The sequence below is a fragment of the Coturnix japonica genome, chromosome 14 (assembly GCF_054131305.1).
Source record: "Coturnix japonica strain WE chromosome 14, WE-NBRP24, whole genome shotgun sequence".
Lineage (NCBI taxonomy): Eukaryota > Metazoa > Chordata > Aves > Galliformes > Phasianidae > Coturnix > Coturnix japonica.
Window position 1 is genome coordinate 5,516,832 of NC_140676.1, and position 1,028,991 is coordinate 6,545,822.

General features: G+C 43.0%; 5 protein-coding genes and 1 long non-coding RNA gene across 54 annotated transcripts; 2 read left to right on the top strand and 4 right to left on the bottom strand.

Annotated features, from left to right (window-relative positions):
- Positions 1 to 2,422: 2,422 nt before the first annotated feature.
- Positions 2,423 to 101,742, bottom strand: SLCO3A1 (solute carrier organic anion transporter family member 3A1). The gene is made up of 10 exons (XM_015873136.3): positions 101,411 to 101,742; positions 81,815 to 82,280; positions 28,723 to 28,821; positions 25,832 to 26,095; positions 18,383 to 18,547; positions 16,236 to 16,434; positions 15,341 to 15,479; positions 11,050 to 11,225; positions 7,953 to 8,017; positions 2,423 to 3,900 (listed from the first exon to the last, which is right to left on the bottom strand). Exons 1-10 carry the CDS (start codon positions 101,573 to 101,575, stop codon positions 3,521 to 3,523), a joined length of 2,118 nt encoding a protein of 705 aa, XP_015728622.1. The 5' UTR covers positions 101,576 to 101,742; the 3' UTR covers positions 2,423 to 3,520.
- A 13,274-nt stretch (positions 101,743 to 115,016) lies between these two features.
- On the bottom strand, positions 115,017 to 125,462 carry LOC107318850 (uncharacterized). The gene is made up of 5 exons (XR_014934165.1): positions 125,306 to 125,462; positions 122,879 to 123,963; positions 121,385 to 121,528; positions 119,221 to 119,355; positions 115,017 to 115,144 (listed from the first exon to the last, which is right to left on the bottom strand). It is a non-coding gene; the product is annotated as an uncharacterized LOC107318850 (long non-coding RNA).
- A 77,260-nt stretch (positions 125,463 to 202,722) lies between these two features.
- On the bottom strand, positions 202,723 to 246,934 carry SV2B (synaptic vesicle glycoprotein 2B). Of its 2 annotated transcripts, XM_015873155.3 has the most exons (14): positions 246,474 to 246,808; positions 242,414 to 242,552; positions 225,418 to 226,300; positions 217,490 to 217,670; positions 217,128 to 217,279; positions 215,757 to 215,890; positions 215,072 to 215,161; positions 213,235 to 213,345; positions 212,380 to 212,468; positions 212,023 to 212,187; positions 209,850 to 209,983; positions 209,214 to 209,414; positions 207,000 to 207,159; positions 202,723 to 206,124 (listed from the first exon to the last, which is right to left on the bottom strand). In XM_015873155.3, exons 3-14 carry the CDS (start codon positions 225,932 to 225,934, stop codon positions 205,941 to 205,943), a joined length of 2,118 nt encoding a protein of 705 aa, XP_015728641.2. In that variant the 5' UTR covers positions 225,935 to 226,300; positions 242,414 to 242,552; positions 246,474 to 246,808; the 3' UTR covers positions 202,723 to 205,940. The 2 variants fall into 2 exon arrangements, with proteins under 2 accessions (XP_015728641.2, XP_015728642.2); XM_015873156.3 differs by lacking the exon at positions 242,414 to 242,552 and having other exon boundaries at positions 246,474 to 246,934.
- Positions 246,935 to 262,408: 15,474 nt separating this feature from the next.
- AKAP13 (A-kinase anchoring protein 13) lies at positions 262,409 to 444,711 on the top strand. Of its 35 annotated transcripts, none has more exons than XM_085515340.1 (41): positions 262,423 to 262,638; positions 297,813 to 297,908; positions 308,584 to 308,628; positions 322,993 to 323,140; positions 333,364 to 333,660; positions 342,737 to 342,920; positions 351,532 to 351,721; positions 354,542 to 357,371; positions 361,374 to 361,450; positions 388,893 to 388,974; positions 392,268 to 392,404; positions 397,803 to 398,173; positions 400,763 to 400,816; positions 403,641 to 403,703; positions 405,950 to 406,133; positions 407,136 to 407,244; positions 410,674 to 410,799; positions 414,289 to 414,331; positions 414,927 to 415,032; positions 420,023 to 420,194; positions 422,718 to 422,785; positions 423,506 to 423,572; positions 424,861 to 424,996; positions 425,776 to 425,888; positions 426,307 to 426,453; positions 426,654 to 426,904; positions 427,529 to 427,654; positions 427,763 to 427,880; positions 428,497 to 428,745; positions 430,101 to 430,177; positions 431,367 to 431,548; positions 431,633 to 431,715; positions 432,025 to 432,204; positions 432,851 to 433,012; positions 434,761 to 434,831; positions 435,339 to 435,383; positions 436,277 to 436,327; positions 436,816 to 437,265; positions 438,756 to 439,068; positions 439,350 to 439,466; positions 439,870 to 440,054. In XM_085515340.1, exons 3-41 carry the CDS (start codon positions 308,596 to 308,598, stop codon positions 439,917 to 439,919), a joined length of 8,262 nt encoding a protein of 2,753 aa, XP_085371466.1. In that variant the 5' UTR covers positions 262,423 to 262,638; positions 297,813 to 297,908; positions 308,584 to 308,595; the 3' UTR covers positions 439,920 to 440,054. The 35 variants fall into 35 exon arrangements, with proteins under 35 accessions (XP_085371467.1, XP_085371476.1, XP_085371479.1 ...); XM_085515343.1 differs by having other exon boundaries at positions 436,280 to 436,327; XM_085515342.1 differs by having other exon boundaries at positions 397,806 to 398,173.
- Positions 444,712 to 449,078: 4,367 nt separating this feature from the next.
- KLHL25 (kelch like family member 25) lies at positions 449,079 to 463,741 on the bottom strand. Of its 3 annotated transcripts, none has more exons than XM_085515385.1 (4): positions 463,624 to 463,741; positions 458,484 to 458,687; positions 454,729 to 456,555; positions 449,079 to 450,274 (listed from the first exon to the last, which is right to left on the bottom strand). In XM_085515385.1, the coding sequence occupies exon 3, from the start codon at positions 456,536 to 456,538 to the stop codon at positions 454,769 to 454,771; it is 1,770 nt and encodes a 589-aa protein (XP_085371511.1). In that variant the 5' UTR covers positions 456,539 to 456,555; positions 458,484 to 458,687; positions 463,624 to 463,741; the 3' UTR covers positions 449,079 to 450,274; positions 454,729 to 454,768. The 3 variants fall into 3 exon arrangements, with proteins under 3 accessions (XP_085371511.1, XP_032302816.1, XP_015728629.1); XM_032446925.2 differs by lacking the exon at positions 458,484 to 458,687 and adding an exon at positions 462,026 to 462,131; XM_015873143.3 differs by lacking the exon at positions 458,484 to 458,687.
- Positions 463,742 to 463,880: 139 nt separating this feature from the next.
- AGBL1 (AGBL carboxypeptidase 1) lies at positions 463,881 to 924,418 on the top strand. 12 transcript variants are annotated; one of them, XM_085515380.1, is made up of 29 exons: positions 463,882 to 463,945; positions 464,413 to 464,526; positions 465,969 to 466,025; positions 466,114 to 466,264; positions 471,271 to 471,334; positions 509,098 to 509,195; positions 516,009 to 516,066; positions 539,481 to 539,544; positions 540,250 to 540,396; positions 540,886 to 541,017; positions 542,850 to 542,943; positions 561,437 to 561,474; positions 570,677 to 570,885; positions 573,987 to 574,167; positions 575,116 to 575,189; positions 576,961 to 577,077; positions 578,023 to 578,621; positions 580,096 to 580,179; positions 580,745 to 580,831; positions 581,168 to 581,316; positions 584,039 to 584,126; positions 589,347 to 589,491; positions 592,624 to 592,777; positions 665,720 to 665,900; positions 699,281 to 699,410; positions 703,768 to 703,899; positions 707,027 to 707,203; positions 743,160 to 743,326; positions 827,906 to 829,833. In XM_085515380.1, the coding sequence occupies exons 11-29, from the start codon at positions 542,885 to 542,887 to the stop codon at positions 828,210 to 828,212; spliced, it is 3,078 nt and encodes a 1,025-aa protein (XP_085371506.1). In that variant the 5' UTR covers positions 463,882 to 463,945; positions 464,413 to 464,526; positions 465,969 to 466,025; positions 466,114 to 466,264; positions 471,271 to 471,334; positions 509,098 to 509,195; positions 516,009 to 516,066; positions 539,481 to 539,544; positions 540,250 to 540,396; positions 540,886 to 541,017; positions 542,850 to 542,884; the 3' UTR covers positions 828,213 to 829,833. The 12 variants fall into 12 exon arrangements, 11 of the variants coding, with proteins under 11 accessions (XP_085371502.1, XP_085371509.1, XP_085371506.1 ...); XM_085515375.1 differs by lacking the exon at positions 516,009 to 516,066 and adding an exon at positions 464,165 to 464,302 and having other exon boundaries at positions 463,888 to 464,086; positions 464,427 to 464,526; XM_085515376.1 differs by lacking the exon at positions 516,009 to 516,066 and having other exon boundaries at positions 463,881 to 463,945.
- The last annotated feature ends 104,573 nt before the right edge of the window (positions 924,419 to 1,028,991 follow it).

Sequence of the window (1,028,991 nt, forward strand, 5' to 3'; positions counted from 1 at the left end):
TACGAGTGTAATCTGCTCCAACTGTTGATCGGGGATCCCTTCTGAATCTACTGCAGCAACGGCAAAGCGGCATCCATCCAAGAGAAAGGAAACCCCAACCTGAAGTCATGCATAGGCAACTGGGCAACCCCTCAGAGAATGCTGACTCCCAAGTAGTTTACATCTCCAGCATCCCCTCCCTTAGCAGACAGTCAGGTAGAGAACACAGTGCTTGGAGATGGCAAAATAACATTTCTGCTGAGACCAACGGCTCAACAAAGCTCTCAGTTTTAATACTCCTGAACATGGAGAAAAACATCCATCCATGAAATTGGTGTGCAGTGCTCAGACCATGGCATCACTGCTGCTCCGAGACACCTCTCTACCTCCAGCTTTGCTCTCAAGTTTGCTGCACAGTTAAGGCAGCTGTGGGATGGAAATGAAGTGCTCACAGGTGAAGGTGAACACTGCACATTGGGAAGCAGGAGGATGGTTGAGACTCTTCATTTGTCATCCTAAAAGAATGACTGGGTTGAAGGCGAACCTGGTTTGTGGTTTTGAAATCAGAAAAGCAAAGAGCCTGCTGGGATGTTTGAAGGTTTTGGTCTGCATGTTTTCTTTAAAATAAAACCCTTGTTGCAAACCTGTACCAAAGCAATGACAGTAAAGCCCTTAACAATGCAGGCATCTGATAGATCTCTAGAAAAAAAAATAGAGTGGGATGGGAAGAGAGCTTTGCAAAAATCACATTAACAAAAGACATAAAACAACAATTGTGCAGATATTTTAAGTTAAGCTTAAAAATAATAGAAGTAACTCCATTCAATCACATCTCCCACACACACCAAGAGATTAAATTTAAAAAAGAATAAAAAGAAGAATAAAAAAAAAGGTAAAAATAAAATTGAAAGCATTGAGTGCACTGGAATCTTGTTTCTATAACTCCAGTCAAGGGGGACTTTGGAGTAGTCTGACAAACCACAGCTCTTGAATGCAGGGAGCTTGTTTTCCATCATGCCACCATGCCATTCTCCTTCACCCCGGGTCTTCAGAGGAGAAAAAGTGGAATCACGAAGGGAGTTATAGAATTTCAAGCAGTCAGGCTTTGAGAAAGGTTCCATTCTCCAACATTTGAGTTCAAGTCTGAGTAATGTGTGTGTACAGTACAACATTAGGAGCTAACATTTGAAAAGACAGCAGTCTAAGTAATAAATTTTGAGAATGAAGAGAACTGTACAGAATGATTCCAAAGGCTTACACTTGACAATTATACATATTTTATGAGACAGTTACGCACCCTGTGCCTTTTTTAAATTCATTGTTTTATGGATGCAGTATCTCTTATTCTAGCAGACAGGATATACTAAACAAATCTAATGGTCTAAAAGCATCATTTACCACCACACCTAACAATGGCACTGCATAGATCTGTAGCTTATTTTTCCTTAAGCTCCTCCATTATCCAAGTGATTCTTAGCACGGCTGAAAACCAAGAACCAAATATCTGCAGACACAACATTTGTTTAGTATTCGGCACAGTGGAGTTTGTTTGATATACCTATTTCATCCTTTTTTGCCCTTATTGTTGCTGAACTTGTAGTGCTGTGCATGAATTACAAACACGTTTGTGAAGCAAATTGTGTGGAAGCAGCCTGATGCCCCACACCCATGTGTAAATGCCCAGACAAGAGCAAGGTCTGCTAAAAATGAGCAGCAGGTTATCAGCCCCTGTAACTGCCAGCAATAGGTGAGGAACAGGGGCAGATCAGCCCATCTACTGCATGGAAGTGATGGCCAGCATTCGGATCAACATGCCGGCATACTTCTCTAAACACCTGCACATTCACAACAGCTTCAAAATACAAACAACAACAACAAAAAAAGGAGTTTTCTGATTATGATGCTGACCCTTAAAACCATTCTGACATTTACTCTGGTGGAAATGGGTCTGGTTTCCATTTCTGGCTGGGGAAAACTCATCAAACACAATCACTTAGTATTGCTTCCCAAAAGGAATGTTTTGGAAAATAAAAATACACATGCAAAATAAGCCTGACCTGATAGCTTCTTGAAATCAGTTCAAAGCTTCCCCTTGATTTCCACAGTCTTGGATAAGACTGCATTGCAAAGGCAAAGCCAAATCTGTTCTGCATGGGCACCTCCTGAGGATGTGAACAAACATTTCAGAGGTGCTCAGAGCTGGCCAGCCTCTGCTCCCATAACCCAGCCTTCCAAAAGAACACACTTTGCACATCACAGGGCAAAATGCGGTCTCTGGGAGGGGAGATTATTCTACTTTCCTCACATGGCTTCCATGGAAGTGAGTGGAATTTCTCAAGCGAGAAAAATAACCGTTGTGAAGATTAAGATCAGTGTCCCTCTCACCTGGTACATACACACATACACACACACGTGTACTGTAAAGAAAACATCCACCACACAATTTCTAGATTGCAAATTATATATATATATATATATCTTTAAAAACAGGAGAGAACATAAACAGTTTCTCCCTTCATATATATGTATTCACTGAGTCACATAGAATATGAAAAAACTATATTATGTAAATCATCATATTATCTATAATTCTCCAACTGTTTTTATAGAGACACAGTGCGTTCGTTCTCTTTTAAAAACATATTATGTGTCTTCATTGGCTTGGTAGCATATTAGAATGAAGGCGTATGGATAAAAAATGCAGAGGATTAAACAAACCCCTTGAGTCACGTTATTAAACAGGATCCTCCCCCAAACTAACGCAAGTCCTCCCAATGGAAAAGTGTCAGCGATTTAAGGGTTAACATAGATTTGAAAATAATTTCAAAAATTAGAGGATTACACAAGACAAATATTTGGACTTCATCCCTCTTTTAGAAATGACAGCACATTTGGCAAGTGTGAGCAAACATCTCCAACTTTACTGGGTTTGAAAGATCTGAGCACAGCTATTCAGCGACAACCCAAAAGCTGCGATCTGTGAACACGCCTTGGGCTGGAAGGACTCGGGTACTGGGACAGCACTGCTCGCTACCTGGAAGCTTTCCAGCAGCTTTCAAGGTGTTTATCGTGGACTCGTGGCTGGTGTCAGGGCAACCATCACAGAGCAGGTTTGAGCAGCACTCAGGTTTGAAGGGCGGACCCTTCGGCCCATTCTATGACCCCTGGGGCTGCAATCGCCTCTTCGAGCATTGCCATCATCATCTTGCTTCCTCCACACCTCATGCCCAAGGCTCTCTATTGGCCAAACTCTCCAACAAACCTCTGCAGGAGCCCTTTGGCAACTCCCATTTTGGAAGCCCATACTGTCAACAAAGGGGCTGGTAGCTCCCTGCTTTCTCCATCACCCCGCAGGATATCACAAGTGATCCCATTATATGATGTCGTTCTCAAGAATCCCGGCTGGGTTTGACTTTGAGAAAAAGACAAAAGTTTCCTGTGTTGCCGTTGTTGTTCTGTAATTTTGTTTCTTCATTCTCTCTTCTCGTTATTATTAAAAAGGACCCTCAGATTATTGATATAGTCCATCCCTCCACAGTCACTATAAAACAGACTCCATATTTTCACACCACTCATGATCTTCAAGGTTATAGATAAATTTTGTCCTATGTGGTTGGTTTTGGGGCACTGAGTCCCGCCCCAGATTGTCTAAGGTGAGAGTAGAGGCAAAAAACTCACTAGTGCTGAGACCACCTTCGTGGTTCTTGATGTATCTTTTATAGTTTTTCCTCAAGCACTGCCAGGTGGTTGTATACAGGATGAATGCAAAAGACTTGAGGGCTATAGCAATACTAACATACAGGTATCTATAGACCACGTTGTCATACAGCGCGCAGGCTCCTTGCTCGCCGCAGAATGTGCTCCAGAACAGACACGTGGAGTCAATTCCAGCCCCAAAGATCAACGGAGGTGGAATAAAACCTGTCAAAATAAGAGAGACAAATCATGCTTTTATGATCTTTATGATGAAGAGAGAGGACGTGATTGCACGGAACGGAAAGTGAGAGCACTTAGCGAGGTTAATGGTCCCAGATGGAGCCTGGGACTTGCTAATTTTTTTTAGCTCTAAATCAACCTAAACAAAGTGTGCGGATATGAGTTTTTAGCTTGGAGTCAATGTCTATGGAAGAGATTCCTGCTGATATCCCAAATGCAGGTAGGATTTTACTCAAGTTTAAGTGCCTTTCATTAAGCGTCTGGTTCGCCTAATGAGACTATGCAGAGGGATAAATGAAAAAGGAGAAGGATGGCTTTGCAGACTGTTGTAGACATCTCTGTTTAGATACTGGTAATTCTGCACTCCGGGGTGTTTGCTTGAAGGATGTCACAGACCCCAGTTCAGTCTGAAATCATCTGGGGCATCAAGACCCAGTTTTGGTCCTTTCCCTGACACAGGAGCAGGCTTTCTCCTGATCTAAGGAAAAGCCACAGCCTGCAATGGATACCAAAGATTAAATATGAAAAGAGGGGAAAATTTCAGTGTGCCATTAAATGAAATATCACAGCAGGGTTCTCCTACAGCCACTGCAGCTAACTGTTGATGAGCATGTCTCATTCTGCAACGGAGCTGCAATCTAAAAGCAGAGCAATCACTCCAACCCCTTTTAACCAACAAATGCGACATTTTTCCTCTCTACTTTTTCCTATCCAATGAGATTGCTATAGAAGCTCCCCCATTTCAAACTGCCACAACAGTGGTTAGGTCACGCACACCCAGCTGTGCACTCCCCAGTCAGCACCAGGCACTGAGCACAGAATCACAGAATTATTAAGGCTGGAAAAGAACTAATATCATCTAGTCCAACCACCACCCCATCCCCACCATACCCAACAAACCACGTCCGTCTGTGGCACATCTCCATGACTCTTGAACATCTCCAGGAAGGGATGGTGACTCAACCACCTCCCTGAGACAGAGCACTCAGAAGAAAACATGCATGTTCTATGTTATTTTTCCCTTCTGCTGCTGATCTATTCTAAGGATAGGCTGGAAGTGGACAAGCCCTAGGGAACAAGAAATAAAACCCAAAAAGCCCACTGCTGCATGCTAAGACAGCAAGCAAAGGAGAACACCCTATCTATGTGAACTGAACAGCAGGTGGGCACAACGAGCTCTCCCAGATTGGGCACTGACAGCATCACTCCATCTGTAGGTGCTGTGACTATAAATACACATGTAGGCACATAGACACAAGGACTGCACTTTTTAGACAGGCAAGCATTTAATCTTGGATCCAATTTCATCATTAGCCTGTATTTTCAGACTTAAATTCGATGCCTTCCTCCAGCTCGTCATGAACAAAATAATGATGCTCATGACATATATCCTAAGACTACAAATAAATTGGTTGTAGTCACTGTTCCCTGTGGTAACTGAGATCTTTTATTATGTTGATGACTAGAGCTCTGCAGGCTATGTTTGATCTTCCTTGTACACCAGTAAGTACAGGAGTAAAGAAAGGCTATACAGGCTTTTGGTACATATGTGAACCATGACTGTAGTAAATAAGAATAGATGACACAAAAACAAGACAATGTGTTTGTTAGAAACATGAGTTCCAGTCATCACATCTAAAACCCAGTTATGTTCTGGAAACAATGTAAGTGCCAGCTCCCTGTTTATCGTTGCAGTGATGGGAAAGTCTAGTGTGAGCTGGATTTCCTTCTAAGTTTTTTAACTTAGATGCCTGTCTTTGAGACCTGTAGACAACTGCACATTCAACCCAGCATTCTAACATTCATCCAGGAATAGTGAAGCATCGCATTTTTGTCATGTTGGGGGAGACAAGCAAACCACGTGGACTTGGAGGAAAAACAAAAGGAGGCCTCTGGTAGATGGGGGCTACGATGCACCATGAGCACCATTCATAAAGGATGCATCCAGGATCTCTTAAAATTCTTTCCATACATGATATGTTATAGGGAGAGAACTTCCCAAGCAGAGCCCCCTTTATAGCAGCTGCTGCTTCTGAAAAGCTTTGGCTCCAACCACATTGCTTTACACACTGAGAAACTGCTATTGCACATTTATATGAAGACAATGTTATGCTGCTCTCTCACAGCAGAATTCCTGTGGAATGAGATAATATGTCCAGGAGGATACCGGGAGAGTTCAGCTGTGTTTCATGTTATTACAGTGAATATTGAAGAGATTCAATCATGCTTTAACTCTTATTGCAAAGTGTTGCAAAAAATTTCTTCTATACATATATATTTCATTGCAGAAACTGCAGGGTCGTAGAAAAAAGCTGCTTCTGTCTTACTGAAATCTATTAGCTCCAATTGCACCTCTGGGTCTCATACCACGTATATTTAATACAGTCCTTTGATTCAAGAAGCAGCTATTATCACTCACTTCTTAAGTCAAAGCTAAAGGTGAACTGAAAAGCTTTTAAAATATATCAGTAAAGCTAGTCAGATTGTTAAGGGCAAGATTTGGATACCCTGGCTTATCTTGAAAAGCACCTTTCTCTTCATTTTCTATGGGCTCTAGCTACATTGCTGATATTCTGTGGGATGTATTCTCTTATTTCAAGGGAATTCCTTAGTGGCAGAGCAACACATAAAGATTTGAGTTTGAATTCTTTCTATGGCTTCTTTACTGGAAGAAAAAGAAGATCTATTCATCTTCAGTATACATGTCTGAGCTCAGTTTTAGTGGAATTGAAGATGCTGCTATCTCAGAAGATTTCTCTCTTTCAAAAGGAATAGGAAAGAGAGAAAATCTTCTCCCTTAAGTACCTTTTCCTTCAGAAACAACAGTCTGTCTTGCAGACTTGCCTGATGACACCACACATTCAGCCAGCAAGAGCTGCAGACAGGCCAAAACCCGAGAGCAGCACCAACAGCACAGAAAAATGCTGTCATTGCAAGGCTTGAACCAGAGCCAACCCAACCCAGACGCTTCCCTTTGACTTCTCTGAGCTCTTGGTGCAATTGCTTGATGGAGCTTTCTGTATGGCTGCAGTTACTTTACCAAGAGCAATGCAAGTCTAATTGGCTTTTATGTAAACTGGTCTGGGACCACCATTTCCCTTTCAGCCCATTGGGAATGAGTTGTTACTAAAAATAATAAAGCACTTATTCAAGGCAATGAGTGGTACTAGGGGATTTTTGGTCTCCTACTTCCTGGAGCTTTACTATAGCCTAGATGATGGCATTTAACTCAACCCTTTGTGACTGGGGGTCAAGTAGAGAAGGCGCTGCCTGTGCTTTGCCACAGAAGCCCTAAAAAAGAAGTGAATCCCACCTCCAAGACACGCAGAAACCATGTGCACCCACACTAGGATCGGTCACTGAGATAATGAGCTGAAATATTGGGGTTGTAAAATAAGAGCCATCTCTTTAAAGGGGGAAAAAAATCCATCTAGAAATAATAAGCAGGCAAACAAATGCCCAGTGTGCTCCTTTTTATTCACACACGAGAAACACATACTGGCCCAGAGGAAGGAACAGCCATATGCATTTTAATGGGATATTAACCCACAGGAGAGTACAAGGACTTTGCCTGCCTCATTTTACTGCCTTCCTTTCTGAGACACCAGAAAGAAGGGACAAACACACCATATGTAACACAGGTCCTGTCCCTCAAATGAGGATAAAAATACGTATTCCTCTACTTCAGCCATACGCAATATAAGCAGTAATTGTGCAAGCTGCTGACACGTTAATAGCTATAGGAGAAAGCTGGCTGCGTGGGTGCATGGCAGAAATGGTCATTTCTCATGCAACACCACATTTTCTTCCATTAGCACAATTCAAATGGCAGGAAAAGTGCCTTTGGGAATCTGGATGCCATATTCTTCATAGGGAGGTCTTGGACCCCACTGCATCAGATCCCACCCATGACAACTACAATTTCTGATGTCAAATAAGTATGCATGAAGTAGAAATCAACTCTTGAATATTAAAAACAGTTTTTTCGGTGAGAGAGGAAAGGGATGGGGAGAAAGACAAGACATCTTTGTACCTACCCAGCAAACGGAGAAGCAGGAAGAGCACCCCCAGAGCATAAGACTTGAGTTCGGGGCTCACGGTTCTGTAGGGAGAAGAGGGAGAGAGTGAAATCGATTCTTATTGTTCTGCTTTCATTAACACACCCCATGGCAATCCCAGGCTGTCAGCCAGGATGCCACCACCAGCTCTTCAAAAAGTCATTAATGTGGCTTTTCTTCTTCCTTTGCCTGAACCGCCTACAGCCTCAAAAGTAATTGCAGTGGTGGCCATGTGATAGGTGCAGGAATTTAGCAAAGTCATTAACAACTGCAGCTCGTCTCGCTGTTGGATGGGGAAAAAATCTCATCCCAGCATTTACCCCATCGTGTTTTTAAGGCTCCAGATGTTGAGAATTTGTATCATCTAGAATCACAGAATCACAAGGGTTGGAAAAGATCAGTAAGATCACCCAGTCCAACCACCAACCCATCCCCACAATGCCCATAACCATATCCCGCAGTGCCACACCTAGATGGTTCTTGAACATCTTCAGGGATGGTAACTCCACCACCTCCATGGGCAGCCTGTGCCAATGCCTGACCACTCCTTCTGACAAGCAATTTTTCCTCACATCCAACCACAGAAGACAAAACTTCTTGTCCTGAGGCTTCTCAGACTACAAGGAATAGGGGTGGAAAGGAAGATGATGGACCAAAGTGTTCAGTAGAATTGCTGGGTCAAGCCTCCCAGTGGGGATATGCTCAAGGAAATCAGTTTTCATGGAATTTATCTTATACTGGGAAGACAACTGCTGCCCTGCCTTTTGCTGTGGACAGAACCCAGTTTATCGCATTAGCATTAGCCTTCAAAGGTGCTTTAAAAAATAATTCAAGGCTTTCTAATACGCTTAGCTCAAGGATGCTACTGGCTAAAGGTATTCTCTTGAGGGAGGCTCTGAGAAGTCTTTGGCATTTCAGAAACCATTAATTTGGTTTTAAGTCTTATAATAGCATTTTATGTCCCACTGGTTACAAAGGCTTGGAAAGCATATAATGATTCCCATGTGACTGCTTATATATTGGGGGGGGAATCCCGACAATACTGATAAAATAGCCAGAAAGAGCAATTGGTTTTAAATTAAGTAAAGACCATTCTGATCACCTGCCTTTATCTCATGCATTACGCAGGACATGTGACATGACATCGTGAGTCCTGCATGAAGCCCAAACCTTTGGCTGTGTTTTAGTAGAGCTACCCAGGCTGGATAGAAAGACTTAATGCCATGAAGAATCTACTCTTGGAAAAATGTTCAAGAAGTTAATGGCTTGGCTCAAATGGGATTTACAGCAGAGTGGGAAATGAAGGAAATGAAAAGGGTATCAAAGTTTATTTTATGGAAAAAATTGATAATCATTTGAAAAATTCACAGAGGGTTTTTAATTAACAGCGGTGTTCATCTGTCCACTTCTGTTGTATTTAAGACTGAAGTCCACCCCCATACCTTAGGGTGAAGTAACATTTGCCACCTGGAGACACTATCTTTTCTTTACTGCCCACAACACTGAACTAATGACTTTCTTAGACAAGACATCTAATTAACAGACACTGGAGGAAACAAACCTCGCACCAAATGCCCAGATTCTTCAGGGTATGGACTTGCACTGATTCCTGCCCTAATGGTACTTGCTTCCCTTTAGATGCTGGACAAGCAATATCAGAAGGCTTTGAGGAGTGGAAGACAAACCCATTTATACTTTTATTTTCCTCCTAGACACTATCTAACCCCCCTCAGAGTGACTCTCTTACATAGCTGCATCTTCAAGCAAACAGTTACATCTGACAGAATTGTTTCCACATCAAAACTTCAGTTCTCTTTGAGTGACCATCTCAGTTACACGCCAAAGCTACTGGTCCCAGTGTAACTCATACTGGCCTGGCGAGGAGAGTTCATTCTTAAATTAACCACAGGAAGTGGATGATACCACTTGTCCCTGCCAGAGACACCACAAATACCAATGCCATCACCTCCTTTCAGCAATGCTTTACCCAAAACTGCAGAGAACATGAGGTTTTATGTGGTGAACAGCACTTTCCCATGGATTTTAGTAGCTAAAAACTAAAACTCTGATAGGAGTGTGGTTGCTATTTTAAATGGGTGAACTGTTTATTTCCCAGAAGTGAGAGATGAGCATGTTTAATGTTCCCTTCCTTTTTTTCTTTGCTTGTATTCTCCTTGGCGGCTGACTGGCTTATCTCATTTGGAGCCGACACGAAGACAACTCCATTCAGGATCCTACAGGTGCTGGCAGCTCCCTTGAACAAAGAACCCTTCAAACTTCAGATTGCTTTTGCCACAATATTTATCACAAGAAATTTGATTTCCCTTTAGCTAGATGCAAAGAGAGAAAAGAACTAGTAGGTGGAATATCTCATTTTGTATCCTGCAGGGAGACATGCCCTCACAGAGCCGTTCTGTCCACGATCCACTGAAGAGTGTGCTTCTAATACAAACCTTATTGATTGGACTTTATTGGAATTTTCCAGGCTGCAGAATGGATCTGCTATTTATGCCTCTGGTTATTATTCGCAGTAAGTGACAGCCCGGACAGATAAGTAATTCTGGATAAACGTGGGCTTAGGTATAATACTTAGATCATAGGGGGAAGTGTTCCATGTGTCTGGAAATAACACAAGGTCAGATATTTGAATAAGCTACTTCAGCTACTCATATCGGCTCTACTCTGAGACGCCCTTCACAATTTCAAGTTCGTTTTGTTCTTGGACTTTGTCCAGGATGAGAGAACTTAAACTCAAGCCAAGGGGGTTCTGACCAACGCTCACCTTTCATTTTTCCACTGTTTCTAAGATCTCCAGGCTATTTCTACAGGTATCTTATTAAGCCCTTACCTGCTGAGAACATAGGGCTGCGCTACTGCCACTTTGCTGATGCAACTGTAATGCCCACATTCTGCTGCACATCCGCATCTCCCTCCCCACGATCCCTTTCTTCCAGCACTCTACACAAACTATCCCTTAATTCCCAGTACTGAATGCACTGGTGGGACATAGCATGGATGCTACCATCCATGATCCCACTCCCCCTGAGAGCAGACCCAAGGTGAGCCATGGAGTTACCTGATGAGGATGATGACGGATGGCGTCTGCGCCATGGCCCCGATCATGCTGCAGACACACATCACGCAGAGGAATGTCAAGAAGGCCTCTTCACAGCCAGGACTGGGGCATTTTCCAGGAACGACGGTGGCATTTTCTGCAGGGACTGAGCTGAGGCAGGAACAGCCGCTGAGGTTCTGCAGAGGAGCACTGGGATTCAGGGAAAGCAAGAGCCACAACCCCATTGATCACCCTCTGTAATGCCACAGGCACTCTGAGCCCTCCCACAGTTAATTAAGTCACTCCTAAGTGCTTATTTGAGGGGAGCTTGGGAAGGGTTTCAGGAGCATGTCAGCTCTGATGCATGCAACCAGCAGGGAAACACCGTCCCTTGGCTTGTTTCTTTCTTCTGCTCCTTTCAAGTCTCTCCCATAAATGTCACTGCGACAAAATTATTACCAAGTTATACTCCTTCGGAGAAGAATAAAGGAACGATTTGTGTCCCTGAGACACAAAAGAACCCCAAATTATGGTTCTAATTACTTTCCACTTTACCTCTGTCTTCTTGGCTCTTGCAATTAAACTGAAGTACATTAACATCGGGTTAGTCTGCAGCCCTGCTCCTGGCTGCAGGTTCAGTGCCTGATTCCAGCACCCTGAATGATGGGAAGTGGACAGCCATAAGAGGTGCAGCAGACCACCATGGGCTGACTATTTCAGCTCGGTGCCACAGACGCTGCTGAACTCAGGAGCACTCCAGTGCTAACAAACGACATCTGGTTCACAGAGATTTTTTGTAGAGCTAAAAGTTGAAGTCAGGCAAGACAAACTTTATCAATATGTGATCAGAAGGAGGGAGAAATAACTGCATTTCTCTTTGATGTCTTCAGCAAGTGCAGAGTGTGAAAAGAAGCTTTGTTTGCCAGTCATAGATTTAGGTTTTTTCTTATTTTCTAGCTCACCCTCCTGAATTTCTGAGCGGGGGATGTCGATGCAATTAAGGAGCACAATACTACCAAGAAATCCCTTAATGAATACAGAATGAAACGATCATAAATGATTCATGGCTTGCCTTCACTGGGCTGCTGGGTTTGCAGGTCACATGTTTGTAAGAGAAGTAATGGCATAAAGTAAAACATACAGAAAAACAGCCAAATCCCCTCCACCACATCAAAGTAGAAGTACCTCTGCTTTTCTATCGGGGTCCCCTTAGGACTGTACAAAAGCACACATTCTGGTTCGCTGCCTCAAAAGCAAAGGAGCCGTGGGGACAGTGCTCTAGCCTTCCTGACACTGATCTCTTTCTTCTGTGTAGGAGTCAAATGATTTTCTTCCACACAAGTGCATAGCGGGCAAGAGAGACCGCAGTGGAGAACTCCAGGAAAGCTGGAGGAGACATGCAGGTGCCTTTCTGGCTGGCAAACACTCATTAATATAACAAACTCCTGTGCTGTGAGTTAGAAGATGCCACCTGAAGGCTTTGAGCTGGTGGCAATTAGCAGCACCGCAGTGGTGTTTGTGCAGTGACAGCAGTGCAGCATTGTAACTCCTGGTTCTTACTGCAGCACGCTGCCGGTAACCAACCAGCAAGGACAAGGCCCAGCAGATTAAAACCCATCTAAATGCACAGCTGTACTGAAAATATCCTGGGATTAAATTTCCATCAGAGCAAAGATGAAGAAGTGGCTGCTTATTTCCAACAAGCTCTCATTGAGGGGAAGAAAGTACCTTTTTTCTGGCAACAATGGGGCGCATCCTCCTCCCACTGACATAACTTCATACCTGCTATAACAAGCCACGCCGCCGGACCCTGACACTTTGCCTCTCCATCCATTTTTTCAACCTCTTTACACCCAAGTGGTGTCCCAAAGCAATGCAAGTAGTTTGTACCAACTACATCTGCTTGCTTTGTGCTGTGCCTCATCCTTACTTGGGAGATCTTTGATCTTTTATTACTGACGTGCTACACAACTCCCTGAGATCAAACAAGGCAACATCAAAGATGGACTTTTACCTTCGCCCTGTGGAGAAGCAACTTTTTGTTACCCATGCCAAATTATTAGAGATTCCCTTCTCTGCACCCACTCCCCTCCCTCCCCATTCAATCACACGTTTATCAGGCTCCCACTGCCCAGCAGATATTTTGCGGGCATGCGAAGCTGCACAAATGCAGTTTGCATCCTACATTTGGGTTAATTACCTACACAAATTTCCCATGTTTTCAATCATCTAATTTTTAAACTCTGGCTCTGATGATAGGAAAGGGACAAGCTGCTACTTCCCTGCAAAGCCCTGAGATGCCAGCATTGCAATGCCAGGCTGGAAAGCGCGCACCTCCAGCCTAAGGGGAGGTTAAGAAAAGCAGTACAAGAAGTACAGGCTTTGCATGCATGGGTCACTTATGGGCATGGCCCAGAAGAGATTTTCTGGTGGGTGCCAGAGCTCTGGCTATCAGCACTGACACTCATAAAGCTTTCTGGATAGGTGCACCCCTGGAACAAGCTCAAGAAGAGAGCACAAATGAAAAAGAACCAACTAACTGAGCTACAAACTGCTTTTAGAAATTGTTCACAGAGGAGAAATGGAGAGAAGCAGTCAGAAACGTCCAAGGCAGTAAAGTTAAATAAAGCATTCAGAGAATTTTATGTCTCAGTAAAAAGCAACCCTTGGCTCATCACAAGCATATACCATTCACAAGACCCTCTAGACAGGTCATTACCTGGATTATGGGTTTAAAACCTGGTTTAGAATTTGGCTTTGCCTCAAAGCCACTGCATAGCCAAACTGGTTCATAACTCTTGGTAATACTCCTTCCAGATGATGCTATTGCTTCACTAATTTGTGTTCAAAACGCTACTGCAAAGAAATACACAAAGCAAAGCAACAAAAAGAACTCCGGGATGGAGACGAAAGGGCAAAATAAGAAAGAATGAGTGAATAAAAGTGGAGGAAGGGAGAGCGAGGTTCTTGCTTGGAGGTTTGCTCTCACGAAGCACGAGGTCAGGCAGCTGCATACTGAACAGGCAGAGCTGAATTTTCATTACTGTGCTCCTTCCAAAGGAGCCAGAGCTCTGCCCTGAGTCACACAGCAAGGTAGTTCTTCCTGCACTCCAGACACAAATGACACTGGTTGTACTCTTGCTAAGGGCTCAGGGAACTGGTGAGACACTATTCTGTGTGCCCTGGACAAGCTGCCTTCTTGTTAAAATCATCACGTTACTGCTCCAAGTGTTGTTTCTCTTGTTGAGAGGAAGGCAGAAGGTAATGCCTTTACATGTACCATGGCCTGGGTCACACTCTCACAGAGTCCCTTTTGGGGTTGCTGAAAGCACCCTGATTCCATAGCACTTGTCAAAGGGATGCCTGCATCTTCAAGAATGGAGTGGGAATTCAGGAGTGAAGAGGTGTGAGCTCCTGGGTCATCCGTACCAAGAGTTCTCTCTTGTTAGCAATGAGCTGGTGTCTCTGCTGCCTGTTCAGAAAGGAAGGATGCAGCCATGGAGGGATAGCTGCACGTGGTGAGCACTGCAGCTGCAAGTGGTCACTGTGACCAAACTCACCTCCCACTCACGGTGTAACTCAGGAGACATTCGCATTTCAGCAGCACTAAATGGAAAACCAGACTTTTTAGATACTGCTAAGAATTCCACGTCTTTACACAGAGATGGTTTGGTCTTTGGGAGTTTTCCAAAGGAACAAACTCCTGAGAACTGAGAAATGCTGAGTGCCTTTGGATGGAGTCTCGGCTCTCCTGACAATTGCTCTTGCCATTGCTTCAGAGCAAAGGAGTGAAGGAGAGAAGCAAGAGAAGTGGAGGGAAATCTTCAGTAAGAGTGAAGGAAATCAGGATCTGGTCACGTCTATCTAGAAGCCAGGCATGGGAAAAAGAGCAAAAAAAGACTGAGCGGGGCAAACACAGTCAGATGGGGAACTGAGGAGATAGGGAGCAGCAGGAGGAGAGAGCAGCTTTTCCCATAGCTTGGGCCAGCAAGCTCATGCAGAAGATTTGGGTTCTGCCAAAGGACACACATACACGTTTCCCCTTGTGTTCCTGTGCTTCAGTACTGAGGGGAAAACCTGAAGGAGGAGCAGAAGGATGAAAAGAAAAGCCATCCTGTCTTGAGAGTGATCCTGGCATGCTGCTGCCAGAGCAGGGAGGCAATCTTGCAACAGAGCAAAAAACAGCTAAGGATGATCTGAGTTTTGGTGGTTTAACCACTACTGACTGCAAATGAGCCGCTCTACCAGATATGTGCTAACCTCTCACAGATTCATTCCTACAGACAAGAGATACTGAGAGAAGGCTGCTTACTGTGCTGCTGCAGCCAGCGAAGCAGGCAGACAGGTAGGTGACCCCATCTGCCCCACAGACTGGAGTGAAGGAATCAGTTTGGCATTCACAGTTGTTATTGCAGGGGGAATATGGGTCCAGAGATGAGGTTGGAGTTGAGCTGTAAGAGAAACAGAAAGACAAATTAACAGGCAGTGTAACGATATCAGCCAGCTTTTTTCTAATCAGTGCCACATAAACATGGCTTTGAAGGGGGTCAGATAAGGCAAACAAATTACAAAGAGCAGACTGCAGGCTATCTGGGTCCCAGTTTGAAGAAATCCAGGCTACGGTCTCTCCTGGGGACAGAAATGCCTTGGCCACCATCTTTCCACAACAGGACATCTAATGTGAGACTTGGGCGGCCTCTCCAATGAACAGCCCCAAAGACTTGCCCAGGGAAGGGCTGTTTTTCTACAACAGTGAGCAGCTGAGAGCCTGAAGGTTTCATCTTCAAAACAGTCACTACTATAAGCTGAGAAGCACCAGAAGCACCAGAAAATAAAATACAGATTAACTCTCTCCAGGTCCTGTGAGTGCTGATGGTGTGGTGCACCCAACGCTACGGAGGCAGCCACGGGTTCACAATCAGGTCTGGCACCTTTAGATTCAGTTTTGCTGCTTTTCACAAAGCTCATTTGTCAGCTGTAGGCACTCAGCTCTCACAGAGATGTGTGGTATAAAAGCCCTTGGAGTGAGAGCACTGTTTGACATGGCCCTCATTAAGCTACTTGCTTCATATGGCGGCTCGTGGGCCAGCACTGCCTGAAGGCTGCTCATGGAGGACAGTAACACAGCATTTCTTTTGGCAAGGCTGAGTGAGATTTGCCTTTTGCTGGCTGGTTAGAGGGGAGACCCTGAAACTCTGGGGACTTACTTGTTTCCATAGGGAACAGTAACCCCTGCCACAGGTCCTGTGTCACATCCCAGGAATAGGAATGACACATAGCAAGCTGTGGACACCAGGTTCACCAACATGGCCATCCTGATGGCTCCCAGAGCAGAAAGGCTGAGCTTCTTCACCAAAAGGCCACCCAGGAATATACCCAGACATGCACATGGGATTGCTGTCATCCCTGCAAGAGGAAAAAATCAGGTAGCAACAAGTGCAGGTAATACCCAGTAAACAACACTATCACAAGGTGAAACATTCTAACCATCCACTACTGGAGCAGCATCAAGCTGGTACTTATTAGTCCCTGGAATATTCTTCCTGTTAAACCAACAAATCCCAAACCACAGAGGCTGTGATACCTGGCAGAGTTAGACCCTGTCTGTACTGGCAGAACAACTCACCGACCTGTGCTCTGCTGTCCATGTCTCAGGCACTGCACAATTAAATCTATGCTGCTCACTCCAGACTCATGTTAGGGTACAACCGAGGCTGCCCAGCAGAGAGGAATGCATGCAAATAAATACTCTGCCTTGCATAGAAGAACCAGAATCTTCTTGCAGTTTTCATCTATACTGTAAGGGGATGGCAAAATTGCTGAGATTGGCCCATCCTAACCCAAACAGCAGCATCTCTATTGCTTTCTGTGACAACTGTCAGCTAGAAAAGTCAAGTACATTCTGAGGTGTCTAGTGACTTTGGGTGAACCCAGTTTGGTACACTTCAAAGTACTCTGATTTTCAGAGATTAGGCAATAGCTGCATTAGGAAATATTAAACCTCCCTTATAGAATCTTCTTAAACCATAAGATGCAAAATCACTGCCAGAAGTGACTCACTTTTCAGGCACAGAAAAGCATTATCACACTAAACTTGTCTGGGTTCAATTTAATCCCTTTGCTGCCAGTTACGCTCCAAACCTTACCTACCCAAGCTGAGCACAGAAGCGCATCCAAATCCTGGCATTTATGGACTCCTACAAACGCCACCTGGGAAATCTGGCAGCAATTCTGCTTAAATTAAACAAGTTGTTGTGAGGACAGTGGGAAGTATCAAAGTCTCCCTTCCCCCTGCTGGGTCAGATGCAGGACGTGCTCTGGCTCAAGGCAATTCCCACTCTGCAGTCCAGCCAGCTGTACACATGCTGGTTGGCCAGGCATCCTCCATCAAACACTGCAGTGGTTTTCCTTCCACCACTGGGTCAACAGTGAAGTTGCTTTCCTTTGCCAAGCCTTTAATTTTCAGGAAGGACAAAAGAATCCAACATATTTCAGACCTCTGTGTCACTGGTGAAGACAACGTTGACAGCAAAGGATTGTTTCTTTTGGAAAACTGGGCCAAAACCAAAAGATATCAAAATTCAATGGGAAAATAAGTGACTGTCAACAGAGCAGCTTGCAAGTGTTTTAGTTTGATATTAAGATCCATGTATTTCATGATGTCCCAGTTTTTGAGAGGTCACTGCCAGATGCCCATCTGGTGATCTGTATTTACAGATAACCCAAAACCAAGTTGCAGATATTTTAAACGAGTGCTGTTGAGAGAACGGATGCCATAAACAAATCACTAGACTGATTGGAAATGAGCAGCAGGAAAAAATAAATGAAGATCCTGCATATGCATCAGTATCCTGACAGAGGACAAATGAACGTAGAGGAATACAGAGTACCTGGAAAACAGCAGCAGTACAGTGTGCTCAAAGAGAAGGGGAATTTGAGAGACAAACAAAGTGTATGAGCTTGGCTATTCAAGCTGCTGACTGCAGTCCTGTCACCCCCAATAAAAGGGAAAAGGAGGGACCAGCAGGAGAAACTTGGCTTCCTAAACTAAATGGACACAGGCTGGAGAAATCTGGGATACCTGAATCAGGAAAGAAGTAGTTAGATGGGCAGCCCTGTAGCTTGACAAGCAGTTGTGTTCTTAGGCAACCAAATGGCCCAAGTGGGTTGAGGTTTCTGCTGTACATCAAAGCTATTGCATTTCTGGATGCTGCAGGGCCATCATGCTTCTGGGTGCTGGGCAAGCTTCCTTTTGGGCAGCCTTATCAAAGAGCTTGGCTGCAGCTAGCAGACATGCTGAGCACTTTTCAATGCCTCTGGATGCTGGAGTCTAGGCAGTGCCATGGTTACTCACCCAGCAGCTGGTTGGCAGATGAGGTGGTGAGGTTGAACTGCTGCTCCAAGTACTTCCCCAGGAAGGCAGCAAAGCCTGCCACCACAGCTATCTCCATGCAGGCTGCCAGGATGATGCAGGTGAAGACAGGATTGGAAAGCAAGTGCTTTGTTACTTTGGGGATCACTAGAAGAAAGGGAGAAGGGAAATGTGTTACTGTGTAGGCTCTGCTCAAGGTGCTCTCCATAGAAGAAACACATGGTACTAAAACTACATTTGCATTATGCACAGACAAGCTGATTGAAAAGTGGCAACACCAGAATGAAGTACCATCTAAAAAGCCAGATACCAAGAGGTGCAAAAGAAGTCACCTGTCATTCTTCTTAAATGTTACAGCTTATGTTGAAATTCTGAAGGATCAATGCTCACCAATTTGTTTCCTCCACAGAGACATCCAGCAAAACCCAGCCTTCTTTCCCTTCTCCTCTCCCTAATACCCATGAACAACACTGAGCCAGTTGATGAGCATTATTTCAAGCTTCCAGACACAAGCAATCCAAGCTCACATTTGGCCCTTCTTCTTCCTTCCATCCAAATTTGCTTCATTTTTTACTTCTCCCATTTTACTTCTCTTGGCCTTGCTTGCCTAGGGGCGTTTTGCAGCACGTTTGGGTGCAAGCTGAAATTCTCCTTTTTAGCTTGCTGGCATGGCTGCTCGTGGGTTAAGGGACATCAGGCACATTAGCCTGCATGCTCCCATATGCCTGACCTTGAGTAGATCAGCAACACCTGCATGGACCAGCCACGGTGGCTGCATGGGTAGCAGGGGACACGCTGAGCCCTTTACTGTGTAACACACACCTGCTTTAGTTTCCTGATCCCTTGCTCCTCCCTCCCAAATCATTAGTGTCCAGAGTCCGCTTCTCCAAGCCCGTCTCTATTTCCGATAAGCAAACACAAGTTACCTTACAAAGGGAAATCTGGCTAATGAATCAGATAGCACATTTTCTACTTCAGCGAACATTTTAATTATGGCAGAGATAACACAGCTTGAAGAGGAAAACATCCCAGTACAGGAGAAAGCCTTGCTTTGTCTCAATACCTGATGACTAATTTCTTCCTGAATTAAATGTGAAAATCATTAAGTTTGAAAATTACCCTGCTGAAGTGGAGTGAAGCCTCAATGGGCCCCTATTTGCATTTTGAAAATCCATTTCCCACCCCCCTCTGGCATACCAGGGTCTGGCAGATGACAGATTTCTCTGGTGTGGCTTCTGTTTTCCCTTAGGGCTCTTTTTTTTTTTGGTGCAAAATCTAATTGCATTGGCCTCAGCAAGCAAATGCATGGCTCTTTGTCAAGGCTCTGCTTGGGTCCCCACGGTTCTTTCTTTGGGGGAAAAATAAGGTTATAATTAGGTTTGATCTAACCTTTTTGGAAGGGGCCACTCCGCAGTTTCTAGTCCCTTTATAGCATAAATGTTTTTCTTTGTGCTGTATAAAATTCTTGCTTCCTGAGGATTTGCTGAACATAATGAAGGTGCGGGAGGCATAGGATTTTTTAGTAGAACGGGACTATAAAAATAAAAAGAGACAGAGAGGGGGAAGCCACGGTGATTCAGACATGGACACATCTCAGGAACCACCTGCTGCCTCCTTCAGTTCTTTGGTGGCCACCTACAGACCTTCCCATCTTGCCAGGAAAAGAAGGGGGAAAAAGAAAGAGTGAAGGTGGAGTTGGCAGAGCTGAGATTGGAAAGCCATATTTAAGGCATTACTGCCTTTTGTTGCCTCTAGAGTTCAATTTGTATAAGATTAATGGATTCCTTGAGATGCTGCTCTGTGCCAATTCAAATGTAAAGACACAGAGGTGTATTTGTAACTTTATCCACCAAATAATAACAGTGACAGCCTGACTTTTGCAAGAGGGAGTTCAAGATGGTGGACTTTCATGGCTGAAAGTGGCAAGGCTGGTATCAAATCACTGCATATTATGAAGTCCATCCTTACTGCATGTCTGGACAACCTATAATGCAACAGGGCTCCGTTCCCAGTGGAGGGTGTGATACAAAACCCAATACAAAGAGTGCAAACGCAACGTAGGCAACGCCTGGCAGCTTCCATCACATCTCAGCACGGGCCAGCTCATTCCTTTTATTTTCTAAGGAAAATGACAAGAGGCTCCCCAAAGAAATGAATATCCTTTCATCTTGCTACTGCCACCCGTTACGATGATTCATTTGACACCTGCTGCTGCCTTATCTGTCTCAGTTCTTGGGGTGAAATACCTCTGGGAACAAGATTAAAAGTCAGCAGTGAAGTTTAAAATTCTCTCAATAGACTGAAGTGATGTGCTTTCAGCTGCCTGGCATATGGAGCCTGGTGTGAAGAGGGAATGGAAAATGTCTGAAGGTGGTCATGAAAGCCCCAGCTTCTCCCCTGGAGCCAATCCCAGCTAAAGTCATGATGAATGTTACCCTGAGCCTTGCTGACTCAATCAGAACTTGGACGTGTGCTCTAGCCCAAAAGGTTAGCTGCCTGCTTTGCAGCTCCAAGATGTTGTTATAAATCTGATGTTTAAGTCCACACACCGCATGGGAAAAGAGAAAGGACTTTAAGATTTAAAATAGTCTCAAGATGCCTCTTGGAAAATACGCAAGCTGTATCAAGACAAGGCACAGAACGACTTGCTCTCTGCAGTTGGATATTAGGAGAAATTTCTTCTCATAAAGAGTGGTAGGGCTGTGGCACAGCTGCCCAGAGAGGTGGTGGAGTCATCCCTGGAGGTGCTCAAGAACTATGTGGATGTAGCACTGAGGGACGTGGTCATTGGGCACAGTGGGGAGAGATGACAGTTAGACTAGATGGCCCTCGATTCTAGATTCTATAGTCAGAAGGACCAGCTCATAACGTCCTCATCCCAATGTACCCAACATGCTATACAAAAGTGATTCCCATTGCAAGATACACCAAGAAGTAGAATCTCACCCTCTTTTCTCCACTGAAGCATTTATGCTCATCACTTCAAACTTCCCTCTTACAGCATTTGGTCATAGGATCGTTCAGGTTGGAAGGGATCGAGGAAGATGTCCCACAGCTCTCTACCACCCCTGCTGATCTCTCCAATTCCCACCTTGTAACACCCTAAGCAACACCAAGGCCCAAATGTTGGCTGTAGAGGCCTGAAGCATCCTCTCCTGCTGAGGGTGAAAGACTACGGGCTCAACAAGCAAATGCATTTCTGTACACCAAGTAGCTTTGATTTGTCACTAAACATCGGGGAGTACAGGGAATAATTGGCAACCTCATTACATGAGGTTTAACTACTCTCCAGAAACGACAAACTATAATCATCACGTTGGTGCTTGAAATGAATTGTTTGGAGCATTACAATCACCAAGGCCCCTTTTTCCGGTTGGAGCACCCTACAGAGACATGTTTTCAATTTGCAGTAAAGATGAGGAACACAGAAAGCGAAGTAATAAATTAGTAGGAGGTTTAGAGCCCAGTCCACCTAGGACACTGCGATGAGGGGAAGGCGAAATTTAGCAGTGATCCAAAATACTCCTTTCTAACAGCAATGAAGGCAGCATGTGTCAGATTTGATGAGGAAACAAAAGGCAAGATCTGCACCTTGCTTGAGGAATATGGGATAAAGAAAACAGTGCAGGCAGCAAGAAGGAAATACCTGCTGGAAAAAGGCAGCCCCTATAAAAGAGAAGATGGAATAAGGCAAGGGGCACTAGAGGTAACCCAGGTGAGTTTAATATATCAAAGTCCATGATGTTTGGACAAAATTAATATCACAGATGGTATGAAGGAAGAGGATGACACTTGTGTCAAACAGGCTCCTTGAGAGACAGGACTTGAAGCACCTGTGATGTTCTCAGATTCGTTAAAGCCGTGCATTTAGAACTAATTGTGTTAGCTGCTAATCTCATGCAATCCTATGAGCTCTCCCTGAGGAATACATGCTTTCCATGGCTTGGGACTCCCACACAGCTGGGAGCTTCTGGCCCAGCACTACCAGAGGGCACTTTTGGGGAGAGAAACTCAGGATGCAGAACAGCTCTCCCTCCCTCTGGGTAGTCAGCAGATTGGTGCACAGAGCAAGAAGGATCTGAACAGAAGACAAGACAGCTGTCAGCTGTACATCTCAGCCCTCCTACACTCTTGGAAATGAAGCTGGGTGGAAATCAAAATGTTTCCAAATCAAGGGAATTTGTAGTTTCGAGATTCATTTAATTCCACTGTAGGTTTTCCTTTAATTCCTTGTGAATGAATTTCTCTCTCCAAAGCTGAAGGATTCCATATCAATTTCAATCCTTTTACATTTTTTCATCTCTCAAGACAGATGCAATGATTTTCTAGCTTAAACAATTCGAAAACAAAATGCATTTAGAGCAGAATATCTCAGAAGGGTTAAAGGAAAAGCCAAGGAAGCCGTTTGAGAGCGAACATCAGCAGAATTGACCATTCAAATTCAAAGAGATGGATATTCTCCTATAAAAAAAAACTCATTCTGACAGTGTATTTCCAAGCACGTCCTGGAGCAGGTGGTGTGTTAGAGGCGGCGTGTTAGCGTCAGGCAAAGGGCAGATGCTGGGCAGACACATGAACAGAGGGCACAGGTGCCCTGCCAGAGCCAAGCGTCATCTCCGGCCCCAACAGCACAGAGGTCCCCGGGGCAGCACAGAGGTATGAAAGGAAATCTGTGCCCTCAGGGCAGCAGGGACTGATTTCACAGACTTTGAGTGCTGGGCTGGAACAACCCTGCCAGGCTGCCATATGAGTAAAGATCAGTGGCAGCATTTATCTATCCTCTCCCTGCTATTAATCCTTCACTCCCCTGTGCTCCCAAATGGACTTGTGTTGCTTAACTGGAATAGTAATCACCTAAAATGGTGCAGCGCTCATTCACTCATTTGGAGATAAGCACCTCCCAGCACCTTCCCCAGGCTTTATGGAAGACAACCTGCTCCTTCCTCATGAAGAAGGAGAAGATGGTTGCTTTCATATTAGTCACAGTTTTCTCCATGCTAAATCCAAGGGATCTCACCCAGCCCTCCATCTCACTGTCTCTAAGCAAACCTTGGGGTGTCTCAAGCATCTTCCCATACATCACACATGCCCTGACACCAGCTGACAGTCATGTCCCAGCTGGGAGCGCATCCCCAGGTGACACTGCCCTACTTCCCTCCTGCCACAGCCACTCACTTGCAGCAGTTTCTGCAAGGCTTGAAAAAAAACCACATCAGAACCACATAATAGCCAAAAATGAGTTTCGGTTCAGCCTCCAAGGATGCACTGTTGCTACAGCCCATTCACACAAAGCCCAGAGAATAAACTCTCCTTTCCATACAATGCACAAGAGATGGACAACCACACACCTCCATGCAGGCATGGACTGATGCCCAGCACGCACCTGCCCAGGATGGAGCTGAAGACAACACTTACAGAACAGATGTTGGAGTTACTGACCGCACAAACCCTGATGAATGCTTCCACCCACAACCCCATGTACATCTTCTGTTCTTCAGCTTCTCAAACACACACAAATTACAAGCCCACAACAGGCCAGGAGATATGACTATGTGTGTACATACATATTTTTAGCCTCTGTATGTAATTATCACTCCTTTTCATCCTAGGAAAAACAATAAACAGGTCTGACTTTCCGCAGAGGAAACTTTACTCAATCAGCAAATGGATCAAGGATATGAGCCCCTGTCACAGTGGGATGCATATATATTTTTCAGCTGGTGGCAAAATAATATACATTTATACACAGCAAGACTGAAACCTCCACCTTCAGCACTTCGCATCAGAGATGGGTGAGGTTAGTCCTGCCTTGTCATCCACGTCTGCTCATCTCCTAGAGGGCTCTTGCGACTCCTGGCCATGTTCTGACTCAGACAACAGTGCCAATGGACTTGAAAGAAGATGCCAGCTACCAACACCATGTCGGTTGTGACAGCCTCAAAGGCATAACTAAAAAGGTCATTCCCTGTCTTATTTGATATGATGTAAATTTACTTCAAAGTCCAACTACAAAGAGACTTCTGGAACTCACTGATCCAAATGGGCTTTACCATCAGTGACAAGAGTAACGTGGAAGACTGTGGTGCCTCCTGATGTAACCAACACTTTGAAGCATATGGATGTGGATTTTAATTTCCGTACTTTAATGAGCAGTAGCTGCTGTGGCACCCACCTCTGTGGCCTCTCTCTGCGCAAGTCAGCTTGCTCTGCATCATCCCCAGGCAGAACCACCACCCTTCCATGCACCAAGGACATCTCACATTCTTTCATTCCTCTGCTTAAAAACCTGCAAAAATTTCTAACCCATGCCAAAATGTAACAGCCAGAAACAGATGCTCCAATGAGTCCACAACAAAAAGCCACGGAATCACCCAGATGGATGTACCATGGAAAATGCCCATTCCCCAAAGCTGAGAAAATCCTTACAGCGAGGACAGGAAGATAAAACCAATCGTTCCACTGACACAGTTTCAAACCATCTATCTTTTTACCTTCCGTTTGAATTTTCTCATCAAGTCAATATTTCACATCTTTGACCTTCCCTTAATGAACAACTGCATCAACTATTCAAGGCATTTTTTTTTTATATATCTGAGCAAATACTTTTTTTTTTTTCCCCAAAGCCTCTTTTTCTTTTCCACATCCACCTCATTCAACTCCCAATTACGGCAGCTGCACAGGGAATAAGTGATTTTGTCCCCAGTTATCACAATGTGATAGACAATAATAAAACCTGCTCTGCCACAGTGACAGAGAGTGGGAAGAAGCCACCAGTGCTACAGAAACTGGTACTTCTTCATCCTCTAAAATGAAGGATTTTCTCTTGCAGCATATTGAACAAGGATATGTGCCCACACTCCTGCACAATGCAGGATCTTTACCTGACCTTAATTAGAACCAGCTTCATTGACATCACTAAAGGACATGATATGGGGCTTTTTATTCTTGTCTCCTACAAGCCATTTTCTGCCTTGCTGCTTTTTATCTATTCTGGGCTGGTATCTCCCTCTTCCCCATCCTCAAAGGCTGTGTTGTTTCTGGGGCTGCACTGGCCCTGCTGCTGCCCCAGTGCTGGGAGTTCCCCATCTCTTCTGTCTGCCTTTGCTGGCTCTCTGTTATAAGAGGCAGAGGGAAGCAGGACTGCAGCCTGCTGCGGCGACTGTGTTCCCCTTTGTTTTTATCAACTCTACAGGACTATCACGGATTTCTGTAGCTTTGTATTTTAAGAAAAATCTTTCAAGTGGAACAAAGTCTGTCTTTAAAATGAGGACAATACCAGAGATAATTAGAAGCTAGGGACTGACATCTCAGTATACGAGGCTCGTGTTTTTTTTCCTCGGTAAAGGTAGATAGCCCAAATCAGAGCCCAATTATAAATCCAACCAGCTGTTCTGCCTCTCATAGAAAATGTGAGCAGAGCCAGTGCATCACCTCGTAGCTGCTGGAAGCAGGTTGTGCTGCTCTCTGCATCCAGTGCGTGCCGCAGGACCCCGTTGCTCGGCTTGGGCCTCTCGTAGTCCCTGTCGGGAAGCATGGCCTGCTCGCTCTCCCCAGCGTGCTCTGGCCTTGGGGGCAAGGACTGTGGGAAGCCAAACATGGGCAGGGACGAGAAGAAGAGTAAGGCACCACAGAGGAGGAAGCCTCCCCACCATGCACCGATCCAGCGAGGGTCGTCTGGGGTGATGTCCAGCTTACCTGCAAGGGCAAACATAAGTTAGTAGTTTAGTTGGGTGGATGGAATTCAATGGATCCTACAGGCAGGGGGTCTGTTGGCCCCACAGAGCATCCTACACCCATCCCATGTGAGCTACCACCACACACAGATCTCCCTAGGCAAGAGGTCTTTAGGACAAGCAGCCCATCACCTTGTCTATCTTGGTGGCACCTCCAGTTTCTGCAAAACCCCATAGTCAGAGCCTCTCTGCAGTGTATTTGGCTCTGCCAACTCTAGGATGCTGCCGTGTATCAAGTGTCCCCTTTGCTGGCACTAAGGTTTTGGGTCTCATTGGCCCAGAGGGTTAAATAGGTGAAAAAACCTCAGTGCCCTCCCTGAAAGCTGCTGACTGATTATGGAGACAGCTGATGTATACAAGAGATGCACACAGCAACACAGTGCATACTGACATGGGCTCCGTGATGTGAAACCTGTGCTCACCTACGACCTGAGGCTGCATGAAGACTGGGAAGTGCCCAAAAGAAAAGTAAACATGTATAGCTGACATGCAAAGACCTGCATGGAATAGAAGCGGCACAGGCAAGGATGCTGCATCTCTATCCTGCCTCATCTAGCTCAGCACTTTGCTTTGAATTCACTGACCTGAGTCCTTTTGGACTTTTGGGCATTATGAGCAGCTGTGATTTACATGGAAGCTCCTCAATATTGGGAAATATTTACAAGATGTAAAAAATATCAGAAGAGAGACTCATTCACTGTAGCAAATGGGCCTGGAAATGTAGAGATAGCATCAGAAAAGGAAGAAAAGCAGAGTAAAAGGCAAAGGTATATGTTGGCTGCCATTCAGCAGAGATAAGGAAAAGAGAGAGCACCAATGTCAATTTATGAGAAAAAAAGCAAGCAATAGGAGAGCAGATGCTGAATTCCCAACAGCAACCCCACTGCCATGGCCACTAAGCACTGGAGGAAGGTGCCCAGTGCTGGGACTTGGCTTACTGGGAGAATGGGCTCCATGTGGCTGCAATAACAAGCTGCTCTGTTCACTGTGTCTGTCTGGGCATGGCTACTGACATATCTGTCTCAAGTGAGGCAATCAAGTTGTCTCTCGAGCAGAGACAGAAGGAAACTCTTTTTTTCCTTAGGGGAAATAACGTGCAGCACTCAAATATATATAAAGTTTGAAAAATAGTCTTTTGGAGGGATTGAATTTTTCTGCTGTTATTTCCTCCTGCCTGAAAGAACATCTTTTCAGGCCCCTGGGAACACAGCTACAAGAAAAGCCATGTAAACAAAGGACTTCCACACACCCCCTTCCTGTACTGGCATCCCAACACCTTTGGTCCAAAACAGGGAGCAGGACAGACTCACATTCTGGGGTTTGGTCTCCAGCTGTAATGTAGAATCCCTTTTCCATTCAAAAATAAGCTGAGGCCACACATGCCCCAACCTCTGCATGATGATGATGGACCATGGCCAAAGCCAGTTGGACACACAGCTGTACTGTCCCCTATCTACAACCTACTGAGCCACAGCTCCTCCACGCCACATCACTCTCCTCCATGGCTCCTTATTTATCCGGGTGTCTTTGAGCTCTAAACACAAGGCAATGATCTTACGTAAGAACAGTCAGATTTCACTGACTTTCCACCTATGCCAGCATCCTGCCTGGGAGGAGCCCAGAAAGTGCACAAGAATAAATCAGGTTCCTGATATTATACCTTTACAAGGAATGAAAACAGGCCACGTGGTGCTTGACAAAACCACATCTAAAAGTCTTGGCTATCAAAAAAAAGAGGCTTCTTTCCTGCACGTGTGATATTAGATTTCTCTAGCTGCCATACACTAACAAGACTAAGAAGAGGGTTCTGATCCCTGCAAGGATGAACTGCATCCAACTGCATCCTGTGAAGATGTATTAGCGACATCACAAAACTGGAGCACACCCTCAAAGGTGACAACGGGAAGCATCAGGTTTGCAGCCCACAGGGCTCAGGGAGCAGTGGAGAAAAGCCTGTTATACATTGCCCTCTAATGGCAAAGAGATACAGTGCAGGTAGCTATTAGAGAATTTGCTGGTTCTTTTTCTTAAAGAACAGTAAGAAAACTTGCAAACAACTTGATTTAACCCAACGTGAAGTCAAGGTGAGCAATAATTCGAATTAATTTTGGCATAAAACTAAAATTCTGTGGGACTGACCTGTCCACAGGGTCATCTGCAGGTGGCACTGGGCATGGTATAGGTGTGCTTCCATCAGAAAGCCTGGCTGCTACCCCCAGGTCCTGGAGATGGCAGCTCTATAGATTTCCTCCCATGCTCTGGACACAGCTGCCCTAGCACTACTACATCCATGCTACCCAGTGCTTGGACACAATGATGTTTTCAGGTGTCCTCTAAGAGCTGATAACTCATCTCACAGTAGAAAGGAAGAAATTTCAGCCACTACGAACCTGTTGTTTATGGGGACAGAGTTGAAAAGTTGGAAATCTCGGTCAAAAAAGAACCCAAGAAGCCTCTAAAAGCGATACCTATGCATGCAAGGGGCTTTCAAGAAGAAATGAGAAGCAGCTCATATTTGCAAGCATCAATGTTTTTGACATGCTGATACATTAAAACATTCCATTTGAAAGAAAATCCAGTTTTCCTTACTTGTGTCAATGAAGACAGCATCCACATAGATTTTGGTACAGAAGGAGCCCAAGATAAATCCACAGGCTGGTCCAAATACCAGCATCGTAAACAGGATCCCTGCAAGAGAAATAAGAAAATCAGTACTGGGCTCACATTGTTCTGGTCTTCTGCAAGATGGCGTGGTCTTACTGGTACCAACAGACATAGCTATGTCTTTGTGTCAAATGCTTCAGACAAAAGGCTCCCAAAATGCTTTTCGCTTTCCTATAGACTTTCAGGAAAAAGAATAGATGAGGCTGTGATAATGCTGAAGGATTTCTACTGAGCTGGAAAGACTGCAGGGATTTACACTGTGTGTCGGTTGGATGTCTTATTAGAAAGCATGAGGTACGCACAGGGGAACCTTTACCTTTGCCACCTCCAGTTAAATTCCTCATAGATACAGATATTCACAGGATTTAGGATCAGCAAACCCACAACATGCTGCATTATCACAGACAGGAGGAAAACGTCCCTTTGGACAGCTAGGAGCATTCATTCAAACCTGAGAAACCCTTCTCCCCATCATATATCTGCCACGTAACAAATACTCCCCAAGACATACAGCCATTCAGACCTCTCATGAAGGCTTTCTCCTCCTGCAGAGCTATTGAGAGCCAATTACTTGTTTCCATACAATATTTAGAAGCACTTATTCTCATTCCTACTTTGGTCCTGGAACAGGAAGGCTACAGGCACACTGCCAACTCCCAATTATCCAGGGCAGAAAGGCAAGGGATACAAGGATAATCCAGAGAAAGAAGCAGTAGAGATAACACACAGCATTTGTAAATTAGACAACAGAAACATATTTAGCACCTTCGCGTGGGATGGGAAAACAACACAAAGTCCCTAAGGGGCCTTGTAAATGGATTTCTGAAGAAATCATGGGGAATTCTGAACACAGTGTGCAGTGTGGAGGGAAGCCTGCTTTGTTTGCTTTGGGTTGAGCAGTGAGGAGAGCAGCTCCAGGGGTGTTCCATGAAGAAGCCTGTTCACATCAGATCAGTTTAACTCTCCAGCAAGGATACAATCCACGCCTCCCTCCAACCTCCCTGTGGGTGCTGCCCAGCATCTTGGTGCATGCATGAGGCACAAAAATACTGCTAACTCAGCCCTCAAGTTCCTTAATGGGAAGCCTTTAATTTAGCTCTATGTAGTTCTCGGAAGCTGGAGAAACGATCAGAGCTACAAAACATTCCCAGGGGATCACCAATCCACCACAGTGCAAACCAAACCTGCTGCTCACAGCTCAGCCAAGCAGAATAAGATGGTGTGGTTAAAAAATAGCTTCATTTTTACAAGGCAGTGATGCTCCAGCCCTGGAGATCTTCAAGGCCAAGTCGGATGGGGTTCTGGGCATTCAGATTTACTGGCTGGCAACCTTGCCCACACTTTTTTGGTCACTAGGTGGCATTAGAGCCTATCATTGAACCAAGGGCTGGGTGATGGATCAGCTCAGCCCGGCTCCTCAGGCCACCCACCGTTACCGGGGTCAAAGAATTTTGTTTTAACAGACATTATCTGGCAGAGAAATGCAACACGCCTATTAGTGTCTGGCAAGCAAAGATCAGGTGTTTCTTCAATAACAGCACATTAATTATGAATTTATGTGTAATTACTGTCAAGCATGCATGGGCACGTTGGATGGAGTGTGCACTGTAGAGATGGGATCAGGCAGGCATGACAGGCTCTCCAAAGGCAGCAGATAAACATTTTCTCTTTTTATAACTTACTAATTGTTGCTGGATGGCTTTCTGTAAGTGTTTATCAGCTCTGGAGACCTGGGAGCACAGTGACATTGCTGTTTGGTGCTGATGCGGGCTGCAGGACTAAGCAGACAGAATGAGTGGGACCAGCTGTAATACTTGTGAGAACATCTCTGCAGATGGTGGTGGTGAAGCAGTGTCACATAGAAGCAAAAACACAGAACCAAAGTGTGTCTTATGGAAGGGTAAGATCAAGAACAGAGAAAAAGACCATCCTTCACATCAGTGCTTAATACACTCTGAAATATCCTCACTAGAGGGCGATGTGGGATAGAGCATACACCAAACACAGAAATTGCTATCTAAGATCTTACAGCAGGATTATCATTCTACATTTTCGTCTTAGAACCAAGAAGAAAAGATTTTCCTCGTGCTCCTTTTGCTACCCTCTTTTAAGACTACAACAAAATCCTCTGGTTGCAGTAAGAGTGTATTACAATTTATGCCACAAACTCAACAGGTCTTAAAAGAAACCAAGGTTTGGACTGGTGGATGGCTTAACACACCTTGCTAGGTTGTTTTCCATCTTTCCTTGTAACTTTTACATCAGCCTGACTTGATACAGGTGTATGCCATAAAGCAAAAGGGCACCAATGCCACGAGCAAACAGACCCAAGGTCTAATCCTGGCTCCATCACAGGCTCTCACAAAACTCCTCATTGAAAGCAACAGATGTGGCAACCCATATAGGGTACTCCAGCCTCTTCCCTTTCACTCTTAGCTTAAAATTAGTTTCTACCATTCACAGCCTTGTGTTTGGTAACTCCCATCCTCCCCAAGAGAAGGAAAGGAAAATGAAGCTGGAACTGTCAGCTCTAATTCCACTCTTCAAACAAACACGTCCTGCTCTGCAGGGCAGGCTGACCCTCTTCAGAAGGGCCTTTGCTTCATCCTACACCCAGTGTTTCAAGCAGAAGTGGGGCATGTTCCCAAAGCAGCAAGCCCTACACAGACCAGCAGGAAGTCAGCAGTAATCATTATGGCAGTAATCATTTTCAGCTTTCCTGCTCTATCCCTCTTTCCCCGCTCTGTTCAGGCTGGACTGAGAAATCCTTATTATTTTTCTCCCATCTTTTCAAATGGAACAATTTGCCAAATCCTACTTTGTCCTGTCAACTAAAAGACATTTTCCAGGGGCTGGGGAAAGGACAGGAACAGAGGGGAGTATCTGATCTGACATTTTGTGATGGCATTTTATCACTAATAAGGCCCAGGACTACTAATGCAGTTTTCCATTAGAGCAATGAGAGAGAACAGCAGCAGGTACCACTTTATCAGTGGAGTGATTGTGGCACAGAGCTGCTCAGTCAGTCATGCAAAGTGCAAAGGAAAAGTTACCAAGAGAGGGAAAAATGATGTCAATATTACAGCATTAAAGAGCTGTCCCTTGGTGATCACAGAATGGCTTAGGTTGGAGGAGAACCTTACAGGTCACCTAGTTCCAACCCCCTGTCACGGACAGGGTTGCCAACCACTAGGTCAGGCTGCCCAGGACCCCAACCAACCCAGTCTTGAATGCAGTTTCTTATTGAGTCCACTTCTACTCAGCTTATTTTATTTTCTTATATGATATCCCAAAGCCAAATAGTCAGGATTCTGGGTGTCGTTTTGCTTTATAAAGGAGCTCAGATGCTTTATAACAGGATTTAGTGCACAGTGGTAGAGATGTGGGAAGTGGAGTAATAATGAAGTGAGAACACCTTGTTGGTTGTCATCTTGTCCTTTCTCTCATTCCTTTTTAGTATGGATATGAAATATTACCATTATCTGCCACTCACTTTAATTAGTAAAAGACAACGTAATAATGTCCAACAGCAGGATACATATTTCCAAGTGCAATATTTGACTCAAAAATCACGTTGGTGCGAGGGTGGGCAAAACAAGATCCATGTGGAAGACATGGGAACCTCCCTCCAAAGATGGTATCACCATTGCATCAAGTAACTACATCCCTGTGGGGGAACAGGCAGCGAAATGTGATCTCTGTTATGGGTGACAGTGACCAGATGGTTCAGTGACAGCCACAAAGTGCACATACGTGGTGCACAGAGGAGGGCAGAACACACACGTGAGCTGTCATGACCCCACAGGGTGTCACCGAGGACAAGGGAGATGTCATGCTGCGGGTGGTGGCCTCAGCCAGATGCTGCTGCCTCCTGCCTGCTGTAGGAGCCAGCTCTTTCTAAAGCACCAAGGGAATAGTTTTTGCAGAGCAAGAGATAATCTCAAAACCCTGCTTGTCCCACATTTCCCCCTGCGGGGCAGGCCCCTGAGAAGGGATTACTGAAACACAGCTCGTGTGCTGGGCTTAAAGGGATGCTGCAGCCCCGAGGATGGCGGGCAGCTGGACAAGCTGCAAACACTGAATCCTCCTGAACCCTCAAGAGCTCCACAGGAAGGCAACCCACCCCTCCCAGGAGCCACTTTTCCTCATTTACCCTGAAAATACATCATTCTCTCACCCACTGCCATCTCTCTCTTCCTTATCTTGCCTGCATGGCCAGGTGGTGCTGCACCAACGGTGTGTTCTGATTTGTTCTGCTGCTTCTGTGCAGCCACTGAAGCGAAGGGAATGTCGAAACAATCCTGGCAGATGTTTCGGAGTGCCTGCAGCTGTTGATTAATGAGGAACAACTTTGGATAATTCACTTTAATGTTTAGTCTCTGCTCTGATGGGGTTCAAAGTGGTTCCAGCCATGTATTGGTATTAGATAAGAACAAGAGGGGGAGGTTGGGTAACTGCAATCTGTACAGGAGCACATGAACTGTTTGTTAGTTTTGCCCCCATGTCAACACTGGTAGCCCCCCCCCCCCCCCCCCGGTTGTGGGCACTACTTCAGGGCTGCTCAGTGATGCCTGTAATGGGGATGGATGTAAGCAGCAAGTTGTGTATGCCCCATCCCTGGAGGTGCCCAAAGGCAGGTTGGGTGGGTGCTGGGCAGCCTAAGCTGGTTGGGGCAACCAGCCCATGGCAGGGGGCTGGAGTTGGGTGGGCTTTAAAGTCCCTTCCAACCTAAGCCCCTCTATGATTCTATGAAGTTCTCAGCATAGCAATTTATTCTGGCCTGTGTATAGCACCCAGGTGTCAATCACTGAAGAGGTTCCTAGGATGGAAAGGACACTGGATGGAAGGTACATTACATGGCGGTTTATCCCCAGCCTACCAGTGGTGTCCCCTTCAATACTGATTCCCATCAGAAGTCAGGATGTCTCCAAGGAGATGCCTCCTGACTTTGAAATGAAATCTCATTCCTACAAACAGGCCTTTTGCTCCGTGAACTCCCTTGCATTTTCAATTATTACCAAGCGTTACATTTGTTTTATCAGCAAATCCCCGTCCCCAGCACTATCAAGGCTATGTTTGAAAGGATCAATGCTTTACCAACCGCTGAGAGCCCTGTGGGATCCTGAGGCACACACACAACATTTGCAGAACATTACAAAGGGCACCTCGACTTTTGCAATAGGAGCACAAGCTCAGCGCCAGCCCTGAATGCTCCATAATGACTTGGAGCATTTCTGGCAGCTCCAAATACACCCATTTGCTGGCTTCTGCCCTTCATTCTGATAAGCACAGAAATAATGAGAAGCCGAGCAAACCATCAAAAATCCAGCCTAGATCCCTATTTGTCCTGGCCTTTGGGTCACTGGTTTACCCAGCTGCAAAGGAGCAAATTGCACTCTGACGAAAGCTCCCCAAACCTCAGATTTGCATTTGATAGCACAGTAGAAAGCAAAATAGTCACTCTGGGAGCTCTGAAAAGAAAACTACAGGGACACTCCCACTACAAAGCCTTAGCATTGCTATGGTCCCTACCAGCTGGCACTGGGAGCTCACTATTCCCCACTTCTGAGCATCCCGGCACCCTCCCAGGCAGCAGAGGGATTGTTTGCTACATTTCCTTCCTCACTGATGGGAAGCCAAAGAAGAAATTTGCTTATGCTAATCAATCCCTGGCACGGTACATGGCAGACACTAATCCACTAGCCATCTCCATCAGACTCTGCATATTTAACTAAAGCAGTGAACACTCATGGAGGATTATGTACGCAGTGTTTTGTCGTAGCAGTGTTTTCCTACCTAAGCTGCAATCATTAAGATACCCTGTCTCCTAATATTGACATACAGGGTACACACAAGCAACCTGCAGAATTGCCTGGGTCCATGCAAGCTTATTCTGGACAGAACTTACAAAACTGCATGTGCTGCATGGGATTTAATAGACATGCCTGCCCCATACTGTGCTCTCTCAATTACCCTCTGTCAAAAGGCACATGTTCATAGTGGTTATTTAGAAATCACCAATTCTGAAGGCACAAACACTGCCTGGTGCTCATAGGTATGTGCAACCAGTTCACAGTTAGCTTGGACATACAATTACAGGAGGGTTGGGTTCATTTTCCACCCCCTTCTGCCAGAGACAAACACATTCCCTATCCACTCAGGTGTATTACTGGATTTTAGCAGTCCTGTTCTCGCAGAGCCATAAAAACCCACAGTGCTAAACTCTCTTTAGCATCTCAGAAACGCAAGGATAAGCCATTTGTTCCACCTACCCTACTGGCTCACCTTCTTGTAGCTGAAACATTCCTGTCACCATGTCTTCAGCAGAAGCCAGCTCAGTTAGAAAAGCAGGTGTATGAGTGTGTCTAACTACAGCACGCAAACCCACAGCCTGCTCTACACCCCAATGCACCATCCATCCCACCAGCTCCGGATCCCACAGATCAGACGTACTGTGCAAACGCACCAGCCGTAGCTGTGGGCTTGAACAAGAGATTTCCGCACTTCAAGCAAATTTCCCTGTGCTAATTACCTTGGGAAGCAGCCACCAAATAAGATTCCGAAAGAGAAGTCTGCTTAGATGCCAAGTACACTTCGCAGGGTTTCAGTCACATGCCTTGGAGCTGTGTTCATCTCCTTCCAGCCGTTAAACACCAACACCTGTTTCACCAAATCTGCAGTACTGCTCCAGCTACAGAAGGGCAGACTTCCTTGTGTTAGTTCACAGGAACTGTGCCAACAGTAGATCAGAATGGAAATGTGCTTCCAGGGCACATCTCCCCCTCTACAAGGCTGTAATCCTCTGAATTTGAGGACTGATTTCTCACTTAATGGGTTTGATCCAATGGTGAGGCATAGAAATACATCACACAACAGAACAGGAGGCGGTGCAGTCACCATCCATAGAGGTGTTTAAGAACAGCAGGGATATGGCACTGAAGGATGTGGTCAGTGGGCATGGTGAGGTAGGTTGGGCTACATGATCTTAGTGGCCTTTTCCAACCTTAATGGTTCTGTGATTCCCATTTCAATTTGTCTAACCCACCTATGAGAACGACACATTAAATGGGGACAAGGGCTCCTGTGGCTCTCGGATGTTTTATCTCCATCACTTGAATAACATGAAAGCCTCCTTACTTCCTTATGCACTAGGATATATTAGGAACAAAACAACAACATACGACTGAGAATACAATGAGCCATTCACACACAGAGGGCAAATCCCTAAGCCTGGAAAGTCAGAATTGTGGCATCTGTCATTCTGGAGGTTGGCACAACACCTCCTTACTTTTTAATTTATTTTCTAAAAGCTGCACATAGAGTTCCTCACTGATGTAACATGTTGGTTTGAGGAGGAGGCTGCCAACACTGCCTCCCTCCCATTTTAACATCAGTCTTTGGGGTATCCCTTCCCATCCCACATACCTTACATGAGGAAACAGCACATCACATCACTAACTGATGCACTGTGTCAATAGAAAAAGTTTGCTGCTTTCACAAACAACCATGCAGTCAGGAAGGGAAGTTCAGCTCTGTTCCTTCTCTGTTGGACCTATTCTGTGCAAACCTCACTGTTGGAAAGGCTTTTATTTACAACATCCCCCACTCCTCCTGCTCAGATATGCTGCACGACCATATGCATGGGCAACTGGGTATGCACAGGCAAACCTTAAATTCCTGCAGCAAGAAACAGCCTGGGAATCACCTACAATGCAAAGCAAGTTGCTGGGAATGCAGCGCTGATAACACTTATCAGTACTGACCATTTAAGAAAAGGCCGTGCTTTTCACTACGGAATAGATATAATCTATTCTAGCAATGGTTGAGCCACCAGGAAGGGAAGGAAATTAAAAACAAAACTTCTGTTGTTCTGCTTCCTTGTATTGCAAACAACAGCAGAAAAAGTATTTGCTCTTGACAATAGTCATTCTTTGTAATGACCTAAACCTTGCTGAAGTTTGTGGGAATACTTCCACTGACCTCACCAGGCTTTGGGTCACCCATCTCTTCCCCTTCAGGTGACCCATCTGCAGTGTGCAATGTACAGTCCTGGCTCCAGAGGCACTTGCTGCACAGCAACCTTACTGCTGAACAGGCCTCATGCACCCTTCTCAGCAAGAAGAGTTTGGAAAGCCTGAAAGATGTACTATTTGTTGTAATCAGGTACATCACTGGGAAGTTTAATGCACTGTGTCTGAAGCATAAGAAATGAAGCCCAAAGCCAAGTATGGACTCATGAAGGCATCTTACAAAGATGCTCAGGAATAAATAGGAGGAGGATGCTGGAACAGCAGTGCTCCCACAGAGCACAGAGCAGGCAGTGGGATGATCTGGTGAGAAAAACCCCTTCAGATACCTCCATTACCCCACACAGTGAAGAATAAGAGATGCCAGATGCCAGTCTGTAATGGGGGATGGGGAGCTGGCTGCATGCAGGATAATCCCCCAGTCTAAGATTACTTTCAACATAATTTCTGGCAGTCCCTAGCAGCTCGGTTGTACCACGAGCACAAACCCCAGTGGCTGGAGCCAGAGTACTGTGTTGCTGATGGAGTGCATAGCTCAGCACCTCATCCCCAGCACTCTATCAGCCACAGCACATCCTTCTCTCCAGTTCCCAAAACTACAGGGCACACAGACATTTTGTTGAGGCTTCTCATAAAGTCAGAAGCCACAAGGAACTGCAAAGTTCTCCTGTGCCTCTTTCATTAAAATATCTTCCTTTGTGACACAGAGGACCCTGTCCCTCATGACTGCTTTTCTCCCAAGGGCACAGAACAGCTGCTGCTATCACTGTGGGCTTGTCTCCCTTAATTAAGCATCCACAACCACAGCACAAAGATGAAAACAAAGCCCTCTGGATGAAGGTCCTGCACAGTGGCAACAAGAGGAACAATTTCTTCCTACAGCCAACCTTTTAAGCTGGGAGGTGAATTAAAAGCACCTGAAATATCCCTTGTAATGCACCAGAATGACTCAGTTCAAAGTGCTCAGTGGGACAGAGCCTTGGCCTGTGGAAGTTACTCTAGTGAAGTCTTCATGCTTTCAAGAAGCTGGAGGTGCAGTTTTTCTTTCTTTTTAAATTAATCATAGAATCATAAAGGTTGGAAGAGATCACTGAGATCACCTGAAGCTCCTTAATTACCTTTAGGGTGTCTTCTTTGCAGGCAATCCTTCTTGGTAGACAACAGTTGGTTGCACCTAACTGAGTCATTGCAAGTGTCTCTGAGCAGAAGTCATGACTCCTACCTGGCTCCAAGATGGCTCTACTTGTGAATTCATGGGGTGTTTCCTTTTGCTGACTGCTTCCACCACATAGTTCCTGCAAGAAGTTCATCCCTAGTGACTTCTGCTCAGGTAAGCACTCGGATGATGAAACCACTTTCAGACAATCAAACTGTTATGACCGGACCTGAGCTGGTTAAGAGGATTACAACTTGTTACCACCCACCTGATGCAAGTCTTGCCAGCAAACTGCCACTGTTAGCGCTTCCAAGCCCAGTCCCACAAAGCACTCCAAGAAACCCACACTGTTAATGGAATCCAGCTGAAAGAATTGCCGTAGGGAAAGATCCTGCTGCTCTGTGCCACTGCCACACATCCCAGCTGCTGTGGCTTTGGATGGTAATCCACTTTTACTATATTTGGCAGAGTTGGTGGTATTCTTAAGGGCAGTAATTACATTTTCCAGGGCAGGCTTTCTGCCAGGGCTCAAAATGATGACCAACAGAGCCCTTTTAACCACCTGCTATGATTCCAGCCTTGATTAGTTATTAGAGTGCTGCTGAAACCCACTGTAATGCAACCAGAAAGGGTGGTTCTTGCAAGACTGACTCCAGGGAGAGGTAGGTTTGAAAGAAGAATGAAGAAGTGCTTTCAAATACAAAGCAATCAAAAATAAAAGGCTTTCTGTAGTGGTATTGCCTTCATGAATACCCAGGCAGCATCAGTTCCTTCCCCATTGCTCCTACATCAACTGGCAGTGTGCTCCTTTGGTATTACACGAGCAAACCCAAAGTTAACATATAGGCAAATATAAAACTTGTATAAAGCTGTAGTTTTGTAATCTGACAAACAGGCCTCCCTTTCCTTTTTTTAACATGCACCAGCTGGCTTTGGGCAATGAGGCAGTCTTAAAAGGGTTCTTGCACATTGGCATTACTGATAGAGAACAAGGATCTTAAAACATGAAGTCCTAGTTGCTCATGACTCTGTGGCCATGGAGAGCAGTGGTAGCTCTATAGCCAAAGTCCCTGCAGCAGCAGTCTGGTCACAAGCCCTGCCTGTATTTATTCCTATTACAGATGCTCATTATGTGGCATCATGGAAAGATCTCTAAGTGCTGTCAGGAGTTCATCTGTGGGTTGGTAGGATGCAGCAAGCTTGCCTTGGCAGGAGAACAGGTCCTTTAGTCCAATGGAAACCTCTCATTTCCTTCACCTTTGAACTTCCATCCTCTAATTTCTACCATCTCAAGCTCCCAAAACAGAAACGGTGGTTTGTGACACAGCAAACACCAGGCAGGGGCCAAGACTTACATGGGGATAAATCAGGCTCTCTCTTAGTTAAGTAAGAGGCTCCTGCTACCACACATAACACACATCAAGTATTTTCTTCATTAAACAAGCTAGAAAAGGGAGAGATTAGAGGACTGAAGCACCCAGGGATGTGGCCAAGGATATTCCCAAAGTTTCAGGGATGCTTGATCTCAATCCTACATTGTTTTCTAGCACTGTTATTAGGAAATGCCCACTCAATACACACTGACTCCACATTAGGTCCTTTACAATCTTGGATAGATCCCTTCTCATAGTTCTCACAGTCACCCACTGAACTATATCCTTCTACTTCTAATACTCATCACATCTTAATTTTATCTTAAGTCATCAAGCACAGGAAAGAGTCTTGTGCTTGACACACAACATAAGCACAGAGGACACAACACCTGGCACCTTCCAGAGCAGCAAGGCCCTATGTGAGTAATCACAATTACACTCAACATGAATGTCCATTCTCTACAGGCACCAAATGTTAAAAGGAAATAGAACATTGCAGAGCTGCAGAGCAGCTAATCCCAGTACAAATCCTGCTGAAGAGCCACTCAAATGGCAGATCTCTCTGTGGATATGGTCACCAGGAAGATCTGCCCACCTTCCTGCCCTCTCTTGCATTCCTTCAGGACTGCATGATGGCTCACAGCTTCACCCGGAGTAGACCTCTATAAAGTTACCTACAGGATCTCAGTCCAAATCAATGTGATATTCTGCCATATATCACTGAATCCAGACACAACATATGAAAATCACAAGCCTAGTTTTGTGGTAAAGCACTGCCAATGAAATGGCCATCTCAGGGGAACACTCTGCCTTTGCTTTCACTCTGTTCTTTTATCATCTGCCAGAAGGTTTTTGTTATTAAACCTAGCAGTATGTTTAGAAGGATCCAGAGCAGACAGCACTTGGTATTTATGGCGTATTTCTGCCTTGCAAAGCAGGCATACATCTGCCAGAAACTTCAATCCTGCCTTTCCCACCGTAACTTGAACCAGGGGGAGGGGACAGGACATGGTTTTCACATTATCCTGTTTACATTCCTTTCCACAATGGAGCTGCAAGTCTAAAAGCATTTCCCTCTGCATTAATTCCCCTCACTGCTATTTTTCCTTTACACGGTTAAATGTGCAATTTAACCAGGTTTGGAAATAAACATTTACAAACAGATTCATAGAATCACTGAGGCTGGAAAGACCATCAAGTCCAACCATCAACCCACACCTATGACCACTGGTGGTGGTTCCACACTGTACAACGGGTCACCAGGAAAAGAGCCCTTGCCTTCAAAGAGCTAAGTTTCATTATGGGAAGTTTGGAAGAACAGCTCGATAAAAATAGGAGTTTTCCATCCCTGTGGAAATAACTTCCCTTAGTCCTACGTCGAGACAAGTCATCGAGCCTCGTGAATTCTTTGCCAAAAGAAACATTCTCCAAATGCTTCACTGATATTACCGAATCTTTATGCGCCGAGTGAAAAATAGATACCGAGAGGTTGTTTCATCTCATCTGAGATTAAGAAACTTCTGCTCTCACCCAAATGGTATCATGTTGAAAATACTCTGTTGAAAAATGCGGGCCCGTTTGATGCAAACCTGCAGAGCACCCACTTGAATGAATTGGCCTCATAGAAAACAGCCACAGTGAGCAAGGGGGGGGGGGGAAAGCCCAAGGAGGTTTTCTGATCCGGGAGCGACCTTTATGATCATCCTCAAAGCTGCAGGCTGTAGGAGAAAGCATTAATCCTTTTATCATTGCGTTCTGACAAGATTGTGCATGAGACTGTAGCGGGGCATGAGGCTGAAGGAAATTACCTGGGACTGAAATCATAGACTGTGTGCATCTGCAGCACGCTAATTGAAGGCTTCAGGCAAATTATCATACCTTCCTACTCAGGAAAGGGAAAAGTTTTTTCCCCCCTGTAAATGACCGTTAACTGCATAATAATAATAGAAGATGATAACCACTTGGGATGATAACTGAAGTGTGTGCCATATGTAATTTTCAGAGACAGAGCGTATTAGCATTAGCGTCCATATAGTTTGTTATTACAGGAAAGCATATAACTGCTCAGCAGCATTATGGCAGAGCTACGTTAGGTCACAGTACTTCATCACCATGCTCAGTGCAGGAATGCTCTGCCCAGCTTTAGTATAGGACACGTGTATAATTTCACTATGCAAAACCAAGCATTGACGGGAGTAGTGAACCCATAAACAAGTGGAGAAAAAAAGACAGGAAAATGCTGATGTTGTATGTAAAAACCGCTACTGCTTTAAACAGCAGGTGCATGCAGAAACGTGATGCTGATAAGAAACGTGCTTTGACTGTCCCATTGCAATGGCCAGCAGCAAACAAAGCCCCCGTCCCTAATCCATTGCTTTGTACCACCTCCCCTGCACCACACTGTGCAGAGCAAAGTGCTTGTGGTCCTGTCACAGCGAGACAAGATGATGTGGAGGAAAATAGGTCACCTCTCAGTGCACAGAGACAGACCTTTCCCCAAACCTTCCCAGCTCTTTCATTAATATGTGCATTTGAAATAATTCTCAGCTTGCACAGCAGCGCCAGAGAGGGAGAGGAAGGTTTCAAAGTGCTTGAAAAGCAGCATGATGAGACACCCAGCACACAAAGGATGCTACACTTCCAGATCCCCTCCCCACTCCCTTGACCCCGAAGTTGGGCAGTTTATAAGTGGAAAACCAGAGAATACACATTTTGGGGTGGCTGTAGGCCCTTATTCATCCCCTCAAAGAAGCTGTCATACAAGGTACAAGCCTTACACTCCAATGTTCTCTCTCCTTATAAAATCATTTGAGTTGGAAGGGACCTTTAAAGGTCATTTAGTCCAACCTGCCCAAATCTCCTCCTTCCACACTGGAATGTGCTGTGGCAGCCTGGGTTGGCTGGCCAGCTCCCCAGAGGTGGATCACCATTATAGCTCAAGGAGCCAACTGAAAAGCTGCTGCTGCAGCAGTCAGAAAAGTGGCATTTTTTGCACACTAAACACATACCACTCTCACCAGCAAATGCCGAGTTCTCAGGCACATCTACATAAGAGGCTTGAGGGAGCTTAGCTTTCCGGGATGTGTGTCGTGCCAGAGCCAAATCACAGCACCGTGATGTCACAGCCACAGCAGCTCAACTCCAAGACTTGGGGCTTTTTTTTTTTACACCAAAATAGCAGTTAAGCCTGAACAGAAAGTTCTGAAATATTCATAATGATAGCATTAGAGGTAACACTTAATCCTCATTACTCACTGCTGGTATTTAGGCAGCACACTGTCTGGCTAGTGAATAATCCCAAGGGAGAAGCGGGAGAATTAATACACGTGAACAAGAGGCTGTCATCTCAGGGAAGTTACTCAGATTGCCCCGCACAATCTTTGTAGGCTGAGAGAATACAAATTGCTCTCTCTTGACTGTCATTGTCAGAAGAAGTAGAGGTGGCGTGAATAAAGCAGGGAGAAGGCAGTGGTGTATATAGTTTTCAGCCTCCTGGAGCTGTATTTAGTGACCGTGCCTCGAGGAACACAGTACGCAGAGACCTATTTCTGCTGTTGGCAGCCACCTGGCCCTTTCGGTTTAGGGGTGGTCAGATGAGCAGCTCTGCCTGCTGGGATCAGAGGTCAGCATCTCCTTAAGGCCAGCTGGAGGAATGAACCCCAGCTGGCACACATGGGGCTGGAAAAGGTCACGTCTCCATGGCCTCAGTTTAGCAGTAATACTCAGTTTGGGGACTGCACCTTCCACGCTCTCTGATCTCAATGCATTTTGTTAAAACAGCCATAACACTGCCTGTGTTCCTTTGAGAAGCTCAGGTCAATAGACCTGCCCTGCTTCTCACTGCTGGGGAACAGCAGAGGAGAATATCCACCCGTCAAGCAGCAGTGGGAATTGGGGGGCAGCCTTGAGGTCCCACAAGGTTCTGCAAGTCACTTCCATGAGTGACGGGGGTACAAGCTGGGGGCACTGGCACCACAGGCAGAGCTGTGCCAATGCTTGGGTGACATCACATTCTGCATGCAGCTCGCAAAGGGCCACAACACCCACTTCAAAAGCCAAATAAAATGTAGAAGTTACTTTTAGCTTGTGAGATTCTTGCATGCATTGGACAAGCTAAAAAACAGCTCTGCCATCTGACACATCACAGAGTAATCTGTCTTAAAATGAGAGGTGTTGCAGGTCAGCGCTCAGATATCCCCAGGTGACTCTGAAATGCTTACAGATGTGGCAGAGCAGTGACAGCCCTCCACAAGTTAGCAAAGGCAAAAGAAAAGGAGATTCGCTCATCAACATGCAAAGTGTCCCCACTGCATCCTGCCCTGTGCAGGTGGAGGAAGGCAGGATTCCCACCTCTGACATCCAAAGGTGAGCACAAGGCCTGCTGCATGCTCATAGCTCCTCTGTGCCTCCCCCACCAAGTGGGCAGCAAAGCTGATTGCAGATGACCAACAGTGGTCACCGCTGCCACCTTCAAATCTGATGTTTGGATCTGATTAATTAACACTGCCTGGGCACAAGCTCGACTGGTAATTAGTCTAAGGGGGAATTTCACAAAGCAACACTGATGAGTGCTATGAAGCACTGCAGAAAGGGCTGAACGCAAATGTCTCTCCCCCCCACAAACAGTGAAAACAAACAAACAAGTTAAGTATAGACCTGAACAAAATGGGGACTGGCACGTTTTTAAACAGATCTCATTTGGTTAATTTCAAATAAACGCTATGCAGTTTAATTTCCAGGGCTATAGGCAAGAATAATACAGCCCTGCTGTGTTGTCTTCATCTGTCTTCTAATAAACTGATTAGAGCCCAACACATTAAAGCTCTGTGCACCATTATCTATTATTCAGGTCCCTAAAAGATGTTAATTAACCCGCGTGTTCTGAGAAGCTCCATTGTAACACACACAATAAGGAACCACATGGCACAGTCGGAGCACGTGTTGCTTACTCGTTTTGACTTAATTACATGGGCATGACGCCAAGGTGGTTCTGGAGGAAAACTGTATTATTACAGAGACAATGTCCAGATACTCACATCTAGGGTCATATTTCACTAGGGAAAACAAGTCACCTTTCTCTGTTCTGACATGATATAAATTGCTGGCTTGCTCCCAGCTAGGTAAGGTCAGGGAAACTAAGTATGTTTGGGTTCATAAAGCAGCACTCAGAGAACTCATTGTGCCATCGTGTCACATAAGACGATCTGAAAAACATTTTTCAGGCTGAATTGGAAGCTACAGGATGAAGGGATTCTAGAAGCAGGTGAGTAAGTTTTTAGCTCAGCTTGTCGTCCCTCCGCCATTGAGAAAGAAAAAACCTCCCTGGCATGTCCAGATCCATAAACCTGTTAACAAACTTCTGGTGGTGGGAGTTACACAAACACGATGCATGCAATGTGTGCTCTGAAGGGAGACGACCTTCTTGCCCATCTCCTAGCACTTCAAGCAGTATGAGAACTGCCAAGCGTGCAGTTCAGTCAGCATAACCAACAGCTTTTGGGGCATGGTGCTTTGTGGGTTATGCTTTATGACCATACAAGACATCTGTGATGGCTTTCAGATGTCACCGGTGCCAGGATTCGGTCCTTAAACACAACAGCACAATTTAATCTGTTCTCAGAAAGAAGAAACTTGCAGACATGAGAACATTTCTCATTGAATTTAACGTTAAATAAGTAATTTGAAAGGGATACTTGACCCAAGCTCTTCTTAAGCCTGCATCTACCACAGGGGAACCCTAGTATACAGTGAGCATGGTGGGGGGTGGGCTGGGATTGGATTGGTGCTGTTAGTGCTCTTCTCCAACCTTATTCTCATTATAAGATATAATATTATAATATATAAGAACCTCATGATTATTCTGTGATTTTATGACCACCTCTGGTTGGTTTTACTCATTTCTTGCTGTTTTGCTTCTAAAACAAAAAATAAAGGAAAAAAAAAGCCAGAGTAACTCGGTAGTCACTGAAATACCCACTCAGCAACAAAGAACTCACTCTCCTGAAGACAAGGGAACCGCCAGCTGGGCACCCGCATCCCTGGGATATCACTGCACCTTGAGGTCAACCCTTCTGCACACCCACCTGGCAAATCCTACCGCTGACAGCAGCAGTATTCTTTATGATCCACCACTATCAATGCAGACGCCATTAATAAGTCTGTGCGTATCAGCAGAAGTAATAGCGCAGTGTTAATTGAATGGCTCAGTGTTCATTTCATCACACATTAACGCTGCTGAAAGTTACATAATGCAGTTCCCAGGGAATATTTTACTGGATACCATAAAGCAGCTACAGAAAAAAAAATACAGCAAAGACAAAGTAAATCAGAAGATCAGGAGGCTGAAAGCTCCAAGCAGCTTCTTCTCTTTCAGAGGGCTGTTATTTAATCAGTTTTTATTTCCTTTCTTTATCATGTGGAAGCAACTGTGTCATTTCAGTTGCCATAACTTAAAATGTAATAAAATACGGCTGTGACACAACAATACCTGGATCCTCCAAGCCAAAGCCTGCATTTCGGTGTCAGGATGAACAAATATTCATCATCTGATGCAGCCTCTGCTGCCTTTGTGAACTGAGCATATATTTCAGTGCTCACTGCCACATCTCTCCGGAAGGTGTGTATTAAGAAAAGCCTGTGAGTTACTGAACTGTAAGGCTTGCAAGCCAGAAATTCAACCCCAGATACAGGTTTGTAATGCTTTTGGAGAATATTTAAATCAATGAGCAGAGCCTTAAATCATAGGACAAGAACACCCAACACACGCCATTATACAACAAATCTTTCTAAGAGGAGGAGGCTGATAGAGCTTAGCTGCTGGCATCATTATTTGCAGTGTTTTGTAACCAAGGAGGTCAGGTTCCTACTGAACAGACTAGGTCAGCAGACATCAACAGAAAGCAGCTGGGGCAGAAAAAAAACCTTCCTTAAGTTTCATCTTTGGGTGTGAGTATCACAGTGCTGTCATTAAGGAGAATATTAGCTGTGTGCAGTGACACGGAGGACCTCACCCTGTGCTGCTGTGGCTACGCACCCACACTATCAGACCAGAACCTGCCTCTTGCCTGGCACAGGGGTAGGAGCTGAGCACAAGGCAGCTCCAGCTCCTTTGGTTCCCCCATTTTCAGACCAAGATGTTCTGTTCACCCCAAACTATAAGAAAAGGGAAAGAGCCGCAAAGGATAAGAGCACTTCATTTGGCTGCAGCGTCAACCCTGATCAGAAACAGGGTCATTAAAGAACAGCTATTTCAGTCATTATACCTAATTACAAAGAGGAATCAGTCTCTAAAAATAAAGCTCCAAGTGCCTGAACTATATTAAAGGCAGATAATTAACAATCAAATAGACGATGCCATCTTCCCCATCACATTAAGCTCAGGTCTCAGGCTGAAGCTCATTCTGAGCCTACTGCTAACACAGCAGCCCCAGGTACAGGACAGCAGCCAGGGCTCCTGACTGATGATACCCATGTGCAGCAATCTCTTCCTCTGTGCTCTGGGAAAGGAAAACCAACACAGCACTTCTATGGGTTTCACTGCCAAAGGAAACTTGTCTGCATTGAATTCACAGATACAATCGACTGAGCGTGTTATCTCCCCCCAGCTCAAACATATCCCCCATCTATTTAGACACAAGAGAGGCACCTAGTCGTAGGCACTTCATCATCCCCAAGGAAAGGTGGACAAACCCAGAGGCCACTCAGCCCACCTGACACAAACCATCCCCTGGCTATGCCTGCTACTTTCCAGAGGCTACAGTCAGCATCACACACCTGATGTTGGGGATGTCCCTTCGGTAAGGATATCTCAAGCCACTTTTGTCTCAGTTTTATGGGGACAAAGCTTGATGGGACCAGGAGCAAAAACACCTTTGGGACAAGAAGTTGGAAAACAGGGCAGGACTGCATAGGCAGCAACAGGCAGAGCCTTGAGGCTTGTCCTGCGTCCCTAAACATGCCAAAGATCAGACATCTTTGAAGCTCTCAGAACTGCAAAGCTGGAGCAGAGGCTCACAAAAATAATCCTGTTCGCAGCACGTCGTGTTCTTCCTATTTCTGAATGTGATGGGAACACTGCGAGAACAGCGTCTGCCATCGCAGAGCAGCATATTGTATTCCCAGGCCGTGCAGCAACAGAAAAACAGAAGTGAATGGACAAAAAAAGCCCATCACTTCGGCACTGTCAACCTCAAAAAGAGTAAGTTCAAAAAACAACAAAAAAAAGAAGTCCAAATAGCCTGATGCGCTGTTTGAAAGCTTTTTGTGTCCATTTTATCATCAGAGCGGCTCTCTGGGAAATAGCTTCACAGAGGACCTAAGAGATGGATCAGACTAGAGAAATTCAGCTGCTCTGGGGTGTGTACCCTCCCCTCTGGTTCTTTAGAACAGCGTGAAGCCAATTGATCTGCACAAACCCAAGAGAAAGGGCAGGGAAGGAGGGAGGGAGAGAGCCTGCAGTGCTGGGGGACAGCAGAGCTGGATGCCATGGGACAGCATCCTTTGTGCTGTTGCTTTAGAGCTGTCTTGGTGGAGGGACTCCTTCATGACACACACAGCTTTAACTGACACCACTCACCTCCCTGCACATCTCACCCCTCCCTGCCCTGTGTTTACCACATCTGTTCACTCCGCTCTTCAAACATGCTCCTTGCATCCCACCTGCAAAGACTCTGCTCGCTGTACCTTCGAGAGTTTACAAGTGGGATTAAATGGCATCTAGCAGACACTGAGCTGCAAGAATCAGCACGCTTTTCACACAGGGCCATTCAGGGTAATTACTAATCACTTATTCATTGCAAAGCTTTTCTGACCCAATTCTCAAAAAGCAACATCTGCTGTGTGGCATCGTGCTACTACTCCCATGTACACAGAAGGAAGCTACTAAGTACCAAAAGGCCCCTGTCCCACTCCCTCAGAAGTGGGCATGATGGTGATGGTTTGATAGCTGAACTATGAAATCTCAATGGTGTTTTCCAGCCTTAATGATTCTAGGATTCTAAGTCCACAGATTGGATGAGCTGTCAGTTTCTTGTACTACCTTCCTCCCCCTTGCCAACACTCGAGACATCCACATCCCTTGCTACTGCACTTATGGTCATGGATGTTAATGCTGCCCCACGCTCTATATCTCTACATCTCTCTACAGTTCATGCTTAGAGTATGTGGGATGCCTTGTCCGGAACCTAAAAAACTGGAAGGCATTGTGGGTGGGGAAGGAACAGGGGCAGGTGAGAAAGCACGCTGTCCTTTCCACCAAACATCACACAGAGCTGGACAGGCTTTGTCAAACCGCCTGCTAATCCATGCCTGCTCACTGCATGCAGCTTAACTGTCTTCTTGAGAGTGGTACTAATGGGTACGGAAAGAAAAAGGAAACTAAAATATAACCACTTTGTCGCTGGTTAACCCAGTGCAATTACCACAGTGTTCATGTTCCATAATGGGCAACAAGCTCTCAGTGCAGCGACATGGCACAGAAGCTCCCGGAGATCACAGCTGGGAGTGAGGAAGCACTGCTGGCTAAAAATAGGACAGAACATAGAAGAGGTAGGATTTGTAACTTCTAAATATAGGCGTCCCCAAAAGGATGCTTTTCACCCCTCTCACATGTCACACACGAAGCTCACATGAGTAAGATGGACTCAGCTTATTTAACCATTTTGGCAAGCCTCTGCTTCCTGATTCAGTGTTTCAGATTTGCAACAACACAAATGAGAGATTGCAGAGTGGGTTCACGTGGAGGCTGAACTAAATGTAGGTCGACAAAGCTGAATTTCTTACAAAGTGTAGGAGAGCTGTGTTGTCACACCATAATGGTCTCCAGCTGTTACGCCACCGAAACACACAGCCACGTTTACACTGTGTGTGTGGGGAGTGCTTAAAAGTATGTGCAGAGCTGGTGTATCTGATCTCCAAAATCAGGCTTCTCTGCTAAGATCTTTAAGACTTACGCATGTTATGGAATCAGACAGACATGGGTCTCTGTGTTTTCTTTACTGTTAGCTACAAGCAAGCAGCTACAGTGCCTTGGAAAGTGATACCTGCCTATATGTGCGACAGCACTGAAAGATGGATTTAAAGAATACAGTGACACAGCCTCGGTGCAGCAAATGCTACAGTGCCTCTCTGAATCAAACCATAAATCAAAAAGGAAATTCTTCTGAAGTTTGCTTCTTTTTTAATTTGCATCTTGTTTGCTCGCTCCTCTTTTATCATTTGTGCTTTGGAAGCACATTTCCCTGCTAACAGCAAAGCACAGCTCAGGAGGTGAGAAATCTCACTCTCAGCACTGCAAGGATTCCTCGATCACTGCCTACGTGTCTTTGGTGCTGGGCTGGTCCTGCCCACCTGTGAGGAATGGGGAGCTCCTGCTAACAGAGACCTCCAATCCTAACGTAGCAACCCAGAACCTCCACTCCACTCCTAAGCATTCCTCCATACAAGCAGAGAAAGCTTCAATCACCAAAGAACTCCATTGACCGACCATAAACAAGCTGCTTACAAGGATGGATAGTGATAGGACAAGAGGGAACAGTTTTAAACTGAGACAGGAGAGAGTTAGATTAGATATAGAAGGAAGATTTTCACACAGGGGGTGGTAACACACTGGAACTGGTGAATCTATTGTTTTGTGAAGGGATTCTAAACAACAGCATTTCATGCAGCCAGATCTCAAGTAATAAAAAAGAAGCAATGGATATGCATCAGATGTTCACCTCTTCCCTGCTATCAGCCTCTTTTCAATCCAGAATTCCTTTTTAAAGGAAATCTATTAAAACAACGAGAAGGCCGTGACAAAGACCCTTCAGCTGCTCATTCTGCCCTGCAGGAGTTCAGCTGACGTTCACACTCGTCCTTTAGTGGCCAAACACAGGTTGGACAGAGCTGTACCAACACCTCCAAGTGCTGCAGGGTTGCACTCAGATCTCACCAAGCTCAAAAATTATGCTTAGTTTGCACATTGGAAACACACATTTATCAACCCTCTGGGCACCCTTGCAACAGCTCCATGGCTACAGCCTGTATATCTAACCCTAAAGGGAGGAGAAAAAAGAATTTCAAGGTCAAAACCTGGTGTTTAATTTTTCCATGAATAATGCAGTAGCAACAATATGAAATCTTGCCTTCTGCCTCAATCACAGTTTCTCAGCCATCAGAATTCCAGTGGTGTCTTTCCATCTCTCACCAACTCGCACTGGTAGATACTCAACAATTCAGCAAACTGAAGTGAAATGAAGGCTCAACAGGGCGCTAAATTCGAGGCTGGCTGTGGCCTTTGAACCAGACCATTATGATATTCTGGGTCAGTGAGTAGGAAAACAAGTTGTGATAGAAAAATATCAAAGTGTAAAACTGCCAGAAAAAAAAGAAAACAAAAAGATGTCAGAAACAATAAACTTCTATTCCTCCCTGAAGATGATTCAGTTTGTAATACAATCCCAAAATCATTTTACACACCAGAGATCCATAAAGTCCTTTCAGATGGAAGGGCTGCAAGTGGTATCTCGCTCTGGAGTACACACAGTGAGCTGCATTCTCTCCATCTTGTGTCTCAAGAGTTGACTTTGACCATGAAATTTTATCAATATAGCTATGGGGGTGGTTTTATAGCGCTGAGAACAGAAGGCACATTCATTTTGATTTTTTATCTTCTCAGAGCTTGAACTAAGAATGAGAGAAAGGTGTAAACCTCAAATCAGAGATCTCGTGTGTAAAAAAAGTTGAAAGTTACAGTACTACCTTGGCTAGGAAAACCAGTGATATGACAAGAGGCAGAAGACCTGAAGCCCTGCGTGAGCAAATAATTCCTTGTTGCATTGCACCCTGAAATAATTAAGAGTGAAGTTGGTCTAATTAGACCTCCTCATCTCACAGGTGGAAGCCAACAGAAACACACTTCATTGATCACAATTACCAATCTGAAGCCCAGGCTTCCCAAGTGTCACCTTAGCACATAAGCCATTTAAAACCGGACTGGATTGGCCATCAGCATATGCATGTATTGGTGGAAATCAGCTTACGTTCAACCCTGAGAGGGCTGGGTTGTAAATAAATATTCCCAAACTTTCATGCCTCCAGTCACACTAGATGCAATTTTGTTGAAGAGATAAAGAATGAAAGGTAGAGTTAAAACAGCCACAAGCTCAACTACATTGGTCCAGGTCAGGGATCCTGGAATGTAAATACAATGCAGGAGAAAGCCATAAAGTATCACATTCATCGTTTTCAAATGTGCCTTTCTCTCTCCAGGAGAATACCTTGAACCAAGCCATGGTGCCTCCTCACATACAGTGCCCCCAATTAGCAGAAGCAGCCTTTGAGTGAATCTACTGAATTTAATCTAGGATCTAGAAATGCGTTCTTTTCTCACGCTTATTCCTTAATCAGATAGTCATTCAGAAGAGGAGAACAGCAAACATTGCCAAGTGCCTTCATCAGCTGTAATGCAGCTCAGATGCCATGCAGATGACCTCCACCTCACCTGCGCTCACACAGCCTCTCCCCCCTCACTGAGATCACTGTGCCAACCCAAGCAACTTCTTCCCACAAAAGATAAAGCCAGATTTTATCTGGAAACGTTCTTAGGGCACCTTAAAAACCAAGTGGAAGACCAAGTACAAACCAGAGACAGTCAGTTTCTACCTGCAGGTAACTGAAGAGGGAACACTTTGGCTCATCCTGCTATTGTACTAATATACCCCAAGAAGTATCAATGAGTGGATCAGACAAAGCAGAATTCCCACACCATCCCATCATCTAACAACTGTAATGGTTGAGGAACTATTTCCAGAGGATGCAAGCCAGATCAGCAATGGCTCAGCATATCTTTTATTAAACTTCTGCAAGAAAAAAAGTAGAGATAGCCCAGCACTAATTCCTTTTTCTATTAGAAGTCAGTGCAGACCATATGTGCTCTAACTCTCTGGACTCGAGACAGCCACCTGGCACCAAAGCACTGCACCCAATTAGTGTGATGGATTGATTTCTCTAAGAGGCCAAATTAATGCAAAGCATTAGTGTTATCCAGCTTGTATCAGCATCTCGCAGTACGCAGGAGCAGGTGACACCGGCCCAGCACTCTGAAGCTGCAGGGAAAAGGTGTATCCCCAGAACTGGCCCAGCACACTCCAGGTTTGGGGAAGCCTGGGGGGCTGTTGGGAAACCTCTGCTAAAGTACGAAACAACTCTGCCATGGATGTCTGGAACTTGCTATTCATTCACTAGTTCCCTTGCCCAGGAATTCCCATGCCATGCATAGAGCATTTCAGCATCTTGCCTTCTTGCACATCTCTTACCTTCTCCTGTTTACATGCAAACACCACTTTCCCTCCCAGCAGTGTCACACACAGCCTTGAAGGTCCCATGTTTCGTTCACATCAGGTCTCCTTTTAGCAAGTGAAGAACTGGCTCAATTCATCAGCCAAGCCTTCGACAGCAGTAACTGGGATCACAAACCAAGGTCACAAAGTCTTTTTAGAGCACAAGTAGATGAGCCCTGCTCTGGGAACTCTTGTTATAAGGCAAAACAGCACTGCAGACCTCTGTAACAGACCCAGATTCAACAACTAGAGCTTCAAAAACAAGTCAGTATTTCAATTTACCCTCAGTGCAAAAGCAGTTTTGTTTTTCGGTTGTTTTTTTTTTTTTCCTTTAAAAGCCAAAAGCAGGAGCAAACCACATGAAAAGGAGGTAATGCAGTACAACAAGGCACTCTTCTCTGCTCAAGTTTGTAGGCATTGGTGCAATACGCTTTGCTGTAGCAGAAAAATAGACTCTTCTCACAGCGTCTTGGCTGCTGCAACCCCCAGCTGGACTACAAACATGCACCGAATGCCAGAGAAACAAAGAATAATGAAAACAAAATTATTTTTTTTTTAAAGGTCGAAAAAAAAATCAACGATTTGAATACAGCAAACGTGTTAATAAGACTGCTATGGGTGTACCAACAAGCTTATTGCAGCCTCAGCACAGATAGATGGGTTCAGGGCAACCTTGAATGTATGTGGCAGGGTTGGGAGCAAGCATCACAGCTAGAAAGGAAGAAAGTCTGAATGGTTTCATAGCCCAGAATAATATAAGGAAAGAAACACCTGGAAACTTATGCTTGGAGAAGGGCAGCCAGAACTTATAACCTCTGCGTTTCCTCCTCTGTTCTCTCTCCTGAGCTGCTTGCTAAAAGGCATTTACAGTCCCCCTGTGTGGCTTGGCTGTAAGATGATTCCTTCGCTTCCTCCTCTGTAAGCTCCTTCTGACAGGTGTGCCCAGGGGCACGCTGGAGCAGCACCTCAGACATCTGTTGCTCCCTCTCCCTTTTCATGCCTGCCAAGAGACATCAACGGGATTGCTTTGCAAATACAGATGGGAGGATGCAACCTACGGGTATAGGCTGTGCAGCATCCCTTCTGGAGGTAAAAATAACAACAACCGAAATAACCACAGCCTACGTGAGAACTCCAGTCCCTGCCCTTCTATGATATCATGTTATGGTATCGCCTAGCCACTTCTGCTAATGGCTTTTCTATGGGGAAATGGAAAACAGGAACTTATCTACAGGGATCATACACCAGAAAGCCTGGTCTCTTGGAAGAGGCACACACCAAGAATAGCCTTGATGGGAAAGTCACCCAACAACTGTTTGGAGAGCAGGGACAGGAAAACACAAGTTCAACCTTCCCCACAGCATCGTATGCAGGAGCATCCCTCTGCTGCCAACCCTTCAGCTCACAGCTCTGCTTCCTGCTCTTGGGGAAATCCTTCCAAGGAGAGGCAGTTCCTCCCCTGTGCGACAGAGGGGACCCCACTGTCAACTGCAATAATGTTTGTCCTGACTGCTGCAGTGGCCAAAGGCAAGGGAGTGGAGAGGGCAGGCTCTCAGCCATTTACAAATACAACTTCCCTCTTGCAGTTTAGATCCATATCTATGCCATTCAGGAACTTTTCGCAGTGATTTTGGTAGCATGCAGTCTTTGTGAAATGCTGGGTGCCTGGTTCCTATAGATGGGAAGAGCTCGCCTGTGTATGTCAGTGAGCACACGTGCATGGGGTGAGCCAGGCTGCCTAAAATAACTGGCTAAACTCAGAAGGCAAGCAGTCAGAGGCAGATGTCTCAGATAACCTTGGTATCGAATGTTTAGAGGTCATGGGAAAACCCTTGTTTGAGTCTCTAGCAACTGTGACCCTCAGAAATGCCTGGGGAAATATTCTGCTCTCCAGCCTAAGTTAAGCAGCTGTCCATACAGGTTAACCCATCACAAAACAGATAAAAGGCTGCCCCACATTCCAGGATTTGGGGCACTGCAGTTATCATGGCTACGTTCTGCTCTTGGAATGGATTCTAACCCACTTCTGGTCTAGGCTCTATGCCCTCAACAATGTGAGAGCCCACCTTCAGCACGGATTATTACCCTCTCACTGTGGTAGCCAGAAATCCCAGGCAAAAACTGCAGCTCCTACCTCCACATTCACGCACTAATGACACCACAGCTGCCTGCCATCCTGGCTGCCATAAAATTACAGCACCAGTATGATATAAATAGCTGGTGATGGGACAGATGACGACAAAGATGAATTGTTGGGGATTTACTGCTCATCAAGCATTGCATTAGCAGAAGGTGTTCAAGAGAAGCAAAGCAGCCAGCAGTACCCTGAGTGGCTTTGCCCTATTCCTATTGCAAGCTGCCTTTACCAGCTTGTGGTGTTTGAGGTGCACCTTGCTCAGCCTCAATGTGGGTGCACCAGTGCATGTAACAGTAAGGTCTCTGTATAGCTTCTTGACTTTTGCAAGCAGAACTGTACCAACAAGGCAGTCTTCCCTTTACCTCTATACTAAGAAAACCACAAGCGCAAAAATCAAATCACATCTCTAACAACACATTTATTGGTTTGTATTTTCCAGTACAGGCAAGTATCTGAACACTCAAGGTGACAGGAGGTGAGCTAAGAACTGAGAGAGAAGATGAAATACTTCAATTTCCAATTTGCATGGATTTGCCAGTGCCTTAGCAGTGATGTTTCACAGCATATCTTCCTCCAGAGAAGGCAGAAACAGGCTGACATCCCACTACCTTTTTCATCCTATTCAGTATTACCTCCAAGTTGGCTCTACGTAAAGATCCACTCCTCTGTACAGCAAATAAAACTTCCCACAGCATATTGTTTTCTTTCTAATTCAAGTCTCTATCAATTTAAACCCAAATTTGTTTGCCTTACACCGATGTCTTAATGCTAATAGCCCAATACAGGGACATAAAACTGAATTCCCAATAACGGCGATTCACAACACTGCTCTGACCCTTGGTTGGGTTGTGGCATTAGCAAAGCCCCTGTTAACAGCTTAATGTAACTAATTTCACATCAGAGATTTCTCACAGGGTATGGGGCACAGCCTGAGCAAACTGCTCTCTGTTCTCATTTCTGCCTTCTCCCATGGAAACCCAGACAGACAGCAGACAGCACAAACAGGACCTACAGTGCACCATCTCTCTTTTCTATTCTCTTTTGTTGTTTAAACTTCTCTGTCAACTACTGGGATCCAGAACTCCCTCTCTATTAAATAATGTAATTACACGCTTGGATCTGCAGCACTATCATTAGTTTGCAGCTTAATAACATAGGTTAGAAAACACCCAGCCTATATACAGAACTGCATGTGGGCTCAGAGCACGGCTTAGCTTTGGGTTGTGCTCATACCAAAAAGCACACGAGCTTTCTGAGCCCTGCTTGTTGCACAGAGGCAGACTTAGAATTCAAGAATCATTAAGGCTGGAAAAGGCCACTAGGATCAAGTCCAACCATCAGCCCAGCACTGCCATGCTCACTAAACCATGCCCCACAGACACTAAACCCTGGCCCACAGAGCAGAAGGGCTGAAGCTAATATCTTTTCCTCATTTAAAGTTGGTGCCACTTGAGCTTGGCTGAAATTAGTTGAAGCTTCCTCTGTGGTTTCTCCTCCTTCCACTGCATCTGCTCTAGGAGAAGTGACTCTCTTCTTATCTAGGTACCCATTCCTACATGTGGTTTCATTAAGCTGTGTGATGAGGTTTTCTTATCCTCTGCAATCCACCAGTGGTGAACAGAACGGGCTCATGAATAACGGATGCTCAGAGAGGAGAAAAGGAGAAAACAGACTCACTTATCCTTGGCTATTTGGTGTTATTGAAATAGGTTTTCATTAGCTGATAAACACTGTCAGTGCAATTACTGCAAAAGAAATCATCCTGCAGAACAAATCAGCACATCCACAAAGGATGCATCCGCTCTCCAGCCTCCCAGGGCTTCCCCATCGATCAATGCAAAGGGGAAGGAGAGCTAATTCTTCCTAGAGGTACTTGGCCTTTCATCAGAGATTTTCAAAGCACAATGCAGAGCATTTGGTTTGTTAATGCTTAGACATCCCAAGAGAAAGGAAAGCCTCAATGTACTGGGAAATTCAGATCCAACCAAATCAGCATCATCCCTATCCTGAGGACCACTGCACCTTGGTGCCTTATGTCTACATACACATTTACATACAAAAATATACATGTGCACAGCACACCACTGTTCTGGTGCTGCTTTCTCCAGACAGTTTCTTTCTTCCCCCTCTCCTCTCCTCTCCTCTCCTCTCCTCTCCTCTCCTCTCCTCTCCTCTCCTCTCCTCTCCTCTCCTCTCCTCTCCTCTCCTCTCCTCTCCTCTCCTCTCCTCTCCTCTCCTCTCCTCTCCTCTCCTCTCCTCTCCTCTCCTCTCCTCTCCTCTCCTCTCCTCTCCTCTCCTCTCCTCTCCTCTCCTCTCCTCTCCTCTCCTCTCCTCTCCTCTCCTCTCCTCTCCTCTCCTCTCCTCTCCTCTCCTCTCCTCTCCTCTCCTCTCCTCTCCTCTCCTCTCCTCTCTTGCAGGATCACAGTAATGAAGTTAGGTCTGGCAACATTAGCAAAGCATTTATTTAATCCAGCCTTTCAAATTCAACTGATATCTGCCCAGATAATATGAAGAGAGCAGCTGAGGCCCTTTTGTCAGCAGCCTTGAAGGAGTCATAAGCAAGGAGATAATAAGAAATCTTATTACCGGCTTGGAGACGAGAGAAAGAAAATAGGGATTTGGAGAGACGTATAAGTCAAAACCAACCTTGGGCAAATATGTGTGAATAGGGCTTTCAAATGCAGTACACTGGGAGAGCCCTATAATAGGGTTTTAGATGAGCACAACACAACTAGCCAATTAAAAAGGAATTTTATCAGACATTGGGCAGCTCTATCAGGACACAAAAGTAAATACCTACCCTCAGCAAAAACGAAGATAACCTGCCTTATTCTTTCAAGTTTAGGGCATGAATTTTTTTTCTGTTCTCTCCTCTTTATTTGTAAGGTATCAAAGAAACAAAATTGACATTCTTGGTTTACACAGAAGGTGCTCTTATGCATCTCTTCAGACATACAGAAACTCACCTCATATCTGGAGATGCCACCTAAATCTTAACACCCATTTGAGAAGATAATTTCTGTAACAAGATGCTTTTGAAAGTCACTATCTTGAAGAGTAATAGCACTACATACTTGCCTGTAAAGTAAATGAAGTCACCTATTGCTTGGAATTCCTCATGAGTTAGAGGCATGGCATGCTTTATGCATGAGTTACCTCCTATTTCTCACAGCTGGCTTTTTTGGTGGTGGTGATGGGTTTTCTGCCTTATTTTTCCCCCTCAAGTTTCAATCGATTGCCAATTTCACACTTTAAGCTGGATAACAATTAAGAAGATATTAAAGCTTTAGCCCAACAAAGAAGAAATAACTACACAGTGAACTTATAATGATAGTCTGATCACCAGAACGACCTACAAACACAGATATGCAAAATACTATGGTAGAATGGTGATTCCTTCACCTCTTTCTTCCCCCAGCATAGGGCTGGCAGTCAGTTACTCATCTCCAAGAGGAGCTCCAGTACAGCTCTGCTTAAATTTGCACAGGACTGCAGAGGAGATTTTGCTGGCAAAGACATGAGGACCCATCACTGCTATGCTTTCAAAGCCAGCTAAGCTATGCTTTAGGAAAATATTTTCTCCGCTGTCTCAAAAGAGAAGAGGACAGCTTGCAACAGTGGAACTTCACTAGGGGAAGCCTGTATCAGTTTCCACTTTTGGGGCTTGGAAACCTGAGACACAACAGAGGTGGTTTGCCAAGGGGCACTTGCAGTGACTCTGCTCCTTCTGATTTATTAATAAACTCTACACACTGACTCAGCTGGAAAATATGATGGCCCCTAAGCTAGAGGATAGCTGGTTTGTGGCCCAGAAAGGTAATGCTAGTTGACTAAACCTAAAGACAAAGCTAGCAAGTGCTCATAAATTACATCTGCACTCATCCTATTAAAGTCTATATACTATTAAAGTCTATATACACTATTCTTGCACATAGCAGGAAGGCACTGCTTCCCACTGGGGACAGAAATAGTTCTCTCTAACAGCTGCTTGTACTGATGGCATTTTCTAAGTCAAAAACTGCAATAGCAACATAAAGATGGGGAGCAGCCTTCTTTGCTGCCCTAACGAAGTTGAATTGTAAGCACAGCTCATCCCTACACACTGACCTACTTCTGACCTAGGGGAAGAAGATAATGGATCTGCTCTTCATTACGTTTGGGATTTATGCAACAGATGAATCAAGCTTGAAGCAGAACTATGGACTTAGGCTACAGGCTTATTAGGCAACACAAATACGTTCTGTGCTATTGTGAAAGGGGCCTTATAGGGACTGCTATGCAGCCCCACGTTGCTCCAGTCCCACGCCAGCCCTACCCATGTGGTCGTGTCTCTGCCTGGGATGCATCTGGGAGCTGTGCTGAGTTCAGCTCTGTATCTAAACAAAATTAAAAGCCTCTTATAAAGACTACAGTCTGTCAAGACATCAAAAGAAAGGTTAGTTAAACATCACGACTACCTGCAGACTCAAAGGAAAGAATTTCTCTTACTGTCATAACCAACATTCTGCTGCTGCATACTGCTGCATGCCACAGCAGGGAGCCATACAGAGCTCCCTTCTCTCTCTGTGTTTCACCCATCCCTGAAGCTATTGCTCCTGTGAAGTTATCCTTTCCCACAGCTGCTATATCGATGAGGCATCTCCTCCAGGATCTGCTGCTCCTCTTTGGACTCTGCAGTTAGGCAGCACAAATGATGCTCATAGTGATGATGGATGCCTATTGTCTTTGCAGGTGGCTGCAGCCCTTGCTTTACCAGGTCCTGATGGCTTTCACAGACATTATTTCACTCCATGGAGAGACCCCACAGGGCAGATAACTTTGAGAACTACAGTAGATCTCAAAGGTCCACATTATTCCACTGCAGGCTTTGACAGCTGCTTAACCTGGCACCTCTTGCCTTTGGCTCCCATAGAACTCAATTGAGATGCTGGAATCTTTCTGGGCAGTTTCAGTCTAACCATCAGCTTATTGCCTAAATTTGGATAGTGTCTATGAGTGGCAGGAAAGATGTTCTAAAAATTGAGATCAGCTTGATAAGACTCGATAAAAACTAAAGAATGAAATGACAGCTGGCACTTCTCATTACATCTCTCTCTCTATGTATATATATATATCCTTATTTCGATGATAAAGCAAATTCAGAGAATAAAGACAGGACAAAAAGACGAGGCATTAATAAAGCAGAAGAGCTGCCAATACATTGAAAGAGAGGTCCAATTGTGTCCTAGAGACAAAGGATACTCTGCCACACACACCACTTTGAAGAGCAACAACTGGGATTACAAACCCATGCCAACACCACTGCATCGTACAGGGAAGCCCCTTGAATCCCTGAGTAGGGCATACACACAAAATCTAATTCAGAGCTTCTTAATGCTGAACTTTGATAATTTGAGAACTTAGATTTGCATTATGGTTGATCCTGTATTTTGAGCGAGGGTCATGTTAGTTTGGGGTATGAAGCACTTATCAGCTGCTGCTTCCATGAGAGTGGATAAATAACTTGCTTCACCAGTCCAACTTACCAATTAGAGCCCTGGGAAAAGCAAACTTGCTTTGTTCAAGGTTTGTTCCATCAGGAACGAGGCACATGGCAGCGCTGAAGCCTTGCCATGACAGCGAGCAAGGCTGCTGCCAGAGCTATGCTGCCAATCTCCCCTGAAGCCGGAGTAAAGTGAGCAAGGAGGGACTGTGTTTTCTGTGCAACAGCTGGGAAAGAAAGCTACAAGCTTCTTCTGAAGCCCAGCCCTCATCTAACTGACAAGATTAGACCAGAATCAAGCAGTAAGTCATTCCCAAAGCAACAGAGCAGGAATGTGACATGTACATGCACAAATCAGACAATCAAACAAGCAGCTGCTTTGGGTTCCTTCTGCAAAGCAGATGGGAAGTTCAACACAACTTGGCTCTACAAAACTTTGGAGAATATCAACCAAATTCTTGGAGGCAACAGTATCTCAACTGGATTTATAACCCAGGTAACCCCTCTCCAACCCTACTCCCTAAACCTGAGCTCCTATTTGCTTGCTGAGGATTCAGTAACTCAATTTTGCACCACAAAAAACCTAGCTGTCTTCGCTGACAGAGCTCCCACCAAACCATATATTGTTGTTATAGGAACACAGAGTAAAATATCTGACAATGAAAAATTAAACAGATTCCACTGAGTGCCTCAGCTCCACATAAAGAACAGATGTTAAAACCTTCAAGTGGTGTCAAAATATCTCTCTCCGAGGTGGCAGGTTTTGAATGGTTTGGTAATTAAAAACTCTAAAGATTGCTGGCTTTAGTTCAGCACACTTCGCATTCACAGAAAGGCTCTGTTCTTCTCTGCACAGTGCCAGATAACGATGCAGGGCTGAGATATTGAAAAAGCCAGCAACCAGTGGGCAGACTGTTCACGTGTCAACGTGCCTGGGTGCTGGAGACAAAAGCCTTCAAAAACACACGGGATCACAACTAGTGTTTGCATCCAGCAGATGAGGGAAATGTTTGTAATTACAAGACATCACCTACCTGAGGCTATCAGAGTTCATGTTGATTATAGGCAAGGTGATGACTTTGGCTTGGAAGTTTTTACCTTGCCTTACCTTAGCCCCACAGGGACTGGAGGGCTAAGGCCATGAAGTTAGCAGCATAAAGCCAACCAGAAAAAAGAGATGCCACAGTGGTCCAACTCTCAGAGCACCTCAAGAGGATGCCCATCTGTCCCAGCGCTAAAGCAGGGGCACCTCCTCTCTAAACACGAGTCCCAGAGAAGAACACTGGAGAAGCAGAAGCTAAAGCAGGACATGGAAGAATTAAAACCCAATCACCTTAGGAGCCTGGTATTTCCCAGAAGGAGCTCTGACTTGAATGTGCTAACAGAAAGTGCCAAAGCCGTTGCGTATTGGCCAACCTCCATCACTATTTCAGGAGCAGGTCTGGGGACATTCCTTCCAGAATACACAGAGCACACTAAAACATGCAAACTCCCCCATAAATATGTCATACAGCATAAATATGCTATAGAACAAGGAGGAAACGAAACTCTCTTCTTAATATTTACCACACCAAATCCATGTTAGCAACTACATTTTTTTCCCTAAAGTGGTGCACACCAAAGGGTTAGTCATATATCTCCCATTAACTCTAATGAGAGCCTTATGGCTAGAACAGCAAACAGCTTTTTCCAGAACATGGTGGGTGGAAGCAATTTCTATTTTAAAAGGCCAGGAGTAGCAAAAAGACAGAAAAACTGAGAAAAAATCTGTTTGTGAAAGAGATACGGTGTGTTTGTGTTCTCTGCCTAATGCCAGGGACTTGAAATGTGTCTTCAGATCAGTTCTTAGAACTTCAGAATGATAAGAGAAGCCAATTTTCAACACAGATGTCATTTACTTTACTTGTTTCTTCCTAGAGGGTGAAGAACTTCCAAATGGAAAGGACGGGGCATTGAGATATAGGCATGGAAGCTGATAAATACATGAGTTTGAGAAAGCTGCTCCAAAGAAAATGACAGAAGCTGATTGTAATTCAGGGCTGGCATATTTAGATTGCAGGAGCAAAAAAGGGGAGGAAAAGGTCTTATCCAAAGAGCTATGACATGTCAAGAAAATAAGCATTCCAAAATAGAAACTCACCTAGACTTTGAAACGCAATCCCAACAAAATACAGTTCAAGAGTTCACTTTGGAATAGCAAAAACAAATCACACATAGAGGATTTGTACAAATCACTCTGAAGCTCCTTAAAATGCCTAAAGCTCAGTTACTTGCAAGCTGATGAGCCAGGCAGCAGACGTGAGAACTCAGCTGTGAAGGGCACTGTAGGATGGAGGTGTCCTGCATGGTGCCCAGATCTGAACAAAGAGGTGGGAAGTCCTACAATTCCCACCTCCAAACAGCACATCTCGTGCAAGCCTGGGAGCTCAGATTGCTGTAAAACACGGAGATAGTTCAGCTTTTGCTTATTTTATCTGATAATTCTGTTACTCCAACAGGCCTATTAACAATAACCTTAATATTTACGCAAGGTTTCAAAACTCTATGCAAACATCAATTAATCCTCTCAATAAATTTGTGCAGTAAGCAAATGAGTACTTAATGGATGAGAAAGCTAAAACACATAGAAGTTAAAGCCAACGTTTTCAAATGAATAGTTGAACATAACGAACCTGCATTTCTGCTTGAATGAAAGCCAGGCTAGAAACATATACAGACATATACAAGCGACTCTACCTCGCTACAACCTCCTTTCAAAGGACTGTAAAGGGCAATGAGGTCTCCCCTCAGCTGCTTTCCTTAAGATTTGTGCTCCAGACCCCTCACAGCTTTGTTGCCCTTCTTTGGACATGCAATTTCCTACAAGGCTCAACTCTCCCTTCACAATAAAGACAATTTTCAATGGGAGCCCATAAACTACCAAACACCACATTGGAAAGAACCTTACAAATGCATCCCAAGGGGAAAGGATTCAACTGTCTGTGTTAACCCTGCAGACAAAGTCAACAAATCCCCATCTGAAATCCAGAGGAATGCAAGCTTCATTAGTTTTTGCACTCACAAATACCTCTTGCACAGGATTTTTGAGTGCTTTATCAGTGACTCAGAGAAGGAAGCACCATGGTTATCAGGCCCATCCCAACACGATGTAGATTCCTTCCTCCAAGCCACTGCACTGTGAGCCCGGTTAGCTGCTCAGCTTTCTGCAGCAGAACATACTGTTGTTCTATCCATACTTGCTTACAGAATGTGACAGGGTGTTCTGCTCAGTGTTACCAATCTTCATCATACCTGATCCTTGTTTTCATGTGTCAGAGGTAAATCCTGCTTGGAGGCTCACAGTCAACCCTTGATCATTTGGATCCAGTGGGGGAGAACAGCAGGTGAGCGGGCTGCTCACAGAGCACAACAAGAGATTAGTCTCAATATGGTCCTTTACGTAGATACCAAATATTGTTCCAACAGGGATGGGAGCTTTGATTCTCTGCAGGAGGGATCCCAGTGCTGCTCCTCCCCATGCTGGGCAGCTCGCTCAGCTCCTGCTGTACACAGCAGAGGTTGCTGCTTTGTTTTGAATGTATTTGTCAAGGACACCTCTGTATTTGGGCTGGGCACTTTAACATGTTGCTTTTATAAATCCAAATGAAACAGCACATCTGTTAGAGAAATGGATTAGTTATGAAAAATCACAAACATGAGCAAGCAAAAGCCATTTTTACTTATTTATTTTTTTAAGGCCTCAAGGAAAGGACGCGGCCAAAAGGCATTAACGTCTGGAAGGATAAGAACCTAAAATGAATGGCGCATCAGGAGCAGCACAGGCTAATTTATACGAGCCAAAAACCTTTTGTACAAAGTATACTGAACTGTGAAACAGGTTTGAGCACGGGCCAAGTCGTGTTTCCTAGGCAGATGCATGATTATCCAGCATGACTTTGCACTACAACACAAGGGCACCGCTGCAATCTACAGGAGGGAGCTGCAGAAAAGTCTCAGGTGGGGATGTAGAGGTTTGGCACAAGAAGCTTCAGGCTCAGCCTGAGTTTTTCACTGTGGGGGTGGGGAGAAGAGTAGATTAAGTCTTGTCTGATTTATACTACACAGGAACACAGTCCCTTACATGCTTATACTGCTGAGGTACAAACAGATGAGCTATACCCAGCCGACAACAGTAACACCTTTACAGCCAACATGAAAAAATATATATACAAAAAAAACCACAAACAAGCAAAACTCAAAACCAAGAAAGAAAAACCACCATGGATTTTGCTGTCAGAGCACATGGAGTAAGACCCAGATTTTCATAAATCTCAGCTGTTGCTCCGGCAACAGTCCCTTTCAAAGAGCTAATACACAGCGAGCATGTTCCCAAAGCTGCCCGTGCCATCCCTGTGACTCAGTTTACTTGCTGCAAGCAGGGCTAAGAACCTCAGGTGAGAGCAGCACGTGCTCCATAGTCTTTGCCTGAAGTAACCCTTCCTGAGGTCACTATGAAAGCCAACACATCCCAAGGAGAAAGCTTTGTAAGAAAGACTTGCCTCTGTCCTGTTACCCTCTCTGTGTAATGCACGCTGCTCAGGGCTGCAAGATGTGGCTACAGACGCCCAAGACCTAGAAAGCAACTGAAAGGCATGGGGAGAGCCTGCATGCCCAAACCCCTGCACTTCAACCTTTACTGCAGGGTGGGATTTCAGTCCTTTAAACAGATTACCATTTAATTTCCCCTACCTCTATTGCTGGCTGCCCATAGAGAAGCAACTCATTCCCTACCAGCCTATTCCTATTCACCTGATCCTATTATTCCAGTTCATTCTGACTGCCTGCGTGGGAAGGAGCACTTAATAAATCGGTATTTAATGCATCGTTACCAGATTTTTCTTTACATTTGCTAGCAAGGTGGCAGACGTTTGTCAGCATGCTTCAGCTTGGGCTAAGCACTTCAGATAGAGCTCAGACCTGTGCAGGATGGAAATCTCATAGCAAAAGCAAACCCTAGTTTCAGTTTGTTGTGCTCTCAGAGCACAGAGCTGAATTACTCTGGGTTGAAGCATCATTTCATGATCACACTAAAAGACACCTTATAGCTCAATGAAATCTACTCAGCCAGCTTCAATCTGCATCCTTTAATAACAAAAGCCTGTCATTTTCTCACTTCTCCAACCAAATAACCCTGGAGGCTTTCAGATTTGGACACAATTAAAACCTAACAGGAGAAAGCACATTAATAGCTCAATGGCAGCAATAGGGAATATGTGATTTGAAGGTGCTGTTTCTCATTGGTCTGCACTAAACAGGTTGAGACTGGAAACGGTGAGACCTCATCATCTGAGATCTGCCAGTTACCTGGGGTGACCCTGCAGCAGCCCAGCAGCAAGCAGGGGAGGAGCAGCAGCTGCACAGTCACAGAGATGCAGGGTGTTTTGTCAGGTTAAACAAAGAACACGACAGTTCTCCCGCTGCATGGCAGCCTCCCTGCTGACCTCGCAGAGGTAAAAAAAAAGGCAGAAAAAAACACGTGGGTTTAGCCAAAATTAAGCAGACAGAGGATTAGGGAAGGATTTTGATCTCTGGCCTGGCTCTCTCTTGGGTGGACAGCTTACACTCACACACCTCAACAAAAGAGAAATCAGTGGATGAATGTTGTAATTTTGCTTTGGCACAATCAAAGGAAGGAGGAGAGGAAATTATCCGTGCCTTTCTGTATTCATAGGAAAGTTTCCCACTCCTCCTCTCTCAAAATAACCAGCAGCACCCCATGCAGCTCTACCACATCCTTAACAAAGTTATGAGAGGTGATGGGTGCCCATCCCTGCAGACACCACAGGTCAGGCTTGACAGGGCTCTGAGCACCTGATCAGCTGTAGGTGTCCCTGTTCAGCGCAGGGGAGTTGGACCAGATGGCCTTTAGGGGTCCCTTCCAACTCAAATGATTCTATGATCTTGAAGCTATGTGACAGCTGTGCAGAGCACTGAGCAGCCCTGCATGCATCTCCAGCCATGAGAACTCCTCCTCCCATTGATCTGGCTTTCTACCAGTTCTACCTAAGACATCAAGAAAGAACACAGTTCAACCAATGTGTGACCTGAGTCTCAGGATCTTGAGATCCTTGTATTTGAAAATACAAATTCCCAAATACAAGTCACAAATCCTTATTCAGTATTTCAGTTTAGAGAGCTTAAATTGCTCAGGTATATAATGTAACAAAGAAAAACGCCCCCCCTGAGCGGCTCCAGTTGCTTATTTTAAAGCAGAATAATCCTGTGTAGGTTCTCAGGATGGATGAGTGGAAACAGTGCAATTCTGTGACGGTAACATCCTGACCCAAGGTGACACGTGTAATCCTTTGGCTTTAAAACAAAAGCAAACGGAAGCACACAGGGGACAGACACTTTAGCACTGCCACCATCTCTATGGTGAAGTGAAACAGCAGATTATCATCCCACAGAAGCATCCCAGAGTGACTCTGAGGACAGAACATCATGGATGGCTTCCATGGGGAAGGCAGGAGAGAAAAAGAACTGCATAAGCACTCATCTCCAGGGCTGCCCCCGAAGCAATAGTGTGGGATGAGCTCATACGGAATGCTGAAGCAGCTGAGATTTCTGGGGTCAGAGAGGGGAATTTCAGTACTTTAGCAGTCTTACTTGTATGGCTCAGGTGCTCCTGCAATCCATACACACACGTGCATTTTTACATGCATCCCTTACCTACACACTGAACAGCAGCGGCGCGTGCTGCCCTTTCTTCCATTCTTTAACACTGACACTACGACTGCATTTAAGCTCTGTGGAAAGGAGGAAGCTCTAACAAAGCAAGGGAAATCAATACATGACAACTACAATTCTCTGCTCAGTAATTACACAGAATTTACACTGCTGAGTAGGCTCCCTCCATTGATTTTCACAAAAATATTTACTGCAGCAGAAACGTAGGTAGAAGGTTAAGTTTTGAGGCTCTGCCTTTTTAGTACATTGATTTTAAAATAATAAGCCATTTCATATTGCACGATGCTTTAATGCCTTCATTCAGGGACACCTCCAAATGGGCAACACAGGCACCTGTGCCTACAATATTATTTTCCCTCATTTTCTATTCCTTTGTTTAAAAACCCAAAGGATCCCCAGTCCAATTGCTCACAATCCCTGACCTTCTCAGCTACTTGCTGCAGACCTTCCAAACAAAACAGCATTCCAGTTTAGCAATTCTTATGTACTTAGCACAGTCTCTGTAAAAGGTGAGTCATGTCAAAGAAAGCCCTCGATTCAATCATAGACACACAAAAAAAAACCCAACTCAAGAATCAGGTTAACCACCTCCACCCCAGTGGCACAATTGCACAGCTGTCAAGATGACTGGACAATTACAGTGCTTCAGTATCTCAGCACCAAGCTACTGCAAAGCCAGGCAACACTTAGGCTGTGTATTACAGTCTAAGGGTAGCTCTGTATTTTCCCACATTTTCCTCCTGATTGCCAGTTTCTGAATTCAGTTTCTTATTTTCTTCATGATGGAAATTAACATACTTTAACCCCAGGAAAACCAAAGGCAGAAGGTCAATACCGCATAAAAAACCTGACTTCTCTTGGTTTTCCTCCATGAAAACACTGATGCTACTTATGCACCAGGAATTACACAAATGGTTCATTATCTAAGTAATAAAATGTGATGCTTTTCCCCCCTCCAACCTCCTCCAAGAGCAGGGATTTTTGGGAGCACGATCAGGGCACCTTGCAGGGGAAGCAGGGGCTGCATCACAGCGCACAGCACCAACATTGTGGACATCTCTGCCAGGCACTTGACGCAGCTGTGCAATGCTGAGAGGCAGATTAGGGAGCGATGTGCTCGAGGAGAGCTTGCTGTAATCACAAGCAAAGTGGAAAGGCAAAGGGAAGGCTGCCAGGAGACGAGCATTAGAAAGGTTTAGTGAACACTCTTTGGGGTGGCAGAGGGCCCCTTTACAACCTCCTCTGAGCCCTCCTGTAAGTTTGCCCTTTGCTGGGGACACAGCGAGGACACAAAAGCTTCCACAGACGCAGTGAAAGAATATTAAGAGGAATAAAATCTCTACTCAGGGCACAGGATAATAAATATTTATTGGCTTTCCTCTTTGCACGTTGCAGAAATGAATGCATAAAGAAGTTCGGTGACCTGCGGGAAGTAAGCCAAAGTCAGCTCTTCTACAAAGAGCAGCTCCTATTTATCTCCTCAGTGGCGCTACACATGTAGCTGCCCATCCAGGACAGATCCAGGATACTGTCCTCTTCTAACCCCTCTACAGCCACTGCCTGCCCTACTCCACGTGTACCAGTCCACCCCCAGTGCCAACACTCCTCCACGCTGAGTACAGCAGATCCCTCACTGCCAGGCAAGACAATACTCCAAGAAGTGGTCCTCTCAAAGACTGAGATATGTACTGCCTACTCCCCAAGTACTGCCAACACATAGTAGAGCTGTTGCTGCTTTGCCAAGTTGCTGCTGTTCATTCTGTGCCCAAACACCAGCTCCTTTTCTTATGTAAGGAGAACCTGCTTTCGTATCTCCACTCAGCCCTTGTCAAGCAAGCCTGCTATATTCCCTCAGACCTCTTTCAACATAACCACGCACTAATGAGACTGTTTGTTCTCTTGTCACACTGCCAAAAGCATGCAAATGCTACAAAAAAGCCACACAGAAGCGATGCAAGCGCGGTTTGTCTGTTGGCTTTTCTATTTGTTCCCAGATTAAAGACAAACCCGCTCAAAACAGTTTAAATGAAAAGGAAAAAAGCAGCAGTAATACATAGGAAAGAGGCTTAAGAACCACAAATTGGAATACGGGACCCCAAATCAATCTTAGTAATCTTTGGGGGGGGGGCGGGAGCATGTGGAAGCTTTTGTTTCCATCCCTTCTCAGTGGCTTTTGGTTGCTCTGTGTAGTCCCTTCAGAATCATCTGATCCTCCTTGTATCTCCAATGACATGTTCCCCCAGCTCACATCCCAGAGTGATACAGAGGCTCTGGGGTTTCTCATCATTTAGCTGATGATGCTTCAGACGTAACACCAGCCTGAGGAACTCTGCTTAGGCCATAAGAACCCATTCTTCAACAGGGCGACCCAGTTCACACTCAGAAGACAGGTACAGGATGGAAAGGGTGAGGGATGAGATGACAGCTTTGCTCTGAGGACCTGAGAAGTGATGCTCTCTTAAAGGAAGAAGTTAAAGGTGGCTAAGACAGAGAGCAGGCTATACAAATTGTTCAAGATGCAGTTCTGAAGCACATCACACATTGCCAGGGGCCATCAGAGAAGCATGTAATGTGAATCAGTCCAAGGTAAAGAGAGAAACTTGGGCTGGGGGTTGGTGGCAGAGAACCCAAGCAGAGAGGAGACAGCTGAATGCATTGCCAAAGGACCAAGACCACACAGGTCCCCAGGTACCATGGGGATAGGCAGAACAAATGGGTGCAGCTCACATAGACCTCTGCAAACAGCAGCACTTGCCAGACTGGGGAGAGCACTGCTCTGTCTCCCATGCAAACTCTGCCCATTGTTTCCTAATGCAATTTGCTTTTCTCCTCGATGTCTTTAACATCTCCAGTAGATTTAAAAAGCCACTTTCTTTTCGTGGAAACATGAAAGTTCTCCATTATTCAGCACTTATTACACATGGATGAAGGTCACTGTCCTCCTTAAAGAGCTCTCCTGCAGCATGCAACACTAACAGCTGCACCAAGATGAATTTAAATTCATTTTCTGAGACCTCACTTTTGACACCAAACACATCTTCTGGGGAGGGAGGGCATGACAGCAGCAATTCCTCATGCAGTGCTGAGGAACCACACATGGAGCACCAGGACCAAACCTGACCAAGCATCACTACCCCTTTCCTCCAGCACTTAAAGCGCTCTGGGGTGAAGGGACATAGAGGTCGGCATCAATTGCCAAACTCCTTCTCCAGCACATGGTGTTTCATGCTTCTAAACAACCCAGAGTCACTGCTCTTCCCCTTCTTAGGGGCTACATAAGTTGAACTACTGCACAAAAGGCACCTGAGTCATCAGAAGGAACCCAGAGACTCAAATTGTCCCTGAAGGTGAAATGAACAGGAGAACAAATAGAACCATAGAACCACTCAGGTTGGAAAAGACCTTAAAGATCAAGTCCAACCATGAACCAACAATACTACCCTAAGAACGCTCTGCTAAATCATGTCTCTGAACAGCAGTGAATGGTGTAAGCCCCCCTCTCATCTCATGGTAATGTCACTTTTCATCTTACTTTAAGTGTCCAACATCCACATCTCAGCTTGAAAAAAAATAGTGTCAACCATCAATACATCACCCTCACTACAACAGTTACAGGGTTCAGAGACCTCTGTGAGCAGAGCAAGGAAAGAGCACCAGTGCCCTGCTTTGCTGACCTACCCCTGTTTAGTTCAGAGTATCAGATGGTACAAACAGCCCAAAGGGGATTTGCCATCATCACGTAGAAATCACATGCCATTTAGAAGCCCTGGAATTAGGTTGACTTTGCAATTCAACAAGCACAGGAGGAAGATGAATAAAAAGTCGGTGGGTTAAAAGTCAGCCTGTCTGAGTGCTGGGAACACAGCTTGCATTTAGCTGTGCTGCATAGCTCAAAGACTAAAGCTGGAAATGTGATATTAAGGTTCACACAGCTGAGAAGATATTGGCATTTGGGCAGACGTCAGCGATTCTTTCAAGCGAATTACAGATACCAAGGGCTGGAAAGTCAGAAGCATTTCTCTTGCATAAAATGTGATATGCCAAGATATTTATTCTGTAGCAAATGATGCTCTGCATGAATCTTAAATACCAGGCTTCTTGCAGCTGAAAACACAGACATCCCATCCTATACATACACACATATATTCTCCAGCTATACTGATGTCTCTTCCATCCATTCCAACCTGCGGTCCCTCACAGGGCACCCAGCACTTGTACAGCATCCAAACCCTTAACATTAAGTGGCTCCAGAGCAAAAAACGATAACAAAAATGCCTTCACACTCCCTGTTAGGAGGAGTATTAGCACAGACTGGGCGACGAGTGCACATTACAAGCATTGACTACAAATCAGAAACAACGTATGACCGCTTACTGCCTGCAAAGCGATCGGGCTCACATTCCCAGCAAGAGCTTTCATCACCCTGTATCCCCTTCAAGGGGCTTCTTGCTTCCCCCAAGGGCAGAGGGATGAGGCCAAGCTGTCAGTGGGAGCACTGCCAGTTCCCACGCCAGCAATGCTGCACAGACCCAGGCAGACAGAGCTGCCCAGCTGAGGTTGCTTTTAACCTCGTTGCAAGTAACTGGCTTTATTTATTATTATTATTATTATTATTATTTGCTGTCGGCCAAATATTAAATGTCACTTTCATGCTAATTTTCAGGCTCGGACACAAGCATTTGTTTTTCTGCTGCAGAAAACCCCTGCCTTCTGCATAGATGGATGCAGCCAAGATTGAGGAAGAATTCCACTGCAATTGAGGAAGGTTGGTTTTACCCATATGAAATTGTTCTATCTGTGATTTTATCAAATAGAAAAAGGTTATAATTAAAAGTTGGTAAGAATGAAAGCAGAAGACTGCTTTTGTCAAAGCACACAGCCAGCATCTAGCACCACAGAATGGCTTAGGCTGAAAGGAACCTTAAAGATCACCCAGGAGGGAAGGAGGAGGGAAGAACTCAGCTACCGACTTCAGGCCTGCAGGATGTCACAGGGCTGGGAATCACTTTCACTCTCCTCACCACAATTCCAGATGTCACAGAGGGCAGAAGATACAGGCACAGCTCAGACTGGGTATGAAAGGGCACCGCAATTAATTTATCTGCTGCACACTGATCTCTACATCACCTCTGAAATGGGCCAGGACCATAAGGTACCGACAAACCTCTGGTTTATTAATAGCATTCTTCCCTCCCTGGAGAGATTATGTTAAAATAAAAACCCCATTTTAATTTCCCTTGAAGTCATCTGGGAAACACTCGTTCTGACTTAACCTCAGGCCTTCTTTCCCCTTCAAGGGATCAGCAAACCAGTTGCCTGTAAATGGAGATTTACCCAGTCTCCAGTTGTATGCAGGTGGGATTAGATCATCACCATCATGTTTGGAGCATCACGGCTGCATGCAGAGCCCCGCACAACCCAAGAGCAGTGCCAGACAAATCACAGGTTGCCCATCCAAAAGGGCTTACATTAATTACGTGAATCCAGCAGAGATAGGAGTGTGATTAAACTGTCGCTACTGCCTGGGATTTGACCGTCATCCAGCAGTAATCCCGTGCAATCTGCATCTGAAGTACATGTAAGGGGGATACCCCAACCACTTAACTTCCACAGAACCCGAAGACTCTGGTAGATTGCAGCATCCTTTCATGCAGGAACAGTTCCTAGAGAGCAGCTTCTCCAGAGGTGAGTTCTGAGCCCTCAGCTCTGCACCTCCATCTCCCCAGACTATTGCAAACCAAAGGGCACTAGGGACTTTGAGCTGGGCTGTAACATTAATTAAACCCCAAGAGCCTCTTTCAAGAAGAGCAGAACTAGACACAAGAACTCACAGACTCATTGCTTAGCAAGTCTCCTCACCAGAAAGCTAAGGTAGAACTCAAACATATACACTCAAGCAGAGAATAGGAAGATTACTACAAGCTATTTCTAGATTCTCACTCTCATTTGCCAACTGACAAACAAGGTGGGGCAGCAAGTCATTTCTCTGCCTCGTCACAGGAAATAGGATAGAAATATAGTAGACAATGCAAAGAAACACTTGGGAAGTGCCCAGACAAGGCAAAGGGTAGATTGCTGCTGCAGAGTTTGGTTTACAACATGTTAGATGGCACTAAGGTGGCAAACCGCACTTGTACAAGCAGGGTAGGATGCAAAAGTATAGCCAACTCAAACCAGCTTTGTGGTTTGACTCCCAACCACCTGGCTGGGAACAGGTTGTAGCTGTACAACGTCATCTAATCCACAGCTGGAGGTTTTCCAGTTAATAAAAGAACCATACAGGGCATTTAAAAAATAAAAGCAATCCAAAAACGAAGTGCCTCCTTCCTTTGCCACCTTCAGCATCAAAAAACCCCCTCCAAAATAAATAAATAAAAATGCCAGCCAAAAAGTACAACAGCAGACAGCAGTGCTCCTGAAATTCAAGAATGCCTTTTTTTCCCCCTTATAACCTTTTTACACAGTACAAACATTATCAGCACTTTTGACCAGCGTGCCATGGTAAGCAGACTAAGGATGGGTTGGAGGCAATGATTAGCATCTCAGTAAACATCAGGATCTCATTGGGAACAAGCCCACTGCTTCCCCTCCTGCCACCACCCACGTCCAGCATCAGAACACATTGCTTAGTCAAAAAACAAGCTTGCTTTGCAAGAAAACAAACCACATGCAACCCGTGGCCCAAGAGGATGCATGCAGCAATGCTCTTGGGAATCACCTAAGAACTGTGCTCTAGAAAAGCAACAGTTAGCCCAGATTCAATTTAGATACCTAATTCCCACAGTTATTGATTAAAATTAAGAGACTGACTTTCCATAGATATCAAAGAATCTTTTGATGTTAGGATCCAGTTGTCTGTAGATGTGACAGAAGTAGCATATACCATAGGTTCCCTATACTGGCTTAGCTCCTGTGTTAGTTAACTCTATTTGCTCCAATTCCATCTTCCTTCTCATCTAAACACACTGCTGCTCACCACTACCCTTCTCCTCCCTCATTCTTTCTCACCATCTTATCCTTGTCAGCATTAACAGACAAGAAACCAGACCCCTTAAGCCCTCTGACACCAAGAAGGAAGGGCTGTGTGCACCACACAGAGGCTGCAATCATAGAACGCCTTGGATCCATACTCACCCACCCAACCACTTGTTTTATAACCCTGGACACACTGCTGAAGGAAAATTATTTGTTTAACCTATGCTTAGTTTGGGTTTCACGACTGCTTGTAAATCAAGTACCTTCAGGATGCTAAGAACCCAACGAAGTGGGGCATCCAGTTACAGAAGGGCTTCCATTTGATATGTACTTTTCACCAAGGCAGGAAGGGAAGCAAGGTTTGAAGAGACAAAAAGTGTATACCACCAGATCCAGTGACAGCTGGGAAACAAAGAGCAAATCCTCAAATACGAGCCGCCATCCTGGTCAGAGCAAGATCCACTGAGTGGGAACGTGCATCCTCTATCTGCCTCAGCTGATCAAATAGGTGGAGTTATTACTCCATATAAAACCTCTTACCCCTGAACCTGTGGGAACCACTCGTCTGCATACGCAAGGCTCAGAGAGCACATAAAGCAGTGTACTTGTGTACAAGTACCAGAACACTGTGCTGTTACAGAGCACAAAGACATAGAATCACAGAATGGATTGGGTTGGAAGGGACCGCAAAGATCTTATAGTTACAACAGCCCACCCCGCCATGCATTGCCACAGAACAACAGCAGGACACCTTTACACTGCAAGGATGTATCAAGATCAAGGGAGGGGGAAAATACTGCCCTAATGTCACTTTATGACATCCTCTTATCATAAAGGAAAAGTGTATCTAGGCAGGACAAAGCCATCACAAACACTAAGCTGAGGCAACCCCCAGTTGAGGACAGCAGAGCATTAATTGCTGTTTGAGCAGTCACTGAAGCCCAAGCCTCCTCCGCAGCACAGCCGGGTTGTTTGCAGCTCCTTTCCCACATCTCCACCCCTTCAGTCTCCCCCTGCACAGATCCCAGCTACAGTGGGAACGCTCTCTAACAAGTATTACTCTTTTGATGATTGAATTAAGACATCCATATGGTGTTAGCTGATGGCTAACAAGATACAGGTGGTCTTTCATCACAAGGGTAATTGGTCTCTGCAGCGATGACTAACGCACAAAAGTTGTCCCAGTTGTCATTTTTTCCCCCCTTAATATTATTTCTTTTCAACTCTAATAAGAAACATCAGTGTCTTGCACAAACAGTTACAGCAGGAACGTTTTGTCCAACATCAAGGCTAGCAAAGTGAAGCGAGCTGCAGGGAAAGAGCGAGGTAAGCAGAAGCAGACAAGGAGAAGAGAGCTGGTGCTCAGTGCATATTGCTGCCTGCTCACTCTTGAATTCCCCCAGCTGCTTTGATCTGCTGCCTTTGGTGAGGTCCTGCCCCTTGCAATAGACAGTACGGGCTCCTTTGCGAGGTCCTGCCCCTTGCAATGGTTAGTGCTGTTGAGGTGCATGAAGCCAAGTGCTTGGGAGCATTAAATCACAGCGTGACCTGCTGCTATCAGCCACCTGAGAAAAATATTTAAATCCTCACATTTTAATTGGGTAATAAAGGGACAGATTTGGAAAGACTCCTCCAAATAAAAGAGCCATACTATTGATATCAAAAGGAATCTAAGTGAGAGCAGGCTTCCTCTAAGGAATGGCCAAATATCTCATTAGCAGCACCATTAGTGAAATGGATGTACCTTGGCAAAAATTAACCTGCCAAGTTTCCAAGGGCTTTCAAAATAGCAAAACTGAAAGGAGAAACCATAGGGATCAAACCCCAGACTCTCAAAGCAAAGCCAGTGAAGGCAGCCATCCTGCCAGCAGAGCTAACAGGTCCCAAAAGAAGGAGGCCAGTGTCTGGTAGGTTCAATCCCAGCAGCTGGACCAGTGCTGCTGGATGGGATGTTGAGGTTTGACACTGCACACACTGCCTTCTCCTTGAGCCTACACACTGCACCCAAGGATGTGCACCCCCTCAACAAGCTCATCTCACTGGCTTCTAAAAAGCATTCCAAGGATTTATTCTATTCTACTGCATTGCACAGTGCCCATCATTTGATTTCATGATCCTTCTTCCAGGTAAGTCCATCCAGGGAGTTCAGACACTGTAGCTAATTGGACTGCACTGAAGTCTCCACAGAATTGGGTCTCAAAACACAATCTGTTGGACCACCTCATGCTTTTGATTCATGTCACAGCTATTCCTCTGGTGCATTTAGTTACCCAGGATCACAGCCCCAGCCTACCTGCAGCAGCCTCTCCCCTTCCAAGGCCAAATCAAAGTGGTTCATCACATCACCCAACAACAGAGGCAGGTTTCATGCCTGTTGAGAACCAGCAACATATCCCAAAGGGCACCACCTACGACTACCACCAAAACAACATGCTGGCTTGTTAATTCTTGACATGGTCAACTCAGCACCTTCCAATCTATTTAATTAATTTTATGAACTCAAGAACTAATACATGCTGTCCTCTGCATGCCTGCTGTTCAAGTGACGAGCAGCTCTCTCCTACAGCACTACTTCCCAGAAATGCTGAACCCCACAAGGCTCTCAGCTGATGACCATTTTAAATACATGACAGAGAAACCAATATGCTCAAAATTGACATTTTACAAAGACATTGAAATCAGCAAATCCTTATCAAAAGCCAAAAATCAGCTGTGAGGTGCACAGGGCAGAGTAACACGGAAACAGCACCCACCCTCAATATGCTTTCACAGATTCATTTGTGTTGGACTCGAGCTTTATTTGCTCAGCTCATAACAAAAAAGCTATTAGCAGAAGGTTAAGGAACTGGAGAAACTGCTGGAAAATAATGGTGCTCACAGTGCTTATGGGTTTGTGCATATATACATTTAACTGAACAAATAGATCCATAACAGCCCGCCTGCAGTGGGAAGGCTAACCCTGTTAACTGATTATTGTTACTGCTCTAATATTTGTTTATGTTTCCAATTCATTTCCTAGGATATTATGACAGGGGAGGTACAAGGGGGCACAAAACCCACTTGGAGCTGGACAGCATCACTTAGTGAAGATCATTCACTAAGTGAAGGACAGCAAAAGAGAGTAAGGAAAGCTGAGTAATGGCTGCTGAGTGGTAGGTGGGTGAGCTCAGGGAATCACCATCCAGCAAAAAGAGCTGGAAGAACTGGGAAGTGCAAGCCTAAGCAAGACACGCTTATTCCTTGCATGAGAAAGTTGTCAGCAGTCAGACAAAATGAGCAGTTCCACTACGTTGTCAAACCATCATCCAGCTACTGGAAACCCAGGTGAATTTCTCAGCAGGAAAACAACAGTTCTATAGAACGGGGAAGAGATGGGAACAATGCCCATCTCAGTGCAGTTCTGTGGGTACTCAGGGTGCTCACCGTCATCCCATAGTATGCGTCATATCAGTCAAGATCTGTAAAGAACAGAACTGGTTCCAGCATGCAAGCCCGATCATCTGCAAAGTCTGTTTTCAGCTCCAACCTATTCATGCTTCTCAGAATTACATACCATGTCCTCCAGGTAACAGAATTCTGAAGGCTGCCGAATAGAAGTGAAACAAATGCTGCTATCGCAGATGTTGTTACTGACTGCCCACCCTACAAACACAGTGAGTTATGTACTGAATATTATTTAGACCACAATGGGAGCTGCCCTATAGAGGGTCAAAGTTTTCTGCTCTCAGTTCTTTCTGTAATGCCATGGACCAATATTTCCACTGTTTCCAACCCCTCTGCCTCAGGCAGGGCTGCCAAAGGTAAGTCAGACCACAGCTCAGGATGCCCAGGGCCCCATCCATCCCAACCTTGAACACCTCCATGAATGGGGCAGCCTATGAAAGATAAGTCCTGAGGGCATGGAATGTGAGTCCATGAATTGAAACACCTAGACCACTTTGGCAAACCTGAAGAGAATCTCTGGCACATTCAAGCCAACACTGCATTCTTCTAATGTGCCAAGCAACCCAGCAGTGCTCCCTTGCAACATCAATATCAATTTCCTCCACCAACAGGAGACAGAATAACAGCAACTTCCTCTCTATAATGCAGACTTTAATTGTCCCAGATCTAATGCTGGCTTCCAGAAGCCATTCATTCTGCTCTGTAGGTAACCATGCCCTAAACAAGATGCAGCTACTTCAGCAGCACATGTTAAATGCTGCAGGAAGCCCAGAAGGTGCATAAGGAGACTGCTAATAACATTAATCTACCACAGCATTATCCTGGTTCTTGCCAAGCACACAAACCAGTGCTGAGAGCAACATGGGTGCTCCAGTGACCAGAAAACACTTGTAAGCTCTTACTCATCCAAGAGGCAGCAAATCCATACAACCACTGTCAGATCAGATGTTTTTCCCCCTGTATCAGCTCTGGAGCACCTCTGATCCCCTTTTAATGACAAAGTCTTCATTGATTTCAAAAGAACTCAGCAAGACCCAGCAGAAAATGAACTAAAGAAAAAGAGGGTAATGTCAAGTGAGTCATTAGTGGGTAGAAAGAGGAAAGTAGTTCTCTACATACTCCCCACCACCACCTTTAAAACAAATGATGCTACAAATTGATGGAACCCTTTGACATCAGTGAAATTGTAGCAATAATAAGCCCTGCACAGCCGGCAGGAGCAAGGTGCTCCTCCTGTCAGAGAAGATGCCAATGAATACACAGGGAGAATCACCCTGCTTGTTTTAGTATCTTTAAAAAGGAGTTGAGACCTTAAATACAACAGCAGATGGAGTGAGGGAAGCAAACCAGCACCAAAGCAGACTTCCCTTTCTTCATAAAGCCATGAAAACTCCTATATTTTTTTTATCTCTTGCTTGCCATTGCCAGCTTTATGACCTTTTGTGTCAAACATGCTCCCAGTTGGTGGAAGGGAATCTATCCCCCTAACACCAGAAGCAGGAACAGATACTACACCAGAACTAACGTTGTTTCCTTTAGAACATCCTTTGGTGTGTGCCCCCAGTTACCACAACAAAGCCCTTTCCTCTTTGGGTAGGTTACTACAACAACAGGATCTGTTTGCATTTGGTATCAACACATTGCAGGCCTCAAAAAAAGTGTAACATACCCACTGTTAGCTCAAGAAACATGAAGCTACATGTCAGCAGCCCATGCCACAGAGTAATCTTTCATCTCATATCTCTAATTATGAAACTCCTTGAATCCCCACCTGCTGAGAGCAAGCCCGAGCAACCTCTGCCTTCCAAGGATGCACAGCAGAGGAGCACTGCCCAGAGAAACCACACCATGAAGGACTTGAGACTTCAGGGCCATAAATGTATTCTATTCTATGGCTTTCATTACGAGTGAAAGTAAAGCTCCACTTCAAAACCCATTCAGCATCCCATCTGCGTTCTGCATACATGCATTTATCCTAATGTAAAAGATGTTTGTGATTAGAGCAGTCTTCCTGAATTGTAACACACCTGCAAGGAGATTGCATGAGGTTACTTTAAGTTCCATTGAACTCCAGTACAACTCAGAGGGAAGGAAAAAAGCTCTCAGTGCAAGGAGTTATTTCTGCCTAATTCACTGCCTTGGGACAAAAGAGGGATCTTATGGCAGGTGAGCAATAACTTGTACTTAGCTGTCAGGTAAGAGACTGCTTCTTCCCCCCCGGCTACAGCACAGCCCTTACGTACTTGACAAAACACAGAAGACAGCATGGACTGGTCAATCAGATCATTTCTTACCAGCAGCCAGTCATGATGGAAAGCCTGGCCAGACTATTACCACTGTCATTAATTAGATTCTATCCTAAGGGAACAACCTATGCCAGATTTGTTCTTAATTTAAACTGAGGGAACTTACCCAAAAACATTTTATCCGGTCACACACAGAGCAGCCCCCACTGAGCGAACATGCTATTATGAGAAAGCAAACTGATATAAATATAGCACAGTGACAGTATACACTCTGCAGTTATTTCCTCTGTGAAAGAAAGGAGAATGAAGTGGGTCAGCTGCTCAGCCAGCTTTCTGCTAAGGCCACTGAAAACTGCATTGACAACACTAACCAAAATAATCAGTGTAACACAAACCCGAGCAAATAATTCTCTAATAACATCTTAAATAAGAAATTTGACCACTTCTCAAGTATCCACAAACCTGAGAAGAAACACATTTCCAACAGCTTCCTCTCCATTTATATTATTTATATTTACTTCACCTGCAGAAAGGAACCCTGTGCAGCTAAACGCGTATTTCTGAAGGAAGCACATAGTAAGCCGAAATCATTATCTCCTGGCAGCGTTTTCCCAGCCACAGCTGATCTGCCGACTTTATTTAAATAAGTTATTTTAGTATACAAGATGAATGTATCTAAGGACCAAGAAGAATCACTCTTCCTAATCTTCCTCTTACGCACCCTCCTTAATCCTGTCCTCAGACATGAAGCATTGCTTAAAAATGCCCATGGAACAGACTGAAAGTTGCTGCTTCTTTGTATCACTGGGTTTTTTTTCTGTTTGTTTGTTTTTTAAAATAACAGATCATCTTAGAATCACTCCAAATTCCAGCCCATCATTTACAATGCTGGCAAAGCTGTCCCAGTGAATTTAGTCTCATCGTTCACCTTTGGGCTGTATGGTATCATGTATTTTATGTATCACCCAGCTCTACCAGTGGATCCCTCCCAAGCCCTTACAGAACGAAGGTTAGGTTAATAGCAACACAAGGACAGAAATATCAAGATTTTATGGCCAGTGACAGAAAAACATGGGTATGCTTTGAATGTGTAGAAGAACCTCTAAGTCACATAGGAACACAACCAAGAACACCATGCTGTGTAGCTGTGCTATCCCAGAACATATAATGCCCTTCAGGTTAGTGGGACTGCCCTGCTCTGGCCACAGCTGTTTTCAGTTATGGCTGGGAGCTTGGTTAACATCACAGCAAGGAGGGAACTGACAGTAGTGTCCATTCAGTTGATGGTTGAAAGCCAGGAGAGGGATGACAGCACAAGCACATGGGGCTTTAGCTCGTAAAAACAATACTAACAACTGCAGAAGAAACACATTTACAGCAGCACATACTTCAACTTTATTATGATGTTTTGCATTGGAGCCGTTTACCTGCTGACAAGCACTGCAGAAAGAAGGACGAGCCAAACTAGTGAAGTTTTTGGCTTTGTTATTTCCCATCCCCAAGAAAACAACTCCACCCACAAGCACCCACTTTAAATCTGCTGCAGTGGGTGCTATTGCTGAAGCCAATGAGCACTTTATGACAGAGATGCTTCACCGGGTATCTCAACCTGAATTTCATATCTTCGACATCTGTAATACTTCTGCAATGTGATCACCACAACAATGAGCTCAACTCTGGGCTCGGCATATCTCAAAGCAGACATCACCAGCTTCTTCATCCCATCTTGTTACACGGGTTACATTATTTCGGGCCCTGCCATCGTACATTGGGTCACAACACCTACTCTGTAATAGGCCCTTGCTTGCTAAAATGTGATGGTGGAAGTGACAAATCATGCATCTCCTTTCAGCCAACCATAAACAACTACTATCAGAACTTAAAGCAATCTGGGCAAACAGCAGTTTCCTAACTATTCACTATCCATTACCACGGCTGTCAATCTTTACCATAGCTACAACAAAAGAAAATATCAGGGTACCTCCCTGCTGCTTATTATCACTCGAGTACAGACCGATGCCACCTTACCTTCACAAGCACAGCACCACACAGAGAAGAAACCTGAAGGCAGCCACCAAACAGGACAACAGCAAGATGGAAAAACTTCCAGTGAGAAGTTAACAGAGCCTTACCTATGTACAGAGAGGAATCTTTCCGCCTCACGTGGTCATCAATGTAGGAAACTCCCAGGGGCTGGACAGGGGTAGCACCAATGCCCAGGAGGACCTGTGCTCCAATGAGCAGCAAGTACATCATGTTGGTGGCAGTCCGATTCCTGCAGATAAGATCCGGGTCTGGTCCCTCATCGCTGGTGGACCCGTTGGCAGCACACACATCCCTCCCTTCAGCTCCCCAGCGTATCTCCCCTGATTCGTATTCATACTGGTGGGTCAGAAACTCAGGCAACGCGGAAAGGAGGGCACCCAAGGCCATGACAATCCCTCCACATCCTATCAAGCGCGGTCTGTGTCCTCGGGCTCCAAAGTAGCTCACAAAAAGGATGAGGGCCAGGTTGCCGATCTCAAAGCTGCTGGCAATGACACCCACGTCTGCACTCTGGAGGTTGAATCGCCGCTCCAAGGTGGTTAAAACACTCACCTGCAACAGAGAAATCCAGAGAGAGTTACTGAAAGGGAATGCAAACTGCTTTCTGTCCTCCCTGTATGCCTTGTGAATCCTTGCACATACTTGGCTCGCATGCTAGCACAAGTTCAGGAAGTCAGTCAGAGACAGTGGTGCATAAATAGGCAATTTGGCTGGCATAGAAGGCTTCCATTAAAGCATTTAAATAAAACAGTGATCAAATGGATTAAACTGTTCGTGGATTAGTTAATGACTGAGATCTTCAATTACAGAATAGCTTTGAGAAGACAAGCAAATTAAGATTTACATAGAAGATTTAAACCTACTATGAAGAAGGAAAAACATAACACATGGTGGCTATTCAACATGAAAAAGAGGCGCAGGAATAGTCGTCAATCTTAAGACTGATGCAAAAAGAAACGACCTGTTCTTTGTATTCAAAAGGGGCAGGATGAGAAGGGACAAGCTGAAACGATAGCAAAACTGACTCAGATTAAACACAAGGTTGGGGGGGGAGGAAAGCAGCCTTCTGATGGTAAGGCATGTCAGGCATGCAGATATATTGCTTGAAGAGGCTGCAGAGCTCCTGGAAAAGAACACAGAGCAGCATCTGTTAGGAACACCACAGGTATGACTGATCTTGCCACAGGCAGAAATATAGATCTGGTGATCTCAAGGCATCTACCAGTCTTGATTACGTGGGGCAGTAAAATGCACCGTGCACTTTACACAATGGTCAAAACCCCGAGCAATGGGGGAAGATGAAACACTGGGCACCTCACTTGCTGTGATCCCCATTCAACAGAGAAAACACAGTGCGTTCTCATGTCTGAAGCACTGTCTGATTTACATTAGAAAATAAAGAAATATAATCTTGAACGTCACAGAAACACCAAATGCTTTTGCCTTGGATAAAAGACTACCTTGTTTTTAGAACGCAAAGGATAACGACGCTTAAGGTTGTCCTATAACAGGCAAGTTTTGCTGTTAAAAAGAGCCACACCACTCTGTAAAGGCCCCACAGCACAAGGTAGCCCCTGGATAGAGTAAAAATAACCTCCTGCTGCAGGCACTGAAAATCTTTGTTGATAAACCTCATGAAGCAGGAGCCAGTCTGACCGACTTTAAAGTATTCTGACAGCAGCTCTTCTCCGGGGGTAGCTGGCCTCTGCTAGGGTACAGCAGGGCACAGCCTGGACAAAGACAGCACCATCAGCAATACAAGGGAAAGACAGCAGGAGCAGCCCCTCTGCTCTGCATAAGCAAAAGCCCTCAGACTTTAGCCAAGGTGCCCAGAGCCAGGCCTACAAGAATCACTTATTTGTACAAGCAGTTGTTATTTTACGCCAGCGCTCAGATTCAGGAGCCAAGAACTGAGCAAGGCAAAGGAAAAAAAAAGCAAACAGAAAAAGAGAACCACAACCTAAAAATCTCAGCTCCTTGACTGAAGACAATGCCACAGCAATAAGTCTGCCCCACAGCAAAACCAAGTGAAGGCATGTGTGTGTGTCTGAGAGAGAGGAGAGTGCTGTTCCATCTGGAACACGGGGTGCAGCTCCTGCTGGGTGAAACAGTGCTGGGATTCACTGGGAGAAATGCTGACCTCGTGCATGATGGCACAGCACAGCCTGTCCCTGTTGCAGTGAGCTCGGCTGCTCTGCTTGGCAAACAGAGCCTGAGTGCACATCTAAGGGAGATGTCACTGTTCCCAACCCTCTGTGGGACTCAGCTGAGCAGCTGGGGACAGACACGGTCACAGCAAAGCAGAGCTATGTGTACAGCATCCTGCTGCCCAAGGCTGGCCCACCAGGCACTTCATTTATCACCCACAGCGTGGATTGGTTTTACTGCAAGATACAAGCTAATAGGGTCGGTGCATCACACCAGCAGGGCTCCAGTGCTCAGCCCCATGCAGCAAGCACCAGCAAACCCTGCACGCAGCATAAAGCCGGTCTCTAGGAACCCCCTTCATGCTCTTGGACTCCAAGCACAACTTCCAGCTGCTTAAATGGAAAGGGACGGAATTCAGCTGCTGACCTCACAGGCAAAAAAATCACATCCACATTGCCTATTTCTGAGCCATACCTAGATAGGAATTCCTATTTATTTATATTTATATATTTATTATGCTCCTAATTACACATTTCAGCTGTGTAAACTGATGCACAGAGAGCCAGATGTCAGCGAGGCAAGTACAGACGGAATTAATTCATGATGGAATAACTTAGGATGGTTGATCAGAAGCTAAGAAGTGATTTGCCAAGGTCAGTAGGTATTAACTAGCTTTGGAAGTCTCTCCTGCATTTGAACCTTCCTGCCAAATAGTCAGCTTCTACCACGCATACAGAAGTAACTAAAAAGCAGGTTGCTGTTTCGAAACGCTTTGGGGCCATGTCAGAGCGCTCAGAGTTTGGAGAGCTGGATTCCAGAGAGAAAACTGCACCTTTCCTACATGAAATAGTGACAGGGACAGTGCACTGCTGGCAAACCTGGGAATTTGAACCAGCAGTTCCAGCTGTCATTCTGCTCTTACTTCAGTAGGACTTGGGTTGTCCTTTTCCTTTTGTAATGAAACAAAGCAGGGAGGGAGACTCAGACTGCATTACTCCATGGTGCTGCTTAGCTCTCCACTAACGGCTCCTTGCTTTGGTGAAGAGACAAAAAGGAGAGGAGAAAGACCAAACTCCAATTGTCCTGATAAAACAAGCAGTTTATTGCTTTATTAAGTGGTGTATCACGCATCAGCCTCAAGCACCCAGAAGAAAACAGCAACTGAATGCAAAGCGCTGACACCAGCATTAGTAGAGTGGGCTCTGAAACACTCACAGTGATGGGGGGAGGGTGGTGGGGAAGGCAAGAAACAAAACCCAAAATAGGACTGGGAAATAAACTGTCAACATGCAGATTTTGCACCAAAGAGCACCAGTAACAACTGCATTACATCTAAAGTGGCAGCAGCTGAGAGCACAGCCCCAAATCCTTGCTTTAACATTGGCTGTGACCTGAAATACACGCACTGCCTACAATGCTGGCATTAGCATAGCAGAGATGTTACTAGCATCATTTCAAAGCCGACCTCTGCCCATGGCTAGAATCATTCTCCCACTTTCTCCTACATCCCACCTTTACGCAGCTTTCTGTATGCAAGCATCCCCCAGCTGTAACCTGACTGACAGCTGCAGTCTGCGTGCAGGAAACTGCAACTGCTGGATCAGAAAACAGCACTGCACTGCCCATATTTCCCCAGCAGATCAACCATGGCAGCTCCCAGACATGAGCTCTATTTACCGAGAGTTATGTAAACGTTGCAAATGGCAGCACAGGTCCATGTGAAATACTGACATCATGTGAAAGGGCCGTGAGGATTAGAAAGAGTCGCTGTGTGCTGAAAGGGGGGGGGGGGTGAGCATTCAGGAGCGCAGCCCATGCAGATGCTGGTTCACCAGCAGAGATGCAAAGGGCAGGAGAAGCACCCAGGCTTTGGATGGACAACCTCCTGCTAAAATGCTCCTCCATCTCCAACTACATCCTCTGCCTCCACAATTCCCATTTCACCCACTCAAACATCTCCCACCCAGCACTAAGGTTTAGCTATGATATCAGAGGTCTGCTGCTGCTTTGCAAGTTCACACTCCTCCAGGGTAAGCCTGCACCAGATACACCAACTGAACCACTGTAACCTGCACCACTTTGGGCACCTGCACACTGTCCTCAAACAAAAAGCCAGGCTGAGGACCTAGAGAAACCGTGTAACCCAGCCTTCTGCCTTTGTGAACACACGACCTAACACACAATGACCGCAAGTAATTAAAGCTCATTGCACGCTATCTGCAAGCTCACAGACCTCATCTCCCTCCTCTTCTTACAGAGCCAGGGAAGGCTGCACACAGCCTGTCTGCCTCAGCCGTGTCCAAATGCTCACAGGGATCTGGGCTGAAGGGTCCTCCCAAGTCCACCCTGAAACACTATGATTGAAAAATGAAAGTGATCTCACATTATGTGCACAGTGACATATTTCCTACAGTAAGGGAGAAAACAAACAAACAAATAAATAAATAAATCACCAGCTTGAATTTTCATTTTCAGCCAAAGCGACTTATATTGCCATCCCTGTAACCAAACCTAGGGAAGCTTTTGTGCCTTTCTGGCCTTAGTTCAATAATACTTGCTCACATTCATCATTCTTGTCTGCCCCAGATCTATAGATCTTGGCGTTTCTGAGCAACGGCAAATTTGTTCTCTCTATAGGCTGTTTATTTTGCATTAATGCTCAGCAAAAATGCAATCCGCAGACCTGCCTCACACTATTGCCCCATTTTATCACTGAGAAATGAATCAAAAGCTGGGGGCACGGTTACGGAGTCACATATACAGCGCACCAAAAATGAATATCATATTGTTCCCATCTCCAATGATCAAGTCATATTCACCCACAGAGTCTACAGATAAGTTCATTGTATTAATAATACAGGGTTATATATAGAAAACACATTGACTTTATGCCTGAAGGGCCTTTTTTAAAGGCTTCTTTTTAATGCAAAATACATTTTCTCAGTTCTGTGGTAAGAGATCGGACTTGAAGAGACACGTCTGCAGCGCTAAAGGGTGTAAAATAATTGCCTGGCAACTCGGTTCCCAAAGGAAAACAAACGTCAACCGTCTCCCACAGTCTCCATTACAAAGCTGGGAAAGACAAGATTCCTCGAAGAACCATCCTGGAACGAGCACAACCAGTCCCACGTGCCTTCAGCCTCCTTGCTTTGGCTGTCCCCTGGGCCTCCCTTCCAGCACCCACGCAGGACAGGGCTAAGGGAATGGTGAGTCTATGGGCACAGCCCACCTCAGGCTGCCGATCGCTCCTTTCAACACCTTTTCCATTTCCACTGATGGGAACGATGCTCTCATTGTGGATTCTGACACCTGTGCTGGCTTTGGGCATGAGAACACACGGGAAAGCAAAAGGGGTGGTGATACCAACACACCCAAGCTGGCTCTGCTCGAAGGCTGGAAATAGTCTCTGCATAGAAATTTGCATTCACGTGACAGGGATAATAGAAGCTGCAGCTACCTTTGCTGCAGCTGAACCTCTGCTGGGAAGTAGGGTGTTATTAGCTTCACTGTTGCTGCATGCTTCTATGCTGTTTCCAGGCCAGCTCCAGTAAATCTGCAAGTTCCTGTACTGATGCCAGTAGGAATCTGCAGTTCAGATCCATGCTCCGCTCCACTGCCTGGTGTGGACAATTAATTCCATATTCTAGGGACCAGCTCTGAGCTTATTGATGAGGTTCAACTTAAGCACACGCTCAAAGTCAGGATTTTCAGTGGCCTGAGCAGAAAGGATATTGCTCCATGCAGCAAGAGAAGCAGTTTTGCAGGGAATCATTGCAGCAAACACCACTGAGAGGCTGCTACCTTCAGCAGCTGCTTCCTAAGGATCCCTATGGGACAGCAGGGAGTGGCCCCTTTCCCTGCCTCCTCTCAGGAAGAGCAGAGGAGTGCCGCCCCACTTGAAGAGATAAGAACAGAGAGGCTGACAGGGGGGTGTTAATTGCAGCCTTCCCCCTCACGTCCGTCATGAAATGACACTGAGTCACCAGTAGCTCAAAATAGACACAGGTACAGAGCTCCAGGCCACACCGAACTACGTAGAGAAGCCTGAAAAAGCTTTTTCTGTTGCTCTGGAGCAGACACATCACTTCTGTTTCCACCCTTCTGAAGTCCCAACCTATGGGAATATTATCACAGCTGCTGACTCAGTGTCCATGAAGCCCTTCTGCTCCCAAGCTTGCTGAAGATTCACCTCGCTGTATGAATGCAGGTGGTATTTCAGCCTCTGACAAATTATCTGCATAAATACACCCAGTGCCGGAACCCATTTGTAGCCCACATTTCTCTTTAGCAGCACATCTACAACAAAGCTAACAGGTAGCCAAACCTTTCTTTTTAAATGTTGTGTCACTTTCACTGGCAGCAAAATAACACATTGTGAACACGCACAGATCCCATGCCTCGGCCCCAGCACAGAACAGCATTGCTGGCACATCTCAGACCGGGAGGAACATGAATTCCACGTGCAATAAGCACACAGCAACAAGTGTTCACAGAAAGAGGCCAATGCCCAGTTCTGTGAAAGCAAACAGCCACAGGAATCCATCAGAGCATCTCTGACACGTTCAGAGACAGATATTTTTTTCTTGTGCCCAATGAGCAGCTGAACGGAGCCAGACAAAAAGTAACCTAAACTGTACATGCCAACTTAAATGCAGGCTCCTACAGCATGGCAGCTGCCCCATGCCACAAACAGGGCTGCAGTTAAGATCCACACACGAACAGGGCACCTTCATCCTGGGTTCAGCTCCAGACCAGGGTCTCTGATCTGCACTGTGCAGATGGGTCAATGGAAACACAGAGGAGAGCTCATGTCTCTGGGGGGCTCTTACTGCAAAGAAAAGCCTCTTCTATGGGCCACCAAAGCACCAGAGAAGCAGGATTCTGACCTGCAACTCTGCAGTGCCATCACTTCGCTCTTTGCCTCTCCCCACCCACATCCACGCAAATCTGCAGTGAAGACTTCACACTATAAGCAAGGCTGCTTACCGCAACAGAAACCACAATGCAAGCCTGACAAGAGAACCTGTCATGCAAAGGACTTCACGTTAGCTTAATTTATGATGAAGAGCTGAATTCAGGGCTGAGGGTTGCACCCGAGTCATGCCACAGTGCAGGTGTGAAGCCCGCAGAGCTGACTGCAGCATCTCTCCCAGCACCAGGCAAGAAGCAGGGCAGAAGTGACACATGCAGGGCACGCTGAAGCAGCATTAATACGAGCTTTGATAGAAGCTGAATTCATTTTCCACGGTTGGAGGACAGTGGTGATTATATAAAAGCTATATGCTGAGAGAAGAGGGTTTCTGATAAGTCTTGCTCCTTTTCCCTACATCTGCTCTGGCTTTGCTGATATGTCTTAGGCTCCACTCTCCACCATGGATGCGCGGCTACAGCAAATGGGAACTCAGCTTAAAGAGAACTTAGAGCCATTTCTCATCAACCAGTACAAAAATACTTCTGTTTAGTAAGTGATGGGAGGAAGGAAGCCACTTAGAAGGGAACTAACAGAACAGCCACATTGCACACTGAGCCGCAGCACTTCGTGGTAACTCACAAAATAGAGGCATGAAACTTCAAGCATCTGCAGATGGTGTTAGGGGTCTCCAGCACCCAAGTGCCAACACCCCACACCAGTCCCACAACCACGTAAGCTGCTTCTCCTCACCTCACACTGCAGCCCACACAAGAGCTGTCCGTGTCATCCTGCTCATTTGCTAAGTAACACCCTCCTACAGAGCTGTTTGCAAAGCACTCCACTCTCCTTCCATGCCATCCAAGGGTATGAAGGGGAGCTGTGTGCCTGCTGCTGCTGAGCTCCCACCATGTACAGCAGGGCAGGCTGGGATGAGAGCACTGAGCTTGTGGTGTAAACAGACATGGAAACAGGATGAGAAGGTGCTCTGACCTCTATTCCCATCTGAGAACCTCACTGTTATCCGAGTGCTCCTGTTGCAAAGGAGTGGGGTGCAAGTTGTGAAGGGCAGACCTGTGACATACATCAAAGCTGGGCAGCTCTGAGCACAGCACAAACCATACAACTCCATATCCCCCACCATCACATGCCTTTTAAAATAACACACAAAAAAGCCCCACACAGGCAACAAAAACCATCCTGTAGTTTAAGAACAATTAACTTTGAGATCTAGATATTGCTTGCAGGCTTCTTGTAGTCTCAATTGGACTCAACACGCTCCCTGTAAAACAGATAGAAGCAATGAGATGCCTCACCAGATGACAGGAATCCTGTTCCTTGGGGTTCACTATGAAGCAAGCTATCAAAAAGCCAATGAACAAATGTGTCTGCTCAGGAAGTACACACAGATGGCCAAATTTTACCCTATGCTGTCAGTGTTAACAACCACCCTTGTTAGAGATGGGTGCTGAAGAGCAGCTCACTGGCTTTCCCTCCCTCACTGTACAATCACCAGACCCTGCAAAATTCAGCGAGCACACCCAAGAAGTTACCACCTCCTCCACTTGCCACCAGTGCAGAGATGAGCAAAGCACAAGACTTCAGGATTGGAAAGGCTTTGCACTCCTTGTTCAACACCATGCCAAATACCAGACCGAAAAATGAACACAAGCACGTAACGCAGCATAATGAAGCTAATGAAGCTCCTGCTACTCCAGCAAAGCAGTCCCTAAACATGGGTTTCCCATACAAGAGGATGATGTTGGAGATATCTGCTGATGCATCCAGCTTGCAAGGAGGATGCTAGAAAACAGGGGCTGCAGGTTACATTAACTCCAACTGTCTGATTGGTGGAGATCATTCTTTATGCAATATTACTAGTTGCTAGGCTTGATATTCTGTCTGCTTTAATGTAAGCCTATTAAACTCTTCCTTGTAGCTTCATGCCCGTTTTCTTCCCATCACTGCACCCTCAGCACCCATTTCATATGCTACACTTTCATCTCTTTGCACATTTCTTCCCTCATCCTTCACAGACAGCTTTTACAGGAATGTCATTCCCTTTATACCCAGCTCCCCCCTGTTCCTGCCTCCCAAAGGTACTAATTACAAGCCAGTTTATTAGCCAGGCACATAACGTTTAGGTTTTAATTCCAGTCTGCTTTAAATGAAGCCAGGCACCACTGAAGCAATCCACTGCAATCAATAATAGGCAAAGAGATTTTTCACAAGCACTTAAGTGGCTTTGGAACGAAAGTGCCATTTTCAAAGAGACACTTAGAGTAAGTCACTCCTGTCAATTTGACTGTGGCTCAGAAAGCATCTTTGAAAAATAATACCCTCAGGCTCTTCAATCCATCACTACCGCAGAGCAACTAAAGCAGCCCCAAATAAGTCTTTTCCTGCAAAGGCTCCAAAAGCAAAGGCTGAGCATCCACAATGCCAGCCCACAAAACGCCCATGAAGCCTGGCTACACCAGAACTACCAAAGTAGTTGATGGAGAGAGAAAACCCAAAGAATGCCCAAGGAAGTCCACATCAAAGCCAGGAAATGAACTCCATCATCACAAAGCCCTGGCCTCCATCTCCACCAAGAACTGCTGTTGCTCAGCCAACAAGCATTATCCCATGGCAGAGTTGTCTTCTCCCAGGTCTGCCACGTGTCACGTTGCTCAAATGCAAATGAAAACAGATTTCCCTGGGCACAAACATCAGTCTTGACTGATGAAGGCAGTCAGTTTGGACATGACAGTTCCAGACAGTCAAACTGCAAAGCAAAACCCTGCCTCTAAAACATAACCCACACGTGGCTGGAGTTTTCTTCTATCCCTGCCAAGATGCCACCATCAACTGACCCTGCCTAGAGAGAATGTGCACTCAATTCAGTGAAACCTTATAAAATCCCCACAGCTCTACTTGGTAGACTTTCTTCATATGTAGAAGGAGCTCTCCAAGCAGTGAAACTCTGCCTTCATAACTCCATTCCAGACTTTCCCTCCTTTGGCTCAAAATCACAACTATGCAGAATCAAGTGGTTTCAAGCTCTTACGCTGAGAAGCACAAAAACAATATAATCCCTTGGATGCAAACAAGCCAGCTTCTCCTCAACACAACACTCTTGCTCCAGCAATGCAATGAAAGCAAAAAGAACTTTGCATTCAGATTTAATGGAGTTGTTACCTAGCCAATAAATAGCACTCTGGAGTCCATCCATCCATAGAATACCCAAGATACAGTGTATCACTTTGCACTTGAAAACAGCATAGATCGATCTCGTTCTAGAGGCTGCATCCACACCCTATCCTAGAGGATGAACCCAAAGTTTCCCAGGAGTCCTTACACACAACTACAGTGATTAGGGATCTACTTAAATAAGGAAGTAAAATAAACATCCTGGCTATAGACTTGTCCAGCACTGAATTAAGCTGAAGGATTCAAATCAAAACATCTGTCCTCAGCTTCAAGGGCTTCAACCTTAGGCCCCAAGTGTATTCACAAGAGAAAGCAAGAAGAAATCTAAACCTTCTGCACTGAGATTAAGAGTAATAAGACAGCCTTGATGTATCCTAATTCACAGCAAACACTGTGTGTCTGTATAAGGACAGCATTTGGGAAAGCTTGTACCATCATGCCAAAAGACAAAGCAAACTGCAAACAGCAAACCCACAAAGCTGTGCCCGCAGCACATGATGTGCTTGCTAGGATGGCTTCACTCCAATGCCCATCAAACAACTCCCAAACTGTTTTTGAAACTCCTTCATTCACAGAAACGTTTGTTAATGCAGAGGTGGCATCAAATGAGCAAACAACCGCTTGGAAGCAAGAAGTTGATTTAGCTGTAGAAGTCGACATGGCATGCACATCCCTGCAGAAGCACAGCTGAGGTCAGAAGGTGATCACAGTGCTGAGAACCTCCAATGGGACCAACCACAGGATCACACAAATCAGGAGGTAATTCCCAAGGAATAACGTTGCACTTCACAAACAGGCACCCACCAGACAAGGCAGCCCTTCAGCAGCAGCTCCTGCCCCTCAGCCAGCAGCTGTGCTGACTTCAGACATAAGGACCTGCATTATAACTAGCAAAAGGCAGCAGGAAACAAAGTGTGCATCTCATGCAGAGGCTGAAAGGCCCATTGTAATTAACTGCTCTCGGCCCTGTACGTTGAGCAAGACAAAAACAAAAACACAGTTTTCTGTTACTGGTAAACCCAAACAACTGCTGCCCACTGTTTCTCCTAAAGGACCTACATGCTCAAGGTTCCCTCTTTGACGGTGCTTGGTGAGGTTGATTCTCACAATTTCCACATCTTACAGATGCCAGCAGGAGAGAAACAGTATGTTTTAGTGGTACCCTGCACAGACACAGGCTGAGCCTGGCTATACACTCAAACAGCTCGTGTCTGTGCAGCACTGAGGGATGTGGTCAGTGGGCACAGTGAGGGTAGGTTGAGTTTATACTGGGTGATCTTAGAAGTCTTTTCCAACCTTCATGACTCCATGATTCTTCCAAATTGTTTTCTTTCACTCAGTGTTTGCAGTTTCTCTTAGGGAAGTTTCTGATGCTGCTCCTTTTTCCCTCAATGTTCCTCAATACAGATTCGTATGTCTATATCCAAGTCTGGTGTTATCCAGAGGTGTGGGAGACTTGTCCTCCTACTGTACAAGACACACAATAGGCTGCCTGCAGCCTCTCAAGAGATTGCCACAGCAATGAGGTTTAGCCTGCACCCCAGCACCCTAATGCTCCCAGGCATCTCTCAGTTCTACTGCTAAGTGTGCACCCACCCCCGTTTGCACAGAGCAGAGGAGTGGGAAGAGGTAGCAGCTATTTCATATCCTCCTTCTCAGAAATAAGAAACAAAACTCCCATAAGAACCTTTTTGCAGCTCTTCCTCTTGCAACTCTACCAAAGAAAGCAAATAACATTTGTTGCTCAACACAGACCTCAAACGTCAGGTATCACTTTGCAGAACACACCCATGATAGATATATACTTCAATCCTACCCCTTGTGTACTGACCCCAGATCAATGACCATTTCAATCCAGACAGAAAATCTAAGGTTTAGTGGGAGAATATACCACTAGAAGTGACATCTTCTGAAGTGTTTCTATATTCTTCCACACCCACATCACAGATCCCTTCCCAAACAGCCACGTATTCAGTTTCTTTGTGGGAAAAAAACATACATATATATAGAGAAAACGTTGGATTCAGACACAAACATCAAAGCGCCAAAAAACTTGAAAGGAAATCTGACATAGTTGCTTCAGAAACCATAATGCTGATGAGTCACGAAGACCTCAATACAACTGAATTATCCAGGTTCTTTCAAACACTTCACTGTCATTTTATGGATCACCGTAACACTGAATTTTAAGTCCTTCTCCAGCTTCTGTAAACTAAGGAGTTACGAATTACACAGACGAACAGCACGGTAAGTGCTTTAAAAGGACATTTCAATATTAAAAATAAGAGAACTCTAGCAATCCCCACCAAGAAAGCAGACCATTATGAAGCATGAAAAAACATCTTTGCTCCCACACCTGCCCTTGCAGCCATACATTTAAAATTCAGTGGGCCTGCAACCATGCAGAAATCATCCATGGGATTGCTGCAGACACTGAAAAGATAAAGATGTTTAGAAATACAGGTTGATGAACCATCTGCTTGACAGGGAGAAAGGATGGATATTATGAGAAAGAGACAACAGAAAGGAGAAACAAAAATCAAACCAAAGCAAATTGCTTTTCTCCTTCCTGAACCACAGAGAAATAGACTAATAAATATTCCAACAAACCTGAAAGACTTTGCTTTTATGCTTGCTGCAAGCAGTCATATAAAATTATGGAGCGCTTTCAGGCACTCAATGCAAACTCCTGTCACTGATCTGAAACTTCAATGCGACGGGCACTGTGTAATGGAAACAGGGGGTCTGCCTCCCTCTGTTCAGGAAGGAATGTTTAGGTATCAAAATGCAGAAGCGTATCACATCCAGAATAAGGCTGAAAGAGAAAGATGCTAACTGGAGAGCTTAAAAAACCTGATTTTAGCTGTGGTTTCTTCCCTGTCTTTGCTCAGGGTGAAGGGGTAGTTCAAGACATATTTGCTTTGTAGGTCTCCATCTCCACATGCATTCTCACTTGAAACCTGGGATCATAGAACATCCTCAGCTGGTAGGGACCCACAAGGACCATCAATCCAACTCCTGGCTCCACACAGGTCTACCCAAAATTCAATCCATATTTCTGACAGCATTTCTCCCTGTTTGTGTCTATCTACTCAAACTGAAATATCTCATATGTAGGGACCATCTCTCTGAGCATTTACAGAATGCTTCCCTAACTGGGCAGAGCCCTCCTGGTGCCAACAGAAGGAAGTGCCAGACACTTCAGGAACTCCATCAACAGTTTGTTATCACTATTCATTGTACTGATACTGTACAAAGAGTGGAATCTCTTGTAGAGTAGGCAGTATCATTCGCATTGCCATATATATCCAGAAGGAAACAGTCTAAGAGTTGCAACACAGTGACCTGGAGATGGGACTCCTGGGGTTCTAGTCCTGACTTTGCCGCAGATAAAATGAAACCTGGTAAATCAAAACCTATGGCCCATTTTTCTATGCAACAGGAATACGTGATTTCTTCTCGACTTCACGGGAGCACTTCTACACAAAGTATTATCGCCTGTTTATTTAAACTTCCTCAGATGACGCTTCAAATACATCACTGACAGAATCATCTGGAGTTAATCATAAGACAAAGCTAGGCTAATTCATCCAAGCTGCAACCTCACCTAGTAAATAGTATCATCCACTGCTACTGTGAAGGAACAGCCAGATACCAGGGAGCATACAAATAAAGAAACATTTGAGCTCATTATACACAGAGGACAAATTTTTTCTTGATGAATTGCAGAATAACTCTTTTGAAGCAATAAATTTATACTGCTGTAGCGGAACAGGAGCTGGGTCTTGAACTTTCACAGCAGCCTGAAAGTAAGGGAACAGAAAGTTCATGCAACTTGAGAAATGCTCCTTTCTGGGGAACAAGCAATATCTGCTTACCTGGTAGAGAAGGAGAGAGATCGCAGCTCAGCTGACCTTTCTGGGATGGGTGCTATGCTACAATTTCTATGCAGGGTAACTCTTAACAAACCCAGACCACCACATCACTGAATTCTCTCACCTAATTCACGACCCCTTCAAAACCTCAGCTGCGTTAATACTGAAGGGCATCAAAACTCACGGGCCTGCTCATCACACAGGCACGCAGCCATTGCAAAAGAGTTGGAGGGGGTCAAGGATAATCCAAAGAACTGAGACTTGGTTGTTCTTGGTTTTTTTTATTACTATTATCATTTTTACGATGGATCATAACATTTCTAACAGACTGCTCTTTATTTCAAGGCTCACAAATGCTGCTCTGAAAAAAAGGAATGGAAAAGCTGCCAAACTTTTCTGTTAAAAATAATGACAAAAAAATTAAACATTAAAAGCAATTGGTCTGTACACTCACTTGTCAAACGTGCTTTCCTTTTAAACACATTTAATCAAGAAGCCATTGGATTTTAAGTTTGGACTTGCACTGCAAACAGCACAGAGCGTATATTATGAGAGATAAACACATGGCTATCCCCATTTCATCTATTAGCAGAAGGTAAATCATAACTTTAAACCAAAGTGTAAATGTCAGTCACTCACAAACCTTCCTTGGTACTTAAAACCCAACCTGGAGAATGGGCCAGAATTTGTTTCTGCTCATTTGCATGAAGTTTTCATGTTAATGAGCCAACACTGACCCGAAGCACAGAGGAGCCTGCAGGCAGCAGAACCCAGAGCTGAGCACCCTTCTCTTCCACCCTGCAGTCACAGACCCTACTAACACCAGCAGCCTTCCAAGACGACTATGAATGCACTCAGCAGAGCCGGTTCAGAATAACTTTCTGTGCAACTCAGCTGCAAAACAGACAATATTCCCTAATGGGAAAGGCATACTAGAAACAACTTTCCAGAAATAACACAGCCAGCAAAGATGTATTAGGGAAAAATGAACTGTAAGCAATAACCAGCCAATGCTTGGCAATCTTCACCCCCGTTAAAACATTTATTTTCTCTCTATGTTTTTCCCCCCTTGAATGCCCCACTGACAAATAAATTATGAGCATTACAGCTAATTTATTACTCAGCACTGCTGAGAACGGAAAGGAAAAAAAGAAAGCAGTGGTATTTTAAAGCAGATTCTTATTCTAGGAAAATAAATACTTGAATAAAAAACAATAAATCAGTAGATACAGTGGGGGAAAGAATGCTCTTGCAGTTAAGCCACTGGAGTGAAGCACCCGAAAATGGAATTCCTTGCTGTGTCAATGCTGAAGCCACTTGGACTCTGCTGCTCTTAACTGAGCAGAAGTGTTCTTGATACCTTCAGCACTGGAATACAGAATCACACTTAATCCCAGCTTCATCCCCCACGCCTAAAGAACTCCTCCCAGCCAGGCCATCCAGCCTGCAGGCACTCGGGTACAAAGGCATTCCCTGGGCACTGTGGTACAGCAGCATGCACAAGATGCTCTGCTGTGATAAGTGGGCTTTAATGACATCCCCCATGTGGATGCCATTGACCTCAAGGCCAGTTGCACTGGGTCACTACAGCACTTGGACCAATTTGGTATTTCAAAGTCTTCATTAATAACCCAGGCTCCAACCAACAGTAATAAAGACCCAAAAGAATGAGCACGTCCCCTCAATGGCCTGATTTTTGCATGGTCCTATACAGAGCCAGCAGTTGGGCTCAGTGATCCATAGGATCCCTTCCAACTCAGGATATTCTATGATTCTGTGGCATCACACACCTCATCAGTACCCACAACCTCACCTGATTTACACAGTACTGCTTTTACTGCAGATACATTAGGATGGCTTTTGCAAGCCGTATCTGAGCGCTGCAGCACAGGAAAAGCTCTTGCTGCAAAGTTAAGCATGACTCCAAAGTTTTCATTCAGGAAAACAAGAAACAATTTGGCATTCATTCCCACACAAACACCAATGAACCCTCCTGAGGAAGGACTAATTATTTTCCTTTCCATCTCCTGCTCAGGCCAGTCATCCCCTACCACTTGATACAACACATGAATAGCTACATTCAGAGCTGCAGCAAACAGAGGCATCTCAGTCGAGTTCTGCAACAACAGCCATACCCAGAGCACACCAAGGGACCGCTTCCCAACACACTTCCCATATACATGCCCGCCATCTAAGGAAGCCTGTGACTTTGGCAGATGCTGGGTGCTCACATCTAGGTCAGTTCAAACCGGAGCAATCTGAGGCTAAAGGACAGAGGGAGAGAAAATTAAACTGCCCCCCTGCTCCAAAAAACCTTGGCTGGCAAACCAAGAGCCTTTTGCCTTTGGCTACAGTGTGATTTTGCCACTGGCCAGGCAGAAGCTTTTGACAGGCAGGGTGACAAAACACCCCAGCAACAAATCGTCAGAGCATAGGAAGCATCAGTACCAGTTAAAATATTCCAAAATATAACGCCTGCAGGAATTCAAGGAGCAGGGGGGGGGGCTGCTGCCAAGGTATGCAAATCAACGTGATGAAAAGCCCCGTGGCTGCATGGCCAGCACAGTGCTGCACTGCCTGAAAGGCACAGGGCTGCAAAACGCATGTTCCCATCTCTCCCTCCTCGTGCCATCTGCACCAGCTAACACGCAGCTCTTCCATCTGCAGACCTCAGCTCCCAGGGAGCAACCCAGGGGCTGGAAATCATCCAGGCTTTCAGAAGTTGCTGTTAAACCCTGTGTAACTTCTGCAGCAGGAATGCTTGCAGCCTACAAGCAGCACTTAGCCCAGCGCCACTGCAGTCACTGGGAAATTCAAGTTTCCAAAAGCAAGCAGGAGTAATGAAATAAAGCCAAGCAAACACATGCTCAGAACCTTACAGGAATATGGAAATAACTGGGTGTATTCAACAACTCCAGAAATTAAGGCAGAAGCACAGGCTTGCATTTACATAAGCAGGGTACAGCACCAAGTCAGTCTGGAACACGTGCATTTTGCAGGCAGAAAGAGCAAAACATTCTGGAGCATCATGCTGATCAAATAACCCCTAAAACTTCACAAGAAGAACCTCACAAACACCACACTAATCAAACATAGGCCACCACTATTGGCATCCTGCGGTATTTTCACTGCAGAGTTCTGTGGGAAAAAGAATTGGACTTTATAGATTTTTATCAGCATTTATTATTTATAAAGCCCTGTTGGCAAGCACGATGTTTTATGAACAAATAGAAATGAACGATCTTTGCTTCAAAACCACATAATGAATGTATACTTTGCACATATACTCGAGCAGGCGCCGTTGGCTCATTGTGCAGGGAAAACAAGGGGAAAAAAGTTTCTACATCTCTAAGAAGATTAAGAAATTACAGCACGCCCTTTTACATTTACCAACATGAAAGGCAAAACCAAAACTGAGCTTTCCAACCGCTCCTGATGAACCAAGCCCATCTCATTTCCTTACCATGCAGAGGTGCTGTCCCCACGGTCTCCCCATGCAGAGCCAGGCAGACAGAAGTGAGGAAATCCACTTGTCGCCATATAAGGCATAAAGAAAACAAAAGGGTTTCTCTTCCTGAGTTGCAAATAACCAGGGAAAGCTACACGTGTGGCCAAGCACAGTATGAACGTGGTGCTCAGTCACTGCTGACAAGCTAAAATTAGTAGTTTAACCAACTGCCCAGAACTATGCACTGCGAGTGCCTCTCCAGCATCTCCCTATTCGTCTCTCTGGTTGCTCTCACCTATTAATTTATCCCTTGGGGAGCAGCCACACAGAGCCCAGCAGTGAATTAATTCACACCCAGCTACACCTGAGCTACTTCACAGCGCTCAGCTGTGCTTGGTCCTGAGACAGCACCTGCGAGCAGCACCTGGCCCCACAGGTCTGCAGAAGCAATTAGGTCCACCATGCCTTCACTATACATTGCTCCCATTGTGCTTCTGCTGCCCCACAACACCTGTGAGCGCAGCACTCACCCCAGTTCACCCTCCAAAGATAATTCCTCATTTGCATCTGTTCATTGTACTGAGAACTGCGTGGTATTTGCAGTGACGGATGATGAATTATACAGGGAACTGAGGAACACTTGCACAGTGCAGCTGGGCCGCTGCTTATGCATACTAGGGATTGTTTGGAGCTCTGTTTTCTATGTCTCCCACTGACCAGTTGCCAAGCTGGCACCAGGGCTCAGTGCTCAGGTTGGTGAGGATGCACTTTACTCCATGAGGACAGCAGCACCTGGGCTGAGTTCACCATCAGAGGAAGGAGCCGAGGCTCTGGCAGCAACACTCCAACATGCACTGAGTGCATTACATTCAGTGCAAAGCACAGCCCGAGAGATGGGAGAAACAGGACAAGAACTGCAGGGCTGCAAACAGAGCGCAGTGCAATGAGTTTGGGGGAAATGCCGTGCTAAGGACTCATCTGCTGATCCTACACAGCAGGTGTTCACACACCAGCACAGCGTGGCCATACACACACATACACATTTCTAGCATCCTAGTGCCCGCTGGGTGACATCACCTCCATGGGTCACCCCTTGGCCATCAAGGATTATCCCTGGTTCATTCAGGCTGACAGCTCACTTTGCAAGGAGCTCAGTGCTAACAACATACACTCAAACCAAGGTGCTACTCACATAAGAAAGAATTACTGGATTTATCTCGACACAATTCCTTTGGAATTACAGGTACATTCCAAACTAAACTGATGTGCTCGGTAATACACAGATGACTGCAAATTTCCATTCCACGTTTATGAACAGCGAATACTAACCACATTCATTTTAGCCACATACCTGGAAAAATTACAGATCACACTGAGCACAGATTTACATAATTAGATGAGCCTGCGAGAAGCAGCGCTAAGTACCAAATACAAGCACGGAATGCAGAGCTCTTATACTTTGTAATATATTACGTGTACAGCCTCAAAGAGCCTTAAAGATTTACGACTACATTTCTTTTCCATGGAAACTATAACTCTCAAATCCAGCACGCTATTTTGAGATATTCGATTCAACTCTACACTTGCATCTGCTGGAATCACAGCCCTTCGTGTGCTCGGAGAGACGAGCTCAGCCTCACTGACACCTTCCCAACTCTTTCCTTCGGTCCTGCTCTGACACCAGACCGCAATGAGACTCAGCGCAAAGTCTTGTGTTTGCTTACCGAGCAGACGCGTGGGGTTGCTGTGTTTTACCACCTGAAGAGGTCGGGGGTAATTAGCAGCATAGGAGAAGGGGGAGGGGGGAAATGTCTCCTCCTCGCAGGTTTTCTCGGTGTTCACACTGAGCCGGGCCGCCCCGCAGCCCGCAACGGGAGGCGGCCGCCGCTCAGCGCATCCATCCCCGCACCCGGAGGAGCCCGAGCTGCGGCCGCACACGCGAGAGGGGCAGCGGGAGGGGAACCCCTGACAGTGCTGAGTCATTTAAGCCGGGAAAAGCCGTGCTGGAGTCAGACTAGCACGCACACACACACACATACGCAGCCGGGCAGCCTCGCGTTCACGGCAACTTCCCCCCGGTGCGCGGCTCGGTGGATTGCGGAGCACTCACCAGGTAGGCACCCACGGTGCCCTGGGCCAGCATCAGCGCGCACTCGGACACGAGGAAGAGCTGGATGCTGGAGAAGCAGGACACCTTCCTCCGCCGCCTCCTCTGTCGCACCGCGCCGGCCCCCGGCAGCTCCCCGCCGCCCGCCGAGCCCCGCTTCCCCTTCATCCTCCTCCGGGCACCGCCGCTGTTTGGCGGCCCCGCGGCTGCTCCGCTCCGCTCCTTCCTCCTCCTCCTCCTCCTCCTCCTCCTCCTCCGGGTGCCGCTCACATCGGCAGCCCGCGGCTGCTGCCTCTCCGCCCGCGGGCTGCTGCCATCGCCAGCTCGCCGCCTCCTCCTCCTCCTCCTGCCGTCTCTCCTCCCCTCGCCGTGCCGCTCTCCCTCGCTCCGCCAGCTCCGCGCAGGCCGGATCCGCGAGCCCGATGCCGAGAGGGGCGGGGGAAAGCACGGGGATGGGGGAGGCTCCGCGGGAGGCGGGGCAGCCCCGTCCCGGGATACGCGTGGTCCGCTCCTCTACGGCCCCCGGAGCAGCCCCCGACCCCCGAGTGATGCCTGCAACCGGGGTGGAAGTTTTCATATGGGATGAGGCTGTGTCCATTGGGAAGCGTTGTTTTCGTGCTCCTGTTCGTGAACTAAAGGTTAAAGAGAGGACCTATAAATACTGCGCGTTCTAAGTAAATAAATAAAATGAACGGTAACAGAATTGCAGAACATCGCGAATTGGAAGGGACTCACGGGGATCATCGAGTCCAGTTCTGGGCCCCGCACAGCACCACCCAAAACCCACAGCCTCTATATGAGAGTAGCATCCAAGCACTCCTTGAACTCTGTGAGCTTTTTGGGCCATGCTTCACATCCCCAGCCACGTGTCTTTCTGATGATGGCCTTCGCCGTCACCCTCACCTCGAGTTCTAATTTCAAGAAGATATCTTCTTTTAAAAACCACTAATCATCACTTCTACTATTACAGATTGCATTCCTTCTTGGCCTACCTGCAAAACCTGATCTGCTTTGCTCTTCAGGTGCACTTTTCCAGTTCATTTCTGGGTGTAAACTGGGGGCTGCTGCCGCTCACTGCCATGTTGTTTTACTCTCAGCTGAGCAGCACTGAACCATTTAATACAGGGATATTAGTCATCTTTAGAACAGTTTTCTTTGGAAACAATGGCTAAGTTTTTCAAAACACGATTTGGATCCTAAATTTCATGTTCAGAGATGCTTGAGACTTCCAAACTCCTAAATACTGAGGAGGATGCCTGTGAAAATGGAAGTCAGGAGCATCCTAGTTCCTCCCAGCAGAAGTTACTCATCACCAATCACTCTGGGAAATCAAAAGCACTGACATTATAAAGGAACTTTTGAGTGTCTCCTTCCAAAACATGGTCACTGTCCAGAGATTTCCATTTTGCTCTTCTTTTATAGGGGCACTCCCAATAACCATAAGGCTGACAATTAATGTTGAACCACCTCCACCTGAGCTGGTGAACCTTTACCCAAGCCCAGAACTGCAAACCAGTGCTTGACGGGCACACGAGAGACCTGGTACAATCAGCTGTTGCCCTTTGCTCATCAGCTGCCAACATCTCCCTCCCATGCTGAACTTCGCCTTGCTGCAACTTCTCAGGCACACCTGAGTCACATCAAAGTCTGGGAAGGTCCCTAGATAGAGAGATCTGGACACTAATTCTATTCCTGTAGTTAGATTCTATGATTCTATAAGATGCACTTTGCATCTTATTTTCTATAAGATGCGGTATGTTATAAACAGGACAGATAGCCCAATAGGTTTAAGAGGAACAGTGTATCTTAGAACACTTGAGGACTTAGAATTATGTCAACAGAATTTGTGCAGTTCCCTGCGAAAAGAAAGGTTTGGAGTTTGCTGGTCTTGCCAATCAGCTTCTGGAGACAGAGCCAGCCTGAGTTCTAAAGGCAGCAAAGCTGTGGGAAGACACACATAACCCACCAAGTGCATACCTGGAAACCCAAGTGAGCTGCTGCATGTGCTACCACGCTTACCATGACTCAAGCTGGATGGTTTAACAAGTGCCATCACACATCGCAGTCACGTCTTAGACATCCTGTTGGAAGACTTTGCCCGGGAAGCAGATACATTGCTTGTCTGGCAGAAAGAAAACAGCTGCTATAAAAATCTAACTTTAATACTAATTATCTGAAACATCTGGTTGGTTAGTTTATTGCAGCAGAATACAATTAGCACTTAAATTGCTGTCCAGAGGAGACAGAATGCTCGGGTTGTTTTTTTCTCTTCTTTATTTTATACACTTGCACTAATTTCCTTCAGAACAATCTCCTCCTGTGTTGCTCTGCTGGAAGAAAGGATGAAGGTCTTGTGTCTCCAGCCAGGTGAGCTCAGCAGACCTGAGCTCGTCTCCTGCAGACTTTTAACATAGCACATTCCTGAGAGATTTCAATAGAGCGCTTCAGGAATGGATGAGTGAACTATTTGGATTTAATAGTTAATTATTGTCATACCCAAACAGTTTTTCTGGTCTAAATTGACCCAGCGAATGTGCAGAATGTTAATGTACGTGGATTATCATTAGCATAGAAAGGACTTTGTAACTAAAATAGCCCCTTTTCCTTAGGGCTCAATAGTTCTGCCAACACAATTCTCAGCTATTTCCACGACCATCTTTTCCCCCCATGATGAGCTGCATTACATTTCTTGCAGTTACTCTGTCAGATGTTTATAAACACTTGAACATTCGTAGCTGGGAGGCAACGTGCTGTCAGAGATAAGGTCGGACACCACAATCTTAATCATGTCGGCTCCCCTGAGACAGTCTTATTACATCTTGTTTGCTGGATGTCTCCATGCTGAGTCCTCATGGGCTTCTGTCAACTTTCACCTTTGGGTAACCTTAGCAGCTGGAGTTTTCTTGATCTGTTACCATCCTAAAGCATTCCTTTACTTTAGTTCATTGGGTGTTTTTTCTTCTCCTGTTCACAGTAATGGAGGAGAAGATGGTGGTCTCACAGACGTATCAGCCCTGTGGTTTACATTAAAAAACTCCAACACGAAGCAGTGCTGCAGCTTTAAACAGGGTTTAAGGTTCGTGCAGTGCCAAAATGGATTACACGTAGCATAAATTGCATCTCCCCAGCATCAAATTGGCACTGCTGGTCAGTTCTACTTCATGCATTTGCCTGAAGGAAGTCTTGCATGCAGAGGAAGTGAGGAATAATGTCAGATGCAGTCAAAGTGCATGGAAGAACACATAAATAAATGCAGAACAGCAAGGTGGCCGCCAAAATGTCTTGAAATTCTATTCTGTAATTTTCTAGTGTAAAATCTTTTGGATTAAAGCAATGTGATTTAGCAGACATACTGTAATTGTGGAGTACCTGCAAATATTGACATCAGCCTGATGCTGAAAGTTAATTTGCAGAATCAGAAACTGAATAAACATACTGGACAACAGACTGCCACTTTAGTGACTGTTTGTGAGCATCTCTCAAGGAAGTGATTGTCCAAACTAGAAGGTGTCACTTAATACAAAAAATTGTCCGACTTTGCAAGGGTGAGATTTTGAAGCTCTAATTCTAGAATATTTTTCTATTTAGGCAATTAAATAACATAATTAAGAAATATAGGAGTTCACAGCTACCAATGATACTTCTGCCCTGCTCTGAGCATTGGTCTTAAGAGTGTCAGCCCAAAGTTCATCCCCAGCATTTCATTTTAGCTGCTTATTTTTCTTTCAGTGTTTGTTTGCTTTGTTGACTGGGCACAACGTGGTTCTTTCTGTGTGCTGGATGCTGTCAAACAACAACCACTTTCCACCTCATAAGTAACTTCCTTTAATAGCAGAAAGCACCAGCGCTTTCTGTGCAAATAAAGTGCTTTGAACCATGCAGGCTGTAAGTATTCTGAAAGCAACTGGAGTTCCAAGCAGACACTAACCAGTTGTGCCTTCTACACTTCTTACTGGATAATAATTTGAAGGATCCAATACTTGTAAATCACACTGGCTCCCTAATAAAGAAATTATTTATAGAGATACTCAATGCATCTTGAAATCTAGCCATGTGTGCACAGACTGGCTTCCTGTCGAGCCTTTTATTTACTGTCCTTGCTGATATCCTCTGTGGATTTTGCACTTTTGTGTGGATGCTTTCAATTTGCCATTCATGCTTCCTTTACTCAACACAGTCATATTTTTTTTTCCCCTGGATGTTATGTACAGCATGAACCTGTCTCAAAACACTGCACTCTGAGTTGTTTTGGCTTTGTTTTTGTTTGTTTGTTTTAAATTACAGCCAAATCTCCTTGCAGAATAGATTTTCTTAACATTTCTGACCTGGTAGCATCCTGTCCTAGGGCTTTGCTGGATTAGCCTGGATATTGCCAGTAGAAATGACACGCTCATGTGATTTTTGCTCTGAGCTGGAGTACTAGAGTCTGCAACACACACTGTAGTCACAGATGTAAGGCCTGCCATACACCACTGTGCAGGACATTCTGTCAAGCTCAAGTAAGGATCTGCACGGGACAGTTTTAAGCTAGAACAGAACAGAAGATAATTTTTAATATATCCTCTTTTATCCGTGAGATGAAACAATTAACAAAGACAAAATAGGAACAGTACAGATAGAAAAAGGAGGAACTGCTTTGACAGTGCCTGTCATGATGTTGCATGACAGCTTCTCTAAATGAAGGCAGCTTGCACAGACCAACCTTTGTGCTGCATCCTTTTTTGGCCACAACTGAGTTCTCTCACCCAAGCAACTTCTCCATGATGCCAGGTCAGTTCAACAGCAGCATCTAGCAGTCTTCTTGGGTGTTACCTTATACTTATGTAATTTCAGTTGAGCTCCCTTGAAGTAAAAGAACACCCTTTTGTCACCTTAGCTATACCCATGCATTCCGGTACCATAAGGTCAGTCGCCATCTTTTTGACTGGAGCTGAATGGTCATTTTCCAGGTTCACATTAATAAGCAATGATGTGGCTTTGAAAAGTGTCACCAACTCGAGAATATAAGGAGTACTTTTGTCAAAATTACATTTTTTTTCTTTTGTCTCGTATTCTACCATAAGAGCTTGTAGTAATTGGCTTGCAGCAATCTTGACAGCCTTTTATCATCAGAAGGTTCACAAATGGCCTAAGGGAAGCAAGTGGAAACCCTGGGAAAGGAGTTGGGTAATTTTTGTCACTTATTTTAGTCTAGAGAACAGTGATTAGCCCTCACTGTGCTTTATTGAATCAGCTGCTAGAGACAGAAGAATCCCTTTATTTCCCTGGGTCTGTGAAACCATGTGAAACCAAACTGCCTCCAACACCCCGTTGTAATAAATAATGTCTGAGTGTACTAAATGGCATTTAAGGCAGCGTCCATCTGATATAAACATATTAAATGCAAGAAGGCCTTTACTGAAGGCACTATGACAGACTGGCTGCAGACTTCTTATAGAGCTGTAGGTATCCAAAAATCATCTTAATCTTCCTGCATCTTTTTTGTCTTTAGTGCCCAAGTGGAACTTCCTCTTCTGAAGGATCATTACCCCATTTGCTATGGAGGAGTGTCATCACTCTGAAACAATGATAAAAATGTAGGATAGAGGAATGTAGAGGAGACTGGGGTTTCTGACCTCACTGGAACTTGTATAAGCCAGTGGAATATAAAGAGAACTCACTTGCTCTTGCAATGACCTCCAATATAGAACATAGCAACCAAGGAAAGGTCAAAGAACTAAAGCAAGCCAAAGCCAATTGGTGGTGCTTCAGTAAAGCAGGAAAGAGTCTGAATCTGGTTCTATACTCTAGAGCATTTATCAAGCATGGAGAAAATAGAGTAAAATGAAGAGAGGCAAAAGAGAGAGGAGAAGTCTGACAGGTTATTATCAGTTATATTCCTGCTCCACTTTTTATTGCTATTTTAAAAAGAAAATAATTGGGTTACAGAAAACACCCTGAAAGTTCTAGTTATATGTGTATTTGTTGTTCAGGTAGAGTGACCTGCAGGTGAGCACTCAGCAGTGTGTCTGCATTGAGAGAGAGCCAACTCCCACGTTTTCCTTTAACCCAAACCACTAATTTCTTCTGGTCTGCACAGAAGATTTGTGAATAAATGGCATTGTAACTTGTAAATATCATCCACTATCAACCGTCACAGCTCTATCTCAGCTTCCTTTCTGGCTTTCAAAGTCTGTTTTCTGAAAACTATCAATTACTGAGGATATGTTTGATTATGGATGAAGGACAGTTGTTCAGCAGGCAGCTTATATATCTATGGTAATACAAAAATCTTCTTGTAAATCAATCATAAGTGTCTCTTAAATGATTTATGGCCAATATGCGGAAACTGAGAGATGGCTTTCATGTAGATTTTGTTATAAATTATTTCCTTCAATTTTTGTCTTAAATGCAATCATTTGCTGTTATTAATAGTCTCTGTGCATCACACTGAAGCAAAATGCAGAATAACATCTTTAGACAATAAAAAACATCATCAACCAGTATATTTATACAAAACTTTCTGGTGTAACTTCCTCCATATGGATGTACATCATTAATCTTCTGACAAGCAGAAGGTCTTGATTCTTTTCTCTCTTAGCACCACAGGAAAATCACAGTTCTGAATCAGAGCAGTGAAGCTGCACTTCTTCTCTTTAAAAAAACCACATCTCTGGTAACATTCAATCTTGTTTTCTTATATAAACTGCGGCAGTACTGGACTGACCTGTTGAGGATTGAAGTTCTAGAGGTACCACTCTCCCAAGTACAAAGTCTGAGTCTCCACTCTCCTCTCTGTGGATATTCATTCACCACCTGGACAACGTGATGTGACAATGATCATTCAAGAGTGTGATTTTCACTGCACTCCTGCAGTTACCTCAAAACGCTTTTTCCTGATCAAGCTGAACAGGCTGTCAATGAACTAATGCTGCAGTTTGCCAGAATAGCTCATTACCAGATCTGATCAAAGTATTTATTGCATATTTTCCTCACTGTCGTTTTTAGTGACAAATGCTTTCCTCGCAATAAATTTGCTTATTTCTGTGAAATTCAGCTTTGTATGCATTTTTTTTAACCAAAAGCAGTATATTTTGTTTACTTGATTTTCTGTCAGAATTCCTTCAGTAAGGAAAAACCACGATGATGGCTTTCGTACCTTTTATCTTTCTTTTCTCTCTGTTTATCTGAGAAATTCAATGAATAATATAAAAACATGTCCATTTTAAGCTTCAAAATGAAATCCGAGACATCAACGTTTTTGTCAGATTGCTTTCCTCATCTCGCCTAATTAGCCAGCTGTAAGGGCAGAAGGATCTTATAGCTCCTTGTGTATTATGAATTAGACTAATACTGCTGACATCACCCATATTATGAAACCATAATAGTTTTCACATCCTACTGAGCTTTTTGTGGTTCTGTTTTCCCTAATAGAAGCATTAGAGGAGCACATTTACATGCTTGCCCTGATTTATGAGTACGTTTTATTTGTGGGGAGATTAAATTCTGGTAGGTTGGATCTGTTTGGGTTTCCTCGATAGCCTCTGATTAGTTTTAGTAGAAGTAGTCCCCACAGTAAATCAAATGCCTGGGCTGATCTATCACGAAGTGAAGCTGTGACTCCTATCTAGCCTCTCCTTGTATGATAGCTCATTAAACCGAGGAGATTATTTACAATATTTTCAGCCATCCCAGCTGATGGTTGTATCGAGGGCACTCCACATAGAACGTGAAATATTTGGTAATTCATAGATGACTCATTAAGATCTAAACAACTTCAAAATATGCTCTCCCGAGGACAGCTCATCTAGATGATGAATGTGACCATTGTGGAGATCCAAGAGTCATCTGGAAGCACAAAGAATATTCCCTGCCTTTGCCCAAGGTTAATATATGTAAGGTTTTCTTGGAAAATTCATCTCTCTGCAGTTCTTTAACCTGCACACTGAATGCTGCAAAGTGCAACAGAAAAAGCACATCCCTTTGATGGTCAATTATCTCTGTTATTAAGCATCCACATTATATTACATTAAACCTCTGTCTTCCTATTGTGTCTCAGTCTTGATGCTAGTAAAGTCTTAATGCGCAAACACCCTCCTTGAACACATTTGTTCATGCCATCTCCACTTCAGAAGCCAAACCAAACCAAAAATCCCACCGTGCCCACCAAGGCACTGGCCTGTTTCTCTTGGGCAGCCATGCCAAGAGTTTCTCAGCCCTTTTCTTCATGGTGCTTGTTTTATTGTCACTTGGGTGCCTGGTCTGTCACTGGGATGGCAAGCAATCTGAGACAGCGCCTGCACTCATGTTTTCCATTAAGTGATGAGCACACAGCAGAGGCAGAGAGGGGTATTAAATAATAATGACAATAATCATACATCTGATAGAGTTCAGTTCCGCTTTGGCACTAAATGGAAAGCTGAAAGCCTCCCTATGGATCTTTTCCATCTAGAGCATCAATGATTGTAACAGATGCATCAGCTTTAAATTAATGCCTTGCATGACAAATAATACCAATACAAGCATTTAGGAAATCTGGGTCTAATCTGGCACGTTTTGATTAGTTGCAAGTGATGACATTGCCATGTCAATAATGTCACCTATAAAATCTACAGATGTGAACCACCCTTCTAACTGGAGCAAAGCACAGAGCTGTTGAAATAGCACACATCCTTTACCTCCAAATTTATAAGAGCCTTATGAAATAAAAACAATGAACTACTTTCTTTTATGATTTCACAAACACCTGTGAACGGGAAAGGATTAGCAAAAAAACAAAGAGGAATGAGGAAACAACTGACGATGAAAAGCACTGATCCATTTAAATACAGATGAAATGATTTGGCAATGTACTGGAAAGGAATATTAAACAGATGCAAGCTATTAATTTTCACTGAGGGTCAGCCTGGCAGCCTGAGTAGCAGGTTAACCCTTCGCAGAAGGGAAGACCTCCCCATAAATCACAGTTTCTGCTGAGCAGACAGGTGTTGCTATTTGGGGTCACTGTGAGGAGCGGTACCCATCTGCTAACAGCATTGCACTGCTGCATGCCACGCTCTGCTGGGGGCTGTTGATGCAGCTCGTGTAATATCTGGGAAATGTTTTGGAAGGCTGACAATGTTTGTAGAAAGGAGAGACAGTTTGGAAGATGGAAAGATGTCAGAAATTACCAGGAAAGATGGCAAATAGCAAAATCAGAATGAAGAAATATTGATCCCTTTCACTTATTTCTGACAGGGCAAGGGGAGGAGGCTGCATGGTGAGACCAGTCTCCATGAAAAATGCAGTTTGTGCAACTGGTGGTCCTCATGGGAGCAGAGATCTTCCAGCTCATAGGTCAGCACTGTGTGTGTGGGAAACTCCCTGCAGGCTGGGCTCTCCTGCTGGGTTTTAATAGCTGTGTGCTGCTATTTGAGCATCTTCCATATTGAGCTTAACCAACATGAAACTTGTAGAAGGCTTTGTGATGTCAGTGGCTTATCTCTGATCTGAGAAAGGAGAATGATGGGAAAACCCTTAGTGTGAGAAATTTCATCCTTGATGCATCTATTCTGACTACTCCATGTTAAGCAGAGCACTTACCACCTCTCAGCTACCTACCCAGCCAACTATTTTGTCCTTATCCTTTTAAAAAAAAAAGAAATAAACCGTACAACAAATCACTGCATTCATCCACAGGGGACAATAAATGCCACTCTACTCACACCTTAGTTCTCCTCCAACTATTCCATTGCCTCGTGCTAAAAATAATGATGTGAAATGCCTCTACATCAGTCTTTTCTATCATGATGAAGACTGTGCCAGTCATAAAGGTCACCATAAGCCAGACTACAGACTGTGAGTCCCCACAAGGCAGTGTGACTAACACCTTAAACGCTGGAGTGCAGCCTGGCCAAGTGACTAGTCTAGTGTGAGAAACGAAAGCAGTACTCACTCTGGTGAGAAACGTTAGAAATGAGCATCCACCATCAGCTGCGTTCAGATGGCGGAGAGTCTGGAGTGCTCCATTTTCATGTTCGTAACCTAAAGCTGCCTTAAAGAATCCCCCCCTTGATGCTCAGCAGCAATGGCAGCTCCATGCACTGCTTCTTCCTGCAGATCTGCCCTTGAGGTTGTCAGCATGTTCCTGCCAGGAGTCCTGCTCTGCCCAGCTGGACTGGGGAAGATACAGGTTGCTTCTGCTTTGGAAAATTCCTCCAACAAACCACTACAGCAGGTTGAAGGGGATTGTATTTCTATCCCCCAGAAGAGCAATATTCCACCTATTGCTGGATGCATTTTTAATGACTAGCATGCACATGGTGTGGAACAAAGGCCCTTATGCCCCCCACTCTTTCCTCAGCCTTTACCTCTCTCCATTGTATCATTCTTGGTTTGGTCTTCAAAGACTGCTCAGTTTTCCCCTTCTATGTGCCTCCTTAGTTTCAGTCAAGCAGACACACAGGAGTTCAGATTGATCTGATTATCTGTTTACAACAGATCCCAAGTTCAGAAACATCACTGTTTAGAAAAGCATTGAAGCTGTGAACACTGAAGTGTGTTTTATGTACAACCTTCTGGTCTTGAAAACAAAGAGAAGTGCTGAAGCATTTAGCAGTACGCTTCTTGAATATGTATTTTCCAGGTTAGCCTTCAGGCAGGCTTTTCTTTGCAAAAGCAAATTCAGTGCTGAAGCTGAAAGTCCAGGCGCTTCTTAAAACTATGGAAAATAATTAGTAAGAAGAAATAAAATGATGTTTGGGTAACCTTTCTACAGGAAAAAATCCTCTAATTGGCACAGATATCAGTGCAAAGAGGAGCATTGATTACAGTTCACACTGGGGCACTGCTCACTCAAGGGCAATCACTTCTTTCATTAATTGCTTTAAAAATATGACCTAAAGAAAGCTGCTCATGAAAAGAAATGTGGGACTCTAATGATTCCTGTCGTAATCTGTGGCAAAGTTTCCATTGACTCCAGTGGGAGAAAGTTGTGCTCTCTCTTTCAGCAGCAACAAACCAAGCCCCAGCTTAGACCAGCCCTTCTGCTTCACCCAGGTTTGGTTCTAAGAAGTTGGCTGCTGCAGAGGTGAGCCTGGTAATAAGTGCCAAAACCACAGCGCTGGTTACTGAGTGCTGAACTGAAAACACATTCCTTGCAACACCTTGAAAAGTGCAAGAAAAAAAAAAAAAGTCTGGATATGTTTCATCTCTCCAGGCAATTTTTCTTCCCAGGCTACAATAATCTGTCTTTTCAGTTGTTTAATAAAAAAGTCACAGAGCGTAATTGTTAAAACGAGCGGTGGGAAATGCAACAGCCTGACAAGAAATTACATGTCTTATTTATCTCCACCTAAGTTGCTCCTCCAGGAGCGTGCTGGTGGAATGCATTGCATTCAAACCTGCATTTGCTGTGCATATGAGGGGTACTTCTCCATGGCTCTTCAGCAGCTTCCTCCCCAGCACATGTCCTGAAAGGAAATGCCAACCTTGGGCTTCCTATCAGTCTTCATACATACTTGTTCCACCCATGCTTGCTCTTCATGCTGAAGTAGGAATGAAGCAAGTGAGACAGAGCTGGAAGTCTGTGGGTGGCCTCCTGACTGCAGGCAGCATTAAATCAAAGCTGAGGGAGCAGTTATCCCTGGGGAAGAGGGTTGGTGCTTACAAACATTCTTTGCAAATGCTTGAAAAACTGCCTGAGCCCAACGCATAGTAAGACAGTCCAAGATCAACGAGCTTTGGCTGGAATATAGATGAGAACAGATATGACAAGATGAAAATCATCTTTTGGGCATGTTTCTTTCGTGGAAGGGGCAGTAAAAAATCAGATCGTGATTAACCAGACTGGAATTCTTCTGTGCAACGATTTAACAGCATGCTTATGTGCTGATAGCATTTGCTCTCTGCTTAGTTAATGCTGGTATGCTGAGCTCCAGTCCTACAGAAATACTCTGTTTTTCACAGATAGTATCTGAGGGCACCAAGGGTCTTGTGGGATGCATGGCTTCTTCTCAAGGACTATTTTGATCAGAGCGGTGTAAAAAACCTGGAGGGAATTTAAATGAGCTTTAAGTTATTTCATCAGTTTTACTGTCCTTATGCATTTTAGGAAGAATGGGAGCAAGCAAATAATGAACAGTATTACAATTATACCTTCAGAGCGTTTGGCTTATGTAGGGCAACTGGGCCAGCAGATGGTGAATGCAATTTGATGTACCAAAGTATGAAATAACTGATCTGGACAGACGGATTAAAGTGGGGTGTGTGTATAAATTGAACAAGGATCGTGAGAAGTATATTGGGCTATTATGGGGAATCACTGAAGCCTGAGCACAGATGCTGCAGAAGACAGCAAATCAAACTGCACTGGCACAGCAATAGAAACAAAGACAATAGGTGAGAGCGCTATTGTTTTAGTCTTTTGTGCACAGTACCGGCTTTGATCTGATCTGCTGTAAGGAAGAAGCTGCCTTGGGGCAAGGCACCACAGGATCTAGTGGTGAGGATAAAGTTCACAGCACTGGGCTAATTTACACTGTAAACTACAGGAAGATGTGGTGATCATAGAAAAACACCTTTAAGGAAAGGCTCCATTGGTACCTTGCATCTCTTACGCTAGCGCTCAACAAGATAGAGCATCTTATCAGTGTTGGCAAAGTGGGCCTGGGTGAGAAAAAAGGCCAGGCTGCCTCTTCCAAAGCATAATGCAAATGCAGAATAAGTAAAACCAGGACATGCACTTGAGAGTACTTAACGGGAAGCACCGAGTTTTTAGTTGGTAATAGCCACTTAATCAAACAGGCCTTATATAAAGTCTTTCTAATCCTAGCTCATCAGCTGCAGATATGCATCGTCAGGGTATTCCCAAGACAGCACAGTTTAGCTGGCAATGAAATCTAAATGATATCGGGAAATTTGGGCCATGGTTGCATTGCTCACTCCCTAAGGGCATGCATACACCAGGGAGTGTGTATGGCTGGGGATCATGGGGACATTTTGGCTGAAGGGTTCCCAGAGTGGGCAGGGGCACAACACACACCCATGTGGAACTATTGCTTTGGTGGTTGCACCTATGGCCCCTGAGCTGCCCACCCCAACCCTGTGTGTTCAACAAACTGGGTGTTCTACACCAGAAAGCCATGACCAACCCTTCAGTGCAAGGCCAGAAGCACTCTTGGGTTCACTGGTAATGCATTGGCTCAGGCTGCCTAGGGAGGTGGCGTTTCTCGCTGTCCCTGGAGGTGTTCAAGAGCCATGGAGATGTGGCACTGGATCAGAGGGCATGGTGAGGGTGGGTTGATGGTTGGACTGAAGGATCATACAGGTCATCTCCTACCTTAATGATTCTGTGACTGCTCATTTGAACTTTCGTCTTATTGCCTTCCCGCTCAAGGAGACTAATAACCTATAGCTGGCACAGAGCAGCAGGACATTGCTGTTTTCCTTATTTTCTAGCAGGATAAGTTGCTTTTGGCTGGACATTTGGTGGGTGGAGAATCACTTCAGTTCATTTTGCACCCATAACCAAGCAAATCAGCTCACTTACACAGAGCTCCGATTAGCAGAACTGATGTAGAGACAGGAGGAAGTTCTTATTTGCTTTTCTGCCCACCCGCAGTCACACAGCCCAAAATCAAATTAAATCTTCACCCTGGAAATGTGTCCTTTTGTGCCATGCTCTTAAATCCCGCAAAGGCCCCAGGAGTGCTGAGGAGTCAGAACGGCACAGCTTGAAGGGATGAAGTGCACTCAGAATTTAACTCTGGGATTTAATGGCTGAAATAGAAGAGCATTGGAGAAAATCAGTTTAGGGCAAGTAAAAATGGATACTTCAAGAAAGAAAAAAAAATAGTTTTCTTCAGCTTTGGATTATTTACCTTTATAAACTTTTCTCCCTTATAATAAACCAGTTCTAGGTCAATTTCTTTATTTCAGTAAAAATTCCTTTCTCAGCATGAAGAAGCAAATCTTTTCGGCTTGAAAACGTACCCCAGCAACTGGCAAAGCCAGAAGTGAGATATTTTGTTGTAAAAATGTGAACATGGAAGTTTTCCATGCTTTTTTTCCCCCAGCCTTTATTGTTATCCTCAGCCAACTTAGTTGCATAGTCTCAGTTCATCTGAAACACTGTTTAGGGGAAAAATCTTTTGGATCCTTCCCTACAGCCACCAAAGCCATAGATTTCAGTTCAGTTTTGCCTTCATTTTTGCTTCCCTCTGCAGAAACTTGGGGGCTGAGAGATCGAATGGAGAAATGTGCTAATTTATTTGACTGATTCTCCCTTGTTCTCTGCTGCCCATCACCTGAAGGTGATCTCTGCTGCCCCAGATCCCAGAACCTTCCTAAATCCAGAAAGAAGGTGTCAAGATGGAAGACAGGCCAGTAATACATAAACCCAAGTATGGGTAAATTTATGGTAATTAAGGTGGAGTCCTGAAGTGAAAACAAGCCTTTAGGGATAGGTTAGTGTTAGTTAGCTTTAAAATAAATTGCAAGAGTGTGCTCAGACCTTATTAGTGGATATTCCCTAGATAGAAAATGCATAAGACATCTTAAGAGTTAAGCTGAGAAAGAAAAGCTTCAGCAAGGGCTGTTTAGATCTTACAAAGGACCAAGAAGGATTTCATTTAGATTTAATCTAGCAGGCGTTTTCTGGTTAAGAGATTTTACCTTCTCTCTTTGAACTTTTGCTCTCAGAGCAGGATTCACTAAGACCCAACTGCTGGCAGGTAGTACATACATGCAAGTACAAGCCAGGCAATGGTGTGCAAGGCAGAAATCCAACTGTTAGCACAAGGCAGTTTACACCAGCAAAGAAAACCCACAGCAAGGGTGCTAAAAAGATACCGGAAAGAATTTGAACAGCATATACATGGCATGTGAAACAAGGCAGCAGGGACAGGTCAAGGTCTTCACCTCAACTCATGCTCTTCCAGCATTGCTTTCCTCTAACACACAACCCAACACACACACTCCCTCTTCCTCTCCCCCTCCCCATCAGTATAGGCACGCTGTCGGCACCTGCTCCAAAAATCATTCAGAACAAATAGCAGTTCTGAAGTGTTTCACATTTTTTTTGCAGTAATTCGCAAATAGTAACGAACGGTAACTCTCCAACCAAGTCGATGCTGGTTTGACATAAATTTGTTTGGTATAGTTTTAGTGTGAAAGGCTGGAAGGAAAAGATGCTGGCACAGTGTTCTCACTGGCAAAAAGCCAAATCAAGTGTGGAAGATCCAAATTGGTTATAATTAGAGACATAGATCATCATCTCTCATGCTGCCAGTGCAAGAACTATGCTTAGTATTTAAGGGCATGAGCCGCTATCCCTTATGGCATTTTTCTTATTCTCCATAAATAACATCTCACAAAATGTTGTGGTTAAACAGATGTAATTAAGCAAATTTCTTTGCGATATTGTTCATTCTTTGTAACCTGTGCTATGCAAAACACTATTTTTATGAGTATTTGTGTTCTTTGTTGCCACGTTAAAAAAAAACAATCACTTTCATCCTGTATGCAGCATCAATAAAACAAAGTCTATGTAGATTCACACCCAGCCACACTCCCTGACGTCAACTCAGATGAAGCATCACTTCAACTGGAAGAAACAAATTGCTGTCAGGTCTGTCACCTTTGGGATGCATTGCAGCCTTTTTTCTTTCTTCTGCCTCATCTCCAAAATACCTCACATCTGAATGACTCCGGCTCTGATGATTAACCAACCTGTTTTCAGACACCTATAAAATGCCTTTCCCAAACAGGGAACGATCTGGATATTAACTCTGGCAGTGCTGTCCTTGCATGCAGATCCATTACTGCTGCTCATGAATCATCTTGGGAGACAGCACAGCAAGCCTAACTATGCCCAATTCTCCTCTGGGTTTGTATAAATGTTTACAGCTTCTTCTGTACCTTAAGTAAAATGCAAAATCAGTGCTCACTGATATAGTAAATTATCAGGTATCATCTGAAAGTTTTCTGCTGAAGCATATCTAGATCTAACAAGCACCATCATGCTCTGCCTGCTGTACAGCAACAAACTCATCTTCTCTGTTGGGCAGGATGGATGGGGTGCAGCCATTTGTGTATTTCACAGAACCAGGCACTGGTGATTTTTGGCTTCTTGCAGTTAGATTTTGTAGGATTTGGGATATTTAACCATTTTAACTCTGGTTAGATCCATCCATCCATGAGGCCTCCTTTTGACCACATTGCCTACCGGTCTAATAAAGATAAAGAATGTGATCCAGCCTTTCGTTCAGCTGAAAATTGGCTTCAGCTGAATGCTGGCAGAATTTTTGTTAGTTTTGGGGAAGGTTAGTGGCAGACAGGGAGATATAAGGACTCAGAGACAGAATGATCTCATGATCCTCAGTAAGCACAACAAGAAGTAGTTAAACAAACAAAGAAACAACAACAACGAAACCCAGCAAAAACAAAAAAATAAAAATAAAAAATGCTACCCTCAGCAAAATCAGTATCAATGTTTCCATAGGTTTAATCCCAGGAAAGTACTACTGAACTGGACGGGTGTTTCTATCCTTTTCCTTTTGCCCTGGATGATTTTGCAGCCACCAGCAGCAATGATCCTCCCCCTGCCCTGGGCTGAATTCAATCTCCCACTATGTCGGCAGCTGACACCTCGCAGACATGGAGACATTTTGGGTACTGCCAAGACTGCTCTCGGTGCCAGAGGAAAGATTATTATGTGCTGAATCAATGAGACCTGTGTCAAACTCAGCTCCCCTTCCAATACTTTATTGCTGCATGTGTCTGAGGAAATGGAAGTATCCCTTGATAAATACTGGGGCATGATCTATATCCCATTGCTGCTGTTGTATGCTCCAGCTTGGAGCCATCTACATGGAAACGCAAAATAGGTGCAATGGGTATTTATACTACTTTGGGCATAAATTTTGAGCAATAAAAGTTCAGGAGAAAAGCCTCCCTGTATGGAAATGAGGTAGCAAAGGTTAAAAATTCTGGAGTGGCCAAGTTTGGCTGTAGTTATAAAACAACTGCAGTGAAAGAGCTGCGAGTGGAAATTTTTCAGGTGACCTCAGCGAAGAGGAGTTTGCATGAGCTCCCTTTCCAGTAATGCTTTATCCAAACACATATTCACACATACACGACTACTGACAGCCATCCTCCCGAGCAGAGAGGGCTGGACACATGACAGGCACCAAGTGCGTGCAATACGCTTTGCCTCAGGCTGCTTGAAATCCCAAAGCTTTCCAGAGAAGCGCAAATGTTACGCTGTAGGTTGGCCATTTCCACCCTATGCAGTAATCTGAGTTCACCTTCAAACTTCTGTCAGTATTTTTAAACAGGGTTGGTGCAGCCCCTGTCTATAAATACTCCTCTTCCACACCAATATTTGAGATTCCAGCTGGTCAAGTTCTGTCTGCTGCCCGACTCATTTATTAAGCACTAATGCTTTACAACACTCACTTCACTTCTCTCCCCACTTGTCACCGTTAGGTGACTGTTGCTGGGATGCGCTCACATTTTGGAGATGTAAAGAAGAAATGAGTTTTTCCCATACTGAGAGCCCTGTAGCTCTCAGCCCGCGGTGTTTCCAGGATGTGAAATAACACAGTCAGCAGGACAACATGTCAGTCACCAGCAAAGCCAAAAATAGCACGTGTACGGCCAAACTCAAAGGGCTAAAAGGGTGCACTTAGAACAGATGTTTTAAAGCTTGAGCACAAGGTATAGACTTATTAGCCAGCCTGAATCAACTGAAAAAGGCCTTCGGGAAGTATTAAAACTCTTGGCTAAGACACTCCTTTCTCTGTTGGAGGCACTGGAGATTAGTCATACTTACTAGTAAAAATAAAAGCACTAACCTGGGCTGAAATCTTGTTCAGAGGTTTCTGGACCTGGCGCCATTCTTGCTTTGTGACACAGCTCATTAAATGCACCAAGAGTTTGGTCTCAGGAAGAACTAACCACAGGGAGTTATGGTTCAGGAGAGCACTGTCCTGTGGGGGATGGGGTAGAAGCAACTACTTTAGAAACAGAGAAATTTGGTAATGACAAAAAGACAAGAAATGGGAAATTCTACAACAGAAAAGTACAATATACAATGAGGAACACTGGCACTCCCAGCCTTATTTTGCTTCTAGCCCAACACTTACTTGAAGCACCAGATATGTGACAACAGGAAATATTCAAGATTCTGCCATTTTTCCCACCTGGTATCTCAGTAATGCTCGCTGATGAGCAAAGCATTTTCCCTCCACCTTTATTGTTTCTGCTGTAATTTTACATATCTCCTAGCTATAACTCTACCTCCCTGCCATGGCAAGAAGGTGCCCTTATGTGTCATACATAGTAAGGAACCACAACCCTAATCCTCTGCTTAGCAATTTTACAGCCTAGCGTGTGAAAACATCATCTAACCAGGATGGAGGAAGCCAGATTTTGCCCTGAGGTATGGATATTTGGAGCCAATTTCTTCAGTCACTAAGCTTTTGGCCAACTAACACCACTTCTTTTTTAATGTTTTCTACATCACAAGTACAATACTACTGAAGCTTTTCTTAACTGCCAGATTCTACAAGCAAAAGGCTGGAAGTAATTACTTCATTTGTCTCTGTGCCCTCCTTCCCACAACTATCAAGATCAGCACGTTATAAAAGAGGTTGGTTGGACTCAATAGTGAATAGCAAACAATTATGTAAAGAAGAGTAGAGAGAAGAAATAGATTGGAGGAGGGAAGCAAAGTTGTAAATATTTTAATTTCCCTCTTTCTTTTAGAAGAAATGAGCCACTTTTTATATTATCTCTGGCCTTGGTGAAAGCTACCTTGAGGGAAGTACCTTAGTAGTGGTGCTTGCTTATGGTCCTATGAAGAGCAAAGAGGTTTTTTTCTGACAAAATTAGCCACTGTGGTAGAGATCTCACCCAAGTACGTGTTTGTTTTTTTATTCTGACCTGTCTGGTGCAGCTATACCAAGGGCAGAGGCAGAAGTCAGCATAATGTAAAGCTATTTCCTTGCAGAATAAGACAAGAACTGAGAAATGAGCAGTGGTTCAGCTGAAAAGCTCAGGTTAAGTGCTAGAACAAAAGCCCATTGAGGAATTAATTTGTAGGCTTTGCAAAGAGTAAGGGAAAGAAATCTTGCTAAATGATTTATTCATATTTTTCCTTAAGAGTAGTAAGCATGAACCAATGCATTGTAGCACAACGGTGCGCTGATCTACCTGCAGTGCATTAACTGGCTCATTTATTCTGCAGCGAGGTTGTGGGTAACAAGGAGCCTCATTAAAGGCTGATCTCAAAAGTAAATGGCTTTAGTCTGAATTTACGTTTTTTCAGGCACTCTTGAGGATACTAAAGGTTGCTTGTGCTGGGAGGGACGTCCTGGTGCTGCTCTGTCTCCTGGTGGTGCAGACTCCTGAAGCTGCCTGTGCATTCTACTGCTCCCAGCACCTTGGCTCCGGTTCCCTGTCATCAGCTGAGCTACCTACATTGTTCTGATTGGATTTGGCACCTGGAAAAAGCTTTCTTTCAAGAGCGAGGGAGAAGCAGTACTGTGTAGTGCAGCTGGCATCATCCTAGGAGTGAGAAAGAGGGCTGGCAGAAAACAAAAGTTTGACCTATATAGAAAGATCCATCTGTCTGGGGGAATGTTCATGTATTTCCTAGAGTTAGCTTCTTCACCCACTTTACCTGTTGGTATTGTTCTGATAGCTTGACAGAAATCGTCTGGCTTTGCCAGAAATGGTCTTTTTTCCCTTTCTCTTACAGTTATCTCCTGAAGCACAGTGCTGGGGAAGGCTGAGCCCTCAGCCCTATTGTCCTCATCAGGTTTTGCAGCACCTCAGAAGTTCCCTTAAGGCTATTCTGCTCTGTGTTGCCTTCCTGGATGCTTTTATTTGTTGCTGTCAGCTGCCTGCAATTCACATGAGCTGTTGTATTAATAAATAGACCTTGCCCTACACCAATCAGACTAACATATGGAATGTAGAGCAATAAATGACAAAGCAGCCCCGCATCTTTCATACCATCATTGGCCTTCGTGTCTTGCAGGAGAGAATTTCCTCCAGCTGGTTTCACCATGGCTGAATGATCCTCAGTATTAAATGCAGGGCAAAAGTGGAAGATCACAACACCAGAATCTTCTGCACATAACATTACAAATGACTTGCCTGAAAATGGAATGAAATGTCAGGAGATGATATCGAATAAATGAAGATACCACCACAACTACTCATGTGGAGCATAATGTCACAGACCTTCTCTCTATTATTTCAAAGGTACTCACATTTCAAAAGAGTGGGTTTTTTCTCCTCATTGTAGAGAAAACTGATGCTGTGGAATTGAAAACACAATTGTGGTGCATGCTGTACGAGAAGCAGCCACTTGCTGCCTTGGAAACCTTGAAAAGACTTTGTCTCTGATTCCAGTTTCTCTTTCTCTCACCCTCTAATTATGTAAGCCCCACTCATTTAGATTTGGATTCAGCTTGCTTTCCTTCCTAGTATCCGTTACACCATTAGTCTGTTGCAATGTCAGAATGACCTGGTGGGAGGATGAAAAACATCATGGGTTGAGTGAGGAAGCAGGATGTTATTCCTGGATGACTCTTGCTGTAACTGGGACACAATGGAAGAGATTCCCTGTGTCATTTGTGATGGCAGTGGGATGGCAGCAGCCATGCAGCCTGTTCAACCATCAGAGTAGCTGAACTGCTAATTTAGATGTAATTGGGCACCATTGATTCTATTTAATGGGGCCCTGGATAAATTGCTCTCCTGCCTAATTGGTGCAGTTACCATAGAAGGGACTGGCCCAGAGTGAGGAGCAGTGCAGGCACCTAACTCCCACTGAAATCAATTATGCTGAAATCAATGAGAGTTAAACAGCTGAACAGCTTTAAAAATCTGGCCCTGGGTGCACCCCAGAGCTATAATTTATCAAAACACCAAATAAATGGCATGCCTAGTTGGTTTCAATGGGTGTGATAGGTTTATGGGAGTCATTACTGGAAAGCCCCCAGCTTTTAATAGATGTCTCTTGTTATTTTTCCAGGATCACAGTTTGTTGACGCACAAGTACAGCGTAAATGGTTTTGCACCTTCTGATTTTGGCCATGGTGAAGGTGAGGATACTGGATTAGACAGACCTCCATGCTCATCCTGTTGGTAGCCCTTGGCAGAGCAATTGACTTGAGGCAAAATTCTGAAGTCTTTGCCACAGCAAAGCTCTCCAGAACAGCACTGGGCACAAAAGCAGCAATGACATTGAAGATGTGGCCTTTTCCATATACGGCAGTGTGGTAAAAGCATCTCTACACCAAAAGCAGAAGATTACCATTAATGCTTTAGCTTCCCAAAGGAAAAAATTATCTGGTAAAGTGAACTGGTGCACACTGGCATGACCTTACTGCTCTGTCACAGCTGCTAAGCAGAGTGACTCATCTTTCATAACTGTTGTAAAGTGCTTCAATACTCAGCATATTATTCTCTGTCTCAACCGCACCAGATACCAAACCATACCTCAGTCTTGGAGAAACTGAGTCACATCAGGACTGGTACTCTTCTGTTTTCTCATGTCCACTGATCCTTGTGAAGAAATTAGAAATGTTGTTTCCTGCCCTGAAGGTTGAGGTGGCAGCATGTTCAGTGTCCATGGAGGATGAATGGCCAAACCCTGCTTTGCTGCAACTGTTCCTGGGAATCCCATCACCTCCAGGATCACAGCAGGGTCTTTTGTAGGCTATAGTGGATGTACTGAATTCCTTTGTTCGTGAAAGCATTTTTGTGATGCTTCATAACCTGTCAAACCAGATGTCAAGTATCAGCCTTTTAGTGAGTGTCAAATAGTCATCTCAGAATTGAAACTTCAAGTTGCTAATTAGGTTGCTGATGTGCCACCAAAGACATCAGGCCCTGGCACCCAGACTTGATGACAATATGTAAACTCTTCAGTGATCTACATATTGGCTCAGTGACTGACTTTATTCTTTCCTGCTCAGAATAGCAGTATTTCCTCACCCCTCCAGCAAATGACATGTTTCTCACATTTCTGTGGCGCAGCTTGGTCAAAAGGCTGGGAAGTGTGAAAGCAACGCAGCAACAGAACCTTGCATCATTCCTTCCCAACGTAACTCGTGCTGGCACTCTTTATCTTGTCCTTGTTAAGCATGCCAGCGTGCACTTGGGTTTGTCATGCCGCACAGCAGAATCATAAAGAATCTAGCTGTTATCACAGTGTGGTTGTGTCTTAAAGTCCCCAAAATCCTGTACTGGATGGAAGGCAGCTAAAAATACAAGTAGGTTTCAAATGGATTTTTGGATGTATCAGAACACCATTCCACAATGGCAGAGCCTTAGGCAATGCTTTGAGATCCTCTTTGTCCATTGGAAATATGACCTTGAGTTCCTGAAACAGGCACATTTGAAATGACAGCTACGTACGTTTGGTCTTGTACACTTTTCTGTCCTTTCTCCACTATGACTTTCTTAACTCCTACTTAAGGCAGCAGGGTGCTCTTCATTGTGATCTGATCTCCTATTCCATGAGCTAATCCAGGTCACATTGTTCCAGAACAGTAATGGAGATGCATCCATCGATATTTTGCCTATAAACAATATAATGCATTTATAAAATCCTTTCAAGTCATCCCCATTGGTACTCACAACAGGCCCACATATTGCTTTCCCTTGCCTTTGTTTCTTTGCTTTCAAACCAATGCATTTATGTCACTGGGAAGCATATTTGTGAATTTCTGTACGGTTTAGAATGACCTTGCTGGCATTTTTGACCACAGTACGTGAGAGACCTGAAGTGCTTTCAACCTGGTAAATATGAATGCAATAAATATGTAAATTATTCTATGTATATTTATAGCCTGGCAGAACTCAAAAGATTAGACTGTAGCCAAAAAACACTGCACTATCTATTGTTTCTCCATTCCCCTTGGTGGCAGGTCACTGGAGCTCCATTCAGGTACCCACAGTGACTGGCAGGGCACCCTTATTAATAGTGCTGCCATAAAGGCCACTTTGTATTTAATCATTATGAAGGGTTCTTGGAGTAGAGAACTGTGCTGAGAAGTAAAACTAAATCTACCTCTATAAAGAGGAAAATAAGAAGTCACAAAATGAATGTAACACTTGGCTTTCAAACCCCATCTATTTACTTTTTGTATGTGGGTGAAGTTTCCTTCATTGCTCATCAGTCATGCCAGCTATTGATATTTCTTCTGTCAAGCACAAACAGTATCTGACTGACTGACATTATCTGTCCATTGACTGCCTTGATTTTGAACCTATTTGGATTCGTGGCCCCCCTAAGCATTTCCCAGCTGAAGAAATTAAGCCAAGTGACAGGGAGCATTGGAGCAGGTTACTCTTCATGGATCTCTCAGAAGTAAACTAGAAACCACAGAAATACTACTTTGAAAAGTAGGATAAATATTTACATAATACCATTAATGTCTCAGGTGTCATTGATCTCTCCCACAGATGCAATACAGACAATAAGAAACTCGGCAGAAAGCATAGAAGAACAATGTTCTGGGCATTATGAGGCCAGATCCAAAGCTGGATCTTTTCTGCCTCTCTAGGCTGAGATGGAGCTTCCATTGGTAGGAAATTCCATTGAAGTCCCTCATCCATGAGGACAGATGTGATCCAAGCTCACTTATACCTCAGTTGTGTTGGTGTCATTTATGGCATATCCTGTTTTATCTAATTGTGGACACTACAGTTTCCCATACTTCATTTAAGATTAAATTAAGATTAAATTACTACATACCAGACTGAGGCTGGAATATGGAAAAACAATTTTAAAGAAGTGAAATTGGCTTCACATGATAAGGAAGAGCACTTTATCTTTCACCTCATTTAGTCACACAATAATTTGACTGTAGTCTAATCCTAGGAAGTTCAAAAAGCCATTACTCTATGGATACCACTTACCCAGTGACGGAGGAAGAAATTTGCCCTCCACTCATGTTCTGAATGCTCTTATGAGGTGCGAATGAAGCATTTCCCCCTTCAACGTGACCACTGGGATTGTAGTTGTCTGTATTTTATTATAATTGTTGTTCATTTTCCAGGGATCAATACTCAGTTCCTAGAAAAGATGCAAAAAATTCCAGTAACGTTAGGCAGAGAATTGCTCTGCACCTCAAGGATTAATACATAGGTAATGAAATCTACGCTGCAGCGTGAGCCAATTTAACATTCTCTACAACACCCATCTTCCTTTTCAAGGGGAAAAAAAATTATGTTGTGTAACATAAACTGTCAAGATAGAACAGGGGCCAGGTAGCTTATCACATAAGCATGTTGGGCTCAATCAGTCATTTGACAACACAGCTTCAGCACTGCTTTGGTTAGAGAGAGAAAAAGTCAGCACACAGGGCAGAGAGGCCACTGGTAATCTCAGGAACTGATGGCAGGGTTTCTTGCTGCCAACTCTGCTTGACTCTCTATAGAAGAAATGTTGTGTTTGACACACACAGCAAGAGCTCTGAGCAGAAGAAAGCATTGGGCAAGACTTGGTTTTAGGCTGTTTGGTGTCCAGCTGCCACTGCTTCAGGACTGGGCCTGAGCAAACGCTGCTGCATTGGATCAGATTGGAGCACTTTAGAGCACACTTGTTGCACACCTTAAAAATGTTGACACATTTTCTGTGCAGTAAGAGTCTAGTTTTATTTGTCTGGATATCCTCAAGTGCAAGAGACTGTCACTGGAGATTTATCCCCATATCAGGTATGGCAATGGGTCATATTAGAGCAGAAAATAAAACATGCAAGGGAGGAAAGCCATGATAGCCATTCAGGTCATCATTTTTCCTGTCCCCAGATCAGGTTCATCACTACCATTTGCAAACTGCAGAGTTCCACATCGAAAATGCTCTCTTACTTTCTTACCTCAAATCATGTGGAGGAGGAGGTGCTCACAGCTGCTGTGTAAAGTAGAGTGGTACAAGGCTGGAAATTTTCAGATGGCTTGTTATTTTTTCTTTCCCCTGTTATAAATTTTTAGATTCAGAGAAAAAGAAATATCCCAGTCTTCTGTAATTCATGTGCAAATCCAGCCATCTTTACCAGCCACACTTAAACCCTGCCTGGTTTGTTCACTTCTGGGCTGACACCCCAGGTAATGCTTTGCTTGGCAGCAACTCCATTTCATAATCGTTTTTAATAAAACTATGGCACATTCCCCAGAAAGAGCATTTCATCTTGTAAATCACGGAACCGTGCTGATGTGATGGCTGTGTATCCATAACTTCCACAGAGTGAGTCTTCTATACATGGTTGGTAAAAGTCTTTGTAAAGATTATCCCCAGATGACTGGGAGATCTTAGAATCACACAGATGATTTTCTTGTGTCATTTGTTTTAACAGACAATAGTTTGATTACAGCTGAGAGAATGCTGGGTACAACTCCACATGCAGAAGAGAAAAGCAGCTGTATGATGTGAAATGAAAGCACAGAATCATAAAGACTAAAAATGAACTATAAGATCAAGTCCAACCATCAATCCATCACCACCAGGTCAATCAAGATCTGCAAAGGAGGTTGAACCCCAATATTTCTGGATGGCAGATAAAACAGAGGTGTACTTTGGAAAATACACCTGGTTGGGAAAAATCCAAAGCTTTGTTCCTGATCAACTGAGCTTATGACAACCTATCATTCGGGAGGGAAGTCAGAGAGAACCTCAGTCTTCTGTTGGGGCAAAGCATGTGTTGGACAAGGGAGCGAGTCTGAGAGTGGTGATCATACAAGTGCACAGATTCATTGGAGGCCATGGGTGTAAAAACCAGAAGGGAGGAGGGTCAGTAAAAGTCTAAAAAGCGAGGAGCCCCTCTGCTAGCCAACGTTCAGCATCACTCCATTCCTCTCCATTGCTTCCAACCGAATGAGCTCCATTTCTGCTTCTCCACAGCTCTCTCTGTAATACAGCATCTCTTGCAGGCCAGGAATGGTTTCTCATCCTCGCCTGTGCAAATCAGATGATTTGTGCCCCATTGTAATGGAAATCGATCCGATGGCCGTTCCAAGCCCAGGAGGAGAGCTGGCAGCTTTACCTGACATTTCCAAAAAATTCACTGTATTTTCTGTTAAACGATGCTATGGACAGAAGCACTGAGACCATTCTCCGCAGCAATGCCAGAGATATTTCAGGGAGAAGCAATTAACCACTACTGAATACTTTTTTCACCCAGCAACTAATTGCAAGGCTATTAAGCTGGGGAGAGGAGATGTCTGTGACAGAGGGGACTGTCAGCCCCAGTGCCTGACAGAATCAAAGTGCTGCTACATCACCTGTGAGGTACAGTTACCAAAGCACTCTATTTCGATACACAGTAAATATACTCCCATCTCTCTTTTTGTCCCTTTTGTTTTCTGCTGCTACTGAATTTCAGGCACTGTGTGTCACAGTAGAGAAAGGCTTGAGAAATCAAAAGCCTCCAGGGAGAGCAATTTTTCAGACTAACGTTCAAAGAAGGAACTAGGCCCCTCCAATGATTAATCCCAGTAATTATTCATCAAGCCAGGTGGTAGAACAGCAGCATTAAGGGCTGTGATGAGTAAGGTTTTCTGGGCCTGAACTTAGAAACTAAGTACACCAGCAAACGTGCAGGCAACAGCTAGCAGAAGTACAACATTAGTTTTACTCCCTCTGCTATTAAAACCTGTATTACCGCTGGCAGGCTGCAGTTACCAAACCATCATAAATCTCTCCGTGGAGGCAGTTCCATAAGCACCGCTGGTTTAGCTTTGATCCCTTGGGCTGTTGTAATCCTTCACACTCTGGGAGGTTCAAATCACCCAGCTCTCTGTGTGTGGCAGTCCTTCCAAGGCGTTTTGGTCTTAAGTCAACCAGAAGGGTAACCAGGCTGTGGTGACATCCAGCTATAGATTTGGTATTGGTGGAGGATGTTTAATCCTCAGGGTAATACACAGTACAGAGACCTGCGGCCACAGCAGAGTTGTTCAGGCTGTGGGTTCGGTGAGTTCCCTGCTTTGTGTTTCACAGCAGCCCGCTGACCTCCAGGACTCAAACACAAATCCCCTTCCTTGAAATGTCACTTCTTGTCTTGTCTCCTTTTACTGAACGTAATTTCACATTGCACAGAACGATGCCCCAGATTTGCAGCGCAGAGAGCTCCTTCTGTTAAGTCAGAACTCTGCATATTTTATCATAGGAGCTGGATAATAAACTTTTTGATTGGACAAGCGATCTGTTCTAAGAAACATTTCCAGTACATGGGGTTTTCCTATTAGTCTCCTTCCCAGAGCAGGGAGCTGCAGGGAGCTAGGCAGTGCTGGCACCCAGCCACCCTCTGCTCCCCAGCCACCATCCCAAACCCACCCTGAAGTTACACCTGGGTGATTCCATTGAAATAATAAATTTCACAGTGTGATCAAGAAGAAAACTTACTATTAAAAGGTACACTTCATGTTTTTCCCCCTGGAAATAGGCATAATGGGCATAATAGGCATCCTCTTTCCTTCTTGCTCCCTTGTAGGTGCAATCCTTGTGAAAGTTTCCATTGTTGAAAACGACAGTAAAGGCAAAAAAGAGACAAGTTGAGTGACTTCTTTCTTTCCCTAAAAGCTCTCCTCTGTAGAGGAGCTTACAAGAAGTGAAGAGAGAATATGAGAACTTGATGCTGCCTTGACACACACGCGAATCTAAAGTGAAGGTATGAGTGCCCTTAAAACGTCAGCTGAAAAGTGAATAGCACTTCTATCGGAGTACCAAAGGGAATGTTAATTGCTGCCTAGTGATAGAGACTTAAGCTACAGAGAAATGAAAGGATATGCCCCTCATCACGCACACAGAATCACAGCATTTTGACTGTGAATCTCATTGACCACTGGAAAGTCCTTCTTCTGATTAGTCTGCTGCTCTCTTCTGAGTGCCAAAATATAGATTACCAACCAGAAGCCTCTGTGGAGCCAGTGTTAATCTTGGGTTAAACCACTGCATCTGATCTGTCACCGCAAAGAATCACTGTAACATCATGTTGAAGTCAATATCTCACCAGCATCTGTCCTCATGAATGAGAGAATCCACCAAAGGAAGCTCCAACTTATTGCAGAGAGACAGACAACAACCCAGCTACAGACCCAGCTTCCTGATGCTCAGCAAAAGATGACTTGTGCAAAGAGATTGCCTGCATTACAGCCCGGCAAAAACCAACACCCTCCTGTAGCTTCTGCTTAGCTGATTTAGACATCAGTAATATTATGACAGCAGCAGGAAATTCAGCTAGCTCTCATCATCTAAATTCTCATACAAGACTCTGCATGGGTTTGTTGAAGCCTGCAATGTGGCAATCAGTTTTATCAACGCCTTCGATACCTAAACAAGGTAGAAAGAAAAATAAAGCAGTTACGAATAAAACAAAGCAGCAACAGCAGGAGAGTCCTACATCCCGCTACAATGCAATATTAGTTATGTAAGTTCCTTTTTTATTGTTAATTTCATTTCAGAGTTTTTACAGCTCTCTAAATGCACAATATTGAACATGTAACTGTTTAATTTAGAATAAAATTTATAATCCACTGCCGTGTAACCAAGTCTGAGAACTCTCATCCTACAGCAAAGTCAATCTTTCCTTGATGTCTCTCCTTAAGAAAGCTCGAAGCTTTCTTTTCTACATGGTTCTGGTTCTCTACTCTCCTGTGAAGGCAACTCTTTGTAATCCTCATTCTTCATTCACCAAACTGCTTCAAGAAAGCAGTAATGAGGGGATACTGAGGAAGGTTCGATATCTGAAAGCTCAATGTCTAAAATATCCTCTGAACTCAGTCTAATCAATCTTAATTTGTATACATATTAATTTTTAATAAGCAAAAAACATTTTTCCTCCCCATAAAGCACGTGATCTGAAGGGAGTCTTATGAGGAAAAGCATTCAGCAGCTTCACTACAAATAACAACTCTATTCCTGCCTGCAATGAGGGTATTGTTCTCCACACAAATGCTGTGGTATCTCTGTGAAGCATTAGATATTAGCTATCTGGACTGCATAGACATACAGTATTATTAGTGCATCAGAGCACTGATACACCGTTCTGTCATATGTAACCTCCTATTCAATAATTCACTGGCTCTCCAGGGAAGGTTCCTTCCCAGGCTGAGACTCAGACTCTACACCAGCAGAGCAGAGCTAATTGGGAGATGACAAATGTTTGCTGTTGGACCTCTGAAGACAGCTGCAATCCTGGTTCCCAGCTGTCTTCTAGGATGACCAATTCATTTTGGCTGAATCACATAATTAAATGAATGAGTAAAATTCTCCTCAGTCAGACTTTAATCTTTCCTCGTGTGACTGCAGATCTCAGAACTTACCTTGCACTGTGGTGCGGAAGGATTAGTTATTTTCTTCCATTAGGAATTGTTAAGTCAATTGAAGGATTGATCTCTTCCAGAGATCATGGAGTTGTTTGAGTTGGAAGGGACCTTTAGAAGTCGGAGTCCAACTCCCCTGCATTGAACAGGGACATGCTTCCCACCAGCCAGCTATGCACCAAGGATCTTCCTTGGGCACTGCTGGGTGAACTTCAGGTACAAAAAGATGCTTGAGATGACTCTGTAAACAGCTTACAGGAGAAAGGGTAAAAAGACCAAAACAAAACACAGAGAACTTAGCAATTCAAATAAAATAGCCACACGAGGGAATAAAGTTACTCATTAATTTATTTCAGCTAGAACCTGTATACAAGTTTATGCACTTATTTTGCCTCACAGAATCTTTTCAAGCATCATCAGTTCTCATCTAACAGAAGACAATATTTCTACTGGTGCTCAGAATCCCCTCTTTCTGCACCAAAGCCCTCCCAAACCAGCAATACCTAATCTAGCACTCCCTACCTGTGCCCAAACACATCTGCTGATCATCAGCTCTGAACTCTTCCATTTTTCATAGAATCATAAGTTGGAAGGGACCCTGGTCATCTAGTCCAAACTGAGCATTTTTTTTTTAAATCACTGGATTCATATTTATTTATTCTCTGGAGCACACCCACAGTGATGCTCCAAGCTGGGGCCCAGCAGATGCTGAAGGTGATTGGCAGTGGGAGGCACTGAGCATCCCAGCGTGCCACCTGAAGTGGGCTCAGCTGGAAGAACCCTGTGGCCACAAACCAACAAGCTGCACCTTCCTGGTGACAGCAGCAACTGATGGAAACAGTGCTCGGGTCCTCCAGCTGCAACCTTCCTTCTGCCTGTGAAAGTCACTGCCTAGTTCTTACCATCAGATGGACTCCAGTATCCTGACACGTCCCTTCTAGCAAAGAAAAAAAATGCTTAATAAACAAAAACCCCTACCCCAGCGTTTTGAGAACATTTTTCAATCAAATAAATCAAATAAAAATCAAGGGAAATTTCCAACAGATGAAACCGGCGCAGCCTGTCAGTGCTGCTACACTGAAACAATCAGTCATACCTGGAAGCTAAGCTCCCTTGAAAGGCAATTGCATCTTCATGCTGGTAATGCTTTTTGTCATTGCAGTATGTCAGTAAGGTACCTCCAGCCCAAGCACGCCTAGTTTAACATAATCCCTTCTGATAGCAAATAGAATTTTAGCTGTAGTCAAAAGGGCTTGACAGACTCGCTTTCATTTTTGTACTGTCCGTACTGAGGATATAAGTAGGAAAAAATAACAAGAACCACACACCAGCTTGCTTATATTAAAAAGAATAAGAATTTAAGAAACCATGACCGCTTTCTGAAGACTCCATAATTAAGCCCAGCTATTCCGGAGCTTCATTAGTGCACACACAACATTTGGGATAACAAAGCAAACCAGCAGTAGCTACTCCTTGAGTGACTCCAAGTCACCCCTGATTATCTGTAGCACCATCAAAGAATGAAATAAGCAAAGCCAAGTGATTTATGCTCCAGATGTAACATACTCCCCCAGATTAAGGCTAGCACGGCTACATTGTCCTCAGAACGGACTACAATGGCTCCACATTAAGGAAGAGTTTGGATTAGCATGTGTCGAAGAATAAGCGTTTGTCAAAAGGAAACAAAGCAAGCAGTGGGAAAGGCATTAGTTGGATTCATTTTGCAATGTGACTTTTTTAGGTTCCCTTGGAAACAGTTTGGAGTTTGACATCTGATGCTTTCTAAATACATTGCTGTGTTTGTAGCGTTTTGAGAGAGAACCTGTAATCATCACAGCCTCTTTAATGCACCACAATGAAATCTGACTGTAGCAATAAATCATAACTCATCCTATTCTATTCGCATCGATTTTGGTGGAATAAGGACTTAGCCCAAAGGAATAAAACCATGTGAATGGTTTGTTAGCTTCCTATCACCTCTTTCTCTATTCATTACTGCTTTTCTTTCTGCTCTGATGACTGATCATGAAAGGCAATTTAGTAAATAATTCTGGTGAAGGATTGGTGTTCTCGTTATACATGAGAAAACAACTTGTTTTTCACCTCCACTTGCAAGGAGATCAGGAGGGGTTAAATCTTTAACATATAAGCAATGCGATGCTGGGTTTGTCTCCTGAATGGCTAAGAATACAAAATTTTTGACCTTCAGGAACAAATATTTCCACCTGTGTCAAAACTAAGTGAGGAGGCTCTGTGTGTACGCAGCATTCCTGGGACAGAGACCATGAAGAGACACAGCTCTTCCTTATATCAACTTTTCAGGGTGCAAGAACAGAATTTTCTTCCAGAATCCATTTTTACAGCAGCTGGCTGAGCTAGAAGTGACGGCTGCCACTTTGAACCAACTTTAATTACCCAAATAACTCATTTTTTTAGTTTACCAAACTTAACATCCTGGGCTCAGAAAGACAGACTACTGCAAATCAGGCTCTGGCTACCAGTGAGGACACAGAATGCATTTGATTAGCTTAGGGTGGGATAACCTAGGAGAAACTGAGCCCAACTCCTAGTTGGGAAACTGTGATGCAAGCTTATCAGCTGGGAGGGTTAGATAACATTCCCATTAATCAGCTGCTAGTGATACAATGACCCCTGCATTTCAGGGAACTATTGCCATGGCAGGACCACACCTCTTCTGCTCAGTCTGTGTCTATTGAACCTCTTGGCCAAAGAGTCTGGAAAATTCAGACAGAAGGCAAGAAAAATCCTCTGGATTATTTCTTTGTCTCTGAGGACACTGTGCTCTGTCATCCTTCAGCCACCAGCAGTGCTCCATTAGGGCAAAACCCCTCTCAAAGAGCCCGTGGTTTACTAAGGCACTACACAACACAAGCAACACCTTAGAAGCCTCTCATTTAGCTGAGGTGTTAAGCAGTGGGAGAGAGGTTAAAAGGAACATTTCCAAAGCAGGGCAGAAGATTTAGTGGTAGAATTTCCATTGACATTAAATCCCAGACATCAGTTTGAAAATTTACCATGTAAGTGCTACCTTAAATCTATAATGCAGTAATGGTATTAAACAAGGCAGAGACATTAAGCACGGAACTTAAATCTTGGATTGCCATAATGCTATTAAATGGACGATTGCAGATCTAGCACTTACTTTAGATTAATTATGTGTGGATGTGCTGGACTGACCAGCGCTGTCATAGGCAAACTGCTTATTAAAAGGGTTATTCTCCTTTTCTTTTCCTTCCTAAATACCTCTTAAATGCTCCATCAACTCCATCTGAATGGGAAGAGGGGACATCACTGAGGTCACCTGCAGGTGAGTGTTCCCTGAGGCCCATTCACAGCCTGGGTAGCAGAACCAATTGTCTTCATGCCCATCCAGATTACATAGCAAAAGGCACCCCCTTTCCACAAAGCAATGTCTTATATTCTTACATTGCACTATTTTGTACAGTGAGGTAGGTTTTGCAGGGGAGGATGAAGAGCAGAAGCTTTGCAGAACACTCCCAAGCCTCGAGCTATGGAATCCTTGAAATTGGAAAAGATCACCAAGACCATCTAGCCCAACTGTTGACCCACCCCCACCCATACCCACTAAACCACAAACATTTTTCCCCCACAAGTTTTCCAGCCGCTCTGCGCAAAGCCTAAAGCAGTGACCAGGGTTGTTGAAACCAACATGCAAGAGCCAGCACTTCATCTTGTTGAACCTCAACCCATTGGCCTTGACCCATCAACCCAACATGTCCAAGTCCCAATATAGAACCCTCATACCCCCAGACAGATCAACACTTCCTCCCAACTTGGTGTCATATGCAGATTTACTGAGGGTGAACTCCATCTCCTCACATACACCATCAATAAAGATATTAAACAGGGCCAGCCCCAGTATCCACCCCTGTGGATCTGCATTGGTTGCCAGCTGGCTATAACTCTACTCACTACCTCACTACCACTCTCTGAACCAGTGAAGCCTTCAGCACAGAAGATGCCAATCTTCCTAAGCACAGTTTACCCTAAACAGTGCAGAGCTGCTAGAAATATTTCTATTTAGAAAAAAAAAACACAAAAACTACTTCCCTCCCCTATCCCTCCCCAAGAAATGCAGTTAAGATCTGTTTGAAGCTTCTGAGAAGCTTAATGAACCGTGGCTATGCCTGTAGCTTTTCCACAATTGAAAACTTTTGTTTCTAATTAACTTCATTAATAGTAGTTAGAGGCACATTGGCCAATATTTACTGAGAGCTGACGTTACTGAAATCACCAATGGACTCCATGCACAGCTAATGGATTCCCTACAGAAAGCTCTCCCAGAGTTGAAGTCTCCTTGGCCAATTTGTTGTTTCTTTGCAAAATGTATGTAAAAGTTAAAAAAAATAAAAATAAATTGAAAGCCTCATTGATGCTGTTATTTAAAAAGCCACAAGGCTGTTAAATGAATAGAAGGACTTTCCTAACCCTGCTGAGGCTTTTACTGATAGCTGTGTTCCTGCGAGGAACTGACTGCAGGAACATACCCTCAGGCTGAGAGCAGCTGCTTCAGAGCAGCCCTGACTGCACAACCACGTTGGTGCTGGAGGGAAGGCTCTGCAGAAACATCTGTTCCCAAAGAGCCCACAGAATGCGCTCTGCTTGGTGGCACCAAGGGACACCACTGAGTCCTGCTGCCTGGAATGCTTTGGATGACTTCAGTTCATCTAGCATAATCAGGGACATAGCAGCAGCCAAGGAGCACTCAGCAAGTGGTGGTTTATAATGAGACCTCCCTACCAAGAACAGCTTTCCTCATCAGCATGGCATCAAACTCCTCCATCAGCTCTAGATTTGCAGAGCAGCTCCATGAATGCAGTCCTCCTGCTGCCTGGACATGACTAACCCAACATACTGACCTTCTGTGAAACTGCACATCTCTGTCATCACTGCAAGAAAAGGGGCTGCAACTCCTCACTGTGACTTCCACAGATTCCTCCTTTTCCTTCATCCTTTACCTCTTTCTGAATCCCTCTTATTTGCAATATATCCTTCAGGGGACACTGTTGAGCTATCCACTATATATCTAAAATATATACATCTGATTTGGTCTGTATATGAAAACAGATGAGTCTTAGACTTACATATGTGGTCAGCCTCTCCAGATTATAATGTTCTACAAAGAGACTTTTACTGAGCTGAAAATTACTGAGCTGAAAATACGTTTAAACTTCATTCCCATTTTTATGTCACACGAGCAGTTCTATTGGTCTGAAGATTTTGCATGCTTCTCCACAGCCCTTCTGGCTTTCACTTCCCTAGATAGGGTTTCAAGGTGCTCTGTCAAATGCTGGAAGGAAAAAAAGCAGTTGAAGTCCCTTGGATCCAGCATCTTCTCCTGGTTTTGCTGCAGCTTTTCCTCTCTTTTTTGGCATGAGAATCCAGATCATGAGGGACTGCTGGGACAGCAAAGGGAATGTAGAAATGGGGAAAGAGCTTAGTGGCCAGGAAGGCGTGGGTTGGAAGAGACCTCAAAGATCTTCTAGTTCTAATCCACTGTCTGTATGAACTGGAGAGAGCTGAGGATGGGGACAGATTTGGACCAGACTCCAAATTCAACTTTGATCATGCTCTGTTCCTATAAGCCTTAAAGCCATCTCACTGAAATTCGTTTCTCCAAGAGGAAAACAACAACACTGATTAACAGAAAAGCAGAAAGACTGAAGAAAGACATCCCTAAAAGGCTCAGTCTAACAGGAAGCAGGGGAATAAGCGGCCAAGGGAAGAAGCCCTCCCACACTGGAGACGGGGAAGAAGGTTGTGCTGGAACAGTTATGGCAAAGCTGAAGTCCCTCAGTGCGGTGCTTTCCATGCAGACCTCAAATAGAAGGGTAGATCTCTGGAGAGCAACAGCCCCCCCCCCCCCAGATTTACACTGGGAATAAACATCCCTTTTCATTTTTCCTTTGTTTTAATTCTGAAAGAAAATGGAAAGGCTTCTGATTCCCCCAACCCCCTTGTGGGGACCTCACAGGAAGATGTCTAGTGCCTTAATTAAAAGCCAAGATTCATGCTGATAATTCCTCAGACAAGAAGGGAAAGATCAGTATTAAATACGGCTTTAAATAATCAAAGAGGTATATGGAAGGCAGACAGGAACTTAGGAAATGACAGTGCTTCTATGTAATGTATCAGAACAAGTGAAGGTGCAAAGACCAGAAATAGGCACACTGGAATTGTCATCCCAGGGCCCAGTTCTGCTCCTGCCTTGTTATCAACAGCCAAACTCCTAAGAAATGATTCTGCAAGTATTTTGTGCCTAATTTCTCTTTGCATCACTGACTTCAGAGAGTCCAGTGCTGCTGCTGCTGACTCTGCCATGAGCTGTCAATGGGAAGTGAAGAAGAGATGAGTTGCTGCAATTACAGGGGCTAGAAGAGGTACGCTATGTACACAGCAGCACAGTGCTTCTCAGGCTCCTAATATGTTTCCATCACTGGCCAATCTCTGTGGGCTGTAAACAGAAGTAAGGCTTTGGGATGGTTTAACCATCCATAAAGGGCTGTGGAGATTTTATCCACTTCAGCTCACTAAGCTTCCAGTACCAAATCCTGCTCTCTTGCAAGGCTCCATTGAAACCACCAGTTTCAGTGGGTGCAGGAGCAGGTCCCTGGAGCACTTTAAGTAATATAAACCACCCATAATCCCTGAAGCAGCTTAAGTGATAAGCTTCTTGTTCCAGAGTTCGCAGCCCACAGACCTTGCCTTGTAACATGCTCAGGATGTATCCCTGGCTGCAAGCTTTCCCATGCATCTACTTCAGAACTTACCAACTCTGTTTCCCTTTTAGATGCAATGGGACTTTTTGCTGTTTTTCAAATGCAGAGTATTCCCAGAAGCAGAATCATGTTCCCTCAGCTCAGGAGAATTGGGACCAGAGGCTTTGGGTCCAGCCATACTGCTGCTCACTGCCCTGTTCCCAGCCAGGCTCAGTGCCACCAGCAGCCCTTTAGAGACTGTTCAGCATCCCACTACTTTAGAATGATGATCAGAAAATAAAATCGCTGGGAAATACTCCAGAAAACTCTGAAAAATGGGAAAAGGAAAACAACTATTTGAATTTATTCTCAACAGAAACCAGGACTGTCTGTAGCCATGAGCCACTATTTTTCAATGGAATCATTGCTCTTGAGATATCTCCTCCATCATGTAGGATGAGAGGGATGTCTGAGCTCTGCAGGGACGCCCAGGTGAGCCCTGGTTCAAGTTTGTTTGGCTGAAAACTCTTCCTACTGAGTGAAGATTGACACCAAGTGCATGGTGGAAGGAGTCAGCATCTTGGTGGCTTGTGGGAGCCAAGAACTAGTCCATAGGTAGCAGTGGCACACGTAGGTCAGCACTCCTCACCTTGGGGGAAGTTCTGCTTCCCCCAAGCCTTGACCCTACATGGGTCCCTCTTCTTGATGGCACCAAAACATTCAGAAGGATGGAGAGGGCAGCCCATGCTGGCAAGCAACTGCTAGAAACACCACTGGAAACCCTTCTGAAAGATGATAAACTTCATCACTGTCCTTCCCCCAAAACCCTGAGAGAGTCACACACTGCAAGGACAGAAACAAATTTCTATGTGCAGCTCAGCAGCTTTCAGCATCCCTGCAGAACGCAAGCAGAGCCAGAGCGGGACTGCTGCAAATAGGTGTCTTCAAAGAGAAAGGAAGGGAAAGAAGGCAGACAATATTCCCACTGCCTCCCATCCTTTCATTTTCTGTACCTGTCTCACACTTGCCTTTTCATCTCTTTTTCACACATCTACAAATCAATGCAGTTATGGCCAGGTCTAGTCAAGGGAATTTTAGGGAACTTAAGTCTCGCTGAAATCAGAACAGTTTGCTACTCAGAATGCAATGGCAGAGACAGGGATGTTGTCGGAGGCCTTTGTCAAGCTGTCTCCCTGGAGATGCCTTTCTCACTTTGCTGCAGGAGGTTCAATGTTCTGCCATAGCGTGGGAGGCTCTGGCAGAGCCCAGTTCATATCTTAGTAAGCTCTGTGAGCAGAGATGGGATATCAGCACCACAGCTTTCTGCTGCCCGGTCTAGTATGAAATCTTTGCTGTGTCTGCTTGGTCATGCCATCACTAAGCATCATCTCAGTATCTATGCTCTGTTGTCTTGTTAGTCTCTAGCCTCCCTGACAACCCAAGCTCAACTTTTTCTCTGAGGACACAAGAGATTTCCCTTCCCATTATACATACTCTTTTGTTACCTTTTCCCTCTTTCCTTCCCATTGTGTTCATCAACCTGTGTTTCCCTACCTATCTTGCTCTATCCTCTTCATCACCTCCTTCTCAACCTTCTGGTTGTATCTAAATGCTCAATTACACCTGCAGACAAGGACCAGGGAAAGTTTTCTACCCTATAACAAGAACAACACAGCTGCCATGCTGGGAAAAATGGATGCTGCAGGAGCAGGCTGCACAGACACTGATGGATGTTGGTAATATTTGCTGCCCTTTTCCCTGGAGCTTTCTGTGCTAAACAGGCAGAGCCCCTTCCTGCTCTCCTGCCTTCTTTACTGCTCCTAGCATGACTGGCCTCCATGCCCACCCCCTCTCCCCTTCTTCCCTGCTTTCTCACCATCCTCCTGCACTGAAGTTAAGCCATCCACATTACCACTACCTCCAATTCTCATTAGTCCTTCAGAACAGGGAACATCCACTTGTCCATTTTAACACTCAGTCACACACCTATGGGTTTAGCCTGGCCAAGTGCTCACAGACATATCATCCTGCATGGCTTCTCTGAATCTATCACTGGAAAGCAGTGATCCTCAGTGCTGACTGTAGTCTACTGGATGCTGTCCTATGCTCTGATTAATAGCAGAGAAAAATTAGCTTCCTTGCAGAGTTAATTATCTGAAAAACAAGTCCAAAACCCAGAGCAGGGGAGAATTTAAGTTGCGTACAGAGAAGAATGGGAGCAGGGAGGGACAGAGGTCCCTGACACCACACCAGAGCTAACATGGGGAGGAGGCCCAGGAGACTCACTGGTACCAGAGATCCATTTAGTTCCCAGAGTAACGCACAGAGCAGCTTTTTATGAAGCTGTGTTAATTCAATTAATCCGGAAACAACAACAACAAAAATAACTCACAGTAGTGTTGCTTTTAAATAAGTAATTCCATAGATTTCAACAGGCCAAAATTGAGCATGCTTTGTAGCCCCATCTGCCTAAAGGCATCCATCTTATCTGATCATTTCCATGGCAACAGCTCTGGGATTAGAAAGGGATGAATGTTTAGGAATAGTTGTTGGAATTTCATGGAAGATGATGAATTGAGGATTACTTCACTACCTCCATGTTACCATGGAAATGCACATTTTCGAATTGCATAGGATTTAGAACACCACTGTTACTAGGATATAATTGTACTGCCTATTTGAAGAGACCCAGGATGAGAGGGCTCCTCTTCCAATGCACACATCTCCACCCCACTGAGCAAACACACCGTGAATAGCCAGAGCAGTGCCAGCTGTGGAAGTGACAATGGATGGCAGCTCCTGAGCCTTCATCACACCAAACTTCATCAGCAAAATCAGTAGTTGGACCAGATGATCTTAGAGATCTTTTCCAATCTTAATGATTCTGTGATCACTTTCCACCTTGAAGATGTAAGGACAATTATGACCATTCTTACTTCATTATTGAAATTCTTAGTTCAAGTGTGGAACAAGTCTACAAAAGTCTCTAAAGTCTTCATCAAATATTCCATGCTGCATTAACATCTTATACCTTACATCCAGGGCTAAAGTTGAACTTAAAACTGAATCTTAGCAACACCTTAAAAATAGATCTCATCTTTAAGGCACAGTGCAAAGGAAGGTAGAGAAACAATCCTCAGCCACATATGCAAGCATGAAAATTCAAGTCAAAACCAAAGGCACGAGTGGCTCCAAGGACACACTGCTCACTTGCTCACCCCACAATGAGCTGAAGCACACAGCAGCAGCCCTTGTAGACTCACTGACCACATACATTGCTGCGTGTGAAGCGCTCACAGCATCAGGAACCAGCCTCTTCCCTCACCCATGTGATAAGGCTACTAAATTAATACAGCTCATTAATTAGTCAAATTGCATTACACTTTGTGACATGATTTACAATGGCTTTTTTTTTTTTTTTTTTTTTTTTTTAAATTTTAATCCTCTCCTTGCTTGCCTGCAGGCTTTTTCTTTAAGCGACCTTCATCTCCTTTTTTTTCCCCCCTTTTAAATAGCATAGAACTTCTGGGCTGCATCTCCCTGGAAAAAATGGGGAGCAGATCCTCATGCCCACCTGAACATCCTGCTGCCACACTGCACGCTTTCTTGAAAGCCATTAGGGAACACTCAGGCAACAAAGAGGATGCAAGGGTGGAGGAGTTGGGGGGGATGACATTTCCCCAACAGCGAGAAAAATCAGAAGTGATTCAGCTGTCTGGAAAACCTCCACCCCTTCCTCTTAGATAAGCCCCATAGCTGGACAAAGCCAGGGACAATGAATGAAAGCAGCTTGCATAGGGTGTGAGGCTTCTGTCTGCCACTCCAACCTTTGGGAGCAGCATTTCCAATACAGCAATACCTGCAGAACACCACCTCAACATACTATCCTTCAGCCTGGCTGCTACCTCCCCTCCTGCCCATCCATTTCTCATTGCTTAGATATCATGTACAGACACCAAGGTAGTTCCTCCCCTGGACAAGGGGCACTGCCCAACACCCTCTCACACCTGGGGGAAAATGGGAATATTAAGAAGAGATATTCACATAGTTCTCTATTATCAGCTCTATTTTTGGGCTGCTACCAGCAGGTTTGTATGCCTTCAGTGAGACTCATTAAAGACCAAGCAACAAGATTGTTCTGTTTGTGTTTTTTTTTTTTCCTTAGCCATTTGTTGCCAGTTATTAATAAGGAAAATATAAGCAAATCTTACAACTTCTACAGGTTTCTCTGTGCATAAAAGGGGAAGGGATTTTTCCAGAAGGCAAGAAACTATTTTCACACAAAGAGAAAGCAATGAAAATACCTCGAAGATGTTTGATCTTGGGAAATGAGACACCCCTCATTGTTGCCTACATCATTATCAGAGCAATTGTGTGATTTTAGGAGACTGCTCTGTTGCAATACAATTTTATGCTGTCTGACATGACAAATGGGAATGCAGTTCTTGGCCCCATACACCTTCCCCAAATCTGCTGTAAAGGACAGTGACAAGTGTCTCAGCAAGGTGAAAAATGCTCTAGGTAATATATGGGAATGAGCTGGTCCCCACAGGTTTCTCTGTATGTCCTTAGCAGTCAGCAAATTACAAAGGGGAGAGAAGCTACTCAGCTAAACAGGGAGAGCTGGCTCCACTACCCCTGAACAGATGGATGAGAACACAGCTCTATTTGCTCCCTCAGAGCCCTTAGGACACAGCTGCAATGAGGTTCAGAATATCCTTTTCTTTTCTGAGGTTAGGGAAACAAGAATCCTTCTGCATCACACAGCTCCAGGAACAGATCCCATCAAATATTCCGAAACTCAGGAAAAGGTGATAGAATGGCTTGGGTTGGAAGGGACCTCAAAGATCCTCTTCTGGTAATCTCAGTCATACAGAAGGTATTCAGGGCCATCAGGGTTAGTTTTCAGGTGAAGATAAGGAAGCATTTGACACATGAAGGAGCGTCAGCCTTAAGATTTACAACTGCAAGTTTGCCTCTTCATAGACCTCAAACATCCCACTGCAGGTTTCCTATACTAGTAACACTCCCACAGATCTGAAATTATTACTGCAAAGCACTACACTTATGACAACGTAGTATTTGGGGATCCCTTACATCTATAGGTCTTTTATATTAGGACATTGATACTTTGTCCCTACACATACGTAGGTGACCACATGAGACAGGGGATACATACAGCCTGTGGGCCACACAGGACTGTCCTATTCACTGATAAAGGAGAGCTTATAACCATTACCTAAGTGGAAAGTCCCCTGTTCATTTCCCAGGACGATCAGAAAGGGAATGCAGAGCTCAGCACACCTTACAGTGAAGCTGAAATACAGCAATTTTCTTCGCAGTGCTACAGGCAGACAAAATAAATGAAATAACGATAAGAGCCTCCACTGAACTGAATGGCAAAGCTCCTGGTGACATTAGTTACTTTTAAAGTCAGCATAACTAAGTCTTGCTTCCCAGCCCCCACTATCCCTTCAGACATCCAAAATAGCTGTAGGAAATAGGAGAAACATGACTCAATGAAAGACTTTTCCTCTTAAGGCCCAGCTTCCTTCCTCAAACACTTGGGAGAAGTTTCAGCTGAACACATATATGAGTTAGGGGCTTTCTTTGAAGTTCTGCTATTGTTAAGAAAAACTCCCCAAATCCCCATGGCCTCTGCAGCAGACATCCTGGGTCAAGCAGGGCAGTCCTGGAGTACAGGATCTTCCTGCTTCAGAATGCTATTTTCTCCAAGAAAGAAGGATGTGAGGTTGCTCCATCATCTTACTCTTACAAGAAAAACAGTCACAAGGACTTCAAGGTTTGGTACTTGCAAGACATCCTGGCACAAGAGCAAAGCTTAGACCTATAGGCCAGCACAGACAGCATATCTTCCACTCATTTGACCCAGGTCAGCTACACAAACTGTATTGTCTGACCTGCCACAAAGGATAAATTCCCATCCTCAAGTACATCTTGGAACTGGTCATTGCTGCAAAGTAGTTGTGCATGGCCACCCAACAGAGAAACAAGGCTGTGAGAGCTGCATAATGCTGCACTCAGCTGCAGCCGAACCCCAGCGTCCTCTAAGGGTGCACAGCAGATTCAGCCAGATCCAAAGAAGGAAAAGCCAGCAGTGCAGTTTTGCAACAGAACTTGAGTTTTCAAATCTCTTCCAGTTCAAAAATTCATAATGCATCTATTTAGTGATAGAGCTTATTTGGGGGAAAGCCTGTTTTAATTATTTCTGAATCATCACTGAGTGTCTCCTGTAGCCAGACAGCATTTTTCTACTGGAAACTTCAATTTAGATGAGTGAAGAACTTTGAGAGAAAAACTGAAAGCATTAGAACTGTGGCTCCATAGAGCTCAGATGAAGACAGATCACAACTCAGCATGCATACAGCAATCACAAGGGTCTCCATTCCTCTTCCCAGACAACTCCTTTCACTGTTTATTACACTGCTGCCAATCCACTGCCATCCAGGCCATAAGGCACAGTGCATAGAGCCCGAGATGTTTGGGAGGAGCAAGCTGCAGGGGATGACTGCATCTCTGCTTTGGGAATACTCAGAAATCAGAAAAGCCTCATACTGAGAAAACCATAACTCAGACTGGAGCCATGGCTACACGCTGCTCAAGATCACAGCCAAACAGAGATGCTGTAAGCAAAATATCAAATTATTTAAGCTTAAAAAGCCTCTTGAGGCCATTGTGAGCCACAAGTTGTCATGGTAAACCCAAGCAAAGCTGGAATATAAGATGTGCCCAAGGGACAATCAGAGGTTCAGAGAGACACACCAGAAGGAACTCCAAGTCTTCTGTTCATAAAGATGATGAGTCCCTGGGAGGCAAGAACCCTCAATCCCTTGTTTAATTCTTTGGTGTCCAGAGAAAGGCAAAAAAGCTGTGAAGAGCCTGGAGCACAGTCTTATGAAGTACAGCTGAGAGAACTGCAATTGTTCAACCTGAAGAGGAGGCTCAGGAAAGACCTTATGCTCTACGAAGCCCTGAAAGGAGGTTATATTGAGGTGGGAGTCAGCCTCTTCGCTCAGGCAACAGTGGTAGGATGAGAGGTAATGGCCTTAAGTTGCACCAAGGGAGGTTCAGGTTGGATATTCAGTTCCATTCCCTCCAAACCAGCCCTCAATCATGTTACTGAGAACTGATTTGACTTTAGTCTTCATAAAAGGCAATAAACCATTCCTGGAGCTTTGAAAGATAACTATTTGTAAAAATCATTTAACCTTTTAATGTTTCAATTCACAGCAGTATTTTGCCACCTGGAACAGCATCTCCTGAATTTTACTGTTGTGCTGAGGCAGTATGGACAGTGATGGCAATGAATTGCTGTCTGAGCTTCCCCTGCTGGGGCAAAGCTAACATGAATTTAAGTATTTTGTAATCAAAGAACAGTTCACTTACATGAGATTGATGTGTAATATCTTCTTGTAACACTGGAGAGATGGCTAATAAAACTCCTCCTCTGGGTGGATAGAGAAACTGAGTCATGTGGAATAATCACCACTTAATTCCACATTCAGCAGACAGTTAATGAGATGCTTAGGCTGTTCACTGTCTCATAAAGCATTTAAGCACGTCCTGTATGGTATGAACCATCAATTTGTCAATTGAAGAATGTATTTTTTCCAAAGCACAAAGCACTCAGTAGCTCTAGCTGAAATACAATTGTGGCTTCTACTTCCATCCTAGTGAATGATAAGCCTGTGGATATTCCTGACCCAAAGACAAGGGACATGGAAGAACCACCACAAATTCAAGCCAAGGGAATCTAAAAATCAAAATCATTAAGGCTGGAAAACACCACTGAGACCACCCAGTTCAACCTTACCACCCTCCATGCCCACTGACCACATCCCTCAGTGCCACATCCCCACATTCCTTGAACACCTCCGAGGACAGTGACACACCACCTCCCTGGGCAGCTGTGCCACTGCATCACCACTCTTTCTGAGAAGATTCTTTTTCTAATAGCCAGCCTGAATCTCTCCTGGCACACCTTGAGGCCACGAAGCTGTACAAAGTGTGCTGTCTTCGTGAGCATGAAGGGCTTCCTGATCTGAAGGGCATTGTGAATGGGTAGATAAACAGGGAAGGAAAAAAATCCCTTATACAAAGCTTTAGAAATTCACTCCAGCCTTATTTCTTTACTGTGCAAAGAAGTCTAGTATGGGCAATTTCCAGAAAGTACATATTTCAGCAACTTACTGTTCCCTTAATGAGCACATCACCAAGTGATGAACCTTTATAGAGTAATAATACTTTCCAAAAGATGATGCCTCTCCATCTACATCCCAGTCCCTCTTAAACAACACCAGGTGGGCATAATACTCCCCAGCTTACATTTGTCACTACCAAACAAGGAAGTATTTACACATTTAGGAAGAAAACAAAGACAATTAACTTCTCATATTGTTGAAGAGGATGTTCTACATCAGATTGTTTTATCTTTATTGTTTTCAGTTGCAAAATTATGTAAACACCGATTTAGAGAACCCAAAGGACTCCGAAGATTCAGTTTAATGATTTGTAATAGTTTAATTGGACTGTAAACCAGCCCCTGCAGGGAGCTGAACACAGGTACAAACACATTCTTCATGTCCCTACCAAAAACTGCTAATTGTTTTCTTGCATGAGCAACAGTTTCTAACCACCCCCAGCAGCGCAGCACTTCCATATAGTCAAGTATTTAAATAGCATTAAGATCTGCATAGGGAGCACCTACAGCTTGGAGTGGACACAAATTCTCCTTCACAAGGGGCAGGCTGAAGGACAGCATATGTAGGGGAAGTACCATTGGCCGTGAAGAAGTAGTCACAGCTCAGTCTCTCCACAACATCCCTCATATAAAGGCTGTACATGGCAATTTAGAGAAGTATGAGGTGCATGAACACACCGCATATACTCATTTCTGGTGACGTACCCGGCACTTCAGGGATGGCAAACCCACCTCAAGACATGCACATACATCTGTTGAGCCACTACCTCTATACACCTGTAAGCCTCCAGGCAGCAGGAATCTCAGGCACCACTCGGATGGGCAAGAGCTTGTTCTGAGCAGAGGTCCCAGCCATGCACCCAAAGCTTCTGCTCTTCCCCCCAGGGAGAAAAGCGGGGCAAGGAGACAAATCCCTGCAAAAAGTACAGCAGGTGTCTGGAGGAAAAAGGCCAGAAAACCTGAGATTACTTCTGCAGCAAAACTAACTAGCTTGACAAATGAAACATAATAGAAAGTGCAGACTTTGCTCCACTCTCCATCCACCTCTTCTCTGGTCATTTCATTTGCCCTTCTTCCTCTCAAGAAACTAAAATGAAATGTATATTTTACTGTAAGCTTCTTTATAGTGCAGGCTGCAAAAGGCTGGAGGGCTTCCCTTGGGGAAATGAGCTAACCAGCACTGGCTTCATCCTTTAATTCCAAAAGCCAGAGACTTTCATTTTCAATTTCCTCTTATCCAGGGTTTTTCATTATGTTCAGGTCGCTTCTCCACACGCTTTTACTGAGTGACAAGTGTGAGCCAGGAGGAGACAGACAGACACCACGTGTGGTGCATGAAACACCACCAGAACTGCTCTGCATACATTTAGGAAAAGGCCTCTGCAAACAAAAACCACGATGAGTTGTGGCTTGCCCTGGTACTGAATCACACAGCTGGCCATCTCTCTGCCAGCTGGCAATCGAAATATCAGCCCAATGCACCAAGGCTTCCAAGAGATCACATACCTGAACACCGTAACCAAGTTACTGAGCAGAAAACAATTGGAAGTTTCCTGTCTGCCGGCTTTTATGGGGCTGTATTATGACCAGCTTTCATCATTTGGTTAGATACAATAGGGTAAAACATACATCAGGAATGCAGGGTTGGGTCCTTATATCTGCCTATCTGCAAAGCATTTTTCTTTTCCACTTCATCTCTGCAAAGTATACATTGTCACAATGTCTGCATTTGCTCCCTCCTATTAAAGAGGGCCTTGTACACCTTCAGGACCTTCCCAACAAGCAAGCAGTTATACCACACTTGCTAGGAAATGCTTCCATCCTTATGTAGTAACTTTATAGCATACAGATTTCCAAAAAGAAAAAAGCACCACAATGGTTCACTACCAGGCAGGGTACCTACCCTTGATTCATTCATTCATAACCAGGCACATCTGGCCTGGTAAGTGCATGGTCAACTCAAAAATAAATGAGAAAGTCTCACTCCATAAACTCCTGTGACAGACTGCTGACTCTGAGCTGAAGTGCTGACAGAAGCCTATAATCCACTGCAGTGCCAGGAGATGTCACACCTTCCTCTGTCACTCCTGGCTGCCAACAGGAGTGCCGGTATCAAGTGATATTTGACTTTCGATATCAAGTGGGTTAACTACCAGTTAACCACATACTTAGAGGCTTTTCTCAGTATCAGATCTTCATCGTTTATTTCACTTAAGAGAAGGATTTGCAGGCATGTTTTCAAGTGGCACAACAGTATTAGAAACTCATCTGTCAGACAATGCTCTGCTCAGCCACTTATCTAACAAGTGTGACCCCTAGAGAAGGATCCACTTGAACAGCACTGGAGGCAGAACTGGGCTGGACCAGTCTGATGCTACTCTGCAATTATGTGTTGTATAATCAAACCTATATACTAACACCTGTACTTGTACATACAAGCCAATACACATACTCATTTTAGGTGTTATTACTGCATTTCTCCATAGGTTCAAGTTAACCAGAGGTCAGCACCAAGTGTTATTTCTAAGAACTCCTAAGCAGGGCATAAGGATGCAGATGGCAATTCTTTGTCCTCTGCAGTCCTCAAAATACTACACTGCATGACAGCCATGCAATTATTTGAGTAAAAAGGATATAATCACTTTGCATTTCCATAAACAGAAGATATATTGCATCTATTATTTTACGTTTAAACAGTAATTGAATATGCAAAGAGCTAATTACTGTGATATATTAGAATCATCTATAACCTCAGACTTGCAAATATTTATTTTTTTAGTTAATTCAGAGAAAGACACAAGTGCTCAATCCCTTTGGTTTCCCACTTGAACTGTATAACGGCTTTAGGTTGGAAGGGGCCTTAAAGACCATCAAGTTCCAGTCCCATCCCTTGGCCTGATACTCCAGATCGACACAGCACAAGATCTACTCCATGCTGCAGTCAGCCCAGGCCATTCCCAGAACCCCCATCCCCTGCAGTGATCTCTGTGTGCTTAGGCCTATGGAGAGACGTTTTAAGTTAAATCATACTGTCTCTATTAAAAGAAGGGAGAGGACCAAACCTTTGCACAGCTCAGCATCACCTGTATGAACCTCTAATTTCCTACCATGACCTGTTACTGAGCTTTGACCCAGCTAAAAGCAAGTTGCAGAGGGAAGGCACTGCCCTGGGAGCACTGGTGTTAAGTACAGCAGGGACTGCAGCCACCAAGATCCTCACTTAACACACAGCACTGAAGTGAGGCTGCTAATTCCTTGAGGTTTGGTGGTTGTACATGTGCCCTGATTTCTTCTAATAGAGGTCAACGTGCCTGCATTTCAGGAAGCAATTGACTGAGATTGAATGAGGGATAGCTCATTTTTCCATATCAAATCAAATCCTTGATGTTTCTCTTTTAAGAGCAGAGCTGCTCACTGATGCAGACCCCTGATTTTTTGTCAAACTCCCACAGTGCACCATTTTACAGCATTTACACTGAGGCAGGCCAGCTCGGCAAAGCAGTTCCCTGAAGCATAAGATTTGATTAACCTTGTTAGCTTGCCTTGCAGAGTTGCAAATGTTGTTAGACATCATGAAATTATCCAGCCCTATTTAAAACCCAACCAGAGTATTTGGCCTGCTGACCTCCCCCAGCAACACATTCCATGAGCAGAACTAGAGCAGCTCCCAGCCCTGATCCCAGCCAGCAGCAACTCTTCACACTTCTTCATTGAGTGTTCTGGACTTTTCCTCTTGACCCTTTCCCCATTCAGTCCAAAGTGATCTCCACCTCAGGCCACAAAAACCTGAGACATCCCTGATCAGCTTTAAAAATAAAGAAGCTACCTACAAATTCCTAGCACTTAAAGGAAGGAAACTGAAGAACTGCGAGCACAGAATGCACTAGGTTGGGAAGAACCTCCATGATCACCCAGCTTCATGCTGTGAGATAGTTGCTCCTACCAGCTCAGACTGACCAAGGCCCCATCCAACCTGGTCTCAAATGCCTCCAGGAATGGGGTATCCACAGCTTCTCTGCACAAAGACATCTCCCAGACTCACACAACATTTTTACTGATGATGCTCAGCAAGCATAAGAATATATTTGTATGGACATTCAGGGAAATGCATTATTATACATCACTTAAAGTATAATGACATCTTTATTACCCAGTGTCCTGTCCACTACTTATATTCAGCACTGACAGTCTGTACTGACTGGTCTACCAGTCCAGATCAAGACCCAAGCAGGTGCTTCAGAAAGCAAAGCAGCAGACCTCATCCAATAGCTGAAAAAGTAGAGAAAATAGCATTATGGCTGCAGGGGCTGACAACACGCAAAGTGGGACGGCTCCAAATGATGTGGAGGTGTTCCCTTCCCTTCCTGCTGATTTTCACTCCATAAACCCTCCTGCTGGTTTCCAATGGATGCTCCTTTGGGCCCCTTTGGAGCCTGCCTGTTGCTTTCCCTGACTCACAACAACAATAAGCATTCAAAGTCCTTCTGTTGGAAGTACACACCAAATCAATTACAGCAACATCATCCTTTTTAATCAAGGTTAATTTATGTGGGTAATTCTTTTCTCTGTTGGAATACTGTCGGATGTTTTTAGATCTCCAATTTTATATAAATTTAGCCTCTGAATTCTCAAGGAGAGAGTTGCTAAGGTAACCAGAGCCTGCCATATTGCTGTATGTTCTCCCCATGGAGCTTCATTAGGGCTAATCAGTCATTTCCAGAGTAATAGAATATGTCACTTCCAGGAATAAAGATACATCTTTTAATGGTGACAGAACACTTATTGAGTGCTTAAACTCCTCACCTTCTTAAAAGTCACTGACCCTCTCCATAGAGCAGTAATACCTGGGAGACAAGGTTTAAGACCACCCACAATGGGACAAAGACCAGACCAGAGAATTCCACAGACTTGTAGTGCATGTTGGTTTGCAACAGCAAAATAGTGTGGTTATGGGTGAGGATCTCTTCTGCTAGTAAGGGAACCAAGTCAACACTTGAATGCAAAGCCTGTGTTCAAAACAAGCCTGACCTATATGAACTGGAGGTTTACAGTATTAGTGGCTACTTTGGAAGACTGTACGGAACAGCCTACTGATAGTTCAATCCTTCAATGCTCTATTATCTTCCTTAGAGCTTAAAAACCTTCCTCATTTCAGACTGCTGAAAAAGTCTGCTGAAAAACACTCTACGGTCAAAAAGAGCCTGTTTTCCTAACCGTCACTACACAACTCATGAGCTGCTAAAGATACCTTCAAAATACAAGTTTCACACTCATGCTTTGTCTTCCCCCACATTTGTCTGCCCAAACCCAGTTTCTTTCAAGTTTCCCAGTCAGTCCTAAGTAAACCTCACCACATCTTCTGCCACTGTTTTCAGAAGGGGACCTGGTGTTCAAGTGCACAATCATGGACCTCTCGATGCCTCCAGCATGGTGCTGATCCACAGTTACCCACTCAGTAACCATTTTATCCCCAGTCTCCTTCTAAGTAACAGTATCTTGAGCAACAGAGAGCAAGATCTGACTTGACCTTACATAACAAACTGACAAACAGCATTAAACAAGTATATTTGCTGCAGATGCTGTAAGAAGCTTTTGCACGAGCTGCGCATCTGTCTACATATCCAGCAGGGCTCTGAAGCTCTGGCCACCACCCAAAAGCTGTGGTCATCAGACACCAGGATCCCAGAGGAAAACCTTTCCCCTTTCCTCCTCCATTCATCTTTGGAGGTTCCTCTGATGCAGAACAATGTAGTTACACCTCATTGCCCCAGCTCTGCTGAACATCATGTCTATCTTATTAAATAATAGATATAAAACTGCAGCTGGGAAGGACAGCATCTGTCAGCCGATACCGTATTTATTGTTTTCCCTTGAAAGAGCTTTATTGTAATCCTGCAGCAGGTTCACTTACAGATGAACAGAAGCTTTAAATAAAGAGGCAGCATCTTTTGTGCTGAAAAAGCAAAGGCAGTTGGGGACTTACGTATGTTTTGTCAAGGTATCTTGTTGTTAGCTTGTCTTATCCCATTAGTAAATGCATAACGATGTGAATTTGAATAAGATTCATGACATTATAATGGCAATACAGTTTTAAAAGTGCACAGAAAAAGCAACATTTGCAGCACAGAGGTATTTAATGGCCATCTGAGTAATAAATCAGCTTCTTTCAGCATAAATTCACATTACATGCAAGCACATGTAGAAATTCATTGCCATCACCACACATTTACATTGAACTTGAAGTTTGTTCTGTAAAATAAGAATGCAGGGCATGAATGTGCATTTGAATGAGAAGAACAGCAGCGCTGTTTGACATCTGAACAAAAAGCAGGTGGGCAAGGCATTTAATTTTGGTAGTTCTAGGGATATAATACTGAAGTTTTCTTCCCTCTCACAACACTGTTCCTCTTGCCTCCTAAAAATGGCATCTCCTGGAGCTACTCTAAGATCTAGTTATGTTAACTCATGGAAAAAGACAAACACTGAGAAACATAACATTGCACTGCTCAGGATCCAGACTCCATTTGACCATCTGGATAACTTCTCCTGGCACAACTATCACACTACCCACAGCTGTGGTTGCTTCTGGGCAGGGCACCCAGTTATGATGATTGGTTCAAGCAAGCATCCTTCCTCACTAAGTAGAGACAAGGCACTGGCAGCTTTCCTCTCACCATGGTGTAGGAAGAATGGACTATTCCCTCCAATTACACCACTCCAAACCTTTTATTTGCTGCCACCCACCCCAAATTGTGAGCTTGGGCTGGCAAGCTGTGGGCGCATGCTCAGTAACATTCCTTTCTTCCAGTTTCCTGGAGGAGAAAACCATCAAAGAAGGATGGAAGCATCTTCATCATCATTACCCATACTAATAAGAGTGCTGAGCATTCAGAGCTAGGCTGCTGTTGCAGCTGAAGTAGCACAGCTCAGCTCAAACAGAAAGGGCCCCAGCAAGCTCACAGGGAGAAGCTCAGAGCCCAGGCTCCATGGGAATACCCCTCTGTTAGCAATCATTAAGCACTGAAGGAGGAAATTAGAAACAGAACTCGTTCTGCTTTAGTCATCTTCATCAAATTCCCTGGTGCAGTACACTGGCTGCCCAGGTTTTCTTCAGCTTCTTTTCATCTGTCCTGCACTAATATCCAGACAGGCATGCAGCCCTGCAGACATGGAAATCCTGGCACACTGCTTCTAAAGCCATGGGGAACAGCTTCAAAACCTCCACTCTCCAGCAATGTCCCCCTTCAAGAGCACACAAGGGTTTCTCTTCTTCATGAGTCAAAACACCTTACCAATTAAAGAAACAGAAAAGTAATACAAAGGAAAATTAAGCCCCTGCAGAAAGTATCTTCCTGGGCCCGAACATCTGCCATAGTACTTTGTGAAGCAGAAAGTGTTACTCCGAGCATCATTAGATTCAAAAGCATTGCAGGGGAAAGCTGCTTGATTTGGAAGCTCAAGGGAAAGACTGTGATCAGAGCTAACATTTGAACTGTCACCCTTTGGCATAGAAAGATCTCTCTTCAAAACTCACCAGCGCCACCTTTTCCCTCTCGCTTAGGGCTCATTCCCAGAAGCATCATCCACATTCCCTGCAATATTTCCCTCCTCAGCCTCCCTTGGACATCACACATCTTGGCTGCCTGCTGGGAGCCTTTGAAGCAAGGATTTCTAGGCACCCAGCTTCCCTCCTCTGCTAACATCTCATCTCCATTTAACTTCAGGCTGCCTGCTGCTAAGCAGCTTGTTCATCAGCCGTAATGATAGCTGTTCATCATAAGAACGGAACATAGAAAGGCAAGCACTCAAACAAGTTCGATACTAAATACAACCCCTCCTCATTTCTACACCCAGACCAACGCTTAACAAAGGCACCTGCAACAATAGAACATACTTAATAGCTCAGTGCTACAGAACAAGCAAAGCCCATGATAATGATGAAGTTGGCATCTATTATCTTCACACCTATCAAAAGTTTTCAGCAGTTGATTGAACAAAAAGGTTCTTCAATTGTTATGCTTATATCAACTATGAGATATGGGGAAAAACCTGATGCTCGTGTAGCCTAAAAGGTAGGGTTACAGCCAAATAACCAAATAAAAGCAAAGGTAAATGTCTGGGGGGGGGGGGGGGGGGGGGGGGGGGAATTTGCTTTCCCTTCACTGGAGAGGAAGGAACCAATTTATTTGCTTTTCAAATATGGAAGTAGAAAAGCATTGCGCTTTCTGCAGTTCTACAGATCACAAATAAAACATCTCAGGCACTGTTGCTCAGCTGGAGACAACGAACAATTCACTGCTCTGGCTTTTGAGCATCCTTCATTCCTGCTGGAGTTAACAACATGCTGATAAGCACCCAGAAATTTGAAAGCTTACGCAAAAATTGTCCAAATAAACCATCTGAAATCCTTGATCTGCAAACCACAGCAGGGAAACAACATCCAAATCAGCCTCTCAGATTTTCCAGCACTTGCATGTCTGGCTGGGATTACGAAATACAGTCACAAAAACCAATAGATAGAACTTTACCTGAAAGGTTCTGTGCTCTGAGGCTGGAGAAAGTACCACCTTAGGTCACCCTCTTGTGGCCTGGGATCATTTTGCAGTCACTCTGTCCTGCTGTCCTATCTCCATCACAACCCAGAAGCCCAAAAGCTTCCACTCCCCTACATGGAGAATACATGATTTTGAACACATATTGACCTTTTTTGATCCTTACATGTTTTTATTTCTTTGCTGCTAGGGATTTTGATTTGTGCTGCAAGGTGAATCTCTTGAGAAAATGCATCAGTGCAGGAAAATAAAATTAAACAGTGATCAACACATTTGGGACATCAGAATCCTAAGGTGAAAGTGAAGCAGTAAAGATCAAAGAATACCTGCTTTCCTCCAAGCCCTGCACCCAGCCCTGCTGTACCAGCCCCGTTCAGTTCAGAGAAGCTGACCTGCTCCCTGCACAGCTGGGTGCCTGCTGATGAGCAGCCTTCTCAGCAACCTGCCACCTCGCAGAGCAGCAGCAGCCGCCTGGGGAAAAGCTGAGCTATCTGCATTGTCAGAGCACTTCAGCATTGCAGGGCACTGCTGAGCATAGATGAGTCAGTTCAGTGACCTGATCTGACAGGATACGGGAGGGGAAAAAAAAAAAAAAAAAAAAATGGCAATCTTCCAGTAGATCAATGTCTCAACCTAATTTGCCCTGAGAGGGTAAAAGGGAAACAACGCAGCTGGGAGATGGTAGGGGAAGGTGATGGGCAAAGCACAGCCCTTGCTGGGTGCAGCACCAAGGCACACCCTTAAGCCTCTCTACATTCGTTTGTCTGCATGACAGAGATCACACACGCCCATATCCCTCCCATTACAGCTACGCCTTAAGACAAAGGCCATTGTAAACTGGGATTTAAGGTAAGCTGCCTTTTACTCTTCTTATTTGTACTTGTTTATACACTTATGCAGAGTACTAGCAACACCCCTGTGCACATCAGTGCAATGAAAGGGAGCAAACAAAGCACTAGGAGAAGGAGTATTTTATAAGTCTAACACTCCTTTTGCATCATCCATATTTATATAGGACAGTCTGATTTTCTTTGCCAAGTACAGCTGATCTATACACCGCAAACACTCAACAGACCCTTGCTCAGCTGGGTTTCTCAGTCTCACTGGAGTGCTTTTGTTTCATCTTCCTGCACCTTCAGAGAGAGAAAATATCACAGCTCCGGCTGGTGGGCAATTTGTAAAGGAAGAAAAAAACAAAACCCTGAAATATGCAATGAAGGCAATCTAGGAGACCTAAGGAATAAAAACAACAGTGGGATTTGGATGCCAAGGGCCAGGTAGTACTCAGATGGCTGCAACTATTGTAATAAAGAGTAATGGATACCTGCTCTCTTAGAAATAAACCTTAAACTTCTGCCCAAAATAGGTGGAAAAAGAAAACAAACTGCTCTGTGCTGAATGTATTTCCCCCAGAGAACAGCAGCCCTGGTTACTCTTCACCTTCATACTCAGCATGAATGTTACTTTCAAAGTCTCCTTAGTCTTAGGCTAAACCTGAGCAACAAAGAAAGCAAAGTCTGTTGCACAATGACAAAGCGAGTGCATGAACCCAGAACTGTCCCAGCCTCTCGCCTTTTGCTGCTTATGAAACATGAGTGTGCACTACTGAAACCTCCATGAGAGGAAAGGGCTATGTCAGCAGAGGGGCCTATGTTCTACACTTCCTTTAATGCACCCCCATACAGCTAAGATCCTACACAGGTAGAACAGAACTCAGTTCACACAGTCAGGATCTCAGCAACCCCAAGTGACAACTGCTGAGGGCAGCATCTCTGAAGAGCAGCAGATAGACCCAAGATTTCCCTGCCCTAGGGGAAGCAAGGCCACTGCGTGGCAGCCTCACAGGGTGCTCTGCAAAGCAGAAGCAGGTGTTATTTATTGCTCTAGATTCAGTAGAAATTATTTGCTGAGCACAGCTGTGCAGGTTATCATGAGATGCCCAGCTGACTGATTGCAGCCAGCACATTATAACAACTGGCGGGATGTGGCAGAAACTGTCCAGAGAAGAGCTCTCAGTATAACATGTTCTAACCTAAGCACCCTTGCAATCAGCTCCATGCACAGTAGCAACAGAGGGGTTTCCTTGCACTGGTTACAGGTGTTTAAAGTGCGGGCTGGGATTAAGCCAGGTTGCCAATCCAAGCCCTCAAACACCCCTTAAAGTCACCCACCAACAACTGGGAGCCATACCACATACAAGCTGGTCAAACTCATTTCACATACACATGCTTTCTGCCTCCTTCATCGCATGAGGAATGCCCAGAGCTCCTGGGGAAAGTGGACAGCACATTATTGACTGTCTACTCCCAAGAGGATCATTTCTTCCTGCCTCTGTCTTCAGGGAAGTGTAACCTCTTAGCAGGAAAGAAATATCAATGCTCAAAGGCTACAGCATATAAATAACTTTAGCAAAGGTATTCACTTTCCCCTCAAATTAGGTGCATTCCTTTGCACTGATTTATCTCTTCGGTGAGGTTCATTCTCATTTTTCTTAGTTATTCCTGACATGCTATAAGAGCTATCAAGGTTCTCATCTAATAAGCAATTACCCCCTGCAGAAAACAGTGGAACCTCAGCACAGAAGGCAGAAGAAACCAAAAAGGACTGAAAGTGAGACCTCACAGCCTGTGCCTCACAGCCCTGGATACCCAGTGCAAGGAAACATAAGGCCTGACCTTCATTCTAAAGCACAGTCACACAGAGTAAGCTTAGGAAAAGTACAGCCTTGCTGCAGTGTTTTAGCTCACCATAGCCAGCAGAACAGGCAAGCATGGTGGCAGACAGAAAAGCTTCAGAAGGCACAGACCTTGAAGGCATGATAGGTGCTTCACCCATCCTAGGCTCTTGTTCTCCAGACCTAAAAATATCCATTCTTGGCTACTACTTTGATCTAACATTGCACCAGGTACACTGCAGGCAGCAAAGCAAGCACAGCATCACATCTCCCCAGCACTTGTTAATGTTTGCAAGCCGTGCTCTCAGATCAATAGCCCCTTCCAAGGGTTTACACTTAGCAGCAGGTCATCATTTTATCTGTTAATACAACTTCCACGGTTTCTTGCTAGTAACAATAGAAGTAGAGAGAAACATGAGCTTTACCCTAGCTGTGACCAATGGGTTACCAAGAAAGAATAGCCAGAATAAGTGAATGAGTAATTTCATTAGGGCACACATTGAACATTGATTTTACTCTCTGCAGGAGGAAGGGTGCTTTCCAAAGAAAATGTCAACACACAGCAAAGTGAATTTAAGGAATAAAGTAGCCTGAAAATATGGATACTGCTCCTAGGCTGACAGCTTTAAAACACTTCCTAGCACTCATCCTACCCACAGCCCAGTGCTCCAATACCTCTACAAAAATAAGCTGCTCAAATCCTTACCTTACTACTTCAATAGGTACTCCTAGGTGTAGCAATCGCCATACTGATGCTGCAAAACATGCATTAAATTCTAGCCATATTTATGCACTTTTCATTCTTTATGGTACTCAGAGCCTTTCTTCAGGCTTAATTCATCCCCTGCACAACACAAACACACCTAATGTACTGGGTTCAAACCCACATAGGAGCTCAGTGTCAAGTACTAAGTAATAAGCCCATTTGAATCCAGAATAAATAGGAACAACTCACCAGAGCTTCTACCATAACACTCTCCACTCCCACTAATGCTCCTTAGATCAAAGTTCTCTAGAGACTACAAGTGCCCTTACTGCTCCTTAACAGCACTCTATAGGAACTGGTTTCCTCCCACCTTAATTGAAGAAAGATGGGGACAGCACCTGAGACCCATTTGTAGCAACTAATCTGAGCAGATGGTTACACTGACCCTAATCAATACAATCAGGAGCATACAGCATCTAGAGGGGTGGTGGGTGATATTTATCAGGAGGGTGATGACAATACAAAGTAAGGGAAAGGAATTATTTATTATGATCCAATTCCTCATTAAGCCTGTAGAAATTCAGGTTCTGGTAGGAACTGTGAGGTTGGAGATAAACAGTTGAAATATCTGTTCAGTGTTTGCACAAAGTATGAGAGAATCTCCAACATCTTTGTGCCTCAGTAAATCCTGAGGACTCACTGAAATGCCTCAGCTGGATCTTGTGTGCATTTGGGAAAACCTGGATGCTGTGTAGTTAAGGGCAGAGCTAGAGAAGTTTTGGTACAACAATAATGAAAAGACATTAGTAAATACTCAAAAGGCTATTTACAGAAAAAACTCACCTGTATGGAAGCCTTCGGTCTGCTGGGAACCACTGAAACAATCTCCAAGAGATGCTGCCTTAGTGGTGGTCAGCCCTTAAATGAGGTCTAGAAGAGATGGAGCCAAGATCCACCCCTTCTGGGAGCACAGCTCCATTACTCTCACCTGTGCTCCCACAGCTGACCCAACACTTGCCTCAGCTGATTGATCATAGGTTCGGGCTGCGATTACCAATTTCCCATACACAAATGATTTCTATGTTTAATCTTATACTTTTCTTAGAAAAGATGAACAAAACATAAATAATATTAAGAAACAGCATTTTTTCAGTGTTTGCTCTAACTTTAACGATGCTACTTTCATTTGTCAAGGTTTCTTGCCTACATTTACCAAGTCCTAACTTATGAGCTATGGCTCTCATGCAGTCCATTAGTCAGTACACCAGAACCACTTGCTGCATCAGCACACGAGCTCTTGTGTAGATGCGTGGGGCTGTTGGGACAGTGCAAACCATAGATGGGAATGCAGACAATGCACCAATCCTAACAGGTGGGGAACATTTGCACAAGGTGCTGAAGACCGAGAAAAACAACAGCATCTGATCGATGAATTCATTTTAATAGCTGTAGAGGAGGTTTTCAGTCAGAGAAGCTTGAAAATGCTGTGCACAGCTGGATGCTAGGGATGATGAAAGAAAACAAATCTTTGTTAAGTCTTACTGTCTGTAAATGTTCATTCTTTACCTGGATCTTTAGGCAACATTTCTAGTGGAATTTCACAACCATGTTTGGATCAGAAAGATTTTGGCAGGACAGAATTTGGGCAAATAGTTCATCTTCAGAGAGCTGCTGGCTGATTTTCCCTGAATTGGCTCTGCTGATAAGAAATAAGCTTTCACTGGCTTGTTCACCACCTTAAACCCATATCTGGTCCTGCAGTGCTGGTGTGAAGCTGTGGACCCAGGTGCAGCACAGGGTTAATGAGAAACCAGGCTATAAAAGCAGTTCCAGCTCCTGCTTATCCCATCCACTGAGCCATGAGTCTGCTCCCAAGCTTTCCTAGCACAGCTTGTTGCTGTATGTGCCCTTATATTAAAGCAGAGCTCTTTATCTTTCAACTGATTTTCTGTAGAACTGCTGGAAATAGTGATGCTCCAAGCTGCACCGTTGAGATAAAGGCCTGGGGCTGGGCTTCTTGGAAATGTAGTCAGAGTGATTCATCACATCCCACGTGCACAGAGTGCCCCTAACCTGTGTGCCAAAGGAGGACATCACATGAAGAGCCTCCAGGTGCAATGGCCTTGATCTTCTGATGAAAGTTTGATCCATGTGGTGGATGCTCTGTCCTTGGAGGCACTGGAGGTTAGGCTGGATGAGGCTCAGAGCACTTGATCAGCTGTAGGTGTCCCTGTTCAGTGCAGGGGGGTTAGACCAGATGTGCTTTAAAGGTCCCTTCTAACTTAAAAGATTCTATGGTTCTATGAAGAGGCTTCTGTGAGATACACACTTTTCTGCACATACAAGGGATCTGTATGCTCAAAACCTTTTCTCCCCACCTTAGTCCCATACCTTCTGATTTGTTCCTAGTCATGACTGGAAATGCTGGCTTTTCTTCTCCCAGCTACGAAATCCACTTAATCTAACAAGACATGGGTAGAATGTAATTGTTTATCGGAGCTGAAGCTGTAAACTCTTGGGATGACTCATCCATTAATATTCAAGGTGAGTGCCACTTTCACACGTTTCCCTGCGTTAAAAAGCAAAGGATGTTAATTACCTCTCATTAAATGCTTTGGAGGTATAAAGTGGCACGCCACTATTTACCAAGCCATTATTTTCAGCTGTTTCATTCAATCCAGTGATGAGCACCAGGATTTACATATAGAGGGAAGGTGCTGCTCTGCAGTTTGGTTTTGCTGCCCTACACAGGCAGCAATGTGCTGGAGCTCCATTAGAAGAGGCAGGAGGGCAGCGCTTGGCAGTGACACACAGACCTGATCCCATGGAGCATCTTGCCAACCCAAATGGGAAATGAAGTCATTGAGGCCCACTGGTTTACACAAAAAGCCCAATTATGGTTCAGCATGGCAAGGGGTATCTGGGCAGCTGAGCATCCCCCTCCCTTGCCCTGCTCAGTTGGTGCTGGGGCCCCTCTGTGTCTTGAACAATTCCTCGTGTAAAGAAGACTATGGAGTAATTGCTGGGAACATGTGGATTGAATGACTAAAGCCCCATTGAACCGACAGGAATTCTGACTTTCAGAGTGGCCAGGGTTTAACCACAAGAAAAGAGGGGAAAGTTTTTAAGATTTCATTCAGTTTGGATAAATACCAACAGTTTGTTTGGTTATCCTAAAGCCTTTTATCTGCAGTAAATACCCAAAGAAAAGGCCTTTGAGCCAACAGATTGAGAGGGCGTTAAATAAGTTGTTACCCTTTTGCTTATTCTGAGTGCAAGTAGCCAGTGTTCATTGATGGAGGCTTTAAGGGGCTGCCTGCATTAGATCAAGAGGGAGTAAATTGTATCTGAGACTATAAGGATGGAAATTTAATGTGCTGCTTATGGCTTATCCTGGACAAGGCAGCAGATCGATGCATGAGGGTCATGCATTATTTCAGCTGAAGAACAGTTGACAAGTGGTGCTGTTGGGGCTGGATCCAAGAGACTCACCTACCTACATAGCTACAGGCAAGAAATGTTTTTCCTTTATCAGAACTTGCAAAATAATCTGATTCTGAGAATTCTCTGCTGCAGCAAAACGTCACCTCCTGACTTCTCACCTTCAAAAGTCTCTGTTTTTCACCCAGCCTTGTGCAATGCAAACAGTGGTCTGGTTTCAGTCTAATTTTTCTCGGCGCTCCTGCTGAAGAGGTTTAGTAGCAGCCATGAGACTGAATCAATATTTGCAACAATTACATGGAACTTTACCTTCAAGCTTTCTGAGTTCAGCTGTCTTTTCAATTTGGCAGAAATAATTCTCCACTGTTTCCTTGCTATTTTCAGCAGCAAACCTGAACAAACAGCCCAGACATGTGGGCAGATGATCCTGTCCCAGATACCTCTGCAAATTTGACTCAGGATTTGCATGGAGCCACACTGAGAAAAGTAATAAAAGAGTCCTGAGCAGCTGAAACACAAGCATGGTTTGTGTCCTGTACTCTAAACAGCAATAAGGCAGCTCCCATGCAGCTGATTTATTGTCCTTAAAAAACTTTATTGTCCATGAGTGTTTTAAGAGCCTCCTGCGTGGCAGTTCCTCCTCCATCTGACACGTTATTGATCCAGCTGCTCTGCCAGTTCCTGTACCAGTATAGTTACTACCACAATTACTGTCAGACCAGGAAAACTCCCTGAACGGACCTTTGAGCCGTGCAAGGTGGAAACAAAGAGCTGTGACTGCTCGCCCTGGCAAACATGTCATCTCCTTTAGGAAGCAAAGAACTTTGAACGTTTATGGAGCTGCAAACTGGATTTTCAAAACAGGATGCTACAAACAACAACAAAAAAGGAAAGATAAAGCAGGAAAAGAAAGGAATTCATTTTTTCAGGCTCACATTTGAAGCTCTCCAAGCTACACAAGTTGCATTCTGCCCCTGCATCCTGTAGAACTAGCTGTGAGCTCTGCAAGTTTCTCTTCCCCCTCTGCTTTCTCTCTGCCTGCCTCTGTTGAGTACCCTTCAAGGCAACTGGAGAAGTACATTTGTATGCAGAGACATTTGGGTAAAGGTCCCACTTTACATCCCAGCACATAGTGCTGCCATCACCTACCTTGTCACAAAGTGCTGCTGTCACAGACACAGAGAGGGGAAGGGAGCAAAGAGGGGCTACAGCTGTTGTGCCATTAGTTTTCCATTAACTGCCACATAGAACATATGATGCATTCCTATATCCCTCTACCTGTCAAAAGTATTAAAATGTCCAGTGCCACCTGACTGGGAATGTGAAAGGCAGTGGTGGAAAGGCGAGTCACACTGAGCAACCTGGAAACAAAGGGGCCAGCTGGCATCTTCTGGTGGTGTCATTTGTAAGGCACCATTGAGAGTAAATGAGCACAAGGGGGGCTGTGACCCTGAGCACTGAAGTACTTCTTTTTAAGCAGTCAAGTAGTTCCAGTAAATGTGTTGGCAACTAGATTTTTGACCAACTCTTTTCTGTGTCTGATATTCCCCGGGTAAAATATAAAAGTGATAACATCAGCTTGCCAGTTGATGCTTGCCAGCTCACAGGCTCAATGTTTGCACAGTGCTTTGAGATAGGAACCTAGGAAGCAGGTCCAAAGGGGACTCCAAGGTTACCAAATCTCATAGGCACATCCACTGCTTAATATCTTTGATAAATTTAGCCGGCTCAATCCTGAAACCTGTTCAATTTCTCACCCGTATTCTTTTGGCTGGCAAACTATTCCCAAATGTTACCTTGCTGAGGATTAGGAACAGAGCTGTTAGTATGGGCAGCTGATGAAAGAAGAAGAAAAACTAATTAAAAAAAGATTATCGGTTACATTATGAGCCAAAAGGAGCGAGTGTACTCTGAACAGTCCATTTGCTTCCTGCCTGGCTCTAAGCACAGTCCCCCCCATTTTCTATCACCTTTATGTTCCTGTTTTCCCTCCCTTTCTATTTCCAGGCATTATCCCCCCACTGTCCCTTTTTGTTCTCTCCAAGCACTGTTGATCCCCATCTCCTTCATAACAATTTTGAGAAACCCTCCTTCTCACCCCTCCCTGTTCCCACCTGATTTAAGCATCAGAAATCCAGTCTGCTCCCACACCAATGGGGATGGGGGCTGAGCCAGCACTGGGAGCCAAAGGCAGAAAGGAGCAAACACTGCAGTAATGAACCACAACTTTTTCTTCTCTTTTCAATCATTATTCCCTACGATGAGAAATTGCTTTTGTTAAACACTGTAAAATTGAAGCCACTTCCTGTGCAGTGGTCTCAATCTGCTGTCACCCTCCTCTGATGAAGGGAGAAGACCTGGGTTTGGCCATCATCCATCAACAACAGATTCACACCACCACATGACGAAGGGCAAGGCAGGGAGGAAATGGGGGGAGGCTGGGAGGAGCAGAGAGCTGTAAGCAGCGTACAGAAATTTCATTTTCAGTTGCCTGCTCAAAAACAACCCCAGCTTGCCATGGCCCAAAGCCATTTCCTGTTGAGCACGATGCCTTTGGTTGCTGCTCTGCACTTATTAGACAAGCAATCAAAAAAAAAAAAACAACAGCAAAAAGCAGCCTTTGAAAATGAGGCACACGTTTACTAACAGCAGCTATCCATCTTGGTCTGCATTTCCCCATGAAAACAGCTCCCAGTCATTAGCAGGACTCACTCATCACTCACGAAAGTGAATAAAAAAAAGTTAAATAAATCCCACATTTCCTTCCATCTCTGGGAACATCATCATCAGGAACGAAACCTGCACAACAAATTGGTAGCCAAAGCGGCAAACAGCATCACAAAAAGCCAATTTGCTCCTCAGAAAAAAAGTCATGAGCATCCCAGTGGGAAGCAGAGCAGGGTGAGCTCGGAGCTGCCACCCCACAGCCGTCCCCTTCCATCCTGTACCCACACATCTGCTGTCCTGCACATAATGTCTTTACTCTTGTCTGCACCTGATGAGCTCCAAGCTGGCAGCCAAGAGCGATGCTGACAGTGGCGTGGATCATTTCCTACTCAAACAGCTGTGCTTGCAGTGCAGATTAATGTTTCACGATAACTAACTTCCTCCTCAACTGTGATTCCTCTGCACCTCTTAGCCTGCTCATGTGGAAATGGCTTAGCGCAGGATTTCAGTGGCGTTCTATGCAGGGTATTTGTTCCTATTATGGCATGTGTCCACATGAAAGTAAAAGCATGTTTAGGGTAATGGAGCAGAAGGACAGAGGGTCATCATTACTTTTTAAGCTGCTTTGAGAATTCCAAAGACACTTGCAAGTGTCAGCTCTGCAGGGATGTTGTGTGGGCTGCCTCTCAGAGGGAAGCCTGTCAGGAGGGTGGCCCAACTGCACCTTCCCATCCTTTAGAACACCTCCACCCAAACAGCAGTGCTCCAAGAGAGCTTCCAGCCTGGGAAAGACCCTACAAAACCCATGAAGCCCAGAGCATTTTCAATGTGGAAATGATATAATGGGTCGCCACTCTCCAGCAGCAATTCCAGAAAGAGTGCAGAAGCTGTTGCTGCTGCCAGCAAGCCCACATTGGCCCTTAAAGTCCTCCTAGCTAAAGATCCCAATACATTCCTTTGCCTTCCTTTTATAAATTGAAATACTTTGGAATAGTAAAGCAAAACCCGTGTTGTGAAAGAAATCAGTGGAAATATTTTTTTTCTCTTCACTTCCAAACAGAGTGAAGTTCTCCAGTTCTCACAGTATTTCATGTTTTTCTTTGCACTGAGGCTTCTGCAGATGTAAGATTAGATAGAAATCTCAGCTGCTGGTAGAAAGAGGGAGTATGTTTTCAGCCTTCAGGATTCCACAGAAAAGCTTGAATTCGATGCTAAGGCTTAGGAAGCAGACAGTATTAAAAATAAGATGAAATAGCACGCTTCCTTGGGTTCTGACTCATGCTTTAGGGACTGCGAATTCTGGAAATGGTTAATTAGTAAAAACACAGGAGACATTCTCAGCTAGAGCATCTTCTGTGCCAGGATCACAAAGGGCTTGGATTTAATCTATGTGTACAACAGCAATGGGAATTACACACCCCCTGCTGTATTTTAATATCCAGCAAGAATTACTTTGGCATGTATAGATACTTCCACAGCTCTGCACACAAATACCACGATGGAGTTTACTTTTCTTTAAGCTTGCTAGTACCTCCAGAAAGCACAAGAGATTTCAGTACAGTTTGTTATTATATATGTGAGTTGGACTAGATGATCTTTAAAGATCCCTTCCAACCTGAGCCATTTTGTGATTCCATGATCTATTGTATTAGCAAATCTCTCCTGCACCAGATTGATGTGTTGAGCAGAGAATTATCCACCTCGTATTAAAATGTGATGGTTAAAGATGCAAAGATGTAAACTAGAATGTACATTTATTTTCCTTCAGGATATCACACATTCTGTGTCAATAAATAAGGATCTTCTAATCCAAGGGTCTGAGACAAGAAGCTGAGTAACTACCAAAGCTTTGGATCAATGGCAGATTTAACTTAAGCCAATAAGAAGAGGTAACAGGTATCTACTCCTCACTTTATAGTATCAGTTTAAACTTAACTGTATCAAAAGAAATGGGAAACAAGATTCTTGAGAGCTACCCTTATGGAACATGCGTCCTGTCATCTATTTGCTTTGTCCTTGATAAATGCACACACACAAAGGGGAGATTTTACAGCAGACTATATCAATAATGTCTTGAAGGAGTCGCACAAAATTGGTTTGTCTGTTTACAAATCAATACATAAAATCCTCCATAAAGCTGGTACTTATTTGACTTTGATGCCTGAGCATTACTGTGGGGTGAGGAGTTGCTCTGTGTAACATGTAATTGTGAAGAGCAATGAAGCTTGTGTTCTGCATCAGCTTTCTGCTTTTCTCACCATATGCCCGTGTCAGTCTTCTCCCACACTAGTTTGCTTCAGCAGTGACTCAGAGACCTCCTGAGACCACCCTCCCTGTCTGAGTGCTGCTGGCACTTAGTGCCCCTGTCCTTGCCGGCCTATTGATTGGTTTTCTATCAGTAACTCTCAGAGGAGAGAAATTTGCCTCTGTGCATTGTGGTTGCCATGTATGAGGGAGTAATTAGACACAGCACCCCATGTCAGAGCCCAAGGATGATGTCCCCTCATGGGTCCTCCATGGGTAAAATCCTTCCTGCCCTCTGATCTCTGCTTTGAATGAAACAGAAAGCCTGATGTTGCTCTCCCAACTGCTGCATGGATCCAGCATGTATCCGCTAGGTCTGCAAGATGGGGATTGAGAATAAGAGGAAAATGCCCTGCAAATTCACCCAAGTCACGTGAGGTGATTTTGTGGCTTTTCCCCTGAAACCTAGGCAAGGTGTTTTCTGTAAACTTCCTCTAGGGATGGCTGAGATCTGTCTATGGCAAAAGGGATGGTTTCATATCTCAGCAAGACCAGATAATCTTAGTGGTCTTTCCAACCATAATGATTCCATGATTTAAACTTTTAAGTAGAACCTAGAAGGCTCAAGGATATTCATCATGTAATTATAAGGATCCTGAAATGTGGCCTAGACAAGGAGAGGGGCAAGATGGAGGAGGACAAATGACACCTTTCATCAAATTAGCCAAGCAGACCGCTTGCAGTACAAGAGGGACAGAGAAAGGACAGCCAGCTCCCAGCACGAGCCTTCTGCAGGTCTGAGATGAGGATGACAAACACCAAAACCACGACCACAGCCTTCACCCAAAGCAAAACCTGCAGTCATCAGATGAATGCTACAGTTAGAAAAATTTTGCCCTCAGTGTTTTGCAAACAGCAGCTGTAAGAAGAGGGATCAAGCATAAGAAGTCAGCAAGAGAAAAACCGATTGGGTAGAAATTGCATAAAATGACGGTCATCACCTTTTCTATTTTCTCTATCAGGATTTGAAAAGAAATAAAGTCTGGGATATAAAGGCCAACAGCAAGAAAGAAGGTTTTATTTTGTCAGCCAGCAGTAAACAACAGACATCTTTCAGAAAATGAGACGTGTCCCAAGGAATTTGAGATGGATCATTGCCTTTTATGAAACATTAGATGTGTCTGGAAGTCAACACTGAAAATTAGAATGCAGAGAATAGACAGACCACAGAAAAACATCATTATGTGCAATGTATTGAGTTTCCTTTCATAGTGGCGAAAACAGCGTTATTGTTTAGGCAATTAAATGGGAATTCAAATGGGAGACCAAATCCACCTTGCATCTTATTTTTCGAACAAGATGAAATTTGCTGCAGTGTCCTGTATTATTGCATTATGTATTTCTGCCTGGAGAAAAGTTTCTCCCCAAAGAAGCAGATGAAAATATTTTGAGAGAGATCACAAAGGAGCTTAGAGCAATGAGCAAATACCAAATGGGCAGCCGGAATGTGGTTCATTTGTCTCTGCCTGCTCCCCCCATTCAGTGAGAGATGAGCTGGGAGAAGCACTGTTTATTTGCGGAGAAACAGGTTCCTACCATGTCAAGAACAGGGAGAAAACCACTTTGAGTCTTTTGTGCAACAAATTGTCCAACACAAAGGCTTAAAGCTGCATGCTAAGTGCTACCACATCACTATTTCCAGCAACAAAACTCTGTGCTCAGATGCCACTGTTCTCTATACCTCCCTTCCTTGCTTCATGTGCTATTTATTTACAGTCCTCTCCCTCTTAACACATGACTACACTGCATGAAAAAGAAGTCTGAGAAAGGACTTGTGCTGAGCAGAGCTGGTCCAGGTGGTTTGTGCTAGAAGACACCTCCTAAACCATCTGCACTACCACATCTGCACCCCTAGGACACCCTGTGTGAACTCTGGCATTGCTGCCATGCCCAGGGTGATGGCAAAAGATCCACGTCACCACCCCGGTGGCACAGCCTGCAGGTAAATGGCAATGGAAGATCAGGAGCTGCTGGCCACGGCACCACTTTCAACTACTTCTTCAGCTGAACTGCAGACACACATCACCGTGCCCCAAATTCAGGTGTGAGAGCATGGAAATTCCAAGTCACCCACTTTCCAAGGCTGCCCACCTCTGTTCTCTTGACCCTCCAGAAAAGAAACTGTTGTGTCAAAGCTGGACACCTCCATACAGCCCAATCATCCTGGAGCTGGCCTGAACCTGGTCCTTGCTGACCCATCCTTCTGACATCCCTCCAGCATCCACCTCTCTCTGCCCTCTTCCAGAGACCCGACCACAGCATATGTCCTTCCCACAGCCACCTCCCAGCCTCTCCCTGTCTCCTTTGTGTTATCCACACAGGACATTTATCAGATGGTTTGTGGCAACTTGGCATTGATACTTACAGTGTGACCTGCATGTGTGCAAGATACCGACTCAGGATTCATAAGGATTCAATGTCATTTTGGCCTCTTTCAGGGCTTTCTTACTCTTTTTTCGCCCCTGAGAATAGGTCCTGTTTGTATCAGTGCTAACTCCAGCAAGGGCAATTCCCAGATAAGTGGAAAAATATGCAAACAAGAAAGATTTGGAGGAAGGCAAGTGATTTGTTTCAAGGTTTGCGGGCTCTACTTCTGAAGGACTGAAGTCTAGTAAAAACTTCAATTTAAGCTAAAGTTGATGTGTGTAACATGAGATGAAAAGAGATTGAATGCACCAGCCAAAAGACTCCAGGGTTGTTAGGGTTTTTCCTTTGAAATCACAATTTTAACACTGAATCTTCAATGTAAACATGTTTGTGTCTGACTGTGGTCCATGAAGGGGAACCCCAGTTTCAAACTCCTGCTGAAAACACCCTACAAATATAACGAGCCTTAGAGAAGGTGGAAAATCTGAAAGAAAAAAAGCAAAACCAAACAGCTTTCTGGGGACAAAGCGCACTGTGTATTGCTCAGCTGTGGTTTGGAGGTTTGCTCCCATCCATTTGCTATGTTCTGCCTTCCCTCTGGGTAGTTAGCAATAAACTAACACCTTTGAGATGAAGTGAGTGATTGAAAAACCACCGAGGCCTTTGCTGGAAAGATGTGACTCGCCGCCAGCAAAATGCTTTCCGCTGCAATTGAATATCAACTTGCATTTAGATGTTTGATGGAATCTGGTTGGATTCGAATGAAACTGGAGCTGGGAGAGGCATAACGCTAAGGCAATCTGTAGTAATGATCCCAAGTAGTGCCATTTGCAGAACAACGCTGTTACTCACTGCGTATTGCTGCCGCATTGTTAATGAGACCTCTGAACACTCCGAGCCTATTAATGTTAGGGAAGAGCCTGCAAGGCGCTGTGCAGAGGCCTTTGATGCACAACAGTGTGCCAGCTGCAGGCATCTCTACACTGTCCCCAGCCCCAGGGGCTGCCACCCCTTCACATCACCCCTATGTCTCTCATGGGATCCTCCCTGCAGTGCTGCACTGGGCAGAGACCAGGACTGCAAGCAGCCTGATGCTCCAGCTATTGGGGCTGTTCTGATTTCACTAGGAATGGGCCAGTAAGTGCTCACAAACCCTGTCCCACATCAGGGCTCCTCTCCAGCATGGCTACAGCTTCTGAAAGATTCTTCCTCCTGTTCCCTCGTGGTCATGCATCTGCCAACCAGAAAGGAAGGTCATTTTTAGACTTTTCTCCCCCAAATCAAACAAAACCTCTTCTGGCTCAGTGGAAGATGCTAAGACAAAACCTGGAGCTAAAGCTGATCCAAAGAACATCCCTTTGAAGACAAGCACAGTATATTTATAAGCTGGGTGAGATGCTACAGAGGTTGCTGAGCCAGAAGAAAGCACAAGAGGTGCGATGGGACATGCTACCAGAAAGTTCCTTGAAGCAAAGAGAAGCAGAGGAGTGATCACATTTCTCAAGCAGCTGGCTTCATGCCCAGTGGAAAAGCAATTCTGGGCTGTCATCACATCCTCCAGCACAGCTGGAGGGGTATTGGCAGGGAGAAGAAAGGAGCCACCTCCCCAGAAGCTCACCTTGATCTCTTAATTGCATCCCCACTGCAGCATTTCCTGCTGTTTCCCATTGCACAGGTGCTTGGTATCTGAGCATCAACCCCACCTCAATGGGATTCCATTCTAGGTGATTGAATAAAACAGAATGAGAGAAATCAGGCCACAAAATGTACCTAAAATTTGTGCTCAGTCTTTATTAAGTTAAAGAAGAAATTGTTCTTGGACCAGATTCTGAGGAATCACTCACTCTAGAGCTGTACCACAGAATACAGCCTTGTACTGCCCTATGGGGCATTTATTCAAGCTTGGCCCTCAAAATGGGTCAACAAAATTCTCTTCTGAGGTATTTCTATTTGCTTTCAATTGCAAATGAACATTGTAAAAAGACTTAATCTCCAGCTTGCCTTGAAGAAATTGATTTATCACTTAATAACACCCTTGCTGTGATGGGGCGAGAGGAGGCAGAGCCCTAGCAGTAGTTCCATTGTGCTGTCAGTATAAATTAGAGTTCAAAACACTACTCTTTAACCACAAACAGGATTGGGTTTTTTTTTGGTTTTGGGTATTGCTGTGTTTTGTTTTGTTTTTTTTACAAGTACAATTTTCAGCTGACAAAAGGCATTTTGCACAACAGATTCCTTCCTGTTTAGGGTTTCATCCCACACAGTTTTCTCAGCCTGGCTGCCCTCTGAATCTCCTGCAGGCAGCAGCGTACAGGAGGAAAGGGGATCAAACTACAGGAAGGAAAGAGTCTGCTTTCTGCTCTGCAAATTGCCACACGCGGCTATCAGTGATAATTATAGGGAAAAGGCTCATTGATTTACACTCTACTTTCTGAAAAAAAACAGGTTTCAATAGAGCCAGGGGAAAAAAATCTGCTCTACTTTATCTGTTATTGCAGAGAATAGAGCTGACTTCAGGTGTTTGTGAGAGTCAGATGAAGCTCCAAGGCACAGTCAAGTCTGAAGAATGAGTTTTATTTCTAAAGTACCCACTCTTATTTTTACTAGGATCTCACCCCAATCTGGGTGAATGAAACCTGAACTAAAAGAGAATCAGATCTGGAGAGAGGAAAAGTCTTCTGGTAGAGAGGTTTCTGACTTCTTCAGGGATGCTTCATGCAGAAGAAACTGACTGCAGTTTTTGGTACAATTTGGTCTTCCAAGGGAGCAAGGAATGCTACATTGGCAGACCGCTGTTCTCACGCAGAGAAGCTGAATGAATAGGAGTGGTAGGATGCAAGTAAAGGAGGCCAAGCCCAGCTTGGGGATATTCCACAGCTGGAGACTCCTGTCCCTTTTTATCTTGCAGCTTGTCATCAGCTTCAGTTGTCTCTTTTACATTCAGCTTCTGAGAAGCTCATATGAATTTAAGAGCTGGCAAACCCTGAGTTCACCCAGCCCAAGACACAAAGGTATCATGAAGCAGCCTGCGAATTCTTTGGGCTGAACAGGAGAAAAAGAACCCAAACTCTACAAAGTACCACAACCCAGTGCTTAAGGTGTTAAGTTACTATGGCATAAAGAATCATAAAAGGGACAAAGATTTATTTATAAGTTAACATTTTATACACACACGCAAAAACTCATTAAGCTTCTGGAATGTATATTGGGAACATTTAATGCATTCTTGAACAGTAGAGAAATTTTTGTTTAGCTCATGAATTCATCACCAATGAGAGACAACGAGCCTTTTGCCATAGGCTGCAGCTCCTGGAGAAAACAAGAAATCCACACTCATCTTGATATTAAACCTAGACTGAAAATGGGAAAATGATGAGATGATCTTAGTGATCTTTTCTAGCCTTAAAGATTCCATAACTCTACACATCTATGATTCTATTTAGCTTGCATATCCTCTTAGCACCACTGCACAGTATTTGGGAGCTTATTCTAATTATCAGTAAGGTAATTTTAAAAAGAATGCCTGCCTACATCTTGTGTGTGTATAGGCACAAACACATGCCCAGGCTTTTTTCTTTCTCTGACTGTTGAAAGACATCTGCCACCTCACAGCACCCTTCAACTCAGTCAAACAACCTTAGCCCAGCAACTAGAAGCCACTTTATCAGCTGACATCCAAGTTGTGCTTCTTACCCTCCACATTTTGCAAAAGTATGCAAAAACCCTTCAGACCTGCAACATTCCTCCCCCCTATTTTTCAGCACAGGAGGCCTCACTTTTCTCCCTTTTTCTCCAAATTAACACATCTTTGAGGACAGGGCCATGAGCTCTATCTGAAGACACTTGACTGGGCAGGACTTGCAAACAGAAGCCCCGGAAGGCGTGTGTGGGCAGCAAGGCGAGCGTCACCGCATCCGCACGTCGTGTTGGTAGGCAGCCCACATGCCAGTGGCATCTGTTCATCTCTTCATCTGTGCTTGTCTCTCCCTGCAGTCCCAGGGAGAATGATGCTTTAATGCAAGCAGACCCAGAAAATCAATATAAAGTGTGTCCCTTTCTATTTTATTTATTCCTTCGCTTTTATCTTTTTTAAGGGAAGAGAAAATAATCTCTCTTGCTTGTTCATCCCTTGTGAGGGATTTTAAGGTAATCTTTCATCAGCTTTCCTTACAGCCACAAGAAAAAAAATCTCTCCCTCTCTCATTCTTGCTTCAGACAATCGAAGCATGAAATGGGAAATCTCATCCACAGTGGAGATCAAATGTGTCACCTTGTTTATTAATTTCATGATCAGCTGAAAACTTTGATTCATTGGACAACCTCAGCCAGAGTGGTTTGGATTAAAACTAAGAATAAGGATGAGTTCTGGACAGGATGCTGAGGATCTCTTGGATTATTTAAAATGACAAAAATTGTTTAAATTCAAGACAGAAAAGAATAAAACCTGAAGTCTTTATGTTCTTTTGCCTTCTGTGGGAAGCTCAAAGTGTTTTCCCTTCCACTCTGCCAAGTCCTTCATCACAGCTTTGGTCACATCACATACAGTCCTGTGCTTTAATTTGTAGAGTGTGGAGAGGGATAGCTTAGGTTTACCTGACTTTTGGCTCAGTATAGCTAAGCTGGTGTCATGGAATGGTGGTTTGAGACCCTGAATTCCTGTCTTCAAGGCATCACTGAAACAAACCGAGCAGAATGTAAATATTTGCAAAGTGCTCACAGAGTGCTTTGAGTTCTCCAGCACTGTGGAACCCCCTGGTATTTTGTTTGTAAAAGGGGTCTAACATACGTTTGAACATTAAAATCTTGCAAGAAGAGGAAAATTCACCAGAAATGGGATGGACTAGAAAAGAACTTTGTCAAACCTTAATGCCTCTGAAACGAGCTTTAGTAATTTTCATAAGAAAGTCTTTCGACTCACTGGGATCCGTAAACTTCTTTTTACATAATATCTACACATTGTGGCTAAAGAATAGTGGTCTGCTAATATGATGACATATCATCAACTGCAGTAAATTCCCCAATTTCCTGAGCATGGGTGGAGTGAGAATTTTTGGCATCTAGTTCTAATATCTGTAGTTTGATGTCATTCTTACAACACCTGATGGCTCCAGAAAAGATCTCAGTGCTGGAACCAGTGGCAGTGTGGTGAAGCCATAGATACAAAATGAGGAGAACACGAAAAGTGGAGATAATGTACTGGGAACAGACATTGGCTCAAGCAGATAGCAAGTCCCAGTATGATGCTCCAACTTCAAGGATGCTGAAAGGTTAAAGAGAGTTCAGAATATACATGGAGATTGAGTAAATTGACACCAGGTGAACAAAAACAATAATAAAGAAGCATCTAATCACTAGTGTATTGCAGATGAGCCTTGAGGCCAGCACATCATCATCACTAATAGCTGCCAAAGGAAGAAAAACTCAAAAGTGTGAGCTCTTAAGCGTTGTAGGCAAGAGTGGAAGAAAGTCAAACAGCCAAGAGCTGAATCTGGATCAGTCTGCCTAAAAGATGGTTGTTAAACAGCATGGCCACTGGCAACATTTCCCTAGGATCAGTAGAGGATTATCCAGTGATGGATATGTTTTAATTAAGAGCGGGCATGTTTTCCAAACCTCTAATCTTCATTCAGACATTAATTCATAGAAGCTTTCTGGCCTATTTGTACAGAGAAACAGGTGAAGATGCTCCCAGCAGTCCCCTCAGTACAATAATCCATGGGCCTTATCAATAATTTACACCATGGCTCCAGACTTCTCCATGGAGTCACATAGGCAAGGGTTGTGATGAAGAGGATCAAACCTCACCCTGATCTTTGTTGAAAGCTGCCCTTTTAAGTGGAATTGTGTGTAATGGTTGATTCACGCAGCCCCCCCTCCTTGAGCTATCATTTTATCACCTAGAGGGAAAACACAGGCTGACATTAGAGATGCAAACACACAAACCAACCTGTTTTATGACCACGAGGCAATTAGGCACATAGGTACAAAACAATTATCCTTTTAAGTTTGCTTCTTTCCTCAAAGAGAAGCCCGCGGCATTTAAAAACGCAAGCTTATAATCGGAATGCCTTTGGTTTTTTGTGATGTTTAATGGATGTGAGGCCAGGGGGCTAACGGAGCTGCTAGATGGATTTTCAGTAGGCATCAAAAAGAGCATGAATGAGTCCCAGTTTGACAGCTTGTAGATAAACTGTAGATGGGAGACATAATTTATATGTATTTTAAAAAATTCAACAACAGCAAATAATTCAGGGGATTCTAACCAGCTGGTCTTCCTTCTAAAACTGGATATGGAAAGGAGCGAGTCTTCACACAGTGATGATGACAGGCAGAAGCCTCCTATATAAATTTACACATTTATCAAGCCTTTGTGGAATAATAAGCTACAATCTAGCCAGCCTGGGGCAGCCTGCTGTAATTGTTATGATTTGTTTTTCAGATACAGTACAAATTCCTTGGTAATCTTTCCTGAATTTTAATGAGGGGAAGGGAAGACTTAATTAAAGAGTCCTTTGTGCTGTTCTATAGCGACTGCCATCTGCAAGTGCTTCAGTTCTGTGTCTTATCTCCATCGTGCAGCCCACAGTTTTGCCTTTGTAGACAGCGGCAGTAACTTAAGCTCAAGGAGTGAAATAACCGAACAGACTGCTTTCGGGGTGCGAGCACCACTGCCATCTTCAGTGGCTGCCTGGAGAGGTGAGGACTGAGCCCTTTGATCTGCTCTGCTGCATTACAGCCTGCTTAATAGCATTTATCCCAAGATAAATGAGGGAATAGTCTGTTTACATATGAAAGAGGCGCGAACCTTTCTTTTTTTTTTTTCAAGGGGTATGTACAACATAATTGACTTCTATTAAGCATCGGCTCTAACGTCAACAAGGCCTTTTGTACAATGAACTCAATGGGCTTTTATTTTTCACAACAACGAAGTATGTAAATGTATCTTTCCAGGAACTCACTGGGGCATCCCAGAAGCCAGGAAGGAAGACCTGAGCTCCTCAGCTACAACTCTATACAAGAAAAGTTTAGGATTTATTTGGAAAGAGACCATTTTCTCCCATATTTCTGTGAATAAGCAACTTTTACAAATGAAGTGTGTAATTAGAAGTGGCTTCTGCAGTTTACAAGGCCCTGAAAATCCAGCTCAGATGACAGATTTGCTCACAAACGTGACCTGGAAGCTGGCTTGGGTTTCAGAGCAGATTATATCTGACAGCTGGCAACAGGAACTCCAGAAACTCTCCCTAGCTCAGCACAATAAGAACAAGCTTCAGAGACAGCTTACTGAGCCCTTGCTCCCTCCCTTCCCCCTATTAGAAGTTTTCTGATCTCATGCAGGTAGGAGGTATTGAAATGCAATGGTGAAAATATCTATGTCCCACACAGACACTCAGTCTCCGTTGCCCTACAGTAGTTTAAGCAGCTTTGGCAGTGTGGTTTGGCAATTTATAAAGGACCCTATAGCAAAGCGTTGCAGAGCTCTGTCTCAGAACAGAGGGAAGTTGGGGTCCCATCTTGATTCAGGTCAGAACTACAATAGCTGCCTGCCCTCCACTACTCACCATGTCTGACCTTGGAAACAACCTTTGCCAGAGGTTGCCCTTCAGCTTCTGATTCATTTCCCCATAAGAGACCAGTTTTATATTTCAGGTCTGTCCCTCTCCATTGTTACCAATTGGTTAAAGACAAAACCATCACTTTGCCACCTATGCTTACATCCAGGATACCTCAAATTTCAATGACTTCAAATCAGTTTTTTGAAGTACAGATGAGGTTGAGTGAATAGCTGCAAATAACTCCAGGGCAGGACCAGTGTGTGAAGATTGCACCTCCTTTTCAATGAGAGGCAGGGCAGACATTAAATTTTCTGAGAGAAGGAACTGCTCAAAGCTCAGTTAAAGGATTTGCTGATTTCAGCAGCCTTGCAAGAAAGGACATGCATCAGCCTATGGCCAAAACACAAACCAGGCAGGATTTTACAGTTAAAAATAAACAGCTGAAACTCCACCTACTGACACACAGAAAACTGAAATAGCTCACTTTGATCAGCAACCTTGACGTGTATTACAGAACGCATTAATGTGTTTCCTCAAAGTAATTTTACTGGGAAGAATGTGAGGGTGTATAATACATGTATTTTGCTAGACAGAATTAAAAGCTTGGCCACACCTCCCCTGTTCTGTTTAAGAATGTTTAGTGCAGTTTGGAAAGCTTTGCTGTTCTGACCCAATATCTGCCCTACAATTCTCCCCCATACCTTACTTACCCCCCCTTACCTGCTGAGTGGGCTGAGGACCTGCCATTGTCCCAGCCTTGCTGTCCCTATAGGAATCCCCAGGAGCAGCCAGAACACCAATTATTAATCAGTTAATACAATGACTGGGGATCTGAAAATATAATCTCTAGGTCACATCCACCCCATTTAAGCCTGTTCTTAATATACTTGTGCACTGAAGAAGTGTCTTGTGACATTCTGCCTCCTGCGGCACCTTGATATCAAAGCCCAGGGTTCCCCTGGGGGTAGAGAACAGCAGCACCAGACTGGCAGCGGAGGTTTCCTCCTTTCCTCTCTGTATGTGATACCTCTACTCTGACTGATGGGTGGCTGAAAGCCTGAACTGTGGACAGAGGGACTCATTTGTTTAACAGAAAAAAAAGGATCTCATTTGCTTCTTTTTTTGTTTTGTTTTTAATTTTCATTTGCATCAAAACCCGTTCAAGCAAATAACGTTTTTCTATATGCAAACTCATTCAATTTGTATTGTGTTGTTGCACTTTTGTGTCCTTCCAGCACTGTTAAGATGGATCAAACCAATATAAGAGCTTATGTTCCTGTCAGAATTAATGTGCCGACCTTCTTAAATCCCCCCAAAGCCTTCTCAGATGTAGAACAATATTTAAGCAAGCAATAATCATCGCATACTTCTTCTAACTCAAACACAATTTGCTTGCAATTTAAATACACTTCCAGCTCTTTTGTAGTTCTCTTTCCAAACCAAAGATTGTGCATATCTGATATCAGGCAGTACCTGTCAAAACATCAGGAGGAACTGGGGAGCCTCCAAGCATCAGAAAGAATCTCTTGTTCTTTATGCAGGTCAAGGACCAGGCAAATTCAGCTGCATGTATCCATCTGTACATGGTACCACTGAACTAAAACCTCCCTCTGAAAAATCCTTTAAATGCAGTATCTCAGCTAAAAGAACACAGCCTTCCTGCACAAAGAGAAGGACATTTAATTGAACCAATGATGCCTTGAAACGGCAGACAAAAAGGTGTGCACAGGAGGGAACAGAAGTGGGAATGAAGCTGAAGCTCAAGAGCTTTTGTGAAGAGAAGGAGCATCTATAGTTCAGCTGTCACACTGCAGACAGCACTGTTCCTACAGACCAGAACCCTGCCAGAGCAGGGAAATACTCACCATGGGGTGAGAGCTGGGGGTGAACCACGTCTTTCTGCTGGAGAATTGCAGTACAATGGTATCTCATGCTGTAAATCATCTCCACTGTGCAATGGATCACCTGCTCCCAGCTCAACAGAAGGCAATGGAGCTTGCGTACGGCACGCTCCATAATTGCACAGAGAAAAATCAGAGGATTAGCACAGGGTTTGTTGTGTTGGTTTTCTGAAGGAGGACATATAATTCATCACTTACGGGCAATCACAAGAGGGATATTTAAATTACTCTGAGAGCACAGAGCATATAAATAATAATGAACAGAATAAAATGCAAATGGCCTGGAAGGAATCAATAGACATGAATGAAATCAGCCCTCAGATCCTAATTGAAATGAAAATGAGATGCATATTCAATATGTACTTAGTAGAATATACATCCCAAACTAATGAACAGGACCTTTCCATCACACAGTTACATACAAGCAGGCATTCCTCCTAGGGAGACAATACCAATAATATACACCCATAACTGTACATATAGCTATGCATATATACAGTTCCATGCAGTATAACAGCAACAATGAACTTTTAACTGGTGCTAGATGGCAACTGCAAGCCTTCATGAAAAGACCAGCTGTAGTTTTTGAATATCTGTGAAGCTGTGGCAGGTATTTTGCACATCGCTGCAATATTAATTGGAAGCTATTGTTTGTGTCGGAATAGCGATGTCCAGCTTTATTTTGCTGTGCGTTTAAGGCCATTTTGCAGTAATTGATTGGGTACTCATGTGCTAATTGCTCTGGCTGGTTCTTCGGTTGCCCTTTATTGGAGCTCACTGACCTATGAGGAGGAGTGGGAGCTGCTGCCCTTTGAATCTAATCTCAGGGAATCGAATTATTTCTTGACACAGGCTGGAGCTGGGGATGTGCAGATGTGCTCTGTTGCAAGAATATCTTGTCCCAATACATTAAACACTGCCATGCCCTCTTGGAATAAGAAAAGCACCATGCTGGTGGCAAACTTGCTCTATCGTCACCCAACAAAGCAGGATTAGACATTAGAGAATGTTAATTTCAACCCTGCCACTGCTCATCTTCAAGGCATCTTTCCCAACCTCCGGGCCTCAGCTTCCTCATCTCCACCCCACACATCTGATAAGAGCTGACTGTTTGTACCAAACAGTTTAACTGATTAAGCCCAGTTTATTGCTTTGCAAAACAAATATCGACATTGAATTTTCTTTTCTCATGTGCTAACAAAATGCTCCCATTTCTGTGAAGGCAGTGATATCAGAGGGAGCCAAATACAATAAATTCAAGGTTAAATTTCTTTTTTGCTTTGCTATCCAACAGTAGCACTACTGCTTGCTCAATGCTGAGCCAGGGTCCTAACTGGATATCAGACTGAGACCTATTACCAGGAGACATATTTCTTTGGCACTCGCTTTGTGCCTGAATGGAGGTTCTCATTGAAGGAGAAAAACAAGTTTAATTCTCTCTTATGTTCTGTGTAAGAGAAAGCTGAAGGAAAAGCATCCCTACCTCAACACAGCACAACATTCCTTCTGACATAGCTGAAGGCTCTGCTATGGGTCACTTGGAATCAAGCCCTCCAGAAGTCTCAGTACACTGCCCTTGTGGGAAAAATGCATCAACATCACCATTGGTGTAAACTACCTTGGTATTAGCTGCTGGCTTAAAGGCCAGCAGAGCAAGGAATCTTCCAAATCTGTATGTCAGCCCTTTCCTGACTGCTGAGCAGGGAATGACCACAACAGTCCTGGCTGTGCTGCTGTGCTGCCTGGGGAACAGAATTTATTTGTTATTATATTATTGTTATTCCTCATTTAATGATTCCAAACATTGAGAACCCAAGAAAACAGGAACAGCTAACATGATGAACCTATCCTTGTCACTTGGCCCTGTTTCTCTCACCCTGTTTGCCCAGAACTAGAACGCTGGGTGCCAGTCCCTCCTCCCAGGGATCCTACAGCCTCAGCATCTTCAGGAAGGTGGCCGTGAGCCATACAAAACAAACTCATAAGAACCTGAAACTATTATAGGCCTCTGTTGCCAGATGGTATCCATGAGATTTTACTTTCCCAGAAAATCCTGATTCATAAAACATTTGAGATTGTGGATGTCTACTTTGTCTATTCCTCTTCCTGCAGTGGGTAGACTTGGAAATGAGTACAAATGATGTTAGAGCAAGTCATCTTCTCTAACACTCTGGCCGGAGCAGTATTTCCTAATCTGTGTGCCTCTGATCCTGAGGAATCTTCAAGGCATCAAGAGATGATTTTCCAGATGAAAAGAAGAAAGCAAAAAAAATGGTTTTAAGAAGAGGTTTAAAGTTATATACACGAATCCTCACAGATGCAGAACAGAACAAATTGGAGAAGAATGAATTCAATTTAGGATTCATTTGTAGTTCAGCTTTATTTTCGGATTCCATAAATGAAAATTCATGTAGCCTCACTGAATCAACGTGTCCTTGGAATTTGTTTATTTATATTTCTTTTCCTGAATTATGCAATCCTTCAGTTGAAAAGGTCAGGAAAATTTGGACTAGGAGCTGAGAAAAAAGTCTTTTTGTTGCTTTCCCTGGGAAACAACACTCCAGGGCAGGCACTGAGCAGCTGAGATGGCTCTTGGCACAGACATTAGCACTGGTATAAGGCAGTGGAGAATTACAAGGATCAGTCTGGAGCACATGTTCTTGCTGCAGGCCCTGGCAGGAGCATGTGTAGGCACCTGCTGAACTCAGCACTGGGAATTCACAGCATCACAGCTTGCAGGGAGGATACGTTCCTGTTATGCTGGGGACAGTGTGATGAAGCCACAACCAGACTTGAAAATGTGCACCCATACCTCATATACCAAATCAACACCACTGCTAACGCCATCAAGAATGAACCAAGGGGGCTGGGGGTGTAAGAACAGCGTAACATAAAAGAAACTGATTAGTAAGCTGTACTCTCCTTCCTAATATTCATATGTGATAAATACACCATTAGTGTACATATATTTGTAAACTTATTCATGCTACTTAGCATACGGACTGCAGTCATTCACACAGGACTTGCTGGTTGGTGGAAGGGGAATACCGTAAGTTTGAAGAAACGCTCCAACACTTCTAAATGATCTGGAGAAGTAAAATATTCTAGGCCCATCTCACACTCTTCCCCACCAAAATATCCTCACCTTCTACTGCTGGACTTCAAGAATTACCATCTTCCTTTTTCCCTAAGCCATTCAGGACCAATCTTAGCCCTTCTCCACCAAGACATCCTCACTCTGTACTGCTAGACTTTTTGCCTACACTAGCATCATCCTCATCATTTGGAAGACTTTGTTGCACTGGTAGCATCAGCATCAGTTTAACACTTGCAGTGTTCCTTTAGGCTTTTTTCTTTCCTAAGCAGAATAGATTTTATTTTTAAAAGAGAAATTACCAGATGGGAAGCAAATACAACACGCTGATAATATCTCTTCATTTTAATTAGAAGATGGCATATAAAACCGTCTGCTCAAAATACAACCCCAACACAACTGAAATATTACAAAATTGCAAGATCTGATTTTCTTCCAAGGAGGAACTTGAGAGTACTTTAATTCCTTTAAGAATGCATTGGAGAAGATAATATTTGATCTACAAGGGCACACTTTTAAGAAGACTGACTCAGGCACTCAGAGACGTGGAAAACGACGCAGATAAAAAGAACTGAGATGGTATACAGCAAGGACCACCAAATGAAAGGAGCATAAAATCTGCAAGGAAATAGACCAGTTTTGCCACCTAAACCTTTGTTACATTTTTTATAAGCCATGGGCAGAAGGCTTCTACAGTTCACAACATAGAGCTTATTTTAATATTCTGCTCCCTCTCCACTTACATTCCATGGAACGGAGGACTGGGTTTTACACTGTCAAAGTGTTTTCATCATAAAAACAGTGTAAGAAACCAGACTGATTAGATGTAAATACAGAGTCCATGGAGTGAAGAAATGAGGATCTGCAGATGTGTGATCAAAACGTGTCTGCAAGAGAGAAAGCTATGGAGACCCCCAAACATCAGAGAATGTTCTGCTTTTACATGCACCTACTTCCTAATTCTGTTTCCACCGGAGGAAATAATAACTTACTTTTGAAATTCCATTTTCATCCCTGGAGCAGTTTCAGAAACATTAATGGACAGGAAATGTTGGCTGATAGTAATGTGGTTAAGAAGCACATTACTTTATAATCATTCTACTTTGGTTCTTATTAAGACTTTAAGCCCCAGAAGAAATGATTTCTCATTTCTTTTTTTGTTTGCTTGCCTGTTTTGTCAGAATCAAACCTTAGGGTTTATTCATTCTCTTTCATGTGACTAGTTAAATTGCTGCGTGCAGTAATGCCACCTATATCTGTCAACACCTTGGCACTATCACTTAGGCTGGGAAAAAAACCTTGCAGATCCTGGGAATAACTGCAGACCTAGGACCAAAAAGTCTGGTTGTCCTCCTTCTAAATAACACAGAAATATATCAGCAGACCTTTACAATTATGCTGCATGATAAATACCCATCCACTCGTGGTTAAATTTCAAATGAACACGATCTAACTAATCAATTGTTGTTTATTTAGCATGCTCTAACTACTCGAGTAAATCTAAATTAATGGCATGAGTAATTGGATTCATTTAAGACCTTGTATTTCCTCTCCTTGTGCTCTGCTGTTTATTGCTGCTTAACTGGAAGCAGCCAAACCATTTTAATTATTTTTTTTCCTGTAGGCCATGTAGATGATTCATTCTCTGGTCACCTGAATATGGCTCCCCCCATTGCCCTTTTCAGCACTATTTTTCTGCAAGCTTTACATCTCCTGTGTGACACACCTTGAAACAAAACCTGCCAGGTGACTCTATATAACAGGAGAAGATGATGTTAGCAACAGAAAAGTTTTAAGTGTTATTTCAATTATCATAAAGTATTATTTAAAGCTTCAGGCGTTCATAGAAAACCACAGCTGCCCATAGGAAAACTGCTTGTTGTGCTGACACAGCCTGAGTGCAACTCCTGCTGGTCTAAGCAGGTGCTTTTCCAGATACACAGCAGTGCCTCTTCCAGAGCCTCAACTGCAAAAATACATTCCTCTTTCCCCCAGCTCCTCCTCATGTTGATAGACATCAGCTGCTAGAAATTAAGCTCCTATCTATGCTCCTATAAGTGAGGGCAGCGAGGAGGGAAACCTTCACAGCAGACGCCTTAGCATCACTTAACCCAACTCTGTGGTTTCTGATGAGTCTGTAACGTGGCTATTCAATTAGCAGTCAAGAAACACCGAGCTATTCATCCACCCTATTGCAAGGAAGACTGGTACCCTCTGTTGCAGCTCAGGAAACAGAATAGCTTTCACCTAAAACCCTGAAGTCTTTGCAAGGCAAAGCTGGATCCAAAATGGAGGGAAAAAACCGTTACTGCTACTAAAATATCTCTGGGAGAGAACAACTGCCTTTTGGATGCTCTTTCAACAGGGCTGTACTCTCCATATTTTAGTTAAAACTGCTCCTGTGATAATACAGATTTCCTGAGGCCCTGAACCCCTTGGCCCAGCTGGATGGGTGAGGGGGTAATGTGCATGGATAGACAGGCAGGAAAGCAGAACAAGGCATCCCAAGCCAAGAGCAAGCTGTACCGTTAGAGCAGCTGATTTTCTAACTCTGGCCTTACAATTGCTGTCTCTGTTTCAGATTATTTTCTCTTACTTTCTATGGGCTATAAATAAACTCACTAAAACTTAACACCAGGGAAGGCCAATGCATTTACTGGTGCTTAGGACTTTCTTCTCATGCCAGATAAAAATCACTTGGTTGCTTGCTGGAACTTGTAGTGTATCTTAAACATGAGCTTTGCTTGAACCAACTCCTGCTGCTCCTTTATTAGTCTGATCAATGATCCCAGGGTGGGTTTGCAACAGGCTGAAGGAATTAGATGCCCACCATGACTTATTTTGGCCACTTGGCTGCCTCAGCTTGAAAATGCAAACCCAGTATTCAACATAAAACCTATTGAACAGTATTCTAAAATAGCAGAATAGTATTCTCCTTGGGTTCTTACATGAAATCTTGCCTTCTGGTCCATTCAGCATTCAAGGAAAGCCAGCATTGAGAATACCCAAAAACCAATTTTAAAGGCAGCAGCTGTTGAGAGTCTGTTTCTTTATTGCCCTCTCTTGAAAAGGTTCACAAAACACCATTTTGCTTTCCCCGATCTGCTTAGAAAAAAAAAAAGCCTGGACAAATTATGGTTCTGTGCAGAGGTGTGCGCCTGCCCCAACCTCCCACATCCCTGTGATATCTGGAAATCTATTGACAAATTATTTCCTATCTGCCTTTCACAGTTGCTAAATTCACAGGATAAGAGAGTCTTTATTTCATTTCTAGTCGACTAGATTAGAAAACGTTACTTTCTGATAGATTCCTCCCTTTCGACGGCCAACAGAACGCTATATCAAGGCGCACTGAGAAAAAATAAATACATTTCAACCCAGAGATATGATTTTTCTATTAACCCTCTAACCTCAAGCTCCTTCAGAGGCATATATTTTCTCCCCTGTATCTTTCTACGGAATTCTTCCATAAAAGCCAAAGATTTTGAAGAAGTTTGGAGAAATAAGCTGTTCTTTCTGGTATTTCCTAATGCTCATAAAACTGTTGCATTTAAAAATAGGTTATTTTTAAATATACAGTTGGGTTGGAGGTTCAGTCTTTTGAGGCTCAGTGCATTGTATTGCAGAGTCATTCATTAGGAGGCTCTGGTTAAACTCTAGCACCATACATCACTGGTATAAACTAACAGGGAAAAAAAGCTTTATAGCAGCTGGTATCACACACAGTCCTCAGAAGAATGAAGAAGAAGTGGGATGGCAAATGAAGCCGTGCACTATGGACTGGACATTCACTGACCCTCTCAGAATAAATCTGCCGTACTTTACAGCCATATTGACCAGTAGAAAAAGCAGCCTGTACAATAGTCACTTGTGAGGGCAGAGGGGTGGAGGCAGGCAATAGTAATCAAGCTTTCTGAAACGTGAAAAATCTATTTCATATGTGGCAGGTGTTGAAGAAAGCCCTTAGGAGGAATATGCCTCCCTGCTCCAAAGGGAGACTTCCCACATCTTGATTGCCTGAGTGCTTGAAAGAACAACACACACAGCATCACCATCAGAATGCATTTGCCATTTGAAGTCAAACATGTTTAATGCAACCCTGCTCCTTGTTCTGATTTTTTATTTTAATTTTTTATTTTTTTCCCCATTAAATACATGACATTTTCTCTCTCTCATTCTTCCTCAGTTTATTCTGTCCTTCCAGGCATTAATTGCATCACTGCTGAATATGATTTCCTACTGACTGAGATGGAATGGCAGTCAGGCCAGGATTTATGCTTCCAGTTTAATAAAACTGGTGAGAATAATTTGCTAAATCAATGCAAGAAAGCGCAGGCAGGGAATTTCAAGGATCCTGGGGATCATGGGCATGATTGCATGGGATGGAAGTAATACCTTACACTTCCTTTGATACGAGCAGTCTTCTCATGATGTTCACACAACAGCGTCCTATAGTGCTGCATTATAACATCCTTTCTAACATCAGTACCTTTCACTACCAGCAGGAACATACCTTACCAGGACAGTTTAGGTATTGATGCTTTTACTTGTTTGTTGTTAATTACTGCATTAGAAAGCCGGGGTACTGAACTGTCTCCAGTTGTCGATGGCTGCTGTAGCATAAGAGGACTTCCTTATCACTTGGTCTAAAGCATGATTTTACCATAGTAGATGTATTAGACTTCACTCTGCTGTCCTCCTCCCTGGTGCACTGCTATTACTGACACTCTGTTGCACTCATTCTTCAGGGCAGGAGGATTCACAAAAGAAAACAGTTTTCATTCCTGTCCACATCCTATTGTGTTATAACAGTGCTCTTTTTCTCTACAGTTTATCCATTGTTTGCCTAGTTCACAGGGGGCTGTGGAGATGGGCACAGAAAAAAAAGGATGCTCCGAAGACTTTCCAGTCTTAGTTATAGGAAAGAGCTGCTCTGCATGCTGGGTTTGTAGGGAGATGTGTACAAGGAATACTGATTTGGCAGACAGATGTCCTGTTGGGTTTTCTTGTATCTTTGCTTTATTTAACGTGCTCTATTTAAATGTATGCCCCACCCAATTCCATGGCAACTCAGTGTACACATACATAGAAACACAGACAGCCTGTTACCAAGGCATCAGCTACACACATACACACATTCTCTATCACTATGGTGACAGCAAATGTTAAATGCTTTTCATATGTGCCTATATATGCATACATACATACTTGTATATGCACATCACATCTGGCTTTATGCCTACATTCAGCAAGGCTGTTGCATTCTTGTTTAGGTTACAGTAACTTAAGACAATGGAGCTTAAACTAAATATGGTTGAAAGTTAAGCACAAACTTGCTTTTTGGTGGGAACCCCTTATTACCCCAGTAAATCTGAGAGATCGAGGACAGTCAGAATGCCTATAGCAGTCAGATAATCTAGAGCAAACCAGTGCTAATTGTCACCAATAACTCTCATTACCAGCCTTCCATTTATTTCTCACCTCATCTTCAAGTTGCTGCCCTTACCAGATTCCTGTGCAAGGTTACCCTCCTGCTGACCCTACAGCAAGAACCTCATTCTTTCTGGAGAATGCCTGTTCCCTCTGACCCTATAGAGATATAATGATGACTATAATACACAAGAGTGCAGCAATTACCCACGCAAGTGTCAGAAATACTGTCCAAAGATTTATTTACTCTCCCTGCTTTTAATTCTGTCCTTGTTCTGCATCCTGTAAAGGTCTCTGTCATGCTGCCAAGCCTTTGGTGACTGTTATTTATTTTATTTACTGTTGAGAGATGCAAAGATGTGTAAATCCATAAATTGCTAATAGAAGCAATATTTCTTGCGAGACTTTCCACCTCTTGCGTCAAATGAATAGTCAAACGGGCCAGGCAGCTCCATTCAGGTCCCCCAGGACCCAATGACATTTAAATAAAACTTAGATCTCAGGGTTAAGGGAAAAGAAGGGAGCGGAAACTGAATGACTTATGAAAATATAAATTAATCTACGCTACAATTGACTTACAACATCCTGGGTCACATTAGACAGCTGATGTGTCTGTTCTGAGACCCTGTCTTGTTACTTTTACATTTATGTAAACTTATTTCTGTTAAAAAGAGAGCAAGAGAAGAAAAATCAATTGAAACGGAGGACAGAGATTTAATTTAGCTTGGGGGAAATCTGATCAAGGAAGGAAAATGATGGAGATAAAAGTAACCCCTGTCCCAGTGCAGAGAGAGAAGAGCTGGCTGTCTGATGTTCATTGGAATTAATTAACAATGTTCTGCTCCTCCGCGGCCCAGGGGTGAGGAGGGTGGGATTTACTGCTGTTTTAAGAATGAATTGGAAACACAGAACAAAGAAAAGAGGAAACAGATCTATTATCTTTTCTTTTTTAAGAAAGGCAACGGGTTGAATGCAAAGCAGTAGAAATGCTCTTTAGGCACAGCACCTTCCTGCTGTTGTGGTAGCAGGCAGAGACTGGTGAGGTTGTTGGTAAAATAGTGGAAGATGTCCCCAGATGCAATGGGTATGACACAGCCTTGACTAAAAGGACTCTCTCACTCCAAGGTGAATCAGCAGCCAAACAGAGGATGGTGGCTGTTGGCTAGTTTACCTGAGAAAACAGCATTCATGTGACCAACTGTATGCATACAACTGCCTGTCTCATGCTTATGGCCCCTAAAAAGAAATCCACTAACTGATTTGAACCAGATATGTGACTACTCTAAAGGATATAAAGAACCCAGAAGGAAATAGTTCACCAAGTAGAAAAAAAACCTGTATTTTTATTTGGCTGATACTGGGGCTAAACCCATGTTCCTCATTAGACACCAGAGAATCAATGCGAGTCAGAACTATTATTAGCGTCCCAGCCATGGGAAAAGTTGCAGTCCACACATTAAACCTCGGATAATCCAAACACCAGACACAAAATGGCAGGAAAGAGACTTCATAAATTCAGCTACTCACAGATCACCACTTGTTTCTAGTGTTTTTCCCCCCCATCTACCACAAAGAAGTCCTGCCAGGAAGACTCTTCAATGCCAGCCCTAAAAAATACTGTGCTGGAGGAGGCAAGGAAGCCAACCTGAGAGAGCAAGTTAACCAATAAGCCTTCTTCCAAAAACACGGCAGGCAATTGGGTGCAGAATTTATACTTGTTTGCTTTGGGTTGAAAAGGGAGAACCATTTTAAATTTCATCAAGATTTTTCAGGGATGAAAGATATTAACTTCTACTAAAAGTGGGCAAAAAGTGAATTTCCAAGACCTGGAAAGGATCAGATCTTGAACAAACAAACAAAAATCACCAAAGTTAAACCATGCAAATGTATTTCACAGATTCCCTGTTCAGAAAGCGGGCCCAAGAACAAATAGTTCTTTGGCTGTTGAAATATGACAGGATATTAGCAGCCCAAAGAAATAAAAACAACTCGTCGAATGAAGGCATCCTGTGTAGCCTGAGAGGCTGTTCTGCAGCCCTGTGGTCAGGATGTGGCAGCTCTATCAAGATGGTGATGGCTGACTGATTTACAAAGTCTCTTTTTCAAAGTATACTTTGATAGGTGAAGTTGTTCCCAGCCGGTTGTGGCTTAAGTCATTGAAAACTCATCTTTATATAAAGTAGAGTGCATGCCATGTACTGATTTCCCATTAGCTCAGAGAGGTCAAATGCGAATAAGATAGGCACTGTTCAATCTGACATTCAAGAAAAACAAAAAGCAGGTGAGGCAAGAGAAAGGGAACAAAGACACTCCAGTGTTCCTGCTCCTGCCCTGAGCCATTTGTCCAACCTGCAGCTGCCTCAAACTTTCTTTGTTTGAGAAGATATGACGTTATTGCAAAAACAAAACAAAAGCTTGTTAGTAGGAGCAGTTGTCCAGTGAAACAGCATACACAACAAATAGCCCAGCCTGACTCAGGCTAAGGAGGGAGGAGTAGCAAGAAGCATCTTGAACTGCAGTCTGACAGCCTGAAAATTGGCCAGGCATTTCAGCTAGCAAGCTAACTCACAACACGTAGGCAGAAGGAAGCAACGTAGAGTGAGATCTGAGTTAGATAGGTCAATCTCTTTTCAGCGATTCTATCACACTGAATTCAATCTTCAGTTCAGAGAGGAGGCACAGAGCTGAAAATTGAAGCTCAGCTACAGAAATTGAGTCTGAGGAAGGCAAGAAAGCAACCAGACACAGAGGAAAAAGAAAATAATTTCTTAAATATCTGCCCCTTTGATTTCTCTAGCTGAAGTCAGTATTTGCCAAGAGATAATCCATGCAAGGTTTTCACTCCTGTGCTTGGAAAAGTAATCCACTGGATGCCAGAGTTTGAAACCCCAGCACCCACTATTACTCACTTCCTACCTAGGGAAAACTCTTGCAGGCATGGCAGAGATTATCAACTGTAGTTATAAGAGTAACTGCGCATTATGGCTTAACACGTCTTGCTTTAAGCATTCTGCAAAGAACCAATATGACAATAACAAACAACAATTTAGAAATGATCATCAAAGTGGAAAACCAACAGAGAACAACGAAAAAGCCAAAGGGCATCATTAAAATGAAGGGAAGTCTTCTCTTTAGAATGCATCCATGAAGCAGAAAATGCCTATTCATAGACTTTCACCTGCTCCTTTTTCCCTTAGGGAAAAGTGTGCATTAGAAATGAACATTATAATTTATGTGTTAGAAATCAAAAAAGAAACACAGCCATGAGCTTCTCGTTGCTCTGAGACCCCATTTGCCTCCTCTTAGGTAACATAAATGTTTGGCAGGTAGCAAAGGGAAATATATCTTGGCTGCACTGGGGTTCAGAAACAGTTTCCGCTCTTCTTAAGTGAAAAACTTCAAGATTCCCATGGATTTAGACCAATAGTTAAGTTAATCCAGCTACAGTTTCACTGGGTATGACTGCATAGCCCAGTAACAAGGAGACCTGGAAAAGAGGCAGAATAACTTTAAAGTATTACAGACACTATTAACCACACTTCTTAGGTTACTGTGACTTACAGGTTCTTGCAGCAACCAAAGGTTTCCATTAAAACTTTTTTTTTTTTAAGGGAACTTCCATTTCTAGGAGAAATATCTACAGTTTCATCTAAAGACTGGGAACGGTCCTAGAAAATAACTGAAAAACAGTTTAAACTGGTGAAATGACCTGAATAAATACTAAATACTGGCTATCAATATCACGGCTTACAACAAAACAGGAGAGAGCAATCAAAACTTCCCTGTAAAATAACCAGCATATCTCAGTCAAAAAATGTATTTGACAAAAAAGAATAAATGCAAAGCTCTTTTGTTTTCCTTGTTGGTAAAGTCTTTTCCTGTTCTTCCAGGTTATATTTACCAGGTCAGTGCTACAAGCTGTTCCTTGTAGCTAGCTAGTTGCTAGCAGCTGGAGCTGAAGCAGGATGCCAGCTGAACCAAGATGTCTCCAACCCAGGCTGCTTAATTGTGGCTCTGGCCTAATTTATTAAAGTCAAACGGAACTAAACATAACCTTCAAATTTAAGAGCTGCAAACCTTATTTGCATCTACTATGCTGTATCTGGTACTTCTGGGAATCACACTGTAGGAAATCTCAAGGCCATTAGAAAAATCTCCTCTGTAGGTAACCAGGATTAGTTCTTCATGAGCCAGCAAAGGCACTTCTGAGCATAGTGAGGACGTTCTCTGCTCCCATCATCCCAGTGTCTGAGCACATTTCTGCTTTCAATGGCTCATTCTGGGAAGCAGACAGGCCAGCAGGCAGAGCCAAACCCATCACATGGTTGTGGAGAAGGCTGACCAACAAGCCACAGGTCCCTGGTGCTACATTGTCAAAAGCAATGTTCTCATTTAGTCACTTGTACTCAATGTCTTTCAAGCCTCATTAAACTTCAACAGGAGTAAAATAGTCTTTGCAACGAATGCTATCTTCATCTCCAGGATGGAGATTTGTAGAGGATGTCATTGCCATCACAGGCTTGGGATAACGCTGAAATAACTGCTGTCAGTCCCATAACGAAATCAGGATGGAGGAATGCTACTCACAACAGGCAGCCAACAACACTTCCAAAACTCTCCTCTGAAACAAGGCCACTGGGTTGTCCCTAAATCTGGTACCTTGTGTGTCTTACTGTGCTCTGCAGTGTTCAGGGTTGTCCGGAGCAGCTGTAGAGGCATCATTACTTCCCACCTCCCACTGCTCCAAGAGAGCTGCTGCTCCCAGCTACAGCCGGCTTCATTTCAGTTCAGTTTAAATGTGACATAATTCCCCCATAAAGGAGGGCTGATTGTAAATCCAGATGGAAATGGAACGGTTTGCGTGAAATGCACTTTAATTAATTAGCTAAATGTTTGCAAAGTGCTTTGAAGACGTAGAACACCATACGAGTGTTAAATGGTAATAATAATAAAATAACAATAATTAATTTCCCCAGGAAGCAGCATACAGTACGTGCCCAGAATATTCCTATCCAAGAGCAAAAAGAGAAAAAAAATCCCACTTTACCTCTGACATTTTACTGAGGGATGAGTACGGCAGTAAAATAAATTCATTCATTTATTCATCCATGGAGACAAGAGCTTGGATCTAGTTTAAAATGAAAATAATGGCCACGGTGCCCATTAGTCAGTGTGACAGAGCAGAAGTATAATTTAGAGCAGTTAAACAAGGCAGAGCTGTTTAACGATGAGGCATCTGATAAGGGGACCTAATGGCTGCCTAATCACCATTTTCTTTTCCCATAAAACCAGTACAGCCCAGCAACAGGACGGCCTGCCACAGCTCAGGGATAGGGTGGTGTTCTGTCTCCTATGGAAGATGAAGGTGAAGACAGAGGCTGAGATTTACTCTTTCATACAGCACTCCTGGCTGCAGTCAGGGAGGATGGTCCCGTCCTTTGGAAAAAGTGTTTGTTTTGATGGCTGCATTGGCTTGGATTTGTTTGCTGCAAACATTTAGACAGGTTTCTACACAAGAAGTTAGCAAAAAGAAAAAGCCATTGCAAAGGCTAATGCAAATATATGTTTGCCAGAGGATTTGCTCTGGAAGCATTTGAAGGTTGCCCTGAAGGTTCCGAAGAGCCTGACTTATGCTGTATCACCAGGACTGCATTTGCTTAAGGAAACTGGGCTAGATCACCCACACTTTGAAGGAGGGAGCTGACAGCACAGTGTTCCCTCAGCTTTGTGACAGACTTTCACTTGAGATCTCCCAGCTTTGTGAATTCACCCGTGACATCCCACAAAGTACATCTGCTTGTGCAGGTCACTGCAGAGACACAGGGGTAGAACAGGGAAGCTCTGTACACGGTTTGATTTTGTCTCGCATTATTCATGCTTTATACAAGTGCACAGATGAACAGCAAAGTTCATGTCATTAATCAATAGCTTATACCCAGAGTATCAGGGTTTTTAAAACAAACAAACTGGAGAAGGAGAGTAGGACTTTGTGCAGGACAACAGCACTCAATTCAACCACAAACAGCATAAATGAGAGTCACAAATCTAGCAGAATTTTATCATTAAAATGATTTTCTTTTGCCCCAAGTAGAGCATGGCTCTAAAATGAAAGACTTTAACCCTCTCAAAGCTGGACTTCATGGCTCTACAGTTTATAGCTACACAGCTATAAATAGTTTACAATGAATCACAGAATTGTTAATACTGGAGAAGACCTCTCAGATTATCTAGTCCACCCATCAACATGCCGCTACGAGGCCCACTAATTGCATTTGTACCCTTGTGACCAAAGCAGAAATATATGCATTCTCCACCATAATAATTAACAAGAAGCAGTTAGAAGGATTTTCATATTCCCGAGTCCAGACAGTATGTCCCTAAAGCAAACCTCATCTTAGCCCCCAAACTGGAATAGTATCTGGCAATCATCAACAGGAATTTTCTTGAATAGGACACATGGAGCATGAATAAAAACCTTAGGATTCTGAACACACATAAATAACACAAGTTAACCTTAATTCTGAATTCACCTCAGTTTCACAGAGAAGCAACAGGGGATTTGAAGTCCCCACATAACACGAACAGCAGTGAGTGAATAAAAAGACTGAGATGGACCAGCTGAATTCGACCATTATTTTAATGAAAGATTCCCACCCAAAGACTAAAGGATTTGGCCCTTGGAAATACAACTTGTACTTGCAGAGCTGTTTACTGACCTTTTCTGTAAGCCAATGTAGTCACGAGCAGAGAGATCAAAGGCCTGATGAATGTCTGATGTGAAGTGAAAAGAAAAGGCTTCGGGCTCTTTCCCTTAGAGACTGATGAACACTCATTTCCAGTTAATTTAATAGGATATATGCTGAAAAAAGGACTCTGCCATACACTGTGCTGAATGCAACTTCTTGTATTCTCTCTGCCTATGTGGCCAGTCTGTTCTAGTGGGTCTCTGAGCAGATACCAAATGCTTTTTGTCAGGCAAACATACCTCTCCAGGGGCTCAGCTTGCAAGGCACTGAATGCTCTGCACACAACGTACTGCAGATATGGGATGGGTAGGGAAACTCTTAAGGCATGGCTTGTTTGCGACAAATGAATGGGATGACCCAAACCTCTGGTGGGACAGACCAGCAAAACTCCTCTGATTTGGGTGGAACAGCAATGATTGCAGCTCCTTACAGTCTGAGTGCTGGTTTAGTTGTTCTACAGCCAACTGATCTAAACAGCAGTGCTGAAAGAGGATCATACTCAAGGTATCAGCATCAGCCTTAAAGCTGACAAGTGATATTGAACAGTATATTTCCTGACCAGTGAGCATTTTAGTTCTAAGCTGTTGCTATGGGCTATTTATTTATTTTTTTTTTATTTTATTTTTTTTTTTTTTGCATAGAATCCCAGCCATCACTTTGTAGTAGCAAAGGTGAGTCCAATAGGAAGCAACGCAGCTGCCCACAGAACCACTCAATGGGAGCAGCTCTCCTAATACACCTCCCAACACCAACTCCTGAATGTTTCATTGGAACAGGGGAACACAAAAAACATCTGTCACTCTCAGATCCACTGAATGGTGTCAGGGCTACAAAGGAGTAACATGAAGACCAGCAAAGTTTTGCTTATCTTCAGCAATCTAACTGGGGTGATTAGGGCTGTAAAATGGTTCAGTGCTTCTCAGCACTTTTAAAGCCTTCCACTGGTGACAGAGTAATGCCAGAAACACCATGCATTTACCTCTACAGAAGATCTAAAAGAGACACGCTCTTAAAAAGGCATTTTACCTGGGGAAACTGCAGCAGCTCTGTGACAGCGAAGTACATCACTCTTTAAGAGTCAGAACCCAAGCCCCCTTCTCCTTAAGGCTCAGCATCCCTGTTTGCATATACCAAAGCAAGATGCTACCAAGCTGCTCTCTGCATAGTGGAACTGCTCCAAGGAAATTATGAACTACTTCTGCTTTAACAGATCCTAATTGCATAAGGATGAACTGAAAAGTTTCCCCATGATAAAAGAATGCCGCTCTGCAAATCAGGATTGCAGATTACATCCAGGAGGGGAGTAAGCTCTTTGAAAGGGCTGACAATAGCAGGACAAGGGGAAATGGTTTTAAGTTGAAAGGGGGAAGATTTAGGTTGGATGTTAGGAGGAAGTTCTTTACTAAGAGAGTGGTGAGGCCCTGGAACAGGCTGCCCAGGGAGGTTGTGGATGCCCCGTCCTTGGAGGTGTTCAAGGCCAGGTTGGACAGGGCCATGGGCAACCTGATCTAGTAAAGGTGTATGTTTGGTGGCCCTGCTGGGCAGGGGGGTTGGAACTACATGATCCTTGAGGTCCCTTCCAACCCGGGTCATTCTGTGATTCTGTGACCTCTGCACATGTCCTTGCCTTTCATGTTCTCCCTTTATTGCTTTCTTGTCCTCTATTCTGTTTTCCCTTGGTTTAATCGTCAGCCCTAAACACTCTGGTGTGGTTTGTTTATCACTTATCACATTGAGAAGTGGGTCTCCCAGACTTCGCGAAAGCAACTGCATATAGAACCACCCTGAATGACAAACCCCTACTCAGGAAGGAACAGCTCTGATTTCAGTAGCTCCCAAACAGACGCAAACTAGAAACAATCAGAAAAGAGGAAACGTCAAGCCGCTATATGCAGCAACTAACAGGCATGAATTTTCACAAAGGCTCACATAGGCTGAAATAGGTTTTCAGCCTATCTGCTGTGCCTTACAGACACTGATCGCTTTAATCAACTGATATAAACCTTGGCTTAGCCTGCAAAAATGAAGATGACAGCAAGAAAATGAATCAATTCAGGAGCTTCAGCTCTTCCTGTGCCTAAATCCAACTGATAGTCCCAGTGGAAATAAATTAGCGTTTAAAACACTTTAACTTTTCATCATCCATTAGAGTAAACATCCGCTGCTCATTTATTTTCCTTTTGAGGGATCGTTGTCTTCACAAGTCGGAATGAATTGATTTCTTCAAATTGGGTTGGGTTGCATGAGAGCTAAATATTCCCAACAGATCGGAGCATGATCTGAGTGATGTGTATGTGTGAAATAAACTCCCACCCAAACAAGGAAGAAGTGACAGATCAATGCGGAGCTAACGTTACAAGTGCTGGGATGGCAGAAGAAATACAAAAGCGCACGTATGTGCTGCACAAAACAAGACAAAAACCACAACCCTTAAAGAAACCCAATAATTCTGGATGATACCCCTTCTCTTTCCATTCCCAACCATTCTGGCATCTGCATTTGTAGCAAGACTTGGACTAAAATGACCACATAACGAAAGTCAGTGAAATTCAGGCTGGCAGCAAAAGGAGTCTATGCATCACTCTGAACGTACCCATGACCCAAACAACATCAATTTCTCTATCTTTATTCCTTAATTTAATCTACTTTTTTTTTTTTTCCTTACCAATTCCTTCTCCTTTTCACCTGCTCACTAAATGGAAATCACAGATAGGAAGGCAGAGATACCAGCTGCTCACCGACTCTCTCCATTTATCTCTCTTAAGCACTTATGTACATGCTTAACAATGAGCACGTGCTCGAATCAGTCCTTACCCAGTGAGACATTAAAACCGATTGTAAGCCTGACTGATACCAAGCAGAGTTAAACAAAGCTGATGTCGTGCTTTAAAGTCATCCCAGACAAGTGGTGCTTTATTAAATCTTTATGTGGCATTGGATACCTCAACAATACAGGCCTAAACGACCTTCAAAAAGCAGCTTACTACGACATTTCACAGTAGTTAAGGACAAATGCGTTAGGGGACAGTTAAGGAAAGGCAGCTATCTTCAAATCCTCGCCATTCACAAGGAAAAGCTCAGGCAAACTACGAGGAGAAAGCGCAACTAACTCAAAAAAAACAACAAACCAAAACAAACAAACAAGCAAACCCCACAAAACACAAAGGCACTATAACACTTAACATGATGGAAAACACAACAATAATAGCAGGATGACAAAGTGCTACAGCAAAGAAAAACAAGCCTAAATGGATCAAATACAGAAATGAGTAAAAATAATAATAATAATTTGCTTACCTTTGGAAGACCTCAAGTAGACAGGTAACACCAAGATCCCATCACCTCCACTGCCAACCCTCAAGTGGAAAGGCATGGATCCTGGCTTTAGCCCTTCCTGTCACTCAGCTGCATTCATTACACTACATTGCATGCACCTGAGCTCCCCTGGGTTGGCCCTGCTTTCCCACCAGGTGCTCAATCACTGCTTTCAGGCCATGATGATAAAAACCATTTAACATCTCTATTATTTTCCTTATTCATTATGACCAAAAGAAGTAACTCATCACTGATACAAACTGTTCACTTGCCTATCGGCAGTGACAGAAATAGTCTCCTGGGATATATGGCACAGGCCATGAAAGAGTTAAACCAAAGCATGTGAGGTGAGGACTCCAAAATCATCCCTGTGATCTTTGGAGAGGACCTTAAAGATCATCTAGTTCCAACCCCCTGCCACAGACAGGGTTGCCAGCCACTCAATTGGGATCCCATCCAACCTCAAGAACGTAAATAAAACTACTTCTGGACTGAAGAAGTTTTGTCTGTGTCATCTCTTCATCAATTGACCATTGCACAAATAGAGTCACAGTGCCTAGTAGGAGATGCCTAATGGTAGGTGAAGGGAGCAAGCTGAGCAACTATAAAGGACAAGACAGTATAAGAAAGAAAAGAAAAAAAACAGCCTGACACAAACTCAGCCCCTGTGTCAGGGAAGAGCTGCTATTTCACTCTAATGCCTGCTGAAACTGTGGATTCCTCCCTTGGTCTCAGCAGTGATTTTCTTTCCTTAATTAATCAATTACACATGTAACTGTGGTCCATTAGCAAGGCAGATGACTGTCTTCAGCTTCTTATTACTGGTTTTGGAAGGGCCCAAAAATATTTCAGCTCGGATGAATAGGTTTCCTCTATGAGGTTTTAAGGAGACCATTTAGCATGAAAAAAAAACAAGAACTAATATGGGTGTAATAAGCCAACTCCACCTGCACTTGGGAAAAACAACAGGCCCCAGTTTCAGACCTTGTCTGGTCTTAATTGTACTTGGAAGAATACATAATGGAAGGCTAATGGTACCTATGAGTTTAGTTCACTTAGCAGCACAGAGGGGATGATTTCCTTGCAGTATAGTGCTTTGGTTGGCTGTTTTATAAGATAATGATCAGGACAAATACATTAGTAATAAACTGCCAGGACCAGAGTGTCCTGGGTTATAAATTCCAGCTGGTCATGATCATAGTTATTAATAATAACAGTAATTTGCATTGCTAAATCACAACTGACCACAAAAGCTATCAGAGTCTGTTTATACAATATACATATTACAGTAAGTCTAATTTTGGCTGTGTATAAATATATGGGCATTTCCCAGTTTGCAGGCATGTTTTCAAAGAAGCAAAAGCTGGATTCCTAGCACAACCCCATACACCATACTGTACACAATTCTCCAGCCAGGATTTCAGAACTCAATTTTCTGACATCTTCCCTTAACATACACAGCGTGCCTATATTTCTCATTAATCTGTTACTGGCAAGAACTCACCATTTTGATTCTAAATCTAATCTGGAAGCCTGAGAGCCTCAATTCTCTAGCTAGTGCTTGCCCCTGGGTCACTGCCACTATTAATAGCTGATTTGTATTTACACACTTTGTTTTGCACTTTATTTGCTGCCTTCTGTCTGTTTTGCTTCCTGACTCTGAGGGTGAAAAAAAAACAATCAGCGTGGGACATCAGCAACTGCTCAAAGCTGTCCCAGCTCTTGTTGCCTTCTTTCAGTCTTTCTGAATGTTTTCCTGATGATTTTTTTTTCAAACAGAGAGGCTGAAAGCCAAGAAATTCCTGAAAAATTAGTTCGGAACCCAAGTGCTAAAAATACCCATTTCATCAAATGCTGAAAAGAATACAAAGTGTTCCCCTGTCTATGTTTGCCAAAGCATCTCTGAAGTGTGAATAAATTAAACTTCTAATTCAATCAGCTTTGCCAAGCGGATGGGGATAACCATCTTGCCCTCCAGCAGACAAGTGCATTAACCATATCATAGAGTGTATTTTGGTCACTGTTCTAGCAGTAGTAGAAGGACCAGGCCCTTCACATTGTTGCTGGAGCAGTGTGTCCTACATTCCTGCTAGAACATCTCCAGAGCTCCTGGTGTTTCCCCAAGCTAATGAAGCCAACTGGGCTCTCACTCCTCTGTCTTCTAAGAATATCCAGACACTATGGAGGAGTGAGATATCAGGAATAAAAGGATAAAATGGCCCCAAATTCAGGGTGAAGGCAGCTCACTAAGAAGCAATTTGCACTGTGAAGAGGTCTCATAAATATGCAGCCTATTAACAACAGCCTTCATTTGTGACAAGTGTCACTGAGCTGATTTGAGTTGCTTTGGAGGCAGAATGGATAGCAATTATGTGTTACCCCAGAAGACTTTCTCAATACGGGGTTCACGCTTGTTTTCCTTTGTTGTGTTTTCTTTAGTGGCATTTTCAACACCAAAGTCCTGGTTTTCAGAGGTTTAAGATTTAGGATCACCTCTGCTATTTGCACATATCTCCCTGATCCATCCATCCTATCACACTTTGTGCTGCACAAACTTGAAAGCCAGACCTGAGAGAAGGATCAGAAAGTAACAGAGATGGTTAAGTCTTTGGGCATTTCATGTACCTTCAGTGCTATGATAGCTGAGGAGAAGTTCCTCATAGAAGATCTGCTGACCCTCCCTGCAGTTGGATAGTTTCGAGCCATTTGCCATAGAACCCAAGATCTCTACAGAACCCAAGACAATCAGAGGAGGAAACGAACTCAGAGGTAACAAAAATTCACCCAGTGGACCCTCAGCAAGAAGCCTTTGGAACACATTCCTTTGCTCCATCCCTCAGTGAGGAACCACAGGAACAGAATCCCCAGATTTGTTTGCTGATGGGAGCTGTCAGACCTTCAGACCTAGTGAATCCCCACCCAAACAGGCCTTGACTGCAGTCAAATAAAGCTGAGTTGCTTTATTTCCCATTAAAAAGCTCCCAGCTCTCCACTGCCATCCAGTCCTTACCGTGCCTCACAGGCAGTTTAAGAGACAGTAATAGCAAAGTTATCAACACCTTCACGTTTTCTGTTTTGTTACCTCCAGTACAAATATCAATTACACAGTCTGACAAGGAGAAAATGAAATTGCAAAGTATTAGGCTGCAGGTATTTAGTTTAATGATTAGGGCTGTCTTTAAAACACTATAATGACACCATCCCAGCCAGATAACAGAGAGATGAGACATTATGGGCATTCCTACACTTTGAATTTAAATTAAAATTTGCCATGATTTAAGATGTTATCTCCTTTGAAGGTCTGTACTTTCCTTGGAGACAATAATTATTCTCAGCTAATAATGTGAGTCGCTAGGCTGGCGATTAGTGTTCTTGCAACAGTGTAAATTTGCTTCCTATTGTCAAAGGCTCGTGAGCATTATTTACTGCGTGATAATCTCAACGTGGAACGAGTCTTTGACTTCAGAGGGCACCTATTTGTTAAAGTTCATCATCACCTTGTCCTGCTTTTGCTTGTGCCTCAGACTGGAAGATATGTTGTTCTCTGTGATTTGCAGAAGTCATTGTGAACTGCTGGAAAGTCCAACAGCTGGGTTACCTTGATTATCTCTTTTATGAATAGTAATAACAGCAATGACAATAAATAAAGCCAAATTATGTCCAGGGAGAAGCAAAGCAATCACTTGTGAGGTATGGCTGCAATGAGGGTAAGAATGCCATAGTATCTAAGTACAGGCAGCGCCATCCCTCATGTCTCACTGTGAGACTGAATAAATCAGGCCTCCATCCAAGGACATCACTCTAAGGTTTAATGTCAGGCAGTAGGATCTTGTTACAGATGGAAAGGGGAACACAATAATGAATATCCCAGGATTACGATCATAGAACAGCTCAGGACAAAACAAAAACTCCATAATGCTTTATTCTGCTTAAGGGCAGACACAAAACTCGGTTAGGATCCCTGTATGGCAAACACATAGACAGAGATTTTTCTTTGTGTTGTCTTTAATGCTTAGTGCAAGTATACTCATGGGTGTATGTTAAATTGATTTGAGGAGGTGCCTGCTAAACCACAGCACAGCCATTTCCCAGTATAACACAGCTGCAACACACTGCACAGTGTTATAGATGAGCTTCTCAAAGCAAAGTGGGCTTATCGTTATCAACTGTCTGGTTCTTTCCTATTTGGAGAATCCTGAAGAATGGATGCATGGAAACAAACACGGCTGTTAGAAAGTAACCCATGTCAAAGCAATGAGGACTTGTTCTTACTTTACACGGGCAGTTCTCAGGTCTCTTCTATCCTCAGTGTGAATGAAGATGGATGAAAGTGCTGCCATTTCTTGCTCAGAGACGTTTCAGAAGGACACCTACACTAGTCTGAAGCAGATCTCAGGGTTCAGCTGTTGGTGTTATTGGGTTCATTTCCAGCAGGCTCACTCTTCTGATCAAAATTGTGTCTCACCCATAAAGGAAAGGCAGTGAGGTTTTGTGGCTGTTTGAGATGATAAACAAAGAACTGACATATACACGTGATGCCCTTCATGGCAGAGGAAGGCAGAAGCAGGTCATAAAAATGCTCTGAGAGGAAACTTCATCACACAGAGCTCAGATCTTACTTACCTCAAGGCTTGTACTGGAGGTTGGAGGAGGAGGCAATGGTGAGATAGTGCTGCTGACACCACAGATAGCAGGGCTGGAGGCTCGGTGCTGACCTGTTTGTAGGTCCCTGGGTAAGGCACTGGTCAGCCCAGAGTTTTTCTCATCTAACTGGAGTCTCACTGATAAAGGTTTTGCCTCTCTCCTGTAAAACTCTTAGGAGCTGCAGACCAAGAAGGCAAAAGTGGTTTTAAGGTTCTGGATCAAGCTGTGCAGGTTGTGGGAGCCCTGTGTATGTGCTGTGCAGTTGCTGCCATCTCCTGGTCTTATCTATGATTATTTATGAAAAGAGCAAACTGTGTCACTCAAAATAACTGAAGTTTCGTGTATCGATGCATATACGTGTACATACATAGGTACAGGCACACAGATGTTTGTACATGTGAAACAACTGATAAAAAATGAGTTAATTTCTCACTGGTAATTTTTCCAGATGTTGCCTTTCAGGATCAGTTGAGTGATATCTACGTTGTACCCACAAGATAAATATGTATAAACCAAATGCATTTTCATTATCATGCATCAAGAATGCAGCAAGATCCTCAGTTCTCATTGCAAACAGTAAAAAGAAGTCTGTGCAGCCTCTTTGCGTAGGTTTTATGTGTGTTATATCACCTTACAAGGAGCTGGTCTTAGAAATACAGATTCACTTGACATCAACCACAAAGCCGTGGTGCTGTTTATACATCAGAATTGTGCTCATCCTTCAGCAGCTTCATGAGGCTCTATAGAACACTATGTGGATCTATGGGATGTCTATGGGGTCACTATGGGGCTCTATGGGGTGTCTATGGGTCACTATGGGGCTCTGTGGGGTTTAATGTGGCATATGGGGCTGGACTTGGGGGGCAGAAGGAGATGGCGGCACTTGGGGGGCAGAAAGAGAGGACTGTACTTGGGGGGCAAGATGTGGTGAATGGACTTGTGGGGCAGAAACTTTGCACATTTGAAAATGGGATTTTCCTTCTTACTGAGATTTCAGCCTTATGCAGAATGTCAACTTGCCTGGAGTAAGAACAGCAAACACATTGTATACATCAGAGGCAGTCCCTGCAAATTCAGAGGACAAGGTCGGCCCCTTGTGAATAGACTCAAGGTGCAACATTAAACACAAACACTGCGGGAGTCATTCTTTTTTCTTCCAGCCTTTTAATGTGACAAGAGGAACAAAAACAAAAAGTCCATTGGAACGGCTGCAATTTCCAGTGACAACCAGACACAGATCAACTCTTAAAAAGAAAAAAAAGAAAAAGAAAAAAAAGGAAAAGAAAAAAGAGAGAAGAGAGTGGTAAATGAGGAAAAGAAGAGGAATTGGAGCTGGCTATTTCACACACACAGCAGACAGAACATCTAAATGAAGTATTTCATAACATACAACACGGGGTGTTATTTGCAGTGGAACTAGAGTTACATACAGCAAAGAAATTTCATTCATTTTTCTTCCTTCACAGTCCTCAGGTTTGAGTCTTCCTAAAGCAGTGTTTGCTGACACAAGGGTGAAAAACCAAAGGAAGAAACATGATGGAAATATGATGGATTGGGCTCAGATCTACATAGACCTAAAAACATATTGTTGAGATTTCTGTGTCCCTTGGAGAGTCAAAGGACATAAGCAGGAGACATCAGTGGACTATCTACAGGGAATACAAGGAGGCAGAAATCTTACTGTAATACCATTGGTCTTCTACGACAGTAATAACAGTGCTTCGTGTTCCTCTAAATATCCATTTCTGCATGCTCAGAAACCCAGTAATGAGCTGTGGATCCCAATACTCTGCACATGAAGACACAGCAGACCAGGTCACGTCCCTGCACCTTTTCCATTCCACAGTCCCTTGCTGAGCTGGATTGCTGTGCCATGTACACATGAAGAAATCCAGCTGTCCTCAACAAGAGGTCTTTGGGATTAAGGCAAGTCCCCCGTCTCAGTCCTCGGTGCCCTTGTTACTGAATAGTTCACAAATCCAAGGTAATAGAGTTCAGCTCTGGGCTTATCATCAGCTGGAATTTTCCTCTTCTCCGTGGACAGTCCAGAGTCTCAAAACCCCAAGACAAGCAGACTGATCACTGTGGCAGATGTAGGCAATGAGTACTCCCTGGTCAAGTGTCAGGGGTGGGAGCATCAAGACCCCCAAGTAACATTCCCTAGCTCTGAAGTGACTGGCCATGTGTTTTAGGGGCACAGTCACATAGGTAACCAGGGTGACACTGACTGCAACAACCTATTACTCTTTACCTTGTCCCAGATGATCTCTGGGTTTACCAGGCAGAATATGTATGAGCCATACATAAAGAAGACAGATTTCTAAGGTTGGATGACCTTTCCTACTATTATCTTACCATTTCTATCTCCTTAAGAACTCAATTTCTTCCTCATCAGGAAACCAACATGGAAATTTTACAAAATAAGCCATGCCATTAGAGTTACCGAGCAATGTCAGTGGAGAACACAAATAGCCTGGTTTGCTGTTAGAGCCCTGGGTAAGTAGATATCTAAGAGTGCTTCATAAAACAAATACAAAGAAGTTCTGGCTCCACAGAGCAGCACAGCAAAATAACCCCGACCATTAAATAAACTTCCCCCCCACCCCGTCCCCAAACTCAAGGCAGTCATCGGCATGCAGAGCCAAACAGAAAGGGTGGAACATAAAGACCGTGGTGATCTTTTGTGTTGAAATACACATTTGACTAATTCTCACCATGCGAAAGTACCAGGCATTGTTAGAGGAAAAACACACGTTCTGGGTTGTGGTTCTCAACAGAATCTGTGATCTGCTGCCAAAGGACATAATTACATTCCCTCCTACCTTACAGAAGGAACCTTGCTGTTTTGAAGACAATCAAAAAGGCCTTAAGCTACCCATAAAATGAAGAAATGAGGCATAATAAGCCCAGCTATTACAAGTGGTTTGTGATTTTATCAATTTCGTAAACCTCAGAATAAACCTATAAAAATCCCAAATAGCCCATTGGAACCGAGCTGCTCTTTAAGTGCTTAACCCCAATTGACACAAGGATGAAAGCGATGCTCTTTAGGTGGTTTTGTCTCCTTACCAAGGATTTGCTTCTTGTGATCTGACCACATTTTCTGTCCTTCACCTGTCCTGTTCCACAGGCCCAAACTCAGTGTAGACATGGTGTGTGTGTGTGACCACCTCTGTGCAGCTGAAGGCAGAGGTGTTAGACTGAAGTCTTGCTGGATTTCAGCATAGCACTGCTTATTTTTCTTAAAAATAAAAGGAGGGGAAAAAAAAAACAGAGGGATCCAAAGAAAGGTAAAAGGAAGGTCACGAGCAAAAGTACAAAAGAACCTTTTGTGTCAGAAAACATCCTGGTGAGATAAATACCCTGCATTGCGTGACCATTTCTGATCAATTCTTGACTATCGCTGAGCTTGTTGAAAGGATCTAATTAGCACTATCTAGGTATTTATGAGCATTAATGTGTTATTTAACAATATGTGTTTAAGTCTTGCCCCCCCCACCCCAAAATATATCCAAAAATACACAGCTCACTTTCAGGTGCAACAATAAAAGGGGCATACGACATTCAGAAATGGTCTTTACAGGAGGATATCAAGTGGAACTGACCCACCTGATGGAGAATATAATCTGTACAGTGCAAGCTTGCCGTGTGCATTGCCCGTGTAACGAGTTAAATGGCTATAAGTAACTGTGCTTACAGTATTTCAGTGAGACCCAAGTATATAAGAAAATGAAGCATCATATTCTTTAACTATTATGGCTAAAATGCTGGTAAATTCTCAATTACCATACTCTAGACATTAGAGAAAAAGTCTCCTATTTACACTGGATAATATGTACACATTTGGTTTGTGGAACGCTCCAACATCATATCAATTTCTCCTCCACAGAAGTCTGTAGGAAAAAGGAATCTTTATCATCATAGAAATATATAGTCCCAGTCATCAATACATCTAAATATTTGGTGTCTGGATATAAAGAACGATGCATCACCAAGTAGGTCGTAACTCCAGATAACCTTGAATCAGTAGGATTAGATTTTAGTGCCTCTCTTAAGACATTTTTAATAGTGCAGAAATTTAAAATCATAACTTCCTGTAGCTAATCACTTCAACGTGTGCACGTTCATTTGCAAGTATGTGAAAATACATATATGTATAATGATGTATATACTTCTCTCCCAGACCAAGAAAGTGCCTAGTAATCTCTATGCTCAAGTGACAATAGTAAAGGACTTTGAAACCCTGGATTTTCTGAGAGAGCTGAGCACCCACCCTCAAATCCTTCAGAACTCTCTCACTCTTTAAGGTGATGACCCCAAAATCAAGACAGATAAGGTCATTAGTCACATCTGCAGCTCTGGGCCCTGCTGCTGGATGTGTTCTAGAGCAGGTTTGTTACCTGCCTCCCGTTCAGATTCCTTTCACAGTTGAGCACAGTGGATCTGAGTTGCCAGGGAGTGCTTGGCAAGGCAGGCAGGGTCTCACAGCTCGGCAAAGGCAGGATCAAGGTTTGCTCTCCTGTCGGACACGCTCACACCCGTGCAGGCACACTCATGCAGAAAGCCACTGTTCCTGTCCTGTGTTGCTACACTGGGATGGAGTGGGAAAGAACAGGATCCCAGTGTAGGCAAAGTTAAACCCAAACAGCGAAGCTCTGCAGGGCACGTGTAGTAGCTGCATGCACCAATCGTGGCTGTAAAAGGGTCAGATACTGAAGGGCTTCATTTTTATCCCTTTGGGCTCTTCTTTCCCACTCTGCCTCCTCTCTTCGAGGTATCAACAAAACAGTACAGAAAAGGACATTTTGATTTTTCCAAACATGGCTCTTTTTAGTTCTTCTTCCACGTCCACCCCTGACCCCCCTGGCCTCAATTGCTCACATCAGGACCTGGTCTCGAGTCTCTGGGAGGCGCAAAGCAAGCAGGCCACCTCCAACCAGAGCAGAGGAAGCCAGAAGGATGGGAACCACCTTGGTTATCCCTACAAAGGAGGCAAAGATTGAGTTCCCCAGGATAGCACCAAACTTGCAAAGCCCATTAAGGATGCCAAAAGCTGTTGCCCTGTGGGGAAGACAAACAGAAAGTAATGGTTAGGGATGTTCTTGGCATAACTACAGAAAGTATTCTGTGAATTAGAGATTGCCTTGGGTTGGAATGGACCTCAAAGATCATCTAGTTCCAGCCCGCAGTGCTCATATATTGCATAGGCTACTCTTCTGGCAAGTAAAGAGAATAAATAATAATAGACAATAATAGAAAATGTACATGGGGACTCATTTCTCCTCTTATCTCAACTTCTTCCCAGCTCCTGAGTTGCTCCCTTTGCCCTTCTTAAGGAAAGCAGCACACAACCTCTCTATGATTTGTCACAGTCCCTCCAGGCTGTCACCAGAGAAACAAACAGGGCTCTCCTCCAAATTCTGCTTTACCCAGTAGCTGAAATTATTCTGCCTCCAAAGGACAGTTCTTCACTTCTGGCTCTTTCCAACAGCTTGAAAGAGGCAAGAAGAGTCTTATTTCTGGCAGGAAAGCACCATCTGCAGCACATCCTTCCAAAGTTTTCTACTCTGTCTTGTCTCCCAAATCACTCTGTGCACATGGTTGTCCCATTGTGGAGTATAATACTGTCACGACACTAAGATGAGATGGGAGGATACAGCCTGGAGGTCAGCCTCCATGTGCACACATAGAAATGACAGATTCGCTGTATTTTATTTGCCTGTGATCTCTGTACACCCACACAACTCCTGCATACAAGCCGCCACGCATGCAGCATTATGCTTACAAATGTCTGTGCTGATCCAGTTGAGACACAGGACTGAGCCCTTAAGGTCTCATTAAAATAAAGAAAAATACAGCTTGCCTCATCTTTCCATCAGAAACCAGGAGGCTGAAGCCACAGTGTCAGGAATGAACAGGAGAAAAGCTCTGAGCACCTTTTATCTGTGGGGTAGAGCTCCACGGTGATCACATCCAGGGCGTTCCAGGCTGCGATGCTGGCCCCGCAGAAGAGGCACTGCCAGCCGATCATTGCCGACTCGCTGTTGCCAAAAAAGAGAAAGAAGCAGCACACTGCAGAGATCAGCATTGAGCCACCTACAGGGGAGCCAAGAGAAAGATGTTGGCACCGGTTTCTCTCCTCCATAGCCAAGCAACCGTGCTGTTGATAAAGATGGCTTTCAAGTGACAGCGCTTCACCCCAAAATGAATGAAATCTGTATGTATCCACAAGTACCTTGATTCTGCCTGTCTGATGCTGGAAACCTGCCTGAAAATGTTCTCAATATCCATCTGATCTTGCTGATATTCCCGTTCTACGGAGGCTCTGAAGACAGGCTTTTCCAGGCAGGTTTCCAGCATCTCAGTCTTCCAGATGGACCCAGGAAGAACAAGGGGAAGTAAACAAGCCAGCACGGAGAAAGAATCATTGTGAAGGTTTTTCAGCTTGAGTTTTGAGTGAAGAGCTGGAGCAATTCACATCAAATTGAAATCACTTGACACATTTCTAGACTCAATTAGGATAATTTACAGTCGATTATAAGAAGCACTTGAGGTCTCTTTTAATTATAAGAACATCATTAGATTTCATGGCACATTTACACAGGAGCCATAATTTTATGAACACCACTGAGGGAGAAAGCAAGAGCGTTCATGCTCAGTTAGCCACAGTTCAGATTCAGGAATATTAATAGCTGCATCACTGCATTCTTCCCCATTTGGGAATTTTCACCTGGAAGAAACTATTTTTTTTGCAAAATCAAAAATACCCTTCACTTAACACTTCTGCTGCTGCTGAAATATCTCCATTTGCTACCAGGAAACTAAGTAACTTCTTGTTTGAGCTTTTATACAATTAATTTGACACCAAATAAAATAATTCAGATGGTGAACTGGAACTAAAATGTTTCATCTTGGATATTATGTTTTATTTTGCCAATGCAGTGCCCTGCCTACGGAAAGCTTCCATGCGGGACTCCATGCCCACTTGTCTGGTACCTGCCCAAATTGCATCTTTCACTGCACAGGGTGGATATTTCTTCTGCTAAAGAAGTGCAGGGCATCATTAGGGTCTGACATTTGGCACTGGGGAGAGTTTAGCGGAACATGATAAAACTAAACTGAAGTCCCAGTGAGGCAAATAACGCATGAGAGAAATTCAGTTTCCATGTTAAGCTGACCAGAAATAATATGTTCAACAGAGTGCTACGGGTGGGATGCCAGAAGGCTGTTTCAATTGAAAATTCCATAGCGAAACATTTCAGCATGTCGTTCCCAATTTCTGTCCTGTACTTTTCATTCTGCAGAAGAAATAAGCATTTGGGTTTCCAGCTGTCATCTTAATTCCAGAAGAAAATACTGAAATGCTGACATGTTTGCAGGGTGGGCAATTTGATTCTCATTCGGTTTAATTTATTTACCGCAAACCCTCTGGTTTGTTTGGGCCTTATCCAAATTCACTGCGTGAAGGCTCATTTTGCCCTCCCAGTGTAAACTCCTGACACACTGATGGGGTCATCTTCCATACCTTTACTCATCTGACTGTGAGGCTAAACAAACTAAAATTCCCACTGTAATCAAAAGAGAGACAGGTGAACTCAAAAGAGTGAGTCAGCCTTTACCCCTAAGTCACAACCCTGATTCTACTGAGCTCACTTGTCTGTCCCTTGAGGCGAGATTCCACAGTACCTGGGAGAGCAAGATCTGAGCCTTGGAGCAAGCAACAGCAGAAATTTCCAATGGAATCATAAAGCTGATAACTTAGCCCCATATGGCTAAAGAGTGACATTTTGTTTGGCTGTGACATGGTCAGTTAATCTACCATATGTTTCACAAAGCTGATGTAAAGTCATTTGAAAATCAGAAACCCAAAAGAGGGAACTCCTGGGCTGTCAAACAGCTACAGCAAATAATTTTTGTGAATATTCATTGCCAAAAGCAAACTGTCTTATTTATTTATACATAATGCTGTGGACATGAGTATCAACTCAGCAGCACCAGATGGTCCTGCTTCAGCTCATACCCCGTGGTGCTGAGCACTGGATGAACACAAAGGGTTTGACATTGAAGTCAAACTAAGGGAAAAGGCAGATGTTGCCAATAAACAGTAAAAGAGGTAGGAAAGTGAAGAGCACATCCACAGTCCCACTCACCAATCATCTTTATCCTCCCTATTTTGTCCATAAGCAGTGCAGAGATGATGTTTCCAGGCAGCACAGACAGGCTGCCAAGGAAGCTGACTAAGTAGATCAAGAAATCATTGTCCTCCTCGAAGTCCATGTGGCAGCCTTCCTTCTCCTTCATGAACGTGGTGTTTATCAGCCTGCAGTTGATGAATTTGTGTTCGTAGAGATCTGCAAGAGAAATGGCCGAGGAGTTTATCTTTTGGTGGCACAATCCTTCCACACACCTCAGTGCAAATACAGAGTTAAGAAAGATAAGGAACCAATGGGAGCATCCTCAGCCTCTGGGGCATTGTTAGTGGTGGCACATTTTAGTTATGGGAAGCTAACTGTTTGTGAGGAAATAAATATAGTTAAAATATAAGGGGAAAATCCCTATTTTATTTTCTTTTTTCTCTTTCTTATTTTTCCCCCGCCCCCCAGTAATGAGCCAACTATAAAGATAACAGCAGCTACTCCCTTAGCCTGTCTTCACCTTCGTTTTCCATCATCACCCTCATTCCGCAGTGCACGCACAGGCACACAGATCCCTATCATCCTTTCTCCTAGAATCTGATAAAATAGTTCCTAATTACAGAGATTCGATCATGTTAGGAATCCCATTACCAGTGTTATAAAAGACAGTAGAGATGATGGTGCAGTTTTCAAAGAAGGTTTCGCTGGATGTCACGTCCTCAAAGTAGCAATCTTCAAACAGCGAGTCCTCAAATCTCACTTCCTTGAATTTCATGCCAATAAATCTGTGGGGCAGAAGGTAAAACTTCATTCAGTGCTTGGAGATTCTCCCTACACTAGATAACAGGACATCCTAGTTTAATGCACAGAGTACTAATGACAGTTTTTATGGTCACTTTCAGGAAGGGTCTTGCTTGAATGCACAGCTGTCCTTATGACAAAATGCTTCTGTATCTTGCATTGTATTAGGAAAGAGGGCTTTGAGGACTTTAAGAGATGGATCTGGTGGAATTTCTGGTTGTTTTTCTGCCTCTCAAAGTAGTCATAAACAAGAAAATGTGTTTCTAAGCCTGAGTGGACATAAATCTTGCTTTCAGCACTACTCTACCTGAAGTAGATGTAATTTCACCCTGTGTGTGGCATTTTCTTTGCGAGCTGACCTTGTTGTCTGCCTTATTCTGCCCCTTCCTCAGCCAGAAATAAAACCAGACATTATTGAGTCAATTTGGCCATTTGGTGAAAGGTTTCTGACAGTTGTTTAAGCTCACAGTGATTTTTAAAGGAAAAATGAAGTAAGATTTCCAGGGGGAGGTGTATGGCCTGTAGCCATCTCCGTTCAAGGACCACTGCATATCATGTAAAGAAAACAGATTACACCAGAAATGATCAACAGTGTCAGATAATTGATTTCTCTGATGGGAAGCTTGGCACATCTGACCTTCCTGCCTGAAGGATGACATAGTATTGATTTACCTGTGAGCTTTTGCAGGGACACTGGGAAGATGTATCTGTTAATCCACAGGCATGTTAGGAAGATGTAAAGAGCTGGGAAGTGCGAGCGTTATTGCTTTAGCTAAGGAGGCCACAACTGTCACCAAATAAAAAGGCTTCTAACATATACCCAGAAGCTTAATTGAATTGAGCACTTACAAGACAGTCGAGCATGATGGCTATTTGCAGCATTAAGAGAACACTGCAGGGCTTATTAACTGTGGCTACTAACAGATATTATTAATGCTCAGAGTGCACCAAGAAGACTTGAGTAGTCTTTTGCACTATGCAGAAGGTCTCATAGGTTACAGCAACACTTAAGCTGTTCTGCATTTGCTCAGTAATAGCCTGTGATGTATTTACTCACAAAGGCCCTTACAAGTCCTTTGCCTGCAGATTGCTTTCTTAACAACTGCCTTTAAAAGAGTCATGGAGCAACAGCCGGGTGTTCAGTAAAGTTTTAGCTTACAGGCAGGGGCTAGAGAGAAAATGGAGCTATAAATTATAAGAAGATACGCTCTGGACATAGCTGGAATGTAGTTTGATCAGGTTTAGAGTTATTAAATTGGAGAGGACAAAGGCAGCAATACAGTGATACACATCACAGTTTTACATGTTCATCCTGTAAGGTGCTGAGTATCCTCAACTCCAAATGAAGTTAGGGAAAGCTGAGGAACTCCTCTGGGATAAGACAGGAGTCCCCAAATCCTAAACTTGGCCTCCACCCATATCTCACCAGACTTTGGCTGCTCTGTAGGCAGGGACATAGGAATTATGGGGCTAGGTTTGTAACATCAAGCACAGATCCTTACTGCAAGGAAGGTCACTGGGACAGGGTGTAGGGGGTCAGGATGGGGTCCTACACCTGTACACCAAGGAAATTGAGACAAACAGTGCAATTCATTCAGTGCAATTTGTTATCTTCAAAATGCAGCGAAACATCAGTTTCTTTACTGATGTGGTTGTCTCTGTTGCCCAAGACCAGTAGATGTCAGTGTGTGCTAAGGAAAGAGAAGTCACCACTTCATCCCCTACATCCCCGGTGCAGCCCCTCGGGTTGGAGATGTGAGTGTTTGAGGCAAGGTGCGTGGAAAGTGGGACATCAGGGGATAATTGTTCTGTAAAAAACTGCCTGTGGGATTTGAGGGAGGCGAATTGTGTACCCAAAAGAACAACAGAGATTTACAAGTGTGTGGGAAATGGAAAAAAATGAGGTTTTTAGAGATGAGGTTTACTTTCCAAATGCCATGTGTATGTTGGTGGATCTCATTCCCAGTTCCTCTCATGCCCTCTTCCCCGTCAGCACCAATCAAACCAATTTCTGTTTACTTACTTATCATTCCTGTATTCCCCGTTTCTATGGATCTGGTTCTCTAGGGTGAAATTAAAGGTGAAGTGTGACACTTCTTCCTCATCAAAGACCTTCACTCGGGACTCATAGGCCTCTTCTTGAAAATAGCGGATCATGTCAGGGAACCAGACAATAAGGCCATAGTAACTACAGCAGAGTGGGAGAAATATATCAGGGACAGTAGCACTGAAAAAACCACAGTGCTTTTCCAAAAATCCAATTCATAATTTGCAAACCTGCTAAATTCCTATTGCAAATACATTTCTGCAAGTGTGAGGCTGTAGTATTCAGCCCCTAAAAGCCCACTAATTTCCCAAAAATGATAAATAAGCACCTTACCTTAAGGCCATTGTAAACCAAACCACAGCCAGCATCAGTGTGTTCATCCTGTACTGGGCTGTTAGACAATATAGCACGTTGTCCCAGACCTACAAATCCAGAAGAAAGAATCATCTGCAAGAAAACCCTAGCAGAAACTTCAAAGATTAATTTCTGAATGCATCATAGATTTAATATTTTCAAGTGAAAGGGCTCAATGGGGGAAGGTCAGATGCATGTTCAGGGTTAGTTCAAAACTATGTTTGTCGTAGTATTGACCTACAGCTGGAAATACTGCCAGGAACATGTGGGTTAATAATTCCTTGTGTTCTTAAATTAAGAAGTATAACAACAATATAGTACCTGCACTGCTATTAGTGGACTCTCCTTTATCTGAGGCTTATCCTCCTAACAGGAATAATCTAGCAAGTTTGTCCACAAAGTTTTGCCTGGGTATACATAAGCATAGCAAGTGCGAAGGGTTAAATTAGCTGAAGACATAATGTGAGGTTGTTATAAACTCAGTCTCAGCAGGAGAAAGGAGCAAGAACTCTTCTCAGTCCACTGCAGGTGGTAAATTCACTTCGGCTTAGAAGAGAGGGATTTGTTATCTGTCTGTTTTGAAGGAGAGTCAAGTGCTGGGGGGCTGGGGCTGGAAGCTCTGCCATTAGCACAGCTTGACTGCTGTGCTGCTTGCAGGGGCATCTCAGGATAGTGTGGCATTTGCACATGCTCACATCTGTATGGAAAGTGCAATCAGCCTGCAAACAGAGCAGGCTTTTTGAATGAGAGTTGGGCTTTCAAGGCCCAATGACCCAAAACAATGAGGCATTGTTCTCTGAGCCCTAAAGACCCCATGAGTTTGCATCTCTTTACCTGTTTGAAGACGGTTGTGATTCTGACCAGCCACCGCTGGTACCAAGTCCCTGTTGAGCTCTGGATTTCAATGAATTCATCTACTTGCTTTGGAGTTTTGATATAAGAAACCTAAAAAGGAAAAGAGATTGAGAAAGGAAAAGAACATTGGCCCAAAGTTTCCATAATCAATACTGGGTGTACACAGTCTGCGGGGCAGAGTTTCAGCCTGATATCCCTTACTATATTTTTCTTGAATGTTATCAATAGACATTAGTTAATTAGTTTATTTACAACACGAGTTTTTCTTACAGCAAGAAACCTTTCTGCCTGTCCCCCTTCCATCCTGCCTTCATTCTCACCTTCCTGCCTTCCATCCCTTCATCCTTTCTGTCTCACTCCTTCCCTGAAGTAGTTTAAGTGCATGACATCCACTTCAGTCTTTCATATATTGGTTAATGTGACTGTGCACTATGCTATTTCTGCATCGTTTAGATTCCCACTTGAAATAAGGACTGAACAGTGTGATCAGCCATTTGTATCTGCATCTAACTGTGCCCCCAGGATCTCCTTCTTAAATCACAATTGGTATTTCTCATTTAACACCTTTTTAGTACCTCTGGCAGAACATCTGTGACAACTGAAGGCGAGGATAGGAATCTTTGCATCTGAAAATGCATTCAGTCATGATTTGAGCCCACAACATGCAATCATTTCAATCCACCAAAATAGTCTGAATTTTCAACATTGAATGCTGACTAGAAACCTTAAAAAGGAGCCCTGGAAAATATTTGTGCAGTAACTTTAAATGGAGGATGTGTTCCAGGAAGCCACAATCTGTTTGTAAATACAAGGAGGTGAAAATTCACTGCATAAATTTCAGAGTGTGAACGAGTGCCTTGGCTCAGCTGTGGAGTCTCTGTGTTCCTCTTGTTGGCACTACTTAAATGTCATCCCTGGGAACTGTCCTGGTGACAACTGACTCACCACAAGCTGCAACTTTTGGCCTATCAGGAAACCACACAATTTAACAGTTTGCTCCACACCAGCCCAATGTACCATCCCCTCATGCCAGCAGATGCCACTCAACCTCGAATGAGCCTAGAAGCACAGCACTTGGCTCAGTTCAGCCTGCAGCACCATGACACCATTGGATGGAGCAATGAGCATGTTTTATATACATCTCTTTTTCCTCTTCCTATCCATCCTTTAAGAGTATGTCTTCTTAAATCTAAAAGCATAAATCAAGATCTATTTCCCAGCTGGCTCACCAGGAGTCTACAACTGAATTACAGAATTCTGCAACTAACCCCAGCACACACCTTTTACCTGATTTTGCTTATAAATCAAGACCCCTGGTGGGGATTTTTTTCACAACAAGCAGCAGACTAATGAGTAGTAACCACTCACTTTGGTTTCCCTGGGAGAGATTAAAGATTGGGTGTGAGGCAGATGGAAGCTCATTAGAAGGTACATGAAGTTTAATCAGAGTTTGATTAGAAGATGGAAAGGAGAAAGGAGTGAGTCAGATCTCCCACATGGCTAATATCCCCCTCTTACTTGGTTCTAGTCTCTTGGAGCAGACCGATTAAGTGTATGTATAATTGGAAAATCACTGGTCTGAATGCTGCAGTGAAACACCAGGGATGAAGAGTATTCACAGCAATTCACAGGATTAATGATTGAAAAAGCAGGCTGCCATTCAACCTGAAATGCATTAAGTGCATCTCAGAGTGCTGATCCATAGGGGTGATTGCAGTGCAAGGGAGATTCCCAACAAGGAATTAATGGGTCCCATTGTTCACCAGGGGATTTATGCCCATTTTTTCTTTTATATCAGTGGTTTTGTAAAACTCACCGTAAACACTCTCTCTGGTTCACCCTTGGCCCGCATGTTGGTGTCATGAACCTGCTTGAGGATCATCCAGGCTTCATCATGCTTACCCATCTGGAAGCACCAAGGGAAAGAAAAATAACTGTGGAGAGGAACCAGTTCTACAGGTCAAATACGCTGGAGAAGACTCATCAGGCATGGATGTATGAAAGGCAAAGAGCAGCAGGGATGGTTTGTGTGTACAGTGCAGCACATCCATGCTGAGGAAAGGAGTTACCCAAAAACTGGCTGGGGCAGGAGTGGAGTTAGGAACAGATCAGAGAAGAGATGTGTGAGAAGACCCAGACTCTGTTCCCATCTCTGCCAAAGACTTGCAGAGATGGTCCCCTGCACTTCTGTCAGGATTCACCTTTTACATGCCCATATTCAAAATGCCTTTGTTGGATAAAAAAAAAATGTCTGGAACTCTGTGCCTTCTTCCTGTGCCACAATCAGAGGTAACCACTCACCACCCCTGACTGATGTCATAGTCTGCAGCCTCTGGGGTTGCAGCAATCTCTTCATATACTTTATGTGTGTAGGAGCGCCTTTGCCTCTGAGCTTGTACTGAGTGTTTGATGGGACTAAGAAAGAGAGACGGTGACACACTAGGGAGCAGCCATCCTCTGCTAATGGCAGGCTGCAATGTTCACATAAATCATCATCTTACCTCCAGCAAGAACCGCGGGCTTTCAGGCATGAACTTCAGTGCTACCAAGGAGGCAATGCAGGGTAGGGAGCAGACCAGAACAAAGACTCTCCAGCTGTGGAAGTGGTACTTGGTTCCCATACTGAACCCCCAGCCTGGAAACAGCAAGAGCCAACAAGTGAAAATTCCAAGCAGGCAGACTGATTTTTCTCTCATAAAGCAGCTCTGAACTTTACAGCTATGCGTAACACAGCGACAGGTTGAAAGTTTGCTATTCTTAGTAATGATGGCTTTTAAAGGCTCAGTGCCACGTTCAGCAGATAATAGCAAGTGAGTTCATGTTCATTACAGAAAATGGAACATCCTTGCTCAGGCTCTGCCTTTTAAAAAGCTCCTTTTATCTCTGAGTATAGAAATCACCTAGCAATAAGAATAGCTCCATGCAGCTGTAGGCAAGTCAGAGTGGGAAGGGGCAGAGGAATCAGGGCCAGAATTTATTGCTTCTCAGAAATGTCACCAAAAGTTTACAGAGGTTAAATTTCCTCTGATCTGAAAGGCGCGTTAGAAGCAGCTCCTTTCCATCTCACACCTCACACACATATTTCACTATTCATAACAGCAAATAGGAAGGCAAGATCATGTTTCCAAAACTGCAAAATCTGAGCTGAGACTCAAACTCTGAAGAATCAAGACCATCATCAAGCTTTTGGGATTCCCCCTCTCCTGCCTTTTCCTGATATCCAAGCAAGTCCTCTGACAAGGAGCAGAAAGTATAGTATCATTCTTATGTTGCTTCTGCAACAATGTACATCAGTGTAGAAGCTTAAAGCAAAAGACAACTAAAGTGAAAAAAGAAAATCTGAATAAGAGCCTTTTTTCTTACCATAGACTCAAATCTGAAGGGATAAAAGCAAAATTGTATCGAGAAAATAAATGTAATGTAAATACAGTCTTTTAAAAAAAAATTATATTTATAGATAATAATGATCATTAAAAAAATAATCTCTATGCAGTACATTTGTATATTTGCTCCAACAGTCTCTGTTGTACTGATCAGAACCAAGAGCCTTCTACTGGCTGCATTTTAAACACCATACAATGAACTGATTGCTACATAAATGTTTTTTACTTCCTGGTCTCTGTGGCCTGTCCCACTTTCCTCAAACAGGATTTTTCAGACAGCTGCTGTTGCTGAATACTGAGTGAATTAGTCTTTGCCAGGAGATGTTTGCTTTGTGTGTTTTCCAAATGTACACACATGAGCTAGGAGGAGGACATGCAGATTTTTTGCTCCCTGGAGCACATTTCAGAGTTAACTTGTGAGGGTTTTTGGAGTAGTGTAATGGTGCAGGATAGGGGTGATGTCAAAAGCCAAAAGCACAAAACCATTACCGTAATGTGGGATGATGCTCCAAGCCATTGCTGAAGCAAAAATACCACCGATCATCCAGAACATGCACAGCCAGCTCAGGTGCTCGCCCCTCTTCTCACGGGACAGGAACTCAGAGAAATAGGCGAACACAATGGGGAGGGAACCCCCAATACTGAGAAGAAAAAACAGCACGTGGGAAAAATAAGAGTTTTCTTCAATGTCACGTGGATAGGGTTGTTCACGGTAAAAGGGAAGGTCACACACACAGATGTGGGTCTGCTCTGACAGGACAAGGGGAAATGATATCAAACTAAAAGGGAAGAGATTAAGACTGGACATAAAGAGGTTTTTTTTTAATAAGGATAATTCACCAGTTACACACCCGAGGCCTGAGATAAGGCGGCAGAAAAGGAAGAATCCGTATCCCTGGACAAAAGAGGACAGGAAGGCGAAGGCAGCATTGATTGCAAGTGATATGATGAGGCATTTCTTTCTTCCCAGTTTATCAGCGAGGCCACCCAGCATGACAGCCCCCACCATCATTCCCAGGTAGACTATCAGGCCTGGAAGAGAGAAAGACACTGGTAACACCATCCTCCTGTTTGCCAGGTGGGAATGGTTTGCTGCCCCTTCCATAGCCAACATCAGCTGCACTTCCCCCACATTAGTGCCAGCTACCACTTCAGAGGGAAATACAGATAGAAATACCACTGAAGGCCTCACAAATAACCTCGTTATTTCAATGACAGGCCAGTTTGTCAGGAACCAGCATTCATAACAGAGTGAGATGTCTCACCTGGGCTCTGCATGCCTCTTATGACTTCTTACTTTCAAAAAGACTCTGAAGACAAAGCTTTTCAAAAGCAGCGCACACATTTAAAGAAAGCTACATACTCCCATTCTTTCCAAATGAGCCATCTCAAATACCAGAAGCTCTATCCATTGGTGGAATCTAATTCCTCCATTTTCTGCTCATGAGCTTTCACCGCTCCCTGCAGCATCACACCATGCAATATAGACATACCCACATTTCATCAGACCCACATCTTTCTTTCCTGACCTCTCTGCTCACATGTCTTCTGCACGTAAGCAATGGCCAGGCATAAGCAGCTTAGCATGCACGTGTCCCAGCTGTGTGCCACCAATGGTACAACAGAAGTCTGATGCCTGAACTCCGCTCACCCCCCTGAGTGCAGTGGCACTGAGATGTGAGGCTCTCTGCATCCAGTCTGCATCCATATCACTATATCATCTGCATCCATATCACTATATGCTAGCAACTCTGGCCTAGAAAAACAAGCACTTGTCTTTAGCTTTTCTACAGAGATTTTCACCAGAAGGGCCACCTGTTACATTGCCTTTTACTTTATGTGGGTAGCAGTGCAATTAACGCTAATTATGAATGCTCATAGATCCAGAGATATCTTTTTTCACTTATTTTATCTACTTTGAAGATTTAGAGACAACACTGAGCAAGAATACGCCCAGGAAGAATCACAAGCTATGGTCCTTTAGCTAGCAAAATTCCTGTTGAAGCCTACATGAGTTACAATAGTAAAAGACAACGTGATCAGATACACAGCTCAGTCCACATGACTAGACACCCATGAAGAATAAAAAATGATCACATATATCTATGTGTGTGTGTGTATATGTGTATATATATATATATATATATATATATATATATATATGGAGAAAATCTCTGCATGGCAGATGTTCATCTAAAGCCTCTTAACAGAAAATGTCCCAGATTAGAAGGAGGTGGAGGAGGTTGTTACTGTGATTTATTACAGCCAAATACCCCGGCTGGTGCAAGGCAGGTGGTTCTGGCCAGGGACTACCTCAGATAGGAGGGAAGAGCGGATGCTCCTCGCAGCTCAGAGGTGGGTTTGGCACCCTGCTGCCTTTATCCTGCACTTCTCAGCTGTTTCAAGAGGCTGGTGCGTGATCATACCTGTACAACCATGAGACTAGAAGATCTGGCTACTCCGCACTGTGGAATGCACAATGGACTTCATTAATTTTTGGGTAAAAAAAATCAAGTTGATAAAATAATTTTTCATTCAATCTGAGCACTGCACACTAGCAGGATCACTAATCATTGATTCACAAAGCGCTGTAACCAGTAGGATGCTAAATGGTTCAATATGGTAGCTGGGATCCAGGGAGGAGTTCAGTGTGCAGTGCCTTTTGGAGTACCATTAGGAGAATGTGGTGATGGTTGTTACCTCTTGAAGAGATCTAGCTCCAGAGTTAAGGGTAACTCTGCAGAAACCATCATTTGCAGGCAATTCCACAAGTAATGGAGAATAATGAATGCCTATGGGAAAGTCTGCAACAGCTTCCCATAAAAATCTGTGGAAAACCAAAGAGCTGAAATTCTATGAAGAAATTTTGGGTTATGAGTCATGCAATGCTGTAGTTATAAGGAAAATATGTGACCACTGACTGGGCTTATTCCCGCTGGAAAAGAAGTAGCATGGACAGAATTTTCACATTAAGAAAATTATTAGCCTTTATTGAAGCTATGCGCTCCAAACTAAGACAGGAGTCTTGGACATAAAGGCTGAGTTCTAGGAATGAAAAGGGCAGATGTGGGAAATGGTTATGTGTGTGCTAAGCTGTATTTTCACTATTTCAGCATAATTAGAAGCAAGCTTAGAAGGGCTTTGGAAATGAAAGGAGAAATTCAAGATTTATTAAAGTGTCCATCACAAGCACAAATTACTTTCGTTGATCCTTAATAGAATTTAAATTCTTAAAACTAAGCCACATTCCATCCATCCCTTCAGGCTGCCACAGAAGTGAGAAAGCTGATGGATCTCAGTGCAGCAACATTTCACCTCTTCTCACAGCTCTACTGTAAGGTTGAATGATATGAAGATCATAACAAAGATGATGGCAAACATTCAAAATGTTATTTGTAAAGGAAAACTCACTGATATTGATGCCTTGGCTGAAAAAGCTGAGGCAAACTCCACCAGGGAACAATCTCCAAGAGATACTGCCTTGATGGTGGTCAGCCCTTAAATGAGGTCTTAGAGGAGGTGGAGTTGAGCTCCACCCCTTCCGGGAGCACAGCTAAATTACTCTCGCCTGTGCTCCCACAGCTGACCCAACACTTGCCCCAGCTGATTAATCAGAGGTTCAGGCTGTTATTACCAATTTCCCATACATCTACATAGAGCCAGTAGCCTTATGAATGTGGGAGTTCCTACCCACTTTCCAAGCAGAGACCATTTACCAGTACAGTAACAAGAAGGTTTTTGAAAGCATTTTGACAACCCCAAAGGATTAGGATCTTCTACATCTTGCAATTCAAACTGTGATAAAAACAAAACCCAAACACTTAACAGCGGAGCATCTGTTATACAAGTACACTTTATGGACACCGAAATTCTGTGATTCAGTTCTGAGCTATTTGGAAGATGGATGAGTCAAGGCACAGGACTCAATAGTGCTTGAATGATCTGAAGAAGAAACTCAGAAATCCTGCTTGGCTTAAGCTCCAACAACAGCCGACATTTTGCAAAGGGTTGGCTCTGGGCTGTATAACTTTTCCCCCTTCTTCCTGAAATTTCTTGCCTGCTCTGTCTTGTAAGATTATTGTTGCTTTACCATTGAATCTCACTGATCTCCTAAATGGGAATCACATGAAAGTGTAGTCCCATTGCACTTGTTTTGTTGATTCAACACCAGCAGAGAGACTCTATCTGCACTAATGGCTCTTCTACCTCTGAGAGATGGATCATGCATGTTAAAGGCTTTCCATTTGCCGAGCTCTGGGGGTAGATAGTCAAAGTTGGATGTGTGAATCCATGTACATTTGTCGTGGAACCGGAAAGGCAATGCATGCCAAGCAACTCAGCCCCTCCACAGGGATTGTCTATCACATTGATATCCATCAGGCCATCTGGTCCCCCCACCCAGTCAAACAAGGTGGGAAACAGCACAGGAGCTGTGGCTGGGCTCCTAGTCTGTATTTATCCAGAAAAAGATAAACCACTGATCTCTGCCAAAGGGATTAGGATTTACTGTCATATCAGGTGAATTCAGGTCAACAAGAAGATGAGGCCAGTTTTATCTGCACTTATCAGCATCCTCTTTGGACAACTAAAAGGAGAGATAGTGTTACACATTTGGTTTAATGTGAATCACACAGACAAGCCTTAATATCTATATAACTGCATGATTACAAACAGGATCTCTTTTTCTGCTTTTCAATCTAACTCTGCAAGGCTGAGAGTCTAGAAGATGATGGTCTCCTTAAAATATTATTATTATACCATCATAAGAAAGAGGAAATGTGAGTCTGAAAGATAGACTTTACTCTCAGCATTTACATGGATGCTTTGCAGTCATGGGCAAAGGGCTCACATTTTTCTTGTCTCAGTTTACTGAACTGCGAAATGATAACTGCAGCTCTGGAGCCTGGGAGATCTGATGATACAGCTGTGCCTTCAGTTTTTCATACACGGGATGTGAAAAAGTTGCAAATGTTACTGACACCATCTTTTCTATTGGCTGTGTACTTACTGCTCTGTGCTTGCAAATATAAGATTCTGTTCTCTAAGGGGTGATTAACAGCACTTGAAATTGTATATTTATGTGATATTTCTGCAAAGAATGATGTTGTGTGCCCTCTGGTACATCAGCAAATAGAAAATATATAACTCTTTGTATGGTTTTCCATAGCAAATAAAACAATACCCTGTTTCCAAGAGGATGAATTGCACTGAAAAGGAATACTTTCTCGCAATAAATTTAATAAATACATTGTTATTATGATTATTGCTGGAGAAAGCTCAGCAAAAGTAGATCTGCAAGAGGAATATATGAAAATACTGTTGTGAAAAGTTAGCAAGCTTGGACTCGATGCCTAGCTTTAAAAATGATAAAAATCAAACATCTAAAGCATAGAGAGCTGTTGATGTTTTTTTCTCCTTGCTTGTTCTTTTTTTAAATACTCCTGTAATCCTCAAAATAACAATTTGCATCACAGAGAAACTTAAATTACATTTTGTCCCACGAGGGATAGTCAGGGCTAAAATAGCTGTTAATTTGCATCTGATGTAGATATGTTTATTTTCAGAACAAAATGTAAACGTTTTCTAAGAGGTGTCATATTCGTTTCACACCTTCCATGAAACACTGTGGGCATCTGTTTATTTGTAATTTTTGCATAATTTGGCCATAATTTGCTGGATATTTTTCCACTCTTGCTTTCTGAGGGAGGGAAAAATATGCAACACAGAGAGTATTTAACACAAAATGTCCTTTTAGCAAAAGCTGACCTTTGCTCAATTAGTCTTCAGGGGGCAGCCACTCCGGCTCTCATTTGTTCCCTCCTATTTCTGTAAGTTCAATTAGCTACCTGATTTATTTCCCATATTTTCCTTCCTGGCCTCAGTTGTTATGGCTAAGGCCTTGTGGGTGTATATCTGTGCACAGCTGCCTGGAAGCAACCCTCAGTCTGACTGGGACAGTCTGATTACTTTTCCTTAGCAAAAATGTGTTGATGAGCAGTCACCTGGAAGCAATCAGGAGCTCAGTGTAGACACCTATGGCTGATGGTGATAAAGTTAAGGGTCAGTAGTATCTCTGTGGATAATGCCACTGTGTCCCTAAAACCTGACAACAATGAAAGGAAGACTCGCACCCTCTCCAGTCAACCCTCTGTCCATTCTGTGCAGGTGCACTCTTGCAAGGTTGTCAGTATACATTAGGCAGAAACTGAGGAGATCTCCTTGATGGCTATTATTACTGTGACAAGTCAGCCTGTAAAGATCATTGAAGCCTGGTCATTAGCAAGATTGATTTGTGATAGCACGACACACAGACAGACAAAGGAATGGAAACCATGAGGGAAATGAGCTTATGTTGGAGGCTCTGAGCTTTGTGGGCAGATATCTTTTTCTTGTCAGTGGTGGATGGGTGCTGAAGCTAATCCAGGAAAGGCTTTGAGGAGGATTGTTCTCTTTCCATCAATAGCACTTCCCTATCCTGCCCACCTGCAGCCATGTACCCACTCTGCTCTCCTTACATACTCACTTCCCAATGCCCTTGAGTATTCATTACCCTTGTCAGTGAACCACTCTGCAGTCTAATGCTTTCTAAGCTCTGTTTAATCACTTTTCACAAGGGATCATTTGGCAAACCTCAGATCCAAGAGAAAACCTGCAACAGAGAAAGATCCCAGTGGGTAGAAGCAATGTGTTTAACCAAAACCAATGAATCAGAGACTAACCAGATTGCAACAACAATCAGTATCAAGGGAGTGTTATCATAAATTTCTGCTTTCTGGTGTTTATAATCTTTCTTGAACCAACATGAAACAGTTGATTTTGTTCTTAGGCAAATTCTTTCATTTTGTTCATCTTTAAGTAAAAAATACAGTGCGCATGCAAGCTTTGACAGTAGAACCTTCAGAACAAACAAGACAAGGATATAAGAAATAGTTCTGCAAAATCAGGTCATCGAAAGCAGCCTGTAAAAGCAGGCAGGAAGAGCACAAGAAGAGTGTGTTAAGAATTCCAGGCCAGCTGAGTCAGTGTGCAGTGAGCTGGAGCTCAAGCTGGATATAGACCTAGATATCTCCTTTCTTATCCAGAGCTCGTGAGAACACCCTGAACTTTCAGCTGTGCAATGCAGAGCTAGAAAAAGCATGCAGAAAAAGAAGTCTTAGGAGTTCTCTTGTTCTTTCTTACCTGTGGTTGAGCCAGAAATACTTCAAAGGTAGATTTTTCTTGTGACATTTGAAGTTTTCTGTCTCTGGTATCAACTACAGAGATGGATATTTATGGGGTCAGAGTTTCAAAAGATTTCAGCTTTCATATGGTCACCAGAACAAATGACCTGCTTTTCAAAAAAGGTCTTGTCACTGAAAAGATACCCATTGGGAGCCTGGTGCTCCACGGGGAGCTGGTGAATTTGGAAGTCCCTTTGAAATCAGGATTCAATTGTGATCAGTTCGCTTCTATGAATCTGACCTGAGCTATTTTGAGCTAGAGATGTGGTTTGAGGAACAAAAAATATGTTACCAAACCCTTGCAGGAGCAAAACCAGGTATAAAACTGGCTCACAGTGGAAAGAAACATCCTGATCCTTGAGTTCAGAGAGGAAAGAAGAAGACACAGGAAAGAAAAACAAATGAAGAAAAAAGTCTCTAGGATCTTGGTACACCAAGCTGAGGCATCTATGAAAGGTTAACAGTCTATTGCCTTTGTTACATGAAAACAATGCAAATAGAACGGAGTCGAGGTCTAATCCAAAATCCACCTTCCCCTTGTATCAGGCAGAGATCCTGCCCCAAATGTTTGCTTAGCAGGCCTGATGTTTTCCCTCTGACCTTGGTATACATCCATCCAGACACACCATCCCCTCCTAGAGCAGTTCGTTCAAAAGCTACTTTATTTTCCTTCCAGATGTACTGTACTATTGCACAGCTGGCTCTCACTGTAGGACATGCTGGATACTTTCCTGGTTCTTAGAGATCTGGGAGACTTCTATTCCTCCTATGGCCTATTACGTGCAAGGGGGAAAAAATTTTCATCCAGCCTTTTCCATCCATACTCACAGTAACTATACCTTTGTATTTTGACCGCAGGGAGGTGTCAATAATGACGTTGCCAGTAGCCTGACCCTTTAATCTCCATTCAGCACATTAATCTCATTCTACAGACCTAAGAAGAAACCTTCACAGGCTACTTCTGACCCAGTATATATTAACAGTGTGTTCTGGCCAAGAAGTCAGCATGCAGGACCAGCTGTTCTGATCTGCCAGCTGGGACTTTTGGCTAAAGCATGGGGGTACCTGGATACAGTGAAAACTGGAGAGCAAGGAAGCATTGAGAGACACAGTTTAACAGCAGATTGACCCAGACCAAATGCATCCCTGTCTGTTACATCCACCACACTCAGATAGTACTGCTTTGCAGGTTCCTGATTACCATTTAATTCCTAAAAGCACTGAAAATTGCATCATTATATGGTTAAACAGGAAGAGTTGCACTTAGCCTTTTTGCCTTGTGGACATACTCACTGTGGGCTGCCTGGTCCAAATGCAGCCTATGGTGGCCAGTCCTGGGGCCATAGCCTATCCTTAAAGGTGGGCTGAGATGTGGTGTTGTTCTGCTTCACAGCAGTATGCAATCACCTTTTGAATCAGATCCACACAGCCACGATTACGCATGAGATAAAACATTAAAAATAAAGGCCCCCATAAGGTTCTACAACCCACTGGTTGTGAGAGAAATATATTCTAGGTGCTGTCAGTTAGATTAGAAGAGCTGCTCAAGTGGCACTTACCTAGCATGCCTTTGTTTGAGCTGGATAAGCACATATCCTTCTCAGCACTGGGCAGAACAAATCCAACCACAAACAGCTCCACCCCATCTGCCATCAGTGCCAACCCTAAAACAAAGAAGAGGGTCCACTGGAAGCGTCCATGGCCACACTCCTCAATGATGTTTTCATACTGATGGGCAAGCTGCTCCTCGTCCTCCATCCTCTCTGCCATAAGGTCAGCACGGTCTCTGTACTCATCATCCATGGCAGGAGCTCTGTTCTTCTGCTTGGCTTTAATGTCATCTGGGTGCGGGATTCCTTGGTACTCCCCTTCATACACCTCATCATCTTCATCATGGCCTTCTGTAACATCACTCTGGGCATCTTCTTCATGAGTGGGCTCATCCCCACCGCGGTAGTAGCCATCATTGGGCGCGTACCCCTCATAGTTACCATCCTGGTACCTGTAATCATCTGACACTTGATTTGTCTCCCTGCCCCCTTGATAAAGGTTTGTGTTTCTGTATCCATCATCCATTGTGAATGCAGATTTCTAAACACCGTATGCAGTTATTCAAATATATGTCCTGATTCGTGCAATTTCAGGTCTCAGTTACTTGAGCATTTCTTCTCGCTTTTCCTTGTAACTAATGTGCTGCACAGCTTTCCAGGCTCAGAAGGAGAATTACTATATAAAGTTTCTCTCTGACAGTCTCACACAGCTTTTGATAATGCTTCACTTTTCAGCTGTCATGTGTGGTTTGCTGGCTTCTTCCTTGCTTTGGGTGGGAAAAGATGGGGCTGCTGTCTGTTGAACAGCAAGGGAACAGCAAACGGCACAGCCAGGGAGCTAGGAGGACCTGACAGGTTTTTCCTGATTCATCATGGAGATGAAGGTCACGTCCTGAAAAAGGAAACAATAGCAAAGATAAGCTTACAAGAACACCTGTATTGAATTTAACAGCCGGCATTTTGAGTGCACATTTTCCATTGTGAAAAATGGCAACAGAAAGTTTGGGGAATGCTTTTGCATCCACAAAGCCCAAAAGTTCAGGGGGCAAAAAAGAAAAAGAAGCATTAGGAGTTGCCAAACTAATTGGAAACCCAGTGCATAATGTATAGAAACCTACAGTAGATTGCAAGGTCCAAAATTCTGCCATTCATAGAAATCCTGCTTCCCACGTACTGTGCTGGTTTCTACAGAGAACAGGAGGGTACCAAGCTTGGTTGCTTAAACAGAGATCTCTGCTACATGTATTTCTACCCAGAGCAAGCTCATCCCAAGTACCCATGATGTCTAATATCTTAATGCTACACAATATGACCTTGCTTTTCTTTCTCATCCAGATCCCAAAATTAATTTTATTTGATGTCTTGTCTGTTCTTATCCCTGGTGTCTCCCCATCTGTGTGACAGATGTACAACTAATAGGCTGTGCCTGCCAAAATAAAGTCACCTAAAGTCATACCGAGCTCTGTTCTTTCATAGCAAACTATCAATGGAGAACAATTTTCACAGAGAGAAAAAGACAAAGCTAATATGGAATCACTGCTCTCTGCAGGGAAAACCAAGGGAAGCCAAGTCACATCTAAACACATTCTCATTTTAGATGCCTGACTTCCATTATTCTTCAAGCAGTTTTGAGCCAGCTGGCTCTCCAGTGTTCTCCTGCATTTGTTGCTGCACACAGCTGTAGACAGGAGGTTTGGATGGAGATGCATGTGAGAATCACAGCATAGTCACGCTAGAGGAGCCAGCACAGTGTAGGCATGCACAAAATATGGACTTTAAACTTTGCACTTAAAGAGTAAAACAGCTAATAAATGACATGGCCATATAAACCTGTCTGTACATATCAAAGAATTACAGAATCGTTTATGATGGAAACCACATCCAGCCATGAGCCTGACCTACTGAGTTTCATCACTATACCATGTTCCTTTAGTGCCTTGTGCATAGGTGTTGTTACCTGAAAAGCTATTCTATGTCAGGATAGAGTTGACAGCCATCAGAAACACTTGGATGGGGTGGAGAACTCTTGTTTCAATGATGGAGTGTCACCACCAGAAGTTAAAAAAATCCAAGAGAACTTTTGAGACTCAGAACCTCCACGGTGCTTTCTTCCTTTCACTGCCATTTGCACAGGCAGATTTAGACCCGATTCTTTAACATCCTTTCACTCAATCTGAGCTGCACTCACTCATATTAGCAGCCCCATTTAGCATTTAGATGAGAAATCATGACTTCTCATACAGATTGCAGGGTTGGATTACTTTAATTATACTTCACAGTGATGTATGAGATTTCAAGACAAATGTACACATCACATCGAGCCTATTACAACCTTGGGCCCTTTTTCCCTGACAACTACTGATCTGCGATATACTGGCAAGGCTTAAACAGCACTGTGTTAACTGTTTAAAACTGCTATTCTCCCCCCCCCCGCTAACACTTTCCTCTTTCAACTGGAAAGAAAAACCCCCAGAATCACTATTCAACCCCACAATCCACAGACATAATGCTTTTGGATCAGGTGCATATGCAATATTTCATCCTACCCTCTGCAAAAATGTACCTTTTCTTAAGCATCAAGAGAAAGTAAGCACAGAGAGTCGTTTCAAACTGAAAAACAAACATTTAATTTAGGAAATGCCAGAATATCAGCTATTTGATCCCTTTTTTATTAGAAACATTTGTTGAAACTGATTATTTCTTTTTTTTTATTTCTTTTTTTTTTTTCTCCAAAAAAATCCAGGTTTGAAAAAAAAGGCATTTTCTTGTCAACAAGAATGGCATCAGAAACACTTCAGTTTGTTCTTATGGATATAGTGTTCCCTAAGGAGTATCGATAAGAAGAGAAAATAGAGAAACACAGTAAAGGAAAAATAAGCATAGGAAAGATAAGCATAGATAAGGGCTTTGTTTGTTTGTTTGTTTTGTTGTTTTTCTGTTTGAGATTCTTTATTTTTTGGCTAACCCCAACACTGCTGCTCCAGCTATATGATTCAACATCCAGAACAGAGCTTAGCAGTATCATCATTTTCCTGGACAGATGGCAAGGCAGAATTCTTGGCAAGGATCCTGCAGAGGGAGAAGCAGCAAGATATGGAGAGAATACGTATGTGAGTGCTGTTAGAAAATGAGGAATGAGGGGACTTGGTTGCAGAGAGGTAGAACGCAAGTAAAATCCAAAGTCAGGGATCGACTATATGGATTAATGGTCCAAACTGTGCTCAGAGTAGGCGGGAGATGGCCAGGGGAGGATGAAAGCCCTGACACATTACTGATGCTCCGATGGTGGAAGAAGTAACACCTATTGTTCAGTAATCATAGCAGCTCTCACTTCATACTGGAGGATTATAAACCCATCTCTGCTAGAGCTCAGCCATAATCCTCACTAATTCTTGCTTGACTTTTTGTAACAGTGTTTTGCTGCCAAAATAATAACCAGATAGGGAGAAAAGTTTTGGAGGATATGATTGTGAAACACTTTTGGATGCAGATGGTTACGAGGAACATCAATCAGCAGAAACATTCATTGACCTCTAACAGAGGTGACTGTATCAAAACTGGCATCACTCGCAGGTTTCCAGCAGCTGCTTCTCTTTCCATCAAATATCCTAATCCCAAAGTGCTGATGAGAAAAGAGTCCCTGAGGAGTTACTGGTGGGACATCCGAAGATCTGACCCCAGTAATTGAACACTAATTGGGATGATTTGATTCACTAAGATCTGGTCTCTTCAGAAATAGAGATCAGCCTTTGCAATGTAAGTTTACATACAATTGTGGATAGATGAATGAGGGCTGTATACATCTGTAAGAAAAAAGATTCCCTCTTAGTCCCCCCATCCCAAAAAAATAGAAGCAATGTTTGTCCTCAGAATCCAAGTCCAAAAGAAACAGTGGTCATCAAGTATTCTTGAGAGGATGAGAGTGCAGCCCAAAGTCAGAAACCCCTTTGATCTGCAGGAATGTCAGCAGCTGTTTTCTGCTTCATTTCAAGAAATCAAGGCAGCTTAGTTTTCTAACCAGTGATGTGGTAGTTGAGAGCAAAACTGAGCTACTTTGCCATGGACTACATAGTGTTTATGTATGTGACCATGCCAAAATAGGGCTATATAGGGTTTTCAGCTGTAAAGTTGTGTTTATTGCTACAACAATCATCTGTACCTGCGAATACATACAGAATGCAAAGCTTCCCCATTTGTCTGTAGCAGGTGCCTTGAGCAGAGCTTGCTTTGAGCTATGGATAAAGAGCTGTCTTTTGCTGGGGCCTCTCAGGAGAACACTGCACTAAGTGAAAACTAAGAATAAAAAGCATTTTCTCCTATGACATCTCTATTGAGAATTTGTTTGATAGGTCTGTAGCACAGGTTCAAAAACTCTCAGCTTAATAAGCTACACAGTCTGCAACATGTTTTATATGAGCAGCTGAGAGTTAAAAAAGAGCAAGATATTCAAGTCATTGACTTGAAATCACCCAGTCCACAGCATTGACTTTCAGCAGTGCAGGTGTCACCTGCTGAATGTTCCCCTGCAGATAGGACACATGGGGTAAAAGTTCTTCCATTACACTTTTTCCCAGTGTCCCATCCAGTGTGTTCTGTGGGAAACTCCTGGTTTCCAGTGCATTGGGCACTGAAATCCCATCACCTCATGGGGTGATGACTTTCACAACAGAGTGACTGAGTGCTAAGCTTGCAGTCCACCATGTCACATTACAAATGGAGGGACAGAAAGTCCTCCAGATTGCTAAGGGGAGATTATACTTTAAAGCCTGATATCTTTTCATGCAGATGCTTTAAAGGTCGTATCTAAGACAGTATGTGCTGCAGCAAGCTGGCACAGTGAATATGGAGCAGATGAAACAAGGAACAAGCATCAGTCAAGCAGAATAAACAGCTTTTCTGAATTTAAGGACATAGAATAGTAAATTGGGTGTTCGTGAGACAGAGGAACACTAACAGTAGGAGTTGGAAAGTAATGGTGTAGCAGTACAAAGCTATATAAGGAGGGCCAGACTACACATTAGGGTGCCAGAGAAAGGCCATAAAAGGTCATTTTGACAAGCTGAATATGGATAATGAGTTGAGACAGATGGTGTAAGAGTATGGCATCTAATAAATAATGAACAGACTTGCTTCAAGGAGCAAAAGAAGGGAGAAATCACAGCTGAAGTCTTAGTCAGAGGGAGGAGGTGAAGGGGAAAAGAACAAACCCAGGGATGATGGGAGAGAATCACAGCAGGAGGACTGGTGGGAGGAGGGAATGGTCTCAAGCACCAGAATTTTGTGGAGATGGTAATTTACACAAAGAAAACTTAGCAGTGCATATGCCTGAACTGGAATTCAGCCATCTTGTTGACATTAACATCTTTTTGTAGAGGAAATACTCATGGCCTCTAAACCTCTCCTCGCGATCTATTCCCCCTTCTCTGCCATTATCGCAGTGCCTAAGCAGCTTACAGCGCCTGTACTTCCACATAACCCAGGGAAAAGTACTTAGGTTTGTTTTTTATGTCATAACCTGAGGCAAAGAGACCAAAACTTCATGGTGGCATTGAAATGCTCTGCACTGTGTCCCATAGCCACAGGCCCCCTACAGATCAGCGAGCTGAGATCTCTTTCTAACCTCCCCATCCATCTTTGACACCATGACCAAGATGAAGGTGGGCACTGACACCCCTGCAACTCTTTTCCTAATGTGGAGCTGAGACACAAGACCCGACCTGGGTATCATGCAATGCTTCCAGATATCCCATTATAGATGTAAAACAAGAAGCTAACCCAAGGTCATGTAGGGAAGCCACATCAGTGTCAAACCTTGAATCCAAGTTTCTGTTATGTTGTTGTCTTTTTCAATATCTTAGAGAGCTTGAGTCTCTTAGACTTCATTGCTTATTAATGAACCAATCTCTTCACCAGCAATGTACCTGACAGTACTAAACTACAGGTAATTTAGTGTTGATTCAGAAAAAACAGTGCACTGGTGTCCTCTAATGAGTTTGATGCTTCCATGTATACTTGCCCTTGAACTGCTTACAAGGTCTAACCCTCCTGGGCCTGGTGTTCCTGACAAGGTCCCATAGATAAGTAAGAAGTAACCTTGGTTATAAACTGTCCACGATTCAGCAGATTCTGCCTGTGTCAGGCAGCAAGCACGCCTGATTAACTACAAACTGCTTAGCTCATTGGCAAAAATGTGACTCTAGCTACAAAGGGGATTTCTATTTCATCACACTTGCAATCTGTGTTATTAAATAATGAGCCACTTAATTAACTCATTCATTAATACGTGGCTGTGATGAATAGATTTGCTCCAGTGGCAGAGTTGTGAAAGCGGTTGCAACCTTGAGTGAATTCTGAATGCTGCTTTCCTTCAGAAGAAATTCAATTTGAGCAAGTATCTTTATTAAATACCTCATTCATTCTACTGCTTCCAGCTAACACAGTGGTGTCAAAGGTCTGCTGTGCCTGTGCCCCTCCACCACCCCCTGATCTTGTCCTCACCTTTCTGCCTTGCCAAAACCTGAAGATCCCCCTCACTGTGGCTCTGCTGTCTTGATGGTCACAAAATCATTCTTTGCCCAGATTCTTTCAGTACTTAAAGGGGACCTATGAAAAAGATGAGGAGAGACTCTTCATCAGGGTGTGTAGTGATTGGACAAGGGGCAACGGATTTAAACTAAGAGTAGATTTAGATTAGACATTCGGAAGAAATTCTTTACTCAGAGGGTGGTGAGGTACTGGCACAGCTTCCTAGAGAGGCTGTGCGTCCCACACAGCCCTTGAGGTGCTCAAGGACAGGCTGGATGGGGCCCTGTGCAGCCTGAGCTGGTGGGAGGTGTCCCTGCCCATGGCATGGAATTGGCATTAGTCTTTTAGGTCCTTTCCAGCCCAAACCATTTGATGATCATTTCCTATCTCACATAGGAAACGAATGTATTGTTCTATTTTCTGGGTTCACCTTCCGATTGCTGTGGGACTGACAAACCCCTCCACAAACCAGAGACAGCAGGATAAATCACTGAATGCATCTAAAGCAAAAACACTTGCAAGGTTTTCCTCTCTTGTTTTCTAAGTGTGTGTTAAGGAAGAGCTCTAGCAGAGAATTCCACCAGCTGAGAGCTTTCCCTGCAGGGAACTGTTCCTTTTATTTGGAACAGCTCTTTTCCAACCCAGGGTGCTTAGGCATCAGTCTCTAGAGACAGTGGCTTGCCAGCTCCAGTGAAGTGTACCAAGTCACTGCCCATGCCAGTACACAGGCTTATTCCAAGAAATCCCCCGTGTTGCAGCCTCTCACAGCCAACCTTATGCTTCCACTGTGCTCCTCAATAGGGTTGTTACTTGTCCATCCTTCTGGGGGCTACAAGTAAGTAGCCTCAGGAAATGTAGTTATTACAAAGCTAAGAGTTAGATCAAATAAGAGGGGTGATTCTCATACTAAACCCAGCATCTCTCTCTCTTTTTGCACAGTCCCTCCAATGCAATTGTTCTGGGGCTACAAGAGCTTTCAAAATTGCAGATGAGCTGCTCATTATGCACCTTACCTGTGGAGAAATAGAAGCACAAGCAGCAGCAGATTTAGAGATGTTCACTCTGAGACTCTTTTCAAGGTTATTTAGCAGAGAAAGTATGGGAGTAATTGGCTTTGCTCCATCTATTTTCATAACATTTTGATTGCTATGACCATTTGTTGCTATGAAATACTACTAAGGAGACTTGAAATTTGTAGCATCCAGGATCATACAACAGATAGCACAATGCGGTTATTGTATTTGCTATATGCACTCTGTGAATGATGTTTTCTTCTTTAAGAAAGCAACTTGCAAAGCTTGTCTTGGCTGCAAACTGCATGTTCAGTACCTCAGATGCCCAGATCTTTGAAGAACATGGTTTTGAAACAGGCATATCACAGCAAATCACAAAAATAGATAGATCTTATTTTCACTTACTAGCTGTAGCTCAAGTTGTCATCGGGTCTGGAATATACTGGCACTGATTTAACAGCAATACAAGACCTCATATATAGCAACAGTGCATTTATACTTGTGTTTTATACCCATATGGAGACTTTCAACTCAAATGAGTCTCCAGCAGCTGCTGAGAGGTATGAGATATAGCAAGAGAGGTAGGATGAAGCAGGGTGAAGGATAGAAAGGAAGGGAGAGGGAATGTACTGCTACCTGGAATAGCCAGCCTTGGAAACTGTTGTTACCTTGAGGTAGTAAAAGGGCAGAATATATGCAGTTAGTCATAGCACTTCATAGTAGTAAGAAGGCTGGATGTTTGCCTCCCAAATAGCCTAATAAATTCCTAAGTTCAGGATGGACGTTAATGATGAAGAATCTTCATCTCCAAAAATTAATAGGTTCAATATATCATCAGAATAAATTGTAACATGGCTCATATGTACACAAGAGAGAAAATCCTCACAGCCACCTGTTGAGGCAGTGGAAGGATTTAGCTATTATTTATTGCTTCGTGTGACTCATGCTTGTGGGTAGGGACGCGACAGTGCAGATGGGAGTTAAAGTCAAACTGCCGTCAGTGCAATTTATGCCAGGAGAGTTGAATTCAGGCTACTTCTGCTCCTGTATTACGTATGATTCTTCTGTAAAATATGGAAAGGTTATGAAAACAGTTTGAAAAATGCATGCCTGGGCAGCCATTTGTCAGAGCTCAGGCTCGGTTAGAGGCAAGATGGCTCCAGGTCTTGGGCAGCATTGAGAGCTGCATGGCAGGAGGGAAGCATTGCCTGCAGGTTGCTGCAGCAAGGGGTTTTCCTGCAGCCTGGCATCACGCAGAGTGCTCCCTTGGCTCATGGACAGAGTTGATTTCTTCTGGTAGAGTAATCCTGTCTGCCAAGTGAAGGCAAAACTGCTGATCCTACTGCACAGCACCCACAGATCTGTCCCTTCTCTGAGCAGTTTTGACACCAATCTGACAAATCGCCAGCTGCTCTGCTACAGATGGTTGGGGTGCTGCTGACTCTCTCTGCTGCAAGGTGCCAAGGCTTTCCTGCCCTTCCTGGCTCTTTTCTTACTCAGACATTCTGTCTCATTTTTTTTCTTAACGCACTTGATATAATCTATAGGAACTTTCCAGCCCCATTGGCTCATGCTGTTGGTCTATTTGTCCCTGAGCTCTGTGATGCTGATGGGCACTATCTGATAGACTTCAAAGGATGAGAAAAGCATCCATGCTTTACTTCCAGCACAAGGCTATATGAAGTGGGGGATGGAGAATCCAAGGCAGCCCCTGAGCTGATTAACACAGAGAAGGGGAAGATCAGAGGATATTTAATTAGATTCCTACTATGGAGCTTATTAGCAGTCATAAAATCACCAGGGTTTGTATCACATAGCAATGGGAATGGCAGAACTCAGAGATACACATCACACATCACATAGATAAATGCGATTATTCCTTTGGCTTGATCTCAACTGGAAGAATAGCACATTGCTTTCAGCAACTGAAGATCTATCCCTGATGCATAATTTGTTCTTTCTACAATAAAAGCAAGAGGAAGAAATCACATAGGCACAATTGGGTTCAGGACATTTCAATCCTAAAGTAAATTCAGTATGAGAAAAAAGAGGGGAGTGCCATAGGAAAACCCACACCCTATTGAAAGAAATACAGCCTTATCTTCATTTTCTGCATTCCTTCTGAGAATACAGCTCTGCAGACACTTCTTTCTTCCACATGATTCTAAGGATGCCCAGCAAACAAGGAGTCAAAGCCAAAAACCCCCAAGTCAACTTCTAAAGCACAGCAAACCAGGGGACCAAGCTGGAGTGCTGGGTTCCCGCTGATCTGTCCCTATTTGCACCAAATGATAAATCAACTTGGCCATGTTTTGGGACATTTAGAGCAGATGTGAAAGCCTGAAATCCAACCTAAGTCTGAAGGTCAGAAAAAGCTTCCTGACTGCAATATTTGTGGGGCTGAAGGGCGGGATGTGCAGAATGTGAGGAGCAGTTGCTTTCTTCATCAGCACAATGGCAGGTCGGTCTGGCAGGCTCTGAAAGAGCATCCAAATGCCACCCAGAATTAAGAGGGATAAGGCCAGGCTGCCAGGGGAAGTAAATCCAGGGAGTTTCATCTGTTTGTGCGTTTTGCTTGAGTCATTGTTGCTTTTGCATCTCAGGAGCCCTTCACTGCAGGCAGAACAGAGTGCGGCAAGCCTCAGGGAGAGCTGAGGTTCATGAAATATAGATACAAACCAGGCAGGCTCCTAGAACTGGGTAAATGCGTGCATGATAATTGGCTCTATCTTTGAGTAAGAAACGTTTTGCATTAAAGGATGCAGAAAAGGCTCGTTCAGTAAACTCTGATATGCACATTTGACACAGCAACTGCTGGAGAAAACAGAAAGAAAATCCTTCCTTTGTGCTCTACAATTGAACAAGCAACTCTGTTTTACCTCTTCTACCCCTTTCCACTTCCCCTTTCTCCCTTCACCCGCCCAGCAGACTGATATATCCAACATCCTTCAGAAAAAGCATGTGATGAAAGTGGTCACAGTTTACCTGGAACAGGTAGGGAACAAATGGTGCTGATGTACAGATCCTGGCATGGAGACAAGCCCGTGGCTAAATGGTCACTATTGCTCTGGACATTTGTGTACAGCTCTTTTCCAGCTGCAGGGACATGAACATTCATTGGGATGTTCCAAATTGGCCTGAGTGGTCTCTCCTGAGAGAGTACTGAAGGCTTTGTGAGTCCTTTGCATGTGAGATCATGAGAGATGTATGCCTTTATGTGCCTTCACCACATGTAGGTAGTCAAAGTAAGCCTCTACTTCTGCAGTGACATTGCTTGTTTCCAGGCACCCCTCAGGAGCCTTACTCTGATCTCTCTTGCTTGGAGAAAGCAACATTCCCCTCCTTGTTGAGTGTCACAGTGGAAGCAGATGTGGCATCTCCTCCTCAAATGCTTGTTTTGAAACAGATCTTGAAACTGATGTTCATTAATGACAGCAAAATTCATCCCAAGCCATCCCAGCTCCAAGCAGTTTTCATGCTCAAATTAGTAATGTCTTTTTCCAAGCATCCTAAATTGGGCCACTAATTAACTCAGCAGCCAGAGGCAAACAGGGAAGCAGCTCCATTCTGCTCTACACCCCATGGGCAGGCACCCACCAGCTGGCAGGGTGAGAAGCTCCTCATTCTGTGCTGCTGGCTTGCTGGAATTGGAGAGAGCATCAAAAGGGGAACTGCTCTGATCCCGAGCAAGACTGACTCACAGGGGGGGATCAAGGCCCCAGTGAAACACCTGTCAAGAGCTGAACTGCCACCTGGGGAGCTTTACTGTGACTTTTTGGGGTTGAAGGAGCTTGTATGACTTCCCACTTGAGGGAAAACCTGTGTAGGGCGGGTGTAGGAGGCAGTGTTTTGTTTCCTGTGTGTCACACACTCGTCTGCTGAGCTGTGTGGTCTCAAGTGCTGTCAGCCTGCCAAAATCACAGCATTGTTTCATAGCAGGTATGAGAAAAGAAAATAACAGTTAATTAAACAACTACCTTACGAATGGAGAAATTCCTATCAGCTCCTGCATTTGACACCACACTGTTTGGAAATAGAAAATCTGGATGGTTTTTTAATTGAATATTCCAGCTGGAATATTTCTGAGCACAAAACACAATTTTCTTGTTATAATTAGGAAAGAAGAGTCGAAGCTGAACAGCTACCATTAAATACTCAGAAAGAACAGAAAAGGTGCCCAAATAGTGTTAAATAACTTTGTCCATTGACCGCACATCCTACTCTAATAACACCAATCTGGATTTTTAATTAGGGTTCAGATATGTTATGGATCAGAATCTCAGGGCTGTGCGTGAATCCAGATGTAACTGCTGAGAATTCACCCATCAGCCCTGTTATATGCTCTTCTAATCAAGTACAGTTACCGATGATCACATAACGCCATTAAAAACCACTTAAGGCCAGCACAAGCTGAACTGTTTAATGCAATTTTTGAAATCAAGTTTCAGAATTACTTTCAATTAGTTCTAGAGAATAATGGAAACGTGTCCTGAGCAGCAGATTCTGCTGCAGACAGGCCACCTTAACCTGAACAGGAAAGATAAGGGTGGTCTATCTTTTTTCCCTTACCACTTAAAAAATGAGCTAATATGTTCTTTGCTGGATTTTGCAAACCTTAAAATAAATACTGTCCGGTGTCACTTAGGCTGCAAGAAAGCAAAGCTTAGCTTGTATGACATCTCACAGGCATTTTTACTGAGCTCCTTACCATAGGATGCTACAAGCAAATTATAGCAGTGTTTAGTTGAGTTGTGTCAGACTTCACTGAATGTACAGGTTTGGTTCCTTGTTTTCTGCACACCTCAGAGCCCAGGAGGCTCCTGGCCATGCACAACTGAGAGCTGGAAAATGCCCATGGCATCCCCTCTCCCCTGAGCTGTCCCACAGCTCAGAGTAGAAAGAGAGTGATTCAAAGCCACGTTCTAACAACACCTTTATGCTGAAAACCACAAAGCTGTTTTTGGCCTGCGTATGGTCAGCCCTACTTGAGCACAGACTAATTGTGCCAGCACTAACTTGTCCTCATGTTAACTTTATTTCCATCCAGACAGAAGCTTTCAAGCAACAACAAGAAAATCCTTTCAATATTTAATCAGCAGCACGGCCTGAAACAGCAGATACCAGCCCTGGCTGCATCCTTCTACCTCTGCAAGAAAGCCAAATGGGAGCCCCTGCCACAGTGTCTCTTTGGGGCACCTTATATTTCATTCCTCTCTTTCAGCTTCTCCGCTGCCTTCCAGGTGTAAATCTTGCTTTATTTCCTGCTGATGGATTGGAAATTGCTATGCTCAGCAGCCTGGACTCATGAGTCTGCAGGGCTCGAGCTCTCACCCACTTCTAGCTGTGTAATTCTTGTCTAGGGACAAGACTTTGCAGAACTTGCAGTAGGCAGAGGGGCAAATGCAGGATTTTCCTAATCCATGAATATTTCCTATGAGACCACTGGGGTCCTGCACCCTCCCCAAGCTGCTGTGCCCCTTGCAGTCTCCTGGAATGCCCCACAAGTCCCTGATGTATCAGAGCAGGGCTGGGGATGCCCATGCTGCCTGGCACCTGCTGGCACTGCAGCACAAAATCATCTCTGATGATTTATGGTGTTTGAGCTCCTTACAACAAAGATCATCTCCTGCTAGCATAATAAAAGAGATCCTAATAGCCAACCCTCACTGTCCTTATCTAAGAGAAAAAGAAAAAAGTGCCCAAAGCAGATGTAATTAATGATAAATAATAAATGCAAGATGAAGCCTCTGTCACCAGCCCTATGGGTGTTTCTGTCTGCCACAAAACCAGGATCATCATGCACACCCAAAGAGACCAAGAATCTGTAAGCTGCAATAATTAGAGCAGTTAAGGTTGGCAGATCAGCAGCCTGACCAGCTGCCATAAGGGACAAGAGACACATCCCATGTAGAGGCTCTTCCCTGCTGCCTGGTGGTTGTGGCTCCCATTGTGTTTTTCCCAGGGTCAAAATTTCCTGCAGTGATTCTGCTCCCCCTGTTGCTGTTTACAGATCCTTAGGGATCGTCTTCATTCTGTGATTGGGAAACTCTCCATGTTGCAGGGGTGCTGAGTGGTAACGCCGGAGCTGCCTTGTCCTGAGGACATTTACTCTTCTTGCTCACTGTCAGCTCAGAAGGACATGAAGCCAAGGAGACAGCAGCTATGCTGGCATCATGGAGGGAAACAGAGCCTGAACAAACAAATCCATCACCCAGCTGAGAGTGGATGAACTTCAGCTTCCTCCAAACACACCTCTCACAAGATCTGCTGTGAATCACAGCAAAACATCCAGTCTAACTGAAATACTGAATCACAGAACCAGCTGTCACACAGCCCTGCAGCATCTCCTGCAGGAACTCATCCAGCATCAGGCCTGCTCTCCAGGTCTCTCCCTTCTGCAGTACATCCACGTCCTCAAAGCAAGAGACAGAGGAAGGCATTTCTTGAATGGATAGATTTAAGCAGCAGACACAAGACACTTATGGCCTGTAAGCCATGTCAGCCATAGGAGTTCTTGTTATTTGGAGATGGCATTTTAGGCTATGGGACAAGATTGCCTCACCTTTGAGAGGGCAAGTAGGGGCATCTTGGATCTAAATCTGACTTCTGTTGGCTTGATCTGATGTCCTCTGGGTCTTGGATGAGAAGAGACAGTATGCAGCTCTACTCAGTGCCTCCATGTCTCTCACAGCTTTGTAGATCTATCTTATCCCTCCGTACCTACAGACATATCCCCAGGTCTATAACACCAAGAAGAGCAGAAAATAACTCTGAAAGCCAGTAACCCCTATGCTTCACTGAGACAAATCCAAATACTCTAAAGTACTTTCACATTTCATCCAGCCCCAAAGAAAAGCCTTGACTTCTTCCTTTTCTCTGGGATTAAGGCATCCCAGAACAAGCACAAGAGACCTGTGTCACCTTAGACATGGAGGAGTCTTTAAGTCTGATCATAACCATCTACTAGACGAGTGCAAGGAAAAAACTATTGTCTTCAAGTGGCCTGAACTTCCAGGCTCCTTTACCCAGGCTTAGGTCTCTTCTATGAGGCTTCTACACCCTCTGTTGACCCAACCCTTCCTTCTAATTCATCCCAGACAAAGGAATCCATAAGGCCACCTTGCTCCCCAGCTTTCTTCTGCCACCAAACACCAGCATGCATCTACTGGCATAAACGTGATCACAAAGTCGTGACTGCACAGGAAGAACAAACACGCTGAGCAGATGGGCTGTGCGGGTGGAAGCCCTCATTTATAACACAAATAACTGGCAATAACTTAGCAGATGTGGTAAGAAAAATCTGGACAGACAAGCATGAGGTGACTGGATTCCAATTCCACTCAAGTAATGTGGAATTTTCCCTGGCAAAGAAAGGTTTCATCTTCCATCTCCTTGATTACCTTGTCCAGAAGAGATAATTACAATGATGTTAGGTGTTTTCACAAGAATGATGTAGGATATTCTTCATTAAGGATCCCATGTGACTCCCTGCCCTTACAAGGTGGGTTTTGCACTAGAGAAATCTAGCTTCTACAGCCCAAAAGTCCTTGAGAAAAGTCTGGAATTCAAGCAGAAGTCCCCAGCCAAAGACTTCAGTGTTTCTCCTTCTTTCCCCCAACAACAAATCAGCATCCCTCAGGAAATATCTTTGAGATGTTAAAGAAATCTATACATCTGGCATACTGCAATATTAATTTGGCCCTAGAATCTCATCTTGGCAGATGTACCAACGTTACCACAGATGAGTATGAGGATTTTCTCCTTATAATTGTTACAGAGCCATTAATCACGCAGGGGAAATTAACCCTGCCAGGCAGCACTGCAGCAGAGATCAGGAAAGCAGAGTCACTGCTGGCCAAGGGCTTGGGCTGAATGTGGGAGAAATGTCAGGTGCACAGACACACAACATAGCAGAGAGAAACCTGCCTTATTCAAGATTTCCCTACATTTGCAATCATCAGGCTCTCCGAAGACAACACATTTGGCAGCTCCTGCACTCTCTCCTTACACAAGGTGGGGATTCAATCACGCAAAGCTCACTCCTTGTGTCTGTATGCACTTCACCCACTGTTCACAAGGCACAGATCTTGCACAGCAGATGTCACCCTGAAGCCCACGAGAAACAACAATCAAAGCCAAGACTTGCTGCTTAGAAGAGGAAGAGCTGTAGGTATAATGTGACTGGTGCTTGAAACTCCAAGGCTGCTCTCTATTGAGCACAAGCACAATCCTCACCCCAGTTGTCACAGTAGCTGCCATCAGGGAGCACAATGCATGTGAGTTTACTGCAGGTGGAGGTTTCTGTATGAACACTTCAGGGCAGGAACGTGTTTATAATCAAATCACCCCTGCCATTTTCACCAGGAGCATTGTTTTCTTTTTTCTTTAAACTTGTAAATAAAGTGAGAAAGAATCTGCATTGCTATCAAGAAGCCTAAAGCCTCCTTTCACTGAATAACCTTAGGAACTGTTGGATCAAAGCACCAGCATTTGGATGGAACACAGGTCTGTCCAGAAGGTCATAGCTGTGTGCTGTCAGCAAAATAGCCAAAGCTTCATCACCCTATTAATTTTCCTTTATTTTTCTCTTCTTTTTTTTTTCCCTCTTCTTTTTTAGTTCTCGGCAGAGGAACATTATGTACAGAGCTCTGTGGATTCGATACCATCAGGTTGCTAAGGCTGCTCTTAGGTTTTTTATTCCCTGATCCTCTTTAGGCAAGGTCCCCAAATTCATCCCCGGTGTCAGAGCTCTGCTATTAGGTGCAGAAAGCCCGTTGTGGAAGTCATGAGAGTTAAACTGACTCACAGATCTCTCCTTCAGGATATCAGACAGCAGCATAGTCCAGCCAGACCCTTCCTTCCTCCCAAGCATCTTTCTCTTTTCTCCCTTTATATCAGCTATTCTCAATGCCTAAGGGGCTGGTTTCAAAGAACCACACAGACTTTGCAGTGGAGAAAGTTTACCAGCTAGAAAATCTGAAGGGCTTTATGCATCAACTTAGGGGCAAGAATTCACAAATGACCTTCCAAAGCTCCTGCAAAGGACAGAAAAGCAGCATTTGGGTAGTGGCTCATCCAGGATTATTACCCCATGGAGAGCACTGCTGGTGTCAGCCCATCAGCTCACAGAGTGCCCCCAACCAAGCTGGAAATAGCACAGAAATGAAGATTCCAAGCAGGCAATGAAACGGTACATGAGTTAAAACTGCTACAACTGCCTGGGCACATGCATTGTCTGATCTGCTCAGCTCCCAGCGTCTCACCAATAGTCATTAAATTGCTTTGATGGGCACTGACCCCTGGAAAAGCTTCAGTACAAACCCAACTGCCTTCACTGTTGATTTTTTTTCCTTTTCTGTTGTTTTTTCACCTCCCCTCCCTTTGTTTTTTTTACCCCATTGAATCTTACTACTTTTAAATCCCGATCGATTGTCCAGAAAGGGACCAAAAAGAAAAGCATATCTTACCAGAACTGTGCAATATCTCACTGCAGCCATTCACCAGCCATTTCCCCTCTTTCCAGCCTGCAGAGCTGCTCCTGAAAGGGTCCCCCCTTTCTGCCGGAGATTAGAAGTAAATGCTCTGCAAGCCAAGCCGATCATCCCACTGCGCCCGCATCCAGGTACCGGAGAACAAGCAGTGGAAAAGTCCATCAGGCAACAGCAAACACAGGCGCATGCACGCACACCCCAGGCACAAAGCAATAGGAGCAGGGGGAGGCTGGAGGCAGAGCAGATGGGAGGGGGTGGCTCAGGGGAACCAGGCAGCGGGAGATGCTAACGTGACAGATGTGTTGACTTTAAGTTAAACAGGAAATTGAGGATGCTTGACGCAGGGAGGAAAGGCAATAGCTCACGTTAAAGGCAGAGGTTTCCCATGGTCTTCCCCCCCTTTTTTGCTCTCTCTCTCTCTTCTATCCAGGCTTTTCCTGGTGATTTCTAGTTCTTACCTCATGCACAGTCAAAGGTATTTCCCTTCTGAAATGGGAGGTGGGAGCACAGTCATTTGTTCCCTGTTCAAATGAAGCTGCTCTGGAGTTATTTAAACGACAGCCTCTAGATGCTGGGAATGCTGAACATTAAGATGAGGCTTCCCATTTGCCTCGGTTCCGGGAAGAGGAAAATACAATTGGGTCCAATCCCTGATTTGGGTAATGTAGGATGGACTGCAGGGAATGGAGTAAACTGATTTAAATGCAGGAAAGGAAGGCAGACCATCCCAATGTTGAGATAGATTCCACCTTCCAGAGCCTGACGAAAAGCAATGGCCACATGACAAATCCGGACTCAGGTCATCACTTGTACCACCTACCTCAGCCTCTCAGACCAGGATAAACAGCAGCAGATCCCTGTTTTGTTTTTGGTGCCATTCTGACTGCCGCCCTCCTCACATGCTACTCCTCCTACACACTGTCCCTGAGCTGTGTTATTGGCCTCCCTTCAATATTTTAATGGGGTACTGACAGTGATTCATTCGCACTCCAAACAGATGAACCTGAACTTGTCCCCAGAACCACATTTCCAGAGCCAGCCAGAGAAGGTAGGTTGGAAGCAACTCAGATGTATTGGCTGCAACCCAAAAAGCATTCATTTTTCTGATTAAAAAAGACAGAGCTTGGAAAAGTCTGGTGAGGCTCTTCCACTTCTGGAAAGAGCAGCTTTGGATCTCCTGTCCTTCCTCCTACCTTCTGCCACGCTCCCTCATCTCTGCAATTATTTATAAAGCTCAGTGTTCTTAACTGGGACTCCACCATGTCCCCTTTCTTACCAAGCCTCACTCATGTGTTACTCTGTGTTTGGGCCCCCAGTGACCTCCAGGAGAGCTCAGCAGGGCTGCCAGCAGCCATGAGTCATCAGCAACCTGCCTGCACCCCCAGCCCTGTCCCCTTCCAGCAGGGGAGGCCCAGGGGGTTTAACGCAGTCTAATCCTCAGGATGGATAATTCGAGGAAAGAGGATTAGCCCTTCTGTGCAGATCCCACACCCAAATATAGAGCAGCCTTCCCTTTGCCTTGCAGCTCCTGTGCTCTGCCCCGTCTCACCCCAGGGGTTAGTAGTTGGGGTCCTGGCTATGCTGTTTACCATGTATATGGGGACGCGTCATGGTCCAAAACTACACAGCGTGGCATCAATGCCTCAAGAGGAAAGAAGGGTAGTGCTAATCTTAGTTAATCCCACAGCAGGATACTGCAACCAGCAGAGCTGCCCCAAGGATGGATATTTGCTGGAGAGCTGCAGAGGAGGAAAAGCACTAAATGTTGTGGTACCTTCCCTATTGCCCCCAGAGAAGGAGGAATGAAGTGGGGAGCTTCAGCCATTCTCCTCCTCCCATCTGCTGCAGACAAGAAGAGAGGTCTGGCACAGCCTCCACAGGCTGCCTTATCCTCCAGTGTCTTTATTTGTCTGTCAAAGCCCTAATGGGACTTTTAGTCACCGTAACATTAATGCATCGATTAGCATGGGAGTAATTCCATAATCTTCTCAGACAAGAACAATTTCATGAGTTTCAGCTCATGACGTGAAAAATTAATTTGTCAGGCTGACAATGCAGAAAGAAGACCTTGGAGGTTGGCTCCAGCTCCCACAGCACGACTGTTCCTTACCCTGGGATATGGTCATCAGGCCAGGAGAGGAAGAAGAAGAAGCTGGGGCTGGCACTGAGATAGAATCACTTCTTCACCATCCTGTATTTTTTTCCTGCAGGGAATCAATCCCAGTTTTGAAATTAAACTCATGTACCCCCTATACCAAATACCACGGCATGTGTTTTTCAGCTTACCATGAGATTTCTCACATGCACTTGGAAAGCACTTCTAAAAGCTGATGCCAGCACCCTACCTGCAAACAAGCAGCCATGTTTACAGAGATCATCTTTACTGGCAAGGCTGCCTGGCTGCCTCTCAGGTAGCACCCAGCTGTGCCTGGCAGAGGGATGCATGAAAGCTGGACTTACACCTCCAACTCAACTCCCTCAAGAAACAGCAATCAGGTAACAGAGACTTTCATTGATTGATGTCCCAGAATATGAGTGGATGCAAACCATACTGATGCTCCAAGGGGTGAGATGACCAGGGAGGCTGTCTATTGATGGGTGCTTTCTACTTAGCTTTGATGCTCTTGTATGGTTTCCCCAGTGCACCCATTACACCTTTGCAAAATCACATCAGGAAAACCAAAGGTGACTCTATTTGATACAAGTGGGCATGGCTCTCCAGCAGGGCCCGCAGAGAGGAGCCCACCAGGACCTCATGGATGTCCTTCCCTCTTTCTGTTTCAGGGTCAGACCTCTGGCTCAGCACTGAGCCCTAAGAAGACACAGAGGCTTTACTGTGCATTCAGCATCTGGCTACATAAGGCAAAGCATTAACTCTTTTCCTCTCTCTTCTCCCAAAGGATAACGCTGGGGAACCAGAGCAAACATGAGGCAGCAGTTTTCAGGATGTGCTGCACTTGCTGTAATTTCTGCCCATGGAAGGAAAACCCTTTAAGCTCTGGTGCTGTGCTTAAAAGTGCCTGATCTCAACACAGCACAGGTTTCCCTGAGCACTGCAATCCTCCTCACCCATACATTACAATCATTGGGTTGTTACTCTATTTTTCCTGAGAGGTGATCTATGATAACTATAGTACTAATGAATCCAGTTCCTACCCATGATTTTTAATGGGATTTCAGTGGGTTTGGTTATATTCTTGCAGATACACGAGTAACATTCCCCTTGAACAGCAACTGTTCTGTAAGAGAAAAAAAAACAGCAGTTCCTACAGCTCTGTAGGTCTGGATGTGCCATAGGGAAAGAACAGGTGCATGAACACATGCACAGGAACTTCCCACTTGAGAACCTACATCCCATGACAGCCCTGCTCAGAGTACAAGCCCTGCCAGCTCCCCATGCTTCATTCTCTGTGTACCTTCATCCTTTCTAACAGAGCTGACAAATGGCAGGTTTCAGTTTTAGCTGTGTTTAAGATCTCCCAGAAGGATGGGAAGGATAAAAACAAGAGGATAACCTGTAGGTGTGCTGGCAGTGGGGTGGGCAACAGTGTGCGTGGGGTCGGTGCATGCAGGGTGCTGCACACCTGCACCCAGCCCAGGGTGCAACATTCACACAGGCACAGAGACAGACACAGCAGCCCACCCCAACCTGGACATGCACTACGAACAGCTCTTTAAAAATCGCCAAGTTAAGAAGATAAAGGGCAGCATCTCGTAGTGAGCACAGAGAGCTGGGCAGTGTGACTGAGCAAGTTGGAATTGCTGCTTCCCCCTCGATCTCCCTGCACTAACGGTGCCCCCCAACGATTCCTGTGGATTCATCACAGCTCAGACACCAACTGCCTCCTTGAGCATCCTCATTTTCAGCAGCACCTTCTGTGTTATCTTTAGAGAGAGCTTTTCCCTGCCTCTTGCGCTGCCTCCCCAGCACTCAGCATCAAGCCCCCAGGAGCTGCTGGCTTTTTGGCTGCATCTTCTCACTCCTTCCCCCCCCCCCCCCCCCCCCGAGCACTGAGAAGGAACACTTTGCTCTTACCTTGGGTACCCCAAGTTGCAGCTGATCCTGTTCGCTGCGCAGTGCAGCGGGAGGCTCCGTGCCAGCATCTCCTCTAGCAGTGATGCAGCCCTGCTGGGTGCTGCATGTCAATGATGCAGCCCAAGGGGGGATCCCGGGATCTGGGGAACCCAGGGCAGAGAGGGAAGCAGGGGGCTGCCTACCCCACCTCCCTGTACTGCCCACCCCAGTCCCGCTGCAGAGCAAGAAGAGAGAGAACTGAGGGATGGGGAGAGAGCGAGATGCTGCTCGGCAGGCACGGAGGGAGAAAGGAGAAGCTTGTGTAATTTCATCACGTTAATCAAATCCAGCCCCTTGCCTTACGTTACAGCTCTCCAGCAGAGTTCTGCATTACACGGGTATTTAAAAAAATATATCTGTTATTATTGCTATTGCTGTCATGCAGGCGTGCTCCTGGCTGGAAGTAGAAGGGAATCCCAGCATGACGGGGTATCATTCTGGCACCCTCCCTCTCTCTCTCCACTTTTATTCACTCCAATGCTGCATGCAAGACCCCGACCCTGGAATGAGCAGGGGGTGAGGCTATGGAAGATGATGCTCCATGTGCCACATTTCAGGGACAGCCCCACTGCAGGATAAACCTGTTCTGCTCACAGCCCCCTCGTGTTTGTAATTGAGAGCCCATTGCTGGAACACCAACAGCAGAACAAATCTCTGTGCCCATGCAATTTTGTGCTCACAAGACACCATGGGTGGAACTTATTCTGCTGCAAACTTTCTATTATTAAAAGAGATAAGCAGGTGTTTTACTGAGGAACAAAGCACACCAAGCTTGGCTGCATTGCAGAGCTGTTCTCCAGGTAGACAACTCTGCACTGTCTCCATCTATGCGGGCTTCAGTCCTAGAAGATCAGAGCTCAGACTGAGCTGATACCCCAGCATTTCCCCACTGATTTTGTACCATTTGCTCACTCCAATGCAGTTATAATACCAGCTTGCTTAGGTCAGGATGGGGACTGCTCAACAGCCTGCTTCCAGGCACCAGACTGCAGTGTGACATACTCCGCATGGGCCCACTGAATTAATTATAATAAGAAAGCATTGCCAGCGCTGCAGGAGATGGAGGCACACCCTGCAACATCTCTGTGTATAGAAGTGTCCAAATTAGTCCAGATAATGGAGAATAGCAATAAAAACTTTCTCTGGTAGATTCTGACTGCAAGTCCAGCCACTCCTCCCAGCTCTGTCAGCAGGAGTCAGCCATAAAGCCATAGCTTTACCCGTGCCTCAGTTTCCCCACCCATATGACACTAGGAGTCATCACTTGGATGCTCCCAAGGTCCCTTTGTCCTGTATTTCGCAGCCCGTTCACCCACCTCAGTTCACTTGATGTGAATCTCCAACTCAGATGCGTTTGCAGTTGTTAACAACATTCTAACCTGGGCCTGAAAATCCTCTCTTCATCACACAGTTTGCTGGTGCAACTCCTGTGCTGGTGGCATCGCTTCCACATGACAACTTCAGTAGATGATTAATGTGGTTATTTTCACACCCACTCATTTAAAAAATTGAACTAAATTCTGAGGCTCAGCTTTATTCTCCCTTGCGCGACACATTAGTTTAATTGCATTTTGCATTTGGTGCAGTGCACTGATTGCTTTGATGTGGGAGCACTTCAGAAGTCAAATTATTATCATCTCTCCTGGATGCTGTAGGCCAAATATCAAGGCTATGGCAAAACTAAAAAGCAAGCCAATCTATCACAGTGCCGCTGAGAATTGCTTTGCATACATGTCACTCTTCCTGCCAGACCTTCAGCTCATTCATTCTTCAAATGTTTCAAATCACAGCAGTTCTATTTTATGTTAAACGCATTGAACCTCACGTGGGTCATGCTCCTTCCATGACTACAATTCACCAGGGGGAACTTTAGGGTACCCCAGAGGTGCTCTTTGAAGCCCATTGCAGCCAGGAAGGCTGCTCTGCCTCATGCTGCTTTGCACTTGCAGGTGACATCACAGGAGAGGGAGGAACACAGTAGCATGGCCAGAACAGCACCCTGCTGGCTCTGCTAGGCTGTTCATAACTCCTAGCAGAGCTCCTGCATCCACATCTGCATTACTTACATCTGCATTACTTTCTGTTTTCTATGCAGGATAGATCTAGCTAGAGTAAGCTTGTATTAAACACCATTGCAGAACCAATAGGAACGGGGATGATAAACCCAAGAGATAATTCTTATCACTGTGACCATCAGTGCTTGTAATTACCTCTGCACCTCTGTGCCTCCCTCCATTAACCACAGTTGTGCTGCGAAGCCATGTAAAATCAGAGTTCCGCTCTTTAGCAGCTTCTCTAGTGCCACTGGGAAGGCTTACAGGGGAAACTAAATCGAAGTCAGAAGGCCATGTTCTTGTTGGATGGGGCACCAAATGGATCACCTTAAACACCCCTTTTTTCTTATTTTGGCTAATGGTTCTGTTAGTTGAGATTTAAAACCCTGAGTAAAACTGCATGAACCACTGAAAAGCAGTTCAAACTGTGTTTTCTTCATCTGTTTTTGTATCTTTGGAGGAAGGATGCATTATCAGGTCAGCAATGACTTTGCAGAGCACTAAGGTGCTAGGCAGAGCTTATTTATATGGAAAGGATGAATGGTTCCCTATGTGTTAATAGCACAACCGGTGACAAAACCTTGGCATTAATATTTAACACCCTTTGTTATGTTCGTGCCTGACTGTTATCCAGAGAGGGCTGAGTCAGGAGATTGGAAGCTGCTGGGAATTGAATTAACCATTATTGGTGGGAATTCACAGAGTAGAAGCTGGAAAATGGAATAGATGCTGTTGTGCTGTATGTCAGCACACTCGTTCTCTCTGTTACATTAAACAAACATTAACCCTAAACCTACTCCCTCTGTCCCCATTACCACAGAGCTGCTGGTCAGAGGCAGTTCCATCCCGCTCCCCCCACACCTGCAGCTGCAGGGCTGTTAATCACTTTTAATTGCCCATAACACTCCAAGGCCTGCCCTTGTTTCCACCCAGCAACACGCTTTTCATCTGGGTGACTTTCAGGAGCACTCCGTTTTATGTGGGCAGCTAAAGGTGTAAGAGTATGTGCTATATTATATTACAAAGACATTTTATACGGAGCTGCAATACTAGAAAGGGAGAGACAAAGAGGGAGGGGGAGGAGGGGTTGTGTTTCATATTTTTCTTTTTTTTTTTTTCCCCCTTTCTGAAGGTACTTTCTGCTGTATGTCCTGGAGGGAAGCAGAGGGGCCTCCCTTGATGAAAGGTGGAGTAAAAACGTGGCAGAAGCAGCAGAAGATGGGGCGAGGGCAGCTGCACCGAGAGCTGAGGGCCAGCAGGGGGAAGCAGCAGCGCGGTCCAGGCTGAAACATGGCAGGGGGGGTCTGGCTGGTCCCAAGCACCCATAGTGGCTAGCTAATTATTGCTGTATATTTACAAGCGTAATGAGGAGCCGTCCTTATTCCTGCCTGCCACCTGGTTATCCCTCGGGCAGCCGCTCGGATATTTGCTCTTAAAAGAAACCCCACAGCTGCTCGTTCCCCAACCCATGTTCTTCCCTCCAGAGCCAGCTGGATGCCAGTTGTGTGTGCACATGTGCTTTGCAATGAGAGTTTCATTAGCTGAGATGAGATAGACTCCTCCCTTCCAGCCAGCCCCCACCCCCCCCCCCGGGGTAGGTTGCAAAGGAAACCCACAAACTTTTGGTTTTGCTCTTTATTGAAGCTAATGAAGAGAACAGTTTGCAAGTTCCGTGACTCATGTTTATATCCTCTCTAGCTACAAGTAGAACTGCAGTGTCAAACAGCCCGACAGGTCAGTGTGTGACCACAAACAGCACTGCCAAGACACATGGGGTTTGATCCTCGCAGTAGGGATGGGCACACAGGCTTGCTCAGTGTTGATAAAGATGCTTTTGTCTTGTCCAGCTGGAAGCAGGACTAGCTGAATACCCCCTAAGGAGGGCTGTATTTCATGTGATTTCCAGACCAAGCTGAAATGATGTTAGAGATAGGGCTCAACCCTGTTCGGAGCTTCTGGGGCATCTGTTGGTTTGCTGCCCTCAGTGCAAGATCTGGGCATGGTCACCTATAAGAGTCACTGGGCATGTCCTCAAGGAGACCAAGTAGATGTTCACTCTTCTAAACATAGCTGTGGAACACCACCATAAAACAACAACAAAGCTTTTGTGTTTACTGGGAAGCACACTGATTGCACTGCTAAGTGATACACACAAGCTTAATACAGTAGCAGCCTCTGTCCATGTCCTTTCCTTTGTAGGATATGTGATAACCTCAGTGCTGTGTCAAATACATCAGTAAGCCTGTGTATTTTTAGAGATCTACCCTTTCACCATGGGATATGTGGCATACTGAGAAGTGCTGCCCACTTCATCTCCTGGTGGAGCACTGCTTCTCCATCTTCACACAGGTAAGCTCATCCAGCTCTTTCTTCCATGAGGTGAGTTTTCTTCATCACAGTTCCAAAAGACATTCAAGGAACATGATTTTCATGTGCATGCATGCAACTGAGCCAGCGAGGGATCCAAACCTCCTCTGTCCCTGCCAGACATGAAAGCAGCCGGACATTTTGGAGACTGAATGGTGGAAATGGGTGCTGTGGCATTGCCAGGGCAATGCAGATTCAACTCCTGACCTCATTTTGCAGCCTCACCTTCACTCATTTTCTCTAACAGACTGGGAAGCAGACCATGTGCAAATCTCAGCCCACTCCCTTAATCACCTCCCTTCACCATATGTGTGCATCTGCCCAGATGCTTGCTGCCTAGACATTTTACTCCCAACTTACACTGTTTCCCAGTGCTGCAAACAATCAGCTGCTGTATTCCTCTGCAAGCACTTCTGTGCACAAAACAGGGGAGGGGAGGGCAAAGGACAGGATCTCCATTCACGCTGCTTGAAATCACTGCCTTGCAATGTGCTGGCAGTCCTTGCAATGTGTTGTGTCTACATGTAAAACTTCTTCCTGAGTTCTTTTCTTCCCATGCTTTGAATGCCCAAAAGTGACACAGAAGAGCTGGAAAAACCAACCCACCCTGTCCAAATGGTGAACGTTTTCTTTGTTTTACTTCTTTTAAGAAGAAAAAGAGTTCTGACCATTGAACTCCCTTGTGAGAGCCTGATGTTCAGTTGTATCAACACATCAGGTCATGAATAGATCTCTGTTGCCTTCTGGTAATCTCTCAGGTTAGGATACAGGCACAGAGATAGCTGACATGGCAATGATGGGGGCTCACTGCACACCTCTGTACTGGCCTGCAGGCTCCAGCATGATCCCTTCAGCAACACAAGTAAACTCAACTTGTTCTCACCCAGCATCTCAGCACTATTTACCTTAGGGATTGCTGGGCCCCTGGATCTGGAGGTGCACGCTCTCCTTGGAACTCCTGCCATGCAAACAGCTGAGATACTTCCACATCGCCTATACCCAACTCTCATCAGGAGGAAGTATCTCACCACCATCTCTAGCAGGCATGTGGTGCCAGCCAGCTAGCAGCCTCATCCACTTATAGTCCAGCCTCATCTCTGCTTTGTTTGCTTCTTTTTCATGGCAACAGACAAGCTGTGGAGCTTTTCACCCACACACTTTACCTGATAACAGTCTCGAACCAGCATCTGTTTGCCTAGAGGCACAACTCCTTGCTACTAGTCAGGACCTATTTCTTAGGAATTGTTGATAAATGATGTCACTTTGGAATGAGCTCCATCAGCCGTGTCTGCACTACCTCACCTGACACTCCGAAACTTGCTGCTGCCTGTGTCCAGCTGTGCACAGGGACGACCACAGACATCGAGGCAGCTCCCTCTAGTGCAGCAGAAAGATGTGCTCAGCTCCTTCCTGAGCATTTAGATCCATAGAGCTTGAAGAGCTGAAGTTATGCTCCCCATCCCACACGGTTCAGTGTTTGACTTAAAAACATGGGTATTTCACAGCTTTGTGTGGAGCTATTTTGATTTCCAATTTGGAGTTGGCTCTTGGCAGAACACTTAGAGCATCCTTTTAGCCTTTGTCTTCTTGGGCTGGTGGTCAGATATGAAAGGGTACCAAGGAGTAGCTCAAACACAACCTTTGGCTCAGTAGAATTGGAAGTCAAGGCTGCCTGCCCCCGACAAAGGGATGCTTACCCATGGAAATATCACAGACACATTGCCAGGGATGGGCAAGAACAGCACTCATCTAACCTGACGTGTGGCCTTTGCCTCTCTCCAATTTACAGCAATGTACAACAGCACATTTTAACTCTCGGATGGACAGCTGGGCTGTTTCAGCATCCCCTCATTTTGCTGTTATTGTGCTGGGTGTGGGACCCAAGACAAACACCAAGTCACACACAGACACACATGCAGACACCCTTTGCAGCTTCATGGGTTTTGCTGGCTGACGAGCAAAGGAACAAACAATCTGAGGGAATGCAACTTCTCACCAGAGCCCAGCAGAGTGCAAAATCCCACCCAGCACCAAGGACTCGTGATTTATGCTTCTGTTACTGCACTGACAGACAGAGGCAGGATTAAAAATGAAAAGTCTTGCCAGATTTTCTATCCCCTGTGATGAAGCAGGAATCTCTGCTTTTGAATGCATTTGTGGATTCACCCCTCAGTTTTAAGGAGAGAAGCTTACAAGTGGGACAGGTTCAGCAGCTGCAAAGAGAATGAAGATGCTGCAAGGGGAAAATAGACTTCTAGGCAGACTGAATCAGAAAGACCAGCAAAGGGAGAACATCTGAGTTCAGCAGCTGAGGTAAAGTGCTTTTTGTTTCAAGTGCAAACATGGAAACTGTAAATGTGAAGACTGAGACTCCCCAGAAGAAGAATTAAGCTCAGCAGGTGGCTCTGCCTCTGTCTCAGGTTGGACCATCCAGAAAATCCTGATTTATCAAGAGTTTTGGAGAAAAGATATGGGGTCACACACAGAACTCCCATCTCACAGTGCTTGCTCCAAGAAGCCTTGTGTTGGAGTCCAACCAAGCTGCCAGAAGGGCAGACTGACATCCCCATGCCCACAGCCCCAGCCCTGGGCTACGACCTGCTCTGCTTCCTGTTCTGTTTGCACCTCAGTCTGGAGAAGTTTCCATTTTTGTCCAATTGCTAAAAGCAATTTCAGTTGAAAGCAAGTAATTAAGAGCAATAATTAAGCAGATGTGATTTTTAAGCATTTAAGGTTGAAAAAGCTTGTATGATCCTTGAAAACAGGATTCTTTAAAGTACCACGGTGATAAATTGTTCCCATAAATGATGAGAAATGTTTAAATCAATAAAACGTTTGTTTAGATGTCCATATGGAGGAAAGATACAGTCTGTTGCTCTTCATATTGGATTGATCCCACTGTGTTAAATTACAGCTGGCTACGGCCCTGCATCGTTTACTGCACAGCTTGACAAGCATGTCAGATATTCACACTGAGCACAGAAATTCTGTGTGTCTGATCTCTGCATTGTCCTTGTCACTTCCTCCCAGCCAGGGCCAAATTAAAGGCTGCTTAATATGGGGGGAATCTCGCCGCAGCTCTCCCACAGGCCTTTAGCCACATTACCCGATATCCTCTCGGATGGCCCTGGGGAACGAGCAGCTGGGAAGCAGATGTAGGCAGCTTTCAGCACGTGACCGTGTGTCTGCCTATAGCACTAGCTGTGTTTGGGATGTATCAGCTGCTCTGGCCTGGTGGCCATAAATACATAAATACAGCAGTAGTGTGGGCAGGGTCTTAAAGGAGTCGTGGCTGTAGGAAGGCTCCCAGAGGGTAGCAGCAGTTCTGGGTGGCTGGGGAGCAGCCAAGGAGGGAGTGGGAAGCAGTGGGTGATGCTCCCAGCCTCTCATTGCTTTTCCTAGGTGACCTATGCTGCAGGGCAGAGTGAGGTACTGTGGATCCCATGGAGGGGACAGGGAAGAAGTTGAACCAGGTAACAGGGTTACTGGGTTATTGGTGCTGCAAAATGCCGGGCTGCTTACCCCCAGTGTGCTCACTTTTTCAGGTTCGCTTCATGAACATGGGTCAGATTTCATCACATTTCTCCACACTCATCTTTTGTACATGCCAAGATAGCCCTGTTAGTTTAGGGATGCTGATGAGTGCTCTCCTGCTTCCTGCAGACATACTTCTACTTCCACAGCTCTCACTTTTCCCTTGAGAAAAGGAGCCCTGCAAAACTTGGGCATTGCTGCAAGCAGCAGCAGCAGAGCAGGAAGAGAAGCAGAAAAAAGCAACCTGATGTCCTAATAAGGGCCAGTAGAGGCCACTGCTGTATGCTTGAAAATAACTCCAGGGTTGATGTCCCTGGCCTGGTCTTGGCTCTCAAGCACTCTCCTCCAGTGAAGGTTTTCCCCTCTTCTCCTGGTGTCACATCTTGGCTCCAGCACCCCCAGGCATGCTGCAGACAGGGTCAGATTGCAGCAGCCCTTTCTGCTCTTTGCAAAGGCTGATGTTGGTGGCTGCACAACTTAATTCCTCACCTCCAAGCTCCACCAGTAATGAGAGCTAATGCATGCAGACCCTTAGGAGGCTTTGGTTTTCCAGCCCAGGTATCTTTAAGACAGCGTGGTATAAAGATTATACATATTTTCTTGAGTCTTTCAGACGTGGTAACATCAAGAAGATCCCACCTTTCAACCAGGGCATGTTCAGTTCTCCTGACTGTAGCACTTTGCCTTTGTTCCCTCTATAGCCCCATCCTTCCATCTAGCTGATGGCGATTTGGGCTGACTCTTATCACAGCCTCAGCAAAGAAAAAGATATAACATGGACTGCGTGTTGAAATCCGTGGAAATATTTCTGCAGGTCTGTTTGTACGTAGCCAGCAGTGCAGCAAGATGTGGAGTGCCTTTGATGTTTTAAATGGCTTGGGTCTGTGAAAGCCAAGCTGAACTGCGCCTCGACTTTAATGAAGCAAACAGAGAGGTGACTGTGAACGGCAACTGCTACGTTTCAGAAAGGTGCCATTGTGGAAAAACAAGCAGGGCACCAGCAATAAAGTCAACAGCTCTTTTAAAAATAACTAGATTGCTTTAAATAACTGTAAGCGTGTTTTAGAATAGCTGGAAACGTTATTTTAAGAGACAGAGGGCCTTTTTCATTAGATGATGAAAGAGGACGTTAATTTTTCAGAAATCTGGCATTTTGTCAATGTCTGCCTTTGAAATTTATGAAGACAAACTCGCTCCCTGTGCTTGTGTTTTATCTGCTCATTACTCCCAGTACCAGGGGGAACAGAGTGCTCTCACAGTGTGCTCTGATGGAGATGTTGTGCTTCGTTCTGTCTCGGTCATGATGAAATGCGGCTGAGCACATTCAGCCTGTTCCAGCCGACGTTACACCTCTTTTTGCTCTCCAAGTGGAAATGCAGTCATCAGAGGGTGTGTATGTGTGTGGGAGATGGCTTCTCACAGAGCAGCTGGGATCCAGGCACTGGTGGGGCAGCGTTGCCACATGGAGAAGCTGCTGGACATGCACATGGCCGTGGCTTCAGGCCAACTGGCAGCACTCTGCTTTGCCATCAGCCTTGTGGGACATATGGGGCCAGAACCTGAGTGAGTTGAAGGTTATGTACTTTCTGCCCTCCTTGATGGGGAAAGTGAAGGCTCCTTATGAGTAGATGCAAGACCTGGTATGAACATGTTAGGAACCAGTGATTTAGGCAGCAGCAAATCCCCTGGGGACTAATAGTGCTTCCCTCTTCCCTGTTTTTTTAATTCACTGTACTCATTTCTACCGTTAAGCAGCTGATGCTGAGTTACAGTGGGAATTGCCCAGGGATGGCACGTGGTGTGCATGTACATGGAGGTAATGTTTTTACTGCGACCTGGTGGAGCTCAGAGGCAAGTGAGAGCCTCAGGATGGCTGCAGAGAAACTCAAGGGCTGCTCTTCACCTAGTCAGCATGGCTCACATTCAAATGGCAGCAGAGCCAAATGCAGCTCTGTGAGGTGTTTGATCACAGAAATCTCCATGGGAGAAAAAAAATAATAACAATACTCTTAAAAATGGCTGTTTCACTCTTTGAGACACCGAGAGTCTGTTTGAGTCCAGCTGATAAAACACTACAAATGGGCTCTGGGGAACGAACTGTGCTAGCAGAAGTGTGAGGCTATAGGGAAGCCTGAGACATGGTCTAATACATGTTAGCTTCTGTGCTTCTACCAAGCCATAGTAACAAGATGCATTATGTGCATCCTCCCTGTGCCAAACACAACAGCTCCCTTCCTTACTCAGCCTTTCAGCACGCCATATTACACAAGCCATCACCCAGCAAAGTGCTGAAACCAGCCACGGCTCACCTGAAGGTAATGGGACATGGCAGAATTTGCTGCCATGCAAAGACTGCAGATACCAGCTATAAAGATGTGTTTGAACTTTCACCAGCACAATCAATGCGTATAGGCAAGCAAATAAGCAGAAAGGTTCTGTTTCTGGCTTCTTAGTTATTAAATTGGTTTTAAAATACAGATTCTTTCAAATTAGCCTTACGTATGCCCGGTAAGATGTCTTGGTCTTTTGCATGTTCTTTAAACACACAGCTGTAAACTACTGGCCCAAAACATCATTTTTTTTAACCAGGGTTTCTGCACCAACTGCAATGTTTGCTTTGTTCTTCTGGTGCCACAAAACCTGAGAGAATAACTCAGTTCCTCTTCTCATTTTAAAGATGCTCAGAAAAGGAATCTCCTGCCGTTACAGCAGCAAGTTGACGTGACTGGGTGCTGGCACAGATTGGTGAGCCTCTGGTTTTCACTTTCAGGACAGGTCCTTATTGTGAAAGGAGTGTCTGTGGTTTTAGTAACTACAGATGTAAAGGAATTGCAAATGCTTTTATTGATATTTGGATCTGTGTGTAAATCAGCCAAACAATAGCAAAGGAGACCTGTTAGGCTGCGTACATCAAGGCTTTCAACAGCTCTTCATAAGGCAATCAAATAAACAGTGCTCCTAATGTGTAAATGTGTCATTTCACTGTTTTCCGTGAGAAACAGTGAAGGTAACACCGCACCAAGAGGCCTCATGCTTTGCAGGATGGTTTGTGATGTGCACCTTTCTTCCTATTTCAGAAGAACAGAGAGTTAGGAGCATGTTGGCTTGATTCTCTCTGTGTGACACTAAACCCTCAGATGTGGTTTGGGGCTGAATACATACATGTATCAATGCTCTCGCCTTGTGACAAACGAGAAAAACCAGTGCCAACATTTTGGGAATGGACTATAAGAGAGAGAGACTCAAAATCAAAGCAAAGGACTTTGAAGAGTATAGTTAGGCGAGAGAAACATCACCAAATGCTATATCTGTGCAGCACTGACTTTTTTATGTAGTCAAGACTTCTATGCTATGAGACATTTAATCTCCTATCAAGCAATCTTCCTCCACGAGGAGCCTCTCAGCTTTCTGATCTCTTGCTGCAAGCACACAAGTTGCTTTCTGCTCTTGACCACCCCAGGCAGACAGTGGGGGAAGGGAGAAGTGAATCAAAAAGAGAAGCAGAGCATTTGCTGAAAGTTGCAGGTGATGGGGTCACTTAATCAGCCACAAACAAATTCTCAGGGATGGTGGCTAACCCAAAAAAGCCACTGCCACGACCCTTTGTTCCCCAGGTCAGACACATCTGAAGGCACCATGAAATAAAGCAGAAGGGAAGCGGGAAGGGGGCAAGGTGGGAAAGTCATGGGAAGGGGGGGAAGTGTGTTGCTGGCAAAACTAATATGCATGTTGTGAAGACAAAGCCCTCATTAGTTGGAGAAGTCTGCAGACTGTAATGCCATCCAGGACACCTGTCAGTGAAGGGACAGAGGGGGCTGTTTGATCCTAATCTATTTCTTGCCAGCACGGCTCAGCTCTGTCTCTGTTTCATCTACCAGAGGTTTTGATGGCCGGTGCTGTGGCCCACTCCACAGCCTGCAAGGCTGGAGATAAGTCTTCAGAAATACCCAGCTGACCTTGGAATGAGCTTTGCTTGGATTTGCTTACAGGTGGTGATCAAAAATACCGTGTGACGGCTGCTTAGTGTGAAATAGATCCCTTCCATACAAAAGCACATCAGTGTGTATTACAAAACACAACTTGCCCAGCCGGAGATGCCAGAGATGCCATACCCCATTCTTGACACCACCAATGCAATGGGCTTCTTCAGGCTGCTGAGAAGTGGTTGAGAAGCAGTCTAGTGTTACAGGGCTGCATCCAGTCAGTACCCAAACCCCCGCTGTCCCTCCTGCCATTAGAATTTGTGGCAATGCATCTCTGATTTTCTAGGCTCTATATAACATTCATTTACACTGCATGGTGAAGCAGCTTTGCTTTCTCCTCTTGATAACTGAAGTTATTTTGATCTGCTGTCACAAGAGATCTGCACTTGATGACAGGCCAACTGTTCATGCTGCTGAACAGAGAGATGTTCAATGGCCTTTTGTATTTCTCTGCGATTTGGAAGCGTGTTAAGTCAAGGAAAAGCACAGTGGATATTTACTGATTGCTGTGCACATCAGCATTGGTGGTGCAGAAGTGCTGGGACCATCTGGTGGGTGTATGTCATCCTGCAGAGCTGGGCTGGCTGGCAACAGGCACAGAGCTGGTGTGTGAGAGAAAGGGACTTTGAGATATGGGGAGAAGAATTTCCCGGCTCCCCTGCACTGGGAATTTCTTTAAAGAGAGTCTATTTTGTTCTTGGTGCATGAAGCCAACTACCACAAACTGCCACAGGTACCTGTTGTAGTACACTAGTGTTGGCAAAACAGCTGATGATGGAGATTTGTAGGGCAGTGTTTTAAGCAGTTCATGTTCATGGGTTTTGTGAATATCTCCGGAGTTGATGATACCTGGTGAGGTGTAAGAACAGGCTGCCCAAAGATGTGGTGGGGTTCACCTTCCCTGGAAGTTTTTAGGAGAAGGGTAGATGTAGCACAGAAGGACATGGTTAGTGGGCATGGTGGGGTTGGATTGATGGTTGGACTTGTGGCCTTTTCCAACCATAATGACTCTATGATTCAATGATCAGAGATTTGGGTTCTCTAGCTGATGTTCCTCTGAGGAAACAGAGATCCAAGGAAAGTGATCCGCCTTAGAGGAAGGAAATCTGCTCCCTGTTTGCCTGCTAAGCATGGCATCTCTTTTGGTACTTCTTTTTCATCCCACAATGGCAACTTCATGAAAATCAGTGAGAGAAGTTTGAGGTGGTATTTAATGCAAGGATATAAAGGTGAGAAGTGTTCACTGTTCAGATAAGCTGGAACTGTTTGCCGTCACCAACATGGTATTGGTTCCCAACACCTGCAGAACTCTCCTCTCCCTCCCTCTGAGATTTGAGACACAGTTTGAGAGTCTCAATCTTATCCAGTCCACAGAGATAAAGGGAGATGATCTGAGAGCTGGGAGCAAGAAAAGGAGCATTTGGGTCCTAGACAGAGAAGATACCATCCCACATCCATGTTATAGATACAGTTTTGGCCTTAATAATCTCTACAAGGTTCAAGCAAATGTCTCCAAATGCCCTCGACTCTGAGGGTTTCTCTAACTGGTTTGTACAAAAGGCAAATAGACGCATCAGCTTTGGCAGCGGTTCAAGAGAAGCCAGGGATGCCATATGTGTTCACATCCTGGCCACACGTGGGGATGGTAATAAATAATGGGTTACAAATGCATGTGTTGCTTTCTTGATTACTTGCTTTACTGTGGGATCTGCTGTATTGATTAATTTTAATCTACTTTGCATGCTATTTAGATCTGAAATTGAGCAGAGTGCAGGGGATGGGGAAACTGCTCTAATTTTTAGGGAGTACACTGCATTTGATTAATTTTATGGCCTGCATTGACTAAAAGCTTTTATCCTGGTCTGCTATCAATTTAATTCTTTGTGTTTGTCATTTTTTACTCCTGGGGTCCCACATAATTCAGTTTTGTAAATTGATTTGATTGATGTTTTCTGATCTTTCAATAAAGGCTTTTGGCATAGACTTGTCTGTCCCTCGCTTTGCAAGTAACTGGACAACAACCATTGCTAAGGACAGAAATAGAATTGTATTAAATTAAAATGCATCCTGTAAAGTACAAAGTGCCCAGAGCAGGCGCCTGCTAACCGTGTCCTTTGAAAAAGCACAAAGCATAAAGCTGAAGTGCCAAAGAAAACCTTCCTCGAGGCTCAGTTAACAGTTTACAGTCTGCAGGTCTCCTCTCCTCCCTGCCTTCCTGCTGCATCCCACACCTATTCCACGGGCTGTGCCGTGGCTCGAGACTCTGCTGGGACACACAGTGTCAGTTGCTGCCATGAACACATACAGGTGCACATTTCTGACCAGGAGAAAATAGGCAGTGCTTATATCAGTGCTCCCAGGGACATATGTAAGAGCTGGGTGTTAGCTCAGCCCATCAGCAGGTGGAGGGGCAGATGGGGCAGTGATGAGCAGCTGAGGTCTGCGTCAGGGGACAGCAAGGTGCAGAGCTGCACTTCCTGCAGGAGAGCCATGGGAATTACAGACATTTCATGGATTATATAGTGCAGGTCAACAGTGTTTGCATTTTGCTTTGGGTGTTTTTACTGTAGTCACTCCAGGCTATCTGCTGTCCTAAGGGCAAATTCCAATGTCTGCCTGCTGTGCCTTACTGAGGATTTTGTGTGTACACCGAGATCTATCCTAAAGAGGAAACTTCAGCTGGAGGCTGCCCTCAGTCACAGGCAATAATTTTGCAGCATATTATACAGCTCAAGGGGCTTTATGGATGGCACTGGTAGAGTGTGAAGAAGTAAAATGATGGTCAGCTTCTCCAGGTGTGGCTGCTGCTATCTCAGCTACAGTGCCTCATTTTCCAGGCACTGGAACAAAGCCCAGCACACTGTTGTCAGCCACGCTCACCCTCTCTGTGTATCTCAGTTTGTAGCTGCTTCAACATGATGAAAACAAATCTTGAATAGCTGCTGCTTCCATCATTACATTGAACTCTGTTTTCTATTCAGTTGCAAGGACAGCTAATTTCCAGCAAATGGGAACAATGCGCTCATATTGCTAATTCATGCCACTACACACAAATGTTCAGATTATGTTGTGCAGATCCAAATTCCATTCTCATTCATGAGTGCAGCTCCGACTTAAAACTCATTCCCTAGCAAGAAGTAGGAAGCCCTGCAGCAGCTTATGACAACTTAAAAAAGAAACAATGAAAAACAAACTGATTTCTTTAGTTTTTCAATTTCTTGCTATTTGAAAAGCAGACTTAGACTGGATGAACCAGTGTCCAAGGCAATTTGCCTGCAAGGGATCTGCTAGGAGGCTGGCATCCACACCACTGCTAACAGCAGCGTTGCCATTTCCACCATTTTCCATGGCAAGGTGTGGAAATAATTACAGAGATGTTCCTCGGTCGGACTTTCCCAGCCTGTGCTTTGGCAGAGGAACAACAGGCCCTAAGGAAATACAGTGAGGGGTAGCACAGGGCCTTGGCAGGGCATGAGTGGGGCTGCTGGGTTTTGTGCTAGGAACAGGTGGGCAGCGTTTGGGTGCAGCTGAATGTGGTGTCTGTTGGGCGGTGTGTGCTGGGAGAGTTTTACAAGAGCTGGAGGTGGGAAGGTGAGCAACGCACCTCCGAGCAAAACAGGCTGTAAAGCTGAAGTTTGGTGTGCGGGAAGGAAGTACCCCCTTCAAACAAAAATCAAATACTGCATCCAAAGCTTCAACCAGCAGCACAACACCACCACCGAGCCAACCGAGCAGCAGAGCCGCCAGGTGTTCCCCAAGTGCCCCCAGCGTGGATCCGAACAACGAGGACCGTCGAGCAGCGCTACAAACTCAAGAGCGAGAAGCACAGCCCGCTCACAACCACCACCTCCTCACCCAGCCCCATCCCCAGCCCCAGCCCCAGCCCCAGCCCCGGCCCCGGCCCCGGCCCCGGCCCCCCACTCTCCGCCCGCTGCTCGGGGGCGGCCCCGCTCCGCAGCGGCTCGCGGCGGCTCCGGGTCCGGCGCATGCGGGCTCGCGGCGGGCGAGGCGTCGGTGCTCAGGTTGCAGCCGCAGCCCCCGGCCCTCCTTCCTGCCCGCCTCTCCGGGCGGAGAGCACCCGGCCCGGCCGCCTCTCTTTCCCCCCCCCTCCCCCTCGTCCCCTTCCCTCTCCCTTCCCTTCCCTCCCGGCCCCGCTGCCAGGGGCGAAGCCGCCCTCCCGGCCCCGCGGTGAGTGCTCGTCCCGTCGGAGTTTAGCGAAGGGCCGCTGTGTGGGGGGGAAAGTTTTGGGGGGCGGCTGAAGCGGAAGGGGGGGGGGGATCATCCCGGGGTATCTCCGGCGGAAGGGGGCTGCGGAGGAACCCCCGGCCTCTCCGCGAGGTTTCCACTCTTCTTCCTGCTCTTCTTCGGGGCTTTTCTCCTTACAACTTCGCTTCCCCTTTGCTTCCTTTCATTTCTTTCTCGTTCTTTGCTTTTTCTTCTCTGAGTTTGGGTCGGTTTCCTCGCGCGGCGCTGCTCTCTCCTCCTCTATTGTCTACGGTTCTCCCCGCACGGCCCCGAGCTCCGGGGGTTACGGAGCGGGGCGAGCTCGGCCCGGGACATCGGCACCCATACACACGTACATGCACACATACACACTTATACGTACAAAGTTCCTGGAGCCCCAGGCTGGCCCCCAGCCTCCCTCCGCTTCCCCTCTATTCAACCCATTGATATGCTGATGTAGGGGCGGGCGGGGGGAACCCTCGAGCTGCGCTGACGCAACTTTGTATTGGCGTTTGTTTCCTCGTTTATTTGTAGCCGAAGTTGATCGTTACCGAAGTCTCCGCTTCGTGCCGGAGTCTCCCTATCGACTCCCCGTTGTTGGCTTTTCCCACCTTTGGGGTTTGAAGTATTTGGGGGCTCTGAAGTTGTTGCCACCGGGGCCTGGTTTGTGTCTTCGTGCTGCTGGCTCGCTGATATCCCTCTCAAATGAATTTACGATGCTTTTGGAAGCGAATTGTGGGAATTCCTGGCTGAGGATTTGGCAAAGTTTGAGCGTTTCTTAACCTGAAAACCGTCAGAGTTTTTATGAATCTGCTGTTTGTGTCTGTGCTTATGGGAGTCGTGGAAAGGAGCTGGGATTGGTGGGAATGGCGTTGCTGAGCTTTGAAGGGGACTCTGCCCACTGAGCTGTGCTATCCCTGGAGCTCAGGTGTAAGAAAAGTGGTTTGAGAAGTTTGAAAGGCCACACTGTGCTGGTTGTGGTTGCTCAAGGGATTGGGGTTCTGTGCTGCTCCCTGTGGTCCCGGGCAGCCATCAAACTGGAGCTGCTCATGGAGATCTGTGATGTGGGAGAACTATGTCAGACACGTAGAGCCCCCGAGCAGCGCTCAGACAGTTGCTCTGCTCTTGTGCTGCCAGTTCTGGCTCATGCAATCCCAGTTTGATTTTAAGGGGCCAAATAACACTATCTCACTTCTTTTGCTTTTCTTCTTCTTTTTTTTAACCCTCCCCCCCACCCACAGGTCTCATAGCAGGGTATGGGAGCATTAAGCAAGATGATGGTATCTGGCATGAGTTCAGATCTGTACACGTCTTGTGCACATATGGCATAAGTGTAGCACTGCCTGTCCTCTCAGTGCTGGGCTGCCCTGGGGCTGCTGCTGGCAGGGCTTGGCTGAGGGGTTCTGCAGGGCAGACAGGTTCTGTAGGCAGCTTGATAATGGGGCTCTGTGGGGACACACCATGCTGTGGCCTGTGGCTTGCTCTGGTGGCCAAAGGATGCTTGGCACAGCCCAAGCAATGAGGGCAAGATGTGTTCAGACAACGGAGCATAGTAGGAGTGCTTCTAATGTACAGAGCACTGCCAGGTACATGGAGGATTTGGACCGTGATGTGGGGGAACTGGGAGACCCAGGGTTACACAGAACTCACTGCTAATCTCCCAGCGGGATCTGCTCCTGTGTTCTGGTCCAGGATATGCTCCTGTGCTAAGAGGAGGATTAAGTGCAGCTGAAGGAATCTGGTTATGCTATCCAAAGCCTGAGGTAGGGCAGCGGGCGATAAATTATACCGGAGGGAAAAAATGCTGGTAGGCTTATTGTGGTGTGTGCTCTGCTGGTTACAAGGGCAGGGGCTGCTGTTGTGTAGTTCTCTGCTGGTGTAGCTTTAAACAGAGCTGCTTAACAAAAGGCAGTGTAAGTCACTGTGCCTGCTGCACCTATTTCTTTTCCACTCTGTATCCAGGGCAGCAGGTATCAGTTTTCCCTGCCTGGTGTTTGGTGGTGTTCCACTTGCCTATCAAACAGCCCTGGAAGCAATGCTGTAGCTGGTTATCTCTGCCATCTCCGTGAGTGCTAATAATGCTATTTCTGTAGGGGTTCCCCACATGGGCAATAAATAGTGTGGAGTAAATTAAACCATGCAGCTGATAAGTATGGAGTGCCTACTTGGGTTCAGTGTTGCTGTAGTGGGGGAGGAGGGTGAGGAACTTAGGAAGTGGGGTGAAAGGCTCTTATAGACTGATTGTGGCCCCATGATCGTGAGTGAGGTGGCAATTTCCAGCCAGAGGATAACACAGGCATGTAGTGCAGGTGAAAAGCAGCTCAGGAGTGCTGGGCCAAGAGCTGTCAGTTGTTTGCATGCATTAATCACCTGTGGCATAAAGGCGATAGGTGCAGGTAGCTCTATGTGTACGTACAGTTCTGCTGTGGGGCTGTGGCTTGTACAGACTGCCTACTTTGGGGAGGGGTGTGCACCACCTGCGCTGCCACATCCAGGAAATGCACTTTTCTAAGTCAGAACTTGTTGGCAGCATGCTCGATACCGCAGGGTTTTAATGAACAACCAAAATGTCTTTCCCTTCTTTCATTTGTTTTTCTTTTCCCTTGAAAACTGCTGTCAATAGTTTTGATGTGGGGAGGGAATCAGCCCCTCTATGTGCTCACTGAGTGTCCAGGCACTGAAGTTGAGGTGCTACAGCCTGGCAGCGCTGCTCTTAGTTTGCATGGTTGGTGATGGGCTGATGGTCTGTGTGGTCTTAGCCGTCTTTTCCAACCTTACTGATTGTATGAAAAACAATACCATGGATGTGGCATGTTATGCTCTTTTTCTTTCTTTTATTAAATCTGCCTTTCTCCCTTGCAAATGACCTTTATGCAGATGTAGAGGCAGAGCACATCCCTCAGAGCTGGCTGCTTAGTTCCCTTGCTTAGCGATAAGGAAATATGTTGGCAGCGCTCCGGGGTAAGCTGCTATGCTGGGAACTTGGTGCTGCAGTCAGGCTGTACAGCTCTCCCTAAACAACTTACATCAATGGATTTCTGTTCCATTCCCTTTGTCACACAAGCGAGGTGACTTTTCCCTGAATGCCCCTGATGCTTTTTGATAATGAGGAAGGTGTCTGGCTTCAGTGCCTGTCCCTGTTTTACAGCATGGCTGCTGATGATGATGATGAGAGATGTTACTCAGATAAGCCTGTGAGTTAGAAGTTGTTTCCTTTTAAAGTTCCTTAAGTTTACCTCTGTGCAGAGTGAGGATCGACATCCTCTGCTAAAGTAAACCCTGATGGTTTTTATCATCTTATTTTTTCTTTATGACCATTTTAGGTTCACTCACAGTGTTGAGGAAAGGGGTGTAATCGCAAATACTTTTAAGTAGTCAACAAGTCCTGAAAAAGAATGCAGTGTGATAACCTGCTGAAAATAAACTGTAATTCTGTTGGAGCTGCACCTGACCCCGTGTTATGTTGTCATGTTCTCTAATGAGATTTTTGTACGCATGTAAAAGATGAAACCTGAAAATCAGAAGCTGGAAAATTTCTTGTGTGATTTTTGGAGTGAATGAGGAAAAAGCTGAAATCCTTTCTGGAATGGCTGTATGGTTCCCACACCCCAAGTGCAGAGCTGCACCGGTTTGGGACCTCTCAGATACTGGGCATGGGCTTGGAGGAAGTCTAAGGAGAAAATACCCTTCAAAATTCAGCATCCTGCATAGCTGCTCGTCTTTGGTGCTGTTTGAGATGTCTGAGCACAGTCCTTGCAGCTGATCCTGTTTCCTCCTGTAGATGTGACTTCAGGTATTTTGGTGCCTCTGAGAGGGAAGGGGAATAAAATGGGTGGTGAATTCATTTAAATGAAGATTATGGATGTTGGTGAGACTTCTTGATGTGTGTGAGCTACAGTGGTTGTCCTGGAGAAGAGCAGGATATGTGGCAATGGATGGTGATGCTCAGGACCCTGTGCTGAGAGCCTACCTGACATGCTGTGTTTCAGTCCCAGCTGTGTCTCTGGGCTTTTTATCTCCCGTGGCTAATGCAGGTTGGAGCAGTAAGTTATGTTAAGACCTGTGACAGGCTCTGTAGCTTCATTTGAATTGTATCTGAGGTTCCTGGCAAAGTTACTTGGGAAAGTATATCTCTTTCCCAGTGTGTCTCTACCCCCACTGGTGTAGCTGCTGTGCGAGTCTGAGTGCAAAAGCTAATAAAACCATTGCAAACAAGTGCTTTGGCACGAAGGGCTGCCTTCAGTCTCCTACCACTGACTCACCCTTACGTTTTTCACGAGCTAACACACCTGTTGTACATCACGCAGACGCTGGCTCCTGCAGCTCTTCCTGCTGGCAGCAAAGGGGCTGTGAGCATCCAGCATAGGCTGTAGTAAGGAAGAGAAAATGGGGAATGGTAAGGCTTCGGTTTGCTGCAATGAATGAGAAGATCTCATATGGAGATGGCTTGTTTTATAGAGTCATTTTCCTCCTGAGCTTCCTTTGGGATGCTGGAGCTTTTGGTCCCATAATAGTGTTTGGACAATGGATGCTTGAATGGAGGAAGCAGGTGTTAAAGGAAGGGGGAAGTGAGCTTTTGGGGGGAAGGGGATGCGGAATGGCTCAGTTTGGTGGTTATACACAGCAAAGGGTAGGCCATGCACAGAGCACCATGCTTCCTAGCTGCTGGACCCCCAGTGAGAACACAGCAAAACCAAGACTCGCCTTCCTCAGGTGGCATCCCTCGGTGAGTCAGGCTTAGGCCGTGCACCTGAAGTTGTGTGTGATGAGTCTCGTTGTTTTGTTCCATGCTACCATAAATCTGTACATCTGAATCTCCCCATTGTTCACTCAAGGAGCTCTGTGCTTTGCTTTGAAGACAAACCTCCAACAAATGAGTTCGGGTGACCTGGATGCAAACAGTTCCCCATAGTGCGATCTGAAGCTCCTTAAATTGGTGCAGATATCGGTCCTGGAGATGAAAGCAAAGTGCTGCAGTTCACATGCTACGTTGCACATGGTTTTGCATCCGTAGCTGAAAGACTTCCCATAAGGGGAGCACCGACAGCACTTTGCATGTCTCCGCGGGATTTGCAGCCCAGGCAGGAGCTTCCCTGGGTGAGGCCGTCAGTTTTTCCATTGTTGAGTGCTTTGCAACCGCTCCACCCATTTTTATGATGAGTGATCATCGTGCACAGCCCTGCACGAGGTGGTGAGCAAACCTTTCGTTGCGTTGTATGTAAATGTTTGTGCTTTCTCTTCTCCTAGCAGCTGTGGTGAAGGTGGGTTGTCTTAGATGAGGGCTGGGTAGAGAAATTAACGCTAAACCCCTCTTTCATGTATGGCTGCAAAGAGAAGTTTCGTGTAACCAGCATCCATTTTACAAGCTCCAGGTGACTGGAGGGTCTGTTGTGGGGTTATGTTGTGCTGGCTTCAGCACAGTCAGTGCCCCATCCAGCCCTTGTTCAACATTAGGCTCAGCTCTGGGGCTGCTTCTCCCTTCTGCTGATGAATTTTAGAATGAGATTTTTGGCCACTGCTCCCTGATGAGGGGCTCCAAGGCTGAGGGTTTGAGGCCTAACTGGGTTAACAGTGCCCTTTTGTGTGCTGGAGTGGGTGTCTTGCTCAGCTTGTCTGAAAAGTGTTGTGGGGAATGGGGTGATGGGGAGACAGTGGGGTGGTGTGGAATGGGGTGATGGGAAATCACCACTCAGTGATTAAAACAGAGCTTTGGTCCCAACTTTCATGGGTTAAGCTAGAGAACGAGCCAGCTCCTTGCTGGAAGGGCTCACAAGCTGGAGCTGGGGAGAATAAATGTGTTTGCATGGACGTTAAGAGGATTAATTGTTTGCAGTGCATGTTGAAAGTAGGAAAATTGAAGTAGCACTCAAGAGGTAACTGGCTGCACATTGGGTACATATTGTTGTTTTTCCCACCTTCCTGCTGGATTATACACACCATTTGTCCATCAGTCACTCAGAATCCATTTGAGTTCCACATTTTTCTCTAATCTGGGTGTTTTATGCTTCACCCCTTCAGCTTGCTTATGGGCAGTGGTAGCCTTAAGCAGGGAAATGTTCTCTTTTCAGTTGGGTTATCTGCTGAAGAGGTGTGCTGCAAGCTGTAGTGGGTTTCCTTCTACAGCTGGAATGATCTCTGTTTAAACTGCAGAGTGCTTAAGACCTCCCTGGTTTTTGCTTGATCAGATTAACTAGGATTTTGGCAGGACTTTGTGCTGCTTTTTCTTAGCCAGTCAACTTGCGTGTTGAGCCTTCAGTAACTTTCTTGCTTTGTAATCTCAAAGTTCAAAAGTCATCAGGCTGCTGGAGAATAAAGGGAGATCCTGGCCCAGCAGCAGTGAACCTCTAGAATGCCCCTGCTTCATGTGCCAACATCAAGCTCCAAAACGATGGAGAAATAACAGTCCCACAGTCACTGTATGACTCCATTGTCCAAAACGAAGGAGTGTTTGAGAGGTATGAAAGTGAAGTGTTTTCAGTGAGTGTAAATTTATCAGGTGTTTTGTGCTCAGTGTGCAAGGCTTTTATTCTTTCCCCCCTATAATTTGTGATATCTTTGCCAACTGTTAGTAAAAATCAAGTCTCATCGGTGCTTCTATTAATTAGAATACTGCTTGGATAAATAAATACCTGCATGTATTTATGCCTTAGGCTTATGATAGTGCAGTGCCAAGAGGAAAACTTAGGCCTTTTGGTGGAAGCGAGCTTAAATTCTGCTTAGATCTTGTCTTCAGGAATGCTGCAGCGCTCGGTGTTTGCTTTGAGGGAGCTCAACTGTTTGCTTTGTAAGGTTTTCTTTTGGGCTGTCATAGCTGGTGCTGGCTGTGAGCTGCCAGATAACTGGGGAATGAAGGATGAGATTTAGGTCTGTGACTGTGGACCACCCTGTGCACTGGGGTTGGATGGGTGCTGGTGGCGCACAGTTGGGCCAGGGCATGGATCAGGCCATGGTCACTGGTTCTGTTCACCTCCTAATTTCTGTCTGCTCTGATTTCTGTTAGAGAATAAACCTGCCATGCCCAGCCCAGAGAGGCTCTGATGCTGCCAGGAAATCGAATAACTCCTGATCTATTCTTAATTTCTTGCGTTTCCTGTGGTTATATTGTTTGTGTTACCAGCCCTAATATTTACATACCTTTCAGTGAGCTTTTCTTTCTTTTTTTTTCTCTCTCTCTCTTTTTTTTTCTTTTCAGAAGATACTGCTTTGTTCCTATGCCTTGCAGAACAGGTTCTTCCATCTTTTTTTTTTCTATTAACCAAACAACTTACTTTCTCAAAGGGTTGGGGGGCGGGTGTGAGAAGAACATTAGAGGAAACACCAAAGGGGGAGATATCTAAGAATAGAATTGCTTTTTGCTGATGATATGCTAAGACTCATTCTTAACTTGCATCTACCCTTCCAAATGTCCTTAGGCTTTTTGAGAGCTTTGTAAAACTTCCTGCCTATGAGATGACGTGTTTGTTGGTGCTGTGTCTGAATAGCAGATGCACTGACAGTTGGCATTTTAAATGCAAAGGTGCTTCTATGAAATTGCTTGTAAGAATGAAGCTGTGCTTCCCAGTATAACAGTGATGTACCAGCCAGTGGGCTCTGTAGTGCTGGTATTGAAAGTCAGTGTCGGTGAATGCTGTCCTGCTGTATGGATGAGTGCTGCAGAAGTGCTGTTTGCTCTGGGAGACTAAACCTGTGGCTTGTAGGGTAGAATGAAACAAGGAGAAATTCAAGTCTGGTAATATGAAAGGGTTTTGCTTTACTGGGTGAGATGCTCCCCCACTGCTCTGTGTTTTCCTCCTGCTCTGTGTTTTCCTCCATTCAGCTGCAGTTGTTACTGAATGTAAAGAAATGTAAATAACACCAAGGTAGTAAATCCAGCGTTCCTGACTCCTTGGAAGCATCCTTGAATGGAAACATCTGTCTGTGAGCCCTCTGCAGTGCACTTGCACAGCTGCACTGTTCCACTTTGCTATGGGCAGAGCCTTACGTGCAGCCCAGTCCTAACGAGTCTCCTTGGCTTTTGCACATGAAACCAGGTCCTGAGCAGGAGTGGGAGGGGAGGAAACTCCATGAAGCTGCAGCAGCAAACACTGCAAGGCGGGTGGGAAACCACCCAGCTAATGCGCTCAGGGCTTCTTCTTGAGTTTGAAGTGGAAGAACTCAGTAATTGTTTTCTAAGTGTGCATCTAAAAATAAAAAGAAAAAAAAAGTCCAAGAAATGAAGCAAATAATGCAGGAAATACATAATGAATGTTTCATGATTGGGAAAGAGAGTAACTGGGGCTCAGAGCCCTGAGCCTGCTGCAGGATGTAAACACCGACACGGGTGGGTTCTGTGCAGCAGTAGGGTTGGCAGCTTTGACTTTGCATGCAGACTTTGTGCTGCACTTGCTGCTGGTTTCCTGTAATCTGTCAGCAGCACTGTCAAACGTTTTGGAGATTTTAAAGCAGGTCAAAAATCTCCCTCTTACGTTGCTTTGGTGCAAAGCAGGGTTGCATGGCTGGATTCCCTTGGGTACAGTGGTTGAATTAAAGCAGCTTGTTTCTCTAAGGGTGTCCTTAGCTGTGCTCAGCAGCAAATAATTCAGCATGCAGTGCATCCAGTTCTGAAAGGAAATAAAAAAAGAAAGATGGGTTCATAACATAAATGACATACTTGGAGTTAACTAAGATTAAAAGTGCAGTGAGGACGGGCTAGCAAGCATTTCACTCTGCCTAGACTTAAAGCCTGCATCGGAACCTGAAGTCAAATTTGAGCTGCTAATTCAGCTGCAGCACAAAATGCCTCCCTGACTCAATAGCAGGCAGCTAATCCTAAATTTGAAGTGAATTAGGGTGGGGTTTTTTTTAGTTCTTTTCATTGGGCAGATTTACAAAGAATTACTCTGATTTTTGTTTTCCCCTCTGAGTCATTTTGAACTCCACAGCAGTCATTTCATAACACAGAGGGGATTGCTTCTCCTGTCTCTCTAATGTCTCTTCAGGATTTCCAGCACTGTCAATAATTGCTCAAGGCAAAGGTACACTAATGTTATTTGATGAACAGGAAGTCTACAAATAGCCACGGGTGTTTTGCTGTGATTACATTTGCAGTGATGCAGGTGCTTGGTCTTACCCTGCTCATTGAAACCAGCATTCCGCATAGTGCCATTTGTCAGAGCACGCGACTGGGGTGGTGGGTGGGTGTGTGAGGGAAAGTACAGCAGCAGAATTGAATACAAGGGTTAAAAAATAGCAACCACCGCCCCCTTCCAGAAAAGAAGAAGTGATGTGAGTGATGTTGGATGCTGTGAGAGGATACCCTGTGTGGTTTTTTTGTTTTTGGGGTTTTTCTGAGGGGAGTTTTATGACCTTGTGTCACTGGGCCGTGAGTTTGTTTGGGAACACACTGATGCTGGAGAGGGGATGATATGCAAACAGGACTGTTCCTGTGGGTGATGATTAGAGCCAAAATGGTCTTGGAGTAGTTTTGGGAGAATCTTGGCTCATGTTTCTTGAGCTGAACTGTTGAGAGAGGTCTGTGATGTGGAAGAAAAAGGGGTGGGAAGGAAGGAAGTGGGATGGGAGAGGTGTGCATAAGATAAGTAGAGCAGCACTCATCCTGTCTCTTCCAAGTCATTATTTCACATGGGCTTAGAGGTTTGGAAGAAATAGGTCTGCATGTGAGGGGCAGAAAACTGCTGAAACTCAGTGCAAAGGTTTGTAAGTGAGGAATATGCTGATGTCTTCTGCTGACGTTGGCCTCGGTGTCTTGGGAGACACAGTGGGGCATTCATGGTGTGGTATTGCATTCACTGTGCTAATACTTGGCACTGATTCTCTCGGTTTGGGACATTGCTAGTATCGTAGATCTGTTTGAGTTGGGAGGGATATTTAATGATCATTAGTCCAACCCCCATATGATGAACAGGGATGCATACAGGGTACCCAGAAGGAGCAACTCATTTTTGAAGGAATGACTTTTATCAGGAGCGTGACTTTTCAAGCTATTTAGACAGAAATGGTGCTGCATGTTCACAAAGGGAGAAGCATAAATATCCCAAGTGTCTAGTCAGTCCCACGGTTACCACTGTAATTATGAATGGCTCTCCCTGTGAGACGCAGTGATAACTGCAGTGCTGCCTTGTTATAAAATACAGTATCTTCCATGCTATTGTTCAAAGACTCCTTTGGAAGCCTGATTTAATAGTTGAGCTGAGTGAATAATTCAAAAACTTTTTATCAAGTACTTGTTTAAATTCTTAAATGAGCTCACCATAACCTTTTTATGCACCCCTCCTGCATGTGTCATACAAGTATTAGAATAATTGAGTTTTACTAGTGCAAATGTTTCTGTGAAGCAAATTTTCAGAGCTTGATGTATGACTGTTTATGGAAAGGGGAATGTTAAAATCTTGCACACCAGTATCCATGCCAGAAACTCTCACTTGCTTACTTAGGGAAAGGGGAGGGACGCGGGACCCTCGGCTTCATCCGAGCACTCCCATAGCTAAGCCCATCCATCAGGCTGACTGGTATGCAACTTAAAGACTGAGCACGTGGTGAAGGGAACTCCAGTTGTATCTTTTTTTTCCAGGTTTTCTAAAACAGTAGCAGTACTTATGTTATTTTTTTTCCCCCTGATAAATACTATTTCTATTTATTTTCTTCTCTTCCCTCTTTATATGAGAGCAAGCAGAACATTTGAGCTGCATCTGCTGAGCATCGCTGAGTAGCTTAGCACTGAGAACACCCGTGATCCTCTTTTGAGTTGGGTCTTCTCATGGCATGAATTTCTGCTTCTGGAGGAGAGCCCCGCTGATGGGACTTTGGGATTTTGGTTCACTGTTACTTCTGTCTCTGATCTTTACTTAAAAACTCCTTAAGCAGATGAAATGTGTGTTGGGAAGTGCAGGTGTGGTGCTGAACATAGCTGTGGAACATTGAGCTTGCAGCCTTGTGTGGCGATGCAGATTGCTGGAGTGATGAAGTAGCTGCTATTGAAATCCTCTGCTTCCTTCACTCACGATTGTTCCAAGTTTTAACAGTACAGAGGCTGGAAATTAGCTAGGCAATCATCCCTAGGCCTGTAAATAGGGACAAAACCAAACCATAGCATGGTCTTCAGAAGTAGTAGCACTTGTTATGCTTTTTGGGGCATTTTTTGAGAACCAAAACAACAGCTGATCTTGGATGTGCGGAGAACAGCTGGTGATGTGTCAGAGCCCAGTAAAGATATTCATCTTCTGGTTTCCTGAAGCTGTCATGTGCATGAATAACTGAAGCAAGATGAGCTGCATCCAGATAAGCACCAATGAGCATTGGTCCATTGTGACTTCTTTTTTCCTACTGTGAAAACTGTTGACTGAGGAACAGCTACTCTATGCCTTTTTGTTTCCTGGTAGTGCAGTGAGCACCAATGGTTCATCAGCTCCAAATTGCTAGTGCTGGCTCCTCAGACTTGAAAGCAAACACAAAGGTGCACTTTCTTTACTTGTTTTTAATTAATTGTTGGTACAACAAGGGTTGTTTCATGACAGGAAAGACCCAACGATCTTACATAACATGCAGAGCAAGCAGGCTCTGTCTCGTCATCCTATTACAACACTCCCACCATAGGTAACGCCCTTTGTATTTTGACAAACTTACTCTTATTAGTGATGTAAAGCTGCGCATTAAGTAATCTGTGCAGTTGCTTTTGTGTGTTGTATATTTATAACAAGATATTGTCTCCTCAGACACTACGATGCAAAGAATGAGTGAAGATGGGTTAGCAATATTGCTCCCATTTATTATGTGGGGAATATGAGACATGGTGACTTTTGGTGAAATCCCCTCTAAATCTGAGCATTTGTCAACTAAGCTGTTGTAGTTTACGATGGAAGCTGTTGATTGCAACAGGCAACATCTCCAGTGTGAGGAGGGTGGGTACCAGCTCTTTGCCTTGAGTGATGTGTGCAGTGATGTAGGCTGTTGGCACAACTAGAAGCAGCTGCTGTCTGCTGGTTCCCTGCTCCAGTTCTTGGTCACCTTGTGTTTTATGTCTTTGCCCATATAGAAGCGTAATATACATTTGTATTATTTTTGGTTGCCTTAATCTCGTTTAGCATTGTCGGGGGGAAAGCCGCTAACAACTTGACATCTGTTTGGAATGGATGGAGTCATGAAGAATAGCACAGTTGGTTTCTTCTTAAGCTACATGCTGTTTTCTGCTGCGGGTGTTTTGATTCTTGTTTATTTTGCAAGCTATTTTGGAGAAGAATAGTCTGGGAGAGGGGAAGGAAGAGGCAGGCTTTACCCATACAACCATCATTGTTAGCCCTGACTTTTGGTAGAAGTTTGCTTCTTTGGCCTGACCTTTCAAAACTTGAGAAATGTGGTTCTGTTTGTATTTCCATCTTTTTACATTTTAAAACAATTGTAACTATACCAGATTGTTTGAACATTAATAGGGACAATGTTTTTCAGTGTCCTGATGGAGTTTCCAGGCAGCTTTTCATCAGCCAAGTACTACACCAGGCTCTCAGCAGTGGAGTTTGCTTGGTTAGATAGGAGAATCTGCAAAGCAACTGTTCGAAATTGCTGACACATGTTAAGTAATGTGGAAATCACCATCCTGCTCTGTTGAAGTCTGAGTGCTCGCATCTGCAACACCAACAGGATCTGACCCTGAAAATTATATGTGAACTGTCTTAATCTGGAGAGTGTTTCCTAGGTGGTGTCTTCCCTCTGACCTGGGGTGGTTTATCTGGTTGGGTAATCCAACTTCTTCCTTGCTCACTCTTAAAAATCTCCTTTTCTACCTTGTTGATGTATTTTTTGAGTTATTCAACCACATGTGCATATTCTGTAATACTAACTTAATGATAATAATAATAAATATCTCGATTCCGTAGTTGAATATCAAGAGGAGCCCTGCTGCTGGTTAGCAGCACTGGGGCCTGCAGTGGGCCTGATGTGGACCTTGATGTAAGGGCTGATCCATATCACTACGTCAGCATGGAGGAAATACGTAAAAGCCTCAGGACCTGAAAAGTCATGGGACTGAGTTCTGAGGTTGAGTGCACCCTCAGCATGTTTGCATATGGTGCTAAGCTGGGTGGTGCAGTTGAGGTGATGGAAGGAAGGGATGCCGTCCATATGGACCTGGTCAGTTTTGAAAAATGGGCCCATGAGAGCTTAATGAGGTTTAACAAGGCCAAGTGCAATGTACTGTGGGGGCAGTCCCTTCCAATGCAAGCCATTCTGTGACAATTATAGCAATAATGCTATTACAATAATGCTTATCATTAAAGAAAACCATCACCTTCCATCTCTGTCCTGCAAACCTCTGCTGCTTTGCTCTGGAACAGCTGTAATCGGCCCGTACAGCTTCCCTTCTTTCTGCTGTGAATAAATCTGGCCACCTTATCTTCTCCATCGGAAAGTCTTCCCTGTTTAACAGCCTCTCTAGGAGAACATATAAAAGGGGCTTTCACTAGCAAACAGGAAGCAAAATGAATAGAGGAACTTTTGATAATGGCCTGTCTGTCTGAGCACAGGATCAGCCCAACGAAACTGTACCAGATTGGTGAATGATAGTGCTTCAGCTGGGGCCAGAATTATGAGTTTTTAATCTTGAAACAAGCAAAGACTTCTTCCTCTTAAACAGTCATCAGCTCCGTCTTTGATTTCGGGCCTGCAGTCATCCATCCTCAGCCAGTTTGTTGTTGTTTTTTGCTCTTGCTGCAGTCTGGTTTCATGAATCTTAACAAGCCTTGGGTCATTTTTTTGTGCAGAAGTGGTTGTGGGAAGACCCATTAGTGCCCACGTGCTGCTGCCAGTGCTGCCAGTAACCATCCTGTGTTTTTGGGCAGTCTGCTTTTTATGCTCATGATAAGTTCTTGCATTTCAGCTTGGTTAATTGCTTTAGGCCTGGCTTGTCTGCTGCATAGCACCGGTTTTATTGCAGGCCAATATCATCCACGTTTGAGGAGCTGCACTGGTATACTACTGGCACCACCAGTGGAAAATGTCCTGCCGTTTCTGATATGTTTGCTGCCTGAGGAGCATCATTTTGTCACATGTTGCTGTTTGAAATGCAGTGTGATTCAGAATGAATTCCTTTTTCTCGTATCAATGAAATGATAGTTTTATCCTGCTAACTAAAATGCTTCACTTTTTTTGTGTTGTTTCAGACACTTTTTCTTGGATTTTAGTGGTAGAAAACTCTCAAATGGCATCTTTGCTTAAGTAAATGAAGCAAGACCTTTTTATGGGCCCTTTTTAGAATCACTTCCCCTATCTAAATTCTCCTGCGTGTTGTGTTGTAATTGAGAGCTGCCCACCAGCTGCACTACGTGTGCTGTGGTTAAGGCTAGAAAGATGTAGTAAGCAAAAGTAGGGTAATGCCTGTAGTACAACATGAGGACCTCATTTATTAATTTAATCACATCAAGTGGACTTGGTGCAGAATAATGAAACACAGTTTTCATCTGTGTGTAACTGCGTCATATTATCAATTTATAAAAGTTTAATTTTCCAAGATTTTCTCTGCTGGTTTTCTTTATTATTATTTTTGGGCCCTTTTTGAATATCTGCTTTATTGGCATTGCTTAATATCATTTTGTTAGGAACTGAAAGCATGTTACTTTTTCTCCATCCCTTTTCCTTCCCTTATTCCCTCAACAGTTCTTGGGAAGAACTTTTTGACGTGGAGGACAAATCACAGGATGCTCAAGATGTGTGTTTACTTATTTATTTTGTCCTCAACAGTGTGAGAAATCAAATACACCCTTCTCCCCCCTCATGCATCCATTTCCATATTCTCAACCCATCTGTGCCTCTGAAATGCTGTAGCTGAGCATGGAGGCAAACAGGGTTTCTGAGGGCTGAGTGCAAGCAAACGTTCTTGTTTATTTCTGAGTACTGTTGCAAACCTTGCTACTGTGCTTTTAAATAACAGAGAAAATGAACTCTCCTCCAGCCCAGCTGTGGTGAGCTTGAAGAGAAGGACAGACAGAACACTGCTGTGCCAAAAGGCACTGTTTTCCTTTTTGTGATGCAGGGAAGATTCTATTGACCCCTGGTGCAAGGCAACAAGTTTGCCTGTAGATATGTAGATTATTTGGTGTGCTGGCAGGAGCTGCTTGTGATCCTGTATGAGACTGAACAGTGACTGCAGCCATCGGAGGGGAATAGAACATCCTAGCATCTGTGCTTGCAGCTATAGATGATCTGCTGCTCTTTGTGAAGAGTCTGTGTAAGGCTTTTTTCTTCTCTCCGTTTTGTACTGCTGGACCCAAGGCTGGATCTCCCCCCCCCCCACCCCCCCCTTTTCTGATCCCCTTCTAGGGGATGGCCAGCTTGGAAGCTGCTGGGCCCTGTCCCTTAATATCATAGATCTCAATGAATTAAAGTTAATGCAGTCTCAAGCCAGACCTTTGCTTCAGTCTGCTTCTCTGTGGTGTTTGTTCCTCTTCACACTGGTCCTGCAGGGCAGGAGAGCCGTTAGGCAGCAGCTTTAAATCCAGCGGACGAGCAGAACCTTTTAACTTTGTATATTAGATACATCTATGAATATGTGCAGAGCGAGCTAATAAATAACCTGGGGAATGGTGGTTAAGAGGAAAGGACATAATTAATCCTGTCGTGTACTCGGCTTTAAAGTTGAGTCCAGAGCGGTAATGTGTTATGCTAGAAAGGTAAACACTGTCATTATTCAGCAACGAAATGCGCATGAGGCTGACACTGTTTTCCTCCCTTTGATTTAATAATTTTTTTCTTTGCACTGGTTTTAATGTCTGAGATGTCCTTTGGTACGGTGAGGCCCTACTCTTTCCAAAGGGTCATTACTCCTTTATTTTAACTCAGCTTTGTGCGAATGCTGCTGTGCTGACACAGACCGTGTGCTGTTCCAGAAGGCTCTGACTGCATGTGCTGCGGTGCTCAGCTGTCATTCCTGCAGCACAGGAGGGAATCAGGTGATCCCTTTTTAACTCCCTAAACTGTGTTTGACCCAGGTCAAAGGCACATACTATATAGAAGAAAAAACACCCTTCCCCTAATGGTGGAAGGATGCCTGTTCCTTATAGATTCTCACTGTGTAGAAGATGAAATCATTCAAATCAGATCATAGAATTATTAAGGTTGAAAAAGAGCACTAAGATTGCCCAGTCCAACCATGAGTCCACCCCCACTATGCCCACTGCCCATGTCCCTCAGTGCCACATCCCCACAGTTCTTCTTCCAGATATCTGTATGCCCGGTGCTCTCTGTGTCTCCCTAACAAACTACAGCACTCAGAACTTTTTTCTTCTTCCCCAGTTCCCACCACTGTTAGTTTAAAAGGGCCTGGTAATAAAGCAGTGTTGTAAATTATATTTCTGTGCTCTGTCAGGGTTCTTCTGATTCCAGAAAGCTTGCACAACTCTCAGGAATGTGGAGAGGAAGGGGAGTCCTTCCCTGGTATGAATCCAAAAGACGTTGCATGTTGTCAGCTTGTACAAGCTCCTCAAAGTATGACATATCTTTTCTTCTTATTTTATGTTTTTGTTGTTGATGAGTGAGATTTTGATAGGAAACTGATCACTGTGGTGGATGGCATAAAGCACACTGAATAGAGGGGTTGTTGCTAAATGGTTAACGTGCTGTTTATTTGATATCTAGTAGTCTTTTTATTTTGCTGAGGCAGATACAGGGTTTCCCAGCTCCACAAGGACAACCGTGGGAGAGATGTGTTGGTTTTAGGTTTCACCACTTGAGTGATGGGGTTAGCCCAAGACAGAGATACAACCCTGGGTATGGAAATGCTCTTGGCCCAGATCTTGTCTAGCGATGTAAAGCCTGAGAAAGGACCAAGAGGTCAACTTGAGCTTCTTAAGGAATGCAGTATATGTTCATTCTGTGGCATGTTGCTGTCTTTTTTTATTTTTTTTCCTTCTTCTTTTAATTTCAAAAGGGAAAAATTTGACTACAAGCTCAAGTGTTAATTAAAAAAAGGAAAGTTTTAATTGTAGCTTAATTATTTATATCAATAAATGTAATTAATTATATCAATAACACTGAAGCATTAATGATTAGGAACTTTAAGAGTCTGCCTCATAGCACCTCTCCTCCACCTCACCTGTCTTCCTACCACCCAGCTGGGCAGTGTTCTCAATCTGCAGACACTGGGATTATTGATTTCTTTTGCATAGGTAGCAATAACTGTGTAACTACAGTGCACTTCTCCCGTTATTTGTTCCAGAAGTGAACTTTCTCTGTTCCCGTCAGTTAAATGATTGACTTTTTTTGATGGTGTATAGAAAACTGAACCTCTGGAACAAGCTGAAATGAACAGAAGCTTGTTTCCTCTTTGCTCACATAGGCACTTATTCACTTCCCCATCTGCTTTGATTTTGAAGATCGCTCAGATTCTTCCTCTGTCTGACCCACTTGGCATAAGCTACGGAAGATTATCTTTCTTCAATAGCCAAGTTTATAGGGCTCCAGCTTATTCATAAGTAATCCTTTGAGTTTTGAGTGCTGCCTTTCTTTCCCCCCCCCTTCAAAAGCTGACTTGCTGCCATTCATCTACAAATGGAGAAATGCTTTTGCAGTCTGTAGGTAGAGGGGAGAGTTGGCTCAGTGGCCATGCAAGAGGACATGGAAAATGTCCGACAGAAATCATTGCATTGAAGCAATTTGCATTAATGCGCCGGCCTCTACAGTTCCTAAACCTTTGACTTGTACGTGTTTGTAGATATAAATGAGTAAGAAGAGTAACAGAATGACTATATTTGTTATGGACTTCCCTAAATAAGGGAGCGGTGAAAAACAAAAAACATATGAAGGGCTCGAGGTGATCATCTTGCTGACTTTAAAACCCAATTTCATCATTCCTCATTGCTCCAAGTAAGGCCATTGCCTGTTGTAGCCCTTTGCTTTTGTTCTGAATGAAACAAGGGGTGATTTCACATCTGCTTTTTCCTGGTGCCTGGTACACATACATGTAGTATCAAGAAATTGTTTTGTTTAGTATGAGTTTTTTTTATCCTGATAGGTCTGATCAGGATCAGTTATCTATCCTGATAGAATATCTCTTCTGAAGCAATGAATATAGCTTGAAAACTTATATTTATCATTATTTAAATAGGTGTAAGTCAGGATGATTGTAGCAGAAGTGCTAAGTCATGGCCTGAAGCAGTGATTGAGCACCTGGTGAGAAGGCAGGGCCAACCCAGGGGAGCTCAGGTGCATGCACTGTAATGCAATGCAATGCAGCTGAGTGACCAGAAGGGCTGGAGCCTGGATCCACCCCTTCCCAGCCCTCATTAAAGGGTTGGCAGTGGAGGTGAGGGGATTGAAACATTTAAACTGGGAAAGGTAAAACAGCAGATTGCTTGCTGCAAGAAGTCTTTTAGAGGACTGGAGGATGAGACTAGTTCTGAAACTGCCATGCTGTAGGGAGGTTTCCTTACTTGGCTGTTAGGTGTGTTAGGAAGGGAAGTAAGAAGCTGCTTTGTTTTTTAGGAAGTTTTCTAGCTCAGTTTAAGTTCAGACTGTCCCATTAGAGGCAACAACCAAGTGATCAAGTGCCTGTCTGAATGCCAGCACATCCAATGCTATTCTATTGCTGGGAATCAGTGTTGGCTTAATTAAAAATGAAGCGTAGGACTTGGAAAAGGCAGATGATAGTGAACATGAGAAGGGAGGGGATGAGGCGTTTTGGGTAATAGGGTGACCTCTGGCTCTCTAACTTTGTTTACGAAGTAGCTGATTTTTTTTCTATTATAGAATATGTAAAATTTTGCCTTCAAGAAACTTGAGTTCAGTGGGTGGAGGAGTTCATAATGCTTTCAAGGCTTGACTTCTGCTCATTATTCATGAGTGACTTCAGTATCTTCACCAACTGAGAGTATTTTGAGCTTTAGTTCATCAGGCTTTTCAAAAGACTACAAACGGGCAGATGGTGAGAGGCTGGGAGGGAGCCCTTGGCCTCTACACAGTGGTAACATTTAAAACTCATATGGATACAGCTCGGGTAGGCATCCACTTCAATGTTCCCATGAAAAGCTTATGAGTTGGCAAGGTTTCAAGGCCTGAAAAAACACTCTGTATACAAAATGTTTTATTAATGTTGAAGGAGTAATGTTACTCTATTTCAGTGTCTGCCACTGGGTAGAATAAGTTAAACTTGTAGACTTTGGCTTTTCCCCTGAATAAAACTAAAGTGTGACTTCACATCTGCTTTCTCCTGGTAGCCTTGTATTAACTGGTGGTAGACACACCTCCAAGCTTTGGCTGGGTTTCCTGCTTCTCCTTCCTTAATTCTCCTGTAATTTGAGGTGAATTCATGATTCTTGGCCCTCACTAGGGGTACTGTGAAACGCACTCAGTGTAAGCCTTGATGTTAAGCATCACATCCCACTTACTTGCCATGATGACTTTTTGCCTCCTTTTAAGCTACATATAAAGGTGAACGTGAAGTTAGGCAGCTGAGAAAATGGAGTAGCCTCTTAAAACTTGGCAAGTGTGGTTGGCCTAATGGGTGATTTTCTTTTAGAGGAAAATATATATATATATATTTTTAAGAGAAATTAGAGTTGTAAAACATGAACTTTAAGGTGAAGTTTCTGAAGATGATTAATTTTTGCAGCCGTGATGCTGGGCAGATAGACAACTCTGGTATAAAATCCCAGTTTACAGCTCCCCAAATTGGTGTTACTGTTGTAAGATGACCTCTGCATCAAGGCTGGCTGGTGAATGAGGCACGGCTGCGGGACAGCTGAAGTGGGAGCGCCTGCAGTGCACACAGCATCGGGTTGCACTCTGAAAAAGGAGCCTGAATTCAAATCCTGAACACTGGCTTCTTTCAGGGCTGTGCAGCCTGTTTGCGGGGTACTGCAAGCGTTCTTTGGGACTGGAATAGAAGTGAGGGTGTGTGACTTGCAAGTAGCTTTTGCTTTCTTGGTCATCGTATTCTCAAAGATTGAGATTGCTTTATCTCCTCCTTATTCTTTTGATCTGTGGGTGCTGCTGCATAACTAATGAAGCTGTCAGAGTACTCTAAAAGTGCTGCAGGATTATAAAATATTATCTCATTTAGGTATGTGTACTCTTAAATGTTGAGGTTTCCAACTCCCACTGTACATCTGCTTGGATGGGCTGTGCAGGTTCTCCCTGCTCTTGTTCTCTCATCTACTCGTTCTTCCCTCTTGACCAAAGCCACCAGATCTTCCTGCTGTGTGTTCAGCAGTCAGTCCTTTGGAAATCCAACACTTTTCTTCCCTGCTTTTCCATCCCAGCCCCTTTGAACCTAATTAGTGCTGTTTTCTCCCATTACCCTGTTGGGTTGCTTTGGTGGTGTCATGGACATGCTGACCTTCTTGCCCAACTGAAAGCCAGCTGAGCATTATTTGATTTCTATTTATTATCTATTTATTTATGAAGAAATGTCTGCTCGTTGGATCAGAGTAAGCTGTTCTTTTAGATAGGCTTAATCGCAGAAATATTAAGGTTGGACAAGACCTCTAGAATCATCTAATCCAACTGTCTGACTACCACCAATGTTGCCTGCTAAACCATATCCCTAAACTATACCGCCTGCAAACTGGGGTTTAGCACTGGGCTTTGTAAGTAGTGATGTAGAAATAGCACCTGCATCACCAAAAATTGAAATCCCTTCCATCCGTGAAAGAATGGAAGGTCCCTGGGTCTGCCCGTTACCTGTTGCCCTGGTACCAGTGCTTACAGCTCATGTGTTCTGAAAGAAGAAAAGCTCATGTAACTCAGTCTGCGTCCCCTTGCTGAGCCGAGGCCTTAATTCAAGCGTGGATAAAGCCAGGAATTTGATCAGGCCTCCTAATGTTGGTCACACTTTGAATGAAGTGAAATGGAGTAGAGCCGAGTTACAGGAGACAAGGTTTTTCTAGTGAAATTTGAAGTGTTTGGCACGCCACTGAAAATGTGTAGAAATAGTCCCCACCGAGTTTCCTGTACTCAGCTCCTTGCTGCTACCCTTGTGTTTTGAGCAGTTAAAAGGGAATAATAGTGTTTTTTTTCTTTTCCCTCTACAGTAACATATGTGGCACTGCTCAAATTGTGAAGTCCTGCAGGCTGGGTCCATCAGTTCATCTTAATCTGGGATATTTATGACTTAAAATAGAGACAGTGAGTTTCTCTTAATCTTAAATTAGGCCTTTATTCAGCTCAGTGGAGCAGGGAACATTCTGACATGCCGGGACCCTTCTGCAGGGCATTGTGTGGGTTTTCTTAAAATAAAAATGAGGGGAAGGGAAAGGAGAATAGGTCAGGTGGTGAAGTGGTTTCAGTCGCTATTAATGTTTGCCTACTGCAGCAGTAACTCATATTTCGTGGCTTTTCCCAGGGCTGGGAGAGGAAGGAAAGGAAGGAGGAAGCTGGCTGTACAGTTTTTGTTGAACTGATGCCTGGTACAAAACAAAGTTTTTCTTCTTTGTTACATTCAGCATCTCTAGGAATATAAAGGAAAAATCTTATATATAGGAAAAATCTGCACAGATTGCAGTCTGTCTATTTATTTCAGGGGCCATGGCCCAACTAACAAACCAGTTTTGCTTAATCTGTTTTATAATTAAGCATCTTAAAGGAATGGATTACTAGCATTTATTCAAAGCATCTGTGAATCCTGCCCGTTGCTCTTCGTGCTGTGCAGGTTGAAAGACTTTGCCTGTGCACAGGTTCCTATTTTAAATTAATTGTATGGGGGAAAAAAAGGAGGAGGGAAGTGATTGGTATTTAAGGGCTATAGATACAGCTTACTGGTGGCCTTTCTGGTTAACCCTTGAATGTTCAGCGTAGGAGCCAGGAGTGAGCTGCAGCAGGGCTTGTGTGTCATCTTTGTGTGTGAGGAATTTAATGAATCCGTGGTTTACATAATACGAAAGAAAAGACCCTTCTTTCTCTGACTTATGGGAGCAACTCCACTAAAATCAGAGCTGCTATTCACACGAAGGAGGATCTGCAGATTGCAGCCTAATTTAGATGTATTTATTTGTGTAAGACCAGCTCCATGATACAGATAATGCACAATTTATTATGTCTGTTAAGCTTTCAGATTTCCATCCAGTTTAGGAAGAATTCACTGGACTTTATCATTCTGTAAACTGAGCCTGTCATTTCCTGAAGAGTAATAAACAGCACTGGCAGGGCTTGCAATGCCTTTACACAGAAAAGCTGCTGTGTTTTGGCTGTTTGTGGCCTGCCTAGCACAGAACACCCAAAGGACGGCTTCAGGTACCTTGGCATTGAATATTTAACTAACCAGAGGCAAGGCTGGTTGAACATTGCCTGTGATTCTGACTTGGTACGTGATTTCTAACACACAGGGATAACGAAGCACTGCTATGAGTGCTAGGAGATATTGGATGTGGAGTGAGCTTGCAGCTCCGTTTTGGGGAATTAACTTTTCACAGAGGAATTGTTTTGTATTTCTAAAGGGGACCTTCTGTCAGCCCTCCCAAACCCAAGGGCCAAGCAACAACCTTCACAGTTATCCCTTGCAGTACTGTTGATGATGGTGAGGTGGGGGTGGGCAAAAATCGTCATCCCTTTCATTTGAGCCTTGATGCATCCAGTGATGTTTGTTGGAGAAAGGTTCCTCTTGTTGCCCCGTGAGTACTCAGGGTTGTGTTTAATGTTTTTTTTTCTCCTGCAGCTCTAGGTCAGAAGGGGCTGGAAAATTCTCCATCAGAAATTGCTAAGTTTTGTGCCTGCCTTAGGGCACTTTCCTTCCAGTCAGTGCAACCACTGCCTGCTGCTCTGCTTTGTGTTACCTTGGAATAGTTCCTTCTGGGAACACAATGCACCTGAGAGTAAAGGTGCAAACTTGTTGCAATAGTTAATTGTCAAGGCTGCTGATGAGGAGTAAGTTCACTTGGAATGATCTCAGCTTGTCTTTAAGGGGAGGGAAGTTGGGTGAGAGAGCTACATCAGTGAAATAACCTTCCAAAAGGGAAGAAATGCAAACAGCTGGCTCTTGGGTTTATCTGGGGGAGAATAAAGGACTAAGGGATCTCTTTCCTGAGGTGCCGTGCAGTAGGGTGAGGGATGTGATGGTGCCCAGCAGCGCAACTGGAGAGTTCAGGTCTTCTCACCTGAGATGTCGTGGGTTTGCAGGGATAAATTCTGCAAAGTAAAAACTATTACCTCAAGTCCTGAAGAGAAACGTTGCTCAGTGGCATGTCTTGGTGTTAAGGTGTTGTGTGGCTCAGGTGTTCTGTGGTCAGAGGACACCTGGCCATTACATATGTGCTTAGGTGAATTTGGGGTGGATGGGGGCCTGTGTTAGCTGATGGAAAGGACTTTTTCCCTCTCGTAATGTCTATTTGCTTCTTGTTTCACTGTGCAATAGCAACACACATGCTTACAATAAAAAGAAGAATGAATTTGCATTCTTCTCCGTTGCTTTTATGTGGGCCTTTTGGCTCATGACTCACAGGCTCGTTTAGAGGCTTCTGAGCCAAAAATGTAGCTGCGTTTTTCTGTGTCACATGCTTTCTTGCCAGGTCCGGTAATAGCAACCATTGGACAAGTGTAACACAACCTGCCTTACCCCAACTGTGTGCGGAATCAGACTCGTGGGAAGCTCGAGATGACTTTCATAGCAAGGAAAAAATGTTATGGCTCTTCCTCTTTCCCCTCATCCTGGGCATGTGCTGCTTGTTAACACCCTGGATTCTTGTGGAAATGGTAGTAATAGTGAAGGATATCTCTGACTTTTGTGATGGAAGATCTATTGGTGGTGATTAGATTGTGAGATCGTCCTGGGAAAGCAAGGCTAGCAGTAAAAGAGAGGATTTGAATTACAGTTGGGAGGCATAGAGAAATGCTTAGTTTTGGCAAATGACATGTTCAGCTGAGAGAGGAAATGCAAAGCAGGGACCCGGCTGGATTCTCGGCGTAGCTTGCGTTCCCTGCATGATGCAGATGTTTCCCAGAGCAGTTTACCAGCACGTTTTCCACATCTTCAGTTTCCCAAATGGTATCTTGTCTTCAGGCTTTCAGCTCTTTAAGATCTTAAACTGCCATGGGAAGAGTTGTCCTTCTAAAAGATGGTGTGAAGGAGAAATAGAACAATCTCTTGAAGTCATTTGGTGGGCTGGTAGTTTGGCACTTCTTGAAAACGTTCTGGAGAAGCCCCATGGTAACGATCAGCTGCATCTGATCAGAAGACGACTTGTGGACTTTGTGAAAGGATACAACTGCTGAACTGGGAATAAATATGCAGTGTTGGATACCTCCCGTAGGGCAATGAGGCTAAAAGATGCTTTCAGTGTTTCCTGAAGTTGCAATAGAGGTTCATCTCTAGCCCATCCCTTCCCTCTCGTGCAATACAAGGTTTTGAAGTGCATTTCTGTACAAGTTTGTGAGAGTATTTAAAATAATGAGAAATGACCCGCACCTATTTTGGCTGTATCTGTTGTTCTTCTCAGGAGCTGTGTCTGCATTATATCATTTATGTTCATCCAGATACTCTGCAAAACAAACAAAAAAGCCAACTTCCAAATTATTTCCAAGGCACTCAGTATTTATGACAGTAATAGCCTTCAGGATAATAATGTTTATTTTTGCATATTCTTTTGCATTGCATATTTGTTTGTTATTAAAGTAACTTGCAAGCTTGGATTCATGAAGCTTCTGATCCTTCATCAGTACGAGCTGTGACTGTCAAAACTTTTTATAAGTATTCTGAATAAGTCTTTGCCATCTTTCCTACTGAAGTCCATCTTAAACTCACTCAGGAAGCACTGAGCTGCCACTACAACTTCTCTAAGGTAGCATAAGCACACCTGTGTGCACATGGATGCTCTGAGCCCCAAAAGAAAAAGCAAACACGTTTCCTGTGCATGTTAAAGGAGCAGATTGCAATAGTCTTGGACTCTTTCTTCACCTTTCCTTGTGAATTAATCTTGCAGGGGGCTGAACACTGGCCCTTCTAATCCAGCAGTGAGCTTATTCGCCTGTTTAATGCCATCCAGGCAGCATTATTGCTGCTGACCTTGGTGACCCACTTATTTGTAAAGCAGTGCACACTTTGCTGAGCAATGCGGAAGGCTCTGAGGTCTTGGCTCTCTGGTGGGCTCAAGTGCTTATTGCTAGCAACTGATTAACGAGTACTCATGGACAATAAGATTATTTCATTTGGTGTCAGCCAGCTAAAAATTGCAGCCAGTTCTACTCACCTCTGTGCTGTCTGGCAGTGGATAGGTTTCATTACATGTCTCACGTAGAGGGCAGGCTTTAAAACAGGTCCCTACCTTTAGAGGTATAGGTGGGGCTAGGAGAGCAGTGCTGGGCAAGTTGTTTTTGCTCCGTACTTCTGGAGTTAATGCCATCTGTGTCACAAGCTGTTAGATGTGGCTGGCTTCATAACTTCCTAAACAGTTACATTTCTCATGTTTTTGCATCAAGACCCATCGATAGGAATGAATGTCATCTGTGCATAAACTCTGCTGTTTGCTTTATCCTAGTGCCTTCAGGTGGTAGGAGGGTGGAAGAGTCTGGGCACAGAGCAGTAGCTGAACATAACAAGGTGAATCAAGGGCAGAACAGAAGGCTTAACTTGCAATTTCCTTGCCTTTGTTGGTTTAAGTCTGACCCTCCCATTTGTTCAATGTTTTGTATTTCATTTCCTCGGTTGCTTAACAAAAGGTTGTGGCCAACAGAGGAGCTTCAGAGGTGGGGCATGCAGGATTCAAATCAAGAACCTGTGTTTTACTTCCAGCAGACACATAGGTTATTAAAAAAAAATAGGTCAGAGAAAGTAGACTGCAGTTGCAGAGGTGTGGAGGAAGCTTTTAGTCCTGGGTGGCTCCTAATTTGTTCTGTAGCCTTGAGGATGAAAAAGGAAAGTCTGACCTGAATGTTTTGGTGATGCTCGAAAGGAGCTGGATGGGTGCAATTCTGAGCAGCAAAAGGGGATTTGATCTTGTCCCGGAGTTCTGTGTTGAGCTTTAATTTCCAGCTGTAGCACTGTGCTCCTTCCCACTCCCGATGCTCTGGTAGTTGAGAGGTGTAACTTGCAAAGGAAAACATTTGCAGTCCAAGCAGTGGAATAATTGCTGAAGACAAATTCTTTAGGATTGTTGGTCTTCAGCTTGAATTGCTCCTGCGAACATTTACAGATGGACCTAATCCTGAACTTATGGCTTGAGTGGAAAATGTGGGTGAAATTTGTCAGCCTCTGATTGAAGCAACTGAACTTACAGGATCCTCGTGCTTTCCTCTGACCCAAACGTCATTTCAGAAAAGCCTGGAAACAAACAAAGCCTGGCATACCAAGGGAAAAAGAAAAAGCAAAGTCAGTCAGTCAGTAGATGTTAATCTCATGTAGAAACACTGGGAAAACTTTGTTTTTTTTATTTGTATGCCACCACCCTTTCATTCTTTCTTAATCACCCACATGCGTGTCAGCCCTTTGCCACTCATGACATTTGCATGCAGAGATCTCTGTTGCTTGGGAGCTAATCAGCTTCTGGCTGTCCTTCCTCCACCTGAGGTTCTCAGGAGATCTCTTATTCCTGTGTCACCTGCAACAATTTAGGTGTAAGCAAAGAGCCCTTTCCTGCCATTCTATTACCTTTGTTTTCAGCTATCTGTAGAAATATCATTTCATTTTCGTAGATCTGAAGCATAACAGGGAATGCAAAAATAGAATTGGCATCTGTGTCGCTGTTCTTCACGGCATGAAGTTCTAGTTTCTAGTTGTAACAGTGCTATGGAAAAAGGGCGTCTGAGCCCTTAGACGTCACAGTGAGCATTTTAATTGAGCGTATCTTGGAGCACTTCGTAGGTACAGATCAGAAAAATGATGTTTAGCAATAGATGTTATCTGCAGAGTAACGTCTAGATTGAAGTCTGCTGTTGTTCAGGGCAGGGCACCTGGAGGGGAAAGAAAGAAACACAAGTGAAATTGTTATCTTGGAAGAAGATAACTCAAGCATCAACAAATGAAAAGCACAGAGAATAAGGGTATTTGACCCAAGGTAAAAACAACATTAAATATGATGCTGTGGTCCCTGCCTTAAAACATTTCCCTTCAGAATTAAATCACAAATTACTGAGCAAAACTGTCTTAAAAATAGACAAGTGTTTTGGATCTTGACTGAGTGCCAGAGTGTGTGGTTGCCTGTAGGGACCAGTATCTATCCCCAGCAGTAGTGGTTTAACGAGTCCTACTTTTGCTGTTGAACTTACTGGTGATATGGGCTATCAGCCAGGTGGACTTTTAGCAGTGGTTTGGTTCTCCATGCCCAGCATTGCTGTACACTGTTTTGTCCCTTTTCCCTTATTGATAGCAAAGAAAAATATCCCAGGTCAGACAGTGACCATGTATGGTGCTGTATATGGTCAGCTGAAAGAAAACAAGGAGCAAAATCTTTACCAGTCCTGATAATTATGGCATATTGAAAAGGCTGTACGTGCTATTGATGAGTCCTTCTCGGCTCAGGAAAGCCAGTTAAATATCGTTGGTGGCCTGTTGTTTTGCTTAAGCTAACCCTATTTATTGTTGTGCAGGATTACAACAAGTCCTGGGGAAGGCAGGCAACGTGTGAACAGATTAGCATCAGCTACAGTAATATGGCAAAGGGGAGATCCAAACTATGTGGGGTTGTGCTTGCAGTGGGTGAATCACCACTCACACAGGTACAGATGGGCAGATAGACACTGGAAACCCTACATGCACGTGGAATTGTGGGCTGTGCCTTTGTTGTGTTTGAATAGCACCCGCTGGGACTGCTGACACCCAGGGTATTGCACAAGCAGGCAGGTACAGGTGTCCTGGCCAAAGGGTGTGTGCTGCAATTACAGTCAGCTGTAATGCTGACTTTTTCCTGCAATGCTCATTGTGTTGATCAATGAGATCCTTTGCTGTATACCTGTAAGAACGAGGGGAAGTCTGTTCGGTGAAAACTGCTTTTGTTGTTTTAACCCAAGCAGGGGGTGGATGGGAAGAGAAATACAGCAGCAGCAGGTGCTTGGAGGGTTCTAGGTAGATTTGTTGTCAATTATTTGGACATGGGTTACATGGATGCTTGCTGACTTGTTTTGAAAGTCTCCTTCCCAGGAATTACTGAAGCACTGGGCTGTTTCATTGTTGAGCAAAGTCCGTGCTATGAGCTAATGCTATCCATTGATGTCCTTTGCTTCTCTGCTTGCAATACACTGAGTAGCTATGACCTGTCTCTTGCTAAAAGTCTCTGCCTTTTGAGAGGGAGGGCAAAAATACAAAAACGGTTGAATGAGAGCAGTTTCCTTGTTAGAGGAGGCGGGGGAAAGTTGCATGGAAGTAAAGCAGATGGACCACTGAAAGACACTCTGTGGTTGCACACTGTTTGCTTTCAGCCACCGCTGATGTGAGCTGCCTGATCCACTGTGGCTGCAGGAGGCTCAGAGCAGCACCCTGCGATAAGATCTGCTGGGGCATAAATGGGTCTGTGCATGAAGGAAACAATGGACAAATGTTGTGTAGTTTTCCCGGCTCTGCTGTTGTGTACTTGGTGGTATTTTTGGTGATGCAAGCCCACTTGCCCAAGCTTCTTCCCAGAGGTTGGGATGGAGCAGACCCAGCAATGACCCTGCAGCACAGTATGTGCCTGGAGGCTTCACTCCTAGTCCTCAGTGATCTATAAAGTAAAACCTCTGAGCTCTGCCCTCTCCTTGTGGCCTCATAGAGCCTTGTTCATTGCCAGCTGTACAGCCACAGCCCACGGAGCGGCTGTTGAGCCCCGGTGAGACAGCAGGGATGGCCTACGGGACAGGAAACACGTGGGAGTGAGTTCTGGAGTCTGTCAGCATTCAGTTTCTTTGTTGACTGTACCACTTGGCTGATTTTGAAAGCCCAAATAATGCTTCTTGGCCCTGGCACTGGTACGGTGTGTTTCATTTGACTGCTTAACAAAGATAACTAAAAAGATGCTGCCGAGCTGCAATTTGGTACCATGTTTATTGATGTAATGTGTTAATATAGCAGAAAAGCCATTTCAAGCCAAATGATTTCCCAGTTATCTATGCTATGAATAGAGATCAATATTATCTGGAAGTATTAGAGCCTACTCAGGAACAGAAAACACACTCAGCTGTCTTGGGATATGTATGTTCACTTCCTTATAAACTGCTCATGCTGTGAGTGCTGATCAAATAGCTAAATTGCCATGTTTATTGTCATAGTCAATGGGTGATATCTCTCTATTGACCTGGTGCTGATAATGCTTTTGTAGATAGGGCCACAGCTGGGGGCAAGGTTGCCCAGCAGTGCAAAAGTCGCTGTGGTTGTAAAGCAGCAGGTTGGAGCTGAGCGATGCCACCTCTGTAATGTGACCTGGCACTGGAAACAGCAGCTGTTCTCTTGCTTGGACCATGTTTGGATGTGTCTATTGGGTTTGGATGCAGATATGGCAGATGACTGAGGATAAGCAGAGGGTGTTTGCTTTGGAGCATCTCTTGTGGATGGTGCTGCTGCTGGAGCAGAGTGCTTCCCATTCTTTACCTTTCTTATTGCTGGTGCATCTCAGTGATTCTGGAAAAACACCATCCCCAGTACATCCCTGCAGCCAGCTGCCCAAGTGCTGAATTGCTTGAGCTGTTGTGCAACGGGCTGTAATCTGAGCACTTGGTTGCAGATTTTTGTTGCATCATTAGACCTTCTCTTTCATTATTGGTTTAGGAACATTATCCAGATCTCCTTATTTATATAATTAAGCTCTACGTAGCTTTGGTGACAGGTTGTTTTGAGCAATGAAATAATGTAATCCCATAGCGCCTGGCACACCCGGGCTGCCTGGCACCCTGAGCAGCTGCTCCATGGGCAGGGGACAGTGATTCTCTATGGGGACACTGATGCTGGGTGGCACTGGGTGGCACTCTGTGCGGTTGTGTGGGTGGGGAGGAGGTGGTTGCATCCTGGGCGGGTTGCTGCATTTTCTAGGCCTGTCTGTTCCTCTCCCTGCACTTAATCCGTTTGATCTGCAAACAGCTTGGCAAAGAGACCCCAGCTGTTTCCTATGGGGGCTGGGCATGGGGGACCTTGGTTATGGAGCCACAACAGCACGCAGGGTGGGCTTGCACTTGGTGCTTTGTACTAGCACAGCAGGAGAGCATTTCATTTGTGTTCATTTGTCAATGCTTGTGTGCTACTGGAATCACAGAATCATAAAATGGCTTGAGTTGGAAGGGACCTTAAAGCCCACCCAGTTCCAATCCCTGCCATGAGCTGGTTGCCCTCTACCAGCTGCCCATAGCCCCATCCAGTCTTGAGCACCTCAAGCTCTCTGGGCAGCTGTGCCAGGAGCTCACTGCTCTCTGAACAATTTTCTTCATAACACTTAACTTAAATCTTGCCTCTTTTGATTTAAAACCATTCCCCCTTGCGCTGTCACTATCAGACCACCTAAAAAGCTGGTCTCCATCTTTTACATAAACTTCCTTTAAGTAGAGAAAGGAAGTTGGTTGCAGTATGTGCATGTTTCCATCCTTATCAGAAGGTTTCTAAGTACAGTAATCACTGTTTACTGTCTTCACTTCTTTTCTTCTTCCCAAGTTGGAGTGCCTCGCAACTGCTAATGACTTTGACTTCATTCCAGTGGCCAAGCAGTTCTTTCTTACTCCATTTCTCAACTGAGAATTGAGACAGAAGCCACAATTAAGTGACAGTTCAGTGAGAGCATAGGGTTGATGTCATTGCCATGATGTCACAGCTGTGCTTTGACTGGGGGCATTGGACTGTCTGACCTTCATGAACCAACCTCATTTATCTTGGTGTCTCATTTGCAGCCTCTCTTCCTTTTCTCCAGGTCACGCAGTGCTTTGCAGGGCAATGTGTCACCTGCCTTGGCTGCCTCAAGCCTGGCTGTGTCAGGGAAAAGGAGAGGGGAAGCAGAAAGATTTGTACTAGAATTTAAAGACTTTGTCTTTTGGGAGTGGTTGTGGGCTTGAAATGTTGTTATTGCATCTGTTTGCTTTGGCTTTCAGCTCATTGCTCCAATATGGTTCTCCAGCAGTGTCGGGAATGGTGACTTTGCTGTGGTGATTCATTGAAGTGCTAAGGTCCAGCACACCTTAACTTACACTTAATTCTAAACTCCCGGAGCTAGATTGTGAAGTCTCATGTAGCCAGTCAGCTGTGGTGCTTATATAGAAACAGTCTAAAGTCCTTACTGTACAAGGCCATCTAGAAAACAGTCGTTGCTACTTGGGATGGATGCTGTGACATAGATCTTTTTAAAGGAGATCAAATCTCTGGATCAAGACCTAAGTCTCCTCTTAGTGTATCAGTAAAAAATCTAATGAGGCACAAAAATAATATTATACCATTTCATTTTTTTTTCTTTATAGTTTCTGTCTTCAGCATGGCAATCGTGGTGTGGCATGTAGTTGCGTTGTATTTGTTAACTATTATTTACAAGTTATTAGCTTTTCTCCATGCAGTGTGCCAGGTTTGATACTGCCCACTAAACAAAACCTATCTGGCTTTGGAGGAACCTGGTGCATGTGGTAAATGTGATGGCTGCATTCAAATCTTTGCTGTTCTGGTAAATATTTAGTGTGATGCTGTGGTTTGCGGACACACTTTGCCTTTACATCTGCCCAAAATAAAGTGGATTTTAGGGAAAAGGTCTTTTATTTTCCCCCCCCCCTTTTTTTGCCTATGAATGTTCATAGCCTTAGCAAATGGGTTTGTCCCGCTGAGTTTCATGGCTGCTGGGATGCTGCTGCTCCTGTCCAGCTGCATTGAGACCTGCTTGGCTTTCCTTGTGGTCAGTGGGGAAGAATTTGGTGTTGTGAAGGTGCCTTCATATCATGTGAAATGCCTTGTCCAGGCTCCCTTCCATAAGGAATTAGGAGGCATAGCTCAGCCCAACTTCAACAAGCATCTTGTGAGCCAGCTTCTCCTGAAAGCCCAGCAGAGACAGAAAAAGGACTTCCTGTAATGTGAACATCGTGATGCATAAGCATAGGCTATACATACATATATATATATATGTGTGTGTGTGTATATATATATATATATATGTGTATGTATGTATATATGTGTATATATATATATAGCAACAAGGTAGCAGCAGCATGCAGATGTGCGTCCAGTAGCTGAGCTTTCCTTGACGTCATTTGATATGTAATTACAGGGAGGTTTTGTGGAATGCAACAGCCAAAACTTGGAAATACTGCGAAGGTTTGTTTGGATGTCTTGGCTGTGGGATTGGCTGTGCTTGGGTTCTTGGCTATCAGAAGATCCCGGCTGTATGAAATAATCCCAAATAATCATCAGTTCATCTCCCAGACCGTTAATGTCCTGTTCTTGGTGCTGGTTTTTCTTTGAGTTTGTTAAAGCTTCATTATGGCAATTACAAACAGACGGTGAGATAACTCATTTTACGTGTCAAAACAATCAGTTTAGAGAGCGGAAAAAAAAAAAACCAAACAGTGCAGTGCTTCTCAGAAGAAGAAATTGGATTTGTGTTCAGGGGAAAATTAAAAGACAACAACAACAACAAAACACACACAAAACCAAGTAGGAAGTGTTTTCTGTGTGATGGCCGTGTTTTGGAAGTTCTCTATTGATTGACTTGGATCTTGCAGAAGGTGCCAGCTGAGCACTGGAGACCCTGTGGTCTGCATGCTTGGGTTCTGCTGAGCCTTCAGGAGGGCCTTGCTGACCACTGCCCACCTTTCAGCTCTCCACTCCTCAGCTGGCTTCTCCTAAATGTGTTTTAGACACAGATAACTCTCTTTCTTGCTGTGTTTACAGTCCCTAATGTTCACTGCATTTATGAATGTGTAGTGAGTACCTTGTGCTGCTTGGCTCCTTTGCCCATAAAGATGCAGATCATCCATAAGTCATTTGGCTTAAGATCTGCTTGAACTGAGATCTGTTGCTGCCTGGCAGAGTGGCCATGGGCAAACCCCTTTGCTGGCTGCATGTCATCATTTTGCTGTAATGATGTGGAAGAGATTTATGCGTTTTCTTCCTTGTTAAGCAATATGAACACGGCTATAAGACTTAATTGTTTTATTTTTTTAAAGTGTATATATTTTTTAAAGATTTATATAAGAGAGGTGATGTCTGTGTTCGCCAGTGCTGGGATATTCCTTCCCAGTAGAGGATGAGGGGAAATCCATATGGAGAAACCCTTCTAAAAAGAGTCTACTTATACATTCAGGAGTTATCTTGATGCATCTCCATGAGGAAAGGAGAACCCTTTGGGTGGTTAATTCCTTGATTTGGACACCTTTACTGAACGTGCAGACTTTTTGCATACAGAAATAGAAATATAAGACTTCTTAATATTCTTTGCACCTTCTTGGGCTAAGCTGAAAACTCCTCCAGAATAAACTCAAACAAAAAGCCCCAGGAGAGTAATGTCTTTTTGCAAAGCTGGTTGATTTTCTCCACTTGCTAATACTTTCCAAGTCATAAACATCCTAGTGAGTTTTGCATGTGTGCCTCCATATACACACCCTCATTCCTTAATGGGTATGATGAGAAATCTGCAGTGATTCACTGCACACTCACTGTGTATTTACCAGCGTTATCTCTGCCCGTAATGCTTGCCAGCTTATAGGAGTAGCAGTAAAGCTCGCTGAAGCTCTGCATGGTATTGAAAGCCAAGTTATCAGTCTCACAAACAAGTGAAACCACTGCACTGTTGTAGTGTATGCCTTGGAGAGAGCTGCTGATCATCACTCTCTCCGATCAACGTGGGATCACTACCAGGAGCCTTGGGTTAATGTTTCTTACTTAATGTAGTTAATCGTTGCCTTATCAAACTGTAACCACTCTTTAACATGCAGTCCTGAAAGCAGCTCTGCAGGAATGCTGGAGGGAAGTTCCAGTCTGTTTGCTTCTGACTGTGAGGGAGGTTTTTACTGGTTAATGAATCCAAAGGACGTTTGCTTCCTCTGCCTGGTACTGGAGAGTTCAGGTAGTTCTTTCAGCTCAGTACTTTGCCATGGAGATGTAATTTAGAAATGTGACAACAGAATAAGGAGTCATGGACTTCTTATTTTTCCCTCATTTCCTCACTGCTTCAAGAGGAACAAGGGGAAGCTTTTTTTCCCTTTTCCAATTTGAAATGGTCTGTGCTGAAGTGCCTATGGAAAAATAACCCTTTTCTGCCTTCAGTGCCCCATAGTGCCTCACAAAGTGCTGTCCCTATCCCTCAGCAGGAGCCCACCAGCAGAATTAAGGGAAGTTTTAGTAACAGCCCTCTCAAAAAACCTTGTGCACAACTGGTGTGGCAGAGTTCAGGTTCTGCTGTGTCTTTGTGGTTGGATGAAGGCTTGTTTTGCAATGCTCTGTCTCTCAGCTTTTACCTTCCCCAGCCAATTCATGGAGCACAATTGATTTTCCAGCTGCTAGCAAGCTTTGCCATTGTTCCTGCTTGTAATTGTGCTTTGAGCTGTGCAGATTGGATCAGGATGTGTGAGATCCCTCATTACAAGCATTTTCCCAACTAAACAGTATAGGAGCAGGCGATGCATTGAGCTTGCATTGGGTGCTGTGTGCCTACCCACAAACACTACTGGTGTGGTAATGAAATGATGGCCAGAGGTGCCCCAGTGACTGTCATTTAGGCCATACAATCTCTCACGCAACATTTAATACACAAAATCACAGCCTGTATTCTTTCTTGACTTGCCATTCGGTTATTTTAACTGTTCTTTCCTGTTGTGCTCCATAGAGCAGGCTTACCCCTAGGGCTGGGGAAGGAAATCTGCCTGTGGAGAAGTGCATGGTTCCCCATCAGGGTTTGGCAGAGGCTTGCTGGTAGATTATGGGCTTCATCTACAGATTCTCACTGGCCACCAACTTGTGTTGGGTGCTTTTGTCTTCTCCAACATGCCTTGTGATAATGAGGGTTCCCGACTACTTTGAAGTGGTTGAGATAGGTGTAGGGGGATGAATTTGCAGGATTTCATGTTCGAGTTAAGCGTGACAGATACCAATCCAACTGTACTGTGGAGGGGGACAGGGCAGGATCAAGCTCAGTCCCACAGATGGGTTTCGTGCTGCCCTCACAGAATCCTGGGAGCAGGCTGCTGTCTCCTATCTGCCCACAAGACATAGGTTGGTGGAAGGTTTCCATACCCCAGGTATGGGGCAGGTGTATGTTCCCAGTACAGGCCTTGTTGCATCCCGGTGACTCCTCCTTCTTCTCTTGCAGGAGCTGAACCTTGAGTCCTGCTCTGCTGCTCTATGCTCACTGGGGGAAGGCCTGGAAGGACATCTTGGACTATTGGTACTGCTTCATGCAGTTCAAGTAAGGTCACATGTTTTGACAGCTCTTGGGTACAAGTGAATGCTGAGGCAAATTGTTCTGGGGGATGGGTTTGCCTGGCTTACCTGCTGGATGGCAAGAGCAGATGTGGATATCTAAGTATGTGATAAGCAAATTTGACAAAAGGAAAATAGAATGGTGTGAAGAGTGCTGAAGGTGCTGGTGAAGAATTACATTTGAGACTTTATCTCTCACAAGTGAACTCGCAGCATGATTCATAGTGCAGTTGTACATGCTCTTATTGTTCCATTGAGCGTATGCCATGGTGTGAAACAGTCTATAGCACTTTAGGCACCAGCTGCTCTTCCCTATTATTTTAAGGCACTGTGCACTTGTCCCTGGGGGTAGACAGGTGGTTGTGGTGTTCTCAGCCCGAGGGTTTCTTCAGAAGTTGCTGGGTATAGGAGTTGGGGCACACAGGGCTCCTGCCCAGGGACCATGGCTCCTTGTGGGCCTGATGGGGGCCTGTCCTGCAGTGCTCCAGGTGTTCGTTCAGTGTTGTATTTTCAGTTCTCATAACCTCTCAGTGGTGGTGAACCAGATCAGGGGATGGATCTGACTTGCAAGATGACATGTAGCTACTGTAGGACTGTTAGGAGATGTTGTGTCTCATGCAGTTATACTCATTTTCCCCAAAAATACTTAGGCTGGAAAAAAAACTGTTAGCCTAAAGCAAAGAAACTGTGGGAGTCTTCTTTGGAAACAGGTGCTTGCAGAGCTTGGGCTCTGTCAGAGGGCTGTTTTCTCCTCTTTTGTGTGTAACCTGTTTACCTTCTGCAGCGTCTCACATTTTCCATGGCTGTGCCCAAGAAGACTGGTGCAAAGCAGTGCGGTTAACAGTGCTGGGCCCAAATCATTTGGCAGTGCTGTAGCAACAGCTGGGTGGATTAACAGTAAATTGTTGCTGTGCTTGGGAGACAAGTATTTGTTGTGATTATTTTGGTTTCCTTTTCTTATGGGTTGGGTAGGGGCGTTGTATCTATTTGCAGAGTTTAAGAAAGAAAAATAATAATAATAAGTCTTAGAATTATGAGTGAAATTATGAATGAAACCTTCTTTATTAGGAAAGCATTCCTTTGAGGATGTGGCTTGCAGAGGGCTGGTCTCTGCATCCATCATGAGCTCAGACCGTTAGCTAGATGTGCTGTGCATGGCTAGAGGAATGCACTACATGAGCTTTTGTAGAAGAAATGCAGTTTGCAGTTTGATTTGCCACCAGATCAGGCTGCCCAGGGCTTCATCCAGTCTGGCCACCATCGGTGGGACACCTACAGCTCTGGGCAAGCTGTTCCAGTGTCTCATCACCCTTCCTAGCAGTTTCTAAACTTCCTGTTAATTCTGGAGTACAGGAGCATGCAGTGAGCAGTGCCAGCTGCAGAGGTTTCCATCTGCAGGCAGCAAGTGCTGCTCACCTGGCCCTCAGAACCAACATCTGCACCATGGCTGCTTTTAGGTGTGTGTTCTCTGATAGGTCTGGAGAAAAGACTAAACTTGAGTTTAGGAACAGCTTTCCTTATTCTTCAAAGCTTTCTCTCTTTTTGCCTGCTGGTCCAGTATTTTCCTACCTGTGCTTGTAATGATGATCCCTTCATTTCATTCGTGGTTACTCCTTAATGAACTAAATGTTAATGAATTCTGTAACATTTAAAATAGCTGCATAACTTGATGAAAAACAAATAAGAAAAAAAACAACAAGCAAACAAGAAATACTAATAATAAAGGGATGCATTTCTACTCCCTGAATTTAATCCCGTGTTATAATGGTGCAGAAATGCCTGGCTGATGAACAGCTGCACAGCGTGGGCTCTTGGTTCTGCGTAGCTGCTTGTCCCTGAGCTGGGGTAATAAATGATTTACTGGTGTGGCTGCAACCTGTGGGCATTAACCCATTGGGCTCCTAAGGGGGCCAACCTGAAAGCTTGTTTTGTGAGGGCTGCTGGAAGCAATGATTTCAGGTGCAAAGCTGGATGTGTGTTTGCAAAACTTGCTTTATTGCTTGAAGGCTGGTTGTCAAAGGGATTGGACGCAGAGGGTGAGGTGGTGATACTGAGAATCTGTGCCTTTTAGAGTTTGATTTTGTTTTTAATTTAATTTTCAGATTTCAATGTGTACTTTCTCATCTCTGCTTTAGAGATGTGATGCTCTGTTGCTTTGGTTTTTGCTTTTTGTCGTACCTTCCATGGATGCTGTGTACTTAATATTGTGTCTACCTTTCTCTCTCTGGCTGTGAGTACTAAAGGACTTCATTAGTTGTTGAGAATGGGTCAGTGTTGAGTTTGGCTCAGATGTGATGCTCCAGTAAAACCAGCTGATTCTGTGTCTACCTAAATAAAGTACGTGAATCACTAGGATGTTTTTTCCTATGGTTGCCTGAGTTGAAAGGAACAGATTACTTATAGAAAACAACTTCTAATTTTGCTTTCCCTTCCTGCTGTCTTTCAGCTGGCTTTTGTGCATCTGGAGGCGCTATAGGTGCTGCATAGCATATCTATTCATATTTCAAAGATAACTGTAGTCCTGTTCCTTCTATTTTGAGCACTCAGCTTTGGGATGGCCTCTGTTTCTGCAGAGAATGCTGAATGTACTTGTCCTTTGAACACTGCTGCATCTTGAGAAGTTCCCCTAAGTATCTAAAGTCAATAATTGCTTTTACAAACAAAGTGTTTTATCTTTGAGGACTTCCCTAGAATTTACTCCCATCGTGTGTATTCAAGCTATGCAGTGTATTAGAAGTTATCATTTGAAGAGGCACCTAGAAGGTCTGCTAAGGATTTCTGGCGGTTAATACTTGAGCCTGAGATAAATGTTTCATGCCTACGTGAGACAGCTGCCCCAGAACCTGTTGGAGGACTTGATTTGAGTATAAACATACATGTGCTTTTACGTACGTGCTGCACTATAATTCAAGTTGACTGTTAGTCCTTAACTTTATTAGGATGTAGCTACTTGAGCTGAAGATGGAGCCTCTGCTTTTAATTTTATTACAGCTGCGTGGTAGCTACTTTAAAAACGCTGCTTGGGTTTTAGGAATTGGTATCTTAATTACTGTTTGCCATTAGTAATACTTTAAAGTACCAATTGACAAGTGAGGGCAGTTATATCTTGTTACAAGTGGATTGGTTGACAATATGTATGTATTGTAATATGTGAAATTAATGGCCCTGTGCTGATGACCCTTGTACATTTACAGAAGACTGGTCTTTATGATACACAAATAGATTCCGGACACAGGAAAGAGGCTTATGACAAGAGGATGAGATCAGTTTGTATAATTAGAGCTAGTAAATAATCCTTTTACTCTCTGTTGTTTCAACTTCTACAGCGTCTTTGTTTCTTTCAAATTGGGCATGAGGAGCGTAGGGTTGATAACCACAGTGATTTGAGTTTTGTGGTGGTTTTTATACCTAGCAATAGCAGTGAAGAAACCAGATGTATGTGCTGAGAGTGATTGCTGCCTTCCTCTACTGGGCCCGGGGGATGTTGCTGCTTTGGTTTACCCCACATGGCTTGATCTCCTTCCAGGGTCTGGGTGGTAAGGTGGGAGCCCCAAAAACCATGGTCCTGTGCTGCAGGCTGGGCTTTGGTCCATTAAGAGCATGGGTCCATTGCTGCCACCAGGAAGCCAAGCTACATTAAGCAAAGCAAGTTAATCTATATCCAGAGCGTTTTATTAAATCATCAGTCAATTAAATCAGTGACGCTCTGTTAGCTTTCGTTCCAGCGAGGCTCTGCATGCAGTTATTAAGCTGTTGCTGTAGCAACTCTTGGCCTTCTGTTGGTGGGGCCTGCTGCATGGGGAAGGCTGCAGTGCTGAGCTCTCCAACAGCATTTAACATATAGGGCTGATTTTTCAGTTGAATTCGTTCCTTTTCCATCCTGTACTGGGGAAGGAGAGTGTCATGAAGTTGCATTTCTTTCTGGTGCTGTTAAATCTGTCTGCATGCAACTGGTTGCAGCAGGGGACTCGCAGACCTGCCAGTGGTCTTTCATAGGCAAAGATAGCACGGCCAGGCCAACACGAAGCGTGTTTACATCTCCTTTGCATCACTTGCAGCCAAATGAAACTCCTCTGTGTCTGTAATTGAATGGCGACATATGGTTTTGTTTGCAGACAGGACGCAGCTGGCAGGCAGCATCACCTGTGGAAATGATGCAGGAGGGATTTTTTTCTTTTCTTTATAAGGAATCAATTTAATTATAAAACTGAACCTTCAGCAAGTTGCATGAATTCAGGTGGCTGTACACAAATGTCTGGGAATTTATGCTCAACACCTTTTTCCTCAGCTGCAATGGCACATGCTGTGCTGCCTTGTACTCATACCCTGATTGCTGCCATATGCATGAGATGCAGCTCCTCATCTCCTCATTCCCTTCTACAGTCAAGCTTTTGCTGGTGGTATTGTGTTTGTGAGGTAGCTTTTGAATGGGTTACTTGCTTGATTCCTTCAGCCTCCAATTTCTGGCTAAATAAATAAAATCATGCATTAATATGGCTACACAGAAAGTCATTCTGCATTTAGTATTGTAGTGCCTGGAAGCATGTTCATTCATCTTCTGCCACAGGATCAGTCAGAGGAAGGTTTATTTTAGTCACTGCAATTGCTGCTTGATTTATACAAATTTCTCCCTGAAAACAGCTGAAGAATTGGATCGTTGTTTATTTCTCCTGCCTAATCAGAATACTTGTTGGTTTTGCTCTCAGTTTTATGTTTTTATTCAGTATCCTGGCACATCAGAGGGCGTTAATACATCCATTAGAAAGGCAGTTCATTTTGTGAATGGTGACTTCTGGTACCTATTCGGAATGAATGAAAACAGTGGGGCAAATTTTGTGAACAACTCATTCCTTCTTTCACCTAATACTGAAGAGTGAGAGCAAGTTATTGAAGATCTAAACTGTGCAGGAGGAGACCCAGGAAGAAAACATTAGGCAGGATAAAGTGAATAAAATTAACATCGTTTGTTTCTATGTTTAGACTTATTGCTACATTTAAAGAAAAGAAAACACATTAACCAAAACAAGAACAACTTTGTTTCAAATTGTAATTATCTTACAATAAAAAAAGAACGGAGGCTGCTGATGGGTAACAAACTTGGTAACTTAGTTATTCCTCCTAAGATAAAGGGAATATTCTAGTGTAGTGATTCCCATGACATTAGGGGAGAGCAATTAACTTGGGAAAGATGTTGCTGTTCTAGCCCCCTTTGCATGAAATTCAGGACTCCGGCAAGGATCTGTAATGAAGGTTACAAAGCTTGAAAACCTCAAAGACTTGAAAGTGAAGTGTATATTGTTGCATATGTGGTGTATAAGGGAGAGGAGATGGAAGAGAGGTGGGTTTGCACAGAGATACCAGGTGGTTTCAGTGCCTCTCCTCCCTGTTCCTGCCCATCCTATTGCTTTCCTTTCTGACTGGGGAAAAAACACAAACAAGTGTAAACGAGATGGAAAATCTCAAGGCCTTTTTGGTAGCTCTGAGCTATGCTGTGTGGACAGACCTTCAGTGTTATCTGTGCAGGGCTGTAGGCATGGCGTTCAGATCTGTCCTTAAGATACTCTTTGCAATGCCTGTAAGAAATAAGCCAAGTAATTAAGGTGAAATTAAATAGTAGCTGGAAATAGTAGATGGAGAGGATTTGTTATTTAGTTATATTGTGTTTGTATCCCTTTCTGCTCTCTCAGCTTGTCAGGGCAGAAACTTTGTTTTGAGTTGCATTTTCTACAGCATGCAGCTGGTGGGGTCCTGATCCTGGCTGTGGTTTTGGGAACCACAGTAAGGCAAATAAATGCTCTTGTTTTCACTCCTTGTCGGACTATACAATATCCTAAGAGACTGAACACAGTAGTTTGTTTTCTTCCTTGATATACGTGGAATAACACAGAATTTCTCCAGAAGAGGCTGTAATAACACACACTGTATTAGTTCTTCAGTGCTTAGCGGAGCAGAAAGGTATCCTCCCCATTCTGAGAAGGCTCCAGTAGCTTTCCATTTTACTGACTTATGCAGTTCTTTATAATGCCTGCAACCACTGTTCCTTTAAGGGCTGGAACCTGGTCTTTTATTTCACATCCTGCTTTGAAACTTGGAAACACGAGGGATTTCAGTGTGGTATCCTAAGGGGAAAAACCTAACAGAATTCCAGAAGGATTGTAGGATAAATGCCTGAATGGCTGTAAAGGCTTTCGTAAGGCAATTATATGATGCTTAGTTGGGCAGGTATCAAGTGGTGCCAAAGCTGTATGTGGAATGGTGCTGGTGAGATGCTTTGTTTGCAGCAGTCTGAGAAGGAAATGAAGTTTTATGCTGAGAAAGGTACTTGTGCTGGTTACTGGATCTCGTGAAAGCAGTGCACTTTGCAGTGGATGTAGAATCATTTTGTGTTATTTTAGCCCTGGTGGAAGCACGCTTCTTGAGGAATGCAGCTGATCTGCAATCTTTAACAGCACACGTTTGCTCTCCTGGGGGTGAGCATATTTGAGATGTCCTGCGGTAAACCAGCCTTCTTTGTGTGTCTTCCAGGATTTCCCTTTAATAAAAGTTGTGTTACAGGATGATGACAAAACAAGTGCCAAGCTCTTGTCCAATATTTTGATTTAAAAAAGAAGATAGGATAAACATGCTGCTCTTTGAGGGGTAGAAATGCTCTCACTACTCCTGGTGCTATGAGATATGTTTCAGTGGGTACAAACTGTGTTTTGGGTGCTGTGACCACATGGTCTGCTGCAGACTTAGAAGAACCAGGCAGGTCCTCATGTTCCTGTTTCCACCCATGGTGACTTGGCTCACAAAGCAGTGATGCTGGCTGTGATGATAGTACTTAAAGCACAGCCTCGGGCTGTGCAAAGCTTGCAAGGCTGCTCCCCCCAGCAGCAGAGAGCACGGTGCTGAAATTCCCATTGCTCACTTGGAAAGGTTTGGCTCTCTGTGCAGTCACAGCTTGGGAAGCTGCCTCAAGAGACAGTGTTCAGAGTAGTCACATTGTCTGCCTGCTTCAGCACCGTGACAAATAGCATCTAGAGACAGAGCTGAGCCCTTCCAGTTGGCAGTAACTGGCGCAGTCGTTTTCTTTTTGACTCTGTAAATAGACTTCTAGGTTGAACACATGCAACAATTGTTTCTGTTAGAATAGGTCAGCATGTTTCGCTGCAGGCTGCGTGTGTCCTGCCTGCAGATATAGCAAGCTGCTCTTCCTGTGAGGTTTTCTCTAGAATTCATGTGTGGGACTCAAAAGTATGCTCTGTGTTTTTGTTCTGGCTTCACTTGATGATGGAGAAGGTGCAATGGATGTGATTTTTCTATCTTTGCAACACGAACCATGGCGGGTAGAAGGCCTTAAAACAACTGTGGAGGTGGGATTATTATTTGCCTTTTCTTTTTGGCTTGGCTTTCAAAGCAGTTCATATACAGTCCAACTCCATATCTCACAACAGGGCCAGGCATTCTCTCTGCAGTTTGCATTGTCTTACAGGGCAGGTGTGGTGCTACCTGTCCAAAAAGATAGAAACTGCTTTCTGGGGAGCAAAGCAGGCATCAACTCAAAAGATGAGTTCCTCAACTCAACTCAAATGATGAGTTTCAGAGGCTGCCTGCCTACCTGCTGGCTGGAGAAGTTAACCTACATTTAGTCCTCTGCTGATGCAAAGCACTCATTCAGACTTAATCTGACACTCTGTTTCTCTCATGTGTTTTTGCCAGAGCTCTTCCGAACAAGATAAAATATCTTTAAAACTTGCTTGTCTCCTTGCAAATGAAGTTTGCCTACTTGGAAAAATTGGACTGACATATATATTATGAAATATTAAATTGTTTCATTTAAGCCATTGATGTGAAGACTTCTAGTAAGATAAAAGGGGGAAAAGCTTCCAGCAGGAAGTATTTCCAGAGGTATTTTTCTTGTCGAGATCAAGCATCCAGCAGCTGCACTGTCACCTTACTTCACTGCTGCTGCTATGAACTTCTCTTGCAAACAAACACAAATCCCATACCCGTACAGCCATATGTTTGAACTCCTGGGCATCCCCTTTTCTTGAGCAGTGTCAGTATTTTCACTTCCTTAGGTATAAAATCTTTACTTCTTTTGGCCTCTTCAACTTGTGACACTGTCTTTTCGACCAAACTTAACTCTCCCACAAGATGAGGTTATGCTGTGGGAGTTTGGAACCAGCCCATCCTTCCTTTCCTGACCTGCATGTGTCTTTCTTTCCTGTTTCTCTCTGCTCAGCTGCTGCCAGCCATCTGCCAGGAAGGGGATGAAGCAATGCAACATGCATTTCTGTAGGGTGGCAGAGGTCAGACTATGCAAGGTCACTTGATTACTTGAATAGCAAGAATCCAAGTGCTCTGTTGATATGATACTCCTCTGCTGTTGTGGTTTTATACACATCTTTGATACCTTCAGTGCAGTCAGACTTCTTACACTGTTTTCCACCAATGATCTTGAAAGGAAAGTTCTTAATGTGGCTTGTTTTGTCTGCTCTGTTAAAGTGATCTGATAAGAAAAAAATATCAAATGAGTGTGAGTGCAGGATTTACGAAGTGGGACCTACAACAGAAATGACGATGGTACTAGGTATGATATGCAGTGTCACAGCTTCTTATTTTGGATAAATCTGACAGTAGGCGTTGTGATGGGGTGCAGGAGCTATGGTTTCTGCTGTGTATGAAGGTGTGAGGAGCGTTAGTGGTAGGGTGGCACCTTACACAGAACCTGTGAAAGCAGGGAAGGTGGCTCATAGTGGCTCAGTCCTATGGCATGGCAGCCCAAACACCAAGCATGGTGTGACAAGGCTTCTCTGTGGTTCAGCTGGAAGGGGATAGGCTAAAGCACCCGTGAAACTGTCAGTAAAACAGATGAAGAAAGGTCCGGCTTAGTACCCGATTCCTTCTGTCAACACCTCTCCTGCTTCTCAAACCTGCACCAGGGAAGGGGTGATAAATCAGAACACTAAATCTTGCTGCTGCTTTAGCAGTGTGCTGGGGTCAGGCACATGCTTCCTGCCTGGTTGGTGGGGCTTTGAGTTGGGCTTTTTTGTAAGTGTTGACTTGATGGCTGGGCATAGCCAACAGGAGCAGGATGGGGAAGTAGCAATGGCAGTCTTGTAACTGTAGGGCACATTGGCCCCTTCCCCATAGGTTTGTCCCAGCAAGGCAAACAGCTCTGGTGAAGATGAGGTGCTTATTTGGCATTGCGAGTGACTGTAGTTGTAACTTGACTGCAAATGGCAGAAGTTACTTTGTGTGGTGACAACAGCGACAATAACATACCAGTGAACCTTGATGTGGAAGAGATAAAGTTGTTAGTTAATGAAGGGGAAAGGATGACTTTGAGTGTGTTTAGAATAACTTCCTTTCCTCAGAGCTGACTTCTGAGAAGTTAAAATAACCGATGAGAGATTAGGAAAGCTAATTATTTGGGAAAGGAGAGCAACTCGAAAGGTAGAATTTGTGTCTTGGGCAGATACAGACCTGTCATGTTCTGTTCTCTTGAAAATTTCACATAGTGTTCTTTAACATGCATGTTAGGCCAGTTGTAATATAGCCAGTAAGGAGGTATGGATGAATATCAGGGATAATACAACAACAGCTCTCAGCTGGGTTTTGCTTTGGTTCCCCTGTTCAAGGTGCTTAGGTTTAGAATAGGGATGGTATTTAGGTAGGTCATGAGGCAGAGTGGCAAGGTTTGAGTGGTTTGTACTTGTGTTGGGGTTCTATCTTTTAGTCTTTGTTCCTTCTGTTTTCTGTTTGTCCTTGTGAGAGCTCAGTAGGACTGGCATGACAGGAGCATGTCATAGGAAGGATTGCTTACAGAGCTGCTTCTGGAGCTTACCAGCTCAAACAACAGCTTGTGTTCCCTGTCCCCTGTTTTCACCAGCAAGTAACTCTTTATAAATCCAAACAGGCAGGGAAAACTATCGTGTGTAACCATTTTGAGGCATTCTTGCTGTTGAAAGGGACTTTTGAGGTTGAAAAAATTGTATGAATTGAATGAAAAGCTCTCAATGGTTTCTAGATTTATCTGTCTGTGGTGTGGGACCTTCTGCAGCTGGATGGTGTTGGGCTGAGTAGCTCAGCAGGTACCTCAGCCATTGAAAATAGGCAGCGCAAAAACCACTTTGCAGTATAGGAGAGTATGTGAGGGAGCTCTAAAAGCTGGAATCAGCTAAGAGAAATTCAACTGTTTTTGGGTTTCTGCCTCACTAAAGGCAAACTGGGGAGGTTTGGAAGGGAACAAAGTATGAACAAGATCCCGTGTGGATGTATGGACAGATGTGTAATTAAGGACTCATCATCATCATAAAAAGTAAAGGTTGCTGGGAGGAGGGGATGGATTTAGGGGTGTGAGAATGGGAAGCCAGTTTCGCTTGGAATATTACGAATGCCAGCATGGCTGGTGGTACAGATGAGAAGCTCTATGATTTGCTCTGCAGATTGTTTTAGAATCGTCTTTGCTTAATAACTGTGTAAATGAAAAAATAAACTGAGCAGATCCAGAGGGAAAGTACAGAAAATAGTTGTTTTTACGTGACTTTCTATTAGAAGCAGTAATGTAAGAGTGCCAGTACCATGCTGGAAATGTAACGTCATGCAGCTTATGGAGAAGTACTTAATGTTTTATGGAAAACAGTCCTAAATTTGTCTTTTCTTTTTTGTTTCAGTGTTCTGAGGTCATGAAACTTAATCCACAGCAAGCTCCGTTATATGTGAGTAAAAAGTTTCAACAGTTCTTTCCTCTTCTCCTATTCCTGTAAAATGCTTCTGACCATCATTGATGGAGATTCTGCTCATTTCCTCCCTGCTCCCCAAAGACATTGCTTGTATTCATTCAGCCGTACTGGCAATACACAGTGATAACCCTCAGGTGAGTTATTGGGTCTCTCTGTCTTCCAAGGACACAGTTTGAAGGAAGTCTTGTGGCACGTGGTAATGCTGCTGTCACGCAGCCTGCACAGTGCAGGAACCCCTTGCTCTTTGGATCCTTTCTTGGTGTGTTGAGAGGCCCTAAGAAGGGATTGTTGAAGTGGAGAATAGAACATCCAATGCACAGCACTCATTTGCTGTGATAATGTTTTTCTGCTCAGTTTTAAACGTGGCAGGGAGCGTCTGGAAGCAGTTGGGGCTGGGCTGACAGGCTCCTGCAGCAGGGCATGGCTTACGTCATCTCCTACAGGCTCGTAGCCTTGGTGGCTGAGTTAATAGGGAACAAGCTTCCTTTCGCTCTTGAATAGCAGCTTTGTTGCAGAATACGGGGACTGTCAAATTAGACCCAAATTTGAGGGGGTGGATGCATGTGTGTGACATTTATGCCAATGCTGCTGGCCAAGGCTGTAACCATTTACTTTCTGCATTGCCATGCACAGAGCAGGATGGGCTGCTAAGCTGTCCTGGGTTTCTGTGCTGCAAGGATGGAAAATCAGGAGGAAAAATTGTTCAACAGTGTGGCTTTGTGGGGTAGGAATAGGAAACTGTCCCATCAGGTAATTCAGCTGTATCTTGGAATGTGTTGTTTGTTGTAAATAGTGAATTTATTGACCTTTATTAGAACATTTCAAGTTCTATATATGTTTAATTACCAGCTGGAAGTTGTGCGCATTAGAATTTGTTCTGTACTTACTGTACTAAGCGTGGTGCTGGGGGCAAGATGGACACCGTGTAGATTGATCTGACTTGAGCTAAACAGCCTTCCTGGAGTAGAACACCGTGTTGTGTGTTACTATGGAGCTCAGATCAGCCTGAAGTCTGTTAAAACACAAATGTGATGAACAGAACGACTTTGAAGAAACTTTATTTAAACTTTGGGTTTGTTAAAAAAGTACAGACTTATGTATAAATATGTTCTGCAGATGCTGCAGTAGAAATATATGAACAGCAGAAAGCAGGATAAAATTATTCTTATATCTTTTGAGCTGAGTATGCCTTAACTAATCAGAAGGCTTTGTTTTCCCAGTCTTATCTTCTGACTCAGTTTACTTTCCCACCATTTTGTGTAGTTTTGCATTCAACACATACTTCAGTGGCTGATGTAAAAAGTCCTCTTCCCCGCGTGACAGTGTGAGGAGGACTTGGCTGAGGTCAAACTTTGCCCAGTGGAAAACAATGTTTATATGGCACTTGGTGTTGCTTTTATTCCCATCTGAATGAAAAAAGTTCATGGCACCATTATTAATGCATCAGGGACTCCTTTGCCTCTCCCCTGTGTCATCTCATGGTCAGGTGTTTATGCAGATCAGATTCCTTTCAAAACAAACAAATTTTGGTGGCTTAAGGAAGAAGAGAAAACAAAAAGAGAAACACATCAAACTTAAAAACTAGGTGTTTAATCTTCCTGTTTCCTTTCAAGGTTGGTTTTATGCAACTTTTAAAATTAGTTGCTGTGTTTGTGGAGGTGTGAATTGGCTCAGCTCATCTGGGAACTGTGAGATGTGAGCAGAACATGAAGGAAAATATGTTTTCCTGGTGTTTTTCTTTTTTCAAGGCCTGGCCCATTAGCAGGTGAATAATAAACATTGCCAGGTTCCTTGTTTAGAGCAGTGATGATAACTGCTTTCCTTGCACAGGTCCCTCCTCCTGCTTGTTTTCAGGAAGCTGAGAACAGCATCCAATGAATTTCTCCATAATTAATTACAGCTCTGTGAAACAGGTGACTGGAAATGGCAGGCAATACAAACACGTCAGGGAATCTATGTTTGCCTACTTTCAGGAATGTTGCTTCCCCCAGGTTTTACACTTTTGTGCTTGGGGCATTTGCAGTGCATCCTTTAACCATTATTTTCTCTTTTAAACCAATAGCTTAGATTCAAGATTTATCTATTTATTTAATTTGAATCTTGCATGAGTTTCATCCTGAAAGCTCTGTGTAAAGTGCACGGTTTGGCCAGTGCATAGAAATAAAACAAGAATGTCTTAGAAAAAATGTGGTTTTTGCAGCTTTCCTGATCTGCTTTTGAGGGTAGAAACTAAAAAAATGAAATGTCCAGATCTGTTCCTGGAAGTCTATCAGCTTGTGTAGCATATTACACCCTATCTGATGTCTACCAGATTGTCCAGACTTGTAACTTAGTTATTATGGAAGACATACTGGGAACCCAAAGTGATGAATATACTCAAGACCAAAATTCTATGGGTGACAGAAAATGTAGCACTTCCATATATGCTCTAATACAGGGATGAGCTTGGTGCTGCTCCTGGTTTGCCAGCAGCACAGTCACAAGGCGGAGAGGAGCTCATGCCAGGAGAGATAGGACAGTTATGCATTCCTTGATATAGTGTAGTGTGAGTTCAGCGCAGTGCGAGACACTTAATGCCAGTTCCAAGCAGCTATCTGAGCTGCATGGCTGTCAGCACTCAGTTGCATTTATATATGACAGTGCTTTTGGCCCAGGGTTGTGTGAATTGAAAATAAAGATGTCCAAACCTTACCTCCTTTCTAAAGTGAGGACAAATCTTTGCTGCTGCCTTGCTGCCAGCTGGGTTCTGAAGAGCCAAGGCAGCAGAGCTGGGAAGTCCCTGACATGGTCTGCTGTGTTCATGCAGCAATGATGAAGTGTTCATGTCTCTTCATTAAAGCAGTGGTCCTAAACTTTGTCATACAAACTTGGATTCAATGCAGCGATAGTTTCTAGAGCTGTAATCTGCCATAGCACATAGGGCTGTAGCAGGGACCAGGTTTTATCTCCTGGCTTTTTCACTGGTGTGGCTCAAGGTTATGAAAAGGAACTGTCACTTGGCTGGGATCTCTGTTGGTTTTGGTTTTGTTTTTTGCTGGTGCTCTTCTGTTTTTGTTGGGGAAAAAAGGGATCAGCATTGCTCTAAGTAACAGAGGCTTATTTTTAAGTGGGTTTTATTCTATTGTGATTAATTAGTAAAGTTCTCTGTTTATAAATTAAGTAGCTTAGATTAATCACTTCACTTAAACGTGACTGAGGCTAAAATCGTTGTGAGAGAAAGAATATAGGAAAGAGCTTAGTAGAAGCCAAGTGTTGGTCTTTGTGTAAATGTGATCATTAATTGAGTGTCCAGTGGGAGATTTAATTACAAAAGGATCAGGGATCACAGGCTATGTCTCTATTTCTAACCAAACTGGTAAATACAGAATGCATACAAGTAAATGACTACGATCAAATTAGTTGCATGTGGCGTCCCAGTAATCTTACTTCAGAAGAGCCTTCATGGCTACTGATCTCAGCCTTGCTGGCTGCTCCAGGGTTATTGTAATGTTATTGATCTCTCTTTTTTTCTTTAACCCATTCACATTTTCTGCCACTCCAAAATCCGTGTTGTTTTCTAGAAGTAAAACCTGAGAGCAGCACTGGGTATGAAAGTGTTAGACCAGACTGAGGTGACATGCAGGGACGAGGTGTGTGAAGCAGTGTCATCTTCTATTACTACCAAGACTACAACTTTAGATCCACCTTTAAGACGGGTGTGTATGGGTTTTTTTTTGCTATGATAATGATCAGTGGGTGTGAAATGGAAAAGATTAGCAGCTGGGGAAGGATGATGCATCACTGCCCTTTTTTTTTCTTTCCCCTTTTTGATTAAAAGGAAAGAAGTTGTTCTAAATCACAGTACTCCTGTACACAGTTTGTCTAAGGTGTGCCTAGGTTATTTGGGATGACAAAGCCAGATGTGTCACACTTAGTGAATGTATGGGAGGGCAAGCACTTAATTGATAAAGGCGCTCCCATTGACTTTGGTCTTTAATCAGTCTGTGGACTGAGTCTCTTGTATAAAATTGCCACTTAGGGAGCTGTGTAACCCTCAGAATTTCTCAGAGAGAGTTTTGATAGAGATGAGAGCTCTCAGTTCCATGCCAAAATGCCATGCAACTTAATGAAGTATGAACTTCAAAAGCTTCAGCAGGAATGCGCTGACCCTCTCTTAATATAACTTGAGTTTTGGGTATAGTAGATCTCTTCTGTTAATGAATGAACTACTGTAAGTTTCCCAGTGTGTTCTGCTTCAGTGTAGATGGGAAGAGGAAGACAATGTTAATAATAAGAATATATTTCTTCACTTACAAATCTCACATGGATTTGAGGCACAATTGAAGTGCACCTTATGTTCATTGCTGAGGAAAAACAACTGTGGTAACCTCTGATGTTTGTGTTTTAAGAGGAACCCTCTTTTGAGTAAATAATACGGGATTACACAAGGAAAAAAAAAATAGCACAATACAGAGAGCATGAGGCTTTAGCAGCAGTGTCTGATGGGTAGTTATTATGTCTGAGACAGTCCTGAGTATGGCTTGTGCAATATTATCTGCTAAGTAGTTAATGGTCTTTGGAAATCTCTACCGAAGGCACAAAAGGAAGGAATGAGATACATTCATAGTCCTAACGCACGTTGCCATGAGATTAGCAGCTGTAGTCTAGTTACTTTTCTACTAAAGCTGAATTTGCTTTCTTAGTGACCATCAACAGTGACAATATTTGAATATCTGAAATCAGTCCAGCTGAAGAGGTTGGAATACGCCTGGCTTGTTTTTGATGTGGGAGTTTCTCATGAAATTGTCTATGAACAAGTCTTGTCTTACTTTCTCCTGAGTCCTTAGGCAAGAGGAGGATCAACCTTGATGTTCAGCTCAGTTCTGCAGTGAGAGGATCTGATAAGCCTCTTGTCTTTTATTTGTTGAGTGCTTGATTTCTTCTTAATGACAAAGTAGTTTTCTGCCTCACCTTCAAAGCGTCTTTGATTTATGAATGGAAGGCCTCTGAGCACCCTGTACAAATAGAATATTTGCTTGTGTTCCTTGTGGAAGAACCTGCTGCTTGTTTGGTTTTAAGAAATTAAGCTGGGGCGCCAGATCAAACTTTGCTTTGCGAGATGCGCTTTGTGACTTTCATGGTTCTTTTTCATTCTGTGGACAACATCATATCCTTCCTAGTCTGTGTTTGTCTGGTTCTTTGTTGGTTTCTTTATTGAGTTTTTGTTACGTAGGTCCTTGATTTGAATTCTTTTCAAATTCTGGTGTGTGTCCTGAAACAAATGCCTCCTTTCCTACTGAAATGGGCACACAGCAGTGCTTGGGGTACCTGAGTGCTGATGGTGCTGCCCAGATGGGTTATCACAAAGCTGTTTGCTTGGCTTGCTCCTCTTAGATGAAGCATTCTGTGGCTTACAGGATCTACTCAGTGTAGGATTTCTTGTAATGTGGTTATCTTAAGCATTTACTTGGAGACAGCTTTGGCTGGACAAGCCGGAAGGGGCTGTGTGGCCATCAGCACTGCCTTCCTTTCTTCCAGGTGCACCATGGATTAATTTGCAGTTTAGAGGTCTCTTCTTAGCACTTCATTCCTATTAGCCAAACTAAAAATGCTGGTGATTTGGGTTCCAAGCCCTCCTGCTGTAATTGTCTATTTGATCTTTGCTTGCTTCTGTGATCTTCTTTAGTGCGTATGAGTGCACTGGTGAACAAGTGGACCAGCTTAACATCTGGAGCTTTTGCTGTCTGAAGTTCTGCCCTTAAGTCAGCATTACTTTACAGCATTACATGTGATTGATTGTCAGAAGAAAGATGCCAGGCCTCATACAGGGCAAGGGTGGGAAAATGGATGAGACGATGAACCGCCTCTCTAGCAGAGCTGTCAGATTGGCTCAACCTGTTCCCTGAAACTGAGCCCCACTGCAAACAGACAGAAGGGATCCTTACACCATCACACTGAGTTGTAATTAAAATACTGAATGAATACCTTCTAAGGGTCTGAATTTAGTTTTTTCTTAGGTCTTGCAGTAGCTGATGAGCTGGTTGGTATCTGGAATGAAGTTAAGATTGCATCCCAGCTCCTTTATTGTTTCCTGTCTCAGTCAGTGGAGTGCAGGACTTGGTGGTTAAGAGGATGACAATGTTCTTCCTCTGTGGATTGTACTTGTACAGGGAATTTATACATATTCTTGCGTTACCTTTAGGACAACCAGACCAATTTCCCAACATCAAGATGTGGCTCCCCGCTTTATTTTGTGTTACAGAATTCTGACAATCGTTTTGGGAACCACTAGGCTAAAAACAGTTCTGACAGCAGAGCAATCGTCATGATGATTTTAAGACCTTGAATTGACAAAGGCACGATGCTTTCAAATAAGCTCTCAAATGTTGGCTCCTGTCCTTCAAAAGGCTGTGCTGCATGCGCTGTGTGTACATGCAAACACTCATCCTCTACAATCCCATATTGTTCCTAAGTGGGAAATAAACTAAACTCTGATTAATTGCTGTGCGCTGAGATCAACGCTGTGTACTGCCATCAAGTGGCAGCTCTATTGCAGCACGTTCGCAGAGCAGCTGTCTGTAGGGCTTGCCTGCGTTTGCATCTTCATTTCAAAGGGGTTCCTCTCAGTGTTGCACAAGTGTCATCTGCACGTTGGTTGTGGCTGAGGGGTGGTTGTTTCTGTTCTCTTAAAAAAGGGAATGTTACTTTAAAAAGGGCCTCTATCGCCATAGTGTAGCTCCAAGTGCTGTGGCTGCAAAATATTTACAGACTGGGGTGGATACTTTGCAACTAGCAGGAAAATCAGCACCCTGTGGGCCGTGTCTCTTCGAGGAGCTTGCTGCACTGTAGAGGATGCTGAAGTATAAGGGAAATGCTGTTCTCATGCCTTTGAATGGTTGTGTTCTAATCAGATTATTAATACATTTTTTCCTTTGAGACACATCAAGACTATTTGTGAAAACACTGCGGTGACAGGAGATTGTTTCAAATGGTGTGTCATCACATGTACTTTATCTCCCAGGATCATACGTACTTTATCTTCCAGGAATTGTGACTCCATTCAGCTCTCTGATGCCAGGAGAATTGCTGGATGTCTCTTTCTTAGTCACCAAATGCACTCAGACTGTCTGTTATTGCTCCCAGACTCTGTGATTTTTGTTGTTATTGCTCTGCGAGTAGTTTGCAGGGAGCACTATCAGCCCAAGCAGCTGGTAATAAATTGTGTGCTTCATTTTGCGGTGTACTAAGGAACAGAATAGACTTTAGGGAGAGGACAGAACAAGACATCCCTGTCAGTTTGGATGTGCTTTTATAGGGAATGGTTGCATTAGTTTCCAGAGGTTCTGAGAAAAGCACTTGATAGTAAGATCAGCCCTTGCTGGGGAAGCTGGGTGATACCAGAGTGAACATCTTGCTATGTAGAAGGTTCCATGTTTTTGTCTTGTCTTCATATGGTGGCATTATGTGGAGATGTGCTCAGATGTGAGGTCAGTCCCCCAGTGTAGTGAGTGTGCTCATCTATCCATGTATCTTCCCAGCACCAAAGCTGTTTGGGGCTTGATGTGGGCAGGCTGCTTACACAGACAGTGCAGGCCATGGCAGCAGGCATACAGTGTTTGCAATGAATGAGCTGGCCAATGTTAACCTGCTCAAATAAATGAAAATAAATCAATGTTTTCTCCACTGTACTGCCAATTTCAACCACGCAATATGATTATGTTCCCAGATATGCTGCTCTTATCAGTACAGATCTTCCCATAATTTTCTTCTCTAGGGTATAACACAAACATTTCAGTGACGCTTTTCTTATCCTTCCTGTATTTCTACTTAACATTTTTTCTTTAATTACTATTATTTTTGGGGGGGAGTTGTTAATTTTACAATTTCAGAAGTGCCCGTGGCTGTTTGGTTGTGTGAAGGCTGTCTGCACACAGCGCAGCTCCCTGCAGCTGTTGAACAAGAGCTGGTTGTGGCAGTGCTCCAGAGCTTGTGGAGCTCTGTGCTAAAGCAATAATGCACCCAGGCTGACTGTTAACAGCCAGTTCTAGTAACTTCCCTGGCTCTGTGCACCTAAGTAATGTGTCATAAAGATGCACCCATGAAGATAAATTATGTCGTCTTCAGCACTAACGAGATCTTCTTACTATGATGGATTTTCTGTTGGCAGTCTGTGGAGATCTCCTCTAAGCTGCCTGTATTAATGTGTGTGTAGTGCCTATAATCATCTCTTGACACTCAATAAAGATTCATCACGGAGCTGATTGATTTGGAGACGCAGACGTGCTCTGTCAAAGGATGTGGGTTGCTAATAATGGGCTTCTTTAAGTGTGTCCAATTCTGCTGCTGTTGCTTGCACCGGCTCAGAGTAGGAAACCCTCTCCTTGCTGTCCCTGAGCCATTTATCTCTTTGCAAACAAACCACGCAGCAGGATTAGACACCTGAACTGGTGAGGCACGTTGTGTAGCTGTGAGGCTGCCCTAATAAATCAGTGCTAATGGTGCTGGCTCTGCAGACAGTCAAGGTCCATGCTGTGTTTTCAGCATAGGTTGCACTCAGGATAGATCAGCATGAGCCGGCTTGCACCTGGAAGCAGCAGTTCCAATAACATCTGTGTTTCCTAGTAGTTCTCAGCTCCCTCTATCCACTTAGCACTGCATAGCAGACTATTTCTTGGAGCTGTATTAATCATAGGTGTCCATGTTTTCCTACTTATTCCTCTTAAACAGTCTTAACTAAATGGTCTTTTGACTCTGTGTTCTGCATCAATCCATCGCCACATTAATCTAAACTTATTTTTATACAAAATATTGTTCTCTGAAACTATTCTTCAGAGTGTTGCTCTTCTTTCTCACCTTTGCGAGGAGAAATTGTTGGAGAGAAGGAAGTTATTTTGCATATGCAAGTCAGTGCTTGGGTCATGACTTTGTGGCTAATGCTGAAAGAGGAGCTGGGCTGGCTCTGTGTGGTGTTAATGAAATGTGGAAGGTGTCACTTGGAGTTGCTGTGTGGGCTGGGAGAAAAACCTGTACCATCATCATGCTCTTTTGGTGGCCTGTGGGCAAGAAGTTGTGGGCTACCATTGTGTTTTCCTAAGGGTAAGAGACCGCATGGCAAAATCTGTCTTTCTCATCAAAGAGGGGCTCAGCCTCCACACTGGTAACCTGAAACTTCTCTCTGGCAAATCTGATTGTACTGCTGTTATTTTGAGAGCAAAATGAAGTTGGATTTAGAGGTTATGAAATTTTTTTTTTTAATTTTTATTTTTAAATCACTGGCTCTGTTTTTCTTTTCTTTCTTTGTGTTTTGTTTCCTTGAAAAATAATAATAATTAATAATAAAATCTCTACCTTGTGCGCCTTTAAGATCAAGGAGTATGTAGTCGTTGACTATGAAAAAGGACCCAATCCTACCCCAAGCTTGGCTGTTTGCCATTCTATTTATTTCTGGAGTCTTTCCTTGGAGGTCTTATCTGCAGGAGGTTGCAACACCCCGGCAGAACGACATCCATCTTCCCTTATGCTGCTGACCCAGGTCACTGCTGTTATCAAGGAGGATATCTCCGCATGAGGAGGGTTTGCTGGAGCTGCTCATGTTGGGGCAGTTTGCACAGCACTGCCTTTGTTTCTGAAGGCTGGGGCTCTGCAGAATGGGCTGTGCTGGACACAGATTTTTCTCCCGAGTGCTCCCCTGATTTGGTGAGGATTGCTAAAATTGAGGGTGTCTGTAAGGACTGCTGTTATCTCATTGTAACGTACCTCTGACCCCTTCCATTTCTTTTTATATATAAGAGCTCAGAGGTTGTGAGATAAGTAGCCCCATCTGCAGAAGGGCTTGGGTGCATCAGGGGCTGCAGTACCAGCCCTAATTGTGTTCTCAAGAAGGAAGGTTTGCTGTGGTTTTGTATCTGTCATCCTGGTACAGAATGACAGGAGCTGTATGGAGCTTTTCAAAGGGGGAGGAAAAAGGTTCTGTTTCAAAAGCACATTTCTCCTTCTTTTTTAATCATAACATAATGCAACAAGCAATGACCCAACGAAAATCTGATTCATGTTATGAACAGTGGAAACAAAACAAAACTTGTTGCCTTGGCAGATTACGTTTACTCATCTAATCCAGAGCCTAATCCAGCCTCTAGAATAAAGCATCACTTTGCTGACTTCTACAATAGCTCTGGAGAAGGAGATGTATTAGAGCGGTTTCTTCCCTTGCATGTGAATCTTTCATCTATCTAATATGCTGACTTTCTGTTCCATATAACTGTGTAGGTTTTACCTGCATGAAACAGCAGCCCAAGATGGCAGTGGTCATCAGCAGTAACTTGGCTTTTCTGTGTAGAACAAAAGGAGCTTTACTGGTTGGCAGTGTTTTCTCACTGAAGGCTAAAGCAAAGCTGGAGTGCTTCAGCTTTTCTATCTAACACATGCTTTGCTTCCGTAAGTATTTTTAGAGTTTGTGTGGGGGAAGGTCAGAGTGGGTGGTTAATGGGTTAGATAATGTACTTCAAATTCCCAGTGTGATCCAGAAGGGAAAAAAAGAAGCCTGTTTAGAAATCACATGCGAAAGTAGAATGTGGCTTTATTTTGGTAGAAACTTTAAAATCTGTTAACCAGCACAGCAATAGGCTGCAAAGGGAAATCATCCACCTTTACAGACACAACCCAGGTGGTATCAGAAGAAATGATTACTCAGAGTGGCTTATATTTTATGTACACAACCCACACGCCTTTATGGCTGTGGCACTTGAAAAACAAACATCTGGAATGGTGTGGCTGTCCCAGTGCTGACAGGCAGGTGCCTTGCCGCTTTATGGTTTTGTTTCTTGAAGATACTACCTGTGCTGGGGCCTTTTTAGAGATCATTTCATTTCTAATGCTTTAAGAAAGCTGACTGTTCAGAGACAAGCTACACCAGCATCGCTTTGGGCTGGGTTGTGGTGGATCAAAGCTCAGGGCCAGGTCTGGTTTTCCCAATGCATGCATCCCCTGAGGAGGCAGCTCGTGCTCCTCCTCCCTTCTGCTTGAGGAAGGGAGTGTGTTTTGATTGCAGAGCAGCATCCATGCTCTTTGCATCATTTTACAGCTATCCAAAAGGCTTTTTTTTCAGAGACTTTTCAGATCAAAATGAAGGCGAGGGTGACCTCTTTCATGAATGGACAAAAATGGAATGTTTTCATTTCCAATAGGCTTTAAGCCAAGTATATATTAGTCAATCCAAACTAGTTTTGAAATTAAATTATTCTTATTTGTTGGAGCATTCCAGGGAATCGCTTTGATCTGTCTGTACTTTCACCAAAGGGATATTGGCAGACTGGCCATCCAGTTCTAGCCATTGAGGATGAAAGAAGGGTTATAATAACCACCTTGTGCAGCAGTGATACTGAACAGATGACTTTTTTGGATAATATTAAATGAATAAAGGTAAACATACTTCAATTAAAATGTTTTTGGAGGCTGAATGCAATCGAGCTGTTGGAAACTCTTCTGTGCGGATCGGAGGAATTTTGGCTGTGTTTGTAACTGATTTTCTTTAGCTCCAAAAGTGTTTGAAAGAGGGAGGCTTGTTCTGCACACTATTTCCTCTTCAAATAAATACGTTGTTTCAAAATGGCCTTTTAAAATTAAATAAAAGTTGGCAGTGGATAGCGAAGTTGTTAAGAACCAAGGGGAGAGATGTGCGTTGAAGGACGGCCTGCACTTAGTGCTTTGTTCCCATTGGGATCTCTGGTCACGTACAGTGAGTCGTCCCATGCATAGCACAGCCAAGAGCTCATTCAGAAGACAGCTGAGAATAAACTGAAGCACACAGCATTTAGGTGGCACCTTATCCATCTTGCTGCAGACATTTGGAGACGATGTACGATTTCAGTTAAGAAAAATAATAATATTTAGCTGACGTAATAAGGATATTGAGCTGCTCTAATCAGTCTTGGGCCAGGTCCTTCAGAGGTGCAGGAGAAGGATGATGGGGAGTGTTCCTCCATGAAGCACAGTGTAGGCACAGCAGAAAAGCTGATCGATATCAGCTGAGGAGAATTTGTGTTTCCCTCAGGCTTCAATGTGCACTGAAGTAAACAGAGCTAAAATAAAACATACAAACTGAGAAATAATTTTGGCTAAGAAGGATTGCTGGGGGTCACCAGGTCTACCTCTCCTGCCCTAAAGCAGGGCCACCCCTAAATCTTGGCCTGGCTGCTTGGCAAATTCACTTCAGGCTTCTATATGAAAAGTTAACCCATCTTATTAAGCCTCAGCTTGGACAGCTTTCAGGTTTCTTACCTGTGTGTTTACACAGTCAGCATTTTCTAGTCATTTTATTTTGCTTCTCTTTGTCTTTATTCTTTCTTTTGAATCAAGTGCTGTGCTGGGAAGTGCCTTATTCACATGTATAGCCAGGTGTCTTCTCACGTGCACTCTCTGCAGATTTGCTTTTCCTTCATGAGGATTGGACTGGCTGTACTTGAATTGTGAGTTAAAGAACAGAACAACTACAGAACTACTGCTTGAACAATTGGCCCCATTGATGAGTATCCTTAAATGTCACCTCATTTTTAAGTCTATTTAAGTACCCTGTATGTTCATGCCTGAAGGGGGGAACAGTATGAACAAAGATGGATATAAAAGTCAAAGCACAAAGGATTTGCAGGTTGAAACTTATTTTCTTTTTAATTGAGCATCTGCACAAAACTGGGTCTATTTGCTTGCAGTGAGTTATTTTGTTTTCAGCTCAGCATGTGAACTTATCATGCTTGAGTTTAAAGTTTAATTTCTTTTTGCACCTGTTTTTATTTTAACACTGAATACTCGGAATCTATACTTCTGCTCTGTGGTTCTTTTATCCCCTGCTGGAAGTCCGGTATGATGTTATCGTGTGATACCTTCCTGAAATGTCCATTTGGAGCTCTGCACACTGTGGAAATGCAAGCTACTTGCTGCTTCATTTATCTTTGTGAACTCATAATTTTGTGCATTAAAAGGCTGACCTGTATCTTTAAAGGCTGCGTCCAAAGCAGTCTATGCAGCCTGCCTATGGCATGTGCTACCAGCCAGGGCAGGGAAGAGAAGAACTGGATGTGAACTTTAAGAGAGGAAGCTCTGCTAGGGCATGTAAAGAGTTGAAGTGATGATGGAAGATGGGGGGGGGGACACTAGAATTGGAGTGTGGAAAGCGATGCTAATGGGTGCCTGTGAGGACTTGGAAGTCTTGGATTTTTCTTCAAGGATTGTATTTGACAAAGAAAAGATTAACTGAGGGATTTTAAGGAAAAGGTTTGAAGGGAAGTGCCATGTGTCTTCCATTGGCTATGCAAATCAGAATTACATAATCTGCACAAATAATAATAAAAACAATCTTTTCCAGATTTGCAGCCCTTAAGCATATGCTCAGTGTTGTGGCAGAGGGCTGGCTAATGCAGCTGCTGTGTAAAACTGGGGCATCCAACTGGTTTTGATCTTTGAGGGAACTGGGGCAGAAGGTCACCTCAGTCTGTTCATGATGTCTCATGTTTTATGTATTTCAAGCAGATAAATGATGGGCAGTCAGATCAAGTGAACGTGCTTAACTTATTGGTGTAGTAACTGCAAGTCATCCCCCTTCCCTGATTCCTCTTCTCAATGGAAAACTGAATGTGTTGGATATTATTCCTGTTGACTGTAGGGGTGCATGAATTGCAGGTATATTTACTGTATCCTGTGCCAGTTCAGCTATGATAATGATATGTGCCCTCTATATACAAGGGTTTTGCTCTTGAGTGCTAAGATCAAGTCTCTGTGAAGCTGAGCAGGAATCAGCTATTTTTCTCGTAAACCTCAGTGGATGAGAACCATTTGTATCTGTGTGTTTATTGACGGAGGATTGTGTTCAGTGGTGGAGATGGTCATGCTGGAACTATCAGCACAGTGGCAGGGGGGAATTTAAGCTCATGAAGACAGGCCATATTAGGATGCTGGACTTGTTTTGTTGTTTTGGCTAAGTATATATGATATGTGTGTGCATGGAGTTATCTGTATGTGTGTGCGTGCCTATAAAAGACCCTGTGTGGGGTATGTGTTTATCAGACTTCAGTGCAAAGACACAATTTCCCTATGTCAAGTTGCTATTCTGGATATACTCTGGGGGTTTCTATGTGTCTCTTCCCAGAGCTGAGCTCAACATATTTTCTAGCTGCTTGGCTGGCTATGATGCTTGATAGTCTGGCTAAGAGGCGTGCTAAGGATAACTTGCATATCTGAAAATTAGGATGGGCTCCAAGTCATGTGAAAGGAGTGCGTGAACAGAAAGCAGCAGTCTGAGGGTAGAGCTCTATTTAATGCAATTCTTGGGTATGTAAACTTAATGACTTTTGTTGTTGTTCTTTTTCCCAGGGCGACTCTGTTATTACAGTGCAGCTGACTGAGGAAGATAAGGTTGAAGATGATGTAGTTTTCTACTTGATCTTCACTGGGTCAACTGTCCAGCACTGCACAAGCACTAGAAAGATTAATCCCGGGAGTCTGGAGACAATTTCTCCTGGTAAATAGTTGCTTTTCTTTGAATTACCAGTGTATCAGTCTATGAAATATGCTTAATTCAAGTGGATTTAAACGTAGTTCTGTTTTGGTTAACTTCTCATTTGCACGTTCATTGAGAACAGAGTATATAGTTTGGATGACCACTTTAGCCTTTTAAAAATCTCTTGCTCCACTTTGCTAGAATGGTATGACTCCTACTTTGTAAATATTTAATGTTTAACGACATTCTATTGTGGAAAATACAAAATCATATTTACACATAGTAAAAAGCTTTTAAATGTGAGCAGGGTACTGGAGGATATATTTGCAAGGTTAAAGATGCTAGTGCCTAAATGCTGTATGGCCTGGTAAGTTCCAATTACTCTTAGGATCTGCTTAATTAGTGTGACGAGTTTCATTGCTATAAACCTTGTGAAACACAGCCCTGCTCCCTGAAATCTTGTGCAGTTCAGAACAAACATGGCATTTTCTGAAGCTCCTTGCAGAAGCAAGGAAACACGTGGTGCTCAGTGCCCACTATTCCTCTAGCAGAGGGTTCAGACAGAATGGCTTTTCACATTTAAAGCCCACCACTCTCATTTAGCCTTTGTGCACTTAAAACAAATGAGCACGGAGTTTTCCTCTGGTGACTTCAGGCCCGTGGGAATGGGCACGTTCCAGGCTGTGGTCCCTACAATTAACCTTCCCTTCTGACTTCTTGCTGTGCAGCACATTGGTACATAGTGTGAGGAAAATGCCTGATATTTTCTCTATATCCAGTATAGCTTATGGAACTGAGTGCATTGTTTTATTGTTATTATTTGTCCATCTAGTAATTTGTTATAAGAGATGCGAATGAAGTATGATTTAGCCTAAGGACTGAGCTAATTCCCTCCTGGTGATTAGTGGCTGAGAGTTGGCCACCTCATTTGCTCATTTCCGCTCCTTTCTGTGCTGTTGGAGCTGTTTTCTGCTCGGGAAGAGAAGCCTTTTTACAGTGGCTGATTCCTGTGCAATCAATTAGCTCAGCGTCTGTTTTCTCACAGAAGGGGAGAGGCTGTGACTCGCAGCCCATGTGTGCATGGGGCGCTCAGGGGCTGTGACAGCGTGCTGTGACCTCATCTCCCTCCAGGGACCCAGTGACCAAATTGCCAAGAAAGGATCTGAAAGGATGCTGTGTTTGCCTTCAGGAACCAGAATATTTCATGGGATTTCCGGGCAGCAGTAATGCTTTCCTACAGCATTTGCCCGGGCATCCTCAGTGCCATGGCTTGGCTGGTGGCCATGGCTTGTCCCCAGCTCCATGGCTCTGCTTCTCCTATCCTGCAGGCCCTAAGTCTAACTGAGTCATTGGGGAGGGCTCTCTGGGTTCTTCTTGCCGCCATTAGCTGTAACAAGTGGGAAATCTGACTCTGCTTCTGATTCAGAGGGAAAGGAGGTAATTGCTTTCAATTGTTCCCTTGTTTATAACAGGATTTCATACTTTCTGGTGTAGTAGCATAGTGATTTTGTTTCTTAGATATTCCATAAGGGATGATTGTTGACCCAAGATCCAGCTTAGATCAGACCAACGTTGAACAGGGGCCTCAGGGAGAGGCAGGCCTATGTGTATGGGAAGGATGGCTGCAGTATGAGGGTGACATCTTAAATGCAAAGCAGCTGTTGTGTGGCATCCTCTCCTGTGTTTGTACCTCATTTTGGAGAAACTATCTGAGGGGAAAGAAAAGATTTCAGTGAAGACACTGAGTAGAAGCAAACTAGGAGGGGAAAATCATGTTATCATGCTGACACAGACGTGCTTGTCCTGTGTTACCACAGTGCTGATTTTAATGCAAGCATGACTTATTTCAGCCCAGCTCTTTCTCCTCCTCCTTCCTGATCCCCGCAGTGAATCTGTAATCGTGTGTTTACATCGTATATTCGACCAGTTGCCTGGGAGATGCTGTGGTGACTCATGGCTGGTGTTATTTGACCTCAGAGCAGGATTAGCCATGAACAAGAAGGCGGTGTGTACAAGACTAGCCCTGTTTAAACACCCCAGCCTGGGCAGGCAGTGAGTGCTATGCCAGCAAGCTCTGCAGGCAGCTTGCAGCCAGAACCTTGACCTTCTTCCATCTGGGAACATCTTTCCTTTACCTTGGCACACTATTGCACATCCTTGGGAGTGTGGCAGCTGCTGGAGGCTCTGCTGAATGCAGGGGGGCTGATTTGTTAGAAGTACTCCAAACCCTCTGCCAACCTTACTTTACACCTCTGTGCTTCCCTTTGGGGACCATAGCTCTTCCTCCATCCTCTTCCTGTGTCCTCGTGGCTTCAAGCAGTTCACAAGTCTTAAAATATATAAATTATACTATATAAATCTATAAATCATACTTATTTATAAGGAGAATGGACTTCTAGCTTCCCATGGTTTATGTCATGAATCTATATAGTGGCTATGCCTTCTCTATACAGCATTCACTAGAGCATAACTAATGTTGGAATGTTGCATGCAGATTTGGTTGCCTTTAGGCAATTTTAACTTAGGTGTAAGGGTGTTTGTTTATTCCTCCATGGTGGTGTAAAATACATTTGTTCCCTCTACAGATTCATCTCCCTAACGTTTTAGATTAGAAACTTCTCTTCTGTGAGGTGCAGACACTTGAAGCTGTAGGCATATTTGATTTAAAGATGCAAGAGGATATGAATGGGAGGGAAAAAAAGACCAGCCAGTGTTGAAGCAGTGCCACTTTGTCCACCGTGCCAAACAGCATCTGGCTGCCAGTCCTGCTGTACCTTCACTTATGCAACTTAGCTAGCCAGAAACCTCACTTGCTGGAGTCTCAGCCTGCTGCCTCATGCCTACTCAGAGAAAGGGGCTTATAGCCTCATTTGGTCTGTCATTTTATAGGAGTGTAAGCTTGCAGGTTGACAGCTGTGTGTACTATAGAGCTTGAAGTGAAAGCATCTTGAATTTTAGTAGCCAGGTGCAAGTGTACAAGGGAGTCTTTTGGACAGGAAGAGACAATGAAAGTGATACAAAGGAAAGGAAAAAAGTGCTCAGAATACATACAGTAAAACTGTGAGTCACACCATAGGAAAAAGGGAGGCAGCAATGAGGCCCAAGAGGTTTCGGGGACATAGGATGTATCTTGGTTTGCTACCTTATTTACATGATCAACAACAATTGCCAGCCCCTAGTAGGAAGGTCGGAAGCAGGCTAGGATTGTTAATCCTTTGCTAGGCTGCAGTGCTAGGAGTCTTCTGTTGGTGTAGGGAAAAAAACTATGGATCCAGTGATCTTTTCAGTTTCAGTGCCTTGCGGATACCTGAATTTAAATGTCAATTCAGAAATCACACAAAGGATGGAGTGATAACTGTGATTTTGTTCTTGCTGTGAAGGATGGGACGGGTGATTATCCTGCCCCCACATTTGGCTATATTATGAATTTAGGGGAAATAATTTCCCCTTATAAGAAACAGGTTCTCAACTGAAGTGTCAAAATAAAGGCCTGAGTTTCAAGAATTAGGCAGTGATTCTTTCTTATGCTTCCAATACCTCTTTTGCTGGCAGATCAGATTGCATCATCCCTCTAAGCTTCTGTTTGCCATGATGAAAAGTAACCAAAAAATTATTTTGCTATTACTTTACTGCGATCATTGAGATGTTTCAGTTTCCAAATGATCTAAATAGTCTATCATCAAATACATTTTCCTCTCTACCAGAGATACTTCATAGTTCTGCAGAACAATTTAAAACAATTCGTTGTCAGACACTTCCAGTGTTAAGGTCCATCTGTGTGGCAGGCAGAGATCATAGAATCATTAAAGTTAGAGCACTTAGGTCATCCAGTCCAACCATCAACTCATACTTGTGGGCTCTGTTACCTTCTTGAACACCTCCAGGGTTTGATGACTCCACCACCTTCTTGAGCAGCCTGTTCCAATGCATTGCTACTCTTTCTGAGATTAATTTTTTTTTGTAATAACCAAGCTGAAAATCGAGTGTCATTGTGTGTTTTTTCTAGTTTGGCTATTAGTTGCTGAAATATAGCCACTGGATTTGCAGAATTAAGAAAATACCAATGGTCTACATGGGGAAGGATGTAGAAAGTGATGCCACCTCTGCTGCTGTGGCTAAGCAGTTTTTTGCTGCTGAAATTGCATTGTTTGAAGATAGCTTGTGTCTGTTTATGTTAAGAGAAACTTGTCCTGCTTAGTGTCAGTCATAAACTCAGCTTTTCAATAAGTCCTTGTTAGTGTAGCAGTTGAGCCTGTAGTCATCTTTAATATACTTTTCTTCCCAATATTTCTGCAGGGTAGGGAGGGTAGAGTGGAGGCGTTGACTGGCTTAACAGGAATGGCACACGGTGGTACAGAAAGTTTGTCAAAACAGGGAACTGAAACTTGAATACAAGGCAGCAGCCTCATCTCCTGCCTCTGCTTCTGAAGCAGTTTTTCCCCCACTGAAAACAAAAATAAATCAAGTCTGAAATCGTGGTTTGGGAAACAAAACAATAAAAAAGGAACGATCTCATCCTTGTTCACATGAGTCAAAAGCCCCAACTGCAGTGTGTGGCAGAGCTCGAGATCAGCAAGCTGCTGGGTAGATCTTGGGAGAACTTTGCCAGCTGTGTTTGGAGGAGGGCACAGAAGAAAGCTCACTGTGCTGTGTGTTGTGTACGATGTGCTTCATACAAGCTCTAATGGCTGCACCGTCAGTCACCAATGTGGGTTTGTGCTTAAAGAGCAGGTATCTGGGAAGTGCAGAAGAGCAGCAGAGGAAGGACAACAAAAAGTGGTGTAAGGTCTGGAGGGTAAGATGTGTGAGGAGCAGCTGAAGTCCTTTGGTTTGTTCAGCCTGGAGCAGAGGAGGCTGAGGGAAGGCCTCATGGCAGCCTGAAGCTCCTCATGGCTTCCTCACAGAGCTGCTCTCTCTTAAGTGAGAGGACTTAATGGATTGGCATTAGCTGTGTCAGAGGATGGTCAGGTTGGATATTAGGAAAAGGGCTACAGGGCATGGCCCTGAGCTGCCCGAGCTCGGGGTGCATTTGTTCTGAATTCCTGTAGTCCTATGCTTTGTTTTATTCCCCCTTCCTTTTTGCTAGTTGAGTGGATAAACTGAAATTAATTTCAGCTAGCTTGGAAATATCTTCATTTCAAACTTCTATTTTACTGTGAAATCCTTTACATATGTTCCTGCTTTATTCTCTTCTACCACAGACCGTGTTTTCCCCTAGGAAACAACTTTTCATAGAAAAAGCTATATTTCATGAATTGCAGTCTTCGTACTGGGAGACCAAAAGGGTAAACAAGTTGCATAACAAGTGATCACTTGGCAATGCTAGTTGTGGATTTTAAAATACTCATAATTATGAAACAAAACCCCCCTAAAATAGAATAGAACAGCATGGCCAAGAAGACTTTTTGCACTCCATCCTCTTTGGTGTACTTAATTGCTCTAGGCAGTGCAATTAAAAGGAAGTGATGTTAGTTCTAGATGACATCAGTGACAGGAAAAAATGAATTTGTATTGAAGTTATTTATGAGGTAATGTGTAGGGTCTCACTCTTCTACAGTTTTATACGACCTCTACAGCATAAAGAACCTAAAACAATCTTTCTACGCTCTCTGTATGAATAGTACAGGATTTGAAATGAAAAATGAAGGCTCCTGTCCATTGTTTTTATTGGCCCATGTGTTTCGTATGGTCTCTTATGTTTCAGGAGTAAATACAGCAGCTGCACATCAGACATATCAAGCATGGGCTTTAGTTCTCAGAATCAGAATTTGGGATTTCTGAGAGCTTTATTCAAGTGGCCATAGGAGATCCTTTGACTTCTCTGTCTACAAGCCACCAGATGGCAACACTTGTTGGATGCGGACTGAAAATACTCCAGGAGATTCACAACATTCTCTGTCTGGCTTTCCTGTCCTGTTTAGACCTCCACATAAGATCTCTTTAAACAGCTCTGGTAACTCAGAGAGCGCAATTAGCAAAGGAGTCCTCAGTCACCAAGCAGGCAAACCTAAACATGTGCTTCCAGCAGTGCTTTAAATAGCTGCTCACGCTGGGGGACCATTGTCTAATATCTCAAATGTGAATTCTGAAAATAGGAGGTTTGGGCAGGATTTCCACTTTCAGAGGAGTAGGAAATGAAATCATGTTTTAGTAAAAGCTCTGCTTGGGAGCAACAATGTTTTGTCTCCATGTGTGCCTTGTTTGATGATAAAAAGTCTGTTCAGAGTCCTGCTGCCACCCGTTCAAACACACCCCAGGTCAGTGAAACGGACACCGCTTGGATGTTTGAGTCTAAGACTATACATGAACTTGTCTATGAAGTCCTTGGAGCTGATCATCTCCACCTTTTGCAATGTTATTTTGCAAATGTTATTGTGGAGAGGAGGCAGTGCTATCATACCAGCTCATCTCATCAGGTTGAGTACAGAGAGGCCAGAGCTTCATGTTTCTTGTTTTTTGTTGTTGTGTATTGCCCAAAGCAAGTTCCAGTAAGTGGCCTGGTAAGGAATTCTGTAATTGAAGAGTTGTTGTCTTGCTTTAAACAATTTTTAAAGTGTGGGTTTGTGAAACTGAGGAATTCACTTTATCGTGGCAGAAACAAACTGCTGCACCCATCTCTGCACAGACTGGAAAGTGCTATAATTTCTGTATTTTTCCTGTAATATGTTGGCAGATCCTAGAACAGCTCTCAAGTATTGAGTTGCTTCTAAATCTGAAGTAATCGAGGACCAGGAGAAATGGGGTAGCATTCAATACAAGAAGAATTAAGGGGTGGATTATTTGACTTTTATAACGGTTTGGCTAACATATAAATGGTGAAATTCCATACTGTGGCAAAGAAAAAGTGCTAAGAAGAGAACAGTGAGGATGCCAGCACACAGCCTGAGACATTAGCAAGCAGCAATGGTAGAAACACTGTTATGTTTGTTGGAGAAGTTAGAATTCAGGTTGGAATGTTGCTGGATGGTAATAATGTGGTAGTGTTCAGTATGTTACCATTTGCTTTGGATTGCTTGTTAGGCCAGATGATGGGATTTCTGGACGAGAGTGAAGGCAATCTGCAATGTTATGCAGCAACTCAGACCCATTTAAGCTCTAAAATGCCCAGATTTCTCCCTTGTGGGTGCACCCATGGGTGTAATTTATTCAGTTCCCCCCCCCCCCCCATGTTTTGAACCTTCTGAATTGCAAATGTTACAGGTAGGCTATAAGTAAGCTGATGTTCATCCTGATGCATCCAGGTTTTTCACCTTTTTAGTGAGTCTGAAGAGCTTTGTCTTGCTTCTGGGTGGAGCAGTTAATGGCCATATGTTGTGATGCTTGTGATTTTGAACACACTCTTTGTAGGCTGGGTGATGGATGCTGCACACCAGCACCATGCATGGGTCCATCCTTCACCCTGCTAAGGGAAAACCCCACTGGAGCAGAATGAAGACCATTCAAAGCAATAGCAGCTGTTCCAACCTTGCCCTGAGTTCTCTGTGATCTTAGGCAAGTTCCTTAACCTCATGAAAACAGCTTTGGGCTTATTCTGTGGATGATAACCATTTATCTCCCACGAGTGCCAGAAAGCTGAGCTCATTTTTCCTACCACTGCTTAACGTGCTATGGGAAAAGGGCTACTGAAGTTCAACTGTTATTCCAGGGTAGGAAGCAGGTCTTTGATGTTGAGAGCAGCCTTGCCACACTGATTGTTCCTGCAGAAGGTCCTGTGTGTGCTCGGGTGCTTGAGCTCGTTTCTGGTGACGTCCCTGTGGCTCTTTCAAAGCAGGGGGCAGAGACCTCTTGAGCAATCTTTTACTGTTTGCCACGCTTGTTACTTAATTGCTCCTCCTGTGTTTGAACTCTTTGCCAAAGTCAGAACCTGTCCCAGACTCTTAACCCCCCAGTCTGACATCTCATCAGATGTAGGGAAGGAGAACATCAAAGCGTTGTGAGGGGCTGCCCTTTGGAATAACATTCCCAAGGGTTTAGCAGGATGCTTGTTTGATCCTGTCAGATGTATGTGGATTGTCAGCTCCGGCACTTCTCTTTTAAGGCTGCGTTGGGTGCTAGTGGGGCAATCAGGAGAACCACCTCTGGCTGCAGATCAGGACACGGTCTGGTTGCCACCTCAACTTGTTTTGTGTCCATGCTTTAAATGCACTGCAAGGCTGGAGTTCCACACATGCTCAGTGCAAGTGGATCATGGCTCATCCAGTCTGATGTGCTGGATGAAGGCGACCACTTTTCTCCACTGAAGTTTCTCTCGTTGTCATAATGGACAAGCTGTGGCAGTGAAGGTGTTTGTCTCCCTCACGAAGAAGTGACTGTCCTGCAGTGTTTCTCTGATTGCCAGCAAGCTCTGCTTGCCTCCAGCTTCACTCCTCAAAGTCAGCTGCCTTTCTGGCAGAGTAGCTGTTTTCTAGGTTGTTTTGCAGATGGGATTCTTATGGGAATAGAGAGAAAATAGCTTAAAAAAAAAAGTCAAAATCAAAGGTTTCGCTTTTCTCATGTGATTAAGCAATCTTTCAATCTTTTATTAGGCCTTTTGCATTTTAGCAAACTTCCACTGCTTTGCATGAGGAAGAGCCAAGTTTGCAGCTCTCGAGTCAGCTTTTGCTGGCTCTTCGGGCTGAGTGCAGCTCAGGGCTTTGGTAGAGGTTTTAAATAGTGTTAGTACACCTTCTTAGCTCCTTGTTCTGATATCTTTAGAAGGAGCAAAACAAGAAATTATATGGGGAAGGCTGGAAAAGTTTACAATGAAGAGAAGTTCTCCCCCAAAATTGTATCTTCTCCTTTGAGTATTTGAGGCTGCCTCAGTGAGGATGGATGGAACTCGTGATAGATTTCCTCAGGGCTACTGCCAGTTCAATTAGATAGTGATGAGTTAAACTCTGAACGCATGTGTAATTTCTCCAAGTCCTTACTGTATTAGAAAGAGCATCCTCTGCTTTCCTCCAAGTTAGACTTATCTGTAGCTTCCAAAGAACCCCCAAAGTAGGTCTTCCCACTCTTATTATTCACTATAAAGTCAGTGTTAGTATGTCTGTTCCTTCAGCTTTCACATAGTTTTCCTTTGATATGTTTCCAGCTGCACTTGCTCTCCTTGGGAAGTCACACAGCCTCATCTCTTACAATTTGGTGCTACCCACAGTGTCCTAATAGCAGTTTTGACCTCTCAATTAACTTCAGGATTGCCTCTTTCAGCAGACAAACCTGTACAGTTGCCAAAAGCCTCAGAACAGATCTGGAAGGTTGGCTGAATGGCTGCAGAGATTAGGGACGTATTTTCCTTTTGTGAGTGAAATCAACAGCAAAGAGCCTCGACACAAGAAGGAAACTTTCCCACTGACCACAAATAGGGGCTTAAATAGAATTTTCAAGCCTTTAAAAAAATAAATCGTCATTTTGTATTTAATTAAGTAGGGTTTCGTGAATGCGGTTCGATGCCGAGGTCATGTGCAAAAAGAAGCTTTTCCAGTAATTAGTGCAGGGTTCCATGCTGTTCTGGCAAAAACAGCACTGACGTCAGGCTGACACAGGAACAAGGAGCTGTGCCGCACCGTGAACTTAAAGCACGAACCTTATTATTGAAGGGGCATGTCTGACAACTGCCAGCACTGGCTGCTTTGGGCCCTAATTAAATAAATGTAGCAGAGTTCTACTGTTTTTATTTGGTAAATATGGAAAGAGGCCATTTTGGGTTTTTATTCAGCAGAAGCTTAGTTTTAGTGCTGTGTTTCAGGCTGTGCTCTCCCAGCTCTTGCTGCTTTGTAGGTCCGTGTGTTAGGTGATGTTGCTGTACAATCCAAGTGCTGTGCCAGCTTTTGGTATAGGAGGTTTTCCAGCTCTCAAGTTCTACTTTCTGTTGAGTTCCTGTGTACTGTGGAGCTGGAAAGGAAAGGTCCGACTCTATATTCTGGCTGATTGGATCATAATTCCCACTGGTGCATTAGCAAAATTGTTACCAAGTGCTCTTGAATGTACTTGTAGCTGGACAGAGCTGAGCTGCTGGGATACTTCTGGCTTTATATTATGCCAAACAGAAGAATTGCACATCTTTTAAAATCTGCACAAAATACTTACACCTCTTCAAACACTTTGAGATCCAAGAAAGCTTTTAATTTAGAGTTGTGACTCTTGATAACTTGTATTTATCTGATTTAATATAAGGAATGTATGTGTCAAAGATACTGCTCAGCGGTGGCTTTCTTCAGCACTCAACTGTTCTCTTCTACTGTTTCCCCTGGTTTTCTTTGCAGGCCATGACTGCTGTGAGACCGTGAAGGTGGCACTTTGTGCTTCTAAGGAAGGTCGCCCTGTTCTGGTGGTGGCAGAAGAGAGCTTCAGGTTCATCCAGGATGAAGCTTACGATGCAGCCCAGTTTCTGGCCACCTATGCAGGGAACCAGCAGGCACTAAACTTCACCCGCTTCTTGGACCAGTCGAGACCACCTGCTGCAGATGTGGATATTTTGGATGAGAAAGTAGCTTTAGCATTTCGACACCTGAAACTACCTGCAGAATGGAACGTGCTGGGAACAGATCAGTCCCTCAACGGTGAGAAGCATGGAGATGTGTGTGAGGTGTGGGTGGGAAGAGGGGTTAAAAGCCACCTACTCTTGGAGTCATCCATTTGTCCTTCAAAATATTAATTGGTCTTTGTGCACAGAAATGGGACAGGCTGTATGCTGACATGTCCTACTGTGTCTGTGCCCTACGCTTTGCACTTCAGCTACCTTGAAATACAGGTCACCCATGATTTCTGTATCTTTTATAAAATAGGACACAATGTGATAAATGGTCAGTGTTGCAACACGTGCAGATAGGGGTGTTTTTTTTGGTCTGTGCAGTGTTATTCATGCATCAGCATCACGCTTCTCCAGTTTCCTGAAAGAGATGGGTCTGTGGAGGAAGCCTGATGCTTTGGCCTTGTGCCACAGCCTTGGTGTATTTGATAAACACTGGTTTTATTGCACAGGTGCAAAGGAACTGTAATGTGCATAAAACACGTTTGATTTCTCTTGGAGAAGCTGGCAGGCTGCCAACAGGCAGCATGTTTGATGCCAAAGCACCGTGAGGATTGGTCCAGCATCCCTGCCTGTACAGATGTCCGTGAACACAGATCTTCCCCAAAATGAGCCCAGATAATTCTGCAAGTCAAAGAGAGTAAAAGTGGGAAAGCCTGGCTAACGTGAGCCCTTAACCATAGCAGAGAGTGCTACTGAGAGGTCATAAATAGATGTCAGTGCTGGCCCAAAGCCTTTAGTAAATGCAGCAGAGCCGGTGCATTCAAGATGCTGTGACATGGCTGTAGCCTTGGAATTCTGCTTTTACTTTTCGTCATAGAGAAGTTTTCAGGCAGCATACTGGTGCACTGTGGGGCTAATTCCAGTGTTGCTGTACATTTCTAAGGTATTTTGGCAAATAGTTTCACACGAGGAATGTGGCTGTGAGGCATTCGCTATCTATTATGGGATACGCCAGCCTAAACACTGCAACAGGAATGAGTTGTTCAGCACAGCGGCTGCAGTTCTGCTTGCCTTGATGGGGTTTTCTGCAGGACTTTTTCCTGCTTTAATTGTCACTGCCTCACTGACTGCTTTTGTAAACACGAGTGCATGGGCAGGCAGTCAAAGCAGCATTAGCAGACATTCAAAGATGTGATCGTATTTAGTGGTTTCTGGATAGAAATTCAGATGCTGTTGTCTGTTTACTGGGAGATAAACACTTGGTATTTTTCCTTCTCCATGGAAGACGCTGATGTTTCTTCTTGCGTTTTAGAAAGCTGTGATAATGCAGGAATCTCTGCTTTATGTAAGTGGTAAAAAGTATAGTAAAAGATTAGCAAAGTGCTCTTAATTAATGAAAACTTCAGTTGAAGCACTGAGTTGCCACTAATGTTGCAGGAAAGCTCAGATCCACTTTCTTTTTGTCTTTGATTCCTCTTTGGAAAAACCAGAAGTTAGGGAAATCAGCCATAGGGTTTGCTCAGCGTGCACTTATGTGCCTGAAAATCACCGTGGTGTAGGCTGTGGTATATAGCAGCAATAAATGCAACCTTCATCCAAGAGTGCTGGCCTAATAAAATGTTCCCTTGCAGTAAGTTTTTTTTCACATGTAACTGAATAAGGGCAATCTGTTGATGCCTTGGTCTGTTTTTCATCTCCTGGTCGGCTTTTTGTCTGGAGGCAGATTTATCTGGTAGCTTTTTTTCAGTAAGCTGATTATAACTAGGGACTTTTGGGGAATTTTTGTGATTGTGACAGGAAAGATGTGTATATATAATCATCCTTCTGGTCACGTAACCCTGTTTTGGGAGAACAAGGTTGGAGAGGTGTCTCTGATTCCTGACAGAGAACTACATTAGGAACACAGCACCTCTGTGGTGGTATTTGTGTGTTAATCTGGGTTGGGAAAGTGGAAAAATCACTGCACAGATTGGAACCGGGGGAGCATGAGAACAATTATGCATATGTTCTGGTCAGTGCCCCTCCAGTGGGACCACCCATCCCTCATTGCATCACTACCTATGAACAGTTATCTCAATTCATATTTCCCATTTTGCTAAATGTCACTGCCAGACACTTCAAATAACCTTCTTGAAGGAGAAAAATACTATAGAAATAAGAACAAAAGAAAATGTCAGATCCTTTCTTGAAAGACTTTCACGCTGCCTCTAAGCTGGCATTTCTCTATGGGCTCTTGTGGGTTGGAAACAAAACGCTGCTGTTTAGCAAAACCTCTGAAAGTCAGACTGCGAGGAGAGCCTCAGCCAGCAATCTGGGCACAGAAATGCTGTTATAAGGTGAACGTTGCTGTTAAGCATGCTTAAAAGGAGGTATTTCTAAAGGCTGGAGTCTAGAGATAGGTGTGAAGTGTCTGCTGTTCTGCATGAAGAGTTTGAATGGTGGCTCCAGGGATGAGCACAGCTTGGTGCAGGCTTGTGAGGAGGGGCTGGCTCTGCACAGGCCTCTCCTTTCCTTTGCCCACTCTCAGCTCTTCCAGCAGAAGGCAGGGAGTTCAATGCTGTCATGCTCCAAAGGACAGGGAGGATGCTGCCATAACACTGAGTAAGTAAAAGTGCAGCATTGTTGTGGTCCAAAGCTATGTAAGAACTATGTGCTTGCTTATGTTTTGGTTGCCAAACCAAGGTCTTCATTCTTCAGGAGTTTGCCATTGCTCTAGATTAAAGGCACGGTGCATTCATATATCCAAATTGCTAAGAATGCATTGCTTCAGCTGTGGGTTAGAAATACCTCTAACATTATTTAAAAGTGCCAGAGGACATTTGTAAGCATTCCAGTGAAACACCTTTCTTTTTTTTTCCCCATAACCTACTAAAGTTCGCTGTTGCCATTCAGCAAGAGAAGTTTCTTCAGGTTCGGTAATCCCAGTAGTATTTTACACTAGGTTTTCTTTCTATTTATGTATTTTTATCTCTTTAGACACCATTTTCATTTGAACAAACAAAGTAAACTCAGCTTGTATTCCTGTATGCTGTTGACCCAGCCTGGTCCTGCCAGCATCTGTAATACTTAAGTGATGGAGGGCAGTGCTTGTACATGGGGAGTCCCTGGCTAGAAAAGCAAGTTCAGAAAACAGAATCTTCTTCTCTGAAGCTGTTGTTCAGTGGTCTCATCTTAGACTTAGGGGTACTCAGTTTCAGGACATTTTGATTAGCACGCTGTTCCCATGCAGAATAAGCTGATCTAAATTGCCTTCCCAATCTCTACCTCTTAATTTCCTCATTCTCTATGAATCTACATGTTTGAGGTGCAGCCTCCTATTTGCTACTTGTAGAAGGCCCCAGAGAAGCCTTTAATCCATATTTTAGAGAAAAGTTCTACAGAAAGCCTTGCAGTAACTCTTCGTTAGATACCTGTTTATTCACACACACAAAATATTTCACAGAACACTTAGCTGTCGTGCCTGTTATGTAGGACAGATCATGTAGGACTGGGAGCCCTTAAGTTCTCTGACTCCATCATGGAGCAGGTAGGATAGTCACAGCCACAGTGCTCTTACCCAGCACTGTCTCTTCCTGGGCTTTGCCCCTAATTTTCTGTCAACTCATGTGAACTCAGATGGCATCCCAAGTTTATTTCAGACTATCCCTAGTTAAGGATGACTTTTGTTACCATGGTGTTCCAAACACAGCATTACTTTCAGGTGCTGTGTAATCATGTCTGATCTTAATTATTGCTAGTGCACTGTAACTTTCTTAAGTACATAGTTGTTAGTGCTGTTAAGCGTAGGGTTATTTACTGTTCCCTGTGACATTTAGAAGGCTGTTGTTGAAATTGAACAGATGGGTTATACTTTATATCTAGAAATGAAAATTTAATATGTATTCTGAGGATATATGCAATCTAAATGCAGGACTGTAATTTTCTATTTTAAATGATTAAGCAGAAAATAAACTAACTAGAAAACCAGAGCAGAATATTTGGAGGTATGAGTAATGATTATGGCTTGTTTGTGCTGCAGTAGGGAGAAAAAGATGGCAAAAAAAGTAGGGAGGATTTAAGGTATGGAAAGCTTAGAGAATTTAATCCGTGAGTTATCTGTCAGTAGTGACCAAATTGCTTTCAAAACTTCTTTTAGGAACCAGTCTGTTCAATTTGCTCATCAAAATAAGTGATGAAATCCAGACCAATGGTTCCTATTTTGGTGGTGTGAGCTCTTCAGGTTGATGTTTTCAGGGTGCAGTGATGATCAGCTGTGAGAGCAAGTGATTCCCTGTGAGAACATTGGGAAAAGCTGTCCCTTTGATGAGCTGCAAGATAGCATTGATTGCAGGCAGATAACCAGAATACCATCTTAGCAGATAAAACACTTAGCAGCTCCCGGGCCTTAGGAATGCAGTTACTGACGTCTTGAAGACGTCTTGAATATATACGGTTTCCCAGAAGCACTGAATAGCAAACATCCATATGCAATAATGCTTCTTGAGAAATAAAGCTCTGTGAGATCACTGGGAAGGAGATGGTGGGGAAGAAGTTGCCTTGCCCCAGCCTGGAATAGTTGGGAGTTATGTTTAATAACGGTGCATGAAACACAGTAGGATTGCAGTGTACGACGCAATAGGCCACATCAGTAGAGATCAGAAAGATCTCCAAAGGATACCAGAAACAGAGAATGTCTGAAGAGAGCAGTAACAACAACAAAAGCCTTATTGAAAAACAAACAAACAACTTTCAGGACTAACTATAATGAAATTAGGAGCTACCTTTTTTTCTCCACTGGAGCACGTTAAAGGGATGTGGCTGATGGTATTTTCCGGACATAAAGCTTTAATCTGTTCATCTCCTGCACTTCTTTTATAGTTTCTACTTGAATGCTTTCAGGATAATAGTTAGCAGTTTTCTTTTCCCTGGGTTTTGTGCTCTTTCCTATCTGCTTCTCACCTTTCTCTCTGCCCTCTGATAAAGGCTTGTATAGTATAAGTGGGCATGATCTTTCCCGAGCCAACAGCACAAAGTAGTCTGTTCAGCCACAGTACTTGATAAGTATGGTAAGATAAGATGAAGAAAATATATATTTTAGTGTAATGCCCTCTCCATTGCAAAGTGGGAAGCAGAAAATGTTCATTGGCGTTACCACCAATTGGCATTTTAGGGTGTTTCTGTTCCCTTAGGAGTTAGTGGGAGTAGGGACATGAAGATCCTTTATGTGTGCTTGGGAAAAGTCTTGTTTATAAGATTAAAAAAGAATTACCCACATCTTTTGTTAACTGAACTGGTAACTCCAACAACTGTCTCTTCACCTTGACCTTCCTTTAGTACTGTTGTCTTCTCAAGCACCAGGTGACAGCTTGTTTCTAGGTTTTGCTCTGAGCACTGAGAACACTTTCATCCATAAACAGGATTTGATGGTAGAAAATTGCAGACAATACATGATTTAGGCTGAGAAACAAGGGAAAGCCACCATCACAGGAAGAGTAGCAAGAGATACTTTGAGCTGTTCCAACCCATGGTTTTCTCTTCCTCACCGAGCTGTCTCAAGGTATGGAGGGTAAACTGAACCATTCAGCATGGATTTCTATAAATAAATAAGCAGCAAATTTTAAAAGGAAATACAGGAGTTGTTTTTTTGTTGTTTTGTTTTTTATTTTTTCTTTTTTTTTTCTGTTATTTAATCAGGATTAAAATGCAAGTTCCTTCTTAGGGAACGGTTTGTGTGTTCTCAGACGTGTCGTACCCAAACCTTTATATTTTTGTTCTATTTCAGTGCTTTTCTTATTTAGTGCTAAAAGCACCTCAAGCCTTAATCATTTACAGTTAGCAAAGTACATTTGATATTCTTCTATGGAAATTTTGACCTTAGCTACTCAGATAAATTGTTCATGTGTCACAGCTGCAAAAAAAAATACATTAAAATAATACATCTAAAGTCTTCTGTTTTGCCAGCTGGATTAGAGTGCCCTGCCATTATGGGACAATAATCATATGTTTCAACTCTTGCCTATTACTAGGAAACAAGAAAGGAACAAAAACAACTTTGGTCTTTCCAGTATCGTGTGTCTTGCTTTTCCACAGTTTCCTAATTACAAGAACCTTTTTGTTGACATTTAAAAGACAGCCATTTTGTGATGAGGAGCTCATGTTTGGTGTGGTAGGAGAAGCTCTGGCTAGTGCTGGTTAAAGCTTCTGTTGCTCTTCTGTAGCTGGGAAAGGCATTTTGTACCGTGACAAGACATTGTAATCATTGACTGAATTTCTAGCATCCCATGTTACAAGCCTCAGACCTTCAGAGCTGGGATGGCTGTAGGCATGCTGCTCATCTGCCTTCCATCTCCATCATGCAGCACTCCCATACTCAATGCACACCTGCTCTTGGCTTGTTCTGAGCAACACTGTGCACCAGCAGATGTATTTGTCATTGTATATTAGTAGTTAATCCAGTCCACAGATGGCACACGCCTTTTCACTGTAGCTGTGTGAGTTTTAAACACTCCAAAACCCTCTAAAGCCATTGCCCAGAGCCCTGCAGTTGTTGTGTGTGCAGCACTTCGTCTCTTTGCTGCCATCATCCGTACCCATCTGTTAGGATGGCCTGGAGCCAGTCTGTATGTCAGGCAGATCCTTTCCAATGGACCTGGAGAATGAGTCTGTGTGTTTAATATGCTGAGGATGGCAACGTGCCATGTCTTCTTGTATGCATCTTCTGTGCATGCCGTGGCTGCACAGAGGCATTGGGGCAGAGCCAAGTTCAGGTCAGTTGCATTTGTAGCCACCTCCATCCACCTGTATCCACTAATTTGACTGTAGTGAAGATTGTTTTTAAAAGAATTAGAGAAGAAAAGGTTGGATTTTCAGAAAGCGCATTCAAATTAGTGGATTGAATCATGTGAACATTTGGAACAAGTGGGAGAGGCGATTCCTTTATGGAAATATGTGTAGGGAGTGGCACCCAGGTGGATCAGGGGATGGATAGTTGCAGGTACCTTTCGAAACTTGCAGTTGGTCTTTGTTTTTATTGAGGAACCAAGAGCTGGTAAGCAGAAGATGCCGCTTCCTAGCTGTGCAACTCTCAGCTAAAGGAGGAAGAGGCGTTTTGATCCAGGAATCCATGCTTATGCTTTTCAGGTCTGCCTTGGTGCAAGGCTGTTTGTTTCAGTTAGGAAGATGATGCTTCCTTTCAACGAGGCAGCTGGAGTGGGAGACAATGCCTTTCTGCAACAGATGTGGTCAGACCAGAGCAACATGTTCTTTATTTGGACAGCAGTTATTTGCTCCAACAGAAGTGCTGTGATGCTTCTTACATCCGCAGCAGGAGGAGTTGTACTGTTTTAATTATACTAGCTGACTGCCAGTTTATTAGTGCAGTTATTGTGAGAGCTCTATGCAAGTACAAGTTCACAAGGTAAAACTCTGGGCATATGCTTTCACTCTGGTTATGTCCAGTCCTGTATCCACACTTTCTCCCTTCTGCAGCCTCATCAGTAGTTTCTCTCTTTTGTCTTATCTATTTAGTGTGTTCTTTCTCATTATACCCAAAGCTGACAGTCTTTGATTAACTACCTTGTTAGGCTGTTTATTTCTGAAGCACGATGCACTGTTGCACTCAGTACCAAAATCTTTGTAGTCACTCTCCCATAGAATAAGAACTTATCTGTAAGACCAGCTATTTCTTTTTTCTGTGATCAGCTGGAACCTCCATTCCGACATACTCATGTCTTCAAGATAACATGGTTTTGCTTGACAGTAATAAAAGGATGTTAGGGAGGAAGGGTTGGTTCATAGCCCAGAGATCCTATTTGGAGTCATATGGAAGAGAGACAGTGCCAGAGAGCTTTTGTTCTTGAGTACAGGTCAGTTCTTCAGGAGCTGATCCAGAAGGTGGGGAAAGTCTGTGTGTCAGGCATGGATAACTCCCTCTTTTTGCATTGTTTTTCACTGAAGGCCTTAATGATGTCCCTTAAGAAAACAAGCAAGCAAGAAAAACAGCAGCAAAGTGATTTCTCTTGGGTTTTGCTTCTTGGGGAAAAAATAATTAAATCTTACAGGCATTATGCACTTGTGTTTTTAAACTGACTATGTAGATTTGGCTGGCAACCAAATTAATAACCCAATAAGTCACCGCTATGATATTAAAGGTATTAAACCATTGGCATGGTTTACTCAGACCCAGCTGGTGCATTTTTGTTGTTTTTGCTGCTGCCAGTCAATCCTGCAATCCTTTGTTAATTAAAAGAACAAATTTTTATTTCTTGCAGTTTTTTAACCCAAATGCTTTCTCCCTCCCTGCTGAAGTAGCACGCTTTGATCTGCAAATGCTGTGTTTCAGCGGTGCATCTGGAGCCCATTTCTGGTGGAAGTTCTCGGTCTGTAGCTTTTAGAGTAGGGGGGGATACTTTACTGAGATGAAAGCTTAGGCTCAAGAGTGACTTTTACCGTATTAGAAAGTCACGGTTATTAGACATAAAAAGCAGCAGAGGAGATTACTAGTTTATAAATGCTGCTACTCAGAATTATAGAGCTACTGCAGAAAGCTGAGAAAAGCTGGAGTAAGGCACAATCAAGCCAGGAAATCAAAAGCCTCATTTTCATGTCCATATGAAAGGCTAAAACTGCTCTCTTTTATAACTACTCTGCATTTGTTAGTCAGTTGTAATTGATTCTCTTCATGCCTTGGGACAAATCAGCGTTCCATTAAATAACATAACTCTTAGATTCCTAAAAGCTGGTCTTGGCCACGGGACTAAAAAAGGCTTGGATGTACAGAGAAATGTACACCCCTGAAGATGCCGGGAGCTGTAGGGAAGCCCTGCAGCTCTGTGGTTGTCGTGGCTGTCCACAAAGCCCTTCTTTTCACTTTGACTTCTGTGCTCTTTCAGTCTGACCCCAAGATGTCCTGAGCACGTTCAGTCCCACTGGAGCCAGTCCCTCGCTTTCAAGCAGCGGTCTCTCCTGGATTTCGCAGCCAGCTTGTGCAGAGCGTGTTTTTCCAGGTGCTGCAGTGTTTAGGTTCCTTGGCTTTTTGGCTGTCAGCACCTTTAGTTCCATGCCAGCCATTGTGCTGCACTTGGCATGCGTGTGGCTTGTCTCCAGTAACAAGGATGTGGGGGTATGGCATTCACCTCAACGGCAGCCTACAAATTCTTATTCCTTTTATTTTTCCTTATTCCCAGAGAACGTCCCTCGGGAGACGCTGATGCACTTTGCGGTGAGGCAGGGCCTGCTGCGGCTGACGTGGTTTCTGCTCCAGCAGCCAGGAGGAAGAGGAGCGCTCAGCATCCACAACCGCGACGGCGCGACACCCGTGAGCTTGGCCTTGGAGAGGGGCTACCAGAAGCTGCACCAGCTTTTGACTGAGTAAGAGTGATTTCATGGTTGCTCTGCTTGTTTTCCTTTATCATGCTTCCCTTTTGCTTTAATCCCTGAAGAGTGTCTAATTGGGGAATATTGGTTGTAGGTGGACAGGATGATCTTAGAGGCACCTTCCACCTTAATGATTCTAAAAGCTAAACTCTACTCTTAAAAGCAAAACTACAGAAAAACTTTCTTCAACTTTATTGCTAGAAACAATGGGAGAGTGACCTTAGTATTCAAAGTAAGTGCAGTATTACTGTTGGGTTCTCCTTTTTTCTTCTAAAGGCATGTTGTTCTGTTTCCAGCTGTGCCTTGCAGCCCAACATGAGTCATGATAATATCAGCTAATTAAGGCAAACCTTATACAAACACAAGCGAAAAATCTTGTCTTCAAACAAGTACAGCTGTTGAAAGGAGTGCAGCTAGCAGGCTGGTGGCTGTGACTGTCACGTTTGTGCTTCATAGATCTACAGGCTTTTGGTTAGATGAAATCATAACCATTCTGTTGAACTAAAGCAGCGTCTGGTAGAGAACAGATATCTGCTGGTATAAGTAAGAATTTAAGTAAAGTAATGCAAGTATTTGCAGCAGAAACTGTTCTGTTTCATGAGGGTAGAAGCAGCCGGATCTTGCCAACTGCAGCAAGTAACTTGTTGCATGAGCCCTCAGTGCAGCGTTTGACAGAAAAACTTCAGAAGATGGAAAGTTATTTCTGAATAGCAAATGTTTGGCTTACCAGCTTTAAAGGCTGCAGCTTATAAAGACAAAGAGCTTAAGTAAGTTCAGGGGCAGGAGTGGTGTTTGTAGAAGTTTTGGTCTGCATGTCTGCTGTTCTGATGCCCAGTTCTCTTAAGCTTTGTTATTAACTTTGTTTTCCTGATGGGAATTTTCAGATGCTTAGGGTTTATGTTCAGTGACCCAATGTCATGTTTAGGACTCTGCTGTGTTGTCCACATTCTCACGCAGTCTTTCTTTATGCTACAAATTGCAAATTATTCTGTTTTCTATAGTTGTTGGACGGGATGTTAGAGGCAGCAAAATGTAAGTTTGGCTGCTCATGTGCTTGCATTTAAGTTTTATCTGAGACGATAAAGCCGACTACATAGCAAGCAGGGTGAAGGAAAAGGTGAGGGGAAGAAGGTGGGACGGGAGCTGTACTCTGACCTTTTCTTTACCACTGTTGGCTGGGATGAATACAGAGATGGCAGCAGTGTTTCTGTTTTTCCCACATGAGTTCAGCAACAGTCATAATGTGAAAATACTCAACGGTCTTGCAGGCTGCTTTGTAAAACTGGAATAAGCAAATTCATCCTGAAACTGCAGCCAAGAGCTCCAAGGTGATACTAATGATGTTAACAGAATTTGCATAATATCACAAAGCCTAAATTGACCAAAACTTGATGAAGCTCACAGCAAATACTGTGATCTGAATATGAGCAGAGTTGTTAATTTTAAAAGATAAGGGAAGTAAACAGAGCTGTTGCAACTGCTCTTCATGTACTTGGCAGTGTGTTTCACAACCGGTTATGTGGCATTGCCCTCTGCTTAGTTACTGGGACAGCTGCTGGTGGTGTTGTCTAAGGGGTTTCTCTAGTGACCTTTGCAGTACATCTTTGAACACAAGATACTCAGTACCTTCTCCATCAAGGTGCTTCTGGCTCTTGCTCTTTTTAATGTATCCTAAAACCATTTAGGTGAGTTAAGCAGAACTATGGTTAGTTTCCCTCTTGAGTGGAAATACCATGCCTAACCATCTGACAGCTGTGCTATGCATCTTATTGCTCCGAAAAGCTTGCAGTGGTTGATGGCTGTAATGAAGGTGGCCCACTTCTATAGCAGAAGATTCATTATGCTTGGTGCTTTCTGCAATCAGAAGGGGATAAGGAGCTGAAAATCCCTACTGGGAGGAGAAATAGTGAGTTTCAAAATAGTGAAAAGCAGCCAAATGCCACGACAAGAGTATATATTATTTACATGCTGTCAAAACACAATGGATACTGCACAACCTCTTTTCTGCACTCTGCTTATGCACAGGCTGTATAAACCACACACACACATTTGGCAGGCAGTGTGTGCCACTCAGCAAAATACAGAACAGCAATGCATGCTAGTGAGAGCTTGTACAAAGGAGCCATTATTTTTACAAGTAATTAAGCTCCACTTTGGAAAATAAATGAATGCAGCATGTTTTGTGTTGCATTATACTTGGGGGGGTGGGGGGGGCTTTATTGTTCACTTGCTTGCTAATTTGCAGGACCCTGCATTTCACAACTCTTCTCTTGGTCAGCATGGGGAAAGGGGAGAAGTTCTGCTGTAATTAAGGCAGAATCATTAAAAAACAGACAGAAAACCTCTGTCGATGCAGTTTTGTCTGGGTTCGGTTGCAGTGTAAATATTTTTCTCCAAAACTAATGACACTGGTGACACTTGGAATTTCTGTTTGTTGGATGAGCTTTCCCTTTTCAGCTCTTGCAGTTCATTTTAAGGATGCAAGATGCCTTCCATCAGAGCTGCAAGTCTGGAAGCTTTGTTTTTTACTGCAGGCTGGAGCCTGTGATGTGCCTTTTGCATCCTCAGGCAGAACTGATGCACCCACAGCTGCTGGCGGGGCTGTATTCACCTGATCTCCCATAGAAAAGCCTTGGGAAGCAAGCAGGGTGCAGAGTTCTCTCTGAGTTTCAACAGTTTCCAAGTTCAGGAGGAGTGAACTGAAAAAATGAAGGCTCCTTTGTTGAAGTGCTGCTACCTTATGTTTAAATTGGGCAATGCTGGCTGCAGGGCGTTGGCAGTTCTGCTGTGCAAAGACAGGGCTCCAAGGAAGCAGCAGGGCTTCTAACCAGGGTAGGGTGAGTAACTTGGCCTCTGTAACAGGACGGCTGCATTTTGCAGTACTTGATGTTTTTTAATATGGTTCAGTGTAGCAACATAATCTGCCTGCCAACTCCATGTTCTCTTCAGTGTAAGTCAGGCGAGTAAAATGGCTCCAAGAAATGGCTCGTGTTCTGAATTTCGGAGTCTGAGTGCTGTTCTGTAAAACATACTATGATTTTGTAACCTGATTTTGTTTCTGCAAAGCGAGGTTCTGTCCAGCAGCCCTAAAGTGTCAGTTCTTTTCTTTCAGTGAAGCCAAATGTGTGTTGTTCTTTCACAGCTGAGAGTGAGGGTAAGAGAAAAGTAAAGTCTGTAAGAAAAACTCCTGTATTTTCCAGTCCATGCAGAGGGGAGGACACAGAGCACAAGTGTCTTGTGTTTCTAGCATTCATTTTGCTTTTCTATATTCTCTGCTGGCCTCTTCTTATCATGAAGCACTTCTGTGTGTCTCTGTGGGTTAAACCTCCAGGTAGCAGCCTCGTCCCAAATGTGAAGCCATAAACCAGTATTAGTGCAGATTTCCAAAATTAAACTGACCTAGATTTAATTAACACACACAAGGAACAGCTCACTGGTAGCAGAAGTTTCTCGTGAACGTTTTGCAATGCTTGATAATCGCTTGCTATTGTTCCAATTTTGTGCAAGTCTGTGCTGTAATCTCTGTGGTGCCTCTCAGATGAGGAAGGTTTTTCAGTCACTTCACTTTTGTAATTGAATGCTCTTTTCTGCTTTTCTGGGCTAGGGCTGTGAGAGGATTTGTCTGGTGTCTCATTTCTTTGCACACCAGTTCAGCAAGTCCATTAAGCACATTTGATTTCAGAAATCGCCTGTTCATCTTCAGCTGTCTGTGGTTCAGGTGCATTCTGAAATCACAAGGTTTTTGGGCTGGGAACATCACTGACTGCAGTGAGTTCAGTGCCAGGCTGTGGCAGTGCGTAACAGGGCTCTGGCCTGGTCCTCTCTGCACCCTTGCCCTAATTGTGAGCTGAGTGGCAACACTCCAAATCTCCCCACTGTTATTTCTTTCTCTTTGGTTCCCTGTGCAGGGAGCAGGAAGCAGTAAGGATGGAGGACCTGATGACAGATCTGTGTGTTAAGAGGATGCTGCTTGGGTACAGAAGTATGGGAGTAGTAGTGATCCAACAAGACCCTGGTCTGAGGCATTGCAGAGCTGTTTAATTGCTAATTCTTCCTGGCTGGAAGGATGCTGTGGCTTTCCTCTGGCCTTGGTGTTTCAGCAGGGGAACAGACAGCAGCAGGGGCAGTGTGATGGAGCAAGAGGCATTCATGCTTCCCACCTTCCATTTACTCACTCATCACATACACCAGCTTTTACTCCTTTCCTGGTGCACTCCAAAATCCATATTGAGATCTTCCTCTGTAGGTAAATCTAGGAAAGTGAAACAAATGCAAAATTGTATGTAACAACAGGCAGCTGTTCCTGTGGAATGTGTGCTGTACAGTTTGGCAAATATATTTGATGAGGCCTGAGAAATGTTTGAGTTTCAGAGTTCAAACCCTCTGAGGTAGGAAATACATTGTGTTTGTTAAGATAACTGGACTTGTCCTAGGATTGCAAGTCTGCAAATAACTGTTGAAGGAACTGTTTTTTGAGCCCTCCTGTATGATGTATAACTGATGTTCCCATAAATGGGGAGGGACATGGAAGTGCTGGTGTGCACTTGTACTGTGTATGCCTTAAAGACAGTGGGGCTGTTGACAAAGAGCTGATCATACCCATACAAGGCCTCTGTTACCCAACGTTCTGCAACAGCATTGATTTACTCTCTTGCCTGTTTCTATTTACTTTGTAGTGGGACAAAACAAAACAGAAATCTGTTAAAAGGATATGAAGGGAGCACAGTCAAAAGGGACACACTGAGTCCTCTTAGGGAGTAATAGCATCGCCACTAAATATTAATTGTAATTAGTAATGAGCGGTTGTTGGCATTGTCAGTAGCTGGTTATTGCTGGCAGCCTGCAGTTCCGTTTGAAGAACAAGGAGATAGTTTGGAGCCCCACACCCCCCCTGTGTGATGAGCTTAGGAAACTGCCTTTTGTTTGTTGGAGTCTTGCTCTGACATTCTGGTGACTGTGATAAATCTGGGTGTGGATTTTCATTGGAGGGGCTGTTGGCTTGATGTGTATGTAAGTTGTTAGTGTTAGGGCCGTGTTGTGTAACAGCCACCAAGCCCAGCTTCCTGTCCCAGTAGGCACCATTCCTTGTTTATCCCAGACCACAGACAGTCTGTCTGATCTCATATTTTCAGTGAGTTATTAAAATAGCAGCCATAAATCAAAATTTGAATAGGAATGTCAGATATGTAATGCTAAAATCCAGTGTAGGTTTTATTTATCTCAGACAAAAGAGCATCTAAATTCTAGCATTTCCTCACTTTTTGCCATAGCCATAGCACTTTTTTTTTCTCCTTTTTTTTTTTTTTTTTAAGTGATTTTATTTTCTTTATCATGTGAATCTGATGCTTTCAGAACCACCCCCAGCTGTGGCTAAGCTTACGGTAAGATCCCAAGAGCCAGCAGTGCTGCTGGGTTTGCTTTGTTCCAGCCAAGGTCTGGCTCAGAAATGTGAGGGGATATCCCCAGGGAACAACAAACACCTTGACTTCCTGCACCGCCTTCCGCACTCGCCTGCGGGATCCCCCTTCCTAGTATGAGGCTCTGCTTGACCCACTGAGATTGTTTGGATCGTTTATCCAGTCTCTTCCTCAGCCTACCTCTCCCCTTTGGATAAATCCTACTATCTGCGTACTGGAAGGTGCTTCTTTCAGAGCCCTGACGTAGCCAAATTTCAAACCACTCCAACCAATGACCTCTTCTGAAACTTTGAAGGGCTTTTCCTCCAGTTGGAGCATGTTTGTTGTTCTCCATTTCTCACTTATCTTCCCTCTTTTTATAAATATCTCACCGGTAACTGCAGGAAGCTGGGAGCTGCACTGGGACGTTGCAGCCGTTCCTCCACTGCTTTCCGCCCCTCCTTGGCCCAGGGCCCATCCTATCAGCTTCACTACCAGACCAGAATAGATCTGAGCACAAATACGGCACCGCTTTGCTCCTCCTTTGCAGGGGATGGTCTAAAAAATAGTATCCCTTGTGGTTTCTCATGTGTCAGATGTGTTGGTCATGCTGTGGTTTGAGCAAGTCATGGCCCGAGAACATTTTGGAGGTGGTGAGAGGTTGAGTTTGCTCCTCCACTTGCTACGTTTGGGGTCAGCATCCTTCTTTGAGCCCCATTTCCGTGGGTGAAGGGCCACTGGTAAGTCTTTATCCATGCAAGCACTGTTCTTTCATGAAGGCAGCCATTTCCTTTCTGTACAACAGAAAGTAGGCGTGAAGCAGCAGAGAACAGGGCTGGAGGACTCCTGCCAGGTTTTCTCAGTGGAACATGGCTCAGTGCATATGGCTGTGCTGGAGGTGAAGGCGTTCATATGACCGCTGTGGACTTTGTTGGTCAGTTCTTCACTTCTGAGCCAAGGGAGATACTTCCATTGGCAAAAGTCTGGCTTAGAGTTGGTACAAGGGAAACTTTCTGTTCAGTGCTGTCTTTTAAGTACGTCTGTAGGAAGCTGTTGAAAGGGCAGAGTGAGAAAGAATTGACCCAGGATGGTAAGATCCTGTAAAACATGCTTCCCCTGTTGCAGGCAAACTGCTGTTAAGACTTTTGTGCTGAATGGAAGCAGATTTTTGGACTACTTAAATGCTGGAATTTTTATCCATGTCTGTTGGTAAATATTTGCATTTTTGTTTATATCTCCTAGTAGTTCACCTTGGGTATGCGCTCCTGTACAATTACAACTACTGCAGAAACTGCTAATCTGCACAAAATGAGTGCCTTTCATAACGGGAGCACTAAATGTAGGTCTAAATCCTATTTTCTGAAAGCACCTGTGTGTTTTTGTAATTTCTCAATGGAAGGTAGGGTTTGTAGTGAGCCAGAAAGGAAACACACAAATGGTTAAGCTCAACTCAGGGGCAAATGAGCAGGAGAGTGTTCTCATGTGATCTACATCCTCTTGAAAGTGATTGTCTGAGCAACAGAAATAGCAGTGTGCAAACAAGTTGACACTTGTGAGCACTCATTTGTCCTCTCTGTTGCAGTACATCAGCGCCGGGATGTGTCAGTGTATGAGAGAGGGATGACTTGGAGGAGTCAGTGGATTGAGCCATCTTGATTATGTACAGCATGGGTGACTGCTCCTAAAAATGAAAGCTCTGTGTTATCTGTGGTTGGTTGTGATGTCAGAAAGATCCTGTCTATTCCAAAAGGCTTAAGCCCTTTTGTAGATCGTAATGTAGATTTGCAACCTGAATATGGAATCAGCAGCAATCACCGCTGCTCACAAATGATCAGCCTGACCTGCAGAAGGTGAAGGTGGCAGATTGTAGCAGTGGTGGGATGTGCTCATGATGTTGCAGGGCACTGTGGTCCCCTGCAGTCCCACTCCAGGTATTGAAGCCTTTGTGGGTTCTCTGAGGCTGCAGCTCTGCAGACTGCTCTGTGGGTGTCTGAAGATGCTTGTAAGTATACGTGAAGCTGATGAGAAGGCTGAGAAGGAGGTTGTGTTCTTGAAGCTGGTGGTGGCTTCATGAATGGGTGAGTATGTTTGTGATGACGGCTTCATTGTGCTCCGATGGCTGCCCTGAGCATCGTGATTTCTCATACAGGACAGCTGAAAAGAAAAATAGTCCACTCAGAAATGTCTGTGTTTCCTTGATAAAGGAAGGTCATTTCTGTAGCTACTTTGTGCTTGTGATGTCTTGGTGGACTTCAGTGCCTTGATGATTGGATTTGTACTAATAACTACAAAAAACTGTACGCTTCCTCCTGCTCCTCTATAGAAATATTGATTCTGTTTAAATCAAGAGTAATTCTGCAGAAGTCAATTGAGTTATATTGTGGAAAAGGGAGGAAGACATAGATTCACTTTGTATTTATTTGCTCCGTGTCCTGATGTTACCCGAAATGATTCACAGGGAGGGGCTTGGTCACTGCACAGGGACATGGTAGGGGCAGCTGTTAGCCCTCCTTTGGCTGCGGCTCTCAGTAGGGCCTTCTGATCATTCAAACAGATTTTTTGCTGTCCTGAGTCAGTTCTGATTCAAAAAGGAAAGTTCTGGACCTGAATCTTTAGGTGAGCACCTTGGTAAGGTGAATGTTTCCACGCGCCCTTACTATGCCCATGCTGTCTCATAATAGAGAGAATGACTTGCATAGAAGCAGTTTCACAGGGCAAGCAAAATTCATTTCAGGAGTGACAAAACTGCTACAAGCTGATGGCTGTTGGGTGTTTGTGAAGAGGCGTGCGGGTTTCGGTGTAGAAGTTGTAGTATCTGTATCACAGAATTGTCACTCCCTCTCACTTGTCCCCCTGTGGTCTGTCTTTCAAATTGCTGTTGTTCCGCAGCAGCTTCTCTGGTGATCTACACCTGCAATAGGTTCTATTTAAAAAGCAATTGTACCCCTTGTTGCTAGTCACTCATGTGCTCTTCCAGTCTGGGGGAAAACAGCAGGTCTCTCTACTGGCTGGAGTTAGCTGTAAATCACCTTCATTTCCAGGATGGAGACGTGTGTGCGTGCATGTTTAGCTGTCTGGCCCTGGAGCCTATGCTCTGCTTCACTTGGGCCATTGATTAGATGACTGTCCAGAGTGAAGAACAGCGTGCGTGTCCTGCAATGCAGCATTCCTTCTTGCTCGCAGGTTAACCCGCACTGCTTTTATTTCAGAGAGGAAGCCACAGCGCCCGACTCGTGGAGCACCCTGTCTCACACTGTGCACACCGGGGACTACTGTGTCAAGCACCACCAGCAGCTCGATGTTTACACGCTGACGGCTGAAACCAAGGAAGGGAAAAAGGCCAACCTGGAGAGTGACATACGGCAGCTTCAGATGCACATGCAAAGCCACCGGCACACGGTAAGGAATACCCCTGTGGGTGACTGAAAAGAAGGTGTTTGCAGCAGCCTGGTGCCTGGGAGGGATGTCCACACATAGGAACCATTTGGGTGCATGTTTAGTAGTGAGTCCAGACAGAAAGCTACCTTTTTTCTCTTCCGTTTCCTGCCTTTCCCTTCGGTTGGGGCGCCCTTAGAACAAGGACACATCAGAAGGGTAGAGAAATCCCCCTTGAGGAGTGTGAAGTGGCATTAGGTGTGCTTTGTAGGGTCTTGGGGTCAGTAGGGGTTAGCACAGTAGGTGCATTTCTGTTCAGATAAGGAGTCAGAAGAGTGAAGGGAAAGCTTTTGGGAGGCTGATGGAGGAAACTGTTTATCTTTGTTCCTGTAGGACTTGAGGGACAAGCCTACCTTTGCCATGCAGTGTGCATACAAATGCCCTGCCGTTGTTGGGGCCCATGGTGGTCTGGGTACACGAACAGCACTGACACAAGGCAGGGACTTTGGAGAGTTCCCCTCATTGCCTGAAAATCAGTGCCCAAGGGACTCGTTCAGGAGGGGAAGATGAAGCAGCGAGGTGTATCTGTGTGACTTCTCAGAATCGCTCTGCATGTAGCACATCTGCCATTGTGTTATCACCCATAGATCTGCTGCTGTAGGGGTGTGGGGTTTAAATAACGCTGCTCCAGGGGGTTTCTGTTCCCTTAACAAGTAAGGAGAAAACCTTTGTCTGAAGGAAAGTGGGGTTCAGAGCTTTTGGCCACCCAAGCAGTCATCACCCTTCTCTGAGTGGGTGGTGTTAATTACTCCTGACCTGAGGAGGAACTGGTGGTACAGCAGCGCTTACCATGAAGTCTCCTCCCTGTGCTTCTCCTTTCCATCAAATAACACTGTACATGGTCGGCATATCAAGCTCGTTTCGTGTTTGCTGGAGCAAACGCCAGACGGGTACACGTCTGACACTGAAATCACAAAAGGCTATGTTTAGACTTTTTCTTTCCAGCGCTGTTTCACTTCACATCTAATCTGATTTGGATTTGGAATGCAGCCCTGTAATTATTTCATTTAGGTTCATTTAGGGTCAGTTAGAAGCCAGTTGGCTTCCTTTGGAGACGGCTGTATTTTTCAAGCTGTTGGCAGAGTGACTTTGCCATGATGAGGCTGGCGTTGCTATAGACCCTCCTGTTGAAATCCATGCTCGTTCCAGAACATATGTCACTGTTATCTCTGTCCACCCATCCTGGCTGGAGGCCAGCAGCACAGTGTTAGATGGAGATGGCAGCTTTGCAAGCCTGTGTTGCCTGCCTCCTGGGCTTACCTGCCTCAGGCTGCCTCAGAAGACACAAGCTGTGCCATGACTGGCAGCATCCTCAGCTGTGTGGGAGCAAGGTGAAGGGGTTGTTTTAAATAGGAAAGCCATCACAGACACCAGAATTAGGTTTAGTGGTCTGTGATTCAGTGATTTGGTGGCAGTGGTCACAGTTCGCAAACCTCAGATCGTGGAAAAAATAGCAAACACAATATCCTCAGGGCAGCAGAGATCGTCACCACCGCCTGTACATGCAAAAAATAAAGGAGTTTGAAATAGATTCATTAGAGTGCTGAATTTTTAGAGGGCCACAGGCAGTTCTCTCCTGCTGACTGAGAAAGCAACGTGCCTTCTGAAAGCATGCAATGAAAGCCCAAAGTTTGCTTTCAGAGCTGCTTCCTACTGAAAACCAAGGAAGCTATGCGGGATCTTCACTGAAGGGCTGGGCTTGCTTATTAATTTAACAAATCATTTTTTTCCTGGTTTCTGTACACTGAAATACAGCAGAGAGGAGAACAAAAAGATTATATTGAAGCAGAGATGGTTCTTTTTAAGTGAAGATTTGATTGTATCTAGCTATAAAGCTTAGTGAATCCTGGACAAAACGGATATGCTTGAAAGGAAATGCAGATTAGACAGGAACCGAGTACTTTGCCACTGTTCCACAATATTGCACATATTAATTTTAATAGGATGTTGTCATTTTCAGATTTTCATTTCCACTTAGGAATTATATTTCAGATATTTAATTATGCATGCATTGCTCTGGTCCTAGAAGTAGGAGACAAATGACTGTGGTAAGATATTGACAGCCAACTGCCTCGTTTGAAGTGGTGTTTCCACAGGATAGTGAAACAGAGCAACACTGATCAGAACTGGGGAGTGCCGCTGGGCAGGGATCTCAAGTTGTTCTCAAACAGTGTTTGCTCAGCCCTTTGGGACCATTATTTGGTAGACTGAATTTTGCTGTTTGCTGATCTTGGATTTAAATGCGCTAAAGAAATAAGTGTACAGCTACTTGGAAGGCGGTGATAAAAATGACAGAGCCAAACTCTTCTCAGATGGCGTAGCAAGGAGTTGGAGGGATAAATTTCAGCTCTGGGTATTTAGGACACGCTGCTAGGAAGAAAATCCTTCACAGGAGGGTGGTGTGGCACTGAAAGAGGTTGTTCAGAGAGATACTTGGTCCTCCATCGTCAGAGGTTTTTGGAATTTGGCATGCCAGAGTCATTCCTGACCTGATGTGGCAATGCTGATAGGCCAACTTAAGGGGGGAGGTTGCACGACCTGCAGATGCTTCTTCCAGCCAACATTTCTGTTACTCTAATAATTTCATTATTACTGCTTAGCAAACCAAAGTATATGATATGTTTGTGGTTCTGCCCTAGGGGTCACTAGCATCACAGAGGTGTACAGCAGGAGCTGCTTGAAATAGGTGTTTGTATTGTTAAGATATGGGTCTTATATATGGTGAATACAGTGTGAGAGTGTGACAGAGCAAAATAATCTTTTTTTTTTTTTTATGCCTTGTAGCAGAGTTCAAGGAAGCGGACAAAGACTGTACGGGGAGCCTCTGGAAATAGCTGTGGCAATGGATCTGAACCAGTTGGTCACTCAACTACTTCATCTCAAAGCCTAGAAGAAATGCCAGGAGGAGAAAGGAAGGAAAGTCCACCTGATGTCCTTCACCTTGACAGTGGGCAGCTCTCAGACCAAGCCCACCAGGAGGACGAGTGCCCCAGTGGATCACTGATAACTTGTGTTACCAATGCACCAAATGGCTCGCTGGGTCTGGGGGTGGTGGAGAGCCCAGAGTGCTCCTGTGAAAGCAAAAATACAGTGACGTTGTGTAAGAAGGAAGAGGAGGGGCCAGACTCTGCTCAGAGCTCCGGGACTGTATCTGATGAGAATGGCTGCACAGTGAGCCCGTGTGCAGGCGTCAACGGTGCTGTAAATCTCCCATCCTGTGGAAATACAAATGAGGAAGCTGGAATGACATCTGCTGGAGTTGTTTTGGATCAAGCCGGCTTGTGCAGTATAGATAGCACCCATCAGGAAGTGGGAGCTGCTGAGGAGCGTGCAGCTGAAAGCACTGTTGCTGTGGTTGAAACTACCGGTGAAGCCCCAGCTTCCCAAGAGGGTGTGGATGTGGCCATGGGCCAGACCGAGTGCAGGAACTGTGCTGGGGCAGCTGAGAGGGCACCAGGCCAGCGGCAGGTAGAGGATGGGATGGCTGAGACCCCTGCAATGAGGACTGCAGATCCAGAAGAGCCACAACCAGCTGAGGAAGAGCCCACGAGTGCTACTCAGCCCTTGCTTGATGGCTTTAATGGCACTGAGTGTGCAGGTGGAAAGGATGCAAATGTGGGAGTGGTATCAGCGTGTGACAGTACAAATGCAAATGTTGATGCTGATGTCTCTGTTGGTCTTTGCAAGAGTGGTGATAACGATGAGACTGGAGTCCCAGGCGTTGATCTGGTAAGCAATGGAGTTTTGCAAAGCCAAAGTGGTGCCTGTGTCAAGGAAAGTCAGAGGGTCACTGCGAGCACCAGGGCACCATTGACAGCAGTGAATGGAGCAAAAGTACCTGTGTCTGCACCTGTGTTTCCTGATGTGGAAAGCCAAACCAGCAGTGAGAGTGTGGAGCCAGAAGGGCAGGTGAAAGCGGGTAGCACAAATGGCAAATCCAGCTCTACCTCCCTGGAAGACAGCGTGGAAACTGATGGCCCTTATGTTGGAGCTGAAAAGGGCGATATTGGTAGAACTAAACAAAGCAGTGAAAAACCCACGCATTGCCAGGGGTGCAGTGACATTGCTGAGCATACAAGCAAAGCCATGGAGGGCAGCAGAGCACACAAAGAGGAGCCAGTGGGAACTGATACCAGCAGCAGCAGAGAGGGAGGAAGTGTGGATTCTGCAGACAGAGCTCAGGAAGTTGCGAGCTGCTGCCCTCCTGTTGATCAAACTATTGTTAATGATGAAATGGGGGACAAGTTAAAGCTGGATGGCACTCAAGGGAGTGAGCAGGAGCCCAGATTGCTCCCTCTGGAGGATGCGAGCACGTTCTCAGCAGGGAAGGAGCCTCCAAAAGCTGAAGAGAGAGCAGAAACTGCTCCAGGGCAAGCGATGCCCCGTCCTGATGCAGAGAACCTGGCTGAGGGTCGGACAGGAGATGCTGCAGTGGCACCTCCTGGACAGGAGGCACCCCTGTGCAGTAATGACCCCGTTTTACCTCCATGTGCCAAGGGCGCAGACTGTACAGAGGATAATTTTGTAGGCACACCCTTTGTAATTCGTAATGAAGAATCTAAACAAAAGCAGGAAGTGGCAGCAGCAGGCTCGGCTGAGCTGGCCCCGCTGCATGGCCAGGAGCGTGGTGGGGTGGCCGGCGTGCTGGAGGACTATGCGGGGGCCCCAGGCCCTCCCATGCAAAGCCTACAGCCTCGTGTTGAAGAAGACACAGCCAAGCCTGAGCGGGAGGCCTCAGACAGCAGCCAGGAGCAGGTTTTGTCAGAGAATCTGTTTGCCACGGTTGTGAAATCCTCTGTCGGCAGTACAGAGAGGCCCTCAGCCAGCAGTGATGCGGGTGCTGGGCTGAAAGAGCTGGGCCCCAACCAGGCTGGGACAGCAGGAGCAGGAGATAGCATCATGCAAGGAACTGGGCCAGCAGCAGGGAGTAACCCTTGTCTGGATGCAGGGCTGCCCCAGGAGCATGGTCCAAGCCTGCAACGCATCTCCCCACGCAGCAGCACCCCTGAATTGAAGGATGCTTCAGAAATGGAAGCCCCGAGCCTTGCTTTTGAGGCTGAGGAAACGTTACAGATAGCGGCGATAACCTCCATCACAGGGTATGAGGAAGAGCAGGGGGAGATGGAAAGTGTCCTTCCCAGAGCTACGCTGCAGCCCATTGCAGAGGAGCCCACGTGTGACAGCGACTCCAGCAGCGACACTGTAGGTCCAGGAGGTGATGGTGATTCTGCTCCTGCTTTGACAGCAGCACAAGGGTTGGTCACAGCGCAGCCTGAGGGTAAGCAAAGCCAAGGCATATCGGAGCCAACCCCTTCACCCTGCTCCTCTGGCTTCAATGCTGTTGAGTCACCCGAGCATGTGGGAGTAAAGAGTTCAGTTTCGGCAGATGATGGCTCTTCTCTGGATAAAGTTCCTAAAATGGTAAAAAGTTTTGATGCCGTAGTTTTTGCAACTGAGACCCCTTCATCTCCTGGCTTACCAGCTGAAGGAAAAGTGGGGCCTGAGCCCCAGCCTACGGTGGATGTGGCAGCTGGCCTTAATGGAGAGGCGGATTTAAGATCCTCTGCCAGGAAGGACGTCAGCCAGGCCATCCACGCAGCCAAGCCTGCCACAGGTATGGAAAATCACTTCCTTTAATGCTGTGTAGCTTTCCTTTGTTGGTGTGCCTCTAGCCTCACATCAGCAAAGGAAGGGAAGTGCGTGTGTGGGGCTGCTGTGCAGAGGAAGTGTAGGTGTCTGGGGCTTGCTTTTCTATTCTTTCTTTTTCTTTTTTCCTTTCCTTCTCATCTGAGAGAGAAAACTGAGGTTACAGTTTAAACTTCTGAGTTGAAATGTATGGCTCATGGCTGGTACTTGAGGCCAGGAAAGGAGATCATGTCATATGAAGTTGTGCAGAATAGTTTCTAACACATACATACATCCCTTCTGGGGATACATCTTCCTTCTGGGGAAGGGATGAATGGGAGGAAGATATTTAGACTCCTGTATCTTCAAGCTGCACGCTTGGGCCACAGGGTTCTTTTGCTTAGTGCTAATTTGAGCAATTCCTTCACTTTTCCCTCTGTATTTTTACTAACATGAAATCAGAAGACAGAGCAGTGCTGCCTTGCATTTTCTTTCCTCTACTCAAACAGCTGCTGGTGTCCTTCTGAACTGTGCAAAGCCACTTCCTAATTGGTGGCATTAGGTCATTTAAAGAGAGGGCCAGCCCTGCCCCCTCTGCCTTTTCCTGTCTGCAAAGCTTTTGTCGGGCTGAGCAGCCGGGTGTTTCCCATTGCACTTCAGCAGGGTGGGAATGCAGTGAGGAGTCAGAGCCTGACTGCTGGGATCTGCTGGGAGGGAGCGGTGTGCCGTGCTGGGTGATGGTGGGGAGCACAGCCTCTCTTGGGGACAGCTCAGACCTGCTTTCGTGCTGCATGAACCGATAGAAAACATCCTCAGGTAACACCAAGAGATGGGAAACAAGCGGATGAACTGGGGGAGGGAGAAAGGAGTTTGTCAATGCAGCCTGGACTTAAATCATAGGTGAATTTGGTGCAGCTGAGATTCCCTTTGCATCCCACCTGTTCCGGCAGCTCTTGGATGCAAGCGGCTGAATATTCTCAGTTGCTGATTTTTTCTTTGCTATGAGATAATTGTACAGTGCATTCTCTTTCCCAGCACTGAATAAGCAACCAAACGGACAAAAAAAGATAGAAATGGGGGGGAAGGGGGCATAGGATTGAGTAGAATTACTAGGGGTGGGGGAAAGGTTTGTTTAATGGGGGTTGCTGTTAGTAGTAATAGCAAATGCTTTTTTCATTGAGTTCTTTGGGCTTTAGAAAGTTGACTGGTCAGGAGGGAATCAGTAAACGTTCGTCAGGAGTTCACTAGTAAATACCTGGGATGGTGTAAAGGTGCATTATATAGCTGTGTGCTGAAAGAACTTCATTTTTGTGCTCTGGCAGATTGACGTTTCAATAGGATGGGAGTGGCTGTAAGGCAACACCTGGGAGTTGCCTTGGGTTGTACCTCCTTACAGCTCGGGTCTGTCTCTGGTTGGGTTCTTGGAGACATGATGCTGTGTAAAGGAGTTTTTAAAGGAGAAGGGTCTCCAAAGCCCTATAAGACAGTAACTGCAGTAGAAAAAAATAATAGTTGGAGATGTCAGAGGGGTGTTTGCTGCTGGTGTTGCATACATGGCTCGTGTTGATGTCTGCTCTCTCTGTGGTGGTTTGTGTGCTCGGTCTGTCAGGGCTCCATGTGAATTCCTGTCTGCTGTGTCAGTGCTGTGGAGTTTTCCCTGCAGTCTGGGGCTGTATGGAGCATTTTGTGAGTCGTTGGTGTGCTCAGAATGAATCAAATCTTGTTTCAATAGGCTACAATAAAACCTTCTCATAGGAAGTGGAGGTCATGAGGCCATTTCTCAGAAACGCGTGTGGTCAGAAGCTTATTGTCATGCTAATTGATCAGAGGCTCAGTCAGCTGATACTGCTGCTGCCATTACTCCAAATCACAAATTGGACTTTTAGGTTTTTAGTTTGTGTATGTGATTCTATAGGGCTGTGCTGACAAACACCTTCAAGCTGATGCAGCTTCTTGACAGCAAGCAACCCCAGTAAAGTCAAGCTGTGTAGCTGTGGGGTCTGATGCCATACAGCCATTAGGAAATACTCTAATTGTTACTGCTGAGCCCCCTTCTGGAAGAAAATTTTCCTGGTGTATCATCTTATGGATCTCAAAAACAAACATTCATTGCGAGGTAGAAGTGCATCACCTTATGTTGCACCTTAGCGTTCCATGGATGAGCGCTTGCCACAGACTACTTCCCCTTGTGGAGTAGCAGGGTGAATTGGTAAGAAATGATATCAATTACGTATGTGATAAGGTGCTCTGTACTGATAATGCAAGGTTCTGCTTTGGGGTTCTAGCAGTTCAGGCATAAGTGGAGGAGTGCAGAAGTATTATCCCCTTGAATTTCACCTGCTGGTGATATCGAAGTAGAGTACTTAAGCCTCAGCACACAAACAGGGTTTTTCCGTTGTTAAAAACTCTTGATTTTTATCTAGCATGACAATAAAATACGGAGCTGATCCTGCTAGGATTGAGTTGAAACACCAACTGATGGCCTTACGAGGAGCAGAGTTCTTGCCAGTCTGCTCAGGAGATCACAGTGCCACAAACCCTGCTTGGGTTGTCCATTATTAGGGAGGAAAGTGTAATTAGTGCTTCTCAGATGGTGAAAAATGGAAACTCAGTAACTTGTTCAGTTGTACGGAGGACATGCTGCCAGGAGATGCTTCTCCCCACTATGGCATCGCTGTGACCCCAAGCTGTTCTCCCCATGACTGTGATTTCTGCTTCTCTAATAAATTATGCTCTCAGAAACTTGTGTCATTTCTGAGAGTCTGCCCCTAGCAGCACTCAAACTCATCTCAATGACATGAAATTATGCCAACTTGAGTTAATAATACTGAGTTCGTTTCTCTTGTGCCTTGTAAGTATTCCTAAGACCCCAAAGTCAAAAGCAGATGGCAGACCAATTGACAGCAGCTTTCCAGTGGATGTGGAGGAAACCTCTTGCAAAACTGCTTCCTCAGATGGGGAAAAAGTCACTGCAAATGTGCATCTCCCTTAAGGTGTTGATATTCATTGGTTGTTTATTTTTCATAGTAGTCAGAAAGAGAATGGGATTCAGGCAGGTTTTTAGCCCGAACACGTGGGTGGCTTCACCAAATCACTGTGCTGCTCTGCAGGCTGGCTTAAAGGGCTGTGACACTGCCACAGAAATAAATGAGTTTGTTGGACAAACTGCTTTGCAGACAGAAATCCTGTCATTGAAACATCTTGGGCTTTGCATTATTTCGTCACGTGTACGTGTGTCGTGAAAGCTCTTATCTTGGGGGAAAGAGGTTTTTACGGCTTTGTTGTTAATGCCAGGGAAAGGTACGCAGAGGGGAAGGAACCCTTGGGGAGCGGTGACTGATGAAAGCTTTTGTGGTTTTGCTGGGCAATGAAAGCATGGGATGGTGTTTGTACTATGGCAGTGGTGAGGAGCAGGGGAATCAGCTGGGACTTGGTGAACCCCACCAGACAAAGCTTTGCCCTCCCGATCCCCCATCCTAACCAGCATCTTTAAGGCAGAGCTGAATTTCCAAAACTTGTGGTTTTTCAGCGCTGAAAATATCAATGGAGAAGGCAAGGCTCGTTTCTTGCAATTTCTTCAGGCTATGCTAAGAAGAAAAACAGCAAAAAAACCTTCAGTTCTGTTACTGGAGGGATGGGAGCCAAGTGAATACATGGGCAAAGACACGTGGATGTGCTCAGCCTCACCTGGAGCCTCCCAGCACTGCTCGGCTTTGCTTCTTGCCATGCTCGTGCTTTTCTCAGAGTTTCCTTCAGCCCAGACACGACAGTTGTTAAAACTAATAACAAACAAGCAGCAAAGTCAGGAATGAAACCAGATGTTGGGAGTGAGATGGGCTTGTTGAAGAGGGTTTGGTTTTTTTGTTGTTGGTTCTTTTTTTTCTTCTCTTTTTTTTCTTTTTTGAGGCTGGTTTGAATAAACAGAAGAATCTGAGCGGCGCTGAAAGGAGTTTGTTTTAAATTGCCTGTGCAAACCCCTCTGTTTTCACAGGGAAGTTGGAAATGAAAACTGAAGATGAGGTGGATTTCATGAAGGATCCCAAAGAGAGCACAGCGCGCGAGGAAGCGGTGAGTGTCCTTTATGCATTGTCACCTTCTGTTTTTTGTGTGCCTTATAAAGAAGTGCTGCAGACGGTCACCTCAGCTCTGGTTTCCTTCTGCAGCCTTTGCAGGGCTGAACATCGTCAGTGGTTGTCACGTTTTGCTTCAGCCTTTTAAAAATAGCGTGGGCTTTTTTAGCTCTTGTGTATGTAGAGCACTCTGGGTTAAGCCACACGGAGGTTGTTCCAGTCTGAGGAGTGCAGATTGGCCCCAAAGGTTCCAGAGTTATGTTCTGAATAGAAGATGGACAAAGAGGATGGAAAGCCCCAGATTCTTCACATAGGGGAAGCCATAGGCAAAGGTTGTGCTGGAGATCCAAAATGAGTTGTGTCCATTTCAACCATTCCCCTGGCCCCTCTGCTTTGCAATAACAGTGTAAATACTGAGCTTGACAGGATTGTGATTTTGGTTTAAAAAGCCCCTAATACGCGTTCTGCTTTATCAACAGCTGAGTTTTTGGGCTCACCTTTCTTAGCTGTGTGTGCATTCGTTTCTACATCTGATATGTAACTTCTTGTTCCTGAAGAAAAGTATTTTGTAAATGCTGAATTGCTCCAAGCCCGTGTTCTTGCACGTTGCTGCTGAGCAGCTGTGTTTGTGTGTCAGCCTGTGATGATGAAGCTGTTAAAAGAGGGGGGGGGAAAGCACTGCAGAGATGAGTTAACAGTGCAGGGTGGAGCACCAAAAACTTTGCTCATCCCACAGTAAAGCTCTTTAGGCAGCAGCACGGTCTTGCCAAAGCTTGTAATAAAATCAGGTTTATTTTGTTTTTAACAAGTTAAGGCTTTATTTCTGTAGCTGTTTGCTCAACGAGTTAGCCAGGGACTAGAAGTAATGGCTTTTCAAGGTAACATTTGTGTGTCTGATATTCATTAATGGAATACGTGAGCGTAAAGATGCTGATGTTATTTTACTGACCCATTATTAGAGATACGGTGACTAATGCTCACGTACCTGGTAGTACTTTAAGATATATTTAGAAGGTGCAAATTAGAACCAGGGAATACACCCTGCATTTCATTTCAAGCTTCTGAAACAAGAAGGAAAAGGGAACATACACAAAGTTTGGCTTCCATTTTGCATGTTTGACAGGCATTGGGAATTTTTTGTGTGTTCTTTCTTCTCTTCTTCTCCCCCCCCCTTCCCCTTCCTCCACCCTTCCCGCCCCATCAAACACCTCTTTAGAAATCTGGCTTTTCTGGTGCAGGAATGGGAGTGTCAGGGGAATGGAAAGTTTGCTGCAGGACTGACACGGTTTCCTGTTGCTAAGTTGGACAGAAACAAAATAACAACTGCACTATATTAAGGCTGCTTGAAAAAAAAAAAAAAAAAGGAAAAAGAAAAGAAAGAAAATGGTTGGAAGGCTTATAAATAGAGCTTAATTCACACTTATAGGTTGAGCAAGGAGCGGAGCAGTGAAAGCAGGCATGAAACACGCTTCTCCTGCCCCGTCCTGCCTCTGCTTTATTTAGCGCTGACTCTTTTGTAGCCAGAAGTCTTTCAGGTGCTCATTCCCTTCTCATTACCGGGCCATTTTGTGGTTAGTAAAAGTGGTTTTCTGGACATGTTGCAAATAGAAACGCTGCTTGCTGCTGCAGGTATTCAGCAGCCTTCCCCCTGCTTGCAGGAACTTGGGACAAGTTGCTGGGAAGTGCATTAACCCCTTGGGTTGTGGGGGAGAGTTTTGCACCACGTTGTTTATTAATACATGACGTGGGCAGCTGTTTATACACATGGGCTGTTAAAAGCCATTGGGATCTAACAAGTGAAACTTTGTATATTGGAATCAGGCTGAATAACAAGATCAAACATAATGGAAAAGAAGAGGGAAAAATCCTTCTTGTGAGTTGGTTTCTGGAAGCATAGCATTGTCTGGGTTCTTGGTGCCAAGAAGCGTGCTCCAGTATTACAAGTATAAGATACACATGCTTTCCCTGCAGTCTTTTCAGAAGGCTTTGCTTCAGAGAGCTGCTTGTGCATGTCATGGAAAAGCTGCAGCTGAAAACTGTTTAGGAAAATAATGGCTCGTAGGGTTGTAAACATTGAGAAGGAAATAATGGAAAAATGTTTCTTTTCCAATTAAAACGGGCTTTTAAAGTGTCTGTTTCTTAAATCTCCAGAATGTTTCCTCAGCGGCTGTATTTATTCAGCTATAGAAACTGTACCAAAAATTTCCACGTGCCCTTTGTGCTGAACAGGAGGTGCAGTGAGACCCCAGCACTCGTCATTGGGCAGCTCTGTTGGCAGCTCAGGGGGGCTGGGCAGCAGCTTGATGGGATCTATTAAAATTAGGCCTTAGCTTTTCATACACTGAATGACTTCAGAACCTTAACTTTTAAGGGGACAGCTGATTTGGCTTTTGTATGCTGCGATATTAGAAGTAATTTAGAATTGAATCCTGGTGGCTGCAATGGTATGAAGGTAAAGCGAGGTGGGATGAGCTGTACCCCACTACCCTTCTCTCCTTGTGCTGCTCACAGACATCAGCTTTGATTCATTTGTTGCTGAATCTTTGTCTTCTTGCAGCAGAAAGGATGATGTTGCACTTTGGGGTTCATCTGGGTTCCTTCTCCTTTGTCTGAGCCTGTGGCTGACAAACTAGCTGGAAGAGCACAAAACCACAATTAAGTGGGAGATGGTCCACTCTTGTATTGACTGTGTTACATAGATCCTATTGACTTTAATGTTTCCTACCTTCACCACATGAATTAATTTGGAAATGAACACCTGTATTTTCAGAAGTTGCAGCTGACCAGATAAACAAGTCCTTGAAAAATGTCTTTGTGTGGCACAAAGCTTGATCTGCACTCCCAACTCTCTGCTCATCCAAGTACTGCAGTAATAGAGCAGCTTTGTGGGGAGAGCCTGCAATATTTCAGTTGTGGTTTGGAAGAGTGAAGTGTGTTTATAAGGCTTTCAGATGACATCACGTTGGGAGGGGTTGTAAGCACTGGGGAGAGCAGGGTTAGAGTTCAAAGTGACCCTGAGCAACCAGAGGGTGCATCCAGATAAGAGATGAAGAAAGATACAAAGTGTGCAAAGAAGAAATCAAAGTACTCATTTTAATAAGTCAGGATTGCTGGAGAGCAATGGATAGAAAATGACCAAGGATTTTTAGAGGGCTGAAAATTAAGTGTGGATCATCAGTGAGAAGCTCTTGCAAAAGAGACAGATCTTGTTTTGGGCTTCTCCAAAGGAGTGTCATCCTAAGACTCGGGAGGTGACTTAACTCATGTGCGGCACTTTGCAGGTCTCATCAGTGTCATCAAATCCAGTTTTGTGTCTTGCTCCAATGAAGATGCAGAGGTTCTGGAAAGTATCCAGAAGGAAGATTGAGAAACGTGAGAAGAGCTTGAGAGAACTCACTTTGTTCAGTGTAACTAAAAGAAAACTTGTGCAATCTAGCAGACTACCAACATGTAGGAGTTATTAAAGTCCAAGCTTTCCATGGCAGCTTAATTTACTGATTTGCTAATTTGCCAGAATTATTGAGGTTGGATATTGGGAAAACTTTCTGTTATCATCATGAAACTGTTGCAAGACCACCTAGTGAGGATCTGAAACCTTTTCTGGAAGTGGTTATGGATAAGACAGATGACCTTCAGTTGAGGCAGAGCCCAGGTCCATTGTTGTCCATTGCTTTTGATTTGTAGAACGTTAGGTTTTGTGGGCAGTTTTATAATGGTTTTCCCCTTCTGTCATGCAAGGTTCCTGTTTGCTTCACCTGCATGCACTGGAGGTAGGAAGAGGGCAAGGGATGGACTGGATGGTAAAGGGTTTGTGTGTGACGGACTTGCACAGTGGGGTAGGTTGTAGGGATAGACTTTAAGTGTGAAGGATCCTGAGGTCTGGCCTTCCCCTTGCTGTAGTCTTACTTATTTCATCCCTGGTGTCAGCAGAGAATTGAGGACAATTATGGCCAAGGTGTTGCATGGGGTCACCCCCTCTAGTGGCTGCTGCTCAGAGAGGAGGAGTGCTGGAGTCAAGTAGTAGAGAGATGCTCACCAATGCTGAAATGCAGGGTCTGCATAGGATTTATTCAGGTTACCTGTGTGCACCGAAGCCAGTTTGCTTTGTGTGCATGTGTACATCAGCCTATACTGATATATCTGTCCATACCGTGTGATGGTCTGTAGCTGCACGGTTGCAGGCTTCTGTGTCCCAAAGGCTGTGTGGAATAGCACAGAAAGGCTTCCAGCAGTGTGGGGAACTGTAGACCGAATGGCTGGAGTGCTGGAAACAAATCAAAGCAGGGTGCCGTGGCAGCCCTAACAATAGGCTGTGGCCTAGCCTGCCTCTTCAACATCACTTGTGTAACTCTCTTTGTAAATATTTTACTGTAACTAGAGTAAACATGGGGAAAAAAAACAACAGCCAAAAAGGAGCCTGCCCAAAGCCTGGCATTAGTGTTAGATGGTGACACAATTGCTTTGGTCAGGGCTTTGGGCTGGCCATCTGCAGGGCCCTTTCTCACTGGCATCCTCTGCATGTCCCTGAGGGCTCAAGAGGGCCCTCAAGAAGATTCACGGATGGTAGTGAGAGAAGCAGGAAGACAGACAACAAGTGAAATTGCAACTCGATGCAAGGATGCTGCAAGCTGGATGGGGCAGATGAGTTTGACTCCTTAGTGAGCCACGTGGAGGTGGTGAGTTACTTCTCATCCCCAGCACCGTCCCCTTCAGTCGTTGCAGTCTCCATTATTTCCCAAGATTGAAAAGCACAGAACTAAAGGATTCCCTCCAAAGAAAGTCCTGGTTTTGGAATATCATTTCTTTTTTTTTAATGCAGCCATGAAAGTATGGGTACATATAATAATGGATTTATAAGCGTCTGTGGCAAAGCAGTGTTGGCAGTGAGTGGTGTACCTTCAGGAGGAAAATACCACTCTGTTTTCAAATGGTTCAATCTCTTGTATCACATGGATTCTTTTATTTGTGTTTGAGGTCCCTTAAAGTTTTGTGGTGTAACTGTTGTATGGTAGACATGGTTACCACACACTGAATTCCTAGACTAAATATAGTGGAAATCAAGATGATAACATGGGAGACCAAACATGGACTGCATTATTATGACAAATGGGTGTTCTGGTGCATCACATCACTGAGTTTTTCCCCTTCCCAGCATACCTACCCTGCTCCATGCTTCTGTTTTGCAAGTTTGAAGTTGGAACCCTGCTATGTAGAGAAGTCTCCTTTGAACTGGAACCATTTGCATGGAACAAAAACTCCTTCCAACTCTTTGCTCTGATGGAAGAGCCATAAGTGTGATGCGGGGTTTAGAAGATGAGGCTAATCAAACTGAGACTATGGGAATGACAGTTCTGACTTTCAGGAATGAAAACAGTTATTTTCTTAAGTAACATACTTTAGGAATGGATGAGCTCTCCATTGTTTGAACTCTTCCATCAAGAACTGGATATCCTACGGAGTGATAAGCTGCAGCTCTGAATAATCTGCCAAGGAAATGTTACACTGAGTCACCTGGAGGTTTGGATGGGTTGGATGTTTGCATGTTGTCTCCTGTCTTTAAGATCTCTCTTAGAAGATGAACCCCAGCAGTGTGATCAGAGAGCACTCACAGGGACACAGATGAAGGACTACAGGCACCCGTATCCAGGCATGGCATTTTTGACTTAGTCCTTCCAGCAAAGATGAAAAGAATGGTGTGAAGAAGAAGAAAAGGGTAAAGAACAAATAAGAGAGGATTGTATTCAAAGCTGGAGTGCTGATCAGAAAGAATACTTCTTCTGTTTAAGTATTTCCACTCATGCAGTGTGAATTGTTATGAAAACATATTTGGCATTTTACCCAGTACTGTTAAAACTCTCTCCATGGAAACATGAAGCAGAAGGCATTTTGCCTTGTGGTAGCTGCACAGATTCCCCTTTCTTTATTTGCTTTTGGTCCCTTTTTCCCCACCCTTTTTTAGGTGGGTCAGTCTTCCCTTATATTCTTTTCAAGCAGAGGTGGAAATCTCAGATTCTTTACCTTCAGTGTCTCTACTTTGGATCATGTGTGCATCTTGTGAGGCCCCAGATGACTCGACTGTGTCACAGGCTGCTGCTAAAACACCAGATGAAGTAAAAACCTCAGTGATATAAAATGTTTGTCTTTCCATGCAGCGTCCTTCCTTGTATTGAGCAGCTTCACTGCTTTCAGGCTTTGTCAGAGATGTCTTTCCTGTTGCTTTCTTCCTCATCTACAAGCATGGTCTGCATGTACTCTGGTGCAGAGCAACAGTACAGTAAAATTTGGCCTTGTATTAACAATGGAGTTTTCAGCTTGGGACTGCAAGACAAGAATAGATGACAAATGTTGCAGTGGATCAGAGTATCTTAGGTCTATACAGAGATGCTGGTAACAAAGCCTATGATACCTGCAGCGAAAGCCCTTTGCTGACATGAAAGGGATTGGGTTTGGACTTCGTCTTTGGAGAAAAAAACCCAACACAACATGGAGGCTGTAACAAGCATGCAACAGAGCTTGCAAAGCGTTAATAAAATAAACTTTATCAGCTATATTGGAATTTGTGGACAGGAGCAAATCCTAAACCTGGCTTTCTTTTGCACTTAGTCTCTTCCAGCCAACAAAATTCTCATCCTTCATCTTCCTGATCTACTTTGCTTATGGATTAAATTTATACCTATGTAAGGATGTATTTGGTGTTACCAACTTTCTGGTTTTCTCTTAAGTGGTGGTGAACTTAGCTATTCTTTCCCTTCTTGCATATTGTGTTCATCACTTTATCGCTAGCAACGTACTTGATAAAACTGAAGGCAGTAGCTGTGCCCAAGAGGATAGTTCAAAAGATAGGACCAATATTTCTGGGTTATCTTGTTTGCTTTCTTTTCTGTTTGTGCAGTTAAAGTTGGAGTGACTGTTACTAGCTTGTGTTTAACCTGAGTTAATACTGGTGTCATTTCAATCTGGAAAAGACTGGTGCTTGGCTTATGATTGTGTCAGCCTAGTTAGATAATGCTTCTCCCATGATTTATACCCTGATACCACTGCAGTCACAACAATAATAGTTTCACTTTATTTATGTACTTAGTTATGTGGAGGCACGTTCTATGTGCAGGAAGCACGGCACCTTTGCCAAATCAGTGTGCCCCCTTTCCTGAAGCATTTGCATCTTCTGTGCTGCTGTGGGAGCAGCAACACTCTTCTGCAGGTAACGTGGCACTAAGTCTGCCCACCTCATTGACAGCCAAACGTGTTCTCCCTTCCTGTACATTGGCTTTCCAGCTGGTGAGATAAGAGCAGGAACGTGAAGCCTCACCCTCCCCAACTCATTAGTCTGAGCCCTGGTAATGAGTCTGCTTAGCATCAAGTGACATGTTTTTGTTCTGTCTGAGACTGTGCTTACTTCCATAAATCACGAGAAGATCATAATCCTAACTTACTTGACTCTGAACTTTTGCTTAGTTTCTTAACACAGCTGGATGCATTGAATGCCCCAAAGTGCTTGGAAGGGCTATTGTTTCCAAAGTACACATTTTCAAAGTCTGGAGGTGCAGTTCTCAACGTTGGTTTCAATCTCAGCTCTTGTTCTTGGGAATTTAGAATCCTTTTCTACCCTTCCAAAATATTACCTGGCAGAGTGCAGTGACTCTTAACCAAAGATATGGACAAGGGTAGGCTGATAGAATCTGCTGAAATAAGATGTGTTTCTTAGTGTTTAGTTTCACAATGTAAACATTAAAAAAAGGAAGAAGATGGGTATTAAACTCTTCTACTGTAACAGAGTGAGGAAGTGTATTCTTACCTGCTTGCCCAGAGGGAGGTGGCCATGTATGTGAGGGGTGAGCAAAGAGCATCAATGCATCTTCTTCCACCTTTTAAGAGAATAAGAGCTTGCAGCATTTTCAATTATTCCCACCTCTGGATACCAGAAGGGAGCTGTTGACTGTAAAGGCCCATGGTATTAAAAAGGGAAGAGAAGAGAGAATGATGGAGAACAATAAACTGCAGCCTGGGTTTTCATTTGATGGGGGGTGCTGTAGCCCACAGTTGAATAAAGTCTCAGCAGTAGTGCCCCAAGACTCATACTCATACTTTGGCTTTAGGGCATTTTGCAGCTTATGATTTTAATCACTTTTTGGGGAGACTGTTGAGAGAAACCTCTATAAGTCTGTTTGTTAGTAGCCAGATATTTGAGGGACAGTGTTTGATTTGCTTGTCAAGGCTTGTTTATGACTTGTTTGCTATCTCTGAGGAAGCTGAGGTTTACTTCTTATGTCGTAAATGATGCAAAAGGCACCCGGAACAGTGTACACGAATCCCCTGTCTTTGTTATAAATCTAAGTATATAGACTAAATAAATAACTTCTTTCTGGGCTTGAAATCCTTACAGTGCACCAGACAACAAAAATTTGCGTTTTGGAGTAGCTCCTAGAATTCTTTAAAGCTGAAAGATCTCCTCTGCTTGAGAACCTGGGGCTCTTCCTCCTGTAGACGAGCGATGGTTATTTAAACTGGCTTTTCTTCTGCCTGACCTCTTGGGCTGGGGTTGGCACGGTTCAGTCAATACCCACTGGGATGTAGGAGTGTGTGGCAGCAGAATATGAGGCTTTGAAGGTAAGGCTCAACAAGTACTTTCTTTAAAAGAGCAAGGGGAAAAATCTGTGCTCTCACAGTTGCCTTTCTCAGCTCTAGTAGGAAATTTTGTGTACCGGGTACACTACAAAAAGGATTTTTAGAGCAATTTAGATGCTTTTTAAGTTATTTCCTTCTCTTTCCAGAAAACAGAATTTGATACAGAAGCATACTGTTTTGAGTACCAGTTTAAAAATAGGCTATTTTGGTTTAGTTTAGATATTTTTTGTTTAGGTAAGCATTAGTCTCCCAGGGCAAGTACATTCTGTTTCTCTGCATGTCTTCTTATGAGCATTGCATGTTCCCTGACTGGTAAGCAGTGCTGTCTGGCACGCAGAATATGTTTTGGCAGATTGGCTCTTAAAATCTGTGTTATTCTTTTTTATGGAGGACATTGGCTGAGGTCTGAATCCCATACTGAAAGAGCAGAAGGGAGGCAGGACAAATCTGGGGTTAATTGTAGAACGCTGCTAGAAATTGAGGGGCAGCCAAAGAGATGGGCAGCATGGTTTGCTTATTGGTACGGAACAGAAAGCATCCAAAGCAATGGAGGTGTCAGACCTGTGTTTAGGTGATTGAGATAATGTACATGAGAGCTGTTTCCTTTATCTGAGGGTGGTGACCAGGATCAGATCTGATCATCCTTCTAATGTGAAGGCATTCTGACTATTTTTTCCTGACCTCTCTGAGTGGAGAGGGAGAACACGGCACTGATTGCAGCCATTGCACAGACAAAATCAGGGAAGGAGCCCAAATAATGTTTTCTTCCAGTCTTACCAAATCTCCTGGCCAAAGAAAGCATGAAATAACAACAGCTCTGAGAAAGCCTAAATCGTTTGCCTGTACCAACAGATGTTTCAGTAAGCCATTGATTTTCAGCTTGTCCCAGCTTAAATACAGTTACAGAGTGAAAAAGGATTGAAAAGGTAAAATGCACTTAGAAGAGTTTTCTCTACTTAAGAGAACTCTGTAAGCTGTTGGTGAAGCTGTAAATGAAGCCACAGTGAAATATACATCGTCTTGTAGTTTAGGTTGTGTCATTTTGCTTGTTACCGACTGCCTGGGTTAACAAAAGAAAATATTTTTCTTTCAGTAGCGTTCAGATCTTTTTCTGGGTATTTTTTCTTATGCGTCTGCATTAAATAAGCCCATTTAACAAAACACGATCCTCTTACAAACATGGAATAATGACAACTACATATGGCTTTCATTAATTTTTGCATGTTTTGAAGTTGCCTTTTTTTTTTAATCCTGAAGGCTGACTTCAGAAACAGAGATTAATGCTACATAATGGCCAAAATGACTAGCTGAGCAGTCAGCAATTCTAACTTGGGATAGGAGGAGCTTCTCGTTAAGGTTATTTAACCTTTTCATATTAGGAAGGATATTTTTTTCTGTACAGAACAGTGCTGTATAATCCACCCTCATCCCATTTATGGTTACTTGTTTGCATCAATTGGACAGACATCAGCTGGTTATTTGCAAGCTTTCTTGCTTCTGACTCCTGTAAACATTTTAGATTTTAGCCTGCCAAGAACTGTGGGACATCTCCCCCTTTTCTTCCCAAGAAAGCAAACCCAGCCCCTTCCTTGCATTCAACAGGAGGAGTTTCAGGTGATCTCTTTTACCCCAGAGCAATCTGCCCTGTTGTTATCTGCAGCACCTCAACCTTGGCAACTCCTGATATAGCCAAGCAGAGGACATCCAGATATGTGGAATGCTGTTGTTTGACATTTTTGTCCCCACTTATCATTGTCCATTAGTTTAGGTTTATGGATTAGGTTTAGAGCCTTGGATCCATTTTTCCACTTCAGAATTATACCTGCAACAACAAACACTGCTGCAAAGGCATCTTTGCAAAGCAAATAGAAGAGATGTAGTATGTGCCAGCTTGTAACCCAAGAAATAAATATTAAAGCATTTTTTTTGTGTGAATGATGTCAGCAGTTGAGAAAATTCGGTACTAATGGCTATGTTTCCACATACCTAGCTGTTAATTAAACCTATGCTTTATGTCCTGAAATTCACCTTCTAAAATGAGGTTACAGAGGAGCACATGTGGGGTGTAGCAGTGCTTATGGCAGTGTCTGAACAGGGCAGAGCAGGCTTTCATTTGTGAGCCTGGTGATGAATCCTTGCCCTCACATACCCATCTTTAGACCAGAGAGGTAAAATTAGTAAAACAGGTTTATTTCATAGGGTTAACATTCTTTCCTGGGCTCCCATGCTGTAAATACATGTTGGTTTAATATTCTTTACAGAGGGCTACAAGGGAAACAGATGAAACAGTGAGCAAATTAGTACTCCTGTGGTCCTAAAGCAGACCTCCCAGGCAGGAGCTGGAACCCAAATGCCTCCTCTCAACCTTTGTGTTGGATTTTGTTTCAAGTTTCCAAACGCATGGGGAGAGGGTATGAAAATATTGGTTGGATGTAAGTGTAGGTTCGAGGGTGTGCTGCTGTCTCTGTTATTGCTGGGGAGAAAGGGTTCTGGCCATGGACAGAGCATCTCATTTACCAGTTGGGTCGGAGCTCCTCCTTCCCACAAAGCAAACAGAAACACTGGAAGGGCAAAACAAATCCCACAGTGTCCTCTACTTCTTGCCTGCTGCAGCAGCCAAGTAAAAAAACTGACCTGGAAATATGGTGGGTGCCTTTATATCAAACAAGCTTTCCCTTCCAGATCGCATACTGTCAAGTTACAAGATGGAAGAAGAGATAACTTCTTCCTTTTTGACATAGTGCCTGGCTGGGACAGAACAAGGGTCGTGTGGGCTTCCTAGGGTGGCTGAATCCCAGCGACTTCAATTAAAAGTAAAAAAAGAAAAAGGGAGGGAAGCTGAATCATATTCTGGCATGATTCATTCATTTCAATGACCTTCTCTACTTTTCAATTGGATTACAGTAGAGGCATGAAAGAATGGTAAAACTTGAATAATTTCCTCAGCTAAAGATGTGTCACTTTTATATTGTCTGTTAATTTTACTCCCTGATGCTGTACGTCACTCATTTTGGGCTTTATCCGCCAATTCATCTATGCAATCTGCTATCCTGTCCCTGTTTTTAGCTCTCTTTTGATAGAAGCATCCCCCAGGCCTATCCTTGACCTGATCTCATTAGGGTGAGGCTCAGGCAGTGCTGCCTGCCCCTGTGCTGTGCTTGCAGCAGTGGTTACTGAGCTGTTATGTGGGAAGACAATGTTTTCTGCACTCTGCAAATGCGAGGCTGTTTGCTTTCCTGCACAGAACTCTTAACCTTCCACTGGAAGACTTTGCTCCTTCTGAAATTTATTATTATGATATGAAGGAACATAGGGGTTTTTTTTATGTGTCAGTCCATATCAAAGGTTTATCCCAGTGATGTCAGAATATGCTTTTTTTATTACGCATGGTGTACAACAGAAAAATTCCTTTTCAATTTGTCAGCTTCATAGGTAATGAGACATCCCCATCTTTCCTGCATTTGAGACAAATTAACTCCCCTATAGGATGAGTTACTGGGCATTGCTTGGTTGGGTATGTGGATCTACTATGTGGATTGTGCAGCCCTTCAAATACTTAGGGGATGTGATGTGCAAACCAAGACTCATGTAATGCTTTACAGTAGCTTGAAAACTATAAATACAATTCCCTACTATAAATTTGTTTATTTACACCATTATCTTTCCAGATCCCAGAGGCTGGGCTCACCAGAACTTGCATTGCTCCCAGTGCTACTGAAATGGTCAATAATTCCACATGGGGATCAAATCCCGTTTTTACTCTCTATTCTGTTATTTGTTTTCTTTCAATAGGTGCTGTAGGGACTTGAGCCCCTGAGCCACACTTCTCATTTCGGAGGGAGTTTGGCAATGTTAGGCCATGTGCTGGGCTACTAGGATGGCAGCAAAGATAATTTCTTATTGTGAGAACATATGATTTGCACATTGGATACGAAAAACATGAAGTGAAATTGAAGCTGAACTAACACCATCTGACATCGTCCAACAGCACTTCAGCCAGCCAACCATCCCCATTTGCTGTTATTTTTGGTAAAGGCAGAACTGTATGTTGCAGACTGATGTAAGATCAGCTGAGAGGTTGCTAATCTTGTGTGTGGGATGTGTTTTCTCCTGTAACCATTTGGGAGCAATAAGATGGGCAGTTTGCTTCCTCTGAAAGGATGTTCAGGCATGTTCTATGGCAGACAAAAGCCTCGGCGTTTTTCTGAAGGTTATTTGCACAATAGAAATTACTGAGAAATGTACACCAAGCTTCTGAGGAATGTTAGGAAGGTGAAGGTCAGGAAATGGCTGAAGGTCTCTCAAGGTGTTTTCGTGTTTTCTCAAACCACGTGCTCCATGTATCCATATGTCTGACAGCTTTCCAAGTCTTCCTCATTCCTTCTTTGTGGCTCTTCAACTGTTTATTAGGCAGCTATGTGTCTGAGCTGGAACACAGGCTGTGGCTGTTTGAGGCTTTATTTGGATGCAGGAATTCAACTCAGTCGTGTCTCCCAAAGTACAGGGTGGCTCCACAAGGAGATGTCCTTCTCCAGACCTTGGTGTGAAGATCTGAATGATTTAAATGGGGATATAGGAGAGCTGGGGATGCCCAGGCTGGAGACTCAAATTTGTTTTGGTGCTGCAGAAGATTTGCTCTGTGGATCAAGTTGGGCTGCAGCAGCACAGTGCTTGTTATGGACAGGATCTGTGTACAGACCATGGGGGGACCATCCTCACCTCTCTCCCTGCCACCTCTTTCTTTTGGATTCATAGAGGAATCTGGTGTCACAGCTCTCCTTTTGTGGCTGCACGCTTAAGAGGATGCTGCTCAGGTGGGTCTTGACACATCCACAGGGGTACAGCCTAGACCAAAATACAATGCTGATGAGCAGGCTGGGCTGGAAGGGGTCAATCTCAACCCTCTTCTGTGTCTTGCAATCCTCTTGCAAGAATGAGAAATGCTTTCTTTCACTTAATCTTCCCTAAGGTGTGCAGCATGGGTGCCTGCTGGTGCTCAGCCTTTGCCTGCTCACCTCCAAACCCCATGTTGGAGCATCCACCTGGGTTTGTGCTCTACAGAGCTGAACTGCCTCCAGGCAGACACTCAGGATGTGCCTTCCCATCCAGATTGGACACGCTCCTCTTACAGGCTTTGCAGTATTAGAGTGCAGATTTCCTTTGCCTTATTTAGTTTTGGGGGAAAAAAAAAAAAGAGGTTGTTTTGTCTCTCCTGACAAATGCCAGAAACGTAGGATTTTTAAATCACTTTCCAAAAAGCTGATTTCTTTGAAGAAAAAGAACAATTTGAATTGTAATTATTCTCTTTTGCTGTCTGACAAATTTATTATCTCCTGCATCTAGTGCCCAATAGTGGGTTTTGACTTGCTTAAGAGAGGGGGAATTTTTTCCTTTCATGTGTGGCTCCGTTAGTTCCTATCAGAGCCACGGTTTAAAATGTTAATGCTCCTCAGTGTTTCTGCAGATTGCATCATTTTCAGTGTTTCATAACTATATGGCAAAAGTAATTTGAAACAGATAACAATAGCGCTGTCTGTTTTAGAATAACCATGATTTCCTTGTCATTAAGAGATCTGTTAGCGGGGAGAGGAGGAGAAGTTTTATCTGGATGAGTTACAGATCATATGGTGCAACTGAGTGCTTGCTTTTCCTTTTTATTTTTTTTTCCCCTTCCCTTGAAATTCACAGCACTGGACTTTGGTTTGGATATGAAACGATTGGATAGTTTCAAACTCCTGTCTGCACCGAGTAGTTCAGTGCTTCCAGATGGTTTCAATAAGCATCCCAGAAGTGTCGCATCAGCAGCCGATGGCCCGGACTGAGCGCGTCTCCTCTCCATTTTGAGTCACTTGCAGGAGAGCAGAAGACAGAATTATTCACTTGATGGAGTTGTTTTCTTTTAATCCATATCTTCTTGCCTTGTGCGTCGTATTTCTGAGCCTAAATGCTGTATTATGTTTAAACATTCACGTGGCATTCAGAGGATTGCTTTAAACAGATGGGCAAAAGGGGCTTGGAAGCCTTTGTTGTGCTTTGTCTGGGCTGAGCCTGCGTTCTGCATCTCCTCTGCATGCCTGTGTGTCCATAGGGCCGTGTGCGGGACAGGATTTCTACCCTGAAACAATGCAGCAAAAGCCCCACCTAACATGGGAAGGGAGTGATGGCCTCCCAAGTGGGAGTATGTCTGGCCCATTATCTGCTGTTTGTTTATATTATGATCTAGGTTTTTTTGTGTGCTTTCCCTCCCCCCCCTTTTTTTCTTTTCCTCCCCCTAGCATTTTCCTCCCCATAGCAAATTAAGATGGGTGGAAATTAAGATGAGGTGAACTTCGGGTGCTTACAGTCGTCACTGGCCTCCTGATCTTGGCTGTGAGTCAGGAACATAACCACAGAAAAAAACTCTTGGAACAAATGAACAAATTAGGGATTTGGAAGCTTAAAGTTGAGAAGAGAGGGGAGAGATGGGGATTTTTCTTACAGGTTTATGTTGTTTTCTTGTTGATCATTTCACTTCGTGGCTGAAAGCATAGAGCATCCAAGTAGATCAGTTGGCAATAGCTTCCAGATCCTCACTAGATCAAAGCATGGTATTTATCTTATGGAGGATGGCAGGTCTTCCTGAGTCATAGGTATAGATACAAGTCCTGGGAGTCACCTGGCCAGGCCTTGCCACCTGTCTGCAATGTGCACCTGAAGTTTCTGCTCCCTGCTGCCCCATGGCAGCACACACAGGGTTCCTTGTGGCTTTCAGCCTTACAAAGATACTCCTGCCTAGCTTAGAAAAGCTGTCCTCCTCCTCTCGACTTCCTGCTATGGAAGTTGCACATCTCCCAGTGCACCTCTCCACCTCCTTTGGCTAGAGACATTTCTCATTTCTCCTTACCTTTAGGAAGGGTGAGTGTGTGCGCAGCCACAAAGGATGTGGTGGGGATGCAGCTACAGGGCTGACCTATCTCACATCTCCTCAAATATACACCATACATTTCAGTAGTGGTGCTCAGTGGCAATCTCCCAGTTGTCAGAGATAAAAGGTGGAGTGCGTTAAGTGAAGCACAGAGCTCTGAAGTTATCCCTTGGGTGTATCTTGGCCAGTGAATAGGGAGAAGCTTTACACACCAGCAGCTATCGATAGAGTGATGTGAAAACAAAGTTAAACTGCTGTATTGGTTAAAAAAATATCTGGGTGCTACATAACAAACAGTATTGCATCATTAAGGCATGGTGGCTGCTGCGGATTCCTTTACCTGACCTGAATTCACATGCTTTGTTTATAAGCTCCTGTCTTGTAAATTTAGATTTGAGGAAATCCCAGCCTTTTATGGTAGTGTTTGAGGGGCTGGAATGCTGTCACAGCCATTTCTGATTCCTCATCTTGATGGGCACGTGATTGCTGGGATTCATTACATATAGAGAAAACCAGTGACTCCAGAAAGTCCCCAGAGCACTACCACATTTTGTGTGTGTCCTAATACTGAAAGCAGAAGCTTTGTTACTGGGAAGAACAGAGTCACTGACTGAGCTCTCACTCTTGGGGATGTTGGAGCAGGGGAGACCTAAGAGGAGATGCTCCCGGTTTGCTGTGGGCTGGGAGGTGAAGCTTTGGGTTGTGAGAACCAGTCTGCAGCCTCATGAGAGCAGGGTGGGATGCCACGCAGTGAGTAGGTAAGAGCCATGTGCTGGGAGGAGGTGACATGCTGTGTCCCCATGCTGCTTCAGCATGGAGGGCTTCCTTACATACTATGCCCTGTGCTGGGCCTGGTCACTGCAGAGCAGTGAGGTAATGATCCAGCATCATTTCCTGCTGGATCCAGAGGGTACGTAGGCTTTTGCATGATCTGACTGTACTGATTGGGGGTGTCACATCCAGCATTGCCCAAAATAATGCCTACAGTTTCTGAGAACTCACGTTTTTCATTATTTTACCGAAGAGTTGTGTGTGTGTGTCAGTTCCTGTGTAACCTATGGGCAGGTTTCAGTTTGGATGGACAGAAAAGCAGATAGCACTAAGAAAGTGAGGAGCTCCAGCATGGTGGGACCTTCAGATTTAGGCCTCCTTTGGAAGAGTTTTCTTGCATTCGTGTGCTGCAGACTCATTCTGATCTGCATTGAGACCATCCATCAGCTGTTGGTTGGGATGGCTTTTTGAGATCTGCAATTAAATGCTGGTTTGATAGCACTGGTTCCAACATCTGCATCTGCTGCTTTGCAACGTAAGTTTAACAATCCCTCCATTTCCAGCTTCCTACCCAAACCAAGCAGCAAGTTTGCTCAGCACAAACTCCTGCACTCAGACCCAACCCCAGAACCTCCTTCCCTTTTTCCTCTTTTTCTTTCCATTTTTTTTTTAACATCCCCCTTCCCCCCCTCCTTGTTCCCTTTTGAATCAGTGAATGAGAGAATGTCTAAAGCCAGGGAAGGATGGAAACATTTTCTCCTTGGTGAGGTCAGGGTGGGGTGGAAAGCGGAGGGGGCTGCGAGGGGGCAGTTTGAAAACAGGAAACCATGTGGCAGCATGTATGCAGAGCCCAGCTGATGTGAATGAGCTATTGAGAGGGGAGAGCCTTGCTGCCTAACTCAGCATTAGAAAAACTGAGAAACCCTGTGTTTGCCCTTCTTTTTTTTTTTTTCCTCAAAGAAAAAAAAGCTCTGCTTCTCAGTTAGAATAAATGAGAGAAACTTCTATTTTCCTGAGCATGAGTTACTGAAATCCTTTTTTTTGGGGGGGTGGGGTGGAAGCGGGGTGCACTGATTGACTCATAAGTTTCCACCCCCGTTTTGGGGAAGCACTGAGCTTGAAGATGTCTGTCTGTCTGTCTGTCATCCACCTGGCCCCAGGGCAGAGGGAAATGCAGCCTTTCTCCCTCTCCTTTCCTCACCTAAAATGCTTCCCTTTGCTTCTCCATCTTTGCACCCAGCAAACGGGCTGAGAGCCTTGAAGCAGGAGGTGGAAGGCGCTGCCGATGGAAAGCTGCTGCTTTTTCTTCCTCCACTCCCACCCTTTTTTTTTTTTTTGTTTCATTTTTGTTTTTGGTTTTTTTTTCTTTCTGAGGAGATGAATCATGCTCCCACAACTGCAAAGACGTTTTCAAAGCTGAGAACGCTGGTGGTGCAGTACTAAAAAGGCAAGTAGGGCCGTCCCAGCTCAGGCCAGGAGGGGAGTGGCTTTATTTCATTATTTTCTTTCCTCTTGCCCTGTGCTGTCATTAGAAATTTAAACTTAACGCAAAACCGAGCCCTCCTGCCTGCTGCTGAACGGCGGACCGACTCATAAAGGAAGAAAATACCTTTTTTTTGGTTATCATTTCTTTCACCTCTTTCTGTGCTGAAAGAAAACTCACGTTGGTGACAGTATTTACTTCGGATACAGCGATCGACTGCTTTTTTTATTTCTTTTTCCTTTTTATTTTTTCCTTTCCTTCTGAATCAGACACGTCGTGGCTCAGCCTACCTCCTGCTTTTCCCCCTCGGAGCATCACGGTTCCTATCGCATCCGTCTGGCTTTTGTTCTCTATCAGAGTTTTCATTCTGATGCTTTTCGGATATCGAAGTTGTCTGGAAAACTTTTTATTATTCTTATTCATATAACAGGAAGGCTGATACCATTCTTAGCAGCTACAAAAGAAGTAATAGCCATATGTATAAAGCTCTCTCGATATACCTTCTGTTTTCTATAAGTTCCTGTGTTTGTATAAGCAAATCTGTTCCAAGAAGACTTTTATCAACCGGTCACAGCTCTGGGATTTTCTTTTTCCTGTTGAGAGGCTCAGAGCGGCGGGGACTTCTCTGAGCACTCGTGTGTGTGGCTGGGAGCACTGCAGGCACTCTAGGGTTCATGGTGGGCTCTTCTCCCCACGCCTTGCCTCTGCTTGCAACCCTTTGGACACAATGTACGAACGGCACAAGAGGCGATACAGCCTGTGCGACATCTCCAAGGTGGACAGGACGGTAGATGTGGTGTTGTTAAAGGTATGGTGGTTGTTTACTTTGCTTATCCTTCTCCTTCGTTCTCTCGGGTGCTGCAGGTTGGGGGTTCAGGTGGAGGAACTTGCGTCCTTCAGCATGTGGATGGGTTGCAGTGGTGATGCTTGGCATGAAGTGGTTTGCTGTTATCTCAGGATTATCCACTCTAGTTTGCAACCACACTTCCAGAGAACCATTCTGGCCAACTTCCCCATACCCCGGTCTTCTCTGCCCCTTAAACACTCCCGTTGTATTTTGCAAACCTCACAAGTCACAGGTGGTTTTTCTGCCCCGTTCAGTCAAGGATTTTCATTTCCAGTGTTCATTTTTGGACTGAAATGTGCCCTCTCCCCCTCCCTTTCCCCAGAGATATATCCTGCTGCAATAGGCACAGTGGATCCTCCCTTGTCTCTTTTTTCTTTGTTTACATTTGAAAGGTGGTGTTCTTATTGTTTGGGTGTGAATTTTGTTGGTCAGAGCAAGAGCCGGGAGCAGCTCTTGGCTAATTGTCCCAGCGTTCCTTCGCTAATCTAAAATTAGCAAGTGCTCCACCAAATGGCACAGTGGCAGTCTGGGAATGTCCTCTCCCTAACAGCTTTTTTGGAGCTTCAGCAGTTTCCTGGCAAAGTGGATGGAAATCGGAAAGCAGCCAGAGGGACTGCAAAACACAGCTTGCCTCAGATAGCTTAACTCCTGAACGAGCCTTTCTTTTTGCCCCTCTTTTCCTCTCTTTCCTTTTCTTAGCAGAGGCAATGGGTTTCTGCACCACCATGGGGCTTCTTTTTCATGGGTTTTACTTCATGCCCATTTACCATGGCTGGTCTGAGGACTGAAGAGATAAATATTCTCATTTTCAGTGGTTTAATTCTCGTGCATTAGAATGGACCTAACACTTCTTAGGTTAATTAGCACCGTTTAGGAATGAAAGCTGTTTTTAATTTTAATTGAATGGATCCTTTGGTGGGTTGTTTTATTTGTGACACCAAGCAGAAATAACTCCAACTTGCTTTCTGTACCAACTTGATCTTGTTGAGTAATGTTTGAACCTTTATCTTAATGTTTGAATCCTGTGGGATTCAATCTCTAGATAAACCTTATGAGTCATTAAGAGCTGTAGACGTGCTATGAGCACACTACTTGTGTCAAATCACTGCTTAGTGAGGCTGGGAAAAGAGGTACCCCTGACAACCTTGGTTGCAAATATAAAAACGACAGTCTTTTTCTTCATAAAGAATATCTGGATGCCTTGGTTGAAATGTAATTCACTGTAATTATCTGACTTCAGAATTTCTGATGTCATTAGTTCCCTAAATTAGTTTTTGTTCAGCAAAGCTTAGATTTTATAACAAAGTATGGCTCTTGTTAGTTCCCACTAGTATTTTCCTAATTGAGTTTCAAAACTGTGGGTTATGATGTCTGTTCCTGCAGATGACTCAGTGTCCATACATGTGTGCATGTGTGCACGCGTTGCTGCTCTGAACGCTGGCTGTAAATAGTGCAAATGTTTAAAATAGAGGGTGCCAGTGACAGCTACAGTACAAGCAGCTTCATCTTGTTATTTAGTCATTCTTATGTTTTAGCTGGTTTCTATAGCATAACCAATAGATTAAATTTTGACGATCCAGGGATCTAAGCCAGCATTAGACTGCGTCAGTGGCAGATCATCTCTTGACGTTAATGGGAGCTGGATCAGACCCTTAATGAGGGAGCTGTTTGGGGTTTGGTATTTTTTTCCTTTGGCTGGTTTTGTTTTAAATTAAAATACTTATTTAGGTCACCGTATTTCAGTGTGTAGGCTTTTCTTAAGCGTCAGTCATTGAATAGCAGATAAATATACTCACAGCAAAACCAAATAGTGTCTCCATTCACAGTATTTGACTGGAATGAAACCATAACAAGATATCTGCTAAATACCAGGTATTTACCTGGCAGCTTTCAGTTTGGCCTACTGATCAGCTTATGCAAGCTGCCTTTTCCTTGGGTGGTAGGTGAATACGTTCTTCTCTTCATTTTAAGATGAAGAGCTCAATCACGACATAGGAAAGAAAAGCAGCTGGTGAGGAAGGCAACTGGAACAAGCTGTGAGCAGAAAATGTCTTTTGTCATTTTGGCTGCTATAAGTTTATAGATTGTATTGTCATAGAACCACAGAATCACTTGAGTTGGAAGGGACCCTTGAGGGCCATCTGGGCCAACTACCCTGCAATGAATGGGGATACCTACAGCTGATCAGGTGCTCAGAGCTTGGTCCAGCCTTATACAGTTGCAAAAGAATTTCGGATCCTACCAACTATTTTGCAATGCATGTGCCTTGTGAAGGATTGCTGTGTTGGGGCTAAAATTTTCCATGTTTAGATTGTGCCTGAAAAAGTGGTTTGCAAAGTTACAATAAAAAACCTCAGCAATTTTGAGGGCTGATGCACACAGTTATTTTTTACTTTAAGTTGCGTTCCTCTTCCTCCCCACACATGAACACGAGGCAGTGGGTAAATCCATGTCTTAGCTTCTTGTTGGGGTTAGAATTTCATCTTTACTGTAGCTCTTTTTGCTGCTGCAGCAATGCAAACATGATGTTCCTGGTTATTGACCACAGTGGTTTGCCGCTGTACAGGAAACCTTAGTTAATGCAGAAATGGATATAACAATTTGACATCATCTTTCCTTCTGAGATCACACTGTAGCAGATGAAGAAGGTGTGGGTCAGGTGGGATATCTGCTTGCTGAATGAATAATTGTAACCAGCTCTAGGCAGGGTAAAGGTAAAGCAGTTTGCGCTGCATTCTTTCTAGGCCCAAAATGGGAAGTCTCAATGGGCCTGTGTGCGAGTTGGCAGCTATATCCCATGTTATGCCTGCCACCACAAATAGAGCTGTCTGGGGACAGAATACAGATACCACCAGAGCTGGCACCTTGCAAGTACATGCAGTTGGAGAAGTGTTTAAGTCTGGCTGGCAAGGGTGTCCTTTGCAGTTAGAGAATAAGAAATAGGCTTGCTTTGAGAATGAGAGACTGAGCAATCACAACTGGATATGTGTTACCATTTTTTCATTGATCCTGTCTACATTGCAGCTCTGTAGATGAATGCTCAGGCTGTTACTCCTAAGCAGGATGTCTAAGTCTTCTTCCTAAGTAGGGAAATAAAGGTTTTCATGTAGCTGCTCTTCAGGTAAAACAGATCTTATTGAGCTGCACCATGTTCTTTCCTGCTTTGGGGTCTGGGGCTGAGGGAAACACTGTCTTTTGTCATTGAACTTTGTGGCCCTAAAGCAAATCTGAACTTTAATCCTGAGAACAGTATCTACCCACAGTGATTTTGTTCCTGAAGGCTCAGTAGTAAGAGATGTATTTATGACAATGTGGAGAACTTTATTTGTTCATGCCTTGGTGTAGAATTAGAACAGGGAGGATAGCTTAAATGGAATGGAAGGGTTTTCACACAAACATTTATGTGCCCAAGGTTAATTTTGCTCCCATTTTAGTCAGGAGTTTTTTTGTTTTTTTTTTTATGTAAAGCCATTGTTCTAATACTCAAAGCTTAATTAAAGGTTGTTATTAACAGGGCTCTAATTCTGCTACTGGCGGAAGATCCCCCAGTGCCAAGGGCAGAAAATGTTCTCGGGCAAGATGCTCACTTCCCCATTTGGGACACTGCCAGGAAGAAAAGTGCACTCTAGGAATTCAGCATTGCTCTTACACCGCAAAGTGCTAATTTATTCAGCCATTTAATATGTCCTGTGGTTGTAGGAGCCTCTTCCTTTAGTGTGGTTCTTTTCAGCACTGTGTGCTTTTTGCTGTGAGCAAGGACATGTTGAACCTCCATGAGCAACTGTTGTACTAGTGCTGGCATTCCATAAAGATAAAAGGTTTGGTGTGGTGTATTGACTACATTAGATTACAAATAGATAATAGGAATCCTTATGGAACTGCAAGTGTTGTCACTTTGTCCTTTTTGAGATACATTGGAAGATGGTCTCTGCATCCTTCATCCACTCTGTAAAACCTTCCAATAAGCTTAGGGCAAGAAAATACCCAGGGAATTACTATATATATCTATATGTGTGTGTGTGTATATATATATATATATATATACATATATATACACACCCACTATATTCTTGATTACGAAGCAGATTACCTTTAATTGCAATTAAAGCTAAGCTTAATTTTTGCTTTTTTAATTCATCTGTAGGTTATTCCCATCTTTTCTATTGTCCATTACTGCTCAGTACAATGCATGAGTATTTAATGATACACCAAGCAAACTCAAATAACTCTATCAAATATTTTCCTTTATGCTTGATTGGAAGCTGGAAAAAAAAAGAAGAGGGGAATGGAAACTTGCAAAATTAGGACAAAGTTAAAACAATGTGGAAGGAAGACGAATCTCTAGAGATCTGCTCAGAAATGAAAGTTAAAATCATGTTCCTTCTGCTCAGAGATGTTTGGTGTTGATTTATGCTGGTAAGTGGTGATGGTGACAAGTGTGCAAACTTCTATAGCAGGAGAAGATTTCCTGAGAGGTCAGTGTGTTCCTGTTGTTGTGAAATGGAAACGCTGTCAGAAGAGTTCAGATGAAACCAGAGGGAGGAAGAAAAGGGTTTTTCTATGGTTATCACCCCATCTAAATCTTCTGAGTTACAGGAAGGCCAGACGTGTTTAGGAAGCTTCAGTGCTTGGCTTGGAAGTGAAGCTCTCATATGGGGGACAGTCCCTTGTAGGAGGCTGTGAAGGGCATGACAACTGGTCCCCAAAAGCCAGCTCAGCAGAAGTGGGAAGAGGCAACTTTGAAATGTCACCTGAGGAGGAGGAGGAACAGATTATGGTTTCAGTGGGCAGACTCTGAGAGGGCTGGAAAGGGTTAGAGAACTCCTCCGGACAGATGGGTGTGCGGGGGAAAGGAAGGAAGAGCCGGGGGAGATGCAGAATAGGAAGCGGAGGGGAAAGGGGCTGGCGGTCACTAATCGCTCCCACATGATGGAGAACATCGTGGCCTGTTTGGCTCACAGATTGTCTAGTTCTGTCCTTCTCTTATGCAAAGAGGCTTCTGTACTAAGTCACGTCGAGTTTCAAATTAAACGTCTGCAGGAAAATGTCTCTGAGATTCAGGAAATACAGGCGTGCGTGCCCAGAATGAACAGCGCAACTGTCTGCTGCCTGCAGCCCCAGCTGCTCTCCTGAAGCCCTCTTTGGACATTCAGTCTGCTAGCGTTTCACAGGCACACAGAAAATCCTTCGGGATTCACTTTTTGGTGCCTGGGGACATGCTCCCATGATTCATTCAGCGTCTGAGCTGCAGATAAACACAGTCAGGCTTTGGCATGGAAAAATAGCTGGTTCTCTCCTGGCATGCTTTCAAATGCTGCACATTGAAGCTCTGTTCCCAGGGACTGTTTCATATTGCCTTCTGCCATCTGATCACCGCATCCTCTCTGCTCCACATTGCCACAGCGATGTGGGATGCCCAGCAGCAGTGGGCTATAATCAGTGTGGGCATGGTGGAGAGCAAGGGGTTTTTTTATTGTCTTCTGTGGCCATGAGCCTGAGGTCCTGTTGTCAAGCTTCTCTTGGCTGTACAAGGGCTAAGGGAGGAATAGTTATGTATGATGTACATCTGTCTGCAAAATCCCAAAGCAAACTCATTTCTGATTATTTCATACTAGTACATCCCCCCGCCCTGGTGATCAGGCGCTTTTATGACGGCTTTTTCCCTGCAGCCCATGCTGTCTGCACCCTCAGTTCAGCTGTTGAGCTGGGAATGCAGTTCTCAGTGCACTGCAATGTATGATGGGCTTTGTGTTTTCGGTATCTGTGGACCACCCAGTTTCCTGAGAGCTGCAGTAAACCTCCCTCAAATCCTGTCTGGTCTCTTTTTGGCATAAGGAACACTTATGTATAGTAGTAGTTTCCTTTGTTTGTGTTTTGGTGGTGATTATTATTATTCCTGAATTAGGGCCGCTGAGATAAATACTCTCTAATGCTTCATTTTGTGCGTAATCAGGTACATTTGAAAGAGCATCTTAAACTTCAGTGTTACTTTCTCATTAATGCTTTTTCTAGAAGAGCAAAATATAAAAAAGCAGACATTTTCAATACTTGGCAAAGGACGGAGCTGGCTGGGTAATGGGAAAAATATTCAGATCTTTCTTGAAAAAATGCCAATGTCTATAATGCATTTTCGGGGAATGACTCAACTGGTTCTATTAAAGGAAAAAATATAACATTAATTCAGCCTAATTTAATGTGTTCTATCACAGTCAACTGGTTATAAACAGTCTTGAATCTTCTAATTCTTTGCTTGCTTTCCCATAATTATTGAATAGGGTGCTTCATTATCATTTTCCAGTAGTGCATGTTAATATAAACCAAGAGTAGTTTCCATTAATTTGATGGAGCTGCATTGGTTTAAGAGTAAGAAGAATGAAACTCAGTGTGTTCAGCAAAGAGTAACGTGCAAACCATTCAGAGGGAGGCAGAATTCGATCTTATATCAAGATGGATCATTCCTTCATTGGTGTGGACTTGAGCAAATTTACATTTATCCTCCCATGTGTGTTCAGACTCAATGTCTAGATTTGCCTTTAATTAAATATATGTGCCCCAAAGTAGGCTGTGCTTTGGCTCGAGAGAAAAGAATATTAATCTGATGCTTATTGACTTTACAAGCTCTTCTAAGACTGACAAATAGATATAAAGTCTGTAGTGAAGTTTAATTGCTGAGGTTAGATACCCCTGAGCCTTGTGAACTTCTTCCACTGAAACAATCAGAAAGGTGACCCACTGTCCATGCAACAGTTAAAGCAAAACATCTTTGTCACTATGGAAAATAAGAAATCTTTGTTATTTACTTCAAAGAACCTTTTCTGGAGCTTCATACTGCCTTTGCACTTCCTCTGTCACTGCACCCTATGTTAACGTATCTGTTACTGTGCTGGTGAAGGTGATGTACTGAAGCCTGTGTGCGTGCACATGGTGTGGGGCAGGAGAAAGGACAGAAGATGGGTGTGCACGTGTGTGCAAATGCATGTGTTTGAACAGAGGTGCAGGAAAGGACTTTAGATATGTATGCATAGGAGAGTCTGATGGGATCTTATATTAATGTATATATGAGGATTCAGTGAGCAGAGTCAGGGAGCAATTAATGGAAAGAAAACCAGTCTGTGAAATGCCTAGAAGCAGGGAGGGATGCCCAAGGCTGTGCACTGACTCACTTTGAGGCCTCACTCTGGTAGAGCATGAGGCCTTTGGATCTCCTGGGGAACTTATTTTTACCCTCTCAGGCCTTCCTGAGCATGAGCTGCTAGCTGGGAAGGTCATGGCATCCTCTCTGCTGGAGGATTTTACAGGCGTGTTGCATGAAGGCCTCTCAGATTGTAGCCAAACCTGACTTGGAACAGGAGAAAGGGACTAAATGACCTGTCAAAGGCTTTTCCAACCCCATTTTGTCATCACAGAAGTATGGACAGGGACAAAAGCTGATGAAGAAATATGTAGTGCAGAAAGCAGCTGACAGGTCTTGGGGGAGTGCTGGCTTTGTTGGGAGCTCATCAGAGGACCCAGAAGGGAGACTTTCCATTGCAGAGCAGTGGGAGCAGGCCAGGCTGGGACAGCAATACTGTGCACATTGGGTCATGTAAAGAGGAGGAGGAAAGTGGGTTCTTAGAGCAAGGAGTCCTGGGATAAGGGATAAGAGTCTGGCATAGAGGGGCAGGATGACTATGGAAATTTGGTGACAGGTTAGAGGCGAAAAAGCAAAAATTCTCTGTCTGTCAGAGAGGACAGAAAGGAAAGCCAAAGAGAGGGTAGGGAAAACATTTGTCATGTGAAGTAAGACAAGTCATCTGTTTCAGCAACTATTTAGCTAGAACATGTGAGACCCAGTGTGTGTTGAAGCAAATGAGGAGCAGCCAGGCTGGAGGGGAAACAACTTCTGGGTTTGGTCTCAGTGGGATTTGTGTTTGGAAAACACGTTCATCTACGAAGAACAGCCAAACTGCTGAAGACAAGAGAGTGAAGGGGTTTCCAGACCAGTTATAGACAAAAGCAGTGAGAAACGTGTGTTGGGTGAGCCAAAGGCCATGGATAATCCAGCAGACTTCAGGGTCAAGAAGCTGGACTAAAGAACCCAAGTGAGGAAGAGTAAAGCACAGGAAGAAGGCTGAGTGCAGATCAGTCATACCTACTGAAAGTCTGGAAGTTACGGACAGGATGAGGAACAGGGTGAAATGATAAGGCCGATGTTGAAATAAACCATGTGATGTGTCAGTGTTAAAATGGGATTTTCTAACACAGTCATTGCTGCAGTTAATGCAAACATGTGAAGCCAGATGTACAAAGTACTTCTGGTTCTCACCATGATTTGGACACTTCTGTAGCCCTCCTTTCTGCATTATCAGAGCTCCCTGCCATCTTTAAGGTTGTTGCACTTGGATCAGTATGGGTAGTAAGAAATTACTATTCTTAAGATCATGAACCTGAGACAGAAAGTAGAGGAGTATCTTGCCTGCGGTCCCACTACAAATGGAAGTGAGAAATGAAGCCAGGTTTCATGAGTTCTCCACTAGTAGCTTAAACTCTGGCTCATCCTTTCTCTGAACTCCTGCCTTGAGTGGGAGCCACTTCTCTATCATAGTTTCCACAGAGAAACACAGTTTTTGGCATATTGTACTGGTTTGTTTAGCGAGGCAAAAGAAAATAATGGCCAATTACTTCTGAGATTTTTATTGTTATTATGGAATTTAGCCATGAGTATTTATCCACTGGTCGATGCAGAATTAAGTTGCAGAAGAAGCTTACAGAGATGATAGCAAAAGCAGCCCTTTTTTTTCTTTTCAATTTGCTGTTGCCTTTTCTTTCAGATAAACCGTGAAAGTTGGTGCTCACTGGAGCCATGTCCGGACTCTTCGCTGCTGGAGCGCAAGCGGACAGGAGAGTCTCCAGGTAAGCTATGGATTCTTGGCCAGCATGCATACAGAAGAGCATCCCTCTTGTTCTCCCCACTGCTTTCCTTCTCTTTTCTTTCCTTCTTTTTTTTTTATTGTCATCCTAACCTCAATGGGAAGAAATACATAAGCTAAAGAAAATGTGTAACGAATCTATCATGAGTCATTGTTAGTACAGAGTTGCAGCACTTGCAGCGAGCTGAGTGGTGTGTCACCTTCTTAATTGCGCACTTGAAATGTTTCAGTATTTCAGTTTTCTGTCAGATTTCAGACATGATGGAGAAAACAGACGTGTTTTCTAGCCAAAATGATAATAGAATAAAAGGAAAGAAAAAAAAGCAGAGTTTTTAATTCTCTTAATCCATATTCAGATGAAGATCAGCAGCTTCATGGTTGTTTTTTTTTGTTGTTGGTTGGTTGGTTTTTGTTTTTTTGTTTGTTTATTTATTTTTTTCCTAAAAGTTCCCATGATTTCCAGACTTCAGGAAGCAGAAAGGCAGGTCAGAGCCATCGTTCCCACACCCTGCCCACCAGTCCTTCATGCTGGCGGGTGCTCTCTGTCTTCCACAGGGACAGAAAATCTTGTCTGGCAAGTTTCAAAGAGGGATTCATGTCCAAGATAGGGGAAAAAAAAAAAAAAGAAAAAAAAAAAAGCATTTCCTTTCATTGAATCATGCGTGTTCTAAACAAATACAGTAATTTAACAGAGCTCTGAATGGAGGGTTTGATTGGCCTTTCATTGAGTATTTGTTTTACTGTCATTACAAGAATGAATCTCACCTGAATTCCCTTCATTGAATCTGAAATACTTGAAAGAAAAATGGGAATTGAATCACTATTGAATTGAAATTTAAACCCCATCTTTTCAGAGTATGGGTTAGGAAGTGACATTTTGGGTGACTGACCCAGAGGGCTTATTCTAGCTAGAAGTTCTAGCTCCCGCTGAAGTGAAATAAGCATTTTTCCTTCCTCTTTCCTCCTTCCCCTTTTTAAATAATAATAATAAATAATCCAGTGACTTATAGGTTAGGATAGTCATGATCTTGTCTGACTGCAGAAGCAGGAAGAGCTCAGGCTCTGCAGGTGTTGGCATTCCAGAAATAATGTAACGACTGCTCACATGTCCCACTGTAGAGTCATGCCCTGACACCTTTCTAATATGACTAATGTGAAAGCACTCAACTTGAAAGGGAATTATGACTTTTTCACCTGCTGAATAGTCCTGAGGTAATTAGTTCTAAGGAGACAGCCCTCAAATCTTAGAAGAAAACTTCAGGAATTGTAGCTTCTCATTTTCTGTATATGTTTTGGAGATGTGTCGCAGCTGTTTAGTTATCAGCATGGAATTAGAGGGCTCAGCCCCATGTTGGAGGGTATGAGGCTTTGGAAAATGTATGTAAAGGAGTTTGGGAATTTTCATCCTAGGGCTTTTTGCTGTGTAACTTATTGCTCCTGTATTATGTGGAGAAGTGTGTTGCCATCATATCCTTACTGCATGCATCTGCACAGACAAACAGATAAGTGCAGTTACACAATAAATGAGGTGTATGCAGTGTGCTGGGAGCTGGTCCACGTGCCCCAGTGCTGTGACAGCGCTGTCAGCAGGGCTTGGAGGGTCATGGGTGGGAGCAACTGAGAGACAGAGGTCAGCGTTGTGCAATGTGTGCGTGGTTCAAAACAGCAGAGCAAACTCAACAAACTGAGAAAAGGGGGGGAAAAAAATCACAGACCTTCCTGAAGCAACCAAGGGGAGATGAGAGTCAGGACTTGGAGATAAACACCTCAGCACAGATGAGAGGAGATGTAGGGTTTCCCCACCTGTCTCTGCTCCTCCCTGCCTTCCCAGCCCTCTTCCACCTCTCTCTGTCACTCGCTGGCTCCTGCTGGGCCTCTTGCTGTTGCTGTGATTTATCGGCTGGGCGAGGTATCCGTTCGTTGGTGCATCTGGACTGTCCCTGCTCATTTTCCACTGGAACGTGGCTTGAGCCCCTTTGTTTTTCAGTCTGGGCTTGGACAAGCTCTGCCAGCTGGCCGGCCGGCCACATCCTGGCCCGCTCCCTTACAGCCGCTCCATCTCAACTTTGCTTTTCCTTTTTTTTTTTTTTTTTTTCCTTTCTCTCCCCTCTCCCTTATCCCCCTCAATTATGGAAAAGCAGTTCAGATTTTCCAGGTTTACTGAGCAGGGGAAAGGCTGAGGAGGGAACACTCGCACCTTCTCCAACAAGTGCTTTTCCAGTTCTCCCCGGCGTGGAAACTTCTTAAGAGGGAGGTGATGGGGTTTCCAGCCAGCTTTACCATCCCCATGGCCCTGGGGCAGCACCTTTGCCTTCATCCCTTCCACAGGGAAGGGGAAAAAAAAATGTCTTCAAGCTACACAACCCAAACCTGTGTTCCCTGTGTCGATGTATGAGCCTGCCACAGCCAAGGATGGAGTTTATCAATTATAATTTAAAAGCAAACAAATGTTTTATTGCCCTGGCTCCTTTGAAGGAAGCTAAATGTGTATTGGAGGCATCTTGTTTAGGTACAGTAGCTTGAAGAATAACACTTTTATTTTTCCTTTTAAGTACTAATAATCAGCAAGTATTCTTAGCTGGGAGAAAAGAATGTTCAGTTCATGCCAAAATTGTCATTAATACCTCTGCCTGTAGGCCGAAAAAAAGTTAAATGATATATAGGCATTATGGATACAGGCACATAGCCCTTAAGGTTTTTGGAAGGAGTGGGCTTTCTCAATGGCTGGAGTGCATTTCTGTGTTGCTCATCGCCCTGCTACAAACAGCTGGAAGTATTTGAAATGGAAGGGAGAGATGCGATATGCTCAGGTTTAAATGTCAGCAGTTACGAAAGCTTGTGAAATTGAAATAAGTGCCCAATTTTTGAATCTTTAAAAAGTGAAACTTGTCATAGAATTCTTACTGTTGCTTTTCCAGTGGGAAATATAGAAGAAGCAATCAACCGATGGACTGATGAGCATTTCAAAAGCACCTTGGCATTTAAATGTTAGAGGAGATTAATTGTTTTTAATTGAGAAAGTTAATATTGTTGACTTAGGTATTTATTGAATATTAATCTAATATGGCAGTCGCTGCAGTCAATAGGAAAAAACAATATCCTGTTGAGTATTTAACTCTTGAATAAATTAGTTAAAAAATTTTTGTCCTGTTTTTAAGGTGCGAACTCAATTTTGAAAGCTGTGCTTGCTCCTGAATTGACTGAGTGTATACGAGCTGGAGGTTTGAATGCTTCAGAAAGCATCAGACCATAACTCTTTCTGCTTTGCTCCCACAGAGTGTGAGAACTTCTTGGAGGATGGGCTGAGCAGCGTCTGTGCCTCATCACAGGGTGTCCTTAAAAGAGAGTCTGGCAGCGAGTCTGACTTCTTCTCCTTGCCTGGTGATGGGATGGAAGATCTTGTCTTTGGCAAGGTAGGAAAGCCTGACTGGGATACGAGGGATGCATTTACATACACTGTGTAACCCCCTAATGTTGAATAGATGAAAGCAATTGTGACTGCACAAAGGTAAATCAGTCGTTAAAGAGTTGAAAAAGTGTTTTTTCTTGCAAGGTAATTAATGTCTGCACAAAGAGTATGGAAGCCATCTTTATGTAAGAAAGAGCTTTCTCCAGCAAACATAACCTCTGCACTGACACATTCGGAATCATATACTGTAATTCTCAGAGAAACTAGTGTTTTTCTTTAAATTCAATGTGACTCCATTAATAGGAAGGAAACACTCATTCCAAATAGTTAAGGCCAATTCCAGGGAATAGCTTTGTTTCCAGGGCAACATACCTCTAATGCCTTTTTGCGTGCAAGCTGAAGGAAAATGTTTTCAAGTTTGCTTAAAATCAACAACAGAAGTCATTACTAACCTCCGTCATCTCTGTGCCCTTTGTGTTGCTCGTGGATGAGAAGAGGAGGGGGAGGAGTGGGTGAAACCAGAGATACAGAAGCAGAGAACACATCACTTCAGCACTGCCCTTCTGCCATCTGCATCAGCTCTGCCCAAAGATATTCAAGGGACTGCTGGGTTTTGCCTTTTAAAACCCATTTTGCTTGCAATTGATACTTCTGTGCTCCTTGCCATAAGTAGATGATGAGAAAGCACACAAGAGGTGGTGCAGAATGGATACAAGGCCCTGTTGATCAGCCAACGTGTTGGTCACAATCTGCCTTGGTTCTGCATGGCTTTAACCAACTCAAACTTCAAGCAGATGCAGTTCTTGCTCTGAAAAACTAAGTTTTTAGACTAGGTTTCACACTTGCTTGCAGGGAAATATATTTAACGAAACAAAATTCTGTTTGGTTAAATCAAATCAGATGATGGTGAATATTTTCCAGCGGGACGGGAAACACCACAGTCTGGTCTAAGTGATCTCATGTGCTATAAATGAGCAGTAAAGTCATTCTTAATGCATGTGGCAGGGCACGGAGCTCACCAGCCTCACCCTTTCCCATCTTACTCTCAGATCTGGGGGACCCTGGATTCTGAGAATATAAAGCTGTTTGGCAGAGCAGAAGACTGTCTTCAATTTGCTTGCACAGAACGAATTACAACAGCAGACTTTGTCATTTGAGCTTCATTTAATGATTGTATGGGGATGCGTGGGAGAATAGTGCTGTGAGAACACAGTACATTTTATAACGTACAGAGCTTTAGCTTTTTCCCTTTCTTTTATGTGGAAAGTTTGCTTCTCCAAATGTGTGGAGCCAAAATGAAGATGGATAGGTAGGGCAAAGTAATAGCAGTGCCATAGGGCAAAGAAAGAAGTGGTGGGGAAGTGGATCTTCAGTTTATGATAGAGAAAGGGGTAGGGTGAAGAAATTCTCTTTGTAGAAAAGGAAACCTCTTAATTTGGCAGCCTGTGCATTGTTCTCATCATTTGGTGGATTGCAGGCTTCATCTAGAAATGGGTAAAGTTCCAAAGGTTTATAAGTTTAGTTTAGGAAGTCATTCAAAACTAATCACAGCCCCAGTCAGTTGGTTGATTCGTCTCTGCTTTGCTGACTAACTCAATTCCCTGTCTCCTTCCTCCAAATTTGTCTGAATACCTTTTCTAAAGTCACAGTTGTTTATATAAGAACTCACTGGGTGTTGTGGGCTTGTTCCTTAGGTCAGCCTTTCTTCGAGGCTACTGAGCACAGCCAGTGGAAATGCAAGTTTTAAGTATATTTAATAACTATTAACATTATTGTTGAATTAAATCTTTTTTTTTTTAATATGCTGGAAAATACTGTAGGATATATGTATTGATTGTAGTCATTATGTTATAGCTATATTAAATAAGCAAATTGCAGTACTTAATTGAGAAGTTCTATGAGCATCTCAAACCTCTCAGTATCATTTCTGCTGCTGTTATTATTGCTCCTGTTCTTGTTTTCCCTTTGTATGAAGCACCAATTGATCTTTTGGCTATTAGAGTTCTGTCTTTTTTTTTTAACTGTACAAGCCACTTCTCTCTTAACTGCTAAATACATTAAAGAAATGTTGAAGTAATGAACTACTGTGTGTCCAGGGTCTTTGGGATGCTTCCATAAAGATAAGTTGAAATCCATGGATTTTTAAGCCCTGGTTCTATCCCCAGACCATGAAAAATTAGGGTCTGTGGAGTCATGAAATCTGCAGGTGCTTTGGAGTGTCCCTGATGTGAGCTGTGGTCTCTCATTGCCGCCTCCTCACTGTCTCCTTTTCTTCTCTCGGAGTGACGCATGCTGAGCTGCATAGCATCAATTCCTGGACTGAGAAAGATTTAGCATTAGAGCCCAACTTGCTTTTTTTTCAGACCAGAGAGGTTGGAGAAATCCAGAAATCATGTCCAACATGAGGTCTCATTTATTTATTTATTTGTTTGACGTCAGTTCTTCATTCCCACGTCCTCGTCATCCTCCTCTTCCTTCTCCGTCTCTACCCAGCTGTGTCTGGGCAGACTTTGCAACACTCTGCTTGGATGATTAATGTTGCATGAGGTCATTTCTTACAAGCATCTGGCAACGTCCTGGGGTGTCGCCCATACACTTTGCTCATCTTAACTTTTAACCTGCCACTGAAATTCAGTGTTACATGGAACTCTCTAAAGACACCCCTTGGGAAATCGTTCACGTGCAGGGGACTACGGAAGTCAAGGACCTGCAGCTCATTGTCAGAGAAGGGAGCTAAAGCTTCATGTTTAGTTTCTGCCTTTGTTTCGAGTCGATCAAGGAAGTACACAAATCCATAAATCTCTCCTGCCTTTATTTTCCTGGAGTTATTGTTTCTCTCTCTGAAGCAGAAAACAAACCCTCAGAGCTTAAAGCCTGAAGGAAAAGGCTCGCAGTGGGGGGAAGCTGCTCCACTCCAAACTGTAGACACGGTGATAAATAATTTCTAGGATGCCACTGCCAAGGTTTACTTTGGGCATTCTGTAGCCACTGGTAAATCTGAATTAAAAGATATTCTGCTCGATTATGTATCAAGCCAACCAAACAATTTGACTCCCTTCGTGTAATGATACGTTAACTAAAGCTCAGCACGCCAAGGTCCTATTCGTTTTCTTTTTGTTGTTTTTGTTTAAACACTATAACGCCATTAATGCCTTTGTCATGTGGAAGATCAGAGAACAAAGTAAGTTCGTGTTCTCAGTGTTTCGCTTGTTTTCTTATTATTTTCTTGATGACAACATTACAATTTCACTTCTCAGGACCTCTGATAGATGAAGGGTTTTAGTTGAAGTTCTCTTGTAGCCCTATACCATCCTACTGAGTTCTGTCATCCCTACACAGTAAGGATATATGTTCTTTCCTCAAAAAAACCCTCTTTTAGGTTTTACCGAATGGAAGACGTTGTTTAAGTGAAGACAGAACAGGTTTTATAGTAAATGCATGGGCCACAAGTTCAAGGAAAGTGTTTATAGTGCTCTGCACTCTGTTGGATTCTCAAGGCAAAACTCGAACTGGGCAGATATATTGTGCAGTTTCAATCCTCTTTCTGAGCTGTGATAGGAATCTTAAATCTTCCTTGCCAAGGAAGCAGTTTTTGTTCTGCATTTTCAACTGGAGCAGTATTATTTTTCATCCAGGAAATAAAAATTCCTCTTTTTACTTCGGGGCAAAGAAATCCTTTTATGTTTTAACGTTCTGCACTATTTTCACCAGATTTGCATCCACGTTTAATGTTTCCAAACTGTCCCATCGTTCTGCTGCACAGCTGGCATGTTGTTATCCATCCTGCTGTTCTGCCCTGGTGTCTAACAGTGCTTTCCTGTGTCTCAGGAAGGCAAAGCAAACTGTTTCCTCTACTGGCAGAGTGTTATCCACATAATGACTGCTTAATTTGTCTGGATTTAAGCGAAGCTCTCACCCTGAATCACACCAATATCAGATAATCTTGAACAATGCCAAACGTGATCGAAGACTTTGCAGGGTTTGCCTTTCTGTTTTCTCTTGCTTTAACCTATATTTCCTGTTTAAATATGTGTCAAATCCAATAGTTTAAAAGTATGGTAAAATTTACTATAATTTGCATAAATTTGTGGCTAATGTTTGACATTCCTTACCAATGTAATGTATGCCTCTGGGTGTATTCTTAGTGGTCATTTAATGTTTAGTGGTGAAAGCAGGGACTGTGCTGTGCATGCTGTCTCTGTTTCCCTTTTTTTTGGTGGATGAGAGGGGGGAAATAGTGTGACAGCATTTATTGATACCACCTTAGGAACATTATTGTCTACCTGTTAAACTGAAATAAGAATAACATAATAGCCAAAAATGAAACAGGGCTTCCCTTCACGTTGTGAAATGTTGGGTTAGAACGCTTTATGAACACTGCAGTGTAGTTTTATTCAGTTTAACACAAAGCTTTTACCTTACGCTGTGTGCTCGTGAGAAAGCAGTGCCTGGAGCATCTAACCATGCTGGGCTTGATGGGAGATGAGGATGCTGCTCATCTCCCACGTGGGTTGTGGTGCCCGTTGCCCTTCACAGAACAGGATGTTGTGTTCTGCCAAAGACTGCAGCTCCTCGAATACTCAGCTTCTGCTGACAGCCCAGCCTGCTATTTGAGGACAATTAGCTGCTGTGGCTTTGGTGAATAGTCCATTATATATGATCTGACAGCTCATTCTGCCTATTATTATTTCAAATGATACAGTGCAGGGCTCTGCAGGAGAATAAATTGAAACTTCCCACGTCAGTCTCTTGGGGCAAACACCATTTCAGACTGAAGGTGATGTCAGATACATGCTTGTGTTTTTGCCCTAGCCACGGGGAACACAGAATAATCATAGGCTCTTTCTAGGCTGTATTGTCAGCATGTCTTTTGCCAAAGAGAACCAGTTTGGGTTCCACTTACTGCTTTTGGAGCAAAGTAAACCAAAAATTGCAGTATGAATGGAGGCCTGTAATAGAGTGTGGCTGATCCCATAGAACAGTATTTTTCAATTACAGTTGGGGTTTGAAGAAATCCTGCAAACCCTGGCATTAACTTTTTGCTCAGTGGAAAGTAGCAGGGGATGAAGAATTAAGTTTTTATTTTTGTGTCTGTTTCCTATGACTGAATAATTCTTCCTTTTGCACCATGCGATGCAGCAGAATGTTGTGGTGTTGCCTTCAAACTCTCATGGCTAAGAGCTGAAGCTGGACCCTTGTCACCCAAGAGGGTCTGGCATTGATCATGGGGAGCCATGATGACCCGGTTTCCCCTTCATCCCTCTCCATCATTAACACCTGGGACATCTCTGGCAGCTTTGTGCCCCTGTGACTGATAATAGGTTCAGATAGAAATGGTGAGAATGGAAGGTTGCTGTGCGATAGCAGAGATAAAGGCTCATATTTATTTTTCTTCCTTGCAGCAGCCTGAAGAGGAACAGTCTGTAGGAGATGTCACCAGCTCCAGCTCCTCTGCTGATGACACCGTGTCCTTGGAGAGGAACTCATCCCTGGGCAGCGACACGTCCCTGCCCTTCCCACCTGCAGTGAGCTTCACACAGCCCAAGGACAGGCGCAGCCTGGATGGGAGCTGCACGAGCATGGTGGCTGTGGAGGGAGGAGAGGGTGAACTCTCTGGCTTGGGAGAGAAGGAAGAGGAGCTGGACAGTATCACAGACGTGCCTGCTCCTTCCTCTGTTTCAAGAAACACAATGCGGCCGCTGTCACCTTTCCGTCGCCACAGCTGGGGGCCGGGGAAGAATGCCACCAATGAAGCAGAAATCAATCAGAGGAGGTGAGTAGAGAGCTGCCCTGATTTGCTTTGCATGCAGTTACATGGGCTTATCTGAGCTTTGGACTTAGCATGATGAAATTGAAAATGGAGGTCACTCCTCCAAACTTTTTTCACTCTGAGGAGAGAAAACAACCTCCTAACGTAAATATATCTTTAACTTTCAGATTGAAAGTTCTTAATACCTATGGTACATTCTAGGTTTCCGTAGGAGGAATAACTCAAAGTTTATTAGAGCAAATGGAAGCCAAAGAATCATGGTAACTTTTGAGTTGAAAGGGGCTCGTCATTTAGTCCAACTGCCCTGCAATGTACAGGGACACCTACAGGTGATCAGGTGTTAAGAGCCTTGTCCAGCCTGACACTGAGTGTTTCCAACGACAGGGCAACCTGTGCCAGTGTCTCACCAGCCTGACTGTAACAAACTTCCTTAAATTCAGTCTAAATCTCCCCTCTTTTAGTTTGAAACCATTTCCCTTTCTCCTATCAAAACAGACCTCCAGTCTGTCCCCTTCCTTCTTACAGCCTCTCTAGAGATATTCTGGGATACATCTTAAGTTTGAAACATTACCATCTCTTTCTATAAGAAGAGTTCTGTTAAAGGAATAACCAGAGTGTTAAATCTCATTGACTATTGTAAGTGATAGAATGGGCTCTAAGGTTTAAAAAGAGATATGTAGTCCTCATTGGAGTCTTGGTACATTTTCAAATAATTGATTCTACTTGAGCCTCTCATGGTCAGGGAGTCCCATCAAAAACATCAGCGTACCTGATGAAGGAAGGTAAAGGAAGGTAATTCCTTTTCCCTTTTATTCTTCAACCTTGTATCTCAGTGGGGGAGAAAGACGAAGATGCAGACCAAGGACATAATAGCATTTCATATCTTTTAAAATACATGGAGCAACACAGGGTGAACAATGTCTTACTGTAATTACTATTTGCTTAATGCTGCCAGATTTTTTTTGGCTTCATTCTTCATTCCTAGGTAATATTTCCATGGATTAGGCAATACTGTTATCTTAAAGCTACAGAAGAGTCAGTGTCAGGTATACATGCAGGAATATGGCAGCACGAGTCCATAAGCTCACAAGCTCTTTTAGAAAGATTTTTCAGTGCAGTACCTGTTATGTAAGGATTTGTGATGGTAATAAACTGCATAGCTGGTAGTTACTGCTAACGCTTAACAGATGGGGTTAAATTCTTCTGCATCAGAGTTCAGAGGCAGTTTCTGATATGGAAAAATACACTTGTTGTAAATGTAAGACAATTTCAGTAAAGGAACAGTAATTATTCTCACATGTTCCTAGATGCAGCTGCCTCTACGTAAGGATATCTGTCACACAGGTCAATTAGAAAAGACAATCTGGAAGACCTTTGCTGATAACTTGGTTCCCATTTGGTTTTGTGCTTTTGTTTGGAAGGAATTTGAATTATTTGTTTTTACTTTGCTTTGTTTTCTTTTATCTTTCTTTTGTTGTTGTTGTTGCTTTTCATGCATGGCTGTTGCGATGTTGAGGTTCTGGTTGCTTAGTGAGCAACAAGAAATACCAAGAAAGCGGAGCCCAAACAAGTGGCTTCCAGACAAGGCGCGTAGGGCAGATACTTTTCCACTTAAAGAGTGGAAAGCCCTCGCTGTAATTTGACTTCTGCAAACCTTCGAAATGAAGCTATGTGAAGTGCAAACCTTCGCTAAGGTTAAAACCTGTACTGCCCCATCCCACCCCTTGTATGAGCAGTTTGCACTCACTAAACGAGCACAAGATGAGCTAAAACAAAAAAGGGAGCTGTACTGCAGAGGAACGTTGGCAACCAAGCAGCAGGAGATGCCTTCTGGTTCCATCCCCCAATCCCACCAGAAACAGTCTTGTCCCCAGTGCAGAGTCTGCAAGGGTGGGATGCAAGGAGCCTATGCACCTCCATCCATCTTTTTGGTGCTTTCCAGTATTATGTTTCCTGTTTGTAAGTGAGATTAGTGTTAAAAAAAAAAATTGTTCACAGAAAAGATTAGAAAAAAATTAATCATCTTAAGTAAACTGTGAAAACACGCTTATTTCCCCTCTGCACCCCCTCTGTTTGTGGATAATCCCCATGTCTACATTTTGCTATTGAAAACACAAAGGAAGCAAACAAGGCTTCCACAAAAGGATGTTCATCCTTCAGTAATTCCTGACATTCATAGCGGATTTGAAATGCCTGTCTTTCAACAATAAAGCAGTGTTTTTCACATTGGTGTCTGAGGAAAGAAATGCCTGCATTTTTTAACCGATGGATGAAAGCTGCAAAGCTGGAGCTATTAACTACGGCTGTTAACAGCTTCTGTCAAGTGGTTTGCCCTTACCTAAACTTAGCTGCTGCCCACAGTGGGTCAGCTTTAAGTTGCAACATGGTCAATACTCGTTAAATAGATAACTTGTAAGCAGAAAAAGAGATGTAAGAGGATTGAGACTCATTGCTTTCTGCTGTACCTCTTTTTGTGTTTTCTCTGTACTTCCATTCCCTCTGTAGTTTGTCTGTCATGCAGCATTCCTTCAGCTGTTGTTTGTTCATTTTATTCCATCTGTGTGTCTGACCACTGTCATGATTCATTTTCAGTTCAATGCGAGTTCTGGGGGATAGTATAAAGAAGCCTCCCATTCATAGGAGAAGGTACAAAGCCAGCTAACGTGACTAACCGTATTGTGTTTGAATGTCTACTAACTCCATATGTCACCTTAGTGAACCTGGAGTCCCCCACTTCTCCAAGAGCTGTGCTAGAATAGTGTGTCCTGCTTGGCTGCTTTCCCTCTACAGCCTAACCCTGAGCACAAGCTCAAGCTGCTCTCTCCAGAGCTTGGAACAGCCTTAGACATAGGCTTCGGCATGTGTTAGATTGGGCTTGTACAACAATAACCATTTACCTGCAAGCACAGGCATAACTTGTTCCTAGAGCACATGAGAGCTGTGTTCCAGGACTTGCAGGAGGGGGATCTGCTGAGGAGATGCACCGAAACAACCTAAGAGTCACAGGTTACTCTGCAGGTCTGCAGCTGGTTAAATGACATGCTGTGTTCTTTAAAACCACCTCCCAGACAAATAGAAAGTGGTTATTTCTTTCTTTGCTTCCATGGGTTTTCTGGTTTTCTTCTGCACAGCAAACTTTCAGTTCCGCACCACAGTGCAGATAAATCCTTTCACTCACACAACCTTTCAGCTGCCCATTAACGTATGAAACAGGCTGCATCATTTCTGACTCAGCACTTGTGTGAACTGTCCAGGTTTAGACATCTTCAGGTTCCAGAAAAAGAGATGTTTCAATGCTCCCCTTCAGCATTTCGGCCTTTTCTGATCCCTCCCCCTCTCACCCCCCCAGTCCTTCCTCCTGCAGTGGGTTAACCGAGGACCTCTCTCCCATGACACGGCTGTGGTTACCTGACGTGCGTGTGAGACGTGTGTTTAAACAAACTACCAAATTTCCACATGTGGGAGAAATGTTACGAGGGCCTTACCATGCATCAGCATAAATGAAGCCGCTTGAGCAGTGCTGTGCAGTTCAGGAGAAGGCACAAGAAAGAACGTGCTTTTTTACTTCTAAGAAGCCACTTTATTTGCATGACGCTGCTCTGCACTCATCTTCTCAGTTCATGCAAATGAACACCTCTTTAGCAGTCACTATTAATACTACTACAGCTCCCGTAGAGGAGACCTTGAGTCATAATATTCTGAAACCCTGAACCTAAATGTAAAGAAAATGTCTCAAAAAGGCAACTCAAAACATTGAGTCAAATCTAATAATGTCCTGATGTTCTTTCATAAACATTCTCTGTCCTTCTTTTTTGGCTTCCCAACCATTTTGGTGTTATCCAGCAGTTCTCACATGAGGCTGTTTTCTATAGTTGCTCTCGTCTTCCCCAAGTCTTTCTCTGTGAAGGCTTTCTGCATGCTATGCAATGATCTTGTGCAGTTTTGATAGTGTTACCAGCAGATTGTGGTGGCTCACCAGCAAGGTTATAATTCTGGAAGACTCTGGAAGACTGACCCAGCTGAGGGATGAATGTAGGCCTCAAATTGCAGACTGAGGTTGATGGTGGAAAGGGGTTTGCTGTGCCCATGGGGATGTGTTTCTCTTAAGTATTCAGCCACGTCCCTCACTTACACCTCCCTCCACTATGTGGTGTAGCTGAATCGTGAAAAAGAGCTTGAAATATTGGTGTATGCTAGGAAGGTCTTCATAAGGAGTGCTTATGGTACTGAGCTGAGAGCTTCTGGGTAAGCACTGAGAGCTTGGGTTGCAAAGCACAGCCCAGTTAGCATCCTTAATAAAGCAAGTAGCAGTTATCTGAATTCCAACATTGAATATCAACCATAAACACTTCCAAAATGCTTCCAGCATTGCACTGTGTGGGAGCAATGCAAGGACTTGACCTGCAGTGGATGCAGTCAGTGGCTTTAAACACTCCTTTGTGACATCTGAGGTTCCTGACATTCACAAACCCTGACCGAGGGTCACTTAGACTTGTGCTGCTTGTTCTGTAGGTTCCTGGCTTGGATGGGAGCATACTCTGGCCACGTTCTCTCCATGCATGGCCCACAGGAGAGGGCTGGGAGCAGGACTGGTGCAGCACTGCCTTGGCAGATCTTTGCTGATGCAAAATTTCCTTCAGTTTTACGTTTCCTGGACAGCCTTTCTGGTATTTAGAGGTCTTTTATATGCCATAGCTGACAAGAAGATTGATTTCTCTGTATTTGCAAAACCTGCAATTGGCCCATGAGATCGCAGGGAAAAAATAACAAAAGCGGTATTTAAAATGACAACCAAGATATTTGCATTCTGCATTTGCATTGCTTATGCCTTTCCTGTTGCAACGCAGGGTTCTTTGGGAGTATGGGATCTGAAAGGTTTTCTAGTCAAAGTGTTCCTTGAAGGACCCCGATTTGAATGAATCCCAAGTTAGCAGCAGGACGAGCCTGTTTTTCCTTCCAGCCTCTTTCACTGACTTGCTGTGCAGCTTTTAAGACTGCAACTCCCCTTTCTTATTTTTCCCAAGTGTAGCCCGCAGTTATTAATTCCTGTGTGGAGGAGATCTGCATGATTAAACATTTGTAAGGGGGTTCTTTTTTCTGATTGTGGGGTGAGAGGTACCAGAAAATACTAATAATTACTAACACAACGGCTGTGTGATTACTTATGCAAAAATAACTTTGCTGTGTGTCAGCCCTGTGTTCCCCAAAGCATCTCTCCCCACCAGGAACAGTTTCTGTTGTACGCTGGCGGGGTGGGATGGGTGTAAGGGAAGCATGGGCTGCCCCGCTACCTGTTTGGTGTGTTCTCACAGCCAGGAACATACATTAACGACTGTATTATTTCTGAGGGCTGTGTGTTTGTTTTCATTGTAAGATATTCAGAAATGAGAGTATTTTAACACTCCCCTACGTCGTAACAAGCCAATAATCACAGCCCTTTTCCTTTCTTTGCCTCTTCTGATGTTCCTAGTTTGAGCTGGTGTCCCTCTGGTGTGCAGTTCGCTGCCATGGGTCCTGACTTTAATTGTAGAAGGTATGGTATAAATAAATGTGCTGCAGCAGCAACCGAGTGCCGCAAAAAACTGTGTTGTCAGCTTGTCATGCATTGCCTTTTCCTCTGCTGCTCTGGCTGAAGCGTGCACGTGTCTGTTTGCTTCATTTGCTTTTTCAGCCATGAGTTGTGGTATTGGGCATCCTGAACTGGCCTATGAGTGAAGGTGGTGGCTGCTTTTTGTTGGCTTTGGGTGTTTGAGAACCACGCTTTTGGTTGGAGCTGCTCCGCTCTGTGGTGATTTTAAGGCGTGATTGTGACAGCTGTGATGACGGCCATAGAATCACAACATGGCCAGCTGTTCTTTCATGACACGGTGTTCTGGGCGTATCTCATGAGGGGCTTAACTGCAATACGTGTTTGCTCCCTGTACACTGAGAGCCTCCTTTGAAGAGGCTGCTTAATTTCTGTGAGAAAACAGTCCAATAGCCGCAGATGGACATTTCCCAGGCACTCAACATTCGCTCCTTCAGCAGAAAGCTCCGATGTTGGGATTAATGCTTGTAGGTCAGATCATTACCTGGTGCTATGCTTTAATGTAACTGGAAGCCACTCACAGAGTTTACAGCCTCTGTTTTCCACTGGCATTTCTTTTGCTGGGTGCGGGTAGAGCTATTTGAAACTCTCTTTCTGAAGACTAGATCTTGAGAAAGAAGTGAATCTGTCCTTCAGGTTACAAAACTAATCCTGTTTCATCTACATACTAACAATGATGGGACGGTATTACCAAATGATGACTATTTTATGGAGTTCTTTGTGTCACAACAAACTGCATTTTGTTTTCTGTGCTCTGTAATATCATTATTGTTTTCTTGGGATGGAAGAAAAAATGTTCCTGGGCCTTAAATAATTGGTGAGAAAGGGACTCATTTCTCTCTGCAGGTGTTTCTGAATGAGCTTGATGGTGCCTGCTGTTGATACGCACTGTTGAATCAAAACCTTTCTAAAGCAGATTAAATTGTAAATGCCTCATCCAGCCTTCTTTCTCATTAATCAACATGAAAAAAAATAGTCATAAAAATTTCAATAAATCTTCTTTCTCAAGGCTCATAGCATTTTTGGCTTTGAAGCTTCATATTTATCAGAATGGCTCTGAATGAATGCAGAAAATGAATCACTGCTATGCAAGTCTACCTGAATTTAAAGCTCCTCTGGTTGTTCAGCTAATCTATGCAATATATAGTGTGTTTTCCCTTTCATATGTTGGTGCTGGTTGTTTGTTGCCCGCTTTGATGTCAATAAATTGTGTTTCTTTATGACTATTTTTTTGTGGGTAGACAGAGATTGCCTTAAAAAGTAATCAACCTTTATGTTACTTGCTCATTTTGATGTCATTCTGTGTACCAAAGCTGGAGTACATACATAGGGTATATCTTGCTTCTGACCAGCTGGATTTGTGCATGTGAGATCAAACATTAGTCATGGAGGTGTGAATCTGCAAAGCGTGTGTTAACCCCATATGGCAGCGTGCTTATCAGTCTTGGCACGAGGAGCACAAGGATTAGTGGCAGAATATGAGGGCTAAGAAAGATCAGGTGGAAATAGTCACGTTTTAAAAGAGAATTATTTTGTGTAGATGAAGAGAGTGTATTAGCTTTATTTTTCTGTAGAGGTCACCTGTCTATCAGCAGGTGGTGTCTCTGCAGAGGTTGGCCAGACCTCGTATAACTACCATGTTTTGCATGCCAAAGGTTGGTGTTTTGAATATTACTGAGTGATTGTGTCTGGCTCCATTGGTCAGAGCCAGATTCAGATTCGGAGCCTTCATCAGCAAATGATAAAGCAACACTGAGTGGCTGATAGGGAGAAAAAAAAAACAGGAATTAAAGGAAAAAACAGTTTTTGACAGAAAGACTTTGTTGGTACCAAAGCTTTGTGCAGTGGCAAATGCTAAGTGGATTCAGAGGATATGTCTGCTAAGATGAACTTTACATGCAGTTCAGTGCTGATTTTGTGGGAGGGTGGTGGTCCAGGACAGGTAGTGTTGTGCTACACATCTTGTGTTACACAAGATGATGCTATTTCTTCTGAATATAATGTAAATACAAATCTCTCCCCTGATATCTGCACTTGTTTGTTGAGAGTAACATGCTGAGGGATAGCATCAGCATATCTCTGAATGGTTCAGCTAGTGACTGCATTCTGGTTTACACTCGAGTGTGCTATGTGTTGTATGACACAGGTTCCTGAGAGCTCTTCAGCATCTAACCTGCCTGGTTTCTCTTCAGTTACAGCCTAGAAGGCCTTGCTGGAGACTCTGGTGAGAACAAGAAGCCCTCTGCAAACATGGAGGCTGCTTCTCTGAGCTCCAAGGAGCTCCCACGGAGCACACTCACCAGCAACCAGTGCGGCTCCCTGGTCCTGCTCACTGAAGAACTTGAGCAAGGGGAAATCAGAGACTATGATCACCAGGTAAACCTGCCCAACCATTACTGCATTTCTTGGAAAGTCTACACCTACATTTTAAAAGTCCTTTTTCAGAGTGACAGCGAAGGCTTCTACACTGTATATGTAATATAATTTGTGTTCAGTTTTTACACAGAGGAATTGCTACTTTGATCAGATTTGCTTCTTTATTCTTTGGAGCATTACAGGTGGTGGATGACTCTTTAGAGTGGACGGAAATAAACCTTGTAGTAATTTATCTGTTAATATTTTGAGGTTAACCAAAGTTTGTGTGTTTCTTTTCTGTCTTAGACATAACTAGAATCAAGAGACACAATATAAGCAACAGTTTAGTGAAATTTTAATTGCATGTTAATTAAATTTAGCATGATCTCTGGAGCAGAAGTCTGTGGTATTAAGGATAGATGGGCCAGAATAATGTGAGTGTCTCCGATTATTTTTATTAAATAAGCAATTATGCTCTTAAATACTTTAAATACCCTTTATTTCAGAGCTTGGTGTTTCAGCCATGGTTCTTTCTGGGAACCTGCCAGAATCATTAGTCAGCCCACCTCTCTACCTCATAGAGTCACTGCAGTCTATCAAGGACAGTAAATGAGTCTTGCAAGTTCTGACCAGTGAGAGCTGGTGTGTGAAGGCTGTTATGTCTTCTCTTGCATCGAGGAATGGGATTTCTGGGGAGAACAATTAAGCATCAGTTTTTTTACCATGTTGAACCACAGTGTTGTTACGATGAGGAGCTGGAATCACAGCAGAAATTTCTGTGGCTTGAGAACATCCACCTTGTAATAGCTTGCAAGAAAAGTTAGCAGCTAGTTTCTCTGTTCCAAAAGTTGCCTTCCACTTAAAAGAAAACGTTGCATTTCAACAGTTTGATGCTACTTGCATTGTTGTTTCTTGCATTTTTCACCTGTGCCTTACACTGGGATTGTTTGAATTTCCAATGTTTGAAAGCACGAATTCCAGTAATTTGACTGGTGTGGGTTTTGTTTTTGTGCTGTTCTGCAGATCCATCAAGCTCCACATCCACAAGGATTTAATTTCTGCAATTCCTCCGTTTCATCTTCACTGACCAAATCTGTGTCTTTAATGTCAATTAGTAAACCATCGCTGGACAGTGAGTAACACGATTCCCATCTCCTTCTCTCTTCTGCTTTGTGTTGTATCTACCTACCTTCCCAAGGCACAGTTTACTAGCACTTGCTCTTCCATTTTATGTGAAATACGTTATTTCACTGCAGAATGGAACTGTGGGTGGAAAGGCAGAACTCATTCAGTTTAGATCCTTATTTTGTTACTCCCAATACATCCCTGCTGTTTCTAGTTCTGTTGTTTTCATTTGCTTCTTTCATAATTATACAGCTGCTGTGAAAACTGTGATTTATTGAAGTTGTTATTAAATATATATATATATATATATATATGCTTGAATTTTGTACCATTTCAGAGTTACTCCTTTTGATGTTGAGCTAAATTCCACTTGAGATGTTGTTTTCCTACTTTATAAAGTAGCTACGTGTCATGGTCCCTTTAGGGGAGTTTGGTGCTATTTCTTTTGTTGAGATAATTACTTGGGGGCAGATGGGTGCCACTGATGAAATCTCGATCCTTAATAAAATTGTAAATGTTGATTAGGGGGGAAGTTTTTCAATTTAGTTTAGCCTGATTGAAGCAATAGAAAGCACTTAATTTTGCAACTTCACTGAATTGATTTTTTCAGCTGAAAAAGTCACTCAGAAGGCTCCAGCTGGAAGTGCTTAGGAAGGGCCATGTTACACATGCTTTCATTTTATTAACTGCCAGACAGAAAATGTATTGACTTTTGACATTGCATCTTGTCAATCAGTGATGATTCCTGATCTTTTCCTCTTTATTAACGTGCTTTTTCCTTGAAGCTGTGCCATACACATCTTTTTGCTGTTGCATGCAATTAGAAGTGCAGGGCAGCAGCCTGGCCCAGGGCTCATGTGCTGTGATTAGCACAGCCCTGTTTCCCCAACAAAACCAAACCACCACCTTTTATTTTCGTGGTCAGCTGGCCAAGCATCTCCCCATGCAGTCAGCAGATGGGCAAGGGGTTTACATGATGGCTGTACACCCTCCGATTAGTTATTCAGATGCACTTTGGTGCAGGTGGAGCTGTATGGAGGAACCACAAGTTCTGTAAAGCTGGTCATGGAAAGGTGCTTCAAAGAAAGGCATTTTATTCATCTAGGAGGCCTGCTGGAAGAAGCTCACAGAGACTGTGTTTGTAGGAGATGCTTTTAAATTCTTTGCAATCATTCTCCCATGATTAATAAGTATGTGGCTTAACAGATGTGGCCCCAGCAGCAGTTACCAAAACACTGGCAAATCCATCCCATGAAAAGACCAGCTCCTGCTCCATGCTATGGCTCATCTTCTTTCCTTCTGGTGCTGAAGACTTTCATGACACTTTAAAAGCAACCAATTTATTGCCATTGCACACAGTTGCTAACCAAGCACTGTAAATGCCTTGGCTAACCCCTAGAAAACATACACTTGGGGGCTGAGAGCACCCAGCAGGCTGCTGCTGCTCTCCCTTGTGCTTGACACTTCCCTTCAAACTCAGAGAAGGAGGGATATGACAGCAGAGGGTTCACAGAATGGTTGAGGTTAGAATGGATGCTCTGAATGCCACCTGGTCTGGGCATCTAGTTGGAGTCTCTTCCCAACTCTGACACATTCCTAACTTTGGAAACTTCAGTAGATGACTTTTTCAATCACTGTGAAAGAGGAATAGTGTTACTTCTTAAGAGCTGTGAATGCGTGTTTAGCAGCTTAGTGCCTTTCATGAGAAGTTCTGGGAGTCTCGGCTCTCTTGTATCACCTACCTTTGAAACGTATGTTATTGCATCAGAATGCTTTTGAACTGTGCAGAATAAATCCTTTGTTTCACGGAGGTGTATCTAGGAAAAGGTAATTATCTATGTTTCTACTTTCCACGTGCATCATTTTATGGTAGATGTTTCTTAAAAAGGAATTTTCCAACCCCTGCAAATATGTTTGAATGATAAGAGCAGCAACGCGTTTGTCAGAAAAGCTTCAAAAATTAAATCCAGTCAATTCCCATATACTGCTTTAAGCATTGAGGCAGAAGCAGTTTCCAAGACTGAATTTCTAACCCACACTCCATCTGATGCCTCAAATGTTCCAAGAGTTGCTGTGGCCATTCACAACTGCTAGTTCTTTAGCATTTTATGGAGGGAGGTCACAAGAGCTGTTGGCTGGAGTGCTCGGAAGACTGCTTTCGGCTTTGGAATAGCAAATTTCCAGTATGGAGCATTGTTATAAAGCCAGGAACTGCTATAAATAAAACCACTGAAATGGAAGTTGAATTGAACCGTGCTGGAGGAGGTTGTTCTATTTGCAGTCAAGTATTGTTGTTCATCTTGACTTTTAGTCTAAATAGACAGTGGACTATAGATGAAAGAAAGCGTGGTGCGGCCTGGTTGTGTTCTTCAGATCTTGGATATTGGAAGAACTCCTCTGAGAGGCAGCCTAAACAAAATAAATGCCTGAGTCTTTTCAGAAGTTCTTCACTTTAAACGCCTTTCACTGGGTCCCAGTTTAGAATTGCTCTGCTTCATTTGAAGAAGCATGCACTTAAGTTGAAGAAGCGTGTATGTAATTTGAGTCAAATCCTTTTGGTGAATGGCATTATAACTAATGGCTGAAGGAGATTTCCAGTGGAGTTAGCTTTGCATTGACTGCATTGCATGGATATTCCTTGGATACTATTTGCATATTCTGAGTTCAGTTTTGGCGTATGATATCAGCAATACAAACAATTCGTACTGTTTTATTGTTTTAAATTCTTAAGCTTTTCTTATTGGCTGAAAGGCCCTTCCCCTTCAAGGCGAATCACTTGCATGACCAGAAGACTGATGCCTTCATAGTGTTGTTGTGATGGGTATTCAGCAGCCTGGCACTCATCAGATCACAGCACAGAGGTTTCCACCTGTGGTCGTATGATGGGAAGTTTTAGGAAGTACAGCTCTGTTATCTCTATGAGAAGTGGTGTAGCAGTATCAGTGAAAAGAGTGGCCAGCTGGCTCCTACATCCCTTTTCAGAGAAGCCTGTACTAAGAAAGAGTTTTTGCAAGGCTGATGCTGTGTGAGCGCTGCTCAGCATGCTCATATGACAGCTGTGGTGTGTCGTTTAACTGCAGAATGCACCATAAAACTGATGTCTCGTGTTGTTTTAGTTTGTTTCCCTGGCATTTATTTCAGTGAGGCAGATAACCTTTGTCCGTTATGAGTTCCTGTAAAAGTATGCCAGCAAAATGTAAGGAAAGCCTTGAATGTTGAATTGTGCATGCAGTAAGACCTGCATCCTCTGAAACCTGCACCCTCTGCAATTCATGCATTCTCAATTCTTTGTTTCTTGTGCCTCTTCTGAAGCCAGATGCTTTGCAGACATTTCCTTTGCTTTGTTTCTAGTTTGCTTTGGCTGCTTTCCTCTCCTTTTTATTATTAAATACATTTTCAAGCATGCTCTAATGTCTGCTGTTAACCCACTTCTCAGCCCAGGGCCGGACTCGACCATCGAGACGAATCTCCTTCTCCTTCAGCATCTCTCCACTCATTCCTAAGTCTAAAACTCTCTTTTCTATTGGCTCTTCTTCCAGTGATGAGGAGGAGGAGCTGGATAGTAAGTAATCATTTTCTGTGCGTTGCAGCCATTATGGGTATAAACAAAGGGAAATCTGTGTTTCTGCTTCAGACTTTGAAGTTGCACTTAGCAAACACTAAACTCACCTTTCTGTTGCATGGTATCTAACAGCATTATCTTAGTCCCGTATCTGAATGCTGACTAACAGCAGAATAAAAGGTTTATATCCCATAGAGTGTTGTACACCAGCACTGCTGAATCTCATCCAGTTAATTTTGGTCTGTATCCATTTGGTGAACGTTACCATCACTCACTCTAATTGGCGGTGTTGTCATTACCTTGTTATAAAAAACAAAGTACTTGTCTTGAGATTGTTGCAGCACATGGAGTTAAGAGGAAGAACAGAACTTCTGTATGTAAGAAATGACTAGAGAGAAGCCCTGATACTAAAAACAGAAGACCTTGGTTACAGCTCCACAGTTGCCCTACTGGGTACAATGCGGGCCAAACACCTTAGATCACCAAGGTGTTTACATTAGGTCCTGATGTTAAAATTGGAATAATTTTGTCAGGAAGCAGTCGAGTACTATGTGTTGTAGTTTTTCTTCCTGCTGCAAACTCCATTGTTGAAAGCAAACCCAACTGAGGCAGAAGCTTAAATTAGTCATTTACCCTCCTCCTCCTTTTCCTCTTTTGTTTTTCTTAAGTAGACATAACAAAAATATTGAGGGTGCTTCCTCTTTCTTAAACATGTTTTGTTTTATTAGACTACTGAAATAAACTAGAACGGATAACTATCTATAGAGGTAATTCAGAACTGGCTTCATCAGCTGGTTCTAATACAAGCTTCCATCCCTTGTGTCCACAGTGGGAGGGGAGAAATTCCTTTCCAGTCCAACAGATTTTGGTCGGTTTTTGAACTGAGAAGTCTCCATCTACTCCAAAAACCTGCTGCATGTTTACAAGTTTTCCTCCTTTCCATTCCCAGTCTTCACTGTGGATCTCTCCCTTGCTATAAGTCCTCTACTCATCTTGGGTGTCATACCACCCATGTCATTATTTAAGCTCTCTCCTCCTCCCCTTTTGCTCTGTCTTCTCTTTAATAAAACTCATGATTTGTGTTCCTCACACAGTCAGGGGTGCCATGGTCAAAAATATTCTAAGCTAAACTTTTTGATAGATTTCTTTTCAAGCATCCGAGCAGTTCAGTAATTCTGAGCAGTTGGGTGAGGGTACAGCAATTTTTGAGGGTATTTCTGTTACCCTGGGAGCCATCATTGCTGTCTTAACTGTGCTGCTGCTACTGACAGGTATTTGAAGTAAGGTCATATATTGTTTCCCACAAAGATGTTGCTTTCTTTACATGTGTTATTCCCTCATGTTTGAAAGCAGCATTGTGACTTTATATAAAGGTTGGTTTAACTACAGCTAACTAATGAGGTCCCCTTGGCAAATGGACATTTTTCATGTAGAAATCCCAGAGCTATCTATTTCTTTCTTCACATCTTCAGGGTTCATAGAGGATGGATGTGTTGGTGTCATCAAGTATAGAAAACATGGTTTTTGGATGGTTGGACAAACCAGGCTGCATTTGAGAAAATGTTTTATCATTATGATGAAGCCTTTGGGTTTCTTGGCCAAGAGAAGTTGAATTACTGCCTGTATTAAGGGCTACAGTATGCTCTCCTATTCTTTTTGTGCACCATGAAATCAGTTTTAGCATTTCAGTTTCATACCTGGCCATGACAGGAAACACTCGTGCTGGATCTGGGAGCGTGTGCCCTTTTTTTATGCTCATCTTCATGGGTTATATAACTTGCAGCAGAGAATTGATTTTACGATGCTTAACTGTAACCTAAAACCCAAACTGTGAAATCATAAACAGACCTTCACCTCGTTTTTTGTCTGGATTCATTTTGCCTGTCAAGAGTATCCTATTTGTAAGACAAAATACTACTGTAGTAAAAGATAAATAGGACGTAATTGAAGTTCCCTTGCAATGTAGTTTCTCAGGGTGCTGAAAAACAGTCATGAATATTAAATCTTTATAGCTCTTGATTCAGTGTTCCTCTGCATTTGTTAGGTTAACTGCAAAGAAACTGAAAGATTTGTGAAATAATGAATCCAGTCCAATTGAGTAAGCTGTTATAAAAAGGAAAGAGAGGGGAGGCTTGACCCTTGTAACAGAAAAGCAGAGCTGAAACAAAAACCAGTCTCTGGGGGTCTCACCAAGTATGGAGGCTGGGAATTGCTTGTGTGATCCTAGGAGACAATTAGGCAGTAGGTAGCACCAAAAGACCCCTCTATAATCAGGAAGTGGAAGTGGAGACTTCATTCAGTTCCTGTTATGATATTACTCAGATTTTTTTGGATACCTCATTAGTTAGAAGGAAGATTTCACAGATGAGATCCTGAGAGACATCCGAGCTGGGATTAGGCTATTCCAGTGTTTTAGCTTACCCAAATAAAGAAGTGATATTTCTATCTCAGCCAGTGCTGATACAATCAGCAATTAGGAAAATGTGTGATTTAGAGTCCAAAAGCATAATATTGTGTGCATTTTTCCCTAATGGTACTTTTGGATACAGGACCATCTTTGCCTCTTAAATGAAGGGGCTTTTTGCCTGCACTTTAATAATGTGTTAATGGAATTTAAAGTCAGAAGAAGACTGGTTTTCTTACAGGATGTGTGCAGAAGCCCAGCAAGATGGTCAGTCACATTTCTTGCACTTCAGATGTGACTGCAAATGGTCCTTGCAGTGAGGTGGGGGCTTTAGGAGTCCTGACAGCCAGAGGGACTCTTCTCTCCTCTAGATCATTTCATCACCATTTTTCAGTGTTCTTCCATGTTTCTGGTAAATGATATCAGCTACCTAATCTGCCCCGCAAGTGTTGTGCAAGGAGGTTTCTTGTGGTATACAGGGAAGTCATGGCAGTGGCAGAACTTCAACACTGTGTTGCAAGTCAGCCTTCATCCAGCACAGTGCTGTGGGGCTGAGCTGTATCCTGGCAATGCACTGAGGAAAATGGAATAAGGCTTCCCTTGTTTCCTTTGTTTTTTATGAAGTATTTCAGGATTTTGGTGGGAAAATGAACTATAATTTTATCAGGGAGAAGAGTTTTGTACATAAAACCCAGATGTGTTGCACAATAGATTCTTTTTAGTGATGTGTCAATGAAAGTATTGTGGCAGAATGATTTGCTTTCATACCTATTGCGATTACCTTGGCAGTTCTGTATCAGATACCCCGATTTCCTAGCCAAGTTAACAGGTACACATCATTTGCTTAATAGCTGAAGAATGATAAAAATACTAAGCAATCTTTCACCTCGGCTTCTAATCTGAGATCACCTAAGGTTAAGGGGAGCAGACTTTATCCTGAACACATGAAATCTGTTCTAAACACTCACTACTGATAAACATTTCCCTCTCCTCTTTAACTGTCCAAATACACAAACTGTGCTTTTAAATCCAGTGAGCTAAGACTGTAGCCTAATACATCACCTCCCATCTCTCCTCTCTTCCAGGTACTCAGGCATTCGGTGGCCCCGCGGGTTCCTTGGTTCAGAGGTACGGTATCATGGGGTTCCCCATCTCTTCTGTTGGCTCACCTGTGGCGTGATCCCATTTAGAATACCAGAAGCCTTCCTAGCAAACCCCCAAGTGTGTTAATCAGCTCCTTGTGTATGTTTTAGACAACATAGTGTGAAAATTGTTTGGTTTGGGTCTTAGCTCTAACAAAGCTTTATTCATAGATTAATCCATGTCCTTCTCTTCTGCCTTCCCCAAGCCTGAAACAGGCTGCACACTGTCAATTAAATGCCAGGGCTGATTTTATGTGCCCAGAGGGACAGACTTTTCCTCTTAAGCAGGCAGATGCGGAGCATGTTACTCGTTATTTGCCTATTGAAGCAGCAGAGGGTGCTGTGGCACGCTTTGAGAATGGAGATTGCTCTAAAAAAAAAGGGCTTTCTTGAAACATGTGGCAAACTGCTTGATTGGCATTTTGCCTTTATTGCCTCCATGCATGTAATGCCATAAAACAATCCATGCTTCTGGAGAATAACAAATGCATTTGCCCTTTAAAAACAAACCTATCCTCTTCATATGTGCTTCGGAAGAAAAACTAAAAGTAAAACCCTGCCTCTTTCTTTTTTTATTTTAGCATATCTGAAGAGAGCAGCAGCGTCCCCTCTATTAAAAGTGGAACAAAAGTCAGTCGCACCTTCAGCTACCTCAGGAATAAAATGTCCAGCAGCAAGAAGAGCAAAGTAAGTGCTTTTTGTAATTTATATAGCCGTGAGAAACCTATGGGCAGCAAAGATTAGTTATGTACCTCAGTGTGTTTCCATAGTGTATTATTTGTCTTCACCTGGCTTTATTTTTCCTTTTGCAAGGGCAGAATTTTCTGTGTGGTCCTTGAGAAGAGCAGTGTGGGAAATTGTAGCAGCCCCAAATTAAAAATGCATCCAAGGCAAAGGTTTCCTGTGCAGTGTTTTGGCCTCTTTTTCCCCGCTGAATTGTTTTTCATTTTGGAGGATAGATTGCACTCTAGCATGAGTTATGGTTTTGCAGTGATTGATGGGTCTAATTTTTACAGTGCCTGAGAGGCATTTAGTAAAACCAAGACAGGAGCTGTAAGAAGGGACTGGCTACCAAAGGTTTATATCGTGTTTCCCCTTTTTTTCTACCTTTGTAACAGAGTTCCTACTCACTGCTCATTTGCTCAGACCGTGACCTTGAGAGGTGGCCATTGCTTATATTTTCCTCCATTTCTGGAGGAGGTGGGTTGAGTTTGCTGAAGGTTCAACACTTTCTCAGCGCAGCTGAATTTCTTGGGAACAGAAGTGGTTATAGAAATGATTACATTAATGCTGCATGCTTCACAAAAACAGGCTGCTTTTCCATTAGTTTGTCCCCTGAAGATGAATATATGTGTGGTTGTTTTGTTTTCTTTTGCTTAGATTTTTTCTCTTTAATCTCACCCCTATTTACCATGTCTGACAGATAGAAGCTGTCTTAGCTCCTTAGCTCACAGCATGCAGTCTGTGTTGTGTGCTTAACTGATGCCTAATTGCTGTGTTGATAAATCCTATTGGAAGGGCCCTGAAACACGTAACTACATCTTCTGATGAGAGTTTGAATAGCAAACAGGAAACAAGTTGTGGCATGATGCACAGCGCCTATCACATAGCTATGGGAGGGGTCGCAGTCTGTCTGTACAAACAACCTCCGTTTTGCATTTCCCAGTGCAAACACTTGGTCTTTCACCCTGTGCTCCTGTGCTGTAGGTGGGTTTGTGCAGCGTAATGGCATGGTGTGCATTTAAATGCTTATTTTTGGAAGATTGCATCACCACTGCAATGAGGTATCAGCTGTAATGACCTCAGTGTCCATAATGCACAGTTCCTCTTTAAGGATCTGTCTTTGAAGATGCAAAGTGCAGCTTCTGGCAGCTCCAAGCTGCTGCTGAAGAGCTTTAAACCGGTGCTGTTCTCTGCTGTGAGGTCCAAAAAAGTGCTCAGAAACATCAGTGCATTACACCAGCTAAAAGCTGTGGTTCGTTTTGCACAAGATTGGAAATGCATTCACTGGTTCTTGCAGTTTGGATCCACCATCTTTAAGTCAAGAACTAAACGTAAATAATAGAATTGGTTGGGACAAGTAAGAAAATGTGACAGATATTTGCTCTGTCTTTCTGAGCATCATGGAATCACTAAGGTTAGAAAGAACCACAAAGGTCGATCTAGTCCAACCATCAACCTGCCCTTAAATAAGTGTGGTCCATTTGTGTTCATGATTGTGTTTGAGACTGTCACAAAAGCTGAAACTACTCCAAGCTGCCAACCATCATTCATACCCTAAAAATTGCACTCCATAGCAGTTCTGATGTTTTGGCTAACGAGAAAGCCATGATATCCAGATTACGATTGTTCTTCTGCTTTTGGTGAAATGTTTGTGCTATGTGCTTTTTAGGCCTTCAGCAGTACATTGAAATAATTCAACATAAAAATTCTTAGGAACGCTGAATTGTCGAACCTTAGGGCTGCATAAAAACCTGCAAGATTTAAAAAGAAAAACAGCAAACCTTGAAAGAGGAAGTTGGACAGGAAGAGTTGGTTTCTGGTGCAGTCTGGGCTGTCAGCAGGGAGAGGGAGAATGCAAGTTCTGTCCAACTAGGTTTTGCTTTTCTCCAAACCTGGCTTCAGAAATGCATAGTTTTCTTCTAAGATTAACCATAAAATAAAGCACTTTGGAGAATATTAATGGCAGTGGCTCTTCTTGAAAGTGAGTTTTGAGGAAGTTCTGTAAGAAAGGACGTTCGGTGTATGAACTGTAGTGAAGATACTGGTAGACGTGTGTGTGTATTTACCCATGTTCTGAATGTTACGTAGGGATTAGCCACTGAATCTCTTGCAGTCAGCAGCACACGCTGCTTCATGCTTTTAAAGCCTCCAGTGCTCTGTGTTGCTGTCAGTTAGCAAAACTCATTCTAATTCCTGTTGGCAGAGAGTTTCTGAGAATCGATGACATAAAGATTAGCATGAGTAATTCCTCCTTGTCTTGTGTGGTTAGTGGGCAGCGCTGTACCAGTACTTGGGTATACAGCAGGGACTGTGAATGTTGGGGAGAACCCGAAGGGCAGGAGGAGTGCAAGTGTAAGGAACCTTTAGTGGTACTTTGTGTGCTCAAGTACAACATTGCAACACTGAGGTGTGTTCACTTTTTATGTATCCCAGACATCACAGAGGAGTTTTGTTTGACCGATTTATCTGCTTTTTAAAAGCAAGGCCCCCAGCTGACTTGCAGCCTCAATATTAACCCCATCTTTTCCTGCCCGTAGTTAATTTTTTCTCAGCCCTGGGTGTGGGGCAGCAGAGCAGGGTGAAAGCAACAGCAAAGTAGCTTATACCATTTTCGAGGAAGTCAGCAGATGTCAGCCCGCCCTCCTCCCCTTTTTGCTCAACCCTTTGCTGTCTGCCGCTCCGGGGCTGCCACCATGGGCTAGTTGTGCTGGGAGCTGCCCTCCCCTCCCACCTTGGGGGCAAAATGTCCATCAAAAGGCATCGATTTTCGGAAGTGCCCCTTGTCACAGTGAAGCTGGTAGGACTTAAGAACTGGGAGGTAAGAGTTTTGTGGTTATTTCGTAGTGGGGCCGGCAGCTGCATTGAACCAGCCATTATTTTGGGCCATCAAACCAAGGGTCTTTGTTTCCAGTATCTGTTAGTGTGCATTGGTGTAGCGTTTCAGTACCCACAAATGCATCGTCAGATGCACCGTAAAACAGAGCTTTAAATCGTGGTGGCAGCGCTGATGGAGCAGGACAGTGCTTTTATTAGTACAGTTCTATCTGAAAACAAGTCACTGTTGGAACAAAACCAAAAAATAATCTTATTTTGAGACACGATTTCACCATTATCACTCCATCTGTGTGCAAAGTTGCTGTTTGCTCCTTCAAGGCAGTACACCATTTCCTGTTTCTCGCCGAGTAGTTTAGCTTAAATTGAAGTAATTCTTACAGTGGTTTTATGAAGGAAAGATATTATTCCAGACTGCAGAATTACTTGACTTTTCAGTAAGCACTGGGGACATTAGTAGCATAGGATGGTGGATCTCCTTCCAGTGTTGTGAGTGGAAGCAAGGTGTGACTGGAACAGTGTGTGATCCTGGGGCTTCACAAGTCCTGGCAATGGAGCACATCTCTGACAGTCCTTTTGGTGCCATCACCAAGAATTTAGCTGCAGTTTTAATTATTGAATGAGTGGGAGGTGGGCAGGTCAACCAGTGGAGAAAAACATGGCAAGCTGGCAGGATGGCGATGTCTCAAGGAGGCAGAGATGTCTGCAAAGCATCTTCTTCCTTGCAGGTTTTCCCCTTCAGACAGGGTTATTTCACCCTGCAATGCTCTTTTTGTTGTGTTTTTTTTTTTTAAAGCTTTTTTGATGTTTTTTGCAGTATAAAGTTTCATTTGGGGTGTCTGTGAGGCTTTGCAGGAAGAAACTTTGATGCTGGCATTTTGCCTGGGGTGTGCTGGGAGAGGGCAGCCTTTAGGCTGGGTTACTAATTATTGAAGCATCAAAGGCACAAATCCTGGCAGAGCTCGATACGTCTTTTAACTGCTTCTTGGCAGTTGCTCATACAGAGAGCTCTGCAGCTCTCCAATATTTAGGTTCCTCTTGTGAAATATTTAGCACAGGGCACGTGGCATCTAAGTAACAAAATGCAAAGTTAAGCTCACAGAACCGTTTGCCAGATTCTGGTTGACCGTCTCTTAGAGGTGACACGAAATCTTTAGTAGTAGTTGAAATACAGATTTGGAGATGAATAGCATGAAGAACATTTTGTGTATAGAAAGATGAGGAGTCACTATAATGCAAGTGCTGAGTTTTTCTATGGAGTTTCCTATAAAAATCAGATGATAGTCTGTGTTTGCAAGACCTCTAAATCTATGAAATGCCTCAGGGGATGTTTCTCACACTGTTAGTAGTTAGCAAGCTTCTGTTTCAGGTAGAAATAGAAAGATAGGCAAAAACTACTAAAAATCAGAGAAGCTGTCTGTGCTGAACATCTTTCCAATGACGGTTGAGCAGTTCAGGGGTGGAACTGTGGCTTCCTGAACACAAGATAATCTTTTTCTGGTGTTGCTATTGTTCCTCACAGTCTTTTTGTAATGCCATATTTTGAGAGGTTGTGAAGAAAGATGGCTGCCTTTGTTTGTTTGGGGTTGTGTGAAGCTGTTGAAAAAAGCTGTCCCTGTTAGTAAGATGGAGAAAGGAAGAAGAGATAATCTGGTACTGTTGCTGTAGAAGGGTTGCTTTCTCTGTGACACATGCAGTGCAAAGTAAGGGTCTTAAAGCTGGCCTTAAAAATTGTTCTGTGAATTAGACTTGCATTGTCTGAAGAGTTCTGAAGAGCTCAGTTAGAGCCCAAATTAAGAAAGAAGGTAAGTCATTAACCCAAGCAAATGTAAGAAGGCAAAGGTGGACAAACACAGCTGCCTTCAGAGCAGGCTCAGTTTCGTTTCCTTGAATGAGATACCCGTCCAGAGGGCTCTGCAAATCAGTAGTATGTAAATCTATTTCTATGGGGCCCAAGGCGTGGGGTTTTTTTTTTGGAGGAGAGCTGTGTAGACACATGGCCATTGTTACTGTGTGCTCCGATCGATATCGTCATGGTGCTAAAGGCAAATACTGAAGAATCTGTAACTAGAGGATAGACCTCTGCAAAGTGACGAGGTGTTCGTTCTTTTTCTTGTGGCAGGAAAAAGAGAAAGATAAAGAGAAGACTAAAGAGAAGGACAAAGATTCCAAGGAAAAGGAGAAAGATAAGAAGATGTTAAATGGACATCTCTTCACTGCAACCTCCGTTGTAGCCCAAGCAATCTGTTACCACTGTATGAAACCTTTCAATAAGGATTCGTACTACTGTGCAAGTAAGTTTTGTCTTCCTGTCTGCTTTTATTTTGCATTGAATCTGAATTGGGAAACTTGAACCCAGTGCTGTATTGTTGTCACTTTTAAAGCAATGGTGACGTGGGGCAGGAAGGAGACGTTGGCAGTGGTGATTCATGTGGCAGTGACTTATGGAAGTTGTGCAGAAGTGAATCACGGCCACATGGAGTTGTCCTGCAGCCTCCTGCCTTGCTGCTGTTTAGGCACAGCAGCATCCTCTGCTTAGAGAGATGTGTCACTGAGAACTTGGGTTATTTCAGATGTGTGGTGTGGGTTGGGGCTGAGGTGCTTTGTTAAAACTGATGCTGGACAGAGAAATCTACCTTGGATCAGGGCTGTTATTTCCAGTGGGTGTCCCACCCATCACTGGTACACTGCTGTGCGTACTTGAGTTATCTGAAGCACTGTTTCAGTGAGCCCTTAATGAAAGCATGATACAAAAAGGAAATGCCTGCCTTTTTCTCCATTTTTATGTGATGCATCACCAGTCGAGTGACGTGTGAGATGCATATAAGACAGTGCAGGCAGTACAGCAGCAGCATCATGGGGTTTCTGTGAGCTTGGTTATTTTTACCTTGTTTCTCATCAGGTGGCTTCTCATGCCTGTAACTGATCAGTTCAGTGGCATTTGTGTGGTTACAACCGGAATGGTGATTGGTTTATTTGGAGACTCAAAACTGCAGAATATGTTCTCACTGTAGCTCAAGACTGTCATTTCTTCACTGTTAGTAATATAGAGACTCTGCCAGCCTAGAGATGAGGCAGAGCAGGTACTTGTATTGCTACCAGGCTGGGGCAGGAGGCTCTGCCTCTGTTCACATTGACTGTGTATAAAACATCTTAAGCAGGAAAGGGAAGGAGCAGTGAGATGAATCTCCAAAGGCAATTTGAAGTTTCCTGAAAGGGAAGAGATTTCATCAAACTTGTTTGCATGAGCAATGCTCTGTGTCCACCTGATGGGAGATGGAAAGCAGTATCAATTACAGGCTTTCAGATGGAACCTTTCCTCACTCTTTTTAACTCTTAAGTCATTTAGAAGATATGTCACAACTTACATTTTATATCCTGATAAGTTAAAATAATCCAGCAACACCATGTAGCAGCACGTGTTTTAGTAGAAACATTAAACTTGGAAAACGATAGAATAAATAGAAAATGATTGCGTTTTTTCTGCATTGCCCAGAAAATGACCATCACAAGGAAGGTTTGGTCAGAGCTGACTGTTAATCTGCACATCTGAGTGCTGTCTGTTGTCACACCACATCCTAAAATAACCTCCTTGATGCCTTGAAAATAGCAGATAACCAGCAGCAGAGGCTTTCTCGTTCCCGTGCTGTTCTGTAGGCCATTTCTTTTCAGCAGAAGTGACAGTGCTGTATTGCTGTCATCACTGCTGTCTCACCTGTAGGATGACTTTTTCTTAATGGTTTCCAAAGGATTGACTCATTGGAAGGCAACATCTGAACCTTTCAGCAGCACCCCTTCATCATGAGCAGCCAAAGATGCAGCAAAGAGGCTTGCTGGGTTTTAATTATTAATACTATTGATAGCGAGGAGCCGGAGGAACTTCCTGCCTGCTGAGGGGTTGAGTTAGCTGGAGGAATAAAGTCCAGGTCTTTGGTCAGAAGCGTGCCATGATAACTGCAAAATGCTTTACTCCTAAATGGGATATTGTAAGGTGCTGACTTCAGGTTTTCAAGGCTTGAGGTTGATTTTAAGTGTTCTGAATCATCTCCCTGCCGCTTTTTGTTTGATTTCAGTGTCAGAAACCAGAAGCGAGTTATGCTCTTCTTTCTTGTTTGGTCTGAACAGTGATAGCACCGCTTGTGGGTGCCATGTAGGTTTTTGTCTCATACACACAGGAAGCTGTGGGACTTAGAACAGCAGAACCCTAAGCCTTACTCTTACCTTTCACAAACTATCAGCAGAATTGCTGGCTTTTATTAAATAGGCCTAAATTTAAGAAATTCTTGCAATGTAAGAATATTTCCTAAGTCCTATCCTGGATATTTTTTCCTTTAATTTCATATTTCTTTTGGAAATAATTCAGAGCTGTACACTTGCAATGTAATGTACGCTTAAAACACAGTTCATGGGCTGCGTTAGCATGTTTTCATGAAGTGATAGGTTTATAGTGTTGTGCTCTGTGCATTGGTGAATGTGGTGGTTTCAGCCCAAAGCTGTGATGTCAGTGTAGTTCTCACTCCCTGCCTCACAGTTTCTATCACCTGGCAGAAGCTCCTGTTGCTTTTCCTGTTCATCCTATCATACAGAACTCAGATCCTGTACTGCAGATCTAAGCTGTGCTATACCTGGATTTAAGTAAATTAATTTCCCTGGCTTTCTCTGCCTTTTGCATCCCACTGTCATGGTCACGATAAGAACAGTCTTTGTATTTGCAGAGAATATGTTGGCACTACCATTGGTTTCTATTTGTCCCATCTCTGCGTTTCCCCCTTACTTTCCTTTCAGAAGAGTAACTCTCATCTATTTTCTTCTGACAGACTGCAATGCAATTGTTCACAAAGGCTGTAAGGAGAGCTTTGCTTCCTGTGCAAAGGTGAAAATGAAGGTAAGTGGTATCATCTACTTGACTTCATTATAAGAAGGAACCATAAACGATTCAGTCTGCATATATATACCATCTCAGGGCGGTCTGCAGTGAGGAGCAAAGACAGCAGCAGACCTGGGTAGGAAGTGATGCATAAAGAAACTGGAGGGGTATTCAGAATCTGAAACTAGATATTCCCAGTACTAACACCATCCTTCCTGTGCATATGGAAAATATGATCAGTGCAGATAATTAAAGTTTCTTGCTGGCAAAACCTGAGGTTTACCCAACAACCAAAAATACAGCATCTTTTCAGTTTTGAATATTGCATCATTTTATGCAGCATCACATGCATACATAATGCATGATGAAATGTATTAAATATGTATGCTGTTTACATGAGGGATATGCAGAATCTGTGCTTGTTCCAAATGTGAGGAGCCTCCTCTGCAGCATGGCTCTCCAAACCAGTTACTGCTTGTACCATTACAAGCTAAGAACAACTCCTCTATTGTTCCCTTCAGTAGTCAACCCTTTCTCTTTCCATTTTACTCTTTATTTTACTGTTTATTTTACCCATTTCTTATATGACAACAGTAGTTGCTGAGGGGCTCTCCACTACATACTATGTATATTGGAGAGCTGTTCTGCTCATAGAGGGTTCATTAAGGACGTAGCTATGTGGCACGGCCCCATGGGAGAAAGGAGGAAAAATTAAAGTGAATTTCCTTTTTCTTTCAGCCACAGAGAGGAATGCTGCAGTCACATGATACCTCTTCATTACCCACAGTGACCATGAGAAACAAAGGTAAAGTTTCCTTTTTCTTCCTTTTGGTGATAGTCTCTGTCTGCTGTTCCTGTTGTGACTAATTAAGCAGATAGAGGCAGGGATGAGTGCATCTGCTCTGCATGGTAAGCACTGTTTGAGACTTAAGAAGTTGTGCTAAAGCTGCACAGGTGATTTAATCTTATGCTTTGAGGTAGTAAAAATAGGAAGTTAAATCCTGACTAGGAGCAATGCTGACAAAGTTTGTATGGCTGCCCTGAGGTCTCTGCTGCTCTACTGAGCTACCCAGAAGGACAGGGGCAAAGAACTGGAATGAAATAGCCCTCATGAGTTTTGGAGCATTGTAATTAGATAAGCTCATTTAGTGGTAGCTTGTTGATCACTGTGCAGTATCACGCTGTATCATATAGTCATACCCACTGTGGTTTTTGTCATGAAATTCAGAGGAATCGCTCCAGGAACCATAAATACATCTGAAGAATGGAAAATTTAGAGTTAAGATGAAAGGATTAGTCATGGATATGTGATAGTATAAGGAAAAGCTTAGTGTTACTCTGTAGTATATATGGTTGGAAGAACCTATCAAAAGATGTGACCAGAAACAGGAAGATAGATATAACCACCGTATCTCCTTGCCCAGAGAAGTTAAAACCAATGGAGTAGATTGCTACGTGTGATTGAATAACATTAAATATGTTTCCCTAAGTGCATGTTCTTGGACGTGCAGATTCCAGCTAAATCTTTTAGGTATATTGCAGTCATTTCAGCAACAAGGTCAGTGTTCTTTCATGCCTTAAACACATCAGTGCTTACTTTGAGAAGAGCTCAGTCTCTGCTTTTCTGCTCAGGAACACTGCTGGACTTCAAAGCAATCACAATTAACAAGTCTCAATGGGCTTTCTTATTGCAGAGAAGAAATAAATTGAACTTAAGTATGTTAGGCCTAAGGAGACCAAAGTTTCACAGGTAGATCTGATCGCCAATGCTGTGTGTGCGTGATGTCTTTGTTTTTAAGTATTTGAGCATCCAGCACTCAGGTTTACTGTCTGAGACAAATACCAGATTGTCTTGGGCAAAACACAGGGACTTTGCTTTGACCAGGTTCTGCTTTAACAGCACCGCAGGAGTGCCAAGGGAGAGGCATAAAGCTCAGGTTAGGGCTGCGTGTAGCAGCTACAGATAGATCTCCCAGTGGTGACTCTGGAGCAAAAAAGAAGGGAATTTTAGAACCTACTTTCTTTATTACTCCATCATTGCAGCTAACAATGCAGTTGCATGAGCTGACTTGCCTCTGGTGCTTCCCTTCCAGGCTCACAACCCAAGGAGCGCCCTCGCTCCGCAATACTCGCTCCCGATGAAAACACCGTCACCTCAATATTCAATAACAGGAGATCACAACAGCCTACGGCGCTTTCCAAAAGCGTCTCAATACAGAACATTGCAGGGTAAGGGTTCTGCTTGTGAGTACATGGGGATTATGTGCTGTAAGCGCGGAGAAGTTCAGATTGCATTAAAAAATAAGTTTCTGTAGTAATTGGTGATAACAAAAGAGGATCAGAAAACCAGAAATGCCCATATATTATATATGATACTACCAGCAGTCTTCTGCATAGTCAGACTATCTGGGTTAGGTTTAGTCATGGCGTGAGCTGAGGAGCATCTGAGCTGGCCCGGTGATATTAAGGATCACTTCCCAGAGATGCTCTGGGATCCAGGAAGCCAACTGGGCATGGGGTTGGAACTGTGTGATCACATATTTTTTGCAGCTCAGGCATCGTATTTATTTCTGTGTCCATAATGGTAGGGTGGATGCACAGAGCTGCAGTCTTCACAGTGTTTGAGGAATGTTCTATGTTCAATATCTAAGTTCATAATTAACTACAAAAAGTCACAGAAGAAAATCAAATATGTGCTTCCTATCCTAGCTGCACACTGAGTAATTCTACAGACAGGGCAATAGCACGGACTGGGATGTCCTGAACAATTGGTATACCCTGGCTATTCATGGTGAGATTTATTTCAGTCCATTTTTTCCATACTACATTTTTTTCATGGTTTGCTCCAATAACAGTGAGGATGGGAAGCGACAGTGTGAAAAGGAAAGCAATGAAAAAGAGTTAGCCCAGCCATAAAGCCTGAGGTGTGATTCTGTAGAGAAGCAGTGCCGTCATTTAGAGCTGTAGGTCTGGTTGTAAACAATATCCTGTCTTCTGTTCTTCTTCAGGGTTGGGAACGATGACAGCTTAATACACACTTGGAAATTTCTGTCACAGTCCACAGACTCTTTACATAAAATTAGCCGGGTGAATGAATCCACTGAGTCATTGGTTGATGAAGGTAAGGCATCCCATGGCACTTACAGCAGGAGGAAGGTCTCCGTGCTGCTTTCCAAAAATAGAAAATCCAATCTGACATTTCAGCTTGAGTTTTTCTTTTTTAATGGACAATTAAAGTGCGTTTAATGTCATGTTACAGTGATACCACACGGTAATTTCTTATTGAATTGTGGGAAAACATTTAGAAGGTTTCAGTTACAGTTGAGTTACTTGGAATTGAGCTTGAGGGCAAACATTTCCACTTTTGTTTTGTTCCTCTGGCCTGTTCATCCAGCCAGACGCAGAACATGCCTTTTTATGTCGATATGAGGTTTTTTGTTGTGGGGACAGAGAAGATTTGCCATATCGCATTGATGGATGAAATACCTGTAGTGTTCAGATCTACCTGCAGCAGTTGACACTTATGTTGCTTTGTGAAGGTGCAGACATGAACGAAGGGCAGCTGATGGGAGACCTGGAACTAGATTCCAAGCAGCTGGAGGCAGAGTCCTGGAGCCAAGCAGTAGACAGCCCGTTTCTACAGCAGCAAAACAAGGATGTTGTCAAACGGCAAGATGTCATTTATGGTGAGACATGCACGGATGTTCATTTTTCACTCATTTTAGATGGCCTCTTTATATATCCACATGCATGTATTTCAGAAACCTTATTTCATTGAATAGGAATCACATTGACTGTGATTCCTCAGTAGCCAAAGTGAGCTATGGTTTTTCATTGTACTGTGCACCCAAGTTCTCTACCATGACCTTGTCTTAATCCCCTACAGAGCTCATGCAGACAGAAATGCATCATGTCCGCACCCTGAAGATAATGAATGACGTGTACAGTGCGGGGATGTTACAGGAGCTGCAGTATGATCAGCAAGTTGTGGACAAGATCTTTCCCTGCCTGGAGAACTTGCTGCACATACACAGTCAGTTCTTCCAGAGGATTCTGGAAAGGAAGAAGGAGTCATTGGCAGACAAAAGTGAAAAGAACTTTGTTATCAAGAGGATAGGTGACATCCTGGTGAATCAGGTAAGCTGTGGATAATAATTGAGCTTCTGAGAATGCAGCTGGAAGCCAAGTGCTCCTGAGTTCTTGCTTCTCCCTCCATCTCTTCTGTTTATACTTGTTAGGTAACTTCACATGCAGACAAAATTCTCTACCTCTGATTTTTAAGCACCTTTTGCTCTTTTGGAGGAAGATGTAATGATGGAAATTCAATTTGTTTATACTGTGGGAGAGAGAAGCATTTGGTAGCAGACGCCACATGGTTTGACCCATAGCCAGGAGGGAAGGCAGTAGCCTGCAATGCAATGTGTGCAGTGCGTTTCTTGGCTGATGTACAGAGAGAGAAGATATTTAACTTAGGGCGGGCTCTTGTGCTTTCCTTTATGTTTTCTCCCATTCTCCTTTTCTCTAACTCTCCCTCTTTGGCTTTTAAACTCCACTGAGGTGCAGTCCCAGATTTAGTGTTAAGTGTGAATGCAGCAGAGCCACAGACTCCGCTTGTTACTTTCTAGAGATTTAATTTCTTGGCTTATTGAGCTTTGTGCTGATTTGTTTTCATAAAATTCATTTGAGAGACTGACAGGTGCTACTGGGATGTTGCACCAAGAGCTCGGTGGAAGTTGGATCTTTACATCTCTTGTCTTGCAGTTCTCCGGAGAGAACGCTGAGAGAATGAAGAAGACATATGGCAAATTCTGCGGGCATCACAATGAGGCAGTAAATTACTTCAAAGATCTGTACTCAAAGGACAAACGTTTCCAGGCTTTTGTCAAGGTAGGACCTGGTGAAAGAGAAACAGTCCATAGGGAGAAAAACTGATTCCTTTCTGTGCTCCATTGGGCGTTTTGCTACAGAACTGAAATTTTTGGCTTTGTTTCTTAGAAAAAAATGAGCTCCTCGTTGGTGAGACGCCTTGGGATTTCTGAATGTATCTTGTTGGTAACGCAGAGAATCACAAAGTACCCGGTCCTGTTACAGAGGATACTGCAGTACACTGCAGGTAGGGGCCAGTTCTTTTGTAAGCGTGTATTTGCTCATCAAGTGTGCATTACCAGGACCTTTTTTTTTCCTTAAATTTTCTTAGAGTTGGCACACTAAGCCAGTCGTTGTCTCACACTGTTATAATGGGATAACCATGTTTCATCTCTCTGTTCAGTGTTAGTTGATCAGGTGCCTTGGTTTCATTGATGTAATCTATCTCTAGCTAATTGTGTATGTTTGGTGGCCCTGCTAGGCAGGGGGGTTGGAACTACATGATCCTTGAGGTCCCTTCCAACCCGGGTAATTCTGTGATTCTGTGATAATTATAGAGCCAGCATGCTCAGGCTCCAGAGTCTTCCAGCTTACCTTTTTTTTCATAACAGCTAAAAGATGTGGTTACTTTGCTCATTTCTCATCTACTGTCTTGAGGTATATTGGAACATCTCCCAGCCTCAACCCTGTATGTGAAAGGGTTTGTGAAGCTCTGCTTAGGAAGGAAAGATGCATCCTGTTGGGAGAATGTTAAAAAGTTATAATGCAGGAGTCTGAGAGGGAGAAGAGGAAGGAAGTAAAGGGAAAACAGGGATGTCCACAAGGATAAAGTGAAATAGAAATCTTTCTCTTTCTGTTCAAAGAAAATGAAGTGGAACATGAAGACTTGACTCAGTCATTAAACCTTGTTAAAGATGTGATTGCCGCGGTCAATAGCAAAGTCAGTAACTATGAGAAGAAAATGCGCCTTGATGAGATTTACAACCGGACGGACAGCAAGTCCATCATGAGGATGAAGAGTGGTCAGATGTTTGCAAGAGAGGACTTGAGACATCGGAAGCTCATCCGAGATGGGCCTGTTTCACTGAAAAATGCAGCTGGGCGGTTAAAAGGTAACAATTCCCTCTCTGGGCATAGGGTTGCTCCTCAGATTGGAATCCCCAGAACTTATTTTGCTGCTCTGAGAGCCTTTGACAGCAATTTCAAATCGGATATGATTTATTTTGACGTTTTGGAAACAGGAAGTTTATGTTTGTTTTCTGAGCTTCCAGGATTACTAATGACTTCATAAGGTGGATGAAGCAAGTTATGCTGCTGTTGTGAAATACTGTGATAAGCACAGGCTGCATTTGTATTTCTAAGTCACAGAAATGCCTGTTCTGTAGTGCATGTTCCCAGCAAAAGCAGGACCTGTCGATCCCAGTAGGGGTGCAGCTGGTTCTGATCCTTTGGCAATTCTGTGGTACTTTAGGTGGAAAAGGCAGAAATTTGGGAAGAACTTTTTCTTGCACCTTGTCAGCATTTCCCCTCTTGCAGAGTGCATGGAAAATATGGTGATGGAGAAGAATGGGGTCAAATGCTGACTCATGCAAACCTCCAAGGGTTTTGAGTTCACTTTGCAGCTTTGATTAAGATTTGGTGGTTCTTTTATCCAAAGCAGATCCTGTCTTCCTAAAGCAAAATGGAAGGAATTACCGTGGGATGATTTCACTTTTTGGTTTGCTTCCTGTGTGTCACAAGATTTCCCAAGTACATAACACAAAAACTCTTTGTACTGAGGGATATGGGTGGGGTATTATACTTGGTACTTAGTGTGCAGCTTTATGCTCTGTCATTAGGAGACTTGGAAGGCTGTGCATGTACTTTGGGAAACGTTTGTATTCTGATTTAAGATCTTCTCAATCGCTTGGTGCTGTGCTTCCTTCCACCATGAAATAAAGGTCCTGCATCTCAAGCTGGGCTCTGTTAGCTCCCCTTGGAGTTAGCAGGGGTTTTGTTTGTCTGTGAGCAGAGCTGGTGGTGGCTTCTGAAGTCACTGTTTCCTGTAAAGAAACTGCAGCTGACAAATGTTGCTGTTGCACAATAATTTACACTCCCCCAAACTACTCTTTGAAAAAGACATAAAACCCCCAACTTCCTGTGCTGATGCTTTGCTCATGGGCTGAAATATTGATTGCTTCAGAAAACAATTCTGTTCTGTGTCTCCAGTTCTTGCTGCTATTCCATGTCCTACCTGTGGGCAGTTCATGGCTGGAGAGCAGCCCTCCCACCCAGGGGGGGGTTCCCAAGGCAGCTCTGCATTGCATGGCCCTTCCAGCATCTAACCAGGTGTTGCACAGCACTGCAGGCTGATCCCAGACCAGCCCTTGTGCTCCCCAGTGGCCAGTGTTATTAAAAGATAAATCTGCTTAGGAGTGTGTTGTGTGGGTGGTTATACAGCACCTATATAATTTTTCTCTTTTTGCAGAAGTCCAGGCTGTTCTCCTCTCTGACATGCTCATATTCCTTCAGGAGAAGGACCAGAAATATGTCTTTGCTTCACTGGTAAGTTTTCATCCTTCTCCTTTGCTTTTCTGTGTGAGGGTCCCTTGGTGTTTGTTATGCAGTAAAACCAGCCTCTGCCTGCTAAACAACTTCATTTTCCTGCTTAGAACATTTCTGTTTGTTGGGGGAGCTGTTTTGTCAATTGGAAAACGCGTCATTGTTTCACACCTCCCCATGGTGATTCCTGCAGTGCCTTGGCACTGCTGATAATTGGCCTTGAAAACCCTCCTGCCACTCCACACGCCTTCTCCTTTTCAGTTTGTGCAAACTGAAGCCATGAGCTGGGGGGATGGAGAGTAATGGGATAATGCAAACGTTGTGAAAACAAATCTTAGCAGATGATGGTGTTCTCATATATTATGAAGTGCTATAGAGGAGGCAGGGAACACCACTGCAGTAAATGCAGCAGAGCAGCGTACAGATAAATGTCAGAAGAATGTGGTTGTAATGCACCAAACCAAAACCAATCACTTCTGAATGCAGTCTCCTAAAGGTCGAGACACACTACACAACGGTAGTCTGATACCTAACTAGGTCTGTTAGGACTGTACCTTGCAGACACAGTTTAGACTGGCTAAGCCTTGTGTCCTTTTGGCCCTTGGAATGGGAGCAATGGGATTTTGTAACCCAATGGGATATTTTAAATCGGGCAGGCTGACTACACAGGGAGCATAGCACAGAGTGAGCACCCTCTTATGTACAAGTATTGTCCATCGCAGATGTCCACTGTGAGCTTCTGAGAACAGGCAAGTTTTTGTTGGACTTGAAAATAAGGTGTTACTCCATCCAAGGGTGAGACTGTGAAGATGAGATGTGAGAAGCAGCTGCTAGCAAGCTTCACTACATTGAAGGGGCTGTAATATAAATGACAAATTCAAGACTGTGGGCAGGAGGAGATGAGATCAAAGGTCTGCTGGGGATAGAGCAAAATATGGTAGAGATTTCAAAGCCCCAAACTCCATTTTAAATTACTTCTCTGTTGAAATGGACCAAAGTAAAATTGCTTTTCCTACAGAAATGATGGAAGAAAGCAAAGCCCTTCTCTGTTTTGTGACCCCAGCAAAATGCTTTTTATTTTAATCAGCCAGTAGCTTCAAAAAATATTTACTACCCGAGAGCATTTGCTGCATTGGTAGTGGGACCTTTAGAATGGTAGTTCATTTCCTCACCCATTTCTTTCCATCTGAAGGACCAGAAATCCACTGTGATCTCTCTGAAGAAGCTCATTGTGCGGGAAGTGGCTCACGAAGAGAAGGGTTTGTTCCTGATCAGTATGGGTGTGAAAGATCCTGAAATGGTGGAGGTGCACGCCAGCTCCAAAGAAGAGCGGAACGGCTGGATACAGATCATTCAAGACACGATAAGTACCATGTAAGCTACCAAGCCGCTCTGGAAGGGTGAGCAATGAATATGGTGGTGTTGTGATGGTTACTGAGATGTGTCTCTTTCATGCAGGGATAAAGATGAGGATGAAGGAGTCCCTTGCGAGTCTGAATTTGAAAAGAAATTGTCAGATACAAGAATCAGAGCACTGAAAGGTAAGGAACTGCCTAGGACAGCAATTGTTGCATTGGGTTTTGTGACCCTTTTCCACGTGCTCAGTTGAACTTTTTCAGGGGAATGAGGATCCTCCATCCAGCCAAGGGTTGCAGTCCTTGTTTGCATCTCACCTTGTTTACAGCCCAGTGCTTTGGGCCTGCTGCATGCAGTTCCTGTGCAGGATTACAAGGGGCAGAGCTGTGTCACCACGTTCCACTAGATGGGGCCAATATCTCAGGAATCTCTTTCCTTCCTTCCCAAAGCTTTTCTTTTCAATCTTCATTTCTGTTTTCTGCTCACCCCCACAGAACAACTTCAGCAGAAGGACAGGCAGATCCTCCTCTTGCTGGAGGAAAAGGCCAAAATCTTCAGTGACATGGCAGACTCCTCTATGCAAGAGGACATGCCGGGTTCCAGACTGCTCTTCAGAGCCAACACTGAAGAAGCACCAAAAGGAGAGGCCATTATGAAAACCGCAATAAATGAAGGTGAGCAAGTCAGCGTGGCACTTAACAGCGCTCTCACCTTCAGTGAATCCCTTGGTTCTCAAGCACGGTGTTTACAGGGGCAGCCTGTTTGTTCCAAGTGAATGAATAACAGCATAGATAAGAAGGTACTGCTACTGATGGTGTTGTGGCAGGGACAGAGAATGAGGATCAGGAAAGGAAGCAGATATTGATGGCTGTTGAAAGAAGGCACAAAAGAAGTCTCAGTATAGAGAACAACCCTGTGTTGAATCTGAGCTGAGGCCAGGGACAGCCCAATATTTCATCCTTGTCTTAAATACAGACCATGCTGTCTTTCGCTGTGCTTTGGGCTCAGCAAGGTTTGTGGGGGGGACTCCAATTCCTGCAGGTATTCAGGGTCTCTGCAAGAAGCAAGCAGTCTGTTGGCAAATGCAAGGCTGAATGAAAACTCACGCAACTTTTCAGTGTCTTCTTTGGAAAGAGTGAAAATTATTAAGTGCTGTTGTGAGTTTTTGCAAGGGAGACACATATGGTTTGTGTCTCTGTAGAAACATTTCTTCTTTAGTACAGAAAAACACGTGAAGGTAGAGATGGAAGTAGCTCAGAAAGCCTGAGGTGGTCTGTAATGGTGTGTAACAGAGAGAGATTGATGATTTTATCTTCCCAGTGGAACTGCTACAAGAGCTGGTGAACAGGAACCTGGGCAGCACCCTTGTGCAGCAGCTCAGCAGTGCCACCATTGACGAAGAAGGAGTTGGCCCCATCTCTCTTCCTAAACGGGCAGAAACTTTTGGTGGATTTGACAGTCACCAGATGAACGCCTCCAAGGGTAAGTCGTTATGTGCTCCCACAGCAGCATTTGTTAATGATATTTCATGTCATCCTGTCTTGTGCTTTCTGAAGGATTCCAGCAGATGGTCTGTTTGGATGACTCTACTTTTCTGCAATGCTAGCAGGTAGATTAAATATCAGATTAGGAAAAAAGGTACAGGTGAAATGGTAGTTGAGAACTTGCTATGCAAGTATTGAACATGTGAACTCTTCACTCCTGTCTCTCTGTCTTCTCTCTTAAGTCATTTTTCCTAATTTACTTACATGCTTACAAGCATTTGGCTTCATTACAAAGTGTCTTCTTCGTGTTCTTCTGCCTGCAGTTCTGTTCTTCATCCTTCAGTTACCTTCCAGCAGGAGACTGGGGCTGTTGCCTTTGCGAATGGATGATGATACTGCTGTGCCAAGCACCTTCCTCTGTCTGTGCTCTCTGTGCATTTGTGTTCCGCATGCAACTGCATGTGTTATTCCTGCAATTAAGTCTCTCTCAAGAAAATGAGTGAATATTCATTTCAGCTGCAGAGTTGGCTGCTTCCCAATGCTCTCTTTCTTTCCCCTAGTCATCAGAAACTTCCCTGTCCTCAAATTCCTTTCTCTGTGGTCTCTCTCATGCTCCCAATACAGCCAGTTTTGCTGTGCTAGTGTCTGTCTCAGCACTGGGATGTTGGACCCCGTCTGACCTTCTGCATTAAAGGAGCAGTGTTAGCTCCAGACAGTCAGACATGAGAACTATGTAGAGATTTTCCTGGCTATTGGAAAGCTGCAAAGCTCTCAACAGGCCTTGTCATCATCATGACAAATATATTCACGCTGAGGGCTGGAGGGGGTTGGCTGTTCAGGGCTGGGCCTCTTTCTGTTGTAGTGATGAATGAATGGCACAACCTCAGGCTGTTCATTGCCCAGCACTCTCCCCCCTCCTTGTTCACTGTCGCCTGTTTTTTGTTTGATGTGTGATTTTTATTTTTTTTTTCCCTATAGAAATACCATCTTTTGAATTAGGTTGGAGTTCAGTAGTTGTAGGGTCTTGGGAGATGTTAGGAAAATAAAGCGTGGCCTGTTTATTCAGCTGTGGAAGGTCCAACGATGAGTTGCAGCAAAAATAAAGGTCTGCTTAGGAGTGTGAGGGTCAGCCTTTAGTAGCGAAGTCTGCCTTGGAAGGGTGATGAGAAAACAGGTCTGTGATGGCTGCAGCTTTCCTGGCCCCATGAGTCAGTTCAGTGCTTGGAAGCAGTGATAGGAGCCATGCAGGGAGAAGCTAGACAGAGATGTCCAGCATCCCTTTGAAGACAGAGGTTTCTGATGACTAAGGACTTATTAACATAAAATCACACAGCAGTCTAACCCAGCTGTAAATTACATTTGGACAGAGAGGCACTGAAACTGTACCTGCAGTAATATGCTCTGAGATGTTATTGCTATTTTTCTCCATCTGCTTTTGTTCTGCCTCATGACTTGTTAGCAAATATGGGTGGTTTATTTTTGTGTGCAGAAAGCACTTTGGGGGCTAGACAGAGCACAAGTTAAAGGTGTATGTCAAATTTATCAGAGCAATGTTTGAAACCAAAGTCAATCTTTGTCTGAATTCACATGTCGAGTGCATGAAGGAAGCAAACACATCTGGTTAAAGTGCAAAGAGCTCTGTGGCCCCTCTTGTGACACATCTCAGTTGTCTTTATGAAATCTCAGACACAAGCAAGTGGCTTAAGACATTGTATAACCAGTACTGATGCTGGCTTCTTGCTTTAGGTGGAACAAAGGATGAAGGCGACGATGCTCAGGACCTACGGAGAACAGAGTCAGACGGTGTTTTAAAGAAGGTATTGCATGGTTTATATGTGGTGCCATTCTGAGTTCAAGAAGGTGATAACTCAAGTCTTGAAAGAGGCCTGAATCCGTTGGCAAGGAGATGTATCCTAATAACATGAAATAAAATGGGAAGTACAGAGTCCAGAACACTGCTGTAGCTAAAATCCTGACTCGAGAACCATTTCATATCAGTAATATTCCTTTGTGGCAGAGGTTGTGCCATCTGTCTGCAGATCAGCCGAAGCATGTGTTTAATTATGCGTCGTTATTGAAACAACAAGGTCACACAGAACCTTGCACCTATTCTTTCTGGGGATCGATTCATCACGTAACTCCAAACGATAGTTTATTAATATGTGATTTGGTGCCATTCTAACTCGCCTGAAAACATACATGAATGGTCCCAGAATCGAATGTGGAGGGGAGGGAGGGTTAATGTGTCTGTCATTAGTTCAGCTTCACAGAACATTTGTTACTATTTCTTATTTGTCCTCATATTAAGCGTGATCTTTTCACAGGGTGGAAATGCGAATCTGATGTTCATATTGAAAAGGAACAGCGAGGTAAGAATCGATTCTGTTGCTGTTTTCTTCACTTAAGTGAATTTGTCTCAATAGGTGATAATGTAAAAGAAAATACATTACTTTAGCTGGAGCACACGTGGACTTTTAAGTACATTCAGCTGAACCCACTGTGTCGTTTATTTGTTTAACCTTGGATGTTCAGACAGGGAATTCGCTAATTGTCATCTGCTTGCCAGCGGGATGATATGTGCTGATTATAGGCATCAGGGGTTAATTACCACTAGGATGTGCAGGACTGTATTTATTGTGCATCTGCAGACAGAGGAGTTTAATTTTATGTTGCAGGTGCAGTGATTTGGGGCAATTAGATTTCTATTCTCCCTTTGATACACATTCATAACTCCAATTAGCATTAAATTCAGAATGAGAAGCTGTTCTCTCAACGCTGGCTACTGCGCCAATATTGCAAACACCACTGTTTGTTTCTCTTTTTATTCTGTGGGGTTTTTTTCTTCTTCAGTAGGTGAATATATGAGATTCGGACAATTTTTTAGCTGGGCTAAACATACATTTTGGGCTTGGGCATCACTCCAAAGTGTCCTGCTCTTGGCTATGTGGTGGTGCACCAAGTGTTTGCATGTACCTGTTTTCTGGGAACCTTCATTAATATACTTGCTGTATTTGTGTGTCTGCTGCGCTGCAGTTTTCCTATGAAATGACAAGAGGATTTGTATGGGTCAGCCAGGGTGAAATAGGGCTGTGTACCAGGGAATGATAGAATTGCTGCAGGTGATGAACAAGAAAAACATAGGATGTAGAGGGTTGGCCATGCAGCTTGGACTCACCTGTGGGTCACAATGGAAAAGGAAGTTGCTTTATTACTGTCCTGGCAGTAAGTGGGGTCTAATGAGAGTGCTGTTGTTTTCTTGCAGCAGGTCCTTCAAAGTGTTACCAACCTCCGTAAGCTGCTCAGTGCTCTGCAGGTACGCTGCCCTTTCATTCTGCTTCCACATGCTGCTTGCCCAAACCATGGAATGAGCTCTCCCTGGTGCCTTCTCTCCAGGCTGAACAAACCCAGCTCCCTCAGCCTGTTTCACCCCTCTGAGCATCTTTGTGGCTTCTTCTAGACCTGCTCTGGCAACTCCACATCTTTCTTGTGTTGTGTGCCCCAGGCCTGGATGCAGTCCAGAAGCTCTTCCTCTTCCCCCCTCCTGCATGGCCCAATACCCCGCAGCAGACTTGCATTCAGCCTCCTGGCACAGCAGCAGTAATCAGCTGCTCCCTGGCACACTGCTTGCATTTAGGAAGCTGCACATGGAGGTTTAGACCTCGACCAGCAAAGCTGCCACTGCAGCTGAATGCTAAAAGTGGTTGAAAAAGATGCAGTTCTATTGTGCCCTGAGCTGCTCAGATGTGAAGCTGCTGACCCTGGAGTGGGCATTGCAGTGATGTCTCCCTCCTTCCCTCCCAGGGTGTTGTCCTACAGCAGGACACCTACATCGAGGGCCAGAAGCTGGCCTTGAGTGAGAGGGCTTTGTCCCGAGGCTTCTTCCGCCCAACCTCGCTGCTGGAGCAGGAGAAGCAGCGCAACCTGGAGAAGCAGCGCCAGGAACTCGCCAACCTGAAGAAGCAGCAGGCTCAGCACCAGGAGGAGAAGCGGAGGGCAGAGAAGGAGTGTGAAGCACGGGAGAAGAAGCTGGCGGAGTTGGAAGTCCAACTGGCCAAGAGGGAGGAGGAGATCCAGAAAGGGTGGCAGGAGCTGGAGTGCAGGCGGGAGGAGCTGATGCAGTTGAAAGCCTCCTACCAGCTTGAAACGGAAAAGCTCCACAGTAAGCAGAAGCAGCTGGATAAGGAGTGGGAGCAACTCAGGAAGGACATGGAGCGACAACCTCAAATGTGGTTGGAGCATGATGACAACCAGGTAAATGCTGCCAACAGGCAGGATCCCACAGGGAGCTGTGCTCTGCTGGGAGCTCCCAGCCGGCTGCCTGCCCTGCGGCACCAGCTGCCTGGCTTTAGCCCAGTCCTGGGTACGCAGGGCCTGAAGCTTAAAGCTGGGTCTTTCCTTACACCTCAAAAGCCACTGAAGCGTTGCTGCTGTGCTCTTCCTGCTTTCCCAGTGCCTCTGTTTGGCAGAGGCACATGGGGAGGATGCACTGGGATGTCTGAAGTGTTGCCTTCCACATTCACTCCAAGTGGGTTTGGCTTTGTGGAGCATTGAGGCAGGTGAGGATTTGTTCTCAGGAACAGCCCAAACGTTGCTGCTCACTTGCACCCTTTGGCATAGGGTGGCCCTGTGAATGCAGTATGTGAGCTTAAGTCTGCCTCCACAAGCATTACCTAGCAGAGAGGAGTGTTGTCCCTGGTCCTAAGGAGGCCAGACTCCTGCAGTCTGGATGTGACCTGAAGGTCACTTGCTCCAGTGTGAGAAGCTCCTGGTGTAGGACTGTCCAGAGCTAAAAAGCACAGATCCTGTTCTGTGCTGTACATTTTTTTTAGCACGCTGGGGAGAGCATGCATCAGTTTGCAAAACATGGGCTGAGTTTGAACCTTAAGCCAGCTGTTGAACGTTTGTTTGTTTATAACTCCTTGATTTTGAATGCAATTTGCTTAGAGCTCTAACAAAATTAGCCTGTAAATGCTGGATTGCGGAACTGAAATTATTTTGGGTGCCTGAATGGACTAATTGCGGAGCTCAGCAGTAAGCTCTGTAAAAGCAAATCACCCGGGGAGTGCCTGCTCCCTCCCAGCCCAGCCCCAGTCAGGCCAGGGGCACACAGCACAGCTTCCTCAGCATCCACAGAACACAGGGGCATGGGGTGCGATGGGAGAGGCTGAGAGGTAAAGTAACTGAGGGCTCAGGATCAAGGGAAGGAAGCTCCTTCTCATGCATGCATCTCACTGACAGTTCAGAGCTATTAATAGAGGGCTCGGCGAGGCTTTGTTGAGCTGTTGTTTTGATCTTCCCTTTGAATGCAAGGGCTCAATTATACCCTGAGACAGACGTTAAGAAAAATCAGGGAAATGTTTTGCTTTCATCTTTCTCTTGGGAAGGCTTCCTTTGCCACATGCCCGGCCGGTGCTGCATGCTGCCCGGAGAGGCACACTCCTCTTGGCCTGCTGCCACTGTCTGTGTGCACTAACAGTGCTGGGTGAGTCGTGGTATCGAGATCTTAGAGAATGTTTGCCCTTGGCTTGTTGATTTTACATGTGGGAGTAAAAGATACTGGAGCGTTAGTCTATACTCATCGCCTGTCTCACATAGGAAGGGCTTTGCCTGGATGGCTTTGCTTTGTAGCTGCTGAGTGGGTGGTGGTCTTTGTGAGTGGTCTCGGAAACATCTTTTCTCTGTCCAGATTCCCCACTGCCCTCTTTGGTGCATGAGTGAAACTTGTTTCGTTTCTTTTATAGGTGTCAAATCGACATGAGAAACTTGCAAGGGTTTGCTCCCAGTCCAGCCTGGAAGGCACCTCCAAGCAGAAGAACCCCTCGTTCCCTAAGCAAGGGCACTCTGATGTAGAACTGTCTGTCTCCCCAAAAAGGAACAATCTTTCAAGGACACACAAAGAGAAAAGCACTTCCCATTTACTTAGCACAACAAACCAGACTAACAAGGCAGCTGAGGAACAGCCCCAGATGCCTACTCGCCTCTTCAGTTTATCCAAACCAAAGGAAAAGAAGGAAAAGAAGAAAAAGGGCAGGGGACATCGCTCCCAGGAATCTGGTGAGTGTCAGGGGGTTGCAGATGTGTTTTTAGGGTCAGTGAGCTGGAATTCCCCACCAGCCAGTGAACCTGTGGAAGCCATCTAGCCTTGAATAATGATGGTAACAGAGAAGGACAGAGAAGATCAGAATTCCCAGCTTCGAGTGACCTCCTCTGTGGACCTTTCTGCCTGCTCTGCAGCCGCTGGGGCTGTCAGAGGGACATGTTGCCTCTCTTCTCCTTCCCTTCCATGTCCTGTTTTGAGCAGCTTCCACAAGCTGGCTTCTCTCTCTGTTTTTCAGCTTGCTCTGCCTCAGAGGGAATCAGGCTTTCAGTCTTTCAGAAGCTGCGTGGAATCTTCCGGTCTGCCTCGGGACCCTCCAGCAGCAATGCTGACAATTATTGTTCTGTTGTAGCTTGTAAGCAATGTCTCCAACCCTTCCTGTGCCCTCTCCCCTGTGCTGGTCTACCTTGTCTATTGATTTAAAAACTAAACATGTTTGGGTTTTTTTGTCCCCATAGTTTTTCATCCCCATAGCACTCAGTTCTGGACTTCAGACTCTTGCCCCCCATACACAATGTGATCTCAAGCCTTCGGGTGACCAGCTGATCCATCTCAACTCATTGATGTTTTCCAGTTCACGTTCAGGAAATTCAGCAGTTTTCCTAATGGCTGTAATTTCCTAATAGCTCACTGGAACTGGACATCTTTCAAGGTCCCCAAAGGACTGAGCAGAGGGTTTCCACATACCTGAAGGGAGTCCTGCCCTGCTTGCAATGTTGCTATATTCCCATAGTGATTCCCATTTGTTCTCCCCTCAGATTCTCATTCATCGGAAGCACCTCCAGAGGGTGAGGAGATCTTCTGCTGAGTGGGGACAGATCCATCGGTCATTCTCAGCTTTCGTTCAGTGGACATCTCCCTGCCCGACCCACAGCACAGTGCTGGTGCCTGCACCTGACAAGCGTCTGGAGGTTTTCATTAAAACGTTCTGCAAGTTTATAAAGTGGTGGGAAAGGGCCTCTTTCCTTGGGTTTGAGTGCGTTGTCACCACAGAGGCTTCTTGCACAGCAAGTGGTACCATCTCCCTGTGCAAACCTGGATTCAGGTCGGTTGGGATGGATGTTTGCAGTCTGCTCGTACTGCTAAGGGATGAGAGAACATAGCCTTAAGGGGTCTGTGCCTTCATATTCCCCTTTTCTGGGGAAGGTAACCAAAACCAAGCATTCAGAAAAAGATTAGGACTCTACAAATGGTGCGTACACACTGGCATATATAGATATACTGTACATACCCATCTCTGTATCTGTGTATCCACTGGGATATGCTTTGGTCTGTACAGCCAAGCTGAGCTGGGCCCGTGGGGATAGGTGATACCTGATGACTTTCAGGGAGTGTGTAGATATCAAATATCTTGCCCCACTGCCCCGGCTGTAACACCACTGACCCACACACCCCTTGGTGCTCACAGTGTGGGTGCTGGGTTTCAGCAAGGTACTGCACACCAGGGAAGAGTAACAGTGTTCAAAAGAAAGAAAAAAAAAACAGGAAACAAATAAAATTGAAGATTTCCAAAGAGGTTTACATGGGGCAGAGGAGTTGCATGTCAAACTGTTTCCAGAATCAAGCAGAACTTGGAGTATATTTAAAGTGATGCTGAGAAGAGAAACTGGGGAGACTTGAAAGGCAACCCTAGGAAGCCAGGACAGAAAGTCATCAAGTAGGAAGAATGCTAAGCAGCTTTTGTTAAGCGCTCTCTTGGAGCTACAGCTCACTCCTTCCCATAAAGACTTGTATTGCTAGAATCTGTTTCTCCAGTTGTTTGACATCCCTTCAGCCAAGCCTGATGGCTTACGGGAGAGGTGGCTGGAAATCTGCTTTGAGGGACCTTGGTTCTGTTATTTGTGCTTTCTTTCCTCCACTCTTTACATTACTGCAAGGCTTTTCTTCCTCTGGATTTTGTCAGCTTCTCCAGCTTGTTTCTAAGGCAGAGCATCAGTGATTTCAGAGCACATTGGTGCAATAGGTCAGAGCAGAGTGAACATTGAGGAGACAGGTCTTCAGTCCCATGTCTGTGCAACACTGTGCACTTGTCTCTGGGCAGAAATATATATTTGCATGGACAAAACCACTGTGCAGCAGGTCCAAAGGCTGGCGTGCCAAGTGTGTGTCCTTCATTGTGTGAGCACATCTGTGCCACCCTCAGCAGAAGGGGAAGGTGTGAGGACAGCTCTCGATGCAGAATCATAGAGTCATTTCAGTTGGAAAAGACCTGTAGCATCATCAAGTTCAATGGCTCACCTAGCACTGCCAAGTCTGCCTCTAAAGCGGCATATGCCGACAGTGAGGTGTTTATACAGCTGTGGAGTACAGCAGGCAAGAGGAATGCAGCAAGCCACTTCTGTTCCCTGCATGATTATTCCAAACCCTCTGAGGTCAGTTGGCCAAGTGGATCTGTGAATGGAGATAGGACGTTATCAGCTCCAAAACAACTCAAAGGTTTGCTCCGAGTTGGAAGCTGCTGAGCGCATTTCCTTCCCTACCAGTTCTGCTTTAATGTAAAATAACCCAAAACCACGCAGCACAGCAGTTGTTCAGTTGCACTGTTGTTTGATTTAGCTTCTCCCAAGCTAGGAACACGCAGCAGTTTGCAGAGTCGGTTGCTGATGAGGGGGATGCTCCGATGGTCTGTGCAGGAGCCCTGAGAGCCACCTGCTTGGTCTTGAAGCAATCTGAACTACTAAAATGAAATGAAAAGGGGGGGGGGGGAAAGGAAGAAAGGAAAAAAAAAAAAAAAAGGGTTGAGATTGATTCTTACTTTGCTTTTTTTTTGTTAATGTTATTTGGTGCTCGTTCTTAATTGCAAGCAGGGCTTGCAAAATTATTTATCTTTCTGTTTATTTGAAAGAGGTTTTGTTTTTTATTTTAAATAAGTTTACTTGGTTTTATGTCTTTGTTTTGCTTTTTTTGGGGGGGAGTTGGTTTTTTTCTCCCCCCTTTTTTTTTTTTTCCTTTCCCCGTTATGTTTTTATTTTCTTACCAAGAGATTGGTAAAAACCCAACATTCTGATTGCCTGCTTCCTACCCAGCCGGGCTGTGGGCAGTGCTGTGCCCAGAGTGACACGATTTCAACTCAGAGCTTTCCGTAAGGCAGAGCATCTTTAGGCCAGAAAAGTCTGGGAAGAGAATTTGTGACTTTAGACAAGAGTTCTATCAGCTCTTTTCTTTGGTTAAATATTTAACTTGGGTTTTCTTACGTTTCTTAGAGGCAAAGGGAGAGCAAAACACCACAGGGTCCTGCAGTGCTGTCAGGGCCTGGGTGGATGTCTGGGCCAATCCGGGCAGCTCTGCTTGGCTGGAAGTGTTGGTGTTATCTTCTCAACAAGAAAAGCACCCGCTGAGCAGGTTAGCTTCTGCCCCACTGTTTGCATGGCTGGGAAAACACATGTGCCAAGCTGAAGTTTTTGGAAACCAAACCAGTGCATGGCTCATTTAGTGTTGTATAAACAGAGATCAGGTCCTCGATGTTTCTGAGCATTCCCTGGAGCCTCCAGTGGCCTTTGCCAGTCTGAGCTTTTCTTCTCATCCCGGTGTCTTTTTGCCACTACTGCTTGAATTCACAAAGCAGGGGGATGTTCTGTAGCTCTGAGAAGGGCCTCAGGAGGGAGATCCAGGGCTGCAGGGCTGTGTGCCTGGTTTCAGTCCCTATTCTGACCTGAGCAATCCAAAACGAGCACCCAGGGCCATGGCCGAAAATAGGGTTTGCTGCATGATCTCCAAACGTCCATTTGTCAGAGATGCTGTGGGTTTGAATGAGAACTATCCTGAAGGGAAATACTGCACATCAAAGCTGTTTGTGTCTGACATCGCGGTGGGCAGACCTTTGTCCCTGGAGGATGTACATTGCTACATGACTCACTTTGTTTGGATTGAAGCCTTTACTCCCACGCTGCTTCTTCCTTCTGTTACCTTTAGGAAGGTGAGGACTTGTTTTTACTTCAGCCTTTTGTTTTTTCCCACTCAGGTTTTCTTTGGAAATGCTTGGCATAGGTTCCCAGAGTCTGATTCCCACTCTGATCCCTGCAGGTTGCTTAAGGTTGTCTGCCTAGACTACAGTCCCAGTTCTACAGCACCTTTTCCCAGCCTTAAAATTGTGTTTGCTTCAGCTCCAGGCCTGGCACCCATCCTGCAGGTGCCGAGAGCATGTTTTTCCTTCAGCCCAACCTGATGTCAGGCCTGGTTCCCAGAGCCTCGATCCCCCTTAAAGTACCCAACCCTCCTCATTCCATGTGGGGTTCCTGGGGCATAGAACAGTTTTGGCACTGTTTTAGATGAAGTACAAAGGTGGTCAGTATCAGCTGGGAGCGCCAGGAGACCCCAGGAGCAGCTATAGGTGTAGGACTTGGTGGAGATGTGTGGGGTTTGCCTTAGTTTCTCTTAAATGATGTGATCATCTCAGCATGTGACTTTCTCTCAGTGTGATGCCTTAAAGCACTTTAAATGGAACTGGTTGTGTCGCTTTTCAGTTTGGTTACATGGAGACAATCAGCTGTGTTATTGCTTTCCCCTCTGCATGCCCAGCACAGCCTAAGCTGCACAGAGCAGTGTAACCAGCACCAGCCTGCCCTTGTTCTGGGAGGGGACAAAGGGCCAAGCGTTTGGTATTGTTATTAGACCAAAGTGGATGTGAATGTGACTATGGTCCCACCGCAGGCAGGGTGAGCCCTTTCCCCACGGGAGAGCCCAGCAGTCATTTGCTTATGAAGCCCCCTGGCCTCACACCATGGCGCTTAGGAGCAGGCAGGAGTGGAGCAGTTGGCTTCTGATGGCCTGGCTGTGTCACCCTGTATGACCTTATGCTACCACCACCCTCCTCCTCTTGGAGTTTGACCACTGCTGAGAAGCAATGCCATGAGCTCAAGTGAGTTTGTACAGCCTTCCAAAGGCAAGAGCATCTGTAGAGCCTGAAGTCTTTACACCTTCCTTGCTGCATGAGGATATCTCAAATGCCCAAACCCAGTCCTTCCCATTGCTACTGGGTCAGGAGACTCTATCCGGTACCAAACGCCAAGGAAGCTGTGTAGGGTGTCTGGCACAGAGCAAGGGAGGAATGGGCAGGGGGCACAGGAAAGAGCATCTGCTTACATCCCACAAAACATTCCTTTTTAACCAGAAGTCTGGAAGTTATTTTGCCTGCTGGTCAGGTTTGGGAATTCAACATAATTTAAGGCACCCTTTTAAAGAAAATAAAAACCCCAACCCTCCCGTTCTGCTCCTAACTCTTGCGTCGCTTGTCAGAAGGGGCAGCAATCAGCGATGAGTTCTTGACCCGACGATGCAGCTAAGTTTTAATGATAGGCAAACTGAACTGGAGACACCTCTGGCTCCTGGGGCATGGGAAGCACAGCGCCAGCTCCCAGCCCACCTGCATTATGGGGCTCGGTGCTTTTCCTTCCACACGCATTTCACTGACACTGATGCTTTGCCCAAATATATTCTGCTTCCTTCGCTTGGGGGGGGATTGGGGGTCAGGATGATGTTCACTGCTTGGCCTACAGCTGTGAGCTTTGTGTGTATTTAAGCTGTCTATAGGTATCAATCATTTCCATGCTCTGAAAGTATTTTATTGCTCTATCGATATTAAACGGTGACTCAACAAAAAACAATCTGACTTCCAGTTCAGTTCGCCTATGGTTAAAGTTTAGCCTGGTGTTTGTTTTGTACTAATATGGAATGCACTTGAGTAATGCCCAGGGCGTTAGGAGGTGTATTACAACAAGCCCATATACCTCTGCCTTTGGTTTGTTTCTTAAATGAAAAAGAGAAAAAATATGCTTTGCATTTTCATGTTGAACCCATTAAAAGTTTTAAAAAGAAAAAAAAAAAAATTAAAAAAAAAAAGAGGGTAAAACCTAATTGCTGTATGTTAATTTGTAATTATGTAAAAAGTGAGCAGGTTATTGACTGTAAAATTCTTCAGTTTTTTCTGTAACTTGCCAGAAACCATTAGGTTTTGTAACAAGCTTTTATTTATCTTCCTTTTTAGTTATTGGCATCAACCTCTTGTAAAGTCATTTTTCCTCTAAATAAATTTGATTTTAAGTCTGAGTTTTCTACCTGATTTATTCCCCTCTCTGCCCCCCCCCCCCCCCCCCCCCCAGTCCCCAATCCTCTTGGTATTCCTGTTGTTGACTTTGTGACAGGTGGGGGGGGAGCAAAGCAATAACTGCAGCCCTACCTGTAATAAACGTTTGCATGTCTTTTATCTGCAGGGTTCCACCACGGACTCTTTATTTGTTTCCTCTTTGAAGATTTGCATTCTGCTGAAGGGTCGTAGTGATGCTCAGCTCTTTCGCCTGCTCTTTTTCATCCTTTTACAAGAAGAGGAAGTGTCACAGCATTATCTCAGCCACTTCAGCTCTCAGGTGGGCTCCTGGCACCAAGATAACAGGCAGGTGGTGGCTGCAGGTGCTCTTATGCCCTGTATTTTCTGTCACCCACTGAAATTACTGCTTATCTCAGTCAAAACCTGGGCAATTCTGGTCCCAGGGTGTTTTATCTCATTTGGCTGAGAACTGGAGGTGCTGCTTCACGCTGTGGAGGGAACGCTGTATGCCAGATGAGCTGGTTCTTAACAGGCACTTGGGAAATGCCGGCCCCCTTCCAACACTCCATTGGCCATCAGTGTGCTGCGTCTCCCCCCAGCTCACTCCTCTGTTGCTTGTGCTGTGTATAAAATCCTGCCTGGTGTCTGTGCCCTGGAGCGTGCCTGCTGCCATGGAGCTCAGAGCCTAACAGCTCCAAGGGCATGGGATGGGAGATGAAAGGGCCCTCCTGTACCTCCAAGTCCATCCTTCTGCCTTCCTTTCACCAAAGAATCAGTTCCTACCAGCTGCATCTTCCCATCCAGGCTGGTGAGCCTAATTAGGCAGGAGTTCAATTAGAGAGGTGAGTCATTAGCAGAGTCCTGTGGGAAGCCCCAGTGAGCTCAGAAGGGCCCTGGCCTTGCAGGGAGCAGTGTGGGCAGAGGAACGGGCCAGACCTACAGGGCTTGAGAAGTATCCACCTGTCTGAGTTCATGTGTCTGATCTGTTGTTCCTGCAGCAACCCAGAAGAGGGTAGCTGGTGTTTATGTATCTCTCTGCATCTGCAGTAAGCCCAGCACCTGCTCCAGACTGCCAGAAATTCTATGGTACTGACTAGGTATGATGCTGACTCTTCAAGAGGAGGAGGGGATGCTTGATCTGGACAAAGGATGTCAGGAGGGACAAAAGGATGTATGGGTGAGCCAGGATCCATCCTCTGGAACCATTTCCCCACCAGCATCTGGAGGTGGGTGCAGCCGTACGCAGGTTTCTTGTGTGGGATGCAGACGCTGGCGGTGCAGTTCACGCCAGGGAGAGGGAAGTGAGATGTGTGGGCGCTGACAGCGTGAAAGCCAGGCTTTCTTCCACTTAATTGGATTTGTTATTCAGCTGAGAAACAATGAATGGCTTGGGTGGACTCCAAGCTTGCGATTTCAGTTAGGAAGTCAGCAAAAAAAATGATAAAGTAGGTCACACCACTGCAAACAGCACTGATGGTTTTGCACAACAGTCGATGACATTAAATAAGGAGGTCATGAAATGGAAAGAACAAGGGAGACTGTAATGGAGTGAACAAATGGGCTCAGCCTCTGCTGTACACTCACGAGGAGTCTCCCATAGCCTCACTGCACATCAGCACTGGAACAAGAGGGATTCAGCCCAGTTTAAAATTCCCCTTTGGTTGAAGGGAATTGGTGGCAGTGGTTTCTGCTGCTCTTGGAAATATAACTAGAACTGCACTGAATGGCTGTTAGTGAGCCTTGACCCTTTTCAGAGACTGCATTGCTTTGGGTTTATCTGAAGAGAGAAAGGAGTGTGCGGAATGGAGAACAGCTTGCCCTGGGACATAATACAGGGAGGATGCGCAGTGCTGGGCATTAATTAATGTGCAGGGAAAGAAGACAAGCCAAGGACACAGGACTCCAGTGCTCTGTGTAGACATGGGTGAAACTGAGACCATGTTGGGTGGCTGGAAAAAACATCTCTCCACTCCAAGAATGTGTCTAAAAGGCCAGCAAAATGCCAGACCGGCCTCTGTGTGGATGTGAGGCTTCCTCAGACACCGGAGGTATTAAATCACCAACTACTCTGTGTTTAATTGACTCCAGTGAAAAAGAGCGAATGAGCTCAGATGATAATTCCCTGCAGGGATTCATTGCACAATAGTATTATTTCAAGGGCAGCTGGGGTCATGCTCGGAAAGTGCATATTTAAAAGCCAACACAGCACTCTGAATTTCATTTAAATAAGAGATAGGAGCTTCAGCTTGTTGTCCCCAGGGAGATCCAGATGGTTTGTCACTGGGGAAGGAGGTCTGGGACCTGGAGCAGGGGCCTGGGAGAGGTCTGCACCCAGCTCCTCCTCCCTGCTCACTCTACTCCAAATGATCTGGGAACTGAATCCCAGCTGGGGCTGAAAGGCAGTTGGGTGAGGGCTGAATCCCTGCATGCTGGGACCATCTCTAGGCTGGGCTCCCAGCTGCTCTAGGGGTCATGTTCAAGCTCCTGAACTGCCCCCAGCAAAGGCTGACCGTGGCACTTTTCTGCAGGAGTGTGAACACAGAGCCCCTGCAAAGCTACCAAACTGAGCTTTACCTACTAAGAAGACAGAAAAACTCTTAAAAAATGATAAAATAAAAAATCTAAATTTCTTTTTATCCTTCTCAGTTAAAAACCTGACCTGCTCTGACTTCAGCTTTGTGTTGTTCCATCTGTGTTCATCTCCCACTCCCCTTTTACTGTGTTGCTGCTAACTGAGAAACCTTTGTATTTCGCATTGTATATAATTCCTTAGCAACAGGTTGCTGCTGTCACGGCTACTTGTGATTGCTTTTGAATTCTCTTTCCAGCAGGCTCCAGAATAAATACAAAAGAGCACGTCTTTGCATGGCTCGTATCAAAGCTAGCCAGTTGCAAAGCCTCCGATCTGCTATTTAAAGCCCCAGCATCCTGTATAAAACCTTGATCAACAAAATTGAAAGGGATTTCATTTACATGCTCCTGCTATTTTTCATTCTCCTGCTCATCCAACAGTAATTTCTGGACTGTGAATTGGTTTCCCAAAAAGCCCATTAATGAGCTTTTTCTATGGAGCCTTGCATTCAATTTGACCCAGCTCATGTCTGCTGACACCACTACCACACTGCTTTAGGGGCAGGGGGCTGTGTTCCTAGTCTCAGCTTTGAAATGTAGGTTCCAAACCCCTCTGAGTTTCTGTGTGCTGCCCATAGGAAGCTCTTTTTCCCGACTGTTGCATCCACTGTTAGAAAAGTAGGAAATAAATACAAATTTGCAAGGTTCTGCTGTGCCAGTAGCTGCCCTGCAGCAATGCTATCATGTTCCAAGTCTGGAGCGCCCGGATCCTTTCAGAGCAGCTCCTCAGAGACAGGGAGAGCAGTACACGAGCAGCGTGAGCAGGGAACACAGCTGGAAAGCCCATTTTGCCTGTCAACAGGCCTCTTTTTCAGGAGCTGCAGCAGCCAAGCGAAGGCAAATAAGAAAAACAGAGGTATAAACGCTTCTCCTCTTCCTTATAAATTACCAGCTTGGTCTGCATGTCTGCATAAATTACCAGCATGGCTGAGTCTGAACTGGGCCTCCTCAGCTTATTTGGCAGGTTTTGCAAAGCCATGGTCTGACTGTGAGTTCTGCTATCTCTGCACAGCTTTGGGGTGACACGTGGGCTGTTCCCAGCAGGGTGTTCTGTGCCTTTCAGTTAACACAAGAAGCCCTGGATCTTATTCCCAGCTCTGTCACTCACTGTAACACAACACTGTGCCTCAGTTTCCCAAGCTCTGAAGCAATAATAATTACAGTCAGGCTGGCTGCAAGAGTTGGTTGTTTGTGAACCGCCCCACTAAGTGCCAAGCCTGTTATTATTCCTGTTATTATACCTAAATCCAACTTGCTTAGGGATGAAGACTCCTGTGAAAAGCACACAAATGGTTTCCCAGATCATCATTTTTATTAAAGTTTGCAGGCAGCTGAAGAGAAAAAACAGCAACAACAAAAACCCTACCAAATGTGAATAAGTGTCATTGAGAGTGCTGCAGAAGGGCTGTGCACAAAGTGTTCTCCTCCCAGCAGCAAAGGGCACTTGCTGCCCCTAAAAGTCCTTCGTTGTTGGAAGCAATGATGAGGGCTTGCAGCGCATTGCATCACCCAGCTGGCCCCACACAGGGAGAAGGGCAGGGGTGCCTGCAGCGGGATGAACCAGGCCAGCCAGGAGCTGGCAGCTCTGTGTGACCCTAAATGTAGCCTGAGTGCAGAGATCACTTAAATGTGGGGCACTGAGGCCCAACCTCATGCCAGCCCTGTGCTGCCTCTTCCCTTTGGCCTTGCTTTGCGGGAAAGGAGGCAAGAGGCCTTGCTTGCTCTGCAGGCCCGACTAGGCCCCGCCGCGCAGTGAGGCCTGTGTTCCTGCTCGTTTGCTAATTACACCCTCACCCACACGCTGCTGGGAGAGCACACGGAGGGGAAGCAGAAGCCCTGCTCTGAACAGGCAGAAGTTTTTTATCTGGTGAAGCATCTCACCGCAGTGATGGCGTTTTGGCAGCACGTGGCCTGGCAGCTGTGTGCGGGGAGCAGCCTGGCCTCAGGCCCAGCACCGGGAAGGAGGGAAAACACCAAAAAAGATTCACAGTGCAAAACCAAAGGCACCTGCCCCGTCCCACCGAGGCTCTGGATGCTGCTGGCAGCTGTGCATAGCTCCCACGCTCCAATATTTCAGCAGCTGCAGTCTCCGTGCTGCGGCTGGAGAACCAGGTGCTGAGTTCTGGGCTCAGCCCTTCCCTTTCCCCCACTTCCCCAGCCCCCTTTTCCCTATAAAAACGCTTCCACATCAACCCAGACAGCAGGCATTGCAAACAGCAAGCTCACTGCTATAAAAAAAATAGTAATATCTCTTATCCCACCCTCCCATCCTGTGAAGTAACTCTGAGGGATGCAGCCTGGTGTACATCCTTCATCTTCCTGCTCACATCGGGCCACCGGTATCCACCAGCCAGATGGTCCTTTGTGCCTCCGTGGTGCTGGAAAGGATGCAAGAGGCTCCTTGGCACCCTGTGTGGGGAACAGGAGGGGATTCAGTGGTTGTATCAGCTCCAGCAGCAAGGCAGGGGACATGGATGTGACACCGGCATCTGAGGAGGGAAAGAAAAAAGGAGTTAATTGCTGTGTTGGGAGCAGAGCTGGTGCCATGCACAGAACAGGTTTTGCGTGCTGGCAGCTACTGGGATCCCCTGACACCCAGCTTATTTTCCTGATAAAAAATGCTTCTACAGGCATTGCCAACAGCAAGCTTACAGCTCCTCCAAAACCACCCATATGACTGTGATTTCCAAGGAGCTGATTTACCACAGTCTGAGGCCAAGCACACACTGCACGTTTCCATCTGCCCAGGTTCGGAAAAGCCTGATTTTCATTGACGTTCCTCCCCAGGCCAGCCACTCCCTTCCAACACTGCTTGATAAACTGGCTCCAGAGACAAACAGCAGCAGAACTGCCCTCCCTGCTCAGCCTGCCTTGCTGTTATGTGCATGCAAATGGCATTCCCTAGGAGCCACCAACAGAAACTGGCTGTGACTTTGTTTGGGCAATAACAGCAAGGTTCTAACAGGCTTCTAGCATCGAACTCAGCAGCAAGCAGGTTATGAGAAGGGAAATGCGGGTTTTGGGCTGTCCTGAATGCTACTGTGGGCATCCACAGCTTGTACAAGGCAAGGTGGCTGGCTGCAAGCATGGCAGCAAAAACCTGTGGTTTCTTGCACGGTGTGAGCTCACCCAGTTCCACACAGAAGGGAAGCCAAGCTCGTGCTCATAAAAGGCTTGTTATCTCCACTGTAATTAAATAATCAGGAAAAGAGTCATTGAACAGATCCGATGTTTATTGTGACTGCAGCCTAGCAGTACCATAATGTAGTGCTGGGCCTGGCAAGTTGCCGCAATCCTCACAGGCACTTTGAGATCAAAGTTCAGCTTTTCAGTGCCAGAACAAAATAAGCTCCCACTCAGCAATGCTGCCTCACCCAGGGCAGGCAGAAGGTCCCGGGGACTGTTGTCACCATGTCACCTGTACAGGAGCTACTGGTTTTAGGGTGGGACTTGGGATTTAGCACCTGTGAGCCAGTCCTCAGCCCATCAGTGACCTCATCCCATGGAAATGAGGCTGTCGCACAGGACAGACAGTTTGGAGAAGCTAATGCTAATTTGAAGACATGTAGCTTGCAGAACCTGCTCCTGGTATTGCCCCAAATCACCTCCTGGGAGGTACAGAGCTGTCCCCATCAGCTGTCACTGCCTAACATCACTATACCACCCAGCATCACACCCCAAGCTCCAGGCTGGGCTTTGCTTGTGTTTATAAACACAGAGAACCATTATTAGTGAAGTGCTCAGTATTGTATTTCCCATTTGCAATCATTTGTCTCATCATGCCATAACTCCTGTGGGAATGACAAAGCTGACTCGGCCAGCTCTCCCCCCAGATCAGCCTGAATTTAACACCTCTTACTCAAACTTTCCGCCTCCAGCCAGGGCAGAGGCCAGGTGATTTCTGCAATGAGCAAAGACACATCCAAGCAGGTCCCATCAGGACAATCCAGCAGCACCAGTGCAGCCCCCTATTTCACACCATCACCGGAGTCACCCTCATCAGCTCAGCAGTCACATATTGGAGGAGGCCAGGCTTTCACATTTTATACCATTAATCATGCTCAATCCCTGGAATTACAGCTGGCAGCAAGCACCATGTTGATGTCATGCTGCATACTTGGCAGGGGCAATGGGAGCTCTGCCCAAAGGTGTAGCAGCACAAGGCTGCCCTTGGCTCTAGGAGGGTTGGAGGCTGAGCCTTTGGGGACATGCATCCAGCTGAGCCGTTTTATGCTTTCCCCAGCTGAAGCACATTACCCTCTGGATTAGCAGTGGCTGCCTGCTCACAAAGTGCACCAGCACCTGGAGAAACCTACGAGGAAAGTGCCCACCTCTCTTCTTGATGCCCCTTCCTGAAAAAGGATCCCATAGGGAACAAAGCAGGTATTGCAGCAGAGACCCTCCTGCATCGTGGGAGCTGCAAGCCAAAAACCCCCTTGGCCATGCTACTTTAGAATGATGGAGTAACCACAGGGTCCTATAGGCAGTTATCCCAGGTCCTGAGCCCAGTTTTGACACAGGTGCAACAACAACCAGCTAAGACAAGAGTAGGAGATGTCACAGGTAAGGCACAGGCTGCACATGCATATCAGAAAGACGTGGATCTGGCCTTTACCAGCCAGTCCTGGTTCTTTATTTAAGGAAATGTCAGTGGCTGAGGCTAGAACATTAAATTAAACAAGCACACAGACAAAACCCCTCTAGAAAAATAAAATGATGTTCTCTCTGGCAAAAAACAAACAAACAAACAAAAAAACCTATGTATATTTTAAATACTTCTTTTAACTGAAGACTAGAAATTAAGCCAAAAAAAGCATATCAAACCCTTACACACTGACTTTTCACCAGCTTTTCTTCTAGGTTGGTATATTACAGTTCCTGCTCCTCCTGTGCTTGTGCCAGGCTCTGGCATTCAGTATGAATTATTATCATCTATCCCCTAGAAAGAGCTTTGTAAAACCTGAGCAATCCAAATAGAGCACAGAGTAAAAACGCAGAAGAAGAAAGTACAAGCACTGTGTTTTGGGGAACTGCTCTTTATTCAGTGGCTGAAGAATCAATGCTCACCTCAAGCTGTTCCCTGTTCTCACTCCAAGCAGTGGGGCTGGTGTTGAGCTTTAATATTCAGGCACATCTGCTACCAGAGGAAATGAATTTTCGGCTCTAAGGCAGCTCTTAAAGGGGGGCCCCACTGACCCACATAGAAAATGATGGAGTCCTCACACCCTTTGCTGCGATATTTAATAGCTGAGTGGCAGTTAATTAGATTACTGAGCCACTGTGACAGATGCTAGGCAACGTCTGAGGAGGAGAATTTGGAAAGGCCATTATCTCCTAGTGATGGGAAAGCTCTTGGAAATCTCATTTTAGCCCTTTCCATTCTTTCCATGCCCTCGCTGCGGTCCAGCCCATGCAGAAGCCAGGCATTTTACAAATCAAAGGCCATTATAGAGAACACCCTGGATGCTTTTTCCACCAGAGACAAGCAGGTGGCCATGTTGGGCAAAAGCCCAGTAGAGGTGCCAGGAGCTCCCCTCAGCTTCCCAGCTGCCATCAAAGAGAAGATCAGTGGGAAATGTCGAAGCACTTTGGTGATTCTAAGGTGCACCAACCCCACAGAGTGCAAAACAGGGGAGCGAGTGGGTGTCAGATGGGCAGCATTCTTTCTTCCCTGCGTTAAGTGGAGTGGATTTTGATGAAGATATGGAAGGATTCCCCACCCCACAATCTCACTTTCCAAAGAAAACCTTAATTGAGGCTTGCTGATCCCGCCCCATGGGCAAAGGATCCCAGCTCCTGTAGCTAACTAGGAGCACACCTCCATCAATACAGCAGCGCTGCATGCATTGCTGGCACCCAGAAACCTGCAGGCAGAGGCGTTACAGACTTCCTGGGAAGAGAACTTTGCACTTGGATGACATTTGTTTTCACAGCGCAAAGCAATTGTGCTATTGTGACCTAATTCCTGGCCATCTACATCTTGGTACAGATTGGTGAAAATGTGCAAAGCTCAGCGGGACAAAACCAGTAACCAGAATAGCAACTAAACGTCCCACTGGGGAGGAAAAGAGGAATCCCTCTTCCACTGGTGCTGGGAGCAGTAGCTTTCCTGAGCATGTGAGAACCAGAGCACTGGAATTACACAGGACACTGATCTTATTCCCGTACACCCCCCAAAAAAAAAACAACCAATAAACACATTCTTCTTCTGGTTACAAAACCCCTTTTCCTCCCACTCAGGTCTCACACAGAAGTCTCAGAAGTACTGATACAACAAGCAACAGTTTGGATGTTAAATAAACACCAGAACCATCAAATGCACCATGGCTTCTCAGCTTCTGCTGCCCACTGAAATGAAAATAGAGAGCACAAAAAGAGATGCAAGATTCCCCAGCATCCTAAGGGTCACTTGCCTACATATTCATCAGCTCCAAAGCAACCACCCAGATAACCAGCAAAAATATTGAATTACTGAGATGCTTTCCAAAGCGCTTGTTGCTGTAGTATCTCCCTGCTCTCAAATTTAAGTGCTTTTACTCATAGATACCACAACCTGTTACACAAAATGGGGACAGAATGCATTCCATTGTCCTATCCATGAAAGCAGGTGTGGGGTCTGCCTTCTCTCCCCCTTGCCACACTGAGATGGGTGATGCTGGCACACCCAGCTGGTTCAGAGTGAAAGCAAAGGGGCTGCAGCCTCCTCACAACCATCAGTGTAGACACATCTCATAAGATGCAGAGGGGACTATCTTGAATCAAGAGTTAGCAAGACTTCCAACATCACAGAGATGACTATTCTCTTCCGGTGCTACGTCCCTCTCACCGTTTAATGTAGCCTTCTCATAAAAAGGAAGCACACTGCAACCTGTGGTTTCAGTGAGGTGTGTGGAGATGTATTTGAGGCAAAACAGTAAGTTGTAATTTTAGAGAACACCCTCACCTTACTGAGCTCCTGAAAACAAGCCCTCGAGCCCCACCTCTCATGATGGCAAGTGCTTCCAGGTGCTGACAAAAGCTGTAGGGATGAGTGAATAAGGCACCGTTGTGATACAGTTCCACGTGTCTGATGTAGGATCGTAGCAGTCCAGCGTTTTGCACCTCTGAGTCCCAAAGTAACCACCCACCACATAGAGTTTATTTCCTGAGGCCAAAGCGTGGCACGACATGCGCTTGGCTGTCATGTCCCCAATGCGTGTCCACTGGTCTGTCTCGCAGTCAAAGCGATAGGCAGATGCTGCTGTGAACTCTGTATCTCCCCCCATGATGAAAATCTGGCTGCCCAGCACTGCGGCTGCAGTGTAGCGCCAGGGCTGTGGGCATTCTGCTTTGATCGTCCACCGATTCTCCACTGGATCGTAGCACTGCACTTTGGACACCATGTCCCGGTGGATGCTGGTTCCACCGAAGACAAAAAGTTTCAGCCTGGCGCTTACCACTGCAGCATTGCTCACACCATCTCTCAAAGGAGCCACCATCATCCATTTGTTGGATGCAGGATCATACTTCTCTACTTGCTTCAAGGAAACAGAAGGTGATGCGGGGAAGACCCCGGCCACAGCAGTGTGTCCACCAACCACATACAGGCAGTTTTCCAGCTCAGCTGAGCCATGCCCAAACCGTGCTATCAACATGGGGGCAGCTTTTGACCATTCCTCATGTACAGTATCATAAACCCACACATCTTTGGAGACCCCGTTCTCTGAGCCCCTGCCACCAGTGATGTACACTTTGCAGCCAATGGCACAGGCACTGAACTCTTTCCGTGGGCTCGGCAGGTCTGCTTTGGGGATAATTTCCTTTGCTTTTTGATCCACTTGGTAGATCTTGTCACACATGAAGGTCTGTCCTCCCAGGATCAGCAAGGTGTGCCCGGCTTTGCGAGGCCTGGCACAAGGACTGGTGACAATCCCATCATTCTGGAGAATCTTCTTCTTGCACTGAATAGCTTCGTCCAGGACAAGCTTGTTCCTTTCATCCACCATGATCAGGTCCTCACAAGCCAAAGCTTCCTTGAGGCATTCAGAAGGAAGCAGGGCCAAGCGGACATTCCTCAGAAGCTCTGGGAGATAGGCCTTCCGTTCATCCAAATCATACTTCACCCACTGAAGGACGGCCTTAAAGACCTTCTCCTCATCCTCAATCTCCAACTCGTCACTGGAGATTAGGTCCAACAGAGTGTCCTTGGAAAGGTTGTTGAAGTCCTCGCTCTTGTGAACAGTCTCAAAGTTGACCAGGCACATCCTCCAGGAGAGCTCGTAGAGCCGCCGGCACTGATGGGCATCTGAGAGCAGCATCATGCCCAGGCAGTTGGAAGGGTAGAGGTTCTTCTCCAGGAACTCAGCTGCCGCATCTCGGACATCGTGGAACTGTAACATGTCTCCAGCCTCCAGGAGGGACTCTGCATTTTCCTCATTAATGATGATCCGAGAGGAATAAGCAAAGTCCAGCAGCAGCTCCAGCACCTCTGGATGGAGGCTGTCATGGAAATTCACCTCATCATCCAAGCTCTCCCGGAGGCCATTGCTGAACATGGCTTCGAAGTACCTGCTGGAAGCAGCCAGCACCGCGCGGTGACATGGGAATGACCTGTTTCCTGCCCAAAGGGTGACATCAGTGAACATGCAGTGCTTCCGGAGGGTGTTCAGGTGGGATAAGACGCAGTCTGGGTGGGAAGCTTTGTGGAAAAGCAGGATGTTCATGGAGCCTGTGCTTGTCCGGGATTTGCGGTTCTCGTGGACGCTGACTGACATGATGACAGATCTACTGCCTGCAGAGAAACAAGCAGAAAAACCATTATTCTCTTGTTCTTACCAATGCGAGGTACTGAGCCAGCACCAGAATATGTGCATTTGCTATCCAACCCTGACGTGCTGTTAGTGGACCCCAAACCTGAAGCCCCAGCTCTATGGGTGATCCTGCACCCCAACTGGCAGCACCCATGTCTCCAGCAGTGTCTGCACCCACACATCCTTCTGAAATGTAACCCAGCAGGGCGGAAAAGAGGGGAGGAAACTCTGCCCTTTGGTTTCAGCAATGAAGCAACAATGTGAGGCAATCAAAACCAAGACTTGGTGGTACATCTCCTCAGGGTCTCTAGAGGGTATTGGCAAACCACAGAAGAATTACTCTTCCTTAGAAAACAGCATTAAGAGGGCATTCCATCCAGGATAAAGGGTACTGGTCTGCTCCGGGCTCAGCAGAAATCAAGTTTTTCATGAAGACTATTGCAGGTTTAGGAAATGCAATTGCTGTTGGCTTTATTTATGACTGTCCCAAGGTTTGAGAAATGAGCCTTGAAAAAAAAGCAACCCTGAGATATGACTGAAGAGTTCGATTTTTCACATCACCTTCCAACCCGTTGCCACTCCTTTAATTCCCTTCTGTGAGGAATGAGTCCAGGCACCCAGCGGAGGGCAGCTGGCGATGCTTGGGATAAGGGTAAAGCAGGACTGATCCCCAGCCCCATGCTGAGCTCTGGCTCACTGACCTCGCCAAGACCCGGAGCAGCACAGCCCTCCCACGCTCTGCAGCCTGATGACCTCAAGCGGAGGCTGATGGCCAGATAAGCAGCCTGAATCATGCTCTGCTCACATGTTCCTACCCCCCCTGTCCTCCAAAGCCTCCAAAGAGCCCATATTGGACAAATATTTGCAAACACGTCTCTCCTTCCCCCAAGTTGCCGTGAAATATCGAGGCTGGTGCTCCCGAGGCATCATTCATTCCTCAGGGCTGTGTCACGGTACAGGGAAAAGGTCTCTCCAGGCTTCTGTGCATGTTCCTCACCCGAACTGCAGCCTGTGCTGAGACTGCCAAGCTCATTTCATTTGTGATGGTAAGCTGTGCAGAATCAGGGCTCCAAAACAGGAGGGAAAATGCCATTGCTGATCCAAATGCATTTTGAGGAAATGGTTTCCACCATCTACAATCAGCTCAGGGACAACAATAATTTAAAAGCTTATATGTATTCCAGCATCAAAGCTCTGTAACGCTGGACTAAGGAAAACAAATGAAACATTTATGAGGCTGCTAAAAGCTATTGATTTAGATTCCTACTCCTACAACCTCAGAAACAACCCTGCCATCTCTAGCACTTCCTTTGCTCACAGCTCAGGTCACATATCCAATGTTAACCTTTGATTTGCTCATCCACAAGAAGAAATCAAGCTATTTATATAGGGCAGATATAGAAACAAACAAGAAGATCACAGGAGGGCAGCACCATTTATTCTGATGCTAAGATTAGAAGAGCAGCTACTCAGAATGGAAGGAACAGGTTGTTTAGAAATAAGAAATGTCTATATAAAAGCTGTGATGACATACTAAAAACAAAACAGAGCCTTCAAGCATCTAACATTCAACATCACACCCAGGGGAACCAAACAATATTTCTATGCCATGGGTACTGAACAACACTTCAGGTACAGCTGGTGGGTTGCAGTCCAGCCCTTACTGGGACTGCTTTTCATACTGTCATGTCCCAGTACAGGTGCTAACTGGTTCCCAGTACAGCCATATCTGAAAGCTGGAGGAGCTGTGGCCTCTCCTGGCAGTGTTGAGGCTAGACAGACCAACACACCAAAAGCTGACAGCCTCTGAACTTTGGTTTTCAGCCATCTCAACAGCAAGGATTGCTTCTCTTTTATTCAGTAACTTCCAAGTGGGTTGTTTTGAGGGCAAACAGAGCAATTCACCTACTTCTTGGATCCTATTGCAACTGGGGCAAACAGAAAACTGGCTTTTATTATTTCTTCCCTTTGCAAACACATCCCAGCGCTTCTCGCAGCCTACAGAGAATCTGGCTTCATCCCACACATATCAGATGGACTGAAACTGCAGGGAGCAGATATTTCATCAGATGGGTTTCTTCCAAAATCCAGCAACCTTGTGAACCTCAGAAACCTGCAGCTAAAGAGATCTTCTGTGATTTTCATGTGCACAAATGTACTCTTCCACTTCAGTAAGGCTGAACTGCAGAGAGGAGCAGAATTCCCAACCCCCCCCCCTCATCCCCCATTCACCACATCCCTCGCCTGGCTACCGAGCTGAAGAGAAAAACCAGAACTGCTCAGAAGGGGGAACAGTTCACACAAAGGAACCTGTCAGTGCCTCTTTCCGTGCTCCCACCTGCTCTGTGAGCACTCAGGGGGTTATCAGAGCTCACAGCTGCATCCTCCATCACGCAGGATGAGAGCACTACACCAGATGTGTCAACTCGAACAGCAGAAGCCACGATCTGAACAAATGGCTTCTTGGCTTTCTCCATATTTATTTATTTATTTTTGTCCTTTGAAAGATGGTTATTAAAAGAAAAAGAAAAAAGCAAATATCTGTTGCAAAGCCTTTTAGAGGATCTTACTGTATGCACAGGCAGATGATAACCCTTCTCTCATATGGATGAGAGCAGAGGAGCAGCAGCTTTTTGACAGCTATCCAGGCTGTCTGCTGGCTATAATGTTCCCCTGTCTGTCTGCTGCTTTTATACAGCAGATATAGGAAAGACAGGATTTTTTCCAGTGGAGCAAGATAAGGGTGCTTTGGAAATCCTTCCTGTGAAGCCAGAAATCCAAAAAGAGATCGGGAGTTGTATCTGGAAGTAAACAGCCCTCTGATCCTCTGATCCCAGCTCGTGAAGAAAATGCCTCTGGACAGAACAAAGCTGGCAAAGAGAATGAGGCAAGAAAACAAAGCACATCATGAAAAAATCCAAGCAGCCCTTAGAAACTGAGTACTCTGAAGCCACTTCAGCTCCAGGTTTCCCACCACAAAAGACCCGTGTATGAGAGGACAACCCAGAAGGATAGTTATATATATGAACTATATTTAGCAAGGCTTGGGGTTCCCCCGTCCATCTTAAACCAGCAGAACATCCACAAATCTCCACTTTCAATCCCTATAGGCAGGGAATTCCCAGCTGGTTTGGGCATGCCGTTTGCACCTTGTGAGCTGAGCTGGGTTTCCCCATCCTACTGTACCCATGTGCTGCTAACATGCAGGATGCTGTGTCCGATCTCAGGTCATAGTTATAGTGCTGTCACCTTTTAAAAGGACAATATATCTGGGGAGCAAACAAGATATTCCCCAGTGAGACTGGAGGTTCAAGAATCATTTCTTCTTGGAAAATGAAAGTCCCCAGACTGTAAAGGTTGACTGCACACCAACAAAGAGCCCAAATCCCATGAACCGAAGCCGGCGCTTTTTGTTTGCCAATCAGACTTTCTGAGAAGCAGCAAGCAGAACGCATTTCTTTCTACACTGCTCAACTATGAGCTATTTAAAGTGGTAAATAAGTAAATAAACAAGCAGGAGGGATCCCTGCTGGCTCTGTACAGACTTGGAAGAAGGAAGCTGGGGAGCTGCCACCCCTGTCCTGGGAGCGCTGCGATTTAGCATGGGGCTGTGCACTGCACACTAGGGGCCGTCAGGAGGATTTAACTGCTAACTGTGTGAGGGTAAGATCAAAGGCTTCAGACCCAGCAGAGCTTTCATCATTTCCCTCCTTGATTTACTCCAGCCTTGGTTTGGCTGCCTTCCTTTTTCCTGCCACACAGTCGCTGGTAGATAGCCTGAATTCCAAGCAATAGGGACAGAAGTCATCTGCTGGGACACAATGCAACAGAGCAGAGCAGCCCTGAGCAGCCAGCAGCACCTAATTTTGCAAGGGAACAATTCATCTTTTCCTCCCTGATTTCACAATATCCACCCTTTGCAGTGAAACACCCTCTCAAATTCAGAGAAAGTTCAGTTTCTTCCTAGAATAAACGCACTCTCTACTTGCTAGTCCTGAAAATCTGTGCCTTTCCAATGCTTTTATGAACTGCATTGCCTGGTGCCTAGGCCAGCGACCCCAGCCCCGGTCAGTTACTGATGCAGGACAGCTGACTCCCCCTTTATATTTTTATTTCAAGAGTTGCAATGCAAAAACGTAAAGTCACTGTTACATCTTCATGGGGAAGAGCTCCTTGCAGAAGCTGCTCAGCGCAAGGAGAAGTGTGGCAATGCACTGACACAGATCCCGGATGCAGCCCTGTTTCCAAAGCGTGTAAAGCAATTGCTGGGTGAAGGTTTGTCAAAAGGTTTGAAAAGAAGGGCAGCACAGGAAGGCTTTCATCACCTACTCATGGGCACTGCTTGAGCTTCTAAAGCAGGAAAAAAACCTTTACGCAAAACAGGAAAAGATGGGGTGGGGGGTGAGGGGGAAAGGAGGCAGACAGCAAGAAAGGGGAAGGAACAAATCTGAAGGGGTTTTTCAGATGCTTTTCATGTCCTTCCAAAACGCAGTGGACTATCAGGTGTACAGCTCAGAGCTGCTGGAAATGCTTGGTACTAATAACATCCTTCTGCAAAGAGTGTTTGTGATGAAAGAAATAAAAATAGCAGCCGGCATCACAGCATAACACTGTGCTTGTTGGGCTGCAGCCAGGGGGGAACAGCCAGGGACCTGCATGGCACCTCCAGGACGAGTCCCCTGCCCTGTCCTCAGCCAGCTCTGCTCTCTGACAGTGGAGCTTCACCTCCAGCAACACCTCTGAGCTCAGTGTCAGTCCCATTTGTTCTTCTCTGCAGGATGACTAACACAGCAAATATGCAACTGTGATTTTTCACCTAGGAATTTGGGCAACGTAACCCTGCCGTGAATCAGGGGTATTGCTGTGAGAAAGCTGCACTCAGCCATCCTGACCAGCTCTCATCATTTCGTCATACCTGCCATACAAGGGAATATGGTTAACCCAGCCCCCACAAACAGGATTTGGGGTCCCATCCCAGCCTTTGGGATAGGAAGGCATCCTTATCATTTCTTCTCGTTTTCTCACTTTCTCGTCTGGCTGTACATCCTGGACAGAAAACAGAGAGACCATGTGAAAGGCTCCTTCTGTTGGCTCAGACAGAAACTGGGAGGTTTTCCAAGGCCAGTTCTGTAGGCTCCAGGAGATCAGATTGTCTGGAGAAGGTCCGGGCACGTATCTCAACATGCTCACTAAAGCACATCAGAACGCAGAAACTTGGGCTGTCCATCACTGCTCCCTAACCCACACCTCCCAAGCACCCTTTGGCTTTTCCAGTGCTCCACTCTGAGCCCAAAACCACCACCTGAATGCCACTTACCATAGAAACTCAATGCAGTATTTGCAAGCAGTACCAATCAGCTCTTGTTCCATCCTGCAAAAGCACTGCCCCAAATCAGTGACACAAACTAACCTGAGCCAAAGGGGACCATGATCCAACAGACATAAAAATACCTGTAGGAAACTTGCTGTGCGTGCAAGAGGCACAGTTGTATTTGCAAGTCGGGAGTTGGATTTGCTGCTCTGCAGCTGAGTTACTCCATACAGGTTCTGAAGGTACCTGTGAGGCAATCACACCAAGTTCACACTCACCACTAAGCTCGCTGGCTTTGCAGTCCCTGGGAATACCACACCCTCCTACAACCACTAACCAAATCAGGATAAATAATGCTTTTGGCCACGGTTCAGGCTCCAGACAATGGCTTTTCATTGCTACGCCTTAACCCCAGTGGATCTTTTCAGACCCCGTGATTCATTTCAGAGGCTGCTGTGGGGTTTTGTCCTCCCCGCTTGCCCTCCAGCTCCGCTGGTGAATGAATTCCCTTCTGCTAGATCAATCACAGTCGCTTTGCAAAATGAATGTGGGGCTGCAGAAGAAGCAAGCAAGCTTTCAGCCCCGTCTCCCAAATTATATTCAAAAAGGCTCTGAAATGGAAACAATCGACTGGATCACAGTATCCACCCCAGCCCCATCTGAGCGGGACAAAGTCCTTTTCAAGCAAGCCAACTTGTTAATGTGCTGCACAGGGAGCTTCAAATAGAGACAAGTGGAACCACATGCCACTTCCCAGGGAGGGTTTATAGGATGAGATGTGGTGTGTGTCAAATTAATGCCAGAACAACCGTGGAGCTGCTGACTGCAGAGGGCATACCCACATCCTCCCACCCTGTGCACTGTGCCCCGCTCCCAGCACTGCTCCCATAATCAGAGGGACCTCTCATCCTTCACACCAGCTCTATCCTCAGGCTTTGAGCTTTGTGCCTGGCCGGTTCACTTGGTTTGATCATCTTACTTCTGGTGCTTTTATTTCATTGCTAACACAGCATCAAACCATGCGCTCAGCTTGCATATCCCAGATCAGCACGCAGCAAAGCAGGCTGTCCAGGCATCTGCGCACACAACAAGAGCAAAGCAGAGGGGACTGAAGCAATAAACTCAACACCATCTGGCAGGATCTCATGCAAAAACTCTTTGCAAAGTGTCACACTCATCAAGCAGTGAGCGGGGTTACGGGACACGCAGTGCTCCCAGCGATGGGAACACACAGAGCCTTTGTGTGCATGATGCTCACTGCAGGGATACAAAGCTGATAAGCAGAGGTCGATGTGATGGTGGTTTAAAGGTCAGGTCGGGGTGGTGCGCTGCAGCTCAGTGCTTCCTGCAGCCACCGCTGCCCACAATGCCAGCTGTGTGTGTGTGTGCAGTGCTATTCCCATCCTTACATCTATAAAGAACCACATCCAGCACTGCAGGGAGTAGCACTGCTCGCATTATCAGCCCTGTCCCGAATGCAGCGTGGGAGCCTTCAGGTGCAGGACATGGGGCAGGACATGGGGCAGGACATGGGGCAGGACGTGGGGCAGGACACCGGCCAGCACAGCCACATACAGGCACAACGAACACACAGGAGGGAATGGGAGCTTCAATTCTGCGTTGCTGCTCCTCCACCCCGATGTCACCGCTCCCGATCTCCCCGTTCTTTCAAGCCCTTCGCCAACTTCCACCCGCTCCCCTTCCGCACCCGATCAAGCTCAAAGCTCAGATCACTCACCGTTTCTCTCCTCAACCTCCCGGTGTCCCAAAGCCTTTCACAGCGCTGCCACAAGCCGGGCGGATCGCTGGAGCTGCCGGCCCACGCGCGTTGCGCTGCGTGGCGTTACCCCCCCCCCCAGCCCTGGGTACAATGTGAGCCTGCCCCGCGTGGGGCAGTGGGCAGGGCCGCCCGAGGAGCCTGCGACCAATCAGAGAGCGCGCTTGTCGTGACGTAACTAGTAACCAAGTTACCACCCCGCATACCCCCCGCGGAGAGGTGTACGTTACGGTGCTACGGAGGCCTTACTGGTCCTAACGGCTGCTCGGGAAGGGTGAGGGATGTATCCTTGTCTGCTCCTGGCTTTTACCCTCTAATTCAGGGCTATGCTGGGTCCTGAGAAGCCTTAAAGCCAGGCCAGCACCTCAAGCTCCGATCCCTGTGTGCTGCTCAGCCCAGACCTGCAACCGTCAGGTCACTTCAGGTTGGAAGGATGCGGCCCAGTGCCCGCCCGCAACGAGGAGTTGGCTTTTATCACATAGGAAAAAACTCTTTCTTTCAGGTTCCTGCATTGCAGAAGTGCCAGCTTGGTATTTTATACAGCAGGCAGCAGGTTGATGTGGGTGCAGATTGGAGCTGAAATCCTAATACATACAAAATACAGCCCTTCTTCTCTTCCCAGCTAAATAACAAAGTACAGGTAAATAACAATAAAGGTAAATAACAGGTAAATAAAGGTAAATAACAAAGTACACTGAAATGTGTACTGAATTCCTGACTTTTTGGTCATTGCAGCTTAACTCTTAGCAGTGCTCCTTTCTCAGTTTCCAGTATGACTTCTCCAGAAGAGCCTACAAATTGCTGTGGGGCTTGTTAAGGACTTTAATGAGCTGCTGAGGAAGACAGCGGGGATTTGTGTGCAAGGTAGGTGCGGTGGCATCCTGAGTGCAACAGTTACTAAACAGCAACACAAAAGGCAAAACTGATTTGTTCCCTTTTGCTGCTGAATTCCACCCAGCTGCTCCGGAGTATGAAAGAGCTGTGGGGCAATGTGAGATACTGTGTCTTAATTCTGAAACACATTCAGGGGGCTGCAACAAAAGCTCATTCCTGTCCCAGCAAGCTGTGTGGGTGAATCCAGCCCTATTTCTTGACCTGTTGGTTACAGGGAGCTGCAAAGCTCACAGAGCTCTCTGCAAAGCTGTGTGAGGAGATACTCCCAAGACATAATGCCTAATGCTGATCTTCCACCCACCAGCTTTCTATCTGTGCTAGAAATCAACATCTAGCTCTTGTTCTCAACACAGTCACTCCCGACTCTTGCCAGTGTAATCATCAGCCCTGGGACTGTAATTCCAAATAGAGCAGCCTGGCCAAGTTCCACCCACTTGGGTGTTGTGGACAAATCATGTCCCTTGCTGGGTGAACAGAAAGGTGGTCAGCACATGGCAGGGCTGAGAGGGATAGGCTGAGCCATCTGAGAAGGCAGTGGGAGCATAATGGGGATGCTTTATAGCAAAGGAAAAAAAAAAAACAAACCACACAAAACCCTAGGCAGATAGTATAAAACGTTTTTAAACCTCTTGTTAAAGAGGATTTAAGATCCAAGCGTGTGTAGGGAAAAGAAGCTTAAATTAGAATGAATGTTAATACGAGCTTCTTACATACGATACTGGCCTCCAACATCCCTCAGGGTATTTCAGGGACTGGTGCTGTGGTTATGGTTTCAGTGTATTGAGGGAATTCTCTTGCACTGTTAAACAAATTATGCCCTATGTTGGCCTTTGGCTTGATGTATGTAGTACATAGGCAGTACTAGCCAGCTGGGGGACAGTGCTCTGCAACTAGTTCATGTTTGGAAAATAAATTGGAAAACTCATCATGACCCGTCAAAGGGGACATAGGTTAAATAGTTTAAAATCTGTGGGGGGGAGGGGAGAGGAAACAACAACACAAAATACACCCAAAGTTTGAAATAAATAGCATTTACCCCATGGCTGTATTTGTTTAACATAACGTTAATCGGTGATGGAGCGTTTAAACGCCTGCAAAATTAAGTATTTAATCTGACTTGTTACAGAAATCAGCCCTAATTGCTCTGTTCCTATTAAATCATCGCTTTCTTGAAGGTAGACAGCCCAGAGGTTTACCCTGCACAACATTCCCTAGCTGCTTTTATCCACTTATATCATAGATCTAATCCCTGAGGGAGATGACTAAGTAGGTGATGTTCACAGAAGAAGTAGGAAGGGTAAAATTTGGCCAGCCAAACATGTTTTACCGTTTTCTATTTTTTCACAGAACTCCTCTATAATATCGAGCTGTTCAAGAGGTTAAACAATAACATTTATTTCTTCCCTCCCTAGGTCAGTGGTTGCAATCCACCACAGCCTTTGCCACAACCAGCTAATGGCTGCTAAATGGTCAGTATGAAATCAGTTTAGTGGATTTCAAGACAGACAGCAGTTGATAAATGCCTAAAAATCACTTCTCCAATTGGCTTCCTTGTAGGCAGTCACAGCAAGTTAGTCAAGGTCTGAAGAGGCCATGCAAATTCAGCAGTTCCTGGAGGTTAAGAGCACAGACAAGATTGCTCGTGAATACTTTCACCCTGTTGTGAATGCCAAAAGTCTTCAGAGGAGGTCACTGCACAGCACTGCAGGTATGTAGCAGAAATGCTAAGTTATGGCCTGAAACAGTGATTGAGCACAGGTGTTTGCAATACATCTGAGCGACCAGTATAGGTAGAGCCAAGATCCACCCTTTCCCAGAACTCATTTGAGGGTTGGCAGTGGAGGTGAGGGGATCTTGCTGGAGATCCTTAGCTCTTGGGAGTCTTCTAAAGGTAAGAAGTTTTTGTTACTTTGTATCTGTGTCTACAGTTGTTGCACTTGGGCTTGTTCTCGTTTGTTACAGCCTAGGATTGTGCCACCCTGCCGTTACTGCTGTACTTTCAATCACATTATAGTATTACAAGGTGCCAGAATCTGAAGACTGTGCTATCACCTATAATTCAGACATTTAGGGAGGGGTAGTAGCTGAATTAGCAAAACCCAACTGAGAGACCCAGCCTTAAGGAGAAGATGTAATGGAAGACTTGATAGAGGCTTTCACACCTGGTCTGGTCCTGCTCTGGAGAGCCGGCTGCAGAGCTGTCAGTCACACTGAACCAGCTTAGTATTCCCTGCAGTAACAATAGAAATCCAATCTTTCTCCCTCTTGGCCTTTTCCACCCAATGGCAAATTTAAACAACCTTACTTTTTTTGGCAGCAGGAAACTTTACAATTAAATATAGAAGCAGAGCAGACTTTCAGATGGAAATTACAGCAAGAGAACAACAGATGGCATTGTTTGCTGGGCTGGAAAAGCTGCATCTGCTCCTAGAAGAAATGCTAATCGGAGCTTAATTAGGCATTCAGAGGGAACTATTCCCCAACCCCAGGACAATGGCCATGTGTACAGGATCCTGAAAAACAGAAGGAAGTAGATACAAAGGCATCAGAAATCCTCCCTGGCCCAAGACCAGATGAAGTGCATAATGGGATAGGGTAACCCAGAGAATTTCCTCATGCTGAAATCTATCCAAGCCACTCAAAATAATAATGTAATTGGCAAAGACTTATTTCATTTGCTAGTGGTCAGTGATTTAGTTTTGGATTTCAAAGCAAACAATTCTAGCGTTACACTGCAATCAGATCCTGCCCTGACTGCTCGATGAGGTGTGGTAAGATTAAAGGGTAGCCGAAATCTTTACAGCAGCTACCGCAAGTGGGAATAATAGAGTCAGAAAGATCAATAATACGTGCTTTGCCTAGGATAATTGATCTCTCCATACACACAGCAATGAAGAAGAGTAAGGTGGAAAGTGTGGCCTGGTTCATCTCAATTAGGTGTTCAACCATAAATGTGCCCTGTGGTGTGTAGCATGTGAGGATGGCTTAAAGCAGAGCACAGGATGCTGTTCCTCCTCTTTCCCCAAGGCCATGGAGCTTACACCAAGACCCCAGCTGCCAAATTGGCCTGCACCACGGGGATCCCCATTGTACTGAGGTTTTTCACTTAACTGCTGGAGTTCCAGCAGCATGTGCCATTGTGGTACTTGGGGTTGTTCTCTGTACCTCTGGGCTTTGCTAATGGGGATCCTGTTTCATGCCCTGCTTCCAGTAGTCCAGTATATACCTGAGCATGGCTGGATATCCCTGCTGCCATCTATGCCTCTTATACCTAAAAAATGTTCAGAAACAGGAATTGTTGCTATTTTCAAACAATGCTCTCCAGACGTTGCCAGAAAATCACCAGAGATCAAAGGCATATTGGAACAAGCACTTTAGTGCTGCAGTAAGGAAAAGAGTTTTCTTGGCACGAAGGTAACTTTCAGCAACTTGAAAGCGCAGTGCAGAGAAATGTTACAGGATCCTAAAATGTTTCTTCCTTCAGCACCATTCTGTTTCAAAGGGGTATCACATCCTGGCATATCCCTATGATGTGCTGGGGAACAGGCACCAGATTTTTGGATAAGGGTACCCACTGTGAGTCAGGGATAGCAAGGAAGCCATATGCAGCTTACCATAGACAGGCAGCTCTGCCCTCAGAAGCTGCCCAAGCAAACAAAGTATTATTTTCATGTGGTGAAGACAAGCATCCAAAGCATCAGAGCTGCCATCCTCCTGCTGTTCGTTGCCCATGCAATTGCAAGACCAAAGAGAGAGGTCCCTTATGCCATGAGGTTGTGCCAAATGAGGCCAGCCTGCCAGTGAGGCCTTGGATTTAGCTGCTTTTATGAGTGTTGAATCTCAAGGGTCTGGCAAACAGCAAAGAGCACAAGGTCTCAGCTTTCCAAGGACAGCTGGAGAGCTGGTCCCAGCGCATCCGCACGTAGCAGCACATGGGGCTCCCAGCAGGGCTGCTGCTGTGCGGTGTGAATCTCCCAGCACTCATGGTCTGAGAGCAGACGCAGGCCTTGGCTGGCTGCCTGCAGCTTTCATGTCTGTTTTTTAGATCCAGGCTTCCTTCTGAGTGGCTCCAGAGGGGAAAGAATAAACAAAAAGCATTCCCAATAACCTAATTCCTCTGTCAGTGGCCAATTTTCTGCCATCTCTTGAATGTGAGAGAGGTAGAGAGGAAGTGGGAATGGGGAGCACAACAGCCTTCTTGTCTGCCCTTTTTGGCTCCAAAGGGAGTCTAGGGACTCTCCATCAGCCAGACCATCTCTTCTGTACCAGAACAAGTGCAGAAAGCATAGAGCTGAGCCCAGGATCATCCCCAGCATCCTCTTTCCTTGCAGTGCAGCATTTGAATTGTTATCTTGAAAATGAGGTAATTTCTTTTCCACGTTGAGCAGGGCAAGCTGTTCAGCCACCATTTGGCCTTGTCTGGGAGGCTGTTAGAAAAGCTGGCCAGGGCTCAGCACCTGGGGCTTCTGGAGTTGGGGGTGTGTGTGGGGGGGTGAGACAGTTCACTGTTGCTGTGGAGTCCTCTAGTGGTGAACCTTTCACAAACCACCCAAGCGTGCTCCCAGATGAGCTCAACCTCTCTATCAAATACACATTAAAACTCAATACAACTGTTTTAATCGCTTACAAATGGTGTCAAAGGTAGGGATCCAAAATCAAACAAGCCAAACTTCCTTCCCTCTATCCCTCAATTATCCCTTCCATTTCCCATACAGGGCTAGATGATGCTCTTCCAGATGTGTGGGCTGTGAAACCCTCTATGCGTTAGAAAACTCATGTGATTGCCCATTCAGTTTCTGTTACTGCTGCTCAGAGGAGTGACTGAAGAGCCCATAGAGCTGAAACATCAGCACACCTCTGCCAAAACATTTTCTGTTTTAAAATCCAGACAAATCTGCCTGAGTGGTTTAGCATTACAGTGGTGAGGAACATGGGCCAGCTCCATCTCCAGCAGCTGGGGGGGTGGGGTGGTGGTGGTGTAGGTTTAGGTGAGGAGCTGAGTTTGGATGAGCTTTAAAACCAAACAATTTGTGGTTCATGTCACCACTCTTTTCTGTCTCCTTTCTCTTATGTTGCTCCCAGGCTCCATTTCTGTTCCTACGTCCAAAGATGTGGCCTTATGCAAAATTCATACCCAGCTTGGAGCAGCAAGTTGAGTATGCAACAGATTAAAAAAAAAAGTTACCTGCTCTGAGCTCCCTCTGCTAAAGAGAAAAGCACTAATTTTAACAGGATATTTCTCCTCCTAACGAGACAGTTGTGTCTGTGCCTCATTCTCTCCCTTCAGGCCTGAGTCTTCTCAGCTGTCATTCAACTTCTTCATTAGAACCACGGAAAAAAATATCATACAGAGGTTTAAGGCTTCATTACAAGATGTGCTGTCAGATGCTGCAACCAAATAATTGAGCTCTGTTTCTTTCATAAGTGGCTTTTTTTTTTTTTTTCTTTCTCTTCCCATCTAAATAATCACCCACAAAAAAAAAAAAAAAATGCCCTTTGAGTTTCATCTTCTGCTTTGGGGTAACTGTATTAACACCTGCTGAAGACAGCCTGCTTGTCATTGCCAGGCTGTGTAATTAAGGAGCACAAAAATAAATGAAGGAGACAAAAGAAACATGGGATCTGAGCAGACTTGTGGTTGCTGCCTCCTGTGCAGAACACAAACATAATATGCAGTTGTAGGGTCACATAATAACCTATGCTGGCAGGGACCACTGGTCATCATTGTGCCCCATACTGTGCTGCTCACTGCAGCCCCAGCCACAGCAGGCGCTCAGGTACAGGTGATTCCTCCACCTTCTCCTCCCTTTCACTACAACACAGAATTATGCATTCAAATCATTAATACGATGTTTTATCTTTTCATGAAGTTGGACCTCCCTCACATTCTGAGCTCTTCCAGCTGAAAGCAGCGCTATTTGGTATATATTTGAATTTATAAAGTCAGTTCCCACCGATTTCCTTTAATTATTTTCCTCTAGGCTCAGTGTCCCACCAGTAACCACTGACACATCCTTGAGTATTTCTGCTGAGAAGGGAAGCTTCAAGCTTATCCCTGCCAATTGCTTTGCAGGGCCCAGGTGCCTGTTGGTTTTGCTGCTAATTAGACTGATTTGGGGAGTGCTTACTGTAAACTTAAACAGAGCTGCCAGCCACATATCCATCCTGCCTGCATTAATTTAGACATACCCTCATGTCCAAATCAATAGTCATATGTACCAGTAAATAGTAATGCTTTCATAAAGCTGAAGTAATAGAGATTGAGAGTGTTATTTCAGCTAAAGAACTGAGCCCCCGGGGTCTGTTGTTTCGCTCTTGTTTTTGCTGTGTCCCATAGGAGGATTTGAAAGTGCTTTCAGAGTGGCTTTTCACTAGGGATTAACAGACAGACCATTGCAAGGGCCCTGGGAGAGCAGATATTGTTGAGTTTGAGTGGGAAAGTTCCCTTTTCCTTCTTCCTCTGTCTTCTTCACACCAGGGGAACCTATGGAGAAAACAAAGGACAGTATTCATCAAACCTTTCTTCTGCTTTGCGCTAAAATTCAGCATCTGATTCTAAATTATGTTATTTAATATTTTCTGAAGTTTAAATTTCTCCCTTCCCCCCCAATAGAAGCTTCCTAACAAAAAGCATCATCTGCATTTTAATTTATTTTCACTGCAAAAACTGTTCACCATAAATTTCTCACTAGGTTCATCACTTCCTTTTTACAGATGCAAAGATGAAGCTTCAGGAAAGGAAACCACTCAGATGTCGATAAGTGACGCGCCAGATCAGGTAGGTGAAAGGAGAACCTCTGGGATAGCACATTTTTTCCATAAAACAAGTTCCTTTTTAAGCCCAGGTTGATATACGGCTGCTGACATGCAGAGCAGGTCCCTTCCGCACTGTGCGGAGAAGCAGGATGAAACTTGGTTCTGCACATGCTGGGTTTGTAGTGTATTGTAGTGGGTACCTCCAGCAGCTTCTGGCATATCTTGTTTTTCCAAAAGAGACCAGAAAACTCATGGGATGTGAACATTATGGGAAAGCCATGTCTGTACACACAGGATAGACAACAATCTGTCTTTTGATGGGTTTTCAGAGGCACCAGCTGAAGTGGTCTTTAGAGCAGAGTCCAAGCATCACCTGCTTTCAGAAGTATCCCTTCCTTCCTTCTAGGAATGACAGTTTCCAGAGTTTATTTATTTGGGATTTTGCTGTCACCTCGATCCAACTCTCATACTTTCTGGGTGGTGTCCCATAATCAGTGTGGTCTGGGGGCTCAGTGGGAACACTGCGACATCTCTTTATCTGCATATCATCTTGCCTGACTTCATGCCTTGGAAACTGTGCTGGGATGTTGCTCTGCCATAATAAGCAAAAATAGAAAGGTTGTGTTATCTGTAGAAACCACACCACCAGATGCTCGGTCCGTTTGCAGCTATGAATTTATTATCAGAAAAGTCTCCACACATCTCCAATTCATATAAATGATAAGAATTGTTTGTTTCTAATGCCTCACTGTAACTACAGCCTGTGTGTGTCCTGAAATGGCTCCCGAAAGGGAGTGCAGCTGGGCAGGGAGGGGAGAGGGGAGCTGGTGCTGGTGTGTAGAGTGTTAATCAGAAATATTTAGGACCTGACTCTCAGGTGCTGAGGAAAGCATATGGCAAACCTATATCCTAATGCCCAAACACCGTGCATTCAGTGGGTGCTGCATCATGTATGGGGTTGCTGCATCCCATGTGTTTGATCCCTGGAGTCAGTGCTGTGCTGATGATCTGAGGGCTGGAAGCTCAGGCTTCTCCAGACTCCTCTTTGTATTAATTACTTGCTATGTACATCTTGTGTAATTAAAAGCCAGAGTATTTCCTGCCATCCTCAGTGCAGAGGCGCCGTGCTGCTGTTGTAAACACACTTGAGATTGAAGCAAGGCATTTTGTTTCCTGAGCTCTTTGCTTTTATTTCGTGCTAAATGCTGGCAGCAGGCACTACCTGCACTGGGCAGGGGCAGAGGGTTCATATTAATTACATGTTGTTATGGAAACAGCACATCAAACTTAGATTGATGTTTCCAGGGGAGGGAGGGATGGAGCTGCTCATAATAGAAAGGCTCGTGGTTAATTTGAAGGGACAAGTGTTTGCCAGTTTGGGTTTTGTAAAATTGCTATAGCCTAGAAACATCTCCTGGGTTCATCTGACCTTTCCCTTCCTGTGGCTGATGATTGCTGTCTGCATCAATCCATGACCCTGAGCCCTGTGAAGAGCCCCAGTTTGTCAGCAGATCAAATAATAATGTTCCCCACTAAGTGTTCTGTATGTGCAACTTGAACAAGACAGAATTAACACTGATCATGCAAAATCATGGTATTATGGCTGAGTGATGGATAAGTAAGGAACTAAAGCTCTGTCTCTGAGAAATGGAAGATTTGGTGCTTTGCAAGGCGATATATCAGAGTAATACTTACAGATATCCCTGATGCCCTGTCTTGGTGATGCAGTGGCTTAAATCAGAGGTTTATCAAGCTGAAGCAATGAAACCTAGTCAGTCATTCAAGAACAGTCATTCAAAATATAGTTGGATGAGACCTGCCTACTCTTTTCTGAATTGTCTTCCATGTATTTAAACTGAGATGTTTCAGTGTCAGCAGGTGATTAGATCATTTTTAGATCATTATTTCCATCTGCTTTGAGAATTTAATAGAGGAAGGAAAGAAATATATGGTCACTTGGTCCATGGCCTCTACAAAAAGTGTATCCTTTCCACACATCAAGTTTTAAACCTGCCCTGAGCTTATCCTCAGGGGCAAAATGGAGCTATGATGCATCTGGGGCTGTACTGTGGCACCAAATTCTCTTTCATGCAGCCCAGGGTAAGTGGTGGAGTAATTATTTTCTAAAGAGGCCCAAAAGACAAAAGGTAAGGAAAAAGAACATTGTAGTAGTAATTTTTCTCATTTCGTGGATGAAACTGCTCAGGAAATGACTCTAGCTGAGTTCTGTAAGATTTTGCTGGTCTGTGTGATGGCTGTCATCTGGCATTTCAGGACAGAAACCCATCCATCTGGCTTTGATTTTGCTTATTTTGTCAGTCTGAAGTCAAACCCAATCTGTACACAAACCTATACCTCCCGTTTTCACTTAGTATCAGTAGAGATCCATCCCTCAGAAGATCCCTAACCTGAGGGGCTGCTTCTCAGAGAGGTGGTAGCTAATTAGTGTGCGTTATTGAGGGGTAAACACATCTTTGTAATCAGATCATCCTTCCATCCTTCCATTTTTATCCTTACTTGCACAACTTGGATGAGGATCAGCCATGCCACTTGTCAATTAAGGAAGAGCAGATTCATAGCCTAATAAATTTAGTGAGTGCCATGTAAACCCTAATTGGTGGACATGACCACTTGCATTGCATTAATAGCTCCAAAAGGATCTGCTGGTCTTATCATGTCATGCTCTTTTTTTAATCAACATAACCCTTATTGCATTCAAAATTTCCACTGTGATTAGTCCAGCACTGCAGCCAGCATCCTTCTGCTTTCACTAATGCTAAAGAACTCTGACTTGTTAATAGGAAAAACAGACTAGAGGCTTCGTCTTCCTACCTTATTCAATAATGCTGTAGGCATGAGTGGGTTATAAAAGCTCTTTTTCTTCAAGGTAAAAGGTAGTTCCCTGCCAGAAGCAGCTCCAACATCTTTATGACGTCTCAGTGTAAAAACAATTGAAAAGGATTGTCATAAAGGGAAGTGTGTCAGTTGTGAACTTTACTGAATTGAGCCTAATGTAAAATTCATGCTCAAGTGTCACAAATGAAAGGCAATTTATTAATCCAACTTATCTGGAACTGGTAGGCAGCAGTCATGGTACATTAAGATCATATGAATATTCCTTATGCTGCTTTGGGGCTCTATTCAGGACACCTCTTGTGAGTGCAGCAGTGTCCATAGGGTTGAGAAATGTTGAGAAAGCCTCAATGTGCCTACAGAATGCAATGGGTTTTTCAGCACAGCAGCCTTTTGGAAACAGCAGTGATATGGGACAGATACCTTCTGAAGGGACGAAGAAAAGGAAGAAGGAATTAAAACGGGTTGAACTGAAAGTGAATCCAGCTTGCAAGCACCTCCATCATCTTTTGGTGCTGGTGGGTAGCACCCAACCCCCTTGAGATGAGGGTAAATTCCTGCTCCACAAGATGAACACTTCCTTTGAGTTTCCGTCTCTCTCTGGTTTGGTTGCCCACAAGGTGGCAGTCGCCACCAGCACATCACTCATGTGCTGTCAGGGCCACGGCTGGCTCCGGGGAAGGATGGATGGGGGGAGGATGGAAAAGACACGCCTGCTTTCCACAGGGAGCCTCCCTATGCCCGAGCCCAGCGTCTCTCAGCTCTCGTGGTTTCAGCGTAGGTATACCATAAACAGGTCCATTTTTTCCTCCCTCAGACCGCAGCAATGAAACAGACAGGACAGCAGAGCCCCTCCAAGTAGATTTTCTTTCCACATTTTTGATGCTGGGAAAATCCTCCTGAATCAAGCATGGCTGTTGCAAATGGAAGTGGATATCTCTGCATAAATCAGCTATTAGCTTGTTGCCTTCTGCAAGGGTGCCAAAGGAGCAGAGCAGAGCAGCCAGCTGAAGCTGCAATGCCTATCGCTCCCTTGGAAGCCTCTGGTTTGCTCAGAATACATGAAAGCATCTCTGGGTTGGAGCATTTTAGACTTCGTGGTGTAGGAGTTTGCAATTTGAGGATTTCTTTGTAGGCTGTGATCTGAGAACCACTTTCTAGTGGGCAAATTGGCCACATAAATAAGAAAAACACACGATAATTTAGGTAGCAATGTTAATTAGCTGATTAGTTCCCCTCACATAAATGTGTGCAACTTACAGTGGAACATTCAATAAAGCTGTAGCTTGGGCTCTGGTGAGATTTCTGTATCACTAAAAAATGTGCTAACAGTTCTTCAGGAAAGGTCTAGTAAATTGTCTCTAAAGTACAGGAAATTGGCTTAGCTCCTTCTGTGTAATATTTGTATTAAGAAGCACATCACAGGCAATAGGGCTGAGAAGAGTCACTGAGGTCTGAAATACGTGGACTCTTGCAGCAGCGATATTACTAGCACCTCTAAGAGAACCTATGGGGTTTAATTTTGCTTCAGGCTCTCAGGAGAGCCATTAGAAATTGCTTTATGAGTTGAAATACCCAAGCTATTATACTCATAATTTGATACTGCAACCCCAGTTACTTGTGTTTCTGCAAATCAGTCTCTCTTTTCTGTCTGCAGTATTTCTTTACTCTCTGCAATACAATCCTTTAAAGAGAAGGCTAGGTTTTGCTAGTGGCACAACATACTGGGATGAGCTGTTTCAGGGCACCACATTTAGCATGTAGGTAGCAATAGGAGAAATAAATCACTGCCTTAATTGTCTCATAGTGCTAATTGTGGCTTTCCAGAAGTTGCTGTAGTTGAATTGTTGGGCTTCTCCCCAGCCCATCTGTATTCAGTGTCTCAACAAGCCATGCTGAGAAGCCTGAGCTGGCTCACGTGCAATAGCCAACATCATTTCTTAGTCCTTTAGCTGGTATATCTGTGCCATGATACCTTTAATCAGGGTGGTAGGTTTAAGTGCCATAAGGAAAACATGTGCTTTTACCACACAGATATAGGATAAGCAGAATTATCCCACTGTTAGTTACCTCCAACTGCTTTCAGTATTTGCTGCACTTCCACAAAGCCTTTTTTTGTAGCAGAGCATTGGAATATAGGTTGGCACATCCCTCCCAGTTAATGTCTAAATATTAAGTATGTTGTATTGTCTTCCTCTCTCATTTGAGTTGCAGAACAGATGAAGTAGTGCCTGAGTGCTTCCTCCAGGGGATGTTTAAAGCCAGAGAACTTTTCTCATTGTTCTTTTCCCCTGATTCCTTAATCTAACATTAAATTCTAGTTAATGTGCAGTTTCCAAGGCTAACTCAGTTTTGATCGAGTTGTGTTAACTTTGAAAAGCTGACTGAGTCCAGCTTAAAATGGATGCACTTAGAGGAGGATGAAAGACCTTTTTTATCAGTGTTGAAGGAAGTAGTTCAAAAGCAGGAATGGTTTCTTTCTGAAGACAAAGAAGCTCTTTCTTACTCTTCTCCTGCCATGAAAGAGATCTTTTGCAGCTAACTGCCCATCAGAGCAGAATTTGATGAACTAGAGATGAAGTGGTGGTATATTGGGAATTTTATTGCTGTTGCTGGAATAAAGGAAATTTAGCGTATGTCTGTGCCTCTTCACACTCTCCAAATACTCCCTTACTTCAGCCTTTTTTGGAGTTGTCTTTTTCTTCCCTTCTTTGGAAGCCAAACAACAGTTTTCCTGTTATGCTGGTTAGGGAGAACTACTGGCCTTCATGTTACCATCTCATACTATTAATAACCCTAGAAAGCATTGTGGAGAGGGAGAGAGAGAGAGAAACACAGAGATATAAATTCCTCATCCCAATTCTACTAGCAGTTTAGGCCATCAGGATTACAGACTTAATTATGAGACAAAACCTTTTTGCACAAGTGAGGCGATTATTGGTGGAAAGAGCTTTTTAGAAGGGCTGTATCTCCACTGAATTGATTCCATCACTTCCTATATGAATATTTAATTGTTGCCTATTAAGATGCTCATTGCTGTAAAGCAGCCCAAACCACTGGTGCTGGGTTTCCAGCCTGTGAGGCTGGTGACATGTTAGATTAAAGCAATAGATCGTGCCTATGCTGGGATGTCCAGCTATAAAACATAGAAACTGAGCAGGAAAACAGTTTGGGCTTTGCTGATATTCGTAAGGTAAGGATGCTTAAAGCAATGGTGGTAAATAAGGCTGACTTAAATTCCTGCTTGTCCTGCTTGAGAAAAAGCTTCCTTAGAACTCCCTGGCTATTTCAACTTGGGCACTTAGAGTGCTCTTTCTGCATTGGAATTACAGAGGTTTTACATAAGATTTCTTTGCTTAAATGGCTTCAAAACTGGGAAGAGACAACATACACGAACACAGATACACACACACACACAGAGCAGCACATAAGCATATGAAGCATGTTGATATAAATTATTAAAAGCAATATCACAGCAAAGTTGGCAGAAATATAACTTACATAATTGGCACCAGCGGGCTGCATGTGTCAGAGAAAAATAACCAGAAATTAAATGGATATCAGAGCAAATCCAAAGTGGTTTCTTGGTTTGACAAGTGAAATTTAAAGCAGGAGGGTGTGAAAAACTCCTTTATTTCCTTAACCCTTTTGAGCCACAGCCACATAGAGATACCCACACTCTGAGCATGTATCCCTTCTTTCCTACAGTTATCTGGCCTGCAATCAGGAATATGTCAGTCTGCTAATTAGCTGCATGGGTTTAGCAGCCATGTGATTCATGTTGGTTTAAGCACGTGTGTGTCAAGCGTATTTGTATTCTCCTAAACCTTTGGTAGTTCAGAGCAGGGTGCTGTATTTTCAACACATTTAGCATTCTTGTTTTGAATTTCCGCATTCAGGTTTGACAAAGACAGCTCCTGGCCTTCCTGGGGCTGCTGATGTTCATTAGCATTGTGAGATACCTCTGAGCACACTGAGGTGGAGCTGCTGAAGATCCTGCAAGGCAGTGCGTCACCAGTTTCAGCTGAACAAGGCTAATACTCAGCCACTCATTCCTAATCTGCACAGTGACTCATCCGCTCTCAGCTCTGATGTTTGTTTTTTTACCATACTTCTCCCTACCCTTTATGGCGATTCAATTTTCTGCCTCTTTATCATCCTCTTTCATCACAGATATATGGCAGAACACACCTGGAAACAAGACCTGCAGCACAGGCAGCTGATCTAGGAAAGCAGGGTCGCAATGGGTTCTTGAGTGAGAGTGAGCCGATGACTGAATGTGAACACCTGCTGTGAAGCAATGGCTAATGGTCTAGGGCAAGCATTAAGTGTGTAAGCAAAGAAGTGCCTCTGCAGGTGAAATTCAGTTTACTGAATCTAGACCTAATTTTCCACGTTGGCAACCTGATGATGAAAAATCAGGGGGGGTGCAGGCAGGACATCCAGAAGTGACTTGACACATTGAGAAAACACAGTGTAATTGAAATTCATAAAAAGCTCTGTTTAGTTCATCATGAGCAAAAGGTGACTTAACTTGGATGTATGAATACATTTATAAGCATAAGATAGTTAGTGTTAAAAGGCTCTTTAATCCAGTGCAGAAAGGCTCAGCAAGACTCAATGGCTGCAAGCTGAAGCCAGACAAATTCAAATGAGCAATTAGGCATACATTTGATAATGGGGAACAATTAACCACTGTAACAAACTACCAAGGGAATCTTCATCAGAAGATCCCTTCAGTTCCCAGACCAGATGCCTGGACAGTCTAGCCAGGAACAAAAAACTGAAGTACCAAGTCTGAATTCAACGGTCTGTGACCTACAGGAGCTTAGAGAGTTTGAGCTAATGATGCTTTCTGTTTTTGGTTAAGGACCTAGGGATCTTCCTCTTTCCTAGTTTTATATCTGATACATATTAAATGGCACCAAAGAACCTGTTTAGGATGAGCACACATGACCTTGAATGACAAAACTCAAGGTACTGGGCTCAGACCAAAGAACATATTCTCCCTCCATTTTGGCTGCCTGTTTGGATGACAGATTTTGAAGCAGAGGTAACAAAACCCAGTAGCAAAGGCATGAAGGAATAGCACAGTTTCCTTCCACTGCTGCTTTCAGCCAGACACAGTACAGGCAAAGTCATCTCATCCTACTTGATCTGAATTTGCACGATAACAGATTATATCCATTTATCATCTCAATATACTTCACTCTTCAGATACATTTATTTAATGTATTTAATTCCTTTTGACGTGTGAACAGTGAAAAAGCATCCTGAGTGCTCTGTCAATTATTTAAAATTACACCCAGAGTGCATTGTAATCTGCTTATCTCACCTTTCCAGCAACTGCTTGTTTTTAAAGATAACCATCCCTTTGCTTCTCTTCAGATCCTCTTCTTGATCTCAAAAGACCAGACAAAGTCCAAATGCTGGGAAGAGTGCCCAAGGCATTAGGAGCCCTGGCTGTTTTTTACCACAGCTGGGAGGGAGGATTTCAGGCAGTTCAGATTTTCCTTGAGGAAGGCTCTTGGATGCACCATCCTTTACTATGGGGTTATGCATTTGTGTCACATTCAACTCCATCTAAGACAAGTTACCATGGGAAGGTTGTTTTCCAAAGGATGTGAAAATTAGAAACCAAATCTTTGCCTTGTAAATATTTCCCTATACCCTAATATCTGCTCCCAAGAATAGTCAGTGAGGGACTGACCCAGCATATGGAAAACAACCAATGCTGTGAGGATACTTCTCCCATACACAGCAGCCTTTGGGAGCCTTCTTTCTTCTTCTGTATCACCCAGCTAAAGCATCTCACTGACCCCTTGAAATCCTGCCTGTGCCACCCCTCCTGCATACACCCTTTGATTTCAGATGCAGGTGGGAACTGGAGAAGTAAAGGGCAAAACTATGGGAGTGAGGAGGTGGAGATCAGAGATACAGATGAAATGAAAGGTATAAGTGTGTCTTCTGCTCTGCAACCACTGGACCTCAGTTTCCAAGTTTATAAAAGGAGAATATGCTCTCAGAGCCAGTGCCAGGGAGGAACCCTTGCCATTCCCAAACCCAATAGCATAGTTAATGGCAGCCTCTGCTACATCAATGTACCTCTACTTATTAATTAAAAATACATAGGCTTCAATTTGAAGTTAAACTGACGTATTTAATAGTATCTTTCAGAGCTTACTCACACTCAGTGAGAACTTGATAGTCATAGTAAATTTGCATAATAAAAAATTTTGGTCCTAATGTTAAAGTACGACACATTATGCAACATGCATGAAGATGAAGGAAAGAGGAAACCCCTGCATAATTTGTTCCTCTGCCTTCCTAGCTGCAGCAGAAGAGGCATTAGTCAGGTGCACTTCATCTCCAATTTGTGCCACTGGGTTATGTGTGCATCCAAGTATCTGCATGACTTGGTGGGAGAGCGTACTAAGAAAGAAAAGAGCCTGAATGTTCACCTCTGCCTTTGGATGTGTTTCTGGCAAATCTTGTATTATATGCAAAAATATAGAGGTAGATTATCTGCACTGGATCTTAAAATTGGGCTCCCAGGGTTTGTGTGAATATGAAAGTCAATTCTAATTTAGGCAGGTTAGGAACTGCAATGAATTTTCAGTGGGCTAAAGTTAACAGCAGTAAGGTCTCCTCTTATCCCCAGATCATAACATTTCTACACATGTACTGTTCATAGCCATTTGGAAATGAATAACTTGATGTGTAGACAAAAATATGCAGCTTAAATAAATTATCTTTTTTTTCAATGTTAAGGGAATCCTATTTTCACCCTTTTTCAACATTTATGCATTCATCTCAGCTCAGGAACTTGAGAAACCAGCATTAGTTTCTGCTTCATGTCAATCTGGAGTCAGAGTCTCATTGTTTTGGGCAACCGGTTCCCCAAACTAAAGCAGGATATTTTTCTTGCATTATTTGTTAGTGATTCCTGGCATTAAAAGTCACTACAGCATTTGTAAAACAAGAGGCTTTTTATTTTTTTAAGATTTCACCAGCTATTAAACTTTCAGAAAATCTGGGGAGTTTTCATTCTTTGATGGGTAATGATGTGTTCGAAAACACTTGGTGAAGAGTTCTCCCTTGACAAAGAGTAAATAATAATTCGTATTAACAGAAAAGCCTCCAAAGCATTTGTCTTTCCCATGCTTATTAAATCTTAGACAAAATATGAGCCTTATAGTATTTTTTATGGCTCAATTTGGCAATAACTACTGTTTTCTTTTAACTAAATGCTTTTGCTGCATTGCATGCTAATAAAAATAAAGACATAAAAAGCAACTGCGCTATACAGAATTTTCTCCTTTGCTCCCATTTTCTTCCATTTTCTTGATGGAAAAGACTTGTTGTAGTATCCGGGGGAATAGCTGGACCATGCAGCATGCTCAGACATGCTCTCAGCATACTCTAGGAGCTCTTTTGGTGTTGCTGGAAGTTTTGAACATCTGAGTGAATTAGTGGTGATGCTCAGATAAAATTGGAATTGGGACACCTGATCATGGAATCATTAAGGTTGGAAAAGACCTTTAAGATCATCTTGTCTGTGAGCCCACGCTCACTGTCCATATCCCTCAGTACCACATATACTCTTCTCTTGAAACCCTCTAGGAACAAGGGTTCTTACCACTTCACTGGGCAGCCAGTTCTAATGCCTTAATCCAAAGCAGTTGGAAGCTACCGAAAGGGAGCTCTGGGGAAGGTGGAGGCGTCTCAGTTCTGTGCCATGTCAAAGAGCCAACTTTTCCATTTTTTCTTAAGTGACACAAGGCTTGGTAGCATCTTGATTCTTTTACACAGTCTACATATATGAAGGAACCAGGTCCTCTCACCACGACATCACCACCCACCTGTAAATCAACCTATTTCACAGCCTCCAAGGGTGCTTTCAGTGCGCGAGAGAAAGAAGAAAGGGGTGGATGGACCCAGCGATGAGGGAGCTGTATCTACCTAAGAGATAAGAAGTATCTTAATGGCAGAGCCACTGAGGTGAGCGAAGAGGAAAGAAGAAAACTGGTATTTGGATTTCTTCCTTCTAGGTCAATAACCTGAGACTAAATAGCCCCTTGCACCTTTTGCGCCAGGAGTTGTTCAGCGTGTCAAGATGGGAATTTAAGGATATTAAACTCAGCTCCTAGTGCAATTACTATGCAGATGGTGGAAAATAAGTGCTGGCAGATTTAGTGTGGGTGCTTGGTGAAGCTTATATCTATAGAAGAGGCAATGGGCAAACACTGAAGAGGAAATTTCAATTTCTTCACAGCTCTGGAAGACCTGAGATAATCAAAAATATTCATAGAGGGGCTGTTTATATTCTTCTTTTTGAGAGAAACTCTGTCAGCTGCTGGTCCCTCTCTGTTTTGCTGTCATGTATGGGTTATCTGCGAAGGGCAGATAATAGTCTGGGGGTTTATTTGCTGATTTACAGAGTGTGCTGTTGGAAAGCATTCCTCGCTGCCCTGAGCTGCCCTGACTATTTCTCCCACAGCGTCCCATGTCCTGCTCTGAAGCCCTAGTGCTGCTGCATCCGTCCTTTGGTCTGGCAGCATCTCTTGTAATTCAGGGATTGCCCTCAGTGCCAGCTCCTTCTCCTAAACGTTACTATTGGCCAGGCTGAGCTGAACCTGCTGTGGATCAGTCATCAGCCATAATAACCTTTCAGCGTCCTGATTTGAATCTAGATCTAGGACATTATGCAAATTCCTGTCTTTCTGCTCCTATCGTATATTCATCTCAGCTGAAGTTGTTTCTTGTTTTGATTTCCTACTTCTCTGAAGAAAAGGTTGCAAACCTCCCGTTTAGACAGAGTTCCACAAAGGACTGAATTTTTCTTTTCTATTTACTTCTAGTCCAAAGCAGTCTTGGTAGGCAGCCTGACAGCAGGAGCTACTCCCTGCATGAGCACTGTGACTAATGAATAAATATTATGTCTAAGATATAACATTTTTCAGTGCTGATTAACCTGAGCTGAAGCGATGGATACCGGCTCCTGGAAACAGTGCTATTGGAGAGAGCAACACAAGCTGAATTTTGTGATGTACTTTAGAACTAGGCCTTCATAGCTGAGCGGTAACAGCACCATCTACCATTTAAGCTCTTTATAAGTGCGCATGGTGAAATCACTCCAGAAGCACGTGGGAGTTGTTCAGTGGCTGTGCTGTGTAGAAAATCCATCAAAGCCCAGTCACACTCAAGACTGAAAATCAGGCTTGGTGGCAGCATAAAAACTTGAAGGGGAGAAATAAATATCTGCTTGATCTCTCAGAGAAAACAACAGTGGTGATTCAATGCAGATATGATACAGTGCAGCAGTGGCTTCATTTCTCTGACAGTGTAGACAGAGAGAGAAGCTTTTAGAGCTCTGCAGGAGTGACCCACATGAGTGAGAGTGCTGGAAAATGCATGGCCAGTGACTGTACTGTCCATAGAATGGGTAGGGGTTGCATGCAAGACCACCCCCACCCATCTCAAGAAGGGACAGCTTAGGAGTGGGAAACAGGTTGTGGCCCCTATCTGTTGCTCAGTGATGGCTTTATAGACCAGTCAGTGCAAAAGATGGGTGTTTCACACACACAGAGCTGGTTCATCTCCACTGACCTCTTTTTTGTCTTGGAGAGAATTTTCGGATTTTAATATTGCTGCACTGGAACTAATGAGAGCAGCCTGATCAAGCTGCCAGAATGAATCAGGGTTATAATGCTGCACTAATATTCTAGGAAACAGTCTATTTTAATTATTATTATACTTTTTTTTAACTTTAAATTGGTTGAAATCTGATTTTGTGTCTCATATTTGCACTCAGTGGGGGAATTTTCTGGCAGCATTTCAGTTTGGAGAGTATGTTTCCTGAATATCCTACCTCTTCCAATCTTAAATCTGGAGGGAGGTCAAGCTGGGCAATATTCCCCTCGTGTGTGAAGAGAGATATAAACAGCTTCTCATTAGAGAAGAGGTGGAGTTTGGAGCCTCAGCTCTGCGCACCTTGGGTTACTGAAAATGAGCCCTTCCCCACAGTTCTGCTCCAAACCTAGATTGTACCAGCTCCGTCTTGCTCTACTCTGTAAGCTTTCAAATTTCTTATGGCTTGGTTTTGACCTTTCAAAGTCTTGTAGGAAAAACAAACAAACAAGCAAAGGAACAACCACCATCAGCAACAACAGAAAACCCAGATAACCAGGAAAGGAAAAGCAGAAAGAAAACACCCCAGCAAATACCTGTTTTGTCAATATTCGTCCATATGTAACTGAAGGAAGCACCATTTCAACAAGTGTACTCACCACTAGGCACCTCTTCAGCTGATTTACCAAAACAAGGCTGTGCCTTGCTTACAAACATGCAAACACTTCTCCCAAGCTGCATCTATTCCCACCAGGATTGCCAGTATTTCCAGTAATACAGTAAACCAGAAGTAGTAAAGGTCCTCCTCCTGGATGGCAACTTCTGACCCAATAAAAGAATATTCCTTAACCACTTCAAGGAATGCTTCAATTGTGTTAAGGAATAAAAACTCTGAGCTGAGTGAAGAAATCAGAGAACAACGTTCCCCAATGATTAAAGATGATGGATTTCACCTCAGTCTAGAAAACCTTGTAAGAGTAACATTGAGATGGGAGTTGGATTTTAAGAAAAGTTCTTTTTACTTCTAACATTTGTCTTCTCTTTAAAGTTTCGAAATAACCCGAAGGAATGCAAGAATGAAAGCTTGAATAAACCAAGCTGACATAAGAAATATTTCACTTAATAAGTAAATTTATCCTGTGTGCGGACTCCAGCTTTTTCTTTCAACAGGCAAAGAGAGAAAGCACAGGATTAGCGTTTTTCCCCCTTATCCTATGTAGTTTGTATCAGGAGTTGCCTCTCATGAATGTGTTGTAAGCCTTTTGGGTTTTTTTTGGTAGGATGTTTGTTGCTGTTATGGATCAACTCTGAGTCAAGAGATTTCTCTCAAAAAAAGGAAGACAGAAGCTGGGAAGCTTCTTGCATAGGTCTAACTACCAGAAAAAGCCTAGAATGTTAGCTTCATCAATATCCAATGGAGATAGACATCTATTTGCTGTCCAGAAATTGCCTCTATTTACCTTTTCCATTTATCCTGGGATACCAGAAATCCCTTTTTGTAGGGTTATTTCTTTTCTTTTGGCTATATGGGGAAATCTGTAGGTGTAGCCCTAAACCCTAACCTGTTCATTATGTCTATATCAAGCAAGAAAACCAGTTTAATGGAAGTGAAAAGGTAGGAGCAGTAGATGCATAAAGCTTGGGGAATTAATTTCAGGCTAGATCTAGCTGGTCCCATTCACCAAATGTCCCTGTTGTACATATGATTCAAAGCTGTCTGAAGGTCCAGACATCAGCTTGGTCATTATGTCTTGAGGTCTGCAGCACATTTGCTGCACTTTTGGGGTGGAGGTTCTAGTTTAATTTTCTCCAGAAGGAATCTAGTTCATGTGCAGCAAAACAGCTCTGCAAACAGAGCCAGTGTGTGGTGAACTGATGTCTGGGAGATTTTCTTAAGAATCCCACTCCTGTTCTGAAGAAAAATGTAGAGGCAGCCTTAATGTGATGCATGCAAACAATTCCTTTTGTTCTTCCAAGTATAACTTGATTCTTTTGTGTATGTGCGTGTGTGTGAAAATACTTCCCACAAATGAGATTTCTGTCTTCTGAATAGCTTTGTCAACCAACAAGGTTAAGAGCAGGAGCTGACAGAGGGTTATTTCAGCAGCCTGATGGGGAAAAGGAGAGCAGCCACGGTGGGTGAGATTTAGTAGCACTTTGTAATAAATGCATCGTTGTTTTCTGAGGCTGCTGCTTCTGTGCTTGTTGCATTAGTGGCCACTCTTTTGACTTCTCTGCAGGCAAGAACTTGCTGACAAGCTGGGTCTGAAGAAGGCAGCTTGATTTTCTCCCTGCTCCTTCAGCTGGGTGTTGTGCTGCTGCCGGTGGTTGTCTGTCATTATAAGACTATCCCAGTTGGTTTAAATCCTTACAAACTCTTTTGACTCGTTGACCTGCTGCAACAGCTAATTCCACAGGGTGTCTGCAGTGTGCTAAAAAATAACAGCTTTCTTCGCATCACTTCTAAATTATATGCCTTTTAGCTTCATAAAAATGTCTCCCTCTGCTCTGGAATGAGGGGAGAAGAGGAGCATTAGGTCAGGATTCACCACAGAGTTCATTTTATTCTTTAACTGCAAGCTACCCTTTAAAGTTTGAGCCTGCTTTCTTTAAAATTAGAGGCAAAACACCTACCGAACTGCAGTGGGAAGAGTTTCAAGCTTTTACATTTCTCCTTTCTGTGTTAAAATCACTCCCAGCCTTTGTGATCTCTTTGCAAATAGAAACTTCTGCTCCCAAGGGAACTGCCACAAAAATCTGGCTGCAATCTGTTCACACGCTGACGAGTCCATGTGTTTGGAGATGCACTCCCAGTGCACAGCACAGCCAGAAAAGTAGACTCCATTTCTTTGGTTCTTTTCTTCCCTCTGGACGCAGACATCTTCATTTAGTTACCATCAGAGACTCCTGGGTCTGTGCTGGCAGTGAGGCTTCAGGCAGGGACAAACAAAGGAGTTTTTGTCATCTCTCAGGTTACAAAGAGGATTTATAGCTAATTCTCCAGAGCCAAACAGTGTCAAAATAAGTACAATAAAAGCAGAGAAGACTGTTCAGTCTTGCACAGGCCTAGGCAGTCAGCTACCTGCTGACATTACCAGCATTCAATCAGTGTGCTTTTTGCTGTTGTCTCCCTGTCCATTTGGCTGCTTCTCACTGTATTTTCTCCTTCCATGCAGAATACTCACTGAAGTCAGTGCTAAGATCCTCACCTATTTATTTCACAGAGTAACAGTGAGATGTGCATGTTCCACTGTGTTTTGTCTTGCATCACTCAGCCTAAGGGACAGATAGCCAGCAACACTTGGCTGCTGAAACCAGAGGGTGAAGAGATGCTTCTTATTTCATAAGGACAGAATATGCCTTTCTGTCTTCAAGGATCACAGCCATCTGGAGAGATCCAAACAGTGGAAAATTAACCTTTGCTGAGTTTATCTTTTGCAAAGAAATGAGAATATTCACAGGGATGTTCATAGCTGCTTTGTTAGGATCACTGATGCAGATATACTGAAGCAGGGTACAGCAGCCAAGCTCTGAGATTCCAGTCATTGAAACAGGCAAGGACTTGGGTTTGTTATGGCATTAGAAGTTTTCAAAAGGATTTGTGTTTTGTTATTTTTATTTTTTTTTCTTCAGCGTGGAATAGGAACAGCTTTGTCATCCTGGAAATTTGTCTGTAGGTTTGGAAAGACTTTTCCTGTGCCTGTTGTTTGTGGTCTTACATCTCACAGTGCAACTGTAACATTGCACTGATGCTGAGTTGCAGTCTGCTGTTTTAAGTAGCAAAACACAACAATATCAGTGTGGCTTTGTTCCCAACAGGCTCTGAGCCTTGGACCCAGCTTTCAGCACTGAAATAAGTAATGTGTGAACAGGAGGTTGGATCTGGGACATGCAGTGTGTGCCTACATAAGCCCCTGCTGGGACAAGTGGTGCCTGTAGTCCAAAGCTCTTGTGGGGAGAGGTGGTGATATTTAAGACACTTTCTGAATTTCTTGTTTCTAGAACCAATGCATCTGAGTCTGGCCCATGTCACAAAGCACCTTATAATAATGACCATGGCTGTACTTGTTGCCCATTAGAAGTACAGACTAAACACTGTTAAAAACAAAAGAAATGAAATGTAAAGACTCCCTCGCTGTTACATCTGTTCTTAACCGGTTTGGAGGTCAAACTTCTGGTGCCCTTCTCTGCTCAGCTCCCAAGCTTATGTATATAGCTAAATAGGAAACAGGTTAACCCCAAAAATGAATAATACCATAAAACACGTACCAAACATTTACCAAACCTTCCTGTGTGTTAAGGAAGTGGGCAGAAGTAGGACCCTGTGCTGCCTTATGTGTGGAACACAGCCACACTTCATCTAATAATTTTGGGGTTTTTTTTGTACCCCAAGACATTTGACTTACAAATAAGCTGTAATATTTTGAAAAGCAGAGTTTATGTTGCTGTGTGAACTTTCAGTTTTCCTCCACCTCCATCCCTTTGTGGAACCAACTGGGTGTTATTCCACTTGTGACATAACTTGCCCGATGTGTCTGTGCCTTGAGCTGCCTCTAAAATTTGTTTGGGGTCTGCACACCAATGTCTCGACAATGCTCTGCACCAGGATGACAGTCTGTGTCATGGTATTTCAAGCTGATAAGCTGAAACATATTGGCTGCTTTTATTTAGTAGCTGGATGATGTAATTGTCCTGTCTGCCCTAAAAATTGATCAGTCAGTGAAAGGCACATTTTGACCTACAGGCTGCTTGTAAATGATTAGCCATGAACAGCATTTGGGGTACTTGTTATCCATAATTTATTACTTTGGTTGTTTGGAGTAGATGTTGAGGTCACATAGTATGTATCAGTTCCTACGCTGGTTGGATCCTTCTCCTTAAGACAGGCCTCTGGACTGAATAATGGCAAACAATGACATGATGACTAGTTTAATAGCCTCCATGAGGGGAGAATTCAATATTTGTCTTTGTAACATTCCATTTATAATTGCTTGCTGGAATATTCATGTAAAAGTGGCACCACTGCAGTCAAAACAAATCACTTTCAGGCTCTGACCTGATTCTTATAAATGATTTTTTTTTTTCTTCCAGTTTCTATCTTAACAAGCACAAGGTGACACAGTAATTCTGGTGCATATAAGCTATAGTACATCATGCAGTAATCAACAGCTTTCATATGCCACAATATAGACAAGAACTCAATTTAGCATGATGAATGGATAGCCCAGAATCTGTGGAATTTTTGGAGGACCATCCTAGGCTGGAGAGATATTTTATACAACATTTGGAAACATTTGACCCACCAAGTGTTTGGGGTTTCTGTGTGCCACATTCATGCAAGGAGGAATCTTTGGAATGAAGAAGGTAATGGAGAGATGGTAATCGCATCACTTGGAGGTTATACCTCTGGGCTCAGGCCAGCTGGACCAGGCTTTATCTATATTTGAAACATGCACTGGTTTTAAATGTCCACCAGTTAGCTTTAACCTCTTGACTTGGCATGCAACAAATCAATGAGGGCTGATAGACTGTACAAGCTGCTGGTGGCAAATATTTACAGCTGTGGCTCCTTCGCTGGCTTGGAAGCTATAAAGTAGCAATGTACATTTTCAGAGAGGAAATGTTATCTTTCCATTTTTCTGCCCTGACTCGAGCAACATGAGCAGAAAGAAGTACTCACATATGTGTGAGGCAGTAGTGTTCATCCGGAGGATGGTTGTTCTCTGTGTCATGGACAATGGAGCAATCTCATCTGTGGCTCCATAACTGTTGTGTGGCAGCTGATATTAAGAAGCTGTCAAGATCTCTCCTTCCTGCAGAGCTGAGAGGGTATCAGCAGTGTAGGATGAGGAAGCTGAAATGAAATATATGTATATTATAAGCATATGTGTATACATAACAGAAAGGGGAGAGGGGAGGAATGAACAAAGGAACAAGTGAATATCAAAAGCACTTAGGATCCTTCAGAATGAACGGTGCTACAGAAATATAAGATATTATCACAATTACTTTTATCAATAGTACAATATTCTCAGCTTGCTTACTTCATTATAGTCCCATTGCAACATTGATGTTGTCACCCAGCCTATTTTAAAATGGATTGGAGTTTAGTTTTATCTTTTGCTGGGCTAGAAACCACTCTGAGAACTCCAGTTAATGTGCTTTGGAGTGACAAAACAAGTATGTTTTATGAAGCCAAATAAAAGTTTGCTTCATCAACAACTTCAGAGTATAAACAACTGCCAGCCATCTAAGGGAGTAGATATTCTTTTATTTAATAGCAAATTAAAAAACATAAACCACCTTAAACACAGAGCTACTGTCACATCAAATCAATACAATAATTGTGCTCCAGCAGTTGTAAGGCTCATGATGCTCAGCATCTTGCATACTAAAAATAAATCAATCACCAGAGCAATAAGCAAGTTTTATAATATACGAGTAGATTATGGTATATTAGCACATTTTGTATTGTATGACTGCTTTCCCCCATTTGCTGAATGCATTTAATACAAAGGGGAAATCCGTCATCAGAAAGTTGTTATCAATTCTTTTTGTTCTGGTGAGTTCCTGTTAATAAGAAAATCACTGGAATAAGGCAAGAGATGCTCAGGTCACACTCATACCCCACAGCCAAGTTTTGCTGCACAGTCTGAGCTGTTCTTTACAGTTTGGTAGTCTGCTGGATGGAAGGATTTAAAACTTTTTTATTAAATATAATAATGCAGAAATGTCTTGGAGACTGAAATCCTGGATCTTCCAGGATGGCAATCTGCTGGCTTGCAGAAACAAAGATCTTAAAAGAAATATCTTGAGTTTTGCACTGCCTTCATCAATAGCCCAAGGTTTGGTCTTGTTTTCACTTGACCACTGCAAATGTCTCATGGGGACAGAGGGAGAGATGCTCTCCTGGTGAGGAATGGTAACTCCACAGATCACTTGGCATAAGGACACTGATATCTCAAACAAAACTCTGGATCTAGTTGGAAGCTTGAAATCATACTGAAGTGCTTAAAACATCCTTCCAGACCTTCTTTACCCTGCCCACCACTTTCCATTTGTGCCATTATCTGAAGGTAAGTCACAGAACCACCTCAGTGAAGTAAGACAAATGGAAGAACAAATTGCTTTCTCACTAGTGCACAGATGAGAGGGCTCTTTTGGGGCAGATGGTGCTGGTTGATTCATCAGATGACTGAGAGAAGGAGTCTTTGCTGTCCCCCAATGTACAGCTCAATTAATGTTGCAGTCTTACTTATCTTGGACCTAACCTCTGGTGATGTACCAACCAAATTGCCTTGTGTAACTCTTCTAGAAGCTTTTGGTACCTGCTGTGTTGGGAACAAGGGTGCAGAGAGTGCCCTGACAGTAATACAGAATGACCAGGGAAGCAAAGGTGCCTGATGCTCCAGGAACCACAGCTCTGCTCACCTTTTCTTCAAAAAGGAGACCATTTCTGCTTTCCCTTGGGACTGCTCCTTCCCCATCCAGATGCCTCTTAGCTTGGCTCTCTTACACAGCTGTCAGTAAGAACCTTGCCAGCAAGAGGCTGAAAATCTTCCCTTGATGCTGGGAGCCACCTGCCTTCACAGCAATGCTGTTCTCATAGCTCTGCAAATGCTGATGTTAATCTATAGCTTTTCTCATGCTCCTTGTAAACAAAGCTTTAGAAGTGCCTGGCACTAGCAGGATTTACCTGCAGGTAGCTCCTGCCTTTCTTCTCTCTTCTGTCCTTGCTGTTCCCAATAGTATCGTCCCTCTTCAACCCCCCTCCCCGAGTTGCCCTAGTGAGTTCATTTTGTTAACACCAGATGTACTGGTGCATATTGTTGCTACAGGGAGGGATGCAGAGGTTGGGACAGGCTTGCTGTTTGCTCACATTTCTCATTGCCACTTTTTCTCCAAGATCCATCTTACAGTGGCCAGATTGGCAAAAGCAAAAGAGCTGTCTCAGAAGAGCAGCTCCACGTTGCTCTCTGCCAATCTCTACAGCCAGCGAATTTGAAACTCACATAAAGCATAATTAAAGGGGGGTTATGGAGGCAGAACTGGAGAAAAGCCTAAAGGAAGTTGCTGTACAAAATGGAAGTCAGTTTTTTTCCTTGTGTTAACTGAGGCTACGCCTTTCTCTTTGTGTCTGTATTTGAGTGCCATGATCTGAGAAGGAACTGTTGCACCCAGACATTAGGACACCACTGTTGCTGGGTGCTTCCCATCCACAAAACCATCAAGTATTTTACAAAGATGGCTGCAAGCTGCTCATAGGAAACATGCATAACAATCAGAAATGTGTCTCCCTGTGTAGCAGAAGTGCTAAGTCATGGCCTGAAGCACTGATTGAGCACCTGGTGGGAAGGGAGGGCCAACCCAGGGGAGCTCAGGTGCATGCACTGTAATGCAATGTAGTACAGCTGAGTGACCAGACCAGCTGGAGCCAGGATTCACTCCTTCCCAGCTCCTCATTTAAGGGTCGGCAGTGGGGAAGTAAAGGCATTTTGCTGGAGCTCCCTGCGTACCTGAGGCCTTCTAAAGGTAAGCAGCTTTTTTCCTTTGTTTCTGCACCCATGATTGTTGCACTTGAGCAAATCCCCGCTTGCTGCAGCCTAGGGCCTCAGTGCTTTGTTGTTACTGCTGTGCTTTCAAAGTCAGGTGAAGAACCTAGATGTCCTGAGGCTCATGTACACGTTGCTGTCTGTGCCATGTGTTTTTTCTGATCCTGAGAGCCTTTTGCTTTCTGTTTCAAGGCTGTGCCAGGGGTTGCAGCTTGGGGAACTGCCACAGTGCTGCTCCAAAAAAAGCAAGCAGTACCAACCTGATACAAACAGAGATTTATGGGGGGGATAAAAGTATTAGTGAGGAACTAAGATGCCCCCAGAACAAGCCCCAGAAGCTCTTGGCAATGAGCCCTGGCTTCTCATCTTTAGCCCATTACCTTACTTGCATTTTGGGAACTGTAGAGTGATAGAGTCAGTTTATCCAGATGATACCAGGGAGGTGATAAAAAGGAGTCATTAATTAAGTTGAGTTACAAGGGATATGTTATTGGAAGCATATGGCCCCACAAGGTGCTGGTTCCTTGGGAGTATGTTGCATGAAGCACTTCTGCAGTCCTAAGCAGGACTAAGCCCTCTTTAGGACAGGGCTTTAAGCCTCTCACTGCAGTGTTATCTATGCTGTCAGATCCCAAAGGCAGGCTGAAAGATGGTGTCCCCATAGTGGTGGTCAGTGTCCTGTGTGGCCAAGGTCCTCTTTCCACTGGCATCGAGTAGCAGGTGGCAGTGGTTGGGCTGGAACCTGAGCTGGGTTCACCCTGCCTGGTTCATACAATGAGGCCACTTGTTGCCCTGGGCTGGAAGGGTGCCTAGGGAAGGTGAGAAGGACACATTTTGATCTGGGAGGGCTGGTCAGAACCCAGCTATGGATGCTGGGTGATTAAAGTTGCTTTCAGGTCAGCATCATAATCTTCACCGCGCCAAAAAACCTGGGGAAAAAGCAAGAGGGGCAGTTTTCAGACGGGCTGGTTTCAATTGACATCTTTTTTATGAGTTGTGCTTTGATGGCAGATGCCAGGCATTACTGTTATTTATGCATTAAGAAACCTATAATTGGAGACCAGCAAGTGTCCTCATGAGAGTTGACCTTATTTATTGAGGAGCTGATATGTGAACGTTGGATTTGTGTCTGTGACTTTTTTTCCCCTCTTAATAACCACTTCAATATGCAAATAGTGAGCGGCAAAATAATGGAAATAAATATAACAGCTTTTCTGGTTATCTTTGGAAAGATTTGTGTTTGCTGCAACTTTGGAGGCTGTACTGAGATTAGACTGTCACTTAATCAAGAAGTAAGTGAGAAAGAAAGGCATTTCAGATGCAGGCATATGTGAATTGTAAATAGCCTGCAGTGCAATCTAAAGGAAGAAGCAAGTATAAAGCATATTACAGAGCCATTTGCAGTTCTTTGTTCAGGTATAACTGATGCTTACAGTTATTTCGTTAAATATTCTATTTATGTGCTTTTCCATCCTGAATAAAGAGTTATCCTGGTCCCTGGAGTGAAGGAGATTCACAAAATACCTGCATTCATGTGCTGAATGCAAGGCATTAATGGAGCCGTGTAACTGCAGGATATGAGGCATCAGCAAGGAGATCAAGGGAACAAACTGTTCCTTATTGCAATGGTAATTTGCCAGTAGGTGATACCGAGGGAAGAGACAAGGAAGAGCCTCTGGTGCTAGGAATGATCTGAGTTAGGAGAGGTGGAATTCCATGACAGTAAAGGTTGTGATCAGTCAGACCTCGGGTTTTCATGTTTCAGAATGCTTTGGGATGGCCTGCACTGCCATCACAGGAACACGACTTACCATCCAGCTGCTCTCCCATGGCTTTTTCCACTGCTCTGCTACATGGTCCCATGGATCAGGGGGATTCATTCCACGTAGCTGTGACCGCCCCAGGCTCCCTGTAAAACTAATGGTGACAGATAAACGCTTCTGGATGGTAATTTGTATCCTCAGCAAGCTGAATTGCCCTTTCTCTTTTCCATGATTATCTGGACAGGTGATAAGACTCCTAATTTGGTGCCTGAGGTAGCTGCCTAACTTTGGTGCTATGAATTGCTCCCCTGGGGTTTGCAGTTACATCTCCAGGGACACACAATAATAAAACAAGCAGCCCAGGATTTTCCAGGAGCTCTCAGCTCAGTCCCACTCTTCATGTGGAGATCACAGAATACAAACCAACCCGACTCAGACAGACAAACCTCATCTGTTTGCCTGCTCTGTTTTCCTTGCTAATGTGTGCTCGGTCAGAGTCCTGCTGAATTCTGAGAGTCCAATTTCCAGATGGAAATACTGTAATAAGCTTGTGTTCTCCAGGGAGGATGGAGAAGAGGGCTGCCTCTGATGCTCTGAGGGCTAAATATGTTCCCTTCTTGTTTCATCTTAGCAACTGCCCTGCTTGGTGATGGACTGACAGATATTGCTTTCCTTTGCTGAGTACCACAGGCATTTTCCAGACAATGGGGTATCTCTGCAGCACAAACAATGGGCTTTTGATACAACCAATTCGCATTCAAAAGTTTGTGCACTGAGAGATGGCATGAATTACTGTGTCACAAATCCCCCAGTTAATATTTTGACGATTAACATTGAAATTGTTGGAACTCTCTTTTTTTTTCCCCAAACTGAGATCTTTTCTTAGTTCAAAACAGAATGGTGTTCTTGTTATTATTATTTTTTTTTCCAAAGCTGTAATAAATATGCATTAGGAAGGTTGATTGTATGAAACAACAGACTGAAACACATCTCGATGTTGTTACACTTGAAAACTTGACGACCTGATGCTAATTTTTTCCACAGTGCTGTTTTTGGAAAGCTGTCAGAAGTGAGACTTAAGAAAATATTCTACTTTAAGTGTTTTTTCGGCACCTTTAATTGTGTGTGTAGGCAAACATTGGCTAGTGGTTGGCAGAGTTGTGTATGTAATGGAGTGTCAGGCACAGCCTTTAATGCTTCTGTAAGAGAAGAATTGGGTCCTCTCCAATAGAGGTTTAATTCTCCTCCTCCATGTTAAGATCAGAGGGCTGGAGCACATCTCCTATGAAGAAGGGTTGAGGGAACTGGGCTTGTTCACCTTGGAGAAGAAAAAGCTCTGAGGTGACCTCAATAATGTGGCCTTCAAGTACTTGAAGGGAGTGTATAAACAGGAGGGGGAATGGCTCTTTATGAGGGTGGACAGTGATAGGACAAGGGGGAATGGTTTTAAACTGAGACAGGGGAGGTTTAGGTTGGTTATTAGGAGAATGTTTTTCACACAGAAGGTGGTGACAGACTGGAACAGGTTGCCCAATGAGTTGCGGATGCCACATCCTTGGAGGCATTCAAGGCCAGGCTGGATGTGGCTCTGGGCAGCCTGGTCATTACAGGGGGGTTGAAGCTGGATGACTGTTGTGGTCCTTTTCAACCCAGGCCATTCCTCAATTCCATTATTGGATCAAAGAGCAGGGTGTTCACATGAACCAAGTTGATCCCAAAACAGACAAGGGGAGAGTGTGGGATGAGCTGGCTGATACAATGAAGAAAACTTGGGGTTTCACTGTGTTATTTGCAGAGACCTGATCTGCTCGGTTCACAGATGGCTGAGAAGAGATGCTTTCAGGGCTTTGCTGGCAGATTCATCCATGGAACTGAAACCTGTCAGCATGTGATAATTTGTGTTATTCTATATTTAGAGCAGCAAGTCACAGTAGCAGTTGTTCGTGTCTGGTCTATAAAGTGTCAAGGAGAAAGCAAGGCTTCCTCAGACAGGTCTGAATGTCCCTGAACAATTTCTGCAGAATAGATTTTGCTGGTTCATTTCACCTCAGTCAATACCACTGTTTATTGTGATGATCAAACACTAAGTTAAATAAGGGTTGGTTGTAATTAACATCTGCGACTCACATGTCCAGACCTATTTGTGACACATCTTATTCCCATCGGAATTGTGATTCTTTGATCTGAATGGATGATCTTGGCTGGACAAAAGCTGTTTCACTACCCGTGGACCTGGATGTTGTCCAGGATCTGAAATCCATGGCTGGCTCCTTTCTGGACAGCCCAAACCAACATTACAGGGGAGGTTTGCCTTCCATTTGGACTTCTGGTTCTTCCAAATCTCTTTCATGACCAATTACAGATAGGATCTTGGTGTTCTGCTTAAAAATAATTAAGTCTAATTTTGCCACCTCAGATAGTACTGAAAATATTGGAAATATTCAAACCCTCCCCACATCCCAGTACCCTCATTACTCTTGGGTCAAAGTGGAACATCTCAACAATATCGAAACATTTAGTTCTGATGTCAGCTCTTTAAAATATGTATTTTTTTAATATATATATGTATATATATATATATATTTTAACAAAAGAAGCATCCATTTTCTTCTCAAAAGCATGTTGTGAGTAAAAGCGTGACAGCTTTCAATTCAGAGACTGCTACAAGTGGGACACGCTGACATTATCTGCTTCATTTTCTGCAGAATTAAATCTCATGACAATCAGGAAATTGTTGTGCTGAAAACAACTTTCTCTGTCCCCCAGCAATCTGACAAAAATATTCTCCTCGTTATGCCCCTCCCAACTGCACTCTTTGCTTTTTTTTATGGCCTGTCAGTCAATGTGAGTTTATGTTTGATGGCCTGGCTAATCCTTGGCTTCTTTGCTTGGATCAGCTGTGTTGCAAACCTCTGTGCTATGTATACCTGTCCTCCAAATAGGGGCCTGAAAGCAACCAAAGCATTTTCCATGAGTCATGGAATAGCCACCAGATAGCAGTACTATTCCATTTGGGACTGAAGCTGTATGGAGATCCAGCCTTATCTGGCACCTCCGCCCCAATTCTCACCGCTAATCCATCCATTTCTTCAGTTTCTCAAATCTTTTCAAACAGCGCAAGTGCACGAAAGTAGAAAAATAAATTGAAATGCTGCCTCTATTGCTTGTGCCATAACAAGGGAATATAAAACTTGTCACAAAAAAGAAAGAAAGAATCATGACAGGATTCAGTAAATGCTGAGAATACTGAGTCACAACAAAAGACCCTAATTTGTGTTTTCTGTTTGTTTCAGTGGCAGGTGAAGGAGACTTGATTTAATTATTTTTTTTAAAGAGGGTGAGACAAGTGTTGATTTAGCAGTTTAGTCATCAAAGCAATTCCACTCACAGAGCTGCAGGACTCCAAAGAAACATATTCACAAGCTGGGATTAACATCCTGCATGTGGCAATGCAAGAGCTATGCCAGCTTTCTCTGTAGCATTCAGTAAAAGGCTTTTTTTATGTGTGTGTAAGGAGGCTTCTATTGAAACTAGATTACAAAATATTTCTTGGAATGGAATGAGGCCAGCCAGTGAACAGGAAAAAAAAATTACAGAAAATAGTACTCATAACGACATTGCCTGGTGAATAAATTTCAGCATTCACAAGATCAATAGTAAAGTATGAGTCAAATTAAGAGGCTGATGCCAGGAGAACAGGGGAAATTATTTTTGAAATGAATTTTGAAGGGAAATAGTGGTCTGGTGTGGCAGGGAAAGATGAGCCTGGTCCTTCCAGGTGGCAGGAATCTCCAGAGGAGCATCACATCTCCTGCTTGGGAAGCAGAGGGGAGCCTAGCAGGGTACAAGGCAAAGAAAGCAGCCCTTATGAAGCTGGCAAAACAAATTCCTGTATGTTAAAATATCATATTGTTATGAGGTACAGTAAAGTGTATTTCATGCCACCTCACAGAGTTGCTGGACATGCATCTTGTTGTGCTGACTCCCATGACAGCTTGTGCTTTGCAACAGTGGAGAGTGATGACGCTCTTCAAGAGGAAGGGAACGCGTTGTTAAATGCCAAGGGCTATTTTCCAAAGTTGCTGGCACTTACTTTATGAATATGGAGTATGCACACCCAAGATCTCACTGATCTTTCGGCTGTCTGGGCTAACTGGATCCATGGGCATGAAAGGCATGATTTTTATAGGTGCAACGTGTATCAAAAGTAGAAGTATGCATGTACAACCATGCCTGTCTGTATCCCACTTAAAGATGATAAACAGTGTAAAACATACATCCAAGAGAGCAGGTGTTGGGGCGGGCAGCAAGCCGGGCAGTATTTCTGCTCTTCGTTATGCAGTGCCTCATTCCTTTGCTCTGCTCTTCATCCTTGCCCAGAGAGCTGAGAGAGCCTCATAGTCAAAAAAGGCAAAGTTATGTTGGCTGGAAACCGAGTTGGGAATCCATTTGATAGAGACTTAGTCCAAATCTTTGCAGAGAAGCTGTTGGGAAGGGTATGGTGACATCTTGCATCCAGACTGGCTGGTGAGCCCAAAAGCAAGTTCTGAAGGAAAGAAATACGTTTTGTCTCACATTCCCCTTAATAAAACAACATCATTTTATGATGTTTGATTTTCATTTTTGTTTTTTTACCATCTCTTGTTTTGCATCGTATGAATGCTGTGAGAAAAGCAGCCTGGCAAAAGGCTTTAGAGAGGCTTCATTCCTTTTCTTAAACCATTCACTCTTACCAAGTGATAAAACCGGAGATTTGTTATTAAGATGCAATCGAAGGAGCAGTTGGAGTTATATTCATGAGGGAAATAGTTGCCACTGCATTGGTTTTCATCCTCTGAATTTTCTCATAAAAGCTGAGAGCGAAATTCACCCTTCATTTTTTTGCTTCTTAGAACTTGAAGATTAATATCCCACCCCAGTTATGACAACCACTATTCCGACTACCCCTCATTTCAGTCATGGCCTTTCACAGTTTAAAGCTAATCCTTGTTCAGAAGCTGTGAAACTTATGATTAGGTTCATTTTCTACTGAAAATGCAGCACTTCTAGTCCTTAAATAAACAAGAGAAAAGCTCTTTTGCTAATTTCTGGCTTCAGTGGGGAAGCAAGCTCCTAGCACTTAATACTTTTTGTCCATTAAAATAATTGCAATAATTACATAGTTTAAAAAAGAAAAAACTACTTGGAAATAAGATAGATGAGCTCAACAGTGGCTGTACCGCATTTGTCATTGATGAGACTTATTGTGTTAATCAATTGCCTTCATCTCAGAAAGATGGCAGAAGTGGGGTGGGATGTGGACGTATCTAATTGTCAGCATTTGAATGAATCTGGGTGTAAGTTCATTGCTGCTGCAGCCAGCCTAGGGGTAGGAAACAGGGCAAGGTACAAGATATCATTTATACTATAAAAATTAGAGCTCAAACTTGCTGCACGGCCTGATTCCAGAAGCTGCATGAAATGTCAAAGAGCAGATGCTCATAAATAAGTGGAATATTTCTTTTTAGATCCTTCATGCAATTTTCAACAACAGCTGAAGTAAAATGAAAGGTCTGTGAGCTGAAGACCTGAACGTCCACTGAAAGCAGTGCACTGTATTGTAAAATTCACCCTGAAAACTTGCTCTGATCCAGCCAGTCTTATCAGTAGCAATGGCATTTCTTGGCTGCTTCAAAGAGGTTCCTGTATTTTCACTAAAATCCATCCATAGTTTTACTGGACTCTGTGATATATTCAGGGAAGTACAGTTCAATTTCAGAATCAGAAGAACTGGACTCACAGATGGTGAAATGCCATAATAATTTACTCGCGTATCATTGTAAACACATATTTAACACATCATATGAGTCTCACTAAAAAGTCTGCTTTTAGGCAAACAGCAGCTCAACATCATAAAAATGAAAATATTCTGTGATGGCTTCTAATAAAATTCCTGATTTGTTGGTTTTTATTTAAAAACAATCTTGAAATGAAACCTTATTTTTTTGCATCTGCAGTGGACCCGTAGTTTAATTTGTGCTCTGGAACAGGAATAGGTCAGAAGCTCTTCAGAGAGTCTGGCGAAACAGTATCTACATATATCTGTCACTGGCATGAGCAGCCTGGGTTTTATGGTGCAATAAAAAATGCTATTCAGATTGCTTAGATACTGACGTCCTGTTGTCTTGACTCATTGCTTTGTTTTCTCTCTGAGTGTATTCATCAGAATATGGATGGTGTTAATCATCACCTGCTTCCCTCTTTATTCTCTTGGGTTAAATTCCAATGAACTCTCATTATAGAAAGGACTAACTGTGCACAGTTTTTGGACAGTCTCCTTTTCACAACTCGTTGTAATGGCCCTTCAACAGGAGAATTACATGTGTCCAAATTGGTCCCTCTATGGATTCTCCCAAGAGGGGATAAGTGGCTATTGAATTGAATGGGATTCTTGGTGCCTGTGAGAGTTAAACACCAGGTGCTTATTTGATAGGACAAGGGTTTTAGCTTCTTGTGTTGGTGGAATACTGAAAACGTTTGTCAGCATTTGATCAATAATAAATAATGTTGATAACGAGGGCCAGGATGCAATGAAACCTATCTTGTGTTTTAAGTGTGAAGTGAATATATGTGGTATATGTTTATGCACCTGTGGTGGGCTGGGACTGTAAATCATCCATTGATAAATCCACGCTATATATATATATTAAGGAATTATGTGTATCTATAGTATTGGACTCTTTTGTTGGGGAGAATCAGATGGATCATCATTATCTCTGCTGTTAAATGACTTGTGTCTTTTAATATTTCATGATGCTTTTATGGCATTCATTACTCACGTGAAAGGTGTTCTTAAACCTCAGTAGTTACTTGGCTTCTCAGAAAGGGGCAGGAATCTATACCCTGATGGTGTACAAGTGACAGCTTCTGACTGAACCTTTTCATGAAGCAGAGCTTTTGCCCAGAATCAGCTAAGCAAGTCCTTCAGTGCTGAACTAGCAAGCATGTGAATTTCATTATCTGCAATAAAGTGCATGAAATGAAATCAGGAAGCGCCTATTTGTCATAAACACCAAGAGCCATTAAATCACTGAACTGTGGGATGTCACATTTGTTCCTATTAGGTCTTGAAATGTGAGACCAGTGCATTTTACCACCCTGCCTTTCCTGGTCTTGGAGGCTCAGTACCAGCATGGCAGACAGTAGGCACTGTGATGGCAGAGAACACACCTAACATGGGAGACTGCTGTGTGGCTTGAGGAGGGAAAAGAGTAGTATGGAAGCAGCGCTGCTCTTAGTCAAAATCAGTGTGTTTCTGCTTTTAATGGTGTAAATCATGCACTTGCAGGCAGGAAACTGCAGGAGAATTGGGATTGGAAGGTGTAAGATCAGAGCAGTCAAAAACAGAAAAAAAAGCTGATCCTGGAACAATGAAATCACCACAAGATAAGGTGAATTTAGCCTCCGGTTTAGCTCTTGCATTTAGTTCAGTACAGACCTCTTCAGTATCTTTCTCTGAAATGGGACTTTAATGTCTGTATCTGTACCCCAGTTTCGCAGACGTCAGCAGGATTGCTGAGGCACTGAATGTCAGAGGTAGAGGGGCTGGCGGTGCTGGGATTGCTGCCAAACCAGCTGAGATGCACTCAGCCAACAAATGCTGATTCTGTCTGTGCCAAGGTAATAATCCCAACGAGCTGGTATGGAAATCTAACTGGTCCAACCAGTGTATGCTGGAAAAGCAGTAGTGTAGGGATGCAGAACAGCCTCCTGGCCTCAGTTGCTGAAGAAGAATTCAGAACTGGGCATCCTCATGTAGCTTTTTGTGTCTTTGCATGCTCAGCTGCTTCTGGCATGCAGAAACACTGCGAGTGAATTATTTCCAGTAGCATTGTTCTAATGGCAAGACCAACCAAAACAGAAAAAGAGGAGAGTCTAGGCACTGCTGTGGCTTTGAGAAGCTCTCTTTGGAGGCAGCATGTATTGTATCTCCACGTAACAGGATCCTGATTCTGCCCTGTACTGGCAGAGGGTCAGAAGTTCAGGAAGCAAAAAGGGCGTCTGGAGCATGTATGCTGCTGTTGACTTCCTTAGCAATACAGCTAAGGAAGGCATGCACAGATCAACAAAGCCTCTGCCCAAGTCAGCTTGTAGTTTTACTTTACAATGTTACTGCTTCAGGCTTCTGGCATGGATGATGTTGTAGGCTGGTGTGTAGACAGACAGATGGAATCCTTTTTTACTTGTGAAAAATTATTTTTTTGAGTTACTTTTTTTTTTGTTGTTTGTTTTTAATTGATCCTGTGTCTTTTGACACTTTGTATCTGCTTTTTTCTGCTTTGTCGTGGGAACTAAAGACAGATTTATGGCTCCTTGTAAAACTTCAGCCTTGTTTATAAAATGCTTTTGATTGATTAAGTAATAAAAATGCTTTTAGGACAGGGAGGTAAATCTACTGGTTAATTGCTCAGTGCTTTGCATTATAACCTTGTTACAGCAACTGGGCTGGGCAGGTCTGTTACTCCTTTCTCCTGCCCGTTGGGACCAACACCCCCAGTATGCTGCTGTGCCCCAACTACCAGAAGCCACAGAGCAATAATTAATGGGTCACTAGGCAAAGCAAGTGATACAGCTGAAACACAAGAAGAAATCTTCCCTTTTCAAAGGTGATTTCCTAGATGGGGGTGATTTCAGAGGCAGGAGTATTGCTAATTTCCAGCCACAGCTTGGAAAATCTTGCTCTGAGTGCAGGTCCTCTGCCTGACAAAGAGATCTGAGTAAAGGAATCACCAGCAGTGAGCAAGGTGTGACAGAATCTGGCGTATTGGAGTAACTTGGAGACACTGGTGGTGTTGACACATAAAATGCTTTCATAGCTTGACTGGTTTTTCTTTTTGATGCAAAGTGGGGACTCAGATCACATCAGGCTTCAGCAGTCCTGAAGGACATTAATGGAGGGTTGTGCCTTGATTTAATTCCTTGGCCAGCCCCATAGCAAATGTTGGATAGAAGAGTTGTTCCAGCAGTTGGTTTTGATGCAGTGCAGCAGCACGCATCCCATGCAGGCTGCACAGCTGGCCCTTCTGCCTGCTGCTCCTTCAGAGCAGCCCCTCTGCTGATGGGAGCCAGCACACACCTCTAAATGATCTTTATGAGTCCTCTCCAACTCTAGGTGTTGTACGATTCCATGATTCAACAGCCAGCACTCTCTGCAAATACATTCTATTTTGCAAATTCAGACTCGCTTCGAAGGCCTCAGCAAGGTACAAACTTCCTTCTCAGGGCCCCAAACCCAGGGGTGTAAATGCACTTCCACCCTCTTATTTTTTTAACAAAGTCTCTTGACTTCGTTGTTCATCAGCGTTGGAGGCAGGAGGCTGATTGCTGGGGCTGATTGCAGCATCGATGCCACTGATTACATGGCCTTAATTACCATGATGAGAAAAAGACTAAAAAGTCACCGAGCCTTAAAACCCTTTGGGGAGAGTGGGCATTGCTTTTGTGCTTGGACCAGCATCTCTCCCTTCTCCATGGATGCTCCACAAGATGTGTGGTGAAGGTTAGCTCAGAAAGAGTCTCTGTACCAAGGACTGTTTCTGGGAGGGAAATGAAGGTGGATTTCTAACAGACCATTTAAACCCAATACCAGCAGACCTGTCCTAGGATTGCTGCACCTTTAGCAGACACCTCCTGTTCACCTGCCTGAACAGGTCGATGAGATTATCACTTGTTTGGGTGTGGGGTTTTTTTGCACACCTGCACGGTAAAAGATGAACTAAAGGCAAATGAATCCTCTTAATCGTTGAAATCAAAGTAATGCTCTGACACACAGTCTGCCAACAGGCAGATCTGCTTTTCATGTGCTCACAAACAGTGGTGCAGCATGGCAAGGTGATCCTTGCTGTGGAAGCTGGTGTCTTGGTGGAAAGAGCACTGCAGGTCTCTGGTCTTAAATATGCTCTTTTATACTCTGTGTACCTACTTTACTTATTAATTTTCTTAATTATATACATTATTACACCTCATATTCTGTTGTAATAGCATTTACTCATTTATATTTGCACTGTATCTACATTAATGCCCCTGTCATGTCTTCATTATTATTATAACCAGTGCTTGCAGGTGTCTTATCAAAATGCACAGGACCAAAGCCAACTGGGATCTAGTTTACCTGCATTCCAGTCTAATGAGCAATCAAATCCTTATTGCCTGCTCCCCAGTTAATGCAGGGTCAGACTACAGATTACAATTTAAATAGAGCTACGTTACCCAATCTGGCTGAAAATCAAACAGAAGCTATTGCACTCTTTACTTATTTACTTATGCTAGGTAGTAAAACTCCTAATGAATGAGGCTTCTCTGGGGTCTAGGTTCTTTTCTGACTGTAATGCTTCAGAACCTTTGTATTACCAGTAAGATCTGATTCTTCTTGACATAAGAAAACATCTGGCCATCGATTGCAAAATGCACTCTATCTTCTTCCTGCTCCTGGCCTTACACATCCCTTAGATGCTGGCACATATCTCAAAATGCTTTCACTGTCCTTGCTGGATATTTTACACATTTCTTTTGAAATTTAATTACATAATAGCTGAGCTAATCATTCCCAGATGCAATAAGTCACAGGGGACTGTTTTGTTTCCTCAGTCCCCACCTAACACATGCTGGTTTATGCAATTAAGCAGCTCTTCTGCATCCCATCGGAGTGAATGACAATACCTTGGTCAGAAAGCTCAGGCAGCGATGCAGCCTCAGACTTGAGAGCTGGCTTCTCACTTTCTCAAGCACTCGTAGAAGATTAATGGGAATTCATACTGAGTGAAAAAACCATAATATTTTATTTTGCTGACAGCAGGAGCATACAATAAAAAGTATCTTTATTTTTAATAAAAATCAATGATGACTTAAAACGCACAATAAATGTTGCAACATTAATAAAAGATGCTACATGTAAAATTAGACTTAAATGTGCAGTTTTCCCAGCTATTTACAACCCACATTTTGGGTCTTATCATGCTTCCAGCAGAGAGTGAAATGGTCTAAAACAGCTGTCAGATGGAACAAAATAAATATGGTCTCGGTGCAAGCAAAACAAAAACAGCATACCAAAAACTCCTGACTGATCTCCAGTGTCACCCCCTCTCAAACCGAAGAGGTCAGCATGTAGCTCTGAAGCACATGGGAATGTTATTGCCAAGCAGTTACGTAGGTAAACAGTGAGAAGAAGCAGTGGGTTAAACAACATGGCAAGGGACTGCTGTCTAAATGCAGGGCTCAGAAGGAGCAGTGCACCATATCTGCCTGTTTCAAGGAAAGGTTGATTGTGTTCTATAGTGCTTGACAGATGTCTTTGTAGTTAGTTCTTAAACACTTGTCATGTTGGATGCTTCAGTCTTCTCACACAGTTCATTCCAGTGCCTCAATAGCCTTCACATTACTTGGTATACCCTGCTATCTGATCCTGGTGCAATTCAATTTATGTTTCGTACTGTCTGCTCTGAACTCAGAGAGTGTTCCCTTCTCTCCTGTAGCCTGTATGTATGACAAGCATAGGTTTTTATTCCTCTTCTACATGTCAGACAGTCCTACTTCCCTCAGTGGTTCCCTGTAGGTCACATTCTACAAACCATTTGTTGCTATTCTGTGTGAATTTCATTGATTTCATTTTTATGTTGAATTTTAAGCTTGTCATCCAGTGTAATTTCAATTTCTCTGAGTAGAATATTGTGTGCAAATTCAAGACGTTCATTTCCTATTTTTTCATTCTGGTAATTGATGAGCAGAGCCAGAACTAAGATGCACCATGTAAGTTCTCTGTGAGGCGTACCCTTCTCATCTAACAACAAACCATTTATTACTCTGGACAGGGCTTTTCAAACATCCCCTCATAGAAAATATGGGTTTGTTTCCTCAGCTTATGGTGTGAAACTACTATGGGCATCATCTTCAGGCATGTGGTCTAGTAAGATAGTAGCATAGTTTATCCTGATTTCCTTCACATAGACACATAATCCTCATCTGGCTATACCCCAACAGTGGAAAGAAACTGAAGGATGGGTCTTGATGCAAGAGGGAAGGCTTTGCCACACAGAAATTAGTTCCAGAATGAAGGACACAGCTTTGTGGGGAGGCAGGTGACAGAGGAGAGAAGAACACTCCAGTCTGGTGTCCTCCATTACAAGTGCATCATGAGTCACTGTATCTAACAATAACTCTGAAGTAATTGTATGTTATAGTTGCCACCTTCTTGCGGTGGAGGGGAATTTCCTGCGACTGCAGATGACTTTATTTCAAGACCTAGTTAAATAGTTCAGTCATAGAGCCAGAAGAGGTGATGCCCCCTTTTTGCATCCCTTTTTTTCCTCATTCATTTAATGTTGCTCCTTCATGCACTCCAAATAATTCAATTCCATTCTTGATTATTTATACTCTTAAATACACAGCGACTTTTATCATACACCCTGCTAGTCATTAGTTACCCAAGAGGGTTATTTTTAGCAATGTTAATCTTTCCTCAGAAGTCACTGCCTTGAGTTCCCTATTCATCCCAGTTGCTCTTTACTGAGCTCCCTCCAAATTGTTGGCAGTGTACCATGCAACCTCTTACTTATTTTTGAAGGTCCCCTTTGGGTTTTAATCCCAACAGACACAAGATAGCATGGTGATGCTGGCTGGTGTGAGTCACTGAAAACACAGAAATAGGTCTGTGAGATGTATTTCAACCTTGTGAAGCTCAGGGAGATGCAAGGTGTTGGGGGACTGGAGATGCTGAGAAGGCAGAGAGTTGTGCTGTTTCAAGTGCTTGCAACAAAACCTGAAGTTACAATAATTTAGCTATTCTAAGGCGTTGTTAAGAACTGAAATCCATGAGTTGTGGCTCATTTTGAACAAAGGGATTTGCTGACTTCATGGGACTTTATCATTACTTGTGTGCAATTCCCAGCTGCATGCAGCTGGGGTAAGGTCTGAACAAGGGCTGCCAAGTCCATCTTCAAGCAGATACAGATTCACACTTGGACTTCAGAGCTTACCAGCCTGCACTTTTGATTCAAATACCAGATCAGACCTCGGAGGAACTGAATAAGTTTTACCACAAGATTTTTCAGCCTGATACTCAAATTGAGAACACCTTTCCCATCTTGTATATGCCAAGAAGAATGCAGTGTACACACCCTTATTTCATTATATTAGGATTCATTTATCAAAGAAAATCTCTCACGTGCTTTCATGCTCCTTTTTTCCAGAAACAGGCAGAGGGTAGAAAAAACTGTCCTCCTTGTATTGTTACCATGGAGAGAATAAAGCCCATGAACATTGTTATTTAGGCTTTTCATGTTATCCATCAGTCAGAAGCATGGAACAAGCTATACGAACCTCCCTGACCTGAAGCACAGAGCATAGGCAGCACAGCAAAGCCAGGATATCCATCACCCTGTGCTGGTGCTCAGGGTCAACGATCTCACTAAAGAATAACACCATTTGCAAGATTTAAATGCTCCTTCTTAGACCTCAGATGGAGTTGGAAGACAGAATCCAAGTCTAAGCACTGAATAATCTGCTCCAGAACTGGGTCAAAATGTTGCAGTTTGCCCCATTTCTCAAAAGCGTGCAGACAGAAAGGCAGTGCTCTCTTTTCCCTTGTTTGACTTCTTACATTCCCATTGCTTTGTGTCCCAAAACAATTCCACTTCCAACTTAGAATTAGGGACTGATGATATTGGTACCCAATATCTCAAAACCTGACAAAGCCAGAGGTTGATCTCCACTTGCATAATTTCACCGATTCCAATAGGATTTACAGCCCCCAGCCCCTAGACTGAGAATAATAAAGCCAGAGCAGTCTGGCTCTTCTTTATTATCCCTCTTAAAGTTTATGTCTTCAAATATGGTCTGGTTATGAGTTAACAATACTGAAAAGATCAATACCAGAGTCTGACTAGGGGAGCACAAAACATGTTCATAAAAGTTAAATTAGAACCATAAAATGATTATGGGCTCAGAGTTTTCTTTCTTTTTTTTCTCCCCTTTGACTCTGCCTCCTGCTTTGGGTGGCTGTTTGCTGGCTGATGGGGATACAGTTCACATTTGTGCTTCCCTTCTCTGCCCCCATTGTATCTCATGGCAAAAAGGGTTGGAGAAGGACTGTGTGGAGACTCTTCCAGAGGATTCCGTGGGCTTCAGGTCACAGGGCTTCAGACCCTTTATTTTTTTTAATCATTTTTTCTCTAGCAGACTTCAGCAGATCCCTAATAGAAAGTTCTTTTTTGTTCCTTTTGCTTCTCCCATGAGCCATCTCAGCTTCATTAGGGGCAGAATACATAACTAAGTTAAAACACATTGGGTGCTTTTCTTGTAAACCTATAGTGATGCTTCTGTGAATGACCATGCACTAAAAGCCAATCCCAGCTTATTGCTAGTAATCTTATGGTCCTGCATCTGCCTTAGATGCTTCTGTACTTCCTATTACTTGCTATAATTCTAATGCGCTCACTTCTGTCATGCTCAGTGAGTGCAGACCGGACATTACCCCAGGTTAGCAGATAGCAGGCAGATGCACAGGACACTAAGCTGCTTGCCAGCTGGAAGCTATGGGGTGCAGCACGGGCTGAACAAGCTCCTTAACATTGCAGCACTTTCCCCAGCCTCTCCTTGCCCAGCACGTGTGTGAACCTGGCTCCTGCACGTGGGTGTATCGTGTGAAACATCAAACTGCTCGAGAACTACCTGAAGTAACCTTGCTCTTGCTCCTAACAAAGAACGCTGTTCAGTGATTTACATTCCTTTGTAATCCGATGCAGTGATTAGAAAATCTCTTCATTGTATTATTTTCCCTTTAATGCAGCAACCAACGACCTCTGTGCTGGATGTGAGAGAGAAATGTCAGCTCTTCATGTGGAAATGAGTCAGCCAACCATATGTAAACATCAGGGGGAGCAGCGAGCATGACAGAGACTTGAGTGAGGAGAACATGAAATAGGCTTTAATCTGATCACAAATCTTGCTTCCAGGGAGGAGAGCTGCATGCTGCCAAGTGCCCTAGACAGCAGAGACATGTCCCCAATTATGGATGTGCGGACTCAGAAGGATTAAAAGAAAGAGCTGGCAGGTAATGATATTGTGCTACTTTGCTCTTGCTTTATCTCTGATGCCAGCCCTGGCATCCTATATTAGCCTTTTTTCTCATCACTGTCAGCCCCCTGCTTTTGCATCATGCCTTCCTCTCCCAGCCACCAGAGAGGGGCATAATCAAACTACCCTCTTGGTTTATCTGTGGTGCCCTTGTAATTTGATGCAGATGAGCAAACTTTGGTTAGCACATCTCATACAGCCTACCTACCAATGGGTACTTGGAAAGGACTGGCTGGTTCATGTTCATCTGAGGGCAGGATTTCCATAGGGCCTAGGTACTGAGCAGATGGTATCCCTTCTAGATACCTGTAATGCTTTCAAGACTGAGGTAGAGAAGGAGGCTAAAATATGGCATAGCAAGAAGGCAGGGAATAACATGGGTTATTTCAGAAAGGTCAACTCTAGGACAGGCAGACAAAGTGGGCATTTGCGGGTGCATGGTGGTGCTTGACCAGGGGACTGAATTCCAGGGTTGCTAACGGGAGGAAGGGCAGTGAAGTAGTGGAGTTGTCTTAAATCACCTATAAGAGAGGAGAAGGGAGAAGCTTAGATCAGCTGGAGGGGCAGAATGGCCATTGCTGCTCACAGAGAGGGAAATAACCAGGAGCTGTAGAGAGATTTTCCAGTTTCTCTTGAAAGAGGATAATGGGTCTTCAGGGAGGTAAGTATACACAGGGGGCAAAATATGCAGCACAGTGCGCTCAGGTGCTGAGGACCAGAGTTTTAAACTTCTTGTTTTCCAATAGTGTGTTCCCTGGGCAGACTCCATCTGCATTACTGCTCTCCATCATACCTATTGTTCAGCCACTCTGCTCTTCCCAGATAAAATGAAACGAGGCAGGTTGAAGTTCAAAGGCAAAACCTGTTAGGAAACATTCACCAAGCTCACTGCTGCTGCCACACACAGGGTATGGGAATGCTCTCTCACTTAGAAAAGTGCCTTGGCTGTGCTGGCACAGTAGTACACCACAGTTTGTAGTTACCTGCAATCTGGCAGGCAGAGGAGACTAATGATGATTAGTCTTGTGACCAGACTGCTGCTGCAGGCACCTTTGGTCTTGGGTCATCTATCTGAGTGCTGTTCCAGCGGTCAGGAAGGGATCAGCTGTGAAGCTTTTTGTAACCACAATTTCCCTGTCCAGAACTCCGTGCAGTAGCTCTCTAGCTCTGCTTTCCTGGGCACTAATGGTGAAAACTGCATTTCTCTGCTCTGACCTTTGGTCATATTCTTTTCCCCATGCTGAAATTATTGCAGATCAATGATTTTTAAGTGCTGACATATACACAAATTTTACAGCTAGTTGGTAATAGATACTGCTTATTTCAGCAACATTCCTCTGGAATATAAAATTATGTTTACACTTATATGGCACCTTTCAGCTGAAGAGCTCAAAGTTGCAAAGCCTCAGAAATTTCATGTGATGTAAATCTGATGTTATTGATGAAGACAAGAGAACACAAAGAGATTGAGTATAACAGCATAAGAACAGCTCTTACAGCTCTATCACCTCAGACTGAATGTCTGTCTAATACTGTTTCTATGTTTGCATGCCGGCTAAAATGCCTACCTGATACCCTAAGAGCTCTTTGCTCCCAAACATCTATGGCTCTAAGGTTTTCTAAACTGTGTCTGTTTTTTATGTCATTAATGATTCTGAATAACAACTATGGCACTATTTGCAAACCCATCAATATCCAATAGGATTCAAGGAGCTGGGAGATGTCTTATCATCAAGTTAATAATGCAAGCAAAGTGAAGAAGACAAAAATGCCATTTAACCATCACACCATAACTTTAAGAGAAAGATACAGAAGTACTAACATTGCTCCCTGATTTTTTCAAGTGCTGCCAGACTCACCAGGACCTCAATGGTAATGCTGAAAATTGGACCTCTACCTGCAGATTGATCTATACTTTTTGTTATGAAAAGAGATCCATACTGCAACCTCCAGGCATATATGGGATGATGTTTTAAATGAGAAATGATGAGAGTAGATTTCCAGCAAGTACAGAAGAAGCGAAAAAGCTTTTTGAAAAAGCACATTCTGTTCCCAGCCTTGCACTTCACTTGCATTCTCAGTGTTGCTGGAGAGAGCTGGATAAATGGAGGTCACTTCAGTTACTTGTAAAAGTGTCTGGAGGGTTTCTTTTAAATGAAAGGCTACTTCTTTCTTTTCTTTCTGGATTATGGCTTAAGAGATCTGAATACTGCAAAACCCTGGGCAGGTAGCCCAGCACTGAATAGAACCATGAGCTGAAAATATTTGCAACTTTGGATATTCCTTTTTCTTGTGATTATTTTGTAAACAACACTTACAAATTGCTCCACAGCGCTTCTGAAGCTCAATTCACTGGTGGAAAGAGGAGTTGTTTTAAAAAGTCAAAGACCCGATTGTTTGGGAATTTAAGAGAGTTTAAAGATTCTCATCCTTGTTGAGAGGGCTAAATCACTTTAACTGCTTGAAAATCATTAGCAACTAATGGGCTTGGTTCTGGAGGAAAGCGTGACTGCACTTGGAGGTCTGATGCTTCTGTGGTGTTATCTCCACCATTAGACATGCCCCCATCCCCTGCAGGGTGTTACTGTCTCTGCCCACTATTTCCATGGTGCAGCTGGATATCTCAAAAGGCAGCCCAAGCCATTTTGTGTGTGTGTGTGTTACCTGCTTTATATTGATTTCCCACTGTGTTTCTGGGAGTCTGGTTTAGGGATGCCAGAGAAGCCACTGTGAGAAGAACCAAGAACCCCTGATTTTTTTGTCTCTTTTAAAGAATAACTGGGAGTCTTGCCTCTAAGTCTTGACGAGGCTCCAGGTTACCTGAAATCTGGCTACTACTTAAGGCAGAAAAACCAGAGGCTGAGAATGGATTGAGATTGCACTGTTGTCTCCTGGGTCACAGTGTGGGCTTCATCAGAAAAACACTATAGATGTTTTCCCTCTTCACGCTTTCCGTGGGAATAACAGAGCAATTGTTAGTCACCCAAGGCTTGTCAGTCTGGTCCGTTTCACCAAGACTAAATTTGTTTTGCAATGTGAATAAATTAAGACAGAACTGAAAAATGTCTGGATGAAGATTAATTAATCATTTAGAGAGTCCCATCAGCTCTCGGGGCTCTAGCATGGAGCTCCCACAGCATCGTTAGTATGTTCTGAAAGGCAGCCAATGAGCAGGATCTGATTCACTGCCCGAATTAATCTATATGAATGGCTGTGGGATCCATTTGAAAGCAGCACTGAGAATTGGCCTATAAAAAGACAGCCTGATTTTTTGCGGAAGCTACTTTGGGAAATGAATGAGGACTTTACAATCTCCTTCAGCCATAAAAAAACATACACGTCTCATACTGCTGCTTGCCTATTTTAATTAAACCAATAATTAAATTTTAATGAAATGAAGGTTTTCCTGAAAAAGAGGCAGCAGTGATTGAGTAGTTTTCAGCTGAAGGAGGGAGCTGAAGTGGATGTATCAGGCCACTGGGCTTCCCTCCCCTAACAAGTGTTGGAGGAAATGCAAAGCAGAACGGCTTCATGTAATGAACTACACAAGAAACACTTATGATAATGAAGTCAAGAGGCTGCTCTCCTTGGCTGTTTATTTTTTTCCAGTTTCTCCCAGAATTATGCTGTATTCTCAAGGTCTTTGCTTATAACTCAGAGGCCACTGCTGCATGAAGTCCTCAGAGATAGCAACACTGTCACTGGAGCAGGTTCAGGAATATATCAGGGCTTGGCTCTGTGTTGCATTGTTGTAGGTACAAACCTTTGTGACCACTCTTAGTTGTAAATGTTCTTTGACATAACTTCTATTTGGAAATGAATTAAAAAAACCCTCAGAATTTCACTGAGCTCATCTCCAGAGTAAGGCAGGTTCACATACAAGCTCACAAAGTGCAACCTGAAGGCTGAAAAGGTGCAGATGTTTGAATGAACGCTCAGCAGCAGTGATAAGGTGCTTGAAATGCACACAAATGTGAATGCAGCCACAGACTCATTGACTTTAGATAGAAACATGCAACTGAGTAGACGATTCATCTCTCCTCCCCAGGTGTGACCGCCTTGAGCTTTCATGTGGTGACACTGCTGCCTTTATTCTCCTGCCTTTGCCACTGATGCTCTGTGTGTCCTTGAGAGGCTCTTCTTTGACTTAACAAAGTGTAAGCTGGAACAAAAATGATTGCCTGGCTCCCAGAGAGGGAGTTGTGAGAGCTGATGGATTAATATTTACTGCATTTTATACATGTCAAGAGCTATTGATAGGCACACCAGGGAACGTACCAGGCACATCCAGTGCTAAAAGGAAGAGCTGCCACAGCTTGCATGGAAGGACTCGCTTGGGGATTGTTAGCAATTATGCTGTGTTTGTAGCAACCTGCATGGACCTATGAAACTTACAGACTTATTGGTCTATTTCAAAATGTGTTTTACAGACAAGCAAAAATTCCAAAGATAGTTTCTAGAATTGTACGAAATATTTGTGGCTGAGTAGAAGTGTGACATCCACTATGTTCATCTGATGAGAAAAGGCTTTTCCATTCAACTCAACACACTGTAACATGACGTACTGTTAGCTACTATTCCCATTGCCTTTGTGGTTATGGGAAAGTGGACCAGTTCTTTTGAACTGTTTCTTTCCAGGAGAGTTTGCAAGAAGGATGAGAGGTTTAATGTATTTCTGAGTAGTGCAGAACAGACGAAAGTCAGAAGGACCCATCCTTCTAAGAGACTGTTTTGAATTGCTTCCAGAGCCAAATCTCCCAGGAACCCTCTGTGCTTTCCATCAGTCAAAGTAAAATGTAGACAAATGCTGTCCCTCAGTCTTACAGCTTCTCTCTGTCTCTGAGATGATTTCCCTCCCTGCAGTGCAAATTTCCCTGCATTTCAAATTTCCGTGTGTTCCTATTCACAGGAGAACCATTCATCATTCAGGATGGAGAGAATTTTAATGATGCAGGGTTGTAAATAACAGCCCATTCTCAGTTCCAGCTGTGCTTCTCATGCAGCCCTCAGCGCTGACAGTCTGCTTCCGAGGCCTCTGTAGCACTGACACATTTATTATGTCACAAACCAGCATCCAGGGTCAGTCTTAGAAAAAACTTAGTATATATGCAGAATCCAGCCTTGGAGAATTTGACTCCAGACTTAAAGAAAACAGGGGACGACACCATAGGAGTTCTCTTGCTTGTCAATGGATGAACCAGGCACAAGTGCAAATGCCAAAACAGACCAAACCCACAAAAAAAAAAATACTCAAAAAAACAACAACAACCAAGCAACCATGCAAAAAGAACCACCTGCTGCTTTCCTTATTTGCTCAGTTTTGGGCACTGAATATAAGCGAATATAGGGAAAAACTGGGAGTGAATGAGTTGGATGGTTTGGAAGGCTGGACTGTCAATGGTAATGGGAGGATGGTTGGGCTAGATGATATTGTAGGTAGTTTCCAACCTTGTGATTCTATGGTTCTGTGGTTCTGCCTCATGATACAGGGATAATGGAGGAGTTTCCCTGGGATTTTTTCAGTTCACACCCAATTACTTTAGATTTAGAGAACAGTCACTCCTATGGCTTCTGATGCAGCTGGATGTTTGGTAGAGAAAGTCATTCAGTACTGATCATTAAATGGAATTAACAAAGTTCAGTAGCCTGCTGTTGCTAGAAACATTGATAGCGTGGGACGAAGTGCTTGCAGACTTACAGGGGGTCACTGTTATTACTACTGCGGTGAAGTTTAGACATCTAGTGATCAAAAATAGATTCTCATTTTGTTAGGTGCTTCCTCTCTTTTTGACCCTCTTGAACACGTCCTTCAGCTGTTCCCTCTGACAAATGCAGCACTAAGTCTGAGCTAACAGAATAGAGTTACCAGTCTTCTGTTTTCTGCAATCTTGTGCTCCCGTGCCTTCCTCTTTCTTTATGTTTTGTTATCTATGGGTATTTTTCACTCAACCCAGCATTTAAATGAACTGGAAGATGACTGTGATATTCATTCATTTTTGAAGCCCGTGCCAATCAGAGCAAAGCAAGAAGAAGCAGAATGGGCTGAAAAGCTGAACAAGCTTCTACAAAAATTTAGCTGTGGAATGCATTTTGCAGTTAATTCTCTGAGTCCTGATATGCTATCACCTACAACAGCCTGATTTCCATGTTTTTCTCCACTTGTTGGTCTTGTTAATGCGTAACCCACCAGGCTGCTCATTTGGTTGGAGTTCTCTCCTTTTTCTTTGGTTGTTTTTGCTATATATTTTTTTTCTGGTGCCTTTGCATGCTGAACAGTGCTATGTTTGTCAGAGATGCTAAATGTGAGACAAACAGAAGAGACAGATATACCACAGTTTGTTCTGCTAATGGGAACACTTTGTGTACTGCTGCGTCTGGCTGCCATGAAGTCCGTTTCCTTAAACATTCAACAAAACAGATTCTTTCCTGTCTTGCACTTATGTCTGTACTCACACTTTAGCAGTGTGGGTGCCACATAAAACTAAATTAGCATAGAAACATTTAAAGCAGGCAAAACTGATGACACAAGTGACAAAGTAAAGGAGAACTAGGTTATTGGGGTTGGAAAAAAATCATTGTTTCCCTTTGTCAGCAGTTGAAAAGCTTGACACAGGTATGTCTGCAGGAAAACAGAGAGGGCATTTTGTCTAGTGGAAACACTAAAGGAGCTGCAAGTGGCAGAACAGGCCTTGCACTGTTGCCTGGAGACTTAAATAAAAGCAATTAAAGCATCAGTGCTGTTAATTTAACTATTGCGTTATTATTTCATCCTCCTCTCTTGCTTTTTCAGCGCATCCCTGCTGTTGTCCTTCAAGATGATTCTGGCACGATAGGATACTTGATGGAAGGTAGGATAGTCAGTCCCCACTGTTTGTGCAGTGTACAGCAAGAGGGTTTGTAGGGACAAAGTGGGAACATCTGACAGCAGTCAAATGGTTAAATGCATCTTTCTCAGGATAAGCTGTGTATACGTGTTTAATATGTAGCTGACTTTTCATGAACTAGATTTAAATAAGAGCCCAACAAAGTATATTTCAGAATATTTGACAGTCTGTCAGGGTATGAGAAACATACATTCTACCTGACAAATGAAAGCTTTTATTCTTAGATGAAGGAAAGGACAGCATGGCGCTAAGCCAGCATGTTTCCACTCCTGGTTTATGAAACAATTCAAGAAAAAATGTTCAACTGCTTATAGTTTGATTTGACAAAACGTTGTCCATTGTTATTCCAAAGGACATCCAAGGCATGCAGAGGTCATGTGAAGTTTGTTTGAGCCTAGCCTGCAAATGCAGTGTGTTTTCAAGCCTGGGTTAGCATATTATTATGGCAGATCTCTTTATTTGATTCTATTAGTGCTTTTACAAATAGTGTAGGCTTTAGTGACCTGGAAATAAAGAAGTGAGAGCACTCCTCTCTATGGGACCATGCCTCTCAGCACCTTCCACAAAGGACAGTGACACAAGAAAATATCCTGTATCACGTACTGACAAAGAAGATAACGTAGCCACTGTAGCCTCTGATACACCATCCCTATGTCTTAAGCATCCTTTATCCTTGGTGTCATGCTGCTGCAAAAATGAACTGCTGCATGCCCCCAGATGATGCTCCCAGACCCTGCAACTGTGCAGCAAATAAAAAATGAAAGGTGGGATGGCAGGGATGTCTCCAGAGGAGTAAAACTGATTAAGCCTGCTGTCCCCCTCTCTGCTGCAGGCATTGCGTACAGTACCAGCCTTATATTAAACCAGTGTAAGACCAGCAATTTCCAGTGGTCAGTTTCTGACCCAGAAGATATTAACTTCCCATCCAGTAGCTGCAGAAGGTTTGGGCTGCTTCCAAAAGCATCTGAAAATGAATTTCCACATCACAACTTGTGTTTTCATTCCCATTTTAACCATTTCGCTGCTGTAGAAGTGAAGTGTCGTGTGAGGTGAGGGTTGTTATTCAGAGAGGTAAACCTCTGCATAGGCATTTATAAACAGAATATCATCTCCACATGTATATTGCTCTGGTGATTGCTTACGATAAACATTGTGCTTGAACAAAAGACAGTGAAAATGATGGGTTTGTTAGTGAAAAGAGCATCCAAATAATACTGCTACTGAGAAAAACCCAACAATATCCCCTTATTAAGATATATATACATTTCTTGGCTATGTAATTTTGACAGGAGAGCTCATTTCTATATTTAATATAAACGAAGCATGGACAGTTAACTGGCTGTTTTACACCGTGATATTTCAGTTGTGTTTCATAATACTCAGGCTGGCCTTGGAATGAACAATTTATCCAATTAGGGTTTTCCCCCCCCCCATTTTTAATGGAATCTGGTTACTCTCTTATCTGTCACACTGGTTTAAAAATTGAAATAATCCTATTAGAAACCAGGTGTGCAATGTGAGTGCAAAATTGGCATCATTTATATGAGAATCAGGGAAAAAAAGTATCCTCAGGTTATTCACAGGTTTCCATGCCGATTTTTTGTTATTTAGACTTTATTTAACGCTCATATCTAAAAACTGAATGATGTCTGCGTTTCTTTGGTATAGGCTGCGGATCAGAAATGTTAATTTTGGTTGTGGCTGCTCACCTTTTTATGGAGATACTGATTCTGGTCCTACACTTGCTGTGTTTTAAGTCCTCTCTGGGCTAATTTTTCTTTATCCCGTGATTTACTTTCAAATGCAGTTCAGTGTTACTTGAGCAACAGCAGACTGAATTCAGGTTTGGAATCCAAAGAAATATGGAAGTAATGCTGGAAATTTATATTTTAAGATTTTGTATGATGTTCCTACTTTTAATTTACAAATCAGTAATATTACAGTTGCTGAGTATCTGACAGAGGGCTTCCGTCTTCCTCCCATCACTTTCTTCACAAGGAGAATGTCCAGATTTTCTCATCCAGGGAGATGGTTTAGGTACAGGAACAAGTTGTTTCTGTGGTTAGAACACTTACTACATTGCACCAGCTGGTCCATGTGAATGATTTTTGCATATGCTCCTAAAATGGAATAATTGGACAGAGTGCTCTTTTAATGCAGGTAAAATCATCCCAAATTATCTTACCTTTGCTATGGGCTAAAAGTGTGAGCACATATTTGCTGGAGGTCAGGTAACATCTTTGACTTATTTTCTGTGTCATCGCCCTGGGCACAAGAAAAGAAAATTACAGGTCGGAGCTTGTACAGCAACTGCAGAGAGCCCAGGGGTCCTGCCTTTGAGCTTATAATGCCTTCTCTCCTCATAAGTACATTAACGCTGGTACCAGTAGGAAGCTGCAGCCATGAGTTTAATTTCCATTTTGTTTAAGGATCACATAAACCTCAGGGCACAGGGGAAACAACAGTGGCATCCACACAGACTTTAACAAGCTAATCTTCAAGCTGGATTGACAGTGTAATATGAATAAATGGGAGAATGTCGATGCTTTACCTCTGGCATTTATCTCTGTGTAGGCTTCCTAACTTGTTCAGCCTTAGAGTATTGAGTTAGGGGACCTCCTATTCTTAGAAACTAACAACAGATTTGGAAATTCAACAAATATCTGGAAGAAAGGGCTATGAATGATGGTGAATAATTAGAGACCTCTGAGCTTTTTTGCTTTGAATTTGATTTCAAAGGGTTTTTGAAGTACAACTTATGTTGCTGTAAACATCACTGTCACTTTTGGGGTCTTTCATTAGCATTTTACTTGTTAATCTCCCTACACATTCAAATGCAGGTTCTCCAGCTTTGTGTTGTATGATGATTTCTTGTAGTCTCTGGACTCAGCTAAGTTAACTATCCCCAAACTCTAAAGAACAGAAGACACTTTTTTTTCCCCAAGCTTTGCTGTTGGTATTCTTTTTCTCTTGCATTGACATATGCGTGGTGAAATGTTTGCAAATGTTTCTAAAGCTTCTTCACATAGTAAAAAAGAGCCAAATCATTGAGCTGTGGTAAGGGCTTGTGGCAAGTGGGATCTGATAATAGGGGACAGCATTATGTTCAAGGTGGGGCAGAAAGCTCACTACTCATCTAACATCTTATGATGCAACAGGGGGAGGTGATCACCATGTGCTATTTACTAATCCCTGCAATAGGATGGAGGATCTGAAGGTGTTATATGGTAGGAAAGGGGATCCAGGACATCCAGGCTGCTGTGACTGTGGCTTGTTTACATCCATCAGCTTTCACTGTCTTCTGAACATTCACACAGTGGGAATTAATAGTTTTACACAGTTGTAGTGACATATACAATTGTCACATGAAAGAGAATGAAGCAACAATGTGGAAGAGCTCCTTTAAACAGCTTCTAATTGTCTCTGATATCAATTTCTGTCAGCGCATTAATTTGTGTAAGACATAGTGTGCTGGCTCTGCTCATAAAACCCATTACCTATTGTCCTCCTTCCGAGACCATTTGAGGACATTGTCACTGTACTCCCTTGGTTCTCTATCCTCTTTACATAATGGTGTGTTATTAGATTTTATTGAATCCTGCTGATATGAAAGAAACCTTAAAGCCTTGCTTCAATGTCACTTGTCAAGTGTGTTAACTCTTACAAAGACATATTTCCCTTGCCACTAGGATTAATATTTTTTGCAAGGGACAGATGGATCTGGAGAGTGTGGTACACAGCATGCCCTTACTCCCTGCACCTCTTTCTACCAGACTTTACACCCTTCTAATATTAGAACTTTTCCTCCATTAAGACCATCTGTGTTTCACAGTTGCTACAGTCAACTCTACAATTTCATCCCTCTGTGTACTACCTAAGCTCTCAAATCTTAGGACCTATAGAGCCCAGCCAAACTCCTTCAGTTTAACTTAAGGTAGGTTTTCAGTGTATTTCCAGAGATGGGGGGGCTGATGAGATAAGATGACCTAGCACACAAGAAAAGTATATTGCCATTCTGCATTCAACTCTTTGGTATGTTGAAAGCAATATGCCTGCAAAGGCTGGTCAAACTTCATTGTACTTTGGGTGGAATGCCATCTCTCTATCTAAAATATGATATTTCATGGAGTGCAACATCTTTTGCTGCTGTTCCTGTTTAAATCAGTCTTTTCAATTAGAAAACTGAAGTCTCTGAACCTGAATTTGCATGGGAAATGAGGCTACATAGCTTCTCCTCTTACTTTGCCTGGTTGCCCGTAAAGCATCTTGTCCATCAATCAATCAGTAGTCATCATAACATTTTCCATGAATGGACTGCTGTGATTCCACAATTATGCACAGGTATTTTAATGTGGTTAATTTTATAACTTGGTAGTGATGTCCTGGGATCCTGCTGGCAGACACAGAAACCAAGGAATGTCATGCTTGTGTCACTTGTTCACACATTGCTGGGCTGAGCTGGAGAGGATTTATCTTAGCATCTGCCTAGAACACTTGGTCAATAAAGGTTCTGCAGGGTGTAAGGATAATCACATGGAAGTAGTCCCTGGCCATGAGTTTATTCTTCATTTTACTGCTCCTTAGAAGATTAGGCTTTAGCTCCAATCTGTGATTGCTTTGTTAACATCGGCAAAGAATTGTGTGCACTCATTGACGGTCTGCCATGTTGCTTTGCAGTACTGAGTTCTGTAAGCATTTGCCTTGTGCCTTGAGACCAAGGCTGATGTTACTTCATCAGCAAACTCTAATTATTCATTTAAAGAGGAAAAGCTCTTACTGGAAGGATTGAAGAGACCTATGCCAGAAAACAGTAGTTATTTGAAATGTAAGAGGCTGAAAATAATGTTCTCAAACTGGAAAGACAAGACCCAACCTTCATATCTTGCATATCAAGTAATTATCTCTGCTGTCAGTCCACCAGTCTCCCTCAAGTGATACCATCCCTGCAGTAAGAAAGCTGAGCTGAAATTTCTGCATATCTGAAAAAAAAAACCCACAAAGAAAACCTTTGTGTTGTGACATTTTCACATTGAAAAAACATCCCTGGGAGAACTTCACCTAACCCTCCGCTCATCTTTCTTACCTGCTCCTTCTTGTTTACCAAGTCCTTTGATATCGTCCGGCTGAAGCTAAATGTGGACTCTGTGCCCTCCTAGGAATCCAAGCTTCAACTACAGCTGTACTCCAGCGTGGTTCATGCATCAGGGAACAAACTCTGCTCTGAGCTACAACCCTTACATACATGAAGAGGTACACGTGAATCACTGTAGTGGCCCTTGGAGCAAACTTTCTCCCAGAACTGCACGTTGCAGGGGAAGAGAGGCTGCACAGGATGGAAGCATGCCCCTTCCCTGAGCTTTGCCATGCAACCATGCAGTGCACTCTGTATGCATTCCCTGCCCTCTGACTGCTTTGGGGCACTGTCCATGGCCTTCACGGTTGCAGCTGGAGAGAAGCATCACAGCTGGAAGCCCAAAACCCTTCGTGAGCCTCAGTGATACCACTCCACCTGTCCCTCATGCTGGGTGTATCTTCCGTTCGTTGTCAGCGCTCGTTAAGACTGAGGGCATCTCTCTCACTCGCTCTGCCTTCTCCACGTCTCCGGTTTCACTGGAGCAGAGTCAAACAGAGCCGAATCCACGCAGGGTCTGGAACAGATCAGCAGGTCAGCTGGGAATGCCTGTCAGGCAGCCAGTGCACTCCCTCCCTTCTCGCTGGCTTTCTTTGAGGTTTGTAGCTCTTCTGCTTTCTTGTTGCTATTGCCACCCTCCCCACACTCCCCCTGCCACACACCAAGCACCCAGACCTTTACTGAGCACTTTACTTAATCCCCAGGATTCTTTATATAGGGATTAATTTTCTCGTCACAGTGGGAGAGCTCGGCGGGAGGGGGTACATTTATCTCTCCTGCTGAGGTCTAGAGTTGCATTGCTGTGATTATTGGTGGTAGCAGTGTGCATGTGTCTGGGGATCTGTGTTTAGCTTCTTCGTTTCTTAAACGGCACAGGGGCAGCAGCCAGGCAAGTTGGCAGCTTTGCTTTCTGGCTGCATTGTCTGCTGCTAGAGAGAGATTGTGAGTGGGGAGCAGCATGGCAGAACAAGAAGCCAGTGGCTTGCAAGTCCTTCTCTCCACCCTGCAGGTAAGAACAGCTTGGACTAATGAGAGAGGTGCTTGGGCTTGTTTTCCTCTTTAGTTCACCAGCAGTGACTTGTTGGGCTGAGTTTGTTCTTAGGAGCTCCCTGCTGGCTTGTCTCTAGAAGCATCAGCTCACAGGAGTCCTGATCTGCACCTCCCACCCTAAAACGCCTTTATGAAGCGAAGTTTCACTATCCAAAGACGAACACTGGCAATTACTGCTATGCATCAATCACCGAGCCCTGTCTGCAGGCAGTGCCTCGGCTTCTGCAATCTTGCTGTGTGCAGCAGGGGAGTGAGGGAGGTGTGAGGAATCGGCTGCTTTGCGATGAATGGGACCTGACAGCACTGTCAGTCTGCGAGCGAGGCGAGCTGCAGCAGCACGCAGCACTGCTCCGAGCGCCATGGAGAATGAGTAAACAGATCTGCCTGGAGGCTTCAAGTTCCTCCCTGTCAAACTTACTTCACCAAGACCCCAAAGCACTCTCAAGGAAGCGGGCAAAACCACCTGAGGTTGAGCTTGGTTTGATGCTGAGTGCTCAGCAAATGTCCCCAAGGAGCAGAGGGGAGGGAAATGTTCCGCTCCAGGATCACACTTGTTGGATAGGAGAAGTATTTCTTCCTTTGTCTGTAGGGTATCCCCTTGGTTCTTTTTTCCCTCAGTGTAGATGTGCTCCATGCGGTCTCACAGGAGAGGAGGCAGCCCACCCCGATGTAATTAGATGTGTGTTTTGGAGAGGGGAACCTGTGTGTTCATGAGATACCATTATGCCAAGAGCAGTGGGTGGGAATTGCTTTGCGAGGACAAGCTGCTTGAACTAAAAAACAGCTTTTAGAGGTTTCTGGTGAAATTTTAGTAGTCTTCATTTCTAAGGTGCCCTGATCTGGGTCAGAGCCCCACAGGTACAGGAGTCTGGGGCAGTATGTGCTATTGGGTCTTTACATCCAGGGCAGCAGCATCCTCTGACGGCTTCATGCATGATCAAAACCTTGCACTTCTGCATTGCACAGGAGCATTAAATAAGGAGTACATTGTGTGAAACAGATTTGCCTCCTGGGTCAGCCCAAGAGCTTGTGTACCTCAGCCCCGTGTTTCTGAAGGTTTTCGTGACCTGTCAGAAATGTGTATAGAAGGTCGTAAAACCCCATGGTACGCAATTGGCTTCAAAACCATATCTGCATGCGGTGATCAGCCTTGACATCTTTATCCAAGCTTTATGTAACTGTCAACAACTTTTATTTCTCATAACATTGCCAAACTCTGGTTTACCCTCCATGGCACCCTGAGGCGATGAGTTCTGCGGAAGAATGGGCACACAAGAAAGTTGTTTACTGTTCTTTTTATGGCAGTGTAACTTGCCTGCCCCTGATGTTCTTTCAGCATATGTAATACATGTTTTTGTACTAGATGGTGTTTTTGCCGCATCCAGGTTACAGTCTGTTATTTTGGATAACTGAGAACTGAGCATCCATCTCCTCTTTCTTCTTGTACTTTCTAACGCTAACAGTCCTGGTGCTCTTTGCATAATCTCTCTTAACTTCAGCCTAAACTTTATCAGTGTATCTCTCCAATGCCATCATCTGTCTCAGGTACGCAAATTCAGAGATGAAAAGGACCTTTGCTAGTCACACTCTGGAAGCACTGGCCTGGGAAATAATGGCTTTTGTTGACATTTGCATTTGCTGATATAATCTCTCCACGCTTTTTATTTTCTCCAACAGCTGTCCAAAACACAGTCGCTTTGTTTTTGTGTCCTGCCAAATTTCCAGGGCTAGTTCATATTATTTTATTGGGCATGAAGAACATATCTGCTGAGTACAGCAGGCTGTTCTGCAGGACGGTATTATTGTGTATTTTCCCTTTGTTTTATCACGTAAGTTGCCTTTGTATACAGAAAGCTTTCAGCTGAAGCACAAGGGAACATTCACCCACCAAGCTGCTCTTTGCAGACCTCAGAACAAAGCCAGCCTTCTTCCTTCAGTCACCCACTAGTTTTCTACCTCACTTCCAAGTACTGGCATGGATTATTATTCCCATTCTGAAGGATATACCCACCTGAGAAATGCTCAATCACCTTCAGATGAGACAACAGTCCAGCTTATCTCTTTCCGGCGTAGTCTCCCAGTCTCACAACCTGGCTTTGGTAAGGAAAGTCTCATGCAGACCAGATCTCAAACACTGTGCACTTTGTCACAGAATTCCTGCTCCAGTTAAAGAAAGAAACACGTTTGGTTTTTTTTTTTGAGTTCTTCAGAAATGTTAACAGAGCAAAAAGGGAGCATGATCCTCCAATGACAGCAGAAACTCATGGAAGCAGAACTCGTTACAGATGTTCTGAAAAGTGACAAGGTGAAAAGCAGAAGCTGCTTTTAAAGCGCGGCTGCATTTTGTCACCGAAATGTCACTGCAGGGAAGACATGACATTTCACATCCCTAGGTAAGAAGTGCTTCACTGCTTACAAGTTACAGCTTTCAAATGTGAGTTTCAGATTTAAGAAAAACCTCTCCCTATCTCACAGGTTTTGTATCAGCATTGCAATGCCAAACCATTAGGAATTTTTTGTTATTTCTTATTTTGCTTTTAACCCTGGTACTTTCTTCTTTGCTCTCTCTTCTTGACTCTCCGTATCCCACGTACTGCTAAAATTATCACCTCCCATTTGTCTCCCATCCTGTTCTGTTCCCATCTTTGCATTACAGTAATGTATTTGCATCCAGCAGTGACCTGTCTTTATTAGCCAGTACCGTACCTACACCAAGGCTGGGCTGGTTACTATGCTTCATTCTACTCTCCAGTCAAACCATTCCAGAAATCAGCATTGTCTCCATGTACAGCTTATGTTCAGGGGAGAAACTCCGATGTTTTGCAGGCAGCCTCCTTAAAACTAAATCCCGTACAGATCTGGGTTTAGATCCCCTATTTATTTTAACACCTAGAGGAGGTATGTGGGCATTGATTTAAAAAAAACAGAACTATCAGTAGCTAAGTAGAGCAATAGAAAATGCAGCATCTTTCGTTGAGTCCCAGATTATTGTATCATTTGTGATTTTAGAGCATCCATGTTCATACTGTTGGTCGTCCCAGCTTCATCTCACTCCGTCCTCCAGATGCTTGCTAAATAAGCAACATTTGGATTCTTCCCCTGCTTTTTGCTTGCTCTCTTCCTTGCTTGCCAGGCCCAGATATGAGCCTGCATTAGTTACCCCCGAGAACATCTCCTTATTCCATGGCAGTGTGCACTGTGTTGCCTGAGGAGTCCCAGATTTCCTGTTGGCTCTCAGCATGGTGTTCACATGCTTCCCAAAGCCACACTGTCTGTGTGCATATTCCACTAAGCTGGCAACCCTTGGGGCTGTTGGCAGATCTTTGGCTCATACCGAACCCTACAGTACTGGACTGCAAAGGTTTCTGAATGTTATGGTTCAAAAGGAAAGAGGTGAAAATCTTACGTGTCCACGAGGATGTGATCTGTGTAAAGGGATTCTTGTTCGAATGACTGTGGTGCCCAGCAGGGAAGAGAAGCAGGATTCACTGTTTGCTAACTTGAACCTCTCTGTTCCATTGTGCTGCTTCTCCTGAATTGTTTTGCTGGCTGGCTGACAAGGCAGTTCTATTGTTATCCTAAAGTCAAGTGGGAAGATATCTGTGCTGCTCCAGTGACAATGAATATAAATGCATTTTGCAAAAGGCTTTTGTCTCCTCTGCATCCTTGCACTTATACTGTCAGCAGATCAGTTGAAATTCCTGGGACTGAGCGAAATGGATGTAAAATACCAAGAACTTCTCAGCAAGAAGAATGCCTGCTGGTTTGCACAGGAGGTGGGAGAGCTTGGAGTTTGGTTCTGTATTTTTGGGAGGTACTTTGGGGTTAGTGGAATACCCTTACAGAGAAGAAAAAGTCAGCTCAAAACCAGATGGTCATTTTCCTGTGGTACATTAACTGTGTTTTATTGAGATTGTTATACCTAAAGTAAACAGCAGTGGATTTAGTGTTCTCCTATTCCTTCCAAAAAAAAAAATATTCTAGCTTTGGAGTAGCAAAAACAGTGCAGTTAGGTCAATGGTTATGGTGTTCCATGGAAAATCCATCATAGGGAAACACTGGATGCTCTGTCAGTACTCTCCTGTCTCTCATGCCAAAGCAACATTGTATGGGAGCTGCTAAGTCACAGCCTGAACCAGTGATTAAGCACCTGGTGAGCGGATACAGCCAGCCCTGGGAGCACAGGTGAAAGCAATCCCTGGGTCCACCCCACCCTAAGCCTCATTTAAGGGCTGGCTGCCACAAGGGAAGGGTCTCTGATTGTAGATCCTTTCTTTTGGAGTACTTGGTGAGTCCTCCTCCTTGGCATGGGTGAGCAAATCATTTTTTCTTTAACTCCATTTTGGCCTTTCTTTCTTTATTTATTTTAATGAAGAAATACTCTTCTGCAGGCAATTCTATAGAGGTATTCTAGACCAGCGTCCCAACTTTTAGACTTACTTCTTGTTCTTTTTGCCTCAACTATCACATTTTCCCAGTCTGAGGAGAACCTGAAGGTAATTCAAAGTTCTTCCTGGCTCACCACCACGGGGCACTGCTAAGCAGAAGGAGCCCTTGCACTATCAAAAGAGAAATGAAGCAACATCTGGGCATCACCCCCAAATTCCTGCAAGGCCATGGAAGAGGTATCAACATTTGGCATTCTTGTGAGTCATTGTCGAACGCTGGAAGCCCTCAGAGGCAGCTGAAGCACGTTTTGGGCTCTGATGAAACTCTTCCACCAGCTGAGCTCAGACCAGGCTTTTGCTCTGTCCTCAGGCTGGCTGCAGCTGTTTATCTGAGCATGCTGCCAGCTCCTCTGACAATGCCTTCAGTTGAGCTCTTAGGAGTTCCTTGTGACTGCATTAATGAGAATGTAGGACCTTAAGGTGCAAAATCTACCCAGAGGCTGATCAGAGCACCAATAGTTGCAGCTGAGATGAGCAGGAAAGTGCATTGTATTCTGGCCTCAGAGATCTCACCAGAACTTTCTATGCAAAGGAAGGACTGGCAGCTTCAGTCTGTCCTTTCCTGGAGACCCTCTGGCTCTCTTGCTTTGGAAATGCAAATGTGGTCGGATAGTTTTGTCACTAAATCACTTGAATGCAGGGCTGGAGAAATGGGTTACATCCCAATGCATCTGGCTTAATCATGTGTTAAATTGCTAATAATCCCACTGTGCCTCCCATTGGCGTTAGAAAAGGTCAGGCAATTAATATTTGGGAAAAAAGAATGAGTAAAGTTATGCTGAAAACATGATGTTTTTGGGGCTTAGGTTGAGTGCAGTTAACACACAGAACTATGCATTAAATGTTGAGGACAAAAAGCTGTAGATGATGCTGATCCAGGGGTGGGGGTGTTGTGAAGTGAAACAAGTTGCTGTGCCATAATAAGTAAAATAAAAAATGCCAGCGGCCCAATTGAGATAACACGGACTGTTTAAAGGCAGTGCTTCTCAACCTGGCTTTGCCCCCATGGTCAGGCTGTTTGTATGTCATATAACGGTGTGCTATACCAAAGTGAGCAGCTTTATGTTGTATATTTTTTGGACAACTGCAGCATTATGGGCACACATTAAACTACCTGATGTGAGGAAAGTAAATGCGTTTGTTTAAGATATACTTAGCTGTCACATACAATGTGAAAATATTCAAATCATTTGATTTTTCTATTTGTGAGCTGCAAATATTGTTGATGGTTACTGTGCTTCTGTGGCTGTTTTGTATGCCTAATATTAATATACAACGTCAATATTTTTGTGTCAATGGAAAATTTCCACCTTCACCTTCCCTTGGGCTTCAATAGTTTCCCTCTGTGAAATACATGAAAAGAGTTGTTTTCATACAGAGAGATGCTTGTTTGAATAGATCTTGCTTATGTTTCTTTATATAGCATAATCTTATTTCCAGTGTATTATGCTACATTGTGCTGTAATGATTTAGCAATCCTTTTCATGCACTTTTTCTCTCCAATGCATTGGAGCAGTCCTCTTGGCTTTATCTGTAATGGGAAAATATGTCTGTGGTAGCAAATGCATTCGTGGGCATCTCTGAGTGACAGTTTATTACATTGCGCTTAGCGGAGAGTGCGAGGAGGTTGTATTGAAAAATGGATGGGCTGATATTGGTTAACATCAGCAGCCTCTTGTAACACCAACAGTTTCATGGATGTATTAACAGGGAGAACGACACTTCCAGGAATTTAAGAGATGGGGGTTGAATTTTGTGCTGCTCGTTCCAGGATAGCAGGGCTGAAAATTGCCCCTGGAGGGGAGGGGCGGGGGAGACATGACTACATTTCTTTTCACCAGACCTGGGTGTAAAGTAATTCCCCATTGCCTTTGTCTGTTCTGTTAATAAGCGCTTGTCTCATGGAGAGTCTATTTGCACCTGTTGGCCTACAGAGCCTGATGCGCTATAGGACACAAGCGGTGTTCCACAAACCGACGCCATTCAGTGTGCTGAGCTCACTGCTAGTCTACACAGGGGAAGGGATTTTGATTCTTGATCAGAACAGGCTGGTTTGGCCTGCTGAGGGAGATTGGGGCTGGAATGAGATTGGAAGATGTTAGGATGCATTCCTTGAGAGGGGTCTACAGTATTCTCCAGGGATACACAGATGGTTCAAGGCAGCCTCACCTTACTGTCAATCTACTCCCTGATGGCAAAACCAATTTGGGTGCAGGAAGTGGAGAATGAGTGTTAGAAGCCATACAGTTTGTTCTTGAAGAGCATGAATGTTCAGCATGGTTGATGTGAGTGGGTCCTCAGTACCTACAGTCTTGGAAACTGTGTGCATCAGAAGGAATAAGTGTACTGGTATTTTATAAAAGGCAGTTTAGTTTCAGTAAAGGCAGTTAATTTAAAGCTCATACTGAAGCAAGAATACAAATCAGTGGAGACACAATGAATTCACATCCATGACTGTGTTTCTTGCTGATCTGTTGCGCTGTTAGGGCGTTTGTTTTAGTGAATGGAGACCTGCCGTATTATAAAGAAATTAAGGTTTTAGAAGTCAAGAATTTGTCATTTGTTTCTCGTCTCCTAGAGAGGGCAAAGATAATATAATAGAGACCCTTCTGCCCACAGGCAGTACTAAGCTACATGGAAGAGAATGAATGTTTTGCACTGGGTATTGATTGACAGAATAACATCTGCTCAACAAGAAATTCCCTGGGCAAAGTGAAACCTCTTTCCCTTAGGGGATTTGGAGAGCAAGGCTGTCATTTTTTTTCTTTATCATTTCCTCTCTGGGAGGAACGCAGCTTTTTCTTTCGAGGTGTTGTAGGTTGAGTTGGAATTAATGTGAACAGCAAAACTTTTATGGTGGGTCTTTTTTTGAAAACTGAGTAATTCTGACACAGGAGAGTCATGTAGGAGAAATAACTCCTCTACCAAGGAGTTCTTGGCTCTTTTCCACTTGTCAACAAGGGATGCCTGAAGGCAGGACATGTTTTTTTTCTGACGCTAGAGCCATGGAAGCACTACAGCATTGCATTTTACTGTAATCCACTACTGGGAAGTCTTTTATGTGTGTTAATTGTTGGTGTAATTTACAAGCAGAGGTTTCCCAATGGGAATTTGATCCCTACAGTAAATGGAGATGAATTCTTTCCCGCTGGACCCATCTGTTCCTCCTCACTATTCTACCTATTTCCTCCCTTTCAACAGATGGAATGGTGGAGTATTGATGGCCAAAACAAGACTCCTGGGCTTTATTCTCAGGGCTGCTAAAAATTCTTTCTATCAAATTCATTTAATATCTGTGTCTCCTGACTTCTTCATTTGATTGCTAAGTAGTACCAAACTTCACCTGTCAAATCTGAGTGCTGGGAGTGTTAGTTCACACTGTTTCCCGAATTAAAGGGTAGAACAACTTACTCCATGAGCAGATGACACTCATGTAGTGGGTAGAATCAACTTAGTGCAGGTGACCCTCTACCACCCTATTATTTTTATGGGATTCCTTCTAAAGGGTCAAAGAAGAAGGTTACAGCTGAAGCTGACTCTCCATTCAGGATTAACCTGATAAGCAGGAGTGTAACAGGGAGGGAAAGCATAATCAGTTCATTTGGCATAGGGAATGCCCACCTGTCTGCCCTGCAAAGGAGGGGAGGGTGAATGGTCCACCTGACCTTTCCCTATGATTAAAATACAGATCTGATGAAGTCAGAGGAACAAACTGAACAGCCTCTTCAACCCTCTGTTTTTCCAGGAATAAACCAGCACCATCCTCATGGTTTCTGGAGGGGGTAGAGGACAGCAGAGGTACCACCCAGATTTATTTCTTTATTCCTGGCCTCCACTTTGGGAAAGTCTCCTGTGTTTGAATGGCCCTTTGCCCCATGTTAGTGTCCTGTAACAAGGGGAGAGAGCTTGAGATGCCAATTGAAAAAGAGATTGTGAGCCTGGCTGTGTTGTTTTTATTTCCCCCAAGTTTCTCTTCCAATAGGACTTAGGTTCCCTGATCTCCCTTTAATGCACAAGGATTTCAAGAGGAGAGCTGGAAGTAGAGGTGTATTTAAATAATTCTCACCTGAGATTAAAACCATGCTTATTAGTGGCTTGTTTCAAAAGCTCCTGTAGCTAATGTTGTATCTCATAGAAATTATTGGAGGGTTTTGACTAAGAGATGGTTACCTACATGTCTGGAAGACTTCCTATCTGAGTTCTTCTGTGTCCTAACAAAGCTTATGGCACTATTCTACCAGTCGTCTCCTTGAAATCATGCTCAGACAGAAAGACACAACTACACTGTGGTAGTCTTTGCATGTTGGTGTTGGATAAAAGCATCAGGTTAGACTCTGGCATGCACCAAATCTCCTCCTGGGTATTCCTAGCGTAATTCACCTTACTCTCAGAGAGCAGATACTGTCTCAGGACACTGAGCTCGTATTTTTAAGTTTATTTCCTGTCACTTTTTCTTAGAGCACAGGCACAGCAGTGAGCTCATTCATCGAGCTAACAAAATACCTATTAGCTTGACTGATTGACAGTTACTTTGCAAGTGCTTCTCTGCTGTGGAACTGAAGTAACAAGGGCTGAAGAAAGTCCCAGATGTGCCTGCCTTTAAAATACGGTGATGTTGGCTTGCCTTTTTTGGATGACCTACATGGGGTGTGGGTTGAAGGTAACAGTATTCTCCATTTCTGGATGGAGAAAGGTGTACCCTGTCATACCTCTTATAAAGTTGGAAGAGAGCTGAGGACTTGGCTTTTTTTAGAGGCCACTGTGAAAATCTAGACAGATGGGTCTCAGCAATGTAGTTAGACAGATGTTCTGCTTTACATTACTTGTAATACTACTTTGAATCATTAAGAATTTGGAAGCGGAGTTTGCTATTCATTATGGATGCCAAATTTCATTTGTTGTTTGATTTTTCACTTAAACTGGATGGGAAAAAATTGGTTCTTCATTTTCTCTTTCAGGTTCTACCTCCTAAGAAAATAAGCTGTGACTAGCAGTAGTTATTAACAGTATGCCTCCACTACCCTAACCTCAATCATCATTATTAAGTGTTGATTGATTGAAGGCATATTCATTGCTGCTCCAGAAAGCACTTTTGGAAGTGGAGTAGGCTGACAGTTATCTCAGCAAGAGAGAGGAATACTGCGACTCTAAACCAGTATATACCTTATAGTGCTTCTTTTCTTCCTGTACAGGTTGATGTCAGGCTAATGTGTGTCAAATGGAGTGTTAGCACTGGAGTACAGAGAGAGAAGCCTGAAGTGAATGTAGCATTATGGAAGCAAGTGCCAAGGCAGACCAAGAGTAGGCAGAGGGACCCCTGTGGCTTTATTGTGCCTTGCCTAATCATGAACATCAGAGATAGCAAGGGCAGCAGTGTCTTCATTATAGTTGCCTATTTCCACCTGCACTTACTTACATTTCAGAATCTGTTGCTTTATTAAAAAGTACATCTGGGATTTTTCCAAGGATCTGCTATACTCACTTGTGAGCTGGGAAATGGCTTTGCTTGAGGGGGAATAAAATCTTTGTGAATTCATAAATCCATTCATTGAAAGGCAGAGCTTTCTTTGGAGTGACAGCTACAGAAGCTCGTGAAGAAAAGTTGTAGCGTGTCTCATGATGCTCTTTCCTCGCTAATAGAGGAAGAGCGAGCTACAGCTGAATGGGGGAAAAACAGATCCCTCCCTGTTCAGTTTGGGTGGCAGTTGTGTTATGGTGTTATGTAGCTGTAACAGAGCAGCATTTGAATGAAATGTTAATATTTCAAAATATTTCAGTGACTAAGTAATATAAAGTGTAGGTGTAAACCAAGATGTGAATCCAAGAAGCAGTAGGTGCTAGCATGCGTATGGAAGCTGTTGTTCAATAGCTAATGCTATTGGAGAAACTGATCTTAAAATAAGGGAAAATGTGGATGATAATTATTAAATCCAGTCAAAAATGTTTAGGTGTCAGAGGCAACTTATGGTGAAATAGGAGATGACCACAGAGAATTTATCTGCAGTAGAAATGACAGGAAGAACTCTCAAAGCATTCAGAGGGATGTCTGAAATTCTTCAGAAAATCATGTGATTGGATTTGCCTGGAGGTTTCCTCATTCTTTTAATGCTTCCAACTCAACAGAAGGATTTTAAGGTTATAAAATAATGTGCTTTGCCATTGGTTCTGCTTAATATAGGAATTGCTCTATTAGAGATGTATAAGTGAGAGGAGGAAGTGACAAAAACCAACTATGTATGTAGAGGAACTTCTGTAGACAGATAGCTCTGTATTTATTTTTAAATGTATAGAGTACTTTGGCATGAAGAAAAAGCAAGCAAGAAAAAGCAATTTACTTTGCTAAAGTCATCCAAGAAATTGCGGCCTAACAGGGCGTAATTCCTGCAAGCATCTGGGTGCGAAAGCTTTATTAGTGTGATACATGATCAGTGTGGCACAGATGATGAAAAACCTTACTTTGGAGTTAGGTGAAACAAGTCTGGAGATTTGGTGACACAGCAGGCAAAACTGAGGGCTCAGATCATGAACCATGTGCCTCTTAACTCCTCTATGGATGAAGTGTAGCATCTCCCACATGCTTGGACACAAGGATGAATATCACTTCAGAAGTAGGGCTAGGACTCACTGATATTATTTCCCTGTTTGGCATTCATATTCCCCCCCTACAAGGGATAGGCCTCTTCTTCATCTTACTGGAATGGACATTTCAAGTCCCTATCTGGTTTTGCCACTGACTCACTTAGATGGTGGGGAAATTCACTTGGGCATCATTAGGTGATATTTCCCTGCAGCCAGACAAGGGAAAATGAATTTGATACGAGGAAGGATGATGTGGGGCAGGTGTTAATTAATATTTGTGAAGAAATCTGTGATCCTGTGATGATAGGTGTTATGTTAGTGCAATTTATTGCATTAAATATAGTAAGATTCCTTGGCACAGATGATTTCCACAGCGTTATTCACCATGTTATTTTGGCTGGAGATCAGTTCACTTGAAGCTGTTACGTCTCAACACCTTTTAGTGTTTTGAAGACATTCAGATATCAGTTTGGACTTTGTCTGTGTCTGCTTCACAGCAGTTCAGTCCCACAGTCTGTAACAAGTATCTTTTGAGAACAAGACCTAAATCTCAATGAGCAGGAGCAAAGTCCAGTACAGTAACATAGAAGAAGTTGGCTTTCAGGTGGTGTTTCTGCCCAGTAACCTGGTTGATAATTGTTGATGTGAACAGTACCTCATTACTGAACCCAGCTGTGGACTGGTGTGTTATAGAATGTTGCAAGAGCAAGCAAGGATGACCAAAAAACATAACCTCTGGTCAACGGAGATCATGAGAAAAGCCCTACATCTGATTGCATCAGGGGAGAAAGGAAATTTGGTGGTTTTGTTGTTCTTTTTTTTTTACTTTTTTTGAGTGTTTACCATATCCTTTGGTATAAAATCCAGTAAATCACAAAGCCTGGCTTGGTATTGAGCATCAGTAGGAGGGAGAATGGCTGGTGCTTGGGTAAATGGGGTGTCAGCAGTGCTGGACACAGGTGTGACGGAGCAAGCACAGCTCACAAACAGGAGCAGGGACTTGCTGGACCACGTGTTGTGTTCTCGGAGGCCCCTTGGCTGCCCTGCATACAGTTTGAGGGCTACGTGATCCCACACAGCTGTGAATGCCTCTCTTGTAGGATTAAAGAGGTCACTTAGGACACTATCCTAGCAGCAAGGTCCTCCTCCCAGAGTCTATAAATAGAGGCTTTCCCTTCACCTCCTTCTTGGTGTTTCCTGACCTGTTTGACTCCTGAACAGAGGAAATCCAGGTTAGGTGAGACAAATGCTGTTTACCACAGATAGTATCACTTGCAATACTTCCTTATTCTGAGGATCCCCAGTGAAGTTTTGGAGACCCTTGAACACTTCTTTTCCCCCTCCTTGTATCCAACACTGCCAATAACCCCTTGGTAACAACAAAAAAACCACAGCTGGCTGAATAGTGAGGCTGAGAATGAAGGGGTACATGTGGGTTTTCTTTTTTTTTTTTTTTTTTTTTTTTTTTTGCTTTCTTATTGTAGTGTGAATTTTTAGCTCCACTTAAATTAGGCAAAGCAGTCGGCTCTGACAGGATGTAGAATGTAAGGCAGTGAGCCTGGTTTTACAGCTATTGAGAGACCAGGGAGTCAGGAGTGGGAAGATGTCCAGATGGCAAACCTGAACCACTAGCACTATGGAGTAGCTGAGTCTGTGCACACCTTCTCCTTGCTGGTGGCAGAACGTCAGGAGCGGGATCTAATTAAAGTGCTAATTCAGTTATTAGCAGCCCAGTAGTTTCTGGAGGTCTTTGGAGGGGGTGAGGAGAGATTCTGTTTGGCCTTCAGACTTGTATTGGGTCTAGCAGGTGGAGCTGCGCACCAGGATTTCTCTTTCATGGACTCTAAGTGCAGGGATTGAGAAATCTTCTTGCAGGTGCAAGCATTGTTACACGGACACTTAAGCTTCCAACTGCTGTTATTTGTGTGAGCAAATTTATGAAGGGTAAGAGAAGAAAGGAGGACATGTTTTGAACACGTCATATTCTGCTTCCCTGTTTAGAAACAGGCTATTTTTAAACAAGCTAACAAACAAATAGAACCTAGAACTGGACATCCTATTCCTCTGCCTCTCTTAAATATATATATCTGGAAGTTGGTTAGCACAGACCTTCTTTTTCCCCTAAGTAGTCACACAGTATATCCAACAATTAATTTAATAGGAGTGCTGTCAGGGAACACGCTGCCCATTGCCCTGCAGGAGTGACTTCTTTAATTCTGCATTTATAATTTTGCCAGTGGAATAACAGCCTCGTATTTCTTTCCTCCCAATAAAATATTTATTAGCAAGCATCATGCTGCACAAATTAATGCTGTATGATTCCTTTCCGGGCATTCACACTAAATGCTTTCTGTAATTTGCATGTTTTATTTGGAGGAATACTTGCCTGTGGGCAAAAGCTACGAAAGCCCATGAGACACAGAAGTGACTGAGTTTGTGGGCAGCTTTCATTTTAGGCCATTGCTAACGTGGGTACTGAGCTGATAATTGCTGCCCTTCAGATGGGACTGGGAGAATAATCTCTGGTGGCTCTTCAAAGCCTGTAGCGAAAATCCTTGGAGTCTTTCCCTGCTGTAATGAAATTACCTGTTTCTATGGCTTGGTTGTGAATTTTATAATCTTGTCTTGAGTAAATAATAACTTGTTTTGGCGCATTCCCAGCAGCAGGACGAGCAGACAGGAACTCCTTCCCTGGGTATTCCCAGGTTGGCCAGATAACCTGAGCTGTGGGTCAGATGGATCTTGGGATCAAGCTGTCGTCCAAACGCGGTATCGTTCACTATCCCTTACTGCCTGTATGTATCAATGACTACGTGCTGTGGTATTTCTTATTCCTAGCTTTCTCCATCCTCCTGCTGTTTATGCATGAGGAGTTTTAGCCAAGCTAACCAAAGCCCTGGTGTTTCAGGGATTAATTTCCAGAAAAACCTCAGAGGAAAACTATCAGCTGGGAGCTGATTAAATGCCTCTGAAGTCAGCCCCATGATACTCCCAGTTGGGTGAGGAAAGACAGCAGGCTTTGCTGAGGTAAGACTAGGATGAGAGCTCTGGCCAACTAGGACAGCCATGCTTTATTTTTAAGTGATGCTTTTTGTTCCCTTAGCCCTTGTCCAGCTGCAAGCCATGAAGGCAGCTACAGCTTGTCATTAATAGGCAACAATTTGGCTCTAATTCTAAATCCATGTAGTGAAATCCTGCAGGAGGTTGGTGATTTTTGTACTCTAACTTGAGCCTCTGGGAACTTCTTTCTGTTTGCATTCCACCTATATACCATGAATGCATCTTCATTAGTCTGTGTGCATACGGGTATTGTAGGTAACATCCACAAGTACTGGCAGGAATGGAAAACATTTATCAGGAGGAATTTTACTTCTCTCTTTGCTTAACTTTTCTTTTTTTTCAAAACATCAAGCATATCTTTCAATAAAAATAATGAATGTGTTTATTTTAACCAGAGCTGGGTAAGTAATTTGCATTAAAGAAATTACCCTATTCATCTTTTTTACGTCAGGCACAAGTTGTGACTTTCTCAGTGTACTTACTCTTCAAAAAGATTTCCCCAAACCTTTTTTGTGAATGAATTTGTTGGCAATCCTTCCACAAACAGTTTAGTGTAAGCATTAATTTCAGCCATTAATTCTAGTAGAACTCATTGTCCAAATATCTTTGATATTGAACATCACAAGCTAATTAGTCAAAGTCTGAGCTGTCTCTATTCAAATGCAGGCTGCCATCTTGTAAGACAACAGCAACTTTAGACTTGTTTTAATTTTTCAATTGTCTGGCTATTATTAATTGAAGCTGTGCTCTTCTGTGCTATTCTGTTTTATTCAGTGGTTGAAATCTTTGCCATTGAAATTAGCAGGAAATACATTTTCTAACGGACCCAGGGTTTAATCTACTGTTTCAGCAAACAAAAACCATCCAATTCTCTCACTAGGGCACTGGAGGGAAGGGAATGATGAGGCACCAATCCAATCAGAGTTTTAATATTAAAATACTGAGAGTAAATACTCAGATAAAATATTTGGCAATATCACCCAGCTGTAATTTGCACATTTTAAAGGCTGATCTTTCATGTCCCCTCAAGTTCTTTGTTCATCTGAGCCCCTGGATAAAAGTGCATGGAAATTCAGAGGATATCTTATGTCATCACTATTTGTGTTAATGGCTTAGGAAACCCACAATCCAATCAGTTAAAATAAACAGCCCAGTGTAATAGGAGCATAAATCAATGAAGACTTCATTACTGAAACCTTAATGTGTAATCCATCCACCTACAGAGGAAAGGGATACTGAGAGGCAGCAAGACAAAACTAGAGGGCTGATATTTAAAAAAGGTGCTGAGAACTGTAACTCTTCCTGGAGTCAGTAAATTTGGTGGGTACTCATCACCCCTGACAGCTTCCTCCTGACTACTTAGTACCCACGCTTAAAAAATGCCAAGTAATTCAGCAAGAGAGCTCTCATCACTATTTATTTCCTCTGAACCTATTGGGAGACTTGAGACAGTCCAAGACTGGCCTAATGAACAAAGACATCACTGTTAACCTATCGCTGGAACTATCCATTACCAAGAAGCAGCAGTATTCAGAGCTGCAATAACCCTGCTGCAGGGTTCCTCTCTGTGCACTCTCTTGAGCCAGTAGTATGAATTTGGACACTTTCTCTATGGTGAGAGTTGTGATGGTGGACTGTGAGTTACTGGATTTCATTAAAGTCAGATATTCTGTTTGTCTTGGCTGGGAAGGAACCAGCAGTGCCTTCATAGTGACTCTTTTGGAAGCTTGGTTGGAGGGAGATGCTGAGCATCCCTTAGGAGTTCCGTGATGCAAGTGGGAACTCTGACTGATGGTCTTAACTGTGGAAGCTGACCTGATTACCTGCTTCATTCCCATGTCACACTCAGGGTACACCTTCCCCCACTATAACAGCAGAAGGGTACGATACAGAGCTGCCTAATTAGCTGCACCATCCTCAGTGCTGTTTCAGTTTGAGCTGGGAGCTGCTGTATATAAATTGTCCATCTGCATTAGCAACAGTCATTAATACAGACCTGACTTACACACACATCTTTATGTTCTCTCTATAATTTCTCTTTTCTAGGTGTTACTTCTTGATTTCTTGCTTTATATATTCAGTAAAGTAACATTAAGGTTATTATGTCAGAGAATGGTTAAGTCATTTTGGCTGGTAAAATGACCACAAATATCCAGAATGGGTGCTAGTAGGTTTAATTTCTGAAGCCCTTCAACATTCAAGAACAACTTATGTGCAAGATGTTATTCTACTTTAATAACTTAATGGGTGATCAAGTGATTCTGTTCTAGTTTATGTGAAACAGCTAAGGTTATTCATAACCAAGGCTACCAAAAGGAAAGGTTACTGTTATACTGGAAGTATATGTTGTGTTGTATTTGTACAGATATTAAGAGATCTAAAACTTAACCCAAATATCTCCTACAACAATACAGGCTGATGATTAATTCTTCGGTCTCAGCAAAGAAATCTGGCTGGAGCAGGATTCAAGTAGGGCTGCAGTGTGTCACACAGATGGATGGTAGATAGCGTGTATTTCCTTCTCCACGAGCATTCTATATCTCATTTCCTCTAGAGAAAAACATCGGGTGAATCTAAAGCAGAAAGTGTGATGTTGGGGTGTGATGCTTGCTCAGTCTTGATTAAAAATAAGTTTAGGGTATCTTTCTGTTCACCAGCCTCCAGGCTTCCATGTGGTTGTAGCTGTAAAGCTGCAAAGACAGGGTGATTTTCTTGTGTAGGAGATGTGGTTTATAGATATTCTTTTCCATCTGCAGTAATAACGGATGTTCTTATTGAAAATGACAACACGTTGCCGGGTTAATTTCCTCAGCTTTGAGGTAACCAGACTGATTCAAAGAAAGAGATGTAATTTAGGATTAAGATGTAAACACTGCAGAAATGCTACTGTGTATTAAATATTGCTTGGTAGGATCACTGTGTCTGTCAGAGGCTTTTAAAGTGTGTTATCAATATAGCTGCACATATTCACTGGCCAGATGGCACAAACAGTACTCAGTATCCAAACAAGGATCTCAGAGCCTTTGTACTGCATGAGCTGCTGTAGCCTGGTATAGTATGAAGTTCAGTGTTCTGAATTCAGCGTTAAAATCAGTGTGTTTCCATTTCAGAGCTCCTGTGACAAGGATGTCCTCCTGAATATCCTCAGTGTCCTCACTGACCTGCTTTCTCTGGGTAAGGAAGCATAGCTGGGGCAATGTCTGTAGGCTAAGGACAGGCATTTTCTAGTAGTCAGCCACTGGAAATATTCACCTGTGCTACTGGAGGGGGGGTTGTGAGACAAAGAGAAGAACTTGACTTCCCAAACAGTAAATACTTGACAATAGAAGAAGTTCAGCACCTCCACCTCAGGGCTGCGAGGGTGACATGTTGCTATATGTGTCTGAGCCAGGTGAAAAAAATAAGTGAATCGGCAAAAAGAACTGGGAAAAAAAATAATTAAATTTATTTTCCCTGACACTCCACCTCAAAAATCTTATTTGTTCAGTAATTCTCAACCCAACTGAGCTACTAGGCTACATCAGTAAGTACCGGAACATCCTGCTGTCCCCAGTCCTCACAGTCCCATCACAGATGTTTATTCCTCTGTGCTGCACAGTGAAAACCTTCTGCAGTGGTTTTGTAAAGGTAATGACCACTAAAGCAAGATGAAAAGAAAGCATCATTTCTTGCATCACCATTAGCCATGGCCACGTCTCCAGTCTGGGGGCGACCAAGAGGTCGACTCTACAAATGATCTGGGGTTTGTAGCAATCAAACAACGTGAGAAGGCTGTGGGAGATCTGTGTGCACTGTGAAGGTTAAAGGCTTACGGGAAACTGTTCCTCTGGGCTGAGGATGGTTGGAGCAGAACCTTTTTTCTTGTCGCCTTTTCCCCAGGGACTGGACGAAGAATTCACTATGTGATCAGCAAAGGGGGTAGCGAGGCACTGCTGCAGGCCCTCACCTCTGCTGCCCAGACTGAGCCACCCGACCCCAGCATCCTCCTGCCTCTGCTTCGCCTCCTGGCCAGGGTTGGCCAACAAGGTACTGCTGCACAGTGGGTTGCTCAGGGTTAGGAGAATGGGCTTAAAACTAATGGACAGTCCCAGCAATAATAAGCACTGAGATGTGCCTGATAGTATTTTGAGTTTACTTTTGGGTTGTTCTACTCTGGAAATCCTGGTCATCTTCAGTTTGGCCAGTTGGATGTCTTGCAAAAAGACTGGGAGGGTGTACATACATACGTTCTGCCTTGGGTTGAACTGAGAAGTTCCCCCCCAGCAGAATTTATTTCTTATTCTCTTATCCTAAGATTTTAAAATGGTTTCTCTTTGTATATGATGACTGTAGGTAAATCTGATGTTCTCTTGTTTTCAGTGTAATCTACGAATAGCAGTGATCAAACTCACTGGTACATTTAAGTGGATTTTTAATGAAATCCCCACTTATAAGATTTGGTCCCAGTTTGTTTATCAGTACTTCTGCAGATACTTGGACTTTACAATGCTTTTGAATCTGCTTTGCATTTCACAGATCGGAAGTTTGGTATTAAAGTGCAGAAAGCAGCAGCAACTGATGTAATCCTGAGACTGACAAGACAAAACCTGGGTCACCATCTGAACCTCACCCACTGCCTCTGGGTCCTGCGGGTTTGTGCTTCTAATGGTGAGTACCGAGGTTTTCCTCTTCTCCTCAACATGGCAACTAGTAGAGCTCTTTTTAGTCATGTCAGTGCAAGTGAATGTTTCTGTTTAGAGCAGGTGCCTCCATGCACTATTAATATACAGAATTGGACACAAAAATTCAGGACAACCCTAGAAAAAAATATTCCAGACAGTATCTATACAGCCTTTGCAGAGATTTTATCTGTGGATTATGAAAATAAAAGTGGAAAATATTCACGAATATGAAGGTATTTAAGGCAGTGGTCTCCTATTCCATAATACATACTGCCAACTCCGTTGCTGGGGCTTAGATACCTTAAGTTGATATGCAGATTCTGTTATCATAATAGCCAAGTGTTTTGCTGTTGTTGATTGTATTAATCCTCAGATCAGCTGTACAGGGTAGGGCAATGCAGTTGGAGCAACAGAGGCAAGAGGCAGAGAGAAATCATTTCTTCCAGGTCCTTCAGGAAGTACATATTAGAGCTGGGAATTTAATGCCTGGTCTCCTCTCCTGTCTTAGTGTTCCTTCCCTTGTCTTGCTTGGTTATGCCCTCAAATTAAGCAACTCAAGCAGTGGGATTTCCAGTATTATCTCCAAGGATCCTTACAGATTCATACAGGTTTTCCCTGCTGTGAAGCACTGACTTTGTCACCACAAGTTTCCCTTTGCTCACGCTAACCATTTCTTCTCCCTCCCTCTTTTCCTCACCCAGCAGATAATTCTTGACAGCCATCCTGCCTGCAGTCTGCTACACGCATCCTAAGATTTAGCATTCCTGGCTCCCAGCCCTGCAGGTCCCTTCTAGCTGTACAGGAGCTAGTTTCATGCAATGGGCTTTCTCAGGCAAGCAGCCAAACCTCAACATTCAACCCTTCTCCCTGCAATAAGCAGCATTTGAAAGACCAAGTCTGACTGAAAATGCAGCCAAGGCCAGAAGCTGAAACGTGCCTTTATTTGAGTTTCACAGCTGTGTAATGACCCTGTGTTGCCTTCCACCCAGAATGATAATCTACACCAATCACTGCGCTGCTTCAGTGCACCTGCATCCCATTTCAGCTGCAGATGTTACAGAGGTTGCAGGATGCACACTGCAGCATGACCTCCTTTTGTTTCATGTCAAGATCCTCACCCTACCTCAGAATCCACCCTATACTCTTTTGCTAGGACAGTTCTGTTACTCTTCAGGTACCTCCAGCCCAGCTATGCTTCCATCTTGTCTGAGTAATTTTGACTCTGTTGCCTTTGTGGCCGACTAAACAACTAGAGTCTTCATTGGATGTTTTTAGAGTTGGATTGCCAGAACTGTCTATAAATGCTCCCAGTGTGTGCTATCAAGTGAAGGATTAAAGGTAGCTGAAATTAAGATGCACTTAGAAGCACCCCTCCCAAAAATATACTTCCAAACTGCTGAGTAAAAGCATGAGTAGAAGTGAACTTGACCCTCCATCATGCCTCGAAGAAATAAACTCATGCAGCTGCCTCTGTCAGATGTAGGAAGAATTTGAGCTCTCATTTTCCTGAACGTATTTGATTATGATTTGTTCTCTACTGAGTACAATATTCACAGGGAAAGGAGCTTTGGGAAACTCGGGGAAGAAGTGCAGGATTTGAGAACTGGTTTTGATGTGACTCTGTGTAAAGGTGTGTCCACTGCCAGCTCTGTGCTGCAGTTCTTCTGTTTGTAAAATGATCTATTTAGGACAATTGGGAGCCCATAGAAGTTTGCTTATGGCCCTGGGGCAGCAAGTCTCTTCCCTGCACCAGCTCTAAACACATCATTGCAGGCTGCCTGCTTCAGACCTGACTGCTTTTCTCTTTTATTGGTTTAGTTGCTGCAGGAACCACGCTTGGCATCAATGGAGCCATGGAGCTGCTTTTCAAAGTCATCACCCCCTACAGCAAGCAGAAGGTCAGGACCGTCAGGTAAGCACTAGCCCAAAGGGAACTCATCTTTCCAGACCAGCAAGGAATAAAATTTTAGTTCCACTTGAAAAGGCTAAGAAATCAGAAATCGATGCACAATTTCCATTCACTTCAAATTTGCAGTTTTTTTTTTCTTTTTAGAGGCAAAAATAGTTCCCCGAAGGACATGCTTATGCTGTGATTCATCACATGATTCATGCTGGTGGCTGTTCTCTTGTAGCGATGGCAATTTGATTACAAGGCATCATCCTTGAGTTTCCAGTCAGGACTGGATTTTGAGAAGTGCATCCAAGCAGCAGACAGGCTGCTCCTGCCCATCCCTTAGCAAGAGCCTCCTGTCACCACTGGCCTGAGGCAGGTTCAGTGGGACTGTGGCAGTTCTGTCTCTTTTTTTTCCTCCTGCAGAGAGCTGTGACCAAATCATTTCAGTGTTTTTGAAGAATAACAGTTAGTGTTAACCCAGGTCTGTTTTTAAGCCCATTCTAAATATTTCAAATAGTACATTCGCTGAGGAGAAATCAATTTTGCACCCCCGCTTGAATGTAAAATATTATTCCTTAAGCTTTCCATTCTGGCAGTGCCTCAAATGCGTTTCAGGGAAAACCTTTCAGCGCTGGAGATGAGCATCCACTAAAGGACATAACATGGTTTGCTCATTGCAAACAGAATGCAGAACTTATTGCTATGACCTCTCCCCACACGTTTGCTGAAGTAACACAGAACCTGCTTGTTCTCTTCCTTAGATGTGCTCTGCTTTTTGGAGCACATTGTTCCTGCTTGTTCATGAACATCTTAGCAACGTTCAGTCAAGCCTAGCTTCTATACAGACTCATTATGGGTGCAGTTTGTGGATGGTGGTTACTGAAGAAGGAACTCTGGGTTGGGTGTGATGTGTAGGTGAGAGGTGGAAGGACAAATGTGGCACAATAATTTGAACGTTTTATACATAGCTGTAACAGGAGTGTAGGCCAGCCCCTCTGGATGGGGGCACCAATAGATCATGACCTCCCAGATTTTCTTGTGAAAGATTAATACCAGTTCTCCCAGTATGGCCAGTTACACAATATACTGCAAAGGAAGGAATTTGAATTATTTTTCAATAGGTCCAATTGATTAACTTGCAGTCAACATGCAGTACTTTTGTTTGCTAATGCAGTTTTTTTCCAGTTCTTCTGCCTATGTATCTGGGGTTATAAAAATTTGAGCACTTAGTCTTACTAAATAAGATACCAATAGGCCCAACAGATGCACAGCTTCCCACAGCTGCCTTGTTAAGGGAAGCCAACTCACTTTTGTCTATGTTTTTGGCTTTCTACTATAGTGCTGAGTAATTGCTTCACAGTGTCAGTTCTCTTAGCCAGTGCACCTGTAATTCCTCTGCACCATCACTCCAAAAATATTATATGATCCAGCATGTTTCCAGCATGGGGGTTTGCATATCACTCTGTGAATATTATTGCTATGGTGTTATTCCTGGGATATCTTAGTAGCCTCCTGGTACAACTTAAAGACTCAGGAAGCATGGAGAACTGTTTTATGACAGTAGGACCCAGGCTAAGTTAGTTCCAGAGTTGGACTTGACTTCTGAGGCAACCAAAAGTAGTTGATGAGTCCGTTATCTTACCTGAGGAAATTGCACCTAATTCCCTGGTTTCCTCGTGTTTTCCCGAGGCACTGGCTGCTATTAGACTCATATCAGTACTACTTGTCTGACTGTCTCAAAGATCAAGATCTGGGTGTACTGGGACTTGGGCCTCTGTCGTTTCTCTAGTTCTTTATTATTCAACGGGACTTGTTGCATGAGAGCACAAGAATTTGTGCTTCTATTTGCACAAAGTCAACCAACCCGATCTAGTACTTGATATGATGGCTGATAATGCTGCCTGTGGCAAGGGGTTGGAACTGGAAGATCCTTGAGGTCCCATTCAACCCAAGCCATTTTGTCACTCTATGAATCAGCTGGCCCACCTAGAGCTGTAACTTGCTTGTTCTATTTAATAAAAAGGAGCAGCTGAGAAGGTCAGTGGCTCACTAGAGACAGGCTATTTCACATCAGAAGAAGCGTGAAAGCCTGTTCTGTTTTAAAAAGCAATTGCAACCTATTTAAAGGCTCTAGTTTCTGAATCATTAGTAGGGACTGTGTTTGTTTGCAGTCTGTTTGGATGTAGTGTTCTTGAGACTGTTTTCCCCAGCAAGCACTATTGCTGGCAAGAATATAGGCCCTGAGACTGAAAGTCTAGACTGCGAACGGGTTGTAATTCTTTTCCAGCATTAACAAATACCTGGGATAACTATGGTTTGAAAACAGAAGGCAGTTTAAAGTTCATCAAGAAATGGAGGTATGTGTAAAATGCCCTTCTTTTTATTCTTTTTTTAAGTAGGTCTAATTAAAGAAAATTAGGGTTACTGTGGAAGGGACTTCATGGATGGGCTTTTTGAGATGCTGAGGGAGTAAAAGGGAGTCACATGCTTTGTCTAGTTCTGCATGTGCTGTTGGTCATCTGACTTGGAGATGGCACAGCTCCTCCCAAAGTCCCTGTGTTGAAATCTAGGGGAAGTTATTTTGGTGTAGTGAATTGGTCATAAAAGCATATGCTTCTTCTTGGCTGCTGGTATGGAACTTGAAGAGAATTCTAGCTTGTAACCTGCCTACAGAGGGAATCTTGCGATGTCCTCCTTGCAAGCCTCTGATCCTCCCTTTGTATTTGCCCTTGATGCCTTCTCTCCATAACCACATACACCCATGATTTGCCTTGCTGCTGGGAAGGAACAGCTGGCAACTGTGGGGGCAGAGATAATCCATGTTCTTTGATCAGCTGCCAGGAATGCTGCATTGAAAACGCACTTCTTCTCTTGTGGCTGCACCCGCATTCTCCTGTCCTTTGCAGTAGTAAGACCAGTGTCACTTTAAGAATCTGCCCTGGAGAGTGCGCTATCAGAGCTATTTATTCAGCCAGCTAAGATGTGGAAACAAGATACATAGTTCTATTTATTTTTCTCAGTGGCAAAGCTCTGGGGTATTTAGAAATAGTCTCCGATGCTCCAATTGACCTTTTCTGGGTGTGTGCCAAGTAGCTCTGATTCCCCTGGGACTGTGACTCATGGACTTTATATGGTCTTAGTTAGGTATCTGAGGTCTTCAGGTTGCTGGTGCCATAACTGTGGTTCTCTCCAAGACTGCCCATATCTGAAGCAAAACCCACAGGGTGAAATGTGAAACTTACTGGGGTTTAGAGAACTCCTAACTTAAGTACTGTCAATTTCAAGAGAGATGGAGACTCTAGACTGTCTTGTCTGTTTTGTTTGGTGTTGAGTTGCTGTGAAAGCTTTCTAGTTCATTTCTGTAAGGACGGTTTTAAATAAAGCCAGATGTTCTGTTTATGTCAATAGCAAAGTGTGTGAGTGGGACGCTCAGATCTTTGCTGTCAGCACCTTCTCTAATGTAACTCCACTGGTGCCCCACACAGTTCAACGACTCCAGCTCCTTTCAGCTTCCATTATTCACTATATGTTTCATATCTTCTACTAGCCTCCCACTTTTCCCATGTCTCTTTCACCAGTCTCGCTCATCTTCCCAGTTCACTTGCTCTAGGAGCCATCTGGGTGTGTTGTGGGCAGATAGATGTGGCTTTGGCAGCTGTCTGCTCTCTGATGCTAGATCTCTTTTTCTTGGATGTGTCTCCAGGTGGCCAAGCATCAGGTATCCTCCTCAGGCTGCTGGCACATTGAGCAAATGGCTTTGAGGGCTGCTTGTGGTCTGTGGTTAAGTGTTGTGCCAGTCTTGGGTGCCTTGAGTTGGAGATGGATTATCAAAGCTAGTGAAAGCAAAAAAACAGAACTTGATTCTTTCACATGGGGAGTATACAGGCTTTAGAAAATGGCAGGTGAGCATGAAATTGTAAGGAAGGGAACCACTCAGACATCATCGTATTCTGTTGTTCTTGAAAGGTTGGTGGGCATTCTCATTCCTAGTGTTTTAATAAAACCAATTCAGATAATGTCTTTGTTCCTCAAAGCTCTTTGTGAGTACGTCTGTTTACCACACTGAACTATGAGTACATTGATTAAACACATTGTAAGAGGAGTGCGTACTTATCAGAATTTAAAGAAGAAAAAAAACCCCTTGCTTTCTGTGAATGTTCACGAAACTTGGCTTTCTTCAGTGGGTTGTTCTTAGTGAAGTTTGACTACTTAATTAACAGCAGAAAGTGAAATAACAAGTCTGGGAATGGTGCCAGATTAATTCAGTAGAAGATGAAACATGAAGAAATTCTCTTTGCTCATGTCCAGGGTTGCCTTTTTCTGACACGGAATCACAATCTAATGTGTAGTGTTTGTTGGCTGGTCCCAGCTCCTCAGACACTTATAGTGGATCTTAGTTTCCATGAAAGGGAGTAATTCTTCTCACATACCCACCTCAGATGAAGTAGTTGTATGGGCTCCTTGTATGTTTAAGGGAAATAGAAGTGGGATTGTCTTTACCTTTATTGGATGTTTGCCTCTGGAAGTCTGAGGGGGCTGTTTATTTCCCTGCTGTCTGGGGAATAACGTGGAAATGGTATGAATGGGAATTCAGAGTTAATTACTGACTTAGAAAAAACAGTCCTCTCCAGTCAGGACTCAAAACCCAGGAGGAGACGAGACCAATACCTCCTGTGTGTTTTCTTTGGCAATGCTTGTTGAGGGATGTCTTGGGTTGACGAGTGACTCGTGAATCTGAAAAGCTCAGAAGTCAGGAAGAGATTCCTATTGTCATCACGTACTTCTGATAGAATGAGACCTGAGAGATTTTTTTTCATAGCACTCTTGAAAGCAGATTTCATTCAAGAAAAGAAGATTGTTAAGGTGGTCCTAAGAGTGCATCGAAACCCAAAAGCCCGTATTCAATCACATGCTATCAGAATGACCAAGGAAACCATTAAGACCCAGAAAATATTGCAGCTGTAGGTTGAGAGATGGGGTGTACAGTGCTTTAAGTGTGCTTTGAATATATATATAGTATTTTTTCTATACAAAATGGGTTGCGTGCAGCTGAGATTGTTTTCTGCCCTCAGAACTGGTGCTTCTGAAGCAAGATAAAATGCGAGTGTTGAGCCCGTGGTGTTGAAAAGTGACTGAGTTGCCACATCAACAAATGATTGTTAAAATGATCTCCTGTGACCTTAGAAAGAGGAGAAGGGGTCGGAATGGCAGTTGGCTGTCTCCCTTAGAGGACATAGCAGAAATGACCCGAATACTAGAATTATCTCTTCTGTTAAGAAGAAGAGATAATGGAGAGACACATGAAAGAGATGCAATTACGAACGCATCCCAGGCTCCATGCAGGGCAAGTAGTTTCCTCAGCCCTAATCCTGAATAATCCCTTCCTGGTTGACCACAACATACATTTGCTGCAACTGCATCTCCTGAATTGTCCTAAGGTTTCAGCTGCCCTCTCCTTGAACAGGAGGACATGTTACGTGGCTGTTGTCAGACAGTATTTTGAGGATGAGTGAGGAAATCCAACACACCAACATGGTGATCAGGTCGCCAAAGAACTAATACAGTAGCTGCTGTGATTGGTTCTTTTTGAGGAGTAGTCCACATAAAGCTTCATGCCTTTGTTTATTTGGCAACAGTTCCTGATAGGAGATCAAAAGCAAATCACCCTTAATTCCTCTTGTTAGTCTCTGTTTTGCCATTAATCAAGTTGAGCAGTTTGGATATTTAGTTGGAAAGTAACACAATTCTATTGGAATGTGGTCAGAATTAATCAATGCTTAGTGCCTGCTGATTCTCAAATTGCTATTAGGTTCACTTGATCCCTTTAGAAAACTCACAGGAGGGAATTAGATTTCTTTTGAGCTATGTCACAACCAAATGACATGTTTCCTATCTGGGCTTGATCTACATGTGATTTAGCTAGAAATTCTTGCAAAATAGAACTAGTAAATATTATTCTGAATGAGATGATGCCAGCAACAAGGGAGAAAAGCGATTGCCTTTAAAACTTCTGTTTATGTCCAAATGTCTGTTCAGCCTTACTGCTATTTCAGATAGTGTGGAGCAGAGAGATGCTCATCACAGAGATGATTTCAAGCATTAGGTTTTATTTACTTTAATGCAGTGAGCCATTGTAATAGAAGAAATGAGCTCTGAGCCAAAGGTGTCCTAGTTTTATGCAGTTTCCTCTCTGTTCTTTTTACGGTCTGTGTGGTTTCTCTCCAAGAACGACCTGTTCTAATATTAATAATAAGCTATAAAATCTCATTTCAGACTGATGGTATCTCAGTGCTGCTTTGCCGAGTAAATAGTTGCACTGCAGAATTATACTTCACTGGTGTTGTACTGTTAATAGCAGTGGAAGAGAGAAATTGAGAAATAAAGAGATAGATGCAAGGGAGAAAAGAGATGCTTTCGGATGGGACTTGAAAATAGATGAAGGCTTGAGAAAGTGTAAAGAAATAGCAAGGTGGTTGCACGTGGCCAAAGGTGTTACACATAGAAACCCTGATGCCATCTCTTGGTAGCCTCTGGTATGGCAGGATTAAGCCTAGATAACCTGTTTTTGAGCCATTAAGGATGATGAGTGAGCGCAATACAGAGAAATCCACTCCTTGGCTTGACGTGATACCTCACTGACAGGGAGGAACTGGATTATAAATGGACATACTATGATGCTTCTCTTATATTTCAGTTAGAAGTAACAGAGTTCAAGAAGAAGCAAAGCTTTCAACTGAAGACTTTGCTTTGTATTGCAATTGTTTCTTCCCCTTTGTTGAGCTGCTGGATTATATTTGGGAGAATGATATGGGAGCCAGTTCCTGCTGTTCTCAAGTCCTTGATGTTTTGCTCTCAGTGGTTCTTGGTTGACCGTTTCTGGTGGCTTTGTGTGTGTGTGGATACTGCAGGCAATTCCGTGCTTTTCTTGGTGGGAAGGTCTCTCTGTCCTAGCTTTAATGTACCTCATTCTGACAACAACTGTTAAGGCTCGCAGCAAGGCCTCTAGCGTGGGCTATGCAAACTTCTTAGGACACAATATCCAGTCAGGGGTTGTATTCCATGTTGCCATATCTATTTCACTATTGGTCTTTGTAGTATCTAGATTAAAGCTGACACTTGGGTGCCTCAGTGCAGTCAAACTGTCTTTTAGATATGTCTCAGAGCTTTTTTCACCTTACTGGGGGAGCCACTGTCAGTCCCATCCAGATGGAGGCAACACTTGATTTCATGTATCAGTTGCATCCCAGAGTGCTGCCCAAAGGTAAATAAATTGTCATTGTCACTGAGAAGACCTTGTGGCTGAATATGGGAATCCCATAGAAGGATGAGTAAAGAGTGATGTGCACAAGTTGTGCTGGACATTTTGTAAATAGCACAAATGGAATCATGGAATAAACTAAAATAAAAAATGATAACAGAGGCAGAAAGATTATAAAGTCTTTTGTAATATAGGAAGAAGTCATAGAATGGTTTGGGTTGGAAGTCCATAGCATTCCAAGCCCCTGCCATGGGCTGGCTGCCCCCAGTAGCTCAAGGCTGCCCATGACCCCATCCAACCTGGCCTTGAGCACCTCCAAGGATGGGGCACCCACAGCTTCTCTGAGCATCTGTGTCAGTGCCTCCCCATGTTTGGTGAGGACAGAGAGGTGGAAAAATGAGGAAGGGGGAGACAGGTGTTATGCTTGAGCAGGATGGGGCTGAAGTGGATTGTGGAGTGAATGAAGAGCTGGCAGAGTGAGGAGAGGGCTGAGCAATGTGACCTTGTAAACATGTTTGAGATAGATGAGAAGTGCCAAAACTTTCCGAAGGCATCAGTCAGACAGTAAGGAGCTTATTACCCCTATAAAAGGGTAGGTGGCACCTATAGAAGACCCTCCCAGCAAATGCTCCCAGTCTAAAGGTAGGGAGGGGAAACATGAAAACAATGGAAGAAAGCATCAGTGCAGACCTTCAGTAACAAGAACTTAGCACAGTGTTGTCTCTGAGCACATGCTTCCACACAAGAAAAAACAACCCTATGAATTTCCTAGGGCTGCTATGGCTTTGCTTTTTTTTGTGTTTGTTTCTTTCCAGCTCCACCAGTGCTGGCAGCCGAGGTGTGAACCAGTCTTTAGAACTATCAGCGGCATTAAAAACACCACAGCGATTAGACCTGCCCTCATCAGAGTTAAATGACATGGTGTCAAAGCTCTTAGCAACAGGCTTTCTACACTAGGATTCCCTATCCTGATAGCGTTATTGGAGCTGCCCCAGCAGCAGCAGCAGGGCAGCTGGTTTTAGCAATACAGAGAACAGGCAGTTCAACTGACTGCCTTCCAGTGAGCAGGAGGGAGAGAGCTCCAACGCTCTAAGGCTTTTTGGGTAGTTAGATAATGCAGATTGTAGAAAACAAAATAGCAAGTTGGAAAACTACAGTATTTACCAAGTGCAGGTGGAGTAGATTTCATTAGGAAAGGAAAGCTATAATAGCAGTGCTATTAGCATCACAGGTCTGTCTTGCTAACACTGTCAGGGCTCTTCCTGGTCTCTTTATCTGCAGGGCAATACTTGGAATGACAGCAATGCCAGTAAAATCTGTAAATAAACCCAGAGCTGAGCGGCTCTGGGATGTGTTCAGAGACAAGGCTTGGAACATGGAGGGGAGAACCTGGAAACCTGACGTGGCTGGTGAGGAAGAACAGGGCTACTGACTCCAAATAGAGCTGCAGTGCTGGGGTTGGGAATGGAAACTCCCCCTGAAGCGTGGATCTTTGCAAGGTCATGGCTCTGAGACCGAGTTTTTACTGTTTGCCTGCAGCAACAGCAAGGCTATTATAGGAGATAAAGAGAATTGTCCCATAGCTTTGGCTCATTTCCTTTATCTTCTCTCTGTGTTAAATGAATATAGGTTGGTCTGTGTGTGTACTGTAGGATATGTTTTGCAATGGCCTGACAGCTCTATGTACTCAAAAGCTTTCTTTTCCTTTTGATTTTTGTTTTGTTTTAAATTGCACTTAGGCATATGTGATTATTCCAGCCTTGTCTGCCTTCCAGATTCTTCTGTGCAGAAAAACCAATGGCACATGGAAGAACCATCCCAATAGCACTTGTATTTTTTTAACGTGCTTTTTTATTTATCTCTGCTGGTTCATTCCTCTATTTACAGCTGAAGTTCTACCAGCCTTGGCTTTGATATGGTCTGTTTTCATATCCTAAACAGAGCCTGGTTTGATTACATCAGATGAAAGTTTTCCAATGAATTGAGAGGAAGGGGGAAAAAAAAATTACTAACAGTTGAGCTTCTGCAAATTACTGCTATAAAAAGTCCCTGCAGTAATGCTGGTATGACATTGTTGATGTTACATGGCCAATGTCATGACCCAGTAGTTGCTATATTTTATCTTGTTAGTGATTCCTGCCCCCAGCTCCCCACCCGTAAGTGTTGTGAAGAACAAGCACCAGCACAAAGATGTGACTGGTTTGTTTAATAAGGAGCTGTGTGCATGAGATGGGGGAGGAAAAAAACAATGAGTGTAGCTGGCTCTGCCACCACAGTGAGATGCTTGCTGCTTGCAAGCTGCATGATGATGTAGTGGTCAGTGCTGCACCTGGGGCTAGTGCATACTGTGTGCTGACAAGTCTCCTTGCTCATAGATGTGGGGATGAAATCTGTGGCTGTGCACTGGGTGTGTGGCCTTCCTACCCATCATATCAAAATCTTGATGTGCCCTGTGTGCTGGATCTGACTCAGATCAGCTGGGCAGCATGCCATGTGGAAGGCAGCATGGGTGAGCTGACAGAATACTGTCCCAGTGACTCTTGATGAAGCCTCTAAACTGTATGTACTACTCTTTCAGGAGAAGACCCTCACCAAAGCTGTCTCCATTGCATTCTTACATAGCCCATGACAGGTCTTTGAAGTGCAGATATCTACAGAGGTGCTGCAGAGAGCCTCATCTCTGAACTGCAGTCTGTAGGGTGCCCATACTGGGGCAAGATGCCCTACTTCTGTCCTACCTGAGCTGCAAAGTTGAGGTGAGGACAAGGACATCAATACCAGTGTTGGAGTAGATGTGCCCACTGCTGTGAGTGTTGTTGGTGGTGGCTCAGCCTGCTTGCACAGACAGATCCTGCTGAGGATGCTTTCTCATTTACAGCAGCTATCCTGCTTACTTTGAAGTTGATCACATGTCCTCAGATAACTCTTCTGATGACAGCTTGGAGATCTTATGTCCAGAAAGCTGATGTAGTGCAGTGAATGGCATTCAGTTTCCATACCTTGGCTCCTGTTCCTGCAGAGGTACATCTGTGTGTACTTCACATTACAGCAGCATCGCCATTCTCCTTCCTGCATTTTGAGCAAGACAACACACAGAATGGCAGAGGGAGGCAAATAGCAGGACTGGGTTTTTTTTCTGCTAAACCCTTATTGAAATTCCCAGACAAGTTAATAAGCTTTCCTCCCTGCTTTGCAATTGCAACATCTATTTTCCCTGAAGACTTCATAGTTTCTTTATTTGCCTGTGGCAAATCTACTCAGTGCTGTATGTTTCTAGCGGTGTTCCACATGTGTTTTGCAGTCCATATGAGACAGACTTGAAATGTTTCTTATGGTCTGGCTGATGGTATTGAATTAAGAGGTTTGGGTTGGTTAAGGCTGAGTTTTCTGAAGAAGAGTCCCAGATCTTTAGAGATCTGGTTGTGCAGAGGTAAAGATGGAGATCTGGTATTCACTTGGAAAGCCTTTTGGAAGGGTTCAGGCTCAACTCTACTTGGTTATAGAAGGCAGTTCTGATTTTAACTACAAAGGAGCTGTGAAAAGTCCTGTTCAGTGCTGGCTGCATGCTTAGACATGGAAATGCCTTTTTGACTTAAGATAGCTAATGTGAGTCTATAGGGCAACATTACTTTGGTCCTCAATTATTTTTGTGCGTAGATCTCAATTTAAGACTGGTTTAGTAGTACCAGCTAAGCTCAGCATTACACATGTGCACACATGAGGGGTTTATAAACAGCCACAACTCAGTATTTCCAAGTATGTTACTTAAAACCACAAAACTGTGCAAGTGCCCAATCCATAGTAAGTTCTGTGCTGAAAGGTTAAGTAAAAATAACCTGTGTGTGCATGGCAAGAGAATCTCACTGGAGGTGATGAAAAGTGTGGTATCTGGAAAATGGGAGACAACTGGTGGCTGCTCTTCCCTGTATTTGGTTGAAATTCCACTTGCATGTAAGCTTTTCAGAGACTCTGATAATTGAAAAGCTTTATATTCAGGAAGATTAATTAGCTTCTGTGTTTTCCCTGTGTTCCCTGCTGGGAACATGGATGTAGGTGTAGGCTCTGTCAGTGCTGCAGTGAGCTATGGTCTTATACTATGGGTAGGCTGTGCAACTGAACTCTCACAAACTGGCTGATCTGGATAAGACCGTAGGGGGTTAATATTGCATTATTGCCAGTTCACAAACATCCATTTTGTACCTGTTCATGCAGAGTAGGGAGAAATGACTCCAGAAGCTGTGTTTGTGTAGAACTGCTTCCTGTGGTATATTCAAAGAGGCTTTACAAGTCAGCTCTTCTTCTCAAGAATGTTAAGCTTTAACTTTTCCTTTGGGTGATCTTTATGGATGTTCCTCAACTGGACAGAACCAGAGGGGGAGCTTGAAGTGCCATAGAAACTGACAGCATATAAACAGTCTTTCGAGCTTTGGCTTCTGCTTCTGCAAGCAATACCTGCTGTGTATCACACGGCAGGAGATGCCTGGGCATTTCTTTGGCAAGGATTGAGATGCACTTCCCGTACCTTGTTCTTCTTTATTACTAATTTTAAGCTAATTTAAGCTAAAAGAATAGGATGGATTTTTAGGATACAGTTGTCTCACTTTCTGTACTTCTATATTAGAAAGAGTAGGATACTTGTATGAAGGCCTGGAGGGGAGCCCTGGAGTGACTCTTCTTCCTGGGAGGCGGAGATGGAAGAGGCTGAAATGCTGTACCTTTCCATTGATGTAACCTAACAGGCTCCAGGGATGGCAGAGATGCTTGGAGGATGCTTCAGTGAAGGCTTTGAGCTGAGCCTGGGAACTGAGAATAGATTCACTGCATTGGCCACTTAGAGTAGAATAGAGGAATTTACAAAGGACGGGGGCTTCTGCATCACAGCCATAACTTCTCAATAAGCACAGTGTGTGATTCTGGAGTACACAGAAGTGTGTAAGATAGGAGAAAATTCAATTCTGGGCCTCTTTTAGGCTTAAAGTGTAGGGAATAATCACTGTTAATCATTTTGCATTGACTTTGTGCATGCTCAATTACTGTTTTGTTGCTTTTTTTTTTTTTGACACTTAATGCTCACAGAAATCTTTAAAGGTGGGGAGAAAATACTTTTCAGCATGAATTTAATTTCTTCTCAGTTTGTGTTCTAACTCTACTCAGCAAAAAGAATCGCTTCAGAGGGAACAGCATCCATGCAAGATGCATAATTTGTTCAAAGGCAGCATGTGCTTTTCCAGGAAAACAAATGAGAACACTGGAATTGAAGTAGCCATTGGAAAAGGAGCGTGTGACTTGTATTGTTTTTGTTCCCTTTCCTTTGGCACCAAACCAAAAGCACATCTGTGCAAAACAGCTGGATCTCTGAACACCACCTGTTGGCAATGCGTGGGACACTGCAAACTGTAAGCAGGCTGTGCCTTTAGCATAAGTTTTAATACCCAGCTAACAAGCTGGAACTAAAGCAGACACGACGATGGGTGTGTTTTTGTCAGTCTCAGACCATGCAGTGCCATGAAAATGCTGGTGGTGTAAGCAGCTTCCCCCTCTGAATCTTCAAAACTTGTGAAGCTGCTGCTTTTAAAACTTTAAAGAGAGAAAATTACTGTAGAAGTATTTGTGTGTTTAAAGTCTGTGTTTCTGGGCCACAATGGAAATGGCTGTTTGAGGCATTTGTCTTCCGGTTGTGTTTATAATGTACATATTACTGTGGTTCCTACATGTTGTTTCTGAATGTCTCTCGGTTGTCAAATATGAAGTTGTTGGTTTTTTTTTTTGATTGAGTTAGTCTGTGATTGAATACACCATTAGTTAAATACAAGTCCTAAGAGTTGGGGACAGAAAGCAGCCAGGCAATATGTACTCTTAAGTGCACTTAATTCCTTCAAGAGATGGGGGCAATTGGAGCTTATGGGCTTTAAGCCTGTAAGCTGTAATACCTTGAGAGTCAAGATTCCCATTGTGCTAGATGCTGTACAAATATATAGCATGGTCCATGCCCCACACCCTGTGAGATATAAATAAACATGACAGCAACAAGTGAGTGTAGTGAGAAATAGCCAGATGAAGAGCAAAATGAGAAGATGCTGAGGCAATGCGGGCTGCCAGGCAGGGGAGAATCTTTTATGTCTCTAAAGATAGTACATTACATCTTCATTATCCAGGTGTGATTGCCTTTAGGAATTGCATCAGGTCTGAAGAGGTATTTAATGAAGCACCAAGTCATTAGCTTTCATTCAATAATAAGAGGATGTTTCATGTTTAAGCATGTATAAAGATAAAATCTCGCAGGAAAAGGAAGTTGCTGGTTAAATTACTGGGGAGCTGATTTACAAAGCCCTGTTGGATCAGTTCTTTGTTCAGTCTTTAGCATCTCAGCTGTTCCCTGTCCATAGTAACAAGTTGGTCCTGAACAGATGGGCACCAGGCTCCTCATGCCCTGTGAGTCTTCAAGTCACTTCATGTAGTCCACCAGGCATCTCTTCTGTAACATTTTTCATTTCCAGAAGGCTTTTTCCAATGCTGTGTGGAACAGACGTAAGCAATCAATTCAAGAAACGGAGAGTTGTCCATAGCAATGCTGAGAGTTACAGCCTATGAGCCAAGATCAGAGTGGAGATGGAGACTTAAGAGATGCTGCCTCCTGGTCTCCCCTGTCTGCAGCACTTCCAGCTGATGTTGTCCCCATAGCCTAGATCTGAAGGGGTGACCTTGTATTAAGAGCTTGTGTTTTGTCTGTGCTGAATAGCCTGACTTTGCTGGCTAATCTGATTCTTCTTTGGCTTGAGAAGTGCATTTTTTTTCTTTGTTGTTGCTCCTGGTTCCTAAGCACAGGATCTGGAAGTTGATTGTCTGTCTGTCTGCAAGCTGCACTCCTGCCCTGATATTCAAGCTGCTGGTTTGGAAACACTTCAAAAGACTTCCATGCTTCAGAGTGGCTGTCTACACTGCTGTTACAGGCAGTTTGTAATGTTTTCTGATTACGGTGAGGCATTTATTATTATGCCTTTTAAGACAGCACAACTTTATTTATATACATCTTTTTATTGAAACGTAGAAACGAGTCTCCTTTGAGATAGCTGCTCTGTCAATCCCAGTGCAGGATTTGAGGAATGTATTACCACTGAACAGAAAATCAGAGGAAGGCATCTGGGCAGGTTCACCAGTTTGTTTTTTGCTTTTTTAAAATGAAATGTTTTTTTTTTTTCCCCTTATTCCTTCTGAAGATAAATGCAGAGTTCTGAACTGGGCATGTTGTCAAATCCTCAGGTCTAGCATATGGCTGGTAGAGGCATCTTTCTTCTGCTCTTAAAAGATGGGAACAGGAGGGAAAGTTTATTTTACTCTCTTGCTCTCATGTGCTGTTTATCTCCTTTCTCTCTGTCTTCCCATCCCAGATTTACTCATCTCATTATCTCTTCTGATGCCAGTAAAGATGCTGATGGTTTACCATATGCTGCTAAGAGGTGCTGGTATCACAAACACAAGTTGCCTTGGATTGCTTTAAGCCCATTGACTCATCTGTCAGCTTGCTGTTGCTTTCAATGAAAGCCTATTCTGCCTTCTCTTCTGTCTTCTAATGTTGTTTCCCATAGGGTGTTTTTTGTATTTGAATTTGTTTTGTGCTAAAGGTAGGTAATATTCTGGGGCTTCTTGCTGACAGCTGACTTAAAGTGTAAATTATAATGCTGGTATTAACTCCAAGCTTAAAAAAAATATATGCAAGGAGAGTTCTCAGCTGTCCTGTATGATGTTCTTCTTTCCTGACATTATTGTTCTTGAGAAGAGTTTGCACAGATACAAAAATACATGGAAGGAAAATAAACTTCACTAAAAGACTTCCCAGAGGCACCGCTGGTAGCTTATGAAATCTCTGGGTGGCAAACAGATGGAACTTCTAGCACTGCATCTTTACTGGTGTTGTGTTTCTCCTGGAGCAGTGTTGGGTGTAAGATGCAGACTACCTGGGCTTCCAGCTTACACTGGTGCAGCTGGTCTTTTCTGGCCTGGTTAATTAACTTTGTGTTTGAAGAAACTGTTTATCATTCAGTTCCATTTTATGCATGATTAAAATGAAGGCATATAGAACTACTGTGATTTCTGGGTCAGGTTTTTCAGAGCCTTTCCTCATTGGCAGCTGAGCCTTGTGATCCTATTATAAGCAATTCAGGCTCCCTTTTCAAATTCATTACATTGTTCATCCTGTTTCTGCCAAGAAGATGCTTCAGAGCCTCATTTTCTAGTGCTTAAGACCTTTCCTTTTATTTCCAGTTGAAATTTATTCATGGCCATTTTATATCCATTTGTCCTTGTGCCAGTTTTGTTCTTTAGCTTGAATAGTGCTCTGCCTTATGCAGTGTTTACTCCCCCCCCCCCCCAAATGTGTGTCTATGGAGAAATAGCAAGTCACCCTTCAGCCATTATTTTGCTAAAGTAACCAAACTGCCATCTTTAGGGCTCCTGAAATTTCTCTGCTACTGTAATTGTTTTCTTAGCCCTTTTCTGCACCGTTCCTTTCAAGCACTGCACACAGCTGTTTGAGTGAAACCTGAAGTTAAAAGCTTCATACTTTCCCTTTTGCCATTGGCAGTGACTTTCTGAGATCTGATCTGTCCTCTTGACAATTACCGCCCTGTTGGGTCACACTTGTCCTAATCCTCTAATGGGCTCATCTATCTAGGGTGTCTTTCTACTCACTTCCAATTTATGAGCCCTAGCACGTAACAACTCTTATTTAACCCTAAATGCATAACCTTGCACTTTGACTATTACATTTCATCCCACCTCTATTGCTTCAGAACTCAAGAACATCCTGAGATAATCTGAACTCATGTCTGTTGGCAATAGCTCCTGACTTCACACTGTCAGCAGATTTTGTTGGTATACTCTGACTTTTTGTGCTGAGGTTATTAATGAAAGTATAAAATAAGATCAGTCTCAAAATGTATCCTTGAGAACTTCCACGTGTAACCTCCTTCCAGCCCAATAATTCCTCTTTCAGTGCATCTCCTGCTACTGCCTCTTCAACCAGTTCCTCTCTCACCTTGCAGTTCTTGTACTAATCCTCATCTTCTTCCACTTTGCTAATAATTTCCAAAGCTTTATTGAAGGATGGAGAAATGAGATCTACTGTGTTTCTCTTGTCTAGAAAAATCTGTTATCCAAGAAAGACATCAAGTTAGGTTGGCTTGCTCTACTTTTGGTTAAGTCTGCTTTGTCTCTTAAACTTGTTCAGTGCATTTGGCAGTTTACAATCACGTATTTAATGACTTTCTTTCAACATGTATTCTAAAACAATGCATATTATTGAGGTTAGCCTACTGGGTCTGAACCTGCTTGTGAATAACAGTAGAGCATGTTCTGTAGGATGCACAGAAAATGTCTCTGAATTGAGGTGAATTATGAGATGAAATGCACTAGTTTGTTCCACTAGTTTGTTCATTTTGCTGTAGCACTGTGTATGGTGTGGACTGAGATGAGGCAGTCAGCTAGCATGAGGCTGGGCTGCTGACATGGCAAGTGAGGAATCCAGCTAGCGACAGGACTGTCGTGTTCCTCAAAAATCAGGTGGAAGTTGAGAAAATTCATACAGTAAACAAGGTGTCTCTTCTGTATGGATCCAGAAATATTTGTGTTCTTCTTTCACTCCTTTGCTGTTCAGGTGTGTGATTGATGCGTCACCTAAAGCTCATTTTTTGCAGAGAATAGTGTGAAATTAAGTAGATGATGTTGTCTGTTAAAACGTGTGTGAGCTTTGAGAGGAGCTCTGTTTAGAGCTGTTTGCTTTGTCCCAAGCTGGATACTTAAGAAAAGGTTGAGTGATCGGTGGATGTAGCACATCTCTTTCCTGAGCGTGCAGAGCGACAGGTAGATGACGGTATTCCTCCCACCAGCTGAATGATTGCTGTTTGGGTGGAAGTAAAACAATGAGAGCATGACTGTACTTCCCCAGTGGGTGGGATTTTAGCTGTTTATTTCTTGAGTCCTTTTGTGTGCTTTTTTTTTTTTTCTTTTTCCTGTACCTTGGGGTAATTTTTATGGAGATATGTGCAGTTGGTGATTGTTGGCTGTTGTTTTTAACGCTGTTGTTGAACTCATGTCAGATTCATTATGTAAGCGTGATGTTAGACAAAGACATCGACCCAATGTCAACAAGAACCAGATCTTGAATTTTTCTTAGTCTCAGCCACTGCTGCAACTCACAACAGGCAGAAGCCTAATGACAAAAAAGAAATAGTAATTTTTTTGCTGCAGAATGATAATTGGCTCAGTGTGGAAGTTAATGTGATTTTATTTGGGGATTGGTCTCTAAAGAGATTACATTTTAAGGAATCCATGGGCATGAAGGGTTTTGCAGCTGTATTTATTCAATAAGCTGTAGGCACTTGAAACTTTGCAGCAGTGAGCCAGGTTAGTACATGGCTCTTCTTGCTCCAGCAGAACATGACTGGAAAGGGATGTCTTCTGAGTGGCTGGTATGATGGTGCTTATACCGTGGGGAATGAGGATATCTCAATGCGGATATCTCAATGTAGATTTCTCCAGCTCCCATTTAAATTGGTGCTATGCTGAGTCAGGCAAGTTGAGTTGCTTACTTGCACACTGAGTTGATGTAAAGGTTAACAAAAAATCTCAGTGTATCTCTCTTCTACTAACTCTTTAAGATGTATGTGGCAACCGCATCACGTTAACAGGTTTCTTGCAAGCCCTGATTTGAGTGGGGAACTTTTGTCTGCGGCTGCGGTACAAGACATAACTGTAAGAAAATGAATCTTATTTTCAGTTTGAGCTGGTGGGCGGGAGAATGGAAGGGAAGTTTGTTTTGGGAAAGTGGAGGGAGGAGTGGAATTCATTGGAAAATGCTGACATGTCCCAGCTGGATGCAGAAGGTATCTGCTGATGTAGATGGAAGCACTGATGTCTGGAATAGGCGTATGGTGAATCTGATACAAGGAAATGGTTCTAGGGCAGTAGTTTAAAGACTTGCTTCATTACTTTGGGTGTGTGGCTATTTCTTTACATTTAATGGTCACTACAAATCAGTGTAACGCTAAAGCTAGAGGGCTAATGGTCGTTTAGAATAACTGAGTCAGCTGCAGAACCTGGATTCTCTGCTGGTGTAAGACATTGCAGCTCTGTCAAAGTCAATGATAAGCTGTCAGTTTCAACCAACTGTGAAGCCTGACCCAGAAGATCACGAAGATGAAGGTTAAAAAAATTATCAAAGAAACTGACATTTTTCCATCTTTCTTCTTTCCCCAGGGCAGCCATTGAGGCTCTGGCAGCTTTGCTGAAATCAAGTAAGCTTTTCTTCATATTATGACTTTTCTTTCTGTGTTGTGCTGCTGGACAGAATGATCCTGTTGAACCTCATTCTCCTTTAGTATCCACTTCACCCTAAATCCCCAAAAGCACTGCTTAATTAAAAGAGGTACTTGCTTATACATCTTGCAATGCTTTTCAGCGCCTCACGGCTCTGTGAACATGCAAGTCTATGGGAGTTTCTGTAAATCCCAGGAGCAAGTTGCTGAGGGAACGAAATGAAATGCTTATTTTGAATAATCAGTGAGCAGTGATTGATCTGGTGCTTGGTACAGTGGAAAAAAATAGGGAAAGCTGTCCAGCAAGTGAATAATGCTCATTGCTCTGCTTTGTCATTACTGGGAAATGGGTACGAAGAACTCTCTGTCCTGTGGTGCTGTTGTATTGTGAGCTAACCTGGAAACAATAGCGTTATTGGGAAAGGTTTGGGAAACTCCTGCACTGCGAAAGATGTGGTCTTATTCTCCCTTGCAATTTCATGCAGACCTAAAAGACAGGGCTGTAGCCTATGGATTGCTGGGGCATAGCTATGGCAGGTTGTGCTTGGCATCTGCACCAGCTGGCTGTGGGTGTTGGAGGCGTTAACAGGGATTCTCAGTCATGCACTGTTGTATGACTGTTCCTGAAATGAACGTGTTACCCTTTCCTGCCTTTTTCCTATCCGAAAACACTTACCTTATATTACTAGAATATAATAAAGCTTTGATTAAGAAAGATCGCTCCACCATTGCAGACTATCTTCTCTCCAATAAATCACAATGGTCTACTGTCCTTCTCTCCATCCTTCTCCTCCCCTCCCCTTTTCCTTTTTATAGTATTAGCAATAATACATTTGTGAAAATCTGTAGTCCTGAAAGCAGTGCTTAAATGAACAAACTGCAGTGGGATTGTCTCTGAGTCGCACCAGCTCAAGTGATGAAAACTGAAATAATGCTCCAGTATTAACCTTGCTGTATAGATTTAAAGGTCATGTTATTGCAATGAGGATAAGACCTTCTGCTTTGGGCACTACATCTTAATAAGGGGGGTTGTGGAGCTATGCCACAGCTGCTTGCAATATAAAAAGCAAAATTAGCATTTAGAATAGAAAGGAGTGCACAGAGAAGTCTGGAAAAGTGGAACAAGAGCTGAAAGCTTATCAGGCAGCTGGAGCTTTTCTCCTGTGCTCCTGTTCTATGGCAGGCACCAAGAATGGGAAGTGAAATTCTGCTGGCCCAGGATGTTAGAAGTATTAGTTTTCTATTTCAAGGCTTGTTCTAGGTGTAGAGATGTGGATGATATGGAGAAATGAAGAACTAATCACCAAAGGAAGCTGTGAAATGTAGACTCTCAGAGTTCTAAACCCATGTTCTAAAATTCAGTGCTGGGTAGGGGGGAAGCCTTTTGTGAGCTCAGGATTTTGTAGGGAATCTGGAAGGACTGGGTTCAGTCTCAGGTTCTCCCAGTGTCTTCTTGTTTCTTTGTCTTCTGGAGTGAAGTAAGTTTGAAGGATATTTACTCTTAGAATCAATTTCTCTGTGGCTCAGCCAGGTTCTGGAGACATCTGGGCATCCTCTTATGCTTCTTGTTTTAAGAAGGACAAAGAACATGTGCAGTATAATGGTAGGGCGCACTGTTAGTTTTAGTTGGTTGTTTCTGGTGATTTCACAGAAAATGTTGAGAATTTGGTTTATTGAGCAAAGCAGTCCATACGTTATCCCTTAGGAGGATCACTGTGATGTACGGGCTACATTTTTCAATGGTCAACTCTACCAATGCTTTGCCTGGGAGAAAGATTTCTTATTTGGAGACACCTTTTCTCATTTACCATTTGCAAGTGGCAACACCAGCTGCTGCTTCCAATGGAAAGTGGTTTTAGGAAAACACATGCTCTGTTTCCTGCTAATGATTTAAGGTGCTGGAACTGGGGTTTGGGAAGTGGTGCCAATACTGTGCAATGAATTAAAGCACCACAGCATGCAGTTCTCTCTTTTCTGGTGTTTTCTGCAGGTTGTTGCTCAGTGGTCAGAGTGACTTTTAGTTTTAGTCTTGTCCTGAAGCTTGAGAAGGTAGAAGCTCCAGGCTGTTGGTGTAGCTATGTACAGCTCAACCCCTTTGGGAGGGGTGGGTTAGGAGATGTGAGAAATACCTCTGTTTTTTTCATAGTCAACATGGCAAGAGAAGAACTGAATTGTTTTTCACAGTTGTCAGCACAGCTTTGCTTATCACGGTTAACTTACCTATGTGTATGACCTTAGTGTTCTTAGAAGGCTAAAAATCAAATCCGATGAATGTTAGAATAACTGCACACCTATACTTGAGAGTCTCCCTGCAGGGCTGTTGGGTTCTTAAAAACTTCAGTTCTAAGCGGGCACAATATTGGGGTGAAACTGTCCCTCTTGCTTCTGGCAGCAAACTGCCATGGGAGAGAAAACCTCGCAGTTTTAAAAGGAGCAGGCAGATGGCAGTGTGTCTCCCTGATGGATTCAGAAATACCCTCTTCATCTCCTCAGGCTTCCTTAAGCTCTGCTTAAGACTTAGTCCTGCAGAGCCAAGGGCTGGCTGGAAACTCTGGCCTCTGTCTCTTCCTTAAAAGAAGCTGGTGCAAAATGCCCACTTAACAGGTGCATTACACTATGTGTGAGGAAATGGTTTGTAATAAGAGGCATTGTTGGAGAGAGGGTGAGGAAAGTCACTGCAAATTTACCCTTTGTCTGCTGCAAATACTCATGTATTCAGCACAAGACAAGAGGGTTCTTGATTATCCTGTCCCCCTATACATAAATGGGTGTCAGTGACAGTCATGGAGGTGCTGAGTAATGTTGAGGTCAGTTCCAACAAGGTGCCATATCTTTCTATCATTAGAAGCTGAAATTACAGATAGGGGAAAGATGTTTCACACCTGACTATCAGTTCTCACTCCTGACTTCTTATCTCTTTCTAAGCAATGCAGGGTACTTTCCCCATCCTCACGTGTTGCCCTCCTGGTTGCTGTGTGTCACTTGCTGTGCCCACATACAGTCAGGGAGTAGTTTGTAGTGAAGCTTTCCTCCGTTGTCTCTTCACCATCCCATTTTCTCAGTGGCTGAGCTCATTATCACATTACAATAGGCTGGCTATGCTGCTTGTTAAATAGATGTAATGGTGCTGTATAACATGATAGCATCAGGAGTTTCTTCTCTTGGATGCTAGTCAAGTCTTCACTGCTTCTACCTCTGTCCATCCTTCCCTCAGTTTCTAGGTAACTATTACAGTGTGTGAAGATGCAGGTAATCATAGAGAAATAAGGGTGTAGAGCAAAGCACAGTGGAGTTTCTTCTCCATGTCAGGGCACACCTGCTACTTTTCCTGCCTCCTTTGGCTTTGTCCCACTTCTCTGCACATTTAAACACTATTTCTCTGTGTGAAATCACCCATCCAAAATAAAGAAGACAAACTGTAGTGTTTGAGATGTGGGAGAAAAGGAGATACCTGATGTGGAAGTGCGGACAGGCATGTCCCAGGCTTGCAGGCTGAAGTTGGTGTGATCCCTGCTGGACGCAGCACCTCGAGCCACACGATGGCGATGTGATTATAGGGAACCCTGCTCCCACAGCTCTTAATCCAATATTTATTTTTTGGCGAGTAATTTGTTTATCAGCAGGTTATTTTAATCTCATTTTGCTTGTATTTGTTATTCCTGACTATCTGTACTTCCCAGAATTAGCAGTTTGCATGCCTTGAAGGAAATTAGCTTGAGCCGATCTCGGAGGCATTCACTCAGCCGATATTGAAGGAAAGGGTTAGGGAAATGGGCAGAGCCCTTGTTGCAAAGCTTGCCTAGTAAAATTGTAATGAGCAATTTAAAGAGACAGGTTGTGCTGACCTCCTGATCATACCTCTTTTATCAAGACAATTCCGTGTGCGAACAGCAGTTATTGCAGATGGCCTTTCCCCTCTTTTTCTGTATCTTTACCTTCCTCCTTTTGTCATCTTTATCCTCTTTTCTTCCCTTATTCCCCCCAGGCTTTCATCTCTCACTTCCTGCTCTTTCTGCCTCATCTTCTGTCAACTAACCTTTATTTAACCTTTCACCCACTTTTTTTTTCCCCATCAAAGCATAAGGATTATGTCTTGTGGCTGGCAGGATAAAATAATCAGTGTCATTCTTTTCCCTTTATGCTGGCATCAAGTAGGGGCAAGTAACTGTGAGGAACAGAAAGCAGTGTTCTAGCACACATTACAGTTTGAATGGCCCGCACCCTCTGTGCCTGAATTCATAATGCTTTGCAACAGATCTGCTGAATTATAGGTCTTTGGTCTTGTGTCAAAGTAGACCTATGGTTAAATACAGCACAATGTCAGTGATTTGTCTAGTATTTTGCAAGATACTTGTGCCTCACAATCATTTGAAGACCTCATTTCCCACCTCTGGATTGAGACTCCATTATCAGTCTGGCCCCAAACCTATCATCAGAATCTGTGGGATATTGTGATCAGAGTCGAATTTTGCAAATAGCTTCATAATCATCTAAAACAAGTTCTGTATCTCTGCTTTCTTCCTGAGTTTCAGAATGCAAATAGTATTGATTCTGATTTGAAGCTTCTCTTTGAGAAGAGCTTTCTTTATTAGAGGGGAAAAATGATTGAATCTCCTTTTTATTCCCTTCCCAAGAATGACATTCATCTATAAAGATGTCCCAGACAAAGTCACTACGTTCTTTACAGAAAAAGGTTCGTTCAGCTTCTGGGCCATGGTGGCTCCTTGCTGTTTTGCTCCTGAGCGGTGGGTACGAAGGAGTTGAAGTGTCAAGAAGCTGATTAATGCTTTGATTCTCAGGTTGCCTGTGAAGTTTATGGGACAGAATTAGTCTTCTGCCTTCCAATGTAGTCGATTCTAATACTGACTTCTTGCTGGAACTCTATAGCCCAGCATGTATGGATTTATCCAAGAGCTGCATGGGTGACTTAGTTTCTCTGAGGACAACTCATTCTGCTTCTGTAGGGCACCCTCATGTTTATCTCCAGCAAAAAATGGTCTCACGGTGGTAGAGTAGAATAGATGTTTTCACTTCACTTGTCTTCATCTTTTATTGCTAAGAGACAATGACTGGAGAAAAGCTGGGAAGCTGAAGGTTTTCTTCTTCCTTTCATTCCCTTAGGGGCCATAGGGTTAATCTAGCAGAGCATTCTTATCTCCAAACTGTAGCAATATATGCTCGTGGCATAATGAATCAGCTGAGTGGCATCAACAAAGAGATTTAAATAGATAGACAGAAAGATAAATCTCTTTGTTCTGCCTGGTAAGCAGAGCATTGCTCATCATATTTCAGGTTGACTGTAATTCAGTTTTGTGATTAAATATGCTGCATGTTTTCCAGTGGTCCCTGTGTTCTTGGCAAATGCTTCTAAAGGGACTGGCATACAAGAGAGAGCCTCATAAATGCTCCCCCCATGCCAAAACCATGCTAGAGTCTTTTCTGCCAGACTCAAAACCTGGCTTTCATCTGTCCTTGACCCTCAATACAAAATCAGAATTCCTTCTCAACTGTGGATTTCTTTGTTATGCAAGTCCCTTGCTAATTCAGACACATCTCTCACCATTTGATAATGCCACATATTGGCTGTGCATCCATGTCACATTTTCCTAGCTAACGGACCACATTATTTAGATGGATATTTTGTCGCTGCAGCAGAGGATACTTTCATTGGTTAACAGAGCTGCCCTGGAAGCCAAAAGTGGGTGATCGGTTCTAAATGAGTGGGGAAATAAAGAAGACATGGGCTATTCCCATATGCATTCCTAGGCACTCCTGGAAGCTACCTAGAAGGAGAATTTCTGTTTCCACTGAAGATGTTGGCTGCACCCAAGGAAAAGGAAAGGGACTAACAAAATAATAACAAAAAGGGTCAAAAGGCATAGAGTGTTTTGCTGCTCGACCGACACAGATCGTGCATACTCGCTCCAGGAGGGGTGGATTCTTGCTGCCTACAAATCTGTGCAGTTCTGCTTATACCTGTATGATTCATTTCCACCATCTGTATTTGTGCCAATGTGTAGACAGATACACATGCAGGTGCAGCTTTAGATGGAGACACCAACAGACACAGACAGGTGGGGAGGCTTTCTTTTTCCATCCTGCCTTCTGGAGATATTGGCATATTTCCTCCTTCGTTTATTTGATACTTTTTTTTTTTTTTTTTTTTTTGACTGTACAACTGAAAAAATCTGGAAGAGAAAAACCAAAACACTGGAAAAAAAAAACTCCACAAGAGTAGAAGTGAATTAAAAGAATGAGAGAAAATGAAAGCTTTCTTTTCAGTTAATTCTTGTTGCTTTTGGTGGAAGTGCTGGCAGGGTATAATCCTGCCTCTCCTGTCTACTTGCAGAACTGACTATTTCATCTTCTCAACGTGACCGTTCTGATCTTAAAGGAGATAGAATCCATGAGGGAAACAAATAACAGAGCTGTCTTGCTCAACTTTCTCAGTTCTTTACACCCAGTAATACAACTGAGGCGATGGAACAGCTGTCTTCTGGTGCCTATGGGCTTGATGTCCAAGCATGGAAGTCTGCCTTGAAGAACATGACTCTCCTGTGAAGACAGTAGTGATGCATTGTGCCAGGCTGCCTGGACACACGGTGGAGTCACCGTCACTGGAGGCTTTTAAGGAAAGGGTAGATGTAGTACTTAGGGATGTGGTTCAATGGGCAGTAATTGGTAGTAGGTGGGCAGTTGGACTAGATGATCCTTTCCAACCTTAATGTTTCTAAGATAGTCTTATGAGCACATCTGATAAGAATTCTATTTAATTAACTTCCCTAAGCAGCTCTGCCTGCAGTGCTTTCCAGGTATTTCCCCCACCCTACTGACAATGATGCTGAAAGCTTGGACTTCAACAAGTGCTACAGGCTGTAAATCCTCGCTTCTAGTCCAATTTCATCTGCCTCTGAACAGTTAAAGGGAGGCTCTGAGCCTGATCCAAGTTGTCCCTACCTTACACTGCCTGACTCTTCTTGTTGTGTTTTATACACTTATTGACTTTTACAGACTCTCTGAGTAATTCTTCAAGGAAGATTGACTGATTTAAGGGGTAAGTCATCCTGCAGGTTAGTAAACATGACAGCTGGTAGAGGATTAACAGGAAATCATGAATAAAGTAATTGATAAAGGATTCTCAAGCAATGGAAGTGAGTCAAAAAAAAAAAAAAAAAAAAAAGAAAAAGGAGAGAAAACCAGAGTGAAGGTCAAAGGAGAAGGCTGACCTAGAAGTCTGACAGCCATCAAGCCCTAGAATACAAGCTGTACTTGTACAGGTATCATGGGAAGGTTAAAAAGGGGAAAAGAGGCTGCACAGAGATGCAGGCCTTAGTGTAGGTGTCTGGGCACAGCTGTGCATAAGGTATAAGAATGGAATGCCAGCATGACGTGCAGATAGTGCAGAGGCACATCAACAGGGTTGATCCTTTCTCTGGTAAGGAGTTTACTGATATACTGTAGAGAGTAAACTGAGATGACTGCAGGTAACTTCCTTCCCTTTTCCAAAATCTTCATCTGTTTCATCACTGGGATTCAGGTGAGCTTTAGGTTGGATGTTAGGGGAAAGTTCTTTACTAGAAGGGTGGTTAGGTCCTGGAACAGGCTGCCCAGTGAGGTTGTGGATGCCCCGTCCTTGGAGGTGTTCAAGACCAGGTTGGACGGGGCCCTGGGCAACCTGATCTAGTAAATGTGTATGTTTGGTGGCCCTGCTAGGCAGGGGGGTTGGAACTACATGATCCTTGAGGTCCCTTCCAACCCGGGTAATTCTGTGATTCTGTGATTCTGTGATTCTGTGTGAGCTGTGTAGTAGATACTTTCTAGTCACTCTCTCTGTGGCATCCTTACTGCTGATTTTCTTCATCCAGCATCTTACCTCTTTTTATTCTCTCATCTCCTGCTCTGCAGATCCTTACTGATTAATGTTCCAGGTGTGAGAGGTTCTGGTAGTCTTTTTAATGGACTGGAAATGAATTGGAACCTACTAGCTCTGGAGAATCCATACCAAGAGCCATCTGTTGTGAGCTGCAAACTCTGATCGGTATTCAAGGAGCTGAGCTCCAGTCTCGCATATGTTACCTGGCCCCTTGGTTGATTGGCGAGCTCCTGACAGCTTCTAATGTGTTATCACAGTCAGAAATGTCAGGGCCAGTTGGGAAAGTATGTTTAGGCAGGGTTGGTTTGAAGGGAGGGAGCCAGGAATCTGGTTATGGGTTCATGTTTGTCCTGTGGGGCAGGGCACGGAGCACAGTTGGCAAAGGGCTGTGCTGCAGAATGGTCATATGGATAATTCACATTTTAACACCAAGTTTTCTAGTCTTCTTTGAGTTCTGCATCCTGGAGCTGTATGATTTCACATCTTTTATATTTTCTTAAATAAGACTAGCTTTTATTTTTGAAAGTGTCTTTTCAGCTTTGTTGTAAAACCTTCAAAAATGATCTGAACAGTCCCTTCAATATATATATTTTTTTTCAGAACCAGAAAGCAGCAGAAAGGAAGCCCAAAATGCTGTTCATGTTGGTGTTTTGTTAATTTTTATACGCTTGGGGTTTTATTTAATCTCATGATGTTAGGAGACAGGCTGTGATTTTCCAGAATAATTTGATTCATGGCTTTCATTATAGAGGTATATGTGGGAATGCATTTAGAAATTAAATATAATTTCACTGGCTGTGACAGGATTGTGCAGCTACAAGGTTTGTGTGTTTGTTGATCTCAGCAAGGTGTTCCGTCAGGACTAAAACACATACGCTCTACGTGAAGAGCGTGTGACCTGCTGTCAGCTAATCTTATTGCTTGGCTTTTCTCACTCCTTGGGAGTTTCTTTAGTTTCTGGGACACTTACAGTGCTGTGATCTGGATTAGGTTTATTAGCACTCGGAAGGAGATAAGGGCTCTGTGCCTACCCCAGCTTTGGTTTGCTTAAAGAAAGCTTTCATTCTTTTAGTCTTCTGACTGACCGTTTCCACTCAGATGTGAGCCATTTTTGTGTAATTCCAAGAACCTGACTCATATTTAACAAATAACGTTTTAAACCACAACGATGACAAAAGATTTAGCTTTGTCCATGAGATGAAGAAGAGGTATTGAAGTCTGAGTTTATAAGAACTGTGTAGACACTTGTTTGTCAAATAGAATGAGCAGCTGGAAGAGTTTAATTCATCCTTTTCTCTTTCATTTCAGAATCTAACAGCCGTCGAGCAGTGAACAGAGGCTATCTGGGTGGACTGCTGAGACTCTATCAAGACTGGCATCACAATGATGTCTCCAACAACTACGTTAATATTCGTAGAGGTCTCCTGCTCTGCCTAAAGCACATCACCAACATCCAGCTGGGCAGGGAGACTTTCCTTGGTTCTCGAGGTATGGAGATTCTCTTCACAAGTGTGCAGGTAAATGATGCTTCTGTGCTTAAGTGAAATGGATTGGTAGTTAGCACTGCATCCTATGTCTCATTGTAAACATGTCTTGAAATCTAGACATTTCATCCCTCAAGAAGTTCTGTCGTGAGTGAAAAATGATAATGTCAAAATAAAACTTATTGACAGTTTTCAGTCCAATGAAAATGTTTCCATTTAAAACTAATATTAATCCCCACTGAGTCTCACAGGAGTTGTAGATCAGTATTTTGAATGTTTGTTTTTTTTTTTCTTCTCCGTCATATCCCACTCTCTGCTTAGATAGTCTCTCCTGAAGTGCAGTGCAGGGTTTCCACATAAGAGTTAAGGTGTTTCATGACATGTTTTCTTTCAGATATCCACATAGATAAGTCCACTAAATCACTTTCCTACCAAAAAATGTTGATTTAGCCAGGCTTTTGTTAATGACCGACATAAATGAGCTGCTTTGCAGTAGGTCCAATTTTAATCTTGTTGAAACATTAACGTAGTTTTGTCAGAAAAAAGATGACAGTCCCGAAGATGGGAACCCTGTAAGGTGTAGAAAGGGCAGGTATGGAAGAGTAATGTTTTCAGCTCTGTCTCTTGCCAACATACTTCCTTAGCCTCCTTTAGAGAAATGCTGTATAGAGAAACCTTCAGTTCTTGACATGTGCTATTCCACAAGGGGTATTTCCACTGTAAATCTCGATGGTCAATATATTAACTCATTCCAGAACCGTTATATACAGGATGAAAACCTGTCTGCTTTTCCTCTATCAAATATATTGCCTTACTGTCCAGTGTATCTGCTTCTTCACTGTTCCCATCACTATCATGAATGATTCTCCTGTTACAAAGATATTTCTAACCAGCAGTAAGAGAAAGAATGTTTTTTGTCTCCTCCCTCCATTCCTTCCCTTCAGATGGGATGAGGTGGCCACAGCCAGCAGAGCTTTCAGGGAGTATCAGCTTTTTAAGCCAACACCATGATCTGCAGAAAATTGAGTAGGGTGTGTGGCAACAGCTGCTTGGGGGCAGATGTCAGCTTATTCTCTCTCCAGTGACTTCTACAGCCCATGTTTTTTTTCTGAGCTAACATCTCCTGATAGCTCAGCCTAGGGGCAACACCATGAAAAGTGCAAACATAGGGTCACCTTGGGTGAATAAACAGGAAATGACACGCTAAGTATGCAGTGAGCATTGAGAACGCTAATCTGTCCAAAGGTTAGAAGTGGAGCGGAAATGACAGCTTCAGGGGCCTCTAGTTGATTCTCTTCTGCTCTATGCTACTTAGGTTGGTTTTGGAAGGGGAATTACCGGAGTTAATAGGCTCAAAGCTCAACATTTGCTCATCTCTTCTTTGTTGTGCTGTCAGTCTCTCCACAAGATGTGGAGCAGTAGGTGTCTGGCAGTCCTGTAAAATCTCACTTATGTTCTCCTGTAATCTGACTGAATATGGAGACTGCTGCTGCCACTGAAAGTTTATCATCATCTTCATAGTAGAGAGAGAATGGGAAATTCATCTTTCTAAGAGGAACTGCAGGCATCAGAGAGAAAGAGAGCAAGACAATTCCTGCTTAGGAATGCAGTGGTTCTTTGTGCAGACAACACTGTAATGCCTTTAGGAATGTGCTGGCTCTGGTGATTAGTCTTGAGCAAATTGACCAACTAATGTGACTTTAAAGTAAGTTACAGGCTGGCTAGGAAAGTTCTGCTGAAACGCTTTTTCCCCTTTAATCTATTGAAGTCAAAAGAGTTCTGCTGGGATGGATTTGTTTTGGCAAACCCCAGTGAAGCCCCCATTCACAGGACAGGTTTTCAGCTGAATCCTCTCCAACTGCTCATGGTATGGACTGTCAGGCATCTGAAGTGCCTGGGCTTACCTGGATACCCAGAATACCTGAGTTTGTACCTATACAGCCTTTAAACTTTATCTTCAATAACGAGTGAACTTAAGGCACCCCAAGATCACCCATTCATATGGTATTTGAAATAGAAACCAGTTCTCCTTGGCTTTTGCTCTGACTGCTGTAGAATTTCCTTGGAGATGCTTTCAAAATGTTTTTTTTCTCACTGTTGTTTGTAACAGCCAGAGATCCAGAAATACATATTAAGATTCTTGTAGCGAGTCCTGTAAGCGTGTCAGCTTTAGATGATTTTTCTAGTCTCCCTTCAGGAATCCAAGTTAATCCCACTGAATCTTATAATGCTGTTCAATCATACATGAGAAAACAGACTAAAATCCTGTACAATAACAACAACAAAAAATAAAGAAAAAATATCAGCCCAGCCATTTTTCTGTTCTTGCTTATTAATAAGGGCTTTATGTTCTTCTGACCCCTTACTGCATCCGCTTGTCCAGCCAGCATCCTAACTATGGAGCTCTAAGTATTCTTGCCCTCTGCTCTGTACCATTTTATCTGCACTGAAGTGAGGCCACGATTTTTAGACGATATTAGAACTTATTTTAATATCCCTCTTTAGACATACAGCACATTTGTGCTGTTTGAATTTCATTCCTGCTCTGACAGGCTAAGCCTTAGTCCCAAGTCACTAAATATATCAGCTTGCTGGTAAGCATGGTACAACTTGTAAACTTAGGAAGGATGCTGCACAGATTAGTCAGTCTGGTGAAGGCTGTGGTATGAACACAATATATACGTGTATTTGGGGAAATATGAAGATCTGGGAAAATAAGGTGGTTTGGTTTTCTGAACATTGCGTGTGTTTAGGCAGTGTGCCTTTGGACAACAGCATTAATAATTTATCTAAGCTGTCTGTCTGCTATGTTAAAGATGCACACGTACCCTTCAGGTAGAGTCTTGTTACAACAAGATGCCCAGGTAGGAAATTCATGCATGATCCTGGTTCATGAAAAGTAAGGAAAGGCAAAAAATAGAGACCAAATAGTTATTTTATCTACAGAAAAGTAATAAATACAGATTAAAAAGATATTGTAGATCATTAAAGTATAGGGAAAGGTAAGTAACAGGGAAGCGACAGGGGAAAAAAGCCCTCCATAATTATAATGGTTTGATGTTCAAATCAGAAGAATGTTTCTAGGAGATTAGTAGACAGTGCAATTGTAAGAGATGTTGTTCTTTGGTTCTTAGGACTGTTTATCTTGCAAGAATCTGGATCCTGTTGTAACCACTGTGACTCAGATTCTACGAAAGTGCTATCCCAAGGAGCCTCTGCCTTTGGTGTCAGTGAGAAGCTCCTATTCCTTCCCTCTTCCTGGGAACGTGAAGACTGAATGTCCATGCATGGGACCTGAAGGTGAATTGCTGAAGGGTGAGTTTTGGTAGAAGGAAATGGAGCATGACATGAGAATTAAGCATAGTGTCTGGGGAAGGGAGTCTTGTCTGCCTTATCCTGAGGTTTGTAGTTAAAATTAGCCTGAATTGCAGTGATACTCATTTAGGGATAGAGCCACCCCCACATCTTCTTGGTGCTTGGAGGTTCTGTTTGGAGAGTAAATGAAAAAAGATTAAAATAAGTGGTGGAAATAGTATAAGTCAATAAATTCATCTGTGATTCAAAAAGTAATGGAACAGAGTGAGTGTGGCAGAGACTAGAAGTGCCACAGTTCCATGACAGCAAGAGAGATGAAGGCAACTGCCTGTGCGTGGCTGTGAGGATAACACTGCCTTGCAGACTGTTCAGTAAGTAATTTTGCGAAGTATTATCCTTTTTCCTTTCTAAAATAAAAGCAGATAGCAGGCAAATTGCTTGAGCAAATGATATATCTCAGCACTTGCTGAAAATAAGAATTCGGGTACAGGCAGAACAGCCACTCCACAGAAACAAAGAAAAAGACTCCATGATGCACACAGGCAGTTTCTCTCTTGCTTTCAGTTGCACATGCAAGATGCTCAGATACTGTAATGATGATAGCAGTAAAATACCCTAATCTAGATAATATAGATTAAGAGCATCCTGTAATATCATTGCAGCCAAGCAGAAAATCTCTATGGCTTTGTAATAAGAGTTGGATGCGTATCATGGTGATATTTGTCATGGTTTTGAAAGGCAGTGCTTGATTCCAAGAGAACAGAGCTTTAAAAACTGTGAGATTTAGTGCCAAATGCATTTATACCAGATTAAGAAATGGGATCTGCTTTAATCAGGATTGTGTTGGTTGGAAGGCATGTGTGCCACACATGAGATGGCACGTATTGCTGTGGAGGGCCTGACAGGGATATAAGGTTGAACGCATTTGTGTGTATCTCTCTTCTGCAGATGATAATGAAAGTGATAGTGAGGAAGACACAGAAAAAGACCTGAATAAAGATGATGTGGAGAGTAAAGAGGAAGTAAGTATGCAAATGACAGTTAATATATCATCCATACACTGGAAAATAAACTATTTTCATTGTCCATTTTGACATCCTGATGAATTGTCTAAACAGAGAATGTGGATATATGTGCTCCATGTGGGTACACTATATAAATGCTAAAATAATAAAAGGATAATTGAAAGGTGAAAAAAGGGAAATGACCATCTTTCAGTGATGAGTCCATTGCATTTATCCTATTAATTACCAGGCTTAGCACCTAGGCAAGACTAACCCTTCTTTTCTTCCTGTATCAGAGCATAGTTGGGCTATAGACCTATCATAAGAAAAAGATTAAATCATTTAAGCTATAGCTGAGGCATTTGAGCTTAGATAGCTTCATCATCTGCTGCACACAAATAATAAGGCATAATATTCAATGTCTCTGTTTGGGCTACTTAGTATTGAGACTTCTGTGTAAGGGCCATTTCATTTGTTGCCCTGTTTTTCTCCGAGTATTAATTTGATATGTCACATGATAAAAAGTAGAAAAACCGACAAACCAACAACGAAAACCCCACCAGTAGCTCGGCATCTGAACTTGGCCGTGCCTGCATGTTTAATCTGTATTTTAGAGCTGATCAAGCTGCTTATTAGGAATAAGGCTCACTGAGAATTTACCTTCTTTAATTAGTTATTCATAAACAGATCCTTTGAGCTTCAGTTCCATTTCATTATTCATAAGTATTTACCAAGAAGAAGTGAGCATTTTTTTGGTGGTTTTTGCTCAAGAGTTTGCTCTGAATATGGGTTTTAACTCCTGTCTGTTTGGTATATTGGTTGTGTATCTCCCATGACGAAGCAGGGAATAAGTAATGGACTTTCAGTTTACCTTTCTCTCCGAGATAACTTTTGAACCAAATCTTCATTTTGGTTCTGGAATCTGATACAGAGAATTGCACATAGATGCATGGTTGCTTTTAAACATGAAAGATTCAGATGTAATTCTTATCCCTGCTTCAGTGATAACTATCTAAAAGTTTGTTTTGCTATTTGTTTTGTGTGGGTTATTTTTGCTAGGGATGAAGTACAGAATATTGATTGGGCAAGAGTTTTAGAGCTATGTATCAAGAACATTGAGGGAGAAATGTAAAATATGAGCAATTGATTCCTGCAAACTCTGATGCTGAGCTGGGCCTTTCTGTTTAATTAGAGATGTCATTTGGTTGTCTAAATCAAAGGTAGACCTATCAAGCTTTCCAATTTTGCCAGTAGCCCGTGAGGCTGTTTTACTTTGATGTATTATTGGGATTTTCTTGGTAAATACTTTTTTTTTTAATAATAATTTTGTTCCTTTGAATCAAAATATTACCAGCTGTGCCTTGAGAACATATGCCTATTTGTTTGCACAACATAAAGGAAATTACTGATGTGCTCCAAAACAACTAGTAGCTGCTGAAGTCTCTTATTATGGAGCCTCTCAAGCTGACGTGCTTATAAATAGGTTCAAGTTTAAGTGGGCTTAGATGCTTTTTTAAACTGAGTTTTTTCGCAGTGTTTCCAGGTATGTACCTATATAGCAAAATTCCAAATTCCCCTTTTTCACAGTCTAGTTTCTTTTTTTGTGCCTCCATTTTTTTGTTACATTAATTGAGTTTACAGCCTTCATGGGTCTGGAGGGAGCAGTTGTAGGATTCGGTATGATAATAGAAACGAAGAATGCAGTGCAGAATATTACTTTTACAGTCGTGCATTAGTACATGTGGGTCATGTTAAATATGCATGTATTTTTCTATTTCTGTTTTTGTAGGATTATGACTTGGAGACAGATGTAAACAAATTGAGGTCAAGGCCAGAGCTTGACCGTCCAGAGGAAGAGCTTAAGCAGTATGAAGCTCTGTGTCCTGAACTTTCCCATAATTTTCAGGTACAGTCATGGCATGACTTCCTTTATTTGTGAATATTCATGAAGTTAAGAATTACTTGAAAGGGAATACTGGCAAGAGATAACCAGGCAAAACTATTGCAAAAGCAAACCTAGGTGTCTTATAGGGTTGGAAAAACAAAGATTTAGACTTTTTGCAGTAGTTTATTGGCCTGAATCAAGAATAATAGAAAGAGAATGATGATGTTTGATGCACATTTGGCTGGCTATGGATTAACTAAGTGCTACTGAATCAATTGCCATATGAGAAATCTGTCAGATAATAATTTGTATCCTTGCTGGCAATTTCAACATCAATATCTGGATTGGAATGAGATGTGGAAAATAAATACTGGCAACTAGTGGCTTGAAAGAAGAGATGGAGAAGATTGCACTGCCACTGAAATGCACCATTCAAAGTGCTCTGTTGCAATTTGGGGCAAGAAATGAGGAGTATTGCGCTCATTACAAGTCTCAGAGTGAATTTAGGAAAGCTGAAAGCTGTGACTAAAATATGAAAGTGGAAAATGGACCATTGGTTGAATGTATCTCCTATTTGTACAATGCTGTCAGTTTTATTGTGTCTGTAGGTAATTAAATGGGTTTAAATTATTACATTTTGCATGAAGACAGGGGTGGAATTTTAAGTGATAGTTTGATCTCCTTTTGCCAGCAGTAACTTGTGAATTATCTTCCCAAATTTATGATACCAATGGGTTTTGATCAGATATTACTCAGTTTGATCTCTTTTATTTTGGGAGGACTACCATTGAAGAAACTTTGTGGATAAAGGAATTCTGGTAGGTAATTCTACTTTGGATGAGTTATTTTATTATTTTGGGAGATCTGTAAGTATTTTCTCTTTATTCCTTGCAAGGTTTTCTCTGAAGGGAGGCATGATCTGTCTTTTAAGTTTCTTTTAATTTCTTCTGCTTTTTAAATTTAAAGGAGCTTGATTCAGAGTCTGAAGAAGAGAAGAAGTCAGAGGACAGGACTCAGAACGTTCCCTCCACTTCACCTCATTTCATTCCTAGTGGTAATTCTGTGAAAGATCCGAACTGTAGATGTAGAACCCAAAGTGGCACAGAGGCAGGATCAGATCCAGGGGAGAAGGATTTCAAAGCTCTGCTGCAGAGTTCAACAAAGGAGGAGAAATGCTCAAGGAGTCTGATGGGTGAAAAGAGAGACATTGTAGAAGCAGTCCAAAATGCAAACTCCTATGAAGAAGACCCAGCCAAGAATCATACATTTTCTCCATGTGCTCTCCCAAAAGAGACTGCTTGGTACAAAAGGATGTTTAACCCTGAGTGCGAGGCTTCAATTGATCCTACTTCTGCAGTGAGATTGGAGACCTCAGAAATAATGACAAAGCTTCTGGAGGAACACCAAGGGAATATCCCATTTCACAGCCCTCACTTCTACATAGCCAGAGCCAAACATACCAAGTCCATACCAGCCTACAGAGATTTGGCATTCCCTGATTTCTGGGGCCACCAGCCTCCTCCTTATGGCAAGCCCATGTTGGAGCGGCAGTATGGAGTTCAGAGGTGATTGCACTTTAACATGATTTGATTTTAACTGTCACGTCTCTGAGATACCTATGAAGTTATAGAACCAGTGTTGTATTGTTTGCCACAAGAAGATAGGCTGCAGATCAGGATATTTTTGTTTAGGTTTTACTCTTGAGGATAAGAAAATCACATCTATCTAGATTGGGAACAGGATTAGAAACTAGCAGGCCTGTGTATCAGTGGAGCAATGGTGAATTTTGCCTGTGCATTGCTTTCTTTGACTGGTAGATAAAGGGGGCAGAGGCCAGGATGGAGTGAGATTTTTATGGCTTCTGTAAATCCATAAACACTCACCTATCTCATATTCTAAACTGCTATTGATTAATCTAGCTATTGATTACTCTCAGTTTCAGTGTAGTTATGTTCGTGATGAGGCCCAAAGCTGGGTAGAGCACCGAGAAACATCTGTCAGTGCCTTTTCTTTAAAGCAGGTAGACCAAGACCCAGAATTATGGCATGCAACATGATGAAAGAATGAAAACAAGCCTTCCCTTTGGCATGTTGCTAAAGGTTTCTGTTTTGTTGTCATTTAAGGTGTACGGTGGAAGGGAAAGCTGTATTTTAATGCTATTTTGGAAGGGGAGATTCTTTTTGTAACCACTGTTGTTTCTGTTCCACCCATGACTGTGCAATTAGTTTGCATTTCATTTTAGTGACACAGGAGTCTATAACCAAACAACAAAGAGGTTGGGCTCTGTGCTAAACTTTAAAGGTGATGAACAATAATTAAATGGAGTTTGTGAAGAAGCACTATTTTCTGACATCTAGAGGGAATTCTTTCTGAAGCAAATACAAAAGCTAGAAGTCTTATTTAGAGGCAAATTCATGATCCCATCTTCTTGCACTGTTGCTCTTAGAGCTTTGCTTTTGTGATTGTAATAACGTGCAACTGTACAGCTAAAATGGGAATAATGATATTGTGCTTCAGGGCATAACATGATTGCTGCAAAGGTCAGGAAGTAAATCTGGCATTCCACATTTGATCTTCTTTTGGGATCAGAAAACGTCAACTTAATAATGAGTAGAAATTAGACTGATTTGGAATGAGGATTCACTGGGAGACAGATGAGTAGATCTAAAAGTTATGACAGATATTTTCCTATAGGGGCAATGCCAGCCAGTTGGAGGATTGAGATTGACTGGAAAGAAACCAGGGATAAAACAGACTGGATAGAATGCTGCAAAGATGAAAAATTGTGTAGAATAAGTTGTTTTATCCAAAAGCCAACTTGTGGTAATGGAAATGGAGTAGGAGCTTTCTCATAGTTAAGTAAATAGATAAATAGATAAAGCTCACCTGGAATTAGCTGGACTCATCTTTCTTACCAGTTCTTAAAGATAATTTTTTTAAGCCTTTTTACACTTCTTCTAGATTACCTTTACTGAGACTTTTCACCGTGTTGTGACAATTCATTGTGGTTGTTTTGTTTTCTTTTCCTGTTTTTGTTAGGGACAAAGTACTGGATGATGTTCGTCGCTTAATCCAGCCCAGTGATTTGATAGGAAGAACTGTTTTTGATTTAGATGAGCCCAGGTGGGTAAACTAAATACAAAATATTGTAGCTAGTGGCACTGTTGGTACTGCTGGTGAGCTCTGTTTGCTTGGTAAACCTCAGATAAAGTTATGCAAGGAGTGATGTAGTAGGCGAGGCCCAACAGGAAAAGTGTATTGTAAGAGTAGATTTCTGGTACATGACCCTGGGGAAAGGTTTTGCTTTGGAACTGACTGCAGTTTCTTCTCATCTGCCCTGTACTGTGTCTTATCACAGACAATAACAGAAGGCTTGTATGGAGCTGGCTTGTGTAATTAATGAACTGGTGGGAATAAGTCAGGGGTGAAAGTAACTAGAATGAAGAGAACAATAAATATCAGGTACAAAAGTGATTACTGGGAAAGAAAAAGAAGATGAAATTGAGAATCATTAAGCAAGAGTCAAGAAGGATGCTGCATTGGATAGAATGAATATGGATTTGCTAATCTCTTGCTGCTTCTTAGGGTCTCGCTTATGAAAAGCTGTATTAATATACGAGAAGTGCTTGGGTGGACTTGTCTTTGAAGCAACCTGCTGATTTGGTATCTTTGCTTTGATTTACTGCAGTCATTCAAGCCCAGATGCTCCAGACTGTCTGACGTTCTTCTCCAAGTTTGAATCGGGTAATCTTCGCAAAGCCATCCAAGTGCGTGAGTAAGTATTCCTGCAGTGGCTTTCTCCTGTGCCCACTTTATGACCTGTTGGGGTTCTGCTGGGTTCTGAAAGCATCAGCCAGGGCAGCAAGTTTTATGATGCAGAGCTTATGATACCTGCTAGTGTTTAGATGTCCTGAAAGAAAAAGGAGTGGGAAAGCAGAGCTCGTGAAGTTTTACATGACTAAAATATTGTGAATATTCAAAGGTGTGTTTGGATGCCACAGGTTTGATGGAGCTCTTTGACAGCGTATTAATGGGTTTGGTTACATTCAGCAGGTTCAGTGGTAGATTGATAGGATGTTCATGAGCACCATTTCTTTGTCTTCCTTAACAGGTTTGAGTATGACTTAATTATGAACGCAGATGTGAACACCAACCAGCATCACCAGTGGTTCTACTTTGAAGTCCGTGGCATGAAATTAGCAGTTCCCTATCGCTTCAACATTATCAACTGTGAGAAGCTCAATAGCCAGTTTAATTATGGTATGAATCTTTGGGAAACTGGGATACTATTCTGTTCACATGGATATTCTTTTCATGCCATGAAGGTTTTGAAATTCCCGTGTCTGTAAAGGAGACAGTAAGCTTCATTTTATTTGCACTGAAATCCATAGAAAGAGTTATTTTAGGTTTGACAAATAACCTTTCCATATCCTCAAGACAACTGAGGAGTGAACTGTGTATTGAGATAGGATTTGTGGAAAAAGATGGTCATTATTCTTTGATTAGAAAAGCGGAACTGAGGAAGAATGGCACTGGGGTTGGAAGAAGAAAGGAAGGAGATCTTCTGGGATTGAATGAGTAGCGCAGGATTGAAGAGCTCTTATAAGATTTGGGTAAATAAAGGTAATGCTCAAACAAATAATAATGATTTTTTGGGTTTATCGAAAGACATCACTGTACCTTTAGACCTGATGAGACTTCTGTTGATAGAAAAAAATCTGTAACAAGCTTTGAGCTCCTGTCATAGTCTATAGTTCAGGAGAAAAGCTGCATTGCTTAGAAATAGACAGGGCAAATCCTAGCTTTCCGTGCTCATTTTGGCAGAAAAATGATTTAATCTACATGAAGATTGTGGGTTGAATTCTTAGCTGGCATAGGCAGTTTTTCATTTGTTTCCATGGAGCTGGGCTAATTTACACCAGCTCAAGACCAGATTCAGAATGTTTAATAAGTTGTTAATATCAGACTCTACATTCCTCTGAAGCCCTGTGGATACAACCTTCAACATCATGAGGGAAACACTCTCAGGATCAATGTACCTAAAACAAATAGCAGTAGGAGCTGGAATGACATGTCACTTGTATTTGTGAAACTATCTGGATGAGTGGCATAATGAATTATAAGGCATTTGCTCTTTAGCCCTAGGAGCTGCAGTTCAAGTGCTCATATAGATCACAAATGAAAGCAAATTTTGTGTTTGTCATCTTATTCTACTTTTTTGAATAAGCAAGCCATTAAAAATGGTGTGTCTGGCGGCAGCCTGAAAATGAAGTATACTGGGGCTCTTATTGCAGACCCCACTGCTGCCTTTGATACAACCACTGTTGTCTTCATAGCTTGAGGTTCTGAGTATTATCGGTGGAAGATTGCTTATTATCTGCTATTTTGTCTGTTGTCAGCATTTTTCACCTCTTTTTTGCAAACTGAAATTGGACATGATTTGCATGTTCAAGCGTGTAATGGAAAATACATAATTGAAAGAAAAATGTTTAAAAAAGCATCCCGTGTAATGAGGGTAAGCCACAGCATGCTTTAGTACGGCTTGTAGGAGGGACTGGCTGTTAAAGCAGCTCTTCTGTGGGTTGCTTCTGCTGCACTGAGAAGAATATACATGCACCAGCGTATTCAGCTTGGGTGAGTGAGGCTCAGTGCCCCTGCCAGCACATGCTTGATATTCACACAGGCTGTGGGTAAGAGGTGTTGCCTACTTGCTAGATTTCCTTTGCACTTCCCTGGGCTAATGCCCATGTCATAATACTAGGACTTTAGTGCCACGAGTGGCAATAATTTACAACTCTTGATTATTAGCCTGTTTTGAGTCTTCTCTTCCCTTTTGCTCCCAGCTGGATGGCACTGCCTAATTTTCACATCAGCAGAGAAGACATCTTGTGAAACAGTTGTGATAGGGAGCAGGGCAGGCTGGGAAATGCAGCTTCCACCTCTCTCCTTCCTTTCTTCCACCTATTAGTTACACAGTGGAAAATAGTGAGATTTGTCTCAGAAACCTGATTTGTGTTTATTTTCTAAATGGAATATTTCTGTGGGGGAAATGGTAAGGAAAAGCTGATAGACCAGTATCAATCATTACTGTGAGGCAGTTTGGTGTGTATGGAGCTTTGTGCTCACAGGGAAAGGAAGGAGATGGGATTTGGGATGCTGAGAGCAGTGTAGATCTTAAGCCCACACCTCACCAGGGCCACCCAGTGCCTCTCTGGTGAGGGCAGGATCCTTGCTGTACCAGAAACAGGGCAAGCAGGTGGTGGAGTGAAAGAATTTGCTAGAAAAGCAGTTTGCAAATGGGCTGGCTTCATGGAGCTGTGTATAAATGTCTGCACAATTCAGATGGAGCTGCACAGCTCAGGGCTTGAAATGGTAATGTTTTGGAGGTCAGGAAGAAGTCATCTTCCAGTATAATGCAGTACAAAGACAGATGCTGCTGTTATCAACATTGAGATCTTCAGCATAGTCAGTATCAATCATCGTAATCAGTGTTATTTAGGTCTAATTGAAAGTTTAAAAACTTAGTCTAGGACAGTTTTTCTTGCTGCTTTCTGAAAGTATAATGCTAGATGCACCACAGGCCTCTAATGTTGTGGCAGGATTAAGGATTCAATAACAGTGCAGCCAAGCATGAAATACTGTACTAAACAAATTACTGATCTGATGATATGTTGATTCCTATTCTTCTCTGCTTTCCCTTCCTCTATGTGTTTGTAAACAGAGCAGCTCAAGTCCTCCTTTCCAAAGGCCAGTGGGATTATTTATTTTCTAACAAACCCTAATTCAGCTCTCTTCTGGCAGTGTTTATGAGGACTGACGTGGCTACAGGAGAACCAAGCATGGAAATATATTTACTTTGCAATAACAATCTGCCAAGAGAGCACATAGAAAATAATAATTTTTCTTGTTTTCCCTTTTCCTCCCCATCTCTGTCTTTTCCAGCCAGGGATATCATGTCACTTGAAACTCTTGTTTTTTGCAGGCATGCAGCTGGTTATGTATTCGGTAAAGGAAGCTCTCCAGGGCAGGCCTTGCTGGCTTCGAGCAGGACATGATATCAGTTACTACAAGTAAGTAGTGGTGAATAATTTGTAGCTTTTCAGTTCCCCTCCCTTTAGTTGTATTGATGTTGTTAACCTCTGACCACAGCACCATGTGTTTTAAATGCCTCTAAATTGATGCTAGTTCTATGTTTTGTGTGCTCCCAGCTTTAGGGAACAGCTAAAAGTGAGATCTTGAAATCTGCTTTAGGAGAACGGGGCATGTGCAGAGTTCTCTCCCCTAGAAGAGAGATGCTTCCCTAGAGTGGAAGCTCTTAACTAATCTTTATTCGCTTCACCTTTTCTATTCCCAAAGCTGCTCTCTTGAGAGCTAGCATGCTGTGGTGCAATGGATTCCATTTGCATGCCTGCAACCTCTGGTTTCTTTCAGTATGGGCTTCTGGATGCGAGACAAAATGAGCAGCACCAACAGATGCAAGCTGGGCAAGCTTCATGTGCTAATTACCATATAGCAATGGCTTATCCTGTCATTAACAAGACAGTTACTGTATAGTGATTAAATAGCAGCTGACTTCCAAGATTAAACCATGATTGTACAATTAATCAAGTAATCAGATTCTTGTTTAGAATACGGGAGAAAGGAGTTTCATTGATTTGGTGTTTTCTAATTTTACATTGAATTATGTATATGTCAACGTGTTCATCTAGGATGACTACTCATTGTCTGTCTTGTTTCCTATTTGTACATGTTCTGTATAAGCAAGAATTCTTATAGAAACATATGACCTCTCACCTGTGCTGAAAGTCCGATCCCTTTTGTTTCACTGATGATCAAGTCAATTCCCAGTCATGAGAAGTTGTGCTGTAGTAGGTAGTATGAACAAAGTATGTCTGTAGTTGCTCAGACGATGGCTTCAGAATAGGAGGAGGTGGGATCACTTAAATGATACCACACTACTACTATTTTGGGGAGAGCATCTCATTTCATTTCTGTTCACTCTGGTCTCATATCCTGAGGGACAGACTGGCAGATTTGCAGGGAACCTCATATATTTAATTTTACCAGGTAAAAGTACTGAATTCATGAATTTGGAATGCCCTTAACTACTTCTGCTGCACAGCTCTAACTGAGGGCGAGCTCTGAGCTGAAGGACAGTGGGAGGAAAGGCATATTCATGAAATATCCGGGTGATGCTCATCTCTGCTGACATCCATCTTTGCTGAAGATGGGATATTTCACTCATAAAGATGAACGTTGTGGCACAGCTCTGTCACTGCCTACCTTTCCCATACATCTTACAAGAGAGCTTTTATGTTGCAGAGAATATTAGCAGAGCTCTTGTCAAAAGGAAGCTGAGTGACTCTTCTGCTCTATTTTATTGCCTCTCCAAGATGTGACAGGATACACCCATGATAAACAGAGTTGCAGTTACTATAAGATCATCTAATTCACTTGCTGTCTTGGCAGCTTTTATGCACTGAATAATATTCCTTTCCAGCAAATTATTTGAGGAACAATGGCAGCGTGCTGAATTGGTGACAACGTGCTTGTGCTTTTTGGTTTCATGGCTCATTCTCGGCATATTAGAAAACCTCTAGCTTTTCCAGTCAATAGTCACAGATAACAATGAAGCATGTGGAGTGTTTTGTTCTCACATCACCACTAAAGACTTTGCCATTTGGTGGCCACAGCAGTGTCAGAATTAGGTCTTTTTTCTCTTCAGCATCTTTATAATCATATTATAAGGAATCATCATTATCAGGCAACATCTTGGTTCTGATGGTATCTATGAGACAGTGCTGTGACACTGGTAGCACCTGATGCTCATAGCATGAGTGCAAGCCTTAGTAGCATGATGCTCATGGGAGCATTCTGCTTTGAACAGGATTTTGCCTACAGTCTGGAGAATAGAAGTGGCTTAAACTGGATAAGGCTCTTGAAAGGGAAGAGTGGTGTGTTTTGCAGTTTCCAATGTGGCAGGCCCCAGAGTAACAGCTGAATTTAGGCATGAACCATAAACTGTTAAATGCTACTACTTCATTATAAACAACAGGGCTATTAAAGCACAGTGCATATTCATCATCGGGACATGTTCTAAAATGAGGACAACAAATTCCAAGTGGTGGATGGATTTTGGACAAAGGTGATAAACTGTTAATTTTCCAGTCAGGCTCTTTCACAAACAATCTGGTCATCAAAGATAGATATTTTCTTCAGTTGTTCTAGTCTAAGCTGATCCAGTGCTGTGTATTCCATCATCTTCAAGTGCTTTTGACTATATAAAGTTCTTCAGGCAGGAAGTTAGAAGATAAGATGAGCACGACTTGTATTTCCTGAGGTAGAATCCAGCTCCTTTACCAGCTTGTGTCTATCTCTGGCCAAGGGCTTCACTGTATATGTTTCACTTTCCCATTCTATATGACATGGATAATTAGTCACTTACCTAATACCCAGATAAATGGGAGGCAAATTTTAATTAGTTAATGCTTGCAAAGGTACTTTAAGCTCAAAAAATTACTGCACAGTGTAAGCGATAAGTATTATTATAATTGTTATTAACTTGTCATCATAGCTGTATTAGGAATATATTACCTGTATGTTATTTCTGAAGGAGAGCAGCAAGCAAAATGATTTAATTATTATAAAGTGACTGAAAGGGGTGGTAGATAAAACGCAGAAGATGATTATAAAAAGGAAAAAAAGCACCCTTTGGTCTCTTATTTCCTTTCTAATAGCAAGTGCATTATCTTATGCAAAGCCTGTGAGACTTTGGGAACACTATTTGAAAGAGAACATAAATAAAGTAGTGGGGAACAGATGTTGCTATGGTCGCATTTTTAATTCCATCAAGACCATACAGATGAAAGGTGAAAATACATTTACACTCTCCAGACAGAAGATGAGATCTTGCTGAATGGTGTTTCAGTTCATTAGGAAAACTGTGTTATCTGTCAGTGATACTGTAGAATTCTAGTCAGGATTAGGCCTTCATCATGCAGGGTCCTGTAGAAATGCACAAGGGAAGACAATCTCAGCTCCCATATAAGTAGACAAGGATAAGTTAGGGCATGCGAGTGTAGGATAGCACTGATGTTCACCTGCTGGGATAAATAAATCTCATGCCAGTGTTACAACAAACACTACGTGGGCTGCAGCACCAGCAAAGCCCAGAATAGCCCAGAATAATAGCCTATTCTCTACTTGTTAATTTGGGTTTCCTGCTGGTAGGGTAGTGTTGAGAAAGGGGTGTGGAAGAAAAGTATTAGCCTGGTGCAGTAACAAGGAAGCAGTAGAACCATCTCAGGGTGTCAGCAGCTGCAGGAAAGAGGGAGGGAAGGAAGAAAAATGCTGTTTTTAAAGTTTCCTTTGAAAAGATTCAGAGTTACTGCAATGTATGATGGATTGTAAGGTGGACAGGTTATATGCTGTAGGAATACACGGTCGTTTATGTTGTGCACACACACAGGTGGTTTTTCTGACATCCAAGTGAAGAACAGTGAAACCTCATGAAACCACTTGTAAACTTTCTGCTGCTCCCAGATTGCTTCCTGGAGATTGAAGTAGGTAGCAAGAAGTGATTCAGAGTCTAGAAGCATCTGGGTAGTGTTCTGGAATTGCAGAGAGGATCAAAAGAAGAATGAAATAGACTGATAAACAGTGAAGTTTGGGAGCTCTGCATCAGATCTGAGCGCCACTGGGACAAAGAAGTATTGTCTTCTAGGGTACTATCAGGTTCAGAGGTGTCTGGTGGTACAGAGCTTCTGAGTTAGGTGGCCATTTTAGACAGGAGAGACATTTTGACTGCAGAATTACTTATGGTAGATGGATAAGCTTTTACTAGACTTGCCCTAGAAGCTAGAGAGATGAGTCCTTTCCTTCCCCACAATACAAGAATGGCTCTTAATCGTTCTTCACCATTAAAACTAATGGGAACTTGATCAAATAGTATTGTCCTGGCCTTTAAAAGAAATGCTAGGTAGATATTCCTATATTTGTTGATTCACTGTGTGTTTGTTTTTTTTTAATCTCTTTGTCCGATGTTACAGTGGTTTATTTGTGAGAAATGTGTTGGGGTGAAGGGTTCAGCTGAGGATAAAATCATAGGCTTTCAGTTTGCCCTTGGGACTCAGTGTTCCTGTACTGTTTATTGATCCACTCAGTATCATTTAGATGTTTCTAACTATTACATTCAGGTATAAAAAATAACAAATCCACCAAAAAAAAACCCAACAGCATTGTATTGTGTCTCCTGTATGAAAAAGAGCTGATTGTTTTGGAGAGTTTGACAAGAATAATTACCTTTTCTCTCCACCCCTTTGAATACGAATGAACAGCAACAAAATAAACTAGTATTGTAAATTTCAGGAGCTGAAATTGCATCTTTTGGTTGCCTTCTCTATTTTGCATTTTAATGCAACGTTGATGATAACATTTGTCAAAGAAACCTCCTAGTCCTTCAGAATCAGAAGGTTCCACAACAACATAATTGGTGCTGTGTGGGAAAAATATTGTTTGAAATGTACTTGTGGATGCAATTTGCTGTGAAGCTTCTCCCTAAAGTGCGTGAATTGTTTCGTCTGTGCTGAAAGAAAACTTTCTTACTCAGTCTCTAGTCATCTCTTTATCAGAGTACATCTCTTGCAAGAGTCTAGATTGGGAATAGATTGAGAATCTCCAAAATTCTGTAGTTTTAATGCAGGGAGCCCCAAGGGCTTGAGTACACTAATAGGCCTTGATGGCCTTGACCGGCCTTCTTTGTATCTTCCAACCAACACCCTTTGACCATGGATAGAGAAGCTCTAATTAAACTCTGTCCTGGCCGCTTGGTCCTTGCATGTCTATGCTGTACAGAGGACCCATCACCACAAACTCGTGAATCATGGTTGAATGTTTGCCATCCCTGGGCATGCCCCGCTCAGGTACCGTGGGAGAGGAACCCCTGCTGGTGAGGCCCATGACCTCCTGGCTTTGATGTCTTTCTTAGGGAGAAACTGACCCTCATGTTCCCTGATATGTAGAGATGAAGATTTGAAAAAGGGAGTTCCAAGAGAGGATTTTTTGGTTAGCTTTCAACTTGCAAATATATGTGAAGTCGCATCTCTGTAGACAGTCTCCATAAAAGCCCACTCTTCTCCTCCAGACTTTGCACAACAGTGGATTGAGTCTGGAGCTCATCTTCAGTTTGAGGTGAAAACTCATTTAGAATAGATAGTTCTCTCAATGTTTAGTTCTTTCATTTGCATCTGGAAGTGATAACTCTCTGCCTCCCCCTTTTTCTCTTCCTTCAGAAACCACTATCGCTGCAGTGCAGCTACAGGAGGAGGCACAAGAGGAAAATGCTATTACACACTCACCTTCAGCATCAAGTTCCCCCATGAAGATGATGTCTGCTACCTGGCCTACCATTACCCCTACACCTACTCTGCAATGATGGTAATGCTGTTATGTCCATCTAGATATGATAGCAGGCCTGAAAAAATGAGAGTTGCTCGGGTATGAGTAGATGTTGTGGTAGCACAGAGGTCTGCTCTTACGACAGCTGTTTAATTATCATGATGCTGTCATTTTCCTAATAGAAGCTGCAGGCTCTGTTAGCTTCAGAGCCCAGAATGTTGTAGGAAAAATGATTTATTTATGGAATAAGCTGGAGTGCAAACATTACAGTTGTAAGATAATGCAAACCAAAGATGTCTCCATTTGCTTGGAGATGTGGTTATCCCCCTGAGAGGAGAAGGAGGATTCTAAAGCTAATGATAAGTCAGAAGTGAAGGCTGCTCACTGCTGCTTCTGACAGAAGACAGCAGCTCAGCTTTCAGGGCTGCACCCACAAGTGGAGTGATACCACAGTGCTGGGTTTCATTCAAATCCTCCTTGTCAGCTGTTTCATCTGTTCCAGTTGAAGTGTTAGGAGGTGTTTGTGACACCACAAACCAGTGCTGTCAATTCAAAAACTTAGAGAATATAATTCCAAAGCATCAGTGGTATTACTAAGTTGTACCAAGTTTACTTTCTGGGGAAAGATTTGTCTCCTATAGCCTTTTCTGGTCAAAAGTGGATGTTAAGGGAGTTTTCTGGTAAACACTCCCAATGTATTTTCTCAGATTAATGTGGGAGAAACAAAGATCTCAATGGAAAGAAGAATAAAAGAAGGGAAATGAGTGGTTCTGGGATTTGCTTTGCTTTGTTGCTGAGGGTGAAAAAGATATTACTGAAAATGAAGACTGATCTTGTAGGTCAGTCCGTCACCCACTATTTCTGCCCTCTAGCAAAAAACAACAATATATATATATACAGATAGATACACACGCATTTCTACTGTTAGCTTTTTCAGTTCTAGACACCAAATGCCAGTGTGGGTTGGTTAAAAAAGATAGAAAAGAAAAGAAAAAAAGACTGATTCTTATTTTTTAATTAATATTAATTTGCCATTGTTAGATATGAAAGCATACACAGACTTTCGAGGGAGGCAGAGTGCAGAGTACTCTCTCACTTCATAGCCTTGCAGCTCTGTATCCTGCCAGTGTGGTTTAATTAGATTAATTCCCTCTTGAAAACCAGACTCTTGTCAAGTGCTTTGCATCCCATTATGAACGTTTAAAGAAACTGCTTTACAATATCTGGGAGAAGGCTACTCAGGCCTTCATACTCCAAACTGTGCCTACCAGCGCTCTTCTCATCAGGCTAATGGCTACCAACTATTCCTCTGCATCTGTCCCAGAAGTGGGTTTTGACCTATAGCCTTAAGGGCACATAAATACTACAGAATACAAATGTAATACTGAAGAAGCGAGTGGGCTTATTCACCACCATACTTTATTATGGAGATGCAGCTCCTCATCATTATTTTACTGTTATTGATTTCTACCTTCTGCTGGCAAAAAAAGCAGGAGAGACTTGGAGAGTTTCTGTGCTCTGGGAATCACTGAATATCTCACCTTCTCCTGAATGAATAGAATAGAGATGAAAAAGTTATTATTCCTGGACTTGCAGGGCCAAGTCTTGAAGTATTTCACTGCCTCTTCAAATAAAATGTTCGTTGAAGTTGAAGGAAATTTTGCCTCTGGAAAAGTTGAAATGAACTCAGGCTCAGTTAGGACCATAAAAATGGGTAAATGAGAATTGTGGATGGGAAAGATTGATAGGTTGTTGTGTCCAACAAATTTAGCCAAAGTAGAATGTTTGCATCTAATAATTCTAAAAAGGGATGTTTGCTTGGAATGGTTTAGAATATCTTGAGTGATGCAATTTATACATTTCCATGTTACTTTAATTTTTCCACAGTGAATAAACTAAAATCAGTTTTTTGCACCAGCAGATTTTAGTTTAAAGCATTTGACCACTGGTGGAGTACGTTGATTTTACATATCAGTAATAAATTAAAAGTGATTAGGAACCCAAGGGCCCAATTAAATGAATGATGCTTTGGGGAAGAAGATAAACTTGTTTTTGGAGATAGTCATTTGGAAATGTTTTAAAATATCATATATATTTAATAGTTACAGGCATATTTACTATGCTGTGGAATCCTATCTGAACTGGGTGCACTCTGCAGTTCATTACTTTTTGTCTATTAGTAATTATATTTATTTTATCAACAGTAATTTATATGTTTTTATATTCTAGTGTTAATTGTTTAGATATCTAGCTGAAATCTCTGTGGCAACTCTACCCAATTAAGTTTCACTGGGATTTGAGGCATAACTAAATCATGATATTGAGTTATCTGTATCTATGTAAGCTCTTTAAATGGGTCTAATAATTGAATTTACTTTATAGAGCAGTACGTTAATTGTTTTGCAGCATAGATGACTGTAAATTTCAGTTCTGTGTTTACATTCAAATGGTCACTGAGAAAACAGTTTGAAAGATGAAATCTGAGGTTTTAGGGACATAATGTCCCTTAAATGCTGTCTAAGATTAGCCCTGGCTCATTAACCCAAACACCTGGAATGTAAAGGTTGTTCTGTGACCTCATGCATTGTAGTTAAGGTTCTGTTAGTATCATGTACGTACTGCAATATGCCTATTTCTACCAGTCTAGAGACAGCTAGACAACTTGTATTCCACAGCAGTTATCAGCACCCTGCAATGGGGTTACATGAAGTATTATTGCTACTTTCACTTGGAGTGTAAAGACAGAGAGCCACTGAGATCTGTGCGTCATCTGCTGTGTGGGTGGTGAAGGGCTATGTGTCTAATGAGGCGATCAGAACTAGTTCCAAACAGATCTTGTGTTTAGTTTGACTATTCATTTTCTCAGATTTCTCAAGGAACTTCTGTACGTAAGAATTATTTAAAACTGGCAACCATGAAATTTGGTGGGGGGGGAAAAAAAATAAAGCCTCTCATATTTAAGTACATTCTTAGAAAGATAGCCTTGCTCACATTATCCATTATTGATCATACAAAATGTTGTTTTGATGTAGACTGCCTCTAATCTGGACTTGTTCCTGAGTCTCAACAATACAGGCTTGAATGCCAATGATGACATACAGCTGGTGGAATAAAGTCAGATTTTGTAGTCGTGAACTCATTGATGAATCTGTTTATTTTCTTCTTCCTCAGTCCCATCTTGATGTCCTGGAACAAAGTAGAAACCCCAAGAAGGTCTACTGGAGGCAGCAAGCGCTCTGCCAGACACTAGGAGGAAATGTGTGCCCACTGCTCACAATCACTGCTATGCCAGAATCTAGAAGAAGTGACGACTTGGAGCAATTCTGTAAGTAGACAAATGAAGTACTGGAACAAAAAAGTAGGCTGGTAACTCATGGTCACGTAAGAAGTGGCAGATCTAGCCTGTTTTGTGAGCGTGTTGATTTTCTTGCCTTTCTTATTTTGGAAAGAAAGAAATGTGAATATTAAAAACAGTAATTACACCAATTGTTTTAAATGACAGATTTCCACGGAGGGAGGGTACATAAAATCATTCTTTGCTTCAAATTTGTCTGTAGTAAATCTGAAACAGTCACAAAGTTCAACAACAAACGTCTCCAACCGCAAGAAGTTGTTTTCAAATAACCAGTGGAACAGGAAACTTGAAAGAAATATTTTAATAGTTGACATTCCAAACGGGAATGATTTATTCATTTTAAGGTTTCAAACTTGCCAAAAAAAAGTACGATATTACTCCCGGATGTGTACAGTAATTAAAGTGTGCTGTTCAAATTCCAGCATGCCCAGAAGCTCCATCTGGACATAATATAGCTTCCTGCATTTTGCCCTAGTTCTAACTGAAGGTATGCTATCCAGTGGTGATTATCATATCTGCCACGCTAAGCCTAGAGATGGTTATTTTTCACTGTGAAAGTAAAAAATGTGGACCTACAATGGCCTTGATTAATGATGTTACGTTAGTTTGTGTAAACAAAAGCAAACAAGGGAGATTCTGGTTAGCATCACATGGGATTAGCTTTGACTTTCAAGTCAGACTACCTTTATGTAGGTTGACTTAAGATTTGGTTGACTGAACGTTTGTTTTTTTCCTGGAGTCTGGAACAAGGCACAAAGTATTGCTTTAGGATCTTATGGGTTGATATGCAAATATGTCATGTTATCTCACTGAGATATTAGGCTAGCTGTTTCCAAAGAGATTCTATGATATATATTGTGATGGAATTCTCCTTTCAGAAGTATGTGGTGATAATTGAGTTGAACTTCCCATAATGTCCATGCCAAGTATATAAACCAAAAAGAATATCAAATGTCAGAGCTGGGGAAGTTATTGCTGTCTCTCCAGATTCAGGGTTAGAGTGATGGCTGCTATGCTGACATTAATATAATCATCCTGAGCTCAGGTCTCGTTACAGTAATCACAGAATCATGGAGTTGCAGGGGTTGGACAGGGTCTCAAGTGATCATTGAGTCCAACCCCTCTGCTAAAGCAGGTTCTCTACTATAGATCATTCACGTAGGTGTTTAGGTGGGTCTTGAATATTTGCATAGAAGGACACTCAAGAACCTTTTTAGGCAGCCTGTTCCAGTGTGTTACTGTAGAATTAACAAGTTCCTGAGCACAAATGCACTTTTTGAGGCTGAAATTTTAAAGCAAAATTGAAATAATTTTCAACTACAGCCTACATGGGAGTTCATGAGGTGCTTGCCTGTAAGCGGCCTTAATGGTGGCAACTGGAGGCAGTGTCAGAGACAAAATTATATTGTTGGCTTTGCTAATATTAGCATTATTTACATTACAATATCCCATACAGTACGTGATTATGGAGTTGGGTTGTGTCAGGCATGAATAGCACCTGCCATGAAATGAGAATTCCTGCCCTTAAGCACTTTTATTCTGTGATAGATAATAATATAGAACAGAAAACCAGGGGGTAGGAGTAAAGGAAGAAAATCATAGGCCTTTACCAATGGAAGTCAAGCAGGAATAGTTAAGGATGTTTTTACCTTCGGTTTCAGCCACAAGAAGGTACTGTAACTGCATATGGTAATCGTGTGGTAGACTGTGTCAACTATAGACCTTAGAGACAGCAGTGAAGTGAAGCCTTATGCCAGATGTGCTACAGCAGGGGAGAATAGATGGTCTCTATGTATTCAGAGCTTACAGCTTGTACTCAAGACAACAGAGAAGTACAGATATACAGAAATGAGGATCATGAGGAAATGACAACAGTGCTGACCAGAGCAATCGTAACCCAGGAGGCACACTGCTTTTAGGGGAGTATCGTGAAGTAAAAGTGACAGTATTAGAAGGCACTGCCTTTTTCTGAAGCACTCTGTCCTCTGAGAATGCATCTTGGAGCACTGAAGTAGAGTCTGACAGGCTTTTGAAGGTCATTAACCTGTCTGTGGTAGCAAGGTTTCCACAATCCCAGTATGCTGTAGGCTTGTGCTATGCATTAGGCACAGATTTGCTGAAAGATGCATCAATCTGTGAACTTGGGCTGTTGTAATATCTGGGTTCAAATCTTAGTTATGCATCTCAAATCCTCTTTATTTTCAAGGTAGAAATATCTCTTGTTTTCTGATCTTACACAATTCCATTTGAAACTCATAGTTCTGACTGAAATCCTGTGGTATTGTTTGCCAATAAATATTTCTACTCAAGCTTTGCTAAGCAGTAATATTGACTTCTTAAATCTACCCATGAACCAATTGAACTCAATCAAGCCAAAATATATACAAAACCCAACTGCCTGAGCTAAAACAGAAATTGGTTAGGGGAGAGACAGTGTCAAAGCAAGGCAACACAGCTTCTCTCAGGTTTCCAAGACTATAAATGAAAACATCAATACTCTTAGGTGATGAAAATATTTGTTGTTTTATCAAGTGGAAGAAGAGCAAACACACCATGTGTTTTATGCTGTGAGGATGCCTCCAGGCAAATGTGAATAACCACGTGTATGCTTATTTTGTTTAAGCTTGGATAATTACAGCTTTTGGAGACGTGTTTAGTCTAATTTGCGCTGCTGTTTTCTGTGTCTGTGATCAACAGTTGCTTCTTAGTTTCCTCATCTTGTATGAAGCGCCTTCCTCTCTGTGAAGTGGGTTGGCTGATGGAGGGGTCTGTTTGTCAATATTTTGCAGGCAAAAAACACAACTCAAAAGCAGTAACTACGAGGGAGCCAAAGAGGGGAGACTTTCCCAGTAGTAACTCCCGTTCTTTTGAAGGGTATCCATGTGTACGTGTTTTAGCTTCAGAGTGATTCTATAGTGCTGGTGGACTTGGCACATGGGTATTGGATGAAAATTAATGGCCCTCGTTCTTTCCTACTGTTTCTAGAGTATCTCCAGTTCTCAGGAACTACAGCCATTTTACTTTTCAATCAAATGTATTATTTCTGCTTTGTACATCTGTTAATCTGTACCTGGAGACATTCTTTTCAATGATACCAGTGGCTCAGATAAAATACAAAACTCTTCAGGGCTTCTGCTGTTGTGCATGATTGTACTTTAATAGTCAAAATCCTCCTGTAGTGCAGATGCATGAGGAGTGGGAAACATCACTGACGAAGAGGCATTGGGTGAAGAGTGTTGGGAGGGGAGAGCATGATATTCCCAATAGGAGTGCAGTGGGAAGGAATTATTACTGAGGGAGCTGATACGGTGGGATGATGAGGGAGCTGATATGGTGGGACGATGAGGGCATGGCATCTTCTATGTCAGTTGTGCTTTATTTTCCTCACTCAGATATTTGAGTTTGGTCTTGTCAGGCTTTTGATTAATGTGGTCCGTGGATGGTTAAATTTGTCTGAGTTAAATTTATTAATGTGCACCTTGTTAATAGGAAGCACAAGCCATGCACACTCGCAGGAACTGCACATTCACTGCATACTAAAGGGAAGAAAAATGGGCTGCTGTTTTTCTTCATTACGCTTAGTTTATGTGAGGTTTGATGTTCACTTGGGTTACTTTCTCCTTCCGCTCTTTCTGTCTTGCATTTATGTGATGGCGGTGTGCTGAATTATTCTTATTAAATTCTCAATTCTGAAACTGAAATGAGGAAGAAAGAAATGAGCCAGGAACTCTTTGCATCCCTGCTTTTTGTGTTTCTGTCATTCAGCAGCTCAGTTGCAAACAACACATTTGCTCAAACTTTGCAGATTTCTGAGGGCTGGAAGAGAAACTCTGAGGAAGGACAGTGGTTTGTGCTGAGCTTTACAGCCGCACAGATGTGTACATATTAAAACTGGGAGGCTCTACTTTCTTGGTGGAACTTGCCCTTCCTGCCATCCCTGTAAGAAAGGGTGTCTTTGCTGTTCAGTTCAAGTAGTATCTCACATAGACTTGTGATAAAGCTCTTATTTTCCCAATCTGACCATATGTAATAAGCACCAATGATGAGATGAAGGGATTGTTTTTCTTTTCTGACATCTATCATTTTCCACATCCCTCTTTCTCTCCTTACTCCTTCTCATAGAATTACAGCATCTTCATGATGAGAGGGACTTTGCAAGAGGGAGCGGTTCTCAACATCAACATTTGAAATGTTCTCTAATAAATGCAGAAGCAGTGAGAATGACAAAGCTTGAAAATTGGGTGCTTAGTTAGTTTAATAGGAGCTTTCAGAGCTCTGATTTTCTTGGGTTTGCTGCTCCAAACGAGGGTATTGTTAACACTGTGTGTGTGTACTTAGTAGTTTGCAAACCCTTAATTTACAGTGTTATGCATTCAAATATGCAGTATGTGACTGCATTCTACTAAGCCTCTCAGACAGACAGTTTATCACTGCAATTAACTTCTGCTCATTAGAATAATCTTTATTATTCCTAGTTGTTGACTTGCATGCTCCAGTTTTTAACAGATACAGACAATTGCAAACTTGCAGATAGTGCCTAGTCTCATCAATATTTCCTATATTTCTTCTGTAGGTGCCATTTTTTAGTACTGAGATGTGCACGAGCCTAGAATGTAATAAAATGGCATGTTTGTCATGGCTAAAACTGACTTCAATGGTACAGAAATCTGTCACATCTAGTTCTTCTTTCACGTCAAAGGCTGAGTTTATCAGTTTGGTGGGAAGAACAAGTTTATGTATTTCAGGAAGATTAAATGAACTCAAGCTGTAATCTCCAGGAGATGATGAACATGGTAATGCACAGTGATCCCCTCTTAGACAAGAACTGAACTTTAATGAAAGATTTTCTTCAGCTGATTTGTACCTGTAACATTGTACTGCTGAGGCATTAAAATGTTTAAAACATGAAGACTGAACTTCATGCCTACAAGATGCCCATAGGGATGACGGAATGGCTCTTTGTCTCTTTGTGTTCATTCAAGTGGAAGGTGATGTTTAATTACGATGGGAAGAGAACTAATAACTTGGAGCATTCACTACAAATATGAAAATAAATCAGGAAGAAAGTGGGTACAGCAGCAGTTCCTCCAATCTGTCATCCTGAGTTTCTGAGCCAAAATAAATGCCTGGGAAGGCAAAGGTGAAAACTGATTCTTTGGGTACGCTGCAGCAAGCAGGAGCCAATAAGGCTGTGAAGGATAGCTGACTGGTCTCTGCAGGCTGTAGGTTACTGCTGTAAATGGCAGAGCAACTGGGCAGATTAACTCTTCTCCGAAGAGGTTTAAGTAACACATCTATCTAGTCATACATGGGTGATGATAAACTTCTATTCTAGTAAAGACAGTAGAGTGCATCAGTGCATTCCTGATGTTAAGAGTGACTGAATTGAAAACACTGAGTATAAAAGGAGTGTTCAGAGAGAGATTGTTCACTCTGTGCTACTATTCCGGGTTTACTATATAAGCATCCCTCAGGAGGTGTTTCCTTGGCTGCACACTGAGGTGGAGTGGGCTGGCTGTCCTCTTCAGTTAGAGAGGGAAAAAGAGAGGTCATTTCTAAAGCAATGTAGAGTATAATCAACTGGAATGGTGCCTACTACAAGAGGGTAACTGAAACACAAAGGAATTCATTAAGGAATAAAGATTTCCTTTATTCTGTAGTTACACAGCTACATGCCACTGGCTGATGACCATCAGCTTTACTGCATTCTCATCTCAAAGACGTGTCTTATGTTACCATAGGGGTCAATCCTGCATCCACTGAGAATACGTGGACATTGTTATTTCTGCAGAGTGGAACGGGGCAGTCGTTGTTTATGGTATCACAAATAAAGTAATTGGAAAGCACTCTTCATGGCTGATAGTATTGTGGTGACCCTGTAAATAGTACTGATTATATGCTGTGCTGGGAGCATTTCCCTGAGCCCACATACCTGATGAGCGCCCTTACAGCAGTTTCCACAGCTCTATACAGATGAATGCTGGGGGTTAAAGTTAAACCTGAATGTCCTAGATAATTAGCAGCAGCGAAAGGGAAAATAAAGCAAAATACGGTGCTGGCAAATGGATTTACATCTGTACCAGCTGTCACTTGGAATTAACTCTTTAGTCGTTTCTTGTCCTCATTATGTAACGCTGCAGAAGCCATTATGGAAATTATTATAAAGAGACAATGACACCTCCTGGAGTTAAATGTGATCTTTTTGGGAGCTGAAATGCTTTTTCTGGCTGAGTGTGTTTCTAATAATGGAAAGGGTAATTTTTTTTTGGAATAAGGAAGGGAAGGATGCTTGTGCCCTTTGGATCTCTGATGCTTCTAGAACTAAATGAGGGGCTAAGTGACGCTAATGAGGTGTACTTAACTTAGTCTCAACATATAGAATGAGAAAGAGGCTGTTGTTGGAGGAAACATTCTTGCATTTCTCAATCTGCTTAAGTTAGTCTGATGGTTGCTTTGCAGCCTTCATCTTAGAAAGAAGCAAGCTCCTTTGCTTGTAAATGCAATTTACAGCAAAGAACAATTCCTCAGCAAAGAACAGCAGAGGATGTGAATTGCAAAGGCCACTTGTGCAAGATACTGGGAAATAATGATCATGTGGAAAATGTACACAGTTTAATTAAGCACATTGATTACATCAATATGATTCAAACAGTTTAGTGCTCCAATCAGCGTAATCTCATTAAATGTAATTCAGGTCTCGATAATTGATTAATAATGCATTATAGTTTATGAATTATTGACTCTGAGTTATTATAACTGTGCCTGCTCCCCGCGTGGCAACTAGTGTTGCATATTAATTATGAAAGGTTCATGCTCTCTTCTCTTGAATAACTTTTTCAAAGCTGGAGATGACATATCTTCTAATGAAACAAGGATCAAATTAGATCAATGCCTTATTGGAGTTAGCCCACCCAAAAGGAAAATGCATTCTTTAAAGGAAGCTGTCATCTAACACTGTTGTAATAGAGAGGTAGAATGACCTGCTTTGATTAGTAATGATCTTTCCAGCAGCCAGAAGAAATGCCCACAGCAACTGAGCTGGAGTGCTAACCTAGTACTGTGCTGGTTGGACACAGTTCACAACAGCAAGCACATCTGATCTCTTAATGTCATCTCATCTGTAACTCTTCCAATACGGACACATACACCCACCCCCATAGACATTGCTTCTGAACCCCTAGGTATCCCCCATATGCCAACTGCTCATAGAGCAATACAGTATTCCCTGTTTCTAAGTGTTGAGTGGTTTCTGTGAAAAGGATGGAAGCTTTTATAATGGCATTTATATGTCACAAGGCTCATACAAGAAAAACACCATTACTACCACTGATAAAAGTCTTGGGAAGAGAGCAAGAACTTAAGAGAACATCCGCTCCTCAAATAGAAGCCCCTGGTTAGATGATGTTTCCATGAATGTAAACAGCAGATGTTGTTTCTGGTTGTCCTTCTGCCCACCCAAGTTCTTAATGTGATACAAATTGCATCTTATGCAGAGTGCACTACCACTGCATTTCCTTAATATTCCATTTACAAGATCTGTGCTGCCTCTTCTTTTCCTCCCTTCTTGGTTTATTCATTTATTTTTGGTATCTATCTCTTACCTGTGATTGCATTTAAAAACAAACAGATTTCAGTGTGTATAAAAATTGAATGAGATGATGACTATAGCAAACTGAGGAGAAAAAAACAAACAAACACAGTTTTTGCTTGATATGTCCTCATCAGTGCATTTTATATGTCCTGTACAGCTGAAGACTTGCTCCTAATTTGCAGAGGTGCTGGTTTCTTGCTTCTTACCAAGCACTTTGTTGTTGGTGATAGTAAGTCAGCTGTTGTGAAAACTGTGATCCGTTTGAATGCAGCGGAGGAGAACGGCTGAATAAACTTGTCATGTATTCTGCAGTGCTAAACAGAGAGCTGAGAAGATGAACTACTTCTGCTCAAACAGGCAGTTTGTCAAGCATCTGAAGCCAAAGGGAAGGTCTCCAGACATCTAATGCTGACAATGCCTGCCCTACATTTCTCCAGATTATCTTTCAATTTGAAACACATTTTCTCTCCTCTTTGTTCCAAGACATTCATAAACTTTCCATATCCTTATCATGTCCTTTCCAGAGAGGAAATATTTTCATTATCAGAAGCATTTTCTGGAATATATTAGCTAAGTCTTTCTGGTTAGTCTGGACTAGAATGATGCTTAACATTGGTTATAGTCTGTTTTCATTTTCCAGGATAATAGAGCCTTTTCTGAGACATTAATGAATTAAATATCCTGAAAGTCTAAATCAGTATGCAACTTTCTAGTATGGAGCAGGATGAGGTTTGGGGGGTTCATGTGGTTTTCATGTATTAAAGCAATATAGAGACAGCTGTGTGTCATAAACCCCCGGTGCTCTTTAGAAGCTTCTGTAGGAGTAATAAGCTGTCCAAATTCTCACCTTCACAGAAAGGGGGGAAATAATCCATCTTCTCTCCTTAAGGGGAAAGGATTCGGGCAAACCCATAGATATACTGTGCATCCAATTGTCAGCCTGTGTATCTGGTAGAAGTATTGAAATACAGCCCAGCAGAGCCCCCCAGACAGCTTTTACTCCCTGAAACAGTGAATGAACATTGAATTTCTACCAGGTTTCTGTTATCCACTTCAGATCATGGCATGGAGAAAAAGAAATACCTGAATGTATTTCACGGAGCTGCACATCTCCGCTGCCTGGCCATAAATTGCAGTCACAAGTGGTGCTGCGGGGCATATACTAAAAGGTCAATGTGCTACTGGATAAATTAGCCAGGGAGGCATTTGAATTGAGTTACAGCTTTTCTCAATGTGACAGAGAGAGGGAGAGCATAATTTTAGGGTCAAACTGACTGCAGAGATTATTGCTATAAGCAAAACGCTTGCAAAAAGGGGTGAAGAGTTGATGCTTGTGGCTGAAGGAAACAGCAGAGGTCGGGAAGTGGGTTTGTTCGAGGTGGTTTCAACATTGCCCAGTTAGTGACAAGTGATTGCACTCATTGAGGCCTTGCTGCAGAGTGCAGGGTGGATGGTCTGGAGTTTGCTGGGTTTGTTCCTGCTCACCTATGGCCAATCAGTTGCTTCCAGGCTTCAAGTTCCAGCTGGAGGTTTGGGGCACGTGCTGGGGGGGGGTTGTGGGTCACGCCATTTTGTCCTTGAGAAATGAGACAGAAGTTCTGATGGTTGCCGGGCTGGAGAATTGCTTTGAGGTAAGAAGCTCCAGTTTTGTAGTGGGTAGATGTGCTGTTTGTTCGCAGTGCTCTTTTCAGTCTGATCTGCTGTCTGCAAGGCAATTAAGAAGTATTTTTCCTAAGAAAAGGAGATGAACTGCCGGGCTGTCACGGTGACCAATTGTTCTCCTTTGTTTGGTTGTATCTCCTCATTGCTAACTACCAGGGAGCAAAAGGCAGGAGAGCTGGCAGGTTGCCTTGTGAAACAGAATAACACGTGGCTGGAAAGCTCACCAAGTGTAGCATGTGTATTATCTGATGTCAAACGAGTGTATTTGCTGTCATAAAGAACAACTTTTGTCTCCAGTTATGTATACGGGACTTAATCTAGGTTCACTTTGCTTTCTTATGCCTTTTGATCTCATAAGGATAAACTGGGCTTTGGCCTTTACTCTGAGCATGTACAAAAAGAGAGCTTTGCTGCTGCTCTCATTGTGAACTATTGCTTTTGGTTTGGGAACTCAGAGATAGTTTAGGAGATGATCAGGTCTTGTACAGACTGCTGTCTCATCATCCTCTAGATCTTGCATTTTCTGCTCTGTAGCAATGGGCTTCTGCTGTGCAAAGGGGATTGTGTTATCAATGCACTAAGCAAATAAACCATTGGGAAATGCTGTAGGGAACACCTTCTAATGGAAGTTGACCAAACAAGGAGTCAATTACAAGGAGTTGATGTAGTTTGGGATGCATGGAGCAGCTTTACTGCCTCTTTGGCAGAGCTGCAGGCAGACTGTTCAGCTGCTCTGCCCACGTTCGCACAGGCAGCTCTACGTTCATATGAAACACAGCAAATGGTGTTTTTCTCTGCTAATCCTAATATTAATATACCTGAGAACCCCGGTGGGTGATGAGGCATTTTTGCAATATGTGGCACGCGTTTGGTTTTTCCCCTGGTTTTGTATGTGTAATACCAAACACCTGCTGTTAGTAATTCCCACCTGTCAGTTGATTTTGCTGGGATGTTCTCTGCAGATTTTGATCAGATCTGTTTAACTGAGTTTCTTTTCTCTAATTCTAGAATGGGATCATTGTTATGTGAGTGATACAGCCAATCTTATCCCAGTCAAATAAGAACAGCAATATATTGGAACTAGTAGTTTGCAGACGCCACTGGCTGATGCTTTTTGTTGCTTATGATTCCAGAAATGACAATTTGCAATTAATGGGCCGCAATTATATACAAAATGAAATAAGACTGAAAATACCCTATAATGATTTTTAGAATGCTGTGCTGTTAATGAGAGGATTTGTCCATGTCTACATCAAAGAGAGACTTGTTAGCTCTCTGAGCTTGTCCACCTGTTTCTAATACAGAAATAGAAATTGCCAATAAACAAGTGGAGACAGCTGCTATGTTCAGACTGTAAATGTGCTGATAAGATCAACTAGTTGACAAGTGACATGGTAGATACTGTAAAGAGCACCAGGGAGCTAAACTTGGGCTTCTGTATCTCTTTGGAATGCTTTTCATGTGGCTGATGGATGTAGTTTTTTAGGTGACACAACTACACGTGTTGGCACTTTTTCTTTCATTTTAGGCCACTTTTGTTTCTCTGCAACTTCTTATACTTCATTTTGTTATTTTTCCAGAGTTAGGTAATGGAGGGGAAAAAATTCAGCATAGTGAATCTCCTGTTTTCCTAATCTGTCCTAGAAGAGCAGATGGGATAAAAACACCACCAAGAAAGAAGCAATACACAGAGGAAAGTGTTGGATTTTGAAGTCACCAGCTATCCGTTATATCTATGAGTAGGTCTTCCAACTACTTGTTTTGCTGGTCTTGTCAGGACTGTTTTCCTTAAGGCATCTTAGAGATGTTCCATGCCTTTTCTCCCCGCTCTATCTTACATTTATGTTAATGAACTTTACATAATTGAATCAGGTCCCAGAACCAACGGGACGTGTTCCAGATTTTGACTCTTTCCCAAAGAAGCCATTTTCTCTGTATCATTTATCAGAAAATGGTATCTATCAAATCATCAGCGCGTTTAGAATTTAATTTGCTCTCTCAATTGCAGTTGTGCTATTTAGTTATGGGGAAAAAGATGTAATCTCCAGCCATTTTGTAATGTTTCTTTTTACAATCTTGTTCTCTTCTTTCTCCGTTGAATTTAAGAAACTGGTGTTAAGATTTGGTTGCTCAGCTCTGGTGCTGTTTTTGTCTCTTAGAAGCAGGTTGTGCTTTGTGTTTAAGTGCCTGATGAGTAAATGTGATGGTGTGATGGAATCAGGATGGGGTTGGAGGTATGTGGTGACCCACAGGTAACTGAAATATCCTTGATGTCTCAGGGAATACATGAAAATGCATTATGAAGTCTTCTTTTGAGTTTTTTTCCCCAAATTTCTATACTTTTCTTAGTTTCCTTGAGAGAAAACCTATTACAACGTCCCGTGTCCTCTCCTCATTCTTCCCTTAATCTGGATTTATTGATTTCATATCACGTTTTACTGTTCTACAAACATTACTTTTCTCCCATAGTCTTAAAGCAAGACGCAGTAGCAGTGGATGCTGGAATATTGTGGCACTCCTTTCAGGTTTGCACGTGCTAATCTTAAGAAGAGCAGATGGGTTTTGGTGTGGAAGTGACAGTCATGCTGCAGCATTGTGATGTGGGACAGGTAATGTAACTGAGAGGGGTCTGCATAAATGATGTTTAGGTGCCAGATTCAATTCATTTTTTAATGGCTTGTGGAAATTATACCAAGTAAAAAAGTAAGAGGGGATGCTTTGAAGTTGTGGCTCATGGTTGAAATTTGTTCCTTAAAGGACTGTGGGTAGCACAGAGCAGTTTATGACTGGGGTTTTGGAAGCTGATGTCAAGCTTGAACTTAGTGACTGATGTGTATATTATCCTTTGGCAGCTTATTTAGTTGTTCTTTAAATCCCTGCTTTATTAACTTGGAATATGCCTGAAACATGTAATTATCAGTTTGTGAACTGTTTCAGGAGATGAGTGAGATGGGGTTTATTATTGTTAGCATCAGACTCCAACAGATTTCCCAGAGGGCCTTTTGGTACCATGGCAATCACCTAACAGACTATAACTAGTGATTGAAGGGAAAATGAAGGAAAAAGGGTTGATGGATAGGATGGCAGAAAGTCCTTAAATACACTGTCGGTCAGGTTGCACCTTCAGGAAATAAAAATGCAGAGAGGCTTTTATTGTAAAAGTGAGGCTGTAGGGATAATATAACAGAAACTATCAGTGCCTTGATTTGTTTCCTTTGTACTTGCTGTGCTGGAGTCATTTCTGAAAAAAAAAATAATAAAAAAGAAGATATCTTTTATAGCATTCCCTTCCCTTGTAAGCCTGGTGTAAAAGGTGCAGCCAACACCAAGGTCATCCCTTCCCCTTCTTGACCAGCAGGAGACAGGGTAGACTGTAACAAGATTAGTGTCTCAGCTGCTCTGTCATTTTGTAGTGTTGCAGGTCGCCCCAGCGGAGCTGGGGAATTTGTATTGCGGCAGAGTAGAAGTGTGTTTGGTAGAGCAGGCGTTGAAGGCCGTTCTTGAAACGCAGTCCTGTAAATCCTGGCCTCTGGCAGCCCAAGCTGTTTAGTTATGTTTTATGAATCAGGTCATATCGTGTCTGTCACAGCTTCCAGATGCCGAACTCCTTCTGTGACAGCTTTGTCAAGTGTTTTGAAAGGGCAAAAAAAAAACAGCTCGAGGGTCACCGTGGAGGGTAATGCAACGTGCAGGAATTGTTTTTCACAAAGAGCGACTGGCCAGGGGCAAAAGAAGAGTGAGAAATATGAAGAAAGAGGGGGCCTCGGTGGCTGTGGTGCCCTCACTATCCATCATCCCCCGTGTTTAGCACTAACAGACTGTGAATGAGCAATCCACGTAGTGACGTGGAGTCTCTGTACTAACATAGGTGGCGGGCCTGCAAGCAATGCAGAATGTGGATAGACTTGAAACAGCATCCCTGCTCTTAAGTGGTGACTTGCTGCTTAATTTCCTTTACATCTTCCCCTTGCAATCAGAACACTCTCTGGGCCCACCTTCAAGCTTGTCAAGTGTCTTTCCCACCAGTTGGGATATTACTTGCAATGCAGATACTGTGACCTTATTTGTTAGCTTGTCAAGATATAACTTGAAATTGGGCTCAGCTAAGATACAATAATTGCTGTTTGCACAGGGGGTGATGCTGGCGAGATGCTCCCCATGAGGCCATCTGCTAACCTGTCTCAAATGTAATTTAATAGAAGTCAAATAAAATAAATCAAATTAAAGCATGCAGCTAATGCATGCAAGCTCTGAAATGAATTTGGATTACAAGCAGGCAGTGAGACTAAATAGTTGGTTTCTTCATCCATGAAGAAGGCATGCTGGATAAGACAGAAAACAGAAATAATTGAAGGAGACTCTCAGATTTTGAGGTTGATGGGATATTAGATAACAGGGAGAGATTACTGATATAAGAAGGTTTTTGTTACTAGTATATTCTTGTAGTTAGAAATCGTGAGTTAGAAGTCTTTACAAACAATGTGTTGGTGTGAGAAGCTTTGTTAGATGTAGCAGGAAGATAAATCATCTTTGTGGTGCTTGCTGTTAGCTTGTCATGGCTGTGATTTACAGGGATTTTCTTTTATTTAAATAAGTGTTTCCTTTAAAAGCATTCCGATAGTTTACAGAGCGGAAGATGAAGTGGCAGCGAATGCTCTGAAATAGAACTGTTTCATTGCAAGTGCTTCATTTCAAGTAAGGATTTGTTCAGACTGTGAAGAATGGCTGAGCTGTAGTGGAAGGATTCCTTGGCAACATAAATTGGAAGAGTTCTGCTAGGAAAATGTTGGGTTGAATATACAAGGAGGCACCAGAATTGGAGAAACATATCAGGCAGTATCAGCTTCACAAACATATAGCGTAAGTCTGCATTGTTTGTAGTAGGCATCAGAAATTCAAACTGATCAGCAGCCATCATTCATGCTGCTAAATTATTTGACAAAAAAGAACCTTCTGGAGATTGTATTCAAAACAGAATATCACTTATGAAGATAGGAATTAAAGAACAAACTGATCTCTTGTGTGAAAACTCCCACTTTAATGATACATAGCGTGTTATTAAGGAAAAGCAATTGGGTGCTGGACATTGTGTTCACTTCTGTTAGTTTTCCTTCTGGAGCTGATAAGACTGTTTCACAACCTGACTCCTTTATTCAGGTATACCTTTATTCCATGCTTTGTAGCAACTTCTGGGGCAAAAAATTATATATATATATATATATTTCATTTGTCCAACCTTCCTACTCGTAGACCTAAGAGGAGACAGTTTTCCTCTGCCCAGTAGTCTTCCTGGCTTGATGTTCCACTCCCAATAGTGATTGATGTAGAAAGGTGTGATTCATCAGAAATCTCTTCACTGAATGGAAGATCTTCTTCCTGATCTCATGGTGACTGCACAGTGTCTTGGCATACACACACTGGTTGAAATTTCCTCATGCTATCTACTTTATTGCAATGGCGAATCTTGCTTTATCTATCTTTCTGCCAAGTATGCTGAGATTCTGATTATGCCATAGGATCTCAGTTGCCTGATCATCTTGATGATATGTAAGTATTGCTTAGTTCTGAGCTTGCCTGTGAGCTCCAAGGTTCATCCGTGTTCTCTTGGAAAACTGATGTTCTGTCCATGATCTAAACAGCTACTGAGGAGCCTTTGATTTGAGGGTTTGAGCACAAGCTGTTAAAACGCTGCAGTGTTTCCAAGTTGCTCTTTAGCCAGGGGAATACAGATTAGGAGCAGCCACTAACATTGAACTGACAGTTCTCCTAAACACTTTTTTTTTTAATGTGCGTGATCAAGTTCCATTAATCATGTTTTAGACACAAACACTAGCTCGTTCCACTTAATTCTTTATCAAGACAGCACTGTATATCTAGAAGTAAGCTTGTCCAGGCTGAAGGATACATCAGTCCTCACCATTGGAGGGTGGGCAGCAGGACTCCCTGAAAGACCTTCTATGTTATTCCCCTACTTTCAGTCTCTTACTCAATTCTCTGAGTTCATCTGAGCTCTTGCTGTCAAGATAAGATTAATTGTTATGAACTGGGAGACAGTTCTTGCTTATTAGTCTCTTTATGTGGGAAGGGAGAATTGCTTTTGGGATATTTTACAATATGGGGTAGGTAGACTTGGACAGCAGTGATTCCCCAAATGAGGTCCTTTATTGAGAAGCTCTTGGTGAAATGAAGTGTTAGAAGGTGTATTTTCTAGACTTTGTTTTCTTTCCTTTTTCTCTTTTCCTATGAGTTTTTTAGGTGTAACAAGACACACAAGTTCATACTCTCCCAGCTTGCTAACTGAGGAGAAATGCAGGATAATATTTTAAGAAACATTCCCTGTCAGAATATTTCTAGAGCGGTGGAGTGATAAATATCAAATCAACCGAAGACCAAGAATTTAATTTTTCCCATCTGAGCCAATCTACGATGCTTTTTATCTTGACAAAAAATTGATATTTTATCCCTTTGATAATGGGAGGCTCTGATTGCGCTTCCTTTTAATATATCTCATTTCTTATGAGCCATTCCCTGAGGAAGACCTCAAGTCAGAGGCAGAGATGGATCTGTACCTCTTAAAGACACAACCCATGTTTAAGAATGAGCACTGCTTTATGCTGCTGGTGGGATTAGGTGGGTTTAAATTCTTCTCTTTACTACAGAATGTGTCTCACGTAGAGCAGAAGAGCTCGAGGGACTACACAACACAGCTTGTTTCCCTGTTAAATTTGGCTGGTAGTCCCAATGGTGAAAGAAATAGTGACAGGTGCTCTGTTTTCCACGCCCATCATAGGGCCAACAGGTATCATTTCATGTCCCATGCTGATCTTAGCTTCATGGAGTAAAGAAACACTGGGCAAAACATTGAAGCATTTGCACACCGTTCCTCACCTGTCCAGATTCCCACAAGGTGCTTTTCCAGAAAAAATAAGGGCTTCAGGGGTAGATCCATAGGAATGAGTAAGAAAACAAATGCCTGTCGGGTTATCTCTGTCTCCAGCCTCTGTGAGGCTGTTATGTACAGAATGGCTTCTAGTGCTCAGGGCAATGTATATTTATTGTTAACTTCTACTTCTCCACGGGGGAAACTCTTCCATATAATTCACTGATATTCAACTTCTGCAAAGTTTCGTCCTGTTAACCCTGGCTTTGCCATAGTTTAGTGCTCTAAGCAACTACTTTTGGTACTGTGCCTGTTCTCTGAGTGATGGCAGTGAAGGGCAGGGGAATGCTGCACTGTGGTGAAGGCTGTCTCTCATAAGGAGAAGAAATGGGTTGAGGTGTAAGTCAGCGTGAGAGACGTTTACTCCTGGAGTGTGCCCTGGGTGCATCCTATTGCTTGTGATTGCTACTGCAGACTGTCCATCTGCTACCCTTGATTTCTACAGAGAAGCTATTAATGACATCCACAGAGCTGGGGACGTGGCCCATGGGCAGCTTATGGCTCAGAATTCAAAGCTCTGCTGCTCTGCCCTGAAGATGCAAAGTCAGCTTGATCCCTTTAGGGATCTCAGATAGGCAGAGGTTTCTCTAGCTGGGAATGTCACCAGAAAGTGCAGTGGAGTTGTTGTTCTCACAATATAGAAATATGCCCTGCAAATGAGATAGATGGGCTATGAGTGAGCAGTGTATGTGTAGGATAAAATGCAAAATAAAGGGTGAAAATATTGCTGTTTTGAGGCTGAAACCTTATTAAAGTCCTGTCTGTCCGATTTGGGCAAATTCTTTCTAAAGTATCATGTGTCACCAAAATCCCATTAAACTGTCACATAAATTATCAGAGTTTCCTTTTCCCATCAGCGTGGATTACCCAGGGAGATATTTTTATGACAATGGAAACTTTCTCAGTCTGCTTCTCCTGCCTGATTTCATTTCAGATGAAATCCTTCTCTCAGAAAATAGCCAGTGGATTTCATAGCTCTGTGGATTTCTTTGCTTTGCCTGTGCAGCACTTATCCTGCAGGTCTCTGCTGCTCTCATGTCCTGCCTATACTTCATTTTACGTATGGGACAGTTTAGAGCAATGGTTCCACTGCTTTGCTCATCCTGAATGAGCATATTGTTGCAGTCTGTTTTATGGATCTCTCCTCCAGTGTCTTCTGCATCTGCTGACTGCATCTTCTACTGTTTCTACAAGGCAATCTATGTTTTTCTCACACAGACTGAAAAACATATGGACTGATGATTAGTAGTAGAAAATACATGCTAGTAGGAGATACTTGGATACCTGAAATTACCTGGTGCTGCAGGAAAAAAAATAATCTCAAGCCAATCTCAGGATCCAAGAGTTAGTTTCAGTGGTATAGAGGGCATTCTTGGACCTAATTTCTAAACCTGTAGCTAGGATGACCTATGTGATAATAGACCTAGCACTGATTCTACTCTGAGCTCTGTGGTGGAGTGTTTTCATACAGAACTTTTATAGACAAAGACTAGTGGGAGGGTAGTGTAAATATGGAGGCACACATGAATGCAGTCAAGTTACTGCATGTAGATAGGTTTAGCAGATAAACAATAACACTGTTGTTTCTTCTCTGTTCATCTTTCCTTTTCTAGCTTAAAATCCATTTTCCCTAATTTTCTTAATACATTGTTAACACCAAACATGTTATCGTTCCTTAATGGCTTTTTCACCAGTTTAAGTTTTTAAACTTTGGTGGCCAGCAGTAGACACCATACTTAAGCAAGTTGTTTTTGTTCATTGGGTTGAACAAGGTGGGGAAAAAAAGACCAATAAAACAGCATTACTTGTGTTAGCTGAGACATTGATGTTAGTGTGTCCCAGAAGGAGAAATGTCATTTTTGGGAATTTATTTACATCATCAGCTCATCCAGTATAATCCCCAGTTGTTTTTGGCAGTACTCCTTGCTAGCCAGCTGTCCTCCATCTTAATTTGATTCCCATGGAATTTGTCTCAATACTCTGTCTCTGGATATTGCCGCCAGGCTAGACTGAGAATGTGTGGCATACAATCGTGGATGGGAACGTTCTTACCCTACAGTAAATGCAAGGTTAGTTTGTGATGAGTACCTGTGAAGCTAACATTAGCAGCAATATAATAGGTATGCAGTTTAAATTTTGAAACTCAGTTGTATATGCATAGCTCAGAGGACTGGCAGAGTGAGATAAAGAATGCCAATGAATGTTGAGTTGCATATCTGGTTCAAAATGCAGTGGTTGTAATATCATGCTATACTAATGCAGATGCAACTGCTTAGATGGAGATGTTAGTTAAAAACTTAAACAGTATTCAAAGCATTGAGGACTTTAAGCACTGTGGTTTCTCAGCAATGAGGTTCCTAAGCATTGAGGTTTCTAACCAATGAGGATTCTAAGCTAAGCATTGAGGATTCTACGCATTGTGGTTTCTAAGCATTGAGGATTCTAAGTTAAGCATTGAGTATGCTGAGCATTGAGTATGCTAAGCATTGAGGATTCTAAGTATTGAGGTTTCTAAGTGTTGAGGATTCTAAGCTAAACATTGAGGAATCTAAGTACTGAGTATTCTAATCATTAAGGATTCTAAACATTGAGGATTCTAAGCTAAGCATAGAGAATGCTAAGCGTTGAGGTTTCTAAGCATTGAGGATTTGAAGCTAAGCATTGAGGATGCTAAGCATTGAGGATGCAAAGCACTGAAGATTCTAAGCTAAGCATTGAGGATTCTAAGTATTCTGTATTCTAATCATTAAGGTTTCTAACCATTGAGGATTTTAACCACATAGGTTTCTAAGCATTGAGGTTCCTAAGCATTGAGAATTCTAAGCAAAGCATTGAAGATTTTAAGCATTGAGGTTTCTAAGCAATGAGGATTCTAAGCATTGAGGTTTCTAAGAATTAAGGTTTCTAAGCAAGGAGGATGCTAAGCATTAATGTTTGTAAGCATTGAGGATGCAAATCATTGAGGATGCAAAGCATTGCGGTTTCTAAGCAGGGAAGTTTCTAAGCATTGAGGTTTTTAAGCTAAGCAAACAGGTTGCTAAGCATTGATCTTTCTAAGCATCAAGGATTCTAAGCATTGAGGATCCCAACCTAAGCATTGAGGATGTTAAGCATTGAGGTTTCTAAGCGTTGAGTATTCTAAGCTAAGCATTGACGATACTAAGCATGGAGGTTTCTAAGCATGGAGGATTCTAAGCATTGTGGATTCTAAGCTAAGCATTGAGGATGTTAAGCATTGAGGATTCTAAGCATTGAGGATGCTAAGCATTAAGGCCTTTAAGCATTGAGGTTTCTAAGCATTAAGGATGCTAAGCATTGAGGATGCAAAGCATTGCGGTTTCTAAGCAGGGAAGTTTCTAAGCATTGAGGTTTTTTAGCTAAGAAAACAGGATGCTAAGCATTGAGCTTTCTAAGCATTAAGGATTCTAAGCATTGAGGATTCTAAGCTAAGCATTGAGGATGTTAAGCATTGAGGTTTCTAAACTTTGAGTATGCTAAGCATTGAGGATTCTAAGCACTGAGTAAGCAAGGAGATTTCTAAGCATGGAGGAATCTGAGCATTGTGGATTCTGAGCTAAGCAATGACGATTCTAGGCATTGAGGTTTCTAAGCATTGTGGAATCTAAGCATTCAGGTTTCTAAGCATTGAGGTTTCTAAGCTTTAAGGACTTTATGCATTGAGATTTCTAAACATTAAGGACGCTAAGCATTGAGGATTCTAATCATCAAAGGTTTCCAAGCATTGAGGATGCTAAGCATTGAGGATGATAAGCAATAAGGACTCTATGCATTGAGGATTCTAAGCGTTCAGGTTTCTAAGCATTGAGGTTTCTAAAAATAAAGGACTATAAGCATTGAGGTTTCTATGCTTTAAGGGCTCTACGCCTTGAGGATTCTACGCCCTGAGGATTCTACGCCCTGAGGATTCTACGCCTTGGGGATTCTACGCCTTGAGGATTCTACGCCTTGAGGATTCTACGCCTTGAGGATTCTACGCCTTGGGGATTCTACGCCTTGAGGATTCTACGCCTTGGGGATTCTACGCCTTGAGGATTCTACGCCTTGAGGATTCTACGCCTTGGGGATTCTACGCCTTGGGGATTCTACGCCTTGAGGATTCTACGCCTTGAGGATTCTACGCCTTGGGGATTCTACGCCTTGGGGATTCTACGCCTTGGGGATTCTACGCCTTGAGGATTCTACGCCTTGAGGATTCTACGCCTTGGGGATTCTACGCCTTGGGGATTCTACGCCTTGGGGATTCTACGCCTTGAGGATTCTACGCCTTGAGGATTCTACGCCTTGGGGATTCTACGCCTTGGGGATTCTACGCCTTGGGGATTCTACGCCTTGAGGATTCTACGCCTTGGGGATTCTACGCCTTGGGGATTCTACGCCCTGAGGATTCTACGCCTTGGGGATTCTACGCCTTGAGGATTCTACGCCCTGAGGATTCTACGCCTTGGGGATTCTACGCCTTGGGGATTCTACGCCTTGAGGATTCTACGCCTTGAGGATTCTACGCCCTGGGGATTCTACGCCCTGGGGATTCTACGCCCTGAGGATTCTACGCCCTGAGGATTCTACGCCCTGAGGATTCTACGCCCTGAGGATTCTACGCCTTGAGGATTCTACGCCTTGAGGATTCTACGCTAAGCATTGAGGACACTAAGCATTGACGTTTCCAATCATTAAGGATACTAAGCATTGAGGTATCTAAGCCATGAGGATTCTAAGCATTGATGATTCTAATCTAAGCATTGAGGATGCTAAGTTTTGAGGTTTCTAAGTTTTAAGGACTCTGTGCATTGAGGTTGCTAAGCACCGAGGATTCTAAGCATTGAGTATTCTAAGCTAAGCATTGAGGATGCTAAGGATTGAGGTTTCTAAGCTAAGCATTGAGGATTGTAAGCAAAGCATTGAGGATTCAAAGCTTTAAGGTTTCTAAGCATTGAGGATTCTACCCAAAGCATTGAGGATGATAAACATTGAGGATGCTAAGGATTAAGGATTCTAAACATTGAGGTTTCTAAGCATTAAGGACTCTATGCATTGAGGTTTCTAAGCATTGAGGATTCTAATCTAAGCATTGTGGATGCTAAGCATTGAGGATGCTAAGCATTGCGGATTCTAAGCATTGAGGATGCTAATTATTGAGGATGCTGAGCTTTGAGAATGGAAAGCAATGAAGATTCTAAGCATTGAGGGTTCTAAGCATTGATGATTCTATGCTATGCATTGAGCATGCTATGACATGAGGTTTCTAAGCATTGAGGTTTCTAAGCTGAGCATTGAAGATTCTAAGCATTGAGGTTTCTATGCATTAACGACTCTATGCATTGTGCTTTCTAAGCAGTGAGGTTTCTAAGCATTGAGGATTCTAAACATTGACGTTTCTATGCTTTAAGTTTTCTATGCATTGAGGTTGCTAAGCATTAAGGACTCTATGCATTGTGGTTTCTAAGCTTTGTGGTTTCTAAGCAATAAGGTTTCTCATCGTTGAGGATTCTAAGCAATGAGGTTTCTAAGCATTGAGGTTTCTAAGCTTTGAGGTTTGTAAGCATTGAGGATGGTACGCATTGAGGATTCTAAGCTAAGCACTGAGGACTCTATGCATTGAAGTTTCTAAGCATTGAAGATTCTAAGCATTGAGGATTCTAAGCATTGAGTATTCTAAGCTAAGCATTGAGGATGCTAAGCATTGAGGATGCTAAGGATTGAGGTTTCTAAGCTAAGCATTGAGGATTGTAAGCAAAGCATTGAGGATTCAAAGCTTTAAGGTTTCTAAGCATTGAGGATTCTACCCAAAGCATTGAGGATGATAAACATTGAGGATGCTAAGGATTAAGGATTCTAAACATTGAGGTTTCTAAGCATTAAGGACTCTATGCATTGACGTTTCTAAGCATTGAGCTTTCTAAGCATTAAGGACTCTTTTCATTGAGGATTCTAAGCATTGGGGATTCTATGCATTGAGGATACTAAGCATTCAAGATGCTAAGCATTTAGGATTCTAAGGTAAACATTGAGGGTTCTAAGCATTGACGATTCTAAGCACTGAGGATACTAGGTTAAGCATTGTGGGTTCTATGAATTGAGGTTTCTAAGCATTAATGTTTCTAAGCATTAAGGACTCTGTGCATTGAGGTTTCTAATCATTAAGGATGCTAAGCATTGAGGATGCTAAGCATTATGGATTCTAAGACATAAAGATTCTATGCATTGAGGATTGCAAGGTTTGAGAATGCTAAGCAATGAGGATTCTAAGCATTGAGGTTTCTAAGCATTAAGGACTCTAATCTTTGGGGATTCTAAGCATTGAGGATTTTAGGCATTGAGGATTCTTAGCATAGCATTGTGGATTCTAAGTATTGAGGATTCTAAGCATTAACGACTCAATGCATTGAGGTTTCAAAGCATTGAGGGTGCTGAGCAATGAGGATGCTAAGCAATGAGGATTCTAAGCTTTGAGGTTTCTAAGCCTTAAGAAGTCTAAGTACTGAGCTTTCTAAGCATTGAGGATTCTAAGCATTAAGGTCTCTATGCAGTGAGGTTTCTAAGCATTAAGGATGCTAAGGATTGAGGTTTCAAAGCAAGAAAGTTTCTCAGCGTTGAGGATTCTAAGCAATGCGGATTCTACGCATTGAGAATTCTATGCATTGAGGTTTATAAGCTAAGCATTGAGGATGCTGTGCATTGAGGATTCTAAGCATTGAGGATTCTAAGCTATGCACTGAGGTTTCTAAGCATTAGGGATGCTAAGAATTGAGGTTTCAAAGCAATAAGTTTTCTCAGCGTTGAGGATTCTACGCGTTGAGGATTCTATGGAATGAGGTTTCAAAGCAAAGAATGAAGAATGCTAAGCAATGAGGTTTCTAACCATTGAGTATACTAAGCTAAGCATTGAGCATACTAAGGATTGAGGATGCTAAGCATTACGGTTTCTAAGCATTGAGGATTCTAAGCTATGCAGTGACGATGCTAAGTATTGAGGTTTCTAAGCTTTAAGGGCTCTAATCATTGGGGGGATTCTAAGCATTGAGGATTCTAGGCATTGAAGGTTCTAAGTTGAGCATTGAGGATGCTAAGCGTTGAGGATGCTAAGCAATGAGGATTGGAAGATTAAGGATTCTAAGCATTGAGGATTCTATGCATTGAGGATTCTAAGGTATGAATTGAGGATGCTATGCATTGAGGTTTCTAAGCATTAAGGACTGTATGCATTGAGGTTTGTAAGCATTAGGGATGCTAAGCCTTGAGGTTTCCAAGCAATAAAATTTCTCAGCGTAGAGGATTCTAAGGTATGAGGATTCTAGGCATTGAGGTTTCTAAGCAATGCATGGAGGATGCTAAGCACTGAGGATTCTAAGCATTGAGGATTCTAAGCTAAGCATAGAGCATACTAAGGATTGAGGATGCTAAGCATTGAGGTTTCTAAGTATTGGGGATTCTATGCGTTGAGGATGCTAAGCACTGAGGAAGCTAAGCACTGAGGGTTATAAGCATTGAGGTTTCTAAGCAGTGAGGATTCTAAGCTAAGCACTGAGGATGCTAAGTATTGAGGTTTCTAAGCATTTAGGACTCTGTGCAATGAGGTTTCTAAGCATTGAGGATCCTGAGCTTTGAGGATTCTAAGATATGCATTGAGGATGCTAAGCATTGAGGATGCTAAGCATTGAGGATTCTAAGCTATGCATTGAGGATTCTAAACATTGAGATTGTTAAGCATTGAGGATTCTAAGCTAAGCATTGAGGATTCTAAGCATTCAGGTTTCTAAGCAGTGAGGATTCTAAGCATTGAGGATTCTAAGCATTGAGGATTCTAAGCATTGAGGATTCTAAGCATTGAGGATTCTAAGCTAAGCATTGAGGATTCTAAGCATTGAGGATTCTAAGCATTGAGGATTCTAAGCACTGAGGATGCTAAGCACGGAGGATGCTAAGCACGGAGGATGCTAAGCACGGAGGATGCTAAGCACTGAGGATGCTAAGCATTGAGGATGCTAAGCATTGAGGATGCTAAGCATTGGGGATTCTAAACATTGAGGATTCTAAGCAATGAGGATTCTGCGCATTGAGGTTTCTAAGCAATGCATGGAGGATGCTAAGCATTGAGGTTCCTAAGCGGTGAGGATTCTGAGCTTTGAGTATTCTTTGCAAAGCAATGAGGATGCTAAGCATTGAGGATGCTAAGCATTGAGGATGCTAAGCATTGAGGATTCTAAGCATTGAGGATTCTAAGCTATGTAATGAGGATGCTAAGCATTGAGGATGCTAAGCATTGAGGATTCTAAGCATTGAGGTTTCTAAGCTAAGCATTGAGGATGCTAAGCATTGAGGATTCTAAGCATTGAGGATTCTAAGCCAAGCATTGAGTTTTCTAATCTTTGAGGTTTCTAAGCTTTAAGGCCTCTATGCATTGAGGTTTGTAAGCATTTGGGATGCTAAGCAATGAGGTTTCAAACAATAAAATTTCTCAGCATTGAGGTTTGTAAGCATTGAGGATTCTAAGCATTGAGGATTCTAAGCTAAGCATAGAGCATACTAAGGATTGAGGATGCTAAGCATTGAGGTTTCGAAGTATTGGGGATTCTACTCGTTGAGGATGCTAAGCACTGAGGATTCTAAGCATTGAGGATTCTATGTATTGAGGATTCTAAGCATTAAGGACTCTAAGCATTGAGGTTTCTAAGCCTTAAGGTCTCTATGCATTGAGGTTTCTAAGCATTGAGGATTCTAAGCCAAGCATTGAGTTTTCTAATCTTTGAGGTTTCTAAGCATTAAGGCCTCTATGCATTGAGGTTTGTAAGCATTTGGGATGCTAAGCAATGAGGTTTCAAACAATAAAATTTCTCAGCATTGAGGCTTGTAAGCATTGAGGATTCTAAGCATTGAGGATTCTAAGCTAAGCATAGAGCATACTAAGGATTGAGGATGCTAAGCATTGAGGTTTCTAAGTATTGGGGATTCTACTCGTTGAGGATGCTAAGCACTGAGGATTCTAAGCATTGAGGTTTCTAAGCAGTGAGGATTCTAAGCTAAGCACTGAGGATGCTAATTATTGAGGTTTCTAAGCATTAAGGACTCTGTGCATTGAAGTTTCTAAGCATTGAGGTTTCTAAGCATTGAGGATTCTAAGCATTGAGGATTCTAAGCATTGAGGATTCTAAGCTCGGCATAGAGGATTCTAAGCATTGAGGGTTCTAAGCATTGAGGATTCTAAGCATTGAGGTTTCTAAGCTAAGCATTGAGGATGCTCAGCATTGAGGATGCTCAGCATTGAGGATGTTAATCATTGAGGATGCTAATCATTGAGGATGCTAAGCATTGAGGATTCTTAGCCAAGCATTGAGTTTTCTAATCTTTGAGGTTTCTAAACATTAAGGCCTCTATGCATTGAGGTTTGTAAGCATTAGGGATGCTAAGCATTGAGGTTTCAGAGCAATAAAATTTCTAAGCAATGAGGATTATGCGCATTGAGGTTTCTAAGCAATGCATGGAGGATGCTAAGCATTGAGGTTCCTAAGCAGTGAGGATTCTGAGCTTTGAGGATTCGAAGCTAAGCATTGACGATGCTAAGCATTGAGGATGCTAAGCATTGAGGATTCTAAGCATTGAGGATTCTAAGCTATGTAATGAGGATGCTAAGCATTGAGGATTCTAAGCATTGAGGTTTCTAAGCTAAGCATTGAGGATGCGAAGCATTGAGGATTCTAACTATTGAGGATTCTAAGCAATGCATGGAGGATGCTAAGCATTGAGGATTCTAAGCATTGAGGATTCTAAGCCAAGCATTGAGTTTTCTAATCTTTGAGGTTTCTAAGCATTATGGCCTCTATGAATTGATGTTTGTAAGCATTTGGGATGCTAAGCAATGAGGTTTCAAAGAATAAAATTTCTCAGCATTGAGGTTTGTAACCATTGAGGATTCTAAGTATTGAGGATGTTAAGTATTGAGGATTCTAAGCATTGAGGTTTCTATGCTAACCACTGAGGATGCTAAGTATTGAGGTTTCTAAGCATTAAGGACTCTGTGCATTGAGGTTTCTAAGCATTGAGGATCCTGAGCTTTGAGGATTCTAAGCTAAGCATTGAGGATGCTAAGCATTGAGGATTCTAAGCATTGAGGATTCTAAGCATTGAGGATTCTAAGCATTGAGGATTCTAAGCATTGAGGATTCTAAGCATTGAGGATTCTAAGCCAAGCATTTAGTTTTCTAATCTTTGAGGTTTCTAAACATTAAGGCCTCTATGCATTGAGGTTTTTAAGCATTAGGGATTCTAAGCATTGAGGTTTCAGAGCAATAAAATTTCTAAGCAATGAGGATTCTGCGCATTGAGGTTTCTAAGCAATGCATGGAGGATGCTAAGCATTGAGGTTCCTAAGCAGTGAGGATTCTGAGCTTTGAGGATTCTAAGCTAAGCAATGAGGATGCTAAGCATTGAGGATGCTAAGCATTGAGGATGCTAAGCATTGACGATTCTAAGCATTGAGGTTTGTAAGCTAAGCATTGAGGATGCGAAGCATTTAGGATTCTAAGCTATGCATGGAGGATTCTAAGCATTGAGGATTCTAAGCTATGCATGGAGGATTCTAAGCATTGAGGATTCTAAGCTATGCATGGAGGATTCTAAGCATTGAGGATTCTAAGCCAAGCATTGAGTTTTCTAATCTTTGAGGTTTCTAAGCATTAAGGCCTCTATGCATTGAGGTTTGTAAGCATTTGGGATGCTAAGGAATGAGGTTTCAAACAATAAAATTTCTCAGCATTGAGGTTTGTAAGCATTGAGGTTTCTAAGCTAAGCATGGAGGATTCTAAGCATGGAGGATTCTAACCATGGAGGATTCTAAGCATGGAGGATTCTAAGCATGGAGGATGCTAAGCATTGAGGATTCTAAGCATTGAGGATTCTAAGCATTGAGGATTCTAAGCTAAGCATAGAGTATACTAAGAATTGAGGATGCTAAGCATTGAGGTTTCTAACCATTGGGGATTCTACGCATTGAGGATGCTAAGCACTGAGGATTCTAAGCATTGAGGTTTCTAAGCAGTGACGATTCTAAGCTAAGCAATGAGGATGCTAAGTATTGCGGTTTCTAAGCATTAAGGACTCTGTGCATTGAGGATCCTGAGCTTTGAGGATTCTAAGATATGCATTGAAGATGCTAAGCATTGAGAATGCCAAGCATTGAGGATTCTAAGCCAAGCATTGAGGATTCTTAGCATTGAGGATTCTAAGCATTGAGGATGCTAAGCATTGAGGGTGATAAGCATTGAGGATGCTAAGCATTGAGGATTCTAAGCATTGAGGATTCTAAGCCAAGCATTGAGTTTTCTAATCTTTGAGGTTTCTAAGCATTAAGGACTCTATGCATTGAGGTTTGTAAGCATTGGGGATTCTCAGCAATGAGGTTTCAAACAATAAAATTTCTCAGCATTGAGGTTTGTAAGCATTGAGGATTCTAAGCATTGAGGATTCTAAGGTAAGCATAGAGCATACTAAGAATTGAGGATGCTAAGCATTGAGGTTTCTAAGCATTGGGGATTCTACGCGTTGAGGATGCTAAGCACTGAGGATTCTAAGCATTGAGGTTTCTAAGCAGTGAGGATTCTAAGCATTGAGGTTTCTAAGCAGTGAGGATTCTAAGGATCGAGGATGCTTAGCATTGAGGATGCTTAGCATTGAGGGTACTAAGCATTGAGGGTACTAAGCATTGAGGATTCTAAGCATTGAGGATTCTAAGCATTGAGGATTCTAAGCTATGCATTGAGGATTCTAAACATTGAGGATGTTAAGCATTGAGGATTCTAAGCATGGAGGTTTCTAAACTAAGCATTGAGGATTCTAAGCATTGAGGATTCTAAGCATTGAGGATTCTGAGCTTTGAGGATTCTAAGCTAAGCAATGAGGATGCTAAGCAATGAGGATGCTAAGCACTGAGGATGCTAAGCATTGAGGATGCTAAGCATTGAGGATGCTAAGCATTGAGGATGCTAAGAATTGAGGATGCTAAGCATTGAGGATTCTAAGCATTGAGGATTCTAAGCATTGAGGATTCTAAGCATTGAGGATTCTAAGCATTGAGGTTTCTAAGCTAAGCAGTGAGGATGATAAGTATTGAGGATTCTAAATATTGAGGATTCTAAGCAATGCATTGAGGATGCTAAGCATTGAGGATTCTAAGCATTGAGGATTCTAATCTATGCACTGAGGATTCTAAGCATTGAGGATTCTTAGCATTGAGGATGCTAAGCATTGAGGGTGCTAAGCATTGAGGTTTCTAAGCACTGAGGATTCTGAGATTTGAGGATTCTAAGCTAAGCAATGAGGATGCTAAGCATTGAGGATGCTAAGCATTGAGGATGCTAAGCATTGAGGATTCTAAGCATTGAGGATTCTAAGCCTTGCATGGAGGATTCTAAGCATTGAGGATTCTAAGCCAAGCATTGAGTTTTCTAATCTTTGAGGTTTCTAAGCATTAAGGCCTCTATGCATTGAGGTTTGTAAGCATTGAGGATTCTCAGCAATGAGGTTTCAAACAATAAAATTTCTCAGCATTGAGGTTTGTAAGCATTGAGGATTCTAAGCATTGAGGATTCTAAGGTAAGCATAGAGCATACTAAGGATTGAGGATGCTAAGCATTGAGGTTTCTAAGCATTGGGGATTCTACGCGTTGAGGATGCTTAGCACTGAGGATTCTAAGCATTGAGGTTTCTAAGCAGTGAGGATTCTAAGCAGTGAGGATTCTAAGCATCGAGGATTCTAAGCATTGAGGATGCTAAGCATTGAGGGTACTAAGCAATGAGGGTACTAAGCATTGAGGATTCTAAGCATTGAGGATTCTAAGCATTGAGGATTCTAAGCATTGTGAATTCTAAGCTAGGCATTGAGGATTCTAAGCATTGAGGATTCTAAGCATTGAGGATTCTAAGCTAGGCATTGAGGATTCTAAGCATTGAGGATGCTAAGTATTGAGGTTTCTAAGCATTAAGGACTCTGTGCATTGAGGTTTCTAAGCATTGGGGATTCTACGCGTTGAGGATGCTAAGCACTGAGGATTCTAAGCATTGAGGATTCTAAGCATTGAGGATTCTAAGCATTGAGGATTCTAAGCATTGAGGATTCTAAGCTATGCATTGAGGATTCTAAACATTGAGGATGTTAAGCATTGAGGATTCTAAGCATGGAGGTTTCTAAGCTAAGCATTGAGGATTCTAAGCATTGAGAATTCTAAGCATTGAGGATACTGAGCTTTGAGGATTCTAAGCTAAGCAATGAGGATGCTAAGCAATGAGGATGGTAAGCATTGAGGATGGTAAGCATTGAGGATGCTAAGCATTGAGGATGCTAAGAATTGAGGATGCTAAGCATTGAGGATTCTAAGCATTGAGGATTCTAAGCATTGAGGATTCTAAGCATTGAGGATTCTAAGCTAGGCATTGAGGATTCTAAGCATTGAGGATTCTAAGCATTGAGGATTCTAAGCATTGAGGATTCTAAGCATTGAGGTTTCTAAGCTAAGCATTGAGGATGCGAAGCATTGAGGATTCTAACTATTGAGGATTCTAAGCAATGCATTGAGGTTTCTAAGCATTGAGGATTCTAAGCATTGAGGATTCTAATCTATGCACTGAGGATTCTAAGCATTGAGGATGCTAAGCATTGAGGATGCTAAGCATTGAGGATGCTAAGCATTGAGGTTTCTAAGCACCGAGGATTCTGAGATTTGAGGATTCTAAGCTAAGCAATGAGGATGCTAAGCAATGAGGATGCTAAGCATTGAGGATGCTAAGCATTGAGGATGCTAAGCATTGAGGATTCTAAGCATTGAGGATTCTAAGCATTGAGGATTCTGAGCCAAGCATTGAGTTTTCTAATCTTTGAGGTTTCTAAGCATTAAGGCCTTTATGCATTGAGGTTTCTAAGCATTGGGGATTCTACGCGTTGAGGATGCTAAGCACTGAGGATTCTAAGCATTGAGGTTTCTAAGCAGTGAGGATTCTAAGCTAAGCACCGAGGATGCTAAGTATTGAGGTTTCTAAGCATTAAAGACTCTGTGCATTGAGGTTTCTAAGCATTGAGGATCCTGAGCTTTGAGGATTCTAAGCTAAGCATTGATGACTCTAAGCATTGAGGATGCTAAGCATTGAGGATTCTAAGCATTGAGGTTTCTAAGCTAAGCATTGAGGATTCTAAGCAGTGAGGATTCTAAGCAGTGAGGATTCTAAGCAGTGAGGATTCTAAGCAGTGAGGATTCTAAGCATCCAGGATTCTAAGCATCCAGGATTCTAAGCATCGAGGATTCTAAGCTAGGCATTGAGGATTCTAAGCATTGAGGATTCTAAGCATTGAGGTTTCTAAGCTAAGCACTGAGGATTCTAAGCATTGAGGATGCTAAGCATTGAGGATGCTAAGCATTGAGGATGCTATGCATTGAGGATATTAAGCATTGAGGATTCTAAGCATTGAGAATTCTAAGCCGTGAGGATTCTAAGCTAAGCACCTAGCATGCTAAGTATTGAGGTTTCTAAGCATTAAGGACTCTGTGCATTGAGGTTTCTAAGCATTGAGGATCCTGAGCTTTGAGGATTCTAAGCTAAGCATTGAGGATGCTAAGCATTGAGGATTCTAAGCATTGAGGATTCTAAGCATTGAGGATTCTAAGCTATGCATTGAGGATTCTAAACATTGAGGATTCTAAGCATTGAGGATTCTAAGCATTGTGGTTTCTAAGCTAAGCATTGAGGATTCTAAGCATTGAGGATTCTAAGCATTGAGGATTCTAAGCAGCGAGGATTCTAAGCTAAGCATTGAGGTTTGTAAGCATTGAGGATTCTAAGCACTGAGGATTCTAAGGTAAGCATAGAGCATACTAAGGATTGAGGATGCTAAGCATTGGCGATTCTACGCGTTGAGGATGCTAAGCAATGGGGATTCTAAGCATTGAGGATTCTAAGCATTGAGGATGCTAAGCATTGAGGATGCTAAGCATTGAGGATTCTAAGCATTGAGGTTTCTAAGCAGTGAGGATTCTAAGCTAAGCACCGAGGATGCTATGTATTGAGGTTTCTAAGCATTAAGGACTCTGTGCATTGAGGTTTCTAAGCATTGAGGATCCTGAGCTTTGAGGATTCTAAGCTAAGCATTGAGGACTCTAATCATTGAGGATGCTAAGCATTGAGGATTCAAAGCATTGAGGATTCTAAGCTATGCATTGAGGATTCTAAACATTGAGGATGTTAAGCATTGAGGATTCTAAGCATTGAGGTTCCTAAGCAAAGCATTGAGGATTCTAAGCATTGAGGATTCTAAGCATTGAGGATTCTAAGCATTGAGGATGCTAAGCATTGAGGATGCTAAGCATTGAGGATACTAAGCATTGAGGATTCTAAGCATTGAGGATTCTAAGCATTGAGGATTCTAAGCATTGAGGATTCTGAGCATTGAGGATTCTAAGCATTGAGGATTCTAAGCTAAGCACTGAGGATGCTAAGTATTGAGGTTTCTAAGCATTAAGGACTCTGTGCATTGAGGTTTCTAAGCATTCAGGATTCTCAGCATTGAGGATTCTAAGCATTGAGGTTTCTAAGCTAAGCACTGAGGATTCTAAGCATTGAGGATGCTAAGCATTGAGGATGCTAAGCATTGTGGATACTAAGCATTGAGGATTCTAAGCATTGAGGATTCTAAGCATTGAGGATTCTAAGCATTGAGGATTCTAAGCATTGAGGATTCTAAGCATTGAGGATTCTAAGCATTGAGGATTCTAAGCTAGGCACTGAGGATTCTAAGCATTGAGGATTCTAAGCATTGAGGTTTCTAAGCATTGAGGATTCTAAGCATTGAGGTTTGTAAGCATTGAGGATTCTAAGCATTGAGGATTCTAAGCATTGAGGATTCTAAGCATTGAGGTTTCTAAGCATTGAGGATTCTAAGCATTGAGGATTCTAAGCATTGAGGTTTCTGTGCATTGAGGAGTCTAAGCATTGAGGATTCTAAGCATTGAGGATTCTAAGCATTGAGGATTCTAAGCTAGGCATTGAGGATTCTAAGCATTGAGGATTCTAAGCATTGAGGTTTCTAAGCATTGAGGATTCTAAGCATTGAGGTTTGTAAGCATTGAGGATTCTAAGCATTGAGGATTCTAAGCATTGAGGATTCTAAGCATTGAGGTTTCTAAGCATTGAGGATTCTAAGCATTGAGGATTCTAAGCATTGAGGATTGTAAGCATTGAGGTTTCTAAGCATTGAGGATGCTAAGCATTGAGGATTCTAAGCATTGAGGTTTCTGTACATTGAGGAGTCTAAGCATTGAGGAGTCTAAGCATTGAGGATTCTAGGCATTGAGGATTCTAGGCATTGAGGATTCTAGGCATTGAGGATTCTAGGCATTGAGGATTCTAAGCATTGAGGATTCTAAGCATTGAGGGTTCTAAGCTAATCATTGAGGATTCTAAGCATTGAGGATTCTAAGCATTGAGGATTCTAAGCATTGAGGATTCTAAGCATTGAGGATTCTAAGCATTGAGGATTCTAAGCCAAGCATTGAGTTTTCTAAGCATTGAGGTTTCTAAGCATTAAGGCCTCTATGCATTGAGGTTTGTAAGCATTTGGGATGCTAAGCAATGAGGTTTCAAACAATAAAATTTCTCAGCATTGAGGTTTGTAAGCATTGAGGATTCTAAGCATTGAGGTTTCTAAGCTAAGCATTGAGGATGCTAAGCGTTGAGGATTCTAAGCATTGAGGATTCTAAGCATTGAGGATTCTAAGCATTGAGGATTCTAAGCATTGAGGTTTCTAAGCATTGAGGTTTCTAAGCTAAGCATTGAGGATTATAAGCATTGAGGATTCTAAGCATTGAGGATTCTAAGCATTGAGGATTCTATGTATTGAGGATTCTAAGCATTAAGGACTCTAAGCATTGAGGTTTCTAAGCCTTAAGGTCTCTATGCATTGAGGTTTCTAAGCATTGAGGATTCTAAGCCAAGCATTGAGTTTTCTAATCTTTGAGGTTTCTAAGAATTAAGGCCTCTATGCATTGAGGTTTGTAAGCATTTGGGATGCTAAGCAATGAGGTTTCAAACAATAAAATTTCTCAGCATTGAGGTTTGTAAGCATTGAGGATTCTAAGCTAAGCATTGAGGATGCTAAGCATTGAGGATTCTAATCATTGAGGATTCTAAGCATTGAGGATTCTAAGCATTGAGGATTCTAAGCATTGACGTTTCTAAGCTAAGCATTGAGGATTCTAAGCATTGAGGATTTTAAGCATTGAGGATTCTAAGCATTGGGGATTCTAAGCTAAGCATAGAGCATACTAAGGATTGAGGATGCTAAACATTGAGGTTTCTAAGCAGTGAGGATTCTAAGCTAAGCACTGAGGATTCTAAGCATTGAGGATGCTAAGCATTGAGGATGCTATGCATTGAGGATATTAAGCATTGAGGATTCTAAGCATTGAGAATTCTAAGCCGTGAGGATTCTAAGCTAAGCACCTAGCATGCTAAGTATTGAGGTTTCTAAGCATTAAGGACTCTGTGCATTGAGGTTTCTAAGCATTGAGGATCCTGAGCTTTGAGGATTCTAAGCTAAGCATTGAGGATGCTAAGCATTGAGGATTCTAAGCATTGAGGATTCTAAGCATTGAGGATTCTAAGCTATGCATTGAGGATTCTAAACATTGAGGATTCTAAGCATTGAGGATTCTAAGCATTGTGGTTTCTAAGCTAAGCATTGAGGATTCTAAGCATTGAGGATTCTAAGCATTGAGGATTCTAAGCAGTGAGGATTCTAAGCTAAGCATTGAGGTTTGTAAGCATTGAGGATTCTAAGCACTGAGGATTCTAAGGTAAGCATAGAGCATACTAAGGATTGAGGATGCTAAGCATTGGCGATTCTACGCGTTGAGGATGCTAAGCAATGGGGATTCTAAGCATTGAGGATTCTAAGCATTGAGGATGCTAAGCATTGAGGATGCTAAGCATTGAGGATTCTAAGCATTGAGGTTTCTAAGCAGTGAGGATTCTAAGCTAAGCACCGAGGATGCTATGTATTGAGGTTTCTAAGCATTAAGGACTCTGTGCATTGAGGTTTCTAAGCATTGAGGATCCTGAGCTTTGAGGATTCTAAGCTAAGCATTGAGGACTCTAATCATTGAGGATGCTAAGCATTGAGGATTCAAAGCATTGAGGATTCTAAGCTATGCATTGAGGATTCTAAACATTGAGGATGTTAAGCATTGAGGATTCTAAGCATTGAGGTTCCTAAGCAAAGCATTGAGGATTCTAAGCATTGAGGATTCTAAGCATTGAGGATTCTAAGCATTGAGGATGCTAAGCATTGAGGATGCTAAGCATTGAGAATACTAAGCATTGAGGATTCTAAGCATTGAGGATGCTAAGCATTGAGGATTCTAAGCATTGAGGATTCTAAGCATTGAGGATTCTGAGCCAAGCATTGAGTTTTCTAATCTTTGAGGTTTCTAAGCATTAAGGCCTTTATGCATTGAGGTTTCTAAGCATTGGGGATTCTACGCGTTGAGGATGCTAAGCACTGAGGATTCTAAGCATTGAGGTTTCTAAGCAGTGAGGATTCTAAGCTAAGCACCGAGGATGCTAAGTATTGAGGTTTCTAAGCATTAAAGACTCTGTGCATTGAGGTTTCTAAGCATTGAGGATCCTGAGCTTTGAGGATTCTAAGCTAAGCATTGATGACTCTAAGCATTGAGGATGCTAAGCATTGAGGATTCTAAGCATTGAGGTTTCTAAGCTAAGCATTGAGGATTCTAAGCAGTGAGGATTCTAAGCAGTGAGGATTCTAAGCAGTGAGGATTCTAAGCAGTGAGGATTCTAAGCATCCAGGATTCTAAGCATCCAGGATTCTAAGCATCGAGGATTCTAAGCTAGGCATTGAGGATTCTAAGCATTGAGGATTCTAAGCATTGAGGTTTCTAAGCTAAGCACTGAGGATTCTAAGCATTGAGGATGCTAAGCATTGAGGATGCTAAGCATTGAGGATGCTATGCATTGAGGATATTAAGCATTGAGGATTCTAAGCATTGACGTTTCTAAGCTAAGCATTGAGGATTCTAAGCATTGAGGATTTTAAGCATTGAGGATTCTAAGCATTGGGGATTCTAAGCTAAGCATAGAGCATACTAAGGATTGAGGATGCTAAACATTGAGGTTTCTAAGCAGTGAGGATTCTAAGCTAAGCACTGAGGATGCTACGTATTGAGGTTTCTAAGCATTAAGGACTCTGTGCATTGAGGTTTCTAATCATTGAGGATCCTGAGCTTTGAGGATTCTTAGATATGCATTGAAGATGCTAAGCATTGAGAATGGTAAGCATTGAGGATTCTAAGCATTGAGTATTCTTAGCATTGAGGATTCTAAGCATTGAGGATTCTAAGCATTGAGGATTCTAAGCATTGAGGATTTTAAGCATTGAGGATGCTAAGCATTGAGGATGCTAAGCTTTGAGGATGCTAAGCATTGAGGATGCTAAGCATTGAGGATTCTAAGCATTGAGGATTCTAAGCATTGAGGATTCTAAGCTATGTAATGAGGATGCTAAGCATTGAGAATTCTGAGCATTGAGGATTCTAAGCATTGAGGATTCTAAGCATTGAGGATTCTAAGCATTGAGGATTCTAAGGTAGGCATTGAGGATTCTAAGCATTGAGGATTCTAAGCATTGAGGTTTCTAAGCATGGAGGATTCTAAGCATTGAGGATGCTAAGCATTGAGGTTTCTAAGCATTGAGGTTTCTAAGCATTGAGGTTTCTTAGCATAGAGGATTCTAAGCATTGAGGATTCTAAGCATTGAGGATTCTAAGCATTGAGGATTCTAAGCATTGAGGATTCTAAGCATTGAGGAATCTAAGCATTGAGGATTTTAAGCATTGAGGATTCTAAGCATTGAGGATTCTAAGCATTGAGGATGCTAAGCATTGAGGATGCTAAGCATTGAGGATGCTAAGCATTGAGGATGCTAAGCATTGAGGATGCTAAGCATTGAGGATGCTAAGCATTGAGGATGCTAAGCATTGAGGATGCTAAGCATTGAGGATTCTAAGCATTGAGGATTCTAAGCCAAGCATTGAGTTTTCTAATCTTTGAGGTTTCTAAACATTAAGGCCTCTATGCATTGAGGTTTGTAAGCATTAGGGATGCTAAGCATTGAGGTTTCAGAGCAATAAAATTTCTAAGCAATGAGGATTCTGCGCATTGAGGTTTCTAAGCAATGCATGGAGGATGCTAAGCATTGAGGTTCCTAAGCAGTGAGGATTCTGAGCTTTGAGGATTCTAAGCCAAGCAATGAGGATGCTAAGCAATGAGGATGCTAAGCATTGAGGATGCTAAGCATTGACGATTCTAAGCATTGAGGATTCTAAGCTATGTAATGAGGATTCTAAGCATTGAGGATTCTAAGCATTGAGGATGCTAAGCATTGAGGATTCTAAGCATTGAGGATTCTAAGCTATGCATGGAGGATTCTAAGCATTGAGGATTCTAAGCCAAGCATTGAGTTTTCTAATCTTTGAGGTTTCTAAGCATTAAGGCCTCTATGCATTGAGGTTTGTAAGCATTTGGGATGCTAAGCAATGAGGTTTCAAAGAATAAAATTTCTCAGCAATGAGGTTTGTAAGCATTGAGGATTATAAGCATTGAGGTTTCTAAGCATTGGGGATTCTACGCATTGAGGATGCTAAGCATTGAGGATGCTAAGCATTGAGGATTCTAAGCATTGAGGATTCTAAGCATTGAGGTTTCTAAGCAGTGAGGATTCTAAGCTAAGCAATGAGGATGCTAAGTATTGAGGTTTCTAAGCATTAAGGACTCTAAGCATTGAGGATTCTAAGCATTGAGGATCCTGAGCTTTGAGGATTCTAAGATATGCATTGAAGATGCTAAGCATTGAGAATGCTAAGCATTGAGGATTCTAGGCATTGAGGATTCTAAGCCAAGCATTGAGGATTCTTAGCACTGAGGATTCTAAGCATTGAGGATGCTAAGCATTGAGGATGCTAAGCATTGAGGATTCTAAGCATTGAGGATTCTAAGCCAAGCATTGAGTTTTCTAATCTTTGAGGTTTCTAAGCATTAAGGCCTCTATGCATTGAGGTTTGTATGCATTGGGGATTCTACGCGTTGAGGATGCTAAGCACCGAGGATGCTAAGTATTGAGGTTTCTAAGCATTAAGGACTCTGTGCATTGAGGTTTCTAAGCATTGAGGATCCTGAGCTTTGAGGATTCTAAGCTAAGCATTGTGGACTCTAAGCATTGAGGATGCTAAGCATTGAGGATTCTTAGCATTGAGGATTCTAAGCATTGAGGATTCTAAGCTATGCATTGAGGATTCTAAACTTTGAGGATGTTAAGCATTGAGGATTCTAAGCATTGAGGTTTCTAAGCTAAGCATTGAGGATTCTAAGCATTGAGGATTCTAAGCATTGAGGATTCTAAGCATTGAGGATTCTTAGCATTGAGGATTCTAAGCATTGAGGATTCTAAGCATTGAGGATGCTAAGCATTGAGGTTACTAAGCAGTGAGGATTCTGAGCTTTGAGGATTCTAAGCTAAGCAAAGAGGATGCTAAGCATTGAGGATGCTAAGCATTGAGGATGCTAAGCATTGAGGATTCTAAGCATTGAGGATTCTAAGCATTGAGGATTCTAAGCATTGAGGATTCTAAGCATTGAGGATTCTGAGCATTGAGGATTCTAAGCATTGAGGATTCTAAGCATTGAGGATTCTAAGCATTGAGGATGCTAAGCATTGAGGTTTCTAAGCTAAGCATTGAGGATTCTAAGCATTGAGGATTCTAAGCATTGAGGATTCTAAGCATTGAGGATGCTAAGCATTGAGGTTTCTAAGCTAAGCATTGAGGATTCTAAGCATTGAGGATTCTAAGCATTAAGGATGCTGAGCATTGAGGATTCTAATCATTGAGGATTCTAAGCATTGAGGATTCTAAGCATTGAGGATGCTGAGCATTGAGGATTCTAATCATTGAGGATTCTAAGCATTGGGGATTCTAAGCATTGAGGATTCTAAGCATTGAGGATTCTAAGCATTGAGGATTCTAAGCATTGAGGATTCTAAGTATTGAGGATTCTAAGCTAGGCATTGAGGATTTTAAGCATTGAGGTTTCTAAGCAAAGCATTGAGGATTCTAAGCATTGAGGATTCTAAGCATTGAGGAATCTAAGCATTGAGGATGCTAAGCATTGAGGATGCTAAGCGTTGAGGATGCTAAGCATTGAGGATGCTAAGCATTGAGGATTCTAAGCATTGAGGATTCTGAGCCAAGCATTGAGTTTTCTAATCTTTGAGGTTTCTAAGCATTAAGGCCTCTATGCATTGAGGTTTCTACGCATTGGGGATTCTACGCGTTGAGGATGCTAAGCATTGAGGATTCTAAGCATTGAGGATTCTAAGCATTGAGGATGCTAAGCATTGAGGATGCTAAGCATTGAGGATGCGAAGCATTGAGAATGCTAAGCATTGAGTATTCTAAGCATTGAGGATGCTAAGCATTGAGGATGCTAAGCATTGAGGATGCTAAGCATTGAGGATTCTAAGCATTGAGGATTCTAAGCATTGAGGTTTCTAAGCAGTGAGGATTCTAAGCTAAGCACCGAGGATGCTAAGTATTGAGGTTTCTAAGCATTAAGGACTCTGTGCATTGAGGTTTCTAAGCATTGAGGATCCTGAGCTTTGAGGATTCTAAGCTAAGCATTGAGGACTCTAATCATTGAGGATGCTAAGCATTGAGGATTCTAAGCATTGAGGATTCTAAGCATTGAGGATTCTAAGCTATGCATTGAGGATTCTAAACATTGAGGATGTTAAGCATTGAGGATTCTAAGCATTGAGGTTTCTAAGCTAAGCATTGAGGTTTCTAAGCATTGAGGATTCTAAGCATTGAGGATTCTAAGCATTGAGGATTCTAAGCATTGAGGTTTCTAAGCTAAGCACTGAGGATTCTAAGCATTGAGGATGCTAAGCATTGAGGATGCTAAGCATTGAGGATTCTATGCATTGAGGATTCTAAGCACTGAGGATTCTAAGCATTGAGGATTCTAAGCATTGAGGATTCTAAGCTAGGCATTAAGGATTCTAAGCATTGAGGATTCTAAGCATTGAGGATTCTAAGCATTGAGGATTCTAAGCAGTGAGGATGATAAGTATTGAGGTTTCTAAGCATTAAGGACTCTGTGCATTGAGGTTTCTAAGCATTGGGGATTCTACGCGTTGAGGATGCTAAGCACTGAGAATTCTAAGCATTGAGGTTTCTAAGCAGTGAGGATTCTAAGCTAAGCACCGAGGATGCTAAGTATTGAGGTTTCTAAGCATTAAGGACTCTGTGCATTGAGGTTTCAAAGCATTGGGGATCCTGAGCTTTGAGGATTCTAAGCTAAGCATTGAGGATGCTAAGCATTGAGGATGCTAAGCATTGAGGATTCTAAGCATTGAGGATTCTAAGCATTGAGGATTCTAAGTTATGCATTGAGGATTCTAAACATTGAGGATGTTAAGCATTGTGGATTCTAAGCATTGAGGATGCTAATCATTGAGGATGCTGAGCATTGAGGATTCTAAGCATTGAGTTTTCTAAGCTAAGCATTGAGGATGCTAAGCATTGGGGATGCTAAGCATTGAGGATTCTAAGCATTGAGTTTTCTAAGCTAAGCATTGAGGATGCTAAGCATTGAGGATTCTAAGCATTGAGGATCCTAAGCATTGAGGTTTCTAAGCTAAGCATTGAGGATTCTAAGCATTGAGGATGCTAAGCATTGAGGATTCTAAGCATTGAGGATGCTAAGCATTGAGGTTTCTAAGCTAAGCATTGAGGATGCTAAGCATTGAGGATGCTGTGCATTGAGGATTCTACGCATTGAGGATTCTAAGCATTGAGGATTCTAAGCATTGAGGATTCTAAGCATTCAGGATTCGAAGCATTGAGGATTCTAAGCATTGAGGATTCTAAGCTAGGCATTGAGGATTTTAAGCATTGAGGTTTCTAAGCAAAGCATTGAGGATGCTAAGCATTGAGGATGCTAAGCATTGAGGATGCTAAGCATTGAGGATTCTAAGCATTGAGGATTCTAAGCATTGATGATTCTGAGCCAAGCATTGAGTTTTCTAATCTTTGAGGTTTCTAAGCATTAAGGCCTCTATGCATTGAGGTTTCTATGCATTGGGGATTCTACGCGTTGAGGATGCTAAGCATTGAGGATTCTAAGCATTGAGGTTTCTAAGCAGTGAGGATTCTAAGCTAAGCACCGAGGATGCTAAGTATTGAGGTTTCTAAGCATTAAGGACTCTGTGCATTGAGGTTTCTAAGCATTGAGGATCCTGAGTTTTGAAGATTCTAAGCTAAGCATTGAGGATGCTAAGCATTGAGGATGCTAAGCATTGAGGATTCTAAGCATTGAGGATTCTAAGCATTGAGGATGCTAAGCATTGAGGTTTCTAAGCTAAGCATTGAGGATTCTAAGCATTGAGGATTCTAAGCATTGAGGATTCTAAGCATTGAGGATGCTAAGCATTGAGGTTTCTAAGCTAAGCATTGAGGATTCTAAGCATTGAGGATTCTAAGCATTAAGGATGCTGAGCATTGAGGATTCTAATCATTGAGGATTCTAAGCATTGAGGATTCTAAGCATTGAGGATGCTGAGCATTGAGGATTCTAATCATTGAGGATTCTAAGCATTGGGGATTCTAAGCATTGAGGATTCTAAGCATTGAGGATTCTAAGCATTGAGGATTCTAAGCATTGAGGATTCTAAGTATTGAGGATTCTAAGCTAGGCATTGAGGATTTTAAGCATTGAGGTTTCTAAGCAAAGCATTGAGGATTCTAAGCATTGAGGATTCTAAGCATTGAGGAATCTAAGCATTGAGGATGCTAAGCATTGAGGATGCTAAGCGTTGAGGATGCTAAGCATTGAGGATGCTAAGCATTGAGGATTCTAAGCATTGAGGATTCTGAGCCAAGCATTGAGTTTTCTAATCTTTGAGGTTTCTAAGCATTAAGGCCTCTATGCATTGAGGTTTCTACGCATTGGGGATTCTACGCGTTGAGGATGCTAAGCATTGAGGATTCTAAGCATTGAGGATTCTAAGCATTGAGGATGCTAAGCATTGAGGATGCTAAGCATTGAGGATGCGAAGCATTGAGAATGCTAAGCATTGAGTATTCTAAGCATTGAGGATGCTAAGCATTGAGGATGCTAAGCATTGAGGATGCTAAGCATTGAGGATTCTAAGCATTGAGGATTCTAAGCATTGAGGTTTCTAAGCAGTGAGGATTCTAAGCTAAGCACCGAGGATGCTAAGTATTGAGGTTTCTAAGCATTAAGGACTCTGTGCATTGAGGTTTCTAAGCATTGAGGATCCTGAGCTTTGAGGATTCTAAGCTAAGCATTGAGGACTCTAATCATTGAGGATGCTAAGCATTGAGGATTCTAAGCATTGAGGATTCTAAGCATTGAGGATTCTAAGCTATGCATTGAGGATTCTAAACATTGAGGATGTTAAGCATTGAGGATTCTAAGCATTGAGGTTTCTAAGCTAAGCATTGAGGTTTCTAAGCATTGAGGATTCTAAGCATTGAGGATTCTAAGCATTGAGGATTCTAAGCATTGAGGTTTCTAAGCTAAGCACTGAGGATTCTAAGCATTGAGGATGCTAAGCATTGAGGATGCTAAGCATTGAGGATTCTATGCATTGAGGATTCTAAGCACTGAGGATTCTAAGCATTGAGGATTCTAAGCATTGAGGATTCTAAGCTAGGCATTAAGGATTCTAAGCATTGAGGATTCTAAGCATTGAGGATTCTAAGCATTGAGGATTCTAAGCAGTGAGGATGATAAGTATTGAGGTTTCTAAGCATTAAGGACTCTGTGCATTGAGGTTTCTAAGCATTGGGGATTCTACGCGTTGAGGATGCTAAGCACTGAGAATTCTAAGCATTGAGGTTTCTAAGCAGTGAGGATTCTAAGCTAAGCACCGAGGATGCTAAGTATTGAGGTTTCTAAGCATTAAGGACTCTGTGCATTGAGGTTTCAAAGCATTGGGGATCCTGAGCTTTGAGGATTCTAAGCTAAGCATTGAGGATGCTAAGCATTGAGGATGCTAAGCATTGAGGATTCTAAGCATTGAGGATTCTAAGCATTGAGGATTCTAAGTTATGCATTGAGGATTCTAAACATTGAGGATGTTAAGCATTGTGGATTCTAAGCATTGAGGATGCTAATCATTGAGGATGCTGAGCATTGAGGATTCTAAGCATTGAGTTTTCTAAGCTAAGCATTGAGGATGCTAAGCATTGGGGATGCTAAGCATTGAGGATTCTAAGCATTGAGTTTTCTAAGCTAAGCATTGAGGATGCTAAGCATTGAGGATTCTAAGCATTGAGGATCCTAAGCATTGAGGTTTCTAAGCTAAGCATTGAGGATTCTAAGCATTGAGGATGCTAAGCATTGAGGATTCTAAGCATTGAGGATGCTAAGCATTGAGGTTTCTAAGCTAAGCATTGAGGATGCTAAGCATTGAGGATGCTGTGCATTGAGGATTCTACGCATTGAGGATTCTAAGCATTGAGGATTCTAAGCATTGAGGATTCTAAGCATTCAGGATTCGAAGCATTGAGGATTCTAAGCATTGAGGATTCTAAGCTAGGCATTGAGGATTTTAAGCATTGAGGTTTCTAAGCAAAGCATTGAGGATGCTAAGCATTGAGGATGCTAAGCATTGAGGATGCTAAGCATTGAGGATTCTAAGCATTGAGGATTCTAAGCATTGATGATTCTGAGCCAAGCATTGAGTTTTCTAATCTTTGAGGTTTCTAAGCATTAAGGCCTCTATGCATTGAGGTTTCTATGCATTGGGGATTCTACGCGTTGAGGATGCTAAGCATTGAGGATTCTAAGCATTGAGGTTTCTAAGCAGTGAGGATTCTAAGCTAAGCACCGAGGATGCTAAGTATTGAGGTTTCTAAGCATTAAGGACTCTGTGCATTGAGGTTTCTAAGCATTGAGGATCCTGAGTTTTGAAGATTCTAAGCTAAGCATTGAGGATGCTAAGCATTGAGGATGCTAAGCATTGAGGATTCTAAGCATTGAGGATTCTAAGCATTGAGGATTCTAAGCTATGCATTGAGGATTCTAAACATTGAGGATGTTAAGCATTGAGGATTCTAAGCATTGAGGATTCTAAGCATTGAGGATGCTAAGCATTGAGGATGCTAAGCATAGAGGATGCTAAGCATTGCGGATACTAAGAATTCAGGATTCTAAGCATTGAGGATACTAACCATTGAGGATTCTAAGCATTGAGGATTCTAAGTATTGAGGATTCTAAGCATTGAGGATGCTAAGCATTGAGGATGCTAAGCATTGAGGATGCTAAGCATTGAGGATGCTAAGCATGGAGGATACTAAGCATTGAGGATTCTAAGCACTGAGGATTCTAAGCACTGAGGATTCTAAGCACTGAGGATTCTAAGCACTGAGGATTCTAAGAAGTGAGGATTCTAAGCTAAGCATTGAGGTTTGTAAGCATTGAGGATTCTAAGCATTGAGGATTCTAAGGTAAGCATAGAGCATACTAAGGATTGAGGATGCTAAGCATTGAGGATGCTAAGCATTGGCGGTTCTACGCGTTGAGGATGCGAAGCACTGAGGATTGTAAGCATTGAGGATTGTAAGCATTGAGGATTCTAAGCATTGAGGATGCTAAGCATTGAGGATGCTAAGCATTGAGGATTCTAAGCATTGAGGATGCTAAGCATTGAGGATGCTAAGCATTGGGGATGCTAAGCTTTGAGGATTCTAAGCATTGAGGATTCTAAGCATTGAGGTTTCTAAGCATTAAGGACTCTGTGCATTGAGGTTTCTAAGCATTGAGGATCCTGAGCTTTGAGGATTCTAAGCTAAGCATTGAGGACTCTAAGCATTGAGGATGCTAAGTATTGAGGATTCTAAGCATTGAGGATTCTAAGCATTGAGGTTTCTAAGCATTGAGGATTCTAAGCATTGAGGATTCTAAGCATTGAGGATTCTAAGCATTGAGGATTCTAAGCATTGAGGATTCTAAGCATTGAGGATGCTAACTATTAAGGATTCTAAGCATTGAGGATGCTAAGCATTGAGGATGCTAAGCATTGAGGATTCTAAGCATTGAGGATGTTAAGTATTGAGGTTTCTAAGCATTAAGGACTCTGTGCATTGAGGTTTCTAAGCATTGAGGATTCTAAGCATTGAGGTTTCTAAGCATTGAGGTTTCTAAACATTGAGGATTCTAAGCATTGAGGATTCTATGCTAGGCATTGAGGATTCTAAGCATTGGGGATTCTTAGCATTGAGGTTTCTAAGCTAAGCACTGAGGATTCTAAGCATTGAGGATGCTAAGCATTGAGGATGCTAAGGATTGAGGATGCTAAGCATTGAGGATGCTAAGCATTGAGGATACTAAGCATTGAGGATTCTAAGCATTGAGGATTCTAAGCATTGAGGATTCTAAGCATTGAGGATTCTAAGCATTGAGGATGCTAAGTATTGAGGTTTCTAAGCATTAAGGACTCTGTGCATTGAGGTTTCTAAGCATTGAGGATCCTGAGCTTTGAGGATTCTAAGCTAAGCATTGAGGATGCTAAGCATTGAGGATGCAAAGCATTGAGGATTCTAAGCATTGAGGTTTCTAAGCATTGAGGATTCTAAGCATTCAGGTTTCTAAGCAGTGAGGATTCTAAGCTAAGCATTGAGGTTTGTAAGCATTGAGGGTTCTAAGCATTGAGGATTCTAAGGTAAGCATAGTGCATACTAAGGATTGAGGATGCTAAGCATTGAGGATGCTGAGCATTGGCGATTCTACGCGTTGAGAATGCTAAGCACTGAGGATTGTAAGCATTGAGGATTCTAAGCATTGAGGATGCTAAGCATTGAGGATGCTAAGCATTGAGGATGCTAAGCATTGAGGATTCTAAGCATTGAGTTTTCTAAGCTAAGCATTGAGGATGCTAAGCATTGAGGATTCTAAGCATTGAGGATTCTAAGCATTGAGGTTTCTAAGCTAATCATTGAGGATTCTAAGCATTAAGGATGCTAAGCATTGAGGATGCTAAGCATTGAGGATGCTAAGCATTGAGGATTCTAAGCATTGAGGATTCTAAGCATTGAGGATTCTAAGCTAGGCATTGAGGATTCTAAGCATTGAGGATGCTAAGTATTGAGGTTTCTAAGCATTAAGGACTCTGTGCATTGAGGTTCCTAAGCATTGAGGATTCTGAGCTTTGAGGATTCTAAGCTAAGCATTGAGGTTTCTAAGCATTGAGGATCCTGAGCTTTGAGGATTCTAAGCTATGCATTGAGGATTCTAAACATTGAGGATGTTAAGCATTGAGGATTCTAAGCATTGAGGATTCTAAGCATTGAGGATGCTAACTATTGAGGATTCTAAGCATTGAGGATTCTAAGCATTGAGGATGCTAAGCATTGAGGATTCTGAGATTTGAAGATTCTAAGCTAAGCAATGAGGATGCTAAGCAATGAGGATGCTAAGCAATGAGGATGCTAAGCAATGAGGATGCTAAGCAATGAGGATTCTAAGCACTGAGGATTCTAAGCATTGAGGATGCTAAGCATTGAGGATTCTAAGCATTGAGGAATCTAAGCACTGAGGATTCTAAGCACTGAGGATTCTAAGCATTGAGGATGCTAAGCATTGAGGATTCTAAGCATTGAGGATGCTAAGCATGGAGGATACTAAGCATTGAGGATTCTAAGCACTGAGGATTCTAAGCACTGAGGATTCTAAGCATTGAGGATTCTAAGCATTGAGGATTCTAAGCTAGGCATTGAGGATTCTAAGCATTGAGGATTCTAAGCATTGAGGATTCTAAGCATTGAGGATGCTAAGTATTGAGGTTTTTAAGCATTAAGGACTTTGTGCATTGAGGTTTCTAAGCATTGGGGATTCTACGCGTTGAGGTTGCTAAGCACTGAGGATTCTAAGCATTGAGGATTCTAAGCATTGAGGATTCTAAGCATTGAGGATGCTAAGTATTGAGGTTTCTAAGCATTAAGGACTCTGTGCATTGAGGTTTCTAAGCATTGAGGATTCTAAGCATTGAGGTTTCTAAGCATTGAGGATTCTAAGCATTGAGGATTCTATGCTAGGCATTGAGGATTCTAAGCATTGAGGATTCTTAGCATTGAGGTTTCTAAGCTAAGCACTGAGGATTCTAAGCATTGAGGATGCTAAGCATTGAGGATGCTAAGGATTGAGGATGCTAAGCATTGATGATGCTAAGCATTGAGGATTCTAAGCATTGAGGATTCTAAGCAATGAGGATTCTAAGCATTGAGGATTATAAGCATTGAGGATTCTAAGCATTGAGGATGCTAAGTATTGAGGTTTCTAAGCATTAAGGACTCTGTGCATTGAGGTTTCTAAGCATTGAGGATCATGAGCTTTGAGGATTCTAAGCTAAGAATTGAGGACTCTAAGCATTGAGGATGCTAAGCATTTAGGATTCTAAGCATTGAGGATTCTAAGCATTGAGGATTCTAAGCTATGCATTGAGGATTCTAAACATTGAGGATGTTAAGCATTGAGAATTCTAAGCATTGAGGTTTCTAAGCTAAGCATTGAGGATTCTAAGCAATGGGGATTCTAAGCATTGAGGATGTTAAGCATTGAGGATGCTAAGCATTGAGGATACTAAGCATTGAGGATTCTAAGCATTGAGGATGCTAAGCATTGAGGTTACTAAGCAGTGAGGATTCTGAGCTTTGAGGATTCTAAACTAAGCAATGAGGATGCTAAGCATTGAGGATGCTAAGCATTGAGGATTCTAGGCATTGAGGATTCTAAGCATTGAGGATTCTAAGCATTGAGGATTCTAAGCATTGAGGATTCTAAGCTAAGCACTGAGGATGCTATGTATTGAGGTTTCTAAGCATTAAGGATTCTAAGCAGTGAGGATACTAAGCATTGAGGATTCTAAGCACTGAGGATTCTAAGCACTGAGGATTCTAAGCATTGAGGATTCTAAGCATTGAGGATTCTAAGCTAGGCATTGAGGATTCTAAGCATTGAGGATTCTAAGCATTGAGGATTCTAAGCATTGAGGATGCTAAGTATTGAGGTTTTTAAGCATTAAGGACTTTGTGCATTGAGGTTTCTAAGCATTGGGGATTCTACGCGTTGAGGTTGCTAAGCACTGAGGATTCTAAGCATTGAGGATTCTAAGCATTGAGGATTCTAAGCATTGAGGATTCTAAGCATTGAGGATTCTAAGTATTGAGGATTCTAAGCTAGGCATTGAGGATTTTAAGCATTGAGGTTTCTAAGCAAAGCATTGAGGATTCTAAGCATTGAGGATTCTAAGCATTGAGGATTCTAAGCATTGATGATGCTAAGCATTGAGGATGATAAGCATTGAGGAAGCTAAGCATTGAGAATGCTAAGCATTGAGGATGCTAAGCATTGAGGATTCTAAGCATTGAGGATTCTGAGCCAAGCATTGAGTTTTCTAATCTTTGAGGTTTCTAAGCATTAAGGCCTCTATGCATTGAGATTTCTATCCATTGGGGATTCTACGCGTTGAGGATGCTAAGCACTGAGGATTCTAAGCATTGAGGTTTCTATGCAGTGAGGATTCTAAGCTAAGCACCGAGGATGCTAAGTATTGAGGTTTCTAAGCATTAAGGACTCTGTGCATTGAGGTTTCTAAGCATTGAGGATCATGAGCTTTGAGGATTCTAAGCTAAGCAATGAGGATGCTAAGCATTGAGGATGCTAAGCATTGAGGATGCTAAGCATTGAGGATTCTAGGCATTGAGGATTCTAAGCATTGAGGATTCTAAGCATTGAGGATTCTAAGCATTGAGGATTCTAAGCTAAGCACTGAGGATGCTAAGTATTGAGGTTTCTAAGCATTAAGGATTCTAAGCAGTGAGGATTCTAAGCATTGAGAATTCTAAGCATTGAGGATTCTAAGCATTGAGGATTCTAAGCATTGAGGATTCTAAGCATTGAGGTTTCTAAGCTAAGCACTGAGGATTCTAAGCATTGAGGATTCTATGCACTGAGGATGCTAAGCATTGAGGATGCTAAGCATTGAGGTTTCTAAGCATTGAGGATTCTAAGCACTGAGGATTCTAAGCACTGAGGATTCTAAGCACTGAGGATTCTAAGCATTGAGGATTCTAAGCATTGAGGATTCTAAGCTAGGCATTGAGGACTCTAAGCATTGAGGATTCTAAGCATTGAGGATTGTAAGCATTGAGGTTTCTAAGCTAAGCATTGAGGATTCTAAGCATTGAGGATTCTAAGCATTGAGGATTCTATGCACTGAGGATTCTAAGCATTGAGGATTCTAAGCATTGAGGATTCTAAGCATTGAGGATTCTAAGCATTGAGGATTCTAAGCATTGAGGATTCTAAGCATTGAGGATTCTAAGCATTGAGGATTCTAAGCATTGAGGATTCTAAGCATTGAGGATTCTAAGCATTGAGGTTTCTAAGCAGTGAGGATTCTAAGCTAAGCACCGAGGATGCTATGTATTGAGGTTTCTAAGCATTAAGGACTCTGTGCATTGAGGTTTCTAAGCATTGAGGATCCTGAGCTTTGAGGATTCTAAGCTAAGCATTGAGGACTCTAAGCATTGAGGATTCCAAGCATTGAGGATTCTAAGCATTGAGGACTCTAAACATTGAGGATGTTAAGCATTGAGGATTCTAAGCATTGAGGATTCTAAGCACTGAGGATTCTAAGCATTGAGGATTCTGAGCATTGTGGATTCTAAGCATTGAGGATTCTAAGCTAGGCATTGAGGATTCTAAGCATTGAGGATGCTAAGTATTGAGGTTTCTAAGCATTAAGGACTCTGTGCATTGAGGTTTCTAAGCATTGGGGATTCTACGCGTTGAGGATGCTAAGCACTGAGGATTCTAAGCATTGAGGATTCTAAGCAGTGAGGATTCTAAGCTAAGCACCGAGGATGCTAAGTATTGAGGTTTCTAAGCATTAAGGACTCTGTGCATTGAGGTTTCTAAGCATTGAGGATCCTGAGCTTTGAGGATTATAAGCTATGCATTGAGGATGCTAAGCATTGAGGATGCTAAGCATTGAGGATTCTAAGCATGGAGGATTCTAAGCTATGCATTGAGGATTCTAAACATTGAGGATGTTAAGCATTGAGGATTCTAAGCATTGAGGTTTCTAAGCAAAGCATTGAGGATTCTAAGCATTGAGGATTCTAAGCATTCAGGTTTCTAAGCAGTGAGGATTCTAAGCAGTGAGGATTCTAAGCTAAGCATTGAGGTTTGTATGCATTGAGGATTCTAAGCATTGAGGATTCTAAGGTAAGCATAGAGCATACTAAGGATTGAGGATGCTAAGCATTGAGGATGCTAAGCATTGGCGATTCTACGCGTTGAGGATGCTAAGCACTGAGGATGCTAAGCACTGAGGATTGTAAGCATTGAGGATGCTAAGCATTGAGGATGCTAAGCATTGAGGATGCTAAGCATTGAGGATTCTAAGCATTGAAGTTTCTAAGCAGTGAGGATTCTAAGCTAAGCACCGAGGATGCTATGTATTGAGGTTTCTAAGCATTAAGGACTCTGTGCATTGAGGTTTCCAAGCATTGAGGATCCTGAGCTTTGAGGATTCTAAGCTAAGCATTGAGGACTCTAATCATTGAGGATGCTAAGCATTGAGGATTCTAAGCATTGAGGATTCTAAGCAATGCATTGAGGATTCTAAACATTGAGGATGTTAAGCATTGAGGATTCTAAGCATTGAGGTTTCTAAGCTAAGCATTGAGGATTCTAAGCATTGAGGATTCTAAGCATTGAGGATGCTAAGCATTGGGGATGCTAAGCATTGAGGATTCTAAGCATTGAGGATTCTAAGCATTGAGGATTCTAAGCATTGAGGATTCTAAGCATTGAGGATTCTAAGCATTGAGGATTCTAAGCATTGAGGATTCTAAGCTAAGCACTGAGGATGCTAAGTATTGAGGTTTCTAAGCATTAAGGACTCTGTGCATTGAGGTTTCTAAGCATTGAGGATTCTAAGTAGTGAGGATTCTAAGCATCGAAGATTCTAAGCATTGAGGATTCTAAGCATTGAGGTTTCTAAGCTAAGCACTGAGGATTCTAAGCATTGAGGATGCTAAGCATTGAGGATGCTAAGCATTGAGGATTCTAAGCATTGAGGATTCTGAGCCAAGCATTGAGTTTTCTAATCTTTGAGGTTTCTAAGCATTAAGGCCTCTATGCATTGAGGTTTCTATGCACTGGGGATTCTACGCATTGAGGATGGTAAGCACTGAGGATTCTAAGCATTGAGGTTTCTAAGCAGTGAGGATTCTAAGCTAAGCACCGAGGATGCTAAGTATTGAGGTTTCTAAGCATTAAGGACTCTGTGCATTGAGGTTTCTAAGCATTGAGGATCCTGAGCTTTGAGGATTCTAAGCTAAGCATTGAGGACTCTAAGCATTGAGGATGCTAAGCATTGAGGATTCTAAGCATTGAGGATTGTAAGCATTGAGGATTGTAAGCATTGAGGATGCTAAGCATTGAGGATGCTAAGCATTGAGGATGCTAAGCATTGAGGATACTAAGCATTGAGGATTCTAAGCATTGAGGATTCTAAGCATTGTGGATGCTAACTATTCAGGATTCTAAGCATTGAGGATTCTAAGCATTGAGGATGCTAATCATTGAGGTTACTAAGCAGTGAGGATGCTAACCATTGAGGATGCTAAGCATTGAGGATTCTAAGCATTGAGGATCCTAAGCATTGAGGATTCTAACCATTGAGGATGCTAAGCATTGAGGATGCTAAGCATTGAGGATGCTAAGCATTGAGGATTCTAAGCATTGAGGATGCTAAGCATTGAGGATGCTAAGCATTGAGGATTCTAAGCATTGAGGATTCTAAGCATTGAGGATGCTAAGCATTGAGGATGCTAAGCATTGAGGATGCTAAGCATTGAGGATGCTAAGCATTGAGGATCCTAAGCATTGAGGATTCTAAGCATTGAGGATTCTAAGCATTGAGGATGCTAAGCATTGAGGATGCTAAGCATTGAGGATGCTAAGCATTGAGGATTCTAAGCATTGAGGATGCTAAGCATTGAGGATGCTAAGCATTGAGGATGCTAAGCATTGAGGATACTAAGCATTGAGGTTTCTAAGCACCGAGGATTCTGAGCTTTGAGGATTCTAAGCTAAGCAATGAGGATGCTAAGCAATGAGGATGCTAAGCATTGAGGATTCTAAGCATTGAGGTTTCTAAGCTAAGCATTGAGGATTCTAAGCATTGAGGATTCTAAGCATTGAGGATTCTAAGCATTGAGGATTCTAAGCATTGAGGATTCTAAGCATTGAGGATTCTAAGCATTGAGGATTCTTAGCATTGAGGATTCTAAGCTAGGCATTGAGGATTCTAAGCATTGAGGATTCTAAGCATTGAGGATTCTAAGCATTGAGGATTCTAAGCATTGAGGTTTCTAAGCATTGGGGATTCTAAGCATTGGGGATTCTAAGCATTGGGGATTCTAAGCATTGAGGTTTGTAAGCATTGAGGATTCTAAGCATTGAGGATTCTAAGCATTGAGGATTCTAAGCATTGAGGATTCTCGGCATTGAGGATGCTAAGCATTGAGGATTCTAAGCATTGAGGATTCTAAGCATTGAGGATTCTAAGCCAAGCATTGAGTTTTCTAATCTTTGAGGTTTCTAAGCATTAAGGCCTCTATGCATTGAGGTTTGTAAGCATTTGGGATGCTAAGCATTGAGGTTTCTAAGCTAAGCATTGAGGATTCTAAGCATTGAGGTTTCTAAGCTAAGCATTGAGGATTCTAAGCATTGAGGATTCTAAGCATTGAGGATTCTAAGCATTGAGGATTCTAAGCTATGCATTGAGGATTCTAGGCATTGAGGATTCTAACTATTGAGGATTCTAAGCATTGAGGATTCTATGTATTGAGGAATCAATGTATTGAGGATTCTAAGCATTAAGGACTCTAAGCATTGAGGTTTCTAAGCCTTAAGGTCTCTATGCATTGAGGTTTCTAATCATTGAGGATTCTAAGCCAAGCATTGAGTTTTCTAATTTTTGAGGTTTCTAAGCATTAAGGCCTCTATGCATTGAGGTTTTTAAGCATTAGGGATGCTAAGCATTGAGGTTTCAGAGCAATAAAATTTCTAAGCAATGAGGATTCTGCGCATTGAGGTTTCTAAGCAATGCATGGAGGATGCTAAGCATTGAGGTTCCTAAGCAGTGAGGATTCTGAGCTTTGAGGATTCTAAGCTAAGCAATGAGGATGCTAAGCAATGAGGATGCTAAGCATTGAGGATTCTAAGCTATGTAATGAGGATGCTAAGCATTGAGGATGCTAAGCATTGAGGATTCTAAGCATTGAGGTTTCTAAGCTAAGCATTGAGGATGCGAAGCATTGAGGATTCTAACTATTGAGGATTCTAAGCAATGCATGGAGGATGCTAAGCATTGAGGATTCTAAGCATTGAGGATTCTAAGCTATGCATGGAGGATTCTAAGCATTGAGGATTCTAAGCATTGAGGATTCTAAGCCAAGCATTGAGTTTTCTAATCTTTGAGGTTTCTAAGCATTAAGGCCTCTATGCATTGAGGTTTGTAAGCATTTGGGATGCTAAGCAATGAGGTTTCAAACAATAAAATTTCTCAGCATTGAGGTTTGTAAGCATTGAGGATTATAAGCATTGAGGATTCTAAGCTAAGCATAGAGCATACTAAGGATTGAGGATGCTAAGCATTGAGGTTTCTAAGCAGTGAGGATTCTAAGCTAAGCACTGAGGATGCTACGTATTGAGGTTTCTAAGCATTAAGGACTCTGTGCATTGAAGTTTCTAAGCATTGAGGATTCTAAGCATTGAGGATTCTAAGCATTGAGGATTCTAAGCATTGAGGATTCTAAGCTAAGCATAGAGCATACTAAGGATTGAGGATGCTAAGCATTGAGGTTTCTAAGCATTGGGGATTCTACGCATTGAGGATGCTAAGCACTGAGGATTCTAAGCATTGAGTTTTCTAAGCTGTGAGGATTCTAAGCTAAGCACTGAGGATGCTAAGTATTGAGGTTTCTAAGCATTAAGGACTCTGTGCATTGAGGTTTCTAATCATTGAGGATCCTGAGCTTTGAGGATTCTTAGATATGCATTGAAGATGCTAAGCATTGAGAATGCTAAGCATTGAGGATTCTAAGCATTGAGGATTCTAAGCATTGAGCATTCTAAGCATTGAGGATTCTTAGCATTGAGGATTCTAAGCATTGAGGATTCTAAGCATTGAGGATTCTAAGCATTGAGGATTTTAAGCATTGAGGATGCTAAGCATTGAGGATGCTAAGCTTTGAGGATGCAAAGCATTGAGGATGCTAAGCATTGAGGATTCTAAGCATTGAGGATTCTAAGCATTGAGGATTCTAAGCTATGTAATGAGGATGCTAAGCATTGAGGATTCTAAGCATTGAGGATTCTAAGCATTGAGGATTCTAAGCATTGAGGATTCTAAGCTAAGCACTGAGGATGCTAAGTATTGAGGTTTCTAAGCATTAAGGATTCTAAGCAGTGAGGATTCTAAGCATTGAGAATTCTAAGCATTGAGGATTCTAAGCATTGAGGATTCTAAGCATTGAGGATTCTAAGCATTGAGGTTTCTAAGCTAAGCACTGAGGATTCTAAGCATTGAGGATTCTATGCACTGAGGATGCTAAGCATTGAGGATGCTAAGCATTGAGGTTTCTAAGCATTGAGGATTCTAAGCACTGAGGATTCTAAGCACTGAGGATTCTAAGCACTGAGGATTCTAAGCATTGAGGATTCTAAGCATTGAGGATTCTAAGCTAGGCATTGAGGATTCTAAGCATTGAGGATTCTAAGCATTGAGGATGCTAAGTATTGAGGTTTCTAAGCATTAAGGACTCTGTGCATTGAGGTTTCTAAGCATTGAGGATCCTGAGCTTTGAGGATTCTAAGCTAAGCATTGAGGATTCTAAGCATTGAGGATTCTAAGCATTGAGGATTCTATGCACTGAGGATGCTAAGCATTGAGGATGCTGAGCATTGAGGATTCTACGCATTGAGGATTCTAAGCATTGAGGATTCTAAGCATTGAGGATTCTAAGCATTGAGGATTCTAAGCATTGAGGATTCTAAGCATTGAGGTTTCTAAGCAGTGAGGATTCTAAGCTAAGCACCGAGGATGCTATGTATTGAGGTTTCTAAGCATTAAGGACTCTGTGCATTGAGGTTTCTAAGCATTGAGGATCCTGAGCTTTGAGGATTCTAAGCTAAGCATTGAGGACTCTAAGCATTGAGGATTCCAAGCATTGAGGATTCTAAGCATTGAGGACTCTAAACATTGAGGATGTTAAGCATTGAGGATTCTAAGCATTGAGGATTCTAAGCACTGAGGATTCTAAGCATTGAGGATTCTGAGCATTGTGGATTCTAAGCATTGGGGATTCTAAGCATTGAGGTTTGTAAGCATTGAGGATTCTAAGCATTGAGGATTCTAAGCATTGAGGATTCTAAGCATTGAGGATTCTCGGCATTGAGGATGCTAAGCATTGAGGATTCTAAGCATTGAGGATTCTAAGCATTGAGGTTTCTAAGCATTGAGGATTCTAAGCTAAGCACCGAGGATGCTAAGTATTGAGGTTTCTAAGCATTAAGGACTCTGTGCATTGAGGTTTCTAAGCATTGAGGATCCTGAGCTTTGAGGATTATAAGCTATGCATTGAGGATGCTAAGCATTGAGGATGCTAAGCATTGAGGATTCTAAGCATGGAGGATTCTAAGCTATGCATTGAGGATTCTAAACATTGAGGATGTTAAGCATTGAGGATTCTAAGCATTGAGGTTTCTAAGCAAAGCATTGAGGATTCTAAGCATTGAGGATTCTAAGCATTCAGGTTTCTAAGCAGTGAGGATTCTAAGCAGTGAGGATTCTAAGCTAAGCATTGAGGTTTGTATGCATTGAGGATTCTAAGCATTGAGGATTCTAAGGTAAGCATAGAGCATACTAAGGATTGAGGATGCTAAGCATTGAGGATGCTAAGCATTGGCGATTCTACGCATTGAGGATGCTAAGCACTGAGGATGCTAAGCACTGAGGATTGTAAGCATTGAGGATGCTAAGCATTGAGGATGCTAAGCATTGAGGATGCTAAGCATTGAGGATGCTAAGCATTGAGGATTCTAAGCATTGAAGTTTCTAAGCAGTGAGGATTCTAAGCTAAGCACCGAGGATGCTATGTATTGAGGTTTCTAAGCATTAAGGACTCTGTGCATTGAGGTTTCCAAGCATTGAGGATCCTGAGCTTTGAGGATTCTAAGCTAAGCATTGAGGACTCTAATCATTGAGGATGCTAAGCATTGAGGATTCTAAGCATTGAGGATTCTAAGCAATGCATTGAGGATTCTAAACATTGAGGATGTTAAGCATTGAGGATTCTAAGCATTGAGGTTTCTAAGCTAAGCATTGAGGATTCTAAGCATTGAGGATTCTAAGCATTGAGGATGCTAAGCATTGGGGATGCTAAGCATTGAGGATTCTAAGCATTGAGGATTCTAAGCATTGAGGATTGTAAGCATTGAGGTTTCTAAGCTAAGCATTGAGGATTCTAAGCATTGAGGATTCTAAGCATTGAGGATTCTAAGCTAAGCACTGAGGATGCTAAGTATTGAGGTTTCTAAGCATTAAGGACTCTGTGCATTGAGGTTTCTAAGCATTGAGGATTCTAAGTAGTGAGGATTCTAAGCATCGAAGATTCTAAGCATTGAGGATTCTAAGCATTGAGGTTTCTAAGCTAAGCACTGAGGATTCTAAGCATTGAGGATGCTAAGCATTGAGGATTCTAAGAATTGCGGATTGTAAGCACTGAGGATTCTAAGCATTGAGGATTCTAAGCATTGAGGATTCTAAGCTAGGCATTGAGGATTCTAAGCATTGAGGATTCTAAGCATTGAGGATTCTAAGCATTGAGAATGCTAAGCATTGAGGATGCTAAGCATTGAGGATGCTAAGCATTGAGGATTCTAAGCATTGAGGATTCTGAGCCAAGCATTGAGTTTTCTAATCTTTGAGGTTTCTAAGCATTAAGGCCTCTATGCATTGAGGTTTCTATGCATTGGGGATTCTACGCATTGAGGATGGTAAGCACTGAGGATTCTAAGCATTGAGGTTTCTAAGCAGTGAGGATTCTAAGCTAAGCACCGAGGATGCTAAGTATTGAGGTTTCTAAGCATTAAGGACTCTGTGCATTGAGGTTTCTAAGAATTGAGGATCCTGAGCTTTGAGGATTCTAAGCTAAGCATTGAGGACTCTAAGCATTGAGGATGCTAAGCATTGAGGATGCTAAGCATTGAGGATTCTAAGCATTGAGGATTGTAAGCATTGAGGATGCTAAGCATTGAGGATGCTAAGCATTGAGGATGCTAAGCATTGAGGATACTAAGCATTGAGCATTCTAAGCATTGAGGATTCTAAGCATTGTGGATGCTAACTATTCAGGATTCTAAGCATTGAGGATTCTAAGCATTGAAGATGCTAATCATTGAGGTTACTAAGCAGTGAGGATGCTAACCATTGAGGATGCTAAGCATTGAGGATTCTAAGCATTGAGGATCCTAAGCATTGAGGATTCTAACCATTGAGGATGCTAAGCATTGAGGATGCTAAGCATTGAGGATGCTAAGCATTGAGGATTCTAAGCATTGAGGATGCTAAGCATTGAGGATGCTAAGCATTGAGGATTCTAAGCATTGAGGATTCTAAGCATTGAGGATGCTAAGCATTGAGGATGCTAAGCATTGAGGATGCTAAGCATTGAGGATGCTAAGCATTGAGGATCCCAAGCATTGAGGAATCTAAGCATTGAGGATTCTAAGCATTGAGGATGCTAAGCATTGAGGATGCTAAGCATTGAGGATTCTAAGCATTGAGGATGCTAAGCATTGAGGATGCTAAGCATTGAGGATGCTAAGCATTGAGGATGCTAAGCATTGAGGATACTAAGCATTGAGGTTTCTAAGCACCCAGGATTCTGAGCTTTGAGGATTCTAAGCTAAGCAATGAGGATGCTAAGCAATGAGGATGCTAAGCATTGAGGATTCTAAGCATTGAGGTTTCTAAGCTAAGCATTGAGGATTCTAAGCATTGAGGATTCTAAGCATTGAGGATTCTAAGCATTGAGGATTCTTTGCATTGAGGATTCTAAGCTAGGCATTGAGGATTCTATGCATTGAGGATTCTAAGCATTGAGGATTCTAAGCATTGAGGATTCTAAGCATTGAGGTTTCTAAGCATTGGGGATTCTAAGCATTGGGGATTCTAAGCATTGGGGATTCTAAGCATTGAGGTTTGTAAGCATTGAGGATTCTAAGCATTGAGGATTCTAAGCATTGAGGATTCTAAGCATTGAGGATTCTCGGCATTGAGGATGCTAAGCATTGAGGATTCTAAGCATTGAGGATTCTAAGCATTGAGGTTTCTAAGCATTGAGGATTCTAAGCCAAGCATTGAGTTTTCTAATCTTTGAGGTTTCTAAGCATTAAGGCCTCTATGCATTGAGGTTTGTAAGCATTTGGGATGCTAAGCATTGAGGTTTCTAAGCTAAGCATTGAGGATTCTAAGCATTGAGGTTTCTAAGCTAAGCATTGAGGATTCTAAGCATTGAGGATTCTAAGCATTGAGGATTCTAAGCATTGAGGATTCTAAGCATTGAGGATTCTAAGCTATGCATTGAGGATTCTAGGCATTGAGGATTCTAACTATTGAGGATTCTAAGCATTGAGGATTCTATGTATTGAGGAATCAATGTATTGAGGATTCTAAGCATTAAGGACTCTAAGCATTGAGGTTTCTAAGCCTTAAGGTCTCTATGCATTGAGGTTTCTAATCATTGAGGATTCTAAGCCAAGCATTGAGTTTTCTAATTTTTGAGGTTTCTAAGCATTAAGGCCTCTATGCATTGAGGTTTTTAAGCATTAGGGATGCTAAGCATTGAGGTTTCAGAGCAATAAAATTTCTAAGCAATGAGGATTCTGCGCATTGAGGTTTCTAAGCAATGCATGGAGGATGCTAAGCATTGAGGTTCCTAAGCAGTGAGGATTCTGAGCTTTGAGGATTCTAAGCTAAGCAATGAGGATGCTAAGCAATGAGGATGCTAAGCATTGAGGATTCTAAGCTATGTAATGAGGATGCTAAGCATTGAGGATGCTAAGCATTGAGGATTCTAAGCATTGAGGTTTCTAAGCTAAGCATTGAGGATGCGAAGCATTGAGGATTCTAACTATTGAGGATTCTAAGCAATGCATGGAGGATGCTAAGCATTGAGGATTCTAAGCATTGAGGATTCTAAGCTATGCATGGAGGATTCTAAGCATTGAGGATTCTAAGCATTGAGGATTCTAAGCCAAGCATTGAGTTTTCTAATCTTTGAGGTTTCTAAGCATTAAGGCCTCTATGCATTGAGGTTTGTAAGCATTTTGGATGCTAAGCAATGAGGTTTCAAACAATAAAATTTCTCAGCATTGAGGTTTGTAAGCATTGAGGATTATAAGCATTGAGGATTCTAAGCTAAGCATAGAGCATACTAAGGATTGAGGATGCTAAGCATTGAGGTTTCTAAGCAGTGAGGATTCTAAGCTAAGCACTGAGGATGCTAAGTATTGAGGTTTCTAAGCATTAAGGACTCTGTGCATTGAGGATTCTAAGCATTGAGGATTGTAAGCATTGAGGATGCTAAGCATTGAGGTTTCTAAGCTAAGCATTGAGGATGCTAAGCATTGAGGATGCAAAGCATTGAGGATTCTAAGCATTGAGGATTCTAAGCTAAGCATTGAGGATTCTAAGCATTGAGGATTCTAAGCATTGAGGATGCTAAGCATTGAGGATTCTAAGCATTGAGGATTCTAAGCATTGAGGATTGTAAGCATTGAGGATGCTAAGCATTGAGGATGCTAAGCATTGAGGATTCTAAGCATTGAGGATTCTAAGCATTGTGGATGCTAACTATTCAGGATTCTAAGCATTGAGGATTCTAAGCATTGAGGATGCTAATCATTGAGGTTACTAAGCAGTGAGGATGCTAACCATTGAGGATGCTAAGCATTGAGGATTCTAAGCATTGAGGATCCTAAGCATTGAGGATTCTAAGCATTGAGGATTCTAAGCATTGAGGATTCTAAGCATTGAGGATGCTAAGCATTGAGGATGCTAAGCATTGAGGATTCTAAGCATTGAGGATGCTAAGCATTGAGGATGCTAAGCATTGAGGATTCTAAGCATTGAGGATTCTAAGCATTGAGGATGCTAAGCATTGAGGATGCTAAGCATTGAGGATGCTAAGCATTGAGGATTCTAAGCATTGAGGATTCTAAGCATTGAGGATTCTAAGCATTGAGGATTCTAAGCATTGAGGATGCTAAGCATTGAGGATACTAAGCATTGAGATTTCTAAGCACCGAGGATTCTGAGCTTTGAGGATTCTAAGCTAAGCAATGAGGATGCTAAGCAATGAGGATGCTAAGCATTGAGGATTCTAAGCATTGAGGTTTCTAAGCTAAGCATTGAGGATTCTAAGCATTGAGGATTCTAAGCATTGAGGATTCTAAGCATTGAGGATGCAAAGCATTGAGGATTCTAAGCATTGAGGATTCTTAGCATTGAGGATTCTAAGCTAGGCATTGAGGATTCTAAGCATTGAGGATTCTAAGCATTGAGGATTCTAAGCATTGAGGATTCTAAGCATTGAGGTTTCTAAGCATTGGGGATTCTAAGCATTGGGGATTCTAAGCATTGAGGTTTGTAAGCATTGAGGATTCTAAGCATTGAGGATTCTAAGCATTGAGGATTCTCGGCATTGAGGATGCTAAGCATTGAGGATTCTAAGCATTGAGGATTCTAAGCATTGAGGTTTCTAAGCATTGAGGTTTCTAAGCATTGAGGATTCTAAGCCAAGCATTGAGTTTTCTAATCTTTGAGGTTTCTAAGCATTAAGGCCTCTATGCATTGAGGTTTTTAAGCCTTTGGGATGCTAAGCATTGAGGTTTCTAAGCTAAGCATTGAGGATTCTAAGCATTGAGGTTTCTAAGCTAAGCATTGAGGATTCTAAGCATTGAGGATTCTAAGCATTGAGGATTCTAAGCATTGAGGATTCTAAGCTATGCATTGAGGATTCTAGGCATTGAGGATTCTAACTATTGAGGATTCTAAGCATTGAGGATTCTATGTATTGAGGAATCAATGTATTGAGGATTCTAAGCATTAAGGACTCTAAGCATTGAGGTTTCTAAGCCTTAAGGTCTCTATGCATTGAGGTTTCTAATCATTGAGGATTCTAAGCCAAGCATTGAGTTTTCTAATTTTTGAGGTTTCTAAGCATTAAGGCCTCTATGCATTGAGGTTTTTAAGCATTAGGGATGCTAAGCATTGAGGTTTCAGAGCAATAAAATTTCTAAGCAATGAGGATTCTGCGCATTGAGGTTTCTAAGCAATGCATGGAGGATGCTAAGCATTGAGGTTCCTAAGCAGTGAGGATTCTGAGCTTTGAGGATTCTAAGCTAAGCAATGAGGATGCTAAGCAATGAGGATGCTAAGCATTGAGGATTCTAAGCTATGTAATGAGGATGCTAAGCATTGAGGATGCTAAGCATTGAGGATTCTAAGCATTGAGGTTTCTAAGCTAAGCATTGAGGATGCGAAGCATTGAGGATTCTAACTATTGAGGATTCTAAGCAATGCATGGAGGATGCTAAGCATTGAGGTTCCTAAGCAGTGAGGATTCTGAGCTTTGAGGATTCTAAGCTAAGCAATGAGGATGCTAAGCAATGAGGATGCTAAGCATGGAGGATGGTAATCATTGAGGATGCTAAGCATTGAGGATTCTAAGCTATGTAATGAGGATGCTAAGCATTGAGGATGCTAAGCATTGAGGATGCTAAGTATTGAGGTTTCTAAGCTAAGCATTGAGGATGCGAAGCATTGAGGATTCTAACTATTGAGGATTCTAAGCAATGCATGGAGGATGCTAAGCATTGAGGATTCTAAGCATTGAGGATTCTAAGCTATGCATGGAGGATTCTAAGCATTGATGATTCTATGCATTGAGGATTCTAAGCCAAGCATTGAGTTTTCTAATCTTTGAGGTTTCTAAGCATTAAGGCCTCTATGCATTGAGGTTTGTAAGCATTTGGGATGCTAAGCAATGAGGTTTCAAACAATAAAATTTCTCAGCATTGAGGTTTGTAAGCATTGAGGATTATAAGCATTGAGGATTCTAAGCTAAGCATAGAGCATACTAAGGATTGAGGATGCTAAGCATTGAGGTTTCTAAGCAGTGAGGATTCTAAGCTAAGCACTGAGGATGCTACGTATTGAGGTTTCTAAGCATTAAGGACTCTGTGCATTGAAGTTTCTAAGCATTGAGGATTCTAAGCATTGAGGATTCTAAGCATTGAGGATTCTAAGCATTGAGGATTCTAAGCATTGAGGATTCTAAGCATTGAGGATTCTATGCTAAGCATTGAGGATTCTAAGCATTGAGGATTCTAAGCTAAGCATAGAGCTTACTAAGGATTGAGGATGCTAAGCATTGAGGTTTCTAAGCATTGGGGATTCTACGCATTGAGGATGCTAAGCACTGAGGTTTCTAAGCAGTGAGGATTCTAAGCTAAGCACTGAGGATGCTAAGTATTGAGGTTTCTAAGCATTAAGGACTCTGTGCATTGAGGATTCTAAGCATTGAGGATTGTAAGCATTGAGGATGCTAAGCATTGAGGTTTCTAAGCTAAGCATTGAGGATGCTAAGCATTGAGGATGCAAAGCATTGAGGATTCTAAGCATTGAGGATTCTAAGCTAAGCATTGAGGATTCTAAGCATTGAGGATTCTAAGCATTGAGGATGCTAAGCATTGAGGATTCTAAGCATTGAGGATTCTAAGCATTGAGGATTCTAAGCATTGAGGATTCTAAGCATTGAGGATTCTAAGCATTGAGCATTCTAAGCATTGAGGATGCTAAGCATTGAGGATTCTAAGCATTGAGGATTCTAAGCATTGAGGTTTCTAAGCATTGAGGATCCTGAGCTTTGAGGATTCTAAGCTAAGCATTGAGGATGCTAAGCATTGAGGATGCTAAGCATTGCGGATTCTAAGCATTGAGGATTCTAAGCATTGAGGATTCTTAGCATTGAGGATTCTAAGCTAAGCATAGAGCATACTAAGGATTGAGTATGCTAAGCATTGAGGTTTCTAAGCATTGGGGATTCTATGCATTGAGGATGCTAAGCACTGAGGATTCTAAGCATTAAGGTTTCTAAGCAGTATGGATTCTAAGCTAAGCAATGAGGATGCTAAGTATTGAGGTTTCTAAGCATTAAGGTCTCTGTGCATTGAGGTTTCTAAGCATTGAGGATCCTGAGCATTGAGGATTCTAAGCTAAGCATTGAGGATGCTAAGCATTGAGGATGCTAAGCATTGAGGGTTCTAAGCATTGAGGATTCTAAGCTATGCATTGAGGATGCTAAGCATTGAGGATGCGAAGCATTGAGGTTTGTAAGCTAAGGATTGAGGATGCGAAGCATTGAGGATTCTAACTATTGAGGATTCTAAGCAATGCATGGAGGATGCTAAGCATCGAGGATTCTAAGCATTGCGGATTCTAAGCAATGCATTGAGGACTCTAACTATTGAGGATTCTAAGCATTGAGGATTCTATGTATTGAGGATTCTAAGCATTAAGGAGTCTCAGCATTGAGGTTTCTAAGCATTGAGGATTCTAAGCCAAGCATTGAGTTTTCAAATCTTTGAGGTTTCTAAGCATTAAGGCCTTTATGCATTGAGGTTTGTAAGCATTAGGGATGCTAAGCATTGAGGTTTCAATGCAATAAAATTTCTCAGCGTTGAGGATTCTAAGCAATGAGGATTCTACGCATTGAGTTTTCTAAGCTAAGCAATGAGGATTCTAAACACTGAGGATGTTAAGCATTGAGGATTCTAAGCATTGGGGATACTATGCATTGAGGATTCTAAGCACTGAGGATTCTAACCATTGAGGTTTGTAAGCAGTGAGGATTCAAAGCTAAGCACTGAGGATGCTAAGTATTGAGGTTTCTAAGCATTAAGGACTCTGTGCATTGACGTTTCTAAGCATTGAGGATCCTGAGCTTTGAGGATTCTAAGCTAAGCATTGAGGATGCTAAGCATTGAGGTTTCTAAGCTAACCATTGAGGATTCTAAGCATTGAGGATTGTAAGTATTGAGGATTCTAAGCATTCACGTTTCTAAGCAGTGAGGATTCTAAGCTAAGCACTGAGGATGCTAACTATTGAGGTTTCTAAGCATTAAGGACTCTCTGCATTGAGGTTTCTAAGCATTGAGGATCCTGAGCTTTGAGGATTCTAAGATATGCATTGAGGATGCTAAGCATTGAGGATGCTAAGCATTGAGGATTCTAAGCATTGAGGATTCTAAGCGTTGAGGATTCTAAGCTATGCATTGAGGATTCTAAACATTGAGGATGTTAAGCATTGACAATTCTAAGCATTGAGGTTTCTAAGCTATGCATTGAGGATTCTAAGCATTCAGGTTTCTAAGCAGTGAGGATTCTAAGCTAAGCACTGAGGATGCTAAGTATTAAGGTTTCTAAGCATTAAGGACTCTGTGCATTGAGGTTTCTAAGCATTGAGGATGCTAAGCATTGAGGATGCTAAGCATTGAGGATTCTAAGCATTGAGGATTCTAAGCATTGAGGATTCTAAGCATTGAGGATTCTAAGCATTGAGGTTTCTAAGCTAGGCTTTGAGGATGCGAAGCATTGAGGATTCTAACTATTGAGGATTCTAAGCAATGCATGGAGGATGCTAAGCATTGAGGATTCTAAGCATCGAGGATTTTAAGCCAAGCATTGAGTTTTCTAATCTTTGAGGTTTCTAAGCATTAAGGCCTCTATGCATTGAGGTTTGTAAGCATTTGGGATGCTAAGCAATGAGGTTTCAAACAATAAAATTTCTCAGCATTGAGGTTTGTAAGCATTGAGGATTCTAAGCTTTGAGGATTCTAAGCTAAGCATAGAGCATACTAAGGGTTGAGGATGGTAAGCATTGAGGTTTCTAAGCATTCGGGATTCTACGCGTTGAGGATGCTAAGCACTGAGGATTCTAAGCATTGAGGTTTCTAAGCAGTGAGGATTCTAAGCTAAGCACTGAGGATGCTAAGTATTGAGGTTTCTATACATTAAGGTCTCTGTGCATTGAGGTTTCTAAGCATTGAGGATCCTGAGCTTTGAGGATTCTAAGATATGCATTGAGGATGCTAAGCATTGAGGATGCTAAGCATTGAGGTTTCTAAGCATTGAGGATGCTAAGCATTGAGGATTCTAAGCATTGAGGATTCTAAGCTATGTATTGAGGATTCTAAACATGGAGGATTCTAACCATTGAGTTTTCTAAGCTAAGCATTGAGGTTGCTAAGCATTGAGGATTCTAAGCATTGAGGATTCTAAGCATTGAGGATTCTAAGCATTGAGGATTCTAAGCATTGAGGATTCTAATCTAGGCATTGAGGATTCTAAGCATTGAGGATTCTAAGCATTGAGGACTCTAAGCATTGAGTATGCTAAGCATTGAGGATGCTAAGCATTGAGGATGCTATGTATTGAGGATTCTAAGCATTGAGGATTCTAAGCATTGAGGATTCTAAGCATTGAGGATTCTAAGCTAGGCATTGAGGATACTAAGCATTGAGGATTCTAAGCATTGAGGATTCTAAGCATTGAGGTTTCTAAGCAAAGCATTGAGGATTCTAAGCATTGAGGATTCTAAGCATTGAGGATGGTAAGCATTGAGGATGCTAAGCATTGAGGATGCTAAGCGTTGAGGATTCTAAGCATTGAGGATGCTAAGCACCGAGGATTCTAAGCATTGAGGATTCTAAGCATTGAGGATTCTAAGCATTGAGGATTCTAAGCATTGAGGATTCTAAGCATCGAGGATTCTAAGCTATGCGTTGAGGATTCTAAACATTGAGGATGTTAAGCATTGAGGATTCTAAGCCATGAAGTTTCTAAGCTAAGCATTGAGGATTCTAAGCATTGAGTATACTAAGCATTGAGGATTCTAAGCATTGAGGATGCTAAGCATTGAGGATGCTAAGCATTGAGGATGCTAAGCATTGAGGATGGTAAGCATTGAGGATTCTAAGCAATGAGGATTCCAAGGCAAGCACTGAGTTTTCTAATCTTTGTTGTTTCTAAACATTAAGGCCTCTATGCATTGAGGTTTGTAAGCATTAGGGATGCTAAGCATTGAGGTTTCAGAGCAATAAAATTTCTAAGCATTGAGGATTCTGCGCATTGAGGTTTCTAAGCAATGCATGGAGTATGCTAAGCATTGAGGTTCCTAAGCAGTGAGGATTCTGAGCTTTGAGGATTCTAAGCTAAGCAATGAGGATGGTAAGCAATGAGGATGCTAAGCAATGAGGATGGTAAGCATTGAGGATGCTAAGCATTGAGGATGCTAAGCATTGAGGATGCTAAGCATTGCGGATTCTAAGCATTGAGGATTCTAAGCTATGCATGGAGGATTCTAAGCATTGAGGATTCTAAGCATTGAGGATTCTAAGCCAAGCACTTTGTTTTCTAATCTTGAGGTTTCTAAGCATTAGTGCCTCTATGCATTGGGGTTTGTAAGCATTTGGGATGCTAAGCAATGAGGTTTCAAACAATAAAATTTCTCAGCATTGAGGTTTGTAAGCATTGAGGATTCTAAGCATTGAGGATTCTAAGCTAAGCATAGAGCATACTAAGGATTGAGGATGCTAAGCATTGAGGTTTCTAAGCATTGGGGATTCTACGCGTTGAGGATGCTAAGCACTGAGGATTCTAAGCATTGAGGTTTCTAAGCAGTCAGGATTCTAAGCTAAGCATTGAGGAGGCTAAGTATTGAGGTTTCCAAGCATTAAGGACTCTGTGCATTGAGGGTTCTAAGCATTGAGGATCCTGAGCTTTGAGGATTCTAAGCTAAGCATTGAGGATGCTAAGCATTGAGGATTCTAAGCATTGAGGATTCTAAGCATTGAGGATTCTAAGCATTGAGGATTCTAAGCATTGAGGATTCTAAGCATTGAGGATTCTAAGCATTGAGGATTCTAAGCATTGAGTTTTCTAAGCATTGAGGATTTTAAGTATTGAGGATTCTAATCTAGGCTTTGAGGATTCTAAGCATTGAGGATTCTAAGCATTGAGGATTCTAAGCATTGAGGATTCTAAGCATTGAGGATGCTAAGCATTGAGGATGCTAAGCATTGAGGATTCTAAGCATTGAGGATTCTAAGCATTGAGGATTCTAAGCTATGCATTGAGAATTCTAAACATTGAGGATGTTAAGCATTGAGGATTCTTAGCATTGAGGTTTCTAAGCTAAACATTGAGGATTCTAAGCATTGAGGATTCTAAGCATTGAGGATTCTAAGCATTGAGGATTCTAAGCCAAGCATTGAGTTTTCTAATCTTTGAGGTTTCTAAACATTACGGCCTCTATGCACTGAGATTTGTAAGCATTAGGGATGCTAAGCAATGAGGTTTCAGAGCAATAAAATTTCTAAGCAATGGGGATTCTACGCATTGAGGTTTCTAAGCAATGCATGGAGGATGCTAAGCATTGAGGTTCCTAAGCAGTGAGGATTCTGAGCTTTGAGGATTCTAAGCCAAGCAATGAGGATGCTAAGCAATGAGGATGCTAAGCATTGAGGATGCTAAGCATTGACAATTCTAAGCATTGAGGATTCTAAGCTATGTAATGAGGATGCTAAGCATTGAGGATGCTAAGCATTGAGGATTCTAAGCATTGAGGATTCTAAGCATTGAGGATTCTAAGCATTGAGGTTTCTAAGCATTGAGGATCCTGAGCTTTGAGGATTCTAAGCATTGAGGTTTCTAAGCATTGAGGATTCTAAGCATTGAGGATTCTAAGCAGTGAGGATTCTAAGCTAAGCACTGAGGATGCTAAGTATTGAGGTTTCTAAGCATTAAGGACTCTGTGCATTGAGGTTTCTAAGCATTGAGGATCGTGAGCTTTGAGGATTCTAAGATATGCATTGAGGATGCTAAGCATTGAGGATTCTAAGCTAAGCATAGAGCATACTAAGGATTGTGGATGCTAAGCATTGAGGATTCTAAGCATTGAGGATTCTAAGCATTGAGGATTCTAAGCATTGAGGATGCTAAGCATTGAGGATGCTAAGCATTGAGGATGCTAAGCATTGAGGATTCTAAGCATTGAGGATTCTAAGCATTGAGGATTCTATGCTAGGCATTGAGGATTCTAAGCATTGAGGATTCTAAGCATTGAGGTTTCTAAGCAAAGCATTGAGGATTCTAAGCATTGAGGAGGCTAAGCATTGAGGATTCTAAGCTAGGCATTGAGGATTCTAAGCATTGAGGTTTCTAAGCAAAGCATTGAGGTTTCTAAGCATTGAGGATTCTAAGCATTGAGGAGGCTAAGCATTGAGGAGGCTAAGCATTGAGGAGGCTAAGCATTGAGGAGGCTAAGCATTGAGGAGGCTAAGCATTGAGGATGCTAAGCATTGAGGATGCTAAGTTTTGAGGATGCTAAGCTTTGAGGATGCTAAGCATTGAGGATTCTAGGCATTGAGGATTCTAAGCATTGAGGATGCTAAGCATTGAGGATGCTAAGCATTGAGGTTTCTAAGCACCGAGGATTCTGAGCTTTGAGGATTCTAAGCTATGCAATGAGGATGCTAAGCAATGAGGATGCTAAGCATTGAGGATTCTAAGCATTGTGGATTCTAAGCTATGTAAAGAGGATGCTAAGCATTGAGGATTCTAAGTATTGACGTTTCTAAGCTAAGCATTGATGATGCGAAGCATTGAGGATTCTAACTATTGAGGATTCTAAGCAATGCATGGAGGATTCTAAGCATTGAGGATTCTAAGCCAAGCATTGAGTTTTATAATCTTTGAGGTTTCTAAGCATTAAGGCCTCTATGCATTGAGGTTTGTAAGCATTGAGGATTCTAAGCAATGAGGTTTCAAAGAATAAAGTTTCTCAGCATTGAGGTTTGTAAGCATTGAGGATTCTAAGCATTGAGGATTCTAAGCTAAGCATAGAGCATACTAAGGATTGAGGATGCTAAGCATTGAGGTTTCTAAGCATTGGGGATTCTACGCGTTGAGGATGCTAAGCACTGAGGATTCTAAGCATTGAGGTTTCTAAGCAGTGAGGATTCTAAGCTAAGCACTGAGGATGCTAAGTATTGAGGTTTCTAAGCATTAAGGACTCTGTGCATTGAGGTTTTTAAGCATTGAGGATCCTGAGCTTTGAGGATTCTAAGCTAAGCATTGAGGATGCTAAGCATTGAGGATGCTAAGCATTGAGGATTCTAAGCATTGAGGATTCTAAGCATTGAGGATTCTAAGCATTGAGGTTTCTAAGCATTGAGGATTCTCTGTTAAGCATTGGAATTCTAAGCATTGAGGATTCTATGCATTGATTGTTCTAAGCATTGAGGGATCTACACATTGAGTGTTCTAAGCATTGAGGATTCTAAGTAAAGCATTGAGGCTTCTCATCATTGAGGATTCTTTGCAGACTTGTTTCCCTATCCTTCGCTATAGGTATGCTTTTGTTTCATCAGGTGTTAGTTCACTTGGTTGTTTTTTAGTTGCATCATATGGAATATTAGTCAAATGTGTGTAGAATTTCCATCTGCCTTCAGAATTTGGGATTTTGGGATCTGCCCCAAAATGATTTATAGAACCTGACATTCTAATTTCTTGGAGTTAAGGGGCTGGGGGAACAACCCAGAAAAAGAATAACGAGAAAATCCATCTTTAGTAGGATGTTAAACTGTACTATGTCTGGATGCTTTGTACATGTATTGGTCTCTGCAGTCATTTCTAATCATTCCGATTCATTGGTGAGTGAATTCATAAAACTCATCCACTAAGGGATGTTTCCAAGCAACTTGGAGCCTGGAATACCTTCACCCAGCTTTGATGGTAGAAAGCAGTTAATCAAGGTGATTTGTAACATTCACTTCTTTGCCATGAGGACCATTGATAACGCATATCGTGTAAGTGTATTTAAGGGAGGGTTATCTCTCTGATAATTCTGGAAAACAGCAGTGGGCCCTGTCAGACTAGGTAAGCTGCCTCTGCATTAATATGTGTCTCTTTGAGTAGCATTTTGCCAAATGCAGGGTCAGGAAATAAGGAGGAGGTGGGGTAAATGGAGGAGCATAGTATTACATCGTGGAGTAACTGAAAATGTGACAACTTGGGGAAAGATTTTGGGTGGGGAGCGGAGGAAAGTGACCAACACAGGTTCTGCCTCAAAGTAGTCTCATGTTTTCTGTGATCTCAGTATTTGAAGTTGTTTTTTTTTTTCCTTCTCCTTGAATATATTTGATGTACATCACACCATATCCTGTCTTTGTCAGGCTTTGTTTAACTAGGCAGCCTTGGGCAGTTCAGATGTATCCAAGGCAGGATGCAGCCGTGATACACGCAGCAGAACTGCGTTTGGTGCTCTTTTTTACACATCATTTGACTCTCAGAATATGCTGTAGAGGTCACACATAATGAAGTTGGGTGGGAATGTTGGCTTTCTTTGTTTATCTCTTATGTCCAGGGGGTAAACTTGAACCTTTGATCTGTGCAGCTCTCATGATAAAGTCATGTTGTATTTAGGAATAAGGGGGAGTGGAGGGAAGGCCTATATTTTGTGGGCTCTGGCTTGGGGCTGATAGGATGAGAGATATGCAGAGGCACAGCCAGAATCATTCCAGTCAAGACCTGGATCTAGGTTGAATTTGTCACACGCTCTTTATGATTCCCTTTGACTCCCAACGAAATCCCAGTCTTGTGTCATTTCAAAACCTTGTTCCCTTTCAAACGCTGTGGCCCAAATAGCAGCTTGACAATGCATAGAATTTTAACCCATGTCAGGGCATCTGGAAGTGCACTTCATTTCCCTTCTGTGCCTCTTTTTATGAGGCGAGACATTGATTTGTTAACGGGGTTTCATTCTTTTATTTCAGATTGATCTTGCCCCAACTGATGTCATGATTTCTAACTTCCAAATCAGATAAAATCAAGAGGAAGATCCCTGCAATAGGCAGGAGATTAAGCAACAAGTTAACAGTACTGTAGGAACAAAGCTCTTATTTTCATGCATATATCCACAGTTAAAATGAATAAAGTGAAGGGAAGGTGGGAGGTGGTTGATACGTTAGATTTATTACTCAAAGGGTTTTTGCTCCATGTTTTGCAAGAGGCATCAGTGATGCTTTAATCTCTCATATCTGGTTTTGTTAGTGGCATGTTATATCCTGGCCATGTCAGAATGTAGCACAGAGTAATGAGACGAGATCTGTTGGATGGTGCTTTATGTAGCACGAAAAGGTTCCTCTGCTCACTCTTTTTATTATTTACATTCCCAGTGAAGGTTACGTGTCATGTGGGCTTTGTAGAGATAAATGGGTAACCTGAGCTTTCTGGCAGCTTCCCCAGGACTTGGGGAGGATTCAGTCTAAGGGTTGACTTGGGGATTTTGATGCATCAAACTCAGTTCTGGGCCCTGAAGGAAACATAAGAAGAACATGTGTCTTGGTGTCCTGAGGAGGTGCAGTGTAGCACAAGGTGGTATCAAGGGGCTCTGGACCAAAATTGCACTTCAGAACAGTAGGTGAGTCCCAGAGCAGATCAGCAGCACTGGGTTGGCTTCATCAGCATTGCTGTTATGGGGCATAGTGAATCAAGAATGAAGTGTAGCAGCTCAGCTAAGTGCAGAAATCTTGACTATTACTGGCCAGTTGGTGCCTGGAGATGTGATTTTGGCATTGCAAATATACCTGTCAGGAGGGGAGTGGAGCTTATAAAGGGAGTTTTAAGTGGAATAGAGATGTTTCCCCACCTGGATCCTATGGATCCACTATTTCCTGGGGTTTAAAATCAGGACTCTCTAGAAGCTTTTGTCACGTTGAATGTTAGACAGAGGTTTATCAGTCTTGAGGAGAGCAGAATTCACATCTCTGCCAGTCTCACAGTATCCTCAATTAGCTGAATTGTGGCAAACCTTCCATTTCTGAGATGTGAAGACCCTTTCTTGTGGTTTCGTTTTCTCATAGATAAACTGAAGAAAGAATCGCTCAATTAACATGCTGTATGCTTTCCCAATGTATAGAAGAGACAGGAGTTGTTAAAGCCGTTTTCATCAGTTGCAAGGGAGCATGTTTTATTTTGCTTTGTGCTATTTACAGCTGTTGTCCATTAGGAGTCCTCAAGAGCCTCATTCTCAACTACAACAACACAGTCCCATAAGTTTAGCTCAGCAATGAGCCTGCAAAACAGCACTAAATCATGATGATGGGAGAAAGAAGAAAATGTTTGGAAATAGCAAAATGCAACTGATGCCTTTGTGAAAAGTAGTTTTTGCTTGTTGCTGTTTTAAAGCATTACTAAGGTAGACTGTAATGCACAGCATCTAGCTGGAGCTGAATAGAGGTTGTTTTCTAATATATATATGTTTTTGTAATAAAAAGTAAGCAGAACTCCTAGTATGTCTCTATTGGCTGAAGGGATCTTTTACAGTCCATTAGCGCCTTGGGCACTAATGTATACACAGCAGTGAAAATATACTAATCTCAGGGTAAGGTGCAAGAATGATAAAGGAAAAATAAAGATTAGTACACGGCTATTGAATAGCAGAGTTCTGGTTGCTTTACTGGACCACAGTATGATTGCTCTGTATAAATTTGAGTGGAGACTGTGGTCATGCCCACCAAATGCTTAAGAATGGGAAGGGGTGCAGGTGGGATTGTTTCCAAACCTGTCTACATCCTTGCAGGGGAGTTGCACCAGATGACCTTTAAGGACCCTTTCCAACTCAAAAGGTTCTATGATTCCACCTCTGTGTTTCACATTAATTGAGTAATGATGTGTAAAGCTGTTAGAAAACTGAAGGACTTTAGTACAGCTTTGGGAGCTGAGGACATAGAAGCATAACTTGCTAAATCAGCATTTGCTTACAAGGATGCTCAGATGATGCCTTTGATTGTTTTCTGTCCCTTTACTAGAGAGCCTGTGCTCTGACAGAGCTGGAAAAAACATCATGGCATTGTTGTGATTCCCTGTCAGATAGTGGCTTCCACTAAAGCAAATGTGTCAGGTTGACTTGTGACAGCAGCCTGAGATTGTGAACATTCACAGAAGGATAATTTTAAGACACATCATTGCTTTGTCCTTTTCTTTTATTCTCTGTGCTTGGCAGGTGTCTACCTCTGTCTTCTTCCCTTGGCCCATCTGTGGATTTTGCTCAACACAGATGGGATTTTCAAACAATCTGCTGTCAAATTTGGTCTCTTCTAAGCATGTGTATACAGAGAGCTTTTGGAGACGTGTAACTAGGCCAAATGAGGGTGCTTTTTCATGGGAATGGCAAATAACGTATTTGATAGGAAGACAATTTTCTCTGCCAAATTGCTAGTCTGCTTTGCAACAGGGGTTCATTAGGCTCTGTCCATGAACTGTTTAGTAAGATTCTCTCTTAAAAAAAAAAGTTGGCATCGTATCTCTGCAGCTTCTGTGCATAACGTCTCCATGCCTTTGCTTTGTTTTACAGACAGTCGTCCTTATGTCTTTCTGATGGCCCGTGTTCATCCTGGTGAAAGCAACGCCAGCTGGGTGATGAAGGGGACCCTGGAGTTCCTTGTGAGCAGTGATCCCATTGCTGATCTCCTGAGGAAATGTTTCATCTTCAAGATTGTCCCCATGCTCAACCCTGATGGAGTCATCAATGGCAAGTGCGTTGTAGTAACATGCTTACTGTGAATTTTCACTGGGTTTACCTGCAGGCTTTTCTGCTGTATACTTAGCAGGCCTCGTCTTTAGTGTTTTGGGCCAGAATTCCTGTTGCCTTTTGCCTTGTGTTTTATTCATCCTGTGATCAGGAGAATGTAAGTCTTGGGGGTTGGAACTACATGATCCTTGAGGTCCCTTCCAGCCCGGGTTATTCTGTGTGATTCTGTGATACAGCCCAGTGTGCTGTCTCGTGTGTCAGATATTCATGGTTCTGTACTGTGTGGGACCATAAGGTGTCCCAACTGACTGGGTGAAGTATTAGCGATAGCAGACAAACTGAATCTTACTTGCTGAATGGAAAGGTATCTATTCTGCCAAATCAGCAGGGCAAACTTTATCTGCAAGCTGATATATCTGGGAATAACTGGCTTTAATTAATGCTTTATATAACCTGAATGGGGAAAAGATATGTAAGGATCTATTAAATGCTCATATCTTTATGGAAATGTTTCCATATAATGAAACTCCCTCCTTCTCCTATCTCCTTTACTCTGTTCCCTCCCACATGCTTCTGAAGAGATTCCAAGTCTTTCTGAGCTTATGAATATACCAGTTTCTTTTTGCATTCTTCAGAGCTGCCTTTACATTGCTCCTGCCCACATCATCACTACAACCATTCATCTGGTTTCAGGTCAGGTTGTGCTGATCCGGTGCTGAAGAAACAGGGTAAAGACCTTAAGCAAATCTTGAGCTTATTTGGTCCTAATCTAATTCCTTTCTGTTGTGGTCTGGGCTTCAGCAGAGGGCAGCTTGGAGTGTTCTTAGCCTCTGGTCTGTGACTATGAGCAGAGTTTTTTGTGTTGCTGTTCTCCCCAGGACATGAGTGTGTTGTAGTTCAGGCTGTTCAGGGGAGCTGGATGCTGCCCCTGAGTATTGGAAGCTTCTGCTGACAACAAATGTTTCCTTGATTCTTCCAGGCAGCAGAAGCAAAAATGAAAGATTGTGGCTTTCTGTTTTTCCTTTCACTCTGCTTAATTAAAGCTTCCAGCAGATGGAGGGCTGGAGGGAATGTCGGACCTTTTTTCTCCAGCTGTCAGGAGTGGGCATAGCAGAGGAAGGGTCCTCAGGAGGGACAGTGTGGCTTTTGGTGACACCTGGGATGAAGGGTACTGTCTGAGCTCACATCACACAGGAACGTGTGGAGCTTCCACTGTAGTTCAACCTGGTGATGAGTAGGAAAGTTTGGTCTGGGATAGGAGCAGAGGTCCAAGGACTTGGCTATGGCTCTGTAGCTAAGCATGAAGCCTGGGGAAGGGAGAGAACCATTCCATCATGCTCCAATTTAAATGCTGTGCTGTGGGGCCTCCCATGGCTCTTGCTTCTTCCCATGTGCTTTTTCAGTGGACTGAGGTGCTCCTGCACAGAAAGAAAAGCTTCTTTTCTTGGCCTAGAGTTTATTGGCAGCTTTTTGGAGATGACTTTCAGTCCCTTGCTGCATGTGGAAGCACATGCAGGTTTCTTTGTCCATTAATGTTCTACTTCATCTAGGTTTAAGTGCTGTATTAAACTCTGTTGTCATTCAAATCACTGCCACAAAGGGAAGCTCTTTTTCCAGGAAAAGGGTCTGTAGGCCATTACTGACTGAGTAGCTGTAAACAGGTCCATACTACTTACTTTTAGGTCTCTGTAGCACATTTCAGGAAGCCACTTATTTGCCTTGAGATTTACAATCACGACTGAATGTGTCAAATCCACTGTTTATTTTGAATCATCACTCATTTCGAATCTTCATGCTTTGAAAGTGCATCTTCTCTACTACCCATCCATCCTTCTGTTATCTGGTATTAATCCTGCTCTAGTCTCGTTACCTCGGTATCTTTATATTTAAAAAAGGGTTGAATTCTTTTCTGTTGGCAGTTCTTTTGAAGCTCCTCACTCTCTCCCTCCTCCCCAGTCCTGTATGCTGGGGTGTGCATAATGCTTCCCTGCCCGTCACAAAGATGAATGCCATCGCACGGTTACAAAGGATTTCTTCCAGCAGCCCAGCTGTGCCCCTTCCCCAGCTGACTCCCTGCTGCAGGCACAGCTCAGTGGAAGAGTGCTCATCCCAGCAGGATACCGTGCAATCACACTTCGAGAGCCTTGTGCAGCAACAAGACGATCAGGGCCTTGGTATTTGCTTTGGTTAATGTGATCTGAAAGTTGCATGCAGAGGATGTTCCTCTGTCACAGATATGATGGCAGTAATGCGATTGTGCTCTGACTGTGTGTGGCTGAGCTAGGAAACAGCCTTCCCTTTCACTCCCTTTCAGATCAGTCAGTGCTCTGAGGATTTATTCCTGACTGTCAGTGATGGAGAGAGTTGAGTCCTGTTGCTGATGCTAAATGAAGGTAGTGGTGATGCAAGTACGTCTGTATGAGTAAGGTTGTCATCACATAAAAATAAAAATCACTACCCAATATCACATATAATTTGAGTTTGTTCAATCCAGAGAGAACTGATGAGCAGTTGTGTTCTGTGCGACTGTTCTCATGGAATCATTAAGGTTGGAAAAGAATTCTGTCATCTGGTCCAACTGTCCGCCTACAACCAGTATTGCCCAGTAAACCGTGTCCTGAAGTACCACATCTCCATGTTTCTTTAAGGTCTCCAATGGATGGTGACTCCACCTCCCTGGGCAGCCTTTGCTCTGTCCTGAATAGCAGTCAGATGTAGGGTTTGTTAAATAAATTTCAGCTGATCTAGTAGTGGCTATATATTTTAATGTTAGACACTACTTTTTATTAAGTGGATCTTGTCTGTTGTCACACAGTGGTGTTTGACCACTGCTGGAAATGGGATGCTGCCTCTGATAGACCTATGGTCTGACCTGATACAGTTATTTGTGTATTTTTTTCTTCTTTACAAGTAAAAGTAGTCTTAATCTCCAAGAATGGTGCTATAAGATGGTCCAAAGTGACAGGCATTAAATTACTAAAGAGAAAGTGTCCTTGTAGGCTGATTATCTTGCGAAGGCTGTTCTGTGAAAACCCAAGGTATTGGTTGGTGTTCGGCTGACTGTTTTCTCTCATCCCTTTATCGTCTTTTTAAATTAAATCACGGATTAACAGGAAAGCTAGAGAAGGAATTCCATTCTACACAGCGGTGGAGAATCCATGAAGGAGCACAGCACTTTGATTAGGAAACTGCTATGAGTTATACTGGGTGAGTGAGAGACCCGTGCTTTGTTCCTGGCTCTGCTGTTGATGAAGTATGTGACCTTGAGCATTTCCCCCTCCTTTTTTTTTCTTTCCCCTGAGTTTTCTTCCTGGGAGGATGAAATAATGACACACCACAACCTTCACACAGCTTGAAATGAGTGAAATATGTGTACCAGGAGCATTTTCTCTTCAATCTAGTTCTTCTGACTCATCCACTAAAACCAGGGTCAGGAAAGGAACTTGTAAAAGCTTATGACAACGCAAACAGTGCTGTTACAAAGAAACACCCAGCACTGTTGGCTGTTCTCACTGTTCCACATAACCTCATTACCGCACAGTGGAGCAACAAGTTGCCTGTGCACCAACACTTCTCCATGCAGTTGTGTACCATCTTGTGACGTGCTTTTAGGCTGTCTTCTCTGTGCACATGCTACATACCCTTCTGTCAACAGCTTGTGTATGCAGCCATTCCTCAGTGTCTGCTCACACCTGCATATCTTCTGCACCCACGTACCTGGTGCTCCCATGTGTATGTTAGCAGTCACAATGTGGTAGTCAGCATTTTGTGGGGATTTTTTTGGCTGGACTTGTTCAGAGTCTGCAGTTTCATATAAATATTGCTATTTATTACCCCTGAATTTAGGGTTATTAATTATATCAGTATAACCTAATTTATATCACCATAAACAGCAATAATAAATATTGCCAAATGCTAACGCGCAGTGCTTGCCAACCGTGCCCATGTTTAATGAGTGCTTCCCCCCCACTTCCCAGAAGTATTAAATTAAAAATGATTCGGCCTTGCGATATGATTGATCAAACAAGAGGTGGAACTCCTAGATAAGTGCTTTTGTTTTAAAGAATATTTTATCTGCAGACTACCCATGCACTGTCTGTTGTGAGCATCCACAAGTCTTGAACTGCCCAATATCTCTCTTCCAAGTTCATGTCTCTCTCCTCCATTGCCACCTTCTTCCTTTACTCCCTTTCATATTTCCTCTTTCTTCTGTCTGCCCTTTTCTCGCTTTCCTTTCCCTACTGTTGAATCAAAGAAGCTTTTCAATGAGAGGAACTTGATGTGTTTTTGTAAATGAATCAAACCAATCAGTGGAGATGGGAGCCGGTGAGTCTATTTTGGTAAAGGAAGATTAATTTTTTTGGAAGCTGTGTGACTTCTTCGAAGGCATGGGGTAACCATAGTAGCTGTTAGGAAGAGGAAATCCTGATTTGCATTTTGGATTATAGCCATGGACTATTCTTTATCTGGTTTAAAAACACCCTGTTCCCTTCTGCACGTGCCTTCCCACAACACAGGCTGAGTAAGCTTTGCTGCTGCTTATAGGTAAGGCAGGTGAGCTGGGCTTTTTGTTTGTTTCTCTTTATTGATATTCACTCTCACTTTAGTCAGGCTGTTTGTTCCATCCTGTTTTACTTACAGGGCTTTGTTTATTGCGCCCTGGAATCCAGCAGAGAAAAGCTTTAACTCTGACAATTACAGAAATGGAGAGATAGAAACGTCCTCTGAAAGCCCTTTCAGAACACATTTCTATTGCATGCTCTCAGAAGGGAAACTATTAACTATTAATGTTTCCCATTTACTTTTTGAAACAAGGGCCTTTTTTTTTTCTTTTCTTTTTTTTTTGAAGGATACTTGTAGGAAGAACAGAAGCAAGCTAGTTCCTCTACCCAAAAGCATTATCTGTGTATATAACTTCTATTTCCTCCTATATTATTGTGCACTCTCCTGCACTGAGACATTTTGTTCTCCACGTAGTCAGAGGCAGAGCTGGACATAGACAGCAAACAAGCTAAGGGCTGCACTTGAGGACTCACTTGATGGCCCAGAACTGCATCCTTGAGGATTAAGTCTTGAGGTAGAGGCACACAAAGCCATGCGGCTGTAGACATCCCTCCTACTCTCCCTTCCCTTCTCTTGTTTGCTTCTCTCTGGTCAGAGGGTTAAAGAGGAGTTGAATTCTCAGAATCTAGTCTTGCATATCTAAATGGATGCCATGCACTTTGCAAGCACACTCTAAGGGCTCTCTCCAGACTAGCTGATGTGTGATGCGTGCATTTCTTTAAGGATAGTGCCAACGGTAGTTGGGTAGATGCGTGTGGAAGAACATTTTTGCATAAGATTCAGTGCTTACTCATTTAGAATGGCTGTGCTCTGAGCTGTGTGTTATAAGGTGGTCTATTTGCAAGCGCTGACTCGGGACCTCAGAGCAGATGAAAATGCCATGTCTGAGGAATGCTTGTACTGTGTCTGGAATGTGGCTCAGGGAAGTGCTATGAACTGTGGGTGAACTTTCTTTGAGTGCAGTAGATGGTTCTTATCTAAGTGCTGCTCTCTTGCCTCAGGTGTTGCCTCAGCTGTCCCCATAAAGAGGACAGTGATCCTGCACCACTGGTGAGGCAAAACTGGTGAAAATGTGTTTCTTCTTGGCCATCACGGTCTTCTCAGTAGGCCGTCCTGAGCATTTTGGGTGCTTGTTCTTTAGTTCTAGTGAAGAGGGTCTAAGACCACTTATACTTCTTCAAGGCAAGCAGCCTTATTGTTCCTGATAGTCTCAGCAGATTCCCTATAGCAGAAGCCCATGATTTGGGAGGTTAGGTCTATAGTTTGTGAGGTAATGGCCTCAATTTGCACCAGGGTAGGTTCAGGTTGGATATTAGGCAAAATTTCTTTTTAGAAGGAATGGTGGTGTGTTGGAACAGCTGCCCAGGGAGGTGGTGAAGTCACTGTCCCTTGAGGTGTGCAGGAAGCGAAGGGGATGTGGCACTGAGGGATGTCACTGGACATGGTGGGAATGGGCTGATAGCTTGTCTAAATGGTCTTTCCAACCTTAATGAGTCTATGATGCGATGAAATCTGGCTAGTACATGAACAACATAAGATAAAATACGAGTGTGTGATTCCTTAAGTCTTTGCAACTTGGTGGACCCAGAACCAGAGTCTGACCCTCCACCAAACTCTTCTCAGTACATCAGTGTGCTGTGGGAGATGACCCTATTTCAGACAAAGCCTTTGCCCTGTGCTAACATGGCAGTCCATCCTTGGCTCTTCTGTGGTAAACCTCTGTTGGCACGCAGCTACACCCCAGGACTCCTGACAGCACTTCTAATGCAGTATTGTTTATTCCTTCCTTTATCAGCTGGAGCTGTTGGGCTCCCCTGAGTTATTAGATCTATTCGCTCATTGTCAGTGTTTCCTCCTTTGTAAATATGTCCCCATATGTCTCTGCTCCTGAGGAATATGCTTTCTCTTCTATTTACTGCTTTTCCCAGGCACCCACCTCCTCATTGCTCTATCCACCCAGTGGCCCAATAACAGCCACAGAGATAAATAAGCAACATAACTCTTCCTAGCTATTGTTGTTATTGTTGTTGTTGCCGCCCTGCATAGTAATATATATAATAACAAGGAAACAAATCTTATTACTAAAGTAATTACAATAAATAAAAAGCTGAGAAGGGAGATGAAGGAAGGGTCTGTCAGGGGAGTGATTGCAGTAGGGGTTTTTAAAATTTAATTTACTCGAGATGTTCTTTGCTGCTTTATTGATACCCTGCTGAGGGGGCTGCGACTAATTAGCAACCAGCTGTTGTTCTAACACACCCTCACCTAATTTATTGTTTCGTCAAGTCTCTAAAATAGGAGCCTGTCTGCTATCGTTGTCTGTGGGACTCGGCACCAGTCTCACGTCAGCAGTTGGTTTTATTGCTTGGTGCTTCTGTTTTCTGAAAGCTGAGTAGCTGAGACTTTGGGTGCTTTGCTGCCTTTCCTTTTATTTTCCAGCACTTTCCATGCGCTTTCAGGAGGTCGGGCAGGAGAATACGCTCAGTCTCTAGAATTATAAGAGCTTGTCCCAGAGTCCAGAGTAATAACAGGCCAACACTATGCTAGATTCTGGTAAATTGCCCAAAGGGCTGTGCCACTGTTTGTATGCCTTGGTAGAGACCAAAAAAGACCTCACAGAGGAGGTCTGGCATAGATAGGGCCAAGGGTTTCTTAATATGTGATGTCTATGATCTTGTTCTCTTGCTTGTCAATATCCTATGGAAGTGCTGTACTATTGTTTGCCCTTGGAGAAAACAGTATCATGTCTTAGCGTCCACAAAAACGAACTAGTTAATGGTCATTTTAAGAACAGGGGGGACCAAATACATTGTCTCTTGTTTCTTTGGTCTTCCAGTCACAAAAGCATGCACAGTGTTTGCTCTGAAACAGTAAAGGTTCCCCCCATGAGGTGCCTGCAGCTCCCTCGATGCTTTCATACCCAATCTGTTCAGATTAGTCAAGGTCACTTGGGAATTTCACTGCACTTGAAGATTACTTGATATGGGCTCAGTGATATTAATGTGTTGGACTACTAAACAATTCAGATTTAAGCCTCAGAAATTATTCCATTTTATATGGCTACTACCTTGTATTTTCAAGGTAGCATGAATATTAGATATGAACACGATGTTCCGTGGGCTCAGAAAGGAATTATTTTTGTTCAGCATTCGTGTCTAGTCTCCTGACTGACAACGGGAGTTCATAATCAGATGTCTGCACTCCTTTGACAGTTCTAGGAGCCAGGAGGCTGATGTACAAAGCTAGCTTTTAGTAAAGTTAATGAGTTGATTGAATTATATTCTTATTTGCATTAGTTTGAGTGTGTATGATTATCTTTTGTTTGTTATTATGCTCATTTAAGTCCATTTGGTAATATATTATTCCCATAGCAATTGTGCCTGTGCTAGGCTCTGTGCAGACAGGCAAGGACCAGCTTGTCTCTTGTTAGGAGCTGATCCAATACTGGCACAGCGTGCTTTAGAATTGGCAAGAACAAAGAGGATACTGGGGTGCTGGCTAATGGATCTGTTGTGAAGGCTAATCCATTTTCTCATGATGTACTTTATGGAGGTCAAAGTTTTTGTAGTTACTGCTTTCCTTCACTGTTTCTTCTTAGGATGGGGGGGAGAATCTCACTGCCGTGACTTCTTCAGCCACCCAGGGAAGATTTGTGAGGTTCAGTGTCATCAGTGCAGGGACTGGAGAATGCTGTAAGATGAGGGATTTCTTTATGCTTTCTTGAAATTGTCAGGATGCACCTGCAAACCCTGAACCCAGTTCACCCCATAGTTAAACACTACAATGAGATGTCACACAGATACTAACGAACTTGGATTTTGCATCTGATTCCTGGTTGTGGTAGGCATGGAGTACCGACATAAATGCTGAATGTACTGGGTAGAAGCTCATGTCATGAGTGGAAGGGTTAGTTTTGATCACTCAAGACCAACTCGTCTTACCCAAGTTAATGCCTTTTGGAAGCTACAGATTCAGAGTTGGAGTTGTTATTCGTGGGATGGGAAAAAAGTCCACAAAATGAAATTGTAAAAACTTCACTTTTATAGATGCAATGAAGAATGTCCAATACTTTACTGCAATATCCACACTACCTGGAAAGCTGAAATTGCCTGGGAATGAAGGTTATTGTCTCTCATAATATACCTTCATATATTACTGTGTAATAAATCGAGCAGTATTTCTTTCACCCTGCAAACTGGACATCCCTGGAGTTCCAAGTGACATTTCAAATTTTATACGACCATTCAGTCCCTTTTAAGTATTAAAACACATCATTTTTTGTGATATATGCACAGAAGTTCTTTCTAAAAGCATATGAATAAAAAAACTTGGAGCTTAGTTATGCAAAGGTAGAGCTGCCTTACTGCGTGTTGGCTTTTAAATGTCTGTGTTTAGTTAGCTCAGTATTTTAGCTACTACTGTTCTTTAACATCTCTGTTTCTGTGTTTCTTTTCCGCTCTTCCCTGCCCTCTGTTTCATTTGAATAACAGATTCAATTGAATAACAGCTGGCAAAGTACAGTGGTAGGAGAGCAGATATGCGACTGCCTTGGGTTGGAGGAATGGGCTGGCAATTGGAAAATGGTGTTTTAAAAAATGGGACAAAGAGGCATAACAACAAAAATAAGCTTCATCTGGAAGCCTGTATTTTCAAAATTGCTTGTTCAAAAATGCACCCACAGAGGACCAGCTGAGGTTGAATAGTTCACCTGTGTACATGGTTCATATGATTGCACATGCAATTAGGGTAATTACACGGGCAAATTTTACCCCAGTAGTTTGAGCAAATTGTCACCTTAATTTCTGAAACCAGCTGCATGTCCCAGGGAAGCAGCAAGAAAATGAAAAACAGAAAATTAAGTTGATGCTGGAATGACAAAGAGTGGGAAATCAAAACCTCTCCTGCGACCTGAAAGACGGCACTGCTGGGAGTCAGGGAAAAAAAAGTCAACCACACTTCTAATGCTGTAAAGCGTTGGAGTCTTAAAGGGATAGAAAAATGAAGAGCTTTTTGAAGTCATCTGGCCCAGAATTTGAGCTGGAGGAAACAATACGAAACAAAAAGAAGAGGGTGAGATGGGCAGCAAAGGGGGCTTCAGTAATGATGACCTTAGGTCTGTATGCACTGTAGAACTACGAAGTTGGTATTTGAACACACCCCAACTCAGTGGTGAATGTGATCCTGATAGGAACCTTCAGATTAGCACGGTGATACTTCATTGCATGAGAATAGTGATTATTTTGGCATTAAGTTGCTGTAGAGATCTTGCTGTGTTCAGAGCTCAGCCACTCTTCCTTGGACTGTTAGAACTGGCTTGTAAATTCCACAGGTGGATGTGTCCCTGTACGAGGTGCTTAAATATTCCATTACATTCGATAGAGCCTCTTCTGCGTTGTTTGCTTGAGGAAGTAGAGCACAGTGAGGAAGTGGTAGTGGACAATACAGTCTAGATCCTAAACCACCTTTTGGGTCGCTTTGATTTGTCTCCAAAAATGATAAGTACTTAAGGTATAGTTATTATAGTTGAAGAAGTCCTATTACTCCTACTCCTGTAAAGTTATTATGCAGTGACAACGTTCTGGGTGAGTACAGGGGTTCTTTCTATGTATATCACATGGCATCTCAGATGGTAATGTTTCTTTATCTCCCATATCTCTAATTTTTCTCCCCTACATGTTCAGAAGCTCAGCTTTTGATTAAAAAAAAATCTATCCTCCATTTAAGGGGCACCTGGTCCCACTGAGCACCATCTAAAGCAAAACTTGCTTCCCAGGTCTATCTCTGGTCTGTGATGTTTCTACCAGTAGATAACAATGATAACAGTAATGTAAACTTGAGGAACATTTTGCATATTCATTGTCTGGTAGTTTAAAGGCTTTTGTATTTTTTTTTTTAATGTAATTTTAAAAAAAAAAAAAAAGATTAAAAAAAAAGTGTCTATTTTTCTGTCATCCCCCAAATGGTTATGACACATAAGAGGATGTAAAGTGCAGAGCGGCTGAACAATCATAAACTATTTTAATACCACTTAAAAATGAGAAGAAGCAGGAAAAGAGGTTTGGGTATTAATGAAGTTTATTGCACTCGTCTGTCACTTCTACAGAGCACGATTGTGGTTTTAAATTCTTGCTCCAGTGACGTGGAAAAAAATGTGGTGGTCTTTCATCCAAGTCCCTTATAGATGTTATTCTGTCACAGAAATCTCTAGTACCACATTTGAGCTCACGGTGAATTCTATGCTCCAGTGGATGTAATGTTAAGCAAAGCAGTTCTGGATTATATTTGTGGTAGCAGAGCTGTAAAGCAGAGCCTGAAAGTGAAGTCAAGAGTTATAGGAGATTATGGCTGTTACATTTTATTTGAACTTTTTTAGGTGATTCAAGGTAAGCTCCTTGGATTTAGGCTGAGATATCTGGGGAGTCAAGGCTGGAAAGACAGGCCTTACTCTGTGGGTTAAACCATTTGCAAGGAATACCCAAACCTCTTTCTAGTTGACCTGTTTAGTGTCTCACTATAAACATATATTAACATTCAGTGTAGAAAGCTCACAGCTGAAGGCAGCAGAGGGGTGACTGTTCCCCCCCCCTCCAAAACATGTCAGGGAAGAAAGCTTGCTTTGGAAGACCTCCATGCCTGGGTGATGTATTGCATGTTTTTGTGTGTGTGCTAGTTTTCAAGTGAAGAGCACCAAAGAACTGCACTAACTGAATTAGCTGTAATTTGTCTCTTTCTGTGATGTGCAGGTGAGGGCACCCTTGAACTGTTCTAGTTCTCTGTCTATCTTTAGACTGATTCGAGCAGCACAGGATCTCATCAAGCATGTAGTCTGTTCAGAGGCAGTGGCTTTGAGCCTCCCTACTCATAATACTAATACAACTGGGAATCTAAATAAAAAGGAGAATGTTAAGAAAAAGTCTCTGTTGCTGTAAGCAGAAATAATCAGAATCAAGTCTGTCTTTCCATTACGTGGTTTCTTACAGAAACAAAAGCCCAGCTCGGGGCTGTTACTTATAATGAACTGGTTTGGCCAGTGTTCGTGCCTTTCCCTTTTTTTTGTTGCCATGTGTCAGTTCTGACTGTGTGTACTGCGATGGCAGCAATTTATTTCTTATATCTTTTTTCCCAAAGGGTGTCAAAGAGCCATAACAAAAATGTACTTTAATGTCAGGCATTGCTTAGTGTGCTACCTTTGGGCTGCTACAGAGTAGTTCTTTATAACCTCTGAACCTGTTGCCTATGAATACTGGACGTTGCTGGATTTAAGCCATTGGGCAAAAGTCACAGCAACTGGGTGTGCAGCAGTTATTGTGAGCTACAGAGTGACTGAAAGAAATCCCTTAGATGCAATCAGACAGTGTCTGTATTCTGTTTTTGTTTTCCCCCAGCATTTTATCCATCTTTGAGAAACACCTGGCAGCTCTGAAACCACAATTGTACTTGCATGATCTCAAGTGGAATGGCTGGTCCCTAAACAGCATGTGTCTACCAAGCACTACGTCTCCACAAACTACCTGCAGGGCATGGTTTCTTGCTTAAGCCTGATGTGAGCTTAAATAAGGAGTTTGCTTTGAGGTTTGCCAAGAAGAGCGTTCTTTGTGTGTAAATGTGTATGCAGCCATAGAGTAATGGAGACCATTTTAATACAGGCTATCAGGATTGAAAGGCTGCAGTTTTGCTTGGAGGTTACGTATGTGTTTTTATATGCAATTAGTTAAGTTGGGGTTTAGGCATTTAAATGGCCATTTGTGCTCTCACTTTTGAATATTATGCTCATCCTTTGGGAATGAGCATGTGCAAATTAGGCATGAAAATAAGCATACATTTTGTGTGCTGTACTGTCAGCATTTTGCTGTTTTTGGTAATAAACTCGTATTGATTTATCAATTTTTTTTCCCCTCTTGATATTTCTGCTGTAATCTGAAGAATGTGAGCTGGTGGCTACAAAGCAGCAGTACAGCAGTGTTTTCCTTTTCCTTGTGACTGACTCCTTTAATTGTTCCTGTAGATTAAGCTCGTATTTCCATCTAACTCTTATTTAGGATACTCTCATGGTGAGTTGGAATTCATCCCTGCTTTGCCTTGTGGTTGAGTAGTGACCAAGACTTGCCCCTAGCTGATTTATCCTTCTTTTATCTTCTTTCCCTTCATACCCATACAAAAATAGTCTGTCTGTGTACCGAACTGTGAAATACATGGGAATACAGAATTTATATTGTTGGTTCAGAGCTCCATCCTGGAAGCTTCAGAGAAAAAACTGCTTACAGGGGGATGAAGGCCTTTGAAGGGCTTATTAGTGACTTGGCCTATGGGCTTCCTGGGGGCTTGCTAGACTCTGCTGTATCACAACTTTAATGTCTCCACATAAAGTTATCTACTGTGAATACTTAATAAGGGGGATGAAAAGATCAGATCAGTTGATGAAAAGAACAGTTCGAGCTGTGCTAAGTTGCTGCCCCAAAACCTTGAGGATACTGAAATTTGCAATGAAATTTGGAACCTTTGAGTCAGCTGACTTATGATCCATTGTAACATAATAATATACACTGTTGTTTAATATACCTTCCATGATTCTACTGTTAGAGTAGGTATCAAGACATGAGAGCAGCACTGTGAGTGCCACAAAGGGTAAGAATTTTGTCAGTTAATGTTCATTGAGGAAGAAATTAATCTTTGGTTCCTTCACATTAATAATCCTATTAAGGGTTGGCTTAATGAAGTTTTACTGACTAATTTTCGAGCTGTAATTTGCCTGTGATTCTTTTGAAAATTTTTTAATGAAATGGAAATTTACATAGACTGCACAACAATAACCTAATGAAGTGGCAAATCATATTTTAAAATCACTTGTGATTCCAAATGGCATCTTAATTCTTGGAATTGAAGACCATTCACACTGAGAGGTTCTGAATCACTGAAAGTAAGATGGAGTTTTTTCTAACCCGGGAAATGCTAACGAGTACAAAATGAGTCTGTGAAATGGTTCATGCAAGCTTGGACCAGTTCTGTGTGTTGCTGAAAGAAAATGAAATAGAGAAGATCTGAAAGGAAGCCCTCATCTTCTTGAATGAATGCTATGGAGAGTCTGTGCTTGGGTTGCACAAATATGATACTGTCAGTGAATGCAGCCAGTACCGAGATGGGGCTGCATTCCTACAGACTAATGGCAAAAGAGCCTGGATGGATCATGGTCTGATTGTCATCTCTAACACTTGAGAGGGAGCGTGAAGAGTGATGAATGTATGTGAGTGTTACAGAGAGCAGAGCTGAGGCCCCAGCAGTGGCTCCAGTCTCCTCTTATGTTTTCACAAATCACCTGGGAACTGACTCAGTGAAATTTTTCATTATAGAGTGATTTCTGATTACTGTAGGTAGCCCAAAACAAGGCCTACTGGGTAATCTCTAGAGGCTTTCCTGGGTGTTTTAACTCCATTCCGTGCCCTTGAAGAGCTGAGATATGCCTCCATTAAGCAGCCGAGTTCAGGAGCTTATCTGCATTGCTTTAAGCTTTCTAGTTTTGCATCAGCCCATTAGAGAACCTCTTTCCTGGGTTCGGAAGGAGAAGGAATTCTTTAGATCTGCCAGTATTTTTCTAATACCTGATGCTCATAGGCTGCCTCTTTTTACACTTTAAAATGTCACATTGGATTCCTGATGGAACTGGAGATTTTTATCTTCCTCTTTTCTGCCAGACCTGACATTTTTCTGGTTTTCTTCTACACTGAAGGCTTAATTTCTCACATGTGTGAGATGGAGTGAAAATTAAACAAACAAGCTGGCAGATAGATAGAATGGTTCTTCATGTCTGGAAAGCTGCAATGAGCTGTGACTTAGGAATTACAATGCTTCATATTCAAACTTTTCTTTTTGATGCATTGGGGTGGCACAAGAGCTGACAGTGACATATGGAGAAGGCCCTGTTAGGAGGATTGAGGCTGTTATGTGATAAATGACACAGTATGTCAAAGGACTTCTATTATCCATCATGCTGGCTTCCTCTGAACACGGTCTCATTGAAAAGAGAAGTAGCTGCACGTACAACTGGGGGATGCTGTAATAGGGTCAGTGGTATGCTCCAGAGAAAATAAGAAAGCTGGCAAGTACATGTTTGCGTGGGAATTGATGACTCTGGAGCTTTGAGTTCAGAATTTTCAAGTCAAATTTAATTCAAATATCTGAGGTATACCCATTGTACATTTGTGTCAAGGATGAGCCCTACCTTCAAAAGAAGCTTTCTCAAAGCTCACTCACGTATTCAGAAGGCTTCAAAAACCCACCAAGTTTTCAGTGTTGAGAAGCGAAGCTTTCTTAGGAAAAAAAGAAAGCTATTTATTACCAAGTTCTGGACTGATGGCATGATTCTGGCTGCTAATAAATCCCCAGAGTTCTCTTATTGCGTTTTTTTAACCTCTTTTGACTGCTTTGACTCTGAAATACAGTGGAGTAAAAGTTGTGATCTGCGCTTTCCTATATGCAGGAGACATGTAAGTACTGTTGCCCTTATAAATACAAGGGTTAAAAAGTACTGCTGAAGGAACAAGACTTTGTCTCTCGTGACCTGATACAGAAATATCCTCTGTAAGGCGCTTTCCACCCTTGTTGACCATACAAGTTAAGAATCAGAGCAGGCTTTCACAGCTCTGTGCCTCACACTGGTGGAGAGTCTGTCAACATTTTCCTCTCTCTCATCACCCTTAACCCAACAGTGCCTCCTTGTTTGTATAATCTATGTCAGAATGACGCACGAACTGGGGGCTGTTCAAGAGAAGCGAGGAATGTATGGCACGGCACAGGCACTCATCCTTTTCAACCTCCTTTAGACCATCTCTTTTTGCAGTACCCATAATAGCTGTTTTTTTCCCTGCTTGATTAATGGACCCTCAATAGCTATGTAGTCTATAAACCCAGACAAGACAAGTAGCCTGTCTCTTTTGATCCCTGCACCCTAATAGCCTGATTTTGACTCCGCTTAAGTGGTGTTTATGTGCCCACATGAGCGGTAGTAATTGGTGCAGAATATCAAATGTCACTATTTGACATTTCATTCGTAACAGTAGTATTTAAAGTAAAGGCTTTAACTTGATGATTCATCAGTAGCCAGTGTCAAATGATCTGGGACGGTCGGTATTTTAAAAGTGTCAATCAACAGATGGATCACTCTGGAGATAATTTAATCAGAGCCCATCAGTGAACTGGCCTTAAAAAACAATCCTTCAGGATTATTGTCGCAGCCGTATTGTTTAGAAGATGAGAGCGGTGCTTGCTTGGGAGCAGGCTTGGTAGCAGAGTGGCTCCTTCTATAGCTCCTCTAACAAGCCTGTTTCCTGAGAGGATGGAGTTGCAACTTCCTCAGTTGACTTTGCCCTATAGTTAAATACAGGACTTCAGGCTCTGTTGCTGTTGAGCTGAAAGCTCTGCTTCTTCAGAACAAAATCTGCAAAACACAAACCAGCCTAAATATATAGATAACTTCACCCTCTCCAACTCCTAGCACTGCTGTGCTCTGTTTTATTTGACAGTACAGCTTTTTCTTCACCAACTCTTCATGTGATGAGACGCTTATTTCAGCTGTTGACCCCTATCAGTGACCCCTCACTGGGAGATCAGGTGTAGAGAACCATGCTATTATCTACCTTCCACTCCTGTGTTTCTAATCAAAGCAGCCGATTTTGCTAATGCATACAGCTGAAGTCACAGTGAGGAAGACCTGGCTGAGTACAGAGAAAAGAAGTGCTTGGAACGGTAGAGTAAGGGGTAAGAAATCCTAAGAGTAAGAAAAATCAAGCTGGGAGAAAAGATGAACAAGCAAAGCAGGGAGAAATGTTAAATTCAGTTTCATATAGAATGTACAGCCATGGCAATCAGTTCATGGAGTGAGGCAGAGCATCACCCTCCATGCACCTGTCCATCCATGTTCCTTTAGCTTTCATACTCACTGAGGTGTCAGCAGCACGCAAGCGTTGTATTAGATTTTCAGTTTATATATTTAAGATAAAGCAGGTTAAAAAAATGAAATCCAGAGCGGATCTGAGAGGGTTTAGTCCAGATGAAACACATACTGTGCTCTTCTGACCCAGGCATTGAATTCTTTGACATCTCAGATGCACAGAGTTCTGAGCCCCAATGCATTGGGTTCACAGAAGAGGAGATGGCAGGATTGTCACGTAGCATCTTCTGTTTCAGAACTTATGGTCCGTGCTACTACTGGCAATCACTGTTTATGGTTATTACCTGTAACCAGGTAAACCTTGTTAGAAAGGGCAGTGATGCTTGATAATATATCAGGCATTGCTGCTGTTCCCTTCCTTGCAGCATTAGCATTGGTTCTATCAGTTGAAACTCAGTTCCTTTTCACCATGATGTAGAGCTGTTACTGTTGTCACGTTTGAATGTTTTAACTGCACTTGAGTAATAGGCGAGTGATCCCAGTATCTTATAACCTGGCAGAGCAGGTTGTCAATGGTTTACAATCAGAAATGATTGGCTGGCAGCCCAGGCTGGAAACTGACACTGCCTTTATCTGCCATGGTCTTTGATTTTCATTTTTTTTTTTTCTGGTTTAAAGGTCCTGTAGTCTGTAATTGCTTTTTTTGGGCTGATAAGGTTGTATTGTTAGCCATGAATTTGAGACCAGCTGTTGTCTTCAGTAGTTGGATATTTCACTGCCTGAGTTATAATTATAGTCCATAAATTGTGTTAGAATACTTGGTAGCAAGGAGCATACTGAAAATGAGATTCTTTTCAATATTTGTGTCACTTTGCAGAAGACAGAGAAAGAAGAGAAGTATTGTCAAAGGACAAGTGTGTGCTGTTTTTCTTATCTTTCTGGGGCTTTGAGGTGAACAAGAGTTTGTCTGGCATTTTCTCTTGGATTGTACTTGGATAAGCATGTGGCACTACTTGGATTTACAGCATGAACTTTAAGCCAGAACCACCATGCTGCAGAAACTTCACAGCCATAGGAGTGCAGTGTGAATATCTTTTCCACTGAAAGACGCGATTCCTTGTTTGTAACCCTGCAGTGAAGCTGATGGAAGAAGCTCTAAGCAAAGTGCTGGCTCTCTATGTGTAAACAAAACAGCACTGAGAAATCCCCCAAGGTCCAAGCTGTTGGTTTTTCTTATGATTTATACCTTCTCAGTTATGTGAATAGAAACGTAAATATTTACCCTGTCTTTGATTGTTTTCTTCACTATCTCAGCATACATTTTCTTTCCTTGAGGTGCCCCCAAAGGGAGTGAAATCCCAATTTCTTTGCAGTTCAGAGTCTCTTTTATTTTTGTCTTTTATTTCTTAGCAAAAGTCTTTCTTTCTGTTTGCACTTCAGCTTCTGCCCTTTGTGTGCTGCTTTCCTGCTCTTCCTTTTTTACTCATTTTTTTGTTTTTCTAATCCACTGAGATTATTGAAGCATCACATGTCGTTACTGGTAGGTACTGTCCAGAACTCTTTCCAACCCTTGACTTTGTTCTTTGCCAAATATAGCTCGATATTGGCCTATGGTCACAGTTTTATCTCTATGGAATCCATCCATGCTGTCAACTATAGAATCTCTGTCCTAGTAGTTCTTTAATATTTGGAAAATAATTCATCTTCATTCCTGTTCAATGCAATGGACTGTATTGTATTTCTTGAGTAGCTTTGTTCCCCATTGGCCTATTCTGTTACAATATTTTCCCTATTACTTATGTAGGACTGTTTTATATTAAATAATAGAGAGCGTTAAGTGGTTTTGTTATTAGTGTTCAGAAATCGTTAGTGTAGCTGATGCTCTCCTCAGACCCGAGTTTAGAAGATATAATCTCTAGTTTTCATTGCTGTGGCAGTTTCCCTTCATCAGCAAGGAAAAAACAAGTGGTGCTTGTAAATTCTCTGTCTAATAATTCAGTGATTACGATATTAGTAACATGTTGTGCAAAACAGGTGGTGGTGGGAGGAAGAACTAGAAGAGAAGAGAAACTGTCAGTCTTGAAAATGGCAGTAGATTTCTTTGTTTCTCCTCCTTGAAACTCATTTGGTTAAGTGAAGTGGGATTGGGTTTGATCGCTTGTTTGAAAAATCACGTTAAATAATACATTTATCTGCGGGATGTGTGGAAAGGCCTCTGGATTCCATGACTTACTGTAAAGAGCTGTGGGGTTTCACTCTTGGCAACTGCATTTGATGCCACTCATCCCAAATAGGTAAAACGTACCTCAGTGGGGTAGGAAAAGATCTTGATATCATTTAAAAGCCACACTGTGGGGTTTATTTAGATAAAATTAACCAGTATATGCCTTTTTTTTTTCCCCTCTTTCTTTCTATTTTTTCTTCCAGTCGTGCGATATGAATAAAACATTTGCCTGTGTGGAGCTGATTGTAACGCAGTGTTCCTATTGCTTCCAGTAGGGATTTGAGAAGGAAGTTGCTTTTCATATACAGTCCTATCTGGTGGTTAAAAAGATAAACGTCTGGTAGGGAAGAAGAATTGTTTCCATATATTTTTCGGTTATATTTCTTAATGGGGCACATTTAAGAAAGAGATGATTGTGTTTATGTAGAATGATGTGTGTCCTATCTGTGGTACGTCCAAGTGTTTGAAGGTCATTGATGGATCAACCCCCTAAATGTGAGGCTTCTCTTTGAGCAATACTTTTCACAGTCCATAAGTGTTTCTTCACTGTGACTTTGAAGTGTACTGAAGATGGTTATTGTTGTTGGAAAGAAGGCATCTTTTCTTTCATATCGTACAATGTAATGGAAGTTGAAAGGAAGGTAGAAAAGCACAGTGAGGAATTGACAGGCAGCTCTATCTATCACATGACAGTTCTACTCTAACAGGACAAAAGTTGACATTTGCTACAGTCATATTCAATAGGCGACACTGAGTGTCAATATGGAGCTCTGGGCAGTCGTTATAATGGCTATGAGTGGTAAGGGAGAATGACATTTTTGATCTGTTTACTGAGATCATCTTATATCCAGAAACTGAAGGAATAAGAATCTCTACGACTTGGCTCTAAGTAATTTATTTTCATTTGCTTCTCTTATTAATAGAAATCACTTCTTTTAACATGCACCATAATGCACTGAATGACAACAGTGATATCTTTGGCAGATTCTGAGCCTACAAATGTACTGGAAATGCGTGTTCTGCTGGAAAATCAGACAAAATAGGAAGATACTGAGTTGGTGAACTTTCTTGTTTGCGTTGTTACAGGAAATGATTAAGGAAAACCAACTGAAGGCCTTTTGAGTCGCATTCTGTGAAGCATCTCTAGTGCCATCAGCATGATGGGGAAATTGGTCAATAAAGGGGCAGTGGCTTATGGTTGCATTCTGCTTCCCCTGCATTCTGCTGTAGATCTACCATTGCTCTGCTGTAGTAAGTGAAATTAATTTGCAGGCTGGTAGCGTTACTGGTAGTGTAACCCAATTGTGGTGTGTAAATTCCCCTGTTTTCTTTTTTTATCTTTCTACTCTAAGAAACTGTAAACTTTATTTTTCAACCAGTCAGAATCTCTCAGTGAAACATCTGGCTGAAACAACTGCTAGCAGATAAAGCAAAAACTTCATCACTGCTAAAAACAAGTAGCAAATGTTGTGTATGTGAGGATAGTGATGATAAGGGACCATTTCCTTTGGGAGCAACAGAAATGAGGGATGTACCGATGCTTTCTTGCCATTCCAACTTTTTCTAGGACCTGATGTGTACACAAGTGTGCTCTGTTAGAGGATATTAGAGGATATATATTTGCTGTTCAGGAAACCTCTGATAATCTGGCTTAGCCTAAGCCTGGGGTGAGTTTCCCTGCTCCATTCTTTGTTTGTGCTGATGCTTTTTTGACTCAGGGTAAATGGCAGATGAACTGACCCTTCCACTCTATGGCACTATGGTTTTGGTTGTGCATGAGTCATCTACTGGTATTCAGTACTTGGTGGGATGTGACCGGAGTCCTTCCTTACAGTGCTAGCTGATTTTTAGCCCAGGTTAAGTATCCATTAAAATGTAGCCCATGATCTCATGCATAAATGCAAGGCACAGCTTCTCCAAATGTAGTGTGGATATTTTCTGTGTGGACATTCTGAGTGTAGTTTGAAACATAGATAAGTGATCAGGTTAATGGAGCAGCAAAGGGATATTTGCAGTTGCAAGCAGAGAGCTAGATAATAATAATAAATCAGTAAGAAACTAAAATTCAAACATCTCTCTTCTTTGATTGCCATTAAGGGATTGTGGCCATTCAATCAGTGGATATACTTTGCATTTGATGAAATCCTGGGATGTGCGTGTAAATAATACTTTGAAAACGTAGTTGACTAAACTACAACTTAAAAGACACATGATTTGACTGTACTGATTTCTATTATTCCTTTGTTCAAATGGCATCTCCCATATTACTGCTGCAGCAAAGCTCTCTCTTCAGAGAGCTTGTCAGTGGTATCATTGCTTCGAGTGCCTCAAGGGTTCTTCTCCTTGCTCTTCCCTTTGCCAACTTTCAGTCACATCTATGACCTCAGCAGGAATGTTATTTGAAGCAATGGCAATGCTTCAGTTCTTCTAACAAGCCTCTGCTAAATCATTTCCCTGAACTCACAATGGCAATGCATCTGAACCACCGATGGACTTAGTGAAGGGAAAGTATGGGAGAGTTGGGAAGGGCTCAGCCAGATGCCACAGTGAAGCAAAGATATCAAATATATGATCATTCAAAAGTATCTTAGCTTTTTCCACCTTTGCCAGCATCTTCAGATGGAATTATCTTAGACTTAAGCTAGATGAAGGAGGTGCATGCGCCCTAAAGGGTATATTCAGAAGTATTTCTCATCAAGTATGACATAATATTGAGGAAGAAGACATAAGTCTGTACTTTTGCATGTAACTGTCATGCTGTTAATTTGTCCCTCGTATCTATGAACCATCCAACACAGCTACTCTTTTAGACAGCAATCAGTACTCAGTGCCACATAGACAGGAAAACCCTAACAGATAAACAAGAGAAAAAGGCACCTGCTTGTTCTGTAATCATTGGAAACTGGCTCAAAGTTGGAGTCATGAGGATTTCCTCTGAGATGTGTCTACTCTGAAATTCAGCTATTATCTTTCTGTTTGAAACCATTATGCTTAGGAGGTCGTCACTTCTTCCAGTGGCGTAAAACCATGTTCTGTGATATCTCCCAAACAAGTCCTATTCACCTGACTGAGCTGGGAAGCGCTAGAATGAAATAATGCTCAGCAATTTTGAACCATTCCAACACCCACAAAATTTGTGTTTTCCTAACGTTTGCACACAATTGCAGTTACTGCCTTTTTTGCGAGGCAGCAGCTGGGGGCTGAGAGCAGGCAGCTGCAGCCTGCCACAGCCACCGCTGGAGTGCCTGCACGTATAAAAATGATGGAACATCCAGCCCCGCAGTTCCTTAATTGCAGCTGGGATTTTGCAGCTGTGGAGTCATACCATGAGAAATACATTCAGTGCTGCCATTCAGTGAGCATAATTTTGGGGCCAACAGATTTGCTGTGTGAGAAACGAGCTCTATAAGGCCTAGTTCTTCCTCTTTCTTTTTACCTTGTTGCTATCTCTGTTAGCTTTCTGTCCCTGGTATTTTCCAGCACTCAGGGCTAGAGATAAGCGTCTGTCACACTATCCACCACTAAGGAACTGCTGCTCAGTCTGTGAGGAGGTTAAAAAAGTGTTACACAATAAGAAGAATTAAAGATATTTAGCATTTCACAGCACCATTAATTATATATATTTGTAATTAAGTTGTTCAAGAAGGGTGGAAGGCTGAAGTTTTTTTCTAGGTCTTCTGCTTCAGGCAATAGATGACTTTGCTTACAAATACACTACAAAGATAAGAAGCTGAGAAAGCACTAATTTACCTAAATTCAAACAGTAACAGCTGAACTACGTTGTTTATATATATAGGAGAAAGATAACTTAGATCTTAAGGTCTTTCCTTTGTTGGTGTTTATTCCTCAGTGTTTTTACAGCCACGGTCAAAATAATTTGCAACATTTATTCCAGTTGATCAGAATGGCCTACTTGAATTTGCACATTGATTTTTGTAGAGGATATTTCTATGAGCTTATCGCTATTGATTAAATGTTATGCAGCTGAGTCTTTAATCTCTCCTGGGTCTGAGAGGGGCGGGATAGCTCAAAGTACAAGGAGTCCTGGAGAAATTCAGAAAAGAAAAACACTATCAGATAACATCAGAAATATTCCAGAGCCTCGTTAGCCTTCCTGCCTCTATTTATGATTCTAAGCACATTGCATGTTTCTGTTTCAAATCCATCTTCAAACAGAGAATTTTATTCCCCTGTACTTCCCTTCCATGTCATTCTGTGGATAGAAATGCTATGGATGCCCCCCACTGAAAAATATGGCTGGAAGTTGCATCTAAGGTTGTTTCTTTGCAGTGATGAAATATTGGTCTTTAGAAGGCAGTTTTGAAGCTCTTTTGGTTTAAAGTTGGTGCTTAGCACAATTTCTCCTTCGTGGCATAAGTAGTATTGCCCTGTATGATGCACTTAGCAATAAATCAGTACTGTTATTCACCTGTTAGGTCTGGAAGGTGTGTTAAGAATTAAAACATAGAATAATGGGCAAACCCTGCTTTACCCATGAGGTGATGAAAACTGTTTCTTGTATTAGAGAGAAGAAAATTGTAGTGCTCGGTCGTTGACTTAAGTAAAGGTAGACAGTATGGTCCTACTCCTTGTTTAGTGACTGAGCATGTAGAGCAGCCAGCAGACACATGTTGTTTAGTGGCACTGTATCAGCTTTTAAACATGGACCTTTGAAGTAGAAGAGCTATAATGATCCAGTGGTCCTATTAGTGTTCTTATCTTGTACCCTTTTCTCCATGTCTAAATGAGAGAGCTTACTGTGCTGCCCTTTGCTATGCTGTGAGTTATTTCAGCTTTTGATCAGAACCTGAGGTTTTGACTCACTGACACAGGACAGTGCTTCTAATCTGAAAGTTTTTTAAGTGCTTTATTACCAGAATTGGATGCCGATCATAGATTTTCTTCATAAGTGTCTTCAAACCCATTGATGCCCAAATATCCATAATTCATTACCCTTCAAGAGATTTTTCCTCTACTTCAATACATTAAAAACAAGTTGGAGGGCAGGGAAGGGAAGGAAGAGCTATGCAGAAACTCACCGAAATATTTGGAAAAGTTCTGTGTCCTCCATTCTAGAATATTGCTGATATATTCTGATACGTAAAGCTTCCTGATTCAATTGAAGAACAGAGATAAAAACGAATGGTAAGGACCATAAATTAGTTGCCCTGATCCAATATGTTTTAGGAAGCTAGTTAAGAATTTCCTGACTTTGGAAGATGCTGAGTGCTTGCAATTCTATTGAACTTCAATAGGCAGTGATGAGTAGCTCCATATTTTGAAAAATCAGGTCATTTATTTCTGAATTCAAGTAACTTCACTTTACAAATCTGTTTCAAGAGGGATTTTTTTTTGATCGTACGAGCCCCCAATTAAAATTTGCCAATTGCTATGGAAAAAAAAAAAACAGCTTAGATTTCTGCTCACATAAGTATATAAAAACCGCTTATATTTGTTCCTATCTACTGTCCTAGTTTTTCTTTGACTTTTGTTTTTTTCCACTAGAATCTTCCAGTAAAACTGCTGCACTTAATGTGTTTGCCCTGGTTTCTAATGCAGATCTCCCCTCAAATTCAAATCCTGCCTCTTAGGAGTCTTCATTTTTCTCTATGCGCCCTCACTTTTCTGTGCCAGCTTTACTTACCACTTGCGTGGCATCTCTTAAACACTTGGCCCAATCTCACCATTATGTGAGTTTCCCTGGAGAATTGGGTCTGTTTTGTTTTGTTTTATAGCGATTTTATCAGTTACTGCATTTTATATGGATATTTTAATTTTTTTTTTTTTTCCTGAATGTTTTGCAGACATTTACAAGCCCATCAGGTTTCTCCAGTGAATACTTTATTTTAATAAGTGGGTATTGAATGCTTCGTTTAACTTTACTATTGTGCAGTGCCCAGAGACACTGTGCTTGGATGAGCAGTTACGTAAGTGCAATTTGTTTTAGTGCATCTTTTCATATCAGAATTAGCATTCAGTTGAGCTTTGAAGTCATGTAGTGCATAAGCATAGGGGGAAAGTAAATAAAACAACTTAGTGCATCTGCAGATATAACCCCAAACTGATTTACTTATCTGTGCCTGCTCACTCTGCTCAGTGACAGATCAGTCCCTCAGATGCTTTTCTAGTGATGGTAGAGCAGCGGTTGCCTGATCTCTGAGGATGCATGGAATGCGTGTCTAGTTAAATAGAAGACATGCATTTCCCTTCAGAGTCAGGTGGAATGCATAACTTGAAAATAAGTCTTTTGTTGTTTTTTTAAATGTTTTGCTCTGGCTTTTTTTCCTATTTTGACATGGAAACTGTATTGCAAACAGACCTGATCTGTAACTATTGCTTATCTCTACAGAAAGGAACACTTATTGCAAAGAAATCAAATTGTTTCATAGGAACTCCTGACTGTTCAGTGGACTAGGCAGGCAGAGCTGGAAATTCTGTGTTCAGAAAGGGGAAAAGCTTGCATTCATGTATATGATTTCTGAGTAACCTGTGAGGAATTATTACTTAATTGCAGGGAGATTGTATTTGTCATGCAAGTAGCCTGTGAAGTTAGTAGGCATCGTCACACAACAGTGTATATATCCTGTTATAGCGGGAATTTCCAGTGGAGCTGTAGGCATCAGTAGCAATATGATCACAATCATATTGGTTTTAAGGCGTGACTGTAAAAAGAAAGGGAGAAAAGTAGGAAGAAAGAAGGGAAAGCTCCTCCAATGCGAGTGATTAGCAAAGTCTAGTGTTACTTTCTTTAACTGTGCCTGCCATGGAGAGGGTGGTTGACAAACTGTGTTCTTGGGTTTGTGTTATTTCGTAAGCTACCGCTCAGCATATTTCTGGTAATGGTGCTTTGTCAGAACTCTAATTTACTGACAGAGGATGTATAGTATGTCTTCATATATGCCAACCTGTGGTCAGTTCCAGCATAAATCACATCACAGTCTCATGTACTGAGATCTCTGCTCGTGCTGCTGTCAGTTTGCTGAAACAAGTCTGATACACAGAGCTTTGCAGGCCCCAAACTGAAAAGGGACTCTAGGTTTCCAAATAGGTTTGTCTTCTGAGGTAGGCACACAATGTCCTGATCAATGCCTAGCAGGAAGCGGGATGTTACAATCTGGACAAAACCTTTTAGATGATGCTGAACATGATTAGACCAGGATGATGTTAGTGATAGTCCAGAAAGGAACTGTATCATAATATCTTGGACCATGGTCCTTGTGCAGTGTTTGTTTCATTACTCTCATTACTAAAACAAAAGTGCGACGGTTCTTCAGCACTCACTGACAATGTTTTTGGATTACTCCAATTATTCTGTAACTTATTAGCAGAATATTTCTGATTCGTAGCATCTGTTCTGAGGTCTTTTCCTCCCATTCTAATTAACATCTTCAGTTCGCTCTTGCCTGTAGGAATGAGTGCTACCTACTGGACTATGGGGCTGCATAAGGATCCTAGGAAAATCTAACAGATCTGAAGGTATCTCTGCACATTCTATTTATTTTTTATTCTTGGTCTCTACGCAACGCTCTGCTTGTAATTCTTACTATTAATCTACGATGCCACAATTTGCTCTTATGTCACTTAGTTGGGTTTAAATTTTAGGACAATCATCTGGAAAATGTATTTCTTAGCGTTCATTTGTATATGGAGATTGCACTGATATAACTACCCGATATTTAAATCAACTCAATTAATGCAATCCATATGTGAGCGATTAGCTTAAGTCAGTTAAGAACCCTTCTTCAGGTATATGAATGTAAACCATATTTAAATTAAGAAAGTGAAGAACGCAAGGCTTAGAAGCAGGCTGAAGGACATTACTTCAAAAGTAAAATGTTAGTTATTCAGTCCTTTGTCATGAAACCTCTGGTTCTGGTCTTAATTTTTCACTGATTTGCTACCTTGTTGCATGAGTGTCTTCACTTTTCAATATTTGTGCCTGCAAAATTAGGATCTGCTGAAAGAGTTTGTAGGAGGATGAGGCTGTCTTAAAGAACTGTTTTCTCCCCATGGAAAACTTAAGCTTTTCAATGAGTAATAGTCAAAATTGGAGCCAAATCTTCCCATTTAAAAACATCATTTCCATTTGGAAATGTCATTGCAGTGCCATTTGGGAGTTGCTTGGCTGTCCCGTTGTCCTGGCTTCACCTGCCTCCCCTGCTGCATCATAATTGTGCATCTTACTGAATTAGTGTTGTCAGCGCTTTAAGTTGTGTTGTAGGACACGTGGCCCAGACAAAGAGGTGCTTTGGCAGAGAAGAATGAGTACCTTAGAATCCTTAAGTGCACATATTCTGCCGTATACTGAGGGCATCTCTTAAACAGTTTAACATTCTGAACTGGCCAATTCGAAGTTTTGATGGAAAACTCCAAGTTTTGAAGAGAATGAGCTGAGGAAAAGCTGTGATTTCCAGCAGGAAGCAGGTACTTGAGTTGAAAATTACTTTTTCCAGTCAGAACTAGTGAGTAAAAATTCTGTTTTGGGCTTTCTTACCAGTGAGAAAGTATTTGAAGTTGTTGCAAAAAGGGTCTAAAGATGACTCAATCTCATGGTAGGTGTGAAGAAACTTTCAGTTTTTAGGTGCTTCCTGAATCCTTATTTACTCCTCTATAAAATAGTACAGATCATCGTAACTTGCATTTTCCTCATAAATGACAGTGCAAAGTGTCACCAACTGCAGGTGAATTTGTTCTCATATTTGATAGTTACTGTTGTTGCAGCTAAAATAGTAGAAATCTGATGAGCGTCCTTTCATGTGGAACTGAGGAGGTAGTTTAGCTGTGATAAGGCTGTTAACTCACCTTTTCAGTGGGTCATGTGAACTTCTTGTCTCATTTGATTATGACATTGACAGTGTTAGCTGGGAGTGATGCAGATCTCATTCTGTGTCTAACTGGTTTGTGACAAAGTGCGGCTTAATGAAATGTGTCCGCTGAGAGAAAAGGAACTCTCCTATCAGAACAAGGACAGAGACACAGTTACACGGACCAAAAGGAGAAAGCACAGACTAAATCGTTTATCTTGGGAAGGAAGAATTGTCCACTGTAAAAAAAAAATCAGTCAGATGTAGAAGGTGAAACTCTGAAGGCTCATTATGGTAATTAGCATCAATGTTCTGATGTGGGTAGGCAAGAAGAAGCTGATGGAGTGGTGCTTTAGAACACCATTTGCTCAAGAGGAAGTACAACGCATCATGGATTCATTAATCTGTGCTGAAATGGAAAAGTCTTTGAGCAGCAGTGGTCTAAAGTGGTCAGGATCTTTCCAGTGGCCTTGTTCAGTTGGTTGGCAGCCAGATAGTACGAGTGTCATCTAAGAGATAAGCTATGATCAGTAGTGAATTGTTAGCTGCAGTAATGTGGATGGAAACTGCTTTGGTCATTGGTGCCTGTATATATGCCTTCCAGCTATTCACCTATATTTCACTGTGAACAAATGAAAATCTGGTAACTTCAATCCCTGAACAAAGAAAGAACATTGCCCCCTTTGTTTCTTGAAGTAAATGGGGAAGGGATCACATTTCTTCAGTGAAACCCCATGGCTTGCCAAGATGCACAAGTGAGGTATCCCAGAGGGAACTTTAAGCAGCTCACTTAAATGGTGGGAAAGACGTTTCACTATGAAATTAATGATGCAGCCCAGAGCACAGTAGGAAAACACCTTGCCCTCTTTTTCCCCATCTTTGATTCCAGCTGTAGAGTCCTGTAGTGCTTATCTGTATATTTATCTGCTATAAAATGAAATGGATTATATGAACAGCTCTACAAAGCAGTACTCAGTACTTCAACATTTCTCTAATGCAATTAAGGCAGATATTTCAGAAAATGGAAGACTGTTAGTTGCCATAAGCTGGTGTTTCATTGGATTGCACACAGTTTAAATCCTCCAATATTGCTGTTGTTGTGCGGACTTCCTGTTTCTAGAATGACCATAGACATCACAGGGCAATGCTATAATGCAACGACTAGATGGCATTGGATGAGCATCTCCATGGAATAAATGTATGGTGAATGTAGTCAGTTCCAGCGCATGGACTTCAGGCTGTAAAAAAATAATTCTATTTCTGTCACATCTTCCTTTTAATTATGAGGGAGGGCTTTACTGGTTCTGCTGCTTTCCAACATCACTGCCTTGTTCTCTGAAAAGGTTAACAATCAAGAAAATTCACGATTCCACCTGCCCTCTCCACATGTACTCACATCTCAGGTTGATCTGAGCTTTCTTAATTGCAAGACCAAAACACCTTAATGCAAATATTCCTCTTGCTTCCATCCTGGGTAAGCAGTAGTTATTTATAAGTCCAGCATGCTGTGTCTGTCTGAGGCTGCCACACGCTGTTCAACGGCATCCTGATGTTTACTTGTGCCTACTTTCCTTTATAGATATTCTTATCCTGTGCTGGTACTGCTGTCTGCTTTTAAGATGCACAGTGAATGGTGATGTTGCTCTCTACATATCAAACACAATGCATCCCTTTAGATTTCATAGTTCACTGTGCCCCAGGTGCTGTTATTATCAGTCCTGACATCATTCATTTGATATGATGGGCCCTGTCTTTCCATTTATCTGTAATGGACAGGAGATTTTGAATCATTTTATCTTCCAAGCACAGCAACATCTTTTCTTTAAAAAGTGACTTTCCTCTCTTTCCACTTCTCGCTTTCTTCCTGGTCTAATATCTTGTGCATTACATTTATCCCCCCCCCCCCCCCCCCCATGTCTTTATTTCATATTTCCTTTTCCCTTTTGTTTTAGTGTTTTTTTGTTTGGGTTTTTTTTTTGGTGTTTGTTTTCTTTTTTCCCCTCTCCTCCCTGTATGTTCCCCTTTCTTCTCTCTTTTTCCCCTCTCATTTTTCTTTCCATGCAGGGCATTGAACCAGTCTTACAGCAGCCAACTGAAGGGTTCTGTTGACCACATCAGCCTTGGGTTAGGACTAGTTCATGTCTCCCAGTCCAAAGACATTTCAGAATTCAGTACAGTTGGAAGCTGAGGCGCACAGGGATCTTTTGCTTTGCTCTTAAACCAAGCAGACCTAAGGGTGAGAGAAAAAAAGAGGATGAATCTTCATTAAAACTTGATGTCAGACTTCGAGGTACAAGATTAAAAGCAAGGTCTTAAAATTGCAAACAGACTTAAAATATCATTCTTTTTTAACTGAATAAGTCCGTGCTTTAGTAACTTAACCTCTTTCTCATTAACTCTCTGTGAGGTGTCCCTGCCTTCAGAGCAAGGTCTAATGCTTCTCTTAGAAGTGCATTTACTGCCTGTGTATTCAGAAGAGAAAACTCAACCTCATCTTTATGACTGTGGTGTATCAATTTGAGATGTTAAGGATCTGGCTTTTTTAGAGTAGTTCTCCCATTTGCAGTTCAGATTTGACTACCTGCCTTTATACATCTTTAGAGGTGCGGCTTGCAGAGGTGCAGGAGTATTACTGATGATGTGTACTGATATTTGAAACCAACAGTCATCAACAAATTCACCTGTGGTTGAGTTTTCTTTGCTCACAGCCAGTCACAGGAGAGCTGAGCGTGTTCCATCAAATCTTTGCTTCAGGGTCTGGGCTTGACTACTTTCTGTTCATTTTCCAAGGCTGCATGGCACTAGTATATCTGAAAGGCAGACAGCCCAAGCGTTTCTTTCCTCAGACAGTTGTGAGTGCTGAATGCTTTGCTGTGTATCACTGTGGCAGTGTTTTCTGGCTACGTACGTTTTTAGAACACCTTAGTTATGCTTTGAGGGTCCCATCTTCTACCAGCTCTGTGGCTTTTCCTGAGTTATTCTAGAACTACTTACAGAAACGTTACAGCCCCAGAGTCTGCTTGGAGGAGAAGGTCAGAAGTGTTTGGTCTTGATTGGTGGGAGAGATGTGTGATATTTGCACAAACGACTTCAAATTGTGGAACTGATCCTTTCTACAGTAGCACTAATGGATCGTATATCTCAAAGGTTGTGGCCGAACGTTTAATGGAGCCACTTCAGTTCTTATGTAGAACAAAGGAGGAAATAGTTACCTTTTTTTCTGTGCTCTGGTAGCCAAGCCAGTACCCCAGGAGGCAGCTAACAGCTGTCTCACATGCTGACCCTCATCGAAGAACTGTTTAAAGGTAGAAAAGGAGGTAGAGATATAACAGAAGTTCAATCCAAAGCATCAGACTTGTGAGCAAGAGAAATACAATTTAATTACGGGTAATCTGTTTAGAGGTAGAGGTGGGGTTTCCTTTACTCTATTGGAATTCCTTGTGGCAAACATTTTCGTCACTTGGTTTGAGCTGCTGGGAGTCCCATCCAGGCTGTCACGTAGTTTCACTAATGCTGCAAAAGAGAGAAGACATAAAGCACTTAAAGCAAATACAATAGCTTGGAACTATGTTGTGAGAAATGTCTTTGGTTTGAGAAGTGAATTTCATTAAATCCTGCCAAATGTAGAAAGCCAGTCTCAGCTTTCCAGTCCCTTTATTTGCTATCAGCACTTGAGATCAGCTTAATATTTTACCTTCACCCTTGGATGCAGAGCATAACGGACAAAACCATTATCTGCGAATGTCATCGCTATTAGGAGAGGAAGAGAAGGAGGAAAGGAACAAGGGAACAGAGCTGGTGGGGATCTCCAAAAATAAACAGCCTTTAACAGTATGATCAGAGGGAGTGAGCGAGGTTGGAAAAATCAGTGTCTCATAATTTAATTAAAGTTCTGCATCTCCTTCAAAGCTATGGCTACAGGCTGCCAGGCAGAGGGCTAATATCTAAAGGTCATTCGAATGAGCGAAGATACTAATCACTGGAGGACAAAACTGAACTCTGCCTCCCAGTTCTTGCCTTCTTGGTGAGATTTTACCTTCCTTCCGTTATAAATTAGCCTGTGAATGGCATGGGGCAATTGAACTGTCATAGAGTCTCCTCTAGGAAGAGCCTCCTTTTTTATCAGAACGATGGAAATGGTAAATTGCAACATGGGCAGAGTAAAGACTGAAGAGCGAGGGTACTGTGACCTATGAACATGTCAGCATGCTGTGTACAAGATGTGCTTGTGAACCAGCCCTACATTCCAGACCACAGTCCATAGCAGAACCTGATGCTGCAATGAGAAACACTGCATTGCAACAGGGTCGATTAGTTTTTCTTGCCTCCTTTTCTAAGAGAACATCTAATTTCTTCTTGTGTTCTGAAAGAAAAATAATTTATATATATATATTTACAAACTGGCTTTTTGTTTAGTGACTTTTAGAATGGATTTACGCCTGCTGGAAGGAAACTGTGTATGCACACAAGTTCTTGGCAGTAATACACTTGTAAATCTCAGCTGAGCATCTGTTCTCTTGCAGGTCAGGAAAGGTGAGCCTGCAGGTAACTTTGCCTGAAGGGCTATTAAGAAACATAACAGAAACGGTCATGTTTTTACATAGAATATTTGGTAGAAGCATTCAGTGACTTCTCATGCTTTTGTTACTGGCAATATTTTCCAGCTTTCAGAATGAGCAATGTAGCAGCTGTGGGTTATGAGGAAAAAAAGGGAATTCAGGTAACACTGAAACTAAAGTAACATCAGAATGAGTCTTGTGATGTTGCCAGAAACCCCAAGATGGCATCAGAGACCTTGTTTTTCTCCATTAAAAACGTATGACATTTTTAGTGGATTTTATTGTTTCTTTGTTTTTCTTTCTTAACCAGTTCTCCCTTCTATCTAGTATTTTTTCAAGTATTCCAGCCTTAAGACCTTTTTTCTGCAAGCATTATTTGCAAGGCTCACTGATAACGCTGGATGCAATGCACCCCAGTTGCAATGCGAGATTCTATCTTCAGACGGCCAGATTGTGTCCCCAGGAATACATCTGTACTTATTCTGTGACTAGGAGGCTGGAACAGCAAAGCTGGATGTAACTCTGTAGCTAGAAATTTGTCCAGTACTTAAAATAATTAGGCTCTGCAGTGCACACAATCACTAATGAGGGAAATTAGTCAGATTCTGCAAAATTGTACAATGATGTGCTGCTCCTTACAATCAAATATCCTGCAGATTTTTTCACTGATCACTGAGTCAGGAGCAGAATATTTTCAATCCAACTAATGAAAACACTTTCTCAGTGCAAATCTAGGATCCTTATTTAGCTTTTTATCCAGTCTTTGCAGTGAATCTAGGTAATTGTTCCACATAATGATGTAGCGTGCATCAAGATCTTCTTGATGTGCTTCAGATAGCTACATTTCTCATGAGCGGAGGAGCTTAAATGAGATATCCAGCTCATCTCATTTAAGTGCATACATATTTCAGGCTGGTCGAAGAGATTCAAGCACCTGTCTTCAATTAGAATGAGTAGGAGTTGGATGTACTTATTTGCTGTGGAGGTTTTGAGAAGCCTTTGCTGTGCACGTAAGCTGGGTGAGTTTTGTAGATAGCGCAGAATTTAGAGCATTTCCGAAGGTAATTTTGTTTGTAAGTGGTCCTGATTGTGTATGTACTTAAGTAAAGGAAAATCTGCATTTATTTTCAGGGCTGTAACTGTGTGAATTCTGGAAGGAAAGGGGATGATAAAATCTGCATGTGGTACGCACCTCTGAAATGTACCGACTGTTGATTCATTCCAACCCAATGTTAAAAGTCTTTGATCTGTGTTTTAATTGGCGTTCCCCATCTTTGTGCCAGGTCTTGCCAGAATCAGGAACTCTTTGGAATCAACTTTTGTTTGTGATGTGTTGCTTTGTGATTTCAGCCACCGTTGTTCCTTGAGTGGAGATGATCTGAACAGGCAGTGGCTGACGCCCAGTTCTCAGCTCCATCCAACAATTTACCACACCAAAGGTCTTCTGTATTATCTGCGCAGCATCAACCGGGCCCCTGTGGTGAGTAACTCCCTGTATCTTCTATGGGTTATTGCACGCAGATGGCTTATTGCAGTTGTGTCAACAGCCCTGTTTTATGGTTAGAGATGTGGAAAGCATACTATACTGTTATACTTTCATCATTGTGGGGTGTTTTTGAAAGTCTTGGGTTATCTACTGAATCTTCTAACCAACTCCAAACTTCAGAGTCCTTGCGTACCTGCAGAGTGAATACAAATTCCTTACAGCTCCTTAGTATCCTCAAAGTACTTCAGCTAAGCTAGATATTGTTAGTAGGTTATTGTTATCTTTCTGGCAATGACAGGAGAAATTCTGTGAAGACGTAGTCTGAATGGATCATGCAAAAGCCCAAACTGGAGCAATCTGTGCAATCAGAGAAACACAAGTTAACTTTCAAAATGGTTGAACTTTTCTGCTGCTTCAGTGAGAAGAAAATGACTTTTTGGGGGAACTACCGGAAGTTCATGAGGGATGATACTACTGGCATATGTCTGGGATCTGTCCCCATCTGTTCGGTCTTGATGTCCAACAGAATGAATAGTTCTGAGACCTCAGGATAAAAAAAACACTGATGGTTTCAAATGTTGATGAGCAGAATGGAAGTGGATAGACTGGCAAGTTGTCTTCTTATAGCCCCAGTTAGGCAGGAAGTGTCTTAAGATGCACTGTTCACTCTGGTCTTGATGAGAAAATCCTCAGACAAGGTGAAAATGTCTGTGAGTTTCTTTAAGTGAATATTTGTGGAAATATGCTATTTTTGGCCTAAATGACAGTCCTGACATCCATCTCTGCGCTCCAAGGAATCTACTGGAAGTTCAGCTTGCATCTGAGAGTTTATTCCACCTACATTTTCTTTGGGTTTTGAGCTACATCTGATCAGTTTTGTTTTATCGTGCTAATTGTATTGGGCCTTTTTAATCTAAATTTATCATAACCATCCCTGTCACATCCAGATGCATGAAGTTGAACATGCGCCCAGTGGAAGTTTTCATCTTGCTGAGTGAAGTAAGACTATTGATCGTATCATGTCTCTCACTCACAGGCAGTATGTCAGACGTGGTAAACTGATTTTTTCTTTGCCTTTGAAGAGTACATTGATTTTGGTTTATACATGCTCACAAATGTCTTTTCCCAACTCCAGAAGAAGCTGGATTTCTTCTGCCCTGCACTCACTGCCAAGATGCCATGAAGGCAATTTCACTGATAGCCAAATGATTTCTGTGGAGTGAATTAGTTTAATTTATCTTGGGGATGCGCAAGCAGTTTCTTCAAAGGAAAGGAAAGCTGCTTGAAAGAGAAAAGGAAATAACTTTAAAGTTAGCGGCCTTTCAAACCAAACCCATTTTAATTGGTAACTTCAGCCATAGAAAACAGCCATCTAAGTGCATTATTTGTTTATTTATTTTTGCTTCTCTTGTTGGTTTTGGAAACCCTAGTAAAAGAAGGGGCTGGATGCGCTGTAGTATTGCAACTCTCCACTGTGGGTGGTTTCTTTTCATTAAGAGCAGCGGGAGTATCAGAGAGCTAAGCTTGGGAGCAGCTAGGACTGAAGGGGAAAGAGATGTTGCTTTTTCACCTTGAGCATTCGTGGTGAGGAAATGTGCAGTTTGTGAGTTAGAGTTGACAGTGCACTTGCAGTATGCAACAGGAAAAGTGTAGCTCTTACAGAGGGATCAAGCTGCAGCAAAGAGCAAGTTATTTTGGAGGTGACAGGAAGATGCTCTTAGGGACCAGGAGACACAAAGCGGTGTTTGCTTTTTGAGGTATTCTATCAAGGTTGGAAACAGAATCTGACTGTAAGTACATAGCTTTTTGTGAGCAAAACATCCTAAATGTGTCTACCTCAGCAGTCTGAGATTGGGTCCTCTCACGAAGCTACTAAGGAAAAAAAAGAGTATTTGCATCCATTTTCTGTCTTGCTTTTCCTTTGTTTTAAAAGCTTCCTGATTCTGTGAGTCATGAGGGGGATTGTTTTTGAGTCTGAAAGCAGTCCTTACCTTTGTGGTGCTCAGTGCTGGCACATTACTTTAAATAGATAAAAATTTGCATGTGTGTCTTGAGTCATACCCCAGAGAACACCAGACTTGGAATTTGACTGTGTGTTGGTGTCACAGCTGTACAAGAAGGATAGAGAAGAGAGAAAAATGGGGTGGGTAGGTCTCAAGTTTACCTTGTGGTTGCCCAGGCTTAACCCAAGGAAAGTTCTTCATTGGGTGCTGCAACTATAAAATACAGTTTTGTCTTGGCTGAGTGGTGAGGCTTGAGCTACTCTGTAGAATAAAAATAGAGCAGAAGAATGCATTGTAAAAACAAAAACAAAACGATTTGTCATAAACATTGAGAATAACTGCAGTGCTCAGTAAAATTAATTAAAGTGTAGGTATATATGATACACAAATGGAATGGAAACACTTCCAGTAGTGTTGACTACTCTGCCGTGGACGTGGGTGGCAGTCATGGATTCATCCCATGGCATGAAATACTGGTGTTACAGAGCCTGGCTTTTACAATGCTTTACTAATATGGAAGGCTTGTTCCAGACTTGTCACTTAAGGATTCACTCTTGAGATGCAGAATTATGGACCTCCTGCTTATCAGGCAGCACAGCTATCTGAGCAGCTGATCATCCCTGTGTGGTTTCTGATAAGTAATCTTTTAGGTAATAATATATGCATCTTGCATGTTAGTAATTCTGTAAATTGGCAGGTAATTGATACCCGGTTGAGCTGGGATCTCTGCCTCAAAATAGAACCACAGCTATAAAACCTTCTTTGATATTCATAGGAGTAAATTCTAGTTGGTACCTGTGGTTAAACTAATCTATGACTGTATTGCTGGAAGCATAGATGGAACGCTAACTGGAAAAATGCCTGTCATTAAAAGAACCAATAAATGCAGCTGTTTAGAAGGGGGCTTTATGGGATAATTCCCTGTTTTTCAGGCAGTTGCTTGAAGTGTAGGACTGCATAAGCCCCATGTGTTGGACTGGGTGATCCTTTTACAGGTCCTGTCCAACTCAGGATGTTCTGTGGCTATAGCAGTCCTGTTAGCTAGGACTTGTGGGATGAATCTGTGTGTGAGTGTCTTAGCATCTCCAATCAACGTGCAGCTTGTCAGAGCAGCTGGAGGAATTTAAATGCTCAGTTCCTTCGGTAATTAAACTTCCTGACTGGATGCAGCTAAACTTAGTTACTGTGTAACTAGTAAATAAGCATACTAGGGTAAAACTTGCCTTAACAGTTGGTGGAAGAAGTTGATCTATTCCATCTGTTTCTCTCCTCCTGTCTGTGTTTATATAAGAATATGTATCTTTCTCCCTCTTCTTTTTAATTGATCCACAGTGCTTCCCTGCCTTATGACACCTGTCCCTTTGTCTCTGATAGATGCCTCAGAAAACTATTTAAATGATGTCACAATGTTCCTTTCTAATCGACACTGAATATTGCTTTAAAACAAACCGATTCCTTCTCTTTAGAAATCCTTGTCTTTTCACTGCTGGATTTCTGAATGTTTCTGATAAAGACATGGAGAATATATGTAACAGCAGTGTCTATATTGACTTCATATTCCGGAGGGCAACGAGATTGATTATTATTTAACACTTGGGTCAATATTTTCCTCTTGGGTCATTAAATCGTGATTTTCATTTTTATCAAAGTTGATATGTGCCTATGAAGGCAATCAAAACTTCCATTAAAACCTGGAATGTACCTTGTACCTAGTTTATATGATAACTGACATGAGAGATGGATTAAATAGATACATTACGTTGTGTAGAATCAGATTATTTGTCACAAAGATAATGTCCTGTGCTTCGTGTCCAGGAATTCATGTAAGTATCTGACCACATACAATACATTTTTACACAACTGCACAACTACATTTTCCTAAACATTGTGTAGCACAGTTTTTGTGTTTAAAGAAGCCAAGGTGATTAATTGCTGGCAAAAGGTGCAGTTTTAAAATCTCCTGAGGCTAATGCTAGAGTTGAGAAGTCAGAGGAGCCCAACAAATTGCTCAGTTGTATCATAAGTTACCATGAACTCTCAGGTTCCTCGGTTGGCATGGAATCTTGCACAGATGTCATGTTTATTTCTGCTGCGGACAGAAATGCAGCGGTGTTGACACTGGATTCATGAGATCATGTCAGTTCCAATAGGTAAAACAAGGTACGGCTGACTAACAAAGTTTGACACTGATTATAGGCTTGGCCCAGAGCTCTGCTCTGAGTTTGTCTGAAGAGCACTGACAAAGGTGTAATTCCTCACATATAATCCTCTAGTATTTATAGTGTCTGTTGTGAAGAACCACAAAGCTTACTTCAGTATTACAGATTTTGCCTTTCTTTCCTCCCTAGGTGTTCTGTGACTACCATGGGCACTCCCAGAAAAAGAATGTGTTCCTCTATGGTTGCAGTATCAAAGAGACCTTGTGGCAAGCAGGTTGCGTGGTTGACACAGCAGTTATCACAGAAGATGTTGGCTACAGGGTAGGTCTGCTTTGTTCCTTTCTGCAGTTGTTGGCATATATGTGCACCTACATCCCTCTTTAAGATGAGGTCAGATCACAAGTTCTATTGGTAGGTGCAAACTTCTCTTGCACCAGAGGAGCAGAGATCCAGAAAAGTTTAAATGATTCCTACTATCTTCATGCACCAGATATCTGCGAGAATATTGTCAATAGGTGGATCTCTAATTCATTTCATTAAGATGCTGTTTTGTTGTTGTTGCCGCTGACTAATAGAAATGTTGTATTTTTGTGTTTTATAAGTTCCAAGTATACACGTGCTTCTCTCACCCTCAACTCACGAGAAGTCCCCGTGGAAACACTTGTTTCACAAGGAAAAGCAGGAAGGGTGCTTACAGTCAGAACATCGCTTGTTGTATTTGAAATCAGTGGGCTTGAAAAGGCTGAGGATAGTTCACTGTTACACAAACAGAATTCAAATGCTGCTTTCAGCATCTGGTGCCTGTCTTGAATCTGCAATGAAGAAACCAAGAGCAAGCCTCCAAGGGTGTCCAAGAATCTGCAGTGGCCTAGATGAAAGGCTTTGTGATTGCAAAATATGGGAAGTTTCTCTCCTTCCTCCCATGAGTAATTGGGGACGATCCTGCACTCCATGTATTTACTTCCCAAAAACATGAGCAAAATACCTCAAGAAAATTGTGATTTTTGAACAGCCTTTGCTGTAGCCCTTGATTCATGGGAGAAAGAGGCATTGTTACTTCCTAATACTTGGCCTCAGATGACATGCGTAGCATTGACATTGCAAAACCCAACTTCAGGATTTTTCCTTTTAATCACCATTCCAGGCCCCTTTGACAGTAATCTCTGAAGGGACATCAGTAAAGAATCCTAATTCCATTCTGACCAAATGGGAACGGAGGTTTATGGACATGGGCAGCACCCCCGTTTTTGTGCATGCTAAATCCAGCTGTATGAGAGACAGGGAGCGTGGTTAAAGTAATGTGTTGTCATAAAAGAATCCTTTGAAAAGATGCGTTTTCACCCTCCCAGAAATACAATTGAAAGGTAATTAATGAGAAAAGCAGAGGGGAAAGAACTGTTAGTGTGAAATCCAGTGAAAGCTGGTAAAATGAAAGGAATATTAAATTCAGATTTGATAATGCTTCTAAATGAGTCCTGACTACAGAGACATTACTGTTACCTGCCAGCGTTTTTATTTAATCAAATATAGAAGACTGATTATGCATATAATTTCAATTGTTTTAAAAACTAAACTGGATTAGAGATCTGATTATGGTACTTCATAGCATATATTTACAAAAATCTGTGTGCTGTTTCAGATAAGGACAGAATGAAAACTATCTGGACCTTCACACGCAGTTTAGCTGGATCTCATGATTGTGTTCAGGATTATAATTGTTTGGGTGACTGTGCTTTATTTTTAACCCAGCTCCAGGAAAACCTGGATGTGTTGCTCGGAATCATAATATTTTGCAGCAAATTGTACTTTGAGGGCAATTCAGAAGCAGTGGATGTTTAGTTCAGAGCAAGTAATCAATTTTAAAGATTCCTCTGTTCGGTATTCTCCCAGGAAAAAGAATGCTGTAGTTCTTAATAGCACACTGCAGGTCTTGACTTAAGAGTTAGGCTCATGCTGGTCTCAGGTTTGAAATGTAATCTCTCACTTTGTTCCAGTTATCTATTCATGAGGTTTTTTTCTGCTGATGAATGGACCTTATAGATCTTTATGTCTGTACCTTACAGAACTGGTAGGGTCCATTCATAGCTATAGATTGGATATGCTGAAAATAACATTTACTTTCTTATTACAGAGGTATGTATGATTATGATGTTTGCAGTGGATATTGCAGAACAGTTTAGGCCAAAGATTTTATCTTCTGTGTCAGTCATCCTTTAAGAGAAGACCAGCTATTAAATGTTATTTTCTCAATTTTGATGAAACCAAGCAGTCCTGTACAGAACTGTGACGTAAAGCTCAACAGAGTGGAACTAGAATTGCTTAGAATCAATCAGTTTCACTGATTGTTATTGGAAAGTGAAATTAGCTGGTTGGCTTTCACTGCCCAAACTGAATGAAATTTGAGGGTCAATGCCATTAGCAATGAGCAGAAACTCCTTCTGTATGATTCCATTCCATTCAGAAGTTTAAGAAAGCTGTCATCAAAGAAATAATGAATGTTCTTATTTTACAAGCTCTTCACTGGATGGTCTTTGGGCATGTACTGGGATGCAAGCACAAAGGTTTATATGCACATATGTGCTTTTGTATGTAAAGGCCCAATTTCTACACAGAGTACACCTAGTGTTAAGGTATCTAGTATATACTTTTACAGGTAGCATCCACACTGATAGAAATATTTGATAGCGCTGTGTATTAGCAGTGTTTATAGGCTGCTGTTGAGAAAAATGATTTCTAGAATAAGAAAATCACTCAGAGCTAAGAGGTAATTTTACTGAATTTTCATATTTACTCTTTATTGTCGCTTTCTATACAGAGTGCATTCAATGTACCATTTGATCCCAGATGAGAATAGTTTGGTTTATTTCACAATGCAAGATAGTTAAATGTTAAGCTCTATTTTCCTATAATTATCTGTGACCTTCAGTGGGATTATGCATTCCCCTTCTTTGCTGTGTGCTGTGTTCAAACAAAATTCCTCCTATAGCCGAATCCCTTGTCAAATTGTGAGGAGGAGCTGGAAAGGAAAGAATGGAAACATTGTGTGCAGAGCTACGACTGCAGCCCTCTAGGCAGAACAGGAAAATGTAGTTAATGTTGAAGCAGCTTAAAAAATAAAGCTTCATAAGTGACTTCAGCAGTCCAAAACTATAGGATGTGCAAAGACATCATTTTGGATGGGATGTACCAAATGTACTTACAGCATTTTTGTCTGTGACCGGGGACAAAAAACCAAACAAACACAACAAAACATTAGAATATGAAGGTTTCACTTGGGATGAAGATGAGTCCAGTTTGGCACTAGCTGGAACTATCACAGTGACTGTTTCTACAGATTGCTTTGCTGATACGCGCTTTAAAAAGCATAGGCCTCTTGTAGATGTATTTGTGATACAAATGCATGTACATCTGTTTGATTCATTTTCTCATTGCTGATACTTTCTTATAGACTCTTCCTAAAATCCTGGACAAAGTGGCCCCTGCATTTGTCATGAACAGCTGCAGCTTCCTTGTAGAAAAGTCCCGCGAGTCAACAGCCCGGGTGGTGGTATGGCAAGAAATGGGTGTACTGAGGAGCTACACCATGGAGAGCACGTACTGCGGCTGCAGCCATGGTCTCTACAAAGTAAGTACCTCTTCCAAAGAACTACATGGCACACTCCTTCTAATGTGTGTCTAATGAGCTTGGGAGAATAGAGAGTGCTGTTTTTGTGCTGTTTGGTATTGCCAGCTTCCTTCTATAATATAAGTGTAGCCGTTCTACTGAGTTTCTTCTCAGTTAAATCCTTCTACGATCCTTCACTTTTAATCTTCCATGCCAGGGAAGTAGGTTCCTTGCTACGAGGTTTCATTTGACAGTGAAATAAAAAGAAATTCCAGTCTAATGCCAAAAATATTGAGCTGAATTAAGAAGCGTTTTTGAGATGATACAGACCGTGTCTTTCTAATGGTTTTCACAGTAGATCTGAGGTAATTAACATGAATATTAGGAGTCGTACACTTTCTGTTGCAGTCTATCTGGGCATTTGCTTGGCTAAACTTAAGAGCCTGCACTGAGAATTCTGCACTTGGAGTTTGTTACTGACAGCCAAAGGTAGCTCATCTATGAGCTGAAGCCACAGCTTTAACTGTGAACTAAGTGGAGCTAAATTTCTTACCAAATGATGTTCCAGATACTATGGGAAGGGCTGTGCTTGTGCTGAGTGCATCAGAGACAGGAGCCTCTTGGCACTTTTTAAGTACATGGTTTGAGCTCTGGTAATTGTATTTAGCTGTACATAATTCTCCACTTGCTCAGTTGGTGAATTCTTTTTGTTCCTTTCCCAAACCTGTTGCTTTCCATGGAAGGGATTCTGTGCTCCACCTTATTTCTCCCACTAGGGAGCAATCCTTATCTATACAGCATTAATATGTGGTTAAGAATCCGAAAAGGCCCTTAAGGAAAAAGCCATTGTTACAAATAACAATTAATAAGACATTCAAATTATTATTTGCAAGTTCTATGTTAATCCTTTTACATTCCATAGAATGTGGCCAGCAAGTACTCAACTACTGTCTTAACAGTGCTCTACTATACTCACATCATTTCTTAGATAGAAAAGGCAGAAGAAATATCTGAAGATGGTTTAAAGAAAGAGAATATAACTGCCCTGAGCATTACACCTAGTGCTCCCTACTCTGAGAAGTGCTGATGGGGTGCAATAGGCACCACAGGTTGTGGTGGGGTTTTAAATTTCCTTCAGACAGTGGGGAGAAATTCTACCTTGACTAATGTCAGTGGCAAAACTCCTAGTGATCTCCATGGAGAATTTAACTCATTTCCTAGATAATCTGAGTAACATCTAAAAGCAGCTGGACATCAGGTTATATCAGTGTCTAATGATTTGTTCTCTGCTTCCTTCAGTATCTTCAACCCAAGTTTGCATAAGTTGTGCCAGCAGATCTAAAATGTTTTATGCAACATTCTCCCAAGTGCACCACCACTCAGTAAGCTGGTGGTCAGGCTTCTAATGGTGTTGGTAGCAGTTCTGGATCCTGATCTTTGACTTTCTTCCTTCTTGAAAATGGTGAAAATAATGGTGAGTGTAGCTGCTTTGCTGACTGTAAACTGAGATACAAACTTCTTGTGCTTGAAGTTGCACATATCTGATAGGAAGTTTGCAAAGGATTTAGGAAAAAACAGGAAGGCTTTGTAGAGACTGTAAGAGGCTTAAATATTAAATACACAGGGCTGTCAGGTAAGCCCCCTCTCACCACAGAGCAATGTTGTAGGAGGGCTGAGTTGAACCAAAAGGTGGCCTGTCTGATAGAGAGGCCCAGAAAAGAAGTTCCTAAAGTTTTTCGATTGCACGGTGTGTGGAATATCATGCATAGAAATGTGACTTTCATTTCTAAAGCAGTTTAGTGAGTGAAAAATAAGGCATGAATTTGTTACTAGTGATATGTAAATGAGAAACAGTTGTGACCCCAGCCTCGATTAAAAGTCATTTGATTTCAAATGGGTGTGGGGGGAGGGCAGAAATGAGAGCAAAAGAAAAGATGACTTGTCTCTGTTGAATCTCCCTGTCTGTGTGATCAATGGAAATGCAATAAGCCATCTACCCTAAAGGAAGAGAAACATAAAACTAAAAAAACTATTGATCTTATCTAAGGTTTTATTCAACATAAGGAAGAAGAAAAGAAGGGGAAAAAAAATCCAGACTCTCTTTGATTTTGTCTGGATTGTCCAATTGAGTCTTAGAACAGCAGTGTCTCCATTTGAAAGCTGCCTAAAACAAAGCAGTCCATTTCAACAAGGAATTCTCCTTCCTACTTCTACCAGTTTACAATCTCACAATCAAAACAAAAAGTAATCAGAAACTGCCTATCATTTCTCTCCCAGTGTGAATGCAGTCTGTATTAACTCCCTCACTGGACCTATTGCCCTCCAGGTTTTTATTACTGTCCTCCTTTTGCAGGATGTTGAGCCATCTTGTCTTATTTGGTTTGCAGAATACTGAATATAAGGCTGTGCCATAGAAAGCTCTATTCAGTACAATCGGGAGCAAATATTGGCACAAAAGAATCAAATCTGCACTGACGCATATGGATATTCTCCTAAGTTTCTTCAGTGTGATTCATTTTTAAACTGGCATAGCTCTTTGTTTTACCATATCCTATTGTACTACACTTTATTCTTCTTGATTCTTGGCTGACTAGTTAAGACGCCTGTAGTATCGTACTGCACTGGGATGTTCAGTTTACTAACTGTATTCACCATCCTACGAGTTTGATGTATTTTGTGCCATGTATACATTTGCGTTCCAAAACAGATATAGTAGCAACATGGCAAATCTCAAAACTCAGCTCCGTGCTCTCTTAGTACGTGTGGTGTTGGAAAGGTATTTTCCTTGACATGTTGTGCCTGGTAGAGGAGATGAAGTACTGATGTAAATAGACTTTAGCTTCTTGCTTCAAAGGGATACGCGCAACAAGGAGTAACAAATGAGTTTTTAAATTATTCCAGATATTTTGACAGTACCCTTTGAAGGAGATTTTACTGGTGACGTGGATCCCTTTTTGAAGAAAGTCTTTGGAAGAGTCAAGAGAAAAAATTAATTCTGTCCAGTGTAATGCTTCTGAATTAGGGGAATTGAGTGCCCCAACTTTTATCACTGGACTCGATGAGAGGGAAAAGCCATCCATTTGCAGAGATGATGGAATCAGGGAGAGCAGCATCAAGCAGAGTGGCCATACGTTCATAAGTAATTGTTGATAGTTGTTCAAAACACCTTTGAAAGGAGGATTTGGGGAATTTCAGGAGCGCTCTTCCACAGAACCCATCTTCATGTTGGAAAAGTTTTTCTTCTTTTGAGTCCAACTACTCAGTTCGCTGAACTGGTAAAGCAAGCCAGAGGTGAGGAAAAACTGATGTTATTGTGTTTGTTGGTTGGTTGGTTTGATTTGGTTTTGCTTGCATTCTCTCCAGTCATTTACAGTAGGAGAAATTAGAGGTAAAATTGTGCCTGATGTAACGGCAGCAATTGGCAGGTGGAGCCTGGCCAGAGTAACCGTCAAAAGTCGTGGCCTGTCTAACTGTTAGAATCCCCCATCTATGCAAAACTCACCCCAGATAAATTGTGAGAGTGAGTGTCCCTGAAGGTTCTGTGAGCCATCTTCGTGTGAGCGAGGATGTGTCATTAGTCACGTAACGTGTGTTCCACAAATCATGTGCCATCTTGTCTGTCTTGTTCTGTTTAGTAGGTTAATAAATTGCATCTTTTTGTTCTTCCTATGCTATACTGGCATAAAACCAAGATAACTTTCTTGTTAGATCAGAGCCAATAGTTTGTATTTTGGAGATGGAAGTACTTAAATGCTGAGGGATAAAAGGACGGAGCTGCTGATAAACGGGTAGCAGAACTGGATGAAAAGCTCTGCATCCTGGCCCCTTATACAGTAACTGCAGAGATGAGAGTCTAATAAATGGGAAGAGCTGCCATTATCCATCCCCTGTAACCTGGCTAACATTTACTGAATTATTTTATACAAGTAATGAACCAGTGAATTGCCGTGAAAGTGTGGCAGAAATAAAGCAGTATGCCAAGATGAAAGCCTTTCCTCTTGCTACTCCTTCAGAGGTGGACTGCTCTGGTTTGACCCATTTCTGTCCAAAATAACCAAATTGTTACTAATACATCATTTGTCCCTGAAATTGCAGTTCTGTTTCTTTATAGTTATCTATAGGCAATGAAAGATTTTCTTTATCTTCCTTATTATTGCATATCACATACTATATTTCTGTGGAATTTTTATGTATGCCTTATTCATAAGCAGTTTATTACAGTCGATAGTCAGAAACTGGGTTGTTTTGAGGGAGTTTGCAGTCGCATAACGTTGTCTTACCGGCATACAGAAGCAATGATATTCTTGTATATCATTCTTGTAATTGGATGCCTAGTGCACAAACTTGCAAATAATTTTAATTTGGACTCATGCCAGTATTCAGGCACCAACAGAAATGGTTGCAGCAATGTTCCTGCCACAGAGCGTATTTGATAAGTACTTGCAGAAGGGAAATGAAAAGAGATGGAGTTTATTCTGGGCTTTCTGATGAGCATTCCAGTAAATTGTTTACATCATCTTTGAAATCTGAGGCTTTTCCTATTTCTGGTTTCCATTGTCTCCCACGTTTTACACTTTTCCTAAGTATGAGTAAGTTTCACAAGCATCCAGAAGTTTCTATCCAAAAAATCATCTCTAAAACGTGCATCTAGTGAACCCTCTGAGGCCTGGTCACGTCGTTCAAAAGCAGATGCTGAGAAATATAGAAGAATGTTGTTGTTTTTTTTTCTAAATAGTTCTGCTTCCAGTTCTGGTCCAGAGTGATTCAAATTGGAAGCAGCTGTAATTGTAAGAGAAGTATAGGAGAAAAACAAATAGTTATCTTGTAGTAATCTAAGGAGTGAAGGATTAAATTAAAGTTTTCTGCTCATTGTGTTTTCTTTAGTTGTTGCCCATTGCAAATGTTTGCATCCCATTTTCCGTATTTTCATGCTCCTTTTGTGCCCACCAATCCTTTTCAGTAAATTGTGATTCAGTTTTCAAGATATTCTAATGGTACCTTTTAGTCTTGACGATTTCACTTAATGCAACGATATAAAGGTTAATGGCATTTAGGAAATGAGCAAAGGCACATGGGAAAGAGCAAACCAACCAGGAGACGGTGAGCATTCATCTTCCTTGGATGGCCTGAGCAACATAATGATTAGTCTGCAAGCACAGCACCAGGGCTTGTGGCTTGCAGCCACAAACCTGTGTTTTCTGGTCCTCTTAGGCTGGATTGAGTCAGATGAGCAAAGTCTTGGATGAGAACTCTCCACGGACTTGGCAGAAAAAATGAGTGTTATATCCTAACTCAGATTTTGTTGATATAAACAAAAGGAGAAATGTATATGGCCTTGAACTACAAAGAAATGAAAAATCAGCTGACTTCTCAGCCTTTTGGAACCAATTTCAAAGCTGATCAAATAGGATCTCTACTTCTCCAGCTCCTAAATAAACAGAGTAGCACAATCTGAGCCCTTTGGAAGTAATAGCATCTTAAATCAGTTCCTTTGTCTCTGTTGTTGATAGATTATCGAGGGCTGTCTGTCAGTGTAACTGGAGAACAGGTTCCCTCCCTTGTTGTGGTTTGTAATTGCTTTGTGTTTTGTTGTTAGTGGTGTTTTTTAGGTTTTTTTTTTTTTTTCTTCAGCACAACAGAAAGTAATGATGGGATGAGGTCATTGTAGATCTGACTTTGCAGAGTTGGAAGCATCTAGTTCTGTGGAGGTACACTAGACATGGATGTATTTAGAATAGCAAAGCAGAGCCATCGTGTGCTCCCCTCTTTCTCTCAACTCTTTTCCACTACTGTGTAATCGATCAGTTGCTGTAGCTCTGATGTTTACCACTTCTGTTTGGGGCTTAGTCTTAAAGGGCTTGTTCCAACAAATCTCTGCGTTCCTTTCCTTTTACTTGCAAATGATGTGAGCATCTCCTAGTTAGCAGCTGGTTTATTTGTTAAACCAAGGAACACAGCAGATTCTGTGGGGCCCAGGAAAGGAAAACAGATGTTACCTTGATTCTGTACATTTCTGAATGCTGATATTTCTCTTTTTTCCCCTTCCAATATACCATAAACAGCTGATACCTGTTTTGTTTGTTTGTTTTCTCCCTCAACTACTTCTAAACCTTCCTAGATGCTTGGTTGCAGCCCAGTTTTCCCATACTCTTGGGAAGAAAGGTGGTAGTAGGTACAGATTTACAGATTGGAAAGAGTTATCAAGCTGCTTCCCTAGAAGCTTTTTTTTTTATTTCCCTAGGAAATAAAAAGCCAGACTACATGGAATCAGAAATGCAAGTATTCTGTCATACCCATTTTCTGGGAGTTGTGGATGGGATTAGATCGAAGATTCCCAGGTGCTGACATTGCAAACCCAGACAACTTAGATGTTAGAATCAAAAAATGCATTTGCAATTAATTAATTTATGGTTGCATGGAAAAGATGCTGCACTTTGGATGAAAAGTTACTCTTTCTGAAGCCCACTGAACAGTTCTGAACGGTGCAGCCTTGAATATAAGTGGGATTTAAGTCTGCTAATGGAAAGAACTCTTGGGAAGGATGTGAGACAGAAAAGCAAAATTCCTAATGAAAACTAGCTGTAGTATTCTGGCAGTGTCTCTTTAAAAGTCTAAATATCATTGCACATCATCCTTTCAAGTTTTCAGTGGAATTACAGCGGCTAGGTTTTTGATTTCTGATGTCTCTCTTGCTTGTTAATCTGGTCCCATGTGGATTTATTGTACAAATCTATTTGGCAGCTGAAAATTGCCCTTTGATGAAGCTCATAGTCTAATCATGAACTCCTCAGGCATGGAAAATAAGAATGGGAGGTTGCAAAAGCACAGGCTAGAGGAGCCACGTTTGTCTTTTACTCTGCATGGATTTTAGAAGCATCTAAATTTCAAAGTCTTTTATACACAGGATTTTCTGCGAAGATTGATTTTTACCCCTCTTAGCATCATAACATTTGCCATGCTGGATCAGACCATTGGTCCATATGATCAGGTATCCTGTCTCATACAGTGTTTGGTTCCTCGTGGCTCCTAAGAGAACAAAACCAGGCTGTAGTGCAACTGATTCAATTACACTAAGACATGGAAAAGAAGAAATAATCCTACCGGCCCACCTGACCTGCCTCCTTTCTGCTTCATATGCTGCAGCATGAGGCCTGATTATTTCAAGGGTGTGGTAATGATAATGCGCAACTTTCTCTGTTGATAATGATGGCACTTTTCTGTCCCCTTTCGTAATATTTTCCCACACGAGATTTCCTGCAGCAGTGAACTCCACTAGTTCATACTAGTGATATTAGTGGTATTGGATATGCTGTCCAATATTGAATGTAAACTATATATTGAAATTTAATCTCACTTCCTTCTCCATTCTGTCCCTCCACTGATTTCTGCACTGTACTTCTCACAGCTGCTGTAGCTCCCAGGTTTTTTAATCTGCTGTTCTCTGCCACATCCACTGTTGTCTTTATTCATGGATGATCCAATCGTAGTTCCCTTGGTCTTGTCAAAAAGAAATCAAACTAACTCTATTCATTCTTGCCAACTTTGAAATCTGTAGGTGCATCCTTTCTTCTTCTTTTTTTTTTCTCATCCAGTTCTTGTCTCTTTGGTCTTTCCTTTTTTATGTTCCCAATTGAGATTTATATTTTTTTTTCATATGTGCTAAGCTCCTGTACTGATAGCATTGTCTTTCCTCTTTCCCTTCTTCCACAACGCTTATTTCAGCTTATGGTCCCAGAAAGAACCATCAGCTCTTCTGGTTTTGACCTCCTATACTACATAGGCAGCTTTGTACCAAACCCTCGTGTTTGTGTAAGATTTTTCATAGAAGAAAGAATTCAGACTGGATTTGAGAGCATCACATGATTGGAAATCCATCTGGTCCCCTGATATTTTGTTCCAGGGATCAGAAAGTGCTAAATATTATTTCCTTGTACGAATTTGAATTCGTCTGCCTGCTATTTTCAGATGTACTCTAGTTTTTTCTCTGTTGGTTTAAAGAGAGATTTAGTAACTTGCAGGTTCTTCTCTTAAAAATACTTACAATGCAACCAAGTTACCTTTCTGTTTTGATAATTAATTAAAACAGGCTGAATTCTATAATAGTTTGTATGAGAATGTGCAGGTAAGTACCTCTGAATTAGCTAAAGGAGCAAGTGGAAAGTCCTGTGCTAAACCACATTAAGCCACATGTCAACACTCTGAAGCAGAATTAAGGTGGCCTTAATTAAATTTGGCTTAACTCATTTCCAAAGTAAATTAAACCAAACTGAATTGCAAACACTTTAATTCTGAATAACGGAGGAGAAATATGTGTTTCTGAATGTGATAAACTTACAGATGAAAGAGGTTGCTTGTGCTGGGTAATCTATGAGGCAGAGAAGGCAATATGTTTAGACATGATATTTCTGGAGCTTCATGGCTTATCTTTAGGTAAGAGGCTCTGTTGTATACTACATATGGATGACAAAGAGAAACCTGCTATATTCTAATTTTTGTCCAAGGAAGAAATTTTTGATGCATGTGATGCCAGATGGTGGCTATCTACAAGTGAAGATGCATGGTCAGAAAAGAGAAATTACAGCACACAACCTATGGAAATACAGATATTAGGGACAATTAAAAGGTGATTTACATACATACTGTAAGTGGGGACAGTTGAGAGGTGAACGAGTTGAAGACAGTAGAGATCAAAGAAGTTGTTGGCTACTCATAGTTGTGAGAGAAGGAGAATTTGGAGACATCCAAGTGCTGATGTTTTGCAGTATTTCTTTTACTCTCACACACTCAAGACAGGCAGCTTCTGGAGTATAGAATATTAATCTTTGATTAATAGCTGCTGAAGCGAGACAAGGAATCGTTAAAATATTTTCAACCAAGTAATTATCATAAGCGAGTTCCACTTAGAAAAATGGACAAAGGAATAAACAAGTGTAAGTGTGATGTGACGGCACAGTTTCTTCTTAAAGCAAACAAATAAGATACCAAGAGGAGCTTAGATGATGCATGTGGAAACGAGTGCAATTGTGTGTCATGGGATACGTACGGTTCTTGGTGAAAAGGAAAGATGTATTGTTGTTATTATCTAACAACTTTTTAGAGCTGAAATTGAGAGAAGGAAGAAAAGATGGAAAGGTAATGGTTGTGTAAATGATGGATAAACTGAACTGCTTTCCAGTGGTCATAGAGGAGAGTGGTCATAGAGACTTCTGTCTAGGTGTTATGTACCTGAGATTTTGTGTAGGCAGCAGTAAATTCTATTACAGATTCCGAACATTACAGATGATTATTTTCTAGTACAAAAGATGTTGTATCCAGTATAGCTCTATTTTGGACCACATTATGATAGGAAAGGGTGAATTAATCTTCAGTGTGAGAGTTGGTGGTTACCTAGACACCAGTGATCATGACCCAATTACGTTTAATAAGGGCAGAGCGCATCATTTCTATTAACATGTGTTCATGTATGTTTTTCCCTTAATATGGGGTAATAGTCCAGGACTGAGGATGTATTATAAGTAAAGCAGACCACAAGAGGAAGAAAAAAAGATTACGGAGGTATTATAAATTTAAAAACCAATGTTTTTAAAATAGATTCTGTTACATATCCCAAAAAAAGCTTAATTCTCTAATCAAGAATTGAGAACACATTTAGTTAAAACCCATCTTGGTATAATAGTAAAGAGAAGGTGATAATTAGAGCATAGAGGACAGTGAATCATAACACTGATGAAGAATCTATATAATAGATGGATTGTCAAGAGGTGGATTTCACTTCTTTTAGTCTGTTTCCTTTTTGCCAGTACTAATTGTTTACTAGAGATTCTGACAGATATGAGTAAACAATGGTAGAGGCCATTTACCTAATCATGATCAAGATATTCTGAGGTGAAAAATGCATAGGTTAATTCTCTGTGAACAAAAGAAAAAGGGGGAAAAGGGTATCAGCCAAAGTAATGTAGGAATTAGATGTGGGAAGCTAAGAAAGTAACTGAAAATTCATGGCAATTGCTACTAAAGACAGTAAAAAAGAATTCAATGCAATGACTGGAAAAGAAAAAGCTATTCTTCTTATGAAGTCTGATCAGAAATGTAACCTAAAACCCAAGGAGTTCTTTCTGAGAAGAGCCGCCTGAAGCCTGGTGTACTTCACAATTAAGTTCTGCCTTGGATTAAATAAGTTTTTCCCAAAGTATTCCTAACCAAATCTCTCACTGCGTGCCACCTCTTCTTGGCTATTGCAAAAAGTTTCCTTTGGGGCTGCTGGAAGTAGCAGGTGAACTTACACAAGAATATTGAATCAGAGACTCAGAAACAAAATGAGAAAGGCGATTTTCAATGAGTTTGAAAACGATATTGCAAATGAGTTTGTGAGAGGAGTACAGCTACATACAACGGGAATAAAAAGCCCTGAAACACTGTCCATTTTGCAGTAGCTTATTCCTGGTAGAGATGACTTCCTTTACTAAGTAGGGTTTTAGGTATGTGTATGTTTTTGCCACGTGATCAGAAGGACGGTTAGCATCTCAGTGGGAAGTATTCCTTTAAAAGCTGATGGCCAGCAGGCTGCAAGTGGAGAGACTTGTTCTGACTTGGAGATAAATATAAAATGCTGTTAGCTTGTGAGGGAACTGAGAATTGAATTAAGTAGTTTATTTGATTTGAAATGCTAATTCTGTGTGAAAACAATGGAGGACCAGCACTTGTTAAGATATTTCCTCTGCCGCTTTCTTTTTCTGTTATATTATGCCTTCAATTCCATTGTATTATTGTCTGTCTTGTGTTCTTTTTCCCAGCATTGAGAAGTAATAGAGTTGGATCTGACTTGTCATCTGAGTTGGGGAGAATGGGCTGTACAGCCATGTTGTGATGGCCCAGGGCATGCATGTATGCATCGCCAATTGGCAGTGATGGGAAAAAGGGAGACAGCTCTGTTACGCAGCATAAACACGCTTGAGCAACACAATACCTTGCTCACAACCTTCAGATGTCCTGCACCTGGGTGAACAGGCACCTAAAGTCAATACCGTGGCCAATACTACTGCTTTCCACCTAAGATGAAAGCACTGAATGAGCTATGTGATGGGCTTTATGTTCCCTTTAGTCTGATGGCGCATAGGAAGTTTGCAGCAGGCAGCTGGACACCATTTTCCCAGTGACCTTTTGCGAGCAGCCCTCTTGTCTTTTCTAGTGAGGGAGAATGAAGTAAATGGAGTCTGAAAACAGCTCAGACTGGCTCTGAAATAGTGACCGAAAGGTCGCTTTTCTGATCAAGCCATTGTCTTTGGTGATTGGAAGGGCTTCCAGAGGTCAAAGTGCTGAAGTTTTTCTAAATCAGGAACCCTTTCACGAGCCCCCGTGTGCACTGAAATGGCTGGAATTTCTGCTGGTTCATCAGTTGTAGGTAAATGTATTACATAGGCTGAATATCTGCAGCAAGCTACAGTACTGGTTCTGTGGTTTCATGTATTTGATCATCCCTTGCTCACATCAAATCCTTTAATTTGTGAAGCCTGATGTATGATTATGCTGGGGAGTGATATTAAATGTCAGCTTTGAAAATGGGCCTTGTCACGACTAATACGAAATTCACTCCTGTTGTTAATTTAATGAGATAGAGTGACATGCATCATACATTTATTAAATGACCATAATTATATTTATATTAATGCCAATCTCTGCCCAGGAGAGATTCAGGCCTGGCGTAATGGGACGTGTTCATAATGCAGAAGATCTCTGAATATAGATACAGTGAGAAACTCAGGACTGTAAAACCAAGGCCATGTTGTAGGCTGAGACCGAGTAGCTCTGTGATGCTTGGACAGCATTTTGGGTGGGTGAGGCTGTGAGCTTTGATGGAGGTACATGATTAGAGCTCATGTCAGACCAACAGCTTTTTGGTTATTCCACATGCTGCAGGATTGGTTGAAATTCATTGAGGTATTGACTTGCTCTCAAATGTAATGCATTTGTATGTTCATTCCCTTTAAAAGGTCAACGAAGCAACTTGACAATTTTTAAAGGTAGCCTGCTGTGTCTGAAGTATATTTAGTTTCATGCTGTCTTCTCTGCAGGATATGATATCGAGTTGTTCTGGTGTTATACCGAGCATGTTGTGCATCGTTATGTAGACAAGATCATTGCTCAGACCTAGGAAACAAATAAGAATTGAATTTTTTTTCCGAATCTTTTTTTGTACAATTATGTTGTTTTAGGAAAATGGCCCTCGGTTATTGCTCTGGTTTCTTCTATCTGGTTGCATCAATTTCCTGGGAATAAAGCAGCTTTCTGGGACAGCGGCAGCTCTGCTTGTTGCAGGAGGCAAGAGCAGCCACTACTGAATTCAGTAGCTCCTGTCTGTTGCTTATGCTGATAGTGTCCACTTCTCCCACGCTGCATACTGATGTGTCCCCTGTCTTCACTCTGCTTGTCTGTCACTATAAACAGAGGGGAACAAAGTTGACAGTGTTGGATTGAAGGGCTGTAAGTGGTTATTGATTCCCAGCCTTCTCGCATGCATAGAGGTGGGGTATGTGTTAGAATACAGACACGAGCACACAAGTGGCAATGGCATGTTACTGCCACTGAGTTATGGGATGTGCATAATTGTTCTTTTCAATGCAGTAGCTAGGGGAACATCTGTATGCACACTAGAGGATGTGTTTGTGTGCTGTACTTGGAAGAAGTTGTGCCCAAAGATGTTTGTATATATGCATTTATTTCTGCTTTTAGGCAGAACACAAAAGGTGTGCAATTGACATGCATATTTATTGCTTTAAATACATGTCTGTATTTTGTGCATCTATGCATAGCACACGTGGCTACTTTAAGGTCTATATTTTCTATGTACAACTAGAATTACGTTGTGCTGTGTGTCATTCCTCTGTCGTATGACGCTGTTTCATGGCTGTCAGTGGAAAGAGAAAAAGGAAGGGATGCATAACTCACCCTTTTGGCCAAACCATTCTTGCAAAGCACTTGTGGGAGCCTGGATTATCTTGTGAAGGGGAAAGGAAGTTCATTTCTAAATGAAAACTGAAAAGAAAAGGTACACAGCAATGATGAAGTTCAGGTTTCATTAGCTTTTGATGTCTGTTCACAGGAAAAAAATCATGTTTCCTTGGTGACCTTTTAATAAATGCAAAGCTAGGTGGGAAATCTGTCCTTCAGTTCCTTTGCATTTGTAACTAATTAAAGGTGTGGAGTGTGGTGTATAGGATTGCAATGAAGCCTGATGTCAGGCAGCACACTCGCAGTGCTGGGGTCTATGGACATGTGCCTTGCTGTCCTGTGGGCTTCCACGTGCAGAGGAGATGGATGTCTTCTAAGGCTGTTTCGCATCTCCTCTTCTAGCTGAGATTGGAGCAGAAGGGTAGGGCGGGCTCCTCACACTGCGCAGCTCAGTTCTTATATGTATTGACACAAAGGGTGCTAAGGTGGTGGAAAGCAAAACAAAGCAGGCAATTGCTGTCAGTACAGGCTGTCTAAGCTGGTGTGACCTACTGCATTGTAGAGTGAGGGGAAGTGCCTTATTCCTTGTAGAGTATTTTCACTTCTGTTCATCCAGCGTTCATCAAGGTGTTGGAAGGAACGCAGCACATGTTCCTTGACTCTTCTACAGCTTTTTAGTAATATCTTTCTCAGCGTAGGTGTTGCAGAAATTAAACCAATCTGGTTACGTTTTGTGGCATAGGAAGACAGGGTAAGCAAGGTTTGCCACAGCAGTGGGTGTTAGAGAAGCTGCTGACAGAAAGCAGAAAAGATAACAGACAGAAGTCAGGTCAGTCCCCATTTAAATACCTTCAACCTCTTGAATCAGAGATACAGTGTGTAAATGGTGAATTGTTTGTCATGTTTTTGATACTCACTGCTTCTGGACAGACATTTGATCTCAGGGTATTCAGGTAACGTTTTAGTGTCTGCCCTTAGCTGGTGTAGCATGAATGATGTCTTCTGTGAATTCATTGGTAGAGAGGAGGAGGAATATTAGCAGAATTTTCTGTGTCTTTTTGGAATAATCTTTAGTGATGCTCTCTGGAAGAGAAAACCTTAGATTTCTGAGTCTGTGTGAAAACATTCGTAGATGATGGACAGCCCAAAGAGGTGTTGGTTTCATAGTGATAAGATCTGGTGTGTTACATGCTCATGTGCATGATAAGAATGAGAAGCACGTGACACTTCTGGGCTCACTCCAGATGTATAAATGCAGTCCACTTAAGGCCAGGTTGCCTTTGCTTGAGATTCTGACTGGTTGGAATAAATGGGAGTGAAATTTTGTTTATTTCATGTACATTTAATAACACACATTTCAATCCCCAGGGTGCTTCATCAAGTACCCTACTCTTCTCAGTCAGTTCCCCTGATTTCACATGAGGATGTACAGCTGTGATAAGCTGAACTGAATGTAAGGTCTCATAACTCTACAATTTAAACAGTAAGAAGCTTCCAGAAAGGCCAAATCAGTCATTGAAGACCTTCTTTTTAAGACAACCAGAGCAGTCCCAATACAAATCATGTTTTACCCATATTATTTCTGTGTCCGTGTTACAGGGACTTGGCACAAGCCCCAAATACATCTCATTTATATATACACGCTTGACATTAACTGGAAGGGGGAGACTGTGGAAGTGGAGAAAAGACTCATAAAACCTTTAATTCTTGCAATGGCACGTTGGCACTTTTGTGTGCAACAGCTCAGCTACTTGTTGTATAGAGAGAACTCAGCCTATAGGACTGTGTAGGATTTGCACCCTGTTTAGAGGGGAAAGCCAGCAGCAGAGTGCATGGAGAGTACATGCCTATGCTTTTTGAATTACACATTAAATGAGTGTTTGTTCCGCTGGGCTGGGTTTGTGCAGTTAGTATTCGTGGGTGCAAACTAGAGACTGTGGAAGACAGTCCAATGCATGTACAAGTGTGCACCAGTGTGTCTGATGAACGTTTAACTTTAATTGCATCTTTATGGATGGTTGTTGTTTGTTGTAATGCTAGAGTCTTAGAAATGTGTCCCTGTACATCTGTGATCATGTAAATGTGTGTGTATGCACAGATCTATATAAATGCCTGATGAGAAGTGCTCAGGGTTTCCAAGTAGGAGATAACACAGTGTACCAAAATCAGCTGGAAACTCCAGTGCATTCACATTCAGCCATCATTTTGTTCTAAGAAAATGGGGATTTTCCTCCATGAAAGAAGAGGCACAAGTGCAAAAGGGCTTTTGTGGCACTGACTGTGCAGCTGATTGTCAATCTGAGACGGAGGACTTTCCATACGTGCCTTTTCCTTTCACTTACCCTCATAGATGTGACCTCTGGAAAGAAAAGCTAATAAAGCCTTTTTCCCCCCACAGAGAAACACACATAAGAGCTTGGCAGAAACTGCCATTTCTTCAAAGTCATGTCTAACAATTTTTCCACCAGCACCAGCTCTTCCTTTTAGTCTCTGAAAAGAAGGCTTGCCAATAAAAGTCCAGAAATAACTTCTCTCACTAGAACCCGTGTTTGCCAACAATAGCTAAGGAAAGGGAATCTATTTTTGTAGCTGGATTGTAGTGTGAGATAGTTCTGGTGGCCTAATCTAGTTGTGGTTTAGGATGTTGTAATGTCTGTATTGAGGTATATGGGAGAAAAGAATTAGGGTCAGTGCTAGCAGTAGGAGAAATTGAGATAATACCAGATAGTCTCTGTTTGGCAGCCAAGGCCAAGTCTCACTGTCTCCAAGCAAGGTAAGCAGACCAGGCTTCTGAAGAGTACTTAGATTCAGCCACGAGTCCACATTATTAGGCAAGTCCATGGTAGTGTAGCAGATCCAAAGTGAAAACACACGTTAGTAATTCAGGGTGATGTTTGTGGGATCAAACAGCTCAGAAACCACTTGGCAGGTCCACAGTGACAAGGTGATGCTGGGAAGTCAGTTCTGTGAGTCAGAGTCTCACCATAGGGTACACCATATACACACCATAGGGTGTGCTCAGGTAAAAGCATGTAAGCGTTGTTACAGGAGCTACAGACCTGCAGTTTTACAGCAGAGCCCTAAGCTGAAGTGGGGCTCTTAGAATAGGCAGAGGGTATGGGTGAAGGCCCCAGGCGGGTCTGGCTGAGGACCTTTATGGCCTGTTAGTGCTTTCAGAGCTCTGAAAGAATGATTCATTTCACCATCAGAGTATCATGTCTGGGTTGTCTCTGTTTCGTATCAGAACTGTGGAACAGCTGCTAAAAATAAACCTTAGAAAATCTATTCCAGACTTTATACGAGACCCTGTCTGTGTTGAGCAGGAGATCTGGGGTTCATTCAGACAAGTATCTGAAAACCTCACAACCAGCTGGGTGTACTCAACATGTGTGTTAGCTGTTCTGAGTTTTGTAACTTAAGCTATTAATTTAAGGCTTCTGTTCACTCTGACTAGCTAAGATCCTGACAGGGACTTTAATTCACAGGCATAAAGCTCTGACAGTCTCTGCTTCTAACTGCCATAATGGACAAACTTGATAGGCAAATGCATTTGTTATTTTTCTTAGGAGACAAAAACTGATTCAGGTATTCAGTTGCTGTGATAATAGCTATTCTAATAGAAGCAGACGTCTCCTAATGTTGTTTCTATCTCTTGCCAATCTTGAGCTTCACCACTCTCCTGAATGTGTAGCTTTTTAGTCCTTCTATTTACTGAAGGTCTGAAGTTGTATGCTGCCTTTCTGAGAGAGCTCAGATTCCACTTGTCTGTCCCTAGTGGGCAGGATAAGAAGGTACTCCCATGTGTTCAGGGGCACAACTGCATCTGCAGAGCTTTGAGGTTCTTTGTCAGAGAGTAGTGCTTGCTAGTTACTCTAGAAGCTGCAGGTGACCCAAAACACTGAGCAAGGGACTCCACACTCTCTACGAGTGTGGGATTGGCAGCACATCTGCCTGATAGAAGGTCTTTATCTCACAAGAAAAGAGAGGAGAGGGAAGCAACTGCTGCCGTGATCTCTGCAGCTGCCTGTCATCTTGCCTGAGTGAGTTTGATGTGGTGCTGTTGCTTCTTTACAGAAAAAGACGCAAGTTATTTTAAGACACTCTTATTATTTTTCTTATTTTTTGGAAATCTTAATCTTTTAAAATATGGCAGGATCTCGAATTAGATGCTTCAAACAATTTTGCTTCCAGCAGTGAGGGGTGAAGTGTAGGAGGTAAAGAGAACTGTGGGTTACTTCCCCGTCTCTGCTGATGTCCTTCACTAGGTGCCCTTCACTAGGTCACTCCTCCTCTGATTCAGCATCCCTGTTGGCAGCTTGCAGTACTGCTCCCCTATCTCCCAGAGGAAATCCTGCGATTAATTGAGGGATGTATCTAAATCGCTTTAGCATGCAAGCCAAAAGTCATCGGGGACAAAGCTGTTACTAGGGCAGGAATAAAGGTCAGACCCTTGCTGACATGGTTGTCTTGATTAATTACTACACTAATCTCTATAACTCCTCTTCAGCAATATAATTTGGCCTCATCCCTTGCTTGTTTGTTGGTTGTTGTGTTTTTTTTCCTTCCATTTTCTGCAACTTAGTGGTGAGAGAACTACTGAATAAACCCATGTGGAAAATGCTACTTCTCTCTTTCCCACCTCTTGGCCAAACCTATGCCTCATTCCCCCTTAGTGTCCTGGGGGAATGTGTCTTAGTGTCCTGGGCAGCCTTAGCTGGTGGGGGCAACCAGCCCATGGCAGACAGTTGGAACTCTGTGATCTTTAAGGTCCCTTCCAACCTAAGCTAAGAATCTATAATTCCACAATTCTTAGGGATTTGAGGAGTGATAGACAATTACTTGAATTACTAGGAACATGATGCATGGAACTGGCAAAATCAGTTCATTTGATACTATTTTCCTGCAGCTTTTTTTATGTAGGAAAGTACGAGGTCAGTGCAAGAAATCCTTAGCGTCCCTGTTCTCTGGGTGAAGTGTATTGAAGGGCTGAGCAGCCAACCATGGCTGAGGGCAGGAGGTGCTGGTAGTTTGGATTCTGTGACTAATACAGCTCTGGGGCTCATTGTTTTGGGACAACCACTTTTGAACACAGAGACTGTGCAGAGTCCATTAAGGATCACCAGCAGCATCAGAAGAAGATACAGAGGGGCTTGGAGAGGAGCAGAAGGCAGACTGAGTGAACGTGTGTAGTGAAGGGTAGTGAACCGAACCTGCTTTGGATGAACAAGAGGGAAGATTCCCTCCAGGTTACTGCCCAGTGGGAAATCAAAGAAATGAAGAAAATCACTCCGTGTTTCCTATTCAGCTCCTCATTCGGATCTGTTGTATTTTCCACTCCTCTGTGATTACGTCCGTGTCTCAGTCAGGTATTGTTTTCTGCTTGAGTTGGGAATGTTCCCTAAAGCTGTTCCGAGTGCGCAATACTCTCACATTCTCTTTCCCAGGCCAATTTTGGAGTGAATTTTGGCAGATTACACAAGTACAGAATGTTTACTGTCCTGTCTTACATCATCATTTTCCCGTATCGTTTATTTTTCCTTTGACAGATTTTTAACACTGCCAGTCTAATATGCATCAGAGATTGTCGAGTATTACCATAATGCAGTGTATTGTGGGTAATCCCATGCAAATTGTTCTGTGGAAAGTCATGCTAAATTATCTTCTTGGGGGGAGAAAGAAAAGCTTTTGCTTTCATTTATTTTAACCGTTTGTTCTTTGGATTTCAGAGCAGCTGCCAGAGGCAATGATTTAGAACAGTTGTTTGACGCTCGGCACCACGTGAGGCGATGCTCCTCCTCAAAAGACATGGTGCTAAATGCATGGCGTTGTGTACTGTACTAGGTTTATTGTATATGTGTCTCCAGTGTTCACATTTAAAATGTTGGTAGTTTGTCTAAGGAAAAATCTGAGTGTATGTTGGGTTGGCACAGTGAAGGTAGGCATTGCCAATTTTTCCAGCTCCATTGTATGAACATATGTAGGAAATACCAGTTCTTGTGAGCCTGAAGTGCATCAGATGCCTCTTGGAAGAGGTAGATCTGATCATACACACTCTTGTTTTCTTTTGTTCTTTATTATCAAGGTCATTTGCTTGTAAACTGGCTGCTTTGTTCTTTCTGAGGTCCATATTACTTCCCCAAACCGAGACAGTAATCCTCCTTACGGACGGAACACTTGATTGTAGTAGAAATGATTGCAGTGTCACAAACAGGGGATTATCGTTTTAAGTGGAAATCATAAAAACAGGTTGAAAAAGACTTCTAAGAAAGAGGCAGCTTGTTCTTATGCAAATTTTCTCAGGTAGTACAGCTGCAAGATGAGAAGTCTTGAAAGCCTATAATCTGGAGTCAGCATCTTCTCTGTTAATACAGGTTTGCCTGCGTCACACTGTGAACGGTCAGTAGGTCTCCAAAGACTCAGAGAAACTTAGTTTATTCTTCTGAGGCCTATATGTCTTTCTCTTTTTGCATGATGCTCTGGAGGTTGAGGCATTACTCAGCTGCTGTGCATTTGCTTCTGGCTGGTCTCCTCTGAAAAAGACAAAGTGGAAATATTCATTGCAGAACAAGAGGAAACATAAGCTGCTTTTGTGTGAGTCACATCAGTTATCCCGCTTGATAGAGATAGTTGCCTCCCCCTCACCCTACTTCTGTCTCTCTGATCTTGTTTCCCTTTCTTCAGTCTGTTCCTTACAGCCTTCAAACACCTGATTTCTTTTTCTCTTTCTTTCCAAAAGCACAGTAAGTGGAGAAGTTAAAGTAAGCCTTTGCTGGTGGGATTATAAGAGCAGTAAAGGCTTATAGGTGGTTTGAAGAAGTTTGTGTCTAATTGACACTCATCCTTGGTAAACAAGTCCAAACATCTGAGCTCATGCTGCTGGCAGGTTCCTTGTGGGCAAGCAACAGGGGCTCATATCTGCTGTAATAATGTAGAATATTCAGTTTTGATCTCTGTTGTTTTTGTTTGCTGGTTCCTTCCTTTTGATACTAATCGTATTCTCAGCCAAAAGAGTGGTTTAAAAAAAAACCATCAGCCATCAGACTACTTGTACCAGCGGACATCTGGGTTGGCAATAAAGTGAGCCTTTGGACTCCGCAGACCTATAAATCCCTGTTAGCAGCTGGTGGCAACTGTTTCACCTGGAGGAACTTATCTTGATGTCTGGCATCTGGTTGTGTGGTCTGTATTCCCAAGACCCTTCACAGGATGTCCCTCCTAATCCAACCTTCAGTAAAAAGATCATTCTTTCTCCCTGGGCCTTTTGGTAAAATATGTCTGTTAAGGTAACTTTCTCACATATTCCAGCAGCAAGAAGCATCCTGTATCAGAATAATCACTCTAACACCCATTAGAACACAACCAACAAGCCCCTTCTTTGTACTCCCATCCTTCACCTTCAAAGGGAGCAGTTACCAGGCTGGATTCCTCACCAAACAGTGTGTCTCTTTTCTCTCTGATCTGAACTGGACACGTATGCCTTTTGTGCTTTCCTGTGTATCCTTGGCTTGGGAAATCAATGGTTCCTTTGTTGCTTTAGAAGTGCTAATACAATGAATTCTGGAATTGTAGTTGCTTACTGTCACTGATCACTTGGAAGTGTGTTAGGTGGGGAAACCAGCTTTGGCAGCTGGCTGAAGATAACCAAAGAGAACTTGTGAAATGAAAAAAGATAGAAAATTGACATGAGGAATCCTTCATAATATAGGGAGAAAGGCGCAGTGTAAGGGGACAGCCATACAATATATGTGAAATTTGAGAAACGAGAAAGGAAGGCTCAGAGCTGCAGATGGCTCTGTGTCCTTACCTCTCACTCATGAGTCTCTTTATGAAGATGTGTTTAAAGTAAATGTTTAAGGAGACCAACAAAGAGAAGGTCTTGGGCTGATCTGTGAATATGTGCATGGCAATTTAACTGCAGGAGCTGGCGTGTGGCGTGGCCCAGGCAAGGGGACTGCCATCGGGTAGAAGTTTTGCTCTGGTGCCAATGGAAGCAGGAGTCAGAGGAAATGAGGGATTTAGTATAGAACAGACTTAGATCTGGAAAAAAGAAGCATGCTCCAAGGCATAATCAAAAGGCTCTGGAAGGAAACAGTGGACCCTCAGGACTGGAATAATAAGGAATTGTGAAGGCTGAGATTTGGATGCATGCTGGAGCTGTTTATGCTGTCCTGGGGCCACAGGCATGTTGGCAGAGCTGGTAGGCAGCCAGGACAGGCACAGAGCAGAATGCTATGGGATCACTCTGTCTGTTTTACACAGGAAGACAATGTCTGCACATTATCTGTTGGTGTTATTTTATATTCAACCAAGGCTGCAACACACAGAATCAGGTAAACCTCAGGTTTTATTGCTGTAAGAGTTATAAGGGAACAAAGGAACTGAAGATTCAAACTGGTAAAATCATTAATAATGACCAGTGGGGTAGATAGCAGACATCTTAAACATGCTAAACAATGCGCTCATTCTGATTCCTTATGTTTTAAAATTTACTCCAGAGGTTGAGAACCACCAAAAAAAGAAAAAACCTACGAGCACTGGAGAAACACAAGGGCAGGGAAGCACAGTGACTGAGTTAATTGCCTTGATGGCATGAGTGAAGGGAGATGCAGTATACAAAGTCTGTCATTTGTCAAGACTCATACTTCAGTGAGCAGCATTGGTGGACATCCTGGGTAAGTCAGAACTAAGAAGAAGAGAGTTTCCCTCACCCATAAAAACCCCAAAGGGATTGGAGTTTTGGGGTGAGGCACAAAAAGATCATTTGTATAGTGAAAAGCTACTTAAAAGTCTGGAAAAATAGGTGGGATGTATTAATCATCACTGGGGTGGGAAGAAATGGATAGTAAGGTGACTCCAGCTACCACTCTGTGTTGGTCTGTATTTCTTTAATGACTGAGAAATGAGGAGAACAGTAAAATGCTAAGATTTACTGTTTGCAGCTGATATGAATTATACAGTAGGAAGGAGGACAGCAAGACTGTGGTTACGGGAATGGAAGATAAAATACAGACGGTGGCGGGGTAAAGCATGTTTGAAGGAATAGTTTAAAGCATTCAAACACATGGTTGGGTTCTGAATTAGCTCTGACTGTTCAGGAAAACATAAGTAGCGATTAGAAAGACAGCTCAATAAAGATATCTGTACCATGTGCAGCAGCAACAATAAAGAAGAAAGTGAGTAAGATGCTTGTGTATGTGAGAAAATGTAGGCTTGGAAGATGCTATAATATCCCTATAGACGTGAATGGTAGTACCTCCTTTGGACTGCTTTGTCTGTTATGAGTTATTTTCTTTGTAAGGCAAAAGAGATAATGAAAGGGGGGGCTAGAGGAAGCACACAGTGGCCTGGAAGGCAGATTCGATATGGGAGAGTATTAGTGATACTTGAGCTATTGAGAGAGAAAGGGAAAGAGTGCAGAGAGCTCAGCAGTAACACTCTGCACTGTGCTGGGGAGAGGCTTCACAGTGATGTGGATATTTGGTGGCAGCATAGCAGGAAGCAAACTCGCCACCCCATTAAATTCCACTCCATGTAACGTTGCTATCAGGCCAACATGCAGCTTTGCCGGTCTGCTTGTGTCTGTAATGTGCTAGCATGGGAACAGAGCACCAGAGATCCTGTGGGGCAGACAGCTATCAGGCTGGAGCATGCTGTGATGTCTGGGTCATGCTGTGCTGGCTTCTTTCTAAATGCACTCTAGTGCCTAAATCATTATGTTGGTGCAAAAGTGATACCATGATCCATCCTGGGGTCTTATTTTGTATGGGGAAGAAAAGCATGCTAGCATTGCTGTGTCATTTTGGTCAATACATATTTTCATCACCTCTGGGATGGGCAGAATGGCATATGTTTTATCAGAGTGAGAGGGAAAGGCTTCAAAGCTTTCTATATTGCAGATTATAGTATAGTGAATTTCAAAATAAAATCTACTTTGTAATTTCCCAGTAACTATAAATACTTGCTCTGCTTTAAAGCCACACAGAAAAATAACAAGGTGTTGTGTAACATAGAACAATATGGAGGGCATTTCATGAAAAGATACAATTGGTTCTTTATATAACACATAATTAACCAGGAGAACCTGATAGTGAATGACATTATGGAGACAAATACTGTACTAAGAATGTTCAAAACAGGTTAGACACTTTCTGAATAGCATCTGTATTTACGTTAGCCAGAATAAACATCATAAATCCTTTTGTTGCCAAGCATGTGGTGATCACCAGCCAGGATTAGGAAGTTATTTAACTCCCACGGTGAAATATGGCCAAATGAGTTAAACTCATAGCTGAAAATGCTTGGGTGGGCCTGGAGTCTGCTCACTTTTCTGTATGCTGAAGTTATTCATACAAGCAGAGAAGTGGAAGAGAGAGGGAGGAAAAGTGATCCAGGGATTAAACTGCCAATTTAGGACTTGCAAAAATTCAACTTCTTGCTTTCCCAGACTGCTTTTATGAGCTAATTCATTTGACACAGACTCTCAGATGTACTTAGAGCTCCACCTCACATTTAATCTTCAGGCACCTCAGGCTATAACCTGGCTGTGACTTGTTCCAGGTTCCATAGAGTTCACACAGCAGAAGGTGTACGAGTGAGAGAAAGCCGTGGGTAGACTACAGATGAATGTTGAAGGCACAGTCAGATGGGGTAACAGCAGTTAACCTGTTGCCGGTACTGGAACCTGCATTAAAGACAGAAATGTTCTTGAACAAAGCACTTGGTTGTCACCAGTGTAAAGTAGCTTTCTTTTCTTAAACTGCCCCAGAATCGCTGTATGACCTTGAACAGTTTCCCCATTTCTTCTTCTTGTCTGCCAAGTAGGAGAGTTAATTATCTGGAGCACTATTTGTTTTCTTTCAAGAATTAGCACTTATTTTTTCTATTTATTTTCTGTTTTGTTGTTGTTGTTGTTTTTCCTGACAAACAAACAATGACAACAACAAAAACATACTGACAATTCCCACTACTTTTGTTCTTTGCCCTCTGGACCTTCTTTATGGCTCAGCTATGTTGGTTTTGCTTTCTATTTTTGTCCATCTTTTATTCCTGATTCAGCCACTTTTCACAGTTATGCCCCACATAAATGTATGCATTGGTCCCAGTGATACCCAAGAAGTGATCTGGCAAAACTGGACCTTCTGGTACCACGTACTACCTTCCATCTCAGGAAGCAATGCGAAAGAGGTGCACCAGCATCCAGCAAGTATGGAAACGTTCCATACCCAACCACTACTGCTCTGTGTGAGTGTGCAGTCTCTGGGGGAGGGTGATGAGAATATATCCCCATCATTATGCTTACTTTGGTTGGCTATCTATGCTATCTGAATAAGTAGAACTTGACAACCAGTTTTACCGTTTGCTAAATCCTCAGTTCTCTTACAAACAGGCCTTTCAGGCCTCTTCCTGCTCTCTGATCTGCTTTCCTCCATCCCTTGAACAATCTAGCCTGTAGCATCTTTAGCCAGGGAAAGAGTCCGTTTGAATGACAAATCAATAACCCATCTTGTGACGAAACAAAGAAGTTTGCTCAGTCCCAGCTGAATCAGAGCATCAGCTAAATTCAGCAGATTTTCAGGGAGGGTTGACAGCAAGCTGGGCCTTGTTTCCTCACCCAGTAGCCAAAGTACTGAGGAAAGCGAGGATGGGCATTCATAACGAGGCACACCTCTCCAACAGTGAGATGGGGATTGAGGTTTCCATTAGTTTTCCTCTTGTTATCATTCCTCCACATCAGCATCCACTGACCTCAACCACCCCTCCCTTTTTCTCATCCTTTTATCTCTCCAGTCCTTTTATCTTCTGTCTTTAACTCAACCCCTCTCATCTTTCTAGAAATTCAAGCTACCCAATTTTTTTTCTCCATCTTCAGCCTTTTCTTCTTGCTTAATCCCTTTGAAATCTTTTGGCCCAAATTTCTATCCCCTAAACTTTGTCTGTTTAGAATGTCATACCTACTGCTTAGGGATCTCTGGGCCATGAGAAAAACTGGCTTGTTCCCTACTGTCCTCATCTCAATAGCTGGTTCCCCATTGTGCATCAGCATGTTTTCTTTCACAGGGGTTTAAAGGACACTATCTTTTGGGGCTGGCCCAGGCTAAAATTTCATCTGCAGGCACCAAATGTTTCATTCAGCTGTGTGGTTTGTCCTGTGCAGCCTCGAAGTAGTTTCTATTAGTATTCCAATGGAGAGCTCACTGATGGAATTAGTGGGAAACCAGACTGCCAATTTATTTATATCCAGCCTTAGGGCATAACCATTGTGCATGTGTAAAGCTGTTGAGATGCAGAGTATATTCTGCATGTGTGTGTATATGTGTTGACTGGAAGTAAGTTTGCAGGGAAAAATATTGCCTCAAGGATTGAACAGTGCCCAAAAGTGACCGTACTGTGTGCCAAAGATCCCTTTTCTCTGAACGCAAGAGAAAAATGATGGCTCTGAAATCTGTTGTCTACTTGTGTTTATTAATATCTTTCAACTCCAGTTTAACTGCAGCTCTCGTTACCCTGGTGGAGAGAGAAAATTCTAATTTAACTTCTGGAGTCCTTCCACCTTCAACAATATCTGCGTTATGAAACTATCGCTGCCTTTGGCTTGTGGGGTTGTTTAAAGCATATGAGTAATGAATAACGAAGTTTTCCCATTACATTGTCTCTTAGCCTGTGATGTGTTTTTGGGTAAATTGAGAGACGTTGGAAGCATTTAGTTGTGAATATATAGTTGATGCATCAGTGCTGAATGCGAATGAACTCTTGTTCCGGTATGATTTCATCAACTTTCATTAGGAGAATTTTTATTGCCATTATCTTGGCCAAATGATAAATCACGGAATAGCTTTCTTATTTTTCCCCCTCCTTCCGTGTTTCCTATTACTGTGACACAGTGTCAGTTAGGAGATGCAGATGAACACCTCACTGCCCTGTTATGATAAAAACAGTTTGGGCAGAGAACAGATGTACTGGTTTAACTAGACCAAGAGCTAATAGGTTGTGTTCATTTAATTCATCTGATTAGCCATGTTGAGTTCCTCTGGAATGTTTCTTCCCACCAAATCATATATACAGATACATCCAGATATTAGAGCATGGTGATGTCTCTTGCCATACTGTCTGCTGTGGTATGAAAAAATGAGAAGAGATTAGCAAATAATGTCTAGTTCCATTATTCTTTATAACAGCCAGGAAACTATAAACCTGTTATCCTTTAACATTATGTCTTCAAAAGACATGCATGAGGGGGCCCAGGGGACCAGTGGGCATATTTGTATTGCGCAGCAGTGTGTGTATTGAGCCAATGCTGATCCAGACTGGCACTTTCATGTTATGAAGAGCAGAAACTATGCAAAGATATGAGCTGATCATCAAAGTAGAATAGCTTTGTTAGCATATCCGTGAGGCTAAACTAATTAAGACTGATGATCTTGTCTGCAGCTTTCTGGTACAGTTTTCTGATTCAGACTTTGCTTAGATTTTGCTGGCTTGGAAGACTGCACTGCACTCTGCTTCTCATACAGATGCCTCCAGAGGAGGATGGAGCCATGTAGGATTGTGATGGGGAAAGATAGGGTCTCTGAGAGTTCAGGACATTGCAGAGGACCTGATGGCAGGTAGAACAGCTTCCTCCTGCATGGTAGTGGCAGACGGGTTATATATTCTCACTGTGAGTAGAAACAATCCAGCTTCACTGCTGTGGAGCTTCTTAACCAAAATCAAAAGTTCACCACTTCTCTTTCTTTATCTCTTGTAGAATTTCAAGAATTTCAAGCAAGGCAGGAGGGGCTGGTTTCTACCCAGAGCACCAGCTCTTGGCACTGCTGGCAGATATCATTAATGCTGTTAGTTTGATGCATCAGTTCTGTCAGCATCTTCACTTTAATGGTAGTCACCAATGCAGCTCCAGCTCCTGCCTCTGCTGAGAGCTGAGGAAGAAGAGGGAGAGCATTGTCTGAGTTGGAAAATAAAAGACTGCCTGTGTTTGAAGTGAATTAAATGTGTTAACTTGTAATGTTCTAGCTGAGGTTTCCAGCTGTTATTCCCAAGTTGTCTGTTCTCGAAGCAATATGGGTCCATCATAAAGCAGCTAACTTCAGAGCATGAGCACTTACTGTCTGAGGCTTCTCAGGTGTATTATACTTTTATTATTATTATTTCTCTGTTCATAGTTTCCTAAGGCCTCTTCATATCCTGAATAAAACCCTGGGGAATTGTAAGCCCACAGGCTGAGTTTTAGCACTGTCACTATTCGCATCTCCTGGATTGATAGATATTTAGTGTGCTGCCTGGATCCTGGAAACAGGACCCTAAGATACACCCCAGGGAAAGCCCCAAGATGTTCTTTGTATTTTTTACCCCTGAGAGAATAATTCCTTTGCTGTGGAAGTGACTTATTTTTGCTCAGAAATGTCACCATTTCCACCTGCCAATTGTAACTGCTACACTAAAATGTCTTCTGAAGTAAAATAATGGAAGTGAGGAATCTGTGTAGAGCTGCTAGGCCCTCGTTTTGTATTAATGACCATTGGTTCCTCTAAGCCTCTTCATCTATTTTCTTACCATTATTAATAATTACTATAGTTCATTGCACCTGGCTCTTACTTAGCAAAGCTTGCAGTACAGGTGATTAGGATGGGAGAAGAAATGGTGTTAGAGATTTGCTGACTGCTTTAAAGATATTTAAGAGACTTTCTGAGAGCAGAAGTCAGATCTCCAGAGTCCTTTGTCTATGCCAGGCAGGGAGGCTCTGTTTTCTCATATTGTTTGTGTGCTCTTCTAGGCACGTCCTCTGCTTATCTAGCTGTCCAACCACTCAGTATATGTACAAGCTCAAAATAATGCATTATTTGTTCCTATTCATTATTATAATTACCTATTCATATTTATTCATATAGTTTGAGAAAACAAGCAGAATTTCAATGTGGTTACTATAGGAAAATGTGTTTGTTATCAGATAGGGCTGCTTTAATGTTAGATTTTATTTGCATGCTGTACATTTGTACATGCTGGACTTGCTGGAGTTGAAGTGAAGGCATTCACCTTGTAAGACATTTTGTGGCCTCTAACAAACACGAACCAAAAGAAAGCATTACAAGGGAGCTGTAGATGGTCACTTGGGAAGCCTCTTTTTTCCATCCACCTCCATGCTGTTGGCTCCCAATTTCTCTCAGCTGTGCAGAAGATCATAGAGAAATTATAAGTGCAACCTTACATACATAGGAAACAAACAAATTAAAGAAGACAAAACAAAACTAACTACGAAGAAACAGGAGACTGGAGCTCAGCCCCCTGTTATCAGTTTGTCATGGTTTTGTAATTTTGCTATCAGTATCAGTATTCCACATCATAACATCATGTAAAGTATGGATACTTCTATTGAATGTGCAGTCCACAGAAGAAGACTACATATCCCAGAGAACAACAGGGTTAATGATAAGTCACAGGACCAGGACGCTGTATAATCTCGTTCCCAGGCTGGAGTGCCCTCCTTCTTCTCTCGAACTGCTCGGAGAGTGGGAAGCGTTCCAGCCGTGTCGCCTAGAGTTCACAGTAGGCCTCTCGGTTTTCGGGGACTCTCTCTCTCTGTTTCGTTCAATTTGTTAGCCTCAATTATATTATATTGTGTTATCTTGTATTTCGGTATCGTATTTAGTAAAATAAGTTTTTCCTCCTTAGATTGTCGCTGTTTTATCCCACTCCCTTTTTCCCCCTCCTTTCCGGGCCCCGGGAGGGGGCCCACGGGGTGGCTTCCCCTGTCACGGGCATAGGTAAATCTAAGTAACCCGTGACAGATTTTTGGTGGAGAATGCGGGCATAGAGCTTTTTAGCTTTTAGAACAACTCCCTCTTTACTCTTAAAGAGCTTCGTTAGGGGAGTGTTATCTTTTCGTAGCTGCTCACTGAGAACGTGACCTTGAAATACCAGACAAATTGTCAACATTAAGGGCTGCTGTACATTCTCAGCACTGCTATCTAACTTTTGTGTAGAAAACAAAGGGATTTCTTTCTCCCTTAGAGCAAAGCTAGCTAGCTCTGACTTTTACAGAGCCTGCCAGCTATGAATCCACTCTTCATCCCAGTTGCTCTGTTTAAGGGATTGAAAGCAATTATGATCTTCTTAAAGTACTGGTCAACTATTAACACCATAATTTGGTGTTGTGGAATTGTGCAGGTATATAGCCTAATAAGGTGGATACTGATGGAGACACCTGCCTGGTACTTTTATGAGATGTGGTATGGTCAGAATTTTGGCACCTACATCCCAGATGGAATTGTGAATCTTACAAACACTTGCATCCCAGATGGAATTGCGAATCTTACAAGTACTTGCATCCCAGATGGAACAGGCAATTTTACAAACACCACCATGTTTAATTCATTGTACAGGCTAAAAAAACCCTTTTTATTTAGGTTGTACTCTCAGATTTCCACACGCCTTTCAATAACTGAGATAGGGTTCATACTTGCATCCATGTTATCACTATTAATGAATGCATATATGTTCCTATGCATTCGTTCTATGCGGAAGTCTCCTCCAGAACCAGAGAATGATGACTGGCAGGGAATATGGAAAGGTTTAGGAAAAGTCTTAGAAGCATGGGGACCCGCAGTGTCATGGGATTTCACTCTTGAACACCTAAGGGACCCTAAGAAATTAAGTGAGTATTTGGGTCAGAGATCTAAGGAGGTAAACCTTATGTGGGGTTTGGCTTATGCATACCGTGCTTTGTATCATACTATTCTGGAGAGAGAGAGTTTCCGATCTGAGATTCAAGCCCAAGTTAATTCTGATCAGTCACAGGAGGCATCAGTAGCAATATCAGTTGCCCCTGTGGAAGGCAAGAAATGGAAACGGGTGTCCACGCGTCTAGAACGAAAAGAAGGAGAAGCACCGGGGGGGGGCTGCAGAAGACCCAGGTGCTGGGCATGGAGCAGTACCGAAAAAAGCAAAGGCAAAAACCAAGAGGCATGAAGAAGAGACTGATGATGAGGAGGAAATCACCTATTGTCGACCTCTGAAGCTGACTGAAATCCAAGGCTCAAGAAAGGAGTTCACACGGCGTCAAGATGAAGGTATCCTTGCTTGGTTGCTTCGCTGCTGGGACAACGGGGCCAACAGCTTGTCTCTAGATGGTAATGAAGCTCGCCAACTAGGAAGCATTGCCCAAGATGCAGGTATTGACAGAGGGATTAGCAGATGTTCGGATGGAGCTGCCACTCTCTGGTTGCGGCTGTTAGAAGCCGTGAGAGAAAGGTACCCCTATAAGGATGCTTTGAAGCCTAAATTTGATAGTTGGAATACCGTCCAAAAAGGTATTCAGCGCCTGAGGGAATTGGCCATGGCGAAAATGTTGTACAGCCCTGATCCAAGCGAACTTGACCCTGAGAGAGTGAGGGCCGATCCTGACATGTGGCAGAAAATCACAAGTACAGCACCAGAGAGAATGGCACAGTCATTGGTAACAGGTTCTAAAGGGTTCGTGGACAGATGGCCCCGAGTTGTTGAGCTGATTATAATGCTTCAAACCACCGATCAGCAGCTCCCTCAACTGCATGCCGCAGTTTCTGCCATCTCACGGCTAGAAAACCGAGTAGATGAAATGTGCAAGAAATTGTTTCCATCAACTAATCGTAATGATGATCCCGTAATAGTATCAGAAACAACTGATGAAGGTCAATCCTCGTACGGGCCACCAGGTCTAATGAAGGATCTGATCAAAGTATTCCAGTCCTACTCCTCACCTGCATCATCAAAAGTCTCAGCTGTTAAACGCACACGCTTCCCAGCTCGAGCAAAGAACAACAGTACGATTGCACCGCGTGTTTCCATGTGGCGCTACCTACGTGACCGTGGAGAAGACATGAGGAAGTGGCATGATCAGCCCACTTCTGCACTACGAGCACGGGTGAAAGAACTACTAGACATACCAACCACCAGTGGAGTTGCTCCAGTCATCACAGGTAACCAATAGAGGGGCCCTGCCCTCAGTCAGGGGAGGGAAAGGGATAATAGAGTTTATTGGACTGTGTGGATTCGATGGCCTGGCACATCAGAACCACAGGAATATAAGGCGCTGGTGGATACCGGTGCACAGTGCACCCTAATGCCCTCCAGTCATGAAGGGACAGAATCAATCCATATTTCTGGAGTGACTGGGGGCTCTCAAGAATTGACTGTGCTGGAGGCTGAAATAAGCCTCACTGGCAAAGACTGGCAAAAACATCCTATTGTGACTGGCCCAGGGGCTCCATGTATACTGGGTATTGATTACCTCAGAAGGGGGCATTTCAAGGATCCTAAGGGGTATCGATGGGCCTTTGGGATAGCTGCTGTAGATATGGACAACATTAAGCAGCTGTCTGTTTTGCCTGGCCTGTCAGAGGACCCGTCTGTTGTGGGGCTGCTACGAGTAAAAGAGCAGCAGGTACCGATTGCTACAAAGACAGTGCACAGACGGCAGTATCGCACCAACAGGGATTCCTTGCTCCCCATTCATGATTTGATTCGCCAGTTAGAGAATCAGGGAGTGATCAGTAAAACTCACTCACCTTTTAACAGTCCCATATGACCAGTGCGTAAAGCCAGTGGAGAATGGAGGCTGACAGTAGACTACCGTGGCCTGAATGAGGTCACCCCCCCATTGAGCGCTGCTGTGCCGGACATGTTGGAACTCCAGTACGAGCTGGAGTCAAAAGCAGCCAAATGGTATGCCACCATTGACATTGCCAATGCCTTCTTCTCTATTCCTTTGGCTGCAGAATGTAAGCCACAGTTTGCCTTCACCTGGAGGGGCATTCAGTATACTTGGAACCGTTTGCCCCAGGGGTGGAAACACAGCCCAACCATTTGCCATGGGTTGGTCCAAACTGTACTGGAACAAGGTGGTGCTCCTGAACACCTGCAGTACATTGATGACATTGTTGTGTGGGGTGATACAGCAGAAGAGGTTTTCACAAAAGGAGAGCAGATCATCCAAATTCTTCTACAAGCCGGCTTTGCTATTAAGCGAAGCAAAGTAAAAGGACCTGCCCAGGAAATTCAGTTCTTAGGTATAAAGTGGCAGGATGGACGTCGTCACATCCCAACAGATGTGATCGACAAAATCACTGCCATGTCTCCACCAACTAGCAAGAAAGAGACACAATCTTTCCTGGGTGCAGTAGGCTTTTGGAGGATGCACATTCCAAACTACACCCTCATTGTAAGCCCCCTTTATCAGGTGACGCGGAAGAAGAACAATTTTGCATGGGGCCCTGAGCAGCAGCAGGCTTTTGAACAGATTAAACAAGAGATAGCCCGAGCTGTAGCTCTGGGGCCAGTACGGACTGGACAGGATGTAAAGAACATCCTCTATACTGCTGCTGGAGAGAAAGGCCCCACTTGGAGTTTGTGGCAAAGAGCCTCAGGAGAGACCCGAGGCCGACCCCTGGGATTCTGGAGTCGATCATATAAGGGGTCTGAAGAGTGCTACACTCCAACTGAGAAGGAGATCTTAGCCGCGTATGAGGGGGTTCGGGCTGCTTCTGAAGTAGTCGGGACTGAAACACAGCTCCTTTTGGCACCTCGACTGCCAGTGCTGAACTGGATGTTCAAAGGACAGGTTCCCTCCACTCATCATGCTACCGACGTCACCTGGAGCAAGTGGATTACGCTGATTACACAGCGAGCGCGAATGGGAAACCTCAATCGTCCAGGAATCCTAGAGGTAATCATGGACTGGCCTGAAGATAAAAGGTTTGGAACATCACCAGCAGAAGAGGTATCACGTGCTAAAGAGGCCCCACCATACAACGAATTACCAGAAAATGAAAAGAAATATGCCCTATTCACAGACGGATCATGTCGCATTGTAGGGAAGCATCGCAAATGGAAAGCTGCTGTGTGGAGCCCCACACGACAGGTTGCAGAGGCCACCGAAGGTAAGGGAGAATCAAGTCAGTTTGCAGAGGTAAAAGCTGTCCAGCTGGCCTTAGATGTTGCTGAACGGGAGAGGTGGCCAATGCTGTATCTTTATACTGACTCATGGATGGTGGCAAATGCCTTATGGGGGTGGTTACAGAGGTGGGAACAAAACAACTGGCAACGGAAGGGTAAATCTGTTTGGGCCGCTGAATTATGGAAGGACATTGCTGCCCGAACAAAGAATATGGTTGTAAAGGTGCGCCATGTGGATGCACATGTGCCCAAAAGTCGGGCTACTGAAGAACAACAAAACAACCATCAGGTAGATAAAGCTGCCAAAATTGAGGTGGCTCAAATTGACTTGGACTGGCAGAATAAGGGTGAATTATTTCTAGCTCGATGGGCTCATGAGACCTCAGGTCATCAAGGAAGAGACGCGACATATAAGTGGGCCAGAGACCGAGGGGTGGACTTAACCATGGACGCTATTGCGCAGATTATTCATGATTGTGAAACATGTGCCATAATTAAACAAGCCAAAAGGATGAAACCTCTCTGGGAGGAAGGGCGGTGGCAAAAGTATAAATATGGGGAGGCGTGGCAGGTTGATTATATCACCTTGCCACGATCTCGCAGTGGTAAGTGTTATGTACTCACCATGGTAGAGGCAACCACTGGGTGGCTTGAAACATACGCAGTACCCCATGCTACTGCTCGAAACACCATATTAGGTCTTGAGAAACAAGTCCTGTGGCGACATGGCACCCCAGAAAGAATTGAATCTGATAATGGGACACATTTTAAAAATTCCCTTATAAATACTTGGGCCAAAGATCATGGCATTGACTGGATTTATCATATTCCCTACCATGCACCAGCTTCTGGTAAAATTGAACGATATAATGGGTTGTTGAAAACTATGTTGAAAGCAATGGGTGGCGGAACATTTAAGCACTGGGAGAAGAATCTGGCAGAAGCCACTTGGTTGGTGAATACTAGAGGATCTGTCAATCGTGATGGTCCTAGTCAATCTAGCCCCCTACACACTGTAGAAGGAGATAAGGTCCCTGTTGTACATGTAAAGAACATGTTGGGAAAAGCTGTTTGGGTCCTTCCAGCTTCTGGAAAGGGCAAACCTATCCGTGGAACTGTCTTTGCCCAGGGACCTGGGTGCACTTGGTGGGTAATGCAGAAGGATGGGGATGTTCAATGTGTGCCACAAGGGAATTTGATGCTGGGGGAGTGCAGTCAATAATTTTATGTATTTATATGTATATATGTTTGCATGTGTAGTGTATTTTAGTTATTATAGTTGTACATTTAGTTATGTTACATGTAATTCTACTGTTTAGCTATCATAATTTTACATACGTGTATATATATGTATATATATATATTTACCATGATGTAATAATGTAGAATAAGGGGTGGAATGTCATGGTTTTGTAATTTTGCTATCAGTATCAGTATTCCACATCATAACATCATGTAAAGTATGGATACTTCTATTGAATGTGCAGTCCACAGAAGAAGACTACATATCCCAGAGAACAACAGGGTTAATGATAAGTCACAGGACCAGGACGCTGTATAATCTCGTTCCCAGGCTGGAGTGCCCTCCTTCTTCTCTCGAACTGCTCGGAGAGTGGGAAGCGTTCCAGCCGTGTCGCCTAGAGTTCACAGTAGGCCTCTCGGTTTTCGGGGACTCTCTCTCTCTGTTTCGTTCAATTTGTTAGCCTCAATTATATTATATTGTGTTATCTTGTATTTCGGTATCGTATTTAGTAAAATAAGTTTTTCCTCCTTAGATTGTCGCTGTTTTATCCCACTCCCTTTTTCCCCCTCCTTTCCGGGCCCCGGGAGGGGGCCCACGGGGTGGCTTCCCCTGTCACGGGCATAGGTAAATCTAAGTAACCCGTGACACAGTTACTGGTATATTATATATATGAGATATATATAATATATGGGCTCTGTTACCTGTAAGATGTGCACTAACAAACACCGAGTGAAGGGTCAAGAGCAGGCCATGCTGGTGTGGAGCACACACTGTGCTTGTGGCTGGTGCCAGGGCTGTGAGCACGGACTTATGGCAGTTGCTAAGGAAACAGTCTTGGAAATGGGATTGGAGTTCTTGTCAGAAGGTTGGCTGCAGAAATGGTTTGTGCTTCAAAAGCACACGGGGCTGATACTGACAAAGGCTGCAATTGTTCAGCAATTGATTCAACCCCTGGTGTGATAGCATTAAGGAGTAACACATTATGTGATCACTAAATGCCAAAGATGAGGGATTTTGCAGTTTCTTTGGGTTATTTTCGGTGACTGTTTTGTGGTTTTGGAGGGTTTTTTTGGTCTCTTGCCATCTCACTGCTTGTGAGAAACTACCAGTAATTACACCGGATTACTCCTATGTAGGCCCTTGATGTGTTACTTTTTTGTTGGGTCTTTATTTTTTTAAGTAGTGAAAAAGCATGCACAGACAATTCAAAGTCAGGGCTCTTCCATGTGAGGATCCACAGCTTGAAGGAGTCCTCTTGGAAAGGTGATGTTGATAATCCCAGTCCTGTTTGTGCATTTATTTGCCTTCATGTCCCTACTAGAGACATAAGCTTTTAATACACTGAGAAATTCCTCAGAGTTATTTGTTATTTTGCAATTACTTTGTAATTGATTTTCTTAAAAAGCAATTCATAACTTGTTAAAGATGTTCCCTCCTTCCCCTCTTCACTGTTTTTTCTCTAATCTCTGCCACTGTCCAGTATTTACAGTCATAAAACCTATTTGTTTCCCATTGCTTAGGGAGATGACGCTTCTAGAGAGAGAAAAATGATGAGACCTAATGATTTGTAAGAGTGTATTTAGTCAGATCCTCTTGGGGTATGAGTCTAATTTGTACAGTGACAACTTCAGTGTAAGTAACCAAAGCAGTTACACTACTTGCCTCTGTTGCCTCTGTAAAATAGAAGCTATTTTAGAATAGATCCTGTAGAACAGATGCTATCATTGAATTCATGATTGACTGTATGGGAACCTGAATGAGGTGATACTGTAATACTAAGAGCTGTCCTTCTGAAAAACAGTCTCCCAACACCTGCGCTTTGTACACTCAGCAATGAAACTTCCTCCTTTTTTCCACCAGGGCCTGCAGCTGGGAACTCAAGAGCTGGAGGAGATGGGAAGCAAGTTTTGCCTTGCTCTGCTCATTCTGCACCTCAAATCCTTGCCCTGCAGCAAGAAGGTGATGGCTCAGGCAGCGCTACTCCTAGATCTGGAGGAAGAGATAACAATAACAGACCGGGCACAAAGGTCAGTGACAGTTTCCTTACCAATTTCATTTTCCTCTAGAAATATTACTTGAGCATATGGATGGACTGTCCCAGTGAATTCATCAACAGGAAACTGAAGTTTCAGGTGATACTCTGTCCACCTCAGATCTCCTCTGTGGAGTCAATCTCCTACAGGGAAGATGTTCTCTAGGTGAAGGACTTTGATGGTATGATTTAGAAACAGTATGCCTGATTCTGCAAGGATTCGCACAGTCATTCCTCTTTTCCTCACAGCATTGTATCCTACAGACATATGAAGCATAGGTTTGTGATTTTTGGTGCGTGTGATGAAGTCATTATCCAAACAACCATATGGGAGGTGTTTTTTCCTAATTGCAAAATTCATTTCTTAGCTTCCTGTGTTCAATGGGATGTATGCAAGTGAGGTTGCCTCATATGTGGGGAATTTGGCCTGGGTAAAGGTCAGAGTATGGGATGCTTCAGCTGTGATGAAGCAGAAATGTATGTGCTCTTTCTAAACCATGCTATTCCTAGTGCTACATGCAAGCACTTACTCTTGCAATAATGTTTTTCCAAGACAAATGGAGGAAAAAATAACTGAGTGATGTGATATGATTTGAAGTTCCCAGTGGGTTTGTTATCAAAGAGTGCTTCCAGCTTCATCAATGAAAAGCCAATTTTTTCTGTTGCAGAAATGCCCCCATAATTTACAGCAAACTTCCAGTCTTCCCCCTGCAGGAATACTTAACTGACATTCGCACCACCTGTTCCTCATGCCTGAAACCATTCTTACAAGCTTGTTCGTGGTTTTTAATGTTTATGGGGAACAATGAAAAAAAGAGAACTAAAATATAGAGACATTCCTTTCGTATAGCTGTGCTCACTTGTACATATGAACACATAAATGAAGCAATTAACATGTATCCTAAATGGTTTCAGTACTGGGGACAGCCATCCGAGAAATCGTTGGTGTCTCATTAGAGAGAGCTACTGAAGCCTGGCCAGGTGGATGAATTTGAGATATAAATCAGATTTTCCAATTCTGAATTAGAGCTGGAGGAGTTTTTGCATGAAAGTAACTTCAGGGAAGGAAAATATTGAACTCTGACTTGTCCCAGACACTGAAAATAAGCCATCTGGTCATACCAACTCCATGAGCACTTTCTCTCATTTGTGTGGTTTTCCATTACCTTTTTCTTTGGTTGGTTTCATGTTAGTTTGCATTCATTTCATTTTTCCTGATGTTGTGTGGGCGATGAACCTTTACCAATATAGCAGCTCTCTAATGACAAATACTTTTAAAGAATTTAAGAATTAAAGAAAAATCCCTTACCTTGTACAGCTCCCATGCCATTCCATATGTTTTTGTGGTGGTCAAAAGCAAAGCGCTCTGTCCCTTCAAGGTTCTGTGTCATCTGGGGGTGGGATGCCACTGCTGAAAGGCAATGTGATGGTTACTTGTTCATTTTCACTCCAGTGGGTGGAATTGCAGATTTATGGAGTTCTGATGGGTTAGGTGCAATTAGTTGGCATTTGTAGTACAAGTAAACATTACATTGTTTGCTCCTGTCTAAAGATTTGCCGTATTACAGGAGCTTTTTGCAAAAGATCAGGAAAAGGGAGACGTGGGGACCAAGGGGCTTGGCTTGTAAGCGTATTCTATTTTACGATAAATAATTCATTGAAAAGGATTGTGCAGCTTATTGATTCTGATTCAGAAAATTAATATTTTGCTTCTGGGTTTCTTTGAGTCTCGCCAAGAGAATTGCATAATTTGATTTTAGAGGGAATAAGAGGCCTAAAGCAACCAAAGGAAGAATGCAGAATAAAGAGAGCACAGTGCTATGGGCAGGAGAGTAGCTGTATCCAGGCCTCTCCCCCAGCTCAGACTTTGAAATAAAATAATGTATAGACTATGAAATAAAAAACTGATTATCCATCAGAACTGGAGGTTGCAGTGTGGAGTTCCACTCGGTCTAATCTTACTCTGTAAAGATGAAATCCAGTCTTTCTCCTTTTAGGTAGCACAGGGAGCTCAGCAGAGTCTTTCTGCTTACTGGTGGTGTGTCACTACATCAATGGTAATTATAGTCTACTTTTGCCAAGTCTAGAGCTGTCTTTCATGGTTTAAGGAGCAGGAAGTGTTTATAGCTTAGAACCAGTGCTGTTGTCTTCTGTAGTTATCACAAAAAACACTTGAACACTTTCTATGCTTTCCTCTTGTGAGGATGGAAATAACCCAAATTATTTTTGTACCTTTGCCAAAGCAGAGTTGAACTCGGGGCCTGCAGGTGCTACACAGGAGCGACCTAAATGGTTACACTGTGGGATGTCTTTCTTGTGTGCTTTACACTGTGAGCAGAGGTGGTTTAAACACCTTGCAGGCAATCCCTTTTCCAGACCTCTGTACTGTGTAATGAATAGTGGGTGTTTAAGTGGGAGCCAATGGGTCCGACTGCAGCTTATGTTTGTTTTTGGTATAGCGTGTTGCAGAAGACTGTCTTGACTGACTTTCTCATCTAGAGAAGGATACACATATGGATGTTTCCTATCAGAGCAGGATTAACAGTGTCAGAAGAAAATGATGACTGTCACTCGACCTTGATGAAAATACGATCTTTATTTAGTTGATAAGGTTTTATTTTGCAGAAAACATGCTGAAATTGCTCTGACCACTCCAGCTGTGATCAGTGAGATTAATTGCACAGTGCTTATGTTCAATACATCTATCTAATTTTCTAAATGTGCATTTCTGAGTGCCCGTCTCTATAGTACTCCGGGTGACAGGTCAAGCCATGGAAAGAGAAGTTAATCCAGTACTGGACAGATTTGACTTCCAGGTGATATGTCTCATGGCAAAGGTACATAGATCACAAGCCAGAGGTCTTTTATGTTACGAAACTCCTACGGTTCATGTTCTGCGTTTGTGTCTTTTTTTTGTCATGGTGTCTGGTGTGCGTGGCATTGACTTGGCATCTCAGCATCTCCCTCCAACAGCGAACATTTTCACCTGTCAACGTTTATAACTGGATGTGTCTTTTAATTTTCCTCTTAGAGCTCTCTCTGCTCAGGGCATTTTGCAGCCTTACTTTTCCGCTACTGCTGTGAGGAGGATGAAGGAGCAGGCTGGACACTGGCTACTTCTCTGGAATAAACTATTTGCTCTGTCAGAGTCAGTGAGCGGTAGATCGAAGCAAGGTAATAGCTACTGGGGAAATGACTGGTCTAATGGAGGCATCTTGTGTGAATGGGGGATTTCTCCCACCTGATTTCATAGTGTTCAGTGTACAGTCTCCAGTGAGCCGAAGAAAGGTGTGCTAAACCTTTAGTGGTCCTAACTAAATGTATTTAGGAACACAGGCAAAAATTCCTTCTTGACCTCAGTCTAGCACGTACAGTAAATGAAGTCATTCAGGAGCATTAACTGTGTAGTAAGTTCCCAGCAGAGGCAGGGTAACAAAGTAGCTACATCTGAAAATAAGCAAAAAGGGAGTTGAATTTTCGTCTCTGGGGCTACATCACTAATAGAACAGTAGAGTATTTCCCCCAGAACCTGGAAATCCTTGGAGAACATGAAATTCACATAACAACTCTTCATCTCTGGTTCTCTAAGGGCAGCTGTCTTAAAGACCAACAGGTAACTACTGAGATTATTGCCATGAGATGCAGTGAGATCATAGGATTCTGGATTACCTAAAAGTGCTTGACTGTGTGGAAATAGTTTAACTCTGAAATCTCTACAGTACACTGCAAGTTCCTTACTCAGATATTCTCTCTCCACAAAAACCTCCTATTTACTTCCTACTCAATGCTGTACCTTTCTAAAACTGGGGAAAGTCTAGTAAGGGGACTTTTGTTTTAGCTCTGTTTAAATGCTATGTAAATGATGTGCTAGCAGAGTCCTGGATCCAGTACTCCAAAGGTTGTTGGTACCTAATATATTGCTTCCCATGATTATTAGTTGAAGACAAAAACAAGTGGTTCTTTAAATGTTTCCAAAAAGAAGAGCATCCAGAGGACGTCCTGCAAACTTCAGAAGCATAGATGCATCTGGGGATGGAACAAACTCTTGGTCATCCTAATACAATTCTCCTAACTGCTTGTCTAGTGGTTAAATTGTTCAAGGTATCAGCCAGCATTTAGTTCGCATCCTATGCCCCTGGGGCATTTCTCCTTAACTCTCACACTTGTTTAGGTGCCGTCACCCTCATATTGCACAAGACCTACTAAAGCACTCAGTAGTTTGCGGGTTTTTCTTTTCAGAAACTTTATATAGGCGTTTTTCTGCATCAAATGGCTATTCCTCTACCAGCGGGCTAGTTTTAAGGACCATTCTGCCAAGTCAAAGGTCGAATATGTGGAGGGTTAACTGCATTTTGCAGCCCTCTTCTGAAAAACAAGGTAATGTATCAGTTGATTGTAGAGGCATTTTACTCTCTTATCTCACAAAGATACAATGCTGTAGATGTTGGCCTCACAATTCTGCTTTTGCTCAAGAAGAGCCACTAATTCTTGCATTTCCAGCCATGTCTTGCAGTCAGTTCAGGCATTCGGAAGCTGTCTTCTGGGAAAACAAAATGACAGCATGTACTTCAGACATCATGTTTTTTGATAATAAGTTTCATGCCTCATTTGCTATGAAACAATTGGGTTTTAAGTCAGTGCTGCCCAGGTAACTTCACATTTTTCATGACCACAAAGAGGATGAGAAGTGACTGCTCACTAAGAGCAGGTTTGAGAAAGCATTACCTTGTTAAGGGTGTTTTCCCCTTTTTCCTCATGTTTTGAATGGATGGCACTTCTGTTCATTCTCTTTTTGCATTTGTGCCTTTGAGTGTTTTGCAAACACTGCAGCAGTTGTAGCCCTTTATTTGGGAGGTGTTTCTTACATACTGAGGCAGACCCTTGTAAAGTCATTAAGTGTTTTCTGCTGACTCAGATATTATTCATCTCTTGTGTTTCTTTATCATTTCTTATGTTTCTTGAACAGAGATAAATTTCTCTCCACCCCAGATGGTAAATATACCTTACTGTGATATTAATCAGAAGCAGAATGTTTAATCACTACCATGGCCCTTTGTCCAGGTGCAATCTATTCGTCTTCCATACAGTGAGCAGTTAAAATGGTCAGTGAGTGGATGGCAAATCCAATAATATACAAGAAGGATTTGTAGATCATTTGGAACTGTGCTTGCTCTTCTCCTATACTTCATTGATGCACCATCACAATCCTAGATAGTATTGAACTGTTGGATTTCCCATCTCTTCTCTGTAATGCATCCTCGCCTGATTATGGCTGTGCAAGCAACTCTGCTCATCTTTTAAGCTTTGTGGCCAAAATGCCATTTGGATCAAAATAGAGTGAAGCAGACCCAAAGGTGGGAAGTTCAAAGAGCAAAAGAACAAAGAAGGAACGAGGCGCGTTGGTTTCAATTCATGCATCTTTAACACATCTTTAAACAGCAGAATTACGACATGATAATTCGATGCAGTGATGGCAAATGGCTCCATTGCTTCCTGGTTTGTGTCTTCCTCTGCTTACAGGTGAATGTGGGTTTCATTTGTTGTTACAGTTTTTTGTTTGTTCGTTTAAATTATATGAACTGGAACAAACTTGGGCTGAAGTGTTTGAGTGCAAGACAGTGCTTCACCCTCCCAAATGCCCCATCTCCTCATGGTTCCAACAGGCTGAGTACCTGATCTACTGGGGCAGTCTGTGTGGTTGGACTCTGGGGAGTCCTCTGACACATGCATGAAGATGAAAGGGCTCTTTCATCATTTTGTGAATCTAATTCCCTGGAAAACATCAGCAGGAATCATCTGGTAGTTTTGATTCAGATTTCTGTTTGATTGAACGTTCATTTTTCTTTAAGTAAAGATTTGGAACATTTTTAACCTTGATCATCTGTAGACATTAAATATCTTGGGGCAGCTTTCAGAAGGAGAGGTTATTTATTGATTCCATTTTTTAGCTTGGTCACAGGTTATGTAGCTGTTAGAGGAATTTGAAGTTTCTACTGCTTTGTGAACATCTATGAATGTGATATTCCTGTGTTTGGATGCCTGAGCAAAAAGGGCATGGTGATGGTGATAGCTTATTAGGTAAATCCAAGTTTCGTGTTTGCCATACTGTGTCATGTTAGTGGTGTAGAACATGGAGCGAAAGGAGCTGCTAATGTATTTCATATAAGTCTTCAAGGGCACCACCTAACTTTTAACAGTAAAGGAGTGTGTCAGCTATGAGAGCAGCTGCAGAGTTCTGGGGTAGACTCACATTACTGTAAGGAGTCAGAATCAGTTTATGACTACCAGGAGGTATTGCTTAAATACATATATACTCTACAGTGCTCTTTCATACAGATGCTGCAAAAGGGGAGTATCTTCTTTCTGTCCAGGGTCTGACGTAAAACCTTGATGTGCCTGCTCATGAGAGGAAACACCTCCAACTTTGGATTTAGATCTATTACGGGATTCACATTTTACTCTCAGTACATATATATTGATAATTGTGTTTTCTAAATAAGAACATGAACTTTCTTCCATCCCTCCCTCCCTTCATCCTTCTCATCCAGCACTCTTCAGCGTCTCTCCTTTGTTAGTGTGAGAATACAAGCCCAATGAATTCTGTGGAGGTTCAGCCAAGCAATGCAGTCTATAATTAATGTATTTGGTATTCAGAAGGCTTTTATGTAGCTGTGCACAGGTGAGCCACTGTAATTCAGCAACTTTTCATTAACACTTTCTGGAGCTGTCCCTATTTTCTTCCTATTGATTTTTATTATTATTATGAAATAACCTTGGGAGCCACACAGATCTTGTTGACTGTTACCAAATACCAGCCCAAGCCTATCTCAGGCTGGGAACAATTATTCATGCTTACTTCAGAGGTAATTCATTTATCATTTAATAGCTAATAATAGCAGTTTAAACAGCAGTAGGAAGGGATGAGATGAAAAGAGCAAATGGCAGAAAAAGGAATCACAGAAGGACTGCATGCTATCATATTGAAGGTTATTCAAATTACTGTACACGTACAGATCTGACTGGAGTACCGATAATGAACTTGTATATATCCAGCAGAACAAATGGGCTCTGCATTGCCCTTTCTGTGAGGCACATTGCTACTGCCTGGTATTAGACATTTTCATATTGATTAGGAGCATCTGTATTTCTGTGGTACAGTCCTTTTCCCTTAAAATCGTACTTGAAATGTGGAAGTCATTGGGTCCCTTCACATGCTGGGATAAAAATTTACTTCTAAAGCAATCAACATTAATTTATGAAGTTATGAAATATCCCCCAAAAGACTGGATTATGAGGGATGTGCACTTCCGTCTGAGGTGATCTTTATAGACCAGGATAGTGCTGACACTGGAATGGGATAGAGTCTTTCCTAGAAGTCACAAAGGATAATGAGAGGATTGATATGTTTAGACTTACAGTCATTTTGAATGCAGCCAGATGCGACATTTTGGGTTGACCATGGATCAGGTGTTTAAGAGGCAGTGTTAGGACACTCCATATAACTATATATATAACTATATATATATATAAATTATTGCAGAGCTAGGTGGTGAAGGCTTTACCACACATCAGTCCTGCACAGCATTGATGGTGGCAGGGTTACATGTGCTGCTACTGTTTAAAACGTTAGTGTTTAAAATGGATGTCTTCTGTCGTGGGCAAAATATGATAGAAGGAGCTGCATCCTCAGTGAAACCATCAGTGGGATCCACGTTTTCCTCAGGTCAGAATTTTATATGTATTTAAGTTTCTCAGGCAATAAGAGCAAAGGAAAGCATTGTGGTTCTGATACAGTGATGCTCATCAGCACACTGTGTCCCCATCTCTCTGTTCTTTCTCTGCAGGGGGAACACATGAGATTTGTGCTTTCGAGGCAAACAGCTTATTGCAGGTTTTGGTCTGATGCCCAGCCTGCAAATGAGAGTCTGACCAGGCCACTTGTACTGTGGTGACAGTATACAGCTGCTATCTAGGAGCATATCAAAAATCTTAGCAAGACAAATGAGAGACTGAACAGTTATAGGAATAGAAAAAGACAGATAAATTCATAATTAAAGCTGTCGAGTTGCAGTAAAAGGAACATTTAACTTGGAACGAAAGCGGGTGGGCGAACAAAGTGTCGTATTTGGAGGTGAAAGTTGGCACTTGAACAGCATTTTTAAAGTACTCCAAAGCCACCTCCACTGACATCTCAGCTCTATTGTATATTCTGTCAGAGGCTCTGGCTGTGCAGTGTATTGTGGCTGTGACTCACGCGCAGCCCCTGCTGCTTGCTGCCATATGAGATATTAAAGAGACAGACATGGCAGGAGTATTGTGTGAGACATGAGGTAAATACGTGCAGGTTGGTGTTTTTAGACCCAGCACACACATGTACATGGACATATATGCATGGAGGCATAAACATGTAAGCCAGCTGCTGTAGCCTGTGGCGATTCATTACATCATCTCAGAAACGGTGGGGATTTATTAAGTTGTATAAGCTAAATGAGATATTAGCAGGAAGAATTTGTGAGAATTTGGCTGGAGCTGGGCCTGCAAAGATGTGATGATAAGATCATGTGAAGTTAATGCTTCATATGGATCTTCACGGAGGGTTGGAACTTGATGATCCTTGAGGTCCCTTTCAACCTGAGTATGGTTCTGTGAATACTTAACATCTGAAGAACACACACACAAACAAAGCCTAAAATCTCAAATCCAATTCCCATGAACACTGGGGGAGTTCACTCACAAGATGAAGACCTGTGCCTTTTTGGCCATGGCCAGTCTGTAGATATCAGTAGTTCAGGCTGAGCAAAGACAACATGCCAAGCACTGGCCACCGCCAGAGAAGGAAGGAGAAGCAGGGTCTGAACACTGTAAGAGAACAGAAGAAAAAAACAGCTGTTTCCAGCTATTAGAGCATGTTCTTTCCATGTTTCTCCCCTGATGCAGTCAGAGTCCCTTGCTGAATATGTCTCTCAATCCTGCATCCATTTCTTCTTGGTAAAACTTGTGTTTTTCGGATGGATGTGAAGCTAATTTCTGGAAGGACAAGTTTCATTTTTAAAGTAACAGAAGCAGGCTTTGTGTGGTTACGCTTTCAAGTACATCCTTAACCATTTAAAAGTGCATTACCAGCAGTGTTATTTATGGTATCTTATTACCTGTTAAACTATAATGGCTTCCTATTAAGCATTAACAATTAGTTACTACCTTAAATCCCTCTTTCAAAAAAGAGTTAGAGGAATTGGAGTTTGGAGGGAGAGTAAGCAATGGAAGAAACTAAATTCAAGAAGAGCTATCAGGGCAGTATCGTTAGAAATAAGGAATAAAGGGAGGAATAGAAAGCATCTATTCCTGTCTGTTCTATCTATTCCTGTGTAATCTGTTTGTTCTGTCTGGGCTGCTCAACAAGTTTTTACATCACACTGTGTACTTCAAAATTGTTTCTGAAGATGCCATTCTACAGTGTCTTCCATAAAGCATCAGCATCTCATTAAAAGATAAAAGTCCAAGGTATTCAAATAGCAAGCAAACTCCCAGTTTCAAACAACAAAACAGTGTTTGATCTCCTTTGAACTGCAGGGGGCAGCCAAGAATTTGGGTATTGCTACCTGGATTCGTCTTGTCAGGCTTTCCATCGCATTAATACTTATTTTTCATTGTAACACACAACCTGTATTTTCATCTGTGAAGATGTGAATCGTGAGACAGGATCCATTGTAGGATGTTCAGCCAGTCAGGCATCCTTCCTGACAGGGCCCAGCATTAGAGATTTCAGAGAGATGCAAGAAATTGCCATCGTGGACAATTACAAACTATTCCCACCATATGGGGGAATGCCTTTCTATCTTCAGACAGTTATTTATTTATACTTGCAAATGTGAGAAATTATAGCCTTTCCAAGTAATTATAATAACAATAATCCTTTCTAATGAAATGTTCCAATGTTCTTATTTTCTGTACGAGTGGTTAATGCTTTTTGAGTCTATCAGTTGAGTTTCATAGATCAGCTGTGTGTTGCTCAGAAAATGTTTCCTCTCTTCAGCTGCGCTTTCACCTTTGCAAATGCATTTTTGTCCTCTGCTGTAAGAGAGAATAATTGGGAGTGCCCAAATTGCCAGTTATTTTGTAAACAATGATTGTCTCTCTTGTGCATCTGGTCACGAAAGACACTCATATTTTTTAGCCTTCCTATTGCTCTAATGACTTTAATCACCTTCTCTGGAACCGTCCTTATTTATCTACTCAGACATACAATCTGATTTTTGGGTGGTCCAGTATGGACTCAGTAATCTCTATGGGTCCCTTCCAAATTGGGTTGTTCTGTGATTCTGTGCATTATCCTTTAACATGCAGGAAGACAGGAATTCAAGATGGCTTCGTTAGAGAAAGCAGAGCATTTCTTAAAATAAGTTTTGTAATATTTTCCATCCTGTTGTCTGTAGGCCTTGCAGTTTATTGTTTTCAGGAAGGATGGAGGTTCCTGGATTAAGGTTCCAGCCTTATCATCACCTGATTTGATGAATGTATTGGAGAAACCATTTTATCTTTAAGTAATAATCTTGGAAGATTGCTGGCCACAAAGAGGGGTTGTGAAGGAAACCAGAGTCTCTCAGGTGGGAATGCATGCCCGTAAGAAATGATGTCACTTTTTATATTTAGATCTTTTAGATTTCAGTATTATGTCTGACTTGAAGACTGTTCTCACCTAATTAGTCCAGAAAGGATGAAATGGAAAAGAGAGAGTTGAGTGGATGAGGATGTCATGCTGGCAGCTTGTGGGCAGCACAGGAGCAGTGAATAAGATAGAGGGTCCCCATAAGAAGCTGGGACCTAAGATCCCTCCCTGCTTTCATGGAAGTGAAAAACTGCCTTAATTTCAAGAATTTTCTGTATATACATATATATATATTATTTTTTCATGGAGATACAAAGAATGGATTAGGCTGAAAAATTAGTTGGGTCCTTTGACAATATGTCTGAGATGTCTTTGCCATTTTCAAGGAGCAGATTGGAGATATAAGATACAGAAGCAAAGCTTGTGTTCACTTTTCTCTCTCTCTCTTTAAAATCATACCCAGGTTCTTTTTGTGCAAATGTACTACTCAGGATCAAAGCCTCTGCTCCAAGTGGAGGAAGTCCCTGGAGAGCAAGGCCTGAAAGCTAAGCCTCTAATACTGCTGCTGCTGGCCATACACCAGGTACTGCTTGGGAAATCTAGTCATGCATGACCCAGCACCTGGAGATAGAGGGAAACTGGGAGCAGTGTACTCCCTGCATAACTTCTGATCTTTGTTCTCTTTGCTAGCTCATGTCCTTCTTTTGGTCGTGGTCCATCAGGAGTTTATTCCCACCAGTGTCAGATATCTGAAAGACTCTTCTGTAATGCAGCATCCACTGATTCCTTAGGCTTCTCAGAAGTGTAGTTTCTGTCATATGGACTGGGGTTTATCAGAAAGTGGATAATGGATAGGCTCACTATAGGTCTCTGCTTATTTTGGTGTATTTTTCCTCATTTCTGGCATTTCCATCTCCTTACAGAGTGGCTCTAAGTTAACGGCTGTTGGGGAAGGATCAATAGAAAGATTCTCTCTGCAACATCTGAGATTATTTCCCCTGCAGGTATGACAGGAACAGCCTTGCAAGCAGGATACTTCTTTGCCTTGTGGTGCTTTCCTGCCTCTCTCGTGAGGTGCTGGGTTTGCATGCTAAGAAAGCCACAGTTAGCACAGCTTAAACAAGATGACTCTCAAGAAGCAGTGTCCTTGATCCCTCATTAAAAATGTCCTTGACACGTTGTGCCATCAGAAGGAAGGTTTGCGATGCTGATCACCAGCAGTGTTTCTTCTCCTATGGATGTTATACAGCCTCAGAACATTTTGTTTAATTCATGGGAGAAGGAAGCTCTTTGGGTTTTGCTTCTCTTTACTTTTCTTTTTCTTTTTTTAATGCTTCCCTGAAGGCTGCATGAGAGCTATGGGGGTAGGAACGCAATTGCGGGAAGGTAACCTTTCCCATCCCTCAGCCTCTCAAGAGATGCATGCAACAGCAAGATACATGTAAATCCATCAGAGCCGATAGTGTGGTTTAATGCTAACAGATGTAAAGCATTAAAGGAAATAAACAGCCTGGCCCTGAATGGGATCCAGAGGTATAAAGCTGCAGCCTTGTGCTCACTCCCCGTGTTATTCCAGATAGTTATTAGTCGTTTAGCTTAACTAAGAAAATGTCAGCCTTACTGCTGCTTTCTGTCATGTCTGTACGCTGCTAACAGTAATGCAGGTTGATTTTGGTTTGTTGTTCTTTTATTAGTTTAAACAGCAGATTATGTTCGTTTTTCAGCAAAGAGGACTTCATTCTAAGACTTAGATGCTGAAAGAGTAACTGTTACCTCAGCAGACAGGTAAACAGGCCAAATTTCCTTCTATTTCCCAAGAGTGCTGGAGGCAGAGGTAGACAGAGAAGTCTGTGCATTCTCCAGTTAAGATCTTCTCTTCCACACCAGTAAAATATCTTTGGAAGTATATGAGAGAGCCTTGGAACTTCAGGAATAACAAAACCCAGATCCCTGCTATGTTTCCCTCAACAGATTTTATCTTCTTGGTGTTTGGGCTTGGCTATTTATCTGATCCTTTACATCCGAATGACATTCCTATGCAGTGTGTAGCCTTGCTGTTCTTTCCTCTCTGTTAGATGTGTGGTTGATGTAACTGGGCAGAATTTTCAATTAATCAACAGCCTTTATTCCACCTTTTCTTACAGTAGTGGCATGATGTGCCTGCAGAATTTCCCTACTTCCTTCCACCTTACGTTGCTAGAAATCACTTGGCTCAGAAAATAAAAGCATGGAGCCATTTGCCCTTGTTTAGTCCCCTACTGATGGGTCAGAAGTGGAGATTAATAGGGTAGGAAGTGTGTTTCTACTCTGCAGTCAGTAAAGGAAATTCACTGGAACTAAATTAATCATGAAACGGACACAAAGAGGAGAATAGATTAGCAGGGAATTAACTCATTAATTAGATTCATGCCGAAGTTCAGAAGAGGCTTTCCTTCAAGATAACAGCCGAGTTCAAAGATCAGCAAGGGCTGATCATGAGAGGCAGGCACACCGTTTTCCTTCTGAACTCTGTCAGGCTTTACCTTAGCCCAACATCTGGCTGGTTATTATAGGATATCAGACATATGGCTGGCAGGAATTCAGCAGCTGGCAAAGCCTAACCACTTAGTGCCCAGCGATGGAGGCTATTATCAGCCCTTTCAGCTCCCTGGGCTCTGGATCCTGGTGTTGGTGTGAATGCAGGAGCTCTCTCTGTTGTGCCACTTGGCTGTTTTTAGAGCTCCATCACAAGTCCTAGTGTGAGCAGCAACAGCTTGTTGGAGAATGGGTTTATTTCCAGCGTTAGGGTGAGCAGAAACCAATACAAGCTTAAGATAGGTAAAGTGCTAAAGCACTTCATTGTGGTAGGGTAGAATAGGTAAATCATTGCATGTTTCTAAGGAGATGGGGTTTGGTTGCCGTCTTCTTACTGTTCTAATGGGACACTTCTCTACAGGGAAACTTATGAGAGAAGCAAAGAACTGACTCTGCAGTTACTTCTGTGCTGCACAAAGCCCCTGCCAGCTCCCTTCAGGCTCTGTATGACCCCTTGCTGCTCACATGCCAGAAGGCCCCATTACTGAGTAGTGCATTGTAATAAATGCCACGCTGCTGCACGATGGAGCTGGTGAGAAGCATGGAGAGACTGATTTCTAACACACTCTTAATGAACTAACAAACCAGTGCTAAACACCGAGAGCAGATCCATGTGAGAAAGGCCCCCTGCCTTCTGACTTAAGCTTTCCCTCCCTTTGCTTTTGCTGCCTCACAGCATGGATGCAATCAAACCATATTCAGGAACATCTGAGCTGTGTATTTTCCACTTAGGACTTTCTGGGTAGTGAAGTTTCCACATTGTTTATTTAGAGTTAAGTGTTCTGCTGGGTCTCTTATCACTTTCAGTAAATAACAACTGTCCTCTAAATTCTTCAGGCTGATTACTGAGACTGACAATCTGTGTGTTTTGAGTTGCTGAGCTGTATTAATCTCTAATATACCCTGGTCTGTGGATGGAAAGGGTAATGTATTGAGGATGTCACAAGAGGTATAAGCCAAAGGACTTGGTCTTCTTGGGAATGTGAAGTGCTTTGGTTGTGACATGAATAAATCTCCCAGCAGTAGCAGTGCTATTTCTGTTGGGAATAAAGATGTAAGAGGAGTCTGTCTTTTACTCCAACTTGTTAGAGATTTTATAGCACCAGAGCTAATTCATTTCTAGAAAAGAGATTGCAGACGTTATTTTTACCTGCCTGTAGTTTGCCCTGATATAGTTTATTCCACTTGCTTAATGGTGGAGTTGATAAGAATCCCAACCCCAAAAGAAAAATCGTACTGCAATTATAAGTTAAATAAGCTATCATATTGTGGAGAGGAGATGAGGGCAGAAGAGAAGGCATAGTTTATGGCTGTAATCTGTTCTTTGTATTGTAGAGTCTAACCTTCTTCCTATCAGTATGAGACCTGGAAACATATCTATTGAAACCCTACTGAATGACACCTACCTGCAGCCTTTGCTAAAATGCAGGTAGGAAAGTGAAAGGAGATATCAGGTCCATGGACTATATAAAATGCAATCCAGAATTTATGCTGAGATAATTCAGTCCTCTGTAATCCATACCAGACTGATGAAATATTGACTTGTACTGTGAATGTGACCCAAGGCAACTGAAGACTTTACTGTGCTTTGGATCAGAACAGTTAAGAATGCAGAGTGCACATTCAGTCAACAAAACATTCCATCTTTGTGCTTTTAATACAGCAAAATGCTTTCCTGCTTCTTTTGTTTCCTTCCTTCAGTCACAACAAAGGAGTGTTATAAGTGGCCCCAGAGAAACAAAGCCTGGAATAGAAAAGGGATTTAGAGAGAAGAGATCAGATGAAATTGGTAAGAGAAAGAATTCCCAATACGATGTTCCCAGCTCAGCCTTCTGAAGGGAAGCCCTGTGCTCCTGATCTGTTATGATTCACTTGGCAGCTCTGCCCAGATGGCCTCTCCCCTTCATCTATACCTCTATAAACTAAGACCCAGCGATAACAGCCCTGCCAAACCTGGTTGCTGCTGATAAAATGTACACAGCTTTCATTAATCTATTTGTTCCTAACGGCTCATCAATGAAAGCTCATTCTAATTCCCTTCATTTTGATCTTCTCTGGAGTTTTTTGTGAGGAGGAGTGAGTTTGCAAGGAGTGACCTGTAATCCTCCTAGGTTTAGCAGTACCATAGGCAAGTTTTATTCAAGCTTTCATTTTATACTGCCTGATTCCATTGGTGCATATTGATACAGGATTATACTTTCTCATCTTTTTGTTTTCTGACCTTACAGTGATTTGGTTTTAAATACTGCTGTGTCCAATAGCGATTGATTTTCCAGTCTTGGGTATCTTACCAACGCATCTCATTCCCAATCAAAGTTGTCCTGTGCTGTTCTAGCAGAAGTGTCCTCTAAATGTCCTGTCACTCCTTTGCCTTTTCTCTGCCAGTTAATGTTGGAATTATTGCTCCTACATATTAGTTGTGGTTGCATAAAATTAATGAAGCTAATGGCTGGCGGTGACCTCCACCAGCCATCTTTTTTCTTCAACTTAGCTGCATCATTTCTGATAGGTTAGTCTACGTTTTCTGTAGAGATCTCTAATAATGGGATTACCAGACTCTGTAAGTAATCTGTTCCAGCTCTTACAACTCTTATGTTTAGAACATGTTTTCCAGCTGTCTGTCTTAAGTCCTATCTTGCCATAGGAAGTCCTTGCCAAATATATTCTTTGTCTTACCTAGACTAGCCATAGGAAGAAGCTTATTTGCTTTTCAGTGATGTCCTCTGGACCTTTTTCTGTTGTGCCAAGTCTCCCTGTGAATTGCTTCCTGAGTCTGGAAACAGAATTCTAACAGAGAGATTAACAGTGCAGAGAGAACAGATTAATTTATGTGTCCTGCCGGCGTACAGGTTTTTTTTAATACCCAGCCAGAATTGTATCTGCACTTTGGTACATGAGTGGCTGGCTCACATGCAGCTTGCAGTCTTCAATAGTGCAGAATGTTGTCATTTTCCAGTAGAAATGCTACCTTGTCATTGCTCCTCGTTCATGTGTGTGTAGCATTGATTATTCCTGCCTGACTGTAGTAGCTTGTAGTTGACCCTATTGAATTGCAGTTTTTTACTTCAGGCTGCTTTTCCAGTTTGTCAAAATGATTTTGAATTCCAATGCAAGCTTGTCTTACATTGGTTTCATCCACAAATCAAATTAACATACTTTCTATTTCATCTAAATCTTTAATAAAAATATTGGATTGTACCAATTCTGTGACCAGGTCCTGCAGAAGATCATTTAGTACAGCTATGCATTTTGACAGCGAGACTGAGAGCTACTTTCAGAGTACTTTTTCTAAACAATTTTTATAAGAGCTGCTCTGAAAGTAAAGCCTCCTATTTTATTATGTTGGTTGAGGATGTTGGTGGTATGGCAGTAGAGTTTGAACCTTCCCACCTGGATCCCCTTCTGTTTTGTTGCTGTGTGATAGATGGCAGCAGAGGCAAAATGGCGTCTGTCATGGACATGAAGCAAAGGAATGGAACTGAATTCCTCTGTGCAGAAAAAATGGCACCCATTGACGTTTACAGTGACCAATCAGTGGATGTGAGTACAGTGAGGCAGTGAACGGTACATTTCAGCACTGGTGACAGTGATGTGAAAGACAAGCTGTGTTCCAGATGGCCATGCAGATTTTTTAAGTGCAACCTGCAGGCTCTTGTTCACTGCTGGTGAAAATGCATAGCTAATGCTAGCATCTGAGTTTAGAAATAGTGTTTAGTAGCTGAGAATTTACTCTATCAAGCAGTGTTATTGTGCTCTTTGTATCTACTGTGATGTCTGTGGAAATAAATAGGAGGCATTATTTTTGGAGCAACCTACAAATATTCATCCTTCTATAGCTCATCTAAACCATGCTGCTTATCTGGCCTGAGAATTTAGTAAAGTTTTGGAAACTCTCTTGGCATCTCGTCCACTCTGTGTTGCTCTGACACCTTCTCACAGAGGTAAATTAGAATCATTAATAGTAATTTGTTCCTGACAAAGGTGTGTTGAATGATACCTATCTCTTCTAAGTTGTTCTAAACTGTTTCTTTCTTCTGAGGAACTGGAGTTAAGCTGACAGGTCTATCCTTTTTCATCATCTCCCCCCCTTTTTTTTTCCTATCTTCAAAAGAAGTCTGTACATTGTATCAGTTATCTGGTTCATCACCAGGCTTCCCTAAGTTCTAAAAACATAATCGTTAACAGCTTTGAGATTGATTGAGTCAGTCCCTTAGAAATGCAGTAGGGATATAGCAGATTCAGCTCATTCGGAGAGATCTAAGCTATGTATCTTCTCTACCCTATTACTTTTGTATTCTAGGCCTTTTTTTTTTTTACTTCTTTGTTAGTTCTTAACAACCTTAATTCATCACAGTTGACCTTTTTATGAAAACTGATGCAAAATCTCTCCTCACAACCTTATCAATAGGATTTGCTTCTCTGATGAGGAGCAAACTAGGACTTATTATGCAGCTTTTTGCTACTAATAAATTGAAAGAATTGCATCCTTTTCTGTGTGATATTTTTGCCAGACTCGTCTCACTTTGTGCCTTCATTTCTCCACCTTTATTCCTAGTTGTTCTTTCTGTACATTTGTACTCATTCATATTAATCTATTTAAATCTTTTTCTGCGTATTTTTTTCACGCGTTTACAGTCATCAAAGAGCTTGTGATATGATCGGGTTGGTCTCCTAACCCTTTGGATATATTTATTTGTAGTAACAGAATTAGTGTTTATATTCTTTATATATATATATTGACAGTTCTTAAGTCTCTTAGAAGAAAATTCTTAAGGATTCTTATTCATATACCCACCACCCCAATCTCCATTGAGTTGTGTGGAAGATTTTCATAAGGCCTTGCCCACTTGAACTTATGTTTTTGCATAAGTTTTGATGGAGCTCTTCCGTGGTATCACTTTTACTGGGGCCAAAATGGTTCTGAAATGTGTGTTGTCTTTCTCTTCCGACACTGCTTACAAGGAAAATACAAACTTGTTATTTAATGCTAGTGAACTGCATGTCCTGTGCTGGGTTGACAGGGTCTTTAGAAGTAAGAAAAGCTGTTCGCTATCAGGGTTCACTGCTTCTAAAGGAAACAGAGTTCCTGCTAAGAGTCAGCTTTACGTGGAAATCATGCTTGTAGTCAAGCAAATTACGACCACATTATTCTATCAAAATGTAGCTCAAACAAAAATTACGAATTTCATCACAGTTACGAAATGACAAGCAAAATCTTTTCTCATTTTTATCTAAAGACCTTGGCTTTATCTCTCAGCCTGCAAGTTCTATTTCCCAAAGCATCATTTTCCTTTGAAGGTATTGACAGTAGATTTTGATCGATTGAAGGTATTAAAAGTAGATTGGAGATAAATTCCAGTGTATTGACATTCCTTTAGTCTGGCTACTGCTCTAAAATAACCCAGAACTGGCCTAGTGAATCATCTGATTATACCTGATGACTCTAAACTCAGACTTTAAGATCTCTTGCTGGGTACCCTTCGCTTACCTTGTGGAATCTGGAGGGATCCAAGAAGTTCAATAGCCTTGACACTGGTCAGTGTCAGCAAGTAAGAAAGGTTGTGTTTTTCTTTCTCTCTGAGGAGTAGGAAATTATCTCATTTATTAATAATCAATCCCTAATTTACGCTGGGGTGAGATTTGTCAGTTACACTGCTACGTTATTTTCTTGTAATAACCTTACCAGTTCTACAAAGCAAATATTTAAACTTTCTTCATGGTTTCCTGGTATTCTTTACGCCCAGAGCCTAACCATAATACATTGAGATGCAAGCAGCTTTACTGGAAGACCTTCTTGCCGGATTCCACTGTTGATATAGGAAGGTACTGCTTTTGTCACAGTGCTCATTTGCTTACTTTCCTTAATCACCATGCAAGCACTGTCAGCAAATCTGTCTCTTACTCTAGCTGGGATTTCAGAGAAACACCTTGACATACAAGGCAACGCTGTGTTTTATTCCCTTACCCGCCCATTCTGAACAAGCTGTGCACCTTCATATCCTTGTGCTACTCATGAATTACCTTCTTGTCTGTCTCCAAAAAACAGTTTCTTTCCAATCCAACAGCCTGTTTGTCCTCTGCAGGCTTCTTTATCAGAGGAACTGTTCATAAACAGTATGCTGAAAATGTAATTACCGATGACTCTCTATGTCTGCCTCCCTCACATCTAGTGCCAATGAGACCAAAGTTTAGAGAAGAGCACTGGATGTTTCATTGCTTTCTGAGAATAATTGTAGCAAGAAGACTTGACATCTGTGATGGGTCATGTAGCATTCTGTATCCACAAAACCTGCTTGCTCTCTCTAGTGAATAATTCTTACTGCCTGTAAAAATCCTGTTTTAGCATATTCTTTACAAGCTTCTCTTATTGAAAGATCCTAACTTCTTCAATTAAGAATTCTGAACTTCTTTTGGAAAGGCTATGATCTTATTGGGATAGAGCAGACAGCATCTCTGTGTGTACATATGGAGGTGGGTGTGTTTAGATGTGTGTTTGCCTCAGTGTTGTGGAGTGTATTACCTGTTTCTCCTAGTGTCTTTTATCTGAACATTGAAGTGTGTAGCTGTTTGCTGTTGGGTGTTTGTGTCCTCTAAATGCAGCAGCTTCTTGTTCTTAGTGATTTCTATTCCTGCAAAAAACTGACCATCCCATAGGATAGAAAGCATGTTGAACAATTTTATATGATAGGACAGACACTAGTGAACACGAAAGACAGCCCTCATTTAGGGTTTGGGAAAACATAGAAGAATACAGAAAGATAAATAAATATACAAAAGGGAGAAATTGTAAGGAAAAGGAAAAATGGCAATATGTGGATGCCATACCTACATTTACTTTGCTTCAGTCTAATTTCTGGACAACAAATGTTCATGAGACAACTTCAAGGACAAACTGTTTGATGCTAGTTTCTAAATTCCTTAATAAGAGCCCTTAAGAAAAACCTCAAGTTTAATCTTCCAAGCTCTGAGATATTCATTGTGCTTCTGTATTTCTCAGTTCTCATTAAAGTTTTGGATGCTAAGGCACTTGATAGCTTGAATCCTTGATGTTGAGTGGTTTCACCAGCAATTTCATAGCTGCTGAGTGGCAGTTGTGCACAACAGATGCTGTGCATCTCTGAGGATACGTTTAATTCTCCCAAAATGACCATGCACAAGGTTGAATTCATTTCACTCAAGGTGTGAGCTTAAATTTAGATATGTGCAGAACGATATATATATGGGGTATGGTTTTGCTTACACTCAGTGAGTCCTTCAGTTAAAGCAGCAGTATTTAAAACCATGCAGCTAATTTCTGACACAAATCCCAAATGTTGTGCCTTCCTTTCTTTCAGACTAAAGGAGAAGTTTATTTAGTTCACTTGTGGTGGTATTCATTTAGGTGGAGTTTGGTAGGCCAGGACATGTTCTTTCCAGATTTGTGCTTAGCTCAAATTCAGTGAAATTGCAGCTCTCCTGCATTAGAAGAAAGAAAAACAGTAGGAGTGAATGCCATAAATTAATTGTCTACCTAAAGAACTGAAAGCTCTCCTGTGTTTACAGACTTAGAGTTGAAGATGAGGGAAAAGGGGCTTATTCAGAATCTACTGAATATAATATAATTCTTTCTTCTGACTTCAGTGAGTTTTAGATCAGACCCAAGGTGCACAGTATATGAGAGAATGCTATCCTGAGCAAGGAAATTTAATTCCTTTCATATTTTATTTTCATTGCTTTTGTATCTAATCCTGTCTAGTATCTATTTACTTTCCTTTTTTGAGCAGAAAGTGCTCTGATGTCTTGCATGCAACCTGGAGAATAGTAATTATTTCTAGGGTGCAGTTTTTTAGCTGGATGTTAGGAAGGAGGAGATAACAGGAAAGACAGACAAGTAATTTTCATGGGGCCTCATTCTTTAAACCTTCAAGGAAGTAGTGGACACATTTCTAAGTTCATTGTCTTAAAGAAAAGAATAACATTAGAAAATACAGAAAAGAGAAAAGATAGGAAAAGACAAAAGAAAAGAAATATGAAAGAATAGTAAGATTATTTTCCATGGATTTCTCTTTCCTCTCCTCCATTCCTCCTGTACTCACAGTAGGTTTCTTACAATCTGATCAGTCTCTATGGGATAAAGTTAAATATGAAGCGCATTTTTCCTTTGGAAATACACTTTTTAAATTGCAAGATACACTGGATATTGTGGGAAGAGAGCTTGTTGAATTTCACGACTGACGAATGAGATTATCCACCTTTTGTGTACTCCAAACTAATTTAAAGTTTGAACGTTTACATAAATCAAAGAGGGCCACTCATGGGCTTGGAAATGGATGTGGAAATAAGAGAGAACTGCACCTGGGAAGTGAGGCAGGATTTGAAAAAATGGGTGATAACGCAACTGAAGGCTGAGTGTTGTTGGAAGAGGTATTTGACAACCCTAAACTAGAATTGCAGTACACGCTCTAAATTCACACTGGCATGTGTTGATTACATTTAGGCATCATCCTGTCCCTGAAAGCACAAATGGGGACTCTGATTCATTTTAAACGTTATGCTGTTCTTAGGGCTGTATTCCTAGTGAGGGAACAAGAAGCAGATCCAGTAGTGCTGAGAAACAAGGCATTGATTGCTCTATTGAGTTACTACTGAGCATGTGAGAACCTGCCTTTGCCCTGAGTATGTATTTTTGGAGGGTCTCTTTAAGAACTTAGATTAACTCTGAAAGAAATGTTTTTGGAAAATCCTGTAGAATGCAACTCGGAGGTTCCTTGAGCAGTGGTTTCCTTTTTCCTTACACCAAGTGAACAGCTTCCTATTTCGAACAGTTTCTTCTTGTATGGTTTTGGCCTCTGCTTTTCCCTCAACTCCAGCCACGTCATGTGAAGCCAAGGCTTTCTAATCTGTTTGTAATACATATCAAAGAGGAGATTAAGTTTAAAATGAGAATACAAAATAGTACCTGGCTCACTCAGATAAGGCTGAGACAAAGCTAGAACAGTTCTGATCTTTGTAGAGTCCTCATTATTATTACTGTCATCTGTTTACCTCTTACCTCTGCCATTTAAGTACAGTTACAGTTCAGAAAAGCGGCAGTGAAAATTACCTTATTGGATTTGATATTCGTTTGCTGTCAGTGATGCCCAAGTCCACTTTGCAAGCTTCAGAAATCAAAGGATGATTGCCCCCATGCACTGCCCTCCTAAAAATCTCTGGCGCCAGAATTGTTACCTTTAATCTTTCAGTCAAATTCACTGCTACTTTTAGCTGTAAAACCATCACTGGCAATAGAGAACATGGAAGCAAAACTTTTAAGCAGAATTTTCCGTTCTTGTGAAACAACCATTTTGTTTATATAGCAACATCATGGCGGTTCCAACAGCATTCGGTGATTTTAATAAGTTATTTCCTTCTTTTGTGTAGGCTGATAGAAACAAAACAGTCTTACACCTTTGAACGTTTGGTGTAAATAACTGCAACTCAGAAGAATAGATTTCTACTATTTTAATATTGTTGACATCATTGCTGGTATGATTTGACAGTTTTTTAGGGCTTTGTTTTCCTTTCTGCCAGCATCTTGGCTGGATGTGAGCTACGATAGAGGCAGCTGGTAGCCAAAGCTATTGGGCAGTCATGGGGGGAAAATGAAGAGCTTGTGACTGCCTGTGTTCTTCCTTTTAATAGCCAGGTTTCTCCGACAATGAAACAGGCACATCCTCCATGAGTTACTGTATATGCATGAAATAGAAAGAAAAAAACAGTTTTACATCCAGATTTTCAAATGGGGAGATGTAAAGGTTGTAGAACAAAACATTACTCATAGTAATTCTGAGTATAGAAAGAGTCATTTCAAAAGGAACAGTTTAAAGGTGAAACAACAGAGATAGCGGGTAGTATTTGATAGCAGCCTGTGTCCAAGGTCCTGAAGAACAGTAAATTAATGCATTGTCCTCATTCTGGAGTCAGAAATGAAACTGATATTGTTACTTTTCTGAGATTCTATGGTTTAGAAAGAGGTATTTGGTGAATTAAACAATTTCCTTCATGTCAACTGGTCATGTTTTGTTTCACCTTTATGGATGTATGTCTATATGCTAATTCTGATAGAAGCTTGAAAGATATGGATTTTAGTCCATTTGGGGGTTTTGGTACAATTCAAGTAGGACCACTCATTCTTGAATAACAGTTATCCAAATTAATGTAGATGAAATTGATCTCTTTCCTACTTTAGCTAAGTCACTCAGCATACTTGTTGATAAGTGTCACAGAGAGATGATTGATGTCCTCTTAGATGCATGTGGGCTATGCAGAATGAAGATAAAGATTTTCTTGCCTGATTTTCAAAGATGAAAGACTGGTGCAAATAGGAAAAGCAGACAGACAGAAAAGGATCTTTCTCTGTGTCCAATTGCCATTATATTTTTATGTCTTGTCTTTTGCAAAAAAATAAGAAAGATTAAGAATATTCCTTTTTTTCCAGGGAAAGACTATGTGAAGGGAAATAATTTGTTAGAGATACTCTGAATGCCTCTCTATATATGAAGTGGCAAGCACTTGACATCTCTTCTTACTGTCAGCCATGCTACAGCTTTCTTGTTCTAACCAAATAGAACTTCCCTAAAGAACAATCAAAGCCTTTTTATTTATTTATTTTTTCCTTACAGCTATTATTTCCATTCAAGGGAGGGAAAATGCATTTGGCACCCTGAGATAAACAAACTATTAACACAGGAGCAAAGACATAGAAACTGTCTGCCCTCATACTGCCCAGAATTTCCCTACTCTTACAGAGTGCTTCTTTAACTTTGCATTTTACTCACAGTCTGACCATACTGGTATTGAACTTCCAGTGAAATTAAGCTATTGCATCTTGGCTTCTAATTAGATTAAAGCTGCAATGCTAGACATCTTCTTTGGAGTCCTCTTAGGAGAATCAGTGGGCAACACGGAAAATGTTACAGCAATGTAAGTAGGAAATAGGGAGATAGACAAGTATGCCTGCAAAAAAATAGGGGTCAACTCCTGCCCATGGAGAAATATACTCTGCTTCGTGCAGTGTGTCTTCAAGTCATGACCCTTCTCAACTTCTACTTAAGAAAGGGCAACTATCAATTTTCAAGGACATACCAAAAGCAGCTGAATCCTGTATTTTATCACCTTTGTGGGCAATTTTCCAATCATGCTGCTATATTTACTCATGATGGCTGAATCCAGAGAACAGAAAAATAGTGCAGCACTCATTCACAATTTGAACCACACACAGTTCAGTGCCTAGGAACCGTATTTTATGGAGGCAGTTGAGATTTATTACTTCAGTGTAAAAGGTAATGAATTAGTCAAATATATACGTAGAATATTGCCATTTTTGGAATTAGAATTTGTTCTGGTTTATATTATACTCTGTGTGGGTATGTCTAAACTTCAGTATCCTGGCAATATCCCAGTTTAGTGCTGGCACATACCACCCGCTCCCATTTTGGTTTCCATAAATTCATGAGTAAGGGCTAGAGAGCCACGTTCTGCATCTGAAGAGTGACAGATCTGGGAGATTGGTGGACTACAAGAAGTGCACCTGTCATCTGGTCTTTCTACAGCATCTGTTGTTAAGGGAGAGTTTCAATAAGCTGAATTATTATTATTTTTTTTTAATTTTTGCTTCTGGGATAACTGCTTTTTCATGTATGGCAAAGACTTGAATGAATATGGAAACTCATCCTTCTAAGTGCCAGGAAACTCTTTCATCACATTACCTGTAAAAACATGGAAAAATCTGATCTATATAGGATTTAGAGAAGCAGAAAATTATTAGTAAGTATACATATATATGTATATATATGTATATATATATATACACACGCACACACTTACTAAGTGTATATATAAGTATATGTGTGTATATATATATATACACACTAATTTACTTATATATATATATATATATATATTTCATTTCTGCTTGAAAGTGACATGGCTTTAGACTCTGCTTCTTTGACCCTTCAATGACAAGAAGCAAAACCAGCGAGCCACAGGGCAAAGTTGAAACACCCCATTGGTTTTTTTTTAGTGACATAGAGCTTCTGATTAGAGTCATGAAGTTTGTTACTGTGATTTAACTCTATAGGTATCCCATCCTTGATCTTTTGCCTGAGAAAAACTGACGGAAAAATTCCACTAGTCAGAGGTAAGAAGTTGACACCCTTGTGACTTTTATTGCAGTTGCACTGAAGTAAGAGTAGGGATGGTGGAAACAGCCTTGACAAAGAAGAAGTATCAGGCAAAGTGCAGGTGACAGTGCAATTTATCACATGGCTGTGAAATGTATTAGCTGCCTATCACCCTCAGTTATGTAAAACAAAGAGAGAAAGAATTGATTAAACTATGACCTCTTCCATCTACCAGCTGTCATTTTAGTTGTTGTGACAGAGGCTAGTGTGTAGTCATTAAATGCACAGACTCAGCTTTGGGTTTGAGCACTATATTAATGTAGTCTGTTGTGTGATACCTTTTCCCATGAGGAAAGTTCTCCTATCTGTACATCACCAATCTGGAGTTAGCTGCCCATCCATTGCAGTGGTCTGGTGGATCCCTGTACAATGACTCACTCATCTTCCTCTTTTGGCCCTAGCCTTTGTACTCTCGTCATTGTCTCAGGATCTTTGCTTCAGCCATCAAAAAGTTCTGATTTCTTCTGAACAGATGAACATCATAGCATATAAGGAGAAGAGACAGGTTGGTCTTTTCTACCTTCCCAGCCCCAGGGGACAATAGGAAACTATCTTCAGAAGTTTAGATATAGAGAGAATTATGGTTGCCTCTGTGACAAAAGAATTCGAAGTAGCAAGTCATTTAGCACCAACACTTCTGGGGAAGTTTGACAGGTTTCTTATATAGTCTGTGTTTCCATCTGGTTAGTCCAGATAAAGCTTTAAAAGAACCTCTTTTCCACAGAAGCTTGATATATCCACCTCCTATTTACTGTTCAGGAAGATGGATAGCTGTAGTGGTAAAACAAACTTTAAGAAGATAGCTGCTAATTATGAAAATTAATTAGTGAAGTTTCACAAGCTCTTTAATCAATACAGATAACTACCTGACCTGATTTAGTAAGTGAGCTACAGGCAGGCCCTGTAGAGTAAGCATTGCAATATTAGTATATTGTTTCTGCATCAAGAAGTTACGAGAGATGCTATAAACCTTTACAGTGTAAGGGTCCATCAGACCTTTGAGAATCGTTCAAGTATTTCATCCATCCAGGTGTATTCAGGATGAATACAAGAGTTATTCTTTAGTTGTCTGTATATATCTTTATTCATTATCTGAGCAGCTAATGTGGAAGAGTAAATCATCTGTGGATTATTGGTATGGATTTCCTTGGGATTTTGGGGTTATCGGTAGGCACTAGAATGAGTATATGAAAAGACAGGGTCAATCATCAAAGCTTTTTCTTTGAGGGATTAGAACTGAATGTAATATATAATCACTGGATAGTAGAAAAATCATTTTCCTTAGAGGTTCATCTTGTGATTGTGCAGTAAATGACCTGATCTGAAAGAATCTCTCCTGAACAGTTACTCTTAGCATCCTTTCCTGTAGAAGAGCATTGGGACAGAACAGACTACTTTTCTAGGGAATCAGATCACCCTGTTGTTACGGTCACCTACATCCTGCAGGGAATCAGACCACCCTGTTGTTATAGTCACCTACGTCCTGCAGGGAATCACATTACCCTGGTGTTAGAGTCACCTACATCCTACTGTCTTTCGTAAACATCTCAGTGCTACACATGAAATAGCTGGGAAAGGATGACTACCCACGGTCTGGCAGAAGGCCGGTGTTGAATGTATGGTAATCTGATCCCACTGTATAAAAACCCAATTGTTTTGATTTTGGAATATTGCTGCTGTTGGCTTTCCTGGGACAAAAGTGTAAGGAATGTGTTGATTTAACTCTGGATTGTCTCAAAGATCAAAGCTTCTGCAGCTAGACTTGGGCTGTCTGTGGTTATGTTTTGTACTGATTAGCATTTAAGAAATGAAGCCAGTAAGAGAAGTGAGGAGTAAGTCCAGTGAAATACAAATAAAACACCAACAAAGTGATGCGTGGTTTCAGCAGGCCTCTGGAGCAAAGAAAAGTGCTGTCAAGCTGCTCGTATTTGTGCCTGCTATCAGTAGCCACACAGGACCTTCCTGGTAGCTAAGCAACATCCTGAATGTACAAGCTATTCTTATAGACTTTTTGCATTATGGGCATGCTCTAAGATAAGCGGACAGATATGAGAGGAGCCAGCAGTTGAGGTGGGGGCTGGAATCTATCCATGTGAATGTGAGCTAAAGGGGAAGGAAAGTGCTGAGAATTTAGATGAGTCTTGGGAAGCTTACAGAAGCCTGGTACAGAATTTGGAAGGTTCACAGAACCTTTGTGTGCCTGGGAATCCCTGGTCTCTACCTAATAAATACAGGTCTGCTTATGTTGATTATAGACTTTGGCCTGCTTTAGTTGCCTGAGTCTATTAGTCGCCAAATTAAATTTAGTGTAAGTAATAGAGAAGCACTTTCAGGTAGTTTTGTTCAGCAAATAATGAAGAGCAGCCTGAAAATCAACTTACCTATCCATTTATTCTGGGGATAAATGCCGGAGAAAGTCATAATAGCAATAACTGAGATTTATTTAGCTCCTTTCATTCAAAAGAATCCCGGAGGGTTTTTCTCACAGCATACAAAGAAATTGCTCGCTCCCTGTTGAAATCCAACACTTCTGGGGTGGAACACAGCAACTGTTCTACACCAGCAAGAACTACATCAAATTTGTTAACGGGAAAAAAGATATGGTAGTATTTTATGCAGACGTAATGCAATTCTCTCCAGAATTTGGCTAGTATATTGGATTTAAAAATAAAGAAATAAATGCTTGAAAGAAAGGACAGGTTAATCAGGACCAAGATTTCATGTCTTATCTGAAAGATAGCTCCATGTTGGGCACTGGTTCAATAGAAACTATCAAGGAAGAGCATTCTACATTAATTACTAGTTCTTTACAACATCTGGGTTTTCCTTAGAGGCCTGTTTGTCTTCCAGATACAAACTCTACTGGTTCATAAGAAAACATGAGATCATACTCTTAATGACTTGCATATACTGGTTTACCAGTCTTAATCAAAACTGGATTTCCTTTAACTGTATTGTCTTGCCAAAAACTGAATTAGGTGTATGGTTCTCAGAAAATATCTTTGGGAACTTGAGAAGAGATGCTGTATTTTATTGCTTGACACAAACACAACACAACTGACCACAATACTTCATGATGACCACAGCATTGTTAGTGCAGGTGAGGTCATGTGGAATAGTACTTTGCATGTACTTTAAAGTGATGAAAATGCATACATATGCACAATAGAAGAGGATGCTTCCCTACAGACCTTTCCTGTTGTGCCAGAGTTCTCCATGTCTGCACATTATCCGTCCTAGTGTTTTTTCATCGCTTTATTAGGCTGCTAAACTCTACAGCAAAGTAATAGCAAGAAAAATACTATTCTATATATACACATACCTCTACCTATTAATTATCAGAGAAGAGTCACTGAAGTTTAAGCTAGTTTTCTCTCTGAGTGCTGGGAGAGCTCATATGTATACAGCTGATGCATAGTGGAAGCTGGCAGAAATATTTGCTTTCTGAGTGACCTTCCTAACTAATGAGCAGTTGCGAGTTACAGTCACAGAATAGATAAATCAGGAGACAGTTGCAGAAAAAACTTAGAAAATGATGGTAGAACATAGAGACATCAATCTTTCTACTTTGGCTTTAATATCTCAAGGCTGCTGATCCAGGCTGGAGACAGGAAATCCCTGGTGCCAGATATAAAATGAGTAAGGCCAACTCTTGGGATGGCTGGGTGATTGCAGGTAGAAAACTCTAAGCGTTAGGTTCTCCTTGTTCCTTGTTTCTAATGTTCCTTGTTTCTAATGCATTCTTCTTATGACCTCTTTCTCCTGCCACATTTTAGCACTTGTTCTAGCTACGCATATAGCACTGATGTGGAGTTTTGTATGTTTATTTAAATCAGGAGAAGTGTTGATGAATCTCCTTGTGTTGGTTGGTCTAATATTAACGAAGGTAAAAGTTCAAGACAGGACAGGCTACATTTTTGGTACGTAAGACAGTTAAATCAGAAGAGCAGTACTTTCTTCTGTCTTCAATCATGATTCTTATTAACCAGCTTCAGAAGGCAGAGTACAATTGGTCCTTTGCTGTTCTCTGGCTCTTTGCCTTATCTAGCCAGCAGGACTACTGGTGAATGTCAGCAGTACTGCAGATCACTTTATTTCCTTAAAAATATCTTAGTGATAATGCTGTTTGTCATTCCCTGATAACGTTTGAATCCATTAGCCAGCTGCAAACAAATGTGGGAGAGAGGGTAAGTCTTACTGAGATTCTAAAAGTGTTGTGAAAACTGGTTTTAGGGTAGAGCAGAGAGACCCAGTGCACATTGCCACTGGTGTGAGGAAGGCAGAGCTCAGCTGGTATGTGTCCTGTGTGCAGCAGTGTGTTATCTGGCCAGCTGGCATACTAGTGTTGGTCAACCTCTGTATTGTTCTGGACTTGCTCCAGTGCTGTGGTGTTCATGGAGGGCTTGGCTGAGGAATTGGGGCTGTTGCAGACTCATGAAGTGAGTTAGATGAAGTCGTAGGAACTCAGGCTTTGCTCGTCCCGTTTCCTGTGAAACTTTAAAAAAAATCTTGTTTAGAAAATGCTGCTAAAACGACTTGACAGCAATCATTTATGAAACTAATGGGCTGTTTGAGGCTGAGCTCTCCCCCAGATCCAATGGCTGTGAGCCAGAAACTCTTGCATTTTTCATAAGGTGCCTACAGTAGTGGCTCTTACATCTTTGTGCTTTGGTTTTGCTGTCTGTAGAAATGGGAATAATAAATCATAGCCTCTACAGCGAGGTGTTTTAAGATTGTTCTGTTTTCTCTTGTGTAAGTCAATATTGTGAACTGATCAGTGTAATTTGTGATTATTTTTAGTTACTTCAAGCCCAGCCTCTATGAAGGCCAGATAACTTGAAGCAAGGAGCTTTGTTTACCACTCCAGATTGTTCTTTCAGTACATGAGAGTGAAAGACTAGGAGAAGTAACCCATTCAAGGCCTTGCATGTGATTCTGTGAAATCTGCCCTCACATTAAACATGGTGCCAGGCAAGTGTCTCCCTTGTTCCTCCAAAGAGATACCAGCAGAGAGCATAGGGCTCCCATCAGCTGAGCTCCTGCCATCTGACTTAGCTCAATACTCCTTAAACTGACCCAGACTTTCCTGGAGGAAAATGATTAAGGAATGCTGAACTGAAATAAAGGAAGAAAAAATGAGGGAGGAACTTTCCAAGGGCATGTTGGAAATCTAGGCCAGGATTTACATAGAGCCTGATGCACTGGGTTTTGATACAATTGGTATTTGTCATCTTTGTCACAGGAGGTTTTCTGTTTTACAGATTAGCACTGTGGTTTTAATGATTACTGGCAACCCTGTGCAACACATGGGTCTGAGGAAGCCGGGCAGCCAGGTGGTTAAAAAGCATCCTAAAATGATGCTAGATGTATGAACAGACTAGCTCCAATTTTTCATTTGTCAGCTGTCTAGACCTTGTTGAGCTGCATCTAAAGAATGAAGTCAAAATATTTCTCACCGTAATGGAGTAGCTGTAAATGGTGCCATAAATATCTAAGCAAACTTGGGAATCACCAGTGCTTGGCTGCAGCTTGCATATGGGGTATGACATATTGCCATTCAGGAGAGTGTAATTGAGATCATTTTCTGTGAGAAAACACAACTTTAGTTAAATAGATCTCTTTCAGGAAATCAAAGAAGTTTACAACAGTTCGCCTTGACAATGTATTGTATTGGCACCAATCCTTTAAGAAAAAAAGATTAAATTTTATGTTACTTCTATTTCCTTTTCATCTTCCCCTCCCTCCTCCCACATCACTTAAGGATTAGTAACACAGAATATGTCATTTGTTTTGAAATACGTGTTTTGAGGTAGAGAGTCGTGGTAGCTGTACATACTAATTTGATGAAATCTGGAGCTGTGACTAGCTCTCTTAAACCTCTGCATGATTGCAAATAATGAAAGTAAGGCTTTCTTACCTGACTTTGTGTATGAAATTCTCTGGTGCAATTTGCTTCCCTGTCAATTTGACTGACCACTGGTAAATAACCTGAATTGTGGGCTTGTGCCAGTCTGTGTCAGAACTGTTTCACCTGTCTTGTACAGGCTGTAAATCCAAGAGCTGCATTTCCTGGGCACCAGGGTAAAAGGTGTAGAAGAGAATACAATGCTTTTATTTATGGCATTGCCCAAAGACTGTCAACAGGGAAATAATACTTCCTTCTTATAAACACTGTTACGCTGTAAGAGAAGTCAACATGACTTCTGCTCTCAGCCTCAGTGGGAGTAGGACTGGATCCAGAAAAGTATATCATGTATTTCTTCTTTTTACCTTTGCTCACACAGCCTGCTGAGATACAACTGAGAAGGCTTTTGATTGTCTCATGCTGATGTATGTTATTTGCAGAAACTTAAATAGCTCCAATTATTATTACAATTATTATGGCAGGGCCTCCAGACCCCAATTAAGATTTTGGGCCATCATGGTTTGACATTGTGTAACTATAAAAAGAAACATTGCTCTCTGAATTCATGACTCCCTGAAGTTGTGTGCATACAGTGCATGAAGAACAAGTCTTTTGTCATAGAACAGTTCAGCACTTCTTACTTCAATGCATAATTATTAATGGAATTAGTGTCTCCATGCAAAACAGTTTCTTTGTTGACTTCCTCTTAGAACTTTTCCATTTTCTTTCTATGCCAAAATGACCTTTTGGTCAACGTGAATTTTTGAACTCTAGGGAAATCTGCCTGTGCCCTTTCTGTTGTTTAAATCATTCTTTCTCCTCCACATTCTCTCTTGGATTTTGTTCTGCTGCAGCATATTCTCAATGCACAAGTCAGGAAGAATGAGAGGGGAAAAATGCCTTTGCAATTTGAGATTTATCAAAAGCTTTTCATTCTGGGATGATGGCAGGGAAATTGCATCATCTGTATATCTGTCTGGGGAAGAGAAAGCAGACTGGGAAAGGTTTCTGTAGAATGATGGATTCTGGTGTCAGTATCTGTTCCAAAAAAAACCCCAAAAAGTACATGTGGAGATACAGAAGAATTAAAAAATGTGCATGGATATAAGGGACTACTTTTTGGCAGCCGTAGCTGAGGTGATAGTTAGGCCAGCATTGTTTCTGTTGTCTTTGAAAATTCAGATAGATATATCCAATTGATCTCAAGAGGGAAATCAAAAGGAAAGCCTACCTTTGTTCTTGAATTGGTCTTCAATTACAGCTCAGTATTGATTTCATGAAATTATTAGGCCAGACTCATGTCTGGTTTAAAAAGCTTTAAAAAGTTAAGATTTCATGGAATTCCCTGATCTCTCCCTTTTTGAGGATCTGGCTCACTGCTGTTCTCGCTGTTTTTGTAGCCATGGCATCTAAATTCCTGGCCAAGCTGCGGTTCTGGTACTGAATGTAATGCAGATACAAAGGCTTTCTGTGAGAAACTGGAAAACTTAGAAAACGTTCTCGGTTGACACAGTGGTTGCTGTTTGGCTTCTGGTCAAACCTAACGAAGGTGCAATCGGATCCTGTGCATTTGCTTGTGTGTGGATGTGACTCTTCTTCTTTTATTATTATTATTTATTGTAGTCAAATGAAACAAACAAACAAAGAAAGTGCTGATTGGTTTCAGATGATCTTATGATTTCCATATGCTATATACGCAAAATCCATCTCTTTAAAATGTAAGTTCCAGGATATTGGAGACCAGCTCTTGCCATAGGCAGCACAGCAGTTACTTGGGGCAGAAGGTTGCTGGGAAAAGCTGCCCTGGCCTCCCTGCTCCTATTCTCTGTGTTGATGAGAACAGCCAGCCTGGCCTTTTAGCTGTGCTCTCACCAGCTCTGCCTCTTCTCTGTTAGCCCTGCTTAAGCACCACAGTATGATTCTGAATGATCTAGTAAGAGACATTCCATCAGCTCTGGCCAAAAGTCCATCAAACTATTAATGAAATATGCAGCTTGATTTCAACCAACTTGACTCGTATTTACTCACTTGCAATGGCTACACACTGATGTATGCAAGCTATGTCTTTCACTTTGGTCCTGGAGGTGGCTATAGCTGCAGTGTCTTTAAAATGTTCACAGAATGAGAATGCTATGATTTTACCTATAGCTTTTATAATATAGAAGAAATTGTGGTGATGTAGGAGGGAACTTTTGACAGCTGGACTAGAGGATTTTAGTGGTCTTTTCCAACTTTAATGATTCTGACTTCCCAGTGCGCACACATTAATGAAATTAAAGAAAAAAAGCATTAGTGTGGCAGCTCAAATAATCTTTTACTGAAGGAGGTGTCTTGCATTTCATTCTCAAATCCCTGGTAGATTGATGTCAGAGATAAGATATGTATGGGTTTGATCCAGTATGCCATTTCCTGCATTCCTGAGATAGATTATAACTCGTCCTTAGATGGTTTCCAATCTTCTTCCCACTCCAGGCTGCACATCTCAGCTTGTTCTCCTTCACTGTGTCTGGTTTTTGTCTTACTCTTGAAGCCTCTGTGCCATGTCTGGCTAGCAGAAAACCCAGCCAACCAGAAGATAGTGAATAGTTATCTGCCAGCTGAGTGCATTGAAATGTCTGAGTGCTGGTTCCACTGAGGTCAGCAGGAGGACCCAGTCTGAGCTGTGATCAGTCTTTCTCTTTAGAACAGAGTGTGCCGAAGCAACCTAGTTAAGCATCTAACTTTAAGGTGCCAAACAGTGGGCAGAGCAAATACCACCTGCACTGCTGTAAGCCCATTAGACCTTACTAATGGGCTGCTAATTCCTCCCAGAGCATAGAAATCTGTGCCTACTCTTTTTCTTTTGAGTCCCACTACAAAACTGTTCTCCGGCCTGGACTTGATTCAAGAGCCTCAGTGGTGGTTGACAGCAGCTTTTCCCCAGTAGCTCATGAAGTTACAGCCTTTGTTGTACAGAGGATTCCCAGATATGTCTGCTGCTCCTCATAGGTGTGCAGTGAGCTGCAGCAGGGCTTTCTGTGGGTTCAGTGTTCTGCCCTTATGCAGAATGGGGTCTACTTTTGAATAAGACATATTGAAACTAAAAATCGAAGAAATAAGGCAGGTTTCCACTGTCCTCTCCACTTAATCTTTCAAGAAATGTTGTAAATCTTTAACTGGGAAAGGCCTAGCAGCAGGCATTGCTGCATTGGGGAAAATGAGGTGTAGAGCTATTTTTAAACACACTGAAATAGCACCAGACAGATTCCATTTATAGGAACTTGTACTTGTCTTCTTCTGTGCCTTGAAAAGGATAATGATCTCTGTGAAGTAATGATCCTCTTGTCATAAACAGAATCCCAAGTGCTGAACCTGGTGCCCTAATATTTCTATTAGGTTTTTTGGTCTGACTTCCATCATTTACTTTCCCCCCAATCCTTTAAGCAAAAGCAATGCGGCAACTTTTTTCCATACACCCTTATTTTTCTTCTTCATTATAAGAAAATTAGAAGCTAGGGAAAAGCTGCTTGTGGTGCTAAATGGTTACTAGCTAACAAAGCTGCAAAAGCCATACATGGTGGGTTTTTTCCCATAAATCAGCTGTGGAGGGAATTAGGTGGCAAGAGATGGAAGGGCAGTGTTTAATCAACTCCTGTAGGAAATCATTAGCTGAACACCCTCTTTCCATCGCTGGCTCATTCTTCATTCCCAATGGCCACTTGGCCACTAGACCATTAACATATCTCCAGAGGCTTTCTGAATGCAGTGAGAAAGCATGGAAGCGATGAAATATCTGCATGCGATGCAGGCAAGAAACAACAACAGCAACAAAAAAGACTGAAGGATTTGATTATCTTTTGGTGGGGGTTTTTTTTTGGTTCACTTTTTCTACTTCCTTCTTTATGCTCTCCCTCTCTCTAGATTAGAAATATACGTTGTTAAAAGACCAGTGACCTGCCATCTCTCCCTTCTACCAAATAAAAAGAGACAGAAGATTTAGTAGTAACATGAGCTAGAATAAGATTTTTTTTTATTAGATTTACTGTATGTTCTCATTTATGGGTTTGTCGATTTTGTGGCCTTTTGCACAATCTACCATTGCAATCCAATTTCTGCAAAACTGATCAGAGATTAAGTTTTTCACTTAAGTGACAGAGAGAGAGAGAGAGAGAAAAAAAAAATCGGGTCACAATTTATTTGCAAAAAATTCAGGTCAAACCAAACTCGTGCTACTCAGCCAGTGTATCATAGCTCATCAGGGTCCCATAATTCAGCTGTGTGTCTCACTTGCAAAGGTTAAGACAAAACTTCATCTTCTGCTGCCAGTTCTTTATTTGATCTGAATGAAACCAGCTCGCGGTCTCCAGTGAGATGAAAACCTGGCATGAGGGGGGCAGTTTGACTTTTGTCGGAGTCTGTATTTAGTGGAGAAGGGATTTCTGCTCTGGGTTGTTAATCCTGTATCTTTTACAAGGCTCGTTTTGCATTAGCAGATACATTTAGCGTGATAGTTTCCTAGGTACTCATACACATAGCTGTGGAGAGTGCGTGCATCTGTGTATATGGATGTGCTATCCATGTGATAACTTGCAGAGCTCCGTGATGAACCTCACTGCGTTTCTCACCTCATCACCTGTCCCTTGCTTATCAATTAATTTCTCCCATGACTGTTATGAATTGTAATCCAAGCCTCTGCAGATGCTTGCAGTTTCTGTGGCTTGAAAAGCAAGAGGTATCTTTACAAATGAGTTCCAGTGCATTTTCCAGAGCTGTGTTTGATGCTTTTTGAATTACTATTTTTTGTAGCTTCTTGAGTAACTCTAGAGCAAGCTAACATTCAGTAGTATTTTGTTCATATTCAGATAAAATGATCTGCTCACATCCAAATTTGCAGCTTGTAAGAAATGTTCCTATGCCAAACTCCTGTTGCTTTATAGGCAACATCTGCCAGTTTCTGCATGTGAAGTTAATCGCGTTATCTCTAATTGGAGGACGATATGACTGTGTTTGGAATGGAATTTCATAGCACAACCTGTAGCACAACAAAAGCACAAGCCATATACTGGTCAAGTTGGAAGTATTGTGAGTTTCTATGAAATAATACAGCTGTAGCTGCAGAGAAAACCTTAGTCTTGAATTGTCCCGTAGGCATGAGCTCCACAGTTCTGGACTATACTGGAAATGCCCTTGATCACCCGGACCCTATGCAGAAGGGCCAGTTTAATACCTGCTCCCTGCTTCTTGAGAATCCATGGTATCGTTAATTCAAACTGATGGATAACTGGTGGAGTCCCTATTCACAAGTAGAGTACATCAGCTCTTTGTCATACTTCCCTTGTCATGGAGCAAAAAGGGATAACTGGAATCTCAAGTGGGATTAGTTGCATTCAAAAAGAATATTCATAACAAGCTAATACAGTGTGAATAGTCCTAGAAATAGGTTTCCAGTATAGAGGGTGGGGGATCAATTCACTTTCTACTTAACAGTAATACAAAGGAAATTTATTATGCTTTGCAGAGTAACCTGCCTGGCACGAAGTACTCTAGTAAGAAGGATATCTGGAGAGCTGATTCAGAGTACCAAGTGGTCCAGATTTTTTCTGCTTCTCTATATATGACTAAAAACCTTTAGAGCAAAGCTGGTGTTGCATCCCCTTCCTCTTGCAAGGAGCACAGATTGAAGATTCTTTCAAATGAATTCTTCTCCCAGAAGGAAGTACACCACTTTGAGGATAAAGTTTAACTTATCTGTACAAGACATATTCCTTCTTCTTCTATTTTTTTTTTTTTCCATTTCATCTTTAGAATTCGGAGAGTGTTTTATTTGAGCATTAACTGGCACTCCATCATACTCTGACTCCTTACAGTGTCTGCAAACCCAATATGAAACAAGAAGCCAGTCTGATAAGTAGAGAATACGCTTTAAGAAGTAACATCTCATTTGTCAGACAGTGAAAGAAATATAGAACAGAATGATCAAAATGTACCTGTGTGTTAGCCCTGATGCCATTTTGCTTTGGTGAACTGAAAAGGTTTCTTAAAGCAAAAGAAGGTAATGGCAACCCACACCTTACTTTTATCAAGAAGATAAAAGTAAGGTGTGGGTTGCCATTACCTTCTGTTGCAAGAAGAGTGCTTCTGTCCCAGAAAACTCTTGTCTAATTCTCTTTATCTTGGTCCTGGGCTAGAGGTGGAAGTGTGGAAATATGGAGTACTGTTGCACTTTTAGTTCTTCAACAGATACCGTCAGGTTTTAGATTCGCCTTGACTTTCTTTTTACCTCTCTTGAGCTGGGGGAAGTGAAGCAGCTGCTCTATTGCATTGCAATATCTCTTAGGATTCTCTACCTCTCTCAAGATTCCTTTGTCAGGTATGTGACGGATTGTCTTGTGGAGCCGGTAATGGAGGAATGCTAGGAGAAGTAAAAGGCTCATCCTGAGAAATTCAGAATTGCTTAAAGGCAGCTCAGGAGAAAGGTGCCAGAAGCTGAAAGAGAGGCAAAAGGCATCATGAGAAAAAGCTCATGAATCTGTGTGCTCCAACAGGCATACATCTGACTTATGGTTTGCTGTGAGATTTGACAGAGAGATTGTAAAGATGCTCCATTGTAGAGAGAAGATGATACCTTAGAATCATGGGGGTGAACAACAGCAGGGCATCAATCAGTCTATTCACACTGTAATTTGGAAGAGAAAATAGTGTTTTATCTCCTTTTTTTTTTATGTGGAAGGAACTCTGTTTTGTTTGCCTTCCACTGGACAGCCTCCTTTTTGTGTTAATGTAGATTTATCTAGACAGATTGTCACCTTTACTGCTATGGCTGGCCTGGCATCATCATATGCACAATGAGACAGGTGTGCATCTCTTGACCTGAGTGACAAGATTGGTGCTGGGGAAGGTCTGCAGAAGCAGCTGTGCATAGACCTACATGGAAACTGGCCAGCAGTGACATGGCAGATATTGCTTGTGGTTGATGGAAAGCTAAACTGCAAAATGCTCAGGGGAAAAAAAAGGATACCTGCCCCCTGTGATCTCTGTTTTATCCCCATTTCCTTATAATTTCTTTCCTAGTAATCTGATTGGCTCAGCCTGTGAGCAGAACTGTGCACAGAGGAGGCCTGTTGGTTATTTCTTGCTTGTACCCAGGGACTCTTGCCAACCTTGTGAGCAAAGGTTGATTCGTGTGCCGAAAGAACAGGAGGTAACGTTAATTTTAGGTATAGTGCAAAAACAAAAATAGCATTTTACAGTGTTTTGGGGTTTTTTTAGCTGCCCACGTTTCAGTAGCTCTTCTAAACATTTTGGAGGAATAAAGAACTACCAAAAACACAGAAGAGATACTGTTTATAAAACTGTAGTGATAGTTTAATATGTGGACAGATGACAGGTATTGCTTGCATTGCTGTCCTTGGTGGAATGTGGGGCGACAAAGCCCAGTTCTGCTGCAACTTGGAAATCCCAAACAATAGGGAGATAAGTCTCACAGTGTAGATTTTAGTTTCTGTGTGTTATGCAGAAGACAGGGGATGAAAATGTTGGTGCATCATGGGTTAGAAATCTGGTGGTGAAAAATGGTCGGGAAATTTGAGTCTGTAGCACGTGCCTGAAATGAGAAAAACAATGGGATAGTGAAAGACATTCCGAAATAAGAAACTTGGAAGTTGTTTTGTAAGGAGAAATGCCTGTGCCACCAGGAGTCTGGTGGGGTGAACAGATCCGCAAAGATCCAAATTAAGAGCCATTAATTAGGACAGAACATGATGTCCTACAAAGTTTTGCTTAGCAACTGTATTCCAGGCAGTAATATTTTTTTTAGGGAGTAAGAAGGAAGTTCAAGCAGCCATGATCTTAATAGCTAATGACAACTAAGTGGGGTTCCATAGTCTGCATACATTAAGTGTAAATGCAGATGTCAGGTCTCTGCTGCCACGTTGAGAGACATAGTGCTGTGCATGGAAATATGGCTTGATAAAAAACAAGAGATACTAAGACAATTCTGAAGGCATGTGTTAGAGTGATTTCCTCTTTTAGGCCATTGCTTTAAATTCAACTCCTGTCATCTATGACTGGAATGTGTTAGTCTTCGGTAGCTCTTTGACCTACTTGAGGTTAATTGGTGGTTTCAATCCATCCCTCCTTACGTGACTGTTCATATCCAACTGTCTCTATTTCTGGTTTGTCCCAGACAGTGTCTTTGTTTTTAAGCTGGTTGGTTTCAGTGTCCTTGTTTTACAGAGACATAAGGGCTGCCAATGGGCATCAGACCAGTGGCACATCTGGTCTAAGCTTCAGTTGATGAAGAGCAGCCAGGGGGAAATGGGGAGGAAAAGAAAAATACATTTTTCAGAGCAGACTCCTGTCTCTACGTTTACTGTAAAATGAGTTATGGACAAACAGGACGAACTCTGTCTCTCAAACCAGATGATAGTGAGCAAGCTGTTGTTGTTATCTGTTGTAGGAGAGGTAGAGAACTGGTTGTGAGCTGGGATCCTGCTGTGTTAGGCAACGTCCAGACTTGTAACAGAAGGACTGACTCTTCCACAAGTAGCTCACAGATTATGGGTAAGGCAAGAGAGCATAGATGGACGGGTCCAAAATGAGGAGAGAGGAAGCAATGTGCCAATACTAATCAGCAAAATATTCAGAAATTATAGCCTGTCATTTCCATAATTTAAAAAAAAATCAAAGCAAATCAAGAGTGTTAATGAGCGTTTTGAAGTATGTAACATCCTTTTATGTCTGAGGTGAATTTCAGAGATGCTTGCTTGAAAACCCAGCAAGCATGAGATGGAGCTGGTGTTGTGTGGTGTTGAGAGAAAATAATTGATCCCTTACCCCTACGTAAGAAGTGGTTGGTGATAAAAAGGTACGTGATGGAGTGCCCTGGTACAAATGAAAATGAAGAGATTGTGTCTTTGCTACCTAAGGCACAATTACTCAGTCTAGCACAGATGTTTTATCCTGCATTGTTGTCTTGTAAGCATATAGCAACGTTGAGGGATGATGGCTAGTACTGTTACCATTTCTTTTTGATTTAAAGATGGCTGTTCTGATGGCATATTTCTTCCCCTTCAGTGAGAACTTGCTGCAGGGCATCCCCAGGGGCATCAGGAAGTGGTCTAGGAGTATAATCAGCATTGGTGCAGACGGTAGCCTTTTGCATGGCAGCTCATCACATATGCTCCAGGATCCAGACTATCTGTCTCTTAATATTCAGATTGAATTGAAAGGTTACCTCTCAGCTAAAGTCTCCAGTTGCTTGAAAAGTCCTACTTGAGAAAAGAGAGAAGCACTCTTCTTACACTTTATTACTATGGTTTTGCTCAGTGGAGGCATTTGAGCTTCTGTCAAATGCTTTTTTTAAGATGGGTCGTTGGCAGTAAAAGAAATTCCAAGCTCTGGTCCAGAGTAGCTGGGATTATCATTTGCTGTCAGAATGCAGAGCACACAGTAATGTCTGCATGTGGGGATGGGAGAGGATTGCTTCTATGATGACTCCTATGTTTTGCTTGGGAGGACCTACACCCTTTTGGCTCTTGGGATATATTGCAGTTCTATTTTTGTTTTGATAACTGGAGTCAAGGGCAACCAGGGGTTTTTTTGTGTGTTGGAAATATCCAAATAAAACTCAATAAATGAACACCAGCTGTAGGCTGCATTCTGCAAGGTCTAAACAAGGGGAAGAGGCCATGTAGAGGATGGAGATGGTTTCTGTGAACTAGATACTGCACACAGGGCTGCAGACCAGAATACTTGAGATTTCTGTGGCAGAAATCTGATATTCAACCATTTGAAACTTCTGTAGCTGATAAGATTTTGTGCCTTTGTCTCAGTGAGCGAGAAGTCTTTTTTTTTTTAGCTCAAATTTGCCTGGTCTGGCCTTGTCTTGGAGAAGGTCATTGCAGCTTATAAGAGCAGTATGCTTCTCCTGCCCTAAAAAAATAAAAGGATTTAGACAGACAAATCCCTTTTGTTCGGGCTCGTGGAGCGATGGCCATGGAGCAGATTGTAATAAGTACTGAGATCTGTTGAAACTGCACTCGACAGCACTAAACGAAATGTTCTCCTCCCACTGGAGGTCAGCAGTGAAATGTTTTATCAGTTAAAGACAATGGGGACATCTCTGCTGAGTGTGACAAGCAGCAGGGCTTGCCATTTTCCCGTCAGCTTCTGATTAAAGTGGAATTAGTTCAAACTTAGATTAACAAAATCATTTTGTCTTTCCTCTTTCTATCTCTTTTTCATTTCAAATGTTATTTTTTGTTTTATTCGGAGCCACATTATATCTCTTCGCTTGCATGTATAATTAATCAGAAGTCTCAGGAAAACAACCAGCTCCCAGAGGAAATGCTGTGAAATTGCCTGGTGTTTCCACTATGGCTCCCAGCCTTTTTGGTTGTGTTAAGGAAGTTATTTCTTCGTATGAAATTATTTTCATTTTCCTTTATTTTTCCCTCCTGTCCCTGATGTAGTCTCTTCAGATGCATGTTGCATTTAATCTCAGTAGACCTCGCATGATTCCAGCCACAGCATCATTTTAGATTTCTATGTCAGCCCTTAAGTGCCATCCAGTCCAACTGGTTTTGGATTGGATGGTGTGGAGTGGGGGAACAGTCCCACTGTAAGTAACGATCAGGTTTGCAGTCACCTGAGCCTGAACATTTGTAGGTCTGTGGAACCTGAACATTCATCAGTCTGTGGGACTCAGGTCTTTATTTTAGATGACAAGGGTAGGGAAGCTGTGGAACAGGTTGCCAGAGAAGTGGTGGATGCCCTGTCCCTGACCATTCACTGTCAGGGTAGATCAGGCTCTAAGCAATCTGATGAAGCTGTAGGTGCCCCTGTTCATTGCAGGGGAGTTGGGCTAGATGACTAGATGAGAGAGACCTATAAATAGAGTAGTCCTTGCTCCTTTTTGTAACTGCTAGAAATATCCTGCTGCTAAATGGTGGTGAATTGTTAGGAAAGGAGACTGAAAACTGTGTATTCCCGAGGTAGTCTGTATAAGACCAGCTTTGTGGCACAGACAACAGTAGAACCATCACCTCTATGGTGACCCAGGCTACTGCATGCTCCTGAGCACCTCCAAGGGCCCACTGCAAAGTGAAATTCAAATGACTTGGCTCAGCAGTCAGGATATTGCTGTCCTGACTGCAAAACTGCCTTTCTTTTCTGATGGGAAGGAAATGAATGTGACTGTTACTTTGCTGGTTGAGGAGAAAGCAAATGCTTCCAGATTCATGTTTTTGAATCACAGAAGGACAATGTGTGTTGGGACAGGATGCTGAGAGCTTTGTCAGTGTCCTGTGGTTACTAAATGCCCCAGGGCAGAGTTCAAGTGTGTACAGAATTTAAGAATGGTTTCATTTGGGACTTCTTTGCTCATGCAAATACAGATTCACAGTGCATCTTAATTTCTGGCTGTGGGACTGAAGATGGTTTTATTTAGAGCTGCAGTTTTTCTGGTGACCTGACAGTCTCTGGATATGTTTAAGGGCTGAGGTCTTTATAGCATGAGGTGTCTGACAGTAGAGAAAATAAGGGCTCGAGGATTAAAAAGAACAACATGGCAGAGGCTGGCAGGTAGATGTTGGCAGGAAAGAAAGAAAGAGATACTGTAATAGTGGGTGTTGTTTGGCACTGGAATGTGGAAGCTAGACAGAATTAAAAGCCGTCTCTCTCTGTAACAAGTGCTCTACCAGTAGAAACAAAAGCAAACACCTCAGAACCAACCCAAGCCCTTAACACAACCTGGTGAGGAATTGAATGTTCAAAGTGAAAACCGAATCTTTTTCTGCCTTCTGATGTATTGCTAAATTAAAGGGCCTGCTGGCCCACACGTGTGAAAACTCAGCCTAAATCAGATGTTCAGCTCTCTATCTGGATCAGAATAGATCCGGCATCTAAGTTAATAGGACAAACATGCTCTGCCAGTCCTAACTGCTGTGTCTGAATGAGTTTGCTTCTAAGTAATGGAGTAGAGCTAGAAACAAGGGTCATGATGGAAATAAAAGCTTTCACTGCAGCCTCTGTAGCGCAGAGGCAGAAGGTGATGTTCATCTTCCTAATCCACTTCTTGGTTTACAGATACCTTGTATTCCATGACATGCAAGTACTAGGGGTAGCTTTTCAGGGTAAAATGTAAACAGCAAAAGGAAAGCACCTGGTTCTCTTCAGTTAAATAAGAGTAAGAAAATGCAGGTTTCCAACTTCAGTGAAGCTACAAAAAGCAAACAGTAGGGAATGTTCCGTCAAGTCCAGCTCTTTTTGCAGTTTTGCTGGCTGATCTCTCTACAGCAATTCCGAATGAGCCAATCATTTTCATCACTTAGTAGTTTATGAGATTTTGCAGAGTATTCCGTGGTAGAACACAAACAGGTGATTTCAGATGGACCAGACTGCGTCAGCTTTTCCTTCTCACACAACACCGGGTAGGAAGCAAGCAATGAGCCTTTAAATTACGCCTCTTCAGATGCGCACTTACTCTATGCAAAACTGTAATCAGACCTGAGTCAGCCTTAATGGCCCTGGTGCCTGTGATGGCAGTTTCCCATAATCCATCACCGCACATTTGCCTCTCAAAAATGTGTTTTAGGCATTCTCCAAATAACATAACAGTCTCTGCTTAAGAGGAGGAAACTCTGTGAGACAAAATAATCAACACTCAGCACTGATGCTAAAACACCAAATTCTCTCTGGTGAACCTGTTGCAGTCCTTAGTTAGAGGTCTGAATCTCTGTGTAACTATAAAGATGGGTGCCCAAGAAGAAATGAACTGATCTCAAACTCGGTGATACTTTGTCCCTTTTAAGCTAAGATTCTGACCAGCAAATCACCCTGCTCTTTTATCAGAGATCATCTGCTGTTCTGAAGGTAATAAAGGACTGTGACACATTTGCAGTATCTTTTGATGCTGATGTTCTCAGACATAGCAGATGCTGGAGAGAGCACTCAAACCTGCATTTTGTCATTGAAAGTAATTTTGAATCTCAGTGTATACCAATACTGGATAAAGAGTTCCTATTGCTTCCAGAAGTCTGTTTGATAGTGTAATTGTGGAGAAAGCAAAGAAGATATGGTTTGTCAATACCACCAGCTATGTAGGCAGAGAATGAGTGCTTTTCAGATTTATTGCTGTTATTTTGAGTATATTTCTTCTGGCTTCGCATTTTTTGCCCAGTCTACACTCATAGCGATCCCACGTTCTCCCTGCTCTCAGATTCAGATTATGGGGAGATGAAAGGGCTGAGAGTCAGTGCTTTTTTCAGTGGCTGTACTATTCATTTGGCAGTCTACAAAGTGAAATATGGAAGGCTTCACAGTATGAAGTGCTAGAGCTAAAGCTGAGGTCCTTGCACTTTAGGACAGTTGTCTCAGCTGCAGCACAGACACACATTAATATAACATTGTTGCTGTTGTAGCTCTTGGGTGGGCTGTAGGATGTCATCTATCACTTTCTCTTGCTTCAAGCAGATCACTGTCTGTGTTCACTACTAATTGACATTTGCACATACAGAATAAGTGGTGTTGAGACCTAAGGCTTGATTCTCAGCTCTGCCTATTGATGGCTCTCAATCCTGGGGTGAGCTGTCCTCTGGCCAGAGCTGCTCTCAGTCATCTGAAGTGTACCCTGAGGGGACATTTAAACATGCTAGAACTGCTGGAACACATTCTTGCAAAGTCTCTGCTCCCTCTTCTGTGAGCAGATCTTTACTGCGAACCTTCCCTTTGGCAAGTGTCAGGTGTTCTCTGACTCCAGGGAAAAGCTGTTCATGGGTAGGATGGATGCTCGGAGTAGGCAAAAGTGACAACTATAAATGTCCTTCTCAAGCAGAGGAGAAAATTCAGGAGCTTTTTGCAAACAAGATTGGAAAAGGAAACCACAGGATCAATGAGAGATTTCAAACATTTGGCCCTATGGGCTTTGAAAAAGAGATGAGATCTCTGATTCTGTCAGTAAATAAAAACCCCTCTCATCTTGTTAATTCCTTAAAGCTTTATTTGTTTACTGTGTAAACACATAGAAAAGAGTTTCTGATTAGTGGGCCACCTGTAGCAGAAGAAGGAGGAGGAGAAGATGCTGAAAGGTATGGACAGTTTGGCACTCCAAACAATTTCAATTGATTTCTACTGCTCCCTCTGGCTGAAGATGTTTCACACAGGGTCAGTGCCAAGGGCACATCTATTGGCAGCTGGAACATTTGTCTCTCCTCTGATTGTACCCAGGATCCAGCGCTGTCAGTTCAGTTGATATTAGACTTGCTAGGTCTGTAGATCCGCGTGTCATATTGTCAATGATCATTGACTTGCAGTGTCCAGTTGTAGGGCGTAAATAAGGGAAGTAGAGGTTGGGGGGGTTATTGGACTTAGCTGAGATTGACTTGAAATATCCTGCTGAAATTGCCTCGAGTCAGTACACAACAGTCTCTTTATTAGCTATGGAAACAGAGCTGAAATTACCTCCAAGAACTCCAAAGTTATGTATTTGCACTAATGACAGCATCCTAAATGATTCTCTCTGGCCTTGTTATTGGGACTGAGTAGGCTCATCCTGAGCTTGCCTGAACTTGGGTTAATTCAGTCAGGGGGCAGCGATGCCAAGCTTCTCCAGCTGGGTGAAGCAGCAAACAGGCAGAAAGCTACAGCTGGGATACAGGATGCCTATTGCTTCCTTTCATGGTTGAGCTCTTACAGCTGTATGTGAGGTGCAGACTACAAATGATCTGCCCTTCAGCATGAGGACTGACTTGGATCGGTAGTGCCAGCAGGGAGATGTTCCTGTGAGAGAGAATAGTAACCACTAGTGTAAAAATAATAATACGATCTGGCTCTTTTAAAAATTCATTCTGCCTTTCTCCTGTAGGATGAACTCCAAAGCTGAACTGAACACTAATGCATTCCAAAACTGGAAGCAATCATGCCTCAAGAAACAGCTAACACCACAAAAGCATAAACAACTGGGATAAATCATACAGCTAAAACCCTATTTTAAAAATTAGCACTTACTGTAAGGTGGCTTGTTTCATTATTAGAATGCTGGGCGTTTTTCTATTGCTTATGAATGTGAAACAAAGCTGTGATACGGCTGGCCACAGGCTGCAGCAATTTTCTACTTCGCAGCTCTGGATGGACTCGTTGTAGTCCCAGGTCTCCAAAGAGCTCTACTCAGTTCTTTTTCTCTTCAGTATGGACTTACATATTTCCAGCCATTCTCATAGCAGCCATTTCATGCAGCACTGCTAATGCATCCAAGTCTTTGATTTATATCTGTTTTTCCCAGTCTGCCCCTCTAGCAATTCTCAGTACTACTAAATCCTGGCCTGTGACATTGCCAGTTCTTTCAGTCATGAAAACTCCTTTGGGTGAAGAAAGTGAACATACAGGTCTTGAAGCAAACAAAAATCCACACAGGAATATCCCGAGATTGGCAAACTTATTCTGTCTACCGTTCTGAAGGTGAAAGAGAGATGCATTAGCCTGCTGTGCCACCTGGCCTCCACTATGAATCAGATGATTCTGTAATGATGTGTAATGCACACATGCTCACGTGCCTTGGAGCTGTGAGAGCGATGGAGGGAGGGAAATGGGGTAGTGTCCAAAAGGAACAACGCCATTCCTTTTCTCCCTTCCTCCTTATGTCCTGATGTGCCAGAAACTGCTTATCCCCCAGGCATCTTGACTTGCCTGCTTCAATAAATAAAAAATGTGCCAGGCAGTTACAACGGTGCTAATTGCTGATAGCTCTCTATTGATCCATCCATTTGGCAGCTCTGATTACAAAGTGATACTTCCATCTAATCACAGCTGTGGCAGCCAGAAAAAAAAAAAAGGAAAAAGAAAAAGGGCCTGGACACAAAGCTTTGAAATGGTACAGCGTTCTCAAGCTTTCCAGCCAATCTCCTGAGTGAGTGCTTTAATGCACAAAGGGAATTCTGTGCTGCATTGTCAGCTGCAGGTTCTTGGAAGGAAATGCTGGTTTGTTGAAACTGCTGTTCTGAGCAGTGTACAGAGGAGGAAAGTGAGCGCGGAGATGCTGATGGCAGTTCCACCTGGGTGAGGCTTTCTGTGAGCTGGTTATCAAATGGGGACTGAAGCTATGGACTTCCACTCTAGATCTGAACTGCTTATACCACTCTCATGCAGTAAGTAACTGATCAGCTAGAGATCAGCTTCCGAAAGACCGATAAATCTTTGAAGGGCTCCATGGACCATACACTGTAGCTGTATATCACAGACAATTCTCACCTTACCACAGCAGAAGCTGCTGTAGCAGCTGAAATGGAAGGAAAAGTATTGCATTATTTGAAGTTGTTATGAAGAACTGAATTATATAGAACTATATTGGAAGTGGCTGTTTGGCCCCACTGTATTTGACTACTTGGGTGTGATCTGACATTCAAAACGTGCTCAGATGTCCGCTCACTGTTCTCTTCCTGCCTCCACTGATAGATCCCTTGGTTGCTGTTGGCCTAAGGTCTGAACAAAGATGTTCTCATTTCAAACACAGATAGATTACGATCTGCCCTAGGGGCCTGAAACATAACTAGAGCTGGTTGACATTGGCTGAATGGGGAAAATTGTATCCAAAAGTGGCCGTTTTAGAAAATGAATGCTTTCATTATGCTGAAAAAGGTTATTTACTTATTTATATATATTTATTCCCCCCAAAAATGTTTATTTTGTTTTGTAGAGATTTTAAGCAGTTCACCCCATCCGTTTCTTCTCTTGTAGTTTTTGCTTGTTTTCTACATGTTGCCTTTGAAATGCATCTGCGGTTGTGTTTCTATCTTTGTCCATATGGTCTATCACTGGAGACGTCTTTTTGCCCCCTGTGTACATGAGTCTGTGTTGTCACTGTGCTTCTTGTTTCTCTTCTGCCCTTTCTTTTTCCTGTCATGAAAGCTCTCCCTTTTTTTCCTTTCTGATTATTCAACATTTCAACCTTTTCATATTGGCTTGGTAGACAGCTCCCACCTTTTTTTTCCCCTCCCACCTTTGTGCTCAGTCACTGTATTTCACTTGGCTTTGTGTCACACCTTCCGCCATTTGCCTCACCTTTCCACTTCTGGTTCTCTGAGTTGCTTTTCTGAGTTGTCTGATGGCGATCGCTGTTCTTTTCTTCTTCAAACATAAAACTCCCTCAAGCATCAACTCTGTTTTAAAATCTGTGAAGAAAAAGGCAATTAAGATCCTGTAGGAAAGAAACAAACAGAAAAAGAAAGCAGTATCAAAATGACAATTATGACAATAATGACAATTCACAATTGCGTTTTAAATGCAGGCTGCCCTAGGAGACAGAATCCCAAAGCTGACTGAGAAAAATGAAAAGCAAAGACTGAATGAATGGAATTGTTTAAAATCTGTGCAGAGAAAGGAGAAAAGAAAACAGTAATTTTGAAAATAAATTATCTTTTTTTTCTCCTGTTGATTGATAATCTTCAAATGCTTCAACTGTATTTGACTTCATGAGACACGTTCAGATGTGACTGTAGCTGAATTTAATGAGTTCTGGTCTTTTATTTTCTCTGGCTTTCTCAACGTGTTTGTGGAACACAGTCAAGAGCCGCGTTCTCGCTCGCTTCCCTGTATCTCATACCTGCCTACTGGTTACCATTACATTTTACCTGAGGAAAAGGCTAAGTTTGTGCTGGTAGAGCAGTTCATGAGCGTTGAAACGCAGCTGGAGGCAGAAACCTGCCCACTGCCACAGTTGGTTTTGGGACGGCTTCTCTGTCTTTAGCCTTCTGCTTTAGGTTTGCTTCCAAATTTAGGGCCGTGTATTTACAGGTAAAGGCACCTACAGATGTGGTTGATATTCAGATTACTGACATGCCTAATTTGCAGTGGCCAGGAAAAGAAAGAAGAACGAAGGAGAGAATAAAAGTGCACAGTGGAGAAACAAAGTGAGAGAGCCATAGGAATTCCACTTCTACCACCCTGTAAATTATTCACACATGCCAGCTGGTAATTACTTATAATGAACGTCTATAAAGCACTTTGATATGCTCAGATGAGCAGTGCTATAGAAAGTGTGTCTGCTGTTTAGATCTTAAGGATAAGACACTAGTAGAAAGACAAGAACTACCCATATAATTATCCTCTTATGATATGTTGGCTCACTGGTTCTGTACCGAGATGTGTTATTAAAAAAGTCGATTACTTTTTCAGAGTGTGAACTTCAGAGGCAATAATTTGATGATGATTCAGATTGAGGAGTAATGTAGAGTTCTGATAATTCCGAGCAGTCCTGCTGAACATGGAATTTGTGTCTTTATTTCCAAAAGAAGTGATGTCATCCTTATCCTTGAATCCGTCTGTCCAGCTGCACGACTCAGCTGTGCATCGCTGAGACCATCAAGCCAACGATGCAATCTGCAGCTTGCATTCACTTGTGGTCTTCCTGCAAAGAGAGTTGTGGAATGTGCTTGTGATCTAACTAGCTTTGTTTGTTTGTTGTTTTATGGTAACACTGTGATACAGAGTTGCAGGTTGCACTGGAATGGATGATAGAGAAATTGCTTCTTCCCAATCTTTGTGAGCACCCACTTGGCAGTTCCCATCCTGTATCTAAGTACCTTAGATACAGCTTCTGTATCTATTCTCTCCTGTGGAGGATGCTGTTGGTGTCCCTTTGAGATCCACTAGCCAGTGTAGAAAAGCTGGCTATGGCCCCAGTGAAGCGGAAGCAAAACTAAATTGTCTTAACATTTTGTGCTGTATTCAATTAAGATAAAATTTGCTAATTAATAGGGGTTTGGCCAAGTTTAGAGTACTCTTATTGTATGGAATGTACAGCTGCTCTTCTTGACCTTTATTGTATTAGAAGTCAAGTGGCAGAAAAAGAAGGAAGGAAGGAAGAGACTTGATTAAAAAATAGCTTTTCTTTTTGTAGATATGTAAGTTGGATCTTGCAGCACCAGTTGAAAGCTGGTGACATTTGAGAGTTCAAGGTAAGTGAAACACCAGTTGGAGATCGGTATCAAGGAACATTTTTTAAACAAGCATTGCACAACGGGCCAAAGGTAGCAAAAAAAGCCTTCCCTTCATATGTACTTATCACTGGAGAAGAAGAAACTTTCACAGTTCATGTCTCTTTGTGTTTTATGCTCAAAATGACCCATGTATTCATTGGATTGCAGCTTCAAAGTGGACTCTTTTCTCTAGCAGAGATCACGGTGGAACCTTTTAAGTCTCAATCTTGGGCAAAACTGCTACAAGAAAAGGTTAAAACAAAAATGGGAGTGAGAACATTAAAGGAGTGCCGTAGTTTTATTATCACCAGAGATAGACCTGTAGATCTCAATAGTTAAACGTATATAAACATATATTATGAAGAAAATGATAATATAAAAATGACGCGAGGTGTAGTACACATAGGGCCATTTGAAAAAGGAGATGTGTGACCCATCTCTGCATGGAGGAAAGTTACAGTTTCTGTACATCTGTCATTTTAAAAGATTGCCAGATTGTGCAACCCACGGGAGTAGTTTCGTTGTACTCTCTGGGACTGCTTGGGTAAATAAAACATGCAGCAGCTGCACAGGCTTGTCCTAAGTGAGCTTATGTGTGCTAAAAATTACAAAGGCACAGCGGGAGGGAAGCATCACGTGCTAAGAGGCCTTATGTTATGCAGCACTACCAGTTGGAATTCAGCCCAAAGGACAAAGTGCTGTGGTAGTGCTGGGCATCAGCAGTGTCAAAGAGGGAGGTACCCCCTGAGAACTGAATTTCTGAAGCAGTGATCATCAGAGGTCAGTGTCTTGATTCTGCTAGGGATGCTCTTTAATTATACTACCCGTGTGGTGCTGGGGCATTGAGGTTTGAAGGAGTCATGGGAGTGGAGCTACCCTGTGTCCTCCTTTACCAACCAGCTTTCTGAACTGGGTGGGGTGCAGTAGTGCACGTTGGTCAGGAAGGATGCGTGGAAAAGGTGTTCTGTGCCATTCGGTGTTTTGCTTCCTTCTGTGTCTCCAGCAAGTTGTGAAGTCTTATTTTTTTCACACTCAGTGCAATCGGGAGAAAAGCTCTTCTGTACCTTCTAAGGCTATTGTGATGATGAATATGTTACTGATTGTAATGAACTCACATACTAGAACTGTGGGAGCCATATAAGCATCTGATATAAGTAACTTGAAGCCAATAGGAAGGGCAGTGCATGAAAGCTTTCATTGGCAGTACTGTATCTTTCACATCCTGCTGAGCTTTACCTGCTGCTGATCACAATGAACAACTTAGGCCCTGAAGCAGCAAGATTGATATCCTTTGTATTTTATTTTTCATCCAAGCCAGTGGAACGCGAAATGCTATCCCTCTTCTTAGTAGAGCCTAATCCTCCCTGGGTTCTGTCTGAGCTCTTTATCCATGGAATACCATGTGGGAGTGAGTTCCACAGGTTAATTACATGCTAAATAGTGATTCATTTTTGCCCGTTTTCTTTGGGTAACCCTTAATTGCAAATTGCCCTCCAGGTCTTGTGTTATGTGAAAGTAAAGAGAAACAGTAATTACCCTTCCAGACATTATCTTGCGGCCCTCTCTCATATATATGCTTTTACTTTCTACTTCTCATAATCCTGAAGCTTTTCATTTTCCTTCTAATGGATTACCTTCATTCCCATGTATAACAGTAGGAACTATTGCCGTTCTCTACTGAGTCACTTTCTGCTTGGCCTTTTTAGTGACTAAGCACAAGCAGAGGACAGAATGTATGCACAGAAGCATACATTTACCACCACATTGGCAGAATGCTACCTTGTCTGCAGTCTGGTCTCTTTCGCATATTTCTCTGTTTGGAGTTTTGTTTGGAGTATCTGAGAAATGGGAATGATTCCTCAGGAAAGGAGAGAGACGTTCTGAGGTATAGTGGGAAAAAGGTGCCTGGGTCACTAGATGTTACGGGTCATTGGAGATACTCTTGGTAAGCTTTCAGGTGGCTACAAGGATACTGGAGCTCAGTGGTGATCCTTGTGTGCAGAGTCAGTCTAGGAAGAAGATGAATAAATTCAAAAATATGCCAGCAGCTTATGGATGTTATTGAATTTAAGAAAGAATTAAACTTTTATCTTCTTTGGAGATTAAACAGCTCTCTAGCTAGTAGAAATAAATCCTGAAAACATTTCTGATTAGTGGAGGGGATTGAAATTTGCTTTTTCCTTTTCTAAAGAAAAGCAAATACATCTAAGAACGGCTGCACCAGACAGTGCTGGTGAAGTCTGGTATTCCATCCCTCCCAGCGGTCTGTGCAGAACCAGAGGTGGCATTTCATGGAGGGAAAATTCACACTAACAAACTCATGAGATAAGATTGTTTTGCGTGGATTTTTCTTTTCACTTGTAAGGTGAACAACCACATACGTCTCAGTCAAAAGAGTCTCAGCGTTACTTTGATGGCTTTGCATCTCTTCATAACATCTTGTGTTGATATAGACACTAATCCTATCTTGTAGTATTTCATGTTATAGTATGAAGACGGAGACTTAAGCACACTGTCTCTGGTATATTTCAAAGCAATTTTTTCTCTGTGAGGAAAATGCATATTGGATTTTCCTGTTCACTGTCTGTCCTCTCTGCCGTAACTTATAAATAAGCCACTGTCATTCTTCATGAGTTCCTCTTCATTATCAAAGTATATGCTGAAATTTTGTGAGAATATATAAAGATGTATTTATGATCAGATCTTCTGCAGATATATATCAATACAGTATGTGTCGTGTTTGTAGCATTGTGATCTTTTTATACCGCTGGAATACTGTGCCTGTTTCAGACTATCCTAAGCATTGACACTGTTAGCACTGTTAGCTATTCTGCTTTGCTTTGTCGCACCTTTTAATAGTGTGTGTGATTCTGACTCTCCAGAGTTCCTGACAGTTACAAGACTAGGGAAAAAAAAGGCACATAAAGCCATGCCCTGGAGGGATTAGAGAAACAGGAGGAGAGATGTGGTGAACCAAATCAAGTGTAGGAAAGAGAGAAGTTGGGGGTATATGATCACAGTCTGTAAACAGCTTGCAGGGAATAATGTGAATAAGAAAGGGAATTACTTAGTCTACAGATGTACAAGTTGTGCTCTGAAAGTATTGCCTCCTATTTTATTATTTTGGCCCATGACATCAGAGGCAGGTGTTGGTGGTCTGGCAGTAGAGGTTGAATCCTCCCCTCTATATCCCATTACATTTTGTTGCTGTATGATGGCACCGGAGTGGCAGCCTGACAAAATGGTGCCTGACATGAAAGTGCATATGGTGCTTCCTGAATGTTTATGCAGACAAAGTAGTGAATGTGAGCACAGTGGGATGATAGGTGATGCATATAGCAACAGAGAATGAAATACAAGGCATGTTCCGGATGGCCATACAGATGTTTATGAGTGCAATGTGCAGCCTCTTGTTCATTGTTGGTGAAAGTACATAGATAACAGTGGTGACTATGTTGAAAAATAGCATTTTGTAGCTGAGAATTTATCAAACAGCATTATTGAGCTCTTTGTATCTGCTGTAGTTTCCACAGACATGGATGGATGGCATTACTTTTTGAGCTGTTGACACAGTGCAAGCAGAAATGGCTTGGGTGCATGAAAGAAACAGTTTGGAAATTGTTTTGTAGTAATGGGATGCAGGATGCTAACACTATGAAGTGGGAATATGTGTGTCACGTTGTAACAGTGTTCTGTGAGGTGTGTGGTTGTCCTCTGAATGGTACTGCTGGTAATTTTGGGGTCAAAAGAATAATAAATTTTGGTTCTTACATCAGTTTCAAATACTAAAGGTGAAAGTGACGTGACTGGTGCATAAAACATTTTAAAATTAACATCTTAAGCATGAGTTCAGGTATTAGTTGCAGAGCCTACCTGTGGGAAAACCTTCTGTGAGATCTTGGCTCAGCAGGTCGTAGATAACTGGAGAGCAGAGAAACAGCAAGATCATTTGATTCCTAGAGACAAAAGTTGATTTCTTCATCTGAATGGAGGAAGTTCAGTTTTGCAGTGCTAAGTCTATGGGATATCTTCTACCACTTCATTCTTTTTCAAGACATATTTGTTTGATTGCATTGGGAAAAAGGGCTGTAATTACAACCGTAAGAAAGCTTGTTGGAGAAGCGGATGTGTTGACCTTTAAAACACAAAGAATTTGACGCAATCTCAGCTTCTCCTCATCAAGGCAGTCAGTCTGTGCACATTTCCAAAGCTTGTTTGGCGTGTTATGAGTAGAACTCCTTGGTCAAAACATCCATTGGGCAGTTCAGAGTGTGATGTTTTACAGGAGCCAGGCAGGTATTAGAGCGTGACCTCCAAAGAGTAACGCTCCTGTCTGGGGAGACGTGGGGTCACCTTCAGCAGAAATGCAGTGCTGTGAAACAAAGCATAGATCAATAAATGTGGCGAAGGTCTTGAAAACAAAAGTGAAAGGCGGTGTAAACATATCTGCCTTTAGGTCTGTCTCAGTGCTAAAGTTTTATCAGACCCCTTATGGTCTGATTACGAAACCAAGTGAACAGGATAGTGGATTTCAGCACACAAGAAGTGTCAAGGTGCTGCCTGAGCGCATCCTCTCATCCCTGATGAACATAAGGTAGCTTGTCCCCACCTACACTTGTAAAGTCAGAAAAAAAAGATGGCTTGAGATAAACTTCTGTGCAGGAAGTGAGAGCAGATGAATTTTGTGTGATCGGAGGCCGTTGAGAATCTTGTTGATATTATTCAGTGTAACAAGGCTAAGGATTCAGAAAGCGCCGTGAAAATATCACACCTCAGGGCACCCTGGAGGCAGAGTTTTCCACTCAGTGAAATTCTAGGAAGACTATTTCCAGATGGGAGCGAGTGAACCTATTTTATTTTACTTTTTATATCCCATCTGGTCTTTCAGGAAAGCATTGCTGAGTCCAAGTATGGATTGCTTAGTGCAGCTCTTCAGTCCCACGTAGCAAGGGAATACATTCACCCGAACTTCATGCTAAAAATCCTTGTTCCTCTAAACTGTCTCTGGAGCTGGTAGCCCACTTCTAAACCCCTATCCTGCACTAACAACATGGAAGCTGCAGCCTTTACATTGGGGGCCTTTTTCTTCCTTGGCACAGGTTGGATGATGGGCTCTATGCTAAAACAAAAAACAACAACAACAAAAACCCCAAGTAGTATTAAATAAATAATGGATGTATACATATTAAGAGCAAGATTTGGAAGTTGAAACTGGCTCCAAGAATTTATTGTGGTCGGAATAAGCCAACACATTAAAGCATCACATTAATTCAAGTCTGTATTTATTCACTGTTAAAGTGAGGGAGCTGGCAGAGTGGCTCGGTCTGTCTCCAGTGAGTTCAAAAGCACGTAAGTTTTGCAAGCAGCTTACATTCTTCTTCTCTGTAATAAGCTACATTTCTTCTTGCCAGAATAACGTGTGAGAGACAAAAAGACTACCTGTCACCACCCTGCAGCTCACAGCTGAAGCAGAGAGTGGTCGCCTTATTGGAAAGATGTTTTTGGAGGGAAGAATGAATTTGGGTGAGCCAAAGAGGAGGTGAAAATCCATTTTCTCTGTTCCTTTATTCCGTCTTCTAGTTTTCTTACGTCTTTTACCTTATGCCTTAAGCAGAATGACAGTACTTGAGAAGAGACTTGCAAACCATGGGATCTGCAGCTATGCCCTTTTGGTTCCAAAGTTATCAGTGCTCTTCTGCTGTTCAACACACAACTGCTTCAGTGAGTCAGTATTTCCAGAAACCTCATCACTAGAGACACTGAGCACTATCCTGGAACAGTTTGTTGGGAACTGAGGTGCAGCCTGAACGATGGAGCTCATGATTTAATAGGCTTTTTCTTCGCAGAGTTTCAATGGTGCTACAATTAATTAAGCTTTCCTTCTTCTGAGCCCCCTGGGAGAAGTCTGCTAGGCTACAAGAAGCTTTCACTCTCTCACCCTACTTCTTCAGGTGCCTTCTTCCCAGCAGGACAATTCACGTCCTTGATTTGAACCTTTCTTACTTGTAGAAGAGCCCCATAGTGGTAACGTTGTGCTACACCCTGACAAATGAAAATGAAATAATTGCTTTTTTTTTTTTTCCTTTTCTGCCAAATTTTCTTCTCCTTTGACATAAGTGAAGCAATCCCATCCCATATTGCTTTGCATTTAATTTCCTGGTCAGTTCTCTATGCTGCGCACTCTTGCAATATTGCTTTTCAGGCCTCTTCTCCCCTTGTCTTTCACCACCCAATTTCCCTTTCTACATCATAGTCTTATTCCAGCCTGACCTGAAAATTCCACCATCTTGATGGTAGCCCCAGTCCAACATTTCCCTTTATAATTATCTTTAGAGATAGGATGTGAAGGGGCCAGCTAAGGGGAAAATTTAGATTAGCTAAAGAGAGAGCGACTGACTTTGCAGGCATTATGGGCTTAATCTTGAAGGGCCAGTAGGGTGCAGAGGAGTTAAGTGAAGTTTTGGAAGCAAAGAGCCAAGGTGTGGAGAGCTAGCAGAGCACAGGTATCTCCAAAAATATAGATAAAAATATTGCCTTTGATTAAAATAGTTTGGTAGGTTTGTTTGTTTTATCCCCTCAAAGAATAAGAAGAAAATGACAGTACATTCTTAGCACTCTTATTTTCTAGAGAAGGTTTTTCTTTCCTGCTGATCCCTCATGGAAGCACATGCTTGACTATCCAGGGTGTTTCTTTTCCATTTCAGATTAGTCTTTTATCCTTATGGTCCCTTTTCTTGGCAGCTTATCCGAGCAGAGCCTGGAAATGAGAGAGTGTTGCCATCTCCATGATTAATGGTTTCCTCCATTGAATTGCAATTACAGGTTTTTAATCAGTTCATTATTCCACCTAGTTTTTGGGTCTTGACAGTTACACTGTGGGAACTAATTGAATTGGCTTCACCTCAAGGCTTTCCTACAAAAAGATCTTGTCTCACTATTGGGGATTTTGGGTGCTGGCTGGCCTGCTCAGATTTAATTTCCTCTTTTTCCAACATGGAAAAAAAAAAAAAAAAGATGTTTTTATTTCCCAGTTCTTGCCAACCAAATGTTCCCATTTTGTATTTCACATCCAAACTCCCATTTCCTTTGAAGTACAAGATGTAGGCACTGTTGAAAGTTTAACCTCAGATAACAGCTGGGAACTCATTGTTTTACTCAAAATTATTATTACATTCTTCTCTCTCTCAGAAGCAGCAGCTATTTCTTCCCTGATTACATAATTTTGGATGTACATGGTGTGTATTTTAAAGTTCAGCATCCAAGTTGGAACTCAAGAGATAATCCTTTCAGTGAAGGCCTATATGGAGGCCTGGATTCACTGCTTTCAGATTTCTTCTTTCTCCCAGAGAAGTCATCCAGTTCTTGGCTGGGATGCTCTGAAAGAAGTAATGGCAAATCATAGAAAGCAGAACATGTTTCTCTGGCAGTGAAGTTTGGAGATGGAGGTTTTTAAAGAAGCAGAAGCTCTGGGGAATGAAAGTCCTTAATCTAAGGATTCGTTTAAAAAAAATAGAAAGAAAACATTTTTTCTTTAATGAATCAAAGTGTTCCTGAGTCTACTTTTTCATCCCAGCAGGATTCACCAGCCAATATAAGTATCAGAGAGGAGGGCACAGTGGCATCCTAAGTTCCATTTTCCATCGGTGCTCCGCTGTAATTAGAAGGCTTTCTGCCTTGATGGGAAAGCCATAGGCTATAAGGCCAGCACAGAAATGGGGCAGAACCGTGCTATTCACCTGAAATTCAGGTTCTTTGTATTAAATGATAAAACCATAAGTTTCCATTTCACAGCAAGAGTTTAAGGCTTCAGTCAGAAATGAAAAGGTGCATCATGCTGTAAAGCTGATTAAAAGTACGTGCTGCATATTAACAGAGCGCAGATGGAATCATTTCTTTCTTAATTCTCTCGGTTGTTAAAGTATATCAAAGGTACCTGCTTTTTAAGTGATGAAAGAACATTGCTTCCTTTTAGTCAAGGTGATTAGTATCAATAATATCAATTAGTATTAGTTCCTTTTGGTTTCATTAACAGGGAGTAGCGTTCATGGTGCACTATCCAGAAGGGAGCTTATTAAAATATGACTTCCTACCCCTTCCCCCACAAACCTTAGATGACTTAATTGTCTCATTAATAATAATAATAATGAAGAATCCAAGAAGTAACTTCTTCCTGGGCTCTTCAAAGATGAATTGTGGAAGTATGCGCACCAGCAAGATTGAGAGATATTTCTGTTCTCTGACCTTATATAGGAAAGGGGAATATAAGGCTGAGGAGCCAAAGGAATGCAACAGAGCCTAGGAAGTGCATCGTGGTTTGTGATCGCAGCCGATTCCAAACACGCTTTGCAAGCAAAGAAACTATGTTGGGAGCTTAAGAGAAACAAACAATCACGTTTCCTCTAATGTGCAAAAATAAAGATCTGTTGTTTAAAGAGCACACAACTGTATCTACCACCTCCTGATACTTCTGACAGGAATCACAGAAGGAGCAGATTGGATCAGTGGAACTTCACTCAGCCCTGACAGTTTGATTGCACTACTGTGGAGGATATGACAGATGTTGGAACAGCACGAGCAACTTAAACAAAATGCATCATGCACAAAGCTGGGGCTCGACCTATCCACCACTTAAAGTGATTTGCAAGCTAGGAGGGGTCAGAATGTAGCAGCGATGGTTGTACATGTAAGGGGAGGAAAGGGGGAAAAGGAAAGATTGAGACAAGCGGGGAAAAAAAATTGTCTCCAAATGATGGAGTGCCCAGCAATATCAGACAAGCATGGGGAACTGGAAGCCTGCTGTTTGTCTTTCGTGAAATTATTCAGAAATGAATCATAGCTGGGGCACAGGAGGCTTTGGAGACTGGTTGAGCAAGCAGAGAACAGATAAACAGGCTTTACAGCATGTGCATATGTAAAAATAAGAAAAAGCAAAATATTCTAAGGAGACAAGGGGTTGATATTCCTCAGATATGTACTTACCTGTGGCATTGTTTTCAGATTTGCTGAATGTTCGTCGTTCTTGCTGATTTTAGGTACTCTGCTTAGCATTTCTGAGAAGGGAGACAAGCAGGGAGGGAGATATTCAAGTCACATACCAAGGGATCTGATGCGCACAGCAGGCATGTGCAGTGCTGATACTTGGGCGACAGCATTTCACAGCCAGGGCCTAGCATGTCACTACCAGATGATGAATTTGGCCTGTGTGCTCAGTGTATTCTTGCAAACCCTACCGGACTGCTTTCCACATCTAAAGATATTGATTTGCTTCCTATACTTCATGGAATTCTTCTCTCTGTTGTGGGTAGGTTTGTGAAGTCAGCAGTCATATTTCATGCTCACCATTTGTTGTTTATCATTACAGCAGTGCTTATTTTAATATGGGTAAAACATGAACAGAAACTCGCAAAAGTGAAATAGGCAGTAGCATCAGATAGATAAAGGGAGTGTGTGTGCAATGGAAGTGTTAACTTCTTCCACAGCTTTGTGAACAAACCACCTTACTCAGCACACCTCTTACTGTCAAACATGAATACAAAGTTCTGCCAGGCCATGTCTACCGTATCTCTTACTGTCCATCACCCTTAGCCAGAGACTGACAGTTCAAAGCCATTTGCTTGCTGAGCTTGTGACAGTGAAAGACAACTGTTAGGAGCTGGTTTGAGATGACCAAAGCTGCTTTACTTTGTGATGGAGACTGAATGTGAGTTCCACTCTTTGAAACTGAAAGGTTGGTTTTGTTATTGGCTCTGTTAAGTGTTGATGAAGAGTGATGCTGTTGAAGTTCAGCCCAATGATTTACCCCAAATATCTTTTCTACTCCACATTTCATTTTCAGTTCATCTCCATGTCTTTTCATCCACTAACCCCAATATTATCCTTATCTCCTTATGTCTTCCCTCCAAAACCTTGTTCCCTCTTGATAACATCACCACATGTAGCTGGCCACATCTAGCATTTCCTCTCTGTTCAGATTAGTGAGGCCTCCAATGCTGTGATTACCTGTCTTTCCCTAGTCTTGGTACCTCATGCTCCTCAGCTGTGAACAAACAGAATTCCATCTGCTAGCTCTGTCTTCTCACCCACATTGCGGACTGAGATATCCTCAGAATTCTCATTGTTGGCTTCCTCTTGTCTCCTGCTGCAGCCACGGTTAATTTTGAGCTCATTCCATTACATGCACCTAAATTACCTCTGATAGATAATGCACTGCCTGTGGCCTGAAAAGCTTCTGTTGAGTTCTATTGAAAGCAGTGGGACACAAAGGCCTTCTCCCCTTTACAAAACTGCATTTTTCAGCTATTTACCTAAAATCCTCTCAACTCAGAGACAGTAACATAGCCACAAACCTCATGTTTGTGTATTATATACAATGTACACCTATATAAAAACATAAGTAGTATATTTATCTGGAAAACCACACGATGGGAAAAGATTAGGGCCTCAGTCTCTTAAAAGTGCATTGTTTCTTCTGTTGCTGTTTCCACTAACATCTTTTCCTGTTATTTGGGGTGTTCTCCTCATCTTGGCAGAGCCTGATAAAAGTTTACTTGAGTCTTTGTTAAAGAAAAGTGATGTTTTCCCAGGTTTTTACACCCCCACATTCTAACAGGCTTTCTTCTCCACCAGCAGTAGCCCAGATTCCCAGCTCCGCTGCTCTTTCCTTTCTCATCTCCTTCCTGCAAACGCGTTTCCTGTGGGATGCTTCCAAAGTGGGATTCAAACTCAACAACACGATACTGATAATATCATAACCCCTGCAATTGTTTTTCTTTCTCTTTACTTTCAAGTGTGTCCCAAGCAGGTGGCAAATTTCTTGGTTTGTTTATTCACAAATTGAACTCAAAACAAAAATGCAGCCCACGCTTTCCACTTAAGCTGTGTTACTCCCAGGTCTCCTCCTTGAGGACTGCTCAACCTGGACTCTGGCTCCCCTCCTTCCATCCAGATGGGACAAAAAAATATCCTGCAAGACTGAGCCAGCAAACCACACATCATTTTTCTTAACAAGACCATCATTTGCTAACAGGCTGAGATTTTCAGGATAACACTGTACTGCCACCTAATATATTATCATACTACTTGTACATTCCAGCCCACTCTTGTGCAAACTCTTTGGGGGTAGGATTGCTCTCACTTCGCATCATGTGTAATGCAAAACACATTCATTGTCTTTGCAGTGGAAAATAAAGCAAATACTTATGTTTTGTATGCTTTAGACCTTTTCTAGCTCAGTGATACAAATCCTGACCTCAAGAGCAGAATATTCAGACAGCCCAGGTGCAAGATTGAGACCAGTTCTGAACTTTGCGTGGCTGCAGATTTCGTATTTTAGGCTTGTTTCTACTCTTCATTTGTCTCTATTCAAATAGGGTGTTCCTTTTCAGCAGCACAATATTTTGCAAATATTCCTACCTGAAGCATGCGTGGCTATTTAACCAGCTTCATGGTTTAATAGCCTCTTCTGTGGTTTGTGAAGAGTTGGATGGTCTGCTAAAAGATGATCATCATATTAACTTCTACTACCTCTGGCTAGAATGTATCACTTGCTCCCCATTCATCTGAAGGATTCCCACAAAATTTAGTTTGGCCTAGATGCCAGATTCTGGGTGGCTAAACTACTTGGGACTGATCCTGCTCTTTCTTACAGTGGTTCAGTACTTCAGTGTATACACGTGTCCTGGAATGGTGAGCCATTGTAGTCAGCAAATTGAAAGCCAAGAGAGATCTATTAAAAAATAATAATAATGAAAGAATTCAAAAACTAGCTAAACTTTTCCTAAATCTCACTTCCCATAGGAAGAATATGTTCTGATTGATTGGAATCTGGACCCTACAGATGAGAGACAAATGGTTGGGAATTTCTTTCCTTTGTCCTCCCGAAAGATTTTGTCCATCCTTAGAAATTTCATGTAAATTAGAAATATTGTAAGCTTTCTGCTGTGACTGCTTCCTTGGCTAGATATGACTGGAGTAACAACCAGCATAACAAGTATATGATGACATATGGGAACAGCAGTACACAAATATAGTCTGTGCAAGAGAATCCAAATCACAATCTTGGGCATTCATTGATTCAGCTAGGCTTGGCAAGCAGAATAGGGATTGATAAAAATAAGGCTGTGCCTTCCAGTGCTTTTCAGCTGATTTTATGCTAAAAGAAACCTGAGGATCAGAGCAGTGAGACACGCAATGCTAAAGTCTCTAAAATCCCTGCAGGCCTTATTATGTGTGTAAGGAGACAGACAGCACGTACTTCAGGGCTGGTGAAGCTATTGCACTTGATTTAAGGGTAATTAAAGCGTGTGAGTGACAGCAGAGATGACATGTGATACATTAGACACCTTTTCTCCATCTTACCTCCTGCTTGGCAAATTCATCTGCATTTTGAATGAAGAATAATGTCGCAGAGCCTTCTGCCTCTACCCTCCGAAGCTTTCTGTTCTGCTCTCCATATTCCTTCCCACAGCTCTCACCCGCTGTGGGATTTCAGAGAGAATATCTGGGGCTAGTAGCCAGGTCCTTAATCCTTCCGTGGCTATGTCAATGACAAAACATCTATAGCTATCAGTAGTTCATGGTCATGCTCTAGAGAGTAAATATAACCAGTCTAGTGGGCTGTTGTCTACTGCTTTTGTGCAAATGCGTGCAGAGGGGAAGAGATGCTGTGCTCATTAATATTTTGAATATTCGATCTTGGAAATGAGTGAGTTTGCAGTTGTGCACACAGTACTTGCAATGCACAGCCTGAATCTGATGGCTGACAGGTAGGTGACAAACAGGCACAGAAGGCATCACAACAAAGTTGCGCTTTCACCAGTAGTTCCAACCATACACGGTGCTGGACATTGATCCTAAGAGCTCAGATGACTTATTGTCTAAGCCTTATTACTGAAAGATCTGTAAAGGGTTTGATGGCCATCCATGATTGCAAATAGATGTATTTACATTGAAGTAGAAAGACAGAAAATGCACACAGAGCTGATAATTGTTCACATTATTCCATCTGCCTAATAGAACAAAATTACTGGCAGACTTGTATTCACTGCAAGTGAAAACAAAGAGCCTAAGGCACTCACAGATACATTAGGAGGGAAGGGAAGGTTCGGGCTTTGACCTGTGACAGTCATTTGCCTCTTCTGATTGCGCCTCTAAGTTGAGCTGAAGCAAACTGAAAGTAATCATGGTGTCAATGGTATGTCTCTGTGGGCAGTGCATTGCCAAAGCCTGGGAGTGGTTCATGTGCTTACAAAAAAGGCATTTCTTTCACTGCTTCTTGATTAAAAAGGACACATGCTACAGAGCCACGTGGGGGATAACTGGGGTATATACAGCCTGTAGGGGTTTTCACCCCTATGATTTAGGAAGTGAGAATTCAAGCTGCGGAAATGATGCAGTTTGAATCAGATTGATTACGAGTGAATGATATTGCTGAACTAACCAATAAATAAACAGTGGTTCTGGAGTAAGAGTCTGCAGGGAAAGAAATGTCCAATCTTTCCTCTGATAAATGTCACCACAGTAGTATTGCTTTTATCTCCTATTTCTGGAAGTAGAACTGAGCTTTGTAGGATAAAGAAATGTTTGAGAGGAAATTGAGAGTCATAGAGTTAGGATCTATATTCTTTGACATGACAAATCACACCCGATCAGGGGAGTACTGTCACATCACAAAATCAAGCCTAAGATGCCTGTTCGGTTCTTTCTTTCTAATACCTGCCATAATGACCTTCCTGAGACCATCTGTTCAGGGACAAATAGCAAATGCCTGAAGGAAGATAGAGAGGAGGAGGGGGTGAATGCAGCAGACATGGTGAAATGATCTTTAACCACACAGATTTATGAAACTACTTTGGGATAATAAGAATTTATTATTATGTTCCATCGTACCCATAGGTACTTCCAGGCACCCCACATATACACATATGGGTTCTCCATTTTGCTGTGTCATTTAAAGCAACATATCTGGTATGTTTCTAGCATGTCTAGCATTCAGTCTGCCCTCCAACAGATGCCATTATCCTCCTAGCAGTGATTTCCAATGACAAAAGCTTCATGGCTCGTCTCTCTTCACTAACAGAACTGTAGTGAGGGTCTCAGCTGAGGTATTTAACAGAGGGCTCAATACCTCTGGTGGAAGGAGGGGTGCTCATACAAACCTGTAATGACTAGTTGTCAGGGAGATGCATGGTGTCCTTTCAGCGACTGAACACAAACAGATGAGGGTGACAGTGGTATTTCTCCAGTCCCTAATTAGAGCTGTGTGATGGCAGAGGTACAAATGGAGATGTTTTCCATCATCACTGGTGAGGAGGGAGGTAAGGCAGAGAAGCTGCTCTGCTTTTCTTAGCCCTGGGCATCCTTTGCACTGTGATATGTGTTTACCTCCTCATTTTTATCACCCTCCCTTTAGCTGTTTATTCCTTGTTTTGTTCAGTTCTGTTTTTCCCTTTGTTTCTCTCCTTTCCTTACCACCTTCAAATTCTTGGCAGGAGTCTGGTTTCCACTTTAGATAACTGGAGCCTCCTGTTTCTTTCACAGCAGCCCACCCAACCCAATTGTTCAGAACTGCAGCAGACTTTAAAGACCACCTGGAGGGGTGGTATGTATGGGCAGCTCAGTGCTGCAGATAAAAGAAAGGAAGAAAATGTTGGAATTGGTGAACATTTTTTAAAAAGCTAATAACAGAGCTGTATTCCCAGCTCTGGAGTCTCACCTGTAGGATCAGGTCTCTCCAGCCTTAATGCTTCTGTGATTCCATGTGATGCAAAGGAGAGACTTAACGCTTTAGAAAATCCACTTCCATAAAAGGTGCACTACAGAAGGCAGGCATAGCTTCATGTCTAGCCTAATTGTGAATAAATTAAATAATAATAATAATGATGAGAGGGGGAATATGTACTTTTTCAAGTTCCCATGAGAGCGAGAGAGACACCCACGTCTCTTCGTTCATAACTCTGCCCCTCCCAGCCTTTCCTAAGATCCAGTCTAGCACATCTCTTTAGCATCAGCTGCATCTCTTTCCTCCCACACAGCATGAAAACAGAAGCTCTGTATGGCTGGTAGCACTGTGGAAATATGGGCGAATCTCAGACCTTGTCCCCCTCAACATCCCCTTCATTAAATCCAAGGAAACATGAAGTCCCCCATGCTAAATTCAGAGGTTTTGGCAGATAGGCAGCAGCGACAGGAGGTGGAAACAGACAGCTGTGCAGGGGAGGAAATGGCGATATAAATACAGGTTTAATTGTAGTTTAATTACAATTACTTACTAGGCAAAGTTTATTTAAATGCAGTGTAATTAGAGTGAGACCTTGATTTAATCACAGTCTTATCAGATACAGTTACTACTATTTTCTTTCGCTTCCTCCTCCTCCACCTCCTCTTACACTCTCAATCCTCAACTTGCCCGAGGAAATTAAAAGCCAAAGCTTGAGGTAAGCAGAAGGTATCCATCTTGGAAAGCTGCTTGTTTCCTGAAAATTCACTTGCCAGGTGGCTACCAGCCCAGAATTTTCTCCCTGGAAATTGTGAAACTCCCACTCTGTCCTGGCAAGCCGTTATTCTTCCTTAGCAGCTAATGATAATGGATCCTCATTAGCTGGGAATGACTTATCAGGAATATAATTCATCACTGATGGCAGACCTCATAACCCATCTGCTCACAATGAGTAAATTATATAGACCAGTCAGAAGAGATGGATAGTTCTTTCTGATCTACCTTTGGAGTGTGTCCACATCCTGTTCCAATCAGTACATACTTTGTCTTCTCTCCATGATCTAGGTGAACATGGGGAGAGGCATTTGGGCAAAACCTCTTGAGCAGCTGACCCTACTTCTCATCATTCACTGTTTTCCCTCCTCCACTGCTGCTTCTTCCTGTGCTCCTTACTTTGACATGTGTCTGAGCATAGCAGTACTTTACTTGTTTAGGAAACAAGTACCAACATCAAACACCTCTTTCAGCCCTCAACAAAGACAGCTAGGATTAATTCTGAGGAGCAGAAGGCATTTCGGTGCCAAAGAGCGGTGCTTAGTCAAACTTCTGCCACTGCCTCAGCTGACAGCTACCGCTGGCACCCAAATATCTGTGCCCATTTAGGGATGCCCTGTCCCTACTTTTGGACTGTTCTGAAGAAAGCCTCCAGAGGTTCTATACTGACCAGGTGAAATCCAGTTCCCCTCTAAAGCTGTTGGCAGGTTTGCTGACTTCACTGAAAATATAATTTGCTCCTTCCATGCCAATACCAGTCAATTTGTGTTGTCTTACTTTGTATCTCAGTCCTATTTCCAGCAACACTAAGCAAGGGATGGAGTTAAATGCATCCATAAAGCAGTGAAGCTCTTTATCAATTAATGCATATTTTATTCTGCCATTGAATCACACTTGCCCTGTGTGAAAGAAGATTATGAACCCCTTGGCCTTTGCTCAGGGAACCAAAATCAGAGACACGGGGGCTCTTCTTTCCCTATCTTCCTTCCCTACTTTTTCTGCTATAGTTTATTCTGCTTTTTGTTTTTAATTCTTTCTCCTTTTTCCCAGATGCTCCTGACATTTTAACAGGCTCTCTGATCACTTCCAGGTGACCTGACCATCTTTTGCATTATTTTATTCTTTCACAGTTCATCTGGATGATAAAATAGGAAAACAAAAAAACAAAAAAACAAGGAGGGGTTTTAGTTTTTTACAGCTCTCCCTCATGGCCCTGAGAGCACATCTTTCCCCGTGTCACTCAGTCTGGTGCTCTGGGTGGGGAGGAGCTCCCTCTCTATCATATGCTTTAAGAGCAGAGGGTCACTGTGTCCTTCATAGGACTTCATAGTGAGCTGCTGTGAAACCTGTTTAACCCCTCGCTGCAGTGTTTTGCTGTGCCTAACGTTTCAGATCACAGTAAATCTGTGCCTTTTTCCCTTGGCTTTAATATGTATTTGGCATCGAAATATCATTCGCTTGTCATTCAGAGAATGCCAGGTGGGCAAAAGTAAAGCAGGGACAAATGCAGGGAAATAGATTCAAAGTGTTGGGGGAGGGAAGAGAGGAGAGACGGGAGGAGGGCAAGAAAAAGGAAAGGGAGAGATAAAAGGGAGTGGTAGTCACTGCAGCATCTCTGTTTGAAGATGAGTTTCTCAGATAACAGCAGCTCAGTACAGCTTCCGCCCTTGCAGCAATGAGCAACTCACACAAAGCAGGGAAGTAAACAAGCCTAGGAAGGAGTCTTTGACCCTACGGTACTTGCACCCTCCTAAAGTTCACATCTCACGTCCACCTTTCCAGCAAAACAAGTAAACTAATCAGTGATATGTGGAGCACAACCCCATTAAAAACAAAAGGAAGCCATAGTTGTGGACCAAAATCCACAATTAGACCCTGGTGCTGTGTATGACTGAGAGAAAGGAATAGAGTCACGTCAGAGAGACAGATACCAGTGCCTTGATAAAGAGATGGTGTGGAGAGATACGGTAAGTGCTTCAGATAGATGACGAACGTTAGATGGAATGGATATACAGTTATAATTAAAGAGATGGATACTGTGAGCATGCAGGGGAAGATGCCTTGGACAGATGTACTGTGAGTAGATGTTGCCGGAAGAGGGATATTGTCAGATAGAAAGAAGCTGCCTGGGAAAAAAAAAATGGATAAGGCATCAAGTAATAATATATCTAGGCACATAAAGATTGATTCAGTTAATAAATAAATTCTATAAATAAATACTAGAGAAAGATATTTCAGAGAGCTACCATCTATGAATATCTGACACACACATCCAAGAAAGTGCATAGTACCTCATCCAAAATGAAGGTAACCAAGTAGCTACTAGGTGTGTGTACAAATCACGCTGTTTAAATATTTAAGAGATGTTAGCAGCTGCAGCAAAAACAGCAATTTATCACCTGATTCAAAGCTTGTTTCGCCCTGATGGACACATCATTGATAGCCTGGCAAGAGTATGGCAGAAAAGGCCAGGTCAGCAGGTACACAATTAGGTGCTGAAGAAACACTGAATAAGTAAATGGGAAAACACAGTGCTTGGATTTCAGAACTGGAAATAGGCCAAACTCTGGGTATGATTCCAATCTAATATCCAGGTTTACAATTAGATGACATTTCACGTTCATTTCCAATGCTAGATACTGGCCCAGGCCTTACTTATGGGCCGGTCTGGCCCATGCTGCTGCTATCATCCCACAAGCTTCTTTAGGGTGCTTCATTCCCAGCTCTCTCCAGTTATCTCATTGAGAGGTACCACAGAGAGCAATGTAAAGCCCCACGTTTGAGTGTTACAGCAGCAACACAAAGCATCCTATTCTCCTACAATTCACTTTGGACGTGAGCTCATCCACCACACAAACACCCATTCCTGCTTAGTCTGCCAGCCCAACTTGAGAGCCGTCCCAGGGAAGCAGGTCCTGTTGTGGTCCCTTGGCCAGCAGGGGATGCTTATGTTAGGGCTGTCAGTCTCTTGCTTAACATGAGTTATCACACTGCCACTGAAGCTGACGAGTTCCTCCTCAGGGCCCTGGAAGGTACCCTCCAGGCTACTGCTGTGCTGCTTGCTTAGCACCGTCTGTGCCCTGAGCCCTCCAAGGGTTGATGATGTACCTCAAAGTCAATATGGCACATCTCAGAGTTGGTTTGCTCAGCTCGTTTTCTCTATGACCTGAACACCACCAGTATGCACAGGGGTGGAAAGGCAAGCACATTAACCTCAGGTCTTCTTCTCTTACAGCACCTCCTTACCACTTCAATTAATGATTCAAAACAGTCCTAACCACAAGCAGTTTAATTCCCCTATATGTTTTCTGAATCATTTGATCTAACGTGTGCTTATAAAGCCTCGCAGAAATAACTTCACCAACTGTCTTTTATTTTGCTATGGATGCTGCCTTCAGGGCCCAAATACTAGTTTGTGGGGAGATTGTATGTATATATATTTAATGGCTTCAAACACCAAATTAAATTTGAAATTAGCATTGAACTCTACTATCCATTTTCAATAATGACGCTTAATATTACTGTGAGAGAAAGGAGTGCTTTACATGGTAGGTGCCAATTGAGTCTTGTTCAGGAAGTCTTCCAAGGGCTCCTGGGTGCCACATGCTGGGAAAGTGATTAAAACTCTGCCAGGTTAAGTGAGAAGAATATTTTTGGTTTTTCCCTCTTCCCTTCATTTCAATCTTTTTTATCAGCCGGTTTCTATCTCCAAGGATATATCTTGTAATAATAATTGCTTGTTATCAGTGGATATTTTCCAGTACAGCAAAGATATCTAAATCCAAAGTTTCCAACGGAGGAAATGGATAGGTCTGAGTTTAAGGAGTATTAGGTTAATCCATCTCAAAGGAGATCCTTTGTAAGAAGTGAAATGTTAGGCATTTCCTGACCATAGGGAGTGGTGTGGGAGTAGGGCATGCCAAGCTGCTGAGGGGGGCAGACCTTGAAAGCGTGGAGGGCACAGACAGCTCAGGAAATGTTCTTCCCCCGTTGTCTCCCCATGGGCTGCTTTTGCATCAGAAATATCTGGAACTGCATGAAAAGGCAGAACAAGGTAGTTTGGAGCAGCAGTCTGGGAGCAGCAGGTTTGGGTTTGTTGTATCTGGCTCTGTTCATCACAGAGCTCTGGATGCATTATTTACTCCTCTGTTTAATTAATTCACCCTCATCAGCCTAGGTTAGTATGACCCTAATTGTGTGAGTGTATTAAACTGTTGGCTTTGTAGGAAACAGTTACAGTAAATACATTGTGTCACAGACAACAAGTGGGATCTGTGCTGTCTTTCATGGAGATCTGTTACTGGGAATGTGTCTGGAAGAGACTGCCCAAGGGATCATAGAATCACTAAGGCTGAAAAAGGCCTCTATAATCATCTAGTCCAACTGTCCACCTACCACCAATAGTACCTACTAGACCATGGCCCTAAGAACCACATCTCCATGGTTCTTAACACCTCCAGGAAGCCCACCACCTCCCTGGGCAGCTGTGCCACTGCATCACCATTCTTTTGGAGTTTATTGTCATATGCAACGTGATACTCCAGATCAGGCCATATAGATCTCTGACCTTGCCCTGCCACTTCCCAAGCCTTGTAATTCCCTAGCGCTGCATGAACAGGCACTGCAATAAGGTCTGTAGTTTGCACCATACCTTGTTGTAGTGCCCAGCTCCAAATTAAGTACGTAAGGCTGGCATGGAAAGTGCCATAGGCGTTCGTTGGTGAGATTGCCATTTCACAGCACTTCTCAGTCACTAGCAAACCGAGGAATACTCTGAGTGTTGAAAATCAGGGTGATGAGCCTTGTATCTTCATCACGCTTCCACACAGGGCATATTTCTTATACTGTACATCCCTTAAAATCATTCCACTGGCAATTCACTGAATCTGGAATTCTTCAGTTTCATTTCTAAAACTGCCAAGTTGTTTCTCTGCCTCGTAAATAGCTGTAGAATTAGTGGGGAATGATGCTGTTCAGGAGCTCAGCTGCTCAGTTGGACAGTGCAGCTCCAAGCGCATCAACAGACCTTTCCCTGTGTAAATCATCAGAATGCCTCCCTTGTTCCAGGGGTGTTTCAGGCTGCAAAGCCTGTATGTAAAGTAAATGCATTGTTATTTAAAGCAATTCATATTGTTGGGAAGCTCAGAAAGGTAAGCTGATTGGTGGCTAAGCAATGGAGTGTAATAGCCCTGAGAAAACTGCCGTATAATAACAGCTTTGATTCCTTGCAGGATAAAACCGTATAATGTTGCCATCCTTCCTGTACCTTTCATGTGTACAGCACTTCATATACACTAAGTGTATTACTTTGTCATCTAGACTGATATCTACTTTGATCCTCCTGGGCTTTGCTAGCCTGCTTGTGAGAAGTATGAAGTTTTCAAACAAAGTTTTAGGCTTAAGGTAACATCTAAATTATAGATTTCTGAAATCGCCTTGGCAGTGTTTCTTGATAGGCTGCTTTTGGAGCTAAGCTGATAACCCATCTTGCCTCTGAGATGCTTTTTTCTCCTTGATACTGAATTGCCTGTATCATGCACCATTAAATCTGACACAGTTTATCTGCAGGTTGGCTGTGCAGAAAAGAAGAAAGTCCAGCATTAGCTTGGCAATCTCATGGTAAAGTCAGCAGCAGTCTGTCTTTGCTGCACTTGCTCTACAGGCCTATTATCTCTGCCATTGGAGAGCATGGGTTCCTCAGCACCTTTTCCTTCCCTTTCCCTTTTTCCTTCCCTTTTCCTTTCCTTTTCTCATTCTCTTTCCCTTCCCCTTCCCTTTTCCTTTTCCCCATTCCCTTTCCATTTCCCCATTCCCTTTCCCTTCCTTTCCCTTCTTTTCCTTTTTCTCTTCTTTTTTCCCTTTCCTCCTTGTGAGTTAGTGGCACTAGAAACATTATTGCAGTACCAATGTAAAGTTGCTGCAGCAAAAATTGACATTAAAAAAATGATGTCACCTTGATCTGATACAGGAAGGTGAGAAGGAATAAGATTCTATATAGCATAGTAGTCAGGAACCCTGTATACATAAGTAAACGCAACCTTCCCAAATGCATCCCCTTTGTAAAGTGTATATGCATAATCTAGCACTTGGATTTGTTCTATTTGTACTGGAAAATATAATGTTTGTGGGCTTTTTCAATGCCTTAGGGGACAGTCCGTGAGCCAGAACATCTCATGGTCTGGTCTTTTTCTGATGTTCATGTTCCTGGAAGACAGAACCCACTGTGAGAAGAGCAGATGTCATTTTATTCTGGTACAGTGAGCAGCTTCCTGAAGCAAAGGTACAAAAAACGGAGCTAAGAAAACATAAATACAAAGGCAAATGCCAGGAAATACAAGATTTACGTACTAATGAGGTTTTCAGCTCCAGTGAAACCAGCATAAGTCCTCAGTCTTTCTTTCCTTGAGCTGGTTGGCTGTTTCTTTTTCGCGCTAGACAGACTAGCTGGACAGCTTAAAATCAAAGGCCAGGCTGGCCACAGAAAATCTGGCAGCTTTCGACAGTTTCTTTCTCATCTGAATAATCTCCCCTTCAGTTTTTTCGCCTTCACTTGTTTCCAGCACTGCAAGAATTATAACACTTCTCTTTGAAATACAACCTGGTAGTTAATCCTTGGTATTACTGCGCATCTCTCTCCTCTTGATGTCAGCATCCTCATCATTTCCCCAGCTAACCTCTACATTCTTGTCTGGTAGAACTGAGAATGGTCACTTCTTTCCCTAACAGATCTGGAAACTTGGTATTTTCTTTGCTGAAATCTTGGTTTGATGAGAGGAGCTTTTGGACTAGACCCACTAAGGTTGTGAGTGGGTAATATTGATGGTAGGTGGATGGTTGGAGTAGATGATCTCATAAGCCTTTTCCAGCCCTAATGACTCTATTTTCATACTGTTTTTGGTAGAGAGACGGGCATTTACATAGAAGTGGTAATTAAATAGCTTGGACACTTGTTTAAACTAGACAGATGGCAGAGGGTTTCAGCTGCACCCTGGCTCTACCCCCACACAATGAAGTTGCTTCTCAGGTGGAATGATAGAGCCTGCTCTCTCCACATTACTGAACAGCTGGGGCAAAGAGAGAAGAGCAGTCTGCCCAAAGTGACTGTGAGCCTGCTGAGTGCAGAGCCTCTATCTTTCAAACACAAGTGTTTTAGCCTCATGATTCAATTTTCCCTTGATGCACACCCTGACACATCTTTTCAGCCTCTTACTCCGCACACAAGAACTGACCTTTTATTGTTTTGGGTTGTAAATCAGAGGGTGACATTACATCCTTAGGGTGGTTCTCTGCGAAGCGATTGTTTCACTGCTCTGCAAGCTGTGTTGTAATTTGCTCCATCCATCCAAATACACATCCCGTTTGGATTAAATGATTGCTTTCATTGGTTTATGATGCTTCAGCTTTCACTCTGAATATGCCGGTTCCTGTGATGTGTCGCCTTATTTTAAGAATTGTAGTGGGAACTCATATATGCGTACATAAACACACAAACACATAAATTCACATACAGAAACACTAAGAAAAATATAATTGCATCTTCTTTCTCAGGTAAAGCACATAGAACACTTTGGCAGGCATTTGAAAATTGATTTTTATCAAATATTCAGGAAATACTCATATTAGTGGAGATTGTAAGAAACGTTCCCTGCTGGGAATTGATAAATGTTACAAGCGACAAACTGATTCATTCCCAAACACCATCTCAGTGTTATACAGGTGGCAGATTGTTAAAGAGCTACAACTGGAATAAAGGGAAACGTTAGGAGATGGATGGGCTGTGCAACAGACAGCAACGGCAGCTTCTTCTGTGTGCTTTAGGATGTTTGTTTTGCACTGTGATGCCATCTCTGTAGTTGACAGCAAGTTGTTGCTTTTTTTTCCTCTTTGGTCTGTTTTCTGGGAGTTCCTGACTGGTAGCTCCTTCTGGCACCAAAAATCCTTTAAACTCTGTTTGGGTTCTGCAGTAGGATGGAGGTGGTGTTTCATGTTTATGTTAGCACTCAGTGCCCATTCATTGTTCTTCTTGCGTGCCAAAGCACTAAAATCCTTCACTGTGATTCCTGACAGGCGAATTCTGGGAGGCAAGGAGAGGATAATGAAATATTTGCTATTCTTTATGAAACATCTGGCAGGGCTCTGGCAAGATCAAGGAATTAGAAAGAGTTGCCACTGCTGTGCTGCATCTGACATTTTTTGTTATCCTTAATGGAGTCCAAAGCATATGCAAATCAGCTGCATAATGAGTGAGGTTAAGTAAGGTTCTGGAGCTGGTGCCATATTGTGGTAAAAACATAATTGATCAGAATGTTTTGAAATACGCTGAGCACAAGTGTTCAGATTTGTTTTATCTGAATCTCATTATTTCTGAGGAAAGATTTAGGGTGAGGGCAGATGCTGAAGTTTTAACTGGATCTATTAGTGGTTATCTGTGATCACACATAGTTCATCAGATGTTTCTGCCATGATCTCCACTTCAGTTTGTTTTAAAAGCAAAACAAGTTTCTTTGACCTTGCCTGCTTTGCTTTTTGTTGTTATGAATGTACACACACACACACAGACTCTTTTCTAATTACACTGTCTAAACACCCTTGTTCTCCCCAGGAAGGCTGAGACATCAAAAGTTATGTATCAGTCTCATAACTTTTTGAACTACAGGAGATTTCACAGATGAGTCCTGATGAATGTGCTTGCAATTAAATGTGTAACTTTTGGGGGGATTATGAGTTTATGGGTTTGTGTTGGATTCGTTTCAGGAGATATGTGATAACGTAGGAACTTGTAGAGATTACTTTGTGACATGGCTTTGATGACAGATATCCATTAGACTGGAACCTACTGGGCTTTGTCACCTTGTTGGCCTTAAAATCTTTGTTTTCAGAATTCCCCAGAAACTTTTTTGGTCAGCCTTAAGCTGAGATTTGCCTGAAGGCTTTCTTGTTAGAACAGAATCCAGTGGTCAACCAGCTGTTGAACCCCTCCACGATGTCATGCCCTCTCTACTCTCTGGACACTCCAACACCTGAATCATCCTCTCTGCCAGAGTTCAGTGCCTTTAATCTCGGTCATTGTTTACCTCTTTGAAGACACCATTTCTAAAACAGTCATTCTTTTCTTTAAAAGCTACAAGAATGAGCCAGCTTCATGTGGAACAGGAGGAAGTCCGTATTTCCCTACAGCAAATCGAAGATTTTATTTCACCTTTGCCACACAGTGTTGCTTTTAGCTTCTGGCTTAATCTCTCAAATAGCTGGTAATAACACTTTCTGTTACAGACAACCATTCCTGCCTGCCAGTTGAATTTCCTATCTATATCAAATCTTACCCAGATGTTCTGAGTCTCCCTTCTGGTGACCTGCTGCTTTGTCAACGCTCACCTCAAGACTAGGGTTAAAGAACTGATTTGCCCTGGTCAGTAGTCAGCACTTTCCCTGTGGTTACTTCCACTTGAATTCAATAGCATCAAGGTTCAGTGATCATCTATTGTTATCTCTCAGCTACCTGTAGGGGTATCTCTTGAGACCTCCTATGTCTTGTAATGAAAACTGTGCTCTGAATACAAAGTAAGCGGTGTAATTGTGTGGGCGTGTAGGTGTGTTGGTGTCTGAGTGTATGTGTATCTACATGTATGTATATGTAATTATTATTCATTATAAAGGATGGTTATCTACTTTGTGTGTTTGTTTATGCATATCTGTATTCACACACATTTAAATATATATAAGTGTGTACATGTAGATTCTCTGAAACATCACAGTGGTTGCCAGATTAAAACTACTAAAACTGAGGTTGTTTTCTCCTTCAGGAGGTATAATGGTTGGAATTTAATCACTTACAGCAGTTTTTAGTTCAGTCAGGTATTTAGATGTGCATTGATCCTCTGGTATGCAAGAAAACATTTACATGCATGGTTATCTGTCCCAAAAAATACCCTGTGCATAACATAGATATGTGACTAAGGCACAGGCTGGAAGTGTCTTGGCTGGCTTAAAACATTTTGCTTTCAAAAATCCTAAATCCTTTAAATCTCTCAGAGACAACTGAGGGATATATACATATGGAACTTGGACTTTTAATATTAAATATATAGAGCCAGTTACGAACTTGGATGAAGTCAGTGGAATGATATGAATCTGCATCGAGGGAAACAAGAACCCAGGAGAACCTGCGTTCTTCTACATTATTTACTCTCAGCAGTACAAACTTCCAGCATCTAAGCAGAACCCTTTCTGCATTTCTTTCTTTTCTACAGTGCCGACATCTCAATTACTGGAAGCACCCAAAAGCAATTACAACAATTCCAATAATCTCTTTGTATTACAGTGGCTGGACTACTAAGTATCATCAATAACTTGATTATCATTTTGAGAAGAAATTGCTTGGGGTAGAGACACTGTGAGAAAAGCTCCCAAACACTTTCCAAATCATATTTTCAGCAACTCTCACATTATTCAGTGTCTTAATGAGTTCCACTGGTCCCATATGGGGGGACTTGACTGCTCACATTTCCACAGGAAGCTTAAGCAGTGCAAAGTCAAAATGTTATCAGTTTTAGAAGCATTTCTTTTGACTCTTAAAGTCAGAGTGAAACCCAAGCCGCTGTCAGTGTTGCTTGGTGGATATTAACCCATCTATTTTATGTCACCCATCTTTTATTTCCTGCATTTACCTCCCATTTTTAATGAACGTAACAAGATTACAGCAGATCAGATTTTAAACTCTTTACTACAAGCTGCTTCATTGGAGCTGGCCATAAATTTCTCTTCAGTGTAAGACTGCACAATCTGTCCAATGATGGCAGAACATAGCAATGAGCTGTTCAACAATTACTTGCCATGTAAGAACTTTCAATCGATTTCAACAGAAGATTAGGTTGGGCTTTCTGCATGCTGACCCAGAGCTTATCATGTGTGGTATTTTTCTCTTAAATAAACAAGGTTTAGTGTAATATGGATCTAGAAAACAAGACTAGACCTATGCTTTCACAAAACAGTTTAACTCAGGCTCACTCAGCCAACAGTGCCTGGTTATATTGAGTGTCTTAGAGTCATAGAACCATAGAGTTGTTCAGCTGGAAGGGACCCTTCAAGGCCATCTGGTCCAACTGCCCTGCACTGAACAGGGACACCTACAGCTGATCAGGTGCTCAGAGCCCCATCCAGCCAGACCTGCAGTGTCTGCAGGGATGGGGCACCCATCACCTCTCTGGTCAAATCTTCTTATAACGGTATTCAATTTGCTTGAACTTGAGTTCCAGGTCTTGAGCTCTGTTGTCTTAAGATTTGTCCTAATTCTCAAGATTCTCAAGATGCAGGTGGTCAAGTCTCAGATTTTCTTCAGGAATGTCTCACATTGCCAGGGAATTGATAGAGATAAAAAATGCTGGTTGGTATTTGTAGATAAATAAATTGTTTCACAGTTGTTTGGAGTGGCTGAAATTTTTTGATGTGACTTGAAATTCAGCAGATCACGTGTAATGTGTCTGTGGAGACACAGTAGGCTTTGGCATACTTATGCTCATATTTGGGTTCAAATTTAACTGAATTCTCACCATTATTAAGTGGAAATTTTGCTTAGTACCTTGATTTAGCTTTCCAGTGCTGATGGGGTTGCAGCTGTTTTATTTACATTTACCTTTTCAAGCAGCAGATTTATAAGATCTTTAGTGTCTTGTTCAAGCAAGGCAGCATACTACGTAGATGAGGATGGGGCATCCTAGCGCAACAAAGTGAATATACAAGTTCACAAATCTCATCTAAACTGCATGCAAGATTTTCATTTTATTTTGATGCTTTTGTGTGCTGAAATGTAAGAGACTAAACCTAAGAAGTGGTGAGGGGAGAGAGAAAGACAACTAGATATCTTTGGAATCTGCACCAACTGCCAGAGCTCCATTTCGTGGCTGATTTGCATCTGTTCAAGTCAGTTGGTTTTATTAATGCTTACAAGCCTACAGCTACAGATGCATTGTTAGCAGTGCAGTGATATATAGATTGGTTCTCCATTAAGAAGAAATTAATGATTTTTCATAAGACTAAATCCACAGCTTTTGGCTGCTCACCAGCTTTTCCATCCTGCAAGTCTAAAGATCAGCTCATCTGATTTTTATTAGTATGAGAAGCATACCTGGATTTGAAGGGAGATACCTGGAATCCAGGAAGGCCATGTAACCATCAAATAGTAGAAAGACACCCAGTTGTCCTCCATTCAAGCTCACCTTTCATGGAAGGATTACAGCTGCACCCATGACATACTGTAATTCAATTAAATGCAATTCCTCCTGATCAGACAAGGCTTATCAATCTCCCAGACATATGAAGTGTGTGCTCAACTTTTCCTCTGTTCTTGAGACAGTTATCAAACTATCTTCTCACCAATGAAGAGAATGAAAGCATTCTCTTCATTTCTTAGAAGACTTAACACAAATTCTGCTGGCTATGAGCAAAATGCTGTCCAGGGCTAAATTGTTGCAAGCCTGAATGAACATTAGGGGACAGCATTGGCCAGGAGTCAGCCTGTTTCTTGCTCTTCATGCTCTTTTTTTTTGTTTGTTTTGTTTTATTTTCAAGTTTTCTTCCTTTCTTTCTAACTGATAAAGCCCCACTTGCTTCTTACATACCTAACTGGTGCACCAGACATTCATTTTTAATCTGGCCAAATCAATTATAAATATTACAGCCTGCAATTACCCTGGGAACTCCTGAAAAACTAATTAGTACGAATCTCAGCAATGAATTACACCTTTCTCATGGCTATTTGCAGCAGGAAGAAAAAATAAATAAAAGGAAAAAAATACACTGAGAGAGAGCAAACCTCTCTCAGCCACAGCAAACAGAATTCAAGGCAGTGTTTAATTATGTTCATATTGTTCGTGAAAGGATGGGCCACGGTGGGCTGAAAGCCAGGGCACCTGGCATTGCCTAGGGCTTAGGTTGCATTTTCTCAGAGGTTGTAAGATGTAAAAGTCCTTGGCAGAGAGTCATTGGAAGATCAGGTCTCGTGGGAGCCTACAACGTTCACATCATTCGTGTTTACCGTGCAGCAACAAAGGAGGCAAATGCAATAGTTCTTTAAACTGGAGCCATCTTGCATCAGCGCATAGCTGATTTCCTCCCTTGGCGAGGTCAGGGACTAAACATGCCTTGTCTGGCTTTTCTCAGGCAGGACGTGAAGCCAGGCTGCTCTCTGGGGAGCTCCTGAACTGCTGAGATGGAATTGGAAAGTCATAGCAAGATGTGCACCAGACTTTGTAGCAATTGAATCGAGACACAAAGGGCAGACCAAAGGCCTTCTTCATTGGCGTCTTGTTGCTATAGTGTTTTTCTTGCACTAGGTGTAATTACCTAAAAGCATCATAGTTGTTTCATTTATCTCCTAGAATAATACTTTATGAAGCCATTAAAGATGGATTTGTGCTCTGGGGTAGCTGTGGCTGCTTTAGATTCATTTTAGATTCATTACAAGATTTTGGAAGCAGTGTTCCTGTAAAATATGTTTAATAAAACATATGAATTCCTCAAAAGCAAAACCATGCAACATCACACACTCTCGTAGATTCAGTGAGATAGGTGGAATTTTAATGAAAAATAAAGACAAAGCAATTCCAATTCTCTGCAGAGAGGTCATAGGAGCTGCAGGACACTTTCCTTACTAGTATGTATACAGCAGGCCATATAGCTTTGCTGGAAAATGAGGGATAATCCTTCCATGCTGGTCAGGAAACTGGCTGGGTTCTCAAGTGTGAGTGGAGAAAAAAGTGTGCTTTTCTTTCAGGTGAAGGCTGTAACTGCTGGGAAGTTGGCCTGCTTGTGCTGATATAAAATCCTGTTTTCTTTTTTTCTCACGGTAAAATGTCAGATATCATGAAAATTTTCAAGAAAACCATTTTCTGGCTTATTTCAGTCTGTAAACTGTACCATAGATGTGCTTGGCTCCTTATGCACAGCCAAATCCCTGCATTGGAGAGCTTCCAAAGGATTAGGGCATATCATGATGGAGAGAAGGTTTAGAGGAAGGAGAGAATAGTGCTATAGATCGGGTGATACAAAGCTACCAGGGTGCTGTTTTTCACTGCAGAGAAAAGATAAAGACATGATTATTTGTTGGTACATCTTCACAGGGAGTCTTTGGTACATCCACAGTCAGTGGTGGTCGCCAGACTCGGAACTTTCCTCCTTTTTGTCTGATGCATTTAAACACTCATTTTTTAGATTCTCATTGGCAAAACGGCAGCAAATTTCACAAGAATGAGCAGAGCCAGAAAGCCAGAAAAGAAGCAAATGTTCAGTTTTCTTCTCTACAACACTGCAACTGCTAGGCAAGTCAAGTGAAGGTCAAGCAGCAATCCTGAACAATGATCAAAGATTCCCTAAGAGGGACAGTTGTCAATGCCCATTCTTTCCAGAAGAAGAAAGATGCTATTTTGAGCCAGTCAGTAGAATACACAGATAGCAAGTGACCTGCCTCACAAGCAGAATGTGAGTGAAAAAGCCCAAGAAATTACTTATGAAATCTCTGTTTTGTTCTGTTTGGTTTTTTTTCCAAAGTCCTGAGGGTGGTGACGCACTGGAACAGGTTGCCCAAGGAGGCTGTGGATGCCCCTGGAGGCATTAAAGGCCAGGCTGGATGTGGCTCTGGGCAGCCTGGTCTGGTGGTTGGCAACCCTGCACATAGCAGGGGGTTGAAACTGGATGATCATTGTGGTCCTTTTCAACCCAGGCCATTCTATGACTCTATGATTCTCCTCGTGTTAAGTCAGGAAAAAAAGAAATATATGTGTATATGCATTTATTGATTTATTTTACAGAGTACCAAAGCTTGCTTTCCTTCCAAACCCGAGCAAACAAACAAACACGCCCACATACAAAAGCAGAACTAATTAATATCAAGTCATATCTCAATGATTATGCAAATTAAAAAGAAAAACAAAAAAATTCTATTTCTCAGATAATAAAGTTGCAAATTGCTGTTGTGTCTCTCTCATCAGCTGCAATAGATGAGGGGCTATGAGGCTGTAGGTTTTGGATTAGTAAATCAATCAGCATGTATATACGTTTTGTGTTAGTTGGGGTTGTTGGCTGTAGATATATTAACAACTTTCACTCCCCCCTTTCTGTACCGTGTTCACGTTCAGTGGTATTCACGGACTGTATTTGTCTTGGAGTTCTTTAATGTAATGTCTTTGGTTTTTCTCATTGTTTACATTCTGTAAGACAACATCATTATTCTTTGGTAAATCTGTTTCATGTCTCCTGGGTGTTTTGTTTGTTTGTTTCTTTCTTTCTTTCTTCTTTTCTGAGGGGAGAATTTTTTTTCTTTTCTTTTTGCAGTTTTAAAAAAACAGATTAAAGCAAATAAAAATACCAAGAATCTGCTCCTAACCTAAAAAACTCTTTTATTGAGACCCTCTTAAATTGTGTGTCTAGAAGTTGCCATGTCTGTTCATAACCGTGTTTCACTACTTGCATTCTCTCTTAAAGAAGCTGGTCTTAGTGACCAGCACCTAATGCTTTTGGCAGCTTTGTTTGTGGGTATCTTACTGGCTTCCTGGGAATGCTGCATGGCACCACCTCTCGTCTTTCAGAAGCAACCCTAACCTGCTCTTTGAAATAACCCATTTGCTTTGTCATGCATCTTCCTGCAGCAGAAAGTGAGTTACTGTGATGGGAAGTTCCTGATGGTAGAGAAATGGCAGCTGGTTCATAGAGTTTGGTAGCATGAAAAAGAAAGAACCTTTCAACTTTCAAGCCACCAGGGTTATTGCAGTGTCTCATTGGCAACGAGACTAAGTTGGTGCCATCTATTTGCTCATTATGTGATTCATGGCGGTGCCATTGACACTGTTAGCGGTGGGTAGCAAACCAAATTGGAGAAGTCACCACTTAGGTCCTTGCTAATTGGCTTGCTCATTCACTGTCACAACAAATAAGCAACGTGCAGAGCAAATAAGCAACGTACAGAGCAAGAAATCTTTCTTTCATGACCTCTAAATCACTGTCTGGCCACATCCTCCCATGTGGGGAACCTCCCTCTGCAGTGTACATGTGCAAGTACTGAATTGTCAAGGTCTGAGTTGTTTTGTGTCCTGTGTAGGTAGGCAGCATGGCAGGAGGCATCTTAGAAGGGAGTGTTTTTGAAGTCTCTCACAAAGGTTGTGTGCATATGTGCTTTCTAAAGACTGTCTGTTTAGTCTTCAGTGTAAGGCAATGCTTGTTTGCTGTGGTTTTCTCTTTCATGTTCTGATTTTTGACTTCCCAGTTTCCCTGTCACAGTAAAGCGTGTTTGTGCTCTCTTTCAGGCAGAAATCCAGTCCTAAAATCATTTATGCCATCAACTAAATTCAGAAGGTCACCCTTTAGTGGTGTTCCCAGATTTCAGTAATAATAGGGCTTTTTTTTTTTACAGCTATCCCATTAATGCAAATGTTTGACATTCAGTTCTTAGATTGAAAACTGAATTGTCGTTCCATCTGTATGATAGCAGTGAGCTGGGCGGCATCTATGCTCTGTCTCAGTGGCATTAGCAGCTCCTTCCAAACATACAAGCACAATACAGAAAGCAGATGCTCTCAGGTCCTTTTTGATTGCAAAGCATTAAAAGCTTAAAAATGAAAAATTGAATTCCCCGGAGTTTACACAGCATTGAATGTTACCATAGGTGATTTGTACTGTGGTAATTCATGGCACGCTTGCATCTGAGAGAAAAAAAATAGAGAGAAAAATCAAACCCGCTGGTCAGACTCAGGATACTGAGACCACTATGTGTTACTGTTTGTGCTGAGAGGATTGTCCTGGTTGGTTTGGTTTTGTTTCATATTACATACTCAGTTTCAGCGTGAGTTCTTCCTGACCTAGATTTCTGGGCAGACTGAAGTGAAGCCAAAAACTGAAAAAGTACATAATTATTCATTTATTTATTTTTAAGCTGTACAGCTCTATTAAGCTTTCAGAGAATCCTTTCTACCCTGCCTTTGAAGTAAACTAAGCTAGAGATCAGCCAGAGAAGGATTGGGCTGACGCTGCGTGATTCTGATTGCAGATAGTCTGAATACAGTTAAGATCTGGATACTCAGAGCTAGGAAGAAGTTATGCTTTTTTTGGACTGCAGAGAAGAGGGGGAAGAGATCAATACATCCAAGAGAAATACTTTACACCTTTGGTATGTTCTGAAACCTCAGATGCTGGCACTGCTGTGAAACAGCTGAGAGCTGGAAGATTATTCCGGTTACTGACATGTAAATGAGCAGACCACACATTAAATCTGTATATACTCCATCTGCCAAGCCATTCGTTCTTCCCAACTTGGGACAAATTAGAAACTCTGGCCCAGTGGCAGGAGATTATTATTCCTTTCCCAGTCCCCCAAAGCAATACATTCTCCTGCTTTGAGTCTGATTGAAAACACTGACCTGGAGGTGAAAAACACTGTATCTGCCCCCCTGATTCATCCAGACCATGACCTAGGCAGCACTGAAACCACAGGCTTCTTTCTGGTCTCAAAAAATTACCCAGCTGCCCTCGTGGACTGAAGGCCAAAAGCAAACTAGGCAAATAAGAGAGGAGAAAGAGCTCATGCCCTAGAGCCACCTAGACTCGTAGTTACAGTTTTGTCATAAATATTACATTAGACTAACTTAATAGAAAATGAATTGAAAGTGAACGTGTAAATAAAGCCTACAACCACTTCTGTAAGTAAATGACAGGAGGCTACGACAGTGTAACATACCTTTCTGAGAGCCAAAGGACTTGTGCCATCAATTCAGAGTCTCTCCTCAGCTATTCTGACTTGCTTCTGATTTTGGACATTCTTCAGTAAGTTGTGCTGGCAAAGCTTTTTCATATCATTTCCAAAACACATGGAGTCACAGAATGGCTTGGGTTGGGAGAGACCTTAAAGTTGACTGAATTCCACCTTTGCCATGGACTGGGTGCCCCCACCAGCTCAGGCTGCCCATGGTCCCCATCCAACCTGGCCTTGAGCTCCTCCATGGATGGGGCACCCACAGCTCTGGGCAGCTGTGCCAGGGCCTCACCAACCTCTGAGTGAAGACTTTCTGCCTAATATTTAATCTAAATCTTCACTCTTTTAGTTTAAAGCAATTCCTACTTGTTCTATCACGATCAGACCATAGGTCTGTAAGCCCCCTGATCACTGATGTGTCCTCCTCTGGACCTACTCCACCAGCTCCACGTCTTTTTGTATTGGGGACCTTCACCCACTGACACCATCATTCCATCATATAAGGTCACCAGGTTGATCTGCCCTTGGTGACACCATGCTGGCTGTAACACAAGCACTTCTGGTGTTTCTGCCCACCCTGGAGTCAGTGTGCTGGAAGCCCCTGGATGTCTCTGCTTTTGTGTTTGTGCTTCTTCTTGTTAGCAGTGCTCTGAGCTTGCACAGAACAGGAGGCAAAGATGCCAAAGCATGTCAACCACCTGGATTAATTAGGTCATACACTAAAAATGGAACTACAATGAAGTGGATGATTATTAAACCAGCGACCTTGTGGAAACTGGATACCTCCTTTACTATATTTCAGCATCCTTAACCTTTTAAGTGCCTCAAGGCAAGAACAGTGCTGTGTGTGTTTAAAACACTTTGCATTAACAATGGCAGTAATAATAATATTAGTCTGTTTCTCCTTTGGGGTAGGTAAATATCACTCTTCATTTTACAGCTGATGAAACAGACACAAAGACATACAGGATCTTGCTTAGTGCCAATTCATGTTTCATTAACAGAGCCAAGACTGAGCCCAGGAAATGGATTTCCTTGCTCCTTGCATTTGCCATTCTTTAACACACCCTCCTTTGATGACATCCAGTCTCTCTTGTGATTTTTTTCCGCAGAAGGTACAGCAACAGCAGCCTGGAGACTGAAGATGAACCTCCTTGTGCGGAAGAAATCGATTATAACACTGACAGTTGCTCTGATGGCGAAGGGGACTTCTCAGATCTAGACCAAGAGATCCAGGAGTGCCTCTCGTGGGTGGAAGGAGAGGCAGAAGATGAGAGAGAGACCACAGGACAGACGTGCAGCTCCAAAGCTCTCAGGGGACTTTACATTTCCAACCAGCCAGCATCCAGCAGTACGGCTCTGCCTCTGAGTTCTGCACCACTGGGAGTGTACAGCGGGTTTGAGAGCAGCCCTGCATGAGCAAGACTTTGACTTTCAGAGCAGTAAGGCGAATGGGCTACTGCTCATATTTGTCTGCTTGCCAGCTTCAGCATCCTTCCCAGATATCTTGCTCCATTTCTGCATTGAAAATGGTCTTTATGTTTGTGTGATCTGTATACATGTATGTATTGAGATTGTCTCCTTGAGCTTTCTTTACAAGGCAGAGATGAGGGGCCATTTGCATTGACATCATCCTTTCCTAAACAGAATCCCCATCCCATGGCTGCCTCTAGTGTGTGGATTCACATAGGTTGATATGGGGAATGTTTTTCTGACTTTTGAAGGAGCATCCTTTTTCCTGGCTTAGGCTTTTATTATGGACAGCAGCCTTTGCCCACACATCTCGGAATTACGGCAGTTTGTGAGGCCTTTGGCAAGAGCTCTCTGTTACCATTCATTTCTCTTGAGCTGTAGAGCATGCATCTGAGTTCTGAGATCAGAATTTTGACCATGTTTTCAGCAGTTTGGGTCAGGCTATGCATGTGCCTGAACTGGTTGTATCTCAGCAACAGCATGTGAAATCCAATGTGCCAGAGTAAGGAGAGCACCACCATACAGAGCAGTCCTCTGGAAACCTGGGCTAAATTCACCTCTTTGCTGCACTGGAATGAACTAATCCAGCATAATTTCATTCGAGCCACTTCATGCTTGAACTTATGGGCCCAAGTGGAAGAATTTGTTTCATGAACATCTGAATGATACTCTATGATTCTCTGTGAGATATCCTTCCAGCATGATGCACTATGGGAATACAGATACTGTTTATGGCTGCTGCTGGTACTGAGAGTGGCTGGAAGCATTGCAAGGAGAAAAACATGTTCTCTTGAGGTAGCTGGGGCCCTCCAATATTATGTCAATTGGATTAGTGATGGTGGCAATATCCAAGGGTGAATTTAGCCCAAGAATCAGTCTAGTGACTGATTATTCTTTGTTAGTTTTAATATGATACCACTAAGGAAATCTAACTCATGGAACAGGACCCCATTGTGCCGGATAGCAATATAACAGAAGACATTAATGGTAGGTTATATATAGGATGCATTCTTCTGGTGATTCCCATAAGGGAGCAACTTACTTTATCTCCAAATGGAAAAACAAAAAAAAAAAAAAAAAAAAAGAGATTTCTCATAAAATTGCCTGCAAAAACAGATCTTGATTTTATAAAGTGCTCTCTTACAGAATAGGTAACATAAGAATGTCTTTGCAAGCCTAATTCCACCAGCATTAGAATTTACTGTGCTTTCACACAGATGTCCAAAGCAATGGAGACGCAGTTTCTTGAGCTCCAGCACAGGCCAAGAACACAAATGCATGCCTGAGGTCGGTAAAGCACAAAGCCTACATCAGAGCACTTGACTCCTCATACTGTCTTATATTTGTCACATCCAACACTCTGCTGCTGCCCATGGGGAATTGCCCTGAACCCAGATGGAGGTAATTGCACTGTGCAAGAGGCTCCCAACTCTGTCACTGCCGTCTTTATAAGGCTCAAGGAGGACAAACATATAGTGCGTTGTAGTATTACAGACTATAAGATTTCCATCGCTGGTGATTACTGTTATTATTGATGTGTGATTAAAAGCACCCTGTAATCCTCTCATCTTTATGCTGTTTGTGGAGAGAATTTCTTGTGCCAACTGAGGCTTTTTTTCTGATGAATTTGTGAACGCCTTCCCCCAAACTGCCTGGCCATACATTTCCATCAGCAGCCAGTGCTATGGAGAAACTATTCCTTCCTGTCCTGCTGGAGTTTTGGTATCCTGGTGTTCTAAAGCCTTCACCACTGCATAACAGTTCTCTGTTTTTCTAGCTCTCTCTTTATGACAGTGCTCAAAAGACAGGCAGCTTGGGTCCTCAGAAGCTGAGCTTCGTAGACCGAGCTAATTCATTAGATATAGTGTGTGTTCTCTGTACAGATATCATGTTCTGCTTGCCTTAGCGTGCAGCTTGTTGCATACAATACTGAATTTTCATAAAAGGATGGCTCACAGGAATGGACACCAATGAGGTAAAACAGGTGTTCCCATTGTAATAGTTTGTATAGCGTTTCTTAAAAGCTTATTATTAAAAAAAATGGCATATGCACATAGCTAACTTCAAATTCCAACATTCATATGCATGACAAAACACTCACACTGTGCTGGATCCAGCCTGCAGCATATACAGGACATGGTGTAAGATCTTCAGCATTCAGAGTGGCCCCGGGATACTGGCTGGGCAAAAAGTCCTACTGGGAATATACATCTATAGATGTGAATATCTATAAGGGCTACTCCAAAAATAATGCCTCCTGTTTTATTAGTTTGATCTGCCAAAGGCAGATGTTGATGGTACGGCAGCAGAGGTTGAACTTTTCCAGCAATATTCCATTATATTTTGTTGCCATGTGACAGATGGCAGCAGAGGGGCAGTCTGACAGAACGGTGTCTGATGTGGGAACGTGTATGAAGCAAAGGGGTGGAACTGAATTCCTGCACGGGGAAAAAATAACACACATTGACATTGACACCTGCTGAATGTTTATGGAGACCAGTCAGTGGATGTGAGCACATGGAGGCAGTGGGTGGTGCGATTCAGCAGCGGTGGCAATGACAGTGGGTCACCTCCACTGAGAAAATGCATAGCCAGTGGTGGTAGCTACATTGGAAATCATGTTTTGTAGCTGAGTATTTGCTCTATCAAATAGATGTTGTACTCTCTGTATCTGTTGTAGTTTCTGTGGATATAAGCAGGGAGCATTACTTTTGGAGCAACCTATGTTCATCTAGAGCTTCTGTTCCCTCCCACACTATGTTCTGTACCAACATCCTTCCACAACAACAGTGGTACAGTGCTCCCTGATGTTTGCCAAAGGTGCATCTTACTGAAAAGGAAAATAAATCTGTTTCTCTTTCTGCAACACCAGTATTTTAGCTATTGTGCTGCTGTGTAATAGAAAACACCTGGCCCAGGCTTCTCCTTGACAACTTCCGTGTTGTACCAAATAACTTCTCAACAAGGGGTGAGGGCACAGCAGGAGGTGGTGGGCAGGTGAACCCCCAATCCATGGGTACCCACCCTGTTACTGGGGGATTGGGAGCAAAGAACATCCCAGAGGGAGGAAGGATGGGTGACCAACCGGCAGGAAATGGCACCTGGAAACTTCCAGCAGAAGCAGTTTGGTGGATTGTGTTGTCTCTTCCAAGAACCTCTATGGGAAGCAGATGCTCTTCTTCTTTTGACAGACCTCTAGAGGTCAGGAGAGGACCTCCACTGCATGCCACTCTCTCCGTTATTAAAATTCTCCCTGAGTCATGGTAATTAAGCAGAACTAGGTTCCGCACAGAGGAACGGAAGTGCATTGACTTTAATAAAACAGAGTGTAAAACAACTTTAGATTAACTCCAGCCTTGTTTATTCTTGCACACTTGTAATTCTGATTTGGTATTTCCCTAGTGAATGGAACCGTTGTCCCCTACGCTAAGGCACGTCACCTCACTTCAGCCCGCTAAGTGCTGAGCAGCGAGGCCACTGCCTTTTCTTGCCATCACTGGCTAATCCCTAAGAATTTGGAAACAGCTACAGAGAAGGGGAGGGAGGAGAGGAACGTCTCTCTGCTCCTTACCATTGACATTCCTCAAGAGTCAGCAAGGCTGTCAGGTTGAGACGCAAGCCAAATATTTCTGTAATGGCCAGCAGAGACAGCATTCAGATAGTCCGCGCTGCAGAAGCCGTTCTGGGCTCCCGCCAGACACATTAACTTTTTTTACTGATGCCTTTTGTCTCACTGACTCTTTTAGTGGCTCTGAATAGCCGCGCTCTCCTTCCTCCCCTCGCCGTGGGTGACATGACATGGGTAAGAGATGCGGCCGCAGCCGCGCTCACACTGCTGCCTCTGTCTCAGCCTTGCACTGATTCCTATCGGAGGTGATGCGAAGGATGCCTTGCCAGAGCCTAGCAGAATACACGTGTGAGTAAGCCCCTGGGCTAAAAATAAATAATTAAACAATAAAAATAAAAAGAATCAAGTCAGCAATGTGAAGGAAGAACAAAATCTAATTAGTTTTATCTGCTGTTTGTTATGAGGCTGTCAGAGTGCTCTATTCCCTGGTTTTACAGCACTCTGGAAAATAACAGTGATGATAATAATACACAACTGTGCACAGGGTTGTTCTTGAAGCAAGGAGGGAGCAGATTAGGGAGGGGAAAAAACAGCAGCCCCTCTACTCACTTTTTTTCTGCTCCTGCCAAAAAGCAGAGGTGCGGGTGGTAGCGCTGTCTCCTGCCTTATCTGTCCTCAGAGGTGATCCACTCCATCCATCACTCAGAGACAGAAAGCACAAGTGGGCGACTGCTTGGCATCCAACTAAGGACACTCAAAATGTATCCCTTGTTCTCCCACAGATCTCCTATGTGTTGCTGACCGAGTCGCTTAGCCTTGGCTCCCAGCCTCAGTTCTGATGCGAAACCGGAGCACAGTGTTGGCTCCTCATAGCTAATACAGCAAGGCACGAGTGACATGGTAGATGTGTAGGGTAAGGGGTGAGAAATAGAGATGTAAAGCTGCCCACATGCTTATACTGTAGTGATTTCAGCTGATGCCATTGATGAGGCAGCTGGAGTGTGGTGGTGGTTGCCATCACTACTTTCCACTTTAACGATGTATAGTGATGGTTCACTAGACTTCCTCTCCAAACAGTGCTGGGTAATTCTAACAGTCTCTCTTTGCAGGTTGTTATCAACTAACCTGTCTTGTCACTTGGTCCTCACACCACCGAACCTTGCACAGCTGTTTAAGGGAAAGTGGGATTTAACCCTGTGTGTGTGAAGTGTCCTTTGGTTTTTCAGGCAGAAGGCTGGCCATGAGACTCCAGCTGGAGATTACATGCAAAAACATGGAGTACTAAAAACTCCATGTTTGTAATCACATCAGGAAAAGATGAAAGAGAAGGGTAAAGAGGGAAGAAGATAAGATAGAAATTGGAGAGGAAGAAGGGGACACAGAGAAGGGGGAGGGATGATGAGAACAGGGAGATGGGAGTAGGGGGCATTTGGGGGAAAGACAGGCACAGAAATGGGAGAATTGTTCCCATTTGTGTATCTTCTTCCGTCCCCAGATAATGTGTCAGTATTACAGTACTGAGAAACAACCCTCTCTACTGTAGAATAAATCTGCCACTGTATTCCCCACTCCATAAACGGCAGCCAAGTCTGTATCCTCAGCACTGCATTGTGTGTTCAGTGCTGTGTTTTGTGAGTGCTTTTCATGATGGTTAAGCTTGTATCATTTCTGGCCTTAGGTTTCCTCTCCAGGGACTCACATCCTCAGACATATTCTGGAAGATCCAGTGCGTTTTATTGTTGATGCAGCAGTTTGTGGCTACTTTCCTTGCCTTTTCTTTGTTCTGCTTCTTTTTTTATTGCACTTAAGGAAGGGTGGAAAGGAGGGAAGTGAACGAGGTGAACAGGAGGGAGTGAGAAAGAAAGGAGAAGGTAGAGAGAAGTGCCCTGCCATCATTTTAGCAAGATCTGCAGCAAGATGGTGAGGCAGCTGTTTTGCCATTGAGTTATTTTTAGCCTTCGATTAAGCAGCTTGTAGCTCATTCAGGGTGAGCAAAAGGGAAAGACAAATCAATCACTGCAAACAATCATCCACTGGATACCCTGGCAATAACTTCAGTCCCAGTAAAGAACCATTACCTTTGGCTAACGGATCTCTGGGCACCAGCTCGAACCAGCTGATGTAAATGTAGACAGAGCCCTGTTTCTTGCCTTCCTTGCTCCTAAATGTCTGACTGATGGCTTTGCCTGGATGGTTTCCAGTGTATGCTTTCCGTGTTTACAGTGCATGAACATGCACAGCTCTGCAAAGGTTTCCTGGTTTTGCCACAACATTTTCATTATATATATATATATATTTAGCTTTCTGTGCTTGTTTACACATCTATGGAGGTATTAATGTTTATTTGCAGGGAAAAGGTTGACAAGGAGGCTTAAATCATGAGTATTTACAGCACAATTTCAGATCCTTCAAGAAGGCAGATGGGAGGGAATAATTCCTGCTTCCATCATATATCTACAGTCAGTGAAAGAGAGAAATGCTGCCCGTTGCTGGGATCTTTGGTAATTCCTTTCTATGGGCACTTAGCTTTCCTTTAGTCTTTGTGGAAGGTGGCACAAGCGGACCAGGCAAATCTCCATGGTGAAAGCATGGACAGTGCTGACAGAAATTCTCTGTATTATTTGACTACACAGTGGTCTTCCAAGAACCAGGCAGAGTGCTACTTAGGGAGCTGATAAAATGGGAAATTTAATAGAGGCAAAAAAGAGAGGCTTGGGAGGATAATGGAGCAGGCTGGTAAACATCTGAAATGACCCCAACTACAAGGAGTGTAAGGGCCAAACAGGAAGAATATGAAGCCTTAGTGCATATTCCAAGATATGACTTGATCAGTTTCCCAGACACGTGGAAAAGAGAAGGCAGAAACAACAGAAGAAGAAGGATTAATTGGCTGTGAAGCATCGGGGAATTGATAGCTTAGGTTAAGGAAAGAGGAATACAGGCCAGCAAGCACTGACTTAGAGATTAGAGCAAAGGTACAGTGACAAGATCTCCTAAGGCAAGGGGAAGAACAGAAGAAAAGTGAAACATAAAATGTGTGTGAGGAATTCCTTATTGTCTTAAAAATGAGAAAAGAATTGTTTAAAAAATTGAAGCAATAGCATGTGACTAGAAATGAGAACAGACTGGTACCAAAGCATGTACAGATGAAATCAGAAAGGTCCTCGCACAGAATGTGTTAGTGGTGGTTAGGGACACACGAAAGAAGAAAAAAGAAATCCTATAAATATGCTACGAGGAATGAAAGCATGCATTATGTACCACAGAAGGAGAGCACATGCAGAGAGTTGGAATAGTCATTGTATTTTTAACTCTGCTTATCACCAGAACGTTGGTACTCGAATCATGGAATTGTAGAAACATAGAATCAGAATATCTTAGGTTGGAAGGGACCTTAAAACCCATCCAGCTCCAACCCTCTGCCATGGGCTGGGTGGGCTGGGTGCCCTCACCAGCTCAGGCTGCCCAGGGCCCCATCCAACCTGGCCCCAAGTAAGTGTATTCAAACTGTTGGACCTAAGAGAATTCCCCTTCAGGCTGCCCAAGAAGTGCAGTTTTTGAATGGTTAAGAATGGACTTCAAAGGCTTCTCTCATATTAAAAGGATTCTGCAGACTGGAGAAGGGCAAATAGGGTATTTGTTTGTGAAGATGGAAAAAGAAAGAGCCAGCTAAGTGGAGTGCCTGCAGAGAAATCTCAACAAATTATGAAACAATCAATTAATTAGCAGCTATAGGATAAGAAGGTGGCAAAAGACAATCAACATGGATTTGTCAAGCTGATCTAATTTTGTTCCTTTATTGGCTAATTGGCTTAGAGGATAAGGCAGGAGTAACATATGTCTTTGCTTTAGGAAAGCTTTCAGTACTGTCTCACATAACATCTCCATAAGGAGAATATATTTCTCCTTATATTTCACAGCTTATATGAAATTTGTGTAAGATAAATGATAAATAACTCACAAATGCTGGGGCTCATCATCACTTTATTCTTCTAGAAGAAGTTAGACCAAATTACTCTATGAGTAGAGAAGATGTAGAGAGAGGCACAGAGGATCTACACACCTGCTAATACAGTTGTCTAAGATATGTGAAAAGAGTCCTTTGCTGACATAGTTCTTTTCCTCATTAACTTCTTAGTGAAGCTCTAAGCCCACCCCAAGAAGATACCCCACAACAACACTTGCAGGGTATTGTTTTGCTTAAACAACTGGGAGGATATCATGAGCCTCACCATCCCTGGAGGTTTTCAAGAGAAGGGTGGATGTGGCATTGAGGGACATGGTCAGTGGGCACGGTGGGGATGGGCTGGTGGCTGGACTAGGTGATCTGAGTGTTCTCTTCCAATCTTTATGATTCTATGATGAAATACCACGTTTTATGTTTAAAGAAAAGCCAAAAGCATGTTATTGAAACTCAGTTCGCTGTTCACCACTATTTATGTCAACACACCCCAATAAGTGTCAGTCTTACCTCCACCTCTCCCATGTAAGGAGTCTGCTCCAAAGCTCACCCCACCCAGCTCAGTCACGCCATCCTTTGCTCATCCAGTCCCACTCCTCCACATCCAGAAACCCAAAATGCTGGTGATCTGAGGGATACCAGCCCAGACAAAGCTGTGGTCAGAGCCTGCACTCCCTGGCGGCTGGCACTCAGGTAGGTGCCAAGAGTCTTAGAGCAGGGAGTGCACAGTAGATCCACTGTGCCAGATGGCCTGCCTGCTCATGGTTGTAAGAGCTGCTCTGTACTTTTTAGCTTTACTGATGCAGAGAGAACATTTTGAACTGTCTAAGCCTTATAACCTTGTATCATTGGCACAGGAACAGCAGCAGCACACTGTTGAACATAATAACAAGGGGAGAAAGAGCTGTGGAATTAAGTGAGAATTTAAATCTTAGGGTTCGCAGCTCAGAACGAGAGACTTTAGCTGAGATGTTTCCAGGAATTGGTTGAGTCATGTTTGAGAATAATGGATAAGATGAATATTTTTGTGACTATAGCTGAATAAATTATTTGCCAATAATTTTGACTGTGATTTGACCAGTCCTAGCTGCTTTCTGTAATGTATACGGTGCGGGAACATTTGCTGCATTCTGGATGTGTGTGTGTGCCAGGTATGCAGCTCCAGTCCTTGGCATCTAGCAGTGAATTTATTCCCCAAAGACAATTTTGAACAAGATTTACCCCAGAGCGACCGAATGCAGGATTTGATCTGTCATATTCAGAATGATTCATTTTTCACCTCATCAAGTAGGAAGAGAGGAGAGAAAAAGAGAGTGGGAAAGTTATTTTGCACTTCACAACAAACCCTTTTCTTCAAAGTCAGAGCTGCCATGGCGCGGTACACGGCGGCCCACCAAGGGACACGACAAATGTTGCTTGGCAACTCCACACCATTGATGGGAAACGCTCAGCATCAGAAATGGACTGAGATGGAAAGTGAGACAGTGGCACATTGGGATGCTCGTTCAGGTCTATCCCCACTGGAATTGACACTGCCCTGACAGAGGTGCTGGCCAATGCAGTCCTTGCTGGTGGGTGAGAGAGTAATTGTGGGTCCAGAATGGGGTAATGTCCCTCCCCAGAAACAAGGAGCCTTTGGATCTATTAATATCCTGAAGGTTGCTGGAATTCTCCCTGTGCAGATAGCTGTGAGCAGACCTTAAATAGCTCAGAGGTGTGGCTTAGTTAAACGCTTACAAAGGTCCTTACAGAAATTGCTTCTTGTCCTTTGCAGCACTGCACAGCCACTTTAGCACCTTGTCCAAGGCATCCTGCCCTGGTGTTGCGGTGTTGCAGCCCTGATAGCCTGCGGATGCCAGAGAAGCCAAGTTTGCAACAAGAGGCTACTTGTTAGAGCTGGAAAGCAGGGTTTTCAGGCATAGTGTTCCTTCGTCAAGTGTTGCTATAGAAGGATGATGAGTTAAATGAAACAAGGTTGACTGCACAGAACAAATCCCATGTGACCCATCCATGCCCTCATCCAACCTGGCCTTGAGCACCTCCAGGGATGAGGCACCCACAGCTTCTCTGGGCAGCTGTGCCAGGGCCTCACCACCTTAATAAACCTCACAGACACTTTGCAAAAATGGGATTTGGGGGTGCAAGAGAATAGTCTATTGAAGCTGGTAGTTCTGCTTCCCTCCCCATAAAGCTCGAAGAAATATGGTGCTCACCTCTGTCTTACTTCTCGCAGCATTAGAATGTCTCTTTCTTCTCAGTGGGAATTAAAATTCTGGAGCAAGAAGGGATGTTTTCATGGAGCTGGCTTTTCCTTATCACATACAATAGCAACAGTCTAAGAATTTTGTTTATGGAAAGTCCTTGCACCGTAGTAATGCTGCAGGTTTTATCAAAAATCACTATATGCCTTTGAAAATCCCCAACAGTCTATCTAGACAATACATGCAAAATCTCCCCCGTTGTTCTGCCTTAGGCTTGTTAGTGGCACACTGTCTTGGTTGTTTTTAAGTAAAATACCCTAACAGTTTCTAATATGCATTAGAAATTGGATTTCTCCTTTTGCAAGCTGTTTTCTGCATCTTTCCACCCACAGGAATGTACCTCATTTTGGCAGGGCTTCTCAACTATTATTTTTTTTAACCCCAGGTTACGACTCTCCTGCCTAAATACGATGACTCCTCCTTGCCTTGCTCCCTTAAACACAGGCTTTGATATGTTGAAGGACTGAATCCAGATGCAACCGCTTCTGGCCTTCATCTTTTTTTTTCCTGTGCCATTATGAACATTTCACAGAGTCATAGGCTATTGCTGCATGTGGTGCTGTCTTGAAAAGCCCAATGTAAAATTTCAGCTTCCAACTAAACGCACTTACTTTTGCTTCCTTTTGGGTGAATAAGTCAGTGTTTCATAAGTATTTCACTTACCTTCCTGTGTTTTATTATTATTATTATTATTTTAATTGACAGTTTGCCTTTGTAAACCCTCTTCATCTGCTGTGTCTTCTCTTAACACTAACTGAAACAATTACGTGACGTTTCCTGAGGATGGATTCTACATTGTGTGACTGCCAAGCCCAGTTCTGATCTTCCTCACACAGGTTTTATATTGCTCAGGTGTTTTTTTCTTACCCTTTTCTTCACAAAGATATCCTAAGGAACAAACAGTCCAACATGTTTAACATAGCACAGCAAAAGCCTTGTTTTAGTCTCAAGTCCACTTTCTCATAAAGATCCCTTGCCCCACTGACTGCAAGTGGGCATTTGTTCCTGCCTCAGTGGAGACAAGGAATTTTCATGCAAGGGAGGGAAGAAATTGGAGAAAAACATTTCTCAGGCTCTTGTGGAGGCCTCTCTTACCCTCTCTTGCCCGTCACAGCCATGTGCACGTCTCTGTATACCCACATCACTCTACATAACTACAATCTGAACTCCCCACTTGACTCTGCCCAGGCAGGTGCCATTCTCCCATCTCTGCCCTGTGATTGCCTGTGTGCTGCCTCCTCCTGCTGATCTATAGAATCAGAGAATGGTTTGGGTTAAAAGGGACCTCGAAGAATATCTAGTTCCAACCACTTGTAATGGGCCGGGTACCCCCACCAGGTCAGGCTGCCCAGGGCCCCATCCAACCTGACCTTGAGCACCTCCAGGGATGGACCAGCCACAGCTTCTCTGGGTCTGTGTTTCAGGTTAACATCCTACATGCAATGTTTGTACAGAGACAAGCCAGAGAAAGCTGGGATTTAGATTTCAGTCATGTTTCTAATGCCTCTGGTTTCCTGTAGCTTTCAATCTTCTTTCCCAGAGGCATTTCTCCTGAAGCACCTGCTCACTCTTGCTTCTGCTGCTCTTCTGGGGCAATGTGGAAAGCAGGGGGACAAGGAAACCCTCACTTTGGGTGCCAGCCGGCCATGCTGGCACTGCTGTGGGTGGGGGCTGCAGCCAGGCCTGCTTCTGCACTGCAGAGCAATAATACCTTTTGGAAAAAATAATTGCTTTTGATTAAAATGTAAGGGTGCCATCCTCTCCTTGTTGTCATTAATGAGGGCTGCAGGCTACGGGCCTTTGAAGTGTTTCCTTTTGGCTCTCCCTGTTCTTTCTTTCTTATTCTCCCTCTTTTTTTGTTACTTTTTTTTTTCCTCTCTCTCCCTCTCTTTTTTTTTTTTTTTTTTAATTTTAATTCTCTCAATTATCTGCCCTTTCCAGCTCAGAGTGAGATTTGTTAATTTCCACATGCTTACAAAAACCTGCCTGGCACACTCCAGCTCCCTGGCAGCTTCTAAATGGGCAGCCAGGCAGGGGAGCGAGCAAGCAAGCAGCACATCTGGCTCATTAGCTGCCCTGACCCCCCCTCAGCCCCTCCGGAGGGGAAGAAGGAGGGATTGCACAGGTACTCACCTTGCCAGAACAGCTCATCTCCTCTGCAGAAATGCCACTCAGCAAAGCATGAATGAACACACTGCTGTGTTTAATTAAGGCTGTCCAGAACTGTTTTATTTGTCATCTCAGGCCCTTACAGGCTAATGGACTCCTTTACATCATGTAACCTTGAAAGTGGTTCTTTTTTTTTTTTTTTTGTTTCCCAGCCTGTGAGTGGAATAACAGGAGACCGGGCTGAACCCTAATGGCCCCTCAGGTACTTCCATCTGTATGCCACAGCTGATTGCTGGCTTGGATGAGTCCAGAAAGGAAATATTAAGCACTGCAACTCATTTTTCTCTCCTCTGCTCAGAGTTGTGGTGGTGGGCAATGGAAACAACTGGGACATTCATTTCTTTGTTCCCCAAAATTGAGCACAAAAACGGTTCAATGACTTACAGAGTCGTAGAATCGCTTGAATAGGAAAGGGCCCATAAAGGTCATCTGGTCCAACTGCCGTGCACTGAACAGGGACACCCACAGCTGATCAGGTGCTCAGAGCCCCGTCCAGCCTGACCTGGAGTGTCTGCACCCACCACCCACCACCTCTCTGGGCAACCTGTGCCAGTGTCTCACTGCCCTTATTGCAAAAAACCTCTTCCTCATATCCAATCTAAATCTCCTCTCTTTTAGTTTGAAACCACGTCCCCTTGTCCTACCAGAACAGACCCTGCTAAAGAGTTTGTCCCCTTCCTTCTTACAGCCCCCCTGTAGATACCGAAAGATACTTGAGCGAGGTAATGCCACAGATCAGCTGAAGACAGAGGATAAAACTCATTCCCAGGAAAAAAATCCAGGTCTTAGTACACTGGACAAAACTCAGCATATTCCCACACTGCTGTCATACAGAGGTCAGGCATGTCACTGCATCCTTAGAGCCTCCTACTCTGACCTTTGTCATCCTTAATCCCCACTTTCTTCTTCCACAAAAGCAGGTGTGAGTGCATATAACCAGATTCTCTTTATCTCTCCCATGAAAGGCTTCCTGCGTGAGGTTTCAGTCGGGTCTTTGAGGACGAAGAGATTGCTCTAGATCAGAGCAAGCTCTTAGCTAAAGTGCTTGCCCCAGTTACAGGTACAAATCTGACTCAAACGCTGCTCTGCTGGGCCAACTAAACTGCTCGGGGAGGGAAAACTGAATCATATCAAAACAAAACTGAGGATTGAAACAGAGGATTAATAGCAACTTTGCTAATGTTTTTCATTTTGAGATTCTTTAGACATCCTCTACCCCCAAGTGGTTTTTATATGTCAAGGAATATATTCCTTTGAGCTGTGTGACTTCATGATAGCAGCTCACCTAAATATTGCACTGTGCTGGATCTGTGCTTCGGTGTGAGGATGTAGGCACTGGGTTGTGCAAAAGCCATTTATTTCTGCCTTATCGAGGGACTCTGTATAATGCTGCCATTCCCCCCACACTTCTGTTCCGTTTTTGTTCTCAAGCCCAGGCGTGATCTCACTTTCCAGGCAGATGCTTCTCTCCTAAGCGCTGTTCTAAAGATCCCCTCTCTGTGTTCCTCAGGCTGGAAGTTCCTCTTTCATTTCTTCCACAATAAAAACAACTCATCATGGGAACTGATTCTAAGGTGATGGAAAGGAATCCTCCAGCCTTGGATCTTCTGGTGCCTCCATCAGGAATGCAGCAGGTTGCTCTGAAAGTGGCCATCTCCAGAATCCCTTTTTGTCTCAGAGCTGAAAGGTGAGATCCCACATGTACAGACCTGCATGCAAATACTTAGTCACTGTTGAACCATAGAATCATTAACATTGGAAAGGACCTCTAAGATCACCTAGTCCAACTGTCCACCTATCACCAGTACTGCCCACTAAACCACACCCCTACATACCACATCTACCCACTGGTTGAAGTGATGGAGCTCCAGATGGGTCTGGTTTGAGGGACACAGATGTCAGCAGAAAACAGCACGAGGCAATGAGGGGACCTGATACACACTAAGGCTTCCTCTGCCTTGTGCAAAACAACTCCAAATCCATTCATATTATTAAATTGCTGTGATTTAATAAGTCATCATGTGCCACTGAGCAAAGACAACTGATAGCAGTCATTATCCCCAGGTCATGTCAATAGGGTAGGTGACACTGAAACCTCTTCTGCTATCATTTAGTAACTTCTATAGCTGTGCTAATTCAATCGTATGTCCCCTGCTTCAAAGTGAGACAAAGCAGATGAGATGTGAACTGTATGTATCTGACTGAATGCATTTTAATCCCAGACAGCTCAAACCTCTGTGCCATCACTGAGCTAGGTGCTGCTTTCCTTAGGAGCCCTGGGGTGAATAGTGCTATCAATGATGTTAAAAAATGATATTCATTCCATTGTGTTCTAAAGAGACTCTGCTTGAGCAGGGAGGTTGGCCTAGCTGATCTCCAGAGGTCCCTTCCAAACTCATTCTGTGATTCTGTGAAAAACCACCCAACCTCAGCAAAGCCCACCGGGACTCCTGGATTTTTCTTCATTGGACCTGTATTTTTTTTCCTGCCAGAAACGAGATGATGATGAACGTGACACTTGAGTTGCCATGGGAACACAGCATGAAGCTCATGTTAGCAGTGCTCCTTCCTGCAAGCAAGCACCGCTGGCTCTGGAGATGGGCACAGGCAGCACCTGCCCAGGTGTCACCCACATAATCTAGGGGTGAACCGCATTTACTTTACCAGAGGAAGATCTGGAGGGACAAATCGCTGCAAGGTAGGAAGATGTGTCTGATGGGTCGGATGGAAATTGCAAAGCCCTCCTGGAAGGTTGCCACAAAAAATCCTGATGGAGACTGTAAAGGGGGGTTCACAGGGACCCGCAGATCAGGAGACTGCTTCTACCACTGTGGGAAACCCATGAAAGCTTTCAGTGTGGGGAAACCTGGAGCCCTGGGCCCCCCTCATAGCTGCTACCTGGGCTGCTCCAGCGTTACTGGGAGGGTGGCAGAAGCCACAGCATTGCTACTTTCCTACCACAGCTTCTCCCCATCTCCTTCATTCAAGATTTATTAAATCCCCCTCCTCCTTCAGAAATGCTCATTTTCAGTTGGTTACACCTATGCCATCCTCCTGCCTGCCCACCCTTAGGACTTCCCCGAGCCTCAGCTCAGAAATAATCAGGAGGCACTTTTGTGCTGTTAGGAAACCATTTGGAGCTTTCAGAAAGACAATTTCAGAGAGATTCTTCATTGTCACCACTATTTTCCTCTTTCACGGGTCTCCCTTTAAATTCCCACCTAACAGCATTTCATCAGGGGAAGAAACACACTTGTAAAGATCTTACAGTAGTAGGTTTTGCTGAAGCAAAGGGAGGGGGAGAGGCTGGAATCCTTCTTGAAAGACAGGTGAAAACCATCATCAGTCTGCTTCAATGATGTGATTATTTGAATAGGTAGCAGGTGGGACTTCCCAAGAAAGAAAGAAAGACATACAGACAGAAAAAGGAAACTCAGGGTAAGAAGAGCTGAAATTATAAGAGAAGGAAGAAAGGGGGTGATGAAGGCTGTGGCATTGGCAATACAGCTGCTTTTAGGGACTACAAGAGGGAGTGAAAAATACCACCAAGGGAATCCAGCCAGGTGGTTATAAAGTATGATAAAATAGGATTTAGGGGAACAGCTTGCAGCATGGTAAGTGTTAGTCTATAAGACCTGTCAGAAGTTTGGTAGAGAACAGCAAGAACAGCAGAAATAGATTAGGAATGTGAGGCTTGTTGCAAGAAAAGAAAATTTCTTTTCTGTCTGTCGTAAATCTTTCCCTTTTCACCACTTTAGCTGCTTCCTGCACTCCCTAAGCAGGCTTAGTGCTCATACATGGCCAGAGGGTTTCAATTTGAGCTCCAAATAATAATAATAAATTCCATAAAGTGATTCCATGTGGAGAGGGGAGATAATCGTGCTTTATGTTTACACAGTAGGGCCCACAAGAGTTTGGGGCAGGCAGAACACAGAGTAGTTTCTCACCTGCAGCTCGTCCTGGGGCTGATGGGCTGCACCTGTTCTGCAGTAACTGCACAAAGATGGCGAGGCTGAAAGCTGCTCTGGCTGGAGCTGGTGGGTTAGAGTGAAGTAGACGGAGGAGATATGATTTTCTCTGCTGAGCTGTAGCTGGGATGCTGAAGTTAAACATCTGGTTAATTGATTAAAAATTGCTACGGCAGCCCTGTTCTTGTTACAGCCATGCTGGGACACGTGAGATGGTGTTGTTTTGTGATCATGAGCCTGGGTCTCCATTATGATTACACTGCAATGAGTGCCAAGACTGTGCCTGGAAATTGGATCAGCTGAGCCTTGAACAGTAGCTGCTGCTTTTCCCAGTGAGTTGGAAGCCAGCCTATCTCTGCAGAGCTTCACCACCATGCTTGGACCCAGGTATGTCACGTTTCATCCAGTATAAGCGGAGCAGGAGATGTGTAATGACTGTGCTGAGGTATCTCGTGACTTCTGTTAGTGGGAGGATCACGTGTTTGGGAAGAGCAGAGAGAAGAGTGTATCTGTTATCACCTCTTTCCTTTGTTTGCCTTGGGGTGGCTTGTGCTTGGCCATTGCAGCTGCTCTGTCCTGGGGCTGCCTTGTAATAAAGAAGCTGCCCTGGGACTTGGTTCTTGCAGATGATAAGAATCTGTTTGTTAGGCAGCCAGTACTGTGGCGGTGGAAGGGCCCTGTGATGGATATTTGCTGTCATTTCTGGGGGAACTGCATTAAGGGCTTCTATTATTTAGAGGCTGTGGCTCCTTGGAAGCGACAGTTGGCTTTAGATTTGAATTCCAGTTTCTGCAACATGGGAAATCCTGGCAAATCTTCTGTCTCTACCACCTTTGTTTTTCTATCTCTGCTCCCCTCAGCTGGAATGGGGATAGCACCTGTGCTAGGGCACTTGGTGCTGCTGTTCTAGTGAAGGACTGAGGAAATGTCTTTTTCCCTTATGATACTCATTAGGCTGATCCACCACCCAGACTGCCATGATCTCCAGCTGCCCATTTGTACCTCTCATGCAGTGGGTGGTAAGAGGACTATATACTCAATAGCATGAGATCTCACTTTGATCAAATATCTTCATTTTGTGATTGCTCCTAGAAGAGCACAACATTAATAGAATTAGCTCTGTTTGTTGAATAGTCAAGCAACTTACAATTAGCCGAGTTTGTGTGTTAAGTGCTGAGTCACAGCCTGATTGAACAGCTGGGGAAAGGACCCATCAGCCCTGCAAGCACAGGTGAAGGCAATTCAGTTGTGTGACCAGAAGGGGTGGAGCCTGGCTGCACCTCTCTTAGACCTCATTGAAGGGCTGATCCCCACTGGAGAAGGATTTCTCTCTGGAGATCCCTCCTTGGTGAAGCTTTTTTCCTGTGAACCTGGGATCTTCTTGTATGGGTGAGCAATCTTCTTCCCTTCCTTTATAGCACCTTTCTATTGCGCTGGTCCTTTTGCAGTCCCATCTTTGTTGTAACGCCTTCCCCATCATATTGATCTGTCCAGTTGCTACAGAGTTCCCAGCCAAATGCCTGGGACTCCCAGTTCTCTAGTAGGTACATGGTGTGCCCTGAAAGCTCAGGCTGGGGCTTCCTGGCAAATTCAGTTTGAAGATGATTTCTGTGTGTTTCCTGTATTGAGACTTGTGGGAATTCTTCACACAAGAAGAGAAGCTTAGCACTGGAGCTGCATCTTTTTAAGGAAGGACTTAGAGCGCTGTAATGCATTATGTATATTGTAGAAGGAAAGGGTTGGGGTTTTTTTTTCCTGTTGTTTATAGCCCTGAATGATGAGTTGGCTGCATTGTGGCATTGAGGGATACTGTTTATTGGGCATGGTGGTGATGGGTTGATGGCTGGATGGGTGATGTTATTGGTCCTATGATTCTGTGTGTTCAGTGCTTGTATTTCCAAAGAACAATGGTGTGCTCTGCATCAGAAATTAAATCAGGGGAAGGACACAACCCTCCTGTTTGTTTCCTTTCACCCTGGTTAAGTTTTTCAGTCTGATGATGGATTATTGTGTACCCTCTTGATTTTTTTTTTAGACTTTCCACAACCATACTTTGTAATACTTAACAGATCCAAAGCTTTCTGCTTTCCTGAAGCATCTGGCTGAAATAAATCTGGTCAGATAAAGTCCTGTAGCTCCACCAAGTTTGGGGTCATTAAATTAGTCCAAACCAACCTTTCCCTTGAGATGTTAATTGGATGCAAAATTTACCTTCACTTCCTGACTGAAGGTCTGTAATTGCAGTGTCTGTGGGACACCTGCAGTCTCTGGAGGCTCCTATTGGTCTCCCAGCATCCAAGCCCAAGTCTTTCCATTAGTTCTGCGCATCAGAGCATTCACTCAGCCTTTCCATATGTCTTATATACTGAGTTCCCTGTCTCTGAGGAAAATTTCACATTTCCAACGTGGGATATGTTGGATATATTTAACTTTCCTGGGGAGTTTTACTCGTCTATCCTTCAGATGAATTTTTGCTTTGTGAGTTTGGGGTGTGTTGAGTTTTTTCTTTCATGACTCCATGTTTTTGCTCCTAATCCCACCACCTGGTATGGCTCACGCTGCAAAATCTCTCTGCCTCCTCCGTGTATACGCCCTTCAAATATTTGTAGGCATTTATCACTTCCCCCCTGCTTAGTCATCTCTCTGCCAAGCTAGACATATTTAGTTCTTCTAATCTTTCCTTGTGAGTCTCTCCAGCACTCATAATTCATTTCTCGTTGTTCTTCTTTGTATCCTTTCCAGTTTGTCAGCACTTAAAATATTATTTTGGGTGCTTTAATATGTGCAGGCATGGGGAAAAAAAGAAGAGAAACTTCTTAAAAAGAGAAGTTGTTTGGTATTTTTTGTCTCTAAGCCATTGGAATTATTTCAAGTGGGCAAACCTGGGGCTTCCTGCTGGAGGTTCTAGGTAAGTCTCTGAGACTAGCTTTGTTCTTACAGAGTACTGCTAGATGTGGTGCCAATGGATCAATGGTGAGCACCTTGCTCATGTTTTTTGTCTCAGGAAATGTCTCTCTTTTGGCCACCTACTGTTTGTTCTGGATGTGTAAAGCAAGGAATGCAATTCAATATGTGTCCTGTTACTAGGATCCCAGTTTTCTTTCTTTCAAGTAACTGAATGGACATTCTTAGGATAGCAACTTATTACAGCCACACTGTGGAGGGATGGTGTAGAGCTGCTGTTCAGTCTCCGTTTCGTGTACAGAACTCTATGGAGTGTTTTTTTGAGGCATTCTTGGTATCTCCTGCAGGTAGAAATCTGTGCTGTGATGGCGTGATGTGAGCAGAATGATGGAGAGCAGCGAGTGCTCACTCATTAAGTGCTTAAAGGTCTGTAGTTTTGCTGCACTGAGAGCTCTTTAAATATTCCTCATCACCGTCCAGTGACCTGCAAGGGAACAGGAGTTTATCTTGCCAAGCAACACTGTCAAATTCACTAATCTGAGATAAGTATCAGTATCAAAATGTTTCCAAAACCAAAACAAAGCTAACTGTTGTGTCTGGCTCACCTCTAAATTTCCACTGCCAACGCCAAACCAATGTGTTATTTCAAGTAGGAGCGAAAAGGTTCTGCTTTGTTTCCTCTGGTATCATGTTCTTCCTTCCCATCCAGACTAGATGTTTATCAAACATCTGTCTTCTGGATTGGTTGTGTCCAGGGGATATTATGAGCTTAATAAGTAAAATATGGAACTGGCTCAGCTGGTGTGGCAGGAAATGTTCCTCTACTGGGGTATCAATGCTGCTTGACTATATGAAGCCGAGCTACAAAAAGTGAGAGTGAAAGCAAATGAAAGCAGAGCTTGTTGCTTAGGGGGATGTATTTCATTTATTGCATCCAGCCCATGCCAGGCTTTGCCATCAGCTGGTGCCCCTGTAACATTGCAAATGATGGAAACAGGGAATCCCAAACTTGTTGAGTAAAAAGCTGCTGTTGCTCTGACAGTGGGTTGCCTTTCCTAGCTGTCTGTTGGAGCAGCCTTGGAGAATCATGCTGAACAGTGCATTACAGATATATACACTGAGTATTAAAAAAAAGAGAGAGAATGCATTTACTGTCGCTTACAGGTTGCCTTTCACCCTTCTAGCTGTCACAGCATTCAGAAGCATTAAACAATGGGACTTTGTCTACACCAAGTAAAATAGTGCCTCTGTCGCAGGCTCAGTTGGGAGCAACAAAATCACTCTGAAAAACTGTTAGAAAGAAATGTGCGAGGCATTTCCACCAGGCTCAGATACTTGTGGGGGGGGGGGGGCCTGATGCTGCAGTGCTGGTTCAAGAATCTACTTTCACACCTTCAGGCTGTTAGCATCATCAGCCCAGCAACAGGCAACTGCCCACTGCCTCTGATGCTGTTGCAAACAGCCTTGTCTTTCCTTGTGGAATCAGCAGTTTAGCTTAACTTGTTTTGTCATGTTTGTCTGCTGTCACTCACATTCAGGAAGGAGGTGGGTTTTCTGCTTGCTTTTGCTTTGAGAGCGTGCTCTGTTTGGTTGACAAAGTGTTTTACAAACAAATCATATATCAGAATCACTTTGTTCGTTGCTGAAATGCAAAGCAACTGTTTTTACTGCAGAATCTCAGGAGACAGGTGAGATAAAGTTCAGTACAGTGTGACTTCTAGTATTTGGTCCAATGGAGTTGGGATTACTACTGTATTTAAAGCAAAGTGCATTGAACTGAGGTTTATTCTGTGCTAATATGACAGGTGAGCTCTCACTTAAGTGCAGGTGAATCTTACATTCTTTCTAGCTATTAGCACAGGAAAACTGTTTGTAAACAGGTATCCATGAAGCTTAATGGTTACTCCTGTTTCCCCTTGCTACCTCACCTGCCTCATTGACTATTGTTTTACATTCACATAGACTTTTATTTACGTGATCCCAGTTTGAAAGTTCTCCTCTTTAGCAAAACATACTTCTTGTGTTTTATTCTTTAAGATGAGCTCTGTATTAGTTGCTGTTCTCTGAGCCTAAACAACTAACACAAGGGCAGATCAGGTTTCCCCTGCTCTTGTTCCCAAGGTGTTGCTGAGCAGTGATGTTCAACCCTAGCCTCATTTCCATTCATTGTAATGGAGTGATAACAAAACGCATGGCCGACTTCTCTAATTAGTCTCGTGCTCCTCAAGGTCTTTTGCTATTGCCTGCTGTTCTCTCATACAGTTTAGCTTTGTGGGCTTTGCTGATGTTTCCCTAAATGCTTCTAATAGTTCTCTCCCTCTTCCATATAATTCTTTGGGCAGGAACTGACATACAGCAAACAAAAAGCAATGAAATACTCATCATTAATTGATCGTGATCACTCCTGGTTGGGTTGTTGCTGTTGGGTTTTATTTTAATTCCTTCTCTGTTTAGGGGGAATTGTTTAATTTTATTTGGTATCCCAACTTTACAATTTTTATTGAACTAAAATGCAGATAAATATTCAGTGTAGCTTCCATGAGTTTGTTTGCTGGTGGATTGTTCATCTCGCTTTAATTAAAATAGGATGAATATAGGAAGAGAATTAGAATGAGAGAAGAAGATGAGCAGTTCTTACCAGCAGAAAATGACAGCGTCCAGAGGAGGGTAACAAAACTGGTGGAGGATCTGGAGCACAAATGTGGTGAGGAGCAGCTGAGGAAACTGGGACTGTTCAATCTGGAGAACAGGAGGCTCAGGGAAGGTGTGATCTTTACACTCCCTGAAAGGAAGTCATAGCAAGGTGGAGGTCAACCTCTTCTCCCAGGTAACAGTGGCAGGATGAGAAGGAATGGCCTCAAGTTGTGCCAGGGGAGTTTCAAGCTGAATTCTTGGGGAAAAAAATGTATTCTCCCAAGGAGTGGTGATGCAGTGGCACAGGCTGCAGAGAGGTGGTTGAGTCATTGTCCCTGGAGGTGTCTGAGAACCGTGGAGATGTGGCTCTGAGGGGCATGGCTTAGTGGGCACTAGTGGTGACTGCTGGACTAGATGATTTTAGGGGTCTTTCCCGACCTTAATTGTTTTGAGGTTCTATAGGGGACAGAGATTTTCTCTTTTAAAATCAATGCATTGGTTTTTTTTCTCTCCCGTAAGTGTTAATAAGAGTTGAAGCAGAAAAGGACCCACTGTCTGTAGACAATGGGAAATTGGAGTTGTTCTTCTGGAACCATGGAAAAGCCTCCTAAGAGATGCCTTGTCAGAGCCAGTTTCTTTAAGGAAGGCTGTTATGTGGAATTCTCAAATGGGGAGGAGTGGTGAAAGAGATGATCAGAGTCCTTCAGCACTAATTAACTGGGCTCTATAGAAACGCCTAGCTCCATTCAGATTCCTTTTTTAAAAGGAAATCTCAGAGGAGAAAATGAAGTCTAGTTCTGTGAGTGCCAATGGAGACAGCTGAGAACAGGAAAGCTGTGGATTAAAGCAATCAATTTTCTGCAGCCTACCATAGTATTGGACTTGGTTTTTCCCACCTTCTTTTTGCATTCATGCATTGAAACATAACAAGAAGTCTTTGCATTTCTCATGCCTCCTTTATTCTGAAATCCCGAGGCTCTTCACAGACACGAACTGATAAAATTTTTTCAGCTATCTATCCATCTATCTAATCTCAAAGCATTTATGGGCTCACAATTCAGAGGGATGGCAGTGCACTGTATAAATCAGAGTAGTTTTTTGCAGAAGGAAATCGCTAAATCTATTAACAAATGATTGGAGGACTCCTAATTTAGCACTGGTAGGAAGTCAGAACAGCAGTTGTCAGGAAAAGTAATTGCTATTTTACCAGTATATGCACAAAGTCCAATGATGAGATTTAGAATTAAGATTGTTAGCGTTTTGCAAGCAGCTATTGAAAGCTGCAAACAATTTAAGACTGCAAATAATAATATTCAGAATATGTTCTTGCAGTATTGGAGAAGAGAAAATCTTAAGGGCAAAGCAATGAGATACTCTTTTCCAGAATATTTCAGTGAGTCTGAAGGATGTTTTCCTACCCAGCAGGAGGGAAAGGTTAAAAACCATTTGTATCTGTTAGCCTTCACATTAGGAATATCACCGGGTGCACATTTATGGCTGAGGACTCTGTGTCACTTTTGCTGAATATCCTGCCCAACTGTATTAGAGATACACATAAAAAGTACTCAATTTAAGGGAGCACAGATAAGAGGCAGGGCCTGCCACTGTGAATTATGCAAACAATTTCAACTAGAATTTACTACTCCAAATACGGATGTAGCCCATATTCTGGTACTTATGGAGAAGGCTTTGTGTTCTGTAGAAAATATCGGTGATCTGGGATGCTTGCACGGAGCTTCTGTCATTTTGCTTTTGTGCAGTAATATGGGAAGCAGCACTAGGGATTAGCAGGCAGACTTGTCATAGGCTCAGTATCTTCCAGTGCTGCAGGGGAAATTGAAGGAATTTCCTTGTGAAAGGAACTAGGAGGAAGTCCATTTCCAAACACTGACTATCTATGTTTTGTGTTGTTGAGCCTCATTAGAAAACCTGACTTAGTCTGCTTTTACCCTGCTCTGTATCTTTGCTTATATTGTGAACTAAGTGACTGAACTAACTGATGGATGTTAGCCAGTTATTTTGCCTGTCTGAATCGTCTTAACTAACTTAGAAAACTACATTTAAGCATTTGACACTCCCAAGGGGGCCAAGCAGAGCAGCATTATGTAGACACATCTAGTCACAAAGGCTGAGCCATTAGCACTGATGTAACGCACTTTGCTGCTGAACTTTGCTCCTCTTCTCTTTGTCCTTAAATCCCCTGAAACGTAAAAGTACATTGTGTTCAACATCTTCCAGCCTAAATCCTCATCAAGACAAATTCAAGCATCTGACAGGGGTCATGAAGCAAAGGAGGAATTGTCCCAAGGATACCAAGACAAGGCATTAAAAGGGATCCAGAGTTTGAGTAAATCTGCAAAATAATTTGCATTTCAAATCTCAGGCGAGCAGCTGTGTAATTTCTGCCTGTAGATTCACGGCTGTGATGTTCATTATCTGATTATCGCTACCTACAACCTTCCAAGCGCTAATGCACATTGTCTTCTTGGCTCTTGAGTTACTGAGATGTCTGACACTGAATTTGTGAGTAATTGCTATGGCTCCCCTCAATGAAGCATCTCTGAGGATGCTCTTGGAAATTAAATGTTCCTTCTCAAGCCACTGTTTGCTTACTCAATCCCTATCTAATTAAATAATTATCAAGTAAAAATGTTAATTTGAAGTATGCATGTCACGTTTGGGGAGTGAAAGAACTGGAGATGAAAAGATTCTTAGTGGATTAATGCTGAAGTATTGCTTCCATCGTACCATCTTCAAGGCTCCTGCTATGACCTAACCATGATTGACTGACCGCCTTGTGCAACGTAATGCTACTTTGAGATTACTGTCCTGACTTTATAGTGCTACAGATATTGTGGGTCATATCTCTTTATTTAACAGCTGTAAACTCAACCATAATATCCTCTTCTTTCTTTCCAATCTTTATTTCTCGAGCAGTGTCAAGGCACTTTAACCTTTCCTGCACGTACTAATGGAAGGAAAACACTAGGTTGTAACCAACTAAATTCTGCTAGTCTTAAACTGATTTCTGGGATTATTCTTTTAACAGCAAGAAACTGAGTTTGTTGTACCCAAGTCTTCCCTTTTATGACCAAAAGAGTTATCAGTTTCCTTGATAGAACACAGTCCTCTTCAAGTGTTTGATGCTACCAAGATGTTCCATTGCACTCCCGAAACCAGGTACCCATTTTTGTGCTGCATCTTTACATACCTTTCCCCACTCTATTAAAGAACAGAGCTTCCAACAAGTTTGTTTCAACTCCTGTAGAAGGAAATGAGGGGCTAAATGGTCTTGCCTGAAAGAAGTGGATTGTGCAGTACCTGGAAGTGTTGTTCACAGTAGTAGACTTAAGCTTTGTGGGTAGTTATTTTTTTTTTTTCATAGTACAAAATATATATTTCTGTTTTTTAAAATACTTCTTGTATGCAGTGGAACTCGATCTCACTTCAATTGTCGATGTTTACAATGAACTGCAAATATTTATAGCAGTGTGCTTATAGTGAAATTACTTGAGACTTACACAGCCATAAGCAAGATGATGATCTTATCCGTTGTCCTCTCAGCAGAGGATTTTATAAGGTGGGGATCACATTTATGGATCTTTATTCAGAGGTAACTAAAGCAGACAAACAAATAAGAAACCCTCTTAATGCAGTCAGATATTGGCTTGAGATTTACATGAAATGTATTCATCTTCACCTTAAAATAAATGCCCTTTTTTTCACAGTGAGTAGTTTGCTACAGTTTCTGTTCATTTTCCTTTCTCATAGCTCCGTGGCACTTGCACTGTTCACCCTTCATTTTCACAGTCGTGGCTTGAAATTAAATATGACTATGGAAGAAACAGAAGAGACTCTGTTTCTTATGTGATCTGTACCGAGGGAGAGCTGTGGCTAACATTAAATATGTACCTCTTAGAGTGGGCCTTTTTTGTTCTCTGGTAAATCTGTTTTCTTCTGTCTTCAGGAGTAAGTGCTTAGTGGTATAAACCAAAACAAATCCTGCGTTTCTCTATCTTATCAGCATTTGTAAATGCTGGAGAACACGTTTCCAGCTGTCGCTTACGCGTTTGCTTTATTTTTCTTTCTTCCAAAGCCACCTTTGGTTTGCTTGCTTGTGGATATGTTTGTTTCTAGTAAGGAGGTTATTCTGTCTACCTGGATTCTGAAATATCTGAAGGTTTGGTCTGTGCACAGAAGCAACTATGGAAGGGTGACACGTTAATGTGATGGTATGAGGTATCTGAGCATTGCCCAAGGAGACATGTTCAGCAAGAATGCATGTTATTTTCCATGTTTCAGTTCTCTTCATTGGGGGAAAGAGGTTACCATGGAAAGTAATAATTGAGAACTTGATCTTGATTGCAACCAATTATTTCCTTCAAAAGCAGAAAAAAAGCTTTATTACTGCTGTGACTTTCCTACTTTGCTTTTTTTCATGTACCATTTGTATGACAGCAAGCTTGTGCTACCTCAGGTGGCTTCTTGTAGTGCAAAAAGGTTAGTAAAATGGGGCCTTGACAAAGTGGTGTTGGGTGTTCCACATTGCTTTGTAGGCATCTGTTCTTCACACTGGCTAAGAATCCTCTTGTCCACTAGGCAGTAGGTCTTAGTGATAAACCTGTAAGTGGATGGTACACAGAGCCATCTCAGTCACTGTCTCATGATGGGTCAAGGCTGAGATGCAGCAGTATTGGTTAATACAGCGAGGGATGCGTGTTGCTTGTTGATGATAGGCATGTTCCTTGTTATCTGATGCCTCTATTTTGTTGATCTACATGGGAAACAATAATAAAAGTAAGTTTCTTAAGAGATCCTGTACGTACTCACTTCTGCACTGTGGCCATTTTAGTTGAGAAAACTCTGTATCCTAGAAGAGAGGTTAGATGCATGTGTGTGCATATAAAGAAAACATAGAAATCAGGCTTATAGATAACTTACTTTCTAACTCAAACTGTTGTTTCCTCTGGGAGATAGGAGGTATATTCATTTTGTGGATTAGTTTGAAGTAGTCAGTGGGGAAATTGACTATGGAAAAAGCTGATTTTTCCTTTGTGTGAGGGGAGGAAAATCCACACTGGAAAGATTGAAGAAGCTGGCTCAAAATTCACACAGAGCTGTAGTGACAGAGCTGGGAATGGCATCAGGTCTGACCTGCCATCCAGGTGATCTGGCCACTGTAGAACCTGATCTTCCTCTGTTCAGTAGCACAGCAGAAAACTAAGTAGTTTGGGCAAATGCTTCTTTATAGTGAGAGCAGAATGTGGATCTTGTGATCTGTTTGTAAGCAGATTACAACTGAAGTGCTGTAAAACACAACTCCTGTGTTGTGCTTCACTTAATCATGGAACAGAACACACTCCAAGGCTCTGTGCAAATCTCAGGATCCATGAAATCTAAACTGTAAGCAAACCTAAATGAACGGGTTCTCTCAGGAAATAAAAAGACAAGCTCTTTATTTTGTTTTTCATTCTGCTAAGAGGGCCAGTTTCCAGCAAGAATAACGATCGTTATATTTATAGCTCTATCTGAGGCAATTTGTTACCAGTTGCAATGCCTGATTGGCCTGCAAATGCTGATGTGCTGTCCAGTCTGGAGCAGAACAAGCTCAAGATCTTGCCATGAATCCCTCACCCTTGGATCTATTACCAGGAACATTAATCTCATTAGTGATTCCATAATGAAGGTGGAGCGTAAGAAACCTTCCCCTCCCTTCTATACAATTGATATACTGTGCACTTTGGAATATAGATTGAACATCTGTGTGCAATGTATGTGGCAATATAAAAGCTTTCTTTTAAAGAAAATATTTCAAAAGTGGCCATTTTCCACGTTACTTTAAATATACAGTTATGTACTTGTATGTTTGACACAACATTCTGGATACGTTCTTCCACATTTGAAGCATAATGACTAAGATTCATCACAAGAAAAGCAACATTTTCCATGTTAGCAATGCTAATGAATAAAATATACGACATTCCTGCGTTGCCTGCTATTATTACTTGCTTTTTGCAGTTTAACTAGCAGGCAGAATTATTTCTTACTGAATTTTTGTGCTTGCAGCAAAGGTTCCTGGGCTATTTAATAGCTGTTTGGAGACCAATCATGGGAGAGCTAGAATATTGCTCTGGCTCACAATGGGCATGTGTCTATGCTAACAACTCAGTAACAGTAGTGCAGTCAGCCTGACTGGTTTGTATAGTATTGTTTTTGCTCATGTCAGCTTGGGGTCGAAGGTGTGAGATGGTATATTACTCAGCATTAGCAAATAGTGTGGAACTAAGAGCCTGAGTGTTGTTGCTGAGGATACTGTGTACATTTCAAGGGGGGTCACTTTGTTAGCTTTAGCCTGGCCTTGTGGACTTAATGTGAATCAGCATGTAAGTGTTCCTGGAGCAGGTCTTCAAGTGAAGGGTCACCCAAAAGGAATCCAGGTGAGACACTCTTTAAAAGCACAGTCCTGGTACAACATAAATCAAGTGAATCAGGTGCCAATAAGGTCATCAGCATGAAATTGTTTCATCAGTTATTTAAAGAGGAGAAAGAAAAGCAGTCAACTCAGTTTGGACAGGGAAATGGAGTGTGCTGGATGTACCCCCATCCTTTCTGTTTATTAAGAGCACTTGTTTAAATGTCTGTTAAGTATTGTCTCTATTTTAACCTTTTTCTGTGTGGACTAAGGGATGTTTCCTAAAAGCAGCTGGTGAATTAAAAGTGCCCAAGTCACAGTAAATGAAAACAGGTTCTTTGTTTAATTATTGATGGTACCAATTAAAGATTGTAAGCATTCTTTCAATTGAGTGGATGTAAGAGGAGTTTCTTTGCAACAGTCGTCCTAATAAAGGATGATGAGTCTCATCCAGGGGAGTGGAATTTGCTGTGGGCTTTGGGGTCCCTGCCAGTACATCCTATTACAGCATCAGGACCCTCGACAATAAATGATTCACATTCTTGGAATTAATGTCTGTAATGGGAATAGCAGAAGTGGAGATGATGATGATGATGTATTACTTTGACCACAGGAGTACATTGAAGGATAATTGAATAAGAGACCGAATTCATTTCTGAGGTAACTGCACCAGTTTGACCAGCACAATTGTACCTCATGTTAATAAAAACACATAAAAAAAATAATCTTGGCAACTCTCATTTTGCTATTATTAATGGTTGTCTTACAAAACCAGAGTGCAGTTTGGGAGTCTGGTTTGCTTCAGATAAAAGTCTGAAGTTGTATGTGGAAGCTTCCTCAGCTTTGTCTAAAATTCGGGCAAGCAGCCTCAGGGGAATAAGCTTCCTTGCAATACTTCAATACTGCTGCTTAGTTCTGGGCATAGCGAAAACAGAGCCAAGCTTCCTAAGAATTTTCTTTATACTTGGTTGCAGTTAAAATGCAGGGAACTCAATAATAGCGTATTTTATACAGCAATTGTGTGTCTTTTAAGACTATACTAACACCTTTATTCCTATTGAGTTATGCCTAAACCCATAGTCTTTAATTTGTTTGATTACTTAAAGTACGCTGCCCCTAAGATTGTGCCTAATACTGGGGGAACTGGCTGTAGGAATAAGCCAGTCATACTGTGGTGGATTTACCACCTCTTTAACATATATCATCTGGCTTATCCCTTTCAGCTGGTGCCCTTGACATGGAAACTTGGATACAGAGGTAGATTTTGTCCTTTTGAATCCACAAGGGTGCACTCTGGAACAGGGGAGCAAAAAGAAAACAGTTTAAGCTTTATGATGTTACTGTTTTTAAGGATGCCTCAACTGTTCATATGCTCTGCCATAAACTGATGGAGTATTGCTGCTTTTCATCTTGGGTTGTTGTTGTTTGAGCCCCACTGATGGATTTTAAGTGAGTGGGCTGAGCTGTTAATGTACTTGATTCTTCCCATTGCTGGAAAGAAGAGAATAAAGCAGCAGGCAGAGGCTTGTTGCAGAGGGTGCATGATGACTGCTGGGGAACACTGAAAGTTTTGCTTGGAAGACTTTGCAGCAGAGGCTGACAGGTGCTAGAGAAGTAATATTGCTGGCAGCTTCTTTCTGTGTATTGTTTCTTTAACGTAGGTGAAAATAATGTGAGAATTGTTATCCGTTGTTTTAAGCAACTTCTGAAACAGAAACAAGAGCTCATTTGCTCTGGGTCTTGGTGGCCTATTACCAGCTTTTGCTTTAATTGGATAGGTGAAAGGAAGTATGGCCAGAGCTTCTCGTGTGAAGCTGGTGAGTTGGAGAAGCAGCCACACAATGAGTGTCTGATGATGAGCACAGATATGCTCCAGAGGTGACAGATTTAAGTATTTTAATCCCACTTTATCCAGAAACTGCCTGCTAAACCAAGGCTGGCAAGGTCGCATTTGTTCACATTGTCTCCATCTGTGTCTGACCTAGAGGTGACCCTCAAGTTTATAGGCAAAATGAGAGTGAGGAGGAGTTGGGGAGGGAAGAAGTTCTATGACTAGAAACAGGCAGCACACGGTAACAGGAAAAGTAAATGCTGTGTGTTTCCTCAGCTATGTCCAATCATTAGAGATCTGTAATAGAAACTTATCAACTGTCAGTTCAGGATTGTAGTAAATAGTCTTGAGGTCTCCTTGGGACATCCAAGGAAAACAAGCAAGAACAACCCGTCCTCTTCTTTAAGCCTTTCTAGGTGCATGGAGGGGAAGATGCATCTAAATTCTTAACACTCTCTGCCCAGCAAATGAAATCACCAGAAAATAGTATAGAATCACAACTACACACTGGGAATATTCTTTATTTGAAGCAAGCTCCTCCCACATAAACTACTCAATGTTGAATCCAGGTCATAAACACCTTGGTGATAGCCCTGTTTCCTACCTTGAGTCTTTATATATGGGACTGTCTAAATTCAGCCTCTGTTAGAAAAAGCCTTTCTCCTCGAGGTAAATGCACGAAAAGGAAGTTGGCCTAAAAATTGGCATGCAAATATCTGTGTTTGAAAAGGCAATTTGCACAAATTTACCTGTGTGTTGAGAGTTTTCCATTGCCTTTTTGTTTCCTTCCTGCTGGAAATAGTGACATATCTTAAACCACAGCATTATGGGCTGCTAGTCCTGTTACACAGGCGAGAGTCTTCAGGAAATCAGAAGGGAACTGCCAGGTTATTTAAAAGCAGAATACAGCTCTGGGCAAACTGCAGGCAGGAGATGTTAGTATGAATAAGCTGCGAACTGAGGGGTGGGATTGCCTAAGCAAGCAAGTTCTAACTTTGAAGGCGTTGTCAAAACTAGTGAATATGAGCCTTGGTTACACTGGCTCCGTTGAAACCATTTTCCATGAATTCTACCCATGGTAACAAACCTGGAATTATTAAGATTGTAAATAGCTGACTTCCTCACATCTTCATACCTCTCTAAGTTAAAACCAAGCTTACATTCATTTATAAATAATGATGCAGGTGCAAATCCAAAAACCCCAATGTAACTACGCAGAATGGCAGACAGACAGCCAAATTTAGGCTTTTACCTCAACTCTGAGCATACTACAGCAATTTGCTGTGCTCTTTCCCATTCCATACCTCCCCTGGCATGAGCAGGATGCCTGTGCATGCATCTTCCACATGTGAGGCTGTTCTGTATAATGCTAAAGCAAATAGGAGCAAGCAGAGATGACATGTAACAACAGCACATTAAAATGATTTAAGCCATTATGCATGATCCACAAGCCCCTGGGCAAGTTGTCCTCATTTAAAATTTCTCCTTACCTATCACAAGAACTTCTATAGAACACAAGTTCTTTGGGTTGTGTTTTGTCAGTTTGATCAGTGTGTTCACAGAAACTGCAGTTTTAAGTCGCTCTGAATACTGTGCTGCTCATCTCCCTGCCTAAGTTTGGTCTAACCAAAGCACTTCTTTTGTGCCTGTGTGCTTGTATGTATTTGTATGGATTGGACAAGCTGACAAGAGAAGCCTTAGTTGTTTCAGACTTACCAGGTCAAGAAGCTGCTCTGAGAAACCAGATTTCTTGTAGGCATATGTCACTTGATTGCTGTACATTGATTAACAGCTGTTGCTGTTTAGTGTTGCTCAAGGCTGAAAGGCAGGTTTAGTGATGCAGGGTCATTGTCCTGGGCAGAAACTAGGTGATGCTCCATGCTTGCTATTACTGGTGGGGTTGTGATCACAGCAGGGTCTTGTGTAGTGATCATCCAGCTTCAAAGCTGGAGAAGACAAACTTAGACCCTGATGTTGCTCCTACAGTACATGGTTGAAAGAAATCATGCTTTGATGTGTGTTAAAGGTGGGGTTAGTGACCTTGTTTTTGTGAAGGCTATGATCTCAAAGAGGAGAGCATCACCATTTACCAAGCAGAGCGGATCTGATCTTTTTTCATTATTACTTCAGCATTATAATAGCGGCTCTGGCCAGAATTTTGCCATCTACTCAAGCTTATTCTCCTCTGTTTCCTGCCAATATGAGCAATGGTTGAATTATAAGTCAAGTGTTTAATTGCCTTAAAAGGTGGGCTCTTATTCCAGTATATGCCACACACTCCTACTGTGACCTCTGTCAAATCAGCATTTCTCTAGCTTCTCTGTTTAGGCTGTGAAGTTCATTCGAGTTAGAGTGTCTGTTTATTGTGAACATGTCTAGGTCTTAAAACCATGGGGAACTCATCTCAAAGAGGGCCTTCAGGCACCACTGTTACATGCATCAATAATAGATATGTATTTTTACAAGCAATCTGGCCATTAAAGGTTTATTGCATGCCAACAACATATCAATGGCTATAACTAACTGTTTATAAGGCAGTGAAAAGCCCCAGGATATTTCGGATTTGGCTTTGAGCCCTAGTTTGCCTTCTGTGGGGAAAAGGAAACAAAAGGCAGGGAATAAAATGAGCCTGCAAATATCTTCTGAGCGGCCTCAGCAAGATGAACCAGGCGATTCTGCTTTATCCATTGGAAGATGGTGGTGTTGCAGGAGAGCTGCTGCTACCTCTGTGTTAGCAGTTGTTTATGGTATATAGCTGCGTTATTAATTCGTTGTTGCATTCATGAGGACTTAACAGCACAGCGGTGCCAGTATAGGATGCTATAAAAGATCTCTAGGGCCCTGTGAAAGAAGAGGGGTAGGCAGCAGTGTTAGTGTTGTTAGGAAGGCTAAAACAACTGTTCTTCCTTGGGTGTCCCAAGAGTGTTCCAGCAGGGGCACAGCCAGCCAGTAGCAAATTTAAGAAGGCTTCTTTAGACACTCTGTATATTCATAAGTTCACGCACAAAACATAGTTGAGAAGTCTCAAATGATCAATGGGACGTGTGTACAGATGGTGACAGTTAAATGTACAGGAGAGCTGTGGAAAAAGATGAAATGAATATTATCGGTGTGATTCCAGTGGTGATAATGAGAAATGAAACAAACAAAGAAATGATTACAAAGAGAGTGATGTGAAATCGTTTGGGGAGGGGAGTGATTACAATGGGAAGAGCGCTAAATTAGAGAACTAATTATCAAATAGGTTTCACACCATCCAAAAAGCAACCTGGAAGCCATTAGCAGCACACCCTGTGGTTTTGCTCAAGAGAAGGGAATTAATGGCACTAGCTCTAGAAGGGCAACAGAGGTAATGAATCTCCAGTCCTTAAACAGTAATGATCTTCATGACAGATATTTCAGAGCACCACATTATCAGCAGTCCTATGATTGTCTTTTGCTTCATTTATAATATTGCCTTGGAGGAAAAAGAAAGAGAGACCTCTGTAATGCTTTGCCCTGTCTGTAGCTGAATGAGGAAATGCTTCGTGGGTAGTTATGGTGGGGTCTGAGATCTCACATACTGGAATGAGGTAACGCTGATTATGAGTCATTCCAGTCTATGGAGGAAAGACCAGCCTTTTCTTGACATGGACTGGGCACTAACACTACGTTCACATGATGGAATTCATTCACAAGGATTCTTCCCCTTCTCGTGCTACTGTAAGAGATGTTATAACAACCTGCTGTGAGCTGGTTCATTGCTCACAAGGCATTGGGTGACCTGCAGGGTGAGTGGAAAGTGCATGAGGAGGCTGTCCTTGGTGAGGACTGGTGGCAAAGAAGAGCTATGGGATGCAGTGAGCCATCAGGGCTGTCAGCCTCACACCTTCATCAGGATTAAATTCACTCGAAAGAAAATATTGCTAAACATGCTGTGTGTGGGTGCCATTCACCATAAACAGAGAATCTGATTTCATCTGCTTTGAATTACATTTGCTTATGATTACCTGAACAGACCCCGTTTATGCTGGCTTTCCCAGTCTATTATTGGCAGATGTCTGAATGCAAGTGTTTTCTTTCTAGCTTGGTCTGTTAGAATTTCACAAATAAACTCTTCTGAGGTACTATTAGTTGGGATTCTTGCTTTCAGAATATGTCCCTCTTCCTTCTTAATATAACATTCCTCCCTCTGGTACTTTAGTGTGAGTTCTTAACTTTAAACCTTTAAATCCAGGCTGATTTGTGCGGTTAGAAATGGACCCAAGGGAGCAAAATGGGGTCAGTGAACAACTTAATATACAGTGCACCTTGCTGCCACGTCTTGGGGCTGGTGGTTGAGCTGGATGTTGTTAGTGGTCTTTCTGACCTCAGTGATTCGATGACTTAGAGGAGGAACAATTTGGTTGACCATAGCTGTAACGGTCTAAGGATCTGGATTGGGTGCTTATGGGACAAACTGGTACGGCTGAAGAACAGAGGCACAAGTGTCAGGCCTGAGAGCTGAGTATGATGTGAGGAATCACCGGAGTTCTGTCAGAGGGATGAGTAATAGTGTCTCTGTGGGAAAATCAGTTGGCAGAGCAGAGTGTTAGCAGAGGAAGGGAAAGGTGAAGAGATAATTATCTCCTAGGAGAGCGGCGCAGAGAGGAGTGCTTGGCACAAGCAGGGGAAGGTATCACATGCTGTAAAACCAACGTGCCAATGGGTGTTTGGGGTTCCGGAGGAGGTAAAGAGCTGCAGTCACTAAGGGAAATGCAGTGAAAAAGAAATATGAGCTAAACAACAACAAAAAACTGAACAGAGCTTTTACCGAACATTTTACCTCTTCTAGGAATGAGATTGAGCTTCTAAAACGACACCAAAGTGGGAGCAAAGTTGAGTTCTTAAAGGCTCTAAAATTCTGTGTAAGGAATGGCTGCACTGGTGAATGAAAGCCAAGGCTCTTGTGGCTGTCATGTGCTGGGTTACTCTGCAACTGGTGTGGAGTTTTCCTTTAGCAACTGTAGGCCATAGTGCAGGGATGTCTTGTCTTGGTTTAGAAAAGCCATTCTTCTTGATTCCAAAATTAAATTGGTAGGAGTAAGGACAGAAAATTGGTTTTGTACACCTACTGACTGCCCTCAGCTCAGCAGTACTACATAATGACATTTTAAGCACTTGAAAGTCTATTATCCTATGCAGGAGAACAGCTCTGTGCCTCAAATCTCAGCCCAGGACTTGAGAGCTGAACTGAAGCCTCTCGCTCTCCAGGTTTCCTGTTGGCTTTTGGATGGGGTTTGTTCTTCTCTCATTTTACTGTCGGATCTAAGCTCAGAGGTGGGTGGGATGGATCTCTCTCTGGAGATCCCGTTCTTTGCCTGTTGACAACAGAAGGAGCTTCAAGGGGGGAAATAACCTCAGCCTGGATTTTGAGCCTTTATTTGGTTAGATAGGTGAAAGCAATCCCAGCCTTCATCAGTTGTCTAAATCTATTTATCTTCTTTTTTTTGTTCCTTGGAATGGAAGTGCAACACGACTTCCTTACGGTAAAGAAATGAATGCCTTGAAGCTTGTGGTGTAGGAAGATGCTGTCCTAAGCTGTGCACCATATGTAACTTGGGGAAGATGGATTTTTGTTTGTTCAGCTTCAGTTTCACCACAATTTCTCTTTTCAATACAACACCTTAAATCCTTATTGCTGCTGTTTCTGCTAGTCAGAGGCAGATCTTACATGGAAAGCGATGTAAAAATCATCCCCCTTTCCCCCTTCTCTCTTAATTGTTATGTTCACACTTTAGTTGAAGTGTCTGAGTGGAGGGTTTAATTTAGATTTAATAGGATAATTATTGCATGACAAATTAATGCCAAACAATTATTAAGTGCATCTCTACTGAGGCTTTTGGAGTTTGTAATAGGATAGCTATCAGCTACCTGGTGGTTCGACTTCAAGAAGCCTGCTCCTAATAATCACAGTATTTATTTAATGTGCATTTTAAATACAGATTTAGGTATAGTATTATCAGAAAATTAGTCAATTCCCATGATACCCAAATGCCGGCAATGCCAGATTGTTAACATGGAGCTCTTGGGTGGCCCTGCAGGTGGGAGATGCTGGTATTGCTGGTGTCGGTGCTGCCTGTACTACAGCTTGGGAAACAATGATGAAAACTGCAGGCCTTCACTTCTGAATGCCAGATCATCTGCAGTCAGTGCATGCCAGGTCGTCTGCAGTCATCAGCGTTACCCCAGGGTAAAATTGATTGCACAGACTGAGGAATTGCATCCTGGTCTGTTAATATGGGATCTGTTTGCCTAGGCATGCAATTAATTTGGGGGGAGATGCTAGGTTTTGTGTTGTTGTTTTTTTTTATGTTGTTGCTGTTATGTTTTAAAGCAAAGTACTTGGAGCTGTGCAGAATTAACTCTGAGGGTCAACTTCAGTTGGTTCCATTACTCAGAGTACCTCCTGCAAGCCTTCCAATAGGGGCAGAACTGGCTGGGATCCCAGCATTCTCTGGCAGCCTGTGTTGTACAGTTGCTATAAGAAATAGTGGTGCCCCCCCTACCTCCCTTCTGACATACCTGATGGTTATAGCAGGTTAAGCAGCATTTGCTGATAGTAGCATCTTATGAAAGCACAGCCAGAAGAGATGGGACTGGCAGAGACTACAGAAATAGCAAGTATCCATGGCTGGTCGTTGAAAATTCATTTATGTATGTGGTTCAGTGGGCAATATTGGTGGACGGTTGGACTAGATGATCTTAGAGGTCTGTTCCAACCTTAATGATTCTATAACTCCCTGCTTAATCTACATTGTGCCATAACTTCCTGACCTTTAAATCATATGGCAAAGTTCATGAGTGTGTGGTTTTGGTTGATTTATTTTTTGTTCTGTATTTTTTGCCATTTTCCCAGAGGTTTGGGACAGGGATGACTGACAGGAGGGTAGTTTTCTTTACAGGCTTTATGTTAATTTTGTAGCTGGAAAGCTTAGCTGGTTATCAACAGCCCGGATAGCTGAGCTGGCTGCCAGCCTGTCATTACATTTCGATTAGTGTTTTTAAAGACAGCTCCAAAAAAAGTGCCCAGAGCTGCTATTTATTTATTTACAATGGGCTTACATTTGTAAAGGAATAAATAACATGCCTTCCTGTGGGCAGGGAAAGGGAGCTTATTGCAAGGCACCCAGGGTGGGTACAACTGCAAGATGTGTGGACCAAAATTACCTCTACCCCCAACAAAGTCATATTCATATATCACTCTATATATCTTTTGTGTGTAGGGAATTTGTGAGGAACAGAAGCAAAACCATGAGGACTTGCCCCTTTCCCTGCTTGCTGCTGCTAGCTGTTACAACAGCTTCCTTTACAAATGGCAAAGCAGCATCTCCTCTCCCTTCCCAACCTGGAAGGCAGCCAGCCTCAGTTATGGCATTGCTGCTGATCAGATATTTGGAATAAATACCTCTGTAGATGCTTCAGGTCTTGTTTTTGGGGTGCAGGAGTGTTTGCCCCCTCAAGGCTTGCTTGGAGTGCCCCATGAGGCTTGAACTAGATTTGAACTCAGTCCTTTGTAGATTTACTCTGTCCCTATGAAGATTCTTTTCAGATCTCATTATTTATTAGAGAAGATTGCTCTTCTCCTCCTTCCTCCCTCCCCCCTCCCAGGCTTCAAATCTCATTGCTGTGCCATCTAGTTTAATTTAACCCACAGCAATTAATGTCCTTGACTGGCAGTGTTTAAACAGCAAACAATTTCATCCTGTAAATGGTAGTTTGCTGCCTGGAATACGAACAGATCTTTAACAATTACATCAGACTATATTTCCCCCTTGGCCACTGTAAATAAAGCACATGCTGTATTTTGATGCTACAGGTAGCAGAAGCGGCGCATGATGTCAACATCTTTCATGTTGTTTAAGGAATTGCCAAAACTGGGCTCTTCAGTGACCAATGATTATCTTTATGTTCCCTTTTTTGCTTCTTCAGCACAGTGTAGCATGATAGAGTTTAACTCCTTGTTGCCTGGAAGGCGATAGTTGCAATGAGGGAAAACTGAATTGAGTTCTCTCTGTTTTCTCCTGTTTCAAACATCCCCAGCGCATTGAAATTATACAGTGGCTGCTGTTTTGCTTGCTGCTTTGGTCTGAGGATGAGGACCAATGTTTTGGCCTTTGGTTTCTCAGCAGAGGTCCTCAGCCCAGGGGCTGAGTGTTGCTACTGTTTAGGGTTTTTGTTTTGGGCACCTGAAGCTGTGTGGTGCTCACTTAAATCACATCAGTGACCATCAGATGTCACCAGCCTGGCTTTAATTGACACTTCCATTTCTCTTATTGTAGCTGTTGCTCCCAAGCCTCTTCCCTCCTGAAAACTCTGGAATTAATCTTTAGAAGCCCATAGCACCTTGTTTTCACATGCTTGTCTTCCAGCTAAAGATATGATGATGAAAAGGCTGACTCAAAAGAACAAGGCCCCAGCTGCTTCACCACCCTTACAGAAGGGGAGATTATAGGGAAGAAGATGTCAGGAGATCCAGAAGTGCTTCCTGATGTGTCTTAAGGCACAAGTCATGAGATGGTAAATGCAGTTGAGGAATATTAAATTTCAGCCCGGATTGAGTCTATTTAGTATGGGGCTGTGCTTTCCTTTGAGAAAGCCCTTGAGAAATGCTGATGCCTTCAAAAACTTGATTTCAGGGAAAAGTCAGGGCTATAAGAGCAAGGCTGCCTGAAGTTCATGGGCAGGGTATTAAAGGATGTGAAAGTCTCCATTATCCAGATTAACAGTTAACATCTTCTGACATCGGATTTAAAAATATAGGCTCATTTATTATTTATCTTCATTGTCTGGTATTTCACCTGCTGTCACATCTAATAATAACAGCATAGCTTCCCAGGGGGCTTTTAGCATACATGCTGATGATACCCAGATTGCTATAGATAGACGGAAGGCAGATTAATAACCTTGCATAATCTGTCTTTCAGGATGTATGGCTGAAATCTCCATGTAGTCTCCTCAACAGAAAAAGGGGTGTTTTCTGTTCTTTGATGCTTAATAAAATACTTAGCTCATTTTTGAACTAACTAATCATCCGAAATCAGAAGTCTAAGATTCCTTTTTTTTCAAGGAATGCATAGGTGAGAGTCATTCTGGAGTCATGTGGTGTTTATAGGATGTTCAAAACACAAAGCTATGCAGAGTTGAAGGAAAATACCAATGTGTTGTCAACAGAAGGTTGCTTTTAAAAGATATCTGGGATATTCTTTCTGTGACTTGTAGCCAGATGTTTTTATACTCCTTTACTTGCTCATTTTATACGAACCTTGTTACAGGAATCCATGTCCATCCACACATACCTATTAAAAAAATGACAAGAAAGCTGGTGATAGTTTTTTGCATCAGACTATGTGGGCTAAGGCTGGCAATCGTGTAAAGCAATTGGACTTTACTTGGTTGACTACTCACAAAGAGAGAAGACATGGTAAAACTCCCCAGTACACTCATTGCTATGGGAGTAGAGGTAGGGCTCTAGCAAACTAACCTTGAGTGCTCAGCCTCATTTTTATGTGGTGTGCATAATTAACACTGCAGAAACTGCTGGGGATGAGCACTTTGACCATGCCACTTTGTTTTCCTCTGGCTCTTGCCATGCCTGTTCCTTGGCTCTTCATAGCACAGCTTGGCTCTGCCAAAAATGCTCAGTACCTCCAGGGCTATGCCACAGCAGGAAGCTGTTGTTCAGGCAGTCCTAAAAGCTGCTGAACTTTGAAACCTGCCAGAACCTACCTGATCGTGGTGCCAGAAGCTCAACAGCTTAATGCCTCTCCACATCGCTAAGCACCATCATTCCTGTCTGAGTGATGACCTGGTTCATTGTACAGGGAAAGAAAGCACAGTGAGACACAGTCCAGTTGTAATCCCTTAACTACAGCTCAAATGAGCTTTCCTTGCGCTGTCTAGCTGTGCCAGGATACAGCAGGCAGGCAAAGAGCAGGGAAAATTATCAATCTCTGTGTACTGCAGAAGAGTACTACTTGTAATTTAGATCTCCCCATGGGAGAGCTCAGCTCACTCAGCATGAGTCTTACCCGTCCTTCTTGGAAAGGGGATAGGCCAGTCTTGGTGTGCTTCTCTCCTGCTGTAATTCTTTCCTTGTGTAACCCAGAGGTTTATAAGCTGCAGTGATGTGTGTGGAAGGCACAGGGATGCGCCTGATGCTTGTGCTGCCTTGCAGCATGGAGTTATATGAAAAATAACACATAGTTACAGGGCTGTTAGGGAGAACCTGCTGCAGTGTTGGCTTGTCATCCTCTGAGACTTGAGAGTAATCACCAAGGGATGACTTCAGTGATGACCTCCCCAGCAGTGCTGATGCTGACAGGCTTTTACAGCCCACTTGGGGCGAGTCAAAGTAAAGCCTTTCTAAGAAAAGTGGAGCGGGGCATCGTTTTTATCCTGAGGTCATCACATTGCATATTTTCCTTGCGAGCATGAATTGATGCAGCTCCACCCCAAGTCAGAAAGTGACCATCAAGGAGTGGGCAGAAGCCACTGAGTTTCTTGAGATACTGCCTCAGCTGTGGGTTTTATGCCACAAACTTGGGTAGAGGAGAAGAGCAAGCAAACCTGAAATCTCCCTTAATCGAAGCTGACATGAGCTGAAATAATCATGAGTTACAGCACCTGTGTTAGATGCATTAGTCCTGTGTGTGCCCAAGGTGTTCTGCACACGCACCAACTCCTGCTAGAGCACTTCAGTCCATGTTCCTGGACCAGAAGAATCAAAACCTCTGTTGTACCTTGCAAATTACTCCCCCGTGTGATCTTAAATATTAATCTGCTTCAGGTTATTAATCACCTGGAAGGCACAGAGTCTATTTAGGCCGTGTGGTAGAAGCAAGGCAGTCTTTTGTTATCTATGACAGAGGTGGGATAACACATCTTGGGGAGGTGGCAGTGGGTCTAAGGCTATCAGCTCACACTGCATCTCCTTTACACCTTTCTGCCTGCAGCAAGAGCACTTCTGAAGGTGCCGTGTGTGCGCCTGGAATGGAATAACCAGGGATAGAAACAGTCCCTGCTAAATCTGTCCCTATTGCAGATTTTGCTTCTAGGGCAGAGGGAAAAAACAATGTGGCCTGCAGCAAGGTGAGCCTCACACTCCTGTCGGGGGTCTGCTTTCTTCTTTCCACTGCCACAGTGGTTTACAAGCCACAGTCATGTCAGACACAGGCTGCACTCACATCGTGTTCTGTGTGCAGCATCCCTGGTACTCCTAAAGATTAAATATGTAGCAAACCATAAATATTTGAAATACCCTGGAGCTGGCATATGTACCGTCTTTAAGCAGACCTTTTTGATCAGGTTTCTGGTCGGTGGGTTTTTTTTTTTTCCCTGTAACAGCAACACACCTCTCGCAAGGTTCTATTTTCTTTATTTCCCTATCTTTCCCCTTTTTGGTAGCAGAAAGTTTCACATTGCTTAGGAAGAGCAGTGATGCATTGGTACAGGGGAGGTGGTGGAGTCACCATCCTTGGAGGTGTTCAAGCAAAGTGGAGATGTGGCACTGATAGTCATGGTCAGTGGACATAAGGGGGGTGGGTTGGGGTTGGACTGGGTGACCTTACTGATCTTTTCCAGCCTCAATGATTCTGTGATCTGTAGTGCACTTTAAGGACCAGGTTCTGCCATGCTGACCTGCTCTGAGATAGAGAGTGGGACTCCTGGCTGGTAGGCAATCTGACTTCTATACTTTTTGGGTCCTGCTGAAGGGTATGGGAATCTCTTTCCTCAAACAGCATTTAGAGCAAAGGATTTTGGTGGTGTTTGTGGCAGGAAAGATGATGTTTGAATCTGCCATTCACTGGATTATTGTAGAGATGAGCAGTTCTTCTTGTGATATTACTTAAAACACTGCTCAAGCTTAAGTTGCCCTTGAATTTGCCTGGGAAGACCATCGCTGCAGGATGGACAGATGTTTACTTGAACTTTACCTGACTAATACTGGGAATGTGATCAGGTTTTCCCTTCCTTTTTCCTTATAAGCACTGTCTGTTGAATAGAAGAGCCAGGAACAGCATTGAAAGAAATTCCCACTTGCATCTAAATGAGTGTTGCTTGGGGGAAGGAAGAATGTATTCCTTCCCTTGACTTTTAACAAGAGTGAAGAAGCAAATGGGAGTTTTGCAGTGAAGTCATGTAATATTTATCAGCACAGGATTCCTTTAGTCACCCTGTGTAACTACATCCAATGTAACCCCAGGGTGTCCCAGCGTGGTGGTTCTCCCTCAGAGACTGAACTCTGCACACTTTGCTCTGTGAGAGGCCGGAAATCTGCGGCTGTAGTAATCCTCGTTAGCAGACTCATTAGCCTCTGATATGGATCACCCTGTAGGGGGAGACAATGATTCTCCCTGGTAAAACATTTTATGTGATCAAAGACGGGGAGGATCTCACCCTTTTTTTTCCTTACACTTAAGCTGAAATGCAATTATCTCCTTCCAGAGGCCAGGGAATAGATAGATAACAGCAAGCACTGCCTTTCCCTGATGAACTTCTTTTTCCAAGCAGTTTTTCAGAAGGATTTCCCCACCCGCCTTAGCTTCAGTGATGCTGCAGACAGACCATTTCAGGGCACGATTCAGGGAGTCTCGTAGTTGGCTGATTTCTGTCTATTTCTATTTTTAGCATGGTTTTCTAAGAAGCTCAGAATCTGTAGCCATGTGTGCTCTCATTGTCTGTCAGTTGCTCAGTATTCTTCTAGTGGTTTCTGAATTTGTTGACCAGTTTCAGCTATTTAGACAGAAGAAATTATGCTCCTTGGGAACATCCAATGTGTTGGAGGTTTGCAGTGATTATTACCTGCCTTGTGCTGGTTCAGAAGGCCAGCATATGCCGGTGCACCAGTGACATGAGTATTTTCTAGTCTTATACAGATGGGGTAAAAAAGAAATGGGGATTTCAGGGCCTAAGAAGAACATAGCATGGAGAGAAACCTGTCTCCCATTGTCAGCTCACCTCCCTCACATTGGAATTGTGTCTCCTTTAATGACCAGATTTTCCTTACTTGATACCTACTGAGAAAGATCTGCAGCAAACTCTTGTTTAGTCATATGCAGCCCTGCACTTTAATGACACTGGTGACAGAGATGACTCTTGTCTGCTGACCAGCAGATTGTGTTGATCCACTCACTGATGAGAAATGAACTCCCTTTCATTTCTTCCCTTAGAAACCTAAAGATGTATCTTTAACTATCTCCTCTTTTCAGCTTGAACTTTTTTTTTTTTAACCTTTTAATAGCTTTCTAATCAAGATCCAATTTTGGCTCAGGGCTTATTTGAAGCTGCAAATCTCTTTGAGCATCTTGAGAAGTTGTGGTTCTTCAAGGGAACAAGTGTTGGTGTTTCTGTGGCCTTTTGAAGCACTGCTAATAGAAGAGCTATCTGAGTCTGTCACACACAGGGAGTTAATTGAAAACCCGTCTGTCTGCTATTGGCCTCTGTGATGGGTTGAATGGTGTGTCCTTCAGTCAGTGCATCCTGAGCTGCTTCTCACCCCATGAGTTTGGATTTCCAAGACAATAATGGGAGAGAAGACAACATTTTCACATTTTTTGGACAACAAATACAATATTCATTTTGCATAGATTTATTGTGTGTCTGGAAAATGTCTCTCTCCTACGTTCACTGTTTAACAAAGCTGGCTGGTGCTGTTGGTGCCTTGCTGTACTGTGCACCAGTGATAGTCACTGGGAGCAGTATTGCCAGATGCACTGGCAGAAGCCCAGCCACACTCGGAAAGTGGCCAAGTGCTCCAACTTGCCTGCTGCATTGCAGAGTGTTGATGTTGTTGAGTAACCACAAGATGTTCCACTGTAATGGCCCAGGCAGACGTTATGTCCCAGGTGACCAGGATCTGCTTAAGTCAGGGCATTGAAATTCAATATCATGGTTCATAACAATGAACTGTATTGATCCTTTCTACACTGAGGACCTGATCCTCAGCATCAAAGCACATGCATTGCTCAGAGACACCAAGTGTGCTTTTCTCTTTGCATTGCCCTGATTCAATATGAAAAGTGTGGTACAAAAACGCATCCTAATGGAGGAGACCTAAGCTGGGCAGGCTGGATCTACAAGGAACAATTGAGAGTGCCTTCACAATACGGTGCTACAATTCTGTACAAGAGAGGTGGAAGCAGGGAGGAAGCCAGCTTCCTGCTGGTAGGTGATGGTGTTCAGCTATGGGCGATCATTTCTGATCTGCACAGACATGCTGACTATGCTGGAGGCAATTCTGTGACTGCCCTGCTTCAGCTACATCCTTAGTTGTATGCAGTAAATGTGAGGTTTTTAGGTTGTGGGGTGGGCTTTTTTTTTTTTTTTTTTTGCCAGGTTCTGAGAGTGATAGAGTTGAAGATGGAGTTGGCAGTGCCCTCAATCTATTCCTCATGTCCATGCTCAGCAGTGTGGGTCACCAGAACCCTGCATTAATTCATTCTCATTTGCAGCCCAGTGGGATGTAGCTGTAGATCACTTTGGAACACATGACAAGCCGGGAACCTTTCCTGCAAGTGTGAGAAAGCACTCAATTTACAGCCGCGTGGGATCTTTAAAAAGCTGCGTGCAGCTTTTGAACGTTACTTCAGCGGACGTTTTAATTAGGCTGAATCTGTCTGGGAACGTTGTGCTGTGACACCGCTGTCACTGCGGGTTAGGGTCTCTGCCATTATCTGCAGCTAGGAAAGGAAGGAGCACAGTGTTAAGAAAATCTATTCAGCTTAGGAGTGGAGTGTTTGACAACACCTGAGAGGTGAGGGGGTGGGCAGAGGCATTGAACTTGCCTGTGTGTCTGGGGCTATGCTGGGCAAGCAGCTTTGTGCTGGCTGGAACTAGAGACAGGGCTGTGCCTTGCTGAACTCTCATCTGAAGCGTCGTGGGGCTCGATGACATCCGTCATCATGTGCATTTTGCTCTGCTTTTATCCTAGGCTGCATTTTGAATTGCAATTATGTTTTACGGGATCCGTGTGTTGTGTCGCAGTTGCTCCACGTGTAGGCTTTCCGGCTCTAATTTGAAGCTGTTGCTTTGCCTGGCTCCTATTCCACTCACTGTCACACCTGCTTTGATGTATTAAGCCATCACTTGTTTTGTGCGTGCTTTTTAATCCTTCTAATTCCTTTGATTGCTGGATGTTGAAAGACAAAAGGAATAAATAACTGGAACAAAGACAGAAGCGTGTGCTCAGAGCAAGTTTTTCTCCTCCTGAATTCGAGGTTGTTCTGCTTTTACTCACAGAATTATTCTGGTTCCCTTTAATTGTCTTTTTCAAATGGGAGGTACGCAGAAGGTAAGATAGTCTTAAGTCAGGCAGGTTCAGCAGCTGAAGTGTTCAGGGACCTGGCTGGACTCTCGCCTGCCTTTAAGCTTCTTAATTTACTTTGTAATTAAAAAAAAAAATAAAATTCAAAGCGCTCCCCTCAAAACTCAGATCAGGGTTTTTGTCTTTCTATCCAGGGAAAAGCTGTTTTTCCTTTGGTGAAGAGAACCAGCGAGGGCAGCTCTTGCTTTGAATACTGAGTAGAGACACCGCCTCATCCAAATGTCAGACACATTTGAGAGCCAACATTATTTTAATCAGTCACCTCTGCTTCCTCTTCCCTCTCAATCACAGCCCCAGCAGGGCCCTGCGATTCCTTGCTGCCTTACCTTCCCTGGCTGCCTTGTTCTTCACTCCTTTGCCTTCTAAATCCTTCATCACCTGCCTCTGCAGGCCACCTCTGTCAGACCCGTGCTGCTGATCTGTTTACATCATCCTGATTCTTTTTCCAGCTCATGCATACTAGTCCCCATGGGGCACGATCAAAGCACAAGCCAGTAAGACTCCTGGTGTAAGGACCATGCAGATAGCTGGAATGTTCGTGCTGGGTTCATCAGGTTCATTGTCTTCCTACTCCTTTGAGCAAGGCTGTCACTGATTCACTGATCCCTTCTTAGCAGCCTCCTGTCTGCAGCAACCAGTTTGTCCCACAACCCTCAGTTCCCCTCTGTACCCATGTCATCAGGTGTCTTCAGCTGGAAGTGACCATACTCTGCTATGTGTGCACTGATGAGCATCTATGGAGACCTTCTGACTAGCCCAAGCTGTAAAAACACGGCATGATTGAAATGAATCGGTGATGGGCCATGCAGACTGAGAGTTTTGAGACAGGACAGGACCAGAACTGGGAAAAATGGGTGGCAAACAGCCTCATCGTCCCTTCTCCTTTCTGCAGAATCTCAAATAACCTCAGTAGGGTGATATATACTGCTGCAGCTCCCTGAAAATGGAAGGGGATTATTTTTGTAGGCTTTCAAATACATGAACGTTTCTAATTTTCTCGCCTGCTCCTGGGGCCTTAGCTTTGTTAACATTTTGGAAATGAAGCTGCGCCTTATGAAAAAGCTTTTCACAGAAAAGCATTCAAGCAATCAACACAGTGACCAAAGTCCTGTAACTTTGGAGTAATGATGTTGCCTTGTTCATTTTTCTGTTTAACGGCACTGCCTCTCGTGCTCACCTCTCACTCCTTCTTCAGTGGGAATAGTCAAATGGGAGCCCCAAGACTCAAATTACGTTGGATATGTTCCTATGTTCGTTTTGGGGTGAGGGGTAAAAAAAGGGCCAGGCCGTTAAACTTTTAGTCTACATCTTGTACTGAGTAGTGCGTGTGATACATCATGACTTAATACCCACATGTAAAAAAGATTGCATGTCATAGCAATAGGATAGAAGGAGGAATCCTTCCTAAAAGGGTCCGTATTTGTACCTTCTGTTCCTTTCATAACAATTCCAAGTAGGTGACTTGTAAGGAGACACGCTATGACAGACACAGCCTTGCTGTGGAGCACTCTCTGGTGTGATGCTGGCAGAAAGAGAGTCTTATTACTTCAGCTCATCAGCTTGAAGTTGCTTTGAGTCTTTCCTTTTAACTGTGCTGTGCATAAATAACGACAATCATGAAATACTGTAACCTCTAGACCTTTAGAGAAATAGAACATCAGATCTTTCATTAAGGAGGCATGCTGTGTCTTGCTAGGAGAAGGAAGGAATTTATCAAGCAGGGAGAACAGACACAAACCCTTACTGGAATGCTGTTTTAAGGACAGTAAATGTGTCCGCATAAAACAGAAATTCCCTTAATAAAAAATCATTTATTTCTCAACAGTTGAGTCAGCAATGCTAAATACCTCCCAGGAGCTGAAGAGATGACACTTTCCCTTGGGATGAGTTAGGATGAATTTGCTGAAGGGATGATCTTTTTTTTCTTATTTCTTTGATAGAGTAATGCTACTTTTTTTTTGTTTAATGTAGGAACTTCTGTTGCCTTTGGTCTAGAAGTTACATGTTCGGATGTTGTACTGAGGGATTTGGTTTAGTGGGTGCTAGTGTTCATAGGTGTATGGCTGGACTAGATGATCGTGGAGGTCTTTTTCAACCCTGGTGATTATATGAGGAAGGAAGGACTGTTTTCTGTGAGGAAACCAGGCAGTTTCTGTTTGTCACTAGAAAGGTGACAAATGCTTTTCTGAGCACTGGGAGGCAAAATTGGTTCCACCCTTGTTGGTTCCATCCTCAGAATTATTTTCATCAATGACACATCAAAGTCCTTGCTAGATAAGTAGCCCGTCTCCCTGTTTTTATAGTGTTTACTCTTCTCATTTTTCTTCAAGTCCAAATGAATAGACCCACACGGGTAATGTGGGATTCCAGCCATGGTCCTACACAGAAGTAAACAGCCGGGATGTCAGGCAATGAGATCTGCCCTCTGCATAGCTCTACAGGAGGAGTTTGACACTTGGGGTAAATATTTAATGTTTTGGGTTTGTTTAGTGATAATTCAATAGGCAAATGACAACACTGTGGAAGTAACAACATCTTTGGTATTAGAAAGAATTGTGGCATTCTGTTTAGTAAAGACATAAACATTTTTAATTAATAAAGTGTTCTTCAAAAATGCATTATTTACGGGATTGAATAGTAATGAGAAAACAATTTATCTCATTTAATGAACCATTTTAAAACATTCTTGACAGAGAGGGCAACAGACTGTTCCCTTTGGCATTTTTTTCTCCTACTGTTGATACTCAATTGCATATAAAACAAAATACAGTAGTGTAACAAAATAATAGAAGACTAAGACTGTAGAGCTCATAATTTGGGCCATGAATTCAACCCTAGCCCTCCTCTGTATCAACTGCTTTTACTGGCTCTTTTTATATGGAGTAGCTGGGGAATGCATCAGTACATCCCAGACCAAGCACTATTGCAGTCTTAAATTAGAGAATTAAGAACAGCTGCCATTGTTAAACTGCTGCCTCTTGGTAGGCTCAGTTTTTTCAGGGAACAGAATGATCTCTAAGTACAAGTCTGGCCTGCTAGTCTCTGGAGAAATCCCTTCATAAGACTATTTAAAGGTTATCTGCAATTTGGCTGGAAAATAGAGTCAAAGCTGTTAACATGGCTGTCATTATAGAACCCAAGAAAGTTCAATGAGTCTTTGAGTTGTCAAGTACAGAGATTCTGGCCTGCTTAGAGCTATGGCAAACACTCCTGAGGATTCCTGCCAGGATTTAGAAATGTATTGATCAGGACGCATCAGAGGAAAAGAATAAAAACACAATATGAAGCACCCTGAAATTGAAACGCAAAGATCAAGCACTGAAATATAATCAAAATTTATCAAAGACCTTTTATGGCATGAAGGATATATTAATTAGTGTACGTTTGTTCTGTCAAGTGTTTCTTAACAGTGGGGAGCAAAAGGTTCGATTGTTGATGAATTTGGACTCGTTGTATTTACATGCCTTGTTTTTGAAAAGAAAAAAACAAAGAGGAACAAAGCTGAGACAGTGAAATGGGTAAAATGTGGCAGTTCTTGATGCTTGCAGAGTAGTCAGCAGCCAGTCAGTCCCATCTGAGTGCTCAAATGGGTAGGGAGGATTCATGAGGGTTGTTTCTCCCATCTGGACGCCTATACCGCTGTTTTGTTCTGATCTACCTCATCCATTTTTCCTTCACATCTTCTATCTGGTAGGCTTCCTCAGCCTGGTCATGCTGGGATGTGTGGTATGGGTCATTTCAAGCAAAGCTGAAGGCAGGAACTGCAAAAAATATGAACACGATTGAGAAGAGTGAAGAGCAAACTCATGTGTGTGAGGCTGGGAGATCCTTCCTTGTGTGTCCATGGTGACTGGCTGGAGATTGAATGGACCTTTGAAAGAGGTTATGCAGAAGATAGAGCCAAACTCTGTGCACAGTAGGAGGACAAGAGTAGGTACAGGTTGGAGCAAGGAGCTTCTGACTGAATGTAAGGGGGGAGAAAACTGCTGGGAGTGTTTTGAAGTACTGAAACAAACCCAGGGAGGTGTGGATTTCCATCCTTGAGGCTTTTGAGATTTAGTTAGAAAAGGCTTTGAGCAGCCTGATCCAGCTTTGAAGTCAGCTCTGCAGACAGTTGGACTGGGTGACCTCCAGAGGTCCCTTCCAGATTATATTATTCTATAATTCTAAGAAAATGAGTTTTATGCTTTATGAACAAGCACTTTGTGGCACACCAAACAAATACAACAGAAGATTGAAAGAAAGTAATAATAATAATATTTTTTTAGTTAAGAATTTATCCTGCCTTGACAAGATTTGGGTAAGAGATTTCCTTAGCAACAGCAGAATGTGGTGTTTTTTTGGCAGGGAAAGGGTGGTGCAAACGTACTGTTCAGCACAGCGTAGGTGCTTGGACCATCAGCAGGTGTGGTGTGAAAAGACAGATCTCTGAACTCTAAACTTGGCTGCCTTACATTAAAAAAAAAAAAAAAAAAAGAAAAGAAAAAATAGAAAAGAAAACCATCTGCACCTCGAGCTCTGCTGAAACAGAATCTGGAGTTGAGCGTGGAAAGAAAATTATCTTTGTTTTTGAAATGGTCACTTGAAGTTTTCATTTGAATGTTGGCAAGGACTAAGAATAGCATCATACCAAACATTCTTGTTTAGATGGAGAAAATAGCTACAGTTAGGCACTGTAAAGCACCTGACCAGCTTTTCAAATGCACCTTCTTCCTCCTGTAGTCAGCGGTCCCAAGGAAATGAGAAACGATCACTTCCTTGTTGGTTCCCCCAGTGGGCAGCTTTGCCTGTAAGCAATGTGTTATTTAGCACCGCTGAATGAGAGATAATGTTTTTGGTGTCTGAACTCGGTGCTCTCGAGTCCTGTACTGGTTGTGACCATGTCTCCTTTGGAGTAGCCTCCTCTGATAGAATGGGAGGGGAATCACACCAGACCTTCTGCCTCAGGAGAAATGCTTTGAGTCTGTTGTGTAAGATTTGCAGTTGAATGATGGCTTCTTTGGGCCTCTCGAGAATTAACCAAGCTAAAACTAGTTAGGTTCCTTAATTTGGGGTAGTCCCTGTCTGGGTCCAGGAGATACCTGCCTGGCTTTCACTGTTGGAGGTGCTGACTGATGACTGTTGTTTCTTGGTATGTGACCTAGGAGAGGTTCTGCATGTGGGTAAAACAACATATTGGAGACAGGGCTGGGTAGCATAAGGGCCTGAATTAGACTTGTAAATCTGCATACATGTTACCAAATCTGTGTGGTCCTACAAAAAAAGATTGTCACTGTGGAGGTTTGTTTGCAAGCAAATACTCCAGCTCTTTACCAGCTGCTTGAGACAAATCATAAGCCCATTCTATGTGTTTTCTCTTTCTGACACCTTATGCCTGTGAACTTCCAATAAATAAACAAATAAAGAGAAAGAATATGGCTGTTAGTCAAAAGAAAGCATCGAGGAGGTGAGAACATCTCTCTCCCGAACGACTAGTGCCTGCAAAATGAGCCTCGAGGGAAAAAAATGAAGGGAAGCCATGGAAATGAACAACAGGAGAATGCTACAAAACGTTGTTGCTTCTCAGTAGAATTTTACCCATCAGCTTTGACATAAGTACCATATTCCGGCTGTAAAACATAATTAGAGCAGTGAATCAGAAAGGAGCTGTCCATCGAATAGCACAGTGTGTTCTCAGCCAAGGAGAAGGATGTGAAACTCATGCAAATAAGGCTGAGTTCCCCTGCTTCCTCCTAAGGAAACTGAGTGTGACACAATCAGCAAAAAAACGTCTGCAGCAAACTGCAAATTTCACATGCTCTTTGGAGCCAGAATTTGCCTTTGAGCTCAGCATTCAGTCGAGCAAGCTGCCTCCCTCCGTCAGTTCCTGCTCTCAGAGCTCCTCTGTGAAGTGGAAGTGTTCCACAGTGCTGCTCCTTGGCTCTTTTGGGGGAGAGAACTGCAGACTTGGAAGTAAGATAGAAGCCTGGCTGGTGTTCTAGGAAGACATGGCAGAGTAGCTCTTCCAGCTCAGAGCTGTGGGTTCTTCTGGTGTTCGCCAGGTTTAATCCAATAATACATCATTTTATCAGCTATGCTGTCTCTGTACGTGGAGGATTCAAAAGTTGGGTCATTTAAAGAGCCTTTTCAAAAAAGCAGACACTTTTTTTTGACGCATTTGTGATTTTTGAATGTTTTCCTTTTGTAGTTTTTAAGCATATTGAAGTCACAAGTAGACCCCTTGCATTTCAGGGTACCTGCAGCCTGAGCACAGAATAAATTTAGTCATTTTACTATATACTTTTGCCTGCTGTCTCATCCTACGGCATGCCCTGAGTGGTACACTCAGATGAGGTTTCTATTTTCCTACAAGTGCAAAATAAGAAAGAAGGCCTATTACAAAGCAGGGTGAGGGAGCTGTGTTTACCAGGAGCAGGTTGCTCAGTTGCTCCCTGAGGGATCCAAGCAGCTGTTTCATAGTGGTTCAGAATGATCGCGACTTTGATAGTACTCTTTGCTCCCTCTTAGGGTGGGGACTACAAACATGCTCCTTCCTCAGGTAATTTCTTGATCCAAGGGCGTGCAGCATTGGAACTGTAGCAACAGGGTATGTCACAATCCTTTTTCCATTGCTTTTTGTCTGTTTGGAGTGAATTCTTCTTCAATCGTAACCAGTAGGGTACCATTTTTTTGATCCACAGTGTTGTGCGTTAAATGTTCCTCTGCTAGTCTAGGGCCTTGGAGGCTACATCTATACTGTTACGCTGTGACTCAATTTAGCTTTATGTTCTCGATCCTTAGCATTGCTTTTGTGCTGGGACAAACTTTACTTGTCTGGACCTACCTAATTTGTTCTCTGGCCTCTGAAGTCTAGGCACTGTTGGGCACACATGCCATATGCCCAAATACCGCTTCTCCAGCCAGTGTGCAACAAAATGGCTCAAGTAACATTCTTTTGCAAAGCCAAACCTACACTCATCCTTGCTTTTGGGCACAGAGCAAATCTGGCCTTAAGTCCAAGTTTATTATGCATTCACCTAGACAGCCTGAACCTTATGTGATGGCCTGACTACTTAACGCTATATTGATTTTGGAGGCATAGTAGAAATGCAGGTAACAAACAACACCAAATGGGTGGAATTTCAATGGTAAATGCTTATCCTGATTAACATCTGAAGTGGAAGATACCATCCCAGCCAGCCCCAGCCTGACCCAGAATCTCTAACAAACATTTCCTGCCCCGTGGCCAAGCTCACAGGGCTGTTTGTCCCCAAGAAATTCAGTGTTCCTTTTTTATTCCTGCAAAGGAAAATTAATTGTGTGCTAAATGCAAAATTCATTTCAGAGAAGCACAGCTGCTAGCAGTGGCCTTTTCAAATGCATTCTGCTCTCCAAAGATAGCTCATTCAGGGCTACACTTGCTGGTTGCTGTCTCATTCTAACTCCATCGCAGAAACCATTTTTTACTTAGATACCCCCTGAATGTGTGGGAAGCACTTAGCTTTGGTTTAAGGCAAGTGTGTGTATCAGCTTCTTGTCATCTTGGCAGCCTGGAAAGGATCACTGTTTGAACTGGATCAGCCAAGACCTTTGCTGAATAGTGATAATGTTCTGGGCTGGGTACTTGTGTAATATTCTTGTAGGTTTCCCCTGTATCTCATCACGGCCTTTGTATTCAAGTGTTTTGCCTCTGGGATTAACTTTTCCTCTTGAAGGTAAACGTCCTTCTTGCATAACTGATAGAAAGGCACTGACATTTTGAGACATATCTGAACATCTTAGTATAGGTGTGACATTTTAGGTGCTCAAGGGCAGCATAGGCTGGCAGATACATCCAGGACCCAGTGGAGATCTTTGACCTTTCAAAAACATTAGTTGAAGGCCATGGAGCACACCCTTCAGGAGACTGAAGTTATTTTTGGACTTGAGTTTTTGAAGCTGGATTTCCCCTTTCTAACCTCATGAGCCTTCCCAGAAGCAGCATCACAGGGGAGGTATTGGGCTCCCTTTGAAATGACTTCTTGACTTCATCTCCAGTAGTTAGATTCTCCTAAGAGGATAAAAGGATGACAGCAAAATAGTGGTACAAGTAATAAATGACATCAACTTCTTGTAAAGGACCTAAATCTTCAGTTGCTATTAGCATCAATATCAACAGAGGTAGACAAGTACCAGATAGAGGTAAAAAACACTTTGCCAGATTTAGAGATACTACTGAAAGGAACAGAAATTAGTTGGGCTCCTTCACTCCCATTAGCAGCAAGTTGTTAGTGTGCAATGACTAGTTGCTCTTCCACCTTTCTCTTCCCATCTGATGAAGATGGGATGGTTGTCTTATCCAAGTGGAATGTGACTGTGCCTCACTGGGTGAATGAATTGAACAAATGAAAATGTTTCTAGGCTTTAGCATCATTTGCAGTGTAATGGCATCCTTGCTATTAACTTAGCAAGAGAAGAGAGACCTGCTGGGAATCATTTTTCCATTTTCATTTTAATCAAGGAATCAGTAAATTAATATTAGATATATGGAAGTAGTACAGCCTTTTAGTTTCCCCTGGTGAATATTGATTCAAGTTTTGAACAACTTCTCATCATTCACTTCTCATGTTTTCCATGAGTTTTACTGCCGGCTTAGGTTCAGTGAGAGCTTGTAGCAATGTCTCTTGCATTCCAGCTCATGGAAAGCTGGTGAAGCAGTCTGAAATGTGCTGATCTGATTTATGGATCCAGCTGGAAAGTAAAGAAACCTCAACTGTCTGATCAAACCAGACAAAATTGAAATAAAGAGATGTAATAAAGCAAAATCCAGTGAAAAAGAAAGGTGGAATTCATTCTTTGATTCGTTTTTCAAAAACAAAGCTGAACAAAACAAAACCTTCCATCAATAGGGATGTCAAGCACTCTCAGAAGATTCATTCTTCTTTCTTTCTTCTTTTTCTTACTTCTTGCTGCAATAATTGCAGAAAATCCCTCTTACTCATGCAGCTGTGTGGGCCAGGAAACTTCCTTCCATGCTATCACAAGGGAGAGTCAACATTCAAATAAACCAAAGCTTTATGCAGGCAAAAGAGTAAAAAGGCAAAGCAACTCTTCCAAAGTTGTGCCATAAATCTGAGAGAAATGTCTGCTGAGAGACCTCCCCCAGAAAACTCCCCTTCCTCTATGAAATCCAGCTGTATCTTTTCTTTTTTGTTTCCAGGACCTTTAGTGTTTTCCTTTGCATCTGAAATGCTCTGGCTGTGTGGTGATGCCCATGCTGCTTGCTACCCACAGCCTCTATCAGTGTGCTTCTGGCTGCCTCTGCTCCCTCCAACACATCCTATGGCCCAGTTTCTGGGATTATTTTATCTTCGGATGAGAGAGTTCAACAACAAAAATAGCAAATGCGAATGCTCTGGCTGTGAAACCTGGCTCGTGCATCTTCCCTGCTCACCTGCAGTGAGGAAATGGAAGTGGAGGCAAAGGGGGAAACAGTGCTTAATGCCTGCAGTTGAATTAATCAGTCCATATAGGGTTCTCACTGCAGTAGATCCAGTCACTGCTCTAATATATTGCCCTCCTCCAGCCAGAAGTGCTAAGCTCTTGGCTAGGATGAGGCAGTTTGTGTAGGGAAGTAGCAGCTGCAGTTTGCTCTCCTGCAAGGCAATAAGGATTCAGTGTGTTGTTACTGCTTCTTTATTTTCCTTTTTAATTATCATAGTGGAAGCTGACTACCATGATTGAGTTTCAGCTGAAGTACAGGTTCCCCCCCATCCCTGTGCCCTTCTGCCACTCCTTGACTGCCCTGTCTCTACCTTCCAAGACACATAACTAATAGGCAGTGACAGTTCCCAAGAGACTATCTATAAAGTTGAGTCCTTGCTACTGTCTATGACACAGTCTTTGTAGGTGCCTGGTGTCAGCCAACAAGTAGCTCATGCATGACAAACATGCAAGGTCTGATCTGTCTGTTACTTCAATACCTTAAAAACCACACGCTTGAAGATGCAGGGAGCAGAATGCAGGCAGAGAAACATAGTTATAAAAGGTAATAGCTTTAAGTTGCCCCAGGGAAAGTTTGAGTTGGATATTAGGAAGAAAATGTGTGGTTATGCAGTGGCACAGCTGCCCAGGGTGGTGGTGGAGTCACCATCCCTGGAGATGCTCAAGAACTGTGGGGATATGACGCTAAGGGATGTGGTCATTGGGCATGGTGGGGGTAGATCAACAGCTGGTGATCTTAGTCATTTTTTCCAACCTTTATGCTTTGATGATTGTAACTGGGGTCAGTAAGACACTGCATTCAATTGGATCATAATGCAGTAATAAGTTATCTGAGTTATCTACACCGCTTCTTCTCCATCACAGTGTTCATTAGTGAAGGTGTTTTGAGATCCATGGGGTCATCATGTCTACAGAAGCAATTTTCTCCTCCCATACAGAAGGCAGTATTTTTATTGCTTTCAATGTGTATGTTCAAGCATGTTTAGTTTGTTTTCTGATCAATCACAGTCTCTATCCTTATTATTCTTGAATAATAATTGATGACTATAATGGTCAAACTGAAGTTCACCTGTCGAGCTCCACCATGCTGAAGGGGGAGGAGGAAAGGACGCTTGAGTGTGCAGTTAGGTCATGCAGAGGCTTTCCCTGTCTGAAAGATGGGCAAAGCTTTGAAAAGAGCAAGATAGTTTAGATATTTTGATGTTCAAACTAAGACTGGGGCCAAGGGAATGGAATCAGGCTCTCAGCACGTGCTTCACAGTTTGCCAACAAACTCTGACTTGGCCTGTGATGTAAAAATATGGACAGCAAGTGAAGCTCAATGATTCCCAACTCATCTAGTTAGATTATTTCATCACCTGAATGAGAAGTGACAAGTGGAAGGTGGAACAGGAACATGTGTTCAGCAGGCCTGAGTTCTCTTTGACGTGGCTCATTTGCCTTTTTCAGAACTGTGGATATGGTGATAGGGATATCCTGGAAGGCAGAGTTTGCAGCTTGTCCCAGTGGGCAGGGAGTTCATCTGGAAGGCAGGAAACATCTGTTTTCTTCTGAGCTTCTCTTTGTTTGCTTGGGGAGTTTGTGTGATGAGAGATTAGGCCATTCACCTCCATCCTTGTGGGACCTTTGTATGAAGAAAAAATGAGTATAGATGAAACAGGCTCTACCAGTGCAGATGCTGGGCCAAAGGATCTTCTGGAACTGTGATGATTCGGGTTTTTGTCATGTTGCTCTGGGAGAACAAATTCACCTCAATGAGCTCTTGCCTTTAAATCAAAGGGGGAAAAAAAAGTAACCGACCAAGGCTGCATCTCTGTAATAGCACAATGAAATGACAGAGCACAAAAAGACAGGTGAAAGCAGCATCTCGAACAGCCTGGCAGGTACATGAGAGAGGTTACGGTGACCGAGAACTATCCTGCCCTTATCCAGCACTAAGGGCTCATTATTAGTTGTCTTTCTTAGTCCTCCTGTTGAACTTGTTTTTAAGGAGAAATCCTTGGCTCTGAATATAGGGCAAGAACATAAAGCTGCTGACTGTCCCAGTACGTTTTTCCTTTCCCCATAAAGAATAGTTAATACAGTCCTTAATTCTACCCAAAGGATTGTCTGGAGGGGTCATCTTAAGCAATTGAAGCTGTTGCTAAAGAAAGAGGGAATGGGAGAACTTGTAAAATTAAAGCTTTACATAATTTGTACACTACAAAGACTTTTAGCTGGCATTTCTCTCCTTTTTTTTTTTTCTTTCTGCACCTTTAATAAAGGAATTAAGTGATTTTTAATTGCAGTTACTTGCCACTGGAGCTTGTCATTGCTTGCTAAAGTCTTTGTAATAGAAAAATAAAACAAAAAAACTCTGAGCTTCATGTAGGAGTTTTTAGTGTTTTACTTGGCCAGAATATATTATCTTTGATCCTTTTTGCCCCATCAAAATAAGCATAACTGTTTCTTACCAATAAAATAATGGCTTTTCCTTTCTTACATATATATATATATATATATATAGTCACTGTGGAAGTGAAATACGGAGCTCAGTTTTAATCTTTTACCTTCTAGGGCTTTTATAATAGGAACAGAAAATTAGGTTTTGTCCCATGAAATTGTCCAAATCATCCAAAAATATTTCTGCCCCATATTTTTAGAAGAAAAATGATGTCTTAATATATTGGAGGTTTTGTGAGCCAAAATCTCAAGGAAATCTTTTATTTAGGCACTTTCGAAGTTCTGGAAATATCTTTTCTAATGATGGGAAATATCTTTTCTTGCTCACTCTTGTTAACTCACTGTGTGGGTAAGGAAAATCAGGGTTTTCCATCAGAAAAGTGAAACTTGTACAAAAGATTTGAAACTTTTTGAACCAAGAAATTCATCAAAAGTAAATAATTTACCAAAAGTACTTTTCCCCTGGCTCTTGTAGTGAAAAATAAGAAGGAAAATAGCAGAAGGTTTTTTGTTGTTGTTATTTTGTTTAGTTTTGAATTTACAACCTCTAAATCTAAGTAACGAGTGGAGAGAACTTGAGAAGGATGGGATTTTCAGTCTGGTGCTTTCGCCATCTGAAATCTAGGAGGAAAACTCTCCGAAGTCTTTTAAGAAAGCAGCATTCCTTTATTCCTCACGATACACAGTGGGTGATTTGACAAAACATGTGCGCTCTCAGAGTTCATATATTTGTTATAAGACATATGTATGCAGTACGTTGGAAACGAATGAAGTCTATGCCACCAACTCACGAATATACGCTAATGTCCCTCTGTATGTGCATGGCTGCATTTAGGGTGGCTGTACTCCCTCTTCCTTTATCCCCATTTTTCCTCCATCAGCTTCATCACTGCGACTTTTGGCTGACCTTTAGCTGTTTTTTGCCAATTTGGTAAGTTTCCGTTGCTTGTTAGGCCACAGTGAGCAACTTCCAAAACAATCTATGTGAAATCTGATGAAGGTGTCCTTGCAAAAGGTAGTTGTCTACTGTAGCTCCAGTGCTTCTTGTGAAGCAGAATTAAGACTGTTCATACATCAAATGAAGCTGAAATGGAAAATTTTAGAGCTACTGGTACTCGTTGATTCCTTTTGCTAAAGTAATGTATTGATCCTTAAACTAATATACTGATCCTTGTTGCTAAACAAACCAGCCCGTATCACCTTCTATGTCAGGCTAATTTAAGAATAAAAAGTAGTGAAAGATGTGGAAGCAGACTTGAAATCTGACCTAAATTCTTTGCTGGCAGGGAGATAAACCAGGTGGCTTAATCGGTTTTTCCCCATTTTGACTGCGTTTTGCAGTGCTCCCTTTGCATTGACACGTTCTGGCAGGTGTTTTGTGCTCATCTGGGGTGAGAAGCTGCAAGGATTTAATCTGCCACATGACCACAGCCAGCAGCGCTGAGGTGGACCTTGACTATGGCAACCGAAGGGGCAAATCTGCAGTGAAGCAGGTTGTGTGGGTTATGTGATACTGATGGTGCATTTGTGTGTAACACTGCTCGTGCGAAGCTCATATGCCTTCTCAAACAGGCAGCTTATGTCCGTGTGCCTGCTGTGCACGTGTAGCTTGTTTTATTGCATGGGGCAAAGGATGTGAGTGCATGCAGTAAATCCAGTTGGATGGGCAGAGTGTCAGAGACCCCTCGGATATCTGAGCACTGAGCCCTGTGCTCTCTGCATGTGCCCTGCAGTCTCCCAGCGTAGGCTGCTCCTTGCCATCCTAAGTTCTGGCAGCACGTTCCAGACTTCCAATCTGAGACTCTCAGATACAGGGCCATCTTCAAAATCTATAATGCAATTCACAGAGTCAATTTTTCATCTAATGCTCTGCGTCTGGGCCGAGCCAAGTTTTTTAAGAGATGTAGTCTATAGGGTTGTTTTCTTTTCTTTCTTTCTTTTTCTTTTTTGCCTGTTTGTTTTATTTGGGTTCCTTATTTTTTCCCCCCTTTGCTCTCTCAGACAATTAATGCGAGTCATTGACTCATTTTTCTGCTTCTCTACTGATTTGATTGGCTTTGTGAGGCCAAAATAAAGCCAGTCCCTTGTGGAAGCATTTGAAGGCCTTTGCTAATCAATTAACTCTTTGCGGAAGGAAGTTACTGATAATTGTGAGGAGGGAATTGCACTATCTTAAGCTTTGGTTTGCATTGCCACTGCACTGACCCACTTCATTAACGTCCTTGAGAATGTCTGAGAGATTCGTGAGACCAGTACAAAAGCTGCTCATCTGTCTGAGATATCTGAGACATAGGACTGAGAATTCCTGGATTTCTTCATCTCACTTCTCCAGAAAAGTAATAAAAAGGAAAAAAAAAGCTGTTTGTTTGCTCCCCGTAGATTCACAGAGTCTGTCTGATGACACACTGCTCACGGAATCCTTGTTTTGCTCACGCTTGAGCAATATCGTTCCGAGCATCAGATGCTGACGAGTCACTGCCTGGCAATGCAGGGAGCTCCTGTCCCTCCTCTCCAGCTGAACCTGTCACATCTACGGATGTAAGGAATTCAAAGGAACATCTCTTTGCTTTAAATCATTTCCTTTGAACTGATGTAACCTCTCCTTTGTTATTGAAGTTCGTTGTCCCTTTACTTCCCACATGGTTCTGCTATTAGTCATCCCAAAGTTTGAGCTTAAATCATTCACAAAGAGAGAGTAAGAATGGTAGTAGATTAAAAGATGCTGTGCTGGGGTTGTTAGTTTCAATCTAATTTCCTTACAAAGGGAAAATGTTTCCAGGAATGGGCTTGCAGTGTTAATGACAACCTGACATGAGTGAGCAGGATAGAGGAAGGGTCTGAAAATACTGGGGGGGAGGGGATTGACAGGAAAGTCAGCACCAAAATGAAAGTGCAGTGATTTGAGAAGAGACACTCAGCCGCTTTCCTCTCTCTTTGCTCTGCCTTTCCTCTATGAGAAACACGCGGATGGTGAAGTTTAAACTGATCTAGAGTAGAAATGCAAATGAGGTTTGTATGAGGCAGCATCTTGCCTGTTGTTTGCTGGAGGAAGCTGGCTGTGTCCCAAGCTCCCAGGCAGCACTGTGCTAAGTTAGGAGGGAGCTGCAGGTACCTCCAGGCTTCTTGTGCATCAACCATCCACTCCCACAGTGAGGGCTTTGCTGTGCCAGGTGGAGCAGATTAGGAGGTAGAAAAATAGGCCTGATCCAAACCTGTGCTTGTTGTGCTTTCAATCCTCAGCGGCCTAAGAGGGTATGTGGCATCTCATAGAAAAAGGTAAAAGCTGCCTAACCCTTTGATTGTTAGCCTGTGCCTTGCCTTTACCTGGGCACACTGCAACACGAGCCAGGAATCCAAAGGAATTTGTCAAGGAGGCTTCTTGCTGCTGTGGTACTCCACACCCCAAAGCATCCATATAGATTTCAGTGGAATAATTGTGGTGTCTGAGGATTTTTACTATGTGTTACTCAAATCTGATTGCCCTGACTTAATGTTAAATGTCTAACTGGGGTAAGCAGTCCTGAGTGTATAAAAGAGGGCACCAAGCACTGTTTACTCTTCACTGTGTGATGAGAGTGGGAACATTGATAGACAGCAGTAAATGACCAGAATTTCCCCCTCCTGTAAATCATGGCAATGTCTCAGTGCAGCGTCCAGTCAAGGAGCCTAGCTGCTCTACATTAACTAACTAGGAGAAACCAGCACATCCATTTGATTGACTTAGATCTGAAGTGAACTTCACTCACAGCATGTTCCTGGCAGCATCTCTTCTCTCCCAAGATGCTGCACATCTTTCTCAACCTTCCTACATCATGCTCTCAAGTGATGGAGAGACCCAAAAATGGGTGGAGAAGAAATAGGACTGGACAATGCAAAGGTTTTATTTCAGGGGCTTGAAAGCAGTCGTGTGAGCCTGGCTTTGTTCTTCTATGTTGAAAATGCTGCGAGCTGATATTCAGCACAGTGCTCTCTTGTCAGCAACCAAATATCTATCTCATTAGTTTGGGATGTGGGATGTGAAGGGGATGGCTGTTGTCAAAATGAAGCATTATGAAGTCAGGATCAGCGTTTGAAACTTCCACGTAACTTCTTGGCATCTCTTAATTCTCTGAAGGACTGTATTTAATGACACACTTATCCAGTGTGTGCTTGACCTCGTGTCTGGTCTCCCCAGGACAGCCCAAAAATCGATGGCAAGGTTTTAATCAGCTCTAATAAGTTCATGGAAGAGAATCATTTACTGAGGCCTCTCTGCTGTATACATTTGTGCTATGGTTCCAATTGATTATTTGTGCCAATTATTAACTGAGAACCAGGACAGGAGGGAAAATGATCTCCGTTTGGTCAGTGTTTCTATCTGAGATTTTCAGATGATAACATCAGCAGCCCCCTCTGCCCCTTATCCTTCCATTGCAGCATGTAATTGCGGCGTTTCCCTCCTAAATTATCTGTGGTTATTTTTTCCCCCTTTATTTTTCCTAAAGTAAAGCGAAAGCTGTTGGAGGAAACAAGAGGTCCCTTATTAGTTATAACTCCAAGCAGCTTTAACTGAGAATGGGGAGCTGGAAAGCACCAAGGACTTTTTGGCTCTGCCAAAAGCAAGCAATTAGGTTGCGCTGCAAGAAGTGGAAGGCAGACAACTAGTAACACTTCAGTGGTTGTCTTTGCTGTTCCACTGCTATTGGCTCCATCAGAAAGATGTCACCTCCATGGCACTTACCAAAATATATCAAACCTGTTCTAAGAGATACTTTGCTTAGCTCTTCATCTGTGTGCTTAGGGGAAAGCAAGCTTGGTAGAAGTGCCTTGTTAATTAAATCTTGCTTTCTTCCTTTTATATGGTAATTACACTGATTATAAGTCAGATCCTAATGTCTTTAAAGGTGGTGGTTCTGAGAGCTCAACTCCTCAAGAGTGACTTTATGAGAGAGAGGAATAGGGTGGAAGTGTTGCAAAGAAACCTTCTCTTGGTGAGTTCCCAGCATAGAGTCAAACAGAAAGGGAAATCAGAGGGTTGGGAGTGACTGTATCTGTTAATGGCTGTGCAGCTCCAGGTTGTGGAAGGCAAACCTACAACAGCCTCCTGCAAACCTGCATGTGAGAATGTTTGGGACCTAGGGACAGACTGTCCTGTGCAGGCCTCTTAAAAAGCCATATTTTAGGCAGGAGGTAATAGTAACAAATGATTCTAGTAACAACTCTTAGCTCCTCTGCTCCTGGGTGTATTTGGGAGACAGCAAAGCATGCTCAGCATGTGGAAGAATTACTGACAGTCTGTTAGATAAAAGTCAGACAGTGGTTCCTCCTGAGGAGGCTGTGAAGTGAAAAAGGGAACAAGGAACTCCAGCTTTACTGAAATGAGGAATACCGCTTAAGCAAGGGATTAGCTCACTGCCTATTTTCCTAAGCAAACAGCCGTGCTGAAGTAGAAAACATATCTATGTTTTGCATTTCGCCCACCCCCGGTTTCCTAAGATCTTCCTTTGGAGCAGACCCACCACAGGGGTCTCTCTTTTCCCAACACTCCCCCGGCCCCTTGGACAAGTGTGCTCAGGGTTGGGTGAAGCAGAAGCTGAATGTTACAGCTGAATGCAAGCTGAGTGCTTCCAGTTAGCTTGGAAAGATGATGCTTAGAAACACAGGCTATAATTCTGAGAGCTTCCAGGGACCAGCAGTGCTGTGACCACAGGACCAGGGAGGGATGGTTATTCCAGACCAGCAGAGAGAGCTCTTGATATGCACTCACAGACAAGCACATTGTGGAAGCACATCACAACCATTTCCATGGCAACTGGCTTTGATGGACTTCAGGGCAGTAGGAAACCAAAGAATAAGTTGACTTAGGGCAGGGGAAGAAAAACTGTGGTTATAAATACTGTGGAAGTGCACGTGGCCCATTTATCTGTGGTGAGTGCATGTGGGGAGGTACTCACACATATGAGGGTAATAAGGTGGAACTTGACCTAAGCTGCTGTCTGGGATATTTGTCTCAGTCAGAACCCTGCTGGCCAAACTTGTGAGCCTTTATTTCCATTGCTGGCTGCTTCGTCACCAATCAGAAAAATAAACAAAGTCCGCAAAAAAATGTCTTTGGAAGTCAACAGGACAATTCTGTGCAGTGATGAGTGGTAGGGTTGGAAAAGACCTCTAAGATCATATAACCTAACCATCAGCCCACCCCCACCATGCCCACTGACCACGTCCCTCAGTGCCACATCCCCACAGTTCTTGAACACCTCCAGGGATGCTGACTTCACCACCTCCCTGGGCAGCTGTGCCACTGCAGCACCACTCTTTATGAGAAGAAATTTTTCTGAATATCTTATCTGAACTTCCTCTGGCACAACGTGAAGCCATTCCCTCTCATCCTATCGTATTAATTTATTTTCAGTCGCATTTGAGAGGGAGAAGCAGGGCCACACAGCAAACAAGCCTGGATTAAGCACAGTGCTCAGCAGAGCTTCTATCCGGTTCCTGAAAACAGATCCAGATGCACTGATGGCTTAACGCTAATTGGAGAGAGCTTGTGGTGGCCCCACCAGAGGCAGAGGGATGATTCAGTTGGTCCTGAGGGCTGCTTGGGTTGTGCTTCAGCAGACAGGATGCTTGGCCAGGATCAGTGGTTTTAGCAGGAGCACCAGGGAGCAAAGACAAACAAGGAGCCTCATTCCTCAAAGAAAGTGAGTTTTCCACATGCAACTTTTGGAATAATGGCTGTGCAGGGCAGAACCTATCCCAGAAAAGCATTGTTCTCACTTTGTCGGACGTGCTGAGCCTGTGGGGCAGCGAGGCAGGTCTGAATGCACACACTGACCAGCAGGCTTGGAGCCGTCCCCTGGTGCGAAGGAAGGAGCTGCTTTTCTAGCTAATAATTCAGCAGTGAAAAAGCGGGGCAGAGACACGGAGCCTGCAAACCCTCTTAGCTCCCTGCACACCTGTTTTCCATCAGACAGGACCCACACTACCACCATGGGCTGCTTGGAGACTCTTTCTGTCGGGGCTCGTTAGCACCACTAAATCACAGCCACGGTCTGCCGCTCTCAAGCGGTCGTTCCTGACTTGGGATTTATCATTCCCATCCCCACCCCTCTCTGTTTGGCATTCTGGAGTTATTTATTTATATCAGGAGAGACAATTGCAGCATTTCATGGGTGGGTGCAGTGGAATGCTAAGCAGGCAGGAGCGGGTCCCGTAGGTACTGCAGGATGTGGAGTTGATTTGGCCGCATCTACGTGACTGATATTAAATATCACCATATGGAACTGAAGTCTTCCCTGGGAGTTTATCACTAATTCATCTAAGGGTGACTTTTGTTGTCAGTGTTAGAGTAGCACTGGGTTGTCGTTGCCTTTTTTTCCCCGCGTTTCTACGCCATCTTGTATTTCTTTACTTTCTCTTCTTATTTCTGTGAACTAGTCAAGGCAAACGGAAATATTAATTAATCTGTTTAAAAACAATGTCTGCATAAAAGTTGCTCTTGCACCTGGATGTGTGAATGGAAAGCCTGTAATTTGGTCACGGGGGAGAACAGCTCTCTTCCCACCCTTCTCCTGTGAAATCAGTCACTTAGCTCTGAACCTTTATACTTAGCAGAGATGGAGAATTTATTCCATGTAAACAGGACAATCTATTAACAGAGCTTTTCTTGTGGGGTTGTGTTGTGCTGTTTTTGGTGGGTTGTTTTTGTTGTTATTGTTGTTTGTAAAAGTGCTTCTTGACTTCATATTTGCCAGCTGAACTGTTTAGATGGCAGTTTTATGGGAATTAGTTCAAGCCTTTAACAGGCAGTGAAAGTTGTTCACCTTGACCCTTTGCCTCTTGCAACCAATTACTGGGTTTCCAGACTTGCACATACATGTTTCTGATCCTGATGGAGTGGTGGGCATACCTAACCCATCGTGATTAACCAACCTCTTTCTCAGGCTAGGATTCCCTGGCATTCACAGAAACAAAAGCTAATTCCCTGTTACTTGTGGGAATGACTGTCTCTCCCAATGAGCTCCTTCTCTTACTCTCTCCCCAAACCAACCACCTTCAGTGTTATTTGTTTCTAGAACCCGTTGTGCTCGGTACGGTGAAAACCAGGGTTGTGAAACAGAAGTAGAATTGAATAACAGCCTATGTCTGTGATACAACTGATTATCCTGTCATTGGATAAGGACCCTTAAAAGTCACCTAGTCCAACTCCTTCCTCTTTTGCTCTCCCAGAGCCATTTTTATTTTCCCTTGCTCAGTTCAGTATTTCTTCTTCCCTCTTCCCAAGGTTTTTCTCCACTGTGGGAGATACTCTTTCCAAAGCTCCCTTCATTTCTGAGGAAATCTCCTCTCCAGACGTAGGAGCAGCAGCTCAGATTTGGGAATTACAGCTGGAGCAAGCAGCTCCAGTCAGTGCTCGTTCCTCTTTCTTGCTGCGTGGCGTGAGAGTGATGAGGGGAAGATGGATGCAGTGGTGAGCACAGTTCAGGTTGCACGCCACTTGCTTCCTGAGAGCCCATTAAAGGGAAGATTTAGATGCAGCAGTGGTTGTTGGGATGACTGGAGAGTTAATTCCACGTGGAGGACAATTAGCAGTTCCCAGTGAAGCAGAACTGGCTGCACGGTGAACACTGTCATGCACAGGTTTTCTTTCCGTGCCCTTTGCATACTTTTACTTCACCCAAGCCACCTTGTCTTTTGCTGCCTTCTGCAAAAGAGGGGGGTAGATGTCAGCGAGGGAAACACACAGCACGTATCAGGGCCAAGCATCTGCTGCAGTCCTCAGAGCAGGATGCTAATGTTTAGCCCTGAATACAAGCAGGTTATCTAGGTGGGCATCACATCACTTATCCACTGTCTGGCCAGACACAGAGAAGCCGGTCAATAGACCAAACCAAAAAGCAGTTGGAAAATCATACATACAACAGCCCAACCCAGATCCTGTGTTCTTCCTCACCATCACGGACGAAGCTATTTTGCTCCATTGCTCACATGGAACATGAAGAAATATTGAGCCACCCAGTCCTGGCCCCTGGCATGCCATAGAATAAAGAAGTGGTTGTGCTCATGGGCGTTTAGTATAGCCAGCTTGTAAGGGACAGTCTTTATAGACTTGTTCAATTACGTTTCATGCATTTTCACCCCAGTATCAGTACTGTGAATAGAGCTGAGATCACTTATCACATTTACTTTTCTAACCTGAATGTGAAATAACTTTTTTTTTAATTCCAGTAGAATAACTCTGAACCACTGGGGTTTGTAAGATTTGCTTTGGGGGCTAATTGCAGTCTCCTTCAAAAAGTTTTCGCCCATATGCTACATGCTCATGATGTAATTTAAATTCCACTTTTTAGCTTAGTTTTTGTCTAGGAATGTTTTTCAATTTCTCTTCTGTTTTTCTTTAACTGTCAGAAGTTTCATACAAGAGCAGCAAAGAATCCCAATGAGACCATTATTAAGAGAATTTCGCTGCAGATTGGAAGTCATACAGAATCTGCCTAAAATTGTATTTTTAATTAATTTTTAAGGACAGTTTTTCATATTGAATTTGACTCATTGTAATTCTACAAATATACTACCAAAATTAAATATGGTTTTGGTTTTGTTTTTTTTTTGGTTTTGTTTTTTTTTTAATGTGTTTCATTGTAAGAACTCGGTTCTGAGCAGCTGCTCTGAGACCAGCCAGAAAACACCAACAACTAGGGCCTTCTCCCCTATTCTGCATTGATAGAGCTTCCACGGCATAGCAGTCAGCTTGCCCCAGCTTTCACATTTATCTCTGTTTGCTTGACACTGGATTTTCCCTCAATTGTGGACTAGAGGAGAGTCAGTAAACTCAGGACAATTACACTAACTCAGATACAACAATCAGTCTAATTTATTTAAATATAACCACACTGTACGTTCTTGGTTCACATGATTATTTGCAGTCCTTTAAAAACGTTTGGGGCAAAGAAGAAATTGCCTCAGATGCTACTTTTCTTTGAAGAGGTTGTTTGTGGTTGATTTTATTTCATAAAAACTAATTTATTTACTCATACGCCTTCAAAATGTTCATTGTGTCCTCAAAGAGTAGGAGTTGTAATTTTAGGGATCAAAATCTTGTGTTCTTCATTTGCTTTTAACAGTCTTCAGTGCAGAAAACAGTGGTGGACTTGTGATTTTTTTATATTTTTATTTTTGTCTGAGAATCTGGTGCTGTGTTTGAAAATGATCACGTTTCCATTGTTTAATGGATTTATTCCCCTTGGTCACTTTCTCTGTTACCCAGTTGTTGGCGATGATAACCTGTTTTCAGTTATGTGATCCCCCTTTTTGTATTGAGTAATTTTTTTGACCTGTCAAGCTTACTTACACACCAGCCAAATCGCTACAGAATCCTTATGTTGTTATTTCTTGAAACCTTAAAACCTCAAGATCCTGTCCCACTGCTTTTGCAACCTTCATCTGTTTTCTACCTGAAGGCGCACTGTGTTTAATCTGTAATCACGAATGGAAACTCTTGACAGTATATTTTATACACAATTTAATGTCAGAGCGTTTATGTGTGTTTTCTTTTTTCCTATGGCAATTTACCTGTATTACAATCATGATTATTCATACTAAATCAACAAATTAACTGAAAAAAAAGTCTGGAAATTTAACTGTCAACCACCAGTTTGTTCAGCCATTATCCGAACCACGATTGCCTTAAGATGTCCAATAGCCATTCTGCACAGAGGAGACTCTGTCTTGATTCACTGACATTTAGGTTATTCTTGAGACCATTTTTTTTTTCCTCTCCTTGTGACTAAGGTTAATATTCAACTGAAATGTTCTGTTGCTTAGAAACCATCTTGTAATGCTGAATTCATTAATGCTTTTTTCCAATTTGCTCCCAGGAACCTTGTTAGATAGTGTTTCCCACTTTTATCCTAATTAACAGGTACTGAGTGAAAAAAAAAAAGTAAGAAAATGTACTTCAGTAGAGAGCATCTCTGCTTATCCTTTGTCATCCTTTTTCCTTCATTCACTGCAGAAACAGCAGTATCTCTGGCCTCAAGCTCCTATTTCTCTTATACTAAGTTACAATATCCTTTGAGCAAAGCAAATGTAGTTCTCAGACTGGTCCTGACACAACTGACAGTCAAGATGAGTCTTTCCATGTATGGTGCAAAGCAAATGGGTGGGCTCTTCCACCAGACGCCACTGAAATCAGCTGCTGATTTCAATCCAATCTAGGATTTCACTTCAGGGCAGCTTGCACAGGAATAGCTATAGAAACAGCTATCATCTCCTGTCGTATGGGTATGTTGTAGGTGGCTCACACCACAGAGTGCTTGTTTCAGTTTTCCTCTGCTTATAGGTGCCCTGAAAGCCAAAGAGGAACGTGGCCAAGCATCTGTGTTGAGAAATCAGGTATTTTTGGACAAAGCTGTAGTCTCAGTTGCATCAATAGGCCAAGCAGGACAAGCTGTATTGAAGCCATTAAGCTGCCAGCATACTGTGAGCAAAGACAGAGAGCGCTGAGGTCTGTGTGATGATGCTGAGTTTCTTTTCACTTAGGCTTATTTATTTAAGTTTAGCTGATAAAGAGGCTGTAGTTGTTCTTTTTTATTTTATTCTGTGCTAACCTTGCAGCAGTGTTTGCCCCACTGGTCCTCCAAAATGCAATGGCTCGTACCATAGAGTCATTAAGGTTAGAAAGACCACTAAGATCAGGTAGCCCAACAATCAACCCATCACCACCATCCCCATTAACCACATCCCTCAGTGCCACATCTATGCTAGGAAAGAAGATGCTGTAGATCTCCTTTATTTATCTATTTATTTTTGCCTTCAGCGCTTTAACTTAATTTCAGAAGGAAAGATATTTTCTGATTCAAAAAGGGGAATGGGGGGTAGGGTACATAGCCTGAGAAGCATGTGTTGGTTATTGCTGTTCCACTCCCATTCTGCATGCAGAGCATAGAAATGCCAAAGCAAAGGTGTTTCCATGGTGTTTTCCTCATAGACCTCTACAGTCAATATCCTGCCCTGATAATGGCACAGAGCATGTTAGCATACGATTTGCAGCCCAGATCTGCTAACTCGAAAGTGTTGAGAATATCAGGCAAAGATATGAATAAAGCACTTACTTTCTGGAGGTTTGTGCAAGGCTCTCATGCCCCCAAGGTATCAGTGATTCCACACTGATGATAAAGAGCCTTGCTTTTTCCATGCTGAGCGTTCAGGCAGAACTGTTGATGTCACAGACGTTTTATTTACTGCCAGCCCTGATTAGATTTACCAATATTTAGCAGCCAGACACGGTATTAAGAGATCTTAAGCGGTCAGGTCCTATTAACGATTTGTCTTTGAAGTTGCCCTCTTAATTTCTTTGTTCTGTTTTGAGGGGCTGATTTAAACCCTTTTAAAGTTCTGTTAAACAAGGAAGACAGTGTGCTTGCCTGTTCTGTAAGAGCTGACAGCAGCATTCAGGTAAAACAGACAAATTCACAGAGGTTATTTACGTCCAAAACTAAACTAGAGCAAGTTTTAACAAATCATTCAACTTAGTTATTTTTCATGGCATTCTGAGTGAAGCAATGAAATTGGAAAGGCGTCAGGGTTGTCTTTTTCTGGTTGGATTGAATTTCTTGAATAAAAGGGGTTTTGTTTTGTTTCTCGAACTGTAATACGGTTTTGGTCAATTTAGTGCAGACATTTCATGAATGTAGGTCAACTCTGCCAATTGTTTTAGCTTAAAAACGAAAAAGTTCTGAAATAAAACGCAATTATTGGGGGATATATGTAGTTTTATTGTGGGGGGGGGGAGGGAGAGGGTGAAAGAAACTTCATTTTCAGTTGAACAAAAAATCTTTCTTCTCAATTGTGGCAATTCACAAGTTTGCTTTTTGTTTATTGGTAACACTTTTTAAAGTAGATGCTTTGGGTTAGTCTGAAGGAAATCTCTTTCCCGACCTTCCAGAACTGCAAGTGAAGCAAAAAAAAAAAATCACTTCTTCATGCGCTTTTGCTCATGAGGGAGCATATCCTTGAAACCTTCCCAGTGTATTTTCCCAGATGCCAGAACTTCAGAAGGCTCTGATAGGATTCAGAGTGATGTCCGGCCAGCCAGATCTTTACCCGTGCTTTCTCAGGTTCACTTACAGTATCTCTTTTCTCACTATTTATCTCATTCGGTGTAGGAGCACGCTCAAAGCAGTGATTAGTTAGCACAAGGAAAAACTTAGAGATGACATATGCTGAACATATTGCCTCGTGCCTCTTTCCATGTCCTCAAAACATGGCTTGCAAATGAGAGAGATGGGAAAGACGGGAACAAGTAGCAGCTGTGTGAATTTCAATCTGCCCAAAAGACCACTTATATCTCTGGTTTCAGAAAATGGTGTGGGGATAAGATGATGGGTGATACTGTCCTAAACTCACTTGGACTGCAGGAAACAGCTCAGATTTAAGACTACCTCAAGTGTCATTTGAACCACAAAGTAAAGGGTACCCTATTCTTGCACTGCTTTTCTCATCTAAAAGAATTGGGAAGGTGGAAAAGAGTGTGATGGGAAAGATGGACAGAAAGAATGAGCCAAAACCTCTCCTTGGCTTGAAGGGAGAGGATATGAGCAACCTGGCTAAGCTGTCTCTGGTGGATGGAGGCTAGGAAACACTGGCATGGAGGTACTTCCACATGTGACTCATATTAGAAGTCATTGTTAAATGAAGTGTGGTTGATTTGTGTGGTTCGTGTGGAAAGTCTCTGCTTAGGTGAAATGGAGGATGAAACTCGAGGGATAAAGTGACAGGTTTTCAAGGACTCCCCCTGATTCTCCAACCTAATGAAAACATTTCCAAGTGAGCAGCACTGAGTCTCATAAGAGAGACTTGTCCTGTGACATGGCCAGGTCCCTTTTGTAGAACTAAGCACTAATTGAGCATTTGTAAAGGGAAGAAGAAAACCAGTCTACAGGGAAAGATGATTTTATGGCTTAAGTGTTGCAGTAGGCCCCAGAATGTGCAGATTTAAGACCAATTTCTCTTGTAAACTCACTGAAGACGAATGAGTTAGTTTCTTGCCTAAGCTGCCTATGTGTAACACTGGAAGAATAATGCCTCCTATTACTGCTGTCCTGTCTTATAGGGACCATATTCCCTTCTGAGGAGGAAACATATCTCAGTCAGTGGTGACATACTGCTGAGACTAAGGATCCCCAGTTGCAAGTGATTCCTCTACATGTTCATGTTACCACATTCCTCTGTGTCATCCTTCATTTATTTCACACCACCACTACCACCATGAGGGGCCCACAGTTCCTAGGGCTGAGATAGCAAAGTCAAGAGGAAACCTCATTTGAATTCCATCTCCCCCTTGTCCTTCAGAGGCTGCCATCTGCTTGGAGAGTTTCTGCCTATGTCCAGATCTTGATGGGAACCTGTCCCTGGGAGTTTCTGCCTTTCTGATGAGAGATGTGAACAAAAAGTTGTTATCACATTTCCACCTCTGATGTTCTGTTCCTTTTCATGAGATTGTAATAAGCAAGTCTGAATTATTTTCCATACAACAACAGGTTTCTCTTTAACGGAAGAAGGAAAATGAGGGTTTTCTTCTTTTTATTTTGATGAGATCAGTGTGCCATGACTCAGATGATTACTGAAAATCACTCATACTTCTTCCTGCTACAAAACTTCATGAAGATTCAATGGCATGCCAAGACAATGGCCACCGCCCTGGAAGGTCCCTTTCTCTGCACAGATTGCAAACAGGTTTTTCCCATTTATTTCAGAAGTAAAAGCATGAGCCCATTTAAAATCTCCTTGAAAAACTGAGCAGAGCCTTGTTTAACATTGCCAGCGGCTATTTGGATTGCTGCAGCAGCATTGCTCCAGTGAAGAGAATATTGAGCAATTCATGCCTGTCCTTCTGTTTTATGGCACTGGGAGATCCACTGACCCAATAGCCCATTGTGGGCAAGAGCAAAAAGGCAGTACAGATCAGAAGTATCCCAGAGGAGGTACCATGTTTGGATGGGCTTCTCTTCAGCATTTCATTTTCCCCCTGTGCAGCCCTTAACCACTCACTGTGCTTAAAACTGCACTAAGATGAAAGAAACAGCGCAAAGAGTGTCAACGGAGCCAGAGCTGTGTTTCAGGGGATAGAAGAAAGCCACCTCCTGGCAGTGCAAATGCTCAGTGACTTGATGTCATTGCAGAGGGAACAGGGCCCATGGCATCCTTATTCCATAGTAAGCAACTCCTTATTGAATTCCCCATCCTGGGATCCTTAACAGTGCTATTATTTGCTCGCTCTCCCCCAGGGTTGGCTGGCCAGTTCTGTAGCTGATCACAAACAGATAGAAGGTGACTGGCAACCTACTCCTTGGGCAGCAAATGATAGGAACACAATCTGCGAGCGTTTGCTATATAATGAGGAGACTGAATGCATGCAGCACATGCAGTACTCGTCTGCAAGCTGCTGTACAAACCTATCTCGTCATCTGCAGATGTGATAAGAAACAGATCATAAGGAAGGTAGCTTGCAGTGATATCAGAACCCAAATTCTTGATCCCTGTGCTAAACCCCATAGCCTGTTTGCATTTTACTTGGATATATTTTGAAGTCTAGCAGCAGATTCAAACAGCAAAATGGTTTTCCCATTTAAAGCAGACACGCAGGCTTTCACTACAGCTACAGAAGAGAGGCATGTATTTTCTATTCTTGACAAACTCCTACTCTCTCATTGACTCTCTCTACCACAAATACAGTTCAGGGACGGGGGGTGGTTGCACTACTGGAGGTCAGGGAGCCTAGCAGAACGACTCCAGGGAAGCTGTTCATTTCTTGGCAAATGCTGACTATTATTCCTAATCCAGACCATGTGAATTGTCCCGTTTCTAAACACCCTTCTTCTGTACCATCTCTAATGATAATTGTTGTTCCGTGTCTGCTCTTTGTGGCCTGGTAGACACAGGTGAAATAAGATGAAGACTTAGTATGCATATTGTGCCTTATGTGTGTGAGTGATTAATTTGGCCATCCATAACAGAGAACAATAATCCTGTCCCAAACAGAGCAATCAAAAATTGGTTTAGGCTACAGCAATTGCCTTGTGGTTGTGAATGCATCAATAAAGTCAGCCTTCAGACTCTGGGCTCCAACTGGCCCTGTGCCACAGAGCAGTGCAAACACTCATGGAAAGAACCCTTCTGTACAAATAGGGTGAAGATTTTTTAATTACTGTTTGCTTCATTTTTCTTCTTCTATCAGTGTTAACTTTAAGGCACATCTGCATGCTGCCCTGCATCTCCCCCAGCAGTTTCCAGCCAGTCCCATCCTCAGCATTGCCACTTAAGCAGCACGTTGCCTTGCCCAGGCACATCCAACAAGTCCTTGTGATTAAATATTCCCCAGGCTTTCCATTTATAGTTCGTGCTATAGATCTGCTGGACATTAGTTCGTGTATACATAGACATCTATTTTCGATTTATAGAAACTATAACAACCTTCAATGAGATAATCTCACCTGCCCCCAGAATGTTAATCTTCATTTCCCACTGCCGCTTCCTCTTAAATCTAACCAAAGGCTATTGGGGCTGGCAGGAGAGCAATAGTGGCCTTCTCCTGCTCGGAGATAACACGAGTGGAACCTAGAAAGTAAGAACGATGCCGACAAGCTAAAGAATCCTGTATGAATTACACAGCCGTCGTCAAGATTTCATGGAAACTAATCCCATTTGTGTTTTGCTCTGTGTTGCTCAGTAGCCAGGCTCTTGCCGTAATTACATCTGGAACTTTTCCTTTCATAAGCTGCTTTTTAGAGTTCAGGCCCAAGGTCATGCTGCAGAGCGCCAGTTAACCAAGCAGCGGTTTGAGATTTTAAGTGCAAAAGGTCTTGTGTTTTGCTGTACATGAGTGCACCGGAATTATTATTTGAATGGATTTGCAAGCAATACAATGTCATGGCTGAGTGTTCTGATAAGACTGAAACAAAATGTTTTCAGAATATTTCAGTTTATGGGGGGAAAAAAAAAGAAAGAAGGAAAGAAAAAAGTTTAATTTGTTGTCCTGGTTTCATGATTAAACCAAACTTGTCTTTCTCCGTCAGACATTTAATTTTCTGATGAGCCCCAGGGGACAGTTTCCTATCCCCAGGGTCATACGTAGGTGTGAGAAGCATCCTTCCCATACCCATTCTTGGCATAGCCCAAGGAGGCACAGCCCTCCTGAGATGGATCCCCCATGCATTAGAGCAAAAGTCAGAGCTCTTGTTCCCAAATGTGCTTGGAGTGTTGCTACTTAAGCATTTTAACGTATGCATATTTTATGTATGCTAAACAGGGGGTCAGTAAAAAGTAATCTCATTGATCCCACAAATAATTTATCGCCGTGTGTTACAGAAGCTGAGAATTTCTCAGTTTAAACCTTTCACAAAACAAACAGCACTTTTTCTTGACTAGCCATGGCTGTTCCCCAGTGCCTGAAGATGCATTGCTTACCCTGCTCCAATCTCAGCACGAAGCCAGTCAGTCAGCAGTGTAAATCTTTCTTCTCCTCACAGAAAACTTCAGCTGCTTATTTCTGTTTGGTTTTGATATTTTATTTTCTCCTTTTGCATTGTTTATAAACATGCCAACATCTGAAGAAGGGACTTGTGTTTGTCCCAGAGGTCAGGTATTACAGAACTCATTTATTGGCTCAGTACAGACACTGCCAGCTGCCTTGCCTTCAGTTTGCACAGTGGAACCGTTTTCTGTTTGTAATTGAAACAAGCTCGTCCCTGCATGTGTGGTAAGGGGTTTCAGGCAGTGTATCTTTATCTGATCATCCTGTGGTAGTATGGAAACAAATTGAGACGTGAAAAAAAATGAGATTGGGTCATATTAATCATAGAACCATTCATTGCTTGGTTTGGAAGGGACCCTTGAAGGCCATCTGGTCCAGCTGTCCTGTACTGAACAGGGACACTTACAGCTGATCAGGAGCTCAGAACCCCATCCATCCTGACCTTGGAATCCCCAGCATTCCAAGGGGGATATTTAGTAGGAAAAGAGGAAGAAAAAAAAAAACGAGTAGGACAACATCTTTGTCTTTCAGAAAAACTGGCACCAAAAAAAAAAAATAATGAACTATGCTGAGTTTGCTAAAAGCTGAGTTTGGGGGAGAAAAAAAGAGGAAAAAATAGAATGTTTGAATCAGAACAGGGCACACAGCCATGGAAGCGTGCAGTCCTGGTTAGTGTCTTCAGCCTGGTGTAAAGCAGCGCACATGGGGACGATCCGTATGAAACACTGGAGTGACTCGCTACTACATGCCGAATAAAAGACCCAGAGTGGGTAAGGAGCTTAACACAAGCCTGGGAAGGGTTTCTGGCCTTTATGCTGCCTCAGGTTCAAGTGCTAAACCTAAAGAGGATGGAGAAAAGAAAAGGGGAAGGAGAGAAGGTGTTGTACAATGGTTTCAAAGTGCAAGAAGAGATGAGACCAGCCCTCTCTCAAGAGCTTAGACGTAAAATTGGCTTCCTGGGGAGAGAACATAAGAAATCTGGCAACCTAAATACATGTAAAGGGCTTACAGCTCTCTAGGGAAAATTTTGAGGCTATTGAAGTTGAAAGAAAATAGAAAAAAATTAAGATTAAACAGGCTTTTTTTCCTAGAAAGGAAATAAATTGACAAAGCAGACATAGGTTTGGCAGGAGACTCAGAAAGGAAAAAAAGCTGGCAATAACAACAACATGACGTGGAAATTTGGGTAGGGGAAAGGGTCAGTCTGCCTCCCCTCTGTCTCCCATGAAGGCTCTATGATGAAAGTGAAATACCTGCCCCTGCAAAGTTTCCTACAGAGCCAAGGTTGCAAAAATAGGCAGAAGAGAACCCATAAGAAACCTTGTAGAGTTAATGTTGACCTTCTCTTTATACCTGGTACATGGTAGAGGATGATGAGACCACCTCTGCGTGCCCATGGGCTGGAGTTTACCATTGACAACAGGTGTGGTCACAGTGAATGGCTCATGGGAGGAAACAGCGAGTGCCAAATGTTTTAGACTTCTCTCAATGTGAAGTAATTGGCTGTGAAAATGTTGTGTGTGAAACAGCGCCCATTCAGGGCCCCCGTCTCTCTGTCCTGCTAGCAAGGCATGTGCTGTTGAGATGAATCCATCCATTTGGAGTTCTCAGCATCTCTGTCCCTGCTGCCCACGGAAAAGCTGCATGGCACAATCTGCTGTTTCAGCTGTTAATGTGGCAGCCGATTGTTAAACCTGAGATTTGGGCTTTGCCCCTGGGATGAGCAGAAACAGGGAGGGAATGGAGCTCGTATTGAAACTGCCCCTAAGTGTCAGTGATGTTTGTGAAGCAAATGGTGGGTCACAGAGAACACCCATGTGCTTCCAAAGGTGAAAACCCTCCATTCGTGTCAGTACAATTATACTACTGGGCAAAAAGGAATGATTAGGTTTATGGGAGAAATGCCCTTGCATTTCCATTGCTGGCTAGGTGTGAAGGACCCTAACAGGAGGTCAGTATTAACTTGCCTTGTTAATACTGTGAGCACAGATGTCAAGCTTATCAGCCCTTCCCTCCCACAAGTATGCAAGATGGATGTAGATTCTCGGAGAGTATATTCCCCTCAGATCAGTGACCTGGTTAAGGCTAATTACCACACCACTCTCACTCTAAATTAAAAAGGACCTCAGTAACTGAGAGCCCTGTATGATAAAGTGGTTCCAAAGATTAACTGCGATAGGTGCACTCTGGTGTTTCCAGGTTCTTTGGTGCTACGTATTTGTCACTCTTTGGACCTGCCAACATGCACCTTGGTGCTCAGTTTCAAAAGGTTTTCAGAGAGAATTAGCAGTTATTTCTCAGGTGGGAGTGGATAGAACAACTAACTCTTTTGAGCACCAGCTTTGTCCAAGCAGCAAAATCAGCTGCTCTGATGATTTGTCCACCCAGCAAACACAGAACGTAGCACCAATGGGGCAACCCACTGCCTTCCTTCACCCTTTCGTGTTGCCTTTAAGGGAAGGTTTCCTATAGAGGCCTTCCCTTACTGCTCTTCTTCTCTGTAAAAGGAAACCACAGCAGAGAAGCAATGCTGGCAGCTCTTGGAAGAGGTTTCTGTGCAGTCCTTACAGCAGGGGAGAATTCTGTCTTCGGAGCAAACATCCAGACATACCAGGATGTTCTGTCTGTCTGTGGCCCATAGGGGGTGCTTAGAAATTAACACAGAAAAGAAGAAGAGCAGAGTAGGAAAATTCCCCCTATTTCTCAGTAATCTGCAGCTTATAGAGTCCCACATTGGAGCTTGGATCCACTTCACTGTGTTTTAATAAGCCCTCCATGTCCTTTTCTTCCATGAACTTGACTAATTGCTTTTTGAACTCATTTATACTTTGGGCAATGAGTGCTACAGTTTGATTACTCTTTGTGCATGGAGAAGGACTTCTTGTTTGTTTAAATCTGTGGCCTGATCAGTTTATTTGGTGCCTCTGATTTCTGCCTGACGAGAAGCAGTGCTTCATGTGCTTTTTCCAAGCTGGAGGTGTTGAAGGAAAGGGTGGATGTAATGGTACCTGGGGATGCGGTTTAGTGGGCAGTACTGGTGGTAGGTGGGTGGTTGGGCTAGATGATCGTAGAGCTCTTTCCCAACCTCAACGATTCTGTTCTGATGGCTACTAACATGCTCTATATGCCTTTGACATCTGCTGAGCATTAAACCAAGTTTTTGAAGAAAGTTGTAGTGATTCCCAGACGCCCGCTGATTTAGAACCTGTTGCCGTGTATTTACCGTTAAAATTGATTTTCCTCATGTGCCTCACCTTAGAGTTATCAACACTGAATTTGCTTTTGGCCTGGGAAGGTTGTTACCACGCACTTCATAAAAAACATCCTGAAAGCTGTTTGATGTACATTTCAAATTGGGAGCACTTCAGATCCATTCCTCTCAAACTTCTGATCTCCTCCCTGGTGAACTCTGATAGAGGAATTTATCGAGGCTTTGCACTACAGCCTTCTCCTCTTTGAGCACCCATTACACCCTGATCATGAACTGCCGATGTAAACTATCTGACAAATTTCTTGTTTCTCATGTGGTTGAATTGTTAGTTCAGATGCTTTTCAGGAGTCTTTTTTTGCCATACCGTGTGATAAATTTTACGTGGGACTTGGCCAAGTTTGTTGGTTGGGTTTTTTTTCTTTTTTTTTTTTTTTTCTCTTTTTTGGCCCAATTTTCAGTGGATATGGGTTGGGTTTTTTATTTTATTTTATTATTTTATTATATTTTATTATATTTTTCCTTTTGCTCTACAGCTGAGACAAAGAGCCAAAAGCTCCTTTTGCTATTTTTGTTGCTATAAATTTTAGTGAGCATCTAATGTGATCTTGCCTATAATTTCCATGCCACGGGAAAAGTTTGTACGCTCTTAGCTGTTGATTTTCTTCCTTGTTTTTTATGAAGTTTGCTCTCCTCAAGGTAAATGCTAATCCCACTGTAGCAAAGAGGTTGTTTATTTGTTCATCCATCCTACAAGACTGTCAAATTGAACTGAATTGTTCTCGTTATTACAGACCGATTATTTAGTGGCTGGGTCTTGAATCCAGTCCCGTGTACTGGCTATGACTGGATCAGGAGTTGTTTTTCTTCCCGTGGTATCTTAAAACTGTTAATTCAGCATCTCTGTGTTCATCAACCTCTATACATAGACATGAATTAATGGGAAAATTATGCCTGCCTGGGACTTGATTTCTTTTCAGAATAAAACAGATTATACATTAAATAATTGGGTTAGAACATGGGCGGTTTCAGATCTCCTTCAGGCTTTTTGTGGTGTTGTATTTCCTTCAGTGGGAAGACTGGTTGATTTCTATTTCTATTTGTTTATTTTCTTTGCATTTTTCATTCACAAGACTGAGTTTCCAGAAGTAGAAATGTATACTACATATCCACACACTGTGCACCTGCCCCGGTTAACATGGAAGAGGCACTCAGAAAACTTCTGACCACTGCAGATCATGTGGAGTTCTATTGCCTGTCTTTTTCTGTTCTGCTTTCAAGGATTTCTCCCAACTCTACAATTCCATAAGTGATATTTTAAGCAATCCCTGGATCCCCCAGGGTTGTGTCATCCATACCAGCTCTTCCTCAAAGTTGGCTTCAAGATCTGTCGTTAATAAATAACTCTTGGAACGTCCAAGAATATAAATCATGACAAGGATGATCTGAACCCAGTAGCAAATGACTGCATGCAAAATTACAGATCTGTAGAGACTTACTTATTTTTTCTTGAGCTCACATTCGGATGTTTAATATGTGGGCCCTTGCGCACGAGACCAGATGGAAATCAGAACCTTTCTCTGTAATCCATCCCTTTATTTTCAGTGGAAGCTTTAACTGCCAACAGTTATCTGTCATGTCTGGCCTGTCTGGTCTTCTTCACTGTCATATCAAAGCTCTTATATTAAATAATATACTGGCATCATGTTTTCGCAAGAGGATTTTGATAAGCGCTAAAGGGAGAGTCTGATAGCACTGCCATGAAACTCCTGGAAAGAGCACTGAATCTGCCCATTATGTACTGAAATCGCTTCTGCCAGCACGTTTTCAAGAACAGCTGCTCTTGATGGCTATCCTGCCCACACATTTCCGTAGCATTCAGTGAAAACCCCTTTCTTCTGCACTGCAGCACTACTGATATTAGGTAATGAGTACTCATACAGGCATCCTGCAGCACTGTGTGCTGTCCTATTTCTGCTATCTCATAATGCATACAGAGTGCCAAGCAGGGAAAATGGTGGGATGTTTCCTGCTATTGGCAAATTGGGACTGGATTCAGGGGCTGAGCTCATTTCCATCCTTGCCTTGAGCAGGTTTGAACCTCCATCTCTGGCGCTGAGTGTCAGCGCATCATCTGCTACCTTGTGCTACCTGCTCCAAGCTCATCCCCTCTACAGAGAAGGTCGGTGTTAATTGTCATGAAGAAGAAGGGATTTCTTGGCAACAGTCAAGAAATGAAAAGATTGGAGAGTTCCCAGACCGTGCTTTACCAATCTCTGGGCACTGAAAGACCGAGGGAATTGTGTTGTACAGAACTACACAAAAAACATAATCGCTTTCAATTTTCTCTTTTCAAGTGAAATGTTATGATCAGGGTGCAGGGTGATCTGCAAGACAAGTTGGCAGAGGGTTTGGGCCAAAGATAATTTGGGATCGCTGCCACAGAAATACTGGAACCAGATAGAGACATAAAAATGCTCTGCATGCAGGTTGAAAACTAAGTACAATGTTTGTTATTCTGTCTGCTTTAGTCTGGCAAGTGCTGGGATAATAAGAGGTGGGTGAGCATTGTTTCTGCTATTGATACAGCGTGATTACTTTTTTTTTTCTAAGAATGTTTCTCCTTAGAGAAGATGTCTAAAATAGACAGAGGCAATCTACCCATTCCCAGCAAAGGGCTGCAAAATTACAGGCTGCAATCGGAGGGGTGACATAGCAGGAATACAGTGGGATCGGCTCTGGCAGTGACTTATAATTTCCCACCAGCCAAATTCACACAGCAGTGACTGGGCAGGACAGGAGGAGGGTTGTGATGCTCAGGAAGAGAGAGCTGCCATTTATACACAAATGCATTAATAATCAACAATGATGAGAAATGAAACAGAAAGCTCACATGACAGTTTAATAGGATTTGCGTAACATCTGATATACTTACCAAGTTTTGCATGAATCAGACAAGGACTTCGACAAATTCCTTTTCCCATTTTAATGGAGGTTAAACAGATTTAAGCAAATCTTACGGCAGATTTATTAAATATTATGTAGATTTTTACAAACCCACTGGAGATTCAATAACAGTTATTTTTGAGTTAGCAAATCTTTCCTTGTGCTTGTTAGAGATCTTGGTAGATTAAACAAGGAGCCAGGTCTAGCAAATGTTGAAATTTAATATTTAGAGTCAGACTGAATAAACCATGGGCGGATTTTGCAATGACGTGTTCGAGATTTAACAGATATTGTCTCATCTCAAGAAAATAAATGTTAAATAAGGATGAAGATAATAAGACGGGAGCCCCATTTACAAATCTTTTATGTATTTAATAAATACATTTAATAAAATACATTTATTAAATGATGTGCAGTGCTTGTTGGAGATTGTATCGATGTGAGACATTCATCTATGGTATGGCGTAGTCAGGCTAATTCCCCATTTATTAAATGCTCTTGAGATTTAGAGAGTCCACATCAAGCTTAATGTATATCTGGGAGGCTCTGTGAACCATTCGTAAGGAATGGTAACCAATGGCAGCCTTGGTGTTAGGATGTATCTTCATTTTCTTTGGTGATGCTTCGCTCTGATAAAGTGAAACTGAAGAAAGGAAGAGATAGTCATTTTGAGTAGGAAATGTTTCTCATCCTAAAGCTGTGTGGGAGAGAAACTTCTGGAGATGGTCATGGAGGAGAGGGGAGCTTGTATCCAGAAGTTGGAGTGGAGATGATAATGATTTAGGTTGTGGCAGATGTAAGCTCATACAGACAGCACACTGGAACAGAGACCAGGAAGTATGTAGTATACTGAATAATCAGCACTTTTAGTATCAGGGAAAAGATACGCCCTGCAGATTGCAGTTGGCTGACCCCTCAGCCATAGCACATGTGGAATATCAGGGCACACATCTGCTAGTCGTTTGTCTTTCTCTTGCTCTACCTGTGATTTCTGTTCTTGGCCAGCTCAGCTCTTGGCTTCACTGCTGAGACTTACAAAGAGGTGATGAGTTGTTCTGGTCAGTTTTCAGGGTGGATGTCTGTGCCCTGGGAGCTGGAAGAAGGCTCTCAGATGGTCCCTTGGGGTCCTTGGAGAGCTGCAGGATGGTCTCAGAGCTCAGCTGCTGCTGAACAGAGCATATCAGTGATGGATTGATGGTTGGACTAGATGATCTTAGTGGCCTCTTCCGGCTTCCATGATTCTGTATTGCGATAAGTGCTGAAGGATATTCCCTTTCTCGGGAAATTATAGGGAATGGCCTCGTAGCATCATCCTTTTCACAAACAGCTTGAGTAGAGCAATGCTAGGAGTCCACTACACCTGGGTTCCCCTTACCTGTCCCTGTACCCAATCCTGCTCAGCACTGTTTCTGCAGTAGATTGCTGTTCCCAAGTATTTCACCAGAGGGTGCTTCTGACAGAGTGTCCAATCTTTGCTGCCCAAAGCCCGTAGCTCTGACCATCTCTCTTCAAGGGAGGCAAAGCAATGGGACCTCAACAAGGCGGAGGGAGTCCAGGGGGAATGCAAACCTAATACAAATAAGCCTATTTACCATTGTCTGCTGCTGTTTCAGAGCAGATCAGCTAAAGAGATTTCCCAACAGCAGAAAAAACATCTCTCAGAGGAGATAATAATCTTAATTGAAATCAGGAAACCTTCAAGTATCTTTGTGCGTATAGTAATAGCATGACATTTAGAATCACGGAGGGATTAATAACAGGGAGCATGGCTCTTTAGTTCTGCTCCTTGGTTGGTTTTGTTTGGGGCGAGGTGGATGAGATGAGGTGCTGTTGGGGTCAGCTCCTGCCAGGCTTCTCCCCCTGCACCCTCACTTATGCCCAGCTTCTGGTTTGCCATTGAGGAGAGGAATGCCTGAAGATCGTGCTGTAACCCCTCGCATGATGGAAACAAAGCTATTTAGCATTCTGCCATGCCACACTGGAAGAAAAGAAAAAGCATAAGAAAGCTAAACAGAGATTCAGCTCACACCAACCTTTGCAGGAACAATTATAAAATGCAAATACTATGGACATTTCTTTAACAAAGCAAATCTATCCATTACCTGCCTCTGTTCTTTTATCAAGCATCTATTTAAAGAGAAAATTCTTCTCTATTTCATTTTTTTTCCTCCTGTGCTCTATGATGTTAATATAAGTTGTCCATCAGTTTCCTCATTATGCCACCATGCCAAAGCAAGCCGACTCCCAAACGCTTATTGTGTCACATCAGATAATGATGATAACAGCGCTGGGCTTCAACTTGTGCTGAGAAGCCTTTTACAGCATGAGGATTTATGGCAGGTGAGAACTCCACATTTTACAGAGGGAACAGAGAGAAAGCCATGGTTTTTGCCAGAGCTACTCCTGTGTATTGGCAAGGAGCCACCAGCCAGGTTAACCCATGCCCATCCAAAGGGAAACCAACCCAGAAAAGATGCTCTAAGGAAGCAACCGTTGCCTGAGACGGCCACTTTTCTTTCTAAACTTAAACTCTCTGCAACTGTATCAGCTCTGACTACAGCAGCACATCATAGAATCAGAGAATAAGATGCTGAAAAATTAAGAATAAAATTGGGAAGTGGAAAGGCTGTGAATACTGGGGGAAAACAACAACAACAAACAACATAGAGTTGGAATAAACCTTCCCAACCCAAACAGCTTTCTCACTGTTAAACCTGCTATATTTGTCGCAGCGTGGACAAGCTTGACATTGCAACCCAGCTGCTGTCAAAGCAGGGACTCCCCTGCCCGAGCTGCAGGAGCTGCTCCTTTGGCTGCTCTCAGGAAGCTGGCTGTGCCAGCCGGGTACGCAGCAGGTGTCAGCAGTGACGCGTCAAAGCAGACAAGAGCATCTCAGTCCTCCCTGCCTGGCGGCCTCTCTTTCTCTGCCATTTACATGATGTGCAAATGATCGGGGTATTTTGCTGCTTTCAACAGGATTTTGAAAATAGATCATCCGAAATTAAGGTCACTTTCCTCCCCTTCTGATTAGCACTGAGCCGGTTCCGTATCTCTGGGGTAGAAATAAAATTTAAATGAGGTTCAACGTTTATTAGGAAATTTGCTTCAAAATGCTGCAACATTCTTGCTCCTAAGATCTATTTCCTTGCAGCAATCGGTTTTAAGAGTCTCTATTTAATTCAGGTGACAGGTCCGGTGGAGTGAGACATGGGTAAATCTGAGACTTAAAGTTGGAATAAAAGAGAAATCGAATGGAATTGAGTTTTACACTCTGCCTTTCACACCGCGCGCATTGTTATTCACATTTATCACCGTCTATAAAAGATGCAAGAAGAAGGGGGGAAAAAAGCAGGAAATGAAATGCCAGAAAAATAACTGTCTTTATAGGATGAGCAGCTGAAGGAAGATAGAGAATTCAGACTTGAAAGGGCACCATGAGTTAAAGTGCTGGTTTTCTTAAAGGGAGGTTGGGGGTGGGAGTTGGGGTTGGAAGACACAAAGCCCGATGTGGGAATTTACAGAACTACACACAGTGAGAACCCAGCTAATTCCTAACTCAGTCTGCAGACCCTCCCATCTTCATCCCATCAAAATGTCCTCCCCAACAAGCAAAAAGAAACCAGAAAACAACCCACCCTGACATTCCCTCCCTGATTTTTGTGCTGCCTTTTATTAGCAGAGTGTTCTGCTGAGATTTCACAGCACTAAGAATCCATTACTTTTAACTCAATATGCCACAGTACTTTTATGAGTATGCTAACTAGCACTGTAAATAATTGAAAATAAGTGATACTTGTTAAAATAAATGAACAAAGTGTATTTTGTAATGCAGTATCTTTGATTTTTTTATTGTCTTTGATTGCTAATTTGCAGAATTCTGCACTTCCAAATACATCTCTTAGTCATTAGTAGAACTTGTTCTGATCTGCTTCATGAATAGAAATGACTTCATGGTTTGATATCAATAAAATAGGGGAATGCATGGCTGTGGAATATGTAAGTTAAAGAAGAACAGGCAGGAGTTGCTGTAGTTATATGGTTTGGGCATTTATCCTGCTTGCCCCTCATCCTCATAAAACTGAAGGGCTTTGCAAGTGGGAGCAACAAAAGAGAGCTCTGGGAAAACTTCAAGTCTAAGATATTTGTTTTACATAGGGTACCAGTTTGGTTTCAGCTCACGTCTCTCTGGTTCCATTTTTGGTTGTAGGATGTGATGGGTGAGCTGTTCTGTGAGCACAGTTTTTTCCTGAAGAATCTTAGAGATTGGAAAAGGCCACTAAGATCATCCAGTCCAACCCCAACCCATCCCACCATGCCCACTGACCACTGATCATCACCACTCTTTTGGAGTGCTCTTTAGTTTTTCCTAATATACAAGCTGAGAGTTTTGAAGGCCACAACAGGCTGAATATTTCCTTCCTTCATTTGTGAACACTAACATCACCCCTGTATCTCAGGAGACACCAGGGTAAAGGCCGCCAGCCTGGTCTTGTGATCTAGCTGAAAGTTAACAAACCATATCAAGTGAGTCAAACTATACCAGAAGCCAAATAATGGCTGCATTAGCAGCCAACCCAGAATCCACTCAGCAGCTTGATCCTGCAAGAACCAACAGCTCCAGGGGTAAAGAATCTGTACATATGGACTCACTTTATTGAGCTCCAGTGTTCTTTTGTGCCTGCATTTATATTCAGTGTCCATTGCTACTCACTTTGAATGTATGTGCTCATGCCTTCCTTCTGTTTTAAAAGCTGCTTGTTATTTTTAGAGTTTTATCTGGAATCAAACAGGGATGTTTCCTTTTCCCATACAAATATGAGCATCGCATTCAGAAGGGACCTCAGCAGTGCTGCAGAGCCATTTCTCTGCCCCAGGGCAGGACAAACTGTCCTCATGTCATCCCTGACAGATGTTTGGCCCATTTAAAGACCACCAGGGACAGGGACTTTACCGTATCCCTGGTGCTTTGTTCACTTCTTCACTTGAAAGCTTTTTCTAATATATATTCTGAGTCTTTCCTGCTGCAATTTATTCCTCTTTCTAGATACCCTTCTAACTCTGAAAGCAGAAGGCAGATTATAGCCTTTCTAAGTGCCTTTTTTGTGTTATTCAAAACTTAAGTTCCCCACTGAATTTTCTCTCGACTGAGGGATTCCAGGCTGTTCAGTCTTTGCTTGCAGGTCATGTTTCAGAGACATTCAATCTTCCTGCTTTCCTTTGGTCTCCTTTCAATCTCTTTGCCTGGCCCTTGAAGTGTGCATTAAAACCTTATGCTGATTGCCTAGGAAAGCCTCCAATGCACCCGGTTTTGTTGTTGCTTAAAAGAGAGTGAAGTCATATCTCATGGTCTGAGATTTCTATTACAGGCTTCCACATCTCAGGTAAGCAGGCACAACGAAGCAGTCTCTAAGTTGGTATGGACACCTTCATCTGCTCACAGTTTAGTCAGAATCTAAGAGTTGGCTGCAGTCAGCCAAGCCAAATTCCCAACCAGCTTGAGCATAAGATGCTATTAAAGACTCCAAGATTTGACCCTGCATCCTAAATCACAAGAGTGACTTTGAAGTGTTGCAGAAAACAGTCTGTTAAACTAAACTGCCTCCTCTGCAGTTTTTAATAAAGGACCGTTTCAAAGTGAGAGAAGTCTAGTGGCATGTCAAATGATTTTCTTTATGCATGAATTTCTATGAGCCATATGGAAAGGAAGGGGGGTGAGGTACCACGTTTCCATATAGAACCTCTTGCCCATGATAATAAGGATTCCAAATTGTATTTGTAGGCAGGAACTAAAAGGTTAAGCATGCCAAGTAGAGCTGCCAGTGTCATCCCCCACCTTCCCCCCAAAACAGCTCCTTTTTTCAACAAAGCCAATTATCTGAAAATGACAGGAAATGATTAGTCATGTTAATTAAAAATAATTTTCTTTCCTACTCCTAAAAAGGTCAGATCGTCAGCTGTATGGAAAATTGAGCCTTCATGCACTTACATTTGATTTCCCATTCAAAGTCTAATTAGTTACAATTTGTTGTTAAAAGAGATTTTTTTTTTCTTGATAAAGCCCACATTTTTTATCCTCTCCCTGGCCATTACCAGGTTGATATTATTGTTGCACTGTACATGTATATGTCCTCATTGTGGCTGGCTCAGAAAATAATGAAGAAAAGCTCACCCAGACAAGTGCATTTTGAGGCTGATGTGTCACCACAAGTAGATGCCTCTGTGCTGACCTCCAGTCTGAGAACAGAGCACAGAGAAGCTTCATGCAGTTCAGTGGCTTGGAGAAATCAGGCCCAGCAGTGCTCTTGTGTTGTAAACTTCTGGAAAGGTTCAAAGATGAAGGTGTTCATTGTTGAAGGCAGAGAGGTTCATCCCCAGCATTTCGGGGAGAAACATGATTTTTGTCCTAGTCCTTATTTGGTTTTCTGTTTGTTGCCTTTGATGAAGAACATCACTGTTGGGTGGAGTATTGTTGGAGTATTGAGCAGAGTATTGGGTAGAATATCGAGTACAGTATTGGGTGGAGTTCAGGCAGTTTTTGAGGTTGCAGCCCAGCATCTGTCTGATCATTGCTAGTGATTGTTACTGTGCTTGAGAACACCAGAACAGGACCCCAATGGCTACAGCTGTGGAAAAAGCTCATTTCAGTTTCTTGGTTGGGGAATTGTCTGGGCAGACTGACTGCCAGTTCAGTCCATAACCTTATTCACCTGCACTGGATGAGCCAAATGATGGCTTGGGCTCCTGTATGCAAGACATAGAACCTTGCAATTCCCATGGCTTCCACAATAAAGGGACAGGTAACAAGTCTGCTGGAAAATATGTTTTTGTCTTCCAAGGAGACTTTTTCCCCCCATTACTTTCAAGGCTTGTAACTCACACAACTGGCAACTTTTACATGGAAAATAGCACGCTGAAAAACGAGCACTCACCATTTGTTTATGTACAAGCTCTACACAAGTGAGGCAAGGCTGATAGGAGTGAACAGCTACAACGTTCAGCTGTAAAACACTGAGACATTCTCTATGCTTAGCATAAAGACTACCCAATAGGCTGTGATAGTGATAAATATCATCCTGGGAAACTCTTGTATGGGAGGATTGATTAATGTAAAGGTTTCCAGTCTGAGCCTGGCTAATACTGGAACCAGTGCACTGTCCCTTTCCAGTTGCCTTGAGTCAGCTCAACCCTAAATTGCTTCTTCTTTAAATGAGAATCTGTATGCCCACATCTCCTCCCACCTCCAGTGGGTGCGGCAAACCTGGGGAACAAATAGGAGTGTTATTACTGCAAATAACAGCTTAGAAGAGCTTCAGACAAACTCCCAGTGTCTTAATAGAGCCCGTCAACATGGAAAGACCATTGAGTAGCATCAGTCAAATGAGAAACCACTTAGCAGCGCAGCAGTGTGGGAGATTAAAATGCCTCTTTGTAGAATATAAAGGTCAGTGAGGCAGTAAACTCCTTAAAGGGGAAGACAATGCATTTCACAAATGAAGTACCCAGCCTGGAAAGCTACGTGTCAGCCATGCGAGTCAATAATCCCTTCGAAAGGAAGCTACATTTATAAATGCCATTTGGAGACTTAATGTTATGTGAAGGTAATGGCAGCCACAGGTCCCCAGCTGGGATGAAAACCCTCAGAGACAGTTATATTCATCTTTCTGCTTTCTGCTGTAATTCCTGCTTCTCAGGTGTGAGAGAGCAGCCATGGGGCACTAACACACCCCTTGCAGAAGTGAAGTCTCCTCTCTTTCATGACTCCAAATCCAAACCCATACTACTAGCAAACAAGTAAGTCAGAGCAGTCTAGCCTCCTGCCTGTTTTCCAGTTCCATTTGCTATGCATTTTGCTGCTGCTGATAATAATAATAATAGCCGGCTCTTCAAGCTTTTCCAGAAAAAGCTGATGTCTCTCAGCCTGCTGCCAGCAGGAGATCTGGAACAGCTCACTATGAGAAAATGCTGATTCTGAGAAGTCTGAATGTTTCAGGGGACGGTATCAATATCATCTGACTTTTATTTAACATTCTGCTTGGGTAAGGTTGAAGTACTTTGTTTCAGCCTCATCACATTGACTTTCAAATGAATTATATTTTACAACAACAACAAGTGTTGCAATCTGTAAAAGCCCCAACGTGTCTGTGGAAAGGGATCTTCATTATATGAGAAAATCCAAAATTCTTGAGTCCTCCTTCAGAAATTGCCAAGTTCTTCTTGAAATTTCTCTGTGTTGTAAAGAATAGGAACCGCAGTGTTCAGGGAGCTCTAGCTGAAAGCCGCCAGCTCGAAGGTGACATTGATAGTGAACTTGCCTATTGGTGGGAAAAAAACAAAGAGAGGCTGAAGCTCACGTGAGAAACAGGAATCAGCTGTCCTCAGGCCAGCTACTTCTATAAGAATTTCAAGTGCCAGCCTCCTAGAGCTGGCTGGAGGTTTCTCAGCAGCACAAGCAGGACTAAGTGCTGCCATCCCATGGATGTTTCCACCCTCGGAAGCAGCAGAAAGAAGGCAGTGTGCTCAGGAGTGATGCTCAGGGCAGTCCTTCAGATCTCTGTTGAGAGAGATTCAGAAGTACAAGCTTCCTAGAGCTGTGCTGTTGGAAAAGCACATCACATGCACTTCTCTGCCCCAAAAAAGCTATGCCAGAACTCAGCATGACTTTTGAAGCTACTGTCACCAGGACACTACTACTAACTCCATGCACACTGACTTGCTGCTGTACCACTGACCTGCTCTGCATGCCTTAATGAATCAGTTCCTCTCTGCCTTCTACCTACCTTCCACTGAGTTTGTCCAATTTTGCTCTTCCTGAGGGCAAGAACTCCAGGTGGCTCTTTAGTGTCTTACACGACCTTGTTTAGCTCTTCTAGGCAGGAATATATTACAGATAATAAACTTCAGCGCTCGGATGATGAAAATAGCCTGGAGTCTTCATTTGACATTGCACACGACGTGAGCATATATGAGATCAGATCTTGCATTATCTTGATCTTTGCAATGGGTTTTGTTGCACAAGGAACTCAGTGAAAACCATAAAACCGAGACATGAAATGCCGCTGTCTGCCTCCATCACATCTTTGATTTGGATGTTAAACCATGTGGAGACTGCATGCTCATTGTAAATACATTAGGGAGACAAAACAAAAGCATCTCAAGGAAATGGTAAATGGGTAAAAGGCTTCTGAATTTTTTAGTAGCGCATGCTCCATGTGACGGGTTTGCTGAGGACCTTGTTTATAATCCCGCTGCAAATACAGTACTCTGAACTAAAAGCTGTTTGGTCCTTTCAAGCTAACAGCCCTTTGTTTGCAGCACATTAATGGAGCAATTTTTAAATAATGACTTTTTTTTCCCTTTTTCTCTTGGAAGGTGCTTTTTTTTTACAGTCAGATGCTGGTTCTTTTTTTTTTCCCAGTCTGCACTCTGACTCATTAGTACTAGTTGCATACAACTTGTAGAGGTTTATTTGTTCAGCTAGAAATGGGACATTAACATTTTAAGAGAATGATGCATGGCTTTTAGATATAATATTCTCCCTGCCCTTCTCCACTGATGCTCCCTTAAAAAGCGCAGAATGCCACATTCTATCCCTCCAAAATGATGAGTTTATTATGAACACTTTATCACTTGGGCCGTGTTTTTTTCTCTGTGTTTTGTTTTTCTGTGAGATTTTTTTTTTTTTTTTCACTATTTTTTTTTTCCTAAATGAAAACACTTAAATTTTTATGCATGCATTTGCTATGCAGGAAAATTGGAGACTGTCAACGTTATGCAGAGTCAAGAAAATAAACCAACGGGTCCCACACCCAGAACCTTTCCTGTGCCTTATGACATGCAAGCCAGGATTCATCATGTGCATCACAGTCATGGCCTGGAATAATAACTTTTGGCTATGTCCAATATCCCATATCTAAGTGTATGCAGTCACCATAGCTCTTGTTCCTGGGTGTGGATGACATGCTCTGAACAAGTACATGTATTTATATATCCTGTTTCTCAGTGAACACCTCATGATGCAAACTATCAGTTGTTCTCCTATTGACTTTCCAAAGCATTTTGGACACTTGAGTAGGAGTTTAGCATCTAAATCACTCTAAGATACCGTCCCTTTGAGAGAAGTTCTTCATTACATGCGAGATATTGCACTGAGCGGGTGTTAAGGCCGTAAAATCAAGTGTTTGTAAATTAAACCATGCCACAATTACAATTTACCACTCTGTCTGAAGGTAGTTCACTGGAAATATAAGCGCTGTGGCACATCATGTGCTTTGTACCATCTCTTCTGCTGCTTTTAGCTTGGCCAAATGTGGGTAAATGAGATACAGATAAAACCTTGTGTTTCTGATATAGGATCATTTCCTCACCACAGGACGACTTTCTTGCCCTTGCTGCAGCATATGTGGACTGCTGAATTTTTCCATGATATTGCTTCTGGAATTTCATAACGTCAGTAAAGCAAAGGATTTCTAACATGAGATAATTGTAAATGAGTGAATTGCATGGAAAAAAGTGGAACAAAAAAGCTGAAAAGGGCAAACTTATTTGGGAAATCAGGCATCTAAACATTTTGCTTTAAGCCATCTATAACCCAACATCTTATTGCCCTACTAACCTTTGCCTTTTTGGCCTAAATATTTACCAGAATACAAGCATTTCTAGCTTTTCTAGTCCTCTTTCAGAAATACATTTTTATTTTGCCTCCAGGTACAGCCCAGACAACACTGAAAGCCCGAAAATCTGCTGGCAGTGATAAATGATCATCGCCTTCCCCTTCTGTGCTGTGGTCCTGTTAACCCAGGTAAGCTATGGAGCCCTGGGCACCTGATCCTAGTGGTTAGCAGCCCTGCCTGTAGCAGGGTTTGGAATTAGATGATCTTTAAGGTCCCTTCCAACCTAAGTCATTCTTTATTTCTATAATTCTATGAAGCTGTACAGTCCAAGATGCTCATTCACAGCTTTTGGAGCACCAGCTCTCTCTCTAAGAGCTTCCTTACCTCAAATACTTGGTTACACCTGCCAGGGTTAATTATACAGCGCTTGGACAGTCTGGTACCAGGCATCACAAGAGGGAGAGCTGGTAAAGCATGGGGCAGTTTGAGTCTGAGAACTGAAGCTGTGGCTTGGGTTGAGATTTTAGCTCCAATTCCAGAACTGCCAGCATGAGGTTCAAAGAATCACAGACTCATTTAGGTTAGAAAAGACCACTAAGATCATCTAGCCCAACCATCAAGATCTGCACTTTCTTAGGCAAACCACATTTGTCTGTGACATCTTCCCCTTAGTGCTTAGGCCAGGGACTAGCATCCACCTGGCTTTGTAATCCACTGGAAAAAATGTTGTATTTGCCAACATGATGACCACGGACACATATTGACTTTTATGTGACTGCAGTTTGTGTCCAGAAGGCACAGCTGACAGCATTTTAAAATAAAAGGGTATGAGTGTTGTAGTCCAGGTTTGAGAGTGATCTGGAGTGGGAGAAGGAGGAGCATGGCATCGTTTATGTGAGTAAATGTAGTATTCAAATGTGTATTTATTGAGAATGGTTTGACAATAAACTAAATTGAATCCACCAGCTACCTGGCAACAAAGGGATGTGGAAGGTACAGGGAGACAAGATTTATCAGGCTGGACAGATTCAAGCAAAGCAAGGAGAATGAAAATGAGGTTCCTGTGAATTTCCTGGCTTTTATCAGCTTGTGTCATGCACAGTCCTAGTATTAACTGGATCTACATTTGTATCTGTTATCATCTATTTGGGTGACCGAGACTAGCAATTAGTAATAATAGCAACAGGAATAATGCTGCTTTCTGAGCTGAAAAATATCTGACACTGATTAAACTGCAAATCTAAATAATTGATATTAATTACATGAAGTTTTTAGCAATAATCTGCACAAAAGAACTCTGAAATTAGAGGATTAGAAGCCAGAGATAATGTTCAGCAGCTGGTCCAAAGACATTATGCAGGCGTGTAGGTGACGTGAACCTAAGGACTATGGTTCACAGAGCTCTTCATCTTATTTAACCCGTGTTGAACTGGCATTTGCTGAGGTAAGGTGTCCAGCCAGGTGAAAAAATGGATCACTTTGTCCATGGCACATTGGAAAAAAATTGACCTAAACTTTCTGTCTTTGAACATTTCTTGAAGATGTGCAGTTTTATGGTTTTGGACCCTGCTTTCCAGTCCCCATTTGCGATCTCAGGGCAATGTATACATATTCAGGTATCATCCCAATGAGATGCATCCCAACAAGGACAGTTTGGATGGGGCCTTGGGCAGAGTGATCTGGTGGGGGGCAGCCAGCCCATGGCAGGTGGTTGGAACTGGATGATCTTAAAGATTTCTTCCAACCCAAGCCATTCTGTGATTCTAAATGATTCTATGAACTAGACCAGATGTTATGGATATGGACTGGATGTCAAAACTACCACCAACAACAAAAATTTAATGTTTATCTGCCCTCGAAAGACACTGACTTATGCTAAATCCACAGCAGCAACAACCTAGTAGATAGATGTCAGACACCAGTTGAGCATCTGGCCCCTTATTGTATTTTAAATGATCCACATTTATAACTGTAAAGCAGACCGACAGGCGATACTGTCTAACATCACCATCACTAATAGCTCTAATAGCTCATGCATCCACAGCCTGCTCCAACCTGTCCCATCTCAAAGCAATTTTGAGACAATGGGCTCAGCTCCTCTTAGATAGATATAAATGAGATATACAGAAAAAGCACAGTTTCCTCTGCCACAGTCAAATGATATTGCTTTCCCTCAAACCTGAACTAGTATATAGTAAGAACTGTTATTTATTAATTATAATTATTATTTTGTGGTGCAGGCTTTTTTTAAAAGGAAAAAATAAATAAATAAAAGTTGAGATGTGCGTATCATAGAATCATTAGGATTGGAAAAGAGCACTAAATCACCCAGTCCAGCCATTAACCCACCCCCACCATGCCCACTATGTCCTTCAGTGCCACATCCCCACTGTTTTTGAACACCTCCAGGGATGGTAACTCCATCACTTTCCCCTGTGCCACTGCATCACCATGTGCAGGAGTGATGCATACCCAACCTCTTCTAATCCTTCCTAGTAAGAATGAAGTTCCTCCAGGCCAACACCAAGAGCTGCCTTTGTTGTGAGGAATGTCCCAGGGTGCACATCGTATTAGCACATCTTTACCAAAGACCTTACTAACGCTGCTCTAGCACTGATGGGTTTGAAAGCCTCGTAGCTTTTAAAGGGAGCTTTGTAGACTTTGGGCTTTCTGGCTGCTAAGAAGCCTGGGTTTGCCATTATCCAGCCCACTACCTAAAGGTGCTCTAAAAAGTAATGTACTGGAGGATCCAACTACTTTTCTCCTTGGGCTGTGAATGATAGGAAACTAGAATAGGCCTCCTCCCAACAGAGCAGAGGCCTAGAAATGCTGCTTGGGAAGTGAGAAGGAGGAATGAGAAATGGGGCTAAAGTAATAAGCACTGGGAACCCATGGTATGACATGTTTTGGCTCTTTCCAAACTTAATGGAGTTTTTATATATTGACATAAAAAAGCACATTTTCTGACTCCCCTCATATAATTACCTGATAAACCCCCACTTTTGGAGTTGGCCCGAGCCATCCATTATACCTCTGCCATGAACTTTATTTCATACCACACCGGGGAGGAGACAGAGCAGTTGGAGTGCTCAGACATTACATGTAATAACGAGTCATAAAAATCAATGTAAAATTTAATGCAAAAGGTCTGCGGGCACCCAACCATTGGAATCCAGTGATAAGGCAGATGGAGAGCAGCACTGTGCTTTCCAGCAAGTAGTATATTTTCTTTAATGTTCCTGCATTACATGTAATGCTGTTGCTGTTTTGTCCATCTTACATACTAGTTAAATGAGCTGCAGCCACGAAATTTATGTCTCCGGGTGGTTTTTGGTTGCACTTTCCTCTTGGACACAAGGAGTGTTATGTATTCTGGATGGGTCACATCGCAGGACCTGGGAGGGAGAGGAGGAATGTCTTTCTGCAGTTTCCTCCTGTGCTCTCTGATTGCTATGCAGGTGGCAGTCTTGTTGTGCCCTATTCCTCACGGAGGGACTGGCAACAAAATTGTTGTGAACCAAGGGTGCCCGACCCGGGCAGTACCATGGGGCAAAGGTTGCATTTACACACAGACAGCATGGGGTGGATATCACTCAGATGGTCCCCAAAGAAGTTCGGTTCTCACACGAGTCATTTCATGTTAAATAACAGCTCTTGTCAGCCACGGGATCCTCCCCAGCTCACTGTCTGCTTCACAGCACGCAGGGAAGAGGAGATGGAAGCAGAAACCTTGAGCCCACCTGAAATATGTAAATAAATTAGAACAGACCAAAGGGTCACCGACCTTTCAGCCTCACACAAACAGGCAACAGGATGCTGAAGTCCCAGCTCAGAGACATGCTTCTTCAGTTCCTATCTGTCCTTGTCACTCAGCATGCTGCTTATCATTCACACTCCCACAGGAGCAAGGAAAGGAAGGAGATGGTTTCCTTGTATCTCAGTTAGCACACACAGGTGTGCAGATTTCAAGAGCCGAGAGCGATAGTTAATGGCTCTGCGAAGGCAAAGAAGCAGGAGTGCTGCTTTTGTTGTAATGTAAAGAATTACATTGTTCTTTACCATTTTAGCAACAGGTTTATTTCAAACATTGGTAACTCATAGAATGAGTCACTCTATTTGCTTCCTTTCAGATATAGATGTGGTGGCTGTGTATGGAGTATATTAAGTCCGGGGCATTTTCACTCAGTTCTGGGAGCTGCTGTTGATTTTATCCTGATAGATACATACAATGAAAGATCATTTAAAAGAATTCTTAATTTCTCGCATCTGTGATTCAAAACACCCCTATTTGGATGTCACAGCAAAACTCCACAGCAAAAAAAAAAAGAGAAGAAAAAAAATCTTGGCCAGAAGAATAGGGGGTCATTGCAAAGAGACTGGAAGATGAAGAAACTGAAACAGGATTTTGTGAGGCCATTTTACAGTGCAGCTAAAGTACTCCGGAGTATTTATTAAAGCAAACTATTATGCTATTCTGTACTGTTTAAGGTTATTATAGAACTTGTATTAGAAGAGTAATTGCGTCTGGATGAGCATATGGCTTCATCTGCTGGTAGAAAAGAGAGCATTTCCATAGGCTAATGATTTCTGTATGAGAACTGGACTGCGGTGATTCAGAGAATGCAATAGCTGAGTTTTCAGGCATAATCATATCAGGCGTAACAGTTAAAAGTCTGCCTCATGCAAGAGTGTGAGACACAACAGCACTTACTGGGGGATGTGACACATCAGGGTGTGTTACATGTACTAATTGAGATTAGTATCTATCAATGTCACCTGTGCGCACCTTTCCTGCAGGTGCAGATGATTACCTGGTTTTACCCACAGTACCCAAGCAAAATTATTCTGCTCTTTGGAAAGACACTTGGCTGCTCACCTCAGCACATCCTGATGCTGCTGCTGCTTATCAGGAAATAAAAAACAGCTCAGTAAGTTCTCCTTGCTGTATTATTTTTGGGTTGAGGCTTCTTTGAAGATGCTACTGAAATCATGAGATCACCTCAGCCCACCTTATCTGGAGCTGATAAAGGCAAGCATCTGGAGCAAGTGGTATTGGAACTCTCTTCCAAGGTATGATTGAAAAACTTCAGACACCCAGCCTCAAAATAACAGCAAGAGGAGGAAATACCATCCCCATTTCATAGAAGGGTAAACTGACAGAGAAGCTGATGTGTTGCTGGTTATTACACTGTTAGTAGCAAGGGTAGAGGAGTGAGTGGAGAGCAGCCTCTAACTTCATTTCAAGCTTCTGTAGAAGGATGGCAGAGAGGAAGGAAGAAAACAGGAGGGAAAAGACATGGAGAGGCAGTAAAGAAAGCAAGGCACCATCTAACTTCCTAACCAGTACTTGGCACCTGAACACGTCACTAAGGATCATGGCTATCTTGAGAACACCTTGTGATAAGTACATCGGGGTCATTGTTTCGGAAGAGGCTGAAGTGATGAAAACTCACTGTAGGGCTGCAGATAGAGGGAAGTGCTGGGAAGGAAGCCAACACCTCCGGCACTGGAAAGCTGGAGGCTCTCCAAGTGACGTGTATGGTGAGAGCCAGCGGCTGTCCTGCTCGTGGGTCTATTTGTCACACAAAACTAGATTATCACCCTATATGTTTATAAATTTTTCCACATCCTCGCTCTAGGACTATGGATGTGACGTGCAGGCAACTGTCAGGGAGGTTTTCTGACTCATGAAAACAGAGCTCCAACCATTCTGCTTCCAGAAGAGGTTCAGTACTTTGGGGTACTTGTGGTTGAGCTTTCCTTTACATATCCATCCCCCACTGTTCTCATCCATGCAAAGTTCATCTTGTTGGCTGCAGTGTTTCACATAAGTGAACTGGTAGATGATCTATCTTTGGAGACATTGTGGGTCAGGCTGGATGGGGCTCTGAGCACCCAATCAGGCTGTGTGTGTCCTTGTTTATTGCAGGGGAGTTGGACCAGATGGCCTGTAAGGGTTCCTTCCAACTCAAATGATTCTATGATTCTATGAACTGGGTGCCTGAGTTGTTCATATCTACCATCAAACCTTCCTCCCACTGCTACTAACACAGGCAAATCACTGTTGTTATTATCAGATACTGCTAGTATTGAGAACAGTTAAACAGTCTTCACAGAATATAATCATCCCAATTGATGCTGAATTTGATGTTTTCAGTATTAAATCAGCATCAAAACACACAGTTATGATTTCAATTCTGTTTTTATTTGCATTGGGAAAATCTGAAGTTGGCGTGGGAAAAACCTGTTCATTCTGGTGGTCTCATGGCTCTGGAGTTACTTCTGCAGAACTGAAGATGTCCTCCTGCCAGAGGTCTCTGAGGAGCACTGTAAAGACACAATGCAGAGACAGCCCTGCAGTGCCAAGCCACCTTCATCAGTGTCCTTCTGCACCTCAGATAAATCCAGGACCCTAGAATGGAAAGTATTGGGAGAAAACAATAGAGGCATGGCGAGGAAACAGCAGGAAAGAGTTCATCATCAGGTCAAAACACTGCTGGGCAGTGATTCTCCTCCTGTTCCTGTGTACCACCAAGCTCTTCTAGCACCCACTGAAATCTAATGGAAGCTGTTAAATTTTGTGTAACATCCAACTTAGTTCTGCCAGACCTCTGTGAGCAGGAAGCAACACGTTTAGTGCGAGCAGAGGGACTGCACATCTCGAGTAATGAAGTTGACTCATTACTCTGCAATACAGTCACTAGAGCCATGCGGGGATAGAAAACAAAGTGATGAATCAGGCCCAGCATTTGCTGCAAGTTTAGACTGCTGTCTGGTTGGCAAATAGCTCTGAAACCAGTCTCGGTGCTGTGTAAGTAGCTTCATTACTCTTAAGTGCTATATTTACTGAATAATTTGGACCGATCGTTTTCAGGTTCGTTAGTCCCAATTGTTCACTTTTCATATGGTTTGATTGGCTTCGCAAGCCACGTGGTTTTGGTTTTTCTCCAAAATCGAGAATAATGGGTGGAATAGTGCAAAGAACAAAGAAAAAGCACCTTATGGAAAGTTGATTTGTTTGTGTTTTCTTTTTTTGCTTTCTTTAAGTTAATAATGACTTAGATGGAGCTCATTAAGCTCTTGGAGTTTGGGAACACTGTTTGGATACACTGGAGCTCTCTGGGTGTTTGGGGGAAAAGAACTCAAAACTGATTTAATCTGAAGATGATTTAAACCCCCATTCTCACCCACTGTTTCTCCAGCTCACTCCTTGGAGGATCAGTCACCCAATGTGATTCTTCCTTTACTCCTTTCTTCTCTTCACCCCTCTGCCTCTCTCATTTACTTCTCTCCCCTGGGATTGTTCTTCCATTCTATTTTTGTTTTAGGTCCAGCACCTAAATGATAAAAAATGACATGCAGCAAATAAGTGCTTTACCCAGAGGCTGGAGGATGGTTAAAGTCTAAATGAAAACAATTTATAATAAAAGCTCCAAATCTGCTGCCATTTAGCAAAAAAGTTGAAACAAATGATCCCTATAAATCATGTTAAGATTTGTCAAGGATTTTCAAGCCACACGTATTGCTTAATTACAGAACAATAATATGCGAGGAAAATGCTGATAACAACTTTTCAGGATGTTATCTTTAATGCTGCACCAGACTTGTTGGTGGCAGTTTCACTCACCTGTGTAGTGCTGCACCATGAAGAGGAGATAAAAATCAGCCATGTGGCTAAGGAAAATTATTCTCAGCACAAACTGCAGGTTAAGATAATGTATTGAACCAATAACGCAATACCATGAGCATGCCAGTATCAGAACCGTTAGCTAAGCATGGGCAAGTCAGAGATTTTGAAGCCAAGAGAGGGACTATAGACCTAATAGTATATGTGGCCTTGGCCTGTGTTACTCACACCCTGCAAGAGGAGAGAGCAAAGGGACATTGTCTTGGGTGTATGACCCAGAATGGGTACTGCACTGGGCACAGAGTTGAAAACCTACATTGAGAAGGGCTGTGTTCTATAATGGCAAAAGGACTTTCATTTTCAGGAGTGCTAGACTAACATGAACTTCCCTCAACCCCTTCTCCTCCTGAAAGGAGGAAAGGAATAAACAAATTAGCTAATACAATGATTTATCTCATAGCATTTGGAATTTGCCCCCTTGAGCAAGCAAATTCATCAGCCAAATCCCTGCAGTGAATGGTAAGGCTTAAGGGCTGTTACAAACCCTGTGCTTCAGCACATGCAGAATGAACCTTCAGGCTTCCTACCCTCTATGAATAATCCCAGAAAAGCCAGCTGACCTGTCAGAGGCTGTGCAGATAACGCCAGAATACACGATATTAATGAAGTAGTGGAGCTGTCACAAAGAGCAAGGATCACTGTAAAAATAAGGAGTGAAAAACTGATTGCATTACGGTTGTGAAAGTAAATGGATTTCACTCCTATCCTTTAATTTCTTCATTTTTCATCAGATTCTGCCAAGGCTTCCATCACAGATAGGAAGAAGACTGGAAAGCCACTTCCATGCCCTGATGCAGCACTACAACACAGCCCTGAAGTGGCAGCTGTGAAACGCAGAACAACCAGACAAAGCTGGTAACACATTTGTACAGCCTGGGGTGTCAGGAGGAATCAGCTCCACGGAGCAGACAAGGAGACGGAGAAGTGAAGTTTTAGGTTCTCTCCTCGGTTTGCTACATTGCAAAGCAAGCTGTCCTCAGGTCCTTTGGGAAGCCTTTCTATGCAACGATTATCCCTCTCTTCGAGTCTGAAAGGGAATTACTGCACATGAATCTGGAGAGGTTCAGAGAAGCACTGAAAGGTTCTTGCATTAGGGACTTCAAAGTGTGACCACCTAACTCCTGCCACCAGAAGCACGGTAAGCTACCTGCCCTTTGTGTTCTATTTCACTTGATGCTGGGTGAATCTGCTCAGTCCAACCCCACTCCTCTCCCCATTTCCAGCTGCAGAAAACACACTTCATGTCCCACACCAGCTCCAGGGATGCGATTGTGTTGCACTTTCATCTCAGAAGCTGGCTTAATTCAGGTTTATTTCATTGTCAGAGAGATATGCCAAGGCACTTAATTTCAGTTAGTCCTTAGCACAAACATGTTCTCATGGAAAATGTTGGCTGGTGGTGCTTGCTCTGCTCGAGGCTGCTGCCCTGGAGATGACCTCCCTTATATCCTCCTCTTATTTTAAAATGGCATCTGGCTGCTCAAAAAACACCATTTCTTTTCCACTTCCAAAACACCATGAGTCCGTGAGCAGCCAGGCATGTATCCAGTGGTCCTTGTGCAGAGGGCACTGGTCTTCCAGTCAGGAAGGCCTGAGCTGGCCCTAGTACCATAGAGCAGTGTGCTCACAGCAAGGACTTCCGTGGCTTTTGTCAGTGCTAGCACAGAAAGAATCTGTCCTTCCTACATCTTGGGGTCATTTGCTTGACCCGTGAGCCCAGAGTGAAGTCAGCTTGTCTCATGATCCCTCCAAAATATTGCAATCCTAGCACTGCTTACCCATGCTTTCTCCCACTATCCCCAATTCCTGGCTTGCGGCATCTCAGATAGTTTGATGGGGGCACGTGTGGCCCAAGGTGGAGTTGTCCAAGGCCAGAGTGTTTAAATGGGTAGAAAACTACCAGAAAGAAGATTGAAATGAAGCCTCCGATGATGCAGTTTCCATGGCAACTACCCTTCCACCTACAGTTTTAATCCACTTTTTCAAGCAGCCATTCCAGGGTGTGCGGGGAACCACACGACAGCTGCACATGTCCTATTTCTAACACATCTCCTGATTAAAATAATTATTCCATATATATTGTCCTGAATGGTAGTAGCTGAAGTTTCTGGGTAGCCTGGGGGAAGCTTATTCTCACAGTGCTAGATTCTTTCTGAAATAACACGTGTAGATGCAAATCCTAGCATTCACTGGGGCTAAAATGAAGGAAGCTCATCCCAAAGCTATTGCAATGGGATACGTCTCCTTGTCCCCACGAGACGTATGTCACTGTGTTGTGTGTACAGTGCTCAGTCAGGGATGAAATCAAAGCTGGTCTTGCCTGTGCTGTAGGCTGCCAGCAGCAGGTTATTTTGTCAGAAGCTACAGGGATAAGAGCTACAGCACATGACTTGCCATCACACTCCATGCTCAGCCCTCTCAAAGATCTAGGATGGCCCCAAAGCCACCCCTCACTTCAAACTGTCGTCTTAGGAGTGCTGACTGGGGAAGTATCTGGCAGATGGATCGTTTCTCTGTAATCCTAGTGGGACCATGTAATGATCACAACGCTTTCATTCTCTGTGGGGATTGCAAGGACTGAAATCAGGACGCAGGGAATCACTTTTGTAGTCCTGAGGATGTTATTTCTTGTTGTCGTTGCTGTTGTTACCTTCTCTCCAGCTTCTAAAGGCCCCTGCGAAGACCAGTGTTCCCTTCTGCTAAATAACATGACAGGATGAGATACAGACTGTATCTAAGAGCTTGTAACATGGTAGAGAAGGAGTGGAAGTCAAATGCTTGACAGGTAGAGAACTAAAGAATGAGGAAACTAAGTGGTTTCCTTAAGGTTGCATGCTGAGTCTGTGGCCATAGCTGAGTGCACATCCCTGGAGACCCAGACAGGGCTTTTATCACTGGGACAGCTCTTCCTTTGCTGCTCTCCCAGGCTGTCAGTCTCATTTGTCCCATAGAAATATTGAGATGGAGCTGGCAGATGCATTACCTAAAGAGGAAAACGTCTGAAATTATCCTTTCTTCACTCCAAGGAGTGCCAGGGGAAATCTACATTTCTATACAGCAACTATGTTAACCACTTGATTCCAAAGGAAGCAGATAGCAGGAAGATATTAGTGTGGGAATGAGCAAGTAAATAAAAAGGTAATTCTCCCCAATAAACTTCAATTCTCTGGGAATTATTTTTGAAGTCTAAAAAGTTAAATTACAAAGAAGTCTGCCAGAACAGGTAATGGCTGTACTTAAGGGAGAGGCAATTGTCCTAGAAAATTTTATGTACTATGGCTACAGTGCTGGAAGGGAGAATTTAACCAATGCAGGGATCTTTGGGTAACAGCATCTCCTCCAAGGACTTCAAGAGGAACTTAGTGTTTAATATCTGAACAATTAAGGGCTATATTATGAGCTCTTGACTTTACAGCTTGACACCTACTCACTCACATAGGTACTTCCAGTGTATTGAGGAGGAATAGAGTGACACTGGACAGGTAGGGATGAAAAATCTGACTTTAAAACGCAGCTGAATGTTCTTAATGTTAACATCATTAATAATGTTACTAATAGAGATGAAACATCTCCCTTTCTTCAATATCACTCTACTGTTAAGCAATAGCGGAACCCAGAGCAGCTGCATGTTTTCGTGTTCGTGAGCCCTCCTGGCTTTACAGGGCTGTGTGAAGTGTGTCGTGTTTGTATGACAGGTAACAATCAGGTGGAGGCTGCTGGGTAGGGAGCACCAGAGATGGGATGCTGGCCACTGTCATGCCACGGATACAGGAATTTGTGGGTGCATTTTTGTTTAGCAGCAGCTCAGTTTTATCTGCGAGACAGAAGTGTGCAGAGTGGCTCTGCTGGGTGAACGTGGCTCTGCGGAGTGTTATTTGCCAAGTACAATGCACAGAGAAGGAAATCTTATCTTGCACTTTCCAGTGTCCCCATTTCATAAATATGATGCATTAATATTCATTATGCCACGTGCATTATCATTTTGGAAGGAGATTACTGGGGATTCACTATTTTCTCTCCATCATATTTTCCAATTAGGATCCTCTCTTTTGCAAATAATAAGCTTTTTTTGTTGCCTGAGGCCTTGCAGCAAAGTTCCAGCCAGGACTTTGGAGCTCTGCTCAGCATCCATTTAAGAAATAAGTGCAAATTGAAGAACAATTATATTTTTAATGACAGGTTAATCTTGCAGCACTAAGTATGATTAGGGTGTAGTCTGGCAAGTGTGGAAGAACACAACAGTTTGTAGGAGGTGTGCCCAAAAACCTGCTGGGGGATGGGGATGGATGATATAAATACACCACTGAGTTCACTGTAGAGACAAACATAGAGACTTAGGGGGTCCTGGGGATGGAGGAGAGGATTAGAGTGGAGAAGTGAAGTCCTTCTTCACACACCATGAATGAGTGTTTTAGCTCAGGATGCTCAGGACAAGAGAAAATCCATTCTCACACTGCCCCATCCTCACTCCCCCACACTGCTCTGGAGCAGTTACTTGGTGCCTACAGCCCTTCATGCCCACATGGGCCTTGTGCAAAGTTCTCCAGTCTCATTGAGGCTAATTGGTTGGGCTCTGGATTTCTCCTTCAGTTGCCACAAAGTGGTAAAGTAACTAAAAAAATCCAAAAAAGAGAAAAAAGAAATACAAATTTACAGTCTACCCTTTGACAGACTATCTATTCCCCACGCACACATAGGCATGCTAGTAAAACAGCCCTTTAAAGTTGTTGGTGTTGTCAGTTACAAGAGCAGCATTTAACATTTAATGGTTGTTTTTGGTCAGAGCTGTTGCTTTTCATTGTTTGCTAGATTTGTTCCTTAAATTTGCTTGGCTCTGTGCCATGCAGTTCTTCTAGATTTGCTTTATATTGTGCCTGGGGTTGCAATATATGTTTTAATGATTTTTTTTTTTTCTCCTCTGAAGACATTTTATGAAGTGATTTTCATTTTTCTTGCCCGGTCTATTGTCTTGTCGTATCTGATATTTACCTTGAGGGCACAGGTGTCCCCTTACAAGCCTTCTAAACATGCTAACATGGCCTCATTCTACTCCCAGTGCCAAGTCACCAATTATTACGATTGTGGGGATCTCTAAGAACGTTGTTGGGTTAATTAGACTGGGCAGAAGGCTTCAGAAAATATGGTACAGCGCTGCCCTGTAACTCTTATAGAGTTCTATAGGAAAAGCAGAGTGTGGAGATGCTAAGGAGACAACTCAAAAAGTCTTCAGCCTTTACTTACGCTCCATTATAAGAGGTTGGATTAGCTGTTCAATTAAAACAAATGCAAATGCTCTACATCATGACCTTTTTTATTGTAAACAGACACTTGTTGCTGTTATTTAACCCATTATTTGCCAGGTTCATGTTAACCAACATTTCAGGCAGTGAGATGTTTGCATAAGCGTTAGACTCTGTGATTCAGAACTGTAACTCATCATCAAAGCCACATGGTCTGGTGTCTCCATGATCCCTACTCCTCATACGGATGATCAAAATATGGCAAGGCTTCAAAGACAGAGCAGACCCATCTTGTTGTTAGGGCTCATTTCCAGCTGAGAACATGCACAATATGTTTCCCCAAAGGACCCTGGCAGAGTTCAGGGGTACCCAACGAGCTGACCCTGCAGACAAGGGCACAAGCATCGCCTTCCATGTATAGAATCCTCCCCTCCACCTTGCCAGACCTTTCCTCATCCAAACAATATTGACCTGTAGGTTTCTCAGTTCAATTTCTACTCTTATTACGTGTTTCCTGGCATGTTTGTAGTGCTTCTAATTAATTATTTGTAATTGCTTGTGTTTTTCCCCCCCCCCTTTTTTTTTTTGCCTTTGTTTCTTGTTTCTTTCCCAGCCTTGGTAACAAGATGTTGCATCTCTCGAGGCTACCAGGGTAAAAGCCTATTAATAAATAATTAAGTTCTGAGGCTGCAGCAGTGTGGAGTCACGTCTTGCCATCACATGGTTGTAGTCTCCATGGTGACTCACCACTGTGAACTGAAATGCTCTCTTTGGGGGGAGGCGAGAGAAGGTTATATAGGGCAAAAATGTGCAAAGTTAAATTATACTTTAAAAAATTAAAGGCGCCGTCACACTGGCTAGTTCCCTAAATGACCTATAAAGATGGAGACCTCCTATTAGCCCAGCTCCGCCAGCATCCCTCACTTCTGGCTGCCTCTCCCTCATGTTTGTGTTCTGCTCCAGAGCTGCCAGTTTGGAAGCTTTTCCATCATGTAGGTGCTCCTCTCTGCCAAGCAGCATTTTCCTTCACCTGGTTCTTTTCAGATCATCCCAATCTCCATCAATCCTTCCACCAAACTGTGCTCCCTCAGTCCCTGCGATGAGAGTGGCTGATCACTAAGAAGCGTGACCATGGAACAGTTTGTCATGTGTCACCAAATTAATTCTTAAGGGCTGGAGTCCAGAGGTTCCTGCTTCTCTGCTCCTCTGTGTTCTCGTTTCCTACTGCATTAATATGTTGCCTTTTCCCTGAAGCCATCCTGCAACCTTCATTTGAGCAAAATTCACACCTGCTCCTCATTAAAGCCAGATTTTGGGAAGTCTCAACTGTGCACTTCTCCTTTTCTGGCAATGCACAGAGGCAGCTTCATGTGCTGGCACATGAAGTAGCCCTTCTATTTTTTTTATTCCATCTCTTAATCCACCTTTAAGTATAGCAAAGACGTTTCTTGCCCATTCAAAGCAGTAGTTTTCGAATGAAAAGCAGTCAGCTCAGCAGTTCCAGCATCTGTAAAAGTGTGTCCTTGTGCGTGATCTGAAACCCCCTTAGCCTGTTATCAGCTTTCCATCTGTGTTAGCAGCTACGTTATTCACAAGCATCCTGATTGATGTATTTCAGCCAATATAACTTTCCCAAGCCCCGCTTCTCCAATAACGTTTCATGGGAACACAAGAAATTTCGAGCTCCTTGTGATGCCAAGGATGTAAATCACACTAATTGTCTCCCAGATTTCAGAAACATCCTGGGCTTTCATTTCCTCTGCAGATTTCTGAAGCATTCACATTAACTTTTGGCCGGTAAATGGTAGGGGATCTAAACCGTCCATCACATAAAACTGCATTGAAAACACATCAAGTTGTGACAGGTAGATAGGTCTCTGCTCCAAGGGAATGAAGATTTTGATACCACAGTTCTCTTCTCCTTACAGGAGGACACTGTGGAACCCAGGAACGTGGCTTTTTCCACCCAAGGACATTTGTTGGCCCTGCTTGGAAGCCAAGTCAAGACATGCTCCATGCTGTTGTCATCTTTCCTTTAAGCTGCTGGGATGAGATCAGAGCCAAGATCTGCTCAACCAAAGGGTGGTTCTGGTCTTGTGGAGTTGAAATCTGGTGCAAACTGGATCTTCACAACACAGAGCCCTGCATTCATCCTGGGAATGGGTCCGTTCCTCTTTGTTACCACCACATCTCTGGGAAAGTGTGTGAAAGATCTCTCTCAACCCCTTTCATTGGCCTATTTTCTTCCTTTCCTTTTGTAGCGGAACGTAAAGAAGAGGTGAAAGACAGTTTGAGTGAGGTTATCAGAGGGATAAAATAATACTTCAAGGAGTTTCAGACCTGTTTTCATGCTGTTCACTTGTAGCCACTGCAGAGGTTTCCAGAAATTGTTTCCCTGCCCTTTTCACCTCCACTCTTCTCCCAACAGACTAAGGCCAAAGCAGAAGAGGAAAGCAGATTAATACTTCTTTTTTTTTTCTTCTCCAGCAATCTAGCATCCTGATTTAGCTTGCACACTTTTGATATCCACCAGCTCCAGCAGAAAGCAAGCAAAGCAATCTGAAATTCAGGGCTTGTTAGGTAAAGCAAATAATAACTATATCAATTGTTCTGATTTCAGAGGATAAATGTTTTCTTTATTTTCATTTTATTCTTATTTCTTTTTTCCTAAGTCTGCCCAGGGATTCTAATGCTGAGGTGGGATTTAAAATAATTCATCTATTTTTAAGTGATGTTGGCAACCTAATTTTGACTCAACGCTTCCACAGAGCTGAAGGAAACAAAAAGGGGGAATGGGAGGGGGAAAGAATAATTGCAAAACACAAAATAAGCAGAAATGGTTTCAGTGAGGTGTTTTGATCACGCCCGTGAGCTGCTTTCTTGCTGTGTTGTGCGTGACTGAAAACCAGAAAGGGAATCTGCCTATTAACAAATGGGAAGCTGACCAAACCAGTTTCATCAGACTGCAGTAAAAGTGCAGAGCAAGGGACAAATAAATGGAAGTGATTAGAATAATTTCCATTCGGTCAAAGAGACTTTGTGAATGAGACAGGAAAGGCATAGTTTAATGTCTTTGAATGGGAAGAAGTTGATCAGGTTCCCATGTGCGTGGCTGCAGTGAGGTATCATGGACTGACAGTGACATGGACTGCTGATGGGCAGCTCCTGAGACGGGACTCCATCTCTTCCCCCAACCTCAGTCTGCTCTCTCCGTATTCTGTTGCTCACTTTTGGAGTAAATTGCAAACCTGCACGAGGCATTGAGTAAACAAATTACTGCCTGCACATGTGTGTTCATTAGGAGGAAAAAAAGCCACACTGATTACTTGGCAGCCTGGCATTTCATAACATCACAAAGGGTTTTGAGAGATGAACAGCTACAGCAAGCCTGCCGTGGAAACCAATATCTCCACCTGTGGGAAATGCAAAGATAACAGGCAATTGTGACTAAAAATGCAATTATGACAAGAGAAAAGGATTCACTTTCCTCCGTGCGCATACAAATCATGAAAAGATATTTTCATCCCAGGCCAAGGAGGCCCGAAGCTGGGTTTTATTCTGTGCTTAGAACCAGTAATAATTTCTTTCACCTATTATCCATCTCCCAGACAAAAAAAAACGTATTCTTCTCCATCTCACCTAGAAGGGTCTCTACTTTGAGGCAATTCTTTTATCAGATGCTGTGAAGTAAGATAGAGAAAGCAAATATTTGCCTTTGAGCACTTAAAATTATATTCTCTCATTTTCTTTTCTTTTTTTTTTCCTGTACTCTAGGATCAGATTTCTTCTGCAACATGAGTGTGGGCAAGGCTCTGCTTTAAAGAGAATATCCTAAGTTTTAACCACAAGGAAAATATAAGAGAAACACAAGATCCCTGTGTGCTAAAGAGAAGGAAGGCACGTCCTATGCACTATGGAGCTGCTAAAGCCCTACAGAAACCTCAGCAAAATGCCTGGCTGTCACGGTCCATTTGCTGTTGCATCCCTCCGAGCACCTGGCCTGGCAGCTGATTGCTTTACTTCAGGTAAAGAAGCTCAACCTCCTGCATCAGCCCTTCACATGAAGGATATGCTGGAAGGAAGCAGAGCTAAAGGACTGAGGCACAGTGATCACTGCTGATGGATGATAGGATGCCTCTCAAGAAGTGACCATGAAATGTAGGTCTGCTTGTAATCCACATGTCACTGAAGAGCCACAGTGTGGCTATTGCCAGTTTACCTAAACTCCCTCCACTTGAGCCTTTCTGGATGAGTCTGAGCTCCTTCACAGGTGAGGAACATCCCTAGCGTGTCCTTTGCACTGCAGATGGAATCAGCTTGCAGAGCTTAGGCTGCACTCAGGGTTAGCGATGGCCACATCGCAGAGCAGACAGCGAGAATGGGGCTTAACAAATTAATTAGGATCACAGGATCATAGATTCTTTAAGGTTGGAAAAGAGCACTTAGATCACCCAGTCCAACCCCAACCCACCCCACCATGCCCACTGACCACGTCTCTCAGTGCCACATCCCCACTGTTGTTGAGCATCTCCAGGGACAGTGACTCCACTGCCTCCATGGGCAGCTGTGCCACTGCATCACATCTCTTTCTGAAAAGAATTTTTTCCTAATATCTAATCTGAAGAAGAATCGCTTTCCCAGTGTATTTTAATATATTCTCTTGGGTAGTAAGCACAGCACAGCAAAGCCCCATGATCACACTTTTGGAGGGCTGTGAATAACAGATTATCATCATTTTACAACAGCTACAAATTGCTACAAATCACGGCCATTCCATTACATCTAGCAGGAAAACACAGCTGCTTTCTGAGCAAATATGGCACGTTGATAGGCAGCTTTCCGATTTAGGAGAGGTTTGACAGTGTACAAAGGCTTTCAGCAAAGATACTGCTCTAAATCTTGCCCAAGCTGAAGTATCTGAAGAAATGTTTATACCTCACTGATCACTCAGTCTGAGATTTCTGATAAGGTAGAAATCATTGCCATCTGATACCTCTCCGCTAGATATGAATGAGAGAAGTGTGTGCCCTGTCCGGAGTTGACAAGATGTATCAACACGGCAGAAAACATAATCGGTCTGACACCTCCACTGGCATCCTTGGGAGGTTCCTCCAGGGCAGAGCTGAACCTTGCTGGCAAGGGGAGGAAATCCCTGCAAGTGACACCCAACTGACTCTGACAGTGAAAAAAAGACAACAAAAAAAGGATTACCTACCTACCTGATTTTAGTATCATCGTGCCAAACATCACAGTGCAAAATCAGGCACGCTGCTTCCTTCTTCGGTACCATCAGCCATAGCTGAGGGTTATAAAGGCTCAGTGAATCATGAAATCATTAAAGTCAGAGAAGACCCCTAAGATTGCCCAGTCCAACTCCAGCCCACCCCCACTGTGCCCACTGACCACATCCCTCAGTGTCACATCTTTTCTTGAACACCTCCAGGGATGGTGACTCCATCACCTCCCTGTGCAGCTGTGCCTCTGCAGCACCACTTTTCTGAGAAGGAATTTTCCCAAGATCCAACCTGAACCTCCCCTGGTACGACTTGAGGCCATTCCCTCTCATCCTATCACTGCTACCTGGGGAACAGATGCTGACCCCCACCTCACCACAACCTCCTTTCATGCAGTTATAGGGAGCGATAAGGTCTTCCCTGAGCCTCCTCTTCTCCAAACTGAACCATCCCAGTTTTCTCAGTCACTGCCTATCAGACTTGTGCTCCAAACCCTTCTAAGCTTCATTGTCCTCCTCTGGACTCACTCCAGGGCCTCACTGTCTTTCTTGTAGTGAGGGGCTCAACACTGAGCGCAGCACTCAAGGTGCAGCCTCATTAGTGCTAAGAACAGAGGGACGATCACCTCTCTTAATCCCATCTGAAGAAACCCCAATTTCATCATCTCAATACAGACAACGGAACACCCTTCCCAGGATAAGACCTTTAAGCGTACAGTAACTTTTTCCCCTTACCTTTCCTCTCAAAACAGCACATGCAGCTATCCAAAGCAAAGAGAGCCCTTTCTAGTGTGCTGTGGAATAAACTGACATCCACACTTAAACATATTGCACCAAACAACATTTCCTGGGGGCCCCTGATGTTGTTGCAAGCCTGACAGACACAGCCACCTCCCAAACTGCACTTACCCAGACCTTATAGATAGTGACACAGAAATGCCTCGAAGACAATGTTGTCTCTCGGAGGCGCTGCGCATTCACAAATGCACACTCACGTATACACACAAAATTATGTCAGCCATTTAAGTAATTCTTTCTTGGCCATCTTTTAAAATGCATCTTTCGTCTTTTCTGTAACCAAGAGCTTTAATATTCAAATGTTCATGAGCACCAGCTTTATTAAAATTAGGGCTTGGGGAAATGTCTCAGGAAAGGAGAAACGAATATTACCCAACCATTTAAAAAGATGCTAATTAATGGAGTTCTAAAGCCCAGAGAGGCCATTTGACGGAGCAGAAATTCCTCTGCTAGACAGATTTGTAACTTATCGTTTCAAGTGGCAGAGGTGGAAAGAGGAGATGAGCAAAATAAAATGCAAGTAGGTTAAGAAGAACAATCCTCCAGGTGTTACAAGGACTCCAGAGTTTAGTTCTGTGCCAGCGAAATGAGTTTTCTGCCTACAAGCTCCGCGTGTGACGATTCTTCTGGCCGTGACACAAAACACAGTTTGTGTCTGTTCCCTGCTGGAAGTGCCCTGTGCTCAGAAGAAGGAGCTGTAGCCTATGTGCTGCTCAGCCACTGTTGAGTGGTGGCTGCCAGCTGCTGGTGTCACAAGGGGATATTCCAAGATAAGTTTAATCTCGAGGGTATGTGAGTATTTCCAGCATGCGCACAAGGAGCAGCTTTGTGCTGGGAGCAGCAGGGACACACTGGAATGGCCAGAGCTCGCCAAGTAGACTTGCTTATGATCATTTCATCTGCCCTTCCCTGATCAGCCTTGGCTAAAGAATCTCCTATTGGCTGATGTGGTGAAAGCTTGAGGCTGTTCAGGCAGGAACATCAACATTTGTCGTTTGGATGGAACATCAGGTCATGGAGACTGAATATGTTACTGCACATCAGCTGGGTGATCGTACCTGTCCATGCATGTGCTCCTTGCCTGGAGCTAATGCAAAATAACACGATGTACCTTCACCTTGTTTCACTGTCAGATGAGTTAAATTGCATTATTATATCTTTGCAACAAGCCAAGAATGTGTGCCCAGACTGCTGCCTCAGCTCTTCTGATGTTTGGTGACTTGTTAAGCTGCTCTCTCTCGATCCTGTGTCAGAGCCTGGAGTCCTTCACAGCTGTCATAAAGTCCTTGAGAGACCTGGTTTTGTCACCCTGGGATGTATTGTTACGTACAAAGACTTGTGTCTGCACATAGCACGGGTGTACAGGAGCTGTGACCAGGAAAACTAGTGTACACATCCCCAGAGACCAGTACTTTTCATGATTTTTCAGGTCGTTTTACAAGGATTAAAAATAATAAGTTTAAAAAAGAGAAGACTGAAAAGGGATTTCAAGGAATAAAAAGCTTCTGTCAAATCTCTGATATCTGCAAAGATATAAATAGAGAAATACTCTTTAAGTTCATAGAAGTTCGTTGTCTTCAGAGAGTTACTGGGAGGAAAAGCATGAAAAAAAAATTGCATCTGTTTCTCTAGGAAAATGCAGATTGACCCCCCTAAATGAAGACAGTTGGCAGGAACTATATGATCTGAGGCAGAAAAACAGCAAAAAATCAGACTTAATGTAAATTTGTCTCTTTAAGTTATGCTTCAGCTTCAGCAGGTTGCCATAAAGAAAATGAAATGCAAACTGGAAACACAGGCTTGTTCTGATAAATGCAGGGGGAGGAATAAAAATAACAAATATATTTGTTTCCCTACTAATCCCTCTTCATTACAGGACATGGCTGTTTTGTCTAATGGCCACAAATGAATCCAATATGAACTCAAACAAGGGGAGGTATCCTTTCTGTTTGTAGATTAAATCATTTGTAAAAATATCTCAAGTGCAGTCAACATCAACAAAGTCAAATACAATCTCTCTCTCTCACAAGCAAAAATTTACCATAGCAAGTAGCTTTCTATGACAACTGGTAAGAGGTAATTTTTCCCTGGAGCCAATTTCCTTTGGATCAGTGATGCACCAGTCTATAGCAGAGAGAGTTTGCATTAGGATCTGTGTACCAGCGCGCATAATAATGAATCACACCCTACATTGATTTAGTAAACCAATAGGTTTTATTAACTCAACAATGAGATTAAAATGGATTAAAACAGGAGAGGGGCTCTATCACTGCACTAGTAATTTACCCCTGATTCTACACAAACGCAATTCACTTTGTTTTTAATACCTGATTAGACTCAGCATTGCTGTACCACTTTCTCCTGGGTGGAAGGTGTAGTGGATGTAGGTGAATCCTGTACACACACACAGCTACAGAAGAAGCAAGCTACAGAGCCAGCTTGAATCAGAATGGAGACATTACAAGTATTATCCCAGACAAAGAAATCGATGGTTTTTCATGGGCTTTTGAAGTTTCCTGCTAAAACACACAGAAAAGGCCCTAAGGACTACAAGAAAAACATGGTTGGGGTATGTCTACAATTGCCTGCGTAGGAAGTTCCAGCAGTGCCGTGGTACCAAGCAATGCAGAGCCCAGCACAGATCTGCCTGAGAAGAAAGGAATTTAGGTCACACCATGCTGTGTTGCTACCAAGACCCAAGCGGGCAGTTTTAAAGCTGTAACTGCTTCTCCACTGCATTATGTCTAGTGGAGATTAGTTCTGTTCTCTTCAGCATGTGCAGGATGCTACTTTGCCCTTCCTGCAGTGTTTCTACAGGAGTCTTTCAGTGCAAACCGGTTATTTTCCACCCACCAACCCAAAGAAGTCAGGTGGGTTATTCCTAAAGGATCCACAGAGGGCAGCTATCAGTTTTACAGAACTAAAAGCTGTTGGCTCAGAATTGTTTAGAAGGTTTATGCTTAAAAAGCAAATAGGTGATAATGGCCAACAAATAGTAAAAGCTTGAAATAAATTTGCATATGGCTTGTCCTGGAGTCTGGGGAGAGTCAAGGAGAGCCTCCTACTTTGCCTGGCTGAACAGCCTCCCTAAACATTCTGTGGGCACAAAAAAAGAGCCTCCATGGAAATACCTGTTACTTCTCAGTTGAATCTGAGATCAGTTCATTAGGATTATGGAATCATGGAATCATTAAGGTTGGAAAAGAACAGTAAGATCATACAGTCCAACCACCAGCCCACCCCCTCCATGCCCACTGACCACATCCCTCAGTGCCACATCCCTACAGTTCTTGAACACCTCCAGGGACGGTGACTCCACCACCTCCCTGGGCAGCTGTGCCACTGCATCACCACTCTTTCTGATAGCAGTTTTTCCTAATATCCAGCTGGAACCTTCAGTGGGACAACGTAAAGCCACTATGGCCTATTTTATAGAGGTTGAGCTATGGGATACGGGAGCAGAGAGTACAGAGCTGGAGAAGACCACAAATTAGAATCTGGCCCTCCTCTTGAGCTGGGAAAATTAACATAATGGGCATTTTATTGCTTTAGTGTACTTTTTTGTATAAATTGTGTGCAGTCATCGAATTATACCAGAGATACGCAATAAAATTAAGCAAATATTCAATGTCTTTTCACAGATAATGCTAAAAGAAAATCTGATATTCCATTCCTGAGTTAATCCACCATGAACAACATGATCAATAAGCATCTTTCTAAGCCATCATCCACCCACTTCACCCCTTCCCACCTCCTCCTGTTTTCTAGGAGAAGTTTGATTTAAATTGCCAATAACCACACTCACCATCACTGTAATTATGACAATCGTTATTATTGCTATTTGTTATTAGATCAGTGAAGGAAATGCTTTTTTCTATCTATGGGAATTGATAAGATTCTGAAATGTTTTTCCCAGTCTGGATACCTCCCTGTTGGTCAACCAGTAGTCTGAAAAATAGAGATCAGATCAATGCACAGTTCATACGTATGCCTTCAAAATGTTTCCTTTAGATTGTGGTGAGCTTTCTGAAATCAAAATGTAATTAACTTAGCTGTTGGAAATGATGTTTGGGCCATTTAAAAACATATCATTTCTTCAAATAGGGGAAATTTGTTTAAACTGAGCTCCTCTCCTGACTGTTTGGACTGACCTCCCGACATTCAACAAGAAGAAAACTTCTTATCCAAAAATTGTCAGCTTGTCATTTGCTATTAAAAGTTTATATATATCATACAAGGAGTTGCATAAAAAAAGAAAGTTATTGCTTGCTCCCAAAAGGAAAAGAACGGTCTGAAGGAGGTAGGCAGAATCAGGGATTCACAGCCTAAAACTTCTTAAGTGTTTCTGATACCATCTCAGCCTCTGGGTCACATAGGAATGACCTCTAATTCTTCAGCTCTATAAAAGCTTTCCATAGCACTCCAGATTCTATTTCAGGATATATAAAATATGTTTTTATACAATTATCATATCATCATCAAACCCTTATCCATCCTTTTCACATTTCAAATGGTCTCTGAAGGTGTTTGTTTGGAACGAATCTGATTTTATTACCTTTAGCCCAGTTTTGAGTTTTAGCCAAAAGTGTTAATCTCAGATATTTCAAATCCAACCTCTCAAGCATGGGCAGCTGATACAGTCTTGACTTGTCTCGAAGTTCAATCTGTGAACTTGGCAATTGCATGAGCAAGTGACTCATACCTCAGTTTGTGTTTGTCTCTTAGCTCAGACACATTCGTCTTGAGCAGAGCTGTGAAATATCATTGTTTTTTGTTTGGGGGAGGGGGGGGGTTGGTGATAATTCTGATTGCATAAGAATACTATAAATCACATTCAAAACCTGATGCCAACTTCCTTTACCATCCCACTTTTAAAAGGTTGCATCTAAAAAGGTTTTCTGCTTATTTCTGGCATCTTGAACTTCTCTGACCCTTTTCCATGTCTCTTCACCCTAAAAGCATGTATGTTCTTCATGCCTTTAGCTGTCATTCCCCCATGAATAGCTGTGTTAGCTTGGTTTAGCTCCAGCCAGGCGCTGTTGTCTCTGTAAAGCAGTGATTCTGAGGCTCAGCAGGTCAGTACTGTGAGCCACAGCAGCACAGGAGAAAAGCTGGAGGAGAACTGCACTTCTTAAACTATCCACAGAGGTACTTTGTGGTGGCAGCAGCAACAGCTCCAAAAGCAGCAGCAAAAAGTCCACTGTCTTAGAAGAGTATTCATAAGAGCTGGAGATGCTTGAGGCAAACTGTATATAACTTAGAGGAAGGTAAAAAGAAGCTCATAAAATGTCTTCCCAAGGAAATGAAATAAGCTGAGAAAAGAAATTTGATGTGAAAATCCAGCCTGAACCTTTGCCTACCTCTGTACCGTACTGCTATGTTAACATAGGTGTTCAATACAACACTGTGGGAGCATTTGCTTCAGGTGAAGAACTTCAATTAGAGTATTTCCAGTGTACCATCTATTTCTACTTAAGCTGTCTGAATTGTCCTCTGTTGAATAAAAAGGGATAATAATATAAAAAGGTCTTTAACCCTGCTGCGAGCAATAGGAGGAGAGGGGAATATTTCTCAACATACACACAAAGTTTGTGGGAACAGCCTGGGGAAAATCAGTCCAATAAATGTCTGGTTCAGAGCAAGGTTCTCCAGATGGCATCAATATATCATAAAGTGTCAAAGAGAGCCTTTCTGAATGCAAATCACTATTCACATTTTACCTAATTTATGCAAATTAGCTCATTCAGTCTTCCACTTAATCCTCTCTGGAGTTACTCCAAGGTTCGAAATGAAAGATATTCTTCTTGCAAAATATATATAATCCATATTAATTGCCTGTGATGGAGATGAGTGGGATGGACAGCTATTCCAGCAGTTAATACTTTAATCACTTCACCTCAGCAGCAGCTCCGCTTCAGGTGAGCATGCCCTGAGTACCCATTGCTAATGCAAGCCACAAACAGCTGCATGTTGGGATGCACCAGGTGAGGGCTGCCAGGCAGGCAGGTTTCAGGAAGGAACCCAATGACATTGAGTTGAGAAGTGAGCTGGTTTTGAGCAGATCATACAGTCAACAGCCATACAAGTCTTACTGCTCCAAAAAGGGAGCGAGGTGCTCCAATGTCTCACTGCTCCATCCTGAGATGAGAGAACAGATTTTGTGGAACAGTGAACTAAGAAAGCAGTAGATTATTCAGTTTGGAAGTCTCTCAGAATTATTACTATGGAGCAATTGAAATATGCTTGGTTGTATTAACTTCAGTCTGTCCTTGGTTTAATGTTTGAGCGTTATCTTGAATAGCTGTTCTTTAGCCATATACTGGTACTTATGGATTTCTTATCCATATTCTGTGTGAGCAGATGGTTGTGATTGGCTTCAGCTTTAAAAGACAGAGACTTTAATTTTGAAATCATCGAATTAGAGATTTAATATATTGATATTTCATAGTATATCTCTGTAGAGAGAAGAGATTAATCTGCAAATGGCAAAATGTTGTGTGCTACTTTGTTGTACTTGACAGGCTCGGAATAATATCTCACTCACAGATTGGGTTTTGACAGACTTTCGGAGAGGCCCCTAAAGTTCGAGTGGGTGTTATGTGGGCAGCAGAAAGGAAAGAGCATGGAGGATCAAATTGCAGAGGACTGTGGGCTACTCTGCATGATGGGGATCAACTGAGTGCACAGGGCAACCCATTAGACCCATACCAAAAAGTACTTAAACTCATAGAATCACTACGGTTGGAAAAGACCTTAAAGATCATCGAGTCCAACCACCACCTAACCATACCACCCTAACTCTAACAACCCTCCGCTAAATCATGGCCCTGAGAAGTGGACCTGCATTGTGTTATCCAGTTTGTCTTATCTGCCTCTCAGATCAAGGCAAAGGTATTGGCTGTTGTCTTTTAGCAGATATCAGTTCCCTATAGCACTGTCAGCAATGTGTCTCCTTTTGCTGATCAGGAAGACTTGTCCCTAAAACATTTTGAATTGCCATTTCAAAGACGTTCTTTTTTGTCTGAGAATAGTATGTCTGCAGGAAAACTCTGAAGCAATTGATCAGTGACTTTCAAGAGAGATTTTTTTCCTTCTCTGTAAGGGCAGTATTATTATTATTACTATTTTGACAGCCCCAGGGGACAGGAATATCATTGCACTCTGAATAGCCGTATTTACATAACCTGACTAATGTCACCTGCTTCTTGTCAGAGGGATCCATGAGGTTACAGAGTGCAAGAAGGTGGGAAGAACAGTCTTTGTCCTCCAACTCTGCATAAAGCCTTTTTTTTGTTGTTGTTAAATGTTAAGTATATTACAGTAATTTCCAGTTTATATCACCTGAAATGGAGCTTTGATCAAAATAGGCTGATCGGTTTGATGTAAAATAGCTATAAAGCACATAATTTGTACAAAAAGTCAGAAAGTTAACTTTGCTCATTCAGACCTCCTCTTCTGCAAGGTGATAAGACGTGGGTGTCCAGGAACAAGCACTGTGCATTTCAGCATCGTGTTGCTCTGAGGGACATGGTTTAGTGGGCAACATGGGTAGGAGGTGGAGAGGTGAAGGTGATGATCTTCAAAGTCTTTCCCAGCATTAATGGTTCTATGAGTCTGCCTGTCTTCTTGTACTGATCAAATCATTCATGAGCTTGTTCAGCCAGAGCCAACCCCACGTTTAAACTGCTTGGAGGGCACCTCTCACTGAATTAGCTGAAACGCAACCTAACAAGGAACGTGGAAAGGAAGATGCTTAAAGTGGATCTTCATCAATTTCAGAACTGAATTATTTGAATCATTTCAACTTTCGTCCACCACCGAGATGCATTTCCTAAAACGCTGTGGACACATCTACAAAACAGATCTCAGCACCTCCCATTTAGGAGTTTAGGACTCCATCCAACAAATCACTTAGGTTTGGGCTTAGCTGTAAGTACATGAATATCTTATTAACAGCAGGGAGATCTCGTTAAGTAAGGAGTGTGTGTAAAGTGCTTTGCTGGATTGGGGCCGTAACTACTGCAGTCATTGTTGCTAGGTAGAAAATGTAAGGCAGGCAAAAGTGTTTTAGCAAGAGGATAGTGTGAGCTTGAGAATTACCCAACAACAGTGAACTGTAGGAGCAGGAATATGACTGACTGATTATTCTTCCCATTCCTGGAGACCCACGGGAGCATCTAAATCAACTCCAGAATGCTGCAGGGTGACTTCAGACCAGTGATTAGAGCAGAGAGAAATGTTGTGATTCAGAACAAATTAATTAAAAAGTGCTATTTTGGACTAAATGGAAATCTTTACCTGACCTATTTTGATTTCTTCTAATTTTCCATTTCCTAAGAAAAATCCCAAATGAAATTTTTCAAGCTTTCAGGATGTTTGCAGTCTGATATGTATTTCTTTTTGGTGGGAACAAGTCCTACTTAACAGAAAACGTTGAGGCAACAAATCCAGGCAGAACTGTGTGTTCGTTTTTAACAATATCTCACCAAGAAAAAAAAAAGATCATATTTTTGGTGTGATTTTTAATTGAAATATTTGTGTATGTCTTTTTCCTCTTGGGGCACACAATGACTTTTTCTTTTTTTTTTAAGACTTTTTAAAAATGTGGCAAGTTTTCCTCAAGAAAAAGGGAGTTAAATGAAGGACGAACTCCGTCTGTTCTACATAAAATAGACTTCTTTATTCCCAGCTAGCTGTGACAGTTACGTAAAGCTATTGAACCAGGAGCTCTCACCTTCAAAGAACTGCAAGGTGACAACAATTTGCAAATGAAGGGTTTGTTCCTGTCCCGTATCAAGTGGTGGTTTTTTCATTGATTCAAATAGTTTTAAGATCAAACATATATATATATATATATTTCTCAAAATCACAGGATATCTGATTCCTGTTATCAGGGCATGAATATGCTTTATGCTACAAAGAAGCAGGAAAGTCGTGTAAAGGCTCTAATCACTGTGTACGTATCTTAGGAAACTCTTTCAGTTCATGCACTATTTCCTTACAAAGTCAATGAAGCAAAGAATGGCCTGATCCCATGTTTTAGGTGGCCTGAAGCAGTTATTTCCCATTGCACTCATGTTAATGTAAGAACTTGCTGTTCTTGTTTGCTCCTGGGATGGTCCTCACCCATGGTGGCCTATGTTTAGCTCCAAGAACCCCAACACTCTTCAACCAACCGGAATTGTATCTTAGTGCTCATTACTGGATCATGTTGATTTGTAATGAGTTTAATTGACTGTGATTCCCTTAAGAGATGTTTGTCAGAGGCATGATTGCATTGTAAAGTCAAAGGGAGCATAAGGGGTTAATGAAAGGCATGAAAGTTAATAGAGAACTGAAAAAAAAAAACCCAAAGGGAAATCCAGAATAAACACCTATAGGAGAAGGCAGTGATGAATAAAGGCAAACAATTTATTTGATTTGAAGCATGTTATAAAGGACAATGATTGTGTTAAATAGAATGCTGTTGAGTTATAATTGGAAATAATTGAAACTCACCAAAATACTGAATAAAACATTAGATATTTTAAATGATGTTATCTCCACAATTATCTTTGGAAATAACTACAATGAAGCCCACGAACTGTTGTGAGTGGAAGGGAGTCACCCAGGGCCCATTGTCTTCAGTAGTCATTGTAGTGTTTAATGGGTAGGCACTTACCAGCAAGTGGCAGAGTTTGTTTCTGATGAGGCATTCTGTGAGTGAATGCCAGTCTCACTAAGGGTAAAATGGGGGGTAAGCACGGAGCTAAAGGGAAGCTGAAATGTTTTCCTGAATGTTTTAATACACGTAAATACACATTATCCTTTTTCAATAGCAATGCTGCTTGAAAACATGGAATTTTTTCAGGAAAAAAAGAAATGTCACAATACTCAAAGGCTGTCACATCAAGGTTTGTGTCTATTTGTGGTTCAGTGTCCAAACTGCCAAGAGTGGCAATGCATTGGAACAGGCTGCCCAGGAAAGTGGTGGAGTCACCATCCCTGGGAAGGGCAGATGTAGTACTTAGGGAGATGGTTCAGCAGGTATTGTTGGTAGGTGGACTGTTGGGTTAGATGATCCTAGAGCTCTTTTCCAACCTGAACAATTCTATTAACTTGCTAACTTCAAATGCAGCCTTTTTATAGGAGTGTTAATGGAAAATATTACACAGCTTTTCAGCTCTGACCTGATCATGTCCCCAGGATAAGGTGTGAATAGTGGCTTTGTAACAGACTGTGGCTTTGTGATGTGGTGTGGTTGGAGGCCTGCAGCAATTAGTGTTTCCCATGCAATTGTAGTGGGTCCAGTATTGTTCCAAATATTCATCAGTGACTTGGTTGAAGGGATAGAATGAACCCTCAGCAAGTTTGCTGATGGCACAGAGATGGGAGGAGCAGCTGATACACCAGAAGGCTGTGCTGCCATTCACTGAGACCTGGACAGGCTGTGAGCTGGGTGGAGAGGAACCTCATGAGGTTCAGCAAAGGCAAAGGTAGAGTTCTAGACCTGGGGTGTAATAACCTCACACATGAATATATCGGTCAGATTTTCCCAAGCGGACACAAAATAGGCAAATAATTGAGTTGCAATTATTTAATCTTATGTTTGGTCCCAAGAAAATAAACTGCCTTCCTTCCTTCAAGGGTAGAACTGATAAGAGATGTTTGTCTGTTAACGCCGAGGAAAGGGGTGTGATTGAGGGAATTAATTAGGAAGCTGCCTAAATGGAATGGCAGGTGAAAAGGATCTGAAAGAGACACTTACCTATCAGGGGAGAAAAAGAAGGTTGAATATGGGAGGGAAGAACAGCTGAAATTCAAGGAACTTACACAAGACAGTGCAGTCTGCTAATACTCCTGAAGGGTTTGTTAACAATGAGGTGATTTGTTACCAAATGATTGTCTGTTCTGTGTTAGTCTCATATCTCATATCAAAATCTTACGCTGGGCATCTGGCTTCTTTGTGCTTTTTTTCTTGAAGGACATATTAGAGGATTTTTCTTTGCAGTGCCATTTAGGAAATGTTTTGTGCTCTAGATGAGCTGGGGAAGGGGAGAGTCTGCTGAAGGGGATCCTGCACAGCCCAGGACCGTACCCGGGTTGTGGTGTAACAGGAACCAAGCAGACTGCCTGAGAAGATACAGGGGAGGATGGATATGGCTGCACAACTCCAGGTTTTCTTTTAGGGTGCATTGAATTCTCAAGCAGAGATAGCACTTATGAGCCTGAACTCTGTGCATTGTTCAACACCTTAATGTTATTCCTCCTAGGGAGATCAGATGCCGGGATGAGGGCCAGCAGAACTCCTTTCTGATACAGCTCTTCCACTGAAGTCCCCATGACATTTTCACAGCTCTGCATCTGTAAGTGCCAGTTCCCATAGTCTCTCTTTGCATATTTGGTTTGGGCATTTGGATGTCTCGTTATTAGTAACAAATGTCTACATTGACATGATGGGATGGCTTCTTTGTAAGAAGTAGTGTTTGCTCATTACTGGAGCCCTTTTGTTGTGACAGAAAAATAACAGCAAGTAGGGAATGAGTTGATACCATTTATAGAAGTCTGCTGTGATTCTGTAGTGAAAGGTCTGTGATTTATCTTCCTTGGGAGGCTGAAGGCAAAGATTAGAATCTGATTCAAGGAGCCCTTGTTGACACAGGTGATGTCAACTGGTGCAAGGATCAGTCAGAAACAGAAGCCAGGACATCATGGCTTACCCTCATGGTGAAATTTCCAAGTTCCTCCGAGCTTGTCTTCATTCTTTTTGATTATGAAGATCTGTACAGTGTATCTATTTCTGGAGATTGTGCAGGGTGAATGAGGTGGAACAAGCAAAAGTAAATATTAAGCACTGCTGGGAAAGGAAAGAAGCATTTGCTGAAGATGTCTAAGCACCACAAAGAGCAATTAGCCAGGTTTAAAACTGTGCCAGGCAGGACATGCAAACATACAGAGAGCAGAGCCAGCAGGCTTCACTTGGCTCATGCCTCTTCATCAACAGTAATGAAGGTGGTCCTCTCTAAGTCCTTAAAGAGTTTGACTATGAGCAAACAGTGTACCCATATGAATGTACTGTGGCCAGGCAAGCAAAGCAATGCTTTTAAGCCAGCTTATGCATGTCTATGATGGTACTGAAGGTGGAGGCCGCCTTTATAGGCACTTTCATTGCCCTGTCCATTTTCCATCATTTCTGCAATGAAGTTGCCATATCTCCCAGAACTTTGGGAGAAGGATTATGGAGCACTGTATGTTACAGTTGTGATCATGTCGTGAAATATAATACACAAATGCAGGTGTGTAAAGGAGGTAAATGAAGTCTGTGCAGACAGTCCTGTGCTTTCTGAAGTGTGAATTTTGCTGCCAAGAAAGAGCAAGAATCTGCATTTGTATAATATACATACATCAAACCTAGCGTTACAGGTTGGGCCAAAACCAGGTTGGCAGCTTCCCTTTAAACAGCTTTATGGATCATTAGGTACCACACAGGAGGCTGAGCACACCAACTACATTTTTATTGATAGTCAAGGGTTTCTAGCCTGAAACAAAACAATTATTCACATCAACTATAGGCTGGAATAAACTGTCCCAGGCCACTGTCCCCTCCAAACAGATGCAGAACCAAATCTGGACTCAGATTTGTGTCTTGATGTATTTTTCACTCACCCAGGATTTTAATATCCTTATGGATGCTTTCTCTAAACAGGTTAGAACAACTGTTTTCCTGGGAAGATCTTTGGCAGGCAAATAGATAGGTTTTTCACATGTGCTCCAACAAAATGTCAGCATATTCACATAAGTAATACGTATGCCTCTAACAAAATAACAGAAAATGAGCTTATCTTATCAGCAGAGTCAGCTTTCACAGTCCCTTGTATCACAATTTCACATGAAGCTCTACATTCAGGAACAAGGTGAATGGTGCCTGGGATTTCTATTTACTACTTTTTCTCTCAGATAACTAATATGCCAGGGAGACTTGGGAGACTCAATGATACAAATTCCCTAGGAGCCCCTGAAGTGTCTCAGATGCTTTCAAAGGGAATAATTGTGATCAGGAATACATAAAAAGTGTTAATTCATTGCATAGTCAACTCATCACTGAATGCCATCTCCCAGAAGACCCACCTCCCTTAGGCTGCTGGGCAAAGCTATTTATCGCTATCTCATAGATGAGGGACAGTGTGATGAAGGGCCAAAGATTTTCCAAGATCTTAGTATCCTCAATGGGCACTGGCTCTCCAGAAAACGGTGGTCTTATAGAGGCTAAAAGAAACTGGAAAATCTGCTTTTACATGCTGCTGTGGGAGCTCACTCAGCTGCTCTGATTGTGGTTCTTGTAGGCAGGACCTCTCACGGTCCTATGGGACTTGGCCAGTACTGCACAGATAATGGAGTAAGTTGAACCTGGGTCCACCAAAATCAGCACCTGATCATGAGCCCAGCAGTTGACCAGAGCACTTTTAACACTCCCCGGAGCAGCATATTTTCAAACTGTGATCTCGTCATTCACCCAGTGCTAATACCCTGCCACCAAAATGATACTCACCCAGATCTAAAAGCTGGCTTAATACACATACTTTGTTATTCTAATGAAATGTGTGTGGGACTTATTGTGTCTCTCACTAATCCTGGGGAAAATCAGAACAAACAGGTCAAATAAATGAACACAAAGCTCCCCTCGTCTCAGCCATATCTTAATATTTTTCTCTTGATAGAAGTCTTCATCCAAAGAAGCTAAATCTGGGAGGCTTCTAAAATGATAAATCAATTATGAAATGGGAACTTCCATTACTGTCTGTCTACTTAATGATTTGACAAGTTAATTAATCTCCTAAGTAACTGTAGAATGTCTCCTTGGTAAATTATAGAAACAAACTTTGGCAGATTCCATAGGTCTTGGCTCTACAGTATCAATAAGACTCCAGAAAGTTATAGATAATAGACACTAAGTGAGGTCAAGCTGCTTCCATAGCAGTAGCTTGAAGTGTTTTTTGCCTGAGGGTGTTTGTGCTGCTAATTATTTTGCTGCAGCTAATTATGGTTTGCCTGTTTACTTGTGGCGAAGTTTTCAAGAGATGCCTTTACTCCCTACAGAAAGATATCAGATCATGATAGGGAAGGACGGAACCTCCTGTCTCGTTAGAACAAAGGCACTGTCTGCCTCTGCTCAACAGACAACACAATTACAGCTGACACAATAATTGATGCTGAAGTTTTCCAGTGAGAAAGATGGACACACATTATTACCCCATCAATCTTGTTCCACATGGTGTCTTGTATCTCTGGTTTTTCCTACTGTGGTGGCAAATTGACTGCAGCACTCCTAACAGTCTGTTTCTTTTCCCGGTGGGCTGTGATGGGCAGAGGGCATCTTGCAGGGCACAAGGAAAAACGTAAACCAGCCCAGAGAAAAGACCAGTCGCTGTGAATGGAAGTCAGGTTTTCTTCCACCACCTTCTTTGCATGCTTCCATTTTCTTTACACAGTGTTCATTCTTTTTCAAAGGAAAAAAAGAGGATGTCCAACATCTACTTACTATACATGCACTGTGCACATGGCTCCGTTGCACTGAGAAACCATCTGACTGTTAACAGCTACTGTCCCTGATTCACATCCAGTTCTATCCGAGCCTAAACACAGACTCCTATGAGATTTCTGCCAGATCTGCAAGTATCTGGAAACCTCAGTGTGAATGAGATGTGTGTCTATTTGACAACTCTCCCGTCTCCTAATCTAAGCATCAGTTTTGCCCAATTTAAAACAACATTTGGCATCTAGTTTGTGTCTATTTACTGTATTCTGTATGCATCATAATGTATACATTAAATTCATGGTATAGAGCTTAGTCTAAAGCCTACATCTACTGCCTTGAAAAGAATTTCTGCCCATATCTTAAAAAGTCTGATTTCTACCTGTCTGCTTCTTTTTTCCAATAGCTGAGTAGAAAATTATTTTCTTTGGTTAATAGCAATAATACAATTGCATATTCGTTTAACAAACAAACAAACAAAAAACAAGAATACAATATAAAGCCACATAAAGTACAGTGTCTGGCACAGCTGTATTATTCCCATAATGAATAATCACTAAAGATATTACTGTGGATGCAGTTACCATGCAGCAATGTGAACAAAATGCTTTGGATGGAAAATTGTACTTCAAGAAAATGTATGCAATAGTACAAATGTATTACTGCCCATTAATATGTATTAATTCAATGGAAAACGCCTGACTGAGCTGGTTTACATAGATTAGGATGGCAGGCAGTGAAAGGAAGCACTTGGACTTGGTTAAATGGGCTGTGAAGATAGGAGGAACTCGAATCCAAAGTGCAGAAGCAAACCACAAGATAAGCTGTCCGGTTACGCAGGTATGGTTTGTTCCTTCTCTCATTCATATCAGTGTTTTTATTATGACAAGGGATCAGCATTCGGTGCTCTTGATGCATAGGCTCTACTCAGTCCTCTTGATTCTGCGTTTAAAAACTTTCTATTTCATAATAATGCAGTTTGCCTCAAGTTAGCTATTTAGTAGGAATGTTCTCATTTGTTTTAGTGTATTCAGGATGCACAGTCTGAGCTCCTGTCATTCTTGTCATAGTCAAGAGAAGCTTCTCCATGTCTAAAATGCTTAAGTAATTCGCTCACAACTCCTGTGCATGGCAGGCAGAGTTGTTGTAGTCCTCTAAGCTGCACAGATGCAGTGAGGTATTCCCACAGCCTTGAGGAGGAGCTTTTGCTGAGACACATCAGTGTTTCAGATGATGCCAAATGTGCCCTTCTGTCCAGGCATGGTTAGTTACACATACAAAAAAAAAATAACAACAGTAATTTCACTCTCCCTTCTGGCTAAGAGTCTTGTTATGAGACAGACTATTACAGCAGTCATATGCTCGACATAAGATAGATCTTCCATTGCGTGCCATTTGAAAACAAACAGGGCAGTTTGTAAAATAATGCTTAGATCTGGTGGTTCTGTCAGCCACACGTCCTACACAAAGTCCCACTTTCTGTATGGGGATGGGTGACAGATTCACTCTCTTCTGCTTATAAAAGCGGGCACGCTGATTTGGAGAAGGTTTTGGTGAGGAAAATTAGAATAGATGCTCCATGGGTAGGTATGGTTGGAGGAGAAGGTAGACTAGTATACAGATCTAGTCACCAGGGAGAGGGAATGAGCAAGGAAGAGAATCTGCCTCTGGATTGAGGATTATGGGAATATCAACATGCTTGGGAAATCACAGCTTGAACCTCTGATTAATCAGCTGAGGCAAGTGTTGGGTCAGCTGTGAGAGCACAGGTGAGAGTAATGTAGCTGTGCTCCCAGAAGGGGTGGACTTTGACTCCACCTCCTCTGAGACCTCATTTAAGGGCTGACCACCACTAAGGCAGCATCTCTTGGAGATTTCTCCCTAGTGGAGACTGCCTCAGCTTTCCAGTCAAGGCATTGACATTGGTGAGTTTTCCTTTGCTAATAACCTTTGACTGTTTACCACCATTTTAGTTAACATCTTTATATTAGCCACCCTTACACAACAAGTAGCGGATGCTTGAAGTAAAACATGCACTTGATGGGTTTTAAGGGCATGGGCATGTATCCTTCAGTGTACAATAATGGAATACTGATAAGTTACTACCACTGCTGTCCTTTTTAGATCTTTACTAGTAAAGGAAAAATCATTCCCCCCTGTTGGATTAGGCGTGCACAGACACTCAGGATGTATCGTGGTAGGCCCTGCCCTGCTCGGTCATGCATATGTAGAAGAGATATAGGTGAAATGGAGAACCTATTTAAGGGACTCACACATTCAAATAAACGCCATTTTGCTGTTCACCATATTGGTGTCACCTCAGTGATTGGCCAAGCTGCAGTCTTCCAGGGAAGACCCCCCCCACCCCCAAATAAAACAACAAAAAGACAACAACAAAAACACCTCTGCTGTGAAATGCTTTTGTGATAGCAATCAAAACAGTTTAATCTTTTGCATTCATGATAGCTACTAATTCTGTACAGATGAGACTGCTGAAGTTAAAAAAGAAAACAACAACAGCAACAAAAAAGAACAGCTTTGCCTTGGAAGAGCACCAGAGAGAGTTTTATTTAACCCCATTTGTTTGTAGAATCCTCTATTTATAAGAAGGAAAAGATATGGTATTTTGGCAGCCTTTGTTTACGTGAACCAGCTTAATTTAGATACTTAGAACTTGTCCTTATAGCCCTTTCCTATTGGGGCACCAGGGTTTAATCAGGCATGAAGGAATGGAAGGGCAAAACAGAGGATCTTGTCTTTAGAAAAATATCTTTATGTATGACCTTGCTAGGACACTAAGGTTATCCAAACCAGTGAAAAATGATATCACGCATGACTACAAAGGATTTACTGTCTCCTTTGCCCAAGCAGCTTCATAAATTGAATGTGTAATCCACAGTCTTAGCCACATCCTCTTCCAAATTCATCTGCCTTGCATAAAACTTAGTAATTTCCCAACATACACAGCTGACCAACTTGAGAGCAAAGAGTGGGGTCCCTGCAGTGTGTTGAATCCCTTTCCGCCAATAAAATCCTATGATATCTTTAATGGCCACTTTTTATCTAGGAATTTTTGAAATGATGGAGCTTGGATCGTTCTTTCTGCCTAAGTTTATATTCACATGGCTCCCAGGGCTCTAGTGACATTCTAATAAGTGTATTGAATTTTGAGCTGTTCAAGGGTTTTGTATATTATTTATGAGAATGGATTGATTTCTCTCTCATGTGGAGGAATATATGTAAAATTGAGTTTTGTTGTGGTTGTTTCTTTGCTCGATGTCTCTGATATGATCATGGCTTCATAACGATTTCAATGTATTATTGCCAGAGGTATTATAAAATAGGGAGACATTATCCTTCATGTCATAATTTTTTCCCTGCCGAACAAACTCAAAAGCTTTTTTGTTTGTTTGCCTATTGATTCTTATTTTAGAAAGTAGTAAATTAAGTGAATGCTGTTAAACAAGAGGCCAAATTCCCCTTAGTTTCAAGTCGGACTTCAATTAGCTGTGCTTCCATGATATGTTATGATACTGTTCATGGGGAAATTATGACACTGTCAACAATTCAGCTCCTGTTATTATCATCGTGAGCTCAAAAATATAGATTTCTCGTGCAGAACCCTTGTTACCTTTATAAGGTGATCTCAGCTGTTGTGGTTGGAAATAGTGACAGGGAACACCTGCAAGTTACAATGGCATTATAGGATGGATCAATCTCAAAATAAGTCTGGGAATTAGAGGGAGAAAGAAAAAGAGAGAGAAAATATGGGGTCTTCAAGATGCTCTAGTTTCTGCCATTGAATCGTTCCAGCTGTGGAGCAGGTGCAGCAGGTCCTCAAAGCTCTGAGTGGCCAAAACTTATGGGACGCAATAAATTTGTCTCCTTCCACTGTTATTTCACTATAGAAAATGTCAACAGAATTAGAATTCACTGGCTTTTACAGTAAGAAAATGAGGAGTTATCAAATTAAGTTAGTTGGTGGTAAGGTGAGAGCATACAATAGGAGTGTCTTGTACACAAAACATTCTTCATTTCCTGGATGCTACGTCTTTATACGGGTTCAAAGACCAGACAATGTTTTGTCACTTTTCAAAAACTATTATTTTTTCTTTATTTTTTCATAATTTTTCTTTCAGTTAATTGTTAAGCAGCTGCTGTGGCGTGTGACTTCAAAGCACCCTGGTGTTGTTCTCAAAAACAAAACAGCCTGTACTTAGACCTATTTGCTTGTAAACACCAGCTTACCAGTTTCCAGCCTGCTAAACTGTTCATACCCATTGTGTCAATCTGTTTTTCCAATGCAGAGATCGCTCTATAAGTGCCATCTAACCCTCTACAAACTGAGGCTGGAGGCTATGCCTAGAGAAGGAAAAATAATGTATCTGACCTCATCAGATATAACTACATTTTACTGGAGCAACATAATTTAGATTGACCACTGTTGTCTGGATGAAGGGCAAGGTCATTTTAAAATGTGAGTAATACGTCTCTGTTGTCGGGGTGTAGGATTCACCTCTGAAATTCATATTAAAGGGAATCTCACAGCTATCAGGGAGTTGTGAATATTCCATTTCAGTCTGAGCAAAACATACCTAACTGCAATGCAAAAATACATGCTAGAAACTGAACTGCTGAGATATGGGACACTGAGAGTGAACACAAATAATTCTAAGCCAGGGTACCAGCAGGGGACTGATAGAACATATAACCAGGAGATTGGCTGTTTGTTTCCTTATTCATACTGTTTTATGATTTCATTTCTGCGTGCTGATTAAAAAGTGGCTAAAAAACAGTGATGGAGATGGAATATTTGGGGAATGTACTGTGCAAGTTTCCCCCAGACCAGCAATGATATAGCCTTTCCATCTTGAACTTAGCAGGCTTTTTAAAAATCATTTCTCCAAATTGATGTTCACTGTTCTGGTGGAATGAAAACTTTCTCTGAAATCTGTGCTGAATGTGTCTGTGAATATATTTTTACCTAACAGGTACCTTTTTCTTTTTATTGTTTTTAGCAGCCTTGTCCTTTAGGTTAAAGTGTTCTTGTTCCCACCTGGTGTTTACAGCACTGATATATCCGTGAATTGCAATCATAGCTATCTCAGTCTTCAACGTCAGACTATCTGGTAGGAATATATGTCTCCAGTCTCTCAGTCATATGCTCCGTTCCCTGACAGCTCCTTTTTCTGACTACCCCACTTCAGGGTCATTCACCAGATCAGAGATCCACCCTTGCTAGGATCAGTACTGATCCTTACTGGGATCAGCATTCTCAAGCAGAAATACACTAGTTGCTATACCCAGACCTCACACTGACTTTCTTAATTCTGACATCACATTGACGAGTCATAGCTATCTACCAGGTCTTCTAAGTCTTTCTTGTTGTGAGGAGCCCAAAATTGAACACAGTACTCGAGGTGCACTTTAAACAGTGCTGAGGTTTTCCAGGTTTGTACTCACAGAAAAATATCTGTACTGTTTGTACACAGAGCATTTATGATAGTTCAAGCCAGATTAGGCTCCAGGAAACCTCTTTATGATACCCCATACTATCCTTCCTCCTACCTGACACTTCATCCTTGAAACCAACCCATTTTTTCCTTTCAGCTGTTTCCTTGTTTGTTTTACAATGCCTGTGCTATACCCCGTCTTATCCAACAAAACAATTTCTCATGCAACACCGTATCGAATGCTTTACTGAAATCTAGATAGATTAGATCTACTGCATTTCCTTTGTCTAGAAAATCAATTATCATATGAAAGAAGGATACTGAGATAGTCTGAAACTCCGTGCCTCTCTATTTAACATTTAATCCTGTTTTACATTTACTTCCTTGTCTCTAATTATCCTGTCCTTAAGAATTACTCTGAAGACTTTGCATAGTCATGTCTGCTAGTGATCCAAATGCCTTTGACCTTGGTTTGCAAGGACTGTATGCAGTGTGGCTCATAGATTCAGGTGCAAACAGCAGTGCTGTACAATGACATGCAGTAAGAAGAATCTGTGCATGGGGACTGCAACAGGGGACTGAAAATAATGCAAGGCTAAAACCAGTAGAAATTCAGCAAGGTGTAAAGGAGGCATAATTATTTGCCTTATTCTCATATTGTTATTTAAAACCCTACCAGAGACAGGATTTTGTGTTGAAGAATCTCTAATCTGTTGTTGTACAGCTATTTTAGTGGTCTTCTAATGAGGATGAGCTTACTTTGCTTCCACCAAAGTGTACATTGCAGAAAAGGTTCTGGGGTGTGAGAGTTTTTGTACAAAGAACCATCTGCAGATCTACTGACTGAATTACGTCCCTTTACCTATTCTGTCTTTTATATCCCATCCACCATCTCCCAAAGAGAAATTCAGATGCGACAAAAGTATCTTCTGCACCATTGCTTGATATTTTACTAACCGCTTCACATCCTCCAGAAGTACAGAACCAGTAATTGGTTTTGCAGGGGCAACACCTCAGAGAGAAATTACGTTATTTCCTTCTTCTCTTTTCTCTTGTTGCTCCTTCCAGCCCTGTGAAATATACTATCCTCGTCATACTGAAGCTGCCATAAATGAAAGCCATTATGAGCCCTATTTTTAAACAGTTGATCATTCAAAGGCAAAGATTCGTTTTCTTTCATCACCATGCTGGGTGAAAAAGGTCAGGTTTGGGCTGCAGTCTAAAATATATTTCCTCTGAATGTTTTAGCATGAACCTAAGTATTGTTGAGCAAAGATGGGCCAGCAAGGATCCAATATGAAGAGACATCACCACTTCATCCTGTGAAGCCACACAGTCTGCTGAGGTGGAAACCTCAATCTAAAATACTGAATAATTATCCTTCATCCTGCAAGGAGTCTTGACTGGATTCTCACAGTCAGGCTCCCTCAGACTTTGGGAGGCACATGAGTCAGATCTGTTTTTCTAATCTGTGCTCATAGAAAAAGAAATTATCTCAGCCCTTTTTAAAGCAGGCAGGAATAGCAGGAATTTCCAGGAACCTCAGAGAGACAAAGAACAGAAACGCGGTGTCAATAACTCTACATAAATTTAAACCTCTGAACAGGCTTTTGGATTCAACTGGGATGAACAGGGAAGTAATACTGAAGGGAGAGAGATCCAGGATTGAAAGAGAAATTTGACCTGCGTTGTAGACAGATGATCTGTTGGAAGAAGAGTAAATGTAGGGTAGCACAATGGCAGTTAACCTCCCTGCATCCAGATTTGTCATCCATAAAATGATAGTAATGATACTCGCCTTTGTGAAGCACTTTGAGATCTGCAGTGGAAAAGCAAAGTACAGAGACAGATGCTGTTATTTCAAAGGGACAGGGAATAGCAGGGGTTCATAGATCCCAGAATTGCAAAATAGATAAATATTGTGGGAAGAACTGTGGAGGTTGGTTGTATCCTATAGTTTATTGTAGCTTTAATAATGTTGGTGGCTTTGCTATTCAAGTACAGTATTGCAGGTAATTACTCTGTTGCTTCCTAACTATCAGGATGGGGATAAGAAACTGTTTCGCTGGAAGAACATGATTGGAGCCAAATAATCTGGTATGGACCACAGCTAAAGCCAAGCAGGGCATGCATGCCAGGTAACCAGGAGCTCCTGAAAGCTGCCGGGCTGATGACCCCATGGTCATATCCCAGGCCTCACAGCTCAGAGAGCATTGTAGATATTTACATGGCTGTAATTGGGAAAAGTTTTCAACTGAATGAACTCTCCAATTCATCTGCAATGAGATAAACTATCTCCTCTATCACATGTGTGTGGAGACAGCCTGGCAAATCAGTTTACTGACCCTATGTTGCCATCTCTCATGCAGAAGGGATGAGCTGAGGGGATGAGAAGGGGGAGCACGCAACCATTGCCTGCCCAAGGCCCACGGCCACCTCCACAGATCACCCACTGTCCTGTCGACCTCAGTGCAGCGCCCTCGCCTGCAAATTGCCACCTATTGCCTGCACAATCATGGACATTTTGAGCAGCTTTGAATACCCCCATCTGGATAATAACAGAGCAGGAGCTTCAGGCCAGGCCATCCAGCTGAGCTAAGTACAGGCCTGAGGAGCTGTGCTGAGGAGAGCGGCTCTCTGGCAGCATGCAATCACCCACAGGTCAGCCTGTTGATTCAGGAAGCAGCTCCTTCCCTCCATCTGCCTCAAATCCCTGCAGACACTGCAGGTCAGGCTGGACGGAGCTCAGAGCACCTGATCAGCTGTAGGTGTTTCTGTTCACTGTGGGGGAATTGGACCAGATGGCCTTTAAAGGTCCCTTTTAACTCAAATGATTCCCCTCACTCCCTTTCTTCTCTCATGTTTTGCTTAAGCAGCGAAGAAACCCCTGGGATGGAATGCATACCGTTCCCATACATTTTGTATTGCTCTCTTCAGGGTCTTCTCCCCACATTCAAACTGAACATCGCAAAACCCATCTATCACCTGTTAGAAAGGGACAAAAAGTGTCTTGATCAAACTAAGACAATTGTTTTTCTTTAACTTTCAGCTTGAAAACAACTAGTCAAAAACAATACAGAAAAGCAGTTTACTGCTAGTGAACCGAACATTCAATTACCTGAAAAGCTGTTATTCTCATTTCAGTATCGGGTCTTGACCACAGAGGGTGGTTAATGTGCAGCACTGCAGTACACACAGCCCAACCTGCTGCAAGATGACTCCCCCAGATGGATCCCCTCCATTGAGGACAGTATAAGTCAGACATTAGAAGGTAAGCATTCCCAACTGAAGGCAGAATCGAATTCAGCCCGTTTTCCTTAGCTCACCTAAGGTCTGAGCTGCCGTCTGGCCATACCTATTTCTCTTCACTGGCTCTCAAAAGACCAACACTGTACCAAATCAGAACCATTCCCCATGTGGGAGGCTGGCTTGGGAAGGTTGTAGAAATGTAGTGTTTGTTTTCACATAACTCCACTTCTACCATACCTTGAGGAGTACACAGTGTATACCAGCACACTGTGGCCTTAATCTGAGTTGGGCATGGACTTGCTCTGATGCAGCAGAATAGACTCTAGGGAAGATGTCCCTGACTCAAATGCTACTGTCATTGCCAAGGTCTGTGAGCTCAAAGATGGATCCTAGACTTGCTGCTGCATCTGAGGATCATCTTCTGCAGTAGGAGAAATTTAATACCGCACCTCTGTGAGTGTGAGATGAAGCTTTATAAATTTCTTAGTCCATTTCTCTGGCCAAACAATTTGTGCACATGCTTGAAACCTTCCTGCCTCTGACTCATCTCATTTTGTGCTCCACCTTGTCTTTGGGATGAAACCTTAGACCCATCAGATTCTGTCATCCAGAATGAGGTTTGACAGTAACCATAAAACCTCCCTGGGGGAAGTGTGAGTGCAAGCAGCTGCTGAAGCCACAACAATGGGACTGTGTGGCAGTTCACATATCTGGCCTGCATGCTGTCAACATATCACCCTTCCAGATACACAAGCGATGCTCTTTTGTTGGCCTGGCTGATGCACCACCACTGCATCACTCCAGCACAGCTCAGTGCTTAGGGGAATGCAGGGAGGCAGCTGCAGAGCTCTCTGTACAGCATCCTATCCAGATTCTGTTCTATCCAGATTCTGTTTCTGTGGGATGCCAGAGTGGAGGTTATCTTTTGTGGCTGCTACATGGCTGCATCGTCCCCATCTGGCTCAGATGTCAGCCAGCCACTAGGGAGCAGCTCTTTTGCTACTGTGATAGGAGTGTGATCTTAGTTTTTTCCAGTAGCTTGATTTGGCTTACCCAGGGAAATCACAGCAAGTGCATTGTGCCAAATCTTGATCCCAGTGAAGTCAGTGACATGGCTCCAGTTGACCTCAGTGGGACCATGACTTAAGCAGCACCATGTAATTCCTATAGGCTTCTTGCACAGTTTATGAAGCATATGTGCTCTCTCTCTTTGCATGCTTATTTGACTTTCACACTCTTGATGGAAATGTGTCTTTATAAATTTACAAATAGCACAGCAGCTGTGTGTTTATATAACCTCATTTGAGGGCCACATGTATTCTCACCCTTGTGCTATTAATATTTATACTGTCGCAACCACATACACACAAATACCTTGCACACATACACATGCATGCTGCGGAACAGTACGGAAAATAGATTAAAAACACTTCTTAGTCATGCCCTTTAAAACAAAAACAAAAACAGAAAGGCAGAAGTAGATTCTTGAAAGACATTACGAAGGAGCTTTTTATTAGATCCTGGTGATTCTGTGCTGTTACACCCTTAGCTCCTGCACAGCAACACCTCTCCCTGATTCGAAGTCATCAAGTTGCAAAAGTTTAACACAACAAAGTCAGATGTTTCAGCCAGTCAGGAGACAGACAATTAATAGGGCACACAGGACCTTGAGCACTGCAGGCTATTGATGACAGGGCAAGTGACTCCAGCTGCTGTTGGTGCTCCCCAGCCAGTGCAAGCATCATTGTTCAGAAGGCCACAACGAAGCTGGTGAACAGCACTTGGCGGAAATTATTCTTCAGTAAAAATGCAGAATCAGGCTGGTTTAGTCAATCTGCAAATTACTCAACTTGCTTCAAATGCAATCAGGAAAAGAAAAACGGCCAAAAATACAGCCTGGATGCTTTATTTTGATGATCTCACATGAAACATTTTGATTTTCTCAGCCTGAAAAAAAAAAACAACAAAACCTTAGCATTTTTTATTTCACCTCCACTTAATTTTTGGTATCCCAAAAGACTAAAACAATTTGCCCCATACTAAATATTAATTATTTCTTGCTTAGGTAGAGAAAAAGACTAGAAATTGTCGTTTAAGTGTGGCTAGGTGTAATTTCTTCTCTTTCCCACCCTCAACACTGTGTTTCCCATTCAGTCAAATGTAGGGAGACTAATCTAACCTTTATTTAAAGGTCCTGGGAGCAAAGAGCAAACACATGAAAGTGCAAGTAAGATGGTCTGTGTACACTCATTTGCACAGTGTGCACACGAAGCAAAGAGCAAGCAGCCTTGCTAGGTCCCCTCCCTTCTTTTTGCAAGGAAACTTTGCTATGAGACCACATGGCCACTCTGATGCCAGCAAGTTCCCTGCAGATGGAGAGAGCAAATAAAAATGTGCATATTTACATTATGCATGCAGATTAGATAGTGTGCATTCCTCACAGCCTGTCCCTGAAACACCCTCCAAGAGGAGTGTGGGGGAGAATGCAAAGTTGAGTCCAACTCTGTTCTCCCATTGTCTCCCACACTCATGCTCTTAACCATGTACCCTGATTGATTAACCCCTTCCAGCACCCTGGGTCATGGATAAAACTGCCAGTGCCTGGCATTCTCTACCTTAGTGCAATAAGTGGGAATTGTTTTTTGTTAAAGCACTGCTGAACTCAACAGACAGCAGTAGTATCTGCAGGAGGGCAGTGGAAATGGTGGAGAAATTAATTACTGTGTTTCTTAACCTTGTCATCTCATCCCTGAAGGACCCTCCAAGCACCCCACCTCAGCAACCACAGCCTGCTCCCTCTCAGATGTGGTTTCAACCTCTCTCTGGTTGCCTCTCTCCAGTGCCCATTCTTCCCCCAGCCTCACCTCCTTATGCCCTTAAGGGGATGACCTAGAGCTGTGTGTTACCTGCTGAGTGTAAGTGGCTGCTTATGTCCCTTCCCATGGACATCGTACCTTGAGTTTAGTGAAGGTAGGATGTTGGCAGGAGTGAGGAGCAAGCCAGCAGTGGACCTCTCAGTGTCTGCCCTGCGGAAAGTCAGGTGGAGCTTCTTTGAAAGTACATGTGCAGAAAGCAGTATCATCCCTACCTCCCCCCATACTGTGTTTAAGCTCAAAAGCTCTTGGTTTTTGCTGGGCTGTGCCTTGAATGCCTGCCCATTCACAGTGGAACTACTAAAGGAAATCATCAGCTTGCTCTATTATTCCCTTCCTTAATGGGCCTGGGGCTTCTCTTTCTCCACAGCTAGACATCTGCACCTACAAAAATCTACAAGGAAAGAGGTCCAGGGTTAACTTCACTGTCAGAAACACGGTAGCAAGAACCTCTGGGCAATTAGAGATCATCACTTGGGCCATGAGGAATCACCCTGCTTGGTGCACACATTCCTGCTCTCATCTGTATCTCCTCTCTCATGCTGCAGCATTCATGTTTGCCCTTCCAAATGAGGTTCCTCAGGGCATTTGTTCTTCTTGCTCTTCACGCTCACTCACACATGCTTCCCTCGCCCTCCCACACAGCTCAGCATTGCAACTCTCTATTAGTAAGTTATGCCCCATTTCTCTCCAGGAAATCCTTGCCGGGCTCCGCCAGCTGCCACCTCACTGACAGATGTTCCGCTAAGGCCCACTCCATCATTTTTACATAGTGGCAGCCTGGTTAAATATTTCACGCCTCGCTTCAAATTTGTTGTGCTCCCAGTCACAGGGAATAGCATTGCCAACTCTAACATGGGTCATGCATGACCCTGGGGTGCCGATCCCTGAACTCTTTCTGGTCTTTCTCGCAGGTGGGGCACAGCGCTGTGCTTGGGAAGGTGTTTTCCTTTGAAATAAGGCTGAGCTACAAGGAAAAATGCCTGCACAAGAGCTTTGCAGAATATAAGGTATGGAAGAACGAGAGATTCATGGCATCTCTTAGGCAGATGAATAAATTACACTTTTTGATATATTTTCAAAGGTGTAGTTTGGCAATTTATATCCATGAAATGTAAATGCCTCTGACTTCTGCCATATAAAGAAATCAATAGAAAAGCATGAGGTTATTAAGCACTGCAGAGTGTGATATGACCAAAAAAATAATAATAGAGTTGATTCTGGGATGGAGCCCTTCCGTACAAGAAAGACACTGAGAGCCTGGAGCACATCCAGAGAAGGGCAGCTGTGAAGGGTCTGGAGCACAAGTCTTATGGGCAGTGGCTGAGGGGACTGGGGTGGTTCAGTCTGGAGAAGAAGAGGCTCAGGGGAGACCTGATTACTCTCTATAACTGTATGAAAGGAGGCTGTGGCAAAGTGGGGGTTGGCCTCTGCTTACATGTAACAGGGATAGGACAAGAGGTGAGAGCCTCAAGTTGTGCCAGGGGAGGTTCAGGTTGGACATTAGGAAAGAATTATTCTCCTAAAGAGTGGTGATAGACTGTCACAGGCTGCTCAGGGAGGTGATGGAGTCACCATCCCTGGACGTGCTTATGAACTGTGGGGATGTGGTGCTGAGGGATGTGGTCAGTGGGTACGGTGGGGGTGGGCTGGGGTTGGAATGAGTGATCTTAGAGGTCTTTTCCAACCTTAGTGATCCTATAGCTTTAAAGGGATGTAAGATTTATTGAGGGCAGTGCAGGTTTTAGAGATTATGAAAAGTGAGTCTTCAGGTATGGTGCCATCTTGGCTCCTACTGACAGGCTTTATAATGTTCTTATTGCTGTGAGAGCAATGGTAGCAGAGTAAATGAAATACGACTTAAAATCATAAGGAAGCTGAAACAATTTCCTTGTTTCATGTTGCACATTTACCTCTCTTCTTCAAAGATCTTGCACATAGCTATTTTATTCTGTTCTAAATTGACTCTCACCACTTTCACCAGCATTATAACTGGATGCTTCCAGTATTACACCAGGGAACGTGACTAACATCTCTTACAGGTTGTTTGTGACAGTTCTTCCCTCTCAGGAAAGATATTATGGGCTGGACCAAAGCAGCTGTTTCTGACACTGATAGCTCATATGGCTGTGTGAGATTAAAATTGTAGTGAAGGGGGGGGAAAAAAAAAGAAGCAGCCTATTTAAGGTCCCAAATCAACCTCTAAACATCTGCGAAGACTTAAAATTTGCAAATTACGTTTTTAAAGAGCATCCAGCTCTCATTCATGGAGCAGTATACAATATAGCACATTCAGAGCTTTGCAGCCCCGTTTACATTAGAGTTCCATCACAGTTATTTTCAAGCACCATAACTCGGTAGGTCAATCCCAGTCCTGTTGAGCTCTTTGAAGGTGAAGCGGACCAGTTCCCAGAATGGCTAGCAGAAAGTAAAACAATCAATCAGCCCATTGCTGTTCTAGTGTATATGAAAATGTGATAATGACCCCAGGTTTTACCGTAGAAAGGGAGCTCCTGGTGCACTGCGTGAGTGAGGTTGACACATCACCACATTTACAGCATCTTAAATGCAGATCTGGAGTAATTTAAAAAAAATAAAGATGGAGGAAAATAGTAAAGTCAATGTGGTACAAAGTAGCACACAAGTGTTGTGAATAAAAGCTTCAAAGGGTACTAAAGTGCCATTGATTACCTTTGAGAGGATCTTAAAGATCTCAAGTCTCAATAAAGGACTTAGACATACACTGTAATGTGAAACCATCTTCTCTACATTTCCAATAATCACTTCTTCTCCAGTAGATGAATTCAAACATAAGCATCCTTTCAGGAGTTTCTAACTAAAGGTACACAAGGAAATCACAAGAAGTTACATTCTTGTTAAGTTCAATAGTATTACGCCCTTAGAAGAGCCTCCAGTGTTCACCTCTGCTTTGGCAGCCAAGATTTTAAGGGGGATTAACACGCTTAGTCTTTCTGATGGCTAAATATCTTGCCTATCTGGGAATCCAATCAGAATTCAGAGGTGGCAATAAGATGCCTCATCACCTTTCTCTATATTTTTATTGTACCTCATACCATGGCTTGTTTTATAGAAATAGAATCTAATAAACTAAGATCATATACTTTCGGGGAGAGGAGAGGAGGAGAAAATTACACGTTTGGTTGATAATGATAACAAGATTGCCGTATGAAGCATTTGAATAGATACTGACTGTCATTTTGAGGAGGAATTTAGAACAAAGCAGGATAAGCGTGGTGTGGATGAAGCAGATTCAAACCTGACAGACTGCAAAATGGAGATGGGGAATGAAAAGGGGAATCGTTCTGTGTTTCCTCCAAGAACCTCTAGCTCTCCTGAAAAGCAGTGACCTCTAGAAGCAGAAATCCATGGGTGATTTTAGTCTAGAAGATGAACTCACTGTCCTCTAAGACAACGGCTTGAAGAGAAACAGAATGAAGAAGAACAAGAGTGAGCTGGTATTAACTGCAGGCAGGTATCTGTGCTGGAGTACTGCATCATGTGTTGGTCATCACGGTTCAAGGAAGCTTTTGGGAAATAAAAGGTGCTTCAGAAAAGCTGCAGTAATTATTCCAAAGATGAGAAATGTTGCCTTTGACTCCAAGATCTTTATCCTGGTACCTTACCAAAGACGAGCTGATGGGCTGACTTTGTCAGTTTGGAAATGTTGGGACCACATATGTGACAATAAGATCCTCAGCCTGGCAGATAAAAACAGTGAACTACAGTGGCTTGAAATAAGAACTAAACTAGTTCGGCTAAGGATGTGCACAAACTTTACAGTGGAAGTGATTAAGTACTGGAGCTTTTTGTAAAGACTGTGGTGGATTCACAACCATTTGTGATTATTACATCAAGATCTAATGGACTTTTACAATATTCTTCAGAGAATTGATTCATGGAAAATTGTGTAATACAGAGGCCAAACTGAATGGTCATACTGACAACTTCTGTCTTCGTCACCTCAGAACCTGAGGAAAGGATTTCACTGAGGGATGCTGTCATGCAGAAAAACTTAGGTTTTGTCTTCCATTGCCAAATCCTCCAAGGAATGAATCACATTCACTTCACTGGGGAGGATGGAGACAGTGAAATCTTGAATACCTTGTCCAGTGGAGTTGATGGCAGGAGCAGAAGCTACAAGCCTAAAGAGTTTGGTGCAGTTACCATAAAGCATCTTTCTACCATCATCTCACCTTTCTTCAGTACTACCTTTGTTGTTGTTGCAACCCTTGAGCCATTTTTCTCATTTCTTTTTGATGCTTTGGGTTTGTTTTAAGCCTGCTGAGTGATGATGATTCCCGGCATGGAGGGTGAGTGAGAAGGAATGACAGCAAGGCATATTCTGGGAGTGCAGCCCTCTAAATGCACAGGGGCAGGTTGCTTTGTGAGGGTAAAACTGGTGCCAGAACCCCACCCTCTCTCCTTCTGTGCCAGTACCTGCATGCTGTTAGCACGCAACCTGCAGCATTCAGACAGGGAGCAGCTTGTGTTTGCAGAGACCTCCAAATAGGGCAGCCTGGAAATGTCACAACTCCTTACCTTTGCAGCCAGCTCTTAGGAATTGCAGCAAGAAGCTCGGTCAGGCCATGAGCTGCAGTATGGAGATGCTGTCATGCAGGAAATCTTGGCAGAAGTCTTCCATTGCCGAGTCCTCTCCCAGCACCGCACAACCAACCCAGTCAAGTGAGTGACAGCTACTAACAGGCCATCTCCCTGCCTGGCTCAGGACCAAATCATGGAGCCAATGCTTGCCAGCACTGTGCTGCATTACCTAGGGAGAGCTGGACAGGTGGCATGGGCTGGAAGCCAAGGAAAAGCAGTTCATTCCTGGAGAGCGATCTTCCATTCGAGGCAGCACATGGCTCAGACTTGAAAGTCAGAGGAATTTGATTAACTTGTTCTGTTTTGTCTGAATAGCTCTTTTCTTTTTTTCTTTTTTTTCTTTTTTTTGCACATGGCTTCTGGCTTCTTTTCCTGTTGTTGAGCACTGAAACTCCATCACAAAAGCTTCATCATTTCCTAGCTTGTTGTTTTAGTCTTTCAGCACTATATGACTGCTGGTTCACATCTAGCCATGGTGGAAATGGGAAGAAACAACCAGCAGCTCCTTAGATCATGTAAAAAGACCTGAAATGCAAAAATGCCTTTCTGCCAGCAGCCATCCCCACCTGTATTCCCACACTTCTCCAGCAACATAGTGATGCTATCATGAGATAAGAGATTTACTTCTCTAAGTTCAGGAAGATTATTTGCAACAGAAGATATTTTCTAGAGTGCATGACTGCACAGTGGTAGGAGGGAGAGAGTTTCCTTGAAAGGTCCCTATACCGTTCCATGCATTTCCCATTCCTTAGTAATTTCTCCTCTGCAGGCTCGCCCTACCCAACCCTGCTTAGCTGGTAGCTGCTGAAGGAATCAAAACACAAGGTATGGCAGCTGCATGCATCCAGTGGAAAAAAAAAACAATTCTACATGCACAAGCCTAAAAGGGAGAAAGAAGGGGAGAAGGCACATTAAAGGAAAGACATTTGCAGCAGGCTGATGTGTCCTTGACCAAAGGAGACATCAAAGACAGCTTCAGTGATTTACTTTCTGACAGGCCAGCATCTCCGTGATTCACGGAGCTAATCAATTAGGTGATACATTCCCCCTCCCCACCACCCCTTTATTTTTAACAGCTTCTTGCCAAGAATGGAAATGCTCCAGAACTGAATGGGCACGAGCATCCAGACCATGCTGCAAGAGCTGAGCTGAGCATCCCTGCAGGTCTGAAGGGAGATCAGGGCACTGCCAAAGGGGATTTGTCACGGGGAACAGGGGCATCTACCCCCACTGGTAGTGGATTCCACATTTTCCTAGGTCTTATGATATGGATGATGTTGTGGAGCCCTTGCATTTAACTGGACTTATGTCTATCTCTGCCTCCCAGATTCTGTGCCGCGTGAAAGCTTTAAAAGCCTTCCAGCACTTGAGTCCTTAAGCCACATGCAAACAGAGCCTTGCCCCTCTGATACAGACGTCCTCCTGAACATATATATGTACTCCTGCAGGCAGTAAAAGAGACCCTTTCTTAGTCTTGGAGGTTAAACCCGAAGTGACCCTTAGCAATCCCTCCTTTACATTACATTCAGGAGTGCAGATTTAGGCATACACAAAAATAAAAGGTGAACAGAGAAGTGCACAGGCATCCTTTGTGCATGTGCATATTGATGTTCAGGTGCCCTATCCACACGGCATGCATTTTACACATGCTTGCATGTCAACATGTAAACTCCAGCCTAAATATATGCACCAGCCTAACGCCAGTGGCTTCTCTGCTGATTGCTAATGGGGAAAATATTAGTAAAAGCAGCTCTCCCATTGTCTGCCTCTTCTCAACCATTCCAGGTGGGATGCAGGAACATAAAGCATGATTTTACATCATAAACCATCACCATCTGCAGTGTCAAAACCCTTCAGAGCCATTCCATTTTGAATCTTTGATATCCAATGATCAAAAACAAAACACAGGAATCCTGCATTTCCCAAACACCACCTTGAGGGAGAGTGCAGTCCATGCAGAATACATCAGTGTTGGCTGTTCCTAATGCAAAACAAGAGACACGGTCACAGTAGAGCAATTCTTGGTGAGGAGAGGGCTCTGGGAGGCACAGAGGCTGGGAAATGCATCACAGCAGGCTTCTGGGACTGTGAGCTGCAGCTGGCCAAGTACTGCAGAAAGCAGCTCATGTGCAATGTTTGTGCTTCCTCCCTCCTAATGACAAGCTGCAGAAGTCCGGTTACAATCTCATCTAGAGAATTCCATCTAGAGATGGAAGCAGTTGTTGGGGTTCAGAGAATAACCCCCCACATATGGGATGTTCTGAAGCCCGTGGACAGAAATCGTTTCAGGGACACACATGGGGATGAAAACACTTTGAGTCACAGCCAGGGTGTGAACAAGGCAGTCAGCACTGGGATGCTGAGCCAGCCATATCAGCAGTTGCAGTGTTTAAAATTTCATTGAAGATAATATCACAAATCTCTATCCTTTGTGCCTGCAAGTCTTCTCTTCTGAACATGGCCGCTGTTGTGCTTCCCATGTGAATACATTTACGCTCAGCTCAAAGCAGCAGGAATGAGTCTGAGCAGGCACAAAGCACCAGGAGAAAGAAATAGTGCTGCTTTGATACAAATCCAGGTTCAGGATAAAGGTCCATTTATGTCTGAAAGAATGGAGATTTCTTCCCTGCTTTACTCAATAGCTGTGAGTTGTCCTGGTGCTTGACGGCAACTGTTTCAGGCTAAGTCTAGGTGAATGTTTCACTACTGATCTTTGTAGAGGAAGGAAGATGCTAACAAAGAAGAGAGAACTGGAGATCACCATCAGATGGAAATTTGGTAGAGAATTTGAGAATTAACACACATTTCTGTCTTGTTTAAGGCCAGGCTGGATAGAGCCCTGGGTAGCCTGATCTGCTGGGTGGAAACCAGCCCATAGTAGGGGGCTTGGATCGCAATGATCTTGAAGGTCCCTTCCAAACTAAGCCATTCTGTGATTCTAAAATCATGAGACATAGCATGGTTGCATAGCAAAGAAATCCTCCCTCTGGGTTCAGACTGGAGATTTCTCATATCTCACTCTGTCTCACAAGAATCAAAGAACAGAGGCATGAAGCTGACAGTGTTACCCCAGGATCCCCCCACGTAACACTGAGGATGCTCAGCACTCCCAGCTGAGCCCTGGCTCCTGGCTCCCTCCAAAAGCCTCCTGCAAAAACAGAGACATTGTTGAATATTCTCTGATTTGATCTGGATGAAATCTCTCATCAGATCCTGCTGCTCTTCATGGCAAAATACCCACAGGCAACAGAGTCCAATTTTTACCCGTTCAGCTTCAGGCATAAATTTGCTGTTTTCAAAGTGGAGACAGCATCAGATGGCAGAGCGAAGGGAAAAAAAGAAGAAGGGAAAAAAAAAAGTCTTTCACCAGCTGTGAAAACTGCCCTTTTAATTTTCATGAAAAGATATGAGACGAGAACAAAAGAAACTGTTCTGCTGTTCCTCACTGGTGTAATCGACAGCAAGTATTCCCATTGAACTCTGAGGTGTCATTAGCTGCTGGGTCTGATTTTGGCTTCCCTCCTTTTCCCCTGGTGAATTACCTCCTTCAAGACATCGCCTCCTAAATTCACATTCAATTTTGGGGGGCAAGTTCCGTCTGTTCTGCTTGTGACAGGAAAATGGTTTGTTCCTCTTGTCCTACCCAGGTTTCTCTGTTGTGGTAAATTCTCTACCCGTTTCTGTTACTCCACTTTGAGGCCTCCCTTCAGATGTTACTCTTTCTGTTTTACATCTACCCCATATCTCATTAAAGCCGCGCATCCATCCAGATTTCTGCTCATTACAACAGGCAGAAAGCTCTGCTTATGGGAATGCAGTTATAATGAGGGCAAAGAGTATGGCTCAAAAACAACTTCTAATAGCTCATTAGCAAAAAAAAAAAAAGGGCTAGTCAGACACCGCTGTAGCTTCCTCATTGTTCCTCAAGATCTGAGAACTTTCCCATTCCCAGCCTGGGGAAATTAGCAACGTTTAGTCTTCAAAATCAAGGCAACGCTGTCTTTCTTCTTCTCTGAGGTCTGTCTCACAGCCCTAGAAGTGCCCTGGACTCCCGTGTCTTGTGATATTGTCTGCAGATTTCATGAGTCACTTAACATGGTTGCTTGGTGCTCATCTATCACCCCCTCTACATCTGGGAAGTCGTGAGGGGGGCCAGCACTGCTCTCTGACAACCAACTGATGCTCTCTGCACTGGCACAGGCTGCCCAGAGAGGTGGTGGTGCCCCATCCCTGCAGACACTCCAGGTCAGGCTTGACGGGGCTCTGAGCACCTGATCAGCAGCTGTAGGTGTCCCTGTTCAGTGCAGGGCAGTTGGATCAGATGGCCTGGTAAGGACCAAAAACTTATTCCTTAAATCCAATTTAAGTCTCCCCTCTTTTAGTTTGATACCATTTCCCCTCATTCCATCACAACAGACCCTGATAAATAATCTGTCCTCTTCTTCGTTATAGACCCCCTTTAGACACAGAAAGGATGCCATCAGGTCTTTCTGGATTGTTTAGGCTTTACCCAGCCCTTGCTCAACCAAAGTGAGTAAACACTAAGTCAAAACTGAGTATGGACCTTAGGATTTATGTACTCATGTCACTGCCGCACCATCACTGGGGATGAAGCAATTTACACTGTAAAATATCAGTGTACTAAAAGCTTAGGAGGAGCTTCATGGAATTGACAGCTCTGTTCATGTTTTCTGATTAGCCACTCACAGCACCTATCAGAGAGAGAGACTTCATCGTCAGTGGTATTTAATGTTGAACTTCAGCTCCATTGAGTGCAAGCTTAAAGCATAACATTTTGACAGCCTCACAAGATGCTGTCTGAGCTGACACAGAAGAGGACTCTTCTGAACTGGTGATGTCTGGCCTTCAAAGGACAGATGAATGATTACCCACAGCCAGACAGTGCTGTATCCCTGGGGACAGAGGCGTTGGCCTCATCCAATGGGACTAAACCCTACTGCAGCTTCAGGACTGTTTGCTTCAACACCTTCATGCGCCTGGCAGTGCTGCCCAGCTGGAGATAAGCAGGTATCAACCCCCTGGAGGAATATGCTCCTCAGTCAAACTATTTTGAAAGCATTTTATTTTTAGCCTGTCATTCATAATATCTCTTGTGCACGTCATGGTGACTCATGCTTTGTTCTTCCTTACCCAAACGGGTGCCTGCAGAGACAACGTGATTCCTTGTTTAATGCATGGTCTCTCTGTTTGAGGGCTTGTTGTTTCAGTGACGCCTGGAAGCAGCAAGGGTTGTTTCTCAGCCGAGCACTTTTATGCTGAGAGAGTTTGCAGAAATGTCCTTTTGTGGTTCTTTTTCCCCATAAGAAATGTGGCTTAAGTAAAATGCAGACGTGGTAAATGCATATGCTCTGGTCACATTCATCTGAAACAGAAAAGGCCATCAAATGGAAAAGCAGCTGTTAATGCAGAAGAGACCATCCTGTGCATCACGTTGTGCTTCTCACATCCCTGCCAATCCCTTCACAGATGTTCAGCCCAGATGATTCCCCAGAACATCTGTGCCACATCCTCTACCTGCTGCAAGCCACAAAACGCCTCCCTGCAAGATCTCCTTGTAAACCTCAGACCCTGTGTAGAAAACACAAAACCTTCAAAATGGTACTGCATTACAGAGAAAAAAATAATGGAAGAGATCAAAGGCAAAGAATGGAGCAAACAGTTCCTAATAGTTGCCTCATGCTTTCTGTGCGGATTGGTACTGGCTTTTCCAAATGTACAGCTATGGCACTGAGCTCACAGCACTGCTTTTCATTTCCCTGGAGCTCACGGCTCACCTCAGCTTTCTCTGATCCCTCCAGTGAGCTATTAGAGCACCAACTGTTGGGAGGTTGTTTTAGCAACAGTTTGAAAAGTGATTTTTTACGAGCTGTTTATTACTCTCTCAGATTTATGATGTTCCATTCAGACCGATTATGTGAAATAATAAGAATAAAAAAATCTTTAACAAAACATGAACTAAAACCAAAAAAAGGAAGTTTCTAAAGAAAACATGGACCAGAGCTACACTTCCTTTGTTTTAATTTTTTTCCCCCTTTTGGAATAAATGTTAGAATTAATTTAAGTCAACATTGTCAGAAGCAATAGTTGGTCTTTAATATTTCAAACTTCAGGCATCTATCTGCATGAAGGTTCCTGTGAATGAATTTAGTTGTAGAATGAGATATATGAATCTGTGTAGGAATCCAGGCTGCTCTTAGCAGTAAAAAAGGATGTACTTTGAGCAGCAAAAGGTTTTTCAACTGTTAAACTTTTTCAAAGTATAATTGCACTGGTGGAGATCTCTCCATAGCCCAAACCTGCACCAAGCAGAGCTTGTGGGAAGGATTTCTTCTGCATGGATCCTGGGCTACACAAATTAATATCACATCACTCTGCTAAGAAAAATTCAGCTAGATGTGAAAGGGGAATTCTTCCACCAACAGCGCTGATCTCTGCGCTTGTACTTTGGATGAAAGATGGTCTGTTGAGAAATTAGGGGTTTTTTTTTCCTTATTTACCCTGTATTTTCCTTTAACAATCTCAGCTGGAGATCAAAACTCTCTGTCCAGCAAGAAGGGAGTTATCCCATTGCTAATGCCAGCACTGATGACTGCAAAAAAAAGGTTCTGGGAATTGCCAGAGCCAGCCCTGGGAAATCCAGTGAGACTGAAGGTTGGCCACCTGGCTGAATGGTTCAGCTTTCCCCTGACAGTTAATGAGATTAAATCCCAGGAGAATTCTCTGGCAATTACAGTGGATGTTGGGAATTTGGCTCCCATGCAGCAATGAGATGAGAGGGAATGGCCCCAAGCTGTGCCAGGGGAGTGTGTTCAGTCTGAATACTAGGAAAATTTCTTCTCTGAAAGAGAAGTGGCACAGCTGCCCAGGGGAGTGGTGGAGTCACCATCCCTGGAGGTGTTCAAGAACTGTGGGGATGTGGCACTGAGGGACGTGGTCAGTGGGCACTATTGGTGGATCACCAGACCAGATCTTAGAGGTCTTTTCCAACTGTAATAGTTCTATGATTCTGTGAGCAGTGCTGGCCCAAACATCCCCTTCTAATGAGGAGGTAGTGAGTTTCTGAGAAAGGAAATCTTCCTTGGCTGTGGAAGCACCAGTATGGCCCAGCCCTGGCACATCACTCCTGAGTGCTTTTCATGCTTCTTTTAGGGGCTGTCCATTGACTGAAGTGGCTGCTGAGAATAAGCTCTCCTTCAGCCCTTAAAAACAGTTCCTCTCAGATTGAGCTGCGACATCAGGATTGAATTAAAGATCTTCAGTCTCCACGGTAATTAATACCCATTCATCAGCTTTAAAAATCACCTGTGTGTAATAAATGCATGAAGTTAAACATCTTGCTGTTGAGCCTCTGCTGGTTGTCACCGAGGCAGGACAATTTATGATGCCTTTCCTGAGCATCCTGTCAAGGATTCATGCATGTCGTTCCTCCAAAGGCCAGATGCAGCCAGAAGAAGATGAGAATTCAGCGATCTGCCCTGCTGCCTTATTACCCTGCGTGATCATTTCCGATAAATGTTCCTGTTTAATCATTTCCCTGCATCAAGCCCAGGGTTCTCTTATGTTTGTCTGTGTCATATTAATAAAGGTCCATCTGGGAGGACACTGGGGGTGGAAATGATTTGACCAAGGTTAAGTAACAATTGTACAAAATTGTTTTGACATTATGTTAATGTCTGCTCGTGCATTATCCCCAATTTAAAGTTAATCACCAAAATTACCATTGCATTTCCCAAAATCTAATGAAATAAGATTTGTTGAGGTGTGAATAATGCAGAAATTGAGAAGCATGCTGTCACTATTAAAAAAAAAAAAACAACCACAAAACAAAACCAACAACCAGAAATAAGCTGCTGGCTTTAACTCTCTGAGTGCCCACACAAGCTGAGATGGGTTCACAGATTAAATCAGACCTTTACCACCTCAAAATTGTGCAGAGCGGGGTCTGAGCAAAATGTGTGCTCACAGAGCACAGAGTCCCACTCCCTGTCTCAGCGCAGGGCTATGGGCAGACTTCCCACATTAATAAATATAAATTGGTGCTTTAATGGTCAGTGGGTTCAATCATGGCTTGGCTGTGCTAGGATGAACATAGCTGATCTGTGAAGATAAAGATAGAACACTGCTATCATGGAAAAGCATTTAAAAAGAAAAGGAGTCATTATCATAAATTCATATAAAACTGCTATGTATGGGTAAACGGTAGCATGTGGAACCAAAAGAGATGGAGGAGTCTGTTTGCTTCTCATGTTACGCCTGAGTGAATATAGGCAGAAAGAAGGACGAATAATGAGGAAGCATTGATGCTGCAGTGACACGAGAGCCCGGTCCACAGCCCACTCATCGCTGATCTTCAAAATTCAACTAACTCCTTTCCCACACAGAAGCTTTGTACACAAAGAACTCAAAGCAAAGGATGTCACAGTCTGTGCAGCTGGGGAGAGGATTTTAATAGATGTTTCTCTAGAAACCGGAAAATGGGAAATAACTGTGGAGCTGAACCAGTGCTTTAACCACTGGGAGAGAAAATACGGTAGTTAGGTCTAGAAAAGTGTGTGCAAACAGCACATCTACAGACTGAGTGCTCTGAGATGTGAGTGGGGTGTAAGTGGAAGGGCAGGAGACACATTTGGAACTGGTGCAGGTGGGAAGAAAGGGAAAATATTTGGCTGTGGCAATGGAGCACAAAGCTGCCCAAAAGAGATGAAGAGCAAGAGGAGTGAAAAGAGCCCAAGGAAGGATGGAGGAGAGAAACCAAGCTCAGACAATTGCTGCAGTTTTCCTTCAGAGCTGCCCCAGGCACAACTGGAAGTTGCAATGAATTACTTAGCGAGAAACACATTCTTATGTCAAGACTAAAGTAAAGGAAAGACAAAAATGACTCAATCAATTCTAAAAGCAGGTGTTTATCACTTCATGCTCCAAACAGGCAAACTCACTGGGTGAGGCAGTGAGGACCACGTTTTCGATATAGAAAATTCCAATTTTCACATGCAAATAGAAACAGTCTGCATTTGCATCTAGTTCTCCTGAGGTTGTGTGTACAAAGATGTAGCCAGTGAAGACCCAAACCGTCTCAGCACAGTAATTGCAGCCAGTTTTGTGGATAACAAGTACAATTTCAAGTGCGGAAATAAGCTTGAGAAAGGCTGAAAACCTGATCCTCTGTATGCCTTGAAAAGCTACAGAATGGCTGCATTGTTGGCTTTAATAAATTCCCGGTGGATATTTCAGATCCTCCACAAAGTCTTTCCACAAAATCCAGTTTTCAACTTCTTCACCTCCCAATCTCTCTGAAATGACCCTTGTCCTTGTAACCACTTTAGTGTTGGGACTTTTCCCGTGGCATCCAAATGAGGACATTCTGATTGACAGAGGTGAATCAAAAGATGCTTTTCTCTTTCAATTTTTACTCATTTTGCATAGTGTGATGGAGCCAAATATCTATCAGGACAAAATCGATAGCAGCTCCCAGAAATATGAGAAAAGGCCCCAGGCATTCTGTACTTCATGTGTTGCCCGTGTAGGTTTATTTCAAAAGGAAAACTAATATACTGAATTATTCCATAAGCAATTGGAGTTCAAAATATACTCACTGCTACAATGACTGGAAAGGAGGTAAATTTTAGAAGCGCTGGCAAAACAGGAATCCTTCCTCCCTGAACTTTCAAAAACCTGTGGGCTTCTGAGACTTTGTCTGAAGTCTCTTGTCTCATGCATACCATGAGGAAAAAAATACTATGAGACAGAGGATATGTCTTCTTCCAGTTAAAATGGCATTAATGCTGAGCTGTGTGTGACAATGTCACCCTCTTGTATCTAGGAAAATAACTGCAAGGATAAGCCCTTTGAGGCTTACACTTATGGGCGCATCAGTTTATCTGCAGCCAGTCTGGATCTTGGAAGAAAGAGTCCCAGGCCCATAGCAATTACTAGAGGTTGTATGTAAGCTTGGGGTCTGAAGAAGTAACCTCAGCAAAATAGAAGTCATAACTATCCAGGAGACCTTAATACAAATTTGGACCACAAACAGGAAGCAGGTGTAGTCCAGTAGATTTATTATTTGAACTCCTCTCGTTTTCAGTGTTGCACAAAAATGATCACAGGACAACCAAATACGTTTTGTGAGCTGATAGTTACCTCCACTAGAAGAAGAGGCAGGCTCTTCCAAAAAAATCTCTTAACTCTTGTTAAGTCTTTCTATTGCATGATGTCATAGAATCATTGAATCAATAAGGTTGGAAAAGACCGCTAAGATCCTCTGGGCCAATCACCAGCTCACCCCCACCATGCCCACTGACCACGTCCCTCAATGCCACAATTCCATGATTCCTGAACACCTCCAGGGACAGTGACACCACCACCATATCTCAGATTAACTCTGTTTTCACAAATGCCTTTATTAACATACTAGCTCAGCCATGTTTTTTTGCCCTCCGCTCAGCAAAGTCTTGGCACAATCTGCTTTAACAAGCATTCAAAGGTCATCGGTACTTTGTTTTCTTGCAGAAGCATCTGGGAGGTTACTAAGAAACTTAGCATGTCTCTAAGACCACACTGCAATAGTATCTAACCCAAGATTGTACAATCAACGTAACTTATATAATGTGCTTAGAAGTTACAAGCCCCACCTTCTATCTACAGTTGATCACCTGTATGGCTGTCAGCAGCCAGGTACAGCATCTGTCTGCACAACCCCAAGCTTGTCAAGCCTCCAGACACAGAGCCTGTTTCAGCCTTGGCTTCCCTCCGGCAGAGCAGCCAGCCTTTGGGTTGCGTGGGTGACTTTGGCTCGTCTCTTCCCACAGAAAACAAATCAACCACAAACTGGAACTCAGGCCAGCCGTGCTGAATGGTTAGCAAAATGTTCACTTAGCCCGAAGCTGGGATTTGTGTTGTCTGAGCCAAATTTCAAGAGAGGCAGCAACAGTTTCTCGTGTTGGGTGGATGCCAGCCAGGTTATGGAAGTTATGAGCAAGTGTTGAGGCCTGTCTCAGACCTCGATTTCAGGGATGCAGGCTTAGCAAAGTGGAAGCCAGGGAAATTTCACATGTAGACCCCCGAGAGCTGAAACTACAGCCCTCACTGCTTTTCCTCCGTTGGTTTCTGGCTGTTAGCTGAGGCTCATTTGCACATCACCTTAGGTTTGTGGAGAATTCTTGGACTTCTGAGACAGAAGTCATTCCATTTTAGCTTTGGATGATGGTGCGTTAGAAACCACAAGGTCACCTGAGAAGCGCAACGCTCACAGGTCTCCTTAGCTGTTTCTCCATGTTTCTTTCCAAGTTTTCTGGCTTCTCCAGAGACACTGGGGTGTTTTTGAAATGGTTTCCATTAGCATCAAATCTCAGAGCTGCCTGAACCACCATACAGTCCTCTCTGCTCAGGGACGAAGTGATGCTTCAAAGCTCTGGGCTCTGACTTTCTCTTCTATGCCCTGTTCTGCCCAGGGCATCCTTTACATTAATAATTTTCTGCCTGCAGAGTCATGTTCTGCCTGAGTAAGGAACTATAAAGCATTGAGCATCCTAAAACTATGGGAACACATGGTCTAGTGGAATTTACAGTTACAGGCCCAGTACAAAAGCCAAAGGCCTTATGGCCAAGGCTGGCAAGTTGGATGGGAGAAGGGAGCTTGGAAGGCATTGTTAGTCTTATGGTTAGTCCTGCTTTGTGATCAGTGTAGGTCTCTGCTCAGGAAGAAAAAAAAAAACAAACAACAGATTGTTCCCAATATAAATCTAAGATCAACAATAAAAACTCTTCATGTTGGATTTATTCATTCATTTTCCCTTGGTTCTCTTGCTTCAGACTTTCTAAAGCAAAGAGCCTCCCTGCTTGGCTGCCTGTGAGGGAAAGAGGTTAATACTGAAGATTACACAAGGTTCTGCAATTAGACAGTTTCTTTGTACCATAATGTAGGCGCCAAGATGACCTCAGAGGCCTTTTTTTGCCGTTGCAGAAACATATTGGACAAGTTTTCTCAGCAGCTGTGCATTAGTGTTCCATATTTAATGGGCTGATTATAAATTACAACAGCTACCCTAAGATCTTCCCATCACTCTGGATTTCTTCACGGCAACTTTCTTACTTTCCTTTTTTTCCCTTGCCTCCAAGGGCTGCTTTGCAAATATGTGCCATTCGGTGGGAAAGCAGATGGGAGGATAATAAAAGTTATGTTTTATGGATTCATACTCAGACTGCTCTTTTTTTTTTTTTTCTCAAGAAGGAAAAAAGAAGAAGGAAAAAAAACGAGAAAAACTTGCCTCACATTTCGTTTCAGGAAAAGAAGTTTCAAGCTAGCAATGTGGGACTAACAGAAATGGGAAAGGTGGAAGTGGGCATATCCAAAGATAAAAGAAGATGACTTTTCAGAGTTCCTGATACAGATGGATTTTTATTAGTATTATTTTGCTGCACCTTGAGCCTTTTATTTATATTCTGGTTAATTCATCCCACTTGCACAATCTACCTTTTCGTGAGTTCAGTACATGGTATATTTCTACTTGCTGGAGTCAACAGCTCATGGAAGTAAAGAGGAGAGAAGGAAATATGGGAGAATCCCAGTACACTCAGCTGCCCGGGAGCAGCTAACACCTGCTTGGCTTAGCATGGGGCCCTGCAAGGAGGCCCAGCTGGTGGGCATTGGTCAATCACTTGCCCCCATTTCTTCAGCATGCTATAAAGACTCAACACATGCAAGTCTAAGTTTTGAATTGGTTTAGGAAAGAGGGCTTTTCTGTTTGTTTTTTTTTTGTTGTTGTTGCTTTCCTTCTCCTGCGCCTAAGCTCTAGTTGGCTTTGATTCCTCTTTAAACTGTTTCTTATGTGCTGTTTGTGACTTTTTTTCTTTCCTCTTTCATTTTTGGGAATGCTTATGGGTGAAGGTTGTTGGTCTGGTGTGCACAGCTAATGAAAGCTATATTTTGATCAGATATATTTATTTTCCTATCCAGTTGTTTTCTAGGGGTAGCTGGAATTGTTCGTATTTTCTTTATGGATGTGTGTTTCTGGTGTTTGTTTGTTTGTTCAGTGAGAAACAAATACCCTTTTGTGTGGAGGAGGAGAAGTGCAAATACCTCAGCCCTGATTTTGTGTCTGTAATGTCCTGCAATCAATGGGTCTCAGCCCCACTCAGTGTTGGGCCCCTAAAGTTTTTGAGTGGCACAATGGATCTTCCAAGAATTCATAGCTCTGTTTTCTCTCTTAACCTGTTAAGAAATCTTAGAAATGATCTGTGGATCCTGGGAGTCATTAAGCAGCAGATTGAAAACGTGACCTGCAGTTGTTTGTGAGTTAAGCTCAAAGGCTAAGTATTTTTGGCTGACTTCAGAGCTTTGGCTCTTACTCTTTTCCTTCTCTTTTCCCAATGCACACCTCCATCCCAAGAGATCCGGAGACTCCCAGCCCAATTTTAGACAGCTAAAACAAACTTACTTTATTTTATTTTTTTTTAATAATTGTGCTTTAGGTTTTCTGGTGCCTGAAACACAGCAGGAGGGCTAGGTTAATACAAACCAAAAACATGCTTGCTGATCTGGCCTTTATGCTTAGTGTGAGCAAAATTCCTGTTAGGATGAGGTCAGTGGCATGCAGCACTTTGGAACTGACTGAGGTGTAATGGTATGAATGCAGCTACCTGATCTTATGGACAGTCATGGGTTTGGGGCTCCCCAAGCAGAACACTGAAAAGCCAAAGTCTGCAGGCTGATGATGAATAAGCATATTTTGAAGCTGCTATTTGTTATGTGTAACCTGCTCTAAAACAGGCATAGCCCATAGGTGATAGGAATGGCTTGCTCTCAGTTCAGAAGAAAATACGTAATTCCTAATGTTAGGAGGCTCTTTAGATCAGTAGAGAAATGGATGTAACAAGATCCAACATCTCTGTTTATCTAACATTGATTTCCAATTGGGAAATGAGGTGAATGTTTTTAACAATGGAATGATGTACCTCTGGAGCAGTTGCCTGAGGGATGTGGTAGGCTCTCTGCTACTGAAATCTGATCTATCAAGTTCAGATCACTTTTCTGAAGGAGGTGTTCCAGCTCACCATGAAGTTCCTGAGTTCAGTGAAAGGCTACAGAGTGGATTTTTACATCCATAGGTAAATGGGAGGTCAGATTAAATGATTGTATTAGTCTTTCTTTTTTTTTTTTTTTTTTTCTTTTTCCAACCGAGTTGAAATCCTTGAGCATGTACTTTGTAAGAGTCATATCTGAAAGACAAGGGAGGTTTTAAAGGCAAATATTACCTGCCAAGCCCAATTATCAGAGCTGCAGTTGAAAGTGATACATGCCCTTGCTCAGTCAGGAGCATTTGACCACTGATTATGGCAAAGGATGCATGTGCTGGGAGAAGGGAGAGAGCTGCAAGGAAAGGGCCTGCAGGTGCAGGAAACCTCCACTTTCTTCATATGGAGACAAGGCTGGAGAGCAGTGTGAATTGCCGTGGGCTAAAGAGGTGTCTGCTTTTTGGAGAGGTGCCCAGGGAGGTGGTAGAGTCAGAAAACATGGAGTTGTAGCATTGAGGGACATGGTTTAGTTGGCAGTATTGGTGGTAGGTAGGCTGTGGGACTTGATAATCTTAGAGGTCTTTTCCAACCTTAATGATTCTATGGTAATGTGCCTCAAAGCCTCTTCTAGGTCTCATATCACAGCAACTGCAGTGCAGGGGACATGAGGCAGGTCATCTCACCTCCAGGGCTTCCTTGCAATCCCTTCTAAGGCTGTGAGAGAAACCTTTGCTTCCCAGTGTATAAAGGAGAGAGCTGGCAGCACCATGAAGCAGTGTTTGCAGCCAACCCTGCCTTGTATCTGATGCACTGCATGCATACAGGTTATGAATAATTTCTTCCCTAAGAAATGAGCCTAGGTTAAAAATAGCCCCAGCCTTTAGCTGTTTGCTGCCTCCTTCCCGCTTGCTGAGGTCAGAGATCTGTCGAGGTGTTGGCAGTTAAGTATAAACGTGGAAATATGTAGAAGTTAAAGCTGTCTGGTATCTCTTTGCCAGTGTGCGGAGCTCTGGGACAGCTGTGTGGCTGATGATGGAGCGGTGTTCTCACCCTGGCCTGGAGGGGGACCGATCTGTGAAGAGAACTAGAGATAATTTCTCCATTACATAACCCTGCCTTGACTCTCTGCTGAGGCTGTTAACAAGGGGCTAACAACACGGTTTTGTGACATGATGCCTTTCCAATTGCGGCTGGGTTCAGAGAAGGCACTTTAAAGCTGCTGCACAGAGGTACTGATCTTGCTGTACATGGAGGAGTCCCCTGGTGTAACACCATCCCTCTGTTACTGTCTGTGGTGAACTCATAAAACAAGGTGTGTTTGGAGGGTACATGATAACACTTCGACTTGTACATCCTTGCTTCTCTTCTGTGGGATTAGATCTGCTGTGAGAATGTGAAGCTGGACAGGCTGCAAGCTTAGGGCCTTTCCTGCTCTAGCTGAATTATACTGATGCTTTCTCATTAATTCTCAGCTCAGGGCTTGCAGAGTTTGTCACCACATGAGAAGAAGGGTCACAGATGCATGGTAACAAACACAGGCTCCCTCCTCACCTGCTGACCAGAAGGACTCGGCAATAGCTTCAAACCGTAAGTAATGATATGTTCCTGCAGTTGGCAATGAAATAATCAGGATGAAGCCCAAAGGTATAGTTAAAACCATGCAGCTCACACTGTAGTGAAAGGGAAGAAAACAATTGGGTGTTTACTTACTGAGTTGTTAATGAAGTGATTTTGACTGTGACTAATCAAAGCTCTTGAGGTGGGTGGTGTTTTGCCTGAAGAAGAGAGGGAGACTTCTGGTCTCTGCGCTTCGAAGGAGAGTAAGGAAGGAACTGCAGGAAGATAAAACATCTTCTGGCACTTTAAATATATAAAAATGTCCGTAAGAGATGATCTCTTTGAGTTTCTGGCATTCAGATCTCCACACAGACATGATCAACTATTGATGGATGGTGCTAGGAGGGTGAGGAGGTTAATGTATGCTGACTCCAGAATGGTCTGAGCCAGGTGCTGTGCTGGAGTCTGAAGGGAAGTGAGCAACTGTGGATCTCCACCCATATTATCAAAGATATGGTCACACAACTTGGCAAGATTTGTGTCACCACGTAACCCCTTCCTTTAATCCCACTACTCAAAAAAGATGCTGTGTTGTTGTATCAGTTTGGGAACTCTTGAGCATGACATTTGTTTCCCCTCTTCCTAGAGTGAAAACCTGTGTGGCCTCCTGCTTGTGAGGCACATCTGTGTCTTTTCTGTGGTGCTATCCTGCAGCATCCTTCATGTGGGTGCTCTCAGGTGCTGCCATTTTGTCTCTTCTCAGCCACCAGACCTATACTTGCCTTAGGTCTTAGTCCTTCCTTGTCTTGTGGCTATGCCTTGTCTGCTGCCGGCCTCAGCTACTCATTGTAAAAAAATGATCCAGTTTTCAGAAAGCACAGGGTTCTGTGTCCTCCACTTAATTATTGTTTTATTTTAATAAGCAATTATGTTTCAGAGGCACCTCAGGGCTCCAGGCGTTAACCACTTATCACCTGCTGAGTGATTTAGAACTAGTGAAGCACATCCCATTTGCAGGTTGGAATAAGGCCTGAATCCTATCAGCAGACAAATGAGTTCAGAAATGCTCAGTGTTTGTAACTCATTGCTTAGGGATTCATCCCCAGGTCCTCAGAGAGAGGCTGATGGTGAGCTGGAGAGAGAGCTGTAGGTATGTCTGTTTCCCTTGCTGTTCTGATAAGGAGCAAAGGGCTCATTAGAGTCTGTGAAAGGGAGAAGACTGTCTGTTGGTTGTTCTATAACATTTGCTTTGCCAAACATATTCCATGAGTCTCTCTCAGTTACACCCCACAAAACCCTAGCTACTCAATCTACCCACAGTTTGGGGGTCAGTGTGACAGTCACCTCCACAGTAAAAGGGCAGGGCAGGAAGGCAGTGAGTTTCAGCTCTAGAATTGATGTCTCAGAGCTGAAATATTAAGTGCAATTACTGGTTTTGTCTTCAGAACTTATCTTCCATCAAGAGGTCATTTGTTGAGCTTCTCCCAAGAGCCTGAAGCATCCTGGCTGTAGCAATCTGCAAGAATAAATCCTGAGCATTTCCATGGATTGCATGGAATCTGAGCACTGATATCAGGCTGGATGGGGCTCTGAGCACCTGACCAGGTGTAGGTTTCCCTGTTCATTTCAGGGGAGATGGACTAGAAGGCCTTTAAGGGTTCCTTCCAACTCAAATGATTCTGTGATTCTACCTTGAAGAAAAACCTGGGATACCAAATACTGACTGGCTTTCTCCTGCATCTTTTATGACCTAAAGGTTTCTTTATTGTCCTCCCACATCTCTTTGACTTCCAGGTGGCACAGTTGGAAGCCCATTCAAAAATATAATCCCATTACATCTTCTCTATTTTTATGTCATACATTAAAAACACAATGCAGCAGCTAGGCCTGCGTTTAACTCCTTGGTTGGAAGGTTCAGCAGCTCAGCTCATGCATGCTATAAAGAATTATTATTGGCATTATCTACAGTGTTAGTCAGCACATGTGCCATATGCTCCAAGGTGCATGTCCTCCACTGAGTCATTTTATATCTTCCATATGGGGTCTGTCCTCAAGGTTCCACACAGACTCTGAGGTATTGAGACAATAATGAGAAGGGTAATAAATGCAGTAAGGGAAAAATAGGGTTGAACCTTGCAGGGAGTCCCTGAGCAGCAGGAATAGGAGGCTTCTTAATTCATTTCCTCCTCTTATGTTTGGTGATACACAGCAAAGGAGCGGTGGGAACAAGGCAAGGATATTAGAAAAGGAGAATCCCGTGTCCTTATTGAGGAGAACTGTTTCCTCCCATTTGCTGCATGAGGAATCCTTTGGGTGTAGTAAATCTGAAAGAGTCATACCTATGCTGAAGATGCTTATTCAAAATCATAGTTGCTCTCAATTAAGTAGGAGGGGAAGAGTACAATTATCACTAGTTGTGTCCCCTAAAGAAACTTAAGCTGCTCTGCTGTTGTTTCAAAGCTCTGAGCCTGTGGCCTCCTGCTCATTTCCCTCTCTGTACTGACTCTATTCTGCCCACCTGGTATTCCATCTTGGATTTGGGATGCATCTCAGTGAAGTTTACCTGTCATATCCACAACAGGCTGGGGATGACAATGCTAATATTGCAGAGCTTAGTGATAGCATTTGACCCAAATTACAGAGGGAAAAGATGCAGCTCTGTAAAAACTCAAATCTCTGGTTGACAAGTTCCACTGAAAACAAAAAAAGCCAAGAATGAAAGGGGCACATTCTGGTTTCTCTCATCTTAGTGTGATTTTATGGGGCTCAGCAAAGCAATCACTGCAGAGACCCTGAGGAACCAGACTATGTTTGCTGAGAAGGTAACATCGTGCTTTCATGGCGGCAGAAGGAAGAACGGTGTGAATAAGATTGCCTAGAATCAGGTCCCCTTCTCTCTGTTGGAAGCTTAGGGAGATTGGGAATGTACTTTAAATCAAATAGACATATCTGGGCTTTCAGGTTGTGTGGGCATTTTAATTTTCCTACCCTTCCCCAGAGTTTAATCCAATGAAGAGAGCAATGGAAGTGCCCTAGAACAGACTTAAGATTCCATGGTATTGGTGGATGTACCCAGGGCAGGGTTTAAGTAAAATCTCTGTAGCTCAACTTTCTTGTTCCCACTGTTTCTCAGCAAGGCTTGGGCAGGGGAATGGGCCACAGGGGAATAGCTGGTGCAACAGGAGGGACACCTTGATACAAGAGCCATTTGAGGGAATATTAATTAGCAAGCAGCTAGTTCTGGACAATTGAATTTCAGCTCCAGATGTTCCCATTCTGACTAAGTGCTTTAGCAAAATGCTTAATTGATTATTATCTCGTGAGCTCTGTGTGTGTGTATGTGTGTGAGTGATAAAAACTGATACTGCTGAGCTAGAGGGGCTGTCTGTTGATAGCAACAAGCACAGTATTTCCTCGCCTTTTTAAACTTATTCTTTTTTTATCATAGGGAAACCGGGCAAGGTTTCAAAAACGTTCTTTAATTTATAATCTTTATTGTAGTCACCATGCTGGTTAAAGTCACTAAAGGCCCAAGTATACAAGGATGAAATCAAATAAAGACACATCTGTGTTTGGTGTGAAAGGCCTTTGAGCATTGTTAAAATGAGGGACTGTTAATTTAAGGCCTTCTTGATTTCTGTACATCTATATAACAGGTACAAGGACAGGGGGACAAATTAAAAATGAAATAGACTGTTGGGATAAAATGAAATCAACCTGAGTTTTTGCCCTAGGCTGTAATTGAACCAGAGCTGAGGTTCAAATAAGAATTTTATTTATTTATTTTTAATCTGGCCTTTGAGCCAATGAAGCTCAGAAATGTCAAACAAGTATAAAGGGTTGTTACAGCTCACACCTCGGGTGGGGGGTGGGGGTTAGGATTCAAGTGCTGCAAGGCAAGGGAGGTTTTATAATGGGTAAAAAATAGATATTTTGCAATGAGGTTATATGGTGGCAGTTTTGACTCAGATTCTTGCAACTGGATGGGATGAGGGTTGTTTGCTGTTTGTTTTTGGCACATCATATGCAACTTCTTGTGAAATCACTGAGACCTCTTCGTTGAAGTTTTAGCGGGAGCTATTAGTAATAGGTGAATGGTTGGACTGGATGATTTTTTTAGGTCTTTTCCAACCTTGGTGATTCTATGATTCTAAGTTCACTAGGAGCTGGCTTGACCCTAATAGAGATAAGGGCCATTTAAAAACAATAATTGTTTTCCTGATTACTAGTAGATCTGTTATCAATTGATACAGTGTGGTTTTTCCCTTGGAAAATGCACTGATTTCTATGGAATAACCCCTGACTTTTTGGTCTCATTCCCTTTCTATACTTTAGAAGTTGAACTGAGTGCAGCAGAAGAATAAAATTTGTTCTGGACCTGCAGAAATATGAGTGGTTTGTTTGGTTTTTTTTTCCCAAAAGCATGGAGCATAATTAATGGCCATGACTTCTGCACAAAAACAAAAGTCATATTGGTAGGTATTATTAGTGTATTGTGCTGGGACAGCAATTGTATATTTTATTTTGCCAGAGTTGCAGGGCCTGAATTTCTGCAGCATTATGAAGCTGTTATGAAGACCTTTGTGCTACTCGTGACCTTTGGGATTTAATAAGGGAAAGGGATCTGAAGTTGATTTGCTGAAATACCCACTACTTATTCCTTGGCATTTGGTTATGCTGAATGGTTTTGTTCCAGCTGGGGTTGCTCATCTGTGAGCAAAAAACTAATGGCACAAATCCCCATGCATGACCTTCATGATCCTCTGTGGCCTAAGAAGGTTCACACACCCCACTTAATTTGCAGAAACTGTTTGGATCTTCCAGTCTGACATCACTGATGTATGTGGCAACAGGTAAATGAAAATAAGTGGCCAATTTGAGGGCAGCTGTATCATAGCAAATTAATAGTTCGGACATGAGAATTTAGGAGTAATGAATTTATTCTTTTGAAAAACAGCAGCTATTCTTAGTGCTTGAGGAGGGCTGTTTTCTAGGGACAAGTGACAGGCTGTGCTGCCAATGTGTGTAGGTTGGCTTTGGAGAAGCCGCCAGCCAGCTTGTATGGGGGCTGTTGTCTTGCAAACTCCTGAGAGCGTGCTGGCATAGGAGACTTTCTATTAGACTAGGACAACGCAAACTGTAGCTGAACTGTTCCATTTTACAGATGGTCCTAATCCTGAACCTATTCCATTTCAAGTTCAACTGATCCTTGTCTTTTTAGGCCATGAACTGACTGGCAACACTTACAGCATCTCATGGCTCACATGGGACTGGGATCCAAATATCTAGAATGTCATTAAGTCAGATTTGGGCATCAAATCTGAGCCTCTGGCAGCAGGATGTCAAATCCTGGGCTGAGCCTCTTCTGGCTTATTAGTTCGCGAGCTCAAAATGACAGACTGTTCCTACAGCAAGCAAACTGCTGCTCCAAGAGAAGAGATCAGTGGGAGCAGTTGGGCATTGATGAGCAAAGGCTGAGCGCCTGATCCATGATGTTTAGGTCTTTGTGATAATAATTAGATCTTAAAACGTGTCAGTTCTGTATGAGGCAAATGATCAGCATAGGCCAGGAGCATGTTTCCATGGGAGTGTGAGCGTGTCTGCTGCTGTGTGACTTGCATAAGAGCTAGCTAATGCAGCTGTGACCCTGCATAGCTGTATCCCAGCTTGTAAGCTATGGAAGCAGGATGGGAATGATATGAAAATGAAGGACTTTTGCTACCTCCTAATTTCTGCTGTCTTCATCACTTAAGACTTTCATAAAACCTTCCCCCCCCGAGCTGCAGTCAGTGTTGCTGCTATAAAGTCACTGAGAAACACTGCCAGGGTCCAAGGGTCCTCAGAGAACAGCTTTCTTTTCCCGTCAGAAAAGCTGTGGCTATAAATTACCATTTGCATGTTGCTTTGAGAGAACAGAAATGTTACCTCTGTGTTCCCTTCTGTTTCTACCACTTCTCTTTCCATCTCAAAGCTTTTCATGCTCTAAGGATGAGACCACTTTAACTGGGGAAGAAGAGGTGCTAAGGTGACCAGGGATGGCTGCATAACCAGGACAAGTAGAGGTGGTCATATGAACTGTAAAACTGAAACACTGTACTATACTGAAGTCAAACTTCCTCTGTGCATTGGTGCATCCCTGTTATCCAGGGGCACCATGGCAAGCAAACTGATTTGTTTGCATAAGCCTTCTCCAGACCAGTAGCAAGAGAGGAAAATTTCTCCTTCCCATGATCTCCACTTTCTCAAGACTTACTCAATCATCTCTGTTCAAGGAGATGAAGAGGAGAATTTGCTGATGTATGGTTATTGTTGAGTCATGGCCTGAACCACTGATTGAGCACCTGGGGAAAGGACCCAGTCAGCCCTGGGAGCACAGGTGGAGGCAATTCAGCTGTGTGATTGGAAGGGGTGGAGCCTGGCTGCACCTCTCTTAGACCTCATTTAAGGGCTGACTGCTGTTTGGGAAGGATGTAAGGTTGGGGATCTCTCTTGTGGATTTCTCCCCGTGTGCATGGATCTCCTGAGATCAGTCCTCAGAGATGGGTGAGCACTTTTCATTTCCTTTGTATGGCCATTCCATTTGTGCTAGTCCCTTTGCTGTTATACTCCTTTATTGCCTTTCCATTGTGTTGATCTTTCAGATAGTAACAACTGACGTATTTGGCTCTCCCCAGAATCCATGGTACAAAATGCAACTTGTGTTCAAGACTGTAGTCACTTTATCTTTTGTGCTCTAATCCAGACTTCTCACTGTTGTCTATACAGGGAGTCTTCAGTTCTTTCAGCTGCATCTTTTCCTTTCTCTGTGCTTGAGATGTTTCCTGTCCCTGCAGGTTTAGATCCTGGGGTGGTACTGGCAGAACCTATGCATCCCATTCTGGAAACTTTTTCCTTGAGTGTTTGGCATAGGAGCTTTTTGAAGACCTGGACACAGATTCTCTGCTCTCTTCCTCTGAATGTGGCTGCTGCTGTCTGATAAATGGGTGGTATCATGCAAGGTCTGTTGCTGTTGGTTGTGATCCCAGCATTGCCAGCACTCAACCCTGTCTCACTTGAAGGGGTTGGCATGGCTACCGGCCTTCATTCCCCTTTTTTAAGCCCTTATTTTCAGGATAACCTGTCAGAGGAAAGAGCACAGTTGCGCAGCCCCTGATCCACCGGCATGACCTCAATGAGAATTAGGTTAAAGCTAATGCAAAATAGGTGAAGCCTTGCAGAGCAGAGAATACCCAGGGGGGACTCCAGGCTCAGAGAGCAAACTGCTTTGTCACCATATTAAATCAAATGCACAACACAGATAGTTTCTGCTAGCCTGCAATCTGCAGAAGTTCTGGAGGTGAGAAGGGATCTGAGCAGCTATTAATTTTATCTGTGTGCAGTAAGTCTTTTCTACGCCCATGGAGAAAGATAAATGCACAAAGCTCCTGGAGCCGAGTTTGCTGAATTCCTGATGGATTTGAATGGCCACATTATAACGTTGGCTTGGGAGCTCATCAGGCCTCAAAACAGAAGCAAATCTGAGGATAAGCAGTGCTGGAGAAGTCAGTAGAGAAAATGAGCATTCCATAGGAACAGTGATTATAATTTACCTGACCGCTGCCCCTGTAGTGCTGTGGTCACTGTTTTCTCTTGGAAGCTGAGTCCATGAAGTGAAGTGGAAATCTCAAAGGCCAGTGAGGGACCCTGGTTTGCAAAGCAGATAACCTTGGGTCCAGGAGGGGTACTGTCTGCTGGCACTCAAGCCGCTTTGGGGCTTTTGCTGGACTCCACTGCCCGCCAGTTCACAACATTGGAGGCAGTTGGATTTCAAGGATGAAATCAAGTAATTCCTCTGTGAGGTTATTGTGAGAGGTCTCTGGCTAAAAGCCTGGGATCTGATCTTCTCATGACCTAGCATTTGGTGATAGCAGACTGCTTTATGCTGTCATAGCCTCCACCACATGCTTGCTTTTAAGCAACAGAGTTCAGCTGAGTGTGGGGGAGAAAAAGACAAAAAATACTGCTGATCTCCACTGCTAATGCTAGGACAGGCCAGAGTCCCATGTGGGGCCCTCAGGAGGCACAAGAATCTATCTGTTGAGATTGAGCCTGATTTAATTTTTCTTATAAAGCATCTTGGCAGCTGTCTACATCTGACAGGTTGTTAATAAGACTTTCCTGCCATGCAAAATGGAGAGTAATTTACATTGGCTTGGAACCTCTGGCAATCAGGACAGATCCTGCCCCACCTGAGAGTGATTGGGGAGCAGACAGGTGCATGTAGCAGTGGGGAAAAGGGAGGGGGGACCTGGGCAGCCTGATATGGTGGGGGGCCAACCAGCCTATGGCAGGGGTTGGAGCTCTGTGATCTTAAAGGTCTTTTCAACCTAAGCCATTCCATGATCATGTGGCGGATGGGGAAGGGTTTTGTTGTTGATGGTTGAACATCTTGGAGTAGTTCATTAGAAGCTGCTGTAGTAGGAATTGCTCAGAAGAAAGGTATGTGAGTGAGTCCTTTCAGGAGAGTTTGTTTCTAGAAACCAAGACTATGATAACATAACCTGAATGTTAATAAGAAGATCTGTGTATCTAGGTGTGAAATTCCATTCCTTTCCTGATTGAGTTGTGTTGGAGAGCGGTGTGCTTTGGCAGTGGGGTACCCTTATTTTCAGGAGGTCTCAAGCCCTCCTGTCATAGCTGCAGGTAAATAGGGGACCTTGCTAAAAAGGCTCAGCATTTACAGCAGCCTTTACAAATGAGGGATCTTGCCTGAAAGCAAGAAAGATGGAATTAAGACAAGTGCAAAGTGCTCCTTTTAGACAGGCAAAACAGAAGGCAAACACAAAACATGGAATACGTGATGAGGCAGCAGTACGGCAGGTGAGGACCTGGGGTTTGTGCTGCTTCACAAGCAGAATACGAATCAACCCTGCACGGCTGCTGCAAAACAACTCGTTGTACCCAACACTGTATTAATGAGAGTGCTCTTTGCCAGATATGAGAGGCAATTATTGCAATCTGCTTGGGGCTGGCAGAGCTTCAGCCAAGTGTGGGTGTCTGGAACTGATGAGTAACTTGGTCTACACCCATTCAAAAATTGGGAGGGATAGTCCATTGGGGGGGAAAGGTGAATGATACGAGGTTAGGCAAACAAGTACTGTGAACAATGCTTGAAGACAGCGCATTTGTTTATTTTAGGAGAGAAAATATGGAAATAGGATGCCGTAAGTCGTCTTACACATAAATAGTACTTATAAAAAGGCTGGAGATGAGGTGTTTTCCATAGTCGCTGGAGTGGAAAAAAGAAATTGCTTGAATTTATAGCAGAGATGATTTAAGATGTTTATTAGGAAAGCCCATCTAATTCCTAGAGGGGTAAAACACTGAAGCAGACAGCTTGGGGAAGATCATAGATTCATTAAGGTTGAAAAAGACATTGAAGGTCACTTACTCTAACCATCCACCTACCACCCCCTGACCACATCCCTCAGGGCCACATCTCTATGGCTCTGAGCACCTCCAGGGATGGTGACTCCACCACCTCCTTGGCAGCTGTGCCACTGCATCACCACTCTGTTGGAGAAGAATAAGATGATGCAGCATCCCCTTTCTCAGTGGATCTTAGGTTAGACAAGCAACTATCGGGACAAATACTTAAGTATATTTGATCCTGTCTCTGATCGTCCTGTGGGATGCCTTCCTGCCATACATTTCTATAATTAAGCACAATATAAAGACACAGGCTCTTCCTTGAGGAGTTAAAAAAATCTGTCTATAATTAGAAAAAGTCATAATCTTTTAATGATAAAACTAGGTTAAACGTGCCTTATGCGACAGCTCCGTTAAAGCATCATTATGGAACAAATATCAGGAGGGAAGGGAACTCTTTAAACTAACGAACTGCGCTGGTGTAGCAACATGAGTATAAAACTGGCCAGGCATAAATTAGGCAGGAAATTGAAAGAAAGTTTTGAACTGTCAGAACAGCGATGTTCTAAAACAGCCTTTTATAATGGGAACGCTGTGGGCAAAAATCAGAACTTGTTTTTTAAAACAGAGCTCGCTAAATTAATTCAAAAGGATTATATAGAGCTACTGCCTGTCATAGCAGAGGAGATCCCTTTTGTTGCCTTATTTTAGGAGCTGGGGGGAACAGAAGTGTTTTTGCCCCAATGGGGCTGTTTAGTGCTGTTTATTGACACAAGTGTGTCTCTTTCATCCCAGTGCTTTTTCTCCTGTGCAGCCATTACTGCTGTCCCTTTTCAGATGTGAAGGTCGCAGCTCTGTTTAAAGTGGCATAATTGCAGTGGGGGTAATTCCACCTTCAGGAAGACCTTCTGAAAGGGGACTGCAAATCCTCAGGTGCTGCAAATCATCTTGATCATTCCAAGGCTGCAAACTGTGCTGATTTGCAGAGAATGTGATTTGGGGGTTAATGTGAGCAGCTGGGAGAGCTACCTCAGGTGTTCCCATTTGGCAGCCCTGGTGGTGCAACTTGAGGGGTTGGGGTGGGGCAAGAAACTGCTGCAATGGGGTGCTGTGTGCCTGGTGCAGCTAACAGGACAGTGCAGGCTCTGTGCCAGTGGACAAACTGAATTCGACGCTGACAAATGAAACAGAGATGTGATTGGAAGTGCCACGCTTTGGAGGTATAAGCAATTTTCCTATAATCAATCACCCAAACCAAATTGTTTTCATTTCTTTACGTTGTTTAGCACCCCTTTGATAGCAGACAGGAGGAGCTGTGTTCTTGATATTTCTTTTCCCCACCTGTTGCTCGCACTGATGTGATTTGTGTGCTTTGGCAGTGGGATGCTGTGGGGAAGGAGCTGAACTGGGTTCTGTGTTTAAAAAAAAAACACATAACCTTAGCAAAGGCCACATGTGTAATTATCAGCCAGTCATTCAGATAGAGACACGATTTGTCTGCTCGCATTAGGTTTGTAGAGTATCTGGCTGTGCAAAGCTGACAATGAAACTTCTGCAAAGTAGGGTGGTGGAGGGAATGAGGAGGTGATAAGGGAGAGCTGGGTTTGGTACCCCCTGGCTCCTTGAATGATAGCAACAAAGGTGAGATGTTATTAGACCCAAAAGCTCTCCTGAGTGTTCCTGATTAAGTGACAACCTTGACCCAGTTGGAGGTTGTATGGGAAGGGATAAGTAGAGCATGAAGGATGGTTCTGATATCCTGGGCTGACCGCGTATCAAACAATCCCCTTTCCTAGGGGTGAGTGCATCTCTGAGATCTGGGGGGATCCATCTGCTTTCCCATGGTTAAAGCGTGTGAGATGGGAGAGGAAGTTTGTGGGAGGCTTCGGTTAAGGTGACTGCAGTGATTGTTTTCTAATGTAGGTTCTGAGGCTCAGATGTCTTTTCCTGCATTTGATTGTACTGGGTTGTGCTGAAAAACTGCTTGGTGCAAATATATCAGAGTGGGAATTTGTGGGACGATGCAGCAAGAATAAAAGCAGTGCTTACTGTGGAGCGTGTGCTTTTCATCTCTTTTGAGCCTGATCACTTTGGCCACGTTTTGAGTCATGACCTGTTTGCACCATGCTATAAATCATCTCAAGGTGGGTTTCTAGAAAGGTAGCCTGCAAATGCTGAATAACACCCTATGCTATGCCCTTCGCTGAGGCCAGAAAGTCTTTTCCCCCAGGCAAGGCAATACACTGAGCAGGATCTTTTCATGCACTAAATTCAGAGCTGATTTGTCCCAGGGTATGTCTCAACAGGCACATCCCACTGCTTAGACAAGATGCAGGCATTGCTTTGTACATGTCAGGGCAGGTGGTGATGGCCTGCACTGCAGCAGACTGACAGAGACCTCTCTAATGGAGCTTGTCCCGCTGAGTGATGCTCCCTAAGGGTTGCTCAGCCTGGCACCTATTGGCCCCATGGCAGGGATGTTATACAGTCCTGTGTACAGCAGGGCCCTGTTTGCAGTGGGGGGCTTTCAAGTGCTGCTGCATTAGAGCGAGCACAGAGATATTCAGACCTGGTGGATGAGCAGCTTGGGTAGCACTAATGAAGGTGATAGGTGAGGCATGTGCCTGTCAGACTGCAAGAGCTGAAATTCACCCAGCAAATCCCATTTGTAACAAACCACCATTTACAGGCAGCCTAACAGGAAGGCCTGTTATTTTTTCCATTGCTAATTGGTTCTCCTTGATAGAGCAAATGCTTACACGAGGTTGAATAGATGAGACGATCTTTATCTTCCTGCTCTCCCCAAGGTGTGCTGTGTTTAGCCCACAACGGTACGCCTTCGCTTCTCCTTCATGTCTTAATTTTCCTTTTATAATGCCACTTAGATACTGAGCAGTACAAAGCCTCAAAGCACTGAATATCAATGGACAGTTAAAAATGAGTATTGGTCTGTATCATTTTGATCTGGTAGACTGCCCTCTCCTTTATTGGTGACTGTAATGAAAACCAAGTCTCTTGATGGCTTTGGCCTTTTTAGGGCCCTTGATGACCACTTTGTGCAACATGTAGGGCTTTTATTTCTACTTTGACTAACTCCATTCTCCTCCCGATCTTTAGAAAATAATAAATCCACCTCCTGATTGTGGTGGTTGATGTTTCCAAGTTGCTGCTGCCATGTTTTCCACTGTTTCTTGGCTTGCAAAAGTACAACAATACTTAATTATTGCACTTAAGTCACCCTAAAGTCCTCTTCCTTTACTTAAATAGGAGACATGAGCCACCAAGAAGGTGACTCTGTGTGCTATACACTTACCTTTGCATTTGCTTGTGGACAGGGAGTCTTGTTGGGCATGTAAGCAGACTAAGATTCCCAGCTTTTCTTTTTTCCGTTGCTTCTCCTTTTCTGGTGATCAAAGCTGAGTAACCATCAGAGCCAACACACAGATATAGGTTGCTGAGATTCATCTCTTTTGGGTGAAATAGCAAAAATTTTTCCAGATCCTGATGGCAGTCATTAAATACTCCTTTGCTGGGCTTTCAGCACCTACAGAAACTCATCTGAAGAGGCTGTGAGAGGGAAAGTTTGGGTTACAGTGGCCACCGCAGCCTGAGCATCCTTCCCTCCTGGTGTGCGCCCGCAAACACACGGCAGTGATGGAAGCCTTAGTCATAGCAGTGGGTTTCCAGGAAACCTCATGTGGGAGAATGTTGCCTTGAGGCAGCAGACAGTGTTATCAAAAGCCTACCAGGGACACATGCAAAAAATGGGAGCTTAATTGCCATATTTCCTCTTTATCTTGGTATAATTAACAAGCTGGTGTCTCTGCAGCTTTAGTTGAAGGGAGCACTCAGAATTGTGTTATGGAGCATGGGAGCTGTGTTACCGTGGGAGTGTTTGTGAAGTCCTAGTGGCAGATATTTCAAGCACTGTTAAAGAATGATCTTTTCTTATAAAACAGAGCAACAAAGCACTGTCATTCTTACCATTGAGGTTGGAAAAGACCCCTAAGATCATCTAGTCTAACCATCAAACCATCACCTCCCTTAGTGGATTAGCCCTTGGCATCTGTTAGTGGAGGGCAGTAGAACATCAGGTGAGAGGTGAACTGACAGGAGTCGAGGCCAGGAGCTCTGTGTGTGGTGACTTGGTGTGATCAGGCACATCCACACAAAGCAATGTCAGCAGGCAGGTCTCTGTGTGATGCACTGGGTAGCATGACTCAGCCCTATCTGCAGTGCTGTGTTCAAACTGCCCAGGAGGTGACACCTGCTAGTGTCAAGAGGTGCAGATGTGAGGTCTATTTGCTATTGTGACTCAGCTCAGTGTCTGACAACTTGTCTTGCATCTGGAATCACTTGGGTTGTGACTAAAGTGGCTTTTTACTGGAGGAGCTGGTTTCTACCTCTTCCCTGTTCGTACATTCTTGCTTTGCAGACAAGATGATGTGTGCAGTCACAGCAACAAGAAGCAAAGCTCTGGAGTGTGAAAGTGAGCTTGGGTGCGAGACAGGTTTGAGTGGGACTTATCTCAGGAAGGGTCTGGCGATGTTTTTGAAGGCAATACATTCCCAGGCCTTTTGAGGCCTTATCAGGGATCTGGCTGTTTTATCTATAATGGCTTTTCATAAGGGATGCAAAAAGCTCCAGTATGTTACTCGTGCATCGAGCATGCAGAAATCATCCTGGTTTGTGGAATGACAGGTAGAATTGCAAAACTGCGCTTAATGACTGAGTGACAGTCATCTCCAGTACGTGCTTTCAATATGATATTATGAAGGATCATCTTTCTCCTGCCTATGAGGCTGAAAGAAGCCCAAGGGAGAGGATCTCTTGGGTTTATTTGCTTTGTTTTCAATTGATTTTTGGAGATTAAAGCCTGAGTGAAAGTAGCAGCTTGAAAGCCCTGGATACAGAGAGCTGCTGTTTTTCTCAGCACAGCAGCACATTGTCAGCCTGTCTGGGTCCTGACCTGATGCTGTTGGGATGGTGTTGGTTCAATCGAGCGACGTTCTTACACCTCCCGTCCTCTGCAAACACACGTGTGTGCACAAACTGCTTTTCTCCTGTTTTAAAGCAGCAGGTTAGGCAGTAACACAAGTGTTATGTACTTTGCATGTTGTTCCTACAATGCTTCTCACGCTGTAATAACTCTGTTCATAATCCTGGTTTTCTACAAACCTCATTGAGCACTTAAAAGGTATTCCCACAAATTATAGCATTTTTGAAGTATTTTCTCCCAACCTTTACAGTGTTGCCTGGAACAGCAAGTAAATAAAAGTTTATAAATGAGTCATGGGATGCTTTTCTTGGGGAGGCACAGCCCTGGCTCAGCTTCCAATTCAATGACACTTCTCCTTGCATCTCAACTCCTTCTTTCTGTGTCTTCCTCTAGCGAAGGTGAATATCTTCATCTGTGCACCCTGAGCATTTAGATAAAGCACCAGAGAAGCTCAGATCAGGACGTGTCCACATGGTTTTCTCCAGGTCTGCTAACAAGCAGCCTGCTTTAGCTTTTCAACAGTAGCAAGCTGGGTTGGCTTGAAGATTCCGTACTCTATGTCTCCTGCATCCTCATAGTCCACATGGTTGTTCCTGCTCCCAAGTCAGAGCTGATCTCTCCCTCAGAGGAAGGTGAGGGTCTGGCAGCAGATCATACTCTGTAAATAAATGTCAGAAATTCATGACCCATATGAATGAGGGCAGTGATTGATGTCCTCTGGTCTTGCTCGGCTGCACTTGGTGACCTCATAAGATGCAACAAGCTGTGTCGGCTTGAACACTCCTTCTGTCCTTCTTTTCCTGTTCTCCACATCCTGGATCTGCGTCACCTTTGTGGTTTTCTCTGCACCCTGTTTTCTACACACGTGCCTGCAGGTCACACAAGGTGAGCAGTAGAGGCTGCTCTGATGAGCAAGAACCACAGTTAACTCCAGGGCAAAGAATAATGGCCTTAACTGATGGCTGTGCTGGGTTTGCTGCTGTCCTTCCTGTTATCTCAGGCTACATGATTCTTACCTTCAGAATTTGCTCAGTCCAAGAGAGCAAAGAAAATGTTGTTTCACAGATGCATGACCCTTGCTCTGCAGGCAAGAAAACATGTTGCTTCTCTGGTGTGTACTCCTGCCCAACTGGGAATGGGCTCAGTACAAGATGCCTGTTCTGCATCCCATGTGTGTCTGCACAGGGCTTTAAAACCAGTGAGGTCCCATCCCTGAGCCAGTGGCAGGGCAAGTGTTCAGTCTGATGACTGTGCTGTTAATCTGAGGTGTCAGTGGGGTATGCAAGCACAGTCCTTTCTTGACGTGTAACAGTTCCATCCTGGGTAGCTGTTGGGGATTTTGATTAGCCTAAAGGAGGTGTGTTAGAAGGGCTCTGTTGTATTTCCTTTAGGAATCTGGGAAAATTTCTGGGTTCTTCTGTAATTTTCTGGAAGCCCTCTGGAAATGCATTTTTGTAATTAACGGAGGTGCACACATGAATACAAACAGAGATCTTGTGCTTGCGAGCGTGCTGGCGCTCTAAATGCAGACTAGTGAAATATAGCTCTTGCCATATTGAATTCATTCTCGGCTTCTCTTTTATGTAATGCATTTCTCTCTTCTACATATCTCTCTGCTGTGACACTGCTGCTGTTTTGGTGGATTGCTTCTTGTAATCTTTCTTCTTTCGAACGGTAAACTTGTTCCTGATGTAATTACTGTGATAAAGCTCTGTGGCATGACAGATCATCCTTAACAGCGCTGCTGCTGTTAACTTCAGACAAGAGGACATTCTATTTCAATCCTTTGTGAGAAGTGTGGTAAACAGTAAACAGGTTTGTTTTCCCCCGTGCCATCTCCCTCTGCATTAAGTCTGTCTGGCAAAGGAGATGGTCCCCCACGTCCATCTTCCACAGCACTGAGGTTCCCTTGGGGCTGCTCTGCAGCCCAGAACAGCACTGATGCAGCGCTGCCAGGTGGACAGGAGATGGATTTGATGTCAGTCAGGCGCGTGCCCACCATGCTGATGCCAGCTCCTGGCTGTCCCTTCTGCTGGCACTCCCACCAATACGTAATATTATCACTTCTTCCCCCCCCCCCCCCCCCCCCAAGTCCATAAAAGTAAAATCCACTCACTCTGTGAAGCTCATTTTTACTGTTTGATTTCACAGTTGACAACTAAAAGCTGTAGCGATTGCAGCTTTCCGGGTTCTATTGTTCCACACGTTTTTTGCCTCGGTGTCTCAGAACAATTTATAGTAAATAAAGGGATTCATGGGAAACAGGGATAAAACCAGATGAATTGTCAGCATGATATAGGAGCGGAGAGTTTGCTAGGGAGGAACATCACTGCAACGTGTTGCTGGAGCAGAGGGGGGGAAAGAACAGCAAATGGTGACAACCCCACGGGGTGTTAGGACAAATCCTATCTGGGGGAAGCATTTGGGAAGCATTTCTTGAGCTCTGGCAGCTCAGTGCTATGACTACTGCTCTGGAGAGCCTGCTCTATGCCTGCCACCTGCTAGAGGCTGATCTCCATCACCTTTCTCCTCTGTGATCCAATGGACTGACTCTGAAAACTCTCACGAACTGAGACAGAATCAGGAGAGCTGGAGTCAGTAGAGCCCTGTGGTTGTATTTCTCCGGTGACACGGCTCTTCAGAGCTCAAGGACAGTAATTGAATGTAATGTCCAAAGCCCAAACCAGTCTACAAATCCCAGTGCTGTGAATAGGAGACTTCGGAAGGGCTGCTTTCTTCATCTTATCTCTCACAGACAGTTACTGTGTTCTTGATGTAATTATAGTGATAAAACAATGTGACATAACTGCTTGCTTCTATCATGGTATCACTGCTGTTGACTTAAATGACAAGGTAATAATTTTATAAGAGACCTTTTATTTTTCTTTCCCTGGCAGCCGCTAAGCATGGGAGCAGATACCTCCGATAAAACACATTATGCACATTCCACGGGTCCTAAAACTTTTTATCGGTTTTATTTATGCACTTCTCATCCAGGTGAGATTCTCATTTGTTCCTGCAGCATCTCGGCAGTGTCTCCAGCTAGCACAGGGGCTGGTGTTTGCACAGTGGGACCTGAGCTGCAGACAGCAGCAGCAGCTGGTCACGCTTGATGCTTGGGAGAGGAGAGAGGGAACAAAGGCCCATTTCTGCACAATTCCCTCACTTTTCAGGCATTGGTGCATTGCAGACATGCAGATCCCCCCACACAGCTAGAGGAGGTGTCCTTGGATGGCTCTTCTGAGAGAGAGCCTGGCTAAAAATGAGCCACGTTGAAGAGGATGAGAGATTGGATGCGGGCACCTCCCTTTTTTAATATATGGAAGGTCTGACAGTGTGTATCAGTTGCTTTAAATTAGCTGGGAAGCTGCAGCCCAGAGGCAGTCTGTGTGAGCTAACTTTCAAGCCAATGGGAATCTAATCATATATATTTATGTCCCCGCACTCTCGTGTCTCGGCTGTACGTTTACTGATGTAGCTTTCACAGTCATGCAGAGCCCTTGTGATCTATTCTGTTGTCTGACACTGTCAGCCAAAACTCACTGTGAAGCACAGGGTGGGAAGGGACATGGGGTACATCCCTGTCCTGTGGCTCCCTGTTGGGTTTGGTGTGTAAAGCTGCAAGCAGATGTAATCCCTGGAGGCTGGAGGGGGAGATGCCCTCAAGCTCTGTCTTGCTGCATGCAATGTTGGTTGTGTAAAACAGTAAAAATACGTTTTGTTTACCTGTATGGAGTTGTCAAAGAGGATGATAAACTCGGGCAATATAACTACAAATAGACTTAGTGGGTTTGTTTGTGGGTATTCAGATTATTTTCTGGCTTCCTTACTTTTGTAACAAGGCATAAGAATATCTGGAAGAACTGATATTTGCATTCGGTGACAATCAAATAGAGGAAGGAATCATCTGAGAATGCTAATGGGTAGCAAACCTTACAGGGCTTACAGTTGGAGCTTGTCAGAACGGCTGTGAGTGGAGGTTTGACAGTGCAGTTTTTGAACACGAGGAATTGTTCATTGCCTTAAACCACCCCTGAGTCCTCTATGTGAGGAATGTGGGTTTTATCTTGAAGGCTCCGAATTTTCTAGCATTTTCCTCTTCACCCAAGTGGTAAAAGAGGAGAGAAAAAGCTCAGGCTTGCATAGTGTAAAATCACTTTTTTCTTGTCTTTGGTTTCTCTTAAAGAACAGTACCAACAAGTTTGGGGACAGGCAGGATGAGATTGGCAAAGTTTCTAGCAGTTTTAATGGCTGTGCTTGGAAGCAGGCCCACAGAAGGTGAGGCCATCGTGATGTCTTTCCCAGCATGCAGAGCTGAGTAAAGAATGTGAAAGCAAACTTCCAGCAATGATGCCATTCCTCTGGCATGGGAGAAAACAGCCATCCCTTTGCTTTATCATCGCTTTCAGTCAGAAAGGGGTGGTCTGCCCAGTGTTGGTAACTGCATGCCATCCCCCTGCTCTGCACTGGGGGCTTTCCTCCTCTGTGCTGGGCTGGTGGACCAGCATTGCTTTCTGCTTGTGCCTCTTTGTGCTGCTCATCCACTGTGCTGTCCCCTGGGGCAGCCCGTAATGACAGGCTGGGAAGTTGAAACAGGCATCAGGGTTAAGAGAAAGATGTAACTGCTGTTTTAATGCCTCCTTTGTAGTCTTTTTCCCTCTGTATTGAAGGTGTCTGTTTAATACCAAGTGATGACTGCCCTGACTGTCACTCTCTGAGAGATATTGTGTTTAGGTGCCCTCCTGGGTTTTTCAGACAATCAAACAGTGGCACATGGCCTCGATAAACAAATGCCTTTGAAAATTCCCCACGTTGCTATTGAAGCTCCAGTCCTGCCGGATGCTCGACCCATCACACTGCTTTTCACCCAGCTCTGTCATTCTTTAAGCCGGCAGCTTTTGTGTGCCTGGGAGCTGTGGTGGAGTCCCAGACAATGCAAGGAAGACGTGTTTCACTAAGAACCCTTTCCATAATTGACTTGCTGCTGATGGGAGCTGCCAGAAGGAGCCCTGGTTCTTGGTCTTGTTGGAAGTGATGCTGTGCTGGGAATGGAGAAAGTGGGGATTGAGGAAGAGGGATGGATATGGGATTAGGATGAATTTCTGTGAATTCATGTGGTGCCTGTCGTAGTGATTGTCTACACTGTCCACAGCAGGGGGATCAGACCTAGATGACTGCAGTGGAATTGCCAGGTTATGGCCTGAACAAGTGGTTGAGCACCAGAGTGGCTGACCCGCTCTGTATTCAAGTGACTGGAAGGGGTGTACTCTGGGCCTGCCCCTCCTCACCCTCATTTAAGGGCTAGCAGCTGGATAGAGATGGTACTTGAGTCATTACCAGTTGTTGGAAGGGGTGAGCTAAGTTTTGTTCTTTGTTATCTTCTATGGCTTGGTAGTACTTGTATCTGGGTTGAAGGCACTTGCTTCCTTCTTTTGCTGCACAGTGAGCTTTGGGGTCGCTTCCAACTCAAGCTGTTCTATGATTCTATGAATTAATGTGTATCGTATGGGTGAGAGGCTGCTTCCCAGTTGCCCAAATGGCCTACAGTGAAGTGAGGTCGGGGTTTTGTTTTGCTCTTTCCTCCTTACTGCCAGTTAGGAGGAGATGGGGTCATTCCCCATATGGGGATGCCTGCCTGGTTGTCCAGAGGAGAGGGTCTGGAGATTCAATGATATTTAAGGTCCCTTCCAGCCTTAAGCCATTCTGTGTTTTGTCTGTTGTTGCAAAGGAGTATGTTTGGCTCAAAGGACACCTTCCAGGGGTACTACCAGCTGTTTTGCAGTCTCTGATTTCAAGGCATAAGAGAACCTGTTCTTTCTTCTTGGTCCTTGTCATTGCAAACAAAACACTTGCTTTCCCATTTGGGTTCCTCTGCTTTTATCTTCCAGCTGCTGTTGGTACTTGCTCTGCTTTCCTGTGTGCAAGCAGAAACCTGTCTGGTATTTGAGATCTCTGCTGTTGGAGTTTGCTAAGCTGTTGTCCCCTGCAACCATCTTTTTTTATGATGCTCCTCTTAGTCCTTCACATCAGAACATCTTCCCCACTTCCTCAGGTGGTTTATATAATTCTCTCCAGCATCATCTCCAACTTTTCCACTCCTTTACATCCTTTGCAGAAGGCATTTGTGAAAGCTACTGTCTGTGTGCTGGCATCAGTCTGACCAGTGCAGTCTGAAGTTGCAAGCCAGCTCTCCATCCCTTTGCATTTAACAGAAGGCTGACTACTTGATAGACTCTACTGACTGCTTAATTCTCTGAGAGCTCAGGCAGTTACTTCTCGATCAAAAAATAACACTGTTTGGAGTGCTTTGCTTTTTCATTGCACAGACACTCCCTCATACCTCCCACAGCTGGAAGGTGGCTCTGTCCTAATTTGTTTGTTCCTTGGTGCGCACCTGTGTGTTTGCCTGAGTTAAAGTGTTTGGTTTGCACAGGCTGATCGTACCAGCAGGTTTGCAAAGCTCTGTGGGACCTCCTGCTGAATCACTCTGCCAGCTTTTGTGTCTCCTGCAAACCTTAGTGGCACTCATTTTATTCTGCCTGCCTGAACAGTGTTGGAAGCACCGAAGGGCATCAGGTAATGCCTGTCCCCTCAGAGCCCTGTAGAAATGGGCCTCTTTGGGTGCTAATTCCATGCAGTGCCATCTGTCCAGTTTTGATTTCAGCTCTTGGACTTCTTCCCTCCCCCCTTCTCTTCGTCTCAGATTGATGACTGCTTTATAGCAATTGCAGAGGGGATGAGATGGGGTGAGAAGGCCTGTGTGCTGAGCGGGGTGAATGGGGAAAGTGTTATTTTTACAGGTGCTAGGCAGGGTTTCTGCATGCATGTCTACATATTACAATGCAGAGCGTAAAAGCCTGAAGTCTCCTTTAGCACAGCCTGTAATCCTATTAGAAGGATTACTCTGTTGTCCTAGGCTATCAGATCGTGGTAAGAACTCATTTAGGTCAGCTGTTTAGGAAATTTACACACACATACACACACACACACAGAAATTAAATAAGCCTCTTGCTGTATTTCATAGGGATTGACGAGCTCCTTTCAGACCTTCTCTGTGCCATTGATTACATCCTTGCTCTTGTAGTTTCTCGGCATCCTTCTTAAACCCTCGTGTAAATGATTTGCTTTCAGCTTTTCACTTCTAACGGCAGATGTTGTATAGGCGGTGCTGTAGCTGGACCCCAGGTATTTCCAGACCTTGAAAGGATTAGAATTTTAAATAGTAAAGTACTTTGGTTTTTTGCTTTCCCTCTGTGCGTTTATGCATGTGATAACTTTGAGAGTAAGAGTATGGGCAGGCCTGATTTGCGGGCAGGACTTAATGAAAGCTAAATCTGCACTGGCAGGGCCCCAATCAGTTTAATCCTTGGTCTGGTGATTATCAGCAATGTTATAATTTAATTTGATGCCTCTGTATTCCGAAGGTCAGCTCGTGCTTTCCTTTACAGTGGCAGTCAGTTCTAGTGCATGCCTTCCTCAGAACTCCGGCAGAGCCAGGTATTCAACAGGGGTGTGCTTAGATGGGGTGGCCAAGCAAAGCAACAAGACATGCAGCATCATTATAAAGTCAGATAGGAAGCCCTTCATGTTAGGAAAGCCTCCTAAACTGGAATAAAGCCACAACTGTCCAGAGCTTGATGCTGTATTTCATGCCTCCGCCCAAATCTTTGTGGCAGAGCAGGGAGGGAGATGTGTATGTCAATCTCACCTGTTGCTGCCAAGGCTCAATGCACTCACAAGGATCTCCATTCTGATTTTTGGTTAAGTCTGTGTTGGGCAGTTTCAATGTACACTTACAGGTGGGAATCCCTCCTTGTAAGGAATGTGCACGTACGGATGGGAAATCCCTCCTTGTAAGGATTTAGTACATTAAGTCTTCCCACAGTCAGAGGATTCTACCTGCAATTCTGTAGAGCTCTGGGGAGATCCATGCTTGTGTGTTATCAGTGTGGCAGACCAGCATGGGTCATATCTTCCCAAGCTGCTGTGTGCCTTGTAATCCAGACACTTTTGCAGTAAGCAGCTATGCAGTGTGTTTGTGAGGTTGGACCATTCCTGAAAGCACCAGACATGATAGCATTTAGGATCTGCAGGGAAAAGTGTGGACTTGTCCAAACCACCATCAGTTTTCTTGGCTGCTTTTTAAGGCTTGTTGTCTCTTGAATGTTTGGGAGATTCCTGCACCTTCCTTGGTCTTGCTCATCCTTCCAAACTAGAATAGCAATTTCCTTTCCTTCACCTCCTCAGTTGGATCTCCTTTGCTGGATTTATTCCGGTTCCTATGGTATGTTAGATGATCCTCACTAATTCATGCCTTGCCAACTCTTCTTCCTTTAGCTAGCCAGACTTTTTGCTTTAAGAGTGGATGTTTTTACTGCCAGATACCTGCTCCCTCCTCTGTGTTTCCAGTGGAGTGCTGGTGACATCCAGTGTCTAGTTTGGCTTATCACTGGCACGCACGTGTGTCCTAAGCTGATATCCCCAGGGGATGCTACAGATCTAAAGACTTGTTTTCCCCCTCAGCTACTCTGCATTTGAATGAGCAACCATGCGCCATGTCAGAGGTGTTTGTGACATCTGTAATTCACACGGGAGGGGTGGGGAAAAAAAAAAGAACCTTTGAGGCCAGAGCTCTTAGGAAAAGCTGCCTTTAAAAGAGAGGCAACTGTGTGCGAAGAGAAATGAGAACTGAGAAACAAATCACAGCTTCCATTGGAGATAATGAGAATCTTAGATAGTAACACATGCCGTGTACTGAGGCCAGAGCGGTCCTGTCTCTCTGTTCCCCAGAGGGAGGCTTAGTGCTCTTAATGCTCACAGGGTCACTGCTTTCCTCCCCTCTCTGAAAGCAACACTGGGCCTGCAGGAAATGTGCTGCAGAGTGGTGTAGGAGGAAAGCCAAGGGCCAGCAGCCCAGACAGCTCGCTGCTTTGTGCCTTCATGGGCTTTAGGCGGACTCTGATTTCACAGCCTGGCAGGGAAAGATTGACTGCACAGCACTGATGCTGGGCTCTCAGCTGAGATCCACACTGGCAAGAAAGGTTTCCTGGAGTACTGATAGTGGGAGGGCTAAGCCAGCCTTGCATACTTCAGAGGTATGGAATGGGTAAAAGGTGCTGTTTACCCTCATCCTTGTGTTCCACCCCATTTATTTAACTGGGGCAACCGCAAAATTTCTTCCCCTGGAGTTTCCTGAAGCTGAAGAGTCATTCCCTGAGAGAGTAAACAGAAGCCCTGTTTGCTTGGGTCATTAAACACAGGACAAAGCGCAGGGGAGCAATCTGTCAGTGGTGGGCTAGAAGAGAGAGCAAATGGACCTTTCCATCCCTAAGCGTGGTGATTTCCTTCACTCCTCATTTCCTATGTGACATCCAGCCCTCAATGTATCTGCTGTTCCTGCAGCTGCATGCTCAGGCTTGGGGGCAGAACGTGCTGCTGCTCTTGTTCTCAGCATCCCCATTTAGAATCATGGAACTGTAGGATCATTTGAGTTGGAAGGGACCTTTAAAGGTCCTCCTGCAGCAGGACCTGCTCTGAAGCTTCACCTCCCAGGCATCCCTGTTCTTCATGAGCCTTTCTGGTGCAAGAAGTACAGAGAAGGAATGTGTTCTCCTGCTCAAGGCTAGAGGCAGCTGACTCCCAGCAGGATGGCTTCCCCATCTTTTAGCTCTGATGATCTTAGTTTATGTTGTTTGTTTTCCTTAATTGAATATTTTATAAATTAACATGATTTCTGCATAGTGTTTATCTTTCTCTCTGTGAGCCTTTATGGCCGAGATAGCCTAGAGTAGACTAATTAAAACACTGAACCATGACTGTGCCCCTAGCCAGAAAGAGGACCATATAATGTATGTGATGCTGATACAGATCTGGGAGCTGGTGAAGCAGAGCGCCAGGAGATCTGTCTGTGCCCATCAGTCTTACTTAAGAAGCCTTTTCTATTCATTGCTGTTGAGGACTGTCTCTTCTCTGCCTTAAGTGGATGCTCAGATTAGGAGCCTCTGGGTGAACATCATCCTTCCCGATACTTGTGCTGCTAATGTTGCACTTCTGCTGCGGCAGTGCAAAGCATGAGCAGAACTGTGCTCTGCTGCTGCCTGGAAGGGCTTTTGCCTGCACTTTACTGCTGGGCACTGCCTTGAGGAGCTGCTCAAGTTGTAGTCCTGCCCTGTACATGGTACATCCGGGCTTTTCTCACTAGCCAGAGACAAGGCTGAACTGTGGCTTTTCTAATCGAGGAACCCAGGATTGCCCCTGAGAGGGCTGGGGGCAGAGCAGTTGCATCTCCTGTGCTCAGCTTGAAGACAGACTTAGAGTGACTTTAGAGAAGCCTGCCTCCTTCTTTTACAGGCCTTTCTTTCCTATTGCTATTTCAAGATAAAGAATTTGGCTCCGTAGAGGAGTAAGCCAAGCACTGGCTTATTGCTACCAGCTGAATAGTAAAAAAAATAAGCCAAGTATAACCCATTTGCTATTGTGCTGTGCTTAAAATCCAGCTCAGTACTTTGCATTCCAAGACATCCAGCCTCATCCTTTTTCATAGACTGCCTTGCAAGCAGAAGAAATATCTTGAAAACAGCTTACACCCGACCGCAGAAGCCCCCATGTAAATATGCCGGTGCTCAGTTGCAGAGGAGAAGCGACTGCACAGCAGCAGCTATAGGAATCTTTGTTTAATTTAAATGAGGCAATCTCCTTCCGCATCTGTGAAGGCTCTGTGAAATTAACCTCAGACTCCGTGCTGGTTACCTGTGCAAACAGAATCATATCGTAGCTGTGTTGTTGCTGGCACCTCAGGTCTGAACAAAATCTTCCTCTAGGCATGGTTGTTTTTTTGTTCTTCAATGTTTGTGCTCGCTGTCTGCATGTATGTATATCTATTAAGTGCCTCTCTTCTCAGCAACGTAGCCAGACGTGGTTCTTTCCCATCTGTTCTCATCTTCACCTCGGTAGCCCATGTCGTGCCTTGTATTGGCAAAACAGGAATGAGAGAGGAAGAACAAAGCTGTGATGGATGAGAGGCACCCATTGAGTTAGCCCCCAGTGGGGGCTGTGGTGCTTAAGCTAATTCCTTCCCCTGTGGTGTGCTTAAGGTCTCTCCTGAAGACCTCCAACATGGATTGATGGGTACAAATCTTCTCTCCCACATTATCTGCTTCTTTTAGCTTAATTTCCACTGTAAACGTGGCTCCTCGCTCCATTTTCCATTTATTGGGGCTAAGTATAAGTGAATCTTCCTGTCAGATCAGTAAATCCAGACCACTTTCCTACCTGTTCCTCTCCCTTGGCCATCTCTGAATTGCTATTTGAGCTGAGCTTTTATTGCTTCTGACAGCCAGGGCTGTAGTCCCTGCAGAATGGCTTCCCCAACACTTGTAAACTCTCTGCCAAAATTAGAGTTGGCTGTTTTCAGATTTAACCTCCAGTTCCAGATAGATTTTCAGTATCCCTGGCCGAATGCTCTCATTCCTGCCATAGCTCACTTCATCGGCACCACAACAACAGAACACTTGTCTTATTGCTTCAGTCTGACCCCGCTCTGCCTTTGGAAGTCAAAAAAAACCAGCAAGCTTCTGTCACACCACCAGTGCTGATACTGGTAAGAAAACAGGATAACCAGGCTGGTTTTCTTCTTTCCCCCCCGCCTCTTCCCCCATATGAAGAACTCAGAGTGCATTTGTAGTTTTGTAACTCAGGTAACACACAGTGGAAGAGCTGGAAGTCTGGCTCCAAGCAGAGAAACATCAGTTTGGTTCCTCAGAGTCTGAGTAATTCTGTGATTCCAACCCAGTGAGATGCATTTCTGACAGTTGTTGTTCTTCCAGAGACTCTTGATAGCCACTGGGAAAGGAAATAAAGGGCAGGATAGCTCCTGTGCTTGGAGCAGAGGATGTCTACGTGGGGTATGCAGGGGTGACAACTGCTAAAGCCTTGAATGCTTATTCCACCCCAACTTTGGGGCTGTAGTAGCAGCAAATAAGGGTTAAAACCATTGGTAAGATCCCAGGTTCTTTGGTGCTGGTTCCTTATGCAGATGGAGTAAGTTTGGCAGTCTTGCTTTGATGCTGTCATCAGAGTGTATTTGTTTCAAATTAATTAAAAGCGAAGATGAAATTCCCGAACTCATTTAACTTCCTAATCTTTGGTTCTCCAGGGACTGACTGCGGAAAAACAGCTGGGGACCCAACGTGTCCTTTAGAAGGGGATGAAATGCAGTTAATCCTGGTTATATCAAAGGGAGCGGAAATGAAAAGTAAATTCCTATTTGTAAAGATATATTTTTTTCCCCCACTCTTTTTTCCCATACAAGAACTTTCTTGTCTGGGCAGGTTGGAAGATATTTGTAGTCCTGATTGTTTAAATATTAATCTGTACTTTAAGATTCATTTGTATGCGGGGAAAGAGAGAGACAAGTGCAGTGGAAACCCCATAAATGTATTCTCTATCCACTGGATGGAGCGTGCAGTGATGTTAGGCAAACCCAGAGATGTTATATGCTGTGACAGGACCGCTCTATTACGGGTTTCAAAAGTACTAACCTGCAATATTAGATGGATGTGTGGGGCCTGAGTTTACCTAAAATTCATTCATTACTGTTCCTAACTGGGGAAAAAAAATCCCCTCTTGAGCTGAAAGCCTTTGCAGTAAGAGGTATCAGCGTGTAAGGGATGGTGTTCTGTCCGTATGACAGAAAGCAGAGGTTGGGCTCCTGGGGCGCCAGCTCTGGGGGAAAAAATATGCATTAGTCGACTTTACCCTGTGAGCAAAATGTGTGAGTTAGGCACTATGTAAATCTAGAGTAACACTCTGCTTTTTCCCTCTCCAAATAACCTTCCACATAGCTGGGTATTATTTTGAAGCAATTTTGCTCTCTGATGATTCAAGGAGGGAAGCTGCTGAAACAAAACAGAAGTGAATTGCGGAATAGTTAATATTGCAGAGCAATAGAGGAGGCACGCATCGTCGCTAGATTTTGGGTCTCAATTCTTGCTCCAAGCAGTTAACCCTCATCCAGCCAGGGTGAGAGCTGAGGTATCTATGAACTCACTGTTCACTCATGTTACGACACTGCATATAAAAGACAAAAGTGTAAATGATCAGGTGAGCACATCTGAATAATGTATAATGAGAGAGGACAAGTTATGCAGTGGGAGAACAGGTGTAATTTTTTGCTACCTACTTTTCATCTTCCCTTTATGGGCAGTTCCCACTGAGGCTAGAAAAAGCAACACCTGGACCTTGGATTGGGGGGGGGGGTGCTGTGGTGGCTGTTGTTTTGGACACAGGGAGCTGAGCTGAGCATTGGTGCTGGTGCTGCAGGAGGTGATGGAGCTGTGACGGAGCTGCTCTGAAGTGCTGTGCAAGGAAGTTTTCATAGCACCTGCCCACAGTCTGCTCAGCTCCATCCCACAGAAACCTCGCACCTCCGCACATAGTGGTGTGCAGTCCTTCGAGGTTGACGCGAATAGCGGAGGGAATGAGAGTTTCCTCAGAGAGCAATCAGTTAATTAATGGCTCCGAAGCACATTATTGTATTAAATTGTGGCTATATTAGAAATCACTTCCGAGCTGTGACTGAAGGCTGTATCGGTGTGCTGTGGACCTTCTATGTATGCGCAGTTTTCATCATCTTTGGTGAACATCCTCGGCTGAAATGGAAATTCAGACCTTTAAAAGGAGTGAGCGTAGAAACCGCACTCCTGAAGTGTTTGAAATAAACCCTGCAGCTACTGCATATCTGATCTGTGCATCTAAATGGGTTCTGGTGAAGCCTGGGGAGCTCTGGAGAAACCTTTCCAAATGGGTATGAGTCATATACCACTTAATCATTTAGATGCTGATGAAGATTATTTGTTTGTGAGTTCTCCTTCTTTTCCGTTAATTAAGTTGGCTTTTTGGGGGGAAAGGCAAGTGTTGGCTGTGCTGCGAGATGTGACTGGTCTGCAGCTGCTTGTTAAAACCAAGCTGTTCTTCCTTATGTGCGTATTGCTGAGAACTCACTTCCTGAGATGGAAGATCCGTGTAAGACAAGATGTCAAGAGGTGGAGGAATTCTGCAAGGGGGAGAGGAAGGAGAAAAGCAGAGAGGAAGCATTCCTTAATTTTGGCTGGAGATGGGTTTATGCATCTGTTTGAATGAGAGCATGAATTTGCTGATCAGACTCACTGCGCTACTTCAGCTGCACCATTTTCTGCTCATCTGTTGCATGTTGCCGAGGGAGCTGGGGAGCTGCACGTCTCCTTTCCAATGTTTGTGTTTCATTCTGCCTCATTTATGGTATTTTCTTTGGAAATAACTTTATTTCCACTGTGTAGGCTTTTGCTTTTGCTTTTGCCTGCTCTATTTAACAAACATTAATTTTACCCTCTGAGTCTTATGGAGAATCACCTGAAATCTGAGGTAGCTTGAAAATCGTATTAATGAAGGAGATCACCTTGCTTTTATCTATGCAGCTAGAACTTCCAGGCAATTTCTTGATACCAGAATGTATTGAGGTGCCTGGATAAAAATAAATTCCTTTGCAATGCAGTAGGTTTGAGAATACTCCCAAAATATAAGAAGGAATAGATTATAGGGTTGGAAGATTGGAAATGACCTCTAAGGTCATCTAGCCTGTCCACCACTAATATTGCTCCCTAAACATGACCCCAAGGACTGCATTTACCCTTTCATTGAACACCCTCAGGGACAGAGACTCCACCACCTCCCTGGGCAGCCTCACCACTCTTTGGGAAGAAATTCTTCCTACTATCCAGTCTGAACCTCTGCTGGACAACTTCAGGCTATTAGGATCTTAGATCAAACTAAGGCCTAGTTTTCTGGGTGGGGTAAGCAGAACTGGGCATGAGCTGGAGAAAGGGAGGACAAGGATATCTTTAAGACTTGAAAATGGTGGTCTCCTTCAGGAAGCTGCCCCTGAAGAGAGGACTTAACAGGCATTAGGCATATAGTATCCATACTGCAGTTTGGAGGAATCCAGTGCACCTCCTTGGGGCTCTGTGGACATCTTGCATTGCGTGTCTTGGTTTTCATCCCTTGTGACTAAGGTTTGCCATATAAAGCTTTTCATCTCTTGGGACGAAGCCACCTGCACTTTCAGACCTTTAGGACCTTCTGTACCTTTTATCTTTGATTTGATTTCATCTCATCTTTCTAGCAGCCTTTGATTTCCCATGTGAATTAAAGTTCCATCCCTCATATTTCTGAGGGTTGGCATAAAAGGGGTTTAAAAGGGCTTATTCTGGAGCAGTAAGAAGCACATGCATCCAGCATTGAACAGCTCCCAGATGTGGCAACTTCATTTAATTGCTGAAATCAGAGATGTTAGGAATGGATTTCATCTGAAAGTCTGATCTCCTAAACTAAAAGGCATAGGACAACATTTGCTCATCCCCTGGAGATGCTGCCAGAAGTCTGCCTCTGATTAGCAATGTTAATGGAGTATTAACATAAGCCACGCCAGCAAGGGAAACTGTAGAACACATTATCATCAGGAGAGCCAGCTGTGTATAGGCCTGTAAAGATGATGATGAATGTAGTTTGTGGTGTGAGGAGCTGGCTGCTGAACTGCTTTGTCCTCTATTCCAGAAGCAGTGGAGTGTGGTTGGACATGCCAGCTTGCTGTTCTCTGTGCTATCGTATTGAAGAGAGAAGGAGCAGGGAAGTTGTAGAACAGATGTTACCTTCATGGGAAAAGGGGGATGGAGGGAGCTTCCCAGCTGCATCAAGGCTTTTGCTTTCACAAGTTGTTAGTTTTTTGTTCTGCCTCCACCCTTTAACTGTTCAGGATCTTTTGTGACCTGTGGAAGGTTGGTTTGTGGTCCAAATGATGTGATGGCTCTAAGCATCTTCAGAGATGGATTATACTATTTCTTACTCTTTTGTAGCTTTCCTTTTTTACTTTGACTCAGAGCCCGTGAATGGTCTAGTTTAAGAGAAGGGGCTCAGAGCTATTGTAAAACTACTAATTTACTTTACTCTCCTTAGTCAAATATTGGCCATACATGTCCTACAAATCTTCACGCAGTTGCTTCGCCATATCATAGAATCATCAGATGGTTTGAGTCAGAAGGAACCTTAAAGACAGAGTTCCAGCCCCCTGCCATGGGCAGGAGCAACTTCAATTAGACCAGGATGCCAAAACCCCATCTGACCTGACCTTGAACACTTCAAGGGATGGGGCCTAATCTTCTCCTGGCTGAACAAGCCCAGATCTCTCAGCCCTTATTTAGAGAAGTGCACCAGGCACATTGAGCATCATCATGGATCATCTTTGTACATCTACATCCCTGATGAGCTCAGTGTTGCCAGATGACAGAATTTATTTCTGTGAGTGTGTGCTTGAAATCTGGAGCCTTCAAGCTGTTAAACTCAGTAACTCAGCTCCTTTGTTTATAAATTGAGTTCTTTCTATTTTGCCTTGTGAAGAGAGTAGCGAGCTGTAGATCAGCAGTACACAGAGATGCTTGTGCTTCAGTATGGCAGGATCAGTGGGCACTTTGCAAGTGAGAAAGATAGCGCTAAACCATATTGATACAAGCTTGTTTTCAGAGTTTCCTAATGGAGCTACGCATTTCACCCATTGACCTTTTTGACATTTTCCTGGTTTCCCTGCTACAGGAGCACTTCAGCAGTAAAGTGCCACACTCTGCTGAACAAACTTGGCATCTCGTCAAGCTGACTTATTTGGTATGTATTTACACTTGTAGACTTTAGTACTCTCCTGGCAATTGAGCTTCCTTCCTGTCTACATAAATACGATTTCATTATTAGCTTTGTTTAGCTGTTGTTCTGCATCTGCATGCTTTCCTTTCCAAAGCTGCCGAAGAGAGTTGCAGGTGTTGATCTTGATCTGTGCCCAAAGCATCATGAACTCTCTACCCCCACCTGCCAGCTCTGATGATGTACTCTTGACCTCCTACCTAAAACAAGCATAAAACCTCACTGTGTGATGTTTTTTTTGCTGTGGTTTTGTTTTGTTTTCCTTTGAGGAGCCTGTAACTTCTGTTAGAATTGCAGCCTTTGTGTGTGTTTGTTTATAGTTAGAATAAAACCTCTTTCCCACTAGAGGTAGTGTGTGTTGTTGTTGATCAGGCTTTGTTGGATCTAGGTGATGGCTTCCAAAATGCCTGTTTGGAAAATGGTAATTTTTGCTTGTGGGTGATGGTAGATGGTAAAAGGGCAGTGGTTGGAGCCACTTCATTTTGCCCTGGATGTTGGCTGTTACTGATACAGGCACTGGCAGCAGCTGCCTTTGGTGCATCAAGGGAGGTAGATGAACTACAGGCATGCAACCTCCCCCAGTACTGTCCTAAGTCAGCTTTTGCCACACGTCCAACCTTTAATGGGCAAAACTACTGCAGGTGACTGTCACTCAGATAGGCTATTCTGGGTCTGCTTGCAAGCTTTTGCTGTTTTCCTGCAGAGGAAATATTTTCCTGCACATTCCTTGGAATTAATTTCTACTTGGACTCCTATAACTATGCATGAACCAAAGCATTTCTGCTCGAAAATAAACACAGGCACAAATCTCAGTTTACCAGTCTAGGGCTTGGCTTTATAGCAGATAGAGAAGCTGCTGGAATAAGGTTAGATTTGTTTCCCTCCTGGGCGGGGGCTGACAGGAAAGGTTTCATGAGATGGAAGGGAGTCAAAGAAAGAAAGTGAAACCAAGCAGTCAATTTGCTAGCTGCAGTCTTTGATCTGTGGCTGTCTGCAAACAGAATTGGAGCTCTGTGATTAGATGTACGTGCTCATTATGTGTTGTACTCTCCAAGCAGGCATTGTACATACAGCACAATGTATTCTGCTTCATTCTGCCCAAATATCTTTTTTCATCTATATTGCATTAAGACCTTGAGGCCTATCATCGGGGAGAGAAAAAATACAATTTTCTTATTGTACAATGCATTTCATTCCCAGCTGCTGTATTAAATTTATTCCTATTTGAAGTGGTGTCTGTGAGTATAAATCATTTAAGTTTATATGTTTTTGTTGCTGTGGCAACTGTTTGACTAATTGAATTCCAAAGTGTCTCTCTCTATTTCAAAGCCATGATAAAGGGCGTACGTATTCTTAGTAGCAGAACTCTGAAGCCAGAGGCGGGGGACAGGCAGCCCTGTCAAAATGACATGTCTTCAACCTCCCATGCATGGGGTTACCATTGGCAATTATCTGGGGATGGAGTTGGAAGGAGTCATAGCAACCTGTGTGCTTCCCCCTGTGAGTGCAGTGTTCAGAAATGCTGTTAAGGCACGGAGCAGGATGGAGGAGGCATGGAAAGCCAGTGATGGAGGCATGGGGAAGGTCTATTTTTCCCTCTCTGTCACAGTGTTCCCATTAATTCACTGCAGACCTGGAGTGTTGGAGTACTTCATGGTTATAAACACGCTCAAGTTGTAATGAGCCCATCTTCTTTCCGTGGGGGCCTTTTATGAGCTCCTGAGGCTTGTCTGCTTGCTGGGATCACACGCGCGTTCCCAAGGTATTTCTTGCCCCATCAGTTTTTAGGAGGAAGATATTTCTGTGTCAGGGGACTGGGGAATAACGGGCTGCCCCAAATTTCCCCTGTGGGATGTGCGAGATAAATTCTACCCTACTGTGTAAGAATACGTTCTGGCTGCGTGCTAGAGGTAGGTGTAGACTGAGCTGGGAAAACTGGAACACTAAATGCTGACTCTTTGTAAGGAAATTTGTCCTGAGAGGATAGAAGGAGAGATTCCTTTTCTGGCAGAAATTTCCAAGCAGGAACCAGACTGTCTCTGCTGTTCCCAGCTTGTTCTGGCCTCCTCTCTTAGCCTAGAGAGAACTCATTTTTTTGTGTGTTAATTATGTAGGTGTTTATTACGGCCACAAAACGTTAATAGACAGCCTAATGGAAATCATGCTGGCTAATGAGAAGCTCCTGAATACCTGCTGCTTTTCTCTGGGAATAACAGCAGCCACAATTCAGCAGGAAATAATTTCCCCTGCTCCTGCCCCATACTTGTACCTTATGATTACATCGTGCCGTTAACCTTTCGTCTGGAGCTCTGCAACCCGGGGGAAGGCCGAGACCTCTCTCTTCCATCTGCCTGGAGGGGACAGAGGGGTCTGCTTCCATCTCCTGCTTTCTAAAGGGTAATCTGTGAAGGGCTTTATGGAGCTTGAAAAGGTTACTGTGTGCTCCGATTGACGGTGGCTGTGGCAGGAATGAAATGCAGGGAGCCTTGAGCAGAGCCCATCTTTCCTTTGCTTCCCTGCCCGTAGGGGATGCTGTCAGATCCAGGGCATATGCTGCAGTAACAGCCCAGTTGTAGGCAGCCTCAGCTGCTGTTTTATGTTGGTGTGGTTTTATTCCCAGGTCCATTAGATGCTCCACCAGCTGCTGCACGCTCATGTAACTACCTCATCCTGGATAGGCAAAGACAAATAGCACAGACCTGTAACATATGCTGGGAGGGGGCATTTTGTGGGGGGGATTTCTAGGGAACTTGGTCACATCAAAGAGGTTTTTTGTTTTCTTCTGTATTGTGCTTTTAATGAATTTCAAAGGGTCTCTATCGCATAAATGGCTTAAATCAATAGTAAAAGGGAACCTTGTCCATCAAGCTGCCTGGCCACAGCTAATGAGGTTAAAATGCAAACTGTCAGACTCTGGTTTGTTATGCTGATGTAGAGAAGAGAAAGCTGTTTAATGAGGGGTGAGGTTGTGGGTCTTGGAAAGCAGCAGGAATAAACAGCTAGTGCAGCATTCATGGGGAGAGAAGCAAGCTAAATCTGGGCTCTTAATGAATGAGAGCAGGAGAAGGCAAAGGAGCGGTGGGCAGGAGTAGCAGGGTCTGTGTGTGTGTGCTGTGTTTGTGTAGAAGTGTTGCACCGGCAGGAGACTGGTGAGAAGGTTCCTGTGTGATGGATTGGGCATGAGATGCGTGTGCTTGTAGGGAGAAGGTGTCTGAGCTTAAAGGAAGGATGTCCTGGGGACAGCGGGAGGGTGGATGCAAACCTGTGTGTGCCCTAAGCTGGGGATAGCATTGCTAGGACACGTAGGACTGTGTATGTATGTGCATGCCTGCGTTGCTTGACATGGCTGCCAAGGGTCTTTGTGCAGGTGTTGTGCAGTGGGAGATTACAGCAGCTGAAGGAAAGGAAGATTTGGGTGTTGCCTTGTAGAGAGGAGGGATGGGTGGGGAGGACTGGTGGAATCACAGTCCCTGGGGGTGTTCAAGAGCAGTGGAGATATGGCTCTGAGGGACATGGCTAGTGGACATGGTTAGTGGGCATGAGTTGACGGTTGGAGTTGATGATCTTAGTGGTCTTTTCCAACACTTAATGATTGCATGATGATGCTGTATGGAAGGTGGACTTAGCTGTGACCGAGTGCACACAGTGAGGCAGGTACACTTTCAATGCTTCCCTCCATTGGATGCATGCACTACTCTGATTTCTGCAGGGGAGAAAAGGTCTCTTCTAGCAAAAACAACAACAACAAAGCCCAAACTCAGGAGGCAGAATTCACTGAAGATGCTTTAAAGCTGCATAGCTGAAACTGTGAATGAAAGAAAAGGCTTTACCAGGCAATATGTGGGAACTCCCAGTTGGGACCATGTTTCATAGTTTTTCCCTTGTGGTCAGAAATTTTGTGCTTCTGTCTTTTCCTGCCAAAACCAAAAGATAGAGGGTGGTCCGACTGCTTGTAAAGAGCCAAATCCTTCCTTCATAGGCTGTCTTAGTGAACAGTTGTGAAAACAACAGATTTCATTGTGAAGGTGGGATTTCCCAATAGTGAGGAGCTGCAAATGAGGCAAGTTGCAGGGTCCATATGGAGTTGCTGATAGATAAACCAATAGCAGGCTCCTGGAAATGTTTCAGAAGGAGGCTTTGGGGATAAGGCAGAAAAGCAGTTCAAAAAGCTGGTTCTTGATTAATACATAAAGCCATAAAAATACCATCTGAGCATCCTCTGTTACCTGGCCACAGGTAGCCAAATCCTGTCAAGTGGTTTCTCTGGCATCCGTTCTCCCTGCTTTGAATATAACAGGTTGTGCAGATTATTTTATGATCAATAAATATCCAGGCAGACACTGTAAAATTCCAATCAGAAAAATTTACAACATTAATGCAGATATTGTATAGCAGGATATAAATAAATAGAAATTGTCAGTCAAATTCTTGGCAGCTGGAGTGTGGCGTGGTTGGCAGTAAATTAAATGTTACTTCACAAATCACCTTTATGGCTTTGCCCAGTAAAGTGTGTCTCTGCAGAGGCTCTTTCCAGCTTGCGGTGGTAAAAATCCTCTGGTCCTGGTGAATTCTCTGTGAAACCAATGCCAAGTCATGGTGGCAAATGTGAATTTTGCTATGTCAGGGAGAGATTACAGTCAGGAGTTGCTTGACGTAGTGGCATGGAGACCATTGCCAGGGGAGGAGCAGCACAGACTGTCATATCTACTGGGCTGAAGTGAGCTGTGGTTGTTGAAGGCTGCACCTGGGAGCTGGTGGGAAGATTGAATCAGGTCAAAAGTGAGACCCTCATTTAAAGCACTTGAGACAACATTTCACCTATAGATTACTATATTTTGTTATGCCTGTTTTATTTGTTGACCAGGTCTAAAGCACGATCCGGATGTGCCTGTGCTGTTGGGATGGTTGGGAAATGTATTTCAGCATAGATCTTTACAAATTAAAGCTGAATATTCAACACAGAACATAAAGGAGGACCAGCTAGTAGTAGTTTTGTACTTTATTTGAGAAGAGATAACTACATAAACTATGTCAGGAGGGTACAGGTCTACACACAGTTTCATCGATCAGTAAGTGGAGTTGTTAACGTAACACTGAGGAGATATGATACTTTGAAGAAGACATAGACACATGACCAAGGAATATTTACAGCTCTAACATACAATATATTCATATTTGAGAGATTCATGTGCATCTGTATGCACAGACACCCCTGTGTACACAGGGTGCACGCACACATGTAAATAGGTATAAAAGGCCTTAAAAAAAAATTACATAAGAAATGAGTCTGCTTTTCATTTGCAGCAACTATTTTGAAGGTGGAAGTGGTTCCAGTTTGTCGTGGTTTTCTCCAATGGTCATTGGCTGAACCTGATGCACATCTCTGGGTGTGATATGCTGTGGTGTGGGTGGGAGGGGTGGGGAATGATCAAGGTGAATGGTAGGGAGGGCCAGTAGTACCATGGGGAGAAGAGGGGGCAGATGGCCTCAGGAGCTGGGGTGGTAACGTGGAGATGAAAAATGACCTTTGGTGATGCCATTAAATCATTGTTTATACTAAACATAAAATATTAACACGGTTTTAAAAAAATAATTTTCTGTTTCATTTCAAGGCTGGGGAAGAGGATTAAGGACAACAAAGGGCAGGAAGGAAGGGAAGGTCTGGGAGAGGGTAAATAACCTCAGCACTTTAAAAGGTCCCTTGACCTCAATGCAAATCTTTTCTTTAAAAAGTCTTTTCGTAAGTAAGTTTGACTAGCGCTGTATCAGTCATCCCCTTCCATGGTGGCAGTGTGCTGGATGCATACAACGTGGCAGGTAGAGGAGAAGCAGTGACCCTACCTTGGCCAATAGCCAGATCAGGCTACCTCATTCTCTTTGTGGAGGTGGGTTGGGCAGGCAGAGATAACAGCCGTGGTGCTCCTGCTGGGCCCTCCCTATAGGAATATCTTGTGTTGTTCCCAGCTGGGGAGGAGAGTGAGTTTTGGTTTGGAAAAGGGGGAGAACTGCAGCATAGAAAAGGTTGAGAGCCAGCAATTCAGTTGCAAAATCACAAATAGAAACCAAAAGATGCAAAAGAAACCCCAAACTAAGCAAACACATGGATTAGTGCATGGGGTTAAAAATATATATATTCAGCAAGCATCACCAGAGGATTTGTTTTCTACTTATGCAGACTTTTGGTAACATTAACAGGGATTAAACAGTGCCAGCATAGGCAATCACAGTGGTTTCTCTGCCTCATCATACAGACCTGACAACACTGCATCAAACACAGCTGTCACAGAAATCACTGGAGCCCCTAAAACCTATTTCCAAACATAGCTTTAAGACCCCATACAGTCTTCGCCCAGGATAGTTATGTGCATCTTTCACCTCTACCAGGGGAAACTTTGCCTCCTTCCTGCCTGACACAGAAGGGACGGAGGAAGCTGTAGTGCTTGCTGAAGGCTGAATCAGTGTCAGTTTGCCTTTTCAAAAATCCTTAATTTCTATTGAAATAATGCATGTAAGGTAGCGCTCTGTTAAGACAAGGTGGGCATGGGAGAGGTTATTTAGTGTATTTATTTATGTTTAGCTATAAGCCTATCTATACAAAGCTCTCATGCAAGAAATTGCCTCCCAGTTCAGCTGAAAATTTAAAAGGACACTTTTGTTTAAAAAAAAAAAAAAGAAGAAGAAGAAAAGGCAATTTGCTTTCACACAGGCAATTGGCATAGTATGGGGGCTGAGCAGGGGGAGTGAAGGGAGGGGCTAAGACAAGACAGCCTGTTTATGCTGAAAGAAGAGCTGTCAGAAGAATAAACACAGTGAAAATGGTAGTACTTGCAAAGAAGATGGGCCTAAGAGGAGCCCAGTAAGGTTTCTCCAAGTCTTCAGGACCCATTCAGGTGTACATGCATCACTTTGTAGTGACCGCTTCCCCACAGCCATCCCTGATCAGGACTCTCTTCTGTCTCAGATCACATCTGACTTCTCACTGAGAGTCAAATTCTGGACCATTTTCTTTCCCTCCATGCATTCCAGCAGCCTTCCTTGCTCTCTCCCTTCATCACCATTAGCTCTCTGAGCTCATTATTAAATTATCCTTTACAGTCCCCTGCAGGTTCACTCTGACTTCTGGATGGCCATAAACATCAGAAACACAACCACAATTCCTTGTTTTCAGTATTGCTACTCCCAAGTTCTGAGGCCCTTTGTCTCAGACGTATCTCAGTCTGGTTGTCCTATAGTCATTACTGCCAATCACTGCAGGGGAGTATGTAGAGGAAGGGAAACAGGGAAAAGTGGTTACAAAAAGATGAATACCCCACCTTTCTGTCCTGTCTTGATCAGTTTATGTTTTTCAGGGATAGAATGGACCTTCACATCCTTTAAAATAGACTCTCATGACAATGATGAGGTTCAGGAGATGAAAACCAACAGATGAAATCCCAGCAATGCCAGCTGAGAAATATGAATACTGAAGCTATGACTCCGCTTCCATCCAGAGCTCTGTCTGTTGATGCTTGCTCTTTTGTACACAGCTTTTAATCTTTGGTTGACTCTCTTCTGACAGTTCTCCATTACATAGTAATGTGACTTTTCTTATAGATTGATCTTGAAATGATTTCCAGGGTCCACAGTATATTTTTTATGCCCCTTGCTTTGAATTTTCCAATAAATTTGTCTCCTGGTGCTTTACAAACAGTAAATTTAGCTGATAGGCAAAGAAAAATCACATGATCCTGCCACTAAAATAAATGCTCAATTTCTGCACTTCTAACAGAACACTCACTCTCCATATGCCAGGCTGTCCCAATAGACTGGAAGATAAGAACATTTCACAATCCAAGCAAGAGACTTAGACTTCATAGGTGGAAAAATAACGTTGGGGGGAAAAAAAATGTGGGTTGGAGGGTTTAACTCCGGGAATTTTTGTTATTTTAGATTACCTGTTCTAAGTTTTAAACCATCCCACCTACAGCACTTGAAAACAAGTTATCTGCAATGAGGGTGAGTGCAGCAGGTGGGGCCGCTGTCCGCGGTGCTGATCCGCAGGGAAGCTGCTCCAGCACTCGGTCAGACAGGGAAATCTCCCCCTTACTAAAGGGTTGTTTTTGTTGTTCTTGAGGATTGAAGTGGTTTGCAGTTGTTGTGAGTAGTACTTGAACCTTATACAGGGCCTTAAAAAAGTACAAACATTTGTTACTAAAAAGATTTAACAGCTGTGCAGACCACCATCATCATATAGAGTTTGATCTCTCCCTCTCCCCATCTTGACTTCTACGTTAATTTTGGATTTCTTGAAAGCTATAAGACAAGATTTGTCCTATATTAGCAGCAAGAGACAAAAGACATTAAAAGCAAGGGGAAGTCTGTAGGATAGAGGTCTGCTCCTGTCTTGGTGGTCAGTTTACTTTGCTGACAGAATTTTGTTTCTTTTCTGATTCTTTTACAACTGTGGCATATAATATGAAAAATCCAACTAATCTCTTTTTATATACAGTGTTGTTGGTTTTTTAGTTTTGTTTTCTTTAAGAATTTTGCTTCTCTCTCCTGCTATTATCTTCCTAACATATCAGTGATCTTCAGTATCCACAGATTTCACTGACATCAGATGAAGTTATGGGTGTTGAAATCCTTCAGAATTTAACTTGCTGTTGCACAAGAAGGTTTACTTAGACAGGAACAACAGTTCAGTCCCTTGCTGATTATTTTGATTGTCTCAATCTAGCTACATGAGAACGAGGCTGGACTCAAACAGATCCCAGCCAGAATCAATCCCCACCATCTCTCCAGCAATCAGAACAACCTGCTGGGGGCTGAGTAACAGCTGGATTCTTGGTGAGAGAAATTACAGGCATAAAAACAAAAGTCAAATAGACTTCTTGTGCTCATTCAACATTTCAAGGCATATTTATAGGTACTGCTTCATAGCATCTTAAATATTTCAGTCTAAAAAGAAACTGCACTACTTCTACTTATCCTGTTTCAGCATTTTCGCTATCTTTGTCCCTTTGAAAAAGGAGTAGAAGGACACTGAATTAAATGCCCATTCAGACCTTACTGCCTCATCATTGGGCTGTTTGAATACCCCAGATATAAATCTGTGGAGATAGATAAGATTTGGAGATCACCTGAAGGCCATCAAGACAGGAATATGAACATGAAAGCTGGACAAGAAGCTGCTAATGAAAAGCTAGGGGCTTCTTGCTTTATGAAGCAAGGGAGAGCTTAGCTGTTGAACAGCTAACTTTGAAGTCCAGCGCCTAGGTCCCTTCTTTAAATTCCTTCATCTCATCCTTCTCGACCTGCTCCCAAGTTTTGTCATCAGTGTAAGGAAAAGCTCAAGAGAAATCTTATCAATGATGAAAATTGCTGCAGAGGGAAGATAATTCCATCCCATTCTGCTTTTACTTTCAAGACAGAGCTGCTTTAATTCTCATGCTAGCTAAGCTGGTGGGAAACCACACAAACCACACGTTTGAGCTCCCTGGAGAGTGCATCAAAGCAGAAACAAGTTAACAGGACAGACTGACAGACAAGTTTTCCCTCTAGCCTGTCAAAATTCTTTGAAAGGTAAGGAACAAAAAAATAGTGAAAAAATTGGGAGGGTGTTTTTCCTCTCACTTTGAGAGAATATTCTTCCAAAAAGATCATAGAAATATATTGAACAATAGATCAGCATTTGTTATAGACAGCTGACTAGAAGGTATATGGCTACTAAAGCCTGCACTCTTTAATAGTCTGGGAGAAAAAGCACTCAGCAGATAATAGTATTTGCCTTGGGAACAGTAGTTAGGGAGCCTCAAGTGAGGAGGACTTTAGGAACCAAACTAAATCAGCAAGCTTGCCATTGGTCAAGGACTTGAAGGAGCTGAAACTCCTCTGTCACATGCCTGAGACTCAAGTACTGTGTAATCTGTGTGGCGTAGACATCTAGGCACCATTGTGGACAGCAGATGGCTGCTGAATGGTGAAAGCAAATGACTAAGATTCTGGGCAGAGCAAAACCAGAAGGCCTCAAATCATGATCACAAAAGTTAGTTCTTGAGATGAAATCAATCCAGCCACTTGAGCAAAAGGGCTTCAAAAAGCATTACAGAAAAAAAAAAACCAACTTACTACTGGGCATCGGAAGGTGCTTGAAAGATCTCCACCCTCCCACTTCCGCACACCCTTCCCCCACAATACACGCATATACATATTTCCACATAAAGCAAAAAAATGAAGTATTGAGGTTATGCATTTCCTGAAATACAGTCGGCTGAATAAATACACTTACAGAGAACTCTTTGTAAAGCAATAGCAGAATGAGTAAGAGTGCATCACTACCATGGGAAATAAAAGGAAAAGTAACCCAACTGCAATTCAACCAGAATCATTCCAAACCCCAAAGGTTGGCCTCTTTTCTTTTTTTTCTTTAATGTGTCTGACATTTTATGGCATCAATAATGCAAACAAAGAGGAAATCATATTTGCAGAACACTAATGCACGGATGTCTAAAGCGAAATACAATACTGATTACTTTTTAAATGAAGCCACCAGGTTTTGATGTGCTGTGGCGGTTAAATTGGTCCATCAAATTCCTTCCTCAGTCCAAAGCAACAGCTTGACCTTCTCTATAACCTTGGATAGCCTTTTCAGCTGTATTCTGATTGGGAATGGTAAATGTTAGTTTGAAGAAATCTTCCTGATGGGACTGATTTCAGAAATGCCAGGGGCACACAACTCTATTTGAAGATGAGGTGAACTACAGGCACATCACCTCTTCATAGGCTATCCAAAGACTCTGACAAACACATAAAAAACAACTATTGGTGAAAGGATGGGTGTGCTCTGAAGTTTCTAGAGCTACTAGTGAGATCTTGCCTTTAGGGTTTGTGACTAAACTAGTCTGCACCTGATAGCCTGTGTCTTGCCTAGAACTTTCTGCAATAAGACTGTACAGCAATATCCGAGTTGGAAAATAAGGGTATGAAGGAAAAGGTGTGGTTATAACAAACAAATACTCCTTTCCCTTTCTCTTCCAGTTTTTTAGATGTTAGGGGTTTGTTTGTTTTTCCATGAAGAAGTAGCCCTCAGAGGTGTATCTTGCCTACAACAGAAAAGATGGTTTTCACAAGTAAGAGAGCAAAGAAGCTGTGATGCTCTTGCCTGGGAACCCTTGCTGCTTGGCCTGCTCTTACAGTAAAGGACAAAAGAGCTTTGTTCTGGCCTAAACTTCCATCTTAACAACATGAACCCTGAGTTCAGGAGTCAGGAGATTCTTTTACCACTTCCTATGACTTGTGCTGTGCTCTTCTCTTTAATTCATGCAGTTCTGGTTTGGTAGGCAGAGCTAGCAGAGCACCTGTGGGCTGGTAAGTAGTGTTGGATGCAACCATCTCTCAACAGCTGGGATTTTATCTGCCATTCAGGTCTGATCACTGCACTGCAGGGACTGCATGTTTTGGAGTTAATCAGTGCAAGCAGTTAATTGCCACTGGTTAACTAGTGCATTTTAATTAGATCTGTGTTGTTTGGTGGATGTGTGAAGGGACCCGTTTGTCACTGAGGGGAAGAAAAAACCAAGTCAGCCTTGTGATGTAAACCTCTTTGGGGAATTAAAAAAGTACTGTCTGGAACTACTGTCACTGTGGCAGGGTAGGAAATCAGTTTCAGCAGAAGTGGCCTGGATGAGGTTAGAGTCACGCTCTGCTGGGGTCAAAAATGATAGCAGCTGCTCCCCAACCCTTTCTTGTGTGCAGAAGGGTGGGACACTATGGGCTTCAGCTGGGATTTACAGGAGATACCCCACATGCATTACAATGAGCTTTGCTGTAAAATTCACTGCACAGAGGTTAATCTAGATGTCAACATTGCCTGACAGCAGTGAAATTACTCCGGGGCAGTGCTCCTTCTGAAGTCTTAATATAACAGTCAATTCCATCCTGCCTGCAGGAAATGAAAGTTTTCTGCTTTGTGTGCGGAATCATTCGGCGCCAATTTTCTCACTGTTTGAAGTCCAGACTGTTTGTGGTCTCAGGATTCACCTCACATTAAGACTTTTACCTCATTTAAAAAACTGCTAGTCAGGTCCTGAGAACTGCAAGGACAGGAGCTGCACAGGGAGAAAGAGGAGAGGGCAGGGAAAGAAGTCTTATCTTGCCTACCACTTCAGAAATCAAACAGCTTCATCAGCCTTCTGTACTCAGAAGGGAGTGAATGCAGCAACTCAGCTATCTAAATATCAAGCAGCATAGATTGTGGAGGCTGGAAACCAGCCGAGAGATAGAGAGAGCATCCAAAAAAAATAATCTGGGCCTCCCAGAGCTATGATTGTCTTTAGAGGTATTTCAGTCCTTTCCTGCTGGGACCTTGTCCTAAGAAACCAGTAGTTCTGCAGTTAAGCATCCCAACTGAACAACTGCTCAAGGTTTTTGGTGTAGGATCAGTCACTTGTTGGGCAGGAGATCAGTTCCCACAGAGGATTCCTGATGGTGTGAGGAAGTGATGGTTAGAGTTGTTATGCCTCCTTTCTCCTTGGAGAGATGCTAATATTGTGGGGTTAGTGAAAGAAAGAAGAGACGCTGCTCATTCTTCCCATAGGAAAAGACCTCTCAGATTGGGTTTGTGAGAAATTAAATACACTGAGATGAAAGCAACTTACCAGCTCAGTTCAATCCCAGAAAGAAAAGGGGAAAAAAAAATAAAAGCAGTAATATTGTTTTCCTCTTCTCCTCTTTGGTCTCTTATCCCTTTCCTTGGTTCAGTTTTTTAAAGCTGCAAGCAATGGGACTCCTATCACTTCTCAGGGAGATGTTTCATTGCTCAATAGCGTACTGGGAGGGAATAAGAGATACAGAAGAGACTGAATGCTCCTGCTTTCCTCTTGGAACAGCAACTGACAGCCTGTGTCACTCGTGACACTGCCAGACTGAATGAATGTTTGAAGATTCCTACATTCACCATGCTTGAGGCTCCTGCATGCAGGGAGAACAGCAAAGGAAGTATGGGAGACAATCCCGGTTTTGGGAACTGCACAGCTGCTTAAATAAACATTAAATGTATACTGATGCAAGAGTCTAGGAAGGGCACCTTAGAGTTGAGCAGGTTTGACCATTCCTGGAAAGCAGAGATGGGA

What these genes read in the sequence shown, in the direction of transcription:
- SLCO3A1 (XM_015873136.3), bottom strand. Translation starts at nt 101,575, where the DNA reads ATGAAGGGGAAGCGGGGCTCGGCGGGCGGCGGGGAGCTGCCGGGGGCC. An exon ending in AGATTCCTCTCTGTACATAG is followed by an intron (nt 28,822 to 81,814) that starts GTAAGGCTCTGT and finishes TTTCTCTTGCAG; the next exon opens with GGATCCTGTTTACGATGCTG. An exon ending in TCGCTGGCTGCAGCAGCACA is followed by an intron (nt 11,226 to 15,340) that starts GTAAGCAGCCTT and finishes GCTCCTCTGCAG; the next exon opens with AACCTCAGCGGCTGTTCCTG.
- SV2B (XM_015873156.3), bottom strand. Translation starts at nt 225,934, where the DNA reads ATGGATGATGGATACAGAAACACAAACCTTTATCAAGGGGGCAGGGAG. An exon ending in GAGCATCATCCCACATTACG is followed by an intron (nt 215,891 to 217,127) that starts GTAATGGTTTTG and finishes TGCTGTTTCCAG; the next exon opens with GCTGGGGGTTCAGTATGGGA. An exon ending in AACCAGAGAGAGTGTTTACG is followed by an intron (nt 213,346 to 215,071) that starts GTGAGTTTTACA and finishes TTTCCTTTTTAG; the next exon opens with GTTTCTTATATCAAAACTCC.
- AKAP13 (XM_085515341.1), top strand. Translation starts at nt 308,596, where the DNA reads ATGAAACTTAATCCACAGCAAGCTCCGTTATAT. An exon ending in CCTGACTTTAATTGTAGAAG is followed by an intron (nt 403,704 to 405,949) that starts GTATGGTATAAA and finishes GTTTCTCTTCAG; the next exon opens with TTACAGCCTAGAAGGCCTTG. An exon ending in GTTTCCAGGCTTTTGTCAAG is followed by an intron (nt 427,655 to 427,762) that starts GTAGGACCTGGT and finishes TTTGTTTCTTAG; the next exon opens with AAAAAAATGAGCTCCTCGTT.
- KLHL25 (XM_015873143.3), bottom strand. Translation starts at nt 456,538, where the DNA reads ATGTCAGTCAGCGTCCACGAGAACCGCAAATCCCGGACAAGCACAGGC.
- AGBL1 (XM_085515372.1), top strand. Translation starts at nt 517,745, where the DNA reads ATGATGTCTGCGTTTCTTTGGTATAGGCTGCGGATCAGAAATGTTAAT. An exon ending in TGAAGGTGAATTGCTGAAGG is followed by an intron (nt 574,168 to 575,115) that starts GTGAGTTTTGGT and finishes TCTCTTCTGCAG; the next exon opens with ATGATAATGAAAGTGATAGT. An exon ending in CAGAAGATGTTGGCTACAGG is followed by an intron (nt 703,900 to 707,026) that starts GTAGGTCTGCTT and finishes ACTTTCTTATAG; the next exon opens with ACTCTTCCTAAAATCCTGGA.